At 36.3% G+C, this 877457-nt stretch overlaps 1 protein-coding gene, 1 non-coding gene and 1 pseudogene across 2 annotated transcripts; 1 reads left to right on the top strand and 2 right to left on the bottom strand.

Annotated features, from left to right (window-relative positions):
• Positions 1 to 87622: 87622 nt before the first annotated feature.
• On the bottom strand, positions 87623 to 866374 carry MALRD1 (MAM and LDL receptor class A domain containing 1). Its single transcript, XM_042993660.1, has 44 exons — positions 866360 to 866374; positions 851632 to 851829; positions 850308 to 850453; positions 825322 to 825502; positions 820189 to 820273; positions 816651 to 816745; positions 816401 to 816562; positions 806734 to 806830; positions 787316 to 787417; positions 786530 to 786676; positions 778558 to 778724; positions 773197 to 773289; positions 769709 to 769916; positions 759280 to 759426; positions 752233 to 752330; positions 744187 to 744360; positions 734672 to 734792; positions 732332 to 732472; positions 685969 to 686121; positions 685454 to 685559; positions 684399 to 684766; positions 680526 to 680938; positions 608997 to 609084; positions 598814 to 598990; positions 595672 to 595834; positions 540022 to 540178; positions 536131 to 536241; positions 531837 to 532050; positions 501411 to 501658; positions 497538 to 497829; positions 423398 to 423643; positions 421656 to 421813; positions 350819 to 351002; positions 321266 to 321394; positions 311498 to 311659; positions 282735 to 282892; positions 256920 to 257121; positions 240777 to 241040; positions 229574 to 229699; positions 222281 to 222347; positions 126084 to 126163; positions 125894 to 125990; positions 90583 to 90658; positions 87623 to 87848 (listed from the first exon to the last, which is right to left on the bottom strand). The coding sequence occupies exons 1-44, from the start codon at positions 866372 to 866374 to the stop codon at positions 87768 to 87770; spliced, it is 6897 nt and encodes a 2298-aa protein (XP_042849594.1). The 3' UTR covers positions 87623 to 87767.
• LOC122240635 lies at positions 287628 to 287730 on the bottom strand. Its single transcript, XR_006220414.1, has one exon. It is a non-coding gene; the product is annotated as a U6 spliceosomal RNA (small nuclear RNA).
• On the top strand, positions 543862 to 552357 carry LOC102961300 (annotated as a pseudogene).
• Positions 866375 to 877457: the final 11083 nt, after the last annotated feature.

The following is an 877457-nucleotide window of genomic DNA, read 5'->3' as shown; positions in this document are numbered from 1 at the left end:
CTGCACCTCCGCGCCGCCGGGGCGCCATCCTGCAATCGGCTCTTGCCCTTTGCAGCCACACCAGCGGCGCCTTCGCCCACCTGGCCTCCAGGCCTCCTTCGCGCGGGGCTGCGGAGGGTCTTAGCCCCCCGCACGGTACCCAGCAGACACCAGACGCTGGCGGGATCTCCCTGGGCGCTAAAGGGTTAATTACAGTTCGCCATTCCCGGGAGGACGTTTGTAGCAGTTGGGGTGTGAAGAAAGCAAACCCGAGTGAGTTCTGCTACTGACCCCGAAAAACCCCTTCGGACCCCAGACCCGCGAGACCGGAGGAGGAAGGTAGCGCGCGACAGCGTGGTCCCGCTGCCGCTGCTGCTTTGTAAAGTGTCCGCTGGAGGGAAAGCGAGAGTTTAAAGAAACAGGAGGCCCATTGAATTTCCTACGGGGGCTTTTAACAGGCATTCGCTCGCTAGTTTGGTTTTTGTTTTTTCAGCTCCAGGATGTGCTTCAGCCTTAACCCTTCCCAGCCCTCTCGCTAATTTACATCTTACTTCGCTTAACCTCATTTTAAAGGGACAAATACAAAGAAAAGTGGAAAAGCATTTTGGTTAAAAATACAGATTCTTGACCCAGATTGCCTGGATTGGAATAACACCTCCTCCCACTAAATGGCCAAGCCTCTTCGCAATTACTCTCATAGTGCCTCAGTTCCTCATCCATCAAATGGGGAGAATTGTGGTAATGCCCTTATAAGGTCGTATTGAACTCAATGAGTTATTACTATAAACTTAAAGAATTGAAAACAGTGCCTGTGCAAAGTACATGACTTTATGTCTCTTAAGAGAAACAGGAGAGGGAGGAAGTCCTGAATCAGTGGAGAGCTTGCATCAGTGTTCTTAAATTCAAAAGTCTTTCAGCCTATTCTTGCCCACCCTATTCCATGCTCTGGAAAGTTTATGGATACTATTAATGAGCACCTGTGAAAATGAACAAAAGCAATCTAATTCAAAATGGAGTCAGAGGCGATGAAGGCAAGGGTTCTCACCACATATCACTTTTGCAGCCTACTTCACATACCCCAGCAGTCAGAAGCTTACTTTACTTACCCTAGGAGGATAAGGAAGATTTTCTCCTTGCCCAGAAATAACCTAGAAGAAAAACCACCACCACTCAGCCAATGAGGAGCTGCAACCCTGAACTCTTCCTCTCCTCCAATAACCCTTCCTTCAAAACAACCAAATCCCTCTTGTCCTCTCCAAAGGCAAGCCCTTCTCCTTTGTTCTTCAGACTTGCCTATGGTTTGTCATAGCAAGCATGTCCCAAACCACAGTTCCTCTACTATTCCTAAATAAACTTGTCTTTGTTGGTTAAATAACTGGCAATTTCATTTCTAAGACTGACACGCCTTAATTTTGTCACAAAACCCACTGGAAGTGGGTCTGGATAATTAAACTACTCTGCTAATTTGATACAAAAAGAATGGCTCTCCGATGGCTACTTAGCTAGTGAGAAGGGAAACAGGAGGTGTAACATGTTTTTCATAATCCAATATTCAGTTTGCTATTTATATCAGAAATATATATGTACACACACACACACATAAACATGTTGTGCATACACACTTTATTATGCCAAGACCCTTGCTCTCTCCTGAGCTTTCTCACAACTTGATTTCCTCACCATACTTAAGAAATCTGGTTCTTTCATTTCTGCTTAACTGAGAGTTTGTAAGTTCTATGCAACATTACAACAAAATTTGAGTACCTGAGATACTTATCTGTTTAACATTAAGTTGGAAAACAATTTTCTAATCAAAATTTGGTTCTTATTTAATTGATGTTGAGTTTTTTATCTGCATCCCTAGTGAGCTCATTACTTCATAAATCCATGTGGAAAGCTTCCTAAAATGTTCTGCACAACTCCAATTCCCATTACGTGCAAAATTATAAGAAACCTACCAGGAGCCATCTCAGGAAAGCACGACTTCTTTTTAGTCTGGGATATTTCCCTCTACTTCCACAGTTGATTAAAAAAAAGGGGGGGGGTGCCTCCTTTTTTTTTTTTTTTTTTTTTTTTGAGAACAAAGTCCTATCTCTCCCTAGTATCATTTTGTTCCTTTTATTCTTCATTATGTATGCAAATTAGGAGTGTTTATTTTCTTGTTCTTTGTTGTCATCAATGCTTTCTCCTCCTGATTAAAGCTGTATACTTAAATGGAAGTTTGATGCCAAAAACTGAAAGGAAGCCAAGTGGTAATTCAGAGTGAGTGTGCAAAGGTTTTTTATGCGTTTGTCTATCATTGGTGCTGTTTAATTGTTTCATTTTACTCATATGATTTTATTATAAACAGCCACCCATACAGAAAATACTTAGGTATGGGAGAAGATATAGGTAAGCAAAACTCAACGATGCATGATATTTTAATGCCCTGAATTAAGAAAAAATATTATTGTAACAAATGTAGGATTAGATGTTCTGCTTTAGATATCAACTGATAATATCTCTCTCTCTATATATAACCAACTGATAATAATATATATATATATACACATATATATGTGTGTGTATATATATATATGTGTATATATATAAATATATATATATAAAAAATATATATATATAAATATATATATATATATATATATATATATATATAACCTTTACATTATAACAAGCAAAAATAAATAAACTGTAGGACAGTCATTCAGAGTTAAATGGAAAAAGTTGACTGTCCTCATACAATCCTGGCTAATTAAAAGCAGCGTATTTTGTGGCCTAAATGATTTCAGTTTGCAGTATACGTTTCACCACAGTATTATTGTCTATTTCAACTTCATGGAGACAAATTAAGGTGTCTTTGTGAAGAAAGGTTCCTTTTCCACCTGACTTGAAAGAGGAGTTCTAATGAGTGAGGCTCATTTCTATTTACTATAGATACAAGACCTGAATTGCTGTTTTTTTACTCACTAGCTTAATGTTAGCTAACCTCTCAAGGAACAAATGAATCAGGAATCTTAAAGGAGTAATACTTGAGTTATTTGTCCATGACAAAGATCTGGAATTCATAGAACACTCTTCTTTAAAATCTTAAGATCATATATCAGAATCATTGTCAGCAACATAGAACTTTAAGCAGACCCAAGCTAATGTCTGTATAGATTTCGAATCTGTTTGCAACCCTTCATTTATACCAACCTTCAGGAAGTTTTTTCACATTCCAAGGGCAGTACTATCTGTATAAAGGCGATTACAATTACCCATCTCATCCTACCTCCAACTCTAATCTTGCTATGTTTCCAAGGACCTGTCCTAAATTGAAACTTGGCTAACGAGATACTCAAGAAAATATCATGCTTCCTTGGAAAAAAAACAAGATGCAGCTTAGGCTGTAGAGTACCTACCATTTATTATAATATATTTTTTATTGTTATTTCAGGAAATAGTTTTTGTCCATTTTAATAAGATCTGTTAAAATTTTCTACAAGTCAGTCAGATAAAGGGAAATTGCTATCAGTGGATTGCTTTTACTGAGTCCTAAGCTAATATTATAACCTTTTCCCCTAGGTCTATGGCATTTCCTCTCCCTCCTCATTTGATAGGGCTATTTTTTTTTTGATCTCTGATACAAAATTACAAGACTCATTTGTTCATCTTGGCTGACTTCTGCTCTCAGAATCAACCAGAATTACATTATACTGTTGATGGATATTTCAGCTTTTTTTCTCTTTTGTAGTTTTAAGTAAAAATTTTGTGAATAGAGTGTTTCTGGATCAAATGAGCATTAAAAAAATCACCTAACAGCTAGTATCACTTTTTTTATAGAAACATTTAACATGAAAGAATACTTAATGCCCTTTCTCCTCATATCAATACTACATTTACTATTTAGATGAAATTAACAACACAATTACATTTTGCTCATTCATAATGAAACAACATACTGCATTAAAATTTCATTCATGTTTATACTGTCTTCCTTCTAAAGTAAATAAGCTAAAGTGTTCTTAATCAGTAAATAGCAAAATACAAAAATATGCAATTTGTAGTAGTAGAAAAGGAACTACTAAAATGGGATTATTAAAAATAAGTATTAAAAAGTAGGAGCATCATCTTACATTTCTTTTTAAATAGCAATAATGTGTAATAGAAACATACCTTATTCATTCCTCAACTGTACTCAAGGATAAGTTAAAATCCTGCATTTTTCAAAAAAGGAAAAATGGGCAAGTGTTCAGCAAGCACTTAGTGAATTAACAAATGAAATGAACATGTTAAAGAATATTTTGCACAATGTGTAATAATGGAGCATGTGGAAAAGTTCTGAAAATGTGGACTGTTGTGGACGTCGTTGTTAGCCGTATACACTATCCAGAGTTTTCTGAACTGATAAAAGTGTCTGAAGTACAGGAAATCTGTCTCCCAAGGGTCAGCCCCACCAGCAGTTGTGCTTCTGTGGAGCCCCTGGTGGAGGCTATATCGCTCCAGCACAGTTGACAAGGCTGTTGTGTCTGCTGCTGGAATGCTCAACACCACACGTTGCCAGGACTGACCTCTGATCTTCAGTCCTGATGCTTTGTTCTGCATTTCCTTTACTTATCTTGCATTCATCTTGTCTTCCTGTCCTATAAATTATCTCTTTTTATTTTCATTTTTACTATATGAATTTTTATCGATATGTAATTCACATAATTTAAGATTAACCCTTTTAGGGGTGACTGGGTAGCCCAGTCAGTTACATCTGACTCTTGATTTCAGTTCAGTGCATGATCTCACAGTCCTGAGATCAAGCCTTGCGTAGGGCTCAGCGCTAAGCATGGAGCCTGCTTGAGATTCTTTCTCTCCTTCTGCCTCTCCCCTGCTTGCACTCTCTCTCTCTCTCTCTCTCTCTCTCAAAAAAAAAAAAAGATTAACCCTTTTAAAGTTACAGAGGTTTTTAGTATAATCACATTACGAAATCAAAGCAACCATCTAATTCCAGAACATTTTCCTCACCCCCCCCCCCCGCCCAAAAAAAAATCATACCCGTTAGCAGTCACTCCCTGTTCTCATTTCCTCCACAATGCTTGGCAACCACTAACTTACTCTCTGACTCGATGGATCTTCCTAAACATTTCACTTAAATGGAATCTACAATATGTGGCCTTTTGTGTCTCACTTCCTTCACTTAGCATGGTTTCAAGGTTCATCCATGTTGTAACATGTATCAGTACTCTCTTCCTTTTTAATGCCAAATAATATTCCACTGAAGGGATCTATGACTTTTTTATATACATCAGTTGATGAATATTTGATCTGTTCCCACTTTATGGATGTTATGAATGATGCCATGAACATCCAGGTACTATTATTGCAATTTGTAGGGACTATTGTATAGTACAATTTGTAATATTATTACAATTTGCTCCAGCTCTTACATTAAGGTCTTTGATCATCCTGATTACATATTTGTATACAGTGCAAGGAAGGGGGCTAAAATTATTCTTTTGAATATGGGTAAATAATTGCCTCAGCTATTTGTTGACAAGGGTATTGTTTTCTCATTGAATGAACTTGGCATCATTGTTGAAAATCGGCTGGCCATAAATACGTGGAGTTTGTATCTTGACTCTCAATTCTATCCCATTAATCTATATGCCTAGCCTAGTGCCAGTACCAAACTGTTTTGGTTACTGTGCAAAAATGGTAGTTGGAATTCTAGTAGGGATTACATTTAATCTGTAAATTAATTTGGAGACAACTGCCATTTTGACAATATCAAATCTTGTAATCCATTTACATGGGATGTTTTTCCCCTCTTTCAAAATTGTTCTGAAGTTTCAGTGTATTTGACCTTGCACTTATTTGCTATACTTATTCCTAAGTGTTTCATTATTTTTGCTACTATTATGAATGACATTGTTTTCTTAATTTCACTTCTAAAGTGTTCATGGCTAGTATATTAGTTTCCCAGGCAGCCAAAACAAAATTGCTACAGACTGGGTGGCTCAAACAACATAAATTGATTTCCTCACAGTTCTGGAAATGAGAAGTCCAAGATCAACATGTCAGCAGGTTTCATTTTCTCTCAGGCCTCTCTCTCCTTGGCTTGCAGCTAGCCAAGTTCCGTACCCTCATGTGGTCTTTGGTCCATGCAAGTACATCCCTAGTTTCTCTCTGTGTGTCCAAATACCCTCTTCTTATGAAGACACTAGTCGGATTGGATAAGGGCCAGGGGTGCCCGGCTGGCTCAGTCAGTAGAGCGTGTGACTCTTATCTCCAGGTATAAGTTAGAGTCCTCTTAAGGTGTCGAGATTATTTAAAAATAAAATCTTAAAAAAAAAAAACTGGATAAAGGCCTACCCTCCAGGCCTCATTTTAACATTAATATCCTTTTTAAAGGACCTATCTCCAAATATAGTCACATTCTGAAATATGGGGATTAGTATTTCAACATATGCATTGAGGGAGGGGATACAATTCAGCCAATAACAGCTAGTATATAGCAATAGAAATGATACTTGCTTATTGTTTCTTTATCCTGCAACCAACCTTGCTGAACTCATTAATTAGCTCTAATAGTTTTTTTTAATGTGTGTATATTTTTTTAGAGTTTTCTATATGTAATATCATTCTATCAGCAAATATAGTTTGACATCTTCCTTTCCCAAATGAATGCCTTTTATTTTCTTGCCTAGTTACCCAGGCTAGAATCTCCAGAATATGGAGTAGAAATGTTGAGTGGGCACCTGGTCTTGTTTTTAATCTTAGAGAGAAAGCTTTAATTCTTTCACCAGTATATGTTATGTTAATTGCAGGTTGTTCATTGATGCTCTTTATCAAGTTGAGCAAGATACCTTCTATTCCAGTCTTTCTTTTATTATGAATAGGTCCTAGATTTTGTCAAATTCCTTTTTCTATATTTGTTGATATGACTATGCATTTGTTCCCTTTGTTCTATTGGTATAACATTGCTTACTTTTTGTAAGTTGAACAAACCTTGCATTCATGAGATAAATTCCACTTAGTAATGAGATATACTACTTTTACTAAGACTCTATAATCAATTTTCTAGTATTTTGAGGATTATTGTAACCATATTCCTAAGGGATATTGGTCTGTATTTTCTTTGTTTTGTGTGGTCTTTTTCTCATTTAGTATCAGGAAAAAAATGAACTCATAGAATGAGTTAGGAAGTTCTCCCTCTCCTATTTTTCACAAAGTTTGAAGAAGTGTTATTAAGTTTTGAAACACTTGGTTGATTGCACCAATGAAGCTACCTGAGTCTGGGTTTTTCTTTGTGTAAAGTTATTTTGATTAATAATTCAATGTTCATAAGGGAAGGGAAGCAAACATAATATAAAAACAGGGAGGGGGACAAAACAGAAAAGACTCTTAAATATGGAGAACAAACAAGGGTTACTAGAGGGGTTGTGGGAGGGGGGATGGGCTAAATGGGTAAGGGGCATTAAGGAATCTACTCCTGAAATCATTGTTGCACTATATGCTAACTAATTTGGATGTAAATTAAAAAAATAAAATTAAAATTACTTCTGTAAGTTGGGTGGTAATGTCCACTTTTTCATTACTGATATTAGTAACAAATCTTTTATTACTGGTCAATGGAGCTAAAGGTTTGTCAATTTTGATCATCAAAAAAGAAACTTTTGGTTTTGTTGATTTTCTCTATTTTTCTCTACATTTAATATTTTTTCATTTATTTCCTTCTAATATTTATTATTTACTTCATTGTTTCCTTTGGGTTTAACGTACTTTCTTTCTCTAATTTCCTATGGTAGAAAGTTAGATAATTGATTTTTGGTATTTTTTCAGCTTATTGAGATATACTGACATATAACATTGTGTAAATTTAAGATGTACAGTGTGATGATCTAAGAATATACTGAGAAATGTTGGGTATGTCATACCCAATGATGAGTATCTTCCTCATTTCACCTAACCCTCAGTTCCTGGCAATGACCACTGTACTCTGTTTCATGAGTTTGACTTTTAAAATTCCACAAATAAGCAGAATCATACATTATTTGTATTATTCTCTGACTTCTATCACTTTTATCACTTAGCATAATGCCCTCAAGTTTCATCTATGTTGTTGCAAATGATAAGATTTTCTTCTTAAGGCTGTATGATATTCCAGTGTGTGTGTGTGTGTGTGTACATACACATTTCCTTTATTCATCCATTTATTGACAGACATTTAGGTTGTTACTATATCTTGGCCATTGTGAATAATGCTGCAATTAACATGGGGGTATAGATACCCCTTGAAGATCTTGATTTCATTTCCTTTGGATATATATCCAGAAGTGGAATTGCAGGATCATATGGTAGTTTTCTATTTAATATTTTAAGAAGCCGCCATACTGTTTTCCTAATGGGTATTCTAATATATATTCTCATCAACACTGCACAAGGATTTCATTCCATTTTCTCCATATCCTAGCCAATACTTATCATTTACCATTTTGATAAATGCCTTTCATACAAGTATGAAGGGATATCTTATGGTTTTAATTTGCATTTCCCTGATCATTAGTGATGCTCAGCACCTATTCATGCAACTGTTGGCCATCTATGTCTTCTTAGAGAAAATATCTACTCAAAACCTTTGTCCATTTTAATCTCATTATTTATTTTTGTTTTGCCTTTTTTTTTGCTAATAAATTGTATAAGTCCCTTAAATATTTTGGATATTAACTCCTTATCAGATATATGACTTGCAAGTACTTTCTCCCATTATATAGGTTGCCTTTTCATTTTGTTGATCATATCTTTCACTGCACAGAAGCTTTTTCCTTTAATGGAGTCCCGCTTGTCAATTTTTTTTATTATTATTTTGTTGCTTGTGCTTTAGGTATCATTTCCAAAAACATCATTGTCAAGACCAGTATCAAGAAGATTTTTCCCTATGTTTTCTTGGAGTTTTATAGTTTCAGGTCTTACATTTAATTCTTCAATCCATATCGAGTTATTGTTTGTAAGATAGGTATCTAGTTTCATTCTTTGCTACGAATATCCAATTTTTCTAGCACCATTCATTAAAAAGACTGTCTTTTTTTTCGTTGAGTCTTCTTGGATCATTTGTCAAATACTAGTTGACCATACATGTGCAGGTTTATTTCTGAGTATCAGTTGTGTTCCACTGGTTTATGTGTCTGTTTTAATGCCAATGCAATACTGTTTTGATGACTATAGCTTTGTAATATAGTCTAAAATCAGGAAGTATGATGCCTCCAGCTTTGTTCTTTCTTATGATTGCTGTGGAAACATGGGGCCTTTTGTGGTTCCATCTGAATTTTAGGATTGTTTTTTCTATTTCTGTGAAAAATGCCATTGGAATTTTATGTGGAACCCACAGATGGCTTTGGGTAGTATGGACTTTTTATTTATTTTTTAAACTTTATTTTATTTTTTATTTAAACATTTTAAAAATGTTTTTTGATTTTTGAAAGAGTAGGGGGGAGGTGCAGAGAGAGAGGGAGACACAGAATCCGAAGCAGGCTCCAGGCTCTGACCTGTCAGCACAGAGCCTGGCATGGGGCTCTTTGCTCACGAACTCACAAACCATGAGATCATGACCTGAGCCAAAGTCAGATATTTAACCTACTGAGCCACCCAGATGCCAGATGTCCCTAGTATGGACTTTTTAAATGTTAACTCTTCTGAACCATAAACACAGGATATCTTTCCACTTATTTGTAGTTTCTTCAATTTCTTTCATTCATGTCATAGTTTTCAGACATTTGATTTATTGCTATTTTATTGTTTTTGACTCTACTGTAAATGGCTTAAAATTTTTTTTTAATGTTTATTTATTTTGGGGAGAGAGAGACATAAAGAGACAGAGAGTGCAAGCCGGAGAGAGGCAGAGGGGGAGACACAGAATCCAAAGCAGGCTCCAGGCTCTAGGCTCTGAGCTGTCAGCACAGAGCCTGATGAAGGGCTGAAACCCATGAACTGAGATCATGACCTGACCTGAAGTTGTACGCTTAACCAACTGAGCCAAACAGGTGTCCCTATTTTCCAAATTTATCTTTTACAGATAGTTTATCATAAGTATATAGAAGTATCATAAGTATATAGAAAAGGATATATAGAAAAGGATATCAATCATATGTTGATTTTGTATCTTGAAACTTTACTGAATTTTTTTATTAGTTCTAACAGTTTTTTTGGTGGAATCTTTGCAATTTTCTATATGCAAGATTATGCCAGAGACAATTTTACTTCTTCCTTTATGGTTTGGATGTCTTTTACTTCTTTTCCTTGCCTAATTTCTCTTAGGACTTCCAGTACTAGGTTGAATAGAAGTTCTGAAAGTGGGCACCATTGTCTCGTTCCCGATCTTAGAGGAAAAGCTGTCAATTTTTCATCATTGAGTATGATGTTAGCTATGGGCTTATTGTGTATGAACTTTATTATGTTGAGTTATGTTTCTTCTATATACACTTACTGAGTTATTATTATGAAAGAACGTTGGGGGTGCCTGCGTGGTTAAGTCAGTTAAGCATTGGTCTTGTGATTTCGGTTCAAATCATTATCTCACAGTCTTGAGATCCAGCCTCATGTCAGGCTCTGTGCTGGGCTCTCTTTCAAAAAACAAAAACAAAAAAAACAAAAAACAAAAATCAAAACATGAAATTTGCCTTTAAAAAAATGTTGAATTTTGTCAAATGCTATTTCTGCATCTATTGAGATGATCATCTGATTGTTACCTTCCATTCTATTAATGTGGTATACTGTATTTATTGATTTGCATATTGTAAACAACCTTGCATCCCAGGGATAAATCCCACTTGATCATAGTACATGTTCCTTTTAATATGCTGTTGAATTCAATTTGGTAATATTTTGTTGAGAATTTTTGCATCTATATTCATCTGGGATATTGTCTGTAGTTTCTCTTCTTGCAGTATGTTTACCTGCCTTTGTTATCAGGGAAAGTCAAGCCTCTTAACATGAGTTTGGGAGTATTCCCTATTCTTCAATTTTTGGAAGAGTTTGCAAATAATTGGCGTTCACCCATGGAATTCACCCATGAAGCCATCTGGTCCTGGGTTTTTTGTTTTTTTGTTTTGTTTTGTTTTGTTGGTGGTTGTTGTTGTTGCAAAGTTCTTGATTACTGATTAAATCTCTTTACTTATTGTTCTATTTAGATTTTCTATTTCTTCATGATTTAGACTTGCTAAGTTATATGTTTGTTGGGATATATCCATTTCTTCTGGACTGTTAAATTTATTGACATATAATTGCTCATAGTAGTCCGGTATGATCTTTTGTATTCTTGTGCTATCAATTGTAATGGCTCCTCTTTTTTTCCAATTTTTTTTTGAGTCCTCTCTTATTTTTTGGTGAGTCTAGTTAAAGGTTTGTCAGTTTCGTTATTTTTTTTTTTTAAAGAGCTCTTAGTTTCAATGCCCTTTTCAATTTTTTTTTTCTATTCTTTAGTTCACTTATTTTTGCTCTGATCTTTGCTACCTTTTTTGGCTAACTTTGGTCTTCTTTTTATATTTCCTCAAGGTATAAAGTTAGATTATTTAAATTCTTTTCTTCATATAGGGATTTATCACAAAATTTCCCTCTTAAAATGGTTTTTGCTGCATCCCATCAGTTTTGATCTGTTGTGTTTCCATCTTCATATAAGATATTTTTTGATTTCCTTTTTTATTTCTTCTTTGACTATTGGTTTTTCAGTAGTGCATTGTTTAATTTCCTCATAATTGCTAACTTTCCCATTGTCTGCCTATTATTGATTTCTAGTTTCTTATCATGTGATTGGAAAAGATACTTACCATAATCTCAGTCTTTAAAAATATACTGGGACCTGTTTTGTGACCTAACACATCATCTCATCTAGAGAATGTTCCATGTGTGCTTGAGAGGAATGTATATTTTGCTTCTATTGTAAGAATTATCCTCAACCTGTTAGGTTCATTTGATCTACAGTATAGTTCAAGTCCATTATTTCTTTATTCTGTCTGATCTATCCACTGTTGAAAGTGAATACTGAAGTCCCCTATTATTATTGTATTGTTATCTGTTTCTCCCTTCAGATTTGTTAGTATTTGCTTAATATATTTAGGTGTTCTAACATGGTGTATATCCGTATATACAACTGTTATATCCACTTGATGAATTTGCCTCTCTACGATTATATTCTATTGTAATTTTTAATTAAACAATTTTTGTCTGATATGATATATGCATCTCTGCTCTTTTAAACTTTCCATTTCCATGGAATATCTTTGTCTATCCTTTTACTTTGAGCCTATGTTTATCCTTAATCTGAAGTGACTCTTTTGTAGGCAGCATACAGTTGGCTTTTGTGTTTTTATACATTGATCCATTCTATACTTTTTGATTGGAGAATTCAACAAATCCATTTACATTTAGAGTAAATACTAATATGTAAGGACTTACTATACCATCTTGTTTTCTGGCTGATTTGTAATTCCTTTCTTCTTTTCTTGTCTTTCTTTGTGATTTGATGATTTTCTGCAGTGGTAGATAATGATTGCTTCCTCTTTATCTTGCGTATATCTACTGTAGGTATTTGCTTTATGGTTACCCAGAAGCTTACATAAAACGTTTTATAAACATAACTGTGTTTTAAGCTTCTAACAACTTAGATCATGTTCAATAATTGCTCTTTTACTCCATCCACCATATTTTATGTTTTCATGTCACAAAATTTACATTTTTATATTGTATATCCATTAATAATTGTAGATGTAGCTATTTTTAATACATACCTCTTATAATCTTTATGCTAGAGTTAAGTGATTAACACACCCCCATATTACAACATTGGAGTGCAAATTTTGAATTTGACTATACACTTTACCAGTATGTTTTCTACTTACACTCGTTTTCATGTTACTAATTAGTATTCTTTCATTTTAGCTTGAATAATTCCTTTCAGCATTTCTTGTAAGACCAGTCTAGGGTGATGAACTCCTTCAGCTTGTATTTGTCTTGGAAAGCTTTTATCTCACCTTCATTTCTGAAGGACAGCTTTTCCAGATATTACTGGTTGGCACATTTTTCTTTTCAGCACTTTGAATATATTATCCCAGTCACTCCTGACCTGTATGGTTTCTGCTGAGAAACTCTCTGATGGCTTCACAGAGTTGGTTCTCTTGTAAGTGACAAACTTCTGTTGCTACATTTAAGATTCTCTTTCTTTGATTTTTGGCAGTTTGATTATAATGTGTTTTTGAGAAGATCTCTTTAATTTACTTGGTTATCTATGAGCTTCATGAACTCGAACGTGCAAATCTCAGATTGATAAATTCTCAGCCATTATTTCTTTTTTTTTAATTTAATTTTTGTAATATTAATTTTTGAGCGAGAGAGAGACAGAGTGTGAACAGGGGAGGGGCAGAGAGAGGGGGAGACAAAGAATCCGAAGCAGGCTCCATGCTCTGAGCTGTCAGCACAGAGCCCAACACAGGGCTCTAACTCACAACCATCAGATCATGACCTGAACCAAAGTCAGTTATCTAATTGACTGAGTCATCCAGCCATTATTTCTTTAAATAAGCTTTCTGCCTTCTTCTCTCTCCCTCTCTTCCTCTTTTGGATCTCCAATAATGCATAGATTGTTTCTCTTATCAGTGCCCTATAAGTCCCAGAAGCTTTCTTCATTCTTTTTCATGCTTTTGTCTTTTTGATCCTCAAACACAATAATTTCAAATGATCTCTTTTGGAGTTCACTGATTCTTTCTTCTGCTTGATTCAGTCTGTTGTAGCTCCCTACTGAATTCTTTAGTCATTGTATTCTTTATTATAAAATTTTTTTGCTTGCTTTATTATGTTTTCTATTTCTTTGTTGAACTTCTCACTGTGTCCTTCTATCAATTTCCCGATTTTGTTAAGTTGTTTATTTGTGGTTTCCTATAGCCCTTTGGGCAGCGTTAACACAATTACTTTGACTTATTTGTCGGCAATTTGTATATCTCCATTTCTTTGGGGTCAGTTACTACAAGTTTATTCCATTCATTTGGTGGTGTCACGTCTTTGTGGTTCCTCTAGCCTTGCATAGGTATCTGTGCATATGAAGAAGCATTCACCTCTTTCAGATTTCAGGGAATAACTTTGGTAAGGAAATATCTTCACCCGTGGATGGGGAGCATGCTGGAGTATGCTGTGACCCTTGGTTTAGTGGTGTAGAGCACCAAGTGCAGGTGCACATGATAGTTTTGGATCCAGAGGTGAGTGTGCGATGATTTGTTGGCTCAGACCACTGTGGTCCACAGCATTGATAAAGCAGGATCCCTGTTGAGAGCTGTGGAGGTTCCCATTAGCAGCAAAGGCTACTGGAGTCCTCAGCAGCACCTCTAGTTCCAGTAACTGGGGACTAGCAGGCAATAATGTTGCCTGGAGTTGGTGACATGCACATGGTGGGCTGTGAGGGCCAGCTGTGGGAGCCACTGTGTAGTGGCAGGGACTGGCTGTAGACACATACTAAGTAGTGTTTATTTGTTCATTTGATTTTCATTTGTTTTCTTAAATTCCACATGAATGAAACAACATGCTATTTGCCTTTGAGTTATTTCACTTTGCATTATACATTCAAGTTCTATCCATGTTGTCACAAATGGCAAAATTTCATTCTTCTTTATGGCTGAGTAGTGTTCCATTGTGTGTTTGTGTATCTCACTTCCTCGTTATCCATTCATCTGTGGATGGGCACTTCAGTTGTTTCCATATCTTGCTTATAAATAATGCTGCAGTAAACATAGGGGAGCACATATCTTTTCAGATTAGTGTTTTCATATTCTTTGGATAAAAATCCAGAAGTGGAATAGCTTGATCATATGGTAGATCTATTCTCAATTTTTTGAGGAACCTTCACACTAGTTTTCAGAGAAGCTACATCAACTTACATTTCCAACAAGAATGTACGAGGGTTTGCATTTCTTCACATTCTCTCCAACATTTGTTATTCCTTATCTTTTTGATAATAGTTATTCTAACAGGTGTAAGATGGTATCTCATTGTGGTTTTGATTTGGATTCCTCTAATAATTAGTGATGTTGAACATCTTTTCATGTGCCTTTTGGCCATCTGTATGTCTTCTTTGGAAAAATGTCTAGATCCTGTGCACATTTTTCAATTGAGTTATTTGGGTTTTTATTGTTGAGTTGTATGTGTTCTTTATATATTTTGGATATTATTGGATATATCATTTGCAAATATCTTCTTCTATTCAGTAGGTTGCCTTCGCAATTTGATGATGGTTTCCTACATTGTGCATAAGACTTTTAGTATGATGCAGTTCCATTGTTTATTTCTGTTTTGTTTCCATGCCTTTAGGTCAGATTCACAAAAATATCACTAAGACCATCGTCAGAGTTTACCACCTACATCTTTTCTTCTAGTAATTTTAAGGTTTCAGTTTTACAGTCTTCAATTTTGTGTTAATTTTTGTTTATAGTGTAAGACAATGGTCTACTTTCATTAATTTTTATGTGGCTGTCCAGTTTTTCCCAACACCATTTATTCAAGACACTGTCTTTTCTCCATTGTATGTTCTTAGGTTCCTCTGTTGTAAATTATTTGTCCATATGTGTGTGTGTGTGTGTGTGTGTGTCTGTGTGTGTGTGTATATACATATGTTCTACATGTTCTATCTACATGTTCTATACATATATACATATGTATATACATATGTATACACACACACACACACACACACACACATACAGATTTATATACAGGCATATTTTCTGGGTTCTCCATTCTAGTCTATTGATCTGTATGTTGGTTTTCATGCCAATACTACATTGTTTTGATTACTGTAGCTTTGTAATATATTTTGATGAGGGAGGGTGATGGTCATACTACCAGTTTTGTTCTTCTTTCTCAAGAATGCTTTGTCTAGGGGCATCTGGGTGGCTCAGTCAGTTGAGCGTCTGGCTTCGGCTCAGGTCATGATCTAACGGTTTTGATCTAACGGTTTTGAGTTCGAGCCCCGTGTCAGGCTCAGGTCATGATCTCACGGTTTTGAGTTCGAGCCCCGTGTCAGGCTCTGTGCTAACAGCTCGGAGCCTGAAGCCTATTTCGGATTCTGTGTCTCCCTCTCTCTCTGGTCCTCCCCTGTTCGTGCTCTGTCTCTCTCTCTCTCTCTCAAAAATAAATAAACATTAAAAAAATTAAAAAAAAAAGAATGCTTTGTCTATCCAGGAACTTTTGTGGTTCTATACAAATTTCAGAATTAGTTGTTCTACTTTTGTGAAAAATCCTGCTGGAATTTTGATAGGAACTGCCACTGAATCTCCAGAAGGTTTTGGGTAGTATGAACATTTTAACAATATTAATTCTTCTAATCCATGAACATGGAATATCTTCTATTCATTTGCATCTTCTTTAGTTTCTTTCATCAGTACCTTATAGTTTTCAGGGTACAGGTCTTTCACTTCCTTGTTTAAATGTATGCTTATAGGGGCACCTGGGTGGCTTGGTCGGTTGGGCATCAGACTTCGGCTCAGGTCATGATCTCACGGTCCGTGAGTTCAAGCCCCGTGTCGGGCTCTGTGCTGACAGCTCAGAGCCTACAGCCTGTTTCAGATTCTGTGTCTCCCTCTCTCTTTGCTCCTCCCCAGTTCATGCTCTGTCTCTCTCTGTCTCAAAAATAAATAAACGTTGAAAAAAATTTAAAAAAATTAAAAAAAATAAATGTATGCTTATATATTCTGTTTGATGCAACTGTAAATGGGATTGTTTTCTTCACTTCTGTTTGATAGTTCATTATTAGTGTATAGAAACACCACAGATTTCACATATTGATTTTATGTCATGCAACTTAACTGAATTTATTAATTTTAACAGGTTTTTGGCAGTACTTTAGGGTTTTCTATATATATAGTACCATTTCATTTACAATTAGTGACAGTTCTACTTCTTCCTTTCCAACTTGGAAGATTTTTATTTCTTTTTCTTTCCTTATTGCTGTGGCTAGGACCTAGAGTAGTATGTTGGGTAAAAACGGCAAGAGTGGGCAACCTTATCTTATTCTTGATTTTAGAGGAAAAGCTTTCAGTTTTTCACCATAAAGTGTGGTGTCAGCTGTGAGTCTGTCAAATATGTCCTTTATTATGTTGAGGTACATTGCCTTTATACCCACTTTGTTGAGAGTTTTTATCATAAATGGATGTTGAATTTTGTCAAATGTTTTTTTCTGTATCTATTGAGATGATCTCTTCATTTTTAGCCTTCATTTTGTTAACGTGGCACATTATGTTGTTTTTCAGATGTTGAACTACGTTTGCATCCCTGGAATGAATACCAGTTGATATGGGTATATGATTATTTTACTGTATTATTGAATAGCCTTTGCGAATTCTCTTTGAGGATTTTTACATCAATGCTAATAAATGATATTGTTCTGTATCTTTTATTTTTTTTGTAGTGTTCTTCTCTGTGTAACAGGGTAATGTTGGCCTTGTAAAATGAGTTTGGAAGCATTCCCTCCTCTTCAATTTTTTGAGAGGGATAGGTATTCAATCTTTGAATGTTTGACAAATTAACCACGGAAACCATACGGTTCTGAACTTCTGTTTGTCGAGAGATTTTTCATTACTGATTCATTCTGCTTAGTAGAAATTGGCCTATTTAGATTTTATATTTCTTCATGATTCAGTCTTCAAAGATTGTATGCATCTAGGAATTTATCCATTTCTTCTAGATTGTCCAATTTGTTGGCATATAATTCATCATAGTAATTTATAATGATCCTTGGTATTTGTTTGGTGGCAGTTGTGACTTCTCTTTCATTTCTGATTTTATTTAAGTCCTTTTTATTTCTTGATGAGTCTAGCTAAAGATTTGTCAACTTTGTATTTTCAAAGAACTAGCTCTTAGTTTCATTGATTTTTTTCAATTTTCTTTTTAGTCTGTCCTTCATTTATTTCTGCTCTGATCTTGATTTCCATTCTTCTTCTACCTTTAGACTCTGTTTGTTCTTCTTTTTGGAGTTCCTTTCAGTGTAACATTAAATGGCCTACTTTTTATCTTGTTTGTTTGTTTCTGGAGGTAGGCCTGAATTGCTATGAACTTCCCTCTTAGAACCATTTTTGCTATATCCCTTGGATGTGGTACACTCTATTTGTTTTTATTTGTCTCTAGGAATTTTTTTATTTCTCCTTTCATTTCCTTGATGACTGAATTGTTCAGTAGCATGTTGTTTAATTTCCACATTTTTGTGTTTTTTTTTTTCCTGTTTTCTTGTAATTTCTACTTTCTTACCATTATGGTTAGAATGTTCCATGCACACTTAAGAAGAGTATGTATTTTGTTCCTTTTGAATGGAATGTTCTTTATGTATCTATTAAATTATCTATTAAATCTATCTGGCTTAATGTGTCATTTAAAGTTGATGTTCCCCATTGATTTTCTGTCTGGATGATCTATTCAGTGATGTAAATATTGTGTTAAATTACCTTGCTATTATTTTATAGCTGCCAATTTCTCCCTTTAAGTCTGTTAGAATTTGCTTTATATATTTTGGTTCTCCTATGTGTGGTGCACATATATTTGTAAATGTTGTATCTTCTGGCTGGACTCTTTTCTCATTATGTAATGAGAAAATTTTAGTACGGTGTTTGTTTTAAAGTCTATTTTCTCTGATATGAGTATAGCTATACTGTCTTTCTTTTCACTTCCACTTGCATGGTATAAATTTCTCCATCCCTTCACTTTCAGTGTGCAAGTATGTGTCCTTACTTCTAAAGTGAGTCTCTTGGAGGCAACATATAGATGAGTCATGTTTTTTAATCCATTTAGCCACTCTGTCTTTTGATTGGAGAATTTACTCCCTTTACATTTCAAATAATTCTTGATAGTTTTGTACTTACTGCCATTTTGTTGTTTTGGAGCTGTTTTTTTAGTTTCTCTCTTTCCTTTCTTCTTTTCTCTCTTCCCTTGTGTTTTGATGGCTTCCTTTGGTGTTATCGTTTTCTTTCTCATTTTCTTTTGTATATTAATTAAAGTTGTTGCTTTGTGGTTAACTAGGAGGTTAGTGTACAGCATCCTATACACACATGCATGTGTGTGTGTGTGTGTGTGTGTGTGTGTGTGTGTAGGTCAACTTTAGTTGACAGGGATTTAATTTGAACCCATTAAAACGTACATTTTTAGACCCCACATACTGTATTTCTGATGTCACATTTTACATGTTTTTATTTTATGTATCTCTTCAGTAATTATTATAGTCTTAGTCAACTTTACTACTATTGTCTTTTAACCTTCATACTTTCTCTGTAAGTGGCTGATCTTACTGCTTACTATTGTCTTTTAACCTTCATATTTTCTCTATAAGTGGCTGATCTTACTATATTTATCTTCGCCAGTGAGATTTTTACTTTCCTATGTTTTCTTGTTATTAATTAATGACTTTTACTTCTGGTTGAAAAAAAGTACCTTAAACATTTCTTGTAACGCTGGTTTAGGGGTGATGAACTACTATAGTTTTTGCTTATTTGGAAAACTTTTAATCTCCCCTTGAGTTCTAAGTGATAACCTTGCCAAATAGTGAATTCTTTTTTTTTTTTTAATGTTTATTTATTTTTTGAGAGAGAGAGAAAGAGAGAACATGTGAATGTGCACACAAGCAGGGGAGGGGCAGACAGAGGGAGAGAAAGAATCCTAAGCAGGCTCTGTGCTGTCAGTGCAGAGCCTGATGAGAGGTTCAGTCTCACAAACTTTGAGACATAACCTGAGCTGAAATCAAGAGTCAGACACCACCCAAGAACCCTGGTAGTGAATTCTTGGTTGGAAGTTTTTTTCGTTCGGTTTAGCATTTGAAGTATGTCATGCCATTCCCTTCTGACCAGCAAAGTTTCTGCTAATAAATCTATTGACAACTTTATGGGGTTTCCCTTCTAGCCCTTAGTGCTTTCATTTATTATTATTATTTGTTTAATGTTTATTTATTTTTGAGAGACAGACAGAACCCAAGTGGGGAAAGGGGAGAGAAAGAGGGAGACACAGAACCCAAAGCAGGCTCCAGGCTCTGAGTTGTCAGCACAGAGCCAGATGTGGGGCTCAAACTCATGAACTGTGAGATCATGGCCTGAGCTGAAGTTCAATGCTTAACTGACAGCCATCCAGGTGCCCTCACTTGGTGTTTTTAAATTATCTCTTTAACTTTTACCATTTTACCACTTTTCCTTTAGCTCTTTGAACATATTTAAAATACCTGATTTAAAGTATTCATCTAGTAAAATAAACATTTGAGCTTCCTAATATATTGATTTTATTGATTGCTTTTTAATCTACGCATGGACTATTTTCTTGCTTCTTGGCATGTCTCGTATTTTTTTTTTGCTGCTACAACCTGATTTTTAAATAATCTATTGTGACAACTCTGTAAATTAAGGTATCTACCCTCCCCAGGGTTTGTTGTTGCTATTTTTATATAGCTATTATTTGGTTAGTAATTTTCCTGAATTAATTCCATAAATCTGTATTCTCTGTCATGTGTGACCACTTAAGTCTTTACTCAGCCCAGGGATGGCTAATGATTGAACAGAGATACATTTAAACAAATGGAACCAAAAATGCTCTCATTTTTTGCTGAGTGGCTCTATGTGCCTGTTGTATGCCTTCAAACCTAGCCAGGGCAGTTTACAATTCCATCTCAAGTCTTCATTTCCTGCTTGTTCATGCCCTTATGTTCAGCCAAAGGTGAGCAGTTATAGCCTGGTAAGGACTCTCCTCAGCAGGCACACAGTTCTACATATGCATTTGGCCTTCTAGATTCCCAGGAATATGTTGGAGTTTTATGAAACCACTATAGATATATCATTTTCCAGTTTTCCTTTTTAAGATTTTTGGTTAGTCTATGGTTTGTCCCAACAGTTATCAATCTTCCCAGACAGCTGTAATGGTAAAACCCTTGCCTGTAATTGTTTCTGATAAATGCTCCTTTACCCACCCTCTACAGTGCCACAAGGGAGAAGGCTTTTAGTACAGAGTGTGTCTCCCAAGTCAGCCTTGTAAGTCAGTCTCCCAGGGACCCTTTAGACAGATAAGATAATACAAGTTCTTGGGAAATGAGGCTTTGAAAGAGATCCGGCTATATTTACTCATCCATTCCTGTGCTGGGAATGCAGACTGTTATTTTTCATGGCTACCACTGAGCTAGAGAGCTGGGGATCACACTAAAGCAAGATAAAACGCCAAAAAACTGTACTGTTCTTGTTGAGATTCAACCATTTTTTCTTGAATAGACACTCTCTAATTGCTGCAAACCTTTAGTTAATTTTCAGAATTCTAAAAAGATTCTTCTGATAATTGTAGCAGTTGCTATTATGGAAGAGCAAATTTTTGGAGGTCTTTACTCCACTGTTTCTGCTGATATCCACCTCTGCACATTTTACAATAGTCTAAAGATGTCTGAGATCATGAAGGGTTATAAATAAATAAATCTGAAAGAAATTAAATATCACAGAATATTATGTAAAGTCTAAAATACCTGATTTAAATTTTAAGTAAGTGAATTCTTTTAAAATGTGGGAAAGGAGAATGGGATTACACTTATGTATTTTTATTTGAGAAAGCTTGTTAAGAGATTTACAAAATACACTGATTTTCTCTTACCTTTACTATACTTTGCTTTAAAAAAATCTTATGTGTGTCACAGTGCTAAATGTTCCTATCTTTAAACTCAGCGGCCTCATGGAGTCTGCTCCCGTACTACGCAGCTTTGCCATCTACTGCTTAGCCCCCCTTGCATAATTTTTAATTAGTTGTTCACTTTCAATCCTTAAAAGAGAAATAAACTACATGCACGGAACTTAACTTATTTGTTATTAGACATCCCAGCATATAATTGAACTAAATTTATAAATTTTATTTTTCCACTTGGCTTTTTCTGAAAGTATCTTTTTTAGCAAATAAAAATCTTTTCCTACTCCAGTTTCAACAAGTGAACAGATAAAGAGCACAATATAGGATTCTGAATATTTGAGATAGGTGTTTCTTTACATGCAAATTTTCATTAAAATGATCAATTTTATTAGATCGTAGCTATTTTAACGCTAACTGTTGTGGACTTCGGCCCATTGTTTTGTGTTTCTGCACGCGTTTCCCAGTTGGATTTCACCAGGTCCTTGAAATGGCTTTAAAATCTCAAATGAGCTCAAGATTCTTCAAGATGTCAAACTCCTTTTTTTAAAAACGGTGGTAAGATACATATGTAACATACAATTCCCATATTAACCCTTTTTCAACGTATGAATCAGTGGCATTAAGTACATTCACACTGTTGTACAGTCCATACTGCTATTTATATCCAGAACTTTTTCATCATCCCAAACTGGAACTCTGAATCTATTCAACAATAATTCCCACTCTTCCTTCCCTACAACTTCTAGTGACCACTATTCTATTTTTTGTCTTACAAATCCGCCTGTACTAGGCACCTCACTGAAGTGGAATCATACAGTATATGTTCTTTTACATCTGGCTTATTTCACTTAGCATACTGTATTGAAAGTTCATCCATATTGTAGCATGTGTCAGAATTTCATTCTTCTTAAAGCGGAATAATTTTATTGTGAATATATATATTCTAATATATACGTGTGTGTGTACATATATACACACACACGCCACTTTTTTAATCCATTCATTGCTCACAGATATTGGAGATTATTTCAACAAGGACATATAATAAGTCTATATACACAATCAAAAACTCAGTTGGAAAAAAAAGAAAATTACCATCAGCAAGTTAAAAATCACACTGAATATAAACCTCTTAGGAGACATTCACGTGTTATGATACCAGATCTGTATGGCTACTATGTAGAAAAAATGGAATTTTCATCTATTCGGCTGGATATGGATGCAATACTGATTTGCTGGCTGAAATGCAACTTTTACCTGTTTTTTGTTTGTTTCAGGTTAATATACTCTATGTAAAAATCTGTAATTATTCTCAGCATTAAGATTCACAAAACACACACCAGAAGTCTTAAGGACAACTTGATAATATATCCTGTTTGGCACCTATTTTGCAATAAGCATGTTTTGTTCTGTATCCTGTTAGTCGGGTTGTATCTTTTATTCTAACCTAGGTTTCCAATGACATGTTTCAGAATTTTCCTGGCAATCTGGTTTCCCCCTGAAGCTCTGTTTTGCTTCCTAAAACATTACTATTTTTTTCTTTCTAGAGACTCTATTTCCATTTCTAGCCTCTCTTTTCTTTTATTCTTCAACAAGAAAATATCATAAGGTTGGTTTACTATAAACACTTTATTACAATTAGGAAAAAAAATTCATAATACAAGTACGCACTAAATTTAAGAAGTGTTAATGGGTTATCACAACTACTGCCACCTTTACTGAGGAATGAAGGCCAAACCTCCCGGGATTTGATTGATTAAAATCAACATATGTTAGAGGCAGGATTGCTCATGCAATGTGATGTAAAAGCTTGAGAAGTCAAGAAAGGGTGTGGTGAAAACTCTTTTCAGCTGTACACTCAGTCAACTGAAACTTGATGGCTCCAGCGAGTTTCTACACACCCACATAAATAAGCTAATGTCAACCAGTAGCTGCCCTTTTTTGGTCAGAATGAAAGTAAAGCCACTATTTTTTAAGAGATCATATTCACTTCACATGCGATCCTCAGCAGATCTGAACTAAAATTTCAAAAGTTAAAGACAGTATATTTTTATTCCTTCTTGCTCTGTTAAATAAATATTCGATAGATACTATCATACTGGAAGAGGATCAGGAGACAAATATATAGGAAATTAGTTCAAGTAATCTAGTGGGCAATCCCCATTTTAATGGAAAAGAAGTTTCAAATAGGTTTCAAATAGGACTGATGAAGACGGTATGGTCAAATTGGGTAGAGGATTCCTTCCACCATGTTTTACAACCAGGTAGATGTAGCCGGCATCTTTCAAGAGAGCAAGATGCAAAATCCTGGCGAGAAGGCATTGTGTTCGAAAGGTCCAAGCATGTCATTTTAAAATTTTAATCCAGAAAAAAATATTCCTACAGCATATATATTGTGTAGTATGTTAATATCATAAATAAATTGCCAGGACGGTATAAAATACCTTTTTTTTTCATTATACAATTGAAATTGTATTTATTAAAAAAGAAAAAAAAGATTGTCAAAAGAAAAACATAACAAGCATTAGTATTATATATTGAATGCCTATCCAAGAGCAGACTATTAATAACCAGAACTTTAGGGTGAAGGGTGTTTCAGAGAGCCTCATGGCATAATAGTACAGTGATTTAATAAATACTTTAACTATAAACAACAAGAGCAACCAAAGTAATCTCTAAGTATTGTCCACTTTGAGATTTCCAACAGATTTCTGCTGAGTTTGTCACAGTAAGTTACTTTCAAATATATAGGTTTTGTTGTCACTGTATTTTTGTGATAGAACATTAGTATTATTTAATTGTGGCCGATTCACTGAAATATGCAGTGTTTATTGAAATTCTGCAAAAAAAAGAATGATGGAACATTCAAATTCAGGTATTTTATGACCTACTTAAAATGACAGAGAAATCACAGTATAGTTTGTGTAGTGAAAAGCAAATGGAAGCTTTAGAAACTCTTAGAGCATCAAAAAAAATTTTTTTTAATGAATGCTAATGTGCTATTGTTAACAAATGCTTTTTGCACACAACTGGAAAAGTCTATTAATTCCTTTTAATACTTAGAAGATTCCATTTATTATTAAAGAATCCAATAAACCATTTTTTTCCCAGCTCTACAGAATTTGGTCCAACATATTTTACTACCTGTGTGTGTTCTCTTCTTCTGATTTAATTCTAGTTGTCCTGATTAAATCATCCATCATTTTTAGGGAGATTTTTCTCTTATTGGTTTTCTGGTACTGCCTCACTGGTTTTAGCTATTTGTTCCTTTCTCTTCCTGATATGTCACTTTGAAAATATTTCAGTGACTTTCTTATATTAAATTTTATAATAGCATTTTAGTTTCATTTTAGTGTCAGTTCATTTTTCTATTTCTTATCCTTCATGCTTCCTGTATCTTTTCATCAGGTGTTTAAATTTTGGATTTCTATTTCTATTTGGGACCTTCGTTAAAATAACCAGCCCCCCCCATAATAAATGTTATGCTATATTATCATTACATAGTTTGTAAATATTCCATAAACCTTAAATCCTGTGACACTTAGGAGTAAGAATTTTCTAATGTATTGGATTTGGATGATTATAGTAGCTGCTTATTTTTCCTTCTTTTATGGACTAAGGAATGTTTTATATTAACCCTGAAAAGACTAAACAAATTTTGTGTTTTGTGCAACATGGCAAGTAAAGAGATATACTTTATGGGGATGGAGGATTAACTCTTCAACTTACCCAATGAAGGTCAACCAAGATCAAAATCCACACCAGAAATGTGTGTTTGGCAGTACACAGGATACGTGATAATTAGGTTGGCAATATCTAAACACGGACCCAGAAAATGTGTGGAGGTAGAGGAATAGAAGAACTCATGCCTCAGTGAAGAGAAGTAAAGTGAAAGGTAAAAATCGAGAGGTTGCATTTTAAAGACTCAGAAGATCTTAAGAAGATATGAGGATGGATCGTGGTTTAGGTAGACACATACACATTAGCAAATGGTGCCCATGGGTGACTGACATGTGAAACAGTATACAGCGAGTTTCTGGAAATGGCACCAAAGAATGATTCCAGGTAAAGGACAAAAAGATATACAGCGAAAACATCATTAAAGATAGTCATGAAGTTACAACAATATGGTATTTTTTTCTCTTTCTCTCTTCCAATTGATACCCCAAAGTCCTAGCATCATCAACTAACCTCATGACTTGTGGAGTCAATCTTGTGAACTGTAAAACTGGGCCCAAGATTAATAATTGCAACTTGAATCAATATCTGTATTCTAAGCTGATAGTATTTTATATAAATGTAATTCTCAATAGGATGAGCTTATTATTATTTCTTGCGAGACTAAGGGATATTTGAAGAAAGAAGGCTGTAATGGCAGAAAAAATAATGTTGTAATTCTGTATTGGGGAAGCGAAGAAAATCTACTTTTAAAAATACAAACTACAGAAGTAACATCTTCTCTGCCAACTGGAATACAAAAAAAGGTCATGATCCTTCACTGAGGCACAGCTGGCACACACTGGAAAGGGTCATATCAGAATTTTCATGGGAAAAGAATAAGGTTCTTGTTTATCAAAGGAAGTCATGAAATAAAGAAGAAAATAATATCAGTGTTGCATAAGGACTAACCCAGTGGTCACTCAAATTACAGCAGTCAACAATTGAGTGGCTTGGATTGGCCTAATGATCAAAGTAGGAATTGGGCTCATTTAGTGGTACTTAAAAATCCGTAATTATCATCATCATTATAGGTAGTTCCACAAATTGTCAATCCTCAGTTTAAAATTGATACCCACAAAATATATGATAGACACACAACTGACATTATATGAAAGTGCACTTTAAAGATCTATAGAGTATGGGGCACCTGGGTGGCTCAGTCAGTTAAGCCTCTGACTTTGGCTCAGGTCAGGATCTCACGTTAGAGAGTTCGAGCCCCACACAGGGCTCTGCGCTGACAGCTCAGATTCTGGAGCCTGCTTCGGATTCTGTGTCTCCCTCTCTCTGTGTCCCTCCCCTGCTTGCGTTCTGTCTCTCTCTGTCTCAAAACTAAATAAATATTATAAATAAATAAATAAACAAACATTAAAAAATAAAGATCTATAGAATAAACGTTAGAAAAATGTGACATTAGCTCCTAAAGCAGTGTTGCTTTGAGATCTCTCCTTGAACTCTATCAGTATTGTCAAGTATGCTGGGTGTGTACACAAATTTCTGATCCATGCCTCTGCCTGCTGAGTTGATTCAATGAACGTGAGTTGGGGTGGAAAGGCGGAAACTCATTCTTTAAGAAGCCTTTCAGGTGATTGAGTGAAGCAAGTTACCCTGACACCGCACTTGGAGAACATTGGCCTAGAGCAAGGGATGACAGTAAACATCCCTTTCATCGTACATGTGTATATAAATGCATTTTTTTACTACCTGTCAATTGTTCGTGCAAACAGTAAGCTTAAAAGAAAAAAAAGAAATTGTACCTTTATATTATAATAATACATGATATATTTTTTAAAAGATCTTCTCTAGCATCTAAATTTCTGAAGTCAGTTTTATTAGTCAGATGAGAAAGTAAGAAGCATAAATTAAAAATTAACTATAAAGCACATTCCTCTAAGATTAACTTCATTTATATAATGAGGTGTCGTAATTCAGAATTTAGAAAGTAACTGCCAAGTTGAGGACAAGCCCTTCTCATTTAATTGCCCCTCCTTGGTTGGTTATCAGTCAGAGCTTAAATCCTTTTGATTCTAAAACAATAGTTTCACTTTCAGGGCTTTTTAGAGATATTTGTGGGAACTTTTCTCCCTCTTGTTTCATTGATCAGCATAAACAGAAAATATCTATATGGGGCAGGCCATTATTCATATGTTTTAATTATTTTAAAGAGAAATATAATTTCTGTCTAGCAAAAAGATTACCCTCTTAATTACAAATAAAATCTCTCACTGCGTGTATATGTATAGCATGTAGACAAACAGACATCTATTTAGCTATTATTCATTTTGACTCTTAAAAATTTTTATTAGTGAAGTTGTTAATAAACCACATTGTTCATATCTTTATCTGAAAAGATAGTACTTACTGGTTTTATTGTGAACTATAAGAAATAAAGTAAGTATTTTGTGTTTCTAGTGTTGCACAAAAACCACTTTAGCCTTACTAATTTTTTTTTTGCTTATTTGATATTTTATAGGGATTAATGCCAAATGTGTACCATTCCAGTGATGTATTTCCTACTTTGTGGTTCTTATATTATATAATTTCTATTATGTAAAAATTTAAGTGTGAGAATATTTTTACATTGGCCAGGGTGAAAGAATTGCTCTTCAAAATAAATCAAAATGATTGTTTCAATAAAAGCTGACAACATCATACATACAATTTGGAATGTAAAAGCTATTAAAAATTACAGACCTTAAAAGTATCTTTTATTTGAGACATTTTTTTATTTGGTGGGTCTATTAAGTCAAACTTCTAGTTTTGTGATATCTTACAATAAGAATGAATCTTCATCCTCACTACTGAGTTGTGTTCCGTTTAAGTAGAGGGTTTGCCCAAATTATGACCAGGCTTGACAAAGAGACCTATTCTCAAACTGGATTGTAAAGTAGCCACTGGGACACCCTAACAAAACAGTAGAGTTACAGTAAGGGAAACAATACCCTTTTCTTCCCAGTTCAGAACACAAGCCAATTTGACTAATTTGGGAACTGTGACAAAATTAGTAATGGCTTGTACGTGCATCATCTGAGGATTTCATATGTTTAACTTATATTTTAATACTTTGAATGTAAGGTAAAATAAACAGAAAATCAAGAAGATTCACATATTGCTAAGTCCCAAAGTGTTATTGTAATAAACAAGCTATAATTATAACTGTGGCTATGCGTCAAGTTTTTCTTGAAAGAAGAAAATCCCAGTGCTTGCTTTATCAATATATACATACATACATATATACATACATACATACACACACACTAAAATTGGAACAGTACACATAAGATTAACACAGCTGTGTGCAAGGATGATTCACACATTTGTGAATCATTTTGTATTTGTCACTCTTTGTCCTAGAAGAGATGGGGGTGGGGACGCAGGATGACAAGGGTGATTAAAGGGTAACTAATCTCTACCACTTATATTTCATTCATTTTAACATATAAAACACCAGTGCTACACCATCTTGGTGTATGAATACAGTGTTGTATGATTCTCTTTACTTTCTCTGTACTTTTAAATATAAAAATCTATCACCATAGTAGTCAATTTCCAAACCTATGAAAATTATCAGAAGTGCATATTAAGATTTATTCTTAATGATACTCTCTCCTGCAATATCTGTAATAGGGAAAATTGGAAACAATCTAAAATTTGAATAGAGGAATGGCTAAGTAAATTAGAGTAGATTAACACAATTATTATGTATTTCTTTGGAAATCTTATTTTCTATACTAGTTCCCTATTGCCACTATAAAAAATTACCACTGACTTAGCGGCTTAAAATAACACAAATTTATTATCGAACAATTCTGGAGATTGCAAGTCTGAAATAGACCTCACTGGGAAAAATGAAGATGTCAGTGGGGCTGAATTCTTTCTGGGGAGAATACTTTTCCTTGCCTTTTTCAGCTTTTAGAGGCTACTGCATGTGCTGCCTCTTGGCCCTTTGCTCACATCACCCCAACCTTTTGTTTCCATCCTCACTTCTCCTACCACGGACTCTGACCCTCACGTCTCCCTCTTAGAAAGATCCTTGTGATTACACTGTGCCCACTAGAAATATCCAGGAGAACGTCCCCATCTCCAGGTGCATTAAATTAACCACATCTGCAAGGCCCCTTCTGCCATGTAAAGTAACATATTCACAGGTTCTGGGGATTAGGATGTGGGCACCCTTCAATGGCCGGCGGGGGGTGAGGGGGGGGTTGGTTGGTATTCAGCCTAACACATTTTGTAAGCAAATAAGAGCGTGTGAATATTTAAAGTGTTTAGAACAGTGCCTGGAACAAAATACCATCCACTGTGATTTGTAAAAGGAATGGGTGGATACATGAACTTCTCACTGCTTTCACAGACTGATCTAAACCATCATCTCTTGCCTGAATAATTCCAGCAGTCTCCTCACATGCCTCCCTGCTTCTACCCTCACCTTCATCTAGTGTCAGCAAAACAGCCAGTGATCTGTTTAAAACATAAACCAGATTGCATTTCTCCTTTGCTTAAAACCCTACACTGTCTGTTTTCCCCCATTTAATTCATCTCTTTGGGTGACCTCCATAGCCCTACACCATGTGCTCCCTCTAATGTGACCTATTTAAACAAACTACACTTTTATTTGGTCTGCTATACAGTCCCCTTATTGTTTCTCCAAAACACTAGCCTCATCCCCATCTCAGGACTTTTTCACCTGTGGTTTCCCCTGCCTAGAATACACTTCTCCTAGACACTCATTTGGCTCATACCCCCATTTCTTCATATCTGCTCACTGAGGCCTACCCTGGCCACCCATTTCTATGCTCCTAATCCTCTTCTGTTATTTTTCCATAGCACAACACCTTTTGGTATTCTATATATTTTTTTTAATTTTTTAATTTTTATTTTTTTTAACGTTTATTTATTTTTGAGACAGAGACAGACAGAGCATGAACGGGGGAGGGTCAGAGAGAGGGAGACACAGAATCTGAAACAGGCTCCAGGCTCTGAGCTGTCAGCACAGAGCTTGACGCGGGGCTCGAACTCATGGACCTTGAGATCGTGACCTGAGCCGAAGTCAGCTGCTTTACTGACTGAGCCACCCAGGCGCCCCTCTATATATTTTTTTTAAAGCTTGTATTTCCATATCCCCGACTGAAATATAAATTCCAAGGGACAAGGAATGTTGCATGCTTTGTTCAATGATGTATTTTCATTTCCTTGAATACTGTGTGGCACACAGTAAGCACTCAGTAAATAACTGCTGAATGAGTGATAAGATCCTACTACATGCCAGGTTCTGTCTTAAGTCCTGAGGGGCCACATGAATAAACTCGACAGAGAATTTCTCCTTTACTGGAATTGATTTCAAGTTGTCTATCAAAATCTACTCTGCCCAAGTCTCCACGTTGACCGAGAGAAGAAAACACTTGATGGGAAGTGGTAAGACTGGAAATTATTAATTAGCCTTGCTTTCTTTACAAACCATCACCACCCTTACCACTCCTATACTTCTGTCCCAATTACTGGATATTGTTTTACTGATGTTTTGGAGATTAATTTTAATGGATGTAGTTGCTAATTGATGGCTCCACCAAAAACAAACAAAAAACAACATGGTAATCTGTCTAAGTGTCACAGAATAAACCAGTGGGAGAATAGTCTCTTTAACATTACATTATTTTACACACACACACACACACACACACACACAGAGACACACATATTTTATATATACGTATATATATATATCTTACTTATCAGATATATATATATATACCTTACTTATCAGATATATATATATCTTACTTATCAGATATATTCACATATTGAGGTAGAATTGACTACAAAGTGAATTAGCCGTTTTCAAAAAATATGTTCTTATGGACTATCATATTTAAACTGCATAAGTATAAACCTCTGTCTGAAGTGCATCCTTTAGTAAGTTACATAAGTCCTGACACTTATCAGGTGACTTTAGGTTGGGATTTTTTCATGTGTTTTTCCACACACCACACAGATAGCAGCTGTCTTTAGAAGTCAAGCAAAGCAGGGAAATAAATCATTAGTAAGCAAAAGGTTTAAACCAGCTGATTCACACTTTGCCATTCATTTCTATATATCAAATACAGTTAAATTTTAGAAGAAAAAGGCTGACGCTGCATCATTCCAAAATTTCTTTAAAGGTTAGTATCTTTTAAAATTTACTTTGAGAGAGAGTGAGAGAGTGGGGGAGGGGTGGAGAGGGAGGGAGGATCCCAAGCAAGCTCCACGCTGTCAGCACAGGGCTCAACATGGGACTCGAACCCATGACCATGAGACCATGACCTGAGCCAAATTTAAGAGTCGGACACTTAACCCACTGAACCACCCCAGGCACCTCCCAAAATTTCTTTAAATCAGAGAGTGCAGGGCCAGAATACCCTGAATGATTGTCATGCAACTTCCAACTTTCTGATCTCAACCATCAGGCTTCCCACAGATGAGATTAACAAAGACCAAAGAATTTAATGTGCTGTTCTACTTGGTTTTAATTTTTTGTATTGCAATCAATGTCTTATTCAAGTTGCCAAGTGTAGGTATCAAAGAATACTATGTTTTAAAGATTCACTAAAAAGCAAAATTTGAAGAAATTCAACACTATGGTTACTACAGCCAGTCATGTCCTCTTGGTTTAAAATACTCACCAAGACATTCCCTTCACATTTTGTGAGAAAATATAAGCAAGTATCAGTATCTCCTCTAAACCACATCAGACATTTGAAAACTATGAAATCTTAAAGGGTGTCCATTATTTTATGTACTTTTTTTCCATGAAAATTACTCTTTTTAAAAAAAAAATATTATTGAGGACTTTTAAAAAATAAGATTTGAGAAGGCACCTATATTTTTGAAATGTTGGTAAATTCTGACTCATTCTATCATCAACTATAATTTTAGTATCTTCATATATAGGTATTTTCTAATTACACTCCCAAGGCAATAACAATAGTGTTATTAAATAAGGGACAGTTAAATACTCATCAGATAAATTCATTTTAACTTTTTTATGTAGTGATATTTTACAGTTTTATACAGAAATTATATCTTGCTTATAAACTCAAAATGGATGAAAGACCTAACTGTGAGACAAGAAACCATCAAAACCCTAGAGGAGAAGGCAGGCAACAACCTCTTTGACCTCAGCCACAGCAATTTCTTACTCGACACATCTCCAAAAGCAAGGGAATTAAAAGCAAAAATGAACTATTGCAACTTCATCAAGATAAAAAGCTTCTGCACTGCAAAGGAAACAACCAACAAAACTAAAAGGCAACCGACGGAATGGGAAAAGATATTTGCAAATGACATATCAGATAAAGGGCTAGTATCCAAAATCTATAAAGAATTTACCAAGCTCAGCACCCAAAAAACAAATAATCCAGTGAAAAAATAAGCAGAAGTGATGAATTTAGACACTTTTCCAAAGAAGACATCCAGATGGCCAATAGACACATGAAAAGATGCTCAACATCACTCATCATCAGGGAAATACAAATCAAAACCACACTGAGATACCACCTCACACTGGTCAGAATGGCTAAAATGAACAAATCAGGAAACTACAGATGCTGGCAAGGTTGTGGAAAAACGGGAACCCTCTTGCATTATTGGTGGGAATGCAAACTGGTGTAGCCGCTCTGGAAACAAGTGCGGAGGTTCCTCAAAAAAATTAAAAACAGAACTACGCTATGACCCAGCAATAGCACTACTAGGAATTTATCCAAAGCACACAGGAGTGCTGATGCATAGGGGCACATATACCCCAATGTTTATAGCAGTGCTTTCAACAGTAGCCAAATTATGGAAAGAGCCTAAATGTCCATCAACCGAAAATAGATAAAGAAGATGTGGTTTATATATACAATGGAAAACTACTTGGCAACAAGAAAGAATGAAATCATGCCATTTGCAGCAATGTGGATGGAACTGGAAGGTATTATGCTGAGTGAAATAAGTCATTCAGGGAAGGACAGATATCATATGTTTTCATTTGTATGTGGATCTTGAGAAACTTAAGACCATGGGGGAAGAGAAGGGGAAAAAAATAGTTACAAACAGAGAGGGAGGGAGGCAAACCATAAGAGACTCTTAAATACAGAGAATAAACTGAGGGTGGATGATGGGTTTGGGGAGAGGAGAAAATGGGTGATGGGCACTGAGGAGGGCACCTGTTGGAATGAGCACTGCATGTTGTATGTAAGTGATGAACCATGGAAATCTACCCCAAAAACCAAGAGCACACTTTACACACTGTATGTTAGCCAATTTGACAATAAATTATATTAAAAAAAAAAAGAAATTATATCTTGCTTGAAAACACAAATGCTAAAGTCCACAACTTTTAAACTCAATCACTGATATCGTCTAAATAACTGACCATGATTATTCATGTTTGTTTTTGTTTTTTCCTTATTTTCTAGTTTCAATAAAGAAATCTGAGACCTGAGAGTAATTTATTAGTAATGTGTCCCAGAATAAGCCACTCAGTATCTCTGAGCATCACTTCATCTATGATATGCAGATAATTACTTCTGACCTACTTCACAGGAGGGTTGTAAAAATGTAACAATATGGAGGCATGTTATAAGCGCTACAGTAACTAGAAATACCATATTATTTTCTATCAGAGATATTAAATGCTTGGTTAAGTGTTCTCAGCTTAAGTATAACTAAAATGTTCTCCCCCCTCCTTTTTTTCAGATTACCTTTTTTAGAAAATGGGATGTCATGAGATACATAAAGACAGCTATTGCATAATTCCACTTATATGAGGTAACTAAAATAGCTGAATTCATAAAATCAAAGACTGGGATGGTGATTATCAGGGGCTAAGAAGAAATGGGAAGTTATTAACTAACAGGCACAAAGTTTCAGTTAAGGAAGATGAGTAAGCTCTAGAGATCTGCTGTACAACATTGTAACTTTAGTCAACAATACTGTATTATACACACAAAATTTGTTAAGAGGACAGATCTCATGTCAAGTATTCTTACCATGATAAAATAAAAAAGAAAATACACTATTGTGTGATTATATGATTCCACTGATATGAAATATCCAGAACAGGCAAATCCATAGAAACAGAAAGCAGATTTGAGGTTATCAGAGGCTGGGAAGAGGGAATAATGGGGGGCTAATCAGTATAGAGTTTCTGTTTGGGGTGATAAAAATGTTCTGGAAATAGTGATGATTGTACAATACTGTGAATGTAATAAATGCCATGGAATGGTACTTTTAAAAATGACTAAAGTGGTAAATTTTAGATTATGTATATTTTACCACAATAAAAAAGGAAAGAAATTAGGGGGTCATGAGGGGCTCCTGGGTGGCTGTCGGTTAAGCATCTGACTCTTGATTATGGCTCAGGTCATGATTTCACACTTCGTGAGATAGAACCCCATGCTGGGCTCTGTTCTCACAGTGTGGAGCCTGCTTCAGCTTTTTCTATCTCTCTCTCTCTCTGCTCGTCCCCTGCTCATGCTCCCTCTCTCTCTCAAAAACAAATAAACTTAAAAAAAGAAAAGGAAAATAGGGGGCCATGAAATTCCTTTTTTTCTCCTCGATCAATTATCCGACCTTAAAATAAACACAAACATGCATCCCCTCAACAAATATTGAGTGCTGATTTTTAGCTGGCCTTTCTTTAAAGATACCCTAAGCAGCCACTGTTTTCCTATGTGGGGAATACAAATGCTTTAAGTCAGAGGTGTTCACAAATTCTAACTCTAGTGCTAAAGCAAGAATTTCTCACTTTGATGCTGACTCTGTATTTAATGATTTTTGATAATAAAGATCCATGTCCCCCACCTGTTTCTTGCTTCACTCTCACCTTTACTGTGATTTTCACAATGGCGAAACCATACTGACTCTAAGAAGCTCATGTTCACTAAAAGAAAATGTAAGTTTACATACTTTTTGTACCACAACTCTCCCAAGGTCTGTAGTTCCACTTGGTTACTCTGTTGATGTCTCAGCATCAATAGGACTCAGACTGCCCTTATCACCTCCCTTTCCCACCCTTAAGCTCCTCTTTCTGATTTCACTATCCCTATTAATGTCAACACCATTCCCCATGGCCCCCTAGTTTGAGAAGTTTTTGTGTCTCTGACCTCACATTTTTGCTTTCCTCTTCCTTCCATTCTATCACTAACATTGTTTCCCATTTTATGAATTTCATATTTGGGGCACATAAAATCTTGGGCCTGGGTTATTTGCAAGTATTAATAATGATAGTTCTTCCTACAATTCTTCTCCACTCTATTGCTATGGTAATTTCTTGGAGAATTTATGCTCGTTCCCATCTCAGAAGCCTTCACTACAGCTGAGCCTCCTTAGACTGCATTCAATGCTATCCTTAGGATTGACCATCTTTCTAGGCTCTTCTCCCAGTAGCCCTGAAACTTGACTACTTGTTCTTTGTGCCAAAACCTGTTATTTTTTCTGCTTTTCTTTGCTCTTGTCATTAACTTTTCCCAAAATTTACATCCAACCTCTTATTGCATCTTTGCTTCTTACTCTACTCATTACTGAAGATCTAATTCATCACCTTTGTGAAAGAAATCCTGGGGCAGACTGATTTTTCTCTACCTGTCCATTGCTTTTTAAATGATCAATGGTTTGCATGCATAGGATTTGCTTTTCAGAACCCATATTTTATCTGATTGACAATATTGGTGCTAGGCTTAGGACATATCTTACAGTGTAGAACCAACAGATTGACTACAAATGAAAAAAAGAAAAGTCATGAGGGAGGATGAAAACAAAAGTTGAGAGAGAGTTTTGATATACTGGGGAAATAAGTCATTATCTGAGACAGAGGAGAAGACAATTTTGGGGAGAGAAAAAATATATTGAAGAAAGCAGTAAGTATGTATAACAAAGAAATGAAAAGATCTACATTCTTCCCTTGACTGTTGGATTTTGTTCGTTTTAACAGTTACCCTTTGTGTTCCCTGGAATATTTAAAGGTTTTTACAGTGCTAGGTAAATGAAAGAAGTGGGCACTCAATACTAATTGTTGTTTCATTTTCAGATAGAAGTCCTTTGAATCTTACTATTTCTGGGGAGTTTTCTTGTTTCACCAAGTAAAGATAATAAGAGTAGTCACGAGTCAGTACCAATTTTAATCTTTGGATTATAAGAAAATCTATAAATATCTTGTTCATTGTCTTATTCTTTTAAAGTTCTTATTTAAACTCTAATTAGCTAACATACAGTATAATATACATTATTTTACTTTTTTTTTTGTTTGAGAGAGAGAGAGAGAGAGAGCGAGAGAGAGGAGAGAGAGAGCACGAGTGGGGAAGAGGGGCTGAGGGAGATGGAGAGCAAGAATCCCAAGCAGTCTCCATGCTCAGCACAGAGCTGGACTCAGGGCTCAATCTCACGACCCTGGGATCATGACCTGAAACAAAATCGAGAGTCGGACGCTCAATCGACTGAGTCACGCAGGTGCCTTACTTTTAAGAAAGAGCTGTGCTTTAATAATTAACTTACTCATTGTTTTAATTATTTGAGTAATTGTCACAGATTCCCAAGACTCCATTGTTGTACACTTAGAAACTGATTAATGCTTTCTTAAGGACCAGGAAAAAATATGGAAAGGAAGTTATTCTTGCTTTTAATTTTTAAGGTGTTTTGAAGGGAGAACGTTTACTTTCATTAGACTGTATCCATGTTTTAAACACAACAGTAATTTGCTCCAATACATTATAACTAGTATAACAATACCTATTGAATGTCTGCTATATGCCAGATGCTTCATGTAACATAAATCTTCACAATTTTCACAATGATACTGATTGATCATCTGCACATTTTATAAATGAGGAAACTGACTTTCTATGTAGCGAAGAAACTAGCACAAGGTTATGTGGATGAACAAATTTTTAAGCACACATACACATTTCCCAGGATGCCATGTTATGCTAGTCAGGCTATATCTAAGGTTAACAAATCTCAAGTCGCTGGAGCTTACTACAAATGGGAGAAAAAGCATACAGGTTCCAGAATCTCTGAATATTTACGGTCCACAGCAGATGTCAACCCACTCTAGGTCCTCTGGCTCTACCCACAGGTGTGCATTGCCTGAGGGCACCTTTAGGTGTCACTAGCAGGCCTAACGTATGAGTGAGAAAAAAAAAAAGCAGAGAGGAACAATAAAGGTGAGAGAAAAAAAAAAGAAAAGAAAGAGATAAAGGGGAGGGATACTTTTGGTGAGAAGTGAGACTATCACAACCAACTAGCTACCAGATACCCCCATTTGTAGGTTACTTTCATACCTAATGCATTTCTGAAAAAAGGGTATCAAAAGTCTCATGTGCAGTACTCAAATAACAATTAAACATAGTGAGTTTGCCTTCCCAGAGAGTTTAAGCAGGGAAAAAACTACCTCTTTTTTGTTAGATCTAATTTTAAATGGTAAAATTCCAACATTACATAAACACTCTTAATTTTTTTTTTTTTTGCTTTAATTTGGCAATCAGACTCATAGTAGACTTGCTTAAATCTCATGAGAATCTGGTTATAATGTGATTTTTTAAAACTGTTATCTAAAACCTATTAATTAGGTTTATAAGAGTCGTACTTCTTGTCAGCTGAGCCAGCACATTTGTTTCCGGTTTTCATATTTTTCATAAAGTGATAAGGACAAAATGCAATGATATTAAAATAATTACAAATACTGTTGTACATAAATGGTGATGTTACTGAAATTAAACTATGGCCTAAGAAGAGTTCCTTTTTGTGACAGCTTGAAATGTTTGTCAGCTGATCATGAAGGTCTAAATTCAGAATAGGCTGTTATTCAGCCTATTCTATAAGGCTGTTATAACAGCCTATAACAGAAAGGCTGTTAGGGATGCTGATGTGTAATTTGTGATGATGAAATTTCTATAGAAGAACGATGAACAAGTGAAAAAACAAACTGCCTCTGATCACCTACCCTTTGTCCTCTTGGTTTAATCTCTCTGAGGCCATCCAGTGTTCCTTTAATTATAATTCATCAAGGACAGGGCTGCTTTTTCAAATCTGAAGGGGTCAAAAGTTCACTTCATCTCTCTTTCCTTCTTTCCTTTCTTTTCTACATTCATTAAGGTGGTTTTTGTTTTTTTGGTTTTTTTTTTTGGTGTTGTTGTTGTTTTTGCCATGAAGTTATCAACAGAGTAAATGCCCTCCTCCAGGCACCATGGAAGAACATATGAATGAGGAAGCAGTCTCCCCTCAAGGGACTACAAACTCTGAAGTCCACAAGAATGCAAAGACTTGGTTGTTCACTGCTTGTTCTTATCTCCTTCACTGTTGAATCCCAGTAAGGAACAATGGCTGGTATACTAGCAGTAGGCACTCAACAAATACTTGTTGAATGGATGAATATATCTAAAAATAGGAGAATGTGCTCATAGACAAAGAAAGGAAGGAAAGAAGGAAGTGGGAAGGAAGGGAGAGAGGGAGGGAAAGAAGAAAGTTTCCTTAGAAACTTTCCTTCGTTTCCTTAGAAAACTAAAGGATCTACACCTGGGGAAACCTTAGCAGTTATATAGTCTACGTAAACCAAACAGGTTATTCCATCTAATAAGTGAGAGTTAAGATAACATTTTATTTATAGTTCTCAATACAGCATTTTCTCAACATTACAGTGGAATAAACAAATATGTATTAACTACTTAAGAAGCACCCAACCAGAATCAGGCTTTATAAAGGATATAGGAAGAATAAGATATTAACTATATTCTAATCTCTGCATTGTACAGTGTTTCACAATAAATGGAATCTATTATTATTAAGTAGTTTATACCTAGAATTCTGAGAATGCTTCATATTAATAAAACTGTAGCTACAAATACCTGTCAAGAAGTAACTAGGAAAATAAAAGATGAAAGAATCATCAAAGCTAATTTAAAATAGCACCATAACATTACTAAATTTTGCAATGCTTAATATATTAGTCTTGGTTCTTATAAATAAACAGCTTACTAAACATCTTTCAATATCATGAAGCATTTATTCTTTCAGATAAACTAGAGCTATTAACTGTTTCCTTGTTGAATTCACCTATACCTTATCTTTAGAGCACTGTGGAGTCCTTAAAGTTTTTTTTGCTTTGATTTTCTAAAGGTGTCTTTTACTGAGGCTGCTGCCTTGTAAAGAGGCAGATTAATCAGCATACATCACTTACTGCTCACTTTCTCTGAAGTAAGCTAAGTAGAATCCCTAAATTAGACGGAGTGTTGGAAAGGAACTTCCTCAATAACTGCACAGTAATGGCAGAAATGCTTGGAAACTTGCTTCAGAGAGGGTGGTTTCCTTTATTAATTGCTTTGTTTGCTTTTTTGTGGGTTATTTGGGTATTTTTTGGTTTTGGATTTGCTCTTGGTGTAAGTACTAACAAAAAAGGTGAATCGGGATGGAAGGAACTTTTTACTGTGAGAAAAAGTGACCACGTGAATTGGTCTATACAGCAACTACATGGAAGGTCATGATTATATCTAGTATAATATACTAGCTGTATAAAGTGTGGGGGCAGATTATATAGCATTTATAGTAGTAACTCACATCTAATTTATGTATCTTTGTTAATGCTTACCAAAGTCTGGGCTAAAATACAGAAAATGTAGTTTTCTCTAGTTCCCATTTTGGATTGTGAACTCCTTGAGGTTACAATGAATGCCTAATTTGTTTGCTACCTGACGTTCCTAGCTCATTTCTTACATTTTATAAGTGCTGGTGCAAAATATTAGTAGACTTTAACTATTTAACTTCGGACTTCATAATTATATATTACAAATTATTTAATGGTGTCACTAAAAGAAATTTTTTAACATTCAGAAGCAATCCATGTTTGATACAGAATATTCAAAATATAGTATAAACCATAATAAGAAATAATAAAAAAAACCCTCATAGCCTCACAAATAAGAGGTGCACTTGTTCATTCAACAATATTGAGCACTACCAGGGTTTAGGCAGATCCTATTCCAGGTGTGAGTGAAACGGGGTGGGTGGGGGGGAGTTCCAACAAGGCACTGTTTTCATGATGCCTATGTTTCAGTGGTGGGAGACAGACCATAGAGAAAACAAACAAACAAAACCTGAAACAGGTAGAAGGAGGTGGCACAAAGGTCGGAAGTGGAAAGAACTTGATGTGTATGAAACTTTGTGGCTAGAAAAGGTGAACAGAGGGTAAGAACATAGGATGCTCAGGCAGGCTGGCTGCTATAAGGATGACAGGGGATCCAAACTGGCAGAAGAAAAGCCTACAGGAGGCCCCTGCAATAATATATCTACCCAAGCAATGAGAATGGTTTATATTAAGCGAGCAAAAGAAAAGAAGGAGAAAAGATGATAGATTCAAGATAATACTTTGATAATAGAACTAAGAGGACTATCTGACAGATAGGACTCGGGAAGGAATCATGAATGGTCCTAGGGTTTTTATTTGAATAGACAGATGGATGATAGTTCTATTTACTGAGATGGCAAGGATTAAAAGAAAAATAGTGAGTAGGAAACCTCTACTTGCCACAAAGTACCAATTTTCCCTTCTTTCTTGGTAACACAATTCAAATTTTATTAATGATGGAAACAGGTCCAGCTACATTTTTCCATTACCTTCCTTGTAGCTAGGTGTGTGCCCTTTGGCCAAAGGGATATATTTGGAAATATCGTGTAAGAGTTTGGAAAGGTTGCTTCAATCTGAGTGATGTGCCCTTTTCACCCTGTTATCTTTCCCAACTTCCCTCCTGAAACTTTGGCAGGATGGGCAGCATGCCAAGACAACCATGGATACTGAAGTGATCTGACAGATGGAAGCACCTGCTAAGACAGTGAATCAGAAACATAAAAAGAAACCTGATGACCAAGGAGACTTCATAATATCTCTGAATGCAGACCTTCACCATATAAGAGAAACTATATATATATATATATATATATATACACACACACACACACACACACATATAGCTACATATAGTTACATATAACATATATAGTTATATATATATATATATATATAACTATCTATATATAGCTATCTATATATAAATATATAGATAGATAGGTATATATATATATATATACTTTACTTGCAGCTAAATTCAGACCCACTGATACCAAATGGCTTAAGGAAGAGAGATGAAGAAAATCAAGAACGATGTTTTAAAATGCTAATTTGAGGGGCACCTGGATAGCTGGGTCAGCTAAGCGTCTGACTCTTGGTTTCAGCTCAGGTCATTATCGCATGCTTATTTCATGGGATCAAGGCCTGTACTGGGCTCTGCACTGACAGTATGAAACCTGCTTGGGATTCTCTCTCTCTCCCTCTGTCTCTCCCCTGTGAACACATTTTTTTCTGTCTAAATAAATAAATAAAAATAAACAAACATTTTAATAAATAAATAAAATGCTAATTTGAGAGGTCTATTATAGACACTCAGATAGGATGTCAAGTAAAGCAACTGGATATAGAAATCTTATCCTAAAATGGAAACAAAGGTGGAAGATGTAAATTTAGAAAACACTGGGCAAGTTAAAGCAATGGGACTGATGAGATCTTGTAGGAAAAAAGCGTAGATAGAAAAAAGAGTCCAGCATTGAGCACTGGGTCTCCTGACACTGAAGTAGGAGCACAAGAGGAGGAGGCAGGGAATGAGGCTAATAAAATGAGTTCAGCAAAGTAGTATAAGAATTTAGAAATTGTGGTTTCGTATCAGCAAAGAAGATACACCAAGATACAGGAAGTTGTCAAATGTACTGAATGGAAAGAAAGAAAATATCTTTAAGACTGGCTAATGTGGAAGACATTTCATCTTTGACAAGAACAGCTGCAACGGGACAGGGTAGTGGAGAGAGGGAGAAGGAGTGATGGGAGGGCTGTAGTTTCCTGCAATGTGGAAACACCCAAATCTTACAAAGCCTCTCAACAAAAAACTTAGAAATGCTAAACAAAGCATAACAAACACCTTCTTAAATGTACAGCTAAGCTATAAGAAACTAAGGAGAATCCTAAAGGGCAGAGCATGAAGAAGGATGAAGAGGGACCTAGCTGCCAGAGAGAGAAGCTGCAACTGTAACTGTATAGTTGCCCTTGGGTAATTGGCCAATCACTGTTTAATTTTTCCCTCAAATATTAAACAGATAATGAAACTATTTATTAGCATTGGTAATGTATGGAAATAATCGTGATAAAATGAATACTTAGGACATCTTTTAAAGTCTCCTTTTTGCCCCCTATTAATACTACCCCTCTCTATCCCCGCTCTGAATTAACCCAGTCCTGAATATTTTATTACTACCTTCACTTTCTTTATAGATTCATCAGAGTCGTAACCCCAAACAAGTTACTGTTTATCACTTATTCATAACAAGCTTTAATCTATATTTAAACAAATTCACAGTCTTTATCTTCTAATGCAACTTGCTTTCTTGGGCTTACTAGTATTTCCCTGGTGTTAATTGATGTTGTTACATGAAGACATAATTCAATAGCTAGTGACAAAAGTAACACTGCAGAGCTGTGGAAAAGGTGTTTTTGTCCATAAATGCATAGGCAAAATGGAAAATAAAAATGTAACCCCTACTTCACTCATCTCACAAAAAAATAAAAATGGTGGATTCAAGATCTAAATATAAAACAATGAGATTCTAAAAGATTACACAGGAGAAAATCTTCGTAACATTGGGTATGAATATATTTCCTAAATCAGATACAAAAATCATTGGTCATAAAGAAAAAGACTGATAAAAAGGAACACATTAAAATTAGAAATTTTTGTTCATCCAAAGACTACTAAGAGTGAGACAGTGGAGAAAAGCATTTGCAACATATGTATCCAACAATGAGTTTCTAATGAAAAATATTTAAAGAATTTTTTACAAACCAATAAGAGTCTGGCAACCCAATAGAACATTTAGTAATAAATCTGATTAAGAACTATAAGAGAAAAGAGAAAAGAAAAATAAGGGCACCTGGTGGGTCAGTAAGTTAAGCATCCAACTCTTGATTTCAGTTCAGGTCATGATCTCACGGTTGTGAGATTGAGTCTGTGCTGGGCATGAAGCCTGCTTGAAATTCTCTCCCTCTCTCTCTGCTCCTGCCTAACTTACTTTCTCTCTTTTGCTCTCTTGCTCTCTCTAAAAAATATAAAATAAAATGAAATGAAATAAAATAAAATAAAATAAACTATAAGAGAGTAACTGAATGGCCAAAATTTATAGCCAGAGGTCTTAACCTCTTTACTCATCAGGCAAATACAAATGAAAACCTCATGAGTTATACAACAGAATATATACAATTTCAGATGACAATTCTAAATGTTAGAGAAAATGTGGAACAACAGAAATCGCTATGTTGGTGGGATAATAAATTAATACAGAAACTTTGGAATGCTCATTGGCAATTTGTATTAAAGTTAAGCATCCATTTATCCTCATATATGGTGTTTCTATTCTTAGGCACATACCTAGCAAAAATGTATATATATGTTTACCAAGAGGTATATCCAAGAATGATCAGAGAAGCATTACTCACGTAACTCCAAACCAAAAATATCCATGAATGGTAAAACAGATAAATAATTTTTGATATGTCCCTATATCCAATACTTTACAATGGAAACTGTTGTAAAATTCGACAAAATGAATAAATGTCACAAATAATGTTGAACAAAAAGACACAAGAAGTCAAAAGATTAGTTACCTTTGGGAAGAAGGCAAGGCTAATGATTGGAAAAAAACCATGAGGGGTATTTCTGAGTGCTGGTGATGTTTTGATCTGAGTGATATTTACATGAATTGTCTTATTCATTTCTGCAATTGTAGCAACTTATATAGGATCCAATATTACAGGTGTTCATTAAATAAGTTTGTTGAATACATTTTGTTGAATTTAAGGTGAGAAGGAGGAGTCTTACCAATGAGATCACAGTTGTATTATTAGTCATATTATTTCAGCACTCCATAATATTTCTCTTTACTGAAACTAAGAAACCCAAAATGGTTAGACTGTGATTCACAGATCTTTCTTAAAGCAAGAAAATATTTGTCAATCACATATATTTTTCAAAATCTAAATATTTAAATTAGAAAGCTTAAAGTTTCTGGGAATTTTCTTATTCTGATTATTTTTTCCCTGACAATTCCAGAAAAATGAGGTAGTGGAAGTGAAAATATGTGTATTTGGTTACTAAATTGGTTTTTAGAGGGGATAACCAAGAATTAAATACTTTTCACTGAATTTCAGGAATGGAGTATTAAAGTTAACTCTGGAAGGTTAGAAGGTGCCAAGAAAGAAAAATAGAGAAACTTAAATATGTCCCTAAAATAATAAGGCTTCCAACTTTACAATAATGGGGTCTAAAGAATAAATTAAAACACTTAGAAAGCGTGACAACATAACAAATTAAAGTATTTCCTTCTAAATTCTCTCAGAAAAACACAAAAGTAAGCACTTCCCTAAGAACTACCAAACCATAAAAATTCAGAAGATTCAAATTTATGAAATATGAAAGCCAGTAAGTTTTACACATGAAACAAAAAAAGTTTTCTAATAATCTTTTGTCTCCATAGGAAAGATGAAGTTCAAAGGGAAGGGGAAAAAAACAAGTTTGCATTATTATGCTCTTTTCCTATAATCAAATTTCAGGTTTTCTACTTGTAGGTAAAAAGTGGATTCCCTTGTATAGTATCATGTTGAGGGAGAAGGAAGAACTCCAGTTACACTTTGGAGTAGACTCAGATTGTAATACTACTTTATATTCAAATATATAGAGATTGTTAATAGATAAATGCCTGAGATTTAACAAGAAAACCTAACGCTCCATAGCTACAGCCCATTCTTCTAGCTCCAGGCAGCCATCTCCATGAGGGTGCTGCTATTCAGAGGAACCAGGAGAGAGAGTGTAAATGATGTATGTTAGAGCATCAATTAAACTCATTTAAAAATATATTGTCATTTATTATCATTACTATCACAAAATGCACACTGTAAGAGGCAGCTAAGTCTCACGGCTCAGAGTACATTCTCTAGAGACAGACTGAGTTTGAATCTTGCCACAGGGTGCCAAGATTAAACACTATTGTTGGGAATGCCTGTGGGGATATTTCTGGATGAGATTAGCATTGGGATTGGTGAGCTCAGTAGACTGCACTTCTTAATGTGTGTGGGCATCATCCGATCCACTGAGGGCCTGAACAGAATGAAAGACAGAAGAAGGAAGGATTTGTCCCTTTTCTTGGGATCTCATCTTTTCCTGCCCTCAGACTGGGATTCATACTACCAGCTCCCCTGTATCTCAGGCCTTTGGACTCAAAATGAATTACATCACTGATTTCCCTGGGTCTCTAGCTTGCCGACAGCACATTATGGGACTTCTCAGACTTCAAAATCACATGATTTGTTTTTTTCATAATACACATACTATGAAACAGAACCAATAGGAGGTATATACCTGGAGGACGCTGACTAACACAGGGGTTAATCAGTTAATATATGTAAAAAAGTATATGCTTAGTATCTAGCTTTTAGAAAGTCCTCAATACATGTTAATTACCATCATTATTATTTTTATTACTACTACCGTGTAAGCAAGATAGTAGGACAAGCTCAAAGACACAAGCAAGCATTGCACTGGAAACTAGGGCTGTTGTGGGGCTTGAATGTGCAAGATTCAGTATCCAAAAAGGCTTTCTCCGTTATTTCCTGGTCTTTAAGGCAGATATTCTACTAGCATGGAAGCAATTTCAACTCTGTCTTGTGCACAGAGAGTGGAAAAAGAAATGGAAACCTCGGTCATAAGATTCTACTCAATACCCATGTGAAAGGAGACAAATAAATTGTAAGGCTGGTGGTAATGCCTTGAGGTCAGGCAGTATGAAAGCCGCCCAGACGAAGAGTGAGAATGAGGCACAGGTGAGACCAGTGGAGGGAAACTGGGGCACACATTCAGAGTCTGACATTGCTGTAGCAACTTGCATAAGTTTTAACGTTTTTGTCACACTTAGACCATCTCTTCTGTGCACCTCCCATCCCCTGCCTAGGTGATGGCAGATGCCTCAAGCCTTTCATTGGTAGCTATGGGGTTAAGATCCAACCTCGGTAGCTATCTGCTTGAGTTCCTGACTCTCCCATGCAACTTTGCCAAAGACTTCAGGTTTAAGACTTGTGGTAGGAAAAAAAAATGCCTCATTAGGAGGGAACTGCAAAGTGTCTAGACTTAATGAAGTTTGACTTTCATTAAAGGTAGTGGCAAACGGGAATTTCGGCAATCTGTTTTTTAGCACTTGGGACACAATACTCTCCTCAGTTATGCATTACTGAAAGAATGTGCTACTAGTGGAGGGTGAAGGGCAGGTGTGAGGGTAGATGTCCTGTCTCTGGCCCAGCATCTGTTAAAGATCTCCCTTTGTGGCTCAAAATGTCAGAACATCTTGTGAATATTTAAAAGGAAACACTTTTTTTTTTTTTGATACAGATTCAAATAAATAACTTTATTGTAGAGCAGTGAACTCTTTTTTTTTTTTTTTTGCCAGTATCCCTTACCTTTCCCCCTGTTCCCCATATACTCCAGGTGCTTTTGTATGCATTTACTTGTGCTACAGTTTTAAGTACAGTGTGAGTGTATATATCTCCAGTTCTTCTGCTGTGTGTGGTAGAGAGGGATGGCATGGGGTTATAAAAATGCACCTCATTCTGTTTTAAAAAATTGTAAATTGTATCAATTTTCTAAGCTTCTTGCCCCATTTCTATCTGTTTTGACACAGAATTTGTTTCATCAAATGAATGAGTCGTGGTGAAACTGTCAAAATATATAGATAGCCGGTTGCCAAAGAGCCTTGAAAAAAACAACTATGTGTTCATCACGGGGGAGTGCATTAGCACAAACATCTCTCTATCAAATCATTGAGCAAGTATTTTTAAAATCTATAGTGGGATGCATGTTTGATATCAAGATTACAACAAAATAACGAAAACCCCAGAATGTAATATATACAAGGCACCATGCTTAGCACATGGGCATGAAGATACACGCAAAGACCCATATTCACTAGGTATGCAAAACAAAGCAGAAGCAATGGGAAACGAGATGTTTTCATTCCTGCTGTGTAAGGCTATGAATTTGGGCTATCTGCTTAATCTCTCTGGATGGGCCTCAGTTTCCAGTTTCATACAAAACAAGGTTGAACACCTCTGTGATTGTTTTCACTCTGCTAATCAGTCTAACCAGAATGGTCCAGTGTGTGCACGGAAAACTTAGCCAACAATGTCAAGATATAAAGAATGGCACCTGTACGGTGAGTGAGTTCAGAGAAGAGTTTGCTGCAAGCTGAGTGCTGGAGGGAAGGACTACCGGAGGGAGGACTTCGGCTGGATAGTAAAGACAAGGTACGAACTGGATGGCAGTGAAGACAAGACACGGAGTTTTAATTGGTAATCATGGCAGTGATTTTTAGTGATGAAAGCCAGATGCAGCAACATGAAAAAAAAAAAACAAAAGTTTTAAGGAGAATTAGAAAGCACAAGAAAAGTTTGGGCAAGTACGTTGCAGTGTGCCCACGATCCATCCGTTCCCCACTCTCCTGTGAAAAAAATCTCAAACTAAGAAACACAGAGTGCTCTATGGAATGAACTCATTCTGGCAATGGTATTAATTGCTTGTTTTTGTAGTTTTCTAATTGCATTATGTACTTAATGGAATATGAAACTGAAAAAAATCACTATAACGTTTTCCATTTTGGATTAATTTCATACAGTAAACAAATGGTATCTCTGTACTAAAACCCCTTAAAGCACTGGATGATATTAAATATCAAATAAAAATAATTCTGTGATATATATAATTGGTCTCCTAGCAAAAATTCATTTGGTACCTACTATGTGCTAGGCTCTGTGGTAGATGTGGGGGTAGATATAAATAAATGGTCTCTGAGCAGAATAAGAAACACTGGTTTTGGGTATTGACAATGACTCAGTCAATAAAATAATATAAATAGGTCTTTCTAGGAACTGAAGAGTATTGCAATTTATATTTACTTACTTTATCCCCTCCCAAAATCTGAAAATTTTTTTACATTGATTTATTAATATCGAATCTTTCTTGATACATGATTATTACTTTCATTAAACAAATACATTTTTATAATTGTCAGTCAGGATATTTAAATTATATTGATTATTCCTAGCTTACAGAGGTGACCAAATTTATCATGTAACTATTTATTTAGAATTTATAATATTCATTTATTGGAAGCAAAGGAATAAAAACCTTAGAAGATTCATAAGTGCCAATGAGCTCCTTGTTTCCCTGTCTACAAACTAAAAAAGGTGGTGACAGAATTCTGACATTACTTCCTGTGAGAAATTTTTACAATGTGAAATTGACAGTGCATAAACCCAATGCCATCAATTTTCAGAGTGTTTTGAATTTTCCTTGTAAAAATAAAAACGACAGCAGTAGTCACACACAACGTGAAGTGCCATAATTTCTTCTCTGAGAAGAATTTGTTAAAGGTGATGGCTCTAACCAAGATTTGGTCCTTTGACTTGCTCCTACATCCCTTTCCTTCCCCCACTTTTCTAGGGACTTTTCTTCTGTAATTAACTTCTCTGAATTAACAAAAAACTTCATCATGTTTATCCTACAAGTGACTAAATGTTCAAATTCTAATTATTTTATGTAAGTGTTTAAAGCTGGCATCAATAATGGTGGTTACTTGCGTTGGGGGGAGTGAATGGGACTGCGAAGATGGGAGAGAGGGGTGACTTGGCTGTTTTGGGGACAGAGACTTCTCACTTATATGTCTTTTTTTTTTTTTTTTTTTTTTTTTTTTTTTTTTTTTTGAGAGAGTACAAGCAGAGCAGAGGCAGAGAGAGGGGGACAGAGAGGATCTGAAGCTGGCTCTGCGCTGACACAGGCTGACAGCAGAAAGCTCGATGTGGGGCTGGAACTCACAAACCATGAGATCACGACCTGAGCCCAGCCGGAGACTCAACGACTGAACCACCCAGGTGTCCCCTCACTATATACCTTTCAATGCTTTTTGGTGTTTGAAGCACATAATTGTAGCCACTTAATCAGACAACAGCAGCAGTAACAATAACATAACTGGAAAGAACAAAATTATCCTTCAATTTCAATGAGAATTTTAGAGTGGAACTTTGTAGGAGCTGCAACATGTAGCAAATGTTGCTGGTTATGTGTGTATCAGTTAGACAAGATACTTGAACTGCAGGCTTTTCCCGCAGAATATTGAGCTGATGCATTTTAAAATTTCTGCTTATCATGTTTTTAAATATTCACTTATTTGCCACATTAGTAACATTAGCCACCTTTCCCTACACCAACTTCCTCAGACCATACAACTATCACTATATTTACATGGAAAGCACCAACACAATGTCTCAAGGCTTGAACCAAGGTTATAGGTTGTATTGCATACTTAACTGCGGTCCAGACGCAGGTGCCGGCAGGAGCGGAGACAGCAGCGCTCAGGACACCAGCCAGGTAGGGACACCGGCGAGCCAGGCAGACCAAGGATCAGGCTCCTGGGACGAGAGGACACGTGGACAGGTGTCTACGGCAACAGGTGAACGATTGGCTCCAGCAGGACTTCTGCAAGGGCGTGGAGGCCACCCACTACATAATGCAGGTGACTACTTGGGATTGGCCTGCCCCTCTCAACCATCGTCCGGGCCTAGGCCACACCAAGACATGGTCCCCTGTCCCGGATCTGCCGCGAGGAAGCGGGAGGAGCTTGCCGTCTCACCGCTTTGGGCACCCAGCGCAAGCCACCCTGAGGTGGCTGTCCTCGTCCGGCGCCAGCTCCGAGGAGCTGTGCAACACGGCGTTTGCAGGCGCGAAGCTGACCCTGCGGCTCCCAGCTGCGCTGAGGAAGGCGAGGCCTCGGCCGAGGGCGGGACTCCGGGCTGCGTGCGCACGTGGTGCTTCCGGTTCCTCACGCCGCGGGCGCCATCTAGGCTGGCCGTGCCTGCGCCGCCCTGGGTCACTTCCGCCTCCGTGGCTGGAGTCCTAGGGCTCACGGTGGTTCCTTTCGCCTTCTTCCCCATTTTCCTTCTCTGGAAGCCGAAGCCCATCTCGGCCCGCTGCCCTTGCTGGCTGTGCTCTGAGTGGAGAAGGGCCGCCCAGAGAGCATGCCGGAGAGCAGGGACGCGGGGCTCCTCCGAGAACACCCCAGTGCTTGCCACTAACCGCGGGACTCCAGAAGAAGGTGGCAGAGGGGATACCCGAGTGAAGGCCGGGCCAGCAGCCGCAGACGCACCTGGCGAGGCCCTGCGCCTGGATGGATGGAAACTGGATGGATGGAAACACAGCCAGAACGGCTCTTAGGTCAAAAGACGCCGAGGGGAGCCTACTCTGTGATCATGTGTGATGGTGATTTCAGATTTTTTTCGGGCACACGGTTGTACGTGAGAGGAAAGACAGATGTGGGTCTGAGCTTGTTTGGAGGTCCGATTGGCCCCTTCCAGCGGCGGCGGCCACAGGGAGTTGAGGGTACCAATTGGGCCAGGAGGTTCCACAAGCTCCTCTTGTTTCTGTGCACGTGGCAGGCTCACGTTCGTGGCACCCTCCACTCTAAAGCTGCACCGTGTTTCAAAAACCCACTCGAAATGAGGAAAAGAAGTCCCTCCTGGCCAAAAAGAAAAGTGTTCAAACCAGGAGCGTCCATACATCATTCAGTATGACTTTCTATGTGTTAATTCACAAAGAAAATAAATATTTCCCAGGTGTTTTCTATTCAAAAAGAAATTTTCAGGGGGCCTGGGTGCCTTAGTTGGTTAAACATGGGACTTTGGGCTCAGGTCATGATCTTATGTTTTGTGAGTTTGAGCCCAGCATTAGGCCCTATGCGGACAGTGTAGAGCCTGCTTGGGATTCATTCTCTCTCTCTCTCTCTCTCTCTCTCTCTCTCTCTCTCTCTTCCTCTCTTCCCCTCCCCCACTTGCGTGCACCTGTGTGTGGTCTCTCTCAAAATAAACCTTAAAGAAATAAACTGGAGAGTGTGATGCTAAGTGAAATAAGCCATACAGAGAAAGACAGATACCATATGGTTTCACTCTTATGTGGATCCTGAGAAACTTAACAGAAACCCATGGGGGAGGGGAAGGAAAAAAAAAAAAAAAGAGGTTAGAGTGGGAGAGAGCCAAAGCATAAGAGACTGTTAAAAACTGAGAACAAACTGAGGGTTGATGGGGGGTGGGAGGGAGGGGAGGGTGGGTGATGGGTATTGAGGAGGGCACCTTTTGGGATGAGCACTGGGTGTTGTATGGAAACCAATTTGACAATAAATTTCATATATTGAAAAAAAAATAAAAATTTAAAAATAATAAGAAGTAAAAAATTCACTTTCAATGATTTCTTAAGGGAGGAATCTTTCTCATCCTGTTACATACTAGCGTTCTAGTAAAGGTAGCAGTTTAAGAACGTTTGCCTTTCTTGGATCCAAAGGAGAGTGCTAGATTAACAAGCACTGGGTTATCGTGCCTGCTATACTGCCTTACATCTCTAGAGTCTTCCATATGAAACTTTAGATACTTCACATTTATAGTATTGTAGTACTATTCTTATTTTATGAATAGTGAAACAAAGGCTGAAGACTAAGGGACTATCCATGATCACAGGTCATGGAATCATAGGAAGTAAATTCTCAAGAGTGGATCCTCACTCAGTCATTTTGTTGAGATCATCTGACCACAGGGTAGAGAAAATGACTTGTACAAATATGACAATGAGTTTGCCTACAAGGATTAATAAATGCTCTTATTTGAGAGGTTTTCTGACTCAAATATACATTTTCTTAGAGCAACCGAGGCTGGTAGGCATATTCTCCCTAGTCATTATTTTTCACGAGGTACCGCAGGAACAGCGCTTAGAGACTATAAGTATTCCAAGAGTCTAAGAAAATGTTGGAGAAAGGGGACAATATATATGGGAAAATCACAAAATTAGTCAACTTTTAATTCTTTGTCTGCAAAATGTAGCATTACAGTATTTTGGCAAACGTGGTTCGACTCATGATTTTGTGTCAGTTATAAAGTGTATTTTAATATCTGATGAGTACATTTGAAACATGTTTGATGTGACATTATGCGTTTCAAAGAATGCCTAGAGCTTATGAAGGACCTCTTTCCTAGGGCTACCTGGAGACAATTATTCATCAAATGCCAGCTCAAGTGCCACTTCCTCTGAGAGCCGCTCACTATTCTGCATTCCTGCTTCCTCTAGGCTAAAGGCTTACTTCTTGGTGTCCTGATGATAATTTGTTCAGACTGCTATTATAATAGTTGATTATAGTTTTGGATTGTTTGTTGGTTGGTATGCTTTAACATACTGCCTGGATTCTTAGTTTATCAAGGGGAGGGACCAAATATTACTCATCTCTATTCCCAGTATTGAGAACAGTACTGGTAACATGATAGGTGCCCCACGGTTGTTTAATGATTTAAATTACTTTTCTGTGCAAATAACAGAGTATCTAGAAATCTCCCAGTACAATTATACTTTTTGGGGAATCCACATGTATTTATGAAATGTACATAATTTTGAGACTTATACTGGATTGTTTTACCTGGTTCGCTTTGCATCTCTAGTAGTTTTTCCTAGAACTACCTGGGTAGACAAAGAATGTTCGAATTAGGTTTGATCATTTAACTTTCTACCAGTAGCCTGAAGCTTCCCCAAAATGCCTCCTTCCTCCATTCTCTTATTCTATTTTCTTTTCCCACCATGTTTCCCCCTCTTTACTGCTTCCATTTTGGACCAATTTTGAATGAATTTTTGGACCTAGCATCATTTCTTTTGAGAATTATTTATGTGTAAGAACTCTGAAGATTCAAGATTTTCCCTCCTATAAACCTTTTCATAATTTTCTCATTCTTCTAGGCTGTTTGTTTCCTATTTACATGGAGGGAAAAATGCAAGAGACAGAACATGAGTGTTCTCTTAATATTTTTACACTTACCCATTCTCGATTAATTACAATGATATGCTGCAGATGTCCAGCATAAACTGCATCATTTAATGTGTAATTACACCTTTTAGATGAATTCCACATCTTATTGCTGTTATTTTCCATGGACTGGAGCAGTTATGTGCCTGAGCAGAATTAAGTTTCCATCATCCCGTGTCATAGGATATTACCTCATGGAAGATGAGAGTGAAGTAAAAACTAGCATGAAGAAAAATTTTTCTCAAGATAGAAAAAGTGGCATTTTGGGAATTCTTTGAGGTTACTAAAAGATAGGAAACTGTCAGATACCACTATTAATTCATGTATAAAAATAATCTCCATTTTACATATAGTGAAACTGTACACATGACAGTGAGTAGTATTGCCTCTAGAGAAATAGGTTTTCAAGAAATATTGTATCATGGACTTGGTAACAATACTGTTCATATGCTTCAACTTTATTCGTATGTGAGAATACCTATCTTTTAAACCCAAGAAAAAAATTTTAGTGTTCAAATGATAAAAGGGTAAAAGCAATATATAACATAGGGTTTTTTTTTTTTCTTCATTTTGAACCTCATTTTTTATGTTGTCATAGAACTAACAAGAAGTGCAATTTTGGGGTGCCTGGGTGGTGCAGTCGGTTAAGCCTCCGACCCTTGATCTTGGCTCAGGTTGTGATCTCACAGTTTGTGAGCTCCATCCCGGCATTGGACTCTGTGCTGATGGAGCCTGCTTGAGATTCTCTCTCTCCTTCTCTCTGCCCCTCCCCCGCTTGTCCTGGGCAGGTTCTTCTTCCTTTTCTAGCCTTGCAAAATGCTGGGAACAGACACAGGCCTGTAGGGCCCCGGGCAGGTCTGTACCTCCTCCGGCTTACTGAAGACTGTTCTCTTCTGCTCCCTTCCCCTGCCTGCCGCCCAGGAAGCTCAGGGAGCTGGCTCTGTGTGGGCGATGGGCAGCTTCCGGCATAGGGATGGGACTTCAGGGCAGGCGTGCAGTCTGTTGAGTCCCTTAGTTTTATGTCTACATGTGTTTCTTCTAGTAGACTAACATCTCTTAAAAGATAAGACTCGATATTTATTTTCTGACAACTGCAGTACAGAGCATTGTATATAGAAATGGTTGCTAAATAAACAATTGAGTTAATAACCCATTTCTGAATACACTAGAAATTTAAAGGACAATGAAAAACACAGATTACTTTAATAAGGTCTGGACATATTCATACTTAATAATATTGTTTAGATGTAGAAAGCTTAGGAAGATTTTATTTTCTCCCAGTCTTCCTCCTAAACTGCACATATTGTAGTTTTACCATCGACAAAGTAGGAGAGTTAAATGCTTCTTAGTGTGAAAAATAAAAACAAATTATAACTAGGGCGCCTGGGTGGCTCAGTCAGTTAAGCGTCCAACTTCGGCTTAGGTAATGATCTCATAGTTCGTGAGTTTGAGCCCCACGTCGGTCTCTGCTGACAGCTCAGAACCTGGAGCCTGCTTCAGAGTGTGTGTCTCCCCCTCTCTCTCTGCCCCTCCCCTGCCCATGCTCTGTCACTCTCTCAAAAATAAATAAACGTTAAAAAATATTTTTTTATTTTTTTAAATTTTTTTTCAACGTTTTTTATTTATTTTTGGGACAGAGAGAGACAGAGCATGAACGGGGGAGGGGCAGAGAGAGAGGGAGACAGAGAATCGGAAACAGGCTCCAGGCTCCGAGCCATCAGCCCAGAGCCTGACGCGGTGCTCGAACTCACGGACCGCGAGATCGTGACCTGGCTGAAGTCGGACGCTTAACCGACGGCGTCACCCAGGCGCCCCAAAAAATATTTTTTAAAAAACAAATTATAACTTAGCATATATAGAAAGCAAAGAAAATATCACTCCCAACCTAACAGTGTAAAAAGTGCAGACAACCTACAAAACCAGGATTTGGGGGGAATCTACTAGAAAGCTGAGGATGTAAGGTAAAGCAGGTTGACTAAATTCCTTAGTTGTCTCCCAAAGGAGAAAGAGGACAAAACAACTATTTTGTCTTGACAGAATGAAGGTGATAGAGATGATTACCATACAAGTCGGTAAGAGGGAAAAAAAACTCTGGACATGGCCCCAAAGACAGTGAGTAAAGAAACATCTATTTAAGAACATCTATGACAATTCAGTAACAAAGGTGAGAGTCTGTAGTATCTGAACCAAGACTTGTGTCTTGCTCCCTGTTCCCAGCTCAGTGAGGCAGATACTCTGTTCCACACTACTGCTTTCAAGAACACCAGACATCTTCCTCTCAGCTCCAAGAGGGAGACTTTCTTCCCAGGAGGAGTGGAGCATTGTTTCCCTTTTCATCCCCAGCTGCTTGTTACTAAGGTCATGTCCTGGGTGGGTGCATTTGAGAGGCGGATAGGTCCCTTCTTCTACTCAGCCCCCACTCATGGGACAGACTCTGCCTTGGGTGCAGCACACTAAAATACTGGGGCCTGGTCAGTTTTGCCCTGACTTTGGAGCTGGTGGTTTCCCACTAAGAGAGACAAGCCAAGAGAACCCTGTGCTCCTGTTCTCACCTACCGAATGCTGAATTCCTAGAGCATGGTGTCACTCAGAAGACTGCCATTGTCCCTATCCTTAAATCCAGAACTTTGGCTCAGAGATTTTGCCTTAGCAGGAGAAACAGGCCAAAAAAACAGACAGCTACTAATTTCTTCCCAAGGCACTGACTTCATTTGCAACAGAGTGAAGAAATTCCAGGCTAAACTCAATTTCAAGAATAATGGAGGTTGTGGTGAAGCCATTTGGGAGGAGATTCAAGCTACAGGCTAAACTATAGGTCAGTTTGTTTCAAGGAGAGAACTAGGGAATAATTCGGGGAGGAGAAGTCCTGGCATCAGAACAAAATGATATGTTTATCAGAGATTGTTCCTTCAGAGGAGTCATATTTGATTGGATTCGTTTATAGAACAAGTTATGCCCCAGGGCATTATTAACAAAATAGATCAGCTAGCTGGTAATTGGTAAAGTTTAACTTTTAGAGATGATTAGGGGAAATAGATGGAAAAAGTCCTACGAGTACCACTGTCATCTCAGTGTGACTGGGCATACCTGAATTTGTACTACCCTGGGGAACAACATCACAGGCTGACATTAAGGGTAGGGAGAGATTAACTTCACTAAAATAATCCGGTAAGTCACTAGACAAACAAATAATAATAAGCCCAATGGTAAGGGGTGGAATAATGTTCAGAGTTGCTACTATATATTATATAAAATTGCCAGTTTCCAAAAGAAAATGATGAGAATGTAAAGAAACAGGACTATATTGGTAAAAAGGTCAATCCATCAAGATAAAATGATTATAGGCATATATGCACTCAACATGAAGCAAAAACAAGAGAAGTAGGTAATTCAACAATAAGAGAGACTTGAACATCCCATTTTCAATAATGGGTAGAAAATCTAGATAGATCAGCAAATAAATAGAAAACTTGATCCACACTATAAACCAACTAGAACTTCAGACATTTTTGGAACGCTCACCCAACAAAAGCAGAATATGCATTCTTCTTAAGTGCTCACAAAACATTCCCCAGGATAGACCATATGCTAAGTCATAAAATGAATCTTGATGACTTTAAAAGGATAAAAATAATACAAAGTATGCTCTCTGGCCACAATGGAATGAAATTAAAAACTGATAGCTGGAAAATTTTGGGAACTCCTAAATATTTGGAAATTAAACATCACGCTCCTAAATATCCAATGGGTCAAAGAAGGAATCAAAAAAGAAATAAGAAAATACTATGCCATTAATAAAAATGAAGACAACATACTAAAATTTATAGAATGAGACTAACATAATAGAGGTAGATTTATAGTAGTAAATGTCTATATTAAGAAGAAAGATTGAAAATCAGTAACCTAAACTTTCACTTGTGAACACTGAAAAGATACCTAAACCTAAAAGTGAGAAGGAAAAATAAAATAATAAAGATTAGAGCAGAAATTAAGGAAATAGTGAATAGACAAACAATAGAGAAAAATCAATGAAACCAAAACGTTGGTTCTTTGAAAAGGTTGCTAAAATTAATAAGTCTTTATATTGATCAAGAAGAAAAAGACTCAAATTATTGGAATCAGAAATGAAAGAGGGAGCTTAACTGCTGATCCTAAAGAAGTAAAATGAATTTTGGAAGAATCCTGTATAAACTTGTATGCCAACAAAATAGATAAATGGGAAAATTCCTAGAAATGCACTAACTACCAAAACTCTGGGAGGAAAAAAAAAAAGACATTTGAACTTGACTTATATAATATGTGAAAAGATTGAGTAAGTAATTTTTTTAAAATCCACCAAAGAAGCCCAGGTGACTTCACCACTGAATTCTACCTAATATTTCAAGAAAAATTAAATCCAATTATTCACAAACTTTTCTAAAAAAATTAGAAGAGGAGGGAATACTTCACAACTCATCTTTGAGGCCAGTATTACTATAATATCAAAATCAAAGATATATCACACAAAAAAATAAAACATAAGTATCCCTATGAATGTAGACAAAACCCTCAAAATATTAAACCAAATCCAGAAACATTAAAAAAAAAAAAAAGAAAAGAAAAAAAAACACACCATGACCAATGGGATTTATCCTGGGAACATAAGGCAGGCTCAACATTTGAAAATCAATGAATATTATATATTACAGTAGTACAATAAAAAACAAAAATTACATGGTTCTCTCAATAGATGTAGAAAAGGCATTTGACAGAATCCAATATCTTTTGATAGAAAAGGCACTCAACATACTAGGACTAGAAGGGGATATCCTTAACTTGACAAAGAGCATCTATTGAAAAACCACAACTAATATGACATTTAATGATGAAAAACTGGATGTTTCCCTTAACATCAGAAAAACATAAGTATGTTGTCTCAGCTTTTATTCAGCATTGTACTGGATGTTTCAGGGCAGTTATGCAAGCAAAAGAAATAAAAGATACCAAGAATGGAAAGGAAATAGTAAGATTATCTCTATTTGCAGAAGACATCATTTAATACTTAGAAAATCCTAAATATTTCACTAAAATGAGTTAGAATAATAAATAACAAGACTAATTGAACTAAAATAATTAGAACTAATAAAACGAGTTCAGTTAAGTTTGCAGTATACATGATCGATATACAGACATCATTTGTACTTCTGGCTGCTTGGAAATAATACTCCAAAAATGAAATTAAAAATTCATTTGTGATCGTGTAGGAAATAGTAAATTATTTAAGAATGAATTTTACAAGAGAAGGACAAAACTTATAAAAGGGGGAAAGCTAAAGAAGATGTAATAATTGGAAAAATCCCATGTTCATGGATCAAAACACTTAATATTAATTTTTTTATGATGCAGTACTCCTAAAACTAATCCACAGATGTAACATAATCCACATCGAAGTTTCAATGGACTTGTTTATAGAAATTAACAATTCGATTCTATAATGCATACAGGATTTCAAGACCCCGAGAATAGTCAAAATAAATTTGAAAGAATTACATATAGAAGACTCACATTTCCCTATTTTGAAATTAACTTCAAATCTTGAGTAACCAAGACAGTGTCATACCGGCACAAGGATATACAGATCAGTGGAATAGAACGCCTGCACATCTGTAGTCGGCTGGTTTGCAACAAGGGTGCCAAGACCATTCAGTGGGAAAGCAAGAATCTTTTCAACAAAAATGGCTGATACAACTGGATTTGCAAAAAATTGCCCCCCTTCCTCCCACCATATACAGTAATTTACTCAAAATGCATCAAAGCCTAAATGCAAGAGCTACAGCTATGAAACTCTGAGAAGAAAACAAAAAAAATAAATAAATAGGTCAGTGTATTTAATGTACAGTGTTCTATTAGTTTCAGGTGTACCATAGAGTGATTCACCAATTCTATACATTACTTGTTGCTCATCATAAGTGTATTCTTTTTTCAATTTTAATTCCGGTGTAGTTAATGTTGCATTATATTAATTTAAAGTGTACAGTACAGTGATTCGGCAATTCTCTATATTTAGTGCTCATGATGGTAAGTGATCACCTTCACCTATTTCACCAGTCTCCCGTCTACCTTCCATATGGTAACTATGAGTTTATTCTCTATGTTTAAGAGTATTTTTTTGTTTATTTCTTAAATTCCACATGAGTGAAATCTTACGGTATTTGTCTTCCTCTTATAGACATAATCACTTTGCATTATATTCTCTAGCTGTATCCATGTTGTTGCAAATAGCAAGACTTACTGAGGAATATTCCATTGTGTATATGCCACTTTTTTTTATCCATTCATTAATTGATGGACACTTGGGTTGCCTCCATAATTTTGCTCTTGTAAAATAATGCTGCAGTAAACATAGGTATGCATATATGCATTTAATTGGTGTTTTTGTGTTCTTTGGGTAAATTCCCAGTACTGCAATTACTGAGTTGTAGGGTAGTTCTATGTTTAAATTTTTGAGCAACCCACATACTGTTTCCCACAGTGGCTGCCTCACTTTGCATTTCCACCAACAGTACCGGAGGATTCCTTTTTCACCACATCCTTGCCAACACCTGTTATTTCATGTGTTTTTGATTTTAGCCATTCTGACAGGTGTGGGGTGATATGGTATTTTATTTATTTCCCTAATGATTAGTGATGTTGAGCATCTTCTTCTGTGTCTGATGGCCATCTGTATGTCTTCTTCTAGAAAACTATCTGTTCATGTCTTCTGCCCATTTTTTATTTCGATTATTTGCTTTTTTGGTGTTGAGTTGTGTGTATTTATATATATGTGTATATGTATACACACATATATATATACATATATACAAATAAATATACATATGTATACACATATATATGGCAAAATATATATATATATGTGTATATATATATTTTCTTTTTTTGGATACTAATGCCTATCCAGTATGTCATATGCAAATATCTTTGCCCACTCAGTAGATTGTCTTTTAGTTTTCTTGATTGTTTCTTTTGCTATGCAGACGCTTTTTATTTTGATGTAGTCCCAGTAGTTTATTTTGATTTTGTTTCCCTTGCCTGAGGAGACATTTCTAGAAGAAGGTTGCTATGGCTGATGTTAGAGATATTGATGCCTGTGCTCTCTTCTGGGATATTTATGGTTTCAGGTCTCACATTTAGGACTTTAATCATTTTGAGTTTATTTTTGTGTATGGTGTAAGAAAGTGGTCCAGTTTCAGTCTTTTGCTTATAGCATAGTTGTTCAGTTTTCCCAACACTATTTGTTGAAGAGAGTGTCTTTTTCCCATTGCATATCCTTGCTTCCTTTGTCATAGTTTAATTGACCATATAATTGTGGGTTTATTCTGGGCTCTCTAATCTATGCCATTGATCTGTGTATCTATTTTTGTGCCAATACCATACTGTTTTGATAATTAAAGCTTTGTGTAGTATATCTTGAAATACGGGATTATGATGATTACTGTAGTTTTGTAGTATATCTTGAAATCTGCAATTGTTATACTTCCAGTTTTAGTTTTCTTTCTCGAGATTGCTTTCTTTGGGGTCTTTTGTGGTTCCATACAAATTTTGGGATTCTTTGTTCTAGTTCTGTGAAAAATGCTGTGGGTATTTTGATAGACATTGCTTTAAATATTTAGATTTCCTTGGATAGTATGAAGATTTTAACAATACTTGTTCTCCCAATCCATGAGCATGGAATATCGTTCCATTTGTTTGTGTTCTCTGCAATTTATTTTATCAGTGTTAGATAATTTCCTTGGTTAAATTTACCTCTAGGTATTTTATGATTTTTGGCACTTGTAATTGGGATTTTCTTAATGTCTCTTTCTGCTACTTCATTATTAGTGTGTAGAAATGAATGTATTTCTATATATTGATTTTGTGTACTGAGACCTTACTGAATTCATTCATCAGTTCTAGTAGTTTTTTGGTGGAGTCTTTAGGGTTTTCTATAGATAGTATCATGTGATCATCCAATAGTGAAAGTTTCACTTCTTTGTTATGAATTTGGATGTCTTTTATTTCTTTTCTTGTCTGATTGCTGTGGCTAGGACTTTCAGTGCTATGTTGAATACAATGGTGACATTGGACATCCTTTTCTTATTTTGTCTGTTAGGGGAAAAACTCTGTTTTTCGCCCTCCAGTTTGATGTTAGCTTCAGGTTTTTCATATATGGCCTTTATTATGTTGAGGTATGTTTCCCTAAGCCTACTTTTTTGAGGGTTTTGATCGTGAATGAAAATTAAAAACTTTTTTTGCTTATAAGAACACCATCTAGAAGTAAAAAGACAACACCCAGAATGGCAGAAAACAATTGCAAATCTTGTAGATATTGCTGAACATGAAGGTGAAGCTGGAATGCTTAGAAAAACTTTGGCACCTCAAGCCCCATTCTAAGTGCAAGGTAATAATAGCCAATAGTATTTGAAATCTGTGGCAAAGAGAAGGTTATGAGATAAGTAATAAAATCCATAAATAGTCAAACTCCTGATTAAAATAACAATCCCACATACCGGCAGTATAACAACAACAACAAAAAGTCATGCTGCTTTGTTAGGCATAAATACTACTTTGCTCAGTCTCGACTATTCCATATATGATAACCAAGAATTTAGTAAAAAATTATCAGATAAAAAGAAAGCCAATCAATAATGAAGAGACAAGGTAATCAAAAGATCCAGTCTCAGAATGACCCAGATGTTGAAATGATATGAAAATTTTATTTCTCTAACCGTGGCTTTTCCCAGAGGGGAAAAAAAAATAAAAAATAAAAAATAAAAAATAAAAAAAAAATAAAAAAAAAATTTTAAATAACTGGAATTAAGGGCACCTGGGTGGCTCAGTCAGTTAAGCTCCTGACTTCGGCTCAGGTTACGATCTCATGGTTTGTGAGTTCAAGCCCTGCGTTGGGCTCTGGGCTGATAGCAGTCTGGAGCCTGCTTTGGGTTCTGTGTCTCCCACTCTCTCTCTCTGCCCCTACCTCACTCATCCTCTGTCTCGCTGTCTCTGTCTCAAAAATAAATAAATATTAAAAAAATAAAATAAAATAATAGCTATTGAAAAACTGGGCATCATGTAGGAGCAGGTGGCAATTTTCAGAAGACTGGAAGAAACTTTTTTTAAGCATCAAATAAGAATACTAAAACTAAAACCTATAACATAGAGATGAAGAATTTCTCCAGTGGGCTTATAAGCAAACCAACCATAGCTGGGGACAAAATAACTAAATTTGCAGGTAAATCAGTAGTCATTACCAAAACAGAAACCCATGGATTAAAAAAAAAGAAAGGAAAAAAAGAAAGAAAAAATCATCCAAAATAGAACAGAGCATTCAAGAACTTCAAGACAATCACAAGTGGTCTAACATACATGGAATTGGAGTCTCAAAAGAAGAGAGAGAGAGAGAGAGAGAGAGAGAGAATGAATCACAATGTCAAGAGATAATGTCCTCAATTTTTTCTAAAAATGTATGGGGAAAATAAAAGCCCAGATACATGAACCACAAAAACTCTTAGTAAGATAAATTTCCCACAACACACCTATATACATCATAGTCAAATAGCTAAAACTCAGTGATAAAAAGAAAAATTTGGAAAGTAAGCAAAAACAAAAACTACATACAAAGGGACAAAGGTAATAATTTCATCACTTTCATTGGGAAGTGTACACTTGAGAATAAAATGAAAGGACATCTTTAATAAATGAAAAATCTCTCAACTTAGACTTGGTTACTCAGAAAACATGTCTTTATTTTTTTTAATTTTTTTTTCAGTATATGAAGTTTATTGTCAAATTGGTTTCCATACAACACCCAGTGCTCCTCCCAAAAGGTGCCCTCCTCAATACCCATCACCCACTCTCCCCTCCCTGCCACCCCCCAATCAACCCTCAGTTTGTTCTCAGTTTTTAAGAGTCTCTTATGCTTTGGCTCTCTTCCACTCTAAACCTCTTTTTTTTTTTTTTCCCTTCCCCTCCCCCATGGGTTTCTGTTAAGTTTCTCAGGATCCACATAAGAGTGAAACCATATGGTATCTGTCTTTCTCTGTATGGCTTATTTCACTTAGCATCACACTCTCCAGTTCCATCCATGTTCAGCAAACATGTCTTTAAAAATGAATGCAAAATGGGGCACGTGGGTGGCTCAGTTGGTTAAGCATCTGACTTCTGTTTAGGTCACGATCTCGTGGTTCACAGGTTCAGGCCCCGTGTCAGACTCTGTGCTGACAGCTCAGAGCCTGGAACCTACTTCATGGATCCTGTCTCCCTCTCTATCTGCTCCTCCCCTGCTGATACTCTGTCTCTCTCAAAAATAAATTAAAAAAAAAACATTAATAAAAAATGCACAATAAAGACTTTGTCAGGCAAACAACAGCTGGGAGGATTTACTGCCTCAGGCCTGTGCTAAAAGAAATGTGTAGGCAGTTCTTTAGACAAAGGAATATTCTGTCATATAGAAATTGAGACCTCCTCAGAGAAATAGTGTAGCAGAAAGCATAAAAATAATAGTAAGATATGGGCACCTGGGTGGCCCAGTTGGTTAAGTGTCCAACTTCAGCTCAGGTCATGGTCTTGCAGTTCATGAGTTGAAGCCCTGCATTGGTCTCGCTGCTGTCAGCACAATGCTCACTTTGGATCCTCTGTCCCCCTCTCTCTGCTGACCCCCTCCTCTCAAAAATAACATTAAAAAATTAATGGTAAAATATAACATATTTTACATAATCTTAATTGCTTTAAGAGATAATGCAGTAGTAGTAACAATGCCTTACACTATATATGAAATGATATTTGAAGGTTGATTATGATACATTAATGATGTGTAGTCATTAGTCATCATTAATGATGGCAGTCACTTAAAATAATTTAACAGTATTCCTATCTAGTATAGGAAAATCTATGGAAAAAAATGCTGTAGTCTAAAAACAAGTTGTTAAATAATGAAGACCTCATCGCTTCTTAAAATGCATTTGTTATGCATTGAAAATACAAATGCATTTTAATTGTCTTTAATCCCCAAATCAGTAAACTTTCCCTAAAATACCTGTGATTAATATGGCAAAGAATTTAATGGAAAAGGTGACCACCATTTTGTTCTCTTCATACTTACAGCACTATCAAAGTTTAGAAATATTTTGTTCTAAACAGCAAGCAGTAAGATGAGGTCTTTCCATTCCTTACTATAGTAGGAAAAATAGTGAATTTGCATTATAAAATCACCTTTCAGGACATCATGTTTCAAAATATAACATCAAAAATCTATAGACAGTGTGAAGAGCCCCAGGCGATAAGAGGAATGTTAAATGTAGAGTTTTCCATGTGAAGAAATAACACTGGTCATTTTTTCCTAATATTTTTTATTTTTACTTACACTGATATTTTGGATCCTGAAGTCATTGGAGAAATAGAATATTTGTCTTTCCAGTTGTCATAAAACATATTTGGTTCCAATGGAACAAAACAACAAGTAGAATTTTTAATCCTAATACAAACTTTCCTGGTTTTTAAGCTTTCAAATTATAGTTATTGTTGTAATATGATTAATAGAATCACGTCAAACATTTTTTTGGCATTAATTGAACTACATTTATTTCAATCTTGGGTTTGATGATGTTTTTATGCTCTACATGGGAATAGTAGTGACTGGTTTTCTGCAGTGTCTTTCCATCCCCCTTTCTTTTCAGTTCTGCCTCTAGATGCTGCAGTAGATCAAAGCTTTTCAGAAGCAGCATCGTGCTCATTGTCTTTCGAGTCATGGTACGATAGAGAGTGACAAAGAAGAACAAGAATGTTTGGAACAGCTATAATAGTATCTATTATGCATCAATCATAGAAGGACGAGCTGAATTGTGTGGAATTGATAGGTTCCTATTGTCAAAGCTTTTTCTGTAACGTCAGATAGAAATAATCATTCTGAGGCAGGCTTTCCTGGGAAAGATATCCTCTGTCTCTTGGACGTGCATTTTCAGTGCGGTAGGTGGTTCTGCAATTAACGTAAGGCACAGCAAATGAGTAATTCAATTTCAAAGAATTGGTTTTAATTACTGTGGCAATACTAAATGATCAAGCATTGAAATGGATAATACTACGCAATGAACTGGCAGTCCTCTGAATTAGAAATTGTCTATTTTCATATATATTTTTTTTATCTGGCAAGTAGCTTAAATGTGGAGAAATGCAAATGCTTCACGGAACTGCAAGTGGGTATCTGCCAAGTAGGTATCCATTAAGAGTAAAATATCTGATGCTCTTAAGAATCTTGAAATTTGTTTTCAGAAATCTCTAGGTCACAAATGTCCTACCTGACACATGCATAATTTGTCTTGTATACATACTTAGGGCACAGGTTACTTGGCACCATTTTCTTATGTTCACATTTATAATTTAAATGAAAATGTTAAATATTTTATTCTAATTAATCTTATAAAATATCTGATTATGGCATATGTCATCAAATGTCCTTCAAAAAGTGAAATTCAAGGTCTTTTTGTAACAGTTTTTCAGGGACTCATTAAAAAAAATTTTTTTTAACGTTTAATATTGAGGGACAGAGACAGAGCATGAGCATGGGAGGGGCAGAGAGAGGGGGAGACATAGATTCTGAAGCAGGCTCTAGGTTCTGAGCTGTTAGTACAGAGCCCGATGTGGGGCTTGAACCCATAAACTGCAAGATCATGACCTGAGCTGAAGTCGGATGCTTAACCAACAGAGCCACCCAGGCGCCCCTTCAGGGATTCATTTTGTAGGAAGATATACAAATTTATTAAAAACCTTTTGTTAAATAAATAAAAACATTATTTAATAAATATTTTTATTCATTTAATAAATATTTTTAAATTTAATAAATATTTATATTTATTATATTTATATGACATATTACAATATATTTATATAACATAATGATTATATTTATTATTTATTAATTTAATAAATATTTTATTTATTTATATTTATTTATAATTAAATATTTATTTATTATTTATAAATAAATATTCTATTTACTTATTTATAAATATTTTTACTTATTTATAAATAAATATTTTATTTATTTATTAAATAAAAATATTAAATTAAAAACATTTATTATTTATAATTTTATAAGGTACAAAAAGCATAATTTTTCAATAGACACATTATTCGTTTTTTAACATTTACTCTTATTTTGAGAGAACGCAAGTGGGGAAGGGGGAGAGAAAAAGGGAGATAAAGAATCTGAAACAGGCTCCAAGCTCTGAGCTCTTAGCACAGAACCTGATGCTGGGCTCAAACCCATAAACCGTGAGACTGTGAGCTGAAGTTGGATGCTTCACTGGCTGAGCCAACCGGGTACCCCATAGACACATAATTAAGAATGTAAATCAACTAATTTTAGATTGATGAACAGTTGTTAATAACATTGTATGTTAATTATACTTAAATAAATAACATTTTAATTTTATTTCATTTTCTAATTTTAATGAAAATAGAAAAAAGGTACAAAGATGAGTAAGTTCTGTGGATAAATTTTACAGCATGGTGATTATATTTAATACCTTATAAAACATACTCAGAAGCTGCTAAGAGGAAATATTAGGGGATCTCATCACAAGAAAAAAGTTGTAGCTACAGGAGCTGACAAATGTTAACTAATATATATATATATAGATATATATAGTGATTTGATATATATATATCTATATATATATAGTGATTTGATATATATATCAAATATGATATATATATCAAAAATGATTTGATACATATAAATATATATAATGATTTGATATATATACATACATATATACATATATATATCAAATCATTATATATATACATACACACATACATATATATAGCAAATTATTATGTTATATAGTTTAATACAGTGCTGTATGTAAATTATGACTCAATAAACCTAGCATAAACGTAATTCTTCACTATAAAAAATAATTTGCATTACTGAATGCTAACAAGCTTGAAAAATCCAGATAAAATTGGTGATATTCTAGGGAAATTCGAGTCACAAAAAATTGATTCAAGAGATGATTGAAAAGTATGTAGTAACCATAGAGGAATTGATAACTCAGAAGGCACAATTGGCTTCCAAGGAAATCACATCAAATCTTCTAGGATCAGATTTCTATGCTATTTAAAATATTCTTAACCACCATTCCCCTTTCCAGTTATAATACCTGCATTACACCGTTAACAAAACTAGAAGATGGCAAAGAAAAATATAATTTTGACTCATGTCACTTATAAAAATTGACACAAATATCTTGAATTAAATTTTATCTATTTTCAGGCCAATTTAGTTCTCTTTGATGGGAATTTACATCTTAAGCAAAGACACATGAGAATGAAAGGTGGTTGAACTGAAAGTAATAGAAATAGATAAAGCCTTGATGATTGTGACCTCCTTCCTGCGACTATGATATTCAAAGCAACTGTGCAAATACTTCACATGTTCTTGTTATTGTCGTTTTTCTTTAATTTTGTGAACTTCCTAGTATTTTTGTAGTATATCCTTTTGTCTTGCTTAATTAAGTTGGGCACAATCAGTTTTTGTTGCTAACAACCAAAGAAACCAAATTAATCATAAATTAGGGCTTGCCTTTGTCAGCTGGAAGTGCCTTTACAAAAATACCTTACACTGGATGGCTTAAACAATGGAAATTCTTTTCCCAGTTCTGAAGGCTGGGAAGTCCAAGATCAAAGTGCTCACAAGGTAGGTTTCATCCTGAAGCCTCTGCTTTTGACTTACAGGCAGCTGCCATCTCACTATGTGCTCACATAATCTCTTCCTTGGGTGAGGGGAGAGAGCAGGAGAAGTAGGCTTTCTGTTCTGTGAAAGGGGTTCTATGAGGGTACTAGTCACATCACAAGGCCTCTACTTCATATCAAATTACTTCCTAAAGGCCTCATCTCCAAATACCATCAAGTTATGGTTAGGCCTTTCATATGTGAATTTTGGAAGATACAAGCAGTAATACTGTTACTACTCTTGTTATATAGAGCCTGCAATGTTGTTGTGTGTGTGTGTGTGTGTGTGTGCGCGCTGTTATTAGCTCACCGTTAATAGAGGGGGGAAATAAACTAAGAATTGGCTGAAAATAGAATAAGAACGTAAAGTTCAGATTCTGATTTAGAGAATGACCTGTAATTACAGATCAAGGATGGATTAGGATATTTACCCCTTTAGGTTTCTAACAATTCCTTCAGTCTTCTTTACAGATAAATTCTGCACACTGTCCACTATTATGGATTAATTGTATTAATCAAAAGTTAAGTTTTTAAAAAGGTAACTAAAGTAGTATAAAATATCTTTGTAGATTTTCAGAAAGCTTTCTGTGATATGAAAATAACATGTAAGAGCAGGACAGATAAAAGCAACTTTCTTTGGAAACTACTTTCAAAATAAAAACTCACTGGTGAAGGTAAATTAACACTGGATTAGTAAAGTTATTAAACTGCTTTTAAAATAAACAATGACGAATCACAGTATTTGCCAAATTTTCATAGATTAGATTTAGTAGAACATACTTCAGTTTAACTTTGCCATTGTTTTCATTCCCAACAAATACAATTCCACTTAACATTTACTTTCTAATAAACATTCTGTGGTGGAGATTTGGAAATATGTTATTCCTCAGTAACCAATTTATAGGGTCTTGCTTTTATTTCAGATGCAAATTTGTCAAGTATTGAACTACATTAAACTTGGAAGCCAAATAAATAAAATAAAGGCCTAAGGGGCACCTGGGTGCCTCAGTCAGTTGAACATCTGACTTTTGATTTTGGCTCAGGTCATGATCCCAGGGTTGTGGGATCAAGCCCTGTGTTGGGCTCCATGGTGAGCATGAAGCCTGCTTGCGATTCTCTCTCTCTCTCTTTCTCTCTCTTTCCACCCCCTTCCCTCCCTCTCCTTCTCCCTCCCTCCCTTCCTTCCTTCCTCTGTCTCTCCCTCTCTCCCCCTCTCCCTCTCTCCCCCTCTCCCTCTCTCCCCCTCTCCCCCTCTCCCCCTCTCCCCCTCTCCCCTTGTGCCCCTCAGCCACTCATGTGTGCATGCTGTCTCTCAAATAAAAAACAAAGGCCTTGATATTAATCTGTACATGACAATAATTTTCAAGAAACGAGGGGTATTTAATGCCAAGTTACAATTATCAAGAATGATAATTTATGTGTGTCCACAAATTAGGGATGATTTCCCAGCTTCAGTTAGCAGGAAATGTATTCATTTAAGGGACATTAGTTCTGTGCAGGTAGGTAAGTAGCCCACTTAATCCCACTAATTCTATGCTATGTCTGTATTCAGGTACTACATTAAATAGAAAGGAAAAGTCTTTATGTCTAGACAATGTGTGATTCAATAAAGAGATTTGTAGTGATGGTACAAACTATTGATACAAGTCTAGGGCTCTCAAGAACAATAAAGATATATATGTAGATGCAGTTATTAATAAAGGTATCTATATTTATCAGTGCAGATTGGTATATATAGATCTGTGTGTAGGCAGGTAAGTTGGCAAGTAAATAGATCTAGAGAGAAAAAGATCATATGCTGGTTTGTGTCTGATCTTGAGATTCAGGCCTGAATCCTTTCTTTTGATACCTTTCTTTAGTCTATCTAAATCTAATTAAGACAGCTTTACCATGGCCTCATAGAGAGAAGTCACTTCTCCATACCTGCCTACCTGAGCCAAGACAGAAAGTGCTCTTGATGGTCAAACTCTTTTATCAATCACCTCCTCTATGTTTGCACAGTTGTTGGGTTTAAGAGCTTTGCTGCTCAATAAGGACCAATTGTGACGGTCCAGAGGCAGATCTTTCCCATATAGGTATCATAGGGGAAAATATTGAAGAACTTACAGAGAAGTTTAAGGGCAGCTTTTATAGATTTTTTTCCCTTTTTAATCTAAAGTTGGTTGATTTACATTCTTAATAATGTGTCTTAGAAAATTATGGTTTTTGTAGTACCTATAAAGCTATAGAAAACCCTCTAGTTTTGGCCTATAGTTTTTTTTGTTTGCTTGTTTTGTTTTTGTTTTCCCCAAGTGTCTTTAACTGGTCTTGATATCAGGGTAATGCTGGCTTTGTCCAATGAATTTGGAATCTTTTCTTCATCTTCTATTTTTTGGAATAGTGTGACAAGAATAGTATCAGCTCTTTAAATGTTTGGTAGAATTCACCTTCGAAACCATCTGGTCCTAAACTTTTATTTATTAGAAGATTTTGATTATTGATTCAGTTTCATTGGTAGTAATTGGTCTGTTTAAATTTTGTATTTATTCCTGATTTGAAGGTTATATGTTCCTAGGAATTTATCCATTTCTTCTAGGCTGTCCGCTTTGTTGGTGTATAATTTTTCATAAGCTCTTTGATCCTTTGTATTTCTGTGGTTTCAGTTGTTATTTCTCCTATTCATTTCTGATTTTATATATTGAGTCTTCTCTCTTATTGGATGAGTCTGGAAAAAGGTGTATCAGTTTTGTTGGTATTAAAAAAAAACAGTACCTGATTTCACTCATCTGTTCTCTTTTTTTCTCAATCTCTGTTTCATTTAATTCTGCTCTAATAGTTATTATTCTGTTCCTTCAACTGGCTTTGGGCTTTGATTCTCTTTTTTCCCTCCTTTAAGTGTAGGGTTAGGTTGCTTATTTGAGAATTTTCTTCTTGAGATGGACATGCATTGCTATAAACTTTCCTTTTAGAACAGTCTTTGCTATATCCCAAAGATTTTGGACTATTAGGTTTTCATTTCCATCTGTTTCAATGTATTTGTTGATTTTTTCTTTGATTTATTGGCTGACCCATTCACTGTTTAGTAGCATGTTATTTAGCCTCCATGCATTTGTGTTCTTTCCAGATTTTTTCTTGTGATTACCGTGTACATTCAGACCATTGTGGTCAGAGAAGAGGCATAATATGATTTCAGTCCTTTTGAATTTGTTGAGACTTGTGGCCTAACATGATCTGTTCTGGAGAATGTCCCATGTGCACTTGAAAACAATGTGTATTCTGTTGTCTTGGGATGGGATATTCTGAATATATCTATTAGATCTATATAGTCCAATGTGTCACTATCGATTTTCTGTCTGGATGATCTATCCACTGATGTAAGTGGAGTATTAAGTTCCCCTACTATCATTTTATTTCTGTCAATTTCTTCCTTAATATCTCTTAATAGTTTCTTTCTGTATCAGGTGCCACCATATTGGGTGCATAAATACTTACAATTGTTATATTCTCTTGTTGGATTGTTCCCTTTATCATTTGGTAATGTCCTTTTTTGTATCTTGTTACAGTCTTTGTTTAAGGTCTATTCTTTCTGATATTAATTACTGTTACCCATCTTTCTTTTCACTTCCATTTGCATGGTAAATATTTTTCCATCCCTCTGCTTTCAAGCTGCATGTGTCTTTATGTCTGAAATGAGTCTCTTGTAGGTAGCATATACATAGGTCTTGTGTTTTTTTTGTTTTGTTTTTTTTTGAGAGAGAGAGAGAGCGCGTGTGAGGCAGGGGGGTGGAGAGAGAGAGAGAGAGAGAGAGAGAGAACATCTTAAGTGGACTCCATGCTGAGTATAGAGCATGATGTGGGACTCAGTCTCATGACCGTGAGATCATGATGGGAGCCAAAATCAAGAGTCAGATGTTTAGCCACTTAATCAGCTGTGCTGCACAGGTGTCCCCTCATCTCGCTTTTTGTCCTTTCAGTCACCCTGTGTCTTTTGATTGGAGGTTTTAGTTCATTTACATTCATTTACATTTAGTTCATTTACACACATTATCATTGTAATGATATTTACACTATTAATAGTTGTATACTTATTGACATTTTGTTGCTTGTTTTGTTGTGTTTGTGTGTTTTTTCCCTGTCTTTCTTTTCTTGCTCTCTTGTAGTTTGCTGGCTTTCTTTAGTAATGTGCTTGGATTCCCTTTTCTCTATTTTTTGCATCTCTTCTACAGATTTGATTTGTGGTTACTGTGAGGTTGACATAATAGCGTTCTGTGTATAGTAGTCTACAGTAAGCTGATGGTCACTGAAGTTTGAACTCATTCTAAAAGCACTAAATTTTCACCCCCCCCCCAGCTTTTTATACATGTAATGTCATACTTTATATCCTTTTATTTTGTGAGTCCCTTGACTGATATTCTCAATGTAATTGATTTTACTGCTTTGGGGCTTTAACTTCCGTACTGGTTTTATGCATTATTAAGCTAGCACTTATGTTTGTGTATACCCATAAAAAAATTTCTTTTAGTAATTTTCTTCTGATTATGGCCTTTTCTTTACACTTAATGTGTTCTGCAAGGCTGGTATAGTGGCGGTGAACTCTTTTGTTTGGGTAATTCTTGTTTCTCCTTGTATTTTGAATGATAGCCTTGGTGGGTGGAGTATTCTTGGTTTGTTTTATTTATTTATTTATTTATTTATTTATTTATACATACATACATACATACATACTTTCCATACTTTGCCACTTTCTTCTGGCCTGCAAATTTTCTGCTGGAAAATATCAGTTGATAGTTTTATAGGGTTTCCCATAAAATAGTATGTAACTATTTTCTCTTGCTGCTTTTCAAATTCTTTATCACTATTTTTTGTCATTTTAATTATTATGTATCTTGATGTAGACTTCCTTGGGTTGATTTTGTTGGGGGCTCTCTGTGCCTCTTGGATCTGGGCATCTTTTCCTTCCCAGATTATGGACATTTTCAGATATTATTTCTTGAAATAAATATTTTGCCGTATTTCTATCTCTTCTCCTTCTGAGATCCCTATAATGCATATGTTCTTTTGTTTGATGATGTTGCTGGATTCCCTTAACCTATTCTCATTTTTTAATTACTTTTTTCTTTTTGCTGTTAAATTTGATTGTTTTCTATTACTCTGTCTTCCAGTTCACTGATTGGTTCTTCTTTCTCCTCTAATCTGTTGATTTTCTCTAGTGTATTTTTAACCTCACTTATTGAATTCTTCATCTGTGATTGGTTCTTTTTTTGTATTCTCTCTGTTGAATGTTTCATTGAGGTCTTCCACTCTTTTCTCTAGGCCAGTAAGTATCTTTATGACCGTTACTTTGAGTTCTGTATCAGGTATATTGCTTTTCTCTGTTTCATTTAGTTCTTTTGCTGTTATTTTGTCTTGTTCTTTCATTTGGAACATATTCCTTGGTCTCATTTTGTCTAACTTTGTGTGTTTGTTGCTGTGTATTAGGAAAGTCAGTTGTATCTTGTGATCTTAAAGTGGTGACTTTATAAAGCAGAGTTCCTATGTTGCCTTGTAGCTCAGTGTCCCCTGTTCATCAGAAGTAGGTGCTTCAGGGGTCTCTCCTATGTGAGTTGTATGTGCCCTCCTGTGGTGTCTGACCCTCATTTGCTTTCAGTCCAGGGGGCTGCAATGACCCACTTTGCCTATTTTGGGCACGGTTTGGTTCTTGTGCTCTTAAGAGGCTAGTCTGGGGCCACTGTGGGCTTGTACTTAGGCAGTGTCAGCAGTCAGACCAGAGGTCTTTCCCTGTCTATCTGTTGTGGCTGCAGTAGCACAGAGTGGCATGGTTTTCTCCCTGTCTTTGTCCCCTGAGAGACATTTGTTGGTGGATGGAGCCAGCACTTAAACCAGATGCTGCCTGGGCTGCAGGTGCACTGACGGTCAGGGCACTTTCTATTGTCAATTACAAGATTTGGGTGTCAGGACTTCCAGGGTACTGGAATGTGGGGTTACCTTTCCCTTTCCTCAGTGCAAGAATCCCTTTGATGCCTCTGATGGGGCTGCTTGCAGTAATGGGATGTGGCAAGAGCTGCTTTGGAAGGACTCCTGCTGATTAGGCTGGTTAGATGGGGCAAATCTGCAGGAAAATTGGAGGGAGGGACAGGACCCACGCTCTTAGCAAGTTAGGTAAAGGGTGTTACTGTTATTTCCTGCAGTGTCTGGCTATCTACATTGGGAGTCAGGGGCAGAAATGGCGTTTGTGAGCTCTTTTGTTCTTGGAGAAGGCCCCTCCAGCTTGAGTTCTGAGATTCGTAGTGAATCTACTTCCTGTGTTCTCCGGGTGCTTTTCAGACTGCTCTCTCTATGCTCTATCTTGGCAGGGTTGTTTGTTATGCTTTCTTTCTCTAAGGGCGGGACCTCAGTTTCCTGTCACCCTCCAGTTATCCCAGAGTAAGCCTGCTCATTTTTAAAGTACCCAGATTTAAGCTCTGCTTCTTTTAAAAGCTGGCAAAGTTAAGCTCCACTGGTTTTCAAAGCCAAATGTTAATTAATGGGAACTTGTCTTTCCAGTGCAGATCCCTTGTATCTGGGATGCCTACTGTTAGATCTGCTCTTCTCCCTTTTTTGTGCTGTGGTGTCCCTCCAGTTTATAGTTAGTCTTTTAGGAGTTTGTTTCATGACAGCATCTCTGCCCTTGTTACCCTTTTTGGTGTCGTCCTCTCTAGGGTTAACTGTGGAAAGTCTGTTCTGCCAGTCCTTTGGTCATTTTTCAGGTTGGATGCACTGATGTACCTGTTATCTAGGTAAGTCCCTGGAGGTAGGTAAGCTTAGGGTCCTTCTATGATGTCATCTTTTCAGAAGTAGAATTTTGTATCTTTTACCTATTTTCTGCCACCCCTAAATTCCCAACACCCCATTTCTGGCAAACAACAATCTGTTTTTTTGTTTCTGTGAGCTTTTTGTTTGTTTGTTTGGTTGGTTTTTTCCAATTTCAGTGTTGTTTTTCTTTTTGTTTTTTTGTTTTTTCTCTCCTATCTGGCTTGTTTCACTTAGCTTAATACCCTAAAGGTCCATCCATGTTGTTGCAAATGGCAGGATTTTCTTATTTCTCACGGTTAAATTATAGTCCATTGTATATACACAGCACACAGCATATTTCCTTTATCATTCATCCTTCGACGAACACTTAGGTTATTTCCATGTCTTGGCTATTGTAAATAATGCTGCAGTGAACATGGGGTGTAGATAACTCTTTGAGATAGTGACTTTGTTTCCTTGAGGTATATATCCAACAGTGGAATTGCTGGATATTATGGTACTTCTGCTTTTCCTCTTTGAGGAACTTCTATACTGTTTTCCACATGACTGCATCAATTTATATTCCCACCTACAGTGCACAAGGATTCTCTTTTGTCCACATTCTCACCAACACTTGTTATCTCTTGTCTTTTTGATTACAGGGTAATGTGATAGCTCAGGGGTAAAGTGATAGCTCAGTGTTGTTTTAATTTGTATTTCTCTGTTGATTAGTGATGTTAAATACCTATTCATATACCTGTTGGCTATTTATCTATCTTCTTTGGAAAAAAATGTGTATTTAGTTCCTCTGCTCATTTTTTAATTCGATTGTTCATTTGTTGAATTGTATCAGTTCTTTATATATTTTAGATATTAACCCCTTCTCAGATATATGATTTATAAATTTTTTCTCCCATCCTGTAGATTACCTTTTCATATGGCTGATTACCTTTTGCTGTGCAGAAGCTTTTTATTTTGGTATAGTCCCTCTGCCTCTCAAATTTCAAAATCTGCCCAGTATTTGTGAAAGCTTTCTCTTTCTTATTCTTCTTGTTTTTATATGTATTTTCTTTAGTTCATTAGACTAAATTAATGGCTTATTTCTTTTATTATGTTGCTGTAGTGCATGGGTTTTTTTGTCAGTTATATATATATGTGTGTGTGTTAACAGTATTTTTAAATTGTGCAGTTAGCCTTCATTAGACACTTTTTTATAGAATTTAATGGTTCAATTTGTTCTTTTGACAATTTAAATTGACTGTATAAGTAAATTCATATTTATTGGTAAAGAATAATTAAAGTAATAAAATTTCATGTGCACACAGCTTTGGGATAACTAATACAAAGTTTTGTCATTGTCGTATGTGTATTTGTGTGTGTTTTTTTTTTTCCGTCTCCATATATTACACAATTGAATAGTTATTTTTCCTCTTTTTTTACCTGGTTTTGGGTAGTGAGTCAGTTCCATCCATCTGTACTACATGTCATATGACCCTCCCACAGTGCTTTCTGTGGGATAAATGGAACACTGGGGAGCTGGCACCTTTATCTTTTGCCTCTTGACTGCACTGTTTCAATAAGTGAGTAAAGATTTGATTGGTATTTTTAGTTGGGCTTGTTATCCTAATGGACTATTTCAACACCTGGCAGCTTGACAGTAAGGTTCAAAATGTCTTTTGATTTTACCCAGAGGTCCCATTTTCAACAAAATTTACGAGGCTTGTAATGAAGAAGAAAGTATAATACAAAAAAAGCAGTTGATACAAATTCCATCTGAAGAACCTTAGATGTTGGACTTACTAGACAAAGACAAAATGATTTAAACTGTGCTCGAAGAACTAAAGAAACTATGTGTAAATAACTGAAGGAAAGTATGAGAATGATATCTCACCAAATAGAATCTCAATGAAGAGATACAAATTATAAAATGGAACCAAATTGAAATTAGAGAGACGAAAACTAACTGAAAAAAAATTTACTATCAAGGCTCACCAGCAGGTTCAAGCATGCAGAAGAAAGTAGTAGTGCACTTTAGCATAGGACAATTTTCCACTCTAAGAAACAGAAGGAAAAATGAAAACCTCACAGGCCTGTGCGATACCAGTGGGTATGCAAACACATACATATAGCAGGTAAAGAAGGCGGGGAAAAAGAGGAAAGGGACAGAAAGATTATATGAAGAAATACGGGCACATTACTGAACACGTTTATAAAGCTCAAGAAACTGTATAACTCTTAGAAGAAAACATAGATATAAAACTTCTTGACCTTCCAAGTGGCAAGAGTTTCTTAGATATTGCACCTAAAGCATAAACACAGGAAAAATAGATAAGTTTGATTTCAGCATAATTAACAAAATGTACATTGAAGGGCACTATTAAGAAAGTGAAAAGACAACACAAACAATGGCAGAAAATGTTTGCAAATCATTTATCTGATAACAGTTTATTATTCAGAACATATGAAGAATTCTTATAATTCAACAATAAAAAGAATCTATTAAAAAATGGAGAAAATATTTGAATAGACATTTCTCCAAAGAAAATACACAAATGGCCAAAAAACACATAAAAAGATGCTCAACATTATAAATTATTCAGGAAATCCAAGGTAAAATCAGAAGTACCACCTCATAACCACTAGAGTTGCTATAATAAAATATATGGGCAATAACATATCTTTGTGAAGATGTTTCTTGGTACTTGAAAGAGTCAAACATAGAGTTACTATACGATCCAGCAGTTGCACTCTTTAATATATAACAAAAGAACTGAAAGCACATATTCACACAAAAACTTATACATGAATGTTTATAGCAGTTCTATTCAGTATCAGCCAGAATATGGAAACAGTCCTGATGTCCATCAACTGATGAATGGATAAACAGGTGTGGTATATCCATACAATGGAATTTTATTCAACAGTGAAAATCACACTTCTCTATTTTTCCTTTGTTTATGCTTCAGGTGCAATATCTAAGAAAGTCTTGCCACTTTTCTTCTAAGAGTTATACAGTTTCTTGAGCTTTATAAATGTGTTCAGTAATGTGCCCATATTTCTTCATATAACCTTTCTGTCCCTTTCCTCTTTTTCCTCGCCTTCTTTACCTGCTATATTCAACAATGAAGTATTGATAAATGGTACATAATGGATAATCTTAAAAACATTACCCTAAGTGAAAGAGCCTGACATAAAAAATCACAGATGTATTCATTTATGTTAAGTGTCTAGAATTGACAAATCAATAGAGACAGAAAGATTAATGATTGCCAAAGAATGTAAATACACTAAAAGTCCTTGATTTTTGCAATTTAAAATAGAGAACTTTCACCGTGCTTTTGATTTTTATTTCCCTAATGATGAGTGAGATACCATCTCACACCTGTCAGAATGGCTAAAATTAACAGAGTACGTAATAGAGTTATTGGTGAGGATGTGGGGAAAGGAGAACCTCTTACACCTTTGCAGCCATTCTGGAAAACAGTATGAAGGTTCCTCAAAAAAGTAAAAAGTAGAACTACCTATGACTCAACAATTGCACTAGTAGGTATATACCCAAAGGATACAAAAATACGTATTCAAAAGGGTGCATACACCCCAACGTTTATAGCAGCATTGTCAACAATAGCCAAACTATGGAAAGAGCCCAAATGTTCATTGCAGATGAATTGATAAAGAAGATGTGGTATATATACACAATGGAATATTACTCAGCCATCAAAAGAAATGAAATCTTGTCTTTTGTAATGTCATGGATGGAGCTAATGAAGTAAATCAGAGAAAGACAGATACCAGATAATTTCACTCAGGTGGAATTTAAGAAATGAAACAGATGAACCTAGAGTAAGGAAAAAAAGTGAGAAGCAAACCATCAGAAACTTTCTTAACTATAGAGAACAAACTGAGGGTTCATGGAGGGAGGTGGATGAGGGATGGGCTAAAGGGGTGATGGGGTATAAAAGAGGGTAATTAGTGTGATGAGCATTGGGTGTTATATGTAAGGAATCACTGAATTCTACACCTAAAACCAATTTGACCATACATGTTAACTAATGAATTTAAATAAAAACTTGAAACTAATAAAATAGTGAATTTTATGGTATATAAATCATATCTCAACTAAAAACATTTAAAAATGCATAGTTTATTAATTTTCACAATGATAATACTTGTGTAACAATATTTAAGCCAAAAAAAGTAGGGCATTGTCAATATTGCATATCTCCTTTTGGGGTGCCTGGGCGGCTCAGTCGGTTAAGCGTCCAACTTCTGCTCAGGTCATGATCTTGTGGCTTGTGAGTTTGAGCCCCGAGTTGGGTTCTGTGCTGACAGCTCAGAGCCTGGGATCTATTTCAGATTATGTGTGTGTGTCTCTCTCTCTGCCTCTCCCCTGCTTGTGCTCTTTCTCTCACACAAATAAAATAAAACCTTAGAAAAATATTGCATATCTACTTTAATGTTGTTTTCAAGGTTTTAAAATCTATGTTTGCACACCAAAGTACTGTATTACTAATATATATGATGTTTTTGCCTATACTCTATTACTCCAAATTATGCATGTGAGGTTCATTAAAGTTGTTGCAAGTAGCTGTAGTATGTTCACTTTCATTGCAATATATTTTTTTCTATTTTATTATACTACATTTGATTTAATATATGCATATTCAATTGACAGAATTTGGAGTTTTTTGTATTACAAATAATGCAGTAATCTTGTATATGTTTTTTGATGCACATATGCATCAGTTTTGTTGATTGCATATTTTTTTGGATGTGCATATGAATGCGATTCCTAACAGGCTGAATTGCTGGATTATGGGGTATACATAAGCCTAGCTTTAGGAGATAATGACAAGGAAATTTATACCATCACCAGCAAGTATAAAGGGTCCAGCTGCTTTATTTCCTTAGTGTTGTCAACACTTTGTGTTTGCAGAATACTTGGTATTTGCTTACTGTTTTAGTCAGCTCTGGCTGCTGTATCACAGACCAGGTGGCTTAAACAACAAATTTCTCACAATTTTGGAAGCTGAAGTCCACTATTAAGGTGCTGGAAATTTAGGTTTCATTCCGAGGCCTCTTTTCTTGGCTTGCAGGCCACCACCATCTCACTGTATGTTTAACATGATCTCCTCTTTGTGTGCTTATGAGAGGAGAGAGAAAAGCAGGTTTTCTGGTGTCCCTTCTTAAAAGGATGCTAATTCCGTAATGAAGGACCCACACTCATACCTACTGACCTCCCAAAGGTCTTATCTCAAAATACCATTACATTGAGCATTGGAGTTTCTTTTTTTTTTTTTTTTAATATTTATATATTTTTGAGAGAGAGAGCAGGAGCAGGGGAGACACAGAATCCGAAACAGGCTCCAGCTCTGAGCTGTCAGCTCAGAGCCCAATGTGGGGCTTGAACTCATGAAGCATGAGATCATGACCTGAGCCAAAGTCAGATGCTTAACCGACTGAGCCACCCAGGTGCCCTGAGCATTGGAGTTTCAAAGTATGGATAAGGGGAGAGGGACACAAACATTCAGTCATAGCAGTAATTAGCATTGTCAGTCTTTTTTAATTTAGCTATTCTGTCTGACATGGTAGTACATATTAACCTAATATTTACTGGTACATAGTATACATTTAATTTAGATTTACCTGATGATTTATAAGGTTGAGGATTTATTCATATGTGTATTGAATCTTTTCTTTTGTGAATTTTATATTCAAATGGCTTGCCAACTTTTTGGTTGCTTTTTTTTTCTTTTTTATGTATTCTTTTAGTATGGTTACTAGAAATGTTCTTTTTAATTTTTTTTAAATTCCAGTTCAGTGAACATGCAGTGTTATATTAATTTCAGGTGTACAATAAAGTGATCAGCAACCCTATACATTACTTAGTGTTCCTCACAATAAGTTTTCTCTTAATCCCCTTTACCTATTTCACCCATTCCCCCCCACCTACCTCCCCTCTGGTAGCCATCAGTTTGTTTTCTATAGTTAAGTGTCTGTTTACTGGTTTGTCTCCTTTTTTCTTTGTTTTGTTTCTTAAATTCCACACATGAGTTAAATCATGTGGGATTTGTCTTTCTCAACTGACTTATATCACTTAGCATTATACCCTCTAGGTCTGTCCATGTTGTTGCAAATAGCAATATTTCTTTCTTTTAATGGCTGAGTAATATTCCTGTGTGTGTGTGTGTGTGTGTGTGTGTGTCTGTGTGTGTGTGCGTGGGCGTGCATGTGCACATGTGCATGTGTACACGCCACATCTTTATCCATTCATCTATAGATGGACACTTGGGTTGCTTCCATAATTTGACTTTTATAAATAATGCTGCATTAAACATCGGGGTGCATATATCTTTTTGACTTAGTGTTTTCATATTCTTTGGATAAATACCTGTGGTAAGTCTATTTTTAATTTTGTGAGAAACTTCCATACTGTTATCCACAGTGGTTGCATTAGTTTGCATTCCCACCAACAGTGCAAGAGTGTTCCTTTTTCTCCACAACCTTGCCAACACTTGTTTCCTGTGTTTTTGATTTTAGCCATTCTGACAGGTGTGGGGTGATATCTTATTGTGGTTTTGATTTACATTTCCCAGATTATTAGTGATGTTGAGCATCTTTTTTTGTGTCTGTTGGCCATCTGTATGTCTTCTTTAGAGAAATATCTGTTCATTATTTCTTCTTCTTCTTCTTCTTCTTCTTCTTTTTCTTCTTCTTCTTCTTCTTCTTCTTCTTCTGTTATTTGGGGGCACCTGAGTTGCTCAGTCGGTTGGGCGTCCAACTTCAGCTCAGGTCATGATCTTGCAGTCCGTGAGTTCGAGCCCCACATAGGGCTCTGTGCTGACAGCTCAGAGCCTGGAGCCTGTTTCAGATTCTGTGTCTCCCTCTCTCTCTGACCCTCCCCCATTCATGCTCTGTCTCTCTCTCTGTCTCAAAAATAAATAAACGTTAAAAAAAATTTATTATTTGGGTTATTTGGTATTGAGTTGTATAAGTTTTTTGTATATTTTGGGTACTAACCCCTTATCAGATATGTCATTTCCAAATATCTTCTCCCATTCACTAGATTGTCTTCTAGCTTTCTTGTTTCCTTTTCTCTGCAGAAGCATTTTATTTTGATATAGCCCCAGTAGTTTATTTTGATTTTGTTTCCTTTTCCTCGGGAGACCTATCTAGAAAAATGCTGCTATGCCTAACATCAGAGACATTGCTGCCTGTGCTCTCTTCCAGGGTTTTTATGGTTTCAGGTATTATATTTAAGTTTTTAATCCATTTTGAGTTTATTTTGTGTATGGTGAAAGAAAGTGGTCCAGTTTTATTCATTTGCATGTAGTTGGCCATTTTTCTCAACAGTGTTTGTTGAAGAGAGTATCTTTTTTCCATTAAGTGTTCTTGCCTCCTTTGTCAAACACGTGGGTTTATTTCTGGGCTCTCTTCTATTCCACTGATTTATGTATCTGTCTTCGTGCCAGTCCCTTATTGTTTTGATTACTTTATCTTTGTAATAGATCTTAAAATCTGGGATTGTGATAACTCCAGTATTCTTATTTTTCAAGATCAATCTGGTTGTCCAGGGTATTTTATGGTCCCCTACCATTTTAGGATTCTTTGTTCAGTCTGTGAAAAATGCTGTTGATATTTTCATAGGGATTGAATTAAATTTGTAGATTGCATTGGGTAGTATGACATTTTAACAATATTCATTTTCCCAGTCCATTAACATGGAATATCTTTACACTAGTTTGTCATCTTCAATTTATTTCATCAGTGTTTATAGTTTCAGAATATAAACTTTCACCTTCTTGGTTTAGTTTATCCCTAGGTATTATATTATATTTGGTGCAATTTAAACCTGATTGCTTTCTCAATTTCTTTTTCTGCTACTTCATTATTAGTGTATAGTATTGCAACAGATTTCTCTATATTGATTTTATATTCTGAAACCTTATTGAATTCATTTATCAGTACTGGTAGTTTTTTGGTGGAGTTTTTAGAGTTTTCTATAGATAGTATCATGTCGTCAGCAAATACTCAAAGTTTTATTTTTTCCTTACCAATTTTGATGCCTTTTATTTCTTTTTCTTCTCTGATTGCTGTGGCTAGGATTTCCAGTACTGTGTTTCATACAAATGGTGAGAGTGGACATCTTTATCTCTTCCTGATCTTAGGGGAAAAGCTCTCAGTTTTTCACTATTGATTTTGGTATTAGTTGTGGTCTTTTCATATATGGCCTTTATTATTTGGGGGGAGGGCTTTATTATGTTGAGGTAAGATCCCTCTAAACCCACATTGTTGAGAGTTTTTATCATGAGTGGGTGGTGCATTTTGTCAGATGCTTTTTCTGCATCTATTGAAATGATCATGTTTTTTTTTTTTTCTTGTTAAAATGGTGTATTATGTTGATTAATTTGTGAATATTGAGCCACCCTTGCATCCCTGGAATAAATCCTTCTGGATCATTGTGAATGATTATTTTAAATGTATTGTTGAATTTGATTTGCTAATATTTTGTTGAGAATTTTACATCTATATTCATCAGGCATATTTACATATATTCCTCTTTTTTGGTATAGTTTTTATCTAGTTTTGCTATCAGGGAAATGCTGGCCTCATAGAATGACTTTGGAATACATTTTGGTTGTTTTTTTCTTATTGATTTGTAGGGTTTTCAAATATATTTGATGTATAGGTACTTTTTTGGTTTTACGTATTGTAAATAACTTCTTCCGCTCTGTGGTTCATTCTTTGTTGTCTCTTAATGGTGTATTTTATTGCACAGAAATTTCTAAAGTTAATGTCTGATTTAATATTCTTTTCCTTTATTCTTAGTTATTTGATTGTTTCAGAAAGTCTTTGCCTTCATGGAAATAATTATCACGTTTTTCCATATCTTCTATGACTAAGTCAGTATAGGATGTTTATTATTGTCTGTTTTGTGTTATTATTGTTTACCTTTATGTATACATCAAAATACACCTAGAATTTATTTGCATGGTGAAATACATTGTGGGAATCAGGTTTACTCCTTTTTCTTTAAAAAAATTTAAGTTTTATTTATTTGAGAGAGAGAGAAAGAGAGAGAGCATGAGCAGGGGAGAAGCAGAGAGAGAGAGAATCTCAGGTAGGCTCCATGCTGTCAGTGTGGAGCCCAATGCAGGGCTCAAACTCATGAACTGTGACCAGAATGTTTAATGACATGAATCAGTGTCCATTTTTAAGTGGATCTTTAAGTTATTTATTTACTTTTGTGACTGCTTTAACTGATTCATAGTTATAGAGTTCTTCATTTCAAGATGTGGTGTGTGTCTAGTTTCACTGAAATGTCACAGTGGGTGCTTATAGAAGTGTGTTGCCTTTCCACTTGTAATAATTAAAGAGCAGGATCTTGAGTTTGATGATGACTTAGATATTAACCCTTGCATTAGTTGATAGACACATTAGCAGTGAAATGGAGAACATTTTGCAAGTTGATACAAAGAAAACCAGAATAACATTAAGTTTCAAAAAGATGTCATTGGTTTGACAGTGAAAATACATATTTGAAATCTTATTTTTAAGAGGTATGTTGGAAACAAACAAAAAAAATATCTCACAGTCTTTTTATGGATTTTTCCTGTTTCTTATTTTTAAGAATTAAATTTAAGACTACTTACTGAAAAAGATATTGCCATGAACATAGCTGTTGGTTTACCTGAAGCACATGCCCTTAACATGCTAAACACAAGGCAGTTATTTAAAGGATGTGTGAATCTTCAGTTCTTATTGTGACATATGTGAAAAATGATTGATGGTCAGGAAGATTAATAGAGCAAAACAAATTCTTACACAGTTTCTTCAGGGTACCATCTAAATGTAGAAAAAGGAATAGGCAAAGATGAAATGGTATAATAGAATGATGTATGACATTTATATGTCAAGAGAACAGTGTTAACCTGTACTTGTTTATCACATATTTGCTAGTTTGCTTACAGATAAATATGCCTTGTCTTATTTGTAATTTATTAATCTAGAAATTGGTCAGTTCTAGTTAAAATACATATATTGGGAAATATTTTTAGCACTTATTGGGTTTATAGAGATTACTGTTGTTCTATTTATAAGAAAATATTTCAACATTGCTTTAAACCAGTGCTGAGAGAACTTTATGGGATGAAAATGTTCTCAGTGTTTTCCATTATAGTGTTTACTGGCAACACATGGCTATTGAGCACTTGACATGTGACAAGTGCAGTTGAGGAAATGCATTGTTAAAATTTTATTTAATTTTAGTTAATGTAAATTTCACATTAAATGTCCACATGTGGCTGATTAGCATAGTCAACAGCATGCTGTTTTACATTTATCTGAGTTAAAACATGTTAAAATACTTAGAACAGTATTTTTTAGATAATCAGTACTTATCACTTGTTGCTATTGTTATTAACATTATTATCTGTATATTTTATAGTATATTTATGTATAGTATAGTATAGTATATTTATAGTATATTTTATTTTATAGTATATTTTGGGAAATAGGCTGGTCACATGAATCCAGCTAACAAGATATTGTCTTAAATATTTATGCACTAAAAGCTCTAAGAATCTGTCAGCAGTACTCTTTGGTATCCATTCTCCTGACATCCACTGGCTTAAAAAAAATGGTTTCATTGGATTCTCTGGTGTGAAATTTGAAATCTTTTCATGATTTAAAAGCTGAATTATATAAATTGTGAACTCTCTATACTTCTTGTTCTTTCTTTCTCTATTTTCTTATTTCTTTTATATTTTTAAAATCACAACGGGGAAGATTTGGATTTACATCAGTAAGTTGTCAGAGGAAGAACAATGCAAATAAAAATAAGTTTTTTATTTCTGAATCTCACATTAAATGATGAAAACAACATAAGCACATACCTCTTCTACCTACTGGATAAGAAAAATCAGTTTTGTCCTTTAAGTTTCATAGAATTGCAATATTCATTTATTTATTAATGTTTATTTACTTTGAGAGAGTGTGTGTGAGCTAGCAGGGGGAGGGGCAGAGAGGGGGAGAGAGAGAATCCCAAGCAGGTCCACGTTGTTAGCACAGGCCCCATGCAGGTCTTGAACTCACCAACCAGAGGTGGTGACCTGAGCTGAGATGAGGAATTAGACACTGAACCGACTGAGCCACTCAGGTGCCCCTGCCATATGTATTTATAAGACCTCACAAAATGTTTGATTTAAACATTTTAAGGGGCACATAACTTGCACCTGAAGATAATTTTAACTAAGAATACCTTTGTTTCTAGTCTGTTGATTTTCCGTTGTTATCCTCAGTTTGGAGCTACCTCAATATGAGGTCATGAATTCCCTCAATATTCCTGTGAAACAAGCCAATTTAATTTGGATAATAATTGCTATTATCTTTTTTTTTTTTAATTGCACTTTTACTACATTTTTCATGTAGTCGCCTTGAGGTCCTTTACAAAACCATATTTAGATTTTAACCTTCTGCTGTTCTATAAGCTTAGGCAAAGATCCTGAATGTAACTGGCTGATAGTTTTAAGCTACAATAAATGCAGCTTCCCAAAATGCTTATGTCCCACAATGCCAGAGGCCAGACTTCAACAACAAGAATAACTGATCCTCTTTTGTGTGAAGTTTTCTAGGACCAGAAATTGTGATGTCAGTAGGAAAGCAGCAGTTAGGAAAAGGTATTCATAGAGAGCACAACTAGAATATAGTTAATGGGCTTCAAAAAATTAACTGGGATAAAATTTGAAATTAATCTATTGCAAGGCTGATCAACAATAATATGTATTTTTTCCAGTTTGTATTCTCACAAAAGGCACTAATGTTGGTAGTACAACTTACACTGAATACAGCTGACCTTATTTAGAACAGATACTGATGGTTGCTTACTTCCTGGCTGTGTCCCCTTTATCCTAACTGTCCTCTGATTTTGTTCAAGGATCTACCTTCATATACTTGTCAGTGAGCTTCATAGGTCTATTCTCAGCCTAGAGGTGAAGGGTGTCAGCCAGCCATGTTGTCCTCATCACCTTTGAAGAGGTTGACTTGGCATGGGCTCCATGTCTCTCCTGGCCAATAAGAGTGCTGTTGCTGGGAGTGCATCCTGAGAAGGGTTTTTTTGTTGGTGAAAAGATACAAGAAAAAATGGGCCCTGTTCTGCCTCTGAACTTCACTGGGAACACAACAGTGATGCAGCTTGTGTAGCTACCATCTAACCTGTCAGGGAGCTAATTTGAGAACATAGCCTATGAACTGAAACTTGTAAATAACCAGAGTCCTTGCTAAAGGCACAGAGCTTTTGCAATAACCAATCAAAAGAAGTGTTCTCCCAATTTCCCGGTTTTGTATATAATAATTGCCACATTATTTAAACCATAGGAGTAGGGATTTTCAGTTTCTTGTGGTCCAAAGTTTCATAACTCATATATTTCAGTATTATTTTTATGTGTAAATGAAGATAGGTGTTAAATAATTATATGAATAAAGGCAAGTTTAGGATGATAATTTCACATTTTTTTCCAGATACAGAAATACCTTTTACTCATGGTTATCTGGATTAGGATTACTATGATTTGTCCATGCCTGCTAGCTTGTATGCTGAATTAGTTCACCTTTTTGTTTCTAAGTTCTATCTCATATAAATAAGAATTTTAAAACTTATTTAATATTCAGGATATAAAGCAGTTTGATTTGTGTTTTTTTAAATGACCATGATAAAATCAAAGGAAAACAACATCAATTAGAACATTTTATTAAAATATTCAGATGTATAATGAACTTAAGGTTCTGATTCAGATGCCATGAAAACATTTAATATGTTCAGTAAGAAAATTTATTTGTAAATGTAATAATTAGTATTCTGAATCCCTTCTATTTCTACTATTGCATAAGATGAGTTTCCATCAGATTTCACAGACTAGAATTTTCTATAAACTACATACCCTAGATCATACTTGATCTTGATGGTACTATTTCAGATGATTAGATATGGTCTCCAGGCATCCTGATGTTGTGCCATATAATGGGTTTGAGAAGGAGTATACAGAACTCTAAAGAAAAACACATTGAAAAGGTTAGGATTTTAGGCATTAAAATAACAGACCTCTTTCTAGATCATGCAGAATGAAGTGAGCATTCCTGACTCTCTCCCTAGTACCTTTAGTCCACACTTACTGTTGACAGGCCTAATGTTGGTGTGTGTATCCAAGGCCATTGGGGCATAGGACTGCCTTATCCTCACCTCTGGTGAGACAGGGGAGTGCAGTGGCCAGAATCTTGACTCTTTCTAGGGTGCTGGTTTCTCTAAGTCTGCTGTATTGATCACAGTTGAGTTAAACAAAACAAACAAACAAACAAACAAAAAATACAAAACCACTACCACCGCCAACAACAAAAAACCCCAGCTTTTAGTTCAGAGACTTACAGTTTACAGAATATATTAGGAAACCTAAAATGTGGAGTTTTTTTTAGGACAGACACCTTGATTTCTTCAACAAATCACAAAGAAAACATGAGAGAGAAAGAAAATGGAACCTAGAGATTAAGAGTCTTAGGAAATATACCTGTCAATTTGGATGTATATACCATATATCTATCCTGATTTTAAAAATACAGCAACAACAGCAGTTGAACATTGAATATTTGATGATATCAAGGAATTATTATTAAATGTTTACCTGTGATATTATGGTCATATTTTTTAAAAGTCTTTATTCCTTAATGGTACAACTGAAGTCTTTACATGTGAAATGAAATGATATCTGGGATTTGCTTAAAAATACTCTGGTTGACACCAAGTGAGCCCTAATGTAAATTATGGACTCTGGATGATATGGAGATACAGATTTGTCTGTGTAACAAATGTACCACCTCTGGTGCAGGATGTTGATAATGGGGTAGGCCATGTGTGTGTGTGAGGCGGGGGAGGGGATATAGGAGAGCTCTGTGTGCCCTCTGCTCAATTTTGCTATGAACCTAAAACAGCTCTAAACAAAACAAAGTCTTAAGAAAAAAAAAAAAAAAGCAAACCACCATCACCGCTCTGATGTGTAGTGGGAATGGGTAGCAGTAGAGGTGAAACAAGAATGACCATGGGTTGGCAATTACTGAAGTCGGGTGATGGATATACAGCAGTTCATTATACTATTCTCTCTATATCAGGATATGAGAATGTTCTCTGAGTTTTTAGAGGAGTATTTTTTGGAGAGGTCAATTTCACTATTACAAAGTCAGGCAGGAAAGGTACATTTGGTTTAAAATAAAGTTATTGTTTCTGAAACAACAGAAATCAAAGCAGCAACAAAGTTCAAGAACTGTGACAGATTTCTTCTCTAGCCTTTCTTAATGGAAAGGAAAAAAAATGTGAAAGAGGAATTGTTTTTAATTAGGATAGAGAAAAGGAAATTGTTTCCAAGGTTCTCTAGAGTCACTGACTGCACTCATATGCATACATAGTAGAGTCTTGAAAGCACCTTGAAGGGTGGGTCTTGATATGAACCCCCACCTGTGTGCCAGAGAAGCCATTTCTCAATAGAAAGAAAAAGACGTACAACAGCTTCCTAGCAGCTTTTTAATTACTACAAGTTTATAAGATATTAATATAAAAATGCTAAATTTAAAAGACTACATTTTATATCATTTATATCTTTCAGATACTAAATGTTAAAGATTTAAAAAAAGTAAATTTTCCTTCCTTTACTAAAAATGAAGTAGCTTTGTGTTATGCCTATCTACTTTGCCAAGAAGATAAATTACATTAGGCTTCTTAAATATCCATTTATTTATTCATTGGAGGGGCTACATTTTAATTTTTGCTGTGTCTTGATTAACTTGATGTATCATCCAAATTAATTCTCTCTGTGCTCTGTGAAATATCTTCTTGTTTTCATTCCTACCAAAACAATACTAAAAGTATGTATGACATCATTAGTAAATAAAACACACAAAAAAGTCAAGTGTTGTGTTAACCTTCAGCCATATCAACCAACTCTCCAGAACTACTAGAAACTGTCTGATCTGGCACCTTGTTACTCATTTCAGTAATGGTAACAACTGTTCATGGCCTATTTTCATTTAAAAAAATAGGGGGTATCAACACTTTTGTTTTCTATATGCTCACTTTGACAAGAGAATGAATCAGATATATTTCTAAAATCGGATGTAAGGAGGTTTTCATAGATAAGAAGTGACATGTCAGGCTAATCCCATTTTATACCCAAATGAATGCTCATATTATCTACTTAAAGAGATGAAAAAGATTTTATTGCCCATTTTCTCTCTAGACTACTTATTGCACTAAATAAGGAATGACCCTAAAAAGGCCCAAGAAAGATGTAATACACTTTAATTTTTCCTTTAGTCTTCTGAGTTATCAGGTAATAGCCTTTTACTGCTCCCACCTAAATTTAAAGGGAGCACAGAATGCTATCCTCCCTTTTGTCTTTGGGAATAGAATACAAAGAACAGTCAATAAAGAGTTACTACGGGTAGCTGACTAATACTCTGGATTAAACTGATATTTTCCAGATTTGTCAGCTCTCGTTGAGTATGAATAGTGACCACAAAGCCACTTAACAGTGAACTGACTTTACAAGCAGATTGAATCTGTCCTGGAATGGAAAATTCTCACTGCACATTTAGAGCAACTGAAATTCCTTCCCATTTCCAATGAACTGACTCTGCTAAAACATTCCTCTTAGCCATGATGTGGAAACATGTCCAGATGACCCTGTGTGTGTGTGTGTTTCTGCTTCTGAAACAATACAGTTCACCATTAGCACTTACCTCCGTTTTCTCTGGGTCCCTCCAGTTCCCATAAACTGGATTAACAAATGCTTGGTTAACACTTGCTTTAGTTTTCCTTAAAGCACACAGGACCATTAAAAGAAAAAAAGAAGAAGAAGTATTAAATGTAGCACCGTCCTTTTTCAGGTTATTATCTGATAGACATATTTGAGAGACACATTGTCTAAACAGCATACTTATTTTTATGAATGTATTATCATAAGTAAACTTCTTTTTTTTCTTTTCTTTTTTTTTTAAGGACACCAAGGCAACCACATTCTTGAAAGCAAATGTAATTTGAACTCTGGATATTTAGATCCAAATAAACACAGGCAAATAAAAAGTGGCATAAATCAGTATTAAAGTTGATTTCTTAAAATGTTACTCAAGTAATACAAAGGATACAACATTAAAAAGTGCTGCCTATACGGAAAGGCCACCTTAGATTTCAAAAGTACCAAACCACCAAATCCTGAAGACTATTTTTCATGACAGTGTCTGTTACAAAGATCTATAGCAATGAATCAGTGTTTAACATTTTAAATAGCAAATGGAAATATGAGTGTTTTGAAGAGTTCTTAATGTTAGTGTTTTTTCTTTAATGAATCATAAGAAATATGTGTTTGATAATGTCCTTGATAATCTCACATAGTGGTCTAGGTCTGCTTAATTTACTCTGATTAACTGCACTCCTAATGATCACTTTCTTTTTATTCTTAATTACTTAAGGGTCAATAGACTTATTAGAAGACAACAAGCCCTGGAATAGTTGGCCACAACTGGAATAAAAAATGTACAACAAAAAAATATAACCAGATAACTAAAGATACTTCATTAAAGATTCCTGGAAAGATCCCATACATGTACACACACACACACACACACACACACACACACACACATAATGGAGAATGGAAGACCAATTGTAGGATACTTGCCAGTGTCTTGAAGGCAGCCAGGAGGGAAAAAACAAACATATATAAACGTGTGTGTGTCTGTGTGTTTGTGTGTGTGTGTGTGTGTGTGTGTGAGAGAGAGAGAGAGAGAGAGAGAATATTTTTGCCTAGTCAGGGTATAATGGCAATAAGTCTGTCAATAATATACCTGTAAATCCTAAGGGAAAAGGTTATGAAGACGAAACTCTTACTTATTTGTTTTTTCAAAAGAAATTGTCAGAGTTATAACCTCTTATTGTCATTCACCAAACCACATAATCCTCTTCTAAGAGATAACAGTATTAGTGAGTCCAGCAGCCTAATCTGGGTAATAGTGTTTGACTGGCAATACGTTTCTCCTGTGGATTCAGTCTTCGAAGCTTCCTAATTTCCACTATTTCTATACAATTGGCTTAAATATTCAGTAGCTTAACCAGTTCACACTTAAATTGTGTCTGTGGCTATCAATGCATAGGGACATATATACCATCTATATTTGTGGATTATTATTTGAAAGAAATCATAGAGACACTATTAGTGAGTCAACAAGTATCTGTTAATTCCTTAACTGTATCAAGTGAATACTTATGAGTTGCTATAGTTAGGTTGAATAAATGGTATTTGAGTCTTTGCCTTTCCCTCCTCCAAGACTAGTAAATCCAAGTTCTCAGAGTAGTAAACTCAGTAAGTGATGTAGTTAGGCACAGGCCTCGGCAGGGTTGCTTTTAGAGTTGAGACTGGGTAGGGAGTTGAATAGAAGTTTCAAGATGCCAAAACAAAGGCTGGAGAGAGAGAACATGGGGGTAGGGAGTAACAAAACAAAATGGAAATTAGGAACTAGATAAAGATCAGACAACTGCAGACACAGCTCAGCACAGCTCAGAAAAATTAATCTCAGCTGAAATCAGGCATGGAATCAGGAAGCAAGAGGAAATCTAAACCATAGGGTCAGACAGGACAGATGATCCAAAAGCCAGGCAGACAACCAGGAACTGAAGGAATAGGCTTGGAAGTCAATTGGATAGAAGTGAGGTACAGGCAACACAAAAGATCTTGATGTGAGAGAATTAGTTTTGGCTTTGCTGGGACCCCAGGTGACCTAGACCAAGATTGGCAGGCAGAAGGAAGGTAAACTGATTAAATTCAGCTATGGGAGCTACTTCTGAGAGAATTTTAGGTCTTAACTAATGTTCTCTTAAAATGACAAAATCAAAAATAAATAAAAAAAAAAACCAAAAACAAAAAACTATAGGTGCCTAGCCTTTGGGGATTGGGTGACCACAAAGAAAAAAAGGTGATACTTAAGGATGTGAAGTTGTAGTAAAAGAGGAAAGGTCACAGTATGAGTAGTATGTGAGCAATGGTAAATTCTTCCTACTTTAAATTATGTTTATTAGCAATCACAGACGACTATTTTTCCCACATCAAAGCTATGTCTCCCAACATTAGAAACTTCTGAATTGTTAGGCTTAATTCTTAATAGCTTTCCTGTTTATAGGGTAAAATATTACCCATCATCCATAGAGAGTTCCATTAAGTAAATTTCTAGCTAGTGTCAACTCCATACGTTTACTATTTTAAGTACTATAATTTTCCATCTGTATCAGTTATCTATGTTTGATATTCAAACATAATTTTACTTAAAATAATAGAAATGAGGAAATCTTAAATGATAGAAATGATTCCCTTGCCTTTGGGGATGTGTCAAGTAAGAAATTGCTACGGCTGAGGTCAGAGAGGTCTTTTCCTGCTTTCTCCTCTAGGGTTTTGATGGTTTCCTGTCTCACATTCAGGTCCTTTATCCATTTTGAGTTTATTGTGGTTTATATACACAATGGAGTACTATGTGGCAATGAGAAAGAATGAAATATGGCCCTTTGTAGCAACGTGGATGGAACTGGAGAGTGTTACGCTAAGTGAAATAAGCCATACAGAGAAAGACAGATACCATATGGTTTCACTTTTATGTGGATCCTGAGAGACTTAATAGAAACCCATGGGGGAGGGGAAGAAAAAAAAAAAAGAGGTTAGAGTGGAAGAGAGCCAAAGCATAAGAGACTCTTAAAAACTGAGAACAAACTGAGGGTTGATGGGGGGTGGGACGGAGGGGAGGGTGGGTGATGGGTATTGAAGAGGGCACCTTTTGGGATGAGCATGGGTGTTGTATGGAAACCAATTTGACAATAAACTTCATATATTGAAAAAAAATGATAGAAATGATAGAAATTAAAATGAGGAAAACAAAATGTTTGATTATCAAGTTTTCTGCCATTTCTAACATTGTATGGTACAGTGATAAACCTGTATTAGGCTAAAATCTGCTATGTTTAACTTACTGTATTTGTTAATAGGCAGATGGCTCTAATAAAGTTGAGGTTTCAAAGAATCTCACCACCTTCAGGAATCAGCAAGGAATTGGCTTAGAATTTCAGGGTAGAGAGAAAAGGTAGCATGGATCACATGAGTTTTCCATCTATAACTTAATCTTTCATTCCCTTAAATTATTATTAAGCTTCTGTATCCAATATGTACAGACACTGTATACAGTGGCATTTTGAGTGGGCTAAAGAGAGATGTCAGTGTAGAACTAGGATAATTCTGATGGAAATTTCGACTTTAAATTTAGTGAGCATATGTATAACTCTAAAGGAATTCACTTCATGGCTTATTAACTAACAAAATTGTTTTAGTGTTGATTAAAAACATGGAAGTATTGGGGCACCTGGGTGGCTCAGTTGGTTAAACATCTGATTTCTGCTCAGGTCATGATCTGGTGGTTCATGGGTTCAAACCCCACATTGTGCTCTGTGCTCACAGCTCAGAGCCTGGAGCCTGCTTCAGATTCTGTGTGTGTCTCTCTCTCACTGCCCTGCCCCTGCTCATGCTCTGTCTCTCTCAAAAATAAAAATAAATGTTAAAAAATTAAAAAAAAACCACGGAAGTGTTTATCTTAGGTATCTGAAATTATTGTAAATGGTCAATGAAGAAAAACTAAAAAACTCATCTATGTTACTGGATGTAACATAGTTAAACATGACTTTGAGGTAAATGTTTATTATATGTATTTATTAACAGCTTTATTAAATTATAATTCATACACCATAAAAATTTACACATATAAACATGTAATTAAATGTTTCTTAAAATTTTATTATTAATTTTAAATATTGTGGTGTGTGTATATATGTACATATATGTATATATATACACACATATATATATATAACATAAAACTTGACATTTCAACCATTTTTCAGTGTATAATTCAATGGCATTCATTATATTCATAGTGTTATGCAACCATCACTTCTACTCACAAAATGTTTTCATCACCAGAAATAGAAATTTTGTAACCATTAAACCATGATTTCCCATTTCTTCCCATTCTCCTTTTCTTCCAGCCCCTTTTCCTTCTTTACCCCTGCTTTACTTTCTGTCTCTATGAATTTGCCTATTCTAGGTACTTTGCATAGATAGAATCATTATAATAGTTATCTTTTTGTGTCTGCTTATTTCACTTGGTATAATGTTTTCATGATCCACCCATATTGTAGCATGTATATAAACTTCAGTGATTTTTATGGCTGAATAATATTCCATTGTGTGCATATGTTGTACTTTGTTTACTCATTCATCAGATGATAGACACTTGAGTTGTTTTCACCTTTTGGTTATCGTGAATAATGTTACAAATGTTGGCAAAAAAATGTTTGAGTCCCCATTTAAGTTATATATCTTTTCATGTGTGTGTTTGCATTTGTATATCTTTACTGAAGAAATGTCTATAAAAGTCTGCTTCTTTTAATCACATTGTTTTTCTCTGTTGAGTTGTAGGAGTTGATATATATTCTGGATATTAAACTATTATCAGATGTATGATTTCAAATATTTTTTTCTGTAGGTTGTTCTTTGACTTTTTGGATAATGTCCTTTGATATATGAAAGCTTATGATGAAGTCCAGTTTATCTTTGTTTGTTTGTTTCTTGGGCTTTTGGTGTCATACCTAAGAATACGTTGCTATCTTTTCATGTGTCTGTTGATCATCTGTATGTCTTCTTTGAAAAAAATGTTTATTCATGTCCTCTAACCATTTTTTAATTGGGTTGATTTTTGGATGTTGAGTTGTAGAAGTTCTTTATATATTTTGGATATTAACCCCTTGTCAGATTATATCATTTGCAAATATCTTCCCAATCAGTAGGTTGTTTTTTTGTTTTGTTGATGGTTTCCTTCGCTATGCAAAAAGCTTTTTATTTTGCCATAGCCTCAACAGCTTAATTTTGTTTTTGTTTCCCTTGCTGGAGGAGACACATCTAGAAAAATGTTTCTGTGGCTAATGTCAAAGAAATTACTGCCTATGTTTTCTTCTGGGACTTTTATGGTGTCAGGTCTCTATCACATAACCAGGGAGATGCAAATTAAAACCACAATGAGATAATACCTCAAACTTGTCAGGATGGCTAAAATGAAAAGAAATAGCAATTGTTGGAAAGGATGTGGAGAAAAAGGAAACTTTGTGTACTCTTGATGGAAATGAAGATTGGGATAGCCACTGTGGGAAAACAGTATGGATGTTCCTGAAAACACTTAAAACAAAAATGGAATTACTATATGATCCAGTAATTCCACTACTGGGTATTTACCCAAAGAAAACAGAAACACTAATTCAGAAAGATACATGCACCCTATGTTTATTTCAGCATAATTTCTAATCACCAAGATATGGAAGCTACACAAGTGTCCATACATAGATAAAGAAGTAATGTGTGTGTGTTACACATATATTGGAGTAACACAGCCATAAAAGAAAAGAATGAAATATTTTAAAAAGGGGGGATGAAATCTTGCTATTTGCAACCATGTGGGACCTAAAAAGTATAAGGCTAAGTGAAATAAGTTAGACAAGGAGAAATACCATATCATTTTACTCATATGTGGAATTTAAGAAACAAAATGAAAAAAAAAAAAAAAAAGACAAAAAACCCAGACTCTTAAATACAGAGAAAAAACTGGTAGTTACTAGAGGGGTGGTGAGTGAGAGGATAGATAGATAAAAGGGGAATAAGAGTATGCTTATCTTGGCGAACACTGAGAAATGCATAGAATTGCTGAATCATTATGTTGTACACCTGAAATTAATATAGCACTGTATAATTATGTTTGAATGAATGAATTAATAAATACCTAAATAAATAGCACTGCTAAATACCAGGTCTTGAAGATTCACTCTTACATATTCTTCTAAATATTTTATAGTTTTAACTCTTATATTTAGGTCTTACATCCATTTTGTGTTACTTTTTTGTGTGATGTGAGGTAGGGGTTTAACTCCATTCTTTTGCATGTAGCCATCCAGCTGTCCCAGAACCATTTGTTGAAGAGACTGTTCTTTCCCCGTCGAATGGGTTTGGTTTACATTTGTCTTCTCATTTTTAGTCCATTGATCTACATGTATATTCACTTGCCAATACCAAGTATTTTGTTTGCTGTAGCTGTGTGGTAAGGTTTGTTTGTTTGCTTGCTTGCTTGCTTGCTTGCTTTGTGGTAAGTTTGAAATCAGAAAGTATGAGTTCTCCAACTTTGTCCTATATCAAGACTGTTATGATTCTTTGGTGCCCTTACAATTCTAGATAAATTTGAGGATCAGTTTTCCATTTCTGCAAAGAAAGGTTGTTGGAGATTATGTTCAATCTAGATCACTTTGGGTAGCATTGACATCTTGACAATATTAAGTCTTTCTGTGAATTGGAGATGTCTTTCAATTTATTTAAGTTTTCTTTAATTTCTTTTGGTAATGCTTTGTAATTTTAAGTGTAGAAATTTTTCACTTCCCTGGTTAGATTTATTCCCAGGTATTTTATTCTTTTATATGTCATTGTCAATGGGATTGCTTTCTTAATTTCTTTTTCTGCTTTTTCGTTGCTGGTTTAGGAGCACAGCTGATTCTGTGTTTTGAATTTGTATCTTGCAACATTGCTGAATTCATTTATTTGCTTTAGGTGCTTTTTTTTTGGATTCTTTAGGATTCTCTATGATCATGTCATTTGTAAATAGAGATAGGTAAATATTTTCCTTTCCAATTATTTTGTCTAATTTCTCTGTTTAAGTTTCTTACTGATAGATACATTTATCTCTAGCTTCTTGGGGCTATAAAACCTTTAATAATATAAAACTAAATTGTAATGATACTGTAGTAGAAAGATTATTATGGGAGTATTGCGTAGCGTTATGGTAGAGTCTGACTGTCACTTAATGTGACCATCTTTAGACTCGATAAGTGAGTAGTAACCTTTATGTAGGTTGAAAGTAAAGGTGACAGTGAGTTCAAGTATCACTCTGAATGTTGAAGAATGGTTGTCAGGAAAATGATAGGAAAGACAGTGCCCAAGGTGTTCTGCTGAAAAGTATATGTTTCAAAATGAACATCTGTTTACACACATCAGAAGTTTATTAATTAGTAATTGTAATCCACTTTTATAATTAGTTTTATTGGGAGTGTCTTATATTACTTACTAAATTAATTGCTATTTTTGGCTATCAGTGGGTTAATTTCTTTTTATTAACAACAGACATGTTTTTCTCTAAGCTACTAGTATGTCATTTGTGTGTCTGACAAACTAGTCAGCCTTCTTAGTCTAATCAATCAAACACCTTAGTCCCCACTACTATCTCATGGGAACAAGCTGTCACAGTTTTTTTCTCATATTAAAAAAAAAAGGCTTAGAAAATGCATAGAGGAAAATGAGCTCAAAACTTTAGTACAAATTACAAAAGTAAAAGGAAATATCATTTGAGATGGCAATGCATGATGATTCCTGTTACATATATGTGGACAGTATCATAAAACTCTGTTGTACAAACCTCTATGCTAAAAAGTACGGAGAACTATGATCTCAAATTGAGGTAATGCAGCTATCAAGGTGATTTGAAGGAATAAACATAATTTATTTACCAAATATATTGCTCTTTGTGTGTGTGTGTGTTCTGTTCTCATTCTTCCACTAATGAAATTATTCGTATATATTGTTTCAAAATGTTGAAGAATATTCTAAAATACAAGAAATGATCATTCTGAGTTAAGTGCCTGAAGGAAAATTGTGCTCTACAAAGTGATGACTCATTTCTAAAGATGTTCAAATGATAGAATGTTGATGATGTTGTTTATATTTTATATTTATTTAAACGTGTCCAATAATTCTAGGACACATACTATGTACTAAAATATTGTGTTAGTTCCTGGACTTACAGAGTTGTTCAGTATATGGTTCCTGCCTCTAGAACTTTTTTTGGAGTGTGGCAGCTACTAGACTTCTGTCTCTCAGATGAAATTACATGTCTGCACAGTGCCTACCACAAGAAGGTGCCTAGTAATAGTTGAGTGCTATTCTCTTTACCTTTTTTTCTTACTCTTCCCTCCTTTTGTATCTGTATCTTTCTTTTAAGTTTCCTGCTTCTTTCTCCTGACCTCAAAGCCTGATTTCAATGAAGGGGCGTGGGATAAATAAAAATAATAAGGAAGTATCAAATTAGTAATAATCAGTGTAATACTTTTTAAAAAATATATCAATTTACTAATTTTAAGAGCTAGCAAGACCTTTGCAGTCATCTTGTTCATACCTATTTTACAGATAGGGCAGGTGAGACTCTTCTACTAAACCACAAGTCTTCTGGTGGATAAAGTCTTGTCTGGTTTACTCTTCTATCACAGTACCTAATGCAGTAGGAATCAACTGAATATTTATAGAAAGAATAACTTAGTGAATGCATATACTCCAAAGCATTAATGATGATGGAACAAAATCCACTAACCTGCTCTCTGTTCTGTTCCCTCATGTCCACTCCCAACAATACACTTCATCAATACCCAGAGAGAAAAGGGAATCATTTTTACTATTGTTGTCATGGAGCCTTCCACTTAGCCCAAGATTTTAAGTGAGCCAGGGGCCTACTTTTGCCCTCTCTTTGCATTCGTTTTTCAGTTCATTAAGGGCCAGCCCAGAGGAGTAATTTGGGGGCTTCCCTGAAGATGAGAGGAAAAGGATAGGTGTGGACCTTCTATCTCCTTCTATGACATAGAAACTGAAACAGTTATATGATTAGAGAAAAAATAATTTGGTACAAATAACTCATATTAAAGTATTTGAAAAATACAGGTCTGAGTTCCTCATATGTCATACGTATCTCTGAAAAATGAGAGGTATGAAACATCCATGTATAAATACGAGGATCTTGAAATAAATTTTCAGGCTATGAAGTATTTGATTTGCTACTGCTGGGGAAAAATGTTTTCTAACCATAAAAGTACATGTGACCTTTTTTTTAAAAAAAGGATCCATCTCAATTATGAAATACAGTCATTTAAGAGATTGAAATAGAATTCATTTATTCTGGGAATCATGCCTATTTTGTTAAATTTTGCTTAGTCTGATGAATGGTGAATCTGTGGTGTCCCACAGAGGTAAATCTCAACTCTACTCTCCCTGTTTCCACCTCTGTCATTTAAAACTCTTTAATTTGGTTTTTCCAAATGTTCCCAGTCTTAAGACTTTGTTAGTATGCCTCAGCCTTTCTGAGTGTGCTAATCTTCAGATAAAAGGAAAATATAAAATCTTAATAAAATAAAGTATTTCTGGGTTACCACTTTTATTCATCTATTTTTTAAAATATTCATTATTTTTGAAAGCAAGAGAGACAGAATGTGAGTGGAGTAGGGGCAGAGAGAGAGGGAGACACAGAAACTGAAGCAGGCTCCAGGTTCTGAGCTGTCAGCACAGAGCCCGACACGGGGCCTGAACCCACAAATTCACGAGATCATGACCTGAACCAAAGTTGGATGCCTAACTGTCTGAACCACCCAGGCACCCCTTATTCATCTGTTTTTAATTTCATTAAACACATTTCTCTCTGTCAAGAAGAGATCTTTTTAAAGAAATACTTGTTTCTTAATTTGGGTACCACTAATTTTTTTCTCTGTCCCATCATACAGATTAATGAATGATAATTTTTTTTGCTTCCTGATTTTAGATTGATGTAGTGTGTTTCCTATGAAGTTGTCAGTGCCATATGATTCACATATATCATCTTTTTTTTTCTCTCAAAGCCTTAAACAAGTTTTATTTTATACCTGCTATCTGTTCATTTCCAGTTCAAATTTTAGCCAGTTTGAATAAACTGTTTTTAAGGAGAATTATTACAAATTATAAAATTTAGACCTTATTTTGTTCTTTTTGTAGTAAGGACATATTTTCCTTGCAGTGTGCAAAGATAAGTACAATAGAAGAATGTAAAATAAGTAAGAAGTACATAGGAAGTTGAAGAAAGGAATTCTGATAACTGGAAAATAGAGCCAGAGGTGAGGAGATGGACAGTACATGAAATGGATATCATGAGAGTCAATATATTTACTAACTGAAGGATACAACTTTGACTTTCAGATTCTTCTTTAAATTATTTAAATTTAAATTTAAACAGGACAATCAGCTACATAGGTAGTACTTTCAAGAAGAAACAGACCAGGTACTTAAGTAGCACATCTCTAACTCAGGAGAAAGACATAAATATCTGTGTATCTTCTTGGTGTAATCTAGGCTAAAAGAGTAACAAGTCCCCACAACATTATTTAAGAGAGGACATAATGGGTTTTACTAGGTTGTTTCAGTTGATATTTTTCAAAATAATCATACTGAATGCCAAAATGTGCTTCAGTAAAAATTGTCTAGGCGAGAACACCAACTTGTGCTTCAGTAAAAACTATCTAGAAGAAGGTGGTAGCAAGGAGGGGGCTGAATTTTATGGAATTTTTGAAGCACTACAGTGTCTCAGAGAATTTGATTTTGGGGAGCATTTTCATATGTTTGTATTTATTACCAAAAAAAGTCAACACCGAGATTACTTTTGTTGTAGGTAATTACAGAGCAAACATTAAATGTGTTATAAGAATCTGTTGGTAGAATGAAATCACATGACACCATGAGGCATTATAAGAATAAGTTGAGTCTGTTAAATCAACTTTTTTAATTGAAAGTATACTTCTATAAAATACTATATAATCCGACTACTGCTAAAGAAAAAAAATCATGAAGTGTGGCAAATGGAAATCTTCAGCGATATAATAGTCTCTATTTCTAGCAATATATTGACTTTTTTTTTAAGAAGACAAACTAGGAGGGAAAAAAGGAAAAAGAAGAACCAAGCCAATTTTTAAAAAGCAGGAATAAATTAGGGGGGAATGTCTGTGACCTCAAGTTTTCATTTCCAACTCTTTAAGGAACAAGCTGAACCAAATGTTTGGGTGAAAAAGTTCAGAAAGAATTGGGTTTGCAAACATAACCAGAAATGCCACAAAAAGGAGAGGAAAGGATTAATCATCTGGGGTCACAAAACCAAACAACTGGGACACTGAATTTTGCTAAACTCATTCACATGATACAGCAGCTGCCATATTTTTCTCCTACTCTTTCAGGCAGGAAATAAATATCACGGACTACAAAACCTGTCACTGTTCAACGCGATCTTGCTGTGGCAGAGTGCCTAAATGGGAACATGCCCAGGAATATGGACACGATTAGTATGAATAAAGCTGACCCAGGTTCCTGTAGCTTAACCTTAAGGAGACCCCATGCTGCCAATGTGAGATAGTCTCTACTCGGCTTCTCCTCATCTGAGTGCAGTGTTAGCACATTCACAGCTGCCTAATGCGAACCAGATGCAGAGCTGGGGTTCCTGTGGAAATGTGTTTGATAGCACACTCTGAGAATCTCTCCTGACCTAGTAAAATTACTAGGAGTCAATCTTTAAGAAATAGAGAGGAAGACAAAGATTTATACAGAAAGAGGCTCATCACAAATTATTGGTAATAATGAAACATTAGATACAACTTAAATGTCTAATAATAGGAAAATGGTTAAATGATGATACATATACTTGAGAGGACATTAAATAGCTCTTTCAGGTAATAATTGTTTAAGGGCAATGTTTCTCCAAGTGTGGTGTGTGAACTACTAGGGGTCCTAGGACCTCTTAAGGAGGTGTACAAATTCAAAATAATAATAATAATAATAATAATAATAATAATAATACCCATTGGTAAAGATCCAAAGTGTGAGCTAGATCAATGAATTTTTATTTTAACAGACTTTTTCATTGTGTTGATATTTGCACAGATGGTGTAAATGCAGTGATGGGTAAAACTGTCAGTGGCCTTGGCAGGAAATGAGGCAATGGTACCCACATGTACATTGCATTCTTCACCACCATATATTCAGAGTAAACTTTTTGAAAAGTCAGTTTCATTTCAAAATGACCTTGATGAAACAACAAAAACTGATTATACTGAATCTCAACTTGTTCAGGTAATTTTTTTTAATATTATGAGAAGTATGCATAAAGTACTTTTATGCCATATTAAAGTGCATGTTATCTTATGGAAAGCACTGCAAGATTGAGTTGCATGCTCAACTAACTTCTTTTTTCATGGAATAACATTTTTATTTAAAAGAATGACTTACAACCTGTGGTCCTTCAGACTAGAGCATTTGGCAGACATTTTATTGAAAATGAACAAGAAAGACTGATAATCTCAGAGAAAATACCTGACAGTATCTCTTGTTAATGATGAAATCTGAACTTTCATACAAAAATTAGAATTTTGAAAAACTTACGTTTTCTATCATGAGCACAACAGCTTCCCATCATTTTTAAGACTTGTCTGATGAGATTTTTTTCTTAAGTTGCCTAATGAATTGTTTCAACATTTGACAAGCTACATAACTCACTGAACTGGTAATTTTCTAAATGAAAAATGTTTGGCACTACAAAATCATACATAGGTAAAAGATCTATACAAAGTGCTAGATAGACCAATGAATTTTTAATGTAACAATGCAAAAACTTTACTGATAGTATTTCAGATTCCACTTTACAACTACACTTCAAGAAACTACCACAATGTCAAGTTTTGGTGTAGTAAAAACTATCCATGATTACTCAAAAAGCTATGAAAATATATCTCCCTTTTCAAAAAAAAATATATATACACATACACACACACACACACATATATATATGTATATATATACACACACAGATATATGTAAGATTGAATTCTTTACCTTGCTAACACATACTTTTCCTTCAGTAAGATTTTGCTATCTCTTCTAAAAATATTTCCTTTTTCTTTATTCTATAAATGTGACACCATAAGTCCTACAGTTGATAAAGGTCACTTTTCATAAAATGCTATGTATATTATATGTGTATAACATATATATATATATAAAATTATGTTTGTGTTTTTTCTTAACATTTAGTGGATGTATTTTAAAGTGAATTAACATAATTTAAAATTCTTCTCAAATTTAATTTTTAATATAAATTTCCCTAGCTACAAACCACATAAAAAATTCTTTGGGGTTCTCAATAACTTTTAAAGATGTAAAAAAGGTATCTTGAAAGTAAAATATTTGAGAATGATCAGCATAGGGAAAAAAGAAAATTGCAGACAACAACTCAGATTTCAAGATGCAAGTGTGTGTACGTGTGTTTATGTGTGTGCACACTGATAAAAGTTTGGAAGAAGATCCATCAAAATGGTAACCATATGTATCTCTTAATGTGACATTACTATTTTTATTTTTTTTTATTTTTTATTTTTTATTAACATTTATTTATTTTTGAGACAGAGAGACAGCATGAACAGGGGAGGGTCAGAGAAAGAGGGAGACAGAATCTGAAACAGGCTCCAGGCTCTGAGCAGTCAGCACAGAGCCCGATGCGGGGCTCGAACCCACGGACTGTGAGATCATGACCTGAGGCGAAGTCGGACGCTTAAGCGACTGAGCCACCCAGGCGCCCCTCTTAATGTGACATTAAAGATAATTTTAAATTCTTTTCTGGCACTTTGTTGTATTTCCCAATTGATCTTCATTAAGTTGTTATGTATTAAGAATCCTGGGGGAGGTGAGATGGTTTTACAATTTGGAGGATACCAGGAGGCATTTCCCCTGCTTGAGCTTTGTACCACCCTGCCCCAACCCCTGGGAAGTCATTTACCTAAGCTAAGATCTGCCCCCCTCACCAGTTTTTCCTGATTGTCCTCTGTTAGCATTTCTTCTCAAAGTTTACAGCTCAGCCTTGCAGCACTACTTAAAGTTTTTGGAGGGCTGTGCTTTTTCATAAATCTTGCTTTTGCTCTTAAGTGCTCTCTTCACTGGCCAGACCCTTCGTTCACTCTGGAGCCAAATAAACTTCTCTTCTTTGTATTCCGCCGCGTGTGGTGCGTTTTACTGTCAGAACATATAGTACTTTTTTAATTGGAATGAAATATTTTTCCATGTAAATTGCTGTATATGAAAACTCTCTCTAATTTCCTTATTGAATTCTCTTACATACATAATCTCTTTGATTGAAACTGATTGCAATGTTGAAGTTAATTATCAGTCTTCATGATTTCCCTTAGCAATCACCTAGCAACTTACCGCTTTTTAAATCTTTTTAGACAATTTAAAACTTACAGCATTATAGGAAAATCTGTCTAGAAAAAAATGGGCTTATTTTATTATGACTCATGAGTTTCCACAAATTTTTAAAAATATACTCTATTTTGGGGGATGCCTGGGTGGCTCAGTCAGTTAAGTGTCTGACTCTTGGTTTTTGGCTCAGGTCATGATCTCATGATTCGTGGGTTCGAGCCCTGTGTCGGGCTCTGCACTGACAGTGTGGAGCTTGCTTGGGATTCTCTGTCTCCCTCTCTCTCTGCCCCTCCCTTGCTGTCTCTCTCTCTCAAAATAAATAAATAAACATTTAAAAATATATATGTACTCTATTTTGGATTTATTAATATATACAGTTAAAGCTCTCAGATCTATGAATAAGTTTAGCTTATACTTTAAAAAACAGGAGAAAAATAAAATTGTATTTTGTTTATTCTCAAACAACCTATTTTAAAAACATAATTAGAAATTATAAGCACCCAAGCATACAAATTAGCATTTTATATAGGTTTCTTGCAAATAATCATTCCCTGTTGATGCCCAATAAATTTCCCACCATTTTTTCTTACATTACCTGTGTTTTATTCACACTAACCATGCTGTTCTCTGTCACAATTTGTGCCTTTACACAAGTTGTTCTGTCTTTGTGATGTTCTTCCTCCTTTCCATCTGGTAGATTTTAGTTCATGAATTCAGATTTGATAAATACAACACACCCTTCAATCTCTCCACCACATTACTCTCACCTCTGAAGCAAGGTGAGCCTCTTTACCTGTGTTTCTCCGTTGCTGGGTAGGAAGTGACTGTATGTGCTTAATATATGCTTCTTGAAGAATTGGAATTATCTGCTTTTCTATATTCCTTCTTCACCAGAGTATAAATTATTATTTATTTTTGTATTCCCATCTTTAGCACAATGCCTACCACAAAATAGGTGCTTAATAAATGTTTGCCAACAAATACATGGATGGATTGCTAACAGTTTATGAATTATGGGTTTCGTTTTTATAAAGATGCATATAAACTGGTCTTTTACATTCTGTTGTCATTCTGTCTTTTGATTCATTAGTTAGCTAGAAATTTTAACACAGTAAACAGATTGTTGAACTAGTAAGAGTATCCCTAAGGATGCTTTAAGGGGAAATCGTGTGAAATATGGTTTGAAAGCAGAAAAGAATCTCTCAGGAGGATAGCAAAGTGATTATTGAAGAAAAATTATGAAACTGATCCCATCCTACCCTTTAGTAAACTCTAATGAAGAAAAACATTTAGCATTCTGATTCTCCAAAGGTGCTGAATGTGTCTGCTGCATGCCGTGGTAAAGCTATAGGATTTACTAATAACACACCCCCTCACTTATCTTCTGCATCCTGTCCTTTCTCATTGAAACAGGCTCCCTCTTTCGAGGAGCAACTCTGATTTTCATACAACACTTTCATCCACTTTGATTTCTTGGACAAAGAAAACAAATGAAACAAGGTCTTCTTGCTATGTAAGATTTATAGTAAACAGGGACAGGTTGCTGTGAAGGTTTGAATCCTTCCCTGGGGACTATTTCTACCAAACAGTCACCTGTATTAATATGGCAAAATGCCTGTCTTCAGATCAAATAATTAGAACATGGGGCTGTTATGCAGTAGAGTGCACTTTATAAGTTTTACACAGATTTTATTAGACTATTTGGAGTCTGTGTCCAATGACTATAGATTTGAAATAGGATAGTTAGCAACAGCAATATATACACTTATACCATAAAGCTTGCATTGTTCAAGACTTGTATTACTCATAATTGCATATAAACTGATTTTGTTTAGTCAGTATCTTAAATGATCAGGGAATTAGTTATTTAAAGAATTACTATATATTTAGTACAAATAGCAAATGTATTATAAATTCAAATGGAATTTCTAATTTTGTTCCTGTATAAAATATGAATATTACTTTCTTAAAAAGAGTTCATCTATACACTCATTTGGAAAAGATTTCTCTAAGAAAATAGAATGAGAGTAATAATATAAATAAAATTGTTAATCAGATTACCAATCAGATTGATAAGATTAGGTGTCAGATACCAGGCAGTGTTTTCAGAAACTTCAGGGCAAAATCTGTCATATGAATAGACATCTCAATGAAATGGTCTAGTATGAGGACAGTATTGAGAGCAGACATGATTACTCTTTCAATTAAATTCAATTTCCTGAAATTCCCAGGCTTTTGGATGCTCAGTTTTTTCCATAAATTTTAAATGATTATACTTGTAGGTTTTTTGGTATCCTCTAATGTTTGTTATTAATATTCTAGGATTTAAGCTTCTGATTATGGACTGAATTTGTAGCCCATCATGGGCCTCATTAATGAGTCTTCCAAGGGTTACACATGTAGGCATCATTTGGTATTCCTTTATTTGCTTTCAGCTTCCACAGAATATGATACAATTCGGTCAAGCTGGATGGAAATTCTTCAGGAAAACCCAACAATGATATCCCAATGCTTAGAGTCTTCTGTAAGGATTCTAAGTACAAATAAATTCTGGAGCACTAAGGCAAGTAAAATATTGCTTTGGAATATAAAATGTTCATTTGGATTCCAACACCCTATGGTAAATAGTTTGAAAGATTCAATTCAATAAAATCATTACTGAAATGAATTCCTAATTGCTACTTGTTGAATTTAGGAATATAAATATGAATAGGACAAGGATCCTGCCATCAAAAGGCTCAAAATATGTTATGAGGCATCAAACCAAAAGTCAATATGGTAAGTGAAAAACAAGGCTAAGAACAAAGCTTTGAAAGCTTAGGAGTGGTTACTTCTTTCTGTCCAAGGTGATCTGGGAAGATTCACAGAGGATACCACTTTTGTGATTAGCCTTTGAAAGTCTTCCCTTTTACATTTTATTTCTATGGTAAAGGAAGAAGTAAACATAGCATTTCTGGAAACTTGCCCTATATTTCTTTGACTAATAAGTTCTTGGCCATTATAGTCCGGAAAGATGGCAACTGGAATCACTCATTCTATGTCTTGGGCGTATTTAGCCCATAGAGCCTCAGTCCGAAGACTCATATATTATTGTAAACCTACAGATCCAAACCATCTGATTTTTCATCTGCCCTACATGTTATTTATGAAATTCATAGTTTGTGTTAGGCTGGGTACAGCATAAACAAATAATGCTGTCCCTGCTTTCCAGAGATTTATCTACAAATAGAATTATGAGTGAGTTCCAGACATTGTTGTTTTTAACCATCAGTTGTTGTTTGGTCAAGACCACCATACAAATAGATTTGTCAACTATCTTGTCTAATAGTTGAATTGTCATTTAGGAATTTTTTAAAATAAGCCTTAACCTGTCTCGGGGTGCCTGGGTGGTTCAGTAGGTTGAGCGTCCAACTTCGGCTCAGGTCATGTTCTCACAGCTTGTAAGTTCGAGCCCTGTGTTGGGCTTTGTGCTGACAGCTCAGGGCCTGGAGCCTGCTTCAGATTCTTTGTCTCCCTCTCTCTCTGCCCCTACCCTACTTGTACTCTCTCTCTCTCAAAAATAAATAAACAAATTTAAGCATTAACTATCTCAGGGAATTATAATACAAATATAAAGGTAGGACACCACTCAGATTGAAGACACCCTAATATCTGAAGGTGTAATACAGTTACATTACAACCAGAGAATAATCAGGGCCTAAAGAACCAAGTTCAATATTCTGTTTGAATAATGCAGTTTTGGAGATAGGAGAAAACTTTAAAATAATTTATTATTTCCCATTATGTAGAAGGTGTAACGTGGGTTATAAGAAGGAGTAATTTGTGCAATGTTAACATTTTAACCCTATAGTTATATTTTATATTAAAGGTGGGACAAAAATATATGGATGGCACTTCAAAACCATGCTTTCATGATTAGTGTTTCGTAGGAGAAGGCTCAGTACAAAAAAAAAAATAAATAAATCTAACTAGAGATAAATATATAAATAAGAGTGATAGTAAACATAATACATAGGCCCTAAATTGTGGGGGCAGCCTGTAAATGATTATAGTTTGGGCTTTTATACATAAGAAAATACAGAATATCAAAATAGTTTTCTTCCAGTTGCCCAAATCCATCTTTAGTCCTGAGTTTTTGGATCTCTGTTAGTGGTGTTACCAATCACACAGCGCCTAAGTACAATACCCTCAAATCAACTTTGACAATTGCTTTTTTCTCATCTCCTATATTAAGGCATTCATCACTGTTCAGGTTCAAGTATTCATCATCTCTCATCTAAACCTCTTGAGTATGAAGGGTTATGTCCCAAAAGATTAGATCTTTTTCTAATCTATTCTCATGCTCTGCGTTTTGTTTTTTTTTTTTTTTTTAAACACAGATACGATCTTGTCATTCTTCTGCTTAAAACACTTTCCTAGCTTGTATCAGTTAAGGCCCTGCCAGGAAATAGCTGACATACTCAAATTGGGAAATTGAATATTTGATAAAGGGAAAGTTTACAAAGGTATGGCCAGGGTGTAGAGAAACAGTAAGCGATAGCACAGTAGACTGGGCCAGTCATCAGGCCTGTTATCACCGTAGGCTGGAAGGAGGAAGAAGAGAGATACTGGAGAAGGTAGCTGCAGTTTGCATAGGGCCTTTTGACAGCCCTGTGACTTCTAGCAGCCAGCAGGAACTTCACTGCAGGAAGCAGCCAGGGTGATGAAAACCCAGCTCTTCTCTTTTTCCTCCCTCAAAGTACCTCACTTTGGCCAAACATAATGTAAATTCAGATGACAAAGAAGTCCATAAATGCAATCCCTGAAGGCCAAGTCTCCAGAGGCACCTTCTACCTTTCTCTACCCTCTTTAATGGAAAAGAGTGGAGGGGTGGACCTGAGGGGAAAGACAAAATGGCCAGCACTCAGCTCTTTTTTTTTTTTTTCTTAAGTGAATTGAAATCTCCTAAGTAGGTATTCAAAACCCTAATCACCTCTCTACAACATACTTTACTATCTGTAATTTATTGTTCCCCTCCCATATTCTATAGTTACATGAACCATTTTTTAAACCATGAGTTTCTACATTTTCTTTTTTTTTTTTGAACCCCTTTCCACATCTCCACCTGGTTTATCTTTCAAGTCCCCATACAAATTCCATATCCCTTTTGCAGCCCTCTTCATCTATCCATCTGAATTGCGAGCTCCCTTGAATATGCTGCCTCCATGTGATGGCTCAAGACTTGACCTGTGTACCACTCACCCCACTCACGTGAGAGGAGCTCTGGCTCCAGGAAGTCTCTGGTCACAGGGTAGGAAGTGGGTTACAAGAGGAGTAGAAATGTGACAGTCTTGGGACAAATACTTTTTCCTCTAAATACTCTGTCTCTTTTCTACCATTTCAGGAAAAGAAAACAGATGAGAATTAGGGGAAAAGTATCAGGGAACAGGTGGCCTAGGCTTCTCTTTAAAATAGAGAAGAAGAGAGAGGCAGAAGAGGAGGAATCACATGTGACCCAATACCATTTTTAAGGGGAGGATTTTGTATTCATTGATTGACTCATTCATTTGTGAGAGAGCAGGGGAGACAGGCAGAGGGAGAGAAAGATAAAATCTCAAGCAGGCTCCATGCTCCCTGTGGAGAAGGGGAGGATTTTGAAACCCTGTTCTCAATTTCCCTTTTCTAGCTCAAAGCAAACACTTAGCAAGATTGGCAGGACATGGCTACAATATACACAGGGACTGAGATCGGGGAGTTAGGTTCCTAGATCTTAACAGCAGTATTTCTTGTGGGCAAATGCACAGTGGAAAGAGAAAAGGTTTGCAAGAATTATGAAATGACCTTGATTGTTGCCCTGGGACCAGGGCAGGCTCACTAGTCACACCGTAGCTGTAAAAGCAACTGAATTCCTTGAGGCATAGGGTAAGTGGGGTTTTGATTTTTGTTAAGGATAAGTATTCATTCCTGGGCCCAAGTTAGGTCTATCCAGGGATTTCGAACTAGGAGAAGAGCTAAACTTTCCTCCAAAGGTACACATTATCAACATGGTGTTTGTACTGGCAAAAGGTCCGGTAGACAGGATATAATATTATAGGGATAGATACATTATTTAGGGGCCAGGGCCACTCATTCACCCATCTCAAATAATAAGAACATCTGCATCTCCAATGGGGTTACAGGCAGCTGATTCAGCTTTTGGGATCCTAATCACCTCCTTTCTTATCAGAAATACAAATACCAGCCATTCTCTTGATTATTCTTTCCTTCCATCTTACCCCCCAAATATTTTGGTTTACATTTCTATTATACTCATCACAGTTAAACATGTATTATGAGTCAGAAAGCAGGGGTATCATATATCTTGGAACTTTCTCAAGATTAGCACATCTTAATAAATGTTTGTGGAGTTGAATCATGAGGCATTCCCAAGATCGCATTCAGGTCACATTGTTTATTTTTAACTTTAATTAGTGTATTTATTAAATTAACACAATCCTTCATGAGTAACTACCACAGTGCAGCATAATAAACAGCTATATTGCCATTTTTTCCCCAGGTAAAGAAGATATCATCTAAAATAGAAAAGAAGTGGGTGTATTATGTGGCTTCAGGTAAGGTAAAAATAAATAGTCCACCATTTGTATTCTTTATACTTGATTTTTAAGTACATGTTTAATTATTACATCTACTCTTTTGATTAGTGAAACAACTCTAGAAGGCTGCCATATTTGTTACTTCCTCTAAAGTAGCAGGAGTATAAATCTGGTAGATATTGGGCCATGGGGAAAGGGATACTAGATACCTTACAGAGACCTTTCATGATGACCCCCATATGGCCCCACATTACAGTGCCTTGTATAGAGTCCCTGCAGTCATGTCTGTAGTACTGGCCCTGCCTCATATCTCTTCGATAGTTAATTTGACCAGAAATGGAGTCTTGACCCCAAGTAGGCTAATCAGAAGATCTACCTTTGGATTATGTACTGGGGACAAAAAGATAAACATTTAGTTTCTCCACATGTCTGGACATGTAATGGGTACTGATACCTAGCTACTAGGAGAAACCATTTAGTAATAAAGACAGGGAGTAGAGGAAATATGTCTTCAGAGAGAGAATCACCAAGCAGAGAAGCAAAAAGAAGCAGAGATGAGAAGCAGATAAGAATACCATTGGGTCCAGGCCTTCCCATCCCCATTCATTGCTGTCTTTGAGCCCTGGGAAATGTACATTTTTACACTAAATTCTTTGTTTTGATTAAGCTAGCTTGGGATTCTTTCTTCCCCTGCAAAGGGTCCTCACTAATATATTTGGTAGCAAGTAGCTAACAGAAGGATCACAGAATGTATAATAAAATCTAGGAAACAAATCTCTAAAAACAACTTTAAGAGGCTTATTGCTGTATGTAGCACTGAGCCTGCAGTGCTCCATCCTATATTTTTTAAAAAAATTAATAAAATTTCTTTCAAGTCATTGAAGGGTTTCTTATGCTACAGATTGTTTTTATAAAATCTAATGGAAAATCATAAGTTTTATTTAGAGAGAGTGACAAGTTTCCTACTTACATTTATTCCTGTGCAACTCAATTTGGTATTATTTTCAGGGAGAATCAACAGACTTAAAATTTGACATGCAACTTTTTTATTTAAATGTAATCAATAGACAGAAGCAGTGTTTTTGGTGATGCTCAGAAGAAATGATGGTCAATAAAGTGTCCTGTATTGGGCACCGATTATGCATACAGAGGTAGATACTGGGGACATAAAGACTGGTTAATATGGAAATAGTTAAGTAATAACACTACATGATGATGCTGTAATTGTCTTCCTGAGGACATTCTGACAGCTCAGTGACTAAACCTGAAGGAATGCCAGGATGTTTTTGCTTGGTATCCAAAATATATGGGTTTTGATAGCTCTGCCAGGCAGAAGGTGTGGAAAGCCACGTGTTTTGGGGAAAAGATGAGACTTTAGTCAAGTGTAGGGGCTGGAAGGGGCGGGGTGGTGGAAAGTTAAACTTGGTACAGTGGTCTTTGAACACTGTCACTTGAGTTTCTCTAAGTAACTTAGAAGAGAAAAACTATGCATCTCCTCTTATATGTTTAAGCTAGCATCTAAAATCTTTATTGTAAGTTTCGTGGTTGCAAAGGATATAATTTCTGAAATATTTTAGGTGAGCTCTTTCAAATTATTGAATGTCTGCCATGAAATCTAAATGACAAAGTCAGTCCTGCTTTCTAATCAAATAAAACTTGATTTTCAGAAAAAGACGGACTTCATTGTTCAACTCAAATAGATATGTTAAAATGTGTTCCAGAGCAATCATCTCAATTAATTGAAATTTCACATTCTAAGTGGGAAAGGAGAGAGAAAAGTAACTTGGCAAAAGATTTCTCTCCTGCTCCCCCTTTCAGTACTTCTTAACTCCAATATCTTGCTACACGAATCTCTTTTTGGGAGGCTATATTCTCATGTCATGCCTCTATTTGTCTGCCCCCCCCTCCATGTCCTCCCCTGTCCTCCCCCTTATAATTTATTTTAAAGAGATTCAGGATAGGTGTGAGGTAAAGCGACCACCTGTGAAAGAAGAAATGAGAGAGGAGAAGTGGCAGGCCGGATGTACCTTTCTCAGTCGGAAGAAAGTATGTGAAATTTGAACATCACCTAGAAACTGCTTGTGGCATGTACCTTGGAGAAGTATTTGAGACTTCTGGTAAGCATCCTCCAGTCAGGAGACCCCTGGTAGAGAGAACGGGATCAACTCCAGTTCTAGTCTCTCTGGTTCCTTTGAGGGGCTCCTCTCCTCAGCCCCACAAGTGACCTCAGGGCAGATGTGTAGTGAGCAATTCAGAAGATCATTAACCAGACTGAGAGTACAGTCCTGAGTGATATTATTGTTAGGCAGTAATAGGGAATAAAACCTTTTGAGATTTTGGAAATAGAAGAGAAGGTACTACGATAAAGTGGACAGGGAGGTGAATCAGAGGGTCACAGACAGAGATGCTGTGGAACCTCAAGCACTGGACCTTGCCTGCCTCTTCCAGGGAGGTAGTTTAAAAACATCAAAGTGCTTGTTTTCATTTACAGTCATTTACTTCTACTGTGTTCTATCATCATTCTTTGATCTTGGTCCAGTTCACGTATCTTGGGCAAATTTTATAACTATATTGTCGCTTTTAATGATTAAAAGTTTTTAATGATTAAAACATAGTCCAGTCCACTTGAAAGCTGTAATATCAGATTCTAACCTCAGTTTGTGTCCTGCTCCTTTCCCATTTCACACTTGACATTTGACCATGAGACACTGCTTACAGTAAGGAAGATGATGAAGGTCATGATCTGGCTTTAAGACCCCCTATCCCTTTTCTCGAGGGTTAACTTTCTGGTGTGGACACAGAAAGAGAGGAAATGGGAGGCTGAAATATCCTTTTTTTTTTAATGTTTATTTATTTTGTGTGAGAGAGAGATTGACCATGTGCAGGTTGGGGAGGGGCAGAGAGAATGGGAGAGCAAGAATCCCAAGCAGTCCCATGCTCAGCACTAAGCCCCACACAGGGCTCCAACTCATGAACTGGAGCCAAAATCAAGTCAGAAACTTAACCGACTAAGCCACCCAAGCACCTCTGGAATATTCTTAATATCTAGTCAACTATCAGTAGGGGGCCCCCACCCCACCCCTGCCCATTGCACAATGAGTTTATGTAGTTCTGACTTGTTTAGGTGGACTTCCCCTGTCATGGACTCCATGGTGATAGTATATGGATTATGTGTGTTTGTGTGTATGTGTGTGTTTGTGTGTGTATAAGTCAGTTTCATTTGAACCCCTTCTATCATAAATAAAAGAAAGAAAAGAAAGACAGTTGTGTCAGCCTTCAGCTCAGCCTGGCCCCTGCTTCCCTTCCAGGAGGGGCATTACCTCACCTAAACTGACAGGTACCCAAACAACCCTACAACTCCAGTTTATCTCCGTTCTCTGTGCTTTTTCAAATGGACTGAAGAAGGAAGTTCTAGGTTCTCTTCCATTCCTTTGGAGGGTCATGCATAACTGTGATACAGTATAATCTCTATTCCCATCTCCTGCCCTCTTACTGTTCCAGGATATATTATGCCACAGAACTTTTAAGGCCAACAGATGCAGAATACTCCCACATGGCTATCTATTTTCAGAACACTAAGCCAAAAATTATCTTAGTGTCTTTCTGCAAAAGGTACATGTGTCAAATACTCCTAAGAACTTTTTTTCTTCTACACTTCGCTTTAATGAGCACTAGGAAGCAAATTTTGCAGATTTTTCACCTTTGTTCTGGGCATTACCAATCTGAACTGTTGATTCTCTTGGGAGCCTCCCATCGTTTGATATTGGGTAGAGCTAGTGGTTGTATATCACTCCCTTTCTTCATAGGAAAGTGGTAAAACCTCTTACCATAAATATTGCACTACCCCAAAGACAATGACTCCAAGAATGCCTTTATCTCTTCTTTCCAGTCCTTTCTTTATGGTAGACTGGAGAGATGAAAGATTGGGTGATGGCAGTATAAATGATTCTACTTCTTCCATTAGTAAGCCTCAGTGGGTTGTATCTGACCCCAATTATCAGTAGTCTTTGAAAGTTCTTCAAAATGTGTGTTCTGTGGACCTTTTATTTGCGGAATGTAGCCAGTTTCACTGAATTTCTTGTGACTCTTCTGTGAGAGGGGTTATTATTGTCACCTAAGAGTTCGATGTGTTCAGACAGGGTGATAAAGGCAATTATATCTAAGCTTTTCAGCTTAAATAATGAAGTTACCCTTTATTTGGGGGACCTCAAAGTTAGGTTCCAGAATATGGAAATGACGGATACTAATGTCTTACGATGTGTAAAGTCAATGTATCTAGAAAAAAAAGTCTATGTAGAAGTGTAGGAAATGGTTGAAACATAATATGGATCTGGAGCTTGGAACAGAATTTCAGGAAGAGAAAGATGATTTGAAGCCATTAACATATAGACGGCATAAAGCCTTGGAAATGAATGACATCTCCATGGAGAATGTGTAGAAGGGGAAGGGAAGCAGATATAGAGGCAAGAGGAACATTAATAAGGTTTGGAAAGAAGGAGAAAAGAGACCAGAAGTTGAAAAAAAAAAAAAAAAGCAGAGGAAAGGTTAAGAGAGAATGAACAAGGGCTCCTGGGTGGCTCAGTGGGTTAAGTGTCCAGCTTTGGCTCAGGTCATGATCTCACCGCTCCTGGGTTCCAGGCCCACATTGGGCTGTGTGCTGACAGCTCAGAGCCTGGAGCCAGCTTCACATTCTGCGTCTCCCTCTCTCGTGTGCCCTGCCCCGCTTGCACTCTGTGTGTGTCTCTCTCCTAAAAATAAATGTTTAAAAAAAAAGAAAAAAGAGAATGAACAAAGAAACAGATGAAGGGAACACAGAAATAGAGTTCCTTGAAGAAAGAGTATGAAGAACAAGGACAAAGGGAAAGTATAAAACTGAAGGACAGAAATGGGAAAGAAAAGGAGAAATGGCTGTCAGGCTGTGGCATAATGCCAACGGAATTTGCTTGAGAGATGTCTCCATAGCCCCAGTTATACAGGCTGTCCAACACACATCTATCTGTAGGAGTGAAATTTAGGCTGCTTTTTGAATGTTCTCATGGGTTGTGTTAATATAAGAACTTATACATATTGTGATGTTTAATTTTATATGTCAGCCTGGCTAGTCTGTAATGCCCAATTGTTTATCCCAACACTGGTCTGGATGTTGCCATGAAGGTCTTTTTAGGTATGATTAACATTTTCAATCAGCCAAGTTTAAGTAAAGCAGATTACTTCCATAATGTGGGTGGACCTTGTTTAATCATTTGAAGACTTTAACAGCAAAGATTGAGGTTTCCAAAGAAGGAACTCTGCCTCAGGGCTACAAATTCTATATTCTACAAATATAGAAACCTATATTTGTTTCTAGTCTGATAGTTGCCTGACAGATTTTGGACTCAAGCTGGCACCATCAACTCTTACATGAATTTCCGACTTACCAGCCTGCCCTACAAGTTTCATGCTTGGCAGCCCCCATGATCACGTGAGAGAATTTTTTAAGATAAATCTGTTTCATATATTAGTATTTCAAATTATATTAATACACTTAAAAGATTATTTCATAAGTATATTTTTATATAGGTATGATATAAATGAACATATCTTATAGAAATATGTTTATCTTAATATATCTTATTCTATTAAAATGTATTAATATGTTTATGTATTAATGTCCTATATTATATATGTTAATATATTAAGATATTTAAAGATGTACATATACACACACAAAGAGAAACATTACAGTACTCATCTAATTATTTCTGGAACTCTGGAGAACCCTAATATAAGTGTGCATTCTAGCACAAAGTCAGTATTTCATTTAATAGCTTTGTGTATATCTTTCTCACTAGATTACAAATTCCTTTAAGTCCAGACTGTTTCTCATTCATGTTTGTATCCATTTTGTCTGGTATATTTTAGGCACATAAGAAATTAAAGAATTAATAGATGAGTAAGATCTTCTTGATAGTAATAGATTGAAAATGTCATATCTCTTTTTTCTGATGAACACCATAATTCTGTAATAACTTCCTTAATTGATGATGTCAAGATTGGTGCCTGCTAATTACCATGATTGCAGGCTGGAGATCTGAGAAGAATTCATCAAGTAGGAGTCATACAAGTTGGCACCAACGCAAATGCAGTTATCCAGTATTCTGTGACACATTGGTGTTGCTGCAAATCTAAATCTTTGATCGCAAATTCTGGCATGCAAGAGATGATATATTTTTCTTTAATTTCTTAAAATTTCACTAAATCTAATTCTGAGTCCTTATCTTGCTCAGTTCATGGAAAAGTCAATCACTTTCATTATCGGGGTGACCTGTATCCCATATGGGTGGATAGATGGGTATTGGGTAAGAACTCCCAGGGTCCTCAGTGGCACTGTAGATTATAAGCTCTTCTTGGTTTTTTGTTTTGTTTTGTTTTGATTTGATTTTGAATTCAATTATGCAAAACATACAGCCTTATATTAAGTTTCAGGTATATATTATAATGAATCAAAAAGTTCTACACATTTCTCAGTGCTTATTAGGATAAGTGTACTCTTCTTCCATTTTATCTATTTCACCCATTGCCCACCCACCTCCCTGCGACAACCACCAGTTTGTTCTCTGTATGAGTCTGATTTTTTTGTTTCCTTTTTCTTTGTTTTGTTTATAAAATTACACATATGAGTGAAATCATATGGTATTTGTCTTTCTCTGACAAACTTCTATCACTTAGCATTATACCCTATAGATCCATCCGTGTTGTTGCAAATGGGAAGATTTACTTATGCCATTGTGTGTGTGGACAGAATACTGTCCGTCTATGATGGACACTTGGGTTGCTTTCATAATTTGGCTATTGTAAATAATGCTGCAGTAAACGTAAAGATGCATATACCTTTACTGGGTAAATACTCAGTAGTGGGATTACTGGATCAGATGGTAATGCTATTTTTCATTTTTTTTGACGAACCTCCATACTGTAGAGTGGCTGCACCAACATGCATTACCACCTGCAGTGTATGAAGGTTCCTCATTCTCCTCATCCTCACCAACACTTGTTATTTTTTGTCTTTTTTTAATTTTAACTATTCTGACAGCTATAAGGTGATATCTCATTGTGATTTCAATCTGCATTTCACTTATGATTAGTGATGTTGAACATCTTTTCACGTGTCTGTTGGCCATCTGTGTCTCCTTTGGTAAAATGTCATGACCTGACACTGAGGACCTAAATGGTCAGATCCCCTGCCCATTACTAAGTAGATTGTTGTTTGGGTGTTGATTTATAGAAGTTCTTTATTTACTTGGATATTAACCCTTTATCACATATATCGTTTGCAGATATCTTCTATTCAGTAAGTTGCCTTATTTTGTCAGCTGTTTCCTTTGCAGTGCAAAAGCCTTTTTTATGGTATAGTTCCAATAGTTTAATTTTACTTTGGTTCTCTTGCCTGAAGAGACATATCTAGAAAAATGTTTCAATGGCTGTCTTCAAAGATTACTGCCTATGTTTTCTTGTATGAATTTGTTGGTTTCAGGTGTCACATTTAGATTTTCAGTCCATTTTGAGGTTGTCTTTTTTGTTTGTTTTTGGTGTGGTCAATTTCTTTCTTTTGCATATAACTGTCCAGTTTTCCCAGCACCATTTATTGAAGAGATGTTCTTTTTCCCACTGTATCCTCTTGTCTACTTTTGTTGTAGATTAATTGACCATATAAGAATGGGTTTACTTTTGGGCTCTCTATTCTGTTGATCTATGTGTCTGTTTTTATGCCAGTAGCATACTGTTTTGATTACTACAGCTTTGTAGTTTATCTTGATATCTGGGATTGTGATACCTCCAGTTTTCTTCTGTTTTCAAGATGACTTCGGCTATTTGGGGTCTTTTGTAGCGCCATATAAATTTTAGGATTATGTGTTCTAGTTCCATGAAAAATGATATTGGTATTTTGATAGTGATTGCTTTAAAACTATAGATTACTTGGGTAGTATGGACATTTTAACAGTGTTGGTTCTCCCAGTTCATGAGCTTGGAATGTCATTCCATTTGTTTCTGTGATCTTTAATTTCATTCATGAATGTGTTAAAAGAGGTTTCAGAGTAAGGATCTTTCACTTTGGTTAAGTTTATTCTTGGTATTTTATTATTTTTGGTACAGTTATAAACAGGATTATTTTATTAATTTCCCTTTCTGCTACTTCATTATTAGTGTATAGAAATGCAGTCGATTTCCAAATGTTAAGTATGTATCTTGTAACTTTACTGAATTAATTTATCACTTCTATTAGTTTTTGGTGGAGTATTTAGGGTTTTCTATAGATAGTATCCTGTCATCTGCAAATATTGAACCTTTTACTTCTTCATTACAAATTTGGATGCCTTTTATTTCTTTTTCCTGTCTGATTGCTATGGCTAGGATTTCCAGTACTCTATTGAATAAAAGTGGTGAGAGTGGACATCCTTGTCTTATTCCTTATCTAATGGGACAAGCTCTCAGTTTTTCACCATTGAGTATGTTGTAAATTGTGGTTTTTTTTTTTTTTTCATATATGGCCTTTATTATGTTGGGGTATGTTCCTCTAAACCCATTTTCTTGAGTGTTTATCATGAGTCAGTGTCATACTTTGTCAAATGGTTTTTCTGCATTTATTGAGATAATCCTATGGTTATTATTCTTTCTCTTGTTAATGTGATAGATCATATTGATTGATTTGTAAATACTGAACCACAGTTATCTCTGGAATAAATCCCACTGGATCATGGTAAATGCATTTTTAGAGGTATTGTTGGATTTGATTTGCTAATATTTGTTGAGGATTTTTAAACCTATGTCATCAGAGAGACTGGCCTGTAGTTTGGTTTTTTTGTAGTGCCTTTAGCTGGTCTTGTTATGAGGGTAATGCTGGCTTTGTCCAATGAATAGAAATCTTTTTTTCATCTTCTATTTTTTGGAATACTTTGAGAAGACTAGGTATTAACTTTTCATTAAATGTTTGGTAGAATTCACCTTTGAAGCCATCTGGTCCTGGACTTTTGTTTGCTGGGAATTTTTTTTTTTTTTTTTGATTATTGAATCAATTTATTTGGTAGTAATTGATCTGTTCAAATTTTGTATTTCTTCCTGATTCAGATTTGAAGGTTACATGTTCCTAGGAATTTATCCATTTCTTCTAGGTGTCCAATTTGTTGGCATATAATTTTTCATAATTGCTATAATTCTTTGTATTTCTGTGGTTTCAGTTATTTCTCCTCTTCATTTTGCTTTTATATATTTGAGTCCTGTCTCTATTGGCAGAGTCTGGATCAAAGTATATCAGTTTTGTTAATCTTTTCAAAAAACAGTACCTGGTTTAATTGATGTGTTCTCTTGTTTTCTTGGTCTTTCACTTAGTTCTGCTGTCATCTTTATTAATTTATTCCTTCTACTGGCTTTGGGCTTTGTTTTTCTTGCTCTTTAGGTGTAAGGTTGTTGCTTATTTGAGACTTTTATTCTTGAGGTAGACCTCTGTTGCTATAAACTTCCCTTTTAGAACAGCTTTTGCTGCATCCAAAATATTTTGGCCTGTTGGGTTTTCATTTACATTTGTATCAATGTACTTGTTGATTTTTATTTGATTTATTGGTTTAGTAGCATGTTATTTAGCTTCCATGTATTTGTGTTCTTTCCAGATTTTTTTGTGATTGATTTATACATTCATACCATTGTGGTCAGAGAAGAGGCATGATATGATTTCAGTTCTTTTTAAATTGTTGGGACTTATTTTGCGGCCTAACATGTGATCTGTTCTGGAGAATGTCCCATGTGCCCTTGAAAACAATATTTATTTTTTTGTTTTGGGATAGAATGTTCTGAATATACTTACTGGATCCATCTAGCCCAATGTGTCATTCAAAGCCACTGTTTGTATGTTGATTTTCTGTCTGGATGATCTATCCATTGATATAAATGGGGTATTAAAGTCCCCTAATATTATTTTATTATGGTAAGTTTTTTTCTTTAATATCTTTCAATAGTTGCTTTATTAGGTACTTCTGTGTTGGGTACATACATTTTTTATTATTTAAAAAAAAATTTTTAACATTCATTTTTGAGAGAGAGACAGCATGAGCAGGGGGCGGGGGGGGGGCGGGTAGAGAGAGAGGGAGACATAGAATCCAAAGCAGGCTCCAGGCTCTGAGTTGTCAGCACAGAGCCCTGACGCAGGGCTCGAACTCATGGACTGTGAGATCATGACCTGAGCTGAAGTAGGATGCTTAACTGAATGAGTCAACCAGGCACCCTGGGTACGTACATTTTTACAATTGTTTTATTCTCTTGTTGGATTACTCCCTTTATCATTAACTAGCTAATGTTGTTGTCTCTTGTTACAGTTGTTGCTTAAGGTCTATTTTATCTAATATCAGGTACAGTTACCCAATTTTTTTTAGTGCTTGCATTTGCATGGTAAATGTTTTTACATCCCTTGCTTTCAATCTGCATGTGTCTTTAGGTCTGAAGTAAGTCTCTTGTAGGCAGCATGTATACAGGTCTTGCTTTTTAATCCAGTCACTCTTATGTCTTTTGATTGGAGTTATTATTCCATTTACATTCAAAGTAATTATCAATAGGTATGTCTTTACTGACATTTTGTAACTTGTTTTATGGTTGTTTGTGTAGTTCTTCCCTGTCTCTTTCTTTGCTTGCTCTCTTCCCTTGTGGTGCTCTGGCCTTCTTTAATGATATACTTGTCTTCCTTCCTTTTTATTTTTTTGTGTATCTGCTATAGATTTGTGATTTGTGGTTACCATTTGGTCATATATAACATCTTACGCATACAGCAGTCTACATTAGATTGGTGGTTGCTTAAATTGGGATCCATTCTAAAAGCACCAGATTTTTACCCCCCTCCAAGTTTTATGTGTATATTTTATATATCCTTTTATTTGTGAATCCCTTAACTGATGTTTATACATATAATTGATTTCACTGTTCTTCTATCTCTGTATTTGTATCATATGTACATATCTAGTACATGTACGTATTTTATTTCACTTTATTTTTAAATTTATTTAATCTCTACACACAGTGTATACAGAGCTCAAACTCATGACCCTGAGATCAAGAGTCATATGCTCTTCCCACTGAGCCAGCCAGGTGCCTCAAATCTGGTACTTTTCTTGTTTTTATTTGCTTATGCCAGGTTTTTTTCATATTTTCTTCTGTTTATAGCCTTTTCTTTCCACTCACAGTCCATTTTAACATTTCTTGTATGACTGATTTAGTGGTGATGAACATTTTTAACTTGTGTCTGTGAACTCTTTGTTTCTCTTTGTATTTTGAATGATAGCCTTGCTGGGTAGAATATTTTTGGTTGCAGGTTCTTTCCCTTTCAGCACTCTGAATAGATCCATCTCCCTCCTTTCTGGCCTGCAAAGTTTCTGATGAAAAAAATCAGCTGACAGCCTGATGGGTTTCCCTTGTAGGTGCCTGTTTTCTTTTCTCTTGCTGTTCTTAAGATTCACTTTTTATCACTACTTTTCGCCATTCTAATTATTATATGTCTTGGTGTGAACCTCCTTGAGTTGATTTTGTTGGGGTCTCTCTGTACCTCCTAGATTTGGATTTGTTTCCTTCCCCAGATTAGGGAAGTTTTCAGCTATTATTTCCTTAAATACATTTTCTCCCCTCTTTTCTTTCTGTTCTCCTTCTAAGATCCCTATAATGTGATTGTTATTACACTTGATAATGATCCTGAGTTCCTTTAATCTATTCTCCATTTTTATTATTATTTTTCTTATTGCTTTTCAGCTGGTTGCTGTCCTCCAGGCTGCTGATCCATTCTTCTGCTTCCTCTTTAGTTTACTATTTATTTCCTATATGTAGTTTTAAATGTTTGTTTATTTATTTTGAGAGACTGAGTGAGTGGGGGAGGGCAGAGAGAGAGAGAGAGAATCCCAAGCAGGCTCTGTGATGTCAGCATGGACAACAACGTGGGGCTCAATCCCAGGAACTGTGAGATCGTGACCTGAGCTGAAACGAAGAGTCCAACACTCAACCGACTGAGCCACACACGCACCCCTCCCTATAGCGTATTTTAATTTCAGTTATTTAGTTCTTCATTTCTGATTGGTTGTTTGCTTATTTTAGGTTTTCTGTCTCTTTGTTGAAGGTGTCAGTGAGATCCTCCACTCTGTTCTCTCATCCAGTATCTTTATGACCACCTCTATCAGGTATATTGCTTATCTCCATTTCTTTAGCTCTTCTGTTGTCATTTTGTCCTCTTCTCTCATTTGTGATCTATTCTTCCGTCTCCTCATTTTGTCTAAGTCTTTATACTTCTTATTATGTAATAGGAAAGTCAGTTATATTCTGACTTGAAATTGGGGCCTGATGAAGAAGAGGTCCTGTGGCGCTTTGTACAGCACTGTCTCCTGTTCACCAGAGCCAGTGACTATAGAGGTGACCTGTGTATTGCATATGCCCCACTGTTGTGGCTGAGCCTCATTTGCCTTCTGTCCATTCGGCTGCAGTGGCCCCCTTTCTCTTTTGTGGGCAGGATTTGGTCCTTGTGCTGTTAAGAGGCTAATCTGAGTCTGTCCTGGACATTAACTTGGGTTAGACCAAATGCCTGCCATCAGCCCATTTTCTGGGGCTGTGGAATCATGAGATTGCAGGACACTCTCCCTGCATTGTCCCCTGAGAGCTTTTCATTGGTGAGTGGGGTCTTCAGTGAGACAAAATCTCTGCCCCCTATCTTTTAGGGTTGCAGTTACCCTGAACTACAGGGCTTTTTCCTTGTGCTGTCCCCTGTGAGGTTTGTGTTGGTGGGTGGTGTTGGCAGTCTGATTAGATATCTGCCCACAGTGCCCTGCTAGAGCTGCAGTGGGATTGATGTGTGTGGTTATTTTCCCTTCTCCCCAGAGCAGGAGTCACTTCGGAGTGGTGCTGTTCACAGTTGTGTTGTTTGCAGGGTGATATTCATCAGAAGCTATGGAGAGACTCCACCCCAGTGGAGCAGGTTGAATGGAGTAAGTCTGCAGTAGAACACAGGGCGTGTGGTGCAAGCAAGGTAAGTGGAAAGTGTTACCGGTTCCTAGCAGGGCTACTTGTAGAATGAGACTTGACAGTCGCTGCTTTGGAGTGACTCCTGCCCAGTTGTGCAGGTATGATGAGGCATATCCATAGGAGGACACTGGGGCAGGGTATGTAGTGTTAGAAAGCTAGGTAAAGAGTGTTCGTACTCATTCTTGAAGGTGTCTGGTTGTCTAAGATGTCAGGGGGGAGAAATGTCACCTTCTGGCTCTTATTTTCTTGGATAAGTCTCCTGATGATCCCTGCCCTTCCAACATCCATTCTGAGATTAGTAAAGATACCTACTTTATGCATACCCCAGGTACTTTTTAAACTGCTGCTTCTATGCTGTATATTTTGGAGGGTTGTTTGTTACACTCTGTCTTTAAGGGTGTGGACTCAGTTTCATACTGTCCTCTAGCTCTTCCAGAGTAGAGCCTGCTGATTTTTAAAGCACCCAATTTTAAGCTCTGCTGGTTATAAAAACTCCAACAGTTAAGCCCCACTGGTTTTCAAAGTCAAATATTATGGGGGCTTGTGTTTCCAGTGCAGGACCACCATGTCTGGGGTGCCTATTGTGAGGTCTGTTCATCTACCTGCTTTGTGATTGTGGTATCCCTCCTGTTTGTGGTTAATCTTGCGGGAGTTTGGTTCCTGACTGTTTTCTGTCCTTTCTGCCATTTTTAATGTGGCCTCTGCTCTAGAATTAACTGCATGGGGCCTCTTCTGCCATTCTTTGGGTCATTTTCTGAGTTAGTTTTACTGATGTGGCTATTATGTAAGTATATCCATGGGAGGAGGTGGACTTAGGATCCTCTTTCTCTGCTATCTTCCCAGGCTCTCCTTCCAATTGGGGTCTTCTTGGTTTTGCATTAGTTCCTTTAGGTGCGGCAGCTATTGGTCTCTGTTCTGTATATTACTTGGACCATGGGAGTCTTAGCCTGAAACACTGATGTTAAGAGTTCACTGGGAGAGCCAAGAAAATATCTGTTGTGCAGTTCCCCAGGCATCACCAGCAAGTGGGATACTCATGTCTTTTAATCTGTGCAGAATGCCACTTTCCCTTTCATGTCATTATCAAAACTGCTTTTAACATAATGTGAAAAGTAAACTTAAGGCTTTTTACTGAAAAAAGAATGATTATTATTAAGGAGCTCCTACATTATGCCCAGAAAGAAAAAAATCCATAAAGTATAGAAACACAAAGTTACCTGCATATAAAATGGAGTAAAAGAAAAATAGAGCAAATGAAATATTTCAGAAAATTGTTTTACCACAGTACCTTTTACTCAGTAATCAGAGGCTTACCTGACTGGTCCTTTTCTGTTTGCAAGAAAACACAAGACTGCAACTGTAATATGAATCATCAAGAAAGCTGATCCAATGCCCAGGAAAGTCCATATGTCTGGAATTTCAAACCAATTAAAAAGATAAATATGTAGTGAAAACCATTACAAATTCCAAATTCAAGGAAATATTTAGTCACAATGTCACCTACTATTCTGAGGGTATATGAAATCTGCAGGAGAAGGGTTAACCTTGATGTGGCATCGATTTCCTTTCCATCCTTGTCCACAACTGAAAATAAGATAAAAACTTCAGTTAAAAAAAATAAGTGGAAACATAGTTTAGCAGTACTATCATGGAATAAAATGATGAATGTCAATAATCGTACAAGGGAGTATGGGTAACTTTGATAAGAAACCAAAAATATTAAACCAAAGCAAAAGCAAAATTTTTCTGTTTTCATAATTGTGTAAGATGACTTTCATAAAACTATTTATTACCTTATTGGGGTAGCTGGGTGGCTCAGTCAGTTAAGCATCTGGCTCGATCTCAGTTCAGGTCATGATCTCATGGTTCATGATCTCACGGTTCATGAAATTGAGCCCCACATCAGGCTCTGCACTGACAGCATGGAGCCTACCTGAGCCTCTCTCTCTCAAAATAAATCAATAAATTAAAAATATATATTTATCACCTTCTTGATTTTATTTATAATATAGGAGCTCAGCTTTCACATTCTCCTTTGTTGTTCTCAAAAGTGTGACTTGATTTTTGCAATCCCTATCAAAATAACACCAGCATTCTTCACGGAGCTAGCATAAACAGCCCTAAAATTTGTATGGAACCAGAAGAGAACCTGAATAGCTAAAGCAATCCCAAAAAAGAAAACCGAAGCTGGAGGCATCACAATCCCAGACTTGAAGATGTATTACAAAGCTGTAATCATTAAGACAGTATGGTACTGACACAAAAACAGACAGTCAAATCAGTGGAACAGAATAGAGATCCAAGAAATGGACCCATAAACGTATGGCCAACTAATCTTTGACAAAGCAGGAAAGAATATCCAATGGAATAAAGACAGTCTCTTCAGCAAATGGTGCTGGGAAAACTGGACAGTGATATGCAGAAAAATGAACCTGAACCACTTTCTTACACCATACACAAAAATAAACTCAAAATGGATGAAAGACCTAAACATAGACAAGATGCCATAAAAATTCTAGAGGAGAAATCAGACAAAACCTCTTTGATTCAGCCACAGCAACTTCTTACTCAACATGTCTCCAGAGGCAAGAGAAACCAAAAATGACCTATTGGGACTTCATCAAAATAAAAAGCTTCTGCACAGCGAAGGAAACAATCAGGAAAACAAAAAGGCAAGTGACAGAATGGGAGAAGATATTTGCAAACGACATATCAGATAAAGGGTTAGTATCCAAAATCTGTAAAGAACTTATCAAACTCAACACCCAAAACAAAAATAATCCAGTGAAGAAATGGGCAAAAGAATGAATAGACACTTCCAAAGAAAACATCCAAATGGCAAACAGACACATGAAAAGATGCTCAACATCACTCATCATAGGGAAATACAAAGTAAAACCACAATGAGATACCATTTACTCCAGTGAAAATGGCTAAAATTAACAACTCAGGCAATGACAGATGTTGGTGAGGATGCAGAGAAAGAGGATCTCTTTTGCACTGCTGGTGGGAATGCAAACTGGTGCAGCCACTCTGGAAAACAGTATGGAAGGTCCTCAAAAAATTAAAAATAGAACTACCCTACAACCCAGCAATTGAACTACCAGGTATTTAAGTGATACAGGTGTGCTGTTTTGAAGGGGCACATGCACCCCAATGTTTATAGCAGCACTATCAACAACAGCCAAAGTATGGAAAGAGCCCAAATGTCCATCAGCAGATGAATGGATAAAGAAGATGTGGTATATATAAAGAATGGAGTATTACTCGGCAATCAAAAAGAATGAAATCTTGCCATCTGCAGCTACACGGATGGAACTGGAGGGTATTATGCTAAGTGAAATTAGCCAGAGAAAGACAAATATCGTATGACTTCACTCATATGAGGACCTTAAGATACAAAACAGATGAACATAAGGGAAGGGAAGTAAAAATAATATAAGAACAGGGAAGGGGACAAAATATAAAAGACTCTTAAATATGGAGAACAAACACAGGGTTGCTGGAGGGGCTGAGGGAGGGGGATGGGCTAAATGGGAAGGGGAATTAAGGAATCTAGTCCTGAAATCATTGTTGTACTATATGCTAACTTGGATGTAAATTAAAAACAAAAAAAGTTACTTGATTTTTACCAGTGTCCAATCCAATATTACTTTATTGATCATTTGTCTCAAACCGTAAAGCTAGCACTCTTTTCAGTAGCGAATGGATTTCTGTTTTCCAATACTGATGGGAATATTCAAATTGAAGATTTACACATCAGAGAGAACATTTATCCCAAAAATCAGGATGATCCTCCAAGTACATAGATTTGAAATCAGGTAAATAATCTCATTGGATATACCTATCCTACTACTAGGATTTAATTAACTTTGCTTTATTTAGGGATGTCATAATGAAACCTAGAACACTGGGAGTATTTCTTTTATGGGTGGCTTTCTGAATGTTCAGAAATGGGATTAGTTTGTACATCAAAGGGAAATAAGGTTTATTCTTAAGCAGTAAGTATGTCATTTTTTTTTCTGGTATAAATGTGTTTGCATGGAAGTGTAAAAACTTACATACTCCTTTTTTCCCAAAAATATCGAATAGAAATGATTATTTGTATTTATGTTTGGTTGAATTTTCTGCCAAGTTCATGGTACATGCCACAAAACAGGATTAAAAAGTAGCTTTTGAATGTTCTGTGCTTTAAAGCTGTGTGTTACAAGCAATGCTTCTTCAGTATACAGTTATTGTATTTTCCCTCAATCTTTTTGAATTTGAAAATTTGAATGCTTTTTAATGTTTATTTATTTGGAGAGAGAGCAAGCTTGGGAGGGTAAAAGAGAGAGGGAGGCAGAGGATCCTGAGCAGGCTCCTTGCTGTCAGCACAGAGCTAGATATGGGGCTCAAACTCATGAACCATGAGATTATGACCTGGGCCAATACCAAGAGTTGGACACTTAACCAACTGAGCCACCCAGGCGCCCCTAGAATTTGAAGGCTTAATGGCAATTCCTTCACAAAAGCAGTAGCTTCTTTCAATATAGAAAGCTTACTGATTCAAGGAAGTCCATTAGAATGCCATTTTTCCTTCACAGAACTAGAATAATACTAAAATATATATGAAACCACAAGAGACCCTGACTGTCCAAAGCAGTCTTAAAAAAGAACAATGCTGCAGGTATCACAATCCCAGAATTCAAGATGCACTACAAAGAAGTAGTAATCAAAACAGTATGGTACTGGCACAAAAATACATAGATGAATGGAAAAGAATAGACAGCCCAGAAATAAACCCATGCTTATGTGGTCAAGAAGTCTTTGAAAAAGGAGGCAAGAATATACATGCGGAAAAGACAGTCTCTTCAATAAATGGTGCTGGAAAAACTGAACAGTTAAAAGCAAAAGAATGAAATTGAACACTTTCTTACACCATACACAAAAATAAACTCAAAATGGATTAAAGACCTAGATGTGAGACCTGAAACCATAAAACTCCTTGAGGAAAACATAAGCAATAATTTCTTTGCATTGACCTTAGCAACATTCTTCTGGATAAATCTCCTCAGGCAAGGGAAACAAAAGCAAAATTAAACTATTGGGACTATACCAAAATTAAAAAGCTTTTGCTCAGCAAAGGAAACCATCAACAAAAGGGCAAGTTACTGAGTGGGAGAAGAAATTTGCAAATGATACATCTGACAAGTGTCTGCTTGAATGTGTCTATTAAGATAAATTCCAGTGGGAAGTACCTTGGAATACCAGTTTAAAAAAATACTGGAGAGACTTCTGGGTAAGATGGCAGAGTAGGAAGATCCTAAGCTCACTTCATCCCACAGATACATGTAGGTAACAACCATATCAATGTAAATAACCCAGAGAATGACCCAAACACTGTCAGAACAGACTCTCCACAGCTAAATGTAGAGAAAAGGTCATTTTGAAGAGGGTAGGAAGGGCAGAGATCAGGTTGGAAGCCAAACTGATCCATGAATGTATGTGGGAGGGACGGATGCAGGTGTGGAGAGGGGAGAGGAACACAACAGACACCCAGACAGGGGACCTTCACTGGGAAGAGGAATCCATTTAAAATTTGGCTTTGAAAACTAGATAGGCTTAACTTCATGAGTTTTTTTAACAATCACTGGGACTCGACATCTGAAACTTTAAAAATCATTTTGTTTTGGGGCACCTGGATGGCTCAATTGGTTAAGTGTCTAAGTCTTGATTTTGGCTCAGGTCATGATGTTACAGTTTGTGAGATCAAGTGCCACATGGGGCTCTGCATGACAGTGCAGAGCCTGCTTGGGATTCCCTCTCCCCCCGCCCCACCTCACTCACACTTTCTCTCCAAAGTAAATAAATTTAAAATAAGTAAATAAATTAGTGGGTTTGGCTTTGGGAGAGCCAGAGGGCTATAGGAAACTCAGTCCCTGCCCTTAAAGGGACGGCATAACAACCTCTCTAAGATACAACATAGAAGCAGCAGTTTGAAAAACACTGGGGTATATGGTAAGGAGATTTGTTTACTAATCTCAGAACATTTGCTGGAGGGACAGGGATCTGGGAGACTACTCCAAAAACAAAAGAACTGGTGGCACCATTTCCTTGTACCATCCCCTGCCTAGATAACAGTGATACCTCCATGAACCAGCACAGCTTGAACACTCACGACCTAGTTAGTGGCTCTACCCCCACCCACTCACCAGTTTTCCAAAGCAGCCACAGGTCCCCTCCCACAGCTGACCAGTGCTAATCTTGCTAATACCACTCACCTTGTCCCTGCATTTTTCTCTGTACCCACCTCCTCCCTCCAAACTGGTGCTGGCAGGAGTTTCCAAAGCAACTTCAGGTCTCCTCCTACAGCCAACTTGTACAAACCTTGCTAACACTGATGTCCCTGCCTTCCCACTGTGTTCTCCTGTGGACCTGCCCCTTTCAACATGCACTTGACTGGAGTCCATCCAAAGCTGTACCAAAGCGTGCACTGTGCAAGCAGCACAGACAGGTACCAGCACCACTTCAAAGTCCTGCACTGTGGGGAGGGAAAAAGAAAACAAAACATACCAGTTCTGTGGTCACAGCCGTAGGCTGGGGGCAGACATCTGCTCTGGATTCAGGCTCTGCCCACCAATGAAAGCTGCTGTGGGGACAGCACCAGGGTGATACCACAGCTCTGGCAAATGCCCAGTCTGATCCAACTGAAGCCCAAGGAGACCCTAGACTGGCCCTTAAACAGAAGGATCAACTCCTGTCCATAGCAAGAAAAGAGAACCATTGCAGGCAACTGGAATGAAAGTAAATGTGGTTCAGACATATTGGTAGGATGCATATAACGTATCAGATACACTTCTGAAGCATCAGGTTCTCATGAATGGGGGACATTGTAGTATAAAGCTCTATAGGGGTTCTTTTTAATAAAGCCAGTACTTTCAAGAGAAGGAGATGTATCTGAATTTTCTAACACATAGAAACAGACTCAAAGTGAGTTAGACAAAATGAGAGAAATATGTCCCATATGAAAGAACTGAACAAAATCTCAGCACGAGAGCTAAACGAAATGGAGATAATATGCCTCATAAAGAATTCAGAATAATGGCCATAAAGATACTAAACTTGAGGAAAGAGTAGAGAATCTCAGTGCCACCTTCAGCAAAGGGATAGAAAACATAAAAGAACCAATGAGAGATGAATTAATATGTGAAATTAAAAATACACCTGAGAGAATAAATTGTAGACTAGTGGAAGCAAAATAATGGATTAGCGACCTGGAAGACAGAGTAATAGAAAGCAATGAAGCTGAACAAGAGGAAAAAAGTGAGATAGATTCAGAGAACTCAGCGACACCATCACGTGTAATACTATTCACATCATTGAGATCCTAGAAGAAAAAGAGAAAAGGGAGAAGAACATCTATATAAATAAGTAATAGCTGAAAACTTCCCTAATCTGGGGAAGGAAACAGAAAACCAGATCCAGGAGGCACAGAGAACCTGCAACAAAATCAACCCAAGGAGCTTCACATCAAGATACATAATAAACTGGCAAAAGTAGTGATAAAGAAAATTCTAAAAGCAGCAAGAGAAAAGAAAATAGGTACCTACAAAGGAAACCCCATAAGCTATCAGATGACTTTTTAGCAGAAATTTTGCAGACCAGAAGGGACGTGGCATATTCAAAGTGCTGAAAGGAAAAAAAAAAACAAAACAACTCCTAAAACCAAGAATACTTTAACCATCAGGGCTATATCATGCAGAGTAGATGAAGAGTTTTCCAGACAAACAAAAGTTAAAGGAGTTCATCAACACTAAACCAGTTTTACAAGATATATTAAATTTGGACTCTGAGTTGAAAAGAAAGACCATAAGCAGCAGTTAGAAAAGTAGAAAGCACAAAAGCAATAAAATTAAGTATATTAATAAAAATCCATCAATGGATTCACAAAATGAAAGAATGTAAAGCATGAATGACACCATATACCTAAAATGTGTGGAGGAGATGAGTAAAAAGTTAGTGCTTTTACAATGGGTTCAAACCTAAAGTGACCATCAACTGAATACAGTCTGCTATATGCATCAGTGTTATATATAAACCTATTGGTAAACACAAATCAAAAACTGGTTATAGATACATGAGTAAAGATAAAGGAATCCAAACAAACAACTAAAGAAAGCCAGCAAAGCATGAGAGAAGATAGCAAGAGAAGGAACAGAGGAAGAACTATAAAACAACCATAAAACAAGTAACAGAAGGGTAATAAGTACCTATCAATAATTACTTTGAATGTAAATGGACTAAATGCTCCAATCAAAACACACAAGTTTGACAGAATGGATAAAAAAGCAAGACCCATCTATATGCTGCATACAAGATACTCAATTCAGACCTAAAGATGCATGCACATTAAAAGTGAAGGAATGGGAAAGCTTTTGTCATGCAAAATGTGAGTGAAAAGAAATCTGGGATAGCAATACTTATATCAGAGAAAATTGACTATAAAATAAAGACTGCAACAAAAGACAAAAAAGGATAGTACGTAAAGGGAAAAATCCAACAAGAAGATATAATGATTGTAAATATTTATGCACCCAACATGAAAGCACCCATATATTTAAAGCAGCTATTAACACAAAGGAAGTAATCAATAGTACAATAATAATAAGGCACTTTAACACCCCACTTGTATCAATGGACAGATCAGACAGAAAATCAGCAAGGAAATGGTAGCTTTTAATGACACACTGGACTAGATGGATCTAACAAATATACTCAGAACATCCCATCTTAAAACAGAAGAAAACACATTCTTTCAAGGGCACATTTCCAGAATAGATCCCATGTTAAGCCACAAAACAAGTCTCAACAAATTCAAGAAATTGAAGTCACACCATGTGAAATTTGGACCACAACAATATTAAAGTAGAAATGGACACCAAGAAGAAAATCTGAAAAGAACACAAATACATGGGGTTTAAATAACATACTACTAAACAATTAATGGGTAAACCAAAAGGGAAAAGAGGACATAAAAAAAATACATGGAGACAAATGAAAATGAAACACAGTGGTCCAAAATCTTTGGGGCACAGCAAAAGTTGTTTTCAGAGAAAGGCCTACCTCAAGAAGCAAAAAGACTCTCAAATAAACAACCTAACCTTATTTCTAATAGATCTAGAAAAAGAACAAAGAAAACACACAACTAGTAGAAGGAAGGAAATAACAAAGATTAGAACAGAATTTTTAAAAAATAGAAACTAAAAAACAAACAAAAATAATAGATCAATGAAACCAGCAGCTGATTTGTCAAAAAGATCAATAAAATTGATAAACCATTATTAGCCAATCTAATCAAAAAGAGAGGGAGAACTCAAGCAATATCAGAAATGAAAGAGGAAAATTAACCAATATGATGGAAGCACTAAGGATTATAAGAATATTTGTTATGAAAAATTATTTGCCAACAAATTGGTCTACATAGAAGGAACAGATGAATTCCTAGAAACAAACAACCTCCCCAAAATGAATCAGGATAGTCCAAGACCAGATGGCTTCAAAGGTAAATTCTGTCAAACATTTAAAGTAAAGTTAATACCTATTCTTCTAAAACTATTTCAAAAATAGAAGAGGAAGGAAACCTTTCAAATTAATTCTATAAGGCCAGTATTACCCTGATATCAGATAAAGACACTATAAAGACACAGATCTACAGGTCCACATTTCTGATAAATAAAGATGCAAAAATCCTCAACAAAATACTTCCAAAGTGAATCCAACAATACATTAAAAAAATCATCCACCACAATCAAATGGGATTTATTTTTGGGATGCAAGGATGATTCATTATTCACCAATCAATGTGATACATCACATCAGCAAGAGAATGGTTAAAAACCATATGCGCATCTCAACAGAGGCAGAAAAATCATTTGACCAAGTACAACATTCATGATAAAAGCGCTCAACCATCTACATTTAGAGGGAATATATCTGAACATAACATAATAAAGATCATATGTAAAAACACCCACAGCTAACATTATACTCAGTGGTGAAAACCAGAGCTTTTCTCCTAGGATCAGGAACAAAACACATCATCAGTTTTATACAACATGGTAGTGGAAGTCCAAGCCCAGCAATCAGATAAGAAAAAGAAATAAAAGGCATTCATATTGGTAAGGAAGAATTAAAACTTTCACTATTTTCAGATGACATGATAGTATCCACAGAAAGTCCTGAAGATTCCACCCAAAAAAAACCAAAAAACAAAACAAAAAAAACCCTAGAACTGATAACTGAATTCTGTAAGGTCACTGGATACAAAATCAATAAGCAGTAATCTGTTGCATTTATACACACTAATAATGAAGTAGCAAAGAGAAATTAATAATACAATCCCATTTACAATTACACCAAAAATAATAAAATACCTAGAAACTTAACTAATGAGGTGAAATATTTGTACTTTGTTTTTGTTGTTGTTTGCTTGTTTATAAGTAACCTCTACACCAAACATGGGGCTTGAACTTACAACCTTGAGATCAAGAGTCACATACTCTACCACCTGAGCCAGTCAGGTGCCACCTGAACTTTGCAAGCTATTAAAACTTTGATGAAAGAAATTGAAGATGACACAAACAAGTGGAATGCTATTCCATGATCATGGATTGGGAGAACAAATGTTCAAGTGTCCATTCTACCCAAAGCAATATACAGATTTAATGCAATCCCTCTGAAAATACCAACATCGTTTTTCACACAACTAGGACAAACAATCCTAAAATTTGTGTTGAACCACAAAAGACCCTAAATAGAGTGACCTTGAGAAAGAAAAAACAAACAAAAAAACTGGAGGTATCACAATTACAAATTTCAAGATATACTACAAAGGTGTAGTAATCTAAACAGTATGTTACTGCCACAAAAACAGATACATAGATCAGTGTAACAGAATAGAGAGCCCAGAAATAAACCCACAGTTATATGGTGAATTAATCTCTAACAAAGGAGGCAATAATATGTAATGGGAAAAAGAAGTCTTTCAACAAATGATGCTAGGAAAACTGGACCACTTTCTTATAGCATACATAAAAATAAAGTCAAAATAGATTAAGGACCTAAATTTTAGACTTGAAACCATAACATTCATAAAGAAAACAATGACAGTGATTTCTTTCACATTGGTCATTGAGTCTTTTCTAGGTAAAGTGCAGGCAAGGGAAACAAAACCAAAAATAAGCTACTGGGATTACATTAAAATAAAAAGCTTCTATAAAGCAAAGGAAACCCAATGAAACAAAAAGACAACCTACTGAATGGAAGATGAAATTTACAAATGATCTATCTGATAAAAGGTTAGTATCCAAAATATATAAATAACTTCTACAACTCAACACCAAAAACACAATAATCCAGTTAAAGGTGGGGAGAAGACATTAACAGACATTTCTTCAAAAAAGACATATAGGCAGTCCATGAACACATGAAAATATACATAGCATCACTAATCATCAGGGAAATGCAAATGAAAACCACAATGAGGTATCACCTCACACTTGTCAGAATGGCTAAAATAAAAAAAAAATACAAGAAATAGTTGGCAAGGATGTGGAGAAAAAGGAACTCCTGTGCACTGTTGATGGGAACGCAGATTGGTTCAACCACTATGAAAAACAGTATGGCGTTTCTTCAAAAAATTAAAAATAGAATTACCATAGGATCCAATAATCTTACTACTGATTATTTACCCAAAGAATATGAAAACACCAATTTGAAAAGATATAGGCAACCCTATGTTTACTGTAGCATTATTTACAATAGCCAAATTATGGAAACAACCCAATTGTCCATCCATAGATGAATGGATAAACAAGATACATACGCACACACAGGAACATTACTCAGCCTTAAGAAAGGATGAAATCTTGCCATTTGCAACAAAATGTATGTACCTCGAGGGAATAATGCTAACTGAAATAAGACAGAGGAAGAAAAATATCATATGATTGCATTCATGTGGCATTTGAAAAACAAAACAAAGGAATAAAGGAAAAAGACAAAAACAGACTCTTAAATGAGGAGAAGCAACTGGTGGTTGTTTACTAGAGGGAAGTGTGTGGGAAGGATACAGAAATTGGTGAAGGGAATTATTTGTGCCCTTATCATGATAGGCACCAAATAATGTATAGAATTGTTGAATCACTCTATTGTACAACTGAAACTAATATAACAGTATACATTCACTGTACTGGGAATTAAAAAAAAGGGAGAAAATACAAACCATATGGAGAAGTACTATGTATCCTCCCTGTGCACCTCCTACCTATCTATATCTCTTTTATATTTAGCTATGCATATGTATTTATAGATTTATATATATAAAACCTGTTGGTGAACAAATGGGAATATTGCATGGCCTCTTCTTTGATGTTTCTTTGAGGAGTTTATACTGAAAAATTTTGATGTTAATTCTTTTACAGAAACAGGTATAAATGTGATGGATAAAAGGAAAAATAAAAACAGATTCAGTTGAAAGTTTACCTATGAAAATAACAGGAAATAATCTTCCTTTCAGTAAGTACATAAATATATCACTGAATTTTTTTTGTTTGTTTATTTACTTATTTATTACTAAAGATCAATTTTGTTAAAGTATAGGTCAAAGTCATGTAATCATCTCAGCTAATATGAGAAAAGTAATGGGAAGGAATATAGTTTAAGGGTCAAAATTAGTTTCAAAATTAGTTTCAAAATATGCTGAATTTTGTCACCTTTGCCAAAGGAATTTTGAATTTAAAAAGTATGAATGAAATTTTGATTTAGGCACTTACACTACAAAATCCTTCAAAGAAGATGATTATATTACCGGAAATTGAGTATGCTACTACAGAAAAGTCTCACTTGTCTGCCATCCTGAAACAAATTATCTTCTATGCATGTTTTCAGCAGGTCTTATCTTCTGTAAATATTGATAGGTTTCAATTAATTTTGAAATAGTAAAAATTACTGGAAATTAAAAATTATATCATGAAGTATAATCTAATCAATAAGTGTGAATATAAATGAAGTAAAAATTATAATCTTGACACCCAAGTGATTCTCAAATGATTACTTTTTTCTCAGTTAATTGATACTTCTCAGATTAAAAATAATACATGCTTCAAGTCTTAAATGAAGTTATGCACAAACATGTTAAAACATTACTCATCATCCCCATATGCACTTTCATCCTCCTGATGTAATATATTATAAACAGCCAGATATGCCTCCTTCCACTTCTTTCACTTTGTTGTAGAACACACACATGCATTGTATATATATGGGTGTTTGTGTGTGTGTGTGTGTGTGTGTGTGTGTGTGTGTGTGTGTGTCCATTGTAAGAGAAACATCTACATCTCTCTTTAAATAGCTTTTACTTTGAACAATTCTTGGTGGACTTTTTTGAGGTCAGGTATCTATATAAACAACCCATATATACATGTAATTTTCAGAAATTAGCATATTATATATACATTTTTAGTTCCATCTTTCTCTTATTCTTGTCCTTCCCTCTTCACCCCAATATATTGGATGGATGAAAAGGAGGAGAAAGTAGAAAAATAATTGTGGGGCTGCAGAAAGAGGCAGGTAAGAATATTTAACATTTTCATCTATTTTTATCCTAATCCTCTTCCACAGGTTATTCAGTGTTCAAAGTAATTACAGCTGTCTAAACCCTAGACTCTTTAAAAACATCCTTGAAAGGGGTAGGTAGGTCCTCAACCCTTGCAATGAAGCGGTGAGGCCAGCAGTAATGGGATACGAGAATAGCACACTGAAGTTCCATCCATCCTTTGAGCAACAACAGTGAAACTAATATACTCCCCCCAATCCACCCCTTGGGACTATGAGCTGGAGGGGAAAACAGAAAATTTTGTCTGCTGTAACTACAATTTGGTGGATTCTTTTCCTCCAAGGTAACCATAAATGTCTATTAAAAATCATTAAGGTGTTTTCAAAGGAAAAGGGTAGTCTTTTTCTCTATTATTTTTCACATGCAGTCTTGGTGGCAAAAGATATCATAATCAACTTCATTTTTGCTTAGCAAATCAGCCGTATCAGAATAAATGAAAATTAAGAAAATTTGTAATCCTGAAGAGAGAATGCAAAAATTTTTCCCTTTAGTACTAGCATGTTGGGTGTTTTTAGACTTGTTGGGGGTAAAGGTTCTTGTGAGGAGAAATAGTGTAGGGGAAGTACATGAGGTATTGAACAGAACTTGGTGGGCTGTGGCTTTGTGAATGCCAACCAGAGACTGTGAGTGTGCATTCTAGACACATGTATACGGAGCTGGGTGGCCATTAATGTAGGGTAGGTGTGGAGACTGCTGCAGATTGTCTAATGCCACCACTGAGGTACCTAAAAGAATGGGGTAATGAGATTCACCTTATTTGCTTGACAGTTAAGAACCAGAATTATCCTTTCTAGGTAATCTCCTGGCTATTTTAGGACTAAACAAGGATGAATGCAATTGTGGTTTTTACCTCATATAATCCAAAAGGATCCATGAAGACCGTGAACATTATATAATACTTGTGTTTAGATTGAAATGCATCAATCTGAATTAGAATGCTTTTTTTGTTTTAATGTCAAGAAGAATGAAAATAAATGCTGGACATGATACAATTATTTTGGAGGGCTGTTATTTTCATAGTGAGTCATTAGAGCCAATTTAATCAATAAAATTAATTGTTAAGTTTGAGAAAAGGGAAGAAAATCAGTTGTTAATTTATTCAGAAAGCACCCATAAGGAAAAAGTATATGAGGAAAGTAATTTATTGTAATATAGGGCTATTTTGTCATTTATTTCACATACCTGATGAATATATATTGACATTGGGGTATTTCACTTTTATTTTTACAACTATGGAATTTCACAGTACTACCCAATTATAGTCCATGTTGTGGCTGCCTTTCCCAGATTCATTTAACCACCCATGCTGTTTCCTTTCCTTCCACCAAATCATAAGCATTTCTGTGGTTAGATTGGGATTGAACCCTCACTTGACCTCTAGGATTATCTCATTCCCATGGTGTAGTGTTTGGATTTAGGACCCTGTCCATCACCAAATGACATTTCTAATCAACAGGGATTGATTCACTAATATGACAAGATAGGAAGACCCTGAATTCATCTCCTTTATATAACACAGCAAATTACACTTATTATAGAAGAATTCCTGAAGAAGAATGGAGAGCCAGCTGAACAGCTTCCACACAAGGAAAGAGAGAAGAGTAAAAAAAGAAAATCAAGAGAGATGGAGAAATGCTAACAAAGGGAACACCCACCTTTAACACTGCAAACTGCAGTGGGGAGGGATAGTATTGAGGGACACAGGAGAGATTCCTTTGTCCTTAGGCACAGGAAAAAGGAAAAAAAAAAAGCTGCAACTGGTTTATAAAAGAGCCAACCCTGGAACTCTATCAAATGGAGAAGCTACTAGAACTCTCTGGGTCAAAGGGACTGGAAAATGACATAATTTATGCGCCCCCCCACCCCATGTTGAAAGTGCATACTGGAGCAGGGTCAGCACACCCTAACCTGATTGAGCTTCAACAAGGCCAAGTCCCCTAGGCCACACCAGCTCTGCTTGTGGTGAGGCACAGAAAAAAAAAAGCCAAAAAAAAAAAAAAAAGAAAAAAGAAAAAAAAAGCCAGGGTTTAAAAGAATAATGAGCATATAAAAGAGCCAGCCCTAGAACTCAATCAAGTGGAGGAAGCTGCTGAAATTCTCTCCAGGTAGGAGGGGCTTCTGGACACAATCTGCGCTCCCCCTATACCTTGACAGCAGGGACCAGTGGACAACCCAGGCGCCCTAACTGGCCTGGCACCTCAGTGAACCCTGGACCCCTAGCTCACACCAGCTCCAGCTATCCCACAAGAAGGCCACAGGGCGGTACACAGTGGGATACCCCTGGTTAGTGCTTACTACTGATCCAGCCTTTAAGCCAAGGTGACACAGGCACAAAGCACCATGGAACGCTCCAGGCCCACACCACTTTACTTCAGACAGCTTGCTAGGGCACCCCTGGTTCAAAGTGCTCCAGAACCTGCTGTGCTGCCAGGGCACCCCTGTATAAAGCACCCCAAGAAACCCTGGCCCTTGCCTACATTATTTCCCTTTACCCAGCCAGGGGGTTACTTCCTGTGTGGAGTACTTTGGGACACTCCCATCCACAGTGGCCTCAGCTCCAATCATATGGCTAGGGCACCACCTGTGCTGAGCATTCAAGGACATTCAGCTTTTATCCACTTCAACTTCAGGTGGCCGGTCAGGGCACCCTCAGAGTGGAGAGCCCCAGGACAAGCCAGCTTGCAATCACTCAGCTTCAGCTGTTCTGCCAGGGCAGACTTTGCACAAAGAGCTCAGAGACTACACTGGCCCATACCCACTTTAGATTTAGCTGCCTTGCCAGAGTGCCCCCTACACAGAGTGCCCCAGGACCCCCTGTGTGTACCCTGCCTCAGCTCTAACCACCCACCTCTCCAGGGAACCCTCTGTGTGGAGACTCCTGGAACATGCTGGTTTACACGCACTTCACAGCTTTACTTACCCTGCCAAGGCTTCCTCTACATGGAGAGCCTAGAGGCACCCAGCTCGCATCCAGTTTAGCTTTAGCTGTCCTGCCAGGGCACCTACCATTTGGAAAGCCCAGGGACTGCACTGCTCTGTGCCCACTTAAACTTTAGCTGCCATACTAGGATGCTCACTGGGTGGAGAGCTCCAGGATCCCCAGCCCATGCCAGCCACAGTTCTAGCCAACCAGGAAAAGAGACCAAGAACACACAGTCTACATAGGGGATGACCATACACAAGACCATTCCTTTAAGTTCAGAAGTAGCTATTCTACCTAATCCACAGAAAAACAGAAAGTATAGGAAAACAGGAATATTCTGCAAAAGAATAAGACAAAGTTTCAGACAACTAAGTGAAATGGAGATAAGCAATGTACCTGATAAAAAAACTTAAAAGTAATGATTATAAAAATGCTCACTGGGCTGCAGAGAAGACTGGGAGAAAGACCTTCAATAAAAATTATACACACACACACACACACACGTATATAATAACCAATCAGGGGTGCCTGAGTGGCTCAGTTGGTTAAGCACTTAACTCGATTTTGGCTCGGGTCATGATCTCACGGTTTGTGAGAGTGAGCTCCAGGTCAGGCTCTGCACTGACCATGCAGAGTCTGCTTGGGATTCTCTCTTTCCCTCTCTGCCCCCCCCCCACTCTCCCGTACACACATGCACCTTCTCTCAAAATAATTAAACATTAAAAAAAACAATCATAGTAGAAGAATATTAAAAAAATATTCTATGGGGCATCTGGGTGGTTCAGTCAATTAAGTGCCCTGACTTCAGCTTGGATATCTCATGGTTCGTTGGCTAGAGCCCTGTGTTGGGCTTTGTGGAGCCTGACATTGTGGAGCTCCTTGGGATTCTCTGTCTCCCTCTCTCTCTGCCCCTCCCTACTCTCAAAAATAAACATTAAAAAAATCCTCTAGAGGGAATCAACAGATTAGTGGATGCAGAAGAATGTATCAGTTGTCTGGAAGACAAATAAATGGAAAGCACTCAAGCTGGACAGCAAAGAGAAAATCATTTTAAAACATTAGGAATGGTTAAGGGATCTCTTGGACAACATCAAATGAACAAACATTTGCATTCTAGGGGTCCCAGAACAAGAGAGGAAGAGGCAGAAAACTTATCTGAAGAAATAACTGAGTTGGTCTAACCTGGGGAAAGAAATAGACATCCAAGTTCAAAAAGCACAGAATTCCAAATAGATGAATACAAGGAATCCACACCACAACACATATTAAAATGTCAAAGGCTAAAGTTAGAGAATTTTAAAAGCAGCAATACAGAAGCAAAAAGTTACATACAAGGGAAACCCAAGTAAGGTTCCCAGCTGATTTTTCAGTGGAAAACCTTCGCAGGAAGAAAGTGACATGATATATTCAAAGGCCTGAAAGGAAAAACCTACAACAAAGACTACTGGACCCAGAAAGGCTTCATTCAGATATGAAGAAGAAAGTTTCCTAAACAAAAAAGTGAAAGAGTTTATTATCTGTAAACAAGCCTCACAAGAAATGTTAAAGGGACTTCTTTAAGTGGAAAATAAATGGTCATAATCAGATATAAGAAAGTTATGAATAAAAAGATGTAAAGTATAATAACATATACATCAAATGTGGAGGAGAGTTTAAAAATAAGAGGCTTTTTTTCAGAATGTTTTTGAGCTCAAATGATCATATATTTAATACAGACTGCTATATTCTTGGGGTGTTATGTATGTACCTCATGTTAACCACAAACCCTAAACCTGTAATAGACACACATACACACAGACCAGAAAGCCACACATAAACACTACAGAAACCCACCAATCACAAAGAAAAGAGAACACATGAATAGAAAGGAACAGAGAACTATAAATATCATTAGAAAACAAAGTGGCAATAAGTACGTACTTATCAATAATTACTTTAAATGCCCTAAACGTTCTAACCAAAAAACACGTTGGCAGAATGATTATTAGAGAAAAAAAAAGACACATCTATATGTTGCTTACAAGAGACTCACCTCAGACCTAAAGACACAAGTGGACTGAAAGTGAAGGGATAGAGAAATATTTACCATGCAAGTGGGAGGGAATAAAAGTCAGTATAGCAGTATTTATATCAGGGAAAATAGACTTTGAAACAAAGACTGTAACAAGGGACAAAGGCATTACATAATTATAAAGGGATCAATCCAGCAAGAGGATATAACATATGCACCCAACAATGGAGCACCTAAACATAAAGCAAGTATTAATGGACATAAAGAGAGAAATTTATAGTAATACAATATTAGTAGAGGACTTTAATACTTCATTTACATCAGTGGATAGATTACCTATGCAGAAAGTCAATATAAATGTCTGATGCTTTAGACCAGATGGACATAACATACACACACACACACACACACACACACACACACAGAACATTCCATCCAAAAACAACAGGATTCTTTTCAAGGGCACACGGAACATTCTGCAAAATAGATCACATGTGAGGCCACAAAACAAGGCTCAACAAATTAAGAAGATTGTAATAATCCCATGCATCTTTGCCACCGCAATTGTATGAACGTAGAAATAAATCACAAGGAAAAAGAAAAAACACATGGAAGCCAAACAACGTGACACTAAACAACCAATGACTCTTTGGAGACAACAAAGAATCCAAGAGGAAATTAAAAAAAAAATACATTAAGACAAGTGTAAATTAAAACACGATGGTACAAAATTGTTGGGACAGAGTGAAAACAGCTCTAAGAAGGAATATATATATTAATACAGGCCTAACTCAAGAAACAAAAAAAAGCTCAAATAACAATCTAACCTTACACCTAAAGGAACTAAAAAAGAAGAAGAAATGAAGCCCAAGGTGAAAGACAGAAATAATAAAAATCAGAGCAAAAATAAATGATATGGAGACTAAAATTAAAAAAAAAAAAGAAACCAGCAGCTAGTTCTTTGAAAAGATAAATAAAATTGATAAACTTTTATCTAGACTCATTAAGAAAAAGGAGAGAAAGGACCCAAATAAAATAAGAAATGAAGGAGAATAACTGACACCACAGAAATACAAAGGATTAAAAGAGAAAACTATGAAAAATTATATGCCAACAAATTAGATAACCTAGAAGAAATGTGCAAACTTCTAGAAAATACAAACTTCCAAAACTAAACCATGGAGAAATAGGAAATCTGCGAAGACTGATTACTAGTAATGAAATTGAATAAATAATCAAAAACTGTCAACAAGCAAAAGTCCAGGATCAGATATCTTCACAGATGAATTCTACCAACCATTTAAAGAGGTGTTAACCAAAACTGAAAAGTCACTACAAAAATGAAAATTACAGACCAATCTCTCTGACAAACATAGATGGAAAAATGCTCAATAAAATATTATCACACCACATTTAAAAATAAATTAAAAATACTATTTGCCACAATCAAGTGGGATTTATCCTTCGGATGCAAGGATGTGTCAATATTCACAAATCAGTCAACATGATATACCATAGCAACAGAACAAAGGATAAAAATCATATGATGATTTCAATACATGCAGAAAAAAATATTTTACAAAATTCAATATCCATTCATGATAAAGATTCAACAAAGTGGCAATGAGGAAACATACCTCAATATAATATTTCATATATGAAAAACAATAGCTAACATCCTACCCAATGGTGAAAAACTGAGAGATTGTCTCTAAGATCAGGAACAAGACATGGATCATTCTTACCAGTTTTGATCCACAAAGTACTGGAAATCATAGCCATGGAAATCAGACAAGAGAACTAAACAAAAGGCATCCATACTGGTAAAGAAGAAGTAAAACTTTCACTATTTGTAGATGGCATGATACTATTCATAGATAACCCTAAGGACTCCACCAAAAAATTACTAGAAGTGGGGTGCTTGGGTGGCTCAGTTGGTTAAGCATCTGACTCTTGGTTTTGTCTCTGGTCATGATCTCATGGTTCGTGACACTGAGACCTGCATCAATGCAGAGCCTGCTTGGGATTCTCTCTCTCCCTCTCTCTGCCCCTCCCACACTCATGTTTATGTTCTCTCTGTATATATATGAATAAATATTTAAAAATTTACTAGAACTAATAAGTGAATCAGTGAAGTTTCAGAAATAAGTACAGTTTCTACACACTAACAAAGTAGCAGAAAGATAAAAAAAAAATTACAGTTGCACCAAAATCATAAACATACCTAGAAATAAATTTAACCAAGGAGGTAAAAGACCTATACTCTGAAAACAATAAAATAGTCATGAAAACAATGAAGATGACGCACACAAGTGGAAAAACATTCCATGCTCATGAATTGCAAGAATAATTTTGTTAAAATGTCCATCCTATGGAAAGCAATCTATAGATTTAATGCAGTCCCTATCAAAATATCAATAGTATTTTTCACAGAACTAGAACAAATAATCCTGAAATTTGTATGGAACCACAAAAGACCCCAAATAGAGCAATCTTGAAAAAGAACAAAGGTGGAGGTGTCATAATCCCAGATTTCAAGATACATTACAGAGTTGTGCTAATCAAAACAGTGTGGTACTGGCACAAAAATAGATACATAGATCAATGGAACAGAATAGGGAGCTCAGAAATAAACCCAAATTTACATGGTCAATTAGTTTATGAAAAAAAGAGGCAAGAATGTACAATGAGATAAAGAGAGTGTTTTCAATAAATGGTGCTGAGAATACTGGACAGATACATGGAAAAAAGTGAAACTCGGCTACTTTTTTACACCATACACAAAAATAAACTCAACCTGGATTAAAGATCTAAATGTGAGACTTGAAGTCTTTATTAAGAGAATATAGGCATAAATTTTTCTGACATTGACTATAGCAACATTTTTCTAGATAAGTCTGAGGCAAGGGAAAGAAAAGCAAAAATAAACTATTGAGACTGTGTCAAAGTAAAAAGCTTTTGCACAGCAAAAGAAACAAATCAAAAAGGCAGCCTACTGAATGGGAGAAGATATTTGGAAATGATATAATGCATAAGGGGTTAATATCAAAATATATAATTTATACAACTCAACACCCAAAAATCCAATTAAAAAATGAGCAGAGGACCTGAAGAGACAGTCTTCCAAAGAAGACATACAGATGGCCAAAAGACACATGAAAAGATGCTCAACCTCATGAGGGAAATGCAAATCAAAACCACAATGAAATACCACTTCACACCTGTCAAAATGGCTAAAATTAAAAAGACAAGAAATAATAACTGCTGGCAAGGATGTGGAGAAAAAGGAACCCTTATGCATTATTGGTAGGAATGTAAGTTGGTGCAGCTAATGTGGGAAATAGTGTGGAGGTTTCTTAAAACATTAAAAATAGAAATGCCATATGATCAAGTAATTTCGCTACTGGGTATTTACCCAAAATACATGATAATACTAATTTGAGAAGATATATGCACCTCTTTGTTCATTACAGCATTATTCACAATACTGAATTATAGAAGCAATCTCAAGTGTCCACTGAGAAATGAATGGATAAAAAAGATGTGATGTATACACAGACACAGGAATTTCATGCAGCCATATAAAAGGATGAAATCTTCCATTTGAGACAACATGGATAGGCCTAGGGTGTTTTATGCTAAGCACAATAAGTCAGACTGAGAAAGACAAATACCATATGATTTCATTTACATGTGGAATCTAAAAAAGGAAACTAATAGAACAAATGGATGGTTGACAGAGCATAACAGATGTGGAGGGATGGGCAAAATAGATTAAGGAGGGTGAGCACTATAGACTTCCAGGTATGGAATGAATAAGTCACAGGAATAAAAACCATAACATTCGGAATATAGTCAGTGATCCTGTAATTGCATAGTCAGGTGACAGATAGTAGCTGCACTTGTGAATGTAGCATAACATATAGAGAGGTTGAGTCACTGTGTTGTACACCTGATACTAATGTACTAATGTAGCATTGTGTGTTAGCTGTTTTAAAAAAAATAAAATAGGGATTCATTCATAGACACAGACATACATTTTTCCAGGATCAGTTTTGTCAGGTGTACATTTTGTTGCATAATTGTGGTAAAAGGCAACCTCTTTCCAACTCTGATGTGCAAAAGGAAGCATGTATCCCTGTTAAGCTCAGAAAGTACTCTTGTTACCATTTTGGAACACAAGCCAGCCTGAAGATAAAATAATAGGAAGATAGAGACTGGGGAATCACTGAGAAATGGAGGAAAAACCTTAATGGCATTGTAAACATCTCAGTCAGTTCATCTTTCAACAATGCTGCTGTACATTTAGACTTTTTTTGTTATACAAATTAGTAAGTGTTCTTTATTATTTATGTCAGTTTGATTTGGGTCTTCTATTATAAGCACATATAGAACTTTAATTTTTCTGCTTTTCCATTTCGATCTCTAAAGTTTTCTTCATTAAATCAATATTGATTTAGTGATTTAATCAATCAATGATTTAATATTGATAAGATATTTATTGAATGTCTACTATGTACAGGGTACTCGACTAGATATGTAAAGAATGGAGAAGATGTGTTTGAGAATTTATAGCGTCATAAATTTAAAGAAATAAAATAATTTAAAAATTAAGACAAAGTAAAAAATATATATGACTATAAGAAATCTTTAAAAAAAAAACTGCTGAAGGAGAAAATGAAAGAATTGCTTAAAGAATCTTTATTTTCTCAGACCCAGAAAATTTAAAATGTGCTATCTCAACTAGACTTTTATGGAATAGGTGATAATATTTATTCCAAAAATGAAGTGCTTATATATGTATTATATAACTGTCTCAGAAAAACTGGTTATGTAATATATACATAAATCATCTATACTCATGGGATCTGAAGAGATACGCTCAAATTGGTTTCAAATTGTTAATGGGATCCTAAACTAATCTAGATTTCCAAATCCTTTATTGCAGTATATTTTTTCAGCTAGACTTACTCTAATCTTACAGTTTTTTTAATAATAAAGAAAATCCCTTCAGAAGCAGCATGCATTTTGGATATATTGCAGATTAGATTTACAGCATAATAGCATGAGACTTTTTTTTCTGTTTATTAGGCATTTCTGTCATAACATCATGTATATTAAATTCATGTTTATATTTTTGTTTGTTTATAGAAACATGTTTAATTCTACATTTACATTCCATGCTTCAGAAAACTCCAATATACAAAGCCCAATAGGAATTATGTATTGAATGCCTGCCACATGCTAAAAATTTCTAAATACTCTAATATTTATAATACAGTAATATTACTAGATAGGAGTTATTTCCCCATTTGATAGTTGAGTAAATAAAGGCACAGAGAGGTTGAGTAGGAAGTCACCCAGAGGTATATTCTGAGTTTTACATTATGTCTCTGGCTTATCAGGATATTCTCTGTTCACTGCCTGGCTTTCCTTCCCATTATTCTTCCTGAAATTTATAATGGTGGTTAACCTGACAATTTTTGTCTGCTAGGACAGAAACACTAGGAGAAATTTTTTGTCTTAATGGTCTGAAAATGTCCATTTTCACATTAAGGTTCACTCTGGAAGCATCTCTAGGTGTAGAGGGCACAGAAGTGGCTCAGGAAAAGAAAGTAAATAATAATATCAGGGCAAATGGATTTGAGGCTAGACTCTGCCAGTTTGGTTTTGGAAGAGTCAGATAATTTCAGTTTCTTGTTGTAAGCAATAAAAATTACAACTCACCTCATAGAATGTAGATGAAAATTAAATAAAACAGTGACAAGAGAGCATACTGTTAACTGTAAAGTGTTATCTATGCCAAGTTGTTCGACACCCAGTCTTTTACTTTCTAGTGTATATCATGGTCACGCCTGTTCCTGCTGATTTTATGCCCACATGCCCTAAACAGATCGGTCCTCCACATACCTGCCCTATTTCCCATTGTTGCCTGAGCATCAGTTAAGAATTAGGAAACAGGGAAAAGCCTTTGCCACAGACTCTGTTTTTGTGGCTTATTAATTATGCCATTTTTTTACATATGAATATGCCTAAAGATTCTTCATCCCATACAAGGGAAGAAAAAGCAGGTGTTGAAGATGCTCACTGCCTGCCATGCTCATTCCTCTTCCCAATACCCCCCTCTGGTTTCTACCTATTAGAGTACTGCAGGCAAGGAGACAGGAGTGCTATCTCAACGTAGCATGAAAGCATCAGCTCAAACCAAGTGTTTTCTGGGTCATGTGCTGAGCCTGTGTCAGCAGAAGGGGAATGGGACAGTTGAGGTACATCCTTAAAAGACCTCCTTATTACCATGGGTGAATTCATTTTAATAGAAAACAACAACAACAAAAAAGGAAAAGCCCCTAAATAATCTCTGAGCCACAAAGCTCTGAAATTCCACATTGAGCACCGGTGATTAATTTGTTTGGACTAATTTCCTCTTGATTAATTAGCTCCAGCATATTTTAAACATTAAGTATTAGGTAGAGTCCACCTGAAACAGAAAGATAAATGTCCCACCCCATTCATGCATAAGGGCCTGTTTTCTTAGCACAAACAGGAGAGAAGGAGAAATAAAATATAATGAGACTCTTTCAGTCAGAGCCAACACCTTACTCTTCTCGAAATTCGAACAGGTCTTCTGCTATTAATAGGTTCTAACCAAGGAGTTACGAAACAACTTACTTCTCGGTCTGTTTGGTAACACCCATCCATCACTCACTAACACCTGAAAAAAGCTCTTTCCATCCTTATTTGTGTGCCAGGCCTAGCTTAAATGTCTCATTGCCAGGGAAAACAAACGAGGACCTATACATTTTCTAAGCATGTGTTCATGGCATAATTTGGTGGGAACTGGTAGAGGCTTTACTCTGTTTTTTAAACTATTTGCATTGTTCTGATAAGTATAAAGTAATAAAAAGACAAATCAAGTGCTATGTAGAGGCACAGTAATTTCATAAAATTGTAGATACTGCATATTCAAATTTAGAGGAGATTATAAATATAAATTAGCTGATGTGATCCAGTATTTTTCACTGATTCAGGATAAGGGGGAGAAGGGAATCTTAATCTGATTCTGAAATAGGACTTTCAAAGCATCAGAAATAAGAATTTTATGCTAAAAAATATGTATAAACACAATTTTTGAATTCCCATATCCATTTCTCCACTTCATCATCTCAGTCACAAAAATTCCATAAAATTACTTCCTGAATGTCTAATGTATGGCCTCCTGCCCCATTCTTCTCTGACCATGTGGCCAAAGTCACTCATCACACTAGTAACAGGTTCATAACTGGATGCCTTGCCTTCAGACTGATGTCACATTGTATAATTTTACTAGTTTAAGCCCTTTACCACTTTCTCATGATTTTCAGAATCCTGTCCAGATAAAGCAGTTTTACACAGAGGCTCATATCTGATACAACCTCTTGATAGCACAGCTGGTTTGATTTCAATTCTCCTTTTGCTCATCAAACCTTTACTCTAATTTGAAACCCCTTCACCTGAGAGATATAATCTTCCACACTTCTAGGACTTGCCATGACATCTATTCTTATTGGCCAAAATGGCTTCACTCCTTATCAATCTGGCTAACTTATATTTACCAATAAGGCCATAGACCAAACGGCATTTACCCATGAAGAGCTTCTTTTGTGCCCTGAGTTAAGTGTACCCTCTTTGCTCCCATGGCACCCTGCAAACTCCTATGACAGCACTTACCATACAGTACAGCAATTGTCCGTTTTCTTATAAATGCTAAATTATTGAAGGGAAGTACTGTACCTGTTATACTCTTGTATAGTTAGCACAATTCTTCTCATAGATATTTGCTGAAAATATTCCTTACAGCCATCATAATAGTAGTTAACATGTGGATAATGTGTTACAGTGATCAAAGTACTTTTATTTTCACATGCATTATTTTGTTGGATCATTGGAACAGTTACTTACAACTTGTAGATGCATCAAAATTACCTGGAAGTTTTGTTACATCATAGATTGTTCAGTCAATCCCCAGAGTTTCTTATTCAGTAGGTCTGGGGTGACCCAAGAATTTCATTTTTAACAATTTGCAGGTGATGGTAACTGTGCAGGGCCACACTTTCAGAACCAGTGCCTTAGAACGTTCCTGTGTGGTTAAATATTATTATCCCCAATTTACAAAAGAAACTGAAGCTCAGAGAGCAATGGCTTTGTAAGTGGTGAATTTGGTTTCTGGGAACTGCTTAGGTTGTGATCTGGTCATTGTTCCATATGAACATTTGTGAAATACTATATTCCATTTCCTCATAAAAAGCAGTATATATAATATCAGATTCGGTCCTTAGGGGAGAAAAATTTGATAATGCAAATGACATTGTCCTGTGTGACTTCTATTGCAATTCCACTTCAGCTGGTAGTCAAGTGGTAGAGGGTTGCAAATGTAGGAAGGAAGCACCTTAATTATTTCAAATTATAGCACCACAGAAAACCCTAATTGCTTCAGAGTAAAAACCAAGCAGATAAGAAGTGTTCTTTGGTTTTCCTTTTGTTCAAACAGATTGGTGTATGGTGTTGTAGCTAATGTAATACAAAAAAAGAAAAATCCTCAAGTTGATGTTTTGAGTTTTCCACTTCTACTTATTTTTTTCTTCATCCGTTATGAAGTAATATTTCCCTGGAGTTGAATGGAAGGGGGAAAAAAGGAAGAAAATAGCAAGGAAACTAGATAATTCACAAACTGGGCAACTGAAAGTGGGTTACAAATCAATAGAAAGTAGTCTTGTTCTAAGATGAAGAAGGTTAAAGATGTTATTTTGGTGTTGTTTTTTTTTTTTCCTGTGGAATATAGTACTAGCAAGACATAGGTTTTTGAAAATTTTCTCTGTCATCATACAGAGTATGAAAGAATTTTTCTGTAAAACACAGGTTGTAATTTAGGTCCAGCAAGATCATCTTCATGGTTCTTCTCAGTGAACTGTCACACTGAAATACCTACAGACACACACACAAGCACAAATGGTAGGGCTCAAAATTGGGAAGAAAAGGCAATGGGTTGTTGGGCTCTAGAAAGAACTTCCACTAACCACAGTATCCTTAAAGGCCAGGTTTAGCATCCATGGGTGTCTAAGACTCACGGTGACCTTTTGGTAAAGTAACAAGGCCCTTTATTTGCTCAGTACAAAACAAAGAATCTTCTAATGGCTTTCCATCAAACTGAGAGAAAAGACTACACTCTGCACTCTTTATTCACTAAGTCGTTATTGAGTGTCTTCTGTTTGCTAGGCCTTTTCTCAGTGCCTCACTGTCTATTAAATCCCATGCTTTCTGACCTATAAACTCACTCACTCACAATATGGTAATGTTCTTCCCTAAACACACTAAGTTTGTTCTTGTCTCAGAGACTTCATGTTTTCTGCTTCGTCTGATGGGTAAGCAGCTTGCCCAAATTATGGACTAGCTTAAATTTTCATGGAATTATGTTCTTGGCTCACATTATACTTTCTCAGAAAGGCCTTAATCAACAAGTCTATCTAATATACACCACTGCCATCATTCCTACCCCATGCCTTTCCAGTAATCTGCTTACCTTAATTAATTTCCGTCATTACATTTGTTACTACCTCAGTTTTATGCACACACACATGTACATCTATATGTAAACATTTAAAATGTATTTGTAAGTATTAATTTGGAAGTACACATTATATGTAATATATATGAAAAGTAAATTTATATATTATGTTAAATTATATGAATAGAAGCTTGAAAATCTCAATGAATGATTGTGCAATGATAATATAAATTATAAAATTAATGTTAGCAGTAAAAACTCAGAGTTCAATAACACTTAATAACACATGATCCTGAAAAAGTCTTAAAAATTGTTTCAAGCTGAGGCCATTTTGCAGTTTTGTTCTATCAACGTTTCAGGAAAAGGTAATTCTCATGCTTTACATGCTGTTTCAGAATATAAAAATTTACCCAAATTACTTCATAGAGCAAATGTTTGCCTGATAACAGAACCTCAAGAAATAATTTTTCTCAGAAGAGAAACTAAGAACAATGTCACTTATAGATGTTAAAATCCTAAATAAATTCCCAGAAATCTAAATACACTGTGCTATAAGGTTTAGTAAAAATTGCCTCTTCCCTGGGTTATGCAGTTATAATCCATGAAGAATAGACAAATCAATCTGTATAGGGAGCAGGAGGCATTGTGGGTTAGTAGTATAAATATAGCAGAAAACCCACTGTTCTATGTTACCAGGAGATTCCTTTCAATAATGTTTCCATCTTGAAGTCACTTTACTGAATATTCTCAGGTGCTAAGTGAATAAATAATCTTTGTGTTATACAAATTCTCCTAAATATATAAAGTTGGTAATAGCATTAAACTATTTTATTATTAATGAAAAATCCTTTAACATATTTCTTGGGCTTACATCAATTTCTTGGTGAATTCTCTCAAATTTCTTAATAAACAGATAATTCCCAGATTGTATAAACCCTTCTAAACATATGAAAAGATGAAGGTTATTTAATTTGTTTCATAAAGCTACATGTATCTGGTATATAAATAACATCTAGCATATCCATAAAAGCATAGATCGATCTCACTCAAAGATGCAAAATGCAGGAAAAAAATTCTATTAAGAAGTCTAAACAGTGGACAGCTGTGTGTGTGTGTGTGTGTGTGTGTGTATAATTCCATTGTTTATAAATATGGTAGAGTATATGATGATCTTTTAGGACTACACATTCTTGGAGAAAATGAAGAATGGTAGTCCTTAATGTGTAGCTCTGGTGTTGATGGAACTTTAGGTAACCAGCTGGAGTTGGCACAGATGCAGAATCTCTGAATAAGAATTGGGCGGTGTGCCCACGTACAGAAGCCCAGGACCAGATGGCTTCACAAGTGAATTCTACCAAACATTTCAAGAGTTAATACTTATTCTTCTCAGACTCTTCCAAAAACAGGAGAGTAAGGAATGCTTCTGAATTCATTCTGCGAGGCCAGCATTACCCAGATACCAAATCCAGATAAAGACACCAAAAAGAAAAAAAAAAAAAAAGAAAGAAAGAAAAGAAAAGAACTATAGGCCAATATCTCTGTTGAAAATAGATGCAAAAATCCTCTATAAAAAACTGCAAACCAAATCCAACAATACATTAACAAAATCATTCACCACAATCAAGTGGGATTTATTTCTGTGATACAAGAGTGGTTCACTCTACACAAATCAATGTAATGTATCAGTAAGAGAAAGGATAAAAACCACATTATCATTTCAATAGCTGAAGAAAAAGCATCTGATCAAGTGCATTATCAATTCATGATAAAAACCCTCAACAAAGTAGGTCTAGAGGGAACACACCTCAACATAATAGAGGCCTTATATTAAAAGTCCACAGTACACATCATACTCAATGAGGAAAAACTGAGAGCTTCTTCTCTAAAGACAAGACAAAGATGTTCACTCTCACCACTTTTGTACCACATGCTACTGGAAGTCCTAGCCTGAGCAATTAGACAACAAAAAGAAAGGAATCAAAATCAGTAAGGAACAAGTAGAACTTTTTTTACTTTCAAATAACATGATGCCATCTATAGAAAATTCTTGGGGCTCCTGGGTGTTTCATTTGGTTCAGCATCCAACTCTTGGTTTCAGGTCACATCATGATTTCACAGTTCATGAGATTGAGACCCACATCAGGCTCCATGCTGACAGCATGGAACCGACTTGGGATTCTCTCTCCCTCTTTCTCTGCCTCTCCCCTACTTGTCTCTCTATCAAAATAAATAAATAAACTTGAAAACAAAATAAACACTACCAAAAAACTACTAGAACTGTTAGGTGAATTCACTAATGTCATAGGATACAAAATCGATATGCAGAAATCTGTTTCATTTCTATACACTAATTATGAAGCGGCAGAGAGGGACATTAAGAAAACAACCCCACTTGTAATTGCACCAAAATAATAAAACACCTGGGGAATAAACTTAACCAAAGTGGTGAAAGACCTGTACTCTGAAAACTATAAAACAGTGATGAAAGATAGTGAAGATGACACACAACAAAATGGAAAGATATTCCATGCTCGTGGATTGGAAAAAGAAATATTGTTCAAAAGCAATCTACAGATTGCATTTTTCACAGAACTAGAACAAGCAATTCTAAAATTTGTATGAACACAAAAGACCCTCCAAATACCCAAAGAAATCTTGAGAGAGCATTTGGTGTTGTATGTAAGTGATGAGTTACTAAATTCTGCTCCTAAAACCAATATTTCAATATATATAAACTAAATTTAAAAATACTAAATTTAAAAATAAAAAATGTTAAAATACCAAAAAAAAAAAAAAAAGCTAGCAGTATCACAATTCCAAACTTCAAGTCATATTACAAAGTGGCAGTAATTAAAACAGTATGGTACTGGCACAAAAATAGATACATAGATCAGTGGAACAGAATAGCCCAGAAATAAACCTAAAATTATGTAGTCAATTAATCTTCAACAAAAGAGGCAAGAATATGCAATGGGAAAAAGTCTCTTCAACAAATGGTATCAGGAAAACTGGACAGTTACATGTAAAAAATGATACTGGACTACTTTCTTTCACCATACACAAAAATAAGTGCAAAATGGACCAAGGACCTAAATGTGAGACATGAAACCATAAAAATCCTAGAAGAGAACACAGGCAATAGTTTCCCTGACATCTGCCATAATGGCATCTTTCTAGAAGTATCTCCTAAGGTAAGGGAAACAAAAGCACAAATAAACTATGGAAACTATATCAAAATAAAAAGCTTCTCTGGAGCTCCTGGGTGGCTCAGTTGGTTAAGCATCTGACTCTTAATTTCAGCTCAGGTCATGATACCACAGTTTGTGAGGTTGAGCCCCATGATGAGCCCCAGGACAGGCTCCACGCTGACATCACAGAGCCTGCTTGGGATTCTCTCTCTCCTCCCCTATATGACTCTCCCCCATACACTTTCTCTCAAAATAAATAAAGTTTTTTTTTTTTTAAACCTTCAGCACAGCAAAGGAAACCATCAAGAAAACTAAGACAGCCTACTGAATGGGAGAAGATATTTATAAATGGCATAGCCGATAAAGGATTAGTATCCAAAATATATAAAGAATTTATACAACTCAACACCAAACCCACAAATAATCCAATTAAAAATGGGCAGAAGACAGGAACAGACATTTCTCCAAAGAAGACATACAGATGGCCAACGGACATGAAAAGATACTCGACATCACTCATCATCAGGGAAATGCAAATAAGAACCACAATGTATTATCACCTCATACCTGTCAGAATGGCTAAAATAAAAAACACAGAACAAGAAGTGTTGGCAAGGATGTGGAGAAAAAGGAACCCTCTTGTACTGTTGGTGGGAATGCAAACTGGTGCAGCTGCTGTGGAAAACAGTATGGAGATTCCTCAAAAATTAAAAATAGAACTACCCTATGATCCAGCAATCACACTACTGGATATTTACCTAAAGAATACCAGAACACTAATTTCAAGTGACATGTACTCCTATGCTTATTGCAGCATTATTGATAATAGCCAAATTATGGAAGCAGCCCAACTGTCCATCAGTTGATGAATGGACAAAGAAGTGGGTATGTGTATACACACACACACACACACACACACACACACATATGTACATATTATATACGTGTGTGTGTGTGTGTGTATAAAATGGAATATTATCTAGGCATAAAAAAGTATGAAATCTTGTCATTTGCAATGATATGGATAGAGCTAGAGAGTATAATGCTAAGTGAAATGCTAAGTGAAGAAACAAAATAAATGAACAAAGGATAAAAAAAAGACAAACAAAAAAAATCAGACCCTTAACTATAGAGAACAAATAGATGGTTACCAGAGGGAGGTGTGGGGGAGGGGGATGGGTGAGAGGTGAAGGGGATATACTGTTAATAGTACACTTATAGTACCCTTATTTTGATGGGCACTGAATAGTATGTGGAGCTGTTGAATTTATTATATGGTACAGCTGAGACAAATATAATACTATATTTTACACCAGAGTTAAAAATAAATAAATAAAGGGTGGTGTGGCCAGTAGAAGAAAAATTACTTTTAGGGACTATTTCCTGTTGTACAAATCTCATAAACTTAAGGATAATATGTCATTAACCACCTGGCCAGGGATATGCTAGGTGCATAGGGTGAAAGAGAAAGTGTAGAAAAGAAAAAGCAAAAAGAAAAGACGCAAGTCAAGAGCCAGCTGGTGATGCTGATGCATCTTTACTAGAGACATTGTCTTAGAGTCTTATGTTTCAGCAGTTTTGTTACAATAAATCCTGCTAATGATTTTACTGCCCTCCATCTACAAAGCAACAGGTATTTCCTGTTAAATTTGAAATGTTTAGTTTTAATTATTTCTGAGCACTTTACCACATTTGCAAGGAAACAAAGATGTGCTAAAATTCAGATGTTTAGGGATTTTTAAATAAGCATAGATTGAAAAATTTTATTCAAGTAACTGTTGCACTGTTCTCTACTTTGCACCACACATTATGTACTAAAACATCTTTTTAAAAAAAATCCTTGAGTTGTTTTGAAATAAGGATTTTATACTTGATTCATTTGTTTAAAAATATTTATTGGGGGGTGATGCTAAGTCCTAACTGTTAGGATAGCAGCACAATAGACAGAGTCCTGAACTCATGAAGTGTATATTTTATTGCGGAAGGTGTGTGGAGAAAGACAATAAGCAAATCTATAAGTAACTATGATGCAGTCAGAGAGGTTGCAATGCCAATGGAAGGACTGAGTTGGAAACAGTGAATATGAACAACTCTTTTGAGAATTTTTATTATGAGTTGCAGAAGATGACTGCTGGAAGCTGGAACAGAAAGTGGGAACAAGTGAGAGTTGTCTTCTTTTTTTTTTTTAAGAGTATACCTACAAGAGCATTGTTTATTAGTAATGAAGTAAACAAGAAGGGGTTGGTGTTTGATGAGAGGGGTGACATAAGAGAAATCCCTGGGATGAGACAGAATGGGTTCCAGAGCCCATGGAGGAACAGGGTCTTTTCTGAGAGAAGACCTGGAGCATGAGAACAGATCATTTGCTGATGGAACAACTTGGGAGTTCTCTGTTAATGAATCTTTTAAAGACATTGGAGGGTAATTGACAGAGATGATATAATGGGGGTGGGGACTGGAGAGTCAGGGGAGAAAGAATAAAATTGGAGTAATTTCTGACTTTGAGAAAGCACTCAATCTAGAAACACAATGGTATTTTCATGCAGTAGTGAGTGCCTATTCGAGGTCAAAATTGTGTGTGTGAGAGAGAGAGAGGAGAGAGGAGAAAGGGGAGAGAGAGAGAGAGGGAGGGAGAGAGAGGGAGAGAGAGAGAGGGGAAGAACAGTGGGCATTTTGCTATATGTAGATTTTCATAAATTACTGCATACAAACTGTTCAGAAACTCAGACTTAGGCTCCCAAGTATTGTCCTAAGACAAATACTTTCAATTTCTGTAACTGTTTTTTCCAGTGTGAACTTCCATTTTTATTATTAATATACATATGTGTTTTTTTATTTATCTATTTTATTGCGTTATATAACCAGCATCTCCTTACTCTTACTCACTGCCTCTTAAAGACCTCCCTCCACCACTCAATATAATCAAATCCATATTCAGAATTTTTAATGTTATTACTAAGTAAATATTGCTGTTCATCATTGAGCCAATAGCATACGAAGAGTAAACATCCATTTCCTTTTTTTGCTTTCTTTCTGGAATTAATTATCCAGTTTATTTACATTTATTTAGTTTTCTGTGCTTTGTGGCTAATTCTTGAACCCTCCAGCCCTCCAACAACTTCTCAATACAATTTTCCACCAGATTAAAATATCAGATAGATTATTAGTACTCTATTTCTTTTGGAAACTTCCAAAACCCCCTCTTCTGTTAGGCCAGCCTGGACCACTTACTGTGTAGGCTGCTTTTCAAGAAGTTCTAAGACTTTTGTTCACCATCAACCCTGTGTCCTGGATCCCATTTTATCCTGTTCTTTAGTTTCCTCCCTCATTTCACTACGTCACCATGTGCATGGGATGTTCATTTTTAAAAATCTATTGTTTGAAATACTATACTTGTATTCAGTTTTTGGTTTGGCTGGTTTTGGAACTCAGGTTTGAAAATCATGTCCTCTCTTCAATCAGAAGATTTACTAATTTCTAGATATTTCCATTATCTTCTAGTTTCCAGTATTTCTCTGATTATTCTTCATTCTTTGTATGCAAACTTTACATTCACATATAGTGTTGTCATCCCAGGTTTTCTGAAATTTCCCCATGGAGAATCTTAGTATAATTCTTTTTTCATTCACAGTACCTGATACTTCACAGGTTTTTTTTGCATTATTTCATCAAAATTCTTTTTTCTCTGCTTTATTTTCTCTGTTCTTTCTAGAACTCTTTGTGTTTGGATATTGAACATCTTGAATTGATCCTTAAATTTTCTTACTTTTATCACTTACTTCCTTGTTTTTATATATATTTATTTTAGAAGAATGCTCTGATTTTACATTTTTATTAATGTTCAAAAATTTTAATAATTATATTTCCTAAAGCTGTTTTTCTCTATTTTTATAGATATCATGCATACTATATTTCCTTAGTTTCTGAGAACACTGAATAGAATTAAACATTTTCTTTAGATCTCCACATTGTTTGTTTCATATATGTTCTGTTTTTCTATTTGAATCTACTGATTCTGTCTTTCATATTAGTGTCTTTGCTACACATTGGTTATTCTCCAGCTTTTTAGGTGTATTTAAGAGTAAAGTCCTAAACAAGATGAAAGCTGGGTGTCTGGCATTGACTGAACTGGTTCATTGAGGGAGCTAAAGTTTAAGGCTACAGCCTCCTTTTTTTGGCGCTGCCCTATTGTAGAATTTATAGTTCTTTATTCTGCTGCCATTTAGCCTCTCACTTGAGAGAGATTTCAATCTTTCACATTGTGGTGAGGGTGGGAATTTGACATGGGGAACATATAAGATTAACTGCTGCTGCTCTGGACTCTGAAGGAAAGGAAAAATGGGGATTTCACCATGAAACATGCAAAACAGGCCATTCTAGGAGTAGCACTTCATGACTGCTCTCTGCTAAACCTGTTCTTCCTGTATCCAGAGTCTTTGGCACAATTTCTTCAGAGACTAGATCTCCTGAATGGGAGTATGCAGCTGCGGGGTCTGGACATCTTTTTTTTTCTTTGTATTTTTTAGATTTTTTAAAATTTAATATAATTTATTGTCAAATTGGCTAACATACAGTGTGTACAGATTGCTCTTGGTTTTGGGGGTAGATTCCCGTGGTTCATCGCTTACATACAACACCCAGTGCTCATCCCAACAAGTGCCCTCCTCATTGCCCATCACCCATTTTCCCCTCTCCCTTACCCCACTCCATCAACCCTCAGTTTGTTCTCTGTATTTAGGAGTCTCTAAGAACTCCTCACAGACTTTCAAAAAGTTATTTCACAGTTATTTTCCAACTGAGTGTTCCAGTCTGACATTGAGGTACTCAGGTACTCAGTACCTCTAACTACTGGGCATTCTAGGGTATTTGTAGAGTGAATGCACTTGCATGTCATTGGGACCTCTTCTGCATGTGCTTAGATTTCAGTTTGTTCCACTCAGGTAAGTCACCCTCCACCTATATGTTATCTCCTAAAAAGTTATCAACTTCTCTTGTTCTTTGTTGTCCATTCTTCATTGCCTTGTCCTTATAGATTTATATGACATTTAATTTTTTTTAATGTATAATTTATTTTATTTTGAAAGAGAGAGTCAGGGAAGGGCAGAGAGTGAGGGAGAGAGAGAATACCAAGTAGGCTTCATGCTCTGAGCACAGAGCCCAACATAGGAATTGATCCCACAAACCGTGAGATTATGACCTGAGCCAAGATCAAGAGTCAGATGCTTAATGAACTGGGCCACTCAGGCACCCCAGATTTATAGGGCTCTTATTTGCATTATTGTTGTTATGTTGGTGGGTGTGGAAAGAAGATGGGATAAATGCATCTGCTTGACCTACCAGCTTTTATAACTTTTCTTCATCTACATTTATCTGCTCTGGTGTACTCATAGAAAAGACACATATTCAGTTTCACTCAGAAGTGAGTTTTTTCCCAAAAAATGATTCAGAAAGAAAGTTGGAAAGGGAATTGACAATATCACGGAGAAAATACTTTCAATAATGGACCATGGGATTTTAAATTTGGTAAGAATGGAAGTAAAGACAGGAGGAAGATGATAAAGGATGTAAAAACTGGTTTGAGGTCAATGGTTTGGGAATCTGAATAAGAATAGAGAATACTGGAGTGAATATACTATGTAGATTCTGTGGTCTGGACATTATAGGGCACTGGTCAAAAAGAGTGTTATTTGAAATCTAAATAATGTAGCTGTAGGTGGTGACAATGTACAGAATGTGACCATAAAAATGAATAGATCTGCAAGTATATAAAAAAAAAAAGCTAATTGGGGAGAACTCAGAAAACTGAAAGGATTGCGAGTATTTTTAAGATACACTCACTGACTCTTAGCTCACCAAGAATGAGTACGGGGATGTAAATGAATACAGCTAAAAGCCAAACTTCTTCAGGGAGGCAGATGCCAGGAACAGTGCAGAGTGGCCAATGGCGAAGCCAGATAGCACAGTTGTCAAGGGACAGTCTGTTTTCTGTTATAGCACAAAAAAAAAAAAAAAAAAAAATCACTCTAGAAGATGTTGTGGTCATGGGAAAGTTTGTTGATCACACTCTGCAGATGGAACAGAAGGAAATAACCCAGGAAAATAGAGAGAGGTGGGGTTTGATTTCAATTAGCCAATATATTTCACAAAATGAGATTGAAATTCCTTGGTCATAATAGATGGAAGACAAAATGTAAAAAAGTTAAAGTTTAAGCTAATGTCTTGAATGACTAAGTTTTGGTAGAGTTCAAGGCAGCTGCTCTATTCAATAGTGTAAGGTCATGAGCTGTCTTAGGGGAGGAAGGGAATGAACATAATCAATCCAAGTAAGTGCTTGTTTATCTACCAAGACTTTGGTAATGACCTTTGGATTAAATCTAAATTCTTGATGATACATGAAATCTTAGTATTATTTAAAAATAATATTTGTAATAAAATGCAATAAAATGTTTATAATAAAATGAAAAGTAAAAACGTTTCAATAGTACACAGTATGATTTTAATTTTAAAAGTAAAGATACATCAATGTATTTATTGGTGCACTTCTGAATTTTACATTTTTCTACAATAAATACATTAAAATATTACTTTTTTATAAGAGAAAAATACAGGGGGAGGGACTTAAGATGGCAGAATAGTAGGAGGATCATGGCCTTGCCTCACCCCTGGAACACAGTGAGAGCACAGCAAATCATTTTGAACACCTAGGAAACTGATCTGAGGCTTAAGAGGTCCATCTACATAATTTGAGAGAGAGAACCTGGAAGTCTTATTTTAACAAACAAATGAAAATACACCTAGTTAAAGGTCAAACACTCCCCACCGCAAGCAAGGAGGAGTTCTGTAAAGGACTCACCTGTGGGAAAAAGCAGCCAAATCAGAACAGCAGAGTGCACACAGCATGCACCAGAAACACTCCTGAAGTGCTAGGCCCTGGACAGTGTATCACCCCTTCTTAACATAGCATTACTCTCAGGAGCAGGAAACATAACAAGCTTTCAGGACCTGTGAAAGATAGAAACCTAGACAAAATGACAAGACAGAGGAATTCTCCCCAAAAGAAAGATCAAGAAGAAACTACAGCCAGGGATTTGCTCAAAACAGATATAAACAATACATCTGAACAAGAATTTAAAGCAACGTCATAATACTATCTGGGCTTGAAAAAAGCCTTGCTAGGCTTGAAAAGAGAAACCTTTGCTGCAGAGATTAAAGACGTAAAAATTAGTCAGGCTGAAATTTAAAATGCTGTAACTAAGTTGGAAAACCAATTGGATATAATCATGAGAAGAAGGAGAGGAATGAATAGGTGATATAGAAGATAAACTTATGGAAAATAATGAAGCTGAAAAGAAGAGGGACAGAAAACTTTTAGATCATGAATATAGACTTAGAGAACTCAGCAATTCCATAAAGCACAATATCTGTATCAAAAGAGTCCCAGAAGAGTAGGAACAGGGGGCAGAAAGTTTATTTGAACAAATTATAGCTGAGAACATCCCTAATCTGGAGAAGGGAACAGGCATTTAAGTCCAACAGGCACAGAGAACTCCCATTAAAATCAACAAATAGAGGTCAGTATCAAGATATTTCATAGTGAAACCTGCAAAAAAGAGAGATTCTGAAAGCCGCTAGAGTCAAAAGGTCCTTACCTATAAGGGTAGACACATAAGACACACCAGGACAGCAAACCTGTCCACAGAAACTTGGTAGGCCAGAAAGGAGTGGCATGATATATTCAACGTGCTATGGGAAAAATATGTAGCCAAGAATACTTTACCCAGCAAGGCTGTCTTTCAGAATAGAAGGAGAGACAAAGAGTTTCCAAGACAATAAAAACTAAAGGAGTTCATAACACTAAACCAGCTCAGCCAGAATTATTAAGGGGGACCCTCTGAGTGGCAGAAATACCAAAAGCAACAACGACTAGAAGGAATAGACAATCTACAGGAACAGCGACTTTACAGGTAATATAATGGCACTAACTTCATGTTTATCAATAATTACTCTGGATGTAAATGCTCTAAATTCTCCAATCAAAATATACAGGGTACCAGAATGGAGAAAAAAAAAAGACCCACTGATAATGCTACTTACAGGAGACTAATTTGAAACCTAAAGACACCTCCAGATTGAAAGTGAGGGGGTGGAGACCATTTACCATGCTAATAGACAATAAAAGAAAGCTGGGGTAGTCATACTTATAAAAACTATAAAACAAAACTATAATAAGAGATGAAGAAGGGCATTATATCATAATAAAGGGGTCTATATGACAAGAAGATTTAATAATTGTAAATATTTATGTCCCCAACTTGGCATATACCTATATAAATAAATCTAAAAATATAGATATAGATATATAACAAACATAAACTCATTGATAATAATACAATAGTAGTAGGGGATTTTAACACCCCATTTACAACAATGGACAGATCGTCTAAGCAAATCAACAAGGAAACAATGGCTTTGAAGGACACACTGGACCAGAGGGACTTAACAGATACAGTCATAACATTTCATCCTAAAGTAGCAGAATACACATTGTTTTCAACTGCACATGGAATATTTTCCAGAATAGATCACATACTGGGTCACAAATCAGGCCTCACCAAGTACCAAAAGACAGATCATGCCATGCATATTTTCAGACCACAATGCTATGAAACTTGAAGTCAACCACAAGAAAAAATTTGGAAAGACCAGAAATAATGGAAATTAAAGAACTTACTACTAAAGAATTAATGGGTTAACCAGATATTTAAAGAAGAAATTAAAAGTTACATGGAAGCAAGTGAAAATGAAAACATGACAGTCCAAAACCTTTGGATGCAGCAAAAGTAGACATAAGAAGGAAGTATATAGTAATACAGGTCCTCCTCAAGAAGCAAGAAAAGTCTCAAATATACAAACTAAGCTTACATCTAAAGGAGATTGAAAAAGAATGGCCAAAAGAGTGAAAGAATTGGGCTTTATAAAGCCCAAACCAATAGAAGAAAGAAAATAGTAAAAATTAGAGTAGAAATAAATGATGCTGAAACCAAAAAAAAAAAAAAAGAAAAAAAAAAAAAAAAAGAAAAATAGAACAGATCAACAACAATAAAATAGGAGCTGGTTCTTTGAAAGAATTAACAAAAGTGATAAACCCCTAGCCAGACTTATCAAAAAGAGAAGAGAAAGGACCCAAATAAATAAAATATGAATGAAAGAGGAGAGATCACAACCAACACCACAGCAATACAAACAATTATAAGAAAATATGATGAAAAATTATATGCCAATAAATTGGGCAATCTGGAAAAAATTATGAAATAGAATCCAACAGTACATTAAAATAATGATTCACCACAATCAAGTGGGATTTATACCTGGGCTGCAGGGGTGTTTCAGTGTCCACAAATCAATCATTGTGACACACCACATTAATAAAAGAAAGAGTAAGAACTATATGACCCTGTCAATAAATGCAGAAAAAGCATTTGACAAAATACAGCATTCTTTCTTGATAAAAGCCCTCAAGAAAGTATGGATAGAAGGCATAAACCTCAAGATCATATGGGCCATATATGAAAGACCCACCGCTAATATCATACTCAGTGGGGAAAAACTGAGAGCTTTCCCCCTATGGTCAGGAACACATTAGGGATGTCCACTCTCACCACCGGTATTCAACATAGTACTGGAAGTCCTAACCATAGCAATCAGACAACAAAAAGAAATAAAAGGCATCCAAATTGGCAAGGAAAAAGTCAAACGCTCATGCTTCACAGATGACATGATACTCTATGTGAGAGACCTGAAAGAGTCCACCAAAAAATTGCTAGAACTGATGTATGAATTCAACAACACTGCAGGATATAAATTCAACATACAGAAACCTGTTGCATTTCTGTACCTCAATATTGAAGCAAGAGAAAGAGAAATCAAGGAACCAGTCCCATTTACAATTCCACCAAAACTTTAAGATACCTAGGAATAAACTTAACCAAAAGGTAAAAGATTTATACTCTGAAAACTATAGAACACTTATTGAAAGAAACTGAAGAAGACACAAAGAAATGGAAAAGTATTCCATGCTCATGGATTGTTAAAATGTGTTTACTATCCAATGCAATCTACACATACAATGCAATCCCTATCAAAATAAACCAGCATTTTTCACAGAGCTAGAACAAACAATTCTAAATTTGTATGGAACCAGAAAAGACCATGAATAGCCAAATTAATCTTGGAAAAGCAAGGTAAAGCAAGAGTCATCACAATTCCAGACTTTAAGCTGTATTACAAAACTGTAATCATCAAGATAGTATGGTACTAGCATAAAAACAGACACATAGATCAAAGGAACAGGATAAAGAACTCAGAAATGGACTCACAACTATATGGTCAACTTATCTTTGACAAAACAAGAAAGAATATCCAGCATAAAAAAGACAGTCTCTTCAACAAATAGTGTTGGGAAAACTGGGCAGTTACATGCAGAAGAATGGCCCACTTTCTTATACCATACACAAAAATAAATTCAAAATGATTGAAAGACCTAAATATGAGACAGGAAACCACCACAATTCTAGAGGAGAACACAGGCACCAAAGTCTTTGACCTTGGCTGTAGCTACTTTGGCTGTAGCAACTCTTACTAGACAGATCTCCAGATGTAAGGAAAACAAAAGCAAAAATCAACTACTGACTTCACCAAGATAAAAAGCTTCTGCCCAGTGAAGGAAACAACAAAACTAAAAGGCAATTATGGAATGGGAGAAGATACTTGCAAATGGCATATTGGATGAAGGGCTAGTATCCAAAATCTATAAAGAGTTTCTCAAACTCAACACCCAAAAAATAATCCAAGTAAGAAATGGGTAGAAGACATGAACAGATATTTCTCCAAAGAAGACTTACAACTGGCTAACAGATAAGTGAAAAAATGCTCAATGTTACTCATCATCAGGGAAATAGAAGTCAAAACCACAATGATGTACCATCTCACATCTATCAGTATGGATAAAAATTAACAACTCAGTTAACAACAGGTGTTGGTGAGGATGTGGAGAAAGGGGAACCTTCTTACACTGTTGGTGGGAATGCAAGCTGGCACAGCCACTCTGGAAAAGAGTATGGAAGTTCCTCAGAAAGTTAAAAATAGAACTACCTTACGATCCAGCAATTGCACTGGTAGGTATTTATCCAAAGGGTTAAAAAATACTGATTTGAAGGGGCACGTGGACCCCAATGTTTATAGAAGTAGTTTCAACAATAGTCAAATTATGGAAAGAGCCCAGAAGTCCATCGAGTGATGAATGGACAAAGATGTGGTATATATATGCAATGAAATATTACTTAGCCACCAAAAAGAATAAAATCTTGTCATTTACAATGAAATGGATGGAACTGGAGTGTATTAAGTGAAATAAGTCAGAAAAAGACAACTACCATATGATTTAACTCAAATGTGGAATTTAAGAAACAAAACAGGTGAACATAGGGGAAGGGAAGGAAAAATAAGATAAAAACAGGGAAGCAAACCATAAGAGACTCTTAACTCTAGAGAAGAAACTGATGGTTGATGGAGGGAGATGAGTGGGGGATGGGCTAGATGAGTGGTAGGCATTAAGGAGTACAGTTGTTATGATGAGCACTGGGTGTTATATGTAAGTGATGAATCATTAAATTTTACTCCTGAAACCAGTACTATATGTCTATATGTTAACTGACTTGAATGTAAATAACATCTTGGGGGGAAAAAGAATTTTAAAAAGAAACAACCAGAATCTTTAAAAACATATCACACCATGAATTAAATCATTTATTTATTTATGTATTTATTTATTTTTATTTTTTTAATATGAAATTTATTGTCAAATTGGTTTCCACACAACACCCAATGCTCATCCCAACGGGTGCCCTCCTCAATACCCATCACCATACCCAATGGAATAGTATCTGGCAATGAGAAAGAATGAAATATGGCCTTTTGTAGCAACGTGGATGGAACTGGAGAGTGTGATGCTAAGTGAAATAAGTCACACAAAGAAAGACAGATACCATATGTTTTCACTCTTATGTGGATCCCGAGAAACTTAACAGAAGACCACGGGGGAGGGGAAGGAAAAAAAAAAAAAAAAAGAGAGGGAGGGAGCCAAACAATAAGACTCTTAAAAATTAAATCTTTTATTTAGATACGGCCTTACTTAAAAAAAAAAAAAGTTACTGTGTGAAACCTTCAGATTAATAAACCAGTTCACTTTGAGATACACAAAGGTCATGACACTTTCATCATAACATTGAACAAGAACTTTAAATCAATGATTTCCAAACTGGACTTAACATCAGGGTCACTAAGAAAACTTTTTTTTTTTTTAAACGAGAGAAATAGAGCACTATCTAATGGCCTCACCTGAGAATTACTGAAGTGAGGTAACTTTCTGATGATTAGCATTTTGGAATGCTGTTATAAAACAACATAAAATGAAGAAATACAGTATAAAATGATAATTGTATTGAATCTAATGAATCATTTAATTAATGATCTAATTAGCAGGTAAACTGAACTAGTTATCATGTGTTTTTTTTTCCTCCTTTTTTCTTGTTTTTTTGTTTTGTTTTGTTTTAACACTAGAATCTTAAGTGGAGTAAAGGCATGTCATTTTACTCCTCCAGCTTACCACAAGAAAAAACTGTGGACAAATACCAGAGTCACCTTCAGAAGATTGTAAATGGAAAAGAACAGAAGGCTGTCTGGCTAAGGAGCCAGGGATGGAGTCACCCCGTGGAGATGAGTCTCCTATTGCTTTGTTTATTTTTTCCTTGCCTCTGGTATATATCTGACTGGGAAGTAGGAAAGACCACAACCCCATAAATAAATATCCATAGTTTTAATCAGTAAAGACTCCCTGCAAAGCCTCCTCTCTCTTTATTCACAAAACTGGCCAAAGGTGGCCCAGCAGAACAAAAACCTTTTAACCATACCGACCTGTTGCCTAGACCAATACCAGGGAAGAAATTGTGCCCTTTCCCCATCCCATGGGGTGAATTCTTTTGAAATTGTCTAAAAGCACCCAGATTGTGAGCTGGGGAGCCAATGTCTCTCTGAGGGTTGGGGGAGTCCTCTGGACACTGAATATAATCTTTGCTGTGAAACCCGGGTTCTGCTTTCCTTTTTGAGATTCCATTAAAAGTTCTGTAGTAGGACCCACTCAGCCCAACCGTGATCATGCTCTTGCCCCCTGCCCCCCCCCCCCCGCCATGATCAAACTCTTCTGTGGGCTGTCATATTAGATGAATATAAGACTTTTCTCTTGAGGGTTTTCACCTTGACATTCTCTAGAAAAACCTAGTCACCTCTTCACCTCATTTATCTACAAATTAAAGGCTATCATGGAGAGTTTTCAGATTAACTGATTCACTTTCTTTGCCCTTACTGCTTTTGTGACAGAGGTGACTTAGGTGACAGGAAAAGCCTGTGATGAACTGTAATCAGGAATCATGTTTTACTAAGTTATATACAGAACTGCACAAAATAGTGCTAAAGCACAAGCAGTTGGAAATGTTAAAACTTGACTTTTCTCTTTCTTTGGGTAATTTGATGACCTTGAGTAAATCATTTAAACTCTCTCTACCTTTGTCTGCAAATACCTACAGTATACTTTTTAAAGTCCCAGAAATGCTATGAATATATAATTGTTTCAAGAGTGGAAAACTATTCTATTTCAAAAAGAATGACAGTGTATAAATTCAATAGGAATGTATGATTTCGTGCAGTAACGAGTGATGAATAAAAAGATTCTCTCTCTCTCTTTGCCTTTTTCCGGCTGCACACTGGTACTCTGAAATGTACTTGTTGTGCCTTGTCCTTCTCCACACGGAGCTGGTTAGGCACAGACTAAATGAATACTTTCACCTTTAATGTTCTTTAAGTTCCATTCAAGCCACCATTTCACTGTATGCACTTTGCTTCAAATAATAAGTTCGTTTACACGTATTCAATTCTAAATACAGTATAGTGCTGCTATTGAATAGTACCTAATCAGTAGCAAAAATATGTGACAAAGCCTTGTCCAGTTAACTTTTTTCTCTCCAGAACTGACTGTAGTAGGTACTAATTACTATACTCTTTCATATTAAAGTAATCTGTGATTCTGTTAACAGATGCTACATTTTTGACACATTTTTAAAACTGTAAAGAATAAAGAAAGAGTAAAAAAATGGGTGTTACACTGAATCTGTTCTCACATTAGGAAGTTATTCGAAACCTCGGATTTTCTCACAAAAGCACGTGACACTCTTTTCCTTGGTTTGTTCTCTGTGATTACATTGTTGTTAAATATTAATCTGGATTTGTTTGTCTTTCTACCAAAGAAAAGTTGTTAAGTGTGGTAGGTGTGATGGGATTGGAGTAACTGAAGCCTCTACCGCCTCTCCTGCATGGAAAGACAGTTTAACAGGCAAGAACAGTTCTTTAAAGAACAGTGATCACTGTTCCTAATTAGGTTTCTCTTTCATAAAAATGTAAAGAAGTATTAATGCCACTGTTTTTATAGCATGCTATTTTTTTAATCAAGTGCTTGCGAGAGAAAATACTCAATATTTTGAAATTTGAATTTGAAAATATTCAATATTTCAAGCAAGTGATTACAATTGCTTTGGACTCTCAAAAGCAAAGCAAACCAAAGAAAAATAAAACCGAGGGGCCTGGATGGCTCAGTGAGTTGAGGGTTGACTTCAGCTCTGGTCATGATCTCATGGCTTGTGAGTTGGAGCCCCGCGTGGGGCTCTGTGCTGACAGCTCAGAGCCTGGAACCTGCTTCAGATTCTGTGTCTCCCTCTCTCTCTGCCCTTTCCCCACTTGCACTCTGTCTCTCTCTCAAAAATAACAAACAGTAAAAAAATTAAAAAGAAAGAAAAATAAAACAACTTTTTCACATGGAGAAAGATGAAGGTAGCTTATAAAATAATTAGGACATTTTGAAATGATACCTGACTACCATAAATATGCCTAGTGTCCTGTTCTCCCATTTTCATATAGTCAGAATTCAGATATAACAACTTATTAACAGTGTTTTTGGTTTTGTTTCTTGTTCCCTTCTAACCTCTAAAGCCTATGAAGGCAGCAGTAAAGTCTGTCTTGTTTACTGGTTTGTTCACCACAGCCTGAGACAAGAAGCACTTTGTGGTCATCCAGGATACACATTTTAAATTAAACTATTCTAAATGCTTGTAACTTCTTTTTTGGTATCTCTGATGACTCAGAAAAAGAAGAAAATTCAGAAACCCAAAACTAAGACTGATAACCCACCTATTGCCAGAGACCGGGAGAAATTTGCTCAAGTAACAAATCAGGCAGATTGAGACAAACATACCCAAGCTTTAACATCTTGTATAGGCAGACCTGAACTGTGAGTTCACGGTATGTGCCTAGCAGAGAACAAGGAGTCATTCTGTTACTGCCACGGTGTGCTTTTATCTCTGTCTTTTTCTGCGTGATCCCCCCCCCCCACCCCCAGAAAGCAACATGACACAAAGATACCGATTGGGGCACATTGTGTCATGTGAGATAATGTCGCCACAGCTCAAGTCACTGAAGGCAGGGATGGAGTTGGGGAGAAAATCCTCACAATAACTCAGGATATGCATTGTTCCTTACACAATTCAGTAACTGATTCATCAATCCAACCGATCCAAGGGCCAGCTGGCAAGGATAGGAAATTCAGCTTAGCACCTGAGGGGAAGCCAGAAACCAGACTGTTTGTGCCCATCAATATGTTCACAGTTTGATTTGCAATGGATTTCAAATCACCGGGGCAAAAGTGGAGAGGGGACAAGGGCAACTTATATACTCTATTGTTCCTAATCCACAAGGAAAAATAAATATTCCTAAAAAATTACATCAGGGAAAGCTGAAGAGAACAGTATCCTAAAGATCCAGAGAATGATCTACTGAAAGAAGAAATGGCTTCTATGAAGCAGACCATTGATGAAGAGAGAAGAAAATCAAATAGAGGTATAAGATAAGGAAGATTATGTGGAAATTTAAAACAAGAGTAAAAAAATTAAAATTAGAATACATATTGGAGGTAGTGGATATAGAAATAGATATTTCTTTTTTTTTTTAATGTTTATTTATTTTTGAGACAGAGAGAGACAGAGCATGAACGGGGGAGGGTCAGAGAGAGGGAGATACAGAATCCGAAACAGGCTCCAGGCTCCGAGCTGTCAGCACAGAGCCCGATGCGGGGCTCGAACTCACGGACCGTGAAATCATGACCTGAGCCGAAGTCGGCCACTTAACCGACTGAGCCACCCAGGCGCCCCAGAAATAGATATTTCAAAAAATAGTTTATTGGTGGAGAGTAAACTCAAAAGTCTCATCCAGTATGTAGAACATAAAGATAATTACTTAATCTATTTGTGCTTCGGTTTCCTCATCTATAAAATACATAAACATAACACCTGTATTAAAGAGCTTAACCAATATATATCAATGTGCTTATAATTGTACCTGGCACATATTAAAGAAGTCTATTAAAATTAGGTATTATTATCACAAAGATTTTATTAAGCTCCTAATGTATGCAGTGAGCAGTGCTAATTGTTAGAAATACAAAAGCTAAAGCAACTGACATATTAATAAAAACTTAATCAAATGCCTGGAAGAGTAAATACCAAACAGGTAGGGGAGAGCTCCCTGCCCTAAAATAATACCGATGGCTTAGAAGGAGAAAGGAGGAAAATACACAGACAAGTCATTTTTATGGTCAGTTTGGCAAACAGTCAGTTTTCCACTTTGCGAGTTAAAACAGAAGATATCAAACCATTTGTTTTCCACATTAAACATTTAGATCTGCTGATTTTTCATTTTTTCCCTAAAAAAATTACGGTTTTTTTAAATGCCATCTTTCTAACAAAATCAGTGCAGCAATATGATTATTTTGAGAGGTAAACCACCAAGAGAGACCTAGAGTATTTTTCAACTGTGGCTAACATTACAGTGAAAAATAAATGATACAAAATTAGAGGTCATGCCAAGTACCATGGTGGGTATATAGGAGAGAGTGATAAAAGTATACCCTGAAAGAGCCCTGCTTGCTCCTCTGGTCTAAGTCAATACCTCTATCCCCATTTACATATAAGGAAACTGGAGATCAGAGAAGTGAAGTAAGCAGGTAGAAATGACCCAGCTTGTGACTGAGCAGCCATCAAAACCCACACCTCTTTAAGAATCAAGATCTCTCTACTATTCCAAAGTGTTGAATGCTTTAATTGTCCTTTGTTTGAAAATGGAACACAGAGACAAGAAAATTTCAGTGACCTCTTCTAACATTCATTGTGGTTCATTACATTTCTGCCTCTCACAATTAAGTGTCTGTGATGTCTATACTCTCAGGTTTTATTTTGGACTGACAAGAATATCAACAATTTATCTACAAGATCCAGGAAAAATGACCATACAGTTATAAGGTAGTACTATTATTTTCATTGTACATAGGATTCTCAAATATATTTTGATCTTTTCTTAAAAATTTAATATCCTTTACTTTACCTGAGTATCAAAATATAACACACATATACTATTAATGTGGGTTTAATCAACAAATACTGGCTGAACACCATGAGCGGAGTGGAAGAGATATCAAGAAGTATAAAAAAAAAAAATAGACTCTTCTCTTTCAAAACCTATCATCTGTTTGATGTCCTATATCTACATAATAGAATTTTCAGAGAACTTCTGTACATGTTATTTTATTCAGTTCTTAGAATAGCCCTATGAAGCAGCCAAGGCAAACACTGTCATCCCAGTTTAAAGATAAAGAAATTAATATTTACAGAAGTCTCACAAATAATAATAGCAAAAGACAGGAATAATCACCTAAGCTCTTAGGTGACCATGGAGATTTTTAATGATTCATGGCTTGTTCATTTTGAAATTAGTGGTATATTTAACCAGTTACTGAATAAATATGCATATAATCTGTAATATTTGATTACACTTTCTTCCTTTACTTCTACAGTTAAACAAAACACTATACTGTCCTTGTAGTCATTTCTTGGTGACTAGGCAGGGCTCCTTTTTGACTAGGTCTGCCAGGTCTCTAGATGCAGAAGCTGCTGACACAGACACTGGAATATGCTTTCTCTTGTTTTTTGGGGGGAAGTCGCTCTGAATTCTGCGTTCTGAAGAAAGAGAAAAATAAAGCCCCGAGGACTGTGTAGAAGAATATTCATTGCTAGGATGTGGAAGAACGGAATTAATTCAACGAAGGATAAAAATCTAAGTGTAAAGGCCAAATCAGACAATAAAGCAGAGGCTGGACAGGTCAAAGAGAAAAAGGATTGACTTGGATAACCAAGAGTGGTTGGACAACTGTGATCAAAAATATACCAAAATATAAAGGTAAAGTAGGGAAAAGATTGTGAGGGGATGTGGGGTAGCAGGTTTAATCTACAAATGGAGGCATTTGGTGATGGAAGGTAGCAGGTATACAAAAACATAACAATTTTGGCCAAATATTATTTGATCCATATCTATATTGGTATAATATACGGATTTGGCAGCAACTATCCACTTACATCTTACAAATTAAAAAAAAAAATCTAAGAGCTGGTTTGCAATAGGACAGAACTACAAGGGTTTGCAAGCAGAGTGAGGAAAGCCACTGAGTGAAAAAGATTGAGGATGTCATAAAGGGAAGAGTCCCAAAGGAAAATGTTTCCTGAAGACAAGGTCAAGAGCAATATTGGGCAATCTGAGGGACAACAAATGAATAAATTGTTGCCTGCTGTAAAATCATCATGTTACTCATAAAGTATATAGCTTAGAAACATTTCCTAGAATGCCAATTTTTTGTCTCTTTAGGAAGTTTTTTATAAGGCTACATGGAGGCTGCAGATAAATAAATGCATAGGGTCGAAGATTAGTTTGGGTCAGACAGAAAAAAACAAAGTTCGTTGTGTGAAATATTGCCAGAGTTTTCTGGGCCACAACCAGCAAAAGGAATACTGAGAATGAATAGTGGTAATTCAGCAAGAACTAATTGGCCCTTAATATTATTTTAATTCTATTTAATAAAGAAAAAATATTTATTTGTAGAATTAGTAAATTGGAAAATTTTGGTGAACATGCCTGATTATTGTTCTCACAAATATTAATTATAACAGCACTATATTGACTATTGTGAACAATATAAAATAAAGCATTCTAAGATAATTTATCTTGTACAGATATTTTTCAAATATGATGTTAAATCTGGTTAGCATAATTAAGCATAAAAATGACCTGGAACCATTAGACACTCTAGGGTATATTAGGTCTAATAAATTTGGGTTAGGATATCAGATCTAGTTCTCTGTTTTTTCATAACCTCTGTAATACAGAACTTTTTCTTAATGCCAATCCACTGAAATAATTATAATAGCTGCAAGAATTGATATGTGCTAGGCATTGTTTTCAGCGTTTTACCAACATTAACCCATTTAGCCTTCACGCCTACACTATGAGGTAGGTTCTATTACAGTCTTCAATTTTCACATGATAATTTTAAAGGTAGTAATGAACTTGCCCAAGCTTATGTAGCCAATTAGCATAAGAGCCAGGGTATATCAATTCAGACACCCTAAATCCCAAACTCTATGCACTCAATCATGATATTCTACTGTCCTAAATCAAGATTTTTTGCAAGTTAGTTCAGTATTGTGACTCTCTAGTAAAGCAGGAATCTGTGGAAATTATAAGAAGATAAATCAGAAATGTGATAGGTCTTCCTATTAGAGTCACTACCTACCTTAAAAAAATTATATCTGGTATTTTTTAGCAATGCCTATGTCATATGTCTAGATGTATCTCATATAGCAACCATTTTATCTCAGGTATAACGGGAATGATCTTGGATAACACCATTCATTGTCTTATTTCCACAAATATAATGACTTTCTGGATCTCTGGGTTCTTTAATATTAAGTGTATCTTCACCAACAGAAGACCGTGGGGGAGGGGAAGGGGAAAAATGTTACAGAGAGGGAGGGAGGCAAACCATAAGAGACTCTTAAATCCTGAGAACAAACTGAGGGTTGATGGGGGGTGGAGGAGAAGGGACAGTGGGTGATGGGCATTGAGGAGGGCACTTGTTGGGGATGAGCACTGGGTGTTGTATGGAAACCAACTTGACAATAAATTATACTAAAATAAATAAATAAATAAAATCAAGTGTATCTTCAAATCATCAAAAGAGCTGACCCTTAACATGAGTTTGAACTGCTTGGGTCCACTTAAAGGCAGATTTTTTTCAATAAATACAATACAGCACTGCAAATGTATTTTCTCTTCCTTATGATGTTCTTTTTAACATTTTCTTTTCTATAGCTTTCTTTATTGTAAGAGTACAATATAAAATACATATACAAAATATGTTTTGATCGACTTTATGTTATCAGTAAGGCTTCTGGTCAATAGACTATATTGGTAAAGTTTGGGGGCAGTCAAAATTATACGTGGATTTTTGACCGTGTGGGGGGTGGCAACCCTAACCCCTATTTTGTTCAAGAGTCAACTGTAGTTACACTGAAGGACAGGCGTAGAGTAATAAATAATATGGAGCAATTAGGGCCAGTAATGGTCTATCAAATCACTTTTCTGTGTGTATAAATGGCAAACTCCTAGAAACGACCCTTCTTTCAAAACTTATTGGAGAAATTAAAACATCCTTTAATCTGCATTTTTAAAAATTAATTTGAACAGAAGACTGGGAGAATAACCACCACCGAAAAATCCCCAAACTGATGCATAGGTTACTTTTTTTAAATCTCAAATACAGTTCTTCCCATGTTTGCAGCTTTATTCTGTCTACACATTTTCACTACGTGTGATTTTTATCCCACAGAACATAGCAAAATATTGACCAATTGCATCATGTGTCCTTCTCTCTAAAATGAGTCTTAATGGGGCGCCTGGGTGGCTCAGTCGGTTAAGCGGCCGACTTCGGCTCAGGTCATGATCTGGCGGTCCGTGAGTTCAAGCCCCGCGTCGGGCTCTGTGCTGACAGCTCAGAGCCCGGAGCCTGTTTCGGATTCTGTGTCTCCCTCTCTCTCTGACCCTCCCCCGTTCATGCTCTGTCTCTCTCTGTCTCAAAAATAAATAAATGTTAAAAAAAAAAAAAATTAAAAAAAAAGAAAATACAGCTGTTTTTTTAAAAATAAATAAATAAATAAATAAATAAATAAATACAATAAAAAATAAAATGAGTCTTAAGTTTCACTAACTTCCCTGAGTTTAATTTCAAGTTATTTATCAGAGGAGGACTATTCCTTTGTGTTAAAAAAAAAAAAAAAAAAAAAAAAAAAAAACGGAAAATGTTATAGTTCTTTACTCTTCATCTAAGCCAAATACGTCAAATCTTCTTAAGACCTTTATGTAGTAGGTGTGGCAGGAACTGCAACCATCCATAAATATTCAAGAACTTAGCCCCAGTACACACTGCTGTGTCTCTCTTTCACATTTCTTTCTTGCATCTGATTCTCTTGATAGTCACTCCCTGATTTCCCCTCTGTCTGTGGATATTTTCAGCTTCAATTTTCATGCTATCTCATTTTCTTTTTTACTGTATTCAACGACAAAGGTAGTTTCTTATGGGAACTTTGTTCCCTAACCTCTTTTTACTTTAAGAACATTGAATTTTAGATTCAACTGAGTTTTTTGTTTGCAACTGGGAGTAGTGAATGCAAAGAAAGTCAGCCATTTATTACAGCAAAGGTTTCCTTTCCAGAATATAGTGAGAACAAGAGACTGCACTATTTAATAGGACTCTTCTTTTGAGTTCATCTATGCAGAAATATGAATAATGGTCATTTGTCCCAGCCAAAGACAGCCTTTCTATCTATTTTCTTATATCTTCCTTACTGATGCTTACCTTATAAATCAGCAAAGCATTGATAAACAAGCCTTCACTTAAAGGCTTGAATTATGACTGTGTCTGATGAAATGTACTACGCTGTACATCCTAATAAGATGCTTAAAAAAACCACAGTTTTTGATAAAATTTTTTCTTTCACTTCTCTTAATCTTGGTTTAGTTCTTATCCATCAAAATTGTTTTCTTTTGTTTTTTCTTATTGGAGGGAGCCTGCCAGGGGAAGCATTACTCGTACCAGGTGGATGGCAGTGCATATGGGAGGTGATAAATCATTTTGTCATTTCAAGAAAATCACAAATTCATCTGCTCCCACAGGAGACAATATTATGCTATAAAGTCTGTGGCTGCCTTTTACTAATGCTATACATGTCAGGAGGACACTCAGTATATCAATGATAATCCTACTCACTGTTAACAAAAAGCTTAATTAAACTGTTAACATGTGATTACAGTTCTACTTGGATTTGACCCTCTGGGCGACTGCTGGGATCTGGGATTGCTGCTCAGGAGCAGAAGAGTGCTCAAATCATATCCTCATTAAGGTTTCAAAAAAAAAAAAATAGACAAGAGAGAAAAGGCCTAAGTGATACTGAAAGTTCCTTTGTATCATCCCTATTTTTCTCTCTGTTTCTACTATCCTGTTCCTCTCATTACAAAGTTAATCAGTTAATTAATTAAACCCTAAACTAAGTGTGAGAGCTGTAACGGTGAAGAAGTCATATTTATCTTCATGGGTAGTCGGTACTTTAGTGAACCGAAAGGCACAGGGGTTTAAGGGTAGGATGTCTACAATTTGTAGAATATCCAAAGGATGTCACAGGAAAACAGACTGGATTAAGTCTTTAGACAACTGAAAACTTTATGCATACATTTGCATATATATATATATATATATGTATATATATATATATATATATATATATATATATATATTCATAAGGGTAATTAGGAGCCACACACAGTGGTATAGAATTTGTTTTTATTAATAATGGAAAACTATTAAAAATTTTTAAAGTTTATTTATTTTAAGAGAGAGAGAGCACAAGTGGAAGAGGAGCAGAGAGAGAGGGAGAGAGAGAATCTCAAGCAGGCTCCATGCTGTCAGCACAGAACCTGACATGGGGCTTGATCTCATAATCCATGAGATCATGACCTGAGCTGATACCAAGAGTCCAGCGCTTAAGTGAGTGAACCACCCAGGTGCCTCAATAATGGAAAAACTATGTTAAAATAGATCACCATGGGCCATCAAAGAATAGCTGAGATGATATCTGAAGATTAGACTATTTAGAAGTTGCCTTTGAATTATTTGCGTAGAGGTAAAGAAGAACAAAGTCTTCTAAGAGTACTATGAAAAAATCACAAGTGAACAAAGAAAAACTTGAATAGAAAGGGGGAAATGAACTTTAAACTCTTTCCCAAGGATTCGTCTCTATCCCCCCCCCACCTTTTTTTTCTGCTTTTAAACCTGTGGAAAATGGAACTTTGATCTGAGGGAAAATAATATTCATTACTTGTTTAGTTTTATTCTCGCCAGGGATCTAGAGGATTCTTTGCATTTTTAAGCTGAAAGAAATTTTCAGTTTTCTCCTTTTTAACAAATCGTTATTAACCTCTCATGTTTACTCCATACATTTTTTGAAACATTTATCACATCTATATCCCACGTACCTCCCCAGTTCACTGAGACTGCTCTCAGGTTGCTAATAGCACTGTAGTTGTTCACAAGTGGACATCTTTCTGGGCTCTTTGGACAATTCAGATGACTCCTATTGAATCTTCCCTAGGATTTCATGACACCAACTCTCCCAGTTACCTCCTTTACTCAGATTGTTCCTTATGTTCTTTTCTACACTCCTTCTGTCCCTTGCATTATATTCTGATAACTTCAAAATTAAAACCTCTAGTTCTAAATGTTAAGAGCTACTTGCTTAGCAGGTATAGATTGTGATTGATACATATTTCTTCATATATATGAACGCTAAAGGTAGAAGTTATTCCCATTTTATGGTTGAAAAAAAGAAACGCAGAGAGTTTAGGTAACTCCCATAGGTCACACAGCCTGTGGTGACTCAAACCAAAAGAAGTCTGACCAAAACCATAAGCCCTTGCCACCACAATGCACTGCTTCTGATCAACCATCTCGTCTAAGCTGTTTATACTGAACTCTCCAGAAGACACCTCCATGTGGCTATTCTACAGGTGCTTCTGGGTCACTATATCCAAGGCTGAATGCAACATCACCCTGCAAAACCTTCTAATATCTGCCTCACTTTTTTCAGAGATTGTCACTCCTAGCAGCCTAGCTGTGCAAATCTGAGCATTATCTTAAGCCATTTCTTTTCACTCATCCTTATACCTTATCAGTTTTCAAATCTTACTGATTACTCTTACATCTATATATCATCTTTTGTTCCCATAGTTATAACTAACCATCATCCAGTCTTTCATCTTTCCTCACCTTAATTTAGTTCAGTAATTTCCTAAAAGATGCTTCTTGCTTCTGTGAAGTACTCATCCAAACTCCATTCTCAGAGCATCCTTCACTGTGCATATGGGGTTTTACAACATTAGCATCCAAGAATATCCCTCCTCATTGAGAAATGAGGGTAAGCCTTACCCTTCTTATCATGGCATATATGAACTTTCATAATCTTGATAGTGCTTGCCTTTAGAATTTTACCTTCCATGCCTCTCACACATGGGCTATGTTCTTGTAGCACATTGAGAAAACTGTTTTTCTTAGAATATATAACTCCTTGTCTGCTTAGTAAATATCTATTTATTTTTCAAGATTCACCTCAAAAGTGCTTCCTGTCATAAGTGAGAGGCAGAACCCACATTCCATTATAGAAATTGAACACTCCAGATGCTTGTTTTTCCAGCTTCCATGGCAGCCAAGATGTCAGCCTATGACTTAGGCTCTGCCGAAGAGAGGCTCTCACTCTAGACTTTGAATTTGGAGGTAGTGATGCATCATGGGCACCCTTGCTGGAGGTGTTGGCAGTTTCATCATCTGTTAGTTTCTGGGACAATATTGTGCAATAGTGCTATAGGCTCAACACTGGTTTTGCATGGCAGCCATGATGATGCCCTTTTACCAACAGTTCAAGCTCATTAAGTTGGCCATTGTTCCTGGCTTCATAGCCCCTGAGCAGTGTTCTTCAGCCCTTCAAGCGTTTCTGTAGATAATGCAATATTTTAAAAATAAATTCCTTTCTACTTAAATTTATCAGAGTCATTTCTGTTGCTTGCAACTAAAAGCCTTGATTGTCATGCCCAGGCAGAATTAAGTAAGCCTACCCTGATCTCATAGCATTTTTTTGCAGAGCTGTTATGCACATCTTTCATTATATTGTGTCTCTCATGCTCATCTGTTTTCTCCACTATATTAATCATTCTGAAGCTAGGATAATTGCCTTCTTTATGTTTCTGTCTACATCCTATCACAGGTCCTGATACGTAATAGTGTTCAGTAAGTGTTTAAGTGTTTGTTTGTTTTGAATGAGGATACTATTTAATGAATAATTATGATTCTGAAGTAGTTTGCTTTTCTACTTTATGCATTTTCTCCTTCAAATAATGACCTTCTTTTAAAAATAACAATGAAGCCTAAGTAAGCTCAATCTGCCTACATTGAATCTGATGATTTAAAGTGTTTTCTAAAGATACAAAAAGTTGAGAAATCAAACGACACTGTTTATCTTGTAAAAAATGTTTCTGAAATTAAGATACAGATTAACATAGGACATCTCAACTAATTCAAAGGTGTTCCAGTCCCAATCAGTTTTACCAACTCTTCTTAACTAGAAATATCAATTTCTTAACCATGATAGTTAACTTTAAAAATTACTCTAATTACACTAATGCTTAAATTATTTGCACTTGTGACCATTTACTTTTTTTTTTAAACAGGAAAAGGAGAGAAATGGATTATGGAAAGTATTCCATTACTGACTTCAATTATTCCATTTGGTTCAAGAATAGAGACTGCCCTTTGATATGGACAATGCTTCTGGAGAGGATGAGGAAACGGTTTTCTACTGACCACTCAGTACACTTACAAACAACACCCAGTACAGTCTACTAACTGTCAGGACTGACTGTCAGGTTGAACTAACACCAATTCTCACTCTCAGTAGGAACTGTTGTTGCAGATTTAACCTAATGGGACACAGAGGAAGCAGTTAGTAGAGGCCTAGCTGACTTAAAAAGATGCATATGAATTGGTTGGGAATCTGGATTGTTAAGAAATACCAAAAGGCTATTACAAAGATATTTGTTGAGGCTGAAATCTAATTTCATTGACCTTAAACAACTCTGTATTACAATTATAAATTGATGTGTCTGTCTCTGCCACAGTTTCTACCTTGAGGATAAGAATTTTGTAGGATTTTGTCATTCATCTTCATATTTCTAAGAATAAGTAGTATGCTTGGCAAATTTTTAAAAGTAAATAAGCCATGATTAAGATAAAGCCCATAGGCCAATTCTTACAGTTTAAAAGCTGCTTTCTACAAGTCAATTCATTTTTTTTTTCTATGACCCATTTAATGGTTTAGAGACTATTCAATAATATCCACTTTATCCTTTCCAGTGATTTCTATATTGTTTTAACCAGTTTTTTTTCTTTTATTATTCTAAGAAATGCTAAGCAATATTTTGCTTTGGTTTTGTAGCATGTGAAAAATTTAACAGTACTATGATCATAGCTGACAATAAACATATGCAAACTTAAAATTTTAATTAATGCTAATATATATGATAATGTTATTTATTAAACATAATAAACATCTAAAATACTTAACTGATTTTCAAAACAAAGCATCTTTCTCAAATTCAAATACCAATGTAGGGCTACCCAGATGATACACAAAGAGCCCAAAGGATGAACTGTTCAAAACACCAATTTTTAAAAGAAATCTTTGTCACAAGATTTCTGAGGTGCACTGACAATGTGGATTGGCCCTTCTGAATCTCAAGCCCACATTGGATCACAGTCCTGGCTTTGCTTGCTGCTAATATTATGACTTAAATTGTTTCATTTCCAAAAGTTTTGATTTTCTCCTCCCTAACATGGGGATAGCCATAGTATTATTTCGTAGAGAAGCTGTGAGGATTAACTAAGATAATGCATAAAAAGGGCCCAGAAAAATGCCCAGTGCTGTAAAACACCATATATACATGTATATGTGTATACATATACATGCATACACACACACACACACACACACACATACATACACACACACACATTAAATATACACACACACACATATATAAACCCTGCTTAGGGTTCTCTGAGCTTCCTGGATCCATGGTTTTGTGTTTCACATTAACTTGGGGGAAATTCTTAGCCATTATCTTTTTCAAATATTCCTTCTGTTCCTTTCTTCACCTTTGGGTATCATTATTATGCATATGTTACAAACTTTTGTAATTGTCCTATAGTCCTTGGATATCTTATTCCGTTTTTTGAGTCTTTGTTTTCTTTGTTTTTTAGTTTTTTGAGGATTCTAATGATATATCCTCCAGTTCAGAGAGTCTTTCCTCAGCTGTTTCCAGTCTACTGATAAGCCCATCAAACACATTATTTCTATGATTACTATTTTTTTTAATTTCTAGCACTTCTTTTTGGTTCTTTCTTAGAATTTCCATCTTTCTACTTGCATTTCCCCTTTGTTCTTGCATATCATGTACTTTATGCATTAGAGCCCTTAACATATTAATCATAATTGCTTTAAATTCCTGGCATGATCATTTTAATACCCCTGTCCTGTTTGGCTCAGATGCTTGCTATGTCTCTTAAAATTGTGTTTTTGCCTTTTGGTATGCCTTATATTTTTTTTCTTCCACAGAGCCAGACATTATATACTGGGTAAAATGAACTGCTGCATATAGATAGGCCTTTAGCAATGAGGTAGAGAGGCATAGGGGAATGGGAAGCATTCTACAGCCCTATGGTTACATCTCTGTCTTTTGGTCTCTGGACTTACGAACTTCACAAGTGTTTCTCAGATGTTTGGTTGTTTCTCTTACCCAATGTGACACAGGATAGCTAGAATGGGCTAGAGTTGGAGATTTCTCTCCCTCCAGGTCAGTTAGGCTCTGTTTAACTAGTTTTTCCTGAATGTAGTCCTTGTTAAGAATAGAATGGTCTGGAGTATTTTAAAATAGTTTCTCTTTTTTTTTCCCCTACCCCTGCTGGAAGATTTCTCTGACATTCATCATGGGAACCATGTCAATCTCCTGGAGGTAAATCTCAGAATATTGTGAAGATTTGATATGACTGTGTTTCCCTAGAGTTTTCAACTCTCAGCCTTGTCCACAGTGACCTCTAGCAATGTGTCAACATAATTCAGGTTCTCCTCTACCAGCACTGATTTCTGCAGTGGTTTCTGCTCTTAAGTCTCTGCTCTAGTAAACCTAGCCTGCCTGTATCTGCCTGTCTCTTCAATCCTGGGAGCATCAGTTTCCTTTGTGTCCTACCTTCTCTTGTGGCTCCAAGAAGAGCTGTTCATTTTTCAGTCTGTTCAGCATTTAGCTTTTTTTTATAACCTAGTTCATCTCAATTTTTTAACTTAGTATAGGTTCCAAATATTTGTTCTGTAGTTGTTGAGTGTACTGTTCTATGAATATCATTTAAGTTAATTTGGTTGATAGCACTGTTCAGATAATCTTTATTCTTAATTTTTGTATACTTATCATTTACTGTGTGACTGGCATTTAAAATCTTCAACTATGGTTGTGAATTTATCTATTTCTCACTTTAGCCACTGTTGGATTTATGAATTTTGAAGCTCCGTTATCAGTTAAATTATTTATATCATTAGGCCTTCTTAGTTAATTGTCCCTTTTATCAACATAAATGTCTCTCTTTATTTCTTGCAGTACTTAAAGTCTACTTTACCTACTAATAGAGCCATTCCATCTTTCTCATTCTTTCTGTTTGTATAATATATCCTTTCCTATTCTGTTACTTTCAATATAGTTGTGCCTTTAGAATTAGTATCTCTTGTAGACAGGATACAGTTGGGTCTTGCTTTTTTATCCAATCTGAGAATCTTGCTTCTAATTTGAGTGTTTAGTCCATTTACATTTAATGTAATTCAATACAACTATTGACATTTTTTCCCATTCATTGCTTTTCTTGCTTTTTTGTTTGTTTTTGATTCTTGTAATGCTTCAATCCTACTTTTAGATTTTCGGGGTTAATTGAATATTTTTTGGTGGTACGTTTTAGTTTTTCTATTGATTTTTTTAGTTATACCTTTTTAAAAATTTTTTAATGTTTATTTATTTTTGAGAAAGAGAGAGGGAGAAAAAGTAAGCACATGCACCCGAGCAGAGGAGGGACAAAGAGAGAGGGAGAGAGAGAATCCCAAGCAGACCCCATGCTGTCAGTGCAGAGCCCAGTGCAGAGCTCGAACTCACAAACCATGAGATCATGACTTGAGCCAAAATCAAGACTAAGACATTTAACTGAATGAGCCTCCCAGGCACCCCTAGTTATACCTTTTTATATTGTTTTAGTAATTTTTCTAGGACTACAAATAATGCATTCTTATCAATTCTAATTAGGGAAGCTTCACACTTCTACTTCCCACTTAAACTTCTTATTCCCCACTTTACAAATGTAATAAACTCAAAACAGTGTAATTTCATTTACACATTTCAACTTGTCCATTTGCCATTATTATTTCTCTCACTCCCATTTTTTTAAAGTTTCCTACCTCACAATATTACTATTTTCCTTTAAACAGTCAGTTGTCTTTTAAGGAAAAATGAGAAAAACATTGTATTTTTATTTATTATTTTCCATTCCTGATACCCTTATTTTTCTCTATAGATGCAAGCTTCCATCCCATATTTCCATCCCATTTCTCTTCAGACAGATATTCTTTTATATTTCTTATACTGCATGGCTGGTGATAGTTTTTTTCAATTTTCAATTTTTGTTTATCTGAAAATGTACTGTATTTCACCTCTGTTTTGAATGATATTTTTTACTGAACAGTTTCTTTTTATTTCATCACTAGATTTTGGCCCAACATTATTTTTCCTTCTGTTACTTCTGACAGGAAGTCAGCCTTAATTTGTATTACTGTTTTTCTATATATAATGTATTTTTTTTCTCAAGCAGTTTTCAAGATTTTTTTCTTTCTTTTTAAATTTGATTTTCAGCACTTTTACTATGATGTACTTGACGTGGCTTTCTTCATATTTATCTTACTTGGCATTTGCTAAGTTATTTGAATCTGTAAATTGATGGTTTTCACTAAATTTGGTAATATTTTGGTCTTATGTACTTAAATGTTTTTATGGGCAATTCCCATTATCTTCATCTTGGATTCTTGTTACAAGTATGTTAAGTCATTTCATATGTCAGGTTACTTAATATGTTCCTAAGGCTCTATTCATCTTATTTGTTATTTTTTTTAAGGGGATAATTTCTATCCTCACTGAATTTTTTCTTTTGCCACTTCTACTACCCAGGGACTTTTTCATTCCAATTATTGGAATTTTAAGTTCTAGAATTTCCATTTTGTTCTTTTTTTAGTAGCTTCCATTTCTCTGCTGAGATGCCATGTCTGTTTACAAATTAAGACCATATTTTCCTTTAATTTCTTGAACATATTTGTAATAGTTCCATTATAGTCTTTGTTAAATGCAACAATTGGAGTATTTAGGAATTAGTTTCTACTGAGTACATTTTTCCTTGACTATGGGCAATCTTTTTTTTTTTTTATCTCTGCATTTTTGTATACTGTATGGTTGTTCATCACATATTGTAGAGACCCTGGTAATTTTCTTTTGAAGAGTGTTGATCTTCTTTTGTTTTTTTTCTTTTTTCTTTTTTTAGAAGACAGTTCAGTTACTGTTTCATTACCTTTAAACTTGTAAAGTCTTGGTTTTAAGGTATGTTAAAGCTGATCTGCTCCTCAAAGAATTTCCCAAGCTCCTCTAACTTGGCATGTCTCTACCTTCAAACTTTCTCCTTGGCATATTTGCTAAGGTTTGGTTTTTGACTTTGTTAGAATAGAGTAGATTAGGCCTCATTTGGGAGTGTGGTCCTTAACCCTAAAATGAGGTTTTACTGAGAACAAATGGAGGGTGGATGGGGGGGGGAGGGGATGGAGAGAGGGGAAAATGGATGATGGGCATTGAGGAGGGCACTTGTTGGGATGAGCACTGGGTGTTGGATGTACAGCAATTGGACAATAAATTATATTAAAAATAAAATATATTGAGGTTTTATCTCAGATCTGATTGTATGTGTTTCAGATGAATGCAGTGGTATTAACAAGGTGTTAACAAGGTCTTTCTACTGTGGCTGAACCAGATTCATGACACTGCCGCCAGCACTACTTGACCTCTATAATTTCTCTTCCATTTTTGACCCCTTAACAATTGTTCTCTGGTAATCCTTAAGTAGTTTGACACTGTGCCTATAGAGTACAACATTCACAGATTTCTGGACCTCTCCCCTTCATAGCTTCTTCTTAAGTGGTGCCCTACTTTGCAAATGCCAGTAGCTTCAAATGCTCTAAAAATCATGCTCTGCTTAGACACCTGCTTCCTGTGCCATAGTTGGGAAATTATGTCCAGGCAGAGAGTGTATGAAATCATGAGGCCTACCTCATGAGTTTCCCTTCTTCCAGGTATTATAGACTTGTGCTGCCTGTTAAGCCAGTATTGAAAAAAATATTTCCATCATATTTTTTGCCCAGTTGTATCATTGCTTACAATGAGATGGCTAGTTTGGTATCAGTTCATCCAGAATAGCTGAAAGTAAAAGTCCTAATATTTTATATTGTTGATTAAGATGTTCCACCTAGTCTACTTCCTGCAAGTATTTTTGATATATAAGATGTCTACATTCCAGTCTATGACTTTCTTGCTTAAGCAGCTGTAACAAGAATTCCCATATATAACTTAGATTACTATATGTTCTGGTGTGATACAGTAGAAAATATATATGTTGGTCACTGTCCTCAGTTCCTGACACAGTTTCTAAAACTCTTGGAATTTCCTTAGTAATACAGGTGACAAGAATATCATTTGGTATTCATAACCAGACCCTTTCAACCATAACTGAGTTTATCCTAATGAGGTAACTCTTGGTAGGTTCCTAGATAGCTTCAGCCTAGAATATGGTTGCCAAAGAAACCCACCACGCGAATTTCAGCCCCATCCCTGGACCATAGGAGACAAGGGTTGCAGATTGAGTTCAAACACCAATGGCCAATGATTTAATCAATCATGACTGTGTAATAGAAACTTGATTAAAATAAAAAATACTCTTAAATGGGGTTGTGAGAGCATCTGAGTTGGTGAACACATTGAAGTGTTGTAGGATTGCACACTAAGAGAAAGCATGTGAGTTCCATGCCTCTTTTCCATACCTTGTTCAATGCATATATTCCATTTGGTTATTCCTGAATTTTACCCTTTATAATAAATCATTTATAGTAAGCAAACTGCTTTCCTGAGTTCTGTGAGTTATTCTAGAAAATTACTGAAACTGAGGAGGGGGTTGTGGAAAGCCCCAATTTACAGCTGGTTGGTAAGAAGTGTGGGAAGCTCAGCACTTATGCTTGGTACTGGAAGTGGGGTGCCTGGGTGGCTCAGTCAGTTAAGTGTCTGACTTTGGTTCAGGTCATGATCTCGTAATTCATGGATTTGAGCCCTGTGTCAGGCTCTGTGCTGACAGCTCAGAGTCTGGAGCCTGCTTCAGATTCTGTGTCTCCCTCTCTCTCTGCCCCTCCCCTGCTTGCTTTCTGTCTCTCTCAAAAATATTAAACATAAAAAATTTTTTTTTGAATTTTGTAGTGGGGGCCATCTTATGGGACTGAGCCCTTTAACTTGTGGGAACTGAATTGTTAGACACCCAGCTAGTGTCTGAAGAGTTGCAGAAATGGTTGGTGTGAGGAAAATACCCACACAATTGGTGTCATAAGTGTGAGCAAAAACAGGTCAGGCCTGGTTTACCTGGGACAGTCTTGGCTAGTTTATCTTGCCCAAGTGTGCCCTCTTTGATATTCAAACATGTTCTAGTTAGGAGAATAAATTATAATTATAAATTATATTCTACTTAGCGATATAACCCTGTTCATGGGTAGTTAATCCATAGTAGTGACTTTTTAATAATGTAAAGCTTAATTGTCATGTATGCCCAAAGAGACTGGGCATGTGGGACTCCTTTAGGTTAGTTTTATTCAAACACATTGGTATAAAACTGGTATGCTAAACATGATAGAAATGTCATATCTAACTTTGTGGCATCAATTATACTAAAAGAGTTTTGGAAAACATTATAACATAGACAGAAAACAGATATAATATGGTACATATTGTAATTTTTACTCTTTTTAAAAATAAAGCAGGAGACTATCAGGAAATGACACACTTGAAATGAGCTGCTCCAAGCTGTACCCCTAAAACTTCTCAAGGGATACATATTTGTTTCTTTCTGCTACTAGAGGTCTTTTGGTGGGGAAAAAAAATTAAGGAAGACTTACTTCTAGGTCATTTGAGGGTATTTTTCAAGTCCTACCCAGCTTTTAAAATTTTCTCTGTGCTGGGGCGCCTGGGTGGCTCAGTCGGTTAAGCCGCCGACTTCGGCTCAGGTCGTGATCTCGCGGTCCGTGAGTTCGAGCCCCGCGTCGGGCTCTGTGCTGACAGCTCAGAGCCTGGAGCCTGTTTCAGATTCTGTGTCTCCCTCTCTCTGACCCTCCCCCGTTCATGCTCTGTCTCTCTCTGTATCAAAAATAAATAAACGTTAAAAATTTTTTTTTTAATTCTCTCTGTGCTTTTCCTCTGCCCAATAACCTCTCATAGGTCTTTTATCACTCAGTGGTCAGCACAGCTGTTATAACTTTTCTGTTAAAGACTACGTATATACCCAGCACATTTTATGTCTTCAACAACAAAGCAATGCATACTTCTGTCCCTGGTATTCCTGAACCAGGGAGAGGGAAAGGCTATCCTAAGCTTATCTCATTCAATACAGAAAACAACTTTAGGGGGCGCTTGGGTGGCTCAGTTGGTTGAGCATCTGACTTTGGATCAGGTCGTGATCTCATAATGAATTCAAGCCCGTCAATGGGCTTGCTGTGGTCATCACAGAGCCCACCTCAGATCCTCTGTCCCCCTGTTTCTCTGCCCCTCCCCTGCTTATGCTCTCTCTCTCTCTCAAAAATATTTAAAAAAAAAAAAGAAATTCGTGAAAAAATTTCTTCTTCGTCATCGTCGTCTTCTTCTTCTTCTTCCTCTTCTTTTCTTCTTCTTCTTCTTTGTCTATTATTATTATTATTATTATTATTATTATTATTTTCTATATTACTTTTTTAAAGCACACATGTGCCAAACACTGTCCTGAATGCTGGGGACACAGACATAAACACGTACTCAGCCCTGTAATTGAGAAACTAACAGAGGAAGCTTTAAAACCTACTTGAAAGCTAAAATATTTTATATTCTACAAATATTTTGGGCTAATGGTTAACCAAAAGTTGGAAACAATGCAGTAGATGAGACATTAGAATGAGTTCCCCTATTAATAATCCCAGCCAAAAGCCACATGCCAGTACCCTTCCTAATGAAAACTGCTGAAAAAGGAAATACTAACCTTTGGATGTGTCCCAGAGAAAATAAAAGAAAAACAGTGTCATATTTTTAAAAAGAAAAGAAAGAAAAAGTACAGGATGACTTCATCCACATTCCAGATAACAAAACTTTGCTTTTCCTTATTTACATGAGCTACAAAACTTGTATGTAGTTAACAAAAGAAATGCAAATGAAGGACAATCAGAATCTGTTTTTGTAGGAAAGAAGATACACTGTTATTTAACATACTGTTTCAGAGTTAAGAAAATAATTTGATTCCTACCCATGTCTTATTTACTGAATTCAGAAATCATTGTCCAAGATTTTGTAAGATACAATGAAACTATTAAACATACAAAAATGATGAAAATTATTTGAAAATGTCTTTGAGTTAGAATTGATATATAATTTATGCCAAGTTCTAATCAGTACCAGATAACTGTTTACATCCAGCTATCAACATACAACTTATTTTATACGCTCTGTTACTTACCCCTAAAGGGACAATGAATGGCTTTATAAACGGTTGCTTTTCTACAAATGCACCAAAACGCTAATCATGAGGTTGATTATTAAGAGATTATTATTTAGAGTCAGTTTCAGTTTATATTCCAGTTTTGCTCCTTGTTGCTACATGATTTGAGAAAGTTAATAAAATGTTTGATCCTCAGGTCCAATATCTGAGAACAACACCCTCATGGATTTTTTTCTTAAATGAGACAGTCCATCTCATATAGGTCAGTGCTACCTGACCCAAAGTATTATAGAAAATCATCATCATTAATTAGATGAATACCGTCCACTAACGCAAATGTTTCGGTCTTGTCATGAAGTTAAGATCTTCTTGGAAAATGCTAATTTTAAGGATTTTATCACTTAGAATCTGAAGATGTCTTGCATGTAAGCATAAAGTCATATGGGTATACATATTTACATCAGTATAAATGGCCTTCCATCACTGCATATGGCCCAAATGAATGAACTGTCTCCTTGTGTCCAACTCTGACGCCCACAAGCAAAGCACTGGGAGGTGTAATTTCCTTTTAGCAAAGCAGGCTGATAGGCAGTTATGGTGAGCATCTGCTGAACCTTGATACAAACTTCAATGTCTTTGTCAAATGAGTAACAACAAGGCTTCTTTACCAGACCAGGTATCTAAAATGAATTCAGAAAGGTACTATCCCACCAGATCTCTGGTTTCCATACTTAGGGGCCCTATAAGCTTACAAGCACTACGTTTGAGTGTTCTCACTCCTTCAAATCAAGAGTTTGGAGGAGAAGTGTTCAGTCAGGGGTGTCCCAAGAAACAGATGACATAGACAATTTTGTTTATTAAGGAGGGTTTGTTAAAGGGAAATTTTGTAAAAGTGAAGGCAAGGCTTAGGCAAAGCAACAAGGGGTGGAACAGTATAGGAGGACAAGTACCAGCAGAAAGTTTGAAGAGGCAGAAGCAGGGAGCTCTTTGCTGAGCTCAAAAGTAGAATTGTGGAAGGAAGGGCCCCCTGTCAGAAACTATGTTTCAGAACGGTAGTCAGTCTGCAAGATCCCAGGAGGGAGTGGGCCAGGGAAAACACTCCTTTCACCCTCTGATCCCCACTAGTGCATCCCACTGGCCGAATTCAACTAGAAGCCAAAGGGCAAGGGTACCTGTTGATGCAGTCCATGGAGGTCAGCATCCCAGGCACACAGTGTGGGAAAAGAGGGTGGAGAATAGAGTGGGGGTGGGGGACGGAATGTATGCTTCAAGGAGGGGACAGAATATGCATATTTCTATTGTTGATACTGCATATTAATAAAAAAAATCTTTTGGAAAAATCATAATGTCAAAATTTAATTTGATGTGCTAGTGGAGTCAAAGGCTAAAATTGTAAGAATGGGTGCTGATTTCTCCCCTCTGTTGTCAGAATTAATAGAAGTTTCCATTATAAAAAATACGTTAAAATTATTGGCCAGTTTAGCCAAGTACAACTGTGGTTAACTCAGTAAATATTATGCACAGTCTTATTATGATGAGTTTTTTTAAATTTTTATTTTACCAGGATTACTAGTAATTATGCTAGTTGGTATACAGAAAATTTTCCTACAAATAAGAATAAACAAAGGAAATGCAAAGGCAGAGTGGACGTGATCATTGTCCACAAGGGAATGAGAGATAGCTAACTACAAAATCATTATAATTATTAAGTAATACTATGAATCAAGTTCAATGAAAGCCCCAAGAAGAAGGAGCTCTCTGGAGTCAATGGTAACACCTGTGTTTACATAAATCTGAGACTACTCCCTAAAGACAATCAGAAACACTTTCTCTCATGGGTTCCCTCTAATCTCACAATCTCATATCCCTTATTAGTAATACATGGATGCCAGAAATGATGGATTTTTTCACCTTAGGCTCTCAAACTTGAGCACCTAACAAAGGACTTCAAATTTTAAAGGACCCATATTTTTAAGGAATCTTATCTAAATCGAATTTCAGGATTTCTATATAGATTGTGTTTTTCTGTTATTTGTTGCTCTTCTTGTTCTTAGATCTTTCTAAATTATTCAGAGTATAGTGCCTATCTTAAATATAGGCTTGTCTAGTTGGATTATATGTGTATTTACAGTACTAATTATTTTGATCTCCCTCTTCCATTCTGCTCAGTACATTTCTAGCTTGTTTATATATATATATATATATATAATATATATTATGATTATATATTATATTATATTATATAATCATATTATATATACTATATATTATATTAATTAATCACATTAAATTAATTATAATATAATTAATTATATAATTATATTATATTATATTATATATTAATATAAATATATTAATATATATTTAATATATTATATATAATTTATAATATAAATATAAATTATATAATTAATTATATTATATATTATGTGTATTATATTATATAATTATATATAATATAATAATATATAATTTATATATTGTTATATAATATATATTAATTTCTCTTTTTATCTTTCTCTTTTACTGATAAAGTGGAAAGTCAACTATGCAGGTAGGTTGAGTTTTAATAAACAAACTCACTATTATTGGTTGCTTAGCTTAGCATAAGTACTTTCTGTGTCTCTAAGTGGATTTCAAAAGCAAGAGCTCATTTTGCTAACCCTGAAAATCATGGAATCCGATATACCAGTATAGCAGAATGACAAGACAGCTCAACAGATTTTCTGAAGTAGTCTGTTACCTGTTTCCTGAGTGAACTGAGCCAATATAGGGAGATGCATACAGAAACCAAAACAATTGTTTTGATTGACATAACCCTTAAAAAAACAAACTATATTGTATAGTTAATGATAAATTTAGTATAGGATTAAGCTCAAAATCCATCATTTGAAGATCTATTTTTAAAATATGCTTCAGATGACCAACATCAGTTTTCATTTTGAGGGAGAGTACTTATTAATCTTTATTTTGCTCAAAGATAATCTCCAACTCCTACCACTATGAGCTTACTTGTTATTACCAAAAATAAAAGGACATGGTGTGGACATATGGACTGCAACACAACTTGTGTTATTTCACATACATGAGTATTGAATTTACCATTTAACTTTGGGAAACTCATGCCTAGTGATTGGGAAATATTTTGTAAAGCACACTTGTCATAAAATTTAGGCTGCTTATAACAGGAATAAAATCAACTAATGAGCTTGCATAAGAAACAGGCAAATTCACATTAGACTGTAAGTAGAGGAACACGGCTGCAAGGTTCATTCTCTCCTAACAAAAGCTTTCCACTCTAGGAATGTAGCAAATGGTTTCTAAGATTCCTTGAAGGTATTATTATTGTTGCATTCTTTTTTTATTGGGTCCTATAATCTATAATGGAGAACTAGAGCACCCCTAACAAAAAAAATCCTAAGCAAAGTCTAATGTTGTGAAGGGAAAAATAATATCTTCAACAGGAAGACAAAATTATTAATAGGTTTCAAGATTCTATGCTTATAAGTACCACACTTTTTTATAAAGTATTATCCACTTCCATTTTATTTGTATTTTAGAATAAACCTTTTCCTTTTTCATGCAAAGTCTTTGATGAGAAAAGGGCAATGAATGTGCATATAGTTATTGCTTGGCACCCTAATATGTATACTTTATTTATAATATTTTCAGTGTTGTGCATTATTCACTTTCATCATTTTATGTAACAATAATATTTTGAATGTTCTAATGTTCTAAATGTCACTATGCATTACTTGTGGCTTATCACATCCATCATACTATGTATGCCACCATATCAAAACATAGCCCACCATCAAAGAAACTACACTAAATATATCTTTGGAGCAACCAGAAAACAATTAACAAAATGACAATAAGTACATAGCTATCAATAATTACTTTAAATGTAAATGAACTAAATGCTCCAATCAAATGTATAAGGTGGTTAAATGAATAAAATAAATAAGACCCATTTTTATGCTGGCTACAAGAGATTCACTTCAGATCTAAAGACACACACAAACTGAAAGTGAAGGGATGGAAAAAGATATTCCATCCAAATGGAACCTAACAGAAAACTGGAATAGTAATACTCATATCAAACAAAATAAGAGTTTGAAACAAAGGCTGTACAAAAGACAAGGATAGTACATAAAGAGTTCAATCCAAGAAGATATACTATTGTAAATATTGATGTACTACAACATATACATTTATATGTATAAATATATATTATACATATATATAAAGTATATATATGTATATAAAGACTAAATATATAAAGCAAATAGTCATAGACATAAAGAGAGAACTGATGTAATAAAATAATGGCAGTAGACTTTAATACCCCACTTACATCAATGGGTAGATCTTCCAAATAGAAAATAAGTAATGAAAATTTGGACTTAAATCATTAGGCCAGATGGATTTAATAGATATATACAGAGAATTTCATCCAACAACTGCAGAATACACATTCTTTTCAAGTGCACATGGAATATTCTCCAAGACGGATCACATGTTAGACCACAAAACAAGTCTCAATAAATTTAAGAAGACTAAAATCATATCAGGCATTTTTTCCAACCACAATGGTATGAAACTAGAAATCAATTTCAAGAAGAAAACTGGAAAAACACAAACATGTGGAGACTTACCAGTATGCTATGAAACAACCAATGAGTCAACAAAGAAATTGAAGAAAAAAATACTGTCTTGAGACAAATGAAAATGGAAATATAACTTTTAAAGATCTATGAGATATAGCAAAAACAGTTCTAAGAGGTAAGTTTATAGTGATACAGGCCTACCAAAAAAAAAAAAAAAAAAAAAAAAGAGGGGGGAGGGGGAGAAAATAAAACCTGAAGTTAGTAAAAGGAAGAGGATAATACAGATCAGAGCAGAAATACATGAACTACAGACAAAAGAAAAAAAAAGGAAATATCAATACAATTAAAAGACGGTTCTTTGAAAAGTTAAAGAAATTCACTAAATTTCTAGCCACACTCATCTAGAGAAAAGAGAGAGGGCCCAAATAAAATCAGAAATGAAAGAGAAGTTACGACTGACACTACACGAATACAGATGATTGTAAGAAACTACTAAAAACAATTACACACCAACAAACTGGAAAAGCTAGAAGAAATTAATAAATTCCTAGAAATAAACAACCTATCAAGACTGAGTCATAAAAAAATAGAGAATTGAATAGATCATTTACAAGTGATTAAATTGTATCAGTAATTTAAAAACTCCCAGGAAACAAAGGTCTAGGACCAGATGCCTTCACAGATGAATTCTACCAAACATTTAAAGAAGAGTTAGTATCTATTCTCCCCAAATTATTGCAACAAATTGAAGAAGGAACACTTCCAAACTCATTTCATAGGCATTACCCTGATGATAAAACCAGACAGTCACCACAAACAAGGAAATTATAGGCCAATATTCCTGATGAACATAGTTGAAAAATTCCTCAACAAAATATTTATAAACTAAAGTGCAATAATAAAGTAAAAGGGTCATATGCCTTGATCAAGCAGGGCTTACTTCAGTGATGCAAGGATGGTTCAACATCTGCAAATCAGTCAACGTGATATATACCATTAGCAAAAATGAAGGATAAAAATCATCGTATGATTTTAATATATGTAGAAAAAGGGAAGTACCTAAATTCAACATCCACTTAACATTAAAAAGAAAACTCTCAACAAAGTGGGTATAAAAGAAATGTACCTCAACATACCTCAACATAATAAAGGCCATATAAGACAAGCCCACACCTAACATCATACTCAGTGGTGAAAAACCGAGAACGTGTCCTCTAAGGAACAAGACAAGAATGCCCATCCTCACCATTTCCATTCAATACAGCACTGGAAGTCCTAGCCATAGCAATGAGGCAAGAAAAAGAAATAAAAAGCATCCAATTTAGAAAGGAAGAAGTAAAACTGTCACTATTTGCAGTAACATGGCACTATATACAGAAAACCCCAAAGACTCAAAAAACAAAACAAAACAAACAAAAACAAAAATTAAAACCTTAGACACTCCATCACAAAATTCCTAAAATTAATAAATGAATTCTGTAAAGGTGCAGGATACAAATCAATATACAGAAATCAGTTGCATTTCTGTGCACTTAATGATGAAGTAGCAAAAGAGAAATTAAGAAAACAACTCCATTTACAATTGAACAAAAAAGAATAAAATGCCCAGGAATAAATTTAACCAAGGAGGTGAAAGACCTATACTTCCAATACTGTAAAACACTGATGAAAGAAAGTGAACATAAGACAGGTAAATGAAATGCTTTACTGTGCTCATGGATTAGAAGAATTAATACTGTTAAAATGTCCACTCTATCCAAAGTAATCTACAAATTCATTCTAATTGTCATCAAAATACCAATGGTGTTTTTCACAGAACTAGAACAAAAAAATCCTAAAATGAATATGGAAACACAAAGATCCTGAATAGCCAAAAAAAAAAAAAAAATCTTAAGAGGAACAATGCTGGAAGTTTCACCATCTCAGATTATAAACTGGACTACGTAGCTATAGTACTTAAAACAGGATGGTTGTGGCACAAAAACAGAGATAGATCAATGGAACATAGATAGATCTATCTAAACATAGATCTATCTAAACATAGATAGATCAATGGAACAGAACAGAGCCCAGAAATAAACTCATAAATATACAGTAAATTAATCTATGACAAAGGAGCCATGGATATACAATGGGAAAAGCATTCCCTTCAATAAATAGTACTGGAAGAATTGGACAGCTACATGCAAAATTATGAAATTATTTTCACTACCGCTACCTAACACCATATCCAAAAATAAATTCAAAATTCATTAAAGATTTGAATGTAAGACCTGAAATCGCAAAACTTCTGGAAGAAAACAGGTAGTAAGCTGTCTGATATCAGTCTTAGCAATATCCTGGGGGGCCAGTCTCCTCAGGCAAGGGCAACAATACAACAACAGCAAAGACAACTGGGATTATATCAAACTAAAAAGCTTCTGTACAGTGAAGTAAACCATCAACAAAATGAAAAGGCAGCTTACTGAATGGGAGAAGACATTTGCAAGTCATACATTTAAAGAGAGGTTAGTATCCAAAATATATGGAATTTATACAAGTTAATTTAAAAAAATAAACAATATCACTAGACAATGAGCAGAAGACTTGAATAGACATTTTTCCCCAAATAAGGTATACAGACGACCAACAGATACATGAAAAGATGCTCAACATCACTAATTATCAGGGAAATGCAAATCAAAACCACAATAAAATATCATTTCATTCCTGTCAAATTGGTTATTATCAAAAAGACAAAAAATCGCAAGTACTGGCAAGTATGTGGAGAAAAAGGAACCTTTATGAACTGTTGGTGAGAATGTAAATTGGTGCAACCACTATGGAAAATATAATAGAAGTCCCTCAAAAAATTAAAAATAGCAATGCCATATGATCCAACAATTCTACTTCTGGGTATTAATCCAAAGAAAACAAGAACACAGTTTAAAAAAAAATTAACATTTATTTATTTTTGAGACAGAGAGAGACAGAGTGTGAGCAGGGGAGGGGTAGAGAGAGGGAGACACAGAATCTGAAGAGGGCACACAGCCTGATGTGGGGCTAGAACTCATGAACTGTGAGATCATGACCTGAGCCAAAGCTGGATGCTTAACTGACTGAGCCACCCATGTGCCCCCAAAACCACACTTTTGAAGACATATATACTGCTCAATGTTCACTGAAGAATTATTTATAATAGCCAAGATATGGAAAACTTAAGTATCCACTGAGAAATAAATGGACACATACACATACACACAGGAATATAACTCAGCCATAAAATATAAATGAAATTTTGCCATTTGTGACAACATGGATGTACCTAGAGGGTATTATGCTAAGTGCAACAAGTCAGACAGACAAAGACATATACCATTTGATTTGATTTATATGAGGAATCTAGAAATCAAAACAAATAAACAAAACAGAAACAGACTCATGTACCTACAGGAACCAAACTGTTGGTTACCAGAGGGTAAAGGCTTTGGGGAGTGAACAAAGTGATTAATAGGTACAAATTTCCAGTTACAAAATAAATAAGGAATGGAGATGTAATGTACAGCATAAGCAATAGAGTCAATAATATTGTAACAACTTTGTATGGTGACAGGAGGTAGCTAACTTATTGTGGGCATCATTTTGTAATGTATAAAAATATTGAATCACTATGATGTACATCTGAAACTGATAGGATATTGTATGTTAACTGTACTTCAAAAAAAACTTTGGGGGGCGCCTGGGTGGCTCAGTCGGTTGAGCGTCCGACTTCGGCTTGGGTCATGATCTCGCGGTCCGTGAGTTCGAGCCCGCGTTGGGCTCTGTGCTGACCGCTCAGAGCCTGGAGCCGGTTTCAGATTCTGTGTCTCGCTTTCTCTCTGACCCTCCCCCGTTCATGCTCTGTCTCTCTCTCTCTCTCAAAAATAAATAAACGTTAAAAAAAATTTAAAAAACCCCAAACTTTGGGATGTTTAAGTCTTATAAATTTATAAGAAACATAACTTTGGGATATTTAAATCTGATAATTTTAGCCTCTTCCTCTTATTTAAGCCTATATATTTTCTTCCTTTTATTCATTAATAAAAGTGAATATCCAAGAAAAATAAATACACATGGCATTAGGATGATAATAATAGTAGAAAGCAATTCCTAGATGACTTGTAGTTGGATATGAAAACTATGTAGCACCATGATTTTTATTTTTATTTTTTTTAATTTTTTTTATTTTTTTTTATTTTTTATTTTTTATTTTTTAATATATGAAATTTACTGTCAAATTGGTTGGCATACAACACCCAGTGCTCATCCCAAAAGGTGCCCTCGTCAATACCCATCACCCACCCTGCCCTCCCTCCCACCCCCCATCAACCCTCAGTTTGTTCTCAGTTTTTAACAGTCTCTTATGCTTTGGCTCTCTCCCACTCTAACCTCTTTTTTTTTTCTTTTTTTTCCCCTCCCCCATGGGTTTCTGTTATGTTTCTCAGGATCCACATAAGAGTGAAACCATATGGTATCTGTCTTTCTCTGTATGGCTTATTTCACTTAGCATCACACTCTCCAGTTCCATCCATGTTGCTACAAAAGGCCATATTTCATTTTTTCTCATTGCCACGTAGTATTCCATTGTGTATATAAACCACAATTTCTTTATCCATTCATCAGTTGATGGACATTTCGGCTCTTTCCATAATTTGGCTATTGTTGAGAGTGCCGCTATAAACATTGGGGTACAGGTGCCCCTATGCATCAGTACTCCTGTATCCCTTGGATAAATTCCTAGCAGTGCTATTGCTGGGTCATAGGGTAGGTCTATTTTTAATTTTCTGAGGAACCTCCACACTGTTTTCCAGAGTGGCTGCACCAATTTGCATTCCCACCAACAGTGCAAGAGGGTTCCTGTTTCTCCACATCCTCTCCAGCATCTATAGTCTCCTGATTTCTTCATTTTGGCCACTCTGACTGGCGTGAGGTGGTATCTGAGTGTGGTTTTGATTTGTATTTCCCTGATAAGGAGCGACGTTGAACATCTTTTCATGTGCCTGTTGGCCATCCGGATGTCTTCTTTAGAGAAGTGTCTATTCATGTTTTCTGCCCATTTCTTCACTGGGTTATTTGTTTTTCGGGTGTGGAGTTTGATCAGCTCTTTATAGATTTTGGATACTAGCCCTTTGTCCGATGTGTCATTTGCAAATATCTTTTCCCATTCCGTTGGTTGCCTTTTAGTTTTGTTGGTTGTTTCCTTTGCTGTGCAGAAGCTTTTTATCTTCATAAGGTCCCAGTAATTCACTTTTGCTTTTAATTCCCTTGCCTTTGGGGATGTGCCGAGTAAGAGATTGCTACGGCTGAGGTCAGAGAGGTCTTTTCCTGCTTTCTCCTCTAAGGTTTTGATGGTTTCCTGTCTCACATTCAGGTCCTTTATCCATTTTGAGTTTATTTTTGTGAATGGTGTGAGAGAGTGGTCTAGTTTCAACCTTCTGCATGTTGCTGTCCAGTTCTCCCAGCACCATTTGTTAAAGAGACTGTCTTTTTTCCATTGGATGTTCTTTCCTGCTTTGTCAAAGATGAGTTGGCCATACGTTTGTGGGTCTAGTTCTGGGGTTTCTATTCTATTCCATTGGTCTATGTGTCTGTTTTTATGCCAATACCATGCTGTCTTGATGATGACAGCTTTGTAGTAGAGGCTAAAGTCTGGGATTGTGATGCCTCCTGCTTTGGTCTTCTTCTTCAAAATTACTTTGGCTATTCGGGGCCTTTTGTGGTTCCATATGAATTTTAGGATTGCTTGTTCTAGTTTCGAGAAGAATGCTGGTGCAATTTTGATTGGGATTGCATTGAATGTGTAGATAGCTTTGGGTAGTATTGACATTTTGACAATATTTATTCTTCCAATCCATGAGCAGGGAATGTCTTTCCATTTCTTTATATCTTCTTCAATTACCTGCATAAGCTTTCTATAGTTTTCAGCATACAGATCTTTTACATCTTTGGTTAGATTTATTCCTAGGTTATTTTATGCTTCTTAGCACCATGATTTTTAAACAAAACTCCATTATTGTCACAAGTTCCTTATTAGTCTTTTTTGTTTTTATTTGAAAAACAAAAAATTATTCTATAATTTGCACATCGCAGCTCTTTTGTTGTGTAATAACATGAATGTGGTTATTTCTAGATTGTGTAGAGAGGGGAAAGGTAGAAATGAGAAAAGTGCAAGAAATGAAATGAAAGGAACTTTTTAACCACAGAGTAACAGTGACCCAGAGAGATATGAATTAGAATTAGATGCTGTTGGATACCACATTTTCCAAAATAGTCCAGTGCTATGAAACCCCACAAAAGAATGTGATACAGATATGTTTAGGGTGGCAAGGAATATTAATAAAATGTTGGATATTCGGTTTCAATTTTTTTTGAAGACTTCATAGACATTTAATTATTAAAAAAAAAACTAAGCTTTTTTTTCTTCTCCTTCTCCTTTTTCAGGATTGGAGACACCCTTGGTTACTACAATCTTAGACGTCAGAAGTAACAGCTGAGAAGACAAGCAGTACCCTCTGGTGGGCATCATATTCAATGGGGAGTTACTGCATTGAGGGCAAGGGAAGTGACCTGAGCTAATTTCAATTTAATTTGTGCAGCTTTGCTGTAGAAATACACTCTATCACCACTACTGCCACTACCCCCCCCCAAAAAAAACCCCATATTTTCTGATATATTGATACAAAACCACACACTGACTTTTTAAGGCAGTAGCAACTCTAAGGTTTAATTAATGGTGACTCAAACTACAACTTGCCCTGTTGAGTTGAAACTATTTAAAGTATCTGTGTTCTGAAAGTAATACAGTGGTTAGCTTCTGGCCAGAGACATGTACATTGCAAATATGATAGGAGAAAATATTAATGTTCAATTGTCATACATTCATACTCTCTTATTTAAATCCCTCTGCCAATAAAATAATTCGTAAGGCATTTCTCACCCTGATTTTATGCTAAAAGACTAGAAATGCATGCTGATTTCTGTGCACTAAAGGAATGGAACACTGAGATATCAGTGGCTCCTTCAGGAATATTGTGGAAGGCCAAACTCTGATTTTGAAGTGTTATTTTATTTCTGTTATTGATTGTTGATTGTGTATTTCCCAAAATGTATAGTATGAGCTAGGGGAAAGTTGCTTCAAAAGGGTATGGGAGCCTCCATGTGTGGTGGGCAGAGAGTTATTTCAAAGGATTCTTGTGGATGGCTTCCACAAGTCATCTCTTTGACTAAGAGATGTGTCCGTTGAACTATTTCATTTCAGCCATTTTCCTAATCAAGACCATTTAAAGATGACTATACCATGCCACGGTTCTACAGAAAAATAAACATGTAAGTTTCATCCATCTATATATAATTGAACCCTATCTGGTGATATAATGGATGCTTTTTCTGAAATAAAAGCAGTCTTAAGACTAATTTTTTTTTCTTTGCTATACAGTTTCTTTTTTTTTTTTTTTAATGAGGAGAAAAACGTTACATGTTTTTGACACTATTATCTGTCTCTGTATTTGAACTGCTGGGCCATTCCTTACTTCTATTTCCTAACTTACTTTCTGTTAGTTGTATACCTTTGAAGCTCTGAGCTATTTCTTTCTTTCTTCTTTCTTTCTTTCTTTCTTTCTTTCTTTCTTTCTTTCTTTCTTTCTTTCTTTCTTTCTTTCCCTCAGATAAAGCAAATTAGGAATTTAGTTTTCATGAGGCTTCTATTAAAACAACAACAACAACAACAGACAACCAACCTTCCCATTACTCTGGTCACCCACATGACAAAAAGGAAGTTGAACTGTTTGCTGACATGTTTCTCATGGTTTGAGTCTGGGCTTCCTTCACAAGGAGTCTTGCCAAACACTCAGCTTCCACAGACAATCTTTTGTGGGAGGTGACCTCACTGGAATCTAAGAGCAAAGGCTAAAAAAAAAAATATGCCATAATAATTGCAAACAAACCCTAGCTCTGGTGAAGGATTGCTTGGTTCACATTCCTGAAGTAGCTGGAAATCTACTTCCTGGATAGTTTAATAGAATAGTAGGTCTCTTCTCTTAAAAACAACTCTTCTTCCAGACATTCAAGTTCCGGCTTCAGTGCCACCATTTTCCAAGTTATTAGAAAGGGTTTAGGATAACATTTGAACGTTCCTTCTTCATCATCCCTCACTTCATATTCAATTAATTATTAAGTTCTAACATGTCTTTTCCAAAATTAATCTTCTGCTACTCTTTTACCACGGTATCACTTTACTTTTAGACTAGCGGTGTGCCTGTTAAGTTTTATGATTAATTTCAATCTCTCTAAACATTCTCTCCACTTTCGTCTCCACTCTGTTTATCTTGTGCCTTTAACACATTTGACATGTTTTCATAATCCGTGGAGAGAAACCAAGAAGGAAAAAAGAAGGCACATGGCCTTGTTCACTGCCTTGTCTAAATGCTGCTGGACTAACACTTTTGCCTTCTCTCCTGAATTCTTTGACCTGTCATGTGCTACTGTCTTTGTAGCACTATGTGGTTCCTCTCTATGAAAGTGATCTTAAACTTGTTTTGGAGATTGCATCTATCCAGGCATACCAGTATTAGGACTTAACGCCAGGTGCTTATCACATCATATGGCTGGTATATCCGTGGATTCATTTGCTATTTCTGTGAAGGGAATGGGACATTGACCTTCCTAAAATAGAATTTTGACGATATGGCTAATGTGGTAATAAACCATCAATGACTCCCCTTTGACTCTGATTCTGGACCCAGGTAGGCCCAGTATCTAGTCTTGTCACTCACTAGCATGGTGGCAAGCTCCTGAACCTCTCTATGACTAATTACTTTGGTAACAATTGATAAATTGCTTGCAAATATTTCATTTTGGATTTTTGCTCTTGTGTCTAGAAGTCAAATTGGTCTATAATTTCTTTGCTCTATCCTTATCCACTGTTTGTATCAACATTATCCTGTCTCATAAAATGAGTAGGATGGTTTTTCACTCTCCCTTTTACATTTCTGAAACAATTGGTATAAAATAGGGATTATTGTTCCATGAAGATTTAGTAAAATTCATTTTAAAAATCACCAGATATGGGAGTTTGCTTTGTAACTGTTTATGAAGTTAACATATATATTTTCTTCAGTTTCCCTTTTTTAAATATTTTATATCCTTTAATTATGTCCTTTGCTTTACTAATTTTTACAGATGTATTTTTTTTGGCTTTTGTGCTTGCTAGTTTTCTTATTCTTATGCTTCTTTCTTTTCTACGTACAGAGTCTCCCTTAACACTTCTTTTTTCTCTTTTAAGTTTTCGTTTAAATTCCAGTTAACATACAGTGTAATATTACTTTCAAGTGTACAAAATAGTGGTTTAACACTTCCATACAATGCCCAGTGCTTATCACAATAAGTACAAGTGCGCTCCTTAATCCCAATCACCTCTTTTCATCCATAACCCCCACCCACCTCCCCTCTGGTAACCATCATTTTCTTCTCTACATTAAGAATCTGTTTCTTTCTTCTGCATGCTGCTGTCTAGAAGAAACAGACTCTTAACTATAGAGAACAAACTGAAGGTTGCTAGAAGGGAAGTGAATGGGGCGATGGGCTAAATGAATGATGGGGATTAAGGAGTGTACTTAAATGATGGGCCCTGAGTGTTACATGTAAGTGATGAATTTTACTCCTGAAACCAATATTACACTATAAGTTGAGTAACTAGAATTTTTTTTTAAATTTTTTTGTAACGTTTTATTTATTTTTGAGACAGAGAGAGACAGAGCATGAACGGGGCAGGGGCAGAGAGAGAGGGAGACACAGAATCAGAAGCAGGCTCCAGGCTCTGAGCCATCAGCCCAGAGCCTGACGCGGGGCTCGAACTCACGGACCGCGAGATCGTGACCTGAGCTGAAGTCGGACGCTTAACCGACTGAGCCACCCAGGAGCCCCTGGTAACTAGAATTTAAATAAAAACTTGAAACATTAAAAAGAAAGAAAAAAAGCAGCACAATAAACTATTGCAACCTTATAGATAATGACACCCTTAAAAAAGTCTGTTTCCTGGTTTTCCTTTCTGTTTCTCTCTTTTTTTTCCCTTTTCTCATTTGTTATGTTTCTTAAATTACATGAGTGAAATCATATGGTATTTGTATTCTTCTGATTGACTTACTTTGCTTAGCATAATCCTCTCGAGCTCCATCTGTGTTGCGGTAATTGGCAAGATTTCGCTTTTTTATGGCTGAGTAATATTCCATTGTGTTAAATATTCCATGCCACATCTTCTTTATCCATTCATCAGTTAACGGGCACTTGGGCTGTTTACATAATTAGGCTATTGTAGATAATGCTGCTATAAATATCAGGGTGTGTGTGTATCCCTTTTAATTGGTATTTTTGTATTCTTGGGGTAAATACCTAGTAGTGCAATTGCTAGATCGTAGGGTAGTTCTATTTTTCACTCTTTGAGGATCCTCCATACTGTTTTCTACAGTGGCTACACAAGTTTGCATCCCCACCAACAGGGCAGGATGCTTCCCCTTTCTCTACATCCTTGCCAATACCTGTTGTTTCTTATATTTTGAATTCAGCCATTTTGACAGACGTGAGAGGATATCTTATTGTAGTTTTCATTTCTATTTCCCCGATAATCAGTGATGCTGAACATCTTTTCATGTATCTGTTGACCATGTGTATGTCCTTTTTGGAAAAAATTTCTATTCATGTCTTCTGCCCATTTTTAAATTGGATTATTCATTCTTTGTTGAGTTTTATAAGTTCTCTATATATTTTGGATACTAATGCCTTATCAAATATGTCATTTGCAAATATCTTTGTCAATTCAGTAGATTGTCTTTTAGTTTTCTTGATTATTCCCTTTGCCCTGCAGAAGACTTCTATTTTAATATAGTTCCAGCAGTTTATTTTGATTTTGTTTCCCTTGCCTGAGGAGGCATATCTAGAAAAATGTTGCTATTGCTGATGTCAGACATTGCTGCCTATGTTCTCTTCTAGGATTTTTATGGTTTCACGTCTCACATTTAGGTCTTTAATCCATTTTGATTTTATTTTTGTGTATGGTGAAGAAAGTGGCTCAGTTTCATTCTCTTGCATGTTGCTGTCCAGTTTTCCCAACACCATTTGTTAAAGAGACTATCTTTTGTCATTGGATAATCTTTCTTCCTTTGTCAAAGATTTAATTACCATATAGTTGTGGGTTCATTTCTAGGTCTTCCATTCTGTTCTATTGATCCATGTGTCTATTATTGGTGCCATCTTTCACATTAAAAGACATAAGAAAAATGTGTCTGGTTTCAATGGCCAATTGATTGGGACACTGTTTATCAGTTTATCTAAAGGTGATTATTTTTATTTCTTCATGTCATTTTTTAATTTTTTTCCAGATAATTCCCAATTTTATATTTAAAAATGATTAGCAAAGTAATATAGTAATCTCATACTTTGAAAAATATCTACTCTATCTGTACTTATATTCTTTTTTTCAATCAGGGAAATAAATTTTCCTTTTGATCAATTTTTAATATATACATTTTGATGTTGTGTTGTCATGTGTGTTTAAGTTCATGAGGAATTGTTCTTTTATCCACTTTTATTCCTGTTATAGTTTTCCTAGCCTTTTTGTTCCTATCTTAAATTAATTTTTGCCTCATTTTTACTTTGTCTACTGCTATAGCAGCATTATTTTTATTATTTTGTTCTTGGATATGTTTTCCAACCAATTTCTCTTCAATCTGTCTGTATGGATCTCTTTAAGCAGCAGATAACTGATTATTTTTAAAGCAATAATATAATTGGTACCATTAGATAGCTACTTTTTACCTATTTAAATGTATTGTAATTACTGATATTTTAATATTTCTATTATATTATTTTGTGCTTCCTATTTAGTATTTTTTAAATATTTTAAAGTTTATTTACTTACTTTGACAAAGAGAATGTGAACAGGGGAGGGGCAGAGAGAGAAGGAGAGAGAATCCCAAGTAGGCTCTGCCCAGTCAGCACAGAGCCGGATGCGGGGCTCGAACTCACCAATGGTGAGATCAAGAGTCGGACGCTTAACAGACTAAGCCACCCAGGCACCCCTGTTTAATATTTTTTTATGTTTCTTTTTTTTCTCTTCTCATGGTTTCTCTGGCCGGTAGGCTATTTTCTTCCTTTCCTTTTCTTCTGCTAATATTGGAAATTATACGTTTTATTTTTATTCTTTGGTGGTAATCTTTAAGGTTTAAAATATATTCATACATTTGAAACCAGGGACTTGAAAAGATATTTTACACCCACGTTCATGGCAATATTACCAAAAGGTGTAAGCACCAGCAGTGCCCACTGATGGAGGATTGGATAAATGAAATCGTGGTAGGTGTATGAGAATATTATTTAGCCTTAAAGAGGAAGGGAATTTGGATGCATGCAATGACAAGGATGGACCTTGAGGCATTATACTTAGTGAACTAAGACAACCACAGAAGTACAAATACTATATGATTCCATTTACATAAAGTGCTTCGAGTAGTCACATTTATAGGAGGCGAGGTAGAAGGTGGTTGCCAAAGGCTGGCAGTAGGGTGGGGAGTTATTTTTTAATGAGTGGGAATTTCAGTATTACAAAATAAAAAGGGTTCTGGAAATGAATGGTGGTGATGGTTGCACAACAGTGTGAATATACTTAATAGTCCCTAACTCTACACTTACAAATTGTAAAACGTACATTTAATGTTATACATATTTTACTGCAATAAAAATGAAAAATGTATTTATAATATGTTTATAAATGTTATGTAAATATAATATCTCTCAGATTCTAATTTTGGAATGTCTATCTTCTGAAAGGAAAAAGGAATTGCAGCACATGTAACTACACTCTGAACTCAACTCCTCTTTTTCATGCTATTCCTTTCTAGATTTTAGTTCTGCCTGTTTAAAACAAATTTTAAAAATGGGTTATTATTTTTAGAGTTAATAGTTAATAAGTATATAGAAGACTTTACCTGTTTCTTTAATCATCACTGTTTTGTGCATCCTCACTTTCACTTTGGGCTAAACATTTCATTTTGCTTAAGTATTTCCCAAGGAATTATTTATTTTTTACAAAATAATTTTTCCACTTTATTTATTTTAGAGAGAGAGTGTGTGAGTTGGGGAAAGGGGTACAGGGAGCAAGAGAGAGAATCCCAAGCAGGTTCCACACTCAGCACAGAGCCCGACGCAGGGCTCAATTCCACTACCCTGGGATCATGACCTGAGCCAAAATCAAGAGTCAGTTGCTCAAACCAGCTGAGCCACCCAGATGCTCGAGGAATTATTTCTTTTATTGGAAAGTCTATGTGTAGTGAATATTCCTAATCTCTTTATGATGGAGAGTGTTTTTTATCTCAATTTACTCAGGTGTAAAATTCTAGTTTGACAATTATGTTCCCTTAGCGTGCTCTGTTATCATCTGATGTCTATATTCCTGAGAGAATTCCACGATCAGTTTACTTGCTAAAACTTCATCAGTACTATGTAGATTTTCTTCTGAATACTTTTCAAATATTCCCTTTCTCATGATATCCTACAACTTTTTCATGCCACATTAAGGTGTGGATTTTAGTTTTTCGCTTTGTTTTGCATGCGCATGTGTGTGTAGCATTTTATGTGCTAAATTTGAATTCATGACTTTATTAAATCAGAAATATTCCTAGCTACTTTATTCTTTCAATATTGCTTTTCTAATATTCTATTTTCTATGTTTTAAGATATTATAGTGGCATTACTAAAGTTCATTAATCTGTCCTTTATATTTCTTTATATATTTTAACAATTATTTCATATGTTTACTTTTTGTCTTTCTGTGTTATATTCTGAGTAATTGTTTTAAAATACCTTACAATTATAAATTCTCCCTTTAACTGTGTTCAACTTAGAATTAGATTTTATTTTTAATTTCCATGACTACTTTTTAGTCCAATTTTTAAAAAATCATAGATGCCTAATTACTTAAAAAACTTATTTTGCATTTTATGGATTGTATTCCTTTCTTTAGATTTTTGAGAACCTTTAACATATCTATTTTAAACATATTTTAAATTGTATTTTTCTTTTTATTTTACCAGGAGTATATTTCCCAGTATTTGATTTTGCTTACTGTCTATTCTATCATTAGATTTTCTTACTGCCTTTCAGCTTCACTTTGGGGGCTCATCTCGCATTGGAGTTTTCTCTCATGATTCTTGCCATGGAGTTGTTTTAGGTTACCTTTCTTAGGTTATTGTCCATTGTCCAATCAGGTCTCTGGAATCAAACTGCTCTTGGTAAATTTTTATAGTTTACTTTTTTATTTCATCATTTTTTTTATAGCTGTGTAGTCATATTTGAGGTCCCCTGTCTAGTTCATCCTGCTCCATTTGTAGATGAGTTCTATTTCAGAGACTTCTTGCTACCTAGCCATATCCATTTTCTCCTTCTTCCTCACCAGAAGAACCCTGAAAAACTCCTAGCTGAAAAATTATTAAACCTGTATCTTAAATAAGCATGGATTTTGGAGTATAGTAAAAATAAAACCCATTTTGTCTTCCATAGTCTTCAAATCTACATATACATCAAAATACTAATAGACCTCACGACTCTCCTGCTCAGTTTAGGTAAATTAGTAATGTGATGGTCACTTTAAGTGATAAAATCATCATGTTGGCAATTTAAATGCTCAATTTTCTGTAATAATCAAAACCCTAAACTTAAAGTTGTATTTCTTCCATTCTCCTAGCAGGAGCCAGCCAGGAGGCTGGAGGGTTGCCAAAATTTGGGAGCAGGTTGAGTTGGCATTTTCCTTCTCCCTCAACTACTTTGGTTCATCTGGCACTGGAGTCTGGGAAGCAGATAAAAAGCATCCTTCCTTGGGCTGTGCTTCCAGTTCTCTGGGCCTACCAAGCTTTTAAAGAATCTGTGGATTTTTCAGAAAGCTATTTTGTCCCTTTACTTTCAGGTTCCCTCATCTTCTGGCAAAAACACTCTGGGGAAACATGTTTTGCTTTGTTTTGTTTTGTTTTGTTTTGTCTTGTTTTGTTTTGTGTGTCAGAGTAACATTACTGAGTAGAATTCTGTCTCCAGGATTTGTGTACTTTTGACCTACTTCTAGGGAAGGCATACAGTTGTTTTCCAATGCCCCGGCTACTGTTTCACTGCCTGCCATTATAAGGCAATAGCCACCACCAAGTACCTCTAGGTACCTCGTGTGTATGACAAACACTAGTCCCATGACTCTTATGACTAAGGGAACTATATCAGTGCTCTCTGAGAGGTCTCTTTGAAGCCAATCTCACTGTGCTTTTCCTTGAGGAATAGGGTGGGACTCAGTATGGCCAAGAAAGCTTCATAAATCAACTCCCTCAAAAGTCCTCTCTAAACATTTTTAATAACCTCAGTGTTGCACAAGGTGTCCAAAAATCAGCCTCTTATAATTTGATATTCTTACTGATCTTTACCTCTTAATCCAAACTTCCACTGAAAAATCTGTCACAGTACATTTCTTAGGAAAATGAGATATATGTGGAAATTGTCATGTGAGATTCTGGTTAAGCTCCTTTTTCCTTTCTGCTGTTTTTCTTTTCTTTTCTTTTCTTTTTTTTTTTTTTTTTTTTTTTTTTTTTTTTTTTGAGTTGTCTAGGAAGGGGTTGTGATAGAGTACCAGGCCTAGGCTGCAAGGTCAAGAGAATCACAGATTTGCTTTTGGCATCCTTGAATAGGTGAAATGATGCCAGTAATCATTTATCTCTAGAATTTTTATAAGAAAAATAATTTTCCTTAGGTTTTAATTTCACTATAGCCAGGTATCTTTTACTAGAAGCTGAATGGGCTTTCTAACTGATACACATACAGAGAGGTTCAGAGAATTGCCAAGGTCCGTCTGCTGCCTCAGACACCTTTCTATGCTTTAATCTGTGGCCTGGGAGAAAATTGCTCAGGGTGCATCCTTATCTCTGTTTCCTTGTTGCCTTTCTTTTGGGTTTAGCCAATGGAGGACAGAAACTGGAGTCTGGATGGTAGAACGAGAGAAAATTTGAGTACGTTTTGTCTGTTTCCTTCAGCTTCTCTGCCAGGGCAGTGCAGCATCTTCCCCAACTACCCTTCCTCCTTCGGCACTGCCCCCACCACCCGCACAGACACCCACACCCCCCTCCTCCCCCACACACAGTTCCAGCTCTCACTGGGAACTGGTTATCCATGATCTACCCCTTGGCCCTCCAATTTTGGCTTTCTACTGCTGCCAGTCTCTTGGAGTCCCAACATCCCTTGTCATTACTTCAATCTTGCCTGTACCTTCATTAAAGTAAGTATTCTTCAAAGTTTTGTTATGTTAGCCATCTGGGATGAATTATCTTTTCTGGTGGGTTCCTGACTGACACTGCTATGTAAGTATTAAGTGTAGTCAAGGCAGAACTTGTAATTCCAAGCCTATTCTTCCTTTCCTTGCACCACACAGTATTTCATAAACTGGTTTTCAATGACTAAGATTTATATATTGTGATGTTTTACCATTAAAAAAAACAAAGGAACTTGGCAAAATACTTGTCAATATGAATACATATGTGTTCACTAGGGTGATCTATCCTGGTAAGCAATATATTCTAAAAATAATATAACATACACTGTTTATCAACGTACACCTTTTTATGTATATAGCTTGTATTCCCTCAGCATCATAAAATGCATAACAGGAAAACATAATGCATTATAATTTACCTTGTTACAGAGAAAATTCTTATAATATCGCTTTTAATTCCTACAGAGTGGAAAAGAATAATATATGTAAAGCCTTATTTCCCATATTGAAATCTGTTTTCAAACTAAACGCATTCTCAGTCCGACACTCTAACAAGAAAATGGTGCTTTTTATTTTTTATCTACAAAATGAAAAATGCAATTATTAGAAGATATTTATTCCAAAATTAGAATTCTCCATGTATATGTGCAGCAAGCATGCCCTTTTAGTTCTCAGCATTGTTAGATGGTGGGAACCCTAAAATGAAAAGATTGGCTGTGAAGTGATCTTATGTGTTTTATTCTGGATCCTGGAGCCGTAAATTCAAAAGGTATGCATTTCTCTTTGTTCAATACCAAAATGCGTGTTCTCTCGTTTTGTCTTTTTGTTTTTTGCTGCTCTTGTGGCATTTGCTACAATGCATTTGTGTGTTCAGTTATTGCCTCTACACATAGAGAATGAAAAGGCAAGTACAAGTTCTATCAACACTACCACTGTAATCTCTAGACAATTATTTTTCTATATCGTGTGTTAAATTTTCCGATTTTTGTATATGTGTCTCTCAAAATTCTTTATTTTTCAGTACATAGTAAACAGAAGGATAATATGGACCTATAGATGGATAGATCATATAAAATCTAGCCACTGATCATGAATAGTCATAATTTAATCTTAAACTTGAAGACATAAACAGTTTCCATTACCTCCTTCTTCCTCCTCATGAAAAAAAGGAAAATAAACTAAGTCTATGAAGAAAACAAAGAGATGCCCTACATCTCAGAGGTATAGATGAACAGCAGATTAAGGCAATGGCAAACATAAACTAGGGCTTTCAGAGGGTAAGAAAAGTCCCACGGGGGTTTCAAAATTAAAATGCATTGAACTACTTAGATCTGTCAACATTTCACTAGTAAGAGGGATAGGTTCAAAAAGTTCTACCTCATTTGCTAGATTTTGCTTCTGTAAGGCAGAGATCAGCCACCTAGCAACAGCACAAAAGATTCTACTCTGACATAGTTAAACTCATGCTGGCTGAGCAGGAAGAAAAGCTATGTAGGATCAGGGCAGAGCTGGATGGCCCGCAGTTCCCGTGCCACTAGGGAGCCTGGTTTGGGAAATTGTGAAATCCGTTCTGAGGAATGACTTTTTCTCAGCATTCTTCCAGGCTCGGGTCTCTGAGCACCTCCACTGGGCTGTGCTTTACTCTCCCATTCAAGAGCACACATACACAGCATGCACAGCAAAGAAAGAAAAGATGCCATTTCCAATCAACTATCCCATGAAAATATGGTCGTGCACATGCTAGGAAAACTGATCAAATGAAAACTGTGTGGATGAAGAGGAACCATTTTCCTATACAGCTATTTTAGGGGCGGTTTTTCAAGTTCCTGCTCCTTATAATATAGACAGCTATCTCTTGTTCTCTCTTTTAAAGCAAGTCCTTTGGCATTAGATACTGCCCCAGAAATAACCCACCACTTTTCTTCCAGGAGGAAAGAAATATCTACTTAACAGTCAGGTCATACCAGAGACTTTGGAAAATATCTGGATCACAAATCCCTTGTCACCAATGACCAGTAAACGAAATCTGGGCCATGTCCGTCCTTGCAGAATGCCCTCCCTGGATGAGTCAACAGGTCATTCAAGAGGCACTTACATCAGATTGTCAAAGCAATGCAGTTTTCAGCTGTGAAAACGTATGCCTGGCATGAAAAATCCAAAAACAATTCAAGTGTACAAACACGTCACAATGCTTTCTTTCTGGGAAAGGGGCAGTGAGGGAAAATTAGGTATTACTGTGCTTTTCATTTTCATGACTCTTTTGGCATATGTGACGAGAGAAGGATCCAGCGTCGGGAGTGAGACAGGGAGGGAGCCTTGGTGAGAGGGGTTATTTGCTTCATCTTCAATCACATTCCTAGTCTGTCTGGCTTGTTTGGCTCTGCACGAGGCAGAAAGTGTGTAATACTTTCTGACAACAGGGGAAAAAAACCAAGGGACAGGCCCATTTATCTTGGAGACACTGTGAAAAGCAGCCAGTTGGCTCTGCCTTTTACTGTAAGCGATGTTATTATTTTTTTAATACTGTAACTGTTTTTAAGGCCTTTTTAAAAAACTGCATTTCTAAGTTACAGAAGGAGTATTGGTTAAAATAAAAATGGAGAAGCTAAAATATGAAATTGCTCTCTCTCCCAAAGCTAATCTCCTTCTGGAGAGGTCACTTACAACTGTTAATACTTTGATGTGCGCACTGCTAGACTCGTTTTTTTTTCATTTTCTACACTCACATTTACTCATCTTCTTCCCCCATAGAATTTTAAAGTGCATATTATTTTGGAATTTGCATTTTTCACCTAACAATGTAGATACTTTTCTATGTCAGGATTTTTATTTTCCATTTAAAAAAAATGGTTCTATCATATCCCGTTACACTATTTTGAACACTAAAGTTTGTTTCAAAACACTACCATAAAATACCAATTTCAACACATTTAGGTACATATTTCGTGTAAGTATGTCGGCAGGCTAGATTCCTAGGATGGAGGTTGCTGAGTTAAACGCTGTGAATATTAAAATCTTGAATGGGTATTTCCATTTGTCTTTCCTAAAAATTTCTTTACCTAAATGTTGTATATTTAGCTTCCTAAATATACAGATTATATTCACATAATCTATGTATAAAAGTGCCAGGGCTTCTACACTCTCATAAATAGTGGATATTATTAAACTTATTTTTTTTTGCCACTTTAGGTAAAACTAGGATTTTCAAGGGTTACCTTGTACTTACCTATTAATGAGGGTTGAATTTTTTTCAGGTATGTATTGACCATTTATATTCCTTCTTCTGTGAATAACCTTTGCCCAGCTATTACCTAATTTTTATTGTTTTGAGGGAACACTTTACATATAAGTAAATAATTAATACAATAATGAATCCCTATCTATAGTATATACTTTATATATATTTTTGTGGCCTGTTATTGTGTTCTTAATAAAATTTATGATCTTTCACCCTACTGCAGTTTTCATTCTGCTTAAGAATTATCCATGTGGTCAAATTTTCAAATCTCTTCATCTTTTCCTTTATGACTGCTAGTAAACTTAAAAATGACTTCCATACTTCAGGATTTAAACAGAGTCCTTTATTCTGTATTTTCTCTAAAAATTTTTATAGTTTTTTCCCTGTTCATCCCTTTATTAAGTCTGGGATTAATTCCTCACGTGAAATATCAATAATAATTTCTATTTTAAATAAATGGCTAACCAGTCGTCCTAATATGAATTATTATTAGTCCAACCCACCCATTCTCATCTACCTGAAATGCTACCTATTTTATCCTAATGTCACATAGCTACATTAATCTATTTGCAGAAGCTTTATTCTGTTGCAATATCCTCTTTGTCTTTGTGTCCTGGCTCCTCAACATATATTACCCATGACTTTATAGCAAACTTTAATTATCACGTACAATAAATACCAATTCTTAATTTTGTCTTTAAATATTATATTTGTGTTTTCAGGCGAACATTAACATCCACTGGTCTATTTGAAAAACAAGCAAAAACCTAAAACCCTGAGAATGTTCTTTGGTTGTCATTTGTACACTACTGAATATTGCTAATTCTAGAAAGTAAATTCACCCATATCTTTTTCCTATCTATGGAATCAGGTCTTTGGACATCCTTCATCTGAGCTTTTCTCTTTTCTTTATGTAGGTCTTCAACATCTACTGTTCAGTGTAGGCCTGTATATATTATAATAATTGCTGCTATTTCAGAATTGAGTTCTTTTCCAATTATCTTATTCAATCATCATCCCTACTGGTAAAAAGGAAATTTACCTAGTCTTGCATACTTTTCATATATCCATCTATCTTTCTGAACCTTTTTTTTAATATATCATTCTAAAAGTATTACGGTTAATCTACTTGAATCTCCTAGGCTGTGAGAATATGCAACAGTATTTGTGTTGCTTCTTTTTCAATACGTTTAACTCTTATTTCTTTGCGCTTGCTCTTTTGGCTAAAACCTCTTAAGCAAATAGAAGAATCCCAGTGCTAGCAGACTGTTCTTGTTCTTACTCCTGGCTTTAAGAGAAATGCTTTGAGTTTTTTAAATAGATATACACATTTAAATTTTTTGGAAGAGAGGGACTACACTTTTGACTTTTAAAATTTCTACTATGTCACTCAATCTACTCAATTTTAACATCGCCTCTTCTTGGGACAATTTTGGTAATTTATATTTAACCATGAAATTGTTTCTTCCGTGTGTTGGATTTGAAAAACATACACTCTCATGGCCTCTCAAGCTTATTGCACAAAAGACAGCTAAATGTCCTCCTCTTTAAACAGACTTTTTAAATTTTGCAATGATTTTCATTTCCAAAACATTCAAGTTTACTATGAATATTTGTTAGTCCTTAGCACTTGGGTACTGTGTGTGAAAAAATAACAACAGAGGCCATGATCTTAAATGTTTATGGCTTGTTCTGTTTTTGACCTCGTAAAGAACTACTGTTGGTTGCTATGGAGATGATTTTGATGATGTTAAATAAGAAATTAGCAAAAAGATTACTAATGCTTCCCACTTAGATACATTTTAAAAATATTCTTAAGTAAATAAAACAATTACAAATTGTACATTTCAGCAATATAGAAGCCCTTTTCAATTTATAGCTCCATTGTGGCAGAGAACGTTATTTCCTTAGTATATAGTCATTTTCCTTTTTCTCCATAGAAAAAGGTTAAGTAATTTATTCAAATTCATGGCATTAGTAAATGGTGGATGGAATTCATACCTAAACTCAGGTACATATGTTTTTAGATTCATATCTCTACATGGCATACAGGATATGAGTCATAAGCATGTGGGCTCAGGGAAAGTTCTAGAAAGGAGGTTTGGACATGATAGATGAATCTGGAATTTTTTCAGGTAGTCCAGGTGGGAAAGTGTAAAATGGGCAAAAAGGAACAATATGAACATGCAGAGGAATAAAAGTGCACGGTGTATTAAAAAGCAGCAAACGGCCAAGTACAAATAAAGCTTAGTTCTAGATTTTTAAAATTTTTTTAATGTTTTATTTTATATTTGAGACAGAGAGAGAGAGAGAGAGAGAGAGAGCACGAGCGAGCGCATGAGTGAGTGGGGGAGGGACAGAGAGAGAGGGACAGAATCTGAAGCAGGCTCCAGGCTCTGAGCTATCAGCACACAGCCTGACGCAGGACTCAAACTCACAAACTGTGAGATCATGACCTGAGCTGAAGTTGGACGTTTAACTGACTGAGCCACCCAGGCACCCCTAGATTTTCTTTAAGCATTTGATTCATATCTCTACTCATAGAATCTTGCAATCATAGAATCAGGAGCCATCACATCAAATCTCCAAAGAGGAAACATGTCACAGGGGGTGATAACCTAGGAGTATAGACTTTGGCAAAAGACTTAGGTTTGAATCTGAACTCCATCATTTTCTTGCTTTTTGTATCTGAGAAAATTACTTAATTTCACTTTTTAAATATTTTTTCCAAAGATTATAGTTTTGTTAGATATTTCCAAGTCTCATTTCCTTTACTGCTCACTTAGTACACGGTCATGTACCTTGTAGGTTTATGTGAAGGCCAAAGGCATGACAAACGCTTAAGAGGTTCTGACATATTATTGTCAACAATAACATCCCCTCCAGATTTTTAACATTTAAGTCAAATGAAAGAACTACAGCAGAGTTCCAGGAACAATTCTACATTTCTTCATTTTCCTTTATGCTGCCCCAGGCAATACCTTTCTTCAGCTGGCTTACAGAGCACTCCTTAACCACCCATATTCCAGTTAGACTCCATCATGTGGTTTACTCTGCTATACGTGGGCATTTAGGTTGTTTCCAATATTTTGAAATTATAAAAATGCTACAGTGAGTAATTCTGTGGACATACATTCTTGTAGTGTTGGAGCTGTACCAGTAATATAAATTCTAGAAATGATATTGCTAAGTCAAAAAGTATATGGATATGTAGTTTTTTTAGATATTGCCAAAATCATCTCCATAGAAATTATACCAATTTACACTTCTCCTGGCAAAATGCTTGTTTTTTCACATCCTTACCCACAGAATATGTTACTCGTCAGAGAGGTGAGAAAAAAGCGTGTTAGTACCATTTAAATGTGCCTCGCTGATATGAGTTGAATTTTTTTCAAATGTTTGATCATCATTTTATGTATTTCAAAAATAATTGTCAAATTTTTAATATGAAGGTTGGTCTTTTCCCATGTCTTAAAATAGTTCTTTAAATATTAGGGATATTTGTCCTTTTCCTGAGATATCTGACATAAGTATTTTCTTTCAGATTGCCATTTGCCTTTTGATATTGCTTATGGTATTTTTTACAATGCAAAAAATTCTTTTTAGTCAAATTTTTTATGTAGTCAAATGTATCAATATTACCTTTGATTGCATTTAGGCTTGAGTCATTGAAAAAAATCATTTTCTTACATTCAGAATATAGAGAATTTAACCATGTATTTCTCTAGTATATATGTGGTTTCAGCCTGCATTCTGCTCCACCTGAAGATTATTTGTGTGTGTGTGTATGATGTGACGTATGGTACTAATTTTACCTTTTCTAAATAGCTAACTTGTTGCCCTAACATTTCTTGCAAAAAAGTCCATCCTGTCCAATGATTTGAGATGCCACTGTTATTATTTATTAGCTTTTCATACGCACTTGAATATATTTCTAGATTTTCTACTCCGCTCCTCTAAATGCTTTCAAGTGCCTGTACCATACTGCTTTAACAAGAGGAGAGTTACTCCATTGCTTTCCTTTTCTTTTTTTTTTAAAGTTTATGCATTTATTTTGAGCGAGAGAGAGAGACAGCATGCATGCAAGTAGGGAGGGGCAAAGAGTCTAGTGGGATAGGGTGGCTGCAGACAAGTTGTCTTCAAAGTCTATAAATTAACCCAAGCTTTAATATTTTTCTTCCTACCTTCACTAACTACCTTACTTTTTTTTCTTTGTTTTTCTTTCCTTGTAACATCTTTCTAATCCTTTAGAATTTATATTACGTAGCTCAGTTTATTTTCCAAACATATCGATATGTCAAAAAAATGTAATAATCAAGCCTCCTTAGGTGAGGGATAATTTCCCTCTTTTGGTTCATGGTTTGCTTCTTCAGCCCTCAAACATGCCGCATTATTGGTGTTCCTCAAGAAATGGAAAACCATGATTCATCTAGTAGTTTCTACTCTTGTGGATAATTATAAACTTCTAGCATCCCAAATGGTATTTTTAAAAGTCTCTTCTCCAGGATCATAGGTAAAAACTGAAGGTCTTTCTCAAGGCACCCAAGATCCAAAGAGAAAATCCAGAGGCTTTGGTGATAGGCCCCCTCTTTGTGACCATGACGTTCTTATATTCACAATATCCCAGATGAGAGGTGGGCTTGAGTTTTCTGGCCTTACGTCTCTGGGTGACAAAGATCTAGAATTCCCACATTTGGGAATGATAGGGGTTTGACATAAAGCCATCGTCTTTCCATGATGCCCTATATTCACTCTAAAACTTTGTATTCCAAAGCCATCCTCATTTAACCTTAAATCCAAAAAAGAACACCTGTGTGTGACAAATGACGTGGATATGACATTTAATTGGAAATGAATTTGATACTAAATGCAATTAGAAATAATTTACATTGTTATTTTGCATTTCAGTAAGATATGTTACACTTAAAGAATTGTGCAAGGATTAGTCAAAGGATGGATGTTATCTGTGAAAGCAAATACTTAATATTGGAACTAAACAAGCATTAATAGGATTCATGAGGTTTTTAAATGATGACACACCCTATATATTACACATTGTATACTACACAGAATTTTTAAAATTATATAATAGTTCTGATGGCTAGTATTCCTGTAGTATCTTTTGTATGTCAGGCATGGCACAGAGCATCTTACACATTTTAACCCCTTTAAATTTCACAACTACTCCAGGAGGCAGGTGCTATTATTTTCTCCAACTTGCCAAAGAAGAAGCTGAAACACAGATTAAGAAACTTGCCCAATACTACACAGCCAGGAAGTGAGAGATCTAGAGCCATATGTACCCACGTGCAACAACAGCAAAATATTTTATGAAGAGAAAAGAAAAACCCATACACAAGGTGCAAAGTGAATGTGTAAAGTATAATTCACATTTCTGCAAGAAACAAATGCATGCTTATGCGTGCACATGTGTTTCTGAAAGGAAAACCATATTCAAGTGGATATAAACCATAATACTAATGAGTAGGATTTAAACATCGGGGATTCTGCCTTTTGCCTGATACACTACTGAACATCTTCCAAAATTTATTATAATATACACATAGTTACTTTTGCAGTTCACAATTTTAATGTTATTAGAGTTTGGATGGAGAAATTACCATATTATATATAATATGAAAAAAACCCTTAAGTCATTTTTCACACCTATGTTGTAAAGAACACTAATTCCACACATTTGTTCGTGTGATGGTCATTAGTTATTTCACGATTTGAAAAGCATTATTTACTATCAAAAATACGATTTTAAAATATGTGATTGGTGGATTTCTTTCTACATTTTGCTGCAGCGATTTCCTGCCTCTAGTCCCTTTGCCTCTTAATCCTCCCATTGAATCTTCTCCCCCACGTTAGAGTTTTCTCATGTGAGAGAAACACATTTCAGATGTCACCATCTGGATTTCAAGTTTTAAAGTTTATTTAAGTACAAGAGGATGTTGCCAAGAATGCAAAACTCTGCTTGCTCAGCTGAGACTAGCTACAGTCGAGAACTTTATTGTCTATCTGGGCTAGAGGAGACCAAAATGCAAACCTCCTTACTGTAAACAGTTGACACTAAATAACATTATCCACTCAGCTGACATTCAATAAACATTACTTATGGCATCATTCGCACTTTCTTTCAGAAGACATTTAGAAATTAGTACTATGTATCCTGTCCTTCCATCAACATGCAGCTTGTGACAAGTTAATTTCCATGGAAACTGATACAGGAGAAAGTATAATCTTGTGGAGATGTAAAACAAATTACATAATGAAATAGACAAAACACTTGCAGAAACCCACTAATAATTCAGTGTCAACAATGTTAAGGCAGTGTCTGAACTTACCTCCTCATAAAAAATTTTTGTTGTTTTAATTGGTAGAGATTTTTGCTTTTTTAAGGGATAAACAACTTTTCCTAAAATATGAGTGTTGACTCAGACGGATGTAAGTATTTAAACAACTATTAATCAGTCTTTTCCAGATACTGCAATGTGTTTTGTTATGACTTGAGTATCAACCTACAATCAGTTGTCTAATAAGCAGAGCAATATATCCATTGGTCTGCTAGATTAAAAAGTCATAAACACAAATATAATGGACTATGCATCATTTCCTTTGGAATTTATGAAACTGTTTTGCACAATTCCCTAAAGGGTGAGGGAAAAATCAAGCAATCTTTGATATGCAATATAAATAATTCCCCAAAGAAATCACAAGGACTGTTTTTGTTTATGTTTGCCTTAAGTATGCAAATATATTCCTTATCTGTACCTTAACTTTAGCTGCTCAAAAACATCCATTGCATAAACTAGAAAAAGATCTTATTTATGAATTAATTTTATCCTTTGTTGTTAGAAAAGAGAAATATGAAATGTAAAATAAAAGGGGAGTCAGGAAACACACACACTAAGTTCATCTGAAATAGGATGACACCCATATAAAAAATCTTTTTATAGCCTCGTATAAATATTAAAAACAAGAAATAATGGCTACTATTAAAACTATGCCCTATACAAAATGTTAAGATATAAAATCATGTTAAGTAATTGAATTTTTTTTCTAAAATATACTCATATCTCCCCTTCTCTTGTTCAGACAGACAAATGCATAAAATGCCATTATCCACTACGTTTACCTTAATAACTTCATGTTCATTATGATGTACTGTATCAGCTTCAAGAAAAAATAAGTAAGCCAATGGCAATAACTGGTAGCAGAAAAAGTAGATGATGTTCCTTACCGACACATAGGGCCATTCTTCTCCACCACACAAGTCCCACCATTTCTGCAGTAACCCAATGGACATTCTAAAAGGAAGCGTCATAAAAACAACAGTTAATTATAAATATTATTAGGAAGGAGGAGGACACATTACTGTTAATTATTGCATTAAATCTAGTCATTGAGAGTATTTCTTCCCATTTGCCACAAGCACAAGAATTCTCCCAGACTACTTCCCTGTACCCCACAAATTTGTTCAGTGGCCCTTGCTGCCCTTGATGTGTTCATTCTCTTCACATGCCTGAGTGACCACAAGAGAAGACTTTTTTCTTCTCCCCTGGATTAAGGAAAATCTACTTATTTAGAACACGTCTGCATGACATACTTTAATTGTACTGAAATTTGTTCTTTAGTGGAACATTGATTGTCTTCCGTTCCACACAGTAGCCACCATCATGGCGGACACTGCCCCGGCCCTGCTCTTTGCTGCTTGTATCATTCCCTACTTCCAGGTTAGCATGAACATTTATTTTCAAAGGTAGTTTGCTTATAGACTAAAAAGAAGGTAGATATTGTCCCATAGTCATGACCCTGGAAGTGGTTAGTGCCTTCAGGTCTTCAGGGTTCTTTACAGTCTCTTTGTAACAAACCATTCTGATCCACAAAGACCTATCACTTTCTCTACTCACTTACCCCCCAGATCGCTCTCCTTGGCTTTTTTGACACCTTCTCTCTTGCAGGACACCATGTTTCCCTAGCTGGGCTATCCTAACTCTAATACTCGATGGAAGCCTCCACTTCCTTTAATTTGTAAGCCAACACACCGATTCTGAACACCTATTAATGTCTGGTACTAGGCTAGGCACTGGATATGTACCATTAAATAATCTAGGAAGTTTAGATAGTTGCTAAAGCTGCAGGCACCAGAGACAGACTGTCTGAGTAAGAATCTCGACTCAATTCACTTGCTGTGTAATATCAGCTAAGATTGTTAATTTCTCTATGCCTCTGGTTCCTCTCTGTCAAACAGGGTTAAAAAGAGTACCCATCTCAGAGACTTGTTGAGAATGTTTGGAAACAGCCAGCTCATAGTTTTTAGGAAATGTCGACCTAAAAAAAGATACAAGTGTGGTCTTTGTTCTCATTGGCCTTCCAGCTTCATGGAAAATGCAAAAAAGTGACTAGGGCATTAAAATACAGTAGTAAAGGTAATATAATTTGGGATGGATATAATAAGGTTTACGAAAATACCAAGGAGAGCACCTAAATCAAATTTGGGGAATAAAGAAAATCTTTCCAGAAGAGAATCAGGCATTCATCTGGGGAAGGTAGGTGGTGTGTGTGTGTGTGTGTGCGTGCGTGTAAAGATAAGCATAAAGACTCAGAGGCCCAAGAAGAGAGTGTTGTGTGTTTGAGGAACTGAAGGAAGTTCAGCCTGATTGGACTGATAATGTGAAGCAAGTATGAGAGAAGGTCACAGACACACAGGGGCCAGATCATATAGGCTCAGTGAGGAGTTTAAACTTTAACCTAGGAGGCCATAATTTTAAGACAGGAAGTGGATGTTTCACGCTTTAAAAAGACAATTCTGGATCCAGTATATACAGTTAACAGAAGGGCTAAAACTAAAATTTGGGAGCCCAGTTAAGAGTTTTTGTAATAGTCCTATAAAAAATTATAGCTGCCTGAATGAAAGGGGTGGGGTAGGGAGTTGAGAATTGTGGGGATTTGTGAGATATTGAAATGCTGAGATCGAAACATCCTGGTGATCATTTGGAGGAGTCAAGAATGATGTTCAAGTTTCTGGCTGGGCCACAGAATTGGGGGATTTGTGGGGAATGGAGAAATGTTTTTTTTAGGGGAATGGAGAATTTAAAGGGAAAGACACTTGTGTTTGAAGTGCCTAAGGGGACATCAAAGTAGAAGTATTCCTTGGACAATACGATTTACAGGTATGAATTCCAGGTAAAACAGCCTAGGGCATGGATTTGAGGCCTCGGATTTCTTCCTCTGCCTTTCAGGCTTGCCCCCTCCTCTCCCCAAATCACTTGGTATCATGTTTTTAGGTGTCATGGCGTTACAAAGATACAGTGTTTGTCTTTACAGGAGCATACAAACCTTAGCAGAGAGAGAAACCATTTACTTGGGCAGAGAAAGGCTGATGATTATGAACAGTAGTAGAAAAGTAATAAGAAGAAACAGAAATTTTATACAGGAAAATAATCCAGTGGAGGAAAACTCTGAAGGTCAACTATAGAGAATCAGATTGTGGAGCCAGTCATTGAACATTAGAAGGGGATGGATGCGGCAGGAGGAAAGAGGAAAAATCAGGAAGCAGAGAGGTTGCAGTGTGGGAACAGACTCACAATATGCCATATGTCTGGTGTCCTTTTTGTTTTTAAAAGTTTGCAGTGATTTGCTTTTCCAGGGGTACACAGTTGGCCCCTGAACAATGAGGGGGTTTGGAGCATTGGCCCTCACACAGTTAAAAATCTACATATAACTGGGGCTCCTGGGTGGCTCAGTCAGTTAAGCGTCCGACTTCTGCTCAGGTCATGATCTCGCGGTTCATGAGTTATAGCCCCGTGTCAGGCTCGGTGATGACAGCCCAGGGCCTGTAGCCTGCTTCAGTTGCTCTGTCTTTCTCTCTCTGCCTCTCCCCTGCTCTCACTCTGTCTCTCTCCCTTTCTCTCTCTCAAAAATAAATAACCATTAAAAAATTTTAAAATCCATATATAACTACTGATTCCCCCCAAACTTAACTACTAATAGCCCACTGTGAACTGGAAGCCTTAACAGATAGGTAGGGAACACATATTTAGTATGTTAAATGTATCATATACTGCATTACTGCAATAAAGTAAGCTAGATAAAATGTTATCAGGAAAACCATAAGGAAGAGAAATTACATTTACAGGACTGTAAAAAATCTACGCATAAGTAGACCTACACAGTTCAACCCTGTGTTGCTCAAGAGTCAACTGTGTATCTCATCTTGCCTTCCCTTACTCTTCCCTATTTAACTAATTACAACAGGAGAGTGTGGTATTAAATATGGGAATACAGCTACATCCCTCAGGCTTCCGGGGCATGCTCTACTGAACAGAACAGATGTGAAATTTCCTTCATAAACAAGAAATTAGCTGGTTTGACTAAAAATAGCCCACTAGGATGATAAAGCATAAATATCTACAAACCTTTTAGATAAACCATTTTATGCTCATGTTTGGTCTTAAGTACAATTTTAGTCTTCCTCACATAAGGGCTTTGCTTTTTTTGAAGAAAAACCAGTAGAGTGTCTAAAACTGCAGAACATCAAAATACACACAGCTGCACATTTTTTTTCCTGGGGTCATTAATATTTACTTTGACTGCTGAGAGTAAAACAGAGGCTTGCTTTACATCAAAATAATTCTGTGGAAATTTACATATATAACCTCTTACACCAGATAATAGAACACAGTGGAAAAAACACATGCGTTGGCCAGAACAAGGAATAATGCTTGGTGTTTTGGAGGTCAGACAATTTGTAGATTACCTCTACAAGAAGTTCTTTCCAGTTTCTGCTTAAACCCAGGTTCTTTGTCCACAAGATGGAAAGGCACAGTACAATGTAATATCACCTTTAATTTACTCAGAACAATTCAAAGTAGAGAACAGAAAAAATGGAGGAAGGAGATACATATGAGTAGTTAGCAATGAAGAGATGTAATATTTCCAGTAGATAAGTAGAGTTTCAAATGGGAAGTAGGGATCTACGGGGTTGATATTAGAATCAGTATGGGTTCCCAGGCTCTTTAGCCACGTCAGTGTCTCACTGCCTTGTACCCTCTTGTATTGGTTATTATGACCATGTATCTGGAGGCCAATATGATTCAACTGACTGCATAGAAACAGCATTCTGTAAAGAATTCAAGTTCAATTCCACTCTGGTGTATCACTCTGGAAAAGCAGGAAAACATAGAAATTGGACACCTATCTTTGTGTGTGTGTGTGTGTGTGTGTGTGTGGGTGTCTCTTTCAGTGTATATGGAACCCAGGAAGTGACAGCTCTTGTATTGTGGATTGCTGAGAAGACTGATAGTCACATGAATCCTGGTTTTCCCTCATTGATACCTTGCTCAGTTAATGTGTTATGGAACTTTGGGCTAGGTACTTCAAGTATAAAGTTTTATGTATTTAAAGTGAGGATTGTATCACCTTGCCTTCCAGGGCTGCTGAGAGGCTAAAATGAAATGTATTTATAATATTTCTATACTATTGAATGGTATGCATAACACATTAAATAATCGTTCTCACCCGGTTCTCTATATTTGGAAGTTCTTTAAATTGCCCATGAAACCTAATTTCCATTACCATTGCTGTCTCCATCTTTTCCTTTTCTCCTTCTACCATCAGGAACACCATTACCACTCCATTTACTGAAGACCTGCTCTGTGTCAAGACTGTCCTAAGACTTGTACTGCCATTACCTCATTCAGTCCTCATAGCATTATGTGATATATCCCATATATACCCTTTTTTACATAAAAGTAAAATGGTAAATAATATAACTTGCTCAAGTGAACAGCAAGGGAACAGCTAATAGTGAACTGAATTCCAGTCCTCTAACTCCAAAGCCTGTTAGTCTAAACATTTCAAATGATCTGATGCTATTCAGTTCAGAATTTCTATAACCCCTTACTGTTCCCAATATTATGATCATAAACCTCTCTGAATCGTAAGGTATTTATGCACTGTCATGGATTAAATATACGCATACACAATAACTTGCATAGTTTCAGGAGCTGTACGGATCTAAGAGTCTTCCAGAAAACCAAATGTTTTGGTGCAGGAAACCAAATTCCCAGTGGGCAGAGACTGTTCTCTTTATCTTGAAATCCCAGCACAGGGACTGCAGGGAAGATTAACTATGGCTTAGAAATTTGGAATAGCTCCATAGTACTTTACATGAGAAGTTTTTACTTTGGTTTGGTGTATGCTCCAAGTACAAAAATGTTCTTGTTGAAAAAAAAAATTTTAACTGAGGGTACCCATTTAAAATAGAGCATATCAGAGGGGAGGTGGCGGGGGGTGGGTGAAAAAAGTTGGGTGAAACAAGATGGGAATGAAAGAGTACACTTAACCATGATGAGCACTGAGTCATATATGGAATTGTTGAATCACCATATTGTACACCTGAAACTAATATAACACTGTATGTTGACTATACTGGAATTAAAATTAAAAAAAACTTGATAGAAAAAAATTTTAAAAAACCTTCTGAAACGGTTTTAGGCATTATTATTATCATGTTGTTGTTGTTGTTGTTGTTGTTGTATTGCATTCATAATACCCAATCCTACAAGTTTATATTTTTAATGCCTTTTCCTAATTCTCCTTCAAATGGACAGTTATCATAGTTGTAGTATCACCTTAACATAACTTTCATTAACCTCTACTACTGCAGATGACTGGAAAGTGACTCCCTATTTAAATGAGGCCAGACACATCCTGCTCAATAATTTTCTGTTGCATAAGCAACCAAAACTTGAAAATAATATGCCTTTATAACATAACTTGGGGACACACAGGCCTTGTTGAAATCTACTTAACCTGAAACACCTACGCAGAGTCTGAGGTCAATGTTACTGTTAATGACTTAAACCTCAGGTGAGGGGAGACCAGATGCTCACCACCTGCTGTGTGACCAGAGATGTTATTGGACGCTGTCAGGATTGGTCTTATAAAGTCTGTGAAATGCTGACCATAAAGGGATATAATGTTTGAAAAGAAAGAGGAAGGCGTCATGGGCATTTTAGCATGGATTAAGCTTAGACGCCTTCTTAAACACAGAAGTGTTGACTTCATCATGTTAGTGTGGCAAACTAAGAAGTACATACAATATAAATAGAGAACAAAAAATATAATGTGGATTTTATTTCTGAAAAGTGTTTCATTAGTTCTTCATATTACTATAACCCAGTACCTGGGGCAGTATGACCCATACTTTGTAAATGAACTGTGTGAGTGAACTTGTGAATGACTAAAATAGATGGGGCAGCCAGAATGTGTTCTCTGTTATTACCTACAGGTTGTCGATCACTCAGGAAGGCTAGTCACTCTTCTGTTTTTCTGGCCACATTTTTAAAGGTGGAATAGGTAAAATCAGACAATAAACCATATCATGGTATGATATATTTGTTCTCCTAGAGGACTCCGCTGAACAAAATCCCATCTTTATGAAAATAAATTTGGATGCTGGACATCAGTGCTTTTTCTTAATAGTTTCAAAGAATGAAACTCATTAGTATCTTTCTTACTCTGAAAAGAAACCGAAAGCGTTTCCTTTTGGGCATCAATCTGATAGAAAAGCATGCCTGGTACAGAAATAATGGCAAAGAGCATTCATCTTTGCATATTTTATGGGACCAGATTTGCTTGGTTCTTGATTTCCTTTTGTAGTCATAAAATTCAGTGCTCTGTGAGTATTCATTTCAGCAGTACAAAAAAATAAGATTTTTTTTGCACTGTGATTTGATTGTAATTACCATGTTTTTGTCACTTATAATAGTCTTCTCTCTTGAAAGATATGAAGAATATATTCTCACCTAGTTTCGATATTAAATATCTCCAATTTGTTTAGAAAATACGATTGAATATATCTTTTATTACCAATTTATATTACCTATTAGTTGTGAGAGATTTATATTGACCCTATCTATTATTTTGTGCCTCCTGCATGAAATAAAAATTCAATTACTAAGGAGAGATGTTAACAATGGACTACAATAAATTAGAGAATTTAAAAGCAGTATTGATAAAAGTATAATCACAAACATCCATTATCGACTCTTATAAATATTCCAGAGTCATGAGAGAAAAATGTTTAAAAGTCAGTCTAAAGCTTAATAAATTGGCTTTTTAATCATGACTAGATCATACAAAAGGATGGCTCTTAATGAAGTGGGAAAAATTACAATGAAAAAAATTAACATGTTAGATTGTGCTTCCTTATTTCAGAAATCAAGCAATTCACATCAAAGGGACTATCAAGTACCAATAACTTTAAGTTATATTGAATTAAAATTAAGGGTGTGATTTTTCTTTACTTGGAGACATTGTTTATATAGAGTAAGCATGAGTCCATTATATTATACAAGTTTTTATACGTGTAGCCATGTTAATATCCTTCCTGCCCCCAACCAATACTAGGAATTCAGTTATCCCATGCTTGCAATTATTTAGAATTTCAGGTTTTAATATTTGCATCATCTACAAGGTTAAGTTAATGGCTTATATTGTAAAGAATATTTTACTGGAAATCGAATACCTGAGCAGCTGGACTCATCAAGCTGGAAATCCGTGCAGCTGGCAAAACCATCACAGCGCTCGTGCACTGGGATACAGCTGTTCAAGGAGGGACACCTCAACGCGCCATCAGAACAGCTCTTATTGGCTGCGAGAAGAAGAACAATAACCATTTTTTTAAATGAATTTCTTCTAATGAAATAATAAGACAGTTTATTGCATCACCCTTCATCTTTCTAGTCCCCTGTTTAAACTATATATTACAGTTGTTTTTGCTTCTTCAAAAAGAAGTTTTTTGATAGAATTGTTTCCCAGCTGTGCATCCTGCAGTATCATACAGGTATGTATGTGTACACTACACTGTGCACACTATGTAGTCTGAATTGTTTCTAGACTAAATTTTTACTCCAAGGCAGAGTTCTCTGTGCTTCTATTGCTCCCCTAATGTCCCTAACGTTATGTGCAACTGAAATGACAGCAACCATTACTTGTTTGAATGTTTATCAATTTCCAGATTGGACGTCATGGATAGTCACTGGGTACATGACGTAGGTCACTGCAGCTCAATGTAGTGTGACTATGTGCCTTTATAGCATGGTGCATTGGGCTCATTCCAGAGTCTCTTGTCAGCCTGACTTCAAGAGACAAGAACAGGTCTTGCTCTTCACATTTGGGTTGCTTCAGAAAGATGACTTCACTGATGGTGATCAAGAGGGCTGATCCTTCAATAGCAATCTGGTCCTGCCAAGTACTCAACCTCCCCTGGACGCTACTCTTAGTCCTGAAACTGTATTTCTGTCTTCCTCTCTCATTTACTCATTAGGACTACAATTTCCTAAAGCAGTCATAATGTTTAGGCTTTTTTTTTTTTTTTTTACAAGTTAGAGCTGAATCAGAGCCCTTCACTCCAGGCTGCCATCAGGCGTCTCTTGTCTCCTGTTTGCTCAAGAACCTGGCAACCAGCAGGCCTAGGTTTCAGTCCTGATCTCTGCTCTCTGGTTCTACTCCAGTTTTGTCCCATGCTGGTGTCTGTCATGCCTCTGAGCCTTTTTATGCGCCAGCTGTTCTATCTAGCATTGCTCTGTGTTTGGAATAGAGGGAATGTTGAAGCATGAACCCATTGCACCATCTCACCAGGAGTTCTGGATAGATTTGAAAAGTACTAAATATTAATGATATTAACAAACTTAATCCAAGTCCAACAAGAATGGCTGTGCTTTTCTCGACCTATCTAGTAGTGTCATGCATAATACCTTATTTGAACATTTTAATCTAAACCTGCTGTGACAATTTCAAGAAAGGATTTACCTGGGAAGTCACTTCTACTGAAACAAAGACAATTAAGTTTAAACTTCTCCAGCTAAATTGATAGCTTAGAACACTTGGGAATAAATATCCTCATGGACGGGTCTTGCAGATTTTGTCAGTATCATCACAATTTCTTTTCTTTCTTCAAGTATTTTTATGGGCTGGAATTGTTGAGTTATCATAGGTTACTGATACAGTTTGACAATTGTCTATCAAACTTAATTTTCAAGTTGGACATAAAATGATGCTTTTAAGAGTGTGTCTTTCTACTGACTAAAAATACCAGCTCTGAAAATTAAAGTGATGGGGTGCCTGGGTGGCTCAGTCAGTTAAGCGTCTGACTTCGGCTCACGTCATGATCTCACAGCTTATGAGTTCAAGGCCCGCATCGGGCTCTGTGCTGATAGCTCAGAGCCTGGAGCCTGCTTCGGATTCTGTGTCTCCCTCTTTCTCTGCCCCTTCCCTGCTCACACTCTGTCTCTCTTTCTCAAAAAATAAACATTAAAAAAATTTTTTAAAAAATGAATGAAAATTAAAATTAAAGTGATGCTTTTCATTGAGTCATCTTTCCTGAGGTACTAGAACATCAATTCCCACTGATAAATATTATTATTGAGCTGGTGCTACATGTGAGACTATGCTTAGCCCTTTAACTGGAGAGTACAGGGGACACTTTTTAGAAAGAGCGATCAGGACATACACAGCAACGAAAGCAAAATGAAAATAGAAAGCAGTTAACAGCTCAAAATAATAACAACAGAAATGCCATAAGTCCAGGCTTCATTGGTACAGATAAGCATTATAAAAATAAGAGATTCCTTTAGTGCATGGAAGTATATAAAGACTGAAAGAGTAGAGTCTTGAAATGTTTTAAATTTTCATGTGTCCCGTAAAAACCCATTCAGCAGAGTGAGATTAGATCTATAAATGGGGCATCAGTAAGTTTGGCATTGGAACAGTGAGCAAAGCGGTTTGCCTTTCGCTGGGAAGTTTGTGTAAGGAGGCAGCACAGACAAACTTAGAAAACAAGGCTGAAACCAGATTGTAGAAATGGCTAAGATCCCAGAAGAGATGATCTTTAAGCTTTTTCAAGAGGTCAAATAATTTTAAGATATACATTGGCAAGATAGATGATATTGCAAACCAAGTGAACTACTATATCGAATAATCTAACTCTTATAAGAGGTATTTGTAAAAAAAAAATGAAAACGTATGTGTGTGTATATATATATATATATAAATATATATATATATATATTCATGCATTTATATGTGTGTTTGTGTATATACACACAATTTTATCACCATTATTTTGCGTTGCAAGGGGCTGAGCATTCATAAAAGATGGCAGTTTTAAGGTTTTAAATAATAGGTTGAGATTTGCATACAAAGCTGATAATACAGATCTAGTGTTGAAGCATTATTTTGAACACATCTACTTTTGAGAATACTAATCCATCCATATTCCTTCACCCAATTTCCAGGGTGACTGATAGTTTAATTTTCAAGTTAGCTGTACAGTGAAGAGCCCTAAACTGTATGAGGTGTAAGTCCTCATAGGATTTGGCCCAAATAGGATTGAAATACATAAAAATACGTAAGCAAATAAATTGTTTCGATTTAGAAAAAGTTTTACTTTTTCCCTTTTATAGAAAGTTTTCAGTTAAGAGTTAAAAAATATTATGAAATTTAAAACTAAAATCGTAGTTTCTATGGCATTGAAAACAATATAACATTAAAGCTAATGGATATTTATCAACTTCCTTCTAAAAGCAGGTGGCAAATTATGAATGCAATCAATATTTATTGAAACCCACACAGCAATGGACATTGTTCTGAAAACAGAAAATAAATTAAATCATTACTTTCCTTCTCTCCGTCACGTACCGCATAGACAACAAGGACAAAAAATAGCCTAAATAATCTATATATAAAATTTATAGGAAACCAGGATTTCAAAACGTTTCCCTGGACAATATCTACTTTCGCCACATTCAAACATAGTTAATGTCTATAAAAACACTTATTTCAATCTGTCATCATAGAGGTTGACACTCATTCATACAAAAATAAGCCAGGTAACACAGAGCATGCTGTGGCTTTTAGTTCTTTCACTCAAGTGTTAGAGATACATTAAACAGAAGCAATTCATGAATCGTTTACTGGAGTTAAATTTCCCTAAAACAAAATTCCTTTTATAGATTATAATTGCTGCTTACAAAATATATGCAAAAGTAAAGTACATGTGACTAGGGGTGTGTGTCCATTTACTATTAAGATGAAAACTCCCGTATGCAGCCCACATTTCTAAGAGCAGAGCGATGTGGTCTTGAAACCTGAGAATGAAGGCTATTGGTCCTTTAAGGCATATACGTACCCAGTACAGGGAAGGATGGATTTTTACTCTCTCCTTAAACTAAAACAAACTACTACTCTTACTGAACTATCTTAGCAGTTTGAGTAAATTTTGTAAAACTCTAAAAACAATTTAATGGGGAAAGAGTATTAATTTATTATGAGTATTATGCGATGCACCATAATCATCCGATTCTTCAGTATCTCTGTAAAAGAGACAATCACCATGATTTTCATGCTGAATAAAACTGAGCAACGCTTTTGTAAGAAGCTGTCGAATGCAGAGGGATAATCTTTACAGTATCATTGATTGAGAAGTACCATAGGATGCTGGAATCCCAGCTAGTATATTTAAAGGCTAATAATAAAAATATCCTGATGATAAAGGTTGATTCATAAATCTGAGGAGTGTGACCCATTGTAAACCCTCTAAATGGCACTCAACTACATAAGACACATCAACTACTACTGGAATATAAGTTAAAGTTAGAAAGCAGGCAGACTGTCCACTTCCCTATCCTTTTCACAGTCATATCCGTCAGTGACGGATAGCTTCTATGTGCCTCTCCTCAAACATTCTGCAACCCCTCTCTCTGTTCCGGATCTAAAGGATGAACTATAAAGATACATCAGCATGCTTCTTGCCCACTAGCTACTCGTTGGGTTTGGCTGATGTGTAGAACCAGCAAGAGATAACATGGAGGGAAGAGACTGGAAGATCGCTAGCTGTTCCCCAACCTTTTATCAAGCCATACCTTTTTTTTTTTTAATTTGTTCTAGTTTTATTTTATTTTTTAATATGAAATTTATTGTCAAATTGGTTTCCATACAACACCCAGTGCTCATCCCAACAGGTGCCCTCCTCAATGCCCATCACCCACCCTCCCCTTCCTCCCATCCCCCATCAACCCTCAGTGTGTTCTCAGTTTTTAAGAGTCTCTTATGTTTTGCAAGCCACACCTTTTATCAAGTAGCTCTCTCTGATTCCAGGTTAAGACACATCCTCCCTTTTCCCACATGCTTTGGTCTATGGGTGATAACAGCTCCTGCTTTTACCATTTGTTGCAGTTTCTTTATGCATGCTAGTTCCCTATGTACAACCTCTTTATGAAAATATTCTCAAATTTTATAACATCTATGTGCCATGTATGTCTTGTCAGGATATTGACTGACACAAGATCTGATGAAATGGAGGAATATGGGTAAGAGGAGTGCCCCTAGTTAGGTACTCTGTTCCCATATAATTAAACCATACTTATTTTTCCCTTCTTTCTTTCTTTTTTCTTTTTTTTAAGGGAAAGGAGATATTTTTGGTAAAGATGTACCCCTTCAGTTTATTTAAAAAAACATGTTTCCACAGGAAAGACTATGGAATATGAATTATTTTTAAATGTTGAACTCATCACAGGTTTGCATAAATGTTCTTATAACTAGAATATTTATCTTTGCAAGAATAAAAGGCCTTTAAAAACCAATTGCTATTGATTTCCCTGCTTAAACTGTAACCACTTCAGAATCCTTATTCCTACACCACATTTAAACACGTGCAGGCCTCTCCAAACCAAACAACCAACCAAAAAACCTCTTATTTTGTCCTAGATCACACTGTAGGTGCAAACTTATCGAAAGGGTTGTCTACAACCCTTTGATTTCTCTCCTTGCCTACTTTCTCTACAAAAGATTGGCATCAGAATTCTGCCCTTTCCATCCACAGCAAGTTCTCTCTCCAAGCTCACCAGGAATTATGTGTTGCTTTTCTCGATTTATATATTTTTAAGTCTAAGCTTACATGATCTCTCAGAAATATTCCAACCTGTAAATACTCTCTGTACTTAAGGCTTTCTAAATTTCATTTATGGTTATTATTCTCTTTTTTTTCTGGCTTGTGTCTGTGACCACATCTCAGTGTCTTTCAATGTTTGCTTTTTCTAAACTGTCCGCCACCTTATGTTTTCCTCTCTATATTATCTCATCCACACCCACAGCTTCAAGCCTTGTATGTATACTGAAGGCCATGTGTCTTCTATGCCTTCTCCTCTCTCTCTCCAGAGCTCCACATAACCATCCTGAATACATTCTGAACATTTCTGTGCAGATGTGCCACAAATGTCACAAACACAACATGTTTAAAAATGAAGTCACAATCTTCCACTAAGAGGTACTTCTCCTCCCATTTTCCCCAGCTCAGGAGAAATGGCACATTAGCTGTCCTATTGCCCAAATCAGAAACTTGGAAACTCTTGATCACACACTCTTCTCTTCACCTGAGTGTCTCTAAAGCCTAGTCAAAATCTTTACACATTGGGTTACCCAGTCAATTCTTTTATACTTCGGTTGTGATACCTCCTAACCAGCCCCCTCCTTTACTCCAGTGTATTCTATGTACCACCTGAACCGCAGCTGGTAGGGGCATGATGGGCGAGGAGGGACCCTTCAAGATCTAGTCCTGCTCATCTCTCCAGACTTATTTCTACATTTCTCACCATAAACTCTACACTAGTTATACCAAATATGCTTCAGGCAAACAACTTTTTCTCTATTTCTGGAACATTCTTTTTTTTAAATACTTTTTTTCATGTTTATTTATTTTTGAGACAGAGAGAAAGAGAGGGGGACAGAGGGTCCAAAGCGGGCTCTGTGCTGACAGCACAGGGCCCTATGCGAGGCTCGAACTCACAAACTGTGAGATCATGACCTGAGCTGAAGTCGGATGTTTAACCAACCGAGCCACCCTGGCACCCCTATTTCTGGAAAATTCTTTAGGGGAATCAAGCATCTCTACCTCACTTGCCTAATGACAACCGTCTTTCCGAATTTGCCTCTGTGAACATTTTTCTTATTAAAATTTACAGATTCCCCAGCACCACGGTTAGGAAATACCCTATGTATTCAATAACCCTGCATTTATCTCTGTCACAGAACTTATCACATTTTATTTTCAACTATCGCTTACTAGTCTCCTTCAGGAATATATACTGTCTTTACAACCTGAGTTGGTCTAATACCACATCCATCTGTATCATTAATGGCCAATACAATATGTGGCATAAATTACGTAAATGAGAGTTTATGAATGAATAAATGAGTGTGAGTTAAAAAAACAAAACAAAACATACCCTTCTAAATCAATAGGTAAGCCCAGAATAAAACAAAACAAAACAAAAACCAAAAACCAAAAAACATACCTTTAATTGTTTGGTAAACTGTCATCATTAGAGGCTTTTATTCCGTAAATTTGCCCTAGCATTTTTACTGTAGTTTATTCTGACACAGTTTTTTCTATAGAGTCATAACTTAATTAAATATTTTAGAGAGGGACAGAAGCAATACTCTCATGATACCAGTCTATTCCTAGCATGGGCTTATTTCCCTTTAGGAAGAGAACTTCCTATGTTCCTACCTCATCAAATGCCAATTTTGCAACGAGTGTCTGAAAGTATAAGGATACTGTACTTTCCTAAGCTTCTATTTAAATAGCATTCTTATTTGAAGTCAAATATCATATGACTATATTGAACTTAATAAGATTTCTATCAACCAAATTACATTAGAGTCCTCATGGGAATAGGGATAAATAATTTGGCAGCTTTCTCTTCTTCATTCTCTTCCATTTGTTTACCTTTCTCTAAGAAAATATTATAAAACTTGACAGGTTGCCTTTATTACAGAAAGAATGTCACAGGAAACAACAGGAACATGGAAAACCAATCTCTCAGCCTAAACTAGGAAAAGAAGTTCACTTATTTAAGACTGAAACCTTTAAATACCCAAACGCTATCTCCTCTTTCTTGAATTTGTCTGTACTCCTTTTCCGATAGTTTTAATTCCTGATGTCCAACCTAAACAAGACACCGAAATAGCCTTATATTTCTTTCAGTATCCACTCTTAACACTCATATTTCAAGCTGCTTTTTACTACTTAAAAATAAAAAGTGGCCATTAGCATGTGGTTTATGTAGTTCTATCACTGCCAACTATGCCAAAATATATAATATAGTATAATATAAAACCAAGCAAACAAATAATTAAATGTTAGTGGTGCTGTGACTCACCATGCTTTCATGATTGCCTTAATGATTTGTGAAATTACTTCATAACCAATACTCTTCCTTCCCTATATGAAATAGGAGTGTTATAATAAAAGTAGAAAGTAGAGAATGCAGGACTGAGGATTTCATGTATTCTCTCAAATCCTCACAGTCCTATAAGGTAGGTATTACATGAATGATGACTGATTCTAATAACTTTTCCAAGTTTGCATAGGTAATAGGTGACAAGAATGAGATTCAAGCCTATGACCTTAGGATTTACTATTCTATGGACTCTTTTTTTTTTGAATTTTGTAACAATTATTCTTTTTTAATGTTTATTTGCTTTATGAGAGAGGGGGGACAGAGGAGGGACAGAGAGAGAGAGGTAGGGAGGGAATCCAAGCAGGCTCCAGGCTGCCAATGCAGAGCCCGACATGGGGCGTGATCCCACGAACCATGAGAACATGATGTGAGCCAAAATCAAGAGTTGGACGCTCAGCCAACTGAGCCACCCAGTTGCTCCTATTCTATGAACCTTTTTAAGTTTATTTATTTTAAGAGACTGGGGGTGGGGGCAGAAAGATGGAGAGAGAGAGAAAGAATCCCAAGCAGACCCTGCACTGTAAGCATGGAGCCCAACACAGGGCTAGAACTCATAAACCATGATCTCATGACCTGAGCCAAAACCAAGAGTTGGACACTTAACTGACTGAGCCACCCAGGTGCCCTTCCATCCCTCCATGAACTCATAGTGACATGATATCTACCTACATAGTGGTCCAGGTCCAACCCCTAACTACATACCCCATATAATACATACATATATATATATGTGTGTGTGAAATAAATATATATAAATTATATATATATTAAAGTGAATATTTGCCTAGAGTCCTGTACTTGAGCCATCTTCATAAATATTAATAACTACATGTCCACAATCCATTTCCATAAACATTTGTTAAAAAGATATCAAGTCCCATTTACAGCTGCATCAAAAAATACCTAAAGGGGCGCCTACGTGGCTCAGTCGGTTAAGTGTCCACCTCTTGATTTCAGCTCAGGTCATGATCCCAGGGTCATGGGATGGAGCCCCGCATCACGCTCTGGGATGAGCATAGAGTCTGCTTGAGATTCTCTCTCTTGCTCCCTTGCCTCTCACCCCTGATCATGCTCTCTCTCTCTCTCTCTAAAATAAAATTCAACTTAAAAAATATATCTAAAAGTAATTTTTTTTAATTTTTTTTAACGTTTTATTTATTTTTGAGACAGAGAGAGACAGAGCATGAATGGGGGAGGGTCAGAGAGAGAGGGAGACACAGAATCCAAAACAGGCTCCAGGCTCTGAGCTGTCAGCACAGAGCCCGATGCGGGGCTCGAACTCACGGACCGTGAGATCATGACCTGAGCCGAAGTCGGACGCCCAACTGACTGAACCACCCAGGCGCCCCTCTAAAAATAAATTTAACCAAGGAGGTGAAAGATCTGTACTCTGAAAACTATAAGATATTGATGAAAGAAATTGAAGACAATGCAAATAAATGGAAAGATATATCATGTTCATGGACTGAAAGAATTAATATTGCTAAAAGGTCCAAAATACTTAAAGCAATCTACAAATTCAATGCAATCCCTACCGAAATACCAATAGTATTTTTCACAAGACTAGAACAAATAATGCTAAAATTTGTATGGAACCACAACAGACTCCAAATTGCCAAAGCAATCTTGAGAATGAAGAACAAAGCTGGAGATATCACAATGCCAGATTTCAAACTGTACTACAGAGCTATAATAATCAAAACAGTAGGGTATCAGCACAAAATCAGATACACAGATCAATGGAATAGAATAGAGTTTAGCAGTAAGCCCATGCATATACAGTCAACTAGTCCATGCCAAAGGAGACAAGAGTACACAATAGGGAAGAGACACTCTCTTAAAGGGCACAGAAAGATGGGACAGCAACATGCAAAAGGATAAATCTGGACCATTTTCTTACACCATACACAAAAATAAACTCAAAATGGATGAAGGACCTAAATTTAAGACCTGAAACCATACAGCTAAAAGAAAACATAGGCAGAAACTTTTGGACATTCGCCTTAGCATATTTTTCTGGATTTGCTTCCCCAGGCAAGGGAAACAAAAGCAAAAATTATTCATTAGGACTACAGGAAACTAAAAAGCTTTTGCACAGAGAAGAGTACTACCAACAAAACTAAAAAGCAATCAATTTAATGGGAAAAGATATTTGCAAATGATATACTTGATAAGTGCTTAATATCCAAATATACAACTCAACACACACACCGACACACACACGAATGATCTGATTAAAATTGGGCAGAGGACCTGAATAGAAATTTTTGCCAAAGAAGTCATCCGGATGGCTAATAGACACATGAAAAGATGCTCACCATTACTCATCATCAAGGAAATACAAATCAAAACTACAATGAGATACCACTTCACACCTGTCAGAATGTCTAGTGTAAAAAAGACAAGAAATGACAAGTGTTGTTAAGGACATGGAAAAAAAGGAATGCTTGAGTACTGTTGGTGAGAATGTAAAATGGTGCAGCCACAATGAAACAAAAATAAAACAAAACACAACAACACAAAAAAATTCCCAAGAAACAGTACAGAGGTTTATCAAAAAATTAAAAATAGAACTATCATATATATGATCTGGTAATTTGGCATCTGGGTATTTACCTAAAGAAAACAAAAACACTCATTCAAAAAAATGCATGCACCCTATGTTTACTGAAGCAATATATACAATGCTTCAATGTTTCCATTATATATGGAAACAAACCAAAAGCCCATCAATAGATGAATGGATAAAGAAGATGTATATATACACAATGGAATATTATGCAGCCATAAAAAAGAATGAAATCCTGCCATTTGTGACAATATGGATGCACATAGAGTGTATTAATGCTAAGTGAATTAAGTCAGGTGGAGAATGACACATACCATATGATTTCACTCATATGTGGAATCCAAAAAACAAAACAAATAAAAACAGAAACAGACTCATAAACACAGAGAACAAACTGCTGGCCGCAGAGGCGTGGGGGTTTGGGTGTTGGGCAAAGTAAGTCAAGGGGATTAAGAGGTACAAGCTTCCAGTTATAAAATAAATAAGCCATGAGGATGAAAAGTACAGGAAATAAAGTTAATAATACTATAACAACTTTGCATGGTGAAAGATGGTCATAGCAACCACAAAAAAAGATAACAAACACATAGTAGCATTCCCCCACATGAATGGCCCAGATGTAAATACAAAAGGAAGTCAGAGAAGTTTAACAGAGATTAGAGTGACTACAAACAGAATGTTTCCAGATATGCTAAGCAAGGTCTACATGCTTTGTTTAGTAATACAATACAAACCACTATGTTACGGATGCTAGGATCATGGTAAGACTATAGACAAGTTTGTTTCACCTGTCAAGCTCTCTTTATAATTTCTAAACTGCATTTCTTCCCTGGCACACTGAGTTAGTGAAAATAACTCACAGCAGCTGGATTCATCTTCATTAAAGTGACAGTCAGACACTCCATCACAAAGCAGGAGGGATGGGATACATTCACCGCTCGAGCACTGGAACTCCATTTCACCACAACGCTGAGAAGGGGGGCTGAGAGAACAATCCATTTCATCAGAGCCATCTATGCAATCTTCCTGTCCATTACATTTCCCTGAGAGAGGGACACACTGGAGTGTGTAGATACAAGAAAATTGATCGGCTTCACAAGGTGATGGCTGTGGTGCCACAGGACCTAAAGAGAGAGCAAGTCATTTTCGTATTAGGAGAATCATCACCCTGTTTAGTGTTGAAACATCATAGGATACATTTATTCTTGGGTAAAAATGAAACATTTTGATAATTTAAGTAATTTAATTTCCAGTGAGGAATAATATGAGCTCTACAAAACATCCAGATGCTATTAGAGAATATGCCTCGTCTTAACCTCAGAAACAACATTCTTTTTTTTTTTTAAACAACATTGTTAAAAAGGGTATCATTGTCATGAAAAATGACACATTGAAATTAAAGAAGAAATTTTGGTTGTGCATCTTAAATTTGACCACTAAGTCAGGTTTTCCCTGAGAGTAAAGACATTTTAGACAGTAAGTTAAGCACTTTGGAAAGCTGAATTCATCATTTTAGAGTTTTGTGAAGGGATTGTCATACTAGTAAATGAGTCAGTTGGATCTGAGCCACATTATCTTCAAGGTTCCTGCCAGTGCAGGATTTCATCTTGCCATCCATTATGATTTCATTGGTGCTTTAGATATGGCAATGCATGACCTTTGAGCTGTCATCAGGACCGAAGGTCAAAGAGCAGTGTGACAAACCCATAGGTGACATCTACTTCTGTGACTCAGCCCTGACCAGGGTGTCAGAAGCCAAATTTCCCAAGTTGGAGGCACAAAAGTTTTTAAAACTTTGAAGATAATGTGGTTCAAATCCAACTGACTCATTTTACAAATGAGGATACTGAGTCCCATAAATTTTGGGTGTCCAAAGACATAATACTAGTTTAATAAATTTTTGACACATGAAAGTATTCTGTAGCAAAGGTTTAAATCAACTCTAAGCCAAAACTTAAAGCATGAGCAAAGAATGTTGACTTGCTGCTGTTTTCCGTGGTCAGAGAATATACATAATTACACTAACATGCTGGACCATTATTAGTGGAATGGTCCTTACACTTCATATTGCCTCTGTGACAGTTGTTGATGGGCTCATCAGTATATTAAGGGAAATAAATAGGTAATAGCGGGGATCAGTTCAGGAATCGCTTTGTATTCTTTACATTTTAAAACAACTTTTATTTATATATTAGTTAAATTACATATAAGATTATATGTCTTATATAGAATATATATATGTAAGCTATATATTCTATTTAATATTATATAAGAATGATCTGTCTGATGCATGAAGATGGTGCTGTGAATTCATTTGAACTTAAATTTCCAAGTTCCTCTTCCTCCTCACTCACTCAGTAGTGGTAATGTATCTAGAATATATTTACACCCAAACTCTGCAGTGAAAGCCATATATTTCAGAGATCCTTTCATGGAAACCAGCATATTTAACTGGGGTAAAAGCATGACTCTGAGACATTATTACCATGTTCTTATTTAACGACTAACAGGTCACAGCAGCACATACGGTTGTAGGGCTCAGTGTAAACATCCTAAACTCAAACTGAGAAAGTAAATTAGATTTAAATTTTACACCTTCATGTATGTATGTGTGTATGTATGTGTGTGTGTGTATCCCTTTATATATTTTTTCTATACCCCTATATATATAATTATATTTATATAATACAGCTCTTATAGTGTTTAACCATGGTCAGATAGTTTATTTTTTTTCTTTCCATTAATCTCACATTTCAGAAAATGCGACAATCCTTTCTTTTATTTTTTTCTAAAATATTTTATACACTGAACTCTTATCTTTATGAACTCACTGAAGGTTGAGAAGTTTGGATAAACTCTGTGTATGATAAAAATTCAGAATCAGATTTAGTTATACACCTAATACTTAGCTGAGGTACTAACCCTTTCTGGAAAAAAAACCATTAAGGAAGTAATTTTACTCCCTTCATGATTTTTTACTCTCCTGTTCAAAACAGTGTGCGTGTGTGTGTGTGTGTGTGTGCTCTGTTACTTTTTTCTTTATATTAGATACATAAATACAAAATAATCTCTTTTATGTGGAGGCAGTGATTCCATTATTCTAGAATTATTTATATCAAAAGGTAGTCAGAACTCACTTGTCCTAGGTCCTTCTTTACAGGGAAGCTGGTGGGCTTATATTGACTTTCATGGACTCTTGTCTTGTGCTTCCCAGGTTCTAACAGCAAGATCAAGGTGTTAATTCCCACAGCTCCTGGGAAGTTTCCCAACAGTTCACAACTGAGTCCAGCCCCAGGAATTTCCCTCTAAAGTTATACACCCTCCGAGGATCATCTCCATTCACTGCCTGGTGCTCTGGGGATAAAATGGCCCGGCCCCTAAGCCTCGGCTTGGGACATCTATGAAAGGGATGGTGCAGCCCCAGAACTCCCGTGACATCGTCTGAGGCCCCTACTGCACCTGCATCTCAGCCCAACTGTCCCCCTACCCAGACCAGTTTCCTCCACTTCGCAGGGGGTGCTGCTCACACAATTTCCAATAAACCTTGTGCGTGAGAATCTGTGCCTCCGAGTCTGCTTCCCTGGGAACCCGACCTAAGATACTCTCCAGCCATCAAAATGTATTTTGTTTTAAATTGAATTCCCCTGAATCACATCTCAAATTTTCCACTGAAGTATTTCTGATGCAAGAGGAACGTGAACTTGCATCCCTAGGGGAGTCTAAATAGGCTCTTAGCCAGAAGCAGTTCTCCACAAGCTCAGCATTTCTCTTAAGTCTCTTGTTTTCTCTAATGAAAATTCTGTATTCTACTACATAATATATCCATGCTTTCTTCATATAAAAAAAAAAACTTCCTCCAGGTATTCAAATGAAACAAGTACTCAGGGAAGATATAGTGTATTAATCTTCTGAATTCAATGCATTCTGCCCTATAATCCCTTTGAGAAGTTAAAAAAAGTTCTCCTAAAATTTTAATAACGATGTATTTATTCTTGGGTGTCACCCATGGAGTTAGCTAATCATTACAGGTAATGTAATTCTCATATAATTCTGTAAAAAATGAACAATATTGGGGTGCCTGGGTGGCTCGTCGATTAAGTGTCAGACTTCAGCTCAGGTCATGATCTCACAGTTTGTGGGTTCGAGCCCTGCGTCGGGCTCTGTGCTGACAGCCTGGAGCCTGCTTCAGATTCTGTGTCTCTCTCTCTCTCTGTTCCTCCCCCACTCATACTCTCTCTCTCGCTCTCAAAAATAAATAAAACATTAAAAATGTTTTAAATGAACAATATTAATTGTTCTCTTTTATAAACTGAATATTCTCAGTACCACCTTACATACATATTACTAAATTAAAGAAAAAAAAACAAACAAAGTCAATCTGAAAAGGCTACATATTACCACATTCTAACTGTATGATATTCTGGAAAAGGTGAAACTGTGGAGACAGAAAAATGATCACTGGTTGCCAGGGGACGAGGGGAAAGAGGACATAAATAAGAGGGGCGCAGGGGATTTTTAGAGCAGTGAAATTATTCTGTATGACACCGTAAGGGTGGACACATGCCACACCATAGGCTGAATGTGTCCCCCCAAATTTCATGCTGAAATGGGATGATATTTGGAAGTGGGGTCTTCCGGAGGTGATTGGCTCATGACTGATGGGCTCATGAAGGCAGAACCCTCATGAATATAAAAATAGCTCTTGCTACTTGCACCTAGTGAGGACACAGTAAGAAGGCATCATCTAAGAGAAAACAGCCACAATATACCTCAGAATCTGAATTTTAGCCGGTAACTCAATCTGATGTTTGACTTCTGAAATTTCTATGTTCTGATTTCTCCTAATCCCTTTAATTTAATTAATTAATTAATTAATTTATTTATTTATTTATTAAAAAAAATTGTAAATGTTTATTTTGTTTTGAGAGAGCACGAGCAGAGGACGTGCAGAGAGAGGGGGGAGGCAGAATTTGAAGTAAGCACCAGCTTCTGAGCTTCCAGCCCAGAACCCAATACAGGGCTAGAACCCACGCGCTGGGAGATCGTGACCTGTGCTGAAGTTGGCCGACAGAGCCACCCAGCTGCTCCTCTCCAAACCCCTTTTAAAATTCAACATTTAGGGGCCCAGTCAGTTCAGCGTCTTGCTCTTGATCTCAGCTTAGGTAAGATCTCACAGTTCGTGGGTTTGAGCCCCACACGGGCACGCTGCTGTCAGTGCGGAGCCTGCTTCGGATCCTCTGTCCCTCTCTCTCTGTCCTTTCCCCACTCATGCTCTCTCTCTGTCTCAAAAATAAATAAAAGCGCTGAAAATAAAATACAACATTTAAAATATGCGATACTTTGACAAATGTAGGGTGCATAGCTCAAGCACACTGGCCCATGACTTACCACGCCCGGTGAGCTATTTAGTCGGGTTGTTTAGAAACAATGGAACTGAAGTGCAAGGCGAGTGAACACACGAGGGGAGGAATACCAGATCAGCCCCAACCCTAGGAAGCTTCCTTGGAAATGCATGTTGTTCACTGTGTGAGAGAGTTACTCTGCGGGACAGCATAACGTGATAAGGGCAAAACTGAAACCAGGAAATCAAGCTGAAACAGCACATTCAGTGCCCAGAGTGTCATTTTAATATGCCCCAAGGAGCATTGTTAGAATAGGGGAAAAAATGAAAGAAAGTAAGAGAGATAGAGGGCGGTTGCTCACAAATTGGAGACTGTGAAGGAGGGAGAGAGAGAAGCAGGAAGAGACACTCCAAGAAAATGTGGGCTCATTTTGACAGTACAATTCACTGTTGAATTTAACGTTGTTTCTTCTTGTTGTTGTTAAGCCAACATTCCTGAGGCTGTATCTGATTAGAGATATTGACCAGATCTGATGCTGGGGCAGGAAGGGGTAAAAGGCTGCTGTGAAAATTTAGTGTACATGCATGCACACACGCACACGTAGACACACTAATATACTCTCTCATACTAGCTGTAGGGGAATGGTTCTCAAATGAATTACAAGCCTAAAGTGTGCTGGGATCAATAATAAAGTCTATCTCAAGTTGTAGCTTGCAATGGATTTTCTCTCTGGATGTTAGAGCTGATTCAAAGCTGTACCAACAATAAAGTTACACTCACTCGCTGTACCCCACCAAGTATGCTTCCTCTAGTGGGGAATAGGTGTGCCTTTATAGAGAGCATTATAAATTATACATAAGTCACTGCTCTCTTGTCTGTATCACATGAGGAGTATGATAAAAACATGAGCACTTGCTTCTGTGTGTTTCAACAGGAAGTAAGTTAGAAAGGCTGCTTTAGAGTGCAGGGGATTTGTAGGCAAGCTGATTTTGAGAAAAGTGATTCTGAAACAAGCAGAAAATCCCACAATCAGAGCTATACTAGGTCCATCAAGAAGTAAAGTGAAACCAGAGAAAGAAAGAAAGAAAGAAAGAAAGAAAGAAAGAAAGAAAGAAAGAAAGAGGAAGAAATAAAGAAAGAATCTGAAACCAGCAGAAAATCCCAGAATCAAAGCTATACTAGTTCCATCAAGAAATAAACTGAAACCAGGAAAAGAAAGAAAGAAAGAAAGAGAGAAAGAAAGAAAGAAAGAAAGAAAGAAGAAAGAAAGAAGAAAGAAAGAAGAAAGAAAGAAGAAAGAAAGAAAGAAAGAAAGAAGAAAGAAAGAAAGAGAAAGAAAAAAGAAGAAGGAAAGAAAGAAAGAGAAAGAAAGAAAGAAAGAAAGAAAGAAAGAAAGAAAGAAAAAGGAAGAAATAAAGAAAGAATCTGAAACCAGCAGAAAATCCCAGAATCAAAGCTATACTAGTTCCATCAAGAAATAAACTGAAACCAGGAAAAGAAAGAAAGAGAGAAGGAAAGAAAGAAAGAAAGAAGAAAGAAAGAAGAAAGAAAGAAGAAAGAAAGAAAGAAGAAAGAAAGAAAGAAAGAAAGAAGAAAGAAAGAAAGAGAAAGAAAAAAGAAGAAGGAAAGAAAGAAAGAGAAAGAAAGAAAGAAAGAAAGAAAGAAAGAAAGAAAGAAAGAAAGAAAGAAAGAAAAAGAAAGGAAGAAATAAAGAATCTGAAACCGGCAGAAAATCCCAGAATCAAAGCTACACTAGTTCCATCAAGAAATAAACTGAAACCAGGAAAAGAAAGAAAGAGAGAAAAAAAGAAAGAAAGAAGAAAGAAACAAAGAAGAAAGAAAGAAAGAAAGAAAGAAAGAAAGAAAGAAAAGAGAAAGAAAGAAAGAAAGAAAGAAAGAAAGAAAGAAAGAAAGAAAGAAAGAATGAATCTGAAACTGGTAGAAAATCCCAGAATCAAAGCCATACTAGTTCCATCAAGAAATAGCAATTCCATCCTTGCCACCATATATTTTCCAGGTCTTTACCCATTTCTTGCTCTGACTTGTGATTTCGTGTTGAGTTTGGACATTCCAAGTCAGAGATGCAAAAGTTTCAAACTTGAAAATACAGTGACATCTTAATGTCCAAAGAGTTAATGGCAAGAGGTATGTATTCAATAAATAGTTCTCAAATTGATGAATACTAAATCAAGGAAATTTTACTTTCCTTGATAATAGGCAGTTAAATAACAAAAATGGATAAAATAATGAATGAGTTGACAAACTATTTCCATTGGTTTAATAAGCCACAAAATAGGGTAGATCAGAAAAAGAGAAACTGGGAACTTATTTAAAAAATATCCTCCCAATGGATTTTAATAAACCTTTACCAATTAAAGCTATCATACATTCATATGGACATTATGGGTTTTTACCAACTGCTTCAGTAATTTCATGAAATTTTACATAAAGGACTTTTGCAAACAATGCTCTCTCCAGATATGAATAAATCTGCTCTTTTTGTTTTGTAGTAAGTCTCAGGATAGGGAAAAGGAAAAACAAAAACTAAAACTAAAACACCTGAGATAAGGGGTGAGGAACTGGCATTGTTAACTAACTTCCATATTCCCAGTAACTAAGACATTCCTCTGATCACCGCCTTCTGCTTCATTCTGTGCTCTACAGAAAGTTACGATTCCTGACGTTTTGGGTCTTTCTTTGTCCTACAGGATGTTGAGTTTCACTGTTCACTCACTTAGTTTGGGAAGCAGTTGAAATACCTTTCTTACAGCAATGAAAATTATCTCACACTGATAATTTACACTGAAACACAATGAATGCTTTTATGATTTTCATAGAAGTTCAATAAGAACCTTAAGTCTCAAGGATAATCTGATGGATTTTTATCTTTATGATTAATATGTTTAATGAAAGAAAAATTGATTTCCTGTTTTGAAGGGAACTTCAGTTTTAAAGGGCAGGAATTAAGCTCTTGCCAGATATTGCCATACTCAATGACATAAATGGTAAAATGTTCATTGCAAAATATATCAAATATAAATTGGTAATTAATTGTCTCCAACATATATCATTAATAATACTCAAAAATATCACAAAAAGATCACTGTAGGACTATAGGAGGGGGAAAAGATTTTACACACACACACACACACACACACACACACACACACACACACATATATATATATATATATATATATATATATATATATATAAACACTTCAGAATTCTTGATTGGAGGATATTTTGACTTATAATTTTATGTTCCTATTCCCTGAAGGACCCTTCATAAAGTACAAAAATTTCCATTTCTTTTTACATTAATAATAGTTATCTCTAATTGGGAGTATAACGGAATCATTTTGGTCTTATTTAATTTCAATATCTGATAGCTGAAATATTCCCAGAAAGATGGAATGTGACCTTTGTTTGGCCTAAAGGAAACAGAAGTGTGTGTCACTTATAGAGACATGTGGGGAGCATGCAGAGTATATGATAAGTCAGGAGGGCTAATCTGGCTTGTCAGAAGGGCTACATGAAAGAGAAAAGTCAAGAGTCTGACAGAAGAGACAAAACAAAGGGAAATCTAAAATTTTCCAGAAGTTGGATCCAGTGTGGAAGCTGATAAGAACCCGAGATGCCAGATGCCAAACAGAAAGTAATCATTATTTTCAAAGTGAAGAGCTATAGCCACTCAAGGCAAAGCTGAGATAAATACAGGAGAAAGCTGAAAGAAATTCAAAATTTATATATAAATTTTGCGCAGGCACGCACATGCACACACCGGAGGGTTGTTTGAAGCCATGAAGCTCTTCACTAGTGATAGAAAGGTGGAGAAGGCCTGGCAGGGGATGTTGAGCAACAGAAGCAAAAAAACAAGAACAAAAACAAAAACAAAACAAAAACAAAAAATAAAAAACCTGAGACTGTGATAGAGGAGTGAATAGCCGACCGCTGGATCTCCTGCTCTCCCCCAGCTCATATGGAGGTTGCAGACTTGAAAGAAAATCAAGAAGATATTTATGGAAAATCAAGAGCTGAGGAAACAGAACATATTTCAGAGGCCCCCAAAGAGTTATCACTTCTACTCAACATCAAGGTTTGCTAACGATTATATCAAACCGCTTCCTAACTACAAAAACAGTGATAGCACGATAAATGACTGAAATTGCATAAATGAAGAATTTTCTGCCATCATATAACCCCAAATAATCTAAAACGTGTGTGAATGTGGGAACATATATAAAAATATAAAATGGTAGAGTTGCTGCTGGTCATTTGTTTCTTGTCATGAAGCCTGGAACCCAGAGAGACCCTAGTGGATAACAGATTCATTCCTATTTTATCATTTCCAGATGGTGCTACGCTCCTGGTCAGATATATCTATGCTAGCGTGACCTCTACTGCACACGATGTTGGACCAGGTTACGTACTTGACCTAATTTAATGCTATTCACTTGATGGCTCTATCCCATATTAACTGCAACTTTATTTAATAGTTTAAAAATTCCCCAAATGCTGAACTCTTGACTTCTAAATTCGGGGCCATTATTATTAAATGCATTCCTTTTTAAATTCATGCTTCGTATTGCTTCCAGTATACATTTCCCAAAGGAAGATTCCTGCTCGAAAATGGTTCTCTAGTGCCTTACAGGATTAAATCCACTGTCCTTACAGGATGAAGTACCACTGTCCTAATGCCTGACTCAGCCTCACCTATGTTCTCCCTATCAAATCTAAAACAGCCAAGGAATAATGAATGTTTCAGATATGACGGTATTATACTCTTTGCTGGCTGGGAAGGGACCAGGAAAGAAAATGTCATTGTCAATCCTGTGAGTGGGAAAACTTTTACTTAACAGAAATTTTGAGTATTTTGGCACCGATCAGTTACTAGATTTTTTCTCTAAGTGTAGAAGGCTTGAGATGGAGAGTGGGAAGCTCTCTCTCCATCACACTCCATATACAACTGAAGGACATCTATAAAGAGTTTTAAGCAATCTGTGAGGGAATATTGTTCAATTTCACGCACACTTTGGAAATAGCTGCTGTACATGTCTCAGGAAGGTCAAAGGAGAGAGAGATGATGGCTGGTGGTAGAGAAGACCACTCAGGAGTCAAATATAATTCTACGTGGTCTTTCAGAGACCTCTCAGTTGTAGTATCTTGACCACTTCTATGAGCCAACCAGAGAAAGTGGTTGTGATACCACAACTTCCGATTAATAGGGCACTGGCACTAAAGACAGAGATAAACATAGCTGTTTAATTGAATCAGTATTAACTTTTGAGAAATATTAATAAGTAGCTTTACCTAAAGTTTGTAGTGTTGAATTATCATTACTTAAAAAACACATAATTTTTAAGACTAATTTTTGCCTTTCTGATAAAATGATTAAAAGTGATTACTAGGGGCTCCTGGCTGGCTCAGTCTGCGGAGCATGTGACTCTTGATGTTGGGGTTGTGAATTTGAGACACCCATTGGGTGTAGAGATTACTTAAAAATAAAATCTTTAAAAAAAGTGATTACTTTAAAATATATTGGGTTATCTTGTCCCATGCGCGATTCTACAGAAGGCATGACTAACATTATGTTAATTATATTACAATCAAAAAGACCAGAAGGGGCAAAAAAGCAAGGTCAGTATATTTTAGAACTTGGACTGATTTCCTAATTGATTAATCATGTGCTCCATCTGGCATAAACAATCTATCCCACCATTTCTTTAGACCTGTTTTTACCAAAACCTGGCTACTTCTCTAACTTCATGTTTTCTATTTTGAGTAAGTTTATATTAGTGAAAAATAACTCATACATATAAACCCATTTATTCTTTGTTAAACCAAGAAAGTTGTGTGTTTTATTTGTTTGTTTTCTATTTTTCCCACTTCCAACTGTTTCCACAAAGAGTGACCAGTTCTTTCTGGGTAAAATGTTCTCACATGCCAGTAAGATGTTATCAGAAAAACTGTTATCAGAATTGTTGAAGTCACCTGGTTTTTAATTTAAAAAAACTTCTTAAAACAGATTTTTTAGTGAAGCAGTGTCACTTTCTTATTCAATTTCTTAGGCAACAAACAAACAAACTTGTTTTCATAAAGTCTGGATATTTTCCAGATAACAACATATGTGTTCCAGGGAATCAGGAAAACCATAATAAAAGTAGACTCTAACAGCCCAAGAGAACAAAACAGAGCCAAATTGACCTTGGCAATGAAAAGCTCACAAAATCTCTCAGACACACTTGGCCTGGTAAAACAGTTGGCCTGCTGAGTATTTCTGAGTGAAAAGAAAGGATTTAGCAAAGGTTATGATAATTTCCAAAAATGACTAGGAATTTAGGAATTGATTATTGTTTCCATACGATAGAGAAATTACTAAATCACCACACCATGATTATATATATATATATATATATATATACACACATATATATATATCTCACACATATATATAATATATATATATAAAACTTATACATTAAATATTATGTATACATTTATATGTCATACATACATAGATGCATATGTTTATATGATCATAAATAAATACGTTTATATGACAACATCAGTGTTTACATAAAAGCATTCATCTTTAAGACAGAGAGTTAGAACAGTAACTTGTGGTTTATCTTCAGGTTCAGTATAAGGTACTTGTCAAAAACAGGCTAATGGAGTATGGTTCATATTGGGACTGATTTTTCTATGGTTTTCATTTGGATTTCTTCCCCCTAATTTAAAACATTCCTTCCGGCCTGACGATCAGCAGGAAATCAAGCAAGAACCATTGCATAGTATAATATTCAAGTTTCTCCAAATGTAGTGAAGGGGGAATCCGGGTCTTGCTCCCACAAGCCTGCTTGGTATTAGCTTTTAGTGCCATTTTCTGGTTCTTGTGTGTGTGCGTGTGTGTGTGTGTGTGTGTGTTCCTTTAAATGTAATGTCCTTCCCAGAGTAAAAAGGAATTATCCCATCCTTTGATAAACTATGAGGACTTCATGGCCCACAATAATAGATATAAAGGCTAACAATATCCAAAAGCCAGTAAGTGAACTGGGGTTGACTGATTTTCATTTTCTTTCGGCTTTTTGTACATTAATCACTATTAATTTTAAAATTAGACCCATGATCACTAAATGAATCAAAATTATAAGAATGAATCACACATTAAAGTGTTTTAAGTAATTTCTCTACAATTGCTCTACCACTTCTGATATAAAATGAATATCTACTCTGTATCATATACTGATTTAAATTTATTTTATATTTTTCCCCAGCAACCTAAAAGTTAAAGATCACTCATTGTCACTAGAATTAAAACACACACACACACACACACCACCACCACCACCACCACCACCAACAACAACAACAACAACAGCAACAATGACAGGATAATGGCAATGGGGATTTTTCAACATAGAGGACCCCAAAAATGACAGAAAATAAGCTATGCATATCACAAAATACCATGTAAGATATATTAGAGGAGAGCTGCAAAGTTCAAGTGAAGAGAATCTGCAAAAGGGGCTGGCTTCCTGTGGGGAGTATTAAGGATAAATTCATGATAAAAGGTGGCTTTGATCTGCCCTTGAAAGTGGAAAAGCATTTATACAAGAGGAGGTAAAGGGCAGGGCATTCCCAGCCAGAGAAGTGGTAGGACTAAAATCATGGAAGTGAGAGAATATGGCGCACAGCTGAATAGAAGCAGGAGGTCCTACTTTAAGGGATTATTTTATGGACAGAGAAAGATAAGCCAAGAGTTGTACTAAAGGATAAGAAATATATTGAGTATGCAATTGAGAGCCGCTATGGATTTTTCTTCTTCTTTACAACTTGTATGAGTTTGTATATTTTGATTAGTTTCCCTTTTATTTCTTCTCTCTACATTGAAGTACAGATAATTTATTATTCCTGGTCAGCTTTATAATTTGGTCCATATACTGCAGACTATCCAAACTTGATTATGATTAAAACAAGAAGAGGAATGGCCATCATGCAGACATGAATGATGTGGAGATTAGATATGAAAGAATATAACTTTTAGGGGACTCGGAAGTATGGGCTTGGTCAATGCTATGCTTCCAACCAGCTCTTTTAATTATGATGGAGTGACACAGGGACCATTAGAGATTGTTCATAGTGTGCATGGCAGGGGAGTAGATAGACCAGCTTCCTAAACAAATCTTCAAAGACCGTGGAATTAGCCAGTTTTACCCTCTGATTTAGTTCATCTTACTTGCTTCCCTCTCATTTTTCTGTGTTAGATTTTCAGTATTACATTTAATTTTGGAACTATCCAAAATCCTTCCAATAAACTTAGCTTCTACTTAAGTTAGCCCTAGTCAGATTGTGTGGCTTGTAATAAAAAAAAAATATTTTTGATGTGTTGAATAAGAAAGATGTAAGGTCTACTTTTCTGGAACTTACTTTATAATAGGTGCTAGAAGATGAATTTGGTAGCAGTATATGTGACAGTAAATTAGATAAATCAGTTATGCAGCCATTATGGAGATTCCTGTGAATAATAAGGATGCCTTGAACTAGAGTTTGGGCAGTAAAATGGAAGCAGGGGGTGGGGCGTGGGAAGAAGGCAAAATCTATAGAATTCTCTGCTTGAGGTGTGTTTACAGTAAGGGAATGCAGGGGTAAACATACACACACACACACACACACACACACACACACACACACACACACACCAAAACAAAAAAACTTATATTCTTATCTTCCCTTCCAACCCAAATCCAGGACAGCACACAGCACATTCTCAACAAACACTGACTCAGTAAAGGGCAGGCCTGCTCAAGTTCACAACACACTGTGCAGTGATGAGTCTTCTCTAACTACAATGACACCTCTGCTTTCACCTGCCGGCCCTAACCCCTGAAACCTCCTTAAGTGCACCCCTCCTCCTTCTCCCTGGACTCTCTCCCTCTCTTGGTCATTCTCTATGCATTCCTTCTGCTTTCCTGATCCTCTTGTACAAATCCAGTCCTGATCATAAAATGGCAGGTTTGGAAGGGACTTAAGAGATCATCTACTTCATTTTCCTGATGATAAAATATGGTCTCAAGAGCTGAAATGATTTTCTCAAAATTATACATTTAGGCATGATTAGACTCACGTCTCCAATATTTTAGTCCATTTGTCACCTCTCCACCACTCAATACATGTTTGCTCCAAATGTCAGATATAACACTTTAGGTAACTACTCTCTCCATACCTTCAAGTAGATCCAATGAGGTTGCAACTGTTTATTTGGTGGTGTTGCATGCTCCCTGGCATGTCACTACGGGGTTCCACATACCCCCATTTGAGAAACATTGGTTTAATGCAGGATTTTCTAAAAACATCTGCTTGAATCAACCATGAAGCACTGTTGTAAAAACTATGCCTAGAGATTCTGGATTTTGGAAGGGGACGGGGTGGGGGGGTTGGTGGAGGCACTTCTTTTACAGAAACGTACAGAAAGAAGACAACTTGTGGTTTAATGTCAAATGTCTTACTTTTTCTTTTTTTACTACCCTTGAAAGTATAATCTGTTCTGTAATATAGTAGGCAACAACCCAATTATACTGACGCAAATGTTAGAGATCCTGCTCATACGATCAGTTATAACCATTACTGTGATTATTTAGAATACTGACGTTTCAGCCCATGTTTCCTACACCTTGTGATGGGTTCTGGAGATGAAACAGACATGTTTCTCCTGCTCTTGAGGAGCTCAAAATTAGTCGGAAGTGATAACGCATGTATGTGTACGTACATAAATGCATGTTTGCATGTGTGCGACAAGAGCTAAGAATAAGTAGGGGAAGGAAACAAACGGAAGGAAGGACAGAGAAGGCTTCAATGGAATGGTGACTGGGAGGAGCTAAGAATAGAAGTGACCAAGCACATTTACTTTTGGAAAGACAGAGGTTTGTTTCTGTTTTTTCCCTCAGACACATGGTGACAACACAGAGTGTGGTTGTGGATACAGGCACATTTGCAGGTGGAAAAGAGGTTTAAGGGAGTTTGTTACAAACGGCAGTTATTTTCTATTCAAAGGATACGGGAACATTGGCAGAGTGAACAAAGTTCTAGGGAGCAGCTGGGAGATTTGAGAATTGTTGTAGAAAAGCAGTGCCAGGAATGGGAAAAAGATGTGTGCAGGACCCTGGACTGCCCAGCTAAGGTGATAAACCAACATTTTTAATGGCCTCAACAGCATGACTAGCAGCAGCCTGGAAAATACAAAGGGTTATAGTAACCCAGTTTCGAAGACTGGTAAGGTCATTATGACTGAGAATGACATAGATACTTGTATTTATTCTACAGAGTTGGTCTGATAAATAAATGTGTTAATACATGCAAAGTAGTCAGCACAATGCCTGGCACATAATTAGAACCCAAATTTATCTCTAAAAAATTGGACATAAAATAATTCAAAGTGCTGACTGACAGTGGTATTGAGATTTGGATCATTAGATCTGGGATTATTAGCGGGAAAAGTATAAAGAAGCTGTTTTATTGGGGGGGGGCGGGAAGCAGGAAGCATTGAGAATCTGGGATTATATTTTTTCTTATTATGCTGGAAAACAGGTTTAGGAAGAGTAATCAGGAAGTAGAGGATATAATGATCAGATGAGATTTTCAGCCCTAAAATTTCAGATGGAATGATAGGACTCAGGATGTAAGTGTGGGAGCTGGTTATGGAGGAGGAAGACTTATGAAGGTGACTAGAATTGAGAAGGTTAATATTTCACATAGGCTGAATAACCTGGAAGGTGAAATTGCCCAGGATTTAGGTTCCAGAGAAAAACCATTAGAAGGATAAGAACCCATATCTGTGGCCTTAAAAAGAAGAAACGTTTTTACGTTTTTAAATTTTTAAAAATTTTTATTTTTTTAAACTAATCTCTACTCTCAATTGGGGCCCAAACTTACAACCCCAAGATCAAGAGTTGGATACTCTACTGACTGAGCCAGCCAGGGATCCTCAAAAGAAGAAACTATTAAATGGTTCTATAAAAATAAAATTTTGAAAGAGGCATAGCATAGCCATAAAGGCAATAACCCTATTATTTAACTTTGAAAATTTGAAGACTTTATAAAGAACATATGGCTACTTCAATGGGAGCGTCATAAACAGCAGAAATTCAGATTTCAGTTCAGGGAATGATTTCTTACAAAAAGAGTTACTGACAAGATTCTAGGATTCTTTATACAATGAAGAATTCTAGAATTCTAGATTGTACAGTAGAAACACTGAAGAGAAGGGAAATAGCCTAGAGAATGAGGGAAAGTGAATGTGGATGGAAAAGGTGGTTTGGAAGACGAGGGGTGACCAGAAGAATCTTTACCTTGTATACTATTGAGAACCTTCAGAAATAAAGAAAGCAGACAATAATGCTCTTTTAATAGAATTAACTTTCCTCTATGTCTCTTAAAGAACTGTAATTGAAGTAATTTGGTTGCCTAGAGGACATGAAAACTTTATGGTTAAGCTCACTGCCAGAAAAACTTTACCTCCTACAACATATTTTGTTCTTCCTTCAACGGACGAATGGTACTGTACCTGGACACAAATGTTATTCATCAGGAATTCCCAGTTCTTCTATTTTTAGATAGTAAAAACAACACTTGCACATCCCATCTACTGACGAAATTACTCACCTCCAAAGACACATTCTGGGGTGAAAGAGATGTCATCAAGGGCTATAAAAACGTCTTCACTTCCAGCCAAATCAGCTTCAAATGCCACTTTAAATGCACTGTTACTAGAGAGCGGTACATATCCATACATCCAACCAGTTCGTTTATTTCCAATCACTGACCACACCAGGATGTTCAGCCCAGATTCCTCAATGGTATATACCTAATAATGGGACGGAAAAAAAAAAAAGAAAGAAAAGAAAAGGCAACTCTTTATGGTTTGCATGTTGTACATATATGGCATCCAGGTTTAATGAAAGAATGGAGTCTGCCAACGTGACAACACAACACCTTGACTATGATATTTCTATCTGTACATATGGGGATTACAAAGTGAGTTGTGTTTTTTTTAAGTTGTTAGATCTTCGTTTGGTTTCGTTTTGTCATGTCAATTTCCATGTATCATATTAGGTATGGCCAAAACCTAAACAATCTTAAGAATCTATAAGAGCTGTAGAAAATATTAAACTAGAATTTCTCATTGTTAAAGGACTTCGTCCATGCTTCACTGAGGTTGTTTTAAAAGAAGAGAACGCTTACAGCAAGTGAACATGATCGTATACATATTTATGTATATGTACCTATGTATGTACATATACATACGTATTTCAGAAGCCAAAACAATGTGCAGAACATATTATTTTCACAAACAGGAAATCTTCCTGAATTAACTAACATCAGTATCTAAGACCTTTTTTTTTAAGTGCAAGGACTAACATATTTAACAAATAAAAAGTGAAATAGCAGTAAAGTTAGCTTTAAAACCAACCACCATGCCAAGTCCCAATAATCTTTTTAAACTGTAAAAACAATTCAAAACAAAACAAAAAATGCCACTTCCTAGTGCTCTTCAAAAAAATCTGTATTTTAAACAACAACAAAAACAAGTAAGGTTGTAAACATATTTTTCTGTATTACCTTTTTGTACCTAACTTCCAGTTATCATTTCCCTAGAAATGATAGTTATATATATTATAGTTTGTAAATATAATTTAATAATCACTTACACAACTCTTTCTTTTACATGGGAAAAAAATATGACCTAGAGGAAGGAAAACCCATGGACAGTAATTTTCTTCTATCGCAATGGTGTTTTTGTCCAATGAAATTCCTCCCTACTAAAAAAGTCTTACTTTCTCTCTTAAGATCAAAATTTATCTAAAGATAATTTATCCTATAAAAGTTTATCCAAATTTTATACTACCAGGAAAAAATGATACCACTCATTCTGTTGCATGTAATGTTAATACTGGCATTCCACAAATATTCCCAAGAGCCACTAAATAATCTAGAGTCAGAAATTAGCACGCTGCTAATGTTCACTATTACAAAAAGTCTAAGTCTGAAATCCATAGATATTTATCCAAAGGATACAAAAATGCTGACTCGAAGGGGCACACACACCCTGATATTTATAGCAGCACTACTGACAATAGCCAAAGTATGGAAAGAGCCCAAATGTTCATCGACTGATGAATGGATAAAGAAAATGTGCTATACACACACACACACACACACACACACACACACACACACACACACACACAATGTAATATTAGTCAGTGATCCGAAAGAATGAAATCTTGCCATTTGCAATGACATGGATGGAGCCAAAGTATATTATGCTAAGCAAAATAAGTCAGAGAAAGACAGATATCATATGATTTCACTCATATGTGGAATTTAAGAAACAAAACATATGAACATAGGGGAAGGGAAGCAAAAATAAAATAAAAACAGAGAGGGAGACAGACCTTAAGGGACTCTAAAATACAGAGAACAAATTGAGGGCTCCTGGTGAGGTGCTGGGTGGGGGGATGGGCTAAAAGGGAGATGGGCGTTAAGGAGGGCACTTGCTGGGATGAGCACTGGTGCTACATGTAAGTGATGAATCACTAAATTCTATTCCTGAAATCATTATAACACTATATGTTAACCAACACAGATTTAAGTTTAAAAAAAATCCACCTCTTAATGGAAGCTAAAACAATAAAAAATACATCAAGATGATCATAGACAAAGAAAAACAGAAAAAATTGCCCAAGGTTAGGAAACATGAAAAGTGAGATCTAACATCAACAGTGTGGAGAAACACACATTTTCTAGCAAAAAGCACTTTTTATATTGATTCCTCAATAAGCGAAATAAGCTGAATCAATATGAAAGGAATTTGGGTCATTTGAGTGTTTCCCATCTCACACATAAGCAAACACTCATCCCAAAGAGCATTCAGTTTAAGGATCTGGTGGGTACCTATTTCTAAAATTAAATTAAAATTTTTAAAAAGAACTAAAAAGGTAAGAAGCTTCCAATTCAATATAATATCAGGACAACTTTACAAAATCAACCTAAATTGAACTGTCTCAGTCTCTCTCTCTCTCTCTTTTTTTTCTTCATAAATCCTAGGTTACATCACAAAGATTTAAGAGGGGATGGTTTTATTTTATTTATTTTATAACTCTTTTTTCTGGAAAAACCAATTTAGAAGATCAAATTACATGAAAACAAAACCCCATACTTCCTGTTTTTCAAAACCCTAGTATAAATGTATTTTATTAATATATCTATTTTCATTGTTTTTCACCTCCTTTTTCTCTCTGCTTTCAGTCTTCTTAATCTTCAGTTGATCTTACATGCTCATGCCAAATTCCATTTCCTCCATCCTTCTTTTACTCTGCTTCTCCCAAATCCACCACCACATCCCTGCCTGTTCTCCCTCCCCCTGCGCCCCATCAAGCCTATCAACTCTCCAATAAACTTCAACCCATGTCATCTCATTATTTCACCCTAGTATAGTCCACATTAATTCTGAGCAATTTCACCAATTCATTATTTAATGCCAGGGAAACTTTTTGACAATCTCATGGGCTGTTTCAATCGTAACATGTATTATTAAATTGAATAATTGCACGTTAGGTCCAGTGTTTCTGTAGCCACAATGGCCAATGGTAAAAGTAAGAGGATCATGTAAAGATTCCAGACAGTGATTTTTTTTAATACGGCCAATGAGAAACCCACAAAAGGATAACATTATGTATTTCTGTCTTTCAATGAAAATAATGTTCACTGTCCAGAAAAATTGTTGTGATAACCATCAGCAAAATAATTGTGTTTAAAAAACTTTTTAGGGGCACCTGCGTGGCTCAGCCAGTTAAGTGTCCAACTCTCGATTTTGGTTCAGGTCATGGTTTCATGGTTCCTGAGATGGAGCCCCATATCGGGCTCTGATCAGCTCAGAGACTGCCTGGGATCTCTCTCACCCTCTCTCTCTGTGCTCCTGAACCACTAGTGTGCATGCACATGCACACACTCTTTCTAAATAAATAAACTTAAATTTTTTTTTAAAACATTTACTTCTTTGAAAAAGTAGAATGGCTAATATCCTTGAAAAATAGTTTAATTTGTTCCTAATTTTATATTTTATTACACATATTTTACTGAAAAACAATTTATGTTGCAATAATAACTTACTACTTGAAATAGCTTCTCAAATCTGCAACTGGACAAATAATTTGGCTACTTTTATTTTGATATTCTAAATTTTGGTTGGATGCTTACCCATTGATATCATAATAGTCAACATTATACGTTATAAAACATTTTATCATGATTTTTATCACAAAACAAAATGGATTCAAAGAAATATGTAAGCATATTATGTTTAGACATTATAATCAAGATTATATTATATTCAAAGATGATGTCATAACTGAAACTATTTATGATACAGGGCAGGGAAAACTTGAAGAGAACTTGCTAAATCAAAACGCAGAATAGAATTATGTGTCATATACATACAAATATTATAATAATATCCAATTAAATTTATGTTAAGTTTTTTGAGGAGGAAACTCCTCAACATTTATTTAGGACAAGCATACCTTTGGAGGAAAATATCAACAGATATAAAGAAGTAATAGAAAATATGAGTGTTAATAATTAAATTACAGGACAGTATGGAAATGAGAGAGAAGCTATTTCGATAATGTCCGAGTTTGTAGGTTTTCCAGGTAAAAAAATTGGAAGAGTCTGAATAGTAGATTTTCCTGAAGTTCCTCTCCTGAAGCCAGTCACAATCTCTAAGGGCCTACAACACAGAAGGTAGGCTGATGCTGACTTAAACTCTCTTAGTGGACACTTCTGGATATCAGAAACAATTTATCTATTTCACTATATATTTATCTTATCGAAATTAGTGCATGAAATGCATCAGTAAGATGAAACCTTGCCTATACATGGTCCCAGTAATTCCCAGCTATTCTGCTAGATGTCTGTTCATTAATCACCACTGATAGCACAAAGCAGTGAACTGAGCTACACTTAATCCATATCAGTGCAGTTTCTCTTGATTCATTTGCAAACACTTTAATTTATATAATAGAAGAAAGAAAAAATCAAAAGCAATGAAAGCAGAAATTTGCCTCAAAAAGAAATTAGAGGCTATAAACTCATTTAATTAAAGATAGAAATAATCCATATTAATGAGAATTTAGTACATTCACATACATTATGTTATGTGAACCCTACTACACATGTGGGCCTATTGACTGCCCTCTACAAATCTGGATTCGAGTTGTAGAGAGATATTAAACAATTCATTAGTCGTACACAGCACAGACTTACAGTCCTCCATATAGCATGTAAGGAGATTAGAAATCATCATTCCAGTCTTCGCAACAAGGAAAAGGCTGAGCTGAAAACCAACAATTGTTCTTAGATCCATCAGATAATTATTGTAATCATGACCACTGCCCCCCAATTTGGGGAGAAAAATAGGCAGACACAAAGAATCACAACTTACCAGGGCAGAAGCCCAGGCAAAGAAACTCCTGTGGGGACCAGTAGTAGGGTAGGAGAACCTGGATTGAAATTGATGAATTGCTGGGCTTGTCACTATGGATAAGTTTCAAAGGCAAACATTCTTGAAGGGATCCCACACTTTTGTGAACTTGACTTCTAGGAGCCCTACCAGTCTCTCACGTTGAAAATCAGAGAAAATTTTGGCAGATAAAGAGGAAAAGTAGCCATTTTGAAATAGGCACAAAGCATTCTGTTCTTCCTGGCAAGACTTGCCCTTAAGACAAACTACCTAAAGAAAACAACCTCACTGGAGAAAAGAAAATACCTAATTCCAACTCCTGGTACCTTTCCAGGTGGGGAAAGAGAAATTCCAGCCACGTCTACCCTTCCTGTCTTACATCAGGAGTGGAAACACAAACAAACAAACAAACAAACAAACAAACCAAAAACTGGAAAAGCAATTGTGAAGGATACAACCCACGGATACTAAAGGACTCACTGAGACCTAATCATAGGCTCCAAACTTACCAACACATGAGGAGGGCTTCTGTGTAAGAACAGGGAAATACAATGAAATAATAGCACACTGAAGGCCTTGTTTAGAAATAAATCTCTCTGGGAACCCCAAGATAACAGGGAAGACAAAAAGAAAGACAACAGAGGAAATTATAACTGACATCTATAGTTACAACAGAGAGTAAACATATCCTAACCTCTAGCCAGATACACATAAAACCTCACATAAAAGGCCTGATTCCTTCTACCCAGTACATCATGGCAGTCTGTCAAAAAAGACAAAAAACACAGTTTGAAGAGACAGAGCAAGCATCAGAAACTGGTTTAGATATACTAAAGACATGGGAATTATCAAGCAGGGAAGTAATACAAGTATCATTAATAAGATAAGGGCTCTAATGGAAAAAGTAGACAGTAGGCAAAAATAGATGGGTAGTATAAACAGAGAGATGGAAACTCTAAGAAAAAATCAAAAGGAAATACTGGAAATAAGTAAAAACACTAAAAGAAATTAAGCATGCCTTTGATGGGTTCATCAATAGACTGCACACGGGAAAGAATCAGTCAGCTTGAAGATATGTCAAGAGAAACCACCAAATCTGAAATGCAAAGAAAAAAAAAAGACTGAAAAAAATGGAACAGAATATCTAAGAACTGTGGAATGGTTACAAAAGGTATAATATGCATAATGTAAATACCAAAGGGAGAAGAAAGAGAAAGAAAAGAAGAAATATTTAAAATGATAATGAATGATGCTTTCTCAAAATTAATGACAAATCCCAAACCATAGATCCTGGAAGATCAAATATTTGAACACCAAATATTTGTCTACACCTGGTCATATGATATTAAAACTACAGATATCAAAGACAAAAGTGAAAATCTTGAAAGAAGCCAGGTTGTGGGGGAATACCTTACTTACAGAGAAGCAAGGATAAGAATTACATCAAATTCTCTTTAGAGCCATGCAAACAAAAAGACAGTGGAATAAAATATTTAAAACACTGAAAGAGAGAGAGAGAGAGAGAGAGAGAGAGAGAGAGAGAGAGAAAGACTCCAAATTAGAATTCTGTATCCAATAAAATTATTTATCAAAATAAAGAAGAAATAAAATTTTTCTCAAACATGAGTTAAAGCAATTTTTCATTAGTACACTTGCCTTGCAAGTAAAGTTAAAATAAATTCTTTAGAGAGGAGGAAAATGATATCAGTCAGAAAATCAGATCTACGTAAAGAAGGATGTTAGAGAGGAACATATGAGGTTAATAAAATAGTTTATTTTTTATTATTAATTGATATAATAAGTAAGAGTTTGTGCAAAATAATAATAGCAATATTGTATTCAGTGATTTTAGTTTTGGCATAAGTGAAATAAATGAACGGCAGCATATCTAGGAGATGGAAAGGAGGACTTGAGAATATTGTTTATAATGTACTTACACTACCTATAAAGTGGCATAGTGCTATTTGAAAGTGGACCTAGATTTACGAGTGTAAATGCATACTGCAAACTCATGGGCCAAAAATTAAAAAAAAGTTAAAAAGTATAACTGATATGCTATGAAAAGAGAAAAAAAAGGAATCATATAAAATGCTCAATTAAGACAAAAGCAAAACAGAGTGGAGGATGAGAAAGAAAGAAAGAAAAAAAAGAAAAGAAAGAAAAGAAAAGAAAGAGGCAAAGGAAAGAAAAGAAAGAACAACATCTCCCAGTATAAAAGAGAAACAAATAAGCTAGATATTAAGCCAAGTATGAATAATCACTTTAAATGTTAGTTTTCTAAATATACCAATTAAAAGGGGTTGTTATAGTGAATTTTAAAAAAAGACCCAACTATATGCTTTCTATGAGAAACCCAGGTATCAAGGCACAGATAGATGAAAAAAGTAAAGGGATAAAGATACACCATGCTAATATTAATGAAAACAAAGCTGGAAAACCTATCTTAACTTTGGACAGAGCAAATTCAGAGAAAGGAAAATTATCAGGGACAAACAGGGTATAACATAACGAAGACAGTGGACAAATCTCTAAGAAGACATAACAATCCTAAATGTGTATGCAGCTAATAGCACATCAAATACCTGAGGCAAAAACTGGAAGAACTACAAGGAGAAATAGATTAATCCACTCATACAGTTGGAGACTTCAACATCCCTCTATCAGCAATCAGATCAACAGGCAGCAAATCGGTAAGGTTATAGCTGAACTGAGCAGTATCAGTCAACTTTACGTTTGTAGAATACTTCGGCAACAGCAGAACTCACATTCCTCTAAAATTCACGGGGAACACTCAGAAAGACTGATGACATTCTGAGCAATCAAATACACTGTAGTAAATTTAAAAGAATAGAAATCATACAATATATGCTCTCAGATCACAGCGGAGTTTAACTAGAAAACAGTAACAGGAAAATAGCTGGGAAACCCAAATCTACTCGGAGATTACACAACATACTTCTTAATAACACATGGGTTAAAGAAGAAATTACAAGAAAAAAACCCTAAAATTATTTCAAACTAAATGAAAATGGAAGTAGAATTAATTAAAATTTGTGGGACACAGTGAAACAGTGCTTACGGGGTCATTTTATAGAATTAAATGCAGGTAGTAGAAAGGAAGAAAGATCTAAAATCAAGCATCTGAGCTGGTTCTTTGAAAAGAGTGATAAAACTTCTAGTCAGGCTACCTAAGCAAGAAAAAGAAGATGCAAGAATAAATATCAGAAATGAAAGGGGAGCTATCTTTACTGATCCTGTAAAAAGATAAGAAAGGATTATTAACAACTCTATGTCCACAGATTTGATAAACTAGATGACATGTACTAATTCCTCGAAAAGGCATATCTTATCAAATTTCACACAAGGACGAATAGATAATCTGATTAGGCCTATAATATTAAAGAAATGAAATGAATTATTTAAAGAGAAAGCACCAAGCCCAGACAGATTCATTGGTGAATTCTACCACACATTTAAGAAATTATACCAATTATCTACGATCACCACCACAAAACAGAAGCAAAGGAAACATTTCCAAATTCATTCTATGAGGGCAGTTTTACCCTAACATCAAAACCAGGCAAAGACATCACTAGAAATAAAACCTATACACCGAGATCTCATATAGATTCAAAAATTTCACCAAAATATTGGCAAATTGAGTCAAGTATTGTGTAAAAAAATCATAAATAACATTAGGCGAGATTTATTCCAGGTATGCTAGGCTGACAAACATTGGAAAATCAATTAATGTAATCTATTATGTCAGCAGGTTATAGAAGAAAAATCATATAATAATATTGATAGATGCACAAGAAGCAGATGACAAAATCCTATACCTATTCATGCTAACAACTCTTAGGAAACTAGAGAAAGGAAAGAAGCTTCCTCAACTTGATAAAGAACATCTTTATTTTTGTTTTAAATTTTTTTTAACGTTTATTTATTTTTGAGACAGAGAGAGACAGAGCATGAACGGGGAGGGGCAGAGAGAGAGGGAGACAGAATCAGAAGCAGGCTCCAGGCTCTTCAGCCATCAGCCCAGAGCCCGACGCGGGGCTCGAACTCACGGACTGTGAGATCGTGACCTGAGCTGAAGTCGGACGCTTAACCGACTGAGCCACCCAGGCGCCCCTAAAGAACATCTTTAAAGAACCTAGTGAAAACCCCATTCTTCATGGTGAGAAACTATACACTCTCCTGCTCAGATCAGGGAACAAGCAAAAACAGGTGCCTTCACTGCTTCCATTCAACATTGTACTGGAAGTTCTAGCTAATGCAATAAGAAAAAAAAAGATATACTGATCATGAACAAATAAAAATGCCTTTGTGTACCAGTGACATGATTGACTATATAGAAAATCCCACAGAATCAATAACAACAAAAAACTCCTGAAACTACTAAGTAATTTATAATAAAGCAAGGTTGAAGGATACAAGGTTAATATACAAAAGTCATTGATTTTCTTATAATCCAGCAATGAACGACTGGATTTGAAATTAAAAAGACAATACTATTTATATTAGCACAAAAGTACATGATTCATATGAAGAGCATTATAAAACTAATGAAAAGAACATGGAAGGTATAAATAAATGCATGATATTCCATGAGGCAGCCTCAATATTGTCAAGATGTAAGTTCTCAACTTGATATATACGTTAAAATCCCAGTCAAAACCTCAGCAAGTAAGTGTGAGGCGTCTGTCAAACTCTTTTAAAGTTTATAAGGAAAGACAAAAGACATACAACAGCCAATACAATATTGGAGAAGAAGAAACAAAGTCAGAGAACTGATACTACCCGACTGCAAGACATTTTAAAGCTACAGTAATCAAGGCAAGGTGGACTGGTGAAAGAACAGATGAATTGATCAACAGAACCGAAAAGGCAGCCTGGGCACAGACCCACATATAGTCAACTGATTTTTGATAAAGGAACAAAGGCAACTCAATGAGAAGGATTAGTATTTTCAACACATGATACCAAAACAACTGATTCCAACTGCAAAAAAGGCAATCCTAGATACAGAACTTCCGTATCTCACCCAAATTAATTAAAAAATGGCTTACAGACTTAAATGCCCACTGGCAAACTATAAAAATACTAAGAGATTATATAGGAGAAAATTCTATGTGGTCTTGGGTTGTGAGATGACTTAGCTATAAAACCAGTATCATGATCTATGAGTGAGGCAAACCTCACTGAAATTAAAAACTTCTGAGGTGCCTGGGTGGCTTAGTTGGTTGAGCATCTGACACTTCATCTCAGCTCGGGTCTCGATCTCAGTGTTTGTGAGATAGACCCCTGAATCAGCAGGGAGCCTGCTTGGGATTCTCTCTCTCCCTCTCTCTCTCTCTCTCTGGCCCTCCCCCACTCACACATGCTCTCTAAATAAATAAACAAACAAACATTTAAAAAAGCAATTAAAAACTTCTCTGTTAAGGACACCCTTATAACAATAAAAAGACAACACAAAAACTGAAGAAAATATTTTAAAATACAAATCTAATAAAGGCCTGGTATCCAAAACACTAAACTCTTATAACTCAAAAATAAGAAAACAAACAACCCAATTTAAAAAGGGACAAAAGATCTGAACAGACACCTCACCAAAGCAGCAATACAGATGGCAAAAAAGCAGAGGAGAAACACTCGACATCAGGTATCATCAGGGAAATACAAGTTAAAACAGCTAAAACACCTATGAGGACAGCCACAATCCAAATCACCGAAAACATCAAATCCCAGCAAGGAACTCTTTCTCATTGTGGATGGGGGTGCAAAATGGTATAAATACCTTAGGAGCCAATTTTACAATTTCTCACAAAATTGAACATACTCTTACCATATGATCTAGCAATTCTGCTCCCAGAGGAGTTGAAAACTCACATCCATACAAGAAATTGCTCCTGAATGATTAGAGAAGCTTTATTTATAATTGTCAAAACTTGGAAGCAACCAAGAGGTTCAAAAGGTAAATGGGCCAACAAACACTGGTGCATGTGTACATTGAAATCTTATTTAGGGATAAAAGAAAAATGAGCTATCAAGCCACACAAAGACATGAGGGAACTTAACTGTATATTTCTAAGTGAAAGAAACTAATTGGAAAAGGCTATAAAACTTCTAGAGGTAATGTAGGAAAAAATCTAGGTGACCTTGGGTTTTGGTTTTGGTTTCTGTGTGTGTGTGTGTGGGGGGGGGGTTCTTGTTGTTGTTTTTGGTTTTGCTGGTTTTAGTTTTCGAGTAAGAGACAAGTTTATGGATAATAGTATGGAACAGAGTGGGTCGATGTCAGGGCTTGTAGTAATGAGCTTCCCAGTAATAGACAAACAGACAGGAATAGTCCAGACAGATAAGCAGACAGACAGACAGACAGAGGGACAGGAAAACAAAGCTGAATGGGTAAGAGGCCAGGACCAGCCTCCGCACCTGTCGATGGGCTTCAGATCCAGTTCTGCCCTAGAGACCTAGAATACGGGCAGGGCTGGCATGGGCCTCAGTTCTCATAGTGTTCATTCTCTTCACTCTATCTCCTCACTCCTTGAAGCCAGGGGACGTTTTCCCTGTGGTTTCCTAGACTATGGAACAGTTGTTCCAGGAGTACAGGGACACAAAGGGCCAAATGTCTTGGAGACTCCCTGGGGAGGTGGAGGCCTGGGTGATGTGGGGTTAACAGCAACAAGGGGGAGAATACACTCAGTAGGACCTCTGTGTCTGGAAAATGTCCCCCACACCCCGTCCACCACACCAACATGGTGAGGTAAATAAAGTTTCAAGGGTAATTCTAACTTTATAAATTTCTGGAACATGTAAAACTATAGACATAGTAAGGAAGATCAGTGATTGCCAGGGACGTGGGAGAGGGAGGGAGGGAGGGAGGGGGTGGGTGAATAGGTTGAGCATAGGGAATATTCAGGGCAATGAAATTATAGTGTATAATATTGTAGCTATAGGTCATTACACATATGTGAAAATCTGTAGAATGTATAACACCAGGAGTAAGCCCTAATGTACTCTACAGACTTTAATAATAAAGTGTTAAGGGGCACCTGGGGGCCTCAGTTGAGCCTCCAACTTCGGCTCAGGTCATGATCTCACAGTTCATGGGTTTGAGCCCCGTGTCGGGCTCTGTGCTGACAGCTCAGAGCCTGAAGCCTGCTTCAGATTCTGTCTCCCTCGCTCTCTGCCCCTCCCCCACTCGCGTTTTTTTCTCTCTCAAATGAACATTAAAATTAAAAAAATAATAATAATAAATAAATAATAATACTGACTCCTCAATTACAAAAAAGTGTGCCAAAGTAATGTAAAATATTAATAATCATGGAAACTTGATGTGTAAAATATTAATAATCATGAAACTTGATTAATAATATGGGAACTGTGTGCATTCTGCTCATTTTCTCTGTAAACCTAAAACTGCTAAAAAATAAAGTATTAATTTACAAAATACTAAAAAATACAACTATACACAGTATAGAAATTATGGAGCTAATATGGAATTTTCCTTATTTTCTTTAATTCACTCAATTGCCTAGTTTTGAAAGGTTTATTTTTGACAGAGAGAATAAGAGCAGGGGAGGGGCAGAGAGAGAGAGAGAGAGAGAGAGAGAGACAGGGACAGAGGATCTGAAGCTGGCTCTGTGCTCACAGCAGAGAGCCTGAAGTGGGGCTTGAACTCACAAAATGTGATATCATGACCTGAGTCAAAGTCAGAAACTTAACTGACTGAGCCACCAGATGCCCCCACTCATTTACCTATTTTATTGGAAAAACATAAATGTCTCATTCATTTCAACACCAATTAAGCACTATTCAAATGGTCACTTGGTCTTCTAAACACATTCGCTCTCTCTTTTCTCCCTTGTCTCATTCCATCAAGCTTTCTACTTCCAGTATTGGACATTTAAAAAAGTCAGGTGGCACACAATCTCTTACCTTACAAAGGTCAACTACTTACCCCAATTTCCACTAAAGAAACCAAGCATCTTTGCCTGATCAGAGGCAGATTGCCCTGATCAAAGTAGCAGGTATGTTAAGCTAGCAGTTTTCTAGAACTGAGCCTCACAACACAGGTAATAAAAATGTCCTTCCAATGGTATCAAAATTTCTTCAAGCTCTCTCTGCCACACCCCTTCTTCCACATCTCACTACTCTCTCCATGAGGATCCCTTGCCACTCCTCCTAAACACCAGGGACACTCCCAACTTGGAGTGTTGCACTGTTGGTTTTTTTTTTACTCTCTCTCTCTGTTTGAAATGTTCTCCCATCTCGGCCCCCATATTTGCATGGCTCACTCCCTGGTCTCTTTCAAGAGTTGGGTCAAAATTTACATTCTCAGTGTGGCCTCCTCTGACTATACCCAGCTCTACCAATCCTCTTACTTGGCCACACTTTTGTTACATGGTCTTTGCAAAGACTACCCAACCTACTTATTTATCACATTTCCTGTTTAATGTCTGTCTCCTCATCATAGCATATCCTCTTGGGGCAGGGAATTTGTTTTGTTTACTTAGGTATGCCTAGAATACTGTCCTGCACATACTAAGGGCTCAGTAAACATTTGCTAAAAATGAAATAATAGAAAAGTTCAAGATTTAAGAACTTTAGGGTTGGAAAGCCATTTCAGAGACTTGCTAGTCAATAACCTCAGAGGGGACCAGGGAGAACGCCTGACTCATTAGTCAGTGATGGAAGCAGAATCCCATGTTTCTCATTGTGCAGTTTCTACCTTAGATTCACTATTTTATCTGAAAAAGAAATATATCTACTTATAAGAACCAAGATTTTTCAGGTACTGCAGTGAGAGTTACCAATGTTCTCATCACTAAGTTTACAAATAATTGCTTGTTCACAGTAAAACATCACCACAGCTTTTTGGGCTTGGAGGTCACGGAGTTATAAATAACTTATGGTGTCTTAAAACACGGAATTTACCATAGGTTAAGTAGAGGAATGAGTGGCTAAAAAATGAACAACAATAACAATGAACAACCCCTCCCCCCCCCAAAAAAAAAAAACTTGGAACAATGAGAATTTGAATTGAAGAACAATCTACATTTCAGCTCTGTCTTTAAAAGTTGAAGAAATATATCACTCTTACTCTGTCTTTCTCATTTGAGATAGGAGATACAGAACCCCAGCCTGTTATCTAATATCTCAAAGAAAATAAAATAACTTCATTCACATGGAGTCATTGTTAAAATTCAAAAGGACTACCCAAAATTGGTTGGTGATTATTTGTGCTATAGGGAGGCATTTCTGGTCATCTATTTCATATTTAAAAAGCATGAAGCCTTGCTTTAGTGTTTAAGTTACCTAGCAATAAGAAGGCTGAACCTTCTTATTATGATCAGGGGCTAGAACCTGATTCTAATCCTGGCCATGCCAATATTAATTGGATGTCTTAGGCTGAATTATTTAATCTCTTTCAACTTTGATTTCTTCTCTATTAAGCAGAAGAAATATTAATCCTTATTTGATAAGTACAAATTAAAATAATGTATATAAAGTAAGTACCCTTCCTTTTTATGATTTATTATTCATGTGTGTGCTATTAAATACCCTATTTTGCCTATTCTAAAAAAAGATTTAATGTATCAGGATAAGTATGTTAAAGAGAATGTTAACTGGATGACATCATTTTGAAAAGCTGATATTCTTTCATGGAATTTGAAAAAATGATTTCAGGATGCAATTTCAGGTTTTTCAGATCTTTTACAAAAGCACTTTAAATAAAGGGAACAAGAACCAGAGAGTTTTGGAAATATTCTAAGTTTCCAGTCATTAGTAACTTAGAAAGCTGGGTCTGGGACACAGGTTTCCTATATTCCAGTTGATTACTTTTCCTGAAAATCACTCAGTTTTCAATAAACAGCACAGGCTACATCAGAGAAGGATTTGCTGAGAAAAATTACAGCTACTATCCATGTAGCAATTGAAATGGCTGATTTGTATGTAGTTCTACAACATTAACTTCACTTTCTTTGAAAGGGGCAGACTATTTAGGAGTAATCAGAAATAAAGAAACAACCAAATGTTTCTTAATAGCAGAATGACCTGGGTGGCATTCAGTATTAGGCTGATGCTCACACATGTTTTTCTCACCTAACAGTATCACTGTACAGATCAACTTCAAAATGCTTTCCAAATAACTTCTCTCAAAGTGAAGGAGAATTTACCCTGCAGAACAGCAAAGAGGAAAAAAATGGAACTGTGACCTGATTTACTTTTAGAGTATTCTGCAAAATTGTAAATATATGGAAAAAAAATGGTCTCTGGTTCTGATGGCTAACTGAAAACATATATTTACCTTATATTCCTCAAAAATATTCCACCACAAAGACAGGAAAAATCCTGAAATAAATCCACAGAACCTGGAAAATCATGGGTACAGGTACCAATATACAAAAAAAAAAAAATAGTTTTTTAATGACTTTCTGCAAGTTTTAAACCAACGGGAAACTGGGGGCACCTGGATGGCTCAGTCGGTTGAGCGTCCGACTTCAGCTCAGGTCATGATCTCACAGTTGGTGGGTTCGAGCCCCGCATCAGGCTCTGTGCTGACCTCCTGCTCAGAGCCTGGAGCCTGCTTCAGATTCTGTGTCTCCTTCTCTCTCTGCCCCTCCCCTGCTCACGCTTTGTCTCACTCTGTTTCTCAAAAATAAATAAATGTAAAAAAAAAAATTAAACCAAAGGGAAACTGATAAAAATACACAAAATTGAGACACTTACAAACACATAGGTGAAATAAAGATGAACAAGAAAGTGTTCCCAGCAGAATTTCAGAATAACCCGAACTGGTGGAGAACAAATTGAAGGAGCTGTGCATGTGTCACCAAATTAATCAAAGAACTTTCTAAAAACCTAGATTAGGGGCGCCTGGGTGGCTCAGTCGGTTAAGCGTCCGACTTCGGCTCAGGTCACGATCTCACGGTCCGTGAGTTCGAGCCCCACGTGGGACTCTGTGCTGACGGCTCAGAGCCTGGAGCCCGTTTCAGATTCTGTGTCTCCCTCTCTCTCTGCCCCTCCCCTGTTCATGCTCTGTCTCTCTCTGTCTCAAAAATAAATAAATGTTAAAAAAAATAAAAATAAAAAATAAATAAAAACCTAGGTCAATCCTTTGTGTGAGAAGCTGTTGATTCTAGCATTCATAGCTAGAACACCCAGGGCGGGTAAACTCACTCATGAGTTTCCACGAGGGGACAAAGGGACCCCAGAAGTGAGATGATAGTCTCTTATGACTGCTATGAAGAAGTTTACCTCCTCCAACAAATAAAGAAGCTACCAGTGCACCTTTACACTAGAGCAAAAAACCAGAGATCTTGAATCAGAACACGTATTCCCTGCTCGGGGAACAAAGTTTCTTATTGAGCCTGAGGCAATAAAATACATACAGTAATAGTATTCAGCCCAGATTTATCTACATATAGGAACAGAAAACTGATAGTAAATAACCTGAGAATGGAGAAAAATTCTTAAGGAGAGACATTATATTCAACAGAATACTGAACACCATGAGGATGGCTGCTAACAGAATAAATGGGAAAGAAAATAAAGAAATATCATTAATTTCCTTGTGATATTTGGGCATCCATCATTTCTATAAAATAGAACAGGCTGATAGGAAAAAGAAGCATTTAGAGTTCCTAGAAATTAACAAAATTATTGCTAAAACAAAACCCTCAGAGAACTGACTCGCAGAATCAATGCAGATTAAATTCCAAACAGTAGATTGGAAAATGAAACAAAGCGATCCTTCTAAGACCACAATACCAGAGAACCAAGACAGAGAAACTTTGAGAATATTTATGAAGGGTTAGCAAGGATAGATACAGAATTTTCCACGTGTATTTCATAGACTTTTCTAGAAGAAGATAATCAGATAAATTACAGATGAAAATCTCCCTGAGATGAAAAATAAGGACCCATCCAATTTCTGTAGGGATTTATGAACTCCAAGGATAAAAAGAATATTTACCCACTTCCTGAGAGAAAAGTAAAATATGTAAAAATCCTGGAGGGGAAATAATCAGACATTGGTCTTCTATAAGGCAGGTGGATAATGGATGTTAGAATACATTGCAGCAATGCCTTCAATTTCTTAAGAAAAACTAATTTCGAACCAAGAACAATCAAATCACCCTTGTAATATAGGTGTGTGTGTGTATGTGTATATATACACATACACACATACACATTTTTTTTTTCAATTAGGAACTAAAAAAGTGTACCACCCATGCACAGTTTCTGAAATGTATGAGCAAAACATGTTAGGACTGAATAGGCCCCCACACAGAGTTCATATATTGACCCCTAAACCTCAGTACTTTAAAAGATGACTGTATTTGCAGATAGGGCCTTTAAAGAGGTGAGTACATTAAAAGGAGACCATTAAGATGGGCCTTAATCTAATCTTGCTGGTGTCCTCATAAGAAGAGGAAATTTGGACACAGGAAGACATATGGGGGACACACACAGAGGAAACACAACATGAGGCCATGTCTAGAAGGCAATCATCTGTATGCCAAGGAGAGAGGACTCAAGAAATCAAACCTGCCTATACCTTGATTTTGGACCACTAGCCTCCAGAAGTGTGAGAAAATAAATTTCTGTTGCATAAATCACCCAGTCTGTGGTATTTTGTTGAGGCAGCCCTGGCAAAGTAATATACCTTCTCAAACAAAAATGAGCTTCTAACCTCTCGCCATATATACACAAAATGAATTATAAGTGGCTTAATTAGTTAAGTCTAGAAATCAAAATTACGTAGTAATAACTAAAACTAATGAGAATATTTTGTTACTTTATGACAGGAAAGGGCTAAGCAAAGCATTAAAGTCAGGGTCTATAAGACATTGACAGCTTCCTCAAAATAAAAATGTAAAAGAAGGTTGCTTTATCTTTGACTATGTTAATTTTTTTTTTTTTTAAGAAGTCATATTCAGCTTGGGACTCAGACTTCTAGGCAAAGCTGACTTTTGGTTCTTCCTCAAGGTGACTTTGCACCGAGTCCGTTCGCAGGCAGGTGTAAGAAATACCTTCTCCGGCAAATTCCCACATCTCTGTCTTAAAACTGTGACTTGATTTTAATATTTAGCAGCACAGCTCTTTGACTTGAGGTCACTCTTCTTTTGATGCTCTTATTATATTCTAGAGGGAAAGTCTAATTTGAAGGTCAGCTTAGATTAGTTCCATCTCTCAAGCGTCAACCATTGCATTCTCTGTGGTAATTTTCCAGCCTCATCATTTATAATTTAACAGCAACTTAGGCAAGTGTTTTTACCATCCCAAAGTTAATTTTTCTATATTCTACAAGGGAAGATACACAGCACAAGTCAGCACAGAGCTATCAAAGTATCATTGCTGGGGCACCTGGGTGGCTCAGTCGGTTGGGCGTCCGACTTTGGCTCAGGTCATGATCTCACGGCTTGTGAGTTCAAGCCCTGCATCCGGCTCTGTGCTGACAGCTCAGAGCCTGAAGCCTTCTTCAGATTCTAGATTCTGTGTCTCCCTATTTCTGCCCCTCCCCTGCTCACACTCTGTCTCTCAAAAATGAATAAACATTAAAAAAATTTTTATTTAAAGTATCATTGCTGTAAACATCTGCATGCCTACCTTTGCTAGGCTGTTCACATAAGCCTGTGATTCTTACTATGTGAGAGGTAACACGTGTGTGTTTGACCCACTCTCCTATATGTAGCCAATCACAGGGGCCTAAGTGGTAAACTACCTAACAAAATGCCTGGCACACGGATATAATCTTACCTTTCTCTTCTAATTAATGAGACCTATCAAATTAAAATAAAGGATACTGATATTATATAGGAAGACACTTGAGTCTATTCTCAGGGAGGACATTGTTAAAAAAATACAACGGTTCAGGGCGCATGGGTGGCTCACTCAGTTGGTTAAGCGGCTAACTTCTGCTCAGGTCATGATCTCGCGGTTGGTGGGTTTGAGCCCTGCATCAGTCTCTGTGCTGACAGCTCAGAGCCTGGGGCCTGCTTCAGATTCTGCATTTCCCTCACTCTGCCCCTCCCCTGCTCACACTGTCTCTCTCTCTCAAAAATAAATAAAAATTAAAAAATAAAAGTTAATCACTAGAAACAACAGAAAAGAAGGATTAAATGATACGTAAGACAAATACCTTAGGCATCCCCCATGGCATCTCACACACACTACACATTTAAGGAGGCACATCTGACCATTTAAATAACGATTATGTCATTTTTTTGTAAAACTTGCAATTCAATCTGAATTTATTCTGAAAAATACAACATGCAGAATTATAAAATATGCAAAGTACCTTTTAGAGAATAACTATTGGTGCAAAATAAAATATGACTTTGGGTTTTTTTAATGTTCATTTTTAATGTTTGAGAGAGACAGACAGTGCAAGCAGGGGAGGGGCAGAGAAAGAGAGAGACACAGAATCTGAAGGAGGCTCCAGGCTCTGAGCTGTCAGCACAGAGCCCGATGTAGGGTTCCAACCATGAACTGTGAGATCATGACCTGAGCCGAAGTTGGACACTTAACCAACTGAGCCACCCAGGTGCCCTGAAAATATGAGTTTTAATAATAAAAATATAGAGCATAAAATGTACCGTAAAACCATCTAGTTCTAAGAGGCAGTGTAGCAAAGTAATTAAAAGTGCAGATTGGAGCCACTGGATCTGGGGACACCCTGGCCTGCCATCTCCTAGCTCTATGACCTTTCACAAGTTCCTGGAGCTTTCTTGATCTCATTTTCCTCCTGTGTTAAAATGTACATAATGTCAGTATCTGCCTCACTGGAGGTTGTGAAGATTAGATTGATCTATCTATCTAATCTATCTATCTAGGACTTCAGTGTATGGCACATAGTAACCATCTGATATTTTTCCCAGTCTTTTTTTTCCCTCTGCTCTTACCATCTTCCTAAATGTCACATTAAAACAAAACAAGACAGGGGCGCCTGGGTGGCTCAGTCGGTTAAGCGGCCGACTTCGGCTCAGGTCAAGATCTCGCGGTCCGTGAGTTCGTCCGTGAGTTCGAGCCCCGCGTCGGGCTCTGGGCTGGTGGCTCAGAGCCTGGAGCCTGCTTCCGATTCTGTGTCTCCCGCTCTCTCTGACCCTCTCCCGTTCATGCTCTGTCTCTCTCTGTCTCAAAAACAAATAAACGTTAAAAAAAAAAATTAAAAAAAAAAAAAAAAACAAGACAAAATTCACAAGCATGGTCCCACAAGAATAATAGTTTCCTGAGTGGAACTTCTACACGGTAATTTCCATAGGTTTTAGCAGAAATCATTTGGGTCTAAAACTCAACTCTAAGGTAAAGATCATCTTATCACAGTAGGCCAACTTCTCTGAAATATGAACAATTGGCTTCTTGAAGTCCATTCAGATGTATTAATTCATCTGTTATTGCTGAAGGAAGTTTTAGGAAGTAGTTCATTTTTTTTCCCCCTGAGCAATTAGAAATTTCTGTAAATGACAAAAAATGTTACGAAAAGTATCAGTTCCAAAAGTTCCCTCATTTCCTTTCTGTGTCTTTAAAAATGAGTCTGGAATAATAAAAGGATATCGGTCATTTTTAAAGAAATTCTCTTTTCCTGTGACAAACTTTACTGCTTTTTGTAGATATTAAATAACTCACCTGAATTAGCTAAATTTCAAAACCAGCCAGAAGCTAGGAAGCTGAACTAATGGAACTAAGTAATCTCACGGGAAATTATCTGGTTCACTCAGGGCTCTATTAGCAACGTGGATCAAAATGTGGCCAGCACCATTTTAAGGAGTGCTTTTAATTTTGTATGTAGGTAGGTAATTGAAAGACAGAAAAAAACTGACCTAGAAAATAAAGTATGTTTTACTATTATTCTCTTATTTCCCAAGACTTTGAATCAAAGAACACTGATGTCTATATGAACATTTTATTATTCCGAATATTATCCATTTACTATTCCAAATATTACTCCTTTAGATCAGGGTTCCTACTTTCTATAAAACACATGCCTTCTTTATGCAGTCTATTTTGCCAACTTTGCAGGCTGGGATAAATCTGAATTATTTGACTTTTTATCCTAAAATGTAATAAAAATCATAATTGAATTTCACCTTGATCTCATTGACTGTACGTGTCTTATCTACTTTGGCTTTATATGCTACTCTTCATTAATACGCTAATAAAATTAGAGCGTGTTTTATTTAGAAAATAATCTATGCCAGTGAAGATCTAAATATTCATCATGTGTAGAAATTGCTTACCAGTTTATCCCTAGACTTCACTGTAAATGAAGCCACATCTTCTCTGCTCTGGACTCCTAGAAATCGTCTTCTAACTCGCCTCCTGTTGCCCTGCTACGTCTGGCCTCCTCCCACCCACCAGTCCCCACCCCTTCCCACACAGCAGCCAGACAGATCTTTTAAACTTTCAAATGAGGTTACATTATTCCACGATTTCATACTCTTGCTACAGACTGAACATGTCCCCCCAACCCCAATTCACGTATCAAAGCTCCAAACCCCAATGTTTTGATTTTTGGAGGTGGGGTTTTGGGGAGGCAATTAGGTCATTAGGGTAGAGGCCCCATGAATGGGATGAACGTCCTTATAAGAAGAGACATGTGAGAGATGATCTCTCTTTGTGTCAGGTGAGCACACAGCGAGAAGCAACATCTGCAAACCAGGAAGAGGGTCCACACCAGGCACCAAATTGGTCAGTACCTCAAACTTGGACTTCTCAGCCTCTAGAATCGTGAGAAGTAAATTTCTGTTGTTTAAATCACCCAGTACACAGTAACCTGTAATAGCAGTCCAAGAGGACCAAGACCGTCTCCAATGACTTCCTATGGTTCTTAGAATAAAATCTAATTTCCTGTGTCCCTACAAGGCCCCACATACATGAGCTGGATCTTGCCTGTTTCATCATCTCGTTCTCTCTTGTTTATTTTGCTCCGGCTATACTGGCCTTCAGATACCTTCTACGTCGAGCTTTTTCACTAGCCTGTCCTGTCTTCCTAGAACATTCTTACTCCAGATGTTCACAAGGCTGGCTCCTTCTTTTTTTTTAAGCCTAAAATCAAATGTCCTCTTTCTCAGAGAGACTTTCCTACCATTCAGTGTAAAATAACTCTCGGCAGACCACGAGTAACTATTTATTACAGAAAACTGTTTTATTTGCTCCAGAGTATTGTATCACAAATTGAGGTTTTCATATTTGCATTTTTTAAAACTGTGTTTTCTGTCTTCCCCAGCTGAAGGGCAAGTTTTTAATAAGTTACTATAAGGAGGACAAATTTAAACTGACTGGGCTTCAGTCAAATGTTTTCATTATGTTACAAGTTAATATCTTCAAAAGATTTGTGTTTTCTTTGGGGCGGGCACTTATACCAGATAGGGCCAAACTAGAAAATATAAACTAATCTAATGTATTTCTTCTTTATTTTGACACTCTAAAAATTTATTATTAATTTTTTTAATATAATGTATTGTCACGTTAGCTAACATACAGTGTATACACTATGCTCTTGGTTTGGGGGTAAATTCCTGTGATTCATTGCTTACATACAACACCCAGTTCTCATCCCAACAAGTGCCCTCCTTAATGCCCACCACCCATTTTCCCCTCTCCCTGCTGCCCCGCCCCAACCCTCAGTTTGCTCTTTGTATTTAAGAGTCTTTTATGGTTTGTCTCCCTCTCTGTTTGAAACTATTTTCCTCTTCCCTTCCCCCATGGTCTTCTGTTAAGTTTCCCAAGCTCCACATGTGAGTGAAAACATGATATCTGTCTTTCTCCGACTGACTTATTTTACTTAGCAAAATACCCTCCAGTTCCATCCATGTTGCTGCAAATGACAGGATTTCATTAGAGAAATCTTAATGTAGAGAACTGGTCACAAAGCTTATGGAAAAGGTGAGAAATCACCAAGGAAATCATGAAGTATTCTAGGAACATAGTCTCACTTCTAAAACTAGAGTCAAAGGGAGGTAGTAGGTAGTCACTGAAACTGAGTTGCTTAAAAGATGGAGTCTGGCAGCCACACTTAGTGGAGGGAGGGCTTGTCTGGGTCATAAATGGAATGCAGTTAGAAACTCAGCCTAGACAAAGGACATGAGAAAGGAGGGGAAGGGTAGAACAAGAGGAGGAGGAAGAGGAGGGAGAAAGGAGGAAGAGGGGGAGGAAAGGATACGGGGAGGAGAAAGGCCTGTCTAGTCTTCCTGCTCTCAGATCTTTGGCCAGTGCCTTCCACTGGCCAAACCCATGCAGGAAAGCAGAGAGCAAAGGAGCTTGGGAAGTGGAATTCTCTGGGATACAGAACAAAACACAGAAGGGCTAGGGATGCCTAGCGCTTAATACAATTACATAAAATTTGTGCGGACCAGAAAGCATCCTACCACAAACTACAATTTTAAATCTCTCTTAGGAGTGCCTTGCTATTTGTATTGCCTCCTAGGCTCTCTACTAAAAATCTTCACCTTAGGTATTTTCTTTGCCATATTCTTTCTAAAGGATTTATGTAATTAACTTAAGAAATAGTTTCAGGGGCACCTGAGTGGCTCAGTTGGTTAAGCATCCGACTTCGGCTGAGGTCGTGATCTCACAGTTTGTGAGTTTGAGCCCCGCGTCGGGCTCTGTGCTGACAGCTCAGAGCCTGGAGCCTGCTTCAGATTCTGTATCCCTCTCTGGTTCTGTCCCTCCCCCACTCACGTTCTGTCTCTCTGTCAAGAATAAATAAACATTAAAAAATGTTAAAAAAAAGTTTCAGACGAGCATAATTATACCATGTGCTTCAGAACCACATACCTATACATATATAAATATATAAATGTATATGTGTATACACAAACACACACACATATATATATACACACAAGATTTTCCAGACCAATAGTTGAGAAAGTGAGACTTATCCTTATGCTCATCAGCGACATAAGGATACATCATGAAAACAATTTCTCTTAGATTTCTGTTACACTTAGGACTTTTCAGTAGCAAGTAACAAAAAGAGAATTTTATTGGCTCAGACACAGTAGGATCCAGGATTTGAACAGAGCAAAAACCATTCCGTTTCTTCCTCTTTCTTCAGTCGGAGTCCTTCTCTGGATTAGCTTCTTTCTCAATATCTCTCCCCACGTTGGGAAAGATGGCCTCCAATAACCCAAATCCAGCCTACAACCTTGTGCCTCATAATACAGAAGAAAGACAAATCCTCCTATCACCTGCACCAACTATTGGAGAAGGCTATGCCTTGAGTCAGCTGTCGGGGTGGGAAAAGCAACCTACAATGATGGTCAACCCTATCAAAACAATTTGTAGTACAGGAGGGTGATTTCTCCACAAGAGGCAGATGTCAGGCTTTATAATTTCCCCTATTCTTCTCAGGAGACCTGTCTGAAGATTACCTGGAGCACAAAAGCATTGCTACACTTACCTGCCGCTCTCTGGTTAGAAAAAACGATAGTCACCAAGAGCAAGGTCTCAAAAATCAAGACTTGAGGGCAATGTTTCTTTTCAAAGTTTACATATTTATAGAAACATGGCTAAAAGCAATGGGTAATGGAAATAGCTGTCTTAGGATTTCACATATGAATTTGGTGGTGGGGGGGGTCTTTTAGTCTGTAGTACTAACTAGCTGGTGAACAGCTACAAGAAATAAGGATGCTCTTGGGGCGCCTGGGTGACTCAGTCGGTTAAGCGTCCGACTTCGGCTCAGGTCATGATCTCACAGTTCGTGAGTTCGAGCCCCGCGTCGGGCTCTGTGCTGACAGCTCAGAGCCTGGAGCCTGCTTCACATTCTGTGTCTCCCTCTCTCTCTCTGCCCCTTCCCTGCTCATGCTGTGTCTCTCTCTGTCTCAAAAGTAAGTAAACATTAAAAAAAAAAAAAAGAAATAAGGATGCTCTTTTTGAATAAAGAGCGTTTTAACATAAACAATAGACCAATCTACTGAGTTTTCATATATTGTATATAAAAACAATGAAAAAAAAATCCAAAATCCTCACAAGATCTTCATTTACTCACCTTCTGAAACTGTTAATAATGAATCTGTCTCTGTTGTTTTTTACTGGTTTCTCTTTAGGAAAATAGACATCCATGTAGAATCAGTACAAATTCTCTATATTTTTACTTGAAAAGCTCTCTTTTCTATCAACGGCAAGTTTTTGTATTGTAAAATTGGGGAAAATACTCTACTTCATGAGGTGAATGGAAGAATCAAAAAGGAGAGCGCACACAAAGTTTAAATACCCAGCCTGAAAGATAGGAATCACTTACCAAGTGCTATTGTTTACAAGGGACAATGTTTGAGATAAAGTCAATGATTCCAATTATATTTATTCAGACAACAGGTGGTTGTATAATTACAAAGCAATAACACCAGGTTCTGTGTTCTGATGTATAATCTTTCAATTAGAAATCAAGATTTCAAAATTGCTTCTGGCTGATTGAAAAGCTTGCTGATATTTCATATGATGAACTAAAAATGTAGCAACCTGCTTCTTCAAAGACATTTGTGTTTGAGGCAGATTCTTGTCTTAAATTAATCAAAAAGGGAGCAAGCCTACTGTTTTTAGGGTAAGCTGACGTATGCTGAAGATCTTAAATGTCTTTGCCTTTACCTTGTTTGGGGAAGAAAATTCTTTTTAGCATTATCCCTCCCATCACAGTTCTTCATTTTCCCTATCTAAATTGTTAGTAGAGGACTCATGCACAATATGCCCATACTCTTTTATCTCTAGATGATCTTTTAAATAGCATGCACCATAATTGAGTTCAGGTGGCAGCCATGAATGAGATAAATCTTGAATGAGATTAAGATGAATGACAGGACTGCTTGCCAGAGTCCCACTGTCCCAGAAAGAAACGAGAGATTAATGGAATCAGCATTGGTGTTGTGTGATTTAACAAGAAAAAATGTTTAAACACATTCTATGAATATTTCAGTGAAACAGAAATCTCTCCCTTCCTTCTGTACCTTTAATATCCCCATATTCCTGGGATCAACCATGTAGAACCAGAACCGAACAGTACACACTCCGAGGCTTGCTGGAAAGTACTGGGAAGTAGTGATTCTTGCTGTGTAGCCTTCTTTGGGGCCAGATGAGTTGACATACAGGAAGTGTTGGCCACTACCTTGAAACAGATGAATGCAACACTATCAGTACAATGATATGTGTTATAGCATGAGGAAGAATATATTTAAACCATGTGCAAATTTCACCCCCCCCACACACACAATTAAACACAACTAATTTTCTTTCTGTGGAGTCATATATCAATAGGGTTCAATTCTTTTGGACCAAAAAAGAAGAAAAAGAAAGTCACTACGATTATATGATTCACAAAATTCACCTCAATAGGTGACTCTTGAATTAAGTGATCAGATATTTCTGTTGACTCTGAAGGTCTATTCCTTTTCTTCTAATTTGCTCAAACCTGTCAGTTTCAAGTAAGTAAAATATTTTGTATGCTGTGAGTAGAGCAGGGACACAGGGTATTAGAGGCTGATTGGTACTGTATCTCATTTTCAGTTGCTCTGATTCCCACACTGATCAGAATAGTAGTGAATGTAATGGAGTACCAGTAAAAAACATATATATATATATAATTCTAAAAGTGACCATACTATTTTTTTCTGAGCGATAACTTCTATTCTCCTCAACTGCATCAGTATGTGAAAGATCTCTTCATTTAAACACCAATGGATCTTTTTTCCTACAGACATCATTGTCATAATTCATCATAGCTGCTATTCCCTTCATGGCTTTTACTATGAAAGAATGAAAAAAAAAATATATATATATATAAACCTTTATATAACCTATATATAAATATATATATTTATATATAAACCTTTTCTTAGGTTAAATATTTGTAGCTTTAAATCAAAGCTATTAAAATATTTTCTAATTAAACGTATTCCTTTTTTCCTGTGACATTTTAGTATTGTTACTGAGATACGTGGTTTCAAACCATGAATTGTGAGTTAATAGTAAAAGAGGCTTCTTTTATGAAGCTTTCCTATTTAAGAGCTGGTTGTCAGGTAAATTTAGTACCCTCTGAGGAATCAGTATGTTAGTTACCTTTATCTGCCCCAACACTGAATTCTTCAATGGAAGGAACACTCATGCATTACACCCTTGAATAGAGTTAAAAATAGAAGTAGCCAGAGTGAATTGCAAAGGAGAGTTAGGTGACCACATTCGCACCAACTGATGCCATGAGTTTCTGCCTGTTCATGTTCATAGAGAACATTACTTCACCATATGGATTGTTGGTAAATACAAATATGTGGCAAATGAGACAGCCTGGATGTAGTCCTTATACAGCCTAAATAGAGATGAAAGTCTTAAGGGATTGCTTGATCTTGCGCCCATTAAAAAAAAGTAATAATAATGGGCTTTATGTTTTTGAGCAGTTTTAAGCTTAAAGGAAGTTGAAAGGAATCACAGAGTTCTCTATACTCCCTCCTCCTCCTCCTCCCCCCTACCACATGTAATTCACCTATTATTAACACCTTGCATTAGTGCAGTACATTTGTTACAGTTAATGAATGAGCCAACATTGATGCATAATTATTAAGTAAAGTCCATAGTTTACATTAGGGTCCATTCTTTCCCTTGTGTATTCCACGGACTTTGACAAATTTATAATGACATGCATCCACCATTACAGTATTGTCCAGGATAGTTTCTCTGCTCTAAAATCCCCTGTGTTTCACCTCTTCATCTTTTCCTCCCTCTCTCCCCACCAAACACCTGGCAACTGATCTTTCAAGTATATCCATTGTTTCATCTTTTTATTCTGCCATATAGTTGGAATTATACAGTATGTAGCCTTTACAGTTAGCTTCTTTCACTTAGCAATATGCATCTAAAGTTTTTCCATATCTTCTTGTGGCTTGCTAGCTCATTTCTTTTTATCACAGACTGAATAATACTCCTTTGTATAGATATACCACTGTTTATTCATTCACCTATGAAGAACATCTTGGTTTCTTCTAAGCTTTAGCAATGATGAATAAAGCTCTGAGAGCCACGGTGTGCACATTTCTGTGTAAACATAAGTTTTCAATTCGTTTGTGTATATAATAAGGAGCACAAGTATTGGATCTGATAGTAAGAGTATGTTTAGTTCTGTAAAACACTGCCAACTTGTCTTCCAAAGTTGGCTGTACCATTCTGCACTCCCATGAACAATGAAGGAGAGTCCTCATTCCCCTTTATCCTCATCATCATTTGGTGTTGTCCGTGTTCTGGATTGCAGCTACTGTAATAGGTATGCACTGGTATCTCATTTTCATTTCAACTTGCATTTTCCTGATAACATCTTGTCACCATTTTTGTTCTTATACTTCTCTGCCACTTGTATATGTTCTTCAATAAGGTATGTGCTCAGATCTTTAGTCTATGCTTTATTGGGGTTGTTTTTTTATTGTTATGTTTAAGCATTCTTTTTATATTTTGGGCACAGTGCTTTCTCAGATATGTGTTTGCAAATTTTCTCCCAGTTGCTGTCTCATCTTTTATTTTTCTTAACAGTGTCTTATACAGACCAGAAGTTTTCATTTATTTTTTTTCTAATTTTGAGAGAGAGAGAAAGAGTGCATGTGAGCAGGGGAAAGGGGTGGAGGGAGTGAGAGAAAGAATCCTAAGGAGGCTCCATGCTCCTTGCAGAGCCTGACATAAGGCTTGATCCCACGACTCTGGGATCATGACCTAAGCCAAAATCAAGAGTTGGATGTTCAACTGACTGAGTCACCCAGGTGCCCCTACAAATTTTACTTTTAATGAAGTCCAATTCACAAACTCTTTTTCATTCACAACTGTGGTAATGCATCTGAAAAATCATCACCAAACCCAAAGACACCTAAATGTTCTTCAATTTTGTCTTTTAGGAGTTTTATAGTTTTACATTTTACTTTTAGGTTTATAATCCACCTTGGTTAATTTTCATGAAAATTTTAAGTTCTGTGTCAAGATTTTTTTTTTTTTTTTTGGCATATGGATGTTCGGTTGTTTCAACACCATTTGTTGAAAAGACAATACTTTCTCTATTGAATTACCTTTGTTCCTTTGTCAAATATCAAATGATCCTATTTGTGTAGGTCTATTTCTGAGCTCTCTGTTCCATACCTTTTATCTATTTGTCTATCATTTTGCTAATATCACGCTGTCTTGATTACTATAGCCTTATGGTAAGTCTTGAAATAAGGTATTATAACTCCTCCAGCTTTGTTTTTTAACTCCAATAGTGTGTTGGTTATTTTGGGTCTTTTGTCTCTCCATGTAAACTTTGAAGTAAGTTTATTGATATCCACAAAATTGTGTGCTAGAGTTTTGATTGGAATTACATTATATGTATACATCAAATCAGGAAGAATTGATATCTTCAAAATATCCATTCTTCCTATCCATGAACATGGAATGCATTCCTATTTATTTAGATATTCTTGGTGAGTGAAACCATATGGTATTTGTCTTTCTTTGATTGACTTACTTTGCTTAGCATAATATATTCTAGCTCCATCCATGTCATTGAAAATGGCAAGATTTCATTCTTTTTGATGGCTGAGTAATATCCCATTCTGTGTGTGTGTGTGTGTGTGTGTGTGTGTGTACACACATACCACATCTTCCTTATCCATTCATGAATTGATGGACATCTGGGCTCTCTCCATAGTTTGGTTTTGTTGATATTGCTGCTGCTGTAAACACTCGGGTGCAGGTACCCCTTTGAATCTGTATTTTGTATCCCCTGGGCAAATACCTAATAGTGCAATTGCTGGATCATAGCATAGTTCTATTTTAGTTTTTTGAGGAACCTCCCTACCTCCAGAATGGTTGCACCAGTTTTCATTCCCACCAACAGTGCAAGAGGGTTCCCCTTTCTCTACATCCTGGCCAAAACCTATTGTTTCTTGTGTTCTTAATTTTAGCCAATCTGACAGGTGTGTGGTGATATCTCATTGTGGTTTTGATTTGTATTTCCCTGATGATGAATTATGTTGAGCGTGTTTTCATGTTCCTCTTAGCCATCTGGATGTCTTCTTTGGAAAAATGTCTGTTCATATCTTCTGCACATTTCTTAACTGGGTTGTTTATTTTTTGGTTGTTGAGTTTGACAAGTTCTTTATAGATTTTGGATACTAACCATTTATTAGAGATGTCATTTGCAAATATCTTCTCCCATTCCATAGGCTGCCTTTTAGTTTTGTTGATTGTTTCCTTTGCTGTACAGAAGCTTTTTATCTTGATGAAGTCTCAATAGTTCATTTTTTGCTTTTGTTTCCCTTGCCTTCGGTGTCGTGTCTAGTAAGAAGTTGCTGCAGCTGAGGTCAAAGAGGCTGTTGCCTGTGTTCTCCTCTAGGATTTTGATTGTTTTCTGTCTCACTTTTAGGTCTTTCATCCATTTTGAATTTATTTTTGCGTATGGTGTTAAGAAAGTGGTCCAGTTTCATTCTTCTGCATGTTGCCATCCAGTATTCTCAACACCAATGGCTGAAGAGTGTCTCTTTTCCATTGGATATTCTTTTCTGCTTTTTGATGAAAATGAGTTGACCATATAGTTGTAGGTTCATTTCTGGACTTTCTATTCTGTTCCATTGATCTATGTGTCTGTTTTTGTGCCAGTACCATACTGCCTTGCTGACTACACAATTGAAATATATTTAAAATGTACATGATGATTTGATACACGTACACACTGTGAAAGGATTCCCACAACTGAGTTAATTCACACATCCATCCATCACCAAACATATTTATTGTGTGTGTGTGTGTGTGTGTGTGTGTGTGTGAATACTTAAGATATACTCTCGCAGCAAATTTCAAATATATAATATGGTATTATCAATGATAGTCACCATAAAAATATGGAATATATATATCATGAATTCATGTGTCATCTTTATGTAGGGACCATGCTAATATTCTCTGTTTCATTTAAATTTTACTCTGCTGCAGAAGCAAGCACTGAAGATATTCTTTATCAAGTTAAGCGCGTTCACCTTAATTCTTAGTTTACTGAGGTATTTTATCACAAATGAATGTTGGATTTGGTCAAATGCTTTTTTCTTCATTTATTGATATGACCATTACATTTTTCTGCTTTACTCTGTTGATGTAATGGATTAAACTAATTGCATTTCAAATATTAAACCAGGCTGACATACTTGGAATAATTCCCACTTGGTTGTGCTGCACATATTTGTTTTCATTAGATTCGATTTGCTAATATTTTGTGGAGAATTTTTGCATCTGTGTTAATGAGAGATATTAATTTTTAGTTCTCCTTTCTCGTAAGGCCTTTGTTTTTGATTTGAAATGCTGGTCTTATAGAATAAGGACAGAAATGTTCCCTTTGTTTGTATTTTCCGGAATATATATAGGTGGTATAATTTCTTCTTTAAATGTTTGGGAGAATTCACCAGTGAATCCATTTAAGTCTAGTGCTTTCTGATTTGGAAGATTTTTAATTATGTATGCAATTCTTTATTAGATACAGGGTTGCATCAGATTATCTATTTCTCATGTGAATTTGGTAGATTGTGTCTTTGAAGGAATTCATCTACTTAGATTATCAGATTTGTGGGCATACAGTTGTACATAATATTTCTCTATTATCCTTTTAGTGCCCATGGGTAGGTAATGATGGTTTACCTTTTATTTCTGATAATTACAAATTTTTTTAAATTTATTTTTTAGTTTGTATGGCAAGAAGCTCTTCAATTTTATTAATCTTTTCAAATAACTAGCTTTTGGCTTTGATTTTCTCTATGATTTTATGTTATTTTATTTTATTTTATTTTATTTTATTTTAAAGTTCAAGATTTAATTTAAATTCTAGTTAGTTAACATATAGTGCAATATTAGTTTCAGGAGTAGGATTTAGTGATTCATCACTTACATATAACACCAAGTGCTCATCACAAGTGCCCTCCTTAATACTCATCACCCATTTAATCTATCCTCTCACTCACCTCCACACCTGTACCCCTCAGTTTGTCCTCTATAGTTAGCAATCTATTCTATGGTTTGCCTCTCTCTCTTTTTCCCCCTGTGCTCATCTCTTTCATTTCTTAAATTCTACTTGGGTGAATCATATGATATTTGTCTTTCTCTGAGTTATTTTGCTTAGCATAATACACTCTAGCTCCATCCACATCATTGCAAATGGCAAGATTTCATTCTTTTCATGGCTGAGTAATATTGTTATATATATGTAAATGTATGTATATACACACACAACTTCTTTATCCATTCAACAGTTGATGGACATTTGAACTCCTCCCGTATTTGACTACTGTTCATAATTCTGCTATAAACATCACGGTGCATGTGCCCCTTCGAATCAATATTTTTGTTCCTTTGGATAAATACCTAGTAGTACAATTTCTGGATCATAGGGTAGTTCTATTTGTAACTGAGGAACCTCCATACTGTTTTCCAGAGTGGCAGCACCAGTTTGCATGTCCACTAACAGTTTAAGAGGGCTCTCCTTTCTCCACATCCTTGAAGAACAACTGTTGTTTCCTGTGCTGTTAATTCTAGTCAATCTGACAGGTATGAGGTGGTATCACATTGTAATTTTGATTTGTATTTCCCTGATAATGAGTGATGTGGAGCATTTTTTATGTGTCTGCTAGCCATCTGGATGTCTTCTTTGGAAAAATGTCTATTCATATCTTCTGCTCATTTCTTAACTGGATTATTTTGTGATTTCCTGATTTCAGCTTTATTAATTTCTACTTTAATTTTTATTACTTCTTTTCTTCTGCTTATTTCGGATTTAAATTACTCTTATTTTCCTAGTTTCCTAAGTACAGATTACTGATTTTTATATCTTTCTTCTAATATATGCATTCAATGCTAAAAATTTCCCTCTATACACCACTTTCACTGGATCCCACACATTTGTATAAGTTGTATTTGCTTTTTTATTTAATTCAAAATATTTCAAAATTTCTCTTGAGATGTTTTTCTTTGACTCATGTTATTTAGAAGGCTACTTGTTTAACCTTCAAGTATCATGGAATTTTCCAGTTATATTTCTGTTATTGATTTCTACCTTAATTCCAGTGTGGTCTGAGAGCACACATTTAGGATTTAAGTTTGTTAAGTGTGTTTTATGGCCCAAATGTGGTCTATCTTGGTGAATGTTTCATGTGAACTTGAGTAGAATGTATATTCTGCTATTGTTGGATGAAGTATTCTATAGATGCCAAAAATATCCGGTTGATTGATGGTGTGGTTCAGTTTAACTATGTCCTTACTGATTTCTGCTTGGTAGCCCATTTACTGACAGAGGGGTGTTTAAGTCTCCATCTATAATAGTGGAGTCATCTATTTCTCCTTGCAGTGCTATTAGGTTTTTTTTGTGTGTATTTTGAAGGTCTGATGTCACGTGCTTACACCATGAAGGGTGTTTGGTCTTCTTAGAGTAATGACCTTTTTATCATTTTGTAATCCCCACCTTTATCCCTGATAATTCTCCTTCCTCTGAAGTCTTCTTTGTCTGAAATTAACGTGGCCACTGCTACTTTCTCTTTATTAATGTTGACATACTACACCTTTTTCCATTCTTTCATTTTTTCCCCCATTCTTCACCTTTAATTTACCTATGTATTTATACTGCAAGTGGATTTCCTACTGATGATGATATGTGGTTCTTTAGTTTTGTTTTGGCTTCATCTTCTCTGTCTCAGTCTTTTAACTGGTGAATATAGATCAGCAACATTTAAGCTGATTATTGAGATAGTTGGAATTAACATTTACCTTATTTGTTTATTATTTGCGAATCACTGCTATTGTTCTGTTGTTGTTGTTGTTCACTCTTTTTTGGTCTTCTCTGAATTTAATTGAGCATATGATTTCATTTTTTATCATCTCTTATTCATACCAATTGTTTATAACCTTTTAAACTTTTTCTAGTAGTTGAGAGTGGGTTTGCAATATACATTACAATTAACCCAAGTTCTCTTTAAAATATCACTATGCCACTTCATGAACAGTACAAGAAACAACAGAATTTCCCAGTAATCTCTCCCATCTCTTAAACATTATTGGGTATTTCTTCCCTGAGGTCAGTTAGGTGCTGGTAAAATAGCTTCTCTTGAAGGCAGGCTTTGTTATGAAGTGCAGAATGCTCTGGGAAATTTTCAGAATGGCTATTCTTCCCCTCCACTTTCTGAAAGTAGAAAGGACTTTCCTCTTATCCTCACTGTGAGAAACTAATAAGACTCCTGAAATCAAAACTGAGAAAAGTGTGGGGGCTCCCTAACACTGAATCCCCCTGGACTATCTCTCCAACTTATCCACATTGAGACTGCAGCAATCCATTGGTTACAGCTTAGGATTTCTTGCCCCATACTGACTCCTGTAGAGGTTTCTGTTCATGGGTGCCTCTTCCAGTAAGTTGTGATTTTCTGTTTCCACCTTCTCATCTCCAAGCTGGGGATTGTGGTTTGCCTTGAGACCTCAATTTTCTAATAAATCTAAAAAAAGTTGTTGATTTTAGTTCATTCAGCTTTTTTATTATTTTTTCTTATTAGGAAGAAGGGAATAATGACTTCCAAACTCCTTAAATGCCAGACTGGACACTGGAAGAAACTTGCATCTATTTTTTTTTTTTTAAGTTCCTTACTGAAAATATTTTCTTCACTTAGAACGCTTCATAAAGTCTGGAAAAATAAAAAAAAATCAAGAAAAATAACCAAGGAACATGACATGTGAATTATTGCTGCAAGATTTTCCTCAATATAAAATAGTGGTGGAAACAAGTTGAAAATTTTCCTGGCTTGCATGAGTGAACTGTTTTCTATCCTCACTGTTTTATGAAACACATGTACTAACAAATAATGGATTAGGAAAATTGTACACAATTTTTAGTGCAGCCACAGAAAGGTATTCTTTCCTATTTCTTTCCAAAGATGTCATATGTTTGTTTTCTTATTTGGAAAATGAAAACATACACATGGCATGCACAGCCTAGATACACCTAGACTCTGTCTGTCAAATCTACTAAAAACTATGGCTTATTCATTAAGAACATCCATTCTTTAAATCTACGCTATCTTTGATTAAATAAGAACATCTAAATGTTCCCTCATTTTATTGCCTTTTACACCCTTAAGGATTCCCAATGCATCTGGACTACAATATCAGACAAATTTTACAACATTATCCTGAATAAGGATAATACAGAATAGCCCAACTAGCTCAATTATAACTTTACTTATATAGTTAAAGCATATCATGGAATCTACTCATCCTATTTTGGGTATGAAGAAATAGCCCTGACCTAATTCCAAATAAGGCAAATTACCTTTAAGTATGTTTGTATAAAACTGCATTTCATAGCTCAGCTCTTAATTAGTATGACATACATAATGAGAACTAATATACTTCTATCTCAAAAGCAAATCATGTATAACTCAGACTTTAAATATATATCTTTCCATGCTTTACTGCTAACCTGATGTTGAAAATCAAATAGAGCAATGGAAAAAGAAATGATTGTGTTCATGGGCACAAATTTAATATGTTTTAAAAATTAGGAATTCTGGTTTAAAACCTTGTATTTTGGTAAATTTCTTCCTTTAATTGCATAAATGCATTAACCTTTCACTAACTCAGATGTCTCTTTTGAATAATTTTAATCATGTGATATTTATTTTTAAAAGGTAGGTTTTACGTTTGCATGGCAACCCGAATGCAGTCTACCCGAATTCTCCATCCTTTGTCACTGCCTATGGGCTCCTCATGTAACTCTGGTCCCAGCATCCTCAGGGTCTCAGTAATTTTTTCATGGCACCCCAGGTGGGAAGCAATATTTTGGTTTTGTTTATTAAGTAAGTAAGTCCAAACGACTTAATACTTGTTAATATTCTAACAACACTGCAGGCATTTGAAAGACTAATACACACAGATTGAAAAAAAAAAAATCATTCCTAAATAACTACAATCACTTGCCCCTGGAGAGTGTACTTATTAGGCATGGCCTGAACTCTCAATCCTTGAAATCAAAGTGAACATCACCACCTTTATTTCCCATCTCACTCTTATTTTCCCAAGTACTTACTTTTATCATAGTAACTACTGAAAACCAGCTTGGTAAAGATATGACGCCATTGAAAGGAATGTAGAACAATGTAATGTTTGCATTTAGGGCTGTATCATACATACGTACTTAATGTAAAAAAAAAAAAGTAAATTCACTGGGGATGATAATAATCCATCCATTCACTGCAGTATATTTATTTCAGCACAAGACAAACAGTGTTATGTAAGACTCAGCATCAAAGGCAGCAATTCCGATTATTAGTTAGGGGACTCTGGGTGAGTTTTCAAAGTCTACTCCACCTAGCCTCGTCTAATTTGCATATTCAATTTGGTCTAATAAAATCCTGCAGTCAAACACAAAAATTACCAAAGTTAGTTCCTGGCTGATGTATTAATGCATGCAAATGTGAACTTTTATCCATCTTAAAATTTAAGAATACAAAACTATGCCTGGCAATTTAGAAGCAACCATTGCAAATATAGTCATTGTGGATTTTTAATTCTAGAACTCTAGCATATCCAAGCTTGGTTTTGTAAGGGGAATGGATGTGTTGCAATGCCGTATTTTTTCTTCAGAATCATAAAGGTGAAAAGTTGCTTAGCCTCTTGAAATTATTAATAGAAATATATGAATTATCCAGGAACTATGTACTGTATCACAAAGTTATAAAAGCTTACATTGAATTATATTTTCAGAAATAGACTCATTTTTTATCTAGCACACTCAGACTAGACCCACTTTCAAACATTTATAAACTTTCAGTTGCTCCATTGAGAGCCACCTATTTATATATGTAGCAAAATCCTTGGGGAAGGTCAATCTAGCTTCCCACACAAAGTTCCGAATTTGTTAAAGCAGATAATAAAACTTAAAAGTCTCAACTGCCACAACATATTTAGGATTTAATGGTAAATCATTGAACCACTTGACTTTATCTATATGTGACTCTGGAATGATCAACCACCTTCATTTCCTATACTAACTACATTTATTTTCCCCAATGCTTACTTTTCCCAACATTCATGAAATACACTTCTATGGAAGCAGAATTTTTTGATTGCTGGTTTGAGGCAGTTTTACAGCTTTCGGCTGGCCATTTTAAAAGTTACTTAATTCTGACATATTGTATCAGAAAGTGTTCACTTAGGTTTGTAAAACTGGAATTAAATACTGCCAGATGTAGTACTCTGGAATGTGGGCATTTATTATCCATGTCTGAATGTTAACCTCTCTCTACACTCAGCCTCCTGACATTTTCTTTACATTTCAGTGTAATATTTCAATTTTGCTTGTACAGGTTTTAGGATTACAAATTCTTAAGATTCCTAGTGTACAGATTTTATATGTCAGATCTTAATTAGTTAAAATCAGGCACTGGATGGAAATTTCTCATTAATATGCAATTTTTACCTTAAAAGCTGTAAAGAATTACACACATTTTAAAAAACTGGGGCCACTTAGTGTGAACTAGTGTAAATTCAGCATCACTTTGTTCGGAATACCATTGTTATTTGACGTTAGAGTGCCAAAATATATTAGCCACCTTCAGAATCTATCAGTGTGCTTCATGGCCATTCTTTCTCACTTTGGGGTTGGCATGCAGTAAAGACTCCAATTTGTCTTTTAGATGTTATTAGCTACAATCTTGAGTTTTTGAAAATGTTTCATCAGGTTATTATGTCATAAGGTAATAAATTTGACATTTCTTTTATAAAAAGACAGTTAATACCATATTTTTTTCAGCTCCAGTGCCCTCAGAAGAATCATACTCACTTGTACTAGGGTCACATCATAAAAGACAATTTCCCACTTCAAGTGATCTGAATTCACTTCCAGCTTTAAATTGTAGGCAATTTTAGTCTTTTTTTTCTTGCTCATAAAATAAAGCTGCCTAATGGTTTTTTAAAATGCGATGCAGTATGCCTCTCTTTCAAAACAGCAAATGCTCCCTTGTTCAGAGTTAGACTTACTTAGCTTGGTTCCAAATCCTCTATAATTTCTGCCTGTCCCTCAATCTACAACAGAGGGGATACAATGATTATCTGTTGAAATGCCCTCAATCTCTTTTCGTCTGCAAGTTTTAAAGGCTATGAAATGTAAACATGCTCAGAGAGAGAACAAAAATTTCCTTAAAGTTGTCAAAATGGCAACCACAGATACTGTGACTCTAGAGTCAAATGAAATTTTTTCATGGTATTTGATGAAAATGTCTTTCAATATATCATTTCGATTTGCTTTTTGAAAAGCTGTATAATGAATAGATTTGGCATTTCTTTATTTCTACCTTTTCTAACAGTTTATTTTTCAGGCATCACTCTCTGTTGAGAGTAATTATCACCTATTTAAAAAAAAATACTTTTCACAGGGATGTAGCATTTTAATACCATTCACCAAATTTTGGTTCTATAAACTGTCCCCTCTCAAGTAATCACTGATCTGATATAAAAATGAAGCTTATAGTTGAGACATGCCAAAATGGGATATATCCGTCTATGGTGAAAGCTTTTAATTTGCTCAGCAGCAAGAATACCTCAATCACATGAAGGTGCTATATGAATCGAATTAGTTGGCACTTCCTATAAGTCGAGGTAGAGACAAAGGATTCTGAATCTCTTAATGTTCATAATGAAAGAACCCTGAAGAACCTCTTTATATATCATCGTCTTGTCAAGATGCCTTTAGAAACGTGCATTTGCTTAATAGCATTTATGTAACTTGATTTTATTTGCCAAATTGAGATTAAAAAGAAAACTTGTTTCCTAGTCATGTAGGAAGGCAGAATTAATAAAGCATAATATAATCCCTTTAGGTAATTGAGAAATGGTATGAGTTTTGCCATTTTTCGATTTCACAGCCATTTTACCCGAAAGAGCATGAAAAGCATATGAGAACAGAGGAAGATTTATTTTCATTGAAACAGAAAACAGTACTGTCGGTTATTTTAATGAATATGTAATGAGCAGAAACTGTGGGCGGTGTTGTCCAATGGTTAAGCTTGCAGGCACTTTAGCTGAAGGTTTCCATTCAAATCCTGACTACACCGCTTATTAGGTATGTGACCTTAGGCAACCTATGCAAATTCTCTCAGACTGAGAAGCAAAAAGAGATTATTATAGTAAGTAGATACTTGACCTCATGGGGTTTATATGTGACACACTACATGTAAAGTGCTTAGGCCAAAGGTGCAAATTACTGCTACTCTCCTGGGGAATTCAGAAAATGGATATAAAGATGATTCTAGTAGTACAAGAAAGATAACCCATCACAAGTTATTGATTGAATAACTACTACAGAGAAGGCACCAAGTCCTGTATTTGGATGTTAAGGATATGGACAAGTTATCGCTGGGAAAATATGAAACACACCCGAAAGAATCTAACAACAACAAAAAAGCTAGCAGCAGGTAGTATTCAGAAGACAAATTCTGGGTCAGACTATCTGGGTTCAAATCCAAACTCTGATACTTGCAAGCTTTGTGACTTTGGGAAAATCACTGAATTCCCACTATGTCTCATATTCATCATCTATCAGGTAGGATGATAATAATAATAATAATTATAATTATAAAACAGCTCACTGGGTTTATTGTGAGCCTATAATACTAAATGTTGATGTAGGTTGTAAATGCCATGTAGTTCAACTGGTAAAAGATGGCTTAAATTGGGAGACTCAGAGTAGACTTTATAGAAAACATGTCATTTTATTAACATGTTAAAGAATATAATGGAGATTGTAATAGGCAAAGAAAACAGTTTAGAGTGGCAAAAGTTCATTCTTAAAAAAAAATGAGTAAGAGGATACTTCTGGTTTCCACTACAGTGGTTTCCACTGTAGCATGTAAGAAGCTTAGGCAGCACAGTCTCATCTTCACAACAACAAAAAAGCCAGACAAAATAAAAATTAAAAACTCTTCTTAGATCTAGCAGAGAATTAGAGTAGACATCACAGGGAAACCACTGGAGACAGAAAGGCAGATACAGAGAATCAGAATTTAGTGCAGCAAAACCACAGGAGCAGGAACCACTAATGGAGCCAGCCAGCCCTGGGTGAGGGAAACTTAACCTGTAATTAAGAAATTGCTGGAGGCTTATTGTGGAAAAGCTTGAGAGATAAGAACTCCCTGGGGATGAGTCTAAAGGGCATCTCCAAAGTGTTATCTCCAGAAGCCCTACCAGATTCCCACAGTGAAGACTGTAAAAATCCCCTCTGTTTCCTTCCCGTGGGGAGGGGAAAAGTAGCCATTTTGACATGTGCCTATTTTTCTTAAAGTGGTCTGCGGAGCACCTGGGTGGCTCAGTTGGTTAAGTGTCTGACTTCAGGTCATGATCTCATGGCTCATGAGATCAAGCCCCGCATCAGGCTGACAGCTCAGAGCCTGGAGCCTGCTTCAGATTCTGTGTCTCCCTCTCTCTGCCCCTCCTCCATTTTCTCTCTCCCTCAAGAATAAATAAACATTAAAAAAATATTTTTTTTAAATAAAAAAAAGGTCTAGACTTCCTATCTTACCTAAGAGGGCGGGAGAACTGGGAAACACGTGTGAAGGTCCCAATGAGAGAGCACAAGCTCACTGGAAGACTGAAAGAACATAGAATCCTGAAAGGCTTCCATTCCGATGACCTTTCCACTCACGGCCTCTAGTCTTTACCACCGCGTCAATAGGATCCTATATATTAGCAGGGGGCTGCAATGGAAATAACTCCATCTCTCAGGCCTTATTTTTTATTTTAATTAAGTTTATTTATTTATTTTGAGAAAGAGAGCAAGTGGTGTAGGAGCAGAAAGAGAGACGGGAGAGAGAGAATTCCAAGCAGGCTCTGCACTGTCAGCACAGAGCCCAATGCGGGGCTCGAACCCACAAACTCTGAGGTCATGACCTGAGCTGAAATCAAGAGTCCACCGGCTGCTTAACTTCCTGAGCCACGCTGGCACCCCTCTCTAGCCTTATTTAAGAAGAAGTTGCTAGGGAGGGGCACCTGGGTGGCTCAGTTGGTTGAGTATCTATCTGACTCTTGATTTTGGCTTAGGTCAAAATCCCAGGATTATAAGATCCTGTGTTGGGCTCCACACTGAGCATGGAGCCTGCTTAAGACTCTCTCTCTCTTGGGGTCACTGGGTGGCTCAGTCGGTTAAGCATCCAACTTAGGCTCAGGTCATGATCTTGCAGTTCATGAGTTAGATCCCTGGGTTGGGCTCTGTGCTGACAGCTCAGAGCCTGGAACCTGCTTCAGATTCTCTGTCTCCCTATCTCTCTGCCCCTCCCCCCCCCAAAAAAAAACATAAAAAAATTAAAAAAAGAAGATTCTCTCTCCCTCTGCCTCCCCCCACTGCTTGTGCATGCACACACACACACACTCTCTCTAAAATAAAGAAAAGAAAATAAAAAGAAATAAAAGTTGCTAGGGAAACCAAAACACAAGGGAGATGCCAGAGGAACCAGGATGTCAGAGGACGTTATACTTTCTGACTCCTGCAGTAATAGTGTAAACAGAATATAGTAAACATGACCTTACTTCCTTCAACAGAAAAATTCACAAAGTAGGCCTGTTTACCTTAGTTCCTTTTACCTGGCACATTGCATCCACTATCAACCACAAATTACAAGTCATGCTAAAACAATGATATGACTGAAAATTGACATTTATAACACCCAGAACATATCTGAGGAACAAGAACACAGAGTTTGTGGGAGAATACAAATCAGAAATTCAACTTGGGGAAGAACTTGGAAAGCCCTTAATGATGCCCTAAAAGTCAATGAAGGGCTTCTGATCATTTGCAGGATCAGGAGTCACCATTCAAGAGTATTAATTCTGCATCTATGTGAAGAGTGGCCTGGTTTAGGAGAGTATTTGCATTGGAGATGAGTTTCTTTGACATTTGCAATAGCCCAAGAGTGACTTAAGATGATAGAAGTGAAAATGCAGAGAAGTAAAAACATGTAAATTGAGAATAAAGAGGTGAATGAACGTGAAAATGAGGAAGAATTGTGTTAAACAATAACAATGTCAATCACAGAAATATTAGGAGCAGGAGGAGGCGATTCTTTCTTAAAGGAAGGTAAGTTTGAGTTTGGATATGGGACTTGGAGACGTCAGAAATTATCCAGCTGACAACTGAAAATGTGAGAGCCGAACATGGAAATAGAGACTAGAGGCAGGCAGAAATTTGCAAATTTTGAGCATGGAAAGAATAAAAACCCTGAGCCAGCAAAAAGTATAGGAAGAGGTATAAAAAGTAAAAGTCAGAATACGGGGTTAGACCCACATTTAGGTTTTGGAAGGAAGAAGAGAAAGCATCAAAGACATACGTAACATTAGGAAATACACATCACAGTCCACTGCAGGTGGAAACTTCAAGAAGGTGTGCTATATCAGTAATATAAAGTACAACATGAGAAGAATCAGGTCAGTATGGTTATAAAATCATGAAGTCTTCAAAGAAGCTAGGACATAAGCTCCATGAGACCTGGGACTATATTTGGTAAACACACCTCACTACAGTGTGAAGATCAGTGATCAAGAGGGGGTGGCCAATAATTATTTGCTGAGAAAATAATTTTTGTAGAAAACAGATTTTAGGCCACCAAAGATGTAAGTTGGTATAGAATATAAATCAATGTGTGGGGAAAGGCAATTTGAGATATGAGAAAAAAACCAAAAACAAAACAATAGTACTTTAAAGTGAAGTTAAGAGATTAGTTTTTTGGTTTTTTTTTTTTTTCAAGGTAAGAGAATTGTGATGCTTGAAAGCAAAAAGTATGATATGGTAATAGAGAGGCAGTTTGAGAACACTTAGAAAAAAAGGAGTTAATACAAAGAGAAAAGTTTTTGAGAAGATAGAAAGGAATAAGTTTAATGGTTCATTATTTTACTGAGAAATAAAGTCAATAAATAAATATGAATTTGGTAAATTCCTTTTAGAGAAACTATAATGCCCAGATACTTATAAAATGATGAAATAATGAACCTGAAAATTATGGAACAAGGTAGTATCATATTTGAGCAATAATGCCAAAACCATTATTTTTGGACGTGGAAATTGCTGATATCATAAGAAGACTGTGTCACTGTTTAATGGATGTACTCTGTTAATATACATAATGATATATTCTGAAGATAATATATTGGACTAAATTATTATAATTACACCACTTTGCTTTATAAGCAGCTTCCTCTTAAAGGAGCTTGGAAGCTGAATAGATCATCTTTGCAGGTCTTAGCTGGCAGAGTGTGAATTCATGAACAAGAGATTGCTCATCTTCAAAGATATCCAGAGACGTGTACTTTCCAGTATTTCCTTAGTCGAGGCTAGTGTTTTAGTCACTTTGTATACAAGAAAGTCTTCCCTATGTGTGTGTACTACAGAACAGGGCTGTCCAATAGAAACATACTGTGAGCCATATATGGAGTCTTTGAATTTTTAGTAGCCACATTTAAGAGAGTAAAAAGAGGGGCTCCTGGGTGGCTCAGTTGGTTAAACGTCTGACTTCAGCTCAGGTCATGATCTCAGTGTCCATGAGTTTGAGCCCCGCATGGGGCTCTGTGCTGACAGCTCAAAGCCTTGAGCCTGCTTTGGATTCTGTCTCCCTCTCTCTTGCCCCTCCCCCACTTGCACTCTGTCTCTCTCTTTCTCTGTCTCTCTCAGAACTAAATAAACATTAAAAAATTAAAAAAAATAAAAGAGTAAAAGAAATAGGTGACATTTTAGTAATATATTTTTTAACCCAATGTATCCAAAATGTGATTTCAATATATAATGAATATACACAAAATTATTGATATATTTTTATGTTGTTTTTTTGTACTACATCTTTGAAGTCCAATGTGTGTTTTACTTTTATAGCACATCTCAATTTGGACCAGCCACAGCTCAAGGGCTCAACAGTTTGTGTGGCTAGTGGCTATCATATTGGACAGTGTAGGCAATAGAAGAAAAGTCTTTTGAGTCAGAGAGTTTAATATTCAAGTCCCCCTGCTCAGTCACGCCCATGGACTTCATCAGCTTTTTAAATCTTTCTAAGAATTTATATCTTCCACATCACAATATTTTAAAAATATTAAATCAGACAACATGCCTATCTTCTTTTACACTGCCTGACTCTTAGGAGACATTTAACTGATTTTAATACCCTTTTTCTATATCCCTTTGAAATTTCTCCTCATTTTGTTTAAAAAAATTATTTTGCTTGGACTGGAATGAATGGATAAAAAGAGCAACTATTCAACACCCATTCAACCCTTTATAAAACTGAAAGCAGTAATGCAGGCCCCTTCATCCCAGTGGCTCCACATGAACATTCCTTTAATTTACCTGCCCTTCCCCCAAGCCCAAAACTCCTAAGCCACCCCCTCCCCCCCCACCCCCCGCCCCGGTCTCTGGCTCCTGATCGATTCTTCTTTTACCACTCTACTTTTTCCATTTTCTCCCCATGGCATTTATCAACTTCCAACAAATTATTGTATATTTAATATATATTATATAAATTAATTAACATATATTAATATAATATTAATATAATATCAATATAATATATTAATATAATATTAACATATCAATATAATATAATTAATATAATATTAATATATTAATACAATATAATTAATGTAATATAAATATATTAGTATAATTAATATATTTAATATAACACATTATAATATGATATAATTATATTAATTATAACACAATGTAATTAATTAATATAATTAATTAACATCTATTAATATAATTAATATATTAGTTGGTATTAATATGATTAATATATATTTAAGTATTATATATTAATATATATTATATAATTTATTTATAATGCTTGATATTGATTTTCTATCCCTCTGCTACAATGTTAGCCATGTGATGGCAGAGATCATTCTCTGATTTGACCTACATGTATTCTAAGTACCTCAAACAGTGGCTGACAAAAAATGGACTCAACGATTATTTGTTAAATGAATGAATGGGGGAAAAAAAGCCATTTTTTCACCATGCCAATGAATAGCATTTTGTTTTCCATTTAGTCACATGTATTTTTAAAGTGGTGGCTGAAGCATCACACAAATCACATTTCCTCTTAATACTCTTCTCAGACTTTAATGTGATTATTATTATTATGGTACATTAGTAATTAACTCCCCTTGGAGTATCCGAAAAACATCCAATTTTAAACAGAAATCTGTTCTGACTTGGTATCATAATAAAGTCCAATGTATTACTGAAGGATTAGATAAAAGAAGGATTTACAAATTACAGTCTTTGATCTATCTCAGTATAATTTGAAGATCTAGGGAAGAGATTAGTTTTATTATTATCATTTCTCTGTCTTCCCTTCTACCTGTTTCCAACTCCTTTGTTGTTTTCCTACTACCCAGTTCTTATTTCATGCTAGATCTCATACTGTCAGTATCTCTCACTTTGTTTATTTATTTTCTTACATATCTATTCATTTTTTTATATTTTGACTTTTTATTTTTTTAATATGAAATCTATTGCCAAATTGGTTGTTTAAGTCACATTCATATTTTGAGGGAACAATTTTTTTTAAACATCTTTTCTGGAAAATCTCAAATTTCTACCAAAGTAGAAGATATATTATAATGAACTTCCACCTACTCAAGGCCTTGCTTCAGTAATTTCAACCCACAGTCTGTCTTGCTTCCTCTGTATTACCACCTATACCCTCAACACCACTAATTTTGAAGTAATCCTGGATGTCAAATTAGATCTCCTTTAAGCACATCAGTATATAGTTCTACAAGATTAGACTTACTTTTTTCATAACTAGCATCTTATACTTAAAAATAACTATGTTTCCTTTTTATAATTACATTTTTGGTCCATAGTATGCATATTTTATTATTTAAAAATTTTTTATTTTAAGTAGGCTCTATGCCCAATGTGGGGCTTGAACTCACAACCCTGAAAGCAAGAAGAAAATATAACAAATGTCCACTACATTGAGTCATCCATTTCCTCCGGGGATAACTGTTCTTTTCACATTTTCATCTCTCTCTTTTATGATACTGCTTGTCTTTAATTGCCTGATGAGTTTTGGTTATTCAGTGAAAGTGCTGAATGAAGGCTTTTGTTGCTTAATGTAGGTAACTTGAAAGAATTTCCACTGCTGTTAATACAGAACTGTTTTCCTGAAAGGCTTCTCCTTTGGGAGAAGGAAAAGCAGGTGCTATAGAGGTGGGCTGGGGGTGTATGCTTTCCTGTAGGGAAGTAGTTCCTGGCCTCAGCTACACACTAAAATCTTGTGACTAAGTCTTAAAAATCTTGATGCCTAGGCCATGATACTAACCAATTAACCAGGATCTCTGTGGGCAGACACAGATACTAGTATTTTTTTTTTAACTCTTCATATGGTTCTGATAGGAACCCACATTTGAGAACCACGTTCTTTGGTGGGGGGACTAAGGGGTAAGTTAGTAAGCAAGCAGACAGGCAAACAGCGATGCCCCAATTTTTTCTTCTTGGATGAGGTTCTCTTTCTTTATTTCCCCCTGCAAACCTATAGTGTTGATCCTGTGCAAATCCAAACATGACTTTGCCTCTTTTTTATGTTGTAATTACGTCATGATAATCTCTTCCTAGGCCCATGTCCGATTATCTTTAGATGGCAGGGATCTGATTTTACTTTATGAGTTAAAGCGCTTCTGTGGTCATGGGAGGGGCACACAACGGGACCTGAGTGCTGGTTTTCAGGGAGCTCCTCTGAAGAACTCTTCACCACCTTTGTTGGTATTTGTATGTCAGTTCAGCCTGACCCCCCCAAAAATGCCACAAACTGGGTGGCTTCAAAAACAGAAAGTTATTTCCACACAGCGGTGGAGGCTAACATTCAAGATGGAGGGGCTAGAGGGTTGGATTTTCCTGAGGCTTCTCTCTCTGGCTTGGAGGTTCCTCCTCGTAGCCTCACATGGTCTTTCCTCTGTGTGTGCATATCCCTGGTGCCCCTTACTCTTTTTATAAGGACACTAGTCCTATTGGATTAGGGACCCATGCTTAAGACCTCATTTAACCTTAATCACCTTCTTGCCCTATCTCAGAATGTAGTCACATTGGGCATTGGGGCTTCAATATATGAATTTTGGGGTGACACAATTCTGTCCAGAACAGTATTTTTTACTTTGATCTTAGAATATGTGTGTAGCTTCCCTGGAAAGACGTGTAGTGAACCATGCTTCCCTCGGCTGGAATTTCTGCTGTTTTTACTCAATTCATCCTGATCCCATCTTGCCTGCCTCTTCCTGGAATATCTCAAAAATTTCTGGTCCAATAATTAGATTTTAAATGTGATTATTTAAAAAATGTGATACAGTACAGTTATTTTATACTCTCTTTAATAACTGATAACCGTGTGTGTGTGTGTGTGTACATGAGTGTATGCGAGTAAGATCAGTGAGTCTAGTAAACTATTGAATTAAGATTGGCTTTAACAAATTTTTTTTATTTTTTGTGAGTGACAGAGAGAGAGGGAGACAGACAGACAGTGCACAAGCACACAAGCAGGGGAGAGGCAGAGAGAGAAAGAGAGAGAGAGAAAGCAAGAGAGAGGATCCCAAGCAGGCTCTGTGCTGTCAGCACAGAGTTGAATGTGGGGCCGATCCCACAGACAGTGAGATCATGACCCGAGCCAAAAGCAAGAACCAGAGGCTCAACTGACTGAGCAACCCAGGCACCCCACAAAGGCTGAGTTTTATATATCTAACTGTATCCTTGACCAAGCCCTAACCATCCCAAGGAAATGAATATGAGGGTCTCCCTCTACTCTGTCAGAGACCAGAGTGAGATGGTAATATCACCTAGACCAAAATAGAGATTAAGTGGCCCTAAATATAGAGATTAAGGAGATTCAAGCAAGAGCTTGATATATCACAATTTATAACATTATGTAATGGTAAACTCCTAAATTATTTCCTAACACTTTCACTACAGTAAACAACACAATCGTTAATACCCATTAAGGACAAAGCACGCTACCAGATGTCCTGGAGTGGCCTTGGATTAGGCTCCATACACCAGGGATTTAGTTCTGGGTTTGTCATTTGTGATACAGGCTTACACAAGTCATTTAGCTTTTCTTGTTTGTCATCTGTAGGAATAATAATAATGCCTGTACCATCTACTGAAAAGGAAGTACAATTATCCTCTGTCTAGCCCCCAAGGCTCTGTCAACCAAGTATCAAGTAAGTTATATTTGTTGAACACTCAGTACCTTAAACTGCTATTGCACACATCAAAGCATTAGCATCACTAAGATTGTTTTGGAGTATTTTTTGACCTTGTGTGGTGAATACTGAATTGCACAATAGTAACTGCATGTGGGCTATAATCAGCCAGCATATTTCATCCCAGTTACTTTACAAACATCTAGTTAATTCATACCCTCAGTTAGCAACGCGCTGTGTATTTAGCGGGCACTCAGGAAATGCTTGTTGCATTCATTAGTCCGAAATACATTGCTGTTAATAAATACAGAAAGAGACAGACAGGGAACGTGAGACCTGCATAAGTATTTATCAAGTGGTTTTCAGTCTTAAATGCTGGAGGGAATATAAAAAGAGCAAAATATGTGACTCCTATCCTACCAGATTTTAGAGTTTAATTGTGGATATGGTCAATTATACCATTAAAAAGAAAATAAAGTAGTGAAGAAAGGGGGGGAAAAAAAGAGACAGAAGCTTTTGTTTTATACCTTCATTAGTTCATGTCACCCAAATGTCACTCTTGCCATTAAGTCCCGTATATACTAAGCCTAAACTATTCATGGGCGCACGAGAGTGGATTAATGTCTGTAGTTTCTCTCCACAGCTTCCGCAATGGCTCCAAAAAGACTCATAAATAGGCCCGTGATGGGCATTGAAAATGTCCTCCTTATGGATCTAATTCTTCATCTTGGTAACAATAAGTGAAAAGATCCATAAATACAGTTTTAATTAACAGCAACGTTGAGATGTTTAGAAATAGACTGTAGGCCCTTTGAATCTGTTTGGCCTTCTCATAAAGAATTTTGTTTTTCCCAGAGGGTCAAAATTAATTAATGTCCCTACAATTTATTTAGCAGCCCATTGTTTCAGAGATGCCTAAACAAGTTCAGTGAGCCGTATTAGTGTATCAAGGATGATATAATCAGGCTGCTTTGAAGAGACTGCTCTGTAAAAATATCCTGTCTCAAGTACTGATTAACAGGGGGGGATAATAAAGTATTCTGTCAGAATGATTACTTTTCTTTATCTGCGGACATTACTTGTGTACAATATTGCATAATGACCAGATTCAAAACTTTTCATGTGGCCTCTAATGAACTCACATAAGCTACAAAAGTTCAAAAAAGAAAATATAGCCATCAATAGTCTTTAATTATTCCATTAAAAGGTATTAACTGATCACTTATGTCTGTTGTTTTTTCTTTTGAACAATGCACAGAACTTTTCCCATGTCCACTGATTATATTATTACCTTTTCCTAAACTGAGCCTAGGATACTTTTGGGGCATCAGCAAGTGTTATACTAGCAGCCATGCTCTGGAATTTTCAAATACTGTCTTAAGATAAGGAGATACTGTTATCTAGAGACCTCACAGACATTGTATGGAAATGTCCCTGTCTAGATCTTGGTTGCAAAAATGAAAATTGCCTTCTTTCTCATAAGTTCTCATGGGAGAGAAACAAGGATTTATCCTCAAGAACTATCATAAAAGTAAAAAAACAAATATTCATCTAAATGTATATTCACTGTTGTGATGTTTACTATAGTGAAAGTGTTGGGAAATAATTTAAGAGTTTACCATTAGATCACTTTATAAATTACACGATATCCCAAAAGTAGAATATCATGTTAAAAATATTTCATAATGTATAAACTTGTTCATGAGACATTTATCAAATCACGGAATCTAGTAGAAACCTATTTTTATTTGAAAATATGTATATTAAGAAAGAATGGCAAGATACACAAACATAAAGCTTATAAACGATTATATTGCTCTATTGGGATTACTAGACAACTTTTTTCTTTTTTTTCTACTTATTTATACGTTTAAAATTTTAGAAAAAGATGTATTACCTAGTAATGTAAAATTGATGAAAAGAAATAATAAAGAAAAACTAAATACTAAAAGAGTAGAAAAGATGATCATTCATTGTTTTTAAGTGGTAAAATTAAAAATATCCAGCTCATTTTCTGTGGGGAACAAGCTTAGGAATTCCCTGAGCAGTCACTGATGGGTTAACAAGGCATAAAGAATTAGAAAGGCATAGGATGAACACACCCAAGTTTGGGTAAACAAGATTAGGTAAATAAGGTTAGGTAAATGGGGCAAAGGCCTCCAATGTAGGACAACAGTATAGGACAATAGCAGAAAGCTGTTTTCACAGGAAGGAAGGACCAAATTAGGTAAACAGGTAAAAAGGCCAAAGACCATAGCAGGGCAAAGTTTCCCAGAGGGGAGCTAATTAGCAAAAGAAAGATGCCTTGTTGACCCTCAGGTAGCAGGCTCTTTCTTGTTCCCTAGGCCAGTTTAGGTAATCAGAAGTGGGGCCTCATGTTTGCTTTAAACAACCTTCCACCCAGCACTAGAATCTTGTTTTGTATTGACCCAAACCCCTAACACCGCATATCTCCAAAACCCCTTTTCTCCATGCCCATGAGTTAATATTCATGGCCATGAGTTAACGTTTACAGTTTCATTGTCTCTCTGTGCATGCCCATCACACCCATCATGCTTGTAAGCCTTCTGATCTTAATAAAAGCAGCGCAAAGATGCTTCTTCAGGGCTCTCATCTTCTCCCAGACGTTAGCCTCTCTTGCACTTTTAATCCTGTGTCCTGCTCTCTTGCCGGACAAGAGAGAACTCCAGACCCAGAGTCTATGACAATTTTCCACAGACACATGTAGGTGCTACCATCATGTATGTTAGATTTTCTTTTGAGGTGCAATTCCTGTTTTTACTTCTTTTCTTTCTTTTTTTTTTTTTTTAGACTTATTCTCCCTCTCCTCTACTTCAACCCTATCACTCATCCAAGTAATCCAAGTTAATAATATATATATATATATATATATATATATCCTTTTTAAAAAATCTTTCTCTTCATGCTTAGTTATTCATAGAAATATCTATGTAGAATTATACACGTGCACAAATAAAGGGGCATGAGTCATTGTTTTAGAAAAAAATTGTATCATACTATAATCATTTTGCATATTGCTTTTTGCCTTTAATACGTTTTGTAAATCCCTACGAATCAACTGTATAGTGCTAAACTCACTCTTTTTAGTGGCTGCATGATGTTGTATGCTTGGATTTAACAAGTTACATGAGCCTCCAGGCTGTTCCTCTAGTTCCCAACAGGGGGCAATGTTGTCCCCAGGAGATAGCTGCCAATTTCTAAAGACATTTTGAGCTGTCAATACCAGAGAGAAGAACACTAGTAGTATCTAGTGGCTACAGGCCAGGAATACTGCCAAACACTATGTAGTGTATAGGGCAGCATCTCAAAAATTAATTAAATTACCTAAAACATCACTCGTGGCCATGGGGCACACCCGCAGACCATATTCTGATCTCAGGGCACTTGGCATTGGCTGTCTCTCTGACTGTAATCCTCCTCCCTTAGGAATCCAAATAGCTCATTTGTCACCTCCTTCAAGTCTTTTTTGAATGGCATCTTCTCACTGCCACCTATCTAACCAGCCTATCTACTGCAACACACACAACTATCCGTATGCCCACTCAATCCTACTTAGTCTATTCCTTTTTCCACTCAGCTTCTAATGGGGGACATAATTTATTTACTTATGATATATGTTCAATGATCTCTTCCTTTCTCCTAGAATGGGAACTCTACTGTGGAAGGTGTGTTTTATATTCACTAATGTATCCCCAGTACCTAGAACAGTGCCTTGCATGCAATAGGCGAATAAATGAATAAGAGAACAAATAAATGATTGTATGAATGAGAGACATTCATTTTATTTCCCATTATTTTAAAAATTTTTAAAGTTTTTATTTATTTATTTTAAGAGAGAGACAGCATGAGTGGGGGAGGGGTGGAGAGTGGGGGGCGCGGAGAGAGAGGGAGAGAGAGGGAGAGGGAGAGAGAGAGAGAGAGAGAGGGAGAGAGAGAACCCCAAGCAGGCTCCACACTGCCAGCACAGAGCCCAATGTAGGGCTTGAAATCACGAAACTGCAAGATCATGACGTGAGCTGAAACCAAGAGTTGGACACTTAACCCACTGAGGCACCCATGTGCCCCCTCCATTATTTTGAATGAGAAACAATGCTGAAGTCAATATCATTATACACATGTGCTTATGTGTTGGTTTTTTTATTTCTCTATGGCCAGAATGCTTTCCAAAAGGACATTTCCCCATAACTATGTATGAGTATCCTTCTCCAGCTACCGACTCTCCATTGCTCAACCATCTACTGATGGCTTTTGAAAACCTTTCCCAGCTGCTTATTTTGATTTGAATTTTTCTGATGACATGTGGACTTGGGCATCATTTAATATTGTTGTTGATTATTTGAATTTGATCATCTGTGAATCAGTTATGCAAATCTTTTCTGGCTGTTGAAATTGACACCTGTAGTTAAGTCTGTAAGTTATCCATATGTATCCTACTTGTAATTGGCACCATTTTTTTTGTCTAAACTATCGTTTGCCTGTTGATTTTGTTTATGGAATTTTTAGGCCACAGCTATAATTTTATACCATCAAATATGTACATCTTTTCTTTTGTAGCTTCTGGGCTTTTAGAAGTGAGATCCTGCCTTTACAGTGCATATAGTTTTACCCTCTATTTTCTTACAAGAGTTTTATTGTTTTTATTTGTTGCATTTAAGCCTTTAGTCCATCTGAATGAATTTCTGTATATAAAAGACACAAAAGAAAACCTGGGGTTTAATTTCATTTTATTTCAGCTGTATAACCAGATATGCCAAAACCACACTAAAGACTATATCTTTTACCCCACATAACTGACCTTTGTTATATATTAAAGTCTCCTAATTACTGACCTCAGTGTCTTAATTTTCTATCCTGTTTGTTAACTTACAATCTAGTGTATACTAACTTCATGCTTTTTAAGGAAAAAAGAAAGAAAGAAAGAAAAAACTGGTAGGGAAGAGTAAATACAACTTGGCAGGTCAAAAGGAATAAGAATATTCAATTTGGATATGAATTAGGGACCAAATTTAAAACAAAAAAGGACAGCTACACTGTAATTGAAGGTCATATTATTTTCAAGCTGCCCAAATATAGAAATAAAAGTATTCTTCTCTGTTTACTACCATAAAACGGCTGAGACAATTGCCCATACCTTTTCTTTGAAAAGTCACTTTAATTAATTCCATAAAACCTTGTTCTTTTTTCATTGGACCTATGCTTCAATTGTTTTGACCGATATTGTATTAAGTAGAGTTCTCTGGAGAAGCAGAACTGATAAAATATGTATGAATCTAGAAAGACATTTACTATAAGGAATTGGCTCACATAATTATAGAGGCTGGCAAGCCCCAAATCTGCAGTGTGGGCTGGCAGGTTGGAGACTCAGGAAAGCCAATGTGTCAGATGAAGTCTTAAGGCAGGCTTGTGGGGAATTACATCTGCTCAGGAAGGCCAGTCTTTTATGGTCTATTTAGGCCTTCAACTGCTTAGATGAGGCCCACCCACATTATGAAGGGTGATCTACTCAAAGTTCACGGGTCTAAATGTTCACCTCATCCGGGGTGCCTGGGTTGCTCAGTCGGTTAAGCGCCCGACTTCGGCTCAGGTCATGATCTCACAGTTTGTGAGTTCGAGCCCCGCATTGGGCTCTGTGCTGACAGCTCAGAGCCTAGAGCCTGTATCAGATTCTGTGTCTCCCTCTCTCTCTGACCCTCCTCCGTTCGTGCTCTGTCTCTGTCTCAAAAATAAATAAACGTTAAAAAAAATTTAAATGTTCACCTCATCCAAAAACACCATCCAAGTTGACACAGAAAAGTAACTGTTGCAAATATCTAAGGTCATTTTTTATCACTAGAAGAGCTAGATTTTATCCTTAAGAGAATTTAGAAAAGGTTTATCCCCTAAGAAAAGTTAGATTCCTAAGGGGGGAAAATCGCAGAGTACACAAGACTTCAGGGTAAAAGTAAATAAGAATAAAAGCTGACTTCCACTCTGACTCTATTACCCATAAGACCATGAAGGATTACATTAACCTCAAATCACAAGGAAGGAGGCAAAACTTGTGAAAAGTATGCTGATGTTCATTCTTAACCATCATCACTTTATGTCTCTGCCCCTACATTTCAGAGGGACTGAAATAGAATGGGTGGCTGCATCATCAGCAGGAGAATTCTTATTACTGCTAATTGTACATCTTTGCCTATTATATGCATTAATCTGAATGCCCCTACTTGTTCCTGCCCCAACTGGACACTTTTTGACTCCACCTTTATGGGATAGTAAATAAAATCTTTGAGGCTCTTAAAATATGAGTCGTGGATTTCCTTGGTGTGGCAATGTCAGTTCTGAGTCTATTCAATAATCCAGAGTTTAAAAACAAGGACTAACTTTCTTTTCATGAGTTCTACCCACACACAGACATAAGGAATATTCTCTGATACTCATCCAAATTGTTAATACAGATTTCCATGAGTGGATTATTTGGCCTGTGTGTCTCTGGTAGACTTACCTGGTGTGTGATCAAAGTCTGGACTCAATGCCTCTGCAGGAATTCTACTGCCAATGGCCCAGTCTAAGTCATCTTGAGAGTCCTGAATAAGACTGCAGGCTGTGGTCCAGTTTCCCGAAGTTGTTTCAAAATTACAACTTCCTATTGTGCTCGTGTACTGGCCTAAGGAAATGAAAATATCAACAGAATGTTCTGAAAATATATATTATATACTTTATTACACTACACTTGTGATTATTTAAAATTAATACTTGCATATTTTAATTATTTATTAATAAATGTAAAGAACCAGGACATTTGCACCCATTGGTAATATCAATTGTACACTGTAGGTTTTTTTTTTCTTTTTTCATCATAAAGTCTAGAAGTAGTGCACGAATACTGTCATTTATCCATGAAGGAGTTATATGGGTTGACTAATAATATTATAGATGATTGATAAAACTGTGTCTACACATGAGCAATGAACATAATATTATGATAATGCAGATAAGTCAGGTCAAATAGATCAACAGCTCCAGTTGTCTAGATGTTTAATTCAGTCCCTCTGTTTACTCTGGTGTTTGAACAGCACAGACCATTAGAGGGGCAAAGTCATTAACTAAAGAAAAGGTGCCTTTGGAGAAGTAGTAAACTGCAGAGGACACAGATGCTCTCGGCATACCACACCAATCATCCACATACATTTCAGAGCTAGTCACGAAATACTGAAAAAAGTTCTCTTCTAAGTGTTGATTGATAACTCATTAAAAATTAAGTTATTTACAATGAGAAAAATTACTATTTAATAACTGAATGTCTACTACCTAGTCATCTATGAAAAGTACCATCATAACATGGTGATATATACTTTCATTTTTCTTTATTTTTTTTCTTCTTTTCTTTGCACAACAGTTATTATTTTTGAGCATTCACTGTAAAACTGTTGTACAGACAGAATGATTGGGTTATTTAATCAGTATGAATCTATTGAGATTGTCATTGATTTTTTCCTTCCTTTTTAGAAAGATGAAGTTTGAGTTACTTTTAATATTTCTTCTCTGGATGGTTTCTCTTCATAACTTCTTCTTAACATAAAATTAATACTAGCATATAGAAACTTTATCAGAAGAAGAACTTGGCATCAAATGGATGCCAAACATATAGCAAACAAAGCTTTAATATTTCTTCAGAAAATTTTCTGGATCCCTGAAAATATTTCACTAAATATCCATATTTTTACTTCTCAGGCATGATTGCATTTTATCCCTAAATTCTAGAATCATTTTTAATTATGTACATTTCTTTCATTCATTCTACATGACATATAATGTATTTAATTCTATATTCTTATTTATGGGCTCTCTATATCCCCTTTTTATGTTTATCATTCCAGTATTGTGAAAAAATAGGTTTATATTATGGTATACAATATGGCTAAAAGAAATCCAGTTCTCCAGCTGTTTAGCTAACACAACCACAAACATGCCGAATATTCCAATATAAATACAAAAAACAGCCATATGTGTTCTTTAGAATGATGTCACATACAGCTTCTGCACTATTGCATTTCTATGTAACTGACTCCCTAACACATACGACCTACAATAATTATTCTATATCCTTTTTGAATCTCTGTAACCACTCTTGAACCTTCTGTCCCACCTTGTCTAATATATGACTTTATGTATGACTCTGAAGAGATCTATACAATCAAGATAAAATTTCTCTTATATTTCATTCTCTCTAACTCAAATTATGCCATTTTCCTTTCTCTTTTCTAGAGCTAATCTCAGTTTATGATCTCAACACCTTACCAAACACTGCTATTAGCATTCCACAGCTTCAGTGATTTCAGTTAGAAAACTTTTCCAGGCCCTTCAGTCTCATATTTTCTACCAGTTCCTTTCTTATAACTTGCAGACATAGCCAGGTGCTCCTCTTGATTTAATTTTACATGCCTAAATTTCTCACTCTGTATAGATAGCTTCACTCACCCTGGCCCATGGTCCTTCACACTTTCATGCAGATAGCCTCCAAATCTGCAGCCAGGATGAAATGGAGATGTTTATCTTCAAATGTGGGCTGAATATTCCACTTGGAATCTGCAACTATCATCTCAAAACCAAAAAGCCTAAAGTGAACTCATCACTCACCTCTCGAAATTAGTTCTTCTGAGATTATTGCTTAATTTCAGAGCATGAATCTTCTCTCTCTTTTTAAAGATGTTAACTTTGGAGCTATCTTTGATTCTGCTTTCCTCATTTCCATGTCCAATCTATCACCAACACTTGCAGGTTCTCCCTTCGAGAACTTACTCACTCTTTTCCTTGAAGTTCATAACCCCTATTACAGTTCCATTGGTTCAAGCCCCTGGTTTATTTTAAGAGTCTACTTTTTTTTTTCAGTATAGCCTTCATCATATCAACTTTACAAACCCGAAACACATTAGTTATCTCTAAGAAAGCTCTTGTGTTTTTTCCATTGCTCAAAATATCCTGTTTTTCACATTGTTTGAATATACTCTCTTAAACCCCTCGCCTTGCATACAACAACCTTTCCTATGATGCAAAGTGTTCTTGAAACTCAATCTCAAAATTGCCTCTATGCCAGACAAATTTTTTTATAAAATTGTCTCTTAAATAAAAACAGATTTTTTTTTCAACTTTTATGTTTAGGACTACTTTTCTCTCTTTTACGAATGTTTCTCTCACAGTGGGATGCTCATTTATCAGTCATTTCTTCCCTCTCTTGTAGAGGACAGACTGCCATTGCATTTGACTATTCATCTTCATTCACTCAGATATCTAGAGATGACTTATAATTTATTTAAGCAATTGTGAGGTGCAATGTTCTCTTCTTTCCTTGTACTGATTAGTTTAGCCATAGTCTTGGGATACAATTCTAGACAATGAGCCATATTGTGAAAAAGGGACCTAGGAAAAGTTTGCCTTGTTCTTAAGAACAAATCAAAAGAAAGAGAATCTGTTTATCCTTTCTGAGGATATCATTATAAACATGTTATCCTTGGGACTGAAGAGATTATATGGATAGGTGACTTGATTAAAAAGTCAGTTATATGAAGATGGCAAGGATAAAGAAGGAAGGAGTCCATATAGTTCTAATATTTTGATAAGAAAAGTTGTTGCATTCACCAACTTTAAGGCTCCTTGCTTTTCACTTCTTGCTATTTCAGATAACACATTTTCCTTATTATATCAATCAAAAATGCAGTTGGTTCCAACTAATAAGTATACTACTAAACCCAAGTAATAGTAGCTAAAACACACAGGAATTAACTCATCTCAATTAAAAATGAGTCAGGAAGTTGTTCGTGTAAACACGGCATTGTGGTTCAACTGTGTGGTTGTAAAGCATATATTTTCCATCTTTTCTGCCATCTCGTCATCCTCAGGCTCTTCATGGTTGCATGACTGTTGTTCTTACCAGTATCACATATATTAAAGGCATTAAAAGAAGTGGGAAGAGGAGGGGTATCTGGGTGGCTTAGTTGGTTGAGCATTTGACTCTTGAATTCCACTCAGGTCATGATTCCAGGGTCGTGGGTTGAGACCCACATCAGGCTCAGCACTGTGTGTGGATCCTGCTTAAGACTGATTCCCTCTCTGTCTGTGCTTCCATCCCTGCTCATTCTCTTTAGGAAGGAAGGAAGGAAGGAAGGAAGGAAGGAAGGAAGGAAGGAAGGAAGGAAGAAGGAAGGAAGGAAGGAAGGAAGGAAGGAAGGAAGGAAGGAAGGAAGAAAGGAAGGAAGGAAGGAAGGAAGGTGGAAGAAGGAAGGTGGAAGGAAGGAAGGAAGGAAGGAAGGAAGGAAGGAAGGAAGGAAGGTGGAAGGAAGGAAGGAAGGGAGGGAGGGAGGGAGGGAGGGAGGGAGGAAGGAAGGAAGGTGGAAGGAAGGAAGGAAGGAAGGAAGGAAGGAAGGAAGGAAGGAAGGTGGAAGGAAGGGAGGGAGGGAGGGAGGGAGGGAGGAAGGAAGGAAGGAAGGAAGGTGGAAGGAAGGGAGGGAGGGAGGGAGGAAGGAAGGAAGGAAGGAAGAAGGAAGGAAGGAAGGAAGGAAGGTGGAAGGAAGGAAGTGAGGGAGGGAGGGAGGGAGGGAGGGAGGAAGGAAGGAAGGAAGGAAGGTGGAAGAAGGAAGGTGGAAGGAAGGAAGGAAGGAAGGAAGGAAGGAAGGAAGGAAGGAAGGAGGAAGGAAGGAAGGAAGGGAGGGAGGGAGGGAGGGAGGGAGGGTGGAAGGAAGGAAGGTGGAAGGAAGGAAGGGAGGGAGGGAGGGAGGGAGGGAGGAAGGAAGGAAGGAAGGAAGGAAGGAAGGAAGGAAGGAAGGTGGAAGGAAGGGAGGGAGGGAGGGAGGGAGGGAGGGAGGGAGGGAGGAAGGAAGGAAGGAAGGAAGGAAGGAAGGAAGGAAGGAAGGAAGGAAAGAGAAAGGAGAAAAGCCTTTTTTTTTTTAACTATCCTGGGGCTTTTCTTTCTAAAAGGGATACCTTCTCAAAATTTCCATGTATATCTCATTAGCCTCTGGTGGCTGCAGGGAAGTCTGGAAAAGATGGCATTTGTATTTGGTCACAAAGCTGCCCCAAATAAAACCAGAGTTCTGTTTTTAAGAAACAAAAAGGGGTGCTAGGCAACTAATAGGAACTACCATGATGTCTAAACTTGTTGAGGTCGAAATTTCTGCTACAAGCATATTAATTAATGTATCTTTTCCATTCCACCTAGCAAATCCTACTCACCTTTGAATGCTCGATTTATGTCTTATCTTTCCTTTTCAGACCATTTCAGTTCTCTGAAATTATGTGTACATGTGTGGTTTATGGCACTTAACAGCAACTATAGTCATTAGAATTCATTTGGAAATTCATTACTTCTTCATTGTAGATCGTCATCGTAATTGTTTACCATTGAATTACTAAAAACATTTCTATGTGAGTGGTATTACTACTTAACCCTGTTACAACCATAAGTGCTTCCATATAGAACTATTAAATGATAGATGATACAAGGAACTCTGTAATATTCCTTGGTGATGATTATGTGGTCAGTATTTTTTAATGGTTATTGTTTTAGAAAAAAATATTTTCTAAATTGTGACCTTTGTCATGATTCCTCGAATAGATTCAAAGCATTACTAACAACATTTAAACTACTGGCATTTTCCCAGTAGGAGGGTATTCAGCCACATGGTTGTATGGTTAGTGTAAATTTTGGTCAATTTATATTTTTTAAGAGCTGGCCCCGTAATTGATTATTGTTCATTACTCATATCCACATATTTGCCTTATTTTGCTATACCATAATGTATCATACTTGAATATTTAATACTTTATCCTCAGTGTGAAATTGCTTCATAGAGCACTACATTGATAAGAATCTCAAAGAGTCTCGGTTCAGTGGGAAAGAAGGATCTGACTGGATAATGATGTTTGTAACTGTTGTAAAGGCAGGCGAGAATGTTTTCACCCACGCCTTGCACATCCCTAGCCTAGAATACAAAGCACACTTAATACAAGCTTTAGGTGACAATGTTCTTCCATGTAAGAAAAGAGCACATTTTTTTTAACAATTTTTTTAACGTTTATTTAGTTTTTGAGAGACAGAGACGGAGCATGAGAAGGGGAGGGGCAGAGACAGAGAGGGCGTCACAGAATCCGAAGCAGGCTCCAAGCTCTGAGCTGTCAGCAGAGAGCCCAACAAGGGCTTGAACTCAGGAGCCGTGAGATCATGATCTGAGCTGAAGTCAGACACTTACCTGACTGAGCCACCCAGGTGCCCCCAAAAGAGCACATTTTTAAACTCAACTGTTTATTTTAAAAAGAAGTGGTTTCATTTTTTCTAAATGGTGCATTTTTGCAACAGAAGTTAGAGATGCAAACGAAAATTTTAGCTTTATTTATAACCTGCAGTAAAAATTTACTCATGAGGAACAGCTACATTTAACTTCTAGTAAGTATAAAGTCCATGAAATATATACACTATGACTGATAAGTTTCAAGAGAATATAAAAATAATGAAATGGAAGAGGCCAACATTATTAATCCTTGAAGACTGAACAAATATGTTCTTTATGGCATTTAATTCTCAAAGCACTCTATAGGTTGGATGTGATTATATCTAATATAAAGATGAGAAAATGAGTCTCTGAGAATTTAAATAATCATTCAGCATGTGAGGGTCAATATCAAAATGAAGTCTTCAGTTTAATAAACCAAAAGTCCATTTCTTCCTTCTATTTCTCCAAAGGTCATTTAAAAAACTTTGTCATTTATTTCATCATCCACAATAGATTATCGGATTGCAGGAATCTAACCCTGATGCATCCAATGTATCCCAAAGACTATCAACATAAAATTCTGATGAAGTCAATTTGCAGAATCAATAAGTCACCTGTATACTCCTGTGTGTGGATGTGAACAACGCCTATCAAAAGGTCTTTAGGAAAGTGACTATTTCATTTGTCAACATATTGTTTTAATTTTATTAAATTCAAATACAGCTTGCAGTTGTCCACCAAAATTGTAGGTAACACGAACAAATATAAGTACATAACGGACTCAGTTTCTGAAAATCAAAACTGCCTTTGTACTGTGGGAAAATAAAAATCACATAAAGCAGTCCGAGAAGAAAAATGAGTGAAGGCAAGGAAACAAAAGCAACATTCATATTTGAAAACCAAAATACCTAATAACTATTTATGTTTTATAAGCCTATATTGCATGGGCACATGTAATTCTGCAACTATACTTCCAAAATAAACCATGATAACCTTATTATTATTATCACTTGTTACATTTCAAAAGTAATAAGAATTTTTAAAATTTATTACCAACTTTAAAAAAAACCAAAGAACACTATATTTTACTATATTCCCCCTGCCCTGCCCACCCCGCCCCCCCCACACACACACCGGTTTTTGCCTCCACCGTTACTACGGTTATTGAAGTTTACGACAAAATCTTATTCATTTTTATACATTCGTTGTTTAGAAAGTTGTTCCTAGCCCATACTAAGAATAGGAATAAATGGAAGAATATATTCCGTATGTAAATGTTTTCAAAACATTCCTCTCTTAAAATGAGAGGAAGAAAAAATTTTTAATTCTTTAAATTAAATTAAATTAAATTATTTAATTAAGTAATTATTTTTCTATGTGCATGTGAGAGCTGTCCTTTCTCCTCTCTGGATTATGTATATCAATGTCATAATGTTCCAAATATTTTTCCTTAGAATCTTTCTTTGTTTTGCTGGCGGTTATTAAATACTCTACTTGTTAGGCCCGGTGGAAAATTAGTGATTTCACAAATGGTTTGGAGCATTGTTTTAGAGCACCATTGGAATCAGTTCTCTACTGTCAGTATCAAAAAAATATTTTTTGGTGCACCTAAGGAAAACAGCTGGAAAGAACAACTAACTGGAATTTAAGTAAAAACTTAAAAAAAAAAAAAAAAAGAATACTAGAAAGTATTTTTCAACGTATTATAAATTTTGTTGGAGATTGCATATATATTATAAGGGAAATAAATAATAGTTTATAAAATCAAGATTATTATAGTACTGGGGCACTGACAGTACCATTTTAAGAAGTGCCTATGATTTTCACTCCCTTTTATATTTTGATTTTAAAATGAAAGTATAGGATTAATGTTGAGAAATTTATGCTAAATGAAATAAGTCAGTCACAGAAAGACAATTACTGTATGATTCCAAATACTGTGTAAAGTACCTAGAGTTGTCACATGCATAGAAACAGGAAAGAAAATGGTGGCTTTCAGGGGCTGGGAGAGGGAAAATAGATGATTATTGTTTATTTTATTTTTTTTATTTATTTTAAAAAAAATTTTTTTTAACGTTTATTTATTTTTGAGACAGAGAAAGACAGAGCATGAACGGGGGAGGGGCAGAGAGAGAGGGAGACACAGAATTGGAAGCAGGCTCCAGGCTCTGAGCCGTCAGCCCAGAGCCCAACACGGGGCTCGAACTCACGGACTGCGAGATCGTGACCCGGGCTGAAGTCGGACACTTAACCAACTGAGCCACCCAGGCGCCCCTAGATGATTATTGTTTAATGGGCATAGAGTCTCGATTTCTCCAGATGAAGAAGTTCTGGAAATGGATGGTGGGGAAGTCTACAATAATGCGAATGCACGTAAGGCCACTGAACTGTACAGTTAGGAATGGTTAAAATGGTAAATTTTATATTATGTATATTTTACCACAATTTAATAAATGTAATAAATGAAAACAAAGAGAAAATGAACACTTCAGAAGCATCATTACTATAAGATGCTGAGGAATGAAAACGATATTAAGTTTAAAATAAAAACTTAAACATGACTTCTGTGGTTCTCCCTTCCTATACACGCATGACATTTTCCCAGGGGTAGAGTTGAACCCTTTCTCTCTTTGACTCTAAGCTAGACTTTTTAATTTGAATGGCCATTAGAAAGAACCAAGAGTGACATTCTAGACTTTCCAAGGCTAAGCCATAAGAATTCTTGTTGTTTTTTTCCTATGGATCCTAGAATGCTTGCTCTTTTTTTTTTTATTTTATTTTTTTTAATGTTTATTTATTTTTGAGACAGAGAGAGACAGAGCATGAGCAGGGGAGGGACAGAGAGAGAGGGAGACACAGAATCCGAAGCAGGCCAGGCTGTGAGCTGTCAGCACAGAACCTGATGCGGGGCTAGAACCTGTCAACCGTGAGATCATGAGCTGAGCTGAAGTCGGACGCTCAACCGACTGAGCCACCCAGGCGCCCCTAGAATGCTTGCTCTTGAGATCATTTACTCTGGTAAAAGCCAGTCCCATGCAAGATATCTGATTATCTTGTGATAGCTATGTTATGGAAAACCCAAGCCACATTTGATTACCCTGGAGGATGAGACGCCATGTCAAACCAAACAGAGAGACCAAAGAGAACCAATGTGCCAAACATGGAGGGGATAAAGCTGTCTTTAAAGTGACTCTCCTGTTTCAGCTATACTAGTTGAAGACATGTAAATCAGAGACAACTGGCATTGCTGATTCTTTTCGCAGTTAATGATCCACAAAATTAAAAGCCAAATGAAACTTTTATAGGCCCCTAACTTTTAGCGTAGTTTCCTATGCAGCAAACACTGCAACAGGTAGCCTGAGTGGTACCAAGATTCCATTCGAACGCTTGTCAGTAAGACGTATGAAAAAAACTTCTTTGGATTTAAATACATACTCACATTTTAAAATTACGTACTTGCTTTTATACATGACTTTTAGACATCACTTGAATTAAAGCTTCAATTGAAAAAACAAAAACAAAAACAAAAACAATGTGGCCAATCTAGTCGTCTTTTCCCAGAGCAATGTAACTGATAAAATGAATCATTAAACTAGTATTTATTTAAAGCGCTCACTTTTAACCTCATGTATAAAATCAACCATCTTTTGGAAAAGGCATGGAAAAGGAAATGAAAAGCAATGAAGAAATGTAGATGGCTAGGTCAGTTTCTGGCAATTAAAATTCTGACCCCACACACAGTTCTGCACAATGACATGTTGAGAAATTTCTGTGACGAGATTTGCTGCAGTGTTTAGTATGGGGGTAAAATGGTTGAGAGAGCTGAAATTTAGATATGTGGAGAGAGAAGTTGGAGAAAAAAAAAACCAACATTTTGGCTACTTTAAATCTACTCCAGTGCATGAAAAGAACACATCCTCTCAGTCACCAATGCCGATATGTTACTTTCCTAATAAAATGCAAATCTGTGCTGAATGGGCTGCATTAGAGCAGCCAAGTCCACTTACCACAGTGAGCCTCATCAGACCTATCGGAGCAGTCTGGTTTATAGTCACAGACAAGGTGAGATGCAACACACTTGTTGTCACGGCACAAAAAATCAGTGGCTTCTGGGCAAATCTCAGAAGTCTCTCCCACTGGGGAAAAAGATAAAAGCAAAAAGTCATTTTTATAATATTTTATTCAATATTAGTGGTCTCTTAGTGGTTTTATAGATTCCACACTTAAATAAATGACTGATTTTTAATAGTTGTCCAAGGCAGACTTCTAGACAACCCCACCCACCTCAGTACCACATCCAATTTCTCAGTAAGTTTATGTGGATTGCACTTTCAAAATCACCTTTGATCGGCCGAGGGTTGACCATTATCTATTATCTAAATAAGTCTTATTCAAGACCCTAAAAATGTTTTGCTTTGGTTCTGGCTTAGTTTTCTAGTCTCATTTTCTGCAACTGTCCTCATGAGCACCTGCAATGAAACTACCGTATAAGGTTTCACAGATAGATCACTGGCTCTTCATCCTTCCACGTGTCCACATACATTGCTTCCTTTACCTACCCTGACCATTCCCTCCTGTGCCCCTGGTGGTCTGCTCAACCTCAAGACTCAAGGAAACAGCTGCTCTGTCCCCTTGTTTTGCCTTTTCTTTGTCATCCAAGCCCCAGGTTGGGTACCTACGTTTAATGTCCCCTAAGAACCTTTCTATTCCTATGTGAAATGTTTACCACCTCATATAAGAGCTGTATCACATGTCTGTCTGCCCTCCAGTCTCCAAACCCCTTGGAAACCCAAGTGGTGGATGTGTTTTCTGAGGCCAAACCCAGCATCTAATCGGTAGTTTGTACTTAATTAATGCTGGGTATAATAATTGAAGACATAATGGTTTCATCTCGAGGAAGCTTAGGAAAGTGAATTAACACACAATTTTCAAAGCAATTCACACCTTTTAATTGAACATACAGGGTTCAATTAAATTAATTGAACATAATTAACATACAGTGTTATATTAGTTTCAGGCATATGATACAAAGATTTAATAATTCTATACATTACTCAGTGCTCATCAACATAAGTATACTTTTAATCCTCTTTATGTCTTTCACCCATATCCCCACGCACTTCCCGTCGTAATCATCAGTTTATTCTCTGTATTTAAGAGACTGCTATTTTGTTTGTCTCTTTTTTTGTCTGCTTGGTTTGTTTAATAAATTACACTTCTTAGTGGAATCATATGGTATTTGTCTTTAGCATTATATCCTCTAGGTCCATCCATGGCTGAGTAATATTCCATTTTATTTATATTCCACATCTTTATCCATTCATCTGTGGATGGATACTTGGGTTGCTTTGATATAGTTGGCTATTGTAAATAATGCTGCAATAAACATAAGTGTGAATATCTTTGCGAATTAGTGTTTTCATTTGCTTTGGATAAATACCCAGTAGTGGAATTATGGGATACTACAGTAATTCTATTTTTATTTTTTTTTTAAGTTTATTTATTTATTTTGAGAGATAAAGAGAGATAAACAGAGAGAGAATCCCAAGCAGGCCCTGGACGATCAGCACAGAGCCTGATGTGAGGCTCAAACTCACAAACTATGAGATCATGACCTGAGCTGAAATCAAGAGTCTGCTGCTTAAACCACTGAGCCACCCAGGCATCCCAGTAGTTCTACTTTTAATTTTTAATTTTTTGAGGAAACCCCATACTGTTTTCTGCCATGGCTGCACCAATCTCATTCCAATCAATAATGCACAAGGGTTCTTTTTCACTGCATCCTCAAAAACATTTGCTATTTCTTCTGTGTTCTGTTGCTGTGTTATTGTTTTTTTCCTTTCCTTTGAGTCATTCTGACAGGTGTAAGGTGATAGCTCATTGTTTCGATTGCATTTTTCTGATGGTTAGTGATGTTGAACACTTTTTTCATGTGTCCTCAGGCCCTGTGTATATCTTGTTTGGAAAAATGTCTATGTGTCCTCTGCCCATTTTTAAAATATGATTATTATTTTTATTATTCAGTTTTGGTGTTGAGTTGTGTAAGTTATTTATATATTTTGGGTATTAACCCCTTATTAGACATATCATTTGAAAATATCTTCTCCCATTGAGTAGATTGCCTTTTTGTTTAGTTGATGGTTTCCTTTGTTGTGCAAAAGTTTGTGGGTTTTTGTTGTTGTTGTTTTGCTTTTAGGTCCAATAATTAATTTTGCTTTTGTTTCCCTTGACTATATATATATCTTCCCTTCAGGATATATATAGAGAGAAAAATGTTTCTATGCTTGATAGCAAAGAAATTTCTGCCCATGTTTTCTTCTAGGAATTAGTTTCAGGTCTCATATTTAGGTCTTTAATCCATTCTGAGTTTATTTTTGTGTATGGTGTGAGAAAGTGGTACAGTTTCTTTCTTTTCCATGTAGTTGTCCAGTTTTTCCAACACCATTTTTGAACAGACTGTCTTTTCCCCAATGTATATTGTTGCCTCCTCTATTGTATAACTGCGGGTTTATTTCTAGATTCTCCTATTTTGTTCTATTGATGTATGTGTTTATTTTTATGCCATCACCATGCTATTTTGATTACTACACTTTTGCAGTATATCTTGAAATCTGGGATTGTGATACTCCAGCATTGTTTTTTTTTCAAGACTGCTTTGGTTATTTAGGGTATTTTGTGGTTCCATACAAATTTTAGGAATATTTTTTCTAGTTCTGTGAAAAATGTCATTGGTATTTTGATAGGGATTGCATTAAATCTGTACATTGTTTGAGTAGTATGGCCACTTTAACAATTGTAACAAGTAAATTCAACCATTAAAACTTTTTAAAATGTTTATTTATTTTTGAGAGAGAAAGAGAACAGAGAGTGAGTGGGGGAGGGGCAGAGAGAGAGGGAGACATGGAATCTGAAGCAGGCTCCAGACTCTGAGGTGTCAGCACAGAGCCTGACACAGTTCTCTGGCTCACAAACCATGAGATCATGACCTGAGCCGAAGTCAGATGCTTAACCAACTGAACCACCTAGGCGCCCCAAATTCCACCAAAGATTTAAAGAAGTGTTAATACCAATTCTTTGCAAACAAACTATTCAAAAAAGAAATAAATAAAGAAGAAGGAAAGTTTCCAAATTCATTCTATAAGGCCAGCTTTACCCTGATACTGAAACCAGATATAGACAATACCAAAAAAGAGAACTACAGGCCCATATCTCTGATGAACATGGATGTAAAAATCTTCAATAAAATATTAGCAAACCAGATCCAGCAATACACTAAAAAAATCATTCACCACAATCACGTGGGATTCATTTCCTGGATGCAAGGATGGCTCAATGTTCAAAAATCAATCAACATGACACATTACATTAAATAGAGAAAGGACAAAAACCATACGATCATCTCAGCAGATGCAGAAAAAATTATTTGAGGAAGTACAACATAAATTCATGATAAAAACTGTCAACAAAGAGTAGAACATACTTCAACCTAATAAGGGCCATATATGAAAAATCCACAGTTAACATCATACTCAATGGAGAAAAACTAAGAGCTTTCACTCTAAGATCAGGGAAAAGACAGGTTGTCCACTCTCACCACTTTTATTCAAGGTAGTACTGAAAGCCCTAGCCACAGCAATCAGACAAGAAAAGGAAATAGCATCCAGACTGGTAAGGAGGTAAAATTTTCACTATTTGCAGATGAGGTGATACTATATATAGAAAACCCTAAAGACTCCACCAAACCTGCTAGAACTAATAGATGGATTCAGCAAAGTCACAGCATACAAAATTAATATACAGAAAGTGTTGCATTTCTATACACTAATAATAACATTGCAGAAAGAAAAATTAAGAAAACAGTTCCATTTACAATTGCACCAAAAATAGGGGTGCCTGGGTGGCTCAGTCAGTTAAGCAACTGACTCTTACTTTTGGCTCAGGTCATGATCGCACAGTTTGTGAGCTCGAATCCTGCACTGTCAGTGAAAACCCTGCTTGGGATTCTCTGTCTCCCTGTCTCTCTGCCGCTCCCTCTTTATCTATCTCTAATAAATAGAATTAAAAAAAAGCAAAAAAAATTGCACCAAAAATAATAAAATACCTAGGAAGAAACTTAACCATGGAACTGAAAGACCTGTACTCTGAAAACTATAGAACATTGATGAAAGAAGTTGAAGATGATACCAAAAAATGGAAAGATATTCCACTCTCATGGATTGGAAGAACAAATATTGTTAAAAGTCCATATTACCCAAAGCAATCTACAGCAGTTCACATATCTGAATATCATTGTAAATGAAATTAAGTCCAATGATGATACTTCGTACCTTCAAAGAAGTATGCAGTAAAGGTCCCAAACTACTTTTGCCTAATTCAACAAATTAAATAAAGCTCAGCAATCCCTTTGTTACATAGATTATTATAGGTTCAGAGCCGGTGTGCCTAAGGGGAGGGTAATTAATTCGAGGGGAGGGTAATTTTCTCAAGGTTCGGTAAATCTCTAAGGATTTGATAAAAGTTCATTTCCCTAGTTTTGGAATCATCCCCATAATACAATAGTTAAAGCCTGTATAATTTCTAGAAATAATTTACCAGTAAATTGCAGTATAAATATAAAGAATGAAGAGAAGGCATCTGAGAAAACAGCAAATATATTAACTGTGGGCATCAACAAGAAGAACTAAAGGTCATGTTCATTGAGTGGTTTAGAATCTTTGCCACATAATTTTTAATTAACACTAGTGAGAATTTACAGTTAACCCAGAGCAGTATGTGGATATTATTTAGTATGCAAGTCTGAGCATTGGAGATTATTTTATTTTTCCATGCCATAGGCTGTGGAGCCATATATAATTATCCCACAGAGGAAATGTGTTTTGACTTTAAATACGTAGTTCTTTAGTTTTTAAAAATGACTCAAATAGACTACGTAACTCAATGAGGCTTATTTCCTTAACAATACGGAATAGCAAAGACAGGAAAAGAAATCAAGTCAGTGCTTTGAATTGCAGCAAACCAAGCAATGACTAATTTCTATAGCATATGAGTCTTACCAAGAAAAAACAAAAAAGAGCCTATAATTCTTAAAAAAGGTAGATGTTCTTTAAGACAAGAATATAATCAGACAGTTGCTACCAAAATCATTGCAGTAAATAGAAAAGGTAGATTATTTTAGTGAGAATGTCTTACATGTATTCAGCCATTTTCAATTTATTAATTCAGACAAACTGATAAAAGCAGTATTTACTAACCGGGTTGACAAATATACAAAATTAAAGATAATCCCACATATTCTGTAGTTAATAATGTAAGAATGGAAAGAACACTGGTGTTCGGAATAGAGAGTTGAAGACAATTTGGCTGGCAGAAAATGGCATATAAAAACCACTAGATTAAATATTTATTTTAGAAAAAAAAACTGACAGAGTCCTAAAGACCTAAAACTAAAGCCTAAACTTAAAAATCCTAGAAAGAAGAACAGGTCTATAATATACTATAGCTGTAACATAAAATATTGGATCCCATAAAAGCATGATGTATATGTAAAACTAATCCACTGTGGATTTGAACAAACTGCCACCAACCTGAAAATAATTCCAATTTAAAACAGATTTTATTCTGCTCTGAAACAGAATTTACAACCAAGAAGCTCTTGTACCTTTAATTTTATGTATGGATTAAAATAATTTTATACACAGGGTTCATTATACATAACTAGATATAATCGTTCTATAGACTATATTTGTGGGCAAACACTAGTTTTATCATCTTTTTCAAGGCAAGATATTCAATATGTTCTTAGTTTCAGACAGTAAGTTTCACGTGGGCATGTGTATTTTAAGCACCTTCATTTTTCATGCAGAATATACTTATCATATGCAAGACATAAAAGACATAATGGGCATATTCTCTGCCTTTGAAGGCCATGCTATTGACTTGGTAATGTCATGTCTTCTTAGGTGACTCTTCACTCTGACAGTTTCTCAGGTTTCTCAGGTTGCTGATGACTTACATTTGGAGAGTACTGGCCAAGTATTTTGTAAGATACCTTTCTACTGGCATTATTTTCCTCCTCTTGATAGAATTAATGGGTTTGGGGAAGAAAGAATACAGAGGTGTTATTTTCATCACCTAATGACAAGGGTACACGCTATTAATAGGACTTGGCACTGTTTCTGTTGACCTTGTTCCCCTGTCTGGTGAACCATGATTCTCCACCGTAAAGTTACTCTTTTTCTATCCCTTTCCATACTGCATTCTTTGGAAGGAAATTACTGGGTGCAGGCCACATCTAAGGTGAACTATGCTCTCTTCCTTCAGGGCACAGAATCTACATTGATTAATCTAAGTTAATTATTTGGAATTCTTAGACATGGGAACGTTGTCTCTTCTCTCTCATTTATGTATTTATTCAGTCAATATTTATATTGTTATGGACTCAAGAACATGTATAATTTGAGTCATAATGGAAGGCAACTTTGTTGCTCAAACTGTGCAAGCTTTGGCCAAGAGGAGCTCTTTTAATTGGCTCCTCTGTCCCTTTGACACACCCCATCAATGTAAACTTTTCTCTTTTTTTTACAACGTAGACTTTTCTTTTTACATACTACCTTATGTTCTAGCACTCTCGGTTGCTTCACGCTCATCTTGTGTGTTTCTTGGCCCAGTCCTAGAATTTCTCCAAGAAGCCTTGATTCTTTTTAATGGAACATGCTATCAGAAACCAATCTCTGGGGACTACATTGCTTCTTGCCATTAAGGTGTCATTGTTCCTAAGCTATAATGACTATATGTTTACATCCAGCGATGTTATCAATTTGGAATCTTATTTATTCATCCTAGAAACACGTATTGAGCAATTGCCAGACAACATGGTGGACACTGCAATAGTTCTTACCTTCAAAGAATTTACAACCTGGTGATAAAAGCGTATTCGTAATACATGTTTAGCCCTATAATTAAACGCATGCATGTGTTGCTCTCAGACAACAGTAAAAAGTAGTACTAGCTTATAGTGTTGCATTAATAAATATTTAATACAGTTGATCTAATTCAGTTGATGGCCTTTCAAAGTGTCTATCATCTCCGTTGGTCATTTAACCAATTAGAAAGATAGACCAGACCACCTGACTGAGACCAAGTACTTTCTTATGAATTTCCTTTTTAAAACTCCATCCTTGTTGGTTTCCTTAACACGTCAGTTTGGCAACATGTTGAAAATATGGAAGATTCAGATCTGTTTGAAGAAAGAGCAACATCTGGTGTAGAGGAGAAATAGGCTAAAGAGTATTTTGGAAAAAAATCATGCACCTCAAACCTCCCTTCACAGATGAACTGCTTATTTCTCTTGAGTGCTCTCTGGTTCTAGAAATGCTATCAGGGGCAAGTTTGCAAGTGAAAGGAGATCTCAACACTGCTGAGGGCTTAATATCGCCTGACCTGTATTTTCAAGCATCCGGAAATTAACAATACCTTCCATAGTTTCTATTCAGCAGGAGCATTTAAATCCACCTTATGTTAGAAAAATTGCTAGGTTTTAAGAAGGTCAGTGCACATACATATCAGACAATTCACAGCAGGACTTCTGAAAATGCAACCTCAGTGATCTCGTGTTGAAATTATCGGAAGTGTTATCAGAGTTACTCCCCCATGTCTTAGTGTTTAGGGACACATAAAAAATGAGATTTGACTGGTGATATACAGAAGCAAGGTGCACACTAAATGGGAAATATCCTAAAGACTGATTTTTCATGTTTGTACGCAAAAAAGGCGACTTTATAAACTGCTCCTCGGCATGAGACTCAGATTTTCAACTTTTAAGATTTTTTTTTCTTAGATCTGGACATATGTTAAATATCCAGTTTTCTTTATGGACTCTTCATATTATTTAAGAGCAATAGAGGCACCTGGGTGGCTCAGTCAGTTAAGCATCCGACTTAGCTCAGGTGATGATCTCAGTGTTCATGGGTTTGAGCCCTGCATCGGGCTCTATGCTGACAGCTCAGAGCCTGGAGCTGGCTTCGGATTGTGTGTGTCTCTCTCTCTACCCCTCCCCCACTCATACTCTGTGTCTCTATCTCTCAAAAATAAATAAACATTAAAATAAAAAAAGAACAAGAGATTGCTGAACCCTATGCCATACACACATCAAATCAGTGACTTAACGGTTTAGACAAAAATTATTATTAGAAGGCCCGAGAAGAAGGAGGGAGAAATTAGAAGAAAACAAAACACCACCACCAACAAAACTCAGAATGTGATACCTTTATGCAAGAACACTTTCAGTAGTTTAGTGATTCAGACGTCCTCACTTTCTCCCACCTCTTTTCTATCCTTCATATCCTTGTTCAGCTATCTGATGAGTACCTGATTGCCATTTCAAAAGAAGCATCAACCCTTTCCATTCTGGACCTCACAGTTGCCTCTGATATGCCAAAAATGCCTTCTTTTTCTAAACCCTCAGTTCCTTTAGGTCCTTGGCTAAACGAATGAATCCTTTTCCCACTACTCTGCCATTTCTTCACCTTCCTTCTCATCTTGGCTCCTTTTCCAGGGCAAGTCTTTTAAATGCTAGCAGAACAAATTGTAACCCTGCTTTATTTTCCTCTGCTCTTCCTTGGGCATCATGGTTTTATTTGCCACCTGGGGGCTGATAATCTGATATCCACATCTCAATCTGTATGTTTTCCTGAGTTGAGAACCTTACGATACATTGTCTGTTGGATTTTTCTACAACATGTCACACATGATAAACATGACAAAAAGATGCACATGCTGCCTTCTTTTGCCTGTTACTTTATCTTTCCCTACTTCCGGCCTCACAAATATACCTCGTAATGCTCATCTATGCATGGTCCACAGATGCACATCTTTTTCACCCATTTTTGCCTTTATTACGTTTCTATGCGCTCATCTCATAATCATTAGCAAAAATGACCTTGATTTTCTTAAGGTTGGTAAAATTGGTTTCAGAGAAAGAAACTCAAAAAGAATATAAGCAGTTAATCGCATCTATTATTGATCTATGTTGGTCTGACTGTAGAAGGAGGAGGACTACAACAATGGCCAATAATACACGAATCCCATGTAAAAAAATATATAGCCTTCCTAAGTTTATAAGGTTCTAGCGCCTCTCTGATTTCTATATCATTAATGGACTTTAATGAAGAATAAGAGATTTTGAAATGCTGAACAATCTAATTCAGACTTTTTAATTAGCTCATCTTGTCTATTATTTATGTAGTAAGGTTACTCCAGGACACTGTTATATAATTTTCAATTTATGTGCAAATTTCAGGGTCAAACAATGATCAAGTTATGCTTTTCTGCATAAAATGAATACAAACAAGTCTAATAACAGTATTATCTTTGACCCTTGCTATTGAACTCCCTCATATTTGTAAGATGTATAAAATTTTATTCTGCGCTCTATCGTCAATAGAGTATTTCAATCAGATCTTCAGAATTTAATAGGAGCACTGTGGACCGATGATGATTATTAAAGTTGAGACTCAAACATTTGGAGGTACTCTGTAATTATAAACTAATTTACAAAAAATTTCAATATTTAAAATATTTTTTAACAAAATCTTAACATCTGCCTGAGTAAAATCTGTAATAGCTGTGTGATTTGGTTAAATTAATTGATCTTTCTTTTAAGTTTTTTTTTTTTTAAGTTTATTTATTTATTTTGAGAAAGAGAGAGAACAGGGGAGGGGCAGAGAGAGAGAATCCCAAACAACCGTGAGATCTCTCAAACCGTGAGATCATGACCCAAGCCAAAATCAAGAGTCAGATGCTTAACTGACTGACCCACTCAGCCACCCCAAATTACTTGATCTTTCTGAGGAGCAGAACCCTTCTCTGACAGATGCAGATATTCAAGTTCCTATATGGATTTGATGTGAACATTAAATGAGATAATGTATGCAGAGTTTTCAGTATATGCTGGACAGTTTGGTAAATGTTCTATTAATGTTAGCGTTTCCATATTTTCTTGATTATTGACTGCTTGCTGTCTCAAAACCTTAATTTCTTTATGTATAAAATGGGTTCTTATAAGATTTAGCTGAAATAAAATATATAAAGCTGGTGAAATTGTCCTTGATTTATAGGTGTTGGAAGTCGTAATTCATTCATCCTACGCCAGCATTCTTTCTATAACAAAACACTATTTGTGAAAACATTAATAATATTTTATATTATCATTTACTTTTTTAAAACATTTTTTTAAGTTTATTTATTTTGAGAGAGAGAGAGAGAAAGCACGAGTTGGGGAGGGGCAGAAAGAGGGAGAGAGAGAAGAGAGAGAGAATCCCAAGCAAGCTACACACTGTGAGTGTGGAGCTCCATGCAGGGCTTGAACTCCCAAGTCGTGAGCTCATGACCTGAGCCAAAGACAGATACTTAACTAACTGAGCCACCCAGGCACCCCTATATTATCATTTACTTTCTAAACAGAATTAGAAAATGATATCAGTATTAACAGATTGTACTAATTGTTGATTACAATATGCTATGTATTGTTTTAATTACTCTGCAAAGATTAAATCAATACATTTTCACAGTAACTCAATTTTATAGAAGAGGCACAGTGTGGTTAACTAACTTGTCCCAGTCCACACAGCTGAGAAATTGTAGCATTAAAATTCAAACTCAGGCAATGATTTCAAAGCCTATCAGGCTATATAATATCTAAGATATTGGTTTTCCAATCAAAAGAAATCAAAATGAGAATATAATTAAAGTGCATGTTCTATACTTTTAAGGAAATTTGGATAATGATAAAAATATTTAATAGTAGAGGTTTTCTTAGAACACAAAATAATACTTTTAGACTAGAAACACCTGGGTGATCAATAGATTCACTGTCAAACTCAACATTGTATTTAAATTGCTTAATATGTTTCATAACTTATTTTAAAGAAAAGCTCACCAAACAGTACATTATTTCCTAAAGACTAAAGCAAGACTGACATCTGGGGAAAAGATGTACATTTTATATGGCTAAGCTTTCAAAAAAATATATTATAATTTTTCATAATACATGTTACAAAACATCCCAAACACCTTCATGTTAATACTGTATTTGACATTTTTAAAAAATATTATGGACAGAAAATCATTTTTCGACTAGCAGTTTTGGCAGTGTTAGATTTTAGTCACCTTATTAAGACCATCTAAGAGGAAATATCTACATTGTGTAACAAAATATTGAAATATGTTTTCACATATAGGAGTCTTCAAAGCCAGAAATGGAATGGATTCAGCCAACTGGAAACTGCTATTGAAATCTGCAGACAACTTCACTGGCTCAGGACCTACTCATGGCAGGGATTTATTGGAGCCTCCCACACAAAAGTGAATAGCCGACTTATACCTGCTGCCTTAGAGTTAATGGGAAACCTGCCCCTGAGAAGTGGTAGATGGATATATATGGATATGAATATGGATGCATATACATATGGCCATACAAATATATGTATATGTATATGTATATTTATATGTATATGTATATGTATATGTATATGTATGTCTATGATATCCAGTATCATATACATATGAATAACAAAAGGCAAACAAAAAGCCAAGACACTCCTGTGAAAGATCAAAGTCAAGAGACTATATACTTCAGATAAATAAACTTAATTAAACATTATAATAAGCAAGATGGTGTGGAAATAACAAAGGGGTAGACTGACAGACCACTGAAGCATAAAAAAAGACCTAGAACTAAGCCTCATGTCTTTAGGAATTTGATTTCTGGCAGACCTGACATGTAGATCGGAAGGAGAGGAATGCACAGGGACATCAGAGAGTACGTAAAGATTTTACAATAGGGATAAAGGAATAGAGTTTTAAGGAAAGTGATCTTTAGAACTCCATTTCTAAATATGAAGCTTCTTAAAATGGACGTGCCCGTGAATGCACCTGTGATCAGCCCGGCTTTCCTTTGTGCACTTCATTTTGGAACCATCCTTGTCACTTTACAGAAGACAGACCTTTGCATCTTTCCCTCTATTTGATGTTCAGAAATATATATGGGCAGGCTGTGGCAGTAGAGATGTAATATTTTTAGCTCATTTAATGTCTCACATGTTTTAGCCCCTATTTTCAAAAAAAATGCTTCATTTAGACGGAATTTCATGAGATTGAAATTTAAAAAATTAGCATGAAACCATTTATACAATAGGATTTACTGCCAAAGCACATCACTAAAAATAAAGCTATTTTTTTAATTGAGAAAGCTGAAATACAAATGTGAATAAGTTTGATATTTACAGGCTCTCATCCACGTTGCCTTTGGAAGTTTATACAAATCAGCACTGCATACAGTAAAAGCTAGAGAAGTTGACACATCTATGGAAAAATGAAAGTGCTCACTACATTACTAGTAGCTACAACTTGGAAGTTCAGTTCATCACCTCACAAAACTGATTCTCTGTAATGACATCACTGTCCTTGAAGAATGAATATCAGAAGTCACTGTTCAACAGACTGTGTCACAGACTATGGGAGATCAAAAAAATCTATGCGTGAGAGCAAAGAAATTATGTTACTGACAAGAAGATAGACAAATGGCCAATAAGCACATGAAAAGGTGCTGGCCATCACTAATGGAAATTAGAAAAATGCAAATCTAAACCAAAATAAGATACCACCTCATACCCATTAGAATGACTGTTATTAAAAAAAAAAAAAATCAGGGGCACCTGATCTATTAAGCGACCGAATCTTGATTTCAGCTCAGGTCATGATCTCACCGTTTGTGAGATCGAGTCCCATGTCAGGCACAGTGCTGACAGCAAGGAGGCTGCTTGAGATTCTCTCTCTCCTCTGTCTCTGCCCCTCCCCCAGTCTTGCTTTCTCTCTCTCTCTCTCAAAATAAATAAATAAACATTTTTAGAGATATCAAGTTTTGGGGGGAATATGGAGAAACTGGAATGCTTGTGTGCTGCTGTTGAGAATGGCTCAGTGACCACAAGTAACAGAACGGGGGCCTTGAAAAAACTAAAATATGATTACCATATGACACAACAATTCCACTTTTGGACATAAAACTAAAAAGCAAACAAACCAACAACAACAAAAAAACCAAAATGAAATCGAGGCCTCAGGTATCTATACACCCACATTCATAGCAGCATTCACCAGAGCCACAAGGTGGAAGTTATCCAAGTGCACGCTGACAGAAGAATGGATAAATAAAATACGTTATATACCTAAAATGGAATATAATTCAGCCGTAAAATGAAGGAAATTCTGCTGTATGCTACAACATGGAGAAGCATCTTATGCAAGTGAAGTAAGCAAATCACAACACCTATATGAGGCACTTAATCAAATGCACAGAAAGTAGAATGCTGGTTGCCAGGGGCCAGGGATGGGGGGACATGGGGAGCTACTATTTACTGGGTACAGAGTTCCAGTTTTACAGGATGAGGAGTGATTAGATAGATGATGGCGATGGTAACACAACAATGTAAATATCTTCGGGTCATTGAACTGTACACTTAAAAACGATTAAGATGGTAAATTTTATGTTCTGTGGATTTTACCACAATTAAGAAAATGTTTAAAGGCAAAAATATTTGCTGATTGTCTACTGAAGGCTGGGCACCGTGCTAGGAGCAGGTGTTATGCAAAGCCTGGCTTTATGTTCAACTTAAATTTGGAAACGGTTTTACATTTTAAGTACACATAAGAAATTTCCAAAGTATAGATAATGCGCTTAATTTGTGGACAGTAACTTGGGGAATCATTTTATTCTAACATTAAGCTGAAGATATAATTTAAAATACTCTTCTTTTATATGCATAATAAGGGCTCACATTACTGGCTACACATTAGAATTACCTAAAGCCTGAAAAATTATGGAAGCCTGAACTCCATACCCAGAGATAACAGTTTAATTGGTCAGGAATGAGGTCTGGGTAGAGATATTATTTTAAGCTCCCCAAGAGATTTTAGTGTGCTGCCAGGGTTGAGTGCCACAATCACTGATGCATTTCACAAAAGGAAGTAAAATTGTTTTAGCAAATTCAGCAAAGAAGAATGAGAGAGAAAGAGCAGGGCAAGAGAGAACCACAAAAAGAGAAAAAGAGAAAGGAAAGAAAACAAAGGTTTGCCTTCTCACAAAAACACAGTTTTCATAGTAGACTATGTCTAACATTAGCAACAGAAACAATGAGAAAAAAGGCTATAAAATTATGCAGGGAGAGGACTGATTTCTGCACATGGGCTTTCTGGGATCCTGGACAACTGGAGATTCTAAATTTTTCAGGTCATCTGATCACAGGCTACAGTTGACCTTTTGTACAAGGACTCCACCTGCCTCACAGTGCATATGTCCTCATGGTCTCTTGAAGACATTCCATAACTTATGGGCAAGTGCACCCCATGCCTCCCAAAAACTGTATTCCACTCAACTTCATTTCAAAGTACTTACAATATTTAATATGTACTGAGATAATATTCAATCAATGACTCAACTCATAAAAGTATATCTTGGCATAAAATAGCTCATGCTAATGATGATCTAGAGATATATTAACAGTAGTAACAGATCAATTAGTGAATAATAAAATGATGAACTTAACATTTTCATTTCTTTTTGGTTTACTTTCTTTGTTTTATAATTCAGTCAACATATTTAGCTTTAGTATAGAATAAAAGAACCTTTTAATACTTTGGACTATGCTTATATTTAAAGCAATTAAGAAAATGAAAGCATCACCCTTCCAAATGAATTCCTATGAGTCCTTGATAATCAGGATAATCACCTAATTCCACATTTTAGTTTCCACCAGAGTAAGACAATTAAGAGAATTCTAATTAACCACTAAGAAATAAACAACTAAAATGAAACTAGGGTGTTCCCTCAGTGCAAAGCACAACAAATTAAAAAATAAAATAGATCACACTACTAGGAAAGTAAAATGTTACCAGCATGTTGTAAAAAAGAAAACAACAACAACAACAACAACAACAACATGGTGAATTGTTTGGGTAGGGAACTTGGGAAAAAGCAACAACAAAATATATAAAACATAATAAAAGTTAGACAAAATATGGTGATGGAGAAGTATGGTGCAAAGACATTTCAATATAAGCACTAAAATATAAAGATGAAAAACAGAAAAACATGAAGAACATTTTTAATTTCAGAGTATTTCTTAAACTTAATGACAAAAGCAAACCTATAAAGTAAAACCTTCATTAAATTAAATTCAATTAAATAGAACAGAATTAAATTAAACCAAGTAAATGAAATGTTCTCAGTGAAAGTTCTATAAACAATATGAAAAGACAATTAAAAGCATGAAAAACATGTTTAGTATATATCTTATAAAATGGTTTATATAATCAGTGAAGAAAGAGCATGTCCCAAATAACACAAGAAAGCAAACAACTAAATAGAAATCTTTGGCAAGGAAATGAATGGGCAATTCTCTCTCTCTTTCTCTCTCTTTTTTTTTTCTGATTTTATTTTTTTATGTCAATCATACCCCAATAGAGTGGTTTATTTATTTTTTGTAGATTTTTTAAAATATAATTTAGTGTCAAATTGGCTTACATACAACACCCAGTGCTCATCCCAACAAATGCTCTCCTCATTGTCCATCACCCATTTTCCCCTCTCCCCCACTCCCCCATCCACCCTGTTTTTTCTCTGTATTTAAGAGTCTCTTGTGGTTTGCCTCCCTCCCTCTCTGTTTGTAACTATTTTTCCCCCTTCCCTTCCCCCATGGTCTTCTGTTAAGTTTCTCAAGACCCACATATGAGTGAAAACATATGATATCTGTCCTTCTCTGCATGACTTATTTCACTCAGCATAATACCTTCTGGTTCCATCCACGTTGCTGCAAATGGCATGATTTCATTCTTTCTCATTGCCAAGTAGTATAAATTGTATATATAAACCACATCTTCTTTATCCATTCATCAGTTGATGGACATTTAGGCTCTTTCCATAATTTAGCTATTGTTGAAAGCAGTGCTATAAACATTGGGGTACAAGTGCCCCGATGTAACAGCATTCCTGTATCCCTTGGGTAAATTCCTAGTACTTCTATTGCTGAGTCACAGGGTAGTTCTATTTTTAATTTTTTAAGGAACCTCCGTACTCTTTTCCAAAGTGGCTATACCAGTTTGCATTCCCACCAACAGTGCAAGAGGGTTCCCATTTCTCCACATCCTCGCCAGCATCTGTAGTTTCCTCATTTGTTCACTTTAGCCACTCTGACCAGTGTGAGGTGGTATCTCAGTGTGCTTTTGATTTGTATTTCCTTCAATGATGAGTGACGTTGAGCATCTTTTCATGTGTCTATTGGCCGTCTGGATGTCTTCTTTGGAAAGTGTCTATTCACGTCTTCTGCCCATTTCTTCACTGGATTATTTGCTTTTCGGGTGTTGAGTTTGGTAAGTTCTTCATAGATTTTGGATACTAATCCTTTATCTGATATGTCATTTGTAAATATCTTCTCCATACCGTCATTGCCTTTTAATTCTGTTGATTGTTTCCTTTGCAGTGCAGAAGCTTTTTTATCTTGATGAGGTTGCAATAGTTCATTTTTGCTTTTAATTCCCTTGCCTTTGGAGATGTGTTGAGTAAGATATTGCTGAAGCTGAGCTCAAAGAAGTTGTTGCCTGCTTTCTCCTCTAGGGTTTTGATGCTTTCCTATCTCACATTTAGGTCTTTCATCCATTTTGAGTTTATTTTTGTGTGTGGTGTAAGAAAGTGGTCTAGTTTCATTCTTCTGCATGTTGCTGTCCAACTTTCCCAGCACGATTTGTTAAACAGACTGTCTTTTTTTGAATGGGCAATTCTCAAAAGAAATATGAATGACCAATAATGAGCATATTGGTTAAAAAAAAAGATTTAACCTCAGTATTAATTGTGTATGTAAATTAAAACACTCTATCAATTCACTTACTAAATTAGAAAATATTTCCTGGTCAAGAAATTACGAAAAAGGAAAACAATCTTGAGGGAAGACAGGGGGGTTTAAGAAAGGTTTAAGGGCATGACTTATGGGGAGACACCCAAATTCTGAGAACTAAGCAGTAGTCACCCTTAGCAGAGAGCATATGGAGAAACAACAAAGAACAGGATGTTGTGAAGAAGGGTTTGACAATATACCTTTAAAGTCATAATTCTGTATGCTCTTAGGCTGAGAAATTGCCTAGTAGGAACTTCTGGTAGGCTATTAGGTCTCTAAACAAATACTCACTCCCTTCTTCTTCCTTAGTTTTAAATAAACACATGCCTTGGGTTTCCTCATGGTTTGAACATGCGACAGAATTTTGGCTAATTAGTTATAAGTTAAATTGATATGCAATGTTTATAAGGAAAACTTTAAAAAAAATTTTAAAGTTTATTTGGTTATTTTATTTATTTTGAGAGAGAGGGAGGGAGACAGAGAGGTGGGGAGCATGGGTGGGGGAAGGGCAGAGAGAGATCCCAAGCAGGTTCAGCACTGTCAGGGCAGAGTGACACAGGGCTTGAACCCATGAACCATGAAATCATGATCTGAGCTGAAACCAAGAGTCAGATGCTCAACTTACTGAGACACCAGGTGCCCCGTCTTTTAAATTACGCTTGGTATATGCTCTTTGCCTCTTTCTCCACCTTTTTTTTCTTCCCTGCCAGCTGAAAGGTACACATAAAGACTAGAGCTAAAAGTGCCTATCCTGAACTGTCATCTTCCCCACAATTGTCCATAGACCCTTCCCCCCTTCTCTGTTCCTACTGCATACTCTAAGTCGATAATGAATAATGTATTCATCTGTGTACTATACTTCAACACTTGTCTGTGGGAAGTATTATGTTAATATTTGTTGCTTGAGTGATTTGTTGCGTGAACATTCTAAGAATACATTGTCAATGTGCTCCCCATGGACTTGTTTATTGTTTACCTCATTCCCTTCATGTGATGATTCCCTCTCATCCAAATGGTCACCAGGCTGGGGTCCCAGTAGGCTTATGTATACCATAAGTCTGATGATGGTCATTTGACACAAGCTCAGTCAATCAGAGTCCCCTAACAGAGAACTTAGAAATATAACTAATGGGTTTCTGCAACAATTATGAGGTGTAGTCGTGTGTTCTGCTTATGCATGGTGAAGCGGAGAAAGCTGGTTCCACAGAGTGAGGGCAGTGAAACAGATGTACAGAGAGATGCAGTTAAGAGACAAGAGGCCCAGAAAAAGCACAACTCAAGATCCCTCTTCAATCTTGGTTTTAGAATGTTCCTGAAGCTGGACTGTGTTCCTGATCTTGGGTTTCCTCAGATTCTTGCTATCCTTAAATAAACTCCCTTTGTGTTTAATACTATTGGCAATTAAACTAGACCTAATTAATCTAGAGACTTCCCAGAAATTATCATGAGAATGTATAAAGACCAAAAGACCAAAAAGCAAACTAGTGGAAAGAAATCCAAACCACACTTGGTTTCTTTTGCTGAGCTCTTTCCTGACCTTTGAATCAACAATTTAAAACTTTGTATTTCCCAAATCCGCTGAGGCAACTCTCCAGACAATTGGTGTGACTTATTTTGCTCAAATCCTTCAAGAACCCATTCTGTATTAAACATCTTTATTCCTTTCTTAAAAGAAACTATGTATGTGCAGGGGTCTGGTTTGACCTTGGCACCCACTAGGTGTCCAGTATGTATCAGTTTCCTTTTACTGTCTCCATTTTTACATATGCAATGCATGTTTCCGTAGAACAATGGAGATTGTATGCAAGTGGCCAGTGAGGGAATTGGGCCAATACAACACAGAAGTAGTGTTGATTCCTACATGATTTTCTTCACTAATGTCTTTGCCACCAAGGAGGTATAGCAACACAGCTGAGCCAGAGAGCCAAGAAAAGATACAGGCTGTTCAGCAAGTTCTTTACCTAGTCCACTCATTCTCCACATGCTCTCTTTTGGAAGTACTTATGTATTGCATAGTTTTCCCAGTCTTTGGGCACTTTTTCCTTGTCTCCAAAATTAAATGGTCTTAATGTTTAAGTTTATTTATTTATGCTGAGGGAGACAGCCAAGAGTGAGTGTGCATGAGTGGGGAGGGGCCGAGAGAGAGAATCCCAAGCAGGCTCCATGCTGTCAGTGCACAGCCCAACATGGAGCTTGATGTCACGAAATGAACTGTGAAACCATGACCTGAGCCGAAACTAAGAGTCTGATGCTTAACCAACTGAGCCACCTAGACACCCCTTAAGCTTTTTTTATACCACCCTTCCATCACGATTTCTTGCTTGCCAACTCAACCCCCTTTTTAGGTAAAGTAATACATTTACTGAAAAGTTCCTCTATTATAATCTTAAAATGCTTTATACTGTGCTAGTATTTTTATTATGGTGGTTATTGTTTATATTAGCAGTCTACAACTCAGTTACCTATGCTTATAGTGGCTTGCCCCAATCCTATTTTCCCATAAGTCCTTTTTCTCATGTGATTATTCAAAATATGAGGTTTTTCAGAAACTCATATATGCCTCTGTGTATATGTGTTCCATCAAATAGACAAGAAATTTCGTTTCTAGCCTTGGCTTAATATATACATACAAATTTTATTGAAACCTAGTTCTTTATGTTTGATCCAATTAAGTTTCTTGAGTTCTACCTCTATTTATTTAAAGTACACCTGTAGCTTGTATATATATTGGTAATAATATTTCAAAACTAAAGAACATACCATTCAACTGAGTAATATAAAAATTAAAAAAGATTTATCATTAATTTAAAATGGACGTCTTATTGATATGAATATTAATTTTGAATAGAAAATCATTGTTAAAATATAGTTCAGTAAAAACTGAAGTGCCATATCATCATAAATACTCTATGCAATGGTCTTACTGGCCAAGATACTAAATGTGGAAATGTTCATTGTAATTAAAACAGATTCTAATTAGAAACTACATGAACCAAGTATAATGTTAGTTTTCAGATTTATAGTGGCCTTAATAGGGGTATTTCAAAGGATATTTCAACCATACTGAAATGTATGCTCAAATAATTATTTTTCCTTAATATTATGAATGAATCAAGTTATATCATTGTGCCTGGATCATAATCAAGTATAATCACATCAATTATAGTATTTAGTTTATTGCTGTGATATGATTATAATCACAGCTTTAAATATGGACCTTTTTGACAATGGAACACTAATCTTATCAGTCATACTAAAAGTTAAATATCTGATTATTTTCTAGGTATGTAATAAATGATTTCAATATAATATTGAAGTAACTGGATCTATCCATGTCTTTGATTTTTTTTTAATTTAAAATAGCTGATTAAAAATATAATAAACTCAATTGCATAGTTCAGTGTTTAAAAATATGGGCATGGGACCAAGAACAAGAATCTATGCCCTGATTTTACAAGAAGCAAATAAATCAGTTCTAAGGCTTATTGAAGAACTATGTTGGTGGTTGACTGTGACAATGAAGCGTCTCTCCTGAGGCCTTCTCAAATCAATTCAAGCAATAAAACAAAATGAGGGCCATAGCCGGCAATGATTGGGAGCAGGGGGTTGGTTCCACAAAGACTCTCCACCTCTTGCTTCTGAATTTGGCTTAGTGTCAACTTTTTTCCTCCTGACTACTTTCCCCACAAGTCTAGAGCCAGGGTTGCTGAAAGTTCTGCAAATTATTTAGCATATTAGAATTGGAAAGGTAAGTATCCTTCTTTTTTACATCTTCAGCTTGAGAAAATCTGCAAAGGATTGATAGCTTGGTTGTGATTTCTTTTTGCTCATTACTCAAGCCACCACAATCCTCAGGATGTAACCTCAAAGACAGAAACGTATCTGCTCCCAAGGTTACAATGTTGGACAACCCAATGTCAAATACAACCCTGCATATGTACAGTAGAATTCTATGATAGCTCTAGCTATAGAAGTATTCCCCTCTGGAATACAGGAAATCACATGGCATGTTAGGTAAGACTAAGTAGATTATAGGACACAAAAAAAATAACTCCCAAATATCAGAAACACCATTTTTAGAGGGTCACTTAGTATACATATCTGAAAAAAAAAGTGTGAGAGAGACTTTCTCCTGGGACCAGGCAGATGGAGACAAAACATCTGGAAAATAAGGCCTCCTCTACCACAGCATTAGGAGGGAGACCCAGAGGGTTGTCCACCAGCTTGTCAACGCCTCTGCCTGGAAATGACATGTCACTTACTGAGAGCACATTGGCCACATCTTTTCACATTAATCCACTTACCCAGAAGGGTCTGGGAAACATGGGAAGAAATGGATATTTTGCAAACAGTAAATAATCTCCACAACAAACAATGATAGGCTTAAAAAATCTGTAGTCTTTGTTTATAAGTCAGCAAATTGATATCACTTTTCCGTATTGATGAAGAATCAAAATTTTTGAGTCCATAAAAATCAGTTACCTTCATTTGACTGCAGAGTCAAAATGATGAGTTTTTACATTTTATGGCATATATTAAATAAAATACACATTTATATATGTCCATGTTACTAATACTGATAATTTAAGTTGGAAGCATATAAACTATGACAAAATATCTTAAAATTTGCCCTTCACACTTTTTTAAAGTTTATTTCTTTTGAGAGAGAGAGAGAGAGAGAGAGACAGAGAGAGAGAGAGACAGAGAGAGACAGAGAGAGAACAGGAGGTGCAGAGAGAGAGAGGGAGAGAGAAAAAATCCCAAGCAGACTCTGCACTGTCAGCTCAGAGCCTGAAGCGGGGCTCGAACTCCTGAACCGTGAACTCATGACCTGAGCCACCCGGCACCCTCACACTTTTTGTTTTTAATAAAAGATATTTGCAGGAATGTGAAGTATTTACTTTAAATAAAGCTAATTTTTCCATTTAAGAAACTATGGGCATTTTACTTAGCCAATAGGTAAAGTTTAATTTGAAGTACCAGGTTTAAAGATATTATCTGTGCTGATATAAAGAGTATATTTAACAAATTTGGGGTATTTGCCAAGAGGAAATGAAAACACTAATTTGAAAAAAATATATATGCACCATTATGTTTATTGTTTATTATTTATAATAACCAAGATATGGAAGCAGCCCAAGTCATCTATAGATCAATGGATGAAGAAGATGTGGTATACACGAAGACACACACACACATACACACACACACACACACACACACACACACACATGCACGTGCTGGAATATTAGTCATAAAAAGAGAATGAAATCTTGCCATTTGCATCGACATGGATGGAACTAGAAAGTATGATGCTAAGTAAAATAAGTCAGTCAGAGAAAGACCAATACCATATGATTTCATTCATATGTGGTATTTATGAAACAAATGAACAAAGAAACAGAAGAAACAAACAAAACAAAACAAAACACAGGCTTTTAAATACAGAGAACAAATTGCCAGAGGGGAAGTAGGGAGGCAGATGTGTGAATCATTATGTTGCCCACCTGAAATTAACATAACACTGTATATTAATTAGACTTAAAGTAAAAGCTCAAAAAAGAGAATAGGATTAGCATCCCACCGCTCTCCCCACCAAAAGAGTATATTTAATAAATTTATGTCAAATCTTGGCAGAAAATTTTAGCCTTAGACACAGAAGATATGATGCAGTTATAAGGAAACCTAGAATAAAAATAGGCAGATATAATCAGATAAAGAAAGAACTGCCTTGAACTGGAACTGGTTTAGTTTCTGTAACATTTGTACATCAGGTTTACTTTCTTTTCCCTCCCCCTCCTTATCGATTTTTTTTAATCCAAAATAAAATAAGTCCATAACAATAAGAATTTGTTGAATATTAAAAACTTTAAAAACAGGTTTTACAATGTTTTAAGATACTTAAATTAGTATTACTGAAACACTCCTATCAGCTGATATGCTTGATATGATATTTTAAGAGCATTTGAAATTATAGAGAAGGTAGATATGACAGGTCCGGGGTGACTGCTTTTACCCCTAAGGCATTTATCGTGATTTTAGTAATATTCCATGCTGTTGTGGCTCACTATAGCTAAGGTCCTATGCTGTTAAGCATCAGTAAGGAAATCTACCTGTCTGGTATTAGTTATTACAACCTCTGGGTACCTCAATTTTCTGGCATTTTACTGAAAATTAAACTAAATACAATGGTGATGATTATGACGATAATCATATGCTTAGCATTTATTGACTAGTCAACATACAGAGTTTCTCCTCAAAGCTCTTGGCACATATTAATTTGTTAAATCCTCACAATTACCCTATAAAGTAGGTCTCGTTTTTATTGCCATAGAGAAACTGAGGCACAGAATTGATAAGCATTTATTTAAGGTCACAAGGCCAGTAAATGGCAGAGACAGAACTTAACCCTAGGGAGACCCACTCCAGCCTGCTTTCTTAACTCCCGTACTGTAAGAAGATCCCCAGTACAGAGCAGGCATTTCTGATGACAAATTTCTGAAGGCTGAGACCCACTGCTATCCCCCTACCCTTTTTTCCTTCTGTTCCAGCAATGTGCTTTTCTCCTAGTAAAATTGCCTGGCAGGTCCTGAGGCTGAGGAATGCTTCACTGAGATGTTTGCATGGTCACCTCTTATTTCATTTAAGACCTTGTTCTACTGTTACCTCCAAAGAGACTGTTTCTTACCATTCTAGTCAGGGTAATAATTCTCCCTCACTTTCTCCCTGTATTATTCATAGCATCTGTAATCACATGACACAATATTACATATTACTTTCTTTATTATCCACAACTGCCACCAGAATGTAACTCAATGAAGCAGAAACTCGCTCTGATCTGAATTTTCACACATATACCAAGATTTGAGTAAATGGTTTCTATTAATCAACCTGTCTGCCCATCAATCCAGCCGTCCGTCCATCCATCCTTCTGTTCTATGGTGCTCCAAATTATCTATCCATTAGTTATTAAAAATGGGTGACTTTTACATATTTCATTAGGGTGAGGTGTTTCATTATTATTATTTTTTTACTCATTGCCATCATGGCTTTCTTTTTTTTTTTTCCTTTTCTTCCTGGAAACATATACTTTAAAAGAAAATTGTGTGAGATCTAAAAGCAACACTTGCAGCACTCATATGTTGAGCAGAAATACAACAGCTTTTCATCTAAACTAAGTAAAGAAGGTTAAGTTTTGAAGTCAAACTCTACAGGCTTCTGTTTATAGATTTATGTATTCGTGAACTTTATATAGAGCAATCACTGTTTTGTGATCTCCCAAGTTCAATTTGAATCCAGAGTAATGCTGCACTGAAATCATTATCATCAAGCCACTATTTTTCACTCCAGATCAATTACTGTTTAAAGGACACTTAGGAGTCATACATACAGTTTTTGAGGGGAAAAAAATGAAAGGTGTGAAAGTGGTTATAATAAAAAAGAAAGCCTTTTCAGGTTTCTGTGAAGACAATTCACTAGACATCTAAAATTATAATGATGCTGGCTTCTCTTACTTTACTCCCAAGGTATTTCCTTCCATTCACATTGAGGATTATTTGGGGAGCATGATGTGTTTTGCTCTGTAGGAGTTTAGAGAAAGACAGAGTAGCTACTGTGCTACTGTCTACTTAGAAGATTTTATTGACTTCTGGAAGCATTTTCTATTCCCTAAATTACTCCTTCCTTTTCCCTGAACTAAAATCTGGTCATCATTCAGTTCAATCTTCTAGATATTTTAGTGAAAAGGCAACATCTTACACTGTTACTGGCTTCCACCCTAAGGTATGAGGTTTATGAGTTTCTTGGAGACAAATCACAGAGCAGTCCAGGCAATACAAGGCACAGGGGGCATATAGGGAAATGCCCGCAGTCAAGAAAGGGGCACTGAGAGGAGAAATGGTAAATCAATAAAGCCAAACACTGTATAACACATGCATTCCAGCCCTGTTGTGAGGAGATGTTCATAGTACATTGCACAGAGTTTTCTGCAATCCTAGAAATCGATAAATGTTTGCTGAACATGTGAACAGAACAGAATCAGATCTTAAACGATGATACAAAAATTGTTCTGCCTAAAACAATTATCAAGTCCTCTACTCTTGTTGTTCCTTTATGCTTTCAGCTAAGAAATATTCGGTGTTTACTGTATCTCATGCATTCTTGAAAGCACTTTGCATAAAGTAAACAACCTAGTTCTGTGAGATGTCTATGAGATGGAAGCAGTATTTTAATGATCTTAGAGCTGAGAACAATGAGACAAAGGAAGATCCTGTGATTTTCCCCAAACCACAAAGCAAATAGCAAGAGGGAAACCTAGATTGCACCTAGAGGTCTTGAAGAACAGGCTCCCAAGAGCTGACATAAATGCTACTTAGTATTCATGCTAAACTCTGTAAGTATTGGCTGAATGATTATACTTAATAGGTAATATTCCGCTTGAAAACTGAGTAACTATTTAAATTGAGAATTGACACTTTTATAATTACAACAATGGACTATTTCTTTCCCGTCAATATAAATTTCATTCCTACTTCTCTCTTCTATAGAATGGCAGTTTCATTTTATAAGACTTTGATTAAAAAATACCATTTTAAATCAACTTGAATTTAAAAAGAGGAGATATCAAGTTCATAATCTGTCACTTGTTTTTCTATGAATAAGCTACTTGCTTCCTTGTTACCTTATCCAAAAAGGAGATGTGTCCCTGGACGGACCAAAGACTAGGACTAGGCCTATGCTTTTGCCATATTTTTCTTTTTAGAAAAACACAATAGATTTGATAGTAAATTGAAGATAGTGCCATGATGTATTCTGAATGTAAAGAAATAAAAAATAACGCATAGAGCTTTATGTGGGCCATGTACTAAATATTATCTAATAAATTGAATTGTAAGTTTTTGAATGGAAAGTAAAAAGTAACTATGAAGCTCAAAAAGTTTTATTTGCAGGTAAAGTAGATAACCACCAGATATAAATATAAATATAAATATAAATATAAATATAAATATAAATATAAATATAAATATAAATATAAATATAAATACCATATATATTCTCTAACTCCTTCCACACCCACTTTTAATCAATTTTAAACTTTGTTCTCAATTATTCTGAAACTTTAAAAATATGCATAGATTCTAGAGTTGTCAGATGGTCCCAGGAAAATCTCAGAGATAGTCTATCATGATCCTGTCATTTTGCAAACGGGAAAACTGAAGCTCTGTAACAACGCAGCCAAAGTTAGAGGATTATTGCTAAACCCCTGAAAAAGATTGTAAGTCTATAGAAGCTATATAAATCTATAAGAACATATGGTGCCTTGCTTTCTGAGATTTTTCTAGCTTGTCCCCATTCCCTACTTTGACGTGGGTCTTCTCTTGCCTTCATTTTTCCCTACTCAGTGCCGTGTCTGCTCCTGTTTTCTTTGCTTGGTTTTTGAGTGCAAACTGCTGGAATGGAAGAGACTCATGGTGGCTCCAGTTTGAGAGTTGATGGTGTCAACTGCTCCAACCCCTCAGAACCTACCACAGAGCCCTCGGGCCCACTCATTCTATAAGTGAGTGACACTCTCCAGTTCTAGCTGTTATTCTCAAACCACCTGGCTGCATTTTCCAGTGAATAGCTGCTGGCTCTTTGATGATTCTCCTCTTCTCCCTTACAGACATAAATACAACACAAGTCGTGTGGTTGTTGGTGGTTTGCCCCTATTTGCTTGTATACTGGGTCGGTAGGGACGCATTTTCACTTAATTTTGTTGTCTACGTTTTCCGTGACTCACTGACTAGGTGGTCTGTTTAGATGTGCGAACTTGGGAAAATCCCAAAACTACTCTGCCACCACGATGACCACCACCACCACCATATCCCCGTAACTCTCCTGCTTTATATATTTTTTAAAAACTTCACTGATTTATAATTTAGAATTTACATACCATTAAGGTCACCTATATTAAGTTTACAATTTAATAGCTTTGGAATATTCATGAAGTTGTGCAACCATTGCCATAAAAATATAGAATATTGGGGCGCCTGGTGGCTCAGCTGGTTGAACGTCCAACTTTGGCTCAGGTCATGAGTTTGGTTCACGAGTTCGAGCCCCACGCTGCACTGGCTGCTGTCAGTGTGGAGCCTGCTTTGGATCCTCTGTCCCCTCCTCTCTCTGCCCCTCCCCTACTTGGACGCACACACTCTCTCTGTTTCTCTGTTTCTCTCTGTCTCAAAAATAATAAACATAGAAAAAGAAAAAAATGTATTTTCATCATCCTATCAAAAAAAGGCCATATTCATTAGCAGTCACTCCCCACCCTTTTTTTCCTTCAGCCCTAAGCAATTACCTCTACGCATCTGCCTGTTATGGATATTCCCTCCAAATGGTATCATATAATATATGCTCTTTTGTTAGTGGCAGTAGGTGGCAGGAAAACAAATATGACGTCATGTTTTAAGTTCTTTACTTTAAATGGCAAATAGCAACAATTCCATGATAGACTTTTTATGGCAACGTGTTTGCATATGATTTGAAGTCTGTTACCTAGTGCAGGACAATAAAACACCATTTGAAAATATAGCATGATCAATACGAATGGTGACATAACTGTAACTATAAAATGTGATATGTAAGTTTCACTATGTATCTGGACTATTCCAAGCACGTCACATATACGAATGTATTTAACATTCGCAGACATTTATGATGGAAGTACTACCATTATCATCTACATTTTATTGATAAGGAAACAGAGGCAAAGCAAAATAGAGAAAGTCACCCAAATTAGTCAGTGGCAAAGCTGATCCCAAACATAGTTTGACTCAAGTCTCCTAGTTCTTAACCACTCTTCTATAGTGCCTGAGTTTTAGGTGTTTAGTTAAATGCCATTCTCTTCTAAATTGGGGATAATGTTGAGCAGTTTAGGGTAACATATTCTGAGTAATTGATATTTTACTGGAAAATAATTTAAACCTAAGTGGACAAAATAATCATAATCTTTTAGTTCCATAAATATTCTTTCAAACTTTCCTATAGTGCCTTTTTCTTCTATCTTAACTACAACATAATTTGAAAGCCTTCATTATCTGTAGCAGATGGGGCTTTAATTGTTTTCGATAAAGCAATGGCTACTTTGTCCTAAAACATATTTGATATACAACTGACCATATTTAAATACAATTGGTTACCACTGACCTCTTTATTTTGATGACATAGAAAGAACTATAGACCTAAAAGAAGTTGACCACTAAACATAAGATATTAAAATATTTCTCAGTAAGCTCAGCATTAGATTGAGTTGAACAAAATTAATTATAATCAAGTAAAATCTCATAGGACTTTACAAGAAAGGGGGAAAAACAGTGCAGACTTCATGAAACTGGCAAAGTTGGAATAATAACTCTCAGATTTCTTCTGTCCTGAATCAACCCATCTAATAACCATTCTGCCTCCCGTGGGAGGAAAGGAATCTCTCCTGTTTAATAAAAGCTTCTTTCTTTCTAAAATCTTAGAAAAGGGAATTGAAGATTTCTTTTGAAGTTACCAGGATCAAGAACTAACTAAAATAGAAATTTAGCAAATTACTAGGAAGGTGACTGGCAAAGAGTGGAGGAAGCACACTCTTCTAGAATAAGCAGATATCTTCTAAGATACATTTTCACAATAAATGTTCAGAACCTCATTCTCTGTTGTCCAGCACCCTGTTCCAAACATCCCCGAGCCCAAATCCCATCCCCTTCTTGATGCGCATGCCCAGAGCTCTGTGCTCCCTAGATCACCTGGGATCTTTGACACAGCCCTGCTCATAAAAAGAGCAGCCGCTGTAACATCACCAAATACCGAATTACACTTTTGACCTGCCTCGGTGACATGATACTTTAATGTGAGAGCAATAATAAAATTAAACAGTACTCAAGTTTAGCTCTCAGTCCCAGGAGCTCGCCTAGAAGTGAATCGGTGTCGAATTTGTTGGCGGGGTGCACTACATGGCACTATTTTGGAAATCAGATGGAATAGTGCCTTCTCAGAAAGAACTTTTTGCCAGTTGTGAAATTGTGCAAGTGAATTTATAATTATTTTTGACATTTTCTGGGTAGTTCCGTAAAGAAAATCTAAGTATAGTTATACTTCACATTTGGAAGTGTGATAAATGATAGTCAAGTTTTTCAAGTTGCTGTTCACTTGCTAGAGTAGCATTTTAAATATCCAAAGCCTTGCTCTCACAAGATCTGCCTGAATTACACCTGGTTGAATTCATTTCTCATGCATCCACTAAGTGACAGCTCTCTGACAAGTTTTTACTGGTTCACTTCAAATTAATTTGGATAAATATATGTAAATATTAGGCATGCGCTTTAAATCGTGTTGAAAAATAAATGCAACAGGGAACACTTCTACATGATGGAAAGTGGATGGTCTGAAAGGAAGAAAGGAATCAAGAGCTTGGGCGGTTGCGGAATGGGGAAGCAATCCTCTCTTAACAGGTCAGTTCGACAATTAGGAGATTATCTCTTTCAATTGATTTTTACGGATGCACCAAATATACAAACAGCAGGACATTTTATAAATGAGAAGATAAAATGGCCGGACCAGGAAAGTGGGTCCAAATAGAAACGAATTCCAGAAACTCACCAGTCGTGCAGTTTTTAAATTCAATGTCATCAATGGCGGCTCCTCCTCCCAGATCCCTTGTTCGGATGCCTTGAAATATGACTTCAAAATTCCTTAACTTGCCCAGCAGGATGACTGCCTTTTGCCAATGATCACCGGAGTTCCGCTCACTTTCTTGCCACACTTTTGACAGTCCTTTCTCCGTCTGAAGGGAACAAGTTTGCATCAGAGAAAAAGAAGGAAAAAAGCCAATCGTTTAGAATGGAAGCATTTGATCAGTGAATACTGGTGGAAAAACAGACACTGGAACTCTGACACTTTCCATAGTGTTTCCTAGCAGACGTACTGGTAACTCTGTTTGGGTGTTTTCAGAGACACCATTATTTAAAAGTATCCTACTCAGTCCATTCTGCCTCTCCTTTGTATGCACACAAGCTTCTCGATATCTGATGGGATCTGAACATTTTACAGAAGCCCTGGATTTTAGCTTGGGATGCTCACCTAAACGTCTATTCATATTCTGTAATTATTTAGATTGCATCGTCCTTCAAAGAGCTGAAATAACTTACATGCGCAAAGAGAAAAAAGAGATGAAAGGAAGAACGTGTGGGAGAAATCATTATCCCTGATGATATGACAAAGGAATTATGAAATGAGCCATGGTGGCAAAGTGATGATTTCTAAGATCCGTAGGATTTCAAAAATACTATTATTTGTTATTTTGGCTTAAAAAAATCTATTATAATATGATTGCTATGTGAGCATCAAGTACAACTATCTCTACACCACAGTTTTCACTTGCAAAGGAAAAATAAATTTTCTGAAAAAATTATATAAGTATCTCCTCTAAATGTTTAAGGTTGGTTTCATTGTTCTTTGCTATTCTGGGCCTAGCTCCTCCTGAGAATTAGATGTTTTCATAAATCATGATGATGGACACATAACAAAGAAAGAGAAATAAATAAACTATACATTTACTATATATAGCATTACACATATATATATATACAGACACACACATCCATCCATCCATCCATCCATCCATTCATCCATCCATATATGATTATGTTTATGGTTACCCCCAAATAATTACTATCTCAACAGAAAGATGTATTGAGGGGAATGGCAATCAGAAAATCAAGCAAGCTGTTCCAACAGATTCGTAGCAAACAGCTATGAAATACATAATATACAGGTTTTTTTTAATATAGGCTAAAGAAAAAGAGAAATATTTGCAAAAAGAAGATCCAAAGGACTTATATTTTCATAGGTTTGTGCTTTTAGGGCACTAATGTTGATAAATATGGCTGACACCTTGTTCTGCTGAGGGAGACACAATCAAGCAGTTCCTCCTCAGTTGAATTACAGAGAAAGTGGAACCACGTATCAGTTAATACAAAATTAACCTTGCAAAAACAACTAACGGTGTGTAGATAGATCTTTGAACATCTTTTCCCAAAAAGATGACAAATCTTCACACCCAGAGACTCATGTAACTTTTGCCTTGAAGGGGATGGGAAATTCACACCTAATTAATGGAATTTCATATCTTTTTTGATGACTAAAGAAGAGAAGTCTTTTTAAAAGTTAATCTTTGAATGTCAACGATGTGTTGGTGATGTGGAATCAAAGGAATGATTAGTTAAATTAAAGATTAAAGTAGAGGGGGACTGTCTGACACATAGCAACATAACAGCCATAGATATTGATAAAGTCTGTCTTAATTTACAAACTCAATTCACTTTGCTAATATTTCCTATTAATCAACTTCTGAAGTTTCCAGCGCTACTCATTAACTACGACAAGCCCCCAAAGGGTTTTCCACAAATACCATCACAGAAGATTGTGTGATCACTTTAATCAATAACATAAAAACCATTTCTTAAATCTTACAACTGACCTTCTAATAAAAAAGGATATTTGAATAATATATCCATTAGCATTTTATGTAGGAAGAAATGAAAATGAGGGTGAATTCTTTTGAAAACCAACCATGGATCAATCTAATGGCAGGTTACTGGAGAATATCATTCTAATATATTTACTATTATTTCACTTTAAATATAACATATCAAATCTTATCCACATAATTATCAAAATTATTCATCAAAATGTAAAATAGAGATTTACTTATTGACCTATATGTCCATTTATTCATTTATTCAGCAAACATTCGATGTTCACACATACTGTAATGTTAGATATCAGGAATAAAAAGGTGGAAAAATAAAGACAGTCTAACCTGTGGAGGTAAAGATTATGAGAGAGTCATAAAAATAACTTACTATAAAAGGGCAATATAAATATAAATTTTATTTATTTAATATATTTATTTTCTGATACATATCAATATATACCAGACTATTTTCTAAAAAATTTTTAACGTTCATTTATTTTTGAGAGACAGATCATGAGTGGGAGATGGGCAGAGAGACAGAAAAACACAAAATCCGAAGCAGGCTCCAGGCTCTGAGCTGTCAGCACAGAGCCCGACGTGGGGCTCAAACCCACGAACTGTGAGATCATGACCTGAGCCAAAATTGGACGCTTACCCGAATGAGGCACCCAGGTACCCCAGAGTACTTTTTTAAAAAAGAAGTTAAATATCAATTTAATTTTTGTTCCACACACATTGTTGCTTTATTTATTTAGTTAATATTCTTATTTTAATTGTTTCTAAATTAAGAAATGAAAAACCTCTGGCTTTCAACTCATGACTTTGCCACTGGCCAAAGATTTATCTCTTACATTCATTCATGAGGATGTTCAATTCAAGAACCCAAGGCAATAAACATTACAAATGATTGGCCACGCTAATAATAGTAAAAATAGACATTAATACAACAATGATCAAATTATAGAAATCAAAGGAATACTCTCTTCTTCTTATTTAGCCTTTTACTCAACTTTGAACCGATATTCCATGTATTGCACATATTGACTCTTTATCTTACATATTGCATATTTATTATGGCAATGCATTTGACCACATATTTTATGTCAGCATTTCCCTTTTGTGCTATGAAAAGAAAAGTAGTAAGAAATACTAAAATGATAGAGTACCTTCAAGATATACATTAATAAGGTATACCATTTAGAATATTAGTTTCAGAGGTTTGAGGTGAATATATAAAATTTCCCTAAACATTAGCCATTTTTTCAAAACCCATGGATCAACAACTTTCTATCAGCTGACATCTTTTTCATATTTGGAATCTGTTTCTGGAGTTTCTGTATCAGTCTCTAATCTCTCAATTGCTCCATCAATGTCATACTTACTTAGTTACCATATTTTCTTTTTCTGTAAAGATTTGAAAAGATCTGTTTTCCATATCCCTCCTCCTAATAATAACAATTCAAACCCTGAACATTACATATAGTTTTATATAAACATAAGAAAGTTCTGAAAAGTAGAGAGAAGACAGACTACCTGGGAACCTCAGGACTCAAGGAATCATAAAATGGTGAGTTTCCTAAGTTTTTTTTTTTTTTTTTGTCTCATATATTGCCAAATGAGTATGTGAATCTGGCAACATGAAAATCCAACAGGCATAGACTACTCTCTCTAGGCAGAGGGCCAGGAAAAAGAAAATCGAGCAAGAAAGAAAACATTTTGATAATGACTGTTCTGTAACAGTCAGACATCATAGAAAATGTATACTCTATCCCCAAACCCAACAGCAAAGGCTAGGCAGAGAGCCTAGACTTCCACCCACATCAGGTCCCAGGGACCCCAAGACCCCTCTTCCCAAGACTTTTTCAAATGAAGGAAAACTAAAAATCTGTCACCAGTAGACACCCCTTAAATGAATGGCTAAAGGAATTTCTTTAAGCATAAAAGAAATGATAAAAGAATGAATCTTATACTATCAAGTAGGGACAAACACACACACACACACACACACACACACACACACAGCAAAAATGAGTAAATGCAATAAATTTTCTTATCCACAGGGTTTGGATGAATGCAGATGTTGCTTGTTCTGTATCTCAAGGCCAGAAAGATGAGTTAATTCTTGAAGGAAATGACATTGAACTTACATCAAGCTCAGTTTCTTTGATTCAGCAAGCAACAACAGTTAAAAAAAGGATATCAGAAAAATTTTGGACGGTATCTATGTTTCTAAAAAAGGAACAATTCCTCAGGTTGATGAGTAAGATCTAAGTTGTCCAGCTATAGAAACAGTAAGATGCCAGATGATTTTTCAGACTTATTTGTGATATTTTAATGATATAATAAAAGCTGTATTGATTTCAGGCTTTTTCTTAAACAGTACATAGATAGATAGATAGATAGATAGATAGATAGATAGATAGATAGATAATTTTTGATGGTTGAGTAAAAATTAAAACACTGTCTAATATGGTTCTTAATGTATGTAAAGGAAAGAGTTAAGGTATAAACATTATGAATACAAGAGAGTAAACACATAAAGGGAGGTAAAATGTCTACACTTGAGTCTATTAAGTCTTAAAGTTACATTATAATAGGTCACATTTTCATCCTCAATTTTTTTCTTTTGTTTTTCTCATATATTCATTCTCCCAAAATGAATCGTAGAGTAATTTAATGAATAACTGAAATATTGAATTGTTTTACCCTGAGATATCATATATTTTTTGACTTGTTCAGGACTCTGCCACTTACTAAAATTTTAGTCTTTTTAATAAATAAGTTACCTACTTATTATAATGTTTATTTAGACATATGACGACGTGTTTTACAATGGTGAGTGGAATACAGCAAATGACTGGCCTTCTTCCTTTTCATAAATTACCAGAGACAGCAACTCACATCACTATAGATGCGTGAGTTCATAGGCCACAGTTACTAGTCTCCGAGAGGCCAAATAAATATTAAAAGATGACGATAAGCTGAACAATATAATACCTAATGCAGAATTTTAAAAACAGATGGAATCAGAGTTTTAGTACTGGGTACTGTATGGAAGTGTTCAATCACTATATTGTACACTATATTGTATGCATGAAACTAGTATTACACTATATATGAACTATCTAGATTTTAAGTAAAGACTTTAAAATATATATTAAAAAAATAAAAATAAAAGGCTTCATGCATACACCTAAGAAGAGAACTGAAGACATGGCAATATAAAATAAAACTGGAAATAATAAAAGTAACTAGAAATATTGCATATGAAAAATATAACATGTACATAAAGAACAAATAGGTATAAAATAGCAAGATGGTTACAACTGAAGAATTAATAAATGAGTAGAAAGATTTAATTCTGAAACTCAGAGAAGCCAGCAACAAAATGAAGAGTAGGAATTGTTTTAAAAAGTCTAAAGACTATTTTAAAGATAAAAATAGAAAGGCCCCTATATATATAAAAGGAGTTCTATAAAGATTAAGAAATAAGAGGAGAAATGGAAACATATAAAAATAATACAGATAATACTTCAGAAGTGAGAGAAGACTGAAAGAGATCATGAAATGCCAAACAAGATAGAAAAGGAAGACAAATGCACTTATGTGCTTATGATAAAATTTAAGGATATGAAAGAAGAAAATGCAAAAAGTTTCCAGAAAATAAAAGGTCAATAATTATATGGAAATCAGACTTCTTCATAGTAACCTTGGATACAAGAGGATAATAAACTAATAACTGCAGGAACTGAATGAAATGATCTTGAACCTTGAGTTTTATATCCAGCCAAACTGTCAAATATGAAAGCATAAAAAAATTACCATAAGATATACAAGAACTCAAATTGGTCATAAAAAAACACATTACAAATACTGGAGATGTTAAAACAAGAAAGGAAATCCAAGGGAATCTCGCAAAAGATATAGAAAGTAAGGGTTGTCTTAAAATACAAAAGTTGGGACCAAAGAATACAGAAAGTCATCACAAATACTCCAGAGCCAAAGATATAGAAATTACTAACATTTTCAGTTCTTGTGACAGTGGAAAGGAGCATAAGAGAAAGGAAAGGAAAGGACAGAGATAACATTGTCATGAGAGCATTAGAAAGGGCTTATCTAGTTAAGAGGAAGAAATTAACGGGGGTAAATAAACACAAGTATGTGTTTTTCACTCAAAGGCCAAAACCATCCGAAAAACAAAAATCAAATGTAAAACTTAAAGAGAAATGAAATAATAGCAGTAAGACTTACCATAAGAACGATAATAGAAATATAAAAAGGTTAAAGACTAAAACTAAATCATAAAAATAGCTCCAAAAAGTCAATAGGAAAAATGAAAGAGCAGAAAAAAAAATATCTAAGAGATATTTACAAACAATTTACATTAGAAGAAACTTTAAATATCAAATGACATATAAGGAGATGCTCAGACTGTGGAAATCAGGTAATGGCAGGGTGAATTGGTAAAATATGAGGAGTACACCTCACAGAGTGTTTTGCAGCAGTAGGAGATAATTAACTGGATGCATATACCCAAACAAAGATGGATCTTTAAGATACAGATTGAAGGGGAAAGAGTAATAAACAGAATGAAAGTTAGGACATACTAAAAAAAAATAGGACACATATTATAAAATGCATTTAGCCAAGCGTATATATTAGACTGGTTGCCTGGAAAAGAAATGAGACAAAAAATGAAGATAAAAAAATAAGTAAAATAGATACAATACACAGTGAAAGGGCAAACTCAAAACAATAGCACACATAAATTAAAAGTTGGCTAACCTATGATTTTTTCTTAAAGGTCTATTTATCATGGAGAGACAGAGAGACACAGAGAGTGAGCAGGGGAGGGGCAGAGAGAGGGGGAGACACAGAATCTGAAGCAGGCTGCAGGCTCCAGGCTCCGAGCTGTCAGCACAGAGCCCGACGCGGGGCCTGAACTCACAAACTGTGAGATAATGACCTGAGCCGAAGCCGGTTGCCCAACCGACTGAGCCACCCAGGCGCCCCTATGAATTTATTTTTATATAACTATACTGTCCTTGGGTAATGTGCTGATTCTAAGTAGTTGTACTAATTTCTCAATATACAGTATTAGCATTTTGTAATCAATCATATTTTCTTTTTACATAGGTTTTATTTGATCCTTGATAATATTTATTCTTCTGTCTTTAAAATTTTTTTTTAATGTTTATTCATTTTTGAAAGAGAGAGACAGAGTGTGAGTTGGGGAGGGGCAGAGAGAAAGAGAGGGAGACACAGAATCCAAAGCAGGCTCCAGGCTCTGATCTGTCAGCACAGAGCCTGATGCAGGGCTGGAAGTCATGAACTATGACCTGAGCCAAAGTTGGATGCTTAACTGACTGAGCCACCCAGGCATCCCAGTTCTTTTGTCTTTTTATGTTATTCTTACACTGCCTTGAACTTCCAGAACACTGTCAAATAATGGGCATGATAGTGGTTGTTTCAAGCCACTTTAAAAGAAATAAAAATTATCACAAACAAAAGCTTAATCTGTAAGTATTTTAGAAGTATAACCTGTAAAAATTTTGAGGAAATTACACCTTGAATACACATTCATGACTTAATCACTCCCCTGGTTCCCTGAAGAAGAGGCATAACCGTGAGGATAGACAACCAGTGGTGTCAGGGAAAAAGTGACCTGCCAGTGGAAGTTGGATGTATCTTCCCCATACCCAGGAGGACATTGGACAGACCTTGTGGGAGTTTTTATGGACCATTATTCACATTGAAATTTCCAAAATGGGTTGTCTCTCTATATGAGCTGGTATGGGTCTAGTGAGTACAAGGAAAACTCATTCATCATTGAAGAGGACTCATTAGCTTAGCTGGATATTAAAGTGAGCAATCAAAATAACATCAGGGTGACCTCACCACTATTAGAATGGCTACTATTAAATAAAAGAATAAGAAATAAATAAAATAACCAATGTTGGTAAGGATGTGGAAAAACAAAGCCTTGTGAACTGTTGTTGATAATGTGAAAATGGTGCAGTCACCATGAATTACAGTAAGGCAATTCCTCAAAGACTAAAAATATAACTACAGTATCATCCAGCAATTTCTCTTCTAGGTATATACTGAAAGGTATAGATCTTGGAATCAAGGTCTTGAAGAGAAATATTTGTATATCCATGTGCATAGCAGCATTATTCACAATAACCAAGATATGGAAGAAACCCAAGTGCCTATTAACAGATGAATGGATAAATAAAATGTAGTAACACATACAATGAAATATGATTTGCCCTACAAAGGAAGGGCATCTTACGCATCCTATAACATGGATAAACCTTGAAGACATTATACTAAGTGAAATATGCCAATCACAAAAGGACAAATACTGTATGATTCCACTTATATGAGGCATCTAAAGAAGTCAAATCCAAAGAGACAGAAAGTAAAACGGTGGCTACCAAGGGCTGGGGGAGGATGAAAAGGGGGTTCTTTTTAACAGGCAGAGAGTTTCAGTTTTTCAACATGAATTCTTAGATGGATGATGGCGATGGTTGCACAATAATGTGAATGTACTAAGTACCACTGAATTGTACACTTGAAAACTGTTAAGATAAATTTTGTGTTTTATGTATTTTACCACAATTTTAAAAATAAATTTAAAAAATCATATCAAAGGCCCTATTGAGGTATATTTAAGAGCAGAGGGAGGGCACCTGGGTGGCTCAGTCATTTGAGCATCTGACACTTGATTTCAGCTCAGGTCATGATTCCAAGGTTGTGGATTGAGTCCTGCATCAGGCTCTGTGCTGAGTATGGAGCCTGGTTGGGATTCTCAATCTCCCTCTCCCCCCTGCCCCCCACTCTCTCCCTCTCTCTGTCTCTCTCTCTAAAATAAAATTAAATTAAAAAGCAGAAGGAGAAGTGTTCTTACAAAGAAACTATCAATGATAAAGGAATAAATTTTTTAGGAAGACATAACAATTCTTAACATGTGAGTCCTTAACAGTAGAGCATCCCAATTACACAAGGCAAAAACTGATAGAACTGCAAGGAGAAATAGATGAATCCACTCTCATAGCCAGAGACCAACACCTCTCTCAGAAATGGACAGACCCAACAGGCAGAAAATCAGTAGAGACATAGATGAACTCAACAGCAGAATCAATCAGCTGGACACACATGATATCTATAGACTACTTCATCCAAAAACAGCAGAACACAGATTTCTCTCAAGCTTACATGGAACAGTCGCCAAAACAGATCACGTTGTGGGCTATAAAACAAAACTATCAAATTGAAAAATGATGACAAAAAGAAATCATACAGTATGTTTTCATACAACAATGGCATTAAACTAGAAATCAGTAACAGAGAGATAGTAAAAAATCCTTAAACACATGGAGATTAAACAACACAGTTTTAAGTGACACATGAGTCAAAGAAGAAATGTCAAGAGAAATTTAAAAATATTTTGAACTAAATGAAATGAAAACATCAAAATGTGTACAATGCAGTGAAAGCAGTGTTTAGATGGAAATTTGTAGCATTAAATGCATGTGTTAGGAAAGAAGAGAGATTTAAAACTAATAACCTAACTTTTTATATAGATGTCTCTTTCTTTTTCTTGTCTGATTGCTGTGACTAGGTCTAGAAATTTCTATCTTGAAACCTAGAGCAAGAAGAGGAAATTAAGTCCAAAAAACAGAGAAGAAAAAAAAAACTTCAGCAGAATTCATTGAAATTGAAAATGGAAAATGAATAGAGAAAATCAGTGAAACCAAAAGCTTTGTTTTAAAAACAAAACCAAAAACTGATCAATCTTTAGCCATGGTAAGACAGAAAAGAGAGTGTACAAATACTAATACCAGAAATGAAAGAGGAGACATCACTGTAGAGGCTATGGCAATTAAAAAGATAATAAAGGAATGCTATGAGTAACTCTTTGCCCACTAATTTCACAACCTAGATAAAATGTACCTACTCTTTGAAAGACACAATCTGCCAAAACTTACACAAGAAGAAACAGATGATCTAAAAATGCCTGTAGCTATGAAAGAAATTGAATCAATAATTAATAACCTACCAAAACTGAAAGACTAACCCAAATGATTTCATTCGTGAAATCTACCAAATATTTGAGAAATAAATTATATGAATTATCTACATTTTCTTTCAAAAGAAGCAAAGGGAATAGTTTCTAATTCATCCTATGAGGACAGGGTTATCCTAATAGCAAAACAGACAAAGACATTATAAGAAAAGAAAACTATAGACCAATATCTCTTGTGAACATGAATGCAAAAATCCAGAACAAAATATTAGCAAACTGAATCTCACAAAAGTATAAAAAGAATTTTATACCATAACCAAGTATAATTTATCCCAGGTATGCAAAGCTGGTTCAACATTTGAAAATAAATTAATATAATCCATCACATGAATAGACAAAAAATAAAAATCACATTATTATATCAAAAATGCAGCAACCATTTATGTTAAAAATCTCAGTAAACTAGGAATATAGGGGAACTTCAACTTGATAAAGAATACCTACAAAAAAATCTACAGGAAATATACTTAATGGTGAGAAACTCAGTTTTCCCACTTAAGATCCTGTACCTTAGGCAAGAATGTTGTCTCTTACCATTCCTTTTAACATTGTACTCTAAGTCTGTGTCAGTTCAATAAGGCAATAAAAGGCAATAAAAGATAATACAGATTGGGAAGGAAGTTATTAAACTGTTTTTGTTCATAGATGACATGATTGTCTATGTGAAAAACTTGAACCAATCAAAAAAACAAGCAAAAACAACAAAAAACTTCCTGGAAAAAAAACATGATTAAAGCATAGTTATAGGATATCAGGTTAACCTACAAAAGTCTATTGCTTTCTTACAAAGTGGGATTTGAATTAAAAACACAATGCCATCTACATTAGCACTGCACCCCACTCCCCCCAAACACGTCTAACAAAATACATACAAGATCTATATGAGGAAAACTACAAAATTCTGATGAATGAAGTCAAAGGACTAAATAAACTGAGATATATTCCATGTTCATGGATAAGAAGACTCAATATTGGCAACATGTCATTTCTTCCAACTTGACCTATAAATTCAATGCAACCCCAATCAAAATCTCAGCAAGTTATTTTGTGGATACTAACAAACCTATTTATAAAGTTCATAAAAAGACTTAGAACAGCTAACACAATATTAAAGAAGAACAAACTTGGAAGATTGATGCTATCTGACTTAAAGACTTACTATAAAGTTATAGTAATCAAGACAAAATGGTATTGATGAAAGAATAGACAAACAGATAAATAGGACAGAACAGACTCCTAAAGTAGATTTCCACAGAGTGAGCTGATCTTTGACAAAGAAACACAATCGAGCAAAAAGTCTCTTCAACAAATGGTGCTGGAACAAATTGGACATCTATATGAAAACAAATGGACCAAGACACAGACCTTACACCCATCACCAAAATTAATTCCAAATGGATAATAGACCTATATGTAAAATGTAAAACTAAAAATCTCCTCAAAGATAACATAGGAAAAATCCTAGATGAGTTTAGAGTATGGTGATACCTTCTTAGATACAACACCAAAGACAAGATCCGTGAGAGTAGTTAGTTGATAAGCAGGACTTCATTAAAACTCAAAACACCTGCTCTGTAAAAGAGAATTAGAAGACAAGCCCACATTGGGAGAATATTATTTGCAGGAGATACTTCTGATAAAGGATTGTTAACCAAATTATACAAAGAACTCTTAAATTCAACAATAAAGAACTCAATTAAAAAACAGCAAAGACCTTGATAGTTCACCAAAGAAGATAGTCAGATGGCAAATAAGTATATGAAGGGGTGTTCCACATGACATGTCATCAGAGAAATGTAAATTAACACAACAGTGAGATACTACTACACATCTATTAGAATGGCCAAAATCCACAACACGACAACACCAAATGATGGTAAGGATGTGAGCAATAGGAACTCTCATCCATTGCTTGTGGGAATGCAAAATGATACTGCTACTTTGCAAGACAGTTTGGCAGTTTCTTCCAAAACTGAACATGCTCTCATAATCCAGCAATCGTGTTCCTTAGTATTTAACAAAATAAGTTGAAAATTTATGTTCACATAAAAATCTGTCCATGGATATTTAATTGCCAAAACTTGGAATAAATCAAGATGCCCTTCAGTGGGTAAATGGATAAACTCTGGTACATCCAGACAATGGAATATTATTCAGTGGTAAAAAATGGGGTGAGGGGAGTATAAAGACATGAAAAGACATGGAGGAAACTTAAACGCAAGTTACCATTAAAAGAAGTCAGTCTTCAAAGACTCCAATCCACACTGTATGATTCTAACAATATGTATTCTCGATAAGGCAAAATTAGGGAGATAATAAAAAGATCAGTGTTTCTGCAGCTAGTAGAGTGAGAAATGAATAGGTAGAGCACAGAAGATTTTTATGGCAGTGAAAATACTCTGTTTTATAAATGTTCCTTGTCATTATATAACTTTTGTCCAAATCTACAGAATGTACAACATCAAAAGTGAACCCTGGGTAAACTATGGGCTTTGGATGATGATGATGTGTCAATCTAGGTTTATACTTGGTCAAAAATGTACCATTCTGTTGAGTGATAATGATAATGGGGAACACTATACATATGTAGGAGCAGGGTATATATGGGAAATCTCTGTACCATCCTCTCCATTGTATTATAAACTAAAAATTGCTTTAAAAAATAAATTCTTAACAACAAGAAACTATCAAAAATCTTAAGGAAGTTCATTAAGTAATTGAAATGGGTAATTTGAGAACATGAAGGATTGGGGGATATTCAAAAGTCATTTCAGGAAAAAGCTAAAACTAAATCAGAGCGTTAATATTTCTAGAAGCCAAATATGTTATGCAAAATATGAAATGGAATTATCTCAAAATACAGGATGTGGAATACTTATGTGTCTCCAGGCTTTGAAATCAGACTCCTAGGTTTAAACCTCAGCTCTTCCTGGTGCTAGTAGTTATTCCATCTATAAAATGCATAGTAAATGTGTTTATCTCATCGGGTTGTTGTGGGGATTAAAAAGAAGTAATTTTAATAGAGCTGCTACATTCATTATTGATATCATAATGTTTACCATTATTTTTTGAGCAAAAATGTAAATAATTGAATATTATGAGTGAAAGAAAAGACAAGAGATGTGAAAGAGTTAGAAAACCCATATTTGAATATAAGAGTTCCAAAAAGAAAGGAAAAAATAAATTGAGGAGAAGCAATAATCAGAAAAAATAATAAAAGAAAACTTCCGAGCTAAAGAACAACTCAAAATTTTAAGATCGAAACATTCTTGTGCAACCTCTAAACTCTAAATGTAAGAGAAACTGTCACAAACTTCCAGAAATAAGAAGTAGTTTACATACCAAAAAATGATGATTATATTGTTATCAGGGTCTTCTTAAATGAAACATTAAATATGTAAAAAAATAGAACAAAATTTTCAGGCCTCTGAGGGTCACAGAGAAAAAGAAAAAGCAAGACAAGACAAAAAATTAAAAAAGGTGATCCTAGAACCTACAGCTAAGCCAACATATATCATTTTTGTGTCAACTACAAAGATTTAAGCACATTATTGTGTTCTTGTCCTTTGGAAGTGCTTGTCATTTCCTCCTGTCATGGAACTCTTTAGCAAAAAAAAAAAAAAAAACAAAAACAAAAACAAAAAAAAAACCACACACACTCCCTTTTCCCAATATTCATAATGCCTTTAATGTTTAAAGAATCATTATAGTCACTCCAAAATGCTTCTGTAGAAGACAATTGTCATGACATTCTGGAAAAGCCAAATCTATAATGATGGCAAACAGATCAGTGGCTGTCAGTGAGTCAGTGGTAGAGAGAACTGAATAGGGGAAGCACAGGGAATTATTTAGAGCAAAAATTTTTCTGTATGGTATAATGGTAAATGAGCATTGAGCATTTGTTAAAACCCATGGAACTTTATGGCACAAAGAGTAACCTTAATGTATGTAATTTAAAAAATCCTGTAAGAGGTTGAAATATCCCAGGAAAGAATGCATAATGTGACAAAACAACCTAAATGTATTACAAGTAGATGGAAAAAGCCCACTGAAGGGATGGGGGAATAAGGTGCTCACCCAAGTTAATTTGGAAATGAAGAGAGACAATGACTAATGCGAAAGAACTGCACATTAGCACTATATTCTAGTTGTTTCCTGTGGGAGTAGGGGTGAGCAATTCTAAGCTACTACACATGTATTCTACAATTGAACAATTAATTAAATGTATAGAAGATGGTGAGAGTCAGGTTTCTCATGGACTGAGAGGCTACATATAAGCTAAGTGAGAAGGCTAGAATAAAGATGTAGTGATTGATTATATTGGAGACAATATAAATTTGTATTTAGATTCATACAGATATAGATGGTCACAAATAGAAATATTTATAGATAAGTGTATATGTACAGATTAGTATACACACACATATCTCCTAGCTCTGCCAGCTAAGAGATCCTACAAGCAACAAAACCCCATTAGCAAGGAGCATGCCTAGTGTCCAGATCTAGTTTCTTTAATAAAAGGCACCAAGGGTCCTTGGAGAAACTGGTGATTATAGGACTGGGTCAGAAAATATACAACATGAGCCTGGGGCATCTTGTAGTACCAGAAATAAAGAAATACTCACCCACAACCCCCACCAAAAAAAGGAAAACAAAAACAGAATACCCACAATGATGGGAGCACGTCAAAGGGACACAGGAGTTCCCAATGCCCAAAGCTGGAACAGCGTGAGAACAAAATAAAGCAGTACTGGATTATAACCCACAGTCTAAAATAAATATCAGTTAGTCCATACTGATATAAATAAATGGTTGAATAAATTAGACAAATCTATAGTGAACAATTGAAAATAATTAATGTAGATATTCTACCCTTAAGAAGGAGTACACTAATTTCTCCCTTCTTTAATGTGAGCTGCAAGAATGCAATTCCAAATTTACCATATGAAAGGGGGTAAAGAGTAAATTTCACCTGCCAAAGCTGTCGAACATTACCTCAAGCCATGTGATCAAAATTAACAACGCAGTGATGTTTCCTTTTGATAATACACACCTTTAATATAATAATATGTTAATCACAACACATTATGCCCAGCCTAATCATAAGAAAAACACCAGGTTAAATACTAATTGGTGGACATTTTATAAAATACCTGACCAATAATCCTCAAGATCATCAAGGTCATGAAAACCAAGGAAAGCCTGAGAAACTATCATAGCCAAGAGGAGGCTAAGAAGGCATGACTGCTGCAACAGAAAAATGATATTAGGGGAAAACTGAAGAATTCTGAATAAAGGGTGAACTTCAGTTACTAATAATATATGACATTGGTTAGTTAATTGTGACAAATGTGCCATACTAGCATGAGATATTAGTAATAGGAAAAACTAGGATGTGGGTATACAAGAACTTTTTATACTATCTTTGCAATAATTACCATAACTCTAAAACTATTCTAATAAAGTTTAATAAATGCAATTTTAAAAATCTCTCTCTATATATATACATAAATGTAATTATATCTGCATATACTAATATATATTAAGTATTTTATATAATTTTATATAATTCCCATGAGAAACTAGAATTTATCGAATCAAATCTATGAGGCCAGAAAAAAAAATAACTGTAAGAACTATTTGACCTTTACTCATTTGTAAGATAACAAAGCACAGTTTCCAAATACTCTAATTAAACTTTTTGTGTCTGGTACATCCATGATTTTTTTTTTTTTGCTACTTTTTTTCTAATTTTATCAGTCAAAAAAAAATTTAAACATGTTTAAATAAGCATTATGCTCATAAAAGATTGAGCACATAAAAGATAGGTTAAAAGATGAAAAGTCATATAGGAATCATTTTGAACCTAACCAATAAAAGAAAAATCATTTAATACATGGCTGGCCCTAATCACTAGCACAGCAGCCTAGTTTCATCCTTTGCCTCTGGACAACAGTAAAACATTGAAAATTTGAAGCCACATGGATGATTTTACTGGTATTAAAACCTTCCAGAGTTATAATGTTTTAAAATATCTTTTAAGGGATGGAAAGGAATGGTTGAAACTTAGAATAATACTTGTATCAAGCAGATAAATATATATAGTTCTGTAAAATAAAATAGAAAATATTTTCTAAAATATTCAGTATTTAAAAATAAATGCTGGAAATTTCCTTACAACTGCAAACATATTGTTTATAGTCTATATAGAGGTTAATGCTATTTTGAATTTTCAAAAATAGAATGAAATCATGTGTAGGCTATTTTTAAATTGCATAAAATCTCTTCCACAGAAATATCTTACAAACAGTCATTATACTTGGGGTCATAATTTTAGTCAGTGGCTTTTGTGTTTAGAGAAAGTTTTCTGCTGGGGGGCGGTGATAATATTGAGAATTAGATCAATATACTCACTGGGTAGACATATGTGGTTTTAAATGTACATTTGGTGAAACCATTTTAAAAAGAATACTGTTACATTTTTTTGCTAGAATATTGTTCCTTTAAATCCAAAACATGCATTTCTTGACAAATTTCTTTAAAATGTTAGGCAACCAATGTGTGCCACTTAAGTAAACAGTTTAATGCGAATATAGAGAGCAATGAAGCTGAAATTGTATAATTAATTTCTTATGATCACTTTCATTTTATCATACCAATTCTTCTGTTTTCCATGATTTCCAATTACAATCATAAGGTTATTTACAGTATACAACACAGAAAATTAGTTTTTCATTTGTAAAAACATAGAAGTCTGATATAAATATCCTTATTTACATTCCTATGTATTTTTGCCATATCACAGCTGCTGAAAGCTCTTCCAGGATCTTCCTTTGGGACTGGGAGCCACATGTTTACACAATCTAGAGAAGCTCATGCCATGTTTGTCCCCTGCTTGTTTACAGAATGATCACAAAATCCCATGCATGACTCTTACTTGAGTTTTTCCATTTTCCACACAAATATTATTTTTTTCCATGTTCACAAGGCCACTTTCTTTCACGTTCATTGCTGAAAGTCAATAAAGTGAAACCTAACAACTGTCTTTAGGTCTTCAGATATAGTTAGCAGAGCTAAGGAATTTCTCTACGACAATGGCCTAAAATGAATTGTCCCTGTTCGTTGGGTTTAGACATCAAGAGTGCCACAACATATCTGAACCATGACCATTTTATCATCCAGTGAATAGGTCATTAAGATATTCTTTAACCAGGGGCATGTGGCTGGCTCAGCTGGTTAAGACATCCAAGTCGGATTTCAGTTCAGGTCATGATCTCAGGGTTGTGAGATTGAGCCCTGTGTTGGGCTCTGCACTGGGTGGAGCCTGCTTAGGATTCTCTCCCCCTACCCCACCCCTCTGCCCCTCTCACACTTCCATTCTCTCTCTCTCTCTCAAAACAAAACAAAACAACTTCTTTAACCAAGAAAATATGAAGTGCTAGTGCACCATCTTGTAGGCCAGCTGTCACATGGACACATCTATCCTGATGGTAGAGAAGATTATGAGAAGCAGTGCATACATTCAATGAGCAGTATGGGGCGCCTGGGTGGCTCAGTCGGTTAAGCGGCCGACTTCGGCTCAGGTCACGATCTCGCGGTCCGTGAGTTCGAGCCCCGCATCGGGCCCCTGTGCTGAGAGCTCAGAGCCTGGAGCCTGTTTCAGTTCTGTGTCTCCCTCTCTCTGACCCTCCCCCATTCATGCTCTGTCTCTCTCTGTCTCAAAAATAAATAAACGTTAAAAAAAAATTAAAAAAAAAAAAGCAGTATGGCTGACATGCTGTTAAATAAAATTTGGCCCTATCAAATGATCTCATAAAATCAGTGTTCACATGATGACATCAGGAGGGTGCTATGCTCGATTAGCAGACACTTTCAGTGTCAACATTAAAGTGGCTCAGAGGCGCCCTGCCCAACCTGATTTCCCACCAGGCTTCTCTTCCTTCCTTCCGCTTCAGCAGTCTTCTAATGGCCCACACTCTTTCCCATTTCAACACATGTATATGAAATGCTCTTTTTCTTTCCTTCTTTCAATCTAGTTAATTCCCACTCATGTTTCAATGGAATCATCACTTCCTCCTGCAGCCCTCATTGATCTCAACTAGGATCACACCTCCCTGCCGCAGACTCTGAGAGCTCTACGCACTCCTCCTTCACAGCACTTACCACACTTTTAAATATATAAAATCGTCACAAGTGTGATGATCAGATAAATATCTGTCTCTCCCGTCAGATACATGGAATTCAATGCTGGGCAAAATCCAATAAACGGTACCTGGCACAGTGCTTTGCCTATAGTAGGTGTTCAATGAACAACCACAAATGGAATGCATGTGTCTATGTAGACATATTTGTGTGAAAAGGAAACAAAAGCACCTTATTACTGATACTAAGTGAGTATGTAATATATAGAATATATTCTGAAAATGTTTTTGTTATAAAGCATCTAATATATTTTGATTTCCTTTTCAAACTGTTGGCAAAGACCCAGAATATTTTGAGTTTGGGGGAGGAAGAAAGGAAAAAAACTGTATCAGGAATCCAATTCCTGGAATTACAGAAATGCTGTATTTAGTGATTGGATATTTTTCTTCCAGGATCAACTTGGAGAAGTGGACAGGACTTTCAGGGTGGGTTCTCTCCTCACTCAGTAGTATCACCCTACTTTGTCGTTGATAGTAACTTTGACTTCTCATTTTTCAATACCATCTTATGTTTTAATTACTTCAATATTTGTTCATTGTCGAGTCTTTCCCACCATAATTTAAGGTCCATGGGGATGAGCTTTCTCCGTCTTATTCACCTCTGTGTCTTAAGGCCTAAAACAGAGCTTGGCATTGGGTAGGCACTAAAAAAAGCATTTCTTTAATTAATTAATACATATTTAATTTCAACTTGGTGAATTAAGATATGCATGGAATTACTAGTACTAGCTGAAAACTGGCTCAAAATTTCCCTATAAAACTTCTAGTCAATTTCAGATTCTCTGATACAGGTAAAAACTAATTTTAATATGTTTAAATTGCATAACTTACTGTAATAAACATTTAAAAACTCACCCAAATGTATGTTTTCCAAACAGTGAGTTATTACATTCATATAATTTTCCTGAGACATACTACAATTATTCTAAGTTGTAGATGATACACAGAGGAGTAAGAATTATCCATAATAAAGAATAGGCCAGGGAGCTGACAAAGTTATCCTCACAATGATCCTTGCAAGCTCTTTACCATTCTCTTTATAGGAAAGGCTCACTAACCCAATTAAAATTCCCAGTCTATGATATTCAAGGTGATTTCCTACTTAGTGGTTGATGGCTGGTTTCTATTGTCTTTCACGCTACATTTGGTTCTTGAAGGAGAAAAACATTCATGTGGTTGAACACAGAAGAACAATGGGAAAAAATAAAAATGAGAAGTCCTTAGGAAGCATCTGACAGGAAGAATAATCAGAGGAGGCAGCAAGGTCTGGAGCAAAATGTCAGTCATGAATGATTGTATCTGTCCCCTGGCACAGTGCTATTCATGAGAGTTGATAACCATTCAATGCAAACAGAGGAACAGCGTTTTATGACAAAATTATTGGACATAACTCAGTTTGCTGTCTTCCTTGAGGGGTGGGGAATAACGAGAGAGAAAATAAAACAAATATATGAGTGTAAAGCAGCAAATGTGCAAATGAATAGCAAACTTGAGCTAGGATCCTTGCACAAATGTTTCACCCCAAAGGGACACCAGTATACACTGTTTATAAAATATGAATACAAATCTTTCATTAGAGTATTAAAAGTAATATCCTCAATTCAAAATCCTCTAAAAATTAATACTGTCTAATGAACACAGAATACAATGGATGAAAGTATTACTACTCAGGAAAGTATATATTATGAATATATAAAGAATGGGAGAATTTTCTTGCCTGAATAAATCAATGGATTCCCCCAAACAAGAAGAACATTTGGTATTTAACAGACAAGTAAAAAAAAATGCCCAAACTTTTACTCTCAAAGTATATAATAAGGAAATAAAAAGATAGATTGAAAAAAAGATTATAATCCTAAAATGTGAGCCCAAACATGAAAGACCAAACTACTATGAAAATTAAGTCAATAATAAAAGAGATAAGACTAGCCATTAATTCACACAGGGTAGGAATTAAATTGGATAAACAATGGTTTATTAATTAAAGATTAAAACCCCAACTTGATAATATGAACTTACTCATTTTTCTATTTACTTAACCCATATATTGAGCATTGACTCTAAATCAGGCATCCTTCTACTTGCTGATAAAATGTTATAATGACAGAAACAAAAATTTTAAGTTTGTTTTGCATCAACTCAAAGGAGGCATGTTTAAATTGCTAACTACATTTTAATATTCCCTGATGCATGTGAGGACAAGTAATGAAATCTGAACAGATATGATTCACATGAATGCTGTATTTTAATTTCAATCAATTATTATTAGCTATCTTTTATATGCCATTAATTCAGCTGAGTGTCAAGAAAACTAAGAAGTGAAAATTTAAAGGCCTCACAAATAAAAAAGGGAAGAAAAACACTATATTGCACTTGAATGTGAACAAATTCCCTTGCGTGACAGAAAATGGTACAGTGCTTTGGAGAGGTTGTAGTGAAATGAAGGGGCTGTGTGAAATTAGCAAGATGCATTAAACGATGTAGCATTTGAATTGAGCTTTGAAAACTGAGCAAGCTACCACTAAGTACATAAGGTATATGAGAACATTCCAAGCAAAGAACTACCACGTGATTAAAAGCACTACTATATAGAACTATTTGAATATTTGGGGAGGCTTGAATAGTCTGATGTAGTTAGAATATCAAAAGGGAATTAAAGGGATGCCTGGGTTGCTGAACCAGTTTAGCACCCAATTCTTGATTTTGGTTTAGGTCATGATCCCAGGGTGTAGAATCGAGCTCTGAGTCAGGCTCCTCACTGAGCATGAAGCCTGCTTGGAATGTTCTCTCTCATTCCCTCTGCCTCTCTCCTCAAATCATGCGCTTCCTCTCTCTTAAAAAGAAAAAAGCAAATAAAAAGACTGAGTAGTCAAGACTAGCCATATAGACCAAGTCCATATCATGGAAAGAGTCATTAATGCTATTGTGAGAATTTAAGACTCAGTCCTATAGCCAATGGGCAGCTACTAATAGCTACTAAGTAAGGGAGTAATCTAAATTACTCCCTTAAATCTCATTAATCCAGGATGGATTAATGAGAACTAGTCATGGAGTTATGGAGAAAAGAAACAGAATTACAAGTGGGTTGGGATAGGGTAAGGTTATCACGAAGGTATGAAACTTGAGGAACAATGGCTGAGGGGTCGGGGAGTAGGTAGAGCTTTATAACAAACAGAAAACTGGAAGGGCTACATGGATGACCCAACTGAAATTGGATTTCATAAATTCGTTATGAAACAGATCAATATAAGTGCATGGATTTCTCAGTAGCCTGAAACTAAGAACTAGAAATCACACAAAGATTGTTGAAAATATGAAGGTAAAATGCATACGGCAGAGTTCAGAAAACTTATGGCTACAGCATTTATCAGAAGCTGCATACCTAGAGATCAGGTTCCAGAGTGACTTTGGAATCTGAGTTACGTCACTTACTAGTGTGTGACTTTGGGAAGGTCGCTCCATTTATTTCGGCCTCTCTTTCCTTAGCTGTAGAGTGGAGATGACAGCAATACTCATTCACGGTCTGTTATTTCAAACTTTTGTGCTCGAACAAGTTTTTTAATTCAGAATTTTTCAGATTTTAGGAAGACATTACAGTACGCATACCATATTTTAGGTATATAGCCAGTGAGTTTGTATAGTCAATTCCATAATAAGATATATGAATACTTCCAAAGTAAAATATGACTATTTATGTTCAATGAATAATTAAGGACTACAAATAGCCTCTTCTCAGTTTGTGTCAGGTTTTGATGCCAGATTAGTAAAAAACATTGTTTTTAATTTTCAGAGCTTTTTAGATTTTGAATTTACAGTTAGAGAAGCGTGGACCTGTGGCATCCAATACGTAAGGTTATAATGATTAAAAGAGATAATACATATAAAGGATTTTGTAGACCACCAAGCATGTGGGAAACGATCCTCTTATGATGAGGATGCCTGTGATGGTCATGATGGAGAAGAAGAGGCAGAGATTAGGAGAATGAGGAGGACTTGGGGTCACCAGGAATAGAAGACAATATTTAGTATCTTGAAAAAGAAAATGACAGATGGTAGTAATCAGAGATTAGAACTTCAGAGTTAAAGAATGGAGACTTAGAGGAATTTGAGGTAAAGAAATGCCTTTTGAGCAGTTGCCTTGTGGGAAATTTAAAGAGAAGGGAAAAGAGGAAGGAATCCACCAAATATGGAGCCTGCAGTTAATGGCCACTAAATCTTTTCAAAAACACCCACTCACCTCCATACTGCCAGTACTTCATCTCCCAAAGCCTGTCTCCTCACCCCAAGAAGACATAAAAGTAAGTAAAGGAAAGTAATGTGGGGTCAGAATTCTGCCCACAAGGTAGGAACAATGACCTAGAACAGTTGATACTGGTCAGAGATTCTGGACAGGTGATGAGAAACAGGTCAAGTATTTATAGCTCCTGATGTTTCTAGTTCAGGAAATTACTGCATGTGATTTGATATTTTGTCTGCTTGTATGTGTATACATATAATTTTAGTGTGTATATATATATATATATATACACACACACATATATATATTTAGTATATATATATTTAGCGTATATATATTTAGTATATATATATTTAGTGTATATATAGTGTATATATATATAGTATATATTATATATTTATTATATTATATATAATTTATATTTTATATAGTATATATATATTATATATTTATATAGTGTATATATATATTTATATAGTATATATATATAGTGTATATATATATAGTATATATATATTTATATATATATATTATATATTATATATATTATATAATTATATATTATATAATATATATAATATATAATGTATATAATATATATAATATATAATATATAATATATATAATATAATATATATAATATAATTATATAATTATATATTATATATAATATATATATAATATAATTATATAATTATATATTATATATATATAGTATATATATATTTAGTGTATATTTAGTATATATATATACATATACATATATATATACTATATATATATACACTAAATATATATATACTAAATATATATACACTATATATATATTATATATATATATACATACACTAAATATATATATACTAAATATATATATATACTATATATATATACTATATATATGTATATATATAGTATATATATATATATGTATTTATCTTCTTGGGATGAATACCTTCATGGGAAATTCCATGTCTTAGTTTTTGTGTTCTTCTATCAAAGATGGCATGTAAAATATCTCCTACATAGAATTATAAATAAATTGAAGTTTTTGCTCTCATATATGTATATGCTATACATGAATTATAATAATATTAACATAATAATAGCTGTAGTTATTCTGGGGTCGTAGATTCAGTCTTATAATGATAAAAACAACCATATTAATTCACTTTATTAATTATCTTTATAAATAAGAAACCTGAGTCTAGTGGTTAGGAACCTTGAAGCAAGCAATTTAAGGGTATAACTCAGATTTGTCTGAATCTAATGCCCATGCTGATGCCTACTACCTGGAATTGGAGAGCTATGCTAAGAAGAGGCCATCTGTAAGACATGGCTTATGCCCTTTCTAAGCCAAATGTATTATTTCTCTTTAAAAAGATAGTAACAATATTCACTCTGTGATTTATTATCTGGGCACTTTAACTGTTGAAATGCTAGAGTGAGAACTAACAATGAAAGTTTGATTTGGTTTAGCCTTTCAATTTAATATATATGCATATATATAAATTTATATATGTAAAAATACATACATTATATATAAATATAATCCGAGAGCCATACTAAGGTTTAATATTAAAGAGCTGTGTGTGTCCCTTAAAGTCTTGGGCAACAGCACTGAGACACAAATGCCCATTTGTTGTGAGTTAATTACTCAGCGATAGGTGGTAAGAAATTTACTAGGAGAAGAACACTGCATGTAAGGAACAATTATAGCATTTATTTACTCGCATTCTTGTTCCAAAATTTAAAAATGGAGATACTAGGGTAAAACAAGATAAAACTAAGAGATAATGTTATGGTTAAGAAAAAAATTGTATTTAAAATTAAGTAGATCCTAGTACACTGACCTAGATGTCAGCCATTGACATTCCTCATGGCCACATTCATTAGTGAAAAGAAGCTGCAAATAGACACACACACACACACACACACACACACTGAAATGAGGAACATAATTAGAAACATATTAGGTGAATATATTAAAGAGAATAAAAGTGATATAAAGTTCTATCCATAGAGTTGAGATGCCAAAGTTTCTTCTCATTTATCAAAAGCTGAAAACTCCAAAACTACATGTGGACTTAGCAGAAAAAACAATTAGTGATGCCTTCCATGAGACTTGGATGGGAGGGTAGTGCTGCTGTTTCCCCTAAACCACATGGTCAACGATAGAGGAATTGCAATCTCTCACTTTTTTCAAATCTGACTCAAGTATTTTGAGCTTTATTTTGAGTTCAATGGAGTGTAACAGAAATAACCCAGTTCTCTACTAATTAGACATGTTTTTAACCACTGTGAGCCTCCTCTTCTTTATGTGAAAAATGAAAACTGTCATATTTACCTTGCCTTTTGTGAGAATTAGAGATGGAGCATTTGAAGCTTTTAACACAATGCCTGGCATGTAGAATGCATGAACATTTTACCAACATATTCACACATGAATATTTAAGATTATTATTAGTAAATGAAAAATAGATTTATAAAACAGAAATCATCATTGTGTAAACAACGTTATCTCTCATCCTATTTTCTTTCCAATGCGATGTTTTGGGAGAGAGATGAAGAAAAATAAAAATAAGAAAAACCTGTAAGTACAAATATATAAATACGAGACCTATAGATCTCTCCTCAGTCTCGAGGATTAGATTAGTGCCCTAGCATTCCTGGCAGTGGGGGTGGGGGGGGAGGAGACTAATGAATGAGCTGGTAGCTTGTGACTTGAAGGTCACTCTAAGGACAAAACGGTTACCCTGCAATCAGCCTGCTGCGTGATGCCCTGGACCAGAGAGGTCTGCACATTTGTCCTGTCAAGAAGGAGAGCCAAACGTCAGCTGGATATCTTTTCCCTCTTACTTCCTTCTACAGTTCTAACCGTCTCAGGAGAATGCCTGCAGCTCCTTTACAACAAGAGACCAAAGAGGCACCGGGTCATTCACTTCTGCTCTATGCTTGCAGTTTACCACAACCTGCTAAGAACATTCATATCCTCCCTCTGATCCACTCGTTCGGATCCACTGAAAGTATATCTATGTGTAGGCATGTATATACATACATGTATATACATATGTATATACATACATACATCTATGTGTAGGCATGTATATACATACATATGTATATACATACATACATACATGTACGCACAGACACATGTGTATATATGTATCTACTATACCATGTATGTACACACGTGTATATATCTACTACCACACCGTGTATATGCACACACACATATGTATATCCACCAGAGCCTTTTCAATGCTACTGTTCCTTGAGGGTCACCAAAGCCATTTGCTTTCTCCTAAGGGTAAGTCACTAATGATGAAAGAAGAGAGAGATCATCAGTCACAGGTAAAGATCAAACTGGGGTGAAATAAAAATAAGCAGCCCAAAATCTATTATTGAGGCTAGGAATAAGACTGATTTTTTAAAGGACCGATAAAGAGGGGGGTAGATTACATTGTCATTTAACAGCTGTTTTAGGGCAGATCACTACTGCCTTGGAAACGACTCTGGCAGATGAAGAAAGGAAAGACATAGCCCCCAATCACTTTTTAATGATGTGATTATATATACAACTACAGTGTTTAAAAAGACAAACCTCAAAAGCAATTCATGTCAACCATTAATATCTTTTATGGAAAGTGGTCTTCCTGTTCTAGTCCTATCCTCTTCCCTATGTGGCATTTTTTTTTTTTTTTGTATTCCACTCTTGGAATCTCGACCTCCAATTTTAAACAGCCACCCATTTTCACCCACACCCCCAAGATTCTCTGGTATCTGATGTTAATCTGTTTTCTGGCCAAGGAAACTCAGCTTCAAATTTTGTCGCTTTTGGATGAAGGCCATTTCAAGACTTAGAGAGCAAGAACTTGTGATTTTTAAGCCAAATGTTAATACTGAACACCAAGCACAACTAGAGGAACTTCTAAACACGAAAGAAGAAATAGTGAATTGCCAATTTCACAAAAGCATCAAATGCATTTCTGTAATATTTTAATTGCATACTGAACATAACTTTTTGGAATGTCTCTGTAAAGAGGCAGATCTCATAGTAATGTCTCTGTCTCTCTCTGTCTCTCTCTGTCTCTCTCTCTCCCTCTCTTTTGGTACTGCTTGAGTTGAAATTATTTAAGATTCCATTAAGGAACAATTGGCATAATTCCAGAAATATGAGCTAGATTTCCAAACTCTTGTTTCAATTAATTTAATTAAATATATACTCCAAACAAATTGATTTCCTTTTTTTCTTTTTTGCTCTATTTTAGACTCTACACGTTCTATCAATCTCTTCTTTGACTCGTTTCATTTATATTCTTACATTGTCATCCCTAATTAGATTAATGCCAAACATAAATGATCCACATGACATGGTCATCTCATTTCATTCTTGTGATATTTGTCAGCCTCTTCCTATGTCACACTGTGTTCATTGGTAGGATGGTTGTCCTTATGCTGATTGAAATCAGATTCCCTGCTGGATCCTGGCCTTCATGAACAGCAGAAGGAGGTGCTTCAGGGTGACATGAAGCTGCCAATTATACAAGTCTCCCTTCAGCTTTGTTAAGAGTTAGGCTCTGGGCATCAGGTGTGGAAAGAACGTTCGCCCTTCTTCCCATGGCCCCACTCCATTGATTTCTCTTCTCTTCATTCTTGGCGTCAGGGGCGGTTGGTTGTCTCATGGCTGTAAACACATGGCGACCTGCCATTGGGGTCTCTCAATACGGTGATACTCTTCTGTGGGCACTCAGAGTGCCACCTGCACTACATTTCTTGCAAGCAGGATACTCATGATTTAATGCATTTAGTTTAAACCTTGATATCGTCATTTGCATAGAGGACTTCATTGTAGGGTGTTTGTTTTTGGTTGCTTCTGTATCATATTAACTTTAAAGCCTACCATTCCTAAATTATGGTCAATTTGAGTTAAGATAGACTATTTTAAAAGTAGTAGAAATAATTATTATGGTATTTGTTCACAGAGTTATAGTAAATTTCTGTCTCCAAAGAAACAGATTCAGATTAAAACTTAGGAAATAGGATTGCATTTTACAACAGAATGGCAAGAGTATAAAATATGTAGATCTATGCTTTGTTGGAACAATATAAACAATTACCACCTTATACAATCTTCCGAGCCAGATTTAGCTGAACTTCATATAGCAAACACTAGGCTTCACAAAACTTCTTCAACTGGAAGGAGCACATTATTTTTTGGCTGAATCTCTCATTGTTTCCATTCTAAGGGGTCTCTTCCAATCTGAGAGCATAACCCAGCAGCCATTGAATACAGAGTGAGCACGGCAAGGGCTTGCAAAGCTCATCAGGGGCTTTGGTGCTTAGGAGAAGATTAGTTCTGATCACAAGTGAGGGCAGAGCCTGGTTAATGATGGAATTGCCCTAAAGTGGAACAGAAAGAAGAGTGCAGACCCAAACTACTTCCCTTGGGGGTATACTTGAAGTACAAGAGTGAAGAATGAAAATGCTATCATTATTCCACATGAGGCATTTCTCATAGAAATTTCCAGCCCAATTAGTGAGGCTTCATCAACTTCCCACATTGAAGGGAAAATGGAAACCCAGGCAAATAAACTTTAGGAAAGAATTCTGGGTAAGAAGTAAAATCTGGCTTAGAAGATTATATAATGTAGTCATTATTCTACATTGTTCCAATAAACCATAGATCCAGAATATTCTACATCTCATCATTGGGTATAAAAATGCAATTCTCATTTGTTAAATTTCGCTCTAAATCTGAATCTTTGGATTCAGAAAGCAATTACCACTCTATGCACAAATACTATGCGGTAATATGCACAAATATTATGGGGTAATGATTATCTTTGTCATTCTTACATTCTAAAGTGTTGTCTCAGAAGCGTTCAGGTTTTCATTTCATGACCTCTCCAAGTATGGTAGGTCTTCTGGTTGTAGTCTACGTGTTATGTTTATTTTCTGTATATGACATTTTAAATATCTAAGATATTTATCTTGCTAATACTTTTGTTATTGTTTTGTTTGAATTCATTTCTCATGCATTGATTACTATGTTCTGGCATAAGGGTATTCTATTGATCATAAAATTGCAAAGATATTGCACAGTGACATTCCATCTCACTGGGCTTCATCGTCAATTTTACTAAATATTCTTAGCGCCAGCATGAGGTTAGAAGAGAATATAAATTGGGCAGAGCTCACATAGAAACAGTGAGTCTTCTTTAAAGGCTAAACAAATGGATTTCCTTTCTCCAAATTTCTTCCTGGAAGAAATGCTGTTTTTCTGCACCAGTATCTTTATCAGCCTTCCAGAGGATTTTGTTCACTACTGGGATCATTCACTGCTCTTTGTTGTGTTTTAATTATTTTTTTGTTGCATCATCAAAGGCAATTTGCTACAGATGGGTCCAGTCATATGCTCCTTCCATCCTTCTTCTTGGCACAAACATACTAACTTTGGCTCTGGTCTTTGAAATCCCTGTAACTAAGCCAATCTTTCTACACGTCTTTCAAGTTGAGGGTTTTAACCCTGTCCTGGTTTCAAAGAAAGGAAAGACGATGCAATAACCGTCTGCCTTTGAAGACTGGGAGGAATACAATGAATTATAAAAATCTTCTGTATGAATTACTGACAAGCCAACACTCTGAGAGTGGATGAAAATCGGTGAATTTCTAACCATATTAATTTGAATAGGATATACAGGATATATTAACAGAGCAGCAATTGCTGCATTTGGTCAAATTTGCAATGATAAGATGTGTTTCTTTCTTATACCCTTCAGTGTATAAAGCTTTTAAACATTCTCTAACCCTGGAGTAATTATCCAGGGACACAGTAATTATAAGACTTTGGTGTCTATAATGTCTTGTACTTATTTCACTGTGGCCTCTAACCAAGAATTAAAAGTGCCCTCTTTTAAGACTGTCTTGTCCTACAATGACCCCAAGTGAATTAGGTATTACTTGTTTTTCCTTACTTAAGTTAGTGAGTTTCTTTGCACATCTCCAAAGCCACCATTATAATGTCAGTGCTCAGAACCAGAGTGCATTAGAGAGCCAGGGTTCAAATCCTGGTTCTTATTAGCAGAATTTCTAGAATACAGTGTGTTACAAATTCCAGGTTCAAATAATACACATGCAAACACACATGAGTGAACACACACACACACACACCGGAAACATTTTAGTGAACAGAAAAAGATAATACTAGTTTATCATTGTTTTGATAGGTTTGGAAAGGAAGCCCTGTGAGACATGGAAATAGCACAGGATCTTTCCCATTAACTTAGCTACTGTGCCCTTCATATCTTTAGTGAGATTTATCTTCATCTTTGAGAATCCATAGTGGACCAATAGATAGAGCCATTCTGCAAGTATAACAGAGGGTCCTCAGGTAAGTTATGTGAGTAAAATAAAAATGAAATAAAAGTAGCCCTACTTTTTTTTTTTTTAAGAAAATGGAATGTACACATTTGATACTAGCGGTGAAGATGATTTCACACTCCCACATACTTTGTAGTTTCTCATAGGAGGGATGTCGTGAGCCTTTGGACACATCACTGCCCTCTTTACACTACATTTGTTGTTTAAATCTTCATTCCTGAAAACTTCTGCAAAGAAAATGTATTCTTTTATTTTACAGTATTGCTATCCAACATGGACAGCAACAATCTGATCCAGGCAAAGAGAACAAATGCAGAGAAGACTGTAAAAGACACAATAATAACAGGGCTTTAAAGACAACATGCTCCATTTCTAGCTGAAACTTGATTAAATGACTTGTAACCCAGACCGTGATTCACTGATGAACATTAGTTAAAGACAGAGATGATGTGAGAGAAAACTGGTTCTTCTCTTCTTCATATTTGATGAAGAAAACAGGGATTCCACAAATAAGATACCATGGAGACAAATGAGTGCTCCTCTTTCTGCAGATAACTTCTCTATTTACATTTAATAGAGGGCAGGGAAAATAACACTTCATTTCAGGTCTTCTTTTTATTTTTTCCCTTCCTAATAACAGCATTGTATTTAGTCCACTGACCCATTCAATAAACATGCATCATGCCTGGCCCTGAGCCTATGACTATGGAAAGTTCACTGGCTTTAGGAACTCAGAGACTATGGGAGAAGATATAAACATTTTATATAATATAAAATACTACAACTAATACAACTGAAGTATGAGTAAAAGGTACAGGCCACCTGTGTTTTGGGCGGGAGTATTTCATGGAAGTGGTGCTACTGAATTGGTTTTGAAGAGTAAGAGGGATGGATTTTTTTTTTCATTTGAAAGAAATAATATCATTCTGAAAGGACCTTGCATAAGACTATGAACACCGCAAAGGAACATCCATTGCTGAGGGAGATGTACGTATTAATAGACCAGAGAGGCTGGAGTATAGACCGTGTGGGACTCAGCTGGCAGTGGAGAGAGTTGGGAAAACAAAGCAGCTAGCTAGAGAAGGTTGTGCACATTAAAACCATTTGAGTTCATCTCTAGGGCTACAGGAGTCTGCCAAACAATTCTGAACAACGAAATGAACGGATCACATATGTGTTTCCGAATCCTGCTTTCTGTGGATGGATCAGGAGGCAAATTTTGGACAGAGACTGCTATCCTGGAAGTTGAGGGACATGCGAAGACAGAACGTAGAGAGGCTAGTCTCAGAGTCTCTGTGTGATGAAGACCTGACCTAAGATGTTGGCCATAAGGAAGGAGGAAATTACAAAAGGTTTGTGGATTAAATTAATAGAAAATCGAGACCAATTTAAGAAATGAGATATACATTTGTTTTGCTTACATTCATGGATAAGGAGACATTCTCTATATGAGTCTGGAAAGAAGCTTTTCATCATGTTTAATGTATAGAATATGACAAGTGTTCATTTTATAGTAATTTTAGTAACTAGAGATGTACGTAAGGAAAGCCAAATGACCACAACAACATGACTACCATCCTACTCTGGAATTATTATCCGTGATACGAAACTACTTGGACATCAGGGGGGCACTAGAAACCAACAGGTATTGTAATTTTATCACACATTAGACGCTAGCGTGGGTATTGGAGCTTATTCGGAGAACAAAACCTTAACCCCAACCTCCAAAATGCTTATGCAAACAAACAAAATATGTAATATACAAACAAAATATAAAATATACCTAAAAATAGTGACTGAGATTGAAAACTATCATCTTTGTTTTATTTATTTATTTATTTTAGTTCAGAATCTTCTAAGCTATGGCATTAATGTTTGGAACCAGTGCACATGTATGTATAGGGGCAAGTGATGTGTATTTTATCCATCTGTCTCTATTATCTAGCTAGGTAAATCTCTCTCTCTCTTTTAATTTGAGAGAGAGAGAGAGAGAGAGAGAGAGAGAGAGAGAGAGAGAGAGAGAGAGAATGAATGCTGGGGAGAAGGGCAGAGTGAGAAAGAAGGAGACTCTCAAACAGGCTCGAACTCAGCATGGAGCACAACACAGGGCTCAATCCCACGACCGGAGCCGAAATCAAGAGTCGAACACTCAACCCACTGAGCCATTGAGGCATCATCCCTGAATATATATACATATATGTGTATATACACACATATATATGTGTGTATATATATATATATATATATATATATACACACACACACACATATATGTATACACACACACACACACACACATATATATATATATATATATATACACACACACATATATATCTCATAAGCACCTACATTATGATAGTTATCTAGGGTGAACTACATTTATCCTGAATCTTTGCATTCTTTGTGATCATAATATTCATGAGGTCATGAATATAAAATTGGTAAGATCTTTCTTAGGTGACTCTATTTGCCTTAAGAAAAATGAATCCAGAGGGCAGGGGTCTATGCATGTATGTGTTTGCTGTAACCCCAGTGCCAGGCACACTGTAAATACTTAGTAAACATTCATTGAAACACAAGGAAATGATATTAACACTAAATATTAACACTACACCACCAATGTATATGATGTGATATGTATTGTAATATATATGTCGTCTATTTTATCTATCTATGTATCTACTATGTATGTACTATGTATGATATATCTATCATCTCTCTGTCATAACTTTGAAATGAGATCCCTATACTCTACATTGTGGCAAAGAAATGAATAAAAATAGCGTAAAAATAACTGCACAAGGCATAAATAAAAACAAATGGGGTCAATCTAGGAAAAGCAATTTTTACTCATTTAAGCCTATCATGAAAGCATATTGTCTCCATTCAAATCTGTTACATGCGCTTACTTTTTAGATATTTCTGCCTATGTAAATTATTACAGAAAGGTTAATTAATAACTGTACTTAGAAGTAAATTTGTTTCATTGCCTAGAGCTAAGACTGCATTTATTTTACAGAGTTTATTCCTCCTTGCCATATTGATACATTAATTGAATTAGAAGAATATTAAGCACCAATTTCTCCTTCTGGTTGTGTTGTATGTCATGACAAATATAAAAGTGTAAAATCCAATTTCAAAAGTAAGTATTTACAACCACTCTGGGGAAGATAAGTCATATATACATGAAGGTATTATAAAAATAAGGGAGCATAAAAGCATACATCAAAAACAAAGCTTAATTTGGATATGCTAAACTTATTGGCAATCAAATTTTTTAGGTAGTTTGATGTGAGACCAGCAAAACAGTGGACATTTAAGCTATATGAAAGGACAAAACAACATAAGGATACATGAAGAGAAAAAATGAGGACACAAGGATTATGCCCTGAGGTCGCTCAGTATTTTACAAGTTGAGCAGAAACAGAAGAATTTGGAAAAGGATATGAAAAGGAAAAGATAGAGGTGTTAGATTAAAACCATTAAGGTATCGCATCCTGTAAGCTAAGAAAAGAAAAAAAGAGAGTGTTTTTACGAAGGGATGGACACAGATGTCGAGTACTGCCGAGCAGCCAAGCGATTTGGGCATAGAAAAGTGTTAATTGGCTTCAGTGAGATAAAACTGGTAACCTTTCCAAGAGAAGATTCAGTGAAGTTTCAAGGGGTGAATACACATTGGAGAAGTGACAGCAGGGAAGCCAAATAAAGAGATGGTAACTGAAGTAAGAAACGAGATCGATAGAGGATTTTTAGAAGACATTTGCGTGCTGACTTGATGACGCAGCTAGAGGGTGAGACTGAAGACACAGGAGAATGGATGCTGTCAAGGAAGCAAACAGAGGGAGGAGGAGAAAGATTACAATCCAGAAAAAAAACACTTGGATGGAGATGAGAGCAATTGTCTGAGATGAGGAGGTGAACGATGATTTCTGTCAAACCGCTGAGAGTGATTTGCAAGGATTACAGGTTTGAATTTTCCTTTTTTTTTTTTTTTTTTTCACCTGGGCAGGAGGCACTGATGAATATATATAAGCAAACGAGAACTGTTAGAATTTACATCAATGTAGATTAATCTGGTAGAGGTTATCAGGCCTTCCCTGTGGCAGCTAGCCTCCCGAGTGGCCCCTAATCCCCCCCACCTAGATGGTAAAAGACTTCTGCCTTGCTCCCTTGGGCAAACTAGTTGCCATGCAATCAGTGCTTTCTTACAAACATATAGACAATTTGTTTATAGCTGGAAACAAACAACAAAACTTCCCTTAGATTATTTTTCCTTAAAAGCCTTATTCGTTTAGTAAATAAGTAGGTGAGTGTCTCTCTTTACTACATGCATTTCCTGATGCTTGGAATTTGTCGATGTCCAAAACAGACAAAAAAATCCCTGACTATGTCAAAATAAGTTAACTGCTCAAAGATCATAAAAACCATGAGCATTCCCTTTCCTACTGGCAGTATTACAGGGTTTTTCACTTCTTAAAATTCTTTTCTTATCCCTATTAAATATGAAAACTATCCTAGGATCTTTTAAAAGGTAATTCTCATGTGAAAGTCTGCAGAAATCACCTACTCCCTAGGATCTCTTTCTTAAAAGAGCACACTCATGAATTAGAAAACAAACAAAAACAGCCATTAAAATGGTCTGGTAATTGGTGTAAGTCCTATTGAAACAATTCTGCTTTCCTGTCTGATCTACATGTAGAAATGCATGTTGATGGCCATTTATCACGTTTACATATGTGAATCAACTCAATTAGCCTGTAGACCATGTAATAATGCATTATTTATGAGAAGACAAATCATTTTAACTAACAGAGTCTCAGAAATTGGATTGTATCTTTAAATTATTGATTTTGCTTAATAACTCAGAAGGGGGAATCCCAATACCATTAACTATTTTTCAAAAAGTTTATGCAACTAACCTTCATTTAAATGAATACGGATCTTATATTGATTTGAAGACACGATCAATGCCCAAATAGAAAAATCCCTTTATGGGGCGCCTGGGTGGCTCGGTCGGTTAAGCATCCTACTCTTGATTTTGGCCCAGGCCATGATCTCACAGTTCATGAGTTCAAGCCCCACACTGGGCTCTGGGCAGTGCAGAGACTGGTTGGAATTCTCCGTCTCTCCCTCTCTCTTTGCCCCTCCCATACACTCTCTTGCGCGTGCATGCACACATACTCCTTCTCTCAAAAATATATAAACACTTAAAAAAAGAAAAAGAAAAATGCTTTTATGGCTGTGTCTTGTTAGTATGTGTGCTCAGTTGGTCGGTCATCCATCTGGGTAGCTATTAAGGCTCTTATCATCTTCACCCAAGTTCTGCATACCCTGTCCATCTCCTGTCAGGCATTCTCTTAAGTTTAGCTATTGGAATCAGAAGACTGGATGAGCCATCTTCCATGCCCACAACACGTGATTGATTCATAGGCCTTCTTCCCATCCCAATCCTACTTCCTTGGTTTTAAGGATATAATATCATTTTTGGTAAGAGGCCATAGTGCCCCACCATCAATAGTTTAAAGCAGTTCACTGAAACCTTTATAACATCTTAAGTCCTATGGTTTTGTCCACAGCTCTGGGGTAGATGAATTTGAACACAGAACTAGGAAGTGCCATGATTTGAGTTTCTCAGTGAGAGACATCTGTCAATTAAAAGGGCAGTGTCATCAATGTGAAGACCTGGGACTCTGAGCTCAGATACTGAAGTCCAGTCAGAGACACAAAGTAAAACAAACAAATATGTGACAGAAAAAAGAAGAATGATGGGTCAGAAAGGACCTTCTGCTGTGGAAGCAAGGAGAAAAATAAATATGGAAAAGAGAACAACGTAAAATAGAGAAAATTAATCCACCGGAGAATTAGAAGAAATTTTAACCTCAAAGCGTTAGGAGAGACAGTCAGAAAAGTTTGGTGCTTTCAAATAAAAACATTTGCTTTAATTATAATTCAAATAATTAAAATGAACCCAACTGTTGGTGTTGGCAATATTCAAAAGCCAAGGAAAAAAAAGCTGAAAGTACTGAAATAAAATTAAATGAACAGAAAACTACAGTAAACGTTCAAGGACTCTGAGATTGCCCACAAATTCCTGTTAGTCTCCATATCTCTCTATTTAATTTATCACTCCCAAAATAAATTTAATTTTTTCTCAATTGCCCACATCCAAAAGTAAATCTCCAAACCCATTTTACTCAGGGCATATTTTCCATTTGGTTTACTTATCTCTAATTCAACACTTTTAAAAATTATTGTATCTATTGAAGGTTATTTTGTCTGTCCCATGTGCTTCATCATATTTTTGGTATTTAAAAACAAGAAAAAGATGTTTTCTATACCTATTATTTTAACTTCAGGTATAGAACTGCATTATAATTTCAATAGGGTTTTATAGACTGGTTTCTGAAACAAGCCATGATTTACAAGATTGTTTCTACAGAAAAATGTGTCGCAAGTTCCATTCAGCTGATTTACTGATGATCCTTTGAAAAATAAAACATCCACGCATTTGGGGCTGCCTAACATCAATGTGAAGAAGGTCTGGCTTGTAGTATAAAGACTTACAGTGTATTCAAGATGCTTTCTTCTCTTCTTACATTTATGTAGAAAGTTATGCCATTTATAAATTTTGTAAGAAATTTTATAAGACCCACGATGGTCCAGAAAATTGCTAACCCACAGAGTTCTTAGAGGAATACGTGGCTCAGAAGATGCTGATTACAATATTGATTGTCAATAGCTGTCCCTTATTAACCTTTATGTCCCTTGCCACAACTTTAGTACGTTTCTGAGTTAACTACCAATTTTTCACCTCCCACTTCAGCATCTTCCTGGCCACAGCTGCACAATTCAAATTACATGTTCCATGTCATATAACCACTAAGACAAAACCTAAAACTAATTCATCATCTTCCTTCCTAAAATTATCTTGGTCCTCCTCTGATTTCTCTCTTATTCCTACTTATAATTTTTACCCTGGCCACTCAAATTCAAAACTTAGGAATTTTATACTTCTCTTTACGTGCCTTTCCAATTCCAAGTCACAAAACACTTATTTAACAATGTATTCTAAAATCTAATTCCCATCCTATTTGCGACAAAATGGCTTATCAATAATTACTTCATGAATTTTACATTACACCTGAACAGACTTTATTGTTTCTCTCCTTCAAGTTCATCCCACGTGCTACCATTAGAACAACCATCTAGAAAAGGAGTAGAGATATTTATCCAGAAGTCTAATTACTGAACACAGTATGTTATCATATAAAGGCTATACCATCAAGGAGAGCTGAAAAAAATACTGAATAATAAACTCCATTTAAAAGGAAATTAGCTCACTGGGAAGGAGTGGGAAGCAGTGATGAGGAAAGAAATTGGTAAACCCACAATTAAAACAAACAAACAAACAAACAAACAACCCACTCATTGTATACTGGGGTAGAAAAACAAGGAGAAACCAGAGAATAGTAACCCAACAGATTAATGGAGAAAGTTGGGAATGCAAATAAACATTTTCTAAAATTCTTACATTTTTCACGATTAAAAGAGAAATAGTACAATTGAAATGTGTGCACCAAATAGAAAATCAGTATATATTTTTCTAAGCACATATCAAAAATTGTGAATAAAGAGAATCTCTCAAAAGCAACCTAATAGAAAATAGGGAATTGGAAAGCATAGTAAATTGAGGATTAATATTGAAATATCATTGTGCTTTCTCTGAGAATTTTAATCTATCAATGTCTCAGAACTAAACTGAAGTAGTGTTGCAAAATGATAAAAGAAGCCAGCATAAAATTATCAATAGCTCCCAAATTTCAAAACTATTTAGTAGTTCATTGTTATCAAAAGCTATGATGTGAGATTTAAAATCTTTGTGTCTTGGGGCACCTGGTGGCTTAGTTGGTTAAGTGTCCAACTTTGGCTCAGGTCATGATCTCGCAGTTCATAAATTCGAGTGCCACATCAGCTGTGTGGCACCATGTCAGCTGTGCTGACAGCTCAGAGCCTGGAGCCTGCTTCAGATTCTGTGTCTCATTCTCACTCTGTCCCGCCCCCACTGAGGCTCGCGCTCTCTCTCTCTCTCTCTCTCTCTCTCTCTCTCTCTCTCAAAAATAAATAATAATAAAAAAACATTCAAAATCTGTGTTCAGTTCCACATCTGTAAAATGTAACAGATAACTGCTTGATAATGTTTTTAAGGAAATCACAATACATTACATATATTGTGCAATGTGCCCGCACAGAGAAGGTACTCCATAATTGGTATTTACTATGACTTTCTATTCAAAGATTTCAGTCTGGGTATATCAAGTGGGCTTAACATGTAAGAATAAGATTATCTTCTAAAATGCATCATACAGGAGGCTCCTGGGTGGCTCAGTCGGTTAGGCATCCGACTTCAGCTCAGGTCATGATCTCACAGTTAGTGGGTTCGAGACCCGCAATGGGATCTGTGCTGACAGCTCAGAGCATGGAGCCTATTTCAGATTCTGTGTGTGTGTGTCTCTCTCTGCCCCTCCCCCACTCATGCTCTGTCTCCCTCTGTCTGAAAAATAAACATTAAAGAAATAAAATAAAATAAAATAAAATAAAATAAAATAAAATAAAATAAAATCCATCATACAGAAATGACTTTTTTCCCTTTCTCTGTAAACTTCGAACTTGCTCAATGTTTTAAGCATCTAACATTTAACATGACCATGAGAGAGAACAGTGATATGCCAATCATGGAATTCCCCAGATGGTAGGCAAATTTTCATGGAGAAACATGGAAAGATATAATCTTGGGAACTGAAATGGCATGATAGTTCTTTGGCTTTGTGATGCGTGATACAGACTTGTGGTGGCTCACTTACTATCTTGGTTTGTCATTTCTTCATTGCAAATCCATCCTTTGCAGGAGGTTGTGTGTTTAAATTGTGACCACGTCCTTGTAGGACATTAAGTTTAGGACATTAACATAAAGTTTCAAGTTGTCCTACATTCCTTTCGGTACTTATCTTTCAGTTCAGTATGTCTCCCCCTATGCAGATAATGTGCATTGAGACTTAACACTGAAGCATTTTACAAATCTGGGTTTTCAAGTTATTTCAGAGACCTTCTAGGCCCCACACACCTCCGGAGAGATGGCAAACATTTTTGTTGCCTTTCCTTGCTAGTTGATGTACTTTTACTTGTACAATTTTTATTGATTATTGGTTAATGCAATATATGTGGGCTAATTATATGAGCCCAAACTCTTACCCTTCTTTAAAAGTGTGGATTCCATTCTAAGCTTTTTTAAATACAGTGTGAGTTACAAATTTTACTTACACAATAATCATTGTGAAATAAAGATATCATAAATGTATCAGAAAAATGTGTGTATATCTCCCACACAGCTCATACTTTGTTTAAAATTCTTTAATATAGTTCTAAAGTTTAGTAGTAAAATGTTTTCTTACCAAACTACAACTCACTATCACACTCAAAGAATTCTAGGAAAGTTCTTAGTGCCCTTTGGCTGTTTGCTAGATGTTGAGTGAAGGCTGTATGCAGAATGCGTAAATCTCCAAGTCCTACAAGTTGAGAGGCAGCTGCGGTGATGGTTAGAAGCCTGAATCCTCAAGTTGGACTGTTTCGACTTATACTCCAACACTTACTAAGTTGAGCAAGTGAATGAGTACTCTGTAAGCTATTCCATCGAAGTAAGAATATAATAATAATGCCCTCTTCTTAGAGTGATTGTAAGGATTAAATGAGATAATGGATTAAGTTAAAAGAGGGTTCAGTTAGTAAGAACAGATGAGTAAGACTTAGCCACCACTGTTCCATTAAGCATACACTTATTCATTGCCTATTAAGTGTTTAGAAGTCTTTGGGTAATTTCGATATCCATAGTGATAGCAATACTGGGTAAATAAATACTAGTTGCTGCTGACGCTGCTACTTGTTTTTAGAACTAGGTGTTATCTATTCGCAAACCCAAACATCTCAAGTTATGTTCTTCATATCGTTACTTAGCTCAAAATGGTAAACGGAAGGAGTCTAAATAATATCTTCTTACAAGCCTGAATTGGAGACATTGAGGGTTGCTCCACTCATCCCTGCAGACAACTGCTACAGCACACTTCAGAAATGTCCTTCTTGGGGCACCTGGGTGGCTCAGTCGGTTGAGCGTCCGATTTCAGCTCAGGTCATGATCTCGCCGTCCGTGGGTTCGAGCCCCATGTCGGGCTCTGTGCTGACAGCTCCGAGCCTGGAGCCTGTTTCAGATTCTGTGTCTCCCTCTTTCTCTGACCCTCCCCTGTTCATGTTCTCTCTCTGTCTCAAAAATAAGTAAATGTTAAAAAAAAAAAGTCCTTCTTCCACTTGCTGTTGGCTAAGAGGGTGACCCAATATTCAACTTCTTCTTAAGCAAAAAACTGTCCACTCTGATATCATATTAAATCATGTATTCACTGATAATACTTCTCTGAAAATGAAATGGTAGCACATTTACCAAAAAAGCCCAGTTATGAGAGAGTCAGTAAAATAAACCTGGAAGAAAAATCCTTATGGCCAAATCACTTATCATGAGAGACTATGTTGCTAGGAAATATTGTCACCAAGAAGGTTCTTTCTTTTTTATGTTCTTTTACACAAATTCAGTTTTCGATAGAGTGGGATCCAAGTGTGAAATTTGTGAAGTACCCCAGGAACTAAAAAGAATTCTTAGAATATTAAATCTGTCATCTATTTGCTGCTGCCATGCGACATTTATTGCCACATGTGCTTAGTTTAAAGTAGGTCCTCATTAAAACACCGGAAGGAAGGAAGAAGGAAGGAAGGAAGGAAGAAGGAAGGAAGGAAGGAAGGAAGGAAGGAAGGAAGGTGATCAGTTCATTAGCTTCTGCCTGTTTTCACGTTCCCACATCTATTACCAAGGTTATTTCCTGAAGTGCACAATATTCACACTTAGCTGAGAGATTTAATTTAGATTTCCAGGGGTCAAGGGATAGGCTTGTACTATGCAATATTTTTGGTTTGAATTACCTGACTACAGATTCATCAGAAAGTGAGAATTATTTCACCTAAAATTTCAAAGAACTGAGAAAAATGTCTGTTTTCTAGACTTCACGTTTGTGACAACTGCTTCGAGTTTCATTTAGAGTGATTGTATGTAATGATGTAAAAAAAAGGAATTTCCAAACTGAACTTGGGCCATGAAATATCAAAACCATTTAGCATCTACCAGTTAAAATCTAAAACTTCATACAGGGTAATATAGATAATATGAAAAGCAGAGAGTGTGAAAATATACATTTGTAAATATGAATTGTTGAGATAAGGGTAAAATAGAAAAGACACTATAAGTAGCCAGGGATATTATCTGTGTACTAATTTCGAGACATGACCTGTAACATACACAGAGCAAGCTTCCAATTAACTAAAATCTGGAATACCATAAGCTAAAATTATTAGGGTGTCCATTTTATGATATCATGAACTATAGATCCTACAGAGCTAACTCTAATGTCACAATCAAGAAGATGGAAATCCTGGGGTGCCTGGGTGACTCAGTCAGTTAAATGTCTGACTTCGTCTTAGGTCATGATCTCGTGGTTAGTGAGTTTGAGACACAGGTCGGGCTCTGTCCTGACAGCTTAGAGCCTGGAGCCTGCTTTGGAGTCTGTATCTCCCTCTCTCTCTGCTCCTTCTTTGTGTGCACGCTCTCTCTCTCTCTCTCTCTCTCTCTCTCTCTCTCTCAAAACTAAACATTAAATTTTCTACATAAAAAGATGAAGATGGAAATACCTTCAAATTGTATAAATGGCAGAGATATCTTAGTTGTACATAAGGTGAAACACAACCACCATTAGGATCTGAATTAAACACTTACAGTTCTTTTTGTTTTTGCTTTTTTTTTTTTTTTTTTTTTTTTTTTTAGAGGGAGAGTGAGTGTTCGTTCCACTGGGGGTGAGAAGCAGCGGGGGCAGAGAGAGAGAGAGAGAGAGAGACAGAGGAGAGACGGGGGAAGGAGACAGAGAGAATCTTAAGCAGGCTCCACACTTAGCAAGGAGCTCAATACAGGGCTCGATCCCACAACCCTGGAATCATGACTTGAGCTGAAATCAAGTCTGACACTCAACTGACTGAGCCACCAGGTGCCCTGCCCCCCACCTTACAGTTATGTTCTTAATGTCTATTTATTTTTGAGAGAGAGAGAGAGGAGAGAGAGAGAGAGAGAGAGAAAGAAAGAGAGAGACAGACAGAAATCAGGGAAGGGGAAAAGAGAGAGGGGGACAGAAGATCCGAAGCAGGCTGCTGACACAGCTTGATATGGGGCTCAAACTCATGAACATGACCTAAGCCATAGTCAGACATTCAACCAACTGAGCTACTCAGGCACCCCTATAGTTATTTTTAATTGAACTTATTTTGAGATAATTATAGGTTTACATACAGTTTTAAGAAACAATGTACAGATGCCCTTTACCCAGGTCCTCTGGGAGAAACTACAGCACAGTATCTTCACCAGGATACTTCTGCTGATCCAGAATGTTTCTACCACCTCAAGGATCACTCCTACCCCTCACTGTTCTCTCCCACATCCAGCCTTCCTTATCTCTTAGCAACCACTCATCTGTTAATCATTATTTTTATAATTCTGTTACTTTGAGAACATCATATAAATGGAATCATATAGTTTATACAGTTTGCGGATTGTCTTCTTCCATTCAGCATAACTCTGGAGATACATCAGTTTGCTCCATGTATCGATAATCTGTTCCTTTCCATTGTAGAGTCAGTATCCCATGGATGGGCCACAGTTCAGTTAATCATTTGCCCACTAAAAGAAACAGGAATGATTCCTAGGCTTTGACTATTACAAGTAACGCTGCTGTAAACATTTGTGTGCAACTTTTTGCGTAAACATAAGTTTTCTTTTTTCTGGGATGAATACCTGAAAGTTCAATGACGAGATCATATGGTAGTTGTATGTTTTTATAGTCAATTTGTTTCAAGAAAGTGCCAAGCTGTTTTCCAGTGTGGCTGTACCATTTCATATTCTCAGCAACACAGAATTGACCCAGTATCCCTACATGCTTCTCAGCATTTGGTGTGGACATTATTTGTTTTTATTTTAGCCATTCTGATGGGTGCGCAGTGATATTTCATTGTGGATTTAACTGGTATTTCCCTAATAGCAAGTCATAGTGAAAACCCTCTTGTGCTTTTTTCCCCCATCTATATATGTTCATCAGTGAAATATGTCTTCACGTCTTTTGCCTGTTACCTAATTGGATAGTTGAGTATTTTGTATGTTAATGTATTTCACTAATGTATTAACATTGTGTTTACATATCACTCATTACTTAATTGAGTCTACTTATGCATGAAGAGGACAGGTTAGGTAATTCCTTGAAAATATTCAAAGGAGGGTCAAAACTGCAGTAAAGGAGCAAGGCTGAGAACCAGAACGTTCTCAAAGAGGGAATCCATGTGTGAAAGTTTGATATTTATTTTTCCTTTTACGTTAAGGGAATAGTCATATTTGATCATTCTCTTATTGTCTGATACTTGGGTCGGTCCCAGCTTACAACTTCTATAAGCTCTTGGCTTTGAATTATTTTTTCATGACTCCTGGACACATGAGCAAGTATTTTTGTGGAAAATGTATAAAAGAGAAACACAACCAAGAGAATATGCACAGCTTCAATTTTACTTAATCCAACCAAGTTATTTTTCCAAAATTGTTATACCAATTTACACTCCCACCAGGAGTGTTCAAAGTCTTTCATTGCTTGTTCTGCATTCTTGGCAATATGTGGCACTGCCTTTTAAATTTGTTGTTTTTGTATGGCTTTGTTATTGCTGTCATTTTGGTTCTAAGATGCCTTTGGAATTTTTTCTCAACAAATGAGTATGAAATAAGATCTGCCCATGTTTTGATTTGCATTACCTTGATTACTACAGTGGTAAGCATCTTTACATATGTTCAGTGGCCATTTTGTACTTTTGCTTGGGTGCAATACCCACTTATGACTTTTGCTCATCTGGCTATCCTTCAACAATTTTAGGAGTTATTTATTTATAGATGAAATAGGCTATGATGGCTAAAAATGAAGATTCCAGAGCTTAAATTTGGAGATTTAATCCAGGCTCAGGTCAAGCCAGGTTCTAGGATGGGGGTACAATCAAGACCAAAGGTGGAGGACTTAGCCTACATCAGGAGGAGATACCCCTTCACCATTTAAGACAGGAATAAAAGCCATACATGTATTTGGAAGTGGAAGATGGACACAGCGTTATACATGGAAAACCAACAAAAAAATCTAAAATAAAATTAATCATTAGATTATCCTTCTCATACTCAGTGCTTTTATGAAGCACTGGCATTCTGATAACATGTGAGCATTGTAGTTTTTTCTGCGTAGAGAGCTACTGAAAGAGTTGTCCACAGCATCATGTCATGTTAGTGTTCTTCTAACTGTGAGATGTGGTGATTATTTGAAAATGCATCATGTGAGAAAAGGGAAATAATGCTTTTTTAATAGGATATGTCGACATACCTCAATGCCCTCACTTTACCTTAAAAGCAAACATCTTATTTTTACCTGGGTATTTATTTGTCATGAATAACCCACCCCACGACAACAATCTGCTTTTTTTTTTTTTAACATTATCTCATAATTGGTGGACATCCTTAGCCAGGTTATGGGAAGCAAACAATAAAAGCTTGTACTCTAAGCTTAACACCTGACGGAATCTCATCAGGCCTCAGCTATCAGTGAGCACAGGGACAAGGTTCCATGCACACCCATCCAAGCAGACAATGTGTGAGAATAAACACAGATAATGAGTTCTGACATAAAAAAAAAAAAAGACACTTAAATGGTACCAATAATAAAAACTCTCAGTTTTTGGATCATATATATATATTATATATATATATATATCAAACATATATATATATATAATACATATATATATGTATGATATATATATATACCTTATTTTTAACAAAGTAACAAAAATAAATAATTCTGAATTATTCATTTCTATCTTTCTTACGCTTACTTTCCATTAAAAATTTTAAAAATGACCTAAAACTTATCAAATGCTTTAGAGTTTCCAAAGCACATTCTCACCCATTATTATAGCATCTAATGATCCTAAAACTATTTTAGTTCATGTTATGACTATCATTTTATATAGAGGAACATGGATGCTAAGTGATTTGCCCAAGGTCATGAGTAATAAGTGGCACAACTAGGATTCAAATCTAAGTCTCTCCCTCTCTGGCTACATGTCCAATGTTCTTTTATCATATTCAGAAGGCCACGGTGACATTCTTGCCAGATAAACACCTCATACTTTGGAAATGAGCTGAGATAGGTCATGGCACTTTTTAATTGCTCTGGAAAAAGGGAGGAAATTGCATCCCAAGTCAAGATCAATTGCTATGTTTAGGGGACGGTGTTATTTGAAACTGGAATCTATCTGTGCACTGGAAGGATAGATCATGTAATTCTTTAAAAGGCTCAAAGGAATGCCAAAAGTGAAGCAAAAAATAAGGCTCTGAACTAGTTTTGTTTCCCTTCCTATGTTCTAAAATTCAAATTAGATTCAAATGTTCTGTAAAATCTATGACATACACGTAAGACTTGTGTTGGTGGTTTAGTTTTGAATTACTGGATGGGATCAAAGGGGAATGTAATTTTCTTCCTTGGTTAAAAACAGCAAGGTGACTGCAGAAGGGTATCAAGCCAGGGGCCTGAGTCTCAGATAGCAACTTGAAGAAAATAATCAATGGCCAAAAATTTTGTTGAGAGTTACAAGTAGAATTACATAACGCTGAGAAGCAGCTTCCTGGTGAGCAACCCAGTGGTAGATATAAAAACAATACCAAAAATACTAGGAAATTGTTACCTTTTAAAGGGGTGGCCTTTCTTGTCCAACATAAATTTCTACAAAAGTAATGAATTTGTCATATAGCTTCTTATACATACTAATAGTACCCCCTTCCTTCATCAAAAATAACAAGGAAGGAGTCTCAAGTATCTTACAAAATTCACATATATAAAGAAAATTAGAGTAACGTGAATATATACAAAATAATCACTAATGCCTTATTTCAAATCTGACTTTCACAAATTTTACCAAAGTACTGATTTTTTGTTGTCATTATAAAATACCTATTCAATAAGATGCTAATTGTTTTCATGAATGTATATATAGACTTTGTATTTATGAATACATTCACAGGAAACTATAAGGAAAAATCAGTAACTTTGCTTTCTTTTCTCTGTATATAGAATTTCATATATATTTGCAGTGATTATCACATATAAGAAGGCACAAAGGGACTGAGTACTGTGCCTTGTATAATGATTCTGAGCTTAGCAATTCACATTGAAGTTATTAAATTGGACAGAACTTTTATAAGTGCTAACTTAAAAGAAAATATAAGTAATTTACATTATGTGTGTACAATATAAAATATAATATGGAGCTATCATTCCCCCAGAGATCTAGGAAAACAAAATGAATCTACAGTAATCCGTCAGTCAGAATAACATCCTGCCATTTATTTGTCTTTAGCTCAATGTCTGACTATGTCTGCATTCATAAAATTTTGTTAGAAATTTGTGTAGTGTCTAAACTACTCTAAAAAACTCCATATATTTGGAACTAGATAGGTTGGAGGGAAAAAATGAGATATTTTCAAAAAAGCAAGATATATCAGAAACTTCTCATAGGAAATAGAAGGTACTACCTCTTGGCTACAGATAAATTATCTGGAGCTCCAGTTCAATAATTTGCCTTTAATTGTTTTACAAAGTACAAAAACATTTTTCAAGTACTGAACTATCTGTTTAAAAGTATCATATGAGTTTTTCCTAGTGGTGTTTATTACTGCATGGATGGGAAAGTAAGAAATAATAATAAAAAAGCATAAATACACTCTAAAATCACTACTACCTGCATACGTATAAAAATAAACCTGTTCATAATCTCTTCACATCTAAATAAACAAAATAAATTGCAAAAAAAATTCATTTCTATGGCCCATCGTATTTTATGCTCAAATGTAGGAAGAAAATGAAAACAAAAAAAGATTTCCTATAATTTTGACTATTTCTTTTTCTATGTATCTTCGCTTCAGACATTCTTTGGAATAAAAAAAAACCCCAAAAGGAACAAAATTGCTTTCAAAAGCTTAGCTTATTTAATGCCATTTAAAGTTATATTTTCTACTTTTCAATTTATGTGTTTGTAGATGTATATATTCTTTTGACTACAAAGGAAAGTTAGCTCCAATTCTAATGTAGCTAAGACAGTTATTAACTTCAACATTCTACCTTATAATTTAGAGCTTTTATCAAAAGTAATTTCAATGAACTCTCTCCCCACCCCCATCGCCTCCACCAATTAAGTCCTCCCCCTATAACTTGAAGAATTTTATCACCATTCTGTCATTCAGGAACCATAGGCACTTCTAATGTTGGTGAGATTTTACTTGCTGACTGACCCCCAGTGAAGTTAAAGAGTCAAGATAACTCATTAAAAATATGACCCCTAAAATCCTTAGGGGTCCTGCATGCTGATGAAAAGAAATCCATGAATTCACAGAAAATATTATTTTACCCTTCTTTTTAACCTCAAGTATCTATGTCACGGCCACACTAGCACTCAGAATAATGATCCCTCAGCTCATAAAACTGAAGAACTAAATACTCTCTCTTGCCACCAGCAAGTTAGCATAAAAGAGGACAGAGCGATGCAGAATGATCATCTACGGGACATAGTAAATGGCGTGTACTGAGTGAAAAATAAAATTTACCAGTGTTTGAACCCATATCAGAGTCTTCAATGAGTCATTCATGGAAATGTTATATGCATGATCTAATCCATAAAATAAATCCGCCAATAGATGGTCTAATTAATAAAAAGAACAGTGTTCCAGCTAAATATACTTTTAATATCTATTTTTTCCATTCTTAAGAGAAGGATATTAACCACAACATGATAGAATATTTTAAATTAGGGCCACAAAAGTAGTGGTTTTATATAGCATGAACAATCTGTCTAGATTGCATAGGTGATTCTGTCTTCGCTCCCACTCAAAATTTACCCCAAATCTTCCACTTTGCAAATTCCTGTTATTATGTATTTATATAGTGTTCTCCTTGCCTATATTTAAGCTTTTTGAGACACTGAGAATCTGGCTTATTTTTTCCAACAATTTTTTTTTTAATTTAAACATTTCACTGATGTACTAGGTAATAATATACTTGGGGTAATCATACACTTTATCACCTAAGCTGGGATACTTTTGAGAATGAAAGGGCAACTACTGATAATTACATGGGGACAGGTTACACAGCGGCTGTCCCATGTAAAACAGATTTCCATCATCCTATGTCTATCACAAGTCTGTGCAAATCTCTCTGAAGTAGTGCTATGATCACACTCCGAACATACATCAGACTTCCGTGGTTAGGGACTAATCTAAGTCTTCTCTATAGCAGTGGTCTTAACCTGAACAACAAAATGCTAATCTAGAGCTGATATTTTAAAAATCAAGGCAGGAAGACTGGAAATCACACAGGGAAAAACACAATGTTAACAATTATGATAAAGGTTGATATAAAAACCATATGGATATGAGGTTGAAGAGCACACAAATCGTAGAGTATCTCAGACCTATTTGGGAAAGGGTGGGTGTGGGCACTAGGGTCTTGATGCTGAGGTGATATTTGTGACAGGTGGCCCATCACTGATCTTCTAGAAACCTAACAGATATAGGCCTTTCCCTTCTCCCTTACCTCACTTAGAGGATGATGACATAGAATGTTGTATTAGTTCCAGGTTTACAACATACTGATTTGACAACTCTATACTGTATGCTAATCAATGTTCACCATGACAGGTGTAGTTACCATCTGTTACCATACAATGTTATTACAGTATTATTGACTATATTCCATATGCTGTAATTTTCATCTCTATGACTTATTTATTTTATAACTGGGAAGTTGTACCTCTTAATCCCTTTTGTCTATTTCACTCATCCCCCTTCCCACCTCCCCTCTGGCAACCACCAGTTTGTTCTCTGTATTAAAGAGTCTGGGTTTTCTTTGTTCACTTATTTTTGTTTGTTTGTTTAGATTCCATATATAAGTGAAATCATATGGTTTTGTCTTTTCCTGACTTATTCACTTAGTAAAATACACTCTTGATCCATCCATGTTAGTGGAAATGGGAGGATCTCTTTCTTTTTCTGTGGTGATAGATAGATAAACATGTAGACACACACACACACACACACACACACACACACACACACACACACACACACACAATCTTCTTTACCCATTCATCTACTGATGGGGATGGGGGTTGCTTCCATACCTTGGCTGTTGTAATAATGCTGCAATAAACATAAGGTAAATAATAAGTATTTCCTCTAATAAGTATTTTACATACCTACAATGAGTCATTCATTATGAAGGACATAAAAGAAATTGTAGTTCTATCCTACCTTCAAGATAGTGGTAAAAAGTGACAAGTACCAGCAGAATGTAGAAAAAGACATTGATCTTTTAAATTATGAATAATAAAAGGCATGGATAAGAGCATAAAAGATAAATGTGTATGGGGATGCTTGGGTGGCTTAGTCAGTTAAGCACTGGACTCTTGATTTTGGCTAAGGTCATGAACTCACTGTTCGTGAGTTCAAGCCCCATGTCAGGCTCTTAGCTAACAGTGTAGAGCCTGCTTGGGATTCATATTCTCTCTCTCTCTCTCTCTCTCTCTCTCTCTCTCTCAAAATAAATAAATGTTTTAATTTTTTTAACGTTTATTTATTTTGAGGGAGAGAGAGAGACAGAGCATAAGCAGAGGAGGGGCAGAGATAGCGAGAGACACAGAATCTGAAGCAGGCTCCAGATTCTGAGCTGTGAGCTGTCAGCACAGCGCCCGATGTGGGACTCAAATTCATGAATCGCCAGATCATGACCTGAGCCGCAGTCAGGTGCTTAACTGACTGAGCCACCCAGACACCCCATTTATTTTTAAAAGATAAATTTGTATGATAATATGTGGCTGTATTTTCCAGATGAAAAATATTTAAAGAGCAAAAATAAATTTAGCAATGGTATTAAGTTAGAAAGGTTGTCCTGAGAAAAGATGGAAAAAGATGGCCCACAGAAGAGGAGGAGGGGCATCATAATTGAGATCTGCAGAGAGGCAAGTAAAAGAGTATAACATGCTTCTTTAACGTGGCCAAAAACTGGTTCTTGGGGATTAAAATTTTAGATATCACAAAGGTTTGAGGACTTCCAAAGCTCAACCTTACCCAGAAAAATCTTATTCATTACTTAATCCTATTGTTTTTTAATCACATGAACAGCATTGACATGGAGTTCTTAAAAATTACATAAAATGTATACAAGATGGGTGTTACAAAATGTTGGTAAATGGATGGCTCTGACTAGAGAATCCTCTATTGACTGATTTCTCAATATTAAAGTCATATCATGAAAAGTAGGCATTGTGTGTCTTTGGCTGCCATTACCTATTTTTATCATTGCTGTTTATATTTGATCTTAGATTTTACCCATAATTTGAACTATGAGAACTAAAATTTATATATTTTTAAATTTAATTCTACGAAAGTTGCCCAAACCATCATGTCAATTACTAAAATAAAATTTCAACAACACTTGGAGGAATATATAACACCTTAGTTGAAATTTGTTTGCTCATATCAAGCAAAATTTAACAGTTAAATTCATTAAAAACAATCTTTAAGAATTTAATTTTCAAGTGTTATCCTTTTGCTCTTCCAAAAGCAGTTTGAATTATCTTTAAATTTGATTTCAAGTGTTTACTAGTGTTTACACAGATTGCTAATTTCCAATTATAATTTGATGCATTACAATTTACTTATTGTGACTCTATAAACATGGTTATAAAGTTAAGTTAAAGCTACAGATGGCCCAGGCACCATATGCTCTGGAACCCTCCAGCCCCGCCTGCATCCAATCCAGCCTCTTCACAAATATGATCCTCATGTGAAGTGATCAAGGATACCCCAGGTAGTACCCATACCATCTCTAAATATCCTGCAAAACTGGCCCCAGTGCAGTGTGCCATGGGACTCTCCCACCAGACCACATCTTCATCAGCTCCAGCTGGCCTGCCAAGGTACATCCAGCAAAATGTGACCTGAGATCCTACCAAGGTGGTTCTGGCACAGCGCACCCAGTGACCTCACAGCCTACACCCACTCCAGCTCCAAGTGTCCTATCAATGTGGCACTGACCCAGTTTGCCTGCCAAAGCCACCAGGGACACCCAATCTACACAGGGGATGCTCCTACCCAAGGCGACTCCTAATTTTGTTTCCTAAAAAACAAAAACAACAAGTCAAACAAAATGAGGAAACAGAAAACTGAGTCCCAAATAAAAGAACAAGATAAAACTCAGGAAAAAAAGACAATGAAAAAGAAATAAGTAATTTTTCTGATAGTTCAAAGTAACAGCCATAAAGATGCTCACCAAACTCAGGAGAAGAATAGAGGAATACAGTGAGAATTTGAACAGAGTTAGACAGTTAATGAAAGAACCCATCAATGCTGAAAAACATAATAACTAAAATGGAAAACCAACAGATGGAATCAGCAGCAATTTAGATGATGCAAAAAAAAAAAATCAGTGATCTAGAAGATAGGGTAGTGGAAGTCACCCAATCAGAACAACAAATACAAAAAATAATTTTAAAAATGAAGATAGTTTAAGGGAGCTCTGGGACAACATTAAGCATGTGAGCATTCACATCATAGGAGTCCCAGAAGGAGAAGGGAGGGAGGGAGGGGCAGAAAATGTACTTTTAAGAAATAATTGCTGAAAACTTCCCTAACCTGGGGAAGGAAAAAGACATTCAAATACAGGAAGCACAGAGCATCCCAAAGAAAATGAACCCAAAGAGGTCCACACATAGTATAATTAAAATGTCAAAAATTAAAGAGATAGTCTTAAAGGAAACAAGAAAAAGCAGATAGTCACAAACATGTAAAACCCCATAAGATAGGTGATTTTTCAGCAGGAACTTTGCAGGCCAGAAGGGAGTGGCATGGTATATTTAAAGTACTGAAATGGAAAGACCATCAGAAATACTATACCCAGGAAGGTTATCATTTATAACTCAGAAAGAAATAAAGGGTTTCCCAGATAAACAAAAACTAAAGGAGTCCATCGCCATTAATCAGGTCTTATAAGAAATGTTGAAGTGTCTTATTTAAGTGGAAAAGAAAAGTCCATAAGTAGAAACCAGAAGTATATTTAAAAAATTCACTGGTAAAGAAAAATATATAGTAAAGATAGTAGGTAGGTCACTTAAAAAGCTAGGGTTGAGGTTAAAACACAAAAACAGTAAAATCAACTATAAGTACCTAAAATTAATAAAGTAGTGAAAGGATACACAAAATACAAAGATGTAAAATATGACATCAAAAATATGGAGTGAAAAGGTAGTACTTTTAGAATGTGTTTGAACTTGTGACTATCAAATTAAACAGATACTCTATGTAAAGACTGATATACATGCACATTATGGAAACTACAAACCAAACACAATAGATGCACAAAAAATACAGAGAGAAAAAACCCCTAAACATAACACCAAAGAAAACCATCAAACCACAAATGAAAAAACCACGAGAAGACAACAGGAACAGAGAACTACAAAAGGAAAAAAAGAAAGAAAGAAAACAATTAACAATATGCAGTAAGCACATACCTATCAATAATTACTTTAAATATAAGTGGACCAAATACTCTAATCAAAATCATTAGGTGACTGAAGGGACAAAAAGAAAATAAGATCCATCTATATACTGCCTGTAAGAGATGCACTTCAGATCTAAAATACCTACAGATTAAAAGTGAAGGGATGGAAAAAAAATATTCTATGTAAATGGAAATAAAAAGAGTGCTGGAGTAGCAATACTCACAGAGACAAAATAGTCTTTAAGACAAAGACTGTAACAAAATGCAAAGAAGAACATTATAATAAAGAAGTCAATCAGACAAGAGGATACAGCATTTGTAACTATTTATGTGCTCACCATAGGGGCACCTAATATATAAAGCAAATATTAACAGCCATAAAGAGAGAAATTGACAGTAATGCAATAACAGAGACAATGTTAATACCTTAATTACATCAACAGATAGACTACCCAGACAGAAAATCCATAAGGAAACATTGGCCTTAAATGACACATTACACCAGATTGACTTAATGGCTGTATGGACAACACTGCACCCAAAACAAGCAGAATATACATTCTCAAATGCACAGGCAACATACTCCAGGATAGTTTGCATGAGGAAAAAAAACAATAAAGCAAAAACATGTAGGCTAAACAACATGCTACTAAAAAAAACCCAACGAGTCAACGAAGAAACCAAAAAATCAAAAATACCTTGAGAAAAGTGAAATGGAAATACAACTTTCAATCATCTATGGGATGCAGCAAAAACTGTTCTAAAAGACAAGTTCAGAGGAGTATAGGTCTACCTCACACAAGAAAAATCCCAAGTCAACAATTTAACTTTACACCTAAAGGAACAAAACAAAACAAAACCAAAAAAGGCCGAAGTTAATAGAAGGAAGGTAATAATAAAGATCAGAGCAGAAATAAATTAAAGAGAGACTAAAAACAAACAAACAAAAACAAAAAAAATAGAAAAGATCAATAAAATCAAGAGCTGGTTCTCTGAAAAGATAAACAATATCGACAAACTAGCTATAATCATCAAGAGAAAAAGAGGGCCCAAATAAAATCAGAAATGAAAGAGGATAAGTTATAACTGACACCACAAAATACAAAGGACCATAAAAGACTGCCACAAACAATTATATGCAAACAAATAGGAAAACCCAGAAAGAATGGATAAATTCCTAGAAACACATGATCTTCTAAGACTGAATAAAAAAGACATAGAAGGCCTTAATAGGCCAATTACAAACAATGAAAATGAATCAGGAATAAAAACTACCCCAAAACAAAAGTCTAGAACCAGACAGCTTCATAGATGGATCTACCAAATATTTAAAGAAGGGTTGGTACCTATACTTTCAAATTATACCAAAAAACTGAAGGAAAATAAGAATGCTTCCAAATTCAGTTAACAAGGCCAGCATTACCCTGATATCAAATCCAAAGACACCATACAAAAAGAAAATTATGTGGCAATATCTCTGATGAACATAGATGCAAAACCCCTCAACAAAATATTGGCAAACCTAATTCAGCAATACATTAAAAGGGACACAAACAAAGCTTAAGTGGGATTTATTTCAGGGATGGAAGAATGCTTCAACACCCACAAATCAACATGATATACCTCTTTAACAAAATGAAGGATAAAAATCATATGATTTTCTCAACATATGCAGAAAAAGTGTTTAGGATAAAAATTCTCAACAAAGTTGGTATAGCAGGAAATATCTCAACATAATAAAGGACATATATGTCAAACCCATAGCTAACATCACACTCAGTCATGAAAAACAGAGCTCTTCCTCTAAGAGCAGAAAAAAGACAAGGATGCCCAACCTTGCCACTTTTATTCAATATATTAGAAGTCCTAGCTACAGCAATTAGATAGTAAAAAGAAACTAAAAAAAAATCCAAACTGAAAGAAAGATGTAAAACTTCTTTTCAGATGGCATTACACTATATACAGAAAACCTTAAAGACTCCAACAAAAAACTATTAGAACTAATTAATGAATTCAGTAAAGTTGTAGGATACACAATTAACGTACAGAAATTCATCATCTTTCTATACACTAATAACTATGAGAAAAAGAAATTAATGAAGCAATTTCACTTACAACCACATCAAAATAAATAAAATCCCTAGGAATAAATTTAACCAAGGAGGTGAAAGATCTGTACTCTGAAAACTCTAAACATTGATGAAACTGAAGATAACACAAACAAATGGAAAGAAATACCATGCTTGTGGATTGGCAATGTTAACATTGCTAAAATTTCCATACTACCCAAAGCAATCTACAGATTCAATGCAATTCCAATCAATATAACACTGACATTTCTCATATACTAGAACAATAATCCTAAAATTTGTATGTAACCATGAAAGACCCAAAATATCCAAAGTAATCTTGAGAAAGAACAAAGGTGAAGGTATAATGGTCTCTGATTTCAAATTATACTACAAAGCTATAGTAATCAAAACAGTATGGTACTAGCACAAAACAGGCATGGAGTTCAATGAAATAGAGAGCCCAGAAAAAGCCCCACACGTATATGGTCAATTAATCTATGACAAAGGAAGCAAGAATACATAATGGAGAAAAGACATTCTTTTCAATAAATTATTTTGGGAAAACTGGACAGCTACATTTCGAAGAATGAAATTTAGCCACTATCTTATACCATATACAAATATAAATTCAAAATGGATCAAAGACTTTAATGTAAGCTTGAAAACATAAAACTCCTAGAAGAAAAGAGGCAGTAAGCTTTTTGACATTGATCCTAGCAAAATTTTTTGGATCAGTCTTCCGAAGAAAGGGCAACAAAAGACTAGAATAAAAAAAAAATGAAATTATATCAAAGTCAAAAACTTTGCACAGTGAAGGAAACCATCAGCAAAACAAAAAGGCAACCTACTAAATGGGGGAAGCTATTTCCAAATCATACATTCAATAAGGGGTTAACATCCAAAATACATTAAGAATTTATACCACGATATATATATATATATATATATATATATATGTATATGTATGTACATATATATATATGTATGTATGTATATGCAATCTGATTCAATGCAATCTGATTAAAAATGCATAGAAAACTCCAATAGACATTTTTTTCCCCAAAGAGGTCATACAGATGGCTAACAAGCACATGAAAAGATGCTGAACATCACTAATCATCAAGGAAATGCAAATCAAAACTGTGATGAGATGTTACCAGTCAGACTGGCTATTACCCAAAAGACAAAAAAGTAACAAACGTTGGTGAGTCTTAGGAGAAAAGGGAACTCTAATGCACTGCTGGTGAAAATGTAAACTGGTAGCAGCCAATATGGAAAACATTACAGAAGTTCTTAAAAAAATTAAAAATGGGGGCCCCTGGGTGGGTGGCTTAGTCAGTTAAGCATCTGACTCAACTTCGGCTCAGGTCATGATTTCATGGTTTGTGGGTTCAAGCCCTGCATCAGGTCCAGGACTACTGGTGCAGAGCCTGCTTGGGATTTTCTCTGTGTCCCTCTTCTCTGTCTCTCCCCTTCTCTCGTTCTCTCCTGCTCTCTCCTTCTCTCCCTCCCTCTCTCTCTCTCAAAATAAATAAACTTAAAAAAAAATAGAACTATCATATGATCCAGTAATTTCACTTGTGTTCATTTATCCAAAGAAAATGAACATGACAATTTGAAGAAATATATGCACCCTGTGTTTACTGCAGCATTATTTATAATAGCCGAGGTACAGAAGCAACCTAAGTGTCCACTGATAAATGAATGGATAAAGAAGATGTGGTATATATATACAATGGAATATTAGCCATAAAAATGAGTGACATCTTGGGGCACCTGGGTGGCTCAGTCAGTTGAGTGTCCAACTTCGGCTCAGGTCATGATCTCAGGGTTTGTGGGTTTGGGCCCCGCGTCAGGCTCTGTGCTGACAGCTCAGAGCCTGGAGCCTGCTTCGGATTCTGTGTCTCCCTCTCTCCCTGCTCCTCCCTCCTCACACACTGTCTCTCTCAGAAATAAAGATTAAAAAAAAATTAAAAATAAAATGAATGACCTCTTGCTATTTGCAACAACATGGATGGACTTGAAGGGTAGTATGCAAAGTGAAATAAGTCAGACAGAAAATGAGAAATACTGTATGATTTCACTTACATGTGAAATCTAAAAATCAAAACGAAATAAAACAGAAGCAGTCTCACAGGTACAAGAAACAAAATGTAGGTTACCAGAGGGAGATGAGTTGGAGGAAGCAGGTAAAATAGATGAACTAGATTAAGAGGTATAAACTTCCAGTTACAAAATAAATAAGTCATGGGGATATATTGTACTGCACAGGGAATGCAGTCAATAAATAATATTATAATAAATTTGCGTAGTGACAGATGATAACCAGATCTATCATGGGCATGATTTTTTAACATGTAAACATAAATACCTGAAACTACTATTATTTTGTATATCAATCATACTTTAATAAAAATTAAATACATTCATAAAATATAGTATCCCCCCCAAAAGACAAAAAGTAAATATAAGTTAATACATCAGAAACAACTGTAAATTATAAATACAGTAAATTTAAGCAATACTGTGTTAAATATAGTAGCTTCACATGATTAAATATAAACTGAAGAGTTAATTAATGCTTACTTTATTATTTGCATTAATATTATGTCTTTATTACCTGATAATTGGTAAACTCAGGGCCTACTCAATACACCTTATGCTTCTCTACCTTTATGTGTTCTCTCATTTGAAATGCTCTCTCTTCGAGCCAAAGCATAAGAGACTCTTAAAAACTGAGAACAAACTGAGGGTTGATGGGCGGTGGGAGGGAGGGGAGGGTGGGTGATGGGTACTGAGGAGGGCACCTTTTGGAATGAGCACTGGGTGTTGTATGGAAACCAATCTGACAATAAATTTCATATATTGAAAAAAATGCTCTCTCTTCTTTCCTCTATTTATTTAAATTCTTCTTGATTGTTAAGATCTAGTTCACTTTTGTATTTCCTCTGAACACTTTCAGTTCATAAACATGTTAATAGCTTTTGAACTCCTAAGATGTTAAATGTTTTTTGTATATAATTGGCATTTAATTATGCACTGCTCATACTTTCACTCATTCAATTAAAATACCTACTGTACACAAGGCACTATGCTAGGGCTAGAAATAGGACAGTAAACAAGGCAGATGCAGTCTATGTGTCATTAAAGCTCCCTGGTCATTGGAAAATAGAACTTTATACACAAGGTCATCGTGCAGTGAAGTAGGACCACAAAAAAAAGACCCGGTGATATGGGAACACTATGCCACTCAATTAGGACCCATCCCATGAAGCTTGGAGCGGTTCCTGTTCCAGGAATGGAGCACAGGAAGTCATAACTCACCTTCTCAGAAAGAGGATAATTTCAGAAAGAGGACAATTAAATATTGAAGAACATCCAGGGACTAATGGGAGAGCTCTGACTGTTTCTGATAGAAAGGCTGAGTGGCATACTGCTGCTTTTTGCAAACAGCTAATTTCACTCTAAACCCACAAGCTCCATGTCAACTAGGAGTGTATTTAGTGGAAGCTCCCTAAAGATGTGTTCGAATGCATGAACTGGAAGCAAGTGGTGGAAAATGTGGGGACTGGGCTAGAACTCGGTGTTTGCAAAGGAAAGCTGTAGTCCTCAACTAAAGAGATTGTTAGTTAGCAAAAGACTATATAAATCAGTGCATAGTATATCCCAAGGTACCCTGATTTTCTTTCTCTCTCACATAATGCTATCCATAGAAGTGGAATCACAGCAGAATTTACAAAAGGCCATTGTTGAAAAAAACTAAACATCAATAGAAAATATGTGAAGATGTGAAGAGATGCACTAATCTGTAAAGTGTAAGTTTAAGCATAAATATTTACTCATTGTTAAAAAATAGGTTTTAAACATTGGTTTTTACTGAAATTCACCAGAGATTACAAATAGGATTATTTGATACATTCATGTCTTACAGAGCAAAGATTGCTAACATTATTAGAATTTTATTTTGATAATGCATATGAGGGTGAATCATGGGGGTTTCCTCTATAAAAAAATCTGTGATCTATAATTAGTAAACACAGTTCTGTGATCTATAATTAGTAAACACAGATTGGAAATCTTGTAGCAGCCTCTGAGTCAGAGATGCAATTCAATTAGAATAATCAGCCCACAGACAAGCAATTCTAACCTATTTTCACAGAAGGCTGTGTCACAAACTGCACAGAAAATTCACAGCACAGTTATTAAAAATTAATAGCACAGTTAATTCTGGAACTTATGGGTTCCAGAAAGACTTACTATCATGTGCTGAAGACTATTATGATTTTCCAGTCAATGTCCTTAAAAAAAATGTAGTGAGAGGAAAAAGGGCTGCTTTCCCACGATAAGTTTGTTTGAAACAGTTAAAATGCAATCATCAGGAAATAAACAAATGTGGAAGTGAAATTAACTAGCACACAGGATTCCTATATAAGGCAATTCTGTACAAAACTGCGCCAATGACTTTTCTGTGGACAAGTGATCAGTAACCCCATGAAGCAATGAGCTAATTATACCTTAAACTAGGTAAATTACAATATTGTTTTTCTTCTCTGCCTTCTCCCGTATCTTACATTACATAAAAACTCAACAGCTATGGCTACTTATGACATTTGAAAAAATGAAAATTCGGATGACAAATCTCAACATATTAACCGACTGTACCTGGCTATAAGCCTGATGCACTAGTTCTTTGTCATGACATCACCTACACCTGTTTACAATTAGCCTGTTTGGAACTTGGTTCAGATAGAGTGTCATCTTTGGTGCCTTTGTGCTTCAATTACAGTGAAACCTTGGTTTGAGAGCATAATTCATTTCAGAAACACATTTATAATCCAAAGCACTCGCATATCAAAATGAATTTCAAGAACCATTGGGTCAGTTGTGATCATGTGACATGCAGTGTCAGGTACTACTCCTGTTGCAAGACATGGCTCCTCTATCAAGTTAAAATTTATTGGAACGTTTGCTCGTCTTGCAGAACACTCACAGGACAAGTCACTCGCAATCCAAGGTTTTATCGTATTGGGAATGGGAGGCACACTGATTTTTCTTAATAAATCATTGTAAACGCTGAACATATAAGAGATACCCTTATAAAATTAAAAATTTTCAAGGCCCCTTACATATAAAATACTGGTTTTCAAGAGGTTGTAACATGGATGAGAGAACTATGTCTTTATTTTCACTAGCTTCAGTTAAAATTTGGTATTTTCTTCAATCATGAATTCAAACAACAAATCATTGTTTTAGTAGTACCTGTGACTCTCTAACAAATAATAATGGCAAATATTTTAATATCACATTACAGTTCTGGGAATATCTCAAAAATGTCATATATGCTTATCAGTCCTTTAACGTAATAATATTATACTCTATCCTCCTTCATATCTTGTCATTTAACATACATTTACGAAGTCTAAATTTGGGATTTTAAAAAATATTTTAATAATTGGTATTATTTTGTTTCCTTTGTAATGCTAGCATTTTATTTTATACATTTAAAACAGTATTATGAGAACTAAGAAGTTCTCAGACTGCCAAAGAGGTCTGTGACACACAGAAAGACACACACACATGATTAATTCTGCTTGTAAATTAGAATGTCTCTGTTTTCAGAGGGGAAAACTGTCATTGACCAAGTTTGACCATACTAAAAAAGCTGAGAGAGGAAGACTCCCAAAGAATAGATAAGTGCAACTTTTTATTTATTTTTTTAATTAAAAAAATTTTGTTTGTTTATTATTGAAAGACAGAGAGAGTCAGAGTGTGAGCGGGGGAGGGGCAGAGGGAGAGGGAGACACAAAATCCCAAGCAGGCTCCAGGCTCTGAGCTGTCAGCACAGAACCCAAAACGGGGCTCAAACTCACAAACCGCGAGATCACGACCTGAGCTGAAGTCTAACACTTAACCGACTGAGCCACCCAGGCGCCCCTATATGTGCAACTTTTTAAAGTTTTCATGTTTGAATAAAAATTAACATAATTAAGGGATTTTCTCTAGTTTTATTCTTATAGAAATCAAATTATATTATTTCTAATTCATTCTTTCCTCATTAACACTAATGTGCAGCTATTAAGTATGATTTTGTAATTTTTGAATTATAGAGGTGAGGAAGAATGATTGAGAAATATATATTATTACTAGCTGTTGACAAGCTAAGTTAGAAAATAAATAAAACTATAATGGTTGCTGAACATAAAGTAATCACTTCCTCTCTCTAACATATGTAGATCAATACTGTAGATTAATATGGAGAGAAGGAAATCTCTAATTTGTATGTTCAGACCCACTGGAAAACATTGATAGCAACATCACTGCTTTCTGGATATAAGAATGTTTTCAATTTAATAGCAGAAGTTGAATGTAGTGGTTTAGAGGATGGATTTTGGAGTTAGAATTGGCTTTTAATGCTGATTATACCATTTACCATTTACGTGACCTGGGTCTCAATTTTGTGGCCTGAAAAAATTAGGACAAAATATTTACCTCGCAAATTTATTCTGAAGAACATTAAATGAGCTAACAAGTGTAAAAGAATTAACACATCATATGGAAAAAAAGGAATCAGTTCATAACTGGAAGCTAATCACAAGATTAGCAGCAGTAGTGGGAAGAGAAATGGAAGGAAAATAGCAGATATGGTGTGGACAAATATTCTTTAGAATTGGCCATATGATTCTCTTGAAAGAGAAACTAGTGTAATCAATTAAATAACATTGTTAGCATCTCTTTAAAAAATTTTTTTTAATGTTTATTTAGTTTTGAGACAGACAGAGACGCAGCATGAATGGGGGAGGGGCAGAGAGAGAGGGAGACACAGAATCTGAAACAGGCTCCAGGCTCTGAGCTGTCAGCACAGAGCCCGACGCGGGGCTTGAACTCACAGACCGTGAGATCATGACCTGAGCCGAAGTTGGAAGCTCAACTGACCGAGCCACCCAGGTGCCCCTAAAATTATTAGCATCTTAACAGGAACCCTCTCTTCACGACACAAGGGGGTCCAGGGGCACTGGCTGCTCAGAGCCCTGGTGGGTAGCATTAGAGGCATCTGAAAGAGGTAAAGGATGTGGGGATAAAAGCAAGAACTTTAGGAAAATCTTACTTAGTCAACAATATGCCTGGAACAAATACTGCCACATTCTCCAAGCTGATAAAAAAGGAACAATGATTTTATATAAATCAGGGCACTGTAAGCTTGTGACAACAAATTTAATGAAACTCTGGAAGTACCGATATCTCATATGCTATAGCTTAAAATGCAAAAGTCAAACTGTTTTCTCTCTCAATTTGGTCCAGGTCAATAATATAATACAGTCCAAACTATGTAGATTGAATTGTTAACATGCTGAAACAATTCTGGAATAGCAAGTGAAGTTCTGGCACTAAAGGTTCAGTTTAATTGATTTACAGTCCAAAATCTACAAGACAGTCTTTGAAAAATCAATTTTCTATATCCAGATTCTATGTATCCTCTCTGTCCATGTTCTCTACATCCTTAACTCTGAAATAATGAATAATATGCCAAGATGACTAAAATAGTATCAGATGCTCAGTAGGCTGAAGAGATGAAAATACGCCTAAATCTGAAAATGCATCTGACACACTCCAATAGTTAGACACCTGTAGTGTTAGCAATTAGTTGTAAATCTGCACAGATTAAGACTGTAGTGAGCATATGTGTAGGGGGATGGGGTAATGGTGAGTTAGGAAGGACAGAGAATGTTCACTTCTGGGGGTTAACCCTTACACACAACTGAGGTGCATTGCTTACTAGACTGAGGGTAAAGGCAGACCCAGAACAGCCACAGTCTTCTAAGCAGACAAAGGAATCCGGTCTTCCGTTCATTGATTTGACATTTTTCACTGAACAAAATCTGTATTTCCATATTGAATATGATCTTTACAGAGAATTTCCAGGTAGACAAATATCAGAGCTCTCAATCAGAAGTCAGAAGAAAACTGGACTCATACTCTTTTTCTTAAAGTACCATGTGAGCTGGGGCAGGAAATATAACCTCCATAATCTTAGCCCCTTCATCTGTAAATGAAGAGTTAAGACCGAACAAATTACAGGCAACCCCATCTGCTCCAAAATTCTCTGAACCACTAAGCAAGATAAAACAATGAACTCATTTAGTAATGGTTTTTCAGCATAACTCATTTGCTATAATCAGGAGGCCTCTCCTGAAATACATTATTTTTTCTCCACTTCTGGCTTGAATATATTATTTTTTTTCTATCATAACAGTATAACGGATAGTCCTGAATGCCTTCGGTCAAATATATTAAAATTCCCTACAGCACGCAGTCATCTTGATTAAAATATCAACAGTTTATTACAGATGGAGTAGTTCCAAAACATGATAATGCTCTTCAGGTAGCAGGTGTTCCTGGGTGTTATTCAAATGGCTAGCTGCAAAGATGCAAAAGTCTTTTGTTTCCTGATGAGGCTAGATAGACTTTTACCTATGGAAACAAACTGTCAAACACAAGTAAACTTAAAAATCCCTATAACATTGCTTTTAGTGCATTAAAATCTGCGTATTACTCATCTTTAATTAACCCCATCAGAAAACGAGTCACTAGAAAAATAGGTAAAATTAAATATATATGTAAGAACAAGTTAACTTCTATGCCATATGACTCTTATTCTACCCCTAAGCACTTATTTCATTTTGTGTTTTAAATCTTAGTTTGAAAAGCAAAACTTTTAAATTTAATGAGATACTTAATACTGCATGTAAATGAGATAAAATAGGTGAACATGATATCAAGAATAACTTTACTATTTTTTAAAAATATTTATTTATTTTTGAGCATGAGAGACAGACGAGCATGAGTAGAGAGAGAGGGAGACACAGAATCTGAAGCAGGCTCCAGGCTCTGAGCTGTCATCACAGAGGCCAACATGGGGCTTGAACCCACAAACTGTGAGATCATGACCTGAGCTGAAGTCAGATGCTTACCCTACTGAGCCACCCAGGCGCCCCCAAGATTATTAAAAAAGAGGGGGGATTGCAACATTTAAAAAAGACCTATCCAATGCATTTTAATGTAATTATCCACATCCAGTTTTCCTCTATAGAAAGAAACAAAACTGATTGTATAACATTCTAATTTTTAATTTTTATATCACCTGAGTTCAGGTCCTAGCTCATCCACTTATAACCTTGAATTTAATAAACTAAGTCCACCTAAGTTTTGACTGACTCACCCTAACTGAAGGCAATGAAATAACAGAGATCACAACCAGTTCCCATGGACTAAATCCCACTCACAAAGTGGTTTGGCCCAAGAGATGACTGATAGTCAAATTTTCTATGTGGTAAATTACTCAATCTTATAAAAATTAGTTATATTTTAAAAATTTATTTCTCTTGAAAAATGCATTTTATTATGTGTATGTGTGCTTACAAATGTAACTAAGCCAAACTCAAAGGAAAGAACAAAATAAAGTTACGTTCTCAACGAAATACTCTCTCCATCTTCTTGTAATTCACCCAGCACTTCCAGACACAAAGATTACATTTGTTCCAGATACATCTCTTTAGAGAAAATTAGTTCTCATGTGACTGTAAGCAAGAAATATAGAAGTATAATATATACAATATGGATAACTGTAATGTTCTTTACTAAATGCTTCCTAAAAAACAGCTTTGCTGTGCTGGTATTCCCCTAAAATCACTCCTTTATTACAGGAGTCTGTCACTGACTGGTTATGTAGCCATAAGAGGGTTAGGTTGTTTCTATGAGACCCCTTTGGGCACCCTTCAGTAAAATAGGGTTCACATTCTTTAACTCCGAGGATTGCACTATAAGAATTACATGAAATCGGGGTGCCTGGGTGGCTCAGTCCGACTCTGGATTTCAGCTCAGGTCATGATCTCACAGTTTGCAGGTTCAAAGCCCCACTTCAGGTTCTGTGCTGACAGCTCAGAGTCTGTTTGGGATTCTCTCCGTCTCTCTCTCCTTCTCTCTTTCTGCCCCTTCCCCCTGAAATAAATAAACAGACTTTAAAAAAAGATTTACATGAAATAGCATTAAGTATTAAGCGTTCATGTTCAACAACTGGTATATAGTTGGTGTTCAATGAATAAATCTATACTGTTGTTAAATTATTGCTCACTGGTTGCATGTGTCTGGCATGCGATTGCATATATATATTTCAGAGTTCGATAACAAAGTCTCCAGATGAGACTTTTTATTGAATTATACCTGACATACAATACTATACTAGGTTCAGGTTTATAGTATACTGATTCAATATTTTTATGTGTTATGAAATGATCACCTCAAGAGGTCTAGTTACCATCTGTTGGTATACAAAATTATTACAATCTTATGACTGTATTCCCTATGCTTTGCATTTCATGCCCATGAGTTATTTATTTTATAACTGGAAGTTTGTACCTCTTAATCCCCTTCACCTATTTCAACTGTCCCCTTACCACCTCCTTTCTGGCAACCATCAGTTTGTTCTCTGTATCTATGAGTCAGTTTGTTTTGTTTTGCTTGCTTTTTTAGATTCTACACATAAGTGAAATCAGATGGTACTTGTCTTCTCTGACTTACTCACTTTGCACGATGCCCTCAAGGTGCATCCATGTTGTCACAAATGGCAAGATTTCATTCTTTTTTTTATGGCTAAACAATATTCTGTTGTATAAATATACCACATCTTCTTTAACATTTACCTATCGATGGACACTTAGGTTACTTCCATATCTTAGCTATTGTAAATAATGCTGCAATAAACGTAGGCATGTATATATATTTTCTAATTAGTTTTTTTTTTTTTGCTGCCTTTGTATAAAAACTCAGAAGTGGAATTGCTGGATCATACGGTAGTTCTATTTTTAATTTTTTGAGGAAAAGTTCATACTGTTTTCCACAGTGGCTGTACCAGTTTGCATTCCCACCATGAGTGCATGAGGGTTCCCACATCCTCATCAACACTTGTTATTTCTTGTGTTTTCGATGATAGGCATTCTGACAGAGGTGAGGTGATGTCTCATTGAGGTTTGGTAAGGCAGCATATCGAAAAATCTGCTTTTTCTTATCCATTTAGGCACCCTATGTATTTTGACTGAAGAACCATTCATTTCCATTTAAAGTAATTATTGATAACCATGTACTTACTGTCATCTTTTTAATTGTTTTCTGGCTGTTTTTGTTGATCATCTCTGTTCTTTCCTTGGTCTGTTCCTCATATTTTGTTTGTTTTCTTCATATTTAGATTCTTCTGTCTTTTATTGTCGTGCTCTTAACTATAAGATTTTTCTTTGTAGTTACTGTGAAGTTCATATATATTATGTATATAAAAGTCTCTTTTAAGTTGATAGAAAGTTAACGTTAAACATATGCCAAAGCTTTATATTTTTACTTCCCTCCCCTACATTTTGTATTTTTGATGACACATTTTACATCTTTTTATTTTATTTATCCCTTAACTAATTATTGTAGTTTTAGTTAATTTTACTACTTTTCCTTTTCCTCTTCATATTTGTTGTATAAGTTGTTGATCCACTACTTTGATTACATGTCTTTTCCAGTTAGATTTTTAACCTTCATTTGTTTTTTTGTTTTTTGTTTTTTTTGTTTGTTTGTTTTTACCTTAGAAGAGCCCCTTTAACATTTCTTGTGTGCTCAGTTCAATGGTGGTGAACTCTTTTAGCTTCTGCTTTCTGGAAAACTCTTAATCTCTTCTTCAATTCTGAATGATAACCTTGCCAGGTAGAGAATTCTTGGTTGGGAATTTTTCCCTTCAGTGCTTTGAATGTATCATGTCATGCTCTTCTGGTCTATAAAGTATCTGCTGAAAAACCTACTGATAGCCTTATGAGGGTTCCCTTTTGTACAATATGTTGCTTTTCCCTTACTGCTTTTAATATCTTCTCTTTATTATTAATTTTTACTATTTTATTTTTTTAATGTTTGTTTTTCAGAGAGAGAGAGACTGACAGAGTGCAATTGGGGGAGGGGCAGAGAGAGAGGAAGACACAGAATCGGAAGCAGGCTCCAGGCTCCGAGCTGTCAGCACAGAGCCCAATGCGGGGCTCGAACCCACGGACCATGAGATCATGACCTGAGCTGAAGTCAGACGCTCAACTGACGGAACCACCCAGGCGCCCATAATTTTTACCATTTTAATTTTAATGGTCTCGGTGTGTTTCCCTTTTGGTTCATCCTATTTTGGAACTCTCTGGGCTTTCTGGACTGGAATATTTGTTTCCTTCCCCAAATTAGGAAAGTTTTCTGCCATTATTTCCTCAAGAATTTTCCTGGCCTTTTCTTTCTCTCTCTTCCTCCTGGAATTTCTAGAATGAAAATGTTAATCTGCTTGACACTGTCCCTTAAGGGGACATCCTGTCTTTTTAAAATCATTTTTTTTTCCTTTATTTTCCTGCTGTGATTGGGTGCTTTCCATTGCTTTGTTTCCAGTTCTCAGATTCATGCTTCTATTCCATCAGTTCTGCTGTTGAACCCCTCTAGTGTATTTCTCAGTTCAGTTTTAAACTTCTGTTTGGTATTTTCTTATATTTTCTATCTGTTTGTTGAAGTTCTTGCTGTGCTCATCCATTCTCCTCCCAAGATCAGTGAGCATCTTTACACCCATTACTATGAATTCTTTATTGTGTTGCTTACCTCAGTTTCGTTAAAGTCTCTCTGTGGGGATTTCCCTTGTTGTTTGGTTTCGGATATATTCCTCTCTCTCCTCTTTTGCCTCTCTCGGTTTCTCTGTATATATTAGATGCAGTGGCTCCCCCTTCAGTCTTCAAAGAGTAGTCGTGTGTAGGCATTGTACAGTGTGAGCCAGAAGCACAAACTCCCCACAACCTCCCCACTCCACGGCCCCACTCTATGGGCATCTGCTGTATGGGCTGCGTGTGCCTGCCGGCTATGACATGGCATGGTTGCTGTGCAGGGAGGTGAGGGCTTATGTCACTTACCCATCCCAGTTCTGCACAGGGAGGGCAGGGCTCAGAGCACTCCTCTGATCTAGCTGTACCTCGGCTGCTGCATGGGGAGGATGGTCTTTTTGCAGCTCTCGTATGGCCCAGGGTGGCTGAAACATGGGGTACTCTCTCAGCCTGGTTATGTGGTGGGGAGGGCAGAACACGCCCTCCATGTGTTAGCAGGCTAGAGGGAGGGCACCAAAAATGGCAGCCATTTACTCCATCACCAGGAACTTAGTTGCAAAAATGGCTTGTACCAGCACTTCCATCCCTGGATAAAGTCCTTACAGGTTGCTTCCTGTAAGGCAAGAACCTTTAAAATCTGATAGTCCCTTTAAAATCAGTAAGGTACTTTTCAATCTGTTTCTCTTGTGCTAGATCTCAGGTGAGTGGGTTTGCATATGAGCCCTTTAAGAGTGGGATATATGTCCTCTAGAATTCTATGATTCTTCTGGTCTTCATCCCCATTTCTTTTTTAAATCAGGCATTGTGTGTGTGGTGTTTCATCTTTCCAGTGCTAGCCCTCAAGGTAAGAGTACCTGATATGGGGTACTATCTCTTTACTCCTTGTGGGAAAATTCCAAATTTGGAGAACTTTCCCAATTGTGGGGTCACTACATTTGGGGTGGGTTCTCAGGAAGGCCATGTCTCTGTCTCTCCTATCTTTCTCAAAGTATTTCTTTTGTCTTTTGTTGTGAAAGTGTTAGTCTTATAATTCTCAAGTTTTTTGTTTGTTTGCTTGTTTTCAGAGAAAAATTATTACATATGTAGCTATAAGTTTGTTTTATCCATGGAAGGAGTTGAACGCAGGGTTTTCCCACACCACCATCTTGAACCTCCCCCCCCCCCATTCCCAGAATAGAACTTATCGTCTTGTATGTAACACATAATCAGCCACTTTTTTCAAAAGAACTGTCCCCAGAAGGGATGTCCTGAGACTGGCAGTGGGCTCTAGGGGGCCACCACTTTTTTTCCTGCAGTCCTTTCTCTGAAGAGATAAGAGGGACATAAAGACTAAAACCTCAAGGTCTTGCTCTCAAGATTTAATGACCTGTCTATTGAAAGACAGTTGAACATCCAGTGAGAAAGAGGAATTTCTGGAGCTGTGAGGGACACTCTGAGAAAGACTAATCATGACAAGCAAAAGTGGTCAAGGAAAGTTTTGTGAAGGGCTGAATCTACCAGATTGTGTTGGGCTTGGTGTGGAGGCAAAAGAGGGAAACACAGAAGGAGGCATTCCTGAGAATAGACAGGGGAGACTGAGCCAGAGGCAACACATGCATAAATTGAGACCATTTCAAAAGATGAGAAGTAAAGAAAGAAAGAAATAAAAGGCAGAATCCCTGCCCCTATTGTGTTTGCCATCTGGCCAGGATGCTTTCAAATTAATGAGCAGGTTAAAATCCAGCATGGTTCCACACAGAGAGTAGCCTAAGAAGTACTTTGTAATGATGATCAAAAATATGTATCATATTAATTACCAAAATAAAATGATTGCCCTAAAATTCCTGAACATAAAATCAATCTATGCTATGAAAGATTTCTCTTTTGCAGTAAATGTCACTAAATGAGGATAAGCATGTTTTTTTTTAAACAAGTGTGACTGTTTGTTTGTTTTCAATATGGTAGGAAGGCAGTTGCTTTAAAATGCTGTTAAATGTCCGTAAGACATTCCTCCATTGGAGGAACCATAGGCATTCAACCGAACTTGATAACAAGACGTATCTCAAAATAGTTTAATTTTGCATTTTTAGTAATATAAAGTTTGCTACTAGGATATAAGAGAGATTAAAGGTGACTATGAGTGGAGCAAATAATAAAAGCAAAGCCCACAAAGTGGTACAAAGTCCTTCACATGGTAGACACCACATCATCAAGTATCCCATTCAAAGGAGTACCAGCAAAATACTCTTGTTTTGTTTTTTGTTTTTTTTTTTAATTTTTTTTTTCCAACTTTTTTTATTTATTTTTTTGGGACAGAGAGAGACAGAGCATGAACGGGGGAGGGGCAGAGAGAGAGGGAGACACAGAATCTGAAACAGGCTCCAGGCTCCGAGCCATCAGCCCAGAGCCTGACGCGGGGCTCGAACTCACGGACCGCGAGATCGTGACCTGGCTGAAGTCGGACGCTTAACCGACTGCGCCACCCAGGCGCCCCCAGCAAAATACTCTTGTGAGAACTTTAGGCATTATATTTACGCTTCCCTATTTAAATATAAGAAGAAATCATTGTGGTATTTGCTGCATGTATTTTATTAGGCAGGCATTTCTGATTATAGGAGAACCCTAAATTATAAAGTTAACTCAAGTTTCAGATAAAATATGGACGATGCAGTCATTAGCCATTCAGATGTAAGAGCCCTTTGGTATTGTGGTCAGGCATTTTCCATCAGTGCAAGGCATTTCAGCAAAGTTCGTGTGTGATAAAACAGCAATGGCCTCTAGAGTGTGTTTTTAAAGTGAGTTTTCTCAGAATTCTAACTAGATTCTAAAAATGAACAGACACACGCATACACACACACACACACACACACACACACACACAATCAGCCATACACACACACACACATGCACGCACGCTCATTTCCTTTTTTGCTGCCGTTTTAACTTGCCAAAGAATAAAGGTATATGAACCGAGTCTTATTAATATTTACTTTGTTAGTTTGCTCCCTGAACACTGTCACTTTGTTATACTAAATTAAAGCCCTGACAGAAACATCCAATTAATCCTCACTAAGAAAATGCGTTATTGTGTCATCGTTAATAAGCGGTTCAATGTAATCACACCTTGATCATGCTCCTGAGTGGGTTCAGTCCTTTGCATGGCGTGCTTAGAACCAAACTGTCTAATATTAGTTCCCTTAATGATCGTTCATACAGGAGTTAAAATGGATAGTCACTCTCCTTTCGGATGTACAAATAATCTATTTTCTTTTACTGAGAAGGCTAGGGAAGGAGATGCCTAAACAGAAAGGAGAAATTCATGAGTCTTAGACTAACTGTTATCATAAGAGGAGACTCTGGGATTCAGTCATAACCACAGGGTATGATGTTGAGCTCAAAGCTAGTTCCCATGCCCCGCTTATCAAACCCCGCCGAGCATTTGAACCACAAGTGGAAGCTCCCCGTGATGAAAGGAAGCTTCCTCTGGCCAAGTTAGCAGAGCTATGATAAAGTCCCTTTGGCCATGTGCTGCCTGTAGGAAGCCTCGCTAAGCTCAGAGGCATCACAGATGAATACCCTACCTTAATGAGAATCTGAATGGACCCTGTAGCTTTTGCAGATATGAAATACCAGAAGCTTATGGTGCAGGCAGCACTGGATTCCTTCCACACAGCACTCTTGAGGTGTGCTTCTTCGCCCTGAAGGCCCACCGGAGTAGCCTCCAGATACAAGAAGTGCCCTAGGAACAAGGATAGCATTCACATAGGACAGAAATAACAACGAGGGGATCATTTTAGCTTTTCCATCTTAGTTAGGGTTTTTAATTATATTTCATATGATATGAGCTGCCAAAGGCATTTCCATTTGAAACAGAAAGAAAATCTAATAGCCTTGCTTCTAGCTCACTGACAGAACAATTTCCAACTGTCTGTGCTTTTAGCAAAGGACTTCACAGTATGCAAATTAACCGATCGGACAGGATATTTGTGCCGCTGAATCAACAAGATAGTTAGAGAAATCATATAATGGACTCCTCCAACTATCGAGTTCTTGTAAAACAATGGGAAGATACTACCTATGAAATATAAATAAAGGAATATGATGTACTTTTCAAAACTTCACTCATCTATTGAGCATATAAATAAAATGCTGAGAATTTTAATATGTAACATGAAAGGTACATTATACTTATGTATCTAATACTCAAAACATTTTACATATGTAGAGCTGAGTGTTTGCATGGGACTCAGACCTTCCTTTCTCTGTTGTGGTTATTTTGGCTTAGATGGCTTTGTTTTATCAGAGGCCTGTGGAATTTCCATCCTTAGATACCACTTCTCTTATTCTGTAGCATCCAGGAATTCAGGGTCCTTTCTTCATTCTGCTAACGTCCTCTGTCCTTTGACCAATGAGTCTGAGACTTGACCTCATCTACTTACTGCAAAAATGAGGCACTCCCAACACTTCTGACATATGTGATCTTACGGTTACATCTGCATGGCACTTCTAGTTTTCAAATTGCTTCCCCTCCATACATGTCATCTCGCTTCTGTAATCCCTGTTTGGTACACAGGGAAAACTTTATTCTCTCCCTGTGCAGATGGGAGTTTTGAAAATCTGAAGAGCTACATGATGTGCTAATGATCAAAGAAGTGGCAGAATTCTGCGACACTAATTATAAGCACGTGTCATTGAGGAAAGGTGCCTCTATCGATATTACCATGTATCTACAATGATCAGAGTCATATTAAAATGTGGTTGCTCCCTGTTATATGTTGAATTGTGTCCCCCCGAAGATGGTGAAGTCCTAATTCCAGTTTCTGTGAATGTGACCTTGTTTGGATATAGGGCCTTTGTGGATGACCAAATTAAAATGAAGTCATCAGGGGGGCCCCAGTCCACACTAAGATTGTGTGGTAATGAAAGGGTAAATTTGGACATAGAGGCAGACATGCATAGAGGGAAGGCAGTGTGAAGACACAGGATAACATCATCTACAGGCCAAGTAATGTCCAAGACTACCAGAAGCTAGGAGAGAGGCATGGTACAGGTGATTCTCTCTCTCAGCCCTCAAAAGAAACCAGTTCTACTGAGACCTTGATTTCAGACTTCCAGCTTCCAGAAGGGTGAGACAATGTCTATTGTTTCCATTTCTGGTAATTTGTTATAGCAGTCCCAGGAGACAAATATATTTGTGAAATGCCTGACTTGCTGGCCATGGTACTATGGTAGTCTCTCTGGAGCTCTCCAGTCGCTGTTGGGGAAACAATGAGACGCTCACTGTGAATATGATTAGGATTGCTGTAACAGCCTAATAACCTACCATATTTGTTTCCAAGTGTGTGGTCTTTGGGAGGTCGTAGGCTTTGATGAGAGCCAACCCCCAAAACCCAATCAAAGTTTTCAGCCAGGGAGTTTTGCCAGCCACACCAGCCTTTCTCAAAAGTACAGGAGGTACCACATTGAGCTTCATCAGTATAATCTCCACAGTCATCTACGAAATTACAGCTTTGCTCTGGTTTATAACATTTGCCATTCTGACATTCCCGATAGCCATGAGGGCAGGGACCTAAAAAACAGAAAACAAATGAAGATGAGGAGACACTACTAACACATCACTGAGGTTAATAGCTAGTAAGAATGGATTCACTTTAACATATAACGAAACATGGTATTCTTAAGAGTTTGAGTTATCTGACCCCCATCTCTTTTCTAATCTCCCTCAGGGTTCCGGCCAATAGATCACTCACAAGGATTATTCAAAATGAAAAAAAAAATCAAGTATCATTTTACTGATCGAGGAAAGTACCCCAAGACTCCTCAAATAGAGCATTTCCTGTAAGCTGAGTTCAAGAATATATATTAGATCTGAAAGCCAAAGTGTGGCTTTCCATTTTTTAGCCTGAAACAAAATCTTTAGGGTATTAAGAGCTTATGTATTATGGTATATTTGGAAGTAAATTCCATTACCACCCATGCATTTCAATATTTATCAGAAGCCAAATACTTATATGGTACTTTCTCAGAAGCAGGGGTATGAATATATAAGTAATATTCAACTTTCTAACAGATTTTTTTTCTACAAAATGCATATATACCTGTCAATTGTTTCGAATTTTAGAAGCAATTTCCCTACAAAGCAATGTCAACAATAAAGACTTTTTTTTCCAGAAAGCTTAAAATAAAAAGCAATGTTTTTGAAGATCTGAGTTTGAACTCTGGTACTGATACTTCCCAGTTATGAGACTTGGATCATACCTATACTTGAAGAGCTTTCTAAAAAGAAAAAAAGAAAAAAAGAAAAAAAAGGACAGTAAAACCTACAGAAGGTAAACTAACTAAAGAGACTATTGTTTATATCCCCAGTACCTGGAACAGTGCCTGGCCATGAGTAGAGGATCAGAAAATATTAGTCAAATAAATGAATGTGTGAAATACAGGGCTCTGGAAACAGCAAAGTAGTTCAATACGCACATTAAAGGTATTGTTATTATCCTGCTCCAGTATTACAACAGAGCATAAGCACCAGTGTCCCAATATTTCAGTAGGAAAGGTTGGTCAAAGATCCAACTTGGGATATCCACTTCCCAACTGCTCTATGACACTATGGCATCAGAAATTTTCTTCCTTCCTGTCCCCCCCACCGTCTAGGGAGAGAAGCTGATAATGCCTCCCTACTTCACTTCTACATGGTAGCTTCCAGAGCCTGGTGGTGTCTGGTGGTTGACAGACTACCTGGTCTGTCTAATCCACTGGTGTGGATTAGAGCTGGGAGGTGACTCAGGGATTTATTCGAAGGTGTTCTGGGAGCTGGAAACTCCTGCTGATAAAATCTCATAAAGAAGATTTTATGTCCTAGATCAGTCTCACATTTTAGAAAATAGACGGCTAAGAGGGAAGAAGTGGGAGGAGATGGTGGGATGCCATGTAGAAACCGCTAGGGAGAAGAATGGTATTCCAAAGGCTTCTAGCCATTTTGTGTGCTAAGCTGTTTCTGGGTTGTTTCTTAAAAAATTGCCTAATTAAATGCCCTTTACACCTGCAAAGCCTTTGAAAATAACTTTCAACCATGCATTCTGCCTTTAACAAAACTTTTTTGTCTGGGTTAATTGCTAACATTTTCCTTTCTTGCAGCGTGGGATTAAGCTATTTTTATTTAGGCTCCCAACTCAGTTTTAGCAGACTGGGGGTAAGCAAAAGACCTTTAATGTTTCAATCACAGAACTTGACTCAGAATCATAACATTAAAGCATTTTTGAGCTACACAGAAATGGATATCACTTACATTAACTCTCATTTATAGATGAAAAATAAATGAAGATTATAGATGTTAAATGGCTTGATGATTTTTCAAGAGCAGAGGTACAATTTGGACACAGGTCTATCGTCTTCTGATCTATTTTTTAAATCTATTGACTTGAAAAGAAGAGCAATGATACAAGTCAACTATCACAAGACAAGCCCACCAAGGAACAAAAGTGGTGGTGTTGACTACCAGATGCATTATTTCTCAGGGGACCGTTGAGACTCTGCAAAATTACTAGATCATTTAGTTTTACACAAGTTGGCATTTGTATTGATTCTGTCAATTCCAACTTGTTTGGGGAGTAAAAGCAAAACTGGTTTCTAAGATTATTTTCTTCAAAGGGACTAAATCAAGCTAAAATTTAATTCTTTCAAGACAAACAAGAAAATATTTTGAACATGTTTCAAAATGGAAACACACCGTAGACCCCAATATATTACACAATCAATATAGAATCATAAAAATTAAGATTGTTTTTTACATTTCTAAAACATAAATAGCTACACAATTTAAAAAAAACACAATAATTCAAATATTACACAAGATAAATTTTGAACAGAAAGCCCTTTTCACTGCTATCATGTGTTCTACCCATAAAATATTTTTTTTGCTAAATATCAAGGAAAATTATCAGTGAATGTTATTTACTTATTTCCAAATTATTTTCCATGCCTGTTGTTTTGTTCAAAGAAACCAGCTACTTACAGGTAGAGTGTATATCTTTAAGTGATTGTGATATGAAAGCTTCTATGCAATTGTATAACTTTGATTTTTAGTAAAAATATATTCTTATTTCAATTAGGCAGAGACCTTCTTAGTGGGCACTTTCTTTCTATAAAAAAGAACAAATTATAAAAGCCAAAAACCTACAATGTAAATAAATCTTAAAGACATCTGAAGCTTAACGATGTTAACTGAAAACTCTGATTCTTCCCCTCCAAACTTTTCCAGCCAACAGATTTCCTCAACTGGGTTTATGGCAATTCTATAACTACAGTTACTACAAATCCTCTAAGGGGCTCTGTGTAGTAGTGTAGTAGAGTCTGATTCTACTTTTTGATGTTTGACCTCATTGCTGAAACACAGTAAGGTAGTCCCAGTGCTCCCCCTATTGGCAGGAGGTTCAAATCATTACATGCCCTTACCTGTGCACAGAAATTCTCACCCCAGTCCCATCAACCACAATGAAACTCTACGCCAGTTTTCCTTTCTCACTCTCTAAAACTACTTTTAGACATGCTTTGAAGCTACTCTAATGTCCCAGGAAGCCTAATTATGTAATAGACATTTTCAATCCTCTTAGTATTGTCAGTCTTAACATCTGAACCCAATTTCATTATCAATTTTCTTTAAGTGATTTTATTTATTTTTGAGAGAGAGTGAGAGAGAGAGAGAGAGCGAGCATGAGTAGGGGAGGGTAGAGAGAGAGGGAGACACAGAATGGGAACTAGGCTCCAGGCTCTGAGCTGTCTGCACAGACCCCAACTCTGGGCTCAAACTCACATGAACCATGAGATCAAGATGTGAGCTGAAGTCAGAGGCTCAACTGACTGAGCCACCCAGGCACCCCTACATCTGCACCAACTTTTGAATGGAGGTCCACCTTGTAACTGAGGATGGGCCCAAGTTTTATACACATACATAGCATATGAGTTATGCTATATATATGTTTGTGTGTGTGTGTATATATATATATATATAGCTTATATATATATAGTTTATATATATATATAACTCATATATACGTGTGTGCATATATATATACACACATATATATACATAATTTTTAATATTATAACTCATATGCAATCTTCCTTCACAATTACTATTTTGGTCCAAGCAACCAACATTTTATGTGAGTTTATTACAATTCTTTCCCTTCTGATCTTTGTGTCCTATCCGTGACCCTTAAGGCCCATTAAATAAAAAAGAACCATGTGATATTTTAACATAATTGAATATCACTCCTCTGTCCCAAACTCTATTTAATTAATATTCCCCACTAAAAGGAACCAGGTCTCCTTGGGAAAATGATCTATTTGGAGCTAAGAGCAAAAATTTTCAAGATGAGCCTAGATATTCTTTGTCACAGAAAATGACAAAGTACTCAAATATTACAGCATTATGATGAAAGGTTTAAGGAGCCAGCTTTTAGAGAAACTTACTGGCCAAATCAGAGACAAATTGAGTATCAAAGTAAGTAATAAGACCTGCTCCCAGCATATACACAGTAAGAAACAGTAATAAAGTATGAAATTATCCTTCGGCAATAAACAACTAGAAACCAGGGCAAAACATATAAAACAAGTATTTTCAAACATCGGACATCAGGAAACACAGGATGGTGATCCCTTAGAAAAATGAAAAAAAGACACATCCTATGATCACCCCTACATTTCTGCATGGAAGCATGTTCTAGACTGTAACTCTCAAGGGTCAGCCCATCAGAAAATGGAGTAACACTGAGTTGAGGAGATACAGTCTGGGACAGCTAAAATTTTCAATGTTCGGTTGTGGGAGGAAAGGGAGCTATATAGAAAAGGAGATCAAGAGACGCTTAAGTCTTTGTCTGAATTCTAGCTTTTATATTTGTAGGATAAAATCCAAAAAGAGAGTGAACAACTAAGAGAATAATAACTAGGAGCTATAAACTGAAAAAAATTACCAGAGTCCACAAAGGGTTACATAGCTTTGAGTTTCTACCCGCCAGAATGAGTGGAGTCGTTGGTGAATACACAGAGCATTCAGTATGAATTCCAGAAGGGTACATTTTAGTATGGGGCAAAGTAACTCTTGAAGGAAATAGACTCTAGACTATGCACTGGATTGGCAACCTACAGTCTTGGGACCAAATCTGGCCTACCACCTGTTTAAGTAAATAATGTTTTATTGGGACTTAGCCATGCCCGCTTGTTTACACATTATCTATGGTTACTTTCACACTAAAATGACAGTTAAGTAGTTGCAATCAAGACCATATGGCCTGCACAGCTGAACATATTCACTCTCTGAACATATTCTTTTAACCTCAACTTGTTTTTACAGTAGATTACTTTAAAAAGAAGACTTAAGTTTCCTGAGTTAAAAAAAATACAGAAAAAAAATTTGTGAAGAGGAAACGGATAAAGAGGTACAAACTTCCAGTTATTACTTTTTAGGTCTTTTTTAATGTTTATTTATTTTTGAGAGAGAGAGAGCAGGGGAGGAGCAGAGTGAGAAGGAGACAGAGAAGCTGAAGGAGGCTCTGCACTGACAGCACAGAGCCCAATACGGGGCTCGAACTCACGAACCATGACATCATGATCTGAGCTGAAGTCGGATGTTTAACTGGCTGAACCACCCAGGTGCCCCCAAACTTCCAGTTACAAAATAAATAAGTCACAGGGATGAAAAGTACAACATTGGAAATATAATCAATAATATTGTAATAAAGTTATATGATGAGAGATGGTAACTGTTATTGTGGTGAACATTTTGTAATGTATATTAATTACACTTTTGTACATTTTGTAATGTATAAATCACTGTGTTGCACAACTGAAACTAATATCGTATTGTGTGTTTATACTTCAAAAAAATTAAAATTAAAAAAAATGCTGACTTCTGTTCTAAACCTGTCTTTAAAAAATTTTTTAAATAAATCACAAAGGACCCAAACAGTACTTAAGTACCTCTAAAACAAAGTTCAATTATTTTTAAAGGAATATGCAAAGCCTTAACACTCAGCAACAGAGAATTCACAATTCCAGCATCAAATTAGAGATTACTAGGCTGTGAAGCAGGGAAATGTGATCAATAACCAGGAAAAAAATTAGTCAATAAAAGTAAATATAGATACAAAGAAGATGATGGAATTATCAGGCAAAGAAAGCAAAGCATAAATGTGCTCAATACATACATCTAACAATAATACAAAATCTACAGAAAGCTCTTGTAATAACAAATAATTTTAGCAAGATTATATGTCATCAATATACAAAATCAATCACACTTCTGTATGCTAGAAGTAAACAACCAGAATCTGAAATTTTTAAAAAGTCCTTTATTTATTTTTTTTTTTTAATTTTTTTTTTCAATGTTTTTTATTTATTTTTGGGACAGAGAGAGACAAAGCATGAACGGGGGAGGGGCAGAGAGAGAGGGAGACACAGAATCGGAAACAGGCTCCAGGCTCTGAGCCGACAGCCCAGAGCCTGACGCGGGGCTCGAACTCACGGACCGCGAGATCGTGACCTGGCTGAAGTCGGACGCTTAACCGACTGCGCCACCCAGGCGCCCCTAAAAAGTCCTTTAAAAGAGCATTTTAAAACATGAAATTATAGGGATAAATTTAAAAAAATAGATAGCTGGACTTTACATTGACAACTACAAAATATTGATAGGAAAGAGACCCTAATTACATGGACATATATATCAGGTTTATGGATCATAAACCTTAATATTGTTAAGAACTCACATCTCCTCAAATTTATCTATAATTTCAATATAACCTCTATCAAAACTTCAGTAGGATTTTGTAGAAATTAACAAAATGATTCTAAAATATATACAAAAAGGTAAAGCACCTAGATTAGCTACGATGTTATCAAATATACAACACATGATTTCAATAAATACTATAAAGCTATAATAATTAACACTGTGTAGTACTGATTTATGTATAGACAAAGCGACCAGTGAATCAGGATATATCATTCAGATATGGATTCAGAAATATATGATCAGGGCACCTGGGTGGCTCAGTCGGTTAAGCATCCGACTCTTGGTTTTGGCTCAGGTCATGACCTCACAGTTTCAGGAGTTCAAGCCCTGCGTCAGTCTCTTCGCTGATGGTGTGGAGACTGCTTGGGATTCTCTCTCTCCCTCTCTCTCTCTCTCTCACTCTCACTCTCTCTGCTTCTCCCCCACTCATGCTGTCCTTGTGTCTCTCAAAATAAATAAACTTAAAATAAATTAAAAAGAGAAACACGATTAATGGATTCTCAAGGAAAGGTGACAAATTAATGTAGTATTTTCACCAAAAAGGAATGAACTGAAATTAGATATAAGGAGAAATCAACAAACACCAACTGAGGGATACTCTGCAAAATAAAAGGTATATACTTTTCAAACATGTCAATGTCAAAGAAGACAACGAAAGGCCTAATAGTTGCTGTATATTAAAGAAATATAAAGATAATTAAAACCTAAAAGCAGTGTATGATTCTTGAAGAGATCCTGAACCAGGCAAAAAACAAAAATTACATAAAGGACATTTTGAGGGAAATTTATAAATTATGAATGAAGCCTATAAATTGAATAATAACACCTATCAATGTTAATTGATTATACATGTAAGTGAATGTCCTCTATTTTAGGAAAGAGACAATGAATTATTTAGAAGTAAAACGGCATGATGATATCTGCAACTTGCTCTGAGATGACTGGAAAGAAAGTAAGATTATATATAAAATAAAAGGGCAAACTGCTAATAATCTGCAAATCTGTATGAAATATAAGTTCTGTATAGTTATTGTAATATTTCCATGAATTGGAAACTATCCCCAAATTTTCTAAAAATATAAAAGTTAAAAAGTTAAAAAAATAAAACCTTCCAGTGTCATCCCATCTCAATCAGAGTAAAAGCCAAAGTTCTTAAAATGGCCCACAAGGACTCCATAATCTTGACCCCATTCTCTCTTAATTGTCTTCCAGCCAAAGACTACTAGGCACAATGTAGTTGAATAAAGTTGTGTTTATCATTTGTTGCAGTGATGGAGAAAAAACACCATGGGGAACCATGGGGCCGTTCAGTGAGAGGGCATGAAAAATGATTTATGGGATTAGGGCTTTGGTTAGGTTGCTTTGGGGAAGGGTCGAAGGAAATGGAGTTTTGATCCAGATTAGGTGCTATCAGGAAGCAAAATAATTATGTGATTGGATACCTTAAAGATTCTTACCTAACAAAGGGAAGACTAGAATAGGCTAAAGTTGTAATTGGTTGGAAACACTCCTATGAGTCAAGACACAGGGATGTTTGGTCATTTCTGTGGCTGGGACAGTGTTTGTGTATCATCTGTGCTCAGTCACAATTACAAAAGTGATCTTGTTTTTACTGTGACCCATGGTTCCAGAGTGGCTTTGTCCGACGTTGATGCTCTGTGAAATTGTTTATGTTCAACAGGAGAACCACCAGCTCATAGCAACACTGAAGCCTAAATGATACAGTAGTAGGCCGGGTCCCAGATTCCAGGAGCTGCTTTTCTTGCTCTCACTTTGTAATTCTACTTATGTAGCAAGAGAGTTCTGTGGAGCAGCCAACCCTTCTAAGGGATATAAGGATAGAATATAAAACTCTTATGGTGCTTTTTTTTTTTTTTTTTTGTGGCAGGTTACAAAAAAAAAAAAAGGTAGACCAGTTGCTTTGAGAGATCCTGAACCATTTGAAAGCTCTTCACATTTGTTATTTTTTAAGCCCCTATATATTTCCCTTTAGTAGTTTGCAGCAAAAACCTGAAAATGTGAAGGTGCTATCGCATTTTCTTTAACGTTAGCACAAAAGGAGGTAATATGTGGAAAGAAATTCCATAAAATATAATCCTAGCCATTAGGAATGGACAAAGAAAACAGGGAGAGGAATTGTGATCTACATTAAGAAAACAAGAAAAACATAGAAGGAAGTCTAGGCAGAAAAGAAGCCCCTAAGCTTTGAGGAGAAAGGTCTACCACAGTTCCAACTGGCTTACTACCGCAATGTGGCTGAGGCTCTCGTTCAGAGGACAGCGGATTCTGTTTCTATGTTTCCTAGGCAATGTTCACTAGCCCTGGGCTCAGCCCTTGACTGAAAACAAACTGCAAATTGGCTCAAATACTGTTCCTGCAGTTTCCATCTTCATTCCAAAAGGTTCCAAGTCAAATATTCAAAGGACACTTTCTACAGTCTTGATCAGCATGGCAAAAATTTACACTACATTGCCACTCCTGTCATTCAAAAAGGTATTTCCAGAAACAATGGTTTATTCCTCAGTTTTTTAATTACCCAGTTTTAACAGTTAACAGTTAAGAAATGTTATGCTAACATTGCATGCTAACATTCAACTAGTTCTAACTCTCTGCTGTAAAAGCACTAAAACAAGAAATCCAAAGGTCTATTTAAAAAAAAAAATCTATATTCTTTCATGATTCTGACTTGGAGGAAATTTCGGATGTTTTGGTGGTGAACAATTTGTGTACCTGGGTTTCTAGTGTATCATATTTAAGAATGTAAGGTAATGAGTTTGAGCATTAAAAATAATTATTTTTTGAAGTTTCAAATTCAACTACCAGGGATAACATGAAGACAGTCGAGTGAATTCTTTCTCCAGTGATTATGATAATCTTTTATTGTTTTTCAATATACCTGATAGAGGCTTTGAATATTTAAAGAGAAATGGTTATGTCTCTAAGTACATTTCAAATGGAGCTGCTACCATGAGGCGGAACTAGAGTTAGAAGTATGAGATAGGGATAAATCTCAAGACCAAAACACTTCAGGAAAATTATATTTTGTACATTTATGCAGTCAACTTTGTCAATCTTTCCTTTTATGTTTTTTGACAATCCAATAGTAAATTAAATTCTCTCATATTTTTTCTAGTACTTGTGATTACTGTATAATTTCACTTTTTCTTTAAATATTTTAAACTCTTGAGACAAATGAAATTTACTTGGTATATAGAATAAATGACAATATTTTTAAAGTGAGAGAGAGGAATACATACACACCCACAAGATACACACATGCTGGTGTATTTAGTGGATGTTTCTGGAAAGATACATAGGAAATAAGTGGTTCCACTGGAAACAACATAAAAATGGAAGAAGAAAAAATTTTTTTAATCTAGCCCATCTTTGACAATACTATGTGTGTGTATTTAATTAAACGTTTGTTTTATTTAAAAACAACATGCCAGGGTCTCTACCTACGGTAAAGAAGGATTCAAGTAGTAGAGTTACATTTGGGGAATTCAAACCAGGCTGAAGCTCCTTTGATGAGTATTAACCTGGACTGAGGGACAAGAATGTTGACAGTTTTCTGGAAACCATGATTTATGCCAAGTGGAAGCCTGCACGCTCTCCACTCCAGGGGGGGCGTGGAGGAAATAGCGAAATTAAGGAAGAACCAAATTCCAGTTTAGAAAAGTAGATATAAGGAATGAAATACTCTATGAAATATCTAAGATCTGTACTAAATTGATAGTGGAGTATGAACTGCAACAGGTAGAAGAGAGAAGGGAGGTAGTGGTAAAATAATTCAGGAGAAATTGGGTTAGTCATTCTCAATCCCTGCTTCTCCTTCGTTTCCCATATTCATTCAATCACTAACACCATCCTATTTTACTTCATAAATATTTCCTGAATCACGCATTTCTCAAGAGAGAAACTCATGTCTCTCCTTGACTAATGAAATGGCTTCCTAACTGATTGCTCTGCATCCACTTTAGTCTTCCTGAAATTCATATCCTACATTGTAAACAGAGTAGTTTTCAAAATGCAAATTGGATCACTATGCTGCTTGAAAGTCGTTAAATGGCTTCCTACCAGAGTTAAGATAAAGATCAAATGTGTTAATGGGCTAATGGACACAGATTCAACTCAGAGTCTGTGTGCTACTCATGTTTGCAGCCTCATCTCCTGTCATGGCACCCCTCACCTCCCCACAACAAAAACCTACTAACCTTCTTATAGCTCCTCCAACCATAGATACCTTACATATGCTGGGCCACCTGCCTCTAGAAATCTCTCCTTGAAAATCTTGCAGATTTCAGCTCAATAGCTACTTTCTGCAAAAATCTTGACTGGTCAACACCGTCCATTACAGTCTCTCACCATACCAGGTAACTCTTCTTTACACAACTTTTGTAACATTCAGCATCGTACTTGTCTACATGGTTATGGGCATAATGACTATCCCCTCTGCTAGTCCACAGGACCCATGCGGGATAGAAACTACCATGTACTTAGAAAGTGTGCACTATACATTCTCCTGGGTATACAAAGAAATGAATGAAGGAACAAATGAATGAATGAACTGAAGAAAGCAAGGAGGAGGCGCATGTATCAGTGAGTGAATAAGAGACTCCCAGGAGATGGCTCACTAGAAGATAAGTCGCCATTTTGGTTTTTGGACAAAAATGACAGGGATGGAGCTGTGTCTGGATTGCTGAACTTTGAGATGTCAAGAATGAAGGTATTAGAGAAAGAGAATCAACCACCTCTGACTTATTTACTGTGATGAAATTGACCAACATTTCTGGGTTTCTTTCTTCTGTTTTAGATAGTAACAGCAGCTAATCCATTTGTTCAAAATATGCGTTTCTAACACTTTCAGCAAAGACTTCCCTATTATGTCTGTAGACAGAATTCTACAGTCACAATCCCAATTTAATAATACCTTTGTATAATTTGATCTATAACAAAGCAATTTCCATTTTTAAACCTTGCCGACCTGGTGAAAACAAATGCTATGTAATGTAACCAAGACAATTATCTAATTCAAAGCGGAAAATAAAAGAAAACAAGTCACCTAAGCTAAATTCTGTTAAAAGGAGGCGAAACAAATGCATGGTATTTGTATGACTACATACCACTCCAGTATGTTCACAATTAACTGTGATAAATTATATTTGAATTTGTTTCAAGGTATATATTTTTTACTTTGTATTCATCATTCATAATGAATAGAGCACGAACTTCTTTTAAACAGGATTAGGAGGGCTCTTTTTCCTTAAAACGTACTATCAAAAATAGAGTAAGAGTGTTCTCCAGTATTTGTGTGTGTGTATGTGTGTATACACACATTATTTATGGGTGTGTGTTACATAATTCACACATATTACATACAAATGTGTATGTTGTGCATGCGTGTATTACATACATGAATTCGCACATGTATAAACGATGTTGGTAAAATCACCGCAGAGCAATGGAAAAGTGGCTGAAAACTACTTTTTCATGATGATAATCACCTCCTACATGCTACGCTTTTCGCTGGGTACTTCATGAATATTATCTCTAATCCTTATAACAACATTGTAAGAAATGTTAATTACCTCAAAAAAAATTTTTTTAAGTTTTCAGATTCCAGTTAACATACGGCAGAATGTTAGTTTCAGGTGTACAATATCATGATTCAACCCTTCCATACAACACCTGGTACCCGTTACAACAAGTATACTCCTTCATCCCCATCACCTGTTTCACCCACCTTCCCTCCGGTAACCATCAGTTCATTCTCTATAGTTAAGAGTCTCTTTCTTGGTTTGTCTCTCCCTCTTTTTTTCCTCCTTTTTTTCCCTTAAATTCCACAAGAAAGTGAAATCATATGATTTTTGTTTTTCTCTGACTTATTTCACTTAGCATTATACTCTCTAGCTCCATCCATGTCATTGCAAATACAAGATTTCATTTTTTATGGCTGAATAATATTCCTTTGTGTGTGTGTGTGTGTGTGTGTGTGTGTGTGTGTGTGTGTGTATGTATTATATATATTATTATATATATTAGTATATACATATATACATACATTGTATATATATATATATATATATTTACACATACTACATCTTCCTAATCCATTTATCAGTTGATGGACACTTGGGCTATTTCCACAATTTTAGTTACCTCTGTTTTCAAAAATGGCAATTAAGGATAAGAAGGCTTAAGTGTCAGGGAGCCTGGGTGACTCAGTAGGGTGAGGATCCAACTTCGGCTCAGGTCATGATCTCAGGTTGGTGAGGTCGGTTTGTGAGTTCGAGCCCTGCATTGGGCTTTCTGCTGTCAGCACAGAGCCCACTTCAGATCCTTTGTCTCTTTCTCTCTCTGCCCCTCCCTTGCTCTCTCTCTCTCTCTCTCTCTCTCTCACACACACACACACAGTCTCAAAAATAAACAAACATTTAAAAAGTTTTTAAAAATTTTTAAAAAGAAAATTCAAGTGCAGTTTCCAAGATTATATCTAGTATGCCTGACTCCAAATTCCCTAACTTAATTAAAATTTATCAAACATGTACAAAATAAATAATAAAATATTAATAATAGCCAATAACATAATAATCAAGTATTTAATTCTGTCTGGCCCTGTCGTAGGTGTTTGCTATATATTATGTCATGTAATTATCAAAATCACCTTATGAAGGGGATACCACTGGTACAAAGAACATCTATCATGGCGTTGTGCTAGGGCTGGACAATTTATCTCACTTTATCAGTCATCTAATCTGATTAAGCCACTCCAAACCAATATGCTCCAGGGAAGGGCTAACAGCCCTAGTGTCACATATCCATTTGAGCTGAAAATTCATACACTATGCCCCTGTTTTGGTTGCTGTGCCCACTCGTGACTCTCAGAATAATGCAAAGACTATGATTTTTCCATTCCTTTATGTGGCAAGGAGAAGGGAAAGAATATATGAACCCTTTGTTTAACACTGAATGGGTAGCAACTATCATGAACATGGGAACCTTGAGTACACTGAATTCAGGTTTGCTGGAGAATCTTTCAACAAAGTGTGAGAAAAAACAGGTTGAGGAGTCAACATGTTAGAATCACCAAAGATTTCATCTGGCCAACTCCAGCCTCTTGTATTAAGCAAGTCTTTTAGTGTCTTAAATCCAGATGAGTTGGTACACACGCCAAATAATGAATAAACATGATTTCAGAGATTAGCATAGATATGTTTTAATATTTTGTTTCTTTTCCATAAGAATTGAAGTGGCCAAATGGGTAAATTAATTGAATCACCCCTATATAAGGAGAGACTAGTACAATGAATCTGGATACAAACTTAGAACACAAAAATCATCCTGCAATTATAATAATTAGGATACAAGATCATTCAGAGTAATACAAGGGGAGGCATAAGGAATTATAAAGCTGAGTATCTGTAAGATAAAGTCACACTATTTGCTTAGGAGAAACATAGCACGCCTTGACATTATGCTGCAAAGAAATTTCTCCCATGGATCTTCAATATTGTAAAGTACATATCAGAAAGAAAAGGAGAAGGAGAAGAGGAAGAAGGAGAAGAGGAAAAAGGAGAAGAAGAAGGCAATGACAACATTAAACCAAGGGAATTAAGCTTTTTAAAGCTTTTGATGAGACCAAAAGTACCACAAGAATTTTCATGTCATTGCTTCACTTATTCCTTTATACAATAAAGAATTAACAATTGTCTCCTTTGTGCTCTGGCATAGGGAGCATAGCGTTGAAGAGGACCGTGTTTGTCCCCATGGTGTTTCTCCTCCAAGGAGAAAGATAATGATGGAACACACACACAGAAGAAGTAACAGTAAATCATGTGTGGGGGGAAGAGGAGGTGGTCCTTTGTAGTCATCTCTAAGAATGTAACATTGGAGTAAAGAACATGAATAAAGTGAAAGCAGAAAGCCATGCACAGTAGGCCAAGAGAATCACAAATTCAAGGCCTTCTGGTGGGAAAAAGCTTGGAGTTATGGAGGGCTGTCAAGAAGCCCTTGTGGCTAGATCCTAATGAGAATGGTTCTAAGTCATGGGAAGAGAGAGAGAGGAGACCAACAGAGGGGCTCCATGGCCATTGTGAGGACTTTGGCTTTACTCTGTGATGGGAGCTACTGGCAGTTCTTACTTAGAATAATGGGATAATAAATAGCATAAAAAATTTCTAAAAAAAAAAAAAAACATTGGCTGGCACATGGAAAGTGGACAATAGAGAGTAACATGAATACATAAAAAGGGACAAATTATGAGGCTATTATAGTAACCCAGTTAGGCAATGAAGTAGATTCACACTAGCAGTATTAAGAGTTATTAAGTAGGCAATGCCTGGAACATAGTAATTATCCAATAAATGTGAGATATTATTATTGTTAGAGTGACTACAGGGTTGATAGTGAAAAGGCATTAAAATCTGAAAATGTTTTGACGATAAAATCCACAGAAATTGCTGATAGATTGCAGACACGTAATCAGAGTGGGAGAAATCAAAAATGGCATAAGAAACTGGGTGAATGATGTAAACTTTTACTCAAGTTGGGGGAGGGGAGAAGTTTGAGGCAGAATAAAGTTCTATTATTATATGTAAAAAGAGAGAGATTAGGATCATACTGGAAAATAATATAAAACACTTATTTTTACAGGACATTAACATGTATTATTTTAATTTTTTTTAAGTTTATTTATTTTGAGAGAGAGAGCAGAGGAGGTGCAGAGAGAGAGAGAGAGAGGGAAAGAGAGAATCCCAGGCAGGCTCCAGGCTGTCAGTGCAGAGACCAGCACGGGGCTCGAACTCACAAACCATGAGATCATGACCTGAGCCAAAACCAAGAGTCAGACACTTAACCCACTGAGCCACCCAGGTGCCCCTTAACATATATTATTTTATATTAGTCCCATCTCAATTCCAAGGAGATGTAGAGACCAGGATCCTTTTGTATAGATGAGAAAATGGAGCTGGTAGTAAATATAAATGGCTTCAAAGTCTATAAATCAGCCAAGGTATATTATCACAGCTAATTATGCCTTAGCAAATATTGACTATACCACCGTATTCAACTGTAATCTCTGGAGAAGGATAATGCTGAACTTTCCCTGAAATTTGCTGATGAGTAACTATATATATATATATATATATATATATATATATATATATATGATGTATTTATAAAGAGAAAGGGAAATAGTCATAAATTACAAAGAATACATTGAGAAATTAATTGAAGGAGAAAGTAATGAAGGTAATCAAAGGTACCTTCCTTTTAAAGTTTTTAAAAAATATAAAACTTTTACAAATAACAATCAATGTAAAGAAAAGCTATTTTTTGAAAGATTTTTGGCTGCATAATCAAAACGCCAAATAATTTTGATGAATATGTACAAATGCCAGATAGTTTCAGCACCACAAATTTCACTTTTGGTATAAGAAGGCTTTGGAGGAACTGCACAATAGTTAACTAAGCCTAGCACCAAAAATCACCACACTGAGGTCAATTCACAGAGCTTCAGCAACTCAATGTCTAATCTTAATCAGTTCTTTTAACTTTTCTGTATAAAAATCTTTCCATTACTAAAACAGTTATTACAAATGACCTCACTTACAAAGCTCTTTTGAAGTCTAAGTATATAATTATAAAATATTTTTGGGGGAAAAACCCCAGATCACTACTTAAATGACTATATCAAAAGAAATTTAGGTGAATATATGTTTTCATTAAAAAACTGAAAATATTCATTAGTAGTCATCACTTTCATGATCATAGCTAAAATTAATTGAATGCCAACCAATACCAGACATTTTGCATATATTATTTCTAATACTCACAACTTTGAAAAGTAAATATTATCTTGATTTTACACCAAAATTAATTAAATTGGACATATTCATATTGTTGGCACATGGGGCAGTTGGGATTTAGACTCAAATGGATCTAACACTGAAATTGTGTTCTTTTTCATTATAGTCTATTGTCTAAAATCCTAGGCCAAACAGAAAAACTAAGAAGTAACAAGACGCAAATGGTTACATCTCTGTCCTAACGGAGTTAAAAAATAACACCCGTGTATGCAGTTATAGTAAAGGTTCACTAATAACACAGTTCAATATATGGGGAGAGAACTGAATGACAGTCAATGCCGTAAAAGACCGCTGACACCAGAAGACACAACACTGAGGTCACTGGGGTCACGGCAATGGCTCCACAGAGGCAGCAGATGCTAAACTGCCTTAATAAGAAGACTAGACTTCATGGGAGAAATACAGAGAATAGAAAAAGCCTTTCCAGCAATTGAAAACTGACATGACTAATAAAAACAGGCATGATTCACAGCATACTTGTGGATTAAGAATCAAATCAATCTTGTTTGAGATCCAAACTAATATTTTTATAGCACTTGATAATTTACAAAGCACTTCCGATCTGCGTGCGTGTGTAGAAATATATGCACACGTACGTGCATGTACATACACAAGTGTATGATCACACTTGTTCTGCATCAGACTTTAAGAGCGACCATGGAGAGAACAAACCAGTCAGTACTGGAGCTGGAATTCAAATTCCATATCCTCTCAGAGACTCCAAAATTCATGTACGGAATTCGTGGACATAAAACCATATAGGATTTTTAGTTGTCTGCTTCATGGCCAAAGCATTTCCTCATCCCCGTCCTCACTGGGATTTATTGATTCTCACCCCCTGAGTATATTACTCAAAGCCACTCACAAGCCAGGCCCACCTTTCTGGCATTATTCCAAGTCTTTGCCACACCATCTACCTTTCATTCACACTAGGCATCTTTCCATTTCTTTAAATACACTTTTCTTTAAATGGACTTTTATGTACCTGAGTCCTTGATCTTCTTCCCAGTTTTAGATATATCTTTCTCTATTTAAAGGTTACTTTTAGATCCAAATAAATGAACGTTACCAGTTACCTTATTCTTTAGAGAAAAGAGATAAAGAAAGGAACTGAGTGTGGTAGTCTGAATAAAAATACCTGCTCAAATCTCTGCAAATGTGTTACTTCACATGGTGGGGGGAAAAATGTGATTTTAGCAGTTGTGATTAAAGGTAAGGATCTTGAACTGGGAATATTATCCTGAATTCTCCTAGGAAACCTAATCTTATAAATCCTATAAAGTCCAAGAGGAAGGCAGAAGAGTGAAGTCGGAAAACTGAGAGGCGGAAAATATTCAAATTACGAGAGGGACTGGATCCACTGTTACTTGCTTCGGAGATTGAGCAAAGAGAGCCGCTAGCCAAGGAAGGTGGGTGGCCTTGAAAAGCTGGATATAACCCTCAGATGACAGCCAGCAAGGAAACAAGGAGCTGAGTCCTACAACCATGAGGAACTGAATTCGGCCAACAGCCTGAATGAGCAAAGAAACAGATTCTCTCCTAGAGCCTCTAGAAAGGAATGCATCCCTCAGACACTGTGATTTTCCTTCAGTGAGACCTGAATCAGACTGCTGACCTACGGAGCCATGAGATAGTAAATCTGTGTTATTTAAAGTTACCAAATTTTTTTTAATTTTATTTTTTATTTTTTAAAATGTACATCCAAATTAGTTAGCATATAGTGAAACAATGATTTCAGGAGTAGATTCTTTAATGCCCCTTACCCAGTTAGCCCATCCCCCCTCCCACAATCCCTCCAGGAACCCTCAGTTTGTTCTCCAAATTTATGAGTCTCTTCTGTTTTGTCCCCCTCCCTGTTTTTATATTATTTTAGTTTCCCTTCCCTTATGTTCATCTGTTTTGTCTCTTAAAGTCCTCATATGAGTGAAGTCATATGATTTTTGTCTTTCTCTGACTGACCATATTTGTGATATTTTCTTATGGCAACCACATAAAAGTAATACAGTGGGGCATGGATGTTGTAATTAGGCAAATTTGAGCATGAGTCCCACTTTTCTTTATATGATTTGGTAAGTCATGTTTTCATGAAATTATATCATTTGTAAAAAGAAGATAATCTTTCACAAACAAATGTATCTAAAATTCCAAACAGTGCCCTGGTACACAATACATAGCAGGCTATCAACAAATGATGCTATTATTATTATTATTATTATTATTATTATTATTTTAATTATTTCTTTTTGGAGGATCTTCATAATGCTTATGTTTATCACAGTACTACTGCACATAGTGTGATATTTTTAAAATAATTATTCATTTACAAGGATGTCTCGCCTAACAACAAGAAACTGTAAGTTTCTTAAAAAAAAGGAAAAAGTTTATGGCATTCATCTTTGCATCAGTAAAGCCTAGAATATTATTATATACATAGTATCCATTCAATAAATGTATGGTGAATTGAACCAAAGTGCATACCTATCTGAGAAGCTTGAACTTTTATCTTTTAGCAAAGGAAAGCTATTCCTTTCTCAGCAGGGGGGTGATGTGGTCAGAATATTGTTCTAAGAAGTTTAATCTTTTAAAAGTGAAAAATGAATTGAGATTTGGAATGGCTACAGGCAGTAAGACTAGTTAGGTCTCAATTAGTTTCTTTCATTTGAAATTTGACACATTAGAAAACTAGCAGAGACTGAAGTCACTTACTTAAGGCTACATTTTTAGCTCTGAGGAGACAAAGGGCTAAAACTCATTAAAAAATCAACTCCAATATTTTTCCGCTGTATAGCATTATTACACATGGTTTAGAGTCTGGTGGTGAACTTAATGCAGAAACTTGAGAAGCAACATCACCTGCAAACAGTATCCAGTTTCCAAAGTATAATGGAAAATTAACTAGGGACAGCCTTCCCTGGCCCAGCTTACTTTGCAAGGAAGGACTGATTCAGGGGGCTGAAGCTGGACATAAAATTATGCAGATATTTCTGTGATCTATGCTAATAGTAGCTTTCGGTTACATTAGGTCTCATAAGACTCAATAACATTAAGACTCATGAGGAACCAAATATAATCATTACTGGAGGCAGAATCTATGGATAGGGATCATCCAGGCTAACAGGATTCTTTGAATCAGAGACCCATCTCTCAGGAGCCCACACTGGTCCGTTCTCTCAGTGCATCTGATTGGGACAAATAGACCATGGGGATTTGCATCAGGACACAGCAAGAATTCACCACTCATTAGCTACACCCAACCTTCAGTCAATGAGTCATCTAAATATTCTAACAATAAGGTGAACTGTTGTGTGATCTTATGATTATTTTTTTTAACGTTTTATTTATTTTTGAGACAGGGAGAGACAGAGCATGAACAGGGGAGGGTCAGAGAGAGGGAGACACAGAATCTGAAACAGGCTCCAGGTTCTGAGCTGTCAGCACAGAGCCCGATGCGGCGCTCGAACTCACGGACCGCGAGATCATGACCTGAGCCGAAGTTGGCCGCTTAACCGACTGAGCCACCCAGGCATGATTATTTTTTTTAAACAACTGATCTGGATGTTAGCTGTTCAAATGAGTGAACTAAGACGACATGCTTCAAATGCATTGAGGCAAGATACAAAATGAAAGTATATTCTTAAAAAATTAAGATTCGACTTAAATTCATCTATAATAAATGATAAATTCTTTTAAAATATGTATATTGAACCAGGAGACAATTCTAGGACCGGGCATGGAAACATGATATGTAAGATCTGACCGCTACCTGCTATGAGCTTAAAATCTTCCTAGTAAAATAAATCATCTATTTTTTAACAGATTAAAAATCTATTTTTTAATAGATCAATAAACCAATCTATTGTGTATGTGAAACATACACAATAAAGACCGCGGTTTGCAGACTACTGGTCTAAGGGAAGAATAATAGTCTTTCAGCGTAGTTACTGGGACTGGATGACTGCTGCCACCCAGTGGACACCAGCAACTTTTAGTCTGGCCAAGCCATCAACAAACCAAGTCCAAGCATCCTCAAGAAATTCCTGGAAGCAGGCTCCCAAGGTAGTCAAAGACTTCTGTTCTTGGTTAAGGGGGAAGTGAAAGCCTCTAACGATGTGCCTGTGACTATTCTGCATGAAGAATAACTGCAGAGATGGCTTCTCCCTTGAATGTACCATCTCCATCTAGTAAGAGAAGACCGCTGAACCTTTCCAAGTCTGCAGTTAGCACCTGAGTGTCCCCCAACCCAACATGGGACTATCCAGGCACAATGTTTCCCCTGGAAATCCTGTGAAAGGTATGTGGTCTCCAAGACTTCCCAGCAGTAGACCAGTACCTATTTCTCAAATGAATGTAGCGGTAGGCCTACTGGGGAGGCAATGCATCCAATACCTACAGGAAACCACCAGGCAGAAGCTGCCTCCTTTTTTCAGAGGCTCCAATCACTGTAGTCATCAATAACAGACACCTGCAGTTCAGAAGGAACCTTGGGGAATTTAGGCCCCAAGGCAAATGCTGCTGAGACAGCCTGTTGCATGGCCTCCAGTGCTGTGTGCTGCTCAAGATGCCAGCTACACGGAGCACATTTTCTGGTCAGCTTGTACAAAATCCCCAGATGAGGCAAATATGCTCTAATATCCAAACAGCCTGATTAGGTGCTGGGCTTCCTTTATGGTATTGAGGGCCACGGGGACAAGTAAATCTTCCTGTCCTATCTCAGAGATCAAGCTTTGATCCTTAAACCTATATTGCTCCTTAGAATCTGACTTGGTTGTCAAGAACTGTGGAGGGTTTGCAAGTTTACCCTCACTGCAGGCTAGTAAGTTATCCTGCCATAGTTTTATGGATGTTATTAGAAAACACAGGACTCTGGGATCAGAGATGAAGGACAGTTCAATATTCACAGTAATAGCAGTAGCCAGAGCATTATCACTTTGTGAAGTGTGTTAGTTCCCTGAGTCTCAATTTCCGTGGGATGAGGTGAATAAGAGTTCATGGCACCTGCACAAGAACTGGGTTGCATTGAAGGAGAGGAACTCTGAGCAACTCCCGGGAGCTCTGTGACCTCCTTTTCTCCTCTTAGAATGTTATATTCTTTTTTTTTTTATACACAAACAGGAAGCCTATTTGGTGGTTTTATGGGCACTAGTCCTGCTACTGCCTCCCTAGGAGATGCTCTTTGTAATCAGAAAAATCCCACTTGGACTTGATGAGCATTCATAGTACAAGCAGGTAAAACATCAAGGTCCATTATATGTTCGGTAGCATGCACAAGAGAAGATGTAAGAGTCAGAACGATCGTAACCCAAATGATTTTAGTTACCTCCCTTGCTGATATCACTCCAGTTCCAAATCCAGCCAATTGAATGCTTGGTTTACCACTCGCAGAAGAACCTGATATGCAAAGGGCACAAATATTTGTATCTATCACTTTCTGCCCCTACCCCACTGTAACTTCACTGGGAATTCAGGCTTTCTGTCTCACCTGTAGTTGGGAAACCTAAGGTCCACCCTGGTTCTCCCTTTTCCTTAAAGGCTGTCAAATGAGAATACTGACGTCCAAAGGTCAGATAGTGGAGAAGCCCAAAGATTAATTTATTCTAAGAGCCACACCCTTGGTTTCTCCAGTAAAGGAAGATTTATTTCTATGGAAGAATCTGGTTCTATACAAGTGCCTTCAGTTTCAACTAGTTGCATAATTGCCTGATTGTCTTGGATTGTCTTCCACGCTTTGCTTGGTTTAGGGAAGAGTCTATCTTTGCCCTGGGCATCTTTTGGCTCAAAATGATGACGGCCTGCTACACAGGGCTTCCTGGTACTAGCAACACGTTTAGTGAACTCCTCCATATTGTGGAGTATTGTGCACCTCCATAGGTGCAGCAACCTTAAAACTTAAAAATTCTCTGTATGAGGGACTCATGTTCAGAGCTGTCATTCTGTCAAATTATACAGCCAGAATGAAGCAGCTTTCACTAGCATCCTCTACAGGATTGCATGGAATTTTACTGGCCTTGGAGAAGTGTCCCTGTGTTAGCTATAATATAATCATAGAAACAGATATCCAAAGTAGCAAGCTCTGTTGCGGGGCAGATTTGGTCCTCAAGTGAATAACAGTAGCTTGAAGCATAAGGTCATGTGTGAGGTGGTTGCCATTTGCCCTCTAAGAACACAACCTTTTTTTACTGCTTCTTCTCACAGAGGCATCATCCAAGGCTCTAACATCTCTGCGGTCTTTTATCTAAAGGGGTCCTGGATTTCCTTTTTCTTTGCCTAATTATAGATCAGCACCTCAGTAGCAAAGGGGCACTTTGACATCCAGTGATGGCTCTCCATGCGCCACATCTGAGGTACCCAAGATCCCAGGCTTCATCCCATTTGTGATAAGCAGCCAACAAGCCAGTTCTTCTCCCCTAGGGAGAAATCAGTCACAGGAGAGTCACTCTTTGGTCATCTTGCCCTACTTAATTGCCTTTGTGACTAGCTACAGAGAGTGCTCAATGTCAAGGGACAGTCTGGTACACTCGTCAAGAACATGAGATGGGCTGGTGGCAGACTTTCTGTCCCAATAATACGTTAAAACTGAAAAGTAGCAGTTGAATTATTTCTAGAAGTAATGATAAAATGGAACCAACTGGTATCATGGGATGCATATTCTATACACCCCACTTTTCTGGATTTTAACACTATTTATTGTAATAAAGTTGATAAACTTTGATATGGCAAAGTAAAGCCAGTAAAAATAGACACCTGTAAATTTGAAATCAAGCTGTAGTTTTTAGTTAATAATAAGTTGATTTAATGGAACTGCTTTTTAATGAAGGATGCAAAGTTATCAACAAAAACAAACTCAAGAGTATACAGAGCTGGCCTTTTGCTGAAGGGAGTAACAGATCACTGCACATGTGAGATGTGCCCCTTTCACTCCCCCCTTCACAGCCAGTCCACCATGGCACCTTGCCCCTAAGAACATGAAAAATAAACAAAAGCCAGAAAGGAACTTTTGTCCTTTTCTCACGTTTACATCATAAGACAACTTACATATGCTCAGTCACCTGAGCCTCTCGTTCTGAATACCTTAAGCAATACCTTCTATGTTTCATAGATTTACAACGGCATCTGTAAAGGGAATCATCTGATTCACTCAAAATGGAGACTCAGTAAATACCAAATGGCACTGTAATTGTATAGCAATCACAGCCCACACACGTCTTGTGGGTAGTAGGTATTCTAAGTACTTAAGTTGAACCACATTATTGTTCTAAGAATAATCTACCGTGTTGATGAGAATTGCTCACATATGAATAGGTTTGTCTTGGAGCAGTCAGAATATAGGTAGAAAATGAACAAAATGAAATAAAATGAATACTAGTCAAACGACCAAAAATGTTTTAAGTAGTGCTACAGACATAGAGAAGTCCACCTTGAGAGGTCTGCTTTTGGAGAGCAAAGACAGCTGGGGAAAATCTTATGATTTATTTAGATGTGCTTTCAGTGCAATACCCTGCGTGGCTACAGGCTATGATTCCAGTTTTACTATCCACATAAAGCATATATTATTTAAAATGAAGAGAGGGGAGGAGGAAAGAAGGAAAGGAGGAGGAGGAAGAAGTTTATTTTAAAACACTTATTCTTAGTTCTTTGTTACTGAAACAAACAATGTTAACAACCAAGAATAATGGTGACCTGGTACACAACCACGTGCTCATAAATCCTGGTCTTCCAACCCCCTTAGGCCTGTCGCTCCTGTAGTTAAGGTTTTGGTGTTTGGTGTGTTTTATGGTTCCTCGTTCTCCAGGCACATGACGCTTAGTGCTATTTTCTGTTACGTACTCACCAAAGAGAAATATTTCTCCTCTATAAACATGACCATCATTTAAGGTTCTTCCAGGGAAGGAAATGAATGGCAGCATGACTTCAACCAGGTATTTATGTGGAAGTCTACGGACTGGCCTTAGTGTGTAAAACAAACTCTGTGGCTAGTCTGTAAACAAAGAGCTGAGAGCTCTCCTTGTTGCCTAAAGTCACAGTGGAGCAATTCATTTATGTGGCTCTTCTCTTCCTATTTCTTTAGCATTAGTGGCCTCTGGGCTGTGCACTCGCTTGGCAGGGCAGCATACGAAAGCACTCTTACTCCCAACAACGGGTTGTAGAACAAAGTCTAGAAACAATTTATTTTCAGAAAGGATTGGGATTAAGAAAATCGAGGTAAACGTGACACTTATTTAAAGCTGGTTAAGAGGTCCACGCAAGGAGCACCTACTGTGATCATTCGGATAGGCTGTATTTTCAGCTCAAAACGTTGTCAAGTTTCCCTTGTGATTTCTTCTTTGATGATCGATTTATTTAGAAGACTATGACTTAATTTTGTGTATTTGGGATATTACAAGTATGATAATATTAATGCCTAATTAAATCCCATTATGTTTAGAGAACATGCTATATGATTATGATAATTAGCTGCATAATTTCCATTCATTTAAATTCACTGAGACTAGTCGTAGGGTTCAGTATCTTGTTGAATGTTTTATGTGCACTTGAAATCAGTGTTTCTGCTATAGCTGCATATAAGCCTCCTACTGTCATGTTACAGATTTCCTGAAATTTGGCAACTTAACAAGACCCATTTATGATCCGAAAGTTTGGGTTATCAGAAGTCTGGATCGGCTATACTGGGTTTTCTGCTTCACGTCTCACAAAATGAAATCCAGGTATTGGTCAGGCTGAACTCCTATCTGGAAACTTGGAGAAAAATTTACTTGGAAGCTCATTCAGGCTGTTGGCAGAGTCCAAATACTTGCAACTGGAGGTGTGAGGTCCCAGGCTTCCTTCCTCAGGGACAGCCAGGGACTGCTCCTCAGCTCCTATTCGAGCTCCCTCCTTCATGCTCAGAGCCAGCAACAACTTCTGCCCTCCCGCCAGAAAAATCCCTATATTTTTAAAGGGTCATCTAAGTGGGACTCCAGAGGCTTATCTTCACGTCAACTGACTTGAAGCTTGCATTTGTAGACAAAACACCAGGATTCGTGTCTGATTGAACAAACAGGGAACAGGAATCTTGATGGGGTGGAAGGACATCATCAGAATTCTGCCAGTGACACACGAGGTGAAGTGTCCTAAAGATACGAATTGTAACAATACAGTTGCTATTTTTTCAAATCTAGATGTTTCCTGATTTTGCTCTCATTCTCTCAATTACTGAGAACACTAAAATCTGGTACATATATAATTGTTCTATTTCTCCTTCCAGTTGTCAGTTTTTCACGTGTTTTCATGTATTTTGGAACTTTGCTGTTGAGAGCATACACTTTTAGAAATATATGCCTTTATGATGAGTTGACCCTTCTATGATAAATTCTTTTTTCCTGGTAATATTTTTTTCCTGGTAATATTTTTTTGTTTTAAAATCTATTTTGTGTGAAATTATTACAGTCATTCCAGATTTCTTATTATTAGTGTTTGCTCTCTATATCTTTTTCTCTTCTTTTTTTTTAAAAAACTTTTTTTCTTTGTTTTTCAAGTAGGTTTCTAAAGTTTACTTATTTTGAAAGAGAGAGAGAGACAGAGAGAGGGAGTGCAAAGGGGATGGGGCAGAGTGACGGAGAGAGAGAGGATCCTAAGCAAGCTCTATGCTGTCAGCACAGAGCTCTAACTAACAGATCATGACCTGAGCTGAAACCAAGAATTAGACACTTAATTAAGTGAGCCACTCAGGCACCCCTAAAGTAGGTTTCTTATAGCAGTATGCAGTTGAATCTTGCTTTTTAATCCAATACTTGAATGAAGTGTTTAGGGTAAATTGTTGGTGATTAAACTTGAATCTCCCTTATTAGCAACTGTTTTCTATTTGCCCTAAGGATTCCTTGTTCCCACCTCTTCCACATATTTGTTCACTTCTATTTTATATTTTTTCATGTTATTCAGCATTATTTTGCATTTCATCTCTTACAGTAATCGTTCCGCCTGTCCTTCATTCCTTCTTCTCTTCTTCTTCCTTTTTTGCTTCTTTTTTTTTTTTTAATGTTTTATTTATTCTTGAGAGACAGAGTGTGAGTCGGGGAGAGGCAGAGAGAGAGGGAGACACAGATTCCGAAGCAGGCTCCAGGCTCTAAGCTGTCAGCACAGAGCCCGACGTGGGGCTTGAACTCACAAACTGTGAGATCATGACCTGAGCTGACGTCAGATGCTTAACTGACTGAGCCACCCAGGTGCCCCTCTTTTTTATTTTTTTGCTTCTTTTGAGTATTTGTAATAATTTACTTATCACCTCTCCCGACTTACTGATTTACTGTCTTTTTTTTTTTTTTTTAGGGAATTCCTCTTTGATTTAAAATATGCATCTTTAACTTATAATAGTCTACTCTCAGCTACTGTCATCTCTGTCAATAAACAAAAGTAAGAATCATAAACACATACATACTTCCTCACCCATACCCTCTCTGTGCCTGTGCTGTCAATATTTTCCTAGTTTATTACTGCTTTGGTAAATTTATTACAATACATTTTAAGTATTATTCCTTTGAACAATTATCTTTTAAAGGTTTTTTTAATGAGAAAATGATGTTTATATTTATAAACATATTTACCATTTCTGGTGTTCTTTATTTCTTTTTTTTTTTAATTTTTTTAACGATTATTTATTTTTGAGACAGAGAGAGACAGAGCATGAACAGGGGAGGGTTAGAGAGAGAGGGAGACACAGAATCTGAAACAGGCTCCAGGCTCTGAGCAGTCAGCACAGAGCCTGACACGGGGCTCGAACCCACAGACCATGAGATCGTGACCTGAGCCTAAGTCGGACGCTTAACCAACCGAGCCACCCAGGCGCCCCAAGTGTTCTTTATTTCTTATTTAGATCTGACTTTCTAGATGATATCATTTCCTTCCACCTGTAGAAATCCCATGACCAATTCTTGTAGCACATGTAGAGTGGTGAAGAATTCTCTCAAATTACAAAAGATCTTTCAGTTTAATTTTTAAGGCTAATTTTACAATTCTCTTTTAACATTATTGTAGCAATTAGATTGCTTATCTTAGAGGCTTTCTTTTTATTTACCCTGTTTGGTGTCCACTAAAATTTTGAGTCAGTGGGTATATAGAATTGATCAAATATGAGGATATAGAGGATATATACATTTGATATATGAGGATATATACATATATATATGAGGATATAGACATTTCCTCAAATTATTTTCTACTTTCCCTTTCATTCTAGGATTCAAACTAGCAGTATTTTAATTCATTTGATATTGTCTTGCAGGTTACTAAAGTTCTGTTTTTTTTTTCCTTTAATCTTTTTCTCTCTCTGCTGCAATTTGGATTATTCCCTTTGCTATGTCTTCAAGTTTACTGGCCTTTTGGTCTGCACTAACATTCTGTTAATCCTATTGATTGATTTTTTTTTATTCTTTGTGAAGATTCATTTTTTTAAAATTTATTTTTTTAATTGACATCCAAGTTAGTTAACATATAGTGCAACAATGATTTCAGGAGTTGATTCCTTAATGGCCCTTACCCATTTAGCCCATCCCCCCTCCCACAACCCCTCCAGTAACCCTCTGTTTGTTCTCCATATTTGAGTCTCTTATGTTTTTTCCCCCTCCCTGTTTTTATATTCTTTTTGCTTCCCTTCCTTTATGTTCACCTGTTTTATATCTTAAAGTCCTCATACGAGTGAAGTCGTATGATTTTTGTCTTTCTCTGATGGACTAATTTCACTTAGCATAACACCCTCCAGTTCCGTCCACATAGTTGCAAATGGCAAGATTTCATTCTTTTTGGTTTCCAAGTAATACTCCATTGTGTGTATATACTACCTCTTCTTTATCCATTCATCTATCGATGGACATTTGGGCTCTTTCCATACTTTGGCTATTGTTGATAATGCTGCTATAAACATTGGGGTGCATGTATCCTTTCAAAACAGCATACCCGTATCCCTTGGATAAATACCTAGTAGTGCAATTGCTAGATCGTAGGGTAGTTCTATTTTTAGCTTTTTGAGGAACCTCCATACTGTTTTCCAGAGTGGCTGCACCAGTTTGCATTCCCACCAGCAGTGCAAAAGTGATCCTCTTTCTCCATATCCTCGCCAACGTCTGTTGCTGTCTGAGTTGTTAATGTTAGCCATTCTGACAGGCGTGAGGTGGTATCTCATTGTGGTTTTGATTTCTATTTCCCTGATGATGAGTGATGTTGAGCATTTTTTCATGTGTCAGTTGGCTATCTGAATAGACACTTCTCTGATTGAATTTTTTATTTCATATTTTTCATCTCTAAAAATTCCATGTATTTTTCTATATATATATTCTACTTTTTCCCGATTATGTTCATAGTTTTCTTTAAAACTTTGATTATATTTATAATTACTTTCTTAATTTTGTTCTCTATTAATGATTCTATGATTCTATTTTTTTGTTACCATTGATTAATTTTTAGTAGTGTGCGTGTGTGCGTTGGCCATATCTAGCAACTTCTGATGGAATAATGGGCATTGGAAATATAACTTTATTGATTATCCTATCATTTCTTTCATTTAAAAAGTCTGGCCTTGAGAGGGGCATCAGCAAGATGGCAGAATAGGAAGTCCCATCCTTGTCAACCCACACAAACACTTCAATTTACCACACAAACAATTTACCAAAAATATATGGACCAAAATACCTTTATGAGAAGTCTAGATCCCAGTTAATTGGTTACAGTACTCCAGACAATCACAAAACTGACAATAATTGACTTAAAATGGACTAGAAGAGCAATTTCACTCTAGCTGCATCAGCCCCTCCCCCAACATGGCAGAGCTGAGTACAAGGAGAAAATGTATCCACTTTCAATTTCTTCTTTGGGGAAAAGAGAGTGGAGCACGCATCCAATGTTCCAGCCGTCTAGTACACTGCCTGAGAGACTGGATCCTAACTCACATCACATGGAGCATTGATGGAACCAGAATGGTTTTGACAGATGGTGGCAGCTAAGATGAAAAAAATGAGGCAAGCAACTTACTGCTGCCTGCATGATTCTGTAGGGCTAGGAGAAGGTGCAAAACTTTGTAGCTTTTCCCCTAGGAGATAAAAAATATTGGAGCTTGTCTAACATCCTGTCTTTCAGTGCACTGCCCTAGGAACCAGTTTATATCTCTTCTTACCTGGAGTGCTGAGGGAATTAGCATAGCTTAGGCGCCTAGGGACAGATCAGAATAAAGTAAAGGTGTGGGCAGTTTACTGAATCCAGCATGGTTCTTTAAGATTGGGAGAAGGGGAAAAAAAGATTGTAAGATGATGCAAAACCTTGAGGCTTCTCCCCCAGGCAGAATAGAGAATGGTAGAGCACGCCTCCAAAATCCCATCCTTTCAGTATACAGCCCTAGGGACTGGTTTCTATCTCACCTCACTTGAAATGCTAATGGAAGTAGCAGGGTTTGGTGAGGACAGAAAACATGGTCAGCATTGTACTGTGCCCAACACACCTTTGCCACAAAGAGGAAAGGAGACAAGTGGAGAATGCCTTCAATGTGCCATACCACAGCATAGCAGGAAGATGCCACAAAGAGCAAGAGATCATGGGATCTTGAAAAAAAAAAAGAAGAAAACAGGATATCCTTATATTTAGAAATTTATACTCATAAATCCAGAGAGTACAATCCATTGAAAAGAAATGAGTAGCTCCTGGAATCTCAAATTGGGCTCACTGTTGAAGCCAGACTATAAAGCTGGGAGAAGTGACTGTTTCTTCAAATGACACCAATACTAAGTTACAAGGAACATGAAGAGTCAAAAAAAAAAAAACAAAACAAAAACAAAAACCATGACACAAACAAAGGAACAAAATAAATCTCTAGTAACCAACCGTAATAAATGGAGATCTATGGATTTACTGACAAATAATTTAAAATAATTATCTTAAAGTGCAGTGAGTTACAAGAGAACATGGACAAACAAATGAATTCAAGAAAATAATACTTGAACAAAATGAGGACATCAGCAAAGAGATAGAAAGTATAAAAAGGAACCAGACAGAAGTTCTAGAACTGAATAATACAATAATAGACTGAAAAAAAAAAACCATCCACAGAAAGCTTCAGCAGCAGATTTGCTCAGACAGAAGTGTCAGCAAATTCCAAAAGAGGTAATTTGAAATTATCCAGTCAGAGAAGCAAAAAGAAAAATAACGAAAAAGAGGAGAGAAAGAGGATTTATAGGACAAACATCAAGTCAACCAACATATGTATTATGGAAGTCCTATAAGGAGAGGCTAAAGAGAAGGAAGCAGAATGCTTATATAAAGAAATAATGGCAAAAAAAAAAGCCTTCCAAAATCTGAGGAAACAAATGGGCATCCAGATTCCTGAAACCCAAAAGACTCCAAAGAGGATGATTCATGAGAAGCCTACACTAAAGCACATTATAAGTAAACTGTCAAATTTAAACACAAAGACAAATTTGAAAGCTTCGAAAGCAAAAATATTCATTACATATAAGGGATCTTCCATAAGACTATCAGACTATTTCTCAGCAGAAACCTTACTGGTCAGCGGGAAGTGGAATGATATATTCAAAGTGCTGAAAGAAAAAAACCCCGCCAACCAAAAATACTCTATCTCATAAAACTGTCCTTCAAGTGTGAAGGAGGGACAAAGACATTCACAGACAAACAAAAGTTGAGGGCATTCATCACCACTAGAACTGACTTACAGGAAATGCTAATGGGAGCCCTTCACATAAAACTGAAAGGGTGATAAACCACAGTAAAGCATAAAAGTATACAATTCCATGGTAAAGGCAAATATATAGACAGATACAGAATACTGTCGTAGTGTTACGATTATGTGTAAATCACTATTAATTCTCATATGAAAGCTAAAAGACAAAGTATTAAAAATAACTACAACTATAAAAATCTATTAACAAATACACAATATATAAATATCATTTAGGAAAATAAGTGTAAAAACATCTGGTCCATAATATCCACATTGTTTTATCTACATATACCAGTGTACCTGAGACTTGGCTTCTTCTTCCATTTCTCAATAAAATTAGCTTACAAGAATTAGAAATAACTACTTCTATTAAGCACAATAATCCCTGGTGAATTTTCCAGAAAAAGGAACTAACCCAATATTAATTATGTGCCTTTTTTTTTATTTTTCCCTGTGTCTCACTGACTTTGCATTGGTGTCTTTAATATCTCAGCGCAAGTCAGTTCTTATTTTTGTACCTATAGCGGAATGTTTATCTTTATATCATTATATTCAATTCCCTCAGCATTATTGTGTGTCCATTTATTTTTCATTTTCAGATTATGCTATAGTTTTTATGTATGTGCACTTTTCTGGCAAAAGAATTCTTAACTTTAAATTGTGATGATACTCCCATGTTTATTGAATTAAAGAGCCAGGAAGTAAGTGTAACCGTTTGCTATTAACCTCATTCTTTTGTCCCTGCAACGAACGCTTTATTTAGGCCTAGTGTTTGCCCAGGACAATATTAAGCACAGTGGTTAGAAATACAAAACACTCCATTTAAAAAAAGAACTAGATTTCTCTAGCATCTTGAGGATTGCAACAAGAATTATTTCTGTGTACAACATCTTGTTTTCATTCAGCCCTAAATATTTCTGATAGTTATTTTTAATGCTGTCATGTCTGAGATTAAAGCATATGACTACATTTCAATAATTATGCCACACAGCCCTTCATGGATGCAAAATATTTCCTTGATGGCCTCAGTGAAAGTCTCAACTCGTTGTGAGAAATAAAATAGCTACAAAATTTGACTGTCTCTTGAGCCTTTGGTAACTAAATCCCCATGTGTCTGTTTTGTGTGGAGTGTTGGCTATTTTCAGCTTATTCTTGTGGCTTTCACTTTAGACCTCCAGTCAAGTTGACCCATCCTTTCAGCTTGGCATGCCTTCACTAGGCAAATAACCCACTCAAAACAATTGTTTTGTAAGTGTATTTGTGCTTCTGTCACCTGTTAAAGGTCAATGTTTACAAAATTGTTTAAGCTTTTTTTTTAAATGTGTGCAACTTCTTAATACATCTGTGTGCCTTATATACAAAGCATGTATGTCAGCAAGAAGCCACACATACTCAACTATCATGAAGGCAACAGCATTAGCAAAGGGTTTTGTTTTGTTTTGTTTTGTTTTAAAGAATATGCTTGGAGTGGAATTGTGGCTTTTGCATCCATCCTGTCTCTCTTCAACTGTTTGACACACACTAAAATGTCTTTAATAAAACTGTAACCCACTAGCGTGTTTGTAAGGACTAATAAGGGTAAGCTTTCTAGCAATGTTTGTGGCATAGTTACTCATATTTTTTCTCCTCAAACCACCATTATGATGGGGATGGTACATGTCTGTTATGATATAATCCAGACTGCTCTAATCTAGTTGTCTACAAGGTACCCAGATTTTGGGGGTCACTATTTCCTCTAGTATTGAGAAAAGAGACTAGATCAAGCATCCATCTCATGTAACATGGAAAATCCAGAGCCCTCCTCAAGATTTCTCTGGATGATAAACATTTTTAATTAGTCAGTTCTCCACTTACATAAATTCTGCCTGTTCTGGTGAAGTTATAATACTGACTATTTTGCTTCTTAATCCAGAATCCCAAGATTTATCTTTATTATATCCCAGGTTCTACCATTCTCTATGTCCAGTAGCTTCTGCGATCCAAATATCTCTTTAATTCATTTCTCACTACAGTGGGCAATGGTCAAATATATTCCGGGCTATTGTGTTAAGGAAAACTATCCAATATTTTGGAATAAAATACAAAAGAGGGCTATACATACTTTCAGTATCCTACTGTAATATTAATAAGCTCATCCAAAAATTATTTAATTTTTCGCTTTGCTATATATTATTAAGGGATAAGACTCAATGACAGTATATGGTGACATGTAAACTTGCAACCAGTAGAGACACAAAGAATTTTGGTAAAAATATATAGATTGATAGATGCAAACAAAGATTAGACTTTTTTGTCCAGTTGGAAGTTAACCAGACTAGTCCTCAAATTTAAAAAAGAAGAAGAAGGAGGAGGAGGAGGAGGAGGAGGGGGAGGAGGAGAAGAACTCAGTTCTAAAATGCTGATTGAATCCATTTTAAGATCTTGCTGAACTGCTCATTAACTTGTTAAATAACTTTAACCTTTATTCCTTCTATGAGATTTATCCCTTCCAAATTTCTATGAGTTGTGTTTTTAACTTTTGAAGATTATACTGTGATGATGATAACAATCTTTTTGCTCATTTTAATATGGTTTCCAATACCGCTGCTGGAATGATAGATCTAAAAAGCAAATCTCATCATGATATCTATTCCTTGCTCATTTTTTTTTGTCTTATTATACTTTTATCCTATTTTAGTAACTAGGATTTCTAGTACAATGTTGAAAGGAAATAGTGAGAAAGGACATCCTTGCCTTGTTGCTGATCTTAGCGGGAAATCTTCCATTATCTCATCATTAGTTATGACACCACTCTAGGTCATTTTGTAAATGTTCTTTATCAAGCTGAAGAAATTCCCTTCTATTCTTTGTTTACTGAGAGTTTTTTCATGAATGAGTGTTGGATTTTATCAAATGTTTTTTCTGCATCTGTTGAGTTGATCATGTGATTTTTCTTTTTAGCCTGTGGATGTCATGGATTATATTAATTGATTTTTGAATGTTGAACCAGGCTTGCTTACCTGGGATAAATTCCACTTGGTCAGGGTATAGAATTCTTTTTATACACTGTTGGATTATAATGTTTTCTAATACTCATCTAATGTTTTGTTGAGGATTTTTGCATCTATGTTCATGAGGAATATTGATCTTTAGTTCTCTTGTAATGCCTCTGTGTTGGGTTGATATTTGTGTAATGTTAGGCCTCAAAGAATGAGTTGGGAAGTACTTCTATATTCTGGCAGAGACTGTAGAGAATTGGTATAATGTCTTCCTTAAATGTTTGGGAGAATTCACTAGTGAACCCATGTGATCATAATGCTTTCTGTTTTGGGAAGTCATTAATTATTGATTCAATTTCTTTAATAGATATAGGCCTACTCAAATTGTCTATTTCTTGTGTGAATTTGGAAGATTCTGACTTTTAAGAAATTGGTCCAGTTCATCTTGGTCATCAAGTCTTTGGGAACGGAGTTGTTTATAATATTTTTTATTATCCTTGTAATGTCCATGTGATCCATTGCAATGTTTCCTCTTTAATTTCTGATACTAGTGATTGTTGCCAAAAGATTCAGTAACATGTATTAGGTCCTATAAACAAATTTATTTCTGAAACGTGGTAAGATTCTAATTATTGAAGACATAGTATACATTCTTTTAACTTCTGGAGAAACATTGAAATTCCTAATGGAATTTCATTATACAAGCAAGCCTCTAGATTGTTAGACATTCATGTGTACAAAAGGGTCCTACTATCTGTACCTTCTGGCCAATTGAGGTTAGGGTTCCCTGACTTTATAAGGACTCCCACAGCAGACCGAGAAAGTTTATGGAAAGCACAAAGTACATATGTAGAGCAAAGCCAGGATCAGGGCCTTTATCTGAATTACACAGCAGGTGAAAATCCCAAGTTATTACTTCATCACCCCTATATTATATAAACCCAAAACAGGACAAATGAAACTGTATTATAAAAATCAGAGTTATGAAAATTAAGAGACATAAATAAGAAAATATGGCACCTAGGATGTAATCATATAAACCTTAGCAGATATGCCAAGAATAAAACCATTCGGCTAATATGACTTTATGCCAATGCTCCTTTACACACTCTTCCTTTCTCTCTCCATCTCTCAGACAAATAGACATGCATACCACACACACACGCACACACACACACACACTTCTGTCAAATATCAGATGTTATATACATCACAATATTGTACAAGTTGAAAAAGGTATCAAACTAGCACATTGTGAAAGTGATCTTCAGTTATTTGGATTTTTTTAATGCAGTGAGATCTAAGACTATCATTTTCCTTAATTGTTAAAGTCAGGATGCATTTAAAAGAAGGGAAGTGTTTTTAAGTTCAATAATCTATAAGCTATTTTTCAAAACTACACACACCTGAATATATATACATACAAATTATATAGCATTTGTGATCATGTTTTAATAGATAACAGATACCAGACAATTTAGTTAAAACTTCATTCAAATAGAAATACATGTTTTTCCCTGAACTCTTATATTGCGTTATGTTCCAGGAAATTAACAATAACCTTATTTTTAACAGAGGCAATAAGGAAAATTATAGAAAATCAGATACACTATAGATCTTTAAGGAGAACTACTTGGAGATAAAACATTTGACTAATGTGCCTGCAACAGTTCCAGTAACTTAATTGACTACTGTGAGATGAAATTTAATGCAAGAATTTGTTCAGCATTCTCTCCATCAGATTAGGTGCATTCATCTTCTTGGGGAAATATGTAAATGAGATTTACATACCTTCAATCTTAAATGTAATACTATGAAAGTAGCAGTCATAGTATAATCTATATTGTATTTTTATGAATATTTTACTAAGATAGAATGGCTACAATTCCTAATGTGGATAAGATATTATTTCTTCCATTAACTCTGATTTCACATACATTAGCCCTTGAGATAAAAATGAAATAGATTCTATAACGGAAAATTTAAATCAAGTAAGAAGTGGAGTTGGTACCATTTCTTCTTTTCTTTGCTATCTTGTGCTAATTATGTTCCCTTAATTTTTTTCAAATGGTTGACAGTGGAAAAACAACTAGATAATACCCAATTTTAGTATTAAAAGTCCTTTTAGAAAACAAGAAATTATACTACTACATTTATATGGTCATATAATTTATACAATAACAAATTAAGTTAACTATTTATAAATAACTGTCTTGTATCCTATTTTGTTGCTATAATATAAATTTACATGCGCTTTTTTTTTTCGGGGAACTCAGTAAGTAAGAAAGACCCATTCATAGTGGACATTTTCTGTCCATTTTCCACTATTAAAAAAAAGCAGAAAAAATCTCAAATTATTAAAAAGAGGTGACCACCACTGTGGAAAATCCCTATCCCTCCAGTAAAAATCACGCAGTGAGGGTTCCCTTTACAAGAAATATAATACAGAAGGCCTTTTGGGGTTCATGCCCGAAGTAATAGATAACAATTTTATGAGTGATAGGAATAAATGTGTAGGGACAAAAATTTAAAACTCATTTGTGAAGTGCATGGATATTAAGGCATAATGAGTTGTTAGGCCATAAAAAAATCGGGTACATTATATTGTGCAATATGATATCCTAAGTTACTGAAATTGTACAGGACTTGGGCAATGAGATACAAAAGTAATACGCCAAGGTGTCGCAAGAACTAGATAGTTTGGTGGCAGTTGGATCAGAATTGAATGATACTAGATATTCACCATAGAGAATCTTTTCCAAAGAACTAGAGGATTCACAAACCACAAAATTCGCCAGGGGCCAGGTAACGACCTTGCTCCCTAAGACATGACTGCTACGTATAAACCATACATGTATGGACATGTGTAAGACCATCCTCTGGGCACTGTGCAAGGTGTTGTGGCAAGAGGGAATTGGCCTAGCGCTTGATGAGCAAACTGCCTGGAAAATATTAGTGCTGTGATAGGATATATCCACTGATCACAGAGAATCAGTTTCTCCTATGTAAATGCAGGGTCAAAATTTGAAGTAATGACACTGGCTGTATATGATGATTAAGTTAAGGCTTGAGTTCAATTCCTCCACACTTTCTATAACATTCTGAAACCTCAAACAATCCTACAGAGTGGAAAACAGATCCTTGACAATAAAAGCCAAACTATGATGATCGGTCTTTAGTCCTCTTAATCTATACTTTCATCATCAATAAACACATTTTCTCACTCATTGTCTGAATATGCAGCTGAATTTGTAGTCAAGACAAAGCCTGTATTCACCTTGTCTTTCCAGAACTTTAGACTCCCTATATATAACTCCCTATATATATATATATATATATATATATATATATATATATATATAATATAGCTCCTTAACATATTTCTCTACCTGAAACCTCCTTAGATATCTAGAACTCAACATGTCTAGAACTCCCTGGGCCTCTGATCCCAATTGCCACATATTAGGTTATACAAAGAGACCAAAGAGAAATCATAGGTTCGTTATGGTCAATCCTCTTTTGTCTCTAGTCCCCAAACTGTGTTGTTTCTACCCAACACTTCTCAAATATCTCTCCCCATCCTATCACACTCCCGTGATTCATATATTCCTTATCTTTCATCTAGAATACTTTGCTAGCTTTTCCCTTCCTCTTCATTCATCCTACATGTTTTCAGTCTCTATAATTTTTCTAATTAACAAATAAATATATCACCCCCAAGGACCTAAAAAGCCTTATGCTATCCAAAGGTTCATGAGCTCCATCGACTCCAACATGAATGTTCGTGCTCTTTACCATATCATTAAAGGCCTGTTTCAAGTGTATCCAAATTATCATTCTCATATCCAAGGTCTCCCCGCCATGAGCCAAACACATTCCCTGTCTGCATCCAGATCTCTGAGCATTCCTTTCTTTCACTGTGGTCTGGTTTCCTTCGTGTTTCTACTATGCATTCTTCAAGTTTCGGCTCAAATATCACTTGTTTATTGACAACTTTATTCCTAATTTGTGCTAAGTGTTTCTTCATTCTCTGTAGTCCCATGGTATACCAACAGCACAACCACTGCCTCCCTAAACATGCTGAATTTAATTATTTTAATTACCTAACTTAGTTAACACATTACATATGCCAAAATGGTTTTGAATGAGTAAACAAATAAATAGAAGAGTGAATGAACAGTGCTCCAATATTGAGGATGGAATCAGGAGACCTGGATTTTAGTCACAGATTTGCTACTAACTAAATGCGTAATCTTGGAAAAGTCATTTAAATGCTGTAGGACTCAATTTTATTATCTCTGAAATGCAAGGCTTTGTTAGGTTACCTCATTTCTTAAGTCATTCGTGTCTCAATCAAAATACGCTTTGTTCTATATCTTAAATCAGGAGACAAATGATTAGTCATAATCTCATGTCTGTATTTTTCTCCAAGCAAAGGGGTGATTCACTTACACTATATGAGTTTGAAACCTGTTGGACCAGAGAGAAATGTCATATGGTAGCAGGGAATGTTTAATTTTCACTTATTTACTGGGATGTCACCACGATTTTCTCATGATCAAAGTTTGGTTTACAATATATTTCACATATTATTTACATTTATAGTCTTTCAGAAAAAGCTCCATGTTTTTTTTTCTTTTTTACATTTCTTTATAAATGCTATTCTCCTTAGGCTGAGATTTTAATCTTTTGTAATGGTGTTATCTGTACATTGAGTTAAGAAGCCACATTAATTTAATTTCAACTCAGAGATGTGAACAATGAAAACAACTAATGTAGAAAATACCTAATGTGGAAAGAAAGTCACAGAAGAAACACAAGTAGATTTTTCTTAGCTGGATGCTGAGTTTTGAGACTGAGAACCCCTGTTTGCATACCTGTGGCTGCAGATTCTGCGGAAGCATCTTCCTGGCACTTGTAAAGATGTGTGATATGCTGATATGTACATAACTAACATTTGAACGATGTATGTGGCACTTCTATTTCTAGGAAATTTTGTGGACCTTAAATTCTGAAAACCTACTGCGATACAGCATTTAACAGTGATTATTAAATAATAAATTGAAAATTAAATTAAGAGCATGCACATACATAGACCCATTCTTACAATGAGATGAGCCTTTACAGCATGTAAGTCGAACCCACTGAGGTCAGAAAGGGAACAGAAAGAAAATCCAGCAGTGAAGCTGCTAAATCCACTGAGGAAATGTAGAGAACCACGTGGAGTAAATCAATGTTTCCCAACTTTGCTACTTCATGACACATGCAAAAATTAATTTTATTTATTTGCCGTGATAAATGGTTGGCTATTTACTGGTAGAAGCAACCATCCTAAATGCTCTGGCTTGCCTAATGCAGTAGGCTGAACGCTTGTGAGCACCCAAACTGTATATGCTCAAGCCCTAATCCCCATGTGATGGCATTTGGAGGTAGGGCCTTTGGGAAGTAATTAGGTCATGGGAGTAGAGCCTTATCAAGAGTATTAAGGTCCAACAAAAGAAGAAGTCCGAGTGCTAATTAGTTCTCTTTCAGCCATGTGAAAACATAGAAAGATGATAACCTTCTATGAACCAAGAGTAGGGCCCTCACAAAAACCTGACTATGCTGGTACCCTGATCTGGTACTTCCGATCTCCACGAGAAATACATGTTGGTTGTTTGAGCTACCCATTTCATGGTATCTTGTGAGAGAAGCCAGAGCTGATTGAGACACCCAGTCCAATTCTGTCTGAATTGAGGGTTAAGGGGATCAACGGCTCGGCACACGCTAAGCCGATTAAAACACACCCACGTACCATGAAGGGCCAGCTGGGAAGCTTTAGCCAAGGGCTTTGTAGTGAAGAAGACTAGAGTCAACCCTGGCCCTTTGAAGTTGCCGGGAGCTAAGAAACAGACAAAAGCTCATAAAGCTGGAGCCAAGAAGAACACTATTCAAGAGAACAAAATGCACTGTTTTTGAAAAACCAGCATAAAAATCATTGTGTGTTTAGACCTCAGATATAAATGGAAGTAAAATTCCTTGACAATTAAATATATATGTGTGTGTGTGTGTGTGTGTGTGTGTGTGTGTGTGTTTGACTGTCTACACTATCTGGCCAGTCCTTTAGACCAAGCTGAAAACTACATTTGAAACCACACAGGCACAAAATGTGAGCAAAATTATATCCGCTTGGGGTGACACAGACTTAACCTCAGCCTCAGAGAAATCACACAAGTGACCTTCTACCAAATATTAGTTCACAATCAAAATTCAAAACATATCCTAAGCCAGTGTGAGCAGAAACAATCACCAAGCATCTGAAACAGACTCACAAAGACTTCAAAATGGATGTTACTAAAAACAGAACATAAGACAAATACATTTAATAAGATTTAAATAAAAGAGGAGATTGGAAACATGACACTATCCAAACTGTCCGGGGGAAAAAAAAATTAGTAAAATTTATAGACCCTGAACTTAAACTCCAAGAGAAAGACTAAGGAGAAGATTATGTACGGGTGAAATAGCAATTAAATAGGAATGCAAATCTGAAGTCCTCATCTCAAATGAAACAAAGACAAGAAAATGGAAACATGAAACAGTTTGAGAAAGAAAGTGATAGAGTGGCAACAGTTAATCAAAATTCCAGGTGAAAGAAGAGTTAAATAAAAATAAATACCATCAGTGTTAAACACACCCACACAAACAGAAGACGTTAAAAGGACCTGCAGTAATTACAGATTACTTAATAAATAATAATATAATGAATTCTCAACAGCAACAGCAGAATCCTGAAATGAGTGGAATGACATCTTCGAACCCCGAGAGAAAATAGTGGTCAACCCAGAATTGCATGCCACTGAAACTGCCATCAAAAATGAGTGAAGGGAGGGAAGGAAAAATAAGATAAAAACAGAGAGGGAAGCAAAGCATAAGAAGCTCTTAAACATGGACAACAAACTGAGGGTTGCTGGAGGGGCGGTGGGTGAGGGGATGGGTTAAATGGGTGATGGGCATTAAGGAAAGCACTTATTGGGATGAGCACTGGGGGGTTATACATAAGTGATGAATCATTGGGTTCTACTCCTAAAGCCATGACTACACTGTATATTAACAAACTTGAATTTAAATTTAAAAAAAATCATAACAAAAAAAATTTTATTAAAGACATTTTAAGGTAAAATGTAAGTTTATCATCTAAAGACCCCTGCTATGGAATACTAAAAGCTGTTTTCTAGGAACAAGTCAAATGATCCTAGAAGAAAAATCTGAGATGTGAGAAGGAACATAAAGAAAATGCTACAGGGAGGGTAACTATTACAAAACAATAAAAGCAATAAGGTCAAATTTTGATGTAAAAATATCAAAATAGAAAGCACTTGAAAACAACTTCATGTAAGTGATTAGAAGGCAAATGGGGGTTAAATGATTTTAAATTGTATGTAATATTCAGAATATATCAAATTAAACATAATACATGCACAGTAAAATTCTAAAGTCTAAATTCAGTGTATATTTTCCAAAGAGGTAGGGATAAAAACTTTGTAAAATAAAATTTAAAAATCCTTTTGTTAGGGGTGTCTGGGTGGCTCATTCAGTTAAGTGTCTGACTCTTGATTTCAGCTCAGGTTATGATCTCATGGTTCATGAGACAGAACCCCACGTCAGACTCTGAGCTGACAGCATGGAGCCTGCTTGGGATTCTTTCTCTTCCTCTCTCTACCCCTCCCCCACTTGCTCATGCTCTCTCTCTCTCTCTCTCTCTGTCTCTCACCCAAAATAAGTAAACTTAAAAATCATTTTTTTTTTAAATAAAAGGCTAAGCAAAAGGCAAAACAAATCCTTTTACTCTTACAGATCTGGGAGATCTTATGATTCCATCCCATTAGGATAAAGAGAATAAGTAGAATTCAAGCTGGGAAATACTTCCAAACGCAAAGAGGGGCATTTTACAATGGTAAAGGCTAATTTAATCAAGAAAACATAACAGTCCTAAGTGTACGTGCACCTAATTAAATAAAGCAAAAATGGAACAGAGCCGAAAGGAGAAATGATAGGCAAATCACAATATTAGTTGGGAATGATACCACTTCTCTTCCAGTATTGACAGAACAAGTTTAAGGATATAAAAGACTTGAACTCATTATCAAGCAAGTTGACCTAGTTAACATTCAGAGAACAGTGCACCAAACAAGAGCAGAATACACATTATTTTCAAGGGCATTTGGAAGGGTCACCAAGTAGGACCATATGCAGGGCCATGAAAAAATTTAAAGAAAGGAGATCATACAGAATATATTCTCTCAGCACAACAGAATTAAATTAGAAGTCAGGAACAAATATATATCTGGAGAATCCACCAAATGTCTGAAATTAAAAAAAATGCTTATAAATAAGCCATGGGTCTAAAAGGAAACACAAGGGTCATTTCGAATATATTTGAATTGGATGAAAATGAAAACAGCTCTTCAAAATTGATGGGCTGCAGCTAAAGCAGAGTAGGTATATATATATACCTTTAAGTGCTTACATTAGAAAATTTTAGAAGGTCTAAAAGCAATTGTCTAAGTTTCTACTACAAGAAGCTACGAAAAGCAATTTAACTTACAGAAAGTAAAGGAAGAGAAATAATAAAGAGAAGCCAGTGAAAGAAAAAAGAAGTGAAAAAGATTGGTGAAACAAAAAGCTATTTCTTTGAAAGTATCAGTAAAATTGATAGTCGCCATTTACATTTATTGAAAAAAGTAAAAATGAGATGCAAATTACTAACATGAGAAATGAAAGAGGGGCTATCACTGTGTGCTGTGCAGACATGAAGAAGATAATTGGTTGGGGGCACCTGGGTGGCTCAGTCGTTTGAGCACCTGACTTCAGTTCAGGTCATGATCTCGCGGTTTATGAGTTTTAGCCCCCATCGGGTTCCCCACTGTCAGTACAGAGCCTGCTTCGGATCGTCTCTCTCCGCCCCTCCCTGACTCACCCTTTCTCTCCTTCTCTCAAAAATAAACAAACATTTTAAAAAAGGTTTTGTTTTTTTTTTTAAGAATATAATAGGATTTAGGGGGGTATAGAAGACTCAGTCAGTTAAGCATCCCAATCTTGATTTCAGCTCAGATCATGATCTCACAGTTGTGAGATCCAGCCCCACATCAGGCTCCATGCACAACAGGCTCCACGCTTAGCATGGAGTCTGCTTGAGATTCTCCCTCTTTCTTTCTCTCCCTCTCTGCCCCCGCCCCCCTGCTTGCATAGGCAGGCCCACATGTGCTCTCTCTCAAAAAAAAAAAAAAAAAAAAAAAAAAGGATAATAGGGTTTATCTAAATAATTAAATCCTATTCACAAAAAAGATCCTAAGACAAAATTTAGCTGATGAATCATATCATACTTAGAAAAAAGACTATCAATCCAATATTTCCATCAAAAAGAAAAAGAGGAAGTGTATTTTATGAAATCAGTATTACTACAATGCCAAAAAATTAATAGATCAATATTGCTCATGAACCCGGCACAATATTCTTTGATAAATTAGTGAATAAAACCCAGTGATATATATAATAATGAACATGTTGATGCCAGGATGCACGGAATTTCTCTGAATGTTAACATAAATAGCCATACACACAAAATAATGGGGGGAATAAAAAGCACAAAATCTTAATAGATTCAGGAAAATATCTTACACGTATCAGGGCAAGAGCTAGATGACACAGCTGGTGACAGGCTCTATTCTCTTCCAACTCACCACAACACCATGGGCTCTCATTTCTTTTGTCCCTTTGCCTCTGCAAATCAGGACGCTTCCATGGCAGCTACAGAAATACATATTTGAACTGGAAAGCATCTGCTGGTAAGGTGGTACAAAGGGAGTGTAGAAAACACATTTCCCTCCAGCAAATCAGCTTCTACCAGTGGACTGTATCTTACCATCATCAGCATCATCATAAAGTGCATCTAGGAAATCAGAGTGGAGAAATCTCTTCTGTTCAATGAGGCTTTGGGAAATTCAAAACTATTAAATGTCTTTCAATAAATGTAATACACATTATTAAAGCTTCCGTGTAATTTTAGTTCCAGATACAGAGGTGACTTCCATACAATATAAATTCTAGTGCTTGGTCTCCAGGAATCTTAATTTTGGTGTGAAAACATCATACACATTCAATAATTAAATGATTAATGTTTTCTAATGAGCTATGTAATGGGTGGTAGGGAAAGATAGTGTCAATTAATCAAATTAAGTTTTTAAATCTGTATATCACGTTTATTTTATCATGAAATCCCCAATGATTCATAGGTTAACAAAACGGGGAAAAATGTGAATTAAATTGCATTGGGATTTTATTACTGGCAATTACCAATAATGTCATAAAACTGAGCAAATCCATGCTCAAAGAATATTTAAAAATCTACTAAAAATAAACTATATATTAATTTTATAAACTTTGGGTTTATTAATTTGTCTGTAGACTGTTGACAGTACTAAAAAAAAAAAAAACCCTCAGAAATCACAATCTACTATTTCTTCAAATCACATTTAAACTATACCCGCTACTTTCTTTGAACATAAATGCTCACAGTAACAAACCTGGCCCTAATTCAACAAGAGTCAAGTGATGAATGGTCATTATTAATATCAATAACAAAACAATAATTATGACTAACACTTATAAAGAATTTACCAATTAGGGGTGCCTGCATGGCTCAGTCAGTTAAGCGTCCAACTTCAGCTCAGGTCATGATCTCACAGCTCATGAGTTCGAGCCCCATGTTGGGCTCTGTGCTGACAGCTCGCAGCTTGGAGCCTGTTTCAGATTCTGTTTCTCCCTCTCTCTCTCTCTGCCCCTCCTCCACTCATACACTCACTCTCTCTCTCTCTCTCTCTCAAGAATAAATGCATATTAAAAATTTTTAAAAAGAATTTACAAATTTCTAAGTCATTCTTATAAATGCTTTACATACCTTATTCAAGCTTTACAACACCACGGGGTTGATTTGCTTAGTCACCCCATTTTACAGGTGAAAAATATTATGAACAGGGGTAGAGTGCCTTGTTCAGGGCCACACAGCTAGTAAGGAGCACAGCTGTGAGAGGTGAATCCAAGTAATGTGGTTCAAAAATCCATATTCTTTTTTTTTTAAATATTTATTTATTTATTTTGAGAGACAAAGATTGGGGAAAGGGCAGAGAGAGAGAGGGAGAGAGAGAGAATCCCAAGTGTAGGCTTACAGAACCCCCCCACACTGGGCTCAGTCTCACAAACTGTGAGATCACGACCTGAGCCAAAATCAAGAATCAGATGCTTTCACCAACTGAGCCACCCATGTGCCCACCCATATGCCTCCGAATATCCATATTCTTTTTTTTTCAGTTTGTATATTTATTTTGAGACAGAGACAGAGAGAGAGAGAAAAAAAAAATCATGCAAATTGGGGAGGGACAGTGAGAGAAGGAAAGAGACAATCCCAAGTAGGCTCCGCACCAGCAGCGTGGAGACCAATCTGGGGCGTGAATTCACAAACTGTGAGATCATGACCTGAGCCAAAACCAAGAGTCAGACATTAAACCAAGTGAGCCACCCAGGAGCCCCTGAAAATCCATATTCTTAAACACAATGCATATTGCTGCTTGCCTGTCATTAAATGTGTCTTCATAAAAATTTTTTAGTTCAGGAACATATACTTGTTAATGTTTACTTAATGGATAAAAACCACCAATATATCTTTTAATTTTTCCTTTTTTTTTAAATAAAATATCAAACCACCTTTTTTTTTTATTTTTTAAATGGCCCTAACCTTTCTCTCCATTTTATGAACATTAATTAACAAGTTATATGGAGATAGCCAAAAAAATTAAAGTGCTTGAATAATGTTTTGAACTCCAACATTTTGCCTAGTTTTGTTTATGCCTCAACATATTTGGCAACAATATGTTAAACTGTAGTTTTAAATTTTTTTAATGTTAACTTATTTTTGAGAGACAGAGAGAGAGCGAGAGAGAGCATGAGCAGGAAAGGTGCAGAGACAGAGGGAGACACAGAATATGAAGCAGGCCCAAGGCTCTGAGCTGTCAGCACAGAGCCCAACACAGGATTTGAACCCACGAACCACGAGATCATGACCTGAACCCAAGTCAGCCACTTAACCAAGTGACCCACCCAGGTGCCCCAATATGTTATACTTTTTAACTTACCATTTTGTACTAACAGAGAATCATGTTGCAAGAATTGTAGAATATGTTTTATGTATCTTACTATGCCAATCTTCTCCTTAGGTTTAATAACATTTGAAAAGAGAGTCCCTCTTCTATTTCTATGTAGTTTTCTTCTTGATAGATCAAGTTAGTACATTCTCTTCATAAGAATGACATGAATTCCTCCCTTTTAAAATACTGTCCCTTGAATGGGATAATACATCAACTCCTTGGCTTTAGAACCTTTTTATTCTCAATTGTTCGAACAGTGCCCCACATCAAAGAATATCCAGCAAGCTGCTGTAGGGAAAGTAAGGTTATGGTGTCTGGAGACCTCTCTTTTGACGTTCTTTTGCCACCACATGTAATTGCTTCTTGAGGGGCTCCTCAGATAAGCAGAAACTCAGTGCAATACAACCTGAAAATCCTTGCATTAACTGCAGAATCATTGGCCCAGATTAATTTGGGGTAGGAATTTGATGAAATAAAATATTTCACACTTACAATTTGAAGGGCATGAGGATAGGGAAAAGAAAGAGACCTTCTTTAAGCACTTTGAGGAATTTTCCAGGGAAACCATGAAAGCCTGAAGATTTCATTTTACAGAGCTTTGTAATTATTAACTCAAGTCCTTTAATGGTTATATTGCTGACTATTCAGGTTTTCTATTTCATATTGGTTGACTTTTGGTAGTTTATGGTATTCAAGGAATTGACTTCTGTCCCTTCTTATAATAAGGAAATTAAATTTATGACATCTATACCAATGATTCTCAGCCACATCATGTATCAAAATAACCAATGTATCCTTTAAAAAAACACAGTTAGCCAGGCTAGGCTTCAGGCCTTCCAACTTAATAAGGGGATATGAGGAAAGGGTCAGTGTGTCTGTATTTTTATAAGGTTTTGCAGGTTATTTTGTCATGTCAACATAGTTCAAACTATTATCATAAAGTCCAAAATACTTTTCTATGATAACAGCCTTCTCTTCTCCCAACAGCCCCTTCCCTCACCATCACAGTAAAATTCTTTCTCTGTAATAAACATTACACTAGATCAAACTGCACCCTCCTATATCTATCTATGCCAGCTGCCTTATTTCTTATTCTTCTGAAGTTGCTATTGATGAACTTCCCCTTGGCATATACTGAGAAACATTACTCAAACACCTGAAACATTAAAGTCACCTATTATACCTACTGCTGGGAATTCTGAATGTATGCCAGGGGAAGACACTATCAGGCCCAGAACTAAGGGAAACGATGTTGCTATTGAACTGATTATCGATTACAGCTATGGATGCTATATCTTACCATAATTTTATTTTCCCTTCGGTCAATAAGAGGCTTATGATAACATTTCTGGTTTGCCTATAGAAAGTGTGGAATACTATAGGGCATGAATTTCTTGTGGTGACTCTTACTTTACAATATACGATTTTATAGCACAGCCCTCTTTGCCCCACGTATTGTACTCTGCTTCTGTTGTATAATTTTTGGCTGGATACAGGGCTACCCAAAAAAAAAGTCCATTTCCCAGAAACCTTTAGTGTGATCATGTGACTAGGTTCTCACCAATGTCAGGTAACCCCTAATGTGCTGTTGCAACTTCCAAAAATGTTCCTTAAAGTATATTCTTTATCTCTTCATCCGTCATTTTCACCACTTCTCCAACCACCTCACGACCACCATCTTGGATCATGAAGACTGAGGACTATGAACAATTGCCTTAAATGGAGAGCAGTGACTTGGAAGAAACTTGGGTCCCTACTCCCTTGGTTGAAAACTCCCTCTCACTCCCTCTCCTTCTCTCTATAAAAGTATGTATATATGTGTGTGCATATATACTTAAATACACATATTATGTACGTGCTTCTTCAAATCACTGACGAAATAATATATGATACTAAATAAAAGCTTATAACTGTCTCAAAAAATCGCACAGAACTTCAGAAATGCTAACTAAGTTGGTGACAGCTTATAGAAAACAGCTGACACCATCTGTGCTACTGGGCTTCGTACCAATTGTGAAATCTCTAATGTGAACATTTATCATGAAAAATATCACATTAGAATTTTTAATTTATCTGAAATAAACTATAGCATTAATATAAATTGAAATCTCAGTTATATGCCCCAGCAAAATTATACAATATAATTTCTAGTATATTAAAATGTTCTCTATATTACAAGAAAATGGATTTCTACATCAGTACTTTATTGTACTATGCATGCAGTCTATCGAAAGCGTGTAAAAAATAGTAGTGTGTGCTTATATATGCAGTCTGAGTCATTGAAAACATTTAAAAAGTAGCTAACGCATGCACATGTTTAAATGAGCTTTCTTTGAAAAGGCAATAAAGATGTCAAAATTAAAGTCCCTTCACAAATAGCTTCTCAATTTACCAGTATAAACAATAATTTATGCTAAGTGAGCAGTAAAGAACTGCATTTCATTCAGTTCAATCGCTTTTGCACCGTCCAACATGAAGAAGAAACATGCTGGTCACAAATTGTTTCGAACTAATAAATGTGTTTTCTTGAATATTCAGTGCAAATCTGACAGACGATTCCAAGTTTTCTATTTCCATGCTGAACTATATTCTTACTTTGATGTCTGGGTCACAGCCACAAAACAGTGCAAAAAAACTTCCAAAGCCCCCTGGCTTACTGACCTTTGTAATTTTTAGGAAAACACTGTGAATGATGTTCAGCCCACGGATCCAAGGGCAATTCAAAGTGAGGAACAGTACATACAAAAGCGTGAGAGGGGCTCCAGTTCAAGATGGCCGTGGAGGAGATTCCTGAACGCACCTCCTCCCCCAAACACAGTGAAAAGGCAGCTACATATGGTACAGCTTCCTCTGAAGAAAACATAAAAATTGGCATTGCAACTCCTTTGTATCAGTGAACAAGAGAAGGCCCGCATTAAAGCAGATGGTAACACTGAGGACCGGAGAGGTGAAACTTGTGCTGGAAGCCACACCCTGAATGCAAGCTCCATGAGAGCAGAGTCTGTTTTACATTCCACTGTATCCCCAGGGCCTACAGTAGAAACTGCCTCATGAAGCAGGAGCTCAATAAATCACTGTTGGGGAGGTGGTTCAAAATGGGGTCATAGGAAGATCCTGAAATGACCTCCTCCCATAGACACGTGTACAGCTACTTAGAGAAACCACTCCCTCTGAGAACGAGCTGACCAGCTCCTCCACAAAAGTGGACAAAAGGGCCACAATCAGACAGAGAAGAGGCACAGACATTACCTCACCAAATCCCCACCCTCGGCACAGATTGCCACAAGTGTGAGGGATCTTCGAATATGGAACTTCTCCCTTTGCAACAAGGGGTTTGTGTTCCACGTCAGGCACCCCCAGCCTCGAAACCTATGTGACAAACACAAGCCTCCAAAATGTCTGGCATTTGAAAAGCAACTGGACTTAACATCCTGGAGAACTACAGGTCTGTGAAGAATGGAGATTCTGCTCCTAAAGGGTTACACGCAGATTCACCAGCCTCAGGACCCAGTGCAAAAGCAGTAGTTTGAAAAGAATCTGAATCATATGCGAAGGAAATTCATTCACGAATCTTAAAGAGACTGCAAGAGGGGCAAAGAACTCCTGGAACACTACCCAGGGAAAGAGATGCTTGCAGGCACCATTTTTTATGTTCTCCCTTTATCTGGTCAGTGCTGCCATTGCCAAGCACAATTTTTGCACATTCTCTCCAGCTAGTGCCTGCCGCCTTTCCCCACCCCCTCCGCCCTGTGCCCAGGTGCCGTGGGCCTGCCAGAGGCAATCCGTGAGCACCACATCCCCACATCCTACTTCCACAGCCCCGAGCACCCCACTCCCCCACACTGCCCCACCAGAGGCAGTAGGTGAGTGCTTCACCCCCACCACTCACACAAACCTGCCAGAGGCAGCAGGCAAACACTCTGTCTACCCACTGCCCTTGCGGCACCCCAAAGCCACCCCATGCAGGGCCCACCCAAGGGCTAACCCCTTGAGCACCAGCTTGTAGTGGACAGGTGTGATTGCATTTCTGTACCCAAGGGGTCTGAATCAATCAGCAAGACAGTATGAGGGACAACCAAGGAAAAGATCAAATAGTAAGTTACAGCTCTCACAACAAGGCCACCTATTCGGGAATGGGAAAGATAGATATTATACAGAGAAATGAACACAGAGTCAACCAAAATGAGGAACTGGGAACACGTTACAAATAAAAGAATATGATAAATCCCCAGGAAAAAAAAATCTTTATTGAAATGGAGAGAAGTAATTTACTTGATAATGATACAGAATTCAAAATAATTGTTATAAAGAATGTTCACTGAGAAGGATGGTTGAATGCAGAGAAAACTTCAGCAAAGAGACAGCAAACATGAAGAAGTACCAGACAGAAATGACAGAGTTTAAAGTATATATAATAGCTGAACTGAAAAATACATGGGCGGGATTCAACAGCAGACTAGATGAAGCACAAGACAGATCAGTGATTTGGAATTCAGGGCTGTGGAACTCACCCAAATGAGGTACAAAACAATAAAAATAAAACTTTTAAAAGGTGAAGATAGCTTACGGGATTTATAGAACAACATCAAATGAAATAACACTCATACTACAGGGCTCCCAGAAGGATACATGAAAAGAAAGCAGGGTGGGGGGGTGCACTTTCTTCCCAAGTGCACATAGAACATTCGCCAGAACATATCACATGCTTATCACAAAACAAGTTCTAATAAATTAGAGATTTTTAAAACTTTTTTTTAATGTTTATTTATTTTTGAGAGACAGAGAACAAGCAGGGGAGGGGCAGAGAGATGGAGAGACACAGAATCTGAAACAGAAACATATTTGCAGAAATGATGGCCAAAAATTTCCCTAACCTGGGGAAGAAAACAGACATTCAGTTCCCGGAAGCCTATGGAGTTTCAAATAGTAAGAACCAAAAGAAACTCTTAACACACATTATAATTAAAATGTCAAAAGTTAAAAAGAGAAATTCTTTTAAAAAGCAAGAGAAAACAACTTGTTACATACAAGGAAACACCATAAGGTTATCAACAGATTTCTCAGCAGAAATTGTGCAGGCCAGAAGGGAGAAACATGATATATTCAAAGTGCTGACAAGAAAAAACTTGCAACCAAGAATTCTCTACCAAGAATACCCTATAAAGAGAATTGGAAAAGTGATAAAAAGTTCTCCAGACAAGCATACACTAAAGAAGTTCACCACCAATAAACAAGCCCTACAAGAAGTTTAAAGGAACCGCTTTCGGCTGAAAAGAAAGGGTACTAAATTACCAATAACAAAACATAAAGTAAAAATCTCCCTGGCAAGGGTAAATATATAGGCAAGGAGGTGGACTAATTACTTATAAAGCTAGTACAGAGGTTAAAAAGAAAAAAGAGTAGAAAAAATAACTCTTTTAATTAGATGGGGAGACATAAAAATGTAAAACGTAATATGAAAAACATATTGATAGGAGGAAGTGAAAATGCAGGTTTAGAATGCATTCAAACTTAACTTGCTATTAATTTAAAGTAGACTGCTGTGTTTGTGTGTGTGTGTGTGTGTGTGTGTGTGTGTGTGTGTGTGAGAGAGTGTATCTCCCCTTCTTATATGTGACCTTCATGGTAATCATAAAGCAAAAATCTAAAGAGACATAAAAGGGTAATGAAAAAGAGATTTAAGCATAATACTATAGAAAGTCATGAAACCACAAAAGAAGGAAAAAGAAGAAAGGGATAGTGAGAAACTACAAAACAGTCAGAAAACTGAACAGAATGGGCTTCTCAATACCATACCTATCAGTACATAACCATCAGTAATTGCTCCATATGAACTAAACACAGACTAAATCCTCCAATCAAAAGCCACAGAAAGACTGAATGGATTAAAAAACAAGACCCAACTATATGCTGCCTAGAAGTGACAGTGTCAGATGTAAGGACACACAGAGATGGAAAGGAAAGGGATGGAACGAGATGTTTCGTGCAGATGGACACCACAGGAAAACTAGGGTAACTACCCTTCTACCAGACAAGAGACTTCAAAACAAAGACTGTGATGAAAACAAAGAAGTGTATTACACAACGAAAAGGGGTCAATCCAAGAAGAACATATAGCACTTGTAAACATTTATGCACCTAACACAGAGGCATATATATGTGTGTGTGTGTGTGTGTGTGTGTGTGTGTGTGTGTGTGTGTGTGTATAAAGCAAATATTAACAGACCTAAAGGGGAAAATTGACAGCAATACAATAATATTAAAGGTCTTTAGTATCCCACTTACATCAATGGGTAAACCATCCAGACAGAAAATAAATAAGGAAACATAAACATTGGCCTTAAACGATACATTTGACCTAAAGGACCTAATAAATACACCACACTCTACCCAAAAGCAGCAGAATACACTTTCTTCTCAAGTGCACATAGAACATTCGCCAGAACATATCACATGCTTATCACAAAACAAGTTCCAATAAATTAAAGATTTTTAAAACTTTTTTTAATGCTTATTTATTTTTGAGAGACAGAGAACGAGCAGGGGAGGGGCAGAGAGATGGAGAGACACAGAATCTGAAACAGGCTCCAGGCTCTGAGCTGTCAGCACAGAGCCCGATGCAGGGCTCAAAATCACAAACCGTGAGACCATGACCTGAGCCGAAGTTGGACGCTTAAACGACTGGGCCACCCAGATGCCCCCAATAAATTTAAGATTGGAATCGTACCAAGTAATTTTCTGTCTACACTGGTATGAGATTACGAATCAATTATATGAATAAAACTGGAAAAATAAAAAATATACAATGATTAAACAACATGCTACTAAACAACCAATGGGTCAACAAGGAAATCAAAGGAGAAATCAAACAATATTTTGACACAGTAAAAATGTCAATACAACATGCCAAAATCTGTGGGATACCGCAAAAAAATCTGTGGGACACTGCAAAAGTGGTTCTAAGAGAAAAGTTTATAACAACACAGGTCTACTTTAAAACAAGACAAATCTCAAATAAGCAATCCAAATTTACACATTAGGAACTAAGGGGGAAAAAAGCCTAAATTAGGTAGAAGAAAGGAAATAACCAAGACCGGAGTAGAAATAAATCAAATAGGGACTAAAAAGACATTAGAAAAAAGTCAGTAAAAGATGGTTCTTTGAAAAGATAAAATTGGCAAACTTTTTTCACTAAGAAAAAAACAGACATGGCCCAGATAAATAAAATTGAAAATGAGAAAGGAAAAATTAAAACTGATAGCATAAAAATATAAAGGATCATAATTATAGACCAACAAATCAGACAACTAAGAAATAAGTGGATAAATTCCTAGAAAGAAACAATCTTTCAAGACTAAATCATGAAAAAAACAGATAATCTGAATAGGACAAATATTAGCAAGGAGATTAAATGACAAATTAAAACACCTTGAAACAAGAAAGGTTCAGGACCAGGAGGTTTCCCTGGTAAAGTTTAGCAAACATGAAAGTCTTTAAGTTTATTTTGAGAGAGAGAGAGAGAGAGAGAGAGAGAGAGAGAGAGAGAGAGAGGGGGGGGGGGGGAGGGGGGGAGGGAGGGAGGGAGTGCAGAGCCTTATGTAAGACTCAAACTCTTACAGTGCAGAGCCTTATGTAAGACTCAAACTCACAAATCATGAGATCATGACGTGAGCTAAAATCCAGAGTGGGATGCTTAACCAACTGAGCCACCCAGGTGCCCCTAACAAACATAAAACATGTAATACCTATGTTTTCCAAATTCTTCCAATAACCAAGGAAGTAGGAATAGTCCCAAACTCATTTTATGAGGCCAACATTACCCTGACACCAAAACCAGACAAGGACACCAAACACACACACACACACACACACACACACACACACACACAATAATAATAATAATAATAATAATAACAACAATAAAGTAAATAATCATAGGCCAATAATCCTGGAAAATAGAGGCAAAAATCTTCAACATAATATTAGCGAACTGAAATCAACAGTACACTAAAAGGATCATACATCATCATGAAATACGACTTCTATAGATGTAAGGATGTTTCAACATCTGCAAATCAAACAATGTGATACAGCACATCAGCAAATTAAAGGACAAAAATCATGTGATCATCGCAATAAATGCAGAAAAAAGCATTTGATAAAATGTTAACCTCATTTAGGACAGAAACTCTCAGTGAGGTGGGTATAGAGGAAACATATCTCAATGTAATAAAGGTCATACATGACACTCCACACTAAAATCATGCTCAACAGTGAAAAGCTGAAAGCTTTTCAATTAAGACAAAGAACAAAACAAGGACCTCCACTCTTTCCACTTTCATTCAACATAGTATTTGAAGTCTCGGCCAGAGCAATTAGGCAAGGAAAAGAAATTAGGACCAAGCTGGAAAGGAAAGAAGACTCCACAACACAACACAACACAACACAACAAAACAAAACAAAACAAAACAAAACAAAACCTGTTAGAATACATGAATTCAGAAAAGTTTCAGGGTACAAGATTAATATACAAAAATATGCTGTGTTTTTATATACTAACAAAAACTATCAAGAAGAGAAATTAAGAAAATAACCCCATTTACAATTGCTTCAAAAAGAATAAAATGCCTGGGAATAAACTTAATCAAGGACTGAAAGACCTATATTCTGAAAACTATAAGACACTGATGAAATAAACTGAAGAAGACACATAAATGGAAGATTATTCTATGCTTATGGATTCGGAGAATATATTGTAAAAATGTCCATATTACCCAAAGCAATATACAGATTCAATGCAATCCCTATGACATTTTTCACACAATAGAACAATCTTAAACTACGTATAGAAACACACAAAAAAAAATCCTCAGTAGCCAAAGCAATCTTGAGAAAGAACAAAGATGAAGTCATTGTGCGCTCTAATTTCTAACTATATCACAAAACTATAGTAATCAATACAGTATGGTATAGGCATAAAACACAGAACAATAGAGCAGAGAGTCCAGAATGAACACAAGCAGACAGAGACAATTTGTGATACATAGGCAAGAATACACAATGGGGAAAAGACAGTCTTTTCAACAAATGGTGCTGGGAAAACTGGATGCCAATGCAAAAGAATGAAACTGGACCACTATCTTACATCAAACAGAAAAAACTAACTCGAAATGAATTAGAGACTTGAATGTAAGACCAGAAACCATAAAACTATTAGAAAAAACCTATAGATGGGGTGCCTGGGTGGCTCAGTCAGTTAAGTGTCCAACTTTGGCTCAGGTCATGACCTCACAGTTCATGAGTTCGAGCCCCGCATCGGGTTCTGTACTGACAGCTCAGAGCCAGGAGCCTGCTTTGAGTTCTGTGTCTCCCTCTCTCTGCCCCTCCCCCCCTTTCTCTCTCTCAAAAATAAACATTAAAAAAAAGAAAAGAAAAAACCTATAGAGGGTAAACTCCTTGGCTCTGCCCTTGGTGATAAATATACATTTTTTGTTACCTGACTCCAAAGGCAATGACAATAAAAGTAAAGATAATAAACATATGGGACTACATCAAACTAAACAGTTTCTGCAAAGTGAATAAAACCATCAACAAACCGAAAAGCAACCTAATGAATGGGAAAAGATATTTGCAAGTCATATATCCAAATAAGGGGTTAATATCCAAAATATATAAAGAAATCATATAGCTGAACAACACAAAAACAAACAATCCAATTAAAAAATGAGCAGATGTCTTAATAGACATCTTTCCAAAGACATACAGATGACCAACAGGCACATGAAAAGATGCTCAACATTACTAACCATCAGGGATATGCAAATCAAATCCATAATGAGATATCATACTTGTAAGAATGCCTATTTTTCAAAAAAGACAAGGAATAACTAAGTGTTGGTGCAGACATGGAGAAAAAGAAACCTTCATGCATTATTGGTGAGAATGTAAATTGGTACAGAAGCTGTGGAAAATGTTATGGACGCTCCTTAAAATTAAAAACAACTGCCACAGTGCAGAAATTCCACTTTTGGGTATTTATCCAAAGAAATCACAATACTAAGTCAAAAAAGGTATATGCACCCCTATGTTCATCACAGAATTATTTAGAATAGCCAAAATATGGAAACAACCTATTTATAGATGAATGAATAAAAAAGATGCGGTGTATATATACAATGAAGTACTACCCAGTCATTAAAAAGAATGAAATCTTGTCATTTCTCCCAACATGGATGGACCTTGAGAACGTTATGCAAAGTGAAATAAACCAAACACAGAAAGACAAATAACATATGATTTCACTTATGTATGGAATCTAAAAGGCAATACAAATAAACAAATACAACTAAACCAAACAAAACTCATAGAGAATAGATTGGCAGCTGCCAGAGAGAAAGGAGGTTCGAGGGGGTGGGTAAAATTGGTGAAAGGGATGAAGAGACACAAATGTCCAGTGATAAAATAAATAAGTCATAAGGATACAATATACAGCAAGGTGATTAAAGTCAGTAATATTTAAAAGTTGCTAAGAAAATAAATCTTAAAAGTTATCACAAGAAAAAAGTTATAATTTTGTATGGTGGCAGATGCTGAAGAGACATTGTACTGATAAATTTTCAATATATACAAATGTCAAACCTGATGTTTTACACCTGAAACTAACATAATGTATGCCAATTATACTTCAATAAAAAAGTAAGAAACTTATAAGAACACATTTCCTTAAAAAGTTTTACAGAAATGTTTCCTTCATGCTTTACATTATCATCCTCTTTCTTTCTTTTTGTATTTAGTATTTACTAAAATGCAAAAGAAACCTTCAGTAAACAAAAATGAGATGAACTTTTATCTTCATGTTCTACTGAAATAGCATATATTTTAGCAATGACTTACTTTTTTCCAAAAAGTGTAAATTCACATTTTCTAAGAAATTTAATCTTTAAAAGACCACTTGAAAATATTCATTTGGCCAGAGGACTTTAATTCACAAGAATATTGATTTTTACATCATTAAATGATCTTAGATTATTTATGAACACTATAATGACAAGGAAAAATACATTGTCTGATTGACAATCCCAGTCTTAAGAAACCTGATGACTTTTTATAAACTAGACAAGTTTTATCTTCATTATATATAACCTTCTTATCCAGATAAAATTTACTTTGAATCAATTTTTGTTTTTTTAATAAAATAATACATGTATGGAGTTTTAAAAGTTGAATACTATATCAGATAACTCATGTCTCCTTCCACACTAAGTCTATTACTATTACTTTAGATCGATTCATTTTCAGTTTTTTTATCTATTTTGTCTGGTATTTTCTGCGTGGGTATAAATAGAATATTTATGCTAATCTTTGATTTTTTTAATTTTAGGTATAATCTATTGCTTTTGTCCTTTGGGAAATAAGGACATAAGTCTTACGCTACTCTTTTCTCCAACACATATACTCATATATTCAAAGGTTTTTATAATTTTTGGTTAAATTCATATTCGGTGTTCATTATTATTGAAAATACATATTGTCCTTGACTTAACCACATATATATTTAAGTTTATTATACTTAATTTATATAATTATTACTTTCCCTGTACTCAAATATTCCCTATTTCTTTTTCACTTGATTGTAAAATAGAGTTACAATCTCCTCTGAATATAGTCAAATCTATGATTTAATTCTTCACTTGTATGTTTTCTTGAAGATATTGCTTCTGAAGTTTATGCCTCCTCCTGACCCAATCTTGGCTGACTGCCTTGTGAAGCAACTCCATACCCACATCTGTGGGAATTCCCTTTGTCTTTCTCATTAATTCATTTAGAAAATAATTATTGAAGGGTGCCTGGATGGTTTACTCGGTTAAGCATCTGACTTTGGCTCAGGTCATGATCTTACGGCTTGTGGGTTGGAGACCCACATCGGGCTCTGTGCCGACAGCCTAGAGCCTGGAGCCTGCTTCGGATTCTGTGTCTCCCTCTCTCTCTGCCCCTCCCCCATTTGTGCTCTGTCTCTCTCTCAAAATAAATAAACATAAAAAATTTTTTTAAAGAAAATAATTATTGAGTTCCAATTATGTGCCAAGCGGAGGAGCGGGGGAGAGAAGGAATTTTTAAATTGCCTGAAAACATGCAATAAAATTACAGGAGACGATATAGAAATATATAAATGAATGTGATATATGGACTATAAAAGATGAGATAATTGGAGACAATGTACAAAATAAGAAAGTTACAGAACAATGCTTTTCATTTATATATATGCAAAATCTCCAAAGAAACTTTTCAACTAAAATCTAAAATGTAGACAGGACAGCATACTCTAATCAAGTGAGGTGCAATCTAAGAATGCAAGGCTTGTTCAAGATTTAAAAATCAGTTAATGAAATACAGATATTAAAGGAGAAGTAGCACACAATTTTCTTCATAAATCCAGAAAGAACATTTGACAAAATTTACTATCCGATCATGATTAAATCTCTCAGAAGATCAGGAACACAAAGAAACTTTTTCAAACTAGAAAAGGACTCTACTTTAAAAATGTACAGCTAACATCATCCCTAAGGGAAAAAGGCAGACTGCTTCCCCCTAAAATGCGAAGCAAGGCAAAAAGTATCTGCCTTCCACTTACTTTGCTGTTGTCCTGGATATCCATTCTAGCCAGCAAGAAAAATAAATAAATAAAGCTTTCAAAGCTTGGAAAAGAATAACACTGTCTTTTATCATGTTCAATGGTTTTAAGTCATAAAGAATTTATGAAAGGTGACTAAAGAATTAACATGTGAATTTTGCAAAGCCATAGATATAAACTCATCACACAAAGTCAAATATACTAACAATGAACCTCTGTAAAATAAAACAGTACCACCAACAATAGCATTAAAAAGTTAGAGAGAACTTTTTTTACACAAGGATGAGACCTATACAATTAAACTAGAAAGCAGTACTGAGAGAAATGAAAGAATATCTGAATAATTGGAGATAGGTCATGCCCCTGGATGGAAAGACTTAGTATTATTCATATATCAATCCTCCCCTAATTGACAGGTATAATGCTATCACAACCAATGTTAGAGTCCAGTAGACTCTAACATTAAGATAAAAATATACAGGATGTAGAATAGGTGGTAAGAGTAGACAAATAGACCAACGGGAGAGAATAAAGTGCCAGTTTTAGTTCTACACTTATATGATTAATTAATTTTTGACAAAGGCTTTCAGGCCATCAACAAGTAAATAAAAGTCATTTCAATAAATGACTCTGGAACACATACATGATATTAATTCATGATAAATCAGAGACCTAAATATAAAAGCTAAAGTCCTAAAATATATGAGAAAATATAGAAGAGTATCTCTGTGACCTTGGGTAAGGAAAGGTTCCTTCGTAAGGCCGAAAGTATGAACCATTATAGAAGAAATTGATAAATTGGACATTTCTCATTAAAGAAATTGGATACCAGTAAAGAAGTAGGACACTAAGAAAAAATTGCTATATATATATACATATATACATAATATAGGTATATTATATATGTATATTATATACATACATGTGTATATATATTATATATACATACATTATATATATATATATATATATCTCAGTATTAAACATACAAGTGGATAAAAAAATACACAGATATTCTATAGAGGAATATATACAGAGGATCAATAAGCACAGGTAAAAACCATCAGCTTAAAGTAAACTGAAAACACAATGAAACATCACTTCACACCCACTAGAACTGCTAAGATTAAAAAAACAAACAAACCAAATATTGGTGAGGATAAGGAGCAACTTGCAATCTCATACACTGCTGTTGGGATTATAAAATAATATAATCCTTACTTTTTTTCTTGTTTCTTATAAAATGAGACATACATCTGTCCTAAACCAAGGAATTGCAGTCCCAGGTATTTACAAGGAGAAATCACATGTCGACAAAATGATATATACACAAATTTCAACAGCAGCTTAATGCACAGTATTCAATAATCTGAAACAACCCATGTGTTCATCAACAGAATGAGCACATAAAAATATATTCACACAGGGGTGCTTGGGGGGCTCAGTCAGTTAAGTGTCCAACTTTGGCTCAGGTCTTGATCTCACGGTTCATGGGTTCGAGCCCCACTTCAGGCCCTGTGCTGACAGATCAGAGCCTGGAGCCTGCTTCAGATTCTGTGTCTCCCTCTCTCTCTGCCCCTCCTCCATTCGTGCTCTGTCTGTCTGTCTGTCTCTCTCTCTCAAAAATAAACATTAAAAAAATAATATATTCACATAATAGAATACTCTTCATTGATAAAAATAAACAAATTAGGAATACACTTGACAATATAAATTTCAAAAATCTATGCTGAGGAATCCCTAGGTGGCTCAGCTGGTTGGGTGTCTGGCTCTTGACTTCAGCTCAGGTCATGATCTCACGTGTTTGTGGGATCAAGCCCTGCATCGGGCTCTGTGCTGATAGCGAGGAGCCTACTTGGGATTCTCTCTCTCCTTCCCGCTCTGTACCTCCCCTGTTCACAATCTCTCTCTCCCTCTCCCTCTCTCTCCCTCATAATGAATAAACAAACATTAAAAACTATTCTGAGAAAAAGGAGCCAGATATACCATTGATGGGAAACTCATGACAGGAAAATATAATATATAGTGATAAACATCAGAGCATCAGTTGTCTCTGACTGGCGGGATAGGGGAAGTATTTTTTTAGGGGACAATATTAATGAGGAGAACAAGGAAATGTCTGGGGTGATGGAAATGTTCCATATTTTGATGTGGTTTGGGTTATACAGGTATGCATTTGTCCAAATTCATTGCATTATATACTAAAATGTGTACACTGCACTGTATCTAAATTGTACTTCATTTTTTAAAAGGAAAAAGAGATGAAAAGATCCAAAATAAATTTCCAGAGATCTAGAAAGAAAAGACTGAACGGGGGAAAGCGATATTCAAAGACATAATAGCTTAGAATGTTTAAGAATTTACAAAGCACATCAATCCCCAGGTTCAGAAAGTTCAATGAATCTCAAGCAGGATAAATAAGAGAACTACCTGAATTCACACAATTTAGTGGAATACCAGAAAAAAAGAGAAAATCTTAAGAACAGAAAGGGAAAGAAACGTTACATATGAAGGATTAGCAATTAGATTAGAGCTGATTTCTTAATCTCAACAATAGAAGCCAAAATGCCGTGGGAAATGTTCATTAAAAATATTTAACAGAAAATAATAGCCAAACTAAACCTGTATGCCCAATGAAACTATCTTTCAAACATTATGTTGAAATTAAAGCATTTAATCAAATTAGAATTTATTATCAAAAGACCATCATTAAAGTGCCTTCTTACAGATATATTTTAGGAAACATGAAAATAATCTCAGAAAACAATATCAGAGATGTAAATAGGAATAAATGAACAAGAAGTCTGGATCTAAAACTGTTACAGCTTCTTTCTGAAAACGTTTTTTAGATGAAAAGATTTCAAAGATAGAAAAGGCACTCTGGCATACAATTTTATATTAGCAAATGTGGTATTTCAAATAATATTCTGATTAAGTAATTTTATTTTGGTTGTCTATCCATATGTCTGTTAAAGCAGATAATGTTCATTGGAAATTCCAAATATAGTTAAAATAATAGCCCTCAGATATCCTAATTTTCAGTATTCTTTCCACAAAATAAAATAAATGGCTCATGTGGAAAAAATCCTAAATTGAATACAGGACATTTTGTTGGACTATAGTTAAAAGTTAAAGTATTTTAAACTGCATCTCTCCATTACTACATAAGTAGGGTAGAGCCAATTGGCAGTTCAAGTGAGGCTGAAATTTCCCGACATATTAAGTTCATTGGGTCGTGAAATATATTTGATTTCACATAATTATATTTTTCTTCCAAGAGAAACATAATCTCTGTTGTTTCACTTACACTCAACCATTCAAACAGCTTATCATATGACCCTTCTTAGTTTTTATTTAACTAAAATATATTTTGGGGGCTCAAACAAAAAGAATAGCTTAATTTTACTTTGATAACCAAGATAATATGCTGATAGTGTTATGATTTCTAAATTTGATTATAATATAAATATTCCAATCAGGATCAAGTTTACAAAAAAAACACAAACACATGCATTACTTAAGAGATCATAAATGTAGTGTTCTTTTGTAGGGTTCTTAAAAACCAAACTGTTAATGCAAAGGAACATACTTAAGTTACAAAAGCATATTTTTGAGAATTATGTAATGCTATCACTATCACTGATCATTTAACAAGAAATGAAATAATCATTATAAACTGGTTTATTGGGTACTACACTTTAAATTACTTCAGTATTAATTCAACAAATATAGTATAAAGTGCTACCTGTGCAAGGTTCACAGAACACAGTCTTTAGTTAATTCCATTCTCGATTTTCATCATTTCCTAACACTTCATCCGAAAACCAGTGATTTCTAATGTCCAATCCTTTCTTATTTTCTCATATAAAAATGGTTTTCCCTTCTTCCCCTATGCTCTTTTTTTTTAACTTAAGTATCTTTTTCCAACATTTCCCATCATAATTCTATTTGCAAAAATTCCCATTATAATTCTATTTGCAAAAAAACTAGCCCATATTCTCAGAATCAGAATGGCACACTTAGAAAATTCATACCACAGGTGATCAAAACAATAACATAAAACCTTTGGTACCAAATGCTTGATCAATCAGGATTTAAAGGCGGATAAGATAAATTACTGTAAATACTTTAAACAGAAGGTGATTTTATAGAAAGAATTATAAATATTAAAAATTATTGAAATAGTTAAAGGAGTTATCTGTTGTGTGGTCCCCCAGGAATGACTCCGGAAATGACTTCCCAAGAAGCCAATTACCAACACAGGAATCATAGAACATCTTTGTTGGTGACATGTGGAAAACTAGAGATCTTCTAAGTATAACTAAAGACAAGCCAATGTGCAGATAAACATCATAATATACAGCATCTAACAAATGCAGCAAAACTAAATTCAACAATACATTGAAAGAATGATTCACCATGATCAAGCAGGATTTATTCCAAGTATACAAGAGTGGTTCAATATTATCAAATCAAGCAATGTGATACATCACATGAACAAAATAAAGGACAAAAACATATGATTATCTCAATAAATGCAGAAAAAATACTTGACAAAATACAATATCCATTCATGATAAAAACTCCCAGCAACATGGGTTTAATTTTTTTTTTAACGTTTTTATTTATTTTTGAGACAGAGAGAGACAGAGCATGAACGGGGGAGGGGCAGAGAGAGAGGGAGACACAGAATCGGAAGCAGGCTCCAGGCTCTGAGCCATCAGCCCAGAGCCCGATGCGGGGCTCGAACTCACGGACCGTGAGATCGTGACCTGAGCTGAAGTCGGACGCTTAACCGACTGAGCCACCCAGGCGCCCCGCAACTTGGGTTTAGAGAAAGCATACCTGAACTTAATAAAGTCCATATATGAAAACCCCACATTCAATGATGAAAACCTGAGAACTTTTGCTCTAAGTTCAGGAAGAAGACAAGGATATCCCATCTCACCACTTTTATTCAATACTACTGGAAGTCCTAGCCACAGCTATCAGACAAGAAAAAGAAACAAAAGATCCAAATTTGTAAGGAAAAGTAAAACTATCACTATGTGCAGATGCCAAACTATATATATCTGTGTGTGTATACATATGTGTGTGTGTGTGTATGTTTTTGTGTGTGTGTGTGTGTGTATGGCTAATCATTTCACAAAAAAACCTCTGAATTTAGTAAAGTTAAATACAAAGCAAAATACAAAATTAACATAAAGAAATCTGTCATGTTTCTAAAACTAGAAATAAAGTAGGAGAAAAAGAAATTAAGAAAACAATCTCATTTACAATTGAATCAAAAAGAAGAAAATACCTAGGAGTAAATTTAACCAAGGAGATGAAAGACCAATACTCTGAAAACAATAAGATGCTGATAAAAGAAACTGAAGATGACACAAACAAATGGAAAGATATACCATGCTCATGGACTGGAAGAATTAATATTGTTACAATGTCCATATCATCCAAAGCAATCTACAGATTCAATGTAATCCTTATCAAAACACCAATAGCATTTTTTTACAGAACTAGAAAAAATAATGCTAAAATTTATATAGAGGGGTACCTCGGTGGCTCAGTCAGTTGAGTGTCTGACTTGGGCTCAGATCATGATCTCACAGTTTGTGAGTTCAAGCCCCGCATCGGGCTCTGTGCTGACAGTTTAGAGCCTGGAGTCTGCTAAGGATTCTGTGTCTCCCTCTCTCTCTTTCCCTTCCCTCACGCATGTTCCATCTCTCTCTGTCTCAAAAACTAAATAAACACTTAAAAATTTTTTAATTTATATGGAGCCACAAAAGACCCCAAACAGCTACAGCAATCTTGGGGGGGGCGGGGAAAAGAACAAAGATGAAGGTGTCACAGTCCCAGATTTCAAGAAATACTACAAAGTTATATTAATCAAAACATTAAAGAATTGACACAAAAGAGACCCAAAGATCAATGTAACATAAGAGAGAGCCCAGAAATAAAGCCACATATATATGGTACATTAATCTATGACAAAGGAGGCAGGAATACAGAATGGGGGGAAAACAGTCTCTTCAATAAATGATGTTGGAAAACTGGACAGTTACAAGCAAAAGATTGAAACTGGCTCTCCTTCTTATACCATACACAAAAACAAACACAAAACAGGTTAAAGACCTAAATGTATGACCTGAAACCATCAAACTCATAAAAGAAAACGTAGGCAGTAATCTCTTTGACAACAGCCTTAGCAACATCTTTATAGTTGTTTCCTTTGGAAAGGTAAACAAAGGAAAAAAAAAAAAACTATTGGAACTACATCAAAATAAAAAGCTTTTGCACAGCAAATGATACCATCAACAAACAAAAAAGCAACTTATGGAATTTTAGAAAATATGTGCAAACTTTATATCCAATATGGATTAATAGCCAAAATATATAAAGAACTTATACAATTCAATAGCCAAAAAATTTGATTTAAAAAAGGGCAGAGAACTGGGGTGCCTGGGTAGCTCAGTTGGTTGAGTGTCTGACTTCCGCTCAGGTCATGATCTCACAACTAGTGAGTTCGAGCCCCACATCGGGCTCTGGGCTGACAGCTTGGAGCCTGGAGCCTGCTTCGGATTCTGTGTCTCCCTCTCTCTCTGCCCCTAACCCACTCGCATTCTGTCTCTGTCTCTCAAAAATAAGTAAACATTAAAGAAAATTTTTTTAAAAAAAGGGCAGAGAACCTGAATAGGGATTTTTTCCAAAGACATACAGATGGCCAAGAGACTCATGAAAAGATATTTAACAGCATTATTCATCAAGAAAGTGCAAATCAAAACCAAAATGAGATATCACCTCACACCAGTCAGAAGGGATAGTGTCAAAAAGACAAGGAATAACAAGTGTTGGCAAGAATGTGGGGAAAAAAATGAACCCTCATGCATTGTTGGTGGTAATGTAAACTGGGGCAGCCACTATGGAAAACACTGTGGAAGTCCATCAAAGGAGTAAAAATAGAAATAGCATATGATCCAGAAATACCACTACTGTGTATTTACCCAAAGAAAACAAAAGCACTAATTTGGAAGGATATATGCACACTTATGTTTATTGCAGCATTATTTACAAAAGCCAAGATATGGAACAACTCAAGTGTCCATCAATAGACAAATGGATAAAGAAGATGTGAGATACAGATACACATGAATGCACACACACACACACACACACACACACACAAATGGAGTATTACTTAGTCATAAAAAAGAATGAAATTATGTCATTTGCAACCACATGGATGGACCCAAGGATGTTATGCTAAGTGAAATAAGTCAGACAGAGAAAGACAAATACCAAATTATTTCACTTATATGTGGAATTTAAAAAAACAAATGAACAAACAAAAACAAACACACTTAAATACAGAGAACTGGGTGTTGCCAGAGGTGAGTGGCATGATGGGCAAGATAGCCACAGAGAATTAAGAGGTGCAAACTTCCGCTTATAAAATAAATAAGGAGGTCAAAAGTACAGAACAGGAAATATTGTCAATAATATTGTAATAACATTGTATGGCAGCAGAGAGTGACTACATTTAGTTGTCATCACTGAGTAATGCACAGAATTGTTGAATCACTATGTTGTACACTGGCAACTGATATGACAGCGTATGTCAACAAAAAAAAATAATGAGATTCTTGTTTTGGCATTTAAAAAATATTTAAAATGTATAGAAACTTCAAAACATTACTGAGAAAAAGTAAAAATCACCTAAATAAATGTACTTACCCTTGCCATATACAAGGTTAATGTTATAAAACATTAATTGCTTCTCCGTACACCAATGGAAAACTAAAAATGAAATTTCAAAAAGATACCACTTACAAAAACATTAGTTTCATCAGCATAAAAATATTAAATGCCTTTACCATGAAATCATAATATACTATTAACTCTTTCAATCCATGGTAATAACATGTTTTTCCATTTACTACAACAGAGAAATGTTATGTGTCTAACTAAATATTGAGAGTTTTATCACTATAAGACACAGAAAAAATGTCTGTTTCAGAATAATAGCAGACTAGCACACCTCCAATCTTGGGTGATTCCATAAAAAAATATGGTTTCACAGCAGCACTTACTTTTATATAGTTAATTTGTGTAAAAATATAGTGTAATAAACCTTTATGAAAGAATAAATTTTCAATAAAAAATTCATTGGTTATCTCAGGGCACCTGGGTAGCTCAGTCAGCTGTGTCCAACTTCAGCTTAGGTCATGATCTCACAGTTCGTGGGTTTGAGTCCTGCGTCAGGCTCTGTGCTGACAGCTCAGAGTCTGGAGCCTGCTTTGGATTCTGGGGTCCGCCTATCTCTGCAACTCCACCCGGTCATGCTCTGTGTCTCTCTCTCTCTCTCTCAAACATAAATAAACATTTTAAAAAAATTAAATATTCATTGGTTGCCCTAACAATTAAAGAAAATGTGTTCTTTTTATTTTTTAAATATTTATTTTAAGAGAGAATGTGCATGTACATGCATGTGAACAGGGGAGGGGCAGAGAGAGAAGGAGAGAGAATCCCAAGTAGGCTCTGGACCCAACCCAAAGCCTGAAGCAGGGCTCACTCTCATGACCTTGAGATCATGCTCTGAGCTGAAATTAAGAGTTGGATGCTTAACTGAGCCAGCCAACTACCCCTAAAGAGAAAATTTAAATTAATACAATGCCAATATTAGCAAACATGTAATATTATTTGCAATATATAACATTACTAATTTCTACTAACACATTCTATAATTTTGTAAGAAGTACTGATTTCATGAATTGAAAACTGATACATGGGATAAGTAATATGGAAGAAGCTGATGAATAAATATTTATAAACCTGCTTACTATGTTATGATATATCCCAAACTGATTTCAAGTATTCTAAACACATTGGCTAGCATTTCCGGAGAGGTTCTTTACACAAGTTGTGTTGAGTTTTATACAATATCTGCTGTATAACCTGTGAGGTTGGAAGAAGGAACATTCATAAACTAGAGTCTGTCGCCAGTAGTAGAGAAACGTGGGACGTGAGAAAGTGGAAGGCCACGCAGACACCTAGCTGCCATAATGAGAAAAGTTTTGTTTTTCCTGGAATATAGAAAAAAGAAGGAGAGTTCCAGAAAAATTAATTGTATTAAAGAAGAAAGGGGAGGCGATGGAGTTAGTTACACTATTAGTTGGTACATCCATGAAGACAGATGTTTTTTTCAAAAGACCTACATGGCACAAAATAAAGCAGAACTTTTAAACTTGAAAAGGCCCGGTCCATCCCTGACTGCTCAAATTTGAACTCACAAGTCCAAGCGCGGGCTAACTGTATCCATCACTATGTCCCACTGGAAACAAGCTAAGCATAGCCCCTTCATGCACACTGTCAGTAATGTGTTCCTACAAGGCAGATAATGGGTTTTAAAATGCTACATCCATAGCCAATTCTCCATTATTCAGAGGGGAAAATGATAATTCAATACACATAAACCCATCCATCTACAACTAAGTTCTAAAAATGCAAATGAAACACAGTGAAACACCAATGAAGGTATTGTATTTATTACTGTGTTTTGAGAGCCATAAATTCATTTGAGCCAGCAATGTCTATCAGTTTCATTAGCTGGTCTTCTGAGCCTTCATTTTTGTCCTTCTGAGACTAACATTACATGTTGTATGAACAGACTTAGAAACGAATCAATCAATGAGAAATTCTAAGAGTTCTCTGTTTTATGCATTTAATTTTTTTGGTCTACCTCTTCAAAGCCAGCTCTTAGTCAAACTGTTGTATTTTAATTTCTCTTCTATCATAATCTCTTTCACTTGCTTTGTTTTTCTCTCCACAAATTTCTTCAATACTTTCTCAATTTCCAGGGGCATTCATTATCCAAATTGGACAAAGCATGACTACATGTGAAAGTCACTGAAAAAACATAGTCGCAACAAACATACAATGAGATAATAGCTTGTGGTGCATTTGCTGCTGTGATAGCCTTCTCTTAACCATAAAAATGTCCAAGATGAATATCTTCTGTATTGCTACTGCATGAAATTTTGAAAACATCTTTGTCTACCAATTGTATTTGGAATGGGACTTGAGACTCTTCCTGTACGATATATTACTTAAAGAGTATTCTAATGAGTTTGGGGGTGACGTAAATATATTTTCCAGTGTAAATATTAGTGCCCCTCCTAACAACAAAAACCGAGAAAGAAGAGATACAAGCATTCTATGAATTTGAGTATTAGAAACTCAGTTTTTTAATTGAGGTGTTCTAATGTAACATTCACTTTGAAAAGTATTCTGGAGAGTATGCCTGTATATTTCAAAAAGAACTTCTTTCCTCTTCCCTATCCCCACATCACACCCAACCGAGTCATTCACTTCTGTGATTCTCATTAATATTTCTTTCCTCTCCATTGCTTACTATGAACAATAAAATTAAATCAGAAAACTCAGCAATTAGATATTTGGGGCTTTTGTGAGAGCAATTTCCTTGAAGGAAATGAGAAGGGAAGAGGAGGTCTGAACCCTTGTTTTGAGCAAAAAGTAGAACATGATGGAGAGAAAATAGCAAGTAGGCAACATGCTCTCAAAAAATTTCAATGTATGCAGAGTTAAATTTCATAGTCTCTCTAGCAGGGAAGAGGATTAACAGAAAAAAAAAGAAATAATATTTGCCGAACACCAACTATTTGCCAAGTATTGTTTAAAATGCATTATATAATTATCTTAACTATTTTTCAAATCACTCATAAGTAGATTCCAATAGTCCCATTTTTAAATTTTTTTAAACATTTATTTTTAAGAGACAGAGTGAGACAGCTCACGAGTGGGGTAGGAGCAGAGAGGGGGCTACGAAGAATCCAAGGCAGGCTCCAGGCTCTGAGCTGTCAGCACAGAGCCTGATGCGGGGCTCGAACCCACAGACCACGAGATCATGACCTGAGCCGAAGATGGCTGCCCAACTGACTGAGTCACCCAGGTGCCCCAGTCCCATTTTTAGACAAGAAAAGTAAGAATTAGAGAGGTTAAGTAGATCAGGTGAAATCATACATGTAGTTGGCCTTGCAAAGATCCAAGTTTATGTCGTTAAACTTCAGGCACACACACTTTGCTCTAAGTATTGTGTACAGGGTTCACTAAATTAGAGCCAAGCACAATCAGTCGGATTTTCCTAACTCAAGACTCTGCCTGAGCTGCTGTGCCGGCATTCTCATCAGTAGGTAGCAGCCCTTTAAACTACTGCCAAATATTTCAGGGAAATGAGTGACCTCAAAGAGGAGCTAATCCATTTAGTCCTCATTGCCTTACATACATTTTTAAAGCAAAAGTTGATTAGCATGTGATATCCCAAAATATATTTGTTGTATAACTCATATTCGGAAATAACTGTGGGGATTTAAAACATACATGCACACGCGCGTGCGCACACACACACACACACACACACACACACACCTGGTCTCTGCCTTCATTACACTTGGAATTTTTAGTAAATATCTGCCAATATAGAGAATATGACATTGGCTAAATTTGCATGTGGACATTTAGAAGAGGAATCTTGGTTGCCTTTTTCTTACTAAAATTCATTAAACAATTATTTTTATCCATCATCATTAAGCAATTAACAAAACTGCCATCATAATAAGCTCTTAACTATAACTTCTAAAGACTTAATAATAATTTAATATGACTTTTTCTAATAAAGCCCTGGGTCTTATTGACTAGTTAGAATCACTGATAGCAGATTCAGTTCAATTATGTCTTCCTAAATATTTATGTTTGCCTCCTCTTGTCTTCCCTATTTTAAGCTATCCTTGATGGAGTTGTTAGCCCACACACATGACTACAGATGAAAAGGAGGTGAACAAGAGTCATCTCCAAAAGTCTAATGGATGTAGCCACTGTCTGTGGGACATAATGCCATTTACCCTTCTTCTATCTCTGCAAGTTCCAAGTGTTTTTGCAGTAAAGAGTAATTAACAACCATTAAGTATTTCAAAGATATACACATACACACACATTTTCCATGACACATTGAAAATACCTAATTAGAGAGGTTGTCAATAAATGATAAGACTGGATGATAACAATGCAATAAAAAAATTAGATGCTTGTGCTCTATGCAAGAAAAACAATTCTGTCAAAACGAATGGTAGAAACATGTTCTTAATAAAGTGCAAATAATGGAGACTTACTCTCAAATATCTACACCACCTAAGGAATACTGACAAAGATACCCAAAATAAAGAATCATATAAAATGAGTTGACTTTATTGAATAAACATCCACCCTGTATCAGACATGAGACTAGGCAAATTACCATAGGCAGTGACCTCTTTATTCTCAAGGGCCTAAGTTGTAAGTAATATTCTCTCTGCTTTACGGATGAGGAGACTCAGTCTCAGAAAAGTTGTACAATACACAACTAGTAAGAAGGGAGTCTGAGATTAGTATCTAGTGCATTCGAACATGGCACCCGTGGTCTTGAGGTACCTATTTGTGCTTCTATTTAAATAACACAACTGCAATTCTTGGGAATTTACAAATGGCAACCTAACTAATGGAACCCCATTGTCAGGAACAGACCCGAAAGTGCCCTAGGATATTCACTTCACCTCCTGTACTGTCCACTAGGGTGGCCATTACCCTAAGTGGCTATTGAGCAGCTGAACTGTAACTAATCCCAAATGAGGTGTGCTGTGAATGTAAAACGTACATGGGAGTTAAAGACTTAATATGAAAACAAGAATGCAAAATATCTCATTAATATATTTGTCTTGTTTTATATTAAAATGACATTTTTGATACACTGAAGTAGTGAAAATATATTAAAATTATTTTCACTTTTAAAAATATAACTTCCAGAAAATGCAAACTTACATACGTGGCTTACATTTGTGACTCTTTTTATACTTCCATTAGACATTCATGATATCAGTGATGTGTTCAGGATATCACCCTCCTCCACCCCCCAAAACCTATACAAAGAGAGAGACAAAAACTGTATAACTATTTGCTGAATAAATGAAAATTAAAAATAAATAAATAAATAAATAAAAATAAAATCATCAGTGACTCCAATAGAGTCCTCTAAATTCATGATGAAGTCATAGTTTGTCAGAATCACTACACAGTTCAAGTCTAAGCAAACTTTGGCTTTTCACTTTTACCAAGAGAAAGCATATACTTGAGCGCTCATAATAGTATAGACCTCTGGGTTTTGTTTTTTGTTTTTGTTTTTGTTTTTTTCCTCTTGGGGTCTTTCTACTGCAGCCATTTCTACCAATGATCATACTTTGTATAAATGAATACTGTGCCTCCTTTTTACCTTGTACTGTTTTCTTTGCTCTCTCTCCCTTTCTTTTCTTCCTTCCTTTCTTCTTTCTTTTTTATTTGTTTCCCAAGCAGTCAATACATTTTCAATGTATGATCATTTGGGGAAGAAACTAAAACAAACTAATATTCAACGCGGTCCCAGTTTAGCTCCCTGCTTCCTTTGTAGTATTATCTCAGATGATCAGCGCTACTAGGTTCCTGCTTCAACCAAATCACCCACTCACAGGCCACCTTGGCAGCCTGTGTGTCACCATCTCTGATCTGTCTCATGCCCTTATTCCTCCCCACATTGGTTATTTGTTCCACTGTGCTCACACTTGGTGCCCCTATCCCACAAACTGAAGGAGTCTTTCCTTCAAATAAGCCCCAGGTATGGTTCCAAACTCCTGCATGCCCTATAAATAAATCTCACATCCGATGTCCTCAGCTGGGTGTTTTCTTCATTTGCTTTGCACCTTCGTAAAGGTTTACATATTTCTCCTGGCATTTAATTATATCATACCACATATTAGAGTTATTTGAGGTGTTACTCGTATTCTCCCTCACCATAATACTGAGTTGGTCTTAAAAGCAGACCTTCTTTTTATTTTCCATTCTTCAAAAAAATTTAATATAGTACCTTAAATATTGTAAGGATATAATTTTGGAAATTTTTTTAAAATAAATTTTATTGGGGATTTCACAAATTTAAGAATCTGATATTCCCAACAAGATTGATTTGTTCCTCATGCATTCCATTTTGTTTGTTCATTAAAGTTGGAAGCAATTCAATGTAAAACTTGCTCCTTCACTACTCAGAGCCTATATGATAGGTTTTTTTTGGTTTTTTGGATCTATACCCAAGCTGATACAGCTGCCATCCAAAGAGTCAACACAGAATGGAAAGTACAGCTTTTCTCAAGGAAGTAGATTAAGTCTGAGGTATCTGAAATGCTCCTGCATTACATTTACATAAGGATACTAATCCCTAAAGAGCCTTGAAATATGTTTGTTTTTCTCTATAGTATTCCACATAGTGCTAGAAACAGGTCAGGCGAAGACTGTTCGACTAGTTGTCTACTGGGGAATGCTCTCTTAACCAAATTAAAATACTCCCTTTGGCATGAATGGAGAAGTCAAGGAAGAAACACAATGTTCCTTATTTCATCTGCCGTGCTAAAAGCCAGAACAAACTTTCATTCTTTTTAAAGCACTATTGTTTTTTACCAATTATAAGAGATAAAATTTATATACCAAAGGAATGGCATTTTTGGTATCTACATGAAACTCATGGTTTAAATATTAATATGTCATATCAACTGACAAAATTTGCTGTCTTGTCATTTTAATATATATACCATATTTGTTTTCATTCCACCCCTCTAATATATCATATGGATTAATGGTGCTTGTTATTTCCACTGCTTACAATGCTGTCACTATATGTGTATATTGTGTATATGTGTATATTGAACATCTACCAACTCAACATTTTAATATAATTCTTTAAGCAAATTACCACAAGATATTTTAGTTTAAAAGACTTTAGGAGCATATTCAATCCCCTAAACTATTTAAATATGTAAACTCAACCATTCAAATCGCAATGTCCACTGGTCTGAAAAGGATAAAGTAAAAGGTCCATCCATAGTAATGCCCAATTAAAATAGAATAACTCTGTTCTTGATGTTCTTATATTTTATTGAGTAAATTGATATTTGTTAAGGATTGAATTCTGAATCGTACAACAAACAAAGGAGATTTCTCTTATTTCACGGATCTAAGACGCAGCTGACTCAACAGAGAACTCAGACACTGGTCAACATACTGAGGCTTGGAGAAAGCCGGGAAGACAGTGTGATGAGTCTGAGCTTGAAAGATTTTTTTTGTTAGATTCAGAAAGATCTTGTTCTTTATGAAAGCAACGAATCACTAGGTGTTTATATCATTTCTTTTCCATTTCTTTCCTTCCTTCCCACCTTCTATTCTGTGAAAATACCAAACAGTCACAACTTAAAACGTACCTGTTGGGAGAGGTGCTGCTGGTTCTTCTTTCATGGACCAATGGGATGGCAGACAACTCTTTGTAAGCACAATGTCATCCAGGGCAATATCACCACGGTGTCCTTCCCCAACTCTACCTTCAAATTTGAGTTGGAAGTCTTCATCGCCAGACAGTGATATTTCTTTCCGCTGCCAGAAATTGCCCTGTTCTACAGTGAGGTTAAGTAGGACCTTCGTTTGGTTTGAGATGGACACCTGGCTCAAGGTGAGTGCCCCAATGCCATTTCCATACATGTGATAATGAAAAATTATCTGTAACCAAAAACAGGAATATTATATATAAATAGTACAATTGATTCCATTTTACTTTCAAGTATATCATATTGTTCTCTCCTTCATTAACAGAGTCAAAGGAACACGAGATCTGCATATCCTAATGTTCTGTGAGTACTCTAATACTGAGTGAGGTTAGGCCCACCTTAAATCCTAAGCTATAATACATGGGAGACAGTGTAGTCAGAATCAAATAGAAATTTAGGTGGGAAAAAAATGAGCAGATTTTATTTTCTTTCTCTGACTTCTAAATGCATAATTCCTCAATAAACTCTTAAACTCCACTGTCAAAGGAATAAAATATCATTAAAAATTGATCCATCATTTAAAGACTTTTCATGATTAAGCAATAGCAGGAACTAAAGAAGAACATTTCCAGTCTCATAAATCTTAAATCATTTTCTCTGAAACAGTATTCTGTTGCTTATTCTAATACATTCTTGTACTTGGAACACGTTTTTTAGTTCCACAAGATCTTTAGGGCTCCACCATATACCACAAAACCACCAAACAGCAGCTATCCAAATTTAGTTGAAATGCTAGGAACATGATCTAGGATAGCAACCTTGGGCACTTCCCCCCAAGAAAAATTAACAGAAATATTTCCAAGGATTAACATTTCAGTGTTTCAAAGGTGGAGTTCACCAGATTTTTACTAACAGTTACACTGAAGGGAAAATTCAGGGAGAAATTCTAGGAGAAAAAAGCAGTGCAGGTTAGAAACAGTAAGAACTCAGAGCATTTTAAAGCTTTTGTCTTGTCATTTGTATGAATGAGGGAACACAGCAAAGGTGAGTGATCTCCACACAGGAAAAAGACATTTCTGAACACTAGCAGTCAGCGATGTTATTCTCTAGAGAAAGAAAAAAAAAATGAATGTGCTTAAAGGGTAAAGTATATGATTAAATAATATATGCAATGCATACTTCAAAAAGCATCAATTTAACATAGGCAAGCCATGTGCAAGTGACTCTACTCAGATCTCCTAGTTGATGGTGTTCTTCTAGGATCCAAAATTATTCTTCTGTTGATAGACCTTTCCAACATCAGCTCTGTGACCATTATGACATGCTCTGGGAGAGGACCCATGAAATCTGGGTTCTGTGACTCGACTAAGAAACATAAGGGGCCCAAGGACAACCTCTTGACCAGCAGCAACCAGCCCCAGAAGAAATGGTATGATGGGCATCACACACGGCTATGTGGAGCCCCTGCTGCCACAGAGATGGTCTTTCTAGTGCTCTGCCTTGTTTTGTCTGATTTGAACAACAAATCTGAGGTCTATGTTTCATGTCACAGTAAACACTTCCCTACCTTTTTGAGGACATTTGTTGAATGATCCCATCTGGTTAACATGCAAACAAGCATAAAAACACCTCCATTTCTATAGAAAAACATTTGACAACAACATAGTCTAGTTGCAGGGCACTGTGAGGGAATAAAAGTCTTCTAAGCACCAAATTCTTCTGACGAGGCTCTTTCACTGGAAATTTCAGAGTTACTCAAAGGTCCCCATCTCTTCCCTCCTCAATCTGTCTCATCCCTCCCACTACCTATCCCTCAAAAGGAAGAAAAATCTTCCATTTGATTTTTTTTCTGCTTGAAGGTATTCCACAAGGTCAAGTGACAGAAAGGATTTTCATGAAAATCCAGGAGGTCACTCTGCTTACCCGATATACATATTTTTTATATGAGAGACACAATCATTCCCAGCATGACCTTTCCTCACTTCTTTGTATTCAATCTATATCATAAATATTCATAAAATGAACCATTCATCATTAATTTTTTGACATTTCTTCTAGGCATATTTCATTATTCTCACACAGATGTTTAAAACAGTGGGGACTACAGTTCCAGGACCAGGGAAAGAGAGAGATGGATGAAATCCTTATTTGCTACAGTATGAAAAACAAATCTTTTTCAGCATTTTCAGACAAAGTCTAAATAGAAAAGTTGAGAAGTTAAGCTAGAATTCTATATGGTTTATGCTTAATTTTTAATTAGCTTTCTAAGACTAAAACACATTTGCAAATTTCAGGGTATCTACAGATACAGAAAGAGAGATTTATAGATAAAGACTAGGCATATAAAATCTGGTGTGTTTGGGTTTGATTTTTGAGAAAATACCAACTAATTTGGAAAACAACAAAAACAAACAAGAAATGTATTTGATTAAAACTCATTTTCTTTGGCCAAACTAATTACATAAAGTTTAATGTTATTCTGTATGATTTGTTATATCTGCTTGAGACTGCTGAGTTATCTCTCTAAAACTCTGATCTGATCATGTCACTTCTCTTGCAGAAAATTCTATCAAATGCACCTGAAGAGATAAGAGAAATGAGGTTACCCCCTGAGAGTTAAACTATAAAATCAACTTAAGACCAGACAGAAAAACTTCCAATACAAGCTAAAGACTTAACTTCTATTAAGACCATGACAATGGTAGGAAGAGAAGGCTGATCAGCACAAAACAGAGGAGCAAGCATCTGTAATGGGTGCAGGCAATGTGGGGAGCCTTTGAGCAAAGGCTAAAAACAACCTCTTCCAAGGGGTAGGGCTCTCACTACTGTGGAGTCAGGTACACAAGAATATTATAATTTGAAGACAACAAAGATTAAATCACATTATTGTCTCCCAGCCCGATTCTTTGATCAACTTTCTGGACGTAATCTGCTTTCCTTTCAGTGTTCAGACACTGGAGAACACGCCAGTCAGAATACATGCGTTCAGATCTTATGGAGATCCCATTTCTCATTGTAAATATAAATAAATGGCACATTTATTCATGTACCATTCTCTTGTAAGCAAGATTCTTGAGAAGTCACCTCTGAATGTTTCATTTACATTGTATGTAAAGCTAAGTTTAGTTCCTAACTCAGCTGGCTCAAATCCTTCACGAAATTAAAGACAACCAATCAATAAAGAAAAAGTAGAGGACCTGAAAATACACACTCATCATAGGAGGCTGCTTGTCCTGAAGAACCATACAATCCTATTTATCATTTTAATAGTACAAATGATTTCCTTAAGTTTCCATAGGATAGTGGCCAAACCATCTTTTCTTCTTGCCTACAGAAAGTCTCCCTTTTTAAGGGATAACTTTAGCCTTTCCTTTTCCATAAAGACTCTTCAACCATTTTATAGTAGCTCCAACTACCTCTGATACTCATTCTTGGAAATATGTAACTATCTTCTACTTGTTGTTGAATTTTCCGATGACAGAATTCTCATGTTCCCAATAAGTACTAAATTCCTTGAGCGGAAGCAACTTGATTTTACTTTTCTACTATCCATAGTGACGGATAATAACCATGAAGCTTCCCAGTGGTTTCCGAAATTAGAATATCTATGGAATTGATATGATAAATTCTTCCCACCGTTCTAAGCATCCTTCCCTTTTCTCCTTACTTCACTTTCTCCTTCCCATACATATCCCAGGTTGAGTAAATTTAAAGTTGGCTTTTGCCTGGTCCTGACCATTCCATTTTTCTGTATTAGCTCGAGCTATCAGCAGTCGCTTACAGCATTTGTTTTGCTTCATTTTTTTTCCATACCTTGCAGTTTTTGCTTCTTCTACTTATGACTGGGCTTGAGATTCTGGCTGCTCTCATGGGCTGCTGAGGGAACAAGCTCTTTATAAAGATGTAATGACCAGAGGAGTTCCGGAAGGTGTGATCAGCAGCTGGTTCCGTGCCTGCAGCAGGGATGCTGCTAGCTTTCAGATTCCAGTCAAAGTCATCATCCTGTTCCTGCTCCCAGGAACAAAGGTCAAATTCAAAATCACAGTGCCCACTGGAGGTACCTGGAAAACATTTCCCAATTTATGGTAGGGAGAAAAAGGAAACTAGCTGACTTTAGGACATACAATGCAAATTATAGTGATATTGACACATCATGGAATATTCAATACCTAAGAATATCATCCTGACACTAGCATTAAAAGAGACTATTTTAAACCCATGTTTAGTAATTGATGTTTCAGCATTTCATCTTATTTGGAAAAGACTTAAATATCCAATGAATTTAACCCAATTTATCATTTAACTGAGCAAAGCTTCCAAGTTTTAGGTTACCAAAGATTTTGAAAGCTATTTAACAGTCTATAAACCTTTTTTTTATCTTTCAGCCCACTTGTTCTTTTTTTAAAAATTTTTTTAATGTCTACCTATTTTTGAGAGAGACAGAGTGCAAGCAGGGGGAGAGCAGAGAGAGAGAGAGGGAGACACAGAATCTGAAGCAGGTTCTAGGCTATCAGCACAAACCCCAATGCAGGGCTCAAACTGACAAACCTTGAGATCGTCCTGACCTGAGCAGAAGTCGGACGCTTAACTGATCCATCCAGGTGCCCATCCACCCTCAAGTTCTTAACAATTACCCATGAAAATGTCCTGAGACAAAATAAACCGTTATCTTAAGTTATTTTTGCTGGCAATTTGTACCAGGTACAACATGAATTCAACTAATAAATTCAGATAGAATAAAAGCTGATTATCCAGAAAGGCTTGGGGAGACACAGGAGTAGAGCAGCTCACAATTGGTTACTACTTAGTTTTTATTGGGAACTAAGGTTTCTAACAGTTAAAATTCTGGTAAGTGTAATTAAAATTCTAGAATGGATAAGGGAAGCACTATGTATTTTGGAAAGTAAGATGCATAAGAAACGCATAAGCAACGAAATATATTTTCGTTAAGGGGAAAGAGTAGTTTCGTCTTAAAATGAGACTAGCTATTTAAATAGAGAAGGCTTACAATAAAATCTGAATTGAAACTTGTGAAACGTTTGTGAAGGGGAATCTTTGGAAAAAAATTTATCCAGGGTTAGAATGGACAATAATTGGAATAAATGAAATTTTATTTTATTTTATTTTTTTTTATTTTAGAGGGAGAGAGAATGGAAGAGGGTTAGAATGAAAGAGAGAGAGAGAGACTGACACTCAGTGCGGAGCCCAACGCGGGGTCCAATGTGGACTCAACAAAGGGCTTAACCCCATGACGTTGATATCATGAACTGAGATGAAATCAAGATTGGGATGCTCAACCAGCTGAGCCACTCAGACACCCCAAAATAAATGAATTTTTAAAGTACACTGCTATAAATTGGAAATCTGGCTTTCTCTCTGCCAAATAGGTTTCTTGGATTACTTCTCTGTTCTTAATAAGAAACTGTAAGTAAAGTTTCTGTTTTGTCTTTATCAGTTCTTTAATTACATGAAACGGTTAAAACTCAGCAAAATAAAAGGAGCAAAGTTTTGCTAACAGCGAGACAAGCCAATGCTTTTGCGTTTGGAATCTCTTGTTGCCAGCTTGGTTAAATAAATAATGAAACAAGTTTTATAGTGATCTTTGATCCTATTTAGGCATGTGCTTTAGAACCTTCTGATATTTTATAACAAACTTCCCAAAAATTTAAAATTCTCAGTAAAGTCTTTTTGACTACAAAAAAAATGTATGTGCACACACACACACGTACGCACAAACACACATGTACGTGCACACACACACACACACACTATTTTAGTTTCCTACAGAAAGCTATTTCCGTGGCTTGTACAAGTCTATTTCTCTACAAATCTGGTTCCCAGTCTCAAAATCAATAAGAAGATACTTTAGCATTACACACACATTTCTTCCCCCAAACACCTATTTGATCAATGTAATTTATTTCTTCTCTCTTCTCATCTTTGCTCCTCGGGCCCTGGTAGAGAATTTAGGAAGTTTCTTGTTCTACTCAATACAGCTTGGCTTGGAAACTGCTGCCTAAAGCAAAAGTTATTAATCATTGCAATTGTTTTTAAAACATAATCCTTATTTTAGAGATGAGAAAATTGTGCAACAGAAAGGTAAAGAGTGTATTAATTGGAATTTATGATAATAAGCTGCAGAAATTAAAAATGTTAATTTGCACAAAATAGCAACTATCTCCCAGGTTCTTAAAATTATTTCATTACTAACATTGCTTAAGTCTTTTCTTCCACTTCCAGGATAGCAAGAATTATTGAGTTCGACTATGACCTTATTGATTTTCTGCCTGCTGGATCTATCCATTTCTGATACATGAGGGTGGAACTTCCAACTACAATAGTGAGCCCATCGATTCTCCTTGCAATTCCATTAGGTTTTTGTCTCATGTTGTTTGACATTCTATTGTCAGGTTCATACACATTAGGGATTGTCATGCTTCCTTGGGGAATGACTCCTTTACTATTATGTAATACCTTTATTTACCCTTGGTTACTCTTAAAAGCTTTTATTTTACCTTCACTCTCCAAAGCTTTCTTTCCCTTATGCAAATCTGAGTTTCTAATCTATACCGTTTTTCAATCCTCTAAAAACAAAGAAGGTTTTCTGGCAAAAAAAAAAAAAAATCCCTCAGTCTGTGTTTGTCTGAGAAAATTTTTGTTGACTCTTCACTTTCAAAGGAAAATTTCAGAATACGAAATCTAGGTTGGTAATTTGTTGTTATTGTTGTTCCCCCCCCCCCACACACACACACACAACATCTTAAATATTTCACTCTTTCTTTTTACTTGCATAATTTCTGAGACATCAAGTGTAATCCTTACCTTTGTTCCTCTATAGTTAAAGTGTCTCATCCTTCGGACTTCTCTCGGGATTTTACTTTGATTTTCTGTGGCTTGAAAATGATATACCTAGGTGTAGTTGTTGTGTTTTATTTGGGGGGGGGGTGTTGTGGGGGGTTTTTGGCATTTATCCCGCTTCATAGTTTCTGCACATCTGGATCTGTGGTTTTGCATCCAACATTACTTTGGGGGAAATTCTCAGTCATTATTCTTTCAAATATTTCTTCTGTTCCTTTCTCTCTTTCTTCTCCATGTGATACTCCCACTAAGCACATTACACCTTTTGTTGTAAAGTCCTTGGATATTCTGTTGTGTGTTCTCAGTCTTTGTTCTCTCCACTTTTCAGTTTCTATTGTGATGGCTTCTAGCTCAGGTATTCCTCCACTGTGTCCGGGCTAATTAGCCCACCAAAGCCGTCCTTCACTTTTGTCACAGTGGGGTTTTTTTTCCCCTTTATTTTATTTTATTTCTTTATTTTTGTTACTGGATCAGATGATTTTTTTTTTTCTATTCTCAAGTTAGTTAACATAGTTAACTTGGCTTCTGGAGTAGGGCCCAGTGATTCATCACTTACATATAACACCAAATGCTCATCCCAACAAGTGCCCTCCTTAATGCCCATCACCCAGTGCCTCCCCCGCCCCAGCAGCCCTCAGTTTGTTCTCTATATTTAAATGTCTCTTGCAGTTTGCCTCCCTCTCTGTTTTTATCTTGTTTTTCCTTCCCTCTCCCTATGACCTTCTGTTTCTTAAATTACACATCTGAGTAAAATTATATATTTATCTTCCTCTGACTTATTTCGCTTAGCGTAATACACTCTAGTTCCATCCATGTTGTTGCAAATGGAAAGATTTCATTCTTTTTCATTGCCAAGTAGTATTCCATTGTATATTTTGACCACATCTTAATCCATTCATCATCAGTTAATGGACATGTGGGCTCTTTCCATAATTTGGCTATTGTTGATAGTACTGCTATAAACATTGGGGTGCATGTGCCCTTTCAAAACAGCATTTCTGTATCCTTTGGATAAATTCCTAGCAGTATGATTGCTGGGTCGTAGGGTTAGTTCTATTTTTAATTTTATGAGGAACTTCCATATTGTTTTCCAGAGTGGCTGCACCAGTTGGCATTCCCACCAACAGTGCAAAAGGGTTTCCCTTTCTCCAAATCCTCTCCAACTTCTGTTGTTTCCTGAGTTGATAATTTTAGCCATTCTGACAGGTGTGAGGTGGTATCTCATCATGGCTTTGATTTGTATTTCCCTGATAATGAGTGACATTGAACATCTTTTCATGTGTCTGTTAGCCATCTGGACGTCTTCTTTGGAAAAGTGTCTACTCATGTCTTCTGCCCATTTCTTCACTGGATTATTTGTTTTTCAGGTGTTGAGTTTGGTAAGTTCTTTATAGATTTTGGATACTAATCCTTTATCTGATATGTCATTTGCAAATACCTTCTCCCATTCAGTCGGTTGCCTTTTAGTTTTGATGATTGTTTCCTTTGCTGTACAGAAGCTTTTTATCTTGATGAGGTCCCAACAGTTCATTTTTGCTTTTTTTCCCTTGCCTTCAGAGACATGTCAAGTAAGAAGTTGCCGTGGCCGAGGTCAAAGAAGTTGCTGCCTGTCTTCTCCTGTAGGATTTTGATGGTTTCCTTTCTCACATTTAGGTCTTTCATCCATTTTGAGTTCATTTTCATGTGTGGTGTCACAGTGTTTTTGATTGCTAGGATTTCTTTCTGATTCTTTCTTAAGATCTCCATCTCTCTGTTTACATTGCCCATCTTTTATTGCATGCTCTTTTATCCACTAGAGGACTTAGCATATAGTTTTAAATTCCTGGTCTGATAATTCCAACACCCCTGCCATGTCTCTTTCTGATGCTTCTTCTGTCTCTTCAAAGTATAGTTTTTTTGTTTTGTCTGCTTTTTGCCTTTCAGTATATGCCTTGAGATATTTTCTTAATAGCTGGACATGATATATTGGGTAAAAGAAACTGCTTTAAATAGCCCTTTAATGTGGGGAAAGGGGATATTCTAGGATTCTGTTATTAGTTCTCAGTCTTTCAATGAACCTATACCTCTGGACTATGAAATTCACAAGTGTTTCTCAGATTTTTTTCTCCCCCCTTACATGGAACAGTATAACTAGAAAGGTGTAGCACTGGATATTTCTCTTCCACAAAGTCAGTTAGGCTCTGATAATACCCTGGCCGTTTAGAATTTTATTATCTGAGGGAAGACCTTGTTAGGAACAACAGAGTTCTGTCTAATATATATATACATATATATATATATATATATATATATACACACACACACACACACACATATATATGTATATATGTGTGTGTGTGTATATATGTATATATACATATGTGTGTGTATATATATATGTATATGTATGTATACATTTGTATATATATGTATATGTATGTATATACGTATGTATATATATGTATGTATATATATTTGAGAGAGAGAGTGAAAGACTGTGCATGAGCAGGGGAGAGGAGCAGAGGGAGGGAGAATATTCAGCATGCTCCAAGCTCAGTACAGAGCCTGACATGGGCCTCAATCCCACAAACCATGAGATCATGACCTGAACTGATATCAAGAGTCGGACACTCAACCAACTGAGCCACACCTTATAAGGTATCCCTAGAAGGGGGTTTCCTGAAGATTTTCACTCAGGCTTGTCCACACGGCAACGCCAGAACTTCATCAGCATCATTTCACCTTTTCCTACCCAGGTGCGGGTTCCTTTAGTGGATTCTTCTCCTAAGTGCCAGGTCTGATAATATGTGACTCCCTGTGTTCACTTGCCTCTCTCCGATCTTGGGACAGCAATTTGCTCTGTGTCCTCCCCTCTTTTATGGATTGAATAAGAGTTGTTGATCTTTTGGTCTGTTCAGGCTTTGCCTTGTTAGAAGAGAGCTGTGAGTTCCAATCTCATCATACACCAAGCTAGACTATAGGAATTACACAAACATCTTCCTATAATTTTGCTGGTAAATTATAAAGCTAATAATGTTAAGTGAAGATGTTGTAAAACTGAGCATTCTGCTACTAAGAGTTTGTATCTTATAAAATTATATTCAGGATACTTTTCATGTTCTTTATTTTTAAATATATATGCATGATGCAGCATACAGCCCATGAGTGATTCATTTGATCATATGTAATAAAATGAACTATTTAGAATTCTTTGATAATAGTAATTCTTTATTAAGTTCTCCCTGAATATTAAACTGAAAATGAAAATCTTGAAAACCATAATTATAGGTGAGATGGTACCCAAAACCTAAAAATACTTAAGAAGAACCTAACTTGTAACACATCAATAAGTATTTATATAAAGATTTATCTCTTTAAAAAAAAAGCTTATTTGGGGCGCCTGGTGGCTCAGCCCGTTAAGCATCCAATTTCAGCTCAGGTCATGATCTCAGGGTTTGCAGGTTCGAGCCTGGTGTTGGGCTCTGTGCTGACAACTCAGAGCCTGGAGCCTGCTTCAGATTCTGTGTCTTCCTCTCTCTCTCTCTGCCCCTCCCCTGCTCGTGCTGTCTCTGTCTCTCAGAAATAAATAAACAATAAAAAATAAAATTTTTTTAAAAAGAAAGCTTATTTGAACAAGTACCCAAAAAATCTCCGGAAAGTTAACGTAAATGAGAATAGGAATGATTCTGGCAACAAAGCTCTCAGGGACCTGTGCTCTTAAGTGCACATGCCAAAGGAAAGCAGGTGCACATCCCAGCTGAAGCCACAGCCATTCTGGGACAAAGATTCTACACTATTCTTTTTCTTCTCTTTTTAAATGTTTATTTATTTAGAGAGTGCATGCACACAAGCGGGAGAGGGACAGAGAGAGAAGGAGACAGAAAGTCCCAAGCAGCTTCCGCACTGCCAGCACAGAGCCAGACCCTGGGCTTGATCTCACAGGCCCTGAGATCATAACGTGAGCCAAAATCAAGAGTCAGTCACTTAGCTGACTGAGCCACCCAGGCACCTCCTACACTGTTCTATAACAAAAAACTCTTTAAGAATTTCCAATTATGCTAGGCATCAAAATTATGTCTTTATGGACTTATTCTTACAATTAGCATAGGTCAGAATAAATGAAATACACAAAATACCTTCTATGTTATTTGTACCTAATAAGGTGGAAAATTTTAAAAACACATGGGCTTTATCATTATTTGAATACCATTTTGGAGTGTAAAGACCACTAAGATGAAAGTTAACTTGGGGTACCTGGGTGGCTCAGTCAGTTAAGCATCTGACTTCAACTCAGGTCATGATCTCACACTTCATGAGTTCAAGTCCCACATTGGGCTCTGTGCTGACAGCTCAGAGCCTGGAACCTGCTTTGGATTCTGTGTCTCTCTCTTTGCCCCTCCCCAGCTCACACTCTGTCTCTCTCTCTCTCTCTCTCTCTCTCTCAAAAATAAACATTAAAAAAAATTTTTTTTAAGTTAACTTTATCACAACTTCCAGGAAAAAGAAAAAAAAAACACTTGCCAAACAATGAAAATACCATTTTCAGTTTTTGAGATAATTAAAAATTAACAAAGTTAAAAGGCATCAAGACTAATGTGCTTTTAAAAATAGTTTAACAGCCAGGCTAACACTGATTTGTAATATTTTCAAGGATACAGAATTTTCTGCCATAATTCTGTCACCAAATGAACAAGATGGCATTTACAATCCAATTGCTGATTCAACTTTAAAACTGTATTTGAGGGGCACCTGGGTGGCTCAGTTGGTTGAGCAACTCATGTCATGATCTCAGTTTCGTGGGTTCAAGCCCCCATGTCGGGCTCTGTGCTGACGGTATGGAATGCACTTGGGATTCTCCGTCTCTCCTCACTCTCTGCCCCTCCCCCACTTGTGCTGTCTCTGTCCCTCTCAAAATAAATAAATAAATTTAAAAAAAAAGAAATAAAATAAAGTTACATTTGAAACTTATTTCAGTAATTTACTCTTTCTGAGAATAGACTGTAAACAGCCTGTTAGCTCAGAATACTAAAGTTCTCCTATGTATCTTTTCAGAGATCTGGGAGGTAAAAATATTCAGCATCATGTTTAGAATCTGAATAGTTATCTTAAGCATTATAAAATGAAGTGACTAATTCAGTTGACCTTGTATTGGAAAATTTAGCAGCCCATGAAGACTAGATTGCCATATAGACCAGCATCTAGAAAGGCCACTTGTATAAAAAATGATGTGTGCTGTTGAAAAACAGATCTGTTCTGTTTTTAAAATCATACAAATGCTGCTACATGAATCTCTATCATTTAAATTCTGTATTTCTTTTGAAATTTACTATAGTTTTGAGGATGTGTTTCCTTGGAAAGTTTAATTGTAACCTATCAGTGGGGAAAATACAATAAGCAGGCCTAAGTACTTTGGATTTCACATCACTGTGGCGAGAGGGAATAACTTATAATTTCATATTCCACAATTTCCCATGGATGCCAAGTGAGGAAAGCAGCAAACAGTCTTCCGTGAAGATGCCAATTTCTGTCATTTCACGGAGCAATTAATGCCAGTGCCAGGCAGGTGTGCCATCAAGAAGAAAATGACCACCTTTGTCTACAGCTGTATCATCAATCAAACCAGTTTCTACCTTTCTAAATGCTATCATTTTTCCATCTATCACTATCTTCAGGAGCATGAAATATCGGTTTCATTAAAAAAAATTCTTAATTTTCGAAGACCATAACCTAATTCTTTTTAAGACCCAACTAGCGAATTCCTAAAATTAAGTTCTCACCATTCTATTCAATCATTCTTTTAATATAAATTTATTGAGCATATGCTATAAGTAAAGCACATTTAGGAAGATAAAAACACTGACTGGAAGGGGGGCTACCGTGCACTGACCATGTGTGTCGGGTGCTAAGCATTCTCCTTATTTGTGTTATTTTATTTAAGTCCCACAAAATCTGAATATAATAGTCGTTATTCTTCTTTTGCTTGATGAGAAAGCTGAAGTTCAGAGTATGATCCTAGGCAAAGTATCACACTGTAAGTAGCAGGGCTATGAGTTGAATAATGACAATGATGGAACCCTGTACTACTACTCCCCTTTATACTGTGGTATGCAGCACTCCAGGGTGAAGGCTTTACCAAAAAAAAAAAATTGACAACTACTACAGGATAAGAGAATGTGTCTATGAGGAAATTCTTGAAGGGATCTCTTTGTCTATAGGTAGGCAGCCATGAAAATATGGCGGTTATCCACTTTGGCTTCATTTTTCTTGAGATAGCATGGCATAGTTTATCAATTCTTTGTTCATCTAAATATGAATGTCTTTGGGCACCTGGGTGGCTCTGTCAGTTAAACATCTGGCTTTGGCTCAGGTCATAATCTCATGATTCAGTTTGTGAGTTTCAGCCCCACGTCAGGCTCTGCGCTGACAGCACAGAGCCTGCTTTGGGTTCTCTGTCTCGCTCTTTCTCTGCCCCTCCCCTTCTCTCTCTCTCTCTCTCTCTCTCTCTCTCTCTCTCTCTCTCTCAAAATAAATAAATAAACATTTAAATATGAATGTCCTGCGGATGCCAATTTGCCATCCAAAGGAAGAAGTTTCTGCAGTCAAATGAGTATGATGAATCCTATAAATTATATCCCTCTTTGGGAGATTCAAAAACACACTAGTATATTATTAACACACTAAGTCTAAGAATTCCCACAGTATGGAAACTATTTCTTTATATAAAAAAAATATTTTTAACTTATCTAAGGAGGCTATGTACTTTTTTTTCTTTTTTTTTTTTTTTTTACTTATTTGTTTAATAGAACCAAGAATATCATGTCGATTGCTACCGTGGTGATACACAGGACAAGTTTTACAAATACTATTATTAAAAGAAAAAAGAAAAAAAGCATAATTTGAGAAATTAGTTTCCAGTTCTAAATGGGTAACTTCTTGGCCGTGTGACCTTAGGGAATGCATTCGTTTCTTAGCACTCGCATAATAAAGTACAACAAAAAGGGCAGCTTTAAACAACCAAGATTTATTCCCTCAAAGTTGCTAAGGTTAGAAGTCTGATATCAATGTGTCTACAGTACCATGATCTCCCTGATGGCCCTTCCTTGTCTCTTTGCATTTCTTGCTTACCAGCAATCTGAGCATCCCTTGGCTTGGTTTGTACATACATCCCTCCAATCACATGTAATTCTTCCCTGTGTGTTCCCACACCATCTTCCCCCATCTTCCCTCTGGGTGCCTATAAGTCAGGGCTTGTTTTAATCTAGCATGAACTCCTTTTAATTCAGTACATCTGCAAAGACCCTGCTTCCAACTAAGGTCACGTTCACAGGTCTTTGGTGGACATGAATTTGGGGGAGCCACTATACAGGGCTGGAATGTTTACATTGTTTTATGTTATTCTCTTGGGCTTTTGAGATATATAATCATATCTTTAGAAAATTATTACGATTTAGTGTTACTATATTTTATTTTACGCCTTACATACTGACTAGAACCAGAACAAGAATATTAAATAATAACATCAATAGTAAGTACTCTTGATATAACCTTGATTTGAATGAAAATACTTCCATTCATTCCTCCACATTCATATCAGTTATGATATTTTCACTACTTCCTTTAAATAGGGTAAGACCCTCACCTCAAAGAGTATGATATAATGATTCTGTTGCTGAATTTGGTTTGCTAGCATTTTAAGTTCTTCTACATTTATATTCACATGCAGTTTGAACTATAGTTTTCTTACTTTTCTAATTTTTGGAGGCTTCATTATCAGTGATATATTAGCTTCATAAAATAAATTTAGTCATTTTATATGGTTAGAATAGCTTCTTTGGCCATTATCAGGTCATTAAAATGTGATAGAACTCAGTAGTATCTATCTCGAGAGACAAAACTGAAGGACGTTTGTTGATAACTTTATTTGATAGTTAATAGTCTGTTGAGGTTTTCTGCTTCATTAGTTAATTTTGGTCATTTTTCTCATAGAAAATTAACTATTTCATCGACATCTTCAAACTTTCACAGAGTTATTGGTCTCTACATGGTTATTAATTCCCCTTTAACAAGACTACATTATTTAAATGTTTTCCTCCTTTTTAAAACTAAACTTTGGTGTTTTAACATCTGTCTACTTTAAAAAACAACATACTTCTCTATTTATGATTTGAATTTTTTGTCTTCCAAACTAGTACTTCTTTCTCCTGAGTTTCTTTTTTTCTCTTTTTTCTCAGTTTCTTAATATTATTTCATTTCTTATAAGTTTTTATTTTTAAATAAACTCATATTTAAAGAAACATTGTAAGGGTAGCACAGTATCAGAAACCCTATTGATATTTAAATAATAGAAAGGAAAAACCATCATGAATAATACATTTATTCTAAAAAATCAACAACTTGGAAGAAATGAGAAAAATACCTGTAAAAACACCTTAAAACTGAAACAAATCTAAATGACACTCTATTAACAAAATTGAACTCAAAGTAAAACTTTTTCCACAAACCCAACTTTCATTTCAGATGACTTGATGGGTAAAATCTACCAAACATTTAACAATGAAATGGTACCAACTGACACAAACTCTCAGGACATAAGGAAAAGAGAACTCTTCTCAACTCTCTTAAGAAGCCAGTATAATACCAATACCAAAACCAGACAATCAACTACTAGAACAGAAATTTAGAGACTAATATCCCCCACAAACATAGGTGCAAAATCTTTAACAATACATTTTATCAAGAAATGTGTTTGACTTACTGCTCAAAAATTAAATAATGTAATTCATCACTTTAACACAAAAGGAAAAAATATCATATGATGTCTTCATCTAGATGCGGGAAAGGCACTGATAAAATTCAAGACTTCTTAATGCAAAACTTGATGTAAACAAGCTATAGAAGGGAGCTCCCTCAAACTGAAAAAAGTGACCTGTGAAAAACATACAGGTCATGTCATATTTAAATGTGAAATATTGAATAATTTCACCCTAAGACTGGAAATAGGGTAAGGCAGTCCAAAAGCACCCCTTTTATTCAACAACTGTCCTGAAAGTTCTAGTAGCAGGTGTCCAAAGTAAACACCAAGAATACTGGGACATATCAATATCCTAACTCCTGATATGATGTACTGAGAAGGACCCATGATTATATCTGTGGTATTCGTGTTAACACAGTGAATATTTTTCATAGTTATAAGATTGACAGAGATTATGATTGTGATATGACTATACTTGTGAATATTTCTATTTTTATGTTAATTCTTTCGTATTTTATTTTATACATTTTGAAACTCTATGATACATGCACATTTCTGACATAACTTGATAATTACTTTGTGATAATACAATTTTCCTTTTACTATTTGTAATTTTTCAAAACTCGTATATCAATTTGGATAATCTGTACATATTATACTCACTATTTGTAACAGAACAATTCTATTTATTATTTATTTATTTATTTATATATTTAATTCATTTTATTTGTTCTCATAATAATTCTCTGAGAGAGAGTGGGGAAGGGATGGGCAGAGAGAGGAGAGAGAGAATCCCAAGCAGGCTCTGCACTGCCAGCACAGAGCCCAATGCAGGATTCAATCCCATGAACAATGAGATTCTGACCTGAGCCAAAATCAAGTCAGATGCTTACTGACTGAGCCACCCAGGCACCCCAGAACCATTTCAAATATAAATTCAGTGATAGTTTGAAAGTAAAAGGTTAGAAAAATATTTATCAAATAGTTGTATCATGCTTTTTTAACCAATCAGAAATGTTTACACTTTAATTGGTATGATTAGAGTAGTTGCATTTGATATAATTAATGTTATAGAAAGATTTATCTTTCATTTTATATTTTTATATTTAAAAACATTTTCGCATTTGTTTTTTATTATTCTATTTCTCCTGTGTTTTTAATTTTAATTCTTCATTCTCCATTTTAATTCTTCTATTTGGTTTTTATCTGTATCTCTTTACATTTTAGTGTTGGTCGAGTGATTGCATGTGCATACTTTACCATCACTATCTAGAGTTCATACTGTTCTTCATACAAAATTTAAAAACCTTGGTACATTTTAATTCCTCTCACTTCCTGTTCCTTGAGCAATTTTTGTCATATTTATCTGTACTTGAATATAAAAGCTACAAAATATGTATGTTTTATTTAGAAAAGTCACATACCTCTTAAAGAAGTTAGGAAAAGAGAAAATGTGGTCTTGTATATTCACTCACATAATTATTATTTATATTTTTCTTCATTCCTTTCTGAAGATTCAAGTTTCAATCTGAAACTTTTAGCCATAAACACGTCCTTTAACATCTTTTACAATGAATGCTGATATCTCTTGCTGTTCATTTATTTAAAAATGTCTTTAAAAAAAGTCTTCACTATGCCTTCATTATTGAAGGGTATTTTCTGTAGATACAAAACTCTATGTTGGTACGTCCTTTCCTCTTCCCCCATTTGAGTATTTAAATTCATTCTTCCAATATAATTAGGCCTTTTTGTTGTTGTTGTTTTTCTGATGAGAAGCTTTCAATCATAGGATTGTTAGATTATATATGAATTATTTTTCTGGTGTCTTCCAAGATATTCTCTTCATTTAAAATAAATTTTTATCAGTGAATTAGGAGGTACCAAGATGTACCAATTTTCATTTATGCTGTCTTGATCATCCTAATCACTTTAAGGTGATGTTTTCCACAAATTTGGAAAGATTTTGATAATTATTTGTTCAAATATTTTGCTGCCTCATTTTTCCTCATTCCCTTGTGTTGTTTCATGTACATGTACATAAGAATATATGATGGAGTTGTGTAGATCACTAAGGCATTGATCAGTTTATTTTCTTTTTTTCTCTTCTTAATTAGATAACTTCTAATTAGATCTGTCTTCAAGTTCAATGATCTTTCTTCTGTTGTCTATGTATTACTAAGTCCATCCAGCAAATTTTATTTTAGATAATGCATTTTTTAACCCTAGAAGTTCCCTTTGTTTATTTTAGTATTCTTCCTTTTTCCTTTACCTCCTCCTCTTCCTTCTTCCTCACCCTCTTTTTCTTCTCCTCGTTCTTCATTTTCATTTCTCCACTGAGGTCCTCCAAATCTGTTTGTTCATTACAGCTATATTCTTATTTAAATCTTCAAAGACATTTGTAATACCTGCTTTAAATCCCTTGTTTATTAAATCTAAGTTTTCCATTATCTTAGGTTCAATTTCTATTGACTATTTTTGTTCTCTCAAATGTATGTTAATTTTCCTGTTTCTTGACATGTGTAATTTTTTTTCTTTTTACTTATACGCTGAAATTGTAGATGGCACATTATAGCAAATTTGAATTATGTCATGCTCCTTAGAAATGTGTTATATTTTTTACAAACAGTTAATTTTTGACAGATCCTTTTCATCTAATCAGGCTTATTTTTTGGTTAGGTATATTAAAATTTTCCACTTAATCCTACATTATGTTCTGTATTCTTTAAGAAAGTTTAATGAACTATACAAAAACACAGGCAATAACTAAACAAGATTTGGAGAACAATGCATGAAAAAAATGAGGTGTTCAACGGAGAAAGAACAGCCATCTCACACACACACAAATTCTATAGTTGAAAAATACAATAACTGAATTGAACAATTCAATTTAGAGTTTCAAATATATTCAACCATTCAGAAGAAAGAATCAGCCACCTGGAGAATAAGACAGTAGAAATTATTCAGTCAAAAGAGAAGAAAAAAATGAAAAAGAGTGACGGAAGTCTATGGAAATATGGAACACATTGAAAAGAAACAGTATGTACATTATGGGAATTCCAGAAAAAGAAGATAAAGAAAAAAAACCAGAACATATATTTAAAGCATTAATGGCTGAAAACTTCCCAGGCCTGGGAGAGAAATTATCATCCAGATTCATAACACCCAAAGGACTGTGAATACATTGGACCTTAATAGGGCAAGACTGAGACACAGTTTAATTATAATTGTCAGAAGTCAAACACAAAGAAAAAATTTTAAGAGCAGTAAGAGAATACAGAAAAGCTATAAACAAGGGAATCTACATAAGACTTTGGTGTATTTCTCAACACAAACTATTCAGGCTAGGAGAGAATGGGATAACATATGTTAACATTTTGGAAAAAAATATAATAATAACTGTCAACAAATAATTCTATACCCAGCAAATCTGTCCTTCAGAAATGAAGGAGGGACAAAGATTTTCCCAAACAAACAAAATGTGATGGAGTATATTGCCACCAGACCTGCTTTACAAGAAATGTTAAAGGGAGTTGAGTGGAAGTAAAAGAAAGCTAATTAATAACAAAACACAAAACATAAAAGGTGAATTTCACTGGTAATGTTAACTATGTAATTATAGTTAGATTATGCAATATGCTAATAATGATGCATAATTCATTTACAATTCTAGTTTAGAAGTTTAAAAAATATAATGAAATCATGATAACTACCATAATATGTTATTCCTTTCATAATATTTTTAAAACATGTAAATTATGACATAAATTATTTGAAAATGTAAGGGGAGGGGGCACCTGTGTGGCTCAGCTGGCTGAGCATTCAACTCTTGATTTTGGCTCAAGGCATGATCTCATAGTTGGTGGGCTGAGCCCTGCATTGGGTTCTGCCCTGGATTCCCTCTCTCCCTCTCTCTCTCTGCCCATCCCCTGCTTGTTCTCTCTAGCTCTCTCAAAAATAAAGAAACATTTTTTAAAAATTTTGGGGGGAATCAAAAGTGTAAAATTTACTAATTATATAAAAGTTAAGTTGTTTTCAGTTTAAAATAAGGTGCTAAAATTTAAGAAATTTTATGTAAGCCCTATGGTAACCACAAACAAAATTCTGTGGTAAAAACACAAGAGAAAATGAAAAGTTGTTAAAGCATATTGACATCAAAAGATATCAAAACAGGAGCGACTGGGTGGCTCAGTCGGCTAAGCATCCGACTTCAACTCAGGTCATGATGTCACTGTTCAGGAGTTCAAGCCTCATACTGAGCTCTCTGCTGTCAGCAAAAAGCCTGCTTCAGATCCTCTGTCTCCCTCTATCTGCCCCTCCCCCCACTCCCTCTTCCTTTCCTACTGTCTCAAAAGTAAACATTTCAATAAAATAAAATAAAATAAGAAGATATATGTTAGCTGAAACTGTTGTGGTATCATTTCACAATATATGTAAATAAAACCATCATACTGTACACACTACACTTATAAAAATGATGTAAGTCAATTATTTCTTAATATAACTGGAATAAATTGATTGATGATAGAATGAAGATATGGGAAGGCATATAACCATTCAACTAGATTGTCTGTTTACACTGATTATATGAGTTTGGATAGGCTCAATGATTGGTAGAAACTTTGATAATGGAATTTTAATATCAATAAGTGGCAATTCCTACTTTTCAGTTTAAATGTAAATGGATGAGATAGGTATCATCCAGAATGACTGCAGGTGGGGAATAGATCTAAAACCACTGCATGTTAACAGTAATTTCCAATCCCATATTTCTATCACTTTCTGAAAATGACACTTGGTGATTGCCAATTACCCACTTATTATTAAATCTAATAGAGATTTTTCAGTACTTATTTGATGTTTGCTTCTTTGGTAATGTTACCCACTTTTTCCTTTCAGAATTATAACTTTCCTTGTCTTCTATGACACCAGGATCTGGGTTTTTTTTCTTTCCTTTTCCTTCTAGTTACTTCCTTTCTCTCTCTTATAAGATTCTTCCTCATAAATATTGGTAAATTCAGGGTTTGATCCTATGCAATTTCTTCTCTTCACATTGTACATACCCTCCTTATGTGATATTATCCATTCGATTATGTTAATTACTGCCATATATTGATGGTTCCCAATTTTATGTCTGCTGCAGAAATGCCTTCCCAAGCTTAAGATCTATTTAGCCATCTGTTTATTGGACAGATCTCCATTTGGAAGACCCACACATATCTCAAACTAGACAAATCAAAAAGTGAAATAATGACCTTTAAAAACACCTCATTCTCTTGTTTCATTAAGAAGAGTAAATGAAACTTCCAGTTACTCACTTATCCAACCCAGAAATCCTCCACAGTTAACAATCACATTTATAGATTTTTCTCTTCTAAACATGTATTCACTTCTTTCCATCTTCATTGAATGTACCCTGAAACTATTATCTCTTTAATGGAATACTAATAGAGTTTCCTGACTAATCCCATGCATTCATAATTACTGTCAACTACACTGCTGTCAGAGTGATTTTTCTAAACACTAAATTTTATTATATTATTTCCCTATTTAATATCCTAAAATGACTTTCTGTTACTCTAAGTTAAAACACAAATTTCTTAACGTGGACTACCAGATTCCCCTCCTTGTCTCTCTGAACTCATTTCTAGCCATTTCCCCCTCTTAATCTAAATGCTTCAGATGCTAAGATTTCTATTCCACAAACTCACCAGGTGGTCTCTCTTTCCTTTGAGTCTTTCCTACTATCTTTGTAATTCTTACTATTTGGAATCTTCCTTATTTGTTATTTATTCATGCAACTTCCTACTCATTGTTCTTAGCCATGATCAACATAAGACTAACTAAAAGAATAAAAACTAAACTCCTAAAATTCCTAGGCTGTATGAATCTGTTACAGTAGATGAAAAAAGGGGGATACTGAATATTTTTGTGATGGTCTAATTCTAATTAGAGTACTGTGGTATTTTCTGAATACATAATTCTCATGTTTAAGGGAAAATTTGAGAATTGAAACCATACATTAAGAGGAAGGCCAGAGAGTAGAGCTCTAAAATCATGCATATATGATGTTATTAAAGAATTCAAGAATATTTATACAGACACTATGACTACAAACATGAGAAAGAAGAATAAGAAAAGATGTGCGGAATCAATGGTATCTGTTGCCAATTCTTCAAGTTTTATCATAGAGAATTACAAGTAATAAGAAAGATTATCATTAAAAACCCATACTGTGCAAATATGGAAATACTGATTCAATATTAGGAAAAACATTATGACAAGGGTTTCCTTTAGATGAAAAGAGGTAGTGTACTATTTCGTATGAAAGCGCTTAAGCAGGAATTAGGTGAATCTCCCTACCCACCTACTTTGTCTGCCAGGTTGGGGAAGTTATAGAAACGATTCCTTTATTTGTTGGTAATTCATTTATCACTAGCAGTAGCAATTTAAATGTTGGGGCTGATCCACCAACAAACATGTCCTAGTGGATTTCTCTCACATTTTAATAGAGTGTGATATGTGGTAGGATGGAGATATAGGACTAACTGTAATTGAGAAAAATGAGTCCTTAGCAGAAGTCTTTGTGTTAGATCCTATTCCAAAGAGGTTGGACTAACTTCTTTTACCCTCTCAAATTCTAAGATTCTTTGTTTTTATAATTCAACTACTTGAACTTTGAATCATATTTTGACAAATTACTTATGTTGTATTTATAAAAGGGTTAGTAGCTATGTCTCCTCTTTAATTAATTGGCATTTTCAATTAAAAAAAATGATTAGCAAAGCAAAGAGAAAGAAGACATAAGTCACTTATAGTAGGAATGAAACAGGATATATCAAACCTTGTGGGTATCAAAAAGATAACACAACAATGATATAAACAACTCTACATGCACACTTGACAACTGACATGAAATGGACCCGTGCTTTGCAAAGCACAGTCTTAGCCAATACAAAATAATTTGCACAAATTCATAACTATAAAGGAAACTGAACTCATAATTTAAAAATCCCTGAAAAAGAAATCTCTAGGCTCAGATGAATCACTGGACATTTCTACCAAATCTTCAAGGTACAAAGACCAGAAAGGAAGACTTCCAACAGTCCCAATTTTCAGATGATATGTCTACAGAGGAAATCTAAAGAATGTATTGTAAAACTCTGAAAGCTAATAAATGAGTCAGCAAGGTTGCAGGATACAAGTTCAATATATAAAATTAGTTGTATTTTTATGTACCAACAATGAGCCCATAGAAACCAAAATTAAAAATGTAATAGCCTTTGGGCACCTGGGGGGCTCAGTCCATCAAGCCTGCTTTGGATCCTCTGTCTCCTCTCTCTCTCTCTGCCTCTCCCTGGCTCTCACTCCTACGCACACTCACACTCTCTCTCTCTCTCTCAAAAATAAATAAAAAACAAAAAATGTGATAGCACTTATAATCCTTCAAAAAATGAAATATTTAGGTGTATATTTTATAAAGAGGACAAGGATAAGTCACCCCAAGTTGGGCCACTCTGGCAGGAAAATTATTTTGCATTAAAAGCAAAAACCCAGCAGATTCAGGGAACGCTCTTTACCTCTTGCCCCTCAATTGCCTGCTTGTACTATGAAGACAGCTATAAACAGAGATTCCTCCTTCCCTAAGAAACTCACCTACATAATAGGGCAACCTTTGCTTTCCAAACATCTTCTCCCACTTTCCTGCTAATGTTCTTTCTCACCTTTGCAACCTCAAACCTCTATCCGTCTCCTTAGCTCACCGAAGCATCATGTTGCCTCTCTGTTTTTGGAATTTCCATGTCTGTGTTGATTGTACACACACAACAAAAATTTTCTCCTGTTAATCTGCCTCATGTCAATTTGATTCTTGGTCCAGCAGAAGAACCTTGAAAGGCAGAGGAAATTCTTACTCCTCAACAGTATCTATGGGACTTTTAAGATGAAAACTACCAAACACTGATGAAAGAAAGAAAAAGAAATCTAAACAATGAAGGGACATACATACATACTGTGCTCAAGGACTGCAAGACTCAACATATAAAGTATGTAACTATCCCCAAGTTGATATATGTGCTTCATGAAATTTTTATGAAGCTAAACAAAATTTTATTTGTACAGAACAGGATTTTTCTAAAATTTTTATGAAAAGTCAAAGGAACTAGAATAACATTATTTTGAAAAAGAGGAATATTAGGAGGAATCACTCTACCCAATTTCAAAATTATATAGCTAGCTTTAGTTAACAAGACTGTAGTAATGATGGAGGAATAGATGCCTGGATCAGTAAAACCGAATAGAGAACCCAGACATAGCTTTACACAAGTACAGCCAATACTTGGCCAAAGTACAGAAACACTAAAATGAAGGGAGAACAGTCTTATCATTCATGACACAGGAATTAGATAGTCATAGGGGGGAAATATCTTGACCTAAACCTCACACCTTAAATAAAAATTTAAAACATAAGTCATAAATTTAAATATAAAATATAATGCTATATGACTTTTAGAACAAAATACAGAAAAAAATTAGACATTTCAGACTTTGTGTTTTCAGATACATTATCAAAATCATGATCTCTAAAAGGAAAGATCTAAGGGTTATACCAAAATAAAAATAAACATTTGCTCTTTTCCTATTAAGACTATGAAAAGACAATTTAAAACCTGGGGGAAAGATTTGCCACTCACTTATCTGTCAAAGGACTTATATCTATATTTACAAAACCTTCAAAACTCAACAATTTAAAAAAGTTAAATTAGAAAACAGGCAAAAGACATGAGGAAACATTTCACCAAAGATGATCTATAGATGGCAAAGAAACATACAAGTATACATTCAACATCACTAGCTGTCACAAAAGTGCATATTAAAACCACGATTAGGTATTATTACTCCACACCAGAAAGCCAGCAAAAATAAAAATAGTAAAGATACTAAATACTCACAAAGAACCATATAAACTGCATCTCTCATGCATTGTTGGTGGTAATGTAAAATAACACAGCTGCTCTGAAAAATAGTACATCCATGCCACGAGACATGACTCAGGACCAAAAAAAAAAATAATAATAAAATAAAAAATGACTCATACATACAATTTTGACTGATCACAAGAGGTTATGCTGAATGAAAAAAAAGTTTCAAAAGGGCACCTACTGTATGGCTCCATTTACATAACCTTCTCAAAATGACAAACCATAAAAATGGGTAACAAAGTAGTAGTTTCCTAAGGCTGGAGATGGGAGAAGTAAGTATAACTATGAGCGAGTAGCTCAAGGAAGATCTTTAAGAAGATGGAGTATCTTTTTTTAATGAATATGGGATATCTTGATTGTGGTAATGCTTACATGAATTTACACATGTAATAAATTTCCATAGAATTTACACACACATATGAAACCAATGTCAGTTTCCCAGTTTTAATATTATAGTAGCATTAAGGGAAATGCAAGAAGGGTACACAAGATTTCTCACTACTATCTTTGTAACTTCCTATGAGTTTATAATTACTTCAAAATTCAAAGTTAAAAAAAACATCATTTTCCAATTTTCATTGGATGACATCACTAGGAATTTAACTTCCTTTGTATTTCCGTATTCTATCAAGTAATAATAATAAATTCTCTAAGAAAAATTTTCCAGACTGTTTCACAAAACAAATGTTCAGTACAGAAAATATTTGTTCCCATACAAAAAGGGTTTGGGGGACAATTTAGAAAATTTTATTGATAGTACCAACCTTTTGAGAATTTGCAATGCACAAATTGATTGAACAATGCTCCTAACACAGAAATTGTTTCTGATAACTACTTGATTTCAAAATATAAAAAATACTACCCTAACACGTCTCTTAAAACACTGGGATAGTGAGAGCAGGAACCAGTATCGATAATTTTGGAAAGACTGTAAGGGTTAAATTGTAGTGTAGGGCTAACGCTTAGCTTGAAAAATAACAGCTTTGTGTTGATACTGAAGGTTAAGAGATAACAGCCTTGCTTTACTCTTATAAATTAGGCTTCACCAATTAAGGAAACAAAAGTTCAAAGAAAACAGCATCAGAGGCAGGGTCAAGGAGATCCACTGGTTGCAACTTAGAGGCAGAAAGTCTACAATAAACACCTCATTAGGCAACTGTTTCTAACTCATCTGGCAACTGTTTCTGACTCATCTGGAAACTGTTTCTTTGTTCTGTTCCTAGGTGATGATAAAACGATGTGATCCGCTATAAAAACTCTGTACCCCGGCTGTTCAGGGCCGCCCTCTTATCAAGAGTGTTGGTCCCTATTGGTCGGCCTTGCCTCTCATTGTAATAAACTTGGTTGTGACTGTCACTGGTGCCCGTAGCATTCTGTTTCAGGAGTCGCGTGGATGCAACAAGACAATGAGAGCTTTCTGAGCCCCATTCAGCTACAGTCTACAATAATGAATCTCTGATGCTTAAGACATCACAGGAAGCCTGCTTTTTTAACACATTATGATACCTGGCCTGCTTCTCACATAACCTCCCAAAGAAACCAAAAGCTATTCACAATCTATGATTAATAAAGTCTCTAAAAACACACTAGTTGTTTTCAAGCTGATGTATTACTTTTGAAAGGTCAAGCTGGGATTAGTATTTCATATATAACTAAATTACCTCCCTTTATCCCCTCCAAAAGTGATTTGTACTTATTCTGACTCTCATTCATAATGCAAATGTTTGTACCTGTCTCTTTTACTAGACAAGCAGTGCCACAATTATTTAGGTTGTATCTTGTTTTTGTTTGTTTATGCTCCAGGGCCATTTATATCAGTGGTACCTAATGTTTACCAAATAAACAAATGGAAAGTAAATTTGTGTTAATTTACAAGTGCTTGTTAATTACAAAGTGCTTTAATTACAAGTGTTAATTACAAAATGCTTGTTTAGACTTTATATGATCACTGACAAAGAATGAAGTAATTGTCTAGGTCAGTGGTTTTCAGTGATGTGCCTTACTGCACTGTCACCCTCCTACCGGGGGACCCTACACTTTGAATTGCATTTTTGCCACAAATGAACACAAATTCTGATATGCTAAAAAGTTTCGTATGGAGCACTCAACTGGATATGGTAGATAAGCAATTATTATATGTAATCTTACAGTCAGCAAAAAGTAAAACATATATCAGAGTATCAAACCACACCCTCTGGTCCCCCAAAATTCATAAAAAATGTGCGAATTCTGCTATAACAAATGAGAGAGGGAAGTCAGGATATAAATAAGTCAACTCAAAACAAAATCCTAAAGGATAACTAAGTGTGTTGGGAAATTATAGTCACACATTTATAGAAATCAAAGGACATTGCTATTGACATGGTGAAAATATAGAAAGGATTATTTTCATTACTGCTGACTTCTAAAATATTTTTTGACTGTTTTAAAAAATTCAGTCACAAATACCTGATATAACTTAGCTTAATCCATTTTTTTCACTTTGTTCAAATTTTAATTTCTCAATAAGGACTTCTCTGGCTGCCCTATTTGAAACTACAGCCACCATTCCAGACATTTTTTTCTATTTTTCTTTATTTAACATCTTGCTAGAGCACTTACCATTATGAAATAAATTGTGCCATTTTACTTATTTTGTTTGTTTGTGTCCCTCCGCACCACAAGAGTGACCACCCAACCAATGGAAGCTCCATGGATGCAGGAAATTTGTCTACATCATTCACTGCATCCAAACCCTGGCACATAATAGATGTTACATAAATATTCCTGAATGAATGAATGAATGGTCATTTAAAATTTTTCTTAGTATCTCCAAAAAACTATATCTGGTAATCAAATACATACATAACCACTAAATCCTGACTTCGATATAACTGTACCAATTAAATTCATCAAGAAGATATACACAAAATTATTTTATTTTAAAACACTAGTTATTGCCAATGATTAAAAGCCTGATACATGTGCATGTGTCAATAAGAAAATAACAGTTCTCTCTTTTCATCAACAACTTTTTCAAAACTGTGTACTGTTTAGATTAGCGCTTGTTATGCCCGGAATTCGTGATCCCCAAAGACCACTAGGGAGCCAAGTCCGATGCAAAAGCAAAAGAGCCTTTATTCGAGCTAGCTCGAGCTCAATCCCCTACCTGCACCGACGCAGCGGTGAGATACCAGGGAGAGAGAGCGAGTTTCAAAAGCACAAAGGTTTTATAGGGGTCTAGGGGCAGTTGGTGAGGTAATGGCTGTGGCCTCGGCCGATTGGCTGGGGAAGGGTCGGAGTCCTGTTACGCAGGTCGCTGGGCGGGTTTTGATCAGGAAGTTTGAACGGGTGAGTGGGAGGTTACTCAAGGGGAGGAGGCTCGGTCTGAGGTTTCTGCGATTTTCGGGGAAAAGGGGTCATGTCGGGGACATAGTCACTCAAGGTGGAGAACACAGAACAAGATGGAGTCGGCCGGCGTAGGCCCGCCTTTTCACGCTTCTCAAATTTTAATGCACATACGACTCACCGAAGAATGTTGTTACAATGCAACTTATAATTCTGGGGTGGGTACTGAACTCTAACAAAAGATTTGTTTGTCCATAGACCCAGATTTGAGTAGATGAGTTTAGATTATTTTCTAACAGATAAATTGCGCGCTGATATAATATTTCTAAAAAATGGTATTTTGAGGATGATTTTATTCAGTAGGAAAAGTGTGTTTAAAAATACTTGTAATGACTTTAATGAAACCGTTATTTTGTAATTGAGTATAAGAGTGCACTACATTATTTATCAAACATCCTTTTACCATGAGAAAACCTGAAGTAAACTACGGAATGTGAGGGACACATCGATGTAGGTTCATTGATTGTAACAAATCACCACCCTGGTGGGGACACACTAATAATGGGCAAGGCTGTATGTGTACGGTAGCTCTGATTTGCTGTGAATTTCAAACTGCTTTTAAAAAAATTCTATTAAAAATAAAAAGTAAAATAAAAATGGCAACCTACAGAATGAGAAAAAAATCTGCAAATCATGTATTTGATAACAAGTTAATATCCAGAATATATAAATAATTCCTACAACTCAACAATAAAAGACAAATAATCCACTAAAGAGATGGGCAAAGGATTTCGACATTTCTCCAAAAAGACATACAAATGGCTAATAAGTGCAAGAAAAGCCATGAAAATGGCTTAACATTATTAGTTAGTAGAGAAAGGCAAATAAATCAAAACCATAATGGGATTCCCTTCTATACGCACTAAGATGGCTATAATAATTTTTTTTTTAAAGGTAAAGAACATGTACTAAGTCCCAGACCTGCCTCAAAGATTTGCTTGTACATTTTTCATCCAGGTCTGTTCTTATCACCTCCTTAATACTGCAATTTGCACTCCCTCCATTTATGGTGTCCCTCAATTTACTCTGTATTTTTTTTAAGTTTATTTATTTTGAGAGAGAGAGAGAGAGAGAGAGAGAGAGAGAGAGAGAGAGAGAGAGAAAACGAATAGCGTGGGGGAGGGGCAGCAAAACAGAATCCCAAACAGGCTCCGTGCTCAGCTCAGTGTAAACCCCTACACAGGGCTTGATCCCATGACTGGGAGATCATGACCTGAGCTGAAGTCAAGAGTTGATGGCTCAAGGGACTCAACCACCCAGCGGCCCACACTGTATTTTCTCAAAGTACTTGTCACCTTTTAACAAACTCTGTAATTTATACACAAATGTGGCGGTGGGGCAGGGGGAAGGGGAGGGAGAACATTTTCTGTTTAAATCAAGAAAATGAGGAAAAGGATTTTTGTCTGTTTTACTTACTGATGTAACTAGGTGTCTTCAACACTGCTTGACACATAACTTCTCAATAAATTTATGCTCAAATTTATTTGCTATTTCTGTTTTCTCTACTTCCCTTGATCATTCTTGACAGGGTTTTAAAATTTTATGTGTTTTCCAACCCTCTCCATCTTAACAACTAAGTTCTATACCATTAATTTGCACTATTAGGTAATTAGTTTCTAATATAAGGAGTTGAGTCTATAAATTTTCCTTTAAGTACTTGCTTAGCTAAATGGCACAAGATTTTTAAGCATTGTTATTATTACTATTTATTTAAAACCTTTTCTTATTTTACTGTAATTTTTTTTGGAGGGGAAGCATAGGTTATTATTAAAAGTGTGTTTCTCCCAACCAATAGGTATTTTCCTGCTTTTGTTTTCCAATAGATTTCAAGCCTAATTAAAAAGACAAGGTCTATGTCACTTTAATCCACTTAAAACAATTGCAGTTGCTTTAATGTTTAATAATATAATCTCTCTTTTTTGGTAAGTATTCTGTGTGTGCTTGCAAACAATCGATATCTGCAGATAGTAAATACAGTGTTACATTTGGCCATTAAGTTCAGATTACTTACTAATTGTGTTGATTAAATATCCAGCATCCTTACTAATTAGGGTATAGAATTAAATTATTTCCAGTATGCGTGAGACCCTCTTAATTGTGTATGAACAATAAATATGCTAATTGGAGTATATGGTGAAACAAAAAATATGGTTGCTTTCCAAAGGTGCATCTATATCAGTGGCAAAGATACATTCAGATAAGATTTTAGAGTTGTTGGATGTACAAATCACTTTCTTCTTTGACCATATCCCATATTTTAGACATGTTATTTACATAATAAAGCCAAAAATAACATTTTCATCTTTCTGCCGAATTTTGTTTTCAGAGTCTATACTAATCTACAGAAAATTAAAGCAGCAAGTGCTTTTGTTTTTTAAAGGATTCTTTTATAAAATGATATAAAATATTACATTATCAGAGATAATCCATTCCTGTAAAAAGAGTTTTTAAATTCCTGCCACTATTCCTCCATGGTGTATTTCTACTTAAGGACACTTGGGAAATTTTCTTAGAGTCATGATATATGATCAGTCTTTACCTAGAATTCTCAAGAAACCAACAATTAAACACCCCAAATACAGTGGAATTTCAGGCTAAGTATTTGACTAGTTACCAGCCAAATTTCTTGAAATCAGTTGCTATGGTAATTGTCAAGATTTTTTCTTCCTATTCTCCTGGGTCTAATTAAAGCATCAAAGTTCACATTATACACAGGATAATAACTCATAATTCATATAGCATATTCTAGCCACTCTATAAATAAAACATTTAATCCTGTAGAATGGGAATATAGGTGAATTTTTTAAATGTTTGTTTATTTTTGAGAGAGCAGAGCTCCTCACAAGCTCCTCTTGTGAGCAGAGGACGGGGAGAGAGAGAGGGACAGAGGATCCGAAGCAGGCTCCATGCTGCCAGCAAAGAGCCTGATGGGGGGCTCAAACTCACAAACTTTGAGATCATGACCGGAGCCAAAGTCAAATACCTAAGCCACTGACTCACCCAGGTGTCCCTAGGAGAATTTTTAAAACTACATAATAAAGGGGCACCTGGCTGGCTTAGCAGGGACAATATGCAACTCGGGATTGTGAGTTCAGGCCCCACATCATGTGTAGCGATGACTAAAAAAAAAAAAAAAAAAAAAAAAAAAAAATTAAATAAACTTAAAAAAATACCTAATAGGAGCACCCAGGTGGCTCAGTTGATTAAGCATCTGAGTCAGTTTCAGCCCAGGTCATGATCTCCTGGTTTCGTGAGCTCCAGTCCCACATCAGGCTCCCTGCTGACAGTGCAGATCCTGCTTGGGATTCTCTCTCTCTTTCTCAGTCTCTCTCAAAATAAATAAATAAACTTAAAAAATAATACGTGGTAAAAATAAACAATGTTATTTAAAAAATCATACTCATGAGGGTGCCTGGGTGGTTCAGTCAGCTAAGTGTCAGACTTCCAACTTGGGCTCGGGCCATGATCTCAGTCAGGGTTTATGAGTTTGAGCCTCACATCAGGGGCTGAGGATCTACTGTCTCCCTCTCTCCTTGCCCCTCCCCATCTTGCACTTTTTTTTCTCTCTCTCTCAAAAATAAATAAAGATTAAAAAAAACATATTAACGTATGAGAACCAATATCAAAATGTGGGTTTCTTTTTAGGGTTTGTTCTGACTTTTTGTTGCCGTTGATTCATTCTAATGAACTGAAAAAGTTGTTCTTTTTTTTTTCTATATGCTGTAATATCTAGAAGCAATTCAGCCGTCATGCTCCAATATTATTGATACAAGTAACCCCACTCAAACTTTTCACAAGAGTGATCTGGCAATCAATTCACTAAAAAGCACCTTCTGGTACAACTTTCCCTCCAAAGGCTTATGATTACTTTTTTCTTTGTTTTCATACAAAAGGACTACCAATATTATGCTAAGTGAAATAGGTCAGAGAAAGACAAATACCGTATGATTTCATTTATATGTGGAATCTAAAGCACAAATGAAGAAACAAACAGAAAGCAGAATCAAACCTATAAACACAGAGAAGAGACTGAGCGTTGCCGGAGAGGAGGAGTGGAGGGGGAGGGGCAAAATGGGTGAAGGGGAGTGGGAGACATAGGCTTCCAATTATGGAATAAGTCATGAGGATGAAAAATACAGCACAGGGAATATAGTCGATGGTATCGTATCAGCCTTGTATGGTGACAGATGGTAGCTTGTGAGCACAGCATATTGTACACGGTTGCTGAATTGTACACCTAAAACTAATCTAAGAGTATGTGCCAACGATACAAAAACAAAACAAAACAAAACACTACCAAGACAGTAAGGTCCCAGATTTTCAGACAATCTTAGTACATCAGCATCCTTTCCTAAATACAGATAAAGCATTCCTAGAAATATTTACAAACTTAGAACATAAATACACAGAGTACAGGGAAAACTTAACCATAAATAAATCGATACTTTAACTATTAAAAAATGGCATCGAATTTGATCTTGAGAAAGAGAGACATTTGCCACATGACTCATAAAATTCAAAAGCAAAATGTCTGTTCTATTTGACTGATAACCTAAGAGATTTCTGTGATACTGAAATGAAAATGACAATGAAGAAAATGTAAAAGCATGTGATGCAGAAAGTAACTAAATATGCAGAAAATATTTATAAGGTAAAGATATATATTAATATAGAATTCAAGAGTCGCCAAATAGTTTTGCTTGGTTCATCTGTGGTAATAGATGTAAGAAATAATCCACAACTAAAGGAACAGTTACATGATATAAATAGGACTTCTACATGTATAACATTTTTATATGTATTTTTAAGGTTCGGTTTTACACATAGCTGGAAGGGGAACTTGGACAAAGAAGTGAATCATAAAATACCTGATTCTATGACCAATTCTGTCAACATCAGTCTTAAAACTGACAAAACATAACCATGTCTGTTAAGAGCTTCATCTATGGAATGCACTAATAATATGTGTCCCACTCACCCTGCAGGGCTTCTATGAAGATCAGGTAGAGATTAGTAGATAAAAGGGCTTTGAAATGTAAAAGTTCTATACAAATGTGAGCTCTTCTTATACTGAAGTTGTTCTGGATATTCCAGATTTGGTTCAACAGACCAAAAACAAAAACAAAACAATAAAAGGCTCAAACTATAATATTCTTGCTCAGAAATTATTACAAATGGAATAATTTGTCAACCTTCATTTTGACAATCTGTATTCAGCTCATTTGCGATGAGATGAGGTAATCACTGGACTGCATTGCACAATTTACAGACTTACCCAAATGAGCATATATGGCCCATTTAGCTGAGGATATCTTAATAGGTGCTGTTTATTACGAGTTGGTCTCCTACAATATTATATAATTGATACGTATATCCTTTAGAAGATCACTTTGTCTAATATATTATCTGGATATTTATTTTTTTAACAATTTATCACATCTCATAATTTACATAAAGGAATGACAACTCTAAAATGCATCAAAGGATAGAGGCTTGTCGGCCCTGCATGAATTTGTCAGCCCTGCATGGCTTTAAAGGACGCTTTGCTTGTCTTTTCTCCAAAACTTGCCTTCACATGAAAAATATTAGTTTCCATTCTGTTTGTCTTTGAAGACGCTTGTTTCCCAATCTATAGCCAGTTATCTCAAACACACCAAGCTCCCAACTCGATTTTTTAAATGTTTATTTATTTTTAAGAGACACAGCATGAGTGGGGAGGTGCAGAGAGAGAGGGGGGGACAGAGGATCTAAAGCAAGATCTGTGCTGACATCAGGGAGCCCGATGCAGGGCTTGAATTCATGAATGGTGAGATAATGACCTAAGCTGAAGTTGGATGCTCAACCGACTGAGCCTCCTAGGTGCCCCCACCAACTTGTTTTAATGTTTTTGTTTGTTTTTGACAGAGACAGACAGCGAGTGGGGGAGGGGCAGGAAGAGAGGGAGACACAGAATCCGAGGCAGGCTCCAGGCTCTGAGCTGCCAGTACAGAGCCCGATGAGGGGCTCGAACTCGTGAACCATGAGATCATGACCTTAGCAGAAGTCAGACGCTTAACCGAATGAGCCACCCAGGCACCCCCACCAACTCATTTTAAAATGAATTACAGTTCTAAATTTAGTGCTGAGAGAAAGAAAGAAACATATTTAAATAGGTCAATCACCTTACCTGCTCTGGACGCTGAACCATACATACTTTTTCTATGTTTCAGCAATTAACACACCACATACAGTGCAGGGTTGTAGGAGATAAAGGCAAAAGCAAGGAAACAGAAAACTTCCACTTACTGCAAATGAAAGGAGACTCATCTGAATTATCAGCGCAATCATTCACAAAATCACACAGCTTGTCCTTTGCAATGCAGTGCCTGTTTGCACACGTGAATTCTTGAGCAGTACACTTTCTGTCTGGGCTAAGTAGGGGGGAACAATCTTGAAAGGAAATATCATCCACTGCTACATCTCCCATGTAACTGACACCACGCTTTGCCCTGAGGACAATCTTTAAAAAAAAAAAAAAAAAAGAAAAAAAAGAAAAAGAAAGATGTCAATTGAGCCGTCCAAGCATTCAAAAATTGAGGCAAACATTAAATACAGGATTATCAGGCTGGAATCTCGTAACGATACTCCCATAATGAAACTGACCCAGGAAGTCTGAGGGTCATGTGATATCTGTGCCACCCTCACCTAAAATGTGAAAATGGCAATATCAGTGCCTCTTGTTTAGATTTTTAGGACAGGTGGCACCGAAAACCTGTAGGAGCCACAAACCCACCCACTGCTGCCTCTGTGGTTCTCTGATCCAAAACAATACCTGCTCATTTCTTACAGCCTCACTGCATATGGAGAGGAGGCCAATCCGGTGACAGAGAGCACCAAGAGAATGAGGATGTGACACACCCTCTGTTCTGCCCAATTCTTGCCACTCCTCAGATCTATCCATCCCAACTATGTGAAAGCAAAGATATCAAACCTCAATAACATGAGCTGTTTTTTTTTTTTTTAATTTCCCACATCTTTGAAATTAAAAAGATTTGGATTTGCCTTTGATAACTTATGTGGTGAACAAAATCCTTATGTGTTCCACTGTTTGACAGCGAGCTGCCATTTATATGGAATCCAAAAGAATTAGAAATGATTAGAAATAATAACAGGAGTTGCTAAAATGTTTAGAAATCCCACCTTCAGTTTGTGACATTACCACTGCTTAGACGAACAATGAACACTGTTTCATGGAACATAAATAGTCACAAACTGTTTAGTTTCAAATTTCTGAGTGAGATTAACTCAGAGTACTTCTGTTATATTTCTCTGTGTGCCAAATATCTGTTTGTGTGTTAAGATAAGAAGTATTCATAAATTTTATTATTTTTTAAGTTTTGTTTTGTTTGTTTTTTTTGTGAGACAGAAGGAGATAGAGCGTGAGAGAGGGAGGGGCAGAGAGAAAGGGAGACACAGAATCTGAAGCAGGCTCTGGGCTCTGAGCTGTCAGCACAGAGCCTGACGTGGGGCTAGAACTCACGAGCTATGAGATCATGACCTGAGCCAAAGTCGTACACTTAACCAGCTGAGCCACCCATGCACCCCAGAAGTATTCATATATTCTAAAAAAAATTTAGAACAGTTAGAAATGAGTTAACAAGGACTAAAGATTTACCTCAGTGATTTTATACAAATATTTATTGTGCAAACTCAAGAGCACCTTTTGACCAAATCTAAACAATCATTTTTCATGAAAGAATTATCATTTTTCCCTAAGATGTGTTATCCTTTTATATGACTATATGAAAACCTATGTGTTTTCCTTTTAAGATGAGACGATAGAATAAATGCAAATAATGTCTCTCAAATTATCAAAACAAAAAATAAAAATTAAATTTCAAAAATTCATATAACAAATTTATATAAATTGTTCTTCATAACAGATATGCTGGAAAAGAAAAATAAATTTGATAGATTGAGAGATTGGAAATTATTAAAAAGAGGCAAAACTGGAAAAAATAATAAGGACTACAATGTTTTTATAAGGAAATACTGATACACAAAAGGAAAAGGGTTCTTTATTGTCTGGATACATCTAACCACTTAAATATGTGATGCAATGTTCTGTAAATAAGAAATCAGATAAGTGTTCCTTTATTAATTTGTTCATGTGCAGTCCTATAGACAGAATCTCAGGTGTCTGCCATGTCCAAATGATCAAATCATTGCTTATGATCCCAATGGTCCATAAAATGTTAAGAGTCCATAGACTTGAATACTGATTACACTTTTCTAAAAGAGTAATTATATTTTTTTTCAGTAGTATAAATGCAGGGTCAACTATCTTGGAAAAGCTGGGAAGCAATATGGCATAGCAGTTGGATTATGGACTGGTAGATAAACTGTCTATGTTTAAAGCCTATCTAAGCCATTTTGTAAAATACAACTAGAGTAAGTTTCCTAATGTGCAGGTCTTTCTGTATTCTAACCTAGAAAATGGAGAGAGTGATTATGCAATTATTGGAAACACTAAAGGAATAAACATTTCAGAGTCATGGTATAGTACTTAGCATTTATTAAGAGCTATGTGAATGACTGTTCTAGTTATATACAAAATATTTTAAATAAATACTCTGTTTAAGTTTGAGGGCTCCCAAATAAAACTCTGAAAACCACCCAGTACTGATTCAGATATTTCAAAAAATATCTTCTACTCTTACTCAATGGTTAGAGGTATTCCTCTTTCTGAGGTGAAAGGGAATCGTATTGTAAAAATGGAAGAATCATGGAGAGTATGCCTGGCTCATCACTCTATCTCCAGTGCATGGGAATGAGCTTTGCCCATGGTAGGGTGCTTAATAAGTTTGTATTGTAGGAATGAGTGAATCACAAAAAACATCAAATATTCACAAGCCATTAATATCTAAGTTTAAGATTCAAACAACATGGGCATATTCCTCTTCAATAAAATTTCAATAAATGACAAACCAAATTTCAGAAAGGCTAAATTAATAATTAATTCTTCCTGCTGAAATCTCCTTTGTTATTTTGAACATGATTTTACTATGTAAGTATTCTGCTTGCACAGAACTAGGTAAGAATTCATTGCGTGGGGTAGAGCCTATGTCTGGCAGCAGCAAAATCTTCTACATGTTCTTGCTGAGGCTCAGTTAAAAGATCTTGGACACTGAACAGGTGGAATCATTTTGATATTAAATTTCATGTTGTGTAATACGAAATTGCCGTCCAAAAATTACACCTTCAGGGTGAACTTATTTCTTCTCAGTTTACTAAATTAAATACAAATGACCCATAAGAAAAGTGGACTTCAGTGAGAGATCAAAAATACGTGGAATTCATGGGGTGCCTGGGTGGCTGAGTCAAGTAACCGTCCAACTTCGGCTTAGGTCATGATATCATCATTTGTGGGTTCAAGCCCCTCATTGGGCTTTGCACTGACATTGTGGTGACTGCTTGAGATTCCCTCTCTCTCTGCCCCTTGCCCACTTGCACTCTGTCTCAAAATAAATAAACATGTAAAAAATATATATGGAATTTATAACACCTATCATTCCAAGAAATTGGGGACAATGCTCTCTGTATCAATGCCTTTAGACAACTGTAGCTAGTCTGGGCTTCCACTGGAATTGAGAAGGGCTGATCTATCAGACACAGCACATGACTGTACCTCCTGAATATTCACAGGAGAACTGGCTACTATTTCTACTTATGCAGAGGACTGGAAACACAATAATTAGCCAAGATATTGTATCTTCTATCTAGAGATAAATGGTTTTAAATTCATGAGATTAAGCTTTGTGCAGTTAAGACTAAGAAATGTTCCCAGCATAAATACCTCTGGATTCTCACTCTCCAGATCCAGGTCTTAAAAACCTTAATAGCTAAGCCTTATCTTCCAAGAAAACCCCTCTTCTGCGAAACACACACACACACACACACACACACACACACACACACGTCCACGAGCTCTTATTTTCTTGATAATCCATAAAAAACAAAACCCATACCAATTACCTTGGCAAGTAATTATCTTCAGTTCAAGCATTTTAATCTATGCCCTACGTGTTCTTTTTGCTTTAATTATTAGATACGTATAGGTCTTATCCTCCTAATATTATTGTCATCTCCATGAAGGCAAAAATACAGCATCACACAATTTCGTGCCTCCCCAAAATATTTTTGAATTAAGTAAATTATCTCTAATAAATTTCAACAACATAATGTGCTTTCAAAAGTCTGTCGTTTTAATTAGGTTTGAAATAAATTTACATAATTACTCCAATGTCCCTGAGAATACATTTGTTAATAGGGGGAGGTGTTCTCTATATGAGGTAGGCCGATTATGAAGTGGAGCATGGTTGGCATTACATATTCCTAGAATATGGTTGTCTAACTAGGAAGAATTAGGACATCTGAAGCTGTAAGTTCCTTACGGAAATTCTACATGGAGTGGGAGGTATTCATGTAACACATCAGAAGGGATGGGAGGGCAAGAAGGCCATGAGCAGAGGAAATAAAGTAGGCTTAGAGAAAAAAATCAACAGAATTTCTTCATCACCCAACTACTTGGATTACAAACCTGTATATGTGATTGAACGCCTAAAAACACTTCTACTCTTTTCCACTGTGCACCCTGCTGTCCACTTTGAGCCCACAATTTAGAAGTAACATTGTCTTTCTTGCTGAGTACCTACAGAAATAAATCAAGTAAGAGGTGTTAAAATATTCTGTATTGATAAATTTTAAACATTTAGAATTCTCCCAGTGATTTTTTTTTAAATTTTAATATCAACATGAATTCCCTTGGAGAAAAGCAGGGACATTTTTCATTAGATGTCTTTGTTTTCCGTACAGCAATGTGTCTCCAGGGTACCTCACAAGCTTTGTGTAATAAAAGTGTACACGAATATCTGTCAGTCAAGTCCAAAGGATCTGGGCAACATTTAATTAAGAGCTCTTAACCACATCAGCTGTTAAAAACCTGACAGCAGTAACTATTGGAATTTTATGAATTAAATAATATTCATGGAGTCGACTAAAAAGCACTTATTACTTCACTTATTACTTACTAAAGCGCTTTTTTCAAGATGACTTTACTTCCTTATCCTCTTGGGTTCAATAGGGACAGTGGTGTTATAGTGGGAGCCCATTCAATGTTTTTAACAGCACACGTGGGTGGTGTGTGTGGGCACTGACTCATGCTGTGATGGGAAGAGCTCCCTACCCAAGAGCCGTGAAACCCCAAATTCTCCCCAGTACTATATCCTTATTCCAAAGGGAAATTCAGATTTGTCTTAGGAGACAAATTATCATGGCTCTCCTAGAATGCTACAAAATGAGCCAACAAGAGAGTAACTGAAGAGAACAGGGACAGGATAAAACAATTCCACATTTTAAAGTTAATTGACTTAGATGGCTAATTTAATTATATCACAACATTACTTTTTAAAAATACAATGTGTACAACCAAAAGAATCATTCTGGTAAAGGGTTTGTGAGGGTTTTGACTTTCGAAAGTGGAGGTAATCCTGTAATGGTTTTGTTATTGCTTTATTTATGATTAAATTCAAACAGTTATTTTTCTTGGAGTATAATTAACAAATTATTATAGAAGTAGAGTTTCTAGACCCTTTAGAATTTCTAATATGAGACTAACAAAAAAATCACAAAAGTTTTGCTACATATATAATTTAAGTTAAAACAACGTATTATCAAGGTCAAGAAAATACAATTTCTAAAAAAATAAAAATCATTTTTGATGAATACTTTTAAAAAATATGGGAAATAGATCTTGATACACATACCACTCTATATATAAATCACTATGAAAATGTATTCATGCACAAAAAATAATATCACACATTACTATTTTAATTATTTGAAAACTAATTACTTATGATATTTTAATAATATCTTATAATTTTTCACCTACTAATACAAACCTGTACCTGAAAAAAAATTTTTTCAGATAATTAATTCTTAATCATAAAATATACCAGCTAAATAATTCTCATTTTTTCTGATGAAAACCCTGCAGTAAGTTGTACAATTTTGCCAAAAACCATTTTTTGAAAGCCAATGTAAAAGAAGTGATAAGCTGTGGAGTGCCTGGGTGGTTCAGATGGGTAAGTGTGTGACTTCAGCTCAGGTCATGATCTCACAGTTTGTAAGTTCAAGCCCTGCATCGGGCTCTCTGCTGTCAGCACAGAGCCTGCTTGGGATCTTCTGTCTCTCTCTCTGTCTCTCTTTCTCTCTCTCTTTCTGCCCCTCTCCCTGCTCATGCTCTTTCTCTCTCTCTCTCTCTCAAAAATAATAAAAGCATCTAAAAATTTTTTAGAAAAAAAAATAAGTTGTAACTTTAATTCCTAAAACTCCTGAATGCTTTTAGATTATTAAACATGCACACATACTTCTTTACAAACAAGTTTATTTTTAAATCATTACAGGTAAGGAGTCTGACCTATAATGAACAAGATAATTCTTCTAAAGCCGATATATAAATTTAACATATTTCCAGGTAAACAAGTAAACAATAAAAACTACCTATATTTGTGAAATATGTGTATCTAAAACTTATTTGGAAAAATAAATGTTTAATGCAGTCAGGAAAATCTTAGATTAATACAGTGATCAAATGGAGAGCCAAAGTACCTAATATTAAAATTATCCTCAAGGTATGGAGAAGACGTGATTAAGCAGCTGGTCTGCAGTCTGTTTCTCTCTCTTCATTGGACAGCATGTAACCTAACTGTAAACTCTTGGCAAATATGCTAAACATGGACTTCTTGGCAAACAAATTGATAGTATTTGACAAGGGGAGAGCCCTTTTCTGTGCCTGCTTTTAGCAAGATATCCCTGCTCTAAAACTGCTCGAGCTAAACAATTCTAGGACTTTGGGATTTATCGTTCAGACATGGCTCTCTGGAAAGTGCTACAAAGGCTATGAAACGGTACAAATGGAGATGTTTGAAAACTGAGTTGGCTTATTCTGTGTAAGTGATGCATCTCTACATATTACTTAAAACCTCATATATTATATATGGCACAGCCAATATGGGAAAACAGGATCTAGGGATCTGCATTGAGATTCAAGAACCTCTCTCTGGTTTGCTTGTATAACTTGGTCTTCTAAAAGAAACCAGGACCCTCTGGAAAAACAGTTAACTCCAGGGATGGAACAGGATAAAAGTAACAGAAGTCTGGAACATCTGCTTAGACAGACATGAAGGAAATGCTCAAAGACTGATGGGCTTGTCAAAGAGACAAAAAGTCAGCTTAAAGAGTATCCTATGAGCATATCTGGGGCAAGGTAACAATCAATAAATAATAATAGATGATAACAAACTGAATACAAAACGAACCCATGAATCCACACTGATTTAAGTCAATAAATGGAGAGCTAAATGGAGAAGTGATTTTGTTGGTGGTGGTGTGGGTGATGGTGTTTTGTACAATAGAAAACCAATGTACAAATGTAAACAGAATAATGGAGTTAAAAAATCACAATTAAGCCATCATCATAGTCAAATTAATTCCAGCAAAAAATATTAAAGAATGCAAAAACTAGCAAGTAAAATTGACTTGAGAACAGGATTTTACATACCATCAAAATATCTCTTCACAAAATATTTATTGATAACACAGGGTATAAAAATAATGAGACCTATAGATATCATAAACTACCATTAGGATGCAATTAAAAGAACACAATGTTGATGATATTATAACAAACATACACATTTAACATTAAATCTAAAATGAGTAGATTCTACATACTGGATTAGACTATAATATTTTAAAATACCAAGGTCCTAAGAGTCTAGAGAAGATTAAGGAATTATTCCAATTTGAAAAGCACTACAAAGAAATAACTGGGTACGATAAGTGATCTTGTATGGAATTTTTCCTATAAAATACTGGGACAATGGACCAAAAAAAAAAAAAATAGGAACTCTGAGTAAAGGTTATATTGGAGTTATCTGTGAGATTATTGAAACAGTTTGAGACAGTCTAAACAGTAATTCTGAAAAGAGTTTAATTTTTTTCACAAGGAAAAAATTGAAAAAAGATAATTGGAAAACATAGCAGCAATACCATCAGTATGAAGAATGCACATTCAAACATCACCAAAGTGTGTCTAATCCATATGCACTATTCTCAGAACATTGGTATTCTTAGAACATTGATACTAAAGCCTACATGAAACATTTCAAGTACAAAACTGTATTACAGAAGCTGTAACCTCATAGTAAAGATAATAACCATAAACCAAATAGTAAAACCAATATCCTACTAGCCATTCAGTTCCCATTCTGCTAAAGCTCTCTTTCAATCATACCATGGTGAAACGAGTAAGGTGCTGACAATTATCCATTGTCACATATTAGCAAACTATATTTTAATACCACTAGATTGTACTGTATGAGTTTTTATAGAGAAGTTTTAAAAAGTGCAATTGCTTAAGTAATACCTGGAGAGAACCAACCGTCGCCCCATTCATGTGAGTCCAGAACACCAGAGTACATTTTGGTCCCAGGCGTGAAATAACAGGAGTGAGTATATCAGCCATATCACCAAACTTTCCATTTGAGCTATCAGCATACAGATACCAGCCATCTGTGGTATTTCTGGGGAAAGTACAAAGCATTTATCAGATTAAAAAAAAACCAATAAAACAGAACAGAATCATAAACTATAATACAGATCATCATTTTTGGGTATACTTTATATAGTTCATCATTGACCACAATTTATTGCTCTGTAAGTTTTCCTAAAGCATAATAATGTTTTATAGCATAATGGTAACTCATAATCTTCAACAGAAATAATTATTCTACTGCCTCTTACTTGTAGCCAAGAGGTTGCCACAGTCTGTTCAAGACTGGCTACATCTGACCCCTTTCTGGGCACTGGGGACTAAGGTAGCAGGCCTTGGCCTCATCTCATCCCTGAGACATTAGGACAGGAGAGTGGGAATTCTTTCCTCCCACCCAGACGAGTTTTGCCCCCACGGATGCCTTTCTAAGGGAGTGTATTGAATGTTCATTTAAGACATAGCCTATTTGGGGGCACCTGGGTGGCTCAGTGAGTTGAGCATCCGACCGACCCCGACCCAGATCACAATCTTGTGGTTCACAAGTTCGAGCGCCACCCCTGGCTCTGTGCTGACAGCTGGGAACCCAGAACTTAGAGCCTGGAGCCCGGGCCCAGAGCCTCTTCAGATTCTGTGTCTCTGTCTCTCTCTCTCTGCCCCTTCCCACTGCGTCCTCTGTCTCTCTCGCTCTTTCAAAAATAAATAAAACTTTTAAAAAAATGTTTAAAGTGGGGTGCCTGGGTGGCTCAGTCGGTTAAGCGTCTGACTTCAACTCAGATCACGATCTCGCGGTCTGTGAGTTCGAGCCCCGTGTCGGGCTCTGGGCTGATGGCTCAGAGCCTGGAGCCTGCTTCCGATTCTGTGTCTCCCTCTCTCTCTGCCCCTCCCCCGTTCATGCTCTGTCTCTCTCTGTCTCAAAAATAAATAAACGTTAAAAAAAATTTTTTTTTAATAAAAATAAAAATAAATAAATAAAAAATGTTTAAAGAAATAGCCTAATTACAGCTGGAGGAGAAATGTGCCCAACACTGGTGGAGCTCTGACTCTCACTAGGGCCCTGGCCTCCTTCACAGCCCTGCCAGTAGTGGTCCCAGAGCAAATGATGGCAGAGAAGGGCACACACCCAGCATTCCCTCTGCTCCCTAACCCTGGGTTGCTAAGATCACTCAGCAGACTTTCTCACAGCCTTCTTGCGCCTGGACATTCCCTGCCTCTATCATTCCCTTCCTCCAAGATTCTCAACTCCTTGACATACTGGCTGACTCCTACAAAACCAGTGTTTGGAGCAATATGATTATTTTTGCTTCAGCCTTTTTTCTAAGAAAAGGTAAAGAGCGGGCATTGTGGGAATCTTCCTTCCATGCCTTTGTGGTGTACCTCTTCAAGAAGAGAGATTTTAATAGGATGGATGTCCGAGTTTCAACCTCAGAGTACCTTTGGTAAAAGTACTCCTTAAGGAGGGAGACCCCTAACTCTCTGCCCTCACCTTGCTCCATGTTGCCTGGGCTTCCGGCCCCGCCCACCAAGTGCATCTCTCACCTTTAATCCTGGGTGTGCACTCCCCATATCTGGGGCATCGCTGGCTCTTGGGTTATGGCTCCCCCCTGACTCCTTTCCCCTTCCTTGGTCTGTGTGGTGGCCATACAGGCACGGCGCTACTGGAGTCGCTTAGGAACCAGCAACCTGACAAAGGCCAAGCTTGGGGCTGAGGCCCAGAGATGGTGCCTCGGCGAACCTTCCACACCTGGCTGGGGCACAGCCCTCAGGACGCCAGGCCCGTCTCTGATCTTGCCCGCTAGGCCTGGAGGACAGGGACTCCTGTCTAGAGAGAAGCCTTCGGAGGGGAAACCAGGAGGTGGGACTTGAGGGTTGGCTATCATAAGCTGCCTCAGCCACCATCTAGAGGTGAATGCACTGCCACCCATCGCCTGCAGGTCCCCACATCTGTTTCCACGAGAGGCCACAGAATGGAGGGACTTTATTGAAGAATATTTTAAAGAAATCTTTTGTACCCCCTGGGCCTCCTTCATCAAAACAAGGGACTATGTGGCAGAGTTTTAACGTTCGTGTGCGGCTGACTTGGGTGCAAGAGAGGTTTTGACCCAGGCTCAAAGTTAGTTTCAAATACCACTTAATAAATCTATTTTTCTTTATTTTTTTTTTTCTGGCACAGAAGCTGGTAATCTAGGACCTACATGTGAACAACTTTATGTGAATATTTTTTGTACTTAGTTTACTTGGGTTGGTAGGATACATTATATTTAAATTCCTTGAACACTGTGGATCCCCCTAATGTGTATGAATGACTAAGGCTTTGTAAATTAAGGAATGTTGGCGAATAAAGTTATTTGATGGGATCAAAGAAACCAAAAAAAAAAAGAAATAATTATTCTACTATTTTGATTTTAAATCCATGTATCATTGGTACAATGTGCACAAATTATGATAAAGGCTGAAATTACCAAATCTAGTCTGTAATAATTTGGTTGTGTGGGTTTTTTTTTTTTTACAATAATACTGCCAATAATGTGGTCAGCTTTGTACAGCGTATTTTCTTTTTTTTTAACATTTAATTTTTTATTGTAGTATAATTGACATACAATGGTATATTAGTTTCAGACATACCACATACTGATTTGACAATTGTATACATTACTCAGTGCTCAGCATGATAAATGTAGTCACCATGTGTCACCAAATATTATTACAACATTATTGATGATAGTCCCTAAACTGTACTTTTCATCTTTGTGACTTACTTACTTTATAACTAGAAGTTTAAAGTATGTACCTCTTAACCCCCTTTACCTATTTTGTCCATTCCCCGCCCCCATCCACCTCCCCTCTGGTGGCCACCACTTTGTCCTCTGTATTTAGGAGTCCATTTTGTTTTTTGTTCATTCGTTTTTATAGATTCCGCATTTGAGCGAAATCATATTTTCATGTGGGTAAAATGGGCCCTAAAGAACTGAATATGTTTAGAAGAGGCACATAAAGAAGAAATTATATACATACATATATATACATATATATACACACACATATAAATGTATACATATATACATGTCTATATGTGTATACACTTGTATACACATACACACACACACACACACACACACACACATACATATATAAAGCATGGAAAATAGACAGGAAACTGGTCTGGGGTTCTCCTTATAGGTCTAAAAGGTTTTCAAGTCTCAAATTTAGTCTCTATTAATTTAGGTCAATTTTATTTAAATATATTTTAATAAGCTTATAGATAATTTTTAAAATGTGTCTTTCCCTTCCTAGCTCCAAGTCAAAGAGAAAGAATCAGGATGAAAACAATTAAATATCAATGTAATCTTGCCATAAAAGACAGAATTTATGCTCCCACTTTAAATATCAATTCAAAAAAAAAAAGAGATAAAACATTAAAGACATCTAGGTAATATGCAGCCTTTCGAAGTATTAAGTGAAGAGGTGATTTCTCACAGTATGGGCATTCTGGCACTCTGATTAGTTAGATTTCTTACCACTTTCTCACCTACAGATTATGCTAGATACTATAGAATGTAAATTTGCTACTTATTAAAACCATTTTTATTTTGAAAGTTGTATCTTTTTTCTTTTTTGAGGAAAGAAATGTGAATCACCAATAGCAAATGGATGGAGAAGTTACCACATAGTTATTGAGTGGATCTTTGCGTCTTGCCTGCCCAAGTCACTGGGAACATGATTGTGAGAAGCCCACAACAGAATGTGGCCTCTGGCCTCATCATTTACTGGGTAGACAATATTAGGCAGGTTAGTGAATCCTGCTGAATATGTTAGTTTCTTCATTTATGAGATGTTCCATGTATGGTCTTAATAAGAATCAGAAATAAAATAAGGGAATATCTAAAAGAGTACCTGGCCCATTCTATGTATTTAATAAATTATAGTTGTGATTTGCAGTTATGTTTATGTCATTAGTTGCTGCTAATAGAATAAAGGATTTAGTGTCCCATAAACCACAGAGGGTATGAATTAAGACCGTTTTTAAGAGGCAGAACTATTAGTCTGAATTATGTCTCAATAAGTAAGCACTTCCAGTTTTGTTCCTTGTGTGTTTAATATCCCAAGATCCTAGGGATAACAAGGACAGAAATGAATATATAATTTATTCATAGATTCACTGAGACCCAGCACAATTTCCACAGACATTTCTTCCTAGTTATTGACAGATTCTAAGCTTCATCTAGAAATCTAAAGGACTAAGAATAGCAAATTTTAATGTACAGAAAAACAAAGAGAATTTAATAGGTCAATTCATTATAAATGTGGAATAATCAAGACAGAGCAGTACTGAAGTAAAGATAGGAAAATGGACCAGATAAATGGACAAAAGACTCCTGAAACCAATTCACATATATTTGTACACCTGATTTTGAAAAGTGTGATTCTTCAAAGCACTGAAGGAAAAGACAAGCTTTTCAATGTGGACTGAATAGATCAGGTAGCAATGTGGGGGGAAAAACAAAACTTGCCTCTATTTCACAGCTTTAAAAAATAATGAATTCCAGGTAGATTGTACCTTGAATATAGAGGGTGAAACAATAAAGTTTCTCTAAAATAACCTAATAGGGGCACCTGGATGACTCAGTCTGTTAAGCATCTGACTTCAGATCAGGTCATGACCTCACGGTTCGTGAATTCAAGCCCTAGGTCGGGCTCTGTGCTGACAGCTCAGAGACTGGAGCCTGCTTTGAATTCTGGCCTCCTTCTCTCTCTGCCCCTCTCCCACACATGCTCTGTCTCTCTCTCAAAAATAAACATTAAAAAAAAGAAAAAAGAAGATAACCTAATAATATCTTTATCATGTGGAAGAAAGTTTTAATAATATATAAAAATTGCTAACCATAGGGGAAATATTTAAAAATGGGACTATATTCAAATTAAGGATTTCTGTTTATCAAAGATGTCAAAATGATGATCAAAATCATCACTGAATCATCATTAGCAAATGGGAGGAAAGCATACATATCACATACATAGAATATAACACGTACTGACTGCTTACTATGTACCATGCTCTATGCTAGATGTTCAACAATGTGTGTGTGTGTGTGTGTGTGTGTGTGTGTGTGTGTGTGTAGGGACCATGTCTATTTTGTTTCCTATGCAGCAAACTGGATCATAGGCCCTCAAAAAATACTTGATAAAAACTTGATAAATGAGTTTAAAATTAGTAGAACAAATGTGGAAATAAAAAGACCAATGGAGTGACAGAACTATAGATTCAGATCAAATCATTCACGAAAAGCTGATAATGTGTTTCATGCTGGGGGGAGAAAAACAACATAAGAAAAGACAAAACAAAGTGAACAGATCTGGAGACCATGGAGGAACGAAGTGACTAAAAGTCATTAATTCTGGCAATGATAAAATTATCAACAATTCTTCAACTGGAGGTCTCTGTATGAATTGCCCAGAATTAAACACAATTAAAAACTATTCATGTGTAATTTTCCCAATCCAATATAACTTGATATAATTCAGTCACAAAGATATATATAAATTACTAAAGAAATTCCTTATAAGTATATATCCCTGAAATATCCCCCATCTGCAAGGAAAAGAAAAAAGGGACACATATCAGGAGAATTGACTTGCAAACCACAAACAACAAAACTACATTTGTGTCTTCACGTCGTACTATGAACACAGAACACAGCACTGCATCCTGTGGTCACCAATATTACATGCATTAATTGTGGGCACATGATGTATGCATGATTCCTAGTGGAAACTTGAAGAATTACACAAACACTTGCTTGTGTTTGGGATGAGATCATCCAAACACGTACTTGCAGAGGAAATCAACCCACCCCATGGAATGGGCAAAGCAGTTATGACCACACCTAACAATGCTGTCACCCACAAAATATCAGTATCTCTCTACTGGCCTTAAAATTGTCCTTTCTCATATAAGGTAGGAAGTAGGATGTTTTATAGGCACATATATTTTCTAATAAAACATATCGTAAACCACATAGGAAGTATTATAAGACAAAGAAAGTGTTACACACCCAGCAGTTGCACAAGGAAAGATACTGGGTGATGATGTACAGGTCAGTTAAAAAGTGATTATAAAAAGAGATCTTACTTACCGTCCGTGTTATTTTTTAAAAAGTCTCCTAGGCCTATAGGATAATCAGTTTCTAAAGTCTTAACCATGACATAAATTAACCAATTAAAATACTGAATATTTTCCCTGAGAATCTCATGGGTATTCACCCTAAATAAATTAGTAAGAAAAAAAATATCCTTGCAAGGACAAGTCAAATTATTTCTGGGTGAGATAAACTGACCTGTGATCCTGTACATATACAACATCAGGGACATATTGTCCAGGTGTATTCTTTGGGTTGAAAAATACCTTTTAATTCATTCTGATACTATAGGCCTTTTTTAAAAATTTTTTTTAACATTTATTTTTGAGACAGAGAGAGACAGAGCATGAACGGGGGAGGGGCAGAGAGAGAGGGAGACACAGAATCGGAAGCAGGCTCCAGGCTCTGAGCCATCAGCCCAGAGCCCGACGCGGGGCTCGAACTCACGGACCACCAGATCGTGACCTGAGCTGAAGTCGGATGCTTAACCAACTGAACCACTCAGGCGCCCCACTATAGGCCTTTTTTTAGCATAACGAGTGAGATGTAATCTACTAAAAGTTGTCATGGACTTTTTTAGCTTCGTGAGTAGCAGAAAATACAAAGTGCTCAATAGTGCAGCTCTTATAATAGTTTCCGTAGCACTACCCTAATATCTGTAGTGAACCATTCTCGTGGTGTGAAACTGACTGTTCCCCTCACATAAGCCGCCAACTTCTCTGTAGAAGACAAAATCCCTGACCCACCAACTGCTGCGGTAGGCTTCCTAAGCAAGCCAGACTAATCAGAGTTCTCCTGTGGGATTTTTATTTTTATTTTATTTTTTTTAATTTTTTTTTTAACGTTTATTTATTTTTGAGACAGAGAGAGACAGAGCATGAACGGGGAGGGTCAGAGAGAGGGAGACACAGAATCCGAAACAGGCTCCAGGCTCCGAGCTGTCAGCACAGAGCCCGACGCGGGGCTCGAACTCACAGACAGCGAGATCATGACCTGAGCCGAAGTCGGACGCTTAACCGACTGAGCCACCCAGGCGCCCCTCTCCTGTGGGATTTTTAGAATATAAAAAGGGAAAAGGAACGTTCCCTCTTCAGTGTCAAATCTTACTAGCTGACTCCCCAAGTTGTGAAACCAGTTCTGCCTGATTCCAAAACTCCACACATGGCTGTCTATACTATGCTTTAGTGATGCAGAAGAAGAGTCCAAAAAAAAAAAAAAGTTTCCATTGACTTTATTGGGCCTTTCTGAAATACACATCTGATCCTACCATCCTGCTTAGAAATCTTCAATATATCCTCACTAACTCAAAGTAAGACCCTTGAACTAAACTGTATGCTATTGGACTACAGTAAAAAGCTTTAGTGAACTCTACAACTATACGTCTACTTACTACACACACTGTCCAGATCAGCTGACATATTTTTTTTTCCAGAGCACAGCTTTCTTGATAAAAGAAGCAGTGAACTAACTTGCATTCTAGTGCAAGCTCCTTATATCGTCAAGTATTTGTAACTAATAGTCCACAGACTGATATTCCACACTGCAACGCTACATAACTGGGTCAGATTTTTTTTGTGAAGGCCATATAGTAAATATTTTAGGTTTTATGGGCCATAAGGTCTCTGGTACAACTATTGAACTTCTGTCTTTGTAGCATGAAAGCATCCATGGACTACTTAAATGAATTGTCACATTCCTGCTCCAATAAAACTCTATTTGCAAAAAACAGGCTTCAGGCCAGAATTGGCCCACAGGCCATCCTTTGGTCACCACTATTCATTCTATGGATAAAGTCTCAATTCACTGGGATCTGACGAATAACTTTCTAAAAAAAATTTGGCATCAACTTTCATACATTACTTTACTCAGACACTTGGATATATACCCAATGCATATGCTTGTGTAATTACTTGAATACATCATGCACTTTCTTTTCTCGGTCTTCCTTATATCTGCCTTCTTCTGAGCACTCTTATAACCTATGCTGTTGGTCTTTCCTCTATACTACTTTCTCAACATATCTCCACAACATATCTCAAGTATATTCTCATTTCCAAGCCTTTTTAGATGCCTACACTCAAAATTCCTTGATTCAAAATTACCCCCTTACGGAAGAATTTTAGAGCACTTATACACAACTTTTTAAATGTATTTTTCATGTTACGTTTTAATTCACTGAATATAAAGCTTTATTCCCCAGTAGATTCTACCCATATCATGGCACAGATTTTAACTTATTTATCTACCTCCCCTTGTATATCCAGAAAGCCTTGTAAAGCGACTTAAACTCAATTGGTACTCAATAAATATTTCCTGAATCTGTTGCTTAAGATTAAATAAAAGTGTTAGAGAATTCTTGCTTTTCTATATCAAAATTCTCCTTTACAAGTGCAAGGAATCTCAATTTAAAAAACATACACACAATTTTAGCAGAATGCTTTTGGGTTTTTCTTTCCTAGTCTCATGAAATATAAATGAAGTAATGAACAACATTTGCTGAAATTTTATATAACCACCTGGGGCTTTACCAACTCAAAATTCAATATCAAATGTATCAAAGCCAACTATTTTAATTAGGCTCCCCCACAGTTCCTGTTTCAATATTGTATGACATTCACCACAGAAAAACTCTTTGCGAGTCAAATAGAAACACACACACACACACACAAAATAACAATGGATAAATTTTAAAGTTGAAGAAATTACATAATGTGGTTGTATTTATTTATTTATTTTCTCTTTTCAAAACAGAATTTTTAAAGGCTCATTAAAGTAATTATATTCTTTGTAAAACAGACTTTAGGCCAAAACCCCATTAGTTTCTGAGATACATAAACTAAAGTATCTGAGGTTTTTAGATCAGTCTTTAAATGATCTTTCAATGAGAGAGTATTAAGTAATAGTTTGTCATTTAATATTTGTAACAAATCTGAGAGGCAGGATTATAACCACTACTACTTCACAGAGAAGTAAAATTAAGTAACTTGTCAGTGCGATCCTTCTCCCATGTTTTATATTCTCAACTAGTTGTCCTCTAACTATGGGGTCAGAAACAGCACATCAGGATTACCTGAGAACTTAGTTTAGTCACTAGTTCTTGGGCCCTAATGCAGACATACTGAATCAAGAACTCTGGGCTAAGAGTGCCTGGGTGGCTCAGTCAGTTGAGCGTCCAGCTTGGGCTCAGGTCATGATCTCCTGCTTAGTGAGTCCGAGCCCCGAGTAGGGCTCTGGGCTGACAGCTCAGAGCCTGGAGCCTGCTTTGAATTCTGTGTCTCGGGCTCTCTCTGCCCGTCCCCCATGAGTGCTCTCTCTCTCAAAATAAATAAACATTAAAAAAAAAAGAACTTTGGGCCAGAGCTTAGCCATCTGTTCAACAAATTCTCCAACTTACTCCTGTGCATGCTAAGTTTTGAGATCCACTCTTCAAAACCACTTATGCTAACAGCTAAAATAGTACCTTCAAGTCCAAGATGCAAAATCAAGATACCAATCCAAAAGGAATACTTAGAAAAGTGGACACTCATGGGGTGCCTGGGTGGCTCAATCAGTTAAGCAACCAACTCTGGGTCAGGTCATGATCTCACGGTTTGTGGGTTTGAGCCCCGCATCAGGCTCTGTGCTGACTGTTCAGAGCCTGGAGCCTGCTTTGGATTCTGTTCTCCCTCTTTCTGCCCCTCCCGTACTCACACTCTGCCTCTCTCTCTCAAAAATGAATAAACATTAAAAAAGAAGAAGAAGAAAAAAGAAAAGTAGACATTCAAGCTTAATTTTTCTTCCCAAAATAAACACTCTGGGGAAAACAAATACTTGTAAGATTAAAGAATTTTTTACCCTTGTTTTTCTGGCACCTTATTTTCTATTACATACTGTGTAGAACATAGGCACTGCATTTTACTTAAAAAAAAAAAAAAAGAAGAAGAGTTGACTGGGAAGGGTATAATTTGGAATTCTTAGTCCAATATATTTGAGAAACTCAATGGACAATTCCAGAGTACCATTTACACACACACACACACACACACACACACACACACACACACACAGAATTTGATGTAAATAATTCTTTAGGAATTGTGTAATCAATTTCCATTATACTCTCTCTTTCTTTATATAACTCACATATCCTTAATGTATTTGACCAAAAAAAATGTCTGTCACATGATAAGTACTCAAAATATTTGTCAAGTGAGTGAATGAAACAAACAACTGAAGGCTTATTTTTGAGAATTACTAGATAAACAATACCTTCTAACAAAAACTTATTGACCTAAATTTCAAAAAATAATTTAGTAATTTAAATTTTTGAGATTTTAAAAATAATTTTTAAAATTAAAAAAATACTTTATCAGATATGACCATTATTAATCCAAAATGTATTCCCATGTTACTATGAATTGAAAGTTCTATTTGTTTAAGAAATGTTTTTTTTTCAGGCTTCAAGGCAAAGAAAATCATCAGGAATAAAGAATTTTATTACATAATGATAAAGAGGTCAATAGTACAAGAAGACCTAACAATCGTTAATGTTTATGAGCCTAAAAACAGAGTGTCCAACTATGTGAGGCAAAAATTAACAGAATTTTTTAAAAAAGCAAAAAGCAAAAACAAAAAACAGATGAATCCACTATCATCATTAGAGACTTCAACACCCCTCTTACAGAAAAGGACACATTTCACAGTCAAAAGATCAGTAAGGACAAAGGTGAACTCAACATCATTAATCAGCTGGATGTAAATGATGCCTAACACTGCTTTATCCAATAACATAAGACTATACATTCTTCTCAAGCTTACAGCGAACATTTACATCTAATAAGGACTGTTAAACAAAACATACAGAAAATTCTTAATACTTAACAATAAGAAAACAGACAACTGATTAAGAAACGGGCCAGGTTTGGGGTGCCTGGGTGGCTCAGTTGGTTGAGCGTCGAACTTTAGTTCAGATCATGATCTCACAGTTTGTGGGTTCAAGGCCCACATGGGGCTCTGTACTGACAGCTCAGAGCCTGGAGCCTGCTGTGAATGTGTCTCCCTCTCTCTCTGACCCACTCACAGAATGTCTCTCTCTCTTTCTCTCTCTCAAAAATAAATAAAACATTTAAACAAATTAAAAAAAAAAAATGGGCCAGGTTTTTAGAGTTGTCTCTTTCCCGTCACGGGTTTTGTAGAGTGAGCTCGTGGGTCTGTGAGACCCAAAAATTGAGAGCTGCTTCACTCCCAAGCAGCTGCACCCAGCATCTATGTGGCTGTCTCCAAGCCACAAAACAAATACTCGAAGCACAGTGGATTTCTTTTGTATTACCACGAGAAAAAGGGAAAGAAGGAAGCTGGCAAGGCTCATGAATGTTCAAAGAAGGCCAAAAAAAAAAAAAAAAAAAAAAAAAAGATGATTAGTCTGAAAGCCAAGCTTTACCATAAACAGTGCCATACTGAGAAAATACAAATGAAAAAGACTATCAACATGCAGGAAAATAAAAACAGTAAACAAAAGGATGATGAAAAGTTTCTACAAGGAGCACTACTTGCATACCTTCTGGACAGGGAGGGACAGTCCCCAGCTAAAGTACTTTCCAACATGATTAAATAAAAACAAAGAGAAAGCAGGAAAATGGGAATTCCCTTTGCCCAAAGTTCATGCCCAGGGACAAATGGAAGTATTAACAGTTATTCGAACAGGATAGAAAAAAAGAGCAGGCATGGTAGAAGATGGTTTCTAAAATTGCTTTGTTGGAGATGGCTTTACTCGAAAATCACCTAAATAAGAGTGATTCATTAGGTTAATGGCCTTACGTTTCAAAAAGGCCCATGTAACACATCCTGAATTGAAAGCCACTTTTTGCCTGCCACTACTTGGTATAAAAAAATCCTTCACCCACACTATGCACAACTTTGGGTATTATTACCAAAGGTACGATCACTGAGGTGTAAGTGAGTGAGTTGGGCCTTGTGACACAAGAAGGCAAGGTTGTATGGGAGAAACACAGCCAGGTTACACAATCCTGAAAATGATGGATGCATAAATGCAGTCTTGCTAGTTCAACAGCAGTTTCAGACAAATAACTCCTCATAAGTACTAAAGACTACACACCAATCAGGAAAACCACTATGATTGTGCTCGTTCTGAATACTAGCAAATAGCCTTATATACCTGCTGTCATCAGAATTATTTACTCCATTGTAAAAGAAATAAATTAAAACATCCCAGTTTTACAAAAAGAGAAAAAGAGAGGGGCACCTGGGTGGCTCAGTAGGTTGGGCATCCAACTTTGGCTCAGGTCATCATCTCACAGCTTGTGAGTTTGAGCCCCACATAGAGCCTGCTTTGGATCCTGTGTCTCCCTCTCTCTCTCTGCCCCTCCCCTGCTCATGCTCTCTTTTTCTCTCCCAAAAATAAACTAAAAGAAAGAAAGAAAGAAAGAAAGAAAGAAAGAAAGAAAGAAAGAAAGAAAGAAAGAGAGAGATGGTGAGAAAGAAAGAAAAGAAAGAGACCAAACACCTGAAAAGACACCTCATGAAAGAAAATATACAGGTAGCAGGTGCTCCATACATATGTCATCAGAGAAATGCAAATTAAAACAACAATGCAATATTACTATATACCTATTAAAATGGTCAAAATCCAGAAACCAACAATATCGAATGCTGGTAGGAATGTGAAGTAATAGGAATTCTCATTCATTAATGGTGGGAATGCAAAATTGTATAATCACTTTAACAGGCTGTTTGGTAAGGTTTCTTACAAATAAATACACTCTTAATCATATGATCCAGAAATTAGGCTTCTTGGTATTTATAACCAAAGGAGATGAAATTTATGTCCAGATAAAAACCTACACATGGATGTTTATACCAACTTCATTCATTACTCCAAAAACTTGGAAGCAAGCAAATATCCTTCTGTAGGCAAATGGATAAATAAACTTTGGTACATTCAACAATGGAATATTATTCAGCACTAAAACGAAATGAGCTATCAAGCCATGAAAAGACAAGGAAGAAACTTAAGTGTATATTAATTATGAAGTGAAAGAAGCCAATTTGAAAAGGCTACATGCTCTATGATTCCAACTACATGACATTCTAGAAAAGGCAAAACTATTGAAACAGTAAAACATTAGTAGTTGCCAGGGCTTTGGCAGGGAAAAGGGAGGGAGGAATGAACAGGCAGAGCACAGAGGATTTTTAGGACAATGAAAGTACTCTGTATTGTACTATAATTCTGTATATATGCAATTACGCATTTGTCCAAACCCATAGAATATATAACACCAAGAGTGAACTATAATGTAAAATATGGATTCTGAGTGTTTGGATGTCATGTAGGATCATCAATTGTAAGAAATATACTGGCATTAATTCTAGAGAATGAAGCAGGTTTCTCCTTGCACATAAGGGAAGAATCTAAAGGTACAGAAGCTGATACAAAGCAAGAGGCATTACAAACAGAAATGAAATAAAAGACAGAAAACTACTTGATAAGTTTCAATCTGTTACACAAATGATACAGCCATTATTCATTGATTTCAATTTGAGGCAAAAATAAGTTAAAAGGGATTTTTTTAAGTTTATTTACCTTTTTTGAGAGAGAGAGAAAAAGCGAGCGAGAGTGACAGTGGGGGAGGCACAGAGAAAAAGGGGGAGAGAGAATCCCAAGCAGGCTCTGCTCTGTCAGTGCAGAGCCAGATGCAGGGCTTGAACTCATGAACGATGAAATTACGACCTGAGCTAAAATCAAGAGTAGAACGCTCAACTAACTGAGCCACCCAGGCGTCCCTAAGAGAGAATTCTTACTATTTTCTGAAACAATATGCGCTAGCCATGTTTGCAGTAAATACATCTATTTATTAATCTGACCTGATTTTTAAAAAAAATCAATCTTTCCAGCACTGATCTCTAAGGCTATTTATTCAAAATTCTACTTGTAACCTCACTGGGATTTTGAAATTTCCCTGTAATGAAACTAGCAAATTGGATTCTGCTCACTAGATTCATGACTGTATCCAGTTTTATGAAATGGACTTATAAAATTTCGGGATTGTGAAATCAATACCAGACATAGCCAAAACTTACTTTGAAACATATTATAGATGAAATCCCAGTAGGAGAAGGGATTGAAATGGCTGTGCACTCCCTCTCCCCAGAGATAACAATTGTAAATATGGCATAAAATATATAAAGTTAATTCTAAAATACAAACCGGAAAATTTCCAAAGCAGACAAAAATCAGAGGAAAGCATAATACACATACGAACTTGCAACTCAAAGTGGTGAGAACAGTGAGTTTGTGTCTTTTTGATCTGAAAAAATTGACAATCTCCCTTACCCTTTGGCTATGTTTGTAAAAACTGACACAATGACAGTCTTACTGGCTAAAGGAATGAGAGATCAGAGTTCAGAAGAAAATTTAAAAGAGAAATCCTAGAAATCCTAACAGCAAAGCTACACAGTTACAGGGGCGACAACAGGAAGCATGGCAAAATGCAGGTAGGGACCAGAGAAAAAACTCTGATGAAAGATTAGAGCTATGTGGACACAATCTTCAAAGTTAAGGTTTTTTTTAACAGTATAGTTTTTAACCGTATATAGCTCAAACACCAGAAGGCACAAAGCTTTATGTCCTTGTGGACTTGAAGTTTCAGAAAAGAGAGTCTGAAACTGACACAGCATGGATAAAGAAGGAATGCACAAAAAAGCAACACTGGAAAATGATAAAAACAGAGCAGAGAAAGGAGTAGCTACATTCGGCGCACTAGATAAAGTTTACAGTTTATATATATATATTTTTTTAATGTTTATTTATTTTTGCGACAGAGAGAGACAGAGCATGAATGGGGAAGGGGCAGAGAGAGAGGGAGATACAGAATCTGAAACAGGCTCCAGGCTCTGAGCTGTCAGCACAGAGCCTGACGCGGGGCTCGAACTCACGGACCGTGAGATCATGACCTGAGCCGAAGTCGGCCGCTTAACTGACTGAGCCACCCAGGCGCCCCAAGTTTACAGTTTAAAACCAAGTACATTAACTACCTATGGAAACAGAAAACAAAAATCTTAACACGAACATTACAGAATCCAGAGTCACTAAAATGTATTATCAGTAATATCTAGTTTTCAATCAAAAACCTCTAGACATACAGAAAAAAATGTAGTATGATCATTATCGGCTAAAAATAAACAGCCAATAGAAAATCACTCCAAGTGGGTCAAGATGTTGACTATCAGACCAAGATTTTATAGTACCTGTCATAGATACATTCAAAAAACTAAGAAAAATTATTTAACCAACTGAAGAACATTAGGTATCAATGGATGCATAATCTCAAGAGTAAATGGGAATTCTAAAATAAATAACCAAATTATAACTCAGAGACTGAAACCTACAATAACAGAAAATAAAAAATAAGATGCTAGCTGGGTTGAATAATAGATTGGATATCACTGAAGAAGAATGAGTAAACATGAAAATACATCAGTGAAGTTATCAACTCAAGAATCACAAAGATTGACAAAAATTAACACCATTCGAGACTTGTAACACAATATGAAACAATCCAAAATTGATATAAATGGAATCTCAGAAGAAGAGAAGATGAAAGATAAAGTATTTGAAAAAATAGTGCCTGGAAAGTTCCTAAGTCTGGTAGAAAACAATTAAAGATCTAGTAAGCTTAATAGTAGATACACCATAGCCAAAATGTTATAAGCCAAAGATACAGAGAAAATCTTATAACTGAACAAAGAAAACAAAGAAAAATGATGCATAAAGAGAAACAACAATACGACTAACAACAGATACTGTTTCTGAAACTACTATAGATACTGAAATTATATGTTCACAGTACTGAATAAAAATAAACAGAAAAATTAATTCTATACCCAGTGAAGCCTTCTTTTAAAATTGAAAGGGAAATAAATTTTTAGATTGAGGAAACAGGGAGAATAATTTGCCAGCAAACCTCTACTAAAAGAAATACTAAAGAAATTATCTTTAGAAAGACGGATGAAATAACACCAGCTAGGAATCAGATTGAATAAAATGATAAATATGTTATATTAAAGTATATGTATATATAATTTATATATCTTATACGTATATATTTTAAATTATATATGTAATATATATATATGTGTGTGTGTGTGTTCTTTTTTTTCCTCTTAATCCTGCTAAAAGACAAAAAGACTGAATGAAGCAAAAATAATAACACCGTTTTGATAGATTTGTAATTTATATTTACAATATATATGACAATAATAGCACTAAGAATAAGTAGGAGTAAATAGAAATAAACAGTACTAAAATCCCTATATTTAACCTTGACTAATTCAATATTAACACTAGGTACACTGGGTCAAATTTAAGATGTTTGCTGTAACATCTAGAGCAACCAATAAAAATTGCAAAGATATATAGTAAAAATAGAATGATAAAATTTTTTAATTAAAATTAAAAAAAAACAGGAAAGGTAAAAAGAGGGAATTCTAAAAACTGAGATACGTTTAAAAAATAAAAAATAAAAAACCTAAATATAAGCATATCAATAATTACATTAAATGTAAATGGAATAAATATCCCATCAAAAGACAGAGATTGTTGGTTAGAATAAAAGAGCAAGAAACAACTATATATCATTTACAAGACACTTTAAATACAAAGACAAATGTAAACTGAAAGTAAATAGCTGTGAAAGAAATACTGGTAACCTACGAGCATAAGAAAGCTAAATAAATTATATTAATATCAGGCAGGATGGATTCCAAGACTGATATGTTTCAGTCTATATCATGTACACATAATATGTATATATGTATCAGTATATATCATATACATATTAATTGAAACTGAATCAAAGCCTTGAATGCAAGAGCTAAAGAACTCTCAGGAGAAACCGAGGGGAAAGACCTCATGACTGCATTTGGCAACAATTTCTTGGATGTGACACCAAAGGTAAAGATAAAAATAACAAAAAAAATACACTGGACTAGATCAAAATTAAAGCTTTTGTGCATCAATGGACACTACCAACAAAGTGAAAATTCAACCCACAGAATTTGAGAAAATATTTACAAATCATATTCTGATAAGAGATTAAAATCCATAATATAAGGAACTCCTACAATTCAACAACAACAAAAAATAAAAACTAATTCAAGATGCACAAAGGACTTGAACACACATGCAAATTACCAATAAGCACATAAAAGGATGGTCAATGCCACTATCCTAAGAGAAATGCTAATTAAAACCACAAATCACTTCACATGCATAAGATGGCTATTGTCAAAAACAAAACAGAAAATAAGTGTTGGCAAGGATGTTGAGAATAGGAACACTTGTTATATATGCAAAATTTTATGTTACATATATTTTAAGAAAGAAAATTTTAATTAAGAAAATTTTAAATTATTTTACCAGGATGCCAAGTTTTTATTATACTTGTTTAAAAAAGCATTAGTTCTATTCAAATCCAATATTTAATATCTTCCAATATTTCACTTTACTTCTCTTACCATAATATAAACATAAACATTTTATCTTAAATATTATATATATAAATAAACCCTCAAATATCCTGTAATTTACCCAAAGTATTACTAGTATTATCATTTCCTATAGGATGCAGAAGTACAGGGTGTTGGGGCAGCTCATTCTGTTGAGCATCTGACATCAGCTCAGGTCATGATCTCACAGTTTGTGGGTTCGAGCCCCCCATCAGGCTCTGTGCTGACAGCTCAGAGCCTGGAGCCTGCTTCAGATTCTGTGTCTTCCTCTCTCTCTGCCTCTCCCATGCTTGCATTCTGTCTCTCTCTCAAAATTAATAAACATTTTAAAAATTCAAAAATTGCCTTAAAAAAAAGTACAGTTATACTCAAGCCTCCTTTCCTATTAATTGGCCAGTTAATTTAATTGTAGGAATATATGAAATAAAAGTCAAAGGAGAAATTGAAGGGAGCAGAGATACAGCATGGTCTCAAAAAAGTAATCTCTGTAATGGAGATATTATTGAAAACTACTATTGCTAGAGATAGGAATATGGCAGCAGAGGAGGACAGTGGGCTCACCTCATCCTGCTGATCTTTTAGATTCCATCCATATCTGCCTAAATAACCCAGAAAAATGCCAGAAGACTAGCAGAATAGACTCTCAGGAGCCAAGGTAGACAAGAGGCCCATGGAAGAGGGTAGGAAGGGTGGAGAGGTAGTGCGTGCTACAGGGACTGGTGGGAGGGAGCTGGGGCAGTGGAGGGGCAGCCTGCCGAGCAAGGCAGAGCCCCTAAAGTCTGGCTTGCAAAAGAGGAGGGGCCGGACTCCGTGACTTCTGACAGCCAGCGGGACTTAACATCTGGAATGTTGTAAGTCAACAGCTCTGCTTTTGGAGAGCAGGGAGTGCGTTAGGATGTGGGGAGGTAGAGTTGTTAAGCCCCAGAAGGACAGAGGTTGGTGGGGGAACAAAGGCGCTGGCAAGCACCATTTCCCTCTCCCATCCCCTGGCCAGAATGTCAAAGGGAACCAGTTCCCATCACCCAACTTGCTTGCACCACACAAACACCCAACATTGTGTTTCTGTGGATCCATCCCTCCGACGGGCCTGTCTCCCTCCTGGTGCTGCAGGTCCCCTCCCGCAGGGGACTACCCATGGCAAAACTAGCTAAGCCTGCCCCTCCCGTCCCTTGCACCTTGTGGATCCACCCCAGCTAATATGCCAGATCCCATCGAAGCAGCACCACAAGCCTGGCAGTGCACAAGAAGCCCAGATAAGGGCCACACCACTCCACAATGAGTCCTGCCCCTACCAGAGGGGAAGATAAGGTATACACCAGTCTGACTGTGGCCCCAGCGGTGGGCTAGGGGCAGACATCAGGTCTGACTGTGGCCCTGCCCACCAACACAAGTTTTTCGGACAACATAGGAGAAGTGCCCTGCAGTTTGGAGTTACCACAGGGAATACCCAAAATGATGAAACAGAAGAATTCTCCTCAAGAGAAACTCCAGGAAGTAGCAACAGCTAATTGATCAAAACCAATTTAAGCAATATAAGGGAACAAGAATTTAGAATAATAGTCATAAAACTAATTGCTGGGCTTGAAAAAAAGCATAGAGGACAGCAGAGAATCTATTGCTACAGAGATCAAGGGACTAAAACATAGTCATGAGGAACTAAAAAATGCTATAAATGAGGTGCAAAATAAAATGGAGGCAGCCATAGAAAAGATTGAAGAGGCAGAGAAGAGGTGAATTAGAAGATAAATTTATGGAAAAAGAGGAAGCTGAGAAAAAAAAGAGATAAAAAAAATCCAGGAGTATGAGGGGAGAATTAAAGAACTAAGTGATGCAATCAAATGGAACAATATCCATATCACAGAAGAAGAAGAAGAAGAAGAAGAAGAAGAAGAAGAAGAAGAGAGAAGAGAAAGGGGCTGAAGGTGTACTTGAATAAATCATAGTTGAGAACTTCCCTGATCTGGGGAAGGAAACAGGCATTGAAGTCCAGGAGGCACAGAGAACTCCCTTCAGACAACTTGAATCAATCTTATGCACAACATATCACAGAATTCCAGAAGAAGAGAGAGAGAGAAAGGGGCTGAAGGTGTACTTGCATAAATCATAGTTGAGAACTTCCCTGATCTGGGAAAGGAAACAGGCATTGAAATCCAGAAGGCACAGAGAACCTCCTTCAGACATAACTTGAATCGATCTTATGCACAACATATAGTGAAACTGGCAAAATACAAGGATAAAGAGAGAATTCTGAAAGCAGCTAGGGATAAATGTGCTCTAACATATAAAGGGAGACTGATAAGACTAGTGATGGATCTCTCTACTGAACTTGGCAGGCCAGAAAGGAATGGCAGGAAATCTTCAATGTGATGAACAGAAAAATTATGCCGCTAAGAATCCTTTATCCAGCAAGTCTGTCATTCAGAATAGAAGGAGAGATAAAGGTTTTCCCAAACAAACAAAAACTGAAGGAATTCATCACCACGAAACCAGCCCTACAAGAGATCCTAAGGGGGATCCTGTGAGACAAAGTACCAGAGACATCGCTACAAGCATGAAACCTACGGACATCACAATGACTCTAAACCCATATCTTTCTATAATAACACTGAATGTAAATGGACTAAATGCTCCAACCAAAAGACATAGGGTATCAGAATGGATAAAAAAAAAAGACCCATCCATTTGCTGTCTACAAGAGACTCATTTTAGACCTGAGGACACTTTCAGATTGAAAGTGAGGGGATAGAGAACTATCTATCATGTTACTGGAAGTCAAAAGAAAGCTGGAGTAGCCATACTTATATCAGACCAACTAGACTTTAAATTAAAGACTGTAACAAGAGATGAAGAAGGGCATTATAATAATAATTACAGGTTCTATCATCAGGAAGAAGTAAAAATTATAAATGTCTATGCACCGAATATGGCAGCCCCCAAATATATAAAACAATTAATCACAAACATAAGCAACCTTATTGATAAGAATGTGGTAATTGCAGGGGACTTTAACATTCCACTTACAGAAATGGATATATCATCTACACACAGGATCAACAAAGAAAAAAGGGCCCTGAATGATACACTGAATGAGATGGACTTGACAGATATATTTAGAACTCTGCATCCCAAAGCAACAGAATATACTTTCTTCTCAAGTGCACATGGAACATTCTCCAAGATAGATCACATACTGGGTCACAAAACAGCCCTTCATAAGTATACAAGAATTGAGATCACACCATGCATACTTTCGGACCACAATGCTATGAAGCTTGAAATCAACCACAGGAAAAAGTCTGGAAAACCTCCAAAAGCATGGAGGTTAAAGAACACCCTACTAAAAATGAATGGGTCAACCAGGCAATTAGAGAAGAAATTAAAAAATAAATGGAAACAAATGAAAATGAAAATACAACAATCCAAATGTGTTGGGATGCAGTAAAGGCAGTCCTTAGGAAAATACATTGCAATCCAGGCCTATCTCAAGAAACAAGAAACATCCCAAATACAAAATCTAACAGCACACCAAAAGGAAATAGAAGCAGAACAGCAAAGACAGCCTAAATCCAGCAGAAGAAGAGAAATAATAAGATCAGAGCAAAAATGAACAATATAGAATCTAAAAAAATGTAGAGCAGATCAATGAAACCAAGAGTTGTTTTTTTGAAAAAAATAAACAAAATTGATAAACCTCTAGCCAGGCTTCTCAAAAAGAAAAGGACAGGACCCAAATAGATAAAATCATGAATGAAAATGGAATTATTACAACCAGTCCCTCAGAAATACAAACAATTATCAGGGAATACTATGAAAAATTATATGCCAACAAACTGGACCACCTGGAAGAAATGGACAAATTCCTAAGCACCCACACTCTTCCAAAACTCAACAGGAAGAAATAGAAAACTTGAACAGACCCATAACCAGTGAAAAAATTGAATCAGTTATCAAGAATCTCCCAACAAATAAGAGTCCAGGACCAGATGGCTTCCCAGGGGAGTTCGACCAGACGTTTAAAGCAGAGATAATACCTATCCTTCTCAAGCTATTCCAAAAAATAGAAAGGGAAGGAAAACTTCCAGACTCATTTTATGAAGCCAGTATTACTTTGATTCCTAAACCAGACAGAGACCCAGCAAAAAAAGAGAACTACAGGCCAATATCCCCGATGAATATGGATGCAAAAATTCTCAACAAGATACTAGCAAATCGAAATCAACAACATATAAAAAGAATTATTCACCATGATCAAGTGGGATTCATTCCTGGCTGGTTCAACATTCGCAAATCAATGTGATACATCACGTTAATAAAAGAAAAGATAAGAATGATATGATCCTATCAATCAACGCAGAAAAAGCATTTGACAAAATTCAGCATCCTTTCTCCTTTCTTAATAAAAACGCTCAAGAAAGTCAGGAGAGAAGGGACATACCAAAACATCATAAAAACCATTTATGAAAAGCCTGCAGCTACTATCATCCTCAATGGGGAAAAACTGAGAGCCTTCCCCCTGAGATCAGGAACATGACAGGGATGTCCATTCTCACTGCTGTTGTTTAACATAGTGTTGGAAGTTCTAGCATCAGCAATCAGACAACAAAAGGAAATCAAAGGCATCAAAACTGGCAAAGATGAAGTCAAGCTTTCACTTTTTACAGGTGACATTATACATAGAAAACCCAATACACTTCACCAAAAGTCTGCTAGAACTGATACATGAATTCAGCAAAGTTGCAGGATACAAAATTAATGTACATAAATCAGTTGCATTCTTATACACTAATAATGAAGAAACAGATAAATAAAGAAACTGATCCAATTTCACCAAGAATCATACAATTGCACCAAGAATCATAAAATACCTATGAATAAACCTAACCAAAGATCTGTATGTTGAAAACTATAGAAAGCTTATGAAGGAAATTGAAGAAGATACAAAGAAATGGAAAAACATTCCGTGTTCATGAATTGGAAGCATAAAAATTGTTAAAATGTCAATACTACCCAAAGCAATCTACATTCAATGCAATCCCAATCAAAATTGCACCGGCATTTTTCTTGAAGCTAAAACAAGCAATCCTAAAATTTGTATGGAACCACAAAAGACCCCGGTTAGCCAAAGTAATATTGAAGAAGAAGACCAAAGCAGGAGGCATCACAATCCCAGACTTTAGCTTCTACTACAAAGCTGTAATCATCAAGACAGCATGGTACTGACACAAAAACAGACACATAGACCAATGGAATAGAATAGAGACTCCAGAATTGGACCCACGAAAGTATGACCAACTAATCTTTGACAAAGCAGGAAAGAACATCCAATGGAAAAAAGACAGTCTCTTTAACAAATGGTGCTGGGAGAACTGGACAGCCACATGCAGAAGAATGAACTAGACCACTTTCTTACACCATTCACAAAAATAAACTCAAAATGGATGAAAGACCTGAATGTGAGACAGGAAACCATCAAAACCCTAGAGGAGAAAGCAGGAAAAAAACTTCTCTGACCTCAGCCACAGCAATTTCTTAGTTGACACAACTCCAAAGGCAAGGGCATTAAAAGCAAAAATGAACTACTGAGACCTCATGGAAATAAAAAGCTTCTGCACCGCAAAGGAAATAATCGACAAAACTAAAAGCAACTGATGGAAAAGATATTTGCAAATAACATATCGGACAAAGGGCTAGTATCGAAAATCTATAAAGAACTCACCAAACTCCACACCCAAAAAACAAATAATCCAGTGAAGAAATGGGCAGATGACAAGAATAGACACTACTCTAAAGAAGACATTCAGATGGACAACAGGCACATGAACAGTTGCTCAACGTCACTCCTCATCAGGGAAATAAAATCAAAACCACACTCAGATATGACCTCACGCCAGTCAGAGTGGCTAAAATGAACAAATCAGGACACTATAGATGCTGGAGAGGATGTGGAGAAATGGGAACTCTCTTGCACTGTTGGTGGGATTGCAAACTGGTACAGCTTCTCTGGAAAACAGTGTGGAGGTTCCTCAGAAAATTAAAAATAGACCTACCCTATGACCCAGCAATAGCACTGCTAGGAATTTACCCAAGGGATACATAAGTGCTGATGTATGTATATACATAAGTGTATAAGGGCACTTGTACCCCAATGTTTATAGCAGCACTTTCAACAATAGCGAAATTATGCAAAGATCCTAAATGTCCATCAACTGATGAATGGATAAAGAAGTTGTGGTTTATATATACAATGGAATACTACTTGGCAATGAGAAAGAATGAAATCTGGCCCTTTGTATCAACATGGATGGAACTGGAGAGTGTTATGCTAAGTGAAGTAAGTCATACAGAGAAAGACAGATACCATATGTTTTCACTCTTATGTGGATCCTGAGAAACTTAAGAGAAGACCATGAGGGAGTGGAAGTGGGGGAAAAAGAGAGGGAGGGAGGCAAACTATAAGAGACTCTTAAAAACTGGGAATAAACTGAGGGTTTATGGGGGTGGGAGGGGGGAAAGTGGGTGATGGGCATTGAGGAGGGCACCTGTTGGGATGAGCACTGGGTATTTTATGGAAACCAATCTGACAATAAATTTAATATTAAAATAAAAAGAAAGAAAACTACTATTGCTTGTTCCATAATCTAAAATCGGCATAAACCTGCTAGTGCAGGGGCATAAAAGAAATGTACAGTCTGTTAGCAGGTAATAGACTTGTCAGATGTAAATAACAATCACATGTATGCAAATGAATCAAGGGTTTCCAGTCAGATTCTTATTCTTTCAATATTACCGGGGTCTGGGGGAAAAAAGTGTCACATACTCAAAATGTAAATGACTCCTATATTTCAACAATCACAAATGGAAATATCTTTCAAGATGTGAAAGGTCTTGTGATTCAAAACAGTTCTACTTTTACACCATGTTTTTAAAACAGCTGTGCTATACTAAACCAGAGATTAAATTGGTAATAGAGCAGGAGTAACTAACAGCAATCATGTTACAATGGTTACTATCTATTCTCCTGTGTTATACACAGAAAGCTGACCCTCAGATTTAGACATTCACTGAAAGAGCAGATAATTTGGTTTTAGTTCTTAACCTCCTCACATTCACATTTACTTAAGGGGATTCATGTCATGCCATTCCTCCCCCGTGCTTTGCCACCAGGGTTTAATATCAGTATTTTAATGCCTTGTATACTTTAAGGATGAAAGTGAATTATCATACTTTGACCTTTATATTATTCTACAGCATTCCTCATCAGCAATTGCCATTATCGGTTATTTATAGCATCGTTGGTGTGCGGTGGAAAGGCCAGTCTGAATTCTGAATATACTGAATAGGTAGATCATGTAAGAAGTATTTAAAAATGTAAACAAGCACCAACCACAGTGTTTGGTGGCTGATTCTGTTTTTCTAATGATGTGAGTACAGAATGTCACAACTGGAAACTACAGTAAAGGCAATACTAGCAATGAATGGAAATGATACAAGCTACAACAGTTAAGCACTGTTAAAATGGAATTCTTTTTTTTTAATTTGAACATGGACAGTGATGAAATCCAGGATAATTTAGAACCAGATATTTCCATCTCCTAAAAAGCTTACCCTGTCCTTTCATTTAAGACTGGGCTTTGAAATATGTTGATTCTATTGACTGGAACTACTGGCTATTCATATTTATATGTTCTAGAAGTTGTGTTGATAAAAAGTATTGATTTAATATTTTAAAATAATAAAATAAATAAAATTTAATTTTTAAAATATACATTTTTTAATTAACTAAAAGCTTTCCCAGAGTACTATTTTGAGTTCATGATATCCTAGCCAACAGCATGACTGTGTTTGGTTAGAAAACTTTGTGTTTAATCTAAAAGAGACTGAGATGTAATCCCTGGTAGGTAATTTAGATCTCCGCTCTAAAGAGAATATGAGAAAATTTAATTTTAAACCTAGTGACTTCCCCAAAGAAATTCTACCTCAAAACATTTTTCTTTGTCTTTTTTTAACAAGAAACTTCATATATTTCATGTAAAATATATCCAAAGTGAATAAAAGTTATATATTTGTGCATGAGTTAAGACTATAACATATAAGGAAATAATTCATAAAGGCATTACAGTTCTATCGATAGCAGCTTAGGAAAGAAAACTAATTTTATCCTCAAGATTTTATTATGGTCACCAATCTCCTTCGGCTTTGCCTTTGGCTCTTTCTTCTTCAAGTACTCTTCTCCTTTCGTCTAAATGTTAGATGTTTCATCTTTGTTGTCTTTTCATCATTGATAGTATCCCTTTTTCTCATTGTCACCTGCTAAAAGATAATGCCTATGCTAGGTGTTAACTAAAACAGTAAACTTAGTCAATGCCTTTTCCTTTGAGATGCTACTGTTAACTAAAACAGTAAACTTAGTCAATGCCTTTCCTTTGAGTTAGACAAGTAAATTCATGTAGATGGTATTCTGGGACATATGCTGTAGTATACAGATAATACCCAGAGAAGAAGAACTTGAATCAGACTAAGGAGAGGGACCAGAAAAAGTCTCCCAGAAGAACCTTCAAGTCAGTTTCAAACGTTAGGCAATTGTTGAACAAAAGCACCCTGGCATGAAATACTTTGAGAATAAACAGATTTGTTGGATGGATGGGAGAGTGGGCTCGTGATGGGGCCAAAATAAGAGGGCTGAGTCCAACAAGTAAAGATCCTAATGATGGGTATGCTAACCAATATTATTGTGATAATACTCATTTTGCAAAATATACCTTATAGAACCACTGTTTCTCACACCTTAAACTTATACAGTACTTTATGACAAGCATATTTCACTAAAGCTGGAAGCAAAACAAAGATCTCAAGCCCAAGTTGGAGACGATGAACATCTACATGGATGTCTGCTGGGTGCATTAAAGAACTCAAAAATAAAATCAGGTATCGTTTTTCTGTTTCCACAGAAAATTCCTAACTGGACTCCTGTGAACCCAGGTTTCCAAGTTAAAAACGAATGGTGCTCTTTAGTGGCTATTTTTCACCTTGTATTTCCAATTAATCATCAGATTGCACTGCATTTACTCATCTGTGTATCCTATCAAATTATATCATCTTTCTTCTTTATTGTTCTTCCTAATTTTGCCCCTTACTCATCACTTAGAGTATTTCAACAAAATAGCTCCCGGGCACAAAGTAATACACTACCCCAATCAATGTTACCAACGACTTCTGTTTAAAAAAATCTAAGCACATCTTTCCTTCATGACCTCTTATCACTCTACTGTTTGAAGAATGGTCTCAACCCTGAGGATCTCTATAGAATGCATCATCCAGGCTCCATTAGCTTCTGACTTCCAATTCTATTTGGCTAATGTAAGACACTAGCAGGAGACTGGAGGGTGAGAGGAAAAATTTTCAGGGTATTTACTCCCATAACCCCAACCACTTTGCTCTCTGCCTCACCATGGTAGGAAACTGCTCTTTTGAGGGTTTATCTCTTTTGGGGCAATGCCTCTTCTACCAGCTCCAGGTTTTCCTAGATTTCTATGACCCAATCTCCTTCTTTCATCCCTTCAAGCTTAGAGATGATAATGGTTTCTTTTGGCTGGTCTTTGGGTGCATCACCAGCTCTGCCCGTGACCAGCTTGAGTTCATCATGACATCAGAGAGGCCAACTGCGTATTTGGCAGTAACAACTAGCATAGAACCCATTTTTCCTATTACACTGTAAACCCTTTAAGGGTAGAGATGTGTTTTTTTCTGTCTCAGGCACCTCAGATTCCAATACAATGTTTGGAACAAAAGAGCTCAGCTAATGTAAATTTCCAAATTCAGAGTTAAAAAAATACAATTTAATCTTCAGAAAAAAATTATTTTGCACTAAGAATATGATAAATCAAGTAAAGTTAAACTAAGAAAGCAATGCAATGAGCTAATATATGAAATAAGATTGCTTTGTTTTAGAACATTGAAGGAGTGATGCTATACTTTGCAATCCTGGTTTTGAGCTTGAATTGCAAGTCAGAATTATGAAAGACAAACAACTGGAAATTACAGAGTTTAAGGTCTTCCTTCCTATTGCCATAATTCTAAATTTAACGGTTGTTATATAATTGTTAAAGGAACCAGAATTTCTATTGTTTCTGTTTGCCAAGTGTATTTCCTCCGACAGAAGAGATGTGTGCAACTTAAATTTATGAATACATGGAAATCAGAGTAGAACTTGCATTTTCTCTAACATGGTGTTCTTGACTTTCTAATTAGAACTTCCAAAGAACAACAGCGACCAATATTTAACGACTTATAATATCTCTTATTTTCTTTGTTTACTTACTTCTATTATTTACTATGCATCTTTTAAGACAAGGAATTTTTACCAACATGTGTCTACTTATATTTCTGGAAATTATCAGAGAATACTATGAAAAATTATATGCCAACAAACTGGACAATCTGGAAGAAATGGACAAATTCCTAAACACCCACACACTACCAAAACTCAAGCGGGAAGAAGTAGAAAATTTGAACAGACCCATAACAAGTAAAGAAAATGAATCCGTTATCAAAAATCTCCCAACAAATAAGAGTCCTGGACCAGATGGCTTCCCTGGGGAATTCTATCAGATGTTTATAGCAAATTTAATATCTTTTTTCTCAAGCTGTTCCAAATATAGAAATGGAAGGAAAACTTCCAGACTCATCCTATGAATCCAGCATTACTTTGATTCCCAAACCAGACACAGACCCCACAGAAAAGGAGAACTACAGGCCAGCGTCCCTGATGAACATGGATGCAAAAATTCTCAACAAGATACTAGCAAATCGAATTCAACAACATATAAAAAAGTCATTCACCATCATCAAGTGGGATTCATTCCTGGGCTGCAGGCCTGGTTCACTATTCACATATCAATCAATGTGATGCATCACATTCATAAAAGAAATGATAGGAATCATACAATCCTGTCAATCAATGCAGAAAAAGCATTTGACAAAATATATAGCATCCTTTCTGAATAAAACCCTCGAGAAAGTCAGGATAGAAGGAACATACCTAACATCATAAATCCATATATGAAAAGCCCACAGCTAATATTATCCTCAATGGGGAAATATTGGAGCTTTCCCTCTGAGATCAGGAACTCAAAAGGTATGTCTACTCTCACCACTGTTGTTTAACATAGTGTTGGAAGTCCTAGCATCAGCAATCAGGCAACAAAATCAAATAAAGGACATCAAAATTGGCAAAGAAGGAGTCAAACTTTCACTTTTCTCAGACAACATGATACTCTACATGGAAAACCCAAAACCCCACCAAAAGACTGCGAGAACCAATACATGAATTCAGCAAAGTTGCAGGGTACAAAATCAACGTAGAGAAATTGGTTGCATTTTTATACACCTATAATGAAGCAACAGAAAGAGAAATCAAGAAACGGATCCCATTTACAATGATAGCAAGTACCATAAGATACCTAGGAATTAACCTAACCAAAGATGTAAAAGATCTGTGTGCTGAAAACTATAGAAAGCTTATGAAGGAAATTGAAGAAGACACAAAGAAATGGGAAAACATTCCATATTCACGAATTGGAAGAATAAATATTGTTAAAATGTCAATACTACCCAAAGCAATCTACACATTCAATGCAATCCCAATCAAAATTGCACCAGCATTTTTCTCAAAGCTAGAACAAGCAATCCTAAAATTGTATGGAACCACAAAAAACCCTGAATAGCCAAAATAATACTGAAGAAGAAAAAAAAAGTGGGAGGCATCACAATCCCAGACTTTAGCCTCTATTACAAAGCCGTAATCATCAAGACAGCATGGTATTGGCACAAAAACAGACAATAGACCAATGGAATATAATAGAGAACCCAGAATTGAACCCACAAATGTATGGCCAACTAATCTTTGACAAAGCAGGAAAGAGTATCCAATGGAAAAAAAGACAGTCTCTTTAGCAAATGGTGCTGGGAAAACTGGACTGCCATATGCAGAAGAATGAAACTAGACCACTTTCTTACACCATACACAAATATAAACTCAAAGTGAATGAAAGACCTGAATGTGAGACAGGAAACCATCAAAACCCTAGAGAAGAAAGCAGGAAAAAACCTCTTTGACTTCAGTTGCAACAATTTCTTTCTCGACACATCTCCAAAGGCAAGGGAATTAAAAGCAAAATGAACTATTGGGACCTCATGAAGATAAAAAGCTTCTGCACTGCAAAGGAAACAATCAAAACCAAAAGGCAACTAACAGAATGGGAAAAGATATTTGCAAATAACATATTGGATAAAGAGCTAGCATCCAAAATCTATAAAGAACTCACCAAACTCCACACCTGAAAAACAAATAACCCAATGAAGAAATAGGCAGAAAACATGAACACGCTTTTCCAAAGAAGAAATCCAGAAGGCCAACAGACACATGAAAAGATGCTCGATGTCACTCATCATCAGGGAAATACAAATCAAAACCACACTGAGATACCACCTCACACTGGTCAGAATGGCTAAAATGAACAAATCAGGAAACTGTAGAGCAAGGATGTGGAGAAACGGGAACCCTCTTTTACTGTTGGTGGGAATGCAAACTGGTGCAACCACTCTGGAAAACAGTGTGGAAGTTCCTCAAAAAACTGAAAACAGAACTACCCTATGACCCAGCAATAGCATTGCTAGGAATTTCCTAAGGCATACAGCGTTGCTAATGCATAGGGGCACATGTACCCCAATAGCCAAATTATGGAAAGAGCCTAAATGTCCATCAACTGATGAATGGATAAAGAAGATGTTGTTTATATATACAATGGAATACTACTTGTCAATGAAAAAGAATAAAATCATGCCATTTTCAGCAACATGGATATAACTGGAGGGTATTACGCTAAGTGAAATAAGTCAGTCAGAGAAAGATAGATATCATATGTTTTCACTTATATGTGAATCTTGAGAAACTTAACAGAAGACCACAGGGGAAGGGAATGGGAAAAAATAGTTGCAAACAGAGAGGAAGGGAGGCAAACCATAAGAGACTCTTAAATACAGAGAACAAACTGAGCATTGATGGGGGGTAGGGGAAAGGGGAAATTGACTGATGGGCATTGAGGAGGGCAATTGTTGGGATGAGTACTGGGTGTTATATGTAAGTCAATCTGACAAATTATATTAAAAATAATAAACAAATAAACAAACAAACAAATAAAATGCCACATTGGAACAGATGGATTTAACTGATAATGTTCATAACATTCCATCCTAAAATAGCAGAATACACATTCTTTCCAAGTGTACATAGAACATGCTACAGAAGAGATCACATATTAGCCCACAAAACCAGTCTCAACAAATTCACAAAGATCGAAGTCATATTGTGCATCTTTTCTGACCACAACACTAGTTCTGACCACTACGCTAGTTTGTTCTGACCACAACACTTCTATTAAACTAGAAGTCAACCACAAGAAAAAATCTGGAAGGATCACAAATATATGAATGTAAAACAATAGGCTACTAAACAATAAATGGTTCAAGCAGGTAATCAAAGAAGAAATTAAAAAGTACATAAATCAAATGCAAATGAAAACACAATGGTCCAAAACCTTTGGAATGCTACAAAAGTGATTCTAAGAAAGAAGTTTAGAGCAATACAGGGCTACCTCAAGAACAAAAATCTCAAACAACCTAACTTTACACCTAAAGGAGCTAGAAAGAATACCAACAAAACCTAAAACCAGGAAAAGAATGGAAATAATAAAAATCAAGCAGAAGTAAATGGTATAGAAACTGAAAAAACAATAGAACAAAGCAATGATATCAGGAGTCAGTTCTTTGATAAAAATCAAGAAAATTGATAAACCTCTAGCCTCATTTACCAAGAAAAAAAGAAAAAGGACTTAAATAAATAAAATCACAAATGAGAGAGGAGATATAACAACCAACACCACAAAAATACAAACAATTGTAAGGGAATGGTATGAAAAACTAAACGCCAACAAATTGGACAACGTAGAAGAAATAGATAAATTCCAAGAAACATATAAACTGAAACAGGAAGAAATAGAAAATTTGAACAGACCCATAACCAACAAATAAGTTGAATCAGTAATTGAAAGACTCCCAACAAACAGAAGTTCAAGACCAGGTGGCTTCACAGAGGAATTCCACCAACATCTAAAGAGGAGTTGATACCTATTCTTCTCAAACTATTCCAAAAACAGAAAAGGAAGGGAAACTTCAAAATGCATTCTACAAGGCCAGCATTACCTTGATACCAAAATGAGATAAAGACAGCACTAAAAAACAGAACTACCAGCCAATATCCCTGATGAACATGCATGCAAAAACCCTCAAAAAAATACTAGCAAACTGAATCCAATGATACATTAAAAATATCTTTCACCCTGATCAAGTAGGATTTATTCTTGGGTTGCAAGGATGGTTCAATATTCACAAATCAATGGGATACACCACATCAATAAGAGAAAGGATAAGAATCATATGTTCATTTCAATAAACGCAGGAAAAGCATTTGACAAAGTACAACATCTATTCATGATAAAAACCCTCAACAAAATAGGTTTAGAGGGAATATACCTCTAAAGAATAAAGGCCATATATGAAAAACTCACAGCATCATCCTTAATTGGGAAAAACTGAGAACTTTTCCCCTTAGGTCAGAAACAAGACAAAGATGTCCACTCTCACTACTTTTATTTAACATAGTGCTGGCGTCCTAGCCTCAGCAATCGGACAACATATAGAAACAAAAGGCACCAAATCAGTAAGGAAGAATTAAAACTTTCATTATTTGTAGATGACATGATACTACATAGAGAATATCTGAAAGACTCCATGAAAACCCTGTAAGAACTGATAAACAAATTTATTAAAGTCACAGGATACAAAATCAATGTAAAGAAATATGTTGCATTTCTGTACACCAATTATGAAGCCACAGAAAGGGAAATTAAGGAATAAATTCCATTTACAATTGTACCCAAAATAATGAGATACCTACGAATAAACCAAGAGGTCAAACACCTGTACTCTGAAAACTATACAACACTGAAGAAACAAATTCAAGACAACACAAAGAAATGGAAAGACATTCCATGCTCATGGATTGGAAGAACAAATATTGTTAAAATGTCTATACTACCCAAAGCAATCTACACAATTAATGCAATCCCTACCAAAATATCAACAGCATTTTTCACAGAACTAGAACAAACTATTTTTAAATTTGTACGGAAACACAAAAGATCCCCAATAGCCAAGGCAATCTTGAAAAAGCACAGCAAAGCCAGAGGCATCACATTTCTAGACTTCAGGTTATATCACAAAGCTGTCGTGATCAAGACAGTATGGTACTGGCATAAAAAATAGGCACATAAAAGAGGTTAGAGTGGAAGAGAGCCAAAGCATAAGAGACTCTTAAAAACTGAGAACAAACTGAGGGTTGATGGGGGGTGGGAGGGAGTGGAGGGTGGGTGATGGGTATTGGGGAGGGCACCTTTTTGGGATGAGCACTGGGTGTTGTATGGAAACCAATTTGACAATAAACTTCACATATTTAAAAAATAAATTAAAAAAATAGGCACATAGATCAAAAGAACAGAATAGAAAACCCACAAATAAACTCAACAATTATATGGTCAATTAACCTTCAACAAAGCAGGAAAAATACCCAATGGGGAGTCTCTTCCACAAAAGTGTTAGGAAAACTGGGCCACTTTCTTACACCATACACAAAAATAAATTCAAAATGGATGAAAGACCTAGATATGAGACCTGAAACCATAAAAATCCTAGAAGAGAACACAGGCAGTAACCTCTTTAACATCGGTCATAGTAACATTTTTCTAGATATGCCTCCTGAAGTAAGGGATGCAAAAGCAAAAATATAGGGACTACATGAAAATAAAAAGCTTTTGCACAGTGAGGGGAAAAAGTCAACGAAACTAAAAGGCAATCTACAGAATGGAAGAAAATATTTGAAAATAACATATTCTATAATGAACTAGTATCCAAAATATATAATTTACAAAACACAATACCCAAAAAATAAACAATCCAATTAAAAACTAGGCAGAATACACGAAGAGACATTTCTCCAAAGACGACATCCAGATGGCAAAAAGACACATGAAAAGATATTCATCATCACTTACCATCAGGGAAATTCAAATCAAAACTACAATGAGATATCACCTCCCACCTGTCAGAAAGGCTAAAATCAACACTCAAGAAACAACAGGTGTTGGTGTAGAGAAAAAGGAACCCTTGTGCACTGTTGGTGGGAATTCAAACTGGTGCAGCTACTCTGAAAAACAGTATAGAGGTTCCTTAAAAAGTTAAAAATAGAACTACCTTATGACCCAGCAACTGCACTGCAAAGGTATGACCCAAAGAATACAAAACCACTAATTCAAAGGGATACATGCCTTGGGTAAATTCCTAGCAGTGCTATTGCTGGGTCATAGGGTAGGTCTATTTTTAATTTTTTGAGGAACCTCCACACTGTTTTCCAGATACCATATGGTTTCACTCTTATGTGGATCCTGAGAAACTTAACAGAAACCCATGGGGGAGGGGAAGGAAAAAAAAAAAGAGGTTAGAGTGGGAGAGAGCCAAAGCATAAGAGACTCTTAAAAACTGAGAACAAACTGAGGGTTGATGGGGGGTGGGAGGGAGGGGAGGGTGGGTGATGGGTATTGAGGAGGGAACCTTTTGGGATGAGCACTGGGTGTTGTATGGAAACCAATTTGACAATAAACTTCATATATTGAAAAAAAAAAAAAAAGATATGTGCACCCTATGCTCATAGTAGCATTTACAATAGCCAATATATGAAAGTAGCCCAAGTCTCCATTGATTGATGAATGGATAAAGACATGTATGTGTGTGTGTGTGTGTTTTATATATGTTTATATAAATATGTATATATATAATGTATTATATATAAATTATATTATTATATAATAATATAATAATATAAATAATATATTATTATATATAATATGTATATATATATAATACACACACACATATACATACAATGTGATATTATTCAGCCTTAAAAAAGAATGAGATCTTGCCATTTACAACAATGTGGATAAAAGCTAGAGAGTATAATGCTAAGCAAATTAAGTCAGAGAAAGATAAATACCATACGATTTCACTCATATGTGGAATTTAAGAGACAAATAAGCAAAGGTAAAAGAGTGACTGAAAGAGACAGAGACAAAGCAAGAAACAGACTGTGAATTATAGAGAACCGATAGTTACCAGAGGGGAAGTGGGTAGAGGGTTGGGTTAAATATGTGATGGAGATTAAGGTGTGCATCTGCTGTGATGAGCACCGGGTGATGTATGGAACTGTCGAATCACTATATTGTACACCTGAAACTAATATAACACTGTGTGTTAACTAACAGAAATTAAAATACAAACTTAAAAGGGACACCTGGGTGGCTGAGTCAGTTAAGGGTCCAAGTCTTGATTTTGGCTCAGGTCATGATTTTACAGTCATGAGATCTAGCCCTACATCAGACTCTGCACTGAGCGTGAAGCCTGCTTAGGATTCTCTTTCTCCTTCTCTCTCTGTCCCTCCCCTGCTTGCATGTATGCACATAAGCACTCTCTTTCTCAAAATAAATAAATAACCATTTTTAAAACACTTAAGAAAAATACAGTTGTCTTTAAATTTCTGATATACCTCTTTGAAACTGATGTTAACAACACTACGTTGGTAAAAGGGTTAGAGAACGTATTTAACTTGAATAAATGAAGTTTTGAAATGATATGCTGTTGCTTTAAGGTTAAAGTGGTTATTGTAAAAACAATGAACCAATTTCTCAATATGACAGCCTGAAAGGAAAATAGTATTTTCATATTGAACTCAAGTATATCTGGAAAAACTTGAGTATCTGAATTTACTTTTTCAACTATAAAACTTGTGAAGTCTACATAGAAAACAACTATTCCCAATAGATATTTAGTATTCAAATTGCAATGTGAAATGTAAAATTCACACTGGGTATTGAAAATTGATCATAAAAAGACTCATATAATATCTTAATTTTATATTTCTTGTATGTTGAAATGAAAAGTTTATACATACTGGGTAAAATATATCAGAAATAATCTCATCTATTTTTATTTCTGTGTAATATGACAACTAGAAAATTTTAAATTACACATGTGGCTTACATTATATTTCCACTGGACAGCACTAGAATAGCATTCTAAATATATGGATACATTCAAGTCAATTATATGGCTTACTTTTTCTACATACTTACTGATTTTTGTTCAATGTCCTGAGAGAGCTGTGTCAAAATCTACCATTTTAATTAGAAATTTGTGTATTTGTATCTTCTGATCACTCTGCAAATTTTTAGTTATATATTTAAAGGTAAGTTATAAAACACACAAACTTAGAACAGCAGTCTATGTTTGGTGTAATGTCTATCCACTCATTATCAAACGGTCTTCTACTTCTGGTAGCATTTTTGACCTAATGTCTATTTTCTCAAATGTTAGTATTGCCACACTAGCTTTCTTGTTTTGGTCTTGGAATGGCATAAGTCTGGTTTTTTTCAATCATACTCTTTTTAAACTTGCTAAATTCTTATTCAATGCATTTGTCTTATATGTACCATATAGTTGGGTTTTGTTTTATGTTCCCTTTTATCCAGTCTGACTAACCTTCTCTTTGACTTTAGTATTTAGTCCACACATGTTTAATTTAAACATTGCTACTTTAATCTACCTCCAGAGCATTTTTCCTTTGTTCCAACATTTTCACATTTCTTGTCCCTCCTTTCATCCTTCTACTGAGTTAGTCAAGGCTTTTTTTTTTTATTCTGCTTCCCCCTCCACTCTATTAGCCTGTGAGTTACAATATCTTTTTAATTTTAACATCCTTTTAGAGATTAAAACATTCTTCATTCAATTGTGTCTTTTTTTTTTTAATTTTTTTTTTTGTAGCGTTTATTTATTTTTGAGACAGGGACAAAGCATGAATGGGGGAGGGTCAGAGAGAGGGAGACACAGAATCTGAAACAGGGTCCAGGCTCTGAGCTGTCAGCACAGAGCCCGACGCGGGGCTCAAACTCACAGACCGCGAGATCATGACCTGGGCTGAAGTCAGCCGCTTAACCGACTGAGCCACCCAGGCGCCCCATCAATCGTGTCTTTAAAAATTCACCTCAGACCTACTGAACATGGGAGTCTAAAATAAATTTACCCCTTTCCTGTTTATTTTTACAATAGCCTTATTGAGAGGTAACTTGCAAATCATAAAGTTCCCATTTATAAAGTACATAATTCAGAGAATGTTAATACACTCCCCGAGCTGTGAATCCATTAACACTATTCAGTCTCACAACATGTTAATTACCCCCAAAAGTGGCTTCCTATCCGTCAGCAGTCACTCTGCATTGCACCCGCCCCCATCTGGGTAACCATGTAACTACATACAGTATCAACAGATTTGCCGATTCTGGACGCTTCATATCAGTGGAATTATAAAATATGTGGCCCATATATATGTATTTTCTTTCCCTTTTCTAGCCCTGCTATCCTAAAAGAAGATACTCTATAGTCATGTTCTTCTCTTACAACAAAGTGACCACATTAACCCTTTGGCATCGATGATTTCCAATAGTCACAGAGAATATACACACATATTCCTAAGGGTTTATGTTTCTTAATACAGCAGAATGTTCCCTCTCCGATAACATTTTTCTTTCTTTGTCTTTCTTATCTGCTGTCTTGCAAATCATCTCCTCATGAGATCTTTATTTCTGGTTTTGTTATCACTACTCTTCCAGTCACCAAGGCACTGAATCGGGAAATCAAACATTTCCCTGCCAGCCACTTGCTCTGAATTATTAAGTTTGTATATAACAAAACTCATGTTTATCATTCCTCCATAAGGGGTGTAACCACTACTTTATCTTGGCTTGATGAAATTCTGTGCAGCTCTTCAAAGCCACCTCAAAAATTACCTTTTTCACAATGCTTTTCTTCTTTGTACACTATCAAGGATCCCTCCTCTGTGCCAGATAACAAGGTACTTTCTTTAAGGTCTTTAAATTTTGTTTTAAGTGATACGGAATTTTTTAAATCTATCTTATCTGTACTCCTAAGTTTTAAGATTCTTGCATCTCCTTCTGTTACTTATATAAAGCATTTCTGGTAACTCGTGTACAGAATTATTTCTTAAATTACATTTTAACAAGTCTTTAGAAGTAACATTTCTTAGGGAATATAATGTTATAGTTTTCATATTTATGAAGCTGCCTGTGTAGTCACTACAGTCGTACAAAAATTTGACTAGATATATAGAGACAATTCCAAAAAAATGGCAAAGATGAGACACTTTTTAAAATCTAAAATCTGAACCCAAACCTCATTATCCCATAAATTGCATTACGTGTATTGTTGTGCCACAACAGTACCAAAGCATTTTCAGTTGCCTAAAGAAATCATCCACATATACTCGCTCTTTTAATCTTATGATTGTATAATTTTAAGAACTCTTTTTAATTATTTTATGCTGAATAATGAGGAAAATGAAATTACTTCATAACAATGAAAACAATTATAAGTAAATAATAAGGTATTTCAATTAAAACAAAGTTCACAGAATTAGTATATTTCCCATGGGAGCATTAACATCACCTGCACTTCCTCAATTTACTTTTTATTACTTTAAAAATCTCACCTTGTTATAAAAATATAACGCTATTTACAAAAATACAAGTGATAAAGTGTGATACTGTAAACTAAAAGACACACATACACAAATATACAGATGAGGTAAGACTAAAAGGAAATAAGAGTTCAAACACTAAAAGGAACCCCGGATAAAACCAGGTCACAAAATGCATTCTCTAAGTTTTACAGAATCACTAACATGAGATTAAATATGTGATTCTGAGCTTTCTATGAGCTCATCTGATCAGGGGGGCATAAAAGAGTAAGAGAATTCGGAGCCTCAAGGGAACCCCAAACTGAAGAGGCTGCATTAGCCCTTTGGCATCAGTGAATTCTTACAGTCAGGAACACACACACACACCCACTGTTGATGGGCTGCATTTCTCAATACAATAGAATGTTGGTAATCGTGAAACATGATCAATCAGAAGCCCATTCCTGTATGAGAATCAGGGCAGGAAAGAGTCCCTGGAGCTTGTGTTTTATCTGTATGAGGCCTGGATATCCGTATCTTTTAATTCTGTCTCTAGGTAATTCCAATGAGCTGCCAGTTGGGAGAACCGTATCTTGACTAAATAAATGAGACCACAAAGTGTGGTTCCCAGACTAGCAGGGAACTACGTCACCTGGGAACTTGTTAAAAATGTAAATTCTTACAGTCTACCCCAGACCCACTTAATCAAAAATTCTGGAGTGAGCCCAAGATTCCTGTGTTTTAATAAGCTCTCCAGGTGATTGTGATGCATGCTCGAGAACCACAGGACTAAAACAATCCTTGGCAAAGAAGAATGAGATCACCTTGACTGGCTGGTGGCCATAAAATTTGAAGTCTTGACATTAAGAAAGAAGGGAGGCAAAAATGGTTTTGGGTGCTGGACATTTCCTGATGATTGTTTTCTCTTCAAGTCACCATCACTAACACTTCACTGATCTTATCTGCCTTTTTCTTCAGAACTACAGACTACCATTTTCCTCTCTTCCCGTCTCCTGTCAGGGCATAAAACTGAAAGCAAATCACGTCATAAATCTTTTAAATGCTTAGCTTTTAAGCAAGAGAGATTCACGACAACATGTAGGGCTGTGTTTAAGAGCACAGACTTCAGCATCTGTGAGATTTGGATTTAAGGGTTCCAGCTCACAAGCCGACTGAATTGTGGGCTCCTAGGCAAGCTGGTTAACGTTACACTTGGATTTGCTCACATGTAAAACAGGAATAATTTTACCACCTCTACAAGTTCCCTGTGAGGAATAGACGTGATTATGTATGAAAGGCATGCACACAAAGCCTGTCATGTAGTAAACACTCAATTAGTATTGCTTTCACTTCGAAGATGCTTCATTATATGAAAGCCACCACTTTTCACATATCAGACCTGTTAGCTTTGCGTCATCTGAGAGGGCATGCTGGAAGACATACACCTACTTGACTATCAGAATTTACTTATAAACTTGGCATTTCCCCCCATTTTCTTTAACATCATTCAGTTAATTGTTTGGGTATTATTCTTTGAAATAGCCAAAGTAAGGGTAGGCTTTAAGTATAAACCACAGACATAATTTATTGTTATTCTATTTTAACGTTGCTACTGACAAATCACTTTAAGTCTCCAGAGGAAAATAATTTAAAGCAGAAATACTTGAGTTAATATAGTTCTTTCCATTAGCCAACACAGTTATATTTTCTATGAACTGGTAAGCACATTGGTGCTAGTATCTATTATGTACAAGACTATGCATTTTTTTTTACAAATACAAAGATTTATTTATTTATTTATTTATTTATTTATTTATTTATTTATTTATAAGAAAGAGAGAGCATGAGTGAGAGTGGGAGGGGGGAAGGGCAGAGGGAGACTCTGAAGCAGGCTCCACGCCCACTGTGGCTCAATCTCAAGACCATGAGATCATGACATGAACCGAAATCAAGAGTCAGTCGCTTAAAGAGCTGAGCCACCCAGGAGCCCACATGCAAATATTTTCATGGATACCTTTTAAATAAATACTGTAGCCAATCTATAGAGCGAGTCAATCTATGGATCTATTAATGAATGCATGAAAAATCATATTCCATAATCTTTATTATGTCACACCTCAATCTTCTATTTGGTTACAAACAGAACAGATATATAAAACAACAAGAATATAAACAAACCTTTTTGGTAATCGACTATTTAAAAAAAAAAAACTAATCTGATCTGACCCCTTGGTAAACTAAGGCAATACCACTCTTCTTGTATACTAATGTCACTAAAAACTTGAAGAAAATTAGTTCTAAATAGCAACCCTGCTGAAAAAAATCCATGAGATTTATCCATGAGATAAACGAACTATATTTTGAATTTCATTATGACTGTAGCTCTAAAAGATAGACTTTGTAAGATCAATGCAAATAGTACCTCGGAGAAAAGGTCTGTGCCAGACAGGATTACTAAATGAAAACTACCTTTGCTCCTAGTTTATGGTTTAATTTAAATATCACATAAACTCTCAGGAATAATTTATATTCTTAATGTCAGTGATATTTGGATGGCTGCATTAAAGTCATACCATCCTGCAAATAAATATCTTTTTAATATGCAAAACATGAGCATTAGATTTAAGCAAAAACCTTCACTCCATAAAGAAAATGCAATGTCCTCCCTTACCTGTATTTCTGTGCCTACTGAATGCATAGACAACAAATGGAGGAGATAATAGAGCTTTCTTTTCTGCCTTATTAAAGTTCACCCTGTACTTCTTATATTAAGCCTCATATAGATTTTGTTAACTTTTGCTCAATTTATTATAGTATCTCAAAATCCCCAATAAAGTTTCAACTGAGTTTCTTTTAAATAGACAGAAGTCTAAAAACCTACTTTTATGGTAATACTTGATGACTGAAAATATTAAACTAAATTAATAATGTTTATAATGAAGATTAAAATGTCAGATTGCAAGTAGAACTAAATCAAGCAGGTGCAGGTGAAGAAATGTTCCCATCAGAATAAAATCATCTAAGAATGCAGATTATAGTAAGAGATGCACTTGGCTAAATAGGAAGCCACTTTATAAAGTAAACTTGAAGCATTTTCAAAACACTTTTCTTAGTGCTGATATTTAAGAAAGACAGGAAAGGAAAAATATTAAGGCCACTGGGGGCATTTGGGCGGCTCAGTTGGTTGAGCGTCCAACTCTTGATCTCAACTCAGGTCCTGATCCCAGGGTTGTGGGATCGAGCCCCACATTGAGCTGCATACTGAGCACAGAGGCTGCCTACGATTCTCTCTCTCTTACTCTTCCTCCCTCCCCTGCTCGCTTTCTCTCTCTCTTTTGCTCTCTCAAATATTTTTTTTAAAAAAGAGTTTTAAGAAAATATTAAGGCCACTGGATTCTAACGAGACTTGCAACCTAGTAGGAGAAAGAAAATAAACCCACATGGATATATGCAGAAAACTCAACTGATGGAATTAATGCTAAGTATCTGTACAATAAGGACAGCCATAAAGTATATTACTGAAATAAATTATAATTCCAAAGTCAGGAAAAAAGTTCTCTCTTTCCATCTCAACTCCACTTGCAGATACAGCTTACTTGACAAACATTCCAAAGCTTAAATGCTACCATTCATTTCCTTCTTAGCATCATGACCATAGCAAAATATGTTCTCCACTATCCCAGCAACCTCTAGTCAAGATTCTCATCTAATATAATTCTGATATAAATATTCAGTGCCCTTAGACTTTAAAATAATGGCATTGCGTTGGGGAATCAGTAGTGTGATTATCTGGACATATTTGGTCCATAGTATTTTTTTACGCTGTCTTCCATACCATGAGATAGGATGCCAACCCCAGAAGCAAAAGTTCCTTTTACTTCTTTCCCTTGTTAACTCGTTTTCCGTCTTTTCTAAGTAGCACCCTTTACTTTTGTGAATTTCTTTATTGCCTTTTAGAAGCCCATCCTCTTCCCATTAGGGTTGATAGTAATTCATAACGTATTGGGGATGAATGTATATTAAAACAGAAAATTCTCCTTTAGTACTCTGGAGAGGCAATCATTCATAATTAATGGTAAAAAAAAATGGCATGGTTTCTGCCTTCCTGGAGCTTATGATCTGGAGAAGACACAAAAGGTCTTTACTTTCCAGAGATACTGTTTTTCTTTAGTTCATGTCAATAAAAGGTCCTCAATAATTTCAACTAATTTGCTTCCCTCCTTCTTTTCTCAATCCTCTTTACACTCAGACAACAGAATTTTTAATGCCCTTCTATTATCTTCTGACTCATTTGCATGAAGCCTAAATGATTCCTGTATGCCCCAACTATCCCCCACTCCTGCCAATATTAAACTAACTATCTTCTGCCCATTTTTTTGATGAAGAAACCAAAATGGAGAGAGTTCATAGCATCACCTATATCCACACAGTTAATGAATGCTGGCTCTGGGATTAAATTTAGTATTAACTTCGTTTGTTCACTACAGTAAGTTAAACAGTGCCCCTCAAAGATATCAGATCCTAAACCCTGGAACCTATAAAATTTGTGATCGTATACAGCAAAGCCTATGCAGATGTGATTAAATTGGCAGTCTTCAGGTGGGGACAATTATCCTGGATTATCTGGATGAACTCTTCATGTAATCACAAGTGTCTTTTAAGAGTGAGGCAGAGAGAGATTTGACACAGACAGAAGACAAAGAAATAATGTGACCATGGAGGCATAAAATGGAGTGATGTGGCCACAAAACCAAGTATGTTGGCAGCCAACAGAACCTTCAGAGTGGGAGTACCCTGCCAATACCTTGATTCTGGCCCAGGAATACTTATTTCAGATTTTTGGCCTCCAGAACTGAGAAAAAATGATTTCTGTTGTTTAAACCCACCAAATTTGTAAGAGTTTGTTACAGCAGCCACTGGAAACTAACACAAGAACTGAAACCCTGTTTTTACACTGCCACCTACAGGCAAACCCTCTGGTTCCCAAGTCAGAATCAATCTCCGTAGGAATTAGAATGATGGCCACAGAACTAAGTTCAAGGGCATTATTTCCAAGTGTGTAGTAGCCTGGATAGAAAAATCAAACAGCCCAAACATGAAGGAAATGGGGGCCCACAGGCTGAGAACACTCATCAAATTAGAATTAGAGAGGCATCAAAGAAGACATAGGCCAGGAGTAACCCTAAATACCCATGTTAGCTTCCTTTAGATGTTCTACTGAAAGAAAAGTTGGTTCTTGAACTTCGTAGGGCTAATCCCACAAGATGGAAACAGCTGATTGTTCCTGAAGTGGGAGATTTCCATGTAACAGCAAACTAGTGAGGTAGGTTGGATGGATGTAGTCACATGCATGCATTGCCGGATAAACATACAAGTGGCAACATAAAAGTAGAGCCCTGGTTGCATGTGACAGAGCTTTGGCTGTGGCTTTGACTGATGCTATTCAACATGTATCAATAAGCGTCATCAATACAAAGACACCAGGATAAGATGTAGATTTTGTCACCCAGGGCTATACGCCTTTCCGTGACAAAGTATAGTGAGTTAAATCAGATTGAACTTATAGGAGCACCGTGGAGATATTGGGGGTTCAGTGCCAGACCACCACAATGAACCAAACATCGCAATAAAGCAAGTCAAATCATTTTTTTTTGGTTTCCCACTGCATATAAAAGTTATGTTTACACTATATTGTTCTCTTAAGTGTGCAACAGCATTATGTCTAAAAAAACAATGTACATATCTTAATTTAAAAATACTTTATTACTAACAAATGTAAACCATCATATGAGCTTCCAGCCGGTTGTAATCACTGATCATAGAGCCACATAACAAATCAAGTAATAATGAAAACAGTTTGAAATACGGCAAGAATCACCAAAATGTGACATAGAGACATGAAGTGAAAGAATGTTGTTGGGGAAAAAAAATGCCACCAATAGACTTGCTCAACACAGGGTTGCCACAAACCTTCAACTTGTTTAAAAAAAAAAAAGTAGTATCTGCAAAGCACAATGAGGTATGTCTATGCCCATATTAAAAAAGTGTTAAACTGATCAGTTATTAAGGAAAAAGAGGTATTTTTTTTTCTCATAACATTCACCAAAATAAGTTGTTAGATGAATTAAGTACATAGTTGCAAAACACTGAAACTACTCAAATACAGTAGAAAATACAGGTGAATTTGGTATGAACATGGATACAGAAGGTCTTTCTAAGCATAAAAGATGGAGTGATGTCAGTAAGATGGCAGGAAAAATGGTTTGTTCAGTCCCCTTCAAAGAAAGACCTTTCAGCAAGTATCCACAGACAAGTCACCTTTGTGAGAATCCCAGAACCGAGGGTGAGGCTCAACTACCCCTTCGTCTCACAAAAGAAGAAAAAAAATGCATTTGAAGAGTAAAAGAAGCAGTTTCACCTTGACCCGATCACCCCTTCCCAAAGCCAGCACAGCATGGCACCAAAATGTATCCCTAGGACCTCTGGTTTCTCCAGTGAGAAAAAGAGCCCAAGGGGGGCATTCAGCTTTCTCAGTGTTACGAGTGCTTCCAAGAATGCCCACCTCAGTCTCAGCTCACAGGGATCACTGGGGAAATAAATGGGGTTAGACCTCCAGGTATCAGAACAGAGAGGAAAAAGGAGCTCATAGCACCTAAGGCAGGGATCATGGTGAGCTGTAGTCCTGCTGGGGGCAGCACCTGACCAGACATCTTGGCCAGTGTCTCTTCCCACTTGCAGAACCAAGACCATGAACACTCTGGCAAAAGAGCTCAATAGGCTGGGGCTGGGTCCCCAACCAATGGTCCCTATAGACAGAGACAATTTTATAGTCTGCCCATATAGGGAAGGAAGTGAGCAAACCCACCCAATGGCTCTGGCCCTACCTGACTAGGAAGCCTAATCATTGAGCCCTGAAAGGTCCCACAGCCCAGGTTATGACCCCACCCAGACAGGGAGCCAAGCCAGTAGCTCTTCCCAACTGTTGAGCAAAGACTACAGCCCTGCCTAACCAGGACATATGAATAGTGACCATGGGCAGCCTTAGAGCTCAACATACAGTATTGCCTGGACACAGAGCATGGCCAAATGCCCTGGACAGCAGTGTAACCCAGCCCACAGCCCTGCCTGATTGCTGACCACAGCCTGAGGTCCCACCTAATCTCAAAGTGGCTTTACCTCAATGCTGAGTCAAGCCAGGGGCACATTTGGATGGGGAGCACAAGCTGGGTCCTCACCCAAGCGGGGCCAGTTGCAGAACCCATCCTGCAGCCACACCTAAATGCAGAGTCCATCCGGTAGCGCTACTCTGCTGGGGAACACGGACTGGGACCCCAGCCAACCAGAGGTGAATGCTGAGTGCAGCTAGTAGCTCCACGTGCCCACGGAGCCAAACCAACAGCCACTCGACCAGGGAGCCAGCCAGCAGCCCAGTTTGAAAGCCAAGCTGAGTCAGCAGGCTCACCCAATCGCAGACTTTAGCCAGAAGCACTCCCACCTTGACGAACAGACACTAGCCTCACCTAATTAGAGACCCTGACAGCAAGCCTCTCCTACCCACAATTACTACCATCTGACCCATCCTAGCCCAGAGGTGAGCTATTATTGGCTTAAAAGAGAATGCCGAAATTCGAAGATAGTTTATGTATACCTCATGGCAACAATGGAGAAAAAAACCTGTAGTAGATTAAACAAAACATTGAGATGAGGAATCAAAGCAAACCGCTACAAAAGTCATTATATCACAAAAAGCAGACAGCAAGAGACAAAGAAAACAGCACAAAAGAACTACAAAACAGTCAGAAAATAATTACCACAATGGCAATAGTAAGTCCTTACCTAGCAGTACTTTACCTATCAATTACTTTATCATAGGTTGATGAAATTCTCCGATTGAAAGACTTAGGAAGGCTGAATGGTTAAAAAGCAAGAAACTAGATCAAACAATATGCTGCCTGTGGGGAAACAGGTTCAAGAATTCCTTACACTTAAGGGTTAAAAAAAGCTTAGGGCAGAAAGCTGCCCCCACAGGATGAAAGCACCCAAGGTTAGTGAATGAGACATTATAAAGGGATCATGAGTAACTTGTTACAGGAAACTACTTTCCATCTGGCACCAATATACTATCGTGCCCTGATCACAACTCCAAATGCCACTTGCCCTCCAGACCCTTAGCTTCTCACACACACAAGTTATTGATTACTATCTGATTTTCTTCACGTCTACCATGTGTGTAAGATCTTGAGGGCTCAATAAATACGGAGACAGAACCCCTGTTTGGGGCTCTTGTCTTCTCCCAGACATTGGCCTCTCTCATATTCAATTCTGCATCCACTCTCTTGCTGGACAAGAAAGAACTCCAGACTCATAGTCTGCGACAGTTGTCTACAAGAGATTCACCTTAGGTTTAAGGACTCACATAGGCTGGGAGCTAAGGGATTAAAAAGATTCCATACAAATGGTAACCAAAAGAGAAGAGGGGTGGCTATACTTGTAGCAAACACACTTTAAGTTAAAAATAGTCACAAGAGACAAAGAAGGTCATTGTATAATGATGAAAGGGTTATTAATTCATAAAGAAGACCTAACGATTGTAAATATTTATGCATCCAATAGCAGAACACCTAAATATATAAGGCAAATAATAACATAACTGCGTGAAGAAATAAACAACAATACACTAATAGGGACTATTATTATTAATATTCTACATCCAATAGTAGATGGATTACTCAGACATAAAATCAATAAGAAAACAGCACTACAGTGTTATTTGAGTATATATATGACTGTATATAACACTTGACTATGTAATGTGACTATACATTATTTGAGTTAACACTATATAGTGTTAATAGAACAACACTATAGACCAAACAGACATAGCAGACATATACAAACATTGTATCCAATAGCAGAAGAATGCATATTCTTCTCAAGTGCACACAGAACATTTTCTAGGATAGATCATATGTTCAGCCACGAAAAAGTCTTAACAGATTCAAGAAAATTAAAATTATATCACATGTCTTTTCTGACCACAATGGTATGAAATCAGATAGCAAAACAGGAGGACATTTTGGGAATCTACAAATATATAGAAATCAAACACACACTCTTAAATAGAGCAAATGATGGATCAAAGAGGAAATCAAAAGGAAAATAAAAAAAACATTGATACAAATGAAAATGGAAATACAACATGCTAAAATTTATGGGATGTGTTAAAAGCAGATCTAGGAAGAAAGTTTACAGTTATAAACACCTACGTTAAAAAAAGAAGGATCTCAAATAAACAACCTAACTGTACACCCCAAGACCTCAAGGAACTTGAACAAACTAAGGTTAAATTTAACAGAAGAAAAAATAATTAAGATTAGAGCAAAAAGAAATGAAATATAGAATAAGGAAAATAGGACCAACTACGGATTAATTTTTTTGAAAAACTAAACAAAATTGACAAACCTTTCACTCGACTAACCATGAAAAAAGAGATAAGACTCAAATGAATAAAATTATCAGTGAAAGAGGAGACATTACAATTGAAGTCACAGAATTCCAAAATATCAAAAGAGACTACCACAAACAATTGCATGCTAACAAATTGGATAATCTAGATGAAAGTGATAAATTCCTAGAAACGCACAATACACTAAAACTGAATCAAGAAGAAACAGAATATCTGAACAGATTAATACTGAGTAAAGAGATTGAACCAGTAATCAAGTCTCCCAACACAGAAAAGCTCAGGAGCAGATGGTTTCAATAGTGGGATTCTACCAAACGCTGGTGAATTTAAAGAACTAAAGCCAACACTTCCGAAACCCTTCCAAAAAACTGAAGAGGAGGGAATACTCCCATATTCATTTTATAAGATCAGCACCATCCTGATATTAAAGCCATATAGATACTAAAAGACAACAAAACTATAGGCTAATATTCCTGTTGAACATAAATGCAGAAATTCTCAAAAAAATACTAACAAATCAAGTTAACAGCACATTAAAAGGATTATATACTGTGATTAAGTGGGATTTATCCCTGGGATGCAAAGAAGGTCCGACATAGTCAACAAATGTGATATACACGTTAATATGATGAAGGATAAAAATCCTATGATCTTCATAATACATGAATAAAGCATTTGACAAAATTCTTTGGGAATGAATTGTGTCCCTCTCTCGTCTCAAAAATAAATAAACATTAAAAAATATTAAATTATAAATCAAATGTTTCAAAAATATATAAAAATTCTACCCTGTTTTTTTTTTAATTCTTAGGACATAATCTGCAATGTGGACAAAACCTGTATATTGTTCAGGAAAGACTAAATTTGTGCATAATCAAAAGCAACTCATAAATCAAATAGTGAGGAAATGAATTAGTGAATGATGGTACATTCATTTAATGGAATACTACTGGCTCATTAAAAGTATTGGTGAGGGGCGCCTGGGTTGTTCAGTCGGTTGGGCGGCCGACTTCGGCTCAGGTCATGATCTCACGGTCCGTGAGTTCAAGCCCCGCGTTGGGCTCTGTGCTGACAGCTCAGAGCCTGGAGCCTGTTTCAGATTCTGTGTCTCCCTCTCTCTCTGCCCCTCCCCCATTCATGCTCTCTCTCTGTCTCAAAAATAAATAAACGTTTAAAAAAAAAATTTAAAAAAAAAGTATTGGTGAATAGTTGTTTACAGATTGTATATAAAATTAAAAGCAGATTAGAAGACAATATGGTGATTTTTATTAAAAATGCATATACACACAATGCTTTTATCAGGATGGTTTAATTATCATTGATGTGGTTTATCTTTCCTACCTATATTTAAACATTTTCCTACAATAAAAATGAATTTCTTATTTTGTGGTAAAAGGAAAAAATTCTTGTAGAAATAAAAAAAATTAAGAAATTCCTAAGAAATTAAGAAACTCCTAAGGGAGTCAGTATGTGGTCTTTACCCAGAGTAATATCTTAGTTTATTTGTACTATCCAATAACATCCAAAAATAGAGATTCCCCACAGGTATTATTAAAGACACATACCCAACCAGGGGCACCTGGGCGACTCACCTGGTTAAGCATCCGACTTTGGCGCAGGTCATGCTCTGGCAGTTGGTGAGTTTGAGCCCCCCGTTGGGCTCTGTGCTGACAGCTCATAGCCTGGAGCCTGCTTTGGATTCTGTGTCTCCCTCTCTCTCTGCCCTTTCCCCACTTGCACTCTGTCTCTCTCTCTCTCAAAAATAAATAAACATGAAAAAAAATTTAAAGACATATGTACAACCAAGATAGACTTGAGGACTTGATAAGATCTTTTCTGAGCCTCCCAGTGGACCTCTCTGTCAAGCAAGTAACCCTTCCCATTACACATTACACATCTATTCATGAGTATGTCGGTTCCATGTGTGATTAAGTTTTCTATTCTCAGGAAATACATGCCTAATATAACAAATTGTGTGCCCTAACCAGGGCTACCCCTGCATCTTTCAGGCCATAAAGTTCTCTGGTGTTTCTTCTAGATTACGTATAACAATAATAATTCTGTGCAGGAGATAGAATAAAAGTATATTCATTACATTTTAATGTAGTCAAAACATTTATTTTTTTAATGTTTATTTATTTTTGAGACAGAGAGAGACAGAGCATGAGCAGGGGTGGACAGAGAGAGAGGGAGACCCAGAATCCGAAACAGGCTCCAGGCTCTGAGCTGCCAGCACAGAGCCCGACGCGGGGCTCGAACTCGTCAACTGCGAGATCACGACCTGAGCCGAAGTGGGACGCTCAACTGACTGAGCCACCCAGGCGCCCCAAAACACATATTTAAAAAATTACACAATTAAAAAGCATTTTTAATTTCTGAATGCATTTATAACCATGATATAAAATTATTTTATTATTAAACAGTGATTTTTGGTAACAACATCATACACTGTATGATGAATACATTCTTCAAACTTTACCTTGTATAGCAAATATACTACCTAACCATTATATATGTTATTTTAGGTTTGGCTTACAGGTATTATTTTCAGCATAGATTTTTTCTTAAATTCCATGTTTTTAAGGCACTGTAGTCAACTTTTAAAAATTACTTATCAAGCTAAAATACACGGAATAAAATTACACTTAAAATGATTTAATTCCCTTAATTAACACAAATTATTAATATGTATGCAAATATAAAGAATAGTTGCTTAACTCAAGTACAATATAAATAAAAGCAATTTTGCTTGTGCTTTAGGTTTGCTTCATACTCAAGTCCTGTGGTCACACTGCCAGAAATGCTGCTTCCCACAAGGATTACAACAGTTAAAAGAAAATAATTACAGTTAATTTAGATTTTGACTGCACTTTTATTTTTATTTCGGCAAAACTGTTCCTAAAGCCTTGTATTTAACCATTATTCTAGATTTATAAAACTGGATCTTTTAGAAATTATGTTGAGAGAGTGTTAAGGCATCTAAATTGGCCTATAAAATACTAGCTTATCTTCTTACCAGAGAAGGCTCTAAGAAAGCAGTAATTCTGGTATTGAATGTCTAAGAGATTAAGGCTTTGAAAATTGTTATTGTTGCAGAGCAGAAAACATTAAAATATTTTCAGTCTCACTGAACCTTTTATTCACATTTACATCCAGCACTTAGATACATTATGATATGCACAGTTATGTCACAGGGACAGTTTGCATTATTTATGTGGCTTTTAGTTTATAATGAGGTTAACTCTGCACAAATGCATAATACATACAGGAATGTAGGTACATTTGCAACAGTGAGGACTATAACTCATTTCCACCTGAAAGACAATGACAAGTGTTGTGAAGTAAAAGGAAAAATCTAAGAGAAAGTACTTCTACTTGACAAAGAAAACACTGAAGAAATTGTGTTCTATACATAATCTGCATTTTTAATGAGATAGTTCGTATTCAAATAGTTTCTCAACAATCTGTAAGCAAACTCTAAAATCTAGTGTGTTTTAAAGTATCTGTCTTTTCCATATAGGCAAAAAGGCCTGAGAAAAAAATGTTGGGTATTAGACAATGAATGAGGCAATATAGAGGGGGCCTTGAAATTATGTCTTCTAGACTGGGGGAAAAAGTTTCTCGCACACTATTTCTCAATTATAATAGTTATTTTGCAAGACAAAAATCTTATTTTTAAATGCAATTCCCTTAGAACAATGTTTTTCTTTCTCCTGAAACATTTTGTCCTATTTTTTTAACTAGTCACTAGATTTAGAGAAAAATGAATCTGCTCTGAACAAAACTGGAAAAGCAAAGTGAGAAAGCCATCCTGTCTTTCAGCTGTGCTTACAGCTCAGAGCCTGGAGCCTGCTTCAGATTCTATGTCTCCCTCTGTCTCTGCCCCACTCCCGCTTGCGCTCTGTCTCTGTCTCTCAAAAATGAATAAATGTTTAAAAAATTGGTAATGAAATATATATAATATTTTTAAATTTTTTAATTTAAATAAAATATACTATAAATAAATTTATAAATTTAAATATTATTTATCATTTATAAATAAAATATATTAATTTTTTTTTAATTTAAATAAAAATTTTAAACAGACTGACAGTGTTCCCTGATCACCATTTTGAGAAACTTCCCTAAGTAAGGCATCTATGAGCACAGTTAGAAATCACCAATGTAGAATAGGCACCCATATTCCCCTAGACGTCATCCCATATCAACAGTGAAGTGTGGAGAACTTAATTATGCCTGAAGGGATGATTTTATATTCCTGATAAATCTTAATATTAAACCTCATTCAACCAACAGATGGGCATTTAGTCAAATAAATAGGTATGAGGGCCACGAACTCAAAACTTTGCTCTCCTTGCCTTCTAGTAGTAAAAATCAGTAAGTTGAATCAAAGGCTTTTTCCAGGACACAAAAACAATGATAAATTTATGATACTTAGCTACGAACCAATTTATTTATTATGGTAAAATGGCCGGGCTAAAAGACTAAGCCAATTAAACTGATTCTAGAGGTAAGAGTCCAGAAGTCAGAGATCATCTAAAACTACAAATGGGGAGAAATCATCACACAACAATTCTAAATGTACAATATCCTAAACATATTTAAATCTCAATTAGCTACAAAGCTCAGGTGCTAAGTGATCAAATATCTTAATCCAATGTTAAGCAAATAACAATTAAAAAAAATTCTCAGCTGAGTCGGACTAATGTTTTCGCTAAGTTCCCTAGTAGTTCCTGGAACAAGAATGGATATATACTCACTTTTCTTCTGCTTTTCTTTTCTTTTTTTACTATATAATGTTTCTTTTTTCAAAATACTAAGAAAATAACTTTTCAACTAAATGTTCCGTTACTGTGTAAGTTAAAAGAAATGGAAATTTTACCCATACCCAATCTCAAAAAACAAGCAAATTGCAATTGATGATATTTACAATGAATGAATTTTACTTTATTAAGTCACCAGAGTATAGCTGAGAATAGTATTATTTCTATATGCTTTGATTTCAATCCTGTGAAAAAATCATGCTTGGTGCCTTTATTTGGGCCCTGCTGAGCAAGGTGAAGAAAGAATCCACTCATCAAGTCCTGTGCCAAGGCCATGACTACATATCCCCAGCCGGAGAAGAAGAGGTGTCTTTTTCTAAGTCATGTCAAAGTGTTGAATAAACCAATTGTATGGAATGGTGTTAACCCTCCCCAAGGTGAAAAATAAAGATGTAAACCCCCCACCGACACTTTTTGTTAGACCGCAAAGTTCACTTCAGATATTGAGATACAAAGCTTACTGGTTCATTAAAGTCTGAAGGCAAAACAGCAGAATCTCACTTGGAACATCCGTTTATGCGTGAAACACACACATTAAGATCTGACTACACAATGAAAACTTCCCTACATCATCCCACACCACCATAACTTTTCTAGACTTTTTATTGCCTCATTAACATGTCAAGTGAGAGAATATTTTGAAATATAATAATGTGCTCTTTTTCTTTTGCACTTGTTTATGAATGATCTTCACCAACCTGAGCCTGAATCAATCTTTGCCACAAGGAAAGCTGGGATCACAGAATGTGAAGACGTAGAAAGAACTGGTGCAGAGCTTTTTGATTTTCTTTTTTTTTTTAAGTTTTTATTTATTTTTGAGACAGAGAGAGACAGAGCATGAACAGGGGAGGGTCAGAGAGAGAGAGGGAGACACAGAATCGGAAGCAGGCTCCAGGCTCTGAGCCATCAGCCCAGAGCCCGACGCGGGGCTCGAACTCACGGACCGTGAGATTGTGACCTGAGCTGAAGTCGGACGCTCAACCGACTGAGCCACCCAGGCGCCCCAGAGCTTTTTGATTTTCAAAATCGGTCTTGAAAACGATTTCTAACACAATGGTCTTAAAAACCTGGCTTCAAATTTCTGGAGCCACACATCTGAGAGAGAAAAGCATTTTCTAAATTAGAAAAGCTTCCCTTTAAATGTAAAAAATAAAATTTGGAAAATAGAGTTTGGAGATCTACTATAGGCCAGTGAGCAGGCTGGATATTTGGTGCATAAAAACTATTTCTTACGACAAAGTGAAAAGATGTCAAACCTTCCCTGGCTGCACAAAGAGCCTGGAGAAGAGAGGAGAAGTCTAGGGGAGATACAAGCTTAGGGACTGCTCCCTTCTCCTGATTCATTGTCATGTGGAACACATCTATTAAACATTATCTGATTATTAAATATTCTCCTTTAAAATATATTTAATTTTTTGCTTTGCAGCATATAAGTATAAAGCATAAATACATAAGTTCTTATCATCAGCTAATTCATTCAACAAATAATTATGGAGACTTTTTATATATCAGTCACTTAGAAATAATGAAATAAAAAGGGAAGTCACAGACCCTGCGACACCTCAGAGAATGTGCAGTCTATTGGGGGTTGCAGGGAGGGGAGAGACAAACAAGTTAGAAGCAAATTATATTTCTGTGTTTATAATAAGCTACCACATTTCTATGTATACCTTTCCCACATACAAGTGAGATTCTAGTCTGCCTTTTTCTTTATGGAAATACAGATGATTGACTCAGTGTGGTTTATTTGCAGGTGCCAGAGAAACTTTCTGAAATTATCCTTTGCTTTTTTATTAGAAGCAGCCCAAGGAAAATTTGTATACTGAAATTTCCAAAATTAATCGCCAACTGTCAAACATGATCAAAACACTTGGTATTCATATCTGCTACTATATATATACTTTGGGCAACATGGCTGCTAATCCTGAAATCGAATGATAGTAAAACTGGAACCATTTTAACAAAACAAAACCACAAAAGAGAGCTCAGAAAATCAGAGTGCAAAAGTCAGCCCAGAAGACATTGTAGCTCTCCTTGAGTACCAGGTCACGTTGGGCAAGGCAACGATGGACTGGCAGTGGACACACCATTAGTTTTCTTTGAAACAGAAGCCACAGAAGTGGGGCTCATGAAACTTTAACCGCAAAGAGGTGTGAAGGTACAAAGGTTTTGAAAACATTCTTGGTAATACAAATGGGGATCCCTTTGTTGTCTCCGGTAGTCCTTCCATGAAATCACTAAAAGGAAAGAATGAAGGATGGGATCTTAAGGAAGTCAGCACTCAACGTATCTGTGGACTCCAAAACAGGTTAAGGTATGAGCTATGAAGCCTTGGAAACAAAAGACCAAAATAAATGAAGCTCAAAGACTGGAAGAGGAGGAAAAGGGTTAAGGAGAAAGATGAGCTAGAAAAGGAGGAAATAGGGAAAACAGATTTGGGGCACGGGGTGGGGGGAAGGGGAGAAAGGAAAGAGTAGATAATTTTATTCTTTTTAATTAAAAACAATTTTTTTAAATAGGCTCCATGTCTAACATGGGGCTTGAACTCACAACCCTGAGATCAAGAGTCACATGCTCTACCCACTGGGCCAGCCAGATGCCCCAGATCATTTTGAACAATATATTAACAGTGCTTTTCAACGAGTGGTGATACTACAAATTATTTTTCTTATACTTTTCTCAAGTTTCTATGACTTTTACAAGAGTATTTACAGCTTTTTTTAACTAAATAATTGGTTTTATTTTCAATTTTATATGAAAGAGTGCACTTAGCCCACTTACTCTGTAACTTAAACATTCATCTTTATAATTGCATTGGCTTTCGGTAAGGTGGTATGTCAGGAATTTGGGAACTGCTTAACACACAGTTCTTAAGAGACATGTTCAAAATATGTAGTCACTTACGTTGTATGATCCACCGATGGCCTGTGATTCTCTTCCCCATGATGAATACTGGTTCCATTGCCAAGTCCCCACCTGAATGTGTTTGAATCTCGAATTAGATTTTCTGGGATCGGCTGGTACCATTCACACAGGCTTCCTTTTTCAAAGCTGCAAACTTTCATGGCTTGAAGAGAAAAGAACAAAGACAAGATGAGCGAATCACAATAAATGTGTCAATAAATGGCCATTTCTACCTGTATCAAGCACTTTCTTACTGTTGGGTTTCTTTATTATCATTATTATTATTATTATTATTATTATATCATTTAAGCATCATTAAAATAATTAGGCAAATGATTTGTATAGTTACTAGCAAAGCTTTAAAGAAATCTGCGTGTACTATATTCAAATATCTATAGTAGCTATAACATGGGAATAAATGCAAAAACTAAAGAATTTGATAAGGAGGTGAGATTTCAGTCAGGTCCTAAAGCAGTAATCTAAGCATTGGCAGTTTCTTCTCACATAATACCTACATTGCTTACATGACCCAAGTTCTGGTAAGTCTGTTCTGTAACCACAGTATTATTATAGAGCTAAACTTGACTTTGGTCTCTGAAGGAATTAGTCCAAATTCCAAACTACTCAAGTTCCAAGCAATAATATTTACAATAACTTCTATATTGGACCTCTTTCCTTGAAAGTTCTCAATATTCTTGTAATGACTATGTTCTAATATCACATGAAATTACAAGTCCACTGATTTTTGAAATACATAGGTTGTGTGTGAAATGTTTTCTTCCTCTTTCTCTCTGAACATGTTCATGTGCCTTTTGGTCTGTCTTAAATTATCCACTGTTCTTGTGTATGCCATAGAAGATGTAGTGGACACATCAGCTTTTAAATGGAATTAGCAGTGTTAGCAAATCGCTGAGTTCATGATTTAGTGTAAAGTTTGAGAAGGAAACACTCCATCAAAAATAAAAAGTGATTTTTAATCTTGACATTCAGGTGTGTTATTTAATTTCTGATGTCAATATTGATCATATAATTACATTTATCTTATGAAGAGATTTAAAATTCAGTAGAATTTTGTTTTTCATATCATTAAAAAAGAAAAGAATCACTGTTGTTTTTTTTTTAATTAGAAGGCATAAAGTTTCAGTCAAGCAAGACAAATGAGCTCAAAGATTTGCTGCAAGACACTGTACCCAGAGTCAACCATAATGCATTGTACACTTGAAAATTTGTTAAGAGGGTAGGTCTCATGCTGTGTTTTTTATACACAATAAAAAAAACATTGGAAAATGTAAGACCATAACCGGCAGATTTTTAGTTATAGTTCATCTTACAGAAAGATGGCGGAGGCAAGAGCATATAATTTGTTCAGAATTTAATAATTCAGTTCATGGGTATTTAAAATAAATAAATAAGGGGCGGCTGGGTGGCTCAGTCAGTTGAGCGTCTGACTTCAGCTCAGGTCATGATCTCACAGTTGATGAGTTCGAGCCCCACGTCAGGCTCTGTGCTGATGGCTGGGAGCCTGGAGCCTGCCTCGGAGTCTGTGTCTCCCTCTCTCTCTGCCCCTCCCCTGCTCATGCTCTGTCTCTCTCTGGCTCAAAAATAAACAAACATTAAAAATGTTTTTAAATAAATAACGCCATGCTTTTAAAATAATAATTTAATAGAAGCCCTTCAGTCAGGACATTTGGAGAACTTTCTCAAATCTTCCCACCCCATCATAAATTACATTACTAAAATTACAAAGTTGAACTAAGAAGAAAGTCAGTATTCGCTAAAGACAATCATTAATTAACTAGATTTTGTGTAAACTTTTAGAAACGCCACAACTTATGTACCATCCTGAGAGGATGTTGTCTCCCCATGAGGAAGTCTGAATACTACACAATCTTCCATTACTTTTTCTTCCATCTGCAATGCGTAGCCTATATTCCTCGCCAACTTGAGTTAAGGGTTAAGAACCTCTTATCCACGCAGTGAGTTAGCTTTGATTTTATGAGTTTTGGGGTCTAGATTAATTTATTGTGTATTTGTACATTAAAAAGCATTTCTCTTCTTAAATTAAGTATGAACCTTAATTGACTTTGTAAGTTTTAGGATTTCTTGACAATGCTGACAGAAGACAAATTACAGTTTCAGCTATACTCTGTATTTTCTGAATGGCCCGAACCCTTAATATCATCAAGACACTTGAGAAATATTACAGTAAATTCATATACTATCCAATATACAGTAGGGAAGGGGAATCATGGGAAAGTGTTCACTCCTTCTGCTCTATCTTGTGCTTTGTCCACTGAGACACAGATTAATTTTTCTCCTCTAACATTGTGTCTTTGCCTGAGAAGTTCACTCTTAAATTACAAATTTGCCTTAAATGCCATGGATTGGCAGATGCCAATAAATGAAAACCATCTTTCAATGAGACACAGGTACTGAAGCGTTCATTTGTATTGGTTCATATGAATTCTACACATTTAACATAGTATTCATTTTATATTTTGGCAATGGAAAACTTGGACAAATTCATCTAATTTGAGGGTTTTATAATACTTCCACCTTAAACATTCCCATTTCACGAGTGTGAGGAGTAGAAGAGAAACAAACAGGGATGGACAGAAAAGAACTAGTAAACTGTAGTCTTGGAGTCGAGTACAGTCCATGAAACGAGTGTTTTTAATCTTGCGGCGCCTGGGTGGCTCAGTTGGTTGAGCGTCCGACTTCAAGTCAGGTCATGATCTCGTGGTTTGTGAGTTCAAGCCCCACGTCGGGCTCTGTGCTGGCAGCTCGGAGCCTGGACCCTGCTTCAGATTCTGTGTCTCCCTCTCTCTCTGCCCCTCCCCTACTTGTGCTCTATCTTTCTCTGTCTCTTAAAAATAAATAAATGTTAAAAAATAAAAAAAAAAAACAAGTGTTTTGAATCCAAAAAATTCAATTTAAAAACACTTACCTCTTGTTGAGCGGCACAGAAGAATGCATGCTGATTCTTCTACTATAATTTCCTATATGAATAGCTTTTATATTAAAACCTGCTCTAAGCCAGGTTGAAAATTTGTAACTAGGACACTAGGCCATGCTACTTAGAGATTATACTAGTACTGTCTGTTTTGTGGCTATATTTAACACAAAATAGGAATTCGCTTACCACAGAATGCTTCATCTGAATGGTCAGGACAGTCATATCTAAAATCACAGTTCTGGATTTTTTCAACACAGTGACCACTGGACCTGCAAACAAATTCACTGTCTGTACAGTTGTGTGGAGGTAATGTGACTGGAGCTGACATTTCAGGTGGAGTTGGGAGGTCCACTGGCAAATTACCTTGATAAGAGATAACACACAGGCATCATTTAGCAGGTTTTTCATGTAAGATTTCACACAATAAGCTTTTCTACAGATGTTTCACATTCAATATTATGAAGAATGTTTGGTGGCCTTTGGCGATATGCTGAACTTTATGTAAGCATGTAAGTTGGAGTTCTAGGTCTTAGCAATAACAAATAGCTGGATATAAATAGATGAAGGTACAGATGGAAATTACAGAAAAAGTACTCAAAACTTGCTGAATAAATGGAAGGCTCGAGGACAGGGCTAGGATCACTGGGAACCAAGGGAGTCTCAGATGCTAGCATTAGGAACCAGAGTCAAGGCCTGGTCAAACCTTCTAGGCCACTAGGTAAAGAAACTTTGTTCTTCCACCTGCTACAATTAATCCAACATCTCCTCACCCTGTTTCAAACGTCTTCAGATATTCAGGATTCAAAGTTGCAAGAGAGAACTAAACCAGAAGTAGTCACCTGGATGTATTTACATAATTAAGGTAATAATGTATGACATTACAGAACTTAGAAGACATTTATAGAATTTACACAGCAAGTTAGTCCATCAGCATTTATTAAAAACACCCTGTGCCACGGACATGTAGGTATAATGCATTGAAAGCCAAATATGCCATCATGGCTGTAAAATAACTTACTGACTAGTGGATAAGGCACTTGGGTAAATCTTTCATTATGGTTCCATGGGATATGTTTATGATACAGATTATGACGCCATGGGGGGAAGAACGACACCTACCCTTTTACTCCTGCATTCATAGCACAATTCCCAGACCACAGTACATGGTGGGTAGACAATCACTGTAGAATGAGTTAAGAGACAGGTGGAAAGATGGATGAATGGATGACACAGTAAATGAACAGATGGACAAATGGAAGACTTCCAGAAAAGTAATGCTTAAGTTAAAAGTTTTTAGCTTTAAAGGATGATGAGTTACTGCCAAGATGAAAAAAGGTACAAGGTCTTTTTGGATGATAAGAGAAGATTTGTGTGAAGGCAGAAAAATATACTGGCCTGTTGTTTTTTGTTTCACAAAACTGTGAGAGTTTGGCACAGAGAACATCTCGTGATAGAGTAAGAATGCATAAGACAGTCACTAGATGTGGAACTAGACAGTAGACAATTACCACATCATAAAGGGCTAAGTGGGTCCAATTTAGGGCTTGAAATAAATACAAAAACTGGTAGAGAAATGCCAAGGTATACAATTTCCACTGTAAGAAATACTTTTCTAGCATTAGTGTGAAGAATGATTTGCAGGTGGTTCTGACACAGAAGAGAAGAGTGAATCTTTTACTTTAATCCCAGGGAACTAATAAACCAAAGCACAGGGTTTGGAGAAAAGAGCAGAGACCTGAGCAATATCAAACATCCGGTACCCAGAGGACTGGGGATTCAGGTGCTACTGGGAATCTGAGGAAAATCCAATAAGTAGTACTTTCTTTCTTAGCTCAAGTTTTGCAGTAATTAAGAGCTAAGACTGAAGCAGATGGGAGATCAAAATATCAACTTGTTATGATAATGATATTGGTAATGATATTGATGAATGATAATGATTGATAATGAAATTGATAATGATGAAAATGATTTATACCTATAGACAAGTGGTCTTTTAACGTATAAAACTCATGAAAGAAACAGCCTAGGTTATAACCTGTGCTGAAAACTTCCAGCTCTTCCTGTACGGAAGCTTACCATTGAGAACTACAGCAAGAAGCGAAGCAGATTTCATGCCCTCTTTAGCTAACTAGCTCCAAAAAGAAAAGAGGAAACTAAGAGAACAGGTATGCATGTCCAGGCCTTCCTTGCAAACTCAGCAATCCATTGTTGGTTTTCCACAACTGACATTAGGATTCACTCTTGGGTTTCATTATACCCTTTTCCTCCCTCTCATCTATTCTATATTTTCTTCTTAATTTTGACAGTCATATTATGTCTCCTGTTCTATTTTTCCATATTTGGTTCCTCTCATCTGGAGATTTCTCTTTTTTAAGCTCAATTTAACATTTAAATAAATGCGTGTTTGACATTTCTAGGTGTATACAGTATCGTAGTGTTCAGATCACCTGGTCTGCCATATTATTAAAACCAGTTGTCATATTTGCATTCTTAGGCCTGATTTCAATTTAAATGAGGTAATAGTTCCCCTTAAGAAGATATCATGAACATGAGTGGATGTCTTAGAAAAAGATGGTTGATGAGCCAATGCTCAGGATAAACAGAGACAGCTCATTTAGTCTATCAGAAGTGAGCCAGGAATGATAGGTAAAAGGACCAGTACTGTTAAAAAGAAATTGGAAGATCCTGAAATTCTTTGTCCTGTCCTCATTATTCCTTGTTATTCTGCCAGAATGAGTACATCTTAAAAACCAAGTAAGTCCAATATGTTTGTATTTAAGAGTAAACAGAGGAAGTGTCTCTTACTCCTGAGCCAAACTTTGGAAACGGTGGTGTTTATAAGTATGGAGTTGTGTGTGCCTGATTCCTTGGCATCTGGCATGCACAAGAAAAACAGAGGCCTGAAACATCGTTAGGCCAAGACTCAGTTTGGAAACTGAGGCATGCAAAGGATTGCAAGCTTTCTGACACATTCTCCGGCCTGTGAAGATGGCCCAGACTTTCATCTAACGACCATGAAAGTCAACTTGTTTTACTCTGCAATGACCTCAAGCAGTATTTCCTAAAGTATCATACTCTAACTCAGGGGATACTAGAAATTACTTCATGTAGTATATGGATAAGTTTTGTTAATTTTTTAAATATGAATTTTGAACAATTTTAATAGTGAAACATATCTAGAACAATAAGCCTATCTTAGTTTGGACTGCTATAACAGAATACTGTAGACTGGGTGGCTTAAACAACAATTTATTTGTCAGAGTTATGGAGGCTGAAAGTCCAAGATCAGGGTGACAGCATGGTTGGATTCTCGGATTCTGGGTATGTCCTCTCATGGCTTTGTATACTCATGCAGAGAGAGAGAGAGAGAGAGAGACAGAGATAGACAGAGAGAGAGAGAGAGATCTTACGTCTCTCCTTTTCTAATAAGAGCACTAATCCCACCATGAGGGCAGCACTTTTCATGACCTACTCTAGTCCTAATTACCCCTAAAAGGTCCCACCTCCAAATACCATCACATTGGGTGTGAGGGCTTCAACATATGAATATTGGGAGCCTACAAACATTCAGTCCATTGCAAAAGCTATGACAGTTATTTTTAATCTATAATTGCTTAAAAGGCTAGAGTTGATGGCAATGATAGAGTTCAGTGTCTTTGAACAAAATACCACAAAAAACTTTGCATATTAAACAAAACTGCAAAGGTGAAATGTAAATGACTGAAATTTACACTAAGAAGCAGAGATTAGTCTGGTTTGAGCTGATCTTCTTCCACATCCCTAAGCCACAGGGAAACCAACGCACCTGTGCACCTGTCCTCATAGGTAGATGACTCAGGCTCCAGAGGGACTCAGTATTCTAAGTTCTTGCTCTGTGAATGCTTGTAGCAAGTATACTTCGTGCTACCCTAATGTAATCTTTCTGATAAAACAGATTTTCCATTTATTTTATATGAGACTCCACTCCCTACAGCCATTCCCACATTGGTAATTAAGAAAATAAAACCGGTATTTTAACACTTCTAGTCCTTAATAAATTATTGCCAGCTTCAACATACCATAAATATGTGAACTTTTTGACTGATATGTCTAGTTGATCTTCATCTATCTCCAGGGAACAATGTCTACGGTTTTCCTGGGACTTCTGATGGTAAGATATATATTTAATTTAAAAAATCTAAAAGTCTACTTGAGGTTTAAACATGATCAATCTTCAGAAAATTTAAAAATCTGAAATATCTCCAGGGTAAAAGTGTATTTTTTTTTCTTTTGCACCGAACACAGTAATATAGTCCTACCCACAAGGCGAAACAACTACATTCAGCATAAACGTACTGAATGTCTGTATAAGGTCTCCTTTCCAGGAGTAGGTTTTGCTAAAAGTTAGCTATTCTTTGAATAGAATTTATAACAGCTATGTGATACACTGTTTGCCACATATTTTGGAGGTGTCTTTTTTCTCGTCTGCAACGACAAATCAGCTCTTTAGAAACACTGGTGCTTTCACCCATGCATTCAATGAAATTTTCTAGGTGGTACAAAGTATTTGCCATCTTTACAGACACTATATTGTATATCAAAGTGACTACAAATAGACTGAAGTAGTAGTTGAACAATTTTCAAGCTAAAATCTAAGTATTTTAACAGCCTTGTCCATTTTTGGTATTTAGCATTTCTCTCAGATAAAAGATGACAAAATTGTAAATTTTTAACTTTAAAATAGATTAAGTTACTTAGTTGTCCAATTTCATTTTCTAGAAGCACAATTAAAATACTAAATTGAATGGACCACAGGCTTTGGCCAACTTTTTTCCTATATATTTTCTATATATTTCTGTATATTGCTAATATTCCTATAAACTTCCTATATTTTGCCAGACTACTCCAAACATGCTAAAACCAGAATATTTAAGACTGCAATCATGAGTGTCAAATTTCTTGATGTTCCCTTGAAGTCTTTTATCAAACTGTAAATATTTCCAATAATTTGTATTTTTTCGGGGTATGTATTGTATTCCCTTTAGAAAAATATGGTAGAAAGACCTTAACACCAGTGCTTTTATGGGATGTATTGTTCTGAGGCAAATGTAACAAACACACCAAGCAGCTTAATATTATAAGGTAAAAAGCTGCTGGTGAGATCTTAAAAGTGAAGACAAAAGTACCCATACTTTTTCCCTTGCCTTTTCATTCCCACTGAAACAAACATTACTGTTTGCAGAAAGAAAGGAGCCCTCAACAAGCACTTATAGAGAAAGCTGATGAGACATTGAGGTTAATGAGGAGGGATGCCAAGAATTCAACCAAATCAATCAGTTTAACAACGAAAACAACCAAAACCATTCAGCGGGTGGGAGAAGACATCAGAAAAATTGTGCTGAAGCATCCTACGGTTACCTTCTCAGTTTTAAGCCATCATCAGTTGCAAGACATGTCGCTGACTTAGTAACAATTTGCCTGAGAGAAATAAAACACTAAAATCTTGGGATGCTGATATTCATTCTAATAATTGATATTTGTAGCAAGTAATAATTCTGATAATGTGGAAGTCTAAATTTTTAGAATAGGATGGATGAAAAGTGTTTGGGCAGTGTTTTTCCCAGTTTGTAAGCAGTATGTTGTGAAGCCATGTAGTTATGGCTTTAGTTTTACAAATAACCCAATTATCTCACGAATAACCCTTGGTGCAAGATAGAAAACTGTCATATGTGTTCTTCTGAAGGGAACACTAGTCTTGCTTTTCTAATGTAGTTTGGACAAAAGAAGAGTGCAAAACAGATAATTCTTTGGGATACTTATATTTAAATCTGAATGTTGTCTGGCAACAATTCTTACTTAAGATCTACTCTGAAGATCGGATTCAAAGTGAGGGGATTTAACCTTGCCATCATTCTCCATTATTACATACTCTGGAAATGAGTGACATCATCATACACTGATGCCAAAAAATTCACAGGATTCTATTGCATGGCTAAGTTTGTCTACTTTCCCTAGAAATGTGATTAACCTTGCCTAAAAAGTCTTCTCTCCAGTATCCTCCTGGATTAGTTTTAAAACAAGAATCTATATTCATCAAAGTATTGAAACAAAGAAGGTACAATCCATAATAGAGAATGGATTTGAAAATTAAGTTAGAAACAACCAGAAGTTAGAAAAGGAGAAAGAGCTGACCTGGAAAAGTGCATAATTGATGTTCTGGGAAAAAGTGAAAAGAACCTAATTTATAGCACACATACTTTGGGGGTAAAATTAGTAAAAGTTTGCGGTTAAAAAGCTTACCATTCAAGTCAACGCTACTCTGAACCAAGGTAACAAGGGGAAAAAACAGAAGAGATGGGAGAAATATTTTGGAGACAGGTCAGCAGGATTTGCAAGTGAGCAGTTTTAAAGGGAATGGCAAAGAATGCTGTGGAATTTCAAGCCTGGGTTGCTAAAGAACAGTGATGTCATTAGAAGGAACAAGAAGGAATGAAGGAAAGAGGTTGATTTTGAGGGAACAGGTAAAAAATAAATAAGTGACTCCTTACGGTCACTTTGAGTATAAAATAAAAGTTGTAGGGAATGAGCCAATCCACACACTGGGGGATCAGGTCAATATTTTGCATCTGTGTGTATGTGCTTTATAAGTTTTTGCTTTATTTTGTTTTATTAGCCAAGGAGGAAAAATGCTGTAAATAAATCATCAGTTTATATTGAAAACAAATCAACGTCTGTAAGTGAATCTGTAAGTGCTGATCCCATGTCAGCTAACAGGAGAAAAAAAACTGGTAATCATCAAGAGCAATATTTTTATTGACCATTTTTGCTTTTATTTTCATCTGATGGCAAGATTACATCAAATTCCTCTATGAAACCTATAGCTTCAACAGGCTTTGTGGTTTCAACCCAATGTTTCTTTTGCTATGAAGCCAATGTTAAAACCACACAGTTCAGGCAGCTTTTTAAAGTCCATATTTTTCTTCCAAAACTTGAACGAGAAAACCAGGACTCATGGTCTGTAACTGATATTTCTCATCTCTGCCCCTAGGTCTGGCAGCTCTTCTCCCTCTCCTTTGGAACCATTGGTCACAGAATCTAATTATCAAGATAACTGGAGTAGCAACAGGATCAACCACAACTTGTTTTCCCTTTCTGTATTCTTTCATGTTCCCCTCTGCCACGGGGGTCACAGTGATGCTCCATAAGTTCAGAGTTGGAGGCCATGTGGGAAAACCCTGGTCACTAAAACCAAACACACTTAAGTGAAACTCCCATTCTTTCCCTCAACTGGGTATTTTCATCCAGGTCTCTTGTGCGGTTTAATTGTTCGTATCTATAAAGTAGAAATTGTATTGTCTTCCTTTAGAGGTTAGTGTATTTGATGTGTGGTATGCCAGTGGTTAGCACTGTGGTCCAAAGAAGCAGATGTACTTTGCCACTTTCTAGTTAGGTAGCCTTGGGCGGATGATCCCCTTCTCAGCTTGCTCCATAAAACTGGGATAACAGAAACATCAATCCTATCCAACATTTAATATCTCTTCACCTGCAAAGGACTAGACATTATTCTAGACTCTTAAAAGGTTAGAGGATTATATAAGATGATACATATGAGTGGTAAACTATATTATTGTGCCATTTATCAGCTCTCGCTCTCTCTCTCATAAGGACCGTCTGTATTCCCTACCCTTGCCCAGCTTCTTATTGTAGAGGATGCTTCCCCCTCGTTAGGCTTGCCCACATGACTTGCTCCAGTCACTGGACATGAGCAGACATAATGCATACCACGTCTCACCAGAAGCGTTAAGGGCGCTTTCTTTTTTCCCACTCTTCTGCTCGACAACAAAATGTCAGATAAGACCCTCATCCTTTAGCTTTGGTCCCAGATAAACACAAGCAACAGAAATACACAGCTTGAAGCTCGCTTTATAGATTTATAAAGAGCTATGGACAAGAAACATATACTCTTTCCATTATTGTTTTATGCCCACCCACATAGTTGAGAGCAAAAATTAAATGCTTGTAGTTATAAGCCACTGAGCTTTGGCTTTCAACAAATCTGGCATATAACAGAATCTTGCACATAAAAATAATTAATATTCTAGCAATAATAAACTAAAATACATACCAAAGGCATATAAAGTACTTCAAAAGATAAAAGCATCTATCTATCCACCCATTTATCCAACAAATGTGTATTGAGTAATATTACATGCCAGATACTGTTTAAGTTTCTGGAGATAAGGCAGTGATCAGATAAAATTCCTGCCGTCATGCAGTTACCACTGTTGGGGAAAACAGAAATAAAACTATAAGGGTGATAGGTGTTATAGAGAAAAATAACACAGGGGAAGGAGATAGAAAATGTTAGACAAGGAAGAGACTGTGAACTGTATATGTGTGTGTAATGTAGTGTAGTGTAGTGTTCAGAGAGGTCTTTACTAAAGAAGAAACTTTGGGGCAGATCAGAAAGAAGTAAGGAAGGGAGTCAAGTGCATATCTGGGTGCAGCACAATCCAGGATGAGGGAAAAGAAGGTGTAAATGCCCTGAGGCACAAATGGACTAGAGTGTTGAAGGATTAGCTAAGAGGCCTTGTAGTGGAGAGAAGTCAAGTGGAGGCACAGTGGTAGAAGGCGAATTCCAGAAGGGATGAGGGGACCAGTCATGGAAGCTACTGCAGAAGTCTGGCTTTGGCTCTGAAGGTGATAGGATGTTATTGGTAGACTCTGAAGACAGGATGACATGGTCTTATCTAAGTGTGAAAAAGATCATTCTGCCTGCTGTATTGAGAATCGATTACACAGTTCAGGGGTAAAAGCAGAGATCATCTAAAAGACAATCTAACAATCCATGCAGAGACGATGGTGGCTGGCACTAAGGGAAGAGTACTAAGAAGTAGTCAGCTTTGGATATATTTGAAGCTAGTGGCTAACCAGATTTGTAATGAAAGTAAGCAACTAGAAAGAGGCTGTCATTTACTGAGAGAGGGAGGCATGGAAGAATGGCAGGATCGAGCGGCCAATTAGTAATCAAGAATTTACTTGCAGCCATTGAGAGATGAGGGTAAATTGTTGAATTCTGATCTCCTTTTTGCTGGCTTTATCCGGGGAAGGATTTGGCTTTCTGCAGAGCTCTGTGGAAACCACTGCACAGAGGAGTTAAAGCCATTAAACCTGCCAGGATGATGAGATAGAGGAACAGAGCTGAGTCACATGTACACAACTAAGACAACTGGAATCGGCCCCCCGATGATGTCTGGGAGAGGCTGGTGCCCTTCTGACCGATAACACTACAGTGATGGCTCAGGGATGAAGGTGAACTTTTCAGCACTCAAGCGTGCTCTCTACATGGATTATTGCGACTGATTTTTAAATGAACATGCTTCTGATCCCTTCCGGAAGGAAACTGCTCCCTCTTGCCATGCAATGTAAGAGCCTCCAACTCAGCACCAGGATTATCCACCAAGAGCTTGATGCCCAGTCCTATTAGAGCACTATGCACTGGCCTGGAATGGGTTTCGCCCAGCGTGTTGGTGTTAGTTTTATTTGAGTTTATCATAGCTTGTTTTAGGCTATTTTCCTTTATCGTCTTTGAGGTGTCTACTAAACATCTCAATTGAGATGTTGAGTAGGTAGGTAGTATAGAAGTATGGATTTCAGGTTAAAGGTTGAGAATGGAGATATAAATATGGGAAACATATATTTGTTTTTAAATAAAAGAAATGTGTGATACAGAGAAGAAATGGTTCACAACAATCCTTAGGAATATTTCACGTAACCTGACAGTAAAACAACTCTGAAGGTAACTGAGATTAACACAGTCTCCAAAACAATGTAATTATAAGGCAACCAGTTTGGGTTATATAACCCCTCAAATATAATGATGTTACTGTTTAACTTCAGATGTGATTTCCTAGTGTTTTCCATGTGATGAGACATAAGCACAGCTGATTCAAACCTCTGTACTATGTTTGCAAAGACGTTAAGACTAATTACCAGCAGATTCTCAATAATTTCTCCCAGCGTTAACAGATTAGTAGAACAGAAGTGAGGGTATATTTAGAAAACTTACAGAAATGAAATACTGATTTCCTTGACAGTTTTTTTTCCCAAGTAAACAGGTTTGAAAATGCTCATATATTAAAATATTCTTCCTGGGGCACCCAGGTGACTCAGTCAGTTAAACACCCGACTTTGGCTCAGGTCATGATCTCATAGTTCATGGGTTTGAGTCCTCTGTCAGGCTCCGTGCTGACAGTGCAGAGCCTGCTTAGGACTCCTTCTCTCCCTCTCTCTCTGTCCCTCCCCAACTCGTGCTTGCTCTCTCTCTCTCTCTCTCTCTCTCTGAAAATAAATACATAAACTTTAAAAAAAATTAAATATTCTTCCTTACCAGGGTAAAGGGTACAATCCATGAATGACAAATCATCAATTGCAATGTCTCCGGTGAAGCCATCTCCTACTGAAGCCTCCACCAAAATCTAAGAAAAATATAAGAAATTTGTTGATATTGTGAAGGATTTTAATTTATGGAAACTCATGGTAGAAAAAAAATCAGAATTTACTTAAACAAAATTTTCTTCTGAACCACTGAAAACAAAAATTCCAGTAGTATCTATTAGTCGGCACCTTGGCTCTACCTAGATGCTTCCAGCAACAGGAAGCTCCTTTGCTTCTTGGGCCCATTAGACCCATGAAGCCCAGCGTGTTTCCGGCGATTTTCTGAAACTATAACATATCAAATGTATATCTACTTCCCTATAACTTTCAACCTTTAGTTCTAGACTTGCCATATTTTTTCATGATCCTTTAAGTATCTGAAGGCAAATCACAGTCTCCTCTTCCCACCTTTGCCCAAGGAGTTCATCTGTTTCCAAGGTTAAATCTCCTCATTGTTCAAGAAATCCAATTTGTGGCCACAGGTACTTGCTAGAACGTACATTCTTAAGACTTTAAAATTTTTCCCATGCTGACCTTATTCTGTAACACTTTATGAAACTGGCTAATGGTTATTAGATCTCCTTCAGAACCACATTAATCATGGGGAACTCAGATGACATCTGTGCTGTTACAGGAGCTGCAATTCCACCAAAATTCCAGTAAAATATGAAATACTGACAAACCACTACAGTATATGGCAGATTGTGATTAGGGCTGAAATTTACTATAATAGAATTAATCATGATAAATTATTTTAATACTTATGCAAATTCAGTTGCATACTGAATAGGAATCCTGCTATAGTTTAATAATGAAGAACTTCAAGCAAACTCAAACTTAAAAAACATTTTTTTCTTCCACTGTTATGTGAATATACGTTCCTGTTTTCATTTTTCCTCACAGATGCTGTATGTAGAAGCTGAAATTTTATTTCATTTTTTTTAAATTCTGTGCTTCTATTCAAAGTTATCTCACATGATTTATTGATGTCTCACTTGGAGAAAGTTTTAAAAGATCAAATTACTGACCCCAAACCTCTTGACATCTTCCCCCAACTTCCTAGTGTTTCTTGAGAACTACCAGAATTTTCTCCGTAATTTGTCAGTAAGGAAATCAATCAACATGGGAAAAGTTTATGGATCCAACTAATGGGCAAATATAACCCACCTAATATTGCCTGAGGAACATTTATTTAGCAGTGCTATCCACAATCATGAATCAAAGAATAATACAGGCCAGGAAAACAAAAATGCAGAAAGAATACTCAGTACGAAATCATACAATTATTCTAATAAACTAAAAAACAGCAGTCAGGATTTAGCAGAACACACTGTAAGAAAATATTTTTTGTTCTATTAAAAACAAAGACTGCAGTTGGGTAAACAATAGGAAAAAAGCATATGCAAAGACTGATTACTAACAAATTCCCTGGACCAGTATGTCTATCCCACTGCAATACAACATAGGACATTGTAACAAAGACTCAGAAGATGCAAGAAAATGGAAAAATTAGGGTAAATAATAAGAAACACTGCTTTTGTCACACTGCTCATGAATAGAATAGCTTATTGAGAAAGGATAGAAAATTGATATCAAAATCTCAAAGTTTATGGAAAGTACCATTCTTATACATAAAAGTATCTGTAAGCTAACTTGGGGGATATACACATACATAGCTCCACATGAGAGTATGGGCTCAACTGTTCCAAAGTATTTCTTTTTTTGCCATTATGTAGCCACAAATTTAAAAACTGGGCCATTTGAGGGGCACCTAGGTGGCTCAGTCGAATGAGCAGTTGAGCATCTGACTTGGGCTCAGGTTATGATCTCACCCCTCGTGCTCTGTGCTGATAGCTCAGAGTCTCGAGCCTGCTTTGGATTCTGTGTCTCCCTCTCTGTCTGCCCCTCCCCCGCTCACACTCTGTCTCTCTCTCTCAAAAATAAATGCACATTAAAAAAATTTTTTTTCTAAATGGGCCATTTGTGAAAATTACAAATTTTCTCATTTGTGGGCCGTACCAGGTAAGCAGCATCCGAGTGGATGCTATTTGCACAAAGCTTTTTTCTGGAGTTCACTGTATATTACGTGAGAAGCATTTTGAGAGTGCTTGTCTCACATTTAGATACCAATAAGAAGACACAAAAATAATTTGAGGTAGAAGACACTTGGGTCTTGCACTAAGACACAATGTAATCACAATTTTTGCCAAAATATATCCAATTTCTGAACCCTCTAAATGTTAGCATTCTTGAGAATAAACAACAGCTTCCACTTAAAATACTAAAACTCTCAGTTTGTATGTATATTTGCAGTTCCAGCCTCTTTTGAATATTAAATTAAGTCAGCCATTTAAAAAAAAGCCTATTTGATAACACATCACATCTTGAGAAAAAGTTACGAATGTTCAAGCTTAATTCTACCTTTGCCCTATATTAAATGTGGTCTTGCAAAAAGCTTGGCATGTTAGCCTAGGAAACTAGTCCTAAGAAAATAGTCACACAAAAAAAGAACAAACCCAAGTGTCTCTGTTCTGGAAAATTCACTTTCATTTCTGGTGTTTTTCCCAGAATAAATGGAAGGATATTAAAACACAAACATTATTGTATGCAGGGCGGTACTGCCATTTTAGAAATCAGAGAAGCCACATTTCACTCTTAAGTGCCATTAGTACCTTACTGAATTACTTAAAGGGCAACTGAAAATTCCAGTTTGGTCTAAATGACCCGAATTATCTGTAGAGACCAATTCTATTTACATTAGAACTATCACTGGCTTGGAAATTTTGTAAAGTCATCCAGCCCTTCTAAGTTGTTCTTTTCATGGGCTGCCACATCAAGATGCTCCAACTAAAGACAGAATGGCCTTGTCAACTATATTGCAACTTTTAGTTTTACTATCACCAAAGATTAACAAGGGTCTAAAGACTTGCCTGAACTCATCTGTCTCTATATTTAGGAATCTCTGAATTACTGACCAAACATTTGAAATGATCTGGAAACTACTGTCATTGTATATGTGTAACACACAATTTAATCATAATCTTACTATAATATTTTCAATTTACTGACACATCTATGTATATATGTGGGTGAATTAACTCATAAGAAAGAAAAAATGGCATTAACTCCCCCTGACACCTACTACTTTAGCCATCCCGTGTTTGTAAAAGAACACAAAATTCAAGAATATATCAATTTTTACTATAATGCATCTTCAGAAAGACTTGAAAGAAAGGACTTCTTTGAAATTAAAATGTGTGTACATACAAACACACACATACACACACACACACACACACACACACACACACACCCCCAACATGAAGCATCTAGAACTCCAATGCATTGTTGATGGGAATCTAAAATGGCACAGCCACTTTGAAAAATGGTTTTTCAGTTTCTTTTAAAATTAAACACACTTCCCTATAATGTGGCAATCCCACACATAAATATTGCTTATCCAAGAGAAATGAAGACATACCAAACAAAAACCTGTTCACAAAGTTTATAGAAGCTTTATTTATAGTCTCCAAAAGCTGAAAACAATCCAAATATCCCTCAACTGGTAAACAGTAAGGCAACTTATGGGAAATCTTTACAACGGGATTCCACTCAGCAATAAAAAGAAACTAATGGTACATATAACAACAGCTGTGAATCTCAAAAGCATTATACGAAGTGGGAGAAGCCAGACGCAAAAGGCTACGTGCTTGATGAAACCATTTATACAACAATGTAGAGCAGGAAGAACTATGGATAAAGAAATCAGATTAGTGTTGCCAGGGGCTGTGTGGGGAGGAAGGTCATTGATGACAAAAAGGAATGGGGAATCTGGGGGGATGATGGAAATACTGTCCTAGTTGTGGTGGTGGTTACACAAGTGTGTAAGTTCGCTGAAATTCATAGAGCTGCTCACCTAAACAGGTGAATTTTAATTACATGCACTCTACCTCAATAAACAAATAAAAACATTTATTCTATACTATTTTACATTTATTCTATTCTATACTATTTTACATTTATTCTATTCTATTTTATTTATTGCCATAAATCATCATTATCTTAAGTAGTATTTTCACTGTTTCCTGAATTGCTAATTTCATGCATGGCATTTTATAATTAGCACGTAGTAATCCCAAGTATCTCAATGTATTTTTAAATTTAGCTATGAAAATTCTCTTGCTATCCACTAATAATTTTCCAGAGAGTATCTGCTTTTCCTTACTCTTCTTAGTGATGCCCACTTATTTTCATTTACTATTTCCATAATTACAAATGCAGAAACAAAGAAAATGAAAGACATTATAAAATTCTCTTTTCCCATGTATTTTATAGTTGACTAACAGCTGAGGTAGCCAAACTCCTATAAACTCATTCAGACAACTCACCAATATTTTACCACATAACCTATAATTTTAGGGGCTCATAGAAAGCCACTTTAGGATCCCAAACTTTCTAGGCTAATACTTAGGGAAATAGATTCAACATAAAAAAGGGTTTGGTTCTGTTTTGCTGTCTTTGTTTTAGACACAAGGCATGAGTGGGGGAAAGGGGCAGAGGGAGAGAGAGAATCTTAAGCAGGCTCCATGTTCAGAGGCTTGATTCCATGACCCTGGGATCATGACCTGAGCTGATATCAAGAGTCTGATGGTCAACTGACTGAGCCACCCAGGTGCCCCAACGTAAAAAGGTTTTTAAATCATTGTTGGAGTTTTTATATAACCTTGAAACTAAACTCTATGAAATAAAACTTAGATTTCTTCCCGGCAAATTTTAGTTTTCTGAATCTCTTTTCTTGTATGTTTCTGGCCACATCACATACAAAAAAAAAGTGCAAAATAATTAGAGTTTTCCAATTTGTATATTTGTATATACATGTGAAAACCATTTATCATTAGACATGGGCCACAAAGCTCTAACTAAATTGTGTATACATTGAACACAGAAATGGATAATAAAAAATAAAATAACGGCACTAGCAGAGATGAAATAACATGCTGGGACACAGGTTAGTAGGACAAGCACTATAAAAGAATTACTTAAAAGAAAACATCTGATGTCTGACTCATCTGTGTAAGACCCTATTTGGGAAAAAAATCATGGCAAAATTTTTGTTGTTATTTTGGCTTTTCACCATATTTCTTATTACCATATTTTACCATATTTCTTCTGAGCTAATGTCAGGCAATGTCATATATGGCCTGCTAAGATTTTTTTATTCGTCAATGACTGTGTGCTTCGGTATTATGCCAAGTGTTTCCATGGTAACCAAAAAGAAGAAAAAAAAAAGTCCATCCTGCTGGTTTCTCACCATCTAGGACAGAAAAGACTAAATGGTGACAACTAGGGTGGAAGGAAGCAGGGGTGGGGGAAGCGGGGAAAATGGGTGATGGGCATTGAGGAGGGCACTTGTTGGGATAAGCACTGGGTGTTTCATGTAAGCGACGAATCACAGGAATCTACTCCCAAAGCCAAGAGCACACTGGATACACTGTATGTTAGTGAACATGACAATAAATTATATTAAAAAAAATAAAAGGAAAATGAAAGAAGAAAATTACTAATCGACATGAAGTTTTGGAATTTATTAGGTCCTTTATTTATCCATGCTACCCTTATTTCCCATTTTCATAGATGATTCACATACAGCTTAGAAGGAAAATTTTGAGTTTAGGAGATTGCCACTTTTTTATAATTAGAGTCTAGATAATTAATAAGTTGAACCTTAATTTTGAGAATCTTCACATCAGGTAAGATATAAACGAAAGTCTTCAGGGAAAACTAACACTTTAGGAAGATTTTCTTAAAATAGGAAGCAAAGCAACATGCTCCTGGGTTGAGAATACTCATTGCAATTTTACCCTAAAGCAAATATTTTACTTTTGATATAAAAATCTACAAAAATAGGGTCTGAAATGGAACTGCTGGCAAATCCTTGGCTACAGAGTTGCTATTTGGTACAACTATAATGACTAATGTTTCTTTGGGAAGGACTTGAAAGCAGCAATAATAAAGCTCAGTTTTATAATTAAAAACAAAAACAAAAACATAACTCTGAGGCTGAGTGTCAGCTGTCATTTATTATTTAACACCTGACAGACTTCCGATTCCTGTCCCTTGCCTGGTTCCCATAGGCATCTGAGTTTGCAATTCCTTGTGCATGTTAGGTCAAAGACCATGAAGGATCTGAGAGTTTACCCTATTTGCAGACTAACAAGGCAGACTGCCACTGTTTCACAGACACATACCAGGTCCTTGATTTAGAGGGACAGCAAAGAGCACCAGCCAGAAAAATACCTTCCACTGGTTCCGCAATTCCCAGGGGCAACATGATGATGCCCAGGTGTCCCCTCCACGTGAAGTGGGTAGTACCATAGAGAAGGATCCCAGACATTAGGAGCCTAGCTCTTATAAACTGCTGGTACACCTGCTTCTCTTCAACTCCAGAGAGAGATGATAGGAGGAAGGAAGAGAGGATGCTTAATCTGGAATTAGCGAGCAAATGTCTCAGGGTAAAAGCTATTCACTCTTTACTCAGAGGCTGAGCTGTGAAGAACATAAGAAATCTATGGAGAATTATCTTACAACAGTGAAGACGGATGGTTGCTACACTGCTGATACATTTAATTTGCGGAAGCACCATGACTCCCCTTAATGTATGTGTAAATTAAAATGTTTATATCAACTCAGCCTCCTTTTCTCTTACATAATACCTAATTTCATACTATTTGGAACAAAATGGGCATAATTTGTTGTAGTCTTCCAGAAAAGGCCACCCACCTGCCGTTGGCCTAGCTCCTTTTACACCCACAGTATCTTTTCCCGTCAGAGCTTCTGTTGTGTTGAGAGTAGAGATTAAAAAAAAATCAAGGAAGGGGAATGTGGTTGAGGAAATAAGGTCATTCAAAATATCATTCATGTTTCTTTATTTAGATAGAATTCTTTCTGTTACTCTTGAATGAAAGAAACAGAAACCTTAAAAAATAATTTCTAAGTATTCAAGTCATATGAAATTGATTTGCTTTCCATGGTTGTGAAAGGGTTGGCAAACTACAATTACTCTGATACATTTCTTTCCAGGTGGTTTCAGATGTACAAAAAGGGCCAAAATTTGGGTGAGTCCCCCCTCCTCCAATACAGTCGCCTAATATGCCTCAGTTTAAAAAAGAGAAATGTTAATCAGTTTTAAACTAATTTGCTACTTGAAACTCTACAAACCCACATGCTATTCTAAAGTATCCTCCAGAGACTCATATACCATCCAACCCATTTCACATCTCATCTATTATTTGAAAGAGGACAAATGGTACTCAATTTCTTCAGTCCTAAGAATTTATGGAACCTATTGGATTGGAGGTTACAAAGAAGCATTTAATTGAAAATAGCCTGGTCGGTATTAGAGAGAAAAAAGTCAAGAAGGTTTGGAACTATTAATTTAAAAGTTCATGAAAATAGGTTTTTATCATTTAAAAATGATACAATATGTATAATAAGATTTTAATAGAATGCAACACAATACCGTCCTCGTGACTGGTTCATACATGCCAGAGTGAAATTCTCATTTAAATGGCATAGGTCTAAAATTCATAAATGCTATTTTTTACCCAATAATCAGGCACGTTTTTCATCCCCTACACCACTAAAGAGAATACTTAGAGGAAAATAAGTGATGCTGCAATTTATTATTTTCATATACAATGTCTTTTTGCAACACTAGTCATCTATCCCTCATTCTTCCTGTGTGAAAGGAGGCTCCAAATAATAACCCCTACTTCTATGTGGCAATTTAGAGCTGACCCAGGCCTAAAGCAACAAAAATTAGGTCACAGATTAAAACCCAAACAATAACCCTCATTTGCCTTTTGCTTTGGTTTAATATCCCATTAATACTCACCTAGTAGTTATTGCGAATTAAAAATCCTTTTTCAATGTTACTTCCTCAGAGAAGCCTTCACACAAGCTCAAGAAATTTCCCTTTACAAATTTCTCATAACTTTTAATTGTATCAGTATTTGTACCTTTAAATGTTTGTCTCCTGTAGGAGACCTGAGGGACGGGCTTCATGAGGTTCATTGAGGACACACAGCATTGTAAACACGCTTAACAAGTACCGGAATATTTTTAGGGAAAAATGCAACTTCTAATTTCAACTGAAATTACTGATGTTATTCAATGCCATCCCTATCAAAATGCCAATGGCATTTTTTCATGGCACTACAACAAAAATCCTAACATTTGCATGGAACCACAAAAGACTTGCAATACCCAAAGCAATCTTGAGAAAAGAAAGTTGGAGGCATTACACTCTGTGATTTCAAACTATACAACAAGGCTATAGTAATCAAAACAGTATGGCGCTGATACAAAAATGGACACACAGACCAATGGAACAGAATAGAGTCCAAAAATAAACCTACACTTATACAGTCAATTAATCTTTGACAAAGGAGGCAAAAATAGGCAGTGGGAAAAAAGACAATCTCTTCGAGTAATGGTGTTAGGAAAACTGGATAGCTACACATAAAATGAAACAGGGCCACCTTGTTATACCATGTTAAAAAGTAAACTCAAATGGATTAAAGATTTAAATGTAAAACTAGAAACCATAACATTTCTGGAAGAGGGCATAGGCAGTAAGCTCTTTTATACTGATCTCAGAAATATTTCTTTAGATCTATCTTCTCAGGCAAGGGAAACAAAAGCAAAAATGAGATTACATCACACAGATTGCACAGTGAAAGAAACCATCAAGGAAATGAAAGCTCAACCCACTGAATCAGAGAAGATGTTTGCAAATGGAATAACTAATAAGGGGTTGGTTATTATCCAAAATATATAAAGAACTCATACAATTCAATACCCTGTCCCCAAAAAATCTTTTTTAAAAAATGAGCAAAGGACTTGAATAGGCATTTCTCAAAAGATGACAAACACATGGTCAACACACACATAGAAAGATGCTCAGGGTCACTCATCATCAGGGAAATGCAAATCAAAACACCAAGAAGATACCACATAACATCTGTTGGAATGGCTATTACTGAAGACAAGAAATAACCAGTGTTGGTGAATATGCGGAGAAACCTAGGGAAGGAACCCTAGTGCACTGCTGGTGGAAAGCAAAATGGTACAGACACAATGGAAAACAATATGGAGGTTCTTCAAAAAATTTAAAATAAAACTACCATAGGACTCCCTAGTTCCACTTCTGAGTATTCATGTGAAGAAGATGAAAACACTAATTCCAAAAGATATACATACCCCTATGTTCACTGTAGCATCATGTACAATAGCCAAGGTGTGGAAGCAACCTAAATATCCATCAATAGATAAATGGATAAAGAATATGTGGTGTGTATATGTATGTGTGGAATCTAAAAAAAAAAAAAAAAAAAAAAAAAAAAAGATACAGATAATAACCTGGTGGTTGCCAGAGGGGAGAAGGGTGGGAGATGGGTAAAATAGGGGAAAGGGATTAAAGGTACAAATTTCCAGTTATAAAATAAGACAGAAGGATGCAATACACACCATAGAGAATATAGTTAATCATATCGTAACAACTTTATACAGTGACAGATGGTAGCTAGATTTATCATGTTGATCACTTTGTAGTGTATATAAATGTTGAATCCCTACGTTGTACACCAGAGACATAATAGTGTATGTCAACTATATTTAAATTAAAATAAAACTATTGATGTTACTCATAATGTAATGCCATACTGCCCACATGTTTCACATGACACATGATTATCATATAAACAGAAAAGCACAGTACATATTGATTTGTCCTTGTATTTCACACCACATATCTAAATTATAGACAAATTATGCTTCTTTCTTCTTTTACAGCTCCCTAGATCTTTCCCTTCTTTACACAGCCTTGTTCCCAGATTCCAATTCAACTTCTACCTGTATTTGTATAGCTTTCTTATGCTTTTCTCCCTTTTCCATTTCTAATGCAGATATATCTGCACTTTCAGGTTCTTCCATTTAACCTTCAGTCATTTTGGAATCATTACTTTGTTTCTGTAATAGTATACATTCCATTTGTTACAGGGATTTTATTTCCATGTATTTGTTAGCTATCTCAATTGCAGACAGTCTTGCAACTTTTTTTTATTCTATAATTTAAGCACGTAGCATCTGGAATCCAAAACTCTTATTTTCTATTTAAATAAATGAGACCCAGAAGGTTTAAATAACTCACTCATAGGTCCACATATAGACTCTGTAGGGAAAATGATGTCCAAAACGTTCACAAAAGAGTCTAATTCTTAACTAGTTTTAAAAATTCAAAAACTTTACTCAAAATTTAACTTTTCATTTTTCTTTTTCCCTTTATTAGGCTTCTAAGTTTTGTTTTGTTTTTGTTTTTGTTTTCTGTTTACTAATCAGTGACTGATAGGAATTAAAGAACGGGGGAATCCATGAAAATAATACAAGATCAATTTAGATAGTTCTTTGTATCTAGATAATTATTAATTCTGATTACAAATTTGTAACAACTGAGTATGTAGCACTGTTACCCTACTAATATAATGTCTTCCAAACATGTCATACTTTAATTTTCATGGTCCATTATATTCATTATGTATTTATACTTCAAAGTCCTACCATAGATGAGATTTCCTCTACACTATACTTCAAAACCAACACTTTTTCCAAGTTAGATTTTAAAATATAACGTTAGTTAAAATAGTAATTGCTTTTGAAACCAATGCTTTGAATTACATTTTTTTCTCTCTAAAAACGTAATACGCCATTTGCAACATAGCTTTAGGTGTTTGCCACTATTAGGCGCACAGGCACTTTGCAGATGCTCTTAAAATCTGATTTTAAAGTCATCTTTATTACCCACACGTGGAAATATGAGTAACCATCCCAACTATTTATTGCTGAATAGATATTTGAGAGTATTGGGATTGGTAAATTTAACATAATGGGCATTATAATGTAGCTTCAGCAGGGGGAATCTGGTTCATCAAAATCCCTGATTTCACATATATTCATGCTTCGGCTAAAATATATAATGGACCTCACTAAACCACAGAATGACAAGAACAACAGACAGGCATATCCACAGCTGTTGCACACCCTTTCACACAGTAATTAAATATCCCTCCCTAAATGCTTGGAAAAGTGGATAATTTTAATTACAGAGACCTAGAGTAAAATCCACACTGTATTTTACATCCGGGAAGTCCCTGCAACCCAAGTGAAATAAAAATAAAAAGCAGATATCAATTTCTGACAAATTAGTATATTACCTCCCCTTGAACACAGGGAATTCGTTATCAAAACCTCTGTGACGGCACTTTCAGGTGGGTCAGCTGGATGGCCCTTTGTCCCAGTTCTGCTTGAGGAAAATACCCAAGCACAAGACACCTCGGCTTCAACTGATGGGAAATAAGCCTGAATTCTCCTTTGTTCTCTATTTTGTTCTTCCCTCTGGTGGCCAGTCTCTACCCTGGGGCTTCTTTGCAAGAGAATGAGTTAGTGTCCAGCAGTGTTTCAAATAATAATTTACTTTAGAGTGCTGGGTCGGAAATCCCAGATCAATTTACATCCGGGTTTTCTCCTTCATACCGAGCCACTCCATAGCCGAAGAAAACAAACAGTAAGGTCTTGCCAGCCTTCTCTCAATATCTGCAACTCAGTACAGTCACCTTGAGTCTGGTCTTTAGTGACCCAGGCATTTGTCACAGAAAAAGAATAGAAACCAAAAAATGCCAATTTATTAATATAAAATTTAGCAGCATAACTGGAAATGTGCCTCAATACCTATGTCAGCTGGTCATCAAACAAGGTTTTCAGGAGAGGAAATCAACTTGAACAAAACCAAGATCAGAAGCATGTTTAGTGTGCATACAGAGTAGAGGGAAGGTGGTGTGGAATACTCTGGAGAGACCATACCACCAAGCTAACATAGTCAGTTGTCCACCTGATTGAAAGGCATAGCGTCCTTTGTGTAGCACACAGATAAAATCTTCACCAGTAACAGAAGCTTGTATTAGGAGTATAAAACATCAGGTTATTATAATTCAACTATCTTCCATTAACTAAATCTAAGTCAGTGTCTTTTTAAGGCAATTAAGAGAGAATATAGGCCCCTTGATGCCATTTGAGAGATAAGCTAAATGGAATAATCACATTTACAAGTTATCTCCAGGTACTTTAAAAATAGACTCAGACGTGAAAATAACCGTGGCTCCTAATTTAGACATCATTTAATCCAATATTTCCTAAACTTGTTTTACCATCAGAATCACTAAGGGCTTTTGTTAAAAATACAGATTCTTAGGACTTCCCTCTGGAGCTTCTGGTATGATATGTGTAAAGACTGAGAATCTGTATTTTTCTTAAAAGAAAATATCAGATGGTTCTGATAATTAGGAAAATTTCAGAACTACTAATCTAATCCACATTCTGTGTTTAAAAGGACAAGGTAAATTCCTAGAAAAGTTAAAGCCCTTTGCCAGATGAGGTGTTAATATGCATTTTATATATGTATGTGGGTATGAATATAAACACAGACAAATGCCCTAGAGACATAGTAGTCTGCCTTATAGTAGAGATAAAACATAGTATAAGAATGGCTTTTTTTTTCATGTTTATTTATTTTTGAGAGAGAGAAACAGAGCGTGAGCAGGGTGGGGCAGAGAGGGAGACACAGAATCCAAAGCAGGGTCCAGGCTCTGAGCCGTCAGCACAGAGCCTGATGCGGGGCTCAAACTCACACGCTGTGAAATCATGACCTGAGTCGAATTCTGACACTTGACAGACTGAGCCACCCAGGCGCCCCAAGACTGCCTCTTAAACCAGATTTTTGTCCATTCAATCATGTTACCAGAAAGCATATATTATGCACAGATTTATTTATTGCTCAAAAGGATTTTTTTTTTCTTTTTCCTAAACTCTGGAGGATTCCTAGTTGTATCTTGTAGCCTCTTGTATGCCAACTAAAGCCTTAGGAGAAAACTGTTTTCCATTTAGATAAGCTCCCTGTTCAGTTTCTACTACCTAAGAATCCATTCTGTTTTCTCTAGTTCTCCACTGCTGCCTATAGTATACCTAAAATAATACTGTCTCACAGTGAGCTCTTAGCATTTAAGCTTTTAAGGAATAGCAATCTCCTTTAATGACATTTTAAAACTGAAACAAAATTAGAACTAACACAATATGAAAGCTACTTAATATAGAATTTATTTAGATGTGCTTTTCATTCCCAAGATTTTGAAGGTACACTTACTTATACTATGCTTCAAGCTCATGGACAGAAATCACGAGTTACCAAAATGCTAACTAAAATCAGTTGAGAGACCATCGTCACCACCCGGGTCCTGATCATCCCAGCTCACTGTTCCCTGAGGAAGGTACAGATGACAGGGACATCTCACACCCAAGGCTGCAAGAGTTTCATAAGTGCTAAGGAAACCAAGATCCAGAACGATCAGTTGACATTTGGTCTGGCAGATGAAGTCTGCAATAACTAAGTCTCAAAGTAAGTCTAAAATCTAAGTGTATATATATAAATTAACTGGCTTTTGAGTGACATATTGACATGTCTGCCAGTTCTACAGAAAATACAAGTAAATACTGGGTGGCTCATTCAGTTAAGTGTCCAAATTTGGCTCAGGTCATCTCGTGGTCCGTGAGTTCAAGCCCCGCGTCAGGCTCTGCTGACAGCTCAGAGCCTGGAGCCTGCTTTGGATTCCGTGTCTTCCCCTCTCTCTGCCCCTCCCCCATTCATGCTCTGTCTCCCTCTCTCTCAAAAATAAATAAATGTTAAAAACAATTTTTTTAAAAAAAGAAAGAAAATGCAAGTAAGCAATGGCCTTTTAAAATAAGGCATTAGCCTTGGAGCTCTCCTAATTTTGAACTGCATGGAAATTGGAAGTTTTACCTCTCACTAATCCCTTAAAAACTATTTTTACATAAAATTATCTAAGCATTCAAGGAAAGGTGATACCACAGGAAGAAATCAGTGGGGGAATAAATGTAGTAAATCATACATGAACAGCATGACATAATGTGGTACTAAAAAAGAATGTCACCTAACGTGTTTTAAAATATGGGTAAAAGGGCTATTCTTAGAAAACTACAGATTCGTTTTGAATGCATTTTTAGGTAGGAGAATAAACGGATTAAAAGGGATTCCTTCAGCTTAACTTAAGAAGAGGACATTCACTTGCATGTAATTCGTAAGAATCTTCGTGCTAAAAGGAAGGTTTCCCTTCTCAAACCCTCACTTTTATGCCCTCTTCCATCTCCTTCATCCTTGTGTTAGTGACCTCTTTCCAATCTATTCTATTAAACTTTCTGAAAATAAAACAGATGTGCTCATCAGAGAACCGCCACTCCACATCTTAGCCTTCTGAACCAGAAAAGTGGTTCTACCCCGTTTCTTCTTAGTATATACAGTTGATCCTTGAATAGTGCAGGAGTCAGGGGAGCAAACTTCTCTGCATTTGAAAATCCTGGTAGAAATTCTGACTCCTCCAAAACTTGACTACTAAACCTTGACTACTACTTGACAACAACAAACAGATGATTAACACATCCTTTGTATGTTATGTGTATTAGACAGTGTGTTTTTATAATAAAGTAAGCGAGAGAAAAGAAAATATTAAGAAAGTCATAAAGAAGAGAAATACCGTTACAGTACTCTACTGTATTTATGGGAAAAAATCCACGTATAAGTGGATCTGTGCAATCCAAATCCATGTTGTTCAAGGCTTAACTGTCTTCCCAAACTTAGATGACAAAGAGGTACTGATATAGCAACATACCTCTCAGTTAATGAATGTGTTCTGTTCTCCCAGGTAAGAGAGAAAAGGCCTACAAGTGTTGGTTATATGATTATGAAACCATTGAAATAAATCTAAACAGGGGCGCCCTGGTGGCTCAGTCAGTTAAATGTCTGATTTCGGCTCAGGTCATGATTTCATGGTTCATGAGTTCGAGCCCAGCCTTGGGCTCTGGGCTGACAGCTTGGAGCTCAGAGCCTGGGGCCTCCTTCAGATTCTGTGTCTTCCTCTCTCTCTCTCCCTCTCCTCCGCTTGTACTCTGTCTCCCTCTCTCTCTCTCAAATAAACATTAAAAAGAATTTTAAAACAAGAAAGAAATCTAAACAAATCATAATGCTTGAAAATATTCAAAAGTTATGTTGAAAGCAGTAACCGATAATGTGGCAACCTGGGAAAAAAAACAACAAAGAATCATGACTACGGATGACTTAGAATTTCTAAGATCATCAACAACAGCAAAACACACTTCTTCTATTATATATTGAAACAATATAATAATCTTGTGGAATCCACAGGGACTCATTATAAAGATCACGGCTCAGCAAACTTGTAAATATTTTTTTGTTTTTTTCTTAAACTGGAAGTCTTATGGGGAAAAAAGAAGTTTTTTCTTTAATTGAAACATAGCCATACCAACTTGTCTTGTGTTCTCTTAAGCTGCTTTCATACTACAGTGACAGAGTTGAACAGTCCTACCAGTGACTCTAGAGCCGTAGAGCCTAAAATATTTACTACCTAGCTCTTGGTAGGAAAAGTGCACAAATGCCTGCTATAGATTACAACTGTTTTGACTGTCAGAATCAATCACACAATGAAAAAGCCCTTTAGAACCTCTGAGTTTTTAAGTAAATAACTGAAAAATATAAAAATATGCTAACAAATCGCTTAATGTTGAATAATTAAGGCTACACTCTTTTAAAGTTGCCCTTTTAGGATCCATATTTCTTTTCTATCAAAGTAAATTTAAGAGCTTTGTGTTCAACTCAATTGAAAAACTGCAAAAAAAAAAAAAAAGCATTGGAAATATCTGTTGATCTTTGCAATTTTAAGACTCCTAGCTAAACTTGTGAAATGAAAAATACATTGTATATAATATACACTTAGGTGAAAGCAACTCCTAGGTGAGGCACACAAAAAAGGAAAAGGATATCTGCAATACTATTTAAGTTATTTTAGAAAATTACAACTTCATCTGTAAAGCCAAATTTTCTACATAGCAATCTTCTATTTCATGTGCTTGTGGTGGCTTTGTAGGTAGAACTAGCCCTAATTTTAGAGATATAAATATCTCCAAATATAAATATCTCTAAAATATCAAAATATTTTCTCTACCCTTGGGGCACCTATGTGGCTCAGTCGGTTAAGCATCCAACTCTTGGTCTCCACTCAGATCATGATGCTGTGGGATCAAGCTCCGAGTTGGGCTCCGTGCTGACAGTGCTGGGCTTGTCTCTCTCTTCCTCTCTTTCTACCCCTCCCCTGGTCTCTCTCTCTCTCTCTCTCTCTCTCTCTCAGAATAAATAAACATTGAATTAAAAAATTATTTTCCCTAATGTGACGGAAAGTATTGAAAGATGGCATTTTATCTGAGAGATTAACTCTGGCAGAAAGAATGATGGGCAGAGTGAGACAGGGAAGAAAGGGTGGCTTATAAGGATTAATTACTTAACTTGTCTATCACTGTGCCAGGACCTAATGGGCCTTCTGAGGTACCTTAAGAAATGATTTAAGAATTCTCAATCCGGGAGGAGAAAAGGGCTTCATCCCACTCATGAATGGCCTCATGGGCACAAACTCTCCCAGACTTCTGGGCTGCACCTGTAGGAGTATCTCACCTCCTACTATGACAGAACCCTGAGATGTGGGCCAGTTCAAGCATATATACCGACACCATCTGGTCAAAGCCTGAGATCAAAATGTGTGCTTGAAAAGTCACCTGTTTCTGCTGCCTTTATTTATTCTCTATGTTCTCCCTGCGTGATCCAGTTCTGTATTTTCAACTACCACTGACATGCTGAATGATTATCCCAAATCTTACTTCATAGGTATCTCTGCCCTAAATTGCAGACTTTTCTCCCAAGCACTTGCTGGGCATTTCCACTTTGATGTCTCACAGAAATGTCAAAGTTTTAAAATGTTTGAAACGAATCATCTTCCTCCCTAAAACTCCCTCTCCCTTTCTCTATTCTTTCAACCAATGGCTCCTAAAGTTGTCTCTACCAGAATCCTGAATGATCTTTGACCATTCCCCCTCATTTATGTCACATATGCAAGCTCAATGACATCACTTTTTAAATATTTCTTGAATCCTTTTCACTCCATCTTTATCTTATGTTCCCTTTTTAGGCCCAAATTGACTCTCACCTGGACTAATATATATATTTGCGTATATATACATTAAAAATACACATATCATATATTACATATGTTATGTATATGTATATAGTATACTATATATATGCCATTATATATATATAATAAATATATAACACATATTTAATGGTATGTATAGTATATTATGACATATATATTTAATAGTATATTTAATGTTATATATGCCTGCATATATTTAATGGTAGCCCTACTTCAAACATGTCCTCCTCACAGGCATTAAAGTGAATCTATATAAAATTCTCTTCTGATTAACTCAGTTAATGGATTAAAAGCTTTAATGGCTCCCATCACCTGCAGATGAATGCATTCATTCTTGAACACGACATGTGAGACATTCCCTGATTTGGCTTCTGTAAACTTCTCCCTGCCTCAAGCTTTATGCACCATGAATTCTAGAACTGCTTAGTGGTTGTTCACAAGAGCATGCTTTGCATGTTTTTTTTTTTTTAATTTTTTAGCGTTTATTTATTTTGAGACAGAGAGAGAGAGGAAGCCAGGGAGGGGCAGAGAGAAGGGGAGAGAGAATCCCAGTGTCTACACTGTCAATACAGAGTCCAACATGGGTCTCAATCTCATGGACAACGAGACCATGACCTAAGCCGAAATCAAGAGTCAGACTCTTAACAGACTGAGCCATCCAGGTGCCCTGAACATGCTATCCCTAATGTGTGTATATTTGCATAGGTTTCCTTGTCTCCTTAATCCCTGATCCCCACCCCAACATGGTCTTCTCCTAATACTTTAAGATATAAGTCATACAACATCTTCATGGAAACCAGCATGCTAAGTCAGATGTCACTCCCTTTTTTATTGTAATTATTTGCTTGTCTCTGTCTCACTTTGTCCCCTGTGTGCACTATGAAGACAATAATCATCTAGCATTCATGTTTGTATCCTCGCCAAATAGCACAGTGCCTAGGGCATTGTAGGACCTAATATCAGTGAACAAATGAATGTATCAACAGACATGAATTAACACTTAAATAAAAAGGTTACCTTTGAACTAAGTTAAAATTTATACAGGGAGATTATACTCAAAAGTTTCTTTTTTAGTTTTTTAATGTTCATTTACTTTTGAGAGAGAGAGACAGAGAGAGACAGAGTATGAGCAGGGGTAAGGGCAAAGAGATAGGAAGACACAGAATCTGAAGCAGGCTCCAGGCTCTGAGCTGTCAGCACAGAGTCTAATGCGGGGCTCAAACTCATGAACTACAAGATCATGACTGGAGTTGAAGTCAGATGCTTAAATGACTGAGCCACCCAGGCACCCCTCAAAAGTTATTTTTTGCTATTTATGTTCCATTTCTTTCAGGAAATTAATTATTTCCTTTCATTATATCAATATTTTTCACATATAAAAAAGAAAGAGGAAGTATAATGGCCATATCTAAGACTATGAAAGTAGAGTTCTTGACATCCAAGAATAAAACTTGAATTATCTGAAAGGAAATCAAAAACACACTGTGATCTTAAGTGTATTTTAGATACTTACAAATAATTGGAATTTATAGTAGTTTATACTAGAAATTAAGGAAAGCTTTCTTTAAAGATATGATAAAGCTAAGTTTAAGTTTCTAGTAAAATTGTTGCGACTTAAAATATACAAAAAAAATTATCAGTTGTGAATTTAACAATTGGAATTTATAGAATTTTATAATTGAAATAGTTTGTAGATCATTTCATTATTCTAATGAGGCATTAAGTAAGTGAAAGATTAAGGAATATCTATAAGATCACAAGGTCCCTTAGTAAAAACTTTAAACATATGAATTGAAGTATGGTAATTCCTGGCTTAAAGTTATTTCCACTTTATCATATTGTTTCTCCAGTACTTTTAAAAAAACCTGCAAATAGTGAAAGTTCTACTTCTTTCTTACCAATTTGGATGCCTTTTCTTTTTTTTTGTTTGTTTGATAAATAAAAGTAGTGAGAGTGGATATCCTTGTCTTGTTCCTGATCTTAGAAGAAAAGCTCTAAGTTCTTCACCACTAAGTATAATGTTAGTTGTGGGTTTTTCAAATATGGTTTTTAGTATGTTGAGGTATGTTCTCTCTAAACCTACTTTATTGAGAGTCTTTATCATGAATGGATATTGTATACTCTCAAATGCTTTTTCTACGGGCACCTGGGTGGCTCAGCCAGTAAGCATTGGACTTTGGCCCAGGTCATGATCTCACAGTTCATGAGTTCAAGCCCCACATCAGGCCCTATGCTGACAGCTCAGAGCCTGGAGCCTGCTTTGGATTCTGTCTGTCTGTCTGTCTGTCTCTCTCTCTCTCTCTTTTCAAAAATAGATAAACATTTAAAAAAAAGGCAAATGCTTTTTCTGTATCCATTTAGATGATCATATATGGTTTCTATCCTTTCTCTTGTTAATATATCACATTGGTTGATTTGCAAATATTGAGACATTCTTGCATACCAGGAATAAATCCCACTTGATCATAGTCAAAATATTTTTATTGTTGGATTCAGTTTGCTAATACTTTGTTGAGGATGTTTCCATCTGTGTTCATGAGACATACTGGCCTGCAGTTCTCATTTTTTGTAATATCTTTATCTGGTTTTGGTACCAGGATCAATGTTAGCCTTGTAAAATGAATTGGGAAGTTTTGGTTCCTCTTCTTTGGAATACTTTGGGAATACTTTAAGAAAAATAAGTATTACCTCTTCTTTAAATGTTTGGTAGAGTTCATCTGTGAAGCCACCTTGTCCTGGACTTTAGTTGGGAGTTTTATGATTACTGATTCAATTTCACTGCTAGTAATCGGTCTGTTCAAATTTTCTATTTCTTCCTGATTCAGTTTTAGAAGGTTGTATGTTTCTAGGAATTTATCCATTTCTCTAGGTTGTTCAATTCTTTGACATATAATTTTTCATATTTTCTTAGAATCCTTTGTATTTCTGTGGTGCCAGTTGTTATTTCGCCTCTTTCATTTGACTTTAAGTGCTCTTTTTTTTTCCTTTTAAATAAGTCCTTCCAAGAGTTTATCAATTATGTTGATTTTTTTCCCAAGAATCAGCTCTTGGCTTCACTAATCTGCTCCATTATTTTTGAGTCTCTATTTCATTTATTTCCCCTCTAATCTTTGTTATCCCATTCCTTCTGCTGGTTTTGGGTTTTATTCTTATTTTTCTAGCTCCTTTAGGTGTAAGGTTAAGGGCTTTGAGATTTTTCCTGATTTTTGAGTAGGCCTATATTGCTCTCATTTTCCATCTTAGAACAGATTTTGCTGCATCCCAAAGATTGTGAAACATTATGTGTTCATTTTCATTTGTTTCCATGCACTTTTTAAATTTCAATTTATTGGTTGATACATTAATTATTTAGTAGTATATCATTTAGCCTCCATGGATTTGTATTCTTTCCAAATTTTTTCTTGTGGCTGATTTGCAGTTTCATACACTTGTGTTCAAAAAAGGGCCATAACGTGATTTCAAACTTCTTGAATGTATTGATATTTATTTGAGATTACATATAAAAAGCCTGAAAGATTAGACCAACAATTGATTGGAACTGATAAGTAAACACAGTAAAGTCACAGGATACAAAATTGGTATACAGAAATATGTTGTATTTCTATATACTAATAAGAAAGAGAAATTAAGAAACCATTCCATTTACAATCACACCAAAAATAATAAAATACCTAAGAATGAACTAAACCAAGCAAGTGAAAGAACTGTACTCCGTGAACCACAAAACGTTGATGAAAGAAATAGAAGACAACACAAACAAATGGAAAGATATTCCATGCTCATGGACTGGAAAAACCAATAGATTGTTAAAATATCCATATTACCCAAAACAATCTACCACTTTAATGCACTACCTACCAAAATACCAACAACATTTTGCACAGAACCACATCAATCAGAAAAGATTCCCAAAGCTAATTCAATCTTGAAAAAATAAATAAATAAATAAATAAATAAATAAATAAATAAATAAATAAATAAATAACAAAGCTGAAGGTATCACAATCCCAGATTTCAAGATACATTACAAAGCTGTAGTAATCAAACCAATATGGTACTGGCACAAAAACTGACACAAAGATCAATGGAAAAGAATAGAGGGTCTAGAAATAAACCCATACCTATATGGTCAATTAATCTACAACAGGGAAGTAAGAATATATAATGAAAAAAAGGCAGTATCTTCAACAAATGGTGGTAGTAAAACTAGACAGCTTCATGCAAAAGAATGAAAGTTTGTTTTCTTATACCCTACATAACAATTAACTCAAAATTGACTAAATACCTAAATGTGAGACCTGAAACTATAAAGCTCCTAGAAGAGAACACAGGCAGTAATTTCTCTGATATCAGCCACAGAAACATTTTTCTAGACACAGCTCTTCAGGAAAAAATAAACTATTGGAACTATACCAAAATAAAAAAGCTTTTGCATAGGAAAGGCAACTATCAACAAAACTAAAAGGCAATCTACAGAATGAGAGAAGATATTTGCAAATGACATATCTGATAAAGGGTTAGTATCCAAAATGTATTAAGAACGTATACAACTCAATGCCAAAAAACAAATAAACAAATAAAAACCAAACAACTTGACTAAAACATGAGCAGACAATCGGAATAAACATTTTTACAAAGAAGACATACAAATTGCCAACAGACACATGAAAAGATGCTCCCTATCACTAATCATCAGGGAAATGAAAATTAAAACCAAAGTGAGATACTATTATACATCTCTCACAATGACTACAGTCAAAAATACAAGAAATAACGAGTGCTGGTGAGGATGTGGAGTAAAGAAAACCCTCATGCACTGTTGATGGGTATGCTAATTGGTGTAGCCACTGTGAAAAGCAGTATGGATGTTTCTCAAAAAATTAAAAATAATTCTACCATATGATTCAGTAATTCCACTGCTGGGTATCTGAATAAAGGCCAGAAAAGGACTCATTTAAAAAGATATGTGCACTTCTATGTTTACTGCAGTATTATGTACACTAGCCAAGATATGGAAGCAACCTAAGTGTCCCTTCATAGATGAATGGATAAAGAAATGGTATGGGTATGTATGTATATAATGGAATATTATATGGTTGTGTGTGTATATACATATATAATGGAATATTACTCAGCCATAACGGATGGATCTAGAGGGTATAACACTAAGTGAAATAAGTCAGTAATAGAAAGACAAATATCACATGATTTCACTCATATGTGGAATTTAAGAAATAAAACAAAGGAACAAAGGATAAAGGGGACAAACACACAAACAAACAAAAAAACGGTCTTAAATACAGAGAACTGGTAGTTGCCCGATGGGAGGTGGGGGGGGGTGGATGGGTAAAACAGATAAAGGGAATTAGAAGTATGTTCATCAAGATGAGCACTGAGAAATGCATAGAATTATTGAATCATTATATTGTACACCTGAAACTAATATATCAATGTATGTTAGTTATACTTTATAAAAATGAGAACTTCAATTTGCTTTACATGTATAACATCAAATATCGAATTCAGCATAAAGGCATAACAATCATGTATTTATCAAAAACAAAAGAAGAAAATTCCATATTAAAAGCATCTTAAAGTAAATGAATGTAATTAATGGGGTAATCAAATAGGAAAACTTCTTACAAAGGTATTTTTCTCCCCCCCCCAAAAAAGAAACATTGAAGAAATAAGATAAATTCTTTATAAACATGATGCAATATAAGCCAATTCATTTTAATTCAATGCTTCAAACTGAAGCAAATTCAATTTGGAGTTATTCTCATTTTTCATTACAATCTTGTTTTCATTACATTATGCTTCATACAAGATATAAAATCTATTTTTCATCTTAACACATGCTAGAATTACAAAGGTTCACCATGTTGGAATCAGTATGAAGAATTATTTGTTTCCAACTAAAATTTTTTAAAGCTTCTTACAAAGGTTTTATAATTGAATGTCTTTATTCAAACAAAATGATTCTTCCTTACCCCAAGAACTCAGGTCTGTAAGGAAAAGGAAAAAACATGTTAAAGGTGACAAAGTGCTAAAAATATCATGTTATTAACTATAGATGTGGCAGGGCAAGCTGGCATTTCCATTTTTGGAACACTGAAAAGCAAGAGGTAAGAGGTTGGAGGTCATTTACTTAGGCACTTATTTGGGCATTGTCACCACTATATTCACTGAAATTCATCTGCATGCTTCCATACATACTTTTGATTCTAGCTGATATGGCGAAAATTAAAACAAATCGGTCCCTGTTAAAGAAAAAAAAAAAAGAAATTGGTCCCTTTTCTTAGGTAATTATAATCTAAGTGCTAATATTAGACTGATAATTTGCATAAAAACTAATATCCATTACAGAACATTTCAGCTGACTACTGTCTGAATACACACTCCATTTCACTCTGTGCAAAAAAGGGCACAAATTCATGTCATAATGTCCTGGTTTGAGTCCAAGAGAACTTTTATTTTAAAAGCAATTTAAATTAGTAATTAAGAACTTTAACTCTGAAAGCCACATTCTAAATCTTAAAAACCTGGTCTACTACCCAATATTTCAAACAAATTATTTTGTCCTAATTTTAAACTTATAGAAAAGATGCAAAAATAACACAAATAGTCTCCTTATGTCCTTCTCCCGACTTCCCCTAAGGTTAACATTTTAGTGAACAATCCTCATTTTCTCCATGGAAAAACAGAACCCTTGTCTTGGACTTTAGAAGGATAATGGAAAGATAATGTCCAAACACAGCACATAGCACACAGAAAGAGTTAAGTACTAGCTATGGCAATTGTTTTGTTTTATGCCTACAGGAGTAAAGCTTTGGTAGAAACAGAGGCTAGACAGAAAAACAAAGGTGAAACTCCATAATCCGGATTTGAGCTTCTAACTAATTAAGGTTATGGCCAAAATCTAACAGAAATATGTTTCAGGCCAGATTCCTGAAAAAGAGGTTTGAGATGGAAATTTGGGTACAGAGAACTCCCTTGGCATCAAAGCCTGTAGAGAGTGAAAGAAAGAGGAGTGGGTGGAAGGAGTTCAGCTGCTATACAGTCACAACAGACGCATCAGCCAATCACACAGGGAGCTCAGGAACTGGTATGCCCTAAACTGAAGCAAGAGTAATGAACTTTTACACCTGGCAATGGCCATCCTTCAGATATGGGCTGTCTCCACAGAGAGGCATCTCCTTGGCAAATCAACTCTCTTGAGAGAAATTTCTAAAGAAAATCAGCTGGGAGACACTAGCTACCAACAATCACAGTATTTGGGGGAGGAATACTTCCACCTGAACAGCATTTGGGTCATGCACAACAAACTATCCAGGACAAAGTTTTCACCAGAACACACTTCGTGTGGGCAGAGCTAACTCATGGCCAGTGAATCAAAACTACATCTCTTCTGTTAGGTGACAGACATCAAAAAGATAAATTGAAATCTATAAGTTACTCCTCAAAGTTGGCTGAAACATTTGTCTTCTATGATTTCTTTCTTTTGCTCTTCTTTATTTGTTTAAAACATTTACAGAGAAATAATTGCTAATCTAATACGGAACAGCCCAGAGTAAGGGGAAGAGAGAGGCTAATTCTCTCAACCGTGTCCAGAACTCAAGACCATTGAAGATCTTAAGCCTCCTAAACTTTGTCAGCATTCACTGATGACACGTGTGGATTGAATATAGCTAGGCTTTTTTTCAATGGGCAAAGAAGTCTTTGGGTTACATTAAGAAATTTTATGAGTAGTAGAAATAAAGGTTGAATCTAGATATTTAGACCAAAGTGAATGATGCGATGACCACAGATAGAAGCTGTTTGTTTTGTTGCTGCATTGTTTTGGTCATGCGTGGACCACAAAAAACTGGAGGTCATAGTTAAGAGGAGAAGAAAAAACTTGTTTTTTGTAGGTGAAAGCTACTGATGAAATAAATTTAGGTCACACATTACATGCAAGTCCAATAGAGTCCTGGAAGGCAAATATAAGGCAGTAATTAGACTAAATATCAGCCAGAGGAACAATGAAAATGCCACACCCAGAGAGGCTACAGAAGTCCTGGAAGCAGGTGCCTTCTCTATTACCAAAGCTAATGAAATGGAACTCAAAGAGAAATGTATTATCACATATAAGTGGAAGACAAGCACATTCTGAAATAACTTGATTAATCATTGGTAATATATTTTGGTAGAAATTTCTCCTCTAAATATTTCAGAAAAAAATACGTAAAGCTAAACTCAGGTCCCTTCTAAGAAACATATAGCTTTCCTATGCCAGTTTATTTTTTCTTTACCCAACACTTTTTTATATTTAATTACATGAGTTAATGATGTATGGTGAAGAATGCACTTATGCAGGCAAAACAAACCTTTTACAAATTCCTTTAGCATGCTCCTTCATTTTTGTTTCAAACATAATTTAAAAATTACACAACATCAAGTCATGCAAGAAGGGAAGTCCAAGACAGCAACGCACGAAGGCCCTGAACTCACTCTATTTCCATGGACACACGGAGTCTGTACTTATATACAAAGCCATTCTTCCAACAAAAGAAAAACAAAAACCTAAGGGTTGACTGAACAGCTTCTGCACAACAAACAATACAAGGACCACAGAAAAAAAAAAAGGTAGAAGAAAAGACAAGGTAATCATAGGAACTCCAACCCCCAATACTACAGTAACCTGCAGTAGGAAGGGATAGCATTGAGAAGCCCATGTGCGGACTCACCCACCCTAAAATACAACCAAAACATTGCAGTTTAAAGGGCAACTATATTATAAAGGAAAGACATCCATTTCATAAACCCAGAGCATCTACCAAATGGGCAAGAAAGTTTTAACTCTCACCAGGGGCAGAGGTACCAGCGAATGCCATTTTTTTTTACATTCTCTCTCCATTTTGATAGTGGGAGCAGGGTCCAGGTGCTCTAGTAGGCCTGTAAGGGCCACCCTAGTGTGCCCTTGGTCCCTGTTTCATACCAGCTCCAGCCATCCCCAAAGATGGTTTCAGTGAAGGGTGCCTTGGGACAGCACCCCCCCCCCCAGCCTATACCCACTTCACCTGTGCTGTCCCACCAAGCAGTCCTGGTGTGGCATGACCTGAGAACCCTGCCCACACCCACTCTAGCTCCAGCCAACCTAACCAGCAGCCCCAACACTGCGCTCCAGGACAATGCCCCCATTGTCATGGCCTATTCCCCTGGCCCATGCCTCCTCCCGCTCCAGCAGGCTGGCCAAAGCCACCAGGCACAATCTCCACAGTGAATGGCCCTACACAAGGGCACTGCTTCAAAACCAGGAGAGGTGGAGGTAGCTGTTCTGCCTTATTAACAGAAACAAATACAGAAAGTGAACCAGGATGAGGAGAGAGAGGAATAGGCTACAAATCAAAGAATAAGATAAAACCCCAGGAGGAATGAAAAAAAAAAAAACTAATAAAACAGAGACAAGTAGTTTGCCTGATAAAGACTTCAAAGTAATGGTCATAAAGATGATCACTAAAATTGTGAGAAGAATAGAGAAACAAGAACTTCAGCAAAGACTTAAAATATTTCAGAAAGAATCAGAGCTGGAGTATAATAACTGAAATAAAACATACACCAGGGTAACCCACAGAAGATTAGAGGATGCAGAATACAAATCAGCTATTTAAGACAAAATAATGGAAATCACACAATCAAAAACATAAAAAGGAAAATAAATTTTAAAAACTGAGGATAGCTTAAGAGTCCTCCAGGACAATATCGAGTGAACTAACATGCACACCATACTACTCTCAAAATGAGAAAAGAGAGAGAAAAAGACAGAGAACTTATACAAAAAAATAAGGGCTGAAATTTTCCCTAATCTAGAGAAGGAAACATACATGCAGGGAATGCAGAGGATCTCAAATAAGATGAACTCAAAGAGATCCTCACAAAGACATGTTATAATTAACTACAGAAGTTAAAGATAAAGAGAATCTTAAAGGCAGAAAAAAACCAAAAAACAAAAAAACTAGTCACATACAAGGGAAACCCCATACGACTATGAGCTGATTTTTCAACAGAAACTTTATAGGCCAGAAAGGAGTGGCAGGATATTTATTTAAAGTACTGAAAGGAAAAAACTTACAACCAAGAATACTCTGCCCAGCTAGCTTATCATTCAGAATTGAAGGAGAGAAGCAAAAACGGAAGGAGTTCATCACCACTAAATCAACCTTACAAGATATGTTAATAGTTTTTTTTAAAACAGAGAAGACCCATAACCAGCAAAGAAATTGAATCAGTCATCAAAAATCTCCCAACAAATAAGAGTCCAGGACCAGATGGCTTCCCAGGGGAGTTCTACCAGACGTTTAAAGCAGAGATAATACCTATCCTTCTCAAGCTATTCCAAAAAATAGAAAGGGAAGGAAAACTTCCAGACTCATTTTATGAAGCCAGTATTACTTTGATTCCTAAACCAGACAGAGACCCAGTAAAAAAAGAGAACTACAGGCCAATATCCCTGATGAATATGGATGCAAAAATTCTCAATAAGATACTAGTAAATCGAATTCAACAACATATAAAAAGAATTATTCACCATGATCAAGTGGGATTCATTCCTGGGATGCACGGCTGATTCAACATTCGCAAATCAATCAACGTGATACATCACATTAATAAAAGAAAAGATAAGAACCATATGATCCTGTCAATCGATGCAGAAAAGGCCTTTGACAAAATCCAGCACCCTTTCTTAATAAAAACCCTCGAGAAAGTCGGGATAGAAGGAACATACTTAAACATCATAAAAGCCATTTATGAAAAGCCCACAGCTAACATCATCCTCAATGGGGAAAAACTGAGAGCTTTTTCCCTGAGATCAGAAACACGACAGGGATGCCCACTCTCACCGCTGTTGTTTAACATAGTGTTGGAAGTTCTAGCATCAGCAATCAGACAACAAAAAGAAATCAAAAGCATCAAAATTGGCAAAGATGAAGTCAAGCTTTCACTTTTTGCAGATGACATGATATTATACATGGAAAATCCGATAGACTCCACCAAAAGGCTGCTAGAACTGATACATGAATTCAGCAAAGTTGCACGATACAAAATCAATGTACAGAAATCAGTTGCATTCTTATACACTAACAATGAAGCAACAGAAAGACAAATAAAGAAACTGATCCCATTCACAATTGCACCAAGAAGCATAAAATACCTAGGAATAAATCTAACCAGAGATGTAAAAGATCTGTATGCTGAAAACTATAGAAAGCTTATGAAGGTAATTGAAGAAGATATAAAGAAATGGAAAGACATTCCCTGCTCATGGATTGGAAGAATAAATATTGTCAAAATGTCAATACTACCCAAAGCTATCTACACATTCAATGCAATCCCAATCAAAATTGCACCAGCATTCTTCTCGAAACTAGAACAAGCAATTCTAAAATTCATATGGAACCACAAAAGGCCCCGAATAGCCAAAGTAATTTTGAAGAAGAAGACCAAAGCAGGAGGCATCACAATCCCAGACTTTAGCCTCTACTACAAAGCTGTCATCATCAAGACAGCATGGTATTGGCACAAAGACAGACACATAGACCAATGGAATAGAATAGAAACCCCAGAACTAGACCCACAAACGTATGGCCAACTCATCTTTGACAAAGCAGGAAAGAACATCCAATGGAAAAAAGACAGTCTCTTTAACAAATGGTGCTGGGAGAACTGGACAGCAACATGCAGAAGGTTGAAACTAGACCACTTTCTCACACCATTCACAAAAATAAACTCAAAATGGATAAAGGACCTGAATGTGAGACAGGAAACCATCAAAACCTTAGAGGAGAAAGCAGGAAAAGACCTCTCTGACCTCAGCCGTAGCAATCTCTTACTCGACAAATCCCCAAAGGCAAGGGAATTAAAAGAAAAAGTGAATTACTGGGACCTTATGAAGATAAAAAGCTTCTGCACAGCAAAGGAAACAACCAACAAAACTAAAAGGCAACCAACGGAATGGGAAAAGATATTTGCAAATGACATATCGGACAAAGGGCTAGTATCCAAAATCTATAAAGAGCTCACCAAACTCCACACCCGAAAAACAAATAACCCAGTGAAGAAATGGGCAGAAAACATCAATAGACACTTCTCTAAAGAAGACATCCGGATGGCCAACAGGCACATGAAAAGATGTTCAACGTCGCTCCTTATCAGGGAAATACAAATCAAAACCACACTCAGATATCACCTCATGCCAGTCAGAGTGGCCAAAATGAACCAATCAGGAGACTATAGATGCTGGCGAGGATGTGGAGAAATGGGAACCCTCTTGCACTGTTGGTGGGAATGCAAATTGGTGCAGCCGCTCTGGAAAGCAGTGTGGAGGTTCCTCAGAAAATTAAAAATAGACCTACCCTATGACCCAGCAATAGCCCTGCTAGGAATTTACCCAAGGGATACAGGAGTACTGATGCGTAGGGGCACTTGTACCCCAATGTTTATAGCAGCACTCTCAACAATAGCCAAATTACGGAAAGACCCTAAATGTCCATCAACTGATGAATGGATAAAGAAATTGTGGTTTATATACACAATGGAATACTACGTGGCAATGAGAAAGAATGAAATATGGCCTTTTATAGCAACGTGGATGGAACTGGAGAGTGTGATGCTAAGTGAAATAAGCCATACAGAGAAAGACAGATACCATATGGTTTCACTCTTATGTGGATCCTGAGAAACTTAACAGAAACCCATGGGGGAGGGGAAGGAAAAAAAAAAAAGAGGTTAGAGTGGGAGAGAGCCAAAGCATAAGAGACTGTTAAAAACTGAGAACAAACTGAGGGTTGATGGGTGGTGGGAGGGAGGGGAGGGTGGGGGATGGGTATTGAGGAGGGCACCTTTTGGGATGAGCGCTGGATGTTGTATGGAAACCAATTTGACAATAAATTTCATATATTAAAAATAAATAAATAAATAAATCTTTATTTTTTGAGAGAGAGAGACAGACAGACAGAGGGGTTGCAAGTGGGGGAGGAGCAGAGAGAGAGGGTGACACAGAATTGGAAGCAGGCTCCAGGCTCTGAGCTATCAGCACAGAGCCTGAAATGGGGCTCAAACATATGAACCGCGAGTTCATGACCTGAGCTGAAGTCAGACGTTTAACCAACTGAGCCACCCAGGCACCCCTATCATTAATTACTTGAAATGCTCCAATCAAAAGATAATGGCTAGCTGAATAGATAAAAAAAAAAGAAAAAGAAAGAGAGAGAGAGAGATCCAATATATGCTGCCTACAACAGACTCACTTCAGATCTAAAGACACACACAAACTGAAAGTGAAGAGATCGAAAATACCACATGGAAAAGGAAACAAAAGCTGGAGTAGCAATATTTATATCAAACAAAAAAGACTTTAAAACAAAAACAGAAACAAAGGACAAAGAAGGTATCACATAATGAAAAAAGGGTCAACTCAAGAAGAAAATATGGTATTCATAAATACTTATTCACCCAACACAGAAGCACCTAAATATATAAAGACAATAGTAACATATATAAACAGAGAAAGTGACAATAATACAATGACAGGGGACTTTAATACCCCACTTACATCATGGATAGAACATCCAGACAAAAACAATTTAAAGCCTTAAGCAATATATTAGACCAGATAAATAGATACATACAGAACATTGCATCCCCAAACTGCAGGATAAACATTTTTTTTTTCAAGTGCACAAGGAACATTCTTCCAGGATAAAGCACCGTGTTAGGCCACAAAACAAGTCTTGATAAATCCAAGATTTAAATTCCAACAAGCATCTTTTCTAACCTAACAATTGTACAAAACTGGAAATCAATTACAAGAAGAAAACTGGAAAAACACAAACATAGGGAGACTGAACAACATGCTACTAAACAACAAATGGGTCAGTAAAGAAATCAAAAGGAAATCAAAAAATACCTGAGACAAATTCAAATGGAAACACAGCTTTTCAAAATCTATGGGATACAACAAAAGCAATTCTAAGAGGGTATTTCACAGTGATACAAGCCCGCCTTAAAAATACAAAAATAAAACCTCCCAGGGCACCTGGTTGTCTCAGTCAGTGAGCATGTAACTTCTGATCTCGGGGTTGTGAGTTTGAGCCCCAAAATGGATGTAAAAGAATACCTAAAAATAAAATCTTTTTTAAAAAATCTCAAATAAATAATCTAACTTTTTATCTAAAGAAATACAAAAAAGAGCAAAGCCTAAAGTTAGAGTGAAATAAAAAAGATAAATGTGGAGATAAATGAAATAGAGACTAAAAAAATAACAGAAACGTTCAATGAAACTAAAACTAGTTCCTTGAAAAGACAAATGAATTCAATAAATCTCTAGCCATACTCATTAAGAAAAGAAGAAAGGGCTCAAATAATAAAAATCAGAAGTAAAACAGAAGTTACACCTGACACCACATAAATACAACACTATTATGAAGAAGTATTTGCCAATAAATTGGAAACCTAGAATAAATTCCCAGAAACACACAACCTTCAAAGACAGAATCATGAATAGAAACTGAATACACTGATTACAAGTAATGAAATTGAAACAGTAATTTAAAAACTCCCAATACACAAAAGTCCAGGACAAAACCGATGCACAGCTGAATTCCAGCAAACATTTAAAGAAAATTTAGGACATATCCTTCTCAAATTATTTAAAAAAAAAAAAAAAAAACTAAAGAGGAAGGAGCACTCCCAAACTCATTTTGAGACCAGCATTACCCTGATACTAAACCAAAGACACCACACACAAGGAAGGAGGGAAGGAAGGAAGGAAGGAAGGAAGGAAGGAAGGAAGGAAGGAAGGAAAGAAAAAGAAAGAAAGAAAGAAAGAAAGAAAGAAAGAAAGAAAGAAAGAAAGAAAGAAAGAATGAATGAATGAATATAGGCCTATATCACTGACAAACTTATGCAAACATCCTCAGCAAAATATTAGCAAATGGAATTTGACAATATGTTAAAAAAGATCATACAACAAAATCAAGTGGGATTTATTCCAGGGATGGAAGGATAGTTCAATACCCACAAATCAATCAACAACATACACCACATTAACAATAGGAAGAATATGATCAACTCAATAAATGCAGAAAAAGCAAATGACAAAACTCAATATCCAGTTACAGTAAAAACTCAACAAACTGAATATAGGAATATATCTAAATATAACAAAGGCTATGTATGTCAAATGCACCATACTCACTGGTGAAAATATGAAAGCTTTTTCTTTAAGATTAGAAATAAGACAAGGGTGCCCAAACTCACCACTTTTATTCAACATAATATTGGAAGTTCTAGCCACAGCAATAAGGTATGGAAACAAATAAACAAAAGCATCTAAATTGGAAAACAAGAATTAAAACAGTCACTAATTGTTTATGACAATACTATACGTAGAAAACCCTAAAGACCTCACCAAAATAAAATAAAATAAAATGAAATAAAATAAAAAGAATAAAGATTCATTGAGTTCACAAGACACAAAATCAACAGAGAGTAATGGGTTGCATTTCTATATGTTAACAATGAGATGTAAGAGAAATTAAAAAAATAATCCCATTTATAATTGCACCAGAAGATTAAAGCGTATAGAAATAAATTTAACCAAGGAGGTGAAAGAATTGTACTCCGAAAAGTATAAAACATCAATGAATAAAAAACTGAAATCAGAAACAAATGCAAAAATACACCATGCACTTGAATTAGAATTAATGTTGTTAAAATGTCCATATTACTCAAAGCCATTTATACATTCAATGCAATCCCCATCAAAATACCAATGGCATTTTCACAGAACTAAAACAAATCATCCGAAAATTTGTATGAAACCACAAAAGGCCCTCAAAGGCCAAAGCAATCTTATAAAAGAAGAACAAAAATGGTGGCATCATTCTCCCCATTTTAAACATAGCTACATAGCTATAGTAATCAACAGTACATTAACATCACAAAGCAGACACACAGATCGATAGAACAGATTAGAGAACTCAGAAATAAACCCATACTTACCTAGTCAGTCTATGACTGGCTATGACTAAGAAGGCAAGACTATACAATTTGGAAAAGACATTTTCTTCAATAAATAGTGCTAGAAAGACTAGACAACAACATGCAAAAGAATGAAACTGGACCACCATCTTACAACACGCACAAATATAAATTGAAAATAGATTTAAGATGTGGATGTAAGACCTGAAACAATAAAACTATTAGAAGAAAACATAGGCAGTAAGCTCTTTGACAACAATCTTAGCAATATTTTTTGTATGTCTCCTCAGGCAAAGGCAATAAAAAGTAAAATAAATAAGATTATATGAAACTAAAAAGCTTTTGCACAGAAAAGGAAACCATCAACAAAATAAAAGGACATTCTACTCAATGAGAGCAGATACTTCCAAATCATACATCCAGTTAGGGATTAATATCCAAAATACTTAAAGACTTACGCAACTTAATATCAAAAAATAAAAAATTAACAAAATGGGCAGAAGATCTGAATAGACATTCTTTCAAAGAAGACATAAGGATAGTCAACAGGCACATTAAAAGATGCTCAACAATAGTCATCATCAGGGAAATGCAAATCAAAACCACAATCAGATATCAGTTCATACCAGTCAGATTAGTTGGTATCAAAAAGACAAAACAAAACAAAACAAGTGTTAGTGAGGATGTGGATAAAAGGGAACTCTCGTGTATGCACTATTTGCGCGAGTGTAAATTTTTGCGAACACTATGGAAATCAGTATGGGGTTTCCTCAAAAAAATAAAAGTAGAACTACCTCAGGATCCAGCAATTCCACTTCAGGGTATTTATTCAAAAAATATTAAACACCAATTCAAAGATATATATGCATCCCGTGTTCACTGCACCATTAGTTACAATAGCTAAGATATTAGGCAACCTAAGTGCCTGCTGATAGATACATGAATAAGGACAATGTGGTATACACACACAATAGAATATCCCTCAGCTATAAAAAAGAATAAGATATTGCCATTTGCACCAGCATGGATGGACCTAGAAGGTATTATGCCAAGTGAAATAAATTAGACACAGAAAGACAAATAGCCTATGATTTCATTTCCATGTGGAATCTAAAAAGCAAAACAAACAAAATAGAAATAGTCTCAGACCCAGGAAACACACTGTTGGTTGCCGGAGGAGAGAGGGGTGGAGGGGACAGGTGAAATAGATGAAGGGGGTTGGAAGGTACAAACTTCCTAGTGTAAAATAAACAAGTCATAGGGGATATGATATACAGCGTAGGGAGTATACTCAATAATACTGGTTTATCCTTTCATCTGTTCATAGATACTACCTGTCATGAACTTTCAACACGTCATTCCTTTGTGCTGTCATGCTTTTATAGCTTTGTGTTGACGTGTTTGCACAGGAGTGGAGCTGCTTGGCCATAGGGTCAGTTGCATATTTAATGTTACAATAAACTGACAAATTGCTATCCAAAGTAGCCGTTCCAGTCTGAATTTCCATCAGCAATGGGGAATACCAGTTGCTTCAGACCCACACCAACATGGGGCATGGTAGGTTTTCATTTTGGCCATTCCAAGGGATGTGAAGCGGTACTTCAATGTGGCTTTAACTTGCATTAAACTTGCGTTTCGCAGAGGATGAGAGACGTTAAGCACCTTTTCATTTGCTTATCGGCCATCTGTATGTCTTTTTAAATAAAATATCAGATAATTTGCTCATTAGGTTGTTTTCTCATTATTGAGTTGTTACTTATTCCTATGTTCCAGATACATGTACTCGTCGGGATATATTTGAAATTATTTTTTCCTAATCTGTGGTTTGCTTTTTCATTTCCTAATGGTGTTTTCAATAGCAAAAGTTTTAATTTTGAAAAGTCTAATTTATGATTTATCTTTGCTTTTCTTAATTAGAAAATTTTCCTATTTCAAAATCATAAAAACATTTTCATCAATAATTTTTATAATTTTATATTTACATTTATGTATATGAAAGATCTTGAGTTACTTTGAGCCTATGATATAAGTGTTAAAGTTATTATTTTCCATTTAATATTCAAGTTTAACAGCACCATTAAAAAAGATGATTTCCCCCACTGAATTATTTTGGTGACTTTGGAGAAAATCAGTTGGCTATATAAGGGTGAATCTCTAAGTGTTTTATTGTTTTACTGATACAGATGTTTTATGTCAATACAAAGCTATATTGCTTAATTCAGATTTATTCCCTGAAATCTAGAATGTGAAGTCCTCCAACATTGTTCTTATTTTAAAAAACATGTTTTGGCTATTTTAAGACCTTTGCATTTTCATAGAAATTTTAAAGTGAGCTTTGCAATTCTTCCAAAAAGGTTCACATGGTCAGATTGAGAGAGCGCTGATTCTAGAGATCAACTTCGAGAGAATTATCATTTAGTAAGTATTAAGCCTTTATCTATGAACTCAATATATATTTCCATTTATTTAGGCTCTCTTTAATATCATATGTCAGTGTTTTATCAATTTCATACCAGCACCTTCTTCCTTAAATGTATTCCTATTTTATCATCTTTCACTTAGTGTAGTGGAATTATTTACATAATTTTCTAATTTCTTATTGATTATATATGGAAATACAATTAATATTACTAACTTTTTATCCAACAAGTTTGCTAAACCTACTTATTAGTTCTAGAGCTTTCCTCAAATTACTAGGGATTTTCTTTGTATACATTCATATCACTTGAGAATAGTGTTGCTCTTCCTTTCTTGTATGTATGCCTCTTCTTTTTCCTTCCTTCCTTCCTTCCTTCCTTCCTTCCTTCCTTCCTTCCTTCCTTCTCTCCCTTCCTCCCTCCCTCCCTCCTCTCTCCCTCTTTTCTTTCTCCCTTTTGCACTAGTTTGAGCCTCAGTACAATAGTTAAAACAATAGTTCAAAGAACCGGGGGGAGAGAATATCTTTGCATTTTCCCAGTCTTAGGGAGAAAGCAGTAAATCTTTCACCATTAAATATTATGTTAGCTGAAGATTTATTTTTAAGTTTATTTATTTATTTTGAGAGAGCAAGAGAGAAAGAGAGAGAACACAAGCAGGGGAGGGGCAAAGTGAGAGAGAGGGAAAATCCCAAGCAGGCTCGGAACTGTCAGCACAGATCTCCATGCGGGGCTCAAACCCACAAACCATGAGATCATGACCTGAGTTGAAATCAAGAGTCAGACCGTCAACTGACTGAGCCACTGAGGCATCCTAAGATTTTTTGTAAACACATATAATTGGCTTAAAAATATTCCCTTCTGTGGTCAAAAAATATTAACTTTCCATTATAAAATAATTCCTGGGGATATAATATACAGCATGGTGACCATATTTAATACTGTGTTGCATCCTTGAAAGTTGTTAAGGGAGATCTTAAAAGTTCTCATGACAAGAAAAAAATGTATAATTATGTATGGTATGAATGTTAATTAGATTTATTGAGATGATTATATGAGACATGCCTGGTTGGCTCAGGCAGTTGAGCATCCAACTCATGACTGCTGCTCAGGCCATGATCCCAGGGTCATGGGATCAAGTTCTGAATCTGGTTCTAAGCAGGGAGCCTCCTTAAGATTCTCCCCCTGCCCCCAGCTCACACACACGTTCTAGAAAAAAAGATCTATCTATATATCTATCCATCTAATCTATGTATATATAGACATACATCAAATGTTGTACACCTGGGGCTCCCGGGTGGCTTAATCAGTTGGGGGTCCAGATCTTGACTTCAGCTCAGGTCACAATCTCAGGGTCATGAGATGGAGCCCATGTCAGACTTCACACTGGGTGGGGAGCCTACTTAAGATTCTCTCTCCCCGTCTGTGCCTCCCCGACTCATGCTCTCTTTCTTAATCTCTCTCTCTCTCAAAAAAAAAAAGTTATACACTTGAAACCATTGTGCTATATGTCAATCATAATTCTGAAAAAAAAAGAAAGAAAAAAGAAAAATGTTCTCTATTGTTAATTTGTTGAGAAATTTTAAGGTAAAAGGTTGTTGCATTTTGTAAATTCTTTTTATGAATCTATTGAGACGATCTTGTCTCCTTTCTTCTCTTAATGTGATAGATTTTCAGATTTTCATTACAGATATTACCTTCCCATTTTTTTCTCCCAGGTCGTCTCTGGTTGTTTTTCCTGTCAGGATAATATTCGTCTCAGCTGGAAATGGCCCTCCTTTTTTTTTTTTTTTTCTTTGAAAGACTTTAATTTAATAAATGAATATACCTGGGCCTGGAATTTTCCTTGTGTGAAGTTTTAAACATGAATTAATTTCTTTAATACAGGGTGCTTTTGAGTTTCCTAGCTTTTCTTGAGTCAGTTTTGGAAATTTGTGTTCATTTCCTCTAAATGGTCCAATTAATCGGTATAAAGTTCTTAATATTCCTTTACTGTCCTTTGAATGAACTCTGTCATTATGTACCCCCATAACTGTCATTCAGTACTATTATCACATTGACCTTTTATCATTTATACATAACAAGAAAAGGAACAAGCAGTTTGTTCTGGCTACCATCAAGAAATGCTATTCTTTCTGGGGCGCCTGGGTGGCTCAGTTGGTTAAGCGTCCGACTTCAGCTCAGGTCACGATCTCACGGTCTGTGGGTTGAGCCCCGCATCGGGCTCTGGGCTGACGGCTTGGAGCCTGGAGCCTGCTTCTGATTCTGTGTCTCCCTCTCTCTCTGCCCCTCCCCCGTTCATGCTCTGTCTCTCTCTGTCTCAAAAATAAAAAAACGTTAAAAAAAAATTAAAAAAAAAAAAAGAAATGCTATTCTTTCTTTAATTAGAATAATTAGTCATGAAGAGAGAAGAAATGCTTTTTATCTCCTCAACCATTTAGAAAGGGAACAGACATATAATGTTAATTCTAGTTTGGTGACAATCTTTGATTTTCATTTTTCAACTTAATTAATATCTATTATTATTTTTACATATAATATGTTATTGTTTTATTTTATTTTATTGTTAACATTTTGGTAATTACTGTATGTCTGCCTATTTTCCAAGTATATATAAATATATGTATTAATAAATATAAATATATGTAACATATATTAGTAGATGCAATCTTCACAAAAACTATGTAAGGTAGGTACTACTGCTATAACCAATTACGAGTGAAGAAATTGCAACACAGAGAGAGCTTACATAATTTTCCTAAGGCTACAGTAGCTAATTACTGACATAAAGGATTTACACTTTAGTAGTTTTATTCCACAGTTCATATGGTATCTTGTTCAATAGCTTGAATTCACTCTATAATAAAGTAAAAACTAAAATTTATTGTACCAAAAATACAATAGTAGCTCCAAGTTGATATAAAGTTATGACATTGTATAAGTTGTAATAGTAGCATACTATTGTAATTTGTAATGTAAGTATAATACTACAAACTGTAGTTATAAGGTATATAAGGCCTACTTAGAATGACACTCATGTAGAACGTCTACTTCTGTCATTAGCAGCTGTATGAGCAGGGATAAAGTCAAGAATTATCGAGGAGGCTGTCATTACCTATAAGAGCAAAGACAGCAGAGAAGCCAAGAGAGAAGCATACATAAATCTTAAAATGTGATCAAAGATCAGAAAGCCAGGGACAACAACACAGGAGGAGCCATGGGGTCTTAGAGGTCAAAACAAGTAGTTATGTCTATGATAAGGAAACATAAAGCCTTATCCTAAGATAGAATCTGGGTGGCTCTCTGGAGATTTGGCACTTTTAATTGCTGTGCTATAATTTAGATGAAGTTACAGCCAGAGACACTGGGTGAAGGTCTGCTCTGTGACTGATGAAAGCAACAATAGGAACACTTTAAAAGGTTAATCAGGGGCGCCTGGGTGGCTCAGTCGGTTAAGCGTCCGACTTCAGCTCAGGTCACTATCTCGCGGTCCGTGAGTTCGAGCCCCGCGTCAGGCTCTGGGCTGATGGCTCGGAGCCTGGAGCCTGCTTCCGATTCTGTGTCTCCCTCTCTCTCTGCCCCTCCCCCGTTCATGCTCTGTCTCTGTCTCAAAAATAAATAAATGTTAAAAAAAAAATTTTTTAAAAGGTTAATCATACTAATAATACATATGAGTCAAAATCATGGTTATCATGCTAATGACAAAGAAAATACTAACATACGTATTTACACACATACAGATGACCACACACCTGTGAATTTAGAGACACAGGAATATGGAAATAGCCATACCTAATAAGGATTGCTATGTACAGGGATACGCATTCCAGATTTTCCAGAACAATCTTCACTTCAATAGGCTAAGAAGTTTCTAGAGACCTCTCAAATATCCTGGAAATTTAATGGATCCAAACATAAATGAAATTTCCAAACACTGCAACTCACACAGATATTGGGAGAAAAAAGTCCTTTCTAAGATATTCAGTGCAAACAGAGGCTTTAGGTACATCATGAAATTCCCCCCAAAAGATCACGGGTTCAGCGTTATGTTGAGTCATACTTCTATTTTTATCATTTTGGGGACTTTCCTCTGTCTTTTTTCTCTACTCTTAATCCTCCTGGAGACTGGCTCAGAAATCCATAAATAAGTTGAACACTAAACATTTCAGAATTGCATTCAGTCATATATTTGCTGTTCTACCTTTGGCAGAAGGCTTTACATCATAAAATGTAAAGAACATCTATATAAGTACAAAGCAGGACTAATAATTTTTAAGTTCAATAAAAAGTTCAACATGGTAACAATGAAATAATCTGTTTCCAACAGAAATAATGACATCATAAAGCAAACTAGAATGTGTATTTGAGTAAAAATGTACTTGAAAGATAATATCTTGAATTCCACTTCAAGAAATTAGTTTTCAAAAATTTATAATCAGATTTCAGTTTGGCAATAGTTGACAAAGCTGTTTTGAAAATAATTTCAGAATAGCCCCCAGAGCAGTTCCAAATGGCAATCCCAATATAAGTAAGAGAAATTTTGTTAAGACCAAGAATACTGAGTTTCTTTTCAGACCTTCAAATTCTGGGAAGCGTTGGAGTAATAATCACCACAGTCTCCTTTTAACTCATAAAGAAGTATTTTTACCAAAAATTTTAATTAAAAAAATGGATATGAACCCAAATCATCAAGCTGAAATATTTAAGAAAGAAAAAAATATTGTGTTCCTAATCTATAAAGTTGATAAGTTCCATAAACAATTCTGGAAGGAGGCTGCACTGAGAGCATAAATTGATATAGATCGCTTTGCTCTCATAGCAACACAATATTTTTTGCTGAATGAGAAAAAGTTTGAAGGCATAAATCAAGATAAAGCAATCATCTGACAAAGAACTACAAAAAAAAAAAAAAGGTCCCATACCTTTTCTTAGTGAACACTATGACACATTGATTTTCTACTGAAGATAAAAGCCAAAATCATGTGTCATCAATATAAGCAAGCAAAACTATTTGGTTCGATATGTTCTACTTAAAAAAAAATACAGGAAAAAGGTAAATTGGAAACATTTCACATGATTAAACAAGTTTAGATCAGCAGAGGAAAAATACCTTTAAAAGAAATTTCATATAGGTTATTACTACAGAGTCAACAATACATTGAAGGAGAATAAATGGTGGCTGTTATTTGCCTAGCTCGATAAAGGGATACTATCTGAGTAAGAAGATTCATATCCAGTGTGCTTTGTAAATGTATAATTTTTGGCAAAATAATTCAGCCTTAATAGTCTAATGTACTTTACTTCATATGGCAGCTTCACACAAGTACAGTTAAATACCTCCTTGTAAAAAAAGAGGCCAGGAGGGCAGCTGTTAGCATATCCAACACTTTTGCATAAATTCCAAAATGGCATGTAAATTCCACAAGTGATGACTTCAAGCCCACCCTGGGCCCCTTAGCTGGACAGCCCTGCTGCGGCAAAATTTGCAAAATCAAATATGGCAGCTCCCCAATTGGGTCAATGTTTTCTCATTCCATTCTACTAAATCTAGCCAGAAGGCACAGTAAAGGGATGTGGAAGTATTCCTGAGCAGAAAGGGCCCAAACAGTTTATATCTGCAACACCAGAGACAAAAAGAAACAAACAAAAACATAGTTACATGAAGTTTCAAAATAGGGCACAAACTGAAAAAGGATAAGAAACACTGGAATGAAAGCATTCATTTGTACTTAATAGTTTTCTAACTCTTGTTTCACAAACCAATTGCCAATTAAAAAAAATTCAACCCAACAACCAAAATCTCATTTTTCTTTCTTTCAACATGGGTTATAAAAATATTTGGATATTACCAGATGATACACTAATTTTTATGATTTTCCAATGCTTAATGACCTACATTAATATATATTATTAATATATATATAAAGTATATTTCCAATATTTAATGACCCATAATAATATTCTACTGTAATTTTGGAGGGTCAAAACATTAGATGCCATTTAGTACTATAGAAGTCATAACAGGGGCGCCTGGGTGGCTCAGTCGGTTGAGTGCCCAACTTCGGCTCAGGTTGTGATCGCACGGTTTGTGGGTTCCAGCCCCGTGTCGGGCTCTGTGCTGACAGCTCATAGCCTGGAGCCTGCTTCGGATTCTGTGTCCCCCTCTCTCTCTGCCCCTCGCCCACTCATGTTCTGTCTTTCTCTGTCTCAGAAATAAACATTAAAAAAAATTTTTTTTAAGTCATAACAAATAACAGTAGAATTTACATAATGGATTTGCTAGCATATTAGACTGGTTTTCTAGTCCATACACTCTTGCAAATAACCTCTACCTAGCCTTTTCTTCTCCCTTTTAATTTGTTCCTCACACTGGAAAGCAATCTCATTAATTTGCGTCAGAAATTGATAGAGTTGACATATTAAGCTGTGGACATTTGAATTCAGCTGAAGAAGATAGCCTGTGAGAAACAGAAGATTGTGAAAGAAGATTTAGTACGCTGTTCGGAAAGCAACAAATCTTTGAGTATTGCTCACACAGGCTTCAAGCCAGCAGACTCCATCCAAAACCTTTCAATGCAAATTTCAGCAAACTACACACACTTGGAAGAAAAATGTTTTATGAGGCTGCATATATAATTTATACTTTTAGCATTTCTGTGTGTAATTTCACAGAAAGTGGGATCAAGCAAAAAATATTAAATACGATCCTGCTCTATTTACAACATAACTCCCGAAACATTTTTTCCTAGAAGTAATGAAAAATGATGCACCATTTAAAATTTAAAGGCATATGCCACAAACAAAAAAATTAGGATTAAGATTTTTTTTTATATCTTTCACCTCAAATCTACCTGGGAAAAGTCTGTTTTTCTTTATTGCTGAAGGATGTTATCAGAACACAACAGAATTTTTTCAGATTTAATCAGAGAGTTCTATGGCATTGAAAAGTCTAGCTGGAGAATCCTTTCTTTGAAAGCCCGAGAGGCTTACCTCATACATAAATATACACTTGAGGAAAAGAGGTCATGTTAGGAAGAAGTGAGCTCAAGATAGTAAGTCCCAGTTTCTCTGGTGCCAAAGAATTAATAAGTTGAATTAAAGTGGTTTTTTTTGTAATACTTATCAGCGAATACTACAATTACTGAATTCATGCCAAGAAACTCAATGATCCAAGAGAAAAGCCAAAGAGAGGCAGATTTCAATTCTGCAGAATAAAGCATTTTCTGTCAGTGTGTCCTCGAGTAAGATAGAAAACACCATAATGTAATAAATTCTCAACACTAGAGGTACTAGAATACATCTGGGTCAAATATGTAGAAAGGAAGTGCTTAGGCTAATTTGGCTGTGGCACAATTAAGAATATTTTATGATTCTGATGTAAAATTTGTGGTGTATCGACAATAACATCAATTGAGAACATCAGACAACAGCTACTTGTGTGAGATCGTCAGTTTTCATTATGTACCTAGACTCTCATTTAAGTATTAGTAAAAATGAGACATATATGTAATATATAGTATAAATGAGGCCAGATATAATAAAGAATCTCACTGTATTTCCTTTGTTAGAAACAGTCCTTTTAGAAAGTCAGTAGTAAATTCACTATCACAAGAGTTGAAACCTCTTTAAAAGTTATAACTGGAAATTTTCTTCAAAATAGTTGTGGTAAAGTATCATTTCTCTCTTATTTTCATTCAATAGCTTCTACAATTGAGCATGACTCAAATGCCTTTCCTTTTTGATGTATGAATGTCCCCCAACACATAGGGTACTTTATAACAAGTTGCTTTGCTATATTGATTTTTCATGGAAAATGCATGCTAGTAATACAGACTCAAGAGAAAGAGAGGTATCTCCTATCCAAGAATCATTCTGGAAAAATGAAATAGTAAGTTTTAAGAAATTCTAAATAACTTCCAAAATATTGAAGCAAGTATTAGTGAACACATTAGCTAAAACCAGCATAGATAAAGTAATAAAAATCTTTCAAAAGAAAAAAATAATAGCTGTCTGGACTTCAAAAATTTAAGACCACCAATCCAAGAATAATCTAGGATAACAAGTATAGTAACCTGTAGTGGACCCAAACTTTTATGTATTTATGTATGTATGTATTTACTTATTTAGTTACCTATTTATTTTAAAGTTTATTTATTTATTTTGAGAGAGACAGAGAGACAGTGAAGGGGTAGAAACGGGACAAACAGGTTTTACTCTGTCAGCACAGAGCCTGATGCCAGGCACGAACCCACCAACCCTGAAATCAGGACCGGAGCCAAAACCAAGAGTTGGATGCTCAACTGACTGAGCCACCTAGACACCTCTGGACCCAACGTTTTAGTGATAGAGTTTAGTTATATTCTTCTGGTGGAAGTATTCTGAAATAAGTGGAACATCTGTTTATCACATCCAAAAGTATCCCACGATATTAGTATGCAGGATCACAGATTTACACGTACTATCTCATCCTCAGATCCACACTTCTAAGAGTACACCATTTGAAATACAAAATATCGAAGAATATCTTTGGTAAAGGAAACATGCCCTACAGCTGATACACCCTACATATACAAACCATTTTTCTGCAGTATTCTGTATGATTTCATTGAGAACAATATATTGTTTAATATTTAGTTTAGTTTATAAGTATATGTAAATTTTTATATATATAAATTATATATATATATAAACAGTATATATAAATTGTTTAATAATTTAGTATAGTATATTATTCAACCTAACATTACACCTAAAGAGTCTGGAAAAAGAACAGCAAATAAAGTCCAAAACAAGCAGAAGGAGGGAAATAATAAAGATTAGGAAATTAATCAATGATATAAAAAAAAAAGAGTAGAGGAGATCAATGAAGCGAAGAGCTGGTTCACGGAAAGAATTAACAAAATTGATAAAACCCTAGCCAGATTTATCAAAAGAAAAAAGAAAGGACCCAAATAAATAAAATCATGAAGGAAAGAGATCACTACCAACACTGCAGAAACTACTACCAACACTGCAGAAACTTGAACAATAAAAAGAGAATATTATGAGCAATTATATGCCAACAATTTGGGCAATCTGGAAGAAATGGACAAATTCCTAGAAACATAAACTACCAAAACTGAAACCAGAAGAAATAAAGTTTTGAACAGACCCATAACCAGTAAGTAAATTGAATCAGTAATCAAAAATCTCCTAACAAACCAGGAGCCAGGTGGCCTCCCAGGTGAATTCTACCAAACATTTAAGGAAGAGTTAATACCTATTCTTTTGAAGCAGTTCCAAATAAAGAAAAGAAAAAAAAGAAAGAAAAGAAAAAAGAAAGGAAACCTTCCAAACTCATTCTATGAGGTCAGCATTACCTTAATTCCAAAACCAAAGACCCCACTAAAAACGAGAATTACAGAGCAATTGCCCTGAACAACATAAATGCAAACATTCTCAACAAGATAGTAGCAAATTAAATCCAACAGTACATTAAAGGAATTATTCATCATGATCAAGTGTGATTTATTCCAAGCCTGCATGGGTGGTTCAATAGCTGCAAATCAATAAAAGTGATAAATCACATTAATAAAAGAAAGGAAAGGGACCACATGATCCTCTGGGGCACCTGAGTGGCTCAGTCCATTAAGCTTCTGACTGAAGCTCAGGTCATGATCTGACGGTTCGTGGGTTTGAGCCTGGCATCAGGCTCTGGGCTGACAGCTCAGAGACTGGAGCCTGCTTCAGATTGTGTCTCCCACTGTCTCTGTCCCTTCCCGTCTGTCTGTCTGTCTGTCTGTCTGTCTGTCTCTCTCTCTCTCTCTCTCTCTCTCAAAAATAAACATTAAAAAAAAAAAGAACTACATGATCCTCTCAACAGATGCAGAAAAAAGCATTTGACAAAACACAGCATCCTTTCTTCATAAAAACCCTGAAGAAAGTAGAAATAGAAGCAACATAGCTCAAGATCATAATTGCCATATATGAAAAACCCACAGCTACTATCATCCTCAATGGGGAGAAACTGCGAACTTTACCCCTAAGGTCAGGAACATGACAAGGATGCCCACTCTCACCACTACGGCTCAACATAATACTGGAAGTCCAGGTCTTAGCAATCAGACAACAAAAAGAAATAAAAGGCATCCATATCAGCAAGGAGAAAGTCAAACTTTCACTCTTCGCAAATGACATGATACTGTACATGGAAAACCCACAAACTCCACCAAAAAACTGCTAGGTCTGATACATGAATTCAGCAAAGTTGCAGGATATAAAATCAATGTACAAAAATCGGTTCTGTTTCTATACAACAATGAAGCAGCAAAAGAGAAATCAAGGAATTGATGATTCCACTTACAATTGCACCCCAAACCCTAAGATACCTATGAATAAACCTAACCAAAGATGTAAAAAATCTATAAGCAGCAAACTACAGAAAGCTTATGAAAGATACTGAAGAAGACACAAAGAAATGGAAAACTAATCCCTGCTCATGAATTGACTGGAAGAACAAATACTATTAAAAAGTCAAAACTACCCAAAGCAATCTACACATTCAATGCAATTCCTATCAAAATAACAGCAGCATTCTTCACAGAGCTAGAATAAACTATTCTAAATCTTGTATGGAACCAGAAAAGACCCCAAATGGCCACAGTAATATTGAAAAAGAATACCAAAGCGGGAGACATCACAATTCCAGACTTTAAGCTGTACTACAAAACTGTAATCATCAAGATAGTATGGTACTGGCACAAAGAAAGACACATAAATCATTTTTTTTCAATATATGAAATTTATTGTCAAGTTGGTTTCCATACAACACCCAGTGCTCATCCCAAAAGGTGCCCTCCTCAATACCCATCACCCACCCTCCCTCCATCCCACCCCATCAACCCTCAGTTTGTTCTGTTTTTAAGAGTCTCTTATGCTTTGGCTCTCTCCCACTCTAACCTCCTTTTTTTTTTCTTCCCCTCCCCCATGAGTTCCTGTTAAGTTTCTCAGGATCCACATAAGAGTGAACACATATGGTATCTGTCTTTCTCTGTATGGCTTACTTCACTTAGCATCACACTCTCCAGTTCCATCCACGTTGCTACAAAGGGCCATATTTCGTTCTTTCTCATTGCCATGTAGTATTCTATTGTGTATATACACTACAATTTCTTTACCCATTCATCAGTTGATGGACATTTAGGCTCTTTCCATAATTTAGCTATTGTTGAGAGTGCTGCTATAAACATTGGGGTACAAGTGCCCCTATGCATCAGTACTCCTGTATCCCTTGGGTAAATTCCTAGCAGTGCTACTGCTGGGTCATATGGTAGGTCTATTTTTAATTTTTTGAGGAACCTCCACACTGTTTTCCAGAGTGGCTGCACCAATTTGCATTCCCACCAACAGTGCAAGAGGGTTCCCGTTTCTCCACATCCTCTCCAGCATCTAGTCTCCTGATTTGTTCATTTTGGCCACTCTGACTGGCGTGAGGTGATATCTGAGTGTGGTTTTGATTTGTATTTCCCTGATGAGGAGCGACATTGAGCATCTTTTCATGTGCCTGTTGGCCATCCGGATGTCTTCTTTAGAGAAGTGTCTATTCATGTGTTCTGACCATTTCTTCACTGGGTTATTTGTTTTTCGGGTGTGGAGTTTGGTGAGCTCTTTACAGATTTTGGATACTAGCTCTTTGTCTGATACGTCATTTGCAAATATCTTTTCCCATTCCGTTGGTTGCCTTTTAGTTTTGTTGGTTGTTTCCTTTGCTGTGCAGAAGCTTTTTATCTTCATAAGGTCCCAGTAGTTCATTTTTGCTTTTAATTCCCTTGCCTTTGGGGATTTGTCGAGTAAGAGATTGCTACGGCTGAGGTCAGAGAGGTCTTTTCCTGCTTTCTCCTCTAAGGTTTTGATGGTTTCCTGTCTCACATTCAGGTCCTTTATCCATTTTGAGTTTATTTTTGTGAATGGTGTGAGAAAGTGGTCTAGTTTCAACCTTCTGCATGTTGCTGTCCAGTTCTCCCAGCACCATTTGTTAAAGAGACTGTCTTTTTTCCATTGGATGTTCTTTCCTGCTTTGTCAAAGATGAGTTGGCCATACGTTTGTGGGTCTAGTTCTGGGGTTTCTATTCTATTCCATTGGTCTATGTGTCAAAAACAGACACATAAATCAAAGGAACATAATAAAGAATCCAAAATCCACAAATGTATGCCCAACTGATCTTCAACAAAGCAGAAAAGAGTATCCAATGAAAAAAGACAGTATGTTCAGCAAATGGTGTTGGGAAAACTGGGCAGCAACATGCAGAAGAATGAAACTGGACCTCTTTCTTACACCATACACAAGAATAAATCCAAAACAGATGAAAGACCTAAATGTAAGTCAGGAAACCATCAAAATCCTAGAGGAGAAAACAGGCATCAACCTCTCTGACCTTGGCCACAGCAATATCTTACTAGACATGTTTCCGGAGGCAAGAGAAACAAAAGCAAAATGAATTATTGGGACCCCAAAAATGAAGATAAAAACCTTCTGCACAGCAAAGGAAACAATCAGCAAAACTAAAAGGTAACCAATGGAATGGGAAAATATATTTGCAAATGACACATCTGATAAAGGGTTAGTATCCAAAATCTACAAAGAACTCATCAAACTCAATACCCGAAAACCAAATTACCCAGTGAAGAAATGAGCAGAAGACATAAACAGACACTTTTCCAAAGACGATATCCAGATGGCTAACACACACATGAAAAGATATTCAACATCACTCATCATCAGGGAAATACAAATTAAAAACATAATGAGATACCACCTCACACCTGTCAGAATGGCTAAAATTAATAACTCAGGAAACAACAGTTGTCGATGAGGATGCAGAGAAAGGGAAACCCTTATGCACTGTTGATGGGAATCCAAACTGGTCTGCCACTTTGTAAAACAGTATTGACATTCTTCAAGAAATTAAAAATAGAACTACCATACAGCCCAGGAATTGCACTACTAGGTATTTATCCAAAGGATACAAAAATGCTGATTTTAAGGGGCACATGCTCCCCAATGTTTATAGCAGTGGTATTAACAATAACCAAATTATGGAAAGAGCTCAAATGTCCATCGACTAATGAATGGGTAAAGAAATTATATGTACATATATATATGTACATATATATTATATGTATATTATATATTAGATTATATTTTACATTATATAATATATATATGTACATATATATGTTTGTGTATATATAACATTATATATATGTACATATATATTATATATATACTATATATATACAATATATACATATATATATACACACACACACACGCACACACACAACACACACACACATATACATATACACACACAATAGATATTATTCGGCGATCAAAAAGAATGAAATCTTTCCATTTGAAACAATGTGGATGGAACCAGAGTGTATAATACTCAGAGAAGTCAGTCAGAGAAAGACAAACATCACATGACTTCACTCATATGTGGAATTTAAGAAATGAAACAGATGAACCTAGGAAAAGGGAAGCAAAAATAAGATAAAAACAGAGAGGGAAGAAAACCATAAGAGACTCTTAAATACGGAGAACAAACTGAGGGCTGCTGGAGGGGGAGTGGGCAGGGAGATTGGCTAAATGGGTAAAGAGCATTAAAGAGGGCACTAGGTGGGATGAACACTGGGTGTTATATGTAAGTGATGAATACTAAATTCTACTCCTGAAACCAATACTACACTATATATTAACTAATTTGGATTTAAACAATTCAGTCTAGTGTACTATTAATATTAGCATAGTACATTATATAACTACTACAAATAACTAGTGCTACAACAACCAAACACGTCCCAGAAATAACTAGGAGCTCCAGAAGTTATCATAAATGCCATTATTCTCCTTCATATGGCTGTTATACCATAATTTTTTCTGTATCATGAAAATCTGAAAATGCCCTCTAAAATATATCTAGAAACTATGTTTGCAAATTAGCCTTTTGGGATAAATAAATTCTCTATGGCATATAAACACATTTTTCAGACCACAAGGGCAGCATCTGGAACAGTCAAAATTATTACTTTACAAAATTGTTGCATTTATTGGAAAAATGGTTTACTCAAGGAATCACTGGAATTATTGATCTTTGAGTTGCTACATACTGAATCTGGAGATCAAAATATGCAACATTATATTTCACAGTGTAATATCTCTTAGTACTTTTGCTCATTTAATATGAAATTATGTTTAACTATGTGAGTAATGTTGATTAGAGTATTATAGTATCAAGACTGTTGAGTTGAATTGTCTACTCTTTCTTTTTAAATACCTGTAAAGACATTAGAGAGATTTTTCTGGATCTTCTTTTTTTCACCTATATAATAAAAGGGTTGTCCTAAAAAATCCCTTTCTGCCTGTAAGTTTTCTAAATCTATGATTGAGCTTCACCTAGAAAACAAAGTCTATCTTCTATACCAATTAATGATGGAAATGAAGACAACCATGTCTTACGAAATTAACCTTACGAATATTAAAGTCAATGGCTCTAAGGGACTTAAGTGCACGTGTCACAGGAATTCTAAAATACTATAGAACTAAAAGTAATAAGTACAACAATTTTTACATGTCTGAAGAAGATTCAAATAATTTATACGTACACAGTAGCTTGCACAGAAGAAAAAAGGAAGGCATTGTCAATGTCTAAACAGAACTTTTACTACTTCAAAGTAAATCTAAAATGATACTCACCTGCCATAATAAACGAGTACTTTTCAGGTGAAACATAGCTTGATCTTGTATTTTAAATGTACATAATAAGCCAAAACATAGGGAATCAATTAACAGAACAATTACTGAAACTTAAATAAAAATTCCAAATTATGAAAGCCCCTTGCATGTGTAAGCCAATCACTTTTTAAATGAATCTGACATAATAGCTCCATAGTTTCAAATCACTAAGAAACTATCATAAATACACAATAAAGAAACCAAAATTAAGTACAAAAAACCTCCAAAGAACTGGAAAGGAGTTCTGGATCTCTATTCACTAAACAGAACCTCATTCATGCAGCCAAATAGTTATTCAACATTTCCTACACATCGGCCAGATCTGATGTACTGTGCTATATGCTGTGGCTACAGAGACATATTTCTTGCATTGACTGATTTCATTGTCAAGTGAATAGATACACATGAAAACTGTATGATGAAACTCTGTCTACAAAGAGTACATGAGAATAAGTGGCCAATTCCATGGAGGCGTATGGAGCCATTAGGAAAAACCTCATAAAACAGTAAAACAAACTGAAGTGAAAGCTAATCTGAATCTAAAAAAGATCAGTGGCTAAATTTCAAGTACGTGGGGAGAAGGAAAGGTGCAAGATGAAGTCTTCCCAACCATAGGAAGAGAATGACCTTAGTGCACTCCTGACAACTACTGACATTCAGGAAGCAGGAGTAGACTTGGACAAGGAGAGAAAGTCGAAATATGGAGACACATATAGGAATTTGGACTCCATCCCATCAGTCATGGAAAACCACTAAGGGTTTATAAGTAAGAAGTATCAAGATCATGTCTTTTGCCCATTTCTTCACTGGATTATTTGTTTTTTGGGTGTTGAGTTTGATAAGTTTTTTATAGATTTTGGATACTAACCCTTTATCTGATATGTCATCTGCAAATATTTTCTCCCATTCTGTCGGTTGCCAAAGAAGACATCCAGATGGTCAACCTACACATGAAAAAATGCTCAACACCACTCATCAACAGGGAAATACAAATCAAAACCACAATGAGATACCACCTTACACCTGTAAGAATGGCTCACATTAACAACTCAGGCAACAACAGATGTTGGCGAGGATGCAGAGAAAGAGGATCTCCTTTGCATTGTTGGTGGCAATGCAAGCTGGTGCAGCCACTCTGGAAAACAGTATGGAGGTTCCTCAAAAAACTACAAATAGAACTACCCTATGACCCAGCAATTGCACTACTAGGCATTTATCCAAGGGATACAGGTGTGCTGTTTCAAAGGGGCACATGCACCCCCATGTTTATAGCAGCACTATCAACAATAGCCAAAGCATGGAAAGAGCCCAAATGTCCACTGATGGATGAAGGGATAAAGAAGATGTGGTGTATATATATACAATGGAGTATTATTCGGCAATCAAAAAGAATGAAATCTTGCCATTTGCAACTACGTGGATGGAACTGGAGGGTATTATGCTAAGTGAAATTAGTCAGAGAAAGACAAATATCGTATAACTTCACTCATATGACGTCTTTAAGAGACAAAACAGATGAACATAAGAGAAGGGAAACAAAAACAATATAAAAACAGGGAAGGGGACAAAACAGAAGAGTCTCATAAATATGAAGGACAAACTAAGGGTTACGGGAGAGGTCGTGGGAGGGAGGATGGGCTAAATGGGTAAGGGGCACTAAGGAATCTACTCCTGAAATCATTGTTGCATATATGCATTGTGTGCACTGTATGTTTTAATAAAACAACTTAAAAAAAAAGAAGTATCAAGATCAGGTTTTCATTTCAGAAAGATCAATTTTGTTTCAGTGAGTAGGTACAAGAATGATGGCAGTACCAGTTAAAGAGGACTAATACAATTAGCCATGGTTGGAGACAACCTCAACTGAGGTGAAACTACTGATAAGAAATATGAGGGAAACGGGGCTCCTGGGTGGCTCAGTTAAGTATCTGACTCTTGAACTCAGCTCAGGCCATAATCTTGCAGTTCGTGGGACTGAACTCCACATCAGGCTCTGTGCTGATAGCATGGAACCTGCTTTGGATTATCTCTCCCTCTCTCTCTGCCCCACCACCCGTGCTTGCTGTCTCTCCCAAAATAAATAAATAAACACTAAATTTTTTTAATATTAAAAAAAATAAATGAATTTGAGGGAATGAACTTAAGAGCAATTGGCTTAGTCTCCCCCTGTATCTATTTCTACATCTGTAATACGGGAATTTAAAAAAACCTATTACCTGAACCTGAACTTTTATTGTTACTTGAAGATTAAATAACATTTTGTAATAACAACTAATGTTCAAGAAATATTCACCAAGTCTTGAGAATTGGAAAGAATAAGAAAGAAAGGAAAGGGAGGGAGAAGGATAAAAGTGAGGAGGGAAGAAAAAAGTCTTAAGGAGAAAGAGAAAGGTAGAGTATTGCATAACCAGTTAGCAGAGGCTCCCTCAAGGAAACTGCATTTTTTAATACTCTGCCTTTCTCACATGACTGCAATGGAAAAAGGCAGTGAATAACTGACCAGTCAGAAAGAACAGGTAAAGTACCATATTGGTGAAGAACCACTAGAAAGAATTAGAGGTAACACTTCATGTACTCACAAAGGTCCAGGAATAGCACCTATTTTTACCAAACTAGAAAAACTTTGTTTTGCAAGGTATTCTCCAGGAAACACAGAAGAGTCTTTCCTCAGTAGTGGGAAATAATTAGCCCTAAACTAAGTACTGATATGATCTCACCTAATAAATCTTAAAAGCAAGACCAGAAGTGATCAAACTCTTTCCAACTAATTTAAATGCATACCAGCATAAGCACAGGAACACAGACACACACACACAGACACACACAGACACACACACACACACACACACACACACACACACACACTACCCTGGCCAGTTGCAACACACACACACACACACACACACACACACACACACACACACACACATCATCCAGTAAGATAAAATTTACCATATCTGCCATCCAGACACTAATTAGGAGGCTTTTCTTAAGTTTATTTATTTATTTTTGAGAGAAAGAGAGAGAGACAGAGAGAGAGAGAGAAAGAGATGAGGGGAGGGGCAGAGAAAGAGAAGGAGAAAGATAATCCCAAGCAGGCTCCACACTATCAAAATAGGGCTTGAACTCACGAACTGTGAGATCATGATCTGAGCTGACTGAGCCACCCAGGTGACCCTACAAGGAATTTTTAAAAAGCAGGAAAATATGGCCCATGGTGAGAAGAAAAGTATTCACCTGAAAGTGACCCAGAACAGGTACTATTCACTAACCATTGCTAAAAATATTGGTGAAGGACATTAAAACAATTATGTTTTCCCAGCTTCATTGAGGTATAATTGACAAAAATTTTATAGATTTAGGGTTTACATCATGACTTAACACTCACACACACTGTGAAGTGATTAGAACATCTATCATCTCGCATAGTTACCATGTGTGTATGTGTCTCTGTATGATGAATATACATATGATCACTCAGAAAATTTCAAGTATATAACAGTATTAACTATAGTCACCTTTCTGTTTATTAGATCCCCATAAGTTATCCGTCACTGAAACTAAATCCTTTGACCAACATTTCCCCATTTCCTCCACTTCCCAGGTGTGTGTGTGTGTGTGTGTGTGTGTGTGTGTGTGTGGTTTTTTTGAGTTTACACTTTAAGATTCCACACATAAATGAGATCATACAGTATTTGACTTTCTGTCTGACTTAACTTAGTATAATGTCCTCCAGGTTCACTTATGTCACAAATGATGGGATATCCTTCTTTTTTTAAGGCTGAATAAAGTATATAGTGTACATATATAGCATATTTTCTTTATTCATCAACCGACAGACACATAGGTTATTTCCATCCCATGCCTATCGTGAATAATGTGGCAACAAACAAGGGAATGGGGATATCTTTTCAAAATACCGATTTCATTTTCATTCAATATATATATACTAAAAAGAGAAACTGCTAGATCAGATGACAGTTCTATTTCTTTAGTAATTTTTACATTATTTTCCAAAACGGCTGCAGCAATTTACAATCCTACCAACAGTGTATAAGAGTTTCCTTTTCTCCACACCCAACACTTTTTAACTTTTGATGTTTTGATAAAAGCCATCCTGACCGGTGTCAGATGATATCTCATCATGGTTTTGAATTGTATTTCCTGATGATTAATGCACATGCAAAAGAATGAAATTGAATCCTTATCATATACAACTTGCAAAAGTTAACATGAAATGGATGAAAGGATTATACGTAGACCTAAAACCATAAAATTTCTATCACACAGAGAAAAATCTCCTTGACAATAATCTAGACAGTGACTTTTTTCATCAGATACCAAAAGCACAGGCAACAAAAGCAGCAATAAATGAGTGGGGCTATAACAAACTTTTGCACAGCAAAGGAAACAATCAACAAAATGAAAAGGCAACTTATAGAATGAGAGAAAATATTTACAAACCACATATCTGATAAGTGGTTAATATTCAAAATATTTTAAAGAACGCCTACAACTGAATCTCAGTTAAACCAATAAAACAATTGAAAATGGGCAGAGGATCTGAATAGACATTTTTTTAAAGAAAGCATGTTAGATGGTCAGTAGGTTTATGAAGAGTTGGTCAATCAGGAACAGTGATACCTCTAGCTTTGTTCCTCTTTCTTTTGGCTACGTGGAGTCTTTACTGGTTCCACACAAATTTTTGGACTTTTTTTCTATTTCAATAAAAAGTGCCAATAAATGTCTATTGGAATTGCATTGAATCTGTATGGACATTTTAACAAGAGAAATGCTTCCAATTATTGGAAACAGTGTATCTTTCAATTTACTACTCTTATAAATTTTTTCATCAATGTTTTACAGTTCTGAATGTATAGATGCTTAACTTTCTTGTTAAATTTTTCCTAAGTATGTTACTCTTTTCGATGCTAGTGTAAATAAGATTTTCTTAATTTTGTTTTCAGATCATTGTTTGTATAGAAAAGCAACTGACTTGTATGTTGACTTACATCATACAAATGTACTGAATTCATTTATGAGTTCTAAAAGTTTTTGGTGGACTGTTTAGGATTTTCTGTCTAAGAGCATGTCATCTAACAAACACAGACAATTTTATTCTTTTCTGATATGGATGTGTTTTATTTTTTTCTTGTCTAAATGCTCTGGCTAGGACTTCTGGTAATAACTTGAATAGAATTGATGAAAGTGGGCATTCTCAGTGTTTTTTCCTTGATATTAGAAGAAAAGTTCTCAGCTTCCACTATTGTTACATTAGTTGTGTATGTGCCATATATGGCCTTTCTTATGTTGCATTTCTTCTATAGCTAATTTGAAAAATCTTTATCATGAAAAGATTTTGAATTTTGTCAAGTGTTTTATCTATAAGTATGACTTGTATCATATGACTTTAGTCTTCATTTTGTTAACATGGTGTATCACATTCATTGATTTGCATAAAATCAACCACCCTTGCTTTCCAGAGATAAATCTCACTTGATCATGTTGTATCTTTTCTTTTTTTTTAATATATATATATATATATTTTTTTTTAATTTATATCCAAGTTACTTAGCATATAGTACAACAATGATTTCAGGAGTAGATTCCAGTGATTCATCCCCTATGTATAACACCCAGTGCTCATTCCAAGTGTCTTCCTTAATACCCCTTACCGATTTAGCCCACCCCCCACAACCCCTACAGCAACCTTGTTTGTTCTCTATATTTAAGAGTCTCTTCTGTTTTGTCCTCCTCCCTATTTTTATATTATTTTTGCTTCCCTTATGTTCATCTGTTTTGTATCTTAAATTCCACATATGAGTGAAGTCATATGATATTTGTCTTTCTCTGACTAATTTCACTTAGTATAATACCCTCCACGCAGTTCCATAGCATAGTTCCATCCATGTAGTTGCAAATGGCAAGATTTCATTCTTTTTGATTGCCAAGTAATACTCCATTGTGTGTGTGTGTATGTGTGTGTGTGTGTGTGTACACACACACACACACACATACACACACACACACACACCACATCTTCTTTATCCATTCATCTGTTGATGGACACTTGGGCTCTTTCCATACTTTGGCTATTGTTGATAGTGCTGCTATAAACATGGGAGTGCATGTGCCCCTTCAGAACAGCATCCCTGTATCCCTTGAATAAATACCTAGTAGTGCAATTGCTGGGTCATAGAGTAGTTCTATTTTTAATTTTTTGAGGAACCTCCATACTGTTTTCCAGAGTGGCTGCACCAGCTTGCATTCCCACCAGCAGGGCAAAAGAGATCCTTTTTCTCTGCATCCTCGCCAACATCTGTTGTTGCCTGAGTTGTTAATTCTAGCCATTCTGACTGGTGTTAGGTGGTATCTCCTTGTGGTTTTAATTTGTATTTCCCTGATGATGAGTGATATTGAGCATTTTTTCATGTGTCTATTAGCTATCTGGATGTCTTCTCTGGATAAGTATCTCTTCATGTCTTTTGTTCATTTCTTCACTGGATTATTTGTTTTTTGGGTGTTGAGTTTGATAAATTCTTTACACATTTTGGATATTAACCCTTTATCTAATACGTCATTTGCAAATATCTTCTCCTATTCTGTCGGTTGCCTTTTAGTTTTGCTAATATCATGTTGTATCTTTCCAATGTGCTATTAATTTTGGTTTGGTAGCATTTAGGAGGATTTTTACATCAATAGTCATCAAAGATACTGGCCAATATTTCTTAAAGTGTCTCTGCTTTGATACAAGGATTAATGTTGGCCTTGCAAAATAAGGTTACAAATATTCCTTCCTCTTCTATTTTTGGAAGAATTTGAGAAGGATTGGTATTATTTTTCAAAGTTTGTTAGAATTCACCAGAAAGACATCTAGTCCCAAACTTTTATTTGGTGGGAGGTCTTGATTACTGATTCAGTCACCTCATTACTGGTCTGTGCAGATTTTCTGTTTCATCATGATGTGTTCTTCTTTGGTTGTGTGTTTTTAGGAACATATCCATTCTCTCTAGGTTATCCAACATTGATCATATATTTGTTTATAGTAGTCTCTTTTAACTGTATTTCTGTGGCATCACTTCCATGTCTCCTCTTCCATTTCTGATTCTATTTATTTGAGTCTTCTTTTCTTAATCTATCTAAAATTTTGTCAATTTTGTTTTTCTTTTCAAAACATCAGGTCAAAGTTTTATTGATCTTTTCTATTATTTTTCTAATCTCTTCTTCATTTATATCTACTCTTATTTTTATTACTTCTTTTCTTCAACTAATTTGGGGATTAGTTGTTTTTGTTGTTTGTTTGTTGTTACTGTTATCTAGTTCCTTGAAATAATGTTAGGTTATTTGAGAACTTTTTTTTGTTCCAATATGTATTTATATCAATATTAATTTCCCTCTTAAAACTGCTTTTGCTGCATCTTTTAAGGTTTAGTATGTTGTGTTTCCATTTTCATTTGTGTGAAGATAACCCCTTATTTCCTTTTTTAATTTTTTTTTGACCCATTGGTTGCTCAGAAGTGTGGTAATTCCCACAGATTTGTGAACTGTCCACTTTTCTTCCTGTTTCTGACTTTTAGTTTCATAGCATCATGGTTATAAAAGATATGTGACATGATTTGAATCTTCTTAAATCTACTAAGAACTGTTTTGTGGCTTAACATATGATTTATCCTGGAGAATGTTCCACGTGTGCTCGGGCAGAATGTACACATAGCTGAATAAATGTCTACTAAGTCCACCTGATCTGATGTAGGGTAAGCCCATTGCTTTTTTATTGATTTAATCTGTATGATCTATCCACTGATGAAAGTAGGGATTTGAAAGCCCTGCAATCATTATATTGATGTTTTTTCACCTTCCATCCTGTTACTATTTGCTTTATATATTTAGGTATTCCAATGTTGTGTGCATATATATTTACTATTGCTATATGCTCCCAAAGAATCATCCCCTCTATCCACTACTTAATGCCTGTATTTGGCTATTGTGACTGTAAGAGTTTTTATCTGATATATGTATAGCTAGCTACCCCTGTTCTCTTTCGGTTACCATTTGAATGGAATATTTTTTTCTAACCCTTCACTTCTAGCCTTTGTGTGTCCTAAAATTAACACAAATCTCATAGGCTGCATATTATGGTATCTTGCATCTTATTGTTAGCCATTCAGTCACTCTATGCTTTTGATGGAAAAATTTAGTCCACTGTAATAATTTAAAAAATTATTGATAGTTAAGGACTTAATTTTTCATTCTTTTCTTACTATTTTTTTGCTTTTCCTTTCTTCCTCTCTTGCTGTCTTCCTTTGTAATGTTTTGTAGTGGTATGTTCTGATTTCTTTTTCTTTATATCTTGTGTATCTACTGGAAGTTTTTCTTTGTGGTTTCCAATGAGGCTTGAATAAATCATCTTACAGTTACAACAATCTATTTTAAGCTGATAACTTCAACTGCATTTTATTTATTTATTACATACATGTATATATTTTTAACATTTATTTATTATTGAGAGACAGAGAATGAGCAGGGGAGGGGCAGAGTGAGGAGGAGACACAGAATCCGAAGCAGGCTCCAGGCTCTGAGCTGTCAGCACAGAGCCCGATGCGGGGCTCGAACTCACGAACCGTGAGATCATGACCTGAGCTGAAGTCAGACGCTTAACCAACTGAACCACCCAGGCACCCCATAACTTCAACTGCATTTTAAAACTCTCCAGGGGCGCCTGGGTGGCTCAGTCGGTTAAGCGGCCGACTTCGGCTTGGGTCATGATCTCGCGGTCCGTGAGTTCGAGCCCCGCATCGGGCTCTGTGCTGACAGCTCAGAGCCTGGAGCCTGTTTCGGATTCTGTGTCTCCCTCTCTGACCCTCCCCCGTTCATGCTCTGTCTCTCTCTGTCTCAAAAATAAATAAAAACGTTAAAAAAAAAATTAAAAAAAAAAACTCTCCAAACTTACTGCTATTCTCCCTCCATATTTTACGCTATTGATGTTTTATATTGCATATAAATTGTATCTCTTTATATTGCATATCCAATAACAAGTTATTGTAGCTTCAGTTATTTTTAATACATTTTTATGATTTTGTACTAGTGATACTAGATTTGTGCACCACTACAGTATTAGAGCAGTTTGAATTTGACTAAATTTATATTTACAGTAAATTTTATACTTCCATCTGTATTCATGTTGTTACTTATCATACTTTTATTTCAATTTAAGGAGCCCCTTCCAGCATTTATTGTAAGGCATGTCTACTGGAGATGAACTCCCTCAGCTTTTGTTTATCTAGGAATGTCTTGTCTCTATTTCATTTAAAAGAATAGCTTTACCACGTATAGTATTAGTAGTGGGCAGGTTTTTTTTTTTTCTTTTAGTACTTTGGATATATCATCCCATTCGCACCTGGCCTGTAAAGTTTCTGCTAAGAATATCACTGATAGCCATGTGGTGGGAGTTCCCTTGTGTGTGACAAGTCACTTTTCTCTTGTTGCTTTCACAGTTTTTGTCTTTACCTTTTGGCAACTTGAATATAGGGGTCTCAGAGTAATCTTCTTTGAGATAATCTTGCTTTGGAATCCTTTGAGTTTCATTATCTGAATGGTCAAATCCCTTGATGATACAGGAGTCTTCTGTCATTTTTCTTTAAATAAGTTTTCTGCTCCTTTCTCTCTTCCCTTTGTGGGACTCCCATAATGCATATATTTTTCTCTAGTTGAATGTCCCACAGTTCCCATATGCTTCCTTCACTCTTGTTTTTCTTTCTCTTCCTCGCAGTGGCTAATTCTGAACACTCATGTTTAAATTCCCTGACTCTTCTGCATGATCAAGTCTGCTGCTGAAGCTCTCTAAAGAAGTTTTCAGTTGTGTCACTATTCTTAAGCCTTAGACTTATTTGTTTTATATTTATGATTTATATTTCTTCACTAAATTTCTAATGTTGTTCATGCACTGTTTCCTCAAATTCATTTAGTTGTGTAAATGTGTTCACTTTAATCTCAGTGAGCTTAAGATGACTTCGAATTTTTTCGTCAGAAAATTTGTAAATTTCCACTTCTTTGGGGGTCAATTATTGGAGGTTTATTCATTTACTTTGGTGGCATCACGTTTGCCTGAATCTTCATGATCCATGTGGCCCTGCTTTCCATCTGTGCATTTGAAAAACCTAACCCTCTTCCAATCATTATGGATTGTTTTCAGCAGTTAAAGACCTCTTTCTGTCAGGTCCTCAGGCTTCCAGTATGCTTCCAACATCACAGTTGACCAGAATTAGAGCAAGGTCATGTGGCTGCCCCTGAATCCTCAGTGGGTTTTGCAGTTGTCAGGCCTGTTACCAGAGGCCTGGGTTGACATAGATCACGTCTGGTTCCTGATTGGAAAGAACTTCCTCCAGAACCTTGATCAGTATGGCTGGCACAGGACCGAGGTCTGCCTCATGGTCTGTATTTGGGACTGTAAATGCGGGCCTGTTACCAGGGGTGCAGATCAATGTGGTTCCCACGTGGTTCTTCAGAAGGCTCCCCTGTCAGGTCACTGGGAAAGTCCCTGGGTGGAAAGGAACACCTCCTGAGCATGACTGTGAGCAGTTAGAACTGGGTTACAGTTAGACCAAAGTTGGAAGGCCTACCTCCAGGAAAATGGATGGACACAATCCTGGTGAGTCCCTGGGCAGGTAGGATCACTCCTGTACCATGACTGAGAGGGAATGGAGATTTTATAGTGCGGATTCAGGATCTATTGTTGGACTGAGATTGGTGGGGTAACTTTTGGGGGCATGGATGTAACCTCTGGCAGCTCGCTGAGCAGACAGGACAGTTCCCAGCCTGAAGTTGGATCCCAAAGCTACCTCAAAGTCATCTTCGTCCTTGGATGATTACCAAATCATTGTTGGGAGGGGTACAAGCAGGAAATCTCCTTTACCTATATCTTGTTTCTATCACTTCAAACACCTAAAACAGTTACTAAAACTATTCTAATATATTCTATATATTCTAATATATATATATACTATATATTCTAATATATTCTAATATTCTAATATATATATTCTAATATAGAGACAGGGGAAATAAAGGCCAAAATCAAAATTTAGGTGTAAAATTGACAATGTAGGAGATGAAAACATACACTGGAATGGATTAATAGATTAGCCATTAAGATATAAAGGTAGATACTGTACAAAATAAAACAAAGAAGGAAAAGAAAATTAGAAAAAAAAAAACTGAACAGAGCAAGAATATGCTCTGGGACAACTTCAAGCAGCTTAATTTACATGTAATCAAAGTTCACAAAGGAGAGGAGAAAGAGGAGATGAAAGCTTAGGGGATCTGAGTTAGTAATAAATTGGACTTCATCAAAATTAAAAAGAGTCTCTTCTATAAAGAATCTATTAAAAGAATTAAAACACAAGCTACAGACTGGGAGAAAAAGCTTGTAATTAACATATCTAAAAAAATAGGCTTGCATCAGAAAATATAGAAAAGCTCAAAACTCTATAGAGAAAACAAAAATCCAATTTAAATATTGGGTACAAGATTTAAATAATAATAATAATAGGGTGAAAGATTTAAATACACACTTCAAATTATGTTCCATTCGGCAAGCATAGGAAATACAACCAACACAATTAATGCTTAGGGCAATGCAAATTAACACCACAATAAGATAATATATACTTCTAACACTAAAATTAGGAAGACTGATAATAACAAGCACTGGGTAAGATGTGGAGGAACTGGAACTAATATATTCCACTGATGGGGATAAAACACAGTTCCTGCGAAAACTTGTTTAAGAGTCTCTTAAAATGTTAAACACAATTCTAGCATGTGATACAGCCATTCCACTCCTGGGTATTTACCAAGAAAAATAAAAACAAATGTTTATATAAATACTTATATGCAAATGTGCACAGCAGATTTACTTATAATATCCCAAACTACAAGCAACCCAAATACTGATCAATAATTAAATAGATAATCTGTGCTGCATCCATATAATACTATTCAACAATAGAAATAAATGAATTACAGATACATTGTGTAACATAAAAGAATCTTCTGAATGCAGTAAGCAGAAAAAGTACATACTGTATAATTTATATAAAATTTTGGGAAATATAAATTAACGTGTACTGAGAGAAACCAATTCAGTGGTTGTCAAGGAATGGGAGTGAGGACCCAAAGGAGGTATTACAAAGAGACATAAGGAAACGTTTAGGGGTGAAGCATATTTATCTATTATCTTGATCGTGGTGATGGTTTAAAATTTCAATATTTTTAGTTTGTTATATGTCAGTTTTACTTCAATAAAGATCATAATAAAAATCAGTTAGAAGTTTGGCATGAAGTTTTACATGTAATGACCAGCTGAGCCTTTACAGACCATGCCACACATAATAGCAGTGGTCAGTTACTTCAACTGACATCAATAAGCCGAACAGTTCCTATACCTACATGCACAATCTAGTTCTATCCTATGTATTTCACTTTAAACGAGCAATCGTGAATTGAAAGCACACAAACTAAACAGCGGAAAGCTAAAAGAACTTTTAAAAAGGGGGGGGGTAGTTTAATAGACCTCTTGGACAACATTAAGCAAACAAACATTCACATTATAGGGGTCCCAGGAGAGGAAGAAAAAAGCGTGGAAAACTGATTTGAAAAAATAATAACTAAAAGCTTTGTTAACCAAGGGATGGAAATAGACATCCAAGCCCAAAAACCAAAATTCCAAATGAGATGATCTGAAGGAGGTCTGCACCACCACGTATATTCATTAAAATGTCAAATGTTAAAGAAAAGAGAATCCCTTGTTGACCTAGGAAAGTAGATAGAGTAGAAAGGCTCCAGGCTCACTTCATCCCATGGATACACCTAGATAACACTTATATCAGAGTAAATGAACCAGAAAATGACCCGAAGACTGGCAGAACAGATTTTCCACAACTAAATGTAGAGAAGAGGTCACACTGAGAAGGTAGAAAGAGTGGAAATGTGGCCAGGAGCCCAACTGACTGGTGGGATTGTCTGCAAAAGGAAAGACACCAGGACACAGAAAGGGAGATGATCAGACCCCACACCAGGCACCCCAGGCACAGGGGACCCATCTGGGAAGACAAATCCCCATAACATTTGGTTTTAGAACCCAGAGAGGGCTAATTTTGTGAGTTCTTACAGTAAATAGGGCTTAACACCTTGAATTTTAAAGATCAGCAAATCCAGCTCCAGGAGAGCCACCCAAAGTGCAAGAGGAAACCGAGTCCCTGCCATTAAAAAGACAGCACAAGAAACAGCCCCCACTGAGATACAGCATAAAAGCAAAAGTTTGAAAAAAGCCTGGGGTATACAGGAGGGAGATTTATTTACTAATCTCAGAGCATGTGCTAAAGGGCAGGGATCTTTAGAAGACTACTCGAAGAATAAAAGAGCTCATGGGCAAGATTTCCTTGGCCCAGCACCCAGCCTAGATACATGGACACCTGCAGGATTCAGTGCAGTGCAAACACTCTCCACCTAGCTTCCTAAGAGTGTACCCAACCTCTGTGATCGTCTGTAGGCTCACCCCCTAACCATGGCCTGGCCTCAGCATGGGTTTTCCCACTGGGCTACAGGTCCCCTTCAATGCCTGGCACCGTGCACCCTACCTCCATGTTGTCTTATGGACATGCGCCCTTCAAAATGCCCTTTGCAGAAGACCATCCAAAGTGGGGCCACAAGCATGGCAGGGTGCAATCAGACCTGACAGGAGCTAGCACCACTCCAAAGTGACTCATGCCCCAGGAAAAGGGGAAGGTAATCACACATACATGACCGTGACCAACAGCGGTGGGCTGTGGGTAGACATCTGATCTGACTACAGGCCTCACCCACCAATGAAAGTTTCTGAAAAGACACAGGAAGAGTGCCCTGCAGTTGGGTGCTAATGCAGCTCTGGCAAACACTGGGTCTGGTTCAACTCAAGCCCTAGGTGGCCCCAGACTGGCTCAATAAAAACAAAAGGAACAAACTCTGCCCAAAACAGGCAGAATTTCCCTAACACATCGAAACAGACACAGATTTAGAAAAATATGGAGACAGAGGAATATGTCCCAAATGAAAAACACAACAAAATCACAGCAAGAGAGCTAAATGAAACGAAGATAAGTAATATGCCCAAGAGAGGATTTAAAGTAATAGTCATAAAGATACTCACTGGACTTGGGAAAGGAGTGGAGGACCTCAGTGAGACTTTCAACAGAGACAGAAAAATATTAAAAATGGACCCAATCAGAGATAAAGAACTCAATAACTGAAATTAAAAATACACAAAAGGGAATAAATAGTAGATTAGAGGAAGTAGCAACCTAGAGGACAGAGTAACGGAAAGCAATCAAGTCAAACAGGTGAGAAAAGAAAGAATAAGAAGAAATGAGAATTAGATTAAGAGAACTCAAGTGACACCATCAAGCATGATAACATTCATATTATAGGAGTCCCAAAAAAATAAGAGAGAGAAAAGGGGGCAGAAAATGTATTTGAAGAAATAATAGCTGAAACTTCCTTATCTAGGAAAGGAAACAGACATTCAGACCCAGGAGGCACAGAAAGCCCCTGACGAAATCAACCCAAGGAGGTTCATACCAAGACACATAAGAATCAAAATGATAAAAACAGTAATAGAAAATTTAAAAAATACCAAGAGGGAAAAAAACTACATACAAGGGAAATAAGACTATCAGCTGATTTTTTCAGCAAGAATTTTGCAGGACAGAAGGGAGTGGCATGATATATTCAAAGTGCCGGGGAAAAAAAACAAAACCTTCAACCAATAATACTCTATCCAGCAGCCTATCATGACAAATATCAGGAGAGATAAAGAGTTCTGCAGACAACCAAAAATAAAAGAATTTCATCACCAATGAACCAGCATTAGAAAAAAGGTGAAAGGACTCCTTGAGTGGAAAGGAAAGACCATAAGCAGGATTAAGAAAAGTAGGAAGCACAAAAGCAGAAAAATTAAATATAATTATAGAAAATCAGTCAAGTGATTCACAATAAAAGGATGTAAACTATGGCAGCATATACTTAACATGTGGTAGAGAAAGGAGTAAAAATTTAGTGATTTTAGGATGGGCCAAACTTAGTGACCATCACTTAATACAGACTCCTAATAAGATTCTATAGATAAATGTAATGATAACCACAAATCAAAAAACAGTAATAGATATGGAAATAATAAAGAGAAGAAATCCAAGTACATTACTAAAGAAAGCTAGCAAACCCTGAGAAAAGAGCAAGAGAAGAAAGTAATGGAGAATACAAAAACAATGATAAAATAAGTTTAAAAATGCAAATGATTATGTACCTGTCATTAATTACTTGAAATGCAGGTGGACTAAATGTTCCAATCAAAAGACATAGGGTGATGGAATAGGTAACAAGGAAAACCAATGTATATTCTGCCTACAGGAGACTCATTCCAGTCCCAAAGAAATACACTGATTGAAAGTGAGGAGATGGAAGCATTTATCATGCAATGGAATTGAAAAGAAAACTGGGGAAGCAATGCTGATGTCAGATGAAATAGACTTTAAAACAGGAGATAAAGGACACTATATCATAATAAAGGAGACAATGGAATAAGAAGACAGAACAATTATAAATATTTATGCACCCAACATATAAACAAATTCAAAAAGACAGTCATACCATGCATCTTTTCTGACCACAATGCTATGAAACTAGAAATCAACAGCAAGAAAAAATCTGGAGATTACACAAATACATGGAAGGTAAATAGCATGCTGTTAACAATTTCTTGGCCCACCAAAAAAATCAAAGAAAAAAAGAAATGTTTAAATACATTGAGACAAAAGTGAAAATACAACAGTCCAAAATCTTTGTGTTACAGCAAAAGTGGTCCTAACAGGGAAGTTTATAGCAATACAGGTCTACCTCAACAAGCAAGAAAAATTTCAAATAAATAACCTAACCCTACACTTAAAAAAACTAGAAAAAGAATAAACAAATCCAAAACCAGGAGAATGAAGGAAATAGCAAAGAGCAGAAATCAATGAAATGAAAGAACAACCAAAAAAAGTGAACAGATCAATGAAATTAGGAGTTGATTCTTTGAAAAGGTCAACAAAATTAATAAACATTCATCCAGAGTGACCCCCCCCCAAAAAGAGTGAGGACTCAAATTAGAAATGAAAGAGGAGAAATAATGGCTGGCATCATAGAAATACAAGGGATTATAAAAGAATATTATAAAAATTTTTATGCCAACAAAATGGACAACCTAGAAACATGGATAAATTTCTAAAAACATATGACCTCCCAAAACCGATTTAAGAAGAAAAATGTAAATTTGAACAGACCAATTACCAGCAATAAAATTGAATCAATAATCATACAACTCCCAAAAAACAAAAGTCTAGGACCACATGGTTTCACAGGTGAAGTCTACCAAGCAGTTAATATACTTCTCAAATTATTCCAAAAAATAAAAGAGGAAGGAAAGGTCGCAAATTCATTCCATGAAGCCAAACCAGATAAAGACACAACAACAACAACAACAACAAAGAACTACAGGTCAGTATCTCTGATGAATATACATGAAATTAGCAAACTGAATTCAACAATACATTAAACAAATAGTTCTCCACAATTAAGTGGATTTTATTCCGGGGATGTGAGTGTGGTTCATTATTCTCACATCAATCAATATAAATAATTTGCCATGATCGAGTGGGATTTATTCTTGGGATGCAAGAGTGGTTCTACATTCACAAATCAATCAGTGTCATAAATCATATCAATAAGAGAAAGGATAAAACTATATGATCATTTCAATAGATGCCAAAAAAGCACACAAAATCCATTCATGATGGAAATCCTCAACAAAGTAGGTTTCAAGGGAACATACTTCAACATAATAAGGGACAGATATGAAAAACCCACATTTAACGTCATTTTAATGGGGAAAGACAGAGCTTTTCCTCTAGGATAAGGTGCAAGACAAGGATGCACTCTCTGTTTTATTCAAAATAGTACCAGAGTCCTACCTACAGCAATCAGACAAGAAAAAGAAATGAGGGGGACCCATATTGGTAAAGACGAAGTAAAATCTTCCCTATTTACAGATTATATGAAAATACTGAAAACACTACCAAAAAACTACTAGAAGCAATAAATGAATTCAGTAAATTTGCAGAATACAAAATCGATATCCAGAAATTGGAGGTGTTTCTATACATTCTAAATGAAGTAGCAGAAAGAGAAATTTAAGAAACAACACTATTTAAAATTGTATCAAAAACAATAAATACCTAAGAGGTGAAAGGTCTGTACTCTGAAAACTATAAAACCCTGATAAAAGGAACTGAAGATGACCCACACAAAAAACAAAGATATTTCATGTTCATGGACTTGAGAAATTATATTGTTAAAATGTCACCTCACAGATTTAATGCAATCCCTATGAAAATGCAATAGCATTTTTCACAGAACTAGAATAAAAAATACTGAACTAGAATAGATAATACTGAAATTTGTATGGAACCACAAAAGACTAGAACTAGAATAAATAACACTGAAATTTGTATGGAACCACAAAAGACTCAGAATAGCCAAAGCAATCTTGAGAAAGAACAAAGCTAGAGGTATCACAATCCCAGATTTCAAAATAGATAAGCTGTAGTAATCCAAACAGTATGGTACTGGTAGAGTAATAAACATATAGATCGATGAAAACCAAGAGAGAGCTCAGAAATAAACACATGAATTTACGGTCACTTAATCTATGAATAAGGAAGCAAGAATAAACAATGGGGAAAACATGTCTCTTCAAAAACGGCGCTGGGAAAACTGGACAGCTACATGAAAAAGAATGAAACTTGACCACTTTCTCACACCACACACAAACTCAAAATGGATTAAAGACTTAAATGTGAGACCTAAACCATAAAAATCCTAGAAGAGAACACAAGTAATTTCTCTGACCTCAGCTGTAACAAAATTTTTTAAAATACATCTCCTGAGGCAAGGAAACAAAATAAAAAACAAACTATTGGGACTACATCAAAATAAAAAGCTTTTACACAGCAAAGTTTACCATCAATAAAACAAAAAGAAACCTACTGAATGGGAGAAGATATTTACAAATGCTATATGCAATAAGGGGTTAATATCCAAAATATATAAAGAAATTATACAACTCAATACCAAAAAAAGACAAATCAATTAAAAAATGGGCAGATGACATACACAGACATTTCTCCAAAGACATTCAGATGGCCAACAGACACACAAAAAGATGCTCAACATTACTAATCATCATGTAAATGCAAATTAAAATCACGAGATATTACTATATAGCTGTCAGAATGGCTAAAACCGAAACACAAAAAATAAAAAGGTTTAGTGAGAATGTGGAGAAAAAGGAATCCTCATGCACTGATGGTGGGAATTCAGACTGGAGCAGCCACTGTGGAAAATAGTATGAAGGTTGCTCAAAAATTAAAAATAGAAATATCATATCCAATAATTCCATTAGTATTTACCCAAAAAACACACTAACACTAATTTCAAAAGATAGTCACGATATGGAAGCAAACTACATGTCCACCAATAGACAAATGGATAACAAGTGGGATACAGACACACACACACAGACACACACATATACACACAATGAAATATTATATAGCCATAGAAAGAATGAGATGTGCCATTTATTTGAGACAACATGGATTAATCTAGGGGGAATTATCTTAAGTGAAATACATAAGACAAAAACTATATAATTCCACTAAGTGGAATTTTTTTAAAAAAATTAATAAATAAACAAAAAGCAGAATCAGACCTATAAATACAGACTACTAACTGGTGATTGCCAGAGGGGAGGGTACGGGGCAAAATGGTTGAAGGTGAGTGGGAGATACAGGCTTCTAGTTATTGAACATGTTAATTATATTGTAACAGCAATAAATGAGGACAGGTAGTAGCTACACTTGTGGTGAACATAGTATATAGTCTTGTTGAATCACTATGTTGTATACCTGGAATTAATGTAATATTGGATGTCAACATACATCCTTGAAGTTTTCTTTTAAACAAACATTAAATGAGTACCTGTTGTCTGCTGGACTGATAGTAGGTAATTTCACCTACAATATCGGAGTTAAATAAAATCTTGCTTATTCCTGCTGTTGCAACAACTATGTATACTCATTATTCAATCAAGAAAAATATCTAGCTGTTTAAATTAGACCCAATTTTTACTATCTTGGATAATTAATCTACAAAGCATGCACAATCTGATTTCACCTTTTCATGCCCGAATGTCATTGAAAAAAATAAAAAGCCGAGAAGAACCATTGCATAAAATCAAACAGAGCACTCCATGTATAATCCAAAATGAGTCTCAAACTTCAATCTCTGTGTTTTAGATTCACAACCAAAGCATTTCTTGGAAAGTTCCATATTCATCTGAATGTGAAGCAGCCCCCTTGCCAAGGTTATTTTCTCCTGGCAACCGATTCTTGAGTAAATATCAGAAGGAGAGTTTATCTACTGAATGCCAGTTTGACCCAAATTACAATTCATCTGATTAAATATTAATTTGCAGTGGATGAGCCATTATTAAATGAAAGTCAAAGAACCTTCCCTCAGTTTCATTTCATATCATTACAGACATCTTACCATTATGGCTAACAGGAAGATAACACTGTACATATGGCAGATTAGTTCCCATGACTACAGCCTATGTCTGTCTGGACAAATCACCACTCTCAATGCATTCTCTAGTGAGCCAAGTACAATACATATCTACCATGGCTCTGAACAGGTGGCTTGGAGCTAAGTTCTTGGCTATAAAACTGTTAACTCAAGACATTTAAATAGAGACAGTGCTCAGGGCACGTGGGTGGCTCAGTCATTTAAGCATCTGACTTTGGCTCAGGTCATGATCTCACGCTTCACGGGTTCGAGCCCTGCGCTGGGCTCTGTACTGACAGCTCAGAGCCTGGAGCCTGCTTCGGATTCTGTGTCTCCCTCTCTCTCTGTTCCTCCCCCGCTCACAGTCTGTCTCTCTTTGTCTCTCAAAAATAAATTAACACTAAAAAATAAAAAATAGAGACAGTGCTTTAAATTAGGGTACCAAAGAAATTTAGTACATGTAAAAAGGAAAAAACAATTTCGCCTGGATAGGTAAGAAGTTTCTCCTTGTATATTATACATAGATCTGTTAGAGCAAAGGGAAAAAAAGAATATTCAACCCTCCTCCATGTGACAGGCTGTATGATATATTACAATGGGAATGAACGTGAATTAATTGGAAATGTGGGTCCCAGCCCAAGTCCCCATTCTGCTGCTCAATATCTATTTGGCTAGATATAAATAACCTCTTTCAGTTTTTTTTCTTTGTATCTGTAAAACTGACAAAAAGGATCTCTGACTTACCCACTTCAGGGAATTGCTGAGGGAATCAAAGGGATAGATAATAGATGCTAAATTCCTTCGCAAAATGGAAAAAGCCACATAAGCATTTAAACTTGCCATTCCAAGTTTTCCTTTTAGGTAGGAGAAGGTAGGTGAGAATCTGAATAAAGAATATTCCACCGGGTGTAAGGAGACCTAGACTAGCTGTGTGTTTTATGCCCCAGAGTAGCTGTGTATTTTTCCAACAAAGCATGCACTCTTCTTGAATTTTTGTTGCTTACCTATAAAATGTGGGAAAAGTCAAATGAAGTATTCAAAATAACAGATTGAAGAATCTGAACTTTTGGCACAATACCAGAATTTGTGCAAAACTCCTTTTCCCTCCAGATTTTTTTTTTTTTCAGTAGAAAAATTACTTAAAGTCAGAGGGACCTTCAGCTGCTTCCAGTGACATGTGTCCACCTTTAGAAATGTTAATCACCCATTATTAGGGGTATTCAGGGAGGAAAGCAACTTAACAAGCTCTGGTACCCCCTTAATTGAATGATAAATGTGTACTGAAGTAACTTTGATCAAATTCCACTTGCTTTTCATTCAAGAACACAGCAATCCTTCATATTCCCTAGACATCCTGATGCATTTTAAATACATATTACAAAATCCATTATCCATACCTGAAAAGGCCGCCTGCTGGAAATGTTGAGGTGTGTCCTTGTCCATCTGTTGCCTTGGTTCCCAAATATCTGCCACAGCAGCTGTCCTCTTGTGTTACTCCAGACCCGCTGGTAGATGGCCAGCCTGTAAATGTGCTTCCCGAACATGTGGTAATAGAAGCGGAAGGTGCAGCCGTCTGCATCAGTGGCATTAAGGACAGGACTGAGCAGAGCGGCTCTGTTTTGGAAAACCTGAGGCTCCGAAGATTCTATGTAGAGATAGTGCCCTTTAGCTGTGCCCCAAGTATTATCCTTCATTGGCCCTGTATTAAGTGTTGGGGTTGGACCGTGCTTCCTGGTCCAATCAAAGTCGTCTTCTGTATCTTGTTCCCAGTTACAAATTCCATTTTCAAAGTTACACTGTAGCTCAGGTACTGAAGTCGGCATTAAACGAGAGCAAAAGAAAATTACGGACAAAAATAACTATGATTAAAAATACCAGTTGATATGTTGCTCCTGCCAAGGTTAACCATTTTAACTTTTTTCTCAAATGCAACATTAAAGTTTTTAAAAAGTGAATAAATCCTAGACTTAAATCAAGTAATCATATTTTATAGACTGAAGGAGGCATCACTTCAGCCATTATTTTCCAAATGCCTTTTATGCCCATCCCTCCATCATTTCTAGCACTATAACTCTATGCAAATGGTCACGACACCATGGCTGACCCAACACAACAAACTTCTGGTTCACCTGATTTCAACCTCAGCCGAATGTTTCAATCCCCAGTGAACATGAAAAATCAAAACAAAACAAAACACACTAAAGCGGAGAATTCGTCTCCGGAGACGTTGATTTAATTGGTACAAACAGTGCATCTGGACTTCAGGATACTTCATCATCTCCCTTGGTGATTCTCACACACGGAACTGAGAACGGTCATATTTTCATAGGTCTCGACCTTTCAGAATCACCTGAGGTGCATGGTATAATTGCTTAGTCCACGGCGAAGTCCTGTACAAATTACTCGTTTGTCAGACATGGGGTGAAGCCCAGGAATCCATATTTTAATAAGCACCCAAGATGATCCTGATGCCAGTGTTTTCCAGACCCCATGCCGAAAAACTCTTCTTTCTGGCACCATCTTGCCACAGTAACACGCCAATGCCAGAATGACCATTCTTCCACGGCAGTTGATCATTTTCCTTCTGTGTTCAAAATCCCTCCATAGATACTCATTTCGACTTAAGCCTAAATTCCTCTATCTTTCAAGCTTCACCTTTCCCAAGTGAACTTCCTGTTCATACCCTTCCCCTTGGCATAGGCCATCTTCTACATGTGCCTTGAACACCTCGCCCCTCTCTCCTTCCTCTATTCATGCCTCCTGCTGTGCTGTGTGCCCAGTGGACTCTTGGCTGTGTCTCCTGGGAGGCGTTTTTTTCCTTCTCACTGGATTGTAGCACCTTTGAGCCGGAGCTTCGAAACTTTAAACTCCTTTCAGTCACTAGAAGGATTCAAAGCACTTAGGAAAAACTGACTTGTCCCTTGTCAACTAGCTGATCTACCTTAATTTCTAGGATAATAGAGGGATCCATTTCTCAGGATGTGAGCATTTTGTTGACACCAAGGATTGGTTTAGAATAAATGCAACAGAATGTACATCTAGCGTTAGTTGGGGAGGAAAAAAAAATTAGGAATTAGAATTAACGAGTAGTTCTACATTTTAGCTTCATTTACATAAGCTAATATTTAAAAAAAAACCAAATGTCAGTTATCTTTTAACTATTCATCTTAGTGAGCGCACTTGGTGCCAAAGGTGAATAAATACGCTGAAACAATAAATACAAGCATATGTGGATAAATGCAGCCAGGCAAGAACAAATCATCTGTCTTTGAAAACCACAGAACAGGGGCTTAGACCTACTGAAGGGAACCAAGTGAGTAAATGTCAAATGGGAGATGAGCTTTCATTTGATATTTCCTCACTTGTGACTAATCAAGCCCAGCTGTGACGTGAACTGGGGCCCCACGGTGCACTCGCCAGGTGTCAGTCTTTGGCGGCGGAGCAGAAGGAGAACGTCAAGCTGTGAGGTTTTTCGACATATAACTGGCACTGAAGCCAGGAGATTTCGATACTGCCTGTCTTCATGCTGACTGCATGCTCAGTCTTTGCTTCAAAAGGGAATACACGTAGCTCCACCTTCAAATAAAATACTATGTCTCTAAACATGGGAACCTTTAGGAAATACAACACAGATTTCTGGATGTCTAACGCATTCTATGTAATAAAGTAACAGGTCTATATGGAGAGCTGTAGGAGAAACTGACAGTCTAATGCCACTATGATTTCCTTTCATTAATACTTAGTCACTGAAAGTATTTTGCTATTACACTTGTATGGCCATAATTTAATTCCCTGCTACTAAGTTACTACTGGGTAGTCGGAAGGATAATTTGCTTCTTTCCAGCAACAGATCAACATTTTGTGGAGGAGTAGGATGTGGAGACCTTGGAAAAGATGAAAAAGCTTTCTGAATTTGCAAAAAATAAATTGCCTCAATGACAAGTAACACTTCTTATGTCAGCCCCTGTCTAAATTATCAACTTTATTTATATCCACTCAAGGTATTAGTTGTGTAATGAGACGCATGGTAATTCTGACTTCAATCTACCTATATCAAAAATCACATATATGCAACACTCTCTACAATAATTTATATGGAAATTTCTTGATGCAGTGTTTCCTATGATGTACCGAGCATATTATGGCTTCCCTTTGGTTTATAATTAGCCTCACAATTTAATAGGCAAATAGCTTGAATTTTAAGAACTGTTGCTATTTCTAGACAAGGAAAGATGCAAACTCTTTTTCTGACTGATTTTTGAAATCTGAAAAAAAACCCAACTCTGAGCTTCTAATTCATTTTCAAGATCAAGTACACTGGGCACGATATACCTGGAGCTAGGTTTATTAAACTGCAAACCATATACGATCATCAGATACCATAAACTTCTTGGTTAATTTAAACCAAAAAGTCAGGACGTATCTTTGACATGCCACTCTCTGCTCCCTATAGCCAAAACACCATCAGATGTCCCTCCTAAATATCTCCCCAAACATCAGTCCCTCCATCACCATCACTATTGCCGGGACGCAGGCTGCCTGCCGCCTCCTTAGTTGACTACCACAATGGCCTCCTGATAGGTCTCCTGAAACCTTTCTCCTCCAATCCACTCATCACAATGTATTTACAGTGACATGGTTTACGAGCCCAATTTTATTATGTTACCATCCTTACCAAAAACTTTCAAATGAAGAAAAACCTCCCTAATATGGACTACCGAGATCTGCAAACCTAGCCTCCCCCACATCTCTGTCCTTATGCTGCACTCTGTCTCCCCTTGACCTCTCGACTCCAGCCACACTGGCTGGCCTCCACCCGCCATGCAGTCACATATCAGGGCTTTTGCATATATGCTTCAATTGACTATTTGTCAGATCTCAGCTAAATCATCACCTCTAAAAACTTCAATACATTATAAAAATTCAGAGCATCTCCCTCTGTAATTCCTATCTAAGCTGCCATTTTGTAGTTAATTTTTAACTATTTGAACAATATATATCTCCTCAGTTAAACAGTAAGCTCCATGAGGTCTGAGACTCGGTAGTTGTGTTTCATCACTGTATCTCTGGTATGGATTTTATGAGTCTGCATAACAAATACTGGTAACCCAATTAACTGAACAGTCATCAACTTTGGAACAATGCTTAGTGTCTTTACTTTGATTGCCTAGAAAACAGTGACCTGATCAAGATCACCACTATCAAAATAAGGACCAAAAAACAAACAAACAAACAAACAAACACACAAGCAAAAAAAAAAAAAAACTTACCACAGTTGACCTCATCAGTGTGATCACCGCAATCATCCACCAGATCACATAACAGAAGCTTTTCTATGCAAGCCTTGCTGTGTCGACACCAGAAAAAATCTGGCTCCTCGCAGCTCTCCGCAGGAAGGGGAAGAGCGCAATTTTCAAATCTGATGTCATCAATAGCCGAGACCCCATCATAAATGCCAAGACTGACTTTATCTAGTGACAAATGGAAGGGCTGAGTAAGGCGCCCAAGCTGAATAGTCGCCTGTGACCACTGGTTGCCCTGGTTATATAATACTCTCCAGAGTACTGTAGGGTCACTGGAATTTTCCACATGTAGCTGTAGCTCAGCTGCTCCCACTGACAGACCATAGTTATAAAACCTGAAAAAGAGCAAACACAAGAAATGGAAACGATTTATGGGATCGACTAAATATTTAACTTACAGACTCTCGCACCTGGTTAAAAGTCAATTCATTATTAGTTATCGTAATGGATGCCTTCATTTCTTGCAGTAACTGTGGTTGCTCATATCTGCTGAGGTGCATTCTCTGGAGTGCGGGATCCCGGGAGCCTATCTCAAGGAGGTCAATCCAGTGTTAAATCAAAGCAGTGTTAACTCAATTATAATCCCTTGTTGGAGGGGAAGAGTCCCTTTCATCTAAAGAAAGAACACAACAAATATGGATAATATACTCCTAAGTAAAATGCTAACTGTATAAATCAAATGCAATAGCTATTTTTAAAGCCAAACCCAGGGCAAATCTGAAAGTCCAGTAAGTTCAGGAGTATGCCTGCAACCACTGGGCTGCAAGGGTAGCTGACCACAGATTTTAGTATTTTTTTTTAACGTTTATTCGTTTTTTGCGAGACAGAGAGAGACAGAGCATGAATGGGGGAGGGGCAGAGAGAGAGGGAGATACAGAATCCGAAGCAGACTCCAGGCTCTGAACTGACAGCATAGATCCTGACGCTGGTCTCGAACTCACGGACCATGAGATCATGACCTGAGCCGAAGTCAGATGCTTAAATGACTGAGCCACCCAGGCATCCCGGATTTTAATATTTACCAGAAGGAAAGTGTGCATCCAGGTCCTGCCTGGCTGAAAGTTGGGCTCTGGAGTTTAGCAACTTGTGACAAGCTTCTGCTTTTCTTCAGAATGAACATAAAATGTCCTATTGAAATACAAATACGTAAATCAGCCAACTGAGTTGAAACACCTGCCTTTTAACCCTACACTGAATTCTACACCTGACAAAAATTAAGACTATACAATTAAAAATCAATAACAGTGATTGTGACTCAAGTCTACTCTTATAAATACTAAACTAGTATCTACATCTAGGTGAAAATGTCCACAAAAGTTAATAATTTCAGTGAATTCAGTCAAAAAGAGAACTGGACTCCCTCCCCACCACCCATAAAGGAGTCATTTCATATTGACAACGTAAGAATAATTGCCAATATTCAAACGTCATACAATTTGTCGTAGTAACGTAGAACTTTAAATGCTTCTCTTTCTCTTCTCAGACCTGACCAAGGGTGAATGGAAGTAGTAACTAAGAACCTCTCCTTGTGTCTTACCTTGAGCTGTTCTGTGAGTATGATCCCAAGGTGGAGCCTGTTGTTCAAATTCAGCTGAAATGTTACTTCTAGAGTTCCATACCCAGTCAAAATGGTCACCACTAATTGCTTCAAACCAACCACAGCTATTTGCTTCAAAGTCACATTTGGAACCTGAAGAACAAAATGGGACTCTTAGGGTGGCTTTCCAAAGTATTCACACGCTTTAGAAAGGATAGAGATCAACTGAAATCACCTTATTATACTTCTCTAAATACTTTAAAGGACACATTTGAGGAAAAAAAGGATCCTATCTGATCTAAAAAAATTAAAACACAACAGAGCTGTTCTTTTCATACTGGAAATCGATAAAGCAGAATTACCAAGAAATTAAACTTTTTTCCAAATATTTTTTCAAGGAAACAGCATCAGTCAGCCATATTCATTATAGATTTGCCAAGGTTTGCCTAATTTATCCTGATACTCATGTTACTTCTCTGCCACTATTACATCACCTGGAAGATTTAATTGTTCCTACAGATTATTAAACACTAAAACATGAAAAGTAGCCACTTTAAAAATTTTTAGTATTTGAGAATTCCAGATTATATTTAATATAATGTTCACCAGCAATTTTGTAGAGCTGAATTATTTACCAAAGCATTGTATGCATTACGTAATTTGTGCAGGGCAGAATAATTTGACCCACTTTTCAGGTAAATATGTAAGAAACAGTTAATTTCCACAAAGCCATAAGAAAAAAAAGAAAGAGAAGGACTGGGAAGTCATAATAATAGTGTCAAATTATGGCTGATATTTAGCAGATACCTTATGTCATAGACTCTGAACCAAGTGCTTTATATAGATCAAACTTTCACAATAGCCCAGAGGAAAGTGTTATTGTTGTAGTTGTGTTAAAGAAGAAAAAAAGAAAGTTCAGGAAAGTTATTAACTTAACCAAGGTCCTATAATTATGAAGATGTAAGATGGTCTGAAATCCAGATATTTTCACTCCAAATCTAATATTCTTTCTGCAACTATTGACAATAACTGTTAATTGTTGTGAGACTGGAAAAAAAAGATAAACCCAAAAGGCACAACCTGGGTTTGTTCAGTGTGGACATTCAGATATTACTATATATCCCAATGCAAAATGAGATCTGATGATTTTGCACTGGAATCCTTGGCCATTAGTTATTTTTATCCAAGGAAAGAATACTAAACTGCATAGATGTGCCTTTATAAAAAGACTTAGGAAGAAAGCAGGAAGCTTAGGGAATAAAAGTATAAAGTAAATCACTCAATGAGATTATAAAATTCAAACTCACAAGGGAATTTTAACCTAGAGAAAAAATCATTTTCAATTTTGAAAATGCTATACCGACACAGAGAGGAAGGTGAGGTGAATTGTAACATTATAAACACAAAATATTATAAAATGATTTACAAATACTATAAATCAATATTATTTCTTAAGTTTCTGTAAAATATCTGATTTCAAAAATATACCTGCTTTCTGTCAGGTTTCCTGACCCAAAATGTGACCAAAAGTCAATGAGAATGTATAAAAATAAATACCTTTAAAAATAAATACTTTTTTAAATATTGCATCAACTTTAATAAGCAAGGAATAACTCCATTTCATTATATTAGGAACCAGAAAAATCAACAAATTACTGCTATATTTAGAATGAGGATCTCCCAAGTCAAGTTTAGAAATTTATGGTGAAACAAAATTAAATGCTGCTTAAGAGCAAAAAAAGAATCATGATAATTATGAGAAGTTAGGGATAAATGTTAAGAATATTGAAGACTTTGAATTTTTAAAAGCCATCTCTGTTTGCAAATGCATAATAAATAAATAACCCATAAATATACATAGATTCCCGTGGTTTCAAAATATGTTGCCATTTCAATGTTCAGTATTCAAATGTTGCCATTTCAATCCCTGGGAAAGCAATGCTTTTGATTCCTATTTCAGACAATCCAAAAAAAAAAAAAAAAGGATCCAGGAGTTCTTGTTATGCAAATATAGAAAGGAAACAAGTTATTGCTGCTGTATAATAGCTATTGCACATAGCTTCCTGGAAAGGGAGCCTTGTTGACTCCTATCCAGAGAAATACTGATGTAGAAATAAATGAATGTTCTAGTGAGAGTAAAATTTTAGAAACCATTATAGCAATTTGCTAGTTCTCTTAGATAAGGTCCATCAAAGATGACAACTTTTAACAGATTATGTTGTTTAAATTCAAATATGCCTGTTTAATATATTTTGTTCCTAAATATTTAGATTTCTACACACATTTTAAAATCTCACCTCAGTTAATCAGAGAATGTAATAATCAGCTGAAATTGATCTGGTTAGCTGTTAACCAAATATAGATTTATTAGGACAGCTTTGAAAATTATATATGTCTTATTTTTAATGTTTATTTATATTTGAAAGAGAGAACGCAAGTAGGGGAGGGGCAGAGAGAGAAGGGGCAGAGGACCTGAAGCAAACTTCCCGCTGAAAGCGGCAAGCAAGGTGGGGCTTGAACTCATGAACCTCAACATCACGACCTGAGCCAAAGCTGGACGCTCAACCAACAGCACCAGCCAGGTGCCCACATACGTCTTTTTCTGTCTTAGAAATATAATATCCTGGATACGTCTTAAGAACTGAGGTTCAAGGATTGTTCACTTTTTTTGGAACATCATTATCGACTTTCTCAATTATCCTCATCATCAGAAACAACATAATTTGCACGAACATTTGCAGTTACCACTACCTCAGGGTTTACTGTGTACCGACTTTGTGCTAGGGGCTGGTACGTTCATAAGTGGATACCTGTTGACATAAAGTTTCTAAAAATTAGTTGTCTGTTTCTATGGCTGTGGGTAAAAAAAGCTAGTGACTCTAAAGCAAATTGAAATTATTTTGAGTAAAACTATCTTTGTTGCCTCTATTAGTTATTTAAATATAATTACAGTAGCTGCCCCTGAGGAAAGGGTACTAGAGGATATTTGGTGACTGACAAACAGGTCCATCATCCTACACTATCACTGTCGTGTTGAGAGCTTTTCACTGAGACAGAAGAAGATAAATTTATATAGGAGCTAAGGAACCTGCAGAGGGGAAAAAAATACAGAATCAGTCTGTCTCATATCAGAATCACTGTTGAACTTCTTTGATGGTTTGGGATAATGCCTAAAAGCAGTCATGTGTAAGAAATAAACATGAAAGGTACAAAGCGTCTGAGCTGATAATTTGGGTCTCACACAAAGACTTAAAAATTTATACGAGAGTCTTCCTTGATACTTACCCAAAGGAGCTGAAAACTTATGTCCACACAAAACCTTCACATGGATATTTACAGCAGCTTTATTCCTAATTGCTAAAACCTGAAAGCAACAGAAATGTCCAGCGACAGAAATGTCCCTCAATAGGTGAATAAATAAACTGTCATACATCTGGACAGTGGAATATTATTCAGCACTAAAAAATGAGCTAGTGGGGTGCCTGGGTGGGTCAATCTGTTAAGTGTCAAACTTCAGCTCAGGTCATGATCTCATGGTTCATGGGTTCAATCCCTGCATGGGGCTCTGTGCTGATAGCTCAGAGCCTGGATGGAGCCTGCTTCAGATTCTGTGTCTCCCTCTCTCTCAGCCCCTCCCTCCCCTGCTTGTGCTTTGTCTGTCTGTCTCTCTCTCTTTCTCTCTCTCTCAAAAAGAAATAAACATTTAAAAAATTATTTAAAAAAATAAAAAATGAGCTATCAAGCCATGAAAAGACACGAAGGAATCTTAAATGCATATTTCTAAGTGAAAGAAACCAATCTGAAAAGGCTCTATACCGTAGGCTTTCAGCTATATGACATTCTGAGGGACACCTGGGTGGCTCAGTTAGTTGAGCGTCCAACTCTTGATTTTGGCTCAGGTCATGATCTCATGTTTCGTGAAATTGAGCCCCTTGTGGGGCTCTGTGCTGACAGTGTAGAGCCTGCTTAGGATTCTCTCTCTCCTTCTCTCTCTCTCTTGCCCCCCCCAATAAATAAATCAACTATATGACATTTTTCAAAAGGCCAACTGTGAAGACAGTAAAAAGAACAGTGGTTGCCAGAAGTTGGAGGTGGGGGGAGGGCTAACTAGGCGGAGCACAGAGTATTTTTATGGCAGTGAAAATATTCTGTATGATACCATGCTGACAAATGGATTTTACTCTCTATTCTTCCAAACCCACAGAATGTACAACAGCTAGTGTGGACCCTAATATAAATTACGGGCTTCGAGTAATTATGATGCATCAGTGTAGGTTCCTCACTTGTAACAAATACCCCACTCTGGGAGGAAAGGCTGATAGTCAGAGAAGCTGTACACATAATGGGGCGGGGGGGGGGGGTGGTGGGAGGTATACATGAAAACTCTGTACTTTTTCTGTGACTCTAAAACTGCTCTGAAAAAAAAGTATTAATAATTACCTAATAAGTTAATGTAAGTACTACAAAGAAAATCAAAACAAAAATTTATAGGAAAAAATATGTTCTGATACATCATGTACTTGAACCCCAAACTCCCTCTGTTTTTAGTCACATCAGCAAAAAAATTCTCAGATTTTAGGGGAAAAATGGAAAGTGGCTAAACATGTAAGTGGTTAATTATAAAAATTAAACCTGAAGCCCAGCTGAAGGCCAAACTGTGGTTTGCAGAGAGATCTAAACCAGTAAAGACATAACTGCAGTGTGGGGGACATCCATTTACTACAAATGTCACATCTTACCTAACTCTCATGAAATACAGAAGATATTATTTTCCCCATTTTAGAGATGAGAAATATAAGGTTGAAAGGGGAATAACATATAATTTCTCAGTGCTCATTATTACGGACAAAATTCCAACCCAGACCTAATGTCAAAGCCTGTGCTTTTAAAAAAGTATGCTGCTTCTTGTAGTTAAAAAAGAGTGATAATAATGATAGCTAACGATTTTAGAACTGTTACAGGCCATGCCCTGTGCTATGTGTTTTCATGCAAGATCATATAAAATCTAAACATGTATAATCAAAGGACAGGACACGCTCTGGAAGTAGACTTTAAACTATATAACACTAAAGGCATACCTTGTTTTATTATGCCTCACAAATACTGCATTTTTTTAACAAACTGAAGCCTTGTGGCCTACAGTGATTAAGTCCATTGAATCCATTTCTCCAACAGCATTTGCTCACTTCATGTCTCTGTGTCATATTCTAGTAATTCTCACAGTATTTCAAACTCATCAATTACATTTGTTACCATGATCTGGAATCAGTTATCTTTGATGTTCCTATTTTAATTGTTTTGGAGCACCATCAGCTATGCCCATACAAGATGGTAAACTTAATAAATGCGTCTGTGCTGGCTGCTTCACCGACCGGCCATTCTCCCATCTCTCTCCTTCTCTTTTGGCCTCCCTATTGCCTGAGACACAAAATACTGACATGAGGCCAATTACTAACTCTACAATGGCCTCTAAGTGCTCAAGCAAAAGGAAGAGCCACACGTCTCTTACTTGAGGTCAGAAGCTAGAAACGATGAAATTTAGTGAGGAAGATGTCAAAAGCTGAGATAGGCAAAAAATTTTGGCCTTTTGAGATCAACAGTTAACGAAGCTGTGGATGCAAAGAAGTTCTTGAAGGAAATTAAAAGTGCTGCCAGTGAACACACAAATGGTAAAAAAGCAAAGCAGCTTTATTGCTGATGTGGAGAAAGTCGGAGTGGTCTGGAGAGAAGATCAAACCAGCCACAGCATTCCCTGAAGCCAAAGCCTCATCCAGAGCAAGGTCCTAACTCTCTCCAATTCTATGAAGGCTGAGAGAGGTGAGGAAGATGCAGATGAGGTTAAAGCTAGCAGAGGTTGGTTCATGAGGTTGAAGGAAAGAAGCCATTTACATCATATAAAAGTTCAAGGTGAAGCAAAAGGTGCTGATGTAGAAACTGCAGCAGGTTATCCAGAAGATGTAGCTAAGATAATCAATGAAGCGAGCTACACGAAACAGGGGACTTTCTGGGATGCCTGGTGGCTCACTGGCTAAGCTTTCAACTCTTAATTTTGGCTCAGGTCATGGGCACAGGATTCATGAGGTCGAGCCACATGTAGGGCTCTGTGCTGACAACACACAGCCTGCTTGGGATTCTCTCTCTTCCTCTCTCTCTGCCTCTCCCCACACTCGCCCTCACTCTCTCAAAATAAATAAACTTTAAAAAAATAAATAGTGTATTTTCAATGTAGATGAAACAGCTTTATAGTAGAAGAAGATGCTTATGGACTTTCATAGCTAGAAAGGAGAAGTCAATGCCTGGCTTTAAAGCTTCAAAGAACAGGCCGACTCTCTAGTCAGGGGCTAATGCAGCTGGTAACTGTATGTGGAAGGCAATGCTCAGTTACCATTCTGAAAATCCTAGGACCCTTAAGAACTCTGCTAAATCTACTCTGCCTGTGCTCTAGAAATGAAACTACAAAGCCTAGATGACCATGCAACTATTTACAACATGGTTTCCTGAATATTTTAAGCCCACTGTTGAACCTACTGCTCAAAAATAAAAGATTCCATTCAAAATATGGCTACTCCGTGACAACGCCTCCACTCATCCCAGGGCTCTGATGGACACATACAATGAGATGAATGTTGTTTTCATGCCTGCTATTACAACACCCATTCTGCAGCCTGCAGATCAAGTAGACATTTCAACTTTCAAGGCTTATTATTTAAGAAATACATTTCATAAATCTCTAGCTGCCATATATAATGATTCCTGTGATGGATCTGGGCAAAATAAATTGAAAGCCTTCTAGAAAGCACTGACCATGCTAGATGCCATTAAGAACATTTGTGATTCATGAGAAGAGACCAAAATATCAACATGAACAGGGGTTTGAAAGAAGTTGATTCCAGTCCTTGTGGATGGCTTTGAGGGGTTCAAGACTTAAGTGGAGGAAGAGACTACAGATGGGCGGAAACAGCAGGACAGCTAGAATTAGACATGGAGCCTGAAGATGGGACTGAAGTGCTGCAATCTCTGATGAAACTTTAATGGATGAGCAGTTGCTTCTTATGGATGAGCGAAGAAAATGGTTTCTTGACACATAACTTACTCCTACTCATGGAGAATCTGCTGTGAAGATTGCTGAAATGACAACGAAGGATTTCAACTACTGCACAAACTTAGTTGATAAAGCAGCAGCAGGGTTTGAGAGGACTGATTCCAATTTTGAAAGAGGTTCTACTGGGGGTAAAATGCTATCAAACAGCATCACATGCTACGGAGAAACTGTTCGTGAAAAGAAGAGCCAATTAATGCAGCGAATTTCACTGTTGTCTTGTTTTAACAAATTGTCATAGCCACTCTAACCTTCACCTACTACCACATGATCAATCACTGTCAACACAGAGGTAAGACCTTCCACCAGCAGAAAGACTCCTTGAAAGCTCAGATGGTAGCAATTTTTTTAGCAATAAAGCATTTTTTTAATTAAGGTATGTACGTTGTTATTTTAGACATAATGCTACTGCACACTTAACGGACTACAATAAAGTATAAACATAACTTTTATATGTGCTGGAAAACCAAAGCATTAATTTGATTTGCTTTATTGTGCTACTTGTTTCACAGCAGTGGTCTGGAACTGCACCCACAACATCTCTGAGGCATGTCTGTAATAACTGTAAGTCCAATAGATTAACTCTCCTTGTTTAGGTCTTTTTTTTTTTTTTTTTTTTTTTGTCTCTCTAGATTACATGACCCTCCTGAAAGTTGCATGAAGGAGGACAAAAGTTAATTGAGTATTCCAGTACACTGGCTTAAGTTCATTGAGGTTGTACTTTATTCAATTAAGCTGAGGTTATTATAAACTTCAAAGGCATTCATACTATATATACTATTTTAGAACATGTTCTCTACTAATAGTATTTCTTTGAGTTTCAGGCTTTTCATGCATTCAAATGGTTATATGTTCAGAGTCATAATGTTAAAATAATTGAACTACAGATGTCATCAATAGTTAATATTCATCAGTTATTTAAAACATAAAATAGTAAGGAAATACTTACAAAATTGCCATGAAATAAAAAAGATGTCTATATAAATAAACAGAAGTAATGAAATAGTTTAAAGGAGAACCAATGCATAAATAACAATAACATTTGGCATTCAAAATACTGAACTTGAAATGAAAATCATTAATAACATTACCCTACATATGGTTTTAAGGGTCTCCTGTCATTTGACCAACAGAGACACTCTTGGGACACAATTCACAATGGGTCTCTTATGTTTCTGCATGTCTTACAAACTGTCATTAACTGCCCCTTTGTTCCAGGCCATCTTTTCAAGGATATTTAAATAGCAAACAGTTATGAAAAACAGAAGTAGTGACTCTGTCTATAACAGAGACCAAATTATCTTGTATGATATAATAAGGAAAATGTCTTCCCCTAAAACAAAGGTCGGACACATTTGCTTGAATCACAATATAAAAGATTTGGGTTCTATAAACTCAGGCTTTCTTAGCTGTGATGCAAAACCCAGTTCATCCACCTGGGCCCCTCTGTGTTGCTCCTGGGACTCAGGGAGCAAGAGGAACCAAGGCAAACAGGATGTTTATGCTGTGTTATACCATAAGTAGTACTACACCCTTTGTCTCTGACCCAGGAGTCTCACCCATTCTGCCAGCATCCATGAAACTACGGCAGGCTAGCTTGTAAGAAGGGTAAATGTCAGACCTTTCACATTTCTCAACACACATCAAATTATATATTAAATTATATATATATATATATATATATATACACACACAATGCATAAGTATTATATATATATACATATATATATATGTATATATATATATAATACATAAGTACTTTGTGTGTGTATGTGTATGTTACCTTTACCTTTCATGAAAGAGGAAAAATGATTCAGAGGGAGAAACCAGTAGTCCAGATGTGGAAAAAAGAACCCAGATCTTGCAACCAAATCAAGGAACTGCAGCTAAAATTTTCCCAGGTGAAATTTCAAAACTGCTTTGAGCCAGTGCCTTGTTTACCTTCCATTCTCTCCTTCTCTTTTTTGAAGTAAAATGTAAGGTGTTGTCCTGATGCCTGTCTTATGACTGCATGTTAAGAATGTTGGATGCAGATCACTTACATCCTTAATTTCACAGCTCAACAGATGGAAGGTATGATGCCAAGAAGCCGTACCACATCTAAACCCGAGTAGATACTTAAGTGATGATTTCTAGACCTCTGAACTCACTACATTTAATTGAGCATTTAGACCTTTTCACTATGGCTCTAATGGGTTGAGATCCTTGGAAATCGTGGGAGATGGTGAACAGATTTTGCATATGAGAGAAATCACAGCGACCAGAGATTAAACTATAGTAAAGAAGAACTATAATACAGCCCTCATGGTCTCAAACCCCTGCTGCTATAAGTTTATTAGGTTATGTTACACGGCTAAGGAGTTTTGCCAACATAACTAAGGTTACTAATCAGTTGACCTTACGATATGTGAAGATATCTGTGTAAGCCAACCTAATCAATACACCCTTTAGGAGAGCATTTGTCTCTAAATGATCACAGAATTCAGAGAGGTTGGACGTGTAAGTGTCTGCCATTGCAGGTTGAAAGACGAATGGGGGCATTAACAACATTAATGTCATTTCAAAGCTTTCACTCTTGCTAACATGTTTTTCTGGAAGGAAACTGATGCCCCAAATACCAGCAGCAAAAACAGTGCCTTCTAAAATGGTTGTGGGCATGTATTTGATCAACTGAAAAAAAGTCATGACCAAAACTTAAAGTTAGCTTTTTCTTTGAAACTAAAAACTAAACACAAGAATATTCTCATTATAATAGAAACTCAAAGTGGTCTTTTGAGCAAGAATTTAAATTTTAATTTCTAAGTTTTTCTGGAAACATGCTACATGCATAATCTAGCACACTATCATAATAAATAAGTCCCCAAATAGTACACATGATTATTAGGTTTTAAACATTAGCAATAAGAGATCATATCCTCACTAAATCCCCACATAAAAAAGACTGAGTAGTTTGAAAAAGTAAAGAAATCAAAAAACTAAAACAGTAGTGGACGGGGAATGAGAAGGAAAGGATGCCACATCAGTAATCTTAAAGCTGAGTTCATGTAGTCTTTTAGGAAAGCAGTGAACTGAGGCAGGAAAAAAATGTAGAATTAGGTGGATCAGTCAAGGAGAGGCACAAGTCTAGAAGGGGGCTCCTGATGTCCTGACCACTACTCACATGTCTTGTTGGGCACGAAAGCCATTGCAACCCTCTTAAAACCACAGAGTTCATCCATTCTGTTACTCTTCTAAGAAGAGTTTCTGTCTACAACCGTAATAGGTTTCTGATTCACATGTTCTTCTCCTCTCAGTTCCCAAATCTACTCTTCTCTACTTGGTTCCTAACTAGTAAGTCCTCTGTGTCACATGAGACAATGTGCATACCAAATGTGTACAATTTTTATTTCACTTATACTTCTCCTATATATCTCCCTGATGACACAGACTCCCTATTACTTCATGATAATTCTAATCTAGTCGAGGGAATTAAATAAGGACTCAAACAATGTCTGATGAACAATAAAGCAAATAAAAGAACTGTATGTTCATGAGCCACATGACAGTCACTTATAGTTTCTTATCTCTTTTGTAGCCACTCCAATTCCAGTGCTTGGTGGCTACCCAGAAATGCGAGCACATAAACTCTGACAGCATCACAATTACTTACTGGATATCAAGTACATTCTAGGCCTTAAAATAGGGACTGGAGATAAAACAAACTATAAACTTCTGTATCCCCTACTGGCTCACATTCTGGTAGATCACAGCATTGTTCCCATTTAGTGCTTCCCAACTTGATTCTTCACCTCTGTAACAAAATCCTGGTCATCACTTCTGCCCTATCGAGTACATCTAGTAAGTCAATAACAACCCATCCCACATTACCAGAGCACTAACACTCTTCTAAAAAGTTTAACTATAGTAATGACTATTATTAAAATGTATTCATTAATGAAATTTCACAATCGAAATGTAAATATGGTGACCCTTAGGGATGATGAGCCTGAGTTAAGTTACATTTATTTCTAAATATATATTTATAGCACATGCATATGCACACACACACTCACACGCATACATATAACCCAAAGAAAATAAATGCAGGTTCTTGCTAAGCCTAAAAATTCGAGAGGTAGTGACATCACCAAGATGGTGACATAGGCCATTCCTGACTTCACTCTTCCTCACAGAAACAACAACTAACTACTCATAAAGAAGAGAAAATCCCAGAACACGGGGATGAAACATCCCCTGCACCACAGAGATAAGACAGACTACACTCAATGGTTAAGAGAAGAGACTACACACTGACGGCTTTGCCCCTCTCCCAGACAAGATCAATAACCCATGGAGAAGTCTTCCCGGAGCCTCCATTCCTCCAATGGGAAAAAAGGACACAGGGGGCTAATCACCCCCTTGCATTGTGGATCACTTCCTGACAGCCCCTACTCTAGCCTTGCCTCATTAGAATCGCAGGGGAAACCGTGGGGTTCTCCCACAGGAATCTGACAGTGACAGTGAAGACAGGGTAGCTTGCAACAACCAGCATACAGATCTTGGCAGATGTAGTTTCTGACTACAGCACCCCAAATAAAGTAGTAATCTAAGTAGTAACCCCAACCAGTACCTTTGATCATCATCACCAGAAACAAGTCGGGGACATACTCTGACCAGAGAACTCACTGAAGGGCAGATCTGCCTGATTTGGGTACTCACACAAGGAGTGTTGCTGACCGTAGATCCTGGCTTGTCCATGCCCAAGCGAGGAGTCATATCCCCCCCTCCTCCGCCATCAGGGACAGTGTCTCCTGGCTCCATCTGGCCAGTGTGTCTGGCAAGAACACATGGAAGCTGTACAGCTCCACAATACTCCAACCAAGAGGGAGGTGGATGGAGCTGATAGCTCCCAGAGCAAAGCCAGTACAGCGTATGAAGAATTCCCCTACTACAACACACAGCCAAGGTTGAGGGTTCTTCGTGGCCCATGGTTTCAAAAGGAAAGCTTGTTTCTAGAAAATGTGAGCGAAGCCAGGAGTGGCTCCTCCCAATCCTACCCAAGCAAGTGATCTGAAACATAGCCATACCCACTGTGGCTCCCAGGCCCCACCTGACCAGAAGGGCTGGCAAGACACCTGAAAGCTATGTAACCAACAATGCTTAAACCAATAAGCAGAAAGGCAGAGTCAAGAGCAAAGCAGGGCAAAGCCAGCACCAGGTGTAAAGGGGTGGCCTGCTATACCTAGGCAGGGGGATTAATTCAAAGCCAATATTGAGGGTAGTTCCTGACCCCTGCTGACTGAAAAGACTGAGAAAAGCAGAGAAGCCTGGAGCAGCCCTCCACTCTCCCATCCAGAAAAGGGAATTGAGAGAGCCCCACCACTGTAGATAGTGTCTTCCAGCCCCAGCTGATCAGAAGGGCTGGTGAAAATATCTGGAACCATAGAAAGCCAGCAATGCTACAGCTAAGAGACAGACAGGCAGAGCCAATAGTCAGCAGAGCAAAGACAATGACTCTACTTGGCCAGGGAACTTGGGGCATAGCTTAGCTCAAGTTAAGACAACAAGCAAAGAGCTTTACTGCCTTTAGAGGTGCTTTTCCCAATGCTCCTGGGCAGAGAAACAAATTCATAGGCCCAAATCATTGCTCATACAGCCTTCAGCCTGTGTGACTGGGGAACCTAACCAGAGCACATGGGGAACTGCCACATAGTCCATCCAAAATCCCTGCTTCCAGATGCACTTTAAAAGAGAGAACAGCCTATGGCTTTCTCCATTTCCAGAGAAAACTGTTGGCCTTACATGACCAAGAAATTCAGTGTGCACTCTTGCATTGATTCAGCCCCCCCCCCAAATGAGCTATACAGATCCTGTATCCTGTCCTACTATCCTGCTCATGAAGGGAAATTAACTCACAGCTCTATCTACTACTAAATATAGTACCCATTACAGACCATCTAGTCAGCCTGACCAGAAAATCCAGACAACTGGTGAGACCATCCAAAGACTCACTTGTCTAGAAAACCAAGTCAGTAGTCCTATCTAACTGTTCTCAGACGGTAGCACAACTCCTTCCCCACAGCCAACCTTAGAGCTCAGACACTTGCCTTGTCAAAAAATAGACCGTAATAGCATTCCACACCTGCCCAAAGTCACAGACCTAGAAATCCAAACAGAGCTGACTACTGAAGATCTGTGTCTGCCAAAGCAAGTCTGTAAAATCTGGAAGAGAAGCCCAATTATTCAAATGTGTAGATACCAACGGAAGAAATCAACAATAAAAAAACCATCACAGGAAACATATAAAGTTCCAAAAACTGACTCAAAGAAAATAGAGATCTATGAATTATCAGAAAAGATTTCTCATAATTATCTTAAGTTTAGATAACCATAAGAGTACATAGACAATTAAATGAAGTTAGGAAAACAATGCATAAACAAAACAGTAAGTTTGACAAAAAATACAGAAATCAATAGAAATCCTAGAGCTGAAAAAATAATTAAGCTGACGTATTCAACAGAAAGTTTCAAAAATGCAATGCAGAAGAAAGAATTAGTGACCTAAAGAATAAGACATAGGAAATTATCCAGTCAGAGAAACAACAACAACAATAACAAAAAGATAACAAAGACTAAAGTAAGCCTATGGGACTCACAGACTCAATGGGAATTCCAGAAGAAAAGAATGATACAGGGATGGAAAGTAAATTTAAAGCAATAGTGACTGAAAATTTCCCAAGCCTGGGAAAGAAAACGGACATCCAGATCCACGATTCCCAAAGTACCAGAAATACACTGAACCTGAGGAGGGCTACACCAAGACACATTATAATTAAATTGCCAAAGCCAAGGAAAGAATTTTAAAAGCAGTAAGAAAAAAAAAAAGAGAGAGAAAAGATACATATATGGGAACCTCCATAAGACGATAAGCAGATTTCTCAAGACAGACTTTTAAGGCCAGGATAGAATGGGATGCCATATTCAAAATATTGAAGAATATAACCAAGAATTCTATACCCAGCAAAACTATCCTTTATAAATGAAGAAGAAATACTTTCTCAAACAAAAGATGAGGGAGTTCATTACCACTGGACCTGCCTTATAAGAAAGACTAAGAGAATTATTTGAGTGAAAGTAAAATAACATAAACTTCATAAAAATATAAAAAGAAAGCATAAAACTCACTCACTGGTAATGGTAAATACAGAGTCAAAGTTAGATTCTGTAAGATGGTGATGATAGTGCATAATTCACTTACAACTCTCATGTAAAAGTTAAAATAAATGTAGTAAAAATACCATAACTACCATAATTGTTATTAGTTACACATATAAAAAATACGTGAACTGTATCAGAAATTACATAAATATGAGGGAGAAAAGAACAGAAGTGATAATTTAAGGATTTTTATGAAGGAAAGTTGTTATAAGCTTAAAATAGGGTTTATAATTTTATGATGTTTTATGTAAGCCTCATGAAAACCACAGAAAAAACCCTGAACCAAATACACAGATAAACATGACAAAGAAGACAAAGCATACTATTATCAAAAGACATTAAAACACAAAAGCAAACAGGGATATACAAAGCATGGAACAATGCATCTATAAAACAACCCAAAAACAATTTTTGGAATGGAAAAAATCAACAGATAAAAAAATTGTAGATATTTACGGACCCAACATCAAAGCATCGTAATAAATAAAGCAAAAACTAACAGAGGTAAAAGGAGAAAAAAACATCAATACAATAACAGTTGAAGACTTTAATACCCCACTCTCAACAATGGATAGATCATCCAGAGAATGAATAAGTTAATAGATTTGCGCAACACTAGAGACTGAATGTACCCAATAGGCCTATATATAACATTCTATGCAACAACAGCAGAATTCACTCAAGTGTGCGTGTAACATTTCTAGCATGAACTATATGTTAGGCCATAAAACAGATCCTAGCAAATTCAATGTGACTGAAATCATACCAAATACTTCCTCTGACCATGATGGTATGAAAGAAATCAAAAATAAGGAAAACTAGAAAATTCATGAATACACAGAAATTAAATACACATTCCTGAACAACCAATGAATCAAAGAAGAAATTAAAGGGGAAATAATAGTACTTTGAGTCAAATGAAAATGGAAACATAAAAGAAATTAAAGGATGGAGCAAAAGCAGTTCTAAGAGGAAAGTTCATAATATTAAGAAAAAAGATCCCACATAAATAACCTAACTCTATCCTTAAGAAATTAGAAAAAGAGAGAGAATAGGGAAGATGGCGGCGTAGGAGGACTCTGGGCTCACCGCGCGTCCTGCCGATCACTTAGATTCCACCTACACCTGTCTAAATAACCCCAGAAAACCGCCAGAGGATTAGCAGAACGGAGTCTCCAGAGCCAAGCGCAGACGAGAGGCCCACAGAAGAGGGTAGGAAGGGCGGCGAGGCTGTGCGCGCCCCACGGACTGGCGGGAGGGAGCCGGGGTGGAGGGGCGGCCCGCCGGCAAAGCAGAGCACCGAGTCTGGCTGGCAAAAGCGGAGGGGCCGGACGGAGTGTGTTCCGACAGCAAGCGGGACTTATCATCTGGGAGGTCATAAGTGAACAGCTCTGCTCGGAAAGCGGGAAGGCTGGAGGACAAAGGGAGGGAGAGCTGCTGAGCCCCCCCGGACGACAGAGCTCAGTTTGGCGGGGAACAAAGGCACTCACCAGCACCATCTCCCTCGCCCATCCCCCAGCCAAAATCCCAAAGGGAACCAGTTCCTGCCAGGGAACTTGCTCGCTCCGCGCAAACACCCAACTCTGTGCTTCTGCGGAGCCAAACCTCCGGCAGCGGATCTGACTCCCTCCTGCTGCCACAGGGCCCCTCCTGAAGTGGATCACCTAAGGAGAAGCGAGCTAAGCCTGCCCCTCCACCCCCCGTGCACCTTGCCTACCCACCCCAGCTAATACGCCAGATCCCCAGCACCACAAGCCTGGCAGTGTGCAAGTAGCCCAGAGGGCCACGCCACCCCACGGTGAATCCCGCCCCTAGGAGAGGGGAAGAGAAGGCACACACCAGTCTGACTGTGGCCCCAGCGGTGGGCTGGGGGCAGACATCAGGTCAGACTGCGGCCCCGCCCACCAACTCCAGTTATACAGCACAGCACAGGGGAAGTGCCCTGCAGGTCCTCACCACTCCAGGGACTATCCAAAATGACCAAACGGAAGAATTCCCCTCAGAAGAATCTCCAGGAAATAACAACAGCTAACGAACTGATCAAAAAGGATTTAAATAATATAACAGAAAGTGAATTTAGAATAATAGTCATAAAATTAATCACTGGGCTTGAAAACAGTATAGAGGACAGCAGAGAATCTCTTGCTACAGAGATCAAGGGACTAAGGAACAGTCATGAGGAGTTGAAAAACGCTTTAAACGAAATGCAAAACAAAATGGAAACCACGACGGCTCGGATTGAAGAGGCAGAGGAGAGAATAGGTGAACTAGAAGATAAAGTTATGGAAAAAGAGGAAGCTGAGAAAAAGAGAGATAAAAAAATCCAGGAGTATGAGGGGAAAATTAGAGAACTGATACACTAAAAAGAAATAATATACGCATAATTGGTATCCCAGAGGAGGAAGAGAGAGGGAAAGGTGCTGAAGGGGTACTTGAAGAAATTATAACTGAGAACTTCCCTGAACTGGGGAAGGAAAAAAGCATTGAAATCCAAGAGGCACAGAGAACTCCCTTCAGACGTAACTTGAATCGATCTTCTGCACGACATATCAAAGTGAAACTGGCAAAATACAAGGATAAAGAGAAAATTCTGAAAGCGGCAAGGGGTAAACGTGCCCTAACATATAAAGGGAGACCTATAAGACTCGTGACTGATCTCTCTTTTGAAACTTGGCAGGCCAGAAAGGATTGGCACGATATCTTTAGTGTGCTGAACAGGAAAAATATGCAGCCAAGAATCCTTTATCCGGCAAGTCTGTCATTTAGAATAGAAGGAGAGATAAAGGTCTTCCCAAACAAACAAAAACTGAAGGAATTTGTCACCACTAAACCAGCCCTACAAGAGATCCTAAGGGGGATCCTGTGAGACAAAGTACCAGAGACATCGCTTCAAGCATAAAACATACAGACATCACAATGATTCTAAACCCGTACCTTTCTATAATAACACTGAATGTAAATGGATTAAATGCACCAACCAAAAGACATAAGGTATCAGAATGGATAGAAAAACAAGACCCATCTATTTGCTGTCTACAAGAGACTCATTTTAGATCTGAGGACACCTTTAGATTGAGAGTGAGGGGATGGAGAACTATTTATCATGCTACTGGAAGCCAAAAGAAAGCTGGAGTAGCCATACTTAGACAAACTAGACTTTAAATTAAAGGCTGTAACAAGAGATGAAGAAGGGCATTATATAATAATTACAGGGTCTATCCACCAGGAAGAGCTAACAATTATAAATGTCTATGTGCCGAATACCGGAGCCCCCAAATATATAAAACAATTACTCATAAACATAAGCAACCTTATTGATAAGAATGTGATAATTGCAGGGGACTTTAACACCCCACTTACAGAAATGGATAGATCATCTAGACACACGGTCAATAAAGAAACAAGGGCCCTGAATGATACATTGGATCAGATGGACTTGACAGATATATTTAGAACTCTGCATCCCAAAGCAACAGAATATACTTTCTTCTCGAGTGCACATGGAACATTCGCCAAGATAGATCATATACTGGGTCACAAAACAGCCCTTCATAAGTTTACAAGAATTGAAATTATACCATGCATACTTTCAGACCACAATGCTATGAAGCTTGAAATCAACCACAGGAAAAAGTCTGGAAAACCTCCACAAGCGTGGAGGTTAAAGAACACCCTACTAAAGAATGAGTGGGTCAACCAGGCAATTAGAGAAGAAATTAAAAAATATATGGAAACAAACGAAAATGAAAATACAACAATCCAAACGCTTTGGGACGCAGCGAAGGCAGTCCTGAGAGGAAGATACATCGCAATCCAGGCCTATCTCAAGAAACAAGAAAAATCCCAAATACAAAATCTAACAGCATACCTAAAGGAAATAGAAGCAGAACAGCAAAGGCAGCCTAAACCCAGCAGAAGAAGAGAAATAATAAAGATCAGAGCAGAAATAAACAATACAGAATCTAAAAAAACTGTAGAGCAGATCAACGAAACCAAGAGTTGGTTTTTTGAAAAAATTAACAAAATTGACAAACCTCTAGCCAGGCTTCTCAAAAAGAAAAGGGAGATGACCCAAATAGATAAAATCATGAATGAAAATGGAATTATCACAACCAATCCCTCAGAGATACAAACAATTATCAGGGAATACTATGAAAAATTATATGCCAACAAATTGGGACAACCTGGAAGAAATAGACAAATTCCTAAACACCCACACGCTTCCAAAACTCAATCAGGAGGAAATAGAAAGCTTGAACAGACCCATCACCAGCGAAGAAATTGAATCGGTTATCAAAAATCTCCCAACAAATAAGAGTCCAGGACCAGATGGCTTCCCAGAGGAGTTCTACCAGACATTTAAAGCAGAGATAATACCTATCCTTCTCAAACTATTCCAAGAAATAGAAAGGGAAGGAAAACTTCCAGACTCATTCTATGAAGCCAGTATTACTTTGATTCCTAAACCAGACAGAGACCCAGTAAAAAGAGAACTACAGGCCAATATCCCTGATGAATATGGATGCAGAAATTCTCAATAAGATACTAGCAAACCGAATTCAACAGCATATAAAAACAATTATTCACCATGATCAAGTGGGATTCATTCCTGGGATGCAGGGCTGGTTCAACATTCACAAATCAATCAACATGATACATCACATTAATAAAAGAAAAGATAAGAACCATATGATCCTGTCAATCGATGCAGAAAAGGCCTTTGACAAAATCCAGCACCCTTTCTTAATAAAAACCCTCGAGAAAGTCGGGATAGAAGGAACATACTTAAACATCATAAAAGCCATTTATGAAAAGCCCACAGCTAACATCATCCTCAATGGGGAAAAACTGAGAGCTTTTTCCCTGAGACCAGGAACACGACAGGGATGCCCACTCTCACCGCTGTTGTTTAACATAGTGTTAGAAGTTCTAGCATCAGCAATCAGACAACAAAAGGAAATCAAAGGCATCCAAATTGGCAAAGATGAAGTCAAGCTTTCGCTTTTTGCAGATGACATGATATTATACATGGAAAATCCGACAGACTCCACCAAAAGTCTGCTAGAACTCATACATGAATTCAGCAAAGTTGCACGATACAAAATCAATGTACAGAAATCAGTTGCATTCTTATACACTAACAATGAAGCAACAGAAAGACAAATAAAGAAACTGATCCCATTCACAATTGCACCAAGAAGCATCAAATACCTAGGAATAAATCTAACCAAAGATGTAAAAGATCTGTATGCTGAAAACTATAGAAAGCTTATGAAGGTAATTGAAGAAGATATAAAGAAATGGAAAGACATTCCCTGCTCATGGATTGGAAGAATAAATATTGTCAAAATGTCAATACTACCCAAAGCTATCTACACATTCAATGCAATCCCAATCAAAATTGCACCAGCATTCTTCTCGAAACTAGAACAAGCAATTCTAAAATTCATATGGAACCACAAAAGGCCCGAATAGCCAAAGTAATTTTGAAGGAGAAGACCAAAGCAGGAGGCATCACAATCCCAGACTTTAGCCTCTACTACAAAGCTGTCATCATCAAGACAGCATGGTATTGGCACAAAAACAGACACATAGACCAATGGAATAGAATAGAAACCCCAGAACTAGACCCACAAACGTATGCCAAACTAATCTTTGACAAAGCAGGAAAGAACATCCAATGGAAAAAAGACAGTCTCTTTAACAAATGGTGCTGGGAGAACTGGACAGCAACATGCAGAAGGTTGAAACTAGACCACTTTCTCACACCATTCACAAAAATAAACTCAAAATGGATAAAGGACCTGAATGTGAGACAGGAAACCATCCAAACCCTAGAGGAGAAAGCAGGAAAAGACCTCTCTGACCTCAGCCGTAGCAATCTCTTACTCGACACATCCCAAAGGCAAGGGAATTAAAAGCAAAAATGAACTACTGGGACCTTATGAAGATAAAAAGCTTCTGCACAGCAAAGGAAACAACCAAAAAAACTAAACGGCAACGAACGGAATGGGAAAAGATATTTGCAAATGACATATCGGACAAAGGGCTAGTGTCCAAAATATAAAGAGCTCACCAAACTCCACACCCGAAAAACAAATAACCCAGTGAAGAAATGGGCAGAACACATGAATAGACACTTCTCTAAAGAAGACATCCGGATGGCCAACAGGCACATGAAAAGATGCTCAATGTCGCTCCTCATCAGGGAAATACAAATCAAAACCACCCTCAGATATCACCTCATGCCAGTCAGAGTGGCCAAAATGAACCAATCAGGAGACTATAGATGCTGGCGAGGATGTGGAGAAACGGGAACCCTCTTGCACTGTTGGTGGGAATGCAAACTGGTGCAGCCACTCTGGAAAGCAGTGTGGAGGTTCCTCAGAAAATTAAAAATAGACCTACCCTATGACCCAGCAATAGCCCTGCTAGGAATTTACCCAAGGGATACAGGAGTACTGATGCGTAGGGGCACTTGTACCCCAATGTTTATAGCAGCACTCTCAACAATAGCCAAATTATGGAAAGAGCCGAAATGTCCATCAACTGATGAATGGATAAAGAAATTGTGGTTTATATACACAATGGAGTACTACATGGCAATGAGAAAGAACGAAATATGGCCCTTTGTAGCAACATGGATGGAACTGGAGAGTGTGATGCTAAGTGAAATAAGCCATACAGAGAAAGACAGATACCATATGGTTTCACTCTTATGTGGATCCTGAGAAACTTAACAGAAACCCATGGAGGAGAGGAAGGGAAAAAAAAAAAAAAAGAGGTTAGAGTGGGAGAGAGCCAAAGCATAAGAGACTGTTAAAAACTGAGAACAAACTGAGGGTTGATGGGGGGTGGGAGGGAGGGCAGGGTGGGTGATGGGTATTGAGGAGGGCACCTTTTGGGATGAGCACTGGGTGTTGTATGGAAACCAATTTGACAATAAATTTCATATACTGAAAAAAAAATTAAAAATAAAATATTATAAAAAAAAAGAAAGAGATTAGAAAAAGAAAATAAACTGAGCCAAAGGTTAGGAGAAGAAAAGTAAAAAATAAAAATTTAAGCAGAAAAAGATGGAGAAATGAAAAACAATTTTAAAAATTAACCAAAATGAGTTGGTTCTTTAAAAAGATTAACAAAATTGGGGCACCTGGGTGGCTCAGTTGGTTAAGCATCTGACTTCAGCTCAGGTCATGATCTCACAGTCTGTGAGTTCAAGCCCTGTGTTGGGCTCTGTGCTGACAGCTCAGAGTCTGGAGCCTGGTTCAGATACTGTGTCTCCCTCTCTCTCTTCCTCTCCCTTACTTGCACTCTGTCTCTGTGTCTCAAAAATATATAAACTTTAAAAACAATTTTTAATAAAAAAAAGATTAACAAAACTGACAAACTTTTAACAAGTTTAAAAGAAGCGGGGGGGGGGGCGACCCAAATTATAAAATTACAAAGGAGACATTACAATGGATACCATAAAAGTACAAAAAAGTATAAGGGTTACTATGTACCAACAAACTGGACAACTGAGAAGAAATGGAAAAATTCTTTGAAACACACAATTTACTAAAATGGAATTGGAAAGAAATAGGAAAACTGTCTCGACTAATTACTAGTAAGGAGATTGAATCAATAATTAAAAAATCTCCCAATGAATAAAAGCCTACAACCAGATGGCTTCACTGGTGAATTAACCCATCAATTTTCTCCAACTTTTCCAAAAAATCAAAAAGCAGAGAATACTCCCAAATAATCCTTATGGGTCAGCACTATCTTGATACTCAAAGCCAGATGAGAACCCTACTAGAAAAGAAAACTATAGGCCAATACCCCTGATGATAAGAGATGCAAACATTCTCAACAAAATATCAGCAAACCAAATTTAACAGCCTATTAAAAGGATCATTCACCATGATCAAGTGGGATTTATCCCTTGGATGAAAGGATGGTTTAGAATATGGAAATGAATCAATGTGGTATGTTGTATTAATAGAATGAAAGAAAAAAAATCATATGGTCATCTCTATAGATATAAAAAAAGTATTTGACAAAATTCAACAGTCATTCATGATAAAAACAGTTCACAAATTAGGCATGGAAGTAACATATCTCAATATAAAAAAGGCCATATATATCAAGTACACAGCTAACATCACACTCAATGTGAAAGGTTGAAAAGTTTTCCTGTAAAAACAAGAACAAGAGGGGCACCTGGGTGGTGCAGTCGGTTAAGCGTCTGACTTCAGCCAGGTCACGATCTCACGGTCCGTGAGTTCGAGCCCCGTGTCGGGCTCTGGGCTGATGGCTCGGAGCCTGGAGCCTGTTTCCGATTCTGTGTCTCCCTCTCTCTCTGTCCCTCCCCCGTTCATGCTCTGTCTCTCTCTGTCCCAAAAATAAAATAAACGTTGAAAAAAAAACAAGAACAAGATAAGGTGCCTACTCTCACCACTCCTATTCAATACAGTACTAAAATTCCTAGCCAGAGCAAACAATCAACAAACAGAAAAGGCATCAGAATTCAAAAGGTAGAAGTAAAATAGCCTCTTTTTGCAGATGACATGATTCTATACAGAGAAAATCCTAAAAATGCAACCAAAAAACTATTAGAACTAATTAAAAAACTCAGTGATGTAGCAGGATACAAATTTAGCATACAAACATCAATAGAGTTTCTATATTCTAACAACAAATTTTATGAAAAGGATATAAAAAATTAATCCCATTTACAAATGCATTAAAACAATAAGTTTCACTAAGGAAGTGAAAAATCTCTACCTTTAAAACAGACTATGATGAAAGTGATTGAAGAAGACACAAATAAATGGAAAGATATCCCATGTCTGGGGATTGGAAGAAAATTATTAAAATGTCAGTACTACCAAATGCCATCTATAGAGTCAATGTAATCACTATCAAGATTCTAGTGCACTTTTTTTTTACAAAAGTAGAAAAAATGTTCCTAAAATTTATGTGGAACCAATAAAGACCCCCAATAGGCAAAGAAATCATGAGAAAGAAAAAAGCAGGAGGCATCATACTTCCTGATTTTAAGATATACTATAAAGCCATAATCACCAAAACAGTTGGGTATTGGCATAGAAATAGACAAAGAGACCAATGGAATAAGGAGAGGGAAATAAACTCAAGCAATACAGTCAACTAATATTTGACAAGGAAGCCAAGAATGCTCAACGAAGAACTGTCTCTTCAACAAATAATGATGGGCCAACTGGACATTTACACGTAAAAGAATGACAGTGGACCCATATCTCACATCCATCACAAAAACTAACTCACCACTAAATAAAGGCTTAAATGTGAGACCTGGAACCATAAAACACCCAAGAAAAACAAAAGAAAAAAGGTCCTTGACATTGGTCTTGGTGATGATATTTTAGAAATCACACTTAAAGGATAAGCAAAAAATAAAAAATAAGTCAGTAGGACTATATCAAACTAAAAAGCTCTACACACCTGAGAAAGCCTTCAACAAAGTGAAAAGACAACCTACAGAATGGGGAAAAATATTTACAAATTATACATGTGATAAGGGCTTAACATCCAAACCACATAAATAATGCACATAGCTCAACAGCAGAAAAACAAATAACCCAATTTAAAAATGAGCAAAGAACTTAAAAGATATCTTCCAAAAAAAGATCTACAAATGGCCAATAGACACATGAAAAGATGTTCAACATCACTAGTCTTTAGGGAAATGCAAACTAAAACCACAATGAGATATCATCTCACACCTGTTAGAATGGCCATCATCAGAAAGACAAAAGATGACAAATGCTGGCTTGGATGCAGAGAAAAGAGAACCCTGTGCACTGTTGGCAGGATTGTAAATTGGTGCAGCCACTGTGGAAAAGAGAATGAATGTTCCTCAAAAAATTAAAAATAGAACTAGATACAATCCAGCAATTCGATTTCTGGGAATATATCCAAAGGAAGTGAAAACACTAACTAGAAAAGATAAATGCACTTCCCTATAAATAGCAGCATTATTTATAATAGTCAAAATGGAGAAACAGCCTAAGTGTCCATCGATACATGAATGGATAGGGAACTTTTGGTGTATACAGCTGTCCCTGAGCAAAACAGGGATTATAGGTGCTGATCCCGCACACATCTGAAAATCTGCATATAAATATCAAGTCTCTAAAAACCTAATAGCCTATCATTGACTGGAAGCCTTACAAATAACATAAACAGTCAATTAACACATAGTTTGAATTATATACTGTATTCTTACAACAAGGTAAGCTAGAGAAAGGAAAATGCTATAATGTGTACCTTAAGCCTCACACGGTGATGCATGTCAACTATTTCTCAATAAAACTGGAAAAAATAAGATGAAGAAGTGTACAATTCTCACTTACCTTTTTTGAAATATTTGCAGTAGCCTATTGACTCCTCTTTCCTGAAGGACCCTAGGGGCTTAGGAGTCCAAATTGGGAGTCATTCATCCAGTGAGTGAAAAAAAATGTGCTCTTCTTTTTTTATTATCAGAGTCCTTAGTATTACCCAAGAAGCTTCTACTTCCTCATTATTCCCAGGTTCCAAAACAAAATTTCCACAATTATCATCACCACTCCTCCCCACCTTCCAGTGTCTAACCTTATATGCTCCATCTTTCCTCTGTTACCACAGATAAACTGTTTGGGTTCCTAGCTGAGGCCATTTTCTTCTCGTGCGCTAGATGACATCCTCTGTTGGCTACCTAACTGCATCTCTCCAGAAAATCCTCCCTTCTCTCATGTCACACACTATCCCTCCCTATTCTATCTTCCCCATAAGCCCATAGAAACATGCTGTTAAACTCTCTTGACCCCATTTCATTGAACACCACCCACTTTATTTCTCAATTTTCCTTCCTAAAGTCTTAGAAAGAAACTCATGAAAGTTGTTCTCTTCTCCAGTTTTCTCCTGCGCCCCTTCCCATCAGGCTATACTCCTCATATCGAGAGCCACAATGACCTCATCACATATTATCCCAAGTCAATTCTTAGTCCTCATCTTGATCAGCAACAGGTGACAGTTAACCATGTTTTCCAACTTCTTGAAACACTGTGCATACTTGGCTTCCAAGAGAGTAAATCCTCTGAATTTCCCTCCTCCCTCCCTAGTTGTTACTTTCTTCATCTTCTCTGCTGGTTCTTCCTTTTACCCTTGCTTCTAGACCTTTAGATCTTTTACATTCATTACTTCAGAGAATTCTAGGGTCAGGATTTAAATTCCATCTATATGCTGATGTCTCACCAATTTATATCTCCAGCCTGAACCTCTCACTTGAACTCCAGATTCATATGTCTAATTCTCTATTAGACATCTTTACCTGAGTATCTAATTGACATTTCAAATGTAATACACCCAGGATTAAGCTCCTGAGCTTTTCCTTCAAACTAGTTATTCTTGTAGTTTTCCCAGGTCAGAAATGACAACACCACCCTTCTAAGTTTCTACAGGCAAAGACCTTGCTTGGACACCTTAACCCCACTCTCTTGCTCTTCCCCCACATCCAATCAAGAAATCCTTTTTCTTCTATTGCAGAATCCATCCTGAATCTTCCCATTTCCCGCCACCTCCACTGCATCATGCTGGTTCAAGTCACCATCATATCTGTCTTCAATTTTAGAATATCCTCCTGTTTGGTCTTCTTGCTCCTAACCTTGCCCCTGATGGTCATTAGTTGTCAGCTTTCCTGGCCATGTCAGCTAGATCTCGGCGTTACCAGAAGCTGGCCTGCCAATAGCAGCAGGGCTACCGTGCTCTTCTGTTGAACATGATTGTCACATACTATGAACCTCAAGGACATCATGTCGAATAAGAAAAAAACAGACAAAAAGAGGACCACTCTATAATCATATTGGAGCACAGGCAAAAGGATCACTGTGCCAACTCAAAAACTGTGTAAATATCCCACTCTCCCGACTAACATGAGTAACTGTTGGATCTTTACTGTTTCATTTCTCTCACTTTCCATATAAAATTTATTTAGACACACAATCACAGAATTATCCTGGTTTTGTAAACATCCAATCCAGAGTGAATTCCAGCTCTCTTGCACCCTCCCGCAAATCGTGCGACAAAAGCTCAAATGCTATTACAAGTTCCTCGCAACACTTCCTTGCTGAGTGTTCCACAGATCCCCAAGGGAAGCCATTTTCCTTGTTTACCAAGTATCAATAAACCCAACTTTGTAACAGCTATTTTATTGGTGGTCTTCAATGCACATTAATGCTCTCCTGTTTCCCCTACAGCAAGCATAGTAATTCTGTTAAGTCAGATCCTGTAAATAAATCCTCTGTTCAAAATGCTCCAGTACCTCCCCATCTCATTCATTTAAAAGCCAGTGTCCTTACAATGACCTGTAAGGCCTTAGGTGAATGACTGTGAACCTTGGTTGCTTTTTTTCTTTTTTTAAGTAGGCGCCACACCCAGCATGGAGCCCACCATGGGGCCTGAGATCCAGACCTGAACTGAGATCAAGAGTCAGGAGCTCAACCAGCTGAGCTCCCAGGCACCCCCTTGGTTGCATATTAAAATCACATGGGGAGCTTTAAAACTGACAAATGCCTGGGTACCACCTCCCAGTCGTTGTAATTTAATTGGTTATGGCATCCAGAGCTTTAGAAGTTCTCCAGGTAGCTTTTCAAAAGAAGCCAAGATTGTGAACCACAGCTCTAGATGGGCTTCTTATTCCTTTCACCTCATATCCCACTTTTTCTCCCCATAAACACTCTCTTCCATCACATTGGTCCCCTTGTTATTGCTCAGCCTCACCAAGTATGTTTCTGTCTCAATTCCTTCTTTGTGTCTGACACACTTTTACCTAAAATATCCTCAGGGCTTATTTCCTTACCTTTTCCAGTCTTTGCTTTAAATCACTTTGTCATTGAGACCTACTATAACCACCGTACTTAAAATTGCAAAGTCTTTTGCCAACCACCACATCATTGCCCCATTACCCTTACTCCACCTTGTTTTTCTCTTTGGCACATATGCCCTTCAAAAACAATGTGTAATTTACTCATTTATTATAGTTTCAGTACCTCCCCAATTAGGAAGCAAGCTCTAAGAGCAGGGGGATCTCAGATCATGCCTGGCACGTAGCCGGCATTGTTACGAGCACTAACGACTTTACTTTTTCCAGTATGAATTTTTTTCCTTTCTCATTTTCCCCCAAATTCTTGGTTTTATTAGAGAGTTAGACCATTTAGTTGGTACCCCAATACAATCCTACTTAATAGTCCATTCACTCCTAATTTTTTCAAAGGTTTATCTTTCCTCATATTTCCCTTATTGTGAGTTTCTCCTTAGGGTTTGGTATTTGAACCTTTATACTTCTTTATTTATATTTACCTTAATTATCACTCTCCTCTGAAGAGAGGATACTTCATCTTTCATACTTCAGCCAGAATGGAAAACTTCAAGTGGTGCCACCATGCCAAAATTGTGGTTAAAAACACTGGATCTTTCTCAATACTCTCTCCCAAGTAAACCCAGCATAGTATCAAAGCTTCAATTACTTTCTGTCAATAAATCCAAAAATTACTTCTCTAACGGAGTGCTCTCTTGTTAGAACTCCAAACAACAGAAAATAATGATCTCCTCCCTAAATCCTGCTCCCCCCCACCCCTCTACATTTTTAATTCAAGACAAAAACTAAGGAGTATTACTTACAACATCCCTTTTCCCTTTCTCCCAAAACTCAGCAAAGTGTTTCTTTATTCTACTTAAATTTTTATTATGACATATCTCTACATGTCACTTTTGTTCCTGATAATCTCTTACCCTTCCTTTTAAACCCTCCCAACTGAAACCATTATTTCCATTCTCTCCCCTTCAATTCATTCTACACACTGCAGCCAAAGTATAAACACTTAAAGACATTTAAAATTCAAACTTGAACATGAAACTGAATAAAAATCCTTAAATGGATTTCCTATTGTTTAAGTATAATAATCCTTACCATGGTTAAGCTAATATTCAACAATCTCTGTGCTTCTCTTGCATTTATGCTTAAACGAACTCTATTATCACAGTTTCCTTAATAAATCAAGACTACTGTCCTTCTCACTCATTTCAATGCCTTACCACAGACCATTTCTTCTGTTTGGAACCCCCCATTTATGTTCACTTAGCTATTCAAGTATATTCTATCACCATTCTTTTAAAAGATAATGAGACTCAAATATAGTCACAATTGATCTTGACAAAGGACTAGACAATACATTGGAAAAAAAGTATTTTCAACAAATCGTAGTGAACAACTGAATATCACATGCAAAAAACTGAATCTAGACACAGACTTCCCATCCTTTCCAAATATAAACTCAAAACAGATCACAGTTCTAAACATAAAATGCAAAACTATGAAACTTCTGGAAGAGAACATGGGAGAAAATGTAGAGGCCTTTGGGTAAAGCAATGATTTTTTAGATGCGACACCAAAGCACAACTCATGAAAGAAATAGCTGATATACTGAACTTCATTAAAATTAAAATTTTCTTCTCTGCAAAAGACAATGCCACAAGAATAAGAAGACAAGGCACAGATGGGGAGTAAATATGTACAAAAGTCCCATCGGATATAGGACTGTCATACAAAATATACAAAAACAAACTATTTAATAAAAAAAACTATGGGCCAAAGACCTGAACAGAGACTTCACCAAAAGAGATTTACAAATAACAAATAAGCATACGAAATGATGCTCCACATCATACGTCATCTAGGAAATGCAAATTAAAGCAAGACACAACCAAACATCTACTAGAATGGCTAATATCCCGAACACTGTCAATGACAAATGATGGTGAGGAAACAGAGCAATGCTGGTGAGAATACAAAAATGGTTGGACCATTTTGGATGATATTTTGGCAGTGTTTTTATAAAACTAAAAGTATACTTAAAATATGATCCAGAAATCATTCTTGCTGGAATTTACCCAAAAGAATGAACAACTTTTGTCTACACAAAAACTTGCACATGGATGTTTATAGCAGCCTAATTTATTTGGAATATCGAACAATGTAATATTACTCAGTGAAAAAGTAATGCGCTTATGCGACATGAAAAAACATGGAGGAAACTTAAATGCATATTACTAAGTGGAAAAAAAATCTGAAAATACTATATACTGTGTGATTCCAACAACATGAAGTTCTAGAAAAGGCAATAGATATTATGTAGGCAGTAAAAAGATCAGTGGTTGCCAATGGTTGGGGGCAGGAGAGGGATGAACAGGCAGAGCACAGAGGATTTTTAGGGCAGTGAAAATACTCTGTAGGATACCATAGTGATGTACACATGTTGTTGTACATTGGTCCAAAGCCACAAAATGTACAATACCAAGAGTGAACCTTGAGGTACATCGTGGACTTTGGATGACTATGATGTGTCAAAGTAGATTCATCAGTTGTCTCCCTCTCTCTCTGCCCTTCCCCCACTCACTCCCTGTCTCTCAAAATAAATAAATAAACATTAAAAAAAGAAAGAAGAAACAATGCACATTTATATTTTTTTATTTTCTAATGTATATTCATTTTTTAGAGAGAGAGACAGAGAGAGACAGAGCACAAGCGGGAAGGAGCAGAGAGAGAAGGAGACACAGAATTCCAAGAAGCTCCAGGCGCTGAGCTATTAGCACAGAGCCCGATGCGGGTCTCGGACTCACGAGCGTGAGATCATGACCTGAGCTGAAGTCAGACACCCAACTGACTGAGCCACCCAGGCATCCCATGTTAATGCATTTTTAAAACATGCTATCTCCACACTAGTGCTAATCATAGAGTAATCATAACTTTCACGGGCGACTCTGTAACCTTATATACTATGCATCAAAACTGGAATTACATATGGGTTGGTATAGACTGTAATCTCTATGAAGTTAGAATCCACATATGTCTTGTTCTCTCTGTAAAGTTATAGACCCACGTATACTGTTTGATAAATATTTATTGAATGAATGAATGAAGTGACCCTGAGGACAAGGGTTTTATAACACCTGCGTCCTATTATTATCCCATCTTTCCAGGCACCCTCCTCAAGTACCCACTCCTCCACCACAGTGATGTAAAATTAACTTCACAGGTAAACCTACTCTAACCAACCTGCCTCACTTTCATTTTCAGCAACTCAATTCTCCAACTGAAACCATGCTTGTAGCCAATTCCCCTGTGTCTTACGGAATTTCCAAATGATGTCAAAAATGCCTTTATTCCTAAACTTTTCATTAATACCCTCCTTGTGATCCTTATCTTAGACTCTTAAAGATTCCTGTCCTAGTCCAGCTTTTATTGTCCATGGAACAAAACCAGCTTTTTCTAGTCATTACTTTTTTGTGTATATTTTTTCTCTTCACGTCTTTGCATACTCTACACAATTCTTTCAGCAGGTATTTAAAAAGTTTCGTCTTGGGCGCCTGGGTGGCTCGGTCGGTTAAGCGTCCGACTTCGGCTCAGGTCATGATCTCACGGTCCGTGAGTTCGAGCCCCGAGTCGGGCTCTGTGCTGACAGCTCAGAGCCTGTAGCCTGCTTCGGATTCTGTGTCTCCCTCTCTCTCTCTCTCTACCCCTCCCTCACTCATACTTTGTCTGTCTGTCTCTCTCTCTCAAAAATAAATAAACATTAAAAAATTTTTAAAAATAAATAAATAAATAAAATGTTTCTTCTTATCGTTATTATTATTAACAATTATATTTGAAGGGCAATAGATTATTATGGCTTCTTTTATGCACATATGTTTAGATTCTCTCTCGAGATTCTTTTTCCCTAAAGGAAAAACTCCTTTCTATGTCTACCATACAAACCTAGCAAAATGACAGAAATGTTCAAACGCTCTTGAAATATAGTCAGTCAGTGGAAATGAGGATATATCAGCCTACTTAAAAGCCTTCCTTTTAAAATCCCATGAGTGTAAAGAGGTTTATGTTGTTTGTGAACCATAGACATTTAATTGTTCTGGAAGACTTAGTGAAAGGAAAAGCAACACTAAGATCCACTTCACACTCCCACCCCTAACCCTGAAGTAACTGTGTAAAAAGTGCCATGACATTCATTCTCTTTATGCCTTACTTCTCCTAACTGTAAGTTAATTAACACATATAAATACATTCCAAACAATGTCAGGTACAAAATAAGTGTTTTATAGCTAACTGTGTGTTAGTATTTATATTATTATCACATGGTATCTTTAGGCATCTTTAAATCTATACCCCAGGCATAGATGTCAAGTGTCTTTAAATATCTATCCCAAAGAGAGAGGTTTATATCAACACTGGAAGGAAATGTAAATTTCACTGTCTACAGTGATAAAGTTCTACAAGGCTAGGAGATATGGATTGCTAAAAGCATGTGGTGTTGAAAAGGGGAGGATCATTATCCATTTTTATACTTTTCATCACACACATTGCTAGTACGAAAAGAGAAATAAAATGGACAAGAGCAGTACTTATGGGAGAAAAGGACTCAAGAAGTTTTGACATACAAGCAAAACAATGCCAACTATGGTTCTAATTTATAATTTTCAGAGTGAAGAACAATGATCTGCAGAAAAATAAAATCCAAATGAGCTCAAAGTAATGACAGATAAAAAACCTACTCTCTTCATAACATCCCTAATATAATTCATTGAAATTTAATCTTAAATACTCATAGAAAAATACTGTATTATTAAATACAGATTTTATCCTCAATAGAATTTTCAACTGAGAAATAAAAAAAAAACCTTTATTTCTTTTTGTCTTGGCTCTTTATCATGTACTTTATTATCTATTTAATTATTTTATCTCTACTGTCCTGAATTTCTCTAATCTAACAACATAATTGTCTGCAGCAAAGATTGTTCATAATACCATGGGTTATTTACCAGATTTTACTTGTCTGCAAAAATATCTTCCCCCCACCACCCCAGGGATCAGTGACTCCATAAATGAGAATGGACTTTTTCTCCACTCACTTCTTGGTTTTATGTCACAGTAATGATGAGCCTTTACCGCAACAATTTCTCATTCCAGTCTTTAACAACTGCCTTTGTCTAGAGAAGTGTGTTTGTTGACTGCAAAAAAGTGTCTAAATTATAATTTGAGGGCAATATGACTAAAACAGTGAAAATTCTGTTTACTAAGAAAAACATAACTAAATATCCTTTTTTCTACAAGGATTTATTTGCTAATATACACTTAATAAAAAAAATAAGATGTTAAATAATTAGAAAATTTAGGTTTATTTTGTAATTAGGCCTACAGAAAAGAGCAGGAGCTGGAAAGGAGAAAATAGTAGCTTCTATTTCTATTAAAACAAAAAGCAGTTTGTAGTTATAAGGAGAGGTGCATTTTAGAAAGTCTTTAATTCTATAAGTTTAAATATGTCAAATCTCACACACACACAAAAAACACCTTCTGAAAACATTTTTTTTTTCAGAATACATGCAGAAAAAGCCAGCCCTAAAGGATCAAGATACACACACACACACACACACACACACACACACACACACACACACTCATATTCTCAATAAAATACACAGCAAAAGAAACATAGCTAGGGGTAATTCAAGCTTTCTTCCAATGCATGCATGAGTTAAAAGAAGTTGCTAAATCTCAAAGCACAATACAAAAGCTCCTACTGGAGTGTAACGAATTTCTGATACACATGGAGGTGGCCTCTGAAACACCAACACATAAACTCATTAAGTCTCTATTTTATATCTCAGCTGCAGATGTGCTAACCAACATTTCTATATTTAGCAGATATAGTAGTTTGGAGGAAATACACAACCGGTATTTAAGTTTGAAAAAGTAAATCAGAAAAATCATAAATCTTTCCTTTTTCCTATACTGCTCAACCTGTCTTTGCCTAGTCTTTACTGAATTCAAATACTAAGTATTGACTTAGGTGGTTTTTCCTGTGAGCAGACAGAAAGTAGAACATGAGAAATGGTTTAGATCTTTAAAAACAAAACAAAAAAACTCACGTGATAAAAGTCTGTAGGCAAAAATAAGTTACAGTGTTAAAAAATATTGTTTGGGAATATTAAAATATCTTTACTATGTATGGAGTTGTTTATGAAATGTTGGCTATCTCATCTATATTACATAATGTGGATTAGGACAAAATAATTTACATATGTCCTTTTGATACAATGTGGACTTGAGAACAGGAACCACTGATGCTATCTTCATTTTCCACTCTGTAAGTTACTTTCCAGACTTAAAGCAAGCTCTGTGTAAAGTAATATTACCTATTTTAGTCTTTAAGAAAGCTAACATTTGTTCACAAAAATAGAAACTTCTGAAGAGTATCTTCATGACCATGAGAGAAGGAAAAGCAAATTTTAAAATGCACTTCAAGCACAGAGAAACTGGAACACTTCCAACTTTGCTAGTATGACTATTTTTTAACCCCTAGGCAAAAAAAAAAAAGGCAGGAAGACAGGCTTCATTAGGTATACTTACACTGTAACCAAAGTAGTTGTAATTTTATATTATAATATAAACAAGGAAACATTTCATTAAATGATCCAAGATTACCAATAATCTGCAAAATGCCATAACCTCTACACATTCCCAACCTTAAAATAAATACTAACTTTGTTCCCTTACCAAAATCGAGTTAAAACATATATTTGGTATTTTTTTTCTAAAAAATTTGAAGAGATTTTGGAGGCACCAAAAACCTAAATTCATTGAAGTTTAATAACCCTTTTGAGGTAAGTCATAATTGGTCTCATCTAAAAAAAAAAAAAAAGAAATCAAATTGGGTTAGAGATGCTTATGAAAATGAGAAAATTAGAATTAGAATAAATTGCATTAAAATATTAAGTATCTGAAATTCTAGAATACCGATATTCCTTTTAAGGAGGATTCATGTTTATGAAGAGAAATCCTGAGAGTGGTATTGTATTTTTCTCCTCAGAGGAAACGTGTGTTTTGTCAAGCAATTAAGTTCTCCACGGGGAAACTGATATGCTAGTCAGTGCAGTGCCAGCCTCTCTGCCTAAAATCCACAGGCTTCCTTTTCTCCTTTTGCTACAAAAAAGAAAAAAGATCCCTACCCATTCTTACCCCCCTAAATTTTTTTAGCGTCTTTACCTCATCTCAACTCGGCATCAGAAATTTTAATGCATAGATTCAAAAAAATGGGGTAAAGGAAAAGAATTTCTATAAATAAACAGCTTCACAGTGTAAAATTAACTGCAAAAACAAAGCAGGCAAAGAAATGAAAACAAAGACACTAGAAGGCTGGAGTTCATTTACTAATTTTTTAATTCTATTCACTATGATCATGGGGCCATTGCCAAACCGTGGTCTCCGATCGTCTTTCCATGTCTATAAAACTATCTTATGAAATGCAGTGTGATTAAACAAATAATTACAAGAGGATAAAGTATTCTTTTTATAAAAAATAAAACAAAACAAGGAATGATGTCATCAAGATGGGAACATAGGTTATTCCTTATACTTCACCCCCTTCGTAAGAATTACAACTAACAACTATTCTGCCTGGGTGGCTCAGAGGGGAGTCTGCTTGGGATCCTCTCTCTCCCTCCCTCTCTGCCCCTGCCCTGCTATGTGCTTACTCTCTCTCTCTCTCCTAAATAAACTTAAGAAGAAATGAAGAACAGAACATCATTGAGAGAATCCTAGAACAAGGGAGTGAGGCTGAAGCACTCCCTGCCCCTCAGAGTGCCTGGGAAGAAAGGCAGCTGTATACTGACCACACTGCTCCCCCTACCCCTAAGCCAGCTCAGCACCACCCAAAGGTCTCCCCTGAGCCGCTGGTTCCTCAAAAAGAGCCCGGGCACAACAACTAACTCCCCAACTCAGCACTGGAGGTGCTTTGTGGGAGCCCCGACTCTGATCTCACACCTGCACAGGGATTGCAGAGAAACTATGGGCTCACATATTGGGAATCTTCCATACATATATTTACCTTACCAGAAATGCTAAAGGAAGTTCTTTGAGTAAAAGTAAAAGAACATCAACTAACATCATAAAGCATAAAAAGATAGTGCCAATCTCACTGGTAATAGTAAACATACAGTCATAGATTTTGCAATATGGTCACGGTGGTGGTGAATTCACTTAAAACTCTAGCTTAAGTTTAAAAAATGTAGTAAAAATAACCATAACTATAATCTGTTACTAATTATACAATGTAAAAATATGTACATTATACGAGCAGTAACCAAAAAGGAAGAGAGGGAGTAAAAGTATAAGGTTTATAAATTTTATTGAAGTTGTTACCATTTTAAAATGAGTTGTTAGGGATGCCTGTGTGGCTCAGTCAGTTAAGCATCCAACTCTCAAATTCAGCTCAGGTCATGATCTCACGATCTGTGAGTTTGAGCCCTGCTTTGGGTTCTGCCCTGATAGCATGGAGCCTGCTTGAGATTCTCTCTCTCCTTCTCTCTCTGCCCCTTCCCTGTTCATTCTCTCTCTCTCTCTCTCTCTCTCTCTCTCTCTCTCTCTCTCTCTCAAAACATATAAATATACTTTTTTCAAAAATGAGGTGTTAAAATATATTTTATGTAAGCTTCATGGTAACTACTAGGAAAATCCCATAGTAATTACATAAGACATGATAAGAACTCAAAGCATACTGATGCCAACAGGCAGCAAAGCACACACACACACACAAATATCAGGTTTAAATAAAAAATAATGGACATACAAAACAACCAGAAAATGAACAAAATGACAATATTTAGTCCTTACCTATAAATACCTTAGTTGTAAACAGATTTCTCCAATTAAGTGGCACAAAATGGCTGAATGGATTAAAAAACAAGACCCAACATTATGTGCCTAAAAAAAGACTCACTTTACTCTCAAAGACACACAGACTGAGAGTAAATGGATGAAAAAAGACATTGTTAGCAAATGGTAATCAAAAAAAAAAAAAAAAAAAAAGACTAGCTTTTACTTACACCAGATACAAAACTCTAAACTAAAAATAATAAAATAAACAAAGAAGGTTATTATATAATGATAAAGGGGTCAATACATTAATAAGACACATCAATTATAAATATTTTGTGCACTACATTGGAGCATCTGAATATATAAGGCAAAAACTGACAAAGCTAAAAGGAGAAATAAACCATATTACAAGGGATAGATCATCCAGAGAACCAACAACAGTGGATCTGAAAAACACTACTGACCAAAAAGACCTGACACATACACAGAACATTCTCATCAACAACAGCAGAACAGATATTTTTCTCAAGCACACAGGGAATACTTTTTAGGACAGGCCACATGTTATGCCACAAAAGAAGTCTTAGCAAACTCAGGAAGACTGAAATCACACCAAATATCTTTTCTGACCACAATGGCATGAAACTAGAAATCAATACTAACAGGAAAACTGGAAAATTCATGAGCACATGTAAGTTAAGCAACACTAGCCTAAAAGCCGTTTGACCAAATTAAAAGCTAAAGGGGAAATTGAAAAGAAAGGTTTCTTGAGACAGACAAAAATGAAAATACAAATACCAGAACTCGTGGGATTTAATAAAAGCAATTCTAACAAGGGAGTTTATAGTAAATAACCTACATTAAGAAGCAAAAAAGATCCTAAATAAGTAACCTAACTCTATGCCTTAAGCAACTAAAAAAAGTAGAATAGAGCTCAAAGGTAATAGAAGAAAAGAAATAAAAATTAGAGCAAACATAAATGAAACAGAGAAGAGAAAAACAATAGAAAAGAGTAACCACACTAACAGTTAGTTCTTGAAAACATACATTTCATTGGCAAACCCTTAGGTACGCTAAGCAAAGAAAAAGGGAAAGGAAACAAATAACTAAAATTACAAATGTAAAAAGCACATCACAAGGGACACCACAGAAATACAAAAGATCATAAGTGGCTGTCATAAACAACTATCCACCAAAGAACCGGACAACCTAGACGAAATGAAAAAATTATTTGAAACACACAAATTACCAAGACTGAGTCAGAAAACAATAGAAAATCTGACTAGACCATTTTCTAGTAAGAGGACTGAATCAGTAATCAAAAATGACCCAAGGGAGAATAAATATTGTTAAAGTGACCATACTACTCAGGCACTCCACAGATTTAATGACATCTCTATCAAAATGCCAACAGCATTTTTCACAGAACTACAACAAGTAATCCTAAAATTTGTATGGAGTCACAAAAGACCCCAAATAGCCAAAGCAATCTTGAAAAAGAAAAAACTAGAAGTAGCACAATCTCAGATTTCAATTTATGCTACAAAGCTGTAGTCATCAAAAATAGCATGTTGCTGGCACAAAAAACAGACACTCAGATCAAAAGAAAAGAATAGAGAGCCCAGAAATACACCCACAGCCATAAGATCAACTAATCTTCAACAAAGGAGGCAGGAATCTGCAATGGGAAGTGGACAGTCTCTTAAAGAAATGGTGCTGGGAAGACTGGACAGCTACCTGCAGACAAATGAAACTGGACCACTTTCATATACCATATACAAAAATAAACTCAAAACGGATTAAGGACCTAACTGGGAGACTGGAAACCATAAAAATCTTAGAAGAGAACATTCATCATGATGATCACTAAGTAATGTATAGAATTGCTGAATCACTATATTGTACATTTGAAATTAACACTGTACGTTAATTACAGTAGAATTTTAAAATTAAATAAATTTTTTAACGTTGCAATTTCCGTCCCCACATGGGCATCTCCCATTACCATTACCTGATTAATTTTCCTCATATGATAAACATTTTACTTATTTCTTGTTTATTGTCTATATCCCACTTTTTTTTAACGTTTATGTATATTTAAGAGAGAGAGGGAGGAGAGGCAGAGAGAGGGAGACAGAACCTGAAGCGGGTTCCATGCTGATAGCAGAGAGCCTGATTCAGGTCTCAAACCCACTCTGAGATCATGACCTGAGCCAAAGTTGGATGCGTAACTGACTGAACCACCCAGGCACCCCCACATTCCAGTTCTCAAATTCCACTAGGGCAAAGAATTTTTGTCACTTTGTCCAATGCTCACTCATGGCACATAAAAAGTGTTCAATAAATATTTGTTGAATGAAAACAAAAATGCCTGAAAGAAGAAAAGTCTAGGGCCAAACGGCTTCCTTGGTGAATTTTACCCAACATTTAAGAAAGAATTTACATCAATACTTCTCAAACTCTTCCATAAAATCAATTATGAGACAATACTTCCAAACTCATTTAGGAGGCCAGCACTATCCTGACAACAAAATCAGAAAAGAACTACTAGAAAAAAAATTACAGGCCAATAAACTGATGAATACAGACGTGAAAATTCTCAACAAAATACGAGTACACTGAATTCAGAAGCCTATTAAAAGGATAATTCACCATGATCAAGTAGAATTTATCCCTGAGATGAAAAGAGGGCTCAAAATATGGAAATGAATCCATGTGATACATTACATTAATAGAAAGAAAGAAAAAACTCATATGATCATTTCTATAGACAAAGGAAAGTTACTTGACAAAATTCAACGGTCATTCATGATAAAAACAGTTAAGAAATCAGGCACAGAAGTAACATATCTCACTATAATAAAAGACATATATGAAAAATCCACAGCTAACATCACTTTAATGGTGAAAGGTTGAAAACTTTTCCTCCAAAATCAGGAACAAGATAAGGTACCCACTCTCACCACTCCTATTCAACATAGTACTAAAAGTCCTAGCTAGGACAATCAGTCAAGAAAAAGAAATAAAAGGCATCAGAATTCAAAAGGAAAATGTACGGTGTCTATTTGCAGATGGCAGGTTTTTATATAGAAGAAGTCCTAAAAACTCAACTAAAAACCTGTTAGGGCAACCAACTAAACTCAGTATAGTTGCAAAATACAAAAGCAACATACTTTAAAAGTCAATTGAGGGGCACCTGTGTGGTTCAGTAGGTTAAGCATCTGATTCTCGATTTCACCTCAGGTCATGATCTCACATTTCCTGAGTTCCAGCCCTGTGCTGGGCTCTGCACTGACAGCAGGGAGACTGCTTGGGATTCTCTCTCTCCTTATCTCTGCCCCTCTCCTACTTGTGCCCTACTCCTTGTCACAATAAATAAAAGAAAAAGTCAATAGAGTTTCTATACACTCACAACAAATTTTCTGAAAAATAAAGAAATTGATCCCATTTTACAATTGCATCAAACACAATAAAATACTTAGGAAAAAATTTAACTGAGAAGGTGAAAGATCTCTACTCTGAAAATTTTAAGACACTGATGAAAGTAACTGAGGAAGACACAAATAAATGAAAATACGGATTGAAAAAATTAAGTCCTAAAATGTCAATACTACCAAAAGCCATCTATAGATCCAATATAAACCCTATCAAGATTCCAATGGCCTTTTTTTTTTATAGAAGTAGGAAAAACACACCTAAAATGGAATCAAAAAAAAAAAAAAAAAACTCAAATAGGCAAAACAATCTTGAAAAAGAAGAACAAAACAGGAGGCATCACACTTCCTGATTTCAAGCTACAATCACCAAAATAATATGGTACTGGCTAAAAACAAAGAAACAAATGGAAAGAACAGAAAACCCAGAAATCAACCCAAGCATAGACAGTCAACCATTACTGACAAAGAAGACAAGAATACTCAATGAAGAAAAGACAATATCTCCAATATATGCTGCTGGGGTAATTGGATATTCACATGTACAATGATGAAACTTAGACCCATATCTTATACCACTTACAAAAATTAACTCAAAATGAACTAAGACTTAAATTTGAGACCTGAAACCATGAAACTCCTAAAATAACCATAGAACTTAATTTTCTTGGTATAGATCTTGGTGATAATTTTTTTGGATATGACACCCTATACACAAGCAACAAAGTCAAAAATAATGTAGTGGGACTACATTAAACTAAAAATCTTCTGCACACCTAACAAAAACATCAACAAGGTGAAGAGACTACCTGCAAAATGGGAAAAACACATATTTGTAAACTATCTCCCAAGGGATTAAAATACAAAATATAAAGAACTCAAGGGCAAAAATAAATAATCGATTAAAAAAATGTGCAAAGAACATGAATAGACATTTCTCCAAAGAAGATACACAAAGGTGTTCAACATCACTAGTAATTAGGGCAATGCAAATTAAAACCACAATATTATTTCACACCTCTTAAAATGATTATTACGAAAAAGACAAGAGAACAAATACTGGAGGGGACGTGGAGAAAAGTTGCGCACTGTTGGCAAGAACGTAAATTGGTGCAGCCAATATGGAAAATGGCTTTGAGGATCCTCAGAAAACTAAAACTACCATGCGATCCAGCAATCCCACCTCTGGGAACATAGCCAAAGGAAACAAAAACACCAATTCAAAAAGATATCTGCACCCCCATGTTCACAGCAGCGTTATTTACAACCGGCAAGACATAGAAACAACTTTAATGTCCATCAATGAGTGAATGGATAAAGAAGTTGTGGTATACATACATACGTACACACATATACATATATAGAATGGAATATTATTTATTCATAACCAAAAAAACCCGAAATCCTACCATTTGCAACAACGTGGATGGAGAAGACATTGAAGACATTATGCCGAGTGAAACAAGTCAGAGAAATACAAATGCTGAATGATCGCATTTAGATGTACAATGCAAAACAAACAAACTCATAGAAAAAGAGATTAGACTTGTGGCTCCCAGAGATGGAGGTTGGAGGGGGGTGGGAGGAGAACTGGAAGAAGTTGACCAAAAGGAACAAACTTCTGGTTACAAGATAAATAACCACTAGGGATCTAAGGTACAAAATGATGACCATAGCTAACACTGTCGTACGATATAAGAGAGGCTGGTAGCAAAGTAAATTCTAAGCCTTCTCATCACACAGAGAAAAGGGTTTTCTTTTCTTCTTTCTTTTTATTGCATCTGTTTAAGAAGATGGGTGTTAGCTGAACCTACTGTGGTAATCATTTCACAATATATGAAAATCAAGCAGCGATCACGCTATATACCTAAAACTTATACAATGATGCATGTCAATTATTTAATAATAAAACTGAAGGGAAAAAAAGAAAAAGAACATTAGAGTTATAGTCAGCATTTACCATTCCAGTGGTAAATGACCTTTGGAAAATGACCACTTGATATCCTAGGGGCCTGAGGGCATGATGCCTCCTCCAAAACTGAAGTCTTCATCACTGGCTTCATAATTCCGATTGCTCAAAGTGGATATGAGGGCAACCATTCATTTCTGAAAAGTACCAGTCTTAATGATGCCTTTGAAAGGCTGTATGATGTGTGGTTAAGAGTGTGGGGTTTGGAGACGCCTGGGCGGCTCAGTTGGTTGAGTATCTGACTTCAGCTCAGGTCACGATCTCACAGTTTGTGAGTTTGAACCCCGTGACAGGTTCTGTGCTGACAGCTCGGAGCCTGGAGCCTGGTTCAGATTCTGGGTCTCCCTCTCTCTGCTCCTCTCCCCCTCTCAAAAATAAACATTAAAAAAAATTTTTTTTTAAGTTTGGGGTTTGGAAGCTGACTGCCTAGATTCACTATGAGCTTCCACCGCTTACAGACCTGGCAATGCTGGGCAAGTATGCACATCATAAATTTATTAGCCTCAGTTCCAAATCTACCCTTCCTTGCCCTGCTGGACTTTGTAAACATTTCTCTTTTGAACTGCTCATATGATGTTTGGTTTTGTTAGTAGCAACACAGGATGGATACCACAAAGCACAGTAGGGTAAGAAGCTTCTCTTTTGGGGTCCAAGTACTTTGGGGGATTTTGTTTGTTTTTGCCCCACCCCTTCCCGCAATTTAAAGTGACCCACTTACAGTCACCCTTCAATGAGTTTTGCAGGCATCTTGATGGATAAGTTCTTCCTTGGCCTACCAGCTACTAACCAAATCTAGCTCACAACATCCCAGCAAGTTTCTCTACCTTCCAATGGGTCCCAGTAACACCCTCTCGAATAAAGTATAAATGTCATTGTTGGGATATGGGGAGGCTGCACTCATCCAATTCACTCCTCCCTTGGATTCTCTGTCTCAGCACTAAAGGTAGTAGTTGGTCCACATTCGCCATTCCTTTCTTTATTGCTCTTTTATTTCTTGCTGTAGATAACCACTTTTTAAAATTACATAATAACTCTTTTCATTACACTTGCCTTGTTCAAACTACTAGTGTGGTTTCTGTCTCCTGAATGGACACTAATCGTTAAGAAAGTCTGTAAATGAGGCTAATAATAGTAACATCTTAGATTTGTTTTGATGATACAGGAGTTCATATGGAAAAAGTTCTTAAACCATGTACCTTTGGTAACAGTCTTAATGTATTCAGAGACAGGCTTACAACTGTTACTCCCTGGCAGAACTTTCAATGGACAGTTCTTCTGATATAGCAAGATAAAACAAAACATTTTAAGAAGTTTCTGCTGAGAAATGATCTACCTTCTAAGGAATATGATCACCAATCCTTAGAGGTGTAACAGAAATTTATACACCTAATTATACTGCAACACTATTATACACAATGTATTTCTTCCTCCAATGGATTCTTGAGGGAAATCATCACATTTTATTCTTTAGTGAATCTCTTGGTATAAAATAGATGCTCAATATAAGTGGGCGATGAGTCATAGCACAGCTCCCTTGCCAATGTATCATAACCTAACAATGTCCCTGATTTTTCTCATAAATCTGATCTATATTCTTTTTATTTTATTTTTTACGTTTATATATTTTTGAGAGAGAGAGACAGAGCATGAGTAGGGGAGGGGTCAGAGAGATACGGAGACAGATTCTGAAGCAGGCTCCAGGCTCTGAGCTGTCATCAGAGAGCCAGGCACGGGGCTCGAACTCATGAACTGTAAGATCATGACCTGAGCTAAAGTCAGACACTTAGCTGGGACACTTAACTGGGACACTTAATTGGGACACCAAATGAGGCACCCAGGTGTCCCAATCTGATCTATATTCTGCATGGATTGTTGGAAGAGTCTATCCAACTGGATGCTCCATCAAGCCTCATAAAAATGCCCATGACCCTACACTGTCTTGACTGAAAACTACTTGAGCTTCATTTCAGGTATGGGTGATCAATAGAATGTGATATTCTTATAACCTTCCCTCTTTTCTGACCTCATTGCCTTCAACAGTTTTTTTTTAATTTTTTAACATTAATTTATTTTTTGAGAGAGAGACAAAGTGCGAGCAGAAGAGCGGCAGAGAGAGGGAGAGACAAAGGATCCGAGGCAGGCTGTGCGCTGACAGCAGACAACCCGATGCATGGCCTGAACCCATGAACGGTAAGATCATGACCTCAGCCAAAGACAGATGCTTAACCGACTGAGCCACCCAAGCGCCCCTTCAACAGGAGTTTTTTAAATACTTTTGCAAATATTGTCCACCAACACCATCCCCTTCTTTTCCTTCTTTAATAATTTTCCAAGGATGGTAGGATAACTTTAGACTCATAGAAGTTCAATGCAGAAAGAACAGATGCCCCGCCTTCAGAAAAGAAAAAATTAAAGTAGACTCTTAAAGATTTAAAAACATACAGAACTAGCCAAGATCTATAGTTTTAGGACCAATTTATTGGTACTATAGTTTGAAAGAACGTTCTTAGGCATTATACAGTCCTCTGCTACTAGAATGGCAATTATTTAGAGGAAGAGTACATATCCAAAAAGAATTTAGTAAAGGAATGTCTTCAACACACTCCTGTTCCTGTCTTTTGAGTTCTATCTTGCATTTATTTCAAATTCTATACTCCAACACAGCAAAACTGAGGGTTACAGAGGTCTCTTCATTTTTTTTTTCCTACTGTTTTAAAGCTAATCTGGTTTGCTTTCAAGCACAAGTCATTTCAGTTGTACAGAGGTCTCCATTCTGGCTGTCTTCATTAAACAATATTCACCCGAGTAGTGCGCACTTTACATTCAGAGAGTAAATACGTACGTTGACCCAAGGTCAACCACAGTTAGGAAGCTGATGATCCTTTTTCTGATGTATTGCCCAAAGGTCAATAGTAGGTTGCCTTTTAGTTTTGCTGATTGTTTCCTTCACTGTGCAGAAGCTTTTTATTTTGATGTAGTCCTAATACTTCGTTTTTGCTTTTGTTTCCCTTGCCTCAGGAGACATCTAGAAAAATGTTGCTACAGCTGATGTCCAAGACATTACCGTCTGTGCTGTCTTCTAGGATTTTTATGGTTTCAGGTCTCACATTTAGGTCTTTAATCCATTTTGAGTTTATTTCTGTGTATGGAGTAAGAAAGTGGTCAGTTTCATTCTTTTGCACATAGCCATCCAGCTTTCTCAACACAATTTGGTGAAGAGATGGTCTTTTTCCCATTAATTTTTTTTGCCCCTTTTATCAAAGATTAACTGACCACATAATTGTAGGTTTATTTCTGGGTTTTCCATTCTGTTCCATTGATCTATGTGTCTATTTTTGTGCCAGCACCATACTATTTTGATTACTACAACTTTGTAATATAAGTTGAAGTCCAGAATTGTGATACCTTCAGCTTTCTTTTTCAAAAGAAAAACAGGTCTATTCGAGGTCTTTAGTAGTTCCAGATAAATTTTGGGATTTTTGGTTCTAGTTCTGCAAAAAATGCTGTTACAATCTTGATAGGGACCATATTAAATCTGCTACTTTGGGTAGCATAGACATTTCAATAATATTTGTTCTTCTAATCCATGAGCATAGGATGTCTTTCCATTTCTTTGTGTTGTCTTCAATTTCTTTCATCAATGTTTTATAGTTGTATAGTCTTTCCCATGCTTGGTTAGGTTTATTCCTAGGTATCTTATCATTTTTGGTACAACCTCCTCAATGGGAGAAGATAGTTGCAGATGACATATCCAATAAAGGGTTAGTATCCAAAATATCACCCATCATCAGGGAAATGCAAATCAAAACTATGAGGTATCATGTCCTATCTGTCAGAGTAGTTAAAATCAAAAACACAGGAAACAAGTGTTGGCGAGGACGTGGAAAAAGGAACCCTTTTTTCACGCACGGCTGACAGGTATGCAAACCGATGTAGCCGCTGTGGAAAACAGTATGGAGGTTCCCCTAAAAGGTAAAAATAAAACTACCCTATGATCCAGCAATCACACTACTGGGTATTTACCCAAAGAATACGAAAACACCAATTGGAAGGGATATATGCACCCCTAGGTTTATAGCAGCATTATTTACAATAGTCAAACTACGGAAGCAGCCCAAGTGTCCATTGATTGATGAAGGAATAAAAAAGATGCGGTATATTCGTACTCATATTTGTTCTATATTTATTCAGCCATAAAAAGGAATGAAATCTTGCCACCTGCAGTGACATGGATGAAGCTAGAGAGTATAATGCTACGTGAAATAAGTCAGAGAAAGACAAATACCATATGATTTCACACATATGTGGAATTTAAGAAACAAAACAAATGAGCAAAGAAATAGAAAGGAACAAACCAAGAAACAGACTCTTAGCTGCAGAGAACAAACTGATGGCTACCAGAAGGGAGGTAAATGGGGAGATGGGTGAAATGGATAATGGGGATTAAGGAGTACACTTGTGATGAGCACCTAGTGACGTATGGAAATCCCGAATCACTATATGGTACAACTGAAATTAATATAACACTGTATTTTAACTACACTGGAATTTTTTTAAAAGGTCAATAGTAGCCTAATACTATGTCACAATGACTACATTGTTCACCTCATTTCATCCCATCAAGGAGGAATTTTTATCAACTCACATCATCACAAGAAGGGTAAGTACAATAGGTATTTGAGAAAGACCACATTCACACAACTTTTATTATAGTACACTGTTATAATTGTTCTATTTTATTATTATTGTTCATCTCTTCCTGTGCCTAATTTATAACTTAAACTCTATCACAGATACATATGTATAGGAAAAAACATAGAATATACAGGATTTGGTACTATCTGTGGTTTGAGGCATCCACCGGGGGTCTTGGAAAGTATCCTCTATGGATAAGTGGGGACCACTGTGCACATCAATCTCAGCCAAATGACTAAGTGATTAAAGTACTGACTCACCACAGTTGGCTTCATCTGCTCCATTTGGGGAATCAGACGTAAAATCACAGAACTTGCTGGATGAAATAGAGCCTGCATCCTCACGTGGCACAAATCCAGCTTCAAAATTAAGAGATGGAGAGGACAAAACATACTCTTCCCCTTCAGCGAATAAATGGAATGTATAATTGCTTTATGAATACTAGTTTTTAAATATGCTAAGGACACAGAAGCTAGATAAAAAGGCCAAATCAGAATTCTGTTTTCATCCCGTGGATGGTGCTTCAAATGTATACATAAGGCACTAAGAAGTGCTCTCAACTGTTATAGCCATTTGCATGCTGATTAAAGCCTTCCAAGGCGTTAATTCAAACACAGGGTCTAGGTAAATCTCTGGCCATCCTGCCCCACAAATATAACATAATTCATGACCAGTGGGACTTGCCTTATTGTTTAAGGCCTATTCTCGTGCCATCCCTAAGTTTCTGCCCGGTAATAACACTAAATTCCACAAGGGAGATCTTATAATTACCTATTGAACAAATCTACACAAACAGTAAAAAAGGTTTTTGTTTTGTTTTTTTTCTCTTTGTGTAAAACAATTGGCCTTTCAGGAAAAAGTCATAAAATTTTGTCCTAATTAGAATTATGCTCTAACTTGGGGCACCTGAGTGGCTCAGTCAGTTAAGCGTCTGACTTCGGCTCAGGTCATGATCTCACAGCTCATGAGTTCGAGCCCCACGTCGGGCTCTGTGCTGACAGCTCAGAGCCTGGAGCCCACTTCAGATTCTGTGTCTCCCTCTCTCTCTGCCCCTCCCCAACTCACACTCTGTCTCTCTCTATCCTTAAAAACTAAATAAACATCAAAAAAAATTAAAAAAAAAAAGATTTATGCTCTAACCAACTAAGATGATACTTGGATCGAAGAACACATAAACTGAGTTTTGATTCCCTTTCTGAAAAGATTTCTCTGTCAGTGAGATCAAGTACTCTCAGAGACTTCCACTAATGTTAATTTTAGTGATAATTTAAAACTTTTAACCACATTGTTGCCTCCAGTTGCATTCTCTTCAATGTCAACTTTCTGCGATTCTAATTCTGGTCATGTGGTATTTGATTCGGGGAAGGAAAATGCTAATCAAATAACATAAATAAGGTAATTCTGGTTAAACCCTCAAAAACATTAATCATTAAATCTGTTGCTTTGCACTCCTCAATGTCTATATCAAAACCACTACACATACAGAGCTTAGAAAGGTTTACTGTAAGTTCAGAACACATGTTCTGAATAAATATATGGCACCATATAAAGTTAGTACACAGACTTGTACAATCTTACCAGTGAAAGATACCTTTAGAAAAAAGGACTATTAATTAAAATTCTTCAATCCAGTTCTCAATCCAGGACTGTTTCTCCTATATTATCCTTGATTCCTGCACCTGGTTCCTGGAAGAGCGCTACTTTTCCATTTACTAAGTATGTTGTTTAATGAAACATAACTTCAGAATATGTGATGTGCCTGATTTCTAAATGCAAATAATATTAGTGTATACAGACAAAAAATAAATAAATAAAGTGCGGTGGTTTGCAGGCAAAATCTTTAATGTTGTCTATTTACTCCCCCTGGAGTAGGAGGGATCAAAGGCATCAGTGTTAGGATGACAAAGTATCCACAGGCATAATGTATGCTGTTTCAACCCATTCTCAGAACCGAAATAATGGTTGGACTTTCAAAAATGCCTATATGATTTTTATGACAATCTTTCGGTACCTTAATTGAAACGGTCTATGAAATATTTAGTCAAAGAATTAGCCAAACTCCATCTGTTACTTGAAAATACTATGTTCTGAATTTAAACAGAGAATTTTAGGGTCAGCATTTAAATTTTTGGCTGGCCTTAAATTACTTTTCCAAACCCAGTAAGTTTTTTTTTTTTTTAACTCCTAGGTAATTCTGAAACACGAATTTCTCTATATATTCATTTGAAGTGCCAAACAAAATTAGGATAGAATTAAGTTCTTACATAAGTGTTTTTATAATATGCAAAATAATTAAAATTCTTTCATAATTTTATAACTAAAAAACCACATGTGACAGTTTTAGCCACAAGGATAGAATATTATTGGAAGAGTCGCTAAAGCCTAGACTGTGAAACAGCACATACATATTTCAAAAATATATTTCAGTTTTGAAGGATATGTGATATAATCCACATCCTGGTATTAGCTATTAATGAGCCATATTACTGAAGGACTCTAATATATTTTAAATTTTGGTATCAGGAGGAACTAATTATTTTAATGTTTAAAACTGCAGGAACTACAAAAAAAAAAAACAAAACCAAAAAAAACCAACTCACCTTTCTTTAGTATGCTGGTACCTGGAAGTGACTTATCTGAAATTTCACATTCCTGAGATATACTGATGTCATCTAGAGCAACAGTAGCATTTGATGATAAAACCGTAGCTTCTAAAATCAACTATAATTACAGAAAAACAATCATTAAAAATATACCATAAGTGTCTTACAATCCTATATCTTTGTGTAGAGAAGCTCATTTGCATCTGTCCCACCTTTCAACCTAATTTTAGAAAACCGTTTTGACCAGAACATTCAAATTATAAATTTATAAAGTCATAACGGCTCTGACAGCATCTTATGTAACCTTAATGTCTTAGGTAACCTTGTTTCAATTAAAAGTTGAAACATTCATCACGACTGAAGGGTTGCCTTCCCATTGGAGCCATTAAGAGTCATATGCATTTAAAATGAGCTCTTTGGGGTAATCAACTGTGTGGTTTACAACTCAATTTAATTGAGATATGAATTCATTTGTAACGGGTCTGCTGGAGGCAGTGATTCGTTTTCGAATCAGAATATTTAAATACTAATATATATTATGTATACATATAGAGAAACCCACTTAATGAGGTAAAACAGAATCAATAACCACACATAGAGTAGTTAATATTCATAAATTAAAACACTCAGAGGCATTTAAATTTAATTTATTCTAACACTCTGAATAATGACTGATATAATTTGTTTTCTTTCTTGTTAATCACATTATTCTGTTGTTAATCCAGCATTTTAAAAAAAGAGAGAGAGAAATTATGTCTGGAGTCTTAAAGATATGTAGCGGGACTGCCAGTCTAGGACACCGTAGGTGACCCATCCCCATCTTATCAGCGAAGACCTCAGATCCCAACGATCTTACAATTTACTTGGTGTGATGCATTAACAACTCAACTACAGCGCAAGTTGTCTACAAAGACACACGTATGTATAAGATACGAGGAGAATCAAAGGAAAACACTTCATTATTTCTGTCAAGCAGGTGAGACAAAATATGGAAAAAAAGTTGGTAAAAATATTAATTACCTAATAGCCAATAATTAATTACCTCAGTTGCAACTGCTGTTTCGGATTTTGTTGGAGAAACTGGTAACGTTACAAGCAAAAGCAAGGAGATGTGAAAGTGTATGGTAATAATTTAGAACGCTCTGGGTGAACGGCTTGCTCTGGAGCACATATACTAGAACACTCTGGGTGTTGCAGGATTATGGGGTTCCAGACATGCTTTCCCAAAACATGGCACACCTTGGCATATGGCATACTTCAAGTTGGAGGAATTTAAGAATTGGCATGTGCAGGACCTGACTTTCTGATCGCGTCCTGAAGCAGATCGCAATGCCTTCATGGAAGAGGTGTCCGCCCTCTCTGTAACTGGAGGAAAGGAGCATCCTTATTTGGGAAAACAAAACGACACACACACAGAGGAATCTGGATGAACAAGCCTTGCTAAGTTTCTCCCTGTTTACTACACACAGCTCACACTCTTTGCCCTATCACATCTTTCCACGGCTGTCCACTCTTCATCAAACCTCGTGTAAAAGGCTCAGGATTAACTGCTTCTTAAGGTCTTTCTGTCCTTATTAAGGCTCCAGTGTCAGGTAAGATTTACATTAAATAATTTTGTACATTTTCTCCTTCAGTCTGCTTTGTTAGTTTAATTTTCAGACCCAGCAAGGAACCGTTGGAGGGAAACATTTTCCTCCCACACGTAGAAGGATTTTAAGAAAGCGATGAATTAAGTAATAGGAGGAACAAACTGACTGCATTAACTGGTGCAGCCCAACTAGAGGGCAAGTTGATGACATCTATTAAAAAGAAAAATAGCACACACTACAAAGATTAAGCTCGCTTCTCAGCATTCATGCTAGAGAGACATTCATACAAATACACACGAAGGCCTGTCCTGGAATGTTTACTTCAATGTTGCTTCTGATAGCAAATGAATAGAAAAATGTAAACGTGAATCAAAAAATAAATAAATGGCTGGTTATATAAACCATGGATTACCATGCCCGTTAAAAATAATATCTATGTGCTAATACGGAAAGAACCTTAATATGTGTTTCTCGGTGAAAAATTAAATTACACAAAAAAGTTTATAGTATGATTCTACTAGGCTAAAATCATAATGGTTTTTATTTCTAGAAATATGTAGTACATACATATATATTACATAAATAGAACAGAGTCCAGAAGTAAAAATAAACTAATGTCTATACTAACCTCAAGATAAAGACTCCACGGTCAGGAGGGACTATTGCCTTATCTGCAATGTCTGATACTTTATAATGAGATGTACATAATTTTAATGATTTTTCAAATTCTGATTAGAACTGGGTTTTTTTTGTAGATTCTTAACCAACTAACAAATTTGGACTTCATAAAAATGCAGAAAATAATAACAGGTTTTAAAAAAGGATGTTGAGGTAACATATACAGGCACTGTAATAGAGAAATACAGTACGCTGAACGGCATTAAGTTATTGTCATTTATTTTGGACAGCTCTAACTTTGAAACTTTTTTTCCTTTTATTCATTATTAGAATTCATCTTGAACTAAAGTCAACTAAAACACAGATGCTTAATTCTTCGGACTCATTAAACAAGCCCTTATTGACCATCATAATTTTTCAGGCTCATTACCTTTATTGACCACCATATTTGAAGCTCTGCACAACTTAAAGGAAAGCTGAAGAAAAGAATGTTTGGGGTATTTCTCCATGCCTCTAGAGAGGTACATGTTCCTATTCTTTGAATAAAGTGGGTGGGGCCCTGGGACAAGTTGAAATAGCACTATGGAATAGGTCTGTTCGATATGGTTATATCTTTTTGTCTGAAGGGAACCACTAGACTTTTGAACATTCATATTAAAATGTTAGTATAATATTTTACTTCCAAAGCCAAATAAAAATGATTTTAGGTCATCTACACCTCTGCTTACTTACTTCTATAGAATTAAATTCAGAACTATAAAATGAAAAATTATAATTCTACCATGAATTAAAATCTTCCACATTTAAGAAGAAAAATGACCCCTTCCTTTAAAAATGTATCTTATATCTATAAATAATACCATCTGATGATTCCAAAATCATCTTGGCTATTTCTATTTTGTATTGCTTGTTTCAGCTAAGCTGATCTTTTGATTTGTGACCAAAGGCAGTTCCTTTTGGGAAAATATAGAACCAATTAATAATCAGTAAATGAGAAAGAGTTCACTCAGAAGAAATGTTTCAACCATGGGTATTTTAACCATGAATGAAGGAAAAGCGAAAACTTCATTCTGGAAGATTCTCAAGCAAATTTTGAGAATTTAAATTTCAAGGGATGGGCAGAGGTCTCTCCTTTCTAAAACTATTTTTCAGGATCTTGCTGATACTTGTTTTATTCAGTGATATTCTATTACTCCCTGAAAAAGCAAAATCATTTCTTGTTTTTGCTTTCAGGAACCAAACAACCTATAAATGTTGCTTATAACCAAGTGATTACTTTTTATATCTGAAAGGCCAAGGTAAGCCTTTCCAGAGAAATACTCAACTAGCACATTGAGATTTTGATTCTTTGATACCTTGTTTTAAAAGAAAAAGGACTAACAAAAACAAACAAAAAAAAAATACAAATCTAAGAGGAAATGGAGAACGTAGGATTATACCAAGTAAAGAAAAACTGGAATATAGCAAGTTTTGGATGATGGTACTATCAATAGTAGGAGCAACCACAAACTTCTCTAAAGCTTACTACATACCAAGAACATCCACTTAGTTTAGCCTTGTGAAGACGGTGCTATTTTCATCCTCATTTTGTTTTTTTTAATATATGAAATTTATTGTCAAATTGGTTTCCATACAACACCCAGTGCTCATCCTCATTTTAAAGCAAAAGAAACAGAAGTTTCAGAGGTAAAGCAATTGGTTGAAGGTCACACATCTAATAAGAAAAATATGTAACCTGTGCCATTAATGATTACGCTATACTGCATTGCCAGAATAAAATAAAAAGATAACTGGTCTTTAGCAGATACTGCAGAAGAGCGCTGTCTGGTGAAACAATATTCAGTGCAGTCCTAAATTAAGAAGGCCGAGGACATTGTAACGTTACGGAGACTAGACCAGCTTTTACTATTGTACTATAAATCTTACTCTTCCCTGAATCTTCAAATAATGTCAGGAAATTGTTATTGATTTATATCATGGACTGATACAGAGTGAACATGGCATCAATCATTGTGGAAAATTTCACAAAAGGGTTGTTTTAAAATGAAGTCTAAAATATGACACAATTATGTATTAATAGGAAACTCAGAGTAAATCAGCTGGAAATCAATGGGCAGTACTCAGAAGAAGTACCACCTTTAGATATTAAAACTAAGAACAGCAGTTAGGGGGGAAAGAAAGTGTAAATGAAACGAATAGATTTCTGTAAAAGCTCAACATACCGAGCAAGCAGGCCAACTTAAAACTTAGTTAATAAGATTCTTCTCAATTTTTCAAGTTTTAAGTTTCATTTGACTTCCATTCTTCCAATAAAAACCACACAGGAAATGGAGAGAATATTGAAATGTTGTTAATTTGCTGTTCTTACAGAATAAAGAGTCAGCTTTCTCTTTTTCCACCAGGAAGAATGAAAGACCTACCTAACTAGGGGTGTTTATTCCTAAGAAACTCAAAGTGATTTGTACTCTGCTGTGATGTCTACCAGAAACAGTAAAAGGACCACACTGCACGAGAAGTTCATGGCTTGAAGGGCACACAGAGGTCACACAGTTTGATGCCTTTCTCCTTTCCAGTGTTCAGATTGGATTACACTGTATAAATATATTCAGAGGTTAGTCACATGGCAGGATAATTAGGTGCTGACTAAGGTCACTCTTAAATGACTCAGTCTACTAAAGTGCCAAAGAAGCTGGTTTCCAAGATATAAACTTTAAATATTTGAATATTTAAAAGCTAGACTATTTGTAGGTAGAGTACCTTCTGTTTTTGTTGTTGATAAAAGAATGAAAGAGAACTGCAGCGACCTAAGGACGCCTGTGTGGCTAAGTAAGCTAAGTGTCCGACTCTTGATTTCAGCTCAGATAATGATCTCAAGGTTTGTGAGACTGAGCTCCGCATCAGTCTTTGCACTAACAGTGCAAAGCCTGCTTGGGATTCTCTCCCTCTTTTCTCCCTGCCCCTCCCCCTGTTCATGTTCTCTCTCGCTCTCGCCCTCTCTCTCGCTCTTTTGCTTTCTCTCTCAAAATAAATAAACATTAAAAAAAAAATTGCACCTACCTAGAATCCTTATGCATATTTCGTATTTTTAAAATGCATTTACAGAAATCAGATTAAAGCCAACATAATATCTGCAATTTTTTTTCCAGCAGAGGACAAGGAAAAGAAATGGGTACAAAGAGGACAAAAGCTATATTTCTTACATGCAAACAGGTATTATCATTATAAGCAAACAAAATGCTAACAGTTCATTCGTGGTGTGAACACAAAGATGTTTGCCTCTCTCTCTGCACTTTCTCCTTGTTTGAAATATGTAACATACACGTAATAACAATGTATTAAGTACTACCACGTGCATATTAGTTGTATTAACTACAACTAATCTTGAGTGACTATCAATGTATGACTGTGTATTTTTACACATCACGTGTTTGTGTGTCTGTATAAAATCTGGACTGATTCACATCAAAATATGAACACGGGCCAGCGATTCCTTATCTCAAGTATTTGGGGCCAGCTGGGTTTTGAACTTTGAATAGTTCAGAGCGGAGAATGTTAATCTAACACATACTGTGTGTATCACATGATACTCTCAGGGAGATCAGGGTGGCACTATACATGCAAACAGCTCACTAAATGAACTCTTCAGGGGAGGTCATGTGTGATCTCTAAATTCGTTTTTCAAAAGCTTACTGTTCTCCAAATTTTAATTTTCCAAATTGTTGATTAGAGATCGTGGCCCCATAACGGGCTTCTTAATGATGAAAGCTGAGAAGATTCTTATTTTTCTTTTAACTCACCTGCAGGTTCTAAAACAAATGTGTCCTACAGCCACGTAACAGGATTAAGGGGGACAGAAGCGGAGACGATAAAAACTTCTCCAGGGTGAATTAAGACCGCGCAAGAACCCAGGACCATTCCCTCCCCTCAAAAGCCACCACAATTAAAACTGAGGCTGATTGATGTGGATTAGGATCCCCACCTGGAGAGAGAAGCCCACACAAGGTGCTGAGACGCCAGGAGAGGGATAAGGACACAGCAGAGCCAGGCTTATTTAGGAAGCATCACAAATTAGGGCACCTGGGTGATTCAGTGGGTTAAGCACCTGACTCTTGATTTTGGCTCAGGTCATGATCTCATGGTTGTGAGACTGAGCCCCTCAGCGGGCTCCACGTGGAGCATGGAGCCTGCCTGGGATTCTCTCTCTCTCTGTCCCTCCCCCAGTCATGCTCATCCGCAATCTCTCTCTCAAAAGAAACAAACATACCAAAAGAAAAAAAAAAAAAAAAAAGACAGCATCACAAATCCACTGCTGCCAAATTATAAAATCCTATCAAACCACTGGTCAACCTACAAAGCAGTTAATACGCCCTGGGTAATAAAGAGTAATCTCACTTTGCACTACAAAGCCAAACAAAACAACAACCAGAACCCCAAAGGAAGAAATACTAAAGAGGAAAACAAAATGAACTGCTGAATGCCTTCAATAACGTGATGGGTTAATGAGTGCCTCCAGGCCTGGAAAGGAATGGCATGTATTTTAACTCAAAATATTTCTCAACCAGTTCTAACAGAAGACATTCTGGTTTCATTTATTAAGATTTTTAGAGCAGTTTTAGGCTCCCTGTAAAACTGAGGAGACGATGCTGAGTTTTGTGCTACACCCCGTGCCCCAACGCATGCACAGCATCCCCATCATCATCTCCCACGAGCACGGGACATTTGTTACAACTGACGAGCCTCATAATCACCCAAAGTCCATTGTTTATATCGTGGTCCATTCTTGATGTTGTACATTCTGTAGGTTTGGACCAATGTAAAATAACGTTTATCCATAATCGTATTGTCATACAGAGTATTTTTACCACCCTAAAAAATCCTCTGTGCCCCATCTGTTCACCCCTCTTTTCTCCCTGCACCCCTCCAACCTCTGGCAACCACTGATCTTGTTATTGTCTCCCCAGTTTTGCCTTTTCCAGAATGCCATATAGTTGGACTCACAGAGCATGGAGCCTTTTCAGATTGGCTTCTTTCTCTTAGAAATATGCACCTGAGGTTCCCCTGTGTTTATTCATGAGGTGATAGCTCATTTCTTTTCAACACTGAATAATATTCCATTGTCTGGATGTATGACAGTTTATCCATTCACCTACTGAAGAACAGGGATGCTTCTAAGTTTGGGCAATCACAAGGAACTCATGAATAATTATTCATGTGCAGGTTTTTCTGTGGAGAAGGACATTCTAATTCCCAATAAGTCAATTAACAATGGACTCTCAAAGATCTTCACAGTAAGTTTCATTCTAACCAAAAGCAAACCTAGTGAAAAAACTGTTAACACAGAATATAAATAACTGAAGCAAAGGGTTGGATTGTTCTGATCTTGTCTGTCCTGTCACATGTGATGGGGATTGATGCTTAAACGATTCCATGACTGGCCTTTACTGCTTTCCTATGAAGAATCACTAGATTCATAGTATTTCCTTCCACGAAATACTGTAGGGGAATCATAAATACGACCCTTGAGAATCCGGGATTTTAGAGACCTTCACTGAGTGAAGCAGTTTCTAATCATTGAACCTAGAGTCCTGATGAAGAGGAGACTCCTCTTCCAAATAAAGAAGACTAATATTTCTTGAGTGCCTACTATTCCTAGACGACATCCAAGTGATAATCACAGGAATAATAATGGCTACCTTTGTGTGTTCACTCGATGCCAGAATACCCCCTATGTGCTTTATGTGTATAAATCATTCAATGCTTACAGGAGTTCTATAAAGAATACTGACAGGAGTCCATACTTATTCCCTATTCCTCCAACTTCTAGGGACAGGAACTTCCCTGCAGTAACACTGCTGTTACTTACCCATGACTCTCCCATGGAGAGGAGGATCTAACCAATTAGTGATGTTAGAATAAGCCGGATGTGCTAAACATGCTCTTTGCCTCTCCTTCAACTCCCACTCTTAGATGCATGCATCCTGATGTAAGCTCTGGCTAATAGGAAAAGGTTTCTCCCAAAGTGCGTGAGTCCTGGATTTCCCTGGCAGAGTCCGTTGTTCTCTGGGTGAATCTATTTATTCTGAGGTGAACTGTTATTTAAACATATGGCTGAAAATTGTAAGGCATCTTCTCTAAAATTTTTACTCTCTGTCTGACATCTATATTTATCTTAACTGGTACAGAAATGAGGACCAATAAGGTATGTTATCAGGGGCTCCCAACACTCCAACAATGACCCTCACCCCCATTCACAGAATGAACAAATGTAGAGGGATTAAGCACTTACCTCACGATTATACACCTGGCTTGAACCCCAGACTCCAGAGCCCATGTTCATGGCCACCATTTTAACTTTCTCTTTAATATTCAGACTCCCCAAAAGTACTGCTCTTATCATCACTATGTGTTTTCACAGATAGAGAAATGTGAGGCTCAAGGATGTAATTTGTAATCACTTAGCAACCCATGAGCAGAACAGAGATCAGAACTCAGACCACCTTACTCCAAAAACTCTGTGTTTTCATCTATAATATATCATCCAATCTAGTTTCTATAATCGCTCCTTTCGAACGTCATCCAGAAGGTAGCCATGCCCATTTGGGCATCCATTTGATTAGCTACAGTTCCCTTCTTTTATTATTAGCCAAGAAAGTGACATAAAAGTTTGGTTAAAAGCCCTCGATATCGGGGCAGGTGGGTGACACAGGCAGTTAAGCATCCGACACCTGATTTTGGCTCAGGTAATGACCTCACAGTTCATGAGATTGAGACCCGATTGGGCTCTGCACTGACAGCACGCAGAAGCTGCTCAAGATTCTGTCTCTCCCTCTCTCCCTCTCTCCCTACCCCTCCCTGTCTTGTGTGTGCACTCTCTCTTTCTCTCTCTCAAATAAAAATCATTTTTTTAAAAATCCTCAGTATCAATGGGCAGCAGAAAATAAAGCACCAGAATTAAAATGTGAGCATGGTCAGGTTTTTTCACTACCTCATATAATCCACCACCCTCACTTAAAAAATAAATATTTTCCTATTATTCTTCTCTTTGCCATGCCATCCTATTCAATTCTTTGTGTTCTTTTCTTCCTCCTATTCAATTCTTATCTCCACTTTTGCTAAGCCTCCACACGTAAGTCTTGAGTACTCAAGTCAGTTTAACGTCTGTACTCATCCCTGATTGTGAATGTGCCTGTTGTATTACTATCCGAACAACTTATATATGTTATGTATGTTGTTCTCTGGAAAAAAAAAAAAGTAGTATTAAATTAACATCCTCTGTTGAGTTGTATTAATTTCTTACATGCTTACCTGAAAAGGTAGAGTAGATTCTCCAGGCTTCACATAGAGATTGATTTTTGCTTGTTTCCACTGAGATGTGGAGATTCCAATCAGATCACCTTGCTTTTGCAAATCTCCAGACAGTGATGTTCTTGTAAAAACCGAGAGATGTGAATGCCAAGACAAATAATACCAAAATCGCACCTGTTGAAAATGTTTTTGAATGATATCAATATTCCAGTTACCTGTCTCCAGGAGCTTTTCTATAATTAAAAATATCACACCCATGGGGGAGGGGAAGGAAAAAAAAATGAGGTTAGAGTGAGAGAGAGCCAAAGCATAAGAGACTCTTAAAAACTGAGAACAAACTGAGGGTTGATGGGCGGGTGGGAGGGAGGGAATGGTAGGTGATGGGCATTGAAGAGGGCATCTTTTGGGATGAGCACTGGGTGTTGTATGGAAACCAATTTGATAATAAATTTCATATATTGAAAATATATATATATATCACCTACCATTCTGGTGTTCAATAGAATCTCCCCAATTCCCCTTTCCTCCAAACACACAAGCCCAGAAAATGCTAACTCTGTCCTTTGCATTCTGCCCTTAAGAAAAGGCTCAGGGTAGCCCTACTATCTGGTAAAGTGGTTTAACACCTACTGTAAAGACGTCTAGGGAAATGGGATACTAGCAACCAAGACAAGTTTGAGGACACGTATTTGTCCACATCACCACGGACAGTTCCACTCTGCTTCCAGAGGAGGTTCCATGCTCTTTCCTTCTATGAAAGGACCTTTCTCTCTTGCTTCTCATGAATCTGGGGAGGTACACATTCTTAGTGTACAAGATCAGGTTTGACTTATGTATTCCCTTTGCTGTCTCAAACAATAAACCAAAAAAAAAGTTTTGTTGAAAAATTATTTTCTCAAATAAAAGAAAACTGTAATGAGTACTTTTCATTAATTTCTTCTCATGGGGACATTATCAAAGAACTTGGGAGCTCCTATAATACTGTTAATTCATAATTTAATTCAAGTAAAGAAAACATCCTTTTTTGGGAGTGGGAGAGTGATCCTTTCACCTCCTAGTCATTATCAAAGATGACATAATTAATCTAAGGGTTTGAGCAGTTAACTGGGTAGTAAAGAAAACGTAAAGAGAGAATTATTTTGGGTACTGACAGCAGTAGCAACAACATCGAATTCAGGACGCTCATTTATCAAACACATATTTAGTGGGCATTTACTAAGTAACAGGTACTGTGTGAGGCAGGACCAACCTCAATAATTGGATGATTAACTCTATAAAACACGTCAACAAAATCTCCATAAAAACAAGTTCAGACACAGGGCATTTTTTTTTCTTTTTCTCATTAGGTCTTTGAAAAGTGCAGCCTTAGGATTCGAAGAAAACACAACGTTCAGAGATGAGGCCTCTCAGAAATAAAATCCTTCTCTTTGGATTAAAACAGACTCCTTTTCAGTTTCACCATATTTTAAATTCTTGGGTTGTTTTTTTTTTTTTTTTTCCTTCACTGCTATCGTTTTATTTTGTTACATGGACAGATTTTAGTACACGTATGGTCTACCCATTTATTTCATAGTTGGTACCAATTCCAGTGGAAATTAAAGGTGAAAAGTTTTATATGCTCTTTTAAAAAGTTGTCCAGCTTTAAAAGATCAAGCATTCTCTGTTCCAATGTAGTGCACAGTTTTCCAGTGTCCACTTAATGGCCACAACTTGATCAAAAAATTCTTTCTGGCTATTCACTTCATTTTAGACATGACTACCATGCTCCCCTAAACTCAGGTAAGCAAGGCAGGTAAGTAAGAAATGTAAAGGCAAATAGAGTGTTTGATTAGATTTTATGGAAAGGGAGGATTTACATTCCTCACGGACAATTAAATTTTAGATCCCTGTTAGAGTCTTAGCCTATTCCTAGCTTGTAAATATGCAAAACAGAGCTTTAAACTTAGTAGTACAAGAGATATGTATGCCCTATCAGAATTTCAAGCTGTCAAACTGTCATTCAGTACATCACCAGTGCTAAGGTATTTCAACAGTGTATTAAGAGTAAATACCAATGGGATCCATATTTCACAGGATAAGAGCTCAAGACTTATATTTAATTTACTACTTTAACAGACTCGGCATTGTAAAGAATTAAGGAGAATTCTTCAGCTTATTACAGACAAAGAAACCTTCCAAAGTTTTTTTTTTTTCAAATTTAATATTGGTAAGAGTGAAATCATTGAATAAAGTTATTAATACAACTGTGATTTCAGATAGGCACCTGTCAAGTGCACAAGCTCTGTGCCTTTCAATCTGCTACCCACTGGGAGTAGAACACTAAGTCATGAACGTCAAATCACCAGGAGTGTCACGAATTCCTTGCAGAATACATTACGGCAGTTTGTATTCAGATTTTGTTAATAGGTACTTTTTGGAAAAGAAGAAGAGGTGAGCAGGACTATTGCATCAGTGCTTACGTAAACGTCTGTAAACTTCACCAGAGAATGAAAAACACTGCTCTGTGTCAGAAAAGGTACAAAGCATGAGGTGTCCTTAGGGACTCCAGAGTTTTATGGGGGAGAATGAAAAGAAAAGGGAACAATTAACTAGAATGCATACAGTGGCAAAGATATGAACATAGTGTGGTTATTTACACACAAATTAATTAAAATGAAACCAAATGAAAGATCCACTTCCTCAATTATAGTCATTACAACATATGCTCAAGAGTTATATGTAGTGAGTTGCAACCATTCTGGACATAGCAAAGAAAACCTTCTATTATCATAGAAAATTCTATTAAACAGAACTACAAAAACAGGTATGTTAAGATTATACCAACCATTTAAAATGTATTTACTACTTACAATTCTAAAAGGAAATTATTTTTGCCATCCATGCCTGATTCAGTAAAAAGTAGTAAGATAAATGTTAATATTTAGAAATGTTTTACTTCTCTTGGTTTTCACTAAGGCACGGTTTATATGGAGTGTGACTGGGCAAGGCACTGAATTAGTGTATTCAGGACAATTTCATGTGGTTAAAAGAGCTTCCAACAAAGCAGTTCCTTGAATTGCAAATTGGAGAGGGAAAAAAAAGAGGGGGAAGCTCAAACTATTTTATTGGTTTTAATTGTATCCTCTGTGCATTATTTATATTTTTTAAAATTTTCCAATCATCATTTTTATTACCAAAGGAAAGGACAGCTTTTCAGGTGACTTACGCTAATAGTTATGAGTACAGGTGAACAGCTAAGCTTGCAAGGGTAATGGCCTTGGCTACACCACTTGCTCTTTGGTTCCTACAGTGCCCCGTGACATTCTCCGGAAGAGTGCCCAGCTCTACAAAGGAGTAATTAGGCTCTCTGATACGTAACTCTGTGAAGCGACCTAACGGGGCATTATTTAAGAGTTTATTAAAATGATTTCTTCCTATTTGTTTCATTTGATTTTGGTCTGTGCCCAAATGAATCTCTACTCTTCAAAAATTCTGCTTCTTTCCTCAACTTCCCTAGAAACTTTCTTTCGACGGCTCCTCCGTCTTAGAACTCCTTGGCCGGATCTTCATGCCCTTTCCAAGCTGCATTCCAAATGCTTGGCTACCCTGCCTTCTCTGCCTCATATCGGACCCTGCCGAGTATGTGCAATACCTGTCTTATCTTCAAGATATAGAAGAAAGAAGAAGAAGGAGGAAAGGGAAAGGAAGAGAAGAGAAAAAAGAGGCAAGAAAAAGAGAAGAGAGAGGAGAGAGAAAAAAGAAGATATCTTTAGTTCCTCCAAACTCAGCTGGGAGTTAGGTCCGTGCTGGGAACAGGATCATTCATCACACACGCACACGCCCGCACACACACACCCGTAGTGATTTTTCTGACTCCTAGTCATAATTATGTTTTTGCCTGAGTATTCGTCCTCTGAATAAGCTTAATTAGAAGTTTAGAATCTCCAGTAAAATATAATCTGTTGTCGGGGTGCCTGGGTGGCTCAATCGGTTGAGCATCCGACTTTGGCTCAGGTTGTGATCTTGCAGTCAGTGAGTTTGAGTCCCACATTGAGCTCTGTGCTGACAGCTCAGAGCCTGGAGCCTGCTTCCGATTCTGTGTCTCCCTCTCTCTCTCTGCTCCTCCCCCAATCACGCTCTGTCTCCCAAAGATGCATAAATGTTAAAAAACAAATTTTTTTAAATATAATCTGTGGTTTTAATTTATAAGATTAGCCTCCATGTGTTTTGCTCAGTTTTATAATATAATCTGTGGTTTTTATTTTAATATATATATTTTTTTAATATAATCTGTGGTTTTAATTTATATGATTAGCCTCCATGTGTTTTGCTCACGCACAGGTGGAGAGAGTACCTGCTCTACTTTCCCCCATACCATGTTGTTTCCTCTAGAATCCATCCCATATGCTAACATCTATCCTTGGATTAAACAAAACGATCAGGGAATGAAGTGTGGTTGCACCGTTCCAAGCCCCACTCCGTAATTACTTGATTTTTTTTCTTCTAAATTTCTCGTTGAATGTGAGTTCATCACTCTACTGGGAGAACATTACGAGACATGGTCTTTCAAAACTTGTCGAGAGAACTGTTATAAGTGGATTATGATTGTTATGCTGTACTCACCCTCTTGGAGCACTTAACACTGAATTGCCATCAGAATCCCTAAAACCGACATTTCACTGGGGCAAGCGCATACTTAGGTGGTCCCTACTGCATTCCAGGCATCCAGGCTGTGAGCAGGTAAGCAACGTGTGTGTACTGAGTCAGAGAAAGAAGGTTTATGTTGTGATCACCATGTACACTCAGGAGAGAATTCCCCAAAGAACTATTTTTGCTTTGTAATTTTTACCACCTTGAATCTAAACCAAATGATGGCTCATCTGTCTCTACTGGTTGCTGGAAAACTTAGTTCGAACGTGTAGCCTGGCTCTAATAAACTTTATTTGTGGAACCAACCCATCTCTTGCTTCATCTATCTTTTCCCTGATATTCTCATTCACTTTTAAAAAAAATTACGATTTCTTTTGAATTCAAGAATATTAAAATAAGTGCAAAACAAGCTGAAATTTATTTTTTAAACAGATGAATATGCCAACTAGCTCTAAAGCAGAAGCTTTGTATTCTCAATCTTCCTGCTTTTGATGAATTGTGAAGTCCTAAAAGTAATTTTGTACAGTAACTCAAATATGAGAACTCAGAAAATATTAATACCTAGCACAAATATCCTTCATATTTGATATTTCCTAGTTAATTCAAAACAGTAACTACACTTCGACATCAGTAAGAAATGGGAGCCTCTGGTTCCCATGTGTTGTTTGTCTTATCTCCCGGCTATTCCAAGGAAACGTGCTGAGTTTCCAACAGTGACTTGAAGGGACTTCTGATACTTTTAAATTAAAGTCCACATCTTGAGCAAGGTGGGGGAGCGGGGGGAGGTGTAAGAAAAATTGTGCATGTTGATGCCATGTGCTGGCTATAGGTTAAGGACAAGGGAACTTGTGCAAAATGACTCCACAAGCCTGTTGTTAGAAAAGAAGACTCAAAAGAAAGCCTCATGTTTTTAAAGTCCTTTCGAAAAAAATGTTCTCAAGTGTATCAGCTTCATATGATTATGTAGGGAAAAGTGTCATTTCATAAAATGAAGACATTAGTCGTATCAAAGCACCCAACTATAGTTAGCTCACTGCCTCAGTTTACCATGTTATAATGAAGAACAGTGCTATTCCACAAGTATAACTATTATCAATATGTTCCAGTTAGGAAAATTGACAAGATTTTCTCATTACTCAAGAAGATACGAATTTGGTTGTTTCGCTGTTCTGTAAAGTACCACACATTACCACAGACTTATAAAAAAGTAATACTATATTCTTAGAATACTTTGTTGGGAAAGAACATTAGCTTTGTGTATCTCAGACTATAAATAACCTTCCTCCTCTAGCTAATTCTACTTCCTAGACCAAAAAGTACTATAAAATAACCCAAATATCCCTTCCTCTAACTCAAAAGCACTAACATTCAAGCAGAAACAGACAAAAGGGGAAAAAAAGAAAAAGAAAAAAACAGATACCTCTTCTGGCAGCCTGTAATGGCTCCTTAAAACACTCTTCCTTTTCCAAAAAGCAAGGAAAACCATTAACACTGAAGCCTTGGGGGGTTGAGTACTTGGTTCTGAGAAATAAATCAAGTGTCTAAACTGCCCATGGCCTTCACTGAGGCCCCACCACAGCTAAGCTCCAAGTTTAAGTGACAATAGAGAAAACTGTTCCCAAGTGGAAGCAATCGTAAATTGATACATAATCCCACTGACCACGAACTAACGGCTACCAGCGCAAAACAATAGGAAACGTAGGTCATCTTCACAAAGAAAAAAATGTATATGATTTCTAATTGAGTCTCTGGAATTACTAATAAGCTCTTAATGTTTACTTCCGAATTTCTGCAAAACAGGAAGAATACATTTTATTGTTTTGCATCCCACGTGTTATGTATACAACAGTGACCACGATCACATCACTTCAGTATATGGCCTTGAATTAAAGCTAAGCAAGTTTGTGACGTACTTTTACAGATCGAATAATTGCTTCAGGAGTTCTCAAAAAAAAAAAAAAAAATTCCGTATCTATTGCATAGGATTTAATAGAAATAAAACAAAGGTGGGCAAGCGCGTAGAGTGTATTTGGGTGAAGGGGAGTCCAGGCAGGTATTTTAAATATAATCCCCATAAAGAAATGGGCAGGAAATAACAAGGGGAGGGGGCAGGAGGGGGAAGAGGGAGGACAATCCATTAGGAGTTCTGGGCACTCCCATTCAGATTTATATCAAGCTGAACATATAATTAGATTTATACCTCTGAATGATACGTAATTTGTCACCAGGAATACCGGAATAAACTGCTGTACCCCTACACTTACAGATGATGAATTTAGTGTGCTGCAGTATCGATCTCCATTACTTTCTGATAACTAAAAAAATAAACTGGAATCCTAAAGGGCTTATGGGCATGCTAGAACTCTCAAAAGGACGGAAAACAAGGCACGCTGAACAGAAACGTCTAACACAGGTGTTCATCTTGTGGAAAACAAAGGAATTTTGTTTAGTAAACATCTATGTGCCAGATCCTTTGTCCAGTACTTTATTTAATGACATTTTAATCCTGACAACCCTGTGAAAAAGCGTTGTGAAAAAGCTAATACTAGGCTTCCAGTGTGGATGCTCTCCAGGAGAGTATGTTATCTGTGGCAGAACTTGTGGTAGGATCCCTACCCTAAGGAAAAAAAAAAAACACAAGGCAACCTGGCTATATGCATAGGTGACACCATCCCTCAGGACCTTGTAACATGAAACCACTTAATCAGACTACATGTTTGTGTGTTACCATATAAAAAACTACGCCACATGGCATTTGGGGCTCAGTTCTTCGGTACGCACGCAACCGAGAGGTGCCCGCACAAATAAAGTTGCTTCCTGGAAAGAAAAGCCTCGGTGTCACGACTGTGCGAGAATCCTGCTACAAACTGAGATCTGAACCAGGTCTGCCTCCAGGGCCCTTCTCTGCTTTCTTCTCTCTTGTGCTGTTGAAATGGCCTGAGTATTACTTTGTCTGTGTTTACTTGGCACCAGAAAGACTAAATGAAAAAATAAAATTGCACAAAATGGAATTCTTTTTTTTGGGCCCATGTTTATCTCCCTTTTTCCACCCTTTCATCTTACTCTCAACAAGCACTTGTGTAGATTATTTTATTTTACTCAATTAACACTGTTGGCCAAAATAATCAGCAGTTTTGGCAGCATGTACCCAGTTTGGAATTCTTGAAAGGACTGCGTGGAAAGAATACAAAATGACAGAACAATTCGTTAATAGGCCCCCAAAAAGAACCGTTGAAGTTATATGTTGCAAATGGTCTTTTGGAAGGACATGACATTTCATGCTGAAATAGCTCATATAAATCTCAGTTCATCATGAAAACAGTAGTAAAAGATAGCAGGCATTTACTGGCAGCAGTAACCCACGCCCAAAAGTTTACAACCACAGAATGGTCAACGCAAATCCCAATAATTGGTTACCTGACATGGGGTAGAGGCAGTGTGTGCTTTTGTAAGAACAGGACTTCCAAGTTTGGCCACTCCTGGAAATTGATGTGACCTGAAATAAATGAATGATCCTACAAAAAAAACAAAAAAAAACCAAAAAAACTGTAAAGGCACATGGATATAAATTCTACTATCGTATATTAGTAATTCTTTGCTCTTACACCTTATCCTTGCACACATTCAACTGTCAATCAGATAAAGAAAATTACATTTTTACTTATGTACCATTTAGCTCTGTAGATAACCAAAAGTTCTTTCAAATGGATAACAGTAAATATCTACAATAAAATCCAATGGATTAAAATCAACTCTTGGTCTAACCCCCCTAAACAAATATTTTTATTGGCTTACGTCGTGTCATAAATAGAATCTGAAATCAAATTAAATGAAGCTTCTAAGTTTACAATTGGACATCCAACATGCCCTTATGAAATTCTCATGAGAGCATGATTTTTAAGTTTCTTCACAAAGTACTGAAGGATGCCAGCCTGTGGAGTTTGGTTTCTCCTGGGGCTTACATGTTTGACATTGTTGTCTGTGCTAGTAGGGATGAAAGCTTAATTAAAGATCTAATCTGAGCGTTAACAAAATAACTGCTTTTAGATTTTAACTACAGTAGATGTGCTCATGGCAAATGTACGAGGAGATAACATCTCTTAGCAGCTCAAAAGATCACATAGTCTGAACTGCTGTCAGGGGTAGCCTCATTGAATATTGAAAATTTACAAGGAAGGCTACGCAGAACAATGTCAAGGTCTGATCCTGCCCTTTGATAATCATGAAGTGATGGGCAACTTGGAAAGCCAACTATTTTGACTGAAAAATACCATATTCAGAAGGTGATTTTCCTAGATATAAGTACGCAGAAAGGAAAAGATTTCATAATTAAAATGTATTATTTATAGATACCACCATGTATTTATCCGAACAACCAGGGCTGCAAATCAGCAGTATCATCTCTGAATGAGAAAAATAGGACAGTTTATATGGGCTTTTTTTTTTTAAGTAGGCTCTACACCGACCTAGTCTCCGCATCCAATGTGGGACTTGAACTCATGACCGTGAGACCAAGAGTCACATCCTCTACTGACTGAGCCAGCCAACCACCCTTATACAGGGTTTAAAATCCCAAAACCAACAGGAAAGAATAAAACCTCTTATTCCCTAATTTCAAACTAAGAGTGATACAAACTATATACGCTCATTAAATGGTTTCACCTATAAAAGAATAGCATAGGAAAAGAGGATTTTGAAAAAATTATTCCAGCTTAAAAATCCCCAGGTTCAAGCAAAACTCAATTGAATACTTTTAAAAGACAACCAAAATTCTACAAATTAACAAATACTCAAAAATCTTGGTCCCCTGGTCATTTAAAAACAATATGCACAATTTCAAACAAGCAGTTAATTGAAGGATGGGACATACAAACTAAAACTGCAAAATCTAAAAGAAGCAAAACGTTTGAATAAATTGGTTTTACCACAAAAATGACTTGTAAAGTGATGAAAAAAAATCTTATGGAAATGTCTGGCACCACGGGTGACTTTTAATCAATTTTTAAGGAATATTTGTAACATGATTCAAGGGATCTTAAGTCTTAGAGATATGTGGAGCTCAACTCATTTTACATTGCCAGATAGCTCTAATTTAAAAGTTATGGAAATAGGAACATAAAAAATAAATTGCAGAGCAACGTCACTCATGATCATAGTATAAAATTCTAATTAAGAACTTATCAATTACATTCGAAACCCTTATCCAAAAATATGTCCTGACCAATCAGTGCTTTCCAAGAATGGAAGCTTGGTTTAATCTAGCCACTCTATCAACATAGTCAAATAGATCAACAAATTAAAGGGTAAAATCAGACTTGGACCAACAAATACTGAAAATCCTGTGGCAAAAAAATAGCCATTGCAAAGAAAATAACCTTTAGAAAATATTAAATGTAGGGGCACCTGGGTGGCTCAGCAGGTTAAGTGTCCAACTTCAGCTCAGGTCATGATCTCACAGCTCGTGAGCTCAAGCCCCACATCGGGCTCTATGCTGACAGCCCAGAGCCTGGAGCCAGCTTCAGATTCTGTGTCTCCCTCTCTCTCTGTCCCTCCTCCACTTACAATCTGTCTCTTTCTCTCAAAATAAAAAAACATAAAAATTTTTTAAATAAAAAAATATTAAAAGTAAACAATTAAATGAAGATTAATGGTCAACCCCAAAATAAATATCCTAAATGGCAAACAACAAAGTTATTTTCATTAAAATGAAAAAGTAGAGATTTATGTCATGATTATTAGTAACAGATAATATTAATTATCTTAGACTAACATTATCTTATAGGTCTAGTGAATGCAATTGTGAAGAAAATAATATATTTAGTAATTATAACAGAAAAAATAGAGACAGTTTCCATGTTTTGCCAATAATATATTCCTAACAGTAGATACCCCCAAGATTTACGTTTTTATATAATGACAAATATTAACAAGAGAATTTGGTAAGGTTAAATCATTTTTTTTTAACTTTAACAATAAAACCCTAGACATAGAAATGGTGAGAAATACTCTCTTCACAATTACATTAATGCAAAATATGTAGGAATAAGTCTAACAAGAAAAGGACAGAACTTTTATGAAGAACATTATAGGGGCGCCTGGGTGGCGTAGTCGGTTAGGCGTCCGACTTCAGCCAGGTCACGATCTCGCGGTCCGTGAGTTCGAGCCCCGCGTCAGGCTCTGGGCTGATGGCTCGGAGCCTGGAGCCTGTTTCCGATTCTGTGTCTCCCTCTCTCTCTGCCCCTCCCCCATTCATGCTCTGTCTCTCTCTGTCCCAAAAATAAAAAAATAAAAAAAAAAAAACCAAAAAAAAAAACGTTGAAAAAAAAAAAAAAGAACATTATAAAAACTTGTAGAAGACCATAAACCCTGTTATTAAATAGAAAGAGATAATAGATAATATATTTTTAAATGGAAAGATATTATAAAATTATTAATTTAGTGAAAATTTATTTGCAAGCTAAATGAAATGCTAAGAAAATTTTAATATTTTGAAAACATAGAATACAGTCTTAATATTTACATGGGCAGGTAAGGAGTAAAGAGAATATGAACTCTGAACCCAGACCCAGGGACTTCTAAAAATATGTCTCTGGATTTAAGTCTGGTTTGCAGAATGTACTAAGAGAACTATGGAATTATAGTATATCAAGTAAATTGTTCCTGGTAATCTGCATGGTTCATTGTAAAACACTTATACACACCCAAGAGGGGTGACAGGAAAAACACAGTATAAAAATTAAACAATGAGGAGATCAGCCTCTGTGGGTTAAACTGTCCATGCCAGCCTCAACCTCATCTTTTGCAAAGCATGCATCTGCTTTTAATGTAATGGTCTAGAAGGGACTACTTACATGATGTGAAAATATTAGATAGAGGACTTGATAATGAATCAAATATGATATAAATATCACAAATATTACCATAAAGAATAAAAAGTCAGAATACAACAAGTAAAACCAACCAAATGAGATTTGGTTCATGAATGCAAGGGTGGTTTAATATTTGAAAAATTCATGTTATAAATAAACAAAAAAGATAATATGGTGAGCATATGGTTATCACATATTCAAAAAACATTTGACAAATGTTAACATACATTCATATATATATACACACAAAAAAACACATTATGAATAGAAGGGAACATCGCTATCTGATAAAGCAAAACAATCTTTCAGCAAATATAGCACTTAAGGTTGAGTTATTAACAGCTTTCTTCTGAAATAAGAACAAGTTTAGAAGCTATCACCTGTTCTATTCAACATTTGCCCAGAATAACTAGCCAGTGCAATGACACAAAGAAAACAGAAGGCTTCACATTCAGATAGAAGGAAATAAAATTGTCATTATTTGCAGATAAAATAATATATGCATATATATTCACAATTATTTTAGGTTCATACACACACACACACACACACACACACACACACACAGCTATATAATAAATAAAATTAGCAAGGTCATTGGGTACAGGATCAATATTTAAAATACAATGGCATTTCTCTATACCAGCAAACAAAAACAGTTTTTAAAATATTATAAGAGCTGAAAACCTATCAAAAACCTAAAAAATGTAACAAAACATTTTTAAAATATATACACTAAAAGCTTCAGAATTTTAGAGAAATTAAAGAAGCTCTAAATAATCTAGGAGATTAGAAATATTTGAAAAGATCTTTTTCAGTAAAATACAATAAAGATTACAAATGAGCAACCATTTTATACCCACAGATTAGAAAAATTTAAGAGACTATAATGCCTGCTGCTGGTAGACAAATGGGAAAAAAGCACTCTTCTTTTGCTACTGGAATTTTAAGTATTAAGATTTGAAGGGAAAGTACATATCTTTCTGTAAAAAGCTAGTAGTCTCACCCATAGTTGTTCACTGCATAGAACTAAAAGCACCCTATATAAGAAGGTGTGTACAAGAATGTATTTTTTTTTTTTAACGTTTACTTATTTTTGAGACAGAGAGAGACAGAGCACGAGCAGGGGAGGGTCAGAGAGAGAGGGAGACACAGAATCTGAAACGGGCTCCAGGCTCTGAGCCGTCAGCACAGAGCCCGACGCGGGGCTCGAACTCCCGGACCGCGAGATCATGACCTGAGCCGAAGTCGGCCGCTTAACCGACTGAGCCACCCAGGCGCCCCTGGATTTTAAAGCACCGTCATGATATTGTCACTCAATAAGAGGATAGCTAGATACGTTATAGCATATCCAGACCAAAGAAATGAAGCAAACAAACACAAAGAATTTTAAATGTAAGACAATGAGTATGTAGGATCACAGGATAATGATCTCTAAGACAGGGAAAATAAACGAGTTATGCCATACAATTTCCCCAGCTTACTGCCTAAACAGTTTCCAGCTGCCGTGTAGGGAGTGGGGAGCCAGAAGGAGTGTGACAGTCTCTTCAAATTGAAAAGATGGACGTGCTACTTTGGGGACACTCAAGTGGCTAGAGTCCACAAGGCAGAGGACAGGAGGACAGGGCTGCAGAGAGAGAGATCCAGAGATCCACAGAGTCTCCCCCTCCCCCAAATCTCCACCTGAGTACTGACCAGTGCATGGAGGTGAGGAAACTTAAGTGAAGCTGGAACTTCAACTTCTAAAAGGCGCAACTGGAATATTTCCCAGAGGTCAAAAAGGGCCAGAAATCAGAGGCCCTTTCACTCAACACCAGAAGGAAAACATTAATTAAACAAAGGAACTGGATAGAGTACTCAAGTCAAATGAAAACTTATGTCCAAAAACAAAACAAAAAAAAAGGTATGCAAATCTTATAGCATGTTCATAATCACCAACATTTAGAAACTAAAATATCCTTCAACTGATCAATGGGTAAACAAACTGCGCTTTATCAATGCAATTGAATACTACTCTGTAGTAAAAAAGGAAGGAGCTGCAATCAACAAGGATGAAAGTCAAATTCATTAAGCTAATTGAAAGAAGACAGACTCAAAAGGCTACATAGGACATTAGTATATTTATATGACATTATGGAAAGGGCAAAACCATAGGGACAGAAATCAGATCAGTTAGATGCCGGTGGCTAGACGTGAGATGAGCATTGACTGCAAAGTGGCATAGCATTTGGGGGGAGAATGGAACTCTTTCAGATCTTGAGTTTTCTGATAGTTATACAACTACATATGTTTGTTCAAATTCTGTGAACGGTACACCAAAAAGGTTGAATGTTGCTGCATTTAAATTACACTTTAACAGATGGACAATGAGTTGTCCTTTCTGTTTCAAACTTTAATCCACTCCATCACAAAATCTTAAAGAAAAAATAAGGTTAACAGGCGTGCACGCACGCACACACACACACACACACACACACAAATCAGGACCTTACTCCACTGTGAAATAATAATCTGGGTTTATAGTTTTAGACAACAGATGGACGGCCAAAGTCTCTCTCTCCATCCATTGACATGCCCCCCCACCAACCCCAGTTTGCAATGGCTATAATTTAAAATACAGTCAACACTGCTAATTTGGCATACTTCCTTGGAAATCTCAAAGGAGAGACAGAATAATGTTCAAGAGGGTTGTATGAGCTTAAAGAGGATTGACAATACAGTTGTGTTAGTATAAAGTTTTAATAGGATACTAATATACCTAGGCAATGACATCTACACAAAAGAGAGAAAACAGAACAAAACCCTTCTGTTTTCCTTGGAGATTCCCAAACCTTGATTGAAATGCCATGTGTTGTTATAATTGCTCTATATTAAGATGCTATATGAAAATTGTAATGGTGCTTAAAAATACATGAGAAAGAAGATTGTCACAAAGAAGTTTTAAGAGTGATTAAACTGCATTCAAGTATTTGTCAATTTATTTTATAGCTGGTGCCAAATCTCTGTTCTGTTTCCAGAAAGAAGATTAAACTATTTTTCTTTCTGTTTTGAAAAAATTGGATTGCTCTAAAAAGAAGGCACACCTGTTGTACATGAGTTCTGGCAACTAGAGAATATTATCAGAAGACTCCCCCCCCCGCCACCCTCATGCCTTCAACCCTGTAAAAAACGTGGCAACAGGGGTGCCTGGGTGGCTCAGTCAGTGGAGTGTTTGGCTCAGGTCATGATCTCATGGTTCATGAGTCTGAGCCCCACATCAGGCTTTCTGCTGTCAGCACAGAGCCAGCTTCTGATCTTCTGTCCCCCTCTGTCTGCTCCTCACCCACTCGTGCGCTCTATCCCTCAAAAATAAACATTAAAAAAATTATAAAACAAAAAGTAAAAAAAATGTGGCAAGAAAAACATTGGTTATTAAAACAATGTTCTTTTCGGGAAACTCAATTAATTACAAATTATCATGTTGATCATGACAGTTTAAAGCAAGACAAACCAGAGTTCTATGTATATAGTCTATAGCTAGAAATGAAAATACATAGTAGCACCATTCTGCAACATGAAAGACAACAAACATTGTTTTAAGAGGAAAACGTCCTACCATTATTTGTGTTTGCTATGTGATCAGCATCAGGTAGGTGGTTGTCTCCACTGGCCAATCCTTTCATGAACTCCCAGTGTGAATCTTCTGTGAGAAATGGTTCCCAACCACAGAAACCAGACTCAAAATCACACGTGAGATGCTGTGCTGTTATGCATGGGGGGAAAAAACAGATGAAGAGAAATTAAGGAGGAAACTTAATTCCTGAAATACAGACTTTATATTAGCCAATTAACTTCGGAGGGCAGAACAATCATTCCACTTAGTAATAATCGTTTTCTGAATATCAGAATAGTTTACTTTTCCCTCAGAGTTTTCCACATGATGTGTGAGGCATTGCCCTTCTACATTCTTCTAACTACAAGTTTGGCACATTTCATTCTGGCTGTGGCCATCTCTACTGTGCTCAGTGATGCACCATCAAAGTAGAGCTTTCTTTGCAGGGAGTAACTGATTCCTCTGCCAAGACCAACAAGATTCAACAGCTCAGTCAGTAGTTTAAAAAGATCCATTTGAAAGAGGGGAATTGATTCTGGACACCCAAACAGTTTATGGTTGGTGCCTTGGTATTCATTCTGTTACACTATTTTAATAGTTTCTCAAAAAAAAAAATTGCCTAGTCACAGTGGAATTGCAGGTAAATTAGACATTCTGAACTTTGCTTTTCGTTTCCCTCTTAATACACAACTAAAAAGTCAGGAAATACTTATGTTTCTACATTAGTCACAAAAGAAAACAGTATGGAGGTTCCTCAAAAAGTTAAAAATCAAACTATCATATGGCCTAGTAACTGCAATAGTAATTGTAATTGTAATTATACTTACCCAAGGGACACAAAAATACTGACCTGAAGGGATACATGCACCCCAATGTTTATAGAAGCATTATTTACAATAGCCAAATTATGGAAAGAGCCCAAATGTCCATCAACTGATGAATGGATAAAGAAGATATGGGGTGTGTGTGTGTATGTATTCTTCAAAAAGAATGAACTCTTGCCATTTCCAATGACATGAATGGAGCTAGACAATATGCTAAGCTAAATAACTCAGTCAAAGAAAGGCAAATACCATATGATTTCACTCATATGTGGAATTCAAGAAACCGATGAATGGGGCGGCGGGGAAGAGAGGCAAACCAGGAAACAAACTCTTAAATCTAGAGAACTGATGGTTACTGGAGGGGAGGTGGGTGGAGGGAGGGGTTAGATAGGTAATGAATATCAAGGAGGGCACTTGTCCTGATACGCACTGGGTGTTGTATGTAAGTGATGAATCACTAAAATTCTACACCTGAAGCTAATATAACTGTATGTTAACTAACTTGAATTTAAATTAAAACTTGGGAAAAAAGTAATACATACATACATACATAAAATAACTTTAAAAAAAAGAACTAGTTCTAGATTAATTCAATGTTTGGGATAAGCTTCATAGGATCTTTACCACTTTTGCCACCAAATTAGTAAGAAAAATGCAGCAAGACTGGGCAGTAAACTAGAAATTGCAACAACCTGACTTGTGCTTTTGAGAAATTAGTTTTTATGAGCTTAAATTCCCTTTACCTACAATAAGAATCATAGTATCAGGCTATCTTAGGTAATAGCTTGGGGAGTAAATTAATACAATTTAAGAATTTATTTCCAAATACTCCTTTTCATGCATATGCATTTTTACAGCACTGGGACAAAATAATTCTTGGTCAAAACATACGCGAAGTTTTGACAAACTCCAAGTTTTAACAAGCTCCCTAGGATCAAAATGCTATCATCTTGGGGAAGCTGGGGGGCTCAGTCGGTTGAGCGCCCAACTTCGGCTCAGGTCATGATCTCGTGGTTCCTGTGCCCGAGCCCCGCACTGGGCTCTGGGCTGACAGCTCAGAGCCTGGAGCCCGCTTCGGATTCTGTGTCTCCCTCTCTCTCTGCCCCTCCCCCACTTGCGCTGTCTGTCTGTCTGTCTCTCTCTCTCAAAAATAAGCAAACATTAAAAAAAAAAAAATTTAATCCTATTATCTTTAGTAATAAGAACAACAGACATGTGACTGGAAGTACCCAGTGTGGTGCTGGGGATTTTGCATACAGTACCATTAGTCCTCTCAATTACCCCACACAGTAAGTGTAATCACCCCTCAAAGAGAAAAGCAGCTCTAAGTACTTGTCTGTGGTAAATTTAGTAAACAGAACATCTGGGCTTTGAAATGTCTGTCAACAAAGCTCTTTAACTATGAAGCCTCCCTAAACCAGGGACTACACTACCATATGCGTGCTCCTAACCATTATTTTCAATTTTAAATAATATGACCAAAGTGACCAGTATATTGAATGAGCTCACTATATCTTAATAATCAAAGGATCTTCAAATTTCTATAAACAGGGATGCCTGGTTTCATGACCAGATAGTTCATCACTAACGTGTCAACTCTTAAAACACTGAAGTCCACTATGCAAGTAACACTACCACTTAAATTTTCTCTACATGTAAACATTTAGATCTCAGAGCAGGCTTGTTTAGACAGTCATATAACTGATATATAATGTTATTTTCTTCTTTACAAGCAAATATTGTCTTCTCCCTGAAATGGATTTCCCAAAAAACAAACACGACTACATTATAATAATGAAAAGATGTTGCATACTACCTAATGGTGAATCCACATGACAAGGAAATGCCATTCACCCATAAACTTAACTGGAAATCTTCTGGATGTGTTTTTCTTTACTCAGCTCTGGCTAGAGAGTTCAGAGGGTACTACTGATAAAAAGTTAATCCTCAAAGAAGAATCTCTTCTGGTTTTTGACAGTCTTAAGCACCAATAACCAGCTGTGACTGTTTCCCGGGTCATCTGGAAAATCCTCTGGTCTAATTCCTTGGTTCTCTATGAACTTTGCCACTTATTAGGTGACCTCAGACTCTTCTCAGTTGGTAGAGTGTAGAAATACGCAAGACTCAAAATACATATGTGACCTCTGAAATGTGGTTAAAGGTTCCAAATCCTTGGTTTTGGACATGGTAAGGAACTTTTCCACCTACTCCCAAGGGTACCCAAAATTCTCCCCTGGAATACACCTCCCTGGAATAGAAAATCTTCCATGGGTGGGGTGACCACCCATCTGGGTTGCCACAGTTTATGCCTGTTGTCCTAGCATAACAATTAAAACCTTTTTTCTCCCTCTCAAGCATTCCTGTTTGGGTAATAAATTCAACATTGCCCTGTTGGGCAATACATATTAATATACAAAGGATATAAATCCGTGCAAATAGCAATCTTATTCACTGCAGGTAGCCACCGATTTAACCAGTAACCATCCTATTGCCCAACTAGGCAATACTGTGAATTGGCAATAAGACCAAGAACTGTGGATGGAAAGTACAATGTGACCCAAACATCACCCCACTGTTCCAGAGGCTCTTCACAACTGTGTCTATGTCGCTGAAAGGCAAAGATATAAAGAGGATTTCAAGACAAAATAACTTTGGGTCATGTAAATGTTGAAATGTGGCACTGGGAGAAAAATTGATCTCTTTCATTATCTGGATGTTTCACCAGTTAAAATGTCAATCGTTGCACTTTCCACAAAACATGAGAAACACCCTGTCCTTTGAAAAATGAACATTTGTTTTTGAAATCCATCACCCTAAAGATAGGTGGATGTGGAAGCAAAATGGTACAGTCACCTCCATAAAAATCTTGCTGAATTGCTCAGCTGTTTCTACCAATGACAGTTATCCCAGTACACTTCAAAGGACATTTTTAAAAGTATTCTAGAATTTATCTGTGCTATAAAATATAAATCAAATTCCAGTCACCAAAGTTTAGGTTTTTCCATTAAAATTCCCCTACATAATTCAAAAAGTTTAAGTTGCAATTATAAATATCTGAAGAAAACCAGGGGAGCCAAACACATTTTGGCCACTAATAAATGCCTGACACCATATTGTTAAACGCTAAGTATTTATAAAATCTAAAAAATCATCTATTCATATTATAAGTGTTCATTACAGTGATTTTTGATTATTTGGTTGCTTTTATTTTAACTTCCTGTGATTATAGAACACACTTCACTATTTCTAATCAGAGCATGAGAAATGGCACTGTTCATAATTTTAGCAAAATTTTGCTGAGTTCATCAGAGTAATATTTTAAAATTATGACAAAGCTTTCTCTTGCATATTTAAACACTGCAGCATATTGGCCAAAGAAAAAATTCACTGTAGCAGCTGAGGAAAATTCTTCTGGATTACAAAAATTAAAATATTTATGAATCTTCTATTTCAGAAGTAAATCGCTTTTCCGTTATATAAGGGGGGAAAAGTATGTATGGGAATAAATGGGGAATGTTGCATTCCATAAGCATATATTAGATCTTAATATGATTATATTAGGTAAACATTTTAATACTTACTGTAAACCCACAAGGATCTTTTCTCCACTACATATATTATTTCCCTTGCCTGCAGGAAATTTTTAGCATAACATTTTTCTTCAAAATATGAAAGACATCCAGAGACAGCACCACAGTGAACATTAAATGCACTGCATTGGATTCTTGGTTAAAACTTCCTTCACTTGAACACTGTATCAACTTCTCCTTTATTTTTTTCTGACTTCTCCTTTAAAGTATACTTTAAAGTACTAGCATTTTAAATGCTCTGAAGAATCCTACAATTAAAAGAACTTTTTTTTCCACCAGAGTTTCCCATACTATTTGATTCGGACACAGATCTGTCCAACCTTGCATCTTTTTTGAAACACATATGCAGTCTTTTTCCATGTTATGATTGAAAAGGGTATATAAATTATTGTATTTTTGTGTGGTAAAATATAGGTGGCATAAAGCTTATCTTTTTAACCATTTTAAGTGTAGTTCAGCAGAATAAGTACATTCACACTGTTGTGTAACCATCACCATCAGGCATAGTCCAAACTTCTTCATCTTTACAAAGTGAAACTCTATACCTAGTAAACACCAACTCCCCATCTTTCCCTCCCCTCATCCCGGCAACCCCCATTCTGCTTTGTTTCTATGAATGTGACCCCTCTGTGTACCTTGTGTAAGTAGAATTATACAATATTTGTCTTTTTGTGACTTGCTTGTGCTATTTAGCATAATGGCTTTAGGGTTCATCCACGTGGAATGTGTCTAGAAATTAGGTATATTTTGTATGTAAATTGTTCAGCTTGCAAATGTATATGCCTTTAGATATGTTTGGAACAAGGTATATTTTAATTATTTTATTAGAAGCATTTAAAAATAGGGGCATCTGGGTGGCTTTGTCTGTTAGAAGTCCAATTCTTGGTTTCAGCTCAGTTCATGATCTCACAGGTCGGTGGGATCAAACCCCACATCAGGCTCTGCGCTGACAGTGCAGAGCCTGCTTGGGATTCTCACCCTTTTCCTCTCTCTCTCTCTGCCCCTCCCCCACTCATGCTTGCTCTCTCTCTCACAAAATACATAGATGAGTTTTTAAAAGAAATATTTAAAAATACATTGCAATGCAATGTCCCTCTTTTATACAGGATCTTATTAGTAAATGTCAAAAATCTATTGTTTGGAATCATGCAGTATTTGTCCGATAACTGGCTTATTTCACCTAGCTAATGACTCTGCTTATATGAGGTATCTAAAATATTAAAACTCCCAGAAGCAGAAAACAGAACAGTGGTTATCAGGGGCCAAGGGTACAGGGAAATGGTGAGTTGTTGTTCAATGGGTATAGCGTCAACTATGCAAGATGAATTCGTTTAGAAGTCTCCTGCACAGTACACAGTCAACAATACTGTGCATTTTTTTTTTTATTTTTGCAATACTTCTATTTAGGGCTTTGTCGAAAATACGGCCTTACATAAATTATTTTCAGAACGGAGAGACAGAAAAGGGACATGGGAAGAAAAAAAAAAAAAAAAAAAAAAAAACACCTCACTTAGCTGCTCGCTAAGACACGTTCGGCAGGACCGTTTTCCCCCCTCGTTTAAACGATGTATTTGAAGCTCAAAGTGCCGTCACAGGTGTTTGCCTTTGAAACTCCCCCACAAATCTCGATGACAGGGACTTTTAGGGTCGGCGCGGCGAAGTTTTACGGAGCAGAGGCATGGAGTCTGTTTACAACTTTGACAGGTGCTCTCTTCCACTCGAGAAGAGTTCTAAGACTTCTGTCTGACAAGTTCTGCAAGCCTGCCCGAAGGAAACCTTGGGGGTGCCCTGGACCCACATACCTGGGCACTGCGCCATCGGCTGCTGCAGTCCTTGCAGTAACCGCCCCACTTCTGCTCGAAGAACTGGAAGCGCGGGAGCTCCCGGCCCGGCGGGGGGCTGCCCGGCGGGACGCCTCGCTCCCTCGGGGCTGTCACCGCGGTCCCGGGCCCTCCCGCCCGCCCGCCCGGGCTCCGAGCGCGCGGGCGCCCGCCGCTGGGGGCCGCCACGCCTCCCCGCATCCCCCGGCCTGCGCCCGCTCGCCGCGGGGTCGCCCCCTTCCGGGAGGCGGCGCGGCGTCAGGAGGCCACGGGCGAGGCCACGGCCACAGCGCGCGGGAAGAGCTCGAGGCGGGGGGCGGGGGGGCGCTTTCGGCCGCCGCCGCCCGCCGCGAACGCGGGGGCGGGGGCGGGGTCGGGGATCCCTGCACAGCAGCGTTAAGTGCTTCCCAGCGAACACGACCCCTAGACCTCGCGGCGCCGGTTCACCGGCACGGCCCGGGGGCGGCTGCTGGGTCCGCGGGGAGTACCCACCTGCTGGAGGGCCAAGAGCGGCGCCCGCCCGCCGCGAGCTGTCGAAGTCCAGGGCGGCCGTCCGCCGCGGGGAGGCCTGTGAAGACCGCGAGGCCGCGGAAGAGGAAGCGGGAGGGTAGTCCCCGCCCAGGTGCCGCCGGCCGCCCGACCCGCTGCGCCCCGGGCCCGGGGCGGCGAAAGGTGGCGGGGCGAGCCGCCCGGGTACGAGTAGGGGGCGCACGCTACGGTAACCGGCCAGCGTCTGTCCCCATGTGTGCGGCCACACGTGCCGCCCCACCACGTTGAAAGGGTAAAACTCTCACGTTCACTGTTCTTACAAGAAGGACACAGAAAAGCTCCTGGACAAAGACCGGGTGTATAACTCAACAATCACAGACATTAAGTATGTGCATTTGTTGTGCGCCCATTGTTCTTCAATAAAACTGCTTTGAAAATCTATCGTTCGGGTGCCTGGGTGGCCCAGTAGGCTAAGCATCAGACTCTGGGTTTTGGCTCAGGTCCCGATCTCGGTTTCCTGAGTTCGAGCCACCGGTCGGGCTCTGCGCTGACAGTGTGCTTGGGATTCTCTCTCTCTTCTTCTCTCTCTACCCCTCTCCCACTCGTGCTGTCTCTGTCTCTCAATAAATAAACTTAAAAAATAAAATCTATCGTTTGGTATTATAGTGATGCTCTTAGGAATTAGTTATGGGAATTTTAGCTTCTGTCGTGAAAGGTCTCTTGACTAGTTTGCCTTAAGTCCATTTTTTTATATGCCATTTGTTTTCTCTCTCAGCTGTGGCTCCATTTCTGAAGACTGTTTGGCTCAGCGGTTCTCAAACTTTAATATGCAGAGGAACCACCTGACACATTGTTAATGGCCAACTTTGGGTTCTGTAAGACTGGGCTATGGCCTGAGGTTCTGTATTTCAAAAGAGCTCCTAGATGATTCCGATGCCACTGGTCCACAAAGTACACCAGAGTAGCAAAACTCTAGCAACACTCCTTTTCACTTAACAATTAACTGCTTTATAAAAGGAATGGGGCTAGAGGCTCGGTCAACTACTCTTGTTAAAAGTATCTAAAATTAAGAGGAACTTGGTAATGAAAGAACACCTGAGTGAGTGTGACTTTTGGGAAAAGCACACTGACTACATAATCCCAACTAACAGTATTCTTCAGTTACTATTTCCTGAGTCTCCAGTAAGTACTCGTGCTATTCGAACTGCATATATAAGCTACACAGTCCTAGAGATCCATCCTAAAATGGGATAAAAGGAAGGTATAAAAGCATGTTGCTTGTGCTTTATGAACATGGGAAACCATAAGAAAAGTTTGCGTTACAAACTCAATTTGTAAAATACAAATTTAAAGTAGGTGTAGAATGTTTCAAGGTGGTTTTAAATTTCAAAGGGAACAATATATATAAGCGTGTGTAACAATATATATAAGCATGTGTATATATGCACAAATATATTATTTTAGCACCCAAAGTAGTGTAATATAAATTCTAGTAATTCGATTGCTTTATAACTTCCTCAAAACAAAAATGATTGAACAAATATGTACATGAAATACTCATGTCAGCATCAAAATATATGGATATGTATGCATCAATACATAAATATTTCATAATATGTAATATGGCTACATTTTTATGTCACACCCTCTATATGAAGTTGGTCTCAATCAAGCAAACATGTCAGGTTTTCTTTGTTCAAATGAAATGACATAATTTGGAAAATTTAACACACTAGGAAATAACACTATTTGTTGAAAAGCACAGACATCTGTCCCTTCGCTCAAAGGAAATAGCAGAATCGTATCAAGATACACTCCCCTGGAAAAATCCCAACTATGTAACCAATGAAACTACAAGAATAAGAGAAATGGGAAAATATGTTCAAAATCAAATGCTAAAATATCTACTGATACTCCGGGTGGAATTTGATTTACAAAAAAAGAAACAATTACAAGGAGAACACAAAAAACCCTTCACTGGAGGGGGAAAAAGGGAGGAAAAAAGCTAAGTGCCAATATGTGCAATTGAAAAGAGAAGAAATATATTTACTTTCAGCCAATGAACCCAGGAATAATGCAAACTATTAGTAAGGTGAATTTCTCCAAAAGAAATGACCCAAATTGTTTGTAAGAAATTTTAAGGCACAGAAAAGACATTGACGGGGTGCCTGGGTGGCGCAGTCGGTCAAGTAACCTACTCTTGATCTCGGCTCAGGTCATGATCTCACAGTGAGTTCTCAACACCTGCATCAGGCTCTGTGCTGATGGTGTGGAGGCTACTTGGAATTCTGCTTCTCCTTCTCTCTGCCCATCCCCCACTGTGTGCACGCACCTGCGCGCTCTCTCTCTCTCTCTCAAATAAATAAGCTTAATACATTTTTTTGAAAAAGAAAAGAAACTGACACATTAGAGAAAATGAATTGTCCTCACATATTTTTTGAGTGAAAAAAGACTGTACCCAAAAATTCCACCAAGATTATACTGGTAAGTAGATTTTTTTTTTAATCTAGTATTAAAACCAAGTGTCTGAGGCATTAATGGAATTGCTGTTTAAAAACAGGCAGAGGGGGGCGCCTGGTGGCTCAGTCGGTTAAGCGTCCACTTCGGCTCAGGTCATGATCTCACGGTCCGTGAGTTCGAGCCCCGTGTCGGGCTCTGTGCTGACAGCTCAGAGCCTGCAGCCTGTTTCAGATTCTGTGTCTCCCTCTCTCTCTGCCCCTCCCTTGTTCATGCTCTGTCTCTCTCTGTCTCAAAAATAAATAAACGTTAAAAACAAAAAATTAAAAAAAAATAAAAACAGGCAGAGGATTTCTCCCTCACTTTCCCATCTCCTCTTTCCTGCATCCTGTTCCATTGCTCTTAATAAAATCTCTACCGATCAACAGAAGCATTTTGTACAAAGAACTTTTCATTTAAAAGGTGACACGTTGCAATATTTCTTTCAACATAATACATCGCTAAAACTGCAGCAAAACAAATGGCAAATTTTTAATAATTAAGAAAACCCACTTGTTTGTGATATGGGATTTGGATTCATTTAGTTAGAATTCATTGTTTCCAAAGAGACGCAAGTATCTTAGTTGCTAAGTTACCTCATATGGGAACCATCATTTGGGTTTTAAATTAAATTATATTTCCTTTCAAATACAACTAGACTTGAATAATAATGGGACTTCTTGTCATCACTCCTATCAAAGCCTCTCCATAAAAATCCTAAAAGGGAGGTGCTGGACCTAAATTTTGCCCAGTCATGAATACCAACCACGGCTGACATTTCTACAGGCATCATGGCTGCCTACAAGGCAATGGCAGCCCTCCTCTTGAAACCCTCCCCACAGCTTTCTGTCTAATTGGTCAGAATGCAAAATGCCCTACACTTAATAAAGGTCAGCAATCCATAATATATGTCTCCAAAGGGAAAAGTATAAAGGGGTTGCCCTTCCCACCCATTTTCCTCTTTAAAACGCACACATACCATAATACAATTACGCACTTGTTCAACAAAGTTTGCAGTATTAACAAAAAGTACCAAAGCCTTAAATTAGCTTAGAGACCCCCACAAAGAATAGTGCTAATAGCTTCAGAGTGAGAATAAACATTCACCGTATTTCATACATGTTAACTTTACCTCACTCGGTGCAAAGACTTTTAAATCCAACCACAGTCGTGAATGTGAGCATGTGAAGAAGTAAATCATTAATTCACTTACAGCAAGTTGCCGGGTCTTCATCACTGTCATCAGAACAGTCTGGCTGAGAGTCACAGACCAATTCTTGGGCGATGCACTGGCCACCAGCACAAGTGAATTCCTCTGTAGAGCAAAGCTTTCTGGATGGAGCACGTGCACAGGCATAGACCCAGAGCTGATCCAGCCCAATAAAACCTTTCTGGCTCAGAATGGTCCCTTCAAAGATAATCTTCAAAGGCAAAACATGAACAATTTATGAGTTGATAATCTCCTTTAAAAGAACCCTCCAGGGGCACCTGGGTGTCTCAGTCGGTTAAGTGTCCGACTTCAGCTCTGGTCATGATCTCGCAGTTTGTGAGTTCGAGCCCATGTCTGGCTCTGTGCTGACAGCTCGGAGCCTGGAGCCTGCTTCGGATTCTGTGTCTCCTTCTCTCTCTGCCCCTCCCCCACTTGTGCTCTGTCTCTATCAAAAATATATAAATGTAAATGTAAAAAAAAATAATTTAAAAAAATAACCCTCCAAAAAGAATAGACATTTAATAGTTACTGAGAAAAACACCTGTTGAAAGAGAAGCAAATACAACCAATAAAGTTCCTACTTGAGAAGCCTGACCCACATGTATAATTGGTCTGAATGAAAAAAGCCCTACATTTAAGAAAGGTCAGCAGTCCATAATATATGCCTCCCAAGGGACCAGGACAAAGACTATGGGCACAGCAGATCCACTGACACCTCTGAGAACCCACCCATGAGCAAAAGAAATACTACATGCCACTTCACCCTTGGCAATGTCCCTGACTGCAAACTTGTTACTTGAGCATCATCTTCACTGCTCTCTTTCTTTAATATTCAGGGAAAAGAATAAGTATGATCACTACTTAGAGACCAAAAGCTATAACCGCATCTGGTTTTTAAACTACTGATATCAGCATTGGAATGCAAGAAGGGAAATGTTAGGCAAATAGTAAGGGGACACAACAGAAGAATAGAACATTTAAAATAATAAATATAAAAATCTATTTTCAGAGAAGAAGAATTTCTCTAATAATCAAACAAGTGCTAATTAAAAGAAATAAGTCTCATTGTCTCCAGCTGAATTGCGAGGTTTTTTGAAAGTATACGGTATTAGCAAGTGCAATGACCATACTTGCCAGTCCAATGTAAGATAATATCAAAGTATTATCCTTGAGCTTCTATCAAGAGCAATGGCTAGCTGTCCACCAGAGTGGACAAGAGGTATGAATACCTGACTCTACTAAATAACTATTTCTCTGCCATCCAATATGGTAGCCACAATCTAGAAAGGGCTATTTCAAATTAAGTTAACGAAAACAAAATTAAAATTCCATTCCTCAGCCACACTGGCCACATTGTAAGTGTTCAGTAGCCACATGTACTACCATACCACGTGTATGGTAGCTATTGGCTACCATATTGGAGAGCACAGATACTTAAATTTCCCCTTATGACAGAAAATACTATTGAACAGCAGTGAACAAGATGTTGTTAATGTGTAAGATACTAAAGACTAATTCCTTTGACTTTCTTCCAGCTTAAAGTCTCTGAATATATTTTCTCCTTTGCAAAAACATGAATATGTATACATATACATATATATGTATATATATGTGTATATATGTATACATATGTATACATACATATATGTATATACATATATTATGTATGTACATATATGTATGTATATATGTATGCATACATGTATATGTGTATGCATATGTATACATATATACACATATATATGCAAAAATATGAATATGTATACATATATATATATGTATATACATATATTTGTTTGTTCAGAATTACTTAAGGGGGCACCTGGGTGGCTCAGTTGATTGAGTGTCCAACTTCGGCCCAGGTAATAATCTCGCCATTCATGAGTTAGTGCTGACAGCTCAGAGCCCAGAGCTTGCTTCAGATCCTGTGTATCCCTCTCTCTTTCACCTCCCCCACTCACACTCTGTCCTCTTTCTCTCTCTCTCAAAAATAAATAAAAACTTAAACAAAAGAATTACTTATGATCAAGTTTCAGTTTGTAAATATATCTAATAATTTAGTCTAGAAAATAATATTAAACTTAAATCATATCTAATAATAGAAAAACTTTGTATGCTGCTATATACCATTCTACATATGAATATACTATATATATAGTATAAATATATATAAATTATTGGATCTACAGTTGTATATTTTTATAGCAGCAAGAGATCAAATGTGCATAAATGATATCAGTTTGGGTTTCAAAATTGATGAGCTTAAACTTAGATCTCAAAAGGGTGCTATTGTTGAAAACTTAATTACATTTAATATGCACTTGGAAATCTAGAATAGCTCCCAAATTACTCCCTTTATATTTTGTTTTATCTCTGAGTTAAATAACAAAACAAACTTTAATATTCAGTTTATGTAAAAAGAATGAAACTCTAATCATTTAGTACCTCTTTCAGAAGTTATAAAGATAAATATCGCTTAGAAAATTAAAATAGTGCCAAATGTTATTGCAACAGGCTATGATATAAACCTCAACTTTGCTGTCATTAATACAAAAATGCTATGGTTCAGAAATTCCAATCTGAGCAGTAAATGGGATTCTAAAAATCTGCATGGTTATACTTCAGTTTCATTCGGGTTCTCCCTTTCAAACCTAGAAAGATGTACATATGTGGTATTATCATAAAGGAATGAAATTGGTTTCATGAGCCACATGTGCAATCGGTCTTATTATTTTATACTCACAGCCCAGCAAAAAAATATTTATACACTCTATATACAATACAATAGGAAAGGAATCTTAAATAAAATAATGCACTTCAAAAACAAAATTATGAATGGCAATGAAGAATACCAGCTATTTAAATGTTGATCCTACTGACATGACTACATTTTACAATATTGCTATATTAGAAAAGAAGGAAATGACAGGTAAATATTTAATATGAAAGGTAAAAAAATATCAGATATGCTTTTCTGCACAATCTCAACTCTATATACAACATGGAATCTTGAGTTAATGTGCTTAAGAGATAGTATTCCCACTGAGCACATGTATATTGCAGACATATCTTTGCAAAGGTAGAGTTATCCATGTTTCATAAAGATGTAAATTACTGCATTCAAAACATTTGCATAGTCTTCACTGATTTTCAATACCAATTTATTATTTATCTGCTTCATAATGCAGTTTGCTTCCTTGTTTTCAGTGCATGGTGTTGGAGGTGGGGGGTGCTAGGGAGGGAGCCCGTGTAAAATGAGGACGCTTTAAACATGAGGAGTCACACTCTGGCTCTTCTACTCAGAGGAAATGTGGCCTGAGAAGGGCTAAGTACAATGAAAAGAAGCAGGCAATGGCTCTCCCCAAATATAGAAATCTATATCATTAATTTAAATGCTAATTTAAACTTAGAAATGGATGACAAAATTCACTACTGCCAAACTACAAATTAAACTTATGATATAAAATAGTGCTTGTTTTTCCATTTTGTACCTTAAATGTCTTCAGTCCTTCTGGTATTAACACCTCTGCTTTCACCCATTTTCTGTCAGTTGATGCGCTGTATGTCCAAAATATTTCTTCTTCCTTTGATTCAAAGAAAATGACATTACTAATTCCCCAAATTCTACTCTCATATTCGCGTATGTGCTCTCTCAATTACATTTCAGTTGATATGAAAATACTAGGAAGCCTAAAGTACTGGTAAAAAGGTGTTTAACATTTTTTAAAGGAACAATAAAATGGAGGCAGGGGAGGATGAAAAGGCAGAGCCCAGAGGATTTTTAAGGCAGTGAAAATACTCTGAATGATAACATACAGTGGATACGTGTCATTGTATATTTGTCCAAACCCATGGCATGCGCAACACCAAGTGGGAACCTTAATGTAAGCTATGGACTTTGGGTGATGATGATGATGGTCAATGCGGGTTCATCATTTATAACAAAGGTACAACTCTGATGGAGGATGTTGATAAGGGGGAAGGCTGTGCACGCGTGGTCCCAGGGGGAAAATGGGAAATCTCTGTACCTTCCCCCTAATTTTGCTAAGAACCTAAAACTGCTCTATAAAAACAGTCTTAAACAAATAAGAAAATAAAGCATGTCTATATATTTATTTTTTAACAATGGAGAGTAAGGACAGAACAAAAATTTGAACAGAATCTTAAATAAAGTTTTGTACTTCAAAAATACAACTCTAAATAGAAATTCATAATGCCAGCTATTTAAATGTTGATCCCGCTAACACTACTACACTTTACGATATTGCCATGACATTAGAAAAGAAAGAAATAACACGAAAACACTAAACATGAAAGTTTAAAATACAACATTAGGGGCACCCAGGTGGCTCAGTCAGTTAAGTAGCTGACTTCAGCTCAGGTCATGATCTCAGGGTTCATGAGTTCCAGCCCCATGTTGGGCTCTGTGCTGACACTTCAGAGCCTGAAGCCTGCTTTGGATTCTGTGTTTCCCTCTCTCTCTGTCCCTCCCCCACTCGCACCTCTCTCTCTCTCTCTCTCTCTCTCTCTCAAAAATAAATAAATAAATAAATAAATAAATAAATAAATAAATAAACAAACATTAAAAAAAACCACGATGTTATCAGATATATTCTTCTGCACAATCTCAACATATTTTTTCTATGGGAGAATTCATTCCAAGTTCCAAACAGTACAGTTATTGTCTGGAGATTATATTTCCATTCGACTCTCTTGTTCTTTCAAAGACCTTTTTGTGCCTTCTAGAGCACAATGCTCTGTCATGCATTGGTAAAATGATCATCTTCCAGGTTACAAAGTACATGCAAAATTATGCTCCTATACACTATGAGGTAAAAGTCTATAATGTACTCCAAAATGTGGCCTATGTTATTGTGCCTTATGACTTGTGACCATGCTGTTACACTCTGAAATAACGTATTTCTTTAGATTCTGTCCAACATGCAAGTTAATTTGACACTTCCCTGCTAAAGATAGACCAGATTGTTCATAATGTTTACCCATAAGATGCATTGATTATTTCAAATTTCAATAGAGTGAATATGCAGAGTGGCATAAATATGTCTCAGGTTGAGCTCTGCGACTGCCTGTGCCCTCCTTCCACTGTGAGATAGAAAACAGCACCAGAAGATAACTTCTCGTTGTAATTCATATTTCACATGACACTCACACTTTTTCAGACTCTTGTAAGCATTTATCTCCCCTCAGCCTCACTTATTTCATTCATAGCCAACACTTTCTAAAAACGAATCTATTTTCAACTCAGTCCTTTACCCTCTGATGTCTGCTCCAATTTCCAAGTCTTGAATATTTCAGAAGATAGTCTAAACCCATTAAAAAAGTACTTCATTTTATTACTTATTCATATCAACTATTAAGACTTCCACTAGACAGTGAAACATCCACGGCAGACGTATTTTCAGCTGACAGCCCCCAGGTCACTTCAAGATGAACCAGAGCGACCCAAAGTTGGGACACACAACTAATTTTTATTTCAATAATTTCCTACACAACCTTAGTTATTTAGCATCAAGACACTTAACGTCCTCCACAGACGGTTTTAGTGACACTGCTTGGCAAGTTGCATTCAGCACGTCCCTTCACTTTCATTTAGGAAGATAACTTAGAGCAATCCTGCTTTTTTTCCAATGACAAATTAATTCCCCTCTATTCTACCTGAAGAAGAATGTGTTTACAGTTTTTTGAAAAGTGCGCAGCATTCTTCTTAAACTTAAATGGCTTTTTGTACACTAAGTTAACGGTATGTTGTGTATGAAATACAGATTTTTCTAGCACATTTTCCTGTCTGACAGCACAAGTAATGAAAAAGAAAAATAATTTCTTCCAACTAAATAAGTCAGCTTTTATTTTATTCTCTCTTCAATCTCAGACTCTTATGTAGTTACTTTCAACAGGTGCCAATGTAAAAAAGAAACCCTCGGCTCAGAAAAAGCGTTCACGTGAAGTTCTAATTTTCCGTTATCTTAAAATCATTCAATCAACCAATCAATACAAATTCTGAAAATGTCCTTACTCTCCCAGACCAGGATCAGTAATGCCATTTTACCTTTCAAGGAAAGAATGACTATATCTCCTGGAGACCTCAGCTTCTCCTTTCCTCTTCCAGTAAAGAAATCAAAGGTACCAAACTCAAGGTTGTTGTTTTTGTTCTTTTTAAACTACTTTCTAAGGCATTTTCGTTCCTGCCTGCCCCAGCTATGTGTTCTTCCCATTTGACATTTGGGAGGTTTTTTGTTTGTTTGTTTGTTTGTTTACCAGTTTAAATTTTTTTCATTTTTTCCCAGTTTTATTGTTATAACTGACAAATAGCAATGCATATATTTAAGGTGTACAATATAATGATTTCATATATGTTGTGAAATAATTACCACCATAAATTTAGTGAACCTCCAAAACATCATGAAGTTACAATTTTTTTTTCTTGTGCTGACTTTTAAGATCCATACTCTTAGCAAATTTCAAATATACAAAACCATATTGTTAGCTATAATCCTAATGAATAACCAGTGGTTTTTAATGTTAATCAGAATATGCACAACGCACCACAGGCTGGTTCATTGATAATGGAAACTCTCTTCAGAATAAAATACAGGATGTTACTATGACTATTACTTTATAGATGATAAAGACCTAATCTCAAGGATCTCTATATGGTAGAAATTAGAACTCCTACACACGTAAGGTGACCCTAAAAAGAGTCAACTTTTTATTTAACAATTTCCCTGTATTTTCTACTTCTCAAATTCTAATGTCCTCTGAAAATAAAGAAAACCACCTTCAGCATTTTACTAGATATTTCTTGATTTACCTGCATATATCCTAAGGGTTGTTTTCTTTATTCTATTCATGGAAGATATAAATGATCATTTTCATCAAGAGCTATTTTTTTTAATTATAGGATTGGAGTCCTTTTTAAGTCTGTGATAAAACATCAACATGTAATTTAAATGTATTTTGATGCAGATTTTTCATTGGTGACCAATATGTTATATGTTATGTATATAGAGCAGAGCAAATAGAGTGTGAGAAAAGATAGCATCTTGCCTTGCAGAATACTAGGTAAACTAATGAACCAAACATCACTCAGTACTCCAAGATTTACACCCAACTGGTTCTGATTAATACATTAGATCAGTTCTCCATGATTAACTTCTTTTCTTATAATGTGGGAGATGGAGTTTTAATTACTATCCTTATTATATGGTGTATCTGAAGTCAGTTTGTTTATAATCTTTTCTTATACAGTCCCAAAGTCACCAGAACACTGATATTGTTCACTTTCAATGATTCATAACTCCCTTATATATAATATATAAATATAAAATATTTATATGAATATAATCTATATTAAATATAAAATATATATAAGTTTATATATATAAACATATATATATATAAACTTTTAAAACCCATCACTGTTGTTCAGGGTAGATTAAAATAATCTTTAGTATTAGAATATATATTTTACACAAATTTCTACTCTAAGACAACTTGGTCAACATTTAGTGAATATCAATTACCTGTGAAAAGCAGTATCATAAGATCATATATTTTTTAAAGCATCTTTAACTATGATATAAATTCAACAAAACTATTCTAGTGGCAAATACTACTGCAAAAATGTCACAAAAATAAAACATAGTACGGAATGCTAGAAATTGTGTCCCATCCATGAAAAAATATATTAGGCCATCTAATGAGCTCACTCATCCAATTTTATGCTTTAGAACTCTGTGAATGTTCTGGAAAAGAAGAGGTCAAAGAAAAAAGACTGGATAAGAAGAAAATGATACAAAAGAAAAAGAAAGGGGTGTTGTGATAGAACTAGGATAAAAAGGAGAATTTCTCTGGAATTTTCAGATCTCTTAGTAATAGGTAATAGGCAATACCCGAGGATTAATTATGATGGCACTTCAGAATTCAGAAGAAAATAGAACCAAAAAAAAAATGCTATTGACAGATGGTTAGTGATACTTGATAAGAACAAATGCTAAATTAATAAACTTTTCTTGGAAAATGCATTTGGCTGATGTCAGGAGGAAGTTACAACTAGATTTATTCAAAGCACCTCAAGCCAAAAGAATTTGACTTGGATGCTTCTACTGTCTTTTTCCTATGTAAGAATTCCTGCAATTATTATCAAATGTTTCCCATCGCTAGAATGACCACTATTTACCCCTGTGATTTTTTTTTTACTTCTATCAATAAATAAATTCTTCTTCACAATAGAAATTCTGAAAGCATCTCAGATATTTTCCCACTGGTGGCAGATTGTTTTCATTTCAAGTTAGGTTTAGAAAAAAGGCCTGAATTTGTTCTATTTGCTAATATTACCACTGCAACTTTCACTCTACCCAGTGAGCCTTTCTTTGCCCATTCCATTGACTCATTTGTTTATATTTAATCAGTAATTACCAGTCTCTAAAAACTGTATCTACTGGTACCATAACAAGTAATTTGTTTCCATCGTAATTATAGCTCTAGATATGTGGATCTAAAATCCAAAACAGATCCCATCAGAATGTCAACACAGAGCCAACATAACAGAATCTCAAAAATCTCATTTTTATTAGATCTATTATTTCTTTAATATATCTCCATGAATTTTAACAATTCTGTAAAATAATATGGTGCAAATCATCACACAAAATTGTCTACGTGACCGTATCTCTTAAGCTAGTTCTTAACATTTCTTTTCAAAGCTATACTAAATAGAGTCAAGTTAAAGACTATCTAAAGCCTACGCACAACTGAGAAATAGAAACACAAATTGCCAAAAGAGAAATTTCGCTTATTCAATGAATCTGAAATAAATGCAAGTTTCTTCTCACCTTATTACTATATAGTCCTACTCTCAGAACACTGTTTTCCATAGAGTAATAGAATTGAAGATGGCATCTCTTGCCCAGGCAGTGACACACAGAGCTATTTAAATAAGCCTTGCTGTCTAAACGGTTAAGAGTAGAAGCATCCTTAGCTCCTATCCACATATAGTAACCTGAAAAATAAAGGGAAATGAAGCAATTTAGAAAAATCAGCTGCTTTCAGTTTGGACAAAATTATTATATTCCCGGGGTTTCCAAAATCAGGCCTGAAAGACAAAGATTGTATTTAAAAGGCTATGCTGTCGTAAATGATTACATCAATTACGAATTATAGGTTTTCATTTCCATATGTATTTTCAAATGCATTGAAATTGGCTCCTAATTCCTGAAATTAGGAAATTTCAATTCATTATTCTTATAAAAATAAATCTGCTGATATAAAAATCTCTATGCTACAAATCATTACCATTTTCTTTAAAATGTCACAATTCAACCTTTCTTTAACCAAGAATTCCACACCTTTCTTCCCAGAATTCTTTCCTCTTTTATTTCTCTTTTACTTTTTAGGTTTAGAAAAACCCTAATAGTTTCAAGGGACTTTAATTTGAACTGCCCTCTTTCTTACCAAACCACAGGAAAGTATCAGATATCTACAGCCCCATTAATCTGCACCTATGAATTTCATAGTATGTGAAAATATTGTCAATCAATTTTAACACATCTGATACTTAAAACCAATTTACACTGTTCTTAAATACAATAATATAGACAAGGTGAAGTTATTTCTATGATTTTACAACTTCACCTTTCATTAATGAAGGCTTTTAATTCTTTATTTCTGTAAGTTAGTAAATATTCCTACAATTTCTAAAAACTATGAATTTAAGCAAAACTCTTATTTATTTAAAATGTAAGAATTTAAGCAAAATACCATAGCAAGTTAATACTTTGCCTCTGATATTTAAACAAAGAAATGATAAATAAGATAAAAAACACATTTTTATAAAAGTTGAGACAGATCCATTGCAAAAAACATATCTAAAAAGATAAGGAAAGAACAAGTATGGTGAATAGGGTTGAACCCACAGAACTCTTGAACTCTGAGACCAGACTCAAGCTCTGGTAGCTTAGATTTTGACTAATTTCAATATTACCAAAAAAAGCTGGAAGAACAGTTAAATTCTCTCAATGAAGTTGAAGACTAGAGTTGGGGAATTCTGCTCTTAATCTGAGGTGGAAAATACACCAACATTCACTACCTTGGGCTACAACTAAGTGACAGCATATGCAAAACTCCAACCATTATCGCGAAGTACGAAACCCTAAACTAATACTGTTACTAAGGTTGGTCTTAAGGAAATACACCTGAGAATACACCTGGATTATTCAGGTATTAATAGCAAGGTTTGTACTCAAAAGTAACTATTTTACCACCACGTTACTAACTGGAGTTTGACTAGAGCCTAATTGACCTAGGAGAAGAGAGATACCAACTCCAGCAGGCTCTAGCCTTCCACAGGAGAGGAGGAAAATACCCAGATCCAGCCCTGTCTAGCTTTCCTGTCTCATCTAAGGTTGGGGAAGGAAGCATTTTTGAAGATCTTGTAACAGAGGAACAATTTCACTAAAAGACTGAAGAATATTTTTCCTCCACCTCACAATTGGTTACCATATAAAAGGGGATCCCCCTACAAGGGAATACTATTCAAAGAACTGTAGGTCTCAGACCTCATTTAAGAATATGTCTCTAGGGAAACCCAAAGACAACAAGTAAGATAAAATCAAGAATACCAGGTGAATTTTTAGCCTCAGGCATTTATAGCTGAAGCAAAGAGTAAAGAGTCTAATCTCTAGTTGCATAAACATAAAAGGTCATTCATGCTAAATACCTATTGATCTTAATTACTTTTACGTAGTACATCACGTCTGGCTTTCAGCAAAACATTACAAAGCATACTGAGAGGCAAAAAGAAAAAAAAAAGCCATAGTTTGCAGAGAAAGAGCAAATATCAGAACCAGACCCAGATATGGAATTGTCAGACTGGGACTTTAAAACAACTATAATTAATAGTTAAGAGCTCTAATGGAAAAAAAAAGTAGAAAATATGAAAAATAAAAAGACTGACAAATGTAGTCAAAGAGCTGGAAATTCTAAGAAAAAAATTTTAAATGCTAGAGACAAAAAATCAAAACAAAAAACAAAAACCACACCAACAGGAATGAAGATTGTCTTTAATGGGGTGACTAAGTAGACTGGTACAGCTGAAAATATGTCAACAGAAACTTCTAAAACTAAAAGCCAATATATTTTTTAAGTGGAAAAAAAGGAATAGAATATTCAAGGACCGGGGAATGACTACAAAAGTGACATATGCCTAATGGGAATACAAGAATGAGAAAGACAAAAAGGAACAAAAGCAGTATCTGAAGCAATATCGACTGACAATCTTCCCAAAATTAATATCAGATTTTAACCACAGTTCCAGGAAGCTCAGAAAATACAAAGCAAAATAAATACCCAAAGCCCTACATGTAAGCATGTCATATTCAAACTGCAAAGGATCAAAAACAAAGAAGAAACCTTAAAAAACAACAACAAAAAACCAACAAAAAAAAGGAGGGGTGCCTGGGTGGCTCAGTCTGATAAGTGTCCAACTTCAGTTCATGATCTTGTGGTTGGTGAATTGGAGCCCCACAGTGGACTCTGTGCTGATAGCTCAGAGCCTGAAACCTGCTTTGGATTCTGTGTCTCCCACTCTCTCTGACCCACCTGTGTTCATGCTCTGTCTCTGCCTCTCAAAACTAACATTAAAAAAAAGAAGAAGAAGAAAAGAAAAAAAAAACCCAATCTGGAATTCTGCATCCAGCAAAACTGTTCTTCAAAAAATGAAGGAGAAATAAAAACTTTCTCAGACAAATGAAAATTGAGAGAGTTTGTAGCCAATAGACCTGCTTTGTAAGTAATGTTAGGAGAGGAAGTTGGCAGCAGACTAGGAGAACCCTAGACTCATCTTCTCCCATGAACACAACTAGGTAACTATCAAATCATCTTGAACAGCCCAGAAATTGAGGCGAAGACTGGCAGAACACACTCCACAACTAAAGGGAGAGATGAGACCACATGGAATAAAGTAGAAAGTGCAGAGACATAGTTTAGGGGAGAAAGAGACCACAGGTGCTGCAGAAGGAAAGGACGTGCGGTCACAGAGAAGGGCAAGCAAGAGAGGAGCACACAGGGGAATGCACGAGAAGAAAGTTGCAAAGAATCATTGGCCTGGAAAAGAAAAGGAGCTGGATTCTGTGAGTTCTTGCAACCAGGAGGGCTTAAAGCCTGGGGTTTTAAAGGTCAGTGAGCTTAGCTGGGATAGAGCCCAGAGGGCACTGCACTGCTCCTGGAGAGAAGGCAGGCAAACAACCTGAGGGCAGACAGCACCAAAAACACCTGGGGAACACAGGGAGGAGATTATTCCTTCTTCTCCGAGTACATCCCTGGGAGGCAGTGTTCACAGAGATCCCTCTGTGAAGACAAAGGAGCTGGCCAGCACCATTTCCTCCCCTGTCCTCAACATAAACACAGAGCCACCTGCAGGAAACAGTGCAGCTCCAAAACTGGGTGCCTAACCAGCTTACACTGAGCCCCAGCCCCCTGTGCTTTGGCAGACTGCCCTTCTCAGTGAAGCTTGTCTTGGTCCCAGCACGGCATCCCCTCCCCCAGAAGACCAGCACAAACCCCTACCCACACCACATCTCCCGACCATGGAGTTCTGCGGGGCTTCAATTCTGGTGGAAGTGGTGTCAGGTTTCATTTCACAAGCAGCCGAGAGCACACATAGTTTAAATTCACCACATTCAGGCCAGACACCCAACACTGGCCACACGCAGCAGGTGAGAAGAGCCTCTGCAGATGACTGACCTGAAGGACAGAGCAGCCAAAACACAACAGCAGAGTTCATCCAGCACATACCAGAGACACACACTAAAGCACCATCCCTGGACACTGCATGACCTCTTCTCCATATAGCCCTTATCATCAGGAGCAGAAGACATAATCGGCTTTTCTAACACGGAGAAGAAGGCAGAGATTCAGACAAAACACAAAGACAGAGGGATTGATCCCAAATGAAAGAACAAGCTAAGGCCACACAAGAGATCTCAGTAACACATATGAGTAACATTTCTGATGGAACATTTAAAGCAGCAATTGTAAAGATACCCACTGGGCTTGGGAAAAAATAGAAGACATCAGGGAAACCCTTACCACAGAGATAAAAGTTAAAAAAGAATTAATCAGAGACAAAGGGCACAATAAGCGAGATTGGAAACAGTCTTGATGCATTAAACAGCAGGCAGGAAGAAGCAGAGGAATGAATTAGTGACCTAGAAGACAAAACAAGGGAGAACAATGGAGCTGAACAACAGAGAGAGAAAAATTATGCAACATGAGAATAGATTTAGGGAATTCAGTGATCCCATCAAACATAATAACTTTCATATATAGGAGTCCTAGAAGAGGAGAGAGAAAAGGGGGGCAGAAAATATATTTCAAGAAATAATAGCACAAAATTTCCCTAATCTGGAAATGGAAACAGACATCCAGATCCAGGAGGCACAGAGCACTCCCATTAAAATCAACAAAAGCAGGCCAACACCAAGACATATAATTAGATTTGCAAAATATAGCAACAAAGGAAAAATCTTGAAAGCGGCAAGAGAAAAGAAGTCCTTTGCTTACAAGAGAAGACCTTTAAGGCTAGCTGGAGATTTCTCAGCAGAAAACTTGGAAAGCCAGAAGAGCATGATATATACAAAGTGCTGATGGGGAAAAAGCTGCAGCCAAGAATACTCTATCCAGGAAGGCTATCATTCAAGAGGAGGAGAGATAAAGAGCTTCCCAGACCAACAAACACTAAAGGAGTTCATGACCACTACACCTGCCCTGCAAGAAATATTAAAGGAGACTCTTTGAGTACAAAGGAGAGACTAAGAGCGACAAAGACAAGAAAGGATCAGAGAGAATCTCCAGAAACAATGACAAAACAAGTAATAAAATGGCAATAAATACATATCTATCAAGAATCACTTTGAATGTAAATGGGCTAAGTGCTCCAATAAAAAGACACAGGGCATCAGAATGGATAAAAAAAGCAAAACCCATCTATATGCTGCCTACAAGAGACTCATTTTAGACCTAAAGACACCTGCGGATTAAAAGTGAGGGGATGGAGAAAAATTTATCACACAAATGGAAATCAGAAAAAAGGTAGAGCAGCAATATTTAAATTAGACAAAATAGACTTTAAAGCAAAAACTGTAACAAGAAATGAAGAAATGTACTAAATTATAATGAGACAATACAACAAGACAAAACAATTTAAATATTTATGCCTTGAACATGATAGCCCCCAACTATATAAAACAATTAATAACAAACATAAAGGAACTAATTGATAATAATACAATAATAGTAGGGGACTTAAATACCCCACTTAGATCAATGGACAGATCACACCTATACAGAAAATAAACAAGGAAACAATGGCTTTGAATATAAGTAATGTTAAAAGAAATTCTTCAAAGAGAAGGGAAGAGATTAGTCATAAACTCGGATCTAAATAAAGAAAGGAACAGTACTAGGAAAGCAATAAATAAAGCAAATCAGTTACCTTCAAATTTTGGCAAAACCTTTTAATTTTAATATTCTGAATTGATCTAAAAGAGAACAGTTCAAAATAGTAATAGCCACAATGTATTTGATGATTATAGTTTGCATGTAAGTGAAATGAGTGATAACAATGACACAAGGGACAGGAGGGAGAAATTAGGAATATTTTATGATTATAAGATAACGTGCACTTTGTGAAGAAGTATGAAATTATTTATTTTTTTTAACGTTTATTTATTTTTGAGACAGAGAGAGACAGAGCATGAATGGGGGAGGGTCAGAGAGAGAGGGAGACACAGAATCTGAAACAGGCTCCAGGCTCTGAGCTGTCAGCACAAGGCCTACATGGGGCTTGAACTCACAAACCGCGAGATCATGACCTGAGCCGAAGTCGGACGCTTAACCGACTGAGCCACCCAGGTGCCCCAAGAAGTATGAAGTTATTTCAAAGTGGAGTTGGATTAGTTGTAAATATATTTCATAAACTCACAGCTAGCACTAAAAAAAAGGGGTAAAAATGGAAATATAATTGAGATACTAAAGAAGGAAACAAAAAAAGAAGCATATGAAATCCTCATTTAAAACTACAAAGGCCTAACAGGAATGGGAGACAAAAATAAGAACAAAGAATAAGGGCAACAACTAAAAAACACTAACACACAGGCCCCCAGGACATGTATTTAATAGGAACTCAAGAGGACAAGAACAGAGGGACTGAAAGAAACTTCCCAGAAAAGAGTTAACATACCATGTCCACAAGTGATAACATGTATGCATTTTGAGCACTGAAAATTTTAAATAAAATATATTTACATCTTTACTAATCACGATGACATTTCAGACAGTAGAGATAAACATTTTATTAAATCTTCATAAAATGGAAAAAAATTAGATGAGCTCAGACTTCTTGATGACTACAGTAGATATCAGTAGCTAAAGAAGAACCATCACTATGTACTTAGAAATAAAATGAACAGATTTTCATTCAAAAATTGTATGACTAAATAGATTATTATTTAGGAGTGAGGCCATTAAAAACACTTGAAGCTTATAAATGCTTAGCAAGACCATCACCACAGATCTTTTCTGAATAAAAAAATAATTACTAAGTGAACCTATTCAAGAAGGAAAGGAATCAAGGGCATGAAATAAAAGAAACAATGGTGAATAAAGAAAATGATAAAGATAAAAGACCAAAACCCAAAGGCCTTAACAGACACCTCACAAAAGAAGACATACAAATGACAAATAAGCATCAGAGATGTGCCATATCATAAGGCATCAGGGAAACGCAAACTAAAACCAAGAGAAATCGCTACACACCTATTTGAATGGCCAGAATCCAGGACACTGACATCAGCGAAATGCTGGAGAGGGTGTGAAGCAACAAGATCTCTCATTCATCGCTGATGGGAATGAAAAATGATACATTCTCTTTGGAAGACAGCTTAGGAGTCTCTTATAAAACTACACATATTCTTACTAAACGATCCAGCAGCCATGCTCCTTAGAATTTACTCAAAAGAGTTGGAAACCTATGTTGACACAAAAACCTTCACATGGATGTTTATAGCAGCTTTATTCATAATTGCCAAACACTTGGAAGCAACCAAAATGTCCTTCGGGAGGTGAATGAACTCTGGTACATCCAGACAATGGGATATAATTCACTATTAAAACAAAATAAGCCAACAAGCCACGAAAGGGACAGAGAGGAATCCTAAATGCACATTACTAAATGAAGGAAGCGAATCTTAAAAGGCTACCAACTGTATAACTTCAATTATATGACATTCTGGAAAAGGCAAAACTATGGAGAAAGTAAACCAACATGGAAGTAGAAAAAATAGCTATTACTTTCTGCTGTGACAAAATTTTAAATTACTAAATTAAGAAAAGACTAACAATACCTCCTCAAAAAAAGAAAGAAATAAAAAGCAGTGGAAAGAAAAATAAACAGACACCACAAATTTAATGTTAGATGAAAAGAAAGAAAATCATCGATAACACTAGTGAAAAGGAGAGCTAGTCAGCTTTATAAAAGCGTTTTAATACTTTACCTTTTTCTTCCCACAATATCTACTATCTGTTGATGATTAAATATTAAAACTTATAAAATTAAGTTAACCTAGTATAATTCTTTCTTTACACTGTCAATAAAATGATTTTTTTACTTTCAATATCTATGCAAATATAGCTTCAATAAAATACACTCAGTATATACATCAAGATCCCTGATGAAATATCTTCATACTACCCACAATAAGTCAAAATCCTAAAAATCATATATACAGAAGATTATTTTTTATTTCCTACCTTCATCATCACTACTTTGATCCTGCTGAGGTATAGATTCTAATGCAAGAACCTCTCTTGCTTTTGTGCGCATCCAGGAAATTCGCCCAGCAGATGTTTCTGATGCCCAGTCACACATGTCAGATTCAAATCCACAGACGTGACATACTACAGAAAGCCAAAAAAGATCTTGGTGAACCATCACAGTGTACTAGAGTAGCTGCTTAGCCATCGTTATGTATTATAATCAAAGCTTAACACGCGCACACATACACACACACACCCAATTTCATACCTACAAATTTTGGTTCAATAAGCCTTAGAATATACCAGCAAATGTGTTTTTCAGAAGTTCCTCCCTTGATCCAGATAGGCATCCTCCCAAATGGAAAACACTGCCATTCAAAAGTGAAAAGATGTTTCCATTTTTTCTTGTACACTGCTCCTATTACAACGTTTTAAATGGCACATATATAATCTGACCTTACCTACCTTATGAAATTAGTTTAAATCACTTGTTATTCATAATCACATGGAAATTTTAAAGAACAAACACTCTATATAATTGAAAGCTGGTCTTTAATGCAACTACTTTATAAAACATCACCTTAAAATTACATATTTAGTATCTTTCATGTTTTGAATAAAGCATAGACTTCCAACAACACTCCAGCTAAAATTAGGACATAAATGTCAACAAAGGTTGGCAGGTGAGTATCCCTCATAGTGGTCTGAATTCCTAGCAGTGGTCCAAGTCTCATGGATGGCTACATACCATCATGGTGGGCATCTCGATTTAACACTTACAGCTCAATCCTTCATCTATAGAATCAAAATTGCAGAGACGTGAATCTAGATGGCACAGTTCCTGCTCGGTATTCAGTGTTTCTTGACATGGTAAAATTTCATCTGTTAAATTTAAAGAGAGGCAAGAAGGGAGATGTCGGTACAACTGGAAAGACTCATGCATTTCCTAAAATGTTAGCATTTGTTCTGGAAAGCACTCTTCACCCAACTCCTCTCTGTAACAGCATCGCTCCCCAGGCAGCTCCATCACACAGAGAGTCAGAGAGAATAATACGACTATGCCAGTGCTTCTGGGATTTAATCGGATCTCTGTGGTGATCGCCAAGCCCCCAAACCAAACCGTCCATGTCTCCATGGAAGTAACATGGCCTAATGTGGAAACAAGGAGCCTATTATTAGAAGGATAATTGTACCTGTGTCAACTATGACATATGCTGATATGCTGTCCTCTTTAACTGGAAGCTGATCTCCTGGAACCGCGGTCCCTGAAATCCTCTCCCTGCTTGGTGTCTGTTTTTCCCTCCACTGCCCGCCCAACACAGGGCTGGAAAGTGGACTGGGCATCCTCCCTGCTCCGTTGCCACTTCCACACAATTCTCAGTCCCATCCCCCCAACCACCTCAGCTTTGAGTCTCCCGACATCAGATGACATCCCTCGTTGTGCCAGCTTGTGGCAGTCACCTACAGACACTGGTGCACCACCCCTCCACCTCGAGGATTTTGACTCTTGGCAGTCATCGTCATTTTGATATCTACTTTCATCTTGTCTCTTCATCTCTTGCTTTTTTCGTATTGATGGTCATGAAGAAAGGTTGAGGAAAAATGACCTCTGCCACCACGCCTGTGAGTACCATCATTACAAGTGGTAACGTTTCCTTTATCTTAATTACAAGTGGCCGACTCCTCAACCATCACCTCTCTCCACTCTTTCCTCCTAGTATCAGCGCTAACAATTTTTTGACAGCACGAGGTCCCACAAGCTACTGGTCCGACAGTTTTCCAATTCCTTTCATCCTTTTTCATGTTCTCTTTTCCTCTCTCACAGACTTTAGAGCCACTCCCTCTGGCACTCCTGTGCTTCCTCATACTCTCAGGGCAAAAACTCTGGTAAGTACAACCCTGCAGGTACTGTAGGTATCTGACAATACACTTTTTTTACATCATAATGTGCTAAAGAACAAGAATTCAGGGCATTTGGGTGGCTCAGTCGGTTAAGCATCTGACTTCAGCTCAGGTCACGATCCTGTGGTTTGTGAGTTTGAGCCCCACATCGGGCTCTCTGATGTCAGTTCAGAGCCCGCTTCAGATCCTCGGTCCCCCTCTCTCTCTCTGCCCCTCCCCATCTCATTCTCTTTCTCTCTCAAAATAAATAAATAAACTTAAAAAGAGTTTAAATAATGTATTTAAAAAATAAAAAATAAAGGACAAGAATTCAACCAAATGAATTTGAAGATCTGATTGGTTTCATTAGCAATAAATTAAAGCAATAATCAGACAGCACCCCAAGTAGAAAGCAGAGGGGAGCTCTGAGGAGCCATACCAAATGGAAGGTTTTTATAGGAAGGAGTGTAGAACAAGACACTTATTAGCAAAAGAAAACAAAAGATTGTTCCAGGCAAGGTCACGTTCCCTTGGAGAAGGTCAAGGGATCTTACTAGGTGGATTACATCATCTTCCTTTGGAGGATGGAGAGGGCCCATGTCATAGAATACCTAACTAGTACTGATCAGAAGGTTCCTGATTGACAGGTTAAGACAGACCTTTCTGAAGAAGTTGAAACTGTAATTAGGTTAGACATTAAGCCCCAGTTTGGTGACTTAGCCTAGTTCAAGTGACACCATTTTAGGCCTGTGGTTTTCTTTTTAACAGATGAGAGTGCCTGATATTAAACTTTTGATGGCTGAGGGCGCCATTTCAAAGATATCCATCTGGAATAAACACATTGCTAGCCACACAACTAGATCAGGAACCTCTTGAATCAATGAAGGCAGACCCCTGGATCCATGGTCTCTCTCCACAACCTTGCTGTGTTGCCCTTGGACACCCTGTACATCCTCCAGGACCTATGTGTAATGAAACTTGTTTTCTCAGAGTTCCCTGATGGTTGTTGCTGAGGTGTATCCTGTAATCCTAACAAGAACCACAAGGTCTGGGTCAGCCACAACACGGGCTCTGATCAAGGAAACATGTGTGGGGGCTCGTCACAAGCAGCGTGGGCCCAGATGACTGCCCCAGGCATTTCCAGCCCAAGACATGGCTATTGGTAGGCTGAGACCACCAGGGAACTGGTCACCCACTCCAGCCTGCATCTGTGGGGCTGAAGATGAGTGATGGAGCCCACCACCATGCTGATTAAAATGGTTTTATGTCTGTGACTACTCACTCCACCTCATCGTCCACGATGTTTCCCCTTCTTTCCTTTTCCTCCATTTCCTCTTTCCTTTTCCTCCTAGACAACTATTCAAAACTCTTTACTTCCTCCTTCAAATTCCAACTCCCCCCCTATCATCCTTCTCAGCTAATATTCTTGCTCCACATTTCATTGGGAAAATGAGAGGAAACAGCAGAAAACCTCACAAGTCCCACTACCTAGCTCCCTGAACTGCTGCCTGAGTACCTTTCTTCTTGTAACTGTGGGTCAACCAGCCATGCTCTTCTCTGGGCCCCTCTTTGTTTCTACAAAAAATCATCTCCTCTTCCCTGTTTTAGGAATTATTCCAGTAATTTCCTCCCCTCTTTTACATCAACAGGTTTTCTTTTCCCTTCGATACACAAAGGGGCCAAAATTTCATCCATCTTAGGAAAGCCCTCTGACCCTCCAACCCCCTCCAACTAACTTCTCTAAGTTCTGCCTATTCACACTGACTCCAACACCAATTCTCCCCACATCCTTCCTTGAACCTGCTCTAGTGAGGTCTTTTTTTTTAAGTTTTTTTTATTGAGGTAACATTCACATAACATAAAATTCACCATTTTAACCATTTTAATTATTTTAAAGTATACAGTTCAGGGGCTTTTATTCATAATAATTGTGCAGTTATCACCACTAATTCCAAAACATTATCACCCCATAACCCATAAACCCATTATATATAAAACCCATAAATTATATAAAACCCATAACCATTATATATCACTCCCTTTCTCTGCTCCTCCTTGGACTCTGGCAACCACTAATCTCCTTCCCATCTCTACAGATTTCCCTATTTTGGATATTTCACATAAATGGAATCATACAATATATGGTCTTCTGTGCTTGACTTCTCTCACTTGGCATAATGTTTTCAAGGTTCCTTCATGTTGTAGCACATATCAGAACTTTTTTTTTCCTTTTTCATACCCTTACCACTCCACTGAAAGTGCATATATCAAGAATGACCTCTGTATTGTTAAATCCAACATTTAATTTTTCTTCCTTATCATACCTGACATGGCAGTAATATTGAAACTAGTCGATCACTAAATCTTTCTTGAAACGTTTTCTTCACTAGGTTCTAGAACATAATTCTCTCCTGGTTTTCCTCTTAAATTACTGGCTGTTCATTCTCAGTCACCTTTGCTGGTTTTTCCTCATCTCCACATTACACAAACATGAGGGGGCTCTAGACCTCAGTCCTTGGATTCCCTTCTCTTCTCTACACCACAACCTTGTTAATATCACCTCATCTCATGCCTTTAAAACATTTCCTTCTTATCAAATTATATTTTAGGCCTAGTTTCACTGGTCTCCAATATAGACATCCTGTTGCTGTCTTGGCCCTTTCACTTGAAGAGCTAACATGTATCTCAACAGAAATAGGTCTAAAATTAAACTTCTGATTCTTTCCTCCAAAGCTTCTCCTCCCACTTTCCTCCCCATCACAGTTCGTGATAATTCCATCCAACCTATTTCAGGAGGAAATCTGGATCCATGACCCATCTCTCGCTCTCACCCATCACGCGATTCATCAGCAAAGCTTTGCTTTCTCTATGGAACACATCCAGAATCTCATTACATCCTACTGCCTCTGCTACTACTACCAATTCTGACTCAAGGAAAATCACTCTTTCTGGATTACAGTAATAACTCTGTATTTTGCTCCCTTGTTGCTGCCCTTGTCTCCCTCTGACCTTTAAATATATGAGTCAGATCACATCTCCTCGGCTCAACATCGTTACATGGGTTGCTGTCCTTCATGAAATAAATACAGAAGTCCTCACCATGATCTTCCTCATACAGACAAAGCTGACTCTTGCCTTGAGACCTTTGTATTTATAGTTCCTTCCAAAATATGCATGGCTTTCTCCCTCAACTCCTTGCGGTTTTTTTGTTGTTGTTGTTTAGAAACATATTTTCCACGTGACCATGCCTGACTAAAACTTCACTTTACCTTCATCTATGGCACTTCTTATCTTGGCTTTCTGCTCTATTGTTCCCCACAGCACATATCACCACTTGACATAGTTTTTTTTTTTTTATTTGCTTAGTATCTTTCTCCCTTTGACTAAAATGTAAGTTCCATGAACACAGGGATTGGTGTTTGTTTTTCGTTTCTGTCTCCCCATTGTCTGAAATAACTCTTGGCACAACGTAAGTGTCCAATATATAGTTGTTTAAGGAATGAATAAATATAATTCAACAAAATACTTGACAATATCATCGATCCTATGTAAAGTGCTTACGTTTTTATTTGGAATACAATTGAAGCCACTGGTTATGAAACAATTTATGAATAACACCCATAAGCTGATTTCTTATAATAGGAGCTTACAAATAATGAATATGCAAAGCCTTTGAATGTAAGATCCTCTGAAAATAAAACTGCATATGCAATTAAGGGAGTGTAGGTAATAAATGAAGCTAAGGTTGCACAATAACAATTAACATGAAACAATTAAAACTGTAATTTTTGTTGATTCACATAATAGCTGCAGATCTTCTGCTTCCTGGAGCTAAATAATTAAGTATTGGCCATAGTTCAATTAAGTGTTGTATATTATCTCTAATTTTTCACTATTTATACAAGAAAAAAAATTCACAAAGGTACTATGAACAAAAATAGCAAAATAGTCAAGTATCAATTGCATGATATTAACAACATAGCTTGTGTCAATCGGTATGAAATATCTTTCACCAATGTCAACCATTTTTACTACCTTCATTCCCCAAACTGGAATTTGTAACCGTAAAAACAGCAGATGGGGGTATAAGTTGACAGTTAATCTTCTGGACACTTCTTTTTCTTTCAGTGCATTCAATCTCAGAGCTCAATACTATTTCAAGAAGTCAGTTATCTATATTTACATTCATACGCATTTTTCCTACATCCCCACCCTCTTTCTATCTCATTCTTACATTGCACCACAGTCTAGCAGCAGAAAATTACTTTGAGGATTTTAAAATCCTCCATCCATGATACATGATCATCAGGATGCAGCTTTGCCAACGTTTCAAGGTCTCTATACCAATGAAGCCACATTTCCTTCACACCTTATCTTGTACAAGCAGGTTGTATAAAATTGGCCAGACTCTCTCTCAGATGGTAGAGAATGAAGCGCAAGTCTCAAGGCCATTGCAGTAAAAGTTATAATTGACATCCACTTTTGACTCCAGGGACTTAGGACAATTTCTTTGTCAATGTTCTTAAATTAATAATGAATTTCAAGGGACAGTTATTAGATCTTAAAAGGTAACTAGAAATTAATAGGACAAAAAAGGTAACTAGGTCCTTGGTTATTTAGCTGGATAATATGTATGCACCATTCAGGTTCTCATTAAAGATGATTTGTATATTTGGGGCCTTCATAAATGAGACTAACGCAGTGTCCTGGCAAACCAATCTAAAAATCTTCAGAGAATATTCACAATATTCTGATTATGAACCATAGCATGCAATTTTTATAAAAAATTATAATAAGCAATTTATTCAAGAATCAGTGTCATTCAAGAATCAGTGACTAAACACATATGTATTCACAGTCACGAAGCTCGACTTTTTTTCACACGTGCCACTTTGGTAAAGTCTAAAAAGATTCTCCTTTCAATGAATGTGCAGCGAATTTTCTTGGAAAAGGGCAGTATTTAGCATGACACTGTTTGAAGGTGTGGGCATAATCTAAAAGATTTCCCTAATATTAGAGAAAGAATTTAGTTGAATTTTCCAACTCACAAAGTGTTCTGAAACCATAAAGATGCCTATACCTATACTGTAAGCACTTATATAAAGTTTACATGTTTACGATAAAGAGAAATATGTAGAACAAAACTAGAAAGTCGTGCTTTTTCCTTAACGGTAATACTACCAAGGGCTCTGTGTAGCAGCTTCCTCACCATGAGAATCTTTTCAGCTTTAAAAAGTACTATTTCTTCTTTAAATTTATTTAACTTAACATACAGTAAAATCCATCCTTTGGGTTATTCAGTTCTATGAGTTTTGACAAACATAGACCCATGATCTTTCAATCAATCAATACTCCATTTATTTAGTCAGGTATTCTTGATGTCTTTGATCATTATTTTGTAGGTTTCAGAATACAAATCCAGCACGTATTTTGTTAGATTTATATATAAAAATTTACTTTGATTGTATTACAAATGGCGTCATTTTTCTAATGTCAGTTTTCAGGTGTTCATTGCCATTAGATAGAAATACAACTGATTTTATACTGACTTTGCATACTGCTACTGTGATAAAAATAAAATAATTTTAAAATAATTTTTATTTATTTAAAAATAAATTCTGTGATATTTTATCCATAGACAATCACGTTATCTGCAAATACGGCAAGATTTATTTCTTCTGTTGCAACTGTATGTGTATACCTTTACTTACATGTCTTGCCTTATTGCATTGGCTGGGATTTCCAGTAGGTCTTGAATACAAGTGGTAAGAGTGAACATCACTGCCTACTTCTCAGTTTTAGAGGTGAAGCACTCATTCATTATGGGTATGATGTTAACTGTTTGATCTTTGTATATGCTCTTTATTAGGTTAAAGATATTAATAGTTTGCTGAGGTTTTTAATCATGGCTGTTTGATGAATTTTGTCAAGTGCTTTTGCTGCATCTACTGAAATCATCACATGCTTTTCTTTTGTCTGATACATGGTAAATTACATTGATTGCTTTCTAAACATTGGACCAGTTTAGATGATTGTAATGTAATCTCCTGGATGACTGTAATGTAATCTCTTTCTAATGTATTACTGGATACCATTTGCTAATATTGTGATAAAGATTTTTTTGTGAAAGAAATGTTGGTCTGTAGCTTTCTTTTCTTATAATATTTTTGTTCAGTTTTGGTGTTAGGGCAAAGTTGCCCTTCTAGAATAAGGTAACAAGTATTATCTTCCCTTATATTTTCTGAAATAGAATGTATAAAACTGGTGTTATTTTTTCCCCTAAATATTTTATACAATTTTCCAGTGAAACCACGTGGTCCAGGAGTTTTCTTTAATGGAAGATTTAAAGTACGTGTCCTATTTTGTTAATAAACATAAAACTATTCAAATTATCACTTTCTTCTTGAATGGCTTTTGATTATTTGTGACTTTCAGGGAATTTGTTCATTTCACATACATTGTTAGATCTATGTACAGAGTTTTTGTAGTATTTCCTAATTACTATTATCCTCTAATACCTGTAGAGTCTTTAATGTTAGCTCTATTTCATTCCAAATTAGGTAATATGTGTCTTTCCTCTTTTTGTCTTGGTCAATTCAGCTAGAACTTTATCATTTTTTATTTACCTCTTCAAAGAACCCGCTTTTGGTTTCAATAATTTTCTCTACAACTTTCTCATTTTAAATTCCATTATTTATTGTCTCTCTATATATTATTTTCCCACTGTTTGATTTAGCTTTTATATGTTCTTCTTTTTCTGCTTTCATTAGATGAATAGTTAAATTTACAGGCTTGAGACCTTTTTTCTTTCCTAACAAAAAAATTTATACCTATTAATTTTTTCCTCAGCACTGCTTTAGCTATCTTACACAAATTTTAGTACGTTATATTTTCATTTTCTTTCAGTTCAAAATATTTGGTTCTTTCAAAGTATGTTTTATTTAAATTTGTGACATTTAATTTCCAAGTGATTGTGGAGGTCCCAGATTTGTAGTTTAATTTCATTTTGCTCAGAGGATATATTTTATACCATTTCAGTTGTTTTAACATTCTTAAGGTTTGTTCTGTGGCCCCAGTAGTACTGCTAAGCCATATTGGAGCCTGGAAAATTCAGTAATACTAATACCATCGTCATTTAACATTTTTATATTTTGTTTATCATTGATTTTTTCATTAATTGTGAGCTTTTAATGTGTGGTATTAAAATATTACTTATCTTAATTAGCGCTTGTCTTACCCCGCTTGGGCTGCTATAACAAAGTACCCAGATTGGATGGCTTAAGGAACAAAAATTTACATTCTCACAGTTCTGGAGGCAGGAAGTACAAGATGAGGTTGCCAGAGTGTCTGACTTCTCGTAAGGGTCTTCTTTCTGGCTTGCACTTGGCTACCTTCTCACTGTGACCCTCACATGACAGAAGGACAGGGAGAGAATAAGAGAGAGGATGACAGAAAGAGAGGGGTGGCGGGGAGGGAGAGAGAAAGCGAGAGCGAGATCTCCTCTTCTTATAAGGCTACAGTTCTATTAGATTAGGACACCACCTGTATGATCTAATTTAATCTTAACTACCTAAGACACTATCACCGATATAGTCACATTGGGGTCTAGAGTTTCAACATATGAAATTTGGAGCGGGGCACAATTTGGTCCATAACAAATTTTTAGTGTCCCCTTAAATTCTGCATCTGGGGGAGGATCTCCCATGCCTCCTTGAGTCTTGCCACTGGGCCCAGGCTATAGTCTTAGTTTACTAGTGAACGTTCAGCATGCACTGAAAAGAAGAAGTATTCTGCTATAGTTTTAAATGACTTGTTTAAAATGTCAATTATATCAAGTAGGTAGATAATTTTCTGCCTTTCCATAGATTGCCTTTTCATTTTGTTTCCTGTTTGTCTCTTTTGCTGTGCAGAAGCTTTTTAGTTTGATGTCTCGTCCCACTTGCTGATTTTTTTCTTTGGTTGCTTGTGATTTTGGTGTCACATCCAAACAAGAAAAAAAGTTGCCAGGTTAATGTCCTAGAAATTTTCTCCTATGCTTTTTTCTAAGAGGTTTATGGTTTCAGGTCTTATGTAGAAGTCTTTAATCAATTTAGGGTTAATTTTCATTAGTGCTATAAGGGTTCAATTATCCCAGCACCATTTATTGAAGAGACTATCCTTTCTCCATTAACTATTCTTGACTCACTATCAAAAGTTAGTTGATCGATATGCAGTGTTTTATTTCTGGGTTTTCTATTCTGTTTCATTGGTCTGTGTGTCATTTTTTATGCCCGTATCAAACTGTTTTAATTAGTATAGTTTTGTAGTATAATTTAAAATCAGGAAGTATAATGCTTTGCTGTTCTTTCTCAGAATTGCCTTGGCTATCTGGGCTCTTTTGTGGTTCCACAGAAATTTTAGGGTTTTTTTCCCCCACAGGTTTTGCAAATTCTTGCTGACTTTTTTGTATACTTTTTCTGTTGATTCCTGAAAGATGTGTATGCAAGTCTCCTTGTATAATTGTAGGTTTGTCTATTTTTCCTTTTAGTTCTAACAGTTTTACTTCATGTGTTTTGGAGTACTGCTTTTAGGTGCGTACATATTTAGGACTCTTCTGTTTTCTTAATGAATTTACCCTTTTATCATTATATAATGTTCCTCTCTATGCCTATTAATTTTCCTTGTCCTGAAGCACATTTTGACATTAATATAGCCATTCACCCTCCTTTTAATTACATTGCTTAATGTATCTCTTTTAATATCTTTAGGTTTTTTTAGTTGCTCGTTTATTCTTTTTTTAAAAGTGTCGTTGAAACACAATGTTACATTAGTTTCAAGTGTATGACACACAGATTCAGCAACTCTCTACATTATGCTCACAAGTGTAGCTACCATCTGTCACCATACAACACTATTAAAATACAATTGACTATATTCCCTGTTGTACTTTTTAACTTCATGATTTATTCATTCCGTAATGGAAGCCTGTACCTGCCACTCCTCTTCACCCATTTTATCTGTCCTTCTATCCCCTGACACCCATCAATTTGTTCTCTGTATTTATGGATATTTTCTGTTTTTTTATTCATTTGTTTTATTTTGCTTAGATTCTACATATAAGTGAAATCATATGGTATTTTTCTTTCTTAGTCTGACTATTCACTTAGCATAATACCTTCTAGTTCCACCCATGTTGTCACAAATAGCAAGATCCCATCCTTTGTTGTACCATCCTTTGTTATAGCTGCATAATATTCATATATATAAATCAATATATATATTGATCAATATATATATTGATATATATATCAATATATATATTGATCAACATATATAAATATATATAGATCAATATATATATTGATCTATATATATATCGATAATATATATGATCAATATATATATTGATCATATATATTGATATATATATGATCGATATATATATGATCGATATATATAATCATCTTTATATATGTTATACCATCCTTTGTTATAGCTGCATAATATTCATATATATACATATAAAATCATATTTATCCATTTATTGATGGACCCAGGTTGCCTCCATATCTTGGCTAATGTAAATAATGCTGCAATAAACAGAGGGGTGCATAGATCTTTTCAAATTGGTGGGTTTTTTTACATTGGGTAAATACCCAGTAGTGAAATTACTGGATTGTATGGTACTTCTTTTTAATATTTTGAGGAATTTCCATACTGTTTTCCACAGTGGCTGCACCAATTTATGTTTCTACCAACAGCGCATGAGAGTTCTTTTTTCTCCACATCTTCATCAACGCTTGTTATTTCTTGTCATTTTGGATTTTAGCCATTCTGACAGGTATAAATGATATTTCACTACAGTTTTTGATTTCCACTTCCTGGATGATTAGTGATGAACATTTTTCATGTGTCTGTTTGCCATTTGTATGTCTTCTTTGGAAAAATGTCTATTCAGGTCCTCTGCCCATTTATTAATTGGATCATTTGTCTTTTTGACTGTTGAGTTGTATAAGCTCTTTACATATTTTGATATTAACCCTTTATTGAATATATTATTTGCAAATATCTTTTTCTATTCATTAGGTTGCCTTTATATTTTGTTGATGGTCTCCTTCACTGAACAAAATCTTTTTATTTTTGTGTAGCCCAAATAATTTATTTTTGTTTTTGTTTCCCTTGTCTAAGAAGACGTAACTAGGAAAACACTGCAAAGGCCAATGTCAAAGACATTACTACCTATGTTTACTTCTATGAATTTAATGGCTTCATGTCTCTTATTTAGGTCTTTACTCCATTTTGAGTTCATTTTTGTATTACGGTGTAAGAAAGTGATCCAGTTTCGTTCTTTTGCATGTAGGTGTCCAGTTTTCCCAGCACCATTTATTGAAGAGGCTATCTTCTCCCCATTGCATATTCTTCCTTCCTTTGACATAGATTCATTAACTATATTTGAATCCCTTAACTTTTAATTAATCTATATCATTATTTTTTAAATGAGCTTTTGTAGTCAAAATGTAGTTATTTCTTATCTTTTATCTAATCTGACAATCTCTGACTTCTAAAAGGAATATAAATGCCACTTATGTTTAATGTAATTATTTTATCATCATAACTAATTTATTATTATTTAAATTATTAAATAGTAATTTATTATCATATAACATTAATAATATAATAATAATTAAAATTATTTTTTTCAGTTTGTCTCTTCTGCACTTATTACCCATTATTCTCTTTGCCACCACCCTGCTATCATTTCTGCCTTCACCATCTGTTTTTATTTGTCTAATGGATTATTTCAATATTTTAATATTTTTATGCTCAATTTTAATGTATCTATTGTCCTTTATATATGCCTGTTTGGCATTCACTACAGGCACAATAATATGCACACCTCAGTTTAACACTGTACATAGAGTTTGTTAACATTTTAAATAAAATGTAGGTGTCTTAAACCTATGGATTTCTACACTCCCAACTTTATGATATACTTGTCACATATCTTACATCTACATGCTTTGAACCCACCAAAAGGGTGTTCAAATATCTGCTTTCAAGAGTCCCGTGTACATTAAAAATCTTCACAGAAGAAGAACATTCCATTATATTTACTCTGATATTTATAACTTCAGCTTTTTTGTTTTTTGTTTTCAATAGGCTCTACACCCAGCATGGAGCCCAACACTGGGCTCAAATTCATGACCTTGAGATCAAGATTCAGAAACTTAACTGACTGAGCCACCCAGGCGCCCCTCAGTTGTTCTTTCTTTCTTTCTTTCTTTCTTTCTTTCTTTCTTTCTTTCTTTCTTTCTTTCTTTCTTCCTACTGATACATTGACCTCTGATATTTTCTTTGTTCAGCCTGCGAACTAACTTGCGTTAGCATTTCTTTCAAAATAAATTTGGTGATGAAGTCTATTACTTTCTCTTGATCTGAGAATGTCTTTATTTTTCTCCAATTCCTGAAGGATATTTTCAATGGATATAGAATTCAGAGTTACTTAGTTTTAGCATTTAAAAAATGCATCCCTATATTCTGGCTTCCATACTGATGGAAAAACTATAGGCTTACAGAAAACGTACAGACTACCATGTCTCCGAAGAAGAAACTGCAGTGGCTACAGATGAGAAAGAACTCATATGTCATAGAATTAGTTCAGGAAAGCCTCTATATTAGTTTGCTAGGGCTGCCATCACAAAGCACCACAGATCTGGTGGCTTAAACAATGTAAATTTACTTTATCATGATTTGGGAAGCTAGAAGTCCAAGATCAAGGTGTCAGCAAGATTGGTTGCTTCCGAGGGCTGCTCCCTTGGGTCTGCAGATGACCATCTTCTCCCTGGGCTTTCCCACGGTCTTCCCTCTGTGTGTTTGTTTGAATCTCCGCTTCTTAGAAGGACACTAGTCATTTTGGATTAGTACCCACCCATGTGACCCCATTTTAACTTAATTTACCTCTTTAAAGACCCCATCTACAAATACATTTGCATTCTGAGGTACTGGGGGTTAGGACTTCAGTATATGAATTTTGGAGGGTGGACATAATTCGGCTCATAACAGTCACTGAACAAACAGTAACAATAAAAACAATAATAACAGCAAGAATATGTTCCTGAATGGCATGTGTTATTTATCTTTGTTCACTTTTAAGTTTTTCTGTACTGTTGATTCTCAGAAGTTTGATTATGATGTGTGTGGGCATGGTTTTTATTTCAATTTTCCTGGTTGGGGTTTGTTGAGAAATCCTTGGAATCGTGATGGCCATGAAAACCAGCAGCCCAGGAGCTTCATTTTGGCTTTATTTGACCTGATTCTGAGCTCATTCATCAAAAAGAGCCTTTTCCCAGAGGCAATTAGTTGATACCAGAGCTACCTGGAGACAGCTGTTGCAAACTGGGGCAAACAAAGAGCTGACCAAAACAACTTAAAGGAAAAAGTCATAGAAGGAGACGTCTCCAAGGGGGGCTTTGAGAAGCTCTGACATATCCCAGGATATATAGGAAGCAGAGAAAAAGTGCAAGTTTATGCACATGCCCAGGAAAGACCCTTGAAGACTCTATTCTCCCATGTGTGGGTGACCTTGAGACTCTGCACAAGCAGGAAGTGAATGTTGAGGCAGGGTGGAAAAAAAAAACTATCTGACCTGCGTTAATGATATGCTCCCATGCCACACTGAGCCCTTCAGCACTGCTACAATTTAGTTCATTACTAAGACAATAAGTGATTATTACATTTGAGCAGTTATTAATTTCTCCTCCCACTGATTCTAACATTCTTACTTTAAAATATAGCTTTCATTATTACTTAGGAATGTAAAGGCCAACACATCAGAAGATAACTACCATTGAGAAGATAGTTTGTTTTCCTCACAGACTCCAAGAAGATGGGGTACACTATGCAATGAGTTAGGGGTGGGAGGAAGTACATGGGAAAACACCAGGGTTAGTCAGGAGGCAGAGGGAGAGAGGGGAAATATGGGCAAGAGCATTTCTTGTGGATTTTTGGGAAGGAACTGGTAAGGTAGCGTATGTAGGCTTAGAATTGTCTGGTGGGAATAATTTCAGCATGCTCTGGGGCAGAAGGGACTGTCCTTTATTGTCTGGTACCTTGCTATTATAAGATGAATCATCTCCCCATGACCCACCAATTCATATGTTGAAGTCCAACCCCCCACTACCTCATTATGTGACCATATTTAGAGACAGGGTCTGTAAGGGGGTAACTAAGATAAAATGAGGTCATGTGGGTGGGCCTTAATTGAATATGACTGTCCTTATAAGAAGAAGAGTTTAAGAGACAGATACACACAGAGGGAATACCGTGTGACAAGAGGGACTAGATTGCCATCCACAAGCTAAGGAGGCAAGACTCAAAAGAAAGCAAACTTGTTGAAATCTTGATTTTGGACTTCTAGCCTCCAGAATCATGAGAATATAAATTTCTGTTGCTTAAACCACCCAGTTGGAGTTATTTTGTTATGGTAGCCCAAGGATACTAATACAGCGACCCTGGGGTGATTATGGCAGGTGCAAAGTGCCCAGAGTGTGAGAGCCTGAAGAGGTGGTTGGGGATAGGGGCCCTGGATGGGTTGGTTTGCATTTGTAGGGTGAGCTGTTTTTTGTAGCTCTAGGAATTGGCTAACCCTGGAAGAGACAGTCTCTCCAGGGTCAGCAAGGCCCTCAGATATCAAAGCATCAGAATATGGAAAATAAAAGGCATGGTTCATCGAATTCTCTCGAGTTTTAAAAAAAATCAGAACAAAATCTTGAAAGCACAATAGCTTGAAGACATAAAAAAAAATAAGGAAGTCTTGTCAGTATACCTTACCATCTTAAACAAAAACCTTTTTATAAACCAAAATAATCTATCAAAAGATAACTATATTAGAGCACTCATTTCCAACTATTACTCCTTCCTAAGTACTATTTTTCTGCTACAAAATGACAAAAACGTCTATTTTGCACTAAAATATAGAAAATATTTGGTCCAGATTAAATCTCAGATAAAATCACATTAAGTAGCTTGGGGACATACCTTCATTTTTTATGTTAAAACAGAAACTGAAAAATCACATATATTCTTAGCATAAATATAAGTCCTGCTAAAAAAAAATAGTCCCATGATATTCTATTTAAATCTGTGTTCTGTGAAATGGAGCATATATAGCTCAGAGAAAAGAAGAATTTATTTGAATTCCTGAATGGTTGGGTTCTTAGAGGACTGTAAAGGAGGAAGTTGGACTGGTGTGCGAGAGCAGGGTCACGGTGAGCTTAGAAATTCGAATTTTTGAGAATCCGTAGAAATCTGAATTCTATCCTGGAGGCAATGAGAGTGACTGACAGATTTTAACAAAGTAGAGACTGGTCATATTTGTATGTTAGAAAGTATAATCTGGTGGACAGTAGTTAGTACTGGATGGTAGAGTTGAATAGATCGAAACCAGAAGTTTTTAAAATTCAGCAGGAAAAAAATATGCACTTAAATGAAATCGTGGTTGGATACATAATAATAATAAACAGGGCAGATAATTTGAAAAATATAAGGGCATGCCCTCAATACTATTTTTTGACCAAATTAATACAGGGGAAAGAAGAGAGGAGAATGATTTAAGAATGACCGACCCCTAGACTACTAAGTGAGACCAGATGTCAATAATCTAAAAAGGGAAATATAGGCAAGGCAAGATATTTTGGAAGAAAACTGAAATTTACTTCTAAATAAGCTGACGTTGAGTTTCTCTGGAAAATATGTTTGCTCACTCAATTCATAAACCTGTTCTCCTTGCCTGCCTCTGTTACAGAGGCTAAATCCAAATACTCAATTTTATTAGTCTCCCTAGCAACCAAGGTTACCACGTGACAATCACCTAGCCAATGGCATGGCCAAACACATTGCCCTTTCCCATTTCTGTCTTCCTCCTAGCTTGGATGTGAGATGTATAGAATCTCAACAGTCACTTTAAGAACATAAGGTGACAAGCATGAAGCAAATACCAAGGAAATCCCTTAGTCCTTGACTTTAATAGTATTAGAGTTGAAAATCTATGCCATAACTGTCCATCTCCTCTGTTTTCTTAAGTCACCTAGGAAAACTTGTCTTTTTTCTGGCATCCAAATGCATTCCTAACTCCACCCTCCACTTGATTAAGATTTCTGACGGTGATGTCCGGAAGACGTTGAGTGGGCTTCTGCCCCCATGTCTCAGATGCACGCTGATCGTCACCATCAGGACTGCATGAGACTGAAACCACTGATTCTAGTCAGCTGGAACTCTGTCTCAGGGCAGTCACTGTGAGTGTAGCAACCCAGGGACCAGGCTGTGTGGCATACAAATGCTAGTTTGGTTCTTAAACCCAAGGTCAGTTGGCTTCACCAAAAGTGTCCTGAGTGCCTTATTTAAAATGTAGGCCTTATCCTCAGTGATTCCCATCTAGCAGGTTTGGAGTAAAGCCCAGAATCAATCACTCCTCTTTGTGATTCTGGTGACTGACTAGGGTTAGTCTATCATGATAGCATCTGAACTTGACTGGAGAGCATCATTTGCAAATTTAATGTTATATAATTTTACCGTATCTCACATTCCTACCATGTGCAAAATGCAACTCCATCCATGTGCTAATCCTATTCCATGACACTTTATTCTTTTTCTCCGTTATTAATCCTCATGCTGCTGTGTTTTCCTCCCAAAAGTTTAATTGTGCCATCAACCCTCATTCTATTTGAAGAACAAAAAATAAAACTCCTTGCACCCTCACCTTCAAAGAACATACTGTGTGATCCTACCTAAATAAATAGGTAGGATCCTACCTAAATGAATACTGGCTTTTTTTCTTTTTAATTTTTTTAATGTTTTTTTTTTTTTTTTGAGAGAGAGAGAAAGAGACAGTGTGACAGGGGAGGGGCAAAGAGAGAGGGGTCCACAAAATCCAAAGCAGGCTCCAGGCTCTGAGCTGTCAACCCACCTGCATGGGGTGGGGCTCGAACCCACGAGCAGTGAGATCAATATACTGGCTTTTTCTAACAACAGACTAATTCCTTTGCAATTGTCCCAAGGGATGGCATCCTTTCCCAATGCCCCATAAAACACAAGGCCTACGATTAAAGTTGCCACTCTTCTAAATCCCCAGTGTCGATTCATTTGTTCTTCCATGTGTAGAAATATCTTGGCTCCTAACACACAACTTACTTCCCTAGATCTAGGTTCATGAATCCATATTCATGGAAGACTTCAGTTTGGGATGTCAAAATCTTCTCTAGCCCCACACCCAGTAATGTTGTACAAATTTAATAGCCATGTGAAAAGGTTAGCCGATAACTTAGCTTTAAAATTCATGCCTCATCTTCAGTAAACTTTATTTCCCCACCACCTCAAAAACAATATGGTTATAATATTATCTGGAACTATTGTCTTAGAAATTGCAGACACCAATGTTTTTCTACTTGGCCACAACCTTTTATCGAATGTCCAGCTGGCTGATGCTCTCACTCCTGTGACTACTGTTTTTTCACTTCTATAGTGATTTGATAGAGCTCTTTTAAGTGCTTACTAAAAACCTGGCATTTGTCTTCTGAATATTTATCATGGCCCATCTACATTGGCCTTTGTCCCAGTATGTGGATCACAGGTAATTAAGGAAATGGCTTTGGTTCCCAGGTCCAGAGATGCAGAGAAAGGTCATATCTGAAATGATAGCAGAGTCCTATTACAGGCGATGTCAAGTCCCAGGCACAACCCCAGCATGCTCCTGTGTACGTCTGTAATGCAAACAAAGCTTCATAGCAGCGGCCAGTTCCTAATTTTCCTTGCAATGAGGCAAGTCCAGCCAACAGCTGACCTCATTCCTTATTTTCTTTCGGGTTGATTAAGCTAGCCTGAGCAATAAATAGGACTAGTTGGGGATCATTTAGTTTGGCAGACCTCAGTTTCTGCAGAAACTATAAAAATGGGATATATAAAGATACTGCTAAAATGATCACAGTTAGGGACTAGCTGCCTCAATAAAAATCAAGCATAAGCTGGCTGCTCTCTGGACCCGGGAATACCATGCAGGGTACCAGAAGAGAGAGCATTAAGGGAGACTGAGTTGTAGAGTAGTCAATAGTTGAGTCTGTGCTGCTTGTAGTCAACAGTGTATTCTATACTGATACATTGCTGCCCTTCTGTTAAAGCCAGTAAACGTTATCTTCTGTTGGCAAAAAGACATTAAGGTTCCTACTTCAACTATTTACTTCTAGGAACAGGTGGAGGTTACCATCCGCTCCTTTCAAGTTCTGCAATTCAATGTATATATGTATATTTCAATTTATCATATAGTGATTTCTTACCTAATATAGACTGAGAACTGATAATATAAAGATGAAAAAAAATTGTATGTGTTCCAGTGTGGAAGGGGCTGTCATTGGCTCCTATAAAACCCTACCGTGGTCCAAGTGGCAAGATACACATTCTTATAAACACTCTTATCAGACCAGCAGAACTGCTGTTCAAAATCCAAGCATAATACAGACAGCCTTTATCAAGATTCCTTGGTCTCCTTTTAGGTAGACCAACTCATCTTGAAATATAATTTACCACAACTATCATACTTTCTACAAAATTAGAATTTAGAAGCCTCTCTACAAAAATAGCTATCTTTATTATGCTACATCATACTACAGTACAATAACATTTAAAAAGGAAAAAAGATCTATCAACTACCTATGATCATATACATATGATTCTTGTTTGAATATTAGACTAAATTAATTTTATCCTGACCAATGGATAATTTTAACATTAAACTGTTCTATTGAGACCAATGTGCATGGTGAATTAATATTATTCAGTTAATATAATCAAATGACCAATAATGGATAATTTTTTTAGACCTGATACATGTGGCTTATTAATCTAGTTGTTTGTCTCAAAAGAAAATAGATTATAGCTAATATCTCTCTCCATATGTGTCTTTCAGTGGAAAAGTCAAGTCCGTTCCCCAAGAAGACAATTTCAACCCTATGGAGGACAGCTTTCACTTAGTCTCCCAGAAGGCAGAAAGCTCTCTTGGTGATTTAACTGGCCGGTTGAATTTTGTAACATTGCTACAAAGTTTCAAATCTGACACTAAATTACCCCTTTAGGTCTCTATAGCATCAGAATCGGTGGAAAAATAGCCTATTTTCACTTCTAGCATAAACCTAGACATTGTTATACAATGTAAAATAGCCCACTTTAAAACATCGGGCCAAAAAAAAAAAAAGCAAAGAAAGAAAGAGCAGATGAAAGTCATTACACAATGTTTAAATTGCACTGAATTTATGTACACAATAAGGATCAAAATGAGAAAAAGTTCTTACCATTTGCAGGCAAACAGCCTGAACTGAAAGATATATCATCAATAGCTATGACTTCATCTTGTTCAGGAGTTGAAATTATTTGACCTTGAAAAACAACCTGCACAAGAAAAACAAGATGAAAGCACAAAGCAAGGAACATCACTGTCTCGAAGTCTTACAGCACAGAACCTACCAATAAAAAACTTATCACTTCCTAGAAGCATTTTGGTGACCATTCCAATTCCAAGTGGAAAGAGATCTAAGCATACACTCTTAAGGACAAGAAAATATAGTCATCCATGCATCTCAAATAGTATACACCAGCTCTTTAGTATTTACCAGATCTTGGACCCAGCTGCCTCTTGATCTCTGGTTTTTTGCCATTTTGCAACTGTGTCCCATTTCCACTTCTGGTTCTCTAAATTTTGCTCACAGACTTGGATGTCCTTGTGCTGTATCCTCCTGTGCATTTTCTGCTATTATATAAACAAAACTTGGGACAGTGACTGGATATGGTTGTTCAGCGACTTCTTATTAAAATGAGTGAACGTGATACTGGGACATGAAGGCAACCCAAGTATGCCCCAAGAGGAAATACTCTGGTATAATAAATCTGAGAACCTTAGAAAGAAACTACTCTCCAATTTCCTAGTTATTTAAATCCATTGAAAATTGATGTGTGGGTGGAGAGTTTTATCCCAACCTCACTAATGAATACCAATGATGTTTGAGTCTTAATCCATGGATGCATTAAACTTGTAGGCATTGTTTAGCCTTGTTTATGACATAAACATCTTATTATTTCAAAATGTCAGCACTGTTTTTTAACTTAACCATTAGTCTGCATACAGTGAATACAACTGACCCTAGTAGATCATTTTGCTGTGGTGCATTCTCTTTTCTTTCCTGTACAACATGATGTACTGATATATTTCCTTTCAAACCAGATGTACTAGACTATTAAAAATATGATGTGAAACACCCACAACCTATCGGGTAATGTGTCAATATGTAGCCCTAAGAAAGTGAACTTTTCTTCACATAAAACAGAATGACCACGTGACTACTTGTAAAGCAGGACCATGTTGGAAAAGACCTATCAAAGATTGCTGCGTAGGCAAAATCATCCACTTGGTATCTAAAAAGGTGAGCGCTGGTTATACATTTGAAATAGAAAATTTTGAGCAAAAATAAATAGAATGGGAAAAGTACTTGGCAAACAGTAGTAACCAACTCCAAATGTTTTTTTCACTCCAGATTTGTGTGATCTCTGGTAAAGACTAGATCTTTTGGGGAATACATATATGCAAGTAGGTTAAGTGTGACAACCTTATACCACATCTAGAAGACAAGAGTTACAAAGAGTTTAGTCTCAAGGTTTATTTGTAGCACCCAGCAGATCGTTTGCAAAATCCCTTCATCGTACATTAGTATCAGAATCATGAGTACAATGGGAGAGTTTTGCAAGCATACTAATTGATACTTTCTCAGTATGTATTTTTTCTCACCACTTCCAGAATTCTCTGTAAACCCAACTCCTAGGTTTGTGGTTTTAGTCATTCTTTGACAGTTTCTAAAAATTTAGTTTGTAGATTCCATTTGGAAAGAAAATTAGTGGATTTTCTTTTCCAACTTAATGCTTGAACATTATTTCTGAAGTTAACATATAGTTTTGGTTACTAGATTTTGGCTACTATTTGTTTTTAATGTTTATTTATTTATTTTGAGAGAGACAAGGTTGGGGAGGGGGGGAGGGGCAGAGAGAGATGGAGAGAGAGAATTCCAAGCAGGCTCTAGCTTTCAGCACGGAGACCAATGCGGGGCTTGAACCCATGAACCATGAGATAGTGACCTGAGCCGAAACCAAGAACCAGATGCTTCGCTGACTGAGCCACCCAGGTGTCCCTGGGCTACTCTTCATCATGGAATAATCTTATTTTGGTATTGGTGTAAGATTCAATGAATGACTTTAGTTATGTGAATCTAAGAGTTATACGTCAACCATTTTGCATCCCTTTTGTGACCTAATTTATAAACATTTAAAATCATGTTGCAATTTTGCTTTGCTGTTTCATAAAAAGCTGTTTCAGAGGGTAAGAAAGAAAAAAAAAAGACTGCTATATAGGAATGGTTTTATGTGAGGGCAGTAGAGCATAGTGATTGAAGTATGTATTTGGAACTAGACTAATTGGGTTCAAATCCCAACTATACCGCTTAATAACAAGAGGACCTTGGGGAAGTTATTAACATCTCTGTACCTCAGTTTTCTTCTTTGTAAAAATGTACTGATAAAAAATAATAACTCTTTACCTATATGAAAAGATTTTCAAGGACAAATGAATTATTACATAGTTCACATTAAATAAGTATTAGCTGTTATTGTAACACAGTTATTAAAGTATTTAAGTATTAAAGTATTTAAGTAATAAAGTATTTATAAAATATTTATAAAGTATTAAGTATTACATGAATGTTTATAGATTTCCCGTTGGATACATTCCTTTGTTCTTGCCAAACTAAGAACACACCTGTAGCAGCCATATTTAAAGAGAGAAGCAAACATTAAGTGTTAACTCATCACCAGTCTCTTCCTTCTTTCTCCACACTCTCTCCACAAACCCATCAATCTTCAGGGTTTCAACTGTCACCCAGGCTGATAAAACACAAATTTATATCCCAAAAGTCAACTCCCCCCCGAGCTCTCTGCGCATATCTCCACAGACTTCTGGACATTTTTACCAGATGACACAAAGTCACTTCTAAATCATAATGTTTTTCCCCTCAAACTGGACGTGTCCCTGACTCCTTTTCTCTGACAATGGCACCAGAAGACTGCCACTTTTCAATGCTCAGAACTCCAAAGCGACTTGCAGAACCACTTTCTCTTCCAGCCACATCTCCGGTCCATCAACACCTGTTAAGCTTTAAGCCCTCTCTCCGCTCCATTCCTACTTCTACTCCTGTGTCTTCACACCTGATCTAATGAAAAGGCTTTTAAATTACCTTCTCGCCTTCAATTCTCTCCATCAGTTTGCAATTATGTATATTTGTTTGGTTCAATTAAATTATATGTTAATTCTGTCTAACTGAAGTAAAGTTAGAGGGAAAATTGGCTGCCATTTGAGCCCACTGGTCCAGCAAGAGGAAATGTTTTTCTTAGGGAGAACGTTATTTCTCCAAATGTAGGAAATTCACCATTGGGTCTGTGTAGCTATAAAACATAAGACCTATCGGGCATAACTTGATACTCTAGTTAAATATATTTAAACAGAAAGGCATTCCAGAGATTTTGGCTGGGATCCTGAAAAGAAGGATGAGTTGAACTAGCTCAAGAAAGTGGAACCTCGAGATCATGTTTTTTAAAAAGCCAGATCTGTGGTTGGAAGCCATATTTGCGTATGATAGTTGTATTTCTAAGAAAAGTGATGCCTACCATTCCTTGTTTTCCTCAAAACTTTGGCAAATACGTTTTTCCAAACATTTACCTCATTTTAACTGTTTTAGGGGAAATCAAGAAAGAGTAGCAAACTAGCAAATAATGAAGTTAGAAGTTGGGCAACATCACAGAAGTCAAGTATGGCCTGCACTGATCCAATAGTAAATAAGACACAAATTGCTTTCACGCCAAACATTTTAAGAGAAGATGGCCTCTGAGGGAGGCAAGGGGTCAGCGCTCAAGCCACTTGATTTAAATTCCCGATGAAACTTTGACAGTAGCAAAATAACAGACATAAACTGACTTGAATGACACTCGTAACTACATGAACAGAAACTCTTGTAGCTGTATTTATTGTATTAGACTTTTCTTAATTAGTAGTGTACATTCAATATAATTATCAAACGTGTGAAACAGAAAAAGATGAAAGTAATTTTTCACCATCATGTGTTCACATAGTAAATGTTTTTTCTTTTTCTTTTTTTTTTTTTTTTTTTTTTTGAGAGAGAGAGAGCACGCACAAGTGAGCAAGGGGCAGAGAGAGAGAGAGAGAAAGAGAGAGAAGCCCATGAGGTTCAGAGACAGAGGGAGAGAGAGTGCAGAGCCCAGAGTGGGGCTCGAGCTCACCCGATGGTGGGCTCGAACTCACAAACCGTGAGATCATGACCAGAGCCAAAGTTGGATACTTAACCGACTGAGCCACCTAAGTGCCCCAATATTCTTAAATTACGAGGTAAAATGTCTGTTATGCTTTAGAAAAGTTTGCGAGTAGAAATTTTTTTCAGTTAACGATTTGTATCTATTTTTCTGAATAACTTCTCTTTTGTCTGTGTTAATAAAATGTACTATTTCTGAATAGGACACTGCTAAACACCCTTTGGCGTGTCTAAATGGAATATCAAAGAACTGACAAGCAGATAATTGCATATGAAAAATGTTGCAGCATTTTTTAAAATTCAGGCAGTAACTTCTCATTTACTTTAAGAATCCAAACATTCAACTTGAAAGCCACGGTCAGGGATGCACTTAGTAGTACAGCATTCCTTCCTTCCTACCCATAAAACTAATACTTAAGCTCTTTTCAAGAACAAAGAAAAGGAGCGTGAGAGAAGGTGTCACTTGCATCTGAGCCCACATTTCTGCTACAGGTTGAGCGTGGTTTATTCTTTGCTTCTGCAAATATTTTAGGGCAATAGCAAAATTAACTGCTTAAGTCTACAATTTTGAGTAATGCAATTGCAGTCAATTAGCAGAATAATGTTTAATAATGTTTTATCCAACACAGCAGACAAAGGAATGCTTAATGAATCACATGCCACGTATTTGACCAAATCTAGAAGTTGGATTTTTTTTCTTTTATAAAGCCTTATAATGCTTTAATATGATAAAAAAAAAATTATCATGGCTCAGTGAGTAAATGATTGAGATGTGAAATCACACTATACTGGGTTCTAATCTGGATGTGATTTAATAGGCTATTGCACTCTCTAAAGCTAATAATCCTCATGTAAACAGTGGGGTATATTATAATTTGGATTCAGAGGACTGCCATGAAGGATCAGTAAAATAATATACACAAAGGACTACGTAGTGCTTTACACATAGTAAGTGCTCAGTAAATACTAGATGTCATTATTCCTTAAGCACCTTCTGAAATTTTCTTCGATGCTGCTATCTTTGTTGACTAAATGCATAAACACCATTCTTTGTTTATGTAGCAGTATTCCCTCAGAAATGAACGTGCTTCAATTTTATTAAGGGATGAACTTAGTACTTTACAGATAAAGGTGATAAAGCCCTCACATGGCAGCTAGATCCAGAGGCTTTTTCAAAGGAGGGTTGTTTTTTTTTAAATGTTATTTATCTTGAGAGAGAGAGAGAGAGAGAGAGAGCATGAGCGGAAGAGGGACAAAAGAGAGACACAGAATCTAAAGTAGGCTCCAGGCCCTTAGCTGTCAGCACAGAGCCTGACATGGGGCCCGAACCCACGAACTGAGAGATCATGACCGGAGCAGAAGTCGAAGGCTTAACCGACTGAGCCACTCAGGCGCCCCCAGAGTTTTTTTTCAGAAACCCCTGCTAAGTGAGGGTCCAGCTGAAACGAAAGTCTCTTACATGGACATTTCTAAAGGAAACACACGAATGGCTTTGAAACTGTCAGAAAGCATCACGGAGGAGAAATTGCAGAAAACAGAAGAATTCTCAGAGGCTTGCAAAGTGATGAGGCAGCAGATATTGTCTGGAGATGCTGATTACAAAATGCCCTCAAATAAGCCTCTTGCTAAAGCTGTTCAGGACCAAGCTTTGAGAGGGTGTCGGGCAGCATGAGACACATAGCACATCTCTGTGGCTCAGCTAAAAAAAAGCATGTGAACCTCTGCTTCCCTGCTGACAGGAGAGAACTAAAACATACCTGCCATCTTAAGGACTGGTGTAGCCCAAGGATCCCCAGAGAGTCATACGGCTTCCCAAGTTTTACAAAGCCTCTAAGGTAGAGGCACTGTTTTCATATCATCAATAAAGTATTTTGGCAAACAAGTTAATATATTGCACATGCATCTGCTTTCGTTGGAGCCACTGCTGTATTTTAAAGCACTCAAGTGAATAACCACACTGCCTCAGCTCCAGCTGAATGGCCCTGGAGGTGATATATTTGGGAGTTTTAAGTTTTATATCTAGTGGCTACACATATTTAATCATCAACCCCTGCAATGTGCCATTTGGGAATGGATAGCTGTGAAAAACGAGGAAGTTGTTTTAAAAGGTTTAACGCTCAAGACTCAGCAGGTTCCAACTCTAGCCAACATCCAAATAAATCTCTGTTGGGCTACTCACTAGGAAAGACCCTGACCTTCAGTTAGAGACAGAGATAAGAAGGCACAAAGCTTGGCGAAGATAGGTTAAGACTCTTTTACCATCCACTCTGTTTCAAAGTTGGAAAATATGTGTAAATGCTGACAAGGTTCCTACACAGACAAAATTCCATTTCTGCCATTCAGGTGTATATGGGCACACAGGTGGAAGGGACTTCAGCAAGTTCATCCTTTAGCATCTAGTCAGTGTGACTCAATCCCCTCAAAAGCACTCTTGGCTCTACTCTGTTGCTTTGTTGTTGTTGTTGTTGTTGTTGTTGTTGCTGTTGTTGAGAGAAGACAGAGAACCATAGGGGAGTAGGAAGAGAAGTGTTAAGAAATAAACTAGAAACTTCTCTAGTGGTTAATGACACCTGAACATCCACGACAAATTAGATGCATTATTGGTACTCAAGGCTCTCATTCTGCACACACACCCTCAAAGCCAGGAACACATAGTTTCTCTTCCACATGCCTATCAAAAATCTTCTCCTTGCAAACCATTTGTCAGATAAGGGGTTAATACCCAAAATACATAAGAAACTCATACAACTTGATGAAAGAAAGAAAGAAAGAAAGAAAGAAAGAAAGAAAGAAAGAAAGAGAGAAAAGATTCCCCCCCCCCCAACACACACAAATAAAATGGTTAAAGAACATCACTGGAAAGATATAGACATCATCCCAAAGAACACATACAAATGTCCCAACAGGTACATTAAAAGATATTCAACATCACTTATCATCAGGGAAATACAAATCAAAACCACAGTGAGATATACTTCACACCTCTTAGAATGGCTGTTATCAAAAAGACAATGGATAATGTGTTCACAGGGGTGTAAAGAAACAGGAACCCTAGTTCACTGTTGGTGGGAACGTAAACTTGTGCAACCATTATGGAAAACAGTATGGAAGTTCTTCAAAAAATTAAAACTAGAACCACCATATGATCCAGCAGTCGCTTCTAGGTATATAATCAATGGAAATGAAATCACTATCTCAAAGACATATCTACACTCTCATATTTATTGAAACATTATTCACAGTAGCCAAGACATGGAAACAACCCAAGTATCCATCAGCAGATGAATGGATAAAGAAAATTTAGTGTATACATGCAAAGGAATAATTTAGCCAAGAAAAGAAGGACATCCTGTCATTTATGACAATATGGCTAGACTTTGATAGTAGTATGCTAAGTGAAATAAGTCAGAGAAAGACAAATACTCTATGATTCACTTATATATGGAATCTATAAAAGCCAAATTCATAGAAACAGAGAGCAATTTTTTTGAGAGAGAGAGAGAGAGAGAGAGAGAGAGAGAAGCAGAGGGAGAAAGAGAGAATCTTAAGCAGGCTCCACGCCCAGTACCAAGCCCACCATGGGGCTTGATCTCATGACCCTGAGATCATGACCTGAGCTGAAATCAAGACTCAGATGCTTAACTGACTGAGCCACCCAGGTGCCTCCCAAAAGAGTTGTTTTTAGTTGCAAGGGCCTGCATGGTGTGGGAAATGGGGAAATGCTGGCCAAAGGGTACAAACTTCCAACCATAAAATGAGTAAGTTCTGGGTATCTTATAAGCAGCATGGTGAATATAGCTAATAATAGTTAAGAGAATAGGAAGTTGTTAAGAGAATAGATCTTAAATGTTTTTACTGCATGAAAAAAATTGTCGTTATGTGATGTTGATGGATATGTTAACTAACTTTATTGTAGTAATCATGCCACACTGTAGGTTTACCAAATTATCACATTATACACCTTAAACTTACACATATATCAATTATATCTCAATAAAGCTGGGGGAAAAGTCTTTTCTTTACATGTACTAAGAACATTCCTTGAATCCCACCTAGTGCATCCTGAGTGTCCCAAGCGAGTCTTTGTTCAATTAATGAATTGGTCATTCACAGGAAGACTTAACTGCCTAATGGCTTAAGATACCCTGCCCAACACACACCAATATACCTGACTTCCACAGAGTGCAAAGTTCTAATGACAGAATTGTGTTTCCAACCATACTGTTCCTCTAAAGGCTTATCCTCTGCGTGTCATTTAACCATCCACTAAGTGATTTTCTTTGATCCTCTTTGGATCCCCATTTAGTTTACAAAAGCCTGAAATTTCAAACTCCAATGAATTTATGACAGATCAATTAAGAAAATGTACCATTCGCATATCTAACAATACAATTTTGTAATAGAAATCCTGCTCATTCTCCCATCCTTCCTCTTAGCCACTCAAAATAACTGAAGTTAAAATTCAATCCAATTAAATCCCTATTCTTAAGCAAGTGCTAAATCCATCACATATCAGATGATTTTCTACTCTGTATCAAAACTATAAAAATGATTACTATACTATTCAAATAATAGATTATAAAGGAAACCTGCTTTAGCCGAGTTGGCTAAATTGGCCTGCAAACCAGGTTTAAAAAGCAAATTCATTCAGAATAAAATGCTTTAAGATCCTGTTTTTAATGGGAAATTTTTCTTGGCTTTCCCAAATGTAAAAATATGCAATGCTTTACCAAGAACTCTGGTAATAATCATTAGATTATAATTTCCACCATACAAAAGTTTTATTAGGCTGCATAAATAAGTTTGTCTTTTATGGGCTTGCTTAGGCTTTCACTCTAAAAATTATTTTGGAAAATAAAGGCTGTATTGAATAATTTGAGACTAACCATGAAATGAATATGACAATTATTCTACTTCAACAGCATTTGGAATTAGTATTTAAATCAAATCGTCTATTTCCTCATTACACAATATAACCCCCTTCTCTCAAAAGCATGAAAGAAGTCGAGAAGACAAGTAATTCTTACGAATAGAATGAAAAGAAAGAGAAGGTTGGAATAGTAAGAGAAATATCATAAAAAATTTATATTTTACTGAAATATTAATATGTTAGTATGTATCAACTCTAGTTCTTATGCACGTATTTAAAACCTTCCTTTAAATTTTTTTAATGTTTATTTATTTTTGAGAGAGAGAGAGAGAGAGCCAGAGACAGAGTGCAAGCCGGGGAGGGGCAGAGAGAGAGGGAGACACAGAATCCGAAGCAGGCTCCAGGCTCTGAGCTGTCAGCACAGAGCCCGAGGCGGGGCTGGAACCCACAGACTGTGAGATCATGATCTGAGCTGAAGTCGGACACTTGAACAACTGAGTCACCCACGTGCCCCTAAAACCTACCTTTAAAAGTGTTTTTTAGGGTGACTGGCCATCGCAATATCCTAAGACTGTTTGGTTTCGGTGCTTTAAAAGTCCTGGCAAATCCCTCAGTCCTTGACCAACTGGGGCAGGGGTCATCCTACTTTTAATTCACCTACCGATAAATATCTGTATTTTATCATTTTTCCTTCAATGATAAGGTTAGCAAATATACCACACATACCTGAAATTTCTGGTTGCTCTGGATGCTCATGACATTTCTCTCCCACTGATTCTGGAGCCCAGCTGTGTTTTGCCATAAATGCCGAACGGGCCCACCACATGTAGTTTGAAGGCCAGCTCTTAATTTGCCACCCACTTGACTGGAGAAGTAATAAAATGTAATCTGTGAAAAATAAGGAATGTCCAAATGATTATAAAACAGAAGTTCCCAACTGTGAAAAGTATTGAAAATTCTGCGTCTTTTCAAATACCTGACAGGCATGTTGGATATTCGTGGGAAGAAACACTCTGCTTCTTAAGTTTGAGGAAGTAGAATCCACCTTGGAGACCAGTGACAGGAAGTGGGCTGTTAGCAACAATAGTCAGCATGTTACAGTCAGAGCAATCCTTGGCAAACTTATTTAGCACACCATGCAAAAATTCAGGCCCATATGCACATTAGGTCAATATATTTCTGTTTAAAGAATGAAACATGTAACCACATCATCTGCTTTTGCAAATGATCTGACTGATAGTTTTACTTCATTAGGTAACCCAGCAAAATAGCTCATTGTGATTATACTCCCTATGACATTATTATCGGCTGCAGTCCACAACCCAAATTATCTCCTGTCACATAGAAAGTTAGAGCCTTGCAAAGATGGTATCCAGGGAGAACATGATACTGGGACTGCCCACCAAAGTAAGCAATTCAGTGAAAGATGCAAAGGGGTTCACTGTTTGCTGTGATTTTCTCTAGAAAGAATTGGATCAAAGAGTCGTAGCTTGCCCCGGGATCATAGAGAACAATGCAGAGCCCGGACGTTCTCCCGCATAGTGCGGTAGGGACTATGCCAGCGGACGGTTACTGTTTAGGAGACTATAAAATAAATGTAGAACATTCCCTGGGCTTTCATAAATTTCCACAGTGCCTGACAAGGTTATAGTGTGTAATTGGGGAACCGCTGTGTTCTACTACTCTATTTGGCGTTTTGCTATTTGTCAAAAGGAATGACAAAATGATATTCATGATTATGACAACCTATCTACTGAGTTATTCATGGTAGTTTAAAGCTGGATTGGAAATCAAATTTAATTATCACATCGTTGCGAGAATCGATAGCAAAATTAAGAAACCTAAAAAACCTCTTCTTCTCTACACCTATTCCAAAACTGTACGCTAATTAAGTAGAAAATAATGACATTAATGATTGTTATAAATATGGCCAGAGGCATAAATGAAGTCCCTGCAATAACGGAAAACCATTCTGAGGATGTATTCCCTGGAATAATGACATAAACATAATTTAGATGAGCTGCTGGTATCACAGCGATACAAGTGGACAATTACTAGTTGGCTCTTGCTTCATTTTCAGAAGGTAAAGCAAATGTCAAGCAAGTAAATAATCAACTAAGCGTATGAGATATTATATTTATTTTATATTATTATTTACATACAAGTGTTATGTAAATAATATTAGCAATACAAATGGTAATAGTATTCAACAGGACCTAAGTTATTATTTATAAGTATTCACCTATTAAAACCATCGATGAGATATACAGAAAATTTTCATTTATCAAGGAAATTACTTGGGTAATTTTCATTTATTATTACTCGAGATAAATTTTCATTTTTCAAGGAAATTACTCAATTACTTGAGTTTGGGCTTAAAAATAAGATTTGACTCTATTAAACAGTAGGGTAGCATTTACAATAAAATAATAAATTATTTCAATACTTAAGTAGCATGTTTTATAAGTATAAAGTACATCATTTGGTACATAACACTGTAAATTATTCTGTATTTTGTCAAAAAAACCTAAACACTCATCTTCAGGTTACCATAAAAAGAAAACTTTGAAATTCAGAAAACAGCTTGAGATCTTTTGACATTTATCGAGTAATAAACTTTCTTTTCATGAGTGAAAACAAAAACAGCATTCAAAATGCACCCAATACCAATATCTATTTTCTACCTTCAATTCCAATTTAGTGGCAATAGGAAGCATTTTTTGAAATGCACACTCAATTTTCCCTTGCTCCCTATGGTGAGTATAGAATTTCTTTAATTCATAGATGAAGATGTTCCTCAGGGACAAATACCATCTTATAGAAAACTCCCTCTTGTTTTCCATAGGACCTTAGTCATCATGTCTACGGGTATAAAAGAAAGAAGCACATTTTTGGCAGCATAAGTTTTTCCCACATGTCCCATCTTTCATCTTATACCCCCTCCTACTGCTGCTTCCGACCACTGAGAAGAGACTAAGAAGCTGATAACCAAAAATGTATCCAATGTTTTCTGTACACACCCCTCTCATCCCTTATAGTAGCCCAATGAGCAATCACATCATACACATATACAAATATAATTGTCACCGTTGTAAATTGTCTATTAATCTCTACCATATTCATTTCAGTTTGATGATATCATTCATAAATTCCCATTTTATACCTGCATCCATAAAAGCCACTGCATAGCATATCTTTAAAATGTATTTCAAAGAATCTCATGGCAAATTGCTAATTATTCAAATGACAAAATAACAATAGTGTCATTTTATTGATAATGTTAAATGTTTATATTAAAGGGCTTTCAAAAAAATTTTTTTTCTCAGTTGCTGGGTAAGTGTTGGAATAAAATCCTAACATAACCCAAGACTGATGACCAAAAAAAAAAAAAAAAAAAAAAGGAAGTATATAAAATATGAAAGCAACAAAAACCATGAATCAAGTCTGCAGGGCTAAATCCAATAACTTCAGCAGTGCATTTCACCAGCCTTGATCCTCAGGAAAAGATAACGTAGAATTTTCAGTGTCACTGTCTTCAACTATTATTGACAGCAGCCTTGCATTTCTTCCTTTTCCCAAGTTCTAAGTGATTAATAGGAATGCGTGGGAGCAGAAGGAACATAAATCCTACTGGCATGTTACAGAGTAACCAACTGGCTCAAAGGAACTTAAAAAAATTGAGTATTCTGACAGTGAGATAATATCAGTTCTCAAAAACATTTCCCCAAAAATCAGTCTGCAGGAATGGATCATCATGACAAGGTCCAAGGCCCGAAGCAAAGGTTAAAGCGCCAAAACTTTTGGAAAGGCAAAAGTGTTCTTTTCTATGACAGAAATGTGGCTAAGTTCAGATAACAGAGAAGAAATAATAGTCTTCGATATAAACTGCTTCAAGTTGTTAAGTTCTATGTGTTAAATTCTCTTTCCATTGAATCGTAAGTTTGTCTCATACCTGCTTGTTAAACTAACAAGCTCATCACAACCACATAATATTTGCTAAAACTGTATCTCCTAAAGGATGTCCTCAAATACTAATCTCTTAAAATGGCTGGCAACGTATAACTGAACGCAGCCATATCAATTTAAGCCTGCCTCAGTGATCTGGAGCTAGAGGGATCACTTTAGTGCATCATAAAACTTGATTATACACATGAGGGTGATGTTAACCAAAATGCCAATGAAAATACCCCTCAAAATTTACTCCTCTATAAAGGCAATGGGGAAAAAAACTGCCCCCCCCCAAAAAAAAATGGTCATAGCAAGGCTTAGCAAACTGGAGAGCTTTTATTGAAGAAATAGTGGAATCTCAGTAAAAACAGTGAGTTTTATGGGTTTTTTTTAACTCGTCTTATTCCCGTTGTCCACTGCCAGCTCCAGAACAACTTTGAGAAGTAGCAGCCCAGCATGGCATCCACAACAATAAGCAGAATAGAGTTAGAGCTCTGTCAAACCTCCATTACCAAATAATTGTCATCATTTGACATGTGTGGTATTTCCTGAAGAACCCCACTTACGAGGCTGTCTGAAATTCACCCTATTAATACCCAGTCCACCGAAAAAATTCTTCTTTGCAGCAAGCATTCGAGCTAGTTGGTCACTCTGTGACATGCAGTAGATTTATGTTACTTCTGCTCCCACGCATTCCTATTAATCACTTACAACGTGGGAAATGGAGGAAACCCAAGGTAAGTAGTTTAACTGTACATTTGCCTGAGGCTATGGATAATAATAGTTGGGGCTTAAGTAGGCTAACCAAAAAGCTTAAAGCAAACTCTGAGGAATGAGATGTCACATAGGAGCTTTGAAATGCTCCTATTTTTCCTGCAAATCTAGATAGACATGTTCATGCACAGGGCTGTACACATGCTCTGGAAAGACCTGAAAAGGCCCTCTGCCCTCATCTCTGGCTGACTTTGAGGCTCTATGAAAGCAGAAAGTTAAAACTAAGACAGAGTTGTGAACTTCCTGGTTTTACTGAAGGTGCATCCCAACACGCATACAAAGTCCCTCAACAAACACTGGGGGATTTATTGATTCCAGGGATTTAAGGAACTCTCTTTTCTTTTTTTTTTTTAAGTTTATTTATTTATTTTTGAGAGAAAGAGAGAGTGAGAAAGAGTACAGGGGAGGTGAAGAGAGGGGGAGAGAAACAATCCCAATTAGGGCTGGATCTCACAAACTGTGAGATCATGACCTAAGCCAAAATCAAGAGTCAGATGCTTAACCGACTGAACCACCAGGTGCCCTGGAACTCTCTTTTCAATCATTAACTGACCACTAATCTGACCATGCAGAGAATTTAGTGGCTACACATGAAAAAAAAAAAAAAAAAAAAAAAAAAAGACTACAGAATTGGTCTAGAAAAGTCACTGAACTAAAAAACAACAAATAAAACAAACAACTATAACAACAAAATGTGAAAGGGAGGAAGCAAGACTCTCAGATTTGTCATGTTATACTGTTTTAAATGTCCATGTTGCAAAAGAAATTGTGAGAAATATAAAGAAACAAGAAAATATGACCCGTGCAGAAGAAAAACAAATCAATAGAAAGTGTCTCTGAGGAAGCCAAGGCATTGGACCTACTGGATAAAGACTTTAAATCAGCTATTTTAAATCTTTCAAAGAGCCAATGGAAACCATATCTAAAGTACTAAAAAAAACCCGTATGAATGATGTCTCACGAAATAGAGAATATCAATAAAATAGATGACTGAGAACATCAAGAAATATAAACCATAAAAATCAAAAACTAATCATTATAATTGGTTGTTATAATTGATAAAAATAAAAATTAGAATTCACTGTTGATGGGCACACAATATATAAAGATGTACTTGAGGCAGTAAAGGTATGGAAAATGGAGATAGATAAGACAACTTTCCTTAATATACTACTGCAATTAAATTGGTATGAATCCAATCTAGTTTGTTGTAATCCCTAGGCAGCCACTAATAAAATAATTCAAAAAATACATAGTGAAAAATTAAATTAAGATGATATACTACAAAATATCTGTGCAACAGAAAATAGTAATGAAGGAAAAGAGTAACAAGAAAAACAGGAGACAGACAGAAAGCAAATAGCAACTGGCAGCTGTGAAGTCCATCTTATAAGTAATTATGTTATATGTAAATTGGTTAAAGTCCCCAGTCAAAACTCCAAGGTTGACACATTGTATAAAAGTATGATCCAATAATATAATTATCCAAAGAGGGTGAAAATAAAGGGATATGAAAACCATAATATACAAATAATAACTAAAGAAGATCTGGAAATTCAGGAAAAAAATGAACATGCACAAAAAGATTTGCTATTAGGGACAAACAAGTACAATTTATAATGATAAAAGAATCAACCCATCAAGAAAATATAATAGTTACCAACATATGTTCCTCAAAATAGAGCCTAAAGTATATGAAGCAAAAGTCAATAAAAACAAAGCGAAAATAGACAATTCAACAATAAAAGTTGGAGACTCCAGTACCTTACATTTAAGATTGGATAAAATACTTAGAATATCAGTAAGGAAATAAAAAACTTGAGCAACATGATACTCCTCTTGGACCTAACAGACATATAGAACACTCCATCCAACGACAGCAAAATACATATGCTTCTATGGTGCACACAGAATATTCTCCAGGAATGACCACATTTTAGCCATAAAACAAGTCTCAATATATTTAAGAAGATATGAATTAAACAAGTAATGTTCTATAGCCACAGTGGAGTCATTTGAGTCAAGAGCAGAAAGAAACGTGGGAAAATCCCAAATATGTGGAAATCAAACAACATACTCCTAGGAACTAATGGGTCAAAGGAGAAACCAGAAGAGAATTAGAAAATACTTGAGATAGGGGCACACGGGTGGCTCAGTAGGTTAAGCATATGACTTCAGCCAGGGTCATGGTCTCCCAGCTCCTGGGTTTGAGCCCAGTCTCTGAGCTGAGCCTGGAGCCTGCTCTGATTCTGTGTCTCCCTCTCTCTCTCTGTCCCTATCCTGCTCGTGCTCTGTGTCTCTCTCTCAAAAATAAATGAACATTAAAAAAATATTAAAGGGGAGCCTCGGTGGCTCAGTTGGTTGGTCATGATCTCACAGTTCATGAGTTTGAGCTCCCTGTTGAGCTCTGTGCTGACAGCTCAGAGTCTGGAGCCTGCTTCAGATCCTGTGTCTCCTTCTCTCTCTCTGCCCCTCTCCTGCTCACACTCTGTCTCTTTCTCTCAAAAATAAATGAACATTAAAAAAATATATTAAAACAAGAAAATACTTGAGATAAATAAAATTGAAAATACATTGCATCAAAATGTATGGGACACAGTTAAATCGGTGCTTAGAAATAAATTTGGAGCTCTAAATTATTAAACTTAAAAAAAGAAAGTTTTAAACACAGTCTAACCTTCCATCTTACAAAGCTAGTAAAAGAAGAGCAGACCAAAGCCAAAGCCAGCAAATGAAGAAAATAATAAACATTAGAACAGAGATAAATGAAATAAAAAATAGACAACAGAAACCAATTAAACCAAAAGTTGGTTCCTGGAAAGATCAACAAAATTAACAAACCTTTTACTAGACTGACTAATAGGGGGACAAAAGGACTCAATTTGCTAACTGAAGAGTCAAACAAGGGTCAGAACTACCAACTTTATAGAAATAAACTGTAGGGTAATATCATCAACATTTGCAAGCCAACGAATTAGATAACAAATGATATGGACAAATTCTTAAAGACACAAACACTGACTCAGGACCAAAACTAACTCAAGAAGAAATATAAAATCTGAATAAATTATAACAAGTAAAAAGAATGAATCAGCAATCAAAAAACTTCCCACAAAGAAATTCTCACTCACGGCAGGATTCACCAGTGAATTCTATAAACCACTTAGACAAGAATTAAAACCAATACTTCACAAACTCTTGCACAAATTGGAAGAGGAGAGAAGACTTGTCGACTCTGTGAGACCATTATTACCTTGGTATCAAAACCAGCCCAACCTATGACAACAAAACTATAGATTGATAACTCTAATTAATATAAATGTAAAAATACTAACTAAACAAAATACAAGAAAGCCTCATCATGCAAGATATGAAAAGGATTATTCACCATGACCAGGTAGAATTTATCTCAGGAATTTAGTTAGCTCAACATATGAAAACCCATCACTATAAAACACCACATTGATCAAGGAAAGGCCAAAACCACATGATCGTCTCAACAGATGCAGAAACACATGTGACAAACTCTCATGATAAAAACACTCGATACATGAGTCACAGAAGGGAATATCCTTACCTAACAAATTACATCCACAAAAAACCCTCACCTAACATCATACCTGATCGTAAAAGATTGAAAAATTTCCCCCCTAATAGGAGTAGGATAAGAATATCTGTTACTACCTCTGTTCAACATTGCACTGGAGTTTCTAGCCAGGCAATTAGATAAGGAAATGAAATAAAAGGAATCTAGAATGGAAACAGAAAGTAAAACTATCTCTATTTGCAAATGACATGATCTTACACATAGACTTTCCTAAGGAACCATGTGATTACACTGGGCTCACTTGAACAGTCCAGATTAAATTTATTTTAAGGTCAGATGATTAGCAACCATAGTACATCTATAAAGTCTTTTCACAAAAGTACCTAGATTAGTTTTGACTGAAAAACCAAGGGTTGGGAATCTTGGGAGGTACATCTTTAGAATTCTGCCTACCACAATTAGGTAGGCATTAGTTTGGTTCTCCTGTTCCACTTACTACATTTTAGGGTGGCTGACCAGTCTATGAAGCCTAAACTCGCTGAGTTCTTGTAAATTCTTCCTTGACTAATTCAGTTGTAGGACACACTGAATCAATGTATCTACTCATCAGTGTTGCCAGACTTCATTTGCAAAGAAATGAAATCCGCTGGGTCCTTTCCAACTGCTTTAATTGGTGAAATTCCCTGCCCACTTTCATTTGGGAACATAGCCGGCTACTGGCCATTTGGCTGTGATTCAAAAGATATATTCTTTGAAATGTGTATTATATTTATTTTAATACACTACTATTTGATTTTATGAATTTCTGTTGAGTATATATTTTTTCACTTATGGCTAAATTAATTTGAAGAATATATACCCACATAAATTTAACAAATAAACAAGCCATCTGCCTGTAAAGATAAGATTCCTGCCAAAAGAAAAACAAATGATACATAGGAAAAAAATTCCATATTTTTACAGAGAAATTATGGAATGTGTTATTTTTAGATCCAATCAGTGGAATAATATTGCTTACCTTAAAAAAATTTGACAGCTTGACTACTTATTGTTAAATGGAAAAATTTCATTGATGTCCTATCAGTTAATTCAAATAATCATCTAAGTTGTCAACTATGATTACCTGACTGGTGTATTACTCTGAATTTGAAATAAAAGAATTGGGAAAATAAACAGATATTATATTATCTAATAAAAAATAGACATCAATTTTGTTCAGGAATTCTGAAAACTTCACGTAGCTCACTAATTTAAAATGCACATGCATGCAGGCGCACATCCAGGACCTTGATATTATTAGCTTGACAATCAAAGAATTTGTGGAAGAAATAAAGCTCTCTGCAAAATACTACCGGAGGCAGAATGAATCATTAAGTACCAAATATGTATGCCCTTGAAATTCTTTGTGCAACTTCTCAGACACTGCCACACATCCATCAATGTCTTTCATTTCTGCTGCCTGGTTGGCCAGCAGCAGAAAGAGGACCGTCAACTGTGAAGGAGTTGGTAGAGGAGGGAAAACAGGGAAGGCAATGGTACTGAGGCACGAAATCAGTAACCTTTGGGTGACATAATTCTTGACATTCCCAAATATACTTTTGGCCTAATCTTCATTTCCAAAGACAGTATCCTCTAGCCAGAACAGACTGTATATCACTGCCTGAGCACACCGATACACCGAGCATCTCTACATGGTCCTTATGTGGTTCTTTCAGTAGCGAATATCATGTCTTTCACTTCCCTATTCACTGGAACACCACTCATCTCTCAAGTCCCTTCTCAAGCCCTGTCTTAAAGTGATGACATCAGGGGGTGCCTGGGTAGCTCAGTTGGTTGGGTGTCCGACTCTTGATTTCAGCTCCGGTCATGATATTGGGGCTCATGGGTTTGAGCCCTACATCGGGCTCTGTGCTGACGGTGTGAAGCCTGCCTGGGATTCTCTCTCTCTGTCTCTCTCTCTGCGTCTCCCTCTAGCTCTCTGCCCCTCCCCCACTTGTGCATGTGCTCTCTCTCTCAAAATAAATATAAACTTAAAAAAAAGTGATGACATCAGTTCCCATTTAGAGTGGCTTTTTTCCCAGGGTCAGAATTTGCCTACATCCACAGAATAATACGCTCCGACTAACATCACAGCATTTTTCAAATTTCCCCTGTATTATAATTAATTGTTTTATTCTCAAGAATGCTTTCCAAAGAGATCATATCATATGCAACATATATTTCAATAGTCTTTATAGTATTCACAGCATTTGTCATGATGGCTTACCCACTCTAGGGTTAAAAAAAAGCTTTTGAACTGAAATTCACAATTGTCACCACGTTATATAAATACATGTACATAAGCATAAATTTTCCATGTTTAATTATTTTTTTACTTTTAAAATGGTGTAACTACAATTTTCAATATTGTATTTGTATAATAATATTTATATTGTTTTTGTATAATAATATTTTGTATTTGTATTTGTACAATAATATTGTATTTGTATAATAATATTTTATTGTATAAATAAAAGAATATACTGAATTCCATCCATAATACAAATCTTGTTTTTATTTTATTGTAGGGAACAGGCTTAACTACTAAAATAAAATCTCCTCCTTAATTGAAAATTCAGGTGAATTTTTAAGTAGTAGCATAATGAAACTGATTCTTACACAGAATCAGAGTATACATCAAGGTACACCTCACCTATGTTTGCTACAAAAGTGAACACTAACCACTAAAATTAAGATTATAATTTATTTGTTAGTTCTTGGAGGAGGAATTTTATTTTATACTCATACATCCCCAGGAGTGTATATTGTCAGATGCAAAAATGCTCAACTAATGTTTACTGACAGCAAACTATGACTCATATATAAATCCCACTTGCCACCAGATTTTGTATAGCCTGAGAGCTAAGGGTTGTTACGTGGGTTAAATGGTTGAAAAAGTTTAAAAGAAAAATATTTTCTGACATGTGAAAATTATATGAATGATCAAGTTCAGGGTCCATCAATAAAGTTTTATTATAACACAGCCATGCTTAATCTCTGTGTATTACCAATGGCTACTTTCACAGTGTAATAGCAGAATTGAGTAGTTGGGACATAAACTGCATGATCTAAAAAGCCAAAACTATTTACTATCTGGTCCTTGAAGGAAAAAATATGCAGATTCCTAGAACAGAAAAGGTATAAGGTTTATGTCTCCATCACTAGATTGCGAGTTCACTGGGACAAGAACTGTGTTCTTCTATACTCTTATACCTGCAGGTCCTATAATATATGCAGAGCAATGTAGATCCTCAGTAAAAAGTGTTGGAAATAATAAATATATAAAATAACAAGTGAACATTAACTTTTCACTGATTTCAGAGATGAAGACTATAAAGACTGAGAAAACTTGATCTAGGAAGTGAATAGGAGGTTCTTTCCAGTTTTTGTCTCCTGCTATTTATTAGTAAAATAATACAACTCACTGTCTAAATAATGCAGCTCGCTAAGTAAGTATTCAGAAATACATTATGGTTCCTAGTGCCCTTCACAAAGGGCAGCATGGAACAATTTAGATATGCTGATGTGAGAACACCCAATGATAAACAGAACGCTTATACAGAAAAACCTACAAGTTGAGATCTCAGGAGGCTTTAAAGGTAAACCAAAGCGGCATATTTTTATGAGAACAGAAACTTGGAGGAAAGGATCAGAACAAGGTAGATTCCTTCGGGCTATGGCCTGAGGTTAGGCTGCAGTGGTAGCTGGAGTGTGAGCCTAAATTCTTTTTTTTTTTTTAATTTTTTTAAATGTTTATTTATTTTTGAGAGTGAGAGACAGAGTGTGAGAGGGGGAGGGGCAGAGAGAGAGGGAGACATAGAATCGGAAGCAGCCTCCAGGCTCTGAGCTGTCCAGCACAGAGCTCAATGCAGGGCTTGAACTCAAGGACCGCGAGATTGTGACCTGAGCTGAAGTTGGACAGCCAACCGACTGAGCCACCCAGGCGCCCTGCGGCTAAAATCCTGATAGAAAGACTGTTCTCTTCTTGGCCAGAAGAATCAACCAAAGGAAGCTAGGACAGCCAGGTCCGCAATGAATAAAGGGAAGAATTCTGGGAAGAGGAGAGCCAGAAAAAGAGGTACCCTGTGTTCTATGAAAAAACTACCCAAATCTCTGGCTAAAATTAAAACATGCATGTGCAGGGAAGGTGTACTTCTAGTAAAGGTTAAAAGAACTGAATTGATATTTGAACTGCTGCGCACAACAAACAAAACATCTTCCATTGGAGGCTAAGCAAATTAACCAGCCACTTAAACTAAATTAGAAACACCTTAGAGAAAGATCTGGAAGTTCTCATAAAACTGAACATACATCGACACAGCATTTCACTTCTATGTATTTACCCAAGAGATTTAAAAACAGAAAGACACAAAGACTTATATAGAAATGTTTATAGCAGTTTTCCTCATCATATTTCAAAACAGGAAAAAACCATACATGTCCTTCAATGGGAGAATGGATGAATAAATTCATATAATTGCATACTACCTAGCAATAAAAAAGGAAAGAACTCATGATACATGATACATGCTACAACATGGATGAATCTGAAGCATTAGGCTAAGTGAAGAAAACTTTGAACAAAGTGTGTATACTTTATGAGTTGATTTATATGAAGTTCCAGAACAGGCAAGACAAACCCACAGCAGAAGAAATTAAAACGGTGATTATCTTGGGAGTGGAGGATGGGAGCAAAGGTTGACTAGGAAGGTATATGAGGGAATTCTGTGGCGTGACGATAAGGCTCTACATTTTGTGAGGTGCTTAGGTTGCACAGGTGAGTGCCTTTGTCAGAACTTATCAAATAGTACACTTACGATTGTGTTTGCATATAATGTAAATATGACCTCAAAATTAAAAAAAAAACTGTAATGAATATTGAATTCTAGCACAGGGCAAACACACTTTTTCTTAAAGTGCCGAATAGTTTAGGCTTTGTGGACCATATGGTCTCTGTCACAACCACTCAACTCCAAAGTTCTAGCACAAAAGCAGCCACAGTCACTTTGTAAATGAGTAGGAGGGCCTGGGTTGTGATAAAACTTTCTTCCGGGGTGTCTGGGTGTCTCTACTGATTCTTGGTTTCGGCGCAAGTCATGATTTCACAGTTAGTGAGCTTGAGCCCCGAGTCGGGCTCCATGCTGATGGTACAGAGCCTGCTTGGGATTCTCTCTCTCTCCCTCTCACAATAAATACATAAACTTTAAGAAAAAGGCTATAAAAAACCCACTTTATTTACAAAAACAGGCAAATGACCCACAGGCCATGTTTTGTTGACCGCTGTGTCTAGATACTCGTATACTTGGGGCAAAGTGATTCCTGCAACTTCTTTGGAATGCATTGAAAATATGATGGATTGATAAATGGAGAAATGGATTGGCAGATGGATAGATAGATATTTGATAAAACAAATAGAGTAATTTTAGATATATAACCTAAATTGTGGGTATATGGCTATTTATAGTAAAGTTTTCTGGAAACTTTTCATATGCTAGAAATAACTGTAATAAACTGGGATAGGGGCCATACAAATAAAAAATAAGTGGACATATAGACCCTGCTTATAGCTTACTAGGCAAAATAGAGTTAATATGGCCATGAATTAAGAAACACAGTGTAAACAAAACCTTCAAAGCTATTATATGCTACCCAGCAATCCCATATGATCAAAAAACTGCCCAGCAATGGGTCATTGCAGGTGCGGCCATAGAGAACAGGGGCACTGGCTGGCTCAGTCAGTTAAGCGACCAACTTTGGCTCAGGTCATGATCTCACCATTCATGAGTTTGAGCCCCGTATCAGGCTCTGTGCTGACAGCTCAGAGCCTGGAGCCTGCTTCAGATTCTGTGTGTGTGTGTGTGTGTCTCATAAATAAATAAACATTAAAAAAAAAACAACCTCATGTATCACCCTTAATATCACCTGAACTTCAGAATTATTTAAAACTCTATATTCTGATAAGTTCCAAGAAAAACTCATATTTAATTCTTTTTTTAATTAAAGTTTTACCATTGTTGAAAAGATGTATTTGAATTTTTGTAGTGATACCATTTCATCTAAATGTGATGCTATATACTTTTTTAAATCAGTATTATGTTTTAATCACTGTGCCCTGAGCTTTAGTAGACTTCAAATATTGACACAGTGATGTTTTTAATGTTCTGATAGATTTTCAAACTTAGCTCTGAAAACTTCTCAAGGCATTGATTACATGATGAAAAATATTATTTTGAACACTACCAAATTATTTCAAGAGTAAATTAATCAAAAATTTTATTAATACTCATGAAATAAGGATTTTTGAATGAAGACATGATTCCAATAAGATTATTTTTCTATAAACATCTTCAAATAGCTAATATCTAAAGGCAGAACATTTGCTTATTTAAAATTATATGTAGACAATATTCATATTTTAGCATTTAATTGTAGTTACAAGAGATGCATCACTATTATTAAAATCATCAGCCTTCAATAACTTTGCCAGGCAATATTTTGCCGCTTTTTCCTATGAGGCTTTTCTTATGATTATTCCCACTTTACAGACAAGGAAATCGAGACTACATAACTAGCAGTTTGACAGGCAGGGTTCAAACCCATCTAGCCTGACTCCAGAGCTCTGAACTCAGACCAAGTGATCTCACTACAATGGTGTCTGTCTATATAACATCACAATTTTGATGTGAATTGCCCCCATTTTATCTCTTGACTATCAAAAAAATCAGCATGAGAGAAGAGTAGGAAGAAAAACAAAGAAAAAGGGAGGAAATGGAGGACGGAAGGAAAGAGGGAAGCCGGAAGCAGAATGACAGAGATCCTGGTTGTCTAACTCCCAAGATGAGGAGGCCCAAAAGAAGAATAGAACAAGAGCCATAGGCAACAAAAAGATAAAATATCAGATATTCTGTCCATGAAGAAGACTAGGATAAGTAAATGTATGCTGTGAAAAGTTTTTAAGTAAAAGAAAGAAGCAGCAGGGAGATTCTAAAGGAGAGATACACAGAATCAAACAACTGGCAAGGTATTGCAATGGCTAAAAATTGGGAACCAGATTCAATATCATCACCATCTAACATAACTGGATACGTAATAAAAATGTTATATATTGCAGTGAGTCATTGCTCCTGTTTGTGAAGTTGGTCCCTCGTTTGAATAAAATTGGCTTATTCCTAACAATTGTTAACAGTTATTCTTGAAAAAGTATTTTTGCCAAAAAAAATAACAAAGCCAAGCAAAGTAACAAACTCCAGTTCACTTATATCGAAGTTAAAGTCAGGAACACCAAAATTATTCAGAAATGTACTAAATAGCAACTTTTTTTGAATATCAGATGTTTTATGGCAAGTTTTACCAACAACATCCCATTTAGCTCTTATATCAACTACCTACAGACTAAGGATCATTGTTCCCCTCCTCAGAGCTGAGAAAAACACAGCTTAAAAAAGTAAATTGCTCAAGATCATATAGCTTGTAAATGATGGAGCCAGGATTCTAATTCCACATGTATAAGTATTCGTGGAATTGCATGTAAACATTTGTAAACATACATAAACGTTTCCAAAGAATTAATGCCTAATACCCAAAGATTGGCTTGCTTTAAATTATCTCTAGGGAAATACTCACATTTAAAATTTGATTGTGTTTATTTGAGAAAAGCATCACTTTTACAAAAAAATCACCAGCCTTCAATTAGTTATGCCAGGCAATATACGACCTCTTTTCATATCAAGTATAAGCCCATCAGATGAGGAAAGGCATACAGTTGATTTTTGTTCACTAAAATATCTTAATCACCTGGTACAAAATGGCGAATGAATGTGAAGTTGGTTAGTTATCAAATAAAGAAATGAATAATGTCTGGCCCCAGAGCCACCTTAAGGACTACTGAGCAGCCCATGGGAGCTGAAATCAGCATAGCCAAGAGCAAAATAATATGATTAATTAATCTATGTAGCATTATCACATTAAATTTTACATTTTCCATGAAGAGTCAAAATAGCTAGAAAATCCCAAGGATTATTTAGATAGACCTTTAGGACCCCAGGAACCCAATTTTGAGAATCCAATGTGATATTTTATATAATAAACATCGTGAAAGTGGTTAAAGAATGCATAAAGTTAGACATTATAATAATTGATAAATACAATCACCCAATAATTGCTATATAAATAATCAACCACTTGACCAAAACAAAAAAAGAAGAAAAGAAAAAAGAAAGAAATTCGAAGCATTTACCAGACATATTACCACTGTGATCATTAAATGGAAGTGAGTGACCGGCCATCCCATTTCTCTTTGTCCAACCAGGTTGCAGACTCCGATCTTGTGTCATACTACAGAGCCCATTCTCAAAATCACATCTTTCATAATTGGAGCCTAATTGAGAGAGGAAAAAAATGAGCTTTCAGAACCCCATTTGGCTTAAGAAATCAGACAATAATAGAAAAAAAAAAAAAGCTTAGCCACAAATGGCAGAAGTAGATTAACATAAGGACTATTTTCCCCATTTTAAGTCTACTTTATTAATGTAGAGCTTTTTCTGCAGGTGACATTCCAATAAATCACCACACACAGAAGCCCATGTGGTCAAACAGAAAGAAGGCCACTTAGGGTCAGAAGACTGAGGACCGAAGCTCGGTTTTGTCTCCTATTACCCGAGTGCTTTAGCTAAACCACTTAACCACAGCAAGCCCTTTTCTTCCCTTGTAAGATTAGAATAATGACATCCTGCCCTCTCTCGCTCAAATGATTGCTATGGGAATCTAATGACATAATTCATATAAAATACAACTCTTAGAACCATAAAATATGAGGAATTATGATTGTTATATCTTCAACTCCACCTTGATATGCCCCAGGCATATCAGAATTTCAGGAGTGGGCAGACCAAATCACCCAGGACTGAAACTCAAAGATCCATAGCTGTGATGCACTCCTGGAACTAAACAGAGCACCTTCCTGTTACATATCATTGTTCTTGGAATTCTGGGTGCTTTTATCACAACAAAGGCGATTTCTGGCCCTTTTTGTATTTGTCCTGAGTTTAAGTGATCCAAGAGGCTTGGTAGAAGCTGAAGGGTTTGGACATTTGGTTGTTCACAATAACAATCAGGTAGGGCTTTATTTCATTATCCAACATCTGCAAAGGTCCCTCTCTAAAAAATAGATTATCTCAACCACAAATAGCCCCTGCTGGACTATACTTCTCAGCAACTATGGAGATTTTCCTTTGACAAGTTTGTTCTTGCCCTGACTGGTTGCATTAGCCACTGTGGGAATAGATATGCTGGTTGATAGTTAGGCTGTGCTTGGCAACCCAGTCACGAAATCATAATTTGACTTAAGCTCCTTACGGGCAAAATATTATATAATAATAATAGATCTGGTGCATGTTCTTGAGATCATACAGGAGTACTCAAAGCTGATTTAGAAATATCACTTAATGACATTAAGTAAACGTGCTTTCTTACCGGTGGTCTATTTCATTTATTTTACGCCTAGATCCCTTATTTTGAAAAATTTCATGGTCCAGCTATATTCTGTAATAACAGGAATCTTAATAGCTACAATTTATCAAGAACAAACAATAGTTTGTTCTGTGCTAGGCATTCTATTTGCAGTAGTTTATTTATTCCTTACATCAACCTTATGAAGGAGGCATTTTCTTCGATTTTAAAAAGTGAGGAAACTTGGGCCATGTGTCATTACAAGGCATAAAGTAGCTCGCCCGAGACAGAATAGCTAGTGAGCGCTGGCACTAACATTAGAACCCAGGTCTTTCTGACCTCAGAACATGAGTTCTTAAAGCTCATCTTCTGAGGCCTAATTATTAGTCCGCTGTTCTATTTTTATCAAAAGCCTACAAAGTTCTATGAGAATTTCTAGTCGGCCTGAGGGAACCAGTATTTCCAGACAGAATTGATGTCATCCCATCCAAAAGCTAAGAAATTTGATTAGTCTATGAATCATACCATGGCTAAATTTACAATTGCCATAAGGCCTTTGAAATATTTAAAATATCCGGAATACGCCAATTATTACCTCATGGACCTCTCGTAACCCAGAGAATCTGATTGAACAAAAAAGGAACTAAACTATATAATTATTTGTATAAATGTGTGCGTGTCATTCAATGAACTATGCATGTATCTGCATTAGTATATTTTCAAATTTCCTGTAGTTCCCAGCAATTTTTACAACAATCTATTTGTGATTCTAAAGTATTCTAAACTGTTTTTATCACCAGGTTTCAGCAATTGTGTGTATAAAATGTACATACATTCTCACGTAAGTGTCAGACATTTTTTAAATACCAAGAAACTACTTTGCATTACAATTACTTCGTTGATGTCTATTTGCAATGTCTTTTGTTCTTTTTAACACATAAAGGTTATGATAATGATTTCTGGAAGTGTTAAAACTAGAAAAATAGCTAAATAGAACATTTTTCCTTTGGAATAGTCTCAACAGGGGTTCTTTTTGTTATAAAATAAATCTAATGAGCACACACTTTCAAGTAATTCTTATAAAAATCACAAACTCCTAATAACCACTGGATTATTCAAAAATTGCATCCGAAAATTTTCAATTTATTTTCCCCCAACAGAGAATTGTATATTTTAAACCGTTTGAACAATGTTTCTTGAATTGTAGCTGATTTGCCTTTTTATTCCATATGCCACACATCTACATTCAAGTCTGAAACTATTTGTTAAAATCTGCCTACATAGAGATTTTTGCCTCCACAGCCATCACTAAATGGTGTTGAGTAAGGCCACAGTTGGACAGGATATGGAACGATAACGAGCAGTGTGCAAGAACTTATCAGTAGAATCCATGTTCCTGGGCTATTTGAGTGCGTGGAACTCATCATTTTTCCAATTTTGTGATCTCAAAGGTCAGACATGCTGTAGTCAAAGAAGGAGACTGTCTCCATGTTGTGATCTGAGGGTGCTTAGAAGGCCCAATAATCCCCTGAATTGTCTTCCACAGTGCCAGATTCGCATTAAAAATTCGCTGAAGTGTTCCTCAGAATCAATCACTGACACCATCACAGGAAGAAAAATATTAACTTATATTCCTCAGTGATAGTTGACGTAGGGCACTTTTCTGAGAAAATGTGAAGGAACAGAATAAACTTTTAACAGTGGTAATGGTGAAGAAATTGGTACAGACCTCAGGATTGGGTATATCATCACAATATAAAGTTCTTAGAAGACGGAAAATATCAGAATTAGGAAAAATCTAGAAAGGGAGAGGTAGAAGAAACTAAAAGCAAACCACTTATTTCACAGTTTTGCTTGGGCCTATATTAATAGTGCACATCTCTCTTCCTCCTAAAAGGTCTACGAGGCACAATTGTAGTCTTAATGATGAGTCCTGCTCTTTTCTGAAAAAGTGTGGCAAAATACACAACACAAAATGTACCTTTCAACCATTTTTAAGTGTACTGGTCCATGGTACTAAATACATTCACATTGCTATGCAACCATTGCCACCATCCAACCCCAGAGTCTTTTTTTTGTTCCAGCTGAAACTCCATACCCATTAAACACTAACTTCCCATTATCTCCTTCCTGACCCCACCACTCTACTGGCACCCACCATTCTTCTCTGTCACTATGGATTTGACTGCTTTTTAAGTACCTCATGTAAGTGGAATCATACAGTATTTGTCCGTTTCTGACTTGCTTATTTCACTTAGTATTATGTCCTCAAGTTTTATCCGTGTTGTAGCAGATGTCAGAATTTGTTTTCTTTTTGAGACTGAATAATATTTCAGTGGGTAAACATTGTGTTTACCCATTCATCTTCTAAATGGACGTTGGATCGCTTCCACCTTTTCACTGCTGGGAGTAAGGCTGCTTATGAACATTGGTGTACAAATATCTGTTTGAGTTCCTGCTGTCATTTTTTTGGGTATATCTCCAGAAGTAGTATTGTTGTATCATGTAATAATTCTGCTTTTAATTATCTGCCATTTCGCAGAAAAGCTAAAAGATTTTGCATTCCCACCACATTGCACAAGCGTTCCAATATCTCAACATCTTTGCCAACACTTGTTATTTCCTGGGGGTTTGTTTGCTTATAATAGCCATTCTAATGGGTATGAGCTGATAATCTCATTTTTACTTTGATTTGCTTTTCCCTAGTGACCAGTGATGTTGAACTTTTCATGTGCTCACTCACATTTGTATATTGTCTTTGGAGAAATATCTGTTCAAATCTGTGTTCATTTTTAAGTGAGGTTGTTTGGGGGTGCCTGGATGGCTCAGTCGGTTAAGTGTCTGACTACAGCTCAGGTCATGATCTCACAGTTTGTGGGTGTGAGCCCTGAGTTGGGGTCTGTGCTGACAGCTCAGAGCCTGGAGCCTGCTTCAGATTCTGTGTCTCCCTCTCTCTCTGCCCCTCCCCTCCTCGCACTCTGTCTCTCTCAAGAATAAATAAACATTAAAAAATTAAATCAGGTTGTTTGTAGTTGTTGTGAGAGTTCTTTATGTATTCTGCATATCAACTTCATATCAGATATATGACTTGCAAATATTTTTTTTCTGATTCCATGGATTGCCTGTCATTCTGCTGGTGTCCTTGGATACACAAAAGTTTTTCATTTTGATGAACTCTAATTTATCCAGTTGGTTTTTTTTTTTTTTTGGTACCTATGATTTTGGCATCATATCCAAGAAATCATTGCCAAATCCAATATTGTGAAGCTTTTCCTATGTTTCTTCTAAGAGTTTTATACTTACAGTTCTTACATTTAGGTTTTCAACCCATTTTGAGTTAATTTTGTATACAGTGTAAGGTAGGGACCCAACTTTAATTTTTTTTTTTTTTTTGCATGGAGATATACAGTTTTTACAACACTATTTATTCAAACGGCTGTTCTTTCTCTACTGAATGGTCTTGGCTCCCTTGTCAAAAATCATTTGAGCACATATGAAAGCTTATTTATGGGCTCACTATTCTATTCCATTGGCTTATGTGTCTGTCTTTATGCCAACACTACACTCTTATAACTACTGTAGCTTTGTAACAAGTTTTGACATCAGGAAGTATAAGGGCCATAGCTTGGTTTTTTTTTTTCAAAATCGTTTTGGTCATTTGGGGTCCCCTGAGATTCCATATGCATTCGAGAATGGATTTTACTATTTCCACAAAAAATATTCTCTGGATTTTGATAGGAATTACACCGAATCTGTACATCACTTTGGATGATACTGACATCTAAAAAAATATTGATTCTTCCAATCTGTGAACATGAGATGTCTTTCCATTTATTTGTTTCTTCTTTAATTTCTTTTAGCAATAATTTTTAGTTTTCTATGCACATGTCTTTTGCCTCCTTGGTTATGTTTTATTTTGTAGAGGAAGAAGAAATGTATTTTTGTTGAAGTATCATTTACATACAATATTATATGAGTTTTAGGTGTACAACATAGTGATTCAATATGTATACACCTTGCAAAATGATCACCACAAAAGTCTAGTTGCCATCTGTCACTGTACAAAATTTTTACATTATTGTTTTACATATTCTCTATGCTATACATTACATCCCCATGTCTTCTTTATTTTATAACTGGAAGACTGTACCTTTTAATCCCCTTCACATATTTTCCTCTATCTCCTCGTCCCTCTCCCCTCTGGCAACCATCCGTTTGTTGTCTATATCTAGGAGTCTGTTTCTCTTCTATTCTGTTTATTCACTTGTTTTGCCCTTTAGACTCCACATACAAGTAAAATCATATGGCATTTGTCTTTCTATGCCTAGCTTATGTCACTTAGCATAATACCCTTTAGGTCTATCCATGTCATCACAAATGGCAAGATTTCATTCTTTTTTATGGCTAAGTAATATTTCATTATATACCACATCTTTTTATCCATTCATCTATTGCTTGCTACAAGTGGCTTCCATATCTCGGCTATTTTAAATTATGCTATGATGAACACAGCAGTGCATATATATTTTCAAATTAGTGTTTTCACCTTCTTCAGATAACTACCTAGAAATGGAGTTTTGGGATCGCATGATAGTTCTATTTTTAGCTTTTTGAGGAACTTCCACACTGTTTTCCACAGTGACCATACCAATTGGCATTCTCACCAACAGTGCAGAAGGATTCCCTTTTCTACACATCCTCACCAACATTTGTTACTTATTGTCTTTTGATAATGGCCATTCTGACAGGTGTGAGACAGTGTCTCCTTGTTTTGATTAGCATTCCCCTGACAATTAGTGATGTTGAGCTTCTTTTCATGTACCTGTTGGCCAAATCTATGTCTTGTTTGGAAAAATGTCTGTTCAGAACCTCTGCCCATTTCTTTTAAAAAAAATGTTTAATGTTTATTTCATTTTTGAGAGAGAGAGACAGAGCGTGGGCAGGGGAAGGGCAGAGAGAGAGAAGAAGACACAGAATCTGAAGCAGGCTCCAGGCTCCGAGCTGTCAGCAGAGGCCAACATGGGGCTCAAACCTGCGAACCGTGGGATCATGACCTGAGGCAAAGTTGGACACTTAACGGACTGAGCCACCCAGGCACCTCTGCCCATTTCTTAACTGAACTGTTTTTGTTTCTTGATATTGTGTTGTATGAATTCTTCATATATTTTGAATGTTAACTCCATATCAGATATATCATTTGAGAATACCTTCCCCCATTCAGAGGTTGTCCTTTCATTATGTTGATGGCTTCCTTCACTGTGCAAAAGTTTTTTAGTTTGATGTCAACCCATTTGTTTATTTTTGTTTTTGTTGTCCTTGCCGGAGGAGACAGATCAAAAAAAATATTTATAAGACATGTCTAAGATCTTACTGCCTATGTTTTCTTCCGGGAGTTTTATGGTTATGGGTCTTACATTTAAACGTTTAATCCATTTTTAGTTCATTTGCTTATATGGTGTAAGAGAGTGGTCCATTTCCATTATTTTGTATGCTGCAACCCAATTTTCCCAACACCATCTATTGAAGATATCTTTTCTTCATTGTATATACTTGTCTTTTTTTATATACATTAAGTGACCATATAAGTGTACATTTATTTCTGGGTGCTCTATTCTGTTCCAATGATTTATGTGTCTGATTTGTGTGTGTGTGTGTGTGTGTGTGTGTGTGTGCGTGAGTACCATTGTGTTTTGATTGTAATAGGAGTGTAGTATAGTTTAAAATCTGGGAGCATGATACCTCCAGCTTTGTTCTTCTTTCTTAAGACTGCTTTGGCTATTTGGGTTTTTCTATGGCTCCCCACAAATTTTAGGATTATTTGTTCTAGTCCTGTAAAAAAAACTGCCATTGATATTCTGATAAGGATTGCATTGAATCTGTAAATTGTTTTAGGTAGTATGGACATTTTAACAATGTTAATTCTTCTAATCCATGAGTATAATATATCATTCTACTTATTTGTGTCACCTTCAATTTCTTCATCAATGTCTTGTGGTTTTCAGAGAAGGTCTTCCAACATCTTGGGTAAAGTTATTTATCTAAGTATTTTATTCTTTTTGATGCAATTGTAAATTGCATTGTTTTCTTAATTTCTCTTTCTGATAGTCTGCTATTAGTTTGTAGAAACTAATTTCTGTATATTAATTTTGTACCCTACAATTTTACTGAATTCATTTAGTAGGTATAATAGTTCCTTTGGTGGAGTCTTTATGATTTTCTATATGCAGCATCATGTCATCTGCAAAGAGTAACAATCTTAGTTCTTGGATGCCTTGTATTTCTTTTTCTTGCCTAATTGCTATGGCTAGCACTTCGAGCACTGTTCTGAATAAAAGTGTCAAGAGTGGGCATCTTTGTCTTAGAGGAAAAGCTTTCCTGCTTTTAGAAGAAAAGTTTTCAGTTTTTCCCCATTGAGTATGATGTTAGTATGGGTTCATCACATACAGCCTTTACTATGTTGACATACAATCCCGCTATAACCATTTGGTTAAGAGTTTTTATCATAAATGGATGTTGAATTTTGCCAAGTGCTTTTTTTTTTTCATCTATTGAGGTGGTTCCTAAGTATTTTATTCCATTTGATGCTACTGTAAATGGAATTGCTTTCTTAATCTCTTTTTCAGATTGGTCATTGTTAGTATATAGAAACACAACTGGTTTTTGTGTATTGATTTTGTATCTTGCAATTTTGCTAAATTTGTTTATTTGTTCTAACAGGTTTGTTTAAAATAACCTTTGAGTTATCTACATTAAGATCACATTTTCTGTGAAGAGATGATTTTACTTGTTCATTTCCAATTTGAATACTTTTCTTGTCTAAATGCTCTGACTGGGACTTTCAGTAGTACACTGATAGAAGAGATGAAAGATGGCATCTTCGCTTTGTTCCAGATCTTAGAGGAAATGCTTTCAGTCTTTCAACATTGAGTATGATGTTAGCTGTGGGTTTCTCATATATAAACTTTGTGTTGAGGTAATTTCCTTCTATTCCAAGTTTGTTAAGTGTCTTTAACTCCTTCCCCGTTTGAGCAAAGCTCTGGATTACATAGCCAAAAAATTTTACATGCCACTTATTTTACTATTTACAGAATTATTTCCTTCATGTAGATAACATATTAAAACATTGTCCACAAAAATTATCTCCCTCACTCTCGTTTAACATAAAAATCAATGGCCAGTTCCTACAAGGGATGAGAGGAATCTAAGTTCTTCGAATTAAATAGAAGTAAAATTTAATTATTCTGAAAAGTAAATTTCAGTGACTTTGCTCTTATTTGGCCTCATAAATTGAAAATATTAATTAATCTTTATAAGGAAATATTTATCTTTCACACTGAATTAATTTTAATATTTTCATTGAGACAGAAACAGGAAAAATCCTAACTCACAAAGGTACACGATGGCAAATGGAATTAGCACTTTCAGAGCTCACACCAGAATTATCCAATATTATTTTGGTTAGATTCTTGTCATATAATCACCTTTATTCTCAAGTCATTGAGACTGTCTTTGATAAGAATTGAGTCATTGACAGTATCAAGACAATGAGAAAAGGATACCCAAACCATGTTTAAACTTTAACATTGTTTCAGGATTAGTAAACTTCAAAGAAGTTCAAAGGAATGTTTGTGAGTGCCTGGTGATTTCTGTAGAAATATTGACAGGGCATGGCATTAACTCCGGGCTACAGCAGTATTCACTAGAGTATTATAAATGTCGCATAGCTGTTTACATATAATTTTCTATTCCAGAGTAGTAGCTTAGCCAAAGCGTCTTATGGCTATTCAGTAGTATCTATAATGGTGAATACAGGGACTCTAATAGGAAGTTATATCATCTTGCGTGAAGGAACTTTGCATGACATAAACTAATTTGGGAACAAATAAACTCCTGTCATGTTTTTTTCCTTCCCTAAATAGGTTTTCAATTTCTTTCAAAATAAGCAAAATTTTTCTTCCAAATCCAACCAAGCATTTCAAGAGTTATGCATTCACTTGAAAGTCACAATTATTTCTGGGTAGTAAAGAACATTATATTTTATTTCCATCTTTTATGGAAACTTATTTAAAAAGTTGTGATTCAAGGTTATTGCCTTCATAAATTTGGTAACTTTAAAAACAGAATGCAAAGCTTTTCTCAGGATTCCTAGCCAAGCCTTTAGTGTCAACATGCACGTGTAGAAATGGTGTTTTTTGACAGAGAAGGTACGTAGGATGACAAGAATTGCAGGAGTTCTATGTATATATTTTGGCTTCAGAAGATATTTTGCTTGTGGAAAAAACAGTCTTCTATTTGGTGTCATCAGGTGTCTTTGAACATTTTTAAGGGAACTGGGACACCTGGGTGGCTCAGTTGGTTGGGTGTCCGACTTCAGCTCAGGTCATGATCTCATAGTTCATGAGTTCGAGTCTTCTGTCAGGCTCTGTGTTGACAGCTCAGAGCCCAGAGCTTGCTTCTGATTCTGTGTCTCCCTCTCTCACTCTGCACCTCCCCCACTCATGCTCTGTCTCTCTCCATCTTTCAAAAATGAACAAACGTTAAAAAAAAAAACAAAGAAAATGTTTAAGGGAACTCATAAACCAAATGTCTTTCTTGGACAAAGTCAATTTGCACACTTGGGTTTGCAGAACAAGCAGGGACTGCATTCTGAGACCGAGTAGTTTCATCCAATTCCACGATGAAAGAAAACAGTGCAGCAGATAAATCCAACCAGTTAGCAAACCAGTAATTAGCCAGTCTAATATTTATGGACTCTATGTGCCAATCAGTCTTCTAGGAAATGGGGTGAGTGAGGCAAATTTCCTGTCCTTATGAAGTTAATATTTTGCTTTTCCATGACCTCCTTCAAAATATTAATGAAACTGTTGGCAGCTCTGGAAGGCTCACACCCATGTCGGCAAAGACTGGAGCCTTCGAAGATTTGGGGTGCTTTCGTAAAGGTCTTATGAATCTAAAACCTACAACCCTCTTGGGTCATCTTAAGGACTAGAATTCTAGAATGAGGACCTGTTCCCATCTGAAACCAAATCAGAATATTGTATCTTAACCCCACTCCCCCACACCCAAAATGAGTATTTCTCTGGGCTTACCTAAAAATTCAGACACAAATTCCAACTTTTGGAATATGAAGATAATTCTTCATAGTCTCACTATTTGCTCCCCAGTGGAGCCCAATGCTGTGACTGTGTATTTTGGTGAATTCCACAGTTATGCCTGTGATGCCCAGGCAGAAGAAAAATTGAAAAAGCAGTAAATTGGAATATATAAAATAACAGTTTCAGTATATCAAAGTGTTACAAATAAAATGAAAGAGGAACAATGCTTTCAATGTGTTTGACAAATAGTTCTCTTTCAGGTAAATATATCAAATGAAAGATGTGGTCTCTCATGGAAATATGGGTAAAAGTTGAAAAGGCAACTCACAAAACTTTCAGAAAGGGAAACAACCACACATGATGAAGTGATCAACTTCACTGGCAATCATAAGTCACAGTTGAGTTTTGAGGGAAAAAAGAGATAGGAGAAAGAGACTAAAGGGATTCTGGTCAGCATCATGTCACCTACATGTCTAATATGACTTTGCTTCACTTCTATAATAAGCACAATAGAGCAGCTAACAGAAAGCTATTTATTATTTGTAAAATGCCATTTTATTTTCATTTTAAAAACAATATATGCCATTTTAGAAAAGTTGACATATAAATATGCACAAAAAAGTCACTAATAAGTCCAACACATAGCCATTATTCTGTCTAGTGCTTTTTAAAGTTTACTTATTTATTTTAGAGAGAGAGAGAGAGAGAGAGAGAGAGAGAGAGAGAGAGAGAGAGATAGTGAGAGCAGAGTTACGGCAGAGACGAGGGAGAGAGAGAATCCCAAGCAGGTTCCACACTGTCTGTGCAGAACTGTACTGGTGGCTCAATCTCACAAACTGTGAGATCATAACCTGAACTGAAATCAAGAATCAAATGCTATTTGACAAAATTCAGCATCCTTTCTTAATAAAAACCCTTGAGAAAGTCGGGATAGAAGGAACATAACTAAACATCATAAAAGCCATTTATGAAAAGCACACAGCAAATATCATCCTCAATGGGGAAAAACTGAGAGCTTTCCCATTGAGATCAGGAATACGACAGGGATGTCCACTCTCACCGCTGTTGTTTAACACAGTGTTGGAAATCCTGGCATCAACAATCAGACAACAAAAGGAAATCAAAGGCATCAAAATGGGAAAAGATGGAGTCAAGCTTTCACTTTTTGCAGATGACATGATATTATACATGGAAAATCCGATAGACTCCACCAAAAGGCTGCTAGAACTGATACATGAATTCAGCAAAGTCGCAGGATACAAAATCAATGTACAGAAATCAGTTGCATTCTTATACACTAATAATGAAGCAACAGAAAGACAAATAAAGAAACTGATCCCATTCACAATTGCACCAAGAAGCATAAAATACCTAGGAAGAAATCTAACCAAAGATGTAAAAGATCTGTATGCTGAAAACTATAGAAAGCTTATGCAGGTAATTGAAGAAGATATAAAGAAATGGAAAAACATTCCGTGCTCATGGGCTGGAAGAATAAATATTGTCAAAATGTCAATACTACCCAAAGCTATCTACACATTCAATGCAATCCCAATCAAAATTGCACCAGCATTCTTCTCGAAACTAGAACAAGCAATCCTAAAATTCATATGGAACCACAAAAGGCCCCGAATAGCCAAAGTAATTTTGAAGAAGAAGACCAAAGCAGGAGGCATCACAATCCCAGACTTTAGCCTCTACTACAAAGCTGTCATCATCAAGACAGCATGGTATTGGCACAAAAACAGACACATAGACCAATGGAATAGAATAGAGACTCCAGAATTGGACCCACAAAAGTATGGCCAACTAATCTTTGACAAAGCAGGAAAGAACATCCAATGGAAAAAAGACAGTCTCTTTAACAAATGGTGCTGGGAGAACTGGACAGCAACATGCAGAAGAATGAAACTAGATCACTTTCTTACACCATTCACAAAAATAAACTCAAAATGGATAAAGGACCTGAATGTGAGACAGGAAACCATCAAAACCCTAGAGGAGAAAGCAGGAAAAGACCTCTCTGACCTCAGCCACAGAAATTTCTTACTTGACACATCCCCAAAGGCAAGGGAATTAAAAGCAAAAATGAACTATTGGGACCTCATGAAGATAAAAAGCTTCTGCACGGCAAAGGAAACAACCAACAAAACTAAAAGGCAACCGACGGAATGGGAAAAGATATTTGCAAATGACGTATCAGACAAAGAGCTAGTATCCAAAATCTATAAAGAGCTCACCAAACTCCACACCCAAAAAACAAATAATCCAGTGAAGAAATGGGCAGAAAACATGACTAGACACTTCTCTAAAGAAGACATCCGGATGGCCAACAGGCACATGAAAAGACGCTCAATGTCGCTCCTCATCAGGGAAATACACATCAAAACCACACTCAGATATCACCTCACGCCAGTCAGAGTGGCCAAAATGAACAAATCAGGAGACTACAGATGCTGGAGAGGATGTGGAGAAACGGGAACCCTCTTGCACTGTTGGTGGGAATGCAAATTGGTGCAGCCGCTCTGGAAAGCAGTGTGGAGGTTCCTCAAAAAATTAAAAATAGACCTACCCTATGACCCAGCAATAGCACTGCTAGGAATTTACCCAAGGGATACAGGAGTACTGATGCGTAGGGGCACTTGTACCCCAATGTTTATAGCAGCACTCTCAACAATAGCCAAATTGTGGAAAAAGCCTAAATGTCCATCAACTGATGAATGGATAAAAAAAATTGTGGTTTATATACACAATAGAGTACTACGTGGCAATGGGAAAGAATGAAATCTGGCCTTTTGTAGCAACGTGGATGGAACTGGAGAGTGTGATGCTAAGTGAAATAAGCCATACAGAGAAAGACTGATACCATATGGTTTCACTCTTATGTGGATCCTGAGAAACTTAACAGAAACCCATGGGGGAGGGGAAGGAAAAAAAAAAAAGAGGATAGAGTGGGAGAGAGCCAAAGCATAAGAGACTGTTAAAAACTAAGAACTGAGGGCTGATGGGGGGTGGGAGGGAGGGGAGGGGATGTAATGGGCATTGAAGAGGGCATCTTTTGGGATGAGCACTGGGTGTTGTATGGAAACCAATATGACAATAAATTTAATATATTATAAACAAAAAATAATAAATAAAATAAAAATAAATAAATAAATAAATGAAAAGAATCAAATGTTAAACTGACTGTCCCACCCAGGTGCGCCTATCCTATCTAATATTTTATAGGCAACGCCATACTATATTTTTAAGTGTATGTATTGATCAGTAATGATAATTTTTCCTTTGACAATATATCATGAGCTTTTCCCCATTTTTAAGTAGTATTGAAAATGATAGATGGCACGCAGATGTCCAAAGTATAGATGTATCCAAACTTCTTTAAGCATTAACCTAATATTATGAAATTACATTATTTGCAATTTCCAGCATTTTTTTAGATGTATGTTTATCTTTGAGAGAGAGAGGGAGAGAGAGCGCACACGCGCTCAGAGGAGGGGCAGAGAGCAAGAGAACCCAGAGAATTTGAAGCATGCTCCTCACTGTCAGCACAAAGCCCAACATGGGGTTCCAACCCACAAACCATGAGATCATGACTTCAGCCGAAGTCAAATGCTCAACCACTGAGCCATCCGGGTGCCCCACCCACCATCTTAAATAATGCTGTGATGACACCTTTGACATGAACTCTTTCTAAATGCTTTCTTGGAATGAATTCCTATATGTGAAATTACTAGTCAAAGGGTATGAACCCTTTAAACATCTTATTCATATTTCAAAGACACTATCAAAAATGTAAGAGTTTGTACTACTCCTGCCGACAGTATATAAAAATTCTCATGTTCTCATACCCTTCACAAACATGGACATTCCTTTTTGTAATTTATGTTTAATTAATTTTTAAAATATTGGGAGCTTTTGGTTTTCGACTGTGACATATGATTGACAGTGAAGTTGATCATAGGTGGTTGTTTCCCTTTCTGTAAGTTTTCCAAGTTGCCTTTTCAGGACTTTTACCCATATTTCTATCAGAGAATGCATCTTTCATTTGACATATTTACCTGGAAGAGAACTATTTGTCAAATACATTGAAAACATTGTTCTTCTTTCATTTTATTTACAATGCTTTTGATACACTGAAATTGTTATTTTACATTTTATATATTCTGATTTACTGATTTTTGTACTTTCTTCTTTACATGTAAAGCATAAAAAGGCCCTTCCTCATCTGAATATTTATACAATGTCAATATTCAACAAATATATTTTGAGGATTTATTATACCTCAAAGCAAAAGAGAAACTTTTCCTGACTTCAAAACTTACCATCAAGAACAATAAAGACTATGGCTTTACTTTTCACATTTAACACTTTACCTTTTGTAAGTCTTGATATGTGGAGTAAATAAGAAATTTATTCCATGAAATTGCCTCATATTCATTTGTTGCATATAAAAACACAGTCAGTGTTGTATGGTGGTTAGAGTTAAGCGTTCTAGAATCAGACAATTGGCTGTGAATGTCAGTCCTTCCACTGAATAACTCTGTGTCCTTTGGCATTTTAGTTTACTTTACCTGAGCCTTATTTTATAAAGCTATAAGTTGGGACCTATAATAGTTCCTACTATCTTGGTGTTTGGTGCAGATTAAATGAGATACTCTATGGAAATTTCTTAACAGTGCTTGGCTTATAAGAAGTACTATAAACTGACTTGGAATGCCACCATTATTTTTTAATACATTATAGATATATTTCTTAATGTTTCTTATATATAGGAAAGCTGAATATTTCTAGTGATCAGATTCTTTTCTAAACATGAACTGCCACAATGTTGGGGTAGTTTACATGATACCTATTGCAAACCTACTAATAAAAGTTATTCCCTGTTGTTAATCAAATTCTTCTCCCCCTTTCTAGCTATTCTCACTCGTTTTTCTGGATGACCTTGCCAAGTCCCTTTGATCAGATTCCAAAATTTACCCTGGTTATACTCTGTATTAGAATTTAACTAGATTGATTTCATGAACGTTAAAATGTATCTATTTACACTGTTGAAACACCGTATTAAGAAAACAATCTTATCATGAGTCTTCCATACATCAGTAATTTTTTATAATTTTCTTCAGCTAGGCTCTATAGATTTATTATTAGATTTCTCACATATATAATTTTGCTGTGCTATGGACTGAATATTTGTATCCCTTCAAAATTCATAGGTTGAGGGGCACCTGGGTGACTCAGTCGGTCAAGCATCTGACCTGATTTCAGTTCAGGTCATGACCTCGCTATTCCTGAGATCGAGCCCCACATAGGGCTCTGTGCTCAAAGCACAGAACCTGCTTGGAATTCTGTCCCCTCTCTCTGCCTCCCCACCCCTGCTCACATTCTCTCTTTCTCTCTCTCAAAATAAACAAAGTACAAAATTCATATGCTGAATCCCTTAATCCCCAGTGTTATGGTATTCGGAGGTGGAGCCTTTAGGAGATGATTGGGTCACAACTATGGAGTCTTCATAATGGGATTAGTGCCTTTACAGAAAAGGAAGAGAAGCCAAAGTTCTCCACCACCCACCTCCGCCCCCCCCAGGTGAGGACACTGAAAAACAGCTCTCTGCAAACCAGGAGAAGCGCCTTCATTGGACATGAAACCTGCCAGCCTTTGATCTTAGACTTCTCAGCCTCTAGAACTCTAAGAATTAAATGTTCTTTTTGTTTAGGCCACCCAGTTTACGGAATTTGTTATAGAAGCTCAAACTAAGACATTTTGCTTAGGATTTTTAGTTGTTTCAGGAAAATACGCATCAAACATTTTGCATACAATGCAGTAGTAACAAACATTGTAGGTGAAATCTCACATTTCACTCTATTAATGCTTTAACTTCAAGTATTTCAATGAACCAATTCCTTTTTCAGGTAGTTGACATGTCACCCTATTGAGGAAGCAGTGTTTATACTTAACATCGTCTGATTAAACCCTGTCACCTCTCGGATTTTGAGAACGCACCTCTAAGGTAATCTTTACCTATTTCACATAAAAAATTAGATTTATAAAAAGTAAGTACCTTTTGAAAAAAACTCTTGTTTCTAAATTGAAAAAGTGTGCAAAAGAAATAAAGTAAAACCTCAAAACCTTGTGATGTATCCCATCCAATCAAAGTCTAAAAATAGACACCAATTCCCTGTAAAAAATACTAGACCAAATGGGAAGTTCTTAAGTATGACATGTAGGTAGGAGAAAAAAATGCCAGATTAACGGAATATATATGTTTTTCTTTTGAGTCACAGTCAATTTACCTCTGCAAGTGAATATATAACAGTGAATTTTAGTACGAACTTCTGGTATGCAAAAGTAATTATCTAAGAATATTTTCTGACAACACTTCAGTGGTGAGGATCCGTTGCATGGGATATATCTCCACATTGTATCAACAGTTTATAATCTTCTGGTTGACTTGGATCTGAATGGTAGCAATATAAGCAAGACTACTATCTTTATCTCCAAGTAAAAATACAAGAGTAAAGCCTTTGTACTCAAATAATTTTGAGAAATTGCTAGGAGAGAAGCTAGACTCTCTCTATACTTGATATGATTCTGATATTAAAATAAACATACAAATCAAAGAGAATGAGGGAAAATGGGCAATGGGGGTCAGCAAGGAAGCAGACAAATGCAATACTTGGAACATGATTTTAAAACAAAATACCCGGGGGCCACCTGCGTGGCTCATCCAGTTGAATGTCTGACTCTCGCTTTTGGCTCAGGTCATGATTGCATGGTTTTGTTTGTGAGTTCGAGCCCCACGTTGGGCTCTGTGCTGATGGTGCAGAGCCTGCTTGAGACTCACTCTCCCTCTCTCTCTCTCTCTCTGCCCCTCCCTGAGACTCTCTTTCCCTTTCTCTCTTTCTCTCTCTCTTTCAAAACAAATAAATAAATATTGAAAAATTTTTAAAAATGAAACAAGATACCCAGTACTACAGCATTTATTTCCTTGACTCAGGATGTCAATAAATTAGAATGAAGAACTCTTGTCAACATTAGAGCCAAACAGCTGTTATACCTAAAAATTATTTTTCTTGATCACTAGATATTAAGTGCTTGATATAAATAGAATTTATTTCATTGTGAAGATTCAGTCTTTCTAAATAAACCTCATATCTTAAAAAAATAATTGTGCGTCAAACCAACAGGTTCAAGTACTCTGAAAAAAGAGACCCATCATGTAAAATAAGAAAATTCTCAAAAACCTATTAATAGGATCAGTTGCATCTGAAATTCAACTATGCCAATTTCATTAAGGAAAGTCAACATAGTAATCTATTTCTTTAAAGGTCACACCATTTGGATGCTAAAAAGGGGCACAGACTGATTTTTTTTTCAAAAAGTAGCTATTTTACCATCATTATAAAGTTAGCTTTAAAAAAAATATCTCATCCATAAGTTTCGCATCACAAAATTTCAGGGGAAAAATTGGCCATCATTATTCCTTCACAGTATTTCCCCCCTACTGTGGTGTACAAAAGAAACTCACACTTCAAAGCGATTCTTGATTTTATCTACAGGTTATGGTCCACATTTGAAATAAAATACCAAAGTGGAAACTTCTCAGAAATGAAAATGAAAAGCGAAACGCCAAAAGGTGATCTCCTAATGTAACGCTGAAAACGAAATCTGTTTATTCGACAGATCTGTTCCTTCATTTTCCTCCACAGCCGTGAGTTATTAGAATTTTTCATGCAGTCAAGACCTTTCGCACTCAGCTGCTTCCTCCTTCTTTCACATTAACCTTTCCTGAAGCAGGCCCGTGCATGTTATCACAGCAAGCGTGCTAAAGGAAGCTGCGTAGAGATTAATAGCGGAAGGGACTTTGCACTTGTCAAACCAGCCAAGTGGTTCCTCTTTGCTGCTCACCAAAGAGCAGTGAGGGCTTTCCTAGGCAGGTCAGAGACGGACAGTACACCCACATTCAGCCTCTCTGGGTAAATTGGACACATATAAATGAATCCCTGTCTTCGGCTGCATTTTGTATTTAACAGTCACTAACAGCACCATCGGTGTCCCAAACTATGGGAGACAGATCAATAGCTCGTTTTCTTCTGCAGAGAAGAAATTTTTCACTATTCACTGTTCTTGTTCTAAGATCATAACAACTGAATATGTAACTGGAGGACAACAATAGCAAAACTGAATATATAGAAACTTGTTTTAGCAGAAGAAAATGAACAATTCTATAAACATGGATTCACATAGCATCCGGGGGAAAAAAAAAAAAAAGAAAAGCACAAGGTGCTCTAAAATACTAGAATTAGTGCCTCCAGGTAATTGACTCAATAGTTACTCTGAACCACAGTGAACCAATTTAACTTGATGAAAATGTGGTTTACAAAGGGTGATCGTATTGTAAGAAAAGCACGAGTTCCACTGATGACATGCAATATTCCTTCAAGATGTCACATTACAAGGGAAACCAGAGAAACATACACATCTTCGCCCATGTCTTTCCTTGGTGAACAGGCTCCTTTTTCATACTAGACCAGTAAACAATGGAGCATCTTCCCACTGCTGAGAGTCAATGTATCTTCCTTTACAACCATTTGTAATGAGAAGGAGGTACAAGATCACACAATTAGCACATGGTTTATGCGGGATCCAAATCCAGGTCCTGCACTCGCAAGCTGGTGCTGTTTCCTGTGCCCCAGAATCAAAGGATACAGGCCAGAGTTGTGCTGTGTGTGCAAATCCGTACCAACTCACTTGGAGCTAGTGTCCTATGAGCAAAAATAAAATCTACTCATCCAAACTAAAATTCATTTTGAACATTTCCATATTGAATCTAAGTTTAAGGTCATCATTTCCATCACAGCATTTTTAAGCTTCAGCAATGAGCTTCTTTTGAATTTTGCTTCCCTAATACATTAAAAGTGATATTACCGCTTATCACTTTTTATATAATCCGTAAAAACTGGTTTAAAATACATTCCCTCCAGCTAGAATCTTAGCAATTGTATATTGTTTAAGTAGAGTCATTTTGATGTATGAACCCATCTCTTTATTAAAAAGTATATTTTAGTTGCTGATTGACACTAGAGGCGTGTCCGTGCAGTCCATACGGGCCAGGTATCTAGCCGAATCTCCCTGGACTGCCCATCAGCCCCTGGTTTGAAGGTGGAACTGAAACCGGAGAAAGGAGAAGAATGACACTTACACTGCTGTTCATCGCTCCTGTCCCCACACTGATCTGTAAAGTCACACACGTTGTCAGGAGGCAAGGACAACCCATTGCTACACTGAAAGGCTTCGGTTCCTTGCTGAACCCACGGAGAGACGAAAACACAAGAAATCCAAAGGAAACAAAAAGCTTCATTCCTTGGGAATGCTACCATTTCGGCCAAGCAGAAGAGCAGCACTTGATAGGTCTCTGGGAGATCAGGCAGTTGTAATGGATGAATCCATAATCGGAAACATCGTTTCTCTTTTCCCTACTCTTTCTTTTCCAGATTTGCCTCTTACTCTTAGGAGCGAGCGGGTAACTATTGGTAAATGCCTGCAACTCTCACAAGTGACTCCCAAAGCAGTTCACTTACTCTTTCAGAGGAGTGTCTTTAGAAAATATTTAACCTGAGCAATTGCACCATTTCTGTATCTAGCTAAACATGGATATTTATTGCCCTGTGTATGTCCTATTTAAACAATGTCAGCCTTTATGGCCATGCTATCTCCTGAAAGAAAATTTTAAGAACCAAAGGGCAGGCACATAAATGGTGTGGGGCTACAATAAAGTTATACGTCACATAGCAATGTGCTATATTAATTCCTATGCCTCTTTAATTGCATTCATGTAATTTAGAACATCGTTGTGGTTGCTAAAACTTATTAAAATATTTCAGGCCCGATTATTAGAATCTCTCTGTGAGCATGAAATGCAGATCCTCAGCTATTAGACAGAAATCCTGTACTGCTTGTTTGGATGAATTGAGAACCATAGGATTTTAAAAGCTGGAGGGACATTGGAAGTCATTGTTTTAGATCTCACACAACTTGGGCGCCCAGAGAAGTTAAGGGTATTTATGGGGAAATACAGTAACTTGGGGTTAGAAACTAGAAGGCAAGTTTCCGACGGCCGAGGGCAGTATTCTTGGTTGTCTAGCACCCTGATCCTCTCGTCAGCTCATCCTAATTTGCTGCACAACCAAAACATGATTGCAGGATGCATATTCACAATGAACAGTATTCTGAAGTTTGGGACACACTGATGTATTCATAATAAACTTCCATGAAGCTGAATAATCACAGAAATCCTATGAAGCTGAATATTCAAAATGTCCCTTTACATTTGATTTCTTAAAGGCATATCGAAGCTCTTTCGCAACCACTCTGTCATTTCTGCAACATAACCACGAGAAACAAAGCTACTCCATGAAACTGTAAGAAGCAAATGGGGAATGTGGGGTGAAAAGGACCACAGATCAAGGGCAGGGATGCATCCACCCATTGAATAAAAATGTTGGGAGAGTAAGATTTTCTCCATAGTCTAGAAAAAGGACCCACTGTATATATAAAGGTCTAATGTGTGGGCATTCCAGATTCTAGGAGGAAAATCCATAATTTTGCCCTATCGTTGAGCACCCCATGCTCAACCTGGCATTTCATTGTTCTGTGCTTTCCTCCAATTTCAGAAATACTTCTTCTTCTTACCTCTGTTTTCTACATGAATATTAATTCATACCTAACCTACTTCTCTCTTTTGTGTGTCTCTTAAATGTTGATTATCCTCATAGTTCCATCCCAGTCTTTCTCTTTGCTCAGATTATACTTTTTTTTTTCTAGGCTTTTTCTTCACTCTGGTGATTCTGAGCATTATCTATATATTGTCCCAAATCTATTTCTGAAGGCTGATATGATATGTTCCTCAAATCTATACTGTAAGCTTTCTTTCTTTTTTAAAAAAAAAATTTAATGTTTATTTTTTGAGAGAGAGAGACAGACAGAGAGATGGAGCGTGAGCGGGGAGGGGCAGAGAGAGAGGGAGACACAGAATCCGAAGCAGGCTCCAGGCTCTGAGCTGTCAGCACAGAGCCCAACACAGGGCTCGAACTCATAAACTGTGAGATCATGACCTGAGCCGAAGTCTGATGTTTAACCACCTGAGCCACCAAGCTGCCCCTTTCTTTTTTTATTTGAGAGAGAGAGAGAGAGAGAGAGAGAGAGAGAGAGGGAGAGACAGAGAGAGAAAGTGCACGCATGCACAGGTGAGCGGGGGAGGGCAGAGAGAGAGAGAGATTGAATCTCAAGCAGGCTTCAAGCTATCAGCACCGAGCCCGATGTGGGGCTTAACCTCATCATCCTGAGATCATGACCTGAGCAGAAATCAAGAATCAGATGCTCAACAGACTGAGCCACCTAGGTGCCCCATATACTGTAAGTCTTCTTTCTTAGTGCACACACGCGCGTGCTCGCACGAACACACACACACACACACACACACACACACACACACACACCACATAGCCAGGTGGCATAAGAATGCAAAAGTAAGCTCTTCTGCATTCCCCAACCCACTCAGCTAGCTAATACCCACCTTCTATATTTCAGTGAATGGCACCTTCTTCCGTCCCAAACCAGGGAATTATGCATTGTTCCTGGACCACTCTTGCCCACTCCACCTATCAATCATCAAGTCTTCTGCATTCTGTATTTCAGTTAAAGACTCTATCAAATCTCATCTCAGCAACACCATGAACCAAAAGTCACTGCTACCCACACTCATTTTCCATCCCTCAGTCAGAATCATCATTTTAAAGCACAAAGATATTCCTACATATTTTCCTCTGAAATCAGTATAAATGTCATATTCCTTAGCATGACCTAGAAACATAGCCTGTCTTTCTAGGTTCATTGTTATGCCCTCTGTTATGCTCTCACTCACTATATTACTGAATTATGGGGGCACCTGGGTGACTCAGTTGGTTGAACATCTGACTCTTAATTTCAGCTCAGGTCATGATCCCAGGGTCATGGGATAGAGCCCCACATAGGGCTCTGTGCCGAGCATGGAGCCTGCTTAAGATTCTCTCTCTCTCCCTCTGCCCCTCTCCCCCACTGTGTCCTCTCTCTCTCTCTCTAAAATGAAAAATAATATTACTGAATTACTGTACTGGCATTTTTCTGAACGTGCCATCTCTTGACTCCTGATCTGAGATCTCTTCCCCACTCCATTCACCAGAAAGAAAATTAATACTAATTTTTCTTTATTTTTCAGCTTTGGGGACTTTCTCTAAATCTTGGCTGATTCCCCAAGGCCGAGCTAAGTTTCACTCCTGGATTCTCTCACAGGCTGCTGTTCCCAGGACCTACAGCTCTGGAATGGTCACTATGTGTTTACTTCAGTGATGCCTCTGCTAGTCTGTGAAATAAAGCAGGACAGTGACTTTTTCACTGTTATATCCCCAGTTACTAGCACAGTTCCCAGCAGATAGTAGTTGTTTCATAAGTAATTGCTAATTGAATGGAATTAATGAGAGCTTTACAACCATTTTAACTTGTGCTAGGCACATATAAATACATGCAATGAAGATGTGAAACTTTAAAACACCGGTACATAAAAGATTTATATTCTTGTGTTTATTGCTGCTTTTCCATTCCCGAAGGGGACGGGGAGGTACAGGCTTCCAATTATGGAATGATTAAGTCATGGGGATCAAAAGTACAGCATAGGGAATATAATCAATGGTACTGTAATAGTTGCATTGTAAAAAAGCAATCGATCTATGAAGCTTGTGCTAGTTTAAAAAGCCTTTCAGATTTTGAAATTGCAATTTTGTATTACGTTAGCAATGTGCCCCACCATCCTCCCTGCACTAATTAAGTAAATGTCAAAGCTCATTTCAGGTTCCCTCTGGAAGGAAGGAGGGAAGGAAGGGGGGAAAGAGAGAAGGAGGGAGGGAGGGAGGGAGGGAGGGAGGGAGGGAGGGAAGGAAGGAAGGAAGGAAAGAAGGATGGAAGGATGGAAGGAAGGAAGAAAAAAAGAGGGGAAGGGGGAGGGAGGGAGGAAGGGAAGAAAAGAGGGAGGATGGGAGGAAAGAAGGAAGGAAAGAAGGAAGGACAGGAGGGAGGAGGAAGGGAGAAAGTGAGGAAGGGAGGAAAGAAGGGAGAGAGTGAAAAAGAGGAATAAAGGAGAAAGAGAAGGAAGACAAGAGGGGAAGAGGGAAGGAAAACAAGAGTAAAGAGACATACAAACCCAGAAACATTTCAATTTTATATCCTGATTCTGAATTCAGGCCCTGTGACATTGTATACGTTCACTGTTTTCCATTTAGAAGAAAGAAATCACATATTTTGTTGCTGCCATAGCTGTTTATTGCCTCGTTTCAGCTGGAAAACTCCTTTATTAACTGTTACTTCCTACTAAAAATAACATTACCCTATACTGTTTCAAGTGGCATTCATCATTTAGACAAGAAATGAACTAGAATCGCCCAAAATAAAGCAGAATAATCCAGTAGCATAATATTTTATAAGGCAAATTTATATTTTGTTGCCAAAAAATAAAATTATTTTCAATTGATATTTCCTTATCACTTTTTCTCTACATGCACTGAAAAGGACAAGGAATACATAGATATTAACAGCAAGGTTCTCCCTACCTGTTTTTCTGAGGAAGGGATGAACGCCCTGTAGATCCCAATGTTCTATCCCTGAGCTAGGTGCTTCATACGTATTGTCTCATTATGTCCCAAACACCCTCTTGTGCTGCCTACTTTTGCTTTAAAAGTGTCACTCACTTGCCCAATATCACATGAGTCTTAAATGATGGGGCTTGGCTATGACCCACGATAGAAGAAAAACGACCATTCAATGTTAATTGAATTATATGGCCAACAATTTTCACAAGGCATTTAAAAACTTCTGAGTGAGACTTCCAAGTAGCAAAATATTCAAAAGTGACACAGCAAATTCATTTTCAAGTAGATACACTGTTTATCTTTTTTTTTTTTTAAGACTGAGCACCTATTTATACTAGACCCTGGGCATGGGGGCAAGAAGACAGGAGGGGTACAATAAAGGGTAAGACAGTGTGCAGACTTAAAAGAATGTACAACCTGGGAATGGAGATCTAAAACATTTATGAAAAACATACACATGCTACTTCCAGTTTTGGCAACAACAATGGACTCTTTTTCTGTGAAAACATATAAGCCAACTAACTATAAAAATGTTAGATGTGGAATATAAAATGCCTTTAAATGTATAACTGAGTCGCGAGGCTGTAAAACGTAAAGCAAATCCCAAGACCTGAAAGGGAGATGAGAGGAGACCAAGCCAACGCAATAGACAGTTTATTACTGGATGACCATCGTCAATAACATTTTCAGAACAATTCCAGAATTGATGCAAAATAATCACTGGGAGATGTTAGCAAATGCAAGAACAGTGAGGAAAGACAGAAGCTGTATTGCAGATGAAAGCAAGCTAGAACCCCAGTCATGAACGTGGAACTGAGAAGGGTAATAAAAGAATTGAGATCTGCATAAGATAAGAAACTACAACTGACATGTTTGCATAAAGCCAGAGGAAGAATCTGCTAGGAAAAAAAAATCCCTAGCACCTTCGTAAGGCATGTCAGAATTTCCATAAATTATAGTCATCCAAATAAGGGCTCATGGTGAAAAATTAACTGGCAAATGACAAACACATCGCTTATGATTCAGAGCTAGCACAAATAATCAAATGAACGAAGGCACAATAAGATACCCAGATGTTTCATACATTGGCATTATGGGATAATGAATATAAAAAAAATTATGTACCAAATATACACAAGATTAAATTTTAAAAATAAGCACAGGGAAGAAAAGACCAGGTATGATTTTACAGAAGTGACCTGGAAAGATATAATCGTTCAAAATAAAAACAATGAATACATATACTATCTGTATATTTCCTATTTATGCCACTTGTTTTTTTAATTTTTTAATACTTACTCATTTTTGAGAGACAGTGTGTGGGGGGGGGAAGGAGCAGAGAGAGACGGAGACACAGAATCCGAAGTAGGCTCCAGGTTCTGAGTTGTCAGCACAGAGCCCGACGCAGGGCTCGAACTCACAGACTACAAGATCATGACCTGAGCTGAAGTCAGACACTTAACCAACTGAGCCACCCAGGCACCCCATAGACTGGCAGGTAACTTTTCAACAGCAACGATATAAGCCAATAAGAGAGTGGCATCTGTAACAAATGTAAGATAATGGAATGATGGTTTTATAGTGATGAGAAAAAATCACAATGGAACTTAAGAGTTAGCCGTGACCGGAATGTTTATTCAGGATAGGGGATAAAATAATTTTGAAATGATTGAAAACTGACGGACTTTGTTTTCAACACACCCTGAGCAATGGATACATTCTAAATTCTGTACCCAACAAGAATACATAGAAATAAAATACGAGTCCCATAACACTAATTTCAATATATTTCAAAGACTTAGTGTTACCCAGATGACTTTCTCCGCTGGCAATGACATTCAGTGAAGAATCAGAAAATTGAAAAGAAATTAAAAAAAAATAAAGGTGCAAATTTTAAAAATGCCATGAAGGATACAGCATTGTGAACAGACGCCCTGGGAGTGTGAGCCATCTGCTTGTGGCGCTTATCTGGGACTTCAGGCCCTACTCAACTCTGTCTTGTATATACTGCTTTCCCTGATGATGGATTGCTGCTTGGCACACTCAAATTACATCACCTTCAATTTATTTCAAGTGGCTCAACTTGCAGGGTCATTGCTGTTGCTTGCTCAGGAATTTAGTCTCAATCTGCGCCCAACAGCTACTTCTTGAGAGGAAGATACCTATGCACTGGCTTTACTCCCAAATGATAGGAACCTATAATGTGATTCACTGACAGAGTGGGACATACTCTTATCAAGGCGACTAAATGTTCACAGATTCTTTCACTGCGCTCTTAACAAATTCAAGAACACTGCCTTGTATTAGGTACTACACGGATTTATGTTTTGTTTTATACATAGCTTGTATCTGAAACTCAAATAAGCCAACCAAGTTTCCTGTATCTTTCTTAGAGGTATAAAATGCAAGACGAGGTGAATTTTCTCTCACTGTAAGAGTTATCTTTCTTTATTCCAAGGAACTTCATGAATGTGTTAGCACTCTGAATATCTATGGGGTTTATTACCCAACCTATATGAACTTCTGAATATCTATGGGGTTTATTACCCAACCTATATGAACATCCTATATGAACTTCTCCCAAGTATTTTAAAAAGCTGCCCACCTGTGCTTATCAAATTCTGTCAGATTATTGCCATGTCTGCAGTGAATGAGCATGATGTGTCGTGCAATGGTGAGACAATCCGGGCATCTACAGACCATATATGCCTCAGAGCAAGTGAGTTGATCGTGCTCTGTCGTACAACAATGAAGGCATATTGTTGTCCCTCCTGACTGAAAACAAAATTTGTCTAGAGTTCTCTGCTTATTGGAATAGAACAAATCCATACATCTTCCACAGAGACAGCTACACAGAGGCTTTGCTGGCTTGCTTCAGTAAAGAAACTACATCTAAAGAGCACTGTTATCAAAATCATCATCTGATTATCCTTTCAACGATCATCCATTACTTTCCAAGGCTCAGCCACCTCTGCAAAGGACAAAAGGCAAGTCAAATTAGTTGACAGGAATTAGTGCCCATGGTGGTACCAATCTCTGCAGTTCCCCCAGAGGTGGGGTTTCACTTTATTTATTCCTACCTATGAAGAAAGAGTTAACATGGCAGGACCAGCTAACATCCATGTCCAAAAGGCATACTTTCAATGTTGGCCCTTGGCTAGCATCTAAGAACTACCAGTTCCTACCATTCTAACCGATTAAGAGGAGCTCACTCTGCCTAAACTGTTTGTACAAACAAAAATATAATTTATGCTGAACACCTGCTTTCCTTCTGGGAGTCTAGAATTTTAATATGTTCCAGGCAGAAACTGCTTACATGATCAGCCACCAATAAAAAAGTCCATGGCACTGAGTATCTTAGGATCTCCTCTGGTTGTCACCATTCCACCTGTGTTGTCACAACTCATTGCTGTAATTAAGTGTGTTCTGTGTGACTCCACTGGCAGAAGACTCTGGAGGTGTGCCTCTGGTTCCCCCTAGACAGGGCCCCATATATCTTTTCCCTTTGTTGATCTTGCTCTGGATTTTTTCACTGTTGCCATGAGTACAACTATAGGCTGAGTCCAGTGCGTCTCCCTAGAAAATCATTGAACTGGGTTTTGAGGACCTCCTGACACAACTACCATAACAGAAGTCATTTAATGGATCAGGAATAAGTGGGAAGATACTACCAAATATTGAGTACATCTGCCCCAACTACTCATTCAGCTAGTAGAAAAACAACCACAGCATGGTTTTACAGAACCTGTGAGCCACTGAGAAGTGGACTTGGACCTAAATTCCACTTATCACCTAACCTTCATATGTCCCACCTCTGACCAATAGAACCATGGTGATTTTCTAGATATCCAGGAACTAATACCAGCTTAGAACTAGGATTGGAGTAGTTCCCATTTTCCAGCCAGCCATTACCATCCAACGGCACAGGCACCAGACTCAGAAGAGTTTTTTGTTGCTGTTTTTACATCAGGTCATGTAGGGTTTTCATAAGTGGCCCACCTCTTTTATTGCTATGGATCTCAAGTTCCATTAGCCACCAACAAAGGTCCCGAAATTGAGTACCTGGCTTTGCTGACTACTATGATAACGTTGTAGTAACCATGCTAACATGGCCCCTAACAATCGCGTTTTGTTACTGGCCAGCATCACTTTGAGATACCATCATCTCCACTTTATGTGAGATCTGAATAGGTCAGCCATTACAGCATTTCGTAAGAATTCTGACAGTCTCCTCAGCAAACTACTTCTAAATGTTTTCCTACCCGTGGCCTTGCAGGACATGTCAGTTTATATGGAATAGGAGGAGAATAAACAAACTACACCAAAAATGCTATTGGTTACCATTTGGTATTGGCTACCAGACAATCCACTCCAACATTCCTGTTTTCCCAAATCTTGAATTTCTGTCTCTTCACTATTAGTGTCTCAAATTCATTCATCGTAAACCTCCAGAAGGTCCAGATCCCAGTCAGTTGAACTGAGCAACCGATTAGAAGCCCCTCTAAATGCTCAAAAATAAAGAAATCTTCAACCCAATTCGAAATTGCGTACCTGAACCAGGCTCTTGATTTGCACACATGGTTCCCATTTTCTACTGATATGAGTTAGCAAATAATCAAAATCCTTTTTGCGTGTTAGTTTGCCCTTCACAGATCTGCTTCTAGTTTGGAGAGCAATGAGGATGGTGAGAATGAGACATGAGGAAAACTCGCAGGCACATGTGAGGTGATCCTGAAATGAGGTGGTGGCATATCTCCTGACAAGGTGGAACCAGGCTTATCAGAGGAGGAAGGGCTACTTCGTTTATCAAGGGAAGCTGGTAGTGAGGGTGTCAGGCATTAGAGGAACTTCCAGTCATCCAAATGCTCCCCGATTCTCCATTCCAGTTCTTAGGATCTCACATTCTCATGAACAATGCTCTAGCTTTTTCATAAGAGGCTTAAGGAGTCTCTCAATTCAAACTACATTGGAAATCAACAAATTGCAAAAGCTAACTCAGTCTACAACAACAGCAATAATACCTACAGAGGTTATTTTAGGGAACCATAAAGTTTCCTGGTCCTCTCACTATGCCTTGGCCCTTTTTTTTTTTTTTTTTAAGAATTGTACCCACCCAATACTACAATTCTTGAATTCCTCATTCTCAACCATAATGGTTTTCACAGCAGCAACCTGATCTGCTAAAGCGACCTGATCACCTTCAGTATGTCCCACAGTCCACATTGACAAAGATGAAATTGCACCACTCTTTGCCACAAAATGTTAGTGCCACGTCTAACGCTAACAGGATTTTCACTGCTTTAAACCCCAAACAAGGTCAGATACCCCAGCCTAGGTGTAGTTTCTTTTAGAAACTACAGTTGGCAACCATCCTTGTGAACAAGTGTATTACCAACTAAGGATCAGTAGCAAACAATAGAAAGTATTCCATTGGTTTCAGCAGAAGTAATTTATTATAAGCTTTTAGATAGTTTCAAAATAATATGCAAGGGCTGAAGGAGTAAACTTCACAAGGCATTTCTAGGAATAACTCACAGATTCCAAAATCACAATTCTGTCTTGGAGTCTACTTTTTGAAGGACCTGGATTAACACACCCAATATAAAGTACACCTAAGTTAATGTTCATAGGAACTTTGAGGAAGAGTTTGGAGAATAATCATAGCCCGTATTTGTCCTGTGAGCACAATTATTCTTCCCAGCGATCTGGACACTTTTTCAGTCAATGTGTTACAGATACGAAAATTGACTCAAACCAGGCCTATATTTAATAAGGAAATACAATTGACCAATAACTTTCCAAGCAGAAAGCATCAGGCCCAGATGATAACATTGGCAAACTGTACCAAACATTTACGGAAGAAATAGTTCTAATACTCTACAAACTCTTCCAGAAAATAGAAGCAGACAAAATAACTCCTAATTCATCATTAAGACAGCAATACCCTAGTAACAAAACCAGACAAAGACATTTAAAGAAATTCAAATCAATATGTCTCATGGACATAGATGTAAAAATCCTCAACAAACTTTTAGCAAATAAAGCCTGTCAATATGTAGAAACAATTATATATCATGACCAAGTGAGATTTATTTCAGGTATATTATACATCATGACCAAGTGAGATTTATTTCAGGTATATAAAATTAGTTCAACATTCAAAATCAATTAATTTAATCCATCACATCAACAGTCTGAAGAATAAAAATCATATAATCATATCAACTGAAGAAAAAACACTGGACAAAATCCAACACCCATTTACAATAAAAACTCTTAGAAAACTAACAACAGAGGAGAATTATCAACTTGATAATTAATATCTACCCAAAATCTACAACTACATCATACTTATTGATGAGAAAATAAATGTTTCCTCCCTGAGATCAGAAACAAGGCAAGGATATCCCCTCTTGCCATTCCTATTCAACCTCATACTGGAAGTTCTAGCTAATGTGGTAAGGTAAGAAAAATAAATAAAAGACACACAGATTGGGAAGGAAGAAATAAAACTATCATGTTCAAAGGTAATGTAGTTTTCTATGTAGGATATCTTTAAAAATCACATAAAAAAAACCCTAAAGCTAAATGATTATAGCAAGGTTGCAGGATACAAGGTTAATATATGAAACTGCTTTCCTATATGCCAAGAATGAATAATAAAATTTGAAATTAAAGACAACAACAAAGCTGTTTTTATTAGCACCCCAGAAATGAAATACATAGGTATAAGTCCAAATCTATCAAGATATGTACATAAGCAATGTGAGAAAACCAATAAAATTCTGACGAAAGAAATAAAAGAAAACTTAAACAGAGAGCTATCCCATGATTATAGACTGAAAAATTTAATGTTAAGTTGACAGTCCTTCCCAACTTGATGTACAGATTCAACACAAGCACTGTCAAAATTTCAGCAAGTTATTTTACCTACAGAGTGACTGTAAAGTTCTTATGGAAAGGCAAAGACCCAGAATAGCCAACACAATACTGAGGAAGAAGAAGTGTCAGAATGTGACAATACCTGACTTCAAAAATTAGTGTAAAGCTACAGTAATTAAGACAGGGTGGACCTGGTGAAAGAATAGACATATAAACCCAAATAGATCAATGGAACAGAATGGAGAGTCCAGAAATAGCTCCACATTAATATAACCAACTGGTTCTTGACAAAAGGGCAAAAGCAACTGAATAAAGAAAGGATAATCTTTCCAATAAATGGTTAGAAAAATATTAATATAAAATACTTTTAAAATATTGATATAAATACAAACTTTAGTCTTTTCACAAAAATTAACTCAAAATGGGTCATAAATCTAAATGTTAAAAACTTAAATATAAAATTTCCAGAAAATAACGCAGGGGAAAATCTAGGTGACCTAAGGTTTGGCAATGATGGCTTTTTCTTTTCTTTTTTTTTAAAAAAGTAATCTCCATACCCAATGTAAGACTCGAACTCACAGCCCCAAGATCAAAAGTCACATGTTCTACCAACTGAGTCAGGCAGCTGCCCCTGGCAATGACTTTTAATATACAACATCCAAAGCAGTGTGCAAGAAAGAAAAATATAGATATGTTTGATTTCATTAAATTAAAACTTATTCTCTCTGAAAGATGCTGTTAAGAAAATTAAAAGACCAGTGACAGACCAGGAGAAAACCTTTGCAAAGCACATATCTGGTAAAAGCTTGTATCCAAACCAAGAACTCTTAAAATTCACTAATGAGAAAACAAATAATCAAATTCAAAAATGAGCAAAAGAAAAATGAATTAAAGACTTGAAATGTAAACTTCTAGAAGAAAGCATAGGAGTAAGGTCCTTGGCATCCATCTTGGCAATAAGTTTTTTGGATTTGACACTAAAAGCAAAGGGAACAAAACAAACTAAACAAGTGGGACTACCTCAAACTAAAAAGCTTCTGAAAAGCAAAAAAAAAAAAAAACAAGACTAAAAGGCAACCTACCAAATGGGAGAAAATATTTGCAAATTATATATTGGATAAAGCATTAATGTTCAAAATATGTAAAGAACCCATACAATTCAATATCAAAACAATCCAATTAAAAACAGGCAGAAGAACTGAATAGACATTTTCCCAAAGAAGATACACAAATGGCAACAGGTACATGAAAAAGTACTCAACATCACTAATCATCAGAGAAATGCAAATCAAAATCATGATGACATATCACTGTTAGAATGGCTATTATCAAGAAGACAAGAGGTAAGTGTTGAAGATGTGGAAAAAAGAGAACCCTTGTGCATTGTTGGTGGGAATGCAAATTGGTGCAACCATTTTGGAAAACAGTATGGAGTTTCCTCAAAAAAATTAAAAATAGAAATGCCATATCATCCAGTAGTCCTACCTCTGGGAATGTATCCAAAGGAAACAAAAAGCAAGATATTGAGCATTTAAGATATTTAAGCATTATCGCAATATCCAAGATCTAAAAATAACTTCAGTGTCTATCAACAGATGAATGGTTAAAGGGGAGTGCCTGGGGTGCTCAGTCAGTTAAGTCGGACCTGGGCTCAGGTCAGGATCTCGCAGTTCGTGAGTTTGAGCCCCACCTTGGGCTCTATGCTGACAGCTTGAGCTCTGTGTTGACAGCTTGGAGCCTGAAGCCTGCTTCAGATTGTGTGCCTCCCTCTCTCTCTCCCCCTCCCCCACGGGTGCGCGTGCACACACGTATGTGTGTGCGCATGCACGCACTCTCAAAAACTAAACATTAAACAAATTTTAATAAAGTAAATAATTATAAGATATTATTATAACCATGAAAAAGAAGGAAATCCTGTCATTTGCAACACTAGGGATGGACAAGGGCATTATGCTAAATGAAATAAAACAGACAAAGAAACACAAATACTGTGTATCACTTATATGTGGAACCTAAAAAAAGCGAAACTCATAGAAACAGAGAAGAATGGTGGCTACCAGGGGCTGTGGGATAAAAGAAATGGAGAGATATTGGTCAGACAGTACAAACATCCAGTTATAAGAAAAATAAGTTTTGGTGATCTGATGTACGGTACAGTGATTATAGTTAATAATATTATATACCTAAAAGTTGCTAAGAAAGAATTTAAATCTTCTTCTCCTGAAAAAATAAATGGGAATTATGTGACACAATGGGGAGGTTAGCTAATGCCACAGGGGTAATCATTTTGCAACATATAAATATAGCAAATCAACACATTCTATACCTCAAACTTACACAATGTTATGTCAATTTTATTTCCATAAAGCTAGAAAAAAATTTTAAATGGCAAAAGACATGAACAGACCCCTCACCTAAGAGGATATACAGGTGGCAAATAAGCACATGAAAAGATGATCAACAATGTGTTTGGAAAAATGCAAATTACAACAATGATATACTATTGCACACCTATTAAAATGGCCAAAATCCAAAATAGCAGGAACTCTCATTCCCTGCTGGTGGGAATGCTAAATGGTATAGTCACTTTGAAAGACGGTTTGGCAGTTTCCTACAAAACTAAACATACTCATACCATATGATGCAACGAGCACACTCCTTGGTATTTAACTAAATGACTTGAAAACCGTCCACACAACTCCTTCACATAAATATTCAGAGCACTTTATAATAACCAAAACCTAGAAATAATCAAGATGTCCTTCAATAGCTGAATGGATAAACCAGTCGTAGTACATTCATACAAAGGAATATTATTAAGCGATAAGAAGAAACAAGCTCTCAAGCCCTGTAAAGACACAGAGGAAATTAAATGTTTATTCTAAGTAAAAGCAGCAGGTCTAAAAGTTATACACTCTTTGATTCTGACTATATGACATTTTGGAAAAGGCAAAACTGTATAGATAATAAAAGATCAGTAGTTGCCAGGGGTTCCAGGGAAGGAAGGGAGGATGGAACGAATTGTTGGAGCACAGAGAATTTACAGGGTGCTGAAACTATTCCATATAACACTGTTAACGGTGGGATACATGACACTATAGGGTAGGGGAGAGAGGGTATCTCAAAGCTCTCTATAGTTCCTGTGCAATGTGCAATTCTCCGTGAACCTAAAATTGCTCTAAAAAATAAAGTCTATGAAGACAAAAAAAAATATTGGCATGAGTTCAGGAACTGAGCAAGTGACCATGATTTTTACTGTGCAACCACCCTCAACCTTCTGCGTCTCCATGTTTGCTTTCCCTGTTGGTAGATGTTAAGCAGCACCCTCACTGGCTGCCCATCTATGTTTCCCCTTAGGATGCCAAGTCCTACTGACCGTGTTCACAACTCCCTGTGGGTCAAGACCCCTTGGCTGCCTCTCTGACCTTGAGAATCATTATGGACCTTCAATTGCAGCCTCTGGGCTCCTGGCAGTCAGAATCTGCCACCTGGTCTCCATTTCTCCAGGACCTCATCATGCCCGTGGGTACGAATGAGCCCAGTTCTGCGACTGCTTCTCCTGCCAAAAGCTCCAGCCTGCAGAGGAGAGCTGCCACTGAACGTGCTCATGTATTACTCAGCAGCACATTCCTCACGGTCTTGGCAGGTGATGTGCCCTCTGTGTCCTCCCAGAACCCTCTAATGCATCTCTCTCCATTTCTATCCTCTACCAGGGAGAGACTCGGGCACTTGCACTCCACCTGCCTTTGGCCATCCCTTTCTCCAGGCTTGTAAGGGTCACCCTAGCTATGAGTTCTCCCCAGCCCCTTGGGCTACTTGCTAGGGTTAAATATCCTGTGTTCTGAAAAAGTTCACCCAGGTCAATGGATTACTGCTTATTCGGCCTTACATCCTGCCACCTTCAAAATCCAATTTTGGAGGGCGTGGCGGAGGGCACTGGGAAGGCATGTGGGGAAAGGGACACCATGGACAAGAGAGCGCACCAAGTGCAGCCGATGCAGCCCGGACAGGAGTCCCCTGGAGCCACCCTGGTGAGTGACTGAGCGAACAAGGAGATGGTGGCCATATCATAGAAGACAGTAGAGTCTGACCCACCATTTCTGCAGGAACCGGCCCAGGAAGTTAAACCACAACTGCCATGGTGACTGACACAGACTGCTTAGGACTTGCTCCACGACCACCAGCTTCACTCCTTTTTTGCTCCTGCTTCCAAGCGGGGATCAGCCAGAGGTAGTCAAGTATGTTCCCCAAACCAATCATAGAACAGGCCTCACTCTTAGTTGGCTAGGCCACCTCCCCATGCCAGCAATGTCCAAGCAGGGCAAGCCTGAAGCCCTTTCTTCTTTCTTCATTATACAGCTTCCCTACCCCTCTGCCTGCCTTTGAGTCTCTCTGCAATGGCTGACTCTCTTCCTATAGCAAGCTCTGAATAAACAGGCTCTTTTGTTCTCGTTTGGGTGATCTTTGTTCATTTCCACACTGGTAAGAGGGTTAACGCTTCTGCCCCCCAGCCCGCTCCAGCTGTCCTGCCTGCTCTGTGAGAGAAAATGCATCAGCTCGGGAACTTGAGGAAGAAAATGCATCGGAAGTATTTAAAACCTCATCTTACCACCTGTCTTCTTAGACAACTCACAGTACCATGTGTTACTCAGGTACCCTAGGAGTAGATACTAAAATGGAGGACAAGAGGTTGATTAGGGCACCAATAAATAAAGGCCTGGGAGCTGGAGAAGAAGGAAGTGTCTTCTAATACCTTGCAGAGAAGAGGGAAGGGGACTGGGCAGCAAGGATCTGAGACTATTGCACAGAGAAATTTTCAGAAACCATCTCTTAACTGTTTAGATGTGATAACTACCTAATGAAACCACCTTAGAGAAATAGTATTGTATTATAACAGTCATTTTTCCCCCAAACTAAACATATAATTTTTGCCTTTAAGACTTGAAAATGTTTTGTTGATGATTTCGTTCCCACAGGACTTGGGCATATAGTGCAATGATCACATTCCTAGTTGAAGAAGAGCCATCCGGAGACTCTGGAGTAATCAAAATTGTATGATCTCTCAGACTGTGGAATTCTACCGCTTTCCTCCGCAGTGGGGTGGGTGTCTGTTATTATTGGTTTCTGCCATAAAATAAATATAACTCTACAGAGAGCTAACTGTGCAGAAGTGAAGAGAGTGTAAGAGAGGTCAGATTTCCCACACATATTAGACTTTCTCTTTTCAAGATGTCTATTAGCACACAGTTACACTTTTCCATCCCCTTCTCACTCGGGGCATTTAGAATTTTGACTTTTTTCTTCTTCAGTAGAAGACTTGACCTGCACCAACCCAGTACGTCTGACCTGAGTTCCCCCCCAGAAAAACCAGAAGCTGATCTGGGCAGTACCACCCCTCCCACTGGGCCTCTGGACTGGGGGCATTCACTCCACAAGGCAGAGGCCCAAGAAAAAATTATTCCATAGATTCTATCAACCTGTGAATAAGAAGGGAAGAAGGAAGAGATGTTGAGTTGCTTTGAATGTTAAATCTTTGTGGTTCCTCCCTCCTCTCTCTCCTGAAACCCCTTCCCCACCTCCCATTTCTATTACTACCCAGTAACGGAACAAGTGTATTTGGTTGACAAGGCGGTTCTGTTCAGAGTTTACAAGCTGGCCTTTTCTCCTTTCACCTCCTCCATTCTGTCCCTAGATACATAGCCTTGTGTCACTGCAATGCCTCACCTGGCCTTCCACCCTCGCAACACCCAGTTACCTAAATCACCTCACTCTGCCCTCAGAATGTCTTTCTGATACTTCCAAGTGCTAAGACATCTACCCTCTGATAAGTTAATTCACCCTGAGAAAACAATGGATCTCCCAGCGAATTTGCACTGTTTAATGGAGCTTAAAAAGAAAATAATGTATTTAAAGGTGTTGAATTTCAAACAATATTGAAAAGGGTCAGGATCTCTGGCTATTTGGGGGAAACAGTTTCCATCAAGAGGAATTCTCATACAACCAGACTCATTTAATGTTGTAACATAGATGAAGAAACTGCTTCAAAATATCAAGAATAACACAAGCATTATTTCAATCTCAGTTCTGTTAGTTGCCAGTAACAGCATTATTCAAGTCACCTCCAAAGATGGGTAAGGAAGAAGGATTTATTGGAAATACCTATTAGGACTGGAGTTAATTCAATCAATCCGTTTCTAACTGATAGCCAAGCACTTTTCTAAGTTTTAAGGACACAATGATAAATAAGTCAAATTTCATGTTTTGTGTGCTTGTATTTTTTTTCTGAGACAGAGAGAGAGAGTGTGTGTGAGCAGAGGAGGGGAAGAGGGAGAGGGAAAGAGGTAATCCCTTTTTTTCCCCAAAGGCGTTTTCTTCACTATTTTATTTTACTTTGATAGAGAGAGCACGCACATGCACACACGAGCAGGCAGGGGCAGAGAGAGAAGGAGAGAGAGAACCCCAAGCAGGCCCTGAGCTGTCAGAGTGGGTCCCACTCTGACATCTGATGACCATGAGATCATGACCTGAGCTGAAATTGAGAGTTGGACACTTTACCAACTGAGCCACCCAGGTGTCCCAGTGTACTCATATTTTAATAGAGTCATCCAAAGAAAACTTAAACAGTTAATATAGAAAGAAGAAAGAGAGAATAGCAGGCAGGGATGGGAAGAGAGAAAATGAAGGAAGAAAATAAGGGAGGGGGGAGGAAGGAAAGGAGGAAGGAAGGAAGGGGGGAGGAAATTTTCAAATACTATTAAGTTCTATGAAAGAAACAAGATATGGTGACAGAAAATAGATAGCAAGGTGATTTTTCAGAAGGTGCCCTTTAATCTGAGGGTTAAAGAGGCACCATGGGAAGATCTGGAGGCAGTGTATTCCAAACAGAATGGCAAGGGCAAAGGCCTTGAGGTGGGAATAAAAATGAGCCCCTAGGACATATAAAAGAGGGAACAATGCAGTGCGATTGGGGCACAGGCAGCCTGTCAGTGCAGCTGAGTCCATGGATGAAAGAAAAGAAGGGCCAGCAGTGAGGCCAGAGAGGTGGGAAGGAGCTGAATTACAGACGGAGTTTTGCCTTTAGTGTATAAGCAAAGGAAAGCCATTGGGGAATTTTTTTTTTCAGAAGTGGTCCATCAACTGATCTACATTCTAAAAGGTCATGTTGGCTCCAGTTTGGAGAATGGGTAGGTGAGGAACAGGAGTGGAAGCAGAGTAATGACCCGGAAGGCTGTAGCGGGACAAAGGTGATGATGGAGGGCAGTCTGCGTGGGTATTGGAGGAGGTAGATGAGAAATTCAAGAGCGGAGATGTCTCTGGAGATGAACGACTTCTCCCACTCTCTCTTGTTCTCACCCTGGTAGTTTGCACACATGGAGGTTTTCAGGCCAAAGAGCTGCAGGTTTCCGCTCTCTCTCCTGGGAGCTTCAGGTGTTTATGCATAGACTTTGCTTCCTCAGCTGTTCAATTGTGGCTTAGAGATAATCCCTCTCTGGGCCACTCTGACACCCCAGATGCCAGAAGCTTTCAGTTTTAGTTTTATCCCTTCATTCATTCAGTCTTGATGCTGATTAACCCATCTTTCCTAAACAGAGTCGCCCAGCTCTTCATTTTCTGCCAGCCCAGTAAAGTCATGTCAGGAGCCATCCTAGTGATGGTGGGTCTGGTCTGGAGGTACTCCATGGCCCAATCAGCTGCCCCAAGAAAGGATGATCCCAGAGCCAGAAACATGGTCCTTTCGGGAGCACAGGCTGAGGTGAAGGCAAAAGAGGTCAGAGGGCCCCTTTATTCTCCCCTCCAAGTTCACCTGTCAATTTGTTTCTTCTGTACCCATTTACTTATTTAACTTTTTGGAGAGACCTTATAGTTTGTTTGTTGTATAGTTGTTTCTGTGACAGCCAGCTTACATTTCTGTTCTAGACTCCATTTTGGGAGTTTCAAAGTCGGACCCTCTCCTCTAAACTGTGTGACCTCTTTAGGACTTTGAAATTATTCATCTACGTATCCTCACTGCTAAGTATAGCATTTGTCACGTATCAGTGCCCTATAAATATTCAATGAATGTATACATGAATGAATAAGCATTATATTATAAAAATAACTGCCTCTAATTCTTACTGGGTTTTTAGATTTTTGTTTACCTGCCTAGCATACATTTCACCCTTTTGATGATAGCAGACTCATTTTTTTTTTTCCTTTGAGAAACCACACAAGCTAATTCTGAGCTCCTGAGATTTCATAGGAGTTGGAGATGTGGATGGAGGACTCAGTCCTGGACAGTCAGACCCGGCTTCCCTCCTGGCCACAGCAATTTGTGGCAGGGCAAACATGTGACCCAAGCTAAGCCATGGAGGAGGAGCAAGTCCCAGACTTCAGAAACTATCAGAAAAAAAAAAAGAGTGTTCCTTGTGCTGAGGTGGCTAGGCCAAGACACCATAGGCCAGATTGTCCGGTGGCTGTCTTTGGTAATATTTGAAGAAAACTTCTTTTAGATTGAGGCCAATACAGACACTAGCTGGGCCCAGAGATGAAAATGGATACATTTCTGCGTCATTGCTTAGGTCCCTAAATACAGCCATGCTGAAAGCTGAATCCATACCCGAAGTTGTTCATTTACATAAGCTGAGAGAATTTTGTATTTAGTTGGCTATCTCTCCTAGTCAACCAAAAATGTTTGGACTAGTACATACAATTTTATTTCAATATATTTAATATTGATTCTGAATTAAGGAAAAAGACATATTTCTAAATAAATCTCTCCTAGTTCTCAGTTTCTCTCTATTTCCTAAAAATTATAACCAAGCCAGAGATTTATCTCACGGCCTTCAATATGAGGCTACATAAAAGAAAGGTTTGCGTAAGATAAGTTTACATTACGATATAATGAGAATGTCAATAGCACACTCATGGGCTTGCTGGAAATTCATAGAAAATCTAATCTCATAGCTATGTAAATTTTTTTGGTTTTTGGAAGTTGAAAGTGACTCTCTGATAAAGTATGATGGTAGAGAACCTAAGTAGTAAATACAAGATGAAGGTGATAGGGCCCCTTCTCCTAATAGGGGTGCACTCCATGTCATACTCAGTTTCATTGTGAGCAGGACGGAGCAACCAGCAGGTGCTCATTGGGTCACGAATCCTAGAAGAGGAGAAAATAGAGTACAGTACTTGAAGTTCAAGTATAAGTCTCGCGATCTCCTGTTGGAACAGGAGACAAGCTGGAAGAGAAGCTTCTCCATATTTCCCACAAGCAAGACAACACAATCACGTAAGAACTAGGATATGGTACGGTAAGGTGGGAAAATTGGGAAGTTATCCATGCCCAATATTATTTTATCTGAGGTTGACTCGATTAATTTTGTATTATACTGCGAATGTTATAGAGGGAAAGAATACTCCGTTTTCATATAAACAGATATTCCCGGGTAAAATCTGTACCAAAGAAAGCTTGTGGGTATATGAAATCCTTAAACTTGGCAATACTAAAACTCCATTTTGGAAAAAGAATCCCATTTAACAAAAAATGGAAGTTAACTTGTGAGTTTAGAGAAATGTACGTTAAATCTATAAATTTACCACGTAAGAAATACCTGCTATTCCAAGCACTCAGCTTGGCACTAGGTATACAAAGCTACTTACGGCACTCTCCCAACTTCATGGAAGTAACAGTAAGTACTCAAGACCCACACGCCAATCTATCCCATAAAGGATGTATTTTGATGGATTCAGTCTACATTCAGAATCCGTATGAACTCTGTGGAAGACACAGAGAATACTTCTTTTAGAAGGACATCAACAACACTGTTAAGTGGCTCTCATCTCTGCAGACTGTATTGCAAGGGCAGATGACATCCTCATCTCTCTCTTTTAAAACTCCCTCCCGGTGGTAGGTTATGGATAATTTTTATTTCACTTGTGTGATTTTAAACATGTGCAAATATTAATAAATACGCTTCAAAATAAAAATAATGTTACAAACTATACATTACACGATGTAGCTAAAAGCACGATACAAAATCTAATCTGAAGAAATGACAATCATTGCAGCAAGGGAAGTCTGAGTTAGTGCTGAGAATCTGATTCTAGCTCAAGGGAAACACTTATATGGCAGCAAATTTATTTTCAAGGGATGAAATACAGTCTCAAAGACTCAAATAGATCACAGGAAAGAAGTTTGATTTCATCCCCATCACAGCTCCTATATAACCCATCTACTGAAGTCTAGGACTTACTCTGTCTCCCTGATATGGAAGCTAATACAGTGGGTTATAACAACATATGCCCAGGGCAATACTTTTTAAAACTTCTGAATGATTTAGCTCCATTGAGTGACATAAATGGTACTCCGTACACAAAATGCAGTCAGCTACTGAAACTAGGCATTCACCAGACCAAATGAAAAGAGTCACAGAGTTTCTTTAAGTAATGACGCTTTCAAAAGTTTCTTGAAGTATGACTTTTGAACACTTCTAGTAATGTCAAAATGTTCCAATTTTCTTTATCTTTCTTGCTTAATTAACGCTTAAACAGAAAATCCACACTCTGGTCTTAGAATCCAGAAGCATTATTGCTGTGACCTTACTTAATTAAAAGTATATCAGTCTATATTGTGGGTTTTCTGTTAAATCCATGTAAGTCTTAAGACTTCTGTTCACCCATAAGCTTAGCTCTGCACCCATCTGATAGATGGCAGTGAGATAATTAATGCCTCTAAGTCAGTTCGACTCTCCCAGAATACTGAGACAACTCAAGGAAGACATTACAGCTGGTCATCTTGCAGAGACTTAAAGCCGGCAGGTGCTTCAATGTGGCTGCCACACAAATGAAGCCTTGCCTAGTATTAATCTCATGCTAATTCTCAGTAATCATATAATCATGTATCATGCAACGACCCACGTGCCCGCTCTCCAGGAGAACTGAGGACAAGGATGAGATCTTCCTCAGTGTGTCCTCAGTGCAATGACAGAGTAACCCCACAGAAAACGTACTCACAACTAATAAACAATGGCAACTCTACAAAGTATAGGCTAGGGTTTGATATCGATCCAGGAAAACGTTTTAGAATAGCTGAGAGAAAGTGTAATGACCATTAAGGAAGAAAACAGTCCTGATTTCACCTAGTCCTTTGATAACCTCTGATATCGGGAGTTAGCTGAGAAAAATGTGTGTCTGATGTGAACTACAGTTATTTAGAATTCCCTTCTCGTTTAAAAAAATGTTCCAAACAATTCCAAAATATATGATGTCAAAGTAAAAGTAGATAGGTAATTGCATGTTGTTCTACTCTGCTTTGACCTTACTACTTGCTTAGATGAGGGACTTCTGAAGACATTCTTCAATAACCAGAAGCTGTGGAGAATAGCTAATAATGTAGATGACAGAATCAGGTTCCTAATTTAATGTCTTCTACTCAGCTTAAAAGATAACATTTTCGATGCGTGCCAAAAATCTTTTTTTAACCAAGGCATACCATTTCTACAATTTTCTCTAAGGCAAGAGCAAAACTGTTCAAAACTTTTTGTATTTCTTAAAATAGGAGGAAATGTAAATAGTGAAAGAGTTTAATAAACATGATACTTACAGGGGTGCCTGGGTGGCTCAGTCGGTTAAGCATCGGACTTTAGCTCAGGTCATGATCTTGCGGTCCGTGAGTTTGAGCCCTGCATCTGGCTCTGTGCTGACAGCTCGGGGCCTGGAGCCTGCTTCGGAATCTGTGTCTCCCTCTCTCTGCCCTTCCCCCACTCATGCTCTGTCTCTCTCTCTCTCTTTCCCAAAAATAAACATTTTAAAAATTTAATAAAATAAATAAATAGGATACACACATACATTTCAGTTACTGAAAAATCATTATATAGACCAGAGTTGGCAAAATATGGGCTGCAGGCCAAGTTTGGCCCGAGGCCTGTTTTTGTATGGCCTGTGAGTTAAAAAGTGGTTTTTACATATTTGTAGCTATATAAAACAAAAAATAACAACAACAAAATAAAGAACCACTATGTACCAGAGCCTGCACATATCTCATGAAGTTAAATAACATACTTGCTATCTGGCCCATTATAAAACAAGTTTGCTGAACTCTGGTAAAAATGGACATGAAAGGATGTTGGTATAATAAGCAGGATACAAGACAGCACGTGTAGTCCTTCATTTGATAAAATTCTAATGTGTGTGTATACACACAGAAATATCTAGAAGAAAATATCTGGCAGTGGTAACTTCTGGGTTGTGAAATTGTACGTTTTATCTTTTTCATTAACAGACTGGTTTTTAAAGTAATGTACAGGTATCATCATTACTATAAAAGGCTGTTTTCGTTTTGAAAAAGAGAGCCACCTTTAAATACAGTAAATGCTAATACTTATCAGCCTTCTTTTATACATCAGCCATGGCTCTCAGGACTTGGCATGCATTTCCTCACACGAACCCTTGTGATGGCCAATAACACATACACTTTTCTAATCTTATTTTCAATTTCAAAACTAAGAGAGAGTTAGTCACCTGTCCAAGTTTGCACTTGTAGTGGAGCTGGGGTTATAACCTCAACAGGGCTGTTCCTAAGACTACGTGTCTACCTAGACAGTAGTGCCCTAGAAAGACAAGGATCAGATGTGGCCTCAAGGCAAGGCTGGGGCAAAACTCTTTGGTCTTTTTTGATATCAACCTTTATGCAATTTACCGTGTAATATGACATCCAGAAAAAGATAATCGAGTCTTCTGTTTCATAAGCAGTATCCAGGCCCCAAGTTCTAGTTCTGCTCCATTGTCTAGAGCATCTGACAAAATCCTGAGAATTGCAATCAGTTCTGAACGTCCTGCTTGGGAGGAAAAAATGACAGTCTGAAACATTTCAAAGGGAGGACAAAAGAATCATCAGGATGGTAAAGCAACCCGGATGTTTGTCCTAAGAAGTTTAGCAGAAGAGAGAAATTAAGGAAGAGCACACAACTGTCTTCACTGTTTGAAGACCATGTATAAAGGAAAGCTGTCTTGTTCTCTAGGACCTCAGGTGTAGGAATAAGACCGTAAGGTACAAATCATGAGGAAGTACCTCTTACCCAAAAATCTGTAAGAATGTTTTTTCCTAACACCTATAGCACAAAAGTAGACTGTTCACTTTAGTGGTATAGTGCTTCCCCAAAACTTATAAAAAAAAAAAACACACAAAAAGAAGGCTGGGACATTCCTCTAAGGGGAATGCGTGTGCCAGCTTAGTCACAAATGGCATTGTGAAAATGGCAACAGGCTGAAGGGTAAAATTCCATGCACTAGAAATAACCTGGACACCCAAAATTTGACCAATCAGATCAGGGTTTTCAAACTTCATCCTAGGAATACCCACCATTGGCTCAAAAGTAATCATCTCTCTCTTCATGACGGGGATGTGAGAAAAGGCACATTTATTTTTTGGCAGTTGAATTCTTCAAGGATATGCATAAGGCAGAAAGTGAGCACCAAAACCGTCAACCTCAACACTCAGCCCAGATTTTGAAACCAAAACCACAACTTACTATCTTCATAAACATGGCTCTGCTACCTTTCACTATTTTCATTACCATCTGTTTACCCTTCAGGACTGCCCTTGGGTTTGCACCCTACAATGCCTCGAATCACTGCTTCAAAACCCTCACCCTGCCGTTCCCAACAATCCTGAACTCTTGTATCATGACTCTTACCCAATTCTAACCAAGTCTTTGCATTGAAAGACCTACCTCAAGCCAAACTGCGAATTCTCTCAGATAGTGCCAAAGCTTTGTGAGGAGGGCTTCTCTCTTCCCATGGTAGGCAATAAATTCAGCTTTGTCTTATCAAAAGGCTTTGTCGTGGGGTGCCTGGGTGGCTCAGTCGGTTAAGCGTCTGACTCTTGGTCTCGGCTAATATCATGATCTCATGGTTCGTGGGGTTGAGCCCCAGTTCAGACTCTTCACTGAAAGGGCAAGGCTTGCTTGGGATTCTCTCTCTCTCCCTCTCTGCCCTTCCCCTACACTCTCTTTCTCTCTCTCTCTCTCTTAAAATAAATAAACATTTTTTTAAATCCTTCAATTCAAAAAAAAAAAAAAAAGCTTTGTTGTAATGTTTCGGGAACTGGCTTTTGACAAAGGCAGCTGGAGAAGAATGGAACCAAACAATAAAGATTACAAAGAGAGACAGAATTAGAAATTGATAACATAAGGAAGATTAAAGTACTAAAGTATAAACAACTTGGCAATCCTATAATGATGATAGACGCTGTATGGTCTGGTGATCAGTTCAGGAAATACGTGACTACACATAAACAAATTAATTTCACGTCCATGTGTGTTTGTGTTTAGGAAAAAAAAAAGTGGAAGTTGGATTATGCTACTTTTGTTATCTAACAAATGACGAAGAGTCTTATC

This window comes from Panthera tigris, chromosome B4, assembly GCF_018350195.1.
Source record: "Panthera tigris isolate Pti1 chromosome B4, P.tigris_Pti1_mat1.1, whole genome shotgun sequence".
NCBI lineage: Eukaryota > Metazoa > Chordata > Mammalia > Carnivora > Felidae > Panthera > Panthera tigris.
The sequence above is the reverse complement of the archived record's forward strand: the minus strand, read 5'-3'. Positions and strand labels throughout refer to the sequence as shown.

Excerpts from the sequence above, each read along its gene's own strand:
- MALRD1 (XM_042993660.1), bottom strand. Across the intron at positions 685,560-685,968 it reads TACTCACAGAACAGCTCAAG|GACATTTTATGTTCATTCTG; the intron begins GTAAGACACAAG and ends GTATTTCAATAG. Across the intron at positions 680,939-684,398 it reads CACTGATGAGGTCAACTGTG|TACCTGAGCTACAGTGTAAC; the intron begins GTAAGTTTTTTT and ends TGCCGACTTCAG.